Source organism: Carcharhinus amblyrhynchos, chromosome 1 (genome assembly GCF_965287045.1).
Source record: "Carcharhinus amblyrhynchos chromosome 1, sCarAmb.v2.hapA, whole genome shotgun sequence".
NCBI lineage: Eukaryota > Metazoa > Chordata > Chondrichthyes > Carcharhiniformes > Carcharhinidae > Carcharhinus > Carcharhinus amblyrhynchos.
Window position 1 is genome coordinate 147253417 of NC_137324.1, and position 859074 is coordinate 148112490.

Below are 859074 nucleotides of genomic sequence, written 5' to 3' on the forward strand. Positions count from 1 at the left end.
TGTGTCTGACAAATTTACTGGAGTTCTATGAGGATGTGTCTAGGGCAGTGGATAGAGGAGAGCCGGTGGATGTGGTCTTTCTGGATTTTCAGAAGGCGTTTGACAAGGTACCTCACAAGAGGTTATTGCAGAAGGTCAGGGGACATGGAGTTGGGGGTAGGGTGTTAGCGTGGATAGAGGATTGGTTGTCAAATAGGAGGCAGAGAGTGGGGGTCAATGGGTGCTATTCGGATTGGCGGTTGGTGACTAGTGGGGTGCCCCAGGGGTCGGTGCTGGGGCCTCAGCTATTTACCATTTATATAGATGATCTGGAGGAGGGAACCGAGTGTATGGTGTCGAAATTTGCTGATGACACCAAGATTGGGGGAAAGGCAAATTGTGTGGAGGGTGTGGAGAGTCTGCAGAAGGATCTAGATAGGCTGGGCGAATGGGTCAGGAAATGGCAAATGGAATTTAATGTTGGCAAGTGTGAGGTGGTCCACTTTGGTAGGAATAATGGTAGGAAGGACTATTACTTACGTGGCGAAAAACTGCAGCAGGCGACGGTGCAGAGGGACCTCGGGGTCCTTGTGCATGAGTTGCAAAAACCCAGCTTGCAGGTGCAGCAGGTGGTCAGGAAGGCGAATGGGATGCTGGCCTTCATAGCGAGGGGGATTGAATATAAAAGTAGGGAGGTCTTGCTGCAGCTGTATAGGGCATTGGTGAGGCCACAACTGGAGTACTGTGTGCAGTTTTGGGTGCCGCACCTGCGCAAGGATATTTTGGCCTTGGAGGGAGTGCAGAGGAGGTTTACTAGGCTGATACCGGAGTTGAGGGGGTTGAGCTATGAGGAGAGGCTGAATAAACTAGGCTTGTACTCGTTAGAGTTTAGAAGAATGAGGGGAGATCTCATTGAGACGTATAAGATGATGAATGGGATGGATAGGATAGAGGTGGAGAGACTCTTCCCGCTCAAAAAAGACAGTAGGACTAGGGAGCACAGCCTCAAGATAAAGGGGAGGCGGTTTAGAACGGAGTTGAGGAGGAACTTCTTCACTCAAAGGGTGGTGAATCTCTGGAATTCTCTGCCTGTTGAAGTGGTGGAGGCTGCCTCGCTAAATATTTTTAAGAAGCGGGTTGATGGGTTCTTGATAAGAGAGGGGATTAAGGGTTATGGGGAGAGGGCGGGAAAGTGGAACTGAGCCATGACAGATCAGCCATGATCTTATTGAATGGCGGGGCAGGCTCGAAGGGCTAGATGGCCTACTCCTGCTCCTATTTCTTATGTTCTTATGTTCTTATGTTGTAAAACCCTATTTGGATCACTGTTGTCACTTAGGAAAGGAAATCAGTTATTCTTACTGATGTTACCTGTGCGAAGAACAAACTGAAATTAAAAGCAGGTGCCTCTGAAACACCTCAATGATTATCATCATTACATCATGTGACTTACTCTTAAAGTAATCATGTAACTACTTAAATATATAACATCTCTCTCCTTTATTTCTGCTGTCATGAGAACAAATTACTATGTTGTTATACATGGGATCAGTAATACTCTAGACACTGTACCATGTATCATCAATCATTATACACAGTCAATAAGAAAGTTGATCTGGAGCACATCTATTCCTCTTTGGTTGTATGCAACATTCTGAAATTTGGTTGTCCTAGACCCTACTTAAAACTTAAAAGGCATAAAAATTTTAAAAGAGATTGATAAAGTAAATGTAGACCAAATGTTTCCTTTTATGAGGCACTCTCAAACAGGAGGTCACAGATATAGGTTGAAAGGCATAGATTTAAAACTGAGGTGAGAAGGATCTACCTCTCAGAGGGTGGTAACTTTGTGGAACTCACTACCCCATAGCGCAGTGGAGTCTGAATCATTGAATGGTTTTAAGTAGGAGATAGACATATTTCTAATAAAAAAAGAAGAGGGGATATGGGAAACAGGTAGAGAGGTGGATTTGAGGCCAGGGAGAGGTCAGCCATGGTCTGATTGAATGGCAGAGCAGGTGCGAAGGGCTGAATTTGCCTATTTCTGCTCCTAATACCTAAGTTCCTATGAACTTCAGTGCACACTTCTCTTGGAACTAATTCTGCATTATTCTCATGTAGTATCATAGCAAAGACACACAGGTTGCAGTAAGTCAAGAAGGTGGCATGCTGTCACTTTCTTAAGGATGGGCTATAAATACTGAACTTGCAGCCACAGTCCCACCTCATGAACAAATAAAACAAAAATCCAGGCCAACATTATTGAGACAGGCTAACCATCAAAAACAAAATTGTGCATTACAGCCAAATCTAATTTCCAAGTTGAATGGGGCTTGGATTTACTTGTGCTTTGTATCAGCTGTAGTGCAATGCAGACATTTCCACCTTACACTCTGCTTGATGCAGAAGAAACTTGGTTTACGTCTGTTTACACCCATGTCTTACCCCCCCATCTACAGGCCTGTTCATATTTAATATTTTGTAAGAGTGTAGTGTTACACAGAAGGAAACAATCAGGAGCAAATTATTTTTTTCAGTATTGATTCATGGACTTTCTGAACATTTTACAAATGTATTTCAGAATTGTGTGACAGTGGGGGAAGGGGGTGTTGGCGCCTGGGGGTGGTATATCTTGGGTTAGTGCAAGTCTGAGTTTGATATCTGCAGCATAATCTTCGCAGAGAGACACTTACTTATTCAAATGGTGTTTCATGGAAACAATTTTCTGCTTCCGTTGTTTTCATTATGTTTTACCTGCCCAGTGGAGAATGTACAGTTATAACATTAAGCTGCTTTCTTTGGTGATCTCATGAATGACACCATCTCTGGACCCTACTTTCATCTTTGAGATGGATATCAGGAATTGGGGAATGGCCCAACCTAACTACTGGCCTCCTATTCTGCAGTGCTCACCATGCTAATTTTATGTGGCAGAGGCAAGGACAGCCTGGAGGTTGAAACAGATGTGGATATGCCAGCGTTGGACTGGGGTAAACACAGTAAAAAGTCTGACCACACCAGGTTTAAGTCCAACCGATTTATTTGATAGTAAACTCACTAGCTTTTGAGGTTACCCCCTTCGTCAGGTGAATGGAGAGTTCTGGCCTCTCGTATAAAGCATATAAAGCACAGACAGTTTACAGATTACTGATTAGAATGCGAATCTTTGTACCTAACCTGCTGTTCAAGTCTAACAAGTTGTCGTAGCATTGACAACGGATGAATGAACATCGCTCGGCAATCACCAGGCAAGACTCTTCCCTTCCTGTTGGCGAACACTTCAGCGGTCATGGGCATTCAGCCTCTGACCTTCAGGTAAGCATTCTCCAAGGTGGCCTTCACAACACACGACAGTGCAGAGTCGCTGAGCAGAGACTGATAGCCAAGTTCCGCACACATGAGGACGGTCTCAACAAGGATCTTGGGTTCATGTTGCACTATCTGTAACCCCCGTGACTTGCCTGGGTTTGCAAAGCCTCACTTACTGTACTGTCTGGAGACAATACACATCTCTTTAACCTGCAATCAGTGCTCCTTCCACTCACATTGTTAGCCACTTTAAGACTTGAACAGCAGGTTAGGTGTAAAGATTCGCATTCTAATCAGCAATCTGTAAACTGTCTGTGCTTTATATGCTCTGTCTGAGGCCAGAACTCACCATTCACCTGACAAAGGGGGTAACCTCGAAAGCTAGTGAGTTTACTATCAAATAAATCGGTTGGACTTAAACCTGGTGTTGTCAGACTTTTTACCGGTTGAAACAGAGGCAGGCTGATGCCAAGGTGACCAAAATAAGATGCTCACTGCCATTTGCTGGAGTATGGGGCCCCCTAACCCTCACCCCCCTTGGCCCCATTCTTCTCTTGCCCTCCCTCACCCTCATATTCCCTTAATCCCTTATTCTCATACTCTGCTCAGAACCCTTCACTCACATACCTACTAATCCACTTGCTCAGTATCGACTTTAACAGAGAACTTATGAGTCTTTGAAAAATTCACAGATCTGTTAAACTAACCCAACATTACCTGAATAACTGATTTTTTAAAATTCTCCTAAAGGCTTATAAATCTGTCCAAATAAACAAACATCACTTGAACTATACGCATCATGGTCTTTGAAATGTTCCTGAAGCTGACAAAATAAAACTCACATTCCTCTTGACTGTTGTATCAGCAAACCCTGCTGAGAAGATTCCACTAGAGAAACATTCAGAATGACTTTTCACTGAAAACAATTCTTGCTGTGAAGAATCCAATGATGCCTTTGAACCTAGGCAGAAGTTCAGCCATCTGTCAAAGCTTTGAAACAGCTAACCATGTTTAGCTGACCTTCAAGGAAGAGAATAAAGCAATGGGGAAATTTCACATATTCCATTCTAGATTTTAGTAGTTAACAATGTAGAATAGCATTTTATCCAGTAGATAATATATTCTAATCCATATGAAGACATTTCCAGTTTCACAGTCTTGTTCTTTTCCTTGATATTTTGCCAATTGTTACAAGTAACAACTTGGAAACCACATTATTGTGTCCATTTCACCTTTTCAAAACAAAACACTTGAATCAATCACTGTCGTAAAAACAGATCTAGGTTGTGCTACAACATTTCAGTATAACAGGAGAATTAGGCAACACCTTTTGTAATTCCTTTCATATAGTTCTGCTTCCAAATAATGGTTCACCCATGATTCACAACACTTTTCTGGTGTTGATTCATGTTATGCACCAAATCCAGCCCTTCTCAGTCAAGTTTGTGGAGATTCAGAAATGCCCACTGCTTTGATTGTACTTGTAATGTCGGGACAGCTCCTTGGGGGCTCCTGACCCACTCACTTTTCTCGTGCCAATGAAAATTGTCAATGCTGGAAAGAGGAAGAGAATCTGGGAGTTAGATCCCATTCAGCATTTTTAAAGCCCACTCAATGCCCCACATTAGGTCAGGAAAGCCTGTCCCTTTATCTTTGTTGTAATTATAATTGTGCATTCTATTACCTGAAAATGTAATATACCTTGGACTAATGTTACCTCTTTTAAGGTCTTCTCTATAAATCCCATGAATCAATGTATTTTCTAAAGCATTGGTAAAATTATCCAGCCCCACGTCTATAAATTGTATCTTTACATTTTTTTAGTTTCTCTTATTTTCTCGGTGGGTGGGTAAAGCTACCAGAAGACTTTTTTCACCTTTGCGGTCAATAATAATACAAGCTATGCTGGTTTAATAGCTTTATTTAGGTAGACTTCCCACTTTCTAGTCCACGATACCTGGCAAGGTTATTTTCATCCCATTTTCAGTCATGCTGACTCTCAGCGGACCACCGGACCTTCCACCATCTGTTCAGCATTAACTTTAATTTACTATTCAATTGAGTAGGTTAAATAATAGGTGAAATCAAAGAAAAAGCTAAATCTGCTGCTGACCTTCAACATTTTAAAAATCTTTTCCTGTCATTGATGTTATATTCATGTGAAAAACCTCAGTAGCAGAATTCACTGTGAATGCAAAGCAAGCCGCAAATGACTAAAATATCAACAAAACATTTACTACCTGTTTTGCAAAGTGAGAACCATTTTTCCTATTTTGTTATCAATCCACCCAAGTTTTGGTTAATACTTTCCTCACATTATCCTTTGTGTGACTTCTCGGAGCATTGGGCTGATTATAAACAACAATGTTGAACTGCTGGTGCCAGCTCTATGCAAATCCCTGCCTGTGAAAATGGCACCCAGAGTGTTTTAGCCACTTTTGCCATTGTGGTGCTGGGAAAGTTGCTAGTGTGGGCGTGTTGTGCATTGGTCGAAAACTTTTTCAGTGGGAACATCATGATGTTCATCAGCCATTTCAACTGATACCATGTCATCTTTGGGTCACCATAAGCACCAGAGACTGGCTCCTGCTAACATTGCTGATGACTCCACTTCCACCACTCAACCACATAAAAGGAAAAAGGGGTGCAATGAGAATTATGCTGCCACCAGAAACATGGTGGAACAGACCATCAGCACTCTTATGCAATGTTTCTAGTGTCTTGATTGCTCAGTGTGAGTCCTACAATTCTTGGAACATGTCTCCAAGTTCATAGTGGTCTGCTGCATCCTTCACAAATTTATCATTGTGAGGGTGCAACCATTGCCATTCATGCATTCATAAACCACCTTGACAGCAGGAGGAAGAGGGAAACACAACCAGGATGTCTTGATCCAGACAGGCTAACCATGAATGCCTACTCAAATTCTGATTCCCTTAAGACTGCATCTTTTTAACCACCATTGCTCTGTCATTCCTTACCTTCCCATCCATCCGCAACATTCCCTCACAGTTTCCTCTTGATAAGAATCCAGCAGTAAAACCTACCAACAAAAAAGCCTTCCAATAACAAATATAGTTGTATAAATAAAAATGAACTATGCACCTTTGAGCATTGTGCTAAAGTGCCTTTCCTGATCGCACCTTTGACTGCCTGAGTACAGAACTACTCAAGAGGTTACAGAATTTGGTGGAACCTGCTGACTTTTACTGCAGACGATCTTGTAGGATACCTTGGAGCAGCTCTGAGCATTGTGTTTGGACAGCTCATGGGCAGCAGCATTCTGGGCACCAGCAAGGGCACTGGTGGAGCGGTAGCAGTGTAAGCATGAATGCTATCATCTTGAGGGAGGGCAGCAGGGTATGTGCTCTATAGGACCACTGCAACTCCCACTTGCTGGCACCTCAGCGATCAAAATAATTTGTTAGTGGACAAATCACAATGCCCTTGAGAGCTTGCATGCTTTTTGTGCACTGAGATCTGTTGCCATGATGGCAGTGGCAGTCTGGGCCTCCATGACAGTAAGCGTGCACCTCATGACTTCTGAGTTTCCTCTCCAACGCTGAAAGATTGCTGCAGTACCTGTGCTGCAGTGGAAACTCAGACAGTGGCCACTAGACAGCTGGGTCTGCAGAGCTGTCACAGATTTGGCCACCACTTCTTTGGTGGAAAGGATAGACTCCAGCACTATGTGAAGCACCCTGCCATATAGGAGCTGCATCAGCCATTGTCCTTGACAGTGGCAAGAGGCTTTCTGACAGACCTGCTAATGCACCTAACATGCTCATCAACATTCTGTCAGCTGCCTCATTAAAGTTCCCATCTTAGCCTCGTGTAGCAGGATCTGTGTATGACTTTGCACTTTGGTTATTGAATTATTTTTCCTCCGGAATGACCGAAATCTACTCAATGACTCATCACTTACAGATCCCAATTCTATACAAGCTTCAAAAGCTCACACAGTGCTTTTATCTGAACATGTGGTTGTGAATGTCACATCAAGTGGCAGGTGTTGAGCAGTGGTGGTCGGGTGGGTTTAAGATCCCTTTGAAGAAGCATTCACTGATGAAGAACCTCAAGGACTTCTCTGGTACTTGGCACTCAATTTGTTTAACTTCTACTTGCAGCCAATTGCATGACCAGCAGTCAGCAACAGCTTCCTTTTGGTGAACATATCTCCTCTTTAGAGGGACTGGCTGTTCTGAAGAGGTATAGCAAGTTGGAACACATGCTAGCCATGTGCTGTGCTCAGCCCCCTGGTGAGCCAGCCAGAGGCTTGGGTTACTCTTGGCTGAACGGTAAACTCATTGAAATGAGAGGCGATATGAAGTGTGCATGCTGTCTGCCTCCACAGGACAAGGCACAGCTGTTCACAAAACATGAACGCCATGCTCGGAAAAAGGAGCTATCAGGTTTTTAATTGGGCAGATTTGAATTTTAATCAAACAAATGCATCCCACAAACTTGCCCTGTTTGTGAACAGAACTCCCACTCACCTGGTGAAGGGGCAGTGCTCCAAAAACTTGTGGCTTGTGCTACCAAATAAACCTGTTGGACTTTAACCTGGTGTTGTGAGACTTCTTATAATGTTTACCCCAGTCCAATCTCCCATGTCCACATTTAGAAAATCAGCGCAGTGAGCTGGGAGCATGCTCCCCCCGCTCCCCCCACCCCACCCCCCCACCGCCACCCCCACCCACCTGTGTATAGAAGCTTTTCCCCTTGTCACCATTAGTCCCTTTGCCAATCATTACAAAATATGTGTTCTCTGGTTCTCAGTCTTTGTTTTACATTACCTCTTCTTGTCCTAATGTCCCTGGAATCTAAAGCCTTCTCTGCTCCACATCTTTAAAGAATACGATTCAAAATATTTACAACATTGATACGTGTTCTGTTATCTTCTGTCATGAGAATTTACGCTGTCTTGGCTCAAGAATAGGGCTTCCATTAAATTGACTGTTTTTGTTGTTTACTTGTATTAGCCTTGAGTCGATGATTGTGAATTTTAAGTCCCACTCGAGAGACTTGAGTATCTACCTAGGCTGACAACACAGTGCAATACTGAATGAGTGTAATAGCATTACTGTTACTTTGGATCAAATATTAAACAAAGGCTCCCATTGCTTGCTTGTGGAAGTAAATGATTCCACAGGGTTAGTTGAAGAAGAACAAGGCATATGTTCTGGTCAACATTTATTCCTCAACCGACAGCAGCAAAATAAACATGATTAACTGGTCATTTATTGCTTTGCAGTTGTGTTTCCCAAAATTATAATAGGTCCTATCGTTCAAATGACTAGTTGACTGTGAAGTACTTAAGGATGTCTTGCAATCAAGAAGCATGATCCATAATGCAAATTCTTTCTTTTTCTTTAAGTTTAAGACTACTGTTACATACCCAATTTCTGCTGTCAGCTTTCAAACCTGCATTGTCACCTGACTTGTGGCTCCCCTGCTTGTTTAGATTTTTAGAATGTCACCCACTGCATTGACGACTTTCCCGAAAATCCTTGAAAGGAATATGAATTGTGTAGAAACTGTACATTTGTTAAACGTGTAGTACTGGTAGTTAGTGTACATTAGAGTACTCCATGATTTCAAAAATCAACTAATGGCTGTAGATTGGACTATTAATATCAATCTGAAGTCCTGTAAATTGCCATGTATTTCCTGTTTTTAAATTATAATAGATACATAATAAGGTGTGTCAGCTTGTGCAACTATTTTGGAACAGTCATTATTTTGGTGAAACTTGCAAATGTGTCTTGAATTCTGTATTTGAAAATCAGCTACAACTAGGGTAAGGTTCCGTGACAAAACAGAAGTCAATATCTGACGCAGGTATTTAATGATACGGAAAAAGAACTCTAAAAATAAGTTGTCGGATCAAAATTATTTTATTGATTGTTTTTCATTCATGACAGATAGTTATAGATGGTGTGATAGGTTTGAATGAAGAAGATCTTTCAGTTCATTTGATTTCATCATTCCAGAACACCAACTCTACTGTCCTCCCATTTCAGTGTATTTAATAAGTGTTGGCTTCAATCACTTGTCCTGATGATAGCTATTGATCAAACTTGTAAAGAAGTCTTCCTGATTTCTGTAATAAACTTGCTCCTCACAACCTTCTTGTCCTATTTGACATATCTGAAAGTTTTGTTCTGATTTGATCTTATCATCTGAAGTATTCCACTGAGATGTAAGCTATAGTTTATCTCATTTTATATCTCATATTATGTCGCATTGCTCTACTCTATACCATCTTTGGATGCCTGGTGATACAACCAGAACTGCAGCATAGCTGGGGTTTCAAGAAGCTAACATAAAAAAAAAATTCTTATAGTAGGATAGTATTAATGTAAAAATATGTTTAAAAGTTTGTCTTATTTAACATTTACACAAAGTCAAGTGCTATTTATAAAATGGCACAATTCAACAGGTAAAGGTCTGTCAATAGTTGACAAAAGCAGAAAGTAAACCACCAAAATGCTTTATTTGTTCATTTCAGATGTTCATAGAACTCAATGGATAAGCACACCAAATTAAGAAATTTCAGGGTTACTGGAACAGTATTGGGTGGCTTGGTGGGACAGTGTGTCACATTGTGTCCGTTTCTCTTTAAATCTGGGCTATCATTCCAACAGTCTGGCTGAATTTTAACCCATCTCTGCTAAATGTAAGGCTTCTTAGTAAAGTTGCTTTGGCCAGCTGCAGTACAGTTTCACTCTCCAAAAAATTAAAAGGACAGTTGATGCCACAAATGTTACTTATGCTGGCACTTCATCAGCTGTGAAGCATTTTGGGATGGCTTACATACATGAAAAGTGCTATACAAGTGCAAATTCTTTCTTAATAGCAAAGTCACCATTGACCAGTGTGAGAAATGGAAACATTTTTTGTGACATAGAGAGCATTTTTTTGAGATTAGGCTCAAAGGTACATTGTGAGTAGAATAAAAGAAATTCACTATCTATTGTCTGGCTGTATCTGACCTGATGGGAGTATCTGGTGAAAATAAAGTACTTCTCAGATTATAATAGAATTCTTATGGGGTTAGTAGACAACACAGCAGACTACCTAACAGTAAAACTGTTTTCTCTCCAGAAAATTGCAGAAACAATCTCTAGCAGTCAGAGACCATGAAAGGAGGCCATGTGGCACAATAGTAGCATCCCTACCTCTGGACCAGAAGCTCTAGGTTCAAATCAGTGCCAGGGCTTTTTGGCCATGGGATGAGTATTCATAATGCTGTTCAACGGGCTGATAATCAGCCTGGAAATCCCTGCATTACTTCCCCACTATTCCCCAAAGGAAAAAAAGATTTTTCTCATTTATTCATGGGATCTGGGTATCACTGGCTGGGCCAGCATTTATTGTCCACCCCGAGGTATTTAAGAGCCAACTACATTGCTATGGATTTGGAGTTGCATATGGGCCAGACCAAGTAAGGATGACAGATTTCCTTTCCTTGCAGGGCATTAGTGAACTAGATGGGTTTTTACGACAATCATGGTCATCATTAGACTTTTAATTCCAGATCTTTACTGAATTCAAATTTCACCATCTGCCATGTTGGGATTCAAACCCAGGTCCCAGAACAGCCAGTATGATGGATATATCTGTCCTCCAGTCATTGCCACACTACTCAAACAAGTGACTGACAGAACAAGCTCCTAAAGTGATATATTTACAGGTGCTCAAACCTGAGGATGCAATCCTCTTCAGCAGCTGCCTTCTTCAGATGGAGGAATACTGGGCTTACATATGAACATTTGAAAAAGGAGCAGAAGTAAGACATTCAGCTCGTCGAGCCTGGTTCATGATTCAATAAGATCATGGCTGATTTGTTTGTGTTTCACTTGCCAAAAAATAATCTATCTACCAATATCTCAAAAATATTGAATGAACCAGGCTCCACTGACTTCTGAGACAGACTGTTCCAAAGTTGTACAACCCTCTGAGAGAAAAAAATTATCCTCATCGCTGTCCTAAAAAGGTGAACACCTAAGTTTAAAACAGTGCTCATTCTGGACTCACTCACAACAGGAAACAACAATTCTAACACCTTCCCCATGACAAACATCAAGCCACGTGGCCTGTGGTTTCATGAGTTATTGAATAGAGGGATCATGTTTTCTACATTCCAATCTGATGGAACCTTTCCAGAATCTAGTGAATTTTGGAAAATTAACATCAACACACCCAGTATATCTCTTAAGACCCTAGAATGAAGTCCATCAAGACCCAGAGACTTGTCAGTCCACAACTCCATCAGTTTGTTGAGTACAGCTTCTTTAGTGAATATAATTTCATCAAGTTTGCTTCTCCCTTCCAGCTCCTGATTTACAGCTGTTACCGGAATGTTTTTTGTATCCACAACAGTGAAGCAAAATATTTGTTCACTTAATCTACCATTTTCGTATTATCTACTACTTACTCCCTATTCTAACTGTCTAGAGGATGAATACTCACTTTATTTACTATTTTCCTTTTTAAATACCTGTAGAAACTTTTGTCATGGATCTGCCTAGTAACAGCAAGAACAAGAATTTAATAAGGAATGATAGAACATGATCTGCCCAGCAACAGGCAAAAACCTGTCTAGGGATGATGAGATGCAACTCTTCCCAGTAACAAAATTAGCAGGCATCCAGACAGAGTTAGGTAAATAGCTCTAGCATCAGGAAACAGCTTACCTAGACAACTAACAGATCAATTGACATATACAGATGCTAATTGAGAGAGTCACTGAATGTGAGAGATGCAGACAGCTCAAATTAATAGAGAGGTGAATCAAAGAGGAACCAGGGTGTAATTGAAAAGACCTGCAAAAATATGCAGACATTGTAACGCCTGAGTCAAGCGGTCATTTTAACATCTAAGAAGTCTTAGAGCCATGGTAATGCAGCAACCTTCACAAATGCTGTTTGAATATTTTCACTGGACCAAGAAAAATTTTTTCCCAGGCTTGATCATCCACTTTGTACTGTGCAGTAACTGTAAGCTGAATTGACTTGTAGATTTAATAAAATTTTATGTTGTCTGGAAATGGAAAAGTCTTAAGGAGTTCAGGGATCACAGATATATATTTTGGACAAAGGGGTAATTTCTATATGAACTGTGTGTGTTTAGTAACTCATGTATTTAATTGTCTTAGAGTATTATAGTCCTATTCATGTATATTTGTCTTGCATTTAATACATAGTCTTTAGCACATGATGACTGGGCTGGTTATTCTTGCTGGGGGATTTCCCTGACTCCTCACGCCATTCCAAAAACAAAACTATACACCACCACAAACCAGTGTTTCAGGTTGAGACGATCTCAAGGTACCTTCAGCATAGTTTGTGATACCCTTGCTTTCCATTTTTACATTTCTAGCTAAATTTCTCTCATATTCTAATTTCTTTCTTTTGATTACCCCTTTAGTTATTCTCTAATGTTATTTATATTCTGATTAATTATCTGACCTGCCACTCATCTTTGTGCAGTTGTATGCTTTTTTGGTTGCTTCTTTTGGTAATCACAAACAGTGGGTCCTCCCCTTAGAATTCTTCTTTACAGTAGGAATATACTTATTTTGAGTATTCTGAAATATCCCCTTAAATGTCTGCCACTGCTTTTCAATGGATCTATCCCCTAACCTCGTATTCCAGTTCACTTCAACTGGCTCAGTGTTCATGCTCACATAGTTGCCCTGATTTACATTTTGAAATACTTGGCCCCCCTCTTTTCCCTTACAAACTGGATGTAAAATTCAATCATATTGTGACTGCTGCTACCTGGGAGTACCTTCACTCTGAGGTAATTAATCAATTCTGTCACATTACTCAATACCAATTCTAATATAACCTGCTCTCTGGTTTGTTTCAGAATGTGCTGCTCTAAGAAAATGTCAAGAAAGTATTCTATGAACTCCTCTTCAATGCTACTGCTGCCAATCTTATTTTTCCAGTTTATACATAGATTAAAATCACCCACGATTACACCCATCCCTTTATCACAAACACCCAATATTTCTTCTTGTATACATTGTCCTACATTGTGGTTACTGTTAGGGGGCCTGTAGACCACTCCCAATACTGGTTTCTTCCATCTACTCTTCCTCATCTCCACCAAAATTGACTTTACATCCTGATCTCCTGAGACAATGTCGTCTCTAACTATTGCACCAAAGCCAACCTTGATCAACAGTGCTGCGTTTCTACCTTTATCGAGCTTCCTGTTCTTCATGAATACCTTAGACCCTCAATATTCAGAATCCAATCCTTGTCATTCTGCAACCATATTTCTGCAAAGGCTATTTGATCGTATTTATTTTCTTCAATGTGTGCTATTAATTCATTTACTTTGTTCTGAATAATAACAAATAGAGGGCTTTTAGTTTTATCTTTATAATATCTTGTATTAACTATTGAAGGATTCTTAGGTTTTACATAAGAACATAAGAAATAGGAGCAGGAGTAGGCCATCTAGCCCCTCAAGCCTGCCCCGCCATTCAATAAGATCATGGCTGATCTGTCATGTCTCAGTTCCACATTCCCGCCCTCTCCCCATAACCCTTAATCCCCTTGCTTATCAAAAACCCATCAACCCGCGTCTTAAAAATATTTAGCAAGGCAGCCTCCACCACTTCAACGGGCAGAGAATTCCAGAGATTCACCACCCTCTGAGTGAAGAAGTTCCTCCTCAACTCCGTTCTAAACCGTCCCCCCTTTATCTTGAGGCTGTGCCCCCTAGTCCTACTGTCCTTTCTGAGTGGGAAGAGTCTCTCCACCTCTATCCTATCCATCCCATTCATCATCTTATATGTCTCAATGAGATCTCCCCTCATTCTTCTAAACTCTAACGAGTACAAGCCTAGTTTATTCAGCCTCTCCTCATAGCTCAACCCCCTCAACTCCGGCATCAGCCTAGTAAACCTCCTCTGCACTCCCTCCAAGGCCAAAATATCCTTGCATAAGTACGGTGCCCAAAACTGCACACAGTACTCCAGCTGTGGCCTCACCAGTGCTCTATACAGCTGCAGCAAGACCTCCCTACTTTTATATTCAATCCCCCTCGCTATGAAGGCCAGCATCCCATTCGCCTTCCTGACCACCTGCTGCACCTGCAAGCTGGGTTTTTGCGACTCATGCACAAGGACCCCGAGGTCCCTCAGCACCGTCGCCTGCTGCAGTTTTTCGCCACGTAAGTAATAGTCCTTCCTACCATTATTCCTACCAAAGTGGACCACCTCACACTTGCCAACATTAAATTCCATTTGCCAGTTCCTGGCCCATTCGCCCAGCCTATCTAGATCCTTCTGCAGACTCTTCACACCCTCCGCGCAATTTGCCGTTCCACCAATCTTGGTGTCATCAGCAAATTTCGACACCCTATACTCGGTTCCCTCCTCCAGATCATGTACATAAATGGTAAATAGCTGAGGCCCCAGCACTGACCCCTGGGGCACTCCACTAGTCACCATCCGCCAATCCGAATAGCACCCATTGACCCCCACTCTCTGCCTCCTATTTGACAGCCAATCCTCTATCCATGCTAACACCCTACCCCCAACTCCATGTCCCCTGACCTTCTGCAATAACCTCTTGTGAGGTACCTTGTCAAACGCCTTCTGAAAATCAAGAAAGACCACATCCACCGGCTCTCCTCTATCCACCGCCCTAGACACATCCTCGTAGAACTCCAGTAAATTTGTCAGACACGACTTCCCTTTAACGAAACCGTGCTGCGTCTGCTCTATCAAGCAATTCCCCGCAAGATGCCTCGCTATTTCCTCCTTGATGACGGATTCTAACATTTTACCTACAACAGACGTTAAACTAACTGGCCTATAATTCCCTGCCTTTTGCCTGCCACCTTTCTTAAACAACGGCGTAACATTAGCCGTTTTCCAATGTTCCGGCACTTCCCCGGAATCCAGCGACGTCTGGAAAATAACCACCAAGGCATCCACTATCACCTCCGCCATTTCTTTCAGAACCCTCGGATGCATTCCATCTGGTCCTGGGGACTTGTCCACAATCAGTTCCCTCCAGTCTGTCGAGCACCGCCTCTCTAGTAACAGTAATGTCAATAAGACCCTCCAGTCCTACCACCTTTCCATCTCTAACACCCGGCAAATTATTCACGTCCTCCTCCGTGAAGACAGAAACAAAAAAGTTATTCAAGACCTTAGCCATATCCCCATCCCCTACCACTAAGTCCCCCCTCTCATCCTCTAAGGGACCAACGTTCACCCTAGCCAGCCTCTTCCTTTTTATATATTTATAAAAACTCTTGCTATCCTTTTTTATATTAAGCGCTAGCTCAGCTTCATAGTTTCTCCTACCCTTCTTTATCAACTTCTTTGTCAATCTTTGTTGACATTTAAACCTCTCCCGATCCTCTTCTCGCCCACTACTCTTAGCTACTCTAAACGCCTCCACTTTTAATTTAACACTTTCCTTCACCTCCTTCGTTATCCACGGCTTATTACCTCTCCTCCTACGGTCCTTTTTGACCATCGGAATAAATTTCTGCTGAGCACCAAGAAAGATCTCCTTAAAGATCCTCCACTGCTCCTCAGTAGACCTACCTTCCAACGCGCTCCCCCAGTCCACATTCGCCAATTCTTCTCTCATCCTACCGTACTCCCCTCTGTTCAAACAAAGGACGCGCGACCGGGAACCCACTTTCTCCTCCTCCATCTGCACCAGAAACTCCACCATACAATGATCACTCTCCCCAAGAGGATCCTGGAAAATAACCACCAAGGCATCCACTATCACCTCCGCCATTTCTTTCAGAACCCTCGGATGCAAGGTCCCTAATTCTACCTGCCTCATTACATAACACCAGATCCAAGATTGCTCGCTCCCTCGTCGGCTCCAACACACACTGTTCAAGGAAACTATCCTGGCAGCATTCCAAGAACTCCTCCTCGAGCCCACCGCGTCCAACATGGGTCGACCAATCAATATGCAGATTGAAATCCCCCATAATTACGGCCGTCCCATTCCTGCACGCCGCACTTATTTGCACGTTAACAGCCTGCCCCACCTCCAGATCATTATTCGGGGGCCTATAGACGACACCCACCAGCGTCTTCCTCCCTTTGCTGTTCCTAATCTCTACCCACAACGATTCCACTTTCTGCTCCTTGGCTCCAATATCATCCCTTGCTACCACCCTGATGCTATCCTTAATCAGCAGAGCTACGCCCCCCACTTTTTCCTCCCGCCTATCCTTCCTAAACACTTGATACCCCTGGACATTCAGCTCCCAGTCCCTGTCACCTTGCAGCCACGTCTCTGTAATGGCCACCAGATCACATCCATTTGTGCTGATCTGCGCCACCAGCTCATCCACTTTATTCCGAATGCTTCGTGCATTCAGATAAAGTGCCTTCATCCCAGCCTTCACCTGGACCCTATTTGCCATAACGCCACCAACCATACTCACGCCCCCTACTCCCTCTATTATTGGGACATCCTCGGCATCCTCCCTTACCTGTACCCTCTCCTTAACTTTAGACCCCGTAATGTCACCTACCCTCGCACCCTCCCCCCCCCTAATTAGTTTAAAGCCCTGTCTACAGTCCTCTTTACTCTATTCGCCAGCACTCTGGTCCCAGCAGGGTTCAGACCAACCCCATCCCGCCCAAACAGGTCCCACCTACCCCAATACTGGTGCCAATGCCCCATAAATTCAAACCCATTCCTCCCACACCAATCCCTGAGCCACCCATTCACTTCCTTAATCCTATCAACCTTACACCCATCTGCACTCGGTTCAGGCAGTAGCCCAGAGATAACCACCCTGTCGGTTCTACTTTTTAATTCCATTCCCAGCTTTTCATACTCCTTCCCCAGATCCTCAGTTCACATTTTGCCTACGTCGTCGGCACCCACATGTACCACAACGACCGGAGCTCTCTGTCCCTTCCTGCTAAGCTATGACTCTCATATTCCATATATTATGATCTCCTGCCTTGAAGCTACTCCTCGATCTGCTCCATCTACTCAAGCCTGATCCTTTACCCCCTTGTTTCATGTAAAGCTCTCTCTATTTCCCTAATTATGCAAGTAACTGCCAGCTCCTGATTTGATGTCAGCGCCCCAAAAACTGGAACTCATTTCTCCCATACCAGTCATTAAGCCTCGCATTTGTCTCTCTAATCCTATTTGTCGTGTGCCAATGTTCACGTTGCTCAGTTAATAATCCAGAGATTACTACCTTTGAGATTCTGCCTCTTTGCTGCCTAGCCTCTCATACTGACAATGCAGAACCTCTTTTCTAGTCCTCCCTACGTCGTTGGTACATGCAGGGATCATGACAACTGGCTCCTCTCCCTCCCATTGCAAGTTGATCTTCAGTCCTGAGCAGATTTCCCATACCCTGGCACCAGGCAAGTAGCACAGCTTCTGGATTCTCGCTCTTTGCAAGAGAGAACAGTGTCAAACTCCCTTGCTATATTGTCCCCTAATATGACTACATTCCTATTTGCTTTCCTTGCTTGAATGTCTTCCTGTACCATGGTGCCATGGCCAGCCTGTTCATCCACCATGGAGATCTTGCTGCTGACTGCTACACTCCTTATCCCAAGAACTGCAAAAGGGTGCTGCAAGAAGTTCCACTTCCTCAGCAAAGCAATATATTTTACAACTCTCAATGACCCTCTGGCTTAGGGAAAGCATTCCTGATTCTGTTACAGTCCCTGTAGACATTGATAACTTATAAAAATATTTGAATTCCCAATGGCCAACTTGAAGGAATTGCAAGACAGAAATGTCAAGTTTTAAGACTTTTACTGTATGAAACATACAGAAATATTGATTGAACATTACTCAGTTAGGCTGCCTGTAGTTTTAAGGACAGAAACTACAGGCAGTGGACCAGTTCACTTATCTTGGCAGCATCCTCTCCCAAGCAGTGACTACTGATACAGAAGTTAACTGCAGAATAGCAAAGGCAAGTTCTGCTTTCGGTAGACTGTGCTCCACTGTATGGGAACGTCAAGGAATCAACCCAGCAACAAAACTGAAGGTCTACAGCACCGCGGTACTCACTACCCTCCTGTATGCCTGTGAAACGTGGACTGTGTATCGAAGGCATACAGACAGCTCAATCATTTCCACGTGACTTGTCTTCACAGAATATTAGGCATCAGATGGCAAGACAAAGTACCAGACACTGAAGTTCTCTCTAGAGCAAGTCTACCATCAGTCTACACACTGCGGATGAGAGCGCAGACCTGGTGGGCAGGTCACGTCATCCGTATGTCAGACGAGCGCATAGCCAAGCAGCCCTTTTTGGGAAACTTTCTGCTGGAAGATGCTCGCATGGAGGGCAGAAGAAACGTTACATAGACACACTCAAGGCCTCCCTGAAGTCGCCTGACATAGACACGACCACGTCGGAAACCCTGGCACAAAACCACCCTACCTGGCGCTGCCTCATCCACAAGGGCTGTCAAACGTACGAAGCAAGGTGCAATGCTGAAGCACAACTTAAGTGCGAGCTGCACAAGTCCAAAGCCACCAGCACAACAACTACAGTGCCTACACAAGTTTGTCCAATATGTGCCAGGACATTCCATGCCCGAATTGGCCTGATCAATCATCTTCAGACACACTGCATCCAGCTTCAAAATGACTAATGGTGTCGAGGTCCTCACTGACGATAATAGGTGAACAACCAGTTAGGCTGCCTTTGCTCTAGTTGATTAGGATTATATTTGCTGGAGTTTAGAAGAATGCGGGGGTGGGGGTGGGGGATCTCATAGAAACCTATAAAATACTAACAGGACTGGACAGGATAGATGTTCTATATGGCGGGGGAGTCCAGAAGTAGGGATCACAGTTCGAGGGTAAACCTTTTAGGTCTGAGATGAGAAGAAATTCCTTCACCTAGGGAGTGGTGAACCTGTGGAAGTCTGTACCACAGAAATCAGTTGAGGTCAAAACACCAAATGATTTCAAGAAGGAGTTAGATGTAGTTCTTGGGGCTAAAGGGATCAAAGGATACAGAAAAAAAGCGGGAACAGCTTACTGAATTGGATGATTGGCCAAATTATAATGAATGATGGAGCAGGCTCGAAGGAACAAATGGCCTACTCCTGCTCCTATTTTCTATGTTTCCATGTTTCCAAACAACAGATATGACACTTCCTTCTCTGACATTTAAACACAACCATAATACCCATGTACCATTATATGTTGCTGCCCATTCTCTGCAGAATTGCAGTTTACACAGGAACCAGTCCAACATCACTTCTAGCTTCCAGCAGGTTTGCTTCTCCCATTTTACAGACTTGTAATGTCAGGTGACCATCAAAAGGTATTTCTCTCAGTTTCTGGTGAAATCTAAGAACATAAGAAATAGGAGCAGGAGTAGGCCATCTAGCCCTTCGAGCCTACCCTGCCATTCAATAAGATCATGGCTGATCTGAAGTGGATCAGTTCCATTTTCCCGCTTTCTCCCCATAACCCTTAATTCCCTTGTCTATCAGAAACCTATCTACCCGTGACTTAAATATATTCAGCGAGGTAGCTTCCACCACTTCCAACGGGCAGAGGATTCCAGAGATTCACCACCCTTTGAGTGAAGAAGTTCCTCCTCAACTCTGATCTAAACTGCATTTCCCCCCCCCTCTTATTTTGAGGCTGTGCCCTCTAGTCCTGCAATCCTTTCTAAGCGGGAAGAATCTCTCTACCTCTACCCTATCCATCCCCTTCATTATCTTATACGTCTCTATAAGATCCCCCTTCAGCCTTCTAAACTCCAACGAGTACAGACCCAGTCTACTTAGTCTCTCTTCATAGTCCAACCCCCTCATCTTCGGTATCAGCCTAGTGAATGTTCTCTGCACCCCCTCCAAGGCCAATATATCCTTCTGCAAGTGCAGTGACCAAAACTGCACATAGTATTCCAGTTGCGGCCTCACCAGTACCCTGTACAGTTGCAGAAAGACCTCCCTACTTTTATATTCTATCCCCCTCGCTATAAAGGCCAACATACCATTTGCCTTCTTGATCACCTGCTGCACCTGCAGACTGGGTTTTTGTGACTCGTGCACAAGGACCCCAAGGTCCCTCTGCACCGTGGCATGCTGCAGCTTTTCCCCTTTTAAATAATAATCCCTCCTACTATTATTTCTGCCAAAGTGGATAACCTCACACTTGCTAACATTATACTCCATCTGCCAGGTCCTCGCCCACTCGCTCAGCCTATCCAGATCCCTCTGCAGACTTTCCACACCCTCCACGCAATTTGTTTTTCCACTCAACTTCGTGTCATCAGCAAATTTCATCACCCTACACTCAGCCCCCTCTCCACATTATCTATGTAAATTGTAAACAGTTGAGGCCCCAGAACCGATCCCTGCGGCACTCCACTAGTCACCAACTGCCAACCAGAATAGCACCCATTGATACCAACTCTCTGCTTCCTATTAGACAGCCAATCCTCTATCCAAGCTAATACCTTACCCCCAACTCCATGCATCCTAACCTTCTGTAGCAACCTTTTGTGAGGCACCTTATCAAATGCCTTTTGGAAATCTAAAAACACATCCACCGATTCCCCTCTGTCTACCGCACTAGTCACATCCTCATAGAACTCTAATAAATTCATCGAACACGACTTCCTCTTAACGAATCCGTGCTGCGTCTGCTCAGTCAAACCATTCCTTTCTAGGTGCCTCGCTATTTCTTCTTTGATGACAGATTCTAGCATTTTTCCAACTACAGACATTAAACTAACCGGCCTATAATTTCCTGCCTTTTGTCTGCTACCTTTTTTAAACAGCGGTGTAACATTAGCCGTTTTCCAATCTTCCGGCACTTCCCCGGAATCCAGTGAATTTTGGTAAATAATTACTAAGGCAGCCGTTATCACCTCTGCCGTTTCCTTCAGAACCCTGGGATGCATTCCATCCGGTCCTGGGGACTTGTCCACCTTCAGTCCCATTAGTCTATCAAGCACTACCTCTCTAGTGACAGTCATCGCATTTAGGCCCTCATCTCCTACCATTCTTCTATCTTTAGTATCTGGCAAACTCCTCATGTCCTCCTCTGTGAAGACTGAGGCAAAAAACTTATTTTAAGCCTCAGCCATTTCCTCATCGCCCACCTCTCATCCTCCAAGGGTCCAACATTCACTCTAGCCAGCCTCTTCTTCTTTATATATTTGTAAAAACTTTTACTGTCATTTTTAATATTTAGAACTAGTTTAACTTCATAGACTAACTTTCCTTTCTTTATCACCTTCTTAGTCATTCTTTGTTGATTTTTAAATCTTTCCCAATCTTCTAATCGCCCACTATTTTTAGCCACTCCGAATGTATCAGCTTTTAATTTAATACTCTCCTTTATTTCCTTTGATAGCCATGGCTGGTTATCCCTTCTCCTACGATCCTTCTTTACCATCGGAATATGTTTCTGCTGAGTACCGAAAAAGATCTCCTTAAAAATCCTCCACTGTTCCTCAGCCGTCCTACCAACCAATCTGCGCCCCCAATCTACATTCGCCAATTCCGCTCTCATCCTGTCACACTCCCCTCTGTTCCAACAGAGGACACAGGTTCGGGACCCTACTTTCTCATCCTCCATCTGCATCAGAAATTCAATCATACTATGATCACTCGTCCCAAGAGGATCCCTCACAAGCAGGTCAAGTCAAAGACCAGCACAAAGACAATTCCTGGTGATTCCTTCCTCCAGCCCCACCAGGACATATCTTTCAGAGTCTTTAGATTGCCATGGGATGCATCTCTTTGACTAGATACCTTGTTCCCTCCTACTTTTGGCCTGTTAGTGCACAAAGAGGCTGAGCACTCTATCAATCACCTTCTGTTTTTGTATCTTACACAAACTCTGAGAAAGAAAGTCTGTCTACAATTAGCTCAGCTACTCTTGCCATTGTTTCAGGTGTGAACATTTTGCATCTTGCTTTTGGTGAATCCCACTCTGGACCGCCATCCTCAAGGTAACTAAGCACTCCCCCCTCATTGTTGGACAGAATTCAAAACAGATCACACATATTTCTTTGCTTACCCATTTTACCCTGAATTAAAGAGAATTTCCCAAAACATGATCATCTTATAAAACCTCAGAAGGTGTAGCGTTCAAATCTGGTTCCATTGAAGTGGTGGGTGGATTCTGAGTTGACATCCAGTGGAATATTTGTACTTGAAGGGAGTAGGACAGCCAGTCCTCACCATAAGAAGTAAGAATAAGAGGAGACCACTCAGTAGTTTCAGACTGCTTAGCCAGTTAGAAAATAATTGTGGCATTAAGTCCATTATCCTGCTAACCCCCATAGCCCTTGACTCCCTTGTAGGTCAATAATTTCTCTAACACAGCCTCAAATATATTCAATGACCTAGCCTCCACTGCTCTCTGGAAGAGAATTCCAAAGATTAACGACCCACTAAGAGAAAAAAACTCCTCCTTATCTCTGTCTTAATTGGGTAACCCCTTAATGGTGCCCATAGTTCTAGATTCCCCAAAGAAAGTAAACATCCTCTCAGTATCAACCCTGTCAAACCCAACAATATCTTATAATGTTTCAATAAGATCACCTCTCATTCTTCTAAACTCCAATGATTACAGTATAAGTTCAACTTGCTCAACCCTTTCATTCCAGGAATCAGCTTAATGAATCTTCTCTGAACTGCGTCCAATACAAGTACGTTCTTTTTCTTCAGTTCTCTGTCCAAAGGCAGATCCAACCCACAGTGTTACACTTTCTACCATGGTTAAGCGCAAGGAAGCAGGGCTCAAAACCACCCCAACTGGAACAAGAGTTGAACACTTTACTGTTGGCACCAATTTGCTTTATATCAGCCAATCACTGACCCAGGGAGTCTGAGTTGCTATGACAATATGCACTTTTACATGCATATTGTAGCCTGGAGCTACTGGCATATGTTGCAAGGAGTTACAAGTTGATATTCAACCTGTTTGGCCACATTATAAATGCACATTTCTTAATCATCAAGTCCTGGAGTGGGACACGCACCCAGAGCTTTTGGCTCTGAAGTAAGAATGCTGCTCACTGCACCATAAGACTTCCCAATGCAAATATAATCCTCCTAAAGTAAGAAAACCAAATGCCTAGATAGTACTTTACATGTGGTCTTACCAATGCCCTGTAGACTGACATCCCTAACTTTATACTTGATCCCCCTTGTAATAAAGGCCAACATTCCCTTTGCCTTCTTAATTACTGCTGGACCTGCATGTCAATGTTTTGTGATTCATTCATAAGGATACCTAAAACCATCTACACTGCAGAATCTGCAGTCTTTCGCTATTTAAATAATATTCTACTTTTCTATTCCTCCAGTCAAACTAGACAAACTCACATTCTCTCACACTATACTGCACCTGCAAATTATTTTCCCATTCACTTAACTATATCACTTTGCAGACTCTGTGTCCCCTCACAATATGCCTTCTTGTCTATTTTTGTATTATCAGAAAAATTGGCTAGAATCCAGTTTGTTCATTGATTAAAGTTATAAAGATGATTGTAAACAGTTGTGGCCTCAGCACGGATGCCTGCAGCACTTCTCTAGTTACAGTTTGCGAACTAAAAAATGATACATTTATCCTGATTCTAAGTTTCCTGTAAGTCAGTAAATCTTTTATCCGTGCTAATATATTACCCCAGCAGCACAAGTTCTTACCTTGTGTTGTAATCTTTTGTCTGACCTTCTGAAATCCAAATACATTACATCTACTATTCACCTTTATCCATCTCGTTTGTTACATCCTCAAAATTTGTCAAATACACTTCTCAATTTATAAAACGGCGTTGACTCTGCCTGATTGTGTTATTTCTAAATGTCCTGCTACTGCTACATTAGAATAGATTCCAGCATTTCCCCAATGACAGATGTGAGGCCACTGGCCTTTAGTTTTCTACTTTCCCTTTTCCACCCTTCTTGAATAGAAATATTACATCTGAGGTTTTCTAATCTGTTGCGTCCTTTTGAGGATCTAGGGAACACTGTACAATTATAACCAATGTATCCACTCTCTCTGCAGCCTCTTCTTTTAAGATGCTAGGATTCAGACCATCAGGTTCAGGGGGGCTTGTCAGCCTTTAGCCCCATTAGCTTACTTAGTAGAAAGAAGGATTAGAATCAGTGCCTATAGGGAGTGATATACCTGACCTCCTGAGAAGCCATGATGCAAAAATAAACTTTAACAACTGTTTTCTTGCTTTGAAAATTTTCATAGATCTACAGTCTCCTCTACTCCACAAATTCCTCATATCCACCTTTACTTGTGATCCTGACAACAGGAGAGGCCCAGGGATTTTCCAGCGAGTTTCCTTGTTAGAAAACTTTCCAGCCACTAGTCATTAAAAACATTGTACATGGGGCTGTGGAAACACCAGGAGTGGGTGCACTTTATATAACTGGTTAGCCATACCTCCCCCCACACCCTCTCCCCCACCCCACCCATTCTAAATGTTTAACAACAAAATCAGCCCTAAGAATATCAGCTGAGGCAAGACTACCAGCAACCACACAACTACTTGCTATTGCTGTAGCACAAAAGCTGCAGCATTATGAAGAGGCTCTTGGAGATCCTCTTAAAAGCATAAGAGAACCACAGTGCACAAACTGTATCTCATTGTTTCCCTCCCTTTCTCTCCTTTACACAATCCTTAACACTCATTGACCAATAATTGACCCAGCTTTGCCACCAAGTAGCCTTCACCCTCGTGTACCAAACTATTTAACAATGTATAACACTTGTTACACCACCTGGAAATATTTAATATAATTATGTACTCTGTATAAAATCAGCTTGTAATCTTTTTGTTTAAATTATTTTAAAGATAAATGGATGGTTCAACATTACATAAAGTCTTCCTCAGTTAAGTTTTGCAGACTAGGGAAAACAAAATACATTCACCTGATATCTTTGCAGGTGTTTGTCTGTGGCCTTAGTTGGGAAAGGGTGGGGTGCCTGCCTCACTGGTCCCTTTTCCACATCAGGCACCCTCACAAGTCTGCCCTTGGGTCCTCCCTCCCTATCTGGCCTTTCCATCAGAATCCCATCTTCTCTCCTCCACTTCCGGGGCTTCCCTCATCTCTGCCAGGAAACCCGAACCGTTAGTTCCATCCTGCTTCTGGGACTTGGAATCTGGGAACTGTTTATAGTCCCAGCAATGGCCACCAGTGTGTTGCAGAGACTACAGAGCTGCTGGCCAATCTGATTGAATGACAGCTCTCTGAGGCTGGACTTTCTCCTGAATGAGAAATCTCACCTTCAGCCAATTATCATTTACATCGCTGAGGTACAGCTGGCTTTGTCAGGGAAGTGGCCTTGCTGACTCTTCTGGCCTAGATTTATAGGGTACTAATCCATTTTTCTATAACACATTTCCAGCTAAACCTTCACTGTGTGGCCTGAAGGGAATAAGCTTGCTCATAATCAATGAACAACATTGGTTGTTGATTAGGCCTCATCTGGAATACCATTTACAATGATAAGAACCATTCATTAGGAAGGAGATCTTGGAGAAAAGATTTACTAGAATGGAAATGTGGTACTTCATTTATTTGGTGACACAAGAGAAGTGAGGACTTCTTAGGGTAGAGAAGTTAAGGGGAGATTTAATAGAGGTGTTAAACTGATACTCTATTGATAGAGTAAATAGGGAGAATCCATTTCCACTGACTGGAACATCAGTAATCAGAGGAAACCTATTGAAGGTAATTTACAAAAGAACCCCAGGAGCAGGAGGAAAATTTATTTTAATGCAGTGGTTATTATGATTGGAAATGCACTGTCTGAAAGGGTAGTAGAAACTGATTGAATAGTAACTTTCAAAATTGAATTGGACGCAACCTTGGAAAATAAAACTACTGGGCTGTGGGAAAGAACAGAGATTGGAGATGTTTGGGTAGGACTTTCAAAGAGTCAGTGTAGACACCATAGGCCAAATAACCTCCTACTGTGTTGTCTGATTCCACATCTTGGATGAAATAGTCCTGAATTATTATTGATAATACATCTCAGTGAGTGATGTATAAACTTAACCTGTCTGTAATAGGAAATAGTAAATTGCAGAGCCTGACAAGTTCTCACGTCAAATACTTATCTATTGGTATTACAGTTCAGTGACTGCCATATGTTTGGTATAGAACATCATTAAAGAGAGAGTGAACTAAGTAATCTGTATACTAGCACATAGCTAAATTACATTTGAAATTTCAGTATAAATAAAGTAGCTAACGACCTCTGATATGATCACAAAATAGTCAAAATGACCTTCAAAGAGCTATAAGTGGGAATACTGTTTGTTTTGTATTCTAGTTCTTTAGTCATGATATTAACTTCTTATAAAATGCTACAAATTGAATTCTACACAATCCAAAATTCTGTAAATTGTAAAGATAAGGTATTTCTCACTGCTCTACATGAATTACAAGTTTATTATTAGTACAGTAATTACCTATTTTGTACTAGAGATGCTAAATGCTCAATATACTGACTTTCAAATTTATCATTTATAAACATTATTGCATTAAATTGTGCTGTTTCTATACATTGATAAATGTAAAGTCCATTTTCAGTTTAAGTCACCGGTGTTTTTTGTTTTGTCAGACAGGTATTAAGTTTTTCACCAAGTTTTTGAATGAGGAAAGCCAGCTCCTCAGTTGCTTGAGACTTGTCTTCTAGAAGTTCGTATCGAAGGCTGGAGATATCCTGTTTAATTTCTTTTAGTTCACCTGGGAAATAACATGGTAAACATCAGTAAAAATATTAACACCATGGGAACACATATTGATTTAAGATGCTGTGATTTATAAAATATAATTTGAAAAGAGCATGAAATGACAAGATAGGAAGTACTGACTTGAAGAAAAGGCTTTTGAAAGTTATATCATTAGAAGCAAATTGTCTTCACTCTGTTGCAGTTGGCAGTGATGTATTCTTCATCTTCTGACAATTCCTATTTATTCCTTATCATTCCTCCCATCAATCTACATTTCATTTAAACTGGGAGTAAAAGAATGACTTTGTCTATACATTTGAGCGCATCTTTAATATATGTTATGAACACTAAACTTTGCAAGATGCTTTTGATCTGAAATGTTCAAAAGTGAAACTAAGTTGGCCTCTGGGACATTACTGTCATTAGACTTGTGAGAAGCTCTCATGTAACTCAGGTTGCTACGGAAATGAGAGGTAGCTAAAGAAAAAACAAACATTAAAATAATTGGGATATCAATATTCAGCTGATGTTCTGTTGCAGCTGGACAGAAACAAAGACGCTGTTAAAGGAGCTCTTCTGGCAGAAGAAATGAACTTCTCCCAGAAAAGGGGTTGTCTGTCAGTGGAAAAGTGGATAGGGCAAAAGCAACTCTCTGAAAAAGGCAGTTTTACAGTAGCCAAATAAACTGTTTCATTATGCTTATTCAAAATGTCAGATGAAGAAGTCTGTGGGATTCCATGCTGGTGGGACTGAGGTGACTGGGGGGAGAGAAGACTTGACAAAAGTATGCCTTTTTGGTGAAAATAATGTCTAGAAAAATTGGATGGAGTGGGGTAGTTGGCAAAGACCATTGAAAGATTCAACCCAGCGTGGTGAGGTATGGTGAAACTTTGCTGCAGAGCTGGAAAAAAACCTTACGAATGTTCTCTATAAAATTTACATTTCTGATTAAAGTATTGTTTGCCTTATTAATTAGCATTTGAATTTTGGTTTGATTGTTATGGTAGAAAAGTTTTAAAAAGCAAAATCTTGTCTATCCATTGGGTTGTTTGGGGAATTCATCACTTTATAAAAATTGGTGCCTACAGGAATCATAACTTCTGCCATCCTGTGAAATCATCTTTCAAAGCTACTTACTAAACAATACAGACCATTGGGCAACTACAGGTGTAAATGTGCTTTAGAGTTTACTCACATGGCAACAAGATGCTATGAAATATAAGAGATAAAATATAGCCTTGAAGACGGGAGTTATAATTTGGGATTAGGGCATTTAATCATGACACTTTGGTTTTTTGACTCCCAAGTCCAAACCTTTATTTCTTTTGAAGACCTTGGTTCAGTGATTGCACCCTTATCTCTGCACCAAGATTTCTCTTGGGCTCAAGATTTCTGGAAGCTTTGGTACATAAACTAGGCTGAGACTTCCGCTGGCACTATATGAAGAAAAGCAGGAAAGTTCTCCTAATGTTCTTGCAACCAGATAAGATGGGCATGATATGCTGTCGGAATGTCTGATGAGTGCTTGCCAACAAAACTCTCCTAAAGGGAGCTAATTGAAAGGAAATGTTCACATGGAAGCTAGAAAAAACACTTAAAGGGAGATAGGATAACTATGTTCTACATGACATAGTTTCAACAACAGAAGTGCCAACTCCTACAAACAGAATAGAATTTTTCTGGCCACTGAGCTTCAGAAGTCCAGAGTCACTAGCACCTCCTCCAGACCAACAATACAGGTGTATTGAACTTGGAACAGATCTTTTCATGCTCAAATCGGACAGATTGGTCACCTTGGAAAACTTTGTATCTGAAACTGTCATGATCATCTTCAACAATGAAAGACGAGCAGCGTCCCTCAATTGACACCACTAAAAACAGTTTGAATGATCATTGGTGTACGTGGGACTTTACTGTGTACAAATTAACTGCTGTATTTAAAAATAATTCAATTGACCTTTGGGACATCCTATGGTTGTGAAAGATACTACATAAAACCAAGTTCTTCCTTCCTTTATATGACGACAATTTAAAAAAGGAGAGGTTTTTCTAATTCATAGAGAACTGCTTTTCAATTGGAGAGAAATAAAAGGGCAGTAACACTCTTCTTATATTGTTGTTTCCATGAGTCAGGTCCCTGAGTTTACATTATGTTTCTCATCCTTGTGGCAGTCACAGAGCCACCAAAAATAGAGTCTTTGATTTGATCTCCCGGATAAGAGAGCCAGATATGGTTCTGCAAATGTTGTTTGTTGACTGCGGCACAATCAAGATCAACTGTGATAAGAATCTAAAATAAAAGTTATGTCAAGAAGGCCATTCAGCCCATTGAAGCCTGTCCCTGAATCAATGCTTCTTCCCGAAGGTTCACACTTCCAAGTTTATCAAATCATTGGAACCATTGAAGTGTATTACTTATATCATAGCCATTTTCTACCAATTTTCTCACTTCTGAAGATAATAACATCTGCTAAGCTATAATTCAATGGATGTCTTTATTTTCCATCCCCTTGTAACAGTTAATAATGTGTAAGCTTGGACAATAGTGTTAGAAAGTTATACAATCTTGAACTGCACTGCGGTTTTCCTTTTCTGATTCTACAAGAATACTTCGCAGTAGGAGTTTAATGATCAAGAGCGGAAACTGGTAATTGATCTTTACCCCTCATTGTCTGGTTTATTGTGAGAAAGTATTGGCAGTGGAGAACATGAGTGTTGCTGAAAAAAGAGTCATATTCCCAAGTTTTTTTTGTTTTGCGTTCATCAAGACAGGTGAAAGAATGCCAAATTTCAAAGCGAGTAACAATTTATACTTACTGAGAAAAACATAGTGATTTGTTGGCAAATAGACTGATTGATTGAGGCATTGCCACGTGTCAGGAAGTTTTATATGATCTATGTTTTTGTTCTCGGGTGTTAGAAATAAAGCCTAGATTTAAGTGACATTAATTTAGTATTTCTGTGTAAGAAAGGGTAAAACTTTAGTTAGACCTATGTTAAACAAAGGTCTTTCCATGGATGAGGGCTTTTGGTTTCATTTTAAAATACACTCCTGTTGTATTAAGGGAGTTTGTGGCATGAAAGGTAAACAAGAGTTTGGGGAGAGTTGTTGCTTAGTAACTAGGGGCCACCTTCAGGAAAGAAACCTGAGCTAAAATTTTGCTGTCATTTACACTGGTGGGATCCTATGGTTCACTGATTTTGCAGGTTTCCCAGCGGTGAGGAGTGTATTCAATGGGAAACTCCATTTCCAATGGCAGCAGCATAAGATCACGTTGCCAACAAGCAATGCACCTTCTGTCACCATCGAAAAGCGCAGGAGGGGAGGAAAATCCCACCCCTGGGTTTTTAATTTAACTGAACCCAGGCAAAAGGAGCTTAGCAACTAGAGAGAGAACAGCTCTCTTAGCTCTGTCATTATCAAAAGCAGAACAATGGAGTGATAAGCAAGAATGCAAGTCCCACAAGCTAAAGGACAGCTGGCACTACAAACCAAGGGCGGTGGATAGAGGAGAGCCGGTGGATGTGGTCTTTCTTGATTTTCAGAAGGCGTTTGACAAGGTGCCTCACAAGAGGTTATTGCAGAAGGTAAGGGGACATGGAGTTGGGGGTAGGGTGTTAGCGTGGATAGAGGATTGGTTGTCAAATAGGAGGCAGAGAGTGGGGGTCAATGGGTGCTATTCGGATTGGCGGTTGGTGACTAGTGGAGTACCCCAGGGGTCGGTGCTGGGGCCTCAGCTATTTACCATTTATATAGATGATCTGGAGGAGGGAACCGAGTGTATGGTGTCGAAATTTGCTGATGACACCAAGATTGGTGGAATGGCAAATTGCGCGGAGGGTGTGGAGAGTCTGCAGAAGGATCTAGATAGGCTGGGCGAGTGGGCCAAGAACTGGCAAATGGAATTTAATGTTGGCAAGTGCGAGGTGGTCCACTTTGGTAGGAATAATGGTAGGAAGGACTATTACTTACGTGGCGAAAAACTGCAGCAGGCGACAGTGCAGAGGGACCTCGGGGTCCTTGTGCATGAGTTGCAAAAACCCAGCCTGCAGGTGCAGCAGGAAGGCGAATGGGATGCTGGCCTTCATAGCGAGGGGGATTGAATATAAAAGTAGGGAGGTCTTGCTGCGGCTGTATAGGGCACTGGTGAGGCCGCAGCTGGAGTACTGTGTGCAGTTTTGGGCGCTGCACTTACGCAAGGATATTTTGGCCTTGGAGGGAGTGCAGAGGAAGTTTACTAGGCTGATACTGGAGTTGAGGGGGTTGAGCTATGAGGAGAGGCTGAATAAACTAGGCTTGTACTCGTTAGAGTTTAGAAGAATGAGGGGAGATCTCATTGAGACGTATAAGATGATGAATGGGATGGATAGGATAGTGGTGGAGAGACTCTTCCCGCTCAGAAAGGACAGTAGGACTAGGGGGCACAGCCTCAAGATAAAGGGGGGGCGGTTTAGAACAGAGTTGAGGAGGAACTTCTTCACTCAAAGGGTGGTGAATCTCTGGAATTCTCTGCCCGTTGAAGTGGTGGAGGCTGCCTTGCTAAATATTTTTAAGATGCGGGTTGATGGGTTTTTGATAAGCGAGGGGATTAAGGGTTATGGGGAGAGGGCGGGAAAGTGGAACTGAGCCACGACAGATCAGCCATGATCTTATTGAATGGCGGGGCAGGCTCGAAGGGCTAGATGGCCTACTCCTGCTCCTATTTCTTATGTTCTTATGTTCTTAAAAGAGGAACTTAAGGAAATGAAGTCAAAGGATCAAAGAGGAACTGGAATTAGAACAGGGTACTGTTTATTGAAGTTAAAGACAGAACTGGAAAGGGAAGACTGGGTGAAAGTGAAGAGAAAAGTCTGATATCTGAAGCAATCATAAGGTTGGTATCCTTATTCCAGACTTTGGAGCAATAGTATTCTGTTAGGAACTAAGTACCCAAGAGATTGTGTGTGGAAGCTTGAATACTCATGGCCATTCAAGGCAAAGGAATGCTGAAAGAAGAGTTGGAAATCCTGGAGGGATTCCTTGTGGAAAATAGTTGAGGGAAAGCATTGTTTGTAGAACGATTCTAAGGTATGTCTTTTGAGAGTGCAGTTTGGAAATCTTTGTTTGACAATCATCTACAGAAATTTGAGGAGAAATCCACATAAGTCTGGTTGGGTAACATCTACCACCTGGTTTCAAAGTCTAACCACAGTGAGCTTGTTGGGTTACAGGGACTGTGTGTTATTCTTAACCTCAGTGTACATTTGTGAAGATAAGTGGGGAATCAAACTTTTGATGTGTAATAATTTTTCTTTGTTGTTAAAAGCTAATTGGCAATCCTGTGATTCTGTTTAACCATGTTTTCTAAAAAAAAAAGGAAGGTTGAGGGTGAGCTGCTGCTTGTGCAAAGCAAATGGCAGAGTAATGTAAATCAATGAGTAAATTATGGAAATTTGCAGTTCATGCCACATTTCTTCTTTTCCTGAACGTGTTGTCTGATTCATGCATTAAAAACAGAAGATTTTTGCCCAATACAATTATTAATGCAAAAAAGGAATTTCAAAACATAGGTAATGCAAAACCAATATCATTTTTTATGCTGTGTGTGTGTGTGTGTGTGTGTGTGTGTGTGTGTGTGTGTGGGGGGGGGGGGGGGGGGGGGGTTTGGTAACAGAGCATGCTGAGAATGCTAGTATCCAGTACGTCTATGGTCTCCTATGTGAGCTGTGGGATAGAAAGAAACAGATACTTTGCAGGAATATTTGTATTCCATAAACATTTCTCAGATCATATCATTTTCCTGGGAAGTAATAGAGACCCTTTTACAAGGGAATAATTTGTGACATATATATTGCTCAATAATCTACCTGAATGTTGTTGAACCTTACCTTCATTAACTTCATCATTTTCTTTATCAACTTGTGCTTTCAAGACATACCGTTTAATCAGTCGTTTCATTATTTGCTACGAAAGACAAGGATATAATTAAAACAAGAGCATCTAAGAACATTCCTATAAATAGGTGATCTTGTTTATAACAAGCATTATTGTATATAAATTACAATGAATACATTTAAATGTTCTGAATCAAGTGTTAATGGGGCTCTATAAATACTACTCACACATAAATACACTACCTGTTTACACTGAACCAATTAGCATCAAAAACATGGAAATATGTGAATTGTTTTATTCATCAAAAATCATCTTGTTAATTTGAACACTTTACAGCAGCTATATGGCACACATAGATCCTACTTTCTCCACAGAGTATGTTTGTGTTTGGCCAGCACAGATTTGATGAGGTGTTTACAGGGTGACAATTGCAAATTGTTTCATAATGTCACACTTTCTGAAAATCCTGTTGTATTCCTCACAAACCTGGAAAATTTCAACTGTTACATTCGCTGTATTGAATTCAAAATGCATTGCAGGGATTTGATTAGTAAGCATTAAATCAATTAAGATAATAATTGGGCAAGTTGTATAGTGGGATAATATATTGCACCTATGATGGTATTTATTGCCCTTTTCAAAAACCCAAATCTCAGATGTCTCAGTACAAAAATAAAGCTAATAGCTTGAGGAAAATGTTTTATTCTGGTGCAGGAGGATCACTGAGGTCAAGATATTTTGAGCATTGCAAGACTTGAGTGTGTTAATTCATCGCCTTCTAAAATAATCCTGGATCAGTTTGATGTTGTAATGTTTGTCTAGACAGCCTGTTTGTCTAGCACCACTGTGACTTTTGAGATTGATTGAAATCTGATTATTTTTGTTGGTGGAGGTTTTTCCAGATTGACAGCTGATTGGCTCCTCTCCTCATCATCATCCCAGTTCCCCTTCAGATTATTTCAAGGCCAGAAAATATAGTAGAAAATAATTGGCTTTCTTTCTCTCCACGTACTTTTTGAAGATTGTGATGTGTTGATATTTTACATAAAACATGGCATTTGAAGTATGACAGGAAATCAGCAACTTCAATTGCCAGCTTGGCTCATTTTCTAGCACTCTTGACTCTGATGTAAAAGATTGCAGCCTCAAGTCCCACTGCAGGACTTAATCACAAAATGTTTCTGTTCAGCACTGAGGATGGCATATGGATGAGACATTAAACCTGAGTTGTGTCTACCTATTTGGGAGGACGTTAAAAGATTTTTGGCATTTAAGTTAATCAATTTCCTTTGACAACGTAACAACAGTGACCAACTTTCAAAATTGGGATATAATAAGGTTTTGTATGAATAGAAGTTTATTTCTTATTTATAAATGGATAGGTTATTTGTGTGGTACTTAAATCATAGAATCCCTATAGCGAAGAAGGAGGCCATTCAGCCCATTGAGCCTACACCGACAACAATCCCATCCAGGCCCTATCCCTGTACGTAAGAACATAAGAACATAGAACTAGGAGCAGGAGTAGGCCATCTGGCCCCTCACGTCTGCTCCGCCATTCAATAAGATCATGGCTGATCTTTTTGTGGCCTCAGACCCACTTACCCACCTACTCACCATAATCTTTAATTCCTTTATTTTTGAAAATGTATCTATCCTTGCCTTAAAAACATTCGATGAGATATCCTTAACTGCTTCACTGGGCAGGGAATTCCACAGATTCACAACTCTTGGTATGAAGAAGTTCCTCCTCAACTCAGTCCTAAATCTGCTGCCCCTTATTTTGAGGCCACGCCTCCTAATTCTAGTTTCACCTGCCAGTAGAACCAAATTTCCTGCCTCTATCCTATCTATTCCCAAAATAATCTTATATGTTTCTATAAGATTTCCCCTCATTCTTCTGAATTCCAATGAGTGTAGCCCCAGTCTATTCAGTCTCTCCTCATAAGCCAACTCTCTCAACTCTGGAATCAACCTAATGAATCTCCTCTGCACCCCCTCCAGTGCCAGTATATCCTTTCTCAAGTAAGGAGACCAAACTGTACACAGTACTCAAGGTATGGCCTTACCAGCATCTTATACAGCTGCAACATAACCTCGCTGTTTTTAAACTCCATCCCTCTTGCAATGAAGGACAAAATTCCATTTTTCTTCTTAATTACCTGCTGCACCTGCAAACCAACTCGAGATTCCTACACAAGGACAATTGCTGCAATATTTTACCATTTAAATAATAGTCCATTTTGCTGTTATTCCTACGAAAATGGATGACCTCACATTTACCAACATTGTATTCCATTTGCCAGACCCTCGCCCACTCACTTAAACTGTCTATATCCCTTTGCAGACTTTCAGCGTCCTTTGCATGCTTTGCACTGCCACCCATCTGAGTGTTATCCGCGAATTTTGACACATTACACTTGGTCCCCAACTCCAAATCATTTATGTAAATCGTAAACAATTGCAGTCCCAACACTGATCCTTGAGGCACACCACTAGTCACTGATTGCCAACCAGAACAACACCTATTTACCCCCACTCTTTGCTTTCTGTTTGTTAACCAGTCCTCTATCCATGCTAATACATTACCCGTAACACGATGCACCTTTATCTTATGTAGCAGTCTTTGGTGTGGCACCTTGTCAAATACCTTCTGGAAATCCAGATACACGACATCCACAGGTTCCTCATTGTCCACTGCACATGTAATGTTCTCAAAGAATTCCACCAAATTAGTCAAATATGAAGTTCCCTTCATGAACCCATGCTGCATCTTAGCAATGGGACAATTTATATCCACATCTTGCTATTTCTTCCTTGATGATAGACGCAAGCATTTTCCCTACTACAAAAGTTAAGCTAACCAGCATATAGTTACCTGCCTTTCGTCTACCTCCCTTTTTAAACAGTGGCGTCACATTTGCTGTTTTTCAATCTGTGGGAATCACCCCATAATCCAATGAAATTTGGTAAATTATCACTAGGGCATTTACTTTTCTCCTGCATCTCTTTTAGTACCCTGGGATGCATTCTGTCAGGACCAGGAGACTTGTCTCCTTTAGCCCCATTAACTTGCCCAACACTATCTCTTTCGTGATAATGATAATTTCTAGGTTCTCACCTGCCATAGTTTTCCTGTCATCAATTTTTGGCACGTTATTTGTGTCTTCCACTGTGAAGACCGACACAAAATATCTGTTCAAATACCTCAGCCATTTTCTCATTTCCAGTCATTACATCCCCCTTCTCATCCTCTAAAGGACCAATATTTACTTTAGCCATTCTTTTTTGTTTTATATATTTGCAGAAACCTTTGCTATCTCTTTTTATATTCTGAGCTAGTTTACTGTCATAATCCATCTTACTTTTCTTTATAGCTTTTTTGTGGCTTTCTGCTGACCTTTAAAGATTTCCCAATCCTCAAGGTTTCTACTAATCATTGCCACTTTGCATGCTTCTTCTTTAAATCTGAAACCCTCCTTTATTCCCTCAGATATCCATGGCTGATTATTTCCTATTCTACAGTCCTTCTTTATCACTGGTATATATTTTTGCTGAGCACTGTGAAAGATCGCTTTGAAAGTCCCCCACTGTTCCTCAATTGTCCCACCATAAAGTTTCTGCTCCCAGTCTACCTTAGCCAACTCCTCCCTCATCCCAACTGCAGTCTCCTTTGTTTAAGCACAAGACACTGGTATTGGATTTTACTCCATCAGTATTTTAAATTCAACCATACTGTGATCACTTCTTCCAAGAGGATCCCGAACTGTAAGATCATTAATCATTCCTGTCTCATTACACAGGACCAGATCTAGGATGGCTTGCTCCCTTGACAGTTCCATTACATACTGTTCAAGGAAGCTATTGCGGAGACATTCTAGGAACTCCTCCTCAAGGCTGCCTTGACTAACCTGGTTTGACCATTTGATATGTAGATTAAAATACCCCATGATAATTGCTGTACCAGTTTTACATGCATCAGTTATTTCTTTGTTCATTTCTTGCCCCACCACGATGTCATTATTTGGTGGCTAAAAGACTACGCCTATCAGTGTTTTTTTCTCTTTACTATTTCTAATTTCCACCCAAATGGACTTAACCTTTTTTCCATGGAACTTATATCATCTCTCACCAGCGCCCTGACGTCATCCTTAAATATCTGAGCTACACCACCTCTCTTACCTTCCTGTCGGTTCCTCCAAACAGTTTGATACCCCTGATATTTAACTCCCAGTCGTGACCATCCTGCAACCATGTTTCTGTAATGGCCACCAAATCGTACTCGTTCGTAGTGATTTGTGCTGTCAACTTACGTACCTTGTTTTGAATGCTACGAGCATTCAGATAAAGTGCCCTTATGCTAGTTTTTGTACCTTCTTTTTGAATTCGAATACTTTCATTAATAACATTTCCAGAGTTCTCCTTCCTTTTAACTTTTTTCCTGATTTTTGATGCAGTTGAAACCTTCTCCCCACATTTTATCCTTGCTCCATCCTTCTCAGACTCTTTACATAAGTTCCCATCCCCTGGCATATTAGTTTAAACCCTCCCCAACCACTCTAGCAAACACTCCCTCAAGGACATCAGTCCCAGTCCTGGCCAATTGTAACCCGTCCAATTTGTACATGTCCCACCTCCCCCAGAACTGGCCCTAATGCCCCCCCCACTGGAATCTGAAACCCTCCCCCTGACACCATCTACTCAACCACATATTTGTTCGATATATCCTCTCATTTCTACTCTGGCTAGCACGTGGCACCACTCATAATCCTGAGATCACTACCTCTGAGGTCCGATTTCTTAAGTTTCTTCCTAGATCCCTGTATTCTGCTTTTAGGACCTCATCCCTTTTTTTACCTATGTCATTTGCACCAATGTGTATCACAACCATTAGCTGCTTGCCCTTCCCCTTCAGAATGTCCTGCAGCCACTCTGAGACATCCTTGACTCTAGCACCAGGGAGGCAACATACCATCCTAGAGTCTCATTTGCTGCCAAATGCCTGTCTATTTCCCTTATAACTGAGTCCCCATAACTATTGCACTGGCACACTTTTTACCCCTCTCCTCTGCAGCAGAACCAACCATGGTGCAACAAGTTTGGCCGCTGCTGCTTTCCCTAGAGAGGTCATTCTCCTCAACAGTATCCAAAGCGGTACATCTGTTTTGCAGGGGAGTGATTACAGGAGATTCCTGCAGTGCCTGCCTATCTCTCTTGCTCTGCCTGGTGATCACCCATTCCCTTCCTGCCTGCGGAGTCTAAGCCTGCGGGGGATTAACAGGGTAAACCACCTCTTTATACGTGCTATCCACAATACTCTCTGACTGGCGGATGCTCCATAGTGTCTCCAGCCGTTGCTCCAGCTCTGAAACTCGAGCTTCCAGGAGCTGTAGCTGGAGACACTTCCCGCACATGTGCTGACCCAGGGGGCTGGAACTGTCCCCAGCCCGCCACGTGGAGCAAGGAGCGCAAACCACAGCTTAGAGCTCTTCTGTCATGTCTTACACCTGTAAATTAAAGTTTTGAAAGGTGTTTTGTTTCAGATATGTACAATTTTCTATGGCCCTTCTTTCCTGCTCCTTTTACTACCTTTCAAACTATAAACCACTGAAATTACACAGAAACACTACAGTAGTGTACAACGACTACAATGCCAAGAGCAAAACGAAAAAATTACACTTACCAACCAGCACTCTCGCTTTTGCCTCTGCTGCCTGTTTCACCTAACCCCTTGTGTTCATCCAACTCCAAAAGCATTCCTCTCAGTCAGGCAGCACTCACTGTGCAGACAGAGCAGCACTCTGAGACCTCTATTTTCATAGGCACAACTTACAAGGCTCTGGAACTGGTTTCAATTAGTTGGGCAACCAGTTATAACCTCATGTATTTACCCTGCTGATCCCCCTGACATTAAGAGGCAATCTGGGCAGCATGGTGGCACAGTGGTTAGCACTGCTGCCTCACAGCACCAGGGACCCAGTCATTTCAACCTCGGGTCACTGTCTGTGTGGAGTTTACACATTCTCTGCATGTCTGCGTGGGTTTCCTTCGGGAGCTCCGCTTTTCTCTCTCAGTCCAAAGATGTGCTGATTAGGTTGATTGGCCATGCTAAATTGACCCTAGAGTTAGGGGGATTAACAGGGTAAATATATGGGGTTGCGGGAATTGGGCCTGGGTGGGATTGTGGTCAGTACAGACTCAATGAGCCAAATGGCCTCCTTCTGTGCAGTAGGGATTCTACGATTTAGCATGGCCTGTCCACCTAACCTGCACATCTTTGGCATAAAAACAGAAAACGCTGGAAAATTACATCAGGCCTGACTGCATCTGTGGAGAGAGAATAGAGCCTATTCTCCCTCCACAGATATTGTCAGAACTGCTGAGATTTTCCAGCCTTTTCTGTTTTTCTTTCAGATCCCAGCATACACAGTCTTTTGCCTTTATCACACATCTTTGGATTGTGGGAGGAAACTGAGCACTTGGAGGAAACTCTTGCAGACACAGCAAGAATATGTAAACTCCATACGGACAGACACCCAAGGCCGCAATTGAACCCAGTTCCTGGCACTGTGAGGTAGCAATGCTAAAATGTAGAATACAGATAAACATCTTAAAATTAACAAATCCATATTCTGCGAACAATAGTCCAAATTTCTTCACCTAGCATAAGCAAAGAAAATAGGGGTAATTTTAACCGTCCAGGGTGGTTGGAACAACGTTATGGAGTGTTAAGTTGTTAAAAATGGGAAACTTAACCCCAAACCACTACAGAAGTGCCTACTTCCATTTCCACTGTTATGGGTTTGGTTTCAGATGACTAGCTCGTTCCCAAGAGGCAGAACAGTAATTATAATATTAACTTGAGGGTTTGTACTCCAGAATTTATTATTAATTTGGATTTAACGGCAATGGTCCAGGGTTTCCATGGATTTGGAAAACGTGGTAAAAAGTCTGACAACACCAGGTTTTAGTCCAACCGATTTATTTGATAGTAAACGCACAAGCTTTCGGGTTAGTCCCTTCGTCAGGTGAATGGAGAGTACTTCATTCACCTGACGAAGGGATTAACCCGAAAGCTTGTGCGTTTACTATCAAATAAATCGGTTGGACTAAAACCTGGTGTTGTCAGACTTTTTACTGTGTTTACCCCAGTCCAACGCCGGCACATCCACATTTTGGAAAACGTGGCAGCTCAAGGGAGGTAGGAGTTGTGAGCTACAGTTCCAGTACTGAGCATGGGCCAGAAGGAGAATGAATGTGTCCCCTTTGGCACCCCCCCCCTCAGGCAATACTGCTGCAAACTGTCTCTGTCTTCATGCTATTTAGCACCCTTTCCTCTCACGATTTCTCCAGTTCCTTACCTCATTCTACGACCCCAATCTTGTCAATTTGTTTTCCATAAAGCCTTGTAGCACAGATTTCCCTGCCCAGCAGCCAGTTAGCCTCACATTCTACTTGGTCATTAAGCAGGATACAGAGTAAACTAATTCTAATGAGGTCCTGTCCGTAAGAAGAGGTTTTGTGGTGCAGTATGTAGCATCTGTTATATTAATAAATATTTTCCCTATTCCACATGGTGTATCCACAATGAATACCATTCAGCTGCTCATTAAATCATGCTGGAGTTCAGCACACAGCATCATGCCTTTGCCTAATTGCTCTCTTTTTTCTCATTGTTCCATCTTCTGTATTGCTCTGTGTGACAAAGACTGTGTTCTCTTCGGATTTCTGGTGACATCTTTAGCACAACACAATATGCTGCAGATTTATATACTCTGTCCTTGAGGAAAGGATTTAGTGAAAATGAGTCGTGATTTAAAATGGACCAGGTGGCGACATCATATGACTTCCCTAATTTCTTCATTAATTAGTGACTATTTATAGAAGATAGAGGAAAGCACCTTGTTATATAAAGCCTTCAATGTAAGTCAAATTCCTTATCAGATCTGGGATCAACTAATTTTATGATGGATACACAAGTACTTGATCACTAGCAGTCTAAGTGAAAGAGGTGATAATCTATTTAATGACTAGATTTAATAACTGAGGACAAGAGAAATTTCACACAGATAGTTATGAGGTATAGAAATTCCCCACTGGGGATTAACGGCAAAGGCAAAAGCTATCAACATGAGATTGGATACAGTGAAGTAGTTTAAAGGATATGGGAACAGGGTGGATGATTATGACCAACATTGTTTGCTTGCAAAGTAAATACAGAGAACAACTATTTGGGCCAAATAGCCTGTTTCAGTTGTAATTTCTCTATACTGCCGTGCATAGAGTTCTCTGAGAAATGAAGGTAATGATCATCATGGTGAAACTGCTGTCATCCATAACAGAAAGTCAATTGGTTATATATAACTCGAGGGACTCCACTCCACAAGTGCGGGATGAAATGAGGAGGCAAGCCTTAATGAACAGAAACTATTGTGTGCAGACTAATTGTGTGTATGAGTCTTTTTGATCCAATATTGATGATTAGTAAGGAAACAGGGTTTGATGACTGTATATGTCTGTCCAATTCCTGGTACTTCCTTGGGACATGGGTAAGCAATCAGATGAGGTGATCCATATGTGAAAAGAGATGCTATTTGCAGCTTTCTGACAATCATCACATTTGACAAATTCTTTTATATAATGAGATTTATCCATTGTAACCAAATATTCTTGCACATTTAATAATTGGCTATAATGGGTTTCTATTTTGTGCAGGGGTGGGAGAAAAATTACCTGTGGGCAGTATTTATATTAAAATTGTAAGCTTTATACACATTTTCAATTTCAATCTTTCCCAGATACAACAAAGTAAATACAATAAAGGACAGCTTTTAAAATTCCAAGCCATCTAGTTCAATTTTCCTGTCATTGCATAGTAACATTTCACATTCAGCAGATTTAACAAATCAGAAATGAAAGCACAGAAAATATTCAGATGTAGCACATACCTGATACCTTGTGGGTTGATTTATAATACTATTGAAACTTTGGGTTTCTGAAATCCTTAGATTTGATTGTGCAAAAAGATTCAGCTGGGAAAACAGAATACAAATCTTTAAAAAGATAGAATCTTGTGGGACAAAAGAAGGCCATTTGGCCCATCACACCTGTGCAGGATGTTTGAAAGAGTTCCACTAACTCACTATCCTTTCAGTTCTTTTTCTCTTCTCTATTACTATAGCAATCACAGAGATTTTCATCTGGTTTCTTTTAAAGTTTATTTATTAGTCACAAGTAGGCTTACAGTCACAATATAATGTGAAAATTCCTGAGTCGTACATTCCGGTGTCTGTTCAGGCACACTGAGGGAGAATTTAGCATGGCCAACGCACCTAACCTGCACATCTTTGGATTGTGGAAGGAAACCAGAGCACCTGGAGGAAACCCATGCAGACAAGGGGAGAATGTGCAAACTCCACACAGACGGTGATCCAAGCCAGAATTGAACCTGGATCCCTGGTGCTGTGAGGCAGCAGTGCTAACCACTATGCCACCGGGTGTATGAGAGTGCAGAGGGAAAATCAGTGAGTATAGTGTAAATTGTTTTCTTTCTATCAACTATTCAAAGCAGCAGGTATATAACAATAAAGTCAACTCCTTTTGCATTACAGAGAATCTATGCCCGAAGAACTCTTGAACTGGATTTTGGTGAAAAGTCACTTCTACTTAGGCAGTCTCTCGGAGTTGAGGATGACTTGCTTCCACACTAAAAATTAGTTATCAGGTGCATGGGGAGTCCAATGCATGACCAACAGTCTCTGTGACAGGTGGGGCAGACAGTGGCTTAGGAGGGGGTGTCCGAGCTGTCACACGCTTGTTTCGGTGTCAAAGCTTGGCTTCAGCTTGCTCTCAACGATGAAACTAGATGTGTTCAATTACTTGCCGAACGCTTTTCCTGTGGTATTGGGTCAAAGAGTTCAGGTGTCAGTGGAAAATTGCACTTTTTCCAAACGAGTGCACTTTTTCCAAAAGAGGCTTTAAGAGGGTCCTTGAATCATTTCCTCTGCCCTCCAGGGGCTTGCTTGCTGTGTCAAAGCTCTGAGTAGGGCACTTGTTTCAGCGGTCTTGTGTAAGGCACATGGATGATATGTTCTGCCCAGCAAAGCCGATCAAGCAGCATCAATGCTTCGATGCTGGGGATGTTGGCCTAATTAAGAATGCTGACAGTGTGTCTATTCTGCCAATGGATTTGCAGAATCTTGCAGAGGTAGCGCTGGCAGTACTTAACATAGAACATAGAACACTACAGCACAAACAGGCCCTTCGGCCCACAAGTTGCGCTGATCAATTCTATACCTACTAAGCCATAGACCTATCTATAACCCCCAATCCCATTAGATCCCATATACTCATCCAGAAGTCTTTTAAAAGACCCCAGCGAGTTCACCTCCACCACCACCGACGGCAGCCGATTCCATTCACTCACCACCCTCTGAGTGAAAAACTTACCCCTAACATTTCCTCTGTACTTGCTTCCCTGCACCTTAAATCTGTGTCCTCTCGTAGCGACCATTTCAACCCGGGGAAATAGCCTCTGAGAATCCACCCTATCTATTCCTCTCAACATCTTATAAACCTCTATCAGGTCACCTTTCAACCTTCGTCTCTCCAGGGAGAAGAGTCCCAGCTCCCTCAACCTATCTTCATAAGGCATGCCTCCCAATCCAGGCAACACCCTTGTAAACCTCCTCTGCACCCTTTCAATAGCTTCTACGTCCTTCCTATAGTGAGGCGACCAGAACTGCGTACTTCTCTAGGTTTGAGTTGGCAAAAAATGTTGCAGTTATATAGAACGTTGGTTAGACCACATTTGGAATACTGTGTCCAGTTCTGGTCATCACACTACGAGAAGGCTTTGGGGAGAGTGCAAAAAAGGTTTACCAGGATGTTGTCTGGTATGGAGGGTCTTAGCTTTGAGGCGAGATTGAGTAAACTAAGGTTGTTCTCCCTGGAAAGATGGACGTTGACAGGTGACGTAATAGAAGTTTATAAAATTATGAAGGGCATAGATAGGGTGAACTGTTGGAAGCTTTTTTTTCAGGTTGGAAATGACAAACACAAGGGGTCACAAGTTCAAGGTAAGAGGGGCAAGGTTCAATACAGATATGCGGGGGACGTATTTTACACAGAGGGTGGTGGGGGCCTGGAATGCACTACCAAGCGACGTGTTGAGGCAGACATGCTAGGATCATTTAAGACTTATCTAGGTAGCCACATGAACAGACTGGGAATAGGGGGATACAAATGGATGGTCTAGTTAGGAACACATGATCGGTGCAGGCTTGGTGGCCAAAGGGCCTGTTCCTATGCTGTATTGTTCTTTGTCTATTGTACATAGTCCATGTATTTGAGCTATACAGGAGAGCAGATATCACTACCACTCTGTAGATTGTGGGCTCGTTGCCAGGTCTGAGGTCCTGGTCTTCAAACACTCTCTTCTTCAGGTGACAGAAGGCTGCGCAGGCACGCTGTCAATCTGGCCTATTGACAGTAGACTTCCAAGGTATGGAAAGTGGTCCACGTTGTCCAAAGCGTCATCATGGATTTTGGTAATCGGAAGGCAGGTTGATAGAGTCTTACAGATGTTTATTGTAAGGCTCAAGATCTCAGTGCATGCCCAGCCCCGCTCTCTCAGGTACGCATGCACACTCACACACCCACTCTCTCTCCGTCACTCACACATCTACCTTCCTCTCCCTTACACCCTTCTCTCTTTCTCTCTCTTCCACCCCTCTCTCTCCCACCCACACTCCCACCTATTCCTGCTCTCTCCCACCCACATCCCCACCTATCTTTCTCCCTCTCATACTCCCTCTCTCTTTTCCAACCACACACACCCACCTATTCCTCTCTCTCACCCACACTCCCCTTCTCCCTTCTTTCCTCCCACATTCTCACCAATCCCTCTTTCTCCCACCCACACCCCTACCTATCACTCTCCCACTCGCTCTCTGACCTCTCTCTTTCCCACTCGCACTCTCCAGATGAACTGAGAGCCTGGGTTACTGCATGGAGTTATGATGTTATTGCAATTACTGAGACATGGTTAAAGGAGTGACAGAACTGGCAGCATAACATTCCAGCATGTTGTTTAGACAGGACAGAAGGGAACCAAAAGGGGTGGGGAGTTGCATTGATTAGGGAGAACATCACAGCTGGGCTGACGGGGGAGATATTGGAGGAATCTTGTAGTGATGCACAATGAATGGAGCTCAGGAATAGGAAGGATGAAATCACAATTTTGGGATTGTACTATAGACCTCCCAACAGCCCATAGGAGACAGAAAAACAGGTGTATAGTCAGATACTGAAAAGATATGAAAAAAGCAGGGTAATTGTGGTGGGTGACTTTAACTATCCCCGCATTGACTGGGACTTCTTTATAGCCAGGGGCTTGGATGGATAGCAATTTGTTAGGTGTATTCAGGAGGGCTTTTTGATACAGTATATACAATACAACCAGAGCAGAGGCCATACTAGATTTGGTATTGAGGAATGTGCCAGGCCAGATGATTGATGTTTAGAGTTTGGGTAGTCATGGATAAGGACAAAAGTGGCCCTTGGGTGAGGGTGCTTACATGGGCAAGGGTCAATTATATCCAAATTAAACAGAAACTGGGGAATGTGGATTGGGAGCGGCTATTTGAGGGCAAATCCATGTCTGGTTTATGGCAGGCTTTTAAAGGTCAGTTGTTTGATATGCGGGACAGGCATATCCCCCCCAGAAATGAAGGATAGAAATGGAAACTATGGATGACAAGGAAAATTGTAAGTTTAGTCAAAATGAGAAGGGAACTGTATGATAGCTCTAAGCATCTAAAAGCTGACGAAGCTCTTGAGTAGAGTGAAAATAGGAAGGAACTTAAATGCGGAAATAGGAGGGCTAAAAGGGGCCATGAAATGTGTTTAGCAAACAGTCAGGGAGAATCCCAAGGCTTTTTATGCATATATTAGGAGCAAAAGGATAGCAAGAGAAAGAGTAGGCCCACTCAAGGATAATGGAGGGAAGTTATGCGTGAAGCCACAGGAAGTGGGTGAGATCCTTAATGAGTACTTTGTATCAGTTTTCACCAAGGAGAAGGACATGCTAAATTTTGAGGTCAGGGATAGGTGTATGAATGCTCTAGAGAATGTCAGTATATTGTTGGAGGAAGTGTTAGGAATCCTAAATTGCATTAAGGTAAACAAGTCCATGGGGCCGGATGTGATCTATCCCAGATTATTGCAGGAGGCAAGGAGAGAAATAGTTGGGACCTTAACAGATATCTTCAAATTCTCTTTGACCACAGACAAGGTTCCAGAGGAATGGAGAATAGACAATTTTGTTCCCTTGTTTAAGAAAGAAAGCAGGGATAATCCAGGAAATTATAGGCCAGTGACCTGACGTCAGTGGTGGGGAAGTTTTTGGAGAAGATACTGAGGGACAGGATGCACATTTGGAAGAAAATGGAGTGGATATGTGAGTGAGGGAGAGAGAGATGGGTGTGAGTGAAGGAGAGAGAGATGTGTGTAAGGGAGAGAGGGGTGTGTGAGTGTGCATGCGTACCTGAGAGAGCGGGGCTGGGGCATCCACTGTTGCATGGTTTTGTATGGAGAAGGTCATATCTCACCCTCTTGATAGAGTTTTTGAAGAGGTGACAAAGACATGGACAATTTGGATCAAAGGGCTTGATTCCAATTTGTAAATTGTAATTTGTAAATCTCTATGATAATTGATGAGGGAAGGGCTATGGATGTAGTTTATATGGATTTTGGTAAGCCGTTTGACAAGGTCCCACATGGGATTTGGGGTGGACTGGCTACATGGATACAGAACTGGCTTGGTTATAGAAGACAGAGATAGTGGTAGAAGAGTATTTTTTAGAATGGAGATGTGTAGTTAGTGGAGTTCTGCAGGGATCAGTGCTGGGACCTCTGTTGTTTGTAGTATATATAAGCGGTCTAGAGGAAAATGTGGGTAATCTGATTAGTAAGTTTGCTGATGACACAAAGATTGGTGAAGTTGCTGATAGTGCCAGGGATTGTCAGAGGATACAACAATATATAGATAGATGGAGACTTGGGCACAGAACTGACAGATGGAGTTTAATCCGAACAAATGTGAGGTGATGCATTTTGGAGGACCAAAATTGGATGTGAATTATACTGTAAATGGCAGAACCCTTAGGAACATTAACATACAAAGGGATCTGGGTGTGCGGGTCCATAGTTCCCTACAAGTGACAACACAGGTAGCCAAGGTGATTAAGAAGGCATATGACAAGCTTGCCTTCATCAGCTGGGTTATTGCATACAAGGGTTGGGAAATCCTCTTGCAGCTATATAAAATCTTGGTTAGGCCACATTTGGAATATTGCACGCAGTTCTGATCATCACACTACCAGAATGATGTGGATGCTTTGGAGACAGTTGCCTGAACTCGAGGGTGTTGACTATGAGAAGAGGTTGAATAAACTAGGATTGTTTTCACTGGAAAGATGCAGGCCGGCGGAGACTTGATAGAGGTCTACAAAATTATGAGAGGCATAGACAGGGTGGATAGTCATAGGCTTTTTCCTAGGGTGGAAGTGTCAATTACAAGGGGCACAGGTTAAAGGTGTGAGGGGGAAAGTTAAAGACGGGTGTGCAGGGGAAGTTTATCATGCAGAGTGGTAGGCGCACCGTCAGAGGAGGTGATGAAAGCAGGCACATTAGCAACATTTAAGAGGCATCTAGATGGGAACATGAATAAGGAGGGAACAGAGGGATATGGACCGAGTAAGGGCAGAAGGTTTTTTTTAAAGTTTAGTTGGGGCACAATGATCATCACGGGCTTGGAGGGCCAAAGGACCTGCTCCTGCACTGTACTTTTCTTTGTTCCTCTTTTTCACCCACACTCCCACCAATCCCTCTTGTTTCTACCGACAATTACCCTCTCTTTCTTCCTCCCATTCACACTGCCATCCCTCTATCTCTCTTGTTCCCCTTTCTCCAGCCTTCACTCCCCATTCTCGGCCTCCATTTCCCGCTTCTTTTCCTAGCCTCTGAAATGGCCTCCCTTCTGAGCTGTAGCTGTGGCCCACCTCACTCTGCCCCCTGGTCGCCTTTGCTCTCATCCTGATTTTTTCCACTGACTGACTTTGCCTCCATTTCCAGCTTGTCCAATCAGAGGCCAACTTCTTAGTTCATTGACTGCTAATAGGCTGATGAAGGGGCAGCGTTCCAAAAGCTAGTGGCTTTTGCTACCAAATAAACTTGTTGGACTTTAAACTGGTGTTGTGAGACTTCTTACTGTGTGCACCTATCAACAGCCAACTCAGTGTGAAAACCACCTTCAGCTATTAAAGTGTTAGAGGAAATTGCTAGGTCAGCCACGTTGGGAACACTCTTACATCTGTATAAGGGATTTGCACATTCAAATACCGCTCCAGGAAGCAGGCCACATAATATAGGCTAATAATGTATTCAGGCAGGACTGAGGGTGCACTGTAGGAGTTGCCATGTTTCATATGAAACATTAAACTGAAGTTCCATCTGCCCCTTGGGTAGATGTAAAAGATTCCATGGCACTATTTCATCTTGGTTGCTCCTTTTGATGTCCTGGTCAATATTCCCTCTTCAACAAAGCTAAAAAATATATGATGCTGTCATTTCTTCATTTCTGACTGTGGAAGCTTACTGAGCGCAAATCTGCTGCTGCATTTCTGACAGAAAAACAATGATGGCATCTTAAAAGTACTTTGCTGTGTTTATCAGCTGCACTCCCGATGCACTCACTGTGGGTGAAGGAGGTGGTAGATACCATTAAGCTAGAGAAGATGAGGTGTACTTTACATGGGTCCATTGCTAGGTTCTATAAAACCTGGCAACCATTTATAGTGCATGTTGGGACGCTGCAGTTGGAGCCGGGTGAGTAGATATCTGATGGCCCCTGGATGCTCCCACAGAATTCCCACCCCCACTGATTGATGGACATGCCCTGGTCCTTAACCTGAGTATGCCCACCGCACTGCTGAGGTGTGGGGACCAGCAAGAGAACTTTTCTCTTTTTTCTCTTTTCCCTCTCACTCTCTTTTTTCTCCTTTGCTGTTTCTCTCTCTTTTTCTCTTTCGTCTCTCCACTCGCTAGTTTATAGCTTGGGCTGTTTTGGGCACTCCGTTGGCTCTCCAGCGGTATTCCTCTGTCTTTTTGTTTTTATATTATCACCATCATTCCCGGTGAAATTAGACGGGATTCAGGTGGGGTAGGTACCAGGCCAGGGGTACTGGCGGCTCGTCCCCTGGCCAAGGTGAGCCCTGAACCCAGTCGCGTTGGAACGTACATAAGAGCACTGTGTGGATCTGTATTGGGGTTTGTTTGCTATGTAAAATATAAGAAAATTTTCAATAAACATATTTTAAAAAGCACTTTGATGCAAAGCCCTGTAGGATCCCTGAGCTGGTGAAAGCTATATAAACCCTTTAAATACATACCCTGGACTTTGAGTTCAACATTCCAATTTCTACATCTCTCTTCAGTCTTTTCCTTCTGCATTTGAACAGACCAAAAAGACAGTTCTTGATTCTTAGTATTAAACTGATGCATGATTTTGGAGTTGGCATAAGACTGAATGGAGGGGGCAAGGTTTTCCCGTGGTCAAAGTAGAAAAGCCACAGCTTTGAACGAGCAAATTTCCATTCAACATCTGCATCATCCTAGGGGAAAAGAGAAATAAAATAGATGGTCTTCATGACAGTGATAACAAAAATGCCAAAAAATGTTTAAAAAAATCTCATTAAGTTCAGATGTCCATTGGAAGCAAATAAAAGTTTATTTATGAAATTATTTAAATATAAAATGGCTGACACTCTTTTCAGTTATATTTCCCTCCCCAACATTTATTGTATCTCCATCCCTACTCAATCACCATCACAGTCTGATCACCACTACTCTCTGTCCAGTGCTGCGCCACTGATCACCAGCACTGCCCCCTTAGTTGCCATTCATTCTCCACTCAATTGTTATCCTGCTTCCCAACCACTATCACTGCCCCCCTGACCACTATCGGTCTTCTCCCACAATCTATGATTGCTACCACTCCTTTGCACCAATCTTCATCCCTCCATCTTCCTATTGTCATATCTGTACCCTTGCCATCCTCAGAGCATCACTGCCATTCACTATGGTGTCCATAAATCCCCCCAGCTGCCATGCTGTGTTACCCCTTCACCCACTTTCCATTGCTCATATTCCCAATTGGCATATCTCCACCTCCACACAATTGCCACCACCTTTCCTGATTGCTGCCACCCCAGCCCCTAATCACCATTGCTTTCCCTGATTGGCACCAATCTGTCTCCTCCTAATTGCCATTGTACTGTCAACCCCTTCCCAGCCGATCACCACCTCTAATTCCCTGATCACTATCACTCTGTCTCCTTGATTGCTATTACTTCACCCCTGATCAATGCCACTCGCCCAGTTCCAATGTATCTATTCTCTTTTGGTCAGGACGCCTGATATAGTACTGTGACTGCCTGTATGCACTGGAGCTTCCTGCTATTCTAATGAGACATGGAAAACTGAACTGTGCGATCAGACAGTGGAGTTAGACACTCCCCTTTGACTTGTTCAAATCCAGTCCACCTATTGCTGCTCTCCCAAGGTGGCTGAAAACAAAGTGAGATTTATTTATTGCTTCATGGGATGTGGGTGTCGCTGGCTAGGCCAACATTTATTGCCCAACCCCTCTTGCCTAAGGGCACTTAAAAATCAACCACATTACTGTGGGTCAGGGGTCACATGTTGGCCAGTCGAGGTAAGGACAGCAGATTTCCTTCCCTAAAGAACATTAGTGAACAAGATGGGTTTTTTGACAATCCATTAGACTTTTTAATTCCAGGTTTTTCATTCAAATTTCACATCTGCCATGATGGGATTTGAAACTGGGTCCCCAGAGCATTACCCTGGGTTGAGGGGATCAGGCTACTTAGAACAAAGAAAAGTAAACACATGAACAGGCCCTTTGGCTTTCCAAACCTGTGCCGATCATGATGCCCTAACTAAACTAAAAAAAACCTTCTGCCCCTACTTGGTCCGTCTCCCTCTAACCCTTTCCTATTCATATACCCATCCAAATGCCTCTTAAAATGTTGCTAATATGCCCACCACCTCCTCTGGCAGTGCATTCCAGGCACCTACCACTCTCTGTGTCAAAAACCTACCCCGCACATCTCCCTCATACTTTCCCTCCCCTCACCTTAAACTTGTGCCCCCTTGTTACTGACAGTCCTACCCTGGGAAAAGGCCTCTGACTATCCACTCTCATAATTTTGTAAATCTCTATCAGGTCTCCTCTCAGCCTCCAACTTGTGAACTTGTGAAAACAATCTTAGTTTATGCAACCTCTCCTCATTGTCAACACCCTCGAGATCAGTCAACATCCTGGTGAACCTTCTTTGCATTTCCTCCAAAGCTTCCATATCCTTCCTGTAGTGTGACCAGAACTGCATGCAATACTCCAAATGCAGTCCAACACAAAACGGCACTGATATGTTTGGAGGTGCTCTTAAAATCAGAAGCTAGATACATCATCAGATAGCATTTTGCAGTGCTGCCAGGTCTGGGAGTATTTGACATTGATTCTCTGTAAATTGGCAACAAAACCTATGTCCATCTACACTGAGTTACACAAAATGCTGGCTTCAAGGGTGATGGACATAACTGCCCCGATGTTAATCGGGAGCTGGGGAGGATTCAGGAGAGACTAGATGGCTGAAGAATTCAGCAAGACCAAGAAGGTGATGGCCTTCCTGATTTTAACTAGAGGACCACATTAACATAATACAGGACCATCTTCCTTCTAGCAGCTAATCAAATGGACAGTAAGACCTGTGGGCAAGAAGCTGCAACCAAGCATCGTTGGGGCTATCCCTGGCATTCCGAAGGAGGCATCAGTAATTGGGAGGGCTATGGGAAGGTTGACATCAGGAAGGATAAAGGAAGACCAAAAGCTTCCTTGTTGGCCACGTGGCAGATGAGGGTGCTCTCCACTCCCTCCTAATCCACCAATTGTGCAAACAGAGCCAGTTGTGGTGGCACGGTGGCACAGTGGTTAGCACTGCTCTCATGCAGTGCCAGGTACCCAAGTTTGATTCCCAGCTCGGGTCACTGTGTGGAGTTTGCATGTTCTCCTCATTTCTACATGGGTTTCCTCTGGGTGCTCCAGTTTCCTCCCACAGTTTGAAGGACATGCTGGTTAGGTGCATTGACCCGAACAGGCACCGAAGTGGGGCGATTAGGGGAATTTCACAGTAACTTCTTTGCAGATTTCCTTCTCTAAAGGACATTAGTGAACAAGATGCATTTTTCAACAATCCATTAGACCTTTTAATTCTAGGTTTTTCATACAAATTTCACCAGCTGCCATGATGGGATTTGAAACTGGGTCCCCACAGCATTAGCCTGGATTGAGGGGATCAGGCAACAAAGAACAAAGAACAAAGAACACACAAACAAGCCCTTTGGCTCTCCAAGCCTGTGCCAAACATGATGCCCCAACTAAACTATTTGGTCCATATCCCTCTATTCCTTTCCTATTTATGTATCCATCCAGATGCCTGTAATGTAAGCCTTACTTGTGACTAATAAATAAACTTTAGTCATCTTGGTGAGCTGGCAATTCCTGCTTTGATCAGCTGCTGGAAGCTGCCTTCTCCACAGTTATTATTAAGTTTAAGTCACAGCAGCTTGATTTCATCAGGCTGCAATGTTTGTATGTTAATTGCATACATGTCTGCCTTTTAAGGAGTCTTGTCCATGGCCTGATATCTGTACTTTAAAACTTAAAGGGAGAACATCATGCCTTGCAAACCTAATATTTCAATACCATTCTACAAATGCCTCCCATCTAGGTGGTTAACATAGAGAAAGAAACTGAAGTTTTAAAGCCTACCTCAATTTCCTGATATGAGCTGTTGATCATGGCAATCAGCATGTTGAGTAGGACCACCACCATAGTGACGTTATATATTCCATATAAAACATATCCAATGTTCTCAATAAATTTGTGGTCATATTTCAGAACAACAGAGGATACTTCAGACAAACCAAAGATTGACCAGAATAGAGTCTTGAAACTTTCTTCAACTCTGAGGGAGGCAATAGTTTTAATTTTATTAAATGCCATTATGACAGGATACTTTATTAAACTGCTAATAATTTTAAATACTATAAGGTAAGGCCTGATTGTCACACTACATAGTTGGCCACAGAAGTATTTTCTGGATAGAATTGTTTAAATTTTTTGTTTAATTGGCTTCCTTTTGTTTTCGATCCATATGTTTGAACATAAAAATATAACATTATGTTCACTCAATTATAAATGTCCCCTTAGTTGCACTTTGTTTATTACTCATTCATTAAACTAAAATACAATATTGTATTTTGTATTCTTTTAGAAATGAGTCCTTTACAAATGTTCCTGCTCACATGGAGACTGTCCCCATTGTTCACTCCAGTTAATATTGAAGATCCCCCAGGATCACTGTGAACACTGAGTCACTGGAGACAGGAAGAAACTATTCAGCCCACTGAATTCATGTTGGCTCTCTGCAAACCAATCCAATCATTTCCTTGCTATACCCCATAGCCCCACATGTTTGTTTCCCTTAGGTACTGATCCAATTTCCTTTTAAAGTCACTGATTGTTTCTGCTTTCACCACCCTCATAGGCAAGGAATTCAAGGTCATTGCCACTTGCCCCATATTCCTCATTTTCTCCCTGCATCTTTTGTCCAAAACCTGAAACATGTATCCCCTAGTCCTGATTCCATCAGCTAACAGGAACAGCTTTTCTCTGTATACCTTACCAAAACCTTAATAATCTTGTCCGCATTTATCAAATCTCCTCAATTTCCTCTGCTCAAAAGGAACATTACTGCTTCCCCAACCTAACCTTGGCTCCCATTTATTATCATTTCCCACAAAATTGCAACAGCACTCTTCTGATACTTATTTGTATGTTCCTAGTTCTTGCTAATGTTTTCTTTGTACTGTCCTTTAATTTTGTCCAAACAAATTCAATACGCTTTCAGCATTCAGCCCCATTTTTAGCAAGTCCTCGGTTCACAGGTAAAGTCACCGCACATCCTGCCTTAACTTTCTGATCCATTTTAAAGCATACAGAACCCTGCAGATTAACTCCGTAGTCTTCATTTCATTTTAAGCAGATTTCGGTCACTCCTATGAATATCTATCTTCTCCTGGTACTTCTTAAAGTATTATTCATAAAATTGCTCATGTTCAAATAAGAAAAATATAAGTTGTTGGGTGGAATTTGCCCAAAATATGGCTAAGTGTCAGGTTCTGACTGGAAACTGGTGTGTTTCTCCCCAGAGTTACAGCCATGTGTTCACTCCGGGGAGTGATTTTACTACCTTGTTGCATGTGGCAAACAGCATGATGAGTCAAGCTAGTGTGCAATGTTAAAAATCTGATTTGCGCCTGACGTGAAAGTTGTTGCAATCTTCTCACCCCTTCTGAGTAGCGCAAATTGCTCCGTGCCCAGAAAGGACACAAGGCCAATTAGCATATTTAAAGTAATATTTAAATATGCACAGTCCATTCAAATCCCAATGCACAGAGTCTTCCGGTCTTTGGGTTAGGTGCTATAATGGCAAGAATCACTACTGGTCTCCCTAGCACAGACCTGGTGCAATGGTCATGCTGGGGGCCTTGGTGGCCATTGAAGCCCCTCACAGGTGGTTGGGGGCATGGCCAGGCAGCACCCATTGGGCAGTATCCACCTGGTGGTGCCCACTGGACAGGGGGCAGTGCTCACCATGCACTACAGCAGTGCCAGTTGAGCATTGTTGGTGTGCCAAGAGCAGTGCCGGGAGGATGGGGCCTGTGTGGGCCTTTGTCCACACCCTCCGCCATAGGTCCCAGTGACATCACATCAGGGTGGTGTGCCTGGGTTGACTATGTTAGTGAGTTACTGGTCCAGGTAGGAGGGTGATGACAACTCACTATGTAGCATGCTGTGATGCTGCCCCGGTGCAGACTCCTACCTGGGCGGTCGTCAGGGACTGGAGCAGAGGAGTTCAGACCACGGAGTCCCACTCAGCGGTGGAAGCCAGTGGCCTCATGACAGTAACGGTAGTTTTGAATAAGTGCTTGGAAGATCACAGCAGTCAGCGGTGTGGCATAGATACTGGGAAGTGGGGATCATAAACTCCAGAGGCCGAAGGGCCTCTCTCGCACTGAACAAGGCCCTGAGCCTCAATTTGTATGGTTGGAATATTGTCATCCCTGTGGGAGACAGATCACAAACAAATTAGTCACAGCTGTGGGGTGCAATAACATTTATTAATGAATTTGTAAATTGGCAGTTACCAAGACCCTAACTAGTGAATGCCTTCACTTGTGCCTCTTGGTGATCCTACAACCTCTTTACCATATATGGCCTACTGCTGCATCCAGGTGCTGCCCCCAGGATACACATCAGAAGTGAAGGTGGTCAACTGTGTTCTGCCACAATCCCCCCCACCCCACCCCCCCCACTCCATCCCCCCCTCCAACCCCATCCCCATGGCCTGTGATACCCTTGATGGGCATCCCCTGGGGGGCCAGGACCTGGAGGGCCCCAACTGACTTTCGGATGTCACAGATGTAGCGTATAACCATGTTCAGCCTACTGCCCGTGAGATGCAACAGTGTTACGAAGGGGAGATTTCAAAGGTCTGGGGACAGTCGGAGATTCCTGGGTGGAAGGCCTCGGCATTGGCTCCAGCATGTCCAATCCCTCGAGGTGGTTGTTTGCCCCTAGGACATTCCATGGGTCAGCTGGGCAGCTGGAGTGAGCTCCAGGCACTCTTCATCACCTCTAGCTCTGGCAGTCCTGCACCATGGTGTGTGAGCCCTCGACAATGGCCATCTGAGACTGGGTCACGCTCTGGATCCCCTCATCAATAATCCTCTGAGACTGCGCCATGCTTTTGATCCCTTTATTGATAATAAATATCTCTCTGGGACTCGAGGCCAGCAGCCACAGCCCGGTGTGACTTCAGCATGCTCCCAAGACTCACCATGTCCTCTGAGACTCAACTGTGCCTTGGACTATGCAGCCCATTCTACCACTCCCTGACCCAGGCTCCCTACTGCAGTCACCACCTTGCAATGTTGGCCTGGGTGGCACGCAATGCTGGTCCCACCTCCTGCAACTGAAGGCTGTGGGACTACACCAGATGGCCTTGTCGTTGTTGGAATATTGCTGACACCCATTTCTGTAATTTCCGGCTCTGCTTCTGCCTCTCCAGTAGCTTCAAAACTGATCCCAGCAGCCTGCCATCTGGCTGGGGGCCAGCTGTCTCTTTGGTGTTCATCAGAAAGTGCTCCTGAAGTCTCACCGCTAACATATCCCACTGAGGTAACTGCATCTGCGCCAGTGAATGCTGTGTGTGATGCCTGTGGCAACTGAAGATGCTTTCATTGAAGATTTCTTTGGAGCTTTTCTGAGGTTTCCTTGGACCTTCCCTTCAGGGTATCAATGGGTGCTGCAGGGGCGCTGACTTCTGTGGGCCTGGCTTCACTGGGATCGTCTCCTGCAAAACAGGACACATAGTTAGTCAAGGGAGGGGCAAGATTGTAACTTCCTAGAAATGGGTTATGTGAATGAAGCTTTTGTGGATTTTGCGGTGCGAGCTGACCTGTCTGTTGGTCACGGTTCTATCCTCGAGCTCCCATTACAGGTCAATGGAGTGAGAGGATTCAGGGACCTAACCTCCAGTTTTCTTCTGCTCCCTCCAGTTATGGGCCATCTTTTCCTGTGGGAACAAAGGAGAGATTGAAAGCCTGATGACTGGAAGGCCACGAGGAATCGAGGGTGTTGGGGACGGGGGCAATTAGGTGGCGTATGTTGGGACAGTGTCTCAGCAGGCAGGGATTGTGACGGCGTTTGTGAGAAGGATTGGAAGAAGGTGCTGGGGCTCTGGTGCTGGAAGGCGGTGAGGTGTCAGGAAGTGGATCAATGTGGACATTCCAGGCGTGATAGATAGGACTGATGCCAGGACAGGGTGGACACTCACCTTGCTGCCCGAACTAGGTCATTCATTTTCTTCCAGCACTGGCCACCAGTCCTCCATGCCAGTGTGCAGGCACTGACAACTGCTGCCACCACTTTCCAGGCCGCATTGCTGGCCTGATCCATCAGGGTCACCGACTGTCTCTGGGGAAGAAGATGGCCCTCCTCTCCTCACAGTGTCCAGCAGCCTTCCCAACTCCATAAATTTGGAGTTGCTCTACGTGGTGCCATCATCCTGGTGTGACTGACGGTGTGTGCATCATTTGCATTTAAATGGAGCTCCTCCTGCTTAATGGCACACAACTGTGGCCATTTTGGGTGAATCACGCACCTGGAGCCTCAATGATGATGTAATTTGTAAGAAGGCTCTTTCATTGCAGTGAGTGTTGAAAGATTATGATGCAGAATGCACCCCAGAGACCGGCACAGAACACCCGTTTTCTCGCTGTTATGACAATTAGAAATTTTTTGGGAAGGTTCTGCCCAGTGTCAGGCTCTGAATGAAAACTAGCATCCTTCTCCCAAGAGAAACAGACAGATTTTCTCTCCAGATCTTATGACGCTTTGTCATTTTAAAGCAGGGGTGTGTGTTTTGTGCCCTCATTGTGAAGGGAGTGGCCTAAAAATGCTGGCAAGGCTGGGTGCACAGTGTTCAGCAGGTGCCCTGATCTCAAATTAATTTCAAAGACTCCCCTGCAATTCACTGGCATTGGGCCTTTGAGGGCCTCATGTCAACACCTCCTGTCCCATGAAGCAAATTCTTGCTATGGGATTGTCTATAGGTCCTGCCCCTTTAGGCCCCACCCTTCTGGACCCTGTCCCATATAGGCCCTTCTGCTATAGACCCCACCCTTTAAAGGCCCTGCCCTCCAGCAGTGTCAACTGCCCTGTCATGGCCCTGACCACCTGGGGGCTCCACTGGACTCCATTCCCCCAGCATTCTCATCATGACTAGTTTCATTTTGAAAGTTTCCTGAAATTTTCCAGCCATAATGGGATTTGCGCCTGCATTGAACGGGCTTGGAAATCTTGGCCGTTGTTTAATTTTCTCATTCCATCTTTGTAATTATTATTAACTGCTTCTACAGTACAATAGTAACTACATTTCAAAATACTTCATTGGTTGTAAAGTGCTCTGAGATAAGGGCAGCACAGTGGCACAAGGGAAGCCCAGTGTCACAGTGACTAGTACTGCTGCCTCACAGGGCCAGGGTCCCAGGTTCAATTTCAGCCTCCGGTCACTGTCTGTGTGGAGTTTGTATATTCTCCCCGTGTCTGTGTGGGTTTCCTCCGGGTGCTCCAGTTTCCTCCCACAGTCTAAAGATGTGTGGGTTAGATTGATTGGCCATGATAAATTGACCCTTAGTGTCACGGGGATTAGCAGGGTAAATGTATGGGGTTACAGGAACAGGGCCTGGGTGGGATTGTGGTTGGCGCAGACTCGATGGGCCGAAGGGCCTCCTTCTGTACTGTAGGGATTCTATGATTCCATGTTAGCTATAATCATGAAAAGCATGATGTAAATGCAAAACATTTTTAAAACCTATAATCTGTTTTGTTCCGCCCCACTCCCCCCCCTACACTTTCCTTCTGTATGACGGATATTTTTCCTTACTTGATTATCTCTCATTGTGGCTATGGACCCAAAATCCTCTCCCCTGCCTCCATTAAAGCCTTTCTGTAATGAATAGTTAGGAGGTGAACAAGAATGAGGCTAGTTAATTTGCTCTGTTATTCTTTCCCTCCGTATCTGGCTTTGTTCAGTACCATCCTGTAATAACAAAGTTGAGATTGAAATTTTCAATGTGGGGAATCAAAGGCATAAAATGTCAACTATATATTGAATGCTGGATTCCGATTACCATGACATTTCCTGAGCCTATGTACACAAATCATTAAACACTAGTGCACAGGTACAAAAGGTAATCAAAAAGCTAATGGAATGTTGGCCTTTATTTCAAAAGGGTTGGAGTGCAAAAGAGAGGAGCTTATGTTTCAGCTGTATACAGTCTTGGTCAGTCGCCACCTGGAGTAGTGTGTTTGATTTCACAGAAGATATACATTGGTCTTAGAAGGCGTACAGCACAGATTTATCCAATTGATACCAGAGTTTAAAGAGTCAAATTATGAGGACTGCCTGCATAAACTTAGCTTAGATTTCCTTAAGTATAGATAATTGCAGGTTATCCAAAGAGATATTTATAATGATAAAGGGGTTCAACAGGGACTCAGAAGCTATTTCCTTTGGAGGGAGAATAATTAAAGCTAGGCCCTCTAGCAGTGGAATTGGGAAGATTTTTGTTAGGTCAGGGTATTGAGGGATATTGAACAAAGATGTGTAAATGGAATTGAGATCAGGCATGGTCTATGGGGAAAAGGTCTGAATGTCCTACTTTAAGAAACATAGACAAATTGTAGTGTTCACTTGCCAGCCTGCCTAAAATCACCTGTGTTGTAGATTTGGGGTCTTTCTTGTATGTGGTTAGACTGAATTGATTTATATAAATTAGGACCAGGGGCTGAGACACATATCACATGTCAAGAAATATTTGATTTCTCAGAGAATCACTGACCTTTGGAACATATTATCGGTTGGTTGAGTAAGTGCGCATTTACTACAGGAGTTCAGAAGAAAGCTGGACAAATTCCTGACTATTTGTGATATGGTAAGAAGTCTCACAACACCAGGTTAAAGTCCAACAGGTTTATTTGGTAGTAAACGCCACTAGCTTTCGGAGCACTGCACCTTCATCAGGTGAGTGGAGAGTTCTGACTACAAACAGGGCATATGAAGGCACACACTGTTTACAGAATACTGATTAGAATGCAAGTCTTTACAGCTAATCAAGTCTTAAAAGGTGCAAACAATGTGAGTGGAGATAGCATTAAGCATAGGTTAAAGAGATGTGTATTGTCTCCAGACAGGACAGTGAGATGTTGCAAGCCCAGGCAAGTCATGGGGGTTAAAGATAGTGTGACATGAACCCAAGATCCCGGTTGAGGCTGTCCTTCTGTGTGCGGAACTTGGCTATCAGTTTCTGCTCAGCGACTCTGCCCTGTCGTATGTCGTGAAGATAATCAGGTTTGTCAGAAGGTTAAAAAGTCGGCAGTATTAAGAGAATCACATTGGCGTAGCAGTTTGGAGCACCTGCAGATTGCAGCACCAAGTAATAAGCAGTACATTCAATTTCCCAACTCTAGTAAGTTTCCACTTACATCAGCATCCCTCTGCATATGTAACAAGTAGAGGGTCAGCGTGGCTTCACGAATATCAGAGGGGAAATTTACCCTATCCCTCTTGTACACCTTATAGTAGTTGATTTAGAGTGTCATTGATGGAGGGCTGAAAACTGGCTCTATACCTATCTTTTCAGACACAGTTGGACAGGGAAAACCAGGAAAGGGAAGGAAACTAGAGACATGTTATCGTGTTATAAAAATACAAAATAAATTAACAAAATTTGTACTTACGTTGTGAAGGCAGGATTTACTTTTGCACCAAGATAGTAAGAATAAAGGATGAACATCCCAATCATGAAAGCAAGAAACACCATAATAAAAATGACCATGAATTTGAATATGTCTTTTACTGTCCTTCCAAGGGAAATTTGTAATGGACCAAAGCTTTCATTTGCAGGCAGGATATAAGCGATTCGTGAAAAGCTAAGGACAACAGCGATTGCATAGAGGCCTTCAGAAATGATCTGAGGATCAGAAGGAAGCCATCTATCTCTGGCTAAAAAAGACAAGAGAAAAGTAGTTAGGGAAGAATTATCAAATGTTATTCTTCTGTTTGAATCATTTTAGAATCCATCCCTTTAAAGATATCAGAATCATTTCTGCATTATCTCCTAAAAATACATTCAAAATACATTTATTTTATTTTAAGAATTCTGACTGTAAATACAGACAAAGTAATGAATAAGTTTAGTAATCACAAAGAAGAATTGTTCAGAAAATGCTGGCGAGGGAAACAGGATTTGTGTTTCAAGTGAATGAACTTTCGTCAGTCCTGGTCAGGCCATCCACACGACTCTCTCTCCACAGACACTGCCTTACTGATTGAGTGTTTGCTGCATTTTCTGTATTTTTTTATCAGATCTACTTTAGACAAAATAATAGATATACAAAAGAAGGTCACACTGAGCTAAACAGGCTAATAGGAGAGCCATACAGAAGAGGAAAACATATACAGGATAATGAAGATTGAAGTTTATTCATTTATTAGTGTCATAAGTAGTCTTACATTAACACTACAATGAAGTTACTATGAAAATGCAGAATGGATGCTGTAATGGTTTAAAAGCCTGCCAGATAACTGGGGGGGCAAGGAGGTTAAAGTGACCTGGTCACTTCAAAATTTTCACAGCTAACAGGCAGGAATGCAAATGTTAATCACAGGACTGCCTGAAATCACTATGCTAGGGATGATCTTCAGGTCTGCCAGGGCTAGAAGGGGCAGTCCAGACACAAAGCCCCATCCTGGTGGAGAGTGGTGTGGCCAACCTCTTGCCCCCAGTCTGAGTTCACCCAACCCCCTGGACCGTTGATGGACCCTTCCTCTGCAGCCTGGCAGCAGCAGAGGAGCAAATGGCCTCTAGGTCTATCTTTTTGAGCCCCCTCTGGACCCAAGGGTGTCAGTGCACTGTTGGTACTGTGAAGCCACGTGGCTTTAAGTGAGGCTGAGAAAGGTGTCTGGGGGGGAAAGGGGTCTGAGTGGTATTTGGATTGGGTCACTCATGCCTGCATGGTGTTTGGATGTGTGTGTTGTTGGGGGGGGCGGGGGGGGCGGGTGGTGTGGCGGTGGGGAGGGGTGGAGAGAGAAGAGTGGTCCATAATTTGTGTGGAGGAGGGGAGGATGCCCCTCTTTTCTGAGGAGTTGGTGGTATTCCGAGGTCCAGCACACCAGATTCCCACTTGTGGGTTATTGTAAAGCGTGCCTGGTGCTGTTCCTGCTGGGGAATGGCAGGACGCTGGTAGGTTGACTAATGACATTTAAATCAGCAGGTTGCCACCCACTCAGGGCAGGAACTTGATTGGGGCAGGCGGGACGGGTCAGGTGACTCCCAGTATCCCTCACACCCTTCAGGAATCCCGACTTCTGGCTAATGCCCCATTCACCTGGACATTGGAATTCCCACAAGGAGGTCGGCAAATCGCCTTGTTATCTCTGTGCTAGGTCAAGTTCTAGATTGAAGCTTTCAGTTACAGATTTATAGAGTAACAGATACTCACAGACAATGCATACAATGATAAGCAATGTAAGAGAACTCACATTAATGTTTCTGTGCAGGGTGAACAACATGCCATCTATTCCCTTCTCAACTTCACATCATAATGGTGTAGTAATAATGCCCTCAGCCTTGGGCCATTCTATCATCTATTTTCCATGACTTTTATCCTTGCTTTACATTAACCTACATCAGCTCAGAGTTTCGGAAACTTGCTGTTCTAATGGTCTCAGTGAATGAAAGCTGCGCAAACTTCTTTTATCCAAGTCAATGATAGGCTTACAACACAGAATAAACTTCCTATCTAACTAAATCTAGGGTTAAGCGTAAAAACTCACCTCATATTACTGAACTTGGAATTATGAGGCCTGGATTAATAATCTTGTGGTGAGAGTTCAAATCCCACCTTGGAAATTTTAAAATTTGAATTCTGTTTTAAAATAAAAGGCTATAAATAAAAGGCTGGCATCTGTAAAAGTGATGTGGAGATGCCGGTGTTGGACTGGGGTAAACACAGTAACAGTGGTGTTGTCAGACTTCTTAGTCTGTAAAAGTGACCATAAATCTGCCAACTTGCCATAACCCCTCACTGGTTCACTAATTCCCCTTAGATAAGGAAACCTACTGTTATTACTTGGTTTTGCCTCTTTGTGAATTAAGTTCCATACCAATGTGATTGGCACTTAGTTGCTCTCTGAACTGGCCTAGCAAGTCAGTCATTCAGTTGCATCAAAGCATTGTGGTTCAAAAGGAAGGTCCACCATGACTTTCTCATGACAACTAGAAACGGGCAATAAATGCTGGCCTTGCCAACAATACCCAAAAACGAATTAGGAAAATGTATATTTATCTATCATAAGAATCAAACTACACGAAAAAATACATTTTTACAAGTAAACTTACACCAGCCATGGAGAACCTTAAAGAACCATTTTGATTTTCAATGTTTTCCATATTGGTTGCAGCCATTTCGTCAGAAACTGCTTTTAACCACAAGGTAGAGTATTAAATACAAGATGGAACCTGAATGCAATTTCACACAGCATAGCTAATTTAAAACAGATCCAGATGAATCAAAAGTTGTGTTGTTGTGAACACATCTCAGTATCAGCAATCCATCAGGAAGAAGCGACTCAAATTCTCAAAGCACACATTTCGCTTACCTCCCCATTACTTGCTGAACCCCTTTGTTTATACTATAGTATATCATCCCTCCAGATATCATGGTCTGGACTTTTGCATAGGGATAGGAAATCATAACTTGGGTTCTTTGCTAGCTTCCAAATAGCATGCTTGACTTATGACCGAATTTGCCCAGCGTTTTCGGGGGTGTTTGTGGGTGGGGTAGTGGTGGTTGCATGTGCAGTTTTAGACTCTCAGTGCAGTGTAGGAGAGAGTTGGTGTGGAGATGGGTGGGTAGAATGTCCTGGGGGCAGCAGCCCAATTCCCAATCAACATCATTCTCATGTCCCCACACCTCACTCCTCACAGGCACAAAACTCCCATGCCCTGTCCATACACCCACCCTTCATATTTCCCCATGCTGCTTTCATTCCCCTCATAAATCCTTTCATTCATGCCCTCTCACTGTATTAAAACAACATCTACATTACAAAACAGCACTTAATAACAACATTTGAAGGTGTCTGAATGTTCCTAACTCCTCGGCAGGCTTCACCCAGTGATCACAAAGTTCCAAGAAGGAGCCTTGTTTTAACTTCTAATACCCATGCCAGAATGCAAAAATAATATGGGAGGGAAATTAAAATTCTCGATGGTCCTCACAATGGGGACTCTGACCTCAGAAGAGGTGTGTGTTTTGTATCCAAGGCGTTCCTGACCAATGGAATGGCCATATGAAAACAGAGCAGTGAAAAAATATCAGTCCTTTCAGCTTTCCTGACCTGACTGCCGCCTCCACTAGGAGATGAAAATCCAGCCCCATTTTTCAACTGAACAATCTTATAACAGGTACTAAAAAAGAAAGCAAACTAGTGTGCTGACTACTGTAGAAAAAATACATTTTGAAATGAGTTTCTTTGAATTTTGAAAAAATCTTATTCAAACCCTATTTTATTCAAGCCCTCGACAACCATAAAATTAGACTTATACTCGCCACATATTCAATAAAGAATCCTTCTTACAATTATATAAGTTTTCTTTCACTTTATAAAGTCCCTAATTAGGTGAAATTTAGAGGGCAGCAGATCTCCATTTGCTGCAGAGGTTGCCAGTTCCATGGAGGTGACTGCGCAATGGCAGTCATACAGTCATAGAATCCCTACAGTGCAGAAGGAGGCCATTCAATCCATCAAGCCTGCACTGACAACAATCCCACCCAGGCCCTATCCTCGTAACCCCATGTATTTACCCTGCCAGAGTCCCTAATACTAAGGGGCAATTTTGAACAGCCAATCCACCTAATGTACACATCTTTGGATCTGGTGGGTGTCATTGGATCTGGATGCTACACCCGCCAGAGAAGGGCTCACAAGTGACCCAAATATTGCAGTAAGAGGGGTTTCCCAGCTGTTCCAAGCCAACTTAGCCCCTCTGAATTTTTAGTTTGCATTTATGCCGTTGCAAGCTCCTTCATTTTGAAACACCTTCCCATTCTTAGACCCATTTCAGCAGTGCCAGATATCCTGATGGTGCAGCCTCTGTTATTGGGCTGGCAAACCATCCTCAACAAGACAGTTAATGCAGAGATGGCCACTGAGGAGGCTGTCTCCGCGAAAGTTCCACTGGTCTGGTTTCTAGCGAGTGCTCGGGCTCCCCATTTAGTCATGACACGGGGTCTCAAAGCCCAGGGGATAATCCTGTCCGGTATTTCAAGTCAACAACCTTTCATCAGAACCTGCTGAAAGGTCAATCATCCAAAATGTTAACTTAATCTCTCTCCACAGAAGCTGCCAGACTTACTAAGTTTTTTTTATTCATTTACAGGTGATGGGCATTTATTGCCCATCCCTAGTGCCCCCCAGAAGGTGATGGTGAACCTTGTGCAGTCCCTGAGGTGTAGATACACCCACCGTGCTGTTAGGGAGGGAATTCCAGGATTTTGACACAGCAACAATTTCAGCATATTCTGTTTTTATTTCAGATTTCCAGCAACTGCAATATTTTATATTCACAGCACAGATGATTAATTATTTTTATATCAAACATGGAACTAACATGAATCTGCTGGATTTCAGAAAACTGATTATCCCTCCTGTTTATTCTGCCCATGATTAGCAGAGTTGGGGATTTACAAACAGCTACCAATATACAGAAACATCCTTTAGCAATTAACCTTTTGTTGACTTCAGCACTTACCAAATTAGACCACTTCTCACATGGGATATCTGAGTAAAGTCCTTAAAGGCACAGGCTAGCTTCAACACAACTGCACCCTAGTAGCTAAACATCACACTAAAGAAAAGGCACAATTACTGATGCTGTTAATGAACAAGGGTTCATTCTAATACAACAAAAAACACATATTTCTTGATATATAAAAAATTATATACTGACATATTTGTTTGATACATTAAAGCTAAATAAAACAAATTACTTTTGGTTACATGCAACAAAACCACAGAAGTGCAACAGAAGGAAATACAACAGAATATTATTTTGAAGGGATGTGGAAATTGATTTTGGGCAATAGTAAATGGAAAGGAATTCGGGTGGGGTGTAAAATGAACTATCAATTCACGTCCCTGTTAAGCAATATTGCACAAAACCCATTCACCCAAAAGTAAATACACTGATTATAAAAATAAGATTTTCAAGCTGAATGCTGAAGGAAAAAGTAAAGTAATATCAACTAACTACAGAATAAAATAGTAAATAACTTTTAATATTTTAAAATAATGTTCAATGTCGTGGACTATCAACTAATGATTATACTATTCCAGATTGTAAGACAACTAAACCACAACTGTGAATGGTGTATACACCAGAGCATGTTGCTTCATGCCAGTTTAGCAAATGGAATATCAGGGACAGACAGCATGCTGGGTTTAGAAATAATCTCTTAAATAATAATCCCAAATTGACCATTGATATTTAATCACACATATGAAGTAACACATTGTGAAGTACAATTGAAAATAGCTCTTAAAATATCAAATGAGTCAGTAAACAACTTTTTATACACCAAGAAATAACATGCTTTTGCTTACATATTTTACAGTTAATTCCTGTTTCTTTACAACATCAGTAACTGTGGCTTTTCTTTCACACAATTTAACACATAAGTATTAGTGTGACAGAGGCAGTAAAGCAACTGATACTGAAACTGGTGAAGCCAGACATAGAGGACTGTGTGCAGTTTTGGTAACGTTACCTAAGGAATGACAAACTTGCCTGAGAACGAGTGCAATGAAGGTTCACCAGACTGGTTCCAAAGGTGACGACATTGACCTGTGAGGAGAGGCTGAGTAGACTAGGCCAATATTGCTTGGAGTTTAGAAAATAAGAGGTGATCTAATCAAAACCCATAAAATTCTTAAGAGACTTGACTAGGTAGATGCTGGGGAAAAAAGTTTCTCCTGACTAGGAACTCTACAACATAGAATCACAGTCTCAGAATAAGGGGTAAAGACATTTAAATCTTTTCACTCAAAGTGTTCTGCATCTTCGGAATCCTCTACTCAAGAGAGCCTTGGATGCTCAGTCATTAGTTATATTTAAGGCAGAGGTTGATAGATTTTTAGAAAATTAAAGGATGGTATGGGAAGGTGTGATTGAAGTAAAAGATTAGCCATGATTTTGTTGGATGGTGGAGCAGGCTTGAAGGCCAAATTGCCTATTCTTGCTTCTCCTTCTTATAACACTTTTTCCAAATATTGTTCATAACGTGATTTCTTTGCTGAATCTGACCAGGTAAAATTATTTTAAATGCAAGACAGTATTTGTACTCTCAGCTTGGCTTACCTACACCATAACATACAACTGCAATGAATATTGCATTTGATCACGATTGCAAGAATTATGAGATAGAGGAAAGATTCTATGAGTTAGTTCTCCTGGGTGCTGAATCTTTCTTGGCAGTTGGTAATAGATCCTCGCGAACTAGCTCTTAAAAAGTCTGAGGTCAGCTGTCCAATTTGAATTCTTGTTAGGGCTTCCAACCATCCAGGATTGGCCTGCAGTCTCCAGAAATTGAAGCTCAATCTCCAGGATACTGCCATGTGCAATCCTGGAGAAAAGTCATTGAGACATTAGAAGAGTTTTTTTTTGGTAATTTTCTTTGAACATTTCACTTTACAAGATATAAAAATATCGAAAATGGGTTGGGGAGAAAGGCTGTTTAGTTGACAGTCAAACGTCAGCTAATAAGGATGATACGGTAGCAATGTTGCCTCACAGCGCCAGGGGCCCAGTTCAATTCCAGCCTTGGGTGACCGCCTATGTGCAGTTTACACATTCTCACATGTCTGTGTGAGTTTCCTCCAAGTGCTTTGGTTTCCTCCCACAGTCCAAAGATGTGCAGGTTAGATGGGTTGGCAATTCTAAATTGTTGCTTAGTATCAGAGGGATTATCAGTGTAAATATATGGGGTTACATTGATAGGGTCTGGATGGGATTGTTGTCGGTGCAGGCTCGATGGCCTCCTTTGCACTGTAGGGATTCTAAGAATTGGGTATCGAGTCTTTTGGAATTCCAATTGGCGTAGGAAAATAGTGTGCCACAAGGATGGGTGCATTGACCAATTAATGGCTAGAACATTGGGGCACATCAGGAATACAATTTTACAGTTGACAACCTTAATTCCCCTGGAGTGATGCTGCATGTTAGGAAAAGAATTGTTTTCAGAGACGAAAGACAGATCTGATTAATAAATGATCTGATTAATAAATGATCTGATTAATAAATCTAATTAATAATACATTGCTTGCATTTTCACCAATTATTTTCATTTGTCACATTGATAAAGATATCTGCAGTCCAATTTTTTTCATAACCACAAGGAACTTCCTGAGATTATTACATAATTCAAATAGATCATCCCCCTTTTTGCATTTGCAGCATCTGTGATTATGTTCCTGTGGCTGCAAAGTATACTTTAATTTCCCAATCTGAGGATTTTATCAAAGGCTATTTACTCCATGTTATTAAAAACAGCTATTTCAAAACGTGTTTTGAACACAAAGTGAATTGTGAACAGAATATTGCACCATTAACTTTCAGTGTTGCAATATCTTTTTCTTCCTTGCAGCTAACTGCCACAATTCATACACAACACTTGTTATTTCCGCATTAATGATTTTCAGAATATATATCAGATACTTGCTAAATGTATTTTATTTTATTTAGAGTTCTGTTATTTGAAAGACATATGGAACTTGTTCTAGAAACCTACTGTTGTGTCATAATTGTATATCAAACAGATAACATGGAGATTGGTTGATTGATTTCTGAATTGGTTGACCTGAAACTGTCAAGCAGGTGATGGGAAAAATGGATACAGGAGCTTTGGGAGGCCCTGCAATATAAATATATGTAAAATGGAGTTTTCTTGTGTCAGTGAGCCACTGACTGCTTTTTAGTCGAGGCACAAGAAGGAAAACTACCACAACTTTCTCACCAAACTGAAGCATATCAACAGCTCGTAGCTTATAAGGACAATGATGTTGTGGGGAAGCAAATTCACCAGCACCAAAGTTAAGGAGGTGATGGGCAGTTGCCTCCTCGTAGCAGATGTGATGTTCAAAAATGTTCCCCTGCGACTAACTAATGAATACATCCTGGCTCTAAAGAGCGAGCAGCTGACTTTCCTTCAGCTCTCACTGATGCTGGTCACATTCAGGCTGGTCATTCTGGCTGGTAACTTCAGTTGCATCATCAATGTGTCTGGATGATATGGCAGGGCCAACAGCAAACTGGACATCACACTTCGACTCCAGTAACAGTAAAATATGACAAGCTGCATGATGTCTTCAGCAACCTTGTAGATAGAGAACAGCATACAAATACCTGGTTGCAGACAGATGTGTCCTTTCAATCCAGTATTGACATCTTGTCCTGAGCATTCATGGTCAGATCCACCAACGTCAAGCCAGTATTGTTCCCTGACCACTGCCTCCTTTTGGCTAACTGTCATTTACAGGAAGATCAGAAGGTTGGCATGGGGCCATGGAAGTTGAACATGAAACTGTTGACTCCAGCAAACATTGAGGAACCCAAAGGGGATACAATGGTCAGAGAACCACGGAATCCCTCTTTGAGAGTTGGTTGCACTGGAGGGAAGCAATCAAGGTGAACAACAAGAGCTTTTTCATCCTTAAAGGTGTTCTGGAGAGAGAGAGAGACAGAGAGAGAGACAGAGAGAGAGAGAGAGAGAGAGAGAGACAGAGAGAGAGAAAGAGAGAGACAATGTCCCAACTCCAGAAAAACCTGGAAAATCTGCTCTAGCTGCATCCAATGGGGATTGCTATCAAAGAAGGTCGCCAGGAGGTGAACAGCCTGTAAGCCTCACACAATGCGTTGGAGCAGCCAAAGTCATCCCAGTCTAGAGTCCGCCCTCTGATGCAGAATGAAACATCCTTGTGTTTCTTCTTCCAAAAAGTACAGAATCTGTGATCAGCAGCCTGATGGAAGATGCATCAGTCTGACATATTGAGAATAAACAAAACCTTTTGTGTCATATTGTATGACATGAGCTCACAGACAGCATGGCCTCCAATCCTTCTTGTCCTCTATCACAGAGGTCTAGGAAAACAGCAAGCTGAAGTGTCTGGACAAATCACTAAATCTGGATAAGCTGACAAAGGCCAAGTCCTTTGAAATATAATACTCCTGGATGCAATGGTATCTGTGGGACTCAGTGGGACTGATTGGTCCAGAACTGCTGGAAATGTACAAGGATATGCTTCTGGATGGCAGCATGTCAGAATCCATGAGGAAATGCATCATCACTCTCATCTACAAGCAGAAGGGGGGAAGGGAGGAAATTAGAAATTGGTGACACATTTCACTGTTGAATATGGACAATAATATTCTGGACAAATCACCACCAGTCATGCCAAGTCTACTCTGGAGACCATGATCCCCCATGACCTACCTACACTGGACCTGGCAGGAAATCTCTGATAGCCTTGCACTACTCAAGGATCCAATTGCTTATGTGCAGGACAGGGAAGTGGACACCTGTCTCATCAGACAGAATATTGCACAGTTACATGATGAACAGGAACATGGGAATTAGGAGCAAGAGTAGGCAATTCAGCCCTTCAAACCTGCTCCGCCATTCTATATGATCATGGCTGATCTCCATCTCATCCTATCTCCACTTCCCTGTCTTTTCCCCATAGCTATTTATCCCACTTTTGATCAAATATTAATCTATCTCTTTTTTGAATCCATTGATTCTGCATCCACTACACTCTGGGGCAGTCAGTTCCATAGATTCACAACGTTCTATGAAAAGTAGCTTCTCCTTATCTCGTCTTGAACCTCCTCTCGCTTACTCTACAACTATGACCTCTTGTCCTAGACTGTTCTAGAAGGGGGGACACTTGCTTAATATTTACTTTATCAATCCTGTTGAGTATTTTATACACCTCAATTAAATCCCCCCTCATTCTTCTGTACTCCAGCGAATACAAGCCCAAGCTGCTCAAATGCTCCTCATACAACAGCCCTTCAAACCTGGAATCAATCTAGTGAACCTCTTCCAAACCGCCTCCAGTGCCATCACATCTTTCCTCAAAGGTGACCAAAATTGAACACTGTACTGCAAGTGTAATCTCACCAAAGCCTTACACAATTGTAACAATAATTTTCTATTTTTATGTTCTAGACCCTTTGCAATAAATGCTAAAGTTCCATCTGCCTTCCTTATAACATTCTGCACTTGCATACCCACTTTCTGAGACTCATGCACAAGGACATACAAATCACTCTGCACAGATGCCTTTTGAATCTGTTTCCCATTTAAATAGTAATGTTCCCTTCTATTTTTCTGGCCAAAATGGATAATCTTGCATTTATCCACATTAAACTCCATCTGCCAGATTCTGGCCCATTCCCCAAGCCTATCAATATCCGTTTGTAAACTTTTTATCTCCCCTACTTTCTCACCTATTTTCGTATTGACAGCAAATTTCAAGATGTTACCCTCTGTCCCTGCTTGTAGATCATTGATATAGATTGTAAATAGTTGAGGTCCAAGAACGGAACCCAGCGGGATCCCGCAAGTTACAGATCTCTAAATGGAGAAGGACCCAGTTATCCCAATCCTCTGCTTTCTATCAGTCAGCAATCCTCAATCCAAGCCACTACTCTACCCCCAATCCCTTAGGATCTAACCTTCTAGAACAGTCTCTTGTGTGGAACCTATCAAATGCCTCTGGAAGTCCAGATAGACCATATCCACAGGATCCCCATTATTTAGCTGGCTGGTTACATCCTCAAATGTGCTCTCTGAAACTGGGAATTGGAGTGGAAATCCGCAATTGGATCCAACTGCTCTACCAAACTTAAGTAGCATCGTTTCAATCAATGGATGGGAATTAGAAAGCTTTCTGATTAAATTTGGAGTCAGACAGGCTGCCCTCTCTCCCCTGTCCTGTCCTTTTGCCAAGTCCATCAGGACTTGAGTATAAAAGGATTGGTCATCACCGGCAGTGGAAGAACTCAGCTGAAATCTTCCCTGTTTACGGATGATGTTGATGCCTCTGCTTGGATCTGCTGTTGGTGCACAAGCTGATGAGAGTTTGCAACCAGTTCGAGCTGACTTTGGAAGCCAAGGTCAATCGTAGGAAAAGCAAGACCATGTTCTTTTGGAACTGGACTGACTGATCCTTTGAACCTCTCATCATCAGACCAATCTAGCTGAAAGTGATGGGGATATGGTTTGGAGAGGCTGGGACATGTGTCATAAACTGGGAAACGCGTAAAGCCAAGATAAGGCAGAAACAGGACATGTGGGAGCAATGCTCCCACTCCATTTTGGGTAAGAACCTGGTCATCAGGTGTGAGGGCTCTTGGTGTTGCTGTACATGGTGTGACTCAGACCCTGATCCTGCACTACAGCGTTCACTTGAGCCATCTTCTACTTTATCTACATATCAAAGTCACAACTGCACACCTGCTTGAGGAATGTGTCTTCGTAAAACAAAAAGTCTGGAAAGGAATGCAGTGTTTTCTGTTACTGTTCATCCTCAGCAGCTCCGTAATGCAAGATTCTGTGCTCTATGGGCTGTTCCCAGAGATGCACATCAAGACAAATGTCAACTGCTGCTGGAGGTTCATCAACTCAGTGAACAATGTGCTTTGGTCTGCATGACCGAGAGCTTCAGGCTTGTATATCCCAAGGTCCAGGACTATGTGTTGAGGAACGCATTCAAGCTTGGGGCAGATGTTCCAAGGCACAATGGCAAAAGGCCAGTGTGTAAGGTGTTTCAGCTATAGTGCACTTTGTAAAACACCCTAGACTGTAAGCATATTCTTGCTTGTATATTGTAAATGCAACTGTGCTGAAACACCTCAGAATGCAACATGATCTATGTAGAAAATGTGAACAGCTTTGCACTTTCTTATTAAGTCAATTTGAAATGTTTGTAATGTTCTTTTTAATATTGTACAAATAAAGTATATTTTTACAAAAAAAACAGAATGGAGGCTAAAATTGGAAATTGCAGTTAACTTGGAAATATAGTGGGCTGGAGGACATTACAGAGTTAGGAAGTGTGATACCATGGAGGAATCTGAAAATAGCATTCACGCTTAACTTCTCGAATTTAGCTTTTCTTTCCATGTGTGGACCAAGGCTGTATTATGGTCTGGAGACAAGTAGTTCTGGTGGAACCCAAACTAAGCATTAGTGAGCTGAATAAGTGCTGCTTCATAGCACCATTGTTAACACCTTCCAGTGCTTTGTTGATGCTTGACAGCAGACTAATGGTGAGGTAATTGGTCAGATCGGACTCGTCCTGCTTTTTGTCAGCAGGACATAGCTGGTCAATTTTTCACATTATTAGATAGATGCCAGTGTTGTAAGCATGCAGAACAGTTTAGCTAGAGAGTTCTGTAGCATGTCTTCAACACAATAGTGGAGATGTTACTTTTCTGAGTCCAGTGTTTCCAGATTTCAGGCAGAGTGAATCAAACTGACTAAAAACTGGTATCAGTGGTCCTGAGGATCTCAGGAAGAGACTGAGATGAATCATCCATTCAGCACTTCTGACTGAAGATAACTGCAAATGTTTCAGAATAGTCTTTTGCACTAAATTGCTAGGCTCCACCATCATTCCAGAAGGGGATATTCCTGGAGTCTCCTCATCCCATTAGTTGTTAGTTTACCACCATTCCTGACTGGATGGAGAATGATGGCAGAGCTTTGATCTGACCCATTGGTTGTGAAATTGCTTAGCTCTGTATATAGTACACTGTTTCTGCTGTTTAGCATGCATGTTTCCTGTGTTGAAGCTTCACAAGGTAGCACTTAACTTATAGGTATGCTCTCCTGTACTCTTCACTTGTGGGTAATGGTAGAGTAAGCAATATGCCAGGCCATGAGGCTGCAGATTATAATTGAATATAATGCTGCTGCTGTTGCTCCTGGTGGTCCATGGATGCCCCTCTTTGAGCTGTTAAATCTGATTTGAATCTATCCCATTTAGCACAGTCATAGTGCCACACAATACAGTGGAGGGTATCCTTAGTATGAAACGTGTGTGCATATGTCTGCGCATCCTGATCTATTCCATATGATTCCAGTAGTTCTCCTAATTTGGTGCCATCTGCTATCCCACAACCAATGTGTAAGTTCATCAAATATATTTTGGAATTCTAAGTGCACAATTTGGTAGGGATTTTACTTAGGTAGGATTTATCCTTTCTTAACCCATATTGATTGTTGTTTACTAAGCTGCGTTGTACAGATAATCCTTGGATCTACTGATAGTTGATTTCATTAATCTACATGGAATTGAAGTAAGATTGATCAGCCTATACTTGGCTGTATTTGTTTTTTTGTTACACTTCTTGAATGTAGAAACTACATTAGCCTATTTCCAATCCACTGATACCTCCCCACTGCCATTGGTTCCTACATAATGATTATCAGTACTGCACAAATCTACTTCTGAGGTCTGGATTTTTCCCTTCGAGCTGGAAGTCATGAGTTGGGAGATTTCCCAATGTCATAATCCCAGTTCCTGCCCAGCAATTCTTGCACATGCTGTCTTCATGGTGAAATGATGGGGATGGGCTGGAGTTGAGGCCACCACCTCCAGAAGCAGGCCCAAGATGGAGACACAGGCAGATGGATGCCAAGGCAAGCAGGTTAGAAAATTCCTTAGCCCTTACTCCCTTAACCTTAACCCATCTCCATCATCCATGCCCCTTCCATAACCCATATCACCTCTATAATTACCATGACCACTCTCCCAGTATCCACTATGGACAGAACTCATGAGCCTGATAATAATATTGAGAAAGCTTTGAGATTCTCATGAAACTGTAAAAGTAAACAAAGCCATTTTCTTAAGGAGCTGATAAAACTATTTAAGAAAAGCTGAGAGTCTCTTTAACAGCCAGATCAACAATCCCTCCTGAGTTGTATCCATTAATGGGGTTTGGAACTCAACCAAACATTTATAATTAGATTTCATTGCTCAACATTGTGTCAACATTGCCTGAAGAGCTGCATACATTAAAGCTTTGAACTAGTGGAGCAGGTGACCATCAGGCATCATAATGGCACAGTGGTTAGCACTACTGCTCACAGTTTCAGGCATCTGGGTTCAATTCTGGCCTTGGGTGACTGTCAGTGTGGAGTTTGCACATTCTCCCCATGTCTGCATGGGTTTCCTCTGGGTGCTCTGGTTTCCTTTCACAGTCCAAAGATGTGCAGGTTAGGTGGATTGGCCATGCTGAATTGACCTTTAGTGTCCAAAGATGTGTAGTTTAAATGGATTAGCCATGGTGAATGTGCGGAGTTACAAGGATAGGGTGGGGAAGAGGGCCAGAATAAGATTGTCTTTGGAGTGTTGAAGCAGACACGATGGGCTGAATGTCCTCTTCTGCATTATAGTGATTCAATGATCTGTCTCACTGCTTCAATGGTTTAACAATCAAAAATGTCAGACAACTGTTCTGCTATTTCAGATAGCTGGGCTGCCAATCAATGTAAAGGTTGAAGCAAAGTGTCTAACTGACACACTGAAATCAGAATACCAATACTGTTGAATGCAGAAGAACACATTATTCCCTGGCGAAAGTACTCTAATGAATCTGAACACTTTCCTTCCCTTTTAAGAACAAATATCTATCAATAACCGCATTAAAAATAGTTACATTTCTATATAGCATCAAATTATGATATGTGAGCAAAACCTTTTAAACTTACCAGTCAAAAGATTCCCAACCCCACAACAGGCTTCCCCTTTGTTCCTGAGCCCTCTGACTTGACATAATTCACAAACTTCAGAAACTCATCTGCCTCGCAAACTCAATGAAATACAAACTTGAGGTAAGCAGCAATAAGACAGCCCCAAAATCAGTTTGTATGTGCTTTAAGTCACCATCTTCCACATTTACCATGCCAGTCAAAATGGCAGCTGGCAGGAATGAAGTCATAATTTATGGGCCACTGCTTTCATTTACATCTACCCAGTGCGGGATTGTCCCATGTCAGGATGGCAAAATCTGACCCCAAGTTTCTCAACGCTCTTGGATCTATCTCCAAGGTAGAAAAGCAAAATAATGTGGAATGCTGAAAATCTGAAATAAAATAGCAAATGCTGGAAAATGTCAGCAGGACTGACAGCATCTGTGGAGAAAGAAATAACGAGTTCGCATTTCAGGTTGATAACCTTTCGCCATCTCAAGGGATGTAGTTCCTTTCAGGGGTCACACTCATTTAAGGCTTTCATCTAACTTATAATGAAGTTCTGAATTTTGCATTATCAGTTTTTGATTTTTTTTAATTTTTCTGCAATCAGAATATTTACTATTTCACTTCCACCCTGTTTTCAAGCCTGTTTCCATCTTTGTTTGCTCTAGTCTCTTCTCTGAAAAAGTTGAATTGGTTTTGCATACTTTTGAACTTAAGGGGCCTCAAGTTGCTCTGACAGTTGGAGTTATTAAATACACAATTGCAGCAGTTCTGTTCATTAGGTTCAGTAAACTGGATGCTAGCTTGTGTCCAAACCCCCAGTATTGGCCCTGGGAGTAAACATGTGCATGATGTGGATATGCCGGCATTGGACTGGGGTAAACACAGTAAAAAGTCTGACAACACCAGGTTTCAGTCCTACCGACTTATTTGATAGTAAACTCACTAGCTTTCTTGAAAGCTAGTGAGTTTACTATCAAATAAATATGCACAAATATGAACATATACACTACACAGTCTTAATTTACATATTACCTTCATTTTGCATGATTAAAATAGATGTTAAACTATCTTCATTTGTGCAAAACAATCACAATTGAAGTGTGAGCAGGGGATAGCTTGTGGCAATAACCAAAGCAGATTGTTTGAGTTGACCCTACAACTTTACACATCCCAACGCTAATATTTTGGCTCCCATTGTGCAGAATATCCAGTGATCTCCCTGGGTGTCAGTGATATTCATGAAATGCCAATGATCATGTTAAAATATCGGCATTAATTGGTGTCAATCAATGTTTCGGACACTGAAAATTATCTAGTACAAATTTGGAATCTCATTCACTCAGGTTTTAATTGTTGGGAGTTTATAAAAATGTTGAATTTAAAATGAAACTTTTTAATTTTTTGTCGCTTTTTTCTCTCGCTCTAATTCAATGTTTCTTTCACTCTTTTCATTTGTTTTCTCTATCTCATTTGTCATTGAATTCACTCATTCTATTATACGTCTCCTTCTTCATCCTGATGCCATTAATTTCACAATCCTTCAATTAGAGTGGTTAATAAGATACAGAGTTACTGTTCACTCAGATCTTGGGTGCTTGGCTTCCCTTATGCATCATTTATCAGCTCACACTTTCAGCCCTTTGAACAAACAGCAGATGCTCTGACCTTCATTTCTGCAGTAAGATTTGGCCAAATATAAGCGGGATTTACTTCAAACTACTACCAAAGTTGCAATGATTGAGCAGGAAAGGTCCCAGGAAATTTCTAATTTTAATAACAATACCAAGTTAGCCAGTACTCAATTAACACCCAAGTATCAACCTCACAAAGCTGACATTGTTAATACAGAGGTTTTACATTACTGGCTTACCTGCATAAGCCAAACAAAAGGTTACGGTTTTATGAAGCTCACTTATACAATGTTACCTTACCATACGTATAGTATTCAACCTCTGGTGGAAGTGTTACAAGCGAAAGATCACTCTCCTCAACATGTTCATCCACATACTGCTGTGCTTTGGAAGCTTCCAGAAATGCCAGAAATCTTGCTGTGAATGCAGCTATAAAAATTGATAGCATTCCAAAATCTAGAAGATTCCACATTTGGAAAATGTATTCACGTGGGCCTTCTGTCCAGATTTCTTTACACTCAGTCCACATCATACCTACAACAAAAGATTTTTAAAAAAACATTTAATTTGTATATAGTTCTTTAAAGAAAAGATGAAAAATTTACTGTACGCACAGTCCAGAAAGGAGGCTACTTACCCAGTATCCATACCATGATTAGCATTTCCGTCCAAGTAAACATTGTGGTTTTCATTCTGAAGACTTGTTTTGGATAATCCGTAACAGTGACATTGGGTAAGGTTTTGATGCCTTCAAATCTGTCAGAGGCATTAAATACTAGTAAACACAGAAAGATGATGAAGGACGCTGCATGCATCACAAACTTCATGAAGGGACTTCTTAGCATCTTCCCCAGCTAGAAGGAAAAATTAAAATATGTATCTATCCTGTAGATGTAAACTGAGCATCAGTCATTTCACCTCACAGCTACTTGTTTTCCTCTTTTAATGACCTAGTGTAACTTTTTTTTGCTATTGAATTTCACACCAGTGAAGCTATGCACATGCCATTATGGGAAGAAGAATATTTTTTTCAAATCCAATTTCTCCCTTTACTCTTTTGATGGTACTGACCCAGCTAGGGTTTAATTCCATAGGTTCCAGAACCTTATACTAAGGATGAGTTGAGTACTGGAAGCCAAGTAGCCCTTTGAACCTCCTGTTCTTTCTTGATATCCACATACATCGTTTTCCAGCATAAGTCACATTGATCAGGACCAGGAACTAAATTGTTTTCCAATCCCTATCTAAATGTAGCTAAGAGTAGTGGGCGAGAAGAGGATTGGGAGAGGTTTAAATGTCAACAAAGATTGAAAAAGAAATTGATAAAGAAGGGTAGGATAAACTATGAAGCTGGGCTAGCGCTTAATATAAAAAAGGATAGCAAGAGTTTTTATAAGTATATAAAAAGGAAGAGGCTGGCTAGGGTGAACGTTGGACCCTTAGAGGATGAGAAGGGGGACTTAGTGGTAGGGGATGGGGAAATGGCTGAGGTCTTGAATAACTTTTTTGTTTCGGTCTTCACGGAGGAGGACGTGAATAATTTGCCGGGTGTTAGAGATGGAAAGGTGGTAGGACTGGAGGGTCTCGATGACATTACTGTTACTAGAGAGGTGGTGCTCGACAGACTGGAGGGGCTGATTGTGGACAAGTTCCCAGGACCGGATGGAATGCATCCAAGGGTTCTGAAAGAAATGGCGGAGGTGATAGTGGATGCCTTGGTGGTTATTTTCCAGACGTCGCTGGATTCCGGGGAAGTGCCGGAAGATTGGAAAGCGGCTAATGTTACGCCGTTGTTTAAGAAGGGTGCCAGGCAAAAGGCGGGGAATTATAGGCCGGTTAGTTTAACGTCTGTTGTAGGTAAAATGTTAGAATCCGTCATCAAGGAGGAAATAGCAAGGCGTTTTGAGGGGAATTGCTTGATAGAGCAGACGCAGCATGGTTTCGTTAAGGGGAAGTCGTGTCTGACGAATTTACTGGAGTTCTATGAGGATGTGTCTAGGGCGGTGGATAGAGGAGAGCCGGTGGATGTGGACTTTCTTGATTTTCAGAAGGCGTTTGACAAGGTACCTCACAAGAGGTTATTGCAGAAGGTCAGGGGACATGGAGTTGGGGGTAGGGTGTTAGCGTGGATAGAGGATTGGTTGTCAAATAGGAGGCAGAGAGTGGGGGTCAATGGGTGCTATTCGGATTGGAGGTTGGTGACTAGTGGAGTGCCTCAGGGGTCAGTGCTGGGGCCTCAGCTATTTACCATTTATATGGACGATCTGGAGGAGGGAACCGAGTGTATGGTGTTGAAATTTGCTGATGACACCAAGATTGGTGGAAAGGCAAATTGTGCGGAGGGTGTGGAGAGTCTGCAGAAGGATCTAGATAGGCTGGGCGAATGGGCCAGGAACTGGCAAATGGAATTTAATGTTGGCAAGTGCGAGGTGGTCCACTTTGGTAGGAATAATGGTAGGAAGGATTATTACTTACGTGGAGAAAAACTGCAGCAGGCGACGGTGCAGAGGGACCTCAGGGTCCTTGTGCATGAGTCGCAAAAACCCAGCTTGCAGGTGCAGCAGGTGGTCAGGAAGGCGAATGGGATGCTAGCCTTCATAGCGAGGGGGATTGAATATAAAAGTAGGGAGGTCTTGCTGCAGCTGTATAGGGCATTGGTGAGGCCGCAGCTGGAGTACTGTGTGCAGTTTTGGGCGCCGTACTTATGCAAGGATATTTTGGCCTTGGAGGGAGTGCAGAGGAGGTTTACTAGGCTGATGCCGGAGTTGAGGGGGTTGAGCTATGAGGAGAGGCTGAATAAACTAGGCTTGTACTCGTTAGAGTTTAGAAGAATGAGGGGAGATCTCATTGAGACGTATAAGATGATGAATGGGATGGATAGGATAGAGGTGGAGAGGCTCTTCCCGCTCAGAAAGGATAGTAGGACTAGGGGGCACAGCCTCAAGATAAAGGGGGGGCGGTTTAGAACGGAGTTGAGGAGGAACTTCTTCACTCAAAGGGTGGTAAATCTCTGGAATTCTCTGCCTGTTGAAGTGGTGGAGGCTACCTTGCTAAATATTTTTAAGACGCGGGTTGATGGGTTTTTGATAAGAGAGGGGATTAAGGGTTCTGGGGAGAGGGTGGGAATGTGGAACTGAGCCACGACAGATCAGCCATGATCTTATTGAATGGCGGGGCAGGCTCGAAGGGCTAGATGGCCTACTCCTGCTCCTATTTCTTATGTTCTTATATTCTTATGTTATGGCATTATGGCCATCCTTAACGTTGTCCTGAGATTGACTAACTCAGCACAGACTAGAAACTGAAGCTGGGATTTTCCTGATCTATGTAACATAGTTTTATAATAAATAGCAAATTTACCAATTGTATAATTTAGGGTGCATTAATAGAATTTAAAACTATTAGAACTTAAAACCATTTAAAAAGTCAGGAGACTTGTTGTAAGTCCTTACAACACTGCACATTTCAGTCTTGATTAGTCTTTCTACAAACTGTTAAAGCCTATCTTATGATGGACCAATTGCCCTTGTTATGAAAAGAATTTAATTGATGCCATGACCTTTTGGACTCCAGCATAGCTAATAATAATAATGATTTTGAATGCAATATGTTTGCAGTCTGTATCTTGGTATTATTGCTGTATTTAATTAAAACATTGGATCTGAAAAATAACACCTAGCATATAATTATTATAGTTTACAAATTGCTGTGAATGTATCCAGCATAGTTTTCAGAACATATGTCTTCTTAAAAGAAAAATATATTTTTACAGTTAGACCAAAGTTATATTAGGGACTGACATTTTTGTTGTCCTTGAAAAAAATTACATGGTTGTGACTGCACCTAGAGGAACAGATTGTAGCTTGGGGAGAACAATCTTTTGAAGAAAAACAGCAGCAATGATTCATGCACTTGTGAACATAGGTTGGATAAGCTATGTATGAGTTTGAAGTCAGGCTATAAGCCCAACTGCTGATTAATTTCCATTGGACCAAATAATATGGAAATGGCAGCCAAACTGTTGTATTAATGAATCATCCATCTCCTGTTTAGCACACTTTAAATCAGTTAATACTTCAACATACATCACAGTTTCCGATACATGGTGCTTTATTGATCAAACATCTATTTCAGTTTGAACTGTTCAGATTAAGATCTGATGGTGAGGGAAGCCAAGACTGAGGTTGTGGGTAATGAAGAGAGGGGCATAGGTGAGTGAATTGAACTGTCCCGGATTTCAATCTCTGGGAGTGAAGAATTAAAGAATAAATCTAATTCTATTCCCATGAATATATTTACAGTATAAAATAGCCACCTGTGGTAAATTATCATTTTCTGGAACACTTCTTTAACAGCATTTCAGCCACAATGTAACAATTCCTGGTACATTTCAGTAACTTTTTAAAGGTAACAATTAAATCATAGACAGCAGGATTCCTCAGTGAAAGGTGTGGGTTAATGTGTTTTCGCCATTATGCTCACGAGATACAATTCTAGCAATACACATTTGTTATATTGGGATTTTTAAACTGAGTTACATAATTAAGATATTTGTTGATTTATTATTACATTGTACCGAGTATACCAAACAATATAAAGCACTTCTGAACCAATATTACTAGTGGACAACTCCTGTGCTCGGTTCAAAGTCATTTTGGCACAAAGCTTGTACATGATCCTTAACTATATTTTTGGCATTTGTGTTTTCTTTTGTGTGGAAAAGTAAAACTACTTCTGCCACACTAATAACAATGTCATCATGGGCAGTAAATTCTGGCTATCCTGTTAGTAACTTGATAATTTGAAAGGCTCTGAGTTTCCTCTGGCTTTGCTCAGTCAAAGAACAAAGAAAATTACAGGACAGGAACTGGCTCTTTGGCCCTCCAAGACTGCATCGACCGTGCTGCTCGAATGAACTAAACCCCCTACCCTTCCAGGGACCATATCCCTCTATTCCCATCCTATTCATGTATTTGTTCAGGCGCCCCTTAAAACTCACTGAAATACCTGCTTCCACTACCTCCCCTGGCAGCAAGTTCCAGGCACCCACCATCCTCTGTATAAAAAACTTGCCTCATACATCTCCTTTAAACTTTGCCCCTCGCACCTTAAACCTTTGCCCCCTAGTAACTGACTCTTCCACCCTGAGAAAAAGTTTCTGACTATCCATTCTGTCCATGCCCCTCATAATTTTGTAGACTTTTATCAGGTCTCCTCTCAACCTCCATCGCTCCAGTGAGAACAAACCAAGTTTCTCCAACCTCTCCTCATAGCTAATGCCCTCCATACTAGGCAACATCCTGGTAAATCTTTTCTGTACCCTCTCCAAAGCCTCCACATCCTTATGGTAGTGTGGCGACCAGAATTGAACACGATATTCCAAGTGCGGCCTCACTAGGGTTCTATAAAGCGTCAACATGACTTGCCAATTTTTAAACTCAATACCCCAGCTGACAAAGGCAAGCATGCTGTATGCCTTCCTGACTTCTTTTCCATCTGCATTGCCACTTTCAGTGACCTGTGTACCTGTTCACCCAGATCCCTTTGCCTATCAATACTCTTAACGGTTCTGCAATTTACTGTATATTTCGTACCTTTACTAAACCTTCCAAAATGCATTTCACATCAACATACCTCACATTTGTCTGGATTAAACTCCATCTGCCATTTTTTCACCCAAGCCTTCAACCAGTCTATATCCTGCTATATTCTCTGATGGTCCTCATCGCTATTCTCGAATCCACCAACCTTTGTGTCATCTGCAAACTCACTAATCAAACCAGTACTAATCAAACAAGTCAATGGAATGACCAAGGTCTGACTCTGCACCAAGTCAGGAGGGCTCTGCTACTGAGTCAAAATGGGGCCGAAGCCCTGAATCCGGAAGTTTCACACCGTACACAAACTTGGCATTCACCATTTTTCACAGGGGTGGGGACTGGGGGGAGGGGGTATGGGGGGAGGGTATTTTACCCATCTGCAGCACACAGAAGCTGCTACATGGTTAAAAATGCCTTCACTCGGAAGCAATAATTTTGGTCATTCAGGTCTCTGAAACATGACTCATGGGCTTCGGATATTTGAGAAAAAGTTCCAAACCTGTTCAAATTCTTTGGAGAGGTAAGGTATCTTTTCAGAGAAGTCTGGTACCCCTTTGGGATTGTTAAGAATATATATGAATCTGTGTAAAATGTGGATCAGGTCTGTGGATCTGTCAAGCTGTCAAATCATTAAAATCCTATGTTCTTTAATTTTTTGAAAAGACTGCAGTTGAAGGAAAGGTGCTTCCAATTTCATTAGCTGTTTGTTGACATAAGTTTGAAAGCCATCGTTGTAAGATTAGGGCTGCTTGACTGCTTCCACAACCTACCATACTTTGATTATCAAATCCAAATGGTTATAATGAGTTCAGCAGTTTTTGATATGAGGCTATGAACAACAGATTTGTTTTTATAAGGGATTCTCTGGCTGTTCACACTGGCAGGATCTTCTGGTCCTATCGACAGTGCACACACTCCAGGTTTCCTGGCAGCATGGGGTGCAGTCAATGAGAAATCCCAGAAGATCCCACCACTGGTGAATGGTGTGCCACCTCCCACTGTGAGAAACATGCATCAGGGCAGCCAGTGAATTCCTCCCTAAGTACTTGAAGGGATTTAAATGTATTGAAAGGGCTCTTATCAACGAGAGTTTTTAATATATATATGTAAAAAATGAAGTCTATACGATAAATACTTAGAAATTTATTTCATCACCATGCATGAGCTGTACCCTTTGTGGATACAGGGTGAGTTAACATTCAAGGTGTAAGGGTAAAGGGTGGTTGGTGGGATATCATGGCATGAGTTGGCACTAAATTGGTATGACTATAGAGGGTATGAAGGGCTATAGGAATAATCAGAGGGACATTGGTTGTAATGGAGGGTATAAGGGGTAATGGAAGCGGACAGAGGGGCATAGATTGACATCGAGAGCATGAGGAGCTATGGAAGTGGGTGGGGGGAGCACGAGGAGGTATGAGGTAGCATGGTGGGCAGAGTGTGTGGCTGGTGTGAGGGCTATTTTTTACTTTACTCTTTTCATTCCAACTGGGATAAAATCCAATTAATCAACCTGTCTTGTCACTTGACAGCCCCTGTGGTTACTTCCATGCTGTTTCTGGGATCGATGGGCACAAATCCAGTTAGCTTCCAATTTCACTAACTGTTTGTTGACATTAGCCTGAGAGCTATCATTGTAAGATTAGGGCTTCTTGACTGCTTCCACAACCTATCATACTTTGATTATCAAATCCAAGTGGTTATAATGTGCTCAGCAGTTTTTGATGTGAGGCTAGGAATAACAAGTTTATTTTTCAATCCTGATTCCCTGGAATGAAAATCAGGTGTGTTTGGGCAGTTTCTTCTGAGACAGGTTGCAGAACCTGACTTGGGGGCAAAAATTCGGTCCTGAATTACAATTGCAACTTTTCAATATTTCTGCTTCTCACCACTACTTACTTCTTAAATATTTTTACATAGGTGCTCTGGATATGGGACATCTGCTTCAGGTGGTGACAGAGGATGAAATTCATTGTGATGTGTTGCTTACTACACGTTTATAAAAAATTAAGTAAAGTGAGTATTATGCACTCTCTGAGTGTTTTACTGGCAATATAGCAGATGAAGCCCAAAAAGTAAGATTTTTGTGGGGATAAGAGACAGAAGTTGTGGTCTGTTCACACCCATCACATATGAGTTATAATCTTTGCTATTGAGTCGCATTTGAACAAAGAACAAAGAAAAATTACAATGTAGGAACAGGCCCTTCGGCCCTCCAAGCCTGCACCGACCATGCTACCCGACTTAACTAAAACCCCCTACCCTTCCGGGGACCAAATCCCTCAATTCCCATCTTATTCATGTATTTGTCTAGACGCCCCTTAAAAGTCACAATTGTATCTGCTTCCACTACCTCTCCTGGCAACGAGTTTCAGGTACTGACCACCCTCTGTGTAAAATATCTGCCTCGTACATCTCCTTTAAACCTTGCCCCTCACATCTTAAACCTATGCCCCCTAGTAATTGACTCTTCCAACCTGAGAAAAAGCTTCTGACTATCCATTCTGTCCACGCCCCTCAATTTTGTAGACTTCTTTCAGGTCAGCCCCTCAATCTCTGTCATTCCAGTGAGAACAAACCAAGTTTCTCAAACCTCTCCTCATAGCTGATGCCCTCCATGCCAGGCAACATCCTGGTAAATCTTTTATGTACCCTCTCCAAAGTCTCCACATCCTACTGGTAGTGTGGCGACCAGAATTGAACACTGTATTCCAAATGTGGCCTAGCTAAGGTTCTATAAAACTGCAACTCGACTTGCCAATTTTCAAACTCAATGCCCCAACCGATGAAGGTAAGCATGCCATATGCCTTCTTGACTACCTTCCCAACCTGCATTGCCACTTTCAGTAACCTGTGTACCTGTACACCCAGATCCCTTTGCCTATCAATAGTCTTAAGGGTTCTACCATTTACTGTATATTTCCTATTTGTATTAGACTTTCCAAAATGCATTACCTCACATTTGTCCAGATTAAACTCCATCTGTCACGTTTCCACCCAAGTCTCTAACTGATCTATACCCTGCTGTATCCTCTGATGATCCTCTGACAGTCCTCATCATTATCTGCAGATTCACCAACCCTTGTGTCATCTGCATACTTACTAATCAATCCAGCTACATTTTGCTCCAAGTCATTTATATATATTATAAACAGCAAAGGTCCCAGCACTGATCCCTGAGGAACCCCACTTGTCACAGCCCTCCATTCAGAAATGTACCCTTCTACTGCTATTTTTTGTCTTCTTTGACTGAGTCAATTTTGTATCCATGTAGCCAACTCACCTCTGATCCCATGCAACTTCACCTTCTGCACCAGTCTGCCATGAGGAACCTTGTCAAAGGCCTTACTAGAATCCATGTAGACACCCTCATCAATCTCTTTGTCACTTTCTCAAAAAACTCAACCAAGATCGTGAGACACAATTTCCCTATCACAAAACCATGTTGCCTCTCACTAATGCTACATTTTTCTGCATGGAGATCGGTCACCAGTGGAGTGCCCCAGGGATCTGTTCTGGGACCCTTGCTGTTTGTAATTTTCATAAATGACCTAGATGAGGAAGTGGACGGATGGGTTGGTAAGCTTGCCGACGACACGATGGTTGGTTGAGTTGTGGATAGTTTGGAGGGAGGTCAGAAGTTGCAGCATAACATAGATAGGATGTAAGACTAGGCGGAGAAGTGGCAGATGGACTTCAACCCAGATAAATGTGTAGTGGTACATTTGGCAGGTCAAATGGGATGAAGGAGTATAATATCAAGGGTAAGACTCTTAGCAGTGAAGAGGATCAGAAGGACATTGGGGTCCGGGTCCATAGGACTCTTAAATCGGCCTCGAGGATGAGGTAGAGGATGTGGTTAAGAAGGTGTATGGTGTACTGGCCTTCATCAATAGAGGGATTGAGTTTAGGAGTCGGGACATAATGCTGCAGCTATACAGGACCCTGTCAGACTCCACTTGGAGTACTGTGCTCAGTTCTGGTCGCCTCATTACAGGAGGGATGTGGAAGCCATTGAAAGGGTGCAGAGGAGATTTACAAGGATGTTGCCTGGATTGGGTGGCATGCTATATGAGGATAGGTTGAGGGAGCTCGGTCTTTTCTCCTTGGAGAGATGAAGGATGAGAGGTGACCTGATAGAGGTGTATAAGATGCTGAGAGGTATAGGTCAGGTGGATTCTCAGAAGCTTTTTCCCAGGGCTGAAATGGTTGCTAGAGAGGACACAATTTTAAGATGCTGGGCAATAGGTTCAGAGGAGATGTCAGGAGTAAGTTTTTCACTCAGAGGGTGGCGGGTGAGTGGAATCAGCTGCCGTCGGTGGTGGTGGAGGCAAACTCAATAGGGTCTTTTAAGAGACTTCTGGATGAGTACATGGGACTTAATAGGATTGAGGGTTATAGGTAAGTCTAGTAGGTAATGATGTGATCGGCACAACTTGTGGGTCGAAGGGCCTGTTTGTGCTGTAGTTTTTCTATGTTCTATGTTCTAATGCATCCACTTATTCCCAAGTGTGAATAAATCCTGTCTTGAAGAATCCTCTCCAATAATTTCCCTACCACTGATGTAAGGCTCACTGGACTGTAATTACCTGGATTATTCTTTGCTACTCTTCTTAAACAAAGGAAGAACATCGGCTATTCTCCATCCTCTGGGATCTCTCCTGTCATCAGTGAGGATACAAAGATTTCTCTCAAGGCCCCAGCAATTTCATCCCTTGTCTCTCTCGGTATTCTAGGGTATATCCTATCAGGCCCTGAGGACTTGTCTACCTTAACGTTTCACAAAAACCCCAATACCTCCTCCTTTTTGACCTCAACATGGTTCATACTATCAACACGTCCTTTCCCAGACTCATCATCCACCAAGTCCTTCTCTTTGGTGAATACAGACGCAAAGTACTCATTTAATACCTCACCCATTTCCTCTGGCTCCATGCATAGGTTCCCTCCCTTGTTCTTGGTGAGCAAATCCTCTCCCTGCCTACCCTCTTGTTCTTTATATATGTATAAAAAGCTTCAGGACCTTCCTTAATCCTGTTGGCCAAGGCTTTTTCATGACCCCTTTTGATATGACGGGGGTAACATTTAACTTCAGCACATAGGCATCAGCGGGTGGGATGTCTGTTTTAAAACCTGCCCAGTTTATCTTTCCATTGCTTCAAAAGGAAAACTGGATAGAATGAAAATGGGTTGCTGTGAGGTTGCAAATTCCCATTTGATACTAATCACCATACTTCCTATAATGCACAAGCAATCACTTTACAATGGTTTTACAATGTAAAATCTATTTACTGGATAAATTGTTAGTCCAATAGAATGTGCTTTTCTAAATGGTTCATGATTCTGTTTTATTTGAAGTACAACCTAACCTTCAGGATCCATTTTAATCACCAAATTGATATATAGGGTCATGATTAATATTGATGTCTTTTTCTTTCATTCAGTGAATACTGATAATATGGTCAGGGGCTAATGGATTGAATGAATGTTTGAGCCTGACTCTGAAGAAGCTGAATTGTCATCAGTACAGTTATAATTCAACATCAACTATTTATATTCAAAGAACAAAGAACATAGAAAATTACAGCACAGGAACAGGCCCTTCGGCCCTCCAAGCCTGCAACGACCATGCTGCCTGACTTAGCTAAAACCCCCTACCCTTCCGGGGACCATATCCCTCTATTCCCATCTCGTTCATGTACTTGTCAAGATGCCCCTTAAACATCACTACCGTATCCGCTTTTACTACCTCCCCCGGCAACGACTTTCAGGCACCCACCACTCTCTGTGTAAAAAATTTGCCTCATACATCTCTTTAAAAACTTGCCCCTCACACCTTAAGTCTATGCCCTCTAGTAATTGACTCTTCCACCCTGGGAAAAAGTTTCTGACTATCCACTCTGTCCATACCCCTCATAATTTTGCAGACTTCTATCAGGTCTCCCCTCAATCTCCGTCGCTCTAGTGAGAACAAACCAAGTTTCTCCAACCTCTCTTTATAGCGAATGCCCTCCACACTAGGCAACATCTTGGTAAATCTTTTCTGTAGCCTCTCCAAAGCCTTCACATCCTTCTGGTAGCGTGGCGAGCAGAATTGAACACTATATTCCAAATGCAGCCTCACTAAGGTCTATAAAATGTCAACGTGACTTGCCAATTTTTAAACTGAATACCCCGGCCGATGAAGGCAAACATGCCGCATGCCTTCTTGGCTACCTTCTCCACCTGCATTGCCACTTCCAGTGAGCTGTGTACCTGTACACCCAGATCCCTTTGCCTATCAATACTCCTAAGGTTTTGCCATTTACTGTATATTTCCTATCTATATTAGACCTTCTAAAATGCATTACCTCACATTTGTCCAGATTAAACTCCATCTGCCATTTCTCCACCCGAGTTTTCAATTGATCTATATCCTGCTGTATCTTCTGATGATCCTCATCGCTATCCACAAATCCACCAACCTTTGTGTCGTCCGCAATCTTATTAATCAATCCAGTTACATTTTCCTCCAAATCATTTATAAATTTTACAAACAGCAAAGGTCCTGGCACTGATCCCTGAGGAACACCACTTGTCACAGCCCTCCAATCAGAAACACACGCTTCCACTGCTACCCTCTGTCTTTGACCAAGCCAGTTTTGTATCCACCTTGCCAGCTCACCTCTGATCCCATGCGACTTCACCTTCTGCACCAGTCTCCCATGAGGGACCTTGTCAAAGGCCTTACTGAGTCCATGTAGACAACATCCACTGCTCTACCCTCATCAATCATCTTCATCACTTCCTCAAAAAACTCGATCAAGTTCTTGAGACACGACCTCCCCTTCACAAAACCATGTTGCCTTTCACTATTACATCCACTTGTTTCCAAGTGGGAATAATTCCTGTCTCGAAGAATCCTCTCCAATAATTTCCCTACCACTGATGTAAGGCTCACTGGCCTGTAATTACCTGGATTATTCTTGCTACCCTTCCTAAACAAAAGAACAACATTGGCTATTCTCCAGTCCTCTGGGACCTCCCCTGTAGCCAATGAGGATACAAAGATTTCTCTCAAGACTAGCTGTCATTTATTCATTCAATGATCCTTCATTCATTCAATGATATTTCCAGGCCGACACACCAAAAGATACTACCAATCTTAACTGGTAGTAGGTTTAAAAACCTACTTTATAAATTACGTAGTATGACAAAGGAAATGAATGTTTATCTGAATTATATAAACTGGTGATTATAAAATTAGTCTTTCTTTTCAAAATCAGCATGTTTTATTTTGAGAAAAAGAAAATTGGAGATTGATAGAATGATTTACTGTTACAGTGGTGTAGTGGTCATATAACTGGGCTAGTATTCAAGAATCCTAGATTTTTAATTGAGAGAATATGAACATAAATCCCATCATCTCAGTTAGAGAATTTGAACCCAGTTAAAATGTATGGAAAATATTGAAATTAAAATAGTTGGTATTTATAAAAATTACCACGAAGCATTCTTGTTTTTATTTTATATTTCCAACATTTGCAGTTTTCTTTTTATCCAAACAAACTTTATTTTCACCTCTCCCTCCTACAATCCTTCATTGAGAGATTGGACATCTTTTCAAGGTTTCAATCTGTGCCATTCAATAGCCAGCTATTAGGAGCTCCCTAAGGGTCCCCAGGGTGGCACAATCCATTTTGTCCTGATCTGTCTGTGGAGATGATCTTGGCAAATGGCAAAGCAAAAAAGATTTCTTGCAGAAGAGGTCTGTACGAGGGCAAAAAGTATTTTAGCAGCAATAATTGTCATAAATAAGATTCAATGTTTCATTTTCCTTTTGCCACAGGGCATGAAAGCTGTTTGTGGTGTTTCAATTCTATCTTCAATGATAACTGAAGCTGAAACATGCACAGCTAGAGTTGAAAATGCTTTAAAAACCACTACTACATGTGAAATCAGACTTTGTAATAATGTTTAAGTGAACTGTTTCCCTCTGCAAAAAACTCTCATACTATGATTGATTGTCCTAATAAAGGAGCAACATATGACCTTGTTATACTTCCTTGCAATGTTTAATAAGGTCACCAGACCATCCTCCTCAACCACCTCTAGTGTCCAGCTCTATGCGATTTCTCTTTGGATTGATCCAGTCCTAATTTTCCAAATATCATTAAGCATTTCCAACAATGGATTCTCCCCACACTCTGTATTATCACCATGAGATCTTTAAGTGTCTATCATAAACTTCAACTTCTCCAAAATGTAAATCTTAACCACCATGACCTCACCGACTTATATTTTTTCCCTGTTTTTACATATTAAATTTAGGATCTCATCCCATCTTCAACTCCATCATTTGGTCTCATTCCATCAGTGCATGTCCTTCCAGCTTCTTCAGTATTCTGACTCTGGTCTTTTGAGCATCTCTCTCTCACTTCAGTCTTCAACCTCAGCCCTACCTTCACAAATTCCCTACGTAAAATATTCTGCAGCTTTAAAAGGTTTTTCAAAACTCAAATATTGTAACAGAGCTTTCAGTCACTTAATTTTCTTTTTTCCTGATTTAGAGTCTGTTCCACGAATATTTCCACTAGAAAGCATATCTTGTACATTAAAAAAGTGATAGAAATCTAAATGATCATTGAGGAAATAATGAAATAGCAATGTATTAGCTGCAACAATAAAATAAAGGAACAGGAAGACTTATCAGACTTCAACAAACTAGGAAGGTTGCAAGATTGATCCCTCGGTTTGTGATGAGCTAGTTGGTTTCAGCAAGGGTTGCAACTATAATCCTTTTTGCGTGCCCCTGGCCTGGGGGTTGAGCAAATTCTGCAGCAATGTGTGGTGTAAATGGAGTAACTTGGTGATGGGACTTTCACCTCCGTGGAGTTATTACAATTTCTTTCTTGAATGTGCTCAGTGATTGAGCTTAAACAACCCTTTGGGAAGGAAATTCCAAAGATTCACCACCCTCTGAGTGAAGAAATTCCTCATTCTAAACTCACTAGCCAAGGGAGACAACCTATCTACATCTATCCTGTCAAGCCCTGTAAGAACTTTGTAAATTTTAATGAGATCACCTGTCATTCTTCAAAAATATTTAAGAAGGGAGAGAAAGAGAACAGAGTTACAGTTTTGTTAATTTGACATCAGTAGTTGGGAAAATGTTAGAATCTATTTTAAATGATGTGGTAACTTGACACTAGAATACAATTGTATGACTGGGCAGAATTTGTAATAAGCTTGAAGAGCTTGTCGTGTGAGGAACGATTGAGGACGCTGGGTCTGTACTCATTGGAGTTTAGAAGAATGAGGGGGATCTTATTGAAACTTATAGGATACTGCAAGGCTTGGATAGAGTGGATGTGGTGAGGATGTTTCCACAAATAAGAAAAACTAGAACCAGAGGGCACAACCTGAGGATAAAGGGATGATCCTTTAAAACAGAGATGAGGAGGAATTTCTTCAGCCAGAGAGTGATGAATCTGTGGGACTCTTTGCCACAGAAGGCTGTGGAAGCCAGGTCATTGAGTATCTTTAAGATAGAGATAGATAGATTCTTGGTTAATAAGGGGATCAGGGGTTATGGGGAAAAGGCAGGAGAATGGGAATGAGAAAAATATCAGCCATGATTGAATGGCTGCTATTTTTTCTATATAATGTATTTGGATGTTCAGGAGGCTTTTCACAAGGTCCTGCATAGGAAGTTAGTAAACAAAATTAGATCACATGGGATTTGGGATAATATATTACAGTGGACTGAGGATTGGTTAACTGAAAGAAAACAGAAAATAGAGATGGATGGTCATTCTTAGCAATGGTAGGCTATTACTAGTGGGATACTGCAAGAATCAGTGCTGGAGCCAAAGCTGTTCACAATCTATATCAATGAATTGAAAGTGGGGACCAAATGTGATCATTCCAAATTTGTTGATATTGTGAGGAGGATGCAAGAGGCTTCAGTGGGACTTGGTCAGGGTAAGTGAATGGGCAAGAACATGGCACATGGAATATGATATGAGTAAGTGTGAAGTTATCCACTTTGGTACAAAAACAGAAAGGCAGACTACTTTTTAAATGGTAAGTGTTTCAGAAGTGCGGGTGTCCAAAAGGACCTTGGTGTCCTTGTTTGTGAGTCACTTAAAGTTAGCATGCAGATGCAGCAAGCAATTCGTTAGTCATGGCAGGAATCAATTCCAGCCTCCCAGACTATCTGGATCCACTGCATTTTGCCTACCACCACAACAGATCCACAGCAGATGCCATTTCCCCCGGCCCTGTACTCAACCCTGGAACACCTATATAACAAGGACACCTATATCAGACTCCTATTTATTGACTACAGCTCAGCCTTCAACACTATTATTCCCACGAAACTCATCTCCAAACTCCTTGGGCTGGGGCTTAGCACCTCCCTCTGCGACTGGATCCTGAACTTCCTAATTCAGAGACCACAACCAGTAAGGATAGGCAAGAACACCTCCTCCACGATGATCCTCAACACTGGTGCCCCTCAAGGCTGTGTTCTCAGCCCCCTACTATACTCCTGATACACCTATGGCTGTGTAGCCAAATTCCTCTCCAATTTGATTTCCAAGTTTGCTGCCGACACCACCATAGTGGGTCAAATCTCAAACAATGACAAGACTGAGTACAAGAATGAGATAGAGAATCTGATGAACTGGTGTCACAACAATAATCTCTCCCTCAATGTCAACAAAACGAAGGAGACTGTTATTGACTTCAGGAAGGTAAAAGAGAACATGCCCGTCTGCTTCAACGTGGACGAAATAGAAAGGGTCAAGAGCTTCAAGTTTTTAGGTGTCTAGATCACCAACAACCTGTCCTGGTCCTCTCATGCCAACACTATAGTTAAAAAAGCCCACCAATGCCTCTACTTTCTCAGAAGACTGAGGAAATTTGGCATATCAACTACAACTCTCACCAACTTTTACAGATGCACCATAAAAGCATTCTTTCGGTTGTATCACAACTTGGTATAGCTCCTGCTCTGTCCAAGACCGCAAGGATCTACAAAAGGTTGTGAATGTAGCCCAATCCATCACGCAAACCAGCCTCCCATTCATTACCTCTATCTACACTTCCCGCTGCCTCGGCAAAGCAGCCGGCATAATTAAGGACCCCACGCACCCTGGACATTCTCTCTTTCACCTTCTTCCTTTGGGAAAAAGATACAAAAACCTGACATCACGTACCAACCGACTCAAAAACAGTTTCTTCCCTGCTGCTGTCAGACTTTTGAATGGACTTACCTTGCATTCAGTTGATCTTTCTCTACACCCTAGCTATGACTGTAACACTACATTCTGTAGTCAGATTGTGATTCTGCTTCTGTCATTTAAGAAGAATGTTTTCCTATTATCTTTAGTCTTTTAAACGGAATACGTGACGATTTTGCTGTGACTCTGTGTGATGTGCTTTCTCATAGTCAATTTTCAAAAATGAAGTGTGGAAAAAGCATCACTGTGACAAATGGGTTCCGAAAACTGAACTGCACAATCTGTGAATTTAAGTTTTATTACGGATAAATAGTAAATATAATAATACTTTGAAAAATTACTGTTCCAATTCACGAGAGACACTTCGAAAAATTCAAATTGATTCTAATATCTCTGCTTCAATTTGTTTCTAAGCTGAAAAATAAGCCTATTAGTTCTTTAAGCTCAGGTCACTGATTCTGCACGAGCTGAGGCAAACATTTGCAAGCACTGGAACAATTACAGATTTCAGGGAATGAAAGTCAGGAAGTAATGCAGAGTGAGTTACTGCATTGAGGAGTGGTGGTGCCAGAGGAGCAGCAGGAGCTGCTGTCTTACTGGGATTGTGAATGTCATACCTGTACTTTGAGAAATTAGCAGCTATTCAGTAGGTGTTGCAGTATCATCAAGCAGAAAGAAACATTTCCTCCCTTTTAAGAACAAAGATGCCTTTCTTCGGGAAACCGAATCTTATGCCATGAACAGAGAAGACTGCACTCAATGCGTAGAGAGCAGGCGCTACTACTTACGGCAAACAATATGAAAGGACTTGAAAGATATAGGCTGGAATTCTCTAGTCTAGCTTACCATACTATTGCTGCCAGCAAAAATGGAGATTTTGGTACTCAGCCAAATCTCCATTCACTGCTGTGGGACCAGAGAATTCCAGCTGCAGGCAAGGTCGGAGAATTCCGGCCGTAATCTTACTCACAGCGTGTCGGGCCCCAATATTCAGCCTAATCAAATGACTTATCCAGGTACCCCTGATTCAAAGGCTTTTAATGAACTTTCAGATTTGATTAAAAACCCACTATGAACCAAAGCCTTTTGTCATACTGAAGAGATATTGTTTTAATGCAACAGGGAGAATTCCTGGGAGCCCATCACAGAGATTTTGGCCTGATTGCTGAAACTTGCCGAACAATGTGAATTTGGGTCATCTCGGAATAAAATGTTGAGAGATAGACTGGTGTGTGGAATGAACAACTTGATAACACAAAAAAATTGTTCACAGAACCTGACCTGGACTTAAAGAGAGCTATTGAAACAGCCTTGTCACTATAATGTGCAGAAAAAAATGCCCAACAGCAAGAAGGAATGCCTAAAAATGATGTTCTCCAGACAGGGAGATCAACCATGAGTAATAGTAACCATCCCTCCACTGAGGGCATCCACACAAGTAAGATGTCAGAGTTCCCACAACAATGTCAAGGCCCAGCTCGTGTCATTTGCAATGAAGGAAACACAATGATATCCCGTGATGTGGAAGCAATCATAGTCTGGAAGATTGCAAGTGATAATGGTCGGGCTGTCATAGGTACAGCCAGGAGACTTGCCAAGACACGGTGTAGGAGTAGACAAAATGTGTTGCTTTGGAAGGAGGTCAGTACCACTCATACCATGGAGATATATCCACTGCCTGAGCAAGAAATAATGCAACTCAATGATGACCAAGGACAGTATAATTCTCTGGGTCCTCTAGGTTGTCCCTTATCCAGGACAACATTTGATATGCAAGGAATTAGAAGCTGGTCACTCTGGAATATTAAAAATGAAAATGCTGGCCAGGAGCTATGTTTGGTGGCTCAGTGCTTGACACTGTTAGATGCACACTCTAAATGGTTAGAGGTTCACTGTATGAACTCTGCTACCTGGCAAGCCACAATTGAGAAGCTAAGACAGAATTTCTGTACTCATGGCATACTGGAAGTCTTGATGTCTGACAACAGGACCACCTTCACCAGTAGCGAATTTTAAAACTTCATGCCTTATGGTGGCATCAAACATATCAATTTGGTAGCTTACCATCCATCCTCAAATGGGCTGGCCATCTTGTAAAACTGACATGAAAAATTAGCCTGCAGCATCTACAGAGACCAAATTGGCATGCTTTTTCAATTATAGAACCACCCCACATGCTACAACAGGGATCATTCCAACAAAATTATTAATTGGACATCAGCTTCACATGAGACTAAGCCTACTGTTTCCAAACCTAGAGGGGAGGGTAGAGTCTGATCAAGAGATCCAGGAAAGAAATGATGACTCTGCGAAAGTAGAGAAGATAATCAAAGTAAGTGATCAAGTTTATGTGAGGAACTTCGGTAGTGGTCGTGGCTGGGTCCACAGGATCATAATAGAGAAAATGGAACCAGTATCCTATGAGGTGAAGATCCAGGACAAAGTTGTGAAAAAAACATCTCAATTACCTGAAGAGCTGGGAGTACCCCTTTGAGCAGGCTTTGCTTACAGCTGTAGGGACGGCTGCCAGCAGAACAGGAAACAACTTGAGGCTATCCCAGAGCCTGCTCTCCTAGACGATGAAGGAACAGACTCAGGAATGGAAGCTGAGGAAGCAGGCACCCTGAGTAGAATGAACCCTGAAGAAGAACCTGCATCAGTGACACATCGGAATTCAGGATTTTCTCTGAAAGCTGAAGTCCCCAGTCACACTTCCCAATCTGGCACCGCATCCCAGTGTTTTTAAACTGTTGCCAGGTGTAAACAATCCTTTCTAGCAAGGATACGGGGAGAACCATGGGGCGAGGGATGTTAGTGACCATGAAGGACATGAGGCATCATTAACAGATCCCCGTAGGCTTTGTGGAGTACGAGTTTCCCTATTGAGTGAGTGGGAGCTCACCCAATGAGACGAGTGGTAGGAGTTTCAAGCTGGCATTCACAGCCTGGTCCAGGGTGTTGTGTGTCCGGAGCACTGGTTTGAGTTATTTTAAGCTGTGGACACAGCCATTTTCTTGATTTCAATACAGCACTGTTATATTGGAGGACCGGCCTTGGTGAGGTTAGGGAAGGTTTGTCTGCATTGATGAATGTATTGATCACCTGTCTGAAATATCTGTGGACAGCAAATTGAATGATAGTGCCTGAATTGGCCTGAAAGGAATCAGAGGGAGAAAAGTCAGGGTTGAAGATAGCTTTGACAACATTGGCAGTATGGTCCTGTGCTTGTAGCAAATGGCATAGATCTGCAATTGCTAAGGTATGCTAGTCTGTGAATACAATCAATGGCATAATGATTATGGGTGTGGGTATTTGAGACTTGTGTTAACTGATTTTTTTTATCTTGTATCACTACATCCATTAAATACTAATTTAGCTTATTAAAAGTATTCTTCATTTTAAACTGAGTTAGCAAATGATGTGGGATGCTGTAGCTTGAAGTTGGATGTCGTCTTGCTGTTGGAGCTTGTGAGAAATTTAATATTTGAACTGGTTACTTTAGTTAGGTTCCCTCTTCTCTGAACACTAGGAAGTGTTTCATTTACAGCCAGTTTTCCAGCAGTTTTGCAGATAATAATCAACTGCTTTAGTGCTAACATTAATATTTCCCACATGTTCTAATGAAACAAGAACTGAAAATAAACCAGACAACAAGCTGAGGAAAAAACAACTGCCTCATTAAAAGCCAATCTTCTCATGAAACAAATTAACTTAAAAGGACAGGAAATTGAGTGAAGAATACTTAAATGTAATTTAAAATAGAATTGATTATTTTAATGAAGCCCTTTCACATTATACTAGCTTAACAGGCTACAGAAAACAGTATGATACAGGATCCATCAAAATCAATTTCCATGCAATTTCTCAGTGGTCCCCATAGCTTGTTCCAGTGACTAGAAAAGTTGCTTCTGTGTCTTCTAAATGTCCTTTTTCCCAAGAAAAATGTATTCACATGTTAGAAGAAATTTGGGAATTTTATTGTAGATTATTGGTAGAAGCCTGAGGAATATTTAGCTAACATCAATGTTTCTGTTTCTTTCCAGTCTATCTTTTCACAGCCCTTTGAATATTACAGACTGCAAGCTTCATCATCCTCAAGAAAATTCTCATTCTGAATCATCTGTATGATTTACAAAGGGGAACTGACATGTTATTGGAATTTTAACAAAGTCTGAGAAAATTTTTAGAAGGGCATGATTGCTTTATGTATGGCATTATATATGGGCATGTATTTTACAAACTTTCTAGGTTAACAATTCTGATTCAGAGGTTTGTTCTGCAAACATAAACAAAAGTGTAAGGTGGGGATCAGAGTTTCTAAGCATGGTTTTTTTTTCAGTGGTTTGAAACAATAGGTACAGACATGCACGTGCTTATAATTGCAGATATAAATTGAGAATGATGATATTGTCAGAAACATCATACATATATTTTATTATATGGAGTGAAAATTCAATTTTAGGACTATAGATCCGGACAAAAAAATCAATAGATCAAGATAATGTTTGTGTCAATGATTAGCTGAAAACATTAGGAAGTCTCAATTAGAAATTGGTGGATCTTGCTAACTGGAGATTTGGTATGGTCATTTCTTAATTTAAAAAATTCAGACAAATTGGCAGAAAATGTTTACTCCATTAATTTGATACTTATGTCTAGATAAAGAACACACATTACAAATTCAGTGATATGCAATTTGGTTGAATTATACAAAATTTCATTCTGCAAATCATGTGCATTTTAACATATTGGGAATGTTTATTCATCAAATTATCATAATCCAAATGAAAGTCAATTCAACATAAGTAATTTCTTTGTCAGGAAAAGCAATGCATATCTAATGACTGCAAAATGGTATTATACTGCCAGCAAGATAGAGAATATTATTGAGTTGTAATCATGTAAATTTTAGTATTTTCATTGTATAGAATTGTGGAATGGCTAAGGCTCAGTTGAAGGATTTTCAGGTACAATTCCTTCTTCAGAAATTTAATATGTCATTCACAATGAGACTGATTTTTTTTGATTCATTCAAGGGAAGAAGGCGTTACTGAGTAGGCCAACATTTATTGCCCACCCCTAATTGACTAAGAAATGGTGGTGGTGAGCTGCCTTCTTGAACTGCTGCAGTTCCTCTGGTGTAGGTACATCCACGGTGACGTTAGGGAGAGCGTTCTAGGATTTCAACCCAGTGACGGGAAGGAACGGCGATATATTTCCAAGTCAGAAAGATGAGTGACTTGGAGGAGAACTTCCAGCTCTTGGTGTTTTCATGTATTTGCTGACCTTGTCCTTCAAGATGAAAGTGCTCATGAGTTTGGAAGATGCTGTCCAAGGAGCCTTGGCGAGTTCCTGCAGTGCATCTTGTAGATGGTACACACTGCTGCCACTGTTCATCAGTGGTGAAAGAAGTGAATGCTTAGGAAGGAATGCCAATTAAGCAGACTGCTTTGTCCTGCATGGTGTTGAGCTTTTTGAGTGCTTTTGGAGCTGCACTTATCCAGGCAAGTAGAGAGCATTCCATTACGCTCCTGACTGTGCCTTGTATCTTGTGGATAGGTGCTGGGGAGTCGGGTGGTGGATTACTCATCGCAGAATCCCCAGCCTCTGACCTGCTCTTGTGGCCACATTATTTATATGGCTAGTCCAGGTTAGCTTCTGATGGTAACTACCAGGATGATGATAGTGGGAGAACAGTGATTGAACGCCAAGGGGCAATAGTTAGATTCTCTCTTGTTGAAGATGGTCAATGCCGGGAACTTGTGTGACGTGAATGTTATTTGCCACTTTCAACCCAAGCAGACTTAAATAATAGGCTGATGAGCTGTCCAGATGCACTGACAAATAATGGGTGGGATTTTCTGGCCTTTCACACTGGCGGGACTTCCGGTCCTGCAACGCTCTCCCCCACCGTGGTAGGTTCCCTGGCAGTAGGATAGGTGATCCACACAAAACACTGTAGATATCGCTGCAACTGAAAGTTCCTGCCACCAACAATGGTGAGCCACCTCCATCGTTGGAAATCATGTTGCAGAGGGTCCACACAATCCCATTAATTTTTTTTATTTTAGTCTAGTAATGCAGCATTTCAGAAGAGTGTTTGTCTTGAACTGCTTTAGTCTTTATATCTTCAACTACTATTCAATACTGTCAGATTTATTCCTGTCACATTTCTACTTGATCTAGTACTTATCAGCTCATGACCCTGTAAGTCCATGATGCATCTTCATGGGGTATTCCTGACTGCATTCACTTATCTTGGATGACAGTGAATAATGTAGCAGTTATTTTTACACACTGCAAACATTGCAGCATAATTTTTCTTTAAAATATTCTGCTTGGATTTTTATATTGAATTACAATCATGATTTTCTTAAAAATGTATGTCAGAATATATTATTAAAAAAAACCATTGTTTAGCAAATAAGTCAACCTATTAGGGCACCAAAGAGGCTCATTAGTGCCTTAGTAAAGGTACCAATGCCTTAAAATCACTATTTTCAGATATAAATGTACAATTACTTTCATATGAAGTTGTTACTGTTTCACTGTTCTACTCATGGTTTTAACATAAACAGGTTATAGTCTTTATCAAAAGAAACAACAAAAGAATCTCATTTCGACCCATCAGTAGAGAATAATTTGAAGAACCTTTGGGAAATAAGGAAGGGCAGGTGACAGAAGTGTTAGTGAGGGATCACTTTGGGACCAGTGGCCATAATTCCATTAGGTCTAAGATGGCTATGGAGAACGATAGGTCTGGCCCAAAGATTAAATTCTAAATTGGGGCAAGGTCAATTTTGATAGTATCAGACAGGAACTTTCAAAAGTTAATTGGGGGAGACTGTTGGCAGGCAAAGGGAAGGCTGGTAAGCTGGAGGCTTTCAAAAATGTATTAACCAGGCTTCAGGGTAAACACATTTCTCTTAGAGTGAAAGGCAAGGCTGGTAGAAGTGGGGAACCCTGGATTACTCGGGATATTGAGGCCTAGGTCAAGAATAAGTAGGAGGCACATAACACGCAAAGACAGCTGGGATCAAGTGGATCCCTTGAAGAGTATAGAGGGTGTAGGAGTAGAGTTGAGAGAGAAATCAGGAGAGCAAAAATGGGACATGAGATTGCTTTGGCAAATAAAGCAAAGAAGAATCCAAAGAAGAGTCTACAAATACATGAAGGCCAAAAAAGTAACTAGGGAGAGGGTACGGCCTCTTAAGGATCAACAAGGTCATCTATATGCGGATCCACAAGAGATGGATGAGATCCTAAATGAATATTTCTCATCAGTATTTACTGTTGAGAAAGACATGGATGTTAGGGAACTTGGGGAAATAAATAATGATGTCTTGAGGAGTGTACATGTAACAGAGAAGGAGGTGCTAGAAGTCTTAAAATGCATCAAGGTAGATAAATCCCCAGGATCTGATGAAGTGTATCCCAGGACACTGTGGGAGGTTAGGGAGGAAATTGCAGGTCCCCTAGCAAAGCTTTTGAATCTCCATTAACAGCCACAGGTGAGGTGCTTAGATTGGAGGGTGGCAAATGTTGCACCTTTGTTTAAAAAGGGCTGCAGGGAAAAGCCTGGTGAGCTCACATCTGTAGTGGTAAGCTGTTAGAAGGTATTCTGAGAGATAGGATCTATAGGCATTTAGAGATGCAAGGACTGATTGGAGATATGGCTTTGTGAGTGGAAAATCATGCCTCACAAATTTAATTGGGTTTTTTGAAGGGGTAACCAAGTAGGTAGATGGGGGCAGTGCAATTGATGTTGTCTACATGGACTTTAGCAAGACCTTTGACAAGATACCGCATGATAGGTTGTTGCATAAGGTTAAATCTCACAGGATCCAGGTCAGGTAGCCAAATGGATACAAAATTGGCTTGATGACAGAAGACAGAGGATGATTGTGGAGGGTTGTTTTTCCAAACTGGAATCTGTGCCTCAGGGACTGATGCTGGGTACACTGATATTTGTCATTTATATTAATGATTTGGATGAGAATTTAGGAGGCACGGTTAGGAAGTTTGCAGATGACACCAAGATTGGTGGCATAGTGGACAGTGAAGAAGGTCATCCTGCAGCAGGATCTTGATCAATTGGGCCAGTGGGCTGATGAATGGCAGATGGAGTTTAATTTAGATAAATGCAAGGTGATGAATTTTGGTAGATCAAACCAAGGCAGGACGTACTCAGTTAATGATAGGGTGTTGAGGAGTGTTATAGAACAAAGAGATCTAGGAGTACAGCTCCTTGAAAGTGGAGTCACAGGTGGACAGAATAGTGAAGAAGGCATTCAGCATGCTTGGTCTCATTAGTCATAACATTGAATACAGTAGTTGGGACATTTTGTTGAAGTTATACAAGACATTGGTAATGCCACACTTGGAATACTGTGTACAGTTCTAGTCACCCTATTATGGATAAGATATTTTTAAACTAGAAAGAGTGCAGGAAAAGAATTACTAGGATGCTACTGGGCCTTGATACTTTGAGTTATAAGGAAGGGCTAGATAGACTGGGACTTTTTTCCCTGGAGCATAGGAGGCTGAGGAGTCTATAAAATAATGAGGGGCATAGGGCAGCTAGATGGTCAATATCATTTCCCAAATGTAGGAGAGTCTAAAATTAGAGGGTATAGGTTTAAGGTGAGAGGGAGAGAGACAAAGGGTCCAGAGGGGCAATTTTTTCACAGAGGGTGGTGTGTTTCTGGGACAAGATGCCAGAGGTGGGTACAATTTTGTCTTTTAAAAAGCATTTAGACTATTACATGGGTAAGATGGATATAGTAGGATATGGGCCTAATGCAAGCAATTGGCACTAGCTTAAAAAAGCTAGGTTAAAAAAAGGGGTGGCATGGACAAGTTGGGCTGAAGGGCCTGTTTCCCTGTATAAACCTCTATGACTGTATGACCTGATTTCATGTTTCTGTAGCCATTTTTAAGGATTACAGATTGACAAGATTAGGTATTGAAGTCACTTGTTCTGTTTTCAATAACAATAATGTCCAAGCAACCACTTAACAAGTATATAGATCAAGATGCTATACACCAAATAGAAACTTCAATTTAGATCTTCCCCAAGCTATACCAACAGATTCAGTTTTAAATCTATTTATTTTAAAATGATGCAAGTGATAGACCAAAATCATTATTTTCTTAAAGAACTCAGCCTTAAAATCACATTATCAGATACTAGTCATGTTCAGTTCAGCCCAATGCCTTTATTTGGAATTGATTTATGTGTTATAAAAAAAAATTGATTGGTGCCTTGGATAAAATGTTGGAAAGAAGAACTTGAGAAAATCAGATTAAGTGTTTATACACGTAATAAATTTGATGTTCCTTTGGACTGCCTGATCAATGGTTTGAAACTAACTTCATGTTGCTAATAGTTAAGATTTTTATTGAAAGCCTAATAGAGATGTAATGCATTACATCATTCAAGGAGAAGTTTACAAAATGCATTTGAGAAAGCAGTTACCCAATTTTGTCCTTTGGACACTCACTCCTCACATCTTCCATTCACATAGGTAGCTATACCTATCTGGTGTCTTTCCTGGATCTACTAACCTGAGAATGACTCAAACTCACTAGGATATAATCCAAAAATTGGAACTGCAGAGAAATCCATCCAATCATAGGCATAGCGTACTCTATGTTCAAACACAAGTCTTCTTTATCTGCTTTTCAGCCTTTATATAAGCTTTTTCTGACTGTGTCTCTATTGATGTGGGTATGCCGGCGTTGGACTGGCGTAAACACAGTAAAAAGTCTGACAACACCAGGTTTTAGTCCAACCTATTTATTTGATAATATACTCAGTAGCTTTCACCTGACGAAGGGGGTAACCCCGAAAGCTACTGAGTATATTATCAAATAAATAGGTTGGACTAAAACCTGGTGTTGTCAGACTTTTTACTGTGTGTCTCTATTTGCATGGTTGATGATGTAACCCAGGACATCAAGAGTTCTAATTGTAAATAATACCTAAATTTTAACATTTTTTTCTTCCATTCTAACAGATGTATAATAAACCTACATTGATAGGCGATAGATTAACAAACATTATTAAACTGACATCTAGCAAAGCTTAATGCACTAAAAGAGAAAAAGGAAACTACATATGATTACATTTCAACAATTGACAAAAGCTTATGCTATATTTCATTGTATGATTTCAGGAGCCTATTTATTTCCTTTTCAATGACAACACTGCATACCTTGCTGCATGGTGCAATCCAATAACCAATTGAAAGAAATGGGAGCCCAAGTGCAATGACAAGCACCACGAGGCATTTCATAGCTATTGGCTGTTCGCGTAATCCTGAGAGGTTTTCATACCATATTGTGAGTAGTTGCTGTTGGCAATTGGGGTGGGCAACAAACTGTAAGAAACAAAGTATCATTCATCAGAACAAGTCCTGTAACATATAGGTGGATGGGTTAAGTAACATTTTCTTCATTCCTATATCCTTCTGTTCTTATTCACTTAATTTATGTTACCATTTTTCCACAATAGAAGTCCAGTTGTGCACAAAAAGCAATGTGACTTCAGCCTTTGGTGTACTGGTAGCATTCCCTCCTCTGAGTCAGAAGATGCAGAGTTCAAAATGCAGATAGCCTTGATGAGTGGAGACCAGATCTGGAGGTTGACCTCCAAAAGGATAATCATATCCAGTGGGTGGCTATCCTTCACTGCGACACCGCACAAACAACTACACAGCTTACTATGGCCAAGGAATGAATCAAATGTTGGCTCAGGGCATTCAGTTCAGCAACAGCATGGTTGAGAATCAACGTTTGAAATGGTTTCTCACTCAGACTAGAGCATCTGGCCAATGCACTCTGTGTTTGGACACCCAGAAGTTAGAATCTACTCAATTGTCTCTGTGTCATTAAGTGCTTGTGATCTCAGCTATTCTACCAAGGAGGAGGGTTAGTGTGTAGAAGAAAGCAACCTGTTTGTGTCGGGGGTGGGGAGTGGGGAGAGGGGGGTGAGGGTGGGGGGAGCTATTAGTGAGTGAATCACTGATGGTTATCTTCAAAGACTTCCTGATGGCTGGTTGACAAAAACAGTTGTGGTAATTTTGAACATCTCAAAACGTGTGTAGGATCAGCAATATTCATCGAAGAGTATAGTCACGAATTTCCAAACATTTTCAGGTCTGGGTCTCATTTCCATATTAGCAAACTGCCTATGCCAAATGGGTACTGCAACTTGATGGTTTCAAGTGGCAGAAAATCATACAACTTCTGCACAAAATGGCAGACAGATGTTTGTTCATGAGGGCTACTGCCAAAGGGCCAAAGCCCAAAAAACCATAAAATGTAATTTCCTGAGTAGCCTGCAGTGTTCTCTTTAAGGACCACTAGTCAGTCTGCTAACACCCAGAACAACTCACACCACCCATGCTCTAGCCATTTGTACATTAAAATGGCAGTGGGGATTCTACAACTTGGAATGCATGACACCTATTTAAAGACCTGCCTGAAAATTGAATCAGGTGGGAAAATCAACAACAAAGGTGCCACCAGATTTTACTCTGCCGGCTGTCCATTCCTTGGCAGTTGAACCCCTTTCTCCCCAGTATTCATGATGCTCAAGAGAAAATTGCTTTATAATTCTCTCATTTGGGAAATGAGTGCTTTGAAGTAACTTGAAGAGGAGGGAAGGGGGTAAAATTCAGAAAGAGTGATTATCTTCAGTATGTTTCGTGTTAGAGAAAACCATATTTTTTACAAAGGGCATGAACTATTGTTGTCACAGTAAAATGGCAAATGCCCAATAGTTATTATTAGCAGTCAATGGGTACCTTTCTCTAAAGAGTAAAAGATTATTATAGATGCTGCAGCCCTGGGATACAATGGCATATAGTTATGGATTATCTGAAATTTATTTCTACTATTTTAATGTTGCTTTAACAACATTGAATCAGATCCTAGACTTCCTAGAAGGGAATCAGCCACAGAGGAAACACCATGGTAGCTACCTAACTCAAGCTCTGCTTAAAACTGTAGCAGGATGCATTTAATGCAATAGGACCCCAGTTCGCTTAATAGATGAGACTTCTGCAGGCTTTCTCATTTGCCTGCAAAAAAACCCATGGTTACTACTAGATAAGTGATCTCCTCAATTTAACTGCTCAATCGCCTGGTTAAAATTAAAACACTCAATCTGTTGCAGAATAATAATATACATCTGATATCGGAAATTCTTCCACCCACATTGAAGAAAGGAACTTATTTAAAAGGACCAGAAAATGTCTCACATGGAAGTCACAGCCTTTCCTGCCTCTTACTCCCTCCTTCCCTTCTTCAAAACCCTTCCAAGATCCTCCACTCCATCACGTATCTGGAAATCGACAGTTGGTCAAGGGCCTCCAGATCCTTTCCTGTCAGTATCCTTTTTATAAACATTCTGGATGGGGAAATTAGTGATTCACCATTTCAAAGCCATGAAGTCAGTGCAAACAAAACCCACTGCTGATTAATCTTCAGCAAACCCAACTTCAGAGAATTACAAAATTGTTACAGTGCTAAAGGAAGCCATTTCACTGTTCATGTTTGCACTGGCTCTCTGAATGAGCAAGTCACTTAGTGCCATTCTCTCACTTTCTCCCCGTAACCCAGCATGTTCTTGCCTTTCAGATAACTCTCTATTCCCTTTAGAATGCCTCAACTGAACCTGCCCCCATCACATTCTCAGGCAGAGCATTCCAGACTTTAACCATTCACTGTGCAATAAAATTTTTCCTCATGTTGCTTTTGCTTCTTTTGTCAATTAATTTAAATCTGTGCCCTCTTCTTCTCAATCCTTTCATGAACGGGAACAATTTCTCCCTTTCTACACTGTCCAGACTCCTCATGGGTTTGAATAAGAACATAAGAACATAAGAAATAGGAGCAGGGATAGGCCATCTAGCCCTTCAAGCCTGCCCCGCCATTCAATAAGATCATGGTTGACCTGAAGTGGGTCGGTTCCACTTTCCCGCTTTTTCCCCATAACCCTTAATTCCCTTGTCTGTCAAAAACCTATCCACCAGTGACTTAAATACATTTAGCGAGGTAGCCTCCACCACTTCAACAGGCAGAGAATTCCAGAGATTCACCACCCTTTGAGTGAAGAAGTTCCTCCTCAACTCTGATCTAAACTGCACCCCCCTTACCTTGAGGCTGTGCCCTCTAGTCCTGCTATCCTTTCTAAGCGGGAAGAATCGCTCCACCTCTACCCTATCCATCCCTTTCATTATCTTAGAATGCCTCTCTCATATTTCCTGCATTCTTTTTTCTAAGCAAAACGCTCTTAACTTATTCAATCTACCTTCCTAACTGAATTTCCTCATCCCTGGAACCAACCTTGTGAATCTTTGCTGCACTCTCTCCCAAATGCCTTCATATCCTTTCTTAAATGCAGTACCCAGAACCACGTATGCAATATTTCAGCTGAGGCTGAACTAGTGTCTTATACAAGTTCAACATAACCTTCTCGTTTTGCAATTGATGACCCTATTAATTCTGTACATTTCATTCACTTCTCTTGCAACCTGTCTTGCTATCTTAAATGACTTTTGCATATGTGCACACAGGTCCCTTTGCTCCTGCACCCTCTTTAGTGTTGTACCCTTTATTTTCCATTGTCTCTCCAAGTTCTTCTGACCAAAGTAAATCACAAGGGAACATTATTAATTACAATTATAATTATGACCAAATGCCAAGATTTTAAAGGAAAATGTACCTTTTTGACTTCATATTTAATGGCAAGTTTGACACGGGTTAATCCTGCTCTTTGATTGTGGTGTCCTTCATCTTGCTCAGCTTCCAGGTCACCATTCAGAATAGCTTCAACTTCTTCACTGTCACGGCACAGGTCCAGAACACCAACAACAAAGTCTTTGCATTGCATAGATAACTTGCGGTAGTCATTCTAAACAAAAACAATAAAAAATAGCTCAAAAAATTGGTTTAGCAGACAGCAGTTACTCTGATTATGGAGTACTAAAAAGCAAATTTGCTTTAAAAAGTTATATTTTTCCTCTCGTGTTGAAAAATAATTTCCACTCTTTTGATTCCTCCATGCCACAAACAATCTCCCAACCAAGAAATAGTGATGAGGGAATACAATCCTGTAATGGGAAGCACTAAACTCTCCTTAGTCATCTCATCTAAAGATGTTCCCATGACATGAATGAGACGTGTCTCATGTCAATCCAACACAAGTTTATAATTGTCTGACTGAGGTGAGCAACTCACTACGAGCACAATTAGAGGCATAAAATCACACATCTATGAACCAGGGGCACAGCCCATTAATATACCAAATATTTCATTTGCGCAGGCTGGTTTGTGACATTGACCCAATTGCTGGAAAGAAGCAGGAATATAATCACATGTATTTCATAGTCACTATTTTGGGGTACATAATTTTATTCATGTAATTATAGTCATAACTTTTCTTGTGTGTGCAAAATATCAATTTCTCACAATGTCATGCAATGCTAAACCTAAACTTCAAATACAAGTGAATTCTATAGGAAAAATTAATTAAGCAGAGTGAAGATATTTGGAAATGTCCAGGTTTTGGTTTGTTTTGCTCCTGCAATATTATGTATAAGATCAGCAAGTAATCAAGTTCAAATTTCTCTATAAAATCCAATTGCTTATCTTCTCCTCTTCTGATCAATCAGAACAAGTCTGGACTTTCTCAATAATCCATGATTCCTTAACCATTGCAGTATAAATAGTGGTGATACTGCTCAGTCCAATATTTAGTAACTTTACAACCCTGTTGTGACTTGACCTTATGTGATTTGTGTAAGAGTTTTCCTCATGCTTTGGTGTTGTGTATTGGGGAGACAATGGCCTAATTTAGTTACTGCTAGACCATTATTCTAGAAACTGAGCTAATGTTCTGGGGACCAGGGTTCAAATCAGTAAAAAATATCTGGAATTAAGACTCTGCTGATGACCATGAAACCATTATTGATTGTCAGAAAAACTCATTTGGTTCATTTATATCCTTTAGGGAAGGAAATCTGCTGTCCTTACCTGGTCTGGACTACATGTGACTCCACAGCCATGGCAACGCCCTCTGAACAAGGACAACCACAGATGGGCAATAAATGCTGGCCCAGCCAGCGAAGCTCATGTCCATGACTGAATAAAAAAGAGCAGAAACCTGCCTACGTGAGTGGAACAGGGCAGGCTGGAAAACCCACCATGTTTATGTTTACAACTTGCCAACACCATTCTGGAAGTGAGCATTTCAGAACCTCTGCAATTTCAAGTGGGGGGGGGGGGGGCGCTATGTTTTAGTAGCCTTTCTAAATCAATCTACAGATCATTCATTTGTAGAATGAAGGCATGAACCTGGATTGGAGATGGGAACAGTATAAATGGTGTGAAAAATGGTTTGTCATGAATTGTATCTATGTTTACTGAAGTAAATGATGGTAGACCTGTGATTGTAAGTGATCAGTAAATAGTAAGCTGTTGGTTTTGAAAGTGAAGGAATAGCATTGTAGGAATGGAAACACGTTCAGATGCATTTGTATAGGTTATCCACTGGATAAAATGCATTTTGTGTCGTACAATATTGAAAAGCTAGCCCATTGTGAAACCCAGAGCTAATCGCATGAACTCTCATTGGTGTTGGATTCATTCTTTGCAGAACAGCTGAGCCATTTGTTTGGCAGTTTTAAAGCTTTGGCAGATGTGTGAGTTTTTGATTGCCTTTAAAGGCACAAATACATTCTATACTGTAGAGTTTGTTTAAACAGATGCCTTTCTAAGTAGAAATGAGTTCAGAAGAGCAGCATTTGTTTAACAGCTAACAACAAAAGAGTTTGTTTCTTTTGATTGATTTATGAGCTTCTGAAGCAGATAAAGGTTGTTTAAGTACATATTCAAGTTATGTTTATTTGTTTTAACAGATTTAGCAGCTTTTCAATATCTTGCAAATGTTATTATTGTGCTCCTGAGTTTTTTTTACAGTGAAGACCAGGTGAGTGGGTTAGAGGGGATGAGGGAGGAGTTTGATGAGGTGAAGGGGATGAAATAGGGTGAAGGGTAGCTAGGGTGGTGAAGAGGAGCAGAGAGGCTAGGGGTTAAGGGGGGCTTTACACTGGGCTGATGTCTCTGGTAATGGAGAGAGGCCTTTTAACTTGGCTGTCTCAGCATCAGCTCACCTCCATCTCCACTTTGGGTGACCGACTCTGGGCCATCCCACCCTCCAGGAGATAAAACTCTTGCCTGTAGGCACAGTCAGGGCAAAGGTAGAATTGTGATACCAGGAAAATTCCTGACTCCTGATTCATCCCTCCATTATGAAAATCCAGCCTTTGCTCTACCACCTGGAAAATTATTTCACTACATTGGGATCATAAATATTTTGGGGTGGGAGACGTGTCGTGAAAATGCTAACTAAAAATGGAAACTCACAATTAGATCACGCACAGTGGCACATTAAACTATATTACAGATTAATGTTTTCAGTCACAGGGGAAACATTATTAGATTCTTCTATAGGTAATGGCACCCTGGTAAAGAGTATAAGAAAAATATTTCAGTTATAAATATAGACATGAGGAAAAGTGTAACTACTTGCTTCAAAAAGACATAAGGAAGAAGTTGATAACCTATAACTTATATCTCAACATCTCTGGATGATACTGCATTAATAAATAACGCCTCTTGAGGAAGTGTGTAGACACAGGCATGATTTCTCTCAATTCCCTTGAGTTCCCAATTTTAGTCAAGTTGTAACTGTGGCAAGTTACCGAATTAGAGCTTGGCACTTCTCCACTGGAACAGCGGAAAGGTCAGAAAGAGATTTGTCATTCGTCCCTTTCATCCATCACCTCATTACAAAAGCAAAGTAAGTATAATCCTGGGAGTAGCTCACCTAATCTTCATGTTGATGGCTGGAGCAGTAAGAAAGAAAGAATAAACAACCAAAAAACTAGGGAAACATATATATAGCAGCTGAATAATGATATAACAACACAGGCTCAAAACACCATAGCTCCCAGCCTAGTTCTCATCTACCTGTTGCCCCTTGGTGGCATCATCCAAAAGCATAGTTTTCACATCTACGCTGACAACACCCAGCTCTACCTCACCCACGTGACTCAATACCTCCAATGTTGCAAAACAGCAGATGTCTAATCTCACATCCAAGTACTGGATGAGCAAATATTTCCTCCAATTACATGAAAGTTGAAGCTATTGGCTGGATTTCTCTGGCCATTCACACCAACGGGATTCTCTGGTCCCACTGCAGTGAATGGAGAGTTGGCTGAGTGCCAAATTCTCCATCCTCACTTGCAGCAGCAGGAAGGCAGGAATGTCCGGAGAATTCCAACCATTGTTTTGGTCCAGCTCCAAACTCTGTTATCCAGTGATCAACTTCATCCCTCCCTAAGTAACTATCTGAGATTACGTTCAGAACATGAATGCCATATTTGATCCTGAGATTGAGCTTCCAACCACATTTTCCTGACATTTCTAAGATTGCCTATTTCTACCTCCGCAACATTACCCAACTTTGCCCCTTCACAGCTCAACTATTGTTGAAATTCTCATTCATGACTTTGTTGCCTCTAGCCTTAACTGTTCCAATGCACCTCGGGCTGGTTTCATATAGTTTATCCTCTGTAAACTTGAAGTCAGCCAAAATGCTGCTCCCACAAGTTCTGTTCACCTACCAACCCTGTCTCTGCTGGTCAAACAACATCTTGATTTTAAAATTCTTATCTTTGTTTTCAAATCCCTCCATGGCTTATCCTCTCTCCATCTCTTTGATCTCTTCCAGTTCCGCAATCTTCTGAGGCATCTGTGCTCATCTAATTCTGGCCTCTTCTGTACTGCTGATTATGGGTGATGCATCTTCAGTTGGCTAGGCCTTAAGCTCCGGAATTTCATTCCCAAAATTTTCTACTCCTCTACCTCACTTTTCTCTTTAAAGCCTACCTCATTGACAAGGCATTTGGTCATCTGGCCTAATATTGGTCTTGGTGTCATACTTCTTATGAAGAGCTTTGGAACATTTGACTACATTAAAAGCGCTATATTAGTTTATGTTGTTGCTGGCTATTTTTTCAATATTGTGTTATTTTGAGTCTCTAATTCCCTCTTTACAATTGTATGAGGAGACTTGCAATCTATGAACATAAGGAGTTTCCAGAAGTTACTTTGTCTTTGTGAGCTTTCCTGCATCTGTAGAACATACATACAAGTCGGCAGTAGAACTGTGCTGTGGAACACTCACACCAATTTTATTTCAATTTAAAAAATTACATAAGAGATAATGATTTAAAACAGGACACAATAAAATGTGGCTTTGTGCAAAGTGAGTTCCTAAACTCAGCTAAGGTGTTATGGAAGGTGCTGAGTGCTTTAATATGGAAATAGGGGGTGGGAGGTTAATGGGAGAGCCACTTCCAGTCACTCTTGCTCATTTTCTGGCAGTCTGTTAGTGAGAGATCTGGGGCTAGATCTTCAGTCTACTCTTTCATTTGATTTATGGATTATGGCATGGAGTGACCTGAAAGAGGGGATGGAGAAAGAATATAATATAACTTCAAAAAAAATGTTAACGCTCACCGATGATGTCACCTTGTGTGGACCCTTTACCAACTCAATTTTCTTGTTTTTAAGCTAGAAAAAAGATAATGAAGAGTCTTTAACATCCTAATGAGAGTCCAACAAGACTGAATAGGTGTAGTTACAATGTTAATAGCTTGTTATAATTTAATATAATTTTTGTCATCCCTATGTTTTCAATAATTCAGTTGTCTCCAAGCTCCTGCTAGAAATGTGTAAGAACATGACTCAGCTGTTACACAGAATTGATAAAACAATAAAATAAATTTAGAAATGTCAATTGCCCTCAAATCTGATATGACTGAGAAAACCTGAAAGAGAAAATCTACACAAGCTTGAAGATCAAAAAATGCTCTATAGAACTTGACTTCACACTCATAAACATCAGTAAAATGTATACTTAGATAAATATAAAGCTATTTGTCTAGCAGGCATCTAAAATATTCAGGAAATATAAATCCAACTTGAAAGAATCAGAAGTGCCAAATGTCTGTCAAGCTGAGTTCCCAAGTAACTAAATGTTAAGTTACCAATACCAATTTGCTCAAATTACAGACTGGAAAAATCACCAATCAACCATAAAGCGGGCAGGAAAACCAGCAATTGAAAACTATGAACCCACACACATGTGTTGTGTCACTGTTTCATGGTATTATAACACACTGCCATTTTCTGAATCTGTATTAATTAAACTTATGAACTTAGCAACTCGCACAGCCAGTTCAACTTTAATGACACTACATATGCCCAAATAGATGGGATTCCCTCTAGAGTAAGAAGTCTCACAACACCAGGTTAAAGTCCAACAGATTTATTTGGTAGCACAAGCCACTAGCTTTCAGAGCGCTGCCCCTTCATCAGGTGAGTGAGATTTCAGTTCATAAATAGGGCATATAAAGACAAAAACTCAATTAAATTGTGAACTGAAATCCCACTCACCTAATGGACAGGCAGCGCTCCAAAAGCTAATGGCTTGTGCTACCAAGTAAAGCTGTTGGACTTTAACCTGGTGTTGTGAGACTTCTTACTGTGTTTATCCCAGGCCAATGCTGGCATCTCCACATCATTCCCTCTAGATCCAGCATTTGTGAACATTTTTATTTGTTTCCATGAGAAAAACATTTTTGATGAAATGAGTCCTAACCTCCTACCCCATGCGTAGTATTAATATGTAGCCAGTTCATTCATGATCTTTCAGTCTGTATCATGTATTTAATATGCCCTATACTGTGCTCAGATTCACTTTAGAAATGGAGTGGTCTACCTGCTCTCCATTTTTGCTGTGCTACTTGAGAAATCTCTTAATGTATTCTTCACTACTGTCTACAACAAGCCGACCTTCACTGGGATTCAGATAGCTCCAGGGGCTATAACATTGGTCTTATCAGCAATCTGATAAATAAGTTACTTTTTTTGCAAGATGAGCCTTTTGCTCATCTTGCAAGCTCAGTGCAGAAATCAACTGCATCAAAGCTATCCTGCAGAACAATGACTATCCTAATCAGATCATAATTCACTATGTATCAAGCAAACTTGCCAATGGGCTAAAGGCCACCAATTTTGACCTGTGCTCGGTCTACCTCAAATTATCCTGGAAAGACAAGGCATCTCAAAAGCGTGAAGAACAAGTGAAACATGCCATTTCAACTGGTAACACTTTGCGAGTATTACTTTCCACCAATGGGATGCTGCCTTCAGCGAAAAAAATGTTCTGTCCACCTATGTCTCCTCATCCTTTGCAGTCTATCTTTAGCCTTTGATGCAGCTGATCACACTATGTTCCTCCAATGCCTGTCCTTATCATTCAGGTATGTGGAAATGGCCTTGTTTGCTTCCATTCTTACCTATCGAATCTTGGCCAGGGAATCATTTGCAATAGCTTCTATTCGAATTGCTGTATCATTATCTCTGGAGTCCTTCAATAATCTATTCCAGGCCCCCTTCTATTATTCATCCACACCCTACTCCTCAGCAATAGCATCCAAAAACAAAAAGATTCCATACGTACAGCTACAAGGTAATTCAAAAAAGTACAAGTTGTAAACATATTCCTTTTGTTTGCAGGAAATGGATCCCTGTGTATAAATATATGTTGCGCCCAGCCAGCGTAAATTAACGATGCTACAAACTAAACTGATTTTCTTAAATTGGTTGTTAGTGTAACTGTTAGCACACACAAGATTGTTCAGCAAGTCTGCCTAATTGCGAAATCACATCTAACAGTAGACATTTTCTTTTGGGTCTCTGATTTGCCACACTACAAGTCCAGCACCAATGATTAGACGAGCAGAAATTTCCTCCTAATTAATATTGGGAAGTCTGAAGCTATCATCTTTGTTCTCTGGCCATCATTTCGAGCACTGAATATCTGAAGTTGAGCCAGACCATTTGCAATCTTAGACAATAGTGATCCTGAGATGAACTTCCAATTGTATATGCACTCTGTCATCAAGATTCCTACTTGCACCTCCACCATACCATTTGGTTCTTAATTTTTTCACCATGCCTTTGTTTCCAACGTCCTCCTGGCCAGCCTTGCATCTTTCACCCTACATAATATGCGTTCATCCAAAACTCCACCTCCTACATCTTAACTCAGGTCATGTATCATTTAGAATCATGAGCTTTCGGAATGCTGCTCCTTTATCAGGTGAGCAGACTCATCCTTTGCTGAGAGTGGCGCTAATGAAGCTCCACAGAGCTTTTAAAAGAAATTTTTGACTTTGGACTGGAAGTCCAAATTTTATAACGTCACTGTACAACAATTACTCCTTTCCATGTATTGAAAAAAATCTGCTTGCTTTCCATTATTCTATTTATTTTTGCAATTGCAAAGTACATATAAGACCCTCAAAATAGAATCCTGGCAAGAGTGTTTTGTTGAAGATTCCATGCCCAACATTTTTATTTTTAGATGGTGACAGTTCCTGCTTTGTTTACCCAGCATTTAAAATATTCTCATTTTAGATTTATTTTCAATTTACTAACATACAAATTCAGAGCAGAAGTAGGCCACTCAGCTCTCTGAACCTGTTCTGCCGTTCAATAAGATAGTGGCTGATCTGATTTCAACCTCAACTCCACATTCCCGTCTATTCCAATAACCTTTCACCCCATTGCTTTTCAAGGATTGATCTATCTCTGCCTTAAAAATATTCAAAAACTTTGCTTCCACCGCTTGGGAGAGAGTTCCAAAGACACTCAACACTCCGAGAGAAAATAAATCTCATCTCTGTCCTAAATGGGTGACCCCTTATTTTTAAATGATGGCCTCTGGTACTAGATTCTCCCACAACAGGAAATATCCTCTTCAATTAGACTCTATCAAGACCATTAAGGATCCTGTATGTTTCAATGAATTTCCCTCTTATTCTTCTAAGATCCAGCTGATACAAGCCTAACTTGTCCAATCTTTTCTCATAAGATAACTCACCCTTTTCTGGTATTAGCTTAGTAAATCTTCTCTGAACTGCTGCCAATGTATTTACATCTTAAATAAGGAGACCAATACTGTGCACAGTACTCCAGATGTAGTGTCACCAATGTCCTGTACAATTGAAGGATAACCATCTTACTTTTGTATTCAATTCCCTGCACAATAAGTGATAACATTCTATCAGTTTTGTTAATTACTTGGTGTACCTAAACACTATTCTTTTGCGCTTCATGCAATAGGATATCCAGATTCCTCTGCATCCCAGAATTCTGCAATTTCTCACCATTTAGATAATGTGACCAGTATTTTCCCAAAAAAATCTAATTCCCCAATTTGTGGGAAAATGGGACTAACTCCCACTGTTTTTTCAGCATGATTTCTAGAGCGAAACTTAGACACTGTGCATTACAGACTGCCTCAGCAGGATTTCCACTGGAAAGTGGGAGAGGGTGGGGTGGGCCTATTCCCACTGCGCATGCATCAATCTGTCAGCATGGAGATTGGCCTCCCGATCGCTGGTCAGTCCTGCAACACTCCATCACTGGCCTTCCGATGCCCACCCCCTGATCACTGGCCTCCCAGACATCCCTGGGCCAGATCCTATGTACCCCCGCCTCCCACCCCAATCAGCGGCAATCTCCCTGACCCTCTGCCCAGCCAGCCCCGATCTTTTGATTCCCTCTCCCACCGGCAGCCCCGATCGCTCCCCAACAGTCCCGATCACCCTCCCCAGGCAGTCCTGACACCTCAGCAGCCCCGACCCCTCCATCCCACCCAGATGACCAGCCCCAATTACAGTCCCTGCTCACTCTGCCTGCGATCCCTGTGCAGGGTGGCAGTGGATTTTCCCACCCACACTGATTGCCCACCCAATAGGCCTCACTCCCAGTAGGCCCTGCCCAAATAGGCCCCATCCCTTGGCACTGCCCGATGCCCAGGTGCCCCTTGGGCAGTACCAGTTTGCAACCAGGGTGCCAGGCTAGCACTGCCCAAGAAGCATCCCTCCTTACCCCTGACCTCATGGGGGGGGCCTCACTGAACTCTGCTGCCTCCAGCAGGGTCAAGCCACCTGTTCCCCAGTAGTGAGAAGCAGTTGCAAACCCCACTGGAGTGAATCACACCCAGTGAGGGAAAGTGAGACGTTATCAGGCTCGAAGACTTCAGTCCCAGAACCGCTAATGAAATTTAAATCCCAATTTCCACATGGTAGTGAGCTCCACCCCAATTTCCTGCATGGAGCTGTTTACTCTGGAAACAGTGAGAATCGCCCTATGCTTCTCTTTTATTTTTCCTGCCAAAATGGACAACTTTACACTTTCCCACATTACTCTACATTTGCTAGGTCTTTGTCCACTCAGTTAACCCTTTGTAGTCTCCTCTTTACATCTTAGTATCCTATCTATCTTTCTGTCATTCGCATATTTAGCAATACATGTTCAGTTCCTTATCCTAGTCATATATTGACAGTTGCTTCAACTTTGACTTACTAAGTGTCTGAGGAAATTGTTGAAACCCCTTGCTAATCTCATCTTAATGAAATGTTCAAGGTTCAATTTATTTGCCAATAAATTATTGGCATCGTGTACATGGTGATGAAATCTCTGATGAATGCTGAACAGAGTCAATTTAACAAATCAGTTAAAAAACAGATGGTATTTCATTTTAACTAATAAATATGGGAATTTAAGCGAGCAGTTTAATGTATTGCCTTTTTCCATTAAGCTCTCACTGAAAGGATCAATGATATCCTCCCAATTAACCTTGTTTTTGTCTAAGCTATTCTCGTGATATACTGAATCCCATGCTCATATCATTTCCTGAGAAAGTGCTGAGGTTAGCTCTTTTTCTCTGCACAAATATAGTATTGAAAATAATGGTTCTGAAGAATTGACAACAGGGCTTTAATATAGGCTGATGTAAAAGTTGATAAATCAAGTGCAGTGTTGAAGTCAAGGGCAGTCACTCTCACCTCGCCTCACCTTATGAAGTCAATCTTTTGCCTGTGTTCGGGTCAAGGCTGTAATGAAGTGCAGGACCTAGTGATCCTGGAAGAATCCAAATTGAGCATTCATCAGCAGATCAGTGCTGAGCAAATGGCACTTGATAGGCAGCTCTGTCAGTGACATCTTACATACTTTGCTGATGATTCAGTTGGCTGATGAGCCAGTAATTGGCTGGACTGGAATTATACTGCTTTTTGTGAACAATACATACCTGGGTATAAGAATATAAGCAAGAGCCATTTGACCTCTTGAGCCTGTTCCACCATTCAAAATTATGGCTGATCTGATTTTGGTCTTAATTCCCATTTTCCTGTCAACTGCCAATACCATTGACTCCCTTGTAGATCAAATATCTCTAACTCAGCCATGACTATTTTCAATAAGCCTGCTTCCAATGGTCTCTGGGTTATAGAATTCCAAAGATTAACAACCATTTGGATGAAGAAATTCTTCCTCATCACCAGCTTAAACAGAAGACCTCATTTTTTTGAAACTGTGTCCCTAGTTCTAGATTCCCCCACGAATGGATACAGCATCTAACCTGTCACACCCTCTCAATATTTGATACGTTTCAATAAGATCACCTCTCATTCTTCTAAAAGGTATGGAACCAACATATTCAACCTTTCCTCAAAGGACAATCCTTCCATCCCAGGGATCAGCCCAGTGAGCTTTCTCTGAATCACCTCCAGTATAGGTACAGTAAAACTTACATTATCGGGCATGCTGTGGGAATGAGTGGTGTCAGTTATTCAAAACTGCTGATTAACAGGGAGTCAATGGGTTACTTAATAAGTCAAGCTTATCAAAATCAAATGTCGCCCAATTGCATTTTGGAATGCTGACTACACAATACCAGAAAAAGGATCAGGATTTGGGACACATAGCAGTGATTTTGAAACATCAACCAGCAGACAAGCTGACTGCATTGTAAATGTATTTCTGATTCAGGTATTGACAGCAATGATAAAAGATTAATATTTCTACATTTCACTGCAGTCAAAACCTGGTAGAAACACTCTAAGGAGCTTTATATTCAGAAATGGAGAAGATTTTGTTGTATCTCCACCCATCTCAGGACAAACTAGTAACATTGTGTATTGCATTTGTAATTCTGCCTTATCAGTATGATCCTAATTGGCTCCCATTTTACTAAGAAGGCTGTTCAATAAATACACCATGTTCCCTTTGCAACATGTTAGCTGTTGCTTCAGCTAACATGTCTTGCATAACACATTCCCAAAACTTGCCTTGGACTTCTCTTGCTTTTGAAAGCCTCCTGAAAAATCATCCCCTTGGCTGTGCGTTCAATCAACAACTGTATTTTTTTTAGCCCTGTTTCTCTTCTGCCTGGTGTAGCCTTTCTGGAAAGCGTCTGAGGCTCTGTTTGCAACGTATGGAGCAGAAGGAGCATCCAATACCTCTGCTGGAAGCTTGGCTAGCTACACCGGGGTGACCCAACAGTGCTCAGAAACCTTCAGGTTCCAGATAATTTCTGAATGTCTTCCAGTGCAAATAGAATGGGCCAAATGACCTTCTCCTGCACCATAACAATTCTGTGATTCTGCAGTTGGTAAGGTAATGATTTGCTTTGGGGATATCAGAAATTCCAGTTATTCCAGTTAATAGAACATTCTGGTTGGTTGAATGCCGTATAAGACCAAGGGCGGAATTCTCCCGAAAAGTGTCGTAACAGTGAGAACAATAGAGTGATCTGCACCGGTTTCTCAAGCATGCTCCGTACCACACCACAATTCTCCCAAGTCACTTTTCTGGTGAGTTTTTCACTGGTACTGGGGAGGGGGGGTGTGGTGTGGCAGGACACCCCCCTTCATAACCCCTCAGCATAACCCCTCAGCATAGTCCCCCAGCACAACCTCTTTATCATAATCCTCTTGTGTAAATGCATCATAGCCCTCCTGCATAACGCTTTCCACGTAGCGCCCCTGCATAACCCTCCTGTCACAGACCCACACAGGCCCCACCCCTTGGCAATACTCCTGCCTCCTGGTACAGTGGCAGTGCTCACCTGGCACACTGACAATGCCCAAACAGCACCACCAGTGTGTCTGGTAGTCGCTGCCAGGGTGTCTGATGGCCACCACCAGTGTGCGAGGTGGCCCAGGGACTTCAATATCTAATGCCTTCTGCCTTTCTAATAAATATCACAATTAAATTGATAAATTGAATTGATTTAAGATTGTCATCTGTGATGCTTGGGACCTCAGAAGGAGCCAAAGTAGATGATCCACTTGGCACTTCTGACTGAAGGTGTGCATTTGCTTCATTGTTGTCTTTTGCACTGATGTACATCACTGAGAATGGGGATGCTTGTGAAGCCTCCCTCCTGCACTATCTCTCCAGCCTTTGACATACTTAGCTTACTATCTTCCTATTTCTATTTTCACCAGCATGTGGCACCAGGGGTCTGTTTCCTAGGTCCCTAAAATCTGTCTCCACGACCTCATCCCTCTTTTTATCTATGTCATTGGTGTATGTGGAGCATGATCTTTGGCTATTTACCCTGCCCCCTCAAAATACTCTGCAGCAGCTCAGTGACATCCTTGACCAGGGAGGCAACATACCATCCTGGAGTTGGATCTGCAATTTCAGAAATCTCTGTCTGTTCCCCCAACTATTGCATCTCTGATAACTTTTGCTTCCCTGATCTTCCTCCTCCATACCTGCATAGCTGAGTCACTAATGATGCTGTAGCCTGGGCTTTGGCTACATTTCCAAGAGGAACTTCAGAACCAAATGCACTTGGGAGTTTCCAAAACCACCATATTTAACTTAGTGCACAGCAAGAGTTTCAGTTGTGCAACCATATAAATTATGAAATAGTTTCGATACAAACATTAGTTACTTTTGGTTTCTCTTAGATAATTTTATCTGTTCCCCCTCTCAGGGCATGTTTGATAAGCTTAGGAGTGGTGACAAATGGTGTTGTCATTTAATATTGAGGATATGGAAGTCTCCTATTCTTAACTTGCTTCAAAATTATTGTGTTCCTTTGTCTCTCACTTATTTATTGGTCTAACATAATGAATCTTTCCACCTTCTGGTCCATTATAAAGTTCAAGTACAACAGAACATGTTTAAGCAATAGAGGACTAAGTTGAGCCAGGGACATTCAAATCCACATGAAACATCTTCTGAATACAAATGGCGACTCGGTGGCACAATGGTTAGCACTGCTACCTCACAGAGCCAGGGATCTGGGTTTGATTCCCAGCTTGGGTCACTGTCTGTGAGGAGTTTGCACATTTTCCTCATGTCTGCGACGTTTCCTCCCACAGTCTGAAAGACGTGCTGGTTAGGTGCATCAATCATGCTAAATTCTCCCTCAGTGTACCTGAACAGGCGCTGGAATGTGGCAACTAGGAGATTTTCACAGTGACTTCATTGCAGTGTTAATGTAAAATCTACTTATGACACTAATAAATATACTTAAATTTAAATTATTAAAGAAGTTGTTTCTGAATCAGGAACTTGTGCTTCTGACAGTGCAGCCATGGCTTGACCCACTAATCATTTTGAAATTCCATAATTTTGTTTCCCTGCTGATCATTTTCGTATACAAACCTTGCCTCTGCATCTATTAGCATCTTTGATCTCTTATTTAAACAATGAATTCCGTCAACACTTTGCAGAACTTCATGATGTTATGCACAAAGATTGCTTTTGCCATGTTTTGTTTTAGCACCCTTTTAAACATTTTTCCACACTAACACTTAAGTTGCTACTTTCAGGTCTCAATCGTTCTCACAGCTCCAATCCCATAACCTTGCGTATTCTGAAAACACAAGTTCTTTTTAATAATTCCTGACAGCAAGCAACTTTACCCCTACCCAATATTTTATACATTTCTAAGATTCCTTCTGGCCAAATATACATTCTTTAAGCAATATTATCTTTGGTTGTATTTGAAAATCAGGACCTATAAATCATATGGTCGGAAGAATGTTATGACTCTTGTTCAACTCATTACTATTTGCTTTATGGTTATTTACTGCAAAGCATCAGTGACACGCCAAATAATAAACTTCAATTATTTCCAACTATCACAATAATCAGTTTTACATGGTCTGTAGTTCAAAGTCTCCTAGGAGATTTGCCTGCTCCTATTATTCAGTCCTGAATGATATTCCTATTCTTGCTATTAACATATTTCCACCCCTCTACCCCTTCATACCTTGGAGCAGACCCTCAAGAGATGTCCTTGTCTCAATTAAGGCCCTTAAGTAGCTAATTTAAGGGTCGTTTCCCACCCAGCCAGTTCAATCTCAGTGAGAATGGGGGTTGGGGTGCCTACATCAGGAGTCCCTTTCTGATCTAGGGCACCCTCACTTAAGGCTCAGTGACCTCTGAATTTTTCTCAGCCCCCCTTCCCCCAACTCCAGCCTACACATTGAAACCCCAATTGCCCTGCTTGTGACAACACCCCTCCCCTGCCGGGCCTTTGCTATCCTCCCAGCCCTTTCACTTAACCTGGATTTCCAATTTGTGGGGCTTGTCTCAGATTGGTTGGCTGGTGCAGTTCTTCTTCCAGCTACTACAGCGCTGTTGCTGGAAGGACTGGAGAGCTGCTGGACAATCTCATTGGCCAATAGCTCTCATAGGTGAGGAGTCCTCCAATTAACATTCATTGGAGCATAAAATGGCATCGGGCAGTTGGAGTCAGCAGGTACATGTTCCCCACTGATGCTTTGTGTTTCTGTCATCCTAATTATTCAGACTATGGTTTTGACAGGAATGCAAAATGGACAATATTGGATCAGTGGCTCATTAGACACCTTGCCCAATTTTCCTTGACGTTTCTACACTTCCTCCTTTGATTGTGTTCTTTCTTCTATCTGATATACCATCATTTTTCTACCATTGCATCCATTCCATTTTTTAATTTAATTTCTTTGAATGTGTTCTAAAGACTCCCTCGTTTGCTTTGCAAATCTATTTAGCATTTCTCCTTCAATTTAGACCAGCCAGAGAATCAAGATCCAGAATTAAATCTGAGCAATTTAAAGTGAGACTTGTTTAACTCCCTGATTTAGTATATGGTGTTCTATAAGTGCTATCTCAATATTTTTAGCAGGGCTTGTTAACCTCCCTTATGATGACACATTATTGTTTGCTATGTTATACTGTTTTTTTCCTCACACAATCTTATGATGAAAATGTAATCAGCATAAGTCTCCTTCTTCATTCCACCATTTCTTTAGTATTGTCTCTCAATAAGGGTATCCTCCCACTGCAGGAAGGGGTTGCCCATGCCACTTATGAGGCCACAAGGTAAACACTAGCAACCTGGCTGAGGGCTTGGACGGTGTATGTTCCCTCCTAATGGGCACTCAGTGCCTTATGGACTCTCAACTCTTATACATCTCATCCTCCCAATCGCCGCCCGCTTCCCCACTCGTGGGACCTTCCTGACTGGCAGTTGTGAAACCCTAGTTATCCTGTCTTTATCAGTGTTCCTCATTGGGGACTGATTGAAATCACAGCAGTGACACAATTCCTGCTGGAACTGGAGAGCTACTGACCAGCTGATTGAGCAGTAACTGTTGGAGATGAAATATTTTCCCACATGGGCCAGAAGCTGCTACCTCAAGTAATCAACACCTCATGACTGTAAACTCTGTTGGGCCAGTGAAGGTAGGTTCTCTTCCAACTTTTCACCCACCACCTCTGTATAAAATTCCAGCCAATACTTCAGCAATAAAACTCTCTCTTCATACCTAAATAGCTTTATTATGGCAATGTTATGCTGCAATCACGCTTACTTCCCTATTTACTAGGGTAGATTTTGATATCAATAACTTTTTAGGTTTTGGTTTTAATTTCCTTTACACTACTACACAAGGTCAAAATCCACCCCACTTTAAGTTATGTTGTACAACCAAAAGACCCCGATATTTACACTGTGTGCTGTGCATGTACCTGGGCCATTATAAAATCAGCTGGAAAGCAGTTATGTGCAAGAGTGCTTGGACAACTTGCCGAGATCTGTTCACTGCTTATTTTCAATGTGTGAAAAGTGCAGGGTGGATGTATTTCCCTTATAATAGTAAAAATATTCAATCCAAATCTTTTGTTATTTCTATTATGTTTTTGTTACTGTAAATGATATACACACTATAGCCATTGAAGAGACATTGTTATAAAGTCATTAGTATTAACTGGCAGAGTAGACTGAGATTTACTGAGTGGCTGGATTATAAATGACCATGAGGATAGAATCCAGGTTGTGACAGTGATGCTGATGTGTATCATTAGTGCCTATTAACGTTGTTAATGGGCACCAATGTAATGTGGTGTGACTGAACTACTGTTGTGCTGAGTTGCTAATCTGATAGTAGCATAGAACAGATTTCAAAGAATTTCTCCTAGTTTAGATTTAAGTTGTATATAATATTCTTAGTTTGGGATATTTCTATATATATTCTCTATAAGTTACTGGACAGTCCATGACCATGTGGTCATTTTTCAGGTTAAACAGCTGCTAATGCAAAGTAAGGCTGGTTTGAGTTGACCTCCTTGGTGGGGGTGTTTTGGTACTCAACAGTTTTTGTATGTGAAAGCAAATTACTGCAGCTGCTGGTATCTGAAATAAAAACAGAAAATGCTGGAGAATCTCAGCAGGCTTGATACCACCTGTGGGGAGAGAATGTGACCCTTCTTCCAGACTCAAAACTTTGGCTCTCTCTCCACAGATGCTGTCAAACCTGCTGACATTTTCCAGCATTCTCTGTTTTTGTTGTGGTTTTTGTATGTAGCTGTGTTTAGATCAAGACCTGACATGCTGGTTTGGCAGTCACTTTCATATTAATTTATGCACAAAATCACTTTACGCTGATATATGACAAAATTTGCTTTAGCATCATAATGCATTGGGTGATCAGAAAAACTGTTCCATGGGGACTGTAATTTTCCAAGATCCTAAGATGATAGGTTACAGGTTAATTAATGCAATACCCATGTTTTCCCATTTAATCTACACAGCTTTTACAAAACTGAAGGAAATGATATGCTTGGACATACATTTAAGAAATCATTAAACTTACCTTAAATTCTTTTTCAATATTTGCCAACTTGGCTAGTTCGTTACTAAGCTCTAGTGCCGTATGTACTGGATCCTCGCTAGACAAAGACAAATAGGCAGGGCTTGCTAACCCTTTGTACGCATTGATCCTTGATCTGGAATGACTAAATGAATCGTGCTTTTGTTTCTCCACACATTCATTGCATTTACAGAAATAGTCGTGAGGTTTCTCAATCCGTGCTCCTTTCATCAACAGCATGTGCACCACCTCATATTTCTGGCAGTGGGCAGCCAGAATGATTGGGGTGATGTCTGGAGAAAATCTTGTGCCATCTTCGTCGTAGGCATAAAAATCATCATCCTGCATTTCTTGTTCACATGGGCTAAGGGTCAGGCGATTACTGGGCTCAAATCCAGAGTGATTCAAAATTGCTTCCACAATTCGTATATACCCCTTACTGATAGCAAGTAATAATGCATCTCCAATTCGAGCCAGATTATCCCTCTTCAGAAGGAGCTCAGTTACTTCCAAATGTTCATTTCCAACCGCTAGCTGAAGGGCATTTTGGCCCATGTAATCAACACAATTAACATTCAGTGACTTGCTCTCTTCCAGCATTCGCCGAACAACAGGTATATTGCCATATTCAGCTGCATCCAAAAAGCGTTCCTCTTCTGGAGTTAGGCTCGTGCCCCTGTCATTGAACATGAATGCTGGACCACGAATAGCTTGTCTCCTTCCCTTCTCCCGTAGTACTGTCATTCTTCGCTGCATTACAGATGGGTTACTTATACTTTGCCTGAGAAAGAGCAGATGAAACTATGGTGAGATATGAAACATTTCTGCAGTCATACATTCAGAGCTGCTGAAAATATTTGCCGTTCTATTGAAATCAATTTATATTAGCTTTTAACCTCTCCAAAGGACCCAGCTAAAGATTACTTTTGCTGGTAAGCTAGTAGTAATTATGATTTTCTTATGCTGGATATTTTAATGAAATGAAAAGAAACTACATTTGGAGTTACAAGAGTGGAAAGGAAAAGTTTGATGCACTGACAGGTGGGACAGTAACCAAAGAACTCAAATTGACGATAACTAACAAAGTCAGGCAAAATGGAGAGAACTTGATGATCCGGAACGCAGAATGGGAAAGGATGGTACAAGTGCATTCAATCATTATTTTCAAAAGGAACTGGATGTACACTCAAAAGGAAAATAGGTAGTGTTATGGGGACAGGGCTAGAAAGTGGGATTTATCAGATAGCTCTGTAAAAGAAGCAGGGAGATGGGCTGAATGACCTGAGACAGATGTTTTCTTCCAGTGCACTAGAACAACTTACACTTATAGAACATGGCAAAACTTAACATGCCACTTCATAGGAGGTGGGAACTCCTCTTGCTGTCTATGATTCTAGATTGGGAAAATATATTTGAGTTCAATTTAATAATTATGTAAGGGCCTTTCATTTGACAGTAGTCTTAGGGTAATTAAAGGTAATGTGAAGCAACTTCAGTTATAGTTGAGACTTTTTTATTCTGGAAGATATATATGTTGCATCTAAATAAATAATGGCCTTGCTTTAGTAACAATCTGGTTTGTGCTGAAATTGCTTAGTTCTTTGCACTGCATGACAATCCAGTATTGGGCCTTGGTCTTGCCAGCCAGCCAATGCACTGTAGACATTTATAGACAATTGAAAGGTAAAGTGGAATGGAAGGTCAGGTATCTGGAATGCCAGCAATGGCCTTCAGGTAAATGATTAAAGGTAACTAGGAAAGGTTACATATAGGAAGTGGGTTAATTGGATCAACTCCCACTCTCTCTGGTCCACATTCAGGTAAGGATATCTTAAAATTTAGCCTGCTGGTCATGGTCTAGTAGACAATTTATTTAAGAACCATCTGTTAGACAAGATGAGCCTAATTTCCCTCAGTGCAATTGATATGCACAACCTTAGGCCTGTCCAATCCTGCTGTGGGGGCCACAATCAAGTGTTGATATTAAATATATCTAAACTGTGTTTAAGGAATGAGAAATTCTTGTTAATTATTTGGACTGTACCAATAAGGTGGATTGCAAATTTCCAGTTCATATAAAATGGTCCCCATTTTGTCTAGGACTTGGTCAACTACCGTCAATTTGAGTATTCATTATTCGTGAGGTTTAGAAGGCCATTTAACACCTGAAAACTGGGTGACATGCAACTAAATTCCTTGGCCAAGATATTTACAATGTCAGTTTTGGTCTTAAGAACATTTCTAATACTATTCTGTAATATTTTTCTGCTATAGAATATTCTTCTGCAATTTTTAATTCTCATTGGCATTCTTTTTCACCTGAAATAATCAGATATGTTCTGGTTCATGCATGGGCCTTAATGCACTGCAGCGGCTGTTTGGCACTGAATGTTCTAAGTTGGAATGTGTTTCTTGATCCTGCAGTGGTCAATATGCAAAACAATTTTCTCAAAAATATTTACAATACACAACAGCAAGCATAGCAGCAGATCAAGAGTAGATAAATAAAAATTCAAATTGCTTGTTGATTTCTGCAGGAACATCAACCTAATTTATTTCTCCATTCAATTATATCCAGCAAGACATTAGTGAAAGCTATAAATAGGAATAAATTTAAAATTATCTATGCTAGCAACACAAACATTGAATAAAACATAAGCTGCGTCTTTATGGTGAAAATCTGTATACATTTTGTTACAAATTGAGGTTTCATAGGCTAGTTATATTTTAAACTGTCTCTTTTAATTCAACCTAAAATGGAGTAATGGAGAGGGGCATGTGACCTCCTACTCGTTCTGCTTAGCGATAATCATAGAATAGAATCAGTACAGTACCATTTAGGAGGGCATGTAGCCCATCTATTCTGACCCAGACGCTATTTCTGTAACCCCGTAAATTTACCCTGCTAATCCCCCTGACACTAGAGTCAATTTTAGCATGTCCAATCAATCTAACCCATACATTTTGGACTGTGGGAGGAAACCCAAGCTGACATAGCGAGGTAGTGCAAACTCCACACAGACAGTGAGCAAGGCCGGAATCAAATCTGCATCCCTGGCACTGTGATGTGCCATGGGGAAAAGGTCAGAGCCTATTGAGAGGAGACATCAAATTCTTAACGCCTGGCGACAAAGGCAGAAACAACTTGTCCTCCTGCTGCCAGACTTACTAGCTCAGAGACCCCACTCAGAGGGAAGAACAGGAAAACAGCAGCTAATACAAACAGCAGGAGAAAAGGTGCCTGCTGTTAGCCACCAGGCAGGGTGCTAGTTGGAGTTTATTCTCTGGTCAAAGAGATAGGGCCTATGGAAATTTCAGTTCACAGATAGATTAACCCTGATGTGGATGGGAGAAGAAATAGCTAGAGTGGACCATCAGCTTGCAGATCCTCAGAACTTTGAGGGATGGACATAAATGATGTGAGTCAGAGAAGCAAGTCTGTTAGATGTTGGGATTATTATAGAATCATAGAATCCCTACAGTATAGAAAGAAGCTATTTGGCTCATCAAATCAAAGGGCATCCTTCCCAGAATCACCCCCACTCTATCCCCATAGCCCCATGCATTTACCTCACTATTCTCCCTAATCTACACATCTTTGGACTGTAGGAGGAAAGTAGAACACCTGGAGGAAACCCATGCATTCGCAGTGAGAACATGCAAACCCCACATAGATAGTCACCCAAAGTTGGAATTGAACCGGGACCTTGGTGCTGTGAGGTAGCAGTGCTAACCACTGCGCCACCATGCCACCCTAATGTAACGTTTGAGTGGTTCCTGCAAAGGTGGAGAGTGTGACAATAATATATAAAAACAGCATGGGTCTTCATACATGTAATTAATGACAGGCAACATAGAAGCTTAGGCAGCAAAATTTGTAATTACTTTTTGCACATTTTTTTCTTCAGCTCCCGTTCTGTTTATTTCATTTTCTCTCTTTTTCTATTTTTGAAATTGATTTTCTGCCACTTAGTCCTAGTGTAATACTTCACTTGATGTTTCTTGTGAATCTTGGACAGGAAAATCTGTTTCCATTTCTATAATGTGTACTATATTAGAAATACAATAGAATGTAACATGAAGATGACTTGGCAATAGATATTAATATTATAAAGTCTTCCAGTGTTGTTTGTTAACTATCGAACTGGCAGCAATGGTCACAGTTCCTCTACTTCTGTAAATATGTACATGGTTCCTCTACTTTTGTAAATATGTACATATTTACAAAAGTAGAGGAACTGTGACCATTGATTTTAATGGAGGTGGTGCTATAAAAATTAACGGCACAAAGTTCCAGGAGATTATAGCCTGGTGCAAGCAATGGTGAAAATCACTTGCTTAATAGTTTCCTGAAAATTTTGTGCCATTAAATAAGCTCCGCAATATAGATGTAACATTACAATGATGTAATCGTTGAATAAATTCAAGGTCAATGTGTTGCTTTAGTCTTTAACTCTGATTTAAGATAATTACTTCAGCAAATTGCTCTTGCACATTTATGAGGGAGATTTTTGCTACTAAATTTTTTTTGAAAATATAAATGGAGACAGTCATTACTTTTAACATGAAAAGAATGAAAAAAATACCACTGGGGAAATTAATTTTGAGATGCTACTAATACGTTATTGCAAATTAACATTTCAATTAAACTGGCAGATATATTTAAAATGTCGGTATCCACGGGTGAGGTGTCGGATGATTGGAGGATAGCTCATGTTGTTCTGTTGTTTAAAAAGTAATCCGGGAAATTATAGGCCAGTAAGTTTGATGTCAGTAGTAGGTAAATTATTGGAAAAAGTGTGAAGAGATAGGATCTACAAATACTTGGATGGACAGGGGCTTATTAGGGAGAGTCAACATGGCTTTATGTGTGGTAGATCATCTTTAACCAATCTATCAGAGTTTTTTGAGGTTACCAGGAAAGTGGATGAAGGGAAGGCAGTGGATGTTGTCTATATGGACTTCAGTGAGGCCTTTTCCTGCATGGGAGGTTAATTAGGAAGGTTCAGTCGCTAGGTGTGCATGGAGAGGTGGTAAATTGGATTAGACATTGGCTCAATGGAAGAGGCCAGAGAGCAGTAGTGGAGGATTGCTTCTCTGAGTGGAAGCCTGTGACTAGTGGTGTGCCACAGGGATCAGTGTTGGGTCCATTGTTGTTTGTCATCTATATCAATGATCCGGATGATAATGTGGTAAATTGGATCAGCAAATTTGCTCATGATACAAAGATTGGAGGTGTAGTGGACTGTGAGGAAGGTTTTCAATGCTTGCAGAGGGATTTGGACCAGCTAGAAAAGTGGCAGATGGCGTTTAATGCAAACAAGTGTGAGGTATTGCATCTTGGAAGGACAAACCAAGGTAGAACATTCAAGGTAAACGGTAGGACACTGAAGAGTGTAGTAGAACAGAGGGATCTGGGAATACAGATACATAATTCCCTAAAAGTGGCGTCACAGGTAGGTAGGGTCGTAAAAAGTGCTTTTGGTACATTGGCCTTTATAAATCAAAGTATTCAGTATAAGAGTTAGAATGTTATGGTGAGGTTGCATAAGACATTAGTGAGGCCGAATTTAGAGTATTGTGTGCAGTTTTGGTCACCTAATTACAGGAAGGATATTAATAAGGTTGAAAGAGTGCAGAGGAGGTTTACAAGGATGCTGCCGGGGCTTGAGAAACTGAGTTACAGAGAAAGTTTGAATAGGTTAGTACTTTACTCCCTGGAGCGTAGAAGAATGAGGGGAGATTTGATAGAGGTGTATAACATTATGATGGGTATAGATAGAATGAATGCAAGCAGGCTTTTTCCACTGAGACTAGGGGAGAAAAAAACTAGAGGACATAGGTTAAGGGTGAAGTGGGAAAAGTTTAAAGGGACTATTAAGAAGGGGTTCTTCACGCAGAAAGTGGTGGGAGTGTGGAATGAGCTGCCAGATGAAGTGGTAAATGTGGGCTCACTTTTAACATTTAAGAAAAACTTGGACAGGTACATGGATGAGAGGGGTGTGGAGGGATATGGTCCAGGTGCAGGTCAGTGGGACTAGGCAAAAAAATGGTTTGGTATAGCCAAGAAGGGCCAAAAGGCCCGTTTCTGTGCTGTAATGTTCTATGGTTCTAAACTGATATCATAAATTCTTTCAATTAACTTGTAAATGCAACTTCCTATTATTGTTAGGTCAGTGACCAAGGTAAAAAAAAAGGATTTAAAATGAAAACCAAGAAAAATGAAGTTAGTTAATTATTTTTATGCAGAGATTTCTTTTAGAGGGAGTAATAATGAGATTTATTTTCAGGCTTAGGTTTCACAGATGTAAGTTTGCTTCAATTGATATCACTTTCTCCCCTGATGTGGAAGGTTGTCTATTCAAAGTACATACCAGAAGTTTAGGATCATGAGCAAATCTAACAATACAGTGTGATACTGAGCAGTATCGCATTGTTCAATGTGCTGTCTAAAGGATAGGATGTTAAACCATGGCCTGAGCTGCTTGATCTTATAGCTTCATTATATTTTTATTCCAGTTATTTTATTGAATTCAAGACCTTAAATAACTCTCATAATTGAGCTCCCACTCTTCAATATCCAGATAATTCATAGTTCAGTGTCACACAAAAATTCTACATCGGTGTTTAAGTCACTGTTTATATAGTCTGTTCACGTCACCTCCTTCAGTTTTGGAGAACATTAACATTACTCTAAACTGTGACAGACTAAATTGACAAATAGAATGACTAAACTTTATGAAATGGATAAATGAACAGTAATAATGTCACACTATACACTTACAGTTGTTATGGACTTAATTATATTTTCTCAAGATGAAATGAATGTTCCGCTGTGACTAATAGGAGGCCAAACAGCGGAAGTCTGCTCATTGGGAAAGTTCACTCCATTAAGTGCTGAAATAACTCAAACTTGTAGATCTTTCAACTTAGCCTAAGTTATGTTAACACAATTTGAAATGTATTTCTATTCCCAAGAAATCACCCCATTTTGCTTATTCAACGTTTTGCATTTAATATGTCATTCAGAGCAAATGTACCTACTGTTAGTATTTTTCCCTTTGAAATCAATTCACAACACAACTCTCTATAGAGTGGACCTGTCTGCTCAGTGCAATATTGTGCTCTGAAGTGGCCATCACACCATCATGCTACTTCAAACTACACATGTGTCTCCTGTTCTTTCTTTTTCTTTTACGTAAGATGAGATACTTCTCTTATAAATTGTTGTATGGTATAACTGAGCAATGAAAGATGCTTATTCAAAGTAAAAGTTTATGTTTAAAATGTTCTGGACAAATGTTAATTTATGATTCACACTGACTTCACTGATATGGTTATTTTGGTATCAACAAATGTTTACACTCATGAGATTATATGGTGCTAGGCTTACCATTGGAGCTTGGATTATTTAACTCAATTATAGTACTGCAATGTGTTTGTGTTACTGTATCTGATTAGTTGTTTAATTTGCTTGTACTTACCTGAGAAATTGCACCATTGTGTATTAAATGAAAAGACATTCACTTGTGGGGAATTAGCTCAAATGGTAGCACGCTCATTTTGTATGTGAGAGTTAGTGAAATCAATACCCACATTCTCCACTCTGATTTTGTGGGCAGCAAGGTGGCACAGTGGTTAGCACTGCTGCCTCCTAGGGCCAGAGACCCAGGTTTGATTCCCATATTGGGTCACTGTTTGTGTGGAGTTAGCAAGTTCTCCTGTGTCTGTGTGGGTTTTCTCCGGGTGTCTGGTTTCCTCCCACAGTTCAAAGGTGTGCTGGTTAGGTGAATCAGCCATGCTAAATTCTTCCTCAGTGTACCCAAACAGTAACTTCACTGCAGTACTAATGTAAGCTTATTTGTGACTAATAAATGAACTTTAACTTTACTCTAGCTTCAAACTACATAGTTCTTGTTTTCGGCAAATATGAAACATCATCACCCCACTCCTTCCAACACTATTTACCAGTCTTTCTTTCTAAGTGTATCACCTCAGATTTGTCTGTATTAAATAATATCTGCCATTGTTTTCTAATTCATTGATTAATGCCTGAATAGTCTTCACAGAATCAATAGTTTTTTCTAATTTGCAACAACAATAAATTTGAACAATTTGGATTGAAAATTTAAATCCAAGCTTTCAGTGCAAGTTAGATATTAGGTCCCATGATTGTTCCTAAGAGATGGCATGCAAAGAGTAGAAGTGAACAGTGTTTTTCGGCATGAAGGTAATATTCTAACCATTGCGCTTTTTGATAGATATTAATAACCATCTGGGTATAGACGGTATAATTTCAAACTTTGTCAATGACACAAAACTTAGAAATGCAGTAAACCGTGAGGAGGTTAATTGCAAATTTCAGGAGGTGACAAACCAGTGAAATAGGCAGGCAAATGAAAAAATAACTTGAACACAGAGAAATATGAAATATTGAATTTTGGAATGAAAATTGAGGAGAGGCAAATGAATGAAATGACATAATTTAAAGTGAGTGCGGGAACAGAGAGATCTTGGAGTACAGAAATCTTTGAGGATGATCAAGACAAGTTGGTGAAAGTACCTGAGATTCTTGACTTTGTAAATAGAGGTGTAGGCTCCAGCATTGGGTGGCATGGTGGGCTCAGTAATTAACACTGCTGCCTCACAATGCCAAGCACCCGGGTCTACTTACGGCCTTGTGTGACTGTGTGGAATTTGCACTTCCTCCCTGTGTCGGGATGGGTTATTTTCGAGTGCAGTTTAGATGAATTTGCCATGAATTCGCTAAATTGACTCTTAGGGGGCAATCTTATGAAAAAAAATTCTAAGGCAAGAGCGAGCATGAAAATGGGAGATTTTCTGATCCGATTTTTGGGTGGGTCCAAATCTGCCACCTTATGTACTTACAGGAGAAAAAACGCTCAAAAACAATTTCTTGTCTGTAGGGGAGAGGCAGGGTTTAAATCGCCCGAAAACTGGCTCAGAGCAGCATAGGGCGCCATTGCACATGTGCATGTCACACTCTGCTGCTCTCAGCTTTCCTTCATGGCCTAAACACAGCAACTCCCTAGCTACTGCAGAGGCCTGTGGCCTATCGCAACCAACCTGCCTGGGAAGATCGATCCCCATGACCTCCCCCCTGCACAGACCAATTGACTCCTGTGACCTCCCCTGTCCTGGACTGATCACCCACTGCCTCCTGCTACCGAGCGCCACTACAGAGTGCCAGCAAGCCCCCCTCCATCCCCTCACCATACTCATATGCAGAATAGCAACATGGCCTCCTTCCCTCCCACCACCAACCTCAAATGTGGAATGCATGATGGCCCGTGCCCTTCATCACCGATCAGCCCGCCCCTGGTCTGGGCCCACCCCCTACTAGGCACCGCCTAGCAGTGTCCAGTGCCCAGTGAGTAGTGCCAGGGAGCCATGTTGGCAGTGCCAGCCTGTCACTGTCCAAGGGACACACCCCCTTTCCCCAAATCTCCTGGTGAGCCTCAATGGCTTTGTTCTTAGTAGTAATGAGGAGCAGGAAAGAAGGGCCATAGAGAATTGGCTATAATCTGAAACAAAACATCTTTGAAAAGTTTAATTTAAAGGGATAAGACATGACAGGAGAGCTCCAAGCCATGGTTTGCTCATCTTGCTTCATGTTGCAGTCTGGGGTCAGTTCCAGTCCCCTAGGTCAGCATGTGTGTAGGAAGTGTCTCCAGCTACAGCTCCTGGAAGCTAAGGTTTCAGAGCTGGAAGGCGGCTGGAGACACTGTGGAACATCCATGAGTCACAGAGTATCGTGGAGAGCATGTATAGAGAGGTGGTTACACTATAGGCTCAGACTCCGCAGACTGGAAGAGGATGGGTGACCACCAGACAGAGCAAGAGAGATAGGCAGGTAGTGCAGAAATCTCCTGTGGCCATTTGCCTGCAAAACAGATATACTGCTTTGGATACTGTTGAGGGGAATTACCTCTCTGGGCAAAGCAGCAGCAAATAAATGTTGCACCATGGTTGGTTCTGCTGCAGAGGGGAGGGGTAAACAGTGTGCCAGTGCAGTAGTTATAAGGGACTCAATTGTAACAGGGATAGACAGGTGTTTCTGTGGCTGCAGTCGTGACTGCAGGATGATATGGTGTCTCCCTGGTGCTAGGGTCAAGGATGTTTAGGAGCAGCTGCAGGACATTCTGAAGGGGGAGGGCGAACAGCCAATAGTCCTGGTACACATTGGTACAAACGACATAGATGAAAAAAAGGGATGAGGTCCTAAAAGCAGAATACAGGGAGCTAGGAAGAAAGTTAAGAAATTGGACCTTGATGGCAGTCACCTCAGGATTACTACTGGTACCAAATGCCAGTCAGAGTAGAAATGACAGGATATATCAGATAAATACGTGGCTGAAGAGATAGTGTCGGGGGAGGGTTTCAGATTCTGGGGGCATTGGGACCAGCTCTGGAAGAGGTGGGACCTGTACAAATTGGACAGTTACACCTGGGCAGGACTGGGACAGATGTCCTTGGGGGAGTGTTTTCTAGAATGGTTGGGGAGGGTTTAAATATGCCAGGGGGATGGGAACTTATGTAAGGAATCAGAAGGAGGGAGCAAGGTCAAAAACAAAAGGTAGAAAAGGGAATAAAAAAAGTGATAGGCAGAGAAACCAAGGACAAAGTTCAAATAGGGCTATAGAGAAAAATACTGGGATCAAGACAAACAATATAAAAAAGACAAGCTGAAAGGCTCTGTACCTCAATGCGTGGAACATTTGCAATAAAGTGAATGAACTAATTGCGCAGATAAATATAAACGGTTACGATATAATTGGGATTCCGGAGACATGGCTGCAGGGTGACCAGGGATGGGAATTAAATGTCCCGGGATATTCAATATTCAGGAAGGACAGGCATAAAGGAAAAGATGGTGGAGAGACACAGCTGGTTAAAAGGGAAATTAACACAATGGTGAGAAAGGATCTTGGCTCTGACAACATAGAGACCGTATGGGTAGAGTTGAGAAATACCAAGGGCCAAAAACATTAGTGGGTGTCATATATAGACCCCAAAACTGAAGTGGTGATTTTGGAAATGGCATTAAGCATGAAATTAGTGATACATGCGATAAGGGGATATCGGTGATCATGGGTGATTTTGATCTGCACATAGATGGACAAATCAAATCAGCCACAATGCTGTAGAGGAGGAATTCTTGGAGTGGTTTTCTTGATCAATACGTGGAGGAATCAACTAAAGAGCTGGCCATCTTAGACTGGTTACTGTGTAATGAGAAAGGAATCATTGCCAATCTAGGTAGGTAGGTGTAGGAAAATGCTTCGTTGAAATGGCGGCACGGGCTCGTTGGGCCAAAGGGCCTGTTTCCCATGCTGGGTTGTTCTTTGTTCTAGCTATACGAGACCCCTTGGGGATGAGTGACCATAACATGATAGAATTTTTTGTCAAGATGGAGAGTGAAGTGGTTGATTCAAAGACTAGGGTGCTGAATCTTAATAAAGGAAAGTATGAGATATGAGATGTGAGTTGACTTGGTAGATGGCGGAGAGTTACTAAAAGGGATGACAGTGGATAGATAATGGCAAACATTCAAGGAATGCATGAGGGAACTGCAGCAGCCATTTATTCCTGTCTGGCACAAAAGCAAAATGGTTAAGAGGTTCAATCCATGCTTTACAAAGGAAATTACAGAGACTGTCTGATCTAAGGAAGAAGCATACATTGGCCAAGAAAAATAATAGGTCTGAGGATTGGGAGCAGTTTAGAATTCAGCAAAGGAGGACCAAAGGATTGATTAAAAAGGGGAAAAAAACAGTAATGAAAGTAAACTTGCATGTAACATAAAGACTGACACTAAGAGTTTCTATAGGTACGTGAAGCGAAAGAGGTTGGTAAAGACAAATGTAAGTCTCTACAGACAAAAACGGGGGGAATGTATAATAGGGGACAAAGAAATCGCTGAGCAACTGAATACATACTTTGGTTCTGTCTTCACAAAAGAGGACACAAATCAAATGCCAGAAACATTGGAGAATGCAAGAGTTAGTGACAGGGAAGAACTGAGGGAGAACAATATTAGTAGAGAAATGGTACTGAGAAAGTTGAGGGGATTGAAGGTGGTTAAATCACCAGAGCCTGATAATCTACACCCCAGAGTACTTAAGGAAATGGCTCTAGAAATAGTGGATGTATTTTGTCATCCTTCAGGATTCTATAGACTCTAGCACAGTACCTGCAGATTGGAGGGTAGCAAATGTCACTCCAATATTCAAAAAGGAAGGTGGAGAGAAAACAAGGAATTATAGACCAGTAAGCTTAACATCAGTAGTGGGAAAAATTCTCCAATCCATTATCAAGGACTTTATAGCAGAACATTTACAAAGCAGTGGCAGGATCAGACAGAGTCAGCATGGATTTATGAAGAGGAAATGATGCTTGACAAATCTGTTGGATTTCTTTGAAGATATAATTAGTAGAGTTGACAAGTGAGAACCAGTAGATGTGGTATATTTGGACTTTTAGAAAGCATTTGACAAAGTCCTGCACAAGAGATTACTGTGCAACATTAAAGTGCATGGAATTGGAGGAACTGCATTGAGATAGATAGTAAACTGGTTTGCAGAGAGAAAACAAAAAGTAGTAATTAATGGGTGCTTTTCAAATTGGCAGGCAGTAACTAGTGGGGTGCCACAGGGATTGGTGCTGGGACCCCAGCTATTCTCAATATATAAATGATTTGGATGAGGGAACAAAATGTAATATCTCAAAGTTTGCAGATGATATCAAGTTGGGTGGGAGGGTGAACTGTGACAAGGATGCAGAGATCTTTCAGAATGATCTGGACAGGTTGGGTAAGTGGACTAATCAATGGCAGATGCAGTATAATTTGGATAAATGTGAGGTTATTCATTTTGCAAGCAAAAACACAAAGGCAGATTACTACCTGAATGCCTGTAAATTGGGAGAGGGGAGTGTGCAGAGGGACCTGGGTGTCCTTGTGCACTAGTCACCGAAGGTAAGCATGCAGGTACAGCAGGCGGTAAAGAAGGCAAATGGCATGTTAACTTTCATTTACGAGAGGTTTCCAGCACAGGAGCAGTGGTGTGTTGTTGCAACTATACAGGATCTTGGTGAGGCTAACACCAAGAGTACTGTGTGCAGTTTTGGTCTCCTTTTCTGATGAATGATCATGTTATGTTATTGCTCTCAAGGGAGTGCAGCAAAGGTTTACCAAGCTGATTCCAAGGATGGCAGGACTGATGTATGAGCAGAGATTGACTAGGTTAGGATTGTTTTTGCTGGAATTCAGATGAATGAAGGGGGATCTCATAGCGACTTATAAAATTCAAACAGGTTTAGACAGGATAGATGCAGGGAGGATGTTCCCAATGGTGGGGGATCACAGTCTGAGGATTCAGGGTGGACCATTTAGGACTAAGGTGAGAAGACATTTCTTCACCCAGACAGTGGTGAGCCTATGGAATTCATTACCACAGGAAGTACTTGATGCCAAAACATTGAATGCATTCAAGAGGTGACTGGATATAGCACTTGGGGCAAATGGGATCAAAGGTTATGGGGAAAAAGTAGGATTAGGCTATTGAGTTGAATGATCAGCCACGGTCTTAATGAATGGCAGAGCAGGCTCGAAGGGCCAAATGGCCTCCTCCTACTCCTATCTTCTATGTTACTACCGGTGAGGCCATCATATCTGGTCCCCGTTGAAGGGGAACAGCTGTGACTCTTGCCAGAGAGAACCTCTCCTGGCAAGGCCACACAGACAAGTGAACCTGGACAATTGTCTCAAGCTCATTAATCATATGATAAATATATATAAACTCAACTGAAATAATTCATTCAGCTTTGTGCCAGAAATGTGCATGAGGCTGATCACGCCAGATATCCGGTGCTGATAAGATTGCGAGAGGCGAGAAATCGGGCGCGATCCTGATTTCTCGGCTCTCTCACAATCTTACCAGCTTGGCCCACCCTTTGGCCAGCACAGCGCAATGGTTAGATTGCCCCTTTAGTGTCCAAAGATGTGTAGGTTAGTGGAATTAAAAGGGTAAATTTGTGGGGCTATGGGAGAATAGGACGGTAGTGGGCCTGGGTAAGATGCTCCTTTGGAGAATTCTTTCAGACTCAATGGGCCAAATGGCTTCCTTTTGTACTGAAGGCATTCTATGATTAACCAGGAACTGAGGAGGTGCAGTGACTCTGCAATCAACCAAGGATCCTAGTCAAGCCAAACTACAGGATTCATTACACTATTGTGGTGTCATCCTTCCCCTGGCAACTGGCCAAGTGGATATCCTGGCTTGAAGGAGGCAACAGACCAAAGACCATGAGGACAGTCCCTGCCATTCCAAAGACAAGATCATCCTCAGGTTCATGATCAGGAGGAAGTAGAGAGCTGAAGATTTGGAAGGACAGATGCAGGAGACTTGCAATCAGGAGGGGAGAAGATGCATGATCAAGGATATGGGGGACAGGAAGGGGTTTCCATGGATGCCCATGGTTTCTTATAGAGGGCTGAAGGAATGTTCTTTTCTATCCAGGTCCATGAGAAAAAATAAATTTCACAACTACCTGCTGGACCTCTTCTGGTCTAGAATTCAGCTCCCTCAACAATTAGTCTGACACAGCAGCTGACACTGCCCACTCACTATCAGACCTTCTCAATATTTCATCACATAATATTCCATTACTATTCCATTCACTTACTCAAAAGGGCAGGTTAATATATGTACACATCAGGAATAGAATGGGATTAGTGAGGTAGGTAATCCCTGTTATGCTAACTGTACTCTCACACCAAATTTTAGGTTGAAGAAAGGTCCACATTTTCCTTCTGAGGTGCTTCCTGGTCCATCAGAAAACCTGAAAAATTAAATTTGAAACATTCCTGCTAGCCCTTTCTGGCTCAGGGTCTAAGTCTCTGCACACTAGTTGGGAGCAGGCAAAATTGGGGTCCAAGTACAAAAGCAAGGGCTTATGCTAACTCATCATAAATCACCAGAAAGGCCTTGGCTGAAGGATTCTTTCAAACTATGGTTTTGTATCAAAATCATGAATTGCTATTTGTTCAAGCATAAATCAATATAGATAGGCAGTTAGTTTATAGAAACAATGGAATAGGAGCTGGAATAGGTTACTTAGCCCCTAGAGCTTGTTCTGCCATTCAATGAGATCATAACTGATCCATGACCTAACCCCACATACCTACTTTTCCTTCATATCCCTTAGTACATTGCTTAACAAAAATCTATCAACCTCAGTTTTAAAGTTACAATTGACCTAATATCAATTTCTGTGAGCAAAAGAGAGTTCCAAGTTCCTACTAGCCATTATATGTTGAAGTGGTTCCCAATTTCATTCCATATAGATCCAGGCCTAATTCTTAGCGCCTGATATTTCTAGACTCTCCTAAAGGCAGGAACTGTTTCTTTGGACAGAATTCTCCCTTTTTGAGATTGGGGGAGAGGGGGGGTGGGGGGGTGAAATTCACTGGTCCCATTCGCCAATGACAGGAAGCCTGACATTCCACTGGATTAGGCATTGGAGATAAAATGGGATAATTACCGGGCGAAAAATCCATCACAATTCACCTAGCCCACCTTGCTGACCTCAATCAGGTTCCCACCCAGACAATTATGTAAATCTGCTAATGTGTTACATTCACCCCGAAGGACTGCTTTGTATACCTCACTCTTCAGCAATCAGGATTTAGATTGACATAATTCAACTCTGGATTGAAAGGCCTGATAGGATGTTGGTGGACAGCATTTTAATGAGCATTCATGAGATGCAAGTGTTTTCACACCACCAGACAAAGAGAAGACCAACCCACCATTAACCCACCAACGGGAGAATTGCAACACGATTTTATGCCAGTCAGATATGACATTTTGGTTCCCACTAGGTTCTCTGCTCCCAGCCGCCACCAAACCCACCATGATTGGGATAGGAGAATTCCGCCCTTTATACCTCCACTGGGTGTGATTCTCAGGGTCTGTTTGCTGTGAGTACAAATCCCAATTTGGCGCTAACACTCATGAGAAATCATTTAAGTGTAATTTTATGGCTTAACGTTGTTGCTTTTGGGATTGTTCGATTCTCCATGATGTTAAGCCAGTGGGAATCACTACTGGTTTTTGAAAGTGCAAACTAGTCATGATGACCACAATGGGACTGTGGAGGTGAATATACCTCCACCACCGCCACATGGGTGGTGAGGGACATGGCAGCAGGGCACAGCCCCCTGGCATCCCAGCAGTACCAACTTGGCAGTGCCAGGACAGGCTCTATTGTGGAGGTGGGTGGTTCCCATGTGTGGTGAAGGGCCCAATAGACAATGCTGGGGGATTGTGCCTGCATTGAGGGTGGGAGAGGTGGAAGTTATGAGGGGGGTCCTGATGTCCACAGAGACAGGAAAGAGGCATTTAACTTTACCTTGAGAGATCTCTGAATCCCAGGTTTGCTGGTGAGATTAGCCCTCCCCAACCCCACACTTGGCTGCATGATTTTTATGATGTGGAGATGCCGGCGTTGGACTGGGGTAAAACAGAAAGAAATCCCACAACACCAGCTTAAAAGTCGAAACAGGTTTATATGTAGCAAAAGCCGCAAGCTTTCGGGACAGGCTGTCCCTTCATCAGGTGGATGGGAGTTCTGATCATAAACAGGACACAAATTCACAAGCTCAATTGATATGCATAATGATTGGAATGTGAATCTTTACAGCTAATCAATTCTTAAAGGCACAGACAATGTGAGTGGAGAGATCTTTTTAACCTGTGCTTAAAGATGTGTATTGTTTCCAGACAGGAAAGTTAGTGAGATTTTGCAAGTCCAGGCAAGTTATGGGGGTTACAGATAGTGTGACATGAACCCAAGATCCCTGTTGAGACCGTCCTCTTGTGTGTGGAACTTGGCTATCAGTCTCTGCTCAGCAACTCTGTGCTGTCATGTGTCTTGAAGGTTGCCTTGGAGAACGCTTACCCGAAGATCAGAGGCCAAATGCCCGTGACTGCTGAAGTGTTCCCCAACAGGAAGAGAACCGTCTTGCCTGGTGATTATTGAGCGGTGTTCATTCATCCGTTGTTGTAACGTCTGCATGGTCTCCCCAATGTACCAAGCCTTGGGACATCCTTTCCTGCAGCATATCAGGTAGACAACGTTGGCCGAGTTGCAACAGTATGTACCATGTACCTGGTGAATAGTGTTCTCACGTGAGATGGTGGCATCCGTATCGATATTCCGGCACGTCTTACAGAGGTTGCTGTGGCAGGTTTGTGTGGTGTCATGGTCATTGTTCTCCTGAAGGCTGGGTAGTTTGCTGTGAACAATTGTCTGTTTGAAGCTGTGGGGTTGTTTGAAGGCAAGATGTGGGGGTGTGGGGATGGCCTCGGCAAGATTTTCGTCTTCATCAATGAGATGTTGAAGACTCTGGAGAAGATGTTGTAGCTTCTCCGCTCCGGGGAAGTACTGGACAACGAAGGGTACTTTGTCCACCATGTCCCGTGTTTGTCTTCTGAGGAGGTCAGTGCAGTTTTTGGCTGTGGCGCATCGGAACTGTCGATCAATGAGTTGAGTGCCATATCCTGTTCTTATGAGGACATCTTTCAGCGTCTGGAGGTATCTGTTGCGATCCTCCTCATCTGAGCAGATCCTGTGTATACGGAGGGCTTGTCCATAGGGGATGGCTCCTTTAATGTTTAGGATGGAAGCTGGAGAAGTGGAGCATTGTGAGGTTATCCATGGGCTTGCGATACAGTGAGGTGCTGAGGTGACCGTTCTAATGGAGGTGCATGTGTCGAAGAATGTAACTGATTCCAGAGAGTAGTCCATGGTGAGTCTGATGGTGGGATGGAGCTTGTTGGTATCCTCATATAGTTGTTTCAGTGACTGTTCACCATGAGTCCAAAGAAAGAAAATGTCATCGATGTATAGCATCGATTGAAGGTCCTGTGTGGTGAAGAAATCTTGTTCACACCTGTGCATGAAGATGTTGGCATATTGAGGTGCGAATTTGGTCGCCATGGCTGTTCTGTGTGTCCGGATGAAGAACTGGTTGTTGAAGGTGAAGACATTGTGGTCCAGGATGAAGCGGATGAGTTGTAAAATTGCATCTGGAAACTGGCAGTTGTCAATATTGAGTACTGAGGCAGTTGCAGCAATGCCATCGTCATGGGAGACATTCGTGTACCCAACCATCAGGAGAACAATGACCACGACACCGCACAACCCTGCCACAGCAACCTCTGTAAGACGTGCTGGATCATTGATACGGATGTCATCATCTCATGTGAGAACACCATCCATCAGGTACACAGTACATATTCTTGCAACTCGGCCAACGTTATCTACCTGATACGCTGCAGGAAAGGATGTCCCGAGGCTTGATACATTGGGGAGACCATGCAGATGTTATGACAACAAATGAATGAACATCGCTCGACAATCACCAGGCAAGACTGTTCTCTTCTTGTTGGGGAACACTTCAGCGGTCATGGGCATTCAGCCTCTGATCTTCGGGTAAGTGTTCTCCAAGGCGGCCTTCACAACATACAACAGCGCAGAGTCGCTGAGTCGAAACTGATAGCCAAGTACCGCACACGTGAGAACGGCCTCAACCGGGGTCTTGGGTTCATGTCACACTTTCTGTAACCACCACAACTTGCCTGGACTTGCAAAATCTCACTAACTTTCCTGTCTGGAAACAATACACATCTCTTTAACCTGTGCTTAAAGCTCTTTCCACTCACATTGTCTGTGCCTTTGAGAATTGATTAGCTGTAAAGACTCATTCCAATCATTATGCATGTAAATTGAGTTTGTGTCTTTGTGTCCTTTTTACGATCAGAACTCCCAGCCACCTGATGAAAGGTCAGCCTGTCCCGAAAGCTTGCGGTTTTTTACAAATAAACCTGTTTGGACTTTAAGCTGGTGTTGTGGGATTTCTTTCTCCGTGATTTTTGCCAGCATTTTAAAATTGCATTGAGAGCTGTTTGATTAGCCTACAAAAGGCAGCTGTGAAACCAGCAAGTTTCACATATTCCTTCTCACCTGATCCATCACTCTGCAATTTTGGGAAAATTCTGCCCGCTGTTTCCCTTAATATCTTCTAAACATCAATCATATCATTCCTAAACCCACATTGCAGAAAATACAATACTAGTTTGTGTATTCTCTTCTCATAATACAATTGTTGGAGTCCAGGTATCATTCTAATAACCTGCACTGCATTACCTCCAAGGCCAATATATTCTTAAAATATGTGGTTTCCTGAATTGCTCACAATATTTTAGATGTCATTTCATATCCTAGTCCTCTAGATATAAAGACCAGCATTCCATTTACCTTTTTTATTATTTTCCATACTTATTCATGATATTTTGATCTATATAGGTGTCTTTGGAGGTGAGGCTGGAAGGGAAATAGGAAATGTTCACATGGGGTCAATGACCTCATGCGTTCCGGCCCTTGGGAGATTGTGCCTGGCAAGCTGTCAAAATAATTAGCAATTAAGAGGCAAATTAGGGGGCAGATTGAATTCTGCCGGGATCTTTCTGAAGTCTGAACTGTCTCTCACTGTTGTATTAAGCCCAACAGATTAGTGGAGACACCATTTCAGCAGCAGACCTGGTGGCCAATCCTAATAACAAGCTGCGCAGGAAAGGCTGCACCTGGGCCCAAACAGCTCCATCCACCAGCTTCCCTTCATAGGGGCCGACCAGCTTTAGCTCTTGCCATTTTTAAATCTGATGCATATCTCCAAGACACCTTCATACTCCCCTTGCTGTCTGAACAGCATTCCACTTCTCCCAGTGGGGCTATTGACCTTCTAGAACTGGAGGTCTTCTAATTGGGTCTTCAGCCTCAGGAACTCACCCACTGTTTTTAATCAAATAGGCAAGATTGTGCAGTCAGGTGTGATTCACAGATCATCGGGGTCAGGATCTGCATTTGTCCCAGATGGAAGAACATTTTGAAAGGATTATGATTCTGTCCTCTGTCTTCAGATGTTCGGTCAATTTCCTAATCAGGGGCCAGACCGGGGAGGAGCCGACTGGCGCTTGGGGCCTATTAGGGGGTGATTGGTGCGGAGGGAACCCATTGCCATTCTGCTAAAGGACTGGTGGGGGAGGGAGGAAGTGAGGGTGATTGGTGCTGGCCATTGGGCTGGGAGGGGTGGTTGGGACTTTCGGGGTGGGGGTGGGGGGAAGAGAGTCAGGGATATCTGGACTTGCTGGAGGAGGTGGCGAGGGGGGAAAACGACAATGAACTAGGGGCTGGCCAGCAATTAGGAAAATCAGCGATCAGAGGGCCGGTGGTGGGAGGCAACTGCATATGTCACATCACTAAAAGATAGTAGGAATTACTCCCGTTTTTCAGCACATTGGGAACTTTGAATTATTTTTTTGGGAGAATTCCGGCCCAGACGTTAGGCTAGCTTGTCTATAATAAGATGTTAGGCTAGCCTGTCTATAATTCCTTGGTTTACCTTCCTTATCTTTCTTAAATAGTTGAGTGACATGTGCAATTTCCCAATAAAAAGTAACAGTTGTCAAATCAAGAGGACTCAAAGATTTTAGGGCATTGGAATTGTTCTCACCTACTTCCTTTCAAAGTCTGAGATTGTAAACCTGATTAGCAATTTATTTATTCTCTAACTGGTCAGATCTTTTTACAAAAGCAATATTACTATATCTGAAAATGCTTTACAAAAGCTTTCTAAAAATTCTACCTGTTAACCCTGCACACACTTTAAAGCAGAGAAGGCGGGGAGAAATGAATAAAGATGGCAGGACTGCCATCAGGAACCATTAACAACATTAACATTAAGAAGCTTGGTGTCAGAGGAGTGGAGGAAGTTTGCAGGAATTTGAAAATTAGACCAAAAGTTCACCTCCAGGACACAAGATCCACTAACAAATTGGATAAGATGGCAAGTGGGGACATGGGTTGCAAATTTTAAATTAGTTTAAGCTTGTGAAGGGATGTGGAAAGGACACTGGCTAGGAGACAAATAATTTAAACTGCAAGATGTTGATGGCATGAATTGGGAGTTGAGATTGCAGAAACCAAAAGGAATGTCTTCTGTTTTGACAGCAGCAGGCAAATAAAACGGAGGCTCTCCCATGTCAGATTTACGGGGTATTCCAAAATTGCATTGGAAAAACCCTCTGGGAAATTCCCAAGTAAGGATTTATTTGAAAACTGTCCAAAAGCACTAACATCCCCTGGATAACTGCACTGAAGAGGGAACCATATGACAAAGCAATTTTAATTACCAAGTTCGAAATGATTCTGCCAGTGTTACAGTAGAGTTACTCTGAAAGATTACTACTATACTCTTTGTACACCTATGACTGTGGCCAAATTTCCTTCCAATTTGATTTTCAAGTTTGCTGATGACACCACTGTAGTGGATCTGATCTCAAACAATGATGAGACAGAGTACAGAAATGAGATAGAGAATCTGGCGAATTGGCGCGGCAATGATAATCTCTTCCTCAATGTCAACAAAATGAAGGAGATTGTCATCGACTTCAGGAAGCATAAAGGAGAACATGCCCTGTCTGCATCAACAGGAATGAAGTAGAAAAAGTCGAGAGCTTCAGGTTTTTAGGTGTCCAAATCACCAACAACCTGTCCTGGTCCCCCCATACCGACACTATAGTTAAGAAAGCCCACCAACGTCTTTACTTTCTCAGAAGACTAAGGAAATTTGGCATGTCAGCATGTCTCTCCAATTTTTACAAATCCACCATAGAAAGTATTCTTTCTGGTTGTATCACAGCTTGGTATGGCTCCTGCTCTGCCCAAGACAGCAAGTAACTACAAAAGATCATGAACGTAGCCCACACAAACCAGCTTCCCATCCATTGACTCTGTCTACACTTCCCACTGCCTCAGCAAAGCATTCTCTCTTTCACCTTCTTCCATCGGGAAAACTCTGAGGTCAGGTACAAACCAACTCAAGAACAGCTTCTTTCCTGCTGCTGTCAGACTTTTGAATGGACTTACCTTGCATTAAGTTCCTTTTTTTCGACACCCTAGCTATGAGTGTAATATTACGTTCTGCACTCTCTCATTTCCTTCTCTATGAACAGTTTGCTTTGTCTGTATAGTGCACAAGAAACAATACTTTTCACTGTATGTTAATACATGTAACAATAATAAATCAAATCAAAAGAGTTCGAAGCAATAGAAGAACTTCTAACTTCAGCATACCTAATTTAAATACCCAAATTGGGCCCACAAAGGACATATCCCTCACCCCCCCCTTATACTCTGGATCCCCTCTCCGAATCAGAAGCCCCCAGGGTATTTCCATCCCATATGGGATCTTTCCCACCCCTTGTGGGCCTGGTACACAATCCCCGCTCTGCCCTGATCCCTCACCCCAAGCTCTCCTGACCCCCTCAAACTGCACATCCAACTCTCCACACTCCCAGATCTCTGACCTAATCTTCCCCTTGATCTGACTCCTTGGACACCCTCCTGCACTCCATTCTCCAAGCTGATCCATCCCTAACTCAACTTGACACCTGCAACCTGACCTCACTGCCTCAATCTGCCCTTCCCAGTCATACCCCCTTCGAACCTCCCCCCACCCCTGTCCTGACCCAATGCCTCCTTCCCCAACCAGGTTCACTCCCTGTTGTTCTGATTGCTTTCTTATAAATTCAAATCACAAGAAATTATAAAGGTTCACTTCTACAACACCCAAAATGTAAATGCAACAAATACCCACTCCCCAAACACATATATGCCAACACACAAGATAACAAGATAAGATGACACCTAGAGATGTAACTTGCATTTAGGTTACTGTAAGGGTAAAACAAATGCAGGTCACTACTTTACAGTCCTTTAAGATAGCGATGAAACTGTTGCAAGCCTGAAGGATTCTCTCTTGTTTTCTTGAAGACAAATTGATTTTAGATGTATCTGGCCTTTCAGCCAAAATTGCAGTCAAGCCTCTGTAGTGAAATATAAAATCTAGCACAGCAATGGGCAAACTAGGCTCATGGATTGGCCACATGTGTGGCCCTCCTTCATCTCAGTGGGCCACAAATTTAAAACCAGGCTTGTTCACTAACCATGACCCCTTGAATAAGATTAAATACATTTAATACATGCTGAATATTTCATAATGAGTCATAGAAATGCTTAATAATTTATATATTAATAGAACTACCATCAACTTCAAATGATAAAAAAAATTACATTTTGGACACAGAGGGGACACATGGCTCTCACAGTCAATGCCGTGTGCAGTCAACATGCACCTCATTTCACTTGTCCTTGCTTTACATGTGTATCACTTCAGTCATGCTCGTAGGAAAAAACCTACATGGGCAGAAAGCAGCAGAATGTGGCAAACCTGCGCATGAGCAACAGTCAACAAAATGCCTTGTGGGTCACACTCAGACCCCAGATGGGCGATACAGGTTGCCCACCACTAATCGAACATGTAAAAAAAAATTAGCCTCTCTTCACTGCTTGAGACTACATGCTTTTTGAGACAGGGTTCTTGCACTTTCTGTGATGCTGGCCAGACTGGCCTGCACAATGGATTGGTAAGGTACTGGCTACCTCTCAAGCCAGTTTCAGTCATGTGATGATAGTATTCAGGCATTCTATTATCCACGCAATTGATTCAAGCCTGTGTAATTGACACATAATAGAGAAATGTTTGATATCTCACCAACATTCCAGCTATAATCATTCTCACATGATCTTATTTGAAATTCCACTTCTGTCTGTATAGAAACCACAAAATACATCACTTGCCATTCTGGAGCCCATTTTATTAAGGTATAGTGTTTATATTCCATGTTGTTTTCCTTCTTTTAAAAAATTCTGCTCTTAAAAAAGCTGCTTTTCTTAAAACCCTATAAACATATCAATCAGACAGAACATTATAGTATCAATAACAGAAGCTCAATCTCACATTAACCCTCCAAACCTTGCCAAAATAAACATAGAGACATTGACAAAATAAATCAAAGAAATAATAATTTATTATAATCTCATAAAGGCCTCCATCAATCAAATTAAACATGCTACTTCAAGTTGTCAAAACAGACCTCTGCTGAGCAAATACAGTTGTGAGTCTAGGGGCATAGCTAAACATTCATAATGAGAACACCCGGGAACATTATCAGCAGGAACAAATGGCCAGACATCTGTTTCTCCACCTGAGCAAGTTTGAAGGCAAGAAAGGATGTAAAATCTAGCAGATTGCTTTTCTGCCTAGTCCTACCCCCACTTTGTTTTTTTTCCAGTGGCTGGGGTGATTCCAGGCAGCACTGGGTTAATTGAGGGCCTTACGTGGGCAATTAATGCAGGTGAAACCTATATCAAGTGATAAACCTGCCAAGTTTTCCTGCGTGGTGCTGGTGATAGGCAAGACCTCATGGACCACTGGTTGATCCCTCCTCCCCACCCAAGGTATTACCTCCCTCATGGCTTCAAACTGTGACTCCCATCCCACTTGCCAGGGTCTGAAGGCTTGGCACCCAAAGTGACCCATAGCCACAATTGTGCAACCTTCTCCCAATGCAGCATCTAATTGTTCATTAAATGATTGCAAGGCTATCACTCCCTAGGAACAGCCTGCTGATATCAGTCCAAATATTACCTTTCATGAATTTAATCCTGACTTTTAGTTCTATCCCACTGTTTAATTTGAAGTGGTATTGCAATGAACTTTTATATTATCCAAGGTACTTTGATAAGATCACCTCTCAGATCATCTTTTCCAAAACTCAAGTCCTTCTGACACTAGGGAAATATCTTGTGGCTCTTCTCTGCATTGTCTCCAGAGCATTTCGCTAATGTGTTTCATTGGTGAATACTGCATGCAGGATTCAAGGTGAGATCTGGCAATAATATCATACAATTTGATCATGACTTCCCTTGATTTATCCTTTACTAGTCCAGCTGTGTGGTGCAGTATTTTATTGACTTTAATTGCAGCTCTGTATTCATTGGACATGTTGAGCATTGAGTCTAATAAGACTCCTGGGTTTCTTTTAATGTCAGCCTTTAACTATTTCAACTCCATTAATGGAGTGAATGTGTTCCTCTGGGCCATTGTTTCCACATGTCTGCATTGAATTTCAGTTGTCATTGTTTTGTCCACTGATTGACCTTGGTTTTAATGAGGGTGAGGGGATAGTCCTGTTCTAGTCCCAAAGCAGGTATGCGCAGGAAATAATATAAATTTTAACAGCTGAGCATCTGGCTAACAGGAAGAAGGAGCAATTCTACTGCCAGGAAGTTGCAGCTGAGGCTTGGTAGAACGATGGATTGGTGATAAATAATCATGGGCATGGGGACAATCATAGAACATAGAACATAACAGCACAGAACAGGCCCTTCGACCCACGATGTTGCGCTGACCAGTTAAAAAACAATGACCCTCTAACCTAAACCAATCCCTTTTCATCCATAAACCTATCCACGGATCTCTTAAACGCCCCCAAACTAGGCGCATTTACAACTGCAGCAGGCAGGGCATTCCAATCCCTCACCACCCTCTGGGTAAAGAACCTACCCCTGACATCCGTCCTATAACTACCCCCCCTTAATTTAAAGCTATGCCCCCTCGTGCTAGCTTTCTCCATCCGAGGAAAAAGGCTATCACTATCCACCCTATCTAAACCTCTAATCATCTTATATGTTTCAATAAGATCCCCTCTTAGCCGCCTTCTTTCTAACGAAAACAACCTCAAATCCCTCAGTCTCTCCTCATAGGACCTCCCCTCCATACCAGGCAACATCCTGGTAAACCTCCTCTGCACCCTCTCCAAAGCCTCCATATCCTTCCTATAATGTGGGGACCAGAACTGCACACAATACTCCAAGTGCGGCCGCACCAGAGTTGTGTACAGTTGCAACATGATGCTGCGACTCCTAAATTCAATCCCCCTACCAATAAATGCCAAGACACCGTATGCCTTCTTAACAACCCTATCTACTTGATTCCCAACTTTCAGGGATCTATGTACATACACCTAGATCCCTCTGTTCATCCACACTATTCAGGGTCCTCCCGTTAGCCCTATACTCGACACATCTGTTATTCCTACCAAAGTGAATTACCTCACACTTCTCCGCATTAAACTCCATCCGCCACCTCTCGGCCCAGCTCTGCAACCTGTCTAAGTCTCCCTGCAAACTATGACACCCTTCCTCACTATCTACCACACCTCCGACTTTGGTGTCATCAGCAAATTTACTAATCCACCCAGCTATACCCTCATCCAGATCATTTATAAAAATTACAAACAGCAGTGGCCCCAAAACAGATCCCTGAGGCACACCACTTGTAACTGAACTCCATGACGAATACTTACCATCAACCACCACCCTCTGTCTCCTATCTGCTAGCCTAATCATGATCAAGGGAAGATAAGCTTCTCATAAAAGCAGGATAATAGCAAGGCCTTATGGAGTAAGTTACTGCCCCTCTTTTAATGGCAACACCCAGTTTTTGCCAGGTGAGGAGAGTTAAAATCGGAGCCGCATACTAGGTTGCGCTTAGTCTGTAATTGCTTGTTCCCTCCTTCAATAGAAGCGCCCTCAAAGTTTGGTATCATCTGCAAGTTTGACCAATTTTCATTGAGCTTCTTATGCAATGTCATGGATGATAAATTGGAATCTTGGGATGCTGGTATGGTGGGCAGTGGATGTTTAACCCATGACCACTGCTTCCAATGCAATTCCATGCAGTCTACTCATTTAAATGATGGCAACGCACAGCCAGAACAATTGAATGCATTCATGCTCAGCAGAGCATCCAAGTTTGTGCAAGGCTAGCACCACTTAAAGTTAGCCTACATCTGTTAAAGAGGAAGTGCATTCTGCTGCAGCAGATGCTGCTTGTATCCAGGGAGAAGATTGACTAATGGCACAGCAGATGAGAGAGAGCATGCTCCAAGGTTCTCAAATGCAGCACAGCAATTCAAAGTCCCCTATGCCCAGAGTTGTGTGAGATACATTCTCCAAGGCCATTTGCAGTTTCCCCCACTGAACTTAAGTAGCCTTCTCTTGGCCTTGTTGCAGCCACTGAGATAGGAACACTTGGACAGGATCTCAAGGATAGGAACACTAACACAGGAACTCAAGGACAGGACCTTAAGGATAGGCAAACACACATTGAAGACACACAAAGGGAACACCCAAAGGTAATTAATTGACATTTGTTTGATATGTGGCATAATTTGATCTATAAATTTGGTTTGGAAAGTTTGTGGTAGTAGGCGACAGTATAGGGGGGGATTGACAGTGTTTTTTGCAGCAAAGAGTAAGAATCCAATGGCTGTGTTGTCTGCGTAGGAGCAGGGTTCAGGATATCTGCTTAGGATTGGAGAGGAATTTGTTGTGGTAGGAAGAAGGTCAAGTTGTCACAGTCTACATAGACACCAATGACATCGGTAGAATAGGAAAGAGGTTCAGCATACAGAATATGAGGAGGTTACAAAAATAGTAAAAGGACAAAACTTAAGGCTCTGTATCTGAAGGCACGTAGCATTCAAAACAAAACAGATGAACTGATAGTGCAAGTATAGGTTAATAAGTATGATCTAATAGCCTTTACAGAGACATGACTCAAGAATGGCATCGACTGGGACTAAATATTGAAGGGTATGTGGCTTTTAGGAAGAGTAGGAAGTTGGGAAAAGGTGGAGAAGTGATTCAATTAATTAATTTTGACATTAGCGCAATAGAGAGTCCAGGAAATCAGGATATAGGAGCAATTTTGGTAGAGATAAGGAAAGACAAAGACAAGATGTTAATGTCAGAGTGACATACAGGTCCCCTAACAGTAATCACAGCTAGAATAGAACATCAAAGAAGAAATAGTGGGATCTCCTCACTTTTGGAATTCAGCTCTCTTGTCCATGTTGAACCATGGCTGTAATGAGGCCAGAAGCTGAATGATCCTGGAGAAACCCAAACTGGGCATCGCTGAGCAGGTGTTATGACCCCTTCCATCACTTTACTGATGGTCAAGTGTAGACTGATTGGGCGGCAATTGGCCGGGTTGGATTTGTCCTGCTTTTTGTGTACAGGACATACCTGGGCAATTTTCCATATTATTGGGCAGATTCCAGTGTTGTAACTGTACTGGAAGAGCTTGGCTAGGGGATCAGCAAGTTCTGGAGCACGTCTTCAATACTATTGCTGGAATGTTATCAGGGCCCATTGTCTTTGCTGTATCCTGTATCTCCAACTGTTTCTTGATATCACATGGAGTAAATCAAATTGATTGGAGACTGGCATCTGAGATGTTGGGGACCACTAGAGGGGCTGAGATGGATCAGCTACTTGGCACTTCTGGCTGAAGATTGCTGCAAATACTTCAGCCTTATCTTTTGCACTGATGTGCTGGGCTCCTCCATCATTGAGGATGGGGTATTTGTGGTGCTTACTCTTCCAGTGAGTTGTTTAATTGTCCACCACCATTCGCGACTGGATGTGGAAGAACTGCAGAGCTTAGATCTTATCCATTGGTCGTGTGATCACTTAGTTCTGTCTATCACTTGCTGTTTTTGCCATTTGGCATGCAAGTAATCCTATTTGGCAGCTTCCCCAGGTTGACATCTCATTTTTAGATATTCCTGGTGCTGCTTGTGGCAGGCCCTCCTGCACTTTGCATTGAACCAGGATTGATCCCCTAGCTTGATAGTAGTAGTTGAGTGGGGGCTATGTCGGGCCATGAGGTTGCAGATCATGCTGGAGTACAGTTCCACTGCTGTTGATGGCCTACAGCACCTCATGGGTGCCCAGTCTTGAGTTGCTAGATCGGTTTGAAGTCTGTCCTGTTTAGCACAGTGATAGTGCCAAACACAATGGAGGTTATTCTCAATGTGAAGATGGGACTTCATCTCCGTTGTGCTGTGATCACCCTTACCGCTACTGTCATGGACAGATGCATCTGCAGCCAGCAGATTGGTAAGGATGAGGTCAAGTATGTTATTTCCTCTTGCTGGTTCCCTCACCACCTGCTACAGACCCAGTCTAGCTGTTATGTCCTGTAGGACCTGACCAGCATGGTAGCATAGTGGTTAGCACTGCTGTTTCACAGCATCACAGACTCGGGTTTGATTCTCGGCTTGGGTCACTGTCTGTGTGGAGTTTGCAAGTTCTCCCTGAGTCTGTGTGGGTTTCCTCTGGGTGTTCCGGTTTCTTTCCACATTCTGAAAGACATGCTGGTTAGGTACATTGACCCAAACAGGCGCTGGACTGTGGTGACTAGGGGAATTTCACACTAACTTCATTGCAGTGTTAACGTAAGCCTTATTTGGGACTAATAAATAAACTTTTAACTCACTCAGTAATGCTGCTGCTGAGCCAGTCTTGGTGGTGGACATTGAAAGCTCCCACCCAGAGTACATTTTGCAGCCTTACCACCCTCAGTGCTTCCTCCAAGTGTTCAACATGAAGGAATACTGATTCATCAGCCAAAGGAGGACAATACATGGTAACCAGTAAGAGGTTTCCTTGCCCATGTTTAATCTGAAGCCATGAGACTTTGTGGGGTTGAGATTGATGTTAAGGACTCCAAGGGCAACTCCTTCCTGACTGCATACCACTGTAAGACATCTGATAACACCAGGTTTAAGTCCAAGCGATTTATTTGATAGTAAACTCACAAGCTTTCGAGGTTTCCCTCTTCGTCAGGTGAATGGAGAGTACTGGCCTCAGACAGAGCATATAACAGCAGCATATAACTGTCTGTGCGGTTATATGCTCTGTCTGAGGCCAGTACTCCCAGGCCATGACGGTCAAATGACAAAATGGCTATGAACATAGGATTTAGAGCAGGAATAGGCCCTTTAACCCTTTGAGCTTGCTCCGCCATTCGATAAGATCATAGCTGATCTGATTGTGGCTCCAACTTCAATTTTCTCTCTGCATCTCATTACCCTTGTCTATCTTATCTATAGGGTAGCCAGCTGTGATTGAATATATTCCTAGAGTTGTCATCATATAACTTGTGGCAGCCATCAGTCAGCCAACACTTCCATCCTTCCTACCCAACTCAAAAGCAAAAATATTCATTGTCCAACCTGATGATGGTTGACTGACAGTCTGTTTTTTTCCCATTTTCAATATTTTTATACCTGGAAAGGAGAAATGCTTAAAGAATGTCACAAAAACAGATTCTTTTCAAAGGCCTGATGATTTTTCTCCAGGGTTGTATATTGCACTATCCTGGAGATTGGTCTTGAATTCCTGGGGACTCCAGATGAATCCTGAGGTTGATAACCCTACCTGTCTATTAAAAATCTATCTAACTCAGCCTTGAATAAGTTCAATGATCTACCACCATGACTTCCTGGGGAAGAGAATTCCACTGATGAATGAACCACAGAGAAAAAAATTCTCAGCTCTCAGCTAGACAGAACTGTGTCTATCCCCCTGAATATATTGTCCTCTACTACCAAAAAATTCCCATTTACTCTCCCCTGCTTGAATGGTTTTCTATAGAAGGCTTCCATGGTCAGTTCTATCATCTAACTTGCAGTGCCTGTTCTCATCCATACCAGCAGGAAACTCAAAACCGTTGGGGTTCTTCCACTGCCTCACCCGTAGGTTTTTATAAAAGGAAAATACTGCAGATGCTGGAATCTGACAATGTCATCTAGACTCGAAACATTGGCTCTATTCTCTCCCCAACAATGCTGTCAGATCTGCTGAGGTTTTCTAGCAAGTTCTGTTATTGTGGTGAGTTTTTAGGTGTGTTTAAAGGAAACAAAGAGCAGTTAGAGAGGTGGAGATGGTTGATGAGGGAATTCCAGACTAGGGGCCAAGGAAACTGTGAAGGCATTCACCAATGGTAGAGAGATCAACATTTTGACTGCTTAAGAGGCTAGAATTAGCATTGTGCAGATATCTCATAGGGTTGTGGTACTGTAGGAGGTTAGAGATTGAAGGTGTAAGATGATGAAGTGACTTGGTGTCACATTTTATAATACTTAGTGGAATGATGGAACTTGGTGCAAGTTCAGACAACAGAGTTTTGGATGACTTCAAGTTTACAGAGGGTGGATCATGGTCAGTCAACCACGGGTGTATTGGAATGGTCAAGTCTAGAGAAAACAAAGGTGTGGATGAAAGTTCCAGTAGCATATCTGCTGAGACGCTCTTTGCTTCTTTAAAACATACCTAAAAACCTACCACGTTGACCAAACCTTTGATCAGCTGCCCTAAAATTTCCCCACATTGCTCAGTGTCAAATTTTATTTGATAATGCTCCTATGATATTTTATCACATCGGAAGTGTATAAAAATACATGTTGCTGGTGCATTGTTGGACCCATTATCATTTTGATTCCATGATGCTTGTAAGCATTGATTCACCTAGATTTCTTGGCATCACTAGTACTGATGGCGCTGCAGGTAAAGAAACAGATTGTTTGGTTTTTGTCTTTGTTTCTAGGCATTAATAGTTACAGAGTGGAAATAGGTGGTCTTAGTGATAGCATGGATTTGGGTTCAAAACTGATCTCAGGATCAAATATGACATCAAGGTTACAGACAGACAGACTGGTCCAGCTTCAGGCAGTTGCCACGGAGAGAGATGGAATTAATGACTAAGGAATGGAGTTTCAGGCAGGAATGAATGCAAAAGGCAGAATTTTCCACCCCTAGCGGTGTGTTTTGCCATGGTGGCTCACCTTTGGTCAGCAGTGGGATCTTCCGCTCCAGCCTCTGTCAACGGGGTTTCCTGTTGTTTTCATCCTCCACTACCTGGAAAGCTGCGGGAGTGGGGCTAGGGGTCACTGTTGGGGGGACTAAAAGATCTTGTTGGCAGGGACGGCCAAAAGATTCCTTCCAAAGCCTTTAATTTTTCCCAATATTTAGTTGGAGGAAATTTCTGCTCATTCAGTACTGGATGGTAGACCGGTGGCCTGATGGTAAAATGTATCTATGTATGTGCACTTTTTAAAGTTTAAATAAAAAAAATGATCTTGTCATGAATTCAATTTGGACATTATTCTTTAAATCAGCAGTCTATCATTCATGTAATCTAGATAAGATGTTTTTAATTAAATGTGTGCTTATGGATACATTCTCTAGCAACATAATCCATTTCTGTGGCAACTTTATAAGTTACAATTTTAATATTAAAATATTGGTTGCTTTAGGGCTATATTAAATGCATAATTTGAAATAACCTTGGCTCATTTTTCAAATATAGCAAGTTAACCATAGGTTGTACAATAAAATAAATTACTTAAGAAAGCATCACAATAATAACATTTTTAAAAACCTTTACAGCAGATTATTCAGGTAGTCTCTGGAGACCAAATTTTAAAATGCTAGTGGTTTTATTTATCTATCCTTGAAGCTAAAACAGATAATGTATTAGTCCAAATATTGTAGTAACCTATATTCGCAGCATAGACAGTGCCATTTTATTACATTCCTGAATGTGGCTTTATGTATTTTCCAAATGCATAATTCAAGTTTAAATTTGCACTTTGATGACTTAAAATACTGTGCATTCTCTCTGCAATTACTTTATCATTAATACCCTTGTTACCATCTGTTACTCTTGATCCATTGCACAGGAAGCTGTGTCAGTCAATCCTGAGACTTAAAACACCAATACCAACAATATTGACAAAATGCTGTGCTAGTCTCTTGCTTAAAGAGTTGTGTCTTTTTATTTTCTTTCATTAATCATAAAACTAATTGTTTCTATGCTGAATTTCATTCTACTTGTTTATCCTACATATATCGTTAAATATTCTGGACATCAACATTAAAGATTACCTTGCCTTTCTATAAAATAATTTATTGCCAGTTAGGCAAAATCTAAGGTTTTAATTTTGCACAGTTTTTTATATTGTTCTATATGTTGATGATGCTGCATAGAAGGGAAAATTACTATTGAATCCTTTTGTGCTGAATATACAACGGTTTCTCAATAATGTAGAATTAAAAGTAAAGCATAGGATCTTAGAATGTCTGTTATAAACCTGTCAGCTATCTATCTGCTAGTCACACTCCCCTTTAATAACAACCCAGCAATTTCTTTCTCTTCAGGTACTTATCCAATTTCCTTATGAAAGCCTTAATTGAATCTGCCTCCACCATGAGGTCAAACAGTGCTTTCCAGATCCCAACTACTTGCCCTATTAAAAAGTTCTTCCTTATGCTGCCAATGCTCATTTTGAGAATCACTCTTCACCAATGATCTCTTCACCAATGGGAACAGTTTCTCTTTATCTACTTCGTCTAGAGCCCTCATGATTTTGGACACCTCTATCAAATCTCCCCTCAACCTCACCTTCTCCAAGTTATCCTCAATTGAAAGCTTTCAATCTTGGAGCCATTCTCCTAAAACTTTTCTGCACCCTCTCTAAAACATTCCAAAAGTGCAGTGTGGTGCTCAGAACTGGACAAAACAGTCCAGTTGAGGCCGAATTATTGTTTTATAAGGACGCTTACAATTTCCTTAATTTGGTACTTTATGCTTCTATGAAGTCCAGGATCCCACCCATATGCCTTTTTAACACTCAATCTGCCCAGCCACCTTCCACAATTTGTGCACATATATGCCCAGGCCTCTGCGTTCCTGAATCTCCTTTAGAATTGTATTCTAGATTATATTGCCTCTCCTCATTCTTTCTAGTAAAATATATGAGATGAAACAACACAAAGGAAATAATTCAAACTCCTCTTAGTCATGTGTTAGTGGTTGGCTCACCTCTGAATCAGAAGGTTGGTGGTTCAAACCACACTCCAGGATCTGAGCACAAAAATCAAGGGGGACATTATACAGTGCTGGAGGAATGTTGGTACATTGTCAGAGGTGCCTCCTTTCAATGAGATGTTAAAGTCAAGTCCTGTCTACCTTCTCAGGCGGATGTAAAAAGCCAAGACACTATTTCACAGAGAATCTAGGGTGTAATCCCTGGAAAGTTTCCCTCTAAGATATGTGAGTGTACACTGGAACATAGGAATTCGGAGCGAGAGTAGGCAATTCAACCTTTCAAGCACACTCCGCCATTCTATATGATCATGGCTGATCTCAATCTCATCGTAACTCCACTTCCCTGCCTTTTCCACATAGCTTTTTCTCCCAATTTTGATTAAATATTTACCTTTCTCTTTCTTGAATCCATTGATTGATTCTACACCCACTACATTCTGGGGTAGTGAGTTCCAAAGATTTGCAACCCTCTGTGAGAAGTAGCTTCTCCTTATCTCTATTTTGAACTTCCCCCTCTTACTCTACAATTATGACCTCTTGTCCTGGACTGTTCCAGAAGGGGAAACATTTGGTTAACATCTACTTTATCAATCCCATTGAATATTTTATATACCTCAATCAAATCCCCCCTCATTCTTCTATACACCAGCAAGTACAAGCCCAAGCTACTCAACCACTCCTCAAATGACAACCCCTTCAAACCTGGAATCAATCCAGTGAACCTCTTCTAAACTGCCTTCAATGCCATCACATCCTTCCTCAGAGAAGCTGACCAAATCTGAACACAGTACTCCAAGTGTGCTCTCACCAATGCCTTATACAATTGTAGCAACACTTTACTTTTATGCTCTAGACCCTTCGCTAGAAATGCCAAGATTCCATTTGCCTTCATAAGAACATTCTGTACCTACATACCCACTTTCTGAGACTCGTGCACAAGGACACCCAGACACCTTTTGAATGTGTTTCCCATTTAAAAAGTAATTTGCCCTATTAGTTTTCTCGCCAAAGTGGGCAACCTCGCATTTATCCATATTAAATTCAATTTGCCAGATTCTGGCCCATTCCCCTAGCCTGCCAATATCATAGATCATAGAACCCTGCAGTGCAGAAAGAGGGTCTTCGGCTTATTGAGTCTGCACCGACCACAATCCCACCCAGGCCCTACCCCCATATCCCTACATATTTTACCTGTAATCCCTCTAATCTATGCATCTCAGGACACTAAGGGGCATTTTTTTTAGCATGGCCAATCAACCTAACCCGCACATCTTTGGACTGTGGGAGGAAACCGGAGCACCCGGAGGAAACCCACGCAGACACGAGGAGAATGTGCAAACTCCACACAGACAGTGACCCAAGTCGGGAATCAAACCCAGGTCCCTGGAGCTATGAAACAGCAGTGCTAACCACTGTGCTACCATGCCACCCAATATCAAAGAACAAAGAACAATACAGCACAGGAACAGGCCCTTCGGCCCTCCAAGCCTGCACCGATAATGTGTTCCTAACTAGACCATTCGTTTGTATCCCTCTATTCCCAGTCTGTTCATGTGGCTAGCTAAATAAGTCTTAAATGATCCTAGCATGTCTGCCTCAACCATCTTATTTGGTAGTGCATTCCAGGCCCCCACCACTCTGTGTAAAATATGTCCCCCACATATCCGTATTGAACCTTGCCTCCCTTATCTTGAACTTGTGACCCCTTGAGTTTATCATTTCTGACCTGGGGAAAAGCTTCTAACTGTTCACCCCGTCTATGCCTTTCACAATTTTATAAACTTCTATTAGGGCGCCCCTCAACCTCTGTTTTTCCAAGGAGTTTGCTCAATCTCACCTCATAGCTAAAATCCTCCATACCAGGCAACATCCTGGTAAACCTTTTCTGCACTTTCTCCAAAGTTTCCTTGTCTTCCAGTAGTGTGGCAACCAGAACTGGATGCAGCATTCCAGACGTGGCCTAACCAATGTTCTATATAACTGCAACATCACATGCCGTCTTTTATACTCTATGGCTTGTCCAATAAAGGCAAGCATGCCATATGCCTTCTTCACCACCTTTTCCACCTGTGCTGCCACCTTTAAAGATCTGTGGACTTGCACACCCAGATCCCTCTGTGTGTCTATACTCCTGATGGTTCTGCCATTTATTGTATAGCTCCCCCCTGCAATAGATCTACCAAAATGCATCACTTTGCTTTTATCTGGATTAAATTCCATCTGCCATTTCTCGGCCCAATTTTCCAGCTTATCTATATCCTGCTGACAAAGTTCATCATTATCCACAACTCCAGCAATCTTTGAGTCATCCGCAAACTTACTAATCAGACCAGCTACATCTTCTTCCAAATGAGGTCCCAGTACAGAGCCCTGCAGAACACCACTAGTCACAGACCTCCAATCAGAAAAAAGACTCCTCCACTGCTATTCTCTGTTTTCTATGGCCAAGCCAGCTCTGTATCTATCTAGTTAGTTCACCTTTGATCCCATGAGATTTAACCTTTTGCACCAGCCTGCCATGAGGGACCTTGTCAAATGCTTTACTAAAATCCATGTAGACGACATCCACGGCCCTTTCCTCGTCAATCATTTTTGTCACCTCCTCAAAAAACTCAACCAAATTTGTGAGGCATGACCTCCCTCGTACAAAACCATGTTGTCTATTGCTAATGAGATTATTAAGTTCTACATATGTGTAGACCCTATCTCTAAGAATTGTCTCCAACAATTTCCCTACCACAGACATCAAGCTCATGGGCTATCCTTGCTATCCTTCTTAAATAACGGGACATCTGCTATCCTCCAATCCTCTGGGACCTCACCTGTGTTCAGTGAAGGAACAAAGATTTCTGTTTGAGGCCCAGCAATGTCATCGCTTGTCTCTCTCTCTCTCTCTCTCAGTAATCTAGGACAAATGCCATCTGGTCCTGGGGATATGCCTACCTTAATGCTTCCTAAAACACCTAACACTTCCTCCCTTGTAATTGCGATTTGTTCTAATGGGTCTACACACCCCTCTGAGACATTACCAATCAATGTGTCCCTCTCCTATGTGAATACTGATACAAAGTATTCATTTAGGATCTCACCTACATCCTTCGGTTCGAAGTATTATTCCCCTTCTTTGTTCTTGAGAGGTTCAACTCTTTCTTTGACAACCCTCTTGTTCCTAATGTATGTGTAAAATGCCTTAGGATTCTGTTTAATCCTATCTGCCAAGGACATTTCATGACCCCTTTTTGCCCTTCTAACTCCCTGTTTGAGTTCTTTTCTACTCTCTTTGTATTCCTCCATTGCTTCATCTGTTTTTAGCTGCCTGGACCTTACGTATGCCTCTTTTTTCTTTTGATTAGACCCACAAGTTCCCTGGTTAGCCATGGCTCTCGAATCCTACCTTTCCTGTCCTTCCTTTTTACAGGCACTTGCCTGTCCTGCTCTCCTATCAACTGCTCCTTAATAGATTCCCACATGCTAGATGTGGTTTTACCTGCGAACAGCCTCTCCCAATCAACAACCACCAAATCCTGCCTAATCCGACTGTAGTTAGCCTTCCCCCAATTCAGACCTTACCCACAGGACAACACTTATCCTTTCCCATGACTATTCGAAAGTTTACAAAAAGCAGGCCACCTGATGAAGGAACAGCGTTCCGAAAGCTAGCGGCATTTACCACCAAATAAACCTATTGCACTTTAACCTGGTGTTGTGAGACTTCTTATATGTTTACCCCAGTCCAACACTGGCATCTCCACATCATGTCTAAGCTCTACCCACAGTGTCTCATTACATGATCCTTCCAAATTGTCCACTCTCTGTACCGTTGTAATATGCTCCCTAACCAATACTGCTACTCCCCCACCTCTTCTAGCCCCTCCACTGTCTCACCTAAAATACTTATAGCCCAGAATATTCAGCTGCCAGCCCTGTCCTTCTTCTAACCAAGTCTCTGTCATTGCAACCACATCCAAGTTCCGCACACGAATTAAGGCTCTATGTTCATCTGTTTTGCCCGTTATGATCCTTGCATTGAAGGAGATGCACTCCAGACCTCCAGGCCCACTGAGTTCATCTCCCCCAGATTGCTCTTCCTCTTAGGTAGCCTTGTCTTGGCCCCATGCTCGTCCCCAGTCTCTATGCTTGCTAACCTATTGTTCTGATCCCCAACCCCCTGCCACATTAGTTTAAACCCACCCGAACCACACTAGCAAACCTCCATTTGTAATTTTTTTAATCTCCTCATCACAGCCTGCTTTCCCACTTATTTTCACATCATCAGCAAATTTCACTATGTTACACTTTGTCCTTGCTTGTAGATCATTGATATAGATTGTAAATAGTCGTGATCCAAAAACTGAACCCAGTGGAACCCTACCAGTGACAGATCGCCAAGTGGAGAAGGGCCCATTTATCCCAATCCTCCATCAGTCAGCCAATCCTCAATCCAAGCCACTTTTCTATCCCCAGCCTCTAACCTTCTGGATCAGTCTCTTGTGTGGCACCTAATGAAATGCCTTCTGGAAGTCCAGATAGATCATATCCACAGGATCTCTGTTATCCACCTTACTGGCTACATCCTCAAAGAACTCTAACAGGTTTGTCAAACAAGACTTGCCCTTCACAAAACCATGCTGACACTGGTGAATTGAACTTTGCTTTTCCAGATGCTCAGTCACCTCCTCCTTAATGATTGACTCCAGCAACTTTCCCACTACAAAGATCAAGCTGACTGGTCTATAGTTTCTCACTTTTTGCTTCTCTCTTTTCTTGAATAAGAGGTGTGAGGCTACAGAACTGACCATGCAGAGGACAAATGGACTGTGTACAAGTGGTCCCTTTAAGTCAAAGAAGTGTGCATTTATGACTGTACAAAAGGAATTAAGAGAAAGCATTGATCCACTGTGCCCTATATTTATTTCTCAACAAACATCACAGAAAAAGCAAATTCTCTGGTCATTGTCACATTGCAGTTTGTGGGAGATAATTGTGACAAATTGGCTATCAGGTTTCCAACATAGCACAGTTACTTCACTTCAAAAATACTCCTTTGGCTTAAAGTGCTTTGTGGTTATGAAAGGTCTTGTATATAAATGTGATTCTTTTTCTTCAAAGCCCTGGTGCACACCTATAAGTCGTTTATTGCCATCTAAGAAAGCAAGTATATAAGCACATCCAAATGGTATTAGTACCCCCCAAAATTAGACTCCAGGGCCACATACAAAGAATGTCTGGAACTCTGTAAGGAAAAAGTAACATTTTATCATATTAATTTTAACCTCTAATTGAATTTCTGTCAGCAATGTTCAATTCATAAATTGAATTCCAGTCACTCAGTGCTTTAACTGATAAGGAGATCTGAAAAGTACCTACCATAGGTGGCTGATGTTCTTGCAATACCAAAACTAAACATATAAGATAACATGGAAACATGTTAATTCTTACATGGTTCAATGATAGAAAGGTATGAAGTTAGGGGTGTTAAAATATATACTGGAGAAATTGACAATTTGTCATCCATTAACCCTTTGCATTCAAATGCTGTGATGTTGTTAATTCTCTGGTAAATTGTATCATAAGTGTTACCCAGAGTTTAGGTACAGTTATTATTACTAATGGTTATTATATATATGTAATTGTTAGTAATAATAATTATTGCATGCTTAATTCCTATGAAAACAAACAAGTAACTTTGAACGCTACTATTTTTTGGAATAATTTGGAAATTTATAAGTAAAAATATTTAATCCCTAACAGCACTACTAAGAACACTGTAAGCTATAAATATAAAATCTTACAGTGCATCATGCCCAGTAACCAAAGAATAGTTTATTATAGAAGTAACATTCTAACTTTTCTCTCCTAGTGAGGAGCATTACCTGTTGGGACCAAACATTAGAAATTCTGTTGCGCATAATTTTATAGCCATTAATTTAAGTACACTAGTAGTAAACTCATGCATAGTACACCTCCATTACCAATCTTTGTTCTCGGTGGGCACAGGTCCTCAATGATATTACAAGGTTGGAAAATGACCCTTCGTTGCAGGTATCTTAAGACATACTTGTAGTTTTCTAATGACCAGCTCAATGGCTGAAATAACAGAGACCATAAGCTGGTCATTTGCTCATTCACTTATAGCATGTTTGTATCATGGGTAGGACTGTATCAGGTGAGGAAAAAAAGTTTTAATCTGGGATAAACGAAATAATACATCTTTCTTTTGTGTTGCAAGTAATATGAATGCTTATAACTGTGTAAGGCAAATTATAGTCTCACTACAGTGCAGAAACAGGCCATTCGGCCCATCGAGCCTACACCAACAATCCCACCCAGGCCCTATTCCCATAAATCCACGTATTTACCTTGCTAATCTCCTTGACACTAAGGGGCAATTGAACATGGCCAATCAACCTAACCTGCACATCTTTGGAGAGTGGGAGGAAACCAGAGCACCCAGAGGAAACTGACACAGATACGGGGAAAATGTGCAAACTCCACACAGATATCTACTCAAGGGCAGAATTGAACCTGGGTCCCTGGTGCTGTGAAGTCCCATATCATTATCGTATTGACTATTTGAAGTGAAACTTATATCTTCATTTTAAATATATATTGCCTGTTAACTTATGATTGAATAAGACCATAAGACATAGGAGCAGAATTAGGCCACGCGGCCCATCAAGTCTGCTCCACCATTCAATCATGGCTGATTCTTTTCTCATCCCCATTCTCCTGCCTTTTCCCCAAAACCTCTGATCCCCTTATCAATCAAGAACCTATCTATCTCTGTCTTAAAAACACTCAATGACCTGGCCTCCACAGCCTTCTGCTGCAAAGAGTTCCACAAATTCACCACTCTCTGGCTGAAAAAATTCCTCCTCATCTCTGTTTTAAAGGATTGTCCCTTTAGCCTGAGGTTGTGCCCTCTGGTTCTAGTTTTTCCTATTAGTGGAAACATCCTCACCACATCCATTCTATCCAGGCCTCACAGTATCCTGTAAGTTTCAATAAGATCCCCCCTCATTCTTCCAAACTCCAATGAGTACAGACCTCAACCACTCATGTGACAAGCTCTTCCTTCCAGGGACCATTCTTGTGAACATGAATTATATCGATTTTAGTTGGTTTGTTGCAATAAAAGTTTTAAAAAGTCCTGTAGTTTTGTCTCCAGTGGCATCATAGGGATTCCTTCCTTATAACAATTATCGGTCTCAACATCACAACACTATCCCGAAATGTCCTGCTATGCTGTTGATGGGTTTTCTCTGTGAATTGCTGCAGTGTGAGAGGGTCTGTCAAAAAAACCTTGGAGAATGGCTACGGTACATCCTGTAGAATGTATGCAGGGCAGCCACAGTTTGCTTGAGAGAGTGGATATTGAGTCCAGTGACAGAGGCGCCAATCCAGAAAACTGTTCTGTTTGGATGGTTTCTGTCTATTTCTGTACCTACAACCATCTAATATTCCATAACACACCTCAATTAGTTTTTTAGATGATGGAGAGGCTTTGAGGGATCAAGAGTGTAGATCTTAGAGATAATAAGACAAAATGGCTAACATGCATTGACATAAATTGACTGATATAATAAGGGTCAGAGAAAATGAAATTCATCTAAATTAGAAACCTAGACAAGCACTATAAGGTTGCCTAGATAATACTGATACAACATTCCACAGCCTATTTTAATGAGATAAGCAAGAAGAATGTGACTTGTCTGTATTTAACTATAAGTTTAAGCAAGGGTGTATAATAGAATACATTAACATGTGATATTCGAAAATTTCAGAAGTAAATAATTAAAAGTATGAGTTTGTTTAGGGATACTGATGAAATTACTAATGGAATGGATTGGAATGCTGCTAGGTACAAAGGAATGAGCCCTTGTAAATCACAGAATTAGAAAGGTTTCAGCTGGTTTTTTGCTAGTTTCCGATTGCAACTATTGGAGAAGACAAATGTTAGGATCATGATGGACCTCTGCAGGGAACAAATATTGAGAGCATTCTGAAATAAAGGGGAAATATCTACTTTAGGTTCATCGACTCACCATTGTAAGTCAATGTAGCATATGGTGCTTACATGCTTGCATGATTGATGAACCAAGACATTGTAAGAAAATGTAATATTTTTGACAGCCGTAATCATACTTTTAATCAAAATTTGTGCTTGAGATTTATGGAAGCTATTCAACCCGAGGGGATAGTTTAAATGAAATACAAATGCTGTTAGTTGTATGCAGGTGTATAAAAACCTGCTGAATCTAACCAGCTTACATTGCAAAGACCAAATGACATTTTGATCCAATCTGTTTTTATTGCAAATAAACCGGGGCACTGATAAAAATAGACTTTATGGAATGTTTAAAAAAAAGCACAAAAGTCATAAAATTAGGTTAGAACCAACAAACAAAATAATTCAAAGCTATGTTTTGTTTTGATGCCAAGTTAGAATTTTGGTGAAGTTGCACCAGCAAAAATAACATGATGTCAAAATGTTTATTGGCTAACTTAAGTGACTTGAAAACTATGAGAGAGTGATATAAATTGACATTGATCGATGATGTCAAATTTTGTCTTCTGCCTAGCTCCACAAAATGTTTATCTACTTTATCAGGTAAGATTCGTCTTTAATTTGCTAAACAATAGTTTGTAAGAATTCAGTAATTTAAGGCACCACCATTCAATATGATAATGGCTGATGAGAGTGCATGATCAACCATGATCATATTGAATGGTGGTGCAGGCTGGAAGGGCCAAATGGCCTACTCCTGTATCTCTTTTCTATGTTTCTATTGTCTTGTGATTAAGAAAGAAAGTTACTATTGGGCAGTTTGGTCAGCTGCTCAAAGGAGGTCGATAGAAGGTTGACTGCTTGTTGGATATGGCTGTCTGTAATGTATTTGTGATTGATAAGTGAATTGTTAACGGGTGTACTGCTGACAGACACATTGTTTGATCTAGCAAAGACATTTGTGTTTAATTTGAACTTTGACTATTGCCTCATTATTTTTGTAATTCATTTTTTATTCTTTCATGGAATGTAGGCTTTTTCGGCAAGACCAACATTAGCACATCCCTAATTGCCCTTGAACTCAATGACTTTCTAGGCTATTTCAGAGGACAGTTAAGTATCAACCACATTACTATGGGTTCTGGAGTCATATGTGGACCAGACTATGTAAGAATGGCAGATTTCCTTCCTTAAAATACATTAGTGAACCAGATGAATTTTTTCATGATGACTGATGATAATTTCGCGGTTATCGGATTGATGTCCTAAAATATGGTGGAGAACAGAATATCTGCTAATCTTTTGTTTTTCAAAAAAATAATGTTCTTTTATTTGTCCATGTGAAGTGGGCATTAATGGCAAGGTCCAGGAATAGCACCAGACATAACTTAAAAAAGAGGTAGTATCCTGGTGAAGTTACACTACCTGCATGCCAAACGGTAGGAGCAGCATGCAATTAAGCTAAGCAATCCGACAACCAATGATCAGATCAAAGCCCTGCAGTCCTGCCACATCCAATTGTGAATGGTGATGGACAATTAAATAATTAACAAGCAGAGGAGGCTCCACAAATATCCCCATTTTCAATAATAGGAGATCCCACCACATCATGCAAATGACAAGGCTGAATCAGAAATGTCAGGTGAATAGTTCACTTCAGGTTCCTCCTGCGACCTCTAGCAGTACACATGCCAATCTTCAGCTAATTCAATTAATTCCACCTGATATCAAGAAACAGCCAAAGGAATTGGGTGTTGCAAAGATTATGGGCTCTGATAACATCCTAGCAATAGTACCAAAGGCTTGTGGTCCAGAACTAGCCGTGCTGTTAGCCAAGCTGTGACAGTACAACTATACCAGTCCATTTAACTGACAATATGCAAAATTGCCCAGGCACGTCATGTCCACAAAAAGCAGGGCAAATCCAATCCAGTCAATTACCACTTAATCAACCTACTCTTGATCATCAGCAAAATGAAAGAAGGTGCCATCGATAGTCTTCTCAAATAGCACTCACACAGTAATAACTTGCTTATTCATCCTCAGTTTGGGTTCCACCAGGGTCACTTTGCTGCTGACTTTGTTACAGTCTTAGTCCAAAAGTGGGCAAAAGAGCTAACTCCAGAGGGAAGGTGAGCATGACAGCTCCTGACATCAAGATAGCATTTGACTGGGTGTGGCAGCAAGGAGCCCTGTCAAAAGTGAAGTCAATGGGAATTGGGGAAAAATTTTACACTGGTTGAAGTTATACCTAACTCTAAGGAAAATGGTTGTGATTGTTGAATGACAATCATGTCAGTCCCAAGACATTGCTGCAGGAGCTCTTTAGGATGGTATCCTCGGCCCAACCCAATCTTCAGCTGCTTTATCAATAACCTTCCTTTCACTGATGAATGTATAATGTTAAATGTGTTAAGTACCATTTGCAATTCTTCAGACAGTGAAACAGTCCATGTTAATATGCAGCAACACCTGGACAACATTCAAGCCAGGGCTGATAAGTGCCAAGCAACATTTGTTCCATACAAATGCCAGGAAATGAGTATCTCCAATAAAAGGGAATCTAACTTTTTCCCCTTGACATTCAATGGCATTATCATTTCTGAATCTCCCTCTACCAACACCCTGGAGGTTACTATTGAACTAAACCTGAAACATAAATAGTATGGTGACAAAGAATATGTCAGGAAGCTGGAACTCTGAGGCGAGCAACTAACTTTCTGACTCCCTAAAACCTGTCCAGCATCCACAAGGCATAAATCTGGAGTGTAATGGCTAACTCTCCATTTGCCTGGGTAAGTGTGTCTCCAATAACAATCAAGAAGCTCAACACCATCCAAGGCAAAGCAGCCTGCTTGATCAGCACCCTATCCATCACCTTCAACATTTACTCAATTCACCATTGATGCACATTGGCAGGAGTATATACTATATACAAGATGTGCTGAAGCAACTCACCAAGACTCCTTTGACAGCACGTTCCAAATCCATGACCTTTACCGACTGGAAGGACAAGAATAGCAGACAGATGCTACTACCACCTGCAAGTTCCCATCCAAGTCATATACCATACTGACTTGGAACAATATTCTCATTCCTTAAGTTTCGCTGGGTCAAATCCTGGAACTAATTAATCCTTATAGCAGTGTGGGTGTGGCTGCACCTAATGGACTCAGTGATTCAGGAAGGTGGCTCACCCCCACCTCTCAAAGGCAACTACAGATGTTCAACAAATTCTGGTCATGCCAATGATACCCACATCCCATGAAAAAACAAAAAAACCCACAGAAAATCATTATGAGGGCAATTCTCCCAGCCAGTTGTGCTGCAAGCTTCCTGCTGAGCACCAGGATCTGTACGTGTCTCTGTGGCAAAGATTTCTGATGCAATCAGCTCTGCGGCATAAATTGGCAGAGTTTACAATTGTTCCACTAACAGGGAACAGGTGGCCAATCCAGATGGAGGGAACAGAGACCATTGAAGCCCCTCCAGAAAGTAAGGGAGGGGCTGCTCTCTGGGAAGCGCCAGTCTGACAGTGTCAGCCTGGCTCCCTGGCATTGCCCGATGGGCAAACTGGCAATGCCCAAGGGGCACCTTGGCACTGCCCACTGAATATTGGGCAGTGCCAAGGTGGCATGGCCAGAAGGGGGCCGATCGGTGGGAGTGGGGGGATCCCTCTGCCGCTCTGCACTGGGATCATAGGCTGAGGGTGGGAAGAGGAGATTGAGGCTGTCCATCCAGGTTGGGGGGGGGGTGGGGTTGAGGTGCCAGGGGCAGGAGGGAGACGGGGTTGAGACTGCCCCAGGTGGGGGCGCTTTGGGGTCCAGGGGGCCAGCGATCGGGGCCAGGGAAATCAGTAAACACCAATGGGGGTTGCAAGGCTGGCCAGCGATGGGTTGGCCAGCGACTGGGATGCCGGCAACACAGGGCTACTGTGCATGCGCTGATCCCGATGTTGACAGATCGATGCATGTGCAGTGGTCCACTCAGTGCTAAGCTACCAGCCTCTCCAGTGGGAATAGGACCAGCCCCCTGGTTTTCAGAGTAAATCATGCTGCAGCACTCTGTGATATACAGAGTGTTGGAGCTTCAATCTGAAAATCATGCTGAAAAAATAGTCAGGAGTTTTCATGCGGATTGGGGACTTAGAATTTATTTGAGAGAGTCCCAGACCATATGATTAAGCAGAGTCAACATATGAAAGGAAAATATGCTTGACAAATCTATTGGAGGTTTTGTTGAGAATGTCATTAGAGCACTGTTAAGTTCTTTGAAATCTCTTGCTTGGTAAGCACAGCAGGTGTCATCTGTGCAGATGGCTGCATGTGGCTAGTGGGTCATTTATGTACTGATTCATTCGGGTGGGGGGCCAGCACTGATCCTTGATGTAGATCATTGTGTTATCTCTTCCATATGCTGGTTTTGGGCCCACATGGACTTGAAATAGTCTGCTTTGAAGAAGAATGGTCTCAACAACACCAACAACACAACCCAAAATCAGTACATGGTTGATGATCTCATGTTGGAAGTCCCAGGTTTCAACCTTCCACACGATGCATGGACCAAACCAGACAGGTTTCACACTGGAGCTGGACCTGCAACAACCTCTTCCATTGGGTACACTGTGACCTACCCCTGCACAACTGTGGTTAAGTGCAAACCATGATGCGCATAACCAACAAGTGGCCCACCTGTGCTTTAGTGATGGTCCTACTGTCCTACACCAGGCAGGTGAGAAGGCTGCCAACTGACAAAAGAGTTTCAAATTTGATATCTAGCAGTTCATCAGTGTGTACAATAGTAGTAGATGAGGATGTAATGAGAAGGATAGACATTCAATAAAATGCCAAACAAAAGGTTGGTAGAAGATGGGCAGGACCTTTGCCAAAGGTACAGTGAGAAATGAGGGATGAAGGAATTCAGTCCTCAGAGGAGTAGCAGCAAGATGTACCATCACATGACCCATATGCACTCTCCACTCTTCCCTTCCCTTCCCTCAGATTCACTCAGCTCGGAGGGTCCAACATCACATATAGAAAGCAAGGCAAAAGGTAAGAAGCGCTTCACGTGAGCATGGGCTGATGCTGGAGGCAGGCACAGTCATGGCAAGTCACCGTTGGAGACTTGAAGAAGCATCCAGCTGTGTTCAGGCCCACACAGATGCTGAGCCTCTAGGATTAAACACTAAGCAGATGCTTGTGGAGCAGCAAAGGAAAATGTGTGGTCAATAATCCGAATTCCGGAGGCAGTCCCTTGCACTGATGATAGAGGAGTTCATGGTAGCCATCATGTCCCTAGCAATTGAGCACATGGTGATCTCTATTGAAACAGTGGCCAACCTCATGGAATGTCAAACATGGAAGATCCATGAATGGATACAGGCACACAATTGTAGTCTGCATTTGATGGTGGCTACCTTGAAAAGCATTGAACGGTCACCTTGATGATCAAAAATTGGGTTCAACTAAATCAAACTACTCTCCCACTATTTGTTGGTTAGCAGAAAGGTACAGGTCAGCACTAGACGGGCAAGGATAATGTCAGTGGAAGCTCACCTCAAGGCACCCCCAGGGTAAGGGTTATTCCTAGCAGCTGCTCTGGGCACAGCATCTGACTCCCAAAATGCACAAAGAGAGGTCGGGAAGTCTTTGGAAGAGCCCCAGGAACTCCAGCACACAGGTCACTATCACTGGCATATAAGGCTTTACAGCCAGAAAACAAACAGGCTGCCTAATTCTGCTGCAGGAATTGCACTATATAGAAGTAAGAGAAAGAGGATCTTGAAACAGTCAGTGTCAGAAAGGGCTTGGGAGCAGCCCTCTATTGTTACTGATGGGTGATAACCTATTATTTCAAAGAGCCATATCTTGGTGTTCCCTGGGAAGTGTGCTTTATTTCAATCCTACACCGATGATGAGTAGGTTAATGTATGAGAATGGTACAAGATTGTAGATTCTCAATGCAAAATGAAGAACATCATGTGATAATTTTTCACAGTGGAGAACTTTGTTTGCTGCAGGGCGACAGCTGGCTCAAGGGCAATAATGGTCATAGTGCCCTCAGTTGAAGTGTGCCTGACTGAGGGCGTCACTGACTTTTCTGGCATGCAGGTTTATTGATTAACGGCATCTGTGAATAAACATGCGCTGCAGGCATTTCCTGCTCTTGTGAGGCATCAAGTCTGTTCTTGACATTCTCTACTGCCAGCTCTAATCCTTCTGAAGAGCCAGGCAGCACCTTATTAATATGCATGACACCCTTGCTGGCCTGAATTGAAGACTGGCCCAAAGTAGCCAAGGTAGTGAACTGTATTTTCAGCAAGCTAATGGCTTGCTCAACAATGTAAGAAGTCTCACAACACCAGGTTAAAGTCAACAGATTTATTTGGTAGCAAAATCCACTCGCTTTCAGAGCGCTGCTCCCGTCAGGTAAGTGGGAGTTCTGTTCACAAACAGGGCATATAAAGACACAAACTCAATTTACAAAATAATGGTTGGAATGTGAATCTTTATAGGTAATCGGGTCTTAAAGGTACAGACAATATGAGTGGAAGAGCGTTAAGCACAGGTTAAAGAGCTGTGTATTGTCTCCAGACAGGACAGTAAGCGAGATTCTGCAAGCCCAGGCAAGTCGTGGGGGTTACAGCTAACGTGAAATGAACCCAAGATTCTGGTTGAGGCCATCCTCATGTGTGTGGAACTTGGCTATCAGTCTCTGCTCAGTGACTCTGTGTTGTCTTGTGTCATGAAGGTCATCTTGGAGAACGCTTACCTGAAGATCAGAGGCTGAATGCCTGTGACCGCTGAAGTGTTCCTCAAAAGGAAGAGAACACGCTTGCCTGTTGATTGTCGAATGGTGTTCATTTATCTGTTGTCGTAGTGTCTGCATGGTCTCTCCAATGTACCATGCCTCGGGACATCCTTTCCTGCTGCGTATCAGGTAAACAACGTTGGCTGAGTTGCAAAAGTATGTACCGTGTACCTGGTGGATGGTGTTCTCACATGAGATGATGGCATCCGTGTCGATTATCCAGCACATTTTGCAGAGGTTGCTGTGGCAGGGTTGATGGGTGTCATGGTCACAATTCTCCTGAAGGCTGGAAGTTTGCTGTGGACAATGGTCTGTTTAAGGTTGTGTGGTTGTTTGAAGGCAAGAAGTGGGGGTCAAGAAGGAGCAGCGGTCCGAAAGCTAGTGAATTTTGCTACCAAATAAACCTGTTGGACTTATGCTGGTGTTGTGAAGTTTCTTACTGTGTTTACCCCAGTCCAGCACCGGTATCTCCACATCTTGCTCAACTATGGTCATGGTTGATAGAAGGCACCTAATGAGCTTTTTCTGCTCTGCTGTTGTAGATTTATGCAAAGGTGCCAGCTCAGTATGTACCCCTTATCAGCATGCAACTATCCATTGAGGCTGCGTGTTGGTAACAGCTGAAGCACACCTAAGCCAAAGATAAAGGAGTTGTGGCAATTTCCTGGAAATTTCACACACAATCTTCTTGCTGTAATTGAATACAAGCTGCACATTGAATTAGTGGATGCTCTTATGATTAACAAATGTACCAGACCAGTCCATTGCTTGTCACTTGAGTGCATGAGGAAATCCTGCCCTCTCTTAACTGACTGTATCAGTGTCAAACCTGATGTACTGCGATGTGATTCTGTGCAAGCTATCCATCACCGGGCTAATACTGTTGTGGATAGCATTTGTAGAATTTGTGAAATTTTACAGAAGTCTGCAGCTTAACCCTGGGATGACCTTAGTGCATCAAAGATTAAAGTTACAGTCACCTTAACTACCATGGGTAACCTCTTTGTGCCTCATGGTATTAGGTCATCCTCCACCATAGTGTACAGGTCACCAACCACCTGACAGTCCAGCAAAGCCTTTTAAGGCACTTGCTGCCCCTGCTGTTGTGGAGGTTCAGCAGCAGAGCACTGCAACTCCTCAGTGGACCGGACTATTTCAGATTGCGTGGAGGAACCCTCAGTTCTGCAATGAATTATCAGACCAGAGTATAAGCCCAAATGTAGTACTACCAACTTTTGTAAGAACATAAGAACATAAGAAATAGGAGCAGGAGTAGGCCATCTAGCCCTTCGAGCCTGCCCCGCCATTCAATAAGATCATGGCTGATCTGTCGTGGCTCAGTTCCACTTTCCCGCCCTCTCCCCATAACCCTTAATCCCCTCTCTTATCAAAAACCCATCAACCCGCGTCTTAAAAATATTTAGCGAGGTAGCCTCCACCACTTCAACGGGCAGAGAATTCCAGAGATTCACCACCCTTTGAGTGAAGAAGTTCCTCCTCAACTCCGTTCTAAACCGCCCCCCCTTTATCTTGAGGCTGTGCCCCCTAGTCTTACTATCCTTTCTGAGCGGGAAGAGTCTCTCCACCTCTATCCTATCCATCCCATTCATCATCTTATACGTCTCAATGAGATCTCCGATTTCAATAAAAGTTTCTGTTATTAGGATTTATTTTATTGTCTAATACAAGGGAATATAGTAAATTAACTGTGTTATATGATGGCCTGTATTGAAATGGATTTTTTTGCAGCCATCCACTGATCTCTCACAATACCTGGGATTTAAGTCTGAGTGTCTTTCTGCTTTGTGTACTTGACAAAGCCATAGTGATGTTAAAAGCTTTTGGGAAAGCTGTTCTGTCCATGGCAAGACATAGATATTGTAATATCAGTAATCCATTTTATACTTTGCCATAATATATTAATTAAATAAACCCTTTCACTCAACTTATTGGACCATACTCAACTGAAATGAGTATGTTATGAATCTTATGTGAATTGTGTACTCAGGGCATCAGCCTTAAATGTATACTGCTTTGTGATGTGTATCTTGGCAGAAGGTTTTAATTCTTCCTCACCCACTAATATGCTCCTTCCCTTTCCTGGAACTACTAACCCATATTGAGGAATGATTCTACAGATGCAGCTACACACTAGCCTCCTCCAAGTTGTTATTTTTTCATGGAATCTCTCATGTTCTATCCTCCATAAACGTGAGGACATCCAAAATTTCGCTGCTTATGATCCTTACTGATCATCCTTATGCTTATTGACCTACATTAGCTGTCAATTAAGTAATGCCTTGGTTTTAAAATTCTCATACTTGTTTTCAAATCCCTCCAAGGCCTCACTCTGTAATTTATCCCAGCCTTACAGCCCTTTGGGATATTTGTGCTCTTCCAATTCTGGCCCCTCGATTTTGATCGCTCTGTCTTTGGTGGCTGTGCCTTCAGCTGGCTAAGTATTAAATTCTGAAATGCCCAAACTTCTTGATGTCTCTACCCCCCTTTCCTCCTTTATGTTATTCCTTAAAATCTACTTTCTTGGCCAAGCCTTTGATCATCTGCCCTAATATCTCATTATGTGCTTCATTATCAAAATTGTTAATTAATGTGCCTATGAAGTCCCGTGGGATATTTTATCATGTTAAAGGTAAGCACAAGTTATTGTTTTTGTTGATGTTCCAAAAGAGATGGTAAATTAGAAGACAGGTAGGAAATACTCTGACTTAATCTTTTTTACTTCAGCGACTGCACTTTTTTTAACCTCTGGTACAAGCTGAACTCAAGATTTAATAATGAGTAGATGATTATTTGCGATTCAATTGGTATATTTGCCTAAAGGATGTAACAGAAAAGAAAAAAAAGACTTTAATTTGACTTAACTTTGCCATATAAATGAACAGTGAGGCTAATGGTGCTCAATTATTATTTCTGCAATGGTATAAAGTGAGGAGCAGATGTGTGAGTAAGTATTAAATGTCAGAATGTGCTCTATTTGCACTGGAGATGCATACTTTGTAACAATGCAATGAGTGGAATTTTCTGCCAAGTAACCCCTTTGCCACTAAAAATAATTATTGCACATGTGGAATCTCATTCTTCAGGTTTTAATAGTTGGTAAACATTTTGAAAACGTCAACTTTCTTTCCTTTTCCTTTCTTGCCCGCTTATTTTTCTTCTTTAATTTAATTTTTCACATCCTCTTATTTCTTTATGAATCTGAATCAACAAAGAATCCACCCATTCTAATTTACGCTTTCCTTTCGGTCTTAATTTCACAATCCTTTGATCAAGACAATTAAAGAGCTACGCAGTTGCTTGCATAGTTCACTTCGGATCCAAATGTCCAATTTCCCTCACTGCACTGTTACCAGCTCCAACTTCCAACAATTTGCCGCGCAAAAGGCAATTAAATTTTAAATATGCAGGGCAATTTTAACAAATGACAGACGCCATTGGATTCCTTCCTGCAGCAAGATCTGGCCCTATTATTTCTCCTGAAATCTGAACTCATTTTACGAGAAATTTCAGTTTTATTTATGACGATGTATAGCAATGGAAACCATCCCAATTGTGTTCTCAGGGACAAAGTAACATGTAAGCAGACTCGGTAAGCAGAAAACATGGAAATAAAAAACCTTTGAAAAAGACTCAACAGGTGAGTCTGTATCAGTGAAGAGAACAGACAAGGCGAAGTATCAGGTCTAAACCCTGAACTCATCCATTCCTCCACACTTGCTGTCTGAGCTGTTGGTGCCAGTTCTCATGTAACAATAACTGCTCCCTCCGCCCAGCATCCATCTGCGTTTGTGTCCGTTCGTGTCCAGATGCTGTTGTATCTGGTGACTATCACTGTTAATAAACTGATAAATAATGGTCGAAACTCTGTTACTTACCTGCTGCCTCACTTGGTGGCGCTGATTTCCCAGAAAGAGAAAACACCGAGATGCTAATTTTAACTCGTTAGTTGTATTTTTCTCAATAAATAAATTGAGATATTTGATCATGCCTAGTTTAAGCGGCGCAGCCTGAAAAATTTACAGATCCGTTAACTTTGGAGATTCATAAAGCCTTTAAATTAAGCAAATTAATTTCGAATGTAAAATTAAGATTTTATTAACATGTTTCCGTAGCCTACTGTATGCATCAAAATGGGTTTCTCATTGGTATCTTCCGCTCGAGTAACAGGCAAGTGACAGTAGAGATTAATTAGAAGTTAAATTTTAAAAAACCCTGGTTTTTTTTATCATTTTACTGTTACAATGCCATTTTTCCTATTTGTATTGAAGGCATTCTCTAACCGCGTGTTAGATGCCCAGCGTACAATGTAAGTATCAGTATTTCCTGTGTCATGTATTTCAAACATCCTACAAAAGTTGCATTGCGTTTTGAATAAAAGTGAGAAATCATTCTGCGGCAAAATTAATTCGAAATATCTTGCATATCATTTCTATCGTTTATTCCGCCTTCGCTGTAATTTTCTTCCTTCCATTTCCATGCAATAATAGTCACACGATGGTTGAATTAAATGAATTAATTATTCAGCGTAACGAATGAAAATACTTACATGGTATCGGGGTATCCATGTGCCTTCCTGTCCTCTGCTATTGGGTTGTAATATTGTGAACTCAAATCCCCATTCTTTTCCTTCCAGTCCCGCCGGGTTTCTTCTTCATAAAAGGACACTGTTATCTGAGGCTGGCACCTTCTATCTTCGTCTGACATTCAGCCTGACTAGTTGTTCACACCTATATATATATATATAGAAAGTAGAATTAATCACGTTTCAGTGGCTAACCGGGGCTGGTTTTACGCTGCTGCAGTGGGATTTCGCCTTGTGCCGGATAGACTGCTGGTGGGACTGGCGCAGATTCACTAGGGAAGAGTGACTGACCAACCTGCTCCAGTATTCACCAACCCCCTCCGCCGTGAAAACTGAGTGAGGGAGACGGTGATGCTGATCATCAGCAAAGAACCACGTTGACACCAATTCGGCATCCTATCAACTCGAATCAGCTAGCCCACACAGCAGACACACGGGGCAACACTTCTCACAGGTGAAACCAAAGGGATCAAAATAACAGCACTAGTGCCTGCTCACAGAATTAGCATTGCTGTCTTAAGTTGTGGGACCCGTTCGTCCCAGAGAAGCGGAAGAGCAAATCCGCCGAACAGAAGAAAACGTCTCAATTCATGACCAATGATCACCGCTCAGGAGGCTCACAAACAAGGGGCACTGAGGTTAGTGGGAGATCACTCATTGATGGGGACGGCGAGAAGTTTGAAAACAATAGCCAAAAGTGTTTATTAGCTATGCAGAATTTAATTTGTGAAATAGTAGTGTCCCGTGTATCGATTGACAGTTAAACATTAGGGCAAGATAGCAGATGGGTTAACAAACGTTCGGGGTGGACAACGCGGGAAGGATTACATTGAAAGAAACTACTCGGCAGCACCAAACGTTGAATTATTCAATGAGCGTTGTACTTGCGAGAGGGCACAGAATATTGGAGAATTAACACGAGGAAGAGCGAGGGTCAGAATATCGAGAGATCAATCACTTTTGCTGAGCATTCGTGTTCTCCTGATAGGAGATGTGGGTGCAGCAGGGTGACGCCTGCATATAAAATAATGGCCAAGAATAATTCCTCGGTCATACACAGTGCATGTCAAGCATCAGACACAATGTAAACGAATCATATCGCAATTATGGTAAATATTTTTCTTTGTAGATGAGTATAAATATTGCACAATTAGGTGATAAGAAGTGCTTTGCAGTTTTTACTTAGGCAACAGTAGTTCCAAAACAATGGCAATGTCTGAAATTCCATTAAAAACACATTTGACTTTAATAAATTGCCTTACACCAATGATCCTGGTCACTGGCTTTGAGAATTTATCTTTCAGTGGATTGGGATTTGAGATTGGTTCGTGCATTTTCAAAAGCTGATACTTTGTTATCTGTGTTCTCTTTTCAACTTATATTTCCATCTTGAATTTATTTTTCCCTTGTATCTTAACCAGCATCATGTTTACAGCTCACCATCTATCTTGAAATCATGACAGAGTGCTATGTGATAGTTCCTTCACAGGTTGGTCACTGCAGAATCTTGCTGGGACAGAGATTAATATCTTGAATTTTAGACTATCATTTCAATGAGTGCCAAATATAAAGAAAATTCTGATGGCGGATTGAGAGCAGGACCAATGCAGACAATTAACCTCAAACATAAACTCAGCAAAGCAACTAAATATACTTTCTCTGAATCCTTTCCTCCACCGATGTTTCTGAGTAACTATAAGATTTCTAACAAAAATAAAAGTTTTAAATGTAATAAAATCAAAGGTAAGGGAAAATTACATATATTGCCATTAAATGATTGAATGTATATATATATAATTGTCCTTTGAGAGACTTCATAAACATTTTTATATGAAGCCAGTTTCAAAAGCCCAGAATTGCTGATTACATCTTCATTTATTCACTGATGTTTGCCTTGGCTCAGGGATAACAACCTTGCCTTTGAGTCCCAAGATTGTAGGTTTAAGCCTTATTCCAGAAACTTGAGCACATATTCTAGACTGGTTCTTATTCACAATGCTGAAGAAGTTCAGCATTATAAGAAGAGCTGCCCTTTTCATATGGTGTCTGTTCCCATTTGCCTCCTTGGATAGACATTTAAGATCCCACAGCATTACTCCTTTGGCACTTCCTCTTCCTTCAAGCACCTTACTTTGTTTCACCACTCAAGCATCTCCTTAAAAATCTATGATTTTCGGCCGTTCATTCAATTCCCATCTTGAGCTTTTCATAAGATATCCTAGAAAATCATCAATATCAAGTGCTTGCAAAAGTGCTTGAGGTATTTTCTTTCCTGTCCTTTAGCTTTTGCACTGAATTACCTCTTGATGATTTTAATTTTAATGCAGCTCTTTGCGCTCTCCTCTGTGAATTTACTGACTTTCTGACCTCTGCCACGTAAATTTGCCATATTCGCAGTCACTCACTTGATTTTACTGTCCTTGTACCATAGATTCTATCATTAAAAATACCATCCTCAATTATTTTCTTGTATCCCTCACTTTTATATGCCAAGATTCCCTTCCAACCCCACTTGCTTCTGTCCTGGAAATAATTTCCCTCCCTCCTGCCCCAAGTTACTTACAACAACACTTTCAAAATTCCCACTGTCGAGTCTTTGGCCCTCATTTTCAACAGTATCTCTGCAATCACAAGCATTTCAACCATTTCCCCATGTCTACCTCTTATATTCCTATCCCCTGTAAACCCTTTGCTTTCTTTGATCTTGTTTGATTCTCCTACTCTAGTCCCCATTTGATCCCACAAGTCCAAGAGGGGCAGATTTGAATGTACCAAGCACACAGCTGACTTAGCCATCTTTCATTAGATATGGCTCGCCCATAAGAGCTTTTAGACTTCCCTCTTCTCTTGAAAATTGCTCAGTATTGGGCTTCTTTTTTTCACTACGAACCATTAAATCCCTCTTGCACCATTCTTCCCAATAGGTTTGAGGAGCTCATGAACTCCTCTTAACTAACATTGAGACCATTCTTTCATCTATCTTTGCTGCTTCCCTCTGACCCTTTGCCTGCAAAGACAGACTCCCTCAGGCTTTCTCCTGTCCTAGCTCTGCACCTCAATTCCCTGTCTATTACCCCATTTCAAGCTTTCAGTGTCCATGGGTTGTAGCTCCTGCTGACTTGATCCTATTCCCACCAAATTGTTGACCCTCCTTCCATGTTAGCTGAGACTGTAAGCAGTTCTCATGCCTCAGCCACTATCCCTGTCCTTTAAAAACTATGGTATCACTTCCTTCTCAAAAATTAACCCTCACCCCCTCTGTCCTTTTTGTGAATGTATTTCTCAAATCTAGCCCCAACTTTCCCACAATTTGCTAATTTCCATTCCTGGCAAACATCAAACCCAAACCAAAACAATAACCGAAGGTAGGGAAACTATTGGAGAAAATTCTGAAGGAGAGAATTAATATCCACTTGGAAAGACATGGATTAATTAGGAATCATCAGCATTGCTTTGTCAAATGAGGTTATGCCTGATTACTTTGTTAAAATTTTTTGAAAATGTGATCAAGTGTGTGAATGAAGAAAATGCAGTTGATGTAGTCTATATGGATTTTAGCAAAGTTTTTGACAAGGTCCCACATGGGAGACTGATTGAGAAGGTTAAATCACTTGGAACTCAGGGAAACTTGGTGAGATGGATCAGAAACTGGTTTAGTGATGGAAAACACAGTAAGAAGTCCCACAACACCAGGTTAAAGTCCAACAGGTTTGTTTGGTAGCACAAGCCACTAGCTTTCAGAGTGCTCCCCTTCATCAGGTGAGTGGGAGTTCGATTCACAAACAGGGCATATAAAGACACGAACTCAATTTACAAGATAATGGTTGGAATGGGAGACTTTACAGGTAATCAAGTCTTAAAGATACAGACAATGTGAGTGGAGAGAGAGTTAAGCATAGGTTAAAGAGATGTGTATTGTCTCCAGCCAGGACAGTTAGTGAGATTTTGCAAGCCCAGGCAAGTCGTGGGGGTTACAGATAGTGTGACATGAACCTAAGATCCCAGTTGAGGCTGTCCTTATGTGTGCGGATTGTGTCCATCACTTAATAATGGAACACACAGAGTAGTAGTGGAAAGCTATTTGACTGGAGACCAGTATATATTGGTGTCCAACTAAAATCAGTGCTGGGACCCTTATTGTTTGTTATATACATAAATGACATAGATGAAAATGTGAGGGAATGTTAAGAAAGTTTGCAGACAATACCAAGATTGGTAGGGTAGTTAATAGTGAAGAAGATGGGTAGAGTGGTGGCAGATGGTACTTAACTTTGATAAGTGTGAGGTGATGCACTTTGAAAGAAGAATTAAGGTGAGGGAGTATTTAATGAGTGCTGGGATACTGAGAAGCTGAGAGGAACAGATGGATCTTGGGGTATTTATTCACACATCCCTGAAGTCGGCAGAGCAGGTGAATAGGATAGTTGACAAGGCATATGGACACTTGCTTTTATCAATTGTGGCATTGAATGTATGAGCATGGAGGTAATGTTGTATTTGTAGAGAGCTTTGGTTAAGCCACAGCTGGACTGTGTACAGTCTGATCACCTCACTATAGGAAGGATGTGATAGCACTAGAGGAGATACAGAGGATGCTGCCTAGGATGGAGCATTTGAGCTATAGGAAGAGACTAGATAGGCTTGGATTGTTTTCTTTAGAGAAGAGAAGGCTAAGGGGAGACATGATTGAAGTGTATAATATTATGAGGGGTATGAACATGGTGAGTAGGGAGCAGCTGTTCCCCATGGTTGAAGGGTCAATCATGAAGGGGCACAGTTTTAGGGGAAGAGGCAGAAGATTCAGAGGTGATTTGAGAAAGAAAATTCACCCAGAGGGTGTTGGGAATCTGGAATGCACTGTCTGGGAGTGCAGTGGAGGCCAAAAACCTTACAAACTTTCAAAAATATTTGGTTGAGCTCTTCTCTTGGATCTAATTCTATATCGTTCTCATGTGGATTTGTAGCATAGACACAATCTTTAGGCAATTCGGATTCAACTAAGTCTTCCTTAGTAGTATTCGCAACACTAGGGATTAAAGATGTTGGTATTTTTGGAGACAATTTTTGAGAAATCATTTCAAGATGACAATAATTAGTCGGGATGGTGTTGCCAAACTAGTTCATCTTCAGTTTGAACTGTGTAATAAATTGGACCAGTTTTTGCAGAAATTACTTTTTGTCTTCTACTTGATTCTTTCAGTGCAATCTGAATCGCCGTGCGATGATTAGTGGTTTTGAAGAGTAATGCTGTTTAAGGACTTTTGTCAAGTCATCGTAAGTTTTGGTTCCTGGCTTTACTGGATGAACCAAGTTCTGTATCAAATTAAAGATGTTATTTCATTTTGTAAATAGAAAAGCTGATATAAGCAATTTGTTTGCAATTTTATTTCCTTGTACAAAGTACCGAAAACACTCTGCATAGGAACTCCATAATTCATTTTCTTATTTGAAAGGATCCATGGATCTTAACTGACCTGCAATTTCTCTTGCAGGCTTTAGCAACTCGAGACCGCACTATATTTTCTTTACTGTCTTCCCAGTACTCCCCTGGAGACTATTGACTTGATGATTTTATTTCAAACAGCCCCATCCATACAGCACTTTTTAAATACGCATTCTACTTGGAATCTCACCCTTTGATCAGAAAAACCACGCCTTTTAAAACCACACAGAGAGCTGTTTTCTTTCTTGGTCTTCTTCTACTGGCACTTCAATCACCACTATGGTAAGTGGGACAGATTTCAAACAGATCTAACTACTCAAAACTGGGAATCCATAACACACTGTGGGCTATCAGCAGCAGCAGAACTGTCTTAAACCATGATCTCATGACATGACACATCCTTTACTTTAGCATTACAATCAAACTGGAGGATCAACCCTGGTTCAATGAAGAGTGCAGGAGGGCACAACAGGAAGCAGCACTGGGGATATCTAAAAATGAGCTGTCAGTTTGGTGAAGCTGCAACAACAACAACAACTACCTGCATGCTCATACAATAGACAGGACTAAGCAATCGCACAACCAACAGATGAGATCTAAGTTCCACAGTTTGCCACATCCAGTCATGAATGGTGCTGGACAATTAAACAACTAACTGGAGGTGGAGGCTCCTCAAAGATCCCCATCCTCCGTGTTGGGGGAGCCTAGCACATCAGTGAAAAAGAGAAGGCTGTAGTGTTTGCAACCACCTTCAGCCAGAAGTGCCAAGTGGATGATCCAACTTGGCCTGTTTCTAAGGTCTCCAACACAGAAGCTAGTCTTCAGCCAATTAAAGTTGCCCCACATGATATCAAGAAACGGCTGAAGGCATTGGATATTGCAAAGGGTCTGGGTCTCCTCAACATTCTGGGAGTAGTACTAAAACAACCCATGTTGTTTTAGTACTAGGCAACATTCATGCTTAGACAGATAAGTGATAAGATACAATTTTGTCATACTAGTGTCAGGCAATAGCCATATCAAGTAAGAGAGAATCTAACCATCTGCCTTGACATCTACTGGCATTACCATTACTGAGTCACCCATTATCAACAACTTAGAAGTCACCATTGATCAAAACTGAAAAGAACCAGCCACATACTGTAGTTACAAGAGCAGATCAGAGGTTGAGAATTCTGTGGTGAGTAATTCACCTCCTGACTGTCCACCACAAGTCAGGAATGTAATGGAATAATCTCCACTTGCCTGGATGAGTACAGCTCCAACAACACTCAAGAATCTTGACATAATTTTTACTGACAGTGAGAGAGACAAAACTGAACTCCTTTATTTTCTTGCTGTCTGTCTTTAAGCAGAGGTGTTTCTGTTTTTTGAACTTTTTGAAAGATCAATTTTTAAAGTGACTTGCAGCAAATTATTTTAGAATTAAATTAGGGCTGGGATTCTCCAATCTCATTCAACTTGCTACCACTGCCAGTGTGAATGGAAAATTTGGCATAGAGCCAAAACTCCATTTACTGCAGTGCAACTGGAGAATCCCAGCTGTGGGCAAAGTTGGAGAATTATGGCCTAGAAGTATAGTTTATTCACACATTCAAACCCAGGAAATGATCGCAACTTCATAGACTTGCAAGCACACAATAAAAAGATAGGGTAGAGGAATGTTTACAACTATGAATAATTTAAAAGAAAAGTACCACAGATACAGTTATCAGTTCACATGATTGCCAGAGTCCAGAAAATCAGAGTCCAGTGAGGATTCTTTCAAGACTGGGCTACAGTTTAGCTAAAGTTGAAGGTGATGCAGCAAGATGGAGTCTGTATCCAGAGGTTTGGTCTGCTTGGCAGGAGATGGCAGCATCTTCCATAGAAACAGGGTTCATGAAGCCTTGGTCTTCATGCAGCTTGCTAGTCAGCCTGGAATCCTACTTTCATGTTTGCAGGCTGAAGTTCAGACAGCAAACTGAGTTGCAATTCTCAAAATGTAATATTAAAACTTTTGCCAAAACAGAAGCTTAGATCATGTGATGTGATCCATTAATGAGTCAATTGCAGGCTAACAAGCGGTTTTTATGCCTTTGATCAAAACCCATTCTTTGCCTTAAAAGATAGATGGTGGCATTTAGCACCACTGCAGGTATAATGAGTTTCAGTGGTAGACTGCGTGATCACTTTGCTAAACACCTTTGATCTGTGTGCTATCAGGACCCTGACTTTCCTGTTGCTTGCCATTTTAACATACGATCCTGCCCACACATCTTTTCTTGGCCTGCTGCAATGTTCCAGTGAAGCTCAACGCAAACTGGAGGAACACAACTCATCTTCTGGCTAGGCACAGTCTTCCAGTCTCACCATTGAATCCAACAGCTTCAGATGATTCACTCTACCCGCCTCAACCCCTTTTGCTTTCATTTTATTTAATTTTTAACTGTTCTCCACCTTTTGTTTATTTCATTTATTTTTCTTCTCCCCACTCTTTCTCCCTATTTCATACCCCCTTTCTTTATCTCTTCTCCCCTATTGCTTTCCCTTCCTCCTTTTTCTCAATTTTACCTCTTTCCCATCCACACACACACACACACACACACACCACCCCGCCACCCCCCAATCTTCATCGATCACAGTTTACCCTCTGATTTCAGTTTCTCTGCTGTTTGGCCATTCATACCTTCTATTCTCTCTATGGACTGCCATCAGCAGCCTTTCCCCTTGGTTTCATGACTATGACTCATCTTTCATTCCCTCACCTTACAGTATGAATCTCTATACTTGCTATGCCTTTTAACTTTGATAAAGGACCATCTGGACTCAAAACGTCAGCTCTTTTTCTCCTTGCAGATGCTGCAAGACCTGCTGAGATTTTCCAGTATTTTGCCTTTTGATTTCAATGGCTCTCCCTTTGATGTCTCCCCAACTTGGACTATAAGTTGTCAGCTAGTCTCTAGTTTCATTAATCATAATGTGGACTCACAATGAGATGTGTGAGATTCTGTATGGATGAGGATTGAGTTTTTTGTCCTGTTTTGCTGTTAGAAATTTCCAGAAACTATAGCGAACTTGTAAATCATGTAGCAGACATATTTTGGTTCAGCAAAGTCCACTTTTTAAAATAAGCAAAAATGTAAGATTTGATTCAACAGTTAATGATCTCTTTCATGTTCATCCAGGGCAAAGCAGCCTAATTAGTTGGCACCTCAGCTACCACCTTAAACATTCATTCCCTTCACCATAGTCTCATGATGACAACAGTTTACCGTCAACAATTAACTGTACTTCCCTTGATACAACTTAGTGTTAGGGGAAAGGAATTTGCTGTAGTAAGTTACTGTGTTTTAAAATTTGCTCGAGTCACCAAGATTTTCCTTTCGGCTTCCACTTGATTATTTTGCTTTTGATTTGACTTGTGTCTTAACCTGGACTCTGGTCAAATGAATTGGGTGATCTTGGATTTGAGCTTCCAATTTCTGTTCTGGGCAGGAGGCGTGGGTGAATAGGGAGGGATCTTTTCAAATAGCACAAATTTTCCTCTCACCACCATCAATGAATAGAAAGGTGTGTTAATTTGTTTACATTTTAATAAGCGAGGGTGTATTTCCCAACCTTTTTTTGTGTGATCCAATTCCTGCTAATAACCGCACAGCAAACTCAAGTAGGATGAATTTAAAGGATTAGTTTATTGCACACATTCAAAAAAAACTTGGAAAAGAAGATTTGCAATGACTCTGTCCACACACATACAATAAAGAGAGGGATAAAGAAAAAAGATTTTACAGTACAAAAACCATAGGAAAAATAAGTACTGGTTCACATGAGATCCGGAATTAAAGTCCTTTGAGGAATCCCTTCATAGACGTTAGGGAGCTGAAAACTTGTGAAAAAAAGGGAAAGCAATAGGGGAGAAGAGATAAAGAAAGGGGGTATGAAATAGGGAGAAAGAGTGGGGAGAAGAAAAAAAAAACTTGGGATCTACCCTAGGATTCTCTGGGAGGCTAGAGAGGTGATTGCAGAGCCTCTGGCTCAGATCTTCAGGTCGTCATTGGTCTCTGGTGTAGTCCCGGAGGATTGGAGGATAGCGAATGTTGTCCCATTGTTTAAGAAGGGGAACAGAGACTTTGCCGGGAATTATAGACCGGTGAGTCTTACTTCTGTTGTGGGCAAGGTTTTAGAAAAAATTATTAGGGATAGGATTTATAGTTATTTGGAGTGTAATGAATTGATTAGAAATAGTCAGCATGGTTTTGTAGCGGGTAGGTCGTGCCTTACTAACCTTATTGAGTTTTTTGAGAAGGTGACCAAAGAGGTGGATGGGGGCAAGGCAGTTGACGTGGTATACATGGATTTTAGTAAGGCGTTCGATAAGGTTCACCATGGTAGGCTTCTGCAGAAAATGCAGATGTATGGGATTGTGGGTAATCTAGGAAGTTGGATCAGGAATTGGCTATCAGATAGGAGACAGAGGGTGGTGGTGGATGGTAAATATTCATCATGGAGTACAGTTACGAGTGGTGTGCCTCAGGGATCTGTTTTGGGGCCACTGTTGTTTGTAATTTTTATTAATGATCTGGATGAGGGTATAGTTGGGTGGATTAGTAAATTTGCTGATGACACCAAAATTGGAGGTGTGGTAGATTGTGAGGAAGGGTGTCATAGTCTGCAGGGAGACTTAGATAGGTTGCAGAGCTGGGCCGAGAGGTGGCGGATGGAATTTAATGCGGAGAAGTGTGAGGTAATTCACTTTGGTAGGAGCAACAGATGTGTCGAGTATAGGGCTAACGGGAGGACTTTGAATAGTGTGGATGAACAGAGGGATCTAGGTGTGTGTGTACATAGATCCCTGAAAGTTGGGAATCAAGTAGATAAGGTTGTTAAGAAGGCGTACGGTGTCTTGGCGTTTATTGGTAGGGGGATTGAATTTAGGAGTCGCAGTGTAATGTTGCAACTGTACACTACTCTAGTGCGGCCGCACTTGGAGTACTGTGTGCAGTTCTGGTCCCCGCATTACAAGAAGGATGTGGAGGCGTTGGAGAGGGTGCAGAGGAGGTTTACTAGGATGGTGCCTGGTATGGTGGGGAGGTCCTATGAGGAGAGACTGAGGGATTTAGGGTTGTTTTCGTTGGAAAGAAGGCGGCTAAGAGGGGATCTTATTGAAACATATAAGATGATTAGAGGTTTAGATAGGGTGGATAGTGATAGCCTTTTTCCTCGGATGGAGAAAGCTAGCACAAGGGGGCATGGCTTTAAATTAAGGGGGGGTAGCTACAGGACGGATGTCAGGGGTAGGTTCTTTACCCAGCGGGTGGTGAGGGATTGGAATGCCCTGCCTGCTGCAGTTGTAAATGCGTCTAGTTTGGGGGCGTTTAAGAGATCTCTGGATAGGTTTATGGACGAAAAGGGATTGGTATAGGCTAGTGGGTCATTGTTTTTGTAACTGGTCGGCGCAACATCGTGGGCCGAAGGGCCTGTTCTGCGCTGTAATGTTCTATGTTCTATGTTCTATGTTCTATAAGATTTGCTTTTCTGGTAGTGTTGACTTTACAAGAAGAAATAGGCATGCAGAGATGAATCAGTTTGTAGACAGTAATACAGAACCTTCAGCAGTAGGAGGGTAGATGGAGCCAGTTGTCCAGCCTGATCAGAGCTCCTGCTGCTAATCAAATGTTAAAACATCAGACTTACAGAAAGGCAATATTGCCTTGTTCAACAAGCCAGAGTCTTAAATCATATGATCTTAGCACTCTATAAGGTCTTCAACAAAGGAAGTTTATCCAGTGTCTGGAATTCAGCTTGGTCTTCAGGACTGATAACATCTCCACCATTATGGGTTAAAAGGGATTTTTGAGAGGCTATTGTCTTTGACTCTGTTGACAGGCCAGGTTAAGATGATGAATGGGATGGATAGGATAGAGGTGGAGAGACTCTTCCCGCTCAAAAAAGACAGTAGGACTAGGGGGCACAGCCTCAAGATAAAGGGGAGGCGGTTTAGAACGGAGTTGAGGAGGAACTTCTTCACTCAAAGGGTGGTGAATCTCTGGAATTCTCTGCCCGTTGAAGTGGTGGAGGCTGCCTCGCTAAATATTTTTAAGAAGCGGGTTGATGGGTTCTTGATAAGAGAGGGGATTAAGGGTTATGGGGAGAGGGCGGGAAAGTGGAACTGAGCCACGACAGATCAGCCATGATCTTATTGAATGGCGGGGCAGGCTCGAAGGGCTAGATGGCCTACTCCTGCTCCTATTTCTTATGTTCTTATGTTCTTATGTTCTTATCAGATACAATTGGCCTTCATGTAGCAAATGGACTGTGCTGTTTCCAGGAATTCTGATGGTAGATTGTTAGAAATACCAAGATGTGACGTGATTGTGAAGTGGCTTCTTTTGTTCTGGTGACTCACAGACAGAGGGTCAGCCATCTAAATGATCCTTGTTTAGCCAAAGTTCTAGATTAAAATTAAGAAATAACAATAAGCATATATTTTTATAAAAATATATAAGTTTTGTTCCATCACAAGTTCACTTAAAGAAAATGCTTACTTATATACAGATCTTAAAGAAAACTGCATTCCATATTGAAGAACACCTACAGCATTGAGTAGATAGAATCTCTCATGCCTGTAAAGAGTTTTGTTTGACCATCATCAGGAAGACAAATGTCATGGTCCAGGATGTTGCCTTACAGTCATTAAACAACACTACTAATGTGACACTGGAGATTGTTGATAGCTTAACATATTTAGGTTTCACAATCACCAGCAATCTGTCATTTGATGCTGAAATCAATACGCACGTTGCAAAAACAGCCGCTGTTATGTTTGAACTGAATGAGAGCATTTGGAACAACAGCAACCTGACTGAAAATACCAAAATGTGAGTCTTCCAGTCTCCATTCCTCTCAGCAATGAGACCTGGAGAACTTATGCTAGGCCAGAGAAAAGGGTGAACGGTTTCCACCTTTCTGTTTTATATGTATCCTTAGCATCTCTTGGTGGGATAGGGCCACCAACTCAGTGGTCTTGGAGCATGCTATTCCATCAGATCACATTCATTCCCAAGAAAATGGTGTTTGTAATGGCTCAGCTACGTTAATCAAATGGATGATGGCTGTTCAATAAACTTACCACTGGATCACAACCTGCTGGACATCTATACCTTTACTACAAGGGGCAAGATATGAAGATGGTGGACATCAACATAGATAACCAGGAAGCAGCCAATAACTGGGACCTCTGGAGGCTAACTTTCTGGAGGGGCACATCAGAAGAAAGACAAGAAATGGAAAGTTCAGCAGCCCAGAATTGGACCCAGAGAAAATAGGCACAAGTGAATCCTGCTTCTTCTCAGCTTATTGCCTTCATCTGCAGCAAGTGTGGCAGAGATTGTCATACTAGACTGGGGCTTCCAAGCCAAAACAGTTGATATTGGACACAGAGTTGGCCACCAAGGGGAAACCATCATTTCATGAGATGGAGGGCTAGAAATGTTTATAATTTCAATACAAATTCATCAATTTCTTTAAAATGCACAACCAGCAGAAACCATCTTCAAAGGCGGGAATCACCGACACAAAATTGATGGGATCTGATTTTAAAACAGTGAATGGAAATACTTAAGGATTCTCAAAATAATATCTCATGCAAGAAAGATAATGAACAGTTGATAATGAACTTGATGGATTTAACAGCATTATGTGTAAGTCATAATTATATAGTAACATTCAACACATTTTATGAAATAGGCAAGATGCCTGATAACAATTGAATGTGATTTTGTCTAAAGTATAAGTAGAAAATGCAGAACTCGCTGGTGCTTGTGGTATTTGTAAGTTCTTTTCATGTGATATTAACTATGCTCAGCGGATTGCCATTTTATTTGCTTGTTGTGTCCCCAGAGTTGTAGTACGTCAATGAGACAGCAAGGGCATAAAATTTAATGCCCTAATATAAAATTTCTTTTGTATGATCTACTGTAAATGCATAAAATGATTTTATATTTTCAGGAAACTTTCATCTCTGCAATTATATTTCAGTCAACAATTGTTGGTAGGTATGACTATTAATTTGATATTTTAAAGACTTGTCATGAAGGTATAATGGACCTTAATTTGCTGTCAGAATAATGTCAAGGTTAATGGCACTCTGTTATTTTTGTCCAACAGCTTCAGGCGAGGGCAGACACATGATTAAATGTGGAAACACAAAAGTCAGTGCTGGAGGTGCACCACTCTGCTTTTAGCATTTTACTGCTCACCTCACTGTGAAATGCATTGAAATTGCTGGAGTTCCCGGCAGATTCAAACAAAAATCGCCACGTAAAGTTAGAGGTGGTCTTAAGTAACACGAGAAAGCATGTGAAATTTTGGGCATATTTACTTAAGCCTGGATTAGATGTCCCTTTTTTTAAGATTTGTGAAATGTTATTTTCTGATAATTGACCTCTCTGGTACAGAAAATTAATTTCATTTCTTCAGATTTTAATCATTAGATATTTAAAAATTGTCAAATTTAAAATAAAAAAAATTTCATTCTATCTCTCTTTTCTCTCAACTTAATTAATTTGTTCCGATCTTCAATCTCTTTCTGAAATGAATTTGACATTGAATTGACATTGATACATAGATAACCAGGAATGAGATAGCGAATCCGGTAAATTGGTGCGGTGACAATAAGCTCTCCCTCAATGTCAACAAAATGAACTTGACTTCTGGAACGTAGAGGAGAACATGCCCCTGTCTATATCAACAAAGACGAAGTAGGAATGGTCAAGAGCTTCAAGTTTTTAGGTGTCTAGATCACCAACAACCTGTCCTGGTCCTCCATGCTGACATATAGTTAAGAAAGCCCACCAACACCTCTACTTTCTCAGAAGACTAAGGAAATTTGGCATGTCACCTACGACTCTCACCAACTTTTACAAATGCATCATATAAAGCATTCTTTCTGGTTGTATCACAACTTGGTATGGCTCTTGCTCTGCCCAAGACCACAAGAAACTACAAAGTGTTGTGAATGTAGCCCAATCCATCATGCAAACCAGTCTCCCACCCATTGACTCTGTCTACACTTCCCGCTGCCTCGTCAAAGCAGCCAGGATAATTAGGAGCCCATGCACTCATTTCCACCTTCTTCCTTCGGGAAAAAGATACAGAAGTCCGAGGTTGTGTACAAACTTTCAAAGAACAAAGAACAAAATCAGCCCGGGAAACAGGCCCTTCGGCCCAATGAGCCCGCGCCGCCATCTCAACACCACCAGTCCACCTCTCTACCCACGACCCCTGTCTAATGTTTTATGAGGTGGGTATGCCGGCGTTGGACTGGCGTAAACACAGTAAAAAGTCTGACAACACCAGGTTTTAGTCCAACCTATTTATTTGATAATATACTCACAAGCTTTCGAGGGACACCCTCTTCGTCAGGTGAATGGAGAGTTCTGGCCTCAGACAGAGCATATAAAGCACAGACAGTTTAGAGATTACTGATTAGAATGCGAATCTTTACATCTAACCTGCTGTTCAAGACCTGAAGTGGCTGATAATGTGAGTGGAAGGAGCACTGATCACAGTTTAAAGAGATGTGTATTGGCTCCAGACAGTACAGTAAGTGAGGTTTTGCAAACCCAGGCAAGTCACGGGGGTTACAGATAGTGCGACATGAACCCAAGATCCCTGTTGAGACCGTCCTCATGTGTGCGGAACTTGGCTATCAGTCTCTGTTCAGCGACTCTGCGCTGTCGTGTGTCATGAAGGCCGCCTTGGAGAATGCTTACCCGAAGGTCAGAGGCTGAATGCCCGTGACCACTGAAGTGTTCGCCAACAGGAAGGGAACAGTCTTGCCTGGTGACTGTCGAGCGATGTTCATTCATCCGTTGTCGTAGCGTCTGCATGGTCTCCCCAATGTACCATGCTTCGGGACATCCTTTCTTGCTTCGGATGTCCCGAAGCATGGTACATTGGGGAGACCATGCAGACGCTACGACAACGGATGAATGAACATCGCTCAACAGTCACCAGGCAAGACTGTTCCCTTCCTGTTGGCGAACACTTCAGTGGTCGCGGGCATTCAGCCTCTGACCTTCGGGTAAGCATTCTCCAAGGCGGCCTTCATGACACACGACAGCGCAGAGTCGCTGAACAGAGACTGATAGCCAAGTTCCGCACACATGAGGACGGTCTCAACAGGGATCTTGGGTTCATGTCGCACTATCTGTAACCCCCGTGACTTGCCTGGGTTTGCAAAACCTCACTTACTGTACTGTCTGGAGCCAATACACATCTCTTTAAACTGTGATCAGTGCTCCTTCCACTCACATTATCAGCCACTTCAGGTCTTGAACAGCAGGTTAGATGTAAAGATTCGCATTCTAATCAGTAATCTCTAAACTGTCTGTGCTTTATATGCTCTGTCTGAGGCCAGAACTCTCCATTCACCTGACGAAGAGGGTGTCCCTCGAAAGCTTGTGAGTATATTATCAAATAAATAGGTTGGACTAAAACCTGGTGTTGTCAGACTTTTTACTAATGTTTTATGGCCACCCAGATTGAGGGAAACTGATTTAGGGACAATTTATTCCTGCCAATCAGCCTAACAGCACATCTTTGGGGTGTGGGAGGAAACCGGAGCACCCGGAGAAAACCCATGCAAGCACAGGGAGAATGTGCAAACTCCTACAGACACCGGCCCAAATCCATGTGTCTGCACAGCAATCAGCGATAGTCACTGAGCTGTTGTCTTGCCCAGTATCTTGTCCAGTTTAGGCACACACTAACGACATGAAGCACTCGGCCAATCTCGAACAACCAAGAGCAGCCCCAGTACGACCCATCGTGTGTATGCCCTCGTTGGACACGAGGTGGACCGACTCAAAACCTGTGAATGCAAAGAGAAAAAACATTATTATCATACTATACCCATTTACATTACCAGGGACGCCCCAATGCTAATGACCCTTATTTAAAAGGATCTCCTATATCCACCCATCTCCAACTCAGTCATGTGCCTGTCTAAGTTACTCTTAAAGGACCCTAGTGTGTTTGCCTCCACCACCTTACTTGGCAGAGCATTCCATACCCCCACTACCCTCTGTGTGAAAAACCTCCCTCTAATATCTGTGTTGTACCTCTCCCCCCTCACCTTAAGTCCATGGCCCCTTGTCCTATGTGTCTCTATTATAGGAAATAGCTTACCTCTGTTTACTCTATCTATACCCTTCATAATCTTATATACCTCCATTAGATCCTCCCTCAGTCAGCGTCTTTCAAGGGAAAAGAGCCCCAATTTCTTCAATCTTTCCTCATACCCCAGTCCTTCCATTCCAGGCAGCATCCTGGTAAACCTCCTCTGCACTCTCTCCAGGGTCTCCATGTCTTTCTGGTAGTAAGGCGACCAGAACTGGACGCAGTACTCCAAATGCGGCCTAACCAACGTTCTGTACAACTGCAACATTAGACTCCAGCTCTTATATTCTATACCCCTTCCTATAAAGGCTAACATACCATAGGCTTTCTTCACCACACTCTCCGCTTGCACTGCCACCTTCAAAGACTTGTGCACTTGCACCCCCAGGTCTCGCTGCGATTCTATACTCCTTATGGGCTTACCCTTTATCATATAACTTCCCCCTACATTATTCCGGCCAAAATGCATCACCTCACATTTATCCGGATTAAACTCCATTTGCCACGTATCTGCCCAATCAACCAGCCTATCAATATCCCGCTGTATTGCCAGACACTGCTCCTCACTGCCTGCCAATCCAGCCATCTTGGTGTCATCAGCAAATTTGCTGATCACACCACCTACTCCCTCTTCCAAATCATTTATATACACTACAAAGTGAAGAGGTCCCAGTACCGAGCCCTGCGGCACACTACTAGTGACAGACCTCCAGCTAGAAAAAGACCCCTCCACTACTACTCTCTGACTCCTCTTTGCAAGCCAGTTCTCTACCCATCTAGATACCTGACCACATATCCCATGAGCTTTAATCTTCTGTACCAACCTACCATGAGGGACTTTGTCAAACGCCTTACTGAAATCCATATAGACAACATCAACAGCTCGACCTTCGTCAACCGTTTTTGTCACCTCCTCAAAGAATTCTACCAGATTCATAAGGCAAGACTTCCCCTTGACAAAGCCATGCTGCGTATCCTTAATCAGATCACAACGCTCCAAGTGCATATACATCCTATCCCTAAGAATCCTCTCCATCAACTTACCTACCACTGACATTAAGCTCACCGGCCTATAGTTACCCAGGCTATCCCTCCTACCCTTTTTAAACAATGGGACCACGTTCGCTATCCTCCAGTCCTCTGGGACCTCACCTGTGTCCAAAGAAGAGACAAAGATTTGCGGCAGAGGCCCAGCAATCTCATCCCTCGCCTCTCTAAGCAGCCTAGGATAAATGCAATCAGGCCCCGGACATTTATTGGTTTTAATGCCCTCTAAAAGCCCAAACACCTCTTCCCTCGTAATCGATAGATCTTTCAATTGGTCTACCGCTCCCTCAATGACCGTACTAGACATCAAGCCCCTCTCCTTCGTGAATACCGACGCAAAGTATTCATTCAGGATCTCCCCCATTCCCTCTGCCTCTAAGCACAATTCCCCACGCCGGTCCCTGAGAGGACCGATTTTACCCCTAGCCACCCTTTTGTTCTTAAGATAGGAGTAAAACACCTTTGGATTCTCCTTAACCCTACCTGCCAAAGCCATCTCATGCCCCCTCTTTGCTCTCCTAACTCCCCGTTTGAGATCCCTCCTACTCTCTCTGTATTCCTCCAACGCTCTCTCCGTTCCCAGCTGCTTAGACCTGACATACGCCTCTCGTTTCTTCCTAACCAGGTCTTCTATATCTCTAGTAATCCACGGTTCCCTAATCCTCCCTTTCCCATCCTTTCTCCTAACCGGCACATGCCTTTCCTGCACCCTTTGCAGTTTTCCCTTGAAAGACTCCCACATGCCTAACGTGGTCTTGCCTTCCAACAGCCTATCCCAGTCTGTATCCCTAAGCTCCTGCCTAATCTGGCTGTATCTAGCCTTCCCCCAATTTAGCACCCTCCCCTTAGGACAGCTCTCATTTTTTTCCATTCGTATCCTAAAGTAGACGGAGTTGTGGTCACTATTAGCCACATGTTCGCCTACCGCAACCTCAACCACCTGACCCAGCTCATTTCCCAGAACTAAATCCAGTATTGTCCCCTCTCTAGTCGGGCCATCTACATACTGTTGCAAGGATCCTTCCAATACACATCTTACGAATTCCTCCCCATCAGACCCCCCAGCTCTAGGCACCTTCCAATCCACCCCAGGGAGATTAAAATCTCCCACTACAACAACCCTATTCTTCCTACACTTATCCAAAATGTCCCTACATATACCCTCTTCCACTGCCCGCAGGCTATTGGGCGGCCTATAGTACACTCCTAGCATAGTAATGGCCCCCTTCCTATTCCTCAACTCCACCCACAGAGACTCAATTTCCAACCCCTCCGTGTTATCCTCCCTCTGCACCGCTGTGATCTGCTCCCTAACTAAGAGCGCCACTCCCCCTCCTCTTTTCAACCCTCCCCTATCACGCCTAAAACATTTATACCCTGGAACATTTAGCTGCCAGTCCTGCCCCTCCTTTAACCACGTCTCTGTCACTGCCACCACATCTAAATTCCTCACGAACATCAAGGCCCTAACTGACTCAAGAACAGCTGCAGTCAGACTTTTGAATGGACTTACCTTGCATTAAGTTGATCTTTCTCTGCACCCTAGTTATGAATGTAACACTACATTCTGCACACTCTCATTTCCTTCTCCATGAACAGTATGCTTTGTCTGTATAGTGCACAAGAAACAATACTTTTTACTGTATACCAATGTGACAATAATAAATCAAATCAAATCAAAGAATTACTTCACTCTAATTTGCACTTCCTGTTTCATATGTTGGTGTTGTGGCATAATTTATATATCGAAGGTTTCTATCTCACTATGATGAACACTGGTATGATTAAGATAGGTTACTTCAAACTATTTTGTACAATATATATGTAGGTAGGTACACCTCTCTTAAGTACAGACTATTCCTTCTATTCTAGAGTCTCCAACACATGACTGCTGATGTCACTGTTAAATCATGATACACATCATTCAGTCACTACCATAACTGTAAAGTCATTATACTACACCTTCCCCCAGGTAAAACATCAACTTCTTTAATAACAATGGTAAACTATTTCTTAAACAATCTACTTTACATTTACCTTATCATTACCTTCCCCCAAAGTTCACAGGTTGTCTTTGTGTTGCCTTTACAACTCTCCCTGATCTTGATTTAGCTATTGAGTGGAGGTGGTGTTTGGACAAGATAGGAATTTAGTTGATTCAGCTGTTGAAGGGCCGTTCCTTCAGATTTGTGACCCTGAATCCAGACCTTCTATCCTGCTATCAAGGGGCCTAGAGTTTTGAGTTGGAGTTATACATCTGGAACTGTATAATTCTGTTTCATATGTAAGATCTACACATTTCTCACTCTTACAGTTGTCTGCTGTAACATATTGCAGATTCTATTACAGCAAAGAGACTATTACCTTCAACTGTCGGCACATAAGCAGTCCTGCCAGTGAAAAGCCATTTATTCTGTAGCTGAGTAGTTCAGCAGAGCTGAATTCCAGTCAGAATTCTTGATCATTAACATCTTGGTGGTTCTCATGGCTCTTTCAGCTTCTCCATTGCCTATGGATGGAGAGGAGAATTGGTGATATGAGTGATCCCACAGTGGTCTGTAAATTTTTTAAAGTGTTCATTCATGAATTTTGGCTTGGTACTCAAAACAATTTAATCTAGAAACCAATGTCCTGTAATGTGCTTATCACAGTATCAGCTGTTGTAGTGTGGAGTTCGGTAGCTTCTAACCACCTGGAGTAATAGTTAATGATAACGATGTATGCTTTTCCATAAAAGTTAAAAGGTTGAGTCTTAGATATTTTCGAAAGGCTATCTCAGAAATGGGATGGTGATAGAGGCCCTGTAAGTGGCTGGCTATTGATTGTGCAAGTGTGGTGGGACAAGACCATGGGCAAAACCTTCTTACCAAAAAATGGCAAAACTGGTGTGTTTCTCTTCGGGAAACTGGTTGGTTTTCTCTCCAGATTCTACCACACATTGCCAAAAAAAATCAAGGCGGCGCGATTCATGTCATCATTAAAGATGGGCGAGGTTTAAACATGCTGGCAAAACCCTGCTGATCAGAATCGGGGCACCATCTTTGAAAGGCACCGCGATCAAAACTGCAATCAATTTCCCCCCACCTCAATACTGAGGCCTCAGGTGCTCCCCTCCACATCTCAATCAGAGCAAGCTTTCACTCTGATTCCAACACCCCACTTCACCATGATCATTAGCCCCTTCTCCCTCCACCCCCACAATCTTTGAACCTTCGGTCTCTTCCAACCCCACCAACATTAATCAGCCCATTCTCTCAATGCCCTGCGACTATTGGCCTTCCCTCTACCCATCCCTGTACCCATCGCAACCCCCCCCCCCCTCCCCACCACCGCCCCCCCCAGTTGGAGCTGGCAACTCCCTCCCACCCCAACAGCCATTGGCTCGTATCTGCCATTGCCCCCTCATGGTCTGTGAGCGGCCCAAACCATAGCAATATTAATCACCATCCTCCATGAGGGTCCCACTGGGGCATAAGAACATAAGAAATAGGAGCAGGAATAGGCCATCTAGCCCTTCAAGCCTGCCCCGCCATTCAATAAGATCATGGCTGATCTGAAGTGGATCAGTTCCACTTCCCCGCTTTCTCCCCATAACCCTTAATTCCCTTGTCTATCAGAAACCTATCTATCCGTGACTTAAATATATTCAGCGAGGTAGCCTCCACCACTTCAATGGGCAGAGAATTCCAGAGATTCACCACCCTTTGAGTGAAGAAGTTCCTCCTCAACTCCAATCTAAACTGCCCCCCCGCACCTTATTTTGAGGCTGTGCCCTCTAGTCCTGCTATCCTTTCTAAGCGGGAAGAATCTCTCTACCTCTACCCTATCTATCCCCTTTGTTATCTTATATGTCTCTATAAGATCCCCCCTCAGCCTTCTAAACTCCAACGAGTACAGACCCAGTCTATTTAATCTTTCTTCATAGGCTAACCCCCTCATCTCCGGTATCAGCCTAGTGAATCTTCCCTGCACTCCCTCCAAGGCCAATATATCCTTCCGCAAGCGTGGTGACCAAAACTGCACACAGTACTCCAGCTGCGGCCTCACCAGTACCCTGTACAGTTGCCTCAAGACCTCCCTGCTTTTATATTTTATCCCCCTCGCTATAAAGGCCAACATACCATTTGCCTTCTTGATCACCTGCTGCACCTGCAGACTGGGTTTTTGCGATTCGTGCACAAGGACCCCCAGGTCCCTCTGCATACTGCAGCTTTTCACCTTTTAAATAATAATCCCTCCTACTATTATTTCTACCAAAGTGGATAACATCACATTTGCTAACAGTATACTCCATCTGCCAGGTCCTCGCCCACTCGCTCAGCCTATCCAGATCTCTCTGCAGACTTTCTACACCCTCCACACAATTTGCTTTTCCACTCATCTTCGTGTCATCAGCAAATTTCGTTACCCTACACTCAGCCCCCTCCTCCAGATCATCTATGTAACTGGTAAACAGTTGAGGCCCCAGCACCGATCCCTGGGGCATGCCCCTTATCATAGGTTAGCACTGCCAAGGTTGCATGGTGCCAACCTGTGTCAAGGGGCATTGCCACTTGCATCGCTTGGTGCAGTGCAGGGCTGGAGAATCACAGGGGTAGGGTCCAATGTGTTTTGCGCCTGCGAGAACGTCCATTGGAATTCTCCCCACCTCCACACCTGCTCAGTGAAGGTGTAAACCAGATTAGCATATTTAAATATGCATTTAAGTATGGTTTGTCAATTTCAAGCTGGATTCTCCCTGCTCTCAGGATTCTCTAATCCTTGGGCACAGTGAGAACCTGATGAGAATCATTACTGGTTTCCAGTAGTGGTTTTGGTGTATTGAACAAACCAATGCATTTCAACATAAAAAGGAAAAGCACATCTCTTTAACCATGCTGGCACATTACAATTAACATTACCTTTGGTAGTGGTCATCCATGCAACCTCAACAGACCTTGGAGCTGTAGTCATTCAGGTCCAGAGGAATGGCAACAGAAAGCCTGCATGATTTACCTCAGAGGCAGTGACAGAAATAAGCAATACTGTGCAACCATGGAGAAGGAAGCATTGGTAGTGAAAGAGAAGCTGAGAGATTCTCTGATTACTTGATGGGGTCACCTTTCTGAGTTGAGACTAACCATAAATCATAAATCACCCTCTTGACTTCCATAGAGATCGCAAAATGACCCTACACATCCAATGTTTCAGGCTTAAATTGATAGTTACCAATGAGTAACTGTGTATGTGACAGAGAAGTTGATGCCCTCTCCAGATCAATGGTGGATCATCGTTGTACCCAGGACTTCATACTTGTTTCTGAGATGGAATTATTCTCATCAACTATAATGATTTCCAAAACATTCTGCAAATGAAAGCGACAAGAGAGAAAAGCACAGGAGGATTGAAGTGTCAGGAAGTTTTGTCAATAAGGCTGGTCAAAATATAGTCTGACTGTCCAGCTCTTATGAAAATATCATGAACAACAAAAACATCTAACAATAGTGGGTGATCTTCTGGTCTTCAACCATCACCTGGTGATACCCATGATTATATGGGAGGTGATTGTCCAGAGAATCATCACTTGGAAATGTGAGGTTTAGAACATGTGCACATCAATTTGTATGGTGGCTCGGTATTTCAAAGGCAATTCAAGATGTTGAGTGAAAATTTGGGCCTGCATTCGCCATGACCATGAATGCCAGTGGGGTCTGAAGATCCAGCAGTTGAAATTTTTGGCGGTGAGAACGTAACTTCAGATCTTACCTTCCCCTCGCTAGCAACATCATTGGGTTAATGCCCAGAGTGGGTGTGAACTTGCATTGCATGCATTTGAATGTATTTCAATCGTATTCACCTGCCCTTTGCCATATCTTGACCCCTCACCAGATATTGACACCACGCCATTGTGACATCACATTGGCACAATTCACAACAGTTCACACAGACACAAACCTGTTGTGGGGGTCTTCCCAGGGACACAAAGATAAATATAGCCCCTAGGGGAGAGGGACATGGCCAGGCATTGAAACATATGGACTGCAAAATCACGACCCGTATGTTTCAATGCAATCACGTGTCATTCTTCTAAATTCCAATGAGTAAAGTCCCAACCTGTTTAAGCTTTCCTCATAAGATAATTCCTGTCAGGAACACCAAACCAGTCAGCAGAAAGAGCCGCTTCAACCACACAACAATTCCGTCCATGCCTTGTAACAAGATAGCAACAGATCTGTTTATCATCAGCAAGGAAGATCATTTATCAATGACTAACTATCATTCTAAATTCCCAATTTTCCAAACACTTTGGGATATTTTGAGTACGGTAATAACCTGTTAACATCATCTTCAACATCTTTCTGTGTCCCAATGGAAGTGGTATCGGATAAAGATTGACTCTAAATTGGGAAACCTTTTCAAGATGTATGTGAAAAATGGGCTATCAAGCCTATCCCAGTATTCTCACTCTAATATAATGGCTGAACACATGGTCGGTGAAATGGCTGATCAAGAAGTGCATGGAAAGTGGACAAGACATCCAACTTGTGTTCCTTCACCTTCAAGTAATTATGGTAGATTCCAGATTACCATTACCCACTGAAATCATGTTTGGTCAATCATTACAAATCAAGCCATCACCTCATTATGTCATCCACAACCACACCCCAGCCATGTGAAAGGAAGATGGGATGAAAGATGCTCATGATTTATGTGCAGTTGCTGAATTACCACCACTTTACTTTGGCCAGAAGGTGAGGATCCTACATCCAAAAGAACAGGTGTAGACCCCAGTAAATGTATCAAGGATATGCAACAAACTATGATCCTATGAAATTATGACACCAAATAGAGAGGTCTCACCTCAGGAAACTGCCTACCAGCCAAGAACAGGGTAACCAATCAGCTTTGCCCATGTACAGACACATATGTTTTTCCAACACAGACAACAAGGAACACATTGAATGCACCAACAACTGAGGATAGTTAATCCAAACACAATCTTCAGGCTGAGAAAACAGACAGAACACAGGCACACTCCCATGTAGTTGTCATAAGGTCTGGTTCAGTCAATCAACTACTGCACTCAACCAAACATAGACAACAACTTGAGGAACAGTATCTCAAGTATTTGTGCTACAGTTGAACATTGCATGTAAATTTTTTATCATTATCATCTTTTCTACTCCACAAGAGATACAAGGAGAGCTAGCCTCCCTCAGGAGAACAAATCAGGAATACAGAGAATAGAGGGGTGCTTCTCCAAAAAAGCAAACAAACATCAGAAATGTTATTCCACAGCAGAAAAGGAAATTTTGTTACTCAATCTCAAATGCTTTGAGGTGTTTGTCCTATAGTGATTGTCCCTTTAAGGATCCATCTTGAAAGTCAGGGTCACATAACCGAGGCAACCAATCGGGAAATAGGATGGAGGCTTGAGGGGCTTGCTTTTCCAGAACTTCTCAGGAGCTGACTGGCATTAATAATGGTGCAAACCTCTCTATTATAGTTATATGTAAATCCACGTTGGAGTTATTTACCTAACTGTTGAACCAGAATTATTACATTGGCAACGTGGAAAGAGAAAAAGCAGTCCAAGCTCTTAAGTATAAACTCATGAAGTTCAGTTTAACTTGAGAAACAAACGAATGTTTGCAGATAATGCTCCTATTCAGACAGAAAGTTCCTTTTAATGTTGATTATGTGGATCCATTCTTGAGCACAATGTTTTGGTCCTTGTTGATACCCATTCAAAGTGGATGGAAGTGTATGAAATTAAGTCTACAATGTCACACACTACAATTGAAAAATTAAGTCACTGTTTTTTGATCAGGTATCCATTGATACCTGAAGTTATTGTGTTGGATAATGGAACAGCCTTCACGAATCTTGAATTTCAGAATTTTACCTCCTTAAATGGTATCAAGCTATTCAGGACTGCGACTTACCAACAGCCAACAGACTGGCTGAACAAGCAATCCAAACCTCCAAGGCGTGCCTAAAGAACCAGCCAGGGGCAACCAGAATGTCACAGTTCCTTCTGGGATATAGAGCCCTTCGCACTTTACAACGGGAGTCCCAGCAGTTGATGGGCCAGTGCCTTAGGATCAGACTAAGCCTGGTGTTTTCGAATTTGCTGGGAAGGGCAGAGACCAGTCAGTGCAATCAGAAAAAGAAGCATGATTCAAGCAAACCAATGAAGTCTTCTTCAGTGAAGGAAGCAGTGTGTGTCAGAAAGTTTGGAAACGGTTGAGTTGGTTCCCAGGAGCTGTTAAAAAAACAGGACGTGGAAGTGGATGTACATGAAGAATCATCTGGAAGCATGTAGATCAACCATTTATGAGGATGAAAGTTGCCTCAACAGTACTGCCATCTGAAACCATGTTGCCAACAGGAAACGTTGTTGACTATCCAAGCAGTGAAGTACTTGAGAAAGTCACTGAAAGTGGCAGTGCAGGTGGAAAAGGTAGTCAAGAAGGCATACAGCATACTTGCCTTTATCAGCTGGGAAATTGAGTTTAAAAATTGGCCAGTCATGTTGACGCTTCATAGAACCTCAACGAGTCCACACTTGGAATATAGTGTTCAATTCTGGTCACCACACTACCAGAAGAGTGTGGAGGCTTTGGAGAGGGTACAGAAAAGATTTACAAGGGCGTTGCCTGGTATGGAGGGCATTAGCTATGAGGAGAGGTTGGAGAAACTTGATTTGTTCTCACTGGAGCGACGGAGGTTGAGGGGAGACCCGATAGAAGTCTACAAGATTATGAGGGGCATGGACAGAGTGGATAGCCAGAAGCTTTTTCCCATGGTGGAAGAGTCAATCATGAGGGGGCATAGGTTTAAGGTGCGAGGGGCAAGATCTTTTACACAGAGAGTGATGGGTGCCTGGAACTCGTTGCTGGGGGAGGTAGTGGAAGCGGATATGGTAGTGACTTTTAAGAGGCATCTTGACAAGTACATGAATGAGATGGCAATAGAGGGATATGGTGCCCGGAAGCATAGGGGGTTTTAGTTAAGTCAGGCAGCACGGTCAGTGCAGGCTTGAAAGGCCGAAGTTCCTGTTCCTGTGCTGTAATTTTCTTTGTTCTTTGTACTGAGTCAGCCTGTGACAAGTGAGTCTGTCATCCCCATAGAAACGAATGAAGCTGAGTTATCAGTACCTGAGGAGATGTCTGGTATACTGGTTTCTGCAGAAAGCATGCCAGTGGAAGCACCCCAAACAAAGGAGTTATGCCAATTCACTAGAAATCTGAAACCACTTGAAATGCTCCATTTATGATGGACTAAATGCATGTGTTTAATGTCTTAATTATTAGAGACTGATTATTATTGGTGTATAAATGAACTTAGAGGTGAGGAATGTGGTGATTGTCCCTTTCAGGATTCATCTGTAATGTCAGGGTCATATGACCCAGGGAACCATTCAGAGAGCAGAGTGGGGGAATCATCCTACTAAGCAAGGTTTACTGTTCCAGAACCTTCTCAGGAGCACAATATTACAGTTAGATGTAAATAAACGTTGCAGTTGTTATATATCTAACTGATGAACTGGAATCATTACATGTCTGAAATGAACATAGAGAGTACAGTCTATACCAATCACAATCCCTTAACGTATGTGGAAAAATTCAAAACTCAGAATGTAAGGTTATTCTATTGGAATTTGTTTCTCCAACCTTATCATTTAAAAATCATCCACATTACAATGAAATCAAATATGATTGTGGATGCCATGTCCAAAATTAAAGAGATCCAGTCCAAAGCTTAGAGAGTAAGTGGGAACTAATGTGTTCTTTTGATTTTTTGTGTATCTTGTAGTGAGTAAATTGCATTTCATTCTTCATGAAGTTACAGCTTTTTTAAAAAAACTTCATCTGAAATTCTGGAATTTCAGATGAGCCAGACAAACTGCTTTAAGATGTAAGGTTACCTTCCAAGATGAAGGTGAGAAAGGCAAACAAAGCCCTACTAAGTCTGAAGAATGAGCAAGACTTCTGGTAATCTACAAAATATCGAAACCCAATACTAAGCAAGATATGAAAAATGAAAAGTGCTGAATTTTAATAAACTGTAATCGTATTAAAACAATGGGAAACTGCTAGCCAGCCATGATAGACAGCCAACTCTCAAAACCCCTGTAGAGGATGAAAGAGCCCCATCTCCTCTTCATTTCACTATATTAAAAAAAAGTGTGATTACTTGTCCAACAATGCTAATTATAATGAAATTGAATTTCTTCGGAGTATACATTTACAGGAGGGATTTAAGAATTGGGTTTTATCAAGCCAAAGCAGACACCAGTCGAGAGATTCTGGAAAAAGACTTCAACGGAGAAACAGACTCGAGATCTCTCTCTGTCTCCGTCTCTCTCTCTCTCCTCCTGGGAATAAGCGCAGCACCTGGTTCGTGAAATCAGAGTAGCCAGGATCTGCCGAGACCTTGTAAGAATTACAAGATCTTTTAAATCTACTTGCTCCAAGAAACCAAATTAATTAAATCAAGCACATTTAACAATCTGCACCTCAAAGGGCTTCTAACTGTATAATCGTTTAACTTTTATTTGGGCTCTAACTTTCCTTACTTCATGTGTGCGGGTTTGACATTGCATCTTTTATTCTTTTTTCTTAGGTTTAGTGCCGAATAAATTTGCTCTTTCTTTAACTCAAGAACATCTAATTTGACTGGCTCCTTATTGTTCAGTACAGAGATAGCAAAAATACATTTGGGTTCAGAAAATAAATTTAAACTTCTTTTGTGACCAGCTGAGGATGCTGAATAGAGGAGAGTGAGTTCATTCCTATTCAGCTGGCCATAAGAAAATGTATGTGTGTACATATTAGTAGGAATGATAAGGATATTTCATTTAAGGAAAGAAGGACGTTCTGATAGTATACGGATTGATAGGTTAAGATATGTTGGATAAAATGGGTATAATTATCTGAATGTATATTTATGCAAATATATACATCATCACAGGACATGACGGTGAAGCCTTCCATTGTTTGCTGGAGCAGACGAGTGAAGGAGCAGAGAGACAGATAAGAAATTACCTGTTAAAAACCTGTTTAAATAAGTTTAAAGCACTTTTGTAGTAAGAACTTACCTTGTAGAACTGTTTAAATCATTTAAAAGCATTTTTGCGGGCTTTTTGTATCTACCGCTTTAAGAGTTCTAAGGGAGTGGATTGCAGGGAGTTGTGGGGGAGCAGGCTTTAAAACAGCGCCAGGTTTAAAAGGACGCCTGGTGTAGACAGCGGGCAGCGTCGGAGCGGGCAGCGGAGTGAGTGGGAAGCAGAGTGAGATATTAGGGCTTAGGATCAAAAGGGCTTGGGGGAAAAAGGGCCAGGTAAGTTCGTGTGGAAATTTTCAATATTACTACAGTGAATAATGGAGGGGCATGTGATGTGTTATTTCTGTATGATGTGGGAGCTGGTGGACCCCAGGGTCCTTCCCAGTGACCATGTCTGCAGTAAGTGCAGGTTGCTGGAGGAGCTCCAGCTCAAGGTAGATGAGCTGGCCTCTGAGCTACAGACACTGAGACTCATCAGGGGGAGAGAGGGTGCCATTGTCAATGGGGTGCAAGTGACATCCATCCCCCCTAGACTGGCTAACTCTAAGGGTCAGGGACAAGAGGGGGCTGCTGAGAGGAGGAAGGAGGGTGGGGAACGGAGGAAGGGGGCTGCTGAGCGGAGGAAGGAGGATGGGGAACAGAGGAAGGAGGGTGGGGAGTGGAGGAAGGAGGGTGGGGAGCGGAGGAAGGAGGGTGGGGAGCGGAGGAAGGGGAGTGGGGAGCGGAGGAAGGGGGGTGGGGAGCGGAGGAAGGGGGGTGGGGAGCGGATGCCTCAGCCTCTCAATCTGCATAACAGGTTTGAGGTTCTTGCTTCTAGTCTGGACGAGAACGAGGTTGGTGAGCAAACTGCACACAGTACAGTGATGCAGCAGGACATAGGCAAAGAGAAGGTGAAAAGGAACGTAGTAGTAATTGGGGATAGTGGGGTGAAGGGTATTGACACTGTCCTTTGTCACAATGACAAACTGCACAGAAGGGTGTGTTGTCTGCCTTGTGCTCGGGTCCGAGATGTCGCATCTGGGCTGCAGAGGAACCTGGAATGGGAGGGTGAGAATCCGGTCGTTGTGGTACATGTGGGTGCCAACGACGTAGGCAAAATGCGAACTGAGGATCTGGGGAGGGAGTATGAAAAGCTGGGAATGGAATTAAAAATTAGAACCGACAAGGTGGTTATCTCTGGGCTACTGCCTGAACCGAGTGCAGATGGGCGTAAGGTTGATAAGATTAAGGAAAAGAATGGGTGGCTCAGGGATTGGTGTGGGAGGAATGGGTTTGAATTTATGGGGCATTGGCATCAGTATTGGGGTAGGTGGGACCTGTTCGGGTGGGATGGGGTTGGTCTGAACCGTGCTGGGACCAGAGTCCTGGCGAATCGTGTAAATAGGACTGTAGACAGGGCTTTAAACTAATTAGTGGGGGGAGGGTGCAAGGGTAGATGACATTACGGGGTCTAAAGTTAAGGAGATGGTACAGGTAAGGGAGGAGGCCGAGGATGTCCCAATAATAAAGGGAGTAGGGGGCATGAGTATGGTTGGTGGTGTTCTGGCAAATAGGGTCCAGGTGAAGGCTGGGATGAAGGCACTTTATCTGAATGCACGAAGCATTCGGAATAAAGTGGATGAGCTGGTGGCGCAGATCAGCACAAATGGATATGATCTGGTGGCCATTACAGAGACATGGCTGCAAGGTGACAGGGACTGGGAGCTGAATGTCCAGGGGTATCAAGTGTTTAGGAAGGATAGGTGGGAGGAAAAAGGGGGGGTGCGTAGCTCTGCTGATTAAGGATAGCATCAGGGTGGTAGCAAGGGATGATATAGGAACCAAAGAGCAGAAAGTGGAATCGTTGTGGGTGGAGATTAGGAACAGCAAAGGGAGGAAGACGCTGGTGGGTGTCATCTATAGGCCCCCGAATAATGATCTGGAGGTGGGGTGGGCTGTTAACGCACAAATAAGTGCGGCGTGCAGGAATGGAACGGCCGTAATTATGGGAGATTTCAATCTACATATTGATTGGTCGACCCATGTTGGACATGGTGGGCTCGAGGAGGAGTTCTTGGAATGCTGCCGGGATAGTTTCCTTGAACAGTGTGTGTTGGAGCCGACGAGGGAGCGAGCTATCTTGGATCTGGTGTTATGTAATGAGGCGGGTAGAATTAGGGACCTTGCGGTGAAGGATCCTCTTGGGGAGAGTGATCATTGTATGGTGGAGTTTCTGTTGCAGATGGAGGAGGAGAAAGTGGGTTCCCGGACACGCGTCCTTTGTTTGAACAGAGGGGAGTACGGTAGGATGAGAGAAGAATTGGCGAATGTTGACTGGGGGAGCGCGTTGGAAGGTAGGTCTGCTGAGGAGCAGTGGAGGATCTTTAAGGAGATCTTTCTTGGTGCTCAGCAGAAATTTATTCCGATGGTTAAAAAGGACCCTAGGAGGAGAGGTAATAAGCCGTGGATAACGAAGGAGGTGAAGGAAAGTGTTAAATTAAAAGCGGAGGCATTTAGAGTAGCTAAGAGTAGTGGGCGAGAAGAGGATTGGGAGAGGTTTAAATGTCAACAAAGATTGACAAAGAAGTTGATAAAGAAGGGTAGGAGAAACTATGAAGCTGGGCTAGTGCTTAATATAAAAAAGAATAGCAAGAGTTTTTATAAATATATAAAAAGGAAGAGGCTGGCTAGGGTGAACGTTGGACCCTTAGAGGATGAGGGGGGGACTTAGTGGTAGGGGATAGGGAAATGGCTGAGGTCTTGAATAACTTTTTTGTTTCGGTCTTCACGGAGGAAGACGTGAATAATTTGCCGGGTGTTAGCGATGGAAAGGTGGTAGGACTGGAGTGTCTCAATGACATTGTTGTTACTAGAGAGGCGGTGCTCGACAGACTGGAGGGACTGATTGTGGACAAGTCCCCAGGACCAGATGGAATGCATCCGAGGGTTCCGAAAGAAATGGCGGAGGTGACAGTGGATGCCTTGGTGGTTATTTTCCAGACGTCGCTGGATTCCGGGGAAGTGCCAGAAGATTGAAAAGCGGCTAATGTTACGCCGTTGTTTAAGAAGGGTGCCAGGCAAAAGGCAGGGAATTATAGGCCTGTTAGTTTAACGTCTGTTGTAGGTAAAATGTTAGAATCCGTCATCAAGGAGGAAATAGCGAGGCATCTTGAGGGGAATTGCTTGATAGAGCAGACGCAGCACTGTTTCGTTAAGGGGAAGTTGTGTCTGACAAATTTATTGGAGTTCTATGAGGATGTGTCTAGGGCGGTGGATAGAGGAGAGCCGGTGGATGTGGTCTTTCTTGATTTTCAGAAGGCGTTTGACAAGGTACCTCACAAGAGGTTATTGCAGAAGGTAAGGGGGCATGGAATTGGGGGTAGGGTGTTAGCGTGGATAGAGGATTGGTTGTCAAATAGGAGGCAGAGAGTGGGGGTTAATGGGTGCTATTCGGATTGGCGGTTGGTGACTAATGGAGTGCCCCAGGGGTCGGTGCTGGGGCCTCAGCTATTTACCATTTATATAGATGATCTGGAGGAGGGAACCGAGTGTATGGTGTCGAAGTTTGCTGATGACACCAAGATTGGGGGAACGGCAAATTGCGTGGAGGGTGTGGAGAGTCTGCAGAAGGATCTAGATAGGCTGGGCGAATGGGCCAGGAAATGGCAAATGGAATTTAATGTTGGCAAGTGCGAGGTGGTCCACTTTGGTAGGAATAATGGTAGGAAGGACTATTTCTTACGTGGCGAAAAACTGCAGCAGGCGACGGTGCAGAGGGACCTCGGGGTCCTTGTGCATGAGTCACAAAAACCCAGCCTGCAGGTGCAGCAGGTGGTCAGGAAGGCTAATGGGATGCTGGCCTTCATAGCGAGGGGGATTGAATATAAAAGTAGGGAGGTCTTGCTGCGGCTGTATAGGGCATTGGTGAGGCCGCAGCTGGAGCACTGTGTGCAGTTTTGGTCGCTGTACTTACGCAAGGATATTTTGGCCTTGGAGGGAGTGCAGAGGAGGTTTACTAGGCTGATACTGGAGTTGAGGGGGTTGAGCTATGAGGAGAGGTTGAATAAACTAGGCTTGTACTCGTTAGAGTTTAGAAGAATGAGGGGAGATCTCATTGAGACGTATAAGTTGATGAATGGGATGGATAGGATAGAGGTGGAGAGACTCTTCCCGCTCAGAAAGGACAGTAGGACTAGGGGGCACAGCCTCAAGATAAAGGGGGGGGCGGTTTAGAACGGAGTTGAGGGGGAACTTCTTCACTCAAAGGGTGGTGAATCTCTGGAATTCTCTGCCCGTTGAAGTGGTGGAGGCTGCCTCGCTAAATATTTTTAAGACGCGGGTTGATGGGTTTTTGATAAGCGAGGGGATTAAGGGTTATGGGGAGAGGGTGGGAATGTGGAACTGAGCCACGACAGATCAGCCGTGATCTTATTGAATGGCGGGGCAGGCTCGAAGGGCTAGATGGCCTACTCCTGCTCCTATTTCTTATGTTCTTATGTTTTTATGACATAATATCACATGTTCTAGTCAGTTTTACAATGTCAGTAGTACGTATGGGCAGAAGTAAGAACCAGTTTGTTAATAAAGTTGCGTGCAACCACTATACCAGTGTATTGGCTGTGAGTGTATTAGCCTAAAACCCCAAATAATACAATTTCCTTTTGAAATCTTTGATTTATCTCCGCTTCCACCACTCTCATAGGCACGAGTACCAGGTCATTATCACTTGCTGCATGAAAAAATCCTTCCTGCTCTGTTCGATTTCCTCTGATACCATCTCACTGAACTCTCTGATCTTCTCTCCAAGCTCTGCTCCATTTCCTTTGATACCTTCTTCCTGAACTCACAGAACGTCACCTCCTATGATAAGATCTCTGATTTTATTTATTTCTCAGTGCTCTCAGAATATCAGTCCATTTTGATCAGTGTTATCCGCTATCCTTCCTAATAATCATTAGTACACGACTGCATATTTTTCTTCAGTTCTGCTCCATTGCTAAATTAAATTCTATTTATACTTGCAGGGTCAGTGATTCATAGAAATTGAAATTTAGACATTGCTTGACAAAATATTAAAAGTTATAGTTTGGCAGTGACTGATTTGGTTCTGGGAACAAACTGGAATATAATAAATTAGTCCCAGCTACTGAATCAAAATATGCAAATAAGAGATCTCAAGAGAACAGAAAAGATTAACCAGTGGTCTAGGTGCATCTCACAAGCAGTATAAACAGCTGATGGATACCAGTGAATCATCATATTCAATTGCAGGTCATTACTGAATCTAATCATATAAGGTCAATGAATGATGCAAAATTCATAGACCACAGAAGGACCAAGTGGCACAATGGGTTACAATATTGGGCTGTAAAAATTAAGCTCCAGAGCAGTATAAATTGGGGGGTGCACTGGGGAAACCAACCTCCCAATTTCCTTTACGTTCCCAGTGAAGGTTTACATGGCAATTGCCTGGGAAGTGCAAACTTGATGTGGATGTGCCGGCGTTGGACAGAACTCTCCATTCACCTGACGAAGAGGGAGTCCCCTCGAAAGCTTGTGAGTTTACTATCAAATAAATCGGTTGGACTAAAACCTGGTGTTGTCAGACTTTTTACAAGTGCAAACTTCCCATGGGCAATTATCCTGCATTGGGAAAATCTGAAAATGTGATTTAAATCGCCAACTTTGGATTGTTCCAACTGTGTTACATCAATATTTTACCCAGAAAAAGTTACAATAATTAAAACCACCTCTAGCTTCTGGGGACCCACACTGACCCCTCACTCCCCCTCCTATGGGGCTCATCCCACACACATGGGACTCCCCTCTCCATGCCTGTCTATTCCCCTCAAGGAACTTCCCTCACTCTTGTATTATCCCCCTGCCAATGGGACTCCTCCAACCCCTCCTTCACTTTTTTGATTACCCTTCCACCCCCCACCCGTTCCTCCCCTGGCCTTTGGTTACCTCCAAAAGCATGGGACTCTCCCCAAAGGTGATGGGCCCTGACAATATTCCCTTAAGAGTACTGAAGACTTGTGCCCCAGGACTAGCTAGGCCCCTGGTCAAGCTGTTCCAGTTTAGCTGCAACACTCTGCCATATCAGTGCCAGAAAATGACCATCATCAACAAGAGAGAATCTAACGATGGCCCCTTGATATTCAATGGCATTACCATAGTTGGTCCTGCTCTATCAACATCCTGGGGGTTACCATTGACCAGAAACTGAACTGGACTAGCCATATAAGCACTATGCCTACAAGAGCAGGTCAAGGGAAAGAAATTCTGTGGTAAGTAACTCATCTCCTCACTCCCCAAAGCCGGTCCACCGTCTACAAGGCGCGAAGCAGGAGTGTGATGGAATATTTTTCACTCGTCTGGGTAAGTGCAGCTCCAACAACACTCAAGAAGCTTGACATCATCCAGCACAAAACAGCCTACTTGATTGGCACTCCTTCCACGAACATTAATACCCTCTACTATTGCTGCACAGTGGCAGCAGTTTGTACCATCTGTGATGCATTGCAGGAATTCACCTTAGGCAGCACCTTCCAAACCACTACCATTGAGAACAGGCTTAACCTTTTTTGGTGGGGGGGTGGTTACACTTCATTATATTTCCCTCTCAAGTGGCTAATGATCAAGTTTTGGTAAGATAAAGTTTCATGCAACATTAAACATGAATTTAAAAAATATTTATGTCAAACCAATAAATATCCAAAAAGAGCAATGAATAAAAATGCCCATCCCTGAATTCCACCTACTCCGTGGATATTGATTGCTTCCAGCTTGACACTCTGCTTACCGCTCCTCTCCGGAAAATTTACTTGTTTTCCATCCCCTTGTTTAGTTCTTGTGACCTGCTTGCTCACGCCACCACAAAGTCAGAGGGGGCTATCTTACTGGTTTGCTGCGTCCATCGATTGTCACATGGAGCCAGCAAGCTGGCAATGCCCAAGCACCCTGTACTGCCTACTGGGCACCATAATGGTATGGGACAGTGCCAAGGGGTGGGCCTGAGTGGGTGTGGGGCAATGATGGGGAGAAGGCAAGGGGGGAGCTGAGCTCTACAGAGGTGTTGATGGGCATGGGGGAGCTCTACAAGGATGTTGCTGGCGGTGGGGGGAGCTCCACAGACAGGGGGTATTGGCAGGCCGGGGGTGATGGGGTTGGCAGGGACTGGCACGGGGAGTGATTGGTGGGGGGGGGGGGGAAGGGGATTTGACCAGTCGATCAGCACAGTGAGCTGGTAAGATTGCATAAGAGGCTAAAAATCTGGTTCGTGCCCAGATTTTTGCCTCATCCGATCTTACTGGCCCCATTTTGCTGGTGGAATCATCTTTAGGGCCAGATTAGTGTGACATTTGTGAATACCGGGCAGTATTGTCTGGGCTCACTTGAACTTATCCCCTCGCTGAACAAGAATCACAGATTTCTGCCAGCGGAAACCAGGTGTGATGGTCTCATTGGGGGATTGGACATTGGACATCGAAGCTCCCTGGGTTGTTCGGGGGCATGGTCAGACAGTACCCATAGGGCAATGCCAGAGTAGCACTGCCATCCTGACACACCCTGGCAGTGCTCACCAGGCACCATAACTGTGCCGGGGCAGTGCCAAGGGTGTGGGTCTGAACTGAGGGTGGGGTTTGAGTGGGGGTGGGGAGGCAAGGGGGAGCTCCGTAATGGGGAGGGCATTGAGCTCTGCAATGACGGAGCTCTGCAGGGATGGTGGTCATGGGGGGGCACCACTGCAGATGGAGGTGCTGATCGGTGAGGTGGAGGAGCTCGAAAGACGAGTGATCAATAGGTGGAACTCTACAACTGGGGAGTGATCAGCGAGGGGAACTCTGCAGACTGTGGGTATTTGGCAGGAGAGAATGCTCTGCAGTTGGGAGTTGTTCAGTGGAGGCGGGGAGGGGGGAGGGCCTGCACAGGGAGCAATTGGGGTGGGAAGGAGGTACTGGCACAGGGGAGTATTCGGTGGGGGGGCAGTAGTGGTGTCCATGGGGTGGATGGAGGAGTGGCTGGAGGTGTCACAGGAGCCAGTTTCATTGGCAAGCTTAGATTCTGCTCCCCCGGCGAGAATTTCATTGAGGTTTTTGCACTGAGTGCTTTAAGATTGTGATTCAGAGTCAGTGAAAAAAAAACTAGTGGCATTCTCTTTTGTTTCCTTGCTTATTCGGCACTTTGAATTTGTTTCATAAGATTGGACCCACAGAATTATGCAGCACAGAAAGAGGCCCTTTGGCCCATTGTGTCTCCATTAGCGATCAAGCACCTATCCACTCTAATCCCATTTTCTAGTACTTGGCCCATAGTCTTGTACGCTATGGCATTCAAGTACTTCTCTGAACGCTACTTAAATATTCTGAGGGTTCCTGCCCCTATCACTCTTTCAGGCAGCGAGTTCCAGATTCCCACCATCCTCTGGATGTTCAGGTTTTTCCTGACTGGCAGAAGGCAGAGAGTGGGGATAAAGGGATCTTTTTGAGGACGGCAGCCAGTGATAAGTGATGTGCCTCAGGGGTCAGTGCGGGGACACAACATTTCATAATCTACAATTTGGAGGAAGGAACTGAAGGCACTGTTGCGAAGTTTGCAGATGATACAAAGAAATGTAAAGGGGCAGGTAGTATTGAGGAAGCAAAGGAGGCTGCGGAAGGCCTTGGCCAGGTTAAGAGAGTGGACAAAGAAGCAGCTGATGAAAGTGTGAGGTATGCACTTTGGAAGGAGGAATGGAGGCACAGACTATTTTCTAAATTGGAAAATGCTTAGGAAACAGAAACACAAAGGGACTTGGAAGTTATTGTTCAAGACTCTCTTAAAGTGCAGGTTCAGTCAGCAGTTAGGAAGGCAAATGCAATGATAGCATTCATGTCGAGAGGGCTGGAAAGCAAGAGCAGGGATGTACTTCTGAGGTTGTATAAGGCTCTGGTCAGACTCCAGTTGGAATATTGTGAACAGTTTTGAGCCCCATATCTAAGGTAGGATGTGCTGGCCTTGGAAAGGGTCCAGAGGAGGTTCACAAGAATGATCCCTGGAATGAAGAGCTTGTCGTACGAGGAACAGTTGAGGACTCTGGGCCTGTACTCGTTGGAGTTTGGAAGGATGAGGGGGGGATCTTCCTGAAACTTAGAGGATACTACGAGGCCTGGATAAAGTGGACATGGGGAGGATGTTTCCACTAATAGGAAAAACTAGAACCAGAGGGCACAACCTTAGGCTAAAGGGACGATTCTTTAAAACAGATAAAGAGGAATTTCTTCAGCCAGAGAGTGGTGAATCTGTGGAACTCTTTGCCACAGAAGGCTGTGGAGGATAGGTCATTGAGTGTCATTAAGACAGAGATAGATAGGTTCTTGATTAATAAGGGGGTCAGGGGTTATGGGGAAAAGGCAGGAGAATGGGGATAAAAAAAATCAGCCAAGATTGAATGATGGAGCAGACACGATGGGCCGAGTGACCTAGTTATGCTCCGATATCTTATGGTCTTATGTCCCTCTAAATCTCCTGCCCCTTACCTTAAATCTGTGCCCTGGGGGGGGGGGGGGGTCACATGATGTAAGCGCAGGAACGGCTATATTTTTGCAATGTCTATCACTAGTCATAGAACATAGAACACTACAGCACAAACAGGCCCTTTGGCCCACAAGTTGCACCGATCATATCCATATCTACCAGGCCTATCTATAACTCTCAATCCCATTAAATCCCATGTACTCATCCAGAAGTCTCTAGACCCCAGCGAGTTCGCCTGTACCACCACCGACGGCAGCCGATTCCACTCACTCACCACCTTCTGAATGAAAAACTTACCCCTGCCATCTCCTCTGTACCTGCTCCCCAGCACCTTAAACCGGTGTCCTCTCGTAGTGACCATTTCAGCCCTGGGAAATAGCCTCCTAGAATCCACCCTATCTATACCTCTCAACATTTTATAAACCTCTATCAGATCGCCTCTCAATCTTCGTCTCTCCAGGGAGAAGAGACCTAGCTCCTTCAATCTATCTTCATAAGGCATGCCTCCCAATCCAGGCAACATCCTTGTAAATCTCCTTTGCACCCTCTCAATAGCTTCCACATCCTTCTTGTAGTGAGGTGACCAGAACTGCGCACAGTACTCCAAGTGGGGTCTGACAAGGATCTTATAAAGTTGCAGCATTACCTCCCGACTCCTAAACTTAATCCCTCGATTAATGAAGGCTAGCACGCCATACGCCTTCTTGATCACATCCTCCACCTGCGAGGCCGATTTAAGAGTCCTATGAACCCTGACCCCAAGGTCCTTCTGCTCCTCAATACTGCTAAGAGTCCTACCCTTGATATTGTACTCCTTCATCCCATTGGACCTGCCAAAATGGACCGCTACACATTTATCCACGTTGAAGTCCATCTGCCACTTCTCTGCCCAGTCTTGCATCCTATCTACATCTCGCTGCAACTTCTGACATCCCTCCAGACTATCCACAACACCACCAACCTTCATGTCATTGGCAAACTTACTGACCCATCCCTCCACTTCCTTTAATCTCTTTTTTAATCTTTTAATCTCTTTTTTATTCTGATGTATAATCCGTATTATTTAATTTTGGAGGGTGTACTCTGTGTTATGTTTCTGAAAGATCCTGGTGACAGGGAGCCAAGTCAAGAAAGTCCTTACTCAATCAGGGCAGTCAGAGATGGCTGGGGTGGGGCTTTGCTCGTAGTGGCTGTTTTGCTAGTGGACAGGCTTACACTTTGGTGGTGTTGTAGGCATTGAAATGATGGCTGCCTTTGTGAATAAAGTTGTGGAAGATAGCCCCAACTCCCTGGCACAGATCATCGTTGCCCACATTGATAAACTGCCAAGAGAAAATGGATGAAGCAGAGACAAGAATCTTTTCACTTCAGAGTGTAGTTTTCTCAGTGGGGGCTTACCTTCAGTCCTTGGAAATCCTATTGCATGGTATGTTGGACATCTGATTAAATCGGGGAGATGGGGGAGGAGGAGTGTGTCCATGCACCCGAACTCCCAAGAGGAGCTGGGGATGAATTCCTGGCTGAACTTGAGAATTGCCTGCCATCCTTTCACAATGTCCATTTGAAGGCTGGGCTTATTAAGTTTGATGGGATTTCAGGATGATCCTTGATGTTGCTCCACAGTTCTTTCATGGCTTTGGTCTTTTCAAGCTCTGTGGATGGCTATATTATCCTGAATTCATCATTAATCCTGGACTTCTTTTCCTTGTGATTGTAATCTGATTTTTGTTGTCTTTTCCCTGACAAGCGTAAATGATGTATGAGCACTGAAGCATATATCACCTGTTATCGTTTGAAAATCAAGGATTTATTTATTCATTTATGTATGATGGAATTTATCCACCAGTATGCTCTGGCGGTGGTCCAAGGGAGACCTTGGGTTACAGTATGATATCATTTGTATTCAATTTTGATCTGGATGTTTGGTACCCTGGGAGCACGGTGGGTAACAGGGCCTATCCAACTTGCCTCTGGTCTTGTGTCAAATTTAAATCCATGGGATTCATTGTTTGCAGTTTCTTGGTTGTGAACAGATAATGGGTCTCCTTCATTCTATTGGGGTGCTGAGTTGTTTGTATGACATTATTGTTGTACAATATTTAGTTCTTTTTTGTTGTGCTGTAATGCTTGCATTTAGTGAAGGAGTATATTTTTGATATCCTTTACTTTGATTATGGATAAGATAAGTAGCCCCATAGCAAGGTGGTGGGTATGGCCTCATAGTGGGTGAGGAGAACCTCCAGTTAGAACTTATGGTGTCCTGTATTTCTTTTATACTATTTTTATTTTGGGTTAAAGAATCCTTCATGGTCTCTTGTTAAGGTACAGACAGTGCATGTATCCTGGAAAAAACTGGTGCCGTGATTTTACAAAAAAAAGGGCATTAGGGATGTAAGTGATGGCCTAGCCAATGGTGCCCACAACACAAGAATGAATTTTAAAAACCCACGAGACTCCTCCCACCCACTGACTATACCCCTTCCAGAAGGAATCTCCACTTTCATAGGATTTGCCCCCACCTCAGGAAACTGTCCCACCAATGGGATTCCCTTAATCCCTCAGAACTCCCCTCCCTGTACCCTATGTGAATTCTTCCCATCCTAAGGCCTGACTCCAAATTCTTACCATCCTCCCTCTCCCCCCCTCCCCTCCCTCCCCCCACCACCACCCCCATCCCCACAGGAAGTAGAGTGTCAATCTAACCCTGATCGACACTACCCGGAATTCAGGCCCATTATCTTTTCTCCTCAGGACCCGAGTATAAATGTAGTCCAAAATTATGGCACCAAAGTCTCCTAGCTCTCTAACTAATATGGAGTTTTAGCAATTTCAACCAGGCTTTCTAGTAAGTGCAAATCCATAGTCTAAACTGACCATCTGTAAATACTAATTCACACTAAGTTGCCAGAGGCAGGGAGGATGGCTGGTTTGAGAGATAACATATATCACTAGTGCAGTTGGAAGTGTCTTTTTGAGGTTGAGTTGAGGCACATTGGTGATGCAATATATATGTTATTGATTATCTGAAGAATGGATACTGCTAACACTGTTATCTTGATCTTAATTCCAAATATTTTTTGCAGGAGACAGCAATGGATGGATTTAAAACTCACCTCCTGCTTCTAAGGCCTCATTATGATACCATTGATAGGTTTCCACTGGATTGGCTGACTTGAAGGGCAGCCCATCCACATCTGGGCTGTAATTTCTGATAGTCAGCTGGGTGTTTAATTAAAGTGGAAAGCACTTCTTAACATGCAGCTGGATTTCCTTGTGGCCTTTTTGCATGCACAAGGTAGTGGAAGAAAAATCTTATGAGAAATGAGTAGTGGGCCAAGGTTCTCAGAAGCTTCCTGGAAGCCTATGAGGGCAAGGAGGGAACCTGCATTTCCAAGAAGTGTCAGGGGGATGCCAATCACTCTAGCCATCAGATGTGGAGGGAGCTGATTAGAGAGGTCATCAGATTAAGAAAGGTCACATCCAGATCTGGAGCCAGTGCAGAAAGCAATTCTATCATCTTACTAGAATAGCAAGAGTGAGTATTGCTCTTTACTCATCCCTGTCTCACTTTACAGCATAGCTACAATTCCTTACCTATCCCCAAAACTTTCAACAATTCTCTTCCCTCCATGACTTCCTTCACCAGCTGGTACAGGCTACAGTTGACCATCTTTCATTCTCATTCCAAACAATACTCTTTTTTTCCACTCTTCATACCAGACAGAGCAACCATTCTTCTCTCACTTGCTAGACTTAACCAACTTGTAGCAGCATCCTTCCTCACTTCACAATCCAGATACTTGCTTCCCCTTCAATACCTCTCTATCATGCTTGCACCTTCCTTCTGCTCCCTCTAAATACATGCATTATCAGAACAAACTTCACACGTTGCAATTTTCTTTTTAGTCACCACTCATTTCTGTACTCTGCCCTTAGATAAAAGTGATGTGCTCGAGCCCCATAAGAGTGACGGTGGCATAGCAGGCAGGACATGTTTCTCCCTCTGACAGCATGTTTTCTTCCTCACTAGTCCCTTAAATAATATCTAATACCTTACCTGAGAGCCAGCTATACTTGCCTATAACAGCAGAAATTATAATGTCTTCAGCCTGTATGGCCTGGCTCCCTCTGACTCAAACACCCAGATGTCTCTGGCTACAGCCATTTCAAACAGTAACTGTTCACTCACTCTCCTGAAGGCAATGGGGTAGCATCTCATTTTGATCGTCAAGACAGGAAATTTCTAGCAAAGTTAAATTTCTGGGAAAAGCTTGGTGTTTCATTATTAATACAAATACCATTCTTTGGATGATATCACACTTCTTTGATGATATCAATACAGTATTGTAGGTTTATAAGAAAATAATTTCCTTTGGATCTTGCAATATGATTTAAAAATGAAACAGAACAATAAGAGCCTTTCAAGGAAGTCTGGAATATGGAAAGAATAAGTTTTATCATACAAATCTGAATTTGGTGGATAAGTGAATTTAAGTGGATAAGAATCAATGATATTTTTGTGACAGCCTCTTCTTTACCATGGAGGGTCTGACAGGAAGCAAATTAAAGTGAGTTTTATACACCATGCAAACACCTATCAAAATGAATCGTGCAGAAAGAGTACTTTTGACAGCATCAGAAAATGACATTTAACTATGCTGGGTAGACTTTATAATCATGTTGTTGAATTTTGGTTTCTATGAAATTGGAATACAGCATCACAGTGGGAGTGCAAGTACTCATTTCAGGGAACAATTCATTTCAACAATTAAATAACCTGAGAAAGAAATGCCAATTGTGGGAGCATCATCACCACAAGCGCTTTTGTGGTTCAAGGAGAACACCAAGCTTCTCAGAGCAACTGAAAAGACCAATAAATCTGATCTTGCCAACTTTAACCATGTCATTATGGCTATGCAACAAGGAGTAAAATGATTCCCTTATCATATCACTCCAAGTATGACCATAGCATGTTTTGTTGAAGGATTTAGAATGGTGAAGGAATTTAACTGTTTAATTATTCACATACTGATTGTAAAGAAATGAACCTGACAGGCTTTTTTGAGTTTTAATACAAAAAGGGGTTAGTTTTTGGTAAATACTTTTTCAAACACCTTGAGGGAAATAGTAGAAGTCTCACAACACCAGGTTAAAATCCAACAGGTTTATTTGGTAGCACAAGCTTTCGGAGCACTGCTCCTTCGTCAGGTAAGTGAAGAGTTGGGTCCACAAACAGAGCACATAAACGCACAGACTCAATTTCCAAGATAATGGTTGGAATGTGAGTCTTAACAGGTACAGATAATGCGAGTGGGGAGAGGGTTAAGCACAGGATAAAGAGGAGTAAATTGTCTCAAGCCAGGATAGTTAATGAGATTTTGCAAGCCCAGGCATGTCTGGGGGTTACAGATAATGTGACATGTACCCAAAATCCCAGCTGAGGCCGTCCTCATGTGTGCGAAACTTGGCTTTCAGTTTTTGCTCAGTGATTCTGCGTTGATGTGTGTCGTGAAGGTTGCCTTGGAGAACACTGATCAGAAGATCAGAGGCTGAATGCCCTTGACTACTGAAGTGTTCCCCAACAGGAAGGGAGCACTCCTGCCTGGTGATTGTTGAGCAGTGTCCACTCATCCATTGTCGCAGCGTCTGCATGGTCTCGCCAATGTACCATGTCTCGGGACATCCCATCGTATCAGGTAGACAATGTTGGCCAAGTCGCAAGAGTACATACTGTATATCTGGTGGATGGCGTTCTCACGTTAGATGATGGCATCCATGTTGATGATCTGGCACATCTTGCAGAAGTTGCTGTGACAGGTTGTGTAGTATCATGGTCACTTTTCTCCTGAAGGCTGCGTAGTTTGCTGCAAACAATAGTCTGAGGTTGCGTGGTTGTTTGAAGGCAAGTAGTGGGAGTGTGGAGATGGCCTTGGCAAGGTGTTTGTCTTCATCGATAACCAAATTCCACACATGAAGACAGCCTCAACCGGGATCTTGGGTTCATGTCGCACCATCTGCAACCCCCATGACATGCCGGGGCTTGCAAAATCTCACCAACTGTCCTGGCTTGAGACAATTTACACCTCTTTGACCTCTACTTCACCCTCTCTCCATTCGCATTACTTGCAAAGACCTGATTACCTGTTAAGACTCGCATTCCAACCATTATCTTGTAAATTGAGTCTGTGCCTATATGTCCCCTGTTTGTGAACCCAACTCTTCACTCTCCTGAAGAAGGAGCAGCGCTCCGAAAGTTTGTGCTACCATATAAACCTGTTGGATTTTAGCCTGATGTGATACTCCTTACTGTGCTTACCCCAATCCAACACTGGCATCTCCACATCATGAGGGAAATGGAATGCAATGAAAGTGAAATTGATGAAAAAGACAAATCCCATTTGAGAGAACAGCAGTACTTCTTCAAGGTAGGCATTCATGGAAGAGAAATGGCAGTGAATTAGAGAATAAGATAAAAGCAAAAGATTGCAGATGTGGAAATGTGAAATGAAAATGGAAAATGCTGGAAAAACTCATGTTTGGCAGAGAAGAACAGAAGAAGAGTCTGTAGAAGAGCCACAAACTCAAAACGTTACATCTGAGTTACAGCATCCACATTATTTTGTTTTTATTATAGAGACTTGTTTTTATTGAGTTAAAAACCCATCAAGGTAAAGATAGCAAAATATTTTGGTAGGTTAACCCACAAACTTTTGAGACCCACATTCACACAATTATGCAAAAATTTACAAGTTATAATGTATGTAGTTAATTTCTTAGCCAAATTAAAATTCAATGTTGAAATATTTTTTAAAAATGAGAGTTCACTGTTAATGAGTCCTTAGCTAGTCACTCTCTCTGGAGCAAGTTGAAGTCCATGAAACTGCAATTGCCAGAGTCAATTCATTATTAATCTGTAATCTGTATCTTCTAGAATTTGATGAGCTTTCAACTGGAGGTTTCTTTCCATGGAAAATTCAGAATCTTTGTGTTAAGATTTTTAAACTATAAGAGAAAGGATCTTGGGAGAGGTGAGAATGAAACCCCTTACTGCTTCATAGGCAGCTTTCTCAAACTACTGACTGTTTGCAGCTTTCATGTTGTATTAAAGAGGTTTCAAAATTGTTACATCAGTCACATGACCTCTCCCTCCCAATAATGATTTTAGGATGTGTTTGCTTATCTGATGTCTGAATCAATGGTGCTTTTATTTTATGGCTGCAGGCGAGTAGATTCTGTAATGTTCCAGCCATTAACTCCCTGAATGAGTCATTTTTCATCTTGATGAGATAGGAAAATGTCTTTCATACATCTGTTGCTATGGCAGATTTTCTGTCTCTGGCAGCAAGGTAGTCGTACAGAAAAGTAAATATGGTTCCAGTACTTTTTCACTAAGCCCTTTTGAAGTAGTTATTCACATCTTCAGGTATGAAGTTCCAGAGAAGGATGTTATGGCAAGTGTGAATTGTATGCCACTTAGGAACTTTCCAGAATTTGGTCAACTTCTAATACTAAATGTCAGGGTCCTGGACCATAATCCCAACTTATATCAGGAAACCTGATCAGACCCCCAACAATTTTTCTATTTTGGCATAAATGTGAGGATAGAATGTTTCACTCAGGTGTTAACCCACTTTCAAATTAAGGATCTTTTATAGTAAAACAAACTTTCTTTAATAACACAGTTTAGTGATAACACTAACAAATGAAGCAATTTAACTATTACCCATTGAAGAATATTTAAACATAAAAAGAAACAACTCCAATTTCTAACTTACTGTTTCAGTTCCAAATAAGCAACATTCTTCTTACAGATGCAACAAACACTTCAACTACAATTAGCAACCATAAATATACTTGTCGTAATGAGTGTAAACAGCCTTGAAGCTTCCACAGAGACTTTGTAGAGGAAGCAACTTGTAGACCACTGTCTTTAAACAAACCCCAGACAGAACTCAAAAGCTATTATCTCTCTGATACAAACCTAGCTCCTCCTATTAACCACATTATTGTATGATCTTGTCAATCTAACATAACCTTCCATTTCCTAAATCAAAAATCTCAGGGGACCTTTTCATTTTGTAAACTAAAGTATATTAGCTCTCTCGTAAGTCAACACTACGTGGCTGAAATGAGTAATTATCTCACTTTCCCAATATCTGAGTTGCATACCTGCAGACATACTGAATAGCTGTAGAAAAAAAATGAACTTTAAAATAGTCCCCTTAAACATAAAAAAAATCCACACCAAATAGCACACTATCAAGTCACTAGCAAGTGACTGGCAGCAGCCACCTATAGTCAACAGCTTTTCTTATTTTTAAAATGTCCTTTTTAAACAGTTCAGTGAATGTTAGATCTGCCAGTGAAAAAACAGGTTAATATCACTCATACGCAAGTCACATCATCGTGCCAATGTCTGGAGAACAAAAAGCTTTAACATTACTAGATAAAACTTGGGAAGCTTTGCTCCACTTAACCCTTCCTCCTTGCATCCCATTTTGAAGAGTTAATCTATTACAATTTTGTTTTTAATGGGTGGAAGTTGTATTGCCTACATAAGTCAATCAACTTTGTAATCACAGTATTTTTTGTGGATGATCACCTGAAAATGATCAGGTTCAAGCATCGACAGAAAGTGACATGTTGGGCTGAAATTTAACTTTCTGGAGCATGTGGGTTTGGCTATAGTTGGGATATTAAAAGTGGAGAAATCATCAGCTCCATCTTATCAATTTCTATATTTAACTGCTGTGTGTCAGGCTGTGTGTGAATAAAACCCTCAGGGCAGGCAAGGTGTCAACCTCAAGATGTTAATCACTCAATTACAGTGATGTTAACAAGATTTTTGCAAGTCAACTGAGAGTCCAGGAGCCTGCCGGGCTGCCTGGAACTCACCAGTGCAAGCAAGGTGAGAACACAGCAGCAAACAAGGGGGCTGAAGACATGAGAAAGAAATATGCCAGCATGTACTGAAAACCTCACACTTACTTTCTTCCCTGGTGAGATTCATTTCACAACTTTGGAGATTATTTTGAAACTTTGGAGAATGTGCATTTGATTTTCATTTGGGAGATCTAATCTATTGGATAAGGATGGATTACACGGTTTTATTTTGGACCTTGGATGAAGACCAGCAATATCAACATCAACAGCAACAGCACCAACAACAATAGCTGCAGCACATGCACCAGCTGGAACTCCAGTGTCAGGAGGGCCACTAACAGCACCAAGTGGAGTGCCAGGGCCAGATGGGGCACCAACAGCACCAGCAGCAGACTGCATTTCACAGACCTACAGTTCCACAGGAGAAAAGAGAGACGAGTAGAGAGGTGTAGCTCCCTCAGGCCAGACCTGCAACAGAGGATGTACAGGTAGAGGATAAAGTTCCTTAACATGTCAGAACACCAGGAGGTTCAGGTGATGACAGACATCTGCAGCCTGCAGGAACAGACTGTTGCCAAGTGAAACTGGTGGCCACGTATTACCAATGACTGTCAAAGTCACTAGTGCCCTCTGTTCCTAGATCCTTCCAGGGCCATGCCAGAGATTAGTCCAGTATCTGCCAATTGGCAGCCCACTTTTGGCTCGTTTGTCAGGGCTCACAATTATATCAATTTTGCCATTATGCAGATTGAGTGGGTGCCAGGTTTGTGGCTATAATTAAACCTATTTTATCAGAAAAGACTATTGAGAGGCTAGGAGAAGTCTTTAGTACGTTTGGATTGCCTGAACAAATGGTAAATGACAATGGAGCTCAATTTGTTTCACAAGAATTCAAAAGTTTCTTGAAAGAGAATGGTATTCAACATATTGGGTCTGCACTGTACCAACCTGCTACAAAAGGCCCAGCAGACCATCTTGTTCAAACCATGAAACCTATATTGAGAGCAACCAGGGAACAAGATTTACTGATCAAATGTCTTACCAATTCCTATTAACGTATTGGAATGCTGCTCATTCTCTGAGTAAAACCTCTCCTGCATTACAAACAATGAAGAGACAACTACATTTGGCATTTGACTTGTTGAAACCTCTGAAAACAAAAGGAAGCATACAACAGAAACAACAAGGACAGATAAAGTGGTGGGAGAACAAGGCAAAACACCAAAGACAAGAAGTGTTGGCTAAGAGTTACTCCACAGGAAGAAATAGGTTCCTGCCATGATCCTTGCACAGATTGGATCATCCAAACAAGAGGTTATATCACCTGGAGGAAGCATGTAGATCAGCTGTTGGCAGGGAGAATTGATTCACCAGAAATGGAACCTGCTGAAAATCTGTACAACTGTACAAAGTCCTGACCTGAACCTTCCCAAAATCCTGACATTGACAGATGCTGTTGAGGAAAGCAACACTTCCCTTTCAGACCAAGCGTAGAGTCAATCTCGAGTTATAACATTGATGCCAGTCAAACTAACCACTGATGATGTTTGTGCAAGGACGAAAACATCAGCGATTACAACTAGTGCAAAGAGGAAGATGCCAGAGGTTCACTGTCAACCTTTCCGAGAGCGACGACCTTCAAACTGACTGATTAATTATTGTTTATTGATTTTTGTTCATGTTGCACTTGTTGGCCTTTGTTTGGGACCTTCAATTTAAAGGGGGAGAAAATGTTATGTTTTAATAATGATTCTTGGCAGCTGCACTAAGAAATGCACAAATGATACATGGAGGTAGAAAATAGAATGGAGAATCAGGCTGAATATAGAAGGATTAAAGGGGGAGTGAAAAAGTTAAGAAAAATAAGGAGGCAGAATGAAAAGAGACTGGCAGCTAACAAAAGGGAAGCCAAGGACTTCTATAAGCACATAAATAATAAGAGTGGTAAAAGGAAGATAAGGGCAGATTAAGGGAAAAAAGGGACTTGCACATCGAATCAGGAGAAATAGTAGAGGTATTAAAAAATTACTTTGTATCTGTCTTTACAAAAGAAGAAGCTGCTAGCCAGGCTGAGGCAAGAGAGGAGTAAGTGGTACACTAGAAGTATTTGCAATTGAGAAGGAGGAAGTGTTAGAAAGCTATCTTTACTTAAAATTGATAAGGTACTAGGGTTGGATGAGGTGCATCCAAAGGGACGAAGGGAAGTAAATATGGAAATTGCACAAGCAACATCCTCTGAGTTTTGGAACTTGTCAAGTTTCCATAGAATCATAAATCATATGGGGATTGGTTTAACTCAGTTCGCTGGACGGCTGGTTAGTAATGCAGAGCAACGCTAACAGCGCGAGTTCAATTCCTATTCTAGTTGAGATTATTCATGAAGACCCCACCTTCTCAACCTTGCCCGCACCTCAGGTTACATTGTCAACAGTCAGCTTTTCCTCGTCAGGGCAGTCTATGGTCATCTGGGATTATGGCAACCTTATCTTTTACAGCATAGAAGGCCATCCAGCCCATCATGCCTATTCTGGCTCTCTGAAGGAACAATGCACTGAAGACTATTCTCCGCCTTCTCCCTCTAGTTCTGTACCTTCCTTCATTTCAAATAATAATGGAATTCCTTCTTGAATGCCTTGCTTGACCTTCCCTCCACCACACTCAGGAGTACATTCCAGATCCCAACCACTTGCTGCATGAGAATGTTCTTCATGTCACCATTGCTTATTTTGTCAATTGCCATAAATTTGGGTCTTCTGGTCCTCGATTCTTCCTCCAATGGAATAGTTTTGCCCTATGTACTCTATCCAGACCCATCATGATTTTGAATGCCTCTGTTAAAAGTACTCTCAACCTTTATCCTCCAAGAAGATCAGTGCCAACTTCCCCAATCTATCTACATAATTGAAGTTCCTCATCCCTGAAACAATTGGAGTCATAGAGCAATACAGCACGGAAACAGGCCCTTTGGCCCAACGGGTCCATGCCACCATGATACCCTCCCAGATAATTCTAATTGGCCCATATCCCTCTAATCCTTCCCCATACATGTACTTTTCCAAATGCTTTTTAAATGTTGCTATTGAACGTGCCTCAACCACTTTCTAGAACATAGAACAGAGAAAAACTACAGCGCAAACTGGCCCTTTGGCCCACAAGTTGTGCCGATCATATCTCTATCTACTAGGCTTACCTATGACCCTCAATCCTACTATGTCCCACTTACTCATCCCATGTCTCTTAAAAGATCCTATCGAATCCGCCTCCACCACCACCGCCAGCAGCCGATTCCATGCACCCACCACCCTCTGAGTGAAAAACTTACCCCTGACATCTCCTCCGTACCTACTCCCCAGCACCCTAAACCTATGTCCTCTTGTGGCAGCCATTTCAGCCCTGGGAAAAAGCCTCTGAGAATCCACCTGATCAATACCTCTCAACATCTTATACACCTCTATCAGGTGACCTCTCACCTTCATCTCTCCAAGGAGAATAGACCGAGTTCTCTCAACCTATCCTCTTAAGGCATGCCACCCAATCCAGGCAACATCCTTGTAAATCTCCTCTGCACCCTTTCAATGGCTTCCACATCCTTCCTGTAATGAGGCGACCAGAACTGAGCACAGTGCTCCAAGTGGGGTCTGACCAGGGTCTTATACAGCTGCAGCATTATCTCCCGACTCCTAAACTCAATTCCTTGATTGATGAAGGCCAGTACACCGTAGGCCTTCTTAACCACATCCTCTACCTGCGAAGCTGATTTGAGAGTCCTATGAGCCCAGACCCCAAGATCCTTCTGATCTTCCACAGTGCTAAGAGTCTTACCCTTAATATTATATTCCTTCATCCCATTTGACCTGCCAAAATGAACCTCCACACATTTATCTGGGTTGAAGTCCATCTGCCACTTCTCCACCCAGTCTTGCATCCTATCTATGTCATGCTGCAACTTCTGACATCCCTCCAAACTATCCACAACACCTCCAACCTTCCACTTTCTCTGGAAGCTCATTCCATATACGCACCACCCTCTGCGTGAAGAAGTTGCCCCTCAGGTCCCTTTTAAATCTTTCACCACTCACCTTATATCTATGCTCTCCAGTTCTCAATTCCCCTACCCTGGGAAAAAAGACTATGGGGGCAATTCTCCCATCCCGATGCATTCATTTTTTAGCGTGACGAGCCAGGAGAATCACACATGAGCAGATCCGTGGGGCTCACGCATGCATTCCCGACAGGTGCAAATCGCCGAGTGCCGGATATCCAGCGTGGTAGTGACTATGCTGGAAACTGTTGGGAACAGCAGGTAAGTCATTTTACTCTCTTTTTAATCTTATTTTAATGTCATTAGCAACTCCCACTCTGTCAGTGCATTTTCGTTCTGGTGGGGTTTAAATTAGCTCCCCACTTTCGGGGAACTAGCAGGAGACCCTGCTGGAGTGAAAGGGGGGCAATTGGGCCCCCCATCATGTCCCTGGGCCTGTACCCCCTCGCACTGCCCAAAGGGGAAGTGCCTATGCCCAGGGGGCACCTTGGCACTGCTCACCAGGCAAAGGTTAGTACTACCAAGGGAGTGGGGCCTATAGGGTAATTGGTGGGCTTGGGGGGGGTCCTGCTGCCACCCTGCCATTGGGACCGATTGGGGCTGGAGGGAGGCCAGTGATTGGAGTAGGCTGGAGGGGGTGGTCTGCCAGGGGGTCTGCCTCCCATGGGGGAGGTGTGCCGGCAAGTGGTCTGCAGGGGGTGGGGGTCTTTGCCGGGTTGTCTCTTGGGGAGGGGGGAATCTGCCAGGGAGAGGGGGTTGTCACTGCTGGGGGTGGTGCTGGAGATCAGGGTGCACCGGGACTGGAGGTGGGGGGGTGGAGGGTCGGGGCTGGCCTTGGAATGGTAGTGGAGGCTGCGATTAGGCCGTGGGAGGGGTGAAGGGCAGCACTGAGAGGGTCCCGGCTAGCCAGCGATTGAGCTGGCCAGCAAAGTGCAGACTGACAGTGCATGCGCATTGGTCCAGAACTGTCAAGACTCTGGCGTGAATAGGCCCAGCCACCAAGCTTTTAATGATATTCATGATTGTAACCTCTGCATTGAAATTCTAGTGTGACCTTCCACTGAAAAAACAATCATGATTTGCACCAATTTTCCCACAAATTCAGCACTTAGAACCTTTTTAGGAGAATCACCCCCTATTTGTGTTCATTCTGTCAATGCCCTTCATGATTTTATGCATGTCAATAAGATCACCCCTCATTCTCCTACCCTGCCAACCACTCTCTATAACTCAGGCTCACCAGTCCTGGCAACATCAATGTAAATGTTCTCTGCACTATTTCCAGTTTATCAATGTCTTACAGGGTAACCAAAACTCTATTCAATACTCCAAGTGTGGCTTTACCAACAACTTATACAACTTTAACATAATGTCCCAACTCCTATACTCAATGCCCTGACTGAAGGCCAGTGTGCCAAATGCCTTCTTCACCACTTTGTCTACCTGTGATGCTGCTTTCATCGAACTATGTACTTGTACTCCAAGGTCCCTCTGTTTCTCAACACTTCACTATACAAGTCTAACCCTGGTTTGACTTTCCAATATGCAGCACCTGACACTTTTCTGTATTTGCCAATCCTTGGCCTACTTCTCTAACTGATCAAGATCCCACTGTAATTTTTGATAACCTTCTTTGCTATCAATGATACCTCTTAATTTAGTATAATCTGCAAATGCGCTAACCATGTCTTGTACATTCGCATCCAAATCATATATATAAATGATGAATAACAAGGGTCCCAATACCGACCCGAGACACAACACTAGTCACAGGCCTCCAGTCCAAGAAAAAACCTTCGACTCTCACCCTCTGCTTCCTACTTTCGAGCCCTTTTTGAATCCAATTAGCTAGCTCTCCCTGGATCCCAAACTAGCCTGCCTTGCAAAAGTTCATATAAGCAACATTTACTAACCTACCCTCATCCATCCTCTAGGCTACCTCTTTGAAAAACTCTAAAAGATTAATCAGAAATGACTTGCCATGCACAAAGCTATGCTGACTATCTCGAATCAAACCTGACTATCCAAATGTTGGTAGATCTTGTCCTTCAGAATCTCCACCAGTAACTTACCACTGATGTCAGGCTCATTGATCTATAATTCCTTGGCTTGTCTTTGCTACCTTCTTAAACAACAAAACAACATTAACCACCCTCCAGTCTTCTGGAACTTCACCAGTGGAAAGAGATGAAGCAAATATTTCTGCAAGAGCCTCTGCAATTTCTTCCCTAGCCTCCCACAAGATCCAAAGATGCACTTGATTAGGCCCAGAGGATTTAGCCACCTTAATGCGCTTTAAGGCTGCAAATACTTCCTCCCCTAGTAATATACATGTGGCCCAAGACATCACCACTTGTTTCCCTTATTTCTTTAATACCCATGATGTTCTCCACAGTAAACACTGAGGAGAACTATTCATTAAAAATCTCACCCATCTCCACACACAGACAATCATGCTGATCTTTAAAGGAGGCCTATTTTCTCTCTAACCACCCTTTTACTCTTAATATAGCTATAGAACCTCTTGGGATTTTTTTTAACTTTATCTGCCAGATCCATTTCATACCCTCTTTTTGCCCTCCTGATTTCCCTCTTAAGTGCACTCTTACACTTTTTATAGTCGAGGGATTCACTTGTCCCCGATTGCCTAAGCCAATGTATGCTTCCTTCTTTTTTCCTGACCAGAGCCTCAATGTCCCTTGTCAGCCAGGGATCACTAAACATGTCAGCCTTTCCCTTCGTTCTAATAGGAATATACTGCCCTTGGACTCTTGATACCACACTTTTAAAAGCCTCCCATTTGCCAGTCATTCTTTTCCCTTCAAACAGACTCATCCAATCTGTCTCTGCCAGGTCCTGACTAATGCCTCCAAAATTGGCCCTGCTTCAATTTAGGACCTTAACCTGTGGACACATCTTGTCTTTTTCCATAACTATTTTAAAACTAATAATGTTATAGTCAATGGACCAAAAGTGCTCCCCAACTGACACTACCTTGTTTCCTGAGATCCAGTGTTGCAGCCTCCCAAATAGGGCCTTCTATATATTGATTCAGGAAACTCCCTTGGACACATTTAACAAATTTTACCCCATCCAGGCCCTTTGCATTCTGGATGGCCCAGTCAATAGTGAGGAAATTAAAATCTCCCACTAATACGACCACGTTATTCTTACAACTATCTGCAATCTCATCTGCTTCTCTTGTTCCTGTTGGCTATTAGGGGATCTACAATACAGTCCCATCTATGTGACCATCCCTTTTTTTGTTTCTAAGATCTATCCAAATGGCCTCATTTGATGAACGCCCAGGAATATTGTCTCGAAGGAGTGTTGTTATGCCCTCCCTTATCAAAATGGCAACTCTCCCTCCTTGCTTATCTGTACCATCTGTATCCAGGAACATTAAGCTGCCAGTCCTGCCCTCCTCTCAGCCTTGTCTCTATTATGGCGATAATATCCAATTCCCCAGAGCCAATCCACGCTCTGAGCTTGTTCGCCTTACCTGTCAAGCCTCGTGCATTAAAATAAATGCAGTTTAAACCTGAAGTCTTTTTTCTCCTGACTACTACATGTGCTCTTATTGGCTACTGTATTTTCCCCTGGCTTTTCATTGGCCTCTCTCTTGCTCAGAGTCACCCCCTGCGTTCTTGTAAACCTTTTAAATACCTTCTTTAACGCATTCACATCTTTCTTAAATTGTGGTGTGCAGACCTGATGTAGCCTGCTCCATCTGCTGTGCAGAGGCAAACTTGCACATTGGGACACAAGGCAGCATGCAGCTGACAGTAGGGTGGAGGGGTTGGTGGGAAGAAGCAAGGGTGAGAAGTGGAAAATTTTTATGCTGAATTCCCACTCTGTGTTCCCTTTTACCACCATCTATCTCATGGCCCACACTCAGTTCCCAGCTGGCAATGTATTGGAGAATACTATGCTGCAGATCAGTGGGGCAATGAAAGGTCAAGGCTAGGGTTACATAAATCCTCTTCAAGATAGCATTCATAGTGTGCAAACCATTGGTGACAGCTTGCATGCACTCATTTGAATACTACTTTTAATACTTTGTGCATCCATAATGAAAATAAAATTGCAAGTCCGTGACATCAAGTCACATTCTTGAGGTGATCTTCTCCAATCTCTTTGCAAGTTTGCATTCTGTGACTTGATAGCCTGCCAGTCTGCTGCTACTCTAGGAATCTCCTGTTTGTTAATGGTCCCAGCTGCATCCGGATGCGCAGAATCCATAGAACCCTCCAGTCACCAACATGAATTCTCAATATTGATCCTGCCTCCACCTGACTTGAACACTTTCAAGGAGTGCCAACAAGATTTGAGTATCTGAGCTGTGGGTAGTCTACATTATTAATTCTGTGATGGTGCACAATCAGAACGAGCGACTATTTTGAGAAGTTGTTGATCTCCTGCATCAGCATCTGTGGGATAATTGAAGCCCCTATGGGAGATTAAAGACATGAATCAACAAAGTTAGGTTAAGAATGTTCTACGTGATTGCTGTGCATATTCATATTTCACTCTGTTGAGATCAAGTCAGCATGAGTGAATGTTGTATGCCATGTGGGTGGGTGATATTTATGGTGATCAGGTAGCTGAGAGGTCCCAAGCCTACCAAGACCCTGATGATATCCAGCGTTGTAGTATAATGGTCTATATGTACAGGGTTAATGTGTGATTGAGTACAGTACTGCCTGCACAATGATGTAAGGAGGCACATGACCCAGATTTGGAGTAAATGTGGTTTTAGCCAGAGATGTGTTAAGATTCAGGCATGGAGATAGTTCTTAGCCTGTATCCTTTCCTGTATATATGCATACATTTATAAATAATTAATAAAGACTTGTTGTTACCACACAAAAGATTTTGTAAGCTTTCTGAACAGACACATTCTGCAACACCATTACATGGTAGTAACAGTGGGATCAAAACATGCTCAACCTTATAAGAATGCTTTTAAACAGAGAAAACTATGAAAAAGAAAATTTTCAGTGGATTCTGAACTGAAAGAACCTTATAACTGAAACTGAAAATGCAGAGGAATTCACCAGAAAAAATTCCAGGCGGAAGAGCTTGGAAGCTTAAGGCAGAGGTCTTACTTGAGTAGAAGACTCCTCAAAATCTCCCATAGAGATCTAGCTTCAGCAAGAGGAATCCAATATTTTTTAACTTCTAGGCTGCCGTCAGTTTTGAAAAGCTCCTTTAATGAAATCAGTCAGAAATGCCATTTGAATGAAATCTGCCGTTAATCCCACTCTCTGACTCCAAGGTTCAAAATGGCTGCCATCTGAAAAGGAAAAAAAATGCACTTACTCAACTCTTCAGAATGTCATAGCTGTCTGAATCCTTAAACAGCAAGCCTGCAGTTGGTTTATATGCTTCGCTACTTGCATCATTGCATTGCTGAATGGGTCAAGTCAGCAAGCAGCCAGCTCACACAGCCATTGTTAAACATTCTCCTTCTTGAGGTGTACCACCAGCATTTTGTGAAGCGCACCAAAACTGGCAATGGTAGTTTTATATATTTGAAAAGTGTGCAGGCTGCTTTAAGAGCTGATCACTTGATAGTGATGTCATCTGCATGTGCTCAGGCTGCTGTTTTACTTTTACAGAAACACAGAAACTAGAAGCAGAAGTAAGCCATTTGGCCCTTCGAGTCTGCTCCGCCATTCATTTTGATCATGGCTGATTTATCAAAGTCAGTATCCTGATCCCGACTCCACCCCTCCCCCCCCAAATATCCTTTGATCCCTTTGGCCCTTAGAGCTATATCTAATTTCTTCTTGAAATGACACAAAGTTTTGGCTCAACTACTTCCTATTGTGGTCAATTCCATACATTGACTACCCACTGTATGAAAAAATTTTTACCTCATCTCAATTCTAACAGGTTTACCCCATATCCTCAAACTATGACCCCTAGTTCTGACCATTGGGGACATTCTTTCTGAATCTGCCCTGTCTAATCCTAAGAACAAACGACAAAGAACAATACAGCACAGAAACAGGCCCTTCAGCCCTCCAAACCTGCACCGCTCATGCGCCCAACTAGACCAGTTAGAATTTTACAAGTTTCTATGAGATCCCCTCTCACTCTTCTAAATTCCAGTGAATATAATCCTAATCAACTTAGTCTCTCCTCATATGACAGACCTATCATTCCAGGAATCAACCTGGTAAACCTTCGCCGCACAGATAAGGACACTAAAACTGCACACAATACTCCAGGTGTGTCCTCACCAATACCCTGTACATTTGCAGGAATAAACAACTTTTGGAGTTCATCTTTTCTTTCTTTAAATACCTGCCATTGCCTGTCCACTGTCTTTCCTTTCAGTAATGTTTCCCATTACTGTGGCCAATTCATGCCTCGTACTATCATAGTTACCTTTACTGAGGTTCAGGACTCTGGTCTCAGAATCAACTATATCACTAACCGCTTTGACAAAGAATTTTACCATATTATGATCACTCGTCCTCCAGAGTCCTCTCACAGCTAGATTGCCATCTAATCCTTTTTCATTGCACAACACCCAGTCCAAGATGGCCTATTCCCTGATTGGCTCCTCAACGTATTACTCCAGAAAACCATCCCTAATGCACTCCAGAAATTCCTCCTCTACTGTGACTAAACTGACTCTCCTAATCTATATGCAGATTAAAGTCACAACGTTCCTTTAACACATGCATCTCTGATATTCTGATTAATACTTTTCCCAACATTACCACTACCATTTGGTGGTCTGTATACCACCCACGCAAATGATTTTTGCCCTTTGTTATTTCTTAACTTGACCCATACAGATTCCACATTATCAATGCTAATTTCTTTCCTCAATATTATATCAATATCATCTTCGATCAACAATGCAACTCCACCACCTTTTTCTTTCTGTCTGTCCTTTCTAAACACTGAATAGTCCTCAATGTTTAGTTCCCAGCCTTGGTCACCTTGGAGCCACGTCTCCGTAATGTCAGACATATCATACCCCTTTACAATCATCTTTGCAACTATTTTCATCCATTTTTGTTTTGAATGCTCCAAGCATTCAGGGACAAAACCTTAAGGTAAATACTTCTAACATTTCTTTTCCCTTTCCTACTATTTTTTACCCAGTCCTTATCTGACTCTGGCCCTTGATTTCTTTGCCTATCGCTTTCCTTATTCTCCTTACTGGGCCCAATTTTACCATTGCTGTTTTCTGGTGTGAGGTGAGTAGTATGATCCCTACCTGCCTCCATGGCAGTTCCCTCTTTACCAAGGCCCAAAAATGGCCATGAAACAGGCGTGACAGCCATTTAAATTCATTTGCATGCATTTAAATTGACTTAATGGGCTGCACATCCAACCTTACCAGCACTTCGCCCTTTACCATTGCGTCCGCCCATCCAGATTTGGCACAAAACAGATGCTCTACAAAAGTTCAATTCGGACATCCCATCTAGTGAGGGAGTAAGTGCCGAGTGTCCAACGGCTCTCCTCGAGATCAGTCGGGGGGAAGGGGAGGTCCGCTACCACTTTGTCTGTGATCGCTGATGGGGAAGGGGGGCTCCGCTGTCATTCTGCCTGTGATCAGTGAGGGGGAAAGGGGGTCTGCTGCCATGCTGCCTGTGATCAGTGAGAGAGAAGGGGTGTCTGCTGCCATTCTGCCTGTGATCAGTGAGGGGGAGAGGGGGAGTCCTCTCCCACTCTGCCTGAGATCAGTGGAGGGAAGGAGGGGAGGAAGCCGTGAACAGTCTGGGTGGCGGGGTATGGGAAATAAGGGGGTCAATAAGGGGGCGGCATGGTGGCAAAGTGGTTAGCCCTGTTGCTTCATAGTGCCAGGGACCCAGGTTCGATTCCCGGTTAGGGTAACTGTCTGTGCGGAGTTTGCATGTTCTCCCCATGTCTGCGTGGCTTTCCTCCGGACGCTCTGGTTTCCTCCCACAGTTCAAAGATGTGCAGGTCAGATGGTTTGGCCATGCTAAATTCTCCCTCAGTGTACCCAAAGAGGCACCAGAGTATGGCAACTAGGGGATTTTCACGGTAAATTCATTGCGATGTGAATATAAGCCTAATTGTGACTAATAAAGTAAACTTTAACTTTTTAACTTTAAAAAACTAATGTCTAAGGAGGCCAGGGAAGGCATTATCCGGCCTGGGAGCAATGTGACAGGGGAGCCGCATTCTTTCTTTTTTTTGCGCATGTGCAGTTGGAGACACCAATCAGAACTGTATGATTTCTGGCCTGTTAAGCCCCGCCCAAAGGATTCTATAACGCGATTCGGAATCATTGATATTTTTTCAGGCAGAGTGCAAATGGGGGCACCTAAGAACAGGTGTAAAAGTCAGATCTGAAACACTCCCAGTTTCAAGTCTGCTCAGCACTTAGAATTTAAATGGTAAAACAGGGCTCACTGTCATTTCCTGTTGTTCTTAATTCCCGCTGTTCTGAATCCTTGCAAAGGTTCCCATCCCCTAGCCATATTAGTTTAAACCCTTCCCAACCACTCTAGCAAATATCCCCCCTCCCATCCCCAGGACATCAGACCCAATCCTGCCCAGATGTGACCCATCCAGTTTGTAGAAGTCCCACCTCTCCCAGAACCAGTCACAATGCCCTAGGAATCTGAAATCCACCCCCCCCACTATTTTTCCAGCCATGTATTCATCCCATATATCCTGCTGTTTCTACTCTGACTAGCACATGGCATAGGTAGTAATCCTGAGATCACTAGCTTTGAGGTCCTATTTTTCAACTTGCTTCCTAGCTCCCTATATTCTGCGTTTAGGACCTCATCCCTGTTTTCTTAGAAGCTAGGTCAGTTTCAGAGAGAGCATCTCTTCAATACAACCTGGCGTGTGTTGTTTGAATCAACATGTGCAAACCAGGTTCTTCTCTTTCTGTTAAAACCTACAACCCCTAACATAGTTAGGACATTTCAAGTGGAAAATAAATTGCTCCATGGTGACACCATTTTGGAAACCTGTCAGCTTTTAAAGCTGTACCACACTGTACACTTTTCAAAGTAAAAACTGGTCTTCAGTTTAGATTAAGTAGTGTTTAATGTATAATAAGTGAGGAGAAGTCCCTAGTATAGCTAATATTATTTAAACTAGGGGAAGTAAACATAAAGGGAGCAACTGAAGCGTAATTCATGACAAGGCAACTTGGCCAGTTGGGATGTTCCTTCTCTCTAATGTGGGAAGTCAGGGACACTTTCACTGTCGAGGGTGACCACATATACAGGAAGTGTCTCCTGATACAGCTACCTAAAACCTGCGTTTTGGATTTGCAGCAGTAATTGGAGTCACCATGGTTGCTCCACAAGGCTGAGATCTTCAGGGATAGTACATACAGTGAAGTTGTCACACCACAGGTAAAATGTGTACAGGCAGAAGTGCAATGGGTTACCTCCAAACCAAGTAAAAACACAAGCAGGTAGTGTAGGAGTCCCCTAGATCCATTTCCCCCTCTAACAGATTTTCCATTTCGGATACTGCTGGGAGAGATGGATTCTCAAGGAAATGCAGAGAACTAAGTCTGTGCATCACAAGTGACTCAGAGGAACAGAGAGGGAGGAAAAAAAAGCGTGGGAGAGGAATAGTGGTAGGAGATTCAATTGCAGAGAAACAGATAGACATTTCTGTGGCTGCAGACAAAGTCCTAGGATGGTGTGTTGCCTGATACATGGGAACACTACCGCTTGCAAGTTCCCCTACAAGCCACACACTATCCTGATTTGGAAATATATCGCTGTTTCATTACTGTTGCTGGGTGAAAATCCTGGAAATCCATCCCCAAAGCACTGCGGGTATACCCCTACTTCAGGATCTGCAGCAGTTGAAGAAGGCAGCTCACCACCAAATTTTCAAGGGCAATTATTGGTGGATGATAAATGCTGGCCTAGACATCATGCTGGCCCACATCCCCGAATGAATTTAAAAAAGACTTTGTTTGAGGAGGGGGGAGGCTACCTCGCTACATATATATTTAAGATGCGGGTAGATAGGTTTTTGGTAGGCAAGGGGATTAAGGGTTATGGGGAGAAAGCGGGAAAGTGGAGCTGAGCCACTTCAGATCAGCCATGATCTTACTGAATGGCGGGGCAGGCTCAAAGGGCTAGATGGCCTACTCCTGCTCCTATTTCTTATGTTCTATATTCAGCCTGATTAGAGTACATTTAGGGTACTGTATGCAGTTCTGGTCATCATATTATAAAAGAAATATTGAGGTGCTTGGGAGGATGCAAAGAAGATGTACAATGATCTTACTAGAAATGAATGGGTATACATATCAGGAATGGATGAATAAGCTGGGTCTCTTTTCTCTTCAGAAAAGAAGAATGAGAGGTGATCTATGGAGCTCTTTAAAATAATGAAACGTTTTGATAGAATGGATACAAAGAGAATGTTTCTGCTCGTGAGGAGGAGCATAATTTAAGGCAATCAATATAATATAGTCACCAAGAAATTCAGTAGGGAATTCAAAAGAATCTTCTTTCTTCAAAGTGATGAGAATGTAGAACTTGCTATCGTGGGGGATTGGTGTAGATGTGTTTAAGGGGAAGCTAGGCGAGTAAATGAAGGAGAAGGGAATAAAGATTTACAATGATGGATTCAGATGAGGAAAAATGGAGGATACTCCAGTGGAACACAAACAGCATCATGGACTAGTGGAGCTGACTGACCTGTTTCTGTGTCATATAGCCTACTTAATTGTATGTAAATACTGGAGTTGAAATCACATCACGAGTCATCATGCTACTCAAATTAATTTGCACAGAAACCCAGGAAGGATAAGAAATGCAATTCAATTCCAATTCTCTTCCCAGACCAAGAAAAATCAATGGCTGTGTTAAAATATCCACTGACAAACGCACTGAACATATTTCCAGGTTTCCCACACAGTACCAAATGTCCAGCTCTTAACATATTGAGAACTTAAAATCCAAGCCAGTGTCTACAGGAGATCATGGTCTGAGCAATTAACACAGAAAGCATTTGAGACCAATAATAAAAACTTCAGTTTGACAGGGAAATGTACTACAATATTTCATACTCAATGATTATTTAAATATCTCTTCAGTTCAGTAGTTACCTTGGCCAACTTTAATCAATATTCTTCTAGTCGTACAGAATCAATCATAACTAAATCAAACCTTCTTCTCACATGTCCAATAAAAGGATTTAGAGAAAATTTAACAAATTGAGTACTATAAAAATTAGTTGCCACAGGCATTTCAAAGTCAGTCAGAAAATCAAGAATGTGAAATTGATTGAATAGTGCTGCTGGAAGTCTCCAAGTCAGAAAATGCATGCACAGCACTCCCAACCACTTCCACTGCAGCACACCAGCAGTCCATGCTCGTTTTTGACACTGGATTGTGCAGGTCCACTAAATACTTGTAGAAATCACACAAAGAAGTGTTCAGTTATACTGGGACACCCCAGCAATGCTATTTAAGGGGCCAATCACCAAATTGCAAGTGAGGTTCTGTTGATTTATTTTTGCCGCTGTAAAATGTATGGAAGCACTGTGGAGTTTTTTTTTGGAGATGTTTGTGGTGAGTTACTGAATTTGACTGGGGAGGTTGTTGCATCATCATAAGGAGGTAGAGGATTTGGTGACTTGTTCACACGTATGAAAGTCGTATTTGCAGTGCCTCTGGGCCCAATTTTCTCGTTTTGAGCAAAACTGCAGGCAAAAAAACAGGAATAATTCATGCTTCCACTGGCAGCAGTATTCACAAGCCACTCTGCCTATTCAAATGGGCTTTCCTGGCCCCCATGTGAAACACGCGGATTCTTCAACTCCAGGGCCAACTGAGTTGTTGGAGTTGGGAATGAGCAACAAGCGGAAGCAGCTTAAAAGTGCTCTCTGCACACCCCACAGTTACGTCACCAGGGAAGATGGCCGGAAGGAGACCAGCCCCATGCTTCCTGGATGAGCAGATGTTGGACTTCATCAAGGACTGGAAAGGTACATTGTTCCCCAGAGTAGGCATGAAACTACCTGAAAACGTTGTAGCAGAACCTTAGGAGGCAGTGGCTGAGGCTGTCAGCTGCAACAGTGTCACTTGGAGGACAACCATTCAGTGCAGGAAGAAAATTAATGACCTCTTTAGGTCTCCTTAGAGCTGCAGGTGAACTCACTTGACCTCCCCAGCATCATTCCTGACCTTAACCACAACCATGTTACATAAGCACTTCCAGCCTTCAACCACCTGCCCAACAGCATCTCTCTCAGAACCCACATTTCTGCCCCCAAGCCCCCCAATGATCTCCATCAGTCTCACCCTCTGCCCCTGTAACCCACTGTGATCCCACACATGGCAATGATGTTAAGCCCCGAAACCCACCTGGCCACTCTCTCAAAATCTCCTTTTTTTCTCCCCAAAGGATAAGACTGCACATAATAGGAAGGAGAGAGAAGAGACGGGCAGGGGCATTCGTGCTGAGGGTTCTTATGCTAAATTCTCCCTCAGTGTACTTGAACAGTTGCCGGATTGTGACGACTACGGGTTTTTCACAGTAACTTCACTGTAGTGTGAATGTGAGCCTACTTGTCACTAATAAATAAACTTTTTGACTTTTAGGTAGGATGGCATGTAGCTTGGAAGGGAATTTGTGGATGGCAGTGTGCCCATCTATCTGCTGCCCTTGTCCTTCTAGGTGATAGAGGTGGCAGGTTTGAAAGATGCTGCAGAGGCCTTGGTGAGTTGCTGCAGTGCATTACTGCCATTGTGCATCAGCGGCAAAGGGAGTAAATGTTTAAGGTGGTTGATGGGGTGCCGGTCAAGCAAACTGCTTTGTCCTGGATGATGCTGAGATTCTTGAATGTTGTTGGAGCTGCACTCATCCAGGCAAGTGGAAAATATTCCCTCCTGATCTGTGCTTTGTAGATGGTGGACAGGTTTCAGGGAGTCAGGAGCTGAGTTACTCTCCAAATAATTCCCAGTCCCTGACCTGCTCTTACAGTTTGTCTAGTTCAATTTCTGCTAATGGTAACCCTCAAGATATTGATAGTGAGGGATACAGAAATGGTAACGTCTTGAATGTCAAGGGGTGAATGTTATATTCGCTTTTATTGAAATAGTCATTGCCTTGGCTTTTGTGAAGTGCAAATGTTTCTTGCTATTTACCAGCCCAAGCCTGAATATTGTCCATGTCTTGCTACACATGAACATGGACTGCATCTGAGGAGTCACAAATGGTCCTGAACATGTTGAAATCATCAGCAAACATCCCCACTTTAGAGCTTATGATGGAGGGAAGGGAATTGATGAAGTGGCTGAAGACGATTGGGCCTAGGACACTACCTTAAGGAACTCTTGCAGTGATGTCCTAGAACTGAAAAGATTGACCAACCATCTTCCTAATGTATGGAGTCATACCCATCTTCTTGGGTATGACTCCAAACAATTGGTCTTCCTTTGATTCCCATTGACTTCAGTTTTGCTTAAGCTCCTTAATACCATACTTCTGGCTGAATATGGTTGCAAAGCCTTGTCCTGTGCATGGATGTGCTGGGTTCCTCAATCATTGAGGATAGGGAAATTTGTGGAGCCTCCTCCCCATTTTAGTTGGTAATTGTTCACTACCGTTCATGACTGGATGTAGCAGACTGCACAGCTTAGAGTTCATCTGTTTGTTGCTTAGCTTTATTGAATGTTGCTTCTGCTGTTTGGCACACAAGTCATCCTGTTTTGTTGCTTAACCAGGTTGACATCTCATTTTCAGGTTTGCCTGGTGCTGCTCCAGGCATGCCCTCCTGCACTCTTCATTGAGCTGGTGTTGGTCCCTTCACTTGATGGTAGTAGTAGAGTGAGGAATATGTCAGGCCATGAGATTACAGATTGTGGTTGAAAACAATTCTGCTGCTGTTGGCCCATAACCATTCATGGATTCCTAGGTTTGAGTTGCTAAATCTGTTTGAATCTGTCCCATTTACAAAGAACAAAGAACAAAGAACAACCCAGCACAGGAAACAGGCCCTTCGGCCCAATGAGCCCGCGCTGCCGCATCCTCCTACACCTACCTTGCCCTGCGTGTATGCGAGTGGAACCCCTAACTTAGCCAGATTCAGGGGAGAATAGTGTCAATTTGGTATACCAATCAGCCTAAGAGCACATCTTTGGGGTGTGGGAGGAAACCGGAGCACCCGGAGGAAACCCACGCAACCACTGGGAGAATGCGCAAACTCCCACAGACACAGGCCCAAATCCATGTATCTGCACAGCTAGCAGTGCTAGTCACTGAGCTGTTGCGGCGCCCGTCTACCGGTCCAGGATCAAGCACACACACCGACACGAAGTACTAGGCCACTCCCGGAACCTCCAAGAGCAGCCCACGCACGACCCACCGTGTGCATGTTCCTTGTTTGACAACAAGGTGGGCCGCCACCTGCGGAATAAAAAGACAAAAACGTTAACATGTAAGTCTACATTTCCGGTGACTCCCGAGGCTCTGACCCTATTTAATACCCTCTATTATAACCCTCCATCCTTGTTTCGCTCATGTGTCTATCTAAGTAAACCTTAAACAAGTCCAACGTGCCTGCCTCCACCACCCTACTCGGTAGCGTGTTCCATACCCCCATAACCCTCTGCGTGAAGAACCTTCCTCTCATATCCAAATTATACTTCTCCCCCCCTCACCCTTAGATCATGACCTCTCGTAATTGTCCCCAATCTAGGGAGCAGCCTATCACTATTGACTCTATCTATTCCCTTCAGTATTTTATATACCTCTATCATGTCTCCCCTTAATCTCCGTCTTTCCAAGGAGAAAAGTCCCAGTTTCTCCAACCTTTCCTCGTAACTCAGTCCTTCTATGCCAGGCAACATCCTGGTAAACATCCTCTGCACCCTCTCCAGAGTCTCCACGTCCTTCCGGTAGTAAGGTGACCAGAACTGGACGCAGTACTCCAAATGCGGTCTAACCAACGTTCTGTACAACTGAAGCATTAGACGGCAGTTCCTATACTCTATACCCCTTCCTATAAAGGCTAGCATTCCATAAGCTTTCCTCACAACCTTCTCTACTTGTGTCACCACCTTCATAGACTTGTGAACCTGCACTCCCAGGTCCCTCTGTATTTCTATACTCCTAATCAGTCTACCTTTTAGCACGTAGCTCCTCTCTGCATTATTCCTTCCAAAATGCATCACCTCGCATTTGTCAGGATTAAATTCCATCTGCCACCTATCTGCCCAATATACCAACCTATCTATATCCTGCTGTATCACCTGACATTCCACCTCGGTTTCCGCCAATCCTGCCATCTTGGTGTCATCCGCAAACTTGCTGATCACACCACGTACGCTCTCTTCCAAGTCATTTATATATACTACAAAGAGGAGAGGTCCCAGTACTGAGCCCTGCGGCACACCACTGGTCACTGGCCTCCAGCCCGAAATGGTCCCCTCGACAACTACTCTCTGTCTCCTATTGCCCAGCCAGTTTTCAATCCACCTAGCTACCTGTCCTTGTATCCCATGTGCCTTAACCTTTTCTACCAGCCTACCATGAGGGACTTTGTCAAACGCCTTACTGAAATCCATGTAGATGACATCAACGGCTCGCCCATCATCAACCGTTTTTGTCACCTCCTCAAAGAATTCTACCAGATTCGTAAGGCAAGACCTCCCCCTAACAAAGCCACATTGCGTATCCCTAATCAGATCGCAACGCTCCAAATGCTCATACATCCTACCCCTAAGAATTTTTTCCAATAATTTTCCTACCACCGATGTCAAACTCACTGGTCTATAATTACCAGGGTTATTCCTACTACCTTTTTTAAACAGCGGTACAACATTAGCTACCCTCCAGTCTTCTGGGACCTCACCTGTGTCCAAAGAAGAGACAAAGATTTGTGCCAGAGGCCCAGCAATTTCATCTTTCACCTCCCTAAGCAGCCTGGGATAAATACCATCAGGCCCCGGAGCTTTATCCGTCTTTACACTACCTAAAAGCCTTAGCACTTCCTCCCTTGTAATGGATATTTCCTGCCACTGACCTACAGCTCCCTCCAAGACACTGCACGACACCGAACCCCTCTCCTTCGTGAATACCGACGCAAAGTATTCATTCAGGATCTCCCCCATTCCCTCCGACTCAATACATAACTCCCCTCCTTTGTCCCTAAGAGGACCAATTTTCCCTCTAACCACTCTCTTGCTCCTGATATAGGAGTAAAATGCCTTTGGATTTTCCTTAATCCTATCAGCCAAAGCCATTTCATGCCCTCTCTTCACCCTTCTAACTCCCCTTTTTAGCTCCCTCCCACTCTCTCTATATTCCTCCAGCGCACTCTCCGTACCCAGTTGTTTTGACCTAACATATGCCTCCCTCTTCTTCCTGACCAAGTCTTCGATACCCCCTGTAATCCACGGCTCTCTAATCCTACCTTCCCCATCCTTCCACTTAACCGGCACATGCCTTTCCTGCAACATTTTCAGTTTGCCCTTAAAAGCCTCCCACTTGCCAACCGTGGACTTGCCAGCTAACAGTCCCTCCCAATCAGTGTCCTTCAGCTCCCTCCTAATCCGGCTATAGTGCGCCTTCCCCCAGTTCAGCACCCTCCCCTTCGGACGGCACTCATCCCTTTCCATTTTTATCCTAAAGTAGACAGACTTGTGGTCACTGTTAGCCACATGTTCGCCTACCTCAACCTCAACCACCTGCCCCAAATTGGCAACCAAATGCCAATTTAGCATTGCAACAGTGCTACGCAGCATGATGGAGGATATCCTCAATGTGAAAGCTAGACTTCATCTCCACAAGGACTGTACAGTGGTCACTCCTACCAATAATGCAATTTCTTGTTTACGTTAACGACCGAGATGCACTGCAGCAATAGGCCCCATACCTCAAACAGAGCTGGGTTACTAAATCCTCGGGTCTCCTTGCAGCAGCCTACCACCAAATCTCCAAAAACAAGCCACAGCAGAAGTCAAGAGCACTCCACCTGCAAGTTGAACATCTGGTCCTTTAAATAACTCTGGCAGGGCTCCCTCATGCTGCTGAACACATGTTCAGCTGACAGGGATTAGGACAATGCACAAACCAAGTCTGTGAAATGTGTCTTAAATCAGCTGGAAAGGCTGGTTGGTGTCACAATCAGACCTCTTTTCACACTGTTGGTGCACACATGGCAAGTCCTGCCCATTCTGGGGCACTGCTTGGGACACATTGGAAGTGCAGCCCTTGTCACTATATGACTTTGAGGCTCCAGTAATGCCAGCGCTGACAGTATGACACAGTCCACAGTATTAATCATAGAACATTACAGCATAGGAACTGGTTAATGACCTTCTCAAAGATTCTAACAAAAAGTCATCAATTCTGTTCTTCTTTGAGCGTAGATGCTGTCTAAACTGCTAAGTGTTTCCAGCACTTTGTATTTTAATTCCAACAGGTTAACCTGCATATGAGTTATGAAGCAAGTAGATTTTGTGCTAATTAGTAGTTTTGCTAATTTGCTGTTATCTTGAAATATATCCTTTCAACAAGGAGGGTACATTAAAATTTTAAAAACCTATATTCTGGGTTGTGCTTTAGACCATTGGCTGCAATTTTCCTAAATAGAATTCTGTGTTTTGTTTCTCTCACATCTAATTACAATGTGTGCTGGCTTGCAAGTTCTGCACTAAAAATAAAGCTTCACTGGCAACTTTAACGCAAGAATTAAATGATTAATTAGAGCGCTTAAGTGAGGTACAATGTTTCAAGCTAACGGACAACAGTTCAGTAATTGAGAATATTCAGTCCACTGAGACACTCCAGGGCTTTCCGGTTAAACATAAATATTTGCTTCTGCTCTGCTTCATGTGGTTTATTCTTATATTTAATAGAGCAATTGTTCTTAATGTTTTCATATGTTAGTTATCCAGATGAATGGTATTTAATGCATGGGCCAAAACGAAAACACAATCAAGAAACATTAATAAAACATTAGGAAATTATTTATTTAATAAGTTAAGATTGCACTTAGTGGAAATTTAAAAAACAAATTAGGTATGAAAAAAATCATTTCATTCTCTTTGCTCACAGAAGATAATTAAACATGAAAAACACACATACATGTTTAATTTTCCCATGCTTCAGTATCTGACATGCCCTACCTGTGAATAAATAGTTATTAATTATAATTGATATTTTTGTGCTAGCTACAAGTCAGCAATTTTTAAAATGAAAATACTGGTGTGAGATAAAGAACTGAGATTTACAGACTCTTCAAGAATTTTTCGAAAAAGGGAAAAATGAATCCTATACGTTTATTGCTTGAAAGAGTGTGATCAAAAATGAAAGGGTTATGCTTAAAAGGATGAATGGAGAAATTCAGCGACATATGGAAGAAAAGATAAAAGAGCTAGAACCCAACCAAGAAGGGTTTGAATGGATGCGCACACAAGGAACAAGGAAGAGAGAACCAAAAACAAGGGCTTCCATGACACTGGAGACAAATTTTACAAGCTGCGGCAAACCTGGAATCTGCATACATCTTATTGTGGAACTACAAAGTAAAACCTTTTACATGAATTAAGTCCATTGAATTAACTTTCTGTTATGTGTGTATAGGATGAAAATATGAATTGAATCATAAAATCCCTTTTGTGCAGAAAGAGGCCATTGATCCCATCGATGATGATTCCACCCAGACTCGATCCCCGTAACCCCACACATTTACCCTGCTAATCTCCCTGACACTAAAGGGCAATTGAGTAATTGAGTATGGCCAATCAACCTAACCCGCACATCTTTGGGAGGAAACCCACAGCCAGGTTGTATATTTGGTGCCTAATATGAATCTCAACTTGGAGGAAAAGGTGAAATCTTGTTCGGCATGTCAGATAAACCAGAAGAAGGTGCCACCAGCACTACTTCATCCTTGGGATTGTAGATGCGCATTCAATATGGTTGGAAGTGCATACATAGAACATAGAACACTACAGCACAAACAGGCCCTTCGGCCCACGAGTTGCGCCGATCACATCAACACCTATCTATAACCCCCAATCCCATAAAACCCCATATACTCATCCAGAAGTCTTTTAAAAGACCCCAGCGAGTTCGCCTCCACCACCACTGATGGCAGCCGATTCCACCCACTCACCACCCTCTGAGTGAAAAACTTACCCCTAACATCACTTCTGTACTTTCCTCCCCGCACCTTAAACCTGTGTCCTCTCGTAGCGACCATTTCAACCCGGGGAAATAGCCTCTGAGAATCCACCCTATCCATTCCTCTCAACATTTTATAAACCTCTATCAGGTCGCCTCTCAACCTTCGTCTCTCCAGGGAAAAGAGACCCAGCTCCCTCAACCTAACTTCATAAGGCATGCCTCCCAGTCCAGGCAACATCCTTGTAAATCTCCTCTGTACCCTTTCAATAGCCTCTACGTCTTTCCTATAGTGAGGCGACCAGAACTGCGCACAGTACTCCAAATGAGGCCTGACAAGGGTAATATTGGGTAATACCATGAGTAATATTGCAGCTCCTGTGACAATTGAGAAGCAATGTCAAATTTTTGGAACACATGTCTACCAGATATTCTTGTTTTGGATAATGGCACTATATTTGCAAGTGAGTTGTTTCAGGAATTCATGCAAAAGAATGGTATATGCCATACGTGTACTACACGGTTTCACCCGTCCACAAATGGTTTGACAGAGCGAGCTATTCAAGTATTGAAGGAGAGATTGAAGAGAATGGAAGGCAATACTCTGAATAGAAAGCTCTAAAGATTTTTATTCTAGTGTTATATCATGCCAAAATCCACAAACAGGCTCTTTCCAGTGGAATTGTTGTTAAGTGGAAGGCCAAAGTCTCATCATGATCTGCTTCATCCAGATCTAAGAGCAAAAGTGAGCAGGAGACAAGAGAAGCAGAAGGATGGACGCAACTACAATGTCAAAGAGAAACTGTTCAAACCAGATGAGCAGGATTACATCAGGAACTTGAATAACAAGAAGTGGTTACAGGGAATAATTTTAATCCAAAGTAGTCCAGTATCTCGGGTTGTGAGACTGCGAAACAGAAGAATTGTTAGCAGACACCAAAACCATATTAATTTATGTTATGACTCAGATAATAGGACAGAAGGAAATGCTGCTGTGGGCGTTCACCAGGAAGTGGTTCAGGTTTACCATTCATTCTGCTGGGGGAGTGGAAGAGGAATGTTCATGTACAAGTTCTCAATCTACCTCTTCACCTACGATTGCAGGTCAACCGCTACAAGATTCACCAGTAGTGGTAAGTCACAATGCAAATGCAAAGCTCCTGACAGACTTTCGTAGAGTTGAGATATTACTTTTATTGTCTTTCTGTCCTGATGGGGAATTGAAATTTAAGGTGGGGGAGGGGGGGGGCGCGGACAAGATGTTACAGAGCGTTCTTATAAGCCTTTCTCTTATGTAATTATTTTGCTGGTGTATATTAAAGGCTCTGAGCATGTCTGGGCTTTGGTGGGTTTTTCAGTCTGCAGGAGGGGAACCTGTAAACAACACCTGTTTTACTAGTGCTCCTGTTTTCATAATTATTTCTAAACTGCTTAATTACTGTTATTGTTAAACTTTGTTATTTATTTATGCAAAGGTTTTAAATAATGTACTTATCGATCTTATTTGTGGTCTCAAGTCACAACACTATAGTACCACCATATCATACAGTTTTAAATGGTGCTACAGAAATAAGTGTATAGATTGTGAAGAGTCATTTGCAGAAGTATTTGCTGAGTGACAAGCTCAGCAGTGATATCCGTTTTTCTCTTTGACACAGGTTAGACAACTTTCTGTTCTCTCCCAGAATAAACCCAAGTTTACAACAGGTTGTTCATCTTTTGAGTTAGTACTTAAACAAGCTCCTAGGACATGATCTGTTTGTTTAAACCTGACATCAATAGCAATCAAAAATAAGAATAAGACAAAGTGAAAATGAGTCGTGGTACACCATGCATGAAACCTCTAGCTAATTGCTGTCAGAAGGTCATAATGAAAAGAAAGCACCAATGTAATAAGAAATATGGAATTGGAGTTGTTGTAAAGATGTATCCACACATCTAGCGAAGATTGCAGAGAGACTCAGTCTGTGTCATTTACTTATTAAGGAAATCTGGTTAAAGGAGAATAGAATAACCCTCCTACAGTCCAAATTGAAAGTCAGGAAGAAAGTGCAAGTCACTAAGAAACTGAAAGTTTCCCAGTATCAACCATGGAGCAGCATGGGTCAGGGTCTCTGATTAAAACAAATCTGTTAATGTCACAGTTTCAAACATCAAATGGAGTTCATGGTCACAGTTAAATTCAAGGTGGACATAGTCAGAGATGTTGAGAAAACAGAGTCAAGCTAATAGAAATGTAAATGAAAATGGGAGAAGAAAAAGTCAGATATGTTAATTGATAATGCATTGAAAGGAAGAAAATACAGAAATCATTATTTTTATTATTTCTTGACAAAGCATAGTTTTGTTAAACACTTACTAGTAGTAAGGAAAATCTTTTTCATATGTAAATGATTCTTATGATATTAGTGTACCTTTGAGAAGTGTATTGTTTTTTAATCATGTTGTCTGCAATTGTAAGCAGGCATTTGGTTTCATTCTTGCCAAGCTGTTAGCTAGAAGTCCTTTTATTGCTGCTTCAGTGGTTTAAATGGGGTTTTGTTTATTTTTATTCTGGGTACTTTCTGGAATCTTTTATGACTCTACATTGTGAAGGGGAAGCTTGATTGACAAGTCAAAGTCAAGAGGTTCTCCCCAGAAGAATCCAAGGATTCACTTTGGAAGAAATAATAGTAGGATGGAATATTATTTAAATGGTAAAAAGTTGCAGCGTGCTACTGTGCAGCGGGACCTGGGGGTCCTTGTGCACGAATTGCAAAAACTCAGTCTGCAGGTGCAGTAGGTGATCAAGAAGACAAATGGAATGTTGGCCTTTATCGCGAGGGGGATAGAATATAAAAGCAGGGTCTTGCTACAACTGTACAAGGCACTGGTGAGGCCGCAACTAGTGTACCGTGTGCAGTTTTGGTCCCCTTATTTGCGAAAGGATATATTGGCCTTGGAGAAAGTACAGAGAAGGTTCACCAGGCTGATACCAGAGATGAGGGGGTTAGCTTATGAGGAGAGATTAAATAGACTGGGCCTGTACTCACTGGAGTTTAGAAGGCTGAGGGGGATCTTATTGAGACTTACAAGATAATGAAGGGGCTAGATAGGGTAGAGGTAGAAGGTTCTTTCCACTTAGAAAGGAAACCAGAACTAGAGGTCACAGCCTCAAAATAAGGAGGAGGCGGGAGTTTAGAACAGAGTTGAGGAGGAACTTCTCTTAGAGGGTGGTGAATCTCTGGAATTCTCTGCCCATTGAAGTGGTGAAGGTTACCTCGTTGAATATGTTTAAGTCATGGGTAGATAGATTTCTGATAGATAAGGAAATTAAGGGTTATGGAGAGCAGGGGGGAAAGTGGAACTAATCCATTTCAGATCAGTCATGATCTTATTGAATGGCGGGGTAGGCTCGAAGGGCTAGATGGCCTACTCCTGCTCCAATTTCTTATGTTCTTACTTTCAGTTTTGATTTAGAGTCAGAAGTTGTCCTAGTTTTCATGTGGCAGGCAGGTTTTCTCTCTTTCTCTCCCTGGGATTGTAAATTCTGCTGGAGTAAAAATTCTGCTGTTGGTGGTTTGCTAGCTAGTAACTAGAATCTCTCCCTATTTTTCTGACTTCAAGCTTGTCTGTGTGTATGTCAAGATAACTGCGGCATCCAACCAAAGGATCAAGTTCCAGCATCACGTGAACATTTGTATTTTCTGTGCTAAACCTGTGGCAAGCATTTTGTTTATGGGATTTGGTTGGTTGGAACATTTCACACATTTGTCAAGGGTTATACAATATCATGTTTTTTTTCTTGTTTGTAATTGGTAAAAGCTATTGCTATATGTTAACTGTATTCTTAAATAAACTTTATTTGATAAAAGTTCCTTACTGGCTCATTTGAATTATACCTGTGGTGAGATACCTCATGCTTACCCTAGCCAAATTCAAATTGCAAAACTTATGATCCAAATGGACTTCATAAAACACTTGGAGTTTCTGACCTGAATTATAACATCATGTTGACATTGGTCATATAGTTAAAAACAAATATGCAACCCAAAGCTGTTAAATTTCAGGTATTATTTATATTAGTTTAGTCATGTTATATTCTGGGAAATTAAGCACATGTATCATTTTACATTTTAATGTATAAGTTAGATTAAGTGGGAAGGGTGTGCCGTATATTGTAAAATCTGATCATATTGCAGGATCACACTGTCCTCTTCGCTGGGGAGATGTAAATAAAACGACTGCTTGCAGTTGAGCAATGCCCAAAGTTAGGCAGCAACATTTTGCAATGATTCTACCTTTTCACATTTACACCTCTGTCTGGTCACATTTCTTTCTACTTACCCCCACCCCCCACCCCCGCAATGCTACCATCTTTTTGCCTTACATTATTAGCCCATCTGCCAAGTAATCTCTCCTGCCTTCCATTGTATCATAAATCTTTCCTTCTGGTCTTTTCTCCACTTGCCCTCCTTTGCTTCACAATTGTTACAGTTACAAGCACTCCCCGTTCTAATATAGGGTCATCAACCTGAAACATTAACTTTGTTTCCCTCTCTGGATATGCTGCCACACCTGTCCCATTTTCTGTTTTTATTTTAAGACAAAGCAGCCGGTTAACTGGATATCTGTCAAGATATTCTAGTCAGCACTGCTGATTTTGAAAATTTGAATACAATAAAAAAGCAAAATAAATAAAAATTGAAAAAACAAGCAAGAGGAAGCAGAGGTGGTAGAGGAAGATTCTGGGAGAAGTCAACTGTACTGTGGATAGCCGAAGAACTGATTTTGATTTGATTTATTATTGTCCTATGTATTAGTATACAGTGAAAAATATACAGGGAAGAAACTATTCTTGAGTCAGTTGACACGTGTCCTCATTCGTTTATATCTTTTTCCTGACAGAAGAAGGTGGGAGAGAGTATGTCCAGGGTACGTGGGCTCCTTGATTACATTGGTTGGCTTTTCTGATACAGTGGGAATTGTAGATAGAGTCAATGGATGGGAGGCTGGTTTGTATGATGGACTGGGCTTCATTCACAACCCTTTGTAGTTTTTTGTGGTCTTGGACAGAGCAGAAGCCATATGAAGTTGTGATACAACCAGAAAGAATACTGTCTACGGTGAATCTGTAAAAGCTGGCGACAGTCATAGCAAATATGCCAAATTTCCTTAGCCTCCTGAGAAAATAGAGGCATTGGTGGGCTTTCTTAACTATAGCATCGGCATGGAGAGACCAGGACAGGCTGTTGGTGATCCAGACACCTAGAAACTTGAAGCTCTCGACCATTTCCACTGCGCCCCATTGACGTAGACAGGGGCATGTCCTTCACTAGGCTTCCTGAAGTCGATAACTATCTGCTTCATTTTGTTGACATTAAGCGAGAGATTATTGTCAACACACCAGTTCACTAGGTCTCCATCTTTTTCCTGTACTCTGTCTCATCATTGTTTGAGATCTGACCCACTATGGCGGTCATCAGCAAACTTGAAAACCAAGTTGGAGGGGAATTTGGTCACATGGTCAAAGGTATATAAGGCATAGAGTAAGCGACTGAGAACACAGCCTTGTGGGGCACCGGTGTTGAGGATGATCGTAGAGGAATTGTTGTTGCCTATCCTTACTGATTGCAATCCGTGGGTTAGGAAGACTAGGATCCAGTCACAGAGGGAGGAGCTGAGCACCAGGCCTTGGAGTTTGGAGATGGGTTTTGTGGGAATAATAGTGTTGAAGGCTGAGCTGTAGTCAATAAATAGGAGTCCGACACAGATGTCTTTGTTGTCTAGGTGTTTCAGGGTTGAGTGTAGGATCAGGGAGATGGCATCTGCTGTGGACCTGTTGCGGTGGTAGGCAAATTTAGTTGGTCCAGGCAATCTGGGAAGCTGGAATTGATTTGTGCCATGACTAACCTGTGGAAGCACTCACTGGTGTCAAGGAGTGGTTAAGCCTGAGACACTACATTAGTGTTTCCCCTCCCTCCTCTAACCGAAAAAAAAGGCAATGTGAGGAGGACAAGCAAAGTTAAAGCAAGGCAAGATTCTTATTCTTACCTATTTCTTAAGTGTACAAGGGCAGAAATGGCAATATTGGCAGTGATATATTCCTCCTGCCAGATGTGGGGAGATCAGGGTGCTTTCTAGTGTCCCTGATGACTATGTCTGTGGGAAGTGTGACCAGCTGTGAGGAGCTGTGTGATTCGGTTGGAGCAAACTGTGGAGCATATAGGGGGCACAGAGTGTGACAGACACTAGCGTTAGGGAATGGCCACATCACAGGTCCAGTCAGGTAGATGGGTGACCGCCAGGGGAGGCAGACAAGTAAGGCAGGAGTGTTCTGTTGCTATTCCCCTCTCAAACAGGTATACCGTTTTGGATACTGTTGGGGGATAGCCTCCCACAGGAAAATACAAGCAACAGCAAGGCCTGTGGCCCCACAACTGGTTCTGCTGAAGAGCAGGGTCAGGCTAAGTCCAAGCAAGTGATAATAGTAAGAGACTCCATAGGCAGGGGCATAGACAGGTGTGTCTGTGGCCGCGACTGAGATTCTAGGATGGTGTATTGCCTCCCTGAATCATAGAATCACAGAATCACAGAATCACAGAAACCCTACATTGCAGAAAGAGGCCATTTGGCCCAACGAGTCTGTACCAAGCACAATCCCTCCCAGGCCGTACCCCCATATCCCTACATATTTACCCACTAATCCCTCTAACCTACACATCTCAGGACTCTAAGGGGCAATTTTTTGCACGGTCAATCAACCTAACCCACACATCTTTGGACTGTGGGAGGAAACTGGAGCACCAGAGAAAACCCACACAGACACGAGGAGACTATGCAAACTCCACACAGACAGTGACCTAAGCTGGGAATTGAACCCAGGTGCCTGGAACTGTGAAGCAGCAGAGCTAACCAGTGTGCTACTGTGCCACCCTGATGCCAGGGTCCTGGATGTCTCTGAGCAGGTACAGTACATCCTGAATTGACTGAAACAGACAGATGTCATTGTCCACATTGGCACAAATGATACAGGCAGGAAGAGGGAAGAGGTCTTGCGAAGACAATTCAAAACAATTCTCTTCATCACAAGCTCAGAATTGCATAAATCTGTGCCATATGCAACTCCTTAGACACTGAAGTTGCCTATGCCAGTTTGTGATGTTCAGGTTTGGGCTGAAATAAGTAACATTCATGTCACACAAATATCAAGCGATGACCATCAGCAACCAGAGAGAATTTAACCATCTTCCCTTGATATTGAAAGGCATTACCATTGCTGAATTTCCCCTGCTATCAACATCCAGGGATTACCATTATTCAGAACTATAGGTGGAACAACCATATAACTATGATGGCTACAGGAACAGGTCAGAGGTTGGGAATTCCTTGACAAGTATCTCACCTCCTGATTCCCAAAGCCTGGCCAGCATCGAAAAAGAAAAGGTAAGGAGTGTGATGGAACACTCTTCACTTACCTGGATGAGTGCAGTACCAGCAACAGTCAAGAAACTCAACAGCATCCAAAACAAAGCAATGTGCTTGACTGGCACCTCAGCTGCCACCTGAGACCTCGAGGGTCCCACTAGCTGCCAGCAAAAATTGTAATGGCCCAGAGAATAAAGCATTGGGCAAAAACTGGATTTGACGCTGGTCACAATGCTGCTGGCTGGTCCTAATAGGTTTCCTGCCCATAGCAGGCAGCAACCTGATAATTATGCAAACCTGCTAATTGTAATACAGCAGGAACTGCATTGATGATGATAATCATCAGCTTAGACATGGCTTGTTGGACTGAAATTGATAGATCAATGTTTCCATTGAAGTAGAGAGGCTTTCAAAGATTCAAGCTTGCTAGGAAGATTAAGAGACTTCAAATCGAAGCTGTGTGAATGCATTGGAGTTTAATGTACATGCGGCTACCTGAAATTACCATACCAGGAGTGATCTTCAGGTCTGCTGGTTAGAAGGGGCAGTTCATCCTGGGAGAGAGTGATAAGGTCAGCCCCTTGTCCCCAGCCTGAGTTCACTCAACCCCCAGGAGCCATGTGGGACTTTCTGTCTGCAGCCAGACACCAATAGAGGGCAAATGCCCACTGCACCTACCTTCTTTACCATCCACAGGGGCCAAAGTGCCATGCCAGGATGCCAGAGTGCCAGGGGCAGTGCACCATTGGTACTGCCAAAGAATGTGGCCTGATGGGGGATATGAGTGGGCAGGGGGGGTTGAATGAGGGTTTGAGTGGGGAGAGGGTATAATGGGTGGTCTGAGTGGAGAACGTCTATGAATGGGGCTTTGGGTGGGGAGCAGGGCTGAATGGGGCTCTGTGGATAGGTGAAGGACTGAGTGCGGGACTTTGGTCACCCTCATGTCTGTGTGATGTGGAGGGTGGTGACTCATTATTTGTGGGTATGGGGGAAGGATGCTCCTCTTTAGTGAGGGGTTGGTGGTTCTACCCTGGTCAGTGGGGTTGAGGCGGGGTTCCATTTCATTTTTTGAGGGGATGAGGACCTGTCTCCAGGTGCAGAGATCAGGGTGCCCTTTAAAAGGGTGCTCCGATCTCTGAACTGCTGTGCTGGTTTGCGGGTTGCTCGTGATGCATGAATTTGCATTTAACAGGTGGGTAAATCCCAACTGACAGATCCTGTCAATGACAACAGGAAAACCTCCAGTTTTCCTGCTGGCATAGGCACTTAACTCTAATTTGGAGAATTGTGGCCACTCGTTCCCTCCACTACAAGTATACAGTTGCAGCAATGTGTACCATCTGTAGTACGCACTAAAACAACTCATCATGCCTCCTTCAACAGCATCTTCCATCCTGTGACCAGTACAACTTAGAAGAAAAAAGAGAGCAGACATTTGGAAACACGACTGCCTTCAAGTTCCCCTTCGACCCACACACTGTCCTGACTTGGAAGTATATCACCATTCGTTCATTGTTATTTGTCAAAATCCTGCAATCCTAACTGTACTCAAATGGATGCAGTGGCTCTCTACCATATTCTCAAAGGAAATTAGTCATGCGCAACAAATATTGCCCTCACGCCATAACTAATAAAAAAAATTAAAGCACAAAATATGTTCATATCTCCAGAGTTGTACCTATCTGACTATGTTGCAAGGACACAAGGTGCTGCAGAGAGCTAGCACCTCTAATTGACAGTTTGATAGTTTATTACATATACATTCAGGTTTTTGCCTTTTTTGCCCCAGGTCTACCTCCAGCAAGCTTCCACGTTGCTGGAGCTTGAAAAATGTTACAGTAAATATTCTGCTCAAGTTTGTGGTCATCAAATCATCACTCAATCTTGAGCATGGTGAATACGTTCAAATTGCAAATTAGTGACAATAAACTGAAAGAATCACACATAATAATAAGCACCAGCCTTCATCTATATTAAATATATTCTTTGTGGAAGAAAAACACTATCTACTGTTGTCAGTGTAGAGAAAAACATAGTAATATGACAAATTAATGACAAAGGAAGGCTTTACGATTATTATGGTCTTAGACGATTTATTATAAATGGTAATGTAATAGCAGCCATCATAATTGAAATGTGTCTGTTTTTTCTCGAAGGTCAAGTTCTGAATGGCATCATAAATATAGACTAACATCCAGGTAATAAAATCTGGAACCCATCTGCTGAATTAGGAAGACCAAATCATATGCAGTACTGCTAGATCAGTCAACAATATGTGTCCTTCTCTGGCCTTTGGATTAAAATTGTAGTCCTCACTCTCACGGTTAAAATATTGAAGGAAGCTTTTCCCCACTTTGGCCATTATTAACTTGAGGTATCACTCAGCAACAGGAAGTCCAGAGAGTTGCCAACCAATCAGAAGTTGGCAGCTCTCCAGTACCAGCAGTGCCACCAGCTGTATGACCCATGAAGAGGCATGCTACACAAAATCTGGTATTTCAGGAAAGTATGAGATTTCACTGCGGCTAAGCTGGCAGGCCCAGGCAAGAGGACGGGGGGAAGGAAATTACAGGGAAAATTACTGGGCCAATCACTTGGCGTTAACCAGCAGCAGGGGATGAGGTCCCAAGTAGGGATTGCCTATTTAAGGGCCTCAATTGGCCCACTGGTGGATGGGCTGCCGGATGCACCACCTGCTATTGGTAAAATTGTAGTAGGGGGCAGGTGTGAGCAGTAGACAGTAGGCATGGTGCCAACTGGTTTTAATGTATCCTCCTCCCTGCCTTCAGATCCACTGGTAGGGAAGCATTCAATCCAGCCCTATGGGTGTCAAAACAGTTTGATTCTTTCTTAATCACTGATCATATCTGATGATTTAGCATTCATGATTCAGAAAGCACTGGACAGTGCTTTACTGTTAACTATTCTCTGCTATATCCCATTGTGATTCTGTTGAAACATGGTGATAAAGTTATCAGAACAGGCAAATTTGGTCAGGGTATCCATATGTCTGCTTTATTTTCAATGTCTTTGCCAGGATTTTAAAAACTATGTTTGTTCTCTTCCTGAATCTATCTTGCAACTCATATCTTATCAACAATTATATGCACGAATTTAAGTTCAGTCGGTCTGGAAGAATATCACCTTTGATTAGATAATGAAAAGAGATCCAAGCAAAATAATTTTTCATCAACAAACAGAAGCAAAATATTGTAATGTTTGGAACAGTGGCTGATGTTTTTCAGGGACACGTACAGCTTGCTCTCCTGGAAGAAATGTAGGTCATAACCTGATGAACATAAAAAAACCATCCTGCAGTGCTGTGATAAAACACTGTGGGCAGCCTGAACGAGCTGAGAATCATAGTTGTGCCTTTCAGGGGAAAGAAGTCCCAACCTCAAGCGTTGCTGACCAGAAAACAGTTCCATGAAGAAATGCCATGTACATTGTACCAAATGAGTACAGGGTTTCTTGGTTGGGGGAGGAAGGATTGGGAATTGTAGGAAGGGGATGCAAGGGACACAGGGCTGGGTTTTGGAGGACGGGCAGTGGCAGGGAAAATGGGGTGAGGGGAGAGAAATTTTAGAAGGGGTTTCCTCTGACTGCACAAGGCAACCCCACCCCTCCTGAGGAGGAAAACAGACTTCATTTTTGCCCTTTCACCAAGGGGGTATTTTACAGCCCTCCCCTAACCTTGCAGGGAGTATTTTTGGTGAGAGGGACAAATAAAATAGGTTGAGTGGGTAGCCCACCATGCGCGCAACCCCATAATATAGGGAGGCTGGGTAAAGTGCCCACTAGGCCACCCACCCTTAAACCTTTGAGACTCCTAAATGCTCAATTCAGTGGCAACCAAGGGCCTCAATCCACCTCCATTGCTCTAATAGGCTGGGCAATGGAAGGTGGATGAGAATGGGTAGGCCCTTTGTTCAGCCTATACTACTGTTTCTGATGCTACTTTTATGTTCTTTTGCAGTTTAGTTGTTAAATCATCCTAATGATGGGAATAAAGATTCTTCATCAAGAAGAGCTTGAAACTGAACTTGAAAAGTTTTGGTTTTGAAGCATTTTGTTCAAATATAAATTTTTAAAAAAAGTTTATTTATTACTCACAAGTAAGGCTTACATTAACACGCAATGAAGCTACTGTGAAATTCCCCTAGATGATATCAGGTTGATTTGCTAGAGGTGTTTAAAATGAAAGATGGAACAGCATATGAAGAAACAGACTATTCCAGTTTAGGTGTCTGGATATAATAAGAAATATAAGATATTCAAGACAGGAAAGAGGGTTAAGATTTGACTAGCAACCATGTTGAATTTTAAGAATAGATTATGAACGTAGGACTTAGGAATAAAGGAGGCCATTCAGCTCTTTGAGCTGCTCCGTTATTTATAAAATCATAATCATAAAATTTATAAATTTAGAAAATGGTCTCAACTCCATTTTCTTGTCTGCTTCCCATAATCCTTCACTCCCATGTCTATCAAAAATCTATTCAACTCAACCTTGAATAAACTCACTGAGGAAGGATGTCCTTGCTACAGAGGGAGTATAACTAAGGTTTACTGGGCTGATTTCTGAGATAGCATGTTTGTTATTTGAGGAGAGACGAAGACAGTTAGGATTATATTCACTGGAATTTAGAAGAGGGGATCTCATACAAACTTTTAAAGTTCTAAAAAAGTTAGATGAGGTAGATTCAGAAAGAATGTTCCCAATAGTGGGGGAGTCCAGAACTAGGGGTCATAGTTTGAGGGTAAGGGGTAAACCTTTTAGAACTGAGGGGAGGAGAAATTTCTTCACTCAGAGGATGGTGAATGTGTGGAATTCACTATCCACAGAAAGTAATTGAGGAAAATGTTTCTGATTTCAAGAAGAATTTAGATATAGCTCTTGAGGCTAAAGGGATCAAGCGACGTGGGAGGGGATTAGCATATTGAATTGATAATCAGCCATGATCATAATGAATAGCGGAGCAGGCTTGAAGGGCCGAATGACCTACTCCTGCTTCTAGTTTCTAAGACCCAGCCACTACCATTTTCTGAGGAAGAGAATTCCACAGATTAACAACCCTCAGCGAAGAATTTCTTCCTCATTTCTATCTTGAAAAGGAAATCTCTTCTTCTTAAAGTCTGTTTCCCAATTGTAATTTCTGTCACAAGTAAACATCCTCACAGTATCCAACCCTCAGGATCTTATATGTTTCAATAAGATCACTTCTCATTTCACTAAACTCCAATGAGTATAAGCCCAACTAGTTAAATCTTTCTTCGTAAGATAACCCCTTCACTCCAGGAACGAATCAAGTGAACCTTCTCTTCTCAACTGCTCCTAATGCAATTTTATTCTTTTTCAAATAAGGAGACTGAAACTGTACACATTATTTCAGATGTGAAGTCACAAAGGCCCTACACAAAACGGCTAGATAATTAGACAGTTCTGTGGCCAATGGCCTGAGCAAATATGCTTAACGCAGAATTGGACAATCTAAATTAAACAGCCAAAAGAGAAAATGCTGGAAACTCTCAGCAGGTCTGGCAGCATCCGTAGGGAGAGAAAAAAAGCTAATGTTACATCCAGACAACCCTTTGTCAAAGCGTCGTCTGGACTTGGAACGTAGTTCTTTTCTCTCCTTACAGATGCTGCCAGATTTGCTGAGATTTTCCAGCATTTTCTCTTTTCGTTTCAGATTCCAGCATTTGCAGTAATTTACTTTTATCTTAAATTAAATAGCAGTGAACAGTGTCGCAGCCAGGCCTGATGGGAATTCGGACGTCTGAAACCTGAGGTGCTCAGCCCTGACCAAATAAGGACGACAGTATTTGTGCATTCCCCAGTTTCAGCCAGACTCTCTGGCACCTCAGATTCCTAGTTACCTTATAGTGGAAAGGGGCTACGTGCCCCCTATGCACCTGGGGATGGACATCTAAGGAATCGGTAACCATGTTGACTATTGTGATCCTGCCCAGTGACTTCATTGGCTGAAAGCCAGAGTATCTTCCAGAAGGGCATGAAGAAGGGTATGAGAGGAGACACCTGGAGGTTATTTCCAATGAAGACTTGACTCTCGGTGAAGACTCAATCTACAGTGAAGACTTGGTAGAGTCCCAGTGACAATGGAGGAGGATGTGCGAGACCAACCTTTGTGAAAAAGACTGAGTTCAAAGATGAGAAATGGCAGAGCTCAACAAACAGGACCCGGCGGCTCGGTCAAGTTCGTCGACATGGGAAGTATCATAAATCTAAGACAGATAGTATAAAGTATTAAATTATTCTAGGAAATTAGAGTTGTTTTGGAATAGAGTTTGTATAATAAAATTTGGGTTGATCTGTGAGCTGAGTCTTGTCCTTTGTCCATCTGGTCAGTGAGGACACCTGGGTAAATAACATAAACTGGTTGAAGTGTCTACTTGTATCCAGACAACAATTGGTTGAAAGAAAAGAGATTAGGACCACTGATTGAGTGAATTTATTTTTTATTTAGTTAATAATAAGCTATAGTTTAACTAATATTCATGGATGAAAACATGGTTTCATGATGTGGATTGATGAGACCATGTTTTGTAAAGGACCAGTAGTATTTGCTGAAGGAATTCTCTCTTGCTTTTTCATGTTGCCTCATTTTCCAATTCATATTGTTCTCTTTTTATTCAGTTTTGAGGTTTTGTATTTTGGTTCATGATTTCGATAAGAAACCTCCTCTGTCCTTTTTTGTTGCAGCATCCAAGTTGTGACCTTTTTCTATTCTGTGTCTTTTTGGCAGTAGACAAAATTGTGTACATTGCTGCTATTATAGAGGATCTTTTTCTGTTTTTTGCTTTTCTCAGCAGTAGGCAAAAGTCTATTTTGTGATCCACTTTAGAGGAAGGCTTTTTGTCAAAAACAAATCAAAATGTTCATGAAATTTAAATGAACCAAAACAATCCAGTAACCTATAGTTGAATTTTGACTTCTTAACTTTCATTACAATTGACATTCAATACAAGTTTATTTATTTGACTGGCTGAGAGAGTTCCTATGTGAAGTGGATGATTTAGACCAAGTTTTATCTAGGTTTCTCTTAGCCTTAATTTTTTGTGGTTGGTAAGGATTAGAGATAAAGAGACAGTTTGGAGGCGATTAAAGTAGATAGTGTTTTGTGTCTTCAGGTTTGGAGAAGGAAGAAAAACCTGACTTTCAAGATTTATCTGCAATAGTCAAATAGAATTTGATCAAATTAATGTATTTTAAAGTGTGCAAGTTACATTCCCCATTCAGTTAATTAAGAATTGTTTGCTGGTAGTAGAGTTTTCTAGATTTGGGGGTGGGGGGGTGGTGGGGGAAGGAGAGTGTGGGCCAGCGGAATGGGTGTCACTGCTCATTCACATCTCACTTGTAACTTTGACTGTGTAGTAGCCAGAAGCTCCCTAGCACTGGGAATGAATACAACAGGCTTTTGGTAATATTCAATTCAACTTCACACAGTTCTTTTATAATTTTGTCCCTATTGCGAAATTGAACTTGTAATAACTTGAGGCAGCTCAATGTGGCAAACAAATAACTAAAAGATTTATTGATAAGAAAAACTATATACATGAAGGGTTCAACAGAACAACTAATACAGATCTACTCCTAACAACGCCCTATCTCCAACTGAAGCCATCCAGCCTTAGTCTTGCTCACCCATACTGCTGATTGTGCACAAACCTGGACCACTCACTCCATTGGCTCTAGCCTGGTTACATGTTCCACGCAGGATCATCCCTTAAAGGGGCCACACTATCACAGAATTCCATGAGCATAAAAATATAAGGAGTTCACTGGACTTTATTTTTGTCATTATTTTTGGCATTGTGAATCAGGTTGAAAAGTTCCAATGGGATAGTCAGTATTTTATCACCACTTCCGTTCTGCTGACTTACTTCTCTTCTGTAAAATGGTATTTCTATCAATAAACAAGGTTGGTTATTATATTGTGCGATCCATCATTGAAATGTTTTCTATTGGTCTGGAAAGATCTGAGCTGCATTGAATGGAAAATTGTCGTCAAAGAATTCACAATGGTAGTATTCACTGGTATATGGCAATGCTTCAAAAAATTGTATATGGTAAAGTTCGTATTCATCAGAACTGCAGGCATACTTATAGAAACTAACTTCTCTGGATAGTATGAAAATAGGTCGAGGGATCTAGTTTGAATAATAATGACTATGGCTGGAATTATCCAGTGGAAGGTGAAAATTGAGAGTTGGGACTGAACTCAAGTCACATTCTTGCCTCCCTCTCCATATTGTCTTGAAGTGCAATTTTGCTGTCCCTGCAGCCTTAATTAGCCCAGGGCAGGTCTGCCACCCACATATGTAAATCCAATCTAGAGCCGGAGGCTGAATGATTATGGAGGAGTGCCAGTAAAAGTCCCACCTCAGCCATCCTCTTTGGTTAAAGACCAAAGCCTGTTCAAATTCATGCTGGCAGAAATTGAAATTGAAAAGTATTGGCTGTGACAATGAATATCAGTACTGACTTTCATACTTCCTCATTTTTGTGCATTATATGACATCACATCACTAAGTTCTCCTGAAATGGCCAAAATATTGCAGATTCTTCAGACTTTTTGCTGTTTCAGAGTCCTCTCACAATTATATTGATGGCCAATCTGTCTCTCATCCCCTCTGACCGTGTCTGCCTCAGGAGCTCTCCACGGATATCCATGCAGTTAGCTATCTCATCCAGCAACCCCACCTGAGCATCCTTCAGATATGAGGACACTGACTGTACCATGCCCTGGCCATTCCTAACTTCACATCATCCCATGGAATTGTATATCTCAAGGAGGTCTTAATCCCAATCATCTTGTTACATAGCAGGAACCCATTCCATGATGGCCTCCTCAAATAAATAATGAGGGTACCAAGCCTTCACACGTCACTTGTAAGGAAACCACAACTCACCAGCCACTCACATTCATGTACTAGATAAGCTGATGCAGTTTACCATGAAGCAAACTCATATACAAACTTCTGTAATTTCTAAACTCCAATGCCAGAATGTCACAGTCAGGCAACTGCCAGGTGAGCCAATGAACGCCAGCCCAAAGTTCACAGATATGGACTTCCATGTGCTCACTGAGATCAGGCACAGGAGGAACATAATTTTCCTCAATGTTTGAAGACTCAATGTTCCTCGATATTTGAAGACTCTCACTATCTATAACCAAAAAGACATGGACTCTCAGTGTCTCAGAAGGGCATCGTTAGACTTGACTTCAATGTTGTCACAAGTAGTTCAATTACCTTTTGCAATGAGGAAAAGTGAGTAAGACCTCCAAATAGTCCTTGGTCATAAAGCTTGTAACATGCTCAGTTGCTGAGTGCACATGTTATCCCTTATTTGCGATCAAAGCCCTAATTCAGTTTGGAGATCAGTCCAAGTTCCCCAAGACTGTGCAGACTCATGGATTGTGATGAGAAGAGTCCATGGGGCTGATAAATTCAATCATGTCTTGGGCCTTTGATCGCATGAGATCTTCCCGTGAGAAAGTGGCCAGCCTCATTTAGAGACATATGTGGAAGCACTTGGAGAACATAAGAGAACAGAAATGCCTACCAAGGGCAGAGAAAGTGGAAGAGGAGGATGAAGGTGCACAACACTCCTGGTACCTTCTTCATCCTTGGCTTTCTCAACCCCTTACAGAAAGGATGCAGCTTTATGCATGGTCCTGGTGACAATGTCTACCTCTGCAGGGATGTGAGCAAAGCAGTCCCAGGTATGATCTCAAACCAATATAAGATTGACTACCATGGTATTTACAGCCACAAAGCAAGAGATGTGAACAGGCCTCATTCACCTCCTTTGAGATAACAAGGGAGCACAACACAGAGTGCCTGAATACGTAGGGCACTAGATTGGATAGATCACTAAGAGGATCGCTGTGTTGTGTTGTAGCTTTAACTCACTATGAAAATAAATTGGTTATAATGGAATGAATTTTCTTTATAACTTTATGCAAGACAGCAGTAACAATGTGTAAACAAAACCATGATGGTAAGGTTGCATCGGTTGGACTTAATGGTTATTGTCCCTGTTCCAGCATATGCTTACTGTATCCACAGGCATGTGGTTAGTCCCACAGTTCATTGGTTGAACCTCTGCTGGCTCAGATTGTCCCTCGCAATAATAGCTTCCTGGGCATATATCATTGTGATATCCAGGTCCTGAAAATCTTCATCCCAGATTAATTAAGGAAGTGACCCTGAAAATAGTAGATCCATTAGTGGTTATTTTTCAAAATTCTTTGGACTCTGGACTGGTTCCTACAGATTGGAGGGTAGCTAATGTAAGCCCACTATTCAAGAAGGGACGCAGAGGAAAAAGAAGGGAACTATAGATCAGTGAGCCTGATGTCTGTATTGTGGAAGTTGCTAGAGTCCATTATCAAGGATTTCATAACTCAACTTTTGGAAGGCAGTGTTATAATCAGAAAAATCAGGATTTACATAAGTGAAATCATGCTTGACAGATCTATTGGAATTCTTTGAGGATGTAACTTGTAGAGTTGACCAAGGGGAACAAGTGGATGTGGTGTGTTTAGACTTTAGAAGGTTTTTGACAAGGTCTCACATAACTGAATACTATATAAAGGAATAGCACATGGGATTGTATGTAATGTCTTGAGGTGGATAGAAAGCTGGTTAGCAGAAAGAAAGCAAAGAGTTGGCATAAATGGTTCTTTTTCTGATTGGCAGTCAGTGACTAGCAGGGTTCGCAGGTATCTGTGGTATCCCAACTTTTCACATTATATATTAATGATTTGGAAAAGGGAACTGAATGTATTCTCTCTAAATTTGCAGATGATACAAAGTTGGATGGGAGGGTGAGGAGGCTGCAGAGATACTTCAGCATGATTTGCACAGACTTAGTATGTGGGCATTTGCATGGCAGATGCAGTATAATGTGGATTACTGTGAGGTTATCTACTTTGGTAGGAATAATAAGAAGACTGCTTATTACTTGAATGGGTGTAAATTGAGAGAGGTGGATACTCAGTGAGACCTTGGTGTCCTTGTGCATCAGTCACTGAAAGTAAGCATGCAGGTACAGCAGGCAGTAAAGAAGGCAAATGGTATGTTGGCCTTCGTGGCAAGAGGATTTGAGTATAGGGATAGGGATGGATTGCTGCGATTGTATAGGGCATTGGTGAGGCCACTCCTAAAGTATTGTGTGCAGTTTTGGTATCCTTATTTGAGAAAGGATGTCCTTGTTATATAGGGAGTAAAACAAAGATTTACCAGGCTGATTCCTGGGATGGAATGTCTGTTATATGAGGATAGACTAAGTTGGTTAGGATTAAATTCACTGGAGTTTAGAGAGTGAGAGGGGATCCCATAGAACCACATAAAGTTTTAACAGGGTTAGACAGGGCAGATTCAAAAAGAATGTTCCTAATGCTAGGGGAGTCCAGAACTAGAGGTCATAGTTTGAGGATAAGGGGTAAATCTTTTAGAACTGAGATGAGGAGAAATTTCTTCACTTAGAGGATGGTGAATGTGTGGAATTCACTACCATAGAATGTAGTTGAGACCAAAATGTTGTGTGATTTCAAGAAGAAATTAAATATAGCTCTAGGAGCTAGAGATCAAGGGATATGGAGGGAAGACAGGATCAGGATATTGACTTTGATGGTCAGCCATAATCAAAATGAATGACGGAGCAGGCTCGAAGGCTCCTGCTTCTAGTTTCTTTGTTTCTCTCCAGGCCTGGCCATTTCCATGGACACCAGGATCATCTGGTGCAGCAGAAGGCTCCCCAGTCCCATCCTTTTCCTCTGAGGACATCAGACCTTCCTTTCTCTCAGCCTCTTGAAGGGTCACTTCCCTTTGTTGGATCCTGTGTGCACTGTACAGCACATCACAATTATATGAGAAATATTGCCAAATGAGTATTGCAGACCATCACTCAAATGATCCAGGCAATGAGAACACATCTTTATCAGGTTTGATAAGGATTCTTATCAATATATAACTGTTATTAAGTGTCTTTGGTCTACATTTCATGTCGTAGGTACAGGGGTGAGGAGCCACCGTCTCAGAGGCTAGCCTTTGTCTCCAGAATCCATTCACAGACTTAGGGTGGGGTGGAATAGCAGCAGAGGTCTTGACTAGGATAGAATGTATTCTGATGATATTGTACCTTTAAGAAATCATATGTTTCTTGTGAGTGATACGTTTAAAAATCAATTCTGTTTTACATGGTGCCGATTTGTCTGGGCACCAGGCAACTCGCCTTCTGATAATGCAGCCTAATGATTGATTTTAGCTAGAGACATGTTTGTTTTAATCTAAAAGTTCTGGGACTGTTAATAAATAAAGAGCCCTCTAACCACCACCCCCTGACATTCAATGATGTTACCATCACTGAGTCCCCTACTGTCAACATCCTTGGGGTTACCATTGGCCAGAAACTCAACTGGACTCACCACATTAATACAGTGGCTGTAAGAGCAGGTTGGAGGCTAGAAATACTGCAGCAAGTAAATCACCTCTTGTCCACTATCTACAAGGCACAAGTCAGGAGTGTGATGGAATACTTCCCAATTAACAAAATTTAAGAAGCTTGACACTATCCAGGACAAAGCAGCCTGCTTGATTGGCACCACATCCACAAACATCCAATCCCTCCAACACTGACACTCAGTACATACTGCTGCTATTATCTCCAAGATGCATTGAAGCAATTCACCAAAGATCCTGAGTCAGCACCTTCCAAATCCATGACCACTTCCATCTAGAAGGACAAGGGCAGCAGATACATGGGAAGACCATCACCTGCAGGTTTCCCTCCAAGACACACATTATCCTGACTTGGCAATATATCACCAATCCTTCTCAGTTGCAGGGTCAAAATTCTGGAATTCCCTAACAGCACTGTGGGCCGACCCACAGCATGTGGCTGCAGTGATTCAAGAAGGCAGCTCACTACAATCTTCTCAAGGGCAACTAGAGATGGGCAATAAATGCTGGCCAGCCAGCAATGCCCATGTCCCATGAATAAAAAAACAGAACCTTTGCCTATTTAAATTTGCTTCCCACTTCCTCGTGGCAGGAGGCCTGTCCAAACAGTGAAATTCCCTGATAGTGGGATACGCTTGGGTAGCCACAGCTCCCTGCAATTTTATCACCTCATGTTTCTCTCTCCACCATGCCACCTGACCTGCTGAGTGGTTCTAGTAGTTTGTGTTCTAATTAACTCAAAGTTCTCATCAATTTAAATGGGGAATGGTCATACACTAAAATGGGTTTGATTTTTTTTTCAGCATTGCCCATACAATCCCAGGAACAAACTTTAGTGGTGGCACAGTAGCATAGTGGCTAGCACTGCTGCTTCACAGCTCCAAGGACCTGGGTTCAATTCCCGGCTTGGGTCACTGTGTGGAGTTTGCACATTCTCCTCGTGTCTGCGTGGGTTTTCTCCAGTTGCTCCGGTTTCCTCTCACAGTCTGAAGATGTGTGCGTTAGGTAAAATTGCCCCTTAGTGTCCTGAGATATGTAGGTTAGAGGGATTAGCAGGTAAATATGTAAAGATCAGGGGATAGGGCCCGGGTGGGATTGTGGTCGGTGCAGACTCGATGGGCCAAATGGCCTCTTTCTGCGCTGGAGGGATTCTATGAAACCTCAGGCACTTGGAACTGCCACCTGCCCCGGCGCGCATGCGCATCTTTGGTTCAGTGTCATCTCGCGTCGTTCAGGGTGGCTCGCGCTTCCTCAAAGCGCATCGCTCCCAATGCCAGCGCCCAGGTCAGGATCGGGCCGCCGGCGGCCTCCTCACTCTGAGTGAACGGTAAGGAGGCAACCCGGTTCCGGGCGAATTCGACGGATAACCAGGTAGAGGGGGAAAGGGGGTACATTTCTGTGCCGGTCGCTGAAGGGAGGGGATTCAGGCTGGCTGGAGGGAGAAGGTAAAGGCCAGAATGATAAAACCCAGTCAAAAAAGTAACATACCGTATTTTTCTTCTGGAAAATGATTTTGAGAGGCTAGGCTAAAAGACGCGGGTCGCCTTTTCCCCGGGGCTGGCGGTTGACGGAGCCGGAGAATTCAAAACAATTCCAACCGACTACACTTCCCAGCAGGCATTGCGTTGCCTGACAGGCGCATGCGTATCAGGAGCAGAGCCTCAAAGAGGGTCTACTGTTTTACAGCTGAATGATTTGGCCTTCCGGAAGCAGATTCCCCCCCCCTTGCTTTTGGGTAACTGCGGGTTATTATGATGACAACGTCGTTTTTTATGGGGGTTTGAAAATTGTTGCTATTAATAGGGAACGTAAAATTGATTCTAATTTAGTTTGCGATAATATGCTCTTCCAGTCGTTTTGTCTACAATGTTAAAATTCAATTAGTGCGCCCATAAACGGATTGAATAATTTATAACTTTATTTAATGTGTCATTTAATTTAGTAATTGTCAGGGATAGTATAGGCAGTCTGACAGGCTCTTAGATCTCTATCAGTTAAGTCGGTTGCGTGCCTGTTCCGCCACAGCCTTCTCAGTCATTAACATCAGATGTAGAGAAAGGGAGAACTTTTTGCAATGGATGATATTCTGTATGAAAGTGCTTTTCTTTTAGCAAAATTCAACTATTTTCTCGCTCATTTCGTTTCCATTTTCAGAATTTGACCATAATATTTTATTGATTTTGTTTTAATTTGATGAAGACTTAAATATATTTCTTGATACTTTAAAGAAAGCTCCTTTCTATATTCTGTCCCTTTGCCACTAAGCTATCTGTCCTGTCACTAAAGGGAGGGAGAATGCAAATACCACAGAACAATAGAGTTTATTTTAACAGGCCAGCACTTTGGATTGGACTGAGAAACAATGCTGAGCAATATATGCTGCGAAGAAATTTATTTTGTGTGGACATCAGTAAAATTCTGTTATGGCGCAAGTGACAGTGCACTTTATGGAGTAAAAATAAAATGTGAATTGAAGGAATAAGGATCAAAATAATGCAGATTACTGATGAGCAGCTTTGGTCTTTGAGTTGCTCAGAATTATATGGGGGAAATATTGTAACCTTTTGTTTCATTTTATTAACGTAATGCTTCACGAGGGGGAGGATGCCAGTTTGAGGTTTCTGTGCACAATGTTTATGGCAGGACAAAGTTCCTTTCATAAATTGCTCCAACAATGTGCCAGTTTACTTGGTTGACACGAAAGACTTGACCACACTATTTTTTTGTGACAAATAACTATAAATGTATTCTGACAACTTTTTTGGGACAATCATTTCAAATTTGTCGTTTTTTTTGTAATGGTATCACCAGTTTGCTTAGTTTATGAATGAAAGAAATGCCTGCGTAAGTTTATGAAAATATTCTCCTGTATGCTCTAATGGCGACAGGATAAGAATTTTGCTGATGTGAATTTGTTAGCAAGTAATGGGACATAATTTACAAAAGAGAAATTTACATAAAGCAAAAGGAAGTCTTGCATCTGTGATGTGCCTTTTAATGATGTTGTAAAGTCCCAAAGTGCTTTAGAGTATGTGAGTAGTTACTGTTGTAAAGTAGGCAATATGGCAATCATTTTGAAAGCTGCAAGTCCCACAAATTGCATGGAAATCAATTATCAGATCTGCTGTTTTAGATGTTGGTTGAGTGCTAGATGTTGGCTAGGATGTGGGGCTGGGGGCAGTCCTGACTCACTTTTGTACAGTGTGGTGGGACTCTTTACATTTGCCTGAGAATGTAAATGAAACCTTGGTTTGATGTAGAAACATAGAAGTTAGGATCAGCAGTAGGCTGTTCAGCCCCTCTGTGCCTGCTCTGCTGTTCATTTATGATCATGGCTGATCATCCAACTCAATAACCTGTTCCCACTTTCTCCCCATGCCCTTAATCCCTATATCCCAAGACTATAGCTAATTCCTTTTTGGAAACATGGTGTTTTTGGCCCAAACTGCTTTCTGTAGTTGAGTTTCATTGGCTCACCACCCCCGGTTGAAGAAATTTCTCCTCATCTCAATCCTCAGTGATTTACCTCATGTCCTTGGACTGTGACCCTCATTCTGGATTTATCCAAAAGTCAACACCTCACGTGGTGCAACACTTCCCCTGAACTGCACAGAAGTGCATAAGCCTCTAAGGTAGTAGTTCCCAAGTGTGGTCCAAGGGCTGGTCCACGATTCAAGGCACTGACATACAACACTAAAGCCATAATGCGAAAGCAGGCCAGAATCCTAATCCCCATCTCTTGTGTGATGTCACACTACCAGACAGGCTCCAGCCTGCGTGTCATGAATGGGGGGTGGGGAAGCAACAATGTAGTTTCAAACTCAAGATCTATATTATTGTTGATCTATGTTGCTTAATATAGACATAACATAAATATTAATTTCTCAAAGTTATTCTGATTTTATATTGCAGATTACGTCTACTAAATACGTTCTCTTGCATTGTTTTAATGTTATAAAATGAAAATGCCTATATCTTTGGTATGAATTAGTTTACTAACATTTTATTTAATATATCATATTCAGAAGAGAAAAAGCAGCAACATATGTGTAATCTCCCCAGATTCTCACTAATTCTGATGAGTTTTCTTGTAGTGCCGATTGATAGGTGGCCTGCAAGGTCTTTTGCCCACTCAAGTGTTTTGCAGATTAACACATTTGAGGACCACTGAGTATGATGTTATTGCTGATTTCTTAAAGTTAAAGTTTATTTATTAGTCACAAGTATGTTTACGTTAACACTGCAATGAAGTTACTGTGCAAATCTCCTAGTCCCCACATTCCGGCGCCTGTTCGTGTACACTGCGGGAGAATTTTAGTATGGCTAATGCACCTAACCAACACATCTTTTGGACGGTGGGAGGAAACCAGAACACCTGGAGGTAGCTCCACACACACACACAGGGAAACATGCAAACTCCATACAGACATGACCCAAGCCAGGAATGGAACCTGGGTCCCTGGCACTGAGGCAAAAATGTTATTGTGCCACCTTGCCACTCGTGATTGATAGAAAAGCCAATCAATATATGTTTGTAATATTCTTCATTTCACACTCTTCAACAGCTAAAGCAGAATAAAAAAAGTCCAAGAATCTAGTTGTACAATGTTTTAAAGCTTATTTGAAAGACCCAGCAAGCATTCTGCATGTCCCATTATGCAGAGCAAAATGCAAGGATCTTGAGATCCTGCTACCCAAAGTGTTCTGTCCAACAGAAACCCAAACCAGGAATTGAACTCAGCTCCCTGGCACAGCGAGGCAGCAATGCTAACCACTGTGCCACCCAACTAATGATATGGAGATGCCAGGGTTAGACTGGGGTAAACATGGTAAGAAGTCTTACAACACTGGGTTAAAATCCAACAGGTTTATTTGGTAGCAAATGCCACTGACGTTTGCTACCAAATAAACCTCTTGGACTTTAACCCGATGTCGTGAGACTTCTTACTGTGTCCACCCAACTAATCACAGGAGTCTCAGAGCAGCTTTTGATTGTTTATTTAAGTATATGCAGTGAGAGCACTACTTCAGAGAAAGACCTCTGAAGTATACTCTGGTGTTTACAGAAACACAGCACATGTTTATACAGTGCTTCTCACATACACAAACATTGTTTGAATTTCGATCTAACAATACATATAGGTTTTACCAGACGCAGGCACATCTTGAACAGTCATGTACTTGCCCTTGAACCCACTGCAGAGGCTTTCAACTTATCTTGGTATGACTACTGCCCTTATCTCTGTTTGGTCCTTGCCTTCTGACTCAAACTATCATTTAATGTTATCATTAAAGCTAATGCAGCCCTTGTGAGATGCTAAGTACAGCTGGAAATTCTGCTGACTTTTAAATTGTAAAAAAAGTCTAACAAAGAGAAAAGCTGGTTCTCTGTAGCAAAGAGACCTGTGCCCATCACCTATGTATGCAATATGATTTGATTCTTTTGCAGCCCACATAGTTTCCATGAAGGTGAGTTCATGCGATGATGAGGACAAAGGGCAGGACTATGTTCCAGGTTGAGTTATTTTGCTGGACAGCCTTTCTCAGCATCCCTTTGAGAGTGTGGTTCATCCTCTCTGCAATCCCTTTGAATTGAAGGTGGTAGGCAATAATGAAACCTGATGCCAAATATATTCATCACTGCCTGCATTATCTGGACCATGAAATGGGTACCCTGATCAGTTTCCATGCAATGGGGAAGACCCCGTCTGGTGAGTACATATTGTATTAAAATATCTGCAGTAATTTTAGCAGTATTAGTCTGGGATGGAAAAACTTCTATCCACTTACTAAAACTGTCCATGATGACCAAGATGTATTTGTATTCCTCTTGACAGCGTGATGGGGCCGACATAATATACGTCAAGGTCAGTCCACAGTCCTGCCGGTGGCCTAGTATGTTAATTCTCCTTTGGCATATTTACTGGGGTTGTGCTGGGCACAGATAATACAATTATCAACATAGTTTCTTTTATGTATTTACTCATTTTTGGTCACCAATACAATCCCAAAATTCTCTCTGCAGTGGCTTCTATTCCCTGATGGCCCTGGACATTGTGACATGATAAATGATCTATTTTTGGCCTTGGATTGGTATCATGTACAGTTAGTCTTTAAGGACAAGTCTGCTTTTGGTCAGTTGTCCTTCCATTTCTGTAGGAGGTGGGGTATGTTCCCTCCTGTACTTACTTTAAATTATTGTCACTGCTGTGGGCCTGTGTAAGATCCTCGAGCTTAGTTTGGCCCTCAGTGATTCCATCTATCTGTTCTGGGATGGAGGTTGCCCCCCACCCCCCACGTCATGATGGGCCCTGTTTTAAATGATGCCTTACTCCCAGCCTGGAAAAGCAGGGGTGCAGACAGTAAAGATTTTCCAGACTGCTGACACAAATTCCTTAGCTTACCACAGTGGATTGTAAATTGTCACAGACTTATATGCTGTCCGAATGTATGTCTGCTAGTGATGGAAACTTGTCGGGGTGGCTGACCACATAGGCTACAGCTGCTCGTTCAGCAGTTTGAGCATCTGTTTTATCGGGGAACTTTAGCACTGAAACTACCATGGGTTTGCCTCTGGATTTCTTTATATGAGCCACATCCTATCTTTTGGTGTCCATCCTCCACCATAAAGGATTGGTCTACAAATATTTTATGGGATTTTCTGCTCCCAAGGTTTCTTTGGGTTCTTCCCTTTTTTGACACAATGATCCCCTTGGGATCATTTGCTGCTATCTAACACTCATGTGGTTCCCCTTTGTAGCTGAAATTGTCGGCCAGGAAGTCGGGCAGCTTGGTATGTTTAACCATGGTGTTGTGGCCTTGCAGCATTAATGTCCAGCGTACTATGCAGTTTTGGCTGACCATACCATCTTTAATTTGGCTGTCCAGCAAAAGCTGGATGTGGGTGCGTTTGGTGAGGATGATTAATGGATTCAGGCCAATGATATAGGCGAAGTCCTTCACCTCCCTGAACATGGCTAGCAAGTGCTTCTCACATACAGAGAAGGCCCTGTATTACTGGGGAAAGGAGATGAGAGGCATAGCCTACTGATCCAAGCCTGTTGGAGGAGCACGGCTGTGAGTGTGGCATCCGTGGCTGCAACTTCCAAGGCATAGGATATCACTGGATCGAGTGCTTGCAGTGCAGGGGCCTTCGCTTCGCATGCTGCTCAGTCCATTGGCATAGGGCATTCTTTTTAAGGCAGTCAGACGGAGGGGTGGGTTTAGTTGCAAAACCATCAATGTGGTTTTGACAATATCCCACTCAGCCCAGCAAACTCTCATCACTGGGGTGGGGCAAATGGGTTATAGTCTCAATGAGCTTTTCTATCTTGTGTTTCCCCTGGGCTATCACGGTTCCCAAGTATGAGACCGAGATCTCATGATTTGTGCCTTTGGGTTAACCTTTAATCCTAGGCTGGTTACGAGGGCTAACAGTTCCTTCCGTAATTCTAAATGTTTGATTTTCAAGTTAGTCTGTAAGAGGAAGTCGTCTGCATATTTTATTAAGCAGCCTGGTCAGGAAAAAGCTTCCAGCCCTTTAGCCAATCTCTGGTGAAAAATATAGGGGTAGTTCTAGAAACCCTGGGGCAAGTAGTTACATGTGTATTGCTGGTCCTAGAATGTAAAAGCAACTTTATATCATTTGACAGGCAATGCCAGTATAAACCAGAATCCGCTGCTAATGCGCAGCACTAAAATATTTTGCATTATGATCTGAGGGTTGGCTGTTACTGTTGGTGCCGTAATGGAGTGATTTTATTTAATTTTCTGTCATCAGTAGTAAGTTGCCAAGAGCTGCCTGGTTTCCTACTGGCCAAATTTGTGAATTGTTAATGGATGCCACAGAGATAGCGTCTCTGTTGCAGTGAGCCATTGATGACCTTGGCTAGTTCCCTCTCTGTCTGCTTTGGAAAGGTGTACAGTCTCTGTGGTTTTGGATTCAGCTGTTAATTGCTACTTTGCAGTCATGCGACCGCAGTTGTGTTTATGGCTAGCGAATGCTTTTGTGTGCTTTGCCAGAATTGCCTATGCAGCCGGGTCACCTGTCACCTTTGAGTTTAGTCCATAATTCCACAAGGTACAAACCCTTTCTAAGTATGTGCCTGTGGCAACCTCTGCTGGGGTCTTATCAGTTTTGGGCATCTGTCAAATGCAGCTGTTTGCTTAGTTGAATGACAAAATTACACCTCTGCATAAGATCTGAGCCCAGGATGTGTTTCGCCTCTGAGTGGAGACTCACTAGCATGACTGGATGGTGACAAGTCACATTTCCCAATTTATATTCTAAAGAGTCCATCTCTGACCCCTCATGTAGATTTCCTGTGAAACTTGCTGCAGGTGCTCCCTGTATTATCTAAATTGTGGGGTGTGTTAAGGGTACATCTGGATCTTCTTGTGTTCTATAGGAACTCAATGGGATGGTCTCTTACCTCGCCTTCTACTGGGGTCACCCTACACTATTCCATGTGGCGCTGCACATCCACTTTGGATTGGCCTCGCATTGTCATGCTCTGGGGTGTGTATTCAATTGAGGATGCACAGGGCTGGAGTGTGTTATCACCCCCACTAAATTTACCATAGCTTGCCTCGCTGGTCCCTGTAGCAGCAAGGGTCGGTGTCTCTGTTCGTGTTCCTGCAATGGTGCTTGGTGCCCTACAATCTCTAACAAAGTGGCCTGTGCACTCACAATTCTAACATTTTCCCTGTGGCAGTTGCTGTCTAGGACCTCCCTGCTGCAGATCCCTGCCTCTCACTACAGGAGGATTATGGGTGTGGATAATAGGTCATCCTTTTAAGTACCCAAACCTCCATGATGGCATCATTGTCTGGGTTGAAATTCTCATGTGCCATTTATGCCACCTTGGTGGCATGTGAAACAAGGGTTTGGTCCACTTGGCCCTTTGCGGCACTGTTAGTGCCACTTTGTCCATATTGCCAAAGACTCCTGTGAACTATGTCAACTGGCAATGCAGTTGGGTGCTTTCTTTTCCTTTTTTTAAGGATTTATTAAATCCTTCCAAAAGGTCCCCTCTACTGTAACCTACTACGGCAGGATGGCTCCCTTGTGCTTTCAAAAGTGCCTGTCCCTACATTCTGGGGACTGAGTAAAGCCAAATGGACTCAGACATTGTAAAAATTAATTTCACCCCTTCAGTGTCATCCAGCTCATGTTTTTGATTTGATTTATTATTGTCATGTGTATTAACATACAGTGAAAAGTATTGTTTCTTGCACACGCTACAGACAAAGCATACCGTTCATAGAGAAGGAAACGAGAGAATGCAGAATGCAGTGTTACAGGCATAGCTATGGTGTAGAGAAAGATCAGCTTAATGCAAGGTAGGACCTTATGCAGGACCCTGTGGTGATATGTGTGATCAAAGATTGCACAGGGGTCTGTCAGTGGTTTGAATACACAGATTTTCTTAGCAATCTCTGAAAGCTGGGTGACAAAGAAAAGGATGGTTTATATGATGGGGCTTTTGTTTTGACCAGTCTGGTGCCTGGTGGTCAGAGGGTTCATTGCGGGGGAGCAGAAAGAGGCTGAACTGTGGGGACTAGAGGCTCAGTTGCTTTGGGTGGGAGGTTCTGTCAGGACAGGAGGCTGTAATGGCTGGGAGTGGGTACTGGAGGTGTTGTGGGTAGGGCTCAAGGGGACATAAGGGGTTCAAGTTGTTCCAAAAAGGAAGGTGGTGGTCCCCATTCACTATACAGGGAGGCATACATATGCGCCTCTTCCTTATATCCTCCCAGCCTACGCTGTGGGCGCTTTCCCCTGGGGCTGCCATAATGCCAAATGCGCAACTCATGCCCTGCTGTATTGACTGTAATGATTTAAAATTGTCAATCTCTGGCACTTTTGAGTGATCTGTAGAGCAAGCTTTATTTTCTTTAGCTGCTTAGTGCAGGACCTTGATCGCCGCTTGCAGATCTTTACACTTCTGCATGCTCGGCTGCGTTTCTCTGGGCAACCTGCTACTTCTGTTGGTAGGCCTCCTCAAGCTGGCCCTAAAGTACCCCATGTGCAGTGGGTTTGCTTGGCTGTGGACTCTGGAGCTTTAAATTCATTTTTTCTAATTGTAACCTTGCACCCTCTAGCTTTTCTTTTAAGTTTGCGATTTCTGTCTGTCTGTCTCTCTCTCTCACTATTCTCTTTTTCTCCTCTCCCCCCCCCCCCCCCCCCCCACCACCACCACCACCACCACCGCCGCCGCCGCCGCCGCCACCATGTCTTCTCAATTTCTCATGTGGTGTTAACAATTTTTACTCTCTCACTCTTTGTATGCTTTAAATTTAACACCTCCACTTCTTTACTGCAGAGCAGCTCCATACAACTAGCTATGGCTTTAAGTGCTTTGGAAACACTGACTTCGGGAAACGTAGTGGAGGACATGCCCCTGTCAACATCAACGGGGATGAAGTGGAGATGGTTGAGAGCTTCAAGTTTCTAGGTGTGCACATCACCAACAACATGTCCTGGCCCCTCCACACTAATGCTGTAGTTAAGACAGCCCACCAACATCTCTACTTTCTCAGGAGGCTGAAGAAATTAAGCATGGCTGATACGACTCTCACCAATTTTTACAGATGCACCACAGAAAGCATCCTTTCTGGATGTATCACAGCTTGGTATAGCTCCTGTTCTGACCAAGACTACAAGAAACTACGAAGGGTTGTGAACGTAGCTCAGTCAATTACGCAAACCAGCCTCCCATCTATTAACTTAGTCTACAGTTTCCATAGCCTCAGAAAAGCAGCCAGCATAATCAAAGACCCTGTGCACCCTGGACATTCTCTCTTCCACCTTCTTCTATTGGGGAAAAGATACAAAAGTGTGAAGCCACATACCAACCAATTCAAGAACAGCTTCTTCCCTGCTGCCATCAGACTTTTGAATGGATCTACCATTATTGAGTTGATCTTTCTCTACACCCTATCTGTAACAGCAACACTGTATTCTGCACCCTCCTTTCCTTCCCTATGAACAGTATGTCTTGTCTGTTTAGCATGCAAGAAACAATACTTTTTACTATATCTCAGTACACATGACAAATCAAATCAACGTGCTTCCTCCCAGCAATTCTGACCCTTCTTTCCTGACCCGATGCTAGTTTATCACAAAATCTTACCCATACTGGCCATTTATTTAAATATTTTATACAGTTGGCCATTACTTTTTCTTCCCCTCTAGCTCATGTCTCGAAATCCATGGTTTATGTATCTTATGATATGAACACCTGGTTCTGTCCAATTTCTGGTCAGTTACCTTTTTGTTGGCGTCCTATTTACTGGAGTATCTTTTAGGATACATCTTAGTGGGCCCATCCACAGGATGCCAATGTTGTAAAGTGAAAGTTGGATAAATGAACCCTGACTAAACCTGACCTGTTTGCAATAATACTTTTTAACTCCGGAGTGTTACACAGTGATATGGATAAAGGGGACAGGAGTCAAATGAAGGTCCAACACAACTTTACTGCACACTTTATCACAGAAAAGCATTATTCAATCTTTTCACAGGACTCTTCAGTAAACAGTCTTAAATTTCGAAATAAATGGTTTCAAATCTACACTAGCTACCTACTTCTGACACTTGCTTCCAAGGATTTGCTACACCCTATTCACAGGCCCCTTTCACTATATTTGAACTGTTTGTCCAAAAAGACTAGTAATACCCGTTCAATAATGCTGGAACAGAATGTTCCCCGGTCTTTGAGCGTTGGCTGACATTTCAGGATCTGCAGTAATTGATTTGGGCTACCCCTCTCATCTAGGGCTGGTTCTGGATTTCAGACCATTTCATGGGGTGGCCTTCTGGGCCTGGTCAGTCTGATGATGCTCGCCACGAGGTACAAGAGCTGGAGATGCTGTGCTGTCAGTCGACGTTGCTCTCTGGAGATGCTGTTGAAGAAGGTGCAAAAAGCAGAGAGAGCTGGAGCTCTGTTCTTCACGCCCATTTGGAAGATTCTGTGGCCCGTGTCCAATACTAGCATCAGACAGGGGTAGGAAAATCCAGTGAGGTGACTACTTTCCATATTTCGAGGTTTTAAATCTTCAAGTGTGAAATGCTGTCCTTGACTTGTTATGTCTCTGGCCTGGGTGCCATCAAGTCTGTGCAGCAGTTTCTAGCAAAGGAGGTTCTCTTGGAGGTGTAAACAATGTGGCTGCTAACATCTGATGTGAAGATGCCAGTGTTGGACTTGGGTAAGCGCAGTAAGAAATCTCACAACACCAGGTTAAAGTCCAACAGGTTTATTTGGTAGCCTGGTCAGGCACTTCCAGGCCTTCCTGGTTTAGATGGAAAGTTGCTTGTCCAAGGCCTGACTGCATAAAAGCTGTCCCCATGCAGTTTGCAAATTGCAGAGTCTGGCTAGGTTTAAAATTGGAATCCACAGTGAGGTTTTATCCAGGCTCATGAAAAAAAATCAATACTTCTGTAACAATCTTAGCAGTCATGGTGCTTTAATATTCAATTCATTCTGAATTCAATTCCAACCGTACCTGAACTTTGTGGATGGCAAGGAATGTAGAATTTTGTTTCATCTCTAGCTATTTACATACTTTCTTGAGCACATGGTGAAATGTATGCCCTGATGTGTATCTGCATAGTTATGGCCCACCAGGGAATCACTTCCTCCAACATTATTTATACCACTGTTCACTGAGCACTCTTGTGTGGGAAAAGCTTTCATCCATTTTCTTTTCATTCTTCCTGAATCTGTCTTGTAATCAATTGTTAGTTTAGCTTTCAATTGTTAAGGTTAGTTTCTCTATAATCTTGATTTTCTAAAAACATTTTTCTTATAATTTAGGTGATATCAATCATTTCCTGTCAAAGGAATCTTTGTGACTAGATCTTAGCTTATTGCCCTGTACAGTTCCAATGTGTTTGGTGATCACCAAATTTTCAAATTCAGTTCTCTTAGGTTTGTAAATTATGGCCTTTTTTCTCACTTTGTTTCTGATCTTGTCGTACGATTTTACGTCTGCGTTAGTTACTGTTTTATCTTATTCAGTTTGTCTGGAGCTACTTTATAGACAAATGAAGTATTCCCATAATTTCTTTAAAACAGAAATCAAACATCCCCATTTGATTCCAGATGTTAATGTGTTTTGATTCTTTGCCTTCTTTCTCTTAAACAATGTTTTATTTTTTCCAAACCTACTAAGTTATTGTGCCTGACATCTTCCAGTTTTTAAATGATTAATCAATGATTTGAGCTGCGTTTTGCCAAAATTTCAAATAAAGCACAGGGCTGCTATTGTGCACGAGTGGGGATTAATTCAACAGTCCAAAAGTTCAAGTTACCATCAGAAAGAGTTAAATCCTTTCCAGTGAGTTAGCAACCCTCCCTCTGATTTCCCTGACTGAAAAGGTAGAATTTACGCAGAATCAATTTTTCTATCTTTTTTTGCTTCCACCATTCCATGGGGTTAGGGTAGATCGTTGTAAAAACTTGACGTCTGTGTTGATATCTTCTTGGAGATCCTCTGGAGACAATGGACATCTCTTTAACCTATGCTTAATGCTATCTCCACTCACATTGTCTGCACTTTTAAGACTTGAATAGCAGATTAGCTGTAAAGACTCACATTTTAATCAATATCCTGTAAACTGTGTGTGCCTTTATATGCCCTGTTTCTGATCAGAACTCTCCACTCACCTGATGAAAGAACAGCATTCCGAAAGCTTGTGGCATTTACTATCAAATAAACCTGTTGGACTTTAACCTGATGTTGTAAGACTTCTTACTGTGTTAGGGTGGATGCCAGCCTCCCTTCATCATGTTACTGATTATCTTATTTTTATTTTTCCAAAACCAATAATAAAACATCCATGAACATCCACATAAAATGAGAACAACACACAGGTTCTCATAGCTGTAAATTACAAAGTTAATTTTCAGCATTCTCTTGCAGCTATAGATTCTAAAGACAGCAAAGCAAACTCTATGTATCTTACTAAAGTTAAGGCACACACTCTAATCATATTCACATTTTCATAATTCCATGCACTCCTAAAAATATTAAATACATGCAAGAGACAGAACACTGAAAGGAAAAGATTTAGAACAACATAATGATGGGCCTGAAGGGATATACCCCAGAATACTGAGAGGTAAGGGAGGAAATTGTTGGGGCCTTGAGAGAAATCTTTTTATCCTCACTTGCTACAGGGGAGGCCCCAGAGAAAAGCCAATGTTGTTCCTTTGTTTAAGGTGGGTAGCAAGAATAATCCAGGTAATTGCAGGCCGGTGAGCCTTACAGGGAAATTATTGGAGAGAACTCTTGGAGAAAGGATTTGTTCCCACTTGGAAATAAGTGGATGTGTTAGTGAGAGAAACATGGTTTTGTGAAGGGGAGGTCATGTCTCATGAACTTGATCGAGTTTTTTGAGGAAGTGCCAAAGATGACTGATGAGAGTAGGGCAGTGGATGTTGTCTACATGGACTTCAGTAAGGCCTTCGACAAGGTCCCTCATGGCAGCCTGGTGTAGAAGGTGAAGCCGCATGGGATCAGAGGTGAGCTGGTAAGGTGGATACAAAACTGGCTTGGTCAAAGAAGACAAGAGGGTAGCAGTGGAAGGGCGTGTTTCTGAATGGAGGGCTGTGACAAGTGATGTTCCTCAGGGATCAGTGCCAGGACCTTTGCTGTTTGTAATATATGTAAATGATTTGGAGGAAAATGTAACTGGATTGATTAGTAAGTTTGCAGACTTCACAAAGGTTGTTGGACTTGAAGATAGTGATGAGAACCGTCAGAGGATATAGCAGAATATAGATCAGTTGGAGACTTCGGCGGAGAGATGGCAGATGGAGTTTAATCTGGACAAATGTGAGGTAATGCATTTTGGAAGGTCTAACACAGATAGGAAATATACAATAAATGGCAGAGCCCTTAAGCGTACTGATAGGCAGAGGTATCTGGATATACAGGTACACAGGCCACTGAAAGCGGCAACACAGGTGGAGAAGGTAGTCAAGAAGACATACAGCATGCTTGCTTTCATTAGCCAGGCATTGAGTTAAAAATTGGCAAGTCATGTTGCAGATTTTTAGAGCTTTAGTTAGGCCATACTGGGAATATAGTGTTCAATTCTGGTCACCACACTACCAGAATGATGTGGAGGCTTTGGAGAGGGTACAGAAGAGATTTACCAGGATGTCTGGTATGGAAGGCATTAGCTATGAGGAGAGGTTGGAGAAACTTGGTTTGTTCTCACTGGAGCGACAAAAGTTGAGGGGAGACCTGATAGAAGTCTACAAGATTATGAGAGGCATGGACAGAGTGGATAGTCAGAAGCTTTTTCCCAGGGTTGAAGAGTCAATTACTAGGGGGCATAGATTTAAGGTGTGAGGGGCAGGGTTTTAAGGAGATGTATTAGGCAGATTTTTTACACAAAGTGAGTGCCTGGAACTCGTTGCCGGGGGAGGTAGTGGAAGCAGATATGGTAATGACTTTTAAGGGCATCTCGACAAGTACAAGAATGAGATGGGAACAGAGGGATATGGTCCTGGAAGGGTAGAGGGTTTTAGTTAACTAGGGCACTATGGTCTGTGCAGGCTTGGAGGGCCGAGGGCCTGTTCCTGTCCTGTAATTTTCTTTGTTCTATACAAGATTGGGCTATGAGGGGTTAACAAGCCATTAGTCTGTTGACACAAATGGCACACAAAGATATAAAATCAGACAGAAAAGATTTATACTTAAAAGTACACATTTTTTTTGTTGCCTTTTCACACAGCATCTGAAACATTGTAGGCTACGAACTTAATGTCATACTTTCTCCTAAAATATATCAACTTTACATGTGGCTTGGTGAGATTTAGAGGAACAAATTGTTTTATGTTTGTTCAGGCATACAAGCAGTGAGTGCATCTGCTCACAGGGAGCTTGTTTCCTTTAACGATTGTTACTTACGCTTCTGATTTCCCAATTTCCTTTTTAACTCATGTATCTCAAAATTTCACAGAGTGATCAGCTTCTCTGTGAGGCTGCTTATAGCAATGCACTCTGAAATGATACAGTTAAATGAGCCGCTGGTTGCTTTCTGCTGAAACAGACTGAGAGAAATAAGGTTTCACCTGAGATTCTAATTCTGCCATCCATCGTGTGATTTCCGTACAAGTCCCACCTATGGAGAGACCCCAAAATTCATCTCTTGCCTATCCTTTTCTCCTTTAAACCAATGTCAATTTTCGATGTTTGTTTGAAAGAAGTCCTCCTTTCGCTCATGTTTTAATCAGTTCACATCGGATCACTGCCAAACTTTGACCTTACCTTTGGGAACAGACTGGCTTAACAATTTCTAAACGTACAGCTTAATTTCTGACTCGAACACTATCCTTTTGCATTCTTGTGCGGTTTGAATTTCTTTCAATAGAATGTCACAGCAGTTCAAATTAAATGACATTGAGTTTCCTATCCAAGTTAATTCTACAGCATTTCCCTAGGGGACTAAACGTGACAATAAACAAACTTTCAGTAGCATATCTCAAAATGAAACCGTAAACTCATTTGCAACCTTTTAACTTTAATGGTTCTTGACTCCCTAGTGCAAGGGAAGGAGGAATACGTGACTGAATGTTTATAAGACCCAGGGTGATTTCACAAGTTTATTCAATGGATTCTGCTTCTAGCTTTGGGAGTCAAATCAAGAACGTTTTCTCTCCTCATAATCACCTAAAGCATTGTATTTTTCTAAATCAGTTTGTGTGCAGCTCTGAATAGCTGTTGCTTGAAGTTTGCAAAATGCTTTTTCAAATTTTTTAAAAAAAAATTCATTTGAGGGACTTGGATTTCGCTGGCTGACCAGCAATTTACTGTTTGTCCCTAGTTGTCCTTAAGAATGTGAGCTGCCTTCTTGAATCGCTGCTGTCCATGTTCTGTGGGTTGATCCACAATGCCATTAGGGAAGGAATTCCAGGATTTTGACCCAGTGACTGCAAAGGAATGGCGATATGTTACCAAGTCAGGATGGTGAATGGCTTGGAGAGGAACTTGCAGGTGGTGGTGTTCCCATTTATCTGCTGTCCTTGTCCTTCTAGATGGAAGTGGTTGTGGGTTTAGAAGGTGCTGTCTCAGGATCTTTGGTGAATTGCTGCAGTGCATCTTATAGATAGTACGCTCTGCTGCTACTGAGTGTTGGTAGTGGAGGGATTGAATGTTTGTAGATGTGGTGCATTTGTCCTGGATGCTGTCAAGCTTCTTGAGTGTTGTTGGAGCTGCATCCATCCAGGTAAGTGGGGAGTATTCCATCACACCCCTGACTTGTAGATGGTGGATAGGCTTTGGCAAGTCGGGGGTGAGATAATCGCTACAGTATTCCTAGCTTCTGACCTGCTCTTGTAGCCACTGTATTTATGTGGTGAATCCAGTTGAGTATCTGGTCAGTGGTAAATCCAAGGATGCTGACAGTGGCGATGCAGTGATGGTAACACCATTGAATGTCAAAAGGCAATAGTGTTTCTTATTGGTGATGGTGATTGCCTGGCATTTGTGTGGCACAAATGTTACTTGCCACTTGTCAGTCCAAGTCTGGTTATTGGTCCAGATCTTGTTGCATTTGAACATGGACTGCTTCAGTAAATGAGGAATGGCAAATGGTGCTGAACATTGCGCAATCATTGGCGAACATCCCCACGTTTGACCTTATGACGGAGGGAAGGTCATTGATGAAGCAGATGAAGATGGTTCGGCCAAGCACAATACCCTGAGGGACTCCAGAGATGTCTTGGAGCTGAGATGACTCTCCACAACTATCTTTCTATGTACTAGGTATGACTTCAACCAGCGGAGAGTTTGCCTCCGATGCTCCTTTGATTCCATTTTGGCTAGGGCTCCTTGATGCCATACTTGATCAAATAGGGCCTTGATATCAAGGGCTTTCACACTTGCCTCACCTCTCTTGTCCATGTTTGAACGAAGGCTGTAATGAGGTCAGGAGCTGAGTGACCCTTGCGGAACCCAAACTGCGTGTTGCTGGGCAAGTGCTGCTTGATAGCATTGTTGATGACCCCTTCCATCACTTAAGAACATAAGGAATAGGAGCAGGAGTCGGCCATCTAGCCCTTCGAGCCTGCCCCGCCATTCAATAAGATCATTGCTGATCTGAAGTGGATCAGTTCCACTTTCCTGCTTTCTCCTCATAACCCTTAATTCCCTTGTCTGTCAAAAACCTATCTACCTGTGACTTAAATATATTTAGCGAGGTAGCCTCCACCACTTCAACAGGCAGAGAATTCCAGAGATTCACCACCCTTTGAGTGAAGAAGTTCCTCCTCAAATCCGTTCTAAACTGCCCCCCCCCCCCATCTTGAGGCTGTGCCCTCTAGTCCTGCTGTCCTTTCTGAGCGGGAAGAATCTCTCTACCTCTACCCTATCCGTCCCTTTCATTATCTTATACGTCTCTATAAGATCCCCCCTCATCCTTCTAAACTCCCAACGAGTACAGACCCAGACTATATAGCCTCTCTTCATAGTCTAACCCCCTCATTTCCGGTATCAGCTTAGTGAACCTCCTCTGCACTCCCTCCAAGGCCAAAATATCCTTGCGCAAGCGTGGCGACCAAAACTGCACACAGTACTCCAGCTGCAGCCTCACCAGTGCCCTGTACAGTTGCAGCAAGACCTCCCTGCTTTTATATTCTATCCCCCTCGCTATAAAGGCCAGCATCCCATTCGCCTTCTTGATCACCTGCTGCACCTGCAGACTGGGTTTTTGCGACTCATGCACAAGGACCCCCAGGTCCCTCTGCACCGTAGCATGCTGCAGCTTTTCTCCCTTTAAATAGTAATCCCTCCACATCACTTTTTTGATCAAGAGTAGACTGGGCAGTAATTGGCTGGATTGGATTTGTTCTGCTTTTTGTATACAGGACATACCTGGATAATTTTCCACATTGTTGGATAGATGCCAGTGTTGAAACTATACTGGAAGAGCTTGGCTAGGGGAGGGGCAAGTACTGGGGCACAAGTTTTCAATACTATTGCCTTTGCTGTATCCAGTGTCTTTAACCGTTTCTTGATATCACATGGAGTGAATTGAACTGGCTGGGGACTGGCATCTGAGATGCTGGGGACCGCTGGAGTAGGCCGAGATGGAACATCCACTGGGCACTTCTGGCTGAAGATTGCTGCGAATGCTTCAGTCTTATCTTTTGCACTGATGTGCTGAGCTCCTCCACCCTTGAGAATGGGGATATTTGTGGAGCTTCCTCTTCTAGTGAGTTGTTTAATTGTCTACCACCATTCTTGACTAGATGTGAAAAGACACAGAGCTTAGATCATTGGTTGTAGGATTGCTTAGCTCTGTCTATCACTTGCTGTTTTTGACGTTTGGCATGCAAATAATCCTGTTTAGTAGATTCACCAGGTTGACACCTCATTTTTAGGTAAGCTTGGTGCTGCTCCTGGCAAGCCCTCCTGCACTTTCCGTTGAACCAGTGTTGATTCCATGGCTTGATGGTTGAGTGGTGGACATGTTGGGCCATGAGGTTGCAGATTACGCTGGAGTACAGTTCCACTGCTGTTGATGGCCCATAAGACCTTGTGGATGCCCAGTCTTGAGTTGCTAAATCAGTTTGAAGTTTGTCCCATTTAGCATGGTGACAGTGCCACATAACACGATGGAGATTATTGTCAGTGTGAAGGCAGGACTTCATCTCCACGAGGACTGTGCGGTGGTCACTCTTACCATTATTGTCCTGGACAGATGCATCTGCAGCCAGCAGATTGGTAATGATGAGGTCAAGTATGTTGTTTCCTTCACCACCTGCTGCAGACCCAGTCTAGCAGTTCTATTCCTTAGGACCTGACCAGCTCGAACAGTAGTACTGTTGCCGACATTGAAATCCCCCATCCAGAGTGCATTTTGCACCCTTGCTACCCTCAGTGCTTCTTTCCAAGTGTTGTTCAACATGGAGGAATATTGATTCATCAGCCAAAGGGGGACGGTATGTGGTAACCAGTAAGGGGTTTTCATGCCCATGTTTAATCTGAAACCATGAGACTTCATGGGGTCTGGAGTCGATGTTAAGGACTCCCAGGGCAACTCTCTCCCAACTATCTGCCACTGTGCTTTCACCCTTGCTGGGTCTGTTCTGCTGATGGGACAGGAAGTAATCCAGGGATGGTGTCTGGGGTGTGATTCTGTGAGAATGACTATATCAGGCTGCTGCTTGACTAGTCTGTGAGACACCTCTCCCAATTTTGGCGCTAGCCTCCCGATGTTAGGAAGACAGGGCTGTTTGTTTTGCAGCCTTTTTCCAGTGCCTAGGTTCAATGTCAGATGGTCTATCTGGTTTCATTTCTTTTTTGAGACTTTGTAGCGATTGTTACAACTGAGTTGTTTGTTAGGCCATTTCAGAGGGCAGTTGAGAGTCAACCACGTTGCTGTGGCTCTGGAGTCACATGTAGGCCAGACCAGGTAAGGATGGCAGATTTCCTTCCCTTCAGGACATTAGTAAACCAGGTAGCTTTTTCTGACAATCGACAATGGTTTCATGGTCATCAGCAGACTGAGTTCCACCTATTATTAAATTATTTATTGTTTGACACAAGCTTGTATTTCATTTATAGTTCAGCCAACGTATTGTTTTAATTTTATCTATCAATTTCCCATGTTTTCGGCCAGTACAATGGTACTGGCCGAATATCGTTGATATTTGCTTATAAAGTCGGGTGAGGTAAGGTGACATTGTGCTCTCATCTCCCCACTCCTCAACTAATTCAAATTCCTTCAGGCCTAGTCTTACCCCAATTCCTAGGTTTACTAATCCTACTGCTTATGCCTATAGGTGTCATGGGCTTAAAGTGCCCTCACCCAAAGAAGTGGTTGGTGCCTGTGTTTTATTGTACAGGGTACCCCTGAGCCCTATATCCTCAGCAGCGTCACTAAATTGCAGCCACCAGCTTTTTTGAATTTTATCATTCATTCCTCTATTTGTAAATATAAACTGGTGACAACCGTGTTCTGTTATTTGTGCTTTATTGACCACACCACCAGCGTTCCTGTTCCCTGAAGGTTCCTTCTGGGTTCCACCAGTCTTGTATTCTCTTAATTGTTTTTGACTGTTGTTCTGCTACAAAGTTTGTGATCTAACCTTCTGACCCCGTGAACCCCCCCAAATCTATGGCTTTTTCCAATCCTTCTGCATAACTGATTCTGCACTGTTATCGCTTGTGAACCTACTTCTGTATAAGTACTTCTGTGAGTATATAAGTATGCTCACCCTTTTGCAAAGCTGTCCTGAGACCCTGATGTGGATATCCTGCCGACTATGCCAGATTATTACTGCTAATTTCTTTTAGTTAACCACCGGAGACTCAGAGCAGGTTATAATCATTTATTCAACCATAGGCAGGGAAAGCATTAGTTCAGAGAAAGGCTTCTGAAACACCTCTGATGTTTACAGAAAAACGGCGCATGTTTATACCATACTTTGCATGTACACAAACATTGTTTAAATTTCGACCTAACAATACATACAGGCTGCAATTTCCCATCCCACTGCACTGATTTTTATTTTAGTGCAGCAGGCCATGAGATTTAGGTGGTGCCCAATCTGCAGGATCCAAGCTGGACGTCCGACCCTGCGCATGTCTCCACTGCTGAGCTGCATAAATTATGCAGATGATAATCTCTATTTTTAAAATTTCATTAGAGGGCCTGGGACGGACTTATCGGGCCTACTAGCTTCTAACTCCCTCAGTAGGAATATTTCACTCCAGCAGGTTTACAGTAGCCCCCCACTTGCAGGGAGTTGGTGGCCCAACCCTGCTGGAGTGAAGGGGGTAGGGGCAATTGAGGCCCCCCCAGAGGGTTGGGTGTTGGGGTGGCATCCACTAGACATTGGCACCTTGGCAGTGCCAGCCTGTGCCCCTGGCACTGCCCAAGGAACAAAGTGCTGATGCCAAAGGACACTTTGGCACTTCCCGAAAGGGGTGGGGCCTAATGGGGGCAGGGACTGATGGAGGGATCGGTGGAGGTCCCTCTGTCACTCTGCAGTAAAGATGGTTGGGGAAGGGAAGGAGGCCAGCAATTGGGGCCAACCATTGGAGTGGGGGGGGGGGGGGGAAAATCAGTCTGCCTGGGGGGATGGGTGGTTTGAAGCTGCCCGGGCGCAGGTGGTTGGGGTGCTAGAAATCTGGAGGGCGAAGGCTGTGCTCAGACATGTCTGGGAGACCAGCGATCAGGCTGTGGGGGGGGCTTGGAATGTTGGTATTGCATGGGTCACAGAATGAGCAATCTCAACACTGACAGATTGGCACATGCGCAGTGGCCTGCTCATGCTATGCTGCCAGCCTCTCAGTGGAAAAGGGCCCTGCCCACTTTTTAAAAACGTGATTTCTGCTGTGCACTCAGCAGTTCATAAAGCGTGGGAGATTCTTCTATGAGCTCCCACTGAAGAAAACAGAGTGATTTATTCCAGTTTTCATGTGAATTTGATACTTCAAATTTTTTTGGAGATTTGTCCTCTGTAGGTTTTACCAAAAACAGATATCTTATACAGTCTCACATATTTACCCTTGCATCCACTGCAGAGGCTTCCAACCCATCTTGGTATGACCACTCCCCTATCTCTGTCTGATCCTTGCTGTCTGACTGCAAAACTTCATTGTTGCTAAAGCTAATGCAGTCTTTGTGAGATACAAAGCACAGCTGGAAATTCTGCTGACTTTAGTATATGAAGGTCAACTGCTGTTCGAATGTGTTCGATGTTAACCTTTGTAACAAAGAGGAAAGCTAGTTCACGAGGATCTGTAAACATTTTCTATTATTTTCATATTAATTATTAATTCTTAAACTTCACTACATAATTACATTAAAATCTCAATTTTTGATCACTTATTTTCCCCGAACAGTGGTTTGAACGTGCAACTTTCTGGCTGACACCTTAAATAAATAAAGCTGTATTGTGATTATGTCTACAATTAAAATGACTAGAGATTTTTGAGCCAAATAGTTTTATTTCCAGAGTGTGACATTATTTAGCTGATTTTTAAACAAAGTTTAATGCTGAATCTTTGTAATTAGGTTCTGACTGCCTTTTTTTTAAATAAATTGATATCTGGTGATGTGTGAAACTGAATTAGGAATGCATTTTGTTGAATCCTGAGTCCTTTTAAGAAATATTTATTTAAATCTTTCATTTAGGTTTTATGGTCAAAGTGGGGATGTCTGTCAACAATTTTCTCAATCACGTGCAAATATCCTAGACCCTGGCTTTCCAGTGGAGTCTGCATTCGAGACTCTTGTCAAGTTAATAAACAGTAAGTGATTTGAGTTAAATTCATATTATTAAAAGAAATGTAACTTAGTTGTACCCTTTCTGGTAACTGTATTTAACCATAAAGGTTTTGGTGAAATTTTCTGCAATTGAATTGGCCTTTTCTCTAATACCATAATTAACATTGAGATGAATAGTAACACACTTCATTTGGATATTTTAATTTGATTTGAGTTATTATTGTCGTATGTATTGGAATATAGTAAAAAGTATTGTTCCTTGCATGCTCTTCAGACAAAACGTACAGTCATAGAATACATATGGGAGAAGGAAAGAAGAGGGTGCAGAATATAGTGTTGCAATCACAGGGTGTAGAGAAAGATCAACTTGGTATAAGGTAAAAACGCAATACTGCAGATGCTGGAATCGGAAACAAAAATTTGAGCAAGTCTGACAGCATCTTTGGAGAGAGAATAGAGCCAACATTTCAAGTCTGGATGATTCTTCATCAGAGCTAAGAGCAAAGAAAATCAGAAGAGATTTATGCTATGAGTGGGGGAGGGGAATGTAAATGGGGATGAAGAAGGCTGAGAAAGGTGCTAAGTTGTCTATTAAGTGACCAGAATGTGTGAGTGGCAGAACAGAGGTATAAATGGTTAAAGCAGTTGCCCTGAAAGGGGGAGGGGGCAAGACGGAGAGGGGGAATGGAGAAGTGGAAAAATGGAAGTGAGAAAGAAGGATGATAAAAATGGACGAATGAGATGAAACAGAGTGAAATGAAATAAATGGAAATGGGGTGAAGGTGGAGGAGAGAGTTAATGCTCTGAAGTTGTTGAACACAATGTTCAGTCCAGAAGGCTGTAAAGTACTGAATTGGAAGATGAAATGCTGTTCCTGCAGTTTAAATTGGGGTTCACTAGAGCATTGTAAAAAGCCAAGGATGGGCATATGGACAGGAGAGCAGGGTGGTGTGTTGAAATGGCAAGCAAGAGGAAGGTCTGCTTACAGATGGACTGGAGGTGTTCAGCAAAGTGGTCACCCAATCTGCATTTGGTCTCTCCAATGTAGAGTAGAGTGCATTAGGCGCAACGAATACAATAGACCAGATTGAAGGAGATGCATGTGAAGCACTGCTTCACCTGAAGAGGGGTGTTTAGGACCTGGGATGGTGAGCAGGGTGGAGGTAAAGGGACAGGGGTTGCACCTTATACGATTACATGGGAAGGTGATGTGGGCAGGAGGTGAGGTGTTGGCTGAAATGAAGGAGTGGACCAGGGTGTCCCGGAGAGAACAGTCCCTACGGAATGCTGACAGGAAGAGTGAGGGGAAGCTGTGTTGAGTAGTGGCATCATGCTGGAATTGGTGGAAATTTTTCAAATTTTATATAAAGCCTGGCCTACCGTGGAATGCCTCAATGTATTCACCGAACCCCAGGGCTCTGCAGAACTTGGTTTGGGAAACCCTATTTTCGTGAATACCTGGAACTTCAAACTTAATATACTCTACAACAAAAGTTAGTGGTCCTTATCCAGACCATAACAGTAGCTACACGTGTGTGGAGAGACTAGAGAAACAGCAGTATTCTCCTTTTAAGTAGAGGAAGTTGAAAAGAAATTTGATTAGAGGTGCTGAAAATTTATGAAGGATTTGGTAGATAAAATAAGGAGAAGCTGACAGAAGGTTTGATGAACAGAGGACACAGATTTAAGGTGATTGACAAAGGAACCTGTGGCAGCAGGGAGTTTAAATTTGCAATGCATTGCCTGAGGGGATGGCAAAGCAGATTGAAAAGTTATATTCAAAATAGATTTGGATCAATACCGTACTTGGAAGAGGGGAAAAAAATTATAAGGGGAGTGGGGCTATTAGAGGTTTCTACCAGAGAGTCTGCGCAGGCATGATGGGTCAAATTGCCTCCTGTTTGCTGTATCATTTTAAGGTTCAATTTCTTTCTGAAGCAGTAAAATTCATCAGAAACTTTAGAAAACAAAATCTTCTAAAGATAAATAATAGGAAAGAAAAACACAAAATATTCTCGTGCAGTCAGTATTAATGTGTAAGTTGTCGTTGGAAAGTTGGATGTCTTTGCATTTTCTATTGTTGTCACTACACCAGTGAGGAAGTTTAATATATAATTCATTCTGCTAATATGTAGCTTATTCATGTCTATGTGTTATCACATCCCAGAAATTGCTATTAAAGATGTGATGTAGCACCCTGAATACATTATCAGCATACATATGAGAAAAATGTGGCCATAATTAATACAATATCTTTCCATAGTGAAAACCTTGCGTTAATTTAAAAATTAGGAATATTTGTATTATTTTTTGAAGGAATCTATTCCACATAATTCCAGATCTGTAACAAATACAAATCCCTTACCTCAATTGGGTTTTTGCTAACTTTATGGTTGAATCAGGGGCATAATTTAGGTGAGTAATTTTATGCAAAGGATTTCCTTTCTGTGATGGGATAGAAACTACTGCAAAAATAATAGCTTGTTCACAGCATCTCCAATTATTAGTTTGCAGAAATTTAAGCAATTTGTCATGAAGAAGAGAAATGCCATTAGTTTCAAACATGGTGTCTACAGCAGTAATTTGTAGGGGTGCACCTCAAGTTGCATAGCTTGAGCACTTTATCCTGGGCCTCCTTGATAGAACTGGAGTTGCTTTAATGTGGGGGCCTCAGATCTGGGAAAAGGGGCTAGCTCATTGATGACGGGCTTGTCATTCAGATGAATCGTCAGTGTTAAATCAATCGCAAATGCTTCAACTGGGACTGTAACTGCCAAGTACTAATGCTACCGATAGTAATGTAATCCAGCCCCCAATTTGATCAATTTCAATGACCGATCACTATTTTTATTGTGAAGACAAGGCTGTGGAAACTGTCACTGGAGGATGTGCTTTTGTCTCAAGCTGACTCACCTTTCAGATCACCCAAGGGCGCTTTATCTTGCAGACAGTTGGAACAATGTCAGTTAGAATGCCGATTTCTTGCTGCTGCTTTTTATCTACTTGGAGTGACAGTTGGGAATTAATTAGCTTTCAGTTGTATAACTTGCTGGCCTCTGAAGTTAATGTGCAATTTATAGGAAACTATAAAACTTGCTTCATGTAAAAGATCCTTGATTCTCCGTTTTAATGGTTGTGAATCTGTCAGTAATTATTCCCAGGGGATCCAACCATGGGCATCCATGACTGTTTCTCCTCTTGTCTAATTTTAGGTGCCAACAGTGGCTGTTTCAATATGGCCACAGAGAACATTTTCCTTGAATACTGTTTCTAAAGTCTTCCCAAGAACTGATGTTCAGTTAACCAGCTTGTAATACCAGAAATATTTTAGTATACGTTATCCATTCCTCTGGCATCTTTTTTGCATTTCGCGAAGATTGGAAGATTATGGCAAATGCTTCCACCACCTTCACCTCACTTTCCTCAGCAATCTGAATGCAAGCCATCAGGCACAAGCGACTTATCCATCCTAACTTGCTGGTCATTGGCGGCTGGCACAGACACGATGAGCCAAAGAGTTTTACAGCACAGCAGGAGGCTCTATGACCATAACAAACCCTTCCAGTAATTTTTGTCTATCAATTTTCACTGCAGCATTATCTCTATTAGCGCTGCTTCTACAGATATTTTATCCCCATTATGTTCCTTAGTATTCATTGATGCAAAGTACTTAAATCTTTTTGCCTTGCCCTGTGCCTCTGAGGTTATATCTTCCTCTTTGTCCTAATAGGCCCCATCCTGTGTCTTGCTACCCACTTATTATTTATATATAGTTAGAAGATTTTTAGGTTTTTTTAAATTCTGCTACTCTTATTTTCCTCTTCCATGTCCCCTCTCGATTTACTGTATTTGATACGGTTTTTGTTTGATGAATTCACCTGACATGCATTATTGTTAAGGTATGGATCAGAAATCCAAAGCCTGATGAGAACCCAACAGTTTTTCTATTTTAGCATTAGTGTGAGGAGAAGGTGTTTTACTCCAGGTGTGATTCTATTGACATACTAGGAAGCTTTTATCACAACAAGCTTTATTTTAACTGTAATGAATGAATTAGCTTAAGTTTTACCATTCAAAATACTGGAACATGACAAGATACAATTCTTAATTGTGAACCTATCTGTTAGTTCCAATTCAAGCAACACTTCTCTTATAGACTTAAACTTCTCTTCAAAATTAGTTGTCAACACACATACATATGTGCTTGTACTTGGACTGCCAGCTATTGAGCCTCCAAAGTACCTCGAGAGAGAGAGAGAGACCTGTTTCTCCTAGCAGGTGCCAAACAGCAGGGTCCTGCAAGAGAGATCGAGAAACACCTTTTGTTTCTTTTATTAGCAGGTTCTATCTGCCTGCTTTTCCTGTAAGCTTAGCTCCTCCCTTTAAGCACGTGACTTTGTTAATCAACCTAATCCAAACCAAATAAACAAAAATGCATTAACTCAGATTAAAACAAACACATCTGTAGCCTGCATTTTCAGCATGTGAGCTGCCTGTTTTCCATACATATCAGCACCATGTAAAACAACTAAATTTTAAACATACCTCTTACAAGAAATGTGATATAAATGCATTTCTTAAAGGTCCAGTATCATCACATTGTATATCTTTTTTTTTTCACCATTCTCTATCTCCCTCCTTATCAATGGAGCTCAGGCTTTGACTCCCCTACTTTCCTTTTAGAATGTTTCTAGTCTGTACCTGAAACATCCCTTTAAAGTTCACTCTTTGTTTAAATACAGGTTTTTCTGCCAGTCTTTGTTCTGTTTTATTCTAGCCACATCGTCTCTCCTCCTACTGAAGTTAGCCCTCTTCCAATTTAGAAGTTCTAATTTAGATTGAGTTCTGAAGAATTTAAATGGGCTTGAAATGTTCACCCTGTTTCTCTTTCCACATCTGTAGCTGCAACAGCTGAGTTCTTCCAGCACTTTCTGTTTTTAATTCTATTTTAGATTGTTCCTTCATCTTCTCCATTACCAACCTAAATCTTACCCAAGTGTTATAAACCTGTCTCTGTATTCCTCAAGGTCCTCAGTCTACTATCTAATATAATATTACTTCTTCAGTGCTATCCAACATCTCACTTCTCACTTTTATGCACCTTATTTCTCTTTCTTCTGTATGTTTATGCCATCCACTTGCCAATAGTTTTGACCTTCTCAACCACACTAGTGAACCTCCTTGTAGAGACATAGTTTCTAAGCTTGTGAGGTGCAACCCATCCTTGTTTGAATTGGTGTCTCTTGTCCAAGAACTGATTTTAGTCCTTAATAATCTGAAGCCCTTCATCCTGCACCATGTCTCAAACCTCCTCATCTTCCTATTTCTGTTCTCGCTATTGTTGGGCACTGGAAGTAACCCAGACATTATTACCTTTGAGGCCCTAACCCTTGAAAGCCTTCCTGTAGGACTATCTGCCCTTTCTACATCATTAATAGCAACATGCTCTGCTTTCCCCTGCAGGATATTCTACACTATCTTTATGATGTCCTTGACAATGGCAATAGGGATACAACATACTTAGCAGGACTCCCGATGATGGTTACAAAAACCGCTGTCTGTCCCTTAACTATGGAATTTTCTATAACACTAGCATTTCTACACTTTGCTTACTCTTGAAACCTGTGCAGTTCTCTGTCTAATGGTGCCATGGTTTCTCCTCCTTCAGGGTATCACCACTCTATCAATGATGCATACCAATTTGAGAGCAGTACACTCTGAAGACTCCTGTACTTACTGCCTCTTCCGATTCTTGAGCCCATGCATTCACTATCCTGAACACTCTCTGCCAATGGGATGGATATCTTTTGGATTGTCAGAGCGGGAAACACTCATCCTTCTTGATGCTTTGCCATACAGCAGCTACCCTTCATGTTTGTAAATCCTGAGTTCAAATTTCCTATATTTTTAATGGTCCTGCAGAAGGTGTGAATTATCCTGAAGTACCCATATTGTGCATGAATTGCAAGCCATAGGTCTCAGTTACCTATTCAGGATCTTAAAAAAAAATCCTCAGTTCCCTCTTTGAGGATATAACTCATATTTGCTTGAAACAATTAATTTTAATTAATTCCTAGACCAGTGCCAAATTTAGAGAGAGAAGATAAGAGAAAAAGGGAGTGCCTCAATGAACAGTTCACTTATCTACTTTTCTGTGATACCACACCTTGATATTTTTCTCATTTTTCGCACAGTCTGTCTTCTCCCACCCTGACCCCTGCCAGTCTCATTCTGCCCCCACCTGCCTCAATACTGCACTGGGCTCATTTAACCCCCCAGTGATCTCTGTCCAGCTGTTGGTCCTGTTCTGCTCTCACCCAGTCCCTGCCACTGTGAGAACAGGAGTTCTTGGGATGTGCCATATTCCTTTGTCAACATTGTTGCCTCATTGTTGGAAATAGCTAATAGTTTGTGGTAGGTATTGTAGTATCAGAGCAAAGTCATATCCTTTTATTGACTAACATTTCAAGAACATAAGTAAGGAGCAGGGCTAGGCTATTCACTCCTTTGATGAGGAAAAACCACACTGTACTCCAGGTATGGTCTTGTCAATATGCTATTGAATTTTAATAAGATTTCTTTACAATCCTACTCAAGTCCCTTTATAATTTTAGAAATCATAGAAATCCTACAGTGCAGAAAGAGGCTATTCAGCCCATTGAGTCTTCACTGGCCACAATCCCATCCAGGTCCTACCCCCATATCCCTACATATTTACCCGCTAATCCCTCTAACCTACACATCTCAGGACACTAGGGGCAATTTTAGCATGGCCAATCAACCTAACTTGCACATCTTTGGACCGTGAGAGGAAACCGGAGCATCGGGAGGAAACCCACGCAGACACGGAAGAATGTGCAAACTCCACACAGACAGTGACCCAAGTCGGGAATCGAACCCAGGTCCCTGGAGCTGTGAAGCAGCTGTTCTAATCACTGTGCTGCCCATTTTCTAATTACTTACAATACCTGCATGCTAACTTGTAAATTCTGTTCAGGGACACCTTTTGATTGCCTTCTTTTGATTGCCAACATTTCCCAATCTTTCTTCATTTGAAAATCATTCTGCTTTTGGGCTTATTAAGATTTGTTGAAACTTCCTGTTTCTGGGTATTGGGTAAAACTGTGATATGATGAAAGACTTCAAGACAGCTAAATATATGGAAATATTCAGACGACTGAATCAGCACTTCAAATGATATATCTCATGCTTGTTTATATTTTGGTTTTGAAGACAATGGCTGAAATTTGGGCGCAACTCGCAGAACTGAATTCTCCATTGGCCTTGAGTGGGATTTTACGAGCCTCGCCTGAGCGAGGTTGTAAAATGCTGGCCAGTGTGTACGTTAATGCAGATTGGTATTAGGGGTGATGTTTTGTTCTGGCAGCAGGGATATTGAATTGAGAATTCTCTAATCTAATTTAATAAGATATAAATGCACTGCAGGTGTGTATCTCAGATTAACCAGCTCTATGTTAGAGTATTTTTTTAGAATCCTTTTGCAGTTACAAAAAAATAAGTAATTTTAAACTTGAATTTAGGGAAACTGTTAGTTAATTGTCTTTTTCTCTGGGCTACTGTTGCATTAATTAGCTTTACTAATTGATGTAATCCATCTGTTATTTTGAATGTGTTACTTTCAACAAAATACAATAGATAATGAAATTGTTATTCTTGTAATTGATTACTGAAAGTGAACCTTCCCCCTTTTCAGTTATATTTTCCCTGGTTTCCTGTGACATACATCATAGAATTCCTACAGTTCAGAAGGAGGTCATTCGGCCCATTGAGTCTGCACCAATCTGCCGACAGAGCATCTTACCTAGGATGACCCTCATCCTATCCCTGTAACCACACACATTTACCCCACTAATCCCCTGACCTACACATCTTGGGACACTAAGGGTCAATTCAACATGGCCAATCTACATAGCCCATACATATTTGGACTGTGGAAGGAAACAGGAGCACCCGGAGGAAACCCAGGAAGACTATATAAACTTCACACAAATGGTCACCCAAGGCTGGAATTGAACCTGGGTCCTTGGCACTGTGAGTTGACAGTGCTAACTACTGTGCCACTGTGCTGTCCTTATCAGCCTCAAGCAAGATTTTAAATGATTTCTTCCAAGGCCCGAGTGTGAAACAGTTGCTCAGAAGGGAGTCACAAAACAGGTTCAGATGGCTTTTGAGCCATTTTGTTTCATTTCAGAATATTTTATTGCTTTGTTTCCTCACAAAATGAAATTAGACTTGCTGCTCTCTTCTAATAATCATTGACAACTCTGTGTAAAGCAGTACTCTCCTGACTTCTATTCCCAGCATGACTATCACACACATGAACCTGTGGGTGTTTTCTGTACAGAAAGTTTTCTTGTTGTTTATTTTCCTATTAACTATATTGCATTGATCTATAAAGTGTCCTATGAAAAATTTCATTTCAAAGCTGAAAAGTTAGCATCAGTCCATTCCTTGCTTCTCACTATGGGGGTGAGATTACTCATCTCATTTTCTCCTTATTGATGTGCATTAGGCACCTATAACTGACCTTCCTTTTACATGGAGCAGTAAATGTTTACCCAGAGAGAGAGTGTGAACATGTCTGAAAGAAACATGCCGATAAATTTCAGTGGCGATGCCTGAGTTGGGCCTTGATGGAGTACATACTATTTTGTTCTCATTGCATCACCCATTATCATTGACCTACATTGGCTGTTGATTGACTAATACCTCAATTTCAAAACACTCATCCTTTTTCAAGTCCCTCCATGGCCTTGCCCCCTTCCATCTCTGAAATCTCTTCCAGCCCTACTACCCTTTGAGGCATTTGTGCCCTGTTATCTCAGGAAAATCTCAAATAGAGCCCTCAGCAAAAAAAAAATTGAGCTCTCTTCTACCACTCTTTCAGGCAATTTGTTCCAGATCATAATAGCTTGCTGCATTAAAAAATCTTCTAATCTCACCTCTGGTTCTTTTGTCAGTTATTTTAAATCTGTGTTATCTGGTTATTGACTGCTCTGACATTGGAAATGATTTCTTTGTATTTATTTCACCAGAATCAGACATGATTTGCAAACTTTATTAAATCACCCCTTAACATATTTTGTACTAAGAAAATCAGCCCCAAACTTCTCTGAGCAAGATGTCTTGCAACTCAGTTGCAATTCCAGTGAATTTCCTGAGCACCTTTTTCGAAGTGTTAACATGCTTTCTGAAACGTGGTGTCCAGAATTGGATATACTACTGCAGGCGAGGCCCGAGCAGAAATTGGTAAAAGCTTAGCCTAAAACAAGGAGGTTATGTTATGCTGTTATTTATAAAACTAGAGATCCCAAATACTTTTTGAAGTAGTCCTCCTAGTAAGATCTGCTACCTTGAAAGATTTATGCAAGTTCATCAGTGGATTTCTCCATTTCTGCATCCTGTTAAAATTGAATAGTTTAGTTTACATTGCTTTTCTTATTAAAATTTACACACTTAACCAGTTAATTTTTAAAAGCATTTCATGTTCATTATTTCTGATGTTTATGATATCAATAGGAGTTTTGAAATACTCCTTCCAGGTAAATTGCTGAACATTTTTGGCAGTGGTTTGGGTGCATTGTTCCTTTCTTTGTTACATTGCCATTAAAACCACTGAGTATCTTTCAACTACTCAACAATGTTTTGTTTTTTCCTTCCTTGTACGTCCTCTACAAAATCTGCAATGTTGTCCCCAAGCTGCATGATTGCATAGCAATCTGAAAGTTCTTGTGCAGATTAAGTTACCCCCTGTAAATTACCTTGTATGTTTGACTGCACAATAAACTAAATAGTCAAATGAATCAGCCATGTTCTATTTTGAAAATATTAGAAGTTATGTTGGTGCTAGTCAGCATTAACTTCCCAGCAATCATGTAACTGACATGTGATAATACTTAAACATTAACAAGGGTAGAATGTTTTCTACTTTGAATAGTACTGTGTAATGTAGTTATGTTGTTTGTGCCATGTTGCCATGAAATCAGTTAGATTTAAAAATCAATGATCTGAACTGTTAATTGTTTCCATATTGTGAGATGCCTCCAAATTTGCTGAGATTTTCCAGCACTTCGTTATATTTCCGATTTAACAGCATCCACAGTATTTTGTTGATTTACTATAATAACTTTGTACTTTTTTTTAGCTCTTCCTAGTTCAAAAAATGTGCTGTGCTCCTATTTTGTGCCTGTAGCACACAACATTTTGACTGACTAAAGATTCATGACTTCACTACCACATGTTATTTGGTTGGGTCCGAGTACTGGATGAATATTATAGCAGTAGGTTTTTTCCCAATAATCTTATTATGTATATGCGTGGACAGATACCATTACAAATCAAAGTTCTATGTTTGCAAGTGATGAACTATAAAAATACTTGCTATTAACCTTCTCACTTGAATGTCAATTATAAATCAAATAATCTAAGTATTGAATGTTTGAAAAACACAGCCGGCCTGGTGGAATCTGTGAAGAGAAAAGCAGCGCTTAATGATTTGAGTCCAACATGAGTTTCCTTTGGAATTGGAGAGAGAGAGAAATGCGTTGAGTTTCATGCTGTTTCAAAAGTGGGGAAAAGCAGTTGGAGCAAAACAGAAGGTCAGGAGAGATTAAATGACAAACATGTTGTGGAACACAAGGCAAAGGTGTATAACGATGGTATCAAAATGCAATCTTTAGTCCAAAGTATGTGATAGTGGTAGAAACTGTCAGCACTATCTGAGATTAAAATAGCAAAACTTGTTAATGGCAGAAAAAGGGATCAGCACAGTCTAAAAGCAAAAAGCAGAATGTGTTAATTTTGATTTAATTTATTATTGTCACGTGTATTGGTATACAGTGAAAAGTGTAGCTTCTTGCATGTTGTACAGACAAAGCATACTGTCCATAGGGGAGAATTTGCAGAATGTAGTGGTACTGTCATTAGCTTGGGTATAGAGAAAGATCAACATAATATAAGGTAGGTCCATTCAAAATCTGACGGCAACTGGGAAGAAGCTTGTTCTTGAGTTGGTTGGTAATGTTTTCAGACTTTTGTATCTTTTTTCCAACGGAAGAAGGTGGAAGAGAGTATGTCCGGGGTGCATGGGGTCCTTGATTATGTTGGCTGTTGTTCTGAGGCAGCGGGAAGTGTAGACAGAGTCAATGGATAGGAGGTTGGTTTGTGTGATGGACTGGGCTATGTTTATAACTCTTTATAGTTCCTTGTGGTCTTGGTCAAAGCAGAAGTGATACCAAGATGTAATATATCCAGAAAGGGTACATTCTATGGTGCATCTGTAAAAGCTGGTGAGAATTGGAGCGGACGTGCCAAATTTCCTTAGTCTTCTGAGAAAGTAGAGGCGTTGGTGGCCTTTCTTAACTATAACATCAGTGTTAATAACAGAAATAAAAGCAAAATAGTCCGTGGAAGGGTCATGTTTCTCTCTCCACAGATGCTGCCAGACCTGCTGAGTTTATCCGCCATTTTCTGTTTATATTCAAATAGAATGTGTTCATCGCAGAAAAAGTTGTCTGTGCTGTCTGAAAAAAAAACTTGAGAAAGGCTTGTATGGGGTTCGAGCAGAATGCAAAATGAAGGACCGTGTTCAAGATATGATGTTGTTGAATATAGTGAGTTCAGAAGGCTGTGAATTGCCTTATCAGGGGATAAGGTGTTGTTACTCCAGTTGCACTGGGCTTCACTCTAATCGTAGAACTATAGAATCTGTACAGTGGAGAAGAAGGGCATTCAGCCCATCGAGTCTGTGCCGATCCTCCGACAGAAAATCTTACCAAGGTCCGCTCCCTGCCCGATCTCTGTAATCCCATATTTTTATCCTGGTAATTCTCCTAACCTATGCATCTTTGGGACTAAGGAGCAATTTAGCATAACCAATCCACCTAACCTGTACATCTTTGGACTGAGGAAACCGGAGCACATGGCAGAAATCCACGCAGACACAGGGAGAATGTGCACGCTCCACACAGACAATTACACAAAGCTGGAATTGAACCCGGGTCACTGGTGTTGAGAGGCAGCAGTGCTAACCACTGTGTCTCCATGCCACCCTGTAACATTTTGGCAGTCATGATGTGGAGATGCTGGCGTTGGACTGGGGTAAACACAGTAAGAAGTCTCACAACATCAGGTTAAAGTCCAACAGGTTTATTTGGTAGCAAAAGTCACTAGCTTTCGGGTCTGTGGCCCTTTCTCAGGTGAGTAGAGAGTTCTAATCACAAACAGGGGATGTAAAGACACATAGTTTGCAGATTCTGAAATGTCAAGTGACAAGAAGATCATGCTTGTGAGCTGAATAATGGTGTCCAGCAAAGCAGTCATTCAATATTCATTGCACGCCATCGACCCCCATATCTACCTCAACTACACCCCCCCTTCCCCCAATCTGGGTGACAGAGCACTCAAATGTGTCTGAACCATTTTCCTTACTTATGCCGTCACCCTTCCTGTCCCTCCCAGAACCATGATAGGGTTCCCCTTTTCCACTCTGCATTCTCTCTTTTGTTGGATGATGCCGACACCAAACTCATCCTCACTTCACCTGTCAGCATTCTGGAGGGTACATTCCCTCTGCATAAGATCTAACATCTGCCCCTTCATCTGTCCTCACCATTCAACGCTCAAAACATTTCTTCCAGTAAACTGGTGTTTAACTTGCACTTCCTTCAATTTGGTATATTGTATTTCCTGTTCGCAGAATGGTCCCCTCAACATTTGGGACACTAAACACAATCTGGATGACTACTTTGCAGAACACCTTGATTCAGCCCTCAAGCATGAAACTGACCTTCCTGTCACTTACTATTTCAATTCACCATCTTGCTCTCATACTCACATTCTGGTTCTTGGCCTCGTAGTGTTACAGTGAAACCCAAAACAAACTGGAGTAACAGTGCCTAACCTGCTGGTTGTGCACTTTATTGTCTTCTGGACTCAGCACTGAATTCAGTAACTTCAGAGTATGAACTCTGTTCTCTATCTCACTCTTCTTTAAATGTTATTTTTTGCACAGCTCACCTATAACTTGTTTTTGTATTCTGTAGAGCCCAGACCGTTGTGCCGCTTTTAATAGGTTTGGTATCTTACCTTTATACCACGATTCACACTTCCTTTAGTCTTTACTGCTCCCTTTTTCTTGTATTCATGATGCCTTTGTCACATCTCTTCTGAACGCCCACATTTCCTGATCTTGTATTTTGCTCTACCTGTTCTACCCTGTCTTCAATAATACAAAATACATCAGATCTCCAACTCTCTCCAGCTCTGAAGAAAAGTCAGACGGACTCAATTTAGCTCTGTTTCTCTCTCCACAGTTGCTGCCAGACCTCCTGAGTTTCCAGCATTTTCTGTTCTTATTTCAAGTTTTCAGCATCTGCAGTATTTTGCTTTTAATCTAAATATCCTGTCTGCCAGGAATTATCTGGTCAGCCTATAGATAATGTTCTCAGTATGCTGTGGTGGAGCCTTTTCTTAAAGGAGAGGAAAGTCTAGAAACAATAATGCTTACAATATTCACTTACCTGAAGCAATAATCTTACTGGAATTCTGTTTGTTTTAATGAAAACATCATATGACAAGGACATTCACTCCCTTCTCACCTCCATATTCAAATCAGGAGTGTGATTAACCCCAGCTTGAACAGTAATTATGTTCTGTATAAATTTGATCAGATCTGAGAGACTTTTTTGCTTTGCTAACCTGTTTTATGCCTCTGGGTTTGCCAATTTGAATTTTCAATTTTGAATGATCTGTGCTTTTTGCTGCTCCATCATTATTGGAGTAAGCCATGCCAAATACAAATAATTGAATCTAGCAGTATGTGTGAATAGCATTGGAAATAGAAACAGGGAGTTAGCTAGCGTTCCTAGTTCCAAACTTAGCCCCTCATTTTGCAGTGAACAAAGCAGGTTTGCAAGATAAAGCCTTCAGGTCCCTGCTTCTCAGTGGGTAAGTTGGGTTAGTTCTTTTCCACTCAACTGCAGGCTCATATGCATCTTAATCAATCTCAGTACTTGTATCTTGCAATCATCAACATCTGCCTTTCACCGCCCACCTGAATGTGTGAGGAAAGTTAAGGGTTGGTGTTAGTCAACATGGGGTCTACTTAACAGCATTTGAAACATTATGAATACTAATTTTAAACAAAACACATTTTAAAGTGTTGGAAGTGCAGGGAACATGTTGACTGCAACTACTTACTGTGCTAGCATGTAAATTCTTCTGTTCAGATAAGTGAAGAGAAGTGTAGTACTGGAACTCGGGCAGGGAGAGATCCAAGACAACATGAAAGTTTATTTTCAGAAGAAAATCTTTTTTGCTGGAAAATCTCAGCAGTGTTGGTTAAACATATAATTCCAGTTGTTGAGGTCTTTCACCCTCTAAAATTGAGACTTTTATGCATATTAGTGCACTTTAATCTTGCCTCTCCCACGCTCCATTCATATTAGTGTGTTGCAACCTTTTCATTGGGCCTCTGTGCCTGTTTGGCTATCTAACGAGAATGTCCATGTGTTATGAGCTATATTATAACCAGAGAATTGCTCATTTATGGAAAATGCTGTATTAGCACATTTTATAGCTGATAGTGTGCTTTCACAGAATAAAATGATTGTGACTGGACTGTCAAGCTTGCATGGAAGCTGTGGTTACTAGCGTTTCCCAAGGAGATATTCTGGATATATGGGAATATAAGCTGACTGGCCCAAGAAGCTGGGAGTTCTGATTCAAGGGTGTCAGTGCAGGCAAACTATTTTGGAATAAGTGTACTTTCCATCCTAGTATCTCACAACTTGACTTTCTTTCATACGTAATGAAATTCAGTGTACTGGGATTGAACTCAAAGCAGCTTTCCTGTTTATTAAATGAATGCTATGCAGAGTTGCATGACCTGTTTCTTTGTGATCATCTTGTATCATCGGCGGTTTAAAGAAAATATGATATTGTCATTGTAGTAAAATTAATCATAATTTTTAATAACAGTAATGCACACTGTAAAATAACCAATTAGCATATCTATAACATCTCTTTCAAAATGACTTTTGCTTTAAGTAGACAATCTACAAAAATTAGTGATATTATTATCAAAAGGAAATGAATAGTTTCTATAGTTCTGGAGAAAAACTCCTTGAAAGTTATTCTAGTTCAGCTGAAAATATGTCAGTAATAGATGTGGAAGTGCTTCTGAAGAACTTCTCACCATCCTATCCGTTCATCAAAAATCTCAGTTGAATTGCCCCTTAATGTTCTATAAACACTTTTGTAATTTCCCCTCATAATCTAACCATTGGAGTTCTGGTAGCAGCCTTGGTAAATCTTTGCTGCAATATATCCTATCTAAGGTGCAGTGTTCAGAATTCTAGCCATTCATACTCCAGATGTGGTCCAACCAGGGCTTTGTCTAGTTGTAGTTCTTTTATATTCCAGCTCTCTAGTTATAACTGCTAATGTTTTTTTTTGGTTTTTTTGTAACTGCAGTTTGGGGATCTGTATGTATGTAAGTGTAAAAATCTTTACGGACCTATACTGTTCCTGTTTGTACCATTTTAAAAAGTACTATGATTATTTTTTTGTCCAAAATGGATGACCTTGCCTTGCCTGCTTGAAATATATCTGCTGCAGTTTCGTTTCATAGTTCTCAGTGAAGGACTCTTCCTTCCAATTCAAGTGTGTATACATGATCTTTCCTGTTTGTCATCTCCCACTTGAATCAATCTTTTAAGCAGGTCTGTTTCCTGGCTTATGATAACATTAGTCAGTTCCAGTCCTTGGTTCATTATTTGTTTCCCTGAAATTCTAAGTAGATTATTTTCTTTCTGAATTGTGAACACTGACACAAATTACTCTCTGCCATTTTCTCATTTTCTGCATATGTTTTTGAAGGATCCGCATTATCCTGTTTCTTAAAATATACTTGTGAAATCATTCTGTAAATCTTGCTACTTTTTATATTCCTATTTACAATTCTTACTAGCTTTAGTGTCTTTCTTTGCTGTTCTTTATTTCTACCACTACTCCCTGGATGTGCATTGTTCTTAAAACTGAAGAAAGTTTATTGTTACCTTTCACCTCTTTAATTAACCATGGCTGTTTTATTTGGTAAGCAGACTGTACTCTAAGGTCCTGCATTAAGCTTTTTTTTAACATTTCCCATTCTTCATCTGTAGTTTTACCAATTAACAGCGTGACCAGGTTTGCTGCCTCTGACCTCATTAAAGTTGGCCTGCCCAAAATTTATTAATGTAACTGTCTCAAGTTTTTCATTTATTAAACCTAATATTGAATGCAATCATCTTTGATCACAATTAGATTATTAACTAAATATAGCTCATTAGTCATTATTAAATGCAATATAGCCTGCCCTCTTGGTTTTAAAACATATGCTCCAGAAAACCATTCTGAATGCCAGATTTTACTACCTTTCTAATCTGAGCTATTGTGTTTTTCCAGCAGTCTGAAAATTGAAGCCTCTCATTAAAACAACTTCACTTTTGCTTCAAGTGCCTTATCTCTGGAGTAATACATTCTGACACATTGAGTGCTGTCAGTAAACAACTCCCATTTAAGTCCCTTCCTATTCCTTAATTCTAACTATAGCCTCTGATTGCTTTCTCTTGTGCACGTTCTCTCATTAATGTTGTGATTGTATCTTAATCGAGACAGCCACTTCTCCTTTTCTAGATTATTTATCATTTTGAAGTGCTAGAACAAGGCTAGAACATTTAGCTCAGTGTCATGGCCAGCTTGCAACATGTCTCAGTGGTGACCACCATGTCATACACGATTTCAGCTTCTAATTCACTCAGTTTGTTTTTTATACAGCCTACATTAGTATGCATGGTCCTGATGGTGTTTCTGTTGCACTATTTAATAAGTTTCTTTCTTGCCATACCTGCTGTAATTAACTATTTCTAGTTATTTTTGTGTTTTTTTTTCACCCAAGTATCTATATTACTGTAACTTGAACCCTGCTGTTAATCCTCCTTGAAAAATCATAAACTATAATTTTTTACTGTTGCTTTTGACAGTGTGATTGAGTCAATGAAAAAAAAATCATTACTGGAATGTGGGCATCACTGACGAAGCCAGTATTTATTGACTATCCCTAATAGTGAAGGTGGTGGTGAGCCGCCTTCCTGAATTGCTACAGTCTGTGGTGTAGGTACACTCACTGTGCTGTGAGGGAGGCAGTTCCGGAATTTTAATACAGTGACATTGTAGGAACAGCAATCTGGCTTTAGTAAGGATGGTGTGGGGCTTGGAGGAGAACTTGAAGATGGTGGCGTTCCCATGCACCTGCTGCCCTTGTCCTTCTAGCATGTAGGAGTCACAAGTTTGGAAGGTGTTGTCAAAGGTGTTCTGATGTGTTGTTGCAGTGCATCTTGTGAATGGTACACACTGCTGCCACTTTGAGTTGGTGGTGGAAAGAATGAATGTTTAAGATGGTGTATGAGGTGCCAATCAAATGGGCTGCTTTGTTCTGGATGTTGTCCAGGTTGTTGAGTATTGTTGGAACTCTACTTTCCATTTTCCTGGATGAGTATTCCATCAGACTTCTGATGTGTGTCTTGTAGACAGTGGACAGACTTTGGGGAGCCAAGAGGTGAGTTGCCTGCCAGAGAATTCCTCGCCTCTGAGTTACTCTTGCATCTACAGTTTTTATGGCCAATTCAGTTCAGTTTCTGGCCAGTGATAACCACCAGAATGTTGACAGTGAAGAATTCAGTGATGGTAATTTTGCTGAATGTCAAGAGGAGATAATTAGATTTTCTCTTGTTGGAGATGGTAATCACCTCGCACTTGTGTTATGCAAATGTTACCTGCCATTTGTCATTCCAAGATTGAATGTTGCCCTGGTGGTGCTACATTTGGGCATTGACTACTTCAGTATCTGAGGAGTTGTGAACATTTTGAACTTTGTGCATTTTCTAACCGTTTTTACAAATCCATTTACTCTTAATGTTAGGTACTTGGTCCCAGCCTGGTTCAACTGCAGCCCATTCCAATGATGTAGACTCAGTAGACGTGCTATTGTTTCATGAAATGGAAATCCTCCCTTTTGAATCACAGTGGTTTGTGTAAAACCCCACTGAAACTTAAAACTGTGTCCATATCTTGCAGTTGGTATTTCAAAGCCTGAAATGCAAATACCTGAACCTTGCTTGCTCTCCCCACCCCAAGCAGCTTTCCCTCCACTCTATCCCTTGCTCTTCCATTTTCTATCTCTTCCCAATTATTCAATCTCATAACAATGCTGCTGTGGTCTGTTTCTACAAACACTGGACTTTGTACGATGGTTATATTTTAAACTTTCTCCTTTAATTATTTATGGAGTACTTTGGAGAAGAGATTATGACCTCCTAAGATGTCTACCGGGAAGCAAGCCCATGTGACCGCATACTTAATCTTCTTAAAGGCAACGTCTACTTGTTAAAGAGTTAGAAACTTAGTGAAAGTAGGGTGCAAGTTTAAATACCTGGATGTACAGAAAGGTAGTTTAAAGCACTTTGTAGTAAGAACTTACCTTGTAGAACTGTTTAAATCATTTAAAAGCATTTTTGCGGGCTTTTTGTATTTACCGCTTTAAGAATTCTAAGGGAGTGGTTTAGCAGGGAGTTGTGGGGGAACAGGCTTTAAAACAGCGCCAGGTTTAAAAGGAGGCCTGGTGTAGACAGCGGGCAGTGTCAGAGCGGGCAGCGGAGTGAGAGGGAAGCAGAGTGAGATACTAGGGCTTAAGATCAAAAGGGCTGGAGAGAAAAAGGGCCAGGTAAGCTTGTGTGGAAATTTTCAATATTACTACAGTGAATAATGGAGGGGCATGTGATGTGTTGTTTCTGTATGATGTGGGAACTGGTGGACCCCAGGGTCCTTCCCAGTGACCATGTCTGCAGTAAGTGCAGGTTGCTGGAGGAGCTCCAGCTCAAGGTAGATGAGCTGGCCTCTGAGCTACAGACACTGAGACTCATCAGGGGGAGAGAGGGTGCCATTGTCAATGGGGTGCAAGTGACATCCACCCCCCCGGACTGGCTAACTCTAAGGGTCAGGAACAAGAGGGGGCTGCTGAGAGGAGGAAGGGGGGTGGGGAGCGGAGGCCTCAGCCTCTCAATCTGCATAACAGGTTTGAGGTTCTTGCTTCCAGTGTGGGCGAGGAAGAGGGAGGTGAGGTCGGTGAGCAAACTGCACACAGTACAGTGATGCAGCAGGGCATAGGCAAGGAGAAGGTGAAAAGGAACGTAGTAGTAATTGGGGATAGTGGGGTTTAGGGTATTGACCTGTTCTTTGTCACAGTGACAAAGTGCACAGAAGGGTGTGTTGTCTACCTGGTGCTTGGGTCTGGGATGTCGCATCTGGGCTGCAGAGGAACCTGGAGTGGGAAGGTGAGAATTCGGTCGTTGTTGTACATGTGGGTGCCAACGACGTAGGCAAAATGCGAACTGAGGATCTGGGGAGGGAGTACGATAAGCTGGGAATGGAATTAAAAAGTAGAACCGACGAGGTGGTTATCTCTGGGCTACTGCCGGAACCGAGTGCAGACGGGCGTAGGGTTGATAGGATTAAGGAAGTGAATGGGTGGCTCAGGGATTGGTGTGGGAGGAATGGGTTTGAATTTATGGGGCATTGGCATCAGCATTGGGGTAGGTGGGACCTGTTTGGGCAGGATGGGGTTGGTCTGAACCGTGCTGGGACCAGAGTCCTGGCGAATCGTGTAAAGAGGACTGTAGACAGGGCTTTAAACTAATTGGGGGGGGGGGGGAGGGTGCAAGGGTAGGTGACGTTACGAGACCTAAAGTTAAGGAGAGGGTACAGGTGAGGGAAGAGGCCGAGGATGTCCCAATAATAAAGGGAGTAGGGGGCGTGAGTATGGTTGGTGGCGTTCTGGCAAATAGGGTCCAGGTGAAGGCTGGGATGAAGGCACTTTATCTGAATGCACGAAGCATTCGGAATAAAGTGGATGAGCTGGTGGCGCAGATCAGCACAAATGGATATGATCTGGTGGCCATTACAGAGACGTGGCTGCAAGGTGACAGGGACTGGGAGCTGAATGTCCAGGGGTATCAAGTGTTTAGGAAGGATAGGCGGGAGGAAAAAGAGGGGGGCGTAGCTCTGCTGATTAAGGATAGCATCAGGGTGGTAGCAAGGGATGATATTGGAGCCAAAGAGCAGAAAGTGGAATCGTTGTGGGTGGAGATTAGGAACAGCAAAGGGAGGAAGACGCTGGTGGGTGTCATCTGTAGGCCCCCGAATAATGATCTGGAGGTGGGGCGGGCTGTTAACGTGCAAATAAGTGCGGCGTGCAGGAATGGGACGGCCGTAATTATGGGGGATTTCAATCTACATATTGATTGGTCGACACATGTTGGACGCGGTGGGCTTGAGGAGGAGTTCTTGGAATGCTGCCGGGATAGTTTCCTGGAACAGTGTGTTGGAGCCGACGAGGGAGCGAGCTGTCTTGGATCTGGTGTTATGTAATGAGGCGGGTAGAATTAGGGACCTTGCGGTGAAGGATCCTCTTGGGGAGAGTGATCATTGTATGGTGGAGTTTCTGGTGCAGATGGAGGAGGAGAAAGTGGGTTCCCGGACACGCGTCCTTTGTTTGAACAGAGGGGAGTACGGTAGGATGAGAGAAGAATTGGCGAATGTGGACTGGGGGAGCGCGTTGGAAGGTAGGTCTGCTGAGGAGCAGTGGAGGATCTTTAAGGAGATCTTTCTTGGTGCTCAGCAGAAATTTATTCCGATGGTTAAAAAGGACCGTAGGAGGAGAGGTAATAAGCCATGGATAATGAAGGAGGTGAAGGAAAGTGTTAAATTAAAAGCGGAGGCGTTTAGATTAGCTAAGAGTAGCGGGCGAGAAGAGGATTGGGAGAGGTTTAAATGTCAACAAAGATTGACAAAGAATTTGATAAAGAAGGGTAGGAGAAACTATGAAGCTGGGCTAGCGCTTAATATAAAAAAGGATAGCAAGAGTTTTTATAAATATATAAAAAGGAAGAGGCTGGCTAGGGTGAACGTTGGACCCTTAGAGGATGAGAGGGGGGACTTAGTGGTAGGGGATGGGGAAATGGCTGAGATCTTGAATAACTCTTTTGTTTCGGTCTTCACGGAGGAGGACGTGAATAATTTGCCGGGTGTTAGAGATGGAAAGGTGGTAGGACTGGAGGGTCTCAATGACATTATTGTTACTAGGGAGGCGGTGCTCGACAGACTGGAGGGACTGATTGTGGACAAGTACCCAGGACCGGATGGAATGCATCCGAGGGTTCTGAAAGAAATGGCGGAGGTGATAGTGGATGCCTTGGTGGTTATTTTCCAAACGTCGCTGGATTCCGGGGAAGTGCCGGAAGACTGGAAAGCGGCTAATGTTACGCCGTTGTTTAAGAAGGGTGCCAGGCAAAAGGCGGGGAATTATAGGCCGGTTAGTTTAATGTCTGTTGTAGGTAAAATGTTAGAATCCGTCATCAAGGAGGAAATAGTGAGGCATCTTGTGGGAAATTGCTTGATAGAGCAGACGCAGCACGGTTTCGTTAAGGGGAAGTCGTGTCTGACAAATTTATTGGAGTTCTATGAGGATGTGTCTAGGGTGGTGGATAGAGGAGAGCCGGTGGATGTGGTCTTTCTTGATTTTCAGAAGGCATTTGACAAGGTACCTCACAAGAAGTTACTGCAGAAGGTCAGGGGACATGGAGTTGGGGGTAGGGTGTTCGCGTGGATAGAGGATTCATTGTCAAATAGGAGGCAGAGAGTGGGGGTCAATGGGTGCTATTCGGATTGGCAGTTGGTGACTAATGGAGTGCCTCAGGGGTCGGTGCTGGGGCCTCAGCTATTTACCATTTACATAGATGATCTGGAGGAGGGAACCGAGTGTATGGTGTCGAAATTTGCTGATGACACCAAGATTGGTGGAACGGCAAATTGTGCGGAGGGTGTGGAGAGTCTACAGAAGGATCTAGATAGGCTGGGCGAATGGGCCAGGAACTGGCAAATGGAATTTAATGTTGGCAAGTGCGAGGTGGTCCACTTTGGTAGGAATAATGGTAGGAAGGATTATTACTTACGTGGCGAAAAACTGCAGCAGGCGACGGTGCAGAGGGACCTCGGGGTCCTTGTGCATGAGTCGCAAAAACCCAGCCTGCAGGTGCAGCAGGTGGTCAGGAAGGCTAATGGGATGCTGGCCTTCATAGCGAGGGGGATTGAATATAAAAGTAGGGAGGTCTTGCTGCGGCTGTATAGGGCATTGGTGAGGCCGCAGCTGGAGTGCTGTGTGCAGTTTTGGGCGCCGAACTTACGCAAGGATATTTTGGCCTTGGAGGGAGTGCAGAGGAGGTTTACTAGGCTGATGCTGGAGTTGAAGGGGTTGAGCTATGAGGAGAGGCTGAATAAACTAGGCTTGTACTCGTTAGAATTTAGAAGAATAAGGGGAGATCTCATTGAGACGTATAAGATGATGAATGGGATGGATAGGATAGAGGTGGAGAGACTCTTCCCGCTCAGAAAGGACAGTAGGACTAGGGGGCACAGCCTCAAGATAAAGTGGGGGCCGGTTTAGAATGGAGTTGAGGAGGTACTTCTTCACTCAAAGGGTGGTGAATCTCTGGAATTCTCTGCCCGTTGCAGTGGTGGAGGCTGCCTCGCTGAATATTTTTAAGACACGGGTTGATGGGCTTTTGATAAGCGAGGGGATTAAGGGTCATGGGGAGAGGGCAGGAATGTGGAACTGAGCCAAGACAGATCAGCCATGATCTTACTGAATGGCGGGGCAGGCTCGAAGGACTAGATGGCCTACTCCTGCTCCTATTTCTTATGTTCTTATGTACACCTGGCTTTGCTGTGCCCAGACTCTGACTTCGTCAGTTTAAGAGACTTGGGAAAGAAGACCCACAACAGGGTGCTGCTGTGCCAAGCAACAAAAAGAGACTGTTTTTGGGCAAAACTGGAAAAGGGAGAAAACATGTTATGAAAACTGGAAGGAGGTTTGGACTTTGAACTCTGCTGAGCGTGTGGTATGTTGCATACACGATTGTTGAGGAATTTTTGGGGAATACCTTTTTCAGCAGTTTGATGTATTAGTTGCTTCTTGGTCTTTTGGCTAAGATTAAGCATGGATCAAGTTAAAGATGGGATGCAATGCCTTATCTTCGCAGCTTAGATGTTGTTTGTCTCCCTTGCGGGGACTTGAATTGGATCCAGTTCGATTTTGAATTTGGTTTTTGGAGATAGCAAGGATTGGATTAGGATTTGCACAGTCTTCTCGAAGCACTGGCACGGTAACTTTAAGAATGGAATAAAAAAGTCTAAAGTATTAGTTACCTAAGTAACGTTTGGATCATGTGGACACGAAACATTAGCTCTGTTTCTCTCTCCACAAATGCTGCTAGACTTGCCAAGTTTAACCAGTATTTTCTGTTTTTATTTGAAATTTCCGGCATCCACAGTATTTTGCTTTAATTTGAAACTTTAATTGATTTATTTTGTTGCAGTAGAAGTCTTAAAATGTGAATATTTTGTTGTGCAATTGTTTGCATTACACTATTTATTTTGAAAAGTTATTGGTCTTTATGGAGAGACTAAGGACTGTTTCCCTTTGAATTGCAATCTCATATTTCGATTAGATTTCAAAACATGCAGTCTGTGTCTTCATCCAAAGCCCTCTGGGTCCATGTTTACTCAATGGACTTAGAGGACCTCCAAACTATTTGCTGCTTCTTGATTTGCCTTTTGTTATAATACATCTGTGATAAGCTAACCAGACAGCATGCAGAGTTAACTCTAGAAATTTTGTATAAGTGCGGGAAAATACCCTTCTTATGAAATGGGTCAGGGCTGAGTTCATTCTGTAAAAAAAGACCTTCCTTAAAACCGGTATTGTGTAGTTCACTCATAAGAATTTCAGTAAAATACACAAAGATATTAATTACATTGAAAAATAAAACATGTAGCCTCGTGGTTTTCCTTCGTTAACAAAGATGTAGCCTACTGTATATGATTGCATAATTACAATAGTGGATTCAGAATAATAAATATGCTGATTATTGAATAGGGAACCATGTGTTCAAGTGATTTAACGTGTTTGAGGAGAACACCCAGTGCCACAACATACGTAATTGTCAGTTTACAATCTGATCACTTCCATTCGTAAAACTGGCATTTCCGGTAAAATGGTACTACCTAAAAAACAGTGGATAAAAGCAAATTACTTTGGATGCTGGATTCTGAAACCAAAAGAGAAAATGCTGGAAAATCTCAGCAGATCTGGCAGCGTCTGTAGGGAGAGAAAAGAGCTGACATTTCAAGTCCAGATGATCCTAAAACTTTGATAATGGGTCAGCTCTCTTCTCTCCTTACACATGCTGCCAGACATAGAACATAGAACATTACAGCGCAGAACAGGCCCTTCGGCCCACGATGTTGCGCCGACCAATTAAAAAGCCATGACCCTCTAACCTAAACCAATCCCTTTTCATCCATAAACCTACCCACAGACCTCTTAAACGCCCCCAAACTAGGCGCATCTACAACTGCAGCAGGCAGGGCATTCCAATCCCTCACCACCCTCTGGGTAAAGAACCTACCTGCTGAGATTTTCCAGATTTTTCCTTCTGGTTCCTAAAAACAGAATTTACCTGTAGTTCTGGACAATTCTCAAATTTGTCAATGAGATGTTCTTATATTTTGACATTGAAAAATATATAGCATGGTCAACAGTTGACTCTTTGATTCCTCAACAATATGTGAAACCGTATATACAGCCTTGAGATTTTATTTCTCATCCCTCACTATACTGGCGTAAAGCAGGTGCTCAGTTCTGGGAACATCTCTTTTAATATAACTCTGTTATTTAAAACAGTTATGCTAAAAGACTTCACTTGTTTCTTTATTATTCTTCCTCCTTGCAGCTCCTACTTAACATAATAATGGACCATTCAAGAGAAAATGAGAGCATTGTCCCATCCCTTACAGATTTGGAAGGTTTTCTTACAGAGCACGATTCTAATGTTGTGTGGCTTTTTGTTGGTGAGTGCTTACATTTATTATAAAATTAATTTATTTTTAATCTTTTCTCCCAGTTTTATTTCACCTGTTGGAATTTGACTAGTTCACAAATGAATTTATTATTTCTGCTATGTGTGAATTATTTATGGTGGCTGCGAGCCTTTTGGCATTCCATGGCAATGAGATGGAAATCCTTTCTCAACTTTTTTTTTAATGTGTGCTTATGTGCAATGTCTACTTGCCTGGCATAAAGTGAAACTACTGTTCCTCTATAGGGATACATTCCAATTATCTAAAAAGTCTGGAACACATGTCAACCATATAATCCAAGGTGCCCTGCTCCTCACGTTGCCATATTTTCCTAGTTGTGGCACTCAACTCAGATGCTTTGAAAAGCAGCTTGAAAAAGTGCTTACCTGACATTACTTTCTCCAGCAGCCATAGAGCTGAATGTAACCAGAAAGCGAAGAGGGGAGAGGGAAGGAGCATTTAGGGATACGGAGATGGGGAGACATTTTGTTTGAGGAACAAATTAGAGATTTGGGCTTGGGAAAGGGAGAGGGATGACATCTTGGGAGAAGCTGATAGGCTTGGAGGAGAGAGTTAGATAATGGAATATGGGCTGGAGTTATGGGGAAAGATGATATGGATGTGGGGCCTTACATTTTCTGCAGAACCAGGCAAAGCAGTGACAGGAACTTATTGATTAAAAGCAGCCAGTAAATTGGTATGTGAAACCTGGGGCATGTACTGTGGTAAACAGTGAAAAAGATTGTTTCCACTGCTTGACAAGTATGGAAATGAAGACAGAATTCTTACTGTACTGAGCATAATAAACTTCAGTACATGGAGGAGTAGGATGTAAGAGGACTACATGTGGGCTGGTAGTGAATCATAGAACTATTTTGGAATTTGCAAGAGGGCCTCTTCCTCCATGCTCAACGGAAGGGAAAGTAAAAAACTTTCTTTAACTTCATCTGCCGTTCCTTTAGTTGTCTTCAACAACGTCTTAAATATCACTGTTTAAGCAATGATCGAATCGAAACAACAAGAATTTTATGCATTTTGCACAATGGTCCTAAAACAGACACAATCCTCTTAATTGCAGTTTTACATTGATCTAATGATGATTTCAGGCAACCAGCAGGGATGACTAGGACAGTGTTGCAATTACAGGTTAGGTTCAAGATCCAGCATCCAGAAATTGCTGTACATTGAATTGCCACCATTACCACTACCAAATCGTGAACCAAGCTCAAACTCTGTCCAAGTAACCATTTCTGTATGTGCTGCACAGTAAGTGTCATCCTTCAGGGGTCTTAAAAAAAATTTGGCACAGACTGGCACAGCTGAGGGTATCCAGTATATGCAGAGAAAAATGTTGAGCATAGACACATATATAGCCAGTATTAAACTCTGATGTTCCTAGCTATGCATACAACTAGGAATACCTACCCATTACTGGGTTATCCGAAATAAAACAACAGAGAGAACAAATAACAAAGAAAATTACGGCACAGGAACAGGTCTTTCAAGCCTGCATTGACCATGCTACCCGATTTAACTGAAACCCCATACCCTTCCAGGGACCATATCCCTCTATTCCCATCCAAATCATGTATTTATCCAGACGCCCCTGAAAAACTCACTATCGTATCTGCTTCCACTACCTCCCCCAGCAACGAGTTCCAGGCATCCAGCACCTCGATGTAAAAAATCTGCCTTGTACCTCTCCTTTAAACCTTGCCCCTTGCCCCTTGCACCTTTAAACCTATGCCCTCTAGTAATTGACTCCTCCACCCTGGGAAAAAGCTTCTGACTATCCACTCAGTCCATGCTCCTCATAGTCTTGTAGACTTCTATCAGGTCACCCCATCAACCTCCGTGAGAACAAACCAAGTTTCTCCAACCTGTTCTTATAACTAATGCCCTCCATACCAGGCAACATTCTGGTAAATCTTTCTTGTAGCCTCTCCAAAGCCTCCACATCATTCTGGTAGCATGGCAACCAGAATTGAACACTATATTTCAAGTGCGGCCTAACTAAGGTTCTATAAAGCTGCAACATGATTTGCCAATTTTTAAATTCAGTGCCCTGGCCAATTAAGGCAAGCATGCCATATGCCTTCTTGACTGCTTTCTTCTCTTGCGTTGCCACTTTGTGACCTGTGTACCTGTACACCCAGATCCCTTTGCCTATCACTACTCTTAAGGGTTCTGCCATTTACTGTATATTTCCTATTTGTATTAGACCTTCCAAAATGCATTGCCTCAAATTTGTCTGCATTAAACTCCATCTGCCACCTCTGTGCCCAAATCTCCAACTGATCTATATCTTGTTGTATTCTCTGATTGTCCTCATTGTGATCTGCAAATCCACCAAACTTTGTGTCATCTGCAAAATTACTAATGAATCCTGTCACATTTTCCTCCAGATTATTTATATATATTACAAAGGTCCCAGCACTGAGCCCTGAGGAGCGTCACGTGTCACAGCCCTCCATTCAGAAATGCACCCTTCACTGCTACCCTCTGTTTTGTATCCACATAGCCAGCTCACCTCTGATCCATGCGACTTCACATTCTGCACCAGTCTGCCATGAGGGACTTTGTCAAAGGCCTTATTGAAGTCCATGTAGACAACATCCACTGCCCTACCCTCATCAATCATGTTTGTCATTTCCTCAAAAAATGCGATCAAGTTAGTGAGACATGACCTTCCCTTCACAAAAACATGTTGCCTCTCACTAATACATCTGCTTATTTTCAAGTGGGAATAAATCCCGTCTGGAAAAATCCTCTCCAATAATTTCCCTACCACTGATGTAAGGCTCACCAGCCTGCAATTACCTGGATTATTCTTGCTATCCTCCTTAAACAAAGGAACTACATTGGCTATTCTCCAATCCTCTGAGACCTCCCCTGTAGCCAGTGAGGATGCAAAGATCCAAGTGGGAAGAATGATTGTTCACGTCCTCAGTGAGAAGTCTTCCCCTTTCAGATTCTGTTAGTGAATCAGACTGCTAGGTTTTGCATTAACAATACCCTAAAATAACTGAAGATTTGAACCTGTAATCTATCAAAGGAAATTAACTTTGCTTTGAATTTTAATCATCTAGCATGTCATCTAGGTATGGGATTGGAATATGTTTCTGGATTGTGATGCCAGTGAAAGAACCAGAGAACTATTTTACTTCAGATTTATAATGAAATACGTATGCAACATATTACTGTTTTAACAGGTCTCAATTATTTTTGACTGAGGAAAATTTGGAAGTTTCGGGATTAATAAATACAGTTTATTTGATTAATACTGTTGATTTTGACTTAAAATTATAATTGAATTGAAAATGAGCAATGTTTCCTTTAGCACTGACCTTTTATGATTATTCTCAGTTTCTTTGTCTGTTGCTTTATTTATGTTCCCTTCTGCATTGCAATAGTTGATTTGAATTTTTCATATTACGTGGGAGTGGATGCAGAAGATGTTGGGGGTGGTGAGAGAAATAGGATTGGGTTGGGTGGTGAACCCCTCCATGATAAACAACTATGTCAATACTTATTACCTAATCTCAGATGAAGAATAGCTGAAATAAGAACAGAAAATACTGGAAAGACTCAGCAGGTTAGTGTTTCAGGTTGATACCCTCTGCAGGAATAGTTGTTTGAGCATTTATTGGTAGACAGTTGGTGACCATGTGAAAGATGGCTTTGCGTACCTTGAATATTTTAAGCAAAGCGATGAATGAGCAATTACTGCTTGCACTTCAAATGGCAATATTATAGTACCTTTTAAGTGAGGTAAATTATGACATAAGCAAAAGTTTTTTTTCCCTCCTTTTTTGTGACATCCCATAATTAATACACTACAATTGTTGAGCACCCCTTACCAATGTCCTAATATTCTACCTCACCTAATATGTAAAACTAGTTTACTAAAACTTTCACTCCAGAATTTAAACTTCAGGGCAGGAAATTTGTGTCTGACCCGTAGATTATTTTTTATTCACAAAATGTGTATGCCTCAAATTATCAGTAATGGGTCACCTCTGTAGAATAAAAAAAAGTTTGACTTTTTTACAAGTATAAAATTGCTTTAATAGTCATTCTAAATGATTATATAGATGTTTGTAAGATTAAATTTAAGAACAGAATTGAGACTTGATTTAAAAAAAGTCTGCAGGAAATGATTCAGCTTTACAATATAACTGTTTTCTTAACATTGCATGTCAAAACAATTACACATATTACATGCATAATATGTGTATCATTGCAACATCTTTTCTTGAATTTTTATCAATAAATAGCAACTTGATGGTTGTTATAACATCTCAGAAGTTGCTTGTTCTGAGTAAGTTTTTGAGTGCTGCTCAATGAGCTGGGCGTGTAATCATTATTGATGTTCCAGAGTAGAATTGAATGAAAGCTAGATGGTCTTTGATGCCATCCTTTGCGTTTGTGGGACTTGTGTGCAATTGTCTACTGCATTTACCCATTTCGAGCTGTAATTTGTTGGTTATAAAAATTATGAGTGATGGGATAAGGCGCTTGATTAATGCAAGTTCTTTCTTTACAGCCACAATCCTATCATGTGGATGGATAATTTATTTGACTTACTACAACTCCCGTAATTTAGGACTGATACTGACTCTGGTTCTCAACAGGCTGTATAAAAATGGATATGTCCACATTGGTAGGTTTTATTTATTAGATCGTCATCTGCACAGAGGCAATTTGAGGATTTATTCATAATGAATATTAGCACTAATTTTGTTCTTTCCATGTATGTCAGATCAAATAGATTTTTCTTTCATTTAGAATATACTGTTTCTTGCCATTCTGCGTAAGCTGGTAAAATTCAAAAGATTATAGAAAAGTATTTTTAGAATATCTATAAATTATCTCCAAGTCTAAACAATTTGCAACAAAACTTTTGAGCATTGTTATTCAAATATGAGCCATATTTTTTGTGAACACAAATAAGTAAAATGTTGTTCCTTCATATTTTGTTTAATAAACTTTGTGATGCCACTGGATTAGATCAGCTGATTAATTGTGCACCTTTCAAATAGGTTCATTTTCATTCTCTGTACTATCTGGAAAAGTAATGTTTCGTGAAATATATTACATCAATGAAGACGTGTCTATCAGGTAAGAGCTGATTCGTATGGAAACTATAAGTTAAACAATTATAACATAAATTTTCTTTTGAATTGAGGCAGTGTGATCTGAAGGATAGAGCCACGTTACAACGAGACAGTTGCTTGACATCGGCCAGAATTCTTTGGCCATTCACACTGGGAATTCTCTGGTCCCGCTGGCAGCACACCCCCACCCGCGACATGGGGTGGCTTCAATGGGAAATCCCTTGACAGTTGCAGGACCAGAGAATTCCACTACTAGTGAATGACGTGCAGCCTCTTGCTATCAAGAAGCACGCAGCTGGAAGATCGGAAAATTCTGCCTATTGTTTACAGACATTTGCATATACAGAGTGCAAAGTGGATGTGATGCTTCTGTTGTGGACTCCTTTTTTAAATAAATAATATTGTAATTTTGTTCTTATTTTTCTGTATTGCAACCTCCATGTTATTATGCTGTAGACATTACTTTGAACATCATGCTGGCCCAGTCTTGGGGTGGTGGTTAGGATGAATGTTACTTCACTGGAATATTGAAATTTGTATCCCTTACCTGTCTTGACTGATCTTTATTTTATATTGCATCGCACTTACTGTAATTTCTGTACTTGCTAAAGCCTGGAACAGAATACTCATGTAGTATGAATAAAAGTTTGTGCCCAGAATTTGAGATATCCTGCCTATGGTTCGGATAATTCTTTACATAATATTCAATATTAGAGAGCTAGAGTCTGAGGTTAAAAGATAAGCATTGGCAGCCAAAGGAATTTGATTTTTATTTTTGGTTTTATGATACAAACCTCTGCTGCTAACGCTCTGTGCTGTCCACCAGGAAGTGTTTGATAACTGCCCAAGACATAACTTAGCTTTTATTTGTACAATGAGCAACAACTATCCTGCTTCTATAGACCAGATAATGTGGACATTCCATCACTAATTTTTTATATCCTGTTGAGCTGTCTATGTTTCTTAATTTTTAAATTTTCTTGTTTCATATCTGCTGCTTATAAATTAGCTGTAATATGGTTATTGAAATAAATTAAACTATACATATTACAGGAAAAATATTTTTGTATTGTGCTCTAAGCTCCATATAATTATAGTTTAAATGCAATTTTGATATTGATCAGATTCGCCAACTGACTTTGTCATAAATAGTTTGCACTTTATTTGTGTACTTTGTTAGTTTTAATCACTTTTCATCCTTAGTTGAAGTTATTGACTTGCATTGCAGAACCATTCCAGTATGCTTTCAGCCAGCTAGCATCTTCCTGCATGAAGAATAGCCATTTGAACATGTAATCATGTGCTGTTGGGCTGTTAAAACCATAATTGAGACTTAAGCCTGTATTTGCCTGATGTCTGTGCATGTGGGTTTTCCAGTAGGAGTCACTGGATGTTAATTGGGAATGGAAACCCTCACTAAGTTCTCCCTCACCTCCACTGTCCAGGATAAATGGGGGACTTTGCATCACTGAAAAGTTATGCGTCTTTCTAAAAGATTTTGTGCTCATGAATGTCACCCCCTCCTATTTCTCATCCCCTTGGTAGACATCATTAGAAAACTTGTCATTTTCCAGTTTCATGCTGATGCCACTCAACTTTACCTCTCCCCTTTTTGTTTTGGCTCCTTCACTAATTTTACATTGTCTGGCATTCAGTACTGGATTAACTGAAATTTTCTGCAAATAAATATTGGGAAGACTAAAGTCGTTGTCTCCTGACCTTATCACAAACGCTGTTCCCTTTTCACCAACCCCTGACAAACATCTGAAACTGAACCTGACTACACGACCATGGTGTTGGATCCAGACACGAACTTCTTATCACATACCCACATCATCCCTATTGCCACTCTGTAACATTGCCCTACTTTGCCCTTATGTCAGCTTATTTTGTAAAAAAGAATGTGGAGATGCTGGCATTGGACTTGGGTGGGCACAATAATCTCACAAACCAGGTTAATGTTCAACAGGTTGATTTGATATCACAAGCTTTCAGAGTGCTGCTCCTTCATCAGGTGAGTGGAAAGTTGCATTCACAAACAGGGCATATTTACACCCAGACTCAAATGCGAGATAATTGTTGGAATACAAGTCTTTACAAGTACATCAAGTCTTTGCAGGGCCTTCAGAGTACTTTCCTGTGCTCTCATCCCACATATTCTCCGCGTTGGAGATCTTTACTTCCTTCCGAAGATACACAAGGCCAACACACCCGGCCATCTCATCATATCAGGCAGTGGGACCCTGTGTGAGAACCTCTCTGGCTACTTCGAGAGCATCCTGCAACTCATCATACAAGGAATCCCCCAGCTTCTGTTGCGATACTATAGGCTTCTTACAGAAACTCAGCACCCATGGAGCAGTTGAACCAAGAACACTCCTCATCACGATGGATGTCTCAGCACTCTTCACTAGCATCTCCCACAACGATGGCATTGCTGCAATTGCCTAAGTACTCAACACTGACAACTGCCAATCTCCAGATGCAATTCTGCAACTCATCCGTTTCATTCTGGACCACAACGTCTTCACCTTCAACAACCAGTTCTCCATCCAGATATACGGGACAGCCATGAGGACCAAATCCACACCTCAATTTGCACAAGTTTGAACAAGACCTCTTTATCACACAGAACCTTCAACCGACGCTATACACTAGATACATTGATGACATTTTCTTTCTTTGGATTCATGGCAGAATCACTGAACAATTACATAATGACATCAACAAGTTCCATCCCACCATCCGACTCGCCATGGCCTGCTCTGCAGAATCGGTTGTATTCTTGGACAAACGCATTTCCATCGTGGTCAGCTCAGCACTTCACTGCACTGCAAGCCCACGGATAACCTCATGATGCTCCACGCCTCTTCCTTCCACCCTAAACATGTTAAAGAAACCATCCTCTACAGACAAGCCCTCTGTATACACGTGATTTGCTCAGATGAGGAGGAACACAACAGACACCTTGAGATGCTCAAAGACACTCTTGTAAGAACAGGATATGGTGCTCGACTCATTGATCGACAGTTCCAATGTGCCACAGCGAAAAATTGCACCAACCTTAGAAGACAAACATGGACATGGCCGACAAGTAATGGACAAGTAATTATCCATTACTTCCCTGCAGCGGAGATGCTACCGCATCATCTTCTGAGCCTTCAACATGTCATCGATGAAGACGAACATCTCGCCAAGGCCATTCCCACACATTCACTTCTTGCCTTCAAACAACCATGCAACCCCAAACAGACCATTGTTTGCAGCAAACTGCCCAGCCTTCAGGAGAACAGCAACCATGACACCACACAACCCTGCCACAGCAACCTCTGCAAGATGTGCTGGATCACTGACACAGATGCCATCATCACACGTGAGAACACCATCCACCAGATACATTCTCATGCGATTCGGCCAACATTGTCTACCTCGTACACTGCAGGAAAGGATGCCCCGAGGCATGTACTTTGGCGAGACCGTGCAGATGCTATGACAACAGGTGAACAGACACCACTTGACAATCACCAGGCAGGAGTGCTCCTCCTGTTGGGGAACACTTCAGCTGTCAAGAGCATTCAGCCTCTGGTCTTCAGGTAAGCCTTCTCCAAGGTGCCCTTCAAGACATGACAACGCACGATCGCTGAGTAGAAACTGACAGCCAAGTTCTGCGTGCATGAGGACAGCCTCAGTCAGGATCTTGGGTTCATGTCACACTGTGTAACCCCCACCATTTGGCCTAGGCTTGCAAATCCTACTAACTATCCTGGCTTGAGATAATTCAGACCTATTTAACCTGTGTTTATCCCTTTCTCCACTCACATTATTTGCATCTGTAAAGACTTGATTACCTGAAAAGGCACGCATTCCAACCATTATCTTGCAATTGAGTCTTTGTCTGTATATGCTTGTTTGTGAGCCTGACTCTCCACATGCCTGATGAAGGAGCAGTGCTATGAAAGCTTGTGATACCAAATAAAGCTTTGGACTTTAACCTGGTATTGTGAGACTTCTTACTGTGTCATGTGCTAAAACCATCATCCAAGTCTTTGTTACTGCAAGACTTGACTATTACAGTGCACTCTTTGGTCTCCCTAATTCTATCCTCCATAAACATGTGGCCATTCAAACTTTGCTATCTGTGTTACAACTTGCAGCAAGTCCTGTTCAGCATCTCCCCTGTGCTCACTGATTTACAACTTGCTCAAAGTTAAGTAGTATTCACACTCTTGTTTTCAAATCCATCCATGGCATCATCCCTCCATATCTCTGTGATCTCCTCAGGCTTTACAGCCCTCAAGATCTCTGAGCTCCATCAGTTCCCGTTTCTTGAATTTTAATTAACTAAGGCACTAAGTTCTCAAATTCTCACCCTAAATCTCTTCATCTCCCTCTTTCCTCAGAAACACTCCTTAAAGCCGGTCGTTTTCACCAAGCTTTTTAATCCTCTGATCTTTTCCTTATGTTGGCCTGCTGTCAAATTTTGTTTGTTAGCGCTTGTAAAGTGCCTCAGAATGTTTTATTACGTTATAAATATATGTTCTTTATGTTGTCGTATTCAGTGAAATGGAATTTTATATTTTATTCAATGGAATAAGAATAAATCAAGTGCCATGCAGCTTTTGAAATGAACACAAGACCGAAGTGTTACTTGCTGAATTGTTGAAATTTCTGTTAATACTTGCTCTGTCAGAATCCAAGATGGATTTCTCATATTCAGATGGTGGAAAATGTACAATCCTAAGCAGAAGCAACATGGTGAGTTTTATTTCTGTATTTTGCTTTTCGTATTAAAGCTTTGCTGGTTCCGAATTCAAAAGCCATAATGTTGCTTCTAAAATTTAATGGTCCAACAACCGTTCAGCGTTGTTGTCTTTACTGCATACATATTCTTTTACCATTTCTATCTTTCCAGGAGTTGAGTCATTTTGAGATACGTAACTGCAAAATGATAATTAGTCTCATCTATTAGCCAACTGAAAACACAAGATCATTTTTTATTCATTCATTGGATGTGGGTGTTGCTGGCTAGGCTAAAATTTACTGACCGTCCACTAATTGTCTTTGAGGAGGTCATTTTTTATTCGTTCATTGGATGTGGGTGTTGCTGGCTAGGCTAAAATTTACTGACCATCCACTAATTGTCTTTGAGGAGGTGGTGGTGAGTCACCTTCTTGAAGTACTGCAGAGCATGTGTAAGTGCACCACAGTGCATTTGGGGAGGGAACCTCAGGATTTTAAGGATGCAACAGTGAAGGAACTACGCTATACGTCCAAATTAGGATGGTGTATTGCTTCGAGGGAAACTTGCAGGTGCTTGCTATCCATGTCCTTCTAGGTAATTGAGGTCGCAAGTTTGGAAGGTGTTGTCAAAGGTGCCTCAATGGGTTGCTCTAGTGCACCTTGTAGATAGTACACACAGCTGCCGATTTGTGTTGGTGGTGGAGGGAATGAATACTTGAGGTGGCAGGCTGCTTTGTCCTGGAAGATATTGAGGTCCTTGGGTGTTGCACTCCTCCAAGTAGATGGAAAGTATTCCATCATACTCCTAACTTGTGTCTTGTAGATAGTGGGTTTTAGGGAATCAGGAAGTGAGTTACTCCAACAGAATTCCTAGCTTCTGGCCTACTCTTACCGCCAAGTTATTTTTATGGTTGTGCAGTTCAGCTTCTGGTCAATGATAACCCCACGCTGTTAATTGTGGGTTCAGTGATTCAAATGCCATTGAACTGTTTAGATTCTCCTGTTGGAGATGGTCAGTGCCCACCGTTTCTGTGGCACAAATGCTGCTCATTATCAGCTCAAGCCTGAATGTTGTCCAGCTCTTGCTGCATTTGGACAAGACTGCTTCTGTAACTGAAGAATTGTGAATCGTGCCAAACATCTTGCAACCATCTGCAAATATCCTTTCTTCTGACCATATGATTTGGGGGGTGGGGGGTGTTGTTTCTTGATGAAGCAGCAGAAGGTAGTTGGATCTGAGGAACTCCTGCATGAATGTTTCTTGCTGAGAGGATTGAAGAATTCATAGAGTGCGTTCAGGACAGTTTTCTAGAACAATTTGTTATGGATCCAACTAGGAATCAGGCTGTTTTGGATCTGGTGATGTGTAATGAGGCAAGTTTACTAAACAATCTCAGACTAAAAGATCCCCTGGGAAACAGTGATCATATCATAGTGAAATTTAATGTTCAGTTTGAGAATGAGAAACCTGGATCAGAAACAAATGTGCTAAACTTAAATAAGGGTGATTACAAATGAATGAGGGCAGAGCTGGTTGGGATTTGATTTGTTGTATTATTGTCAGATATATTAATATACAGTGAAAAGTATTGTTTTTTGCATGCTACACAGACAAAATATACCATTCATAGAGAAGGAAACGAGAGAGTACAGAATGTAGTGTTACAGTCATAGCTAAGGTCTAAAGAAAGATCAACTTAATGCAAGGGAAGTCCATTCAAAAGTCTGACCGCATCAGGGAAGAAGCTGTTCTTGAGTTGGTTGGGACATGACCTCAGACTTTTGCTTCTTTTTCCTGATGGTAGAACGTGGAAGAGAGAATGTTGGGAGTGCATGGGGTCCGTAATTATGCTGGCTGCTTTTCAGAAGCAGTGGGAAGTGTAGGCAGAGTCAATGGGTGGAAGGCTGGTTTGCATAATGGATTGGGCTACGTTCATGACGTTTTGTAGTTCCTTGTAGCCTTGAGCAGAACGGGAGCCATACCAAGCTGTGATACAACCAGAAAGAATGCTTTCCATGGTGCATCTGTAAAAGGTGGTGAGAGCCGTAGCTGACATGCCAAATTTCCTTAGTCTTCTGAGAAAGTAGAGGCGTTGGTGGGCTTTTTTTAACTATAGTGTTGGCATGGGGGGGGAACCAAGACCGGTTGTTAGTGACCTTGGCACCTAAAAACTTGAAGCTCTCGACCCTTTCTACTTCATCCCCATTGATATAGATGTTGATATATGTCCTCCTTTTCTGCTTCCTGAAGTCAATGGCAATCTCTTTCGTTTTGTTGACATTGAGAGAGGGGTTATTGTTGCCAGACCAGTTCACCAGATTTTCTATCTCGTTCTTGTACTCTATCTCTTCATTGTTTGAGATCCGATCCACTACAGTGGTGTCGTCAGCAAGCTTGAAAATCGAATTGAGGGGAATTTGGCCACACAGTCATAGGTGTACAAGGAGTATAGTAGGGGCTGAGAACACAGCCTTGTGGGACACCGGTGTTGAGTATGATTGTGGAGGAGGTGTTGTTGCCTATCCTTACTGATTGTGGTCTATGAGTTAGGAAGTTCAGGATCCAGTCGCAAAGAGAGGTGCCAAGACCCAAGCCATGGAGTTTGGAGATGAGTTTCATGGAAATAGTAGTGTTGAAGACTGAGCTGTAGTCAATAAATAGGAGTTTGAAATAGGTATCCTTGTTATCTAGGTGTTCCAGGGTTGAGTGCAGGGCCAGGGAGTTGGCATCCACTGTGGACCTGTTGCGGGGGTAGGCAAACTGTAGTGAATCCAGGAAGCCTGGGAGGCTGGAATTGATTGGTTCCATGGCTGGCCTTCCAAAGCACTTCATGATGATGGATGTCAGATCCACCGGCCGATAAGTCATTAAGGCACGTTGCTTGGATTTTCTTGGGTACTGGGATGATGGTCGTCATCGTAAAGCAGGTAGAGACCTCAGATCGTTATACAGAGATTGAAGATGCCTGTCAATACCTCTGCAAGCTGATCCGCGTAGGATCTGAGTGCGCATTGGGTACCCCATCAGGGCCAGTCGCTCTCCGTGGATTGACCTTTTGAGAAGGCTGTTGTGGCATCTGCAATGAGATGGACTGGGAAAGGAGTTTAGCAGAAAAGACGATTGATCAACAATGGCAGATGTTTATGAAAATAGTTCATGACTCACAGCAAAGATGTATCATAGTGCAGAACAAAGATTCTAAGAAGAGAGGTAAATCCACCATGGTTAATCAAGGATGTTAACAGTTGTACCTATGCGGCAAAGATTAAGATAAGCCAGAAGATTGGAAAAATTTTGAAGATCAACAAAAGGTGACTTAAAAAAATGGGGAGACGATAAACTGAGGGTAAAATAGTGAGGAATATAAAAAGGAAAAGAGAGGCCAAAGTGAACATAGATCTGTTAAAGAGTGAGGCTGGGGAAATAATAATCGGGAACCAGGAAATGGCAGAAGAGTTAAATATTTTGCATCAGTCTTCACAGTAGAAGACCCTAATAGCATTCCAAAAATACTAAATAATCAAGGGGGAAAAGTTGGAGGAGAAAATAAATACAATAACTATCACTATTAGGGGAACTAATGGGGCTAAAGGCTGATAAGCCCCCTGGACCTGATGGGTTGCATCCTAGGTTATCAAAAGAAGTAACTACTGAGATAGAGGATGCACTGGTTGTTACCTTCTAAGAATTCTCAAAGTCTCAGAGGACTAAAAAACTGCCAATGTAACCTTCTTATTCAAAAAGGGAGGGAGATTTAAAAAAAATGACTATATTCCAGTTAACTTAATTTCTGTCATTGAGAAAATGGAGTCTGTGATAAAGGATATAATAGCAGAACATTTAGAAATACATAACATAATTAAGCAGATTCAGCACAGCTTCATGAAGAGGAAATCATGCCTGACAAATTTATTAGAATTATTTGAGGTAATCATGAGCTGGATAAAAGGGGAGGTAATCATGAGCTGGATAAAAGGGAACTGGGAGATACAATATATTTTGGATTTCTAAAAAGCGTTTGATAAGGTAGCATACAAAAAGTTGATAATAAGGTATAGGTGGGAAGGCAAGTGGTGAGGATGGCATGAAGAGTCTACAGTGGTATATAGATAGGTTAAGTGAGTGGGCAAAAACTTGGCAGATGGAATATAGTAGAGGAAAGTGTGAAGTTATGCACTTTGATAAAAAGAATAAAGGAGCTGAAAATTATTTAAAAGAAGAAATACTGCACAAACTTACAGTATAGAGGGATTTGAGGGTGCTCATGCATCAATCACAAGCGAGCATGCAAGTCCAGTGAGTAATTGGGAAGGCAAATGGAATGTTGGCCTTTCAAAGGGAATGCAGTATAAAAATAAAGACGTCTTGTTAAAACTATACAAAGCACCAAATAGGCCACAGCTCGAATACTGTGAAGCGTTTTGGTCCCTTTATCTAAGGAAAAACATACTTGCATTGGTGGCTGTTGAGAGAAGATTCACTAGATTGATCCTGGGTATGCAGGGATTTTCTTAGAGGAGAGGTTAAGTCAATTGGGGCTGTACGCATTGGAGTTTAGAAGAATGAGAGGCAACCTTATTGAGACATATAGGATTCTCATGGGGCCTAACGGGGTAGATGAGAAGTTGTTCCTCTTGTGGGAAAGCCTAGGACCTTAGTGCATAATCTGAGTAAGAGGTCAACCATTTAACAGGTAAGGAGGAATTTCCTCTCCAACAGGTGAGTGAATCTGTGGAACTCTTTTTAGGTTTGTTCAAGGCTGAGGGGCAGATTTTTAATCAGCAAGGAAATCGAGGGTGATGGGGATATGGTAGGAAAATGGAGTTGAGGATTATGATCTCATTGAATACTCAATAGGCCGAATGGCTTACTTCTGCTTCCAAGCTTTATGGTCTTTTGACCTCCAACAACAACAACTACCTTCCTTTGTGCTAGAGTGTCCCGCTTTGTGGAAAGTCTCCGTTGATGGCCCCTTCTGTCACTTTGCCGGTGATTGAGAGTGGACTTATCAGGTGATCATTGGCTGAGCTGAATTTGTCCTGCTATTTGTACACAGGACACACTTTGGCAAGTTTCCACTTTGCCAGGTAGATGACAGTGTTGTTGCACTGGATTGCATAGCTAAAGGCCCTGCTTGTCCTGGAGTGCTTCTTCAGTATTATTAGAAGATTTTTAGGGCCTGTAGCCATTGCAGTATCTAGTGCCTTTAGCCGTTTCTTGATATTACATAGAGTGAATCAAATTGACTGAAATGCATCATCCACCCAGCACTCTGGCTGAAGATTGTTTCAGGTGTTTTAGCCTTGTCTTTTGCACTGATGTGCCCTCCCCCAACAAAAAAGACTGGATCTGTTTTTGGAGCCTCCTCCTCATGTTAGCTGTTTTATTGCCCACTACCATTCCCAACTGGATGTGACAGGACTGCAGAGTCGAAGTCTGATGTGTTGATTGTGAGATTGCTTAGCCTGTTTGTTGCATGCAGCATTGGCTATTTGGTATGCAAACAGTTATGTGCTGTAGCTTCACTAGGTGAAGCGGGAAGGTGCAGTAATCAGCAGGAGGCTTCAATGTACGTGTTTGACCTCATGCTATGAGACCTTATGATGTCCAGGGTCAATCTTGAGGGGTCCCAGGCAACTCCCTCCCAACTGTCTATTGCCATCTATGCTGCCACCTCCAATCGGTCTGTCCTGCTGATGGCACAGGATGTATCCAGGGATGGTCTTGGTGGTATGCGAAATTATTGTAATGTGTGAGTAGTTCTGTGACAGTGACTGGTCTGTGGGGCACTAGCTCCCAGACATCCATAGGGAGGACTTCGGGTTGACGAGGCTGCATTTGTATTTATGATCTCAATGAATGGTGGAGCATACTCAATAGGCCAAGTGGCCTACTTCTGCTTCCAAGCCTTATGGTCTTTTGACCTCCAACAACAGCTATCTTCCTTTGTGCTAGAGTGTCCCGCTTTGTGGAAAGTCTCCATTGATGGCCCCTTCTGTCACTTTGCCAATGATTGGCAGTGGACTTATCAGGTGATCATTGGCCGAACTGAATTTGTCCTGCCATCGTACCTAGGTCAGTGCCAGGTGGTCAGCCACACTGCTGTGGACCTCAGGTAGATCAGACCAGATAAATCTGACAGATTTCTTAACTAATTTTTACGATGACAGTAGTTTTATGCAGAGACTATTTTATAATTCCAGATGTATTAATTGGATTTAACTTCCATCATCTACCACAGTGGGAATTTTTGTTTGCATTCAAGGGATCTGAGCTTCGCTGGCTGGGAGTTGCCTGGGACCCCTCAAGATTGACCCTGGATACCATAAGGTCTCATAGCATGAGGTCAAACACGTACATTGAAGCCTCCTGCTGATTACTGCACCTTCCCGCTTCACCTAGTGAAGCTACAGCACATAACTGTTTGCATACCAAATAGCCAATGCTGCATGCAACAAACAGGCTAAGCAATCTCACAATCAACACAACAGACTTCAACTCTGCAGTCCTGTCGCATCCAGTTGGGAATGGTAGTGGGCAATAAAACAGCTAACATGAGGAGGAGGCTCCAAAAACAGATCCAGTCTTTTTTGTTGGGGGAGGGCACATCAGTGCAAAAGACAAGGCTAAAACACCTGAAACAATCTTCAGCCAGAGTGCTGGATGGATGATGCAATTCAGTCAACTTGATTCACTCTATGTAATAAATGCCAGCATTTATTAGCCATCTCTAATTGCTCTTGAGAAGGTGCCTATTTGCATGCTTCAACATCACAGGTAGTAGTGAGATTATTGATTTATTAATCTGTGTTTTGGATGTGTTGATTGAGAGATGAGCATTGGCCAGGAGAATTCCCTTGCCCTTCATTGGATCTTTTATGGCTGTCAGGGCTTTGGTTTAATATCCCCTGAAAGATGGGACCCCTAACAATACAGCATTGCTTCAGTATTACACAACTGTCAGTTTAGACTATGCGCTCAAGTCCTTTGCATAAAGCTTGAATCCCTGAACCTCTTACGCAGGCAAGGGTGCTACCACTTTGCTGACACTATCCCTGAATAAAATGTAATTTAAACATTAATGTTGGGAATTTTTTAAAATCACTTTGCAAAGGAATCATTGTGGCACTCAGCTACAATTTGTTTAAAATAAATTGTTTTAGAAATGCAGTTTTCCAGCCTAGTTTACAACTTGTCATAGTTTATGTCACATTTTACATCTTACACTAACTAAGATTGCACCCACTGTTTTTCTTTTAGATCCAAAAGCAGAAACTAGATTGTATATCACAGTGAATGGCTTTGAATTCCATGTTTACAATCGTTATGACTTGTACGCACACTTACAAGAACTGTTTGGATTGGAACCAACAATCATTCCTAAAAGAGAGAATACAAAAGTGAAGAAAAACAGGACGAAATCAAAGTCGAAACTTGAAAGGTATAGAAACTAAACTTAATGTATTTACCAGTTCCAGATTTGTGTTTTCACATTTGCCAGATAATTAGCTGGAAAGCCCAGTTTCTAAACCAACTCAGTTTTTGCACTGCTGTAATCAGCTTCCTTTATATTGATGACTAACCAAATGTTTAGGTCTACAGTTATGCAACTAAATATCTTACGGTGATGCATAAACATTGGTCTTCTGTAATCTGAACAGCAGAAGTGTCATAATATTCACCTGGAGGACATTTGAATATATTTTTAAATTGTGCTGCATATGGGGAGAAATCTGAACGAATCCATATCTGATTTTGTGTTGGTTTTGCCCCATTTAAACTATTGGAAATTTTGTTTCTTCTATTGAGAAACTTATTAAAGGTTGTAGTGCAGACAAACCCTGAATTTAACAAGACTAGGGGTGTGACTTTTGACCTCTCCTGCCCGTATTTAGTGTGGTGTGGTGGCAAGATTGTGTGCAAGGTGAAATGGGAAATGTGCCCGATTTCAAGCTGGTTCCGATCTTACCAGCTATCTTTTCCAAGCATGAGCAGCTTTGCAACTAAAATAGGTGAGACGCATATTAACTTGCTTTTAAACGCGTTCCAATGTAATCAGTGAGTGCAGCACTCGTCTGCCCTGACTTAAGTTAACCACCTCATCAATCAGAATTCACACTGGCGAGAATTATAGCTGCTCTATATAAATGGGATTCAGGCATAGCACTGATGAAAGTGAATGAAAAGATGAGCACGACTGAGCACCAATCTTTGGGACTGGGGGGCAGGGGGAGGGTGGTCTCAGCCATGGTGAGGGGTGGGTTGGGGGAGGCTTGTATCGGTGCAGTGGTTTGAGCAGGTTTTTGCCGGTCTGGGGGTACTGTGGTCATTCTTGTGGCTGATGCTACTACTGCTACAGAGGAGGGAGACATCCTTGCACTGCAAGGCCGGCCCAGGCCAGAAGAGGCAGTAGGAAGACAGGAGGCAGGCAAACATCTGATTGCATACTGGCACCTAGGCCATGTCTGAGTGAGGGTTGGAATAACCACTGGTGCAATGACCAGGGGGTGGGGAGGCACAGGGTTGTTTGGGGAGGGAGGGGGTGGTAGGGATGCCCATGCCAGGCTATGTAACACATTGGATCTACAGGGCATCCACTGCTGGGATAACTTGAGATGAATGCTTGGAGTCCTATGCCAGTCAAGGGTCTGGCACAGATGTCGGGAAATGAGGATACCATACTTGGGTTGAAGGGCCTGTCCCATGCAGAATGATGCTTGTGGTACAGTCATCCCTATGGGAGGCGAATCACAGACACATTACTCACAGGTAAACTAACAGTGCAATAATATTAAGTGGTGTGCATGATTCTGAACAGTGTCTATTTTTCTAAATCTAACTCATGCAGTCCTCTTGGTGACACTACAACTTCTTAATCTTACAAAGCCTATCGCCACGTCTATATACCAGTGTCAGGAAGGGGGGATTCAGAAGGCCTAGTGTCGGGTGGAAGGCCCCACCAAGAGCTTCAACCCTTCTCCCTCAGGATGCCAATGTACCCCTGACAGCAGAGCAGCTGGACTGAGTTCCAGAAGCCCTGCCAATCCTGGAGGCCCAACTGCATTTACCCCAAGGTGTGTGAGCCCTTGCTGATCCTCTGTCTGGTCCAAGCTCTTGATGCCCACAGCAAGTGCCCTCTGAGACTGGACCAAGCTCTTGAAGCCAGCAGCCATGACCCGCTGTAACTCAGTCATGCCTTGGACGCTGTCACCCATGGCAACCTTTGCAGTGTTGGCCTGGCTACCCTGCAATGCTGGCAATATCTCCTGCACCTGCAGTGTGGGACTCCTCCCAGCAACCTTGCAGTTCTGTAGTGTTGCTGACAGCCCTTCCTGCACTCTGCTGCTGCAGCTCCAGCAGCTTAGGGCAATCTAATTGCAGCGACCTAGCACTTGGATTGGGATCAACTGATTCCTTGCCTCCTGCAGACCTCTGAATGCCTGAGGCCTTGATTCCTGCCTCCACCAGATGTACATCAACAGCTCTGTTGTGCGTACCAGACAGTGACCCCAATGGGCTGGGTTCATTGAGGTCGTCTCCTGCAAAAAAGGACACCAGGTTCAGTGGAAGGGAGGGACAAGCGCCTGGGCAGCGTGCCGCTCACTTGAGATATATGAATGAAAGTTTTACAGATGCTCGCTTCCTGATTGCACTCCAACCTGGCTGTCCCTCACAATCTTGACCACCTCCACCTCCGCCTCCACATCAAGGGTCTCCCCTCAAAGGGAGTGAGGATTTGCAGATCGGGAATCTACCTCCTGTTTCTTCCACTCCTGGCATTTATAGGCCATTTACTCCTGTGTGGACAATCCCTCTGTGGGGGATTGAAAGCCTGGCTGAGAGGGCATGGGGTGTCGATGTCAGAGGTGGGGTTTGTCAGGAGTGTGCCACGGCAGGCAGCGGTTGTGATGCGGGGCTGCTAGAGGAGTTGGAGGAAGGTATTAGGGAGTCGGGTGCTGGAAGGTCGCAGCGTGTTGGGGAGTGGATCAATGTGGACCTCCTAGGTGCAATAGATGGGATTTCTGTCAGGACTGGATGGACACTCACCCTTGCTGCCTGAATGAGGCAACTAAGTTTGTCTGGTGGCCGGCCCTCCTTGCCAGTGCATGGGCACTGACTGCTGTCACCTCTGCCTCCCAGGCCTCATTGCTGGCCTGACCCCTGGCTCGTTCTCTGTCTGTGGGGGAGAAAATGTCCCTTCTCTCCTCCACTACGTCCAGCAGGCGGCCCAGCTCTCCTTCTGTGAACCTTGGGATAGCTCTTCTCGGTGCCATCTTCCGGGCGTGACTGCCTGCATGTCCATTGTTAAAGTTTATATGCAGCTGTCCATAGAGCTGCAGTCACTTTGGGCGAGTCACGTGCCTAGCGGGTCCATTCCAGCGAAAATCAAATTGGGGCTCTTTTATTGCACTAAGTACCATAAGATTGTGATTCATGGCTTGCTGAAATAACTAGCGAGCCATTCACTGCTGTTTTCTTGCTCATTTGACACTTCGACCTAGAGCGCGATCTTATGAAAACAAATCAATCAGACTGAAAATATTAGGTGGTTTATAGTTTGAATTTTAAAGGCTATTGAAATGCAGAAGGAAAGCCTAACTGAGACAGCGAAATGGTTCTCCAATTTTGAGATTTTGGGAAAGAACTAATTAGATAGGAAATTTTAAAAGCAAGAACAGCAAGCATATGTTTGGGGCTAAGGAAGAACCAGAGAGGGCAAGCCTAACGAGCACAGGGTATAGTAGTAACAATTAGAGACTGTCAGGACAGGATAGGATGTGTGGGAGAACTCAAAATCAGAGCTGTGGGAATGATGTCATTAGATTTTATTGGAGCCCAAAGCAGATGTGACCTAACAGAAGTGATGGAGATAAAGTTCAAATCATTTGAACAGAATGGAGCAATGGAGGGGGAGTTTTTGCCAGAATGATCAAAATTAGATTTAGAGGAAAAAAAGTGAGTCAAATGATCAGTTTCTAACTGTCCTATAGATAGTACCAAGCCCTGCATCTCTGAGCTAGGAGGGAGGCCTGGTAATTTGTTTTCTGTCACTTGTGCGTTTTTGTTAATCCAGATGGGGGAAATGGATGAACAACATGGAAACTATCTTCCCTGGCTCAGTGCTTGACCTAAAAGTCTTTTTTCTCCAGAATCTTGTTTCATTTACCTATTCTATTTTTTGTATTCAGTTACCAGGTGGATTTCTTTTTGTTGAAACTTTGATCTATACTGTTCTGGAGTCAAATTGTTATATAGCTTTGGTGCATTTGGAAAATATAATTCAGAATAGTAGCTCTGACCGTTATGGAAAATTAAAGATGAAGCAATTGTTTAGAAGTGCTATTACTTTTAGGGAAACAAACGCAGTAGACAATTATCATAGAATCTACAGTGCAGAAGGAGGCCCATCGAGCCTGCACCGACAACAATCCCACCTATCTTAGTAACCCACATATTTACCCTCCTGGTCTCCCTGACCCTAAGGGGCAATTTAGCATGGCCAATCAACCTAATCCGCTCATCTTTAGACTGTGGGAGGAAACTGGAGCACCCAGAGGAACCCATGCAGACACAGGGAGAACATGCAAATTCCACACAGTGCAATTGAACTGGGTCCCTGGCACTGAGACAGCAGTGCTAACCACTGTGCCATGATGCCGCCCATTTATTTATAGCATATGAACGGGGATAAGGCTTGGGAGATCTACCAACTTTTCTTTAATTAGTACCGTGGGATCTTTTATATCCACTTTAGCAGGCAAAAACGCTTGAGGTTATCATCCTCATGACAACCCTAGAAATTGGCATCCCACCCACTATATTTAAATATATAATGAAGGTTCAGTTAGGCTTGTTATTATTTATGGCATGGGCAGCCAAGTGGGAGCAAGAAGCCTGATTTCTTTTTTACTCAAATGCTTAGAGTGGAATGAAATGGGGGAGGAAAACACCCCTTCCTTCCTACCCACTCCATCCCTAAAACCCACACCTCGTCCCTCTCCCTAACCTACTCAAACTATCCTGGCCCAAGACTCTGGATTCTCCTTGGGCCTTTTCCTGCAGTAACCACTGATCCCTTCTTGAGAGTTGAGACTGATGGATTGAGCAGCAACTTCATGGCGTGGGACTTCCCAGTGAGGGGCAAAAAGTACCACTCGACCCTCGGCTACAGGGTGGGTTGGTGTGGAGCATATGTATTCCACGCTGGTGTTCTTTCGGGGTGTGGGTGGGGATTTATTGTTGTTGCCCCCCCCTCCCCCCGACACACACTCATAATATTCAGCCATGTGTCTATACTCTTGCATTTCAGCATTTAGAAAGTGTGATTGAAATGCCAATCAGAAACAATTTTAATCGTAATTTTTGTGCTCGGAGTTTTTTTAAATGCTGTGTTTACTATTGGTAAAATAACCAAGATTACCGAAGATTCACAAGTGGCATCAACCTCCCTTTTAAACTAATCTCCAGCATTATTTATTTCGCTAAGAATATTCTTTAGCTTGGGAACACCTTGTTCAGATTAGAATTGGAAATGTTGTTGCATGTTTTATCTGAGGCCATTCTCAAAGTTCTTGCCTAATCCTACTCAAATCTGGAAATATGCTTTTTAGCTTTAATGAAATATGAGTCACAGGATTCAGGGTGTTGTAACTTGTTTTGTCTCTTCTCCCCCCCCCCCCCCCCCCCCCCCCCCCCCCCCATTTTTATTGCAAATTTCCTTTACATGTAACAACACCTGTTTCTTTCTGAAATCTAGCATTTATGAACCCACTAATGGAAACGTTAATGATTCTGAAGGAAGTTCACCAACCTGAAATATTAACTCCATTTAATTCTCCAAAACGCTCTCGGACCTGTGATATTTACTGCATTTTCTGATTTTATTAATGGAAAGGTTAACTTGTTCAGACACATCAGTGAGTTTTGTAACTGCGATTGACTGTTAGGGTTAATGTGTATGAACTATGTACATTCATCATATTCAGGGTAGTCTGTACTTGTACAATATTATATGAAATAGTTCTAGTATTAGCTGAAATTTGAGAGGAATTATTGTTTAATACTTAATATCTAAGATGTAGGGCTATATTTGCATGTGTATAGATTAATTAACCATAATGGCTGTGACCCTTAATATTGGTACAGTATGTTTTCACTATTATCTAATGGCTAGTTTAGTAATTCAGCCAAATGCTAGTTTCCCATCGCCAAATACTCATTATTGTGTACCAAAGAGAAGGACGTGCCTATGGCTTACAGCGAGGCAGTCTACACCTTTTGGACTGACAACACCAGTCTGGGTTGAGCAGTTGAGTTTAAAAACTCCCGCAAATGGCTTCTCATTCAACAAGCCTCAGCTCACTCAAGAAGGAAGCTCGTTCTCCATGAAATGCACGGGGAGATCCATCAGTGATTCCCTATGTACTTCGTGGCCATCATAACATCCCTCCCCACTTAGGTCCATGTTTCTCCCAGCACCCCCACTGCGAGAAGGTCCTTTTATGTTGCTTAGTGGTCAGCCTGAGATTCATCAAAGGCAGGGCCGAGTCAGGCAGTGTAAACTGAACAGGGAACTTTGTTTTTTGGAGGGAGCGTCACAGATTACCACAGTGGGTTCTTCAAGTTCCGTTTCAGCCCAGTGACCACTTCCATCTCTGAGCCTTTAATATCTGGAGGGGCTGTTGCAAAGTCTGCTTCGAGCTGAGGAAGTGGCCATCTTCATGGCCAGTAGTGAGGCCTGCTCAGGTGTGGACTCTTTGGCTCTGAGATGGTCCAATTGCTTCTTTAAGGTCTTCCCCGGATTTTGCTCTTGTAAGATACTAGGCCTGTTTTTTCCATAACAATCCCAGGAACCCAACTGGGACCAGATCACCCATTGCGAAAGCTTGTTCAGTCCTTTTAGAGCTGTAATTTCTTTTTTGGTTGTTTTGTTGGGACTCCACCCACCTTACCAAATTTGGGAATAGCAGACTTAATCCTGGTATGAAACTGTCGTCCCATTAACAGCTCTGCTGGGGCAACACCTGTATGCTGTGATCTACAATCAGACAAAAGTTGTGCCAGTTTGGTTTCCATGGATACCGCCAGTTACTTTTTCATGCCATTTTTGAAAGTTTCAACTGCTCATTCTGCCAGTCCATTTGACAAGGATGATAAGGTGCATTCTGGATGTGTCGGATACCATTGGAGAGCAAAAAGTTCTGGAAATCGCCGCTAGTTAATGCTATGCCATTTTCGGAAACCAGAACTTCCAGTATCCCAGTTGGCCCTGTAATCCTTTGGAGAAATCATTTCCAGATTTCCACCATACTCTCTTTTTTAATGAAGAAGTAGTTCCCAATTTCACTCTCAAATAACCTGTCTCTAATATTTAGATTATACCGCCTGAAAACCACAGGAACCCTGCACCTGAAAATGTAGTTTCTCTGCATCCATCCTACTGAATCTCATTTAAAGTCCCTTTGAGCAGATTACTCAATCCTCTCAATTTAAGTGAATACAAACCAAGTAGGTGAAATCTGTCCTCTCAATTGAACCCTTGAGCCTTGGTATCATTCAGGCTTATTTGCACTGTACTTTTCAAAGGCCAGTAAATGTTGAAGTTCAGTATCCAAAATCAAACTCAGTATTGCAGATGGCATCTAACTGAAGGATCCGTTCCTAGTTTATAGTCTCTCACCATTACAAAAATTCCAGTAGTTATTGGATCCAAAATGGATGATTCTTTCTCCTTGACATTGTACTGCTTCTCCCATAGTTTTGCCCACTGACTTAGCCTATCTCTGTCGCTCTGTAGTTTTATCCTCCTGATTCAAACAGTTTACTGTGATACCTAATTTTGTGTCATATGGATTACACAACACTATTTCTTCATCAGTGTCCTTAATAGATGTAATGAAAAGCTGAGTCACTTACGTTAGTAACTAGAGATAGCTTTAAGTAAGTTATATTTGTACTTAATAAAAGTTAAATACTGCAGATGCTGGAATCTGAAACAAAACAGAAAATGTTGGAAAACTAAAGTCTGGCCATGTCTGTGCTGAGAGGAAATAGAGCTAACCTTTCAAATCTGCATGACTTTGTATTTGTGTGTTGGGCATACAAAGCTAATTTTTGGAGTCATGGAATTTGAGAGAGGCAGATAGCCAAATGCACGGAATGACGAATCAATGAGGAAAAATGGTATAAGAACATAAGAAATAGGAGCAGGAGTAGGCCATCTAGCCCTTTGAGCCTGCCCTGTCATTCAGTAAGATCATGGCTGACCTGAAGTGGATCAGTTCCATTTATCCACCTGTTCCCCATAACCCTTAATTCCCTTATCGATCAGAAATCTACCTACCCATGAATTAAACATGTTCAACGAGGTAGCCTTCACCACTTCAGTGGGCAGAGAATTCCAGAGATTCACCACCCTCTGAGAGAAGAAGTTCCTCCTCAACTCTGTTCTAAACTGCCTCCCCCCTTATTTTGAGGCTGTGCCCTCTAGTTCTGGTTTCCTTTCTAAGTGGAAAGAATCTCTCTACCTATACCCTATCTAGCCCCTTCATCATCTTATAAGTCTCTATAAGATCCCCCCTCAGCCTTCTAAACTCCAACGAGTACAGGCCCGATCGGGACCAAAGTTGCACACAGTACTCCAGTTGTGGCCTCACCAGTGCCTTGTACAGTTGCAGCAAGACCTCCCTGCTTTTGTATTCTAGCCCCCTCGTGATAAAGGCCAACATTCCATTCGCCTCCTTGATCACCTGCTGCACCTGCAGACCGAGTTTTTGCGATTCATGCACAAGGACCCCCAGGTCCTGCTGCACAGTAGCATGCTGCAACTTTTCACCATTTAAGTAATAATCCATCCTACTATTACTTCTTCCAAAGTGGATAACCTCACATTTGCCAACGTTATACTCTATCTGCTAGGTCCTCGCCCACTCACTTATTGCTAGCACCATCAGAAGCAGGCAAGCGTGTTACACCTAGCAGTTGAGAGGCCAGTTTACAACTTTCAGCCACAAGGCTAAGCCAGGAAAAGACAATTTCCCAGACTTGAGCTTCAGCCTTGCATCCTCAACTGTGGCATTGTAGTTTTGTCTTGTAATGTGAAGGAATCTTTCAGAGCCTGAAAAGTAGCCAAATATCAAATAGCAGGTGGGGGTGGTGGAATCCAAAGTGGAAGAAAAGAAGTTTAATTGAATATGAGTGACTGTTTTTTTAATATTGCAAAGCGACTAAGGGACTTTCACTAACTTCATTGCAGTGTTAATGTAAGCCTACTTGTGACATTAATAAATAAACTTTAATTGTATTTGATTTGTTTGACTGTTCTATAGTGAAACTATTTGTTTAAACTGTGCAATCTTGTGACTTCATTCTTTTAGTAAATAACAGGGATTTAGAATTTCTCTTTAAAAGTTAACAGACTCTACGAGGATCAAAACACGTTCTCTACTATTCCCTAACAGGGAAAAAGAGTGTGCGAAGATACAAAACAGCCACAGAATTTGCCCTTTGAAAATTCATGTTGACTTTGATCAATTGATATCTCTCCATGTGCTCAGTCATTTTGTCTGAGATAATACATCTCAGTAACTTCCCTGTGATTGATGTTGAAGTCACAGGACTAGTTACCTACTTTCCCCCTCTCTTTTTCTCTTTCTTTCTCTCTCTCTCTCTCTCTTTCTTTCTCTCTCTCTCTCTCTCTCTTTCTTTATCTCTTTCCTCAAATAAGGAATACGATATTTGCAGTTTTCTAAATAAATGGCTCAAGTGTTGAATTTAGGAAGCTTTGAGAAATGATCAGTACATCTGAAATTTCTCTTTTGTATCAATTAACCTTGGATTTTTTGAGTACTTTTAAAATATTCAGTCATAGGTGGTGGGGTTGCTTCCAAAAATGATGTGGGATAAAATTAATAGTTACTTGTGAAACTGTTGGCATTAAGGAAAACTGGCACAATTTGTTAAGAGCAAATAATTAACTAATTTGATAATGTCTTTTGATGAGGTAACAGAGAGAGTTGATGAGGCTAATGCTGTTGATGAGACCTGCATGGACTTGTAAAAAAAAAAGCATTCAATCAAGTGCCGTGCAACAGGCATGTGAGCAAAGTTAAAGCTCATGGAATCAAAGGGACAGTAGCAACACAGATACAAACTTGGCTGAGTGACAGGAAATAGAGAGTAATAGTTAATGGAGAGAGGTTTATAGTTGTGTTCCCCAGAGCCAGAATTGGGATCCTTACTACTTCCTGACATACATTAAATGACCAAAACTTTGGTGTACAGACACAATTTCAAAATTTGTGGATAATACAAAGTTGAGAGTGTTGTGAACTGTAAGGAGTAGAACTTCAAAAGAACATTGTCAGGTTGGTGGAATGGGTGGATGAGTGGCAGATGAAACTCAATGTAGAGAAGTGTGAAGTAATTCATTTTTGTAGGAAGAATGTAGGGAGTACATTTCTATAGGCATCTGGGTAAGTGTGTATATGCATAACTCATTGAAGTTGATAGGACAAGTTGTGGATACAGTCAATAAAGAAAATGGTTTCATGTTGTTTGTCTGTTGTCATCAATGAGGACCTCGACATCATTAGTCATTTTGAGGCTGGTTGCAGTGTGTCCGAAGATGACTGATCAGGCCAATTCAGGCACGGAATGTCCTGGCACGTATTGAACAGACTTGTGTAGACACTGTAGTTGTTGTGCTGGTGGCTCTGGACTTGCGCAGATCGTGCTTAAGGTGTGCTTCAGCAGTACACCTTGCTTCGTGAGCTTGACAGCCTTTGTGGATGAGGCAGCTCCAGGTAGGGTGGTTTTGTGCCAGTGTTTCCCAAGTGGTCGTATCTATGTCAAGTGACTTCAGGGAGGCCTTGAGTGTGCCTTTGAAACGTTTCTTCTGCCCTCCATGTGAGCGCCTTCCAGCAGAGAGTTTCCCCAAAAGGAACTGCTTGAGTACGCGCTCATCTGACATACAGATGACACGACCTGCCCACCGGGTCTGTGCTCTCATCAGCAGTGTGTGGATTGATGGTAGACTTGCTCTAGAGAGAACTTCAGTGTCTGGTATTTGCCTTGCCATCTGGCGCGTAACATTTTGTGAAGACAAGTAACGTGGAAATGACTGAGCTGTCTTGCATGTCTTCGCTACACAATCCACGTTTCACAGGCATACAGGAGGGTAGTGAGTACTACGGCGCTGTAGACCTTCAGTTTTGTTGCTGGGCTGATTCCTCAACGTTCCCATACAGTGGAGTGCAGTCTAGCGAAAGCAGTACTTGCCTTTGCTAATCTGCAGTTAACTTCTGTATCAATAGTCACTGCTTGGGAGGGGGTGCTGCCAAGATGAGTGAACTGGTCCACTGCCTGTAGTTTCTGCCCTTTGATTGTGATTATGAGTTCTGTGTACGGTGCATGAGGAGCAGGTGGGTGCATGACTTCGGTCTTTTTAATGTTGATGGTGAGTCCAAAGTTGTCACAAGCTGTGGAAAATTTGTCCATGCTGACTTGCATCTCTGGCTCTGAGCCAGTATATAGGGTGCAGTCATCGGCAAAGGGGAAGTCTCTCAGAACAGTCTCTTTCATTTTGGTAATAGCTTGAAGTCTCCTCAGGTTGAAGAGCTTCCCATCCACTCTATACTTGATGCTGATTCCAGCAACACTGTCCTGGAAGGCATCATTCAGTATGGCAGTAAACGTCATGCTGAACAGTGTGGGTGCGAGCACACAGCTGTGTTTGACACCATTGGTGACCCTGAATGCCTCAGAGGATTCTCCGCTATCCAGTACTCTGGCCATCATGCCATCATGGAACTGGTGTACCATCTGAATGAATTTGGGGGATGGCTGAACTTTGACATGATCCTCCACAGGCCTTGTTGCCTTACAGTGTCGAAGGCTTTTGCAAGGTCAACAAAGATTGTGTAGAGCTTGTGATTCTGCTCCTGATACTTCTCCTGAAGTTGGTGCGCAGCAAAAATCATGTCACTAGTCCTGCGACCTTTATGGAAGCCACATTGTGACTCTGGAAGCAGGCCCAGCTCCAGATGAGTGACCAGACGATTTAGCAGGACTCTTGCAAGGCTTTTTCCTGTGATGGAGAACAGTGCGATTCCTCGGTGGTTGTCGCATGCTTGCCGATTGCCCTTCCTCTTGTAGAGGTGTACGATGGAAGCATCTTTAAATTCCTGAGGAATGGATCCTTGCTTCCAAAAGGACTGGAACAACTCAGTGAACTTCTCGCTAAGTGCGGGACCAGCAGCTTTATAGATCTCTGCGGGTATGGCATTTGCTCCTGGGGCTTTGCCGCTGGATAGCTGGCTGACAGCTTTCATGACTTCGGCTTCTACCGGTGGGTCACCCATGGCGCTGTTGATATCAGCCTGGGGAATCCTGTCTCTTGCCTCATCATTAATAGATGACAGTTGGTTGAAGATGGCTTCAAAGTGTTCAGCCCATCTCTGCAGGATCTGAGCCCTCTCTGTAGTGAGAGTTGTACCATCTGTACTCAGGAGGGGGAAACTCCCGAGAGATTGAGGTCCGTAGAGAGTGTTGAGGGCTTTGTAGAACCGTATCAAGTCGTTTCTGTCAGTGTATCCCTGTATTTTATCTGCCTTGGCGCTCAGCCAGGCATCCTGCATTTTACGCAGTTTATTCTGGACTGTCCTGCGAGTACTGGTAAAAGCATTTTTCTTGGTAGCTGATGATTGGTCATCCTGACAGGCCTGATGAAGATGGTGCTTTTCAACAAGTAGAGCCTGTATCTCCTCATCATTCGCATCAAACCAATCATGCTGCTTGCGGGTAGAGGGCCTGAGTATCTTTAATGCAGATTGGTGGACAGCATCCCTGAAGCGTTCCCAGTCGTTCTCAGCACTGCTTGTGAGCTATAGGTCAGCAAACTTGATTTCTAAGTCTTCAGCCAGTGCTGAAGCCATGCTGGGATTCTTTAACTTGGCCGCATTGGTTCTTTTCATAACCTAGCTTCCTTGTGGTCGCCTCTTTGGGTCTGATGCGGAGCCTCATTTTGGAGACAGTGAGCCTGTGATCTGTCTGATCTGTCCAGCAGTCAGCACCACACATGACCTTGGTCACTGTGGCACCCTGCCTGTCTTTTCTCCTGACAATGACGTAGTCGATAAGATGCCAATGCTTAGAGCAGGGGTGCATCCAAGAGGTCTTGTTACGGGTAGGCAGACAGAAGGTTGTGTTGGTGATGAGGAGGTTGTGTGCTGCACAGGAATTCAGTAAGAGTAGGCTGTCACTGTTACACTTGCCCACTCCATATCTCCCAATGACTCCCTGCCAGATTGCAGAGTCACACCCTACTCTTGCTTTGAAATCGCCAAGCAAGATCAGCTTGTTGGTACTGTTCACTGCTGATAGTAGGGCATCTAGTTCTCTGTAGAACTTGCCTTTTGTCTGGGTTGTTCATTGTGGGGGCATAGGCGCTGATCAGGGTGGCTTGACTTCTGTTCTGTAGCGGAAGCTGTAATGTCATAAGCTGGTTGCCCACATCCTTGGGTAGACTGTCAAGTTTCCAAACAAGGTGACTCCTGTTTGTGAATCCAACTCCGGCGTCACTGCTCATCGCTCATTGCTGCCGCAACTGCTCCAGAAAAAGTGTATCCACCTCCAGTTTCAGTCAACTGACCTATGTTGGCAAGACGAATTTCGCTCAGGGCTGCAATGTCAATGTTGTATCTTGCAAGCTCTCTGGCAACTAAGGCTGTTTTCTCTGGTCTGTCTGCTGTAGGGTTGTCCAAAAGCGTGCGTACCTTCCAAATGCCATTGGTGAGCGTGTTACCTTGTGTTTTATTTTGTTTGTTTGACCGCAAGATGGGATCCCCGCCAGCCGCAGTAAACTGGCCAGGGTGTGTGGTGAAGCAGGCAATGTTTAGGGAACCTTTTCTGGCCCCTTCCTCATTCTATGGGAGTGAGCAGTGCGTTCCTGAAGAGGACTGCTCAGTCGCCCAGGTAGACGCTGAGTTTCACTGCTGCTTCGGTCAGCAGAAAACAACCATCAGACCTGAGCCGCCTGTGTGCAGATCCGTGACTACAACTCCCAGTGTATCCACACCTGCTGCTTCATTGCTCACCCATTGCCAGCGGGCTTCAAAGGTTGAACAGGACACTGATGATGATGGTGTCGAGACTGGCGCTTGATTTGGATTAAAGTGAGGGAGAGCTGCACAGCGTCAGCCCCATTCTCGCTTCCTTATTCCTGTCTAGATCCGGTGGCAAGACAAGAGTCAAGACGGCTGGAGATGGGACTAGGCACAGTGGATGATCAGGACATCTTCTGTGTCTTGTCGTCCTCTTCGTGTTCCACGACGCTTGCAGAGACTCCCTTCTTGAGTGTTGGACCTTCCATTGGTCTCATCCGCTCAATCCGCCAGACTCTGTCTTCACACGCTGTGATAGACATCTCCCGATCTCGCTGAGGGTTCAGACCCGTCGGCTACCCTCACCTGATTTAGCCGGCTTGTCAAAGCCATTGCCCGGGGTGTGGCCGCTGTCGCATGCAAACAGCTACAGGAAGCCACAGGTGAGAGCTGAGTGCCAGGTGGGGACAAAGGATGGACAAACCGCCCTGAAAGGACGCAACATGTTCTCCCACCAGAGGTACTACCCCTCCCTGACACCCCATGCACGCCCATAGTTTCATAAATGGGGCATAAAGTACAAAAGCAAGGAAATTTAAATCTGTAATAAAAAACTGGCTTGGCTTAACTGAAGTATTGTGTCCAGTTGTATACACCACACTTGAAGGGTGAAGACAAATCATTCCACAGATGAGGAACTTCAGTCACATAGATTGGAGAATTGATGTTTGTTTTCTTTGAAGAGAAAGTTGAGAGAAGATTCAATAAAAATATTCAAAACTATGTGCGATCTGGAAGGAATAGATGGGGAGAAAATTTCCATTCGTGGGAGGATCAAAAAGCAGTGAGATGGAAGGTAATTTGTGAAAAAAGCAATGGTGATATGAAGAAAAACTATATCACACTCACTGCTTAGGAGTTGGAATGCACTACCTGAGGGTGTGGTGGAGACCAGTTCCATCGAGGCAATAAGGAATTGGATCGTTACCTGAAAAGGAAGAATGTGCAAGGCTAGATAGTGAATGACATTAGGAGAATAGCTGCTTCAGAGAGTCAACTGGCCAAATAGCCTCCTTCTGTGTTGTAACCATTTTATGATTCAATGAACTTGTGCATGTTTATGTGCTTATGTATGCTCTGCTAATATTTTCACAGTATTAAAATTGAAACAGAAGACCCTTCATCATCCTGGCGATCACTCATTCCAGTTATTAAAGTTGATATCAGTACAGTAAGTACATTTTTATTTTCAGTTTCAAAAATTCCCTTACTGCATTCTGTTGAGGAGAACTAATATGTATTTTAGGCTGCATTTGTCAGACTGAAATTGCAGCATGGTGATTCTACATTGTTGAAGTTTTACTACAGACCATTTAAAAAAAAAGACAGTATATAAAGACAGTACATTTGTCCCCTTGTGTCTGTGCCAGCTGAAAAACTCGCTGCCCATTCTAAACCCATCTTAAAGCACCTGACTCATAGCTGTGACGATTCAGGTATCTTTTCAATAAGCTGAGGGTTTCTGCCTCCGGGCAGCGAATTCCAGACACCTCCCGCCCTGTGCGTGAAAAAAGTTTCCTAATGTATCCTCTAATCCTTCCACTGACCACCTTAAATCTGTGTCTCCTTATAATTGACCTCTCTTGTGTTTACTCCATCTAGACTATCATGATTTTGTATGCCTCAATCAAACCACTCCTCGGCTCCCTCTGTTCTAAGAAAAAAGATACGCGGCTACTCGATCTTTCTGTTTTACTGCAATTTTCAAGCTGTGGCTACATTCTTGTAAATCTTATTTCTACACTCAATTTAGCAGTTATTTTCTTTCTGTAATATTTTTATTATTCATCCTGGGGATTTGGGCCTCATTGGCTCGGCTAACATTCATTGCCCATCCCCAATTGCCTTTGAGAAGGTGGTGATGAGCTGCCTTCTTGAACCGTTGCAGTCCATTTGGTGTAGGTATACCCAAAGTGTTTTAGGGAGGAGTTCCAAGATTCATACCCAACAACAGCGATGGGAGGCCAATATATTTCGGGATGGTGAGTAGCTTGGAGGGGAAGTTGCAGATGTGATGTTCTCATGCTTCTGTTGCTCTTGTCATGTGGGGTTGGAAGATGCTGTCGAAGGTGCCTTGGTGAGTTCCTGCAGTGCATCCTGTAGATGGTACACACAGCTGTCACTGTGCATCATGGTGGATGGAATTAATGTTTATGGATGGGGTGCTAATCGAGTGTTGTTGAATGTAATCATCTAGGCAAGTGGAGAGCATTCCAACACACTCCTGGGATGTGCTTTGTAGATGGTGGACGGCTTTGGTGAGTCAGGAGATGAGATACTTGCTACAGGATTAATAGCCTCCGATGTGCTTTGGTAACAATAATATTTACGTGGCTAGTCCAGTTCAGTTTCTGGTCAATGATAACCCCCAGAATGTTGATAATGGGGAATTCAGCAATGGTAATGTCATTTAAATGTCAAGGAGCAATAGTTAGATTCTCTTTTGTTGGAGATGTTCATTGCCTGACACTTGTGTATAACTCACCATTTGTCAATCCAAACTTGGATATTGTCGCATTTGAACGTAGATTACTTCAGTACCTGAGGAGTCATGGATAGTACTGAACGTTTTGCAATCAACAGTGAACTTCTGACATTATCATAGAATCCCTATGATGCAGAAGGAGGCCATTTGGCCCATCAAGAGTGCACCAATTCTGACAAGATACCTTACCCAGGTCCTTTTACCCTGTCCTAACCCTGTAATGCCACACATTTATGGCTAATTCATGAACTCTATCATTCTAATCCACCTAACTTACATTTCTTGGAACACAAGGGGCAACCTAGGGCAACAAAGTGGCACAGTGGTGAGTAGTGCTGCCTCACAGTGCCAGGGATCTGGGCCTCAATATTTGTGTGGAGTTTGTACATCCTGCTTGTGTCTGTGTGGGTTTCCTCCAGGTGTTGGAGAGCAATCATGAGCAATCCACCTAACCTACACATCTTTGAAGTGTGGGGGAAAATCAGAGCATCCAGAGGAAATTTGCAAACTTCACACAGTCACCCAAGGCCAGAGTTGAACCTAGGTCCTGGCACTGTGAGGCAGCACTGCTAACCACTATAGTGTGGATTTTCTTTTAAAATGGTGGCTGAGTTCTAAAAACTTAGATTCTATTTGAAAAAACTCGCAAAAGGCAAAGTCTCTGTTCAAAAGACAGAAACAAAATTTATTTTAAACACAAATCATACGAGACAGATAATATGTTTCTTCAGAAAGTCAAATAGTCCAGGCTCAGTGCTACGAGACCACTCCAAACATCTGAGGCACTCGGCCAAATTACAGAATAATTATACTCTTCGTTAACTAAGATATATCCCCTCATTAGCTTTGATTCAGTTTCATTTAATGTTAACATGTCAGTCCAATACAAGACAAATTGTCTCAGTCAATCGCAATATGCCACTCAATGTACTGATATTTCATTTGTCCGTTAAATTCCGGACACCTTCCCACTTGGCTAAGCCCACTTCCTGGTTGCTGCGTAGTTAAGGATGCTTCTATAGCTAAACCTTTCCTGTAGGCACATTGCCAAGATACAGAGACATTGCATCTCCTTGGTCCCTTAGAAAGACACTTTCTTATGCCTGGACAATGGATGCTTCTGTAATTTGACAATATTTGTCTGGAGACTTGAAACTTCTAATGCTTATTCTGCTGACTAATGGACTCCCAGTGCTGAATTACTGATTTTGTCATTATATTTTGCAGCATTTGCATTTTTGATTGATATGAACAAACATACGCTAAAAGACATTAAAAATAAGTTTAATACTTCAACATATACTTTAAAATCATATTTATTTTGTTTCAGTTCTGTTATTGCATTTGCATATGAGCAAACTGTTAACATTAACTCTTTAGATAGAACCATTTAACTCTCCTCTAGCTGTTCTGTCACAATAAAGACTACATCTGTCTGTGAATCTAACTCACTGATCTAAAATTCCTTTCACACCATTGTGCCATCATGCTATGATGGAAGGATGATCATTAGTGAAGCAGCTGAAATTGATAGGCGGAGTTTGCACATTCTCCGTGTCTGTGTGGGTTTCTTCTGGGTGTTCGGATTTCCTCCCACAGTCCAAAAATGTGCAGGTTAGGTTAATTGGCCATGCTAAATTGCCCCTTGCCCCTTAGTGTCCCAAGATGTGTAGGTTAGAGGGATTAAAAGAGTAAATACGTGGGGTTACGGGGATGGGGGCTGTAGGTTCAATGGGCCGAATGGCCTCCTTTGCATGGTAGGGATTTATGATTCTAACTGAGATGATAGACCTTCAACAAACGTAACCATCTTCCTTTCTGTTAGGTATGACCTTAACGAGCAGAGAATTTTCTCCAAGTTCCATTAAATCCAATTTTGCTTGGGCTGCTTGGTGCCCCACATAGTCAGCTTGGTCAAATATGCCTTGCTGTCAAGGGCAGTCACTCTCTGGTGTTCAGCTCTTTTGTCCATGTTTAAACCAATGCTACAATGAGATCTGTAGCTGAGTGGCTAGACCTAACCAACATTTTATACTGGTTCAATGTTACACCTATTCTTTTGTATTCTATCCCTCATGCAGTAAAGAGAAGCATTTCATATGCTTTCTTTACCACTTCATCTAACTGTCTTGCCACCTTTAGGAACCTATGGACATGCATTCCAATGTCTTTCTCTCTCTATATCCTCCCGTTTATTGTGTCTTCCCTTACTTTGTTCACCCTCCCCAAATGTATTACCTTACACTTCTCTGGATTGAATGCCATTCGCCACTTTTCCACCCACACAACCAAGCACAGATCATTATACTGTGAACAGCAGGGAGCTCAACACTGATCACTGTGAGATATGTCAAGATGTAGAAGCGTTGTACTGGGGTAAACATAGTAAGAAGTCTCACAACACCATGTTAAAATCCAACAGGTTTATTTGGTAGCAAAAGCCACTAGCTTTTGGAGCGCTTGCTGCTCCTAACAGGGTACATAAAGTCGCAAACTCAATTTACAAAATAATGGTTGAAATGCTAGTTTTTACAGGTAATCAAGTCTCAAAGGTACAGACAGTGTGATTGGAGAAAGTGTTAAGCACAGGTTAAAGAGATGTGTATTGACTCCAGACAGAACAGTTAGTGAGATTTTGCAAGTCCGGGCAAATCGTGGGGGTTACAGGTAGTGTAACATGAACCCAAGATCCTGGTTGAAGCCGTCCTTATGTATGCACATAAGCACATTAGATAGGACCTGCTTGAAAAACCTCCAGAGAAACATGATTAAAATGCATTTTTAAAGGCAAAGCATTGTCACAGATGTCACTAGAAGCCACTTACATCTGTCGATCATGACCCATTGTTGCTGTCATTGAGCCAGTTTTGGATCCAACTCTCTACCATGGACTTCTACTTTCCTAACCAGCCTGCCATTTGGGACCTTGTCAAATGCATTAATAAAATTCATGTCAGTCACATCTGCTGCACTACAATTATCAATTCTCTTTATTACTTTCTCAAAAAAATCAATTAAGTTAATAAGATATGACTTTCCCTGATTAATCTGTGCCTTGCCAAGTGACAACTTATCCTGGGTCTCAGAATTGATTCTGATAATTTGGCCAGACCAAATTTGGTCTGACCGGCCTATAATTATTTGGCCTATCCCTCGCACCCTTTTTAAAAAATTGTATAATATGTTTCCTCTGGTATCTTGCCCATATCTAGTGAGGTTTGGAAAATGATCCTCGGTGCATATGCTGATTCCCTTCTGCCTCCTTTCATAGCTTAGTGCACGTTCATTCAGCCTTTGTGATTTATCCACCTTTCGGGCCCGAATGGCTTACTCGTGCTTCCATTTTTTAAGGATATCAGTCCCTCCAGTGTTTCTCTCAATATGCTTACTGTATTAAATATGTCATACTCATTATCTAGGATGTCTGCATCATCAGTCTGCTTGTGAATACCAAGACAAAGTACTCATTAAGAATCCTGCCTACTTCTGCCACATCCTTGATACATGCTATCCTTTCCTTAATTATCATCTTACTCTGAATGTACTCCTTCTATGATTGCTTGTGACTCATACTTGGTTTACTCCATTCATGTTTTATTTACTCTTGAACTGTCTAACAGACAATATTTGCACACAATACTCCTATAAATGTAACGAAACTGGCTAGATTTTTGTAACTAAGTTCAGATAGCCTATATAAATAACTGATTTCAGTGTAAGTTCAAATATTTCTCTCTTTGAGAGAAGCCAATAGCTCCTATGGATGAGAAAAATTTAAAGTTTGGTACATGGTATAGTTTATTAAAAGAATTTTGATTTCTTTTCTAGGCTTTATTGTCAGTTCAATGAATTAGAGGTTTTTGTGTGTAGTTATTTTTGGCTTTTCTGAATAGTGAATTTTAGAAAAGATAAAAGAGAAAGTACATTTCTAATTGTGTTTTTTCAAATGTCCATCGTTATAAAACTATTAGTTTTATTAGATATTTTCTTACCATGTGCATTTAATGGTCAGTAGAGACCTGTTGGGCTGAAGAGCCTGTTTCTGGGTTGTATGACTCTAATGAATGTGATAAACAATCCATAAAATCCCTACACTACAAAAGGAGGCCATTTGGGCCATCAAGTCTGCACCGACTCTTCAAAAGAGCATCTTAGCTAGCCCCCTGCCCTATCCCAGTTTAGCATGTCCTTATCAAGAATATTTGTGTCCAAATATTAAAATTTGGTTGAACTATTTCTGAAAAACAGCTGCAACAAATTTACAATTATATCAGTAGTTCATTCTGTTTAGTTGTAAATCTTAAGTTGATAATTCTTTTGTAGAATATTGATCTGATACTTTATTATAATAAACATTTTATAAAGGAAATAAATCACGAATGTGCTGGTCTTCACGTTTTAAAGTGCACACTAATGATTACCTATTGTTTTGTCATGCTTTAGAAGGCATTTAAAGAGAAGGGTAACTCAGTTTATCAGTATCAACTTCACTATAGCTTGAAGTCTTAATTTTTAAAAAATTCAGAATTCTAAAGATGTGTGGGTTAGACTGCTTGGCATTGCTAAATTGACCCTTAGGGTAAATATGTGGCGTTATGGGGATTGGGACAGTGTGAAATCATTGATGCAGGCTCAATGGGCCAAATGGCATCCTGCATTGTAAGGATTATGATTTGTCTATAAAAAAGCTATTTATTCAAGTTGCTGAGGGAAGTAAGGATAGGAGTTGCAGAAGTTCTGGCCACAACTACCAATCTTCTTTAGATATAGGGATGGAGTCAGAGGATTGGCAAATTGGGCATGTTATACCCTTGTCATAAAAGGGGAGAAGAATAAACCTTACAAGCCAGCCAGGTTAATGTTGGTGGTGGGGAACTTTTAGGAATAGTATACATGGAAACAATTTATATCTATTTGGACAAGCATGGACTAATAAAGGGGAAACACAGTAAGAAGTCTCAACACCAGGTTAAAGTCCAACAGGTTTATTTGGTAGCAAAAACCTGTTGGACTTTAACCTGGTGTTGGGAGACTTCTTACTGTTTTTACCCCAGTCCAACGCTGGTATCTCCACATCATGACTAATAAAGGGGAACCAATCTGGATTTAATAAGGAAAGGTTGTGTTTGATCAACTTCATTTTTATTGAGTTGACAGTTTTTCCTCATCGTTTTTGGTTTTCTTTCCAATTGCGTTAAATTTGTGTCTTATAGTTTTCAACTCTTCTGCCAATGGGACCAGCTTCTCTCCATTTACTCTGCCCAGACCCATGATTTTGTAAAAACTCTTGTCAAATTTCCTCTGCCTTCTTGAAGGCGAGCAACCCATCTTCACCAATCGATTCATGTAACTGAAGTGTCTCATCCTTGAAACCATTCTTGTAAATTTCTCCTGCATTTTCTCTCAAACCTTCATATCCTTCGTACAATGTAGAGAGGAGAAGCCTTGCCAAATACAAACACGCATAAAACACGCATTTCCTTTTTAACCCTATTGCCTCTGTGTTTCTTCCATATATACTATATTGTGTTCGGCAAAAACATTAAACTTATTGTGTTTGTTGAGAAACAGAGTTTGACAAATTGGTCCTCTTGCTTGCTAATTATCTTGCATGTTTGTATTTTAGTGCAGTGCGGAAAGCACTGTGAAAACATTACAGGTCACACCTTGTTTGTTCAGCTGTACTAATGTAATATTTTGCTACTAGGGCCGTTTGGCATTTGGAAACCGCTTTTTGCCTCAGACGCTCTGCATAAATTTTGATGATGCTTTCCTGACGTATACTACAAAACCACCTTCTAGCCATCTTGACCAGTTTATGCACATTGTGAAGGGAAAATTGGAAAACGTTAGAGTCATGCTGGTTCCTAGTCCAAGACACGTTTCCCTGCAAAATGATGAGTATGAAGAATTTGTTCTATAGAATTAAGATATTAAATAAAATGAATTATAGAGCTAGTACTCCTTGCATTATTAATATTTAATTGTAAAAGACTTGAGTTTTTATTCAATTTTACAGTTCTCAAAATATTCAGATAATGAATATATTTGAGAACAATATAGCATTGCCAAGGGCAAGTCAGAATAAGTTAATGAATGTATAGCCCTCTGAATTTTTTATTTTATTAGACATACAGAATTAATTTGCCAATTGGATTGATCCTGCCTTATTTTATCTTGTTTGATGTAAAAATTAGGGGTAGATTTTTGTGTGCCGTGAACTGCCCCCTCATAGGGAGTGATTTCTGCTTCAATGGTAATAATGGAGTAGTGTGTTGAGGCTAAGAATTCTGACTCATAATATCAGTGGAAAATAATTTAATATAAAGGAGGCACAACTCTACAACACAGGTCCGATTCTAAATTGTGCAAGATTAATTACTAAAATCGAAATTTTATTCCTATATTTAATCTGGCAATGTACATAAAATTTTGTGCCAATTACAATAAGATGTTCAGTTTTTCACCTTGAGAGGAACATGTGTCCTAGAAATCTGAAGAGTTCTATAATCTAATAGCTAATTAAGAATCTTGTTGCTGCTGAATTAATGGATATGGAATTTTGGGTTGATATTCTCACTACTATAAATGAAACATTATATCAATTTAGGTAGCACAAAGAGCGCAGAATTAGGTCATTTGACTCCACACCTGATCCATGCTGATGTTTATGTCCCACATCAGCCAAGATTATTTGGATTCCCTTCCATTCCTTTCTCCCTCATGCTTAATTACCTTCCCTTCAAATCTATGGTAATATCCTCATTAATTTCATGTGGCGCTTTAAAGTAAATCCATACATTCATTCTGAACTTCAGATATGGTAATATGAAGATAAATTTCCTCTCAGTTTTCCATTGATTCCTCCCACCCCTGTAACAAGAGGTAATGAAGACCATGTGTTTTTGGAGCATCAGTTAAGATTGTAGAGGCATTAGATGAGTAACATTGATAGCTGCACCAATTATTGGATTAGCAGCATGATAGGACAGTAAAGAGAACAAAGTTATTTGTAAATGGTGTGGAGTGAGAAAAGTTTGAAGGTTGCAGTAGAATCAAAACATGAGAAATAAACAATAAGGAACAGTCAAACGATCAAAGTGACAGTTTCATTTCAGCTGCACTAAATAGAAAATGTCAAGTAAGAAAAGTAATTACCAATTACAAGGATAAATAATGTATTTAGCAATTACAGTGCAAAATATTTAGAATTGCATATTGCAGTTCAAAGCATTTGTCCTACAATAGCAATGTCATTCATCCAATTTGTTTTATTTTCCTCCATTCTAGACCACCTCGTTTGATGGGAGAGGGTTTTGTCGTAATGCAATCAAATGATGTTGATATCTATTACTACATGGATGAACCAGGTCTGTGTGTATATATCCCTTGTATTATGCTTTGAGCTTGTTTTTTCCCCTTAGGGATTTCAGTTGAAGGCTCTTGTCGATCACTTTTCTGAATCACACTGTGATATGAATTCTGAAGAGTCTCTACTATGTATCTGTGCAGATATTCTTATTGTATAAGTTTTTTTTAAACACGTACTTGGTGCTATTGAAGCTACTACATCTTTTCTAAATGAATTTTTGAATTATACAGATTAGAAAGCTTCTATTATTATTTACTTACTAAACCCAACTATTTATTTCAGCAAACTCCATATGTGAATAATTTCTCTCTTGCTATTTTTCTTATTAATTATAAAACTTTGTCAGATTAAAAGTAAATTTGAATCTACATAGTAAAACCCTTGAATATAATTGCACTATAAAGAATATAAATCAATAGTAGTCCCTGTTAGCGCAAGTGGGCGAACATAGCCACTACGGACTTAGGGTCAGGTTCAACAGCGGCATAGCTTTATTTTTCTTTACGTTGACGGAGGTGCAGTCAGAACATACAAACCGAACTGTCCCGAAAGCACTCTAAAAGAACGTAAGAACATAAGAAATAGGAGCAGGAGTAGGCCAACTGGCCCTTCGAGCCTGCCCCGCCATTCAATAAGATCATGGCTGATCTGTCATGGCTCAGTTCCACATTCCCGCCCTCTCCCCATAACCCTTAATCCCCTCTCTTATCAAAAACCCATCAACCCGCGTCTTAAAAATATTTAGCGAGGTAGCCTCCACCACTTCAACGGGCAGAGAATTCCAGAGATTCACCACCCTTTTGAGTGAAGAAGTTCCTTCTCAACTCTGTTCTAAACCGCCCCCCCCCCCCTTATCTTGAGGCTGTGCCCCCTAGTCCTGCTATCCTTTCTGAGCGGGAAGAGTCTCTCCACCTCTATCCTATCCATCCCATTCATCATCTTATACGTCTCAATGAGATCTCCCCTCATTCTTCTAAACTCTAACGAGTACAAGCCTAATTTATTCAGCCTCTCCTCATAGCTCAACCCCCTCAACTCCGGCATCAGCCTAGTAAACCTCCTCTGCACTCCCTCCAAGGCCAAAATATCCTTGCGTAAGTACGGCGCCCAAAACTGCACACAGTACTCCAGCTGCAGCCTCACCAATGCCCTATACAGCCGCAGTAAGACCTCCCTACTTTTATATTCAATCCCCCTCGCTATGAAGGCCAGCATCCCATTCGCCTTCCTGACCACCTGCTGCACCTGCAAGCTGGGTTTTTGCGACTCATGCACAAGGACCCCGAGGTCCCTCTGCACCGTCGCCTGCTGCAGTTTTTCTCCACGTAAGTAGTAATCCTTCCTACCATTATTCCTACCAAAGTGGACCACCTCGCACTTGCCAACATTGAATTCCATTTGCCATTTCCTGGCCCATTCGCGCAGCCTATCTAGATCCTTCTGTAGACTCTCCCCACCCTCCGCACAATTTGCCTCTCCACCAATTTTGGTGTCATCAGCAAATTTCGACACCCTACACTCGGTTCCCTCCTCCAGATCATCTATATAAATGGTAAATAGCTGAGGCCCCAGCACCGACCCCTGGGGCACTCCATTAGTCACCATCCGCCAATCCGAATAGCACCCATTGACCCCCACTCTCTGCCTCCTATTTGACAACCAGTCCTCTATCCACGCTAACACCCTACCCCCAATTCCATGCCCCCTTACCTTCTTCAATAACCTCTTGTGAGGTACCTTGTCAAACCCTTCTGAAAATCAAGAAAGACCACATCCACCGGCTCTCCTCTATCCACCACCCTAGACACATCCTCATAGAACTCCAGTAAATTTGTCAGACACGACTTCCCTTTAACGAAACCGTGCTGCGTCTGCTCTATCAAGCAGTTCCCCTCAAGATGCCTCGCTATTTCCTCCATGATGACGGATTCTAACATTTTACCTACAACAGACGTTAAACTAACAGGCCTGTAATTCCCCGCCTTTTGCCTGGCACCCTTCTTAAACAATGGCGTAACATTAGCCGTTTTCCAATCTTCCGGCACTTCCCTGGAATCCAGCGACGACTGGAAAATAACCACCAAGGCATCCACTATCACCTCTGCCATTTCTTTCAGGACCCTGGGTGCATTCCATCCGGTCCTGGGGACTTGTCCACAATCAGCCCCTCCAGTCTGTCGAGCACCACCTCTCTAGTAACAGTAATGTCATCGAGACCCTCCAGTCCTACCACCTTTCCATCTCTAACATCTGGCAAATTATTCACGTCCTCCTCCGTGAAGACTGAAACAAAAAAGTTATTCAAGACCTCAGCCATATCCCCATCCCCTACCACTAAGTCCCCCTTCTCATCCTCTAAGGGACCAACGTTCACCCTAGCCAGCCTCTTCCTTTTTATATATTTATAAAAACTCTTGCTATCCTTTTTTATATTAAGCGCTAGCCCAGCTTCATAGTTTCTCCTACCCTTTATCAACTTCTTTGTCAATCTAAAGACCCGCTGCAATGGGTTACAGTTATACCTGAACTTCGATACATTGTACAATTCAAATGCTAATGTTTTGTTTATAGTGTTCGACTCTGACCATCCTGTTTCAAATGTCTTCAAGTATTGTAACGATGTTTTTAAGTGTGTTAATAGTTTCTGTCTGATGGGTTTATTAATGGTGTAGAATCTCTGGGGTTTGAACAATGCGTGTTTGACTATTTTGAGGAAGTTTGTGGGGCCAGGGATGCTTCCTTAGTTATGCTAATCTTTAGGCGTCTCCATAGAGGGTTGCTTGATTAGATCAGAGGTGCTGATTTGGTCGGATGGGGATGTACTTTTAATTTAGTTCCTGTAGGTGCCATCCTGTCCGGTTCCCTTTGTGTGCTAGCTCTCATTTGCATTTTAAAAGCATGTCCTTGCCTGCTAGTCTGTGTCTGTTCCCTTGTGATCTTTAGTGGGGAGGCTGTGAGTGCAACTTTAGTCTGCTTCCATATTGTGTACCCAATTTCATAAAATTTGTCGTCCGATAACAGTCCCTTTCTCATTTAAGTCATAGAATCTCTATAACCACAATCTCACTCATGCCCGATCCCAGTAACCGCACATATTAACCCTGTTAATCCCCTGACATTGGGGTCAATTTAGCACGATCAGTCAACTTAAGCCGCACATCTTTGGATTGTGGGAGAAAACCGGAGCACCTGGAGGAAACCCACAAAGACATGGGGAGAATGTGCAAACTCCACACACACCCGAGTGACCCGAGGCCGGAATTGAACCTGGGTCCCTGGCGCTGTGAGACAGCTGTGCTAACCACTGTGCCACCATGCTGCCCCAACGTAAGAACCTTTCTGAACTTCATATTCATGAATGGTCTATGGTCATCTTATCCCTTGGTACAGAACTTAATGTACTCATGGGAAAAGCAGCTGTTATCACAAAGCGTGGAATAACATCAAGCTGAACTTGGGATCAAGCTGATGGTTTATAAGATCTGTATTCATGACACCTTGTTATGTGATGTGAGGAGAGGCTGAATAAACTAGGCTTGTACTCGTTAGAGTTTAGAAGAATGAGGGGAGATCTCATTGAGACGTATAAGATGATGAATGGGATGGATAGGATAGAGATGGAGAGACTGTTCCCGCTCAAAAAAGACAGTAGGACTAGGGGGCACAGCCTCAAGATAAAGTGGGGGGGGGCGGTTTAGAACGGAGTTGAGGAGGAACTTCTTCACTGAAAGGGTGGTGAATCTCTGGAATTCTCTGCCCGTTGAAGTGGTGGAGGCTGCCTCGCTAAATATTTTTAAGACGCGGGTTGATGGGTTTTTGATAAGAGAGGGGATTAAGGGTTATGGGGAGAGGGCGGGAAAGTGGAACTGAGCCACGACAGATCAGCCATGATCTTATTGAATGGCGGGGCAGGCTCGAAGGGCTAGATGGCCTACTCCTGCTCCTATTTCTTATGTTCTTATGAAACATGGATGATTTTTTAAAAATTATTTGCTCATGGGAAGTGGACATCGTGAATAGACCAACAGGGTTCTGAAAGAAATGGCGGAGGTTATAGTGGATGCCTTGGTGGTTATTTTCCAGACGTCGCTGGATTCCGGGGAAGTGCCGGAAGATTGGAAAACGGCTAATGTTACGCCGTTGTTTAAGAAGGGTGCCAGGCAAAAGGCGGGGAATTATAGGCCGGTTAGTTTAACGTCTGTGGTAGGTAAAATGTTGGAATCCGTCATTAAGGAGGAAATTGCGAGGCATCTTGAAGGGAATTGCTTGATAGGGCAGACGCAACACGGTTTCATTAAAGGGAAGTCGTGTCTGACAAATTTACTGGAGTTCTATGAGGATGTGTCTAGGGCAGTGGATAGAGGAGAGCCGGTGGATGTGGTCTTTCTGGATTTTCAGAAGGCGTTTGACAAGGTACCTCACAAGAGGTTATTGCAGAAGGTCAGGGGACATGGAGTTGGGGGTAGGGTGTTAGCGTGGATAGAGGATTGGTTGTCAAATAGGAGGCAGAGAGTGGGGGTCAATGGGTGCTATTCGGATTGGCGGTTGGTGACTAGTGGGGTGCCCCAGGGGTCGGTGCTGGGGCCTCAGCTATTTACCATTTATATAGATGATCTGGAGGAGGGAACCGAGTGCAGGGTGTCGAAATTTGCTGATGACACCAAGATTGGGGGAAAGGCAAATTGTGCGGAGGGTGTGGAGAGTCTGCAGAAGGATCTAGATAGGCTGGGCGAATGGGCCAGGAAATGGCAAATGGAATTTAATGTTGGCAAGTGTGAGGTGGTCCACTTTGGTAGGAAGAATGGTAGGAAGGACTATTACTTACGTGGCGAAAAACTGCAGCAGGCGACGGTGCAGAGGGACCTCGGGGTCCTTGTGCATGAGTCGCAAAAACCCAGCTTGCAGGTGCAGCAGGTGGTCAGGAAGGCGAATGGGATGCTGGCCTTCATAGCGAGGGGGATTGAATATAAAAGTAGGGAGGTCTTGCTGCAGCTGTATAGGGCATTGGTGAGGCCGCAGCTGGAGTACTGTGTGCAGTTTTGGGCGCCGCACCTGCGCAAGGATATTTTGGCCCTGGAGGGAGTGCAGAGGAGGTTTACTAGGCTGATACCGGAGTTGAGGGGGTTGAGCTATGAGGAGAGGCTGAATAAACTAGGCTTGTACTCGTTAGAGTTTAGAAGAATGAGGGGAGATCTCATTGAGACGTATAAGATGATGAATGGGATGGATAGGATAGAGGTGGAGAGACTCTTCCCGCTCAAAAAAGACAGTAGGACTAGGGGGCACAGCCTCAAGATAAAGGGGAGGCGGTTTAGAACGGAGTTGAGGAGGAACTTCTTCACTCAAAGGGTGGTGAATCTCTGGAATTCTCTGCCCGTTGAAGTGGTGGAGGCTGCCTCGCTAAATATTTTTAAGAAGCGGGTTGATGGGTTCTTGATAAGAGAGGGGATTAAGGGTTATGGGGAGAGGGCGGGAAAGTGGAACTGAGCCACGACAGATCAGCCATGATCTTATTGAATGGCGGGGCAGGCTCGAAGGGCTAGATGGCCTACTCCTGCTCCTATTTCTTATGTTCTTATGTTCTTCTTATGTTCTTATTGCCTCCTCCCTCCCGTTGCCCTTGAGAAGGTGGCGGTGTGACACCTCCTTGAATTGCCACTGTCCATGTGTAGTAGGAACACTTTGTGCTGTTAGGAAAAGAGTTTCAGGATTTTAACCCAGTGAGCATGAAGGAACAATGTCATGATCCTTCACCGTATCCACAAGTTGTTGGCGAGATCTGGTTAGGGACCAAAGCAGACAATGAGATTCAGAACATTTGCTATTGGAATAAGGCCACAAGATTTCACAGACCAACATCTTGACCTCTTAAAAACCTCACTTTAGAATTCTCTCCAAAGGTCATTCCAACTCAGATGGCTTCAATGATGACGTGCACAAATATCAACTTGCATGCATAATTTCAGTCCTTTGGCCTATCAAGTAGAAGACTATTGCGACAAAGGAACCTTTGTTCCAACAGCCTGCAAAATGATGTCACCAACCTTCTGCTGCCTTCTTAAATCTTCAGGGCTATGCCTGAGCTCTCTCCGATTGCCAGACTCAATGGCATCAATTGTGCCCCATCTCAAAAGGGTTTCAGTCCCGTCTTCTGAGATTCAATTTCCCTGGATTTCTAAGTACATACCCAAACATCAAAGTACAGGCAAAACTTCAGATCTTAGACTGGGTTAAACAGAATGTTGCTGCCCTAAATGGATCTCTACGCCCCAGCAGCCCTGTTTGCTTCAACTCTGTTCCCTGCAGACCTCTCTGCGACTTGGAACCTGTTAATCTGCTCCTCTCTTACCTGAATTTAACTGTGATCTGTTACTGTCCTCTTTGTCCTTTTACCTGGGACTTGATTTTGGGATTGCATCCTGTCTCCCTTCCTTTTCCCCTATCTGAGACACTCCTTGGGATCTCTCCTCGTCCCCCTCCCATGTCCCCTACCTGGGACGTTTGGGGGTCATGGCGCTGCACACCTGGTCACCTTACTCAGGATTTCATGCCTTCATTCCTTCTCTGTCTATGCACAGGTGACAGATCTGGTCCTGGTTTGTAAGAATGTAAAGATACAAAACTGTGCACGTCCTCCCACCTGCTCACGACTTGGAGTTCCCAATGAGCAGATAATTATGGCGCTCATAATAAGCTGGCTCAGACATACCCTCAGGTTGGAAAATGATCACGTTATCCAAATACATTCTATGTGATGAGGAAACCAGATGATCAGCAGGATGCCCACTTCAAGGATGCTTGCAAACGTGATGTGAAGGCCCTAGTCATTGTTTGCCATACTTGGGAGTCATTAGCAAATGACAGAGGAAAATGGCAACACCTTCTGTGGGCTGGCGTGAACTATCACGATTATCAATGGTTATAGCAGCTTGGCAATAGGTGCCATCACCAAAAACAACAACCCAGAACTGTGCTGTTAGCTTCACATGTGGCTCTTGTGGCAGAACTGGCTTCTCAGGAATTGTCTTTTTCATCCAACAGCAAATGTGCCCCATATGATGAGGCCCCATATGATGAGACCCCATCTTAAGTGAATTTGTTTCTTTCATGTCCATCATTCAGAGATAGATGTTTTCAAATAATCACTTAAATTTTCAATTGGTATGCGAAGAGAAAAGGATTGACAAAAACAAATATAGGCCCCTTACAGTCAGAATTTATAGGGAACAAATAAATGGCTGAGGAACTAAATTCATACTTTGCTTCTGTCTTCACGTTGATAGACACGAATAATGTACCAACAGTTCTGAGAAAAACAAGTTTTAGTGAGGAACTGAAGGAATCAGTACAAGTAGAGAAATGGTTTTGGGGAAATTGATGAGATTAAAGGTGGGTAAATCTCCAGGGCCTGATAACCTTCATCTCTGAGTCCTGGAAATAGTAGATCCATTGGTGGTCATTTTCCAAAATTCTTTGGACACTAGATTGGTTCTACACGTTGGAAGGTAGTTAATCTAAACCTGCTATTCAAAAGGAGAGGTAGAGAGAAAACCAGGAACTATAGACCAGTGAGTCTAATGTCAGTATTAGGGAAATTGCTAGAGCCATTATCAAGGATTTCAAAGCTTAGCATCTGGAAAGCAAAGTCAGCATGGATTTAGGAGAAATCATGCTTGATGAATCTATTGGAATTTTTTAAGGATGTAACTAATAGAGTTGACTGAGAAGAACTGGTGAATGTGTTCATTTAGACTTCCGGAAGGCTTTTGACAGGGTCCCACATAGCATACCACTATGTAAAGTTAAAGGGCATGGGATTGTAGATAGTGTCTTGAGATAGATAGAAAGCTGGTTAGCAGATAGGAAGCAAAGAGTTGGCATAAATAGTCGTCTTCCAATTGGCAGGCAGTGACTAATGGATCACTGCAGTGACCCATGCTAAGATCCCAACTATTTATACTATATATTTATGATTTAGAAAAAGGAACTAAATGCATTATCTCCAGATTTGTAGATGATACAAAATTGGGTGGGAGAATGAGCTGTCAGGAGGATGCAGAGATGCTTCAGCAATTTGGACAGGTTGAATGTGTGGGCAGATGCAGTAAAATGTGGATAAATGTGAGGTTGTCCACTTTGGTAGCAATAATAAGAAAGCAGATTATTATTTGGGTGTAAATTGAGAGAGTTGGAAACTCAGCAAAACCTTGGTGTCCTTATGCATCAGTCACTGAAAGTAAGCATGCAGATACAGCAGGCAGTAAAGAAGGCAAATGGTATATTGGCTTTCATAGCAAGTGGATTTGAGGATAGGGTTCAGGATGTTTTACTGCAATTGTGTAGGCATTGCTAAGGCCACATCTGGAATATTATGTGCAGTTTTGGCATCCTTACCTGAAGAAGGATTTTCTTGCTATAGTGGAAGTGCAGCAAAGGTTTACCAGGCTGATTCCTGGAATGGCAGGTCTAAGTTGGTTAGCATTATACTCGCTGGAGTTTAGAAGAGTGAGAAGTGATCTCATAGAAATGTATAAAATTCTAACAGGATTGGACAGGGTCAATTCAGAAACAATGTTTCAAAAAGTGGGTAAGTCTAGATCTAGGGTTCATAGTTTGAGGATAAGGGGTAAACTTTTTAGGACTGAGGTGAGGAGAAATTTGTTCCTCCAGAGGGTGCTGAACATGTGCAGTTCACTACCACAGAAAATAGTTGAGGTCAAAATGTTGTGTGAATTCTTGAGGCTAAAGAGATCAAGGGATATTGGGGGTGGAAGGGGAAAGTGGGATCAAGATATTGAATTTGATGATCAGCCATGATCAAAATGAATGACAGAACAAGCTCAAAGAACTGAATGGCCTACTTCTGCTTCAATTTTCAATGTTTCTGTTTCTTAATAGCTTGATAAAATATTGCCACTACAGAATTAATGTTATTTTGTTCGCATAGGCCTCATGATATAGGAACTAACGTGCCAGTGATAATTTTCTAGCAAATCTCTTTTCCATTTTTCTTCTTCTTGTAAGCATGAGCCACCATTTCTTTGTTTCTAATGCACTCCTATAGCTTCTTAAAAGCATCTACGGTGTTCATCTCAACAATGTAATATGATAGTAAGTTTCACATTCAAATTATTCTCTTGATAAATAAATTTCTCCCAAATTATTTATTTTTTTTGTGGCTGTCTTATTTGTGGGAGTCCAGGTTTGGAATGTCCCAGCAGCAAAAAAAGCCTCGCTGCATCTACCCTATCAAATGCCCTCATAATTTTAAAGACTGTATTAGGGTATTGCTCAACCAACTTTTTTGTAGAGCAAAGACCCCATGTTGCTCAGTCTTTCCTGATGGTGCTGCTATTACATTTGTAAATCTTTTTTGCATCTTTTATTGTAAGAGTGTGCAGATCAGATCAGTACCATTTTTGTAGCTGACTCGCAGCTCACAGCCTTAATGCATTTATATGGCCCAAAAATAGTTATTAAAGGTTGATGATCAGTCAATAATGTAAAATGACAATCATATAAGTAATGATGAAACTGTTGTACACCAAAAATTATATACTCAGTGTTCCTTTTTCAAGCTGAACATAGATTTAACACGAATAAGAGTGCACAAAGTAAACACTTGGTCATTCTTCTCCCGAAAGCCGAAAACGTGAAATGACTGCCCTAATCCATAAGGTGAATCATCGCATGGAAGCAGTAATGGTAGTTTCAGATGAACCAATATTTCAGATTTCTGTGCAGCATCTTTATCAACCATGTGTGCTTTCTCACATTCTGTTGTCTAGTCCCATGACTGTTTGACACACAATAAATTATGCAATGGCTTCAATTTTGTAGCTAAGTTAAAACTGACCATCATCATAGGAGTAAGAAGTCTCACAGCACCAGGTTAAAGTCCAACAAGTTTATTTGATAATAAACCCACAAGCTTACGGAACACTGTTGCCTCGTCAGCTGAGTAGAAAGTTCTGATCAGGGCATGTAAAGGCACACACAGTTTACAGAATACTGATTAGAATCCGAGTCTTTACAGCTAATCTGCTATTCAAGTCTTAAATGTGCAGACAGTGTGAGCGGAGCTAGCGTTAAGCATAGGTTAAAGAGATGTGTGTTGTCTCCAGACAGGACACTAAGTGAGATATTATAACTTCAGGAAAGTCATAGGGGTTTCAGATAGTGTGCCATGAACCCAAGACCCCGTCTTGAGGCTGTCCTCATGTGTGCGGAACTTGGCTATCAGCCTCTGCTCAGCGACTTTGCGCTGTCGTGTGTAGTGAAGGCCGCCTTGGAGAACGCTTACCTGAAGTCAGAGGCCGAATGCCTGTGACCGCTGAAGTGTTCACCAACAGGAAGGGAACGGTCTTGCCTGGTGATTGTCGAGTGGTGTTTATTTATCGTTGTCATAGCATCTGCATGGTCTCCCCAACGTACCATGCTTCAGGACATCCTTTCCTGCAGCATATCAGGTAGACAACTTTGGCCGAGTTGCAAGAATGTGTGCTGTGTACCTGATGGATGGTGTTCTCATGTGAGATGATGTCATCCACGTCAGTGATCCGGCATGTCTTGCAGAGGTTGCTGTGGCAGGGTTGTGTGGTGTCGTGGTCACTGTTCTCCTGAAGGCTGGGTAGTTTGCTGCAAACAACGGTCTGTTTGAGGTTGTGCGGTTATTTGAAGGCAAGAAGTGGGGGTGTGGGGATGGCTGTGGCCAGATGTTCGTCTTCATCAATGAAATATTGAAGGCTCCGGAGAAGATGTTGTAGCTTCTCCACTCCGGGGAAGTATGGACAACGAAGGATACTCTGTCCACTGTGTCCCGTGTTTATCTTCTGAGGAGGTTGATGCGGTTTTTCGCTGTGGCGCACCGGAACTATTGATCGATGAGTCAAGCGCCATTTCCTGTTCTTGTGAGGGTATCTTTCAGCGACTGGAGGTGTCTGTTGCGATTCTCCTCATCTGAGCAGATCCTCTGTAGACGGAGAGCTTGTCCGTAGGGGATGGCTTCTTTAATGTGTTTAGGGTGGAAGCTGGAGAAGTGGAGCATCGTGAGGTTATCTGTGCGCTTGTGGTACAGTGAAGTGCTGAGGTGACCATCCTTGATGGAGATGCATGTGTCCAAGAATGCAACCGATTCCGGAGAATAGTCCACGGTGAGTCTGATAGTAGGATGGAACTTGTTGATGTCATCATATAGTTGTTTCAGTGATTGTCCACCATGAGTCCAAAGGAAGAAAATGTCATCGATATATCTAGTGTTTGGCATCGGTTGAAGGTCCTGTGTGGTGAAGAAGTCTTGGTTGAGCCTGTGCATGAAGATGTTGGCATATTGAGGTGCGAATTTGGTCCCCATGGCTGTTCTGTGTGTCTGGATGAAGAACTGATTGTTGAAGGTGAAGACGTTGTGGTCCAGGATGAAGCGGATGAGTTGTAAAATTGCATCTGGAAACTGGCAGTTGTCGGCGTTGAGTACTGAGGCAGTTTGCAGCAATGCCATTGTTGTGGGGGATGCTGGTGTAGAGTGCTGAGACATCCATTGTGACGAGGAGTCCCCCTGGTTCAACTGCTCCATGTGTGCTGAGTTTCTGTAGGAAGTCCGTAGTGTCGTGACAAAAGCTGGGGGTTCTTGGTACAATGGGTCTCAGGATGCCCTCAGCGTAACTAGAGAGGTTCTCGCACAAGGTGCCATTGCCCGATATGATGGGACAGCCGGGTATGTTTGCCTTGTGTACCTTTGGGAGGCAGTAGAGATCTCCAACATGGAGAGTACGTGGGATGAGAGCTTGGAGGGTGCTCTGAAGGTCTGGATCAAAGGTCTTGATCAGAATGTTGAGTTGACGGGTGTGTTCTTTGGTCAGATCTGCAGGTAACTGTCTGTAGTGTTCCTCGTTGTTCAGTTGTCGGTACACTTCTTTGCAGTAATCATTCTGTTCAGTGTGACAATGGCGCCTGCTGGTTTGATGACAATGTTGTGGTTGGTTTTGAGAGTGTGGATGGCGTTGTGTTGTGCTTTGGTGATGTTTGGCGCTATCTTGCGAGTGCGGTTGATGAATCTGGTGTTGACGGCTTGGGCATACATGCCCAGTCGAGGGCAGCGGCCTTCCGGAGGAGTCCAGTTGGACTTTTTCTTCTTCGGTTGCTGCACTGCGGATCTCTCCGTAGGCTGTTCTGGTTCATTGGCTGTCTCATTGTGTTCACTATTGGCCTCTTGGGGTTTGTGGGAGAACTCCTGCAGCCTCATTCGCCTAATGAATTCCTCTGTGTCTGCTGCAAGACTGATGGGGTCCATTTTGGTGGTGGGGCAGAAATTGAGCCCTTGGCTGAGAACTTCGACTTCATCTGGTTGAAGTGTGTAGTCTGACAAGTTGACAATAGACTTCCCTGCGGTGGTACTGTGGTGCCGGGAGAGGCTTGCTTGTTGCTGGTAGCGATGCCGAGTTTCTCAAGTTTCCTGTTCTTGGTGTGCATGTAGATGGTGTAGTTTCTTTGTCTCATCTGCTTGGCAGAGTTTCACAACTGGTCTGCATCCTGAGCGCAAGTTGAGAATGTGAATTTTTTCTTGGTTTCGAGGATGCGGTGTTTGCTGTAGAGCTGGTGTATGAGGTGGTTGAGGATTGTGAGAGAGGTGCGACGGCAAAGTCTCTCAGTGTAGTCTGTGTTATAGGTTGACTTGAGTGGGTTCGTGATCTGTAGTCCTTTTGGAAAAGCAAATTGTGTGGAGGGTGTGGAAAGTCTGCAGAGGGATCTGGATAGGCTGAGCGAGTGGGCGAGGACCTGGCAGATGGAGTACGATGTTAGCAAGTGTGAGGTTATCCACTTTGGCAGGAATAAGAGTAGGAGGGATTACTATTTAAAGGGCGAAAAGCTGCAGCATGCTACGGTGCAGAGGGACCTGGGGGTCCTTGTGCATGAGTCGCAAAAACCCAGTCTGCAGGTGCAGCAGGTGATCAAGAAGGCGAATGGAATGTTGGCCTTTATAGGGGGGGATAGAATATAAAAGCAGGGAGGTCTTGCTGCAACTGTACAGGGCACTGGTGAGGCCGCAGCTGGAGTACTGCGTGCAGTTTTGGTCGCTGCACTCGCGCAAGGATATTTTGGCCTTGGAGGGAGTGCAGAGGAGGTTCAGTAGGCTGATACCGGAGATGAGGAGGTTAGACTATGAAGAGAGACTGAATAGACTGGGTCTGTACTTGTTGGAGTTTAGAAGGATGAAGGGGGATCTTATAGAGACATATAAGATAATGAAAGGGATGGATAGGGTAGAGGTAGAGAGATTCTTCCCGCTCAAAGGACAGCAGGACTAGAGGGCACATCCCCAAGATGGGGGGGGGGGGGGCAGTTTAGAACGGAGTTGAGGAGGAGCTTCTTCGCTCAAAGGGTGGTGAATCTTGAATTTTCTGCCTGTTGAAGTGGTGGAGGCTACCTCGCTAAATATATTTAAGTCACGGGTCGATAGGTTTTTGACAGACAAAGGAATTAAGGGTTATGAGGAGAAAGCGGGAAAGTGGAACTGATCCACTTCAGATCAGCCATGATCTTGTTGAATGGCGGGGCAGGCTCGAAGGCCTAGATGGCCTACTCCTGCTCCTATTTCTTATGTTCTTGTCTGCTTTCTTGCATCTTTTTAAAAACTTGATGTCTGTGTCGATATGCACGATCTTCTTGAAGACCCTCTCCACTTGGAGCCGGCAGTTTGGGTGAAGCAGATAAATCCAGAAGAAATGAAAAGTTTAAAAAAATCTGAATATTTAAGGACTAAAAGTCTAAGGGCATATAATAAACAATGAGGGAAACACACAGATAAAATACTGCGCGAGCAAGTCATGATTCATGAGGTGCCATGTACATCAAGTCTGTACTTAATTGTTGATGAGTTAAATACCTTGAAAGGGAAATCTTTTTTTTAATATCTGATGTGGAGTTTGGAATTCTTGCACAGAATACAGATTATGAATAGAGAATCTTGCTAAAACTATAACACTGCAGATTAAATGTATGTACTTATAAAAAAGGAAGCAGCTTGAATTCCAGCACCCTGTGGGTAAATAAAGAGATTGGAGAGAGACGTAAAGTGAAGAAAAGAGCATTTAGAATGGGTTGGTTACTTAAATTGTGATGATGCTGTGTACCTCAGATTTTTTCTGGTATATAGGTTTCGCGCTTGGTGGCTGGATCTTTCCTGGGCCTTGGGGGTTCCGTTGTCAGGTGACAATGGAACCCCCAGTCACTTGACAAAGGAGCAGCACTGCAAAAGTTAGCGTGGATAAACAAATGGATGATATTGGAATAGTGTAAGTTAGATGGGCTTTAGATTGTTGCACTGACCTGTGAAATTATCGAGGGCCGGAGGGCCTGTACTGCGCTGTAATGTTCTATGTTCTATAATTATTTACTAATCCTAGAAGGGACCTCAATTGCATCACGTTTGCTGGATGTGGTGTTTCTGAAATAGTGTCCATTTTTTAGGCACTTTATGAAGGCCTTTCTGATCAATAACATGACCCAAATAATGAACTGATGTCTGGAAAAAGTAATGTTTTTGTTTGATAGGTATCATGTGCTTGAAGATGTTTCGATGTTGTACCAAATTATTCAAATACTTATGTTCATTGGACCCTATAATTAGAATATCACCTAGGTAACATTCATTATACATCAGAGAGATAACTTAAAATCTGATACATCGATTTTTGGAATAGGGCTATTGTGGATGTTATTTTTGGTAATCTTTTATAATGAAAGATACTTTTATGAATAATGATGGTAAGCAATGGTTGAGATTCAGCAGCTACATTCATTTGTAAATATACTTGTGAAAATCAATCTTGCTGAATTTCTGCCCACCTGATAAACCAGCAAACAAATCTTAGTTAAAGGAAGCGGATGTTATTCAGCACACTAGACCGGATTTATGTTTATTTTAAAATCACCAGAAATATGAATTGAACCATCTGGGTTTGTAACAGTTATAGTAGGGGTAGGCCAGTCATTCGTTGTCACTGTTCTAACACAGCAGTGCTAATATCTAATACCATACTAATTCTTCTTCAACCTTGGAATGAATTGCTCTGAGACTTCTTGGTTGACTATTAGGCTTTCTCTTGAGTTTTACTTGAACTTCCTTCATTCAGGCAAATGTCTATTCAAACACACACTTGTAATTATCCAAAAGGTGCTGTAGAACTGTTTTGACATTTACATGTCAGTTGACAGCATTCCAGTTAAGCTTTATCTTCTCCAACACATGATCTCCCAAATAGATCTGGAAAATTACCACAGGGCACATGGAGAGCCAACTCAGTGTTTGTCCACTCAACTCTACATTGACCATGATGTAACATGTTTGTTTCCATGCTGTAAACCTCTATGACTCTATGTTAACAGCATGACCTCTTCCATGTATGTCCTTAAAATCACATCAGCTGGTTTTTAAAGGAAGATACTTTAGCTTTTGTTGGTTTGTAGTCCCAGGAATTGAAGATACAGCAGCACCAGTATCCACCTCCATCCCAACAGTTTGTCCATTTAACAACGGAATCACCCAGAGTATATGTGATTCACCAAGAATGGATAAGACGTTCAGTTGGAGCTCTTCATCATATTTCTGGCCATTATCATCTTCAAATTCGCAATTCTTTTCTTCCACCTTTTAAATTCTTTTTGTAGAATATAACTTCTTCTTCTTGAAGGTACCCAGATACTACTTCTGAATATTTTTCTCAGGAAGCTTATGCAGTGTGACCCATTGTGCCACAATTCTTGCATTGACTATTTTTGCTCCAGTGTTCACTTGCTGAATGGTCCATTTTAGCACATCTTGTGACATGCTTGTTTCTGTTTTGATTTACGGGGAGTCCCCAACTTGTGAACCTTCATCCTGCACCAAATTTTGAAGCCTCATTAGCTTCTAGTTACATCGGCCTTTATAGCGAGGGGGATAGAATATAAAAGCAGGGAGGTCTTGCTGCAAATGTACAGGGTACTGGTGAAGCTGCAGCTGGAGTACTGTGCGCAGTTTTAGTCGCTGCATTTGCGAAAGGATATATTGGCCTTGGAGGGAGTGCAGAGAAGGTTCACTAGGCTGATACCGGAGATCAGGGGGTTGGCCTATGAAGAGAGATTGAATAGACTGGGTCTGTATTCATTGGAGTTTAGAAGGCTGAGGGGGGATCTTATAGAGACACATAAGATAATGAAGGGGATAGATCGGGTAGAGGTAGAGAGATTCTTCCCGCTTAGAAAGGATAGCAGGACTAGAGGGCACAGCCTCAAACTAAGGTGGGGCGGGGGGGGGAGGGGTGCGCAGTTTAGATCGGAGCTGAGGAGGAACTTCTTCACTCAAAGGGTGGTGAATCTCTGGAATTCTCTGCCTGTTGAAGTGGTGGAGGCTACCTTGCTGAATATATTTGAGTCATAGGTAGATAGGTTTCTGATAGACAAGGGAATTAAGGGTTATGGGGAGAAAGCAGGAAAATGGAACTGATCCACTTCAGATCAGCCATGATCTTATTGAATGGCGGGGCAGGCTCGAAGGGCTAGATGACCTACTCCTGCTCCTATTTCTTGTGTTCTTACGACATTGTGATTTATACTGTTACTTTTGAGGTCAAAGCATGTTCATTCAGCAGCCTCCTTTGGATAGTCTTATTTTGGAGACCACAAACTGGATGATCTTGAAGAGTATCTCCTAATGACTCACCAAACTCTCAATGTTATGCCAGCCTTTAAAAGGCTGTCACAAACTGAGTGATGCTTTCGCCTTGCACTTGATACCTTCAGTTGAACTTGAACTGTTCTGTGATGATCAGTGGCTTTGGAGAATAATGTTCTTCAAGAATCTTTGGCAAATCATTGTAAGTTTTGGTTTTTGGCTTTACTGGATGAACCAAGCTCTCAAGCAATTTGAAGGTTTTACTTCCTATTGTGTTGAGCAAAGCTAGTACCAGCAACTTATTTACAATCATGTTTGCTTGTACAAAGCACTGACAATGATCTGCATTGGATTGCCACGATTTTTCTTCATTGAAAGGGCCCATAGATCCTAATTGACCTGCCATTTTTCTTGTAGGCACTAGGAATTAAAGACTTCTGGGTTTTTTTGCTGTCTTCCTAGTACTTCTCTTTTTATCCTGGGGACCATTGACTTGATGTTTTCTTGTTTCCAAATGACCTTTGCCGTACAGCAAAGTATCTCTTCTTATCAAATATGCCTGATACTGCCTGGAATCTCACCTGTCTCTGATTGGAAGGAACCCTCTTTTGAAACCTCATGGAGAGCTTTTTTCTAACTTCCTGTACTGGCATCTTAACACTTGTTGCTTCCCCTCAGCCTTCTAATATTCAAAATGGGAGGATACACAATGTGTTTTCTTTAACTTAGATTATGTTCTCGTTGAAACAAAATCTTGACTTGTCACCAGTTTTCTTTTTGTAACGTTCTAACGATGTTAGGTGTGAGTTTTAAAGAAAATTTAAAATGTGTGGTTTGTAAACGCAGATTCAGAGGAACACACAACAGGTTTATTCTAGGAGCTCTTGTCTGTAGAGTACAAATTGAAATTAAACAGCAGCCCTTTAATGACTTTAATGACATTACTATTTCATCATGTGACTAGGTCTTAAAGCAGTCATGCACCTACTTGAATATATGACAGTAATTTTCAGACATGCAAGAGCTATAAGACACTGACAACCTTTATAGACTTTTTATTACTATTGCACACACTTCTGTGAGGAAATCCTCACTTGTTTTCTCTTTTATTTGCAGGCTTCCTTCACTTAGTTTTTTCCCCCTCTTGTTCAGACTTCCGGACAACTCAGCTATGGCAAATACGTATCTATTTCATTGACACAAACCAGAACTAGCCCATGCTCGCTACTTGACATATTTTGGCAGCCTTGCTTTTTCAATGTTGAATATCTATTAAGAGGTTAAAAAAAAATTTACTTGAAAAACTTGGCCATCTCCTGAACAATGTTTTTATACAGAGCACCTGTGTCCCAAGACAGTTGATTCTGTTGTTCGCGTTCTGTATTAACTGTTTCCTCCTTTCCAGATAGAGGCCCAAAGTTGGAGGGTCAGCGAAGGTGGGTTAGGGAGCTGGAGAAAATGGTGCTGAAGGTCACGTGACCTGACCTAAGATGAGTGGGAAAGTTCCAGAGAAATCTCAAAGGTGCTGGAACAAATCACTGATCTTTATGTTCCCCCCGACACACACACACACACACACACACACACACACACACACACACACACACACACACACACACACACCCGAAAGGAAAGAATGCCTTGTTTGTCTAGTCAATATTCTCCCTTTTTTTCAAAACTTGTCTTACATTTAATTTCGTATCTGAATTAACCACTGATAAATTTTTAGTGTTAGGTGGGAGAGGAGGGCAATGGGACTAATTGGATGCGTCATTCAAAGAGCTGGTATAATTGGCCAAATAGCCTCTGCAGTACAGCTTCAGGATTCAGATGGTATATTGTTCTTTTTATCTGTTTGCTATTACAAGACATGGATATATATTGTTTTCATGATTATTATTTGTGCAGGTATTGTACCTGAAGAAACAGATGAAAATGCTGAAGAGAGTCCAGACAGTGAAAGTACAAAATTACAAGACCTACCGCCGTGTTGGGGACTGGATATTGTTTGTGGGAAAGGAACAGATTTCAATTATGGACCATGGGCAGATAGACAAAGGTAATAAAAAAAAATGCATTATAACATCATGCTCTGCTGAGCTCTCGAACAGTTAATGAGAAATATTTTGACCACTCTTTACCCTGATGTCAAACTTCCCCTTCCTAATTGATATGATTTTTGAGTCACACATGTCAAATTAAGCTTTTCTTTGTTGCAGGTTGGGTTTGTCTTGAGAGTACTATAATCTTGGAAATGTTGCTTCAAGTGGTGTGATCTACAAAGTAAAGAACAGAACAGCAGAGTTTTGTTTTAGTGTATTTTCTCAGCCCTCATTTTTCTTAGTTTTGAAGAAGAGCTGTATTGGACTCAAAACATCAACTCTTTTCTCTCTCCACATATATAGCCAGTACTGCTGAGTTTTGTTTTTAACATTTTCAGTTTTTAACTCCACATTTTCCACATTGGTTAGAAAGGTTCAGCCAACGATTACATTATGAGTGTTAATGATGTTGCTCGGTTAACCTTCCAAGAAATGTGTTTGAGCAGAATTGCAAAAAAAGGCATGGACCGAGAGATTGTTGACCTGGAATGAAGAAGATGGGAACATTCTTAAGTAATGCTGACTTTGGGAGGAATAGGAAGGGTGAACTGAAATGTTGGTAGGAGTGATATTTGAATGGTATGGATATCCTTTTAGGAATAAAGCCAAAATGCAAATAAGCTATGTGTATGAACTGGAGGATATACTCAATGCTCCTATAGTAGAAACAATTTTTTAAAAGAAGGCCAAAATTTTAGCTGTCATGCAACCAATTGTGCTGTTGATATGTGTGAGCTAAAGCATTATTTCGTTTTTGTTCTAAAACTTAGGAATTCAACTTTTGAGGTCTTTATTGAATGAATCAGAGTTAATAGTGCACTGTTAAAACTCAATTTTTCACTTGTGTAGCATGCTCTTTTTAAGAAATTGCCCATGTTTACTTGGGGAGGAGTTTCTTTTTAAGAAGAGATGTTAAGGTAACCAACATTAAGAAAGTCTTCTGTTGTTACAAATCATTTTCTCAAATGTAATTTCCCATTAAATTAATGCAGCACGTTGTTCACTTCAGCCATGAAATATCCCACTGGTATATCAACTTTTACAAGCTAAAATGTTGAAGTTTAACAATGTGAATTGATTAGCTGCATTATCTTATTGCAAAGTGTTGGTTATCAGTTTGTAGCATGATGCATTTATTCCTAATTAAATAGCTCATTATCTAAACTGATGCTTCAGTCCATTACTGAAGGAATATATCTGTCAGAGATACTGTCTCCTGGATGAGATGTTAATCCAAGATGCCATGTTAGGTGCACTCAAAAGATCCACGTTAATCCTCAGAGGAAATCAAGGCATTTTCATAGTCTTCTGGTTAATATTTATCCCTCAACCAACACCATCTGTCTGTTAAATGTCTTAGGGTACCCTGAGAACATGCTAAGTGTCACCCAATTTCAAGTTCGTTCATCTTTCTCACTTATTGTATTATCACCCAGTGTAACAACTAAGAGCAGTGTTGCACTGTTAGTTTGTTGGCTACATGTGCATCTTTTGGTTAGTTGCAACAGTTTTGTGCACAGATATTTTAGTTTTGAATCAAAATGGAATAAAATGTGTTGTGAAGCAAGAGAACTATTAATGTTGAAAATCCAGCTTTATTTGATTAATTGATGCTGTTTAGTTGAAGACAATAATTCAAGCTTCATGATGAGGCATCATTGTTTATTTAACTTTTATTTAGAACTCGTGGCTCAACACCATTGGCAGAAAATGTAAACATGTTTATAAATCTTCCAATAACTTTAAACCCACTATTTATTAATTCATGAGACTGACATCCTTACATGTTTACAAAGTGTTATGCTAATGTTTCATAGCATTAGGTTCATATTCTCTGAGCTAATAAATTACATTGTTGGCTGGCCCACAAGATGACACATGTGGTAGCTGTTGCTGCAACATATTTTTTGCATATTGCTCTGCTTTCTTTGGTTGTGAGACAGCGACAGATTGATGCTTAACTCCAAGTGCTGATTAATTCAGGCTTATCAATGTGCCAGAATAATTTTGCACCTAAAATTCATTCAAAAATGTCACACAGTTAAATTGCAAGGTTCTTCCATTGATGTGCCTCTTAAGGATGTCCTTTGCAGAATAAATAAAACAGCCGAGTTCAAACTCTTCAACATTTAGTGAGTATATCTTTGTATGAATTTTAGTGAAGTACAACAGTGGGTGTGTGAATTGTTCATGTTATTCCTCTTGAACTGTGAAAATGCCCAGCAATATCATAAGTATAGATTTTGTCCTCTCAAGCTTGGATTACTGGAGAGTATCTTGGTGATTGTAATGAGTTCAATTTTAGATGTTGAATTAAGAATATCATCCCAGCATTTAAGTGCGATTGATTTGGACCTTGATGAAAATTTTGTAATATGATGGCAAAGAAGAAAATTTGGATTAAAAATTACATGAATTTAATATGGCCAATTTATTGAAAGGGCTACTATCCATGGTGGAAGTGGGGAAGTGTAAATTTTACACAGCTTTATTTAATAAGGACAGGGGTATGTGGTGTTTCTGTTTTTCACTTTTGGAATCAAGCAAGGGAGGCCAGTGGAGCTGGAGAGTGCCGAAAATGTAATGGCCGAGGATTAGTTGGTTAATGATATCAAATGCATTAGGACAGGGAGAGTAACCAGGATTTAATAAAGCACCGCCAGAGTTGCAGAAGTTATACATTTCTGACTTTGACTAGGGAAGTTTTGGTATTGTGAACAGGTTGGAAGCTCGACTTGAGGAGTTTGTGAAATTCATTAGGGAATATTAGGGATTGAACTAGCACATGTTCCAGAATAAAGACTGATTGGCTGACGGCAATTTCATTGAAGAAGACATGGGCCCATAACTTCTAGACGGAGGCACCTACAGGATACTGCACAACCCCATACACCACCAGACATCGCCATCTCCCTTCCTGCACCCTGCCCATTAAAACCTTTTAAGTTGAAATACTTCACATTGCTAAATTTCCATATTTGTAAATGGAATAACTTCAATTAAAGAAATGATATCTTTCTATCATAGTTGATCCTGCTCGGCACATAATGCATGATCCTCCTTGTCACTGTGGAACTTTCCTCTTGCTGACTGTTCAATTAATAGCCTCTGTTGCTCACTGGCTCATATCTTGCTAATCCTCAGACCTTCGCCCGTTCCAGCTCCCTAGCTCATCCTCTCACAACCCTTGAGGCCTCTCACCCTTCTAACCTATCCTCTGTAATCCTTCCTCTCATTGAACCTTGGCTCATTGCTTTCTTCTCCTGAATCCCCACTATGTGTGCAGGCTGTGCAGATGAGTGACAAGAAGCCGTAGGAACTGCTTCAACTTACAGGAGCTAAGTTCCCTTCAGGTAGGTTTGTGATCAGCTTCACCACTTTTTAATCAGAAATCTTTCTTTCCAACGCTGCTAAGTTTGAAAACACTGGGAGTGATTTCCACATCAATGATGCAAGTGGAGGAGGAGTTAATGATGCCACTACCTTGCTGGTTTTATTGCAGTCGTGTGAAATATGTCTTGGCTCAGTGTCCCAACTGTATTCCGTCATTGGCTTACGAATATGTTACCAGCAGTAAATGAGAATACAGGCCCTACTAGCTATCCCGCTTTAATATTAGTCTTGTTAAACTGGAACTTAAGATTCACTGGGGTGTTGTTTATGAATGGACACTTTGGAACATGCAACTTTTATCATTACGCAGTAAATCTTAACGGCCTATCTATATAGGCTTTTAAAATTGTGAAGAATTTTGATCGAAGTAGCAATGAATTGTCTTAAGTGGTTGGTAAGACAGTAATTAGAGAACACAAACTTAATACAACAAAAATAGTTAATTAAGGAAATGCAAGATTGAAGACTGTTGACAACATTTGAAATGTGGCCCAACCAAGGTTATGTACAAGTTTAGCATAATTTAGATACTTTTTAATTTTCTCCTATAAATAAGTTACAAAACAAACTTGTTTTGTGACAGGTAACATCTTTCTTTCCTTTTTTCCCTTTTGATATTTATCTTCTCCTTGAAACACTGCTCCCCATTTGCATAATGCTGGCATGTTATCAGAGGCCATATATCTGCTTCATAATAAATTATCTCACTATCTTTATAAAAATGTGAAGAGGAAAGTTTCTCTTGGATGTCAGCAAAGGAGGTGAAGTCAGTTGCCATCTCTGTTGTTGCAATGCGGAGCACTGTTGCAAGGTGGTCATCACTAATTGTGTATCTGTTTTTTTTTGTTTGTTTCTTATTCCAATTCAATCAAATCAAGTCCAATTCAGAGTCTCAACAACTTGAGACATTCCCGATTCAAGCTGACAAGTCTCACCTCCTGTCTTAGGCTTGATCTACATGATTCAAGCTGATTGGAATAGGTGTAGCTCCTCCTCCAAGGCTGGATCTCATTTGCATCTTAGTCAGAAGGCCGAGATGCCGCTTTTAAAAATTGCTTCAAACGAAGCTAAAATGTAACCTAATGACTTCAAGCAAGCACAGCATATTGATACTACACTTGTTGAATTTCGTAACAGAAAATGTCTTTGCAGACATTAAGTTAGAACACCTACAGTGCAGAAGGAGGCCATTTGGCCCATTGAATCTGCACCAAGTCTGAGTCAGGCCCGATCCTGCCCTATCACGTAACCCTGTGCATTTGCCATCACTAATCCACCTAAACTACACGTCTTTGGACACTGAGGGGCTGTTCAGCATGGCTAATCCACATAATCTGCACATCTTTGGACTGTGCAAGGAAGCTGAAGCACCTGGAGGAAACTCATGACATCAAAGAGAACGTGCAATCTCCACACAGTCACCCAAGGCCAGGATTGAACTCTAATCCCTGGCACTCTGGCAGCAGTGCTGACCACTATGTCACCATGCTGTCCAAGTTGACCCAAACGGTACAAGCATCTTTTGGGACACTTCTTATTTTCTGATTCCATTAATTCTTTTCTAATAACCATGTTATTCAGACTACATTGAAGCCAATTCTGTTGTATTTGTGTTAATGCTTCATATGAAAATCATCAGTTGAGCTGTCTTATGGGGTCGTCCATTTTGGTACGAATCGCAGCGAAATGGACTATTACTTCAATGTAAAAAATTGCAGCTGTGCAGAGGGACCTGGGTATCCTTGTGCATGAATTGCAAAATGTTGGTTTGCGGGTGCAGCAGGTAGTTAAGAAGGCAAATGTAATTTTGTCCTTCATTGCTAGAGGGGTGGAGGTTACGGTGCTGTTGTATAAGGTGCTGGTGAGGCCACACCTGGAGTACTATGCAGTTTTGGTCTTATTACTTGAGAAAGGGTATACTGGCACTGGAGGGAGTCCAGAGGAGATTCACTAGGTTCATTCCGGAGTTGAGAGTGTTGGCTTATGAAGAGAGACTGAGTAGACTGGGATTATACTCATTGGAATTTAGAAGAATGAGGGGGGATCTTATAGAAACAGGGAGGTTGTTTCCACTGGTGTGTGAAACTAGAACTTGGGGGCATAGCCTCAAAATAAGGAGGAGCAGATTTAAGACTGAGCTGAGGGAGATCTTCTTCACCCGAAGGGTTGTGAATCTGTGGAATTCCCTGCTCAGTGAAGCAGTTGAGGCTACCTTGTTGAATGTCTTTAAGGCAAAGATAGATTTTTGAACATTAGGGAATTAAGGGTTATGGTGAGCAGACAGGTAAGTGAAGCTGGGTCTACAAAAAGATCTGCCATGGTCTTATTGAATGGCGGAGCAGGCTCAAGGGGTCAGATCGCGTACTCCTGCTCCTAGCTCTTATATTCTTAGGTCTTTTACATCACAGCTTTCATCAAGTGCCAAAGCGAAAAATTGTTTGCTATTTTATTGTTGGTCCAAGTTATCTCAGATTTCTTCTGCACATCTCACCAGTTTGCCTTGATAGTGAAACTTTTTTCAAACTGTGTTTTCTTGTCAGGGTGCAATATTGCAACAGAGTCAACCAAACGCTATAATTTTACTTTTCACACTAGCATTGGCGACATACCACCAGTCTTGCTAAATTTTGAAAATGGATAGTGTAAGAAATGGTCAGAAGTATCACTGAGGACATTCTAGATGTGGAATTATCTTACTGTGTACTTGTACATAAATCTAAGTTATTTTTCATGTTCATCACTAAGGAAATAAATCTACCATAACAATTTATTCCATGCAAAATCATTTAAACTTCGGAGGGACATAATCGCCCATTTAACTGTAATCCTTAGATTATAAAGAGGAGAGAGAAATCAATTGATGCTGAGATGGGGTGGGGAGGGTATCTTCCCTGAACGTTATTTTTCTTCATTCATTATTGCTTATTTTGCTTCGCATTTGCAAATGCATGAACTATAATCTGAATCCTGGGTATATACTTCCTGCGCCCTAGAAATCTGAGGCAAAAATATAGAATTCTCACAATCTATATATGTGCAGATGTTGGTGGAGAGTAGTTTGCAGAGAAAACAAGAGCATTGTCCTTGTGCACTCTGTTTTTGCATAAATAGATTACAAGCTCCATTACATTTACTGTGTTAGAGGAAGTGTCATCCAGTCTATGACAAGTACGTTTTCCAGTTTCCACCCACGGTACTTTGGAGATTAAATTTCTGGCATGTTCTGAAGATATCGCTTGTGTGTTGCAGACTGGTAATTGGTACGCTGTATATGCTTGTACACTGAATCTTTGCATAACCTTTAGTCGTGAACATTTAACATCTGGCCTGGTTCACATCTTTACATTCAATCTGCTGTTAGAGTTCAGAAGTGTATGCCTTTGGTTCTTCGCAAAGAGATGGTGAAACAGCAAATGACGTCCCTAACTTCTTGAGTGTTGCACGGTGCTCTTTGCTGATTTCTTTTACTGATTTTGCCTTGCCCATCTCATTTGAGAACAATCTCTGAATCACACCCTGAAAAATACCAAGTCCAGTGAGAGCAGCATACACACTTCTACCAGAATGATTGTTGTAATTTTAAAAATCTCTCATACTTCCGACCAGTTTACTTATTCTATTGTTTTACCCCGGTGCCCTTATTTGCAAGATGGACAAAGGGCAAACACAAGTAAAGGTTTAACAAGTTTATTAACAAAAACCCCACCAACCCTTAAATTACCCACATAAAACAAGAGGATACCCCAAAGTCAGATATACTACCCGCAAAGATGGTTTGGTTAAAACTGCAGGCTCAATTCTCTGAGTCCCCCTGGTCTGTCATCACGAAGGTGAATCTCGATGGCAGCTTCTTCCTTCCTTCCTTCTCTGGTCAGTCTTCCGAATGGTCAAGGGCCACCTCCTTCATCGAGTCTTCGCCAGTCTTCACTGCCGGTGTCTGAAAATGTGTTCCTTTATCCCCTGCCTGCTTGCCTTTCCAGAAACTTCTCTGGCTTCCGGCCAATGAGGTCCTGGGAGGGAATTCCAATACCCAGTGGGTTTCTTGATGTCTGTCAGACAGGACACCAGGGTCCGCCCCCAGGTGTCCATCTCCTGCTGCTGCTTACATGTAACCTGTTATCAGATTAAGCCAACTGCAGGAACTTGTGACAGAAAGTCTGGCCCGATCTGGGCTTCCAACAATAGGCTGGTGCATTTCAATGGGGTGCAATGATCTCCTGCTAAGTATCAGTAGGGTGCAACGACCTTTGAAAGGAGGTTGATGAGTCAGGCCCAGACAGCAAATGACGTCCCTAACTTCTTGAGTGTTGCACGGTGCTCTTTGCTGATTTCTTTTACTGATTTTGCCTTGCCCATCTCATTTGAGAACAATCTCTGAATCACACCCTGAAAAATACCAAGTCCAGTGAGAGCAGCATACACACTTCTACCAGAATGATTGTTGTAATTTTAAAAATCTCTCATACTTCATACAACTGGCCTGCCTGAGGTTTGACTGTGTTTGATTTTTAATACGCCCAATTCTTTAATTTAGGATATCCAATTTTATCAGCCATAAAACTAGGCCCTGTTTATGTTACATGATCATAGATGCAATGAACATCAGTTGTACACCTGTTTATCCTTCTGTGCAAATAGACTTGGTATCAATGTCCTTGCAGAATGCCAAGCATAGTATCAGCCACCAATGTCAGCACTGCTTATGGCGACATGCTTACTGGAACTGGCTGCAAATGTGCTGTGAAGCAGTATCTGTTTGCCAACTTCCTGGTTGGGAAACAGTGCTGGGATTGGTACCATCTTCAGGTCGGTTTGGTTTCATTCTGATGAAGGACGTGACACTCACTCCCATGTCCAACAACGATTATTGTAGCAACAGTGATCTCTCTTCCAGACTTGCAACATCTTTTGTGGAAAAACTGGACAATATTTTCCTTGTTGTCACTGCCAAACAGACATTTTGCTGTTTTGGGCTTTTCTAGTGAGGAGAAAAAGTTTTGATGATTTGCATTCTTCCAACTGACCTCCATTCCCTTTCATCACTCTTGATGTGGTTGGTTTTTTATCTGTCCAGAACAAAGTGGATCTCTCCATTTCTCTGTCTTCATTTGTTTCTCAAGAACTGTCAGTATTCAATCAACAAAAAATTTGATTGTGGTTTCATGACTTTAATCAATGTCATAGCATCCCACATCCATATTGTCTCATTATGTTTAGCACTTTGCAAAGATATGGTGCCACTTGGGATCATATGAATGGAAGGGGGTAGGTTGATTGACCCCCTCAAAGTGTAAGAGCTTTGCTTTATTTGTCTTGATGAGAGGTCCATCACGATAAGCTGTTCCCAATTTATAAGCCACATTTCATTAATGTATACTTTTCTGACTGCTGCAGCAACTAACATTTTCAGAGCTGCTTTCAGAGCAATCTTTTTATTGTTTACTTTGGTTATATACATTTTATTTGTGCTGTTGAAAGTCTTTAGTTTCACCTTCTTGGCAAGATCATGAAATTTGACATTTTGGTGTACTTGTTTCTACAAAAGTCATGAATGTTTCCTCTCTTCCTCAGCCTGTATAAGATCCTTGGTGCTGATGCAATTTGGCCTAATGTGATGTGATACAACAGATCTGTCTCCAACAAAAGATCAAAACGATTAACCATATTTTAAATGGTCTCCATGACATTCCTCACATCTTTTTCATCATGCTTTTTGTCTTGTCTAAGTCAGTGTAAGATCTTGTTGATGATTTGTGATTAGCCATCCCTTGACAGTTTTGGTTTAAAGCAGCTCTTTCAAGCTCTGTCACAGTCTATTTTTGTACAGTTCCCTTATTGAAAGTAAATCCAGTCAAACCTCCCTTTTGTGTTGGAATCATAGTTGGCCATCTTTTAGATAACTTCTTCACATGCTGTCTGTGAAAAACCATACTCTTGTCGCGTCTGAGCCACAGATTGTCTTGCATGTGACTCTACATTGATTTCAGGATGACTTTCCTTAAAGCTGCACATCACAAGCAAGTCATCCTGATACCAATACCATTCTTAAAAGGTTGTTGTAGCAACTAATAAATGACTGGAATCTTGAGAGTTGATACTTTCGTCAAAGTCCTAATTGGGGAAGGACATCTGAAATTCAACTGCTGAGTAGTAAGTCGGGTCTTGCTCATTATCAGGGAGAGTGTCGATGTAAGCCTACCCTGCCATTGTTATCTCTGTCGAGTCTTATACACAATCTTGTAACTTCTAACCATCCTGCTACAACGATAGCGCTTACAACACCTTGGCAGAATCTACTGCAATCAGTTGGATTCAATGACGATGTCCTGAAGACCAGCATTTGCAAATTATTTTTTCTGATGCAAGCTGTAAATGCTACTGAAGTGTGAAACTACTCATGAATAGAATAAGTCTCCTCATGAAGCAGGTCTTCCTCCAACTAATTCCCTTGGCTTTCATATGAATTGCCTGATCTATTGTTTTCATGCGATTTCTACAGATTTTATAATTATATGCTTAATTGGCACCTCATCCACCGCTGAAAAATCCCTCCCTCCACCTGCATAGTGGTAGCAATATGTATGATCAACAAGGTACTCAGGAACGATGGCACCAGATGCATGGGAACACCATCATCTGCCAGTTACATTCCAAGTCTCTTGTCATCCTGATTTGGAAGTATATTACCAGTTCTTCCATAGCTGGGTCGAAATCTTAAGGCGTTAGCTCTTAACAACACCATGGCTTACTTGCACCACACGGACTGCAATTGTTCAAGGTGGTCAGCACCAGCTTCTCGAGGGCACTTAATGAATGGGCAACAAATTCTGGCCTTAATTGCAAATGCGCAAGCACAAGCATGTACTTATACTTGTGTGCGCACAAACTTTAGTTTTCCTAGGTTCTGTTAGTATGCATTAATATATCCACCTGGATTTTGTCCTCTTTCAGTTTAACTATTTTGTCAATCATCTTCCCCTTTTCTCTCATAAACGTCTTGAAATTGTTTTTTGATTTTTTTTTCTAATGTAACATTCCTTCTGTTTAGCCGTTGGTAAATACAGGAGGAAAATGCTCTGCTATTTTGTGGTCGATACCTATGTGTTTATCTTGTGCATCCCTTAGTGACCTGATCCCAATTGTGATCTATCTTTTGTTAATTATGTGCCTATAGAATACTTCACTATTTATTTTTATAATTTAGGATAATTTGATTTTGCCAATCCTCTTTGCTTTCCATTTTGGTCTTCTTTACTAATCGCTTCATATTCCCTTTGGGATAGTAGGGTAATAAAGGAAGAAATAATTGGAGCTTGTTAGAAAGGCATGACAGTAATCATGGGACATTTTAATCTACATATAGACTGGAAAAGTCAGATGGGAAAAGGTAGCCTAGATGAGGAATTCATTGAATGTTTTTAGGATAATTTCTTACAACAGCGTGGCCTGGAGCCAACCAGGGAGCAGGCTGTACAAGACCTAGTATTGTGCAATAAGATGGAAGTAATTAATGATCTCATCCTGAAGGCATCCCTAGGTAGCAGTGACTATAAAATGATTGAATTTAACATTTAAAGAAGAGTGGGTTTGAAACTATGATTTTAAACTTTAATGTGGGCACGATATCTGAGTTAGCTAAAATTAATTGACAAATTATATTAAAGAATAGGTCAATAGAGATGCAGTGGCAAACATTAAGAGGATATTTTACAATGCACAGAATAGATCCTTGGTTAACTAGAAAGGTTAAAGATAATATCAAACTTAAGGAAAATGCAGATGATTGGCAGGTTAGGAGATTGGGCAGAATATAAGGAACAATAGAATTAATTGATTAAAGATTAATAAAGTGGGAAAAATTAGATTATGATAGAAAGCAATTCATAAATATATAAACAAATAGTGAGAGTTTTTATAAATATTTAAAGAATTAACAAAGTGAACATTTTCCCAATAGAAGATGAGTCTGGAAAATTAACTAATACCTGGGATGGGGGCGTTGTCTTATAAGGAAGCAGGCTGGCTTGTTTCTGCTGGAATATAAAGAGTAAGAAGCTGCTTGATTGAAATATATAAAATGCTATGGGGCCCTGACAGGGTGGATGTGAAGTGGGTGTTTGCCCATTATGGGAGAATTTAGAACTAGTGGTTGCAGTTTAAAAATTAGGGGTTGCCCATTTAAAATGAGGACGGCAAGAATTTTTTTCTCTCAGGATTGAGAGTCCTTGGAGATCTCTTCCTGAAAAAGTGGTGCAAGCAGTGCCTTTCAATATTTTTAAGGCAAAGATGGATAGATTCTTGATAAGCAATGAGTTGAAAGGTTGTCAGGGATAGGGGGGAGCAGATTTGATATTACTATCAGATCAGTCATAATCTTACTGAATTGTGAAGCAAGCTCTAGGGGGTGAATGGCCTACTGCTCCATTTTCACATGTCCTCTTGTCATCCTCATCTTTAAGACCTGTGTATTTAGTGTAAGTATTTTATTTAGCTTCAAATTTGTCCTCGTCTCTTTAATCATTCATTATTGGCTAATTTTTTATTTGACTAGAAAGTGTTTTCTTTAAGAAAAGCTCAAAATAAGACAAAGGAGCAACGCAACTGAATGTTGTTAGTTGTAACCTTCTGTTTGGAATACTTTAATGTTCTTCTTCAATTGCTGTAAATGTAGACATCAAAATTGTGATTCATAGCCCACCTGATGAAATGTGGCAATTTGATTATGAATCCTGAAAATCGGAAAATAGTCCTTTAATTATGTTTCCTCCATCCACTGGAATGTAGTCATGGGAGAATTGATGGTGTAGCTTGACATTATTCGCATGTGCATAATTATAGGCACCTGTGTATGCACACGTCTAAATGATCAATTTAGGGTAAATCTACACTGCACCTTGTAAATCATTCTCTCATCACATGCTGTCCTTCCTTTCGGAACTGGTGTTAAACAGCACCTTCCACTCTCTTCCCCATCCTACACCCACACAAAAAAAATCTGATGGAACTTTGTAAAACACTTAGGCCACAGCTGAAGCACAGTTTGCAGTTCTGCTCACTATGCTTTAGGAAAGATATAATTGCAAAATAGTGGGTACAGAGGAGATCTACCAGGATATTGGCCGTTCCTGGAGGATTCTAGTTTTTAAGAAACGTTGGATTAGTTAAGGTTGTTTTGTTTGGAACAGAAGAGGTTGAGAGAAGAGCATAATGTATAAAATTATGGCAAAGCTCTATCCTCCTCCTTAGTTGTGATGTCCATAACCATAGGCAACCTATGGACTGGGGACCTGTATGAGGTCCAGAAGACATTTGTTCACTGTTGCGTTTGCACAGGGTTGTCACATTCTGCTGGTTTCCATCTGTGGAGCTTTTTTCCAACAATATGACTGAAGTGATATGCATGTAAAGCAAGGGCAAGTGAAGTGAGGTGCATGCTGAATGCTCACAACGTTGACTGAGAGAGTTGGGCGCATCCTGTGCATCCAATCAAGTGTAAATATTTATTTTCTTTTTACCATTTAAAGTTGACAGTTCTATTAGTATATGAATAATTAAGCATATTCTATAGCTTGCTATGAAATATTCCGCATGTATTGAATGCATTCAATTTTATTCAAGGTTCATAGTTAATGGACATGCCCAATTTCTATCTTTTGGCCCAATGAGATGAAGGAACATCACTTATCTGGCCCAATCACTAGCCTATGTTGCCTGTCACTGATTTAGGGTAGAGGTAGGGGATTTGGGAGGAATTCATTTTCACTCAGGGGTTGTGGAGAAGTGGAGCTCACTGCTTGGAAGGGTGGTAATAAAAAAATCTAACATTTAAAGGCAATTGAATATGATTTGAAGTGCCCTAACTATGGGGCAGTTAACAAACAGCTGAAAAGTGTAATGGCTGGACGACTCATTGTCAGCTGACACAAACATGATGGGCCAAGTGATTCCCTTCTGTGTTGTAAATTTCAATGATTCTGTGGTAGTGAAGGGAAAGTTGGCGTAGAAATCTTTCACATGTTCTTCATATCAAACAAACTGTAGGATGGTACATACTTTAATGCTCTTCCTAAATTGTTGCAAATTTAGGCATTAAAACTTGGATGAAATGGGGCAATTTGATTATGAATACTGAAAATACATTGATCATAGTCCCCAACAGAAGTAAATTCACCAACCAAGGATTAACTTCCTATTCCCAGTTCCAATCTCTCCTTTTCTCTCTCTTTGAGTTTCCATCCCTCCCTAGTTCCAAAGTGCTGTAACCAAAATCACAAGTGGTATTCACTGCAACTGTATTACGTTAGCCTTTCCTATCTTATTGATCATGCTACCCTTCTCCAAATCTCTTCCTGATTGGAATAGTCCTTGCTTGATTCTATTAATTCCTATTTGATCATCTAGCCCCTCGAGCCCCGCCGTTCAATAAGATCATGGCTGATTTGTCATGTCTCAGTTCCACATTCCCGCCCTCTCCCCATAACCCTTAATCCCCTCTCTTATCAAAAACCTATCAACCCGCGTCTTAAATATATTTAGCCAGGCAGCCTCCACCACTTCAACGGGCAGAGAATTCCAGAGATTCACCACCCTTTGAGTGAAGAAGTTCTTCCTCAACTCTGTTCTAAACCGCACCCCCCCCCCCCCCCCCCCCCCCCCCCCCCCCCCCGTTTATCTTGAGGCTGTGCCCTCTAGTCCTATTACCAAAGTGGAGGAGACTGTTCTGAGAGACTTCCTCTTTGACGATGACTGTGCCCTGTATACTGACTCAGAGCCAGAGATGCAAGTCGGTGTTGACAAATTTTCCATGGCTCGTGACAACTTTGGACTCACCATCAACATTAAAAAGACCGAAGTCATGCACCAGCCTGCTCCTCATGCACAGAACCCATAATCACAATCAAAGGGCAGAAACTGCAGGCAGTGGACCAGTTCACTATTGATACAGAAGTTAACTGCAGAATAGCAAAGGCAAGTTCTGCTTTCGGTAGACTGTGCTCCACTGTATGGGAACGTCGAGGAATCAGCCCACAACAAAAGTGAAGGTCTACAGTGCCATGGTACTCACTACACTCCTGTATGCCTGTGAATCAAAGGCACGCAAGACAGGTCAATCATTCTCTCATGACTTGTCTTCACACAATATTACGCATCAGATGGCAAGACAAAGTACCAGACATTGAAGTTCTCTCTAGAGCAAGTCTACCATCAGTCCACACACTGCTGACAAGAGCACAGACCCAGTGGGCAGATCATGTCATCCATATGCCGGACAAGTGCATACCCAAGCAGCTCCTTTTTGGGGAACTCTTTGCTGGAAGACGCTCACATTGAGAGCAGAAGAAATGTTATAAAGACACGCTCAAGGCCTCCCTGAAGTCGCTTGACATAGACACGACCACCTGGGAAACACTGGCACAAAACTGCCCTACCTGGCGCTGCCTCATCCACAAGTGTTGTCAAGTTTATGAAACAAAGTGCAGTGCTGAAGCACAACTTAAGCGCGAGCTGCGTAAGTCCAGAGCCACCAGTGCAACAACTACAGTGCCTACTCAAGTCTGCCCAATATGTGCCAGAACATTCCGTGCCTGAATTGGCCTGATCAGGCGTCTTCGGACATACTGCATCCAGCCTCAAAATGACTAATGGTGTCAAGGTCCTCATCGACAACAATGGATGAACAACAACATATTTGTGTACATTCACATATAAGTTATTTCCCTAATTGGAAACTGTGAAGTGCTTTTGAGATATTATGTTCTTTAACGGGATATTTAAAATGACAACAGTGTAGAAATGGACAGTAGCAGTGTGTGCAAATAGATTTTCAGGTTTGATTTTATAAATCAACTAGTAGTGGCCTTGCACTGAAACTGTTTATTTGTTTCATTTAAATGCCACAAAACACTTAAATTGTGTGATTTCATGACATAACCATTGCCTTTTTTTGTGAAAAAAAAGCTGGTGATATTCTAATTTCCTATGAACATCTCCTCTAGATTAATCTTTTATTTCCTTTCTTATCTCATTATCATTCTGTTGGCATTGCACCATCATCCCTTTTGCCATTAAACTCTATTTCTCTCTGAGAGATGCTGCCTGACCTGCTGAGTATTTCTAGTGTTATTTTTGTTTTAATTTCAGATTTCCAACATCTGCAGTATTTTTGTTTATGATGCAGGCCCGCATTAATATTGGCTTCATACCATCATTTTGCTTAGAAGTACTGAAAATTTGCATTGCAATTCAATAAACAGATGGCTACAGATTTTCAGCAGATTTGATGAATACATTTTCTTATTGGTTCAGAACTTCTGTTAAAAGTAAATAAGTGAACCTAATTTGAGGGGAAATGATTGTGGGGAGTAGGTTCTGCAGGGGAATGATTTGAGTTTTATTCAGTTGTAAAGAAAATAATGGTTTTTTGACTTCGATGGGTATATTTGTGTACAGCACTCAAATGATTGGTATATTTGTGTATAACATTCAAATACAATTCATTTATATTATTTTGATTAATGTTACTCATAATATTTTCTTTCTGTTTTGGTAAATTTTGAATTTCATTGTTGGTATTGTAGCTGCTTGATTAGAGGTTATTGTAGTTGACTGTGGGTATTAAAGTGGAAGTTATGTTTGAAATGAGTACTAATACTCTTGAGAATTACTCTGTGTATATCTGAAGTTTACAGAAATGTAAACTTAGAATCATTGAATCCCTACAGTGCAGAAGGAGGCCATTTGATCCATCGAGCTTGCAGTGACCACAATCCAATCCAGGCTCTATTCCCGTAACCCCACATACCTACCCTGCTAATCCCTCTGACAATTTAGCGTGGCCAGTCAGCCTAACCTGCACACATCTTTTGACTGTGGGAGGAAACCAGAGCACCCGGATGAAACCTTCGTAGAAATGGGGAGAAGGTGCAAACTCCACACAGACAGTGAGTGACCTGAGGCCAGAATTGAGCCTGGGTTCCTGGCACTGTGAGACAGCAGTGCCAGCCACTGTGCCATCATTATGTGCATGTGCTTTGTATATGGTATACAGAATGTGCCAAAAATGTAGCAACATACAAAGAAGATATCATTCTGCTATCTGGTCACAGAATGCGAGCCTCTGTGCAGTTCATCACTTTCTCTCCTATTTATAAGTACATTTGACACTTCAAATGTTTTGTGTTTTGTTGCAGGGAATGTTTATGGAAGTTTTTCTTTCCAGCTGACTATCAGACACTGAAGGTCACTGAATTAGCAAAGCCTAGAAAGCCAAGGCAGATTCTTGCATTTGAACTACGCATGAATATCATTGCAGATGCCACCATTGATTTACTTTTTACGAAAAATCGGGTAAGCACAATCAACTTAATTGCACATCATCAGCAATAATTTTATAGGTTATGTCATATGTCAGAACTAAGACAGAGAGCTAATTAGAAAGCATAGCAGGTTGTAAAGTCTGTAAGGTTGATAACACCTGTTATATCACTAATTTATTGAGGACAGATGGCGTGATGGTCAGGGAGTCTAAGGTGTTGGGGTAAATTGGGTTTATTGTTAGATCCTTGGAGAATAATAGTGAGGTAACAGCGCAGAGCTCGTGGCATGGTTGCTAATGAAGTACACTAAGATTTATGATCAATAAATGTTACAATCTTCAGTTGTTGAATTACAGTATCTTAAAAGGGAGTTAACTTGACAGTACACAGGCAATTGGAATACAGCAAAAATTATAGTTTTAAAAAAAGTGACTTTGCTTCCACAAGAAGTTTTGATGATCTGAACTTTGCCTTGAATCACTGTTTTCATTTGTATTTTGAAGAAGTCAGACCATGAGGCATCACTTGGGTTTCCTCTCCACAAAAGCTGCCAGCCCTGCTGAGCAAAATTAAGTAATATTAGATTGAAAAACACATTTAAGATTGTGCACATTTGAAATTGTGTTTTATAACTTTGAATGAAGGAAGCCCTGTATACATTAGAATGGAAACGCTATAATCCAGATTTTGCAAGGCACTCACAGCATACACTGTTACTTAAATTTGTTTGTTCCTGATTAGGTTTGAACATTTTTATCCATATAGTTATTGGAAGTGCAAATTGATAATGCAGCAGGATATCTGTGGAACAATGGAACCACAAGCACCTCTCCTTAACAGATAGGTTAAGGGATTGAGAAATAAACTGAAGTGGGGATGTGAATTAGAATGGTGAATTTCATGTCAAATTAGGTACAGAAAGAAAAACAGAGGATAAGAACAAGCGGATTGAGGGAGAAAAAGACAGTGGAAAAGTAAGAAGAGAAAAAGTAAATTTAATATTTTACTTTTTAAAAATTTCAACAATTCTCGATCTGCAGGAATCAGACTTCACAGATATAGTTATTCAATTTCAGGAGAGAAGTTGGTTAGCAGCCATTAACAATCTATCACCTTGTTAAAGGGTAGCTAGGGTGTAATTGTGTAGATTTTTGTGGTGTGTTTAATGGCCAATTAATGAGCAAATACAGTAAATTCAGGGTGATCATAGGAAAATTAAAGGCGAGGCACTATTTTTCGGGAGCTAAATGACAGCAATGCAAATTGGCTAAACTTGTAAAAAATTTGAAATTCACTGAATATAGTTTCCTCAAGTTGTTGATTGATTTACACATTAATAACAGTGTGTGTTAGTCAGACACCATTAAAATTTAGGCCTATACATCGAGTTTCTTGATGTTGTAGCAGAACTTGTGTAGCTGAGCTGTATGGATCTTTGAAATATTTACCTCAGTTAAGTGCTCGATTGAGGGGGTGATAGTGCAGCAATATCTGTCAATACTTGCATGTAGATGTCAGCCACTAAAGCAAGGAAGGTAGTGAAATGTACCTATCAGGAGAGGAAGGAGCAAACAAGATAAAGCCTCAAACTATTTTTGTGATTTTTAGTACTTTTTCTCCTGTTTTACTGGATAATATGTTTATTTTAGGAGACCAATGCCATACATGTAAATGTTGGAGCAGGTTCATATTTGGAAGTTAATGTTCCTATGACAGTAAGTGAAAATGGTAAGCATTTGCCCACATTTTGAAACATTCCTTTATGTTCTAAAAGATGTTGGTGTATTGCTGAAAATGTCTTGGATTGAGGAAAATTCATTTTAAGCATTGTACTTGAAAGCTTTAATTTTAGTATCATAAAATCTACCTGCAAGGTTACATGGATCTGAATTTCTTTCAGGCTGGGTTGGACAGAATTTTATTTGACAGGGGAGTTGACCGTTAAGTGGGGCAGATAGGAAAATGAAGATGAGACCACAACCAGATCAGCCATGATCTTGTTGAATGATGGAGCAGACTCAAAATAAATGGCCTATTCTTACTATGTTACTATATTGGCTATCAGGCAACGATGGGAGAAAAATATGAAGAAATTTTTTTTCAAAGTGTTGTTCATACTAACTATATATGTGGACTTTTAATTCTATAGGCTTTTCACCGACTATTAAAGGTCAGCTTCTCCACGTGGATGCAACTAGTAGCATGCTGTATCGAACCCTGTTGGAGGCAGAAATGTTAGCTGTAAGTTTGTTAATTTTTTGTAAGCCAGTTCTGAGGTGAAAACTAACCTTTCGAAGTTCAGTGGTATTGCAATGAAGTTGACTGAATATTTAAAATGGGTTAACAAATTCTATTTTAGTATAATTGGATGCCATAGCTGATACCTGAATTCTTAGTTTCTTATTGTGTATCTTTCGTTTGCCCTATAAACTTATGTAAAGTAATGTTATCCCAGCTATGAAACTGGTGAGACAGAGGATAACATAACCCTTTATGGATGCAATGAGGAAGCACTTGTGTGGTTCGTTTGATTACTTTGCTAATCGTGAATTAAGAGTTGTATGCAAAACTTGCACTATTGCATTTTCGTAGATGATTTTCATTGAGTTCTCTGATCTCAGCTGGGTTGGTGTTAGGATTCTGCAATTGGCAAAATATGGGAGGGAATCTTGCTGTTTGGAATTCATTTCTAAAAGTAAGAAAAAACATTTTTCTTAGGTATGCATATGCGCGTATATAAGAAAGCAGAAAAGTAGGGAGTATTATTGGAAAATGTGTGTTACTAACATTAGCAAATTAACTTCTGTTTGACCAGTCACCAAGCCCTGACAGTATGAGAACGCTGTTAGCAGATAATATCTTTTAACAAAGTGTTCTGTCACTTCAATTGTGTGCTACTTCATTTATTTTCCTCACTTGTCTCCAGACCCAACTCCTTCAACTTAGACCTGCTGTCACTGGTCTTGAAAGAAATGTATTTGAAATCAAAACTGATCAAAAGGTGTTAAAGATAATAAACCATCATCATGTGTGCTCGGCACAAAGGCAGGTCCTTGGCCTAGTCTTCTTCTTGCCTCTCTTTTCAGTCTTTTCATTTTCCAATAATTTCTTTTAACTTCCAAGCTGTCCAGCATTAATACTCTCTTTTTTTCTTGAAATCTTTCCCTGTTTTCCCTTAACACATGTCCTGCCTGAATTTTGCTGCATTTTCCTAATTACATTCAGCAAATTTCTTTGTTCTTTCACTGTCCTCAACACTTCTTCATTTGTTACTCTGTCTAGCTGATGTTTTTCATTCTCCCCAAAACACATTTCAAAGCTACTTAGCAAGTTGTCTGCTCTTTAAATTCTAAGCCTTGCACGCATACAAAAATAACATTCCAAACGAAGCTTTTTACAAGTCACTTATTGCATTATTTGTTCAGTTTCCTGGCTAGCAATTGTCTCTGTTTACTAAAAATAGTCTTTCCCATTGCTACCCTTTTTCTTATTTGTTGATTGCACCAGCAGTTATGCTTCCTAAATACTTTAATTCTTGCATCTGTTCCTGTTCTTTTCCTTCTGTGAATGTATGCACATTTTTTGGTGATTTGGAGATATGTATCACTTCAGGTTTGCCAACGTTCACTTTTGTTCCAAAGTTCATGCCTACTCTTACTAGTCTAGTACCAATTCTTATAATTTTCTTTTGAGCTTACTGCAAGTGCTTTGTTACTTGCAACTATAAACCGATAAAATTTGTCACCTCCACCCCACCCTACTCCACCCATGCTGCGTCTAATCTTAACATCAGATTGTGTCTTATTCCTTAATCATGACTCCTGCATAGATATTGAAAGAGACAACGCCCTTGTTGAAAATCTGCCAATTACATGAGGTTCTAATTCACCTTTGGCTACTCTCTCTGTTGCCATTTGTCCCAATGACAGATTTTCTATGCATCATCTATCTTCTCAGTAAATCCAATGGAGGAAAATTTGCTGGCCATTCATGATGGTGGTCCCTTTGGCAGCACAACCTCTCCCATGGGTTTTGCAGCAGCAGCATGGGGTGCCATCAATGAGAAATCCCATTGTAGTACTGGGATTAAAGAATTCCATTGCCAAAGAATAGCATGTCGCTGCCACCAAGAAACCTGTGGCTGGGAGGCTGAACAATTTCCTCCAACGTTTTTTGGCATTGTCAAGAGCTTAATCCAGTAAAAACAAAATAGCAAAGATGTTTCAAATTGATAACAAAACTTAATGCTGGAAACAAAAGTTCTGAAGAAGAGTTTGTTTTTAAAATAGAGCTTGTCAGTTCTCATGTTTGTTCTGTATTTCCAGTATTTTCTGTTTTTTGCTAAACTTAATTAAACTCTTTGTTGCGTTTAAACATAATTTTTATCCTCCATTATGGAATGATGAATGAAGAACAAAGGAAACAGCTCCAGTTGTTAGGGTTTATTGCCTTGAGTTTTGATTAAATTAGTAGGCTGCTTTGTCAGTGGCAAGGAATATTGCTTTACTTAATTCTCTAAAATGGAGATAATCTGCCTTCTGCTTCAGAGACATAATGTTATGACCCTAATGTTTCATTGAAATCAGATGTTACATTTTTCAATTAAAAGTACATAGAGAAGTGAGAAGCCATGGGCTGTATGTTTGGTTATGCATTGCCCATTATTCAGGTGTTAATGGCCGATTGAATGCTCAGTCTGGAAAGCACAAAGCATGTCATCACTCCTACTGAAGGAAGATATAGGGTCTGAAACAGGCGATAGTAAACTGGAAACTACTGCAGGGTCGAGGTGTTTGATATAGTTTAAGAGAAACAACTTGTTTTTTGTTTCCTCTTCCTGTTTCTAAAGCCCAGGTTTCAGTGTAATGCACTTTATAACCAGGTCACATATGGACAGGTGCAATGCAATGTGCTCTACGCTAAGGGCAAAAATATTCTTCTCAAACTGGTCTCCCACTCAAGAACAGAGCTCTGCCTTAGTCTTCCTGGCTGGTGTTTCATTCCTAATCATAAGCATTTTTCTCCTGGCACAACTGTACAGACCCCAAGCAGTATCTGTTGCCTGCCTTAAAGGTGGCACACACCAAACAGACACAGAAGAGGGCTTCCTCCCACATCCCTTGTTCTCTTAGCTGCTGAAGTTGTAGTGCATGATGATGTCGACCGTACATATGTGTAGGCTGGGTACCGGTAAGCAAGGAAGAAAGAAAGTACTTTCCAATCTCCAGGAATACTTTTTTGGCCACCAGATTGATGCCAATTGTAGCAGACTTGCTGCCATTCCAAAGGGTTGCTGACCAATAGAAATCAGAAGTGTTGGAAATGCTCAGTGTGTCTAGTAGCAGCTGTGCAAAGAGAAACAGAGCTCAGTGATTTTACATTAGAACAAGTGAAGATCAACGACCTGAAGCGAAGACATTGTTTCTCTCTCCATAGATGCTGCCTGGCAATTGCGCACAACTTGGCTATTTGTGTTATGCAATCAACTCTGCTTCTTTGAACCTTACCCTGTGCAATATATGGTTAGCAACACCCAAAACATTTTAGCTTTGTTAACTGAAAAATTGCACTTTGCATTGTGTGATGAATATTTTCTTATTTTAAATTGAAATTAACCATACTTACAAATGCCCAGTATGGAGCATTTAATACCAGAGTAAAGTACTGCAGCTGCTGAAAATCAGAAATATGAACAGAAACGGCTGGAAATATCTTGCAGGCCAGGCAGCATCTATGGAGAGAGAAACAGTGTCTTTACTTCAGGTCGTTGATCTTCACTTGTTCTGATGAAAGATCACCGAGCTCTGTTTCTCTTTGCACAGCTGCAATTTCAATTTCTATTGGTTAGCAACCCTTTGGAATAGCATCGCATCTGCTACAATTGGCATCAATCTGGTGGCCAAAGAAAGTATTCCTGGAGATTGGAAAGTACCTTCTTACTTCCTTGCTTACCAGTATCCAGCCTGTACATATGTACGATTGATATCTCATGAACCACAACTTCAGTAGCTAAGAGAACAGGGGATGTGGGAGGAAGCTCTCTTCTGTGTCTGTTTGGTGTGTGCTGTCTTTAAGGCAGGCAGCAGATACTGCATGGGGCCTGTACGATAGTGCCAGAAGAAAAATGCTTATGATTAGGAATGAAACACCAATCAGGAAAACTATGGCAGAGCTCTGTTCTTGAGTGGATGACTGGTTTGAGAAGAATGTCTTTGCCTCTGATGTAGAGCACATTGCATTGCACCATATGTCACCTGGATATTTACACTCCAAAGGATTGGAACTTTTGTCACAATTTATTGCATTGAAATATGGGAAAGATTTCAAGTAAATTGCCTTGAAATATAATGTGTTCTGATTTTTAAATAGCTTTCATGCCTTACTGTCGGCTTTCCATAACATCATTTCCAGGAGCCTTCTATGCTGATGCTCCCTGATGTTTTTCAGACGTCACTTTCATAAAACAAGAACTAATAAGTTAGATGAGCTTGAAAGATCATCGAGCAAAATATTCATTGATGAATCACATCCATGTTTCTGTGAATTCAAACTTTGGTTCTGCCAGCGATGGTCTGTTGAACTCTGAAGCCACAGGTTAGACTGGATTGGATAGCTCTTCTAGGTGGTGGTTACTGCCTGGGGGTTCCCTTGCCAGCTCTTCTAGTTGATGGTTGTACATCTGTGACCTCTTTTCACCCATTCTAATTTTATTTGGCGCTTGTTAGCTGAAGCTTGAAATTTGTCTAGCTACTGTTGGATATGGATATGGACTTCTTCATTATCTGATTAATTGTGAATGGAGCTGTATGTTCTATTCCACAAAGGCAGTTGGTGATGGATCCAATTGGAGCCAGTTTTATGCATTTTTAGGAGCATTTGTGTATAGCATTCCTCATTACAAGCATGCACTTCCTAATACACCAACCACAAATTCAGTTTGTTTCTATTTATTGAGGCAGAAGTGAATCCCCAATTAATGTCCACCATCTGCATACAAATAAAGAAACTAATATACAGTTAACACTGTGCAATCATCAACGGACATCCCATGTCTGACTATGTTAAAGAGAATATCATTAGTAAATCACCTGAAGGTGTTGAGGCGAAGAACACTGATCTGAGGAAGCTCTAACGGCAATGTTCTGAGATTGAGGTAATTAACCTCCAAAAAAGATCTTCCATTTTGTATTGCTATGACTACAGCCAGCTTCTCGCTGACTTCAACTATGCAAAGTCTCCCAGATGCCACACTTGATCATATGTTGCCTTGATGTCAAAGGCAGTCATTGTCATGTCACTTCTGGAATTTAGCTTTTTTGTTCTATGTTTGGACCAAGACTGTAATGAGAACTGTAACCCTATAGTTTAAACTGTTTAATATCTTCAGCAAAATAGCAAAAGATGAATTTCAAATGAATGTGTTAAGTGCTTGCACGATAGCATTCTGTGGTACAATTTCAGAGTCATAAGGTTTGATTTTTAATTCTGAGATTGGCACCCAATATCAGGCACATAGCTGTTCCCAATACCGCGCTGCGTTAATGCTTGGTATATGGCACAGTTCTTTATAAGCTGGCCAATTAGTGATCAGAGAGCACATTTGCCATTAATATAAGTATGGCAAGCAGGTTATGTGTCTGATGGGCCATGAGGAGTTCCTCCAGCACTCGGATCAGTGTTCATTATTGTGATTGCAACGAGAAGGCAGGCAGGAATGTTGCCATTGACTGCGAGGTCACTCTCCCCCTCCCACCCAGCATCCTCAAAATTGACCCACTCAAGACTCAGCACTTAGCAGTAGAGGTGGAGGTGGAGATGATGGCTGAAGTGCACAACAGAATGACCCATGCCTGCCATCACAAGTGCATGCCACCTCATTACAAGGAGGCTGAGCTCTGAGTTGGTCTGCCTTGACCATTGTGTTGCCAAGTACAAGTACCTGGACATCCAGGAAAACATGGGCAAGAAGCTGATTTGACCAGCAGGATGAGGAGCTGATGAAGAGGATGCAACAGCGTGCCCCAACCCCCAACCCCCAACCCCCAACCTCCAACCTGCAGTGTTTCAAACTCAGCCAGGGACATGTGCATTGTGTGCTGACTAGAATTGCAGAGTGGCCTTAATTGACCCTTTAGTGATAATTAATTGGCTACTCACCACTTGCAGGCTGTTTTCTCCCTGAAATGGATTGTCCCAAAATGACCTGGAAGTGGGAGCGTGCCAGGAAACTGGCTGGTGGAGGGCATTGTGAGCCCTGTCCGCCTTTGTTCCTGCTTCCTTGGCCAATTAAAAAATTGGCCCATAGAGTTGCTGATGAGAAGAGATCTGAATAAGTAAAAAATTTGCAAAAGAATCAACAGATTAACTTTTCTTGAGATAAGGAGACCATGATCTATTGTTATATTTGTGCTGGATATTGAGAGAGTGAATTTTTCAGAGCCAACAGCTTATTGTCAGCATTTGACAGGAAGAGGTGGCAATCTTGATATCCAAACATTGTTACTTTGAGCAGGTATTATTCAGTGTAGGGTGCAGATGGTGTTAGAGAATTTGATAATGCCAGAATTAATATTTTCTATCCTGGTGCTTTCTTTGGCTGGCTGTGTAGAATTTTATGCTCTCAGGTTGACCCCTCGCATCAGGGGAAGAAATTAAATTGCAAAGAAACTAGACACACCTTCTGTTGCCCACAAATAGTTTTAATTAAATAAGCCAAGCCAGTTTTTATCATTCAGTTACTAAGATACAATTTACGGAAATGGCAAGTAATAATATCATTTAATATAGTATTTATTATTGCAAGTACTGGTTTGACAGTGACGCCATTTAGAGCATTTTGAATAACAATACCAAGTTATACTGGTACCTCTGCATTTCTGCATCCTGTTAGTCTAAGCACTTGGTTACATTTATAAATGCAAATAAATGCTTAAGTGACTGATATCTGGATGCTGGTGAAATTGTAAGAAATTCAGTTTCCATGCTGTTGCTTTTCAAAGATGACAACTTTAAGCGAGGTTCAGCAAATTTCATAACTACCTAAAAATTAAAATTTGTAGAGATCACTTTACAATGGTTGCAATTATATTGTAGCTTTTGTAATATTGAGTTGATATGAAGTAGCTTCTGGGAGGTTATTAGCATCCAACAGCCAAATGTGGGCTGAAGTGTATTTTGCTCAAATTAGACTGCACCTTCTATAGATGCACTAGCTATGATTTTTGTAAAATCCTAGTGATCAGAAGTTAACATCATTATTCACAGTGGCACAGTGGTAAGCACTGTGACTTTTAGCACCAGGAATACAGGTTTGATTCTGGCTTCAAGTGGCTGTCTGTCTATGTGGACTTTGCATGTTCTCTCCATATTTGTGTGGGTTTCTTCTATGTGTTATAGAAGTTATAGAATCCCTACAGCGCAGAAGGAGGCTATTCAGCACATTGAGTCTGCACAGATTACCATTTGTGTAACCCCACATATTTGCCCTGCTAATCCCCCTGACACTAGGGTCAATTTAACATGGCCAATACACTTAACCTGCACATCTTTGGACTCTGGGAGGAAACCAGAGCATGTGGAGGAAACCCACGCAGACACGGGAAGAAAATGCAGACTCTGCACAGACAGTGACACAAGGCCAGAATTGAACCCAGGACTCTGGCGCTGTAAGGCAGCAGTGCTAACCACTGTGCCACCATGCCACCCTAAATGCCCTGGCTTCCTCCCACAGTCCAAAGATATGCAGATTAGCTGGATTGGCCATATTAAATTGCCCCTTAGTGTGCCATGATGTGTAGGTTAGGGGGATTAGTAGGATAAATACATGAGGTTATGGGGCATTGGGCAGGGGGCTGCTGGACCTGGGTGAGATGCTCTGTTGGAGAGTAAGTGCAGAGTCAGTAGGCCGAATGGCTTCCTACCGCACTGTAGCGATTCTGATTTATGGAAGAAGGTTGACATCTTAGACTCCGTTCTCTTGTCCCTTCACAGTTACCTCCAGCAATAAGTGCAAAGTACTCGGATATCTTTATCACTAAAATCAAGACCATCCAATCAGCTATCTCTGTCTTGTCTTCTGTTCCAGTAGAACGGCTAGCCAATTTAATGTTCTCCCTTATCCTGGACCTGAACTCACACCTTTACCTAATTATTCACCTATCTTCCCTCATGCCTTCTCTGAGCTCCCCTTGTTCATGAGACTCCTGTTTGTTGATTCTATTTCCACTTGAACTGCTGATCATCCAACTTCCGTTCTGGGTCCCCATGTTAGTGATATTGTGAATGGTTCTCTCTTCAGATGTTGCCCCTTTTTTTTTAAATCAGCAAACTTCATCACTCAAACATTAAACTCTTGACCTCACAGTCCTTGCAAACCAATATTCCATCTTCAACTTCCCTTTCCTCTCAAGCCCTTGAATGTGTTTTTTACCTCCTAGATCCATGCCCATCTTTCCTGGAATTTTGCATTTGAATCCTTCTAATTAGGTTTCCACCCCTACCACAGTATTGAAACAACTCTTATCAAAGTCACAAATGACATTCTATGTGACCGTGACAGAAGTAAATATTTCTTCCTCCTTTCTTGATCTGCCAGTTGCCTTTGACACAGTGGGCCACATCATCCTCCTCCAGCGCTTTTCCACTGTTGCCCAGCTGAGAAGACTGCTGTCGCCTGGTTCCATTCTTATCTGCTTAATTATAACCAGAGAATCACTCGTAATGTATTCTCTTGCTGCTCCCATGTTGTTACTTCTATTGTTTCCCAAGGATCTGTTCACATCAACTGCCCTTTGGTTATGTCATTCGGAAGCACAGTATTAGTTTTCACACGTATGCTGACAACATCCAGCTGTATCAATATTGGGAAGACCGGAGCCATCATTTTTGGTCGGCATTGAAAATTCCATTTCTTAACTGCAGACTCCATCCTTCTCCCTGGCAGTGTCTTGAGATTAAGCTAACCAGTTTGTAAGCTTGTTGTCTTATACTTGTGCCATCACTAAGATTATCTATTTCCACCTTCGTAATATTGCTTGACTTTGCTCTGTCTCAACTCGTCAGCTGCTGAATCCCTTATTAAGGCATAGAACAAAGTAGCAGGAGTAGACCATTTGACCCTTTGAGCCAGAGCTACCATTCAATTACATCATGGTTGATCTGGTTGTGGTCTTAGCTCCACTTTGCTGTCTGCTTCCCATAACCCTTGACTTGATTGTCTAACTCTGCCTAAGTAAATTCAAAGACCCAGCCACCACTACTTTCTAAGGAAGAGAATTCTCACTAAGACCCTTTATAGCTGTGGTAAACATTCCCCACTTTTATATTCCATTCTGCTGGCCATTAATGTCAACATTCCATTTGCCTTCCTAATCATCGCTATACCTATATACTAACTTTGTGATTCATGTACCAGGACACCTAAATCGCTCTGTACCACTGAATTCTGTGGTCTTTCTCTACTTACATATTACATTGAATCATAGAAACCACCTGGCCCATTGAGTCTGCACCAACCGCAATCCCACCCAGGTCCTGCCTCCATATCCCTACACACTTAACTGTTAATTCCTCTAACCTATGCATCTCAGAACACTGAGGACACAATTGCTTTTCTACTTGCCAAAGTGAACAAGTCCACGTTTTCCCGCCTTATAGTGCATTCTTTTTTGCCCACTTACCTAACCTGTTTATATCTCTTTGCAGACTCTATCTCTTCTTTACAGCTTGAATCCTATCTTGGTGTCATCAGCAAATTTAGCTATCATACATTTAAATCCCTTCATCTAAGTCATTTACATAGATTGTAAGTTGTTGAGGACCCAGCATTGATCCCTGCAGCACTCCACTAGTTAGAGGTTGTGAAGCTGAAAATGACCCATTTATCTCTACTCTGTTTTCTGTTAGCCAGTCAATCCTTTATCCATGCTGATACGTTACCCCCTACACCATGTGTTCTTACCTTGTGTACGTTTGATGTGGCATTTTATCGAACGTCTTCTAGAAATCCAAGTACACTACATCTTCATAGAAACCCTATCTTCAGCCCCTTGAGCCTACACTGACAACAATCCCACCCAGGCCCTATTCCTGTAATCTCACTTATTTCCCATTGTGAATGTCACCGACAAAAAACTCTAACAGATCAGTTGATAACAATTTCTTTTGCACGAAACCATGTTGACTCTTTTGATCAAATCATGGTTACCTAGATATCCTGCTGTAAAGTTTTTAATAATGGATTCTAGCACTTCCCCTTTGATAGATTCCTACTTTCTTTCCCCTAGCTTTCTTGAATAGAGATGTTATATTAGCTATTTTCCAATCCGCTGGAACTTTTCCAGAATCTAAACAACTTTGGTTGATTATAACCAGTGCATCTGTTAACTGTGATTCCACTTCCTCTAAGACTCTAGGATACAAGACAACCACTGTTTGGGAATTGTTAACTTTTAGATCTAATAATTTTCCAGACACCCGTTCCCTGATGATGATGGTTGTATTAAGTTCATCTCTACCTATCAGCTCTTTATTTTCAGGACTCTTCAGGAAGTTTTCGTCCTGAAAACTGATATAGAATACTAGTTCAAATTCTACACCATTTCTTTTCATTATCGATTTCTCCAGACTCTATATCTGGAGGAGCTTTAGTTACTCTTTTCCTATTCAAATACTTGTTGAAATTTTTACTATCTTTTCATGTTACTAGCCAGCTTTCTCTTGTAATCTGCTTTCTGCCTATATCATTTTAGTCATTCTTTGCTGGTTCTTAAATCTGCGCAAACTTCTGACCCACTATTAATTTGCAGATTTATACAGGTGTTTCTTTCAGTTTAATACTATCCTTTATGTCCTTACTTAGTCATGGACCCTCTCCAAGAGCCCTTCTTTCCCAATGTTATTAAATATTTCCTTGAAAGAATGTCATTACAATTCTACTGTGCTACTAATGTTTTTACCTATTTTCCCTGTTCACCATAGTCATCTGTGTCTTCATAGTTGCCTTTATTTAAGTTTAAAACACTAGTCATGGACTCATACTTCTCCTTTTCAAACTGACCATGAATCCTGTCTTATTGCACATTACCAGGACAGGAATTGTCCGTTCCCTGGTTGATGCTAGAGCATACTGCTCTAGGAAATCCACTCTATGAACTTATTTTCCAGGCTACCTTTGCCAATCTGATTTTCTAAATCTACGTATAGATTAAAGTGACCCACGATTATCATGGTACCTTTCTTACACTATATGTTTCATCTTGGAGGTTCTGTCCCACACTGTTAAGGGGCTCATAAACCACTCCCACTCCCTCTTACCTTTCTTATTTCTTATCTCTACCCAAACTCATTCTACATGGTGCTCTTTCAGGCTAGGAATGTGCTGAACTGATGCCATCCTTAATTAACAGATCTATCCCACCACCTTTTCCTAGCTTCATGTCGTTCTGATGTGTTAAATATCCTTCAACATTCATGTCCCAGCTATGTCTCTGTAATGCTGATCAGGTCATACATGTTTATCTCTACCTGTGCTAACTATTCATTCCTTTTGTTACAAATGCTCCATGCATTCAGAGACATGGTCTTAAATTCTGTATTTTTTTTATATAATTTTCAGCTTCATTTGCTGGAACGTTCTTGCAATTGTATGTTCTGTCCCTCCTTGTAACACTCTGCACCAAATTGCAGCCCTGCTCCATCACATTGTTGTTTCCCATTGCTTTATCTCTTCTCACACTTGATCTCTCTCTCTCTCTTCTTCCCCCCCCCCACGCGCACACGCGCACGCACACACACACACACACACACACGCACGCACGCACGCACACACACACACACACACACACACACACACACACACGCACACACAATTTAGTTTAAAGCTCTCCGTACCGCCCTGGTTATGTGATTCGCCACTGGCCCTGGTCCCAGCATATTTCGGGTCTAAACTGTTCTAAGGGTACAGCTTCCACTTTCCCCAGTAAAGATGCTAATGTCCCATGAATCGAAACCCATTTCTCCCACACAAAGCTTTGAGCCATGTGTTCATTACTTTGATCTTATTTTCTTGGCACCAATTTGCTCATGGCTGAGGTATTAACCCAGAGATGACTTTCCTTGAGATTCTGCTTTTTAAGTTATCCCCTAGCTGCTCATACTCCTTATGCAGTATCTGTTTCCCAGTCCTATATACTTTATTGGTACCCACATGGATTATGACCATTAGATTTTCCTGCTCCCACTGCAAGTTTCTGCCTAGCCTAGAGCAAATGTCCTTAACCCTGACTGCAGGTGGATAGCACAGCCTTCTGGACTCTCTCACCTGCAGAGAACAGTTTTTAAATCCCTGGCTAAACTGTTTCTTATTGGTATCTCATTCCTCTTTGCTCCCCTTATTTGAATGACATTCTTCAGTTCACTCATCCATCCTCTTTGCATTCCTTCACCTCATCACACAGGTAGCAAGTACCTGTTAGACAATGTCAAGGGTTGAAGTTCCTCCATCTCTACATGCTGGTTCCCTTAACTGCCTGATTCACAGTCACACCCTTCTAACCTTGACCACTGATCAACTCTTAAGGTTCTGTCTAACCTAAAGGCAATGACTGCCGCCTGTAACAAATGTCTAGATAACTCTACCTCTCCCTGATGCCTCGCAGTATCTGCAACTTAACCTCCAACTCAGCAGCTGGAAGTTGAAGTTGCCTAAGCTGCGGACACTTTCTGCAGGTATGGTTGTCTGAGATTGCAGTGCATTCCATGTGTTATGGTCACATCACACCATCAGCCTTGTCATTTCTGTCCAATCTTATTTACTTAACTAATCAATCTATTAATAATTTACACAAGAAAGTAATAGAAAGTTGCATTCACCTTGTTTGGAAACAAGGAAGGAAATTCACCAACCACCAGAGTCTGGAAAAAAAGAGTACCTCTTTGCCCTTCTGCACCAAACTTCCCAGCCAAAACAAATTCCCAACTCCTCGTTCAAACTGTGTCTTACTTTCTAACTGGGCTATTCATCTTCATCTCTAACTCGGCTATTCCAATGGTCTCCCACATTCTACACTCTGCAAGCTTGAGGTTATCTGAAACCCTGCTGCCTGTGTATTAACTCTCATCAAGTCTGGTTCCACTGATCTATATTGGCTCCCTCTTAAGCCAGATCTCGATTTTAAAATTATGATCCTCCCTTCTCCCTATCTCTGCTATCTCTTCCAATTCCACACCTTCTGTAATATCTGTGTCGCTGTAATTATTTCCCCTTGTATATCCTTGATTTTAATCACTCCACCTTCAGAAGCCTTGGCCCCAGGTGCTGAAATGTCTTTCCTATGCTTCTTTGCCTCTCACTTTCCTCCTTTAAGAACCTCCCCTTAAAAGTTTACCTTTTTACCAAGTTTTTGGTTGTTTGACCTAATGTCATTTCCTGAATCACTGTCTCATTGTCATCCAATGTGTAAAACGCTCCTGTGAAGCACTTAGATACATTTTATTATATTAGAAGTAGAGTAATTTTTGCTGGGAGAAAACAGGGAACTACAGACCAGTTAGCTTGATGTCAATCATTGGGAAAATACTGGAATCTGTTGTTAAGGTAGTCTTAACAGTGCATTTAAACAAGCATAATATGATCAGTCAAGATCAACAGAGTTTTATGAAAGGGAAATTGTGCTTGGTATGTTTATTTGAAGTTTTTTAAGAATGTAACTGGTAGGGTAAATAAAACGGAGCTATTCAGTGTAGTATGCTTGGATTTCCAAAGGCATTCGAAAAGGTACCACTCAAGATCATGGAGTTGAATCATAGAATCATGCAGTCCAGAAGGAGGCCATTTGTCCCATTGAGTCTGCATTGATCACTAAGGGATAGTTTTGGAGATTTTGGTCACCTGACACTAAGAGCAATTTTAACATGGTCAGTCCACTAAACTGCACATCTTTGGACTGTGACACTGTGGTTAGCACTGCTGCCTCTCAGCGCCAGGGACGTGGGTTCGATTCCCAGCTTGGGTCACTCTCTGTGTGGAGTTTGCGCATTCTCCCTGTGTCTACATGGGTTTTCTCCAGGTGCCCTGGTTTCCTCCCACAATCCAAAGATGTGCGGGTTAGGTGGATTGGCCATGCTAAATTTCCTCTTAGTGTCAGGGGGACTAGCTAGAGTAAATACATGGGGTTATGTGGATAGGGCCTTGGTAAGATTGTGATTGGTGTAGACTCGATGGGCCGAGTGGCCTCCTTCTGCACTGTAGGATTCTATGATCCTATGTGGGAGGAAACCAGAGCACCTGGAGAAAACCCACACAGTCTTGGGGAGGATGTGCAAACTCCACACAGACAGTGACCCAAGCTGGGAATTGAACCCAAGTCCCTTGCGCTGTGAGGCAGCAGTGCTAACCACTGTGTCATCTTGCTGCCCTATTGGGTGGCACAGTGGTTAGACTGCTGCCTCACTGCACCAGGGACCCATGGGGGCAATATGGATAGAGATTGGTTAATGGTCAGGGAGAAAATAGTAGGGATGTTCTAGATGTGGGGATGCTGGCGTTGGACTGGGGTAAGCACAGTAAGAAGTCTCTCAGCACCAGGTTAAAGTCCAACAGGTTTATTTGGTAGCACAAGCTTTCAGAGTTTCGCTCCTTCAGTGAGTGAGGAGTTGTGTTCACAAACAGGGCCATATATAGACAGAAACTTAATTTACAAGATAGTGGTTGGAATGCGAATCTTTACAGGTAATCAAGTCTAAAAGGTACAGACAATGTGAGTGGAAAGAGGGTTAAGCACAGGTCAAAGAGGTGTATATTGTCTCCAGCCAGGACAATTAGTGAGATTTTGCAAGCCCAAGCAAATTGTGGGGGTTACAGATAGTGTGACATGAACCAAAGATCCCGTTTGAGGCCTCCTTGTGTGCGGAACTTGGCCATCAGTCTGTGCTCAGCGATTCTACGTTGTGTGTCGTGAAGGCTGCCTTGGAGAACGCTTACCCGAAGATCAGAGGCTGAATGCCCGTGACTACTGAAGTGTTCCCCTGATGTGGAGATGCCGGCGTTAGATTAGGGTAAACACAGTAAGAAGTCTCACAACACCAGGTTAAAGTCCATCAGGTTTATTTGGTAGCAAAAGCCACTAGCTTTCAGAGCGCTGCTCCTTCATCAGGTGAGAGGGATTTCAGTTCACAAACAGGCCATATAAAGACACAAGCTCAATTTACAAAATGATTGGAATGTGAGTCTCTACATCTAATTAAGTCTTAAGGATACAGACAGTGTGAGTGGAGAGAAGGTTAAGCACAGATTAAAGAGATGTGTATTGTCTTCAGCCAAGTCGTGAGGGTTACAGATTGGGTGACATGAACCCAAGATTCCTGTTGAGGCCTTCCTCGTGTGGGGAACTTGGCTATTAGTCTCTGCTCAGTGATTCTGCATTGTCACATGTAATGAAGGCCACCTTGGCAAATGCTTGCCTGAAGATCAGAGGCCGAATGCCTGTGACTGCTGAAGTGTTCCCCAACAGGAGAACAGTCTTGCCTGATGATTGTCGAGCGATGTTCATTCATCCGTCGTTGTAGCATCTGCGTGGTCTCCCCACTGTACCATGCCTTGGGGCATCCTTTCCTGCAGTGTATCAGGTAGACGATGTTAGCCGAGTTGCAAGTGCATGTACTGTGTACCTGGTGGATGGTGTTCTCACATAAAGTGATGGCATCCGTGTCGATGATCCAGCATGTCTTGTAGAGGTTGCTGTGGCAGGGTTATGTGGTGTTGAGGTCACTGTTCTCCTGAAGGCTGGGTAGTTTGCTGTGGACAATGGTCTGTTTGAGGTTGTTTGAAGGCAAGAAGTGGGGGTGTGAGGATGGCCTTGGCGAGATGTTCATCTTCATCGACGACATGTTGAAGATTCTGGAGAACATGTCACAGCTTCTTCGCTCTGGGGAAGTACTGGATGTTGAAGGGTACTCTGTCTGCCTTGTCCCGTGCTTGTCTCCTGAGGAGGTCGGTGTAATTTTTCGCTGTGGCATGTCGAAACTGTCAATCAATGAGACGAGTGCCTTACTCTGTTCTTATGAGGGCGTCTTTCAGCATCTGTAGGTGTCTGTTGCAGTCCTCCTCATCTAAGCAGATCCTGTATATACGGAGGGCTTGTCCATAGGGGATGGCTTCTTTAATATGTTTAGGGTGGATGCTGGGGACGTACCGCATCGTGAGCTTATCCGTGGGCTTGCAGTACAGTGAAGTGCCAAGGTGACTGTCCTTGATGGAGATGTGTGTGTTCAAGAATGCAGCCAATTCTGGAGAGTAGTTTTATGTTCTTATCAGCTGGTGGCAAACAATATCCTGTCCTATTAATCTTTTAAATTAACTATAATCATGTTTTAAAATAAACCTTGTACCATGCAATTAAACCAACAGGCATGTTTAAAAATCTGTTGGTTAGGCAGAAAATTAGTTGAGGAATTGGTTTGATTGTCTACTATAGTTTCTGAAACAATCTTCAAAAAAGTCTTTGCACTACATATGTTTTTAAAAACAACATGTGAAGAATTAATAATTTTGTATACAACAGCGTTGTAATATTTGTATATAACATTAGACCACAAAGTATAGTTTTGGGCCTCAAAGGATTCCCAAAGTGCCCCAAGGATTCCACAACATAGATTCACTTGGATGGCATCAGTGATGGGAATAATAATTCTAAGGAAAGGCTTGAGATATTGGAATTATTGCTATTGGAGCAGCGAAGGGTAAGAATAAATTTAATTGTGATATTTAAAATGTTGAATTTTATGGGCAAATACTTTTCTGATCAGGGTGTCAGTGATGAGGGGTCATTATTTTAAAATCCTTACTAAATGTGGGGATAGATGCTCAGAAAAATTTGGAGCATGAAATATTTTAGCTCAAACTTAATTTAGTACATGGTTACTTTGTTCAGATAACATCAGAAATACTAGTTAAGTATTGTGTTTCATCACATAGCAAATGCATGAGAACTTTTCCACACTAATGTCGACCTGAAACACTTTTTTTTTTAGTTTCATCTCAATGCTTTCTATCAGAGGATATGGAACATGCCTCAAGAGTGGCAGTGTGAAATTGAAGTCTACAAAGCAACATACCATTTCATCTTCGCCCAGAAGAACTTCTTTACTGGTAAATGTTTGTGAATTGGCTACAACTACGTAAATTACAACTGGTATTTACCCTCATCCCTATCACAGTTTAGTCTTATCTGTATTCTATACGCATGCTTATCTATCTCCAATGGTGTTGCACATTGGCTGTGAAGCTAATTTTCATCTGAAATGTGATCAGAAGCCAGGAAACATTTGAGGCTAGAACACAAACTTAAGTTACTCTGCTTTTTAAAGTAATACTTTCTGTCCTTCATATAATATGTAATTTGTTATATTGTAATGTATATTCCACAGCTTATATAGGTGCAAGATTTATAATATTACTAAATGATTTGCTGTTGCAATGCACATGTTGAGTCAGGAGCAAGTACAGTTTTCACTTGAAGTGAATTGAAGGGTAGAGGAATAATTGAGCTAGGTGCAATGACATAATTGTATCAATTTTTAAACTCAGACGTATTGCCTTACTTGATTCAATTTTGATATCAAAATATATTGGAATACTTGGAGCTTATGATTTCTGAATAATGTGGGCCGAAGAGATGGGACATGTAAAACTGAGGTGCTACAATTCCACTTCTGGCTGGAGGCTGTGATTACAACAAATATTTACGTGGACAATTTCTCTTAACGAATATTAAGCATACAGCCACATTGATGTGTTCGGGGCCTGGGAAACTTGGCTCAGGGATTGGAGTGCTGAGGGAGTGTGGCTCAGTTGTCCAGAGTGGACCCAGCGCGTGTCATGCTGGAGCTTGAGGCAGACAGTGTGAGAGTAGTAAGGAGAGAGCGAGCGTGTGTGTGTGTGTGTGTGTGTGTGTGGTGAGGAGAGAGCGAGTGTGTGTGTGTGTGTATGTGGGGTGAGGAGAGAGCGAGTGTGTGTGTGTGTGGTGAGGAGAGAGCGAGTGTGTGTGTGTGTGTGGGGGGGGAGTGAGGAGAGAGCGTGTGTGTGTGTGAGGAGCAAGGAGAGTGTGAGTGTGTGTGAGAGGGGCGAGAAGAGAGCTTGAGGCAGAGTGTGTGAGTAGCAAGGAGAGACCGTGTGTGTGTGTGTGTGTGTGTGTGTGTGTGTGTGTGTGTGTGTGTGTGTGTGTGTGGGGTGAGGAGAGCGTGTGTGTGAGAGAGAGTGAGGGGTGAGGAGAGCGAGTGTATGTGAGAGGGGCGAGGAGAGAGAGAGTGTGTGTGTGTGTGTGTGTGTGTGTGTGTGGCGAGGAGAGAGGTATTCCTTTTGGCAACTGCAGCGCTCTGTTTAGCTCAGTTGAAGACTGACAGCTCTCTCAGGCAGAACTTCCTTCCGGGAGTGGATAGAAGACCTGCCCACTGCTAATGAATGAAATAGCAGTCAGAGTGCATGAATCAGTGATTGTGCATTTGGTGCTGACTTGGGATGGCAGATGTCCAGGGGTATCACGTGTTTAGGAAGGATAGGCAGGAGGAGAAAGGGGGGGGGGGGGGCGTAGCTCTGCTGATTAAGGATAGCATCAGGGTGGTAGCAAGGGATGATATAGGAACCAAAGAGCAGAAAGTGGAATCGTTGCGGGTGGAGATTAGGAACAGCAAAGGGAGGAAGACGCTGGTGGGTGTCGTCTGTAGGCCCCCGAATAATGATCTGGAGGTGGGGCGGGCTGTTAACGCACAAATAAGTGCGGCGTGCAGGAATGGAACGGCGATAATTATGGGGGATTTCAATCTACATATTGATTGGTCGACCCATGTTGGACGCAGTGGGCTCGAGGAGGAGTTCTTGGAATGCTGCCGGGATAGTTTCCTTGAACAGTGTGTGTTGGAGCCGACAAGGGAGCGAGCTATCTTGGATCTGGTGTTATGTAATGAGGCAGGTAGAATTAGGGACCTTGCGGTGAAGGATCCTCTTGGGGAGAGTGATCATTGTATGGTGGAGTTTCTGGTGCAGATGGAGGAGGAGAAAGTGGGTTCCCGGACACGCGTCCTTTGTTTGAACAGAGGGGAGTACGGTAGGATGAGAGAAGAATTGGCGAATGTGGACTGGGGGAGCGCGTTGGAAGGTAGGTCTGCTGAGGAGCAGTGGAGGATCTTTAAGGAGATCTTTCTTGGTGCTCAGCAGAAATTTATTCCGATGGTCAAAAAGGACCGTAGGAGGAGAGGTAATAAGCCGTGGATAACGAAGGAGGTGAAGGAAAGTGTTAAATTAAAAGCGGAGGCGTTTAGAGTAGCTAAGAGTAGTGGGCGAGAAGAGGATTGGGAGAGGTTTAAATGTCAACAAAGATTGACAAAGAAGTTGATAAAGAAGGGTAGGAGAAACTGAAGCTGGGCTGGCGCTTAATATAAAAAAGGATAGCAAGAGTTTTTATAAATATATAAAAAGGAAGAGGCTGGCTAGGGTGAACGTTGGACCCTTAGAGGATGAGGGGGGGACTTAGTGGTAGGGGATGGGGAAATGGCTGAGGTCTTGAATAACTTTTTTGTTTCGGTCTTCACGGAGGAAGATGTGAATAATTTGCCGGGTGTTAGCGATGGAAAGGTGGTAGGACTGGAGGGTCTCGATGACATTTTTGTTACTAGAGAGGCGGTGCTCGACAGACTGGAGGGACTGATTGTGGACAAGTCCCCAGGACCGGATAGAATGCATCCGAGGGTTCTGAAAGAAATGGCGGAGGTGATAGTGGATGCCTTGGTGGTTATTTTCCAAACGTCGCTGGATTCCGGGGAAGTGCTGGAAGATTGGAAAACGGCTAATGTTACGCCGTTGTTTAAGAAGGGTGGCAGGCAAAAGGCAGGGAATTATAGGCCGGTTAGTTTAACGTCTGTTGTAGGTAAAATGTTAGAATCTGTCATCAAGGAGGAAATAGCAAGGCATCTTGAGGGGAGTTGCTTGATAGAGCAGACGCAGCACGGTTTCGTTAAAGGGAAGTCGTGTCTGACAAACTTATTGGAGTTCTATGAGGATGTGTCTAGGGTGGTGGATAGAGGAGAGCTGGTGGATGTGGTCTTTCTTGATTTTCAGAAGGCGTTTGACAAGGTACCTCACGAGGTTATTGCAGAAGGTAAGGGGGCATGCAGTTGGGAGTAGGGTGTTAGCGTGGATAGAGGATTGGTTGTCAAATAGGAGGCAGAGAGTGGGGGTTAATGGGTGCTATTCAGGTTGGCGGTTGGTGACTAGTGGAGTGCCCCAGGGGTCAGTGCTGGGGCCTCAGCTATTTACCATTTATATAGATGATCTGGAGGAGGGAACCGAGTGTATGGTGTCGAAATTTGCTGATGACACCAAGATTGGTGGAACGGCAAATTGCGCGGAGGGTGTGGAGAGTCTGCAGAAGGGTCTAGATAGGCTGGGCGAGTGGGCCAAGAACTGGCAAATGGAATTTAATGTTGGCAAGTGTGAGGTGGTCCACTTTGGTAGGAATAATGGTAGGAAGGACTATTACTTACGTGGTGAAAAACTGCAGCAGGCGACGGTGCAGAGGGACCTCGGGGTCCTTGTGCATGAGTCGCAAAAACCTAGCCTGCAGGTGCAGCAGGTGGTCAGGAAGGCGAATGGGATGCTGGCCTTCATAGCGAGGGGGATTGAATATAAAAGTAGGGAGGTCTTGCTGCAGCTGTATAGGGCATTGGTGAGGCCGCAGCTGGAGTACAGTGTGCAGTTTTGGTCGCCGCACTTACGCAAGGATATTTTAGCCTTGGAGGGAGTGCAGAGGAGGTTTGCTAGGCTGATACCGGAGTTGAGGGGGTTGAGCTATGAGGAGAGGCTGAATAAACTAGGCTTGTACTCGTTAGAGTTTAGAAGAATGAGGGGAGATCTCATTGAGACATATAAGATGATGAATGGGATGGATAGGATAGAGGTGGAGAGACTCTTCCTGCTCAGAAAGGACAGTAGGACTAGGGGGCACAGCCTCAAGATAAAGGGGGGGCGGTTTAGAACAGAGTTGAGGAGGAACTTCTTCACTCAAAGGGTGGTGAATCTCTGGAATTCTCTGCCCGTTGAAGTGGTGGAGGCTGCCTCGCTAAATATTTTTAAGACGCGGGTTGATGGGTTTTTGATGAGCGAGGGGATTAAGGGTTATGGGGAGAGGGCGGGAATGTGGAACTGAGCCACGACAGATCAGCCATGATCTTATTGACTGGCGGGGCAGGCTCGAGGGGCTAGATGGCCTACTCCTGCTCCTATTTCTTATGTTCTTGTGAGTGCCAATTGTTCGCATTGTTAAAATTCTATCCCTTGAATGAGATAAATGTCGAAATAAAACATGGGGAGAGGAGGTATGGGTAAGATGCTCTCTGAGAGTTGGTGCCAAATGGCCTCTTTTTCACTGTTGCGATTCAATGATTGTCAGAGCTCGTGGAAGTTGGGGGTAAAAGTTAGTATAGTTAAAGCATTGGTTAATAGACCGGAAGCAGAGTGTGGGCATAAATTGAATATTTCCAAGTTGGCAGGCAGTGAATAGTGGAAAGCTGCTAAGGATCAGTACTGGGGCCTCAACTATTCGCAGATTATAGTAATGAATTATATACATTACTATGTCACTTAATTTGAGTTTACTGATGATGTTGGACTGGGTTATGTGAGTGACCGTAAGATGCAGATGGTCTCCACGTTTGAGAAAATATATAATTGCATTGGATGAAGTACAGCATAGCTTCCCTAAATTTGTCCCTGGGATGAGTGGGTTGACTTGTGGTGAGGGACTGAGTAAATTAAGCCTGTGTTCTCTGGAGCTTAGAAGAATGAGAGGTGAACTCATTGAAACATATAAGATTTTGAAGGGGCGTGATAGGGTTGATGCTGAGAGATTCCTGGGGACCTAAAACATAGGAGCGCAGTTTCAGAATAAGGCGCCAATCATTTTGGACTGAGTGTTTTTGGAATCCGCCCCCCACACCCGCCCTGCAGGTTGTCAATGCTCCATTTTTAATATATTTACAGCTGACAGCTTTTTGGTGTCTCAGATAATCATGGGATATGGGGAGTACGCAGTAAAATGGAGTTGAAACTTATAATCAGCCATAATCATAATGAATGGCAGAGCAGACTTGACAGGCCAGATGGTCTATTGCTTTTCTTATTTCTTGTGTTCTTGCGTAAGATCCTCTTCACTCCTGTATTCAAAGTCACTTACAATAAAGGCCCAGGAGGAATACAACGTTTGTCAGCATCAATATTTGAATCATCAACAGTCATGGGTGAGGTGCCTGAAGATTGGAGAATAGCAAATGTTGTGCCTTTGTTTAAAGAGGGCTGCAGGGAAAAGCCTGGGAACTACAGGCTAGTGAGCCTTACATCTGTTGGTGGGTAAATTGTTGGAAGGTATTTTGAGAGACAGGATCTACAGGCATTTAAAGATGCAAGGACTGATTAGGGACAGTCAGCATGGCTTTGTGAGTGGAAAATTATGTCTCTCAAATTTGAGTTTTTTGAAGAGGTAACGAAGAAGGTACGTGAGGGCAGTGCAGTTGATATTGTCTACATGGACTTTAGCAAGGCCTTTGGCAAGATACCACATGGTAGGTTGTTGCACCAAGTTAAATCTCACAAGATCCAGGGTGAGGTATCTAAATAGATACAAAATTGGCTTCTTAACAGAAGCCAGAGGGTGGCTGTAGAGAGTTGTTTTTCAACGAGAGGCCTGTGACCAGCGGTCTGACAGAGGGTGGTGAGTGCCTGGAACAAGCTGCCAGAGATATTGATAGAGGCGGGTACAATTTTATCTTTTAAAAAGCATTTAGATAGTTACATGATTACAATGGGTGTAGAGGATGTGGGCTAAATGCGGGTAATTGGGATTAGGTTAGGGGTTTTAAAAACAGAAGGTGGCATGGACAAGTTGGGCTGAAGGGCCTATTTCCATGCTGTAAACCTCTATGACTCTATGATTATGATTTCTGTGTTTATGCAGCACATTTAACTATTTAAAATGTATCAAGAAAACCATGTTTATTTCCTTATTCACTTTGTCAACATTCCTTTGCACCCTATTTACTTAAGTCATTGTTTTGAATTTTTTCGCGCTGTATGGTTTACTAACCTTCATGTGTTGCTTTCCTAAGTCAGTCTAAGTTTGGGAATTGCCTAAGCCTTTATTTGTAGACAGATGTTAAGAATTAATTTGTGCTTGTACTTTATTTTGATCAGCATTTATAAAGGAACCATCTCTCACGTTGCTGCTGAACTCCTGCAAAATGTACAGCTGCTGATTAAAGCATCCCTGTGTAAATTCACTCTTTAAATTTGAACTAATATTTACCAAAATAGCCTGATTTCTTGGTTAGGCAGGCAGTATAATTTCTTTTAAGTTATTTGCACTGTTCACCCATCCCTTTTGGTTATCTTTTATATTTTAACTTGACCCTGGAATGTAAAATTATCCATGCTCATCAAAGGCTAAGAAATCTGTAGTTCATTACTCTAATCATTCTATCAAACACTGGACATCACACATGATGCTCATCATGTACTTTGAGTTCTTTTGCACAGCACAAAATACTAAGGCATACAAGCTAAAACTAACGAATTCATACGTTGAATAATACATTGAAACAGTAAGATGCTGAGAGTATAGTACTTAACAATAAAAATAAAATTACTCCACAAGTGGTTGAAATTCCCATTTGAGAAAGTACTTCTTGCAGCTTGATAAGCAGCAGGACTTTTGCATAAAATTCTTTTGTGGCTTTTCATGACGTGATGTTATACGTAGAAGGTACAAATTTTGAATACACCCAACGCATTCAGATCTCTTGTTAGAACAAAAAAGAGAACAATCTGTGCTATGATTTATGCTATTGGACTTCTCTCTTTTTTTAACCAGCCTTTTCTATCAATTCATGCACCATTTGAAGTAGGGTATCAATCTCTAGGGACTGCGTAATATTTGTAGCACAGAAAGAGACCATTTGGTCCAAAAACTTCATGCTGGTGTTTAGGCTCCACACAAGTCTTGTCCTGCCCCATCTCCTCTAACCCCTTCAATGTAACCATGTTTTTTTTTCCCTTCATGTGTTTATTTTAGCTTCCTCTAAACAAATCAATGCTAGTAGTCTCAACTACTTCTTAGGTAGTTCTGCATTGTAGCCACTCTGGCAAACACACTGAATATCACCTTCAAGAGAAATGTATTTAAAATTAACTTACATTTATGACACTTAGTTCAGGGTTACCCCACCAGTAGAAACATTTTTGTGTCTATCCTATCAGATCTTTTCATTATCTTAAACCTCAATCAGGTCATCCCTATTTTCTAAAATCAAGAATGCCAGGCTGTTCAATCTTTCCTGTTGAGTGTAATCTCTCAGTTCCAGTTTCGTTATAGTACCTTTTTTGCACTTTCTACAATGTTCCTGTATCTTTTTATAATATGGAGACTAGAGTGTAGGTGTGGTCCAGCCAAAACTCTTAGTGAAAGAGGAAGTAGTTGAGACACTGGGTTAAAAATTGTTGAAGAACATATATTGGAATGACTGGTAGTACCTGGGGTTGAATGATGCATTGATGAGATACTTGATAGGCTGTGTAGCACCTGGACCAGATGAGATGAATCTTGAGGATATTGAGGCAAGTAAGGATGAGAACTGTGAAACACTGATCATACTTTTCTACTGTCCTTAGTTATAGGGATGATGCCAGCAGATTTGCGAATTCAGAATGTTACATCCTTGCTTAAAAAATGGTGTAAGCATAAGCCCAGCAACTACAGCCTAGTCAGTTTAACATCTGTGGAGGAAAACTTTTAGTAATGATAATCCAGGACAAAATTAACAGTTACTGCATCAAATGTGAATTAATTAAACTAAGCTGGAATGAATTTGTTAAGGGAAAATCGTATTTACCAATTTGAGTTTTTGATGAGGTAACAGAGATGGTTGGTGAAAACATTGTGTTTGATGTAGTGTACATATGTCTACACCAGATTTTCAAATGAGCAACTCCCCTAATGGCAGTGCCCTACCTTTTCCTTGCAACCTTGCACATTCTTCTTTTTCAGATGACAGCCTAATTCCCTTTTGAATGCCTCGGTTGAACCTGTCTCCACCACACTCTCAGACAGCACATTCCATCCCTTAATCACTTGCTGAAAATGCTTTTCTTGTGTCACTTTTGCTTTGTTTGTCAATTATTTTAAATCTGTGCCCTCACGTCTGAATCTTTGAGTGGAAGAGTTTCTCCCTATCTACTTTATTCAGGCCCTCATGATTTTGAATGCCTCTATCAAATTTCCTCTGTTTTCTCAAAGGAAGCGAGTCCCAACCCCTCCAAAGTATTTTCATAACTGAAGTTCCTCATCCCTCGAATCGTTCACGTGAATCTTTTCTTCATTCTCTCCAATGCATTTGCATTTTGTGTGGCACCCAGACCAGGATGTAGTACTCCAGCTGAGGCTTAACTCATGTTCTGTACAAGTTCAACATAATCTCCTTGATCTTGTGCGCTATGCTACTGTTAATAAAGCCTAGGATACTAAGTGCTTTATTAACTGCTTAACAATCTTGTTAACTTATGTTGCTAATATTAGTGATTTTTGTTTCTTCTAAGGAGTATGTATCCTCCTTGCTCTTCCTATCAAAACCACTACTTCACAGACCCTTATATTTATTTCATTTGTCAATTACATCTCCATTCTGTGACTTTGTTGATGTTTTCTGTATTTTATGTACACCTTCTCTGTATTAACTACCTGCCCAATTTAATATCATCCCCAAATTTTGAAATGATACTTCCAATTTCTAATTCCAAATCTTTTATGTAAATAGATAAGTGGTGAGCAACAGTGACCCCGTAACCAATTCTTATGGAACACCACTTCCTGCATTGTGCCAGTTTGAAAAGCTGCCTCTGGCCCTTTATTTTTTGTTTTTTTTTATTTTGAAGCCAACTATCTCCCCTGACTCAGCATATCTTGAGCTTGGTCATGAATTTACTATGAAGTATCTTCACCGAAAATAGAAGTGTATTATGTCTACTGCATTACCCGTGTTTGACCTTTCTGTTAATTCTTCAGAGAATTAAATAAGAAATAAATAACCTGCCCTTTCAAAATGTGTGCTGGCTATTCCATTTGCTGTAAACTGTTTCCACCTGATTTTCCATTACATGTTTGCTACTTGACATTAATTGAAATAACACTTTTGGCTTGAAATGAAGTTAATGTATAGTGAACATGATGGTTTTCTCAAACATCCAAGAAATTGATCAGCTTGAGTCCAGAGGCTATAGCAATTTGACACATCAGTTTAGAGCTTAAGTTGAATTTGGTGAAGAAGGACTACTTTCATTTTAGCTATGCTGAAAATTATCTGAAATAAAGATATTTCTTTATTTGTCACAGGATGGAAATGGTGCTTTTATCTTGCTTTAATTCTGATTAACAACCTGCTTTTAACTCAACCAACAATTATGTGAACTGCTTGATGTAGAAGTCCCTAAACCATCTCAGCAGCTTAATACGTTTATGCAAATAGCAATCGGAAACAGCATCAATGTGACAAATTGATTGCTGCATATTCCTGAAAGTCTTGCTGTTTTGAATGTCTGTTGATTATACAAAAAGAAGTATAATGGAAGATAACCAGCCTTTCATATCAAAGGATCAATGCTATGTTATTAATTAAATCAGGAAATGAATCACCTTCATCTTTTAAGCAGATGAAACAAGCGGTTGAGCCTTTGTTAATTTTTTTTTAAACAGTAACAGCAGCTTGCTCTTCCAGTGCCTCCATTATGAAAATATTTAGTGCTGTTCTTTATCAGTATTAAGTGACATAGCCATTTCTCTGGACAATGTGGAAAACTACTTCATAGTAAAAATGCCATTGGCATGTGGGAACCAGGCAGCAAAGGCTGCTTGGTCAGTATCTCTGTCTTCTTGTCAATAACTAAAAGCTGGTAAAAGAATCAATGTTCACCCTGTTGTGCAGACAATTCTTGAATGTAAACATTTTAATTTGTTATCTATGATTAACACGCCTGACCACAGTGGCTGACCTCTTTAATTTTATTACGTGCGTATATTTCCAGGCAGATTAGAGTTTTTGAATGTGTTGTCACAAGTCTGTGCATTTCTTTCCCAGAGCTCCATGTTAGATCAAGTTTTTGCTGTTACCACAATATTGAAATCTCTCTTTATCAATGCCATAAATTATATCCCATATGACTGCCTGAAAAGTAAACTATCCTTCCTTGTCAGTGGCCTCAACTGCAGCTTTCGACATGGTCGATCTTGCCATTCTGCTCTTCCCCTATCCACTGTTTTCTAGCTGAGTGGATCTCGCACACTTGGTTTGATTCTCATTTAAGTATTGCTGGCATATCTCTTGTGATAACTTTTCTTTCCACTTTTGGATTGTTTTCTCAAGTGTTCCTCTAAGAATTCCTCTTTATTCTCCCTTTCCTACTCCCCAAATCCTGTCCATTATCCATAGACCAAAAGTCAAGAGTGTGATGTGGAATTCTGTCCAATTGCCTGGATGAGTGGAGCTCCAACACTCTCAAAGCTAACATCATCGAGAAGTAAGCTGGTCACTTAATTAGCCCCTGATCCATCATGTTAAACATTCACTTCTTCCACCACTAATGCACATTGGCAGCAGCGTGTACCCTTTAGAAGATGTACTGCAGCCACTCACCAATGCTCCTTTGATAACAGCAGATAATTCTGTGACCTTTATCATCTAGAAGGATAAGTGCAGCAGATGCCTTGGAACAACACTATCTGCAAGTTTCCTTCCAAGTCTCACATCACACTGACTTGGACAATCACCACCACTTTCTCAAGGGCAATTAGAGATGTGCAATAAATAGTGGCTTTGCCAATGTCTAGAACTCAAGAATGTTCAATCTAATTGCGCCTGTCAGTGATACCACCTAAAGAAAAAACATTTGTTTTCACATTTGGTACTGAAACCCAGCTCTACCTCACCAACACTTCTTTCAACGTGATATTATTAGACTGTTTCGATGGCATAGTGGTTAGCGCAGCTGCCTCTCAGTGCCAGGGTTCGATTCCTGGCTTGGTGACTGTCTGCATGGAGTCTGCACGTTCTCTCTGCGTTTGCGTGATTTTCCTCTGAGTGCTCTGGTTTCCTCCCACAGTCCAAAAGATGTGCTGATTAGGTGCATTGGCCATGCTAAATTCTCCCTCAAGTGTACCTGAACAGGCGCTAGAGTGTGGTGGTTAGGGGGTTTCACAATAATTTCATAGCAGTGTTAATGTCCATCTATTTGTAATATTAATAAATAAAACTTAAACTTAGACATTCAGCACTGGATAAGCAGACATTTCCTCATTTAATAGTGGGAGGAGCAAAGATGTTGTCTTCTGTTACTGCTACATACTCCATTCCCTCGCTACTGGCTCCATACTTTCCCTGGCACCTTAGGCTAAACCATAAAACATTTGCAACCTTGGTGTCATCTTTGACTTGAAACTAAGCATTTGATTAAATGTTCGCATATCACCAAGACTGCCTATTTTCACCTCCGTGATATCACCCAGTGTTGTCCCTGCCGCTTTGCTAAAATCTTACTCATGTTTTTGATATCTCTGGACTTGACTTCAATGACTCCTTACTGAAGTCTCAAATCTGACCTTGTGTGAAAACCTCAGGTCATCCAGCCCTTTGCCCTTGTTTTTCCTCATCTCCAAATCCTGTTCACATGTCACCCCTGTGTTTGGTAATCTACATTTGTTCCTACTTAAGCAATGCCTCAATTTTAAAATTATCTTCCTTGTTTTTATGAACTTGGATATCCTCTAATCAATCAGGATCTTTCTCAATAGTATAGTGCAGTGCTTAATTTTTAAAAAATGAGATACAAAATTTATATAACAAAATTATTTTGGCAGGAATGGTGTGAGAGTGACATTGCAACATAACTTACTGATTTTTAGAAATGTGTTTGCAGTTTTGAGATGCAACTCTTCAAATTTGTTCATATCAAGAGTTTTAAGTCTTTTTTAGAACAGACAGAATCTTAATATATGGTTATTGATTATTACTCTGGACTTGTAAACTGTTAATTGCGTTTTAATTGTCTGCAAGTGTTGGGCATTAGCCGAAGATTCAGTTGAGCTGCTATTAAGAGACATACTAAAATTGCTGTCATTGGGTTAGGAGGTATTAGTTTGTAATGTGTAAATCTGTGAATAAATATACAAGTGTGTTAAGATTATCTTCACCAATTGACTTTCTGGACCTCAGTTACATTCTTGCTGATGGATCATTTCTAAGTGTACCCAATTGAAATTGAGAGACCATTTTCTTCACTTGTACTCCATTACTTGTATCTTCTCTCCGTTTTGTATCCTTCACTTGCAGCTTTTCACTACAGGGCTTTTCTGGGATGCCTTTCAGTATCATCAGAATAAACTATATATCAGATTTTCAAACACAGTTTTAAAAATTGATAGTCCTTTAAATTAAATCTCAGGGATTGCAATTGGTTAGAGTTGTAGGCTCCCAGGTATGTTTGAAAAAAGTTCAGGGTTTTATTGAGCAATTGTTAACATGTTAAATATTTTACAACTATATGTGACTCTTGTGTATTTCTGTTTTCAAAGATTTAATACAGGATTGGGCAAGTGATAATGCCCCTGACATCTATTCATTTGTTCCATATACTTGGAAATTGAAAATAATGTTCCACCAGTTTGAGATGATATGGGCAGCAAACCAACACAACTGGATAGATTGCTCTACCAAACAACAAGAAAATGGTAAGAATATATAACCCTTCACAAAAGATAGTTGAATCTTGTTATAATTTTATGTATACTTGACCATCAGCTTTATCAGGAGGTTAGAAATTAAATCTGACTGTGACCATGGATGCCAATGTTTCCATTTTTAGTTTGTCATTTGAACTGTTTCAAGTAGTTATGATGTGTTGTTTAGGATAACCTATACTTGTTGATTGTCCTGAACACTCTTCAGCAAGATCCTAAAAAGAAAGAAAAAAATTATAGATTTAATTGCATTAGGAAAGCTTGCAAAATATTTGTATTCTTTTATGGCATGTAGGCGTCGCTGGAAAAGCCTGCATTGTTGCCCATCTCTGAGTGGCTTGCTCGACTAATTCAGAGAGCAGTTAAAAGTAACCATATATTGTGAAACTGGACTTGCATGTCGACCAGACCAAGTACGGATGGCAGATTTCCTGCCCTACAAGATATTAGTGAACTAAATAAGTTTTTCAAACAATCAGTGATGGTTTCAAGGTCACCATTATTGACGCTAGCTTTATAATCCAGATTGTATTTGTTGAATTTAGATTCCACAAGCTACCATGGTGGAATTCAAACCCGTGTCCCCTGAGCCTGAGAGTCTGGAATATTAGTTTAGTGACACTACTACCACATCACCATCTCCCTAAAACTGATGATGTGGAAGGGACAAAACATTGTTTGAAATTTTTGATAGTGGTTAATTATGAACGGAAAGCACTGACTTAAAATGTTCTTTTTTTTAAATAAGAGAAACGCAACCTTGTAAAATTTGACCCTTTTGCAGGCAGTATGTTTGAGATGATCAGTAGAAATAGTTCCTAATAAGGATTTATATGATACAGAAGCACTCAATATATTCTTCTGAACGCAAGCCAGTATTTGTGAAGTATTGGTCATTCTTGAAAAATGAGTGGAATATTGATCTTTAGCCATCTGATATTGTAGTTTAGGTAGCGCTTTGCTTGAGCATTGCCAGATGCCCATCAAAGGTAATAAGAACATAAGAAATAGGAGCAGGAGTAGGCCACCTAGCCGCTTGAGCCTGCCCCACCATTCAGTAAGATCATGGCTGATCTTGTAGTGGTTCAGTTCCACTTATCCACCTGCTCCCCATAACCCTTAATTCCCTTATTGATCAGAAATCTATCTACCTGTGACTTAAACATATTCAACGAGGTAGCCTCTACCGCTTCAATGGACAGAGAATTCCAGAGATTCACTATCCTCTGAGAGAACAAGTTCCTCCTCAACACTGTTCTAAACTGACTCCCCCTTATTTTAACACTGTGTCCTCTAGTTCTTGTTTCCTTTCTAAGTGGAAAGAATCTCTCTGCCTCCACCCTATCTAGCCCCTTCATTATCTTATATGTCTCTATAAGATCCCCCCTCAGCCTTCTAAACTCCAACGAGTACAGGCCCAATCTACTCAATCTCTCCTCATAAGCTAACCCCCTCACCTCCGGTATCAACCTGGTGAACTTTCTGTGTACTCCCTCCAAGGCCAATATATGCTTTTGCAAATAAGGGGACCAAAATTGCACATACTACTCCAGTTGTAGCCTCACCAGTACCCTGTACAATTGCAGCAAGACCTCCCTGCTTTTATATTCCATCCCCCTCGCGATAAAGGCCAACATTCCATTTGCTTTCTTGGTCACCTGCTGCACCAACAAAACTGACTTTTTGCGATTCATGCACAAGGACCCCCAGGTCCCTCTGCACAGTAGCATCTTGTAATTTATCACCATTTAAATAATAGTCCATTTTACTATTATTCCTTCCAAAGTGGATAACCTCACACTTGCCTACGTTATACTCCATCTGCCAGATCCTTGCCCACTCACTCAGCCTATCCAAATCTCTCTGCAGACTATCCGCGTCCTCCACGCAATTTGCTTTCCCATTCATCTTTGTGTCATCCACAAACTTTGTTACCCTACACTCAGTCCCCTCCTCCAGATCGTCTATGTATATGGTAAACAGTTGAGGCCTCCACCACTGATCCCTGCGGCACTCCACTAGTCACCAATTGCCAACCAGAAAAGCACCCATTTATTCCAACTCTCTGCTTCCTGTTAGATAGCCAATCCTCAATCCACGCTAACACTTTACCCCCAACTCCGTGTACCTTAATCTTCTGCAGCAACCTTTTGTGAGGCACCTTACTGAACGCCTTCTGGAAATCTAAAAACACCACATCCACCGGTTCCCCTCTGTCAATCACACTCGTTACATCTTCATAAAAATCCAGTAAGCTCATCAAACGCGACTTTCCCTTCATGAATCCATGCTGCGTCTGCTTGATCAAACCACTCTTTTCCAAGTGTCCTGCTATTTCTTCTTTAATGATGGATTCCAGCATTTTCCCAACTACGGACGTTAAGCTAACCGGCCTGTAGTTACCCGCCTTTTGTCTACTTCCTTTTTTAAACAGTGGCGTCACATTAGCTGTTTCCAATCAGCCGGCACTTCCCCAGAGTCCAGCAAATTTTGATAAATTACTACTAACACATCTGCTATTACTTCAGCCATTTCTTTTAGTACCCTGGGATGCATTCCATCCAGGCCTGGGGACTTGTCAACCTTTAGTCCCATTAGTCTATCAAGCACTAGCTCTTTAGTAGTAGTAATCATTTTAAGGACCACACCCCTTACAGTCCCACGACCGTCAATTTTCAGTAAGCTATTTGTGTCCTCTACTGTGAAGACCGACACACAAAACTTGTTTAAGGCCTCAGCCATTTCCTCGTTTCCCACCTCTAAATCCCCCCTCTCACCTTCTAAGGGTCCAACATTCACTTTAACCACTCTTTTCCTTTTCATATATTTGTAAAAACTTTTACTATCAATTTTTATGTTTTGCGCTAGTTTAGTTTCATAATCTATCTCTTTCCTTTATCGTTTTCTTAGTTGTTCTTTGTTATTTTTTAAAGCTTTCCCAGTCTTCTAATTCCTCACTAGTTTTGGCCACTCTGTACACATCGGTTTTTAATTTAATACTCTCCTTTATCTCCTTAGTTATCCACGGCTGGTTATCCCTTTTCTTACATTCCTCCTTTATCACTAGAATATATTTTTGCTGAGTACTGAGAAAAATCTCCTTAAAAATCCTCCACCATTCCTCAGCTGTCCTACCACCTAGTCTGAGCTCCCAGTCTACATTAGTCAATTCCGCCCTCATCCTATCGTACTCCCCTCTGTTCAAGCAGAGGACACTGGTTTGGGACCCTACTCTCTCACCCTCCATCTGTATTAGAAATTCAACCATATTGTGATCACTCATTCCAAGAGGATCCCTCACAAGAAGATCTTTAATTCTACCTGTCTCATTACACAGGACCAGATCCAAGATAACTTGCTCCGTTGTATGTTCTGTAGCATACTGTGCGAGGAAACTATCCTGACAGCATTCTAAGAACTCTTCCTCAAGTCCACCGCGTCCGACTTGAGTCAACCAATCAATATGCAGGTTGAAATCCCTCATGATTATTACCGTTCCGTTTTTGCATGCATCCTTTATTTGCTTGTTTATAGTCTGCCCCACCTCGAAGTTATTATTTGGGGGCCTATAGACCACGCCCACCTGTGACTTTCTCCCCTTACTATTCCTTATCTCCACCCACAATGATTCTACATTTTGCTCCTTCGAACCTATATCGTCTCTCACTATCGCCCAGATGTTATCTTTAATTAACAGAGCGACCCCGCCTCCTTTTCGTTCCTGTCTATCCTTCCGAAATGTCTGATACCCCTAGATATTCAGTTCCCAGTCCCGGTCACCCTGCAACCACGTTTCTGTAATGGCCACTAGATCATACCCATTTGTATTGATTTTGTGTCATCAACTCATTCACTTTGTTTCGAATGCTATGTGCATTCAGGTAAAGTGTCTTTATGCTAGCCTTTTATCTGGACCTGATTTGTTGAAACGCTACTAACCTCTCCTGAACCCTCTGCTCCTTTAACTAGTTGAATGTCCTCATCATTAACCTGCACTCGTACCCTCTCTTTACCTTTTGATTTTGTAATTCCCCATACCCCTGAACCACACACACACACCCGCCCCATTTAGTTTAAAGCCCTATCTACAGCCCTAGTTATACGATTCGCTAGGACTCTGATCCCAGCATCATTCAGATGGAGACCATCCCATCTGAACAGATCCCATCATCCCCAATACTGTGCCAATGCCCCATGAATTCAAACCCATTCCTCCCACACCAATCTTTGACCCACGCATTCATCTCCTTAATCTTATTGACTCTGCGCTAATTCACTTGTGGCTCAGGTAGTAACCCAGAGATTACCACCTTGTTGGTTCTGCTTTCTAATTTGTTTCCTAGCTTTTCATACTCCCTCTACAGAACCTATGTGGTAATACATTATTTTCAAATTAAAATTTCACTCTGATGGCAAATAGAACAAGTTAAAGATTTAAATTGTTTTTTCTTTCCCAAGCTTATTTTTTTCCTGCTTTTTTTTTCTTTATGTTCTCCTTGAGCAAAACTGGAGTACTACTTGATGGATGCTATCAATACTTAGTTCACATACTGATTTATGCAATGTTTCATCTATTGGTTTCACTGGGAATCAAAATCAAGGTAGATAAGTTCATTATCTGTCAGGCTACGGGTTGAACATGCTGCTGTCAAGATTCAGAGACTGGTGTGCGTAAGTTGCAGCTGATTGTGCACTAAAAACACTTTCTTTTAGCTGCTTATTAGAATAGTAAGCTGAATTGACCCTTTGGTTCTGGCATTGTTTACTTCTCAGGTGGAGATAAAAATGCCACAAGACCATAAGAAATGGAAACAACAGAAGGCCCAATGATCCTTTTTCACTATTTGCTAAAATTATGTGTGAACTTCTTCAAAAACTCTTAATTTCCTGCCCTATCCATATATTCTTTGCGGCCCTTAGTGTTCAAAATCATTCAGTCTGCATCAAGTATATTCATGCACTAAGCATCAACAGCTCTCTGGGGAATTGCCCCTTTTTCTAGACACTCCAACCAGGTAAAACAGCCTTTCAACATCTATCCTGTCAAACTTACTTAATTTTATAGATTACAATGAGATCATCTCCCATTCTTCTAAATGTCACAGAATATAGGTGTATTCTACTCAAGCTCTCTTCTTAAAACAGTTCTCTCGTTCCAGGAATCAATCTAGTCACCCTTCCTTGTTCGCCCTCAAAGGCAACCATATCTTTCTTGAGGTAAAGTGACCAAAGCTGGATACAGCATTCCAGGTATCATTTCAAGAAAGCTGTGTACAATTACAGCAAGACTCCCTTGCCCTTTAGTGCAAACTCGTTGCAGTAAAGACTAACACACCATTTGGCTTCCTAATTATTTACTGTATCTGCATGTTAACTTTGTAATTCATGTGCATTCCTAGACCGGAATGAATAACAATGTTTACTGGATTTTCAACTTGAAAAAATAATCTGTCTTTTCATTCTGGCTAACTGCTGTGGATAATTTTGCGCTTCCTCACATAATCCAACTGCCATCTTCTTGTCCAGTCACTTAATTGATCATGTGTCCCATCATGGCCTCTCTACTGCCTCCTTACTGTTTTTTCCCACCTGACTCTGTACTATCAACAAATGTCTCTATACTATGCTAGATTCCTATAATTCATTGATATAGATCATATATAGCTGAGGCCCAAGCACCAATTCTTATCATACTCCACTAATTAGAGTTGACCAACCTGACAATACAATAAACACTAATTCTTATTTAGTACTTTACCAATTGTCTTCTGAAAATCCAAATGTACTGCATCCACCGTTTTCTCTTACCAATCCTACTAGTTACACCCGTAAAAACCTAACATATTTATCAAGCATGAATTCTTTTCAATATTTATTTACTGTACCTAATCATACCCCAATTTTTAAGGTGCTCTGTTACCACATCCTTAAAAACATGTTCTTGCATTTTTTGTACTCCTGGTGTCAGGCTAACTGACCTAAGGTTCTCTAATTCCTCCTTCCTCAAACAAGAGTGTTTATATGTGTTATCATCCAAACCACAGAAACCATTCTTGAATTTAGAGATTTTGGAACATTGCATTCATTATCTCCTCAGCCAGTTCTTTCAACTCCAAGGGACGTGGGCCATCAGCTCCAGGGGATTTATCAGTTTTTGGTTCAATTAATTTCTCTCTTGTGTTTGCTTTACTGTGAGTCACTTTATGTTCCTTATGGGCAATCATGGTGGCACAGTGGTTAGCACTGCTGCCTCACAGCAACAGGAACCTGGGTTCAATTCTGGCCTGGGTCACTGTCTGTGCAGAGTCTGCACTTTCTCCCCGTGTCTGCATGTGTTTCCTCCCACAGTTCGAAAGACATGCTGGTTTAGGTGCATTGGCCATGCTAAGTTCTCCCTCATTTTACCCAAACAGATGCTAGAGTGTGGTGATTACGAGATTATCACAGTAATTTCATTGCATTGTTAATGTAAGGCTACTTGTGACACTAATAAATACACTTAAACTCTCTCAGGTGGAGCAGGGTGTTCATCCTGTGCCTTGGTAACACTTATCTTTCAAACAACTACTACAACAGATTATCTGGTCATTTAACTCAAAGCTGTTTGTAGGATATAATTATGCACAAATTCACTGCAGTTTTTAACCTGCAATAAAATAGTGACATATTTATAAGTACATAATTAACTGCAAGTGTTTTGGGATATTCTAAGAATAAGAATGATGCTGTAAATGCAAGATTTTTTTATTCTCAAACTCATTGGTCCCAATAATTAGAATAGAGTGGGAAGGGAGTGTAGGAGGATGTTTTGGACAGGAAACCTCAAAGTATCACATTGTACACACCTTCCATAAATTAATTGAAGATGCTCTCTACTTTTTTTTGCTGAACTGTCAAAATGAAAAGCTGGTTTGTTGCTGTTGGGTGTGAAACCAGTTGAAAAGCAGATGCCATGTAAATGTGACTTTGTAGGAATGAAGCAGGATGGGAGTCAGCTGATCACAGGGGTTTGATTTATGTAAAGGAAAGTTTGTTGGGGTCTGGAGGAATACTCCTGCTCTTCTGGCCTACAAGCAGTGCATTGAAAATGCCTACCCAATGGATTCTGCTACTTCTACCTCCTTTTACCTGCTGGATTCCTGAGGCCTATGAATCCTGGTCTGAATTTTAAAAAAAATGCCCCGGAAATGCAGCCTCCTTAAAAGATATTAATGACCGGCCTGCCTCCTGGGAGTTGATTGGTTGCCTACCCTCTAATTCACCTCTGTTCAAACCAGAGATGATTTGATTGAAGGCAGGTTAGGTTTGAGAATTCTAACATTTTCAGGAGCAAAAAGGGGGCGCGAACAAGATTAGGGAGAATTCTAACACATTCTATAAACACACTAAGGGGAAGAGATTAATCAGGGAAAGATGCCCAATAGAGACCAAAGGGGCGATCTGTGTGTGAAGCTGCAGGGTATTGGAAGAGTGTTAAAATGAATACTTCACATTGGTCTTCACTCAGGAAAAGGAGAATTTAGGTACAGAATTCAAGAAAAGGGACTGAGGAATTTGCTCCATTTGACATAGGAAATGAGGAGGTAATGGAGACTCTTACGGGCTTAAAAATGGACAAATCCCTAAGTCTGGATAAATTGCATCCCAGGCTGTTGTGGAAGGTGAGGCAGAAAATTGCAGGGGCTCTGATTCTCACCTGACGAAGGGGCAGACCCCAAAAGCCAGTGGCGTTTAGTACCAAATAAACCTGTTGGACTTTAACCTGGTATTGTCAGACTTCTAACTGTGTTTACCCCAGCCCAGTGTCGGCATCTCCACATAATGGGGGAAGTGCCAGAGGACTGGAGGATGGTTCCAATTTTCAAGAAGAGTGGTAGAGATGACCAGGAAATTATAGACCGGTGAATCTCACATCAGTGGTAAGAAAACTATTGGAGAACATTCAGAAGGAGAAAATTAATTTCTACTTGGAAAGACATGGATTAATTAGAAATAGTCCTCATGGCTTTGTCAGAGGAAGGACATGCCTAACAAATTTGATAGCAGTTTTGAAAATGTGATTTTGTGGATAAAGGAAATGCCATTGATGTAGTTTGCTAAAAGCAAAGCCTTTAACAATACCCTACGTGGGAGACTGATTGAGAAGATTGAAGCACATGGAATTCAGAAAAACTTGGCAAGATGGCTCTGAAACTGGCTTACTAATAGGATACAAAGGATGGTGATAGAAGGCTGTTTGAGTGAATGGAGGCAAGTTTTCAATGGCATATGACAAGATTGAGTGGTGGGACTCTTATTGTTTGTTATATACATAAATGATACGGATGATAATGTTGCGGGGGGGAAGATAAGCAAGTTTTCAGGTGACATTAAGATTGGTAGGGTGATTAATAGTGAAGAAGAAGGTGGTAGGTTACAAGAAAATATTGATGAGTTGGTCAGATGGGCAGAGCAATGGCCGATGGTATTTAATCCTGATAAGTATGACGTGATGCACTTTGGGAGAAATAACAAGACAAGGAAATTTTTAATGAATGGCAGGACATTAGGAAGCTCAATGGAACAGATGGATTTTGGGGTACTTATTCACAGATCTCTGAAGACAGCAGAGCAGGTGAATAGGATAGTTAAGAAGGCATATTTTATCAGTTGTGGCATAAAGTATAAGAGCAGGGAGGTAATGTTAGAGCTGTACAGAATGTTGGTTCGGTCACAGCTGGAATAATGTGTACAATTTTCGTCATCTCACTACAGGAAGGATGTGATTGCACTAGAGGAGGTACAAAGGAGGTTCACATTAACATTGCAGTGAAGTTACTGTGAAAATCCCCTCCAATAGGCACACTCCAGCGCCTATTGGAGAATTTAGCATGGCCAGTACATCTAACCAGCACATCTTTCAGATTGAGAAGAAACCGGAGCACCTGGAGGTTGTTTCAAGTGGTTATTCAAATACTTTTTAAAGATTGTAAGCCTCTCTCCCCTTTCCAGGCAGTACACTCCAGATTCCCACTACCCTCTGAGTGAAAAATAACTTCCTCAAATCCTCTCTGAATATCCTGCCTCTTAAAGTTATGCCCTTCATGACTGACCCCTCAAACAAGGGGAATAGCTGCTTCCTGTTCAGCCTATCCAAGCCCCTAATAATCTGTAAGGCAGCTAACCACTGTGCCACAATTTACAACTATACCTTTACGTGTACAAGATGGATTGTAGAATGAACTAGATATCGGAAAATATTGTCTGGGCTCATGCGATATAATGTAAAATGATCTGATGGGGGCAGGCTTAAGGCCGTCACTTTTCAAAGAATCTAGAAACTCTATAGTTCTGAAGGAGGAAATTCAGCCCATCGAATCTGCACTGATTCTTCGACACAGCATCTCATCCAGGCCCTTTCCTTGTAACCCCAAATTTGTACCCCACTAATCCCCATAACATACACATCTTTGGACACTGAGGGTCAATTTAGCATGGCCAATGCCCCTAACCTGCACATCTTTGGATTGTGGGAGGAAACCTGAGCACCCAGAGGAAACCCACACAGACATGGGGAGAACATGCAAACTCCTTGCAGACAGTTACCCAAATCTGGAATTGAACCTGGGCTCCTGGCACTGTAAAGCAGCAGCGCCAACCAATGTACCACCCTGAAAAGTACCCAATCTACCTCAATACAATAGATCTCAAAAATCTGAACAACAGGTGAGGGTAACTGACCCATGCTGCTATTATGCATTGGCAGCATGAATAATATTTGCCACTAACAGGATGCTGCCGCTGAGCCAGAAAAACTACCTGGCTATCACACAAATGAGTAATGTGGTTTATGAATTTCAGTGCTAGTGTAATGCTAGGTATGTAGGCCATATATCCCAAAGACTGGCGGATCATATCAAACACTATGTTCTTTTTTTCTGTTCACAATAGGCAATGTACAGACTGTGCCTCAGCAGCCAATGCCTGCAAAAGTCAAAACACAGTGTTCAACATTATATGCAATTCTGCAATTGGCCAACATTTGTTAAATAATGCTCATGTGCTAAGCATTATGCTGACATCCAATTTAAGATTGTCAGTCAGGTGCGCAGTGTGATGTTTCTTTCGTATATTGGAAACTACATATATTAGTACACAAGGCTCTATCTGGAGGAAATAAGTGCGGCGTGCAGGAATGGGACGGCAGTAGTTATGGGGGATTTCAATCTGCATATTGATTGGTCGACCCATGTTGGACGAGGTGGGCTCGAGGAGGAGTTCTTGGAATGCTGCCGGGATAGTTTCCTGGAACAGTGTGTGTTGGAGCCGACGAGGGAGCGAGCTATCTTGGATCTGGTGCTATGTAATGAGGCGGGTAGAATTAGGGACCTTGAGGTGAAGGATCCTCTTGGAGAGAGTGATCATTGTATGGTGGAGTTTCTGTTGCAGATGGAGGAGGAGAAAGTGGGTTCCCGGACACGTGTCCTTTGTTTGAATAGAGGGGAGTATGGTAGGATGAGAGAAGAATTGGCGAATGTGGACTGGGGGAGCGCGTTGGAAGGTAGGTCTGCTGAGGAGCAGTGGAGGATCTTTAAGGAGATCTTTCTTGGTGCTCAGCAGAAATTTATTCCGATGGTTAAAAAGGACAGTAGGAAGAGAGGTAATAAGCCGTGGATAACGAAGGAGGTGAAGGAAAGTGTTAAATTAAAAGCGGAGGAATTTAGAGTAGCTAAGAGCAGTGGGCGAGAAGAGGATTGGGAAAGGTTTAAATGTCAACAAAGATTGACAAAAAAGTTGATAAAGGAGGGTAGAAGAAGCTATGAAGCTGGGCTAGCGCTTAATATAAAAAAGGATAGCAAGAGTTTTTATAAATATATAAAAAGGAAGAGGCTGGCTAGGGTGAACGTTGGTCCTTTAGAGGATGAGAAAGGGGACCTAGTGGTAGGGGATGGGGATATGGCTAAGGTCTTGAATAACTTTTTTGTTTCTGTCTTCACGGAGGAGGACGTGAATAATTTGCCGGGTGTTAGCGATGGAAAGGTGGTAGGACTGGAGGGTCTTAATGACATTACTGTTACTAGAGAGGTGGTGCGCGACAGACTGGAGGGGCTGATTGTGGACAAGTCCCCAGGACCGGATGGAATGCATCCGAGGGTTCTGAAAGAAATGGCGGAGGTGATAGTGGATGCCTTGGTGGTTATTTTCCAGACGTCGCTGGATTCCGGGGAAGTGCCGGAGGATTGGAAAACGGCTAATGTTACGCCGTTGTTTAAGAAGGGTGCCAGGCAAAAGGCGGGGAATTACAGGCCGGTTAGTTTAACGTCTGTGGTAGGTAAAATGTTAGAATCCGTCATTAAGGAGGAAATTGCGAGGCATCTTGAAGGGAATTGCTTGATAGGGCAGACGCAACACGGTTTCATTAAAGGGAAGTCGTGTCTGACAAATTTACTGGAGTTCTATGAGGATGTGTCTAGGGCGGTGGATAGAGGAGAGCCGGTGGATGTGGTCTTTCTGGATTTTCAGAAGGCGTTTGATAAGGTACCTCACAAGAGGTTACTGCAGAAGGTCAGAGGACATGGAGTTGGGGGTAGGGTGTTAGCGTGGATAGAGGATTGGTTGTCAAATAGGAGGCAGAGAGTGGGGGTCAATGGGTGCTATTCGGATTGGCGGTTGGTGACTAGTGGGGTGCCCCAGGGGTCGGTGCTGGGGCCTCAGCTATTTACCATTTATATAGATGATCTGGAGGAGGGAACCGAGTGTAGGGTGTCGAAATTTGCTGATGACACTAAGATTGGGGGAAAGGCAAATTGCGCGGAGGGTGTGGAGAGTCTGCAGAAGGATCTAGATAGGCTGGGCGAATGGGCCAGGAAATGGCAAATGGAATTTAATGTTGGCAAGTGTGAGGTGGTCCACTTTGGTAGGAAGAATGGTAGGAAGGACTATTACTTACGTGGCGAAAAACTGCAGCAGGCGACGGTGCAGAGGGACCTCGGGGTCCTTGTGCATGAGTCGCAAAAACCCAGCCTGCAAGTGCAGCAGGTGGTCAGGAAGGCGAATGGGATGCTGGCCTTCATAGCGAGGGGGATTGAATATAAAAGTAGGGAGGTCTTGCTGCAGCTGTATAGGGCATTGGTGAGGCCGCAGCTGGAGTACTGTGTGCAGTTTTGGGCGCCGCACCTGCGCAAGGATATTTTGGCCCTGGAGGGAGTGCAGAGGAGGTTTACTAGGCTGATACCGGAGTTGAGGGGGTTGAGCTATGAGGAGAGGCTGAATAAACTAGGCTTGTACTCGTTAGAGTTTAGAAGAATGAGGGGAGATCTCATTGAGACGTATAAGATGATGAATGGGATGGATAGGATAGAGGTGGAAAGACTCTTCCCGCTCAAAAAAGACAGTAGGACTAGGGGGCACAGCCTCAAGATAAAGGGGGGGCGGTTCAGAACGGAGTTGAGGAGGAACTTCTTCACTCAAAGGGTGGTGAATCTCTGGAATTCTCTGCCCGTTGAAGTGGTGGAGGCTGCCTCGCTAAATATTTTTAAGAAGCGGGTTGATGGGTTTTTGATAAGAGAGGGGATTAAGGGTTATGGGGAGAGGGCGGGAAAGTGGAACTGAGCAGCGACAGATCAGCCATGATCTTATTGAATGGCGGGGCAGGCTCGAAGGGCCAGATAACCTACTCCTGCTCCTATTTCTTATGTTCTTATGTTCTTATGTTCTTTGCAGACAAATGGAACACGTACACACATTCTGCCTGTTTCAGCTCTACAAAATAAGTAACAGCTGTTCGCTGGTTCATACCTCAAGCACCACCTTGGCCATTAAGAGTCAAGTTGGTTTAAATTGCAAACAATGCTTGGCAGTTAATGGTCAGTCATCATCCACTGGTGTATTCTCATTGGCAGCACCTCTACTAATCAGAGTCCAGTTGCTAACCAATCTGAACTCTCTTCTCGTACAATATAGATTTGTTGATTTCTCTTCCAGTGTCTTTTTTCAGCAATAATAAAGTTTTATAAATCACTGGTTTGTCCTCAGCTCGAATGTTGATTACAATATTGAGTACGTGAGAATGTGTAGGCCTTGGAGAGGATGCGGCGGCGGTTTGCTATAAAGGGAACTTAGTTATGTGGATAGATGAGAGAAGTTGCATTGTTCTCCTTGGAGCAGAGAAGATTCAGGAGATTTAATAGAGGTATACAAAATTATGAGAGATTTAGATGGATTAGATCAGGAGGAAACTGTTTCCGCTGATGGAAAGACCAGTATCTAGAGGACCAAGCCTTTAATTGGCAAAAAAGAGTTGAGCAGAAATGGCGATTTTTGTTTTTACTCAGCATGTTATTACGACTAGGTTGCAATAGTGCTAGAAGTAGATTCAGTTGAAAGTTTCAAAGGTGAATTGGATTTCTAGATAAGGGGAAAAATACAGTGTTGTGGGAAAAGAGTGGAATAATTGGTGGCTGTTTCAAAGTACCAGAGCAAGCACGCTGGGATAAATGGTCCCTTCCTGTGCTAGAGTTATATGTTCACTCAGTTAAATATAAAATCATTTATAAGTTATTGGGTTCTGTAACTAACAACTCAAAACACAACACTAAGCTGGTGTATAATTTACCATTAGGAACAAATGCAAATTTAAAAGTGTAAAACATATTTTTCAATGTAAAGATTGAATATTTCATTGAGTTGAAGTTTTTTGAGTTTTGAAATGTTATATGGAGATTTTCAGATGTCTGGCAATTAAAATCAGTTTTAAAAATATAGATCTCAATAACTTGCATCACCATTTCATCTCAATTTTAAGTTGAAAAAATTACACCTTTGAGAAATTATTGGAATTATTAACTAAAAAATGTCTGATACATCATATGAACCAATTCTCAAATCAACATCTAAGTTCATCTGAAGTGATTCTTTCATATTAGCACATAGGATGCATTTGAGCTACCCACATAAACTACATCATTGGAACCAATTCAGTGGTAGCGAAGCCTCAGATTGTGCAATCCACCAGAATGAAGTTGAAGATGCCGTATTTGATTTGCTTTGACTTATTATTGTCACACATGTTAGCGTACAGCAAAAACTATTGTTTCTTGCGCACTATATAGACAAAGCACACCATTCATAGAGAAGGAAATGAGAGAGTGTACAATATAGTACGACAGTCATAGCTAGGGTGTAGAGAAAGATCAGCTTAATGCACGGTAGGTCCATTCAAAAGTCTGATGGCAGCAGGGAAGAAGCTGTTCTTTAGTCGATTGGTATGTGATCTCAGACTGTTGTATCTTTTGCCTGACAGAAGAAGGTGAAAGAGAGAATGTCCCAGGTGTGTGGGGTCCTAAATTATGCTGGCTGTTTTGCCAAGACAGCGACAAGTGTAGACAGAGTTAATGGATGGGAGGCTGTGATGGAACATATTATAGTAAAAATACTTGAGTTTCTCTATGATCATCATGGCTGCATCAGCTAGGTGGATATTCTTCTTTGATTCCAAATTAACCAATTACACTTGCATTAAAAATGTCGAAGAATCATAATTTGTCATGTATAATAAGTAGGCTATTCAAATTCAGCAGCAACAGTCAAGTACAGCAATGTCGCCAGAGTCAGGTATTCAAACTAATGTGTTAAGCGAACAGTTCAATTTTGTGTTGAATCATACCTTAAGGACTTCACTGGCACATTTCCAATATAATGAATTAAGTAGGTCAGTTCTCGTACAGAGAAGAAAAGTTACAGACTTTTTGATATTTGTTATAATGCTCAGTAGGACACCTAATTTTTTTCATCTGCCATGTTGAATTTCAAGGGCCTCCGATAAATAAAAAGCTCAACTCAGTATGGTTGAGTCTGCAGATTTTTCACAATCACCAATCACATTATGAGAAAGTAACGGTAAGACACATACAGTAGAGATCACAAATTAAAAAAGGCTCACATTTAATTGTAAATCTGATCTTGAACATTAAAATTATTTTGCAACTGAAGTCATAAGTTTGTGGTTTGACTTTAAATTTAAAGTTCAATAACTTTGAGGTAAATAAAAATCCACAGGTTGGTTGGAAACAGGCTGTGTTTAAGATATTTGAGAAGACAGGTTAAAATTCAGTCGTTTTAAGGATTTGAATTCAAGCCATGCCACTGGGAATCCACTGGTATTGATTTGTGCACATCAAAGTGTAGCTTTTACAAAGAGAAAAACTACACTACTGACATTTTTTTTAATTTGGTGCCTCTTAGTCCTTTTTTTTGTTCTGAACTGGGTATGAGCATTGTCTCGAACTGTTAACATCTAAATCTAATATCACTTTGCCAGGCTGATTTGATTGAATTTTGTTTGAAAAAACAACTTGGAAAGTATCAGGAAATGCAAGGTTTAAAGGTTGATATTCAAGTGGAATGTTTGTTTCTGATTTCTGTGAACTACGTTCAAACCTATGTTGGAGGACAAAGCTTCCAACTGTATGCAGAAGAACCTGTTTACTTGCTGAACGACTTCAGAAGATTTGCAATCAGATTTAATATATTCAAAAGTCTTCAGGGATTGCTAATTGCACTACTGTTATTATTCTGTTGCAGTATATTTAGCGGCATGTGGAGAAACACTGAATATTGACTTCTCATTACCTTTCAATGACTTTGTTCCTGAAACATGCAACACAAAATTTTGTTTGAAGGTATGTTCCACTTTATTTAGACAGCTACTCATCAGCAATCATTTAATATGTGTAAATTGAAAGGATAAATACAGAGTGTAGTATCGACATGCTGTACTTCATGGAAGTCATTAGGTTACATTTTAGCTTCATTTGAAGCAATTTTTAAAAGCGGCATTTTGGCTAAGATGCAAATGAGATCAAGCCTTGGAGCAATGCCTACTCCAATCAGCTTGGATCATGTAGATCAAGCCCAAGACAGGAGGTGAGAGCCCTGTATTGTTAGCCTGGATCGGGAATGTCTCACTTGTTGAGACTCTGAATTGGACTTGATTGAATTGGATAAAAAAAATAGAGTCGATTGATTTTGTTATGTAAATTTTGTTATGGCCAAAAAACGTTTTTTGCTTTTTTTTCCACATCCCTGGGAACAAAGCGGTAGCTAGCTCTTTTATTTGATGGAACTAACTTTCCCCACAATCTTTTTTAATCAAAATTTTATATGCAGTCCAATGGACCATATAGGCCAAAGAATACCACCAATAAATCTAAGTTTTAATTAATGTCTAATGAATAGTAATATTCAAATGCCTATTCATCGACCAACAATATTGGAAGATTATAAATAATGGTAAGTTTTTTTTTGTTCACATGTTCACTGTACCAGGGAATTTGTGTGTGTGGTTCCCCCCACTTTACAACCAATCTCAAGCAGAGAGCCATTGGACCTACCTCCCCACCACCACACCGGGAGAAATGTTTGCTGATGATAGAAAGTAAGATGTAACTTGTGAGGAAGACACAAAAGGCTACAAAGAGATGCACAAATGAGTGGCCAAATGTTAGGTTGTTCACTTTGATATAAAAGCAAGTTTTTAAAAAAGGTGTGTTGATTTTGCAGAGAACTTTGAGTGCATTCATACAGGGAACACAAAGTTAGAATGTCATTGAAGCAATTAGGATGGCAAGTAGCATGTTTGCTTTTTTTACAAGGAGTATGGAACATGAGAATAAGGAAGTCTTGCTACAGTTGTACAAGGTTTGGTAAGAACATAGCTGGAGTACTGTGTGCAGTTTTGGTTTCGGTATCTGAGGGAAGTTATATTTGGCTTTGAAGAGGTACAGTGATAGTTAAGTAGATTGATTCCTTATGAGAGTGTTGAGATGAGAGGCTGAATAATCTGGGCCTATACTCTCTGGGAATCTGGAACACAGGGGCACAGCCCTCAGATAAGTGGTTGATAATTTAGGACTGAGATTAGGAGAAATTTCTTAACTCACTGTTGTGAACCTTTGGAATTGTCTATCCCTTGGTGTTGTGGACTTTCCATCATTGAATACAGTCAAGAATGAGATGGATAGATTAGTTCATAAGACATAGGAGCAGAAATAAGTTCATCAGCCCATCAAGTCTACCCTGCCATTCTGTGGGATCATGGCTAGTTGATGATAATCCTAAATTCCATTTTCCTGCCTCCATAACCCTCCATAACCCTTGATTCCCTTACAGATTAAAAATCTGTCTATCTCAGATTTGAACATACTTAACAACCAAGCCCGCTGCAGTAAAGAATGCCACAGATTAACTACCCTCTCAAGAGTAGAAATTCCTCCTCAGCTCTGTCTTAAATAGACAACCACTTAGTCTGAAATTGTGTCTTCCGATCCTAGACTATTCCACAAGGGAAGCAACCTCTTTGCAACTACCTGCCACGGCAATCTGTATCTTGCACATCTTTCACTCTGTCATTGCCATCAAGCCAAGGAAATCCACGCTGATTCAATGAAGAATGGAGATGGGCATAATGAACAACAGCACACATTAGCCGTTATGGTTGAGAGTGTTGGGGGCAAATCATCTCAGTCTCAGGACATTGCTGCTGGAGTAATTCAGCGTTGTGTCCGAGGCCCAACCATCTTCAGCTGCTTCTCCTCCATCAAAAGTGGGGATGTTTGCTGATGATTGCAGTGTTCAATACCATTCTCAATTCATCACTTACTGAAGCAATCTCTGCCCATAAGTAGCAAGAGGTGGACAAGTTTCAGGCTTGAGAAACAAGTGGCAACTAACGTCTGTGCCGCACAAGTGCTAGGCAATGACTATCTCAAAAAACAGAATCTAACCATCACCCTTTGACATTTAATGGCATTTTCATTACCCAATTCCTCACCATCAATGTCTTGGGGGGTTGCCGTAGACCAGAAATTGAACTGGACTAGCCATAAATGTTACGGCTGCAAAAGCAGGTCAGAGATTGGGAATCTTGCAGCAAGTCTCCCCAAAACCTGTCCACCATCTACAAGGCACAAGGGAGTTCCAAAGTTAGGATTTCAGCAGCTGAAGGCACAGCCACCAATGGTGAAGTTAGATGCCCAAGAAGCCATTACTGGTGAAGCACACAATGGGTGCAGGCCTGGAGGAGATTAGTGATAAGAGAGATGAAAAGCCATCTAGGCACTTGAAACAGAGTGATGGAATTCTGTCTTGGCTGAATGCAGCTTTGACAATGCTCAAGAAGCTCAGCAACGTCCAGGGCAAAGAAGTCCATACGATTGGCACCCTATTCACCAACCTAAACATTCATTCACCCCATTACCGGTGCACAGTGGCAGTGGTGTGTACTGTTTGCATGATATTCAGCAGCAAATTTGAAACCCGTGACCTCTGCCATCTAAAAGAATTAGGGCAGCAGATGCTTGCAACTATGAAAATTCCCCTCCAAGCCACACACCATCCTGACTTGGAACTATGTCACCGTTCCTCCAATGTTACTGGATCAGAATCTTGGAATCTCCATCTGAACAGCTGTGTAGGTGTACCTGCACCAGATGGACTGTAGAGGTTTGAACAGCTGGCTCATTAGCATTCTTTCATGGGGAATTAGGGATGGGCAACAAATGTTGGCTTTGCCAGCGACATTCATATCCCATGAAAGAATAGATTTATATTAACAGCTGCTTCAGCTCATCTGCTGCTGAAACCCCTACTTCTATTATTTCTAGCCTTGACTGTTGCAAAGCATTCCTGATACGTCTCTGAACTACCACCATTGATAAACTTGTTGTTATGCAAAACCCTGCTGCATATATCCTAACCCATACCAAGTCTCATTCATTGATCACCCCTGGTTTTGCTGAGCTGCATTGGCTTCCAATCAATGCCTCAATTTTAAAATACTCATCCCTGTTTCAAGTGCCTTGATGGCTTTTCACCTCTCTATCACTGTAATCTCCTCTAGGCCTGCACCCATTGTGTGCTTCACCAGTAATGGCTTCTTGGGCATCTCTGACTTCGCCATTGGTGGCTGTGCCTTCAGCTGCTGAAATCCTAACTTTGGAACTCCCTAAACCTCTTCACTTTCCTACTTCTCGTGGTATTTAGGTGGTCAGGAAGGCTAATGGGATGCTGGCCTTCATGGCGAGGGGGATTGAATATAAAAGTAGGGAGGTCTTGCTGTGGCTGTATAGAGCATTGATGAGGCCGCAGCTGGAGTACTGTGTGCAGTTTTTGGCGCCGTACTTACGCAAGGATGTTTTGGCCTTGGAGGGAGTGCAGAGGAGGTTTACTAGGCTGATGCCGGAGTTGAGGGGGTTGAGCTATGAGGAGAGGCTGAATAAACTAGGCTTGTACTCGTTAGAGTTTAGAAGAATGAGGGGAGACCTCATTGAGACGTATAAGATGATGAATGGGATGGATAGGATAGAGGTGGAGAGACTCTTCCCGCTCAGAAAGGATAGTAGGACTAGGGGGCACAGCCTCAAGATAAAGGGGGGTGCGGTTTAGAACGGAGTTGAGGAGGAACTTCTTCACCCAAAGGGTGGTGAATCTCTGGAATCCTCTGCCCGTTGAAGTGGTGGAGGCTGCCTCGCTAAATATTTTTAAGATGCGGGTTGATGGGTTTTTGATAAGAGGGGATTAAGGGTTATGGGGAGAGGGCGGGAATGTGGAACTGAGCCACGACAGATCAGCCATGATCTTATTGAATGGTGGGGCAGGCTCGAAGGGCTAGATGGCCTACTCCTGCTCCTATTTCTTATGTTCTTATTTAAAACGTATCTTTTCAACCAAGCTTTTGACCATCTACTGTATTATTTCCTTATGTGGCTAGGTGTCAGATTTTATCTGATAATGCTCCTGTGAGATGCCTTGAAATATTTCACTCTGTTGAGGATGCTATATTGCAAGTTGTTATCGCTTGGCCGGGGATGGTATAAGTTCACTCTTTTGCGTTTACTTTGATTCATTACTGACTTCCTGGTGAATACTTGAAACAGTGTGGTGAGGTCATGTTTTTTGACCCTTTACATGGATCCAGAAATAATAGGCGATGATTATAAATTAAAGTTAAGGAATCATGGCCTTAGAATTGAGCTTACTGTACTTCACCGTGTATAATGGCTCCCAGTGGAAGTCCCTATGGGGGAAATTAATTAACTTTTGTTGTGGAACAATGTATCTTACTGTTTTGGTGTTCAGTTAAAATGCCTGTCTGCTCACATGGGACAAGAGATTATGGACATAGTCCAACCTGAAAGAATCTGGACACTCTGTATTTCAATCTGGCAGGGTTTTGTTGGCATGTATCTTTTCTTTCACAAAAGGTGAAAATAAACCATTACAACAACTCGTATTTGAAAAGTACCTTTGATGTGATGAATTAGATTAAAGTGTATTTTGCGGAGTGTTAAGTTGTTAGAGGAGATTAAAAGTTGGGGGTGGGGGGGTAGAGCCATAGAGGATTTAGAAACGGGATGAGAATTTCAAAATGAAGACTTTGCTTGACCGATCATCAGTGTAAGTCAGTGAGCGTGGGTGATGGGTGGACAGGGCCTGGTGTTAATTGGGACATTAATTCTGTTTCTCCCGCCACAGATGCTGCCAGATTTGCTGCATTTAACCAGCATTTTCTGTTTTTATTTCAGATTTCTAGCATCTGCAGCATTTTACTTTTATATAGATAAGAAACATGGGGAAGCTGAGGATAGATCTCTGGGAGACACTAGAGGTAACTATGGGAGCAGGAAAAGAAACCACTGTAAGTGATACTTTGAGATGATTAGAAAGACAAGAAGATACTTAGAGGAGTCCCAGCTGGAGTGGAAAGGCAGATCAAGAAGGACAAGGAGGGACCTTTACCACCATCACAAAGGATGTAATTTGTGACTTTGATAAGAGCATATTAGAACATTTTCTTTCCTGATTTGAATGCAGTACGATTTAGCTCTGCTACGAGTTGCACTGAAATTGCTGGGGTGGCATGGTGGCACAGCGGTTAATACCACTGCCTTACAGTGCCAGGGACCTGGGTTGAATTCCGACCTCGGGTGACTGTGTGGAGTGTGCGCGTTCTCCCTTTGCTTGCGTGCTTGTTCTCTGAGTGCTCCCGTATCCAAAGATGTATGAGTTAGGTTGATTGGCCATGCAAAATTGTCCCTTAGTGTCCCAAGATGTGTAGGTTAGGGGGTTTAACAGGGTAAATACATGGGGTTACACGGATAGGGGCCATGTGGGATTGTTGTTGGTGCGGGCTCGATGTGCCAAATAGCCTTCTGCACTGTAGGGATTTTATGATTCTATGAAGTGAAATTAGCATTGCAATATAATGGCATCTTAAGGTTGATGTTACTGTTTGGTTGGCTTAACTGGTAGCACTGTTTGATTGGAATAAGAAGGTAGTATACTCTACCTTCTTTTCAGGATTTGACTCCATTATCTAGTCTCGTTTCAGTAAAGTACTGCATTGCCATAGATACTGCTGTTTGGTTGAGGGCTTGTCTATCTGCTCTGACAGTTTAGAGGATGTTAAGGATCCTATGGCATGATTCCAAGAAGAATAGAAATTTTTCCTGGTGCTGTAGTCTGCATTTCTCTCTTAAGCAGTACCTTCAAAATTGACTAAACTAGTTATTTAACTCACTATCATTTGTAAGAACATGCCATACTTTTCTATTTGCCTCTGCAACAATGATCCCTGTATTGAAAATAATTCATTCTGTAAAATTCTGTGATGTTAGAAGTCTTACATAAATTGAACTTGTAAAAGTAGAAGTGATTTTGTATACAAAGTAGGTTGCTTGACACAAATCTTCCTACCTAGTTGAAGTATACATTTTGTGTAATTATTTTACATTTACAGGCAGAAAATATGGATTTACGTTTATTTCTACCAGATTGCCACCCTAGTAGGTATGCTACCATGACGTTAGTAAATGATTCCCAGCCCAACAAAGTAACTCCTCAAACTTCTTCTTCAAATGAGACTCAATCTACTCATAAAACAGGAAAACTGAAATGGCGCAATGTTACTCAGCCAGAGTGAGTATCCGTTTAATTTTTTTTGTTTAATGTGCTATTTTTATGGAACTGAAATAATACTTGGAGGAGGTCAGTTGGTTGTCTGTTTATTTGAAGATTGCTGAGAATTGCAGGCTTTGTTCATTATTTTATTGTTAACTGTTTATTTCTGTTGTTTTCCTTCATTTCTGGCAATCTCTGAAATTAAATAAAACATTGATTTGTTGATTTTAAAGTTGTTAAATTTATTAAATTGAAATCTGTAACCTCGAATGTTAGTGTCTTATACTTTTGATTTTGGGATTCTGCACCAGTCCCAGACGATGCTTTCTTCTCACCATTGCAGAAAATCTTTGTCATAAGTTTAAAGAATTTGTGGAAAATTAGATTCTGGAGTGTGAAACTGCAGATATTCAAAGTTGAAAATTTTTCAGAACCAAATGGGGGAAAAAAGGGGTAGGTATTACTAAACAAGGATACTGTTTCAGCAAATGAAAGACTGTCTTCAATTGGTGCTGTTACTCATGTGAAGAAGTTTCTATTAGATTCTGCAAAAATAGGTGACCTGTTCTCACATTAGAACATTTTATAGTTTGCTACTAGGGAACAAGACATTGAGGATGAAATTTGCAGATTTGAGCAAAGTTTGCTGTGATAAAGATAATATGAAAATTGTAACTATTCTGAAAGAAAAATAAGATAAGAAAAGCACTTGTGATCAAAACAACTGGTTCTGGTTCAACAATGATAACATTGGCGAGTAATGTAAAACTGGGAGATTATTTGGAAATTAGTAGCCTTCATGTATTGAAGTCCATTGAAAATAAAGGAAAACAAAGCTTCGGCTAAAATGGAAATAAGGTAACTTTAGTTCAATAAAAGGAGATGTGGTCTAAGTTAATAGCAGTTCAAACCTAACCAGTGAAATATATTTAACTATCTAATAGTTGAGTTTTACATTTAAGAACATAAGAACATAAGAAATAGGAGCAGGAGTAGGCCATCTAGCCCTTCGAGCCTGGCCCGCCATTCAATAAGATCATGGCTGATCTGTCGTGGCTCAGTTCCACATTCCCGCCCTCTCCCCATAACCCTTAATCCCCTCTCTTATCAAAAACCCATCAACCCGCGTCTTAAAAATATTTAGCGAGGCAGCCTCCACCACCTCAACGGGCAGAGAATTCCAGAGATTCACCACCCTTTGAGTGAAAAAGTTCTTCCTCAACTCTGTTCTAAACCGCCCCCCTCCCCCCTTTATCTTGAGGCTGTGCCCCCTAGTCCTACTGTCTTTTTTGAGCGGGAAGAGTCTCTCCACCTCTATCCTATCCATCCCATTCATCATCTTATACGCCTCAATGAGATCTCCCCTCATTCTTCTAAACTCCAACGAGTACAAGCCTAGTTTATTCAGCCTCTCCTCATAGCTCAACCCCCTCAACTCCGGTATCAGCCTAGTAAACCTCCCCTGCACTCCCTCCAAGGCCAAAATATCTTTGCGCAGGTGCGGTGCCCAAAACTGCACACAGTACTCCAGCTGCGGCCTCACCAATGCCCTATACAGCTGCAGCAAGACCTCCCTACTTTTATATTCAATCCCCTTCGCTATGAAGGCCAGCATCCCATTCGCCTTCCTGACCACCTGCTGCACCTGCAAGCTGGGTTTTTGCGACTCATGCACAAGGACCCGGAGGTCCCTCTGCACCGTCGCCTGCTGCAGTTTTTCGCCACGTAAGTAATAGTCCTTCCTACCATTATTCCTACCAAAGTGGACCACCTCACACTTGCCCACATTAAATTCCATTTGCCATTTCCTGGCCCATTCGCCCAGCCTATCTAGATCCTTCTGCAGACTCTCCACACCCTCCACACAATTTGCCGTTCCCCCAATCTTGGTGTCATCAGCAAATTTCGACACCCTACACTCGGTTCCCTCCTCCAGATCATCTATATAAATGGTAAAAAGCTGAGGCCCCAGCACCGACCCCTGGGGCACTCCACTAGTCACCATCCGCCAATCCGAATAGCACCCGTTGACCCCCACTCTCTGCCTCCTATTTGACAACCAATCCTCTATCCACGCTAACACCCTACCCCCAACTCCATGTCCCTCGACCTTCTGCAATAACCTCTTGTGAGGTACTTTGTCAAACGCCTTCTGAAAATCCAGAAAGACCACATCCACCGGCTCTCCTCTATCCACCGCCCTAGACACATCCTCATTGAACTCCAGTAAATTTGTCAGACACGACTTCCCTTTAATGAAACCGTGCTGCGTCTGCTCTATCAAGCAATTCCCTTCAAGATGCCTCGCAATTTCCTCCTTAATGACGGATTCTAACATTTTACCTACCACAGACATTAAACTAACCGGCCTATAATTCCCCGCCTTTTGCCTGGCACCCTTCTTAAATAACGGCGTAACATTAGCCGTTTTCCAATCTTCCGGCACTTCCCCGGAATCCAGCGACGTCTGGAAAATAACCACCAAGGCATCCACTATCACCTCCGCCATTTCTTTCAGAACCCTTGGATGCATTCCATCCGGTCCTGGGGACTTGTCCACAATCAGCCCCTCCAGTCTGTCGAGCACTGCCTCTCTAGTAACAGTAATGTCATTAAGACCCTCCAGTCCTACCACCTTTCCATCACTAACACCCGGCAAATTATTCACGTCCTCCTCCGTGAAGACAGAAACAAAGAAGTTATTCAATACCTTAGCCATATCCCCATCCCCTACCACTAGGTCCCCTTTCTCATCCTCTAAAGGACCAACGTTCACCCTAGCCAGCCTCTTCCTTTTTATATATTTATAAAAACTCTTGCTACCCTTTTTTATATTAAGCGCTAGCCCAGCTTCATAGTTTCTCCTACCCTTCTTTATCAACTTCTTTGTCAATCTTTGTTGACATTTAAACCTCTCCCAATCCTCTTCTCGCCCACTACTCTTAGCTACTCTAAATTCCTCCGCTTTTAATTTAACACTTTCCTTCACCTCCTTCGTTATCCACGGCTTATTACCTCTCTTCCTACTGTCCTTTTTGACCATCGGAATAAATTTCTGCTGAGCACCAAGAAAGATCTCCTTAAAGATCCTCCACTGCTCCTCAGCAGACTCTCCCTCCAACGCGCTCCCCCAGTCAACATTCGCCAATTCTTCTCTCATCCTACCGTACTCCCCTCTATTCAAACAAAGGACGCGTGTCTGGGAACCCACTTTCTCCTCCTCCACCTGCACCAGAAACTCCACCATACAATGATCACTCTCCCCAAGAGGATCCTTCACCGCAAGGTCCCTAATTCTACCTGCCTCATTACATAGCACGAGATCCAAGATAGCTCTCTCCCTCGTCGGCTCCAACACGCACTGTTCCAGGAAACTATCCCGGCAGCATTCCAAGAACTCCTCCTCAAGCCCACCGCGTCCAACATGGGTCGACCAATCAATATGCAGATTGAAATCCCCCATAACTACGGCCGTCCCATTCCTGCACGCCGCACTTATTTGCGCGTTAACAGCCCGCCCCACCTCCAGATCATTATTCGGGGGCCTATAGACGACACCCACCAGCGTCTTCCTCCCTTTGCTGTTCCTAATCTCCACCCATAACGATTCCACGTTCTGCTCCTTGGCTCCAATATCATCCCTTGCTACCACTGTGATGCTATCCTTAATCAGCAGAGCTAGGCCCCCCCCCCCCCCCCCCTTTTCCCTCCTGCCTATCCTTCCTAAACACTTGATAGCCCTGTACATTCAGCTCCCAGTCCCTGTCACCTTGCAGCCACGTCTCTGTAATGGCCACCAGATCGTATCCATTTGTGTCGATCTGCGCCACCAGCTCATCCACTTTATTCCGAATGCTTCGTGCATTCAGATGAAGTGCTTTCATCCCAGCCTTCACCTGGACCCTATTTACCGTAACGCCACCAACTATACTCACGCCCCCTACTCCGTGTATTATTGGGACATCCTCGGCCTCTTCCCTTACCTGTACCCTATCCTTAACTTTAGACCTTGTAACGCCACCTACCCTCGCGCACCCCCCCCCCCCCCCAATTAGTTTAAAGCCCTGTCTACAGTCCTAGTTACTCTATTCGCCAGCACTCTGGTCCCAGCAGGGTTCAGACCAACCCCATCCCACCCGAACAGGTCCCACCTACCCCAATACTGGTGCCAATGCCCCATAAATTCAAACCCATTCCTCCCACACCAATCCCTGAGCCACCCATTCACTTCCTTAATCCTGTCAACCTTACGCCCATCTGCACTCAGTTCAGGCAGTAGCCCAGAGATGACCGCCTTGTCGGTTCTACTTTTTAATTCCATTCCCAGCTTTTCATACTCCCTCCCCAGATCCTCAGTCCGCATTTTGCTTACGTCGCCGGCACCCACATGTACCACAACGACCGGATTCTCACCCTCCCACTCCAGGTTCCTCTGCAGCCCAGCTGCGACATCCCGGATCCGAGCACCAGGCAGACAACACACCCTTCTGTGCACTTTGTCATTGTGACAAAGGACAGTGTCAATACCCTTCACCCCACTATCCCCAATCACTACTACGTTCCTTTTCCCCTTCTCTTTGCCAATGTCCTGCTGCATCACTGTACCGTGTGCAGTTTGCTCACCAACCTCACCTGCCTCGTCCTCTTCCAGACTGGAAGCAAGAACCTCAAACCTGTTATGCAGATTAAGAGGCTGAGGCCTCCGCTCCCCACCCTCCTTCCTCCTCTCCCCACCCTCCTTCCTCCTCTCCCCACTCTCCTTCCTCCTCCCAGCAGCCCCCTCTTGTCCCTGACCCTTCGAGTTAGCCAGTCTAGGGGGGGTGGATGTTACTTGCACCCCATTGACAATGGCACCCTCTCTCCCCCTGATGAGCCTCAGTGTCTGTAGCTCAGAGGCCAGCTCATCCACCTTGAGCTGGAGCTCCTCCAGCAACCTGCACTTACTGCAGACATGGTCACTGGGATGGACCCTGGAGTCCACCAGTTCCCACATCATACAGAAACCACACATCACATGCCCCTCCATTATTCACTGTAGTAGTTTTGAAAAAAAATTTTGTTGTTTACTTTTCCTTGTTTTTCAAACGAACTCACCTGGCCTTTTTTCCCTCCAGCCCTTTTTGATATTAAGCCCTAATAGCTCACTCTGCTTCCCTCTCACTCCGCTGCCCGCTCCGACGCTGTCCGCTGTCCACACCAGGCCTCCTTTTAAACCTGGCGCTGATTTAAAGCTGTTGGCCCACAACTGCCTTCTAACCACTCCCTCAGAATTCTTAAAGCAGTAAATACAATAAGTAAATGCTTTAAACAGTTCTACAAAGAACAAAGTGCTTTAAACTTATTTTAAACAGGTTTTTAACAGGTAAAATCTTAGCTCTCTCTCTGCTCCTTCACTCGTCTGCTCCAGCAAACAATGGAAGGCTTCACCGTGTGGCCACTTGATAATTAAAGCTGTTGGCCCACAACTGCCTTCTGACCACTCCCTCAGAATTCTTAAAGCAGTAAATACAATAAATGAATGCTTTTAAACAGTTCTAAAGGCATTGATCTGATTTTAACTTTGTGGCAGAATCTAAGCAGGGGTTGGTCGGGCAGTTACATAAATGACAGTTAATTACACCCTCTGATCCACTTACTCTAATTCTAATCTGAGTTGTTTGTATTAAAACGATGTGGAGGATTCTTACAAATTTGGAAGAAATTAAAATAATCAGAAAGAGATGGGTTATGAATGAAAGAGCCCATTTTGACCTTGAAAGTAAATTATGAAGGTGTATGATATTTACATTGTTCTGTAAAAACTGAGACAATGTGTGGATGCTAAAGAAGATTGCAGGGTGGACATACAAACTGACCATAGCACTACGGTGCAGGAAGCCATTCAAGTGCAGTGCGAAGGAATATGTGAAAGATAGAGGCAGTGTAGTCAATGGATAATGCACTCCGCAGTTGTGACTGGTAGTTCTGAAGGTTGTGTTGCATGTCTGGTACCAAGGTTAGAGATGACATTTCGGCTGGAGGCCAACTGGAGTGGGATTGTTGGGTCCAGTTGTCATAGTACACGTTGAAACCAACTACTCAGATTGAAACAGGAATGTTGTTCTGCTGAGGTGTTTAAGAAGTTAGGATCCAGATTAAACCCCATTGCACAAAGATGGAAATGTCTGGATTGTTAATTGATCTATGTACCAATTGGCATTGGGCAGATTAGGGAATTCACCATGTCATTGAGTGGTGTAGGAAGAAGGAACTTTGATTTATGGGGCTCCTGCATAGTACTGGGGAAAAAGGGAGCTGTTCCTTTGGGGTGGGCTACAATTTAAATGAGGTGTGAATAAGACTATTAACAAAAAGATTAGGGAGGATGTGGAGGGTGGTGGGATGATATGGGGAGGGGGTTCAGGTGAAGGGAGATTTAGAAATCTAAGAAGAAAATCTAAAGAGGAAAGATACAGGATGGACAAAAAGTTTAATGAAATAGTGCATCAATGATTAAGGTAAGTAGTGAAAAAATTTTTAAAGGCTCTTCATCTGAATGCACACTGTACTCATAATAACGTAGGCACATTATTTAGACCTAATCATTACAGAGACATTGACTATGGCTAGGAGTTAAATATTCCAGAGTATGCAATATGTTGAAAAGGCAGAAGTAGCTCTGATACTAAAGTTTCACGTAAGTACTTTAATGAGAACAGATCTGGGCTTTGAATATCAGGAAATAGAACTGGTATTGTGAGAGTTGTTTATGGTAGGACAAGAAATAATTGGAGCTTTATAGTAGAGGTATTATAATAATCACAGGGGAATGTCATCTTCATTTAGACTGGCCAAAGCAAATTGCCAGAGGTCGGAAGATGATTATAGAATTCTTTTGTAACAGCTTCCTGGCACAAGGTATGAAGGAACCAGTTAGGGCTAACCTTATTCCAATATTGTACAATGAAGCAGAGTTACTAATTAACCTAGTAGAAAATCATTTGGGGAAAAATTATTGTAAAAGAATTGAATTTCATATTAAGTTTGAAAGCGACATGTTCCAGTTCCAAACAAAAATCTTAAAACATTGTCAGTGTGAGAGGAGAATTGCCACAAGTTTATTGGGAAAATAGCTGAAAGGTATGGTGGTCAATAAACATTGGGAACATTTTCAAATTCCAAGGCAAGGGAACTCTACAGACTGAGGCGATGGGGGAGGGAAAGCAACTCTGCAGGCCGGGATGATCAGCAGGGGAAGGAACTGTGCAAACGGGGGTTATGTGCAAGGGGAGGGAAAGGAGCTCTGCATGCAGGCAAGAATGATCAGGGAGGCAAGGGAACTCTGCAGATGGGGATGGGGGCGGGTAGTGGTGGGGGACAGTCGGGGGGGCGGGGGGAGGTGATTGGAGGGGGGGGGTGCAGGTGTTGTGGGGGGGCCTGGCAGGAGACCTCCCACTGCAGACCAGGCAATCGGAATACCTGCGCAATGCCACCCTAAGAGTAACTGGTTTCCCCGGTCAGCTCTGCCCCCCCCCCCCCCCCCCCCCCGCCCGCAACCAGCCTTTGGTGGCAAGAATCGCTTCCTGGCACTTTTTTTCACAAAATAGGACAAGAAACAAGTGGCACTGTGGTTAGCAGGGACCCAGGTTCGATTCCCGGCTTGGGTCACTGTCTGTCTGCATGGAGCTTCACGTTCTCTGTGTCTGCGTGGGATCCCCCCTGGATGCTCTGGTTTCCTCCCACAGTCTGAAGATGTGCAAGTTAGATTGATTGGCCATGCACAATTGCCCCTTAGTGTCAGGGGGACTAGTTAGGTAAATACATGGGGTTAAGGGAATAGGGCCTGGGTGGGATTGTGGTTGGTATAGACTCAATGGGCAGAGTGGCCTCCTTCTGAGCTGTAGGATTCTATGAAAGTGCCAAATGATTGAGACTTGCAGGTTGCCGGAAAATCTGGCGCAACTCTGTCCTGTTTTCTCACTTGTTCAGCACTTAGAATTTTTTTCTAAGATGGTGCCCCAGGAGTTTGCAGTTCAGCGAGGCAATGTGTCACAGGATTCTTCACCTATTCACACTGTCTTTGACAAAGGGCATGTATCCCTTGTCTGGATCCTTGAGATTGTTAAATAGCTCATTCATTTACAATTGAAAGGAAGTTTGCGGATCCCTTTGTCTTAACAGCCTGGCTTATGAAATGCAGAGGGCCTTTGTATGGCACTCTTTGAATTTATTCAGCGATAGTGGCTCTTCAGGAATAACAATGTGCAAGTTTTCCTGATACTGTCAGTTAACTCTTTTGTGTTCGGAGTCACAAACAGGTGTGGATTCAGCAATTTACATTTGCATTTTTTCAGAGATAGCAATGAGCATATTTCTCTATATTTTTAAAAAGTCTGAGTCCCTCACAAAAGTGAGCCATTTCTTTTGGTCTCTATTGCTTTCAGATAATCTGACCTCTTTACATTTGAAGGAATCAAGCAGTCTAGGGGAGCTTCTGACAATGCCAGTTAGCCTATAAATGATTCAGGAGATGCCTATGTCGACCACTGCTCTGTGCTGTAACAATAGCATTGTGAGCTGACCAAACAGGAGGCATGTTTCGGTAGTTTTTTTTCTTTTAATTCATGGAATGGAATTTGGGATTGAATTACGCTTAAAAGTTGTATTTTTAAAATTTCTGTGAATTCAGTATTTTAAGAGAAAGCCATAGGCTGCAAACATTAACAAGTATGTATTAAAGCTAACTCGGCCAGTTTGCATGATGTATTTTGCAGTTTATTTGAAACTAACGTAGAGGGTATGTATTATCACGTTCCAGGTCCATTAGCCAAGATAACTAAGGACGAAGGGGCAGTTTGTAGTCTTATTGTAGGTGTCTATTCACCCCCATTGTGGAGGGGTTAATGTTATTTTTGTGCACACAGCATGACGTATCTGCATGAGGAAATGTATTCTTGGGGTGGGGATCTGATCAGTTTAATTGCCAGACTGCTGGTGAATCCCTGCATAGGATGCGCCAAAGACATTGTCCTCTGCTGAATATGATTGGAAACAACAGAAACAATTAGCCTATGTTTGGTAGGCAGTTATGTTACGAACAATTTCCTATGAGATGAAGCCCATGGCCTGAAGCTGCAAGCAAGAATTGTAGGAAGTCCGGTCTTATGGACAATAGAGAAAAATGTGACAAAACAGAAGTGGCCAAATAGTTTTAATTTTGAGGAGCAAGGTAAGGTACAATTAACAAGTAGAATTTTCCTTGACGATTACTCCTTGTGTTGTCTTCCTGCCTGCGAAATAACACAATTTAATGATCCCTGCCTAGCCTCCCCTCAAGTGGTGCTGTCCTCCTTTAACAAGGTGGGCAAAGCGCATCTGTGGACATATACAAAAGACACAGTACACAATTCAAATTGCAAGGAATAATTTTTTTGCGGTCACGACAGATCAGCCATGATCTTATTGCATGGCGGGGCAGGCTCGAAGGGCCAGATGGCCTACTCCTGCTCCTATTTCTTATGTTCTTATGTTCTTAAAGTTTGCTAGATTTTTGACTATAGAGGTAAACTCTTGAAAGCAAAATATAGACGACATATACACTGTTTTACTCCAGAGGATTTCTAAGGCATACTTAAAATTTGTAATGCCAGATTAGGAGCTAAACATCTCAATCCAGCGTTTAGTTCATAATCTGGACTGATTCTCCAGAGAATCCTGAAGGAATGCTGCATATTTACAGGCACACAACCTAAGAAGTGAGTGCAAGAGTAGATCATACACCCCAAGCCTTTTCTGGTATTAGAACCCGGTTGAGCTTTTACATCCTTGATTCCCTTGCTGCTCAAATATCTATCAGTCACGGTCTTGAATACAATTAATGGTTTAGCATCCACAGCTTTGAGTAAAGAATATTCTCCTCATCTCTGTTCTAAATAACTGACCCCTAGTTCTAGGCTATCCAGTCAGGAAACAACCTTTCCACATCTACCCTGCCAAGACTTCTAAGAATTTTATATACTTTAGTGAAATAATTTCTCAGTCTTCTAAAATTCAGAGAATATTCACCTTGTAGGACAGTCCCCACATCCCAGGAATCAAGCAGTGAATCTTCATTGCACACTTCCTTTAAGGAAACCAAAAATTTACCCAGTGTCAAGCTGTCGTCTCACCAAAGCGACATATAACTGCAGAAAGGCATTCTTACTCTTCTACTCGTATCCTTTTGCCACAAAGGGCATACTGTCTTCCCAACTGTACTTGTGTGTTAATTTTCTGTGATGCATGCACAAAAACACCCAAATTCCTCTGAATACTAACTTTATCTAGTCCTTGACCTTTATTAAAAAGATATTCTGATTTCCTTTCCTTTTTGACGTGGGTAGTTTTGCATTTCCACAAATTATAGTCCATTTGTGATTGCCTTGTCCAGTTTTTCTGTTTGCAGACTCTTTACATACTCTTCACAGCTTACTTACCCACCTGGCTTTGTATTATTAGTAAACTTGGATATATCGCACCTGGGCCCTTCACCCAAGTCATTGCTATAGATTGTGTACTGCTGAGGCCCAGGCACAGAGCTTTGTGGCACTCCAGTAATTATACCCTGCCATCATGAAATGGCTATTTTCTGTCCATTAGATAATCATTAGTGATAATCTATGATCATTCATGCACCTTTGTCTCGTGTAGTAATCCATTGTACTGCACCTTATCAAAAGCTTTCTGTAAATCCACTAGTTCAAGCCTTATCTATCCTGCTGAAAACATCCAAAAAGTTCTAATAAATTTGTCAAACGTGATTCACCTTTCTGAAAACCATGTTGACTGTGCTTAATCGTTGTGGTTTTTCTAAGCACCCTGTTATTATTAATAATTATTCTTAATGGATTCTAGCATTTTTCTCCTTCCATTCTTGAAAATCAAAGTTACATTCGCTACATTTTAATCTACAAGGATTGTTCTAGAAACCAGGGATTTATAAGAGATCAAAACCAATGTACCTATTTTCCCTGTGGGCACTTTTATATGGTTACTTATTAGGATTGATCGAGTGCTGTTGGTCGTTGTCAAATATCTAATATGTTGAATGAATTATATGACCTAGGTTTAGATTGCTTACTAGGATGGATGTGAAAAAAAACCTTAACGTTCTTTGAAAGAGCAGGATGTTCTCCCAGCAACCTGGTCATCAGAAGTCCCTCAACTGTGACTGCCACAAAACAAGATGATCTCATCATTCCTTTCATTATTGTTTAATCAAGTTTTGTGCACACTAATCTATATGACAGTCAAGACTGCTTGAGAAGTAACTTTCTGAAGCAAATTGATATTTCTCAAAGGTGATTAGGTGATTATTAGGTGCTATATAAATGCAAGTCTATGTTTAACTACCAGACTAACTGTGAGCAATTCCCAGGAACATGAACAAATTTCAGTATTTTTATTTTAAAATGCTAGATACTTTTAAATTTCTGAAAAATAACTTGCACTTACTTTGATATTTATTTGTAAATGTAGATCATTGCCTAAGATATTGCTTGACTTCTTATTTATAGGATTGATTGGATTGACTGCTGGTCTGTTCCAAATATCCTACTCTGCATTGACTATACCTGGCATCCCATCTACCCTCAGAAAGCTGATGAGCAGTTGAAACAAAGCTGTAAGAAACCATTCATCCTTCACTCATTGCTTTGCTCCTTCCAAAGGTGGAAAGAATATAGGAACAGGGGGAGGTTGTTCATTGATCAAGTAGAAATGGCATTGGAAGATGAAATTAGAAATGATATAACCACGTTTAAAATACAATGAAGAGAAATATTCAATAAGCTAATAAAACCCAAAGGGAATAAATCATTGGATTGGACAGATTGCATTTGTGCATTTTAAAGTAATGGCTGGAAGAAACAACAGAAGAACTGTTACAGATATTTAATAATTCATTAGAGAAAGGTGTAGTGCCAGAGGACTGGAGGATAGCTGGTATTATAACCTATGTTTAAGAAGGGCAATAGAACATGTCTGGCAACTGTAGACCAGTTAGCACCAGTAGTATGAAAAATAATACAATTCCTACTGAAGGAGAAAATTAAAAAGGTCGAGAAACCAAAAGAATGAATAGGCATCATGGATTTCAAAAGGGAAGTTTTGATTGAGCAGCTTCATTGAGTTCTTTGAAGAGATAACAGAGAGTAGACAAGGGACATGAAGTAGATATAATATGTCTAGATTTCCAAAAAGCCTTTGATAAAACACAATGGGGGTTAATAAATATTTAAGAGCATGAAGACCATGGGGCAAGTGAAGGATATAAATGCACTGGAGGGAATACAAAAAAGATTTACCAGTATGATACTGGTTCCTGTCAGAAATATGCCTTCCCTCACACCACCCCATATGGTTAAATCCACTACACTGTGAAGTACCAGCTAAAGACCTATGGCAGGAGGATTGCCAGGGGAAAACATCCACTAGAAATAATTTTTTGATTTGATTTATTATTGTCACGTGTCATCATGTCTTATCGTAGACCCTGCGGCTTGTCCACTGAGCTTTGATCTCCCGTGGCAACACTGGATCCTTTTAAACCACTTCCAGACTGGCCTAGGCCTCTGTGCATTTACCCAACATCAGTGGGATCAGCAAGACTATCCAGGTTGCAATTGTCTTGCAATTCGAACCATGACTCTCTTGTCAAGGAATCTTGAAGACAGGATTATAGAACTCTATCATGCCACTGACAAGGCTATTGCTTGGCTCTGTGACTTTAAGAAATGTTATGCATGTGCCAGAATGTTTTCAAGAAGTGGACACCTCAGTTATGAGGGTAGATTATAAGAGGTAGGATTATTCTCCCTGAAAGAAATAAAGGTTTTCAAGAAGATGAGAGGTTTTGATAGAATTGATGGAGAAAAGCTATTTAATCTGGCAAATGGGTCAATAACCAGAGGTCAAAGATTTAGAACCATTGACTAAGGAACTTGAAGAGAGATTAAGTCATTTTTCAGTCAGAGTTAACCTGATATTATCAATAATTTTTAAAGGTGGTTGGATAGGTACTTGAGCAGAAGCAACATGTGGGATTATGGATAAAAAGAGCAAAGATGAGGGATGATTATGACTAATCTTACAGAAGGCCAGCACAGGCATGACAGACCAAATGGTTTCTTGTGCTTTAAATTTTTGTGGTTCTATACAAAGTGGCAGAACAAAGGACGTGGACGTAAAGGCAGATGGAATCCTTGTTTTAGTATCTAAAAATAGAGAGTACATAAACGAAGTAGACTAAAATCGAACAAGATCATAATAAGGCTCTTGCCAGACTATTCTTCTGGATTTTTGGGCACTTCTTTATATGAAGGGTTGAAAGTGATGGAAAAACAACATGGATTTGTGAGGGGTAAGGTTACGAAAGTCACTTGAAATTATACTTTGTTCACTTACAGTTCAGAAGATTAAGGTAGTGATAAATTGCTTCAGCTTAGTAATAGGGATAGGTCATTTAACTCCCTAAGTCCGTTCCAACATTCAGTGAGGTCATGGCTTCTCTGTGACTTAACTCCATATTCCTGCCTTTATTCTATTTTCCTTAACACCTTTGGCCAACAAAAATCTATCAATCTCAATTTTAAAATGAACAATTGATCTAACATCAGTTGCTATTTGTGAAAGCTAGTTCCAAATTTCTGGTATACTCTAGGTGAAGAAGTATTTCCTAATTTCATTCCTGAAGGGCCAAGCTCTAATCTTCAGACTGTGCCCCCTAGTCCTGGACTCCCCAACTAGTGGAAATATTCTGTTTCTCTTAATACCTTTCAAACTTTGATCAAATCAAACATTGACCTTCTAAATTTCACGGAATACGACCTCAGTTTGTTTAACGCCTCCTTGTATTTATCCCTTGAAGTCCAGACATCATTCTAGTAAATTCAATGCTGCGTTCCCTCCAAAGCCAATATATCCTTCATATGTTATGATGACAGTAGTTGTTCACGTTGCTCCAGATGTACAAGGGAGTGCTGTCATTGGGATTATAATGAGAAACTAACCAAAAAATCTGAAAAGCAGGGAGTTTATAAAAATGTTCTTCACAAAAGGCAGTTAGAATGTGGATTTTTCTAAGTCATTTGATGAAGGTTTTGCTATTTAAATACAATTAGATACTTGCTTGATAAAGAATATTAAAAGGCATCGGCCGGGATTCTCTGCTATCGTTCGCCCAGCCACTCCTGGACTTGGCTGGGATTGTTGTCAGTGCAGGCTTTATGGGCCAAATGGTCTCCTGTACTGTAGATTCAGTGATATTGTAGGTTGGTTAATGGTGGTGGAAATTATTAAGGATCAACATGGGTAGCTGAGATTATTGGCAATTCAAAGTTTGGTTTCGACAGTAACCCTATCTATCTTAAGAGTATATTTTTTTAAAGAATGTCATTTCTTTTTAAAGTATTTGAAATGCAGCAATTGACATCAAGATCATCACAGAAGGCTGCTGAACGAACTTTGCATTCTCCTTCAGTTTCACAAAGATTACGTATTGATCCATCTGAACTTGCACCTGATAAACTACATGTGGAACTAGAAATGTCTCCTGATTCTCAAATCATTTTATATGGGCCACTCCTGAAGGCGTTGTTATCCATCAAGGTACAGACTAATAATTTCTCATGCCAATTCGAGCACCTTTTCAGTTTAAGACAGAATTTCAATATTAATTGTTTTTAAGTCTTTTTGTGGTCTTGGCCCACTCTACTACTTCATCAGGTTCAGAGAATATCACGCTGCAGAAGTGTCCGTTAGCAAAGAAAAACACTTCTTATTTTTCCTACTAATTGATTTTGCTCCTTGCCCTCCCAAATGGTGTGACATATTACATGATTACTGGTCATTGTCTTGTACCTCACCAGTGAAGCTTGCTGACAAGTGCCAGCATGCTTTTTAACCATGATTGCTTTGCTATCAAACACTTTCAACAGTTACAGCAGTGTTGCAACATAGCAAGCAAGAATATAAATCTTTCCCCTCTGCTTGCTTTCCTCCCTCTATTTCTTTTTCCCTTTCTTTATATCCCAGGGAGAGTGAGACTATCGAAGTGGCAGCTGATGAACAATTTTACTTCCGAAGTTCACTTAATAGTATGCATGAAAGGAGAAACTGCTGAGCTAGATCACTCTCACTTAAGTCGTCTAGCTAAGCATTGCTGATGCTCATCACATTTATGACAGTGAATTTTTAAAATTAAAACTATTGACATAATTGTGCAATAGTATCATAAATTTTGAAAAAATGTTTTTCTTTTAAGCAAAGTGTATTCTCAAGTTTTAAAAGACACCTGGACAATGCAAAATACATGTTTTTTCTCTCGAGCATAAATGATGAGCAATTTATTAGTTTGTGTGATAATTTTAAACTGGGAGGCCTTGTGACAGATTGGGTAGCATCCTTGCCTGTGGGCCAGAAGCTTGAGGTTCAAGCCCCACTTCTTGATTTGAGGGTGATGGAAAGTGCACTCGTAATATAATCAAACAGGTAAATCCTTTCAACACACCTGATGGCAGTTAGTGAATGCAGGAGAGTTTCCTGCTCAGACATACCGCGTAAGGCAACAGCAGTACCTTGCCAAGCATAATCACGGACCAATAAAATGGAAGTCTGTAGTCGCCAATATGAGGCGTGCTACTTGGAGGAGGAATTGTAAAATAGCCCATAATCATTGTGTTGAAAAGTCATATGATTCAAGTTTGAAAGAGAGAAAAAAATGTGACAGTTTAAGGGGCTTTTGGACTTGGAATTTTGAGAGAAGTATCAGGTAAAAGCTTCATTTTCTCCATGAGAAATGCTGGAGAAGTTGAAGTAAGGAGGAGATTAAACAACATTGCTCAATTTTTAACATTTTGTATCATTTCACAAAGATGGGTTATGCTGTTAGAATTAAGTACATATGATTACAACTGCCATCAGTTAACATTCACCTTGCTGTGGAATAAAGCAAATTATTGATTTCTACTAGGCCTTGTCTCACCAAGTATTTGCTTGGTTCAGCCTTGGAGAGATTAAATTGCTGGAGATGCAAATGCCCAGTTCTTGTCATTTTGGTTATGCTGTGGATAGAGGAGCATGAGTCAACACAGATGGAAGTAAAACACTGTTTACTTGAAATCACAAATGCCATTAAACCTAAGTGGGCACCTTTGGAGAACCAAATTTGCAATTGCAGATATTGGATTTTTTTAACTTGGATATGATCACAATTTATTTTGATAATGAAAGTATGCAGCAAAACCCCATTTAACTAGTAGATACATTCTTGAAAACCACTGTTTAAATTAAACTACTTATAGTTTAAACTACTTTAAATTAAAACTACTTATATTGAAGCAGGCTTTTCCATTCAAAATATATATTATTAGGAGGTTTATTCCCAATGCAAGATTTTTAGTTCCGGTAGGTAACACAAATCTGAAATAAACAAAGCACTGAATCTTCAGTGAGGGGCAGCACAATGGTTAGCATTGCTGCCTTACAGCGCCAGGGACCCGAGTTCAATTCCAGCCTCGGGTGACCATCTGTGTGAAGTTTGCACATTCTCCCCATGTCTGCTGCGTTTCCTCCAGGTGCTCCAGTTTTCTCCCACAGATGTATGGGTTAGGCTGATTTGGCCATGCTAAAGTGACCCTGGTGTCAGAGGATTAGCTGGGTAAATATGTGGTGTTACGGGAATAGGGCCTGGGTGGGATTGTGGCCAGTGCAGACTTGATGGGCTGCTTCTGCACTGTAGGGATTCTATGACTCTATGATTCTGAGCACTGCAATGCTGAATGCAGAGTTGCTGCGCATGATGATTCTCCAGGCCTAATCCTGGTTGTCAGGGAAATGCTGACCACAGCATCCCCTGGGGAACATTATCAGTCAAGTAGAGTTAGGGGAAGACGGGAGACATCTGTGAACGGGGAGGTGGGTGAGTAAGGGATGATAGACGGTTAGTTGGGAGGGGCTGGTTCAGTCAGTTGGGGAGAGGGTGTTGTCAGGTGATCAGTGGGAGTGATTGGGAGGCTTGGTTGTGGAGCTACCTGGGTATTAAACCAGGTTTTAATCTGTCTAATACTTTCTGGGTGACTATCAAGGTAAGTCCCATGGATCTCTCAAGTCTCCAACTCAAGCTTGGAGACATTCACAGAGGATCCCTCGTAGCAGGATCAAATTTAAACTTCCTAGGCAATTCCATATGGGTCTGTAGATCACTACTTCCACAGGGTCCTGACTCGGATCTTCAGTTGTACGTCCAGTCTGTAATGATCAGAGACTTGAAGAATTGGCCTAATGTAAATAAATCTGCTGCATTTTCAGTGAAGTGGTAAAGAACCAAAGTGAACAGGTTTTTTGCTTTTCCTAATTGCTTAAAGTATGCATGCCCAGGATGTAGTTGGCATATTTTTACAAATTTGAGTTTGCCTGTGCTCGTTAATACGTGTGATCCCTTAAAACGAGCAGATTGTGGTAATTTTTTAACTGGTCACATTTGCTTGTCTTATTCTGAATAGCTTCTCTGCCTCAGCCTCCTTCTTCCTGCAGAGCTTGTCACAACTGTCTGTGTAGTGGAGCTGTAGTTAGCACCACCTGCCACACAGCGTTCTCCTTCACTGTTGTACTCATACCCATCAGGCAAGTCGGAAGGAATCCATGGCCTGGATCCAGAACAACATGTTCTTGACCATCGATAGGAGGAGCATGTTCCAAGGTGGAGGGAGACCAAAACCTAAGCTTGAAGTTTTAGAGGCTGGGGTTCAGCCATTTCATTGAGTCAATAATAGGAAAGTACTGCGGATACTGGAAGTCTGAAAATATTCAATAGGTCTGGTAGCATCTGTGGAGAGAGAAACAATAATATTTCAAGTCCAGTACACAGTCATATTTGACTCTAAATGTTAACTTTATTTTTCTCTCCATATTTGCTGCCAGACTTGCATGTGTTTCCAGCAGTTTCCATTTCCTTTCATTGATTCACCTAGCCAGTAACTATGCAGACAGTTACAAAAAACCTTTGCATATGGTTCCCAAATAATTTATGATGGGATTAAGTAGCATTTAAAATTAATAAATTGGTAGTAAATTTTTAGCTACCTAGTAACAAAACTACACTACTTGAGACTACTTAAAACAATATATAGTTGTAAATATTAAGCTTTTGAGCAGTTGCTGGAAAGTTACCCTTGGTTCTGCTAAGTGTAACTGGTTGTACTTCACTGATATGTTTAATATATCATGTTATCTTAAAAGGAAAACTACTTTGGAGAAGATGATATGTATACTGATTTTGAAGAAGTGGCCACAAGCCCTGTGCTGTCATTGTCAACATCTTCTAGTTCTGGATGGCCAGCAGTTGGAGTTGAAGAAAGTGAAAAGAAGGAAGCTGAGGGTGGGGGCAAGCAAATTCATCCACTTACACTTCGCCCATGGGATATCTCTGTTTTTATTAATTTATACAAAGTGCATGGAAGACTTCCAGTGGTGAGTTGAATTGGTACAGGAGCGATTTTACTTTGTGCCTTAAAGCAAACTTTCATTGAATCTTCAGTTTATATCGCTGTTGTTGAAACCATCCTATTAATTGCAGTTGTTGAAATGTTAAAATCTCTCATGCTTTTGACCAGTTTACTTATTCCAATGTTTTACCCTGGTGCCCTTATTTGCAAGATGGACAAAGGACACACACAAGTAAAGGTTCAACAAGTTTATTAACTGTAACACTACTAACCCTTAAATTACCCATATAAAACAAGAGGATACCCCAAAATCAGATATAACTACCCACAAGGATGGTTTGGCTAAAACTGCAGGTTTGATTCTCTGAGTCCCTCTGGTCAGTCGTCACAAAGGTGAGTGTCGATGGCAGCTTCTTTCTTCCTTCCTTCTCTGGTCAGTCTTCCGAACGGTCAAGGGTTGCCTCCTTCATCGAGTCTTCTCGAGTCTTCCCTGCTGGTGTCTAACATGTGTTCCTTTATCCCCTGCCTGCTTGCCTTTCCAGAAACTTCTCTGGCTTCCAGCCAATGAGGTTCCAGGAAGGGGGTTCCAATACCCAGTGGGTTTCTTGATGTCTGCCTGACAGGACACCAGAGTCCGCCCTCAGGTGTCCATCTCCATGCTGTTGCTTACATGTAACCTGTTATCAGATTAAGCCAACTGCAGGAACTTGTGGTGACAAAGTCTGGCCCGATCTGGGCTTCCAACAATAGGCTGGTGCATTTCAATGGGGTGCAATGATCTCCTGCTAAGTATCAGTAGGATGCAGTGACCTATAGGAGGATAGGAGGTTGATGAGTCAGGCCCAGACAGGTTTGTGTATTGTACAACTGGCCTGCCTGAGGTTTGACTGTGTTTGATTTTTAATATGCCCAATTCTTTAATTTAGGATATCCAATTTTATCAGCCATAAAACTAGGCCCTGTTTATGTTACACAGTACATATTTTGTTTAAAACAGTATGTTACCAAGTCTATATAATAAATAAAAGATCGATATGGGTTGGAATGCAGTACATATGTAACATCGACTGCTATGTGCCACAAAGTAGTGACACACTAAGGTTGAGCTAATGTAGTAGTCAAAAGCAGTGAAGTTCATATGGGTTTATCAGCATAAATTAAATGTAGAAATGTTTGTTTTGTGAAATATATCCTGAAATTTGCTTTTTATGTAATATATGCAAGTGGAATTCTAGGACAGTTAACATTCCATTTTCAGGATAGTTTCCTTCCCCTGGACCAAGTAGTTATAAGAGACAACGGATGTATAATTTTATACCCCTTCATGTGAACTATGATTTGAGATGCGGTAATATGTCATGTGATATGAAATATAGGTAAAGTCATCAAGGTTCCAGATGACCAGAGGCTGGTGGTGATTTAACCTGATGATCACAAACACAGCCATCCAGTCCTGAGCTAACCTACCTTGATGTGAAATATATTGATGCCAGATGTTACTTCACTGAACATCACAGTAGTAGCTTGCCCCATATACATCTTAAAGCAGCGTCCTATTTCTAGGTAAGGTTGATTTAACTGCACTGCTGGACATTCATTTACATGGCTTATGATCTAATTTGAGTCATCTTTATTGCATTTATAATGTGCACAAATCTGCTTTGTTTCTCATAGCACATATAATATTTGGAACAGATATTTTATGAATAGAAATGTAACAAGCATAATGAAATAAATTAAAATGCCCTCTGTATGGTTTTGTATTGCATGCAGAACTTTGAGATTGGGTAATGGCATCACATTACATGTGAGATTGTGTAATTGCTTAGTATCTCTTAAAACTTTTATTTCCTGTGTATCGATCTGTAATGTATAAGAATGAAAGAAGAATCAGCAAAATTCAGTCTATTTATCTGATGTAGCTATTATCACTGGAATGGTTTCACTTGTATGCAAAATATGCATGTGTGATGTGATTTAAATTGACCACATCTAACCATATAGTATATTTAACCTTTTAATGCACTTAATTCAGCTTTACAGATTCAAGGAAATTGTAGTTGATTATGAGAGAACATCAAAAGTGAAATATTGACAAGCAGATTAGGCTTGTAAAATAATACCAGTTTAAATCAGAAGGTGAATGTATTCAATGTTCTATCAATTTTGCAGGAAAATACAGTCTCCTTTTCCACAAACATTGAGGAGTATCACAAAGGCACTGTTTTGAGTGACAGAGCAATCTGGTGTTCGCTCTGACTCTCTTGTTGTCCCTTGTCAAAAACTATATGAATTATTTTCCTCCCTCTGCAAGAAAAGCGAAGCACATAATGGAATACGTAATTAATTTGGTGGAATAACCTTTGAATAATGCAAATGGTAAAACTTCCACTCTGCAAGGAAGGCATTTATTCGGATAGACTTGTGTTTGGAGTATCTAAACTGGAGATCAAAGTTTCATTAGTAATTTGTGTTCCATGGCATATGTGATCTTGTGTAAAAAAAACTTAAATCATATGGAAGGTTTATATTAACTCTTTCTATAGATTTATGAAGCTAGATTGTTTATGTTACTTCGCTACTGTAATATATAAAGTCCAACAAATGTTACAAAGGTCCATTAAGAAATTATAGTCTTGATTTATTCTGTGGAAAATATCTTAAATGTGATCTGTTTCAGCATTGCAGCAGTGATGGTTCAGAGTGTCCCACAGCATTCCTGGAAAGGCTTTGTTTTGAAATGAAGAAGGGATACAAAGAGACAATGTTGCAGCTTATATTGTCACCGGTTTATGTTTTTGTGAGTGACAACTACCCGGTAAGAAGCCTAAAACAACTCCTATAACATCTGTACTAGTAATTTATTATGTTTGTGGGCATTCAAAATGTAAAAACTCGTTCTTTTTTCTTCAGCTATTACTTTATCTATTCATGTTAAGATGTGAAAGCAAGGCTGGCTGAATTTAGCATTGTAGTTAAGTATGTAACACTTGAATAATTAAAAAAACACAACACTACTGTTCACAAGATTTATCAAGATATAACTTATAAAACCATCTAAGTTGAAAATCTTTGTAATCAAATCTGTTGTAACTTTGGAAGAAGGATGGAATATAGGCTGGAACCTGATAACACCAATATTTATTTAGTTTTGCGTACCAATCTTGTAAAATACAGCATTTCTGCCAGCTCCTTTCAAGACTTGATATAGAAGGAGCTGACTCACAATGTTAAGAGGCTGGCCAGTGTATCCAGAAGAAAGAGGTGTTCTGGACTCTCTAATTCTAATAGAGGCATTCGTCTCTTTCCCTGCCACTCTCCACCCGACTCTACCTGTGTTGGCAGGGTTAACAGTGGAAGTTCTAAACCTCCCGGATTTTGCATGTTGCATTTGACAATCTGACAATTTATACAGATGAGAAAAAAACCCCAGCAATTATCAAGGAAGTAATTATTTCTCTTGGATAAACAATGTGACACGATGTATAAAATTTGTAATGAATTATGTTAGATCAAGCATATTACAACAGCTACACAGGTAAACAGCAAGCTGTTTTTCAGAGCATTCCTCTCTAGTCCTGCTTCAATAATTTGAGATTGTTGCATTTATACTCAGGCTGGTGACGTCTTTATTTTCAATGTTACTATTTGCTATAATTGCTGTAATGATTTTGAGATGAGCCAAAGTTAAAAGCTTCCCTTTTTTCAGGTGCCACAAATTATATTCAAACATAACTATAAGAATATTGTAATTATGTTAGATTGAACAGTAGATGTTGTCAGTAAAAATTGTTGTACTCTTTTTGATTGGTATATTTGGCCAGTGATGAAGCTTGCATCCCATCTCGATTAGAACGTTCATTTGATAAATGACAGCATTTTGACTATTTTTATCTTGAACTGTTTTTGCGTAATTCTGTCGATGGGCAAATTTGAACTTGAAAAGTCCTGCTGCTCCTTTATATATCCTTCAAGCTTTATTTATCCCTACCTCCAAGCTCATGTCTATTTGCTGCAATGTAGTGATACCAGCTTGAGGGTTTAACATTATACTTCTATGGAGAGCATATAGTAAATGGTGTAAAGTCATCCAATGCTGTTTGCTATAGACAAGCTATCTTTCTCAATCTTATTTAAATTTCTATAGCTTGGATTATTTAATGTATAATTGAGAGAATTTTATGCACTTTACACTGATGCTTCCACGCTTCATTCCATCGAAAAGCTTATTATATGTTTTGCAGCTGTCTTACTGATTTGGCTAGATGCTAATAATTGGATATTTTTGGATAATTTATTTTTGGTAGATCTCTCATTTTTAAATAGTTGAAAGAAAATTCAAAGGAATATACAATTTAAAGTGACTGTAGCTGTTAGTAAAACTGGCAGATTTTTATTTGCATCGAAGATCCTTGTACTCATCCTAATGATTTGGCAGAAAAAAGAATTCACCCCTTTGGTGTCAGTATTAGGTGGAAAAGCTCTTTAACCATAGTTGCCTCCTTGCTGACACTAAACTGACTATGATAAATGTACATGATCTGCAGCTTGCAGGTGACTGCATTGTTGTTGTTCGTTCTGCACCACATTGGAAGCCACTCTTGATTTCTTCAATTTTGCATACAAGAAACTTGGCATGTCCTTGAATGTTGCCAAAAAAACCCACAAAAATCAACCCACACCTGGTCAGCAAAAATATTGCGCCTCATGTAAATGTTGAAGGAGAGATTCTAGGAAATGTTCCCATAACTTGGCAGCCACCTTCAAAAGGCCAGCATTGGGAAGGAGATCCAACACTGCATCAGCTGTGCAAATACAGCTTCTACAAACTACAGCAGTCAATATTTGACAACAAAGTGCTCTGCAAGTCCCATGAACAGAGTGGTTGACAGTATCACGTTCCTGTACTGCATTTAGATCCTGGACTTTATATCAGTGACACCTAAGAGCAATGCTTTACCACATCATCTGGATTCAATGGGCAGACTGTCACACAAGCACTATTGTTCTTAAAGCAAGCATTCAGGCAAAGCCTCTTCAAAATCAACTACGATGACTGGACAATATGACTGGATGGTCGAAAAAATCACCACTGTCAGGTCCTGTCTCTCAATTCTTAAATGGCCAGCATTCTCGAGAACGACAAAAAAAATTTAAAAACGCTCTATAAATTTCTTTCACATTAACATTAATGACTGGGAAGAGCTTGCGACCAGCCATTCAAAATGGTAATAGCTTGTTCATCAGGCTGCATCCTACTTTGAGTCCAAACACCTTAATGATGAGGCAGAGTGGCAGCAGAGAAGGCAAGAAGAGAAAGCAAATCCTGCATTTCCCATCCCACTATCTTGTGGTATGTCCTGTTCTGTGTGCCCAAAAATCTGTAGATCAAGAAGTGGCCTGTTCAGTCACATGAAGATCCATGGCAGAAACCCGTGACTGAGTCAACATTTTGAGCTTGAAACTTTATAAAAACAAATTTATGATTTTATTAAATAATGCATAAAGGAAAATTCCTGTTAGACGTGAGCACATGGCATTCTGATCAGGTTATTAAGGCAATAATCAATTTTTTAAAAAAATTCCTTTTGTTTTACCCGTTGCCCATCATTGTGCCTTTTTACTCTAGTGGTGGAGAGCTTTGGAAACCATTGGCCCAAAGTCACTTTTGTCCTCCAAAGTATGAGACACTTGCATGTCATGTCAGAAATCACTTCAGTACTACATCCCAGTACTTCTCTTTCTGCTTCCTGATGCCAGTCTACCATATATGAAACACAAGTCAGGGGTGTGATGAAATACTCTCCACTTGACTGGATCAGCTCAGCTCTAGCAACACTCAAGAAGCTTGGCACTATTCAGAACAAAGAGGCCTGCTTGTCTGACACCCCATCCATCATCTTAAATGTTCATTCCCTCCATTATCAATGCACAGGGGCAGCAGTGTGAACTGTCTATGAGATGCACTGCAGTGGCTCACCTTGACAGCCCCTTGCAAACCCATTACCTCTCCCACCTAGAAAGACAAAGGTAACTGATGCATGGGAACACCATCACCTACATATTGCCCTCCGAAGTACACACCATCCTGACTTGGAACTATATCACTGTTCCTTCATGGTTGATGGGCCAAAATCCTGGAACTCCCTAACAGCACAGTAAGATCTGCTTATTTTCTGAAAGAAGCTTAAGTTAATATCTGTAAATCAAAACCATAATATAACACAAACAATAACGTCCCACTGTGGAGAGAATCAGCAGACTTCTGATTATGATATTAACTGATAGTCCATAGGAAAATAACAGGCAATTTTCTTGTCAACGTGTTTTTCCCCTGTTTTTATCAATTGCTATGGTTCACTGTGAGACCATTGCTAATGATGTCTTAATTATATTGTTAAGGTTCATGAACATAGGGCATTGTTTAATTAAACACCTGGACCACATATACATGGAGAAGGCTAAAACACTGAGGGTGATTATGGTAATAGACGTATGATTATGGTAATGGAGGGAATGAATGAATTAGAAGGGTATTAGAAAGGATTTGTAAACATGGGATAAGATATTTTATAGATATTGGGATTAGCATGACTTTAGTGGTAGTTATTGTAGGTGCAAACCCAATGGCTGAAGGGCCTTTTTTGCACTCTATGTAATGCTGCATTCTGTAAATAAACCTATCATTCAGAAAAGGATTGGCATTTAGTTTAGTACTTCATCACCTGACTTGGGATCCATTTAACAATCATATTCATTGTTAACAGAGGAAAATGGATTTGTAGTAGTAAAGCAGTGGTTTTCAGTGGTTTCTTAAAGAGTAAAACCAGATGATTACTTGTCCTGGTATTTGATAGACAATATATGAGAAAATTGAGGGAAAAACATATTTCTATAATAAGGAGGAATGGTGCAATAGATTAGGCAGGAAAGAAAATGAGGAAGGCAAAGAATGTTCTTGTGGTCTGCAGGTGCAGCAGGTGATCAAGAAGGCAAATGGAATGTTGGCCTTTATCGCGAGGGGGATGGAATATAAAAGCAGGGAGGTCTTGTTGCAATTGTACAAGGTACTGCTGAGACCGCAACTAGAGTACTGTGTGCAATTTTGGTCTCCTTATTTGCAAAAGGATATATTGACCTTGGAGAGAGTACAGAGAAGGTTCACCAGGTTGATACTGGAGATGAGAGGGTTAGCTCATGAGGAGAGATTGGGCCTGTACTTGTTGGAGTTTAGAAGGCTGAGGGGTGACCTTATAGAGACATATAAGATAATGAAGGAGCTAGATAGAGTAGAGGCAGAGAGATCCTTTCCATTTAGAAAGGAAACAAGAACTAGAGCACACAGCGTCAAAATAAGTGGGGGGGGGGGTCAGTTTAGAATAGAGTTGAGGAGGAACTACTTCTCTCAGAGGGTAGTGAATCTCTGGAATTCTCTGCCCATTGAAGTGGTGGAGGCTACCTCGCTGAATATGTTTAAGTCACAGGTAGATAGATTTCTGATCAATAAGGGAATTAAGGGTTATGGGGAGCAGGCGGGTAAGTGGAACTGAACTACTTTCATGTCAGCCATGATCTTATTGAATGGCAGGGCAGGCTCGAGGGGCTAGATGGCCTACTCCTGCTGTTGTTTCTTATGTTCTTATTGTACCAGCACTAAGGTTATTTCTGTTGGTGCCAAAGGCCAAAAGATGAAAAATAAGGATTTTATTGTTGTCTTCTATATCCCAAAACCTAACATGATGTATAACTTATGTTGTGCAATCTATTGATGCTGCCAGACCAGCGTTCTCTTGTTTATTTTTGTCTAACCAGAATTTTTTTTTATATTAACTCAACTTCGATATTTTTGGAACAAGGCTGAAAGCAAAGAATTGCTGAATGCCAAAATCATCTAAACAAATAATCTAAGGGGAGGAACTTGGAGGAAACTATAAACTCCGAGTAGTGCATAACTGGTCCCTACTTTTTTAAAATTGTCCTTGTACTTGTTTTTGACTGTTAAGTTGCAAACAACAGTATATTACAAATTATATACAATTCCTTGCGCAGTAAGCCACCAAGGTGTATCAGATACAATTTTACTTCGATGGTCTATCAATTTTGGGGGGCAAGCATGAAGACGACCATCTACATTTTTGAGAAGAGTCATGTGCTTTTGTCTCCCTTTATGTCGGAAGTAACAAGCACTAATTTTGAAAATCGTTAAGCATCTATGGAAAGTTGCAGGTAAGTATAAGTAAGGAATTACATAGCATGCACTGCTTGCAAATAGGCCATTTTGTTCAACTGGCCAGTATTTATAATCCATTTGGGCATCCTCACACTCTACCTGGCTGTTTCCACATTGCCCCAGTTATATCTCTTTCTCAAGTGTACAACATGTCACTCTCTAAATACATCAACGTCACTTGTCTCAGCCATTCTATTCAGCAGCATGTTCCAGATTTTCATTTCAAAAGAAATTCATTCTTTGAGCAGCTAGCACAAATTTGTAATGGCAAATCATGTTTGACAAACTTGATTGAATTATTTGATGAAGTAGGATTGTTGAGGGGAACATAGTTATTGGTTGTGGATATTGATTTTCAAGACAAATGCTGAAACCTATGGGATTCAAAGGGCAGGGCTAGATGTATAAAAAATTCGCTGAGGGACAGAAAGCAGGAAATAGTGGGTTATTATTTTTCAAATTGGAGAGCAGAGTGCAGTGTTCCAGAGTTTGGTGTTAGGAGCTCTGCTCTTCAACAGAAATTAAGGACCTGGATTTGGGTATACAGGGCCTAATGTTAAAGTTTGCAGAGGTCACAAAACTTCAAAATGTAATGAACAGGGAGGGGATGGTAACAACCTTCGTGACGATTAAGACAAATTGGTAAAATGGCAGGCCCAAGACAGGTGATGTTTAACACTATGAAGTGTAAATTTATTGATTTTGGCTGAACAATATATAATGAGGAGAGGCAATATAAACCAGATGATGTAATTTTAAAGGGGATACAGGAACAGAGGGACTTGGGAGGGGAACGATGATGGTATACCTTTTAAAAACACTTAGATGGTTGTAGCATGTAGACTAGAATGGGACGTAGATTCCAATATCATATACACGTGGAATACAGGTTTGTTGCACTAAATGCTTTCAGCACAATGCTGTTGTCCACCTGCAGAGTGCAGGGACACCTGGTATCGGTGCAGGAGAAGCCAGCAGCAAGAAACCCATTTGGACATGAGCTACAAACATGAAGTAAATTTATCTGCTGCCCACCTCCAGTGCAACTGAATCATCAAGAATATGTCTGATAGATTTTTAGCCTATTTTTCCCATCAATTCTTTGGATTGCTTTCTACTTCCATTAGGAGCTACATCTGAGTTTCATATTGAAAGAGCAAATTGTTGAAGAGATTGTACAGTTTTAATCACTCCCTTTATATTATAAATGCATAGTAAGCTACAAGAAAGCCCTTGAATTAGTAGAATATTTTTTTCTTTTAATTAGGAGGAATATCTTTCATTTGTGGACTAACTTTGTCCCAACACAAAGGAAATTACTCAGACAGCTTGGAGAAATTGTTAGCTGATCTCATGATGAAAATACATCAAACAAGACTGTTAAAAATTGTACAAAGCAAAAATTCTGTTTGTCATTGCATATCCTGCTTGAGGCAAAATCACCCTATGCCTTTGTAGTTTGATTTAGAGTATTGCATATTGTGTAAGTTTGTGTAAGAATTATCTTTCTGTTTTTGTGAACTTGAACTTTTTCAGCTGCTAATATGCTTTAAAAACTGAAACATCGAGAACTGCTATGTTTGTTTTAGAATGTGATTAATTTTTAATTTGCTTGAAATACTTAACTCACGATAGTTTGAACACTTGATTTTTCAATTTGTGCAAAATATACTAGATGACATCAATTCATCTCATGATTTTGATTTTAACAGCCCAATGTAAATAGTGGTGATGTTGCCCTTTTTTTCAACAGAGGCCATCCGTGGATGGACTACTCCGTGAAGGTCATGTCAGCCTGTCTGGATTACAGTTACGAGCCCATGCCATGTTCTCAGCAGAGGGGCTACCTCTAGGCAGTGCAACACTGGAATATTCGTGGCTGATTGATGTGCAAGCGGGTCTGCTTACTGCTAAAGTAACACTGCCACAGGTAGTTTGTTAAATGTATGGAAGACAAAGTTAGAATTTGTTGTTTTTTCCCTTCCAAAAAATTTTACTTTGACCTATATATTAAAATCAGTTACAGCAGCATATGTTTACTACTGTGAGTCTTGTGGCATAATTGTGTCCACATATAAAAATATGTTTTGTTAATTAACTTAAGAATGCTTGTTAATTTTAATCCTATGTCCTAAGATTTATAAATTGGCCATTTTGTCTATCCTAAGAGTATTTAACCTTTTAATAGCTTTTTTTTTTACAAATTATCCAACCATTTCTCTGCTCTACCTGAAAATCTGTTGGTAGGTTTAGTACTTACCTTCCTTCCTAGATAAAGATATATAAAGTAATTACTTAATAACTGCCATTCCATCCTTCTAGCTGTCCAACTTCATATGGTTACCTGATTGCACAATTCTTTCTGCCTTTGCCTCTTTGTTTACTGCACATATATTTTGAAAAAACATTTTATTGTTTGAAATATAACCAACAACTTTGTATTTCTACTAACTTTTTCATTTTTTTAGAATTGTTTTCCTCAGTCTAGTTTTTATATTTTAAAAATTTTCTGCCATGGCTGATAGTTTAGTCAGAATTGATCTTAATTGTAGACTGAACTTGCCCTTTAAATGGTTAAATTTCCCAATGTACATGACACAAACATATTTCAATTAAATTTCCTTTCTCTGAATGGCTGATCTTTAAAATCCGATGTTTTTGGATGCATACAATTTTATTTTACAAATGGCTGAATCTTCTGTTGTTCAAATAGTGTTTGCAACAATGGTGGAATTCTGACACACCACATGTGGTATGAAATTAAAAGCTTCTAAGCAGTAAATTTTACAATTTACTTGCAAGTGCTGATCTGCATACATTTATGGGACAGAGGTTCCGTAATTAATCTGTTTGCATATTCTAAGCTTTCCCAATGTGTCTCTTTGGAGTGTGCACATAAATATGTCATATTGAATCACTTTGTTATTACTGGTGGCCAGGAGCAGATAGATTGGTTCTCTTTTGCAATGTAGAATAGTGGGCATTGTTGGATGTCCAAAGTAAAACAAAATTGAAAGGGCTAGGAAGGAATTCAAACTGAAATCGTAAAGGAAGATTTTACATTGTACTCTTGCTTCCATTTTAATTTCGTTATTCATTTGGACTTTTATGGAAAACACGTTGAAGGATTTCTTTTGAAGGCAAGTTTATTGCTTTATAGAATTTTGTGCTGACTGTGTAAAATCAAAGGTCAATGTTTCTGGAAGAATTTTAGAGGAAATTTGAATATGAAGAAAATTGCAGTGAAAATAAATTGATACCTGTTGCTAATTTTTTTTAATGTAGTTTTTTCACATGCTAACTAATCTGGTTTATTAAAAAATTGATGGCAAGCGGCAGGCTGGTTAGCTTTTGTGATGTATATATCTGTCACAATCAATTTTACTTATCAAGACGCAAGTGAACTGTAGCAGATTAATCAACTCTGTTGGTACGCTACAATTTAGATTGTTTGTAGGTGGTCTCTCATGATTAATTGCTGCAACTTGTTGCTTTGGTTTTTATTAAATAGCAGCAGGTAGCAAGGAGGCAGGTGTTGCTAGGTGTTTACTCTATACTCTGATGAAGAATACAGTAATTTGGGTGAAACATTACCTCTTCTCAAATAACTTTACAAGTAATTCATGCATTTGCAGTTTAAAATAAATATGCATATAAATAAGAACAGAAAACCTGGCAGTGTTCAACAGGTCAGGCAGCATCTGTGGAGAGAAAGGAACAGAATTAACATCTCAAAATGATGATCGTTCACCGGAAATGGAAGAGATGATAATTTTCATGCAGATTTTTAACAGGCAGGGAAAGTAGGATTGGTGGGTGGAGGGGGAGGGTAGAAAAAAAGGGAATGTTTATAACAGGGTGGAGGGTAGAAATGATGATATAAGAGGGATGAAGATGCAAGAAAACAGTGGATTGTCATGGGACGAATAAAGGAATATTAAAATGAGTCCAGAAGAGCAGCAGCAGAACCTTGCACAAAAATGTGGGAGCAGTGGTTATGATGTGAAATTATTGATGTTGATCTGGAAGATTGTGAAGTGTATAATTGAAAGATGAGGCACTGTTCCTTGAGCTCCCATTGAGTTTCATTGTGAAACGATGTGGGGAGGTAGGACTATGATGGAGAATTAAAATGGCAAGAGAATAATAGCTCAGGACTGAACAGATGTTGAGTACAGCAATCACCCAATCAGTGTTTGGTCTCCCCAGTGTAGAGAAGAAAGCATCATAAACAGCAAATACGGTATGCTAAATTGAAAGAAGTGCAAACAAAATTGCTGTATTACGTACAAGAAATGTATGGACCATGGTGGGTAGAAAGAGGAGGCAGTAGGCAACTGTTGTACCTCCTGTGCGTGCATGCGAAGATGCTGTGGGAGTGGGTGTTGAGGCAATAGAAGAATGGACCAAAATGTAAGCATAGAAATGTGACACGATGCATTTTGGAAGGAAAAAACAGGAGAGGCAATTTAAAAAAAGGGTGCAGTGCTGAAGTCTGTGCAGGAACTGAGACCTGCGGTATATGTGTATAAATCATTGAAGGTAGTTGGGCAAATTGAGAAAGTGATTAAATAGGCATACAGGACCTTGGGCGTTATAATTATAAATCCATATAGACAAGGCAGCACAGTAGCAGAGTTGTTCACCTCACAGTGCCAGGGACAGCCTAGGGTGACTGTCCGTTTGGCTTTCTCCCTGTGTCTTTGTGGGTTTTCTCCAGTGCTCTGGTTTCCTCCCACAACCCAAAGATGTGCAAATTAGATGAATTGACCACACTAAATTACACCTTAGAGTCCAAAGATATGCAGGTTGGGTGGATTAGTCATGGTACATGCATGGGCATAGGGCAGGGGGTGAGATTGGAGCTCTTTTGGAGATTTGGTGCCGACTTGATCGGCCAAATGGCCTCTTTCTGCATTGTAGGGATTCTAGGGTTCTAAAAGCAAAGAACTTATGATGAGCCTTCATAAAACATTAGTTTGGCCTTAACTGGAGTGTTGCATCAATTCATGGATACTTCATTTAAGGAAGACTATGAAGACATTAAAAGAATAAGAATGAGGGAGCTCAGTTGCATACATGGATTAGAGAAGCTGGCATTTGTCTTCTGAGAGAAGAGAAGGATGAGAGGAGATTTGACAGAGATGTTAAAAATCATGAGGGTTATAATAGATAGAGAGAAACTGTTTCCATTGGCTGAAGAGTAAGGTGAATGTCAAATGAATCAAGGGTGACATGAGGAAAAATTTTGTGTCGTGAGCGATCTGAGAGGAAAAATGAGAAATAGGAGCAGCACCTAGATGATTTGGCCCTTTTTGAGTCTGTGGCCCCATCAACCTTGACTTCCTGTAAATCAAAAATCTGAGTATATTCATGGCTGAGCCAGGTGATGGCTACTGTCGGGTAGAGAATTCCAACAATTAACTCTTTTGAAGTAAGACATTTCTCCTTGCTTGTTCTAGCCTACCCCCATGAGGGGGAACATCCCCTCTGCATCTACTTTGTCAAGCTCATTCAATTTACATGTTTCAGTAAGATCACCTCTTATTCTTAACTGCAGTGTGTATAGGCCAAACCTACTCAAACTTTTCTCATAAGACAGCCCATTCATCCCAGGAATCAGCTTCTTGAACTTTCTCTGAATTGCTTCCGATGCAAGTATTTCTCTCCTTAAAATAAGATCAAAACTGTACACATATTCTAGGTATGTTCTCATCAATGCCCTATACAGCAGTAGCAAGGTTTTTCTGCCTTTTCTGCTCCAATCCTTTTTCAATAAAAGGCTACATTCTATTTGTTTTCCTAATTGTTTGCTGTGCCTCCAAGTTGACTTTGTGATTTATGTATAAGCCCACTCAGATCCCTCTTTAACAGTGTTCTGCAATCTCTCTCCATTTGAATAATATTCTGCTTCTCTATCCTTCCATGTCAAAGTGGACAATTTCGCATTTTCCTACATTATACTTAATCTGCCAATTTTTTGCTTACTCTTCTATATCCCTTTGCAAACTCTTGATGTCCTTCTCTCCTATCCTTGTATTTTTAGCAGGTTTGGCTACAGTGCAGTCTGTGCCTTTATCCAAGTTGTTGATTTATATTATAGAGGGATTTGGTTTAACTCAGTTGGAGCTGGTTAGTGATGCAGAGCAACGGCAACACCATGGGTTTAATTCCTATACCAGTTGAGATTATTCATGAAGGCCTGCCTTCTCAACCTTTCCCCTCACCTGAGGTGTGGTGATCTTTAGGTTAAATTACCACCAGTCAGCCCTTCCCATCAAAAGGAAGAGCATCCTATGGTCATCTGGGACTATGGCAATTGTACCTTTTTTATATATTGTAAATAGTTAAGACTTCACCACTGATCCCTGTGGAACTCCACTGTTTACAGTTTGCCAACTAAAAATTACCCAGTCATCATGGCTGTTTTCTGTTGTTTAGCAACCCCGCCATTCGTGCTCATATGTTACCTTCAGCAAGAGCTCTTGTGTAGCAACCTTTTGTGGTACCCTATTGAATGGCTTTAGGAAATTCAAGAATACTACATCTTCTGGTTCTCTTTTACCATCCCGCTTGTGACATCCTGTCTGAATGCCCAAAATTTGTCAAAAATTACTTCCTTTGCTAGGAAATGAATGATGGGAAACAAGGAAATGGCAGAAACTTTGAACTATCTATCTTCATGGTAGAAAATACAAAAAAAATCCCAATAGTAGTAGAAATTCAACAGCCCATAAAGGGAAGAACTTAAAACAGTTACAACCACTAGGGAAAAAAAGTACAAGAAAAACTAATGGGAGCAAAGGCTGACAAAGTCTCCCGGACCCTCACCTGATGAAGGGGCAGTGCTCCGAAAGCTCATGCTACCAAATAAACCTGTGGACTTTAACCTGATGTTGTAAGACTACTTATTGTGCCCACCCCAATCCAACTCCAATGTTGACTGCCTGATTGTATTACAGTTTTCTAAATTTCCTACAACTACTTCCTGATTAATGGATTTCAGAATTTTCCCATTGATAGATGTTAGGCTAACAGGCCAGTAGTTTCCTGCTTTGTGCCTCCCATTTTCTTGATTAATGGTATTACATTTATCATTTTCCAATCTGCATGGGTCTTTCCCAAATCTGGGAATTTTGAAAGAGAACAACCAATGCATACAGTATATTTTCAGCCAAGTTGTGTAATTGCCAGTGTTGGACTGGGATGGGCACAGTAAGTAGTCTCACAACATCAGGTTAAAGTCCAACAGGTTTATTTGGTAGCACGAGCTTTCAGAGCACTGTCCCTTCATCGGGTGAAGGTCCAGGAGACCTTGTCAGCCTTTGCTTGCATTAGTTTTTCTTGTACTTTTGTTTTCCTACTGATTGTAATTGTTTTAAGTTCTTCCCTTTATAGGCTGTTGAATTTCTTCTACTATTGAGTTTTTTTGTGTTTTCTACCATGAAGGTAAATTGTTCAAAGTCTCTGCCACTTTCTTGTTCCCCATTATTAATTCCCTAGTCCCATTCTCAAAGGAATGAATGTTTACTTGAGCTAATCTCTTTTTCTTTATATACTTGTAGAAGCTCTTATTGTCTGGTTTTATATTCTTTGTTACTTTATTCTCATTTTTGTTTTATCTGTTCTTTTTTGGTCTGCTGGGTTCTAATATTTTCACAGTCTTTGCAGAACTAATCTTCACAGAATTGTGCATCTTTTCTTTCAATTTGATGCTATCCTCAACTTCATTGGCCTCTGATAGTATATCTGTCTCATGGAGCGTTTCTCTCTCAATGGAATATATTACAAAATATTTTGTTAAATGCCGGTCATTACTTCTCTTACAGTTATACCTTTTAACCTATTTTCTCAGTCTTTAACCCAACTGCTTTCATACTGTTGTAATTGCCTTTATTTAGACTTGACAGAATAGCTTCAGATCCAAGTTTCTCACCTTCAAACTGAATGTGAGGTTCAACTGTGCTATGATCTCTCTTACCTAGAAGACCCTTTACAATGTAATTGTTAATCCTGTCTCACTGCATAAAATATCCTATTCCTTGGTTGGCTTCACAACTTATTGTTCTGAGGAAACTGTTCCAAACACACTCTTTCAACTCATCCTCAAGGCTACCTTTACCGATTCGATTCATCCAAAGTGTATGAAGATTAAACTCCCCCATTAATCTATAATCTATTATTATGACCCCCATTATTTCTTAATATATATTTTGTCCTACATTGTAGCTCTGTTTGAGTGCCTATAAACCCACTCTCATCAGTGACTTCTTGCTTTACTATTTCTTATTTCCACCCAGACTGATTGTACATTGTGATTTTCTGAGCCAGATCATTTCTTACAACTGTACTGACCTAATTTTTCATTAATAGAGCTAACTCATCTCTTACTCTTTCTTCCTACCCAGATATTGCACATAGCATTCATAAAAGCCTTTGATTCTGTCTTTTGACCATTTTCTGCTCCCCAGACCCTACTTGCTGGTGTTTCCTTATGTTTGTACGCTCTGCCCTTTGTTGTCACACTCTGGTTATCATTTCCCTGCACTATTGCCATGTTCTTTCTTTTTAACTTTCCAAATCACCCCTCATGTGCGTCTTCCCTCTCACTACAACTATGTGATTAGTTATGTGATTTAGCAGGACAGTGTCAAAGCACAGTTCAAATGAAGAACCTTGTATGGGTGCCAATGCCCAGTTTCTTCCATGCACAATTCTTAGCCATGCATTCAACACTCTGATCTCATTTATGCTATACTAATTTATTTGTGGTTCGAGTAGTAATTCAGAGCTTGTTACCTTTGTGGTTCTGCTTTTTATTTAGCCTCTAGCTGCTCATTTTCCCTTGGAAGAACGTTTTTCTGAATGCTACCTTTGTCATTAGTAACCATGTGGCTCACAACAACTGGATTTTCCTCCTTCTCACCCCCAGGTCCACCACCCCTACTCCCTACTCTCCCTGAATCGATCGTAGGTTTCAAAAGGTAATTGGATGAGCACCTGAAGAGAGCAAAATTGTAGAGTTACAGTAAAGGACAGGGGGTTGGTATTATTTGAGTTGCCCTTGTAGAGAGCCAGCATTGACGGGCTGAATATTTGTGTGTTGTAATCATTCTACGATACTGTATAAACCTAATGTAAAAAAGGCAAGTGTCACTTATTCAAGGAATAATTTGTATTTCTTTCACATAACCAAGAAAGTGGTGTAGAATTGATCAAACTACGTTGCTGTATTCTATCTTTATATTTTTTGACTTTCTATTCTTGTCTGTGTACTCCAACAAAGTTTGTGATATCTTTATTTTCTGTAGCTGGCAACTCTGCTGGAGTGGGGGCAGACATTCATCTTTCACGTCATGTGTCAAGAATACGAATTGGAAAGGCCCAAAACTGTTATCTTGTGTCAACATGGCGTTGATCAGCGTTTCTGTGAATTGAAGGTAAGGAAATAGAAATGTTATTAAGCTATATTATTCTGTAACTTATGTTTCCAATCAACTTTTTTTTTAAAATGCTGCTTTGTACACTGAGAAGTCTGATTTCAGTTGAACAATAGCTATGCTGTTGTTAACCTCTAATTTTCCACTCAACAATAACTTGTATTTAATGAAGGATAAAGTTCCATCTTTGCTACTCCAGCAATAATGACATGATAGGTTTTAATATTGTGGTGTTGGTTCAAGAATTAATATTGAGCATAATGCTAATAATGGAATTTTATATATTAAATACAAAGGAATGCTGCAACACGGGTACTGTTTATAAATTGCTTCAGTTTCGTATTCTACATTCATGCTTGGCAAAACTCAATTGTAGATCATTCATGCTATCTGGCATATAGGCAGGGAAAGATGGGCACCCTGGCTGAGTTAAGAATATATTCAACATAGTCTTTCTCCGCATTATTTTAAAGTTCTTTTGAAATGCCACCCCTAATAACCTTATTTCAAACATCCATTAGTTGCTCTGCAGCATGAATTGAATACTTTTTTTTATACAGAGTGCTATTATAACTTCTGCACCGCATCAGTTCATTAGTATTAATAAATGATTGTTGTGTACAACTTTGTTGGCTTGCACTTTTGGGGATTCAGTGCTAAATTGTATTTCTCATGTCACTCTCAGCTGAAGTCACCACAGGAAGCTAGTAAATGCAAAAAGGTACAGTTGTGAAACTTCCTCCAATTTTTGAAGGAATTTTTTTTAATCTTATTTTCTGGTAATTGGCTATGAAGGGCCAGAAGATAAATTTGAGATTTTTTTCAAATGCTGTAATATAACTAACCATTGAGAAATATGTAACAATTGCCAGTGTTACCATATTTAAAATGTTACTTTCTTTGGAAGAGGTTAATGGTCTTTGCTATATCCCTTTCTATGACAACACAGCAGATCAGTAAACACAAGATGAATCACAGTACCAAAACTGTGTTTTGGCACTCAGTTACATTCCTAAACTTTTTCTATTTTGTTGAATATTCATTCCCACTACTTGTGTCTATATGATTAATAATGAAATATTCACAATTAAAAATTTACTGTAACAATTTTTAATAGCCTTTATTTTTCTCTAAGACCCTGGTCAGACCCCACTTGGAGTACTGTGCTCAGTTCTGGTCGCCTCAGGAGGGATGTGGAAGCCATTGAAAGGGTGCAGAGGAGATTTACAAGGATGTTGCCTGGATTGGGTGGCATGCCTTATGAGGATAGTTTGAGAGAGCTCGGTCTTTTCTCCTTGGAGAGACGAAGGATGAGAGGTGACCTGATAGAGGTGTATAAGATGTTGAGAGGTATTGATTGGGTGGATTCTCAGAGGCTTTTTCCCAGAGTTAAAATGGCTGCCACAAGAGTTCACAGGTTTAAGGTGTTGGGGAGTAGGTACAGAGGAGATGTCGGTGGTGGGTTTTTCACTCAGAGGGTGGTGGGTGAGTGGAATCGGCTGCTGTCGGTGGTGGTGGAGGCAAATTCGATAGGGTCTTTTAAGAGGCTTCTGGATGAGTACGTGGGACTTAATAGGATTGAGGGTTACAGATAAGCCTAGTAGGTAGAGATGTGATCGGCGCAACTTGTGGGCCGAAGGGCCTGTTTGTGCTGTAGTTTTTGTATGTTCTATGTGTATTCAGAAGTATTTTTAATTTTGTATAAAATGACTTACAAGTATTTCTAAGAATTTAACAATACTTCCAGGGTAGTAATTTAAAAAATACCAGATATAGAATAAGTAGGTTGAACTCTCAAGTATGTTAAATATAACTGTAGTTAATATGACTAACTTTAGATTAGTGTTTGATATCTCTTACAATTGAGAAAGGAATTCGCTTGTAGCTTGATCTTAAATCAGGTGACTCAATTTAGCATTTCCACTGTTCTCAGTATTTTAGTCCACAAGGTAATGTTGAGATAGACATTTTTAAAACAAAAATTTCAATTACAAATTACTGTGAAGAAATTGCTTTTGATCTTCTACTATTGCCTCTGCTATAACCTTACATTAGTGATGTACCAATAAATGAGGAAAAGTAATTGGCAATTATTGAAAGATCTCTAGGCAATTGTGCTTAGAATTCTAAATTGACAAGTGAGCCGACATCCACAGATTTTGGATAGAGACAGAACTAAATTGAGTAGGTTATATTTAGATTAATCAGTTGCGTTTTTCTTGCTAAGAAGCTTTTGGATTTTTCAAGCCTTCCAGAAAACTCAGAAAAGGCATCAAAGTGTGAAGTATTTTTTATAAAACTGCCATTTATTTTATGTGGCTGAATTTAAGCTTGGGATTCTAACCAGTCAATGGTGTGATCGTTTCTCATTTACTAAAACGTTAATTTCTGATTGACAGGAAATTTCTCCACGCAAATAATATTTATTCACAAGGAAGGAAAGTATAATTTACTGTATTTTTCCTTGATTTTTGACAGCCTCACTGACATTCCAAATTCATTCTGGTACAGGAGTTAGAAGCCTAAAGATTTTGATTTTTCTTTTTTGTGTGTGCCTGTATAAACTTGCCGAAGTCTGCATTCACCGTAATCTTCCTCATTGTAATCAGTAACCTAGCGGAAAGGAATAGGAAGGGTATGTAGCTTTGCTATATTCCTATGATGTTGAAGGAGCCCATAGTGGCTCTGCTGGTCTTGATGCAGTGGTCTGAGTAGCAGTTTAAGGCTATGAAGGTGCTAATATACTACTCTGGGATGCCTTATTGTCTTGCAATGTACCAGAGTGACTGCCGATGAAATTTCTTGAAATCAATGGAGGTGATAACAAGTGCTTCTGATGTTCTAGGCTATACTCTGATGTTCCTGAGTTTAAAGATTTGCTTGCTGCATGATCTGTCACCCCAAAAACCTGCCTGTTCGTCATGAAGGGTACCGCTTACTCCTGCTTTCAATCTGTCGAGCACTGTGGTGAAAATCTTGTTAGGTACTGACAGCATGTTATGTCTCTCCAGTTTTGGAGTTGCTGATATGCTCTCTTTTTTTTGACAATTTGATGATTACTCCTTACCTTCAGTTACCCAGGACATTTTACACAGATTTTGTTGAACAGGTCCATGAGCTCTGTTGTGATGGTTGTTCTTGCCATCTTTCAATCGCTGTGCTGGTATCTCGTTGATCTCAGATGTCTTATTCTTCAAGTTCTTGGTGGCTCATTGGATCCCTGTGGCAATTTCTCCCAGGTTGATGTTCAATTGCTGAGGTGTGATGCATTGAACTCAAATGTGGAGTTGGGGTTTGACTGACTGAGGATTTCCCAAAATTGTTCTGCCCACTTTACCTCTTAATCCTCGTCAGTCAATAGTGTCCTTGGAGGTGATTGGCACAGTGGTGTTGCTTCTTGCACCAGTCAACTCTTATGCAATCTGTACTGGATTTGGAAATCATTCTGATTTGCTGTTTCTTCTGCTTCCTGCCATTTAACTCTCTTCATTCTTGTTTGTCTTTCCTGCAACTCTTCTTCATGGCTTTATCCATTCTTCCGACAATTTATTGCCTTCTCGTCTTTGCCCAGTGTTCTTTTCCTGATCCTTTTTGATCTTTGCCAGATTTCTTTGATTAATCGACTTCCATGCTGGGTCATCATTCTTTGTTCCACTCTTCTGTCCAACTTGTGCAGACTGCCTGATGCCTTTGTTGAAGATTTCCTACTATTCTTCAATGTTGCATGACTTCTGTAGTACGTCAGATATGTTCAAAAGGGCCAGCTAGAAATGATTGATATGGCCTTTTCCTCCCTGCTGCCCCACCCCCTAAACCCCATTGAGTCTGCATGAACTCTCTGACAGACCATCTTTCCCAGGCCCTATGCCTGTAACCCCACGTATTTACCACGCCAATCCCCCTAACCTACACCTTTGGACACTGCAGGGGAATATAACATGGCCAATCCACCTAACCTGAACATCTTTGGACTGTGGGAGGAAATCACAGCACGTGAAGGAAATCTACATAGACACAGGGAGAACATGTCAACTCCATACAGACTGTCACCCAAGGCTGGAACTGAATCCAGGTCTCTAAAGTGGCAGTGCTAACCACTGTGCCACCATGTTGCTGTGGGGGAAAAGGGAGATGGGCAATTGGGGAAGTGAGGAGAGGGGGAAAAAGGGGGAATGGGAGAAGGAAAAAGCATGATGAGTCAGAAGATTGAGAAAAGGGAAGGGGAGGAGGGTAGATGGAAGGGAAGGGGAGAGGTGGGGAAGTGGAGAAATGAGGAGGGGAGGGGGAAATGGTAGGGAGGGAAGAAGGGGAGGGTAATAGGGTGTTGGGGAGGGGAGTAAAGGATGTTGTGGGAGGGAGGGAAGGTAGAGTGGTATGTTGGAGTTGAGGGAGTGTAGAGGGGGAGGAAAGTGTGACGCTACACGCCACATGCCACACATCTTCGGCCTGCATTTGGAAAGAATTTGGCCATATATAGTCATATTTTGTTGTGATCATTGCAGGATGGCAATGATGGCAGTTGATAACGCATGTATGGTTCTTGGGAAAATATAGGTAAATGGTCGGTCCTGAGTCAAAATTAAATAGAAATATAGCCAGGTGATTGCAAGTGACATCAACTATAATTAACTAAAAAGTTAAAGACAGTATTATAGCATTTGAAAACAATTGATGTTAAATGGTGGCAGGATGATCGCTACTGAGCGCAGTTGACATTAAATGGAAGTTGTTGAATGCTAATAATGTCAGATGACATTTGGTAGGGAAGAACCATCACTCATTTTAAGTCTTTTCTCATTTAAATATCTACTGGAAATATTACTATCTGACTGTATATTTCTAGTTGACTTTGTCTTGCACTCTATTTTTTCCCCTTTTTTTAATCATTCTTTGATATGTCCTGTCCAAACTTATGATTTTCCACCTATCTTTGCACAGTTATTTGCTTTTTCTTTAAAATTAATACTGTCTTTAACTTTTTAGTTAATTATAGTTGGTCCTCCCCCTTGAATTTTTTCTTCCTCGTTGAATGTGCATTCTGACGATCCCCTTAAGTGTCTGCCACAACATTTCTATTTAAGCCTCACTGAATGTAAAATTTGAGATCTTTGTTTCCGAAAATATTACCAATTCCACGTTGCGCACCTTGTCCTCTTGAATCATTTGCGCTTATCCTTTCGGATCAGGTCTTCCTTGCATTGTTCAGACCACCATTTTGTTTGGGGGGGGTGGTGGTGTGGGTGGAAGGCGGAGTGTTGATTTTTATCTGAACTGTAACAGAAATTTAAATTACTAAACTCAGTAAGCATGAAGAGGTGGTTAAACTAAATATTGAATCTGCAGGGAATAAAATCAGAGTTAGCATCAAAATCCTATAATAATATCCTGCTGACCTTGAGTATGTTTAGTAATTTAATGCCAATTAGCACTTTTTTGTTGCTGTGCATGGGATGTCTTGACGATGGCAAAATTACATTTCTTGCTCACCTCCACTTATCCTGAGGAAGTGACTATGCCCCTGTGAAGGTGATAAGTTTTTCAGGAATGTGACTCATAAATGATGCTTTCTGACAGGATGCTTGTGTTCTAATGATCGCATTGCTAATTTTCTTTGTGGTAGATGTTACAGAGCTTAGAAGTTGTGTTGAAGTAAACTTGACTAATTGGTGAAGTGCATGCTGTTGATCGCCCATAATGTAACCATGCTGGTGGGGGAGATGGGTATTAAGTCAAGAGTGATGTTTCGGCCACTGTAACACTAAAAAAACTAGTAAGAGTTTGTGTTGTACGTGCTCCGTTTAGTTTTTCATACATTTTCAGGAACAAAGCACAGGACCCCTTATACATATAAGTTGTTGCAATGCTGATTATAAGCAGCTGCCTGGTACGCCTGAAAGTAGAGAGGAAATATCACTGTATAGTCATAGACATTGTATAGTCTTTGTGTGTAATCTTGTATCAGAAAATGCTTAACATTGCACCTGTTTTACACAAAAAAGAGAGAGGCAGACTAATTTTTACCTTTGTCTGTAAGTAACTTCTGCTGTATATGGCCCATGCTAATTGCCAGAATATTGGAACAGGTCCTCCATGTAAATTGAGTTTGATATCCTGCTCTAATGCATTGTAATGCTGTCCCTATGACTTGTTGGTCACACTGCTAGATTCTAAAATTTGTTCTGTACATTCTGGAGTGACTGCATTGCAAACAGAGGAGAGGGAATGGAGACAGAAAACAGGAAACAAGCATGATTTTAGACTGATCTGACTGTTTTTAAAGTCAACTGAGCTCAGGAAATAATATTTCAGGCTGGCAGGCAAAGGAGTTAATGGAGAAAACAAATATGTGAGAAAAATTATCATTTTAATCTAAATCCTTTATTTCTTACCATGGGGTAATCTTGCAATATTTGACTCTGCATATGTTTATTTCTGTTTTCTTTTGAATATCTTCAGCTGAAAAGATTGCCTGGGCCATGTCAGCGAGCAGATGAACTTAAATACACTATGACTCGGGTAGCAGTTGATGGAGCAGATCTCTTCATTGTAGAACATGGTTGTGCAGCTAATATAAAGGTAATTGTTTCCTTTTGATTTTCATTCAAACCAAAGAGAAAACATGTTGGTATTTGAAATTGAACTTAAAAACAAAAATACAATTACAAATCTAACTTGCCATGGGGAAATCATTTGGAGTTCAGGTACCTAGCTATCGCTACTGGTGAAGCAATTTAAGATGATATTTGGATATCAGATGAGGTTAATTGCATAATATTAAAGCATATTGGCTTTATATATGTTAAATCATCAGCGTGTGTAAGTGCAGGATTATTTGCAAATCTTTGCTTGTTTAACCCTATCAATACGCAATTAAAATGGAAATTTTTAGTCCTGCCAGGTTAATGTCAGGGGAGGCACGGTGACACAGTAGTTAGCACTGCTGCCTCACAGCTCCAGGGATCTGAGTTCGATTCCCGGCTTGGGTCACTGTCTGTGTGGAGTTTGCACGTTCTCCCTGTGTCTGTGTGGATTTCCTCCAGGCGTTCCGGTTGCCTCCCACATTCCAAAGATGTGCAGGTTAGGTGGATTGACCATGTTAAATTGCCCCTTAGTGTTTCGGGATGTGTAGGTTAGAGGGATTAGTAGGGTAAATGTGTGGGTTTGTGGGGATAGGGCTGAAGTAGGATTATTGTCAGTGCAGATATCTTGGGCCGAATGGCCTCCTTCTATACTGTAGGGATGCTATGAATATCAATATTTGCAATTTTTTTCTTCATGGAGATTCTGGATTAGGGTCGCATGTATTTCAAAATGGAATGTTATACATTAATCAGCGTTCTTATTGTGTAATGGATTATAATTAGGTCAATAATTCTCTGACATTCTGTTTGATTTTGTTTCCGTATCTTCTCATTACCTGTCATCTCTGACTGGCTGTGAAGGTTACTTGCCCTGCTATTGATTTTCTGCCATCCGTTTTTAGTGGCTGAAAGACCTGTCGTTGGGTTTTTCATTCTTGCTGCTCCAAATGATTTGTTTGCAATTTAAAAATATCTTCCTGGCAAAGCTGTGGGCATAGAAATGCAATGAAAGTAGAATTATGGGTGCAAAATGCTGCTTTTGCACCAATAGTACTTGTAATAGAGATATTTTACTGTAATCCTGTAACTTTTGTTACAAGTGCACAAGGGTTTTCTCAGAAAAGCTCAGAGGACATGTGTGATAAATGTTAGACTTCTAAATGTTGAAAAGAAATGCCGGGATAGTTTATTTATTTATTTAGATGCGCTGCAGATAGTGGCACGGTAGCACAGTGGTTAGCACTGCTGTTTCACAGCTCCAGGGTCCTGGGTTCGATTCCCGGCTCGAGTCACTGTCTGTGTGGAGTTTGCACATTCTCCTCGTGTCTGTGTGGGTTTCCTCCGGGTGCTCTGGTGTCCTCCCACAGTCCAAACAAATGTGTGGGTTAGGTTGATTGGCCATGCTAAGAAATTGCCCCTTAGTGTCCAGGGATGCATAGGTTAGAAGGATTAGTGGATATAATATGTAGGGATATGGGGGTAGGCTTGGGTGGGATTGTGTTTGGTGCAGACTTGATGGGCTGAAGGGCCTCTTTCTGTACTGTAGTGTCTATGAAATCCACGAGATATAATTAGAATGAATCTTTTTGTAATGTTTGTTCATGTTAATTTGATTATTGTACTGTATGAGATATGATTCTTGAACCGATGTTTTTAATTTTTAACTAAATTTGTATTCTAGATAGGGGCTATTCGCGTTGCTACTTGTAATCTTCATAACCAAGCAGTTGGGGAAGGAGTAAGTGCTGTTATACAAGATGTTCAGCTGAGGCAATACATTGAACAGTTTGAAAACTCTAGGCTTGGAATTCAACCCACCGTCCTCCGTCGGTCATGTTGGCTAGAAGCTGGTTCAGTTAATTTTGGATTAATCACAGCAGATGTGGCTTTGGCTGCAGACCATCCTGCAAAACATGAAGTGCAAAGACAATTCTTGGAAACTCATGACAACCGAACTAAAAGGTACTATATGCTTGTTTTTGTGAGTAAGAGATATGCATTGTGATCTTACTGGCCATTCATGCCATACTCCTGCTGCAGCGAGATTGGAGAATTTGGTGGCCAGCCAATTTTCCGTTCACTGCATTGGGATGCGGAAATCCTGCCGGTGTGAACGGTAATGATTTTGCTCTGTTCCAGACAATGAAATAAATCCCAATAGAATTCAGGCTTGATTATGTTAAAATATCTCATCTTATCTAATTATTTGATGCACCAAATGGGGCAACCAGCTACAATTATCTGACATAATACCCGACAAAGAACAAAATGGGAAACTACAAAATTGCTATATTGTTTCACTTATGGGAAAAACACAATTTAAAATGTGTTCCAAGTTGAGATTTTAGATTATTTAGAAAGAATTCATGGTATCTGATACTCCTGTGTCTGGATAGAATGCTTAATCATAATGCAGCCCAGACTCTGCTGTTTTGTATAAAAAATGGAGGTGTTGATCTGCCTTACTATTCCTGATCTAGAGTGTGAAATGTGATCAGTTAAAATAATTCGCATCAGCAGCAATAAGAATATTTATAATGTTAGACCTCTGAGCAAAGACGATTTGATTCCAACTTAGTCACAGAAATTTCCTGGCCTAGTGCTCATTAGTATTCTTTATATGGGGATTGGTGTAGCTTTGTTGGCTGGACAGCTGGTCAGTGATGCACAGCAACGCCAACAGCATAGATTTAATTTCCTTATCAGCTGAGGTTATTCATGAAGGCCCACCTTCTCAACCTTGCCCCTTGCCTTAGATATAGCGATCCTCAGGATAAATCACTACCAGTCAGTTCTCCCCCTCAAAGGGTAGAGCAGCCCATGGTCATCTGGTGCAATGGTGACTTTATCTTTACATAGGAACTTTTCATTTCCTGCTTCCTGCCAGTAATGGACCATAATAACAGAGTGTTGGAAAAGCTCAGCAGGTCTGGCAGCATCTGTGGAAAGAGAGACAGTGTTAACATTTTGAGTTTAGTATGACTCTTTTTGGAACTTCCGAAGAAGAGTCAAATTGGTATCAATACGTTAACTCAGCCAGATTTGTGGAATTTTTCCAACACTTTCTGTTCCAGACCTCCAGCATCAACAGTATTGTGCTTTTACAATAGAACAAATACAATCCTGTCAAACACTGTCCACAAACCCCCTTTCAGTTATCACCAAAAAGATGGCAGTTTTGTTGACAGTGCTCACAAGCAGCACTTACTCAGCAGCAACATATTCACTGATGTTCATTGAGTTCTACCAGGGCTGTCAGTTCCTGACTTCATCATAGCCTTAACCTAAACTTGGACAAAAGAGCTGAGCCCCAGAGGTGAGTTGGAAGTTACCACCCTTGTGATATAGAAAGCTTTTTGACTAAGTCTGACATGATGGAATCAGTGAGAATTAGGGGAAAACTCTCCTCTGCTGGAGTTATATCCAGCCCAAAGAGTGATGGATTTGTTGCTGGAGGCCAATTATCTTAGCCTCGCGATGTGTTTTTCAGCTCCAGGGGCAGCTCACCATTGGCAGCCAGCTGGATCTTCTGGTCCTGCCAACATCAATGGAGTTTTGTGTGGCTCACTCGCCCAGCTGCTTGGGAACCTTTGGTGAGGCCAGAAGATTTCACTGGCAGAAAGGATTGGAAAATCTCACCCATTAACTGTTTCTCTCTCTGCAGATGCTACTAGACTTGCTGAGTTATTTCAGATTCTGGCATTTGCAGAATTTAATTTTTTTAACATACCTGTCCCTCTTGCAGTTTTTAATTTTGGTACAAAAGGTTTTGGTTTACAATTAAAGTGCTCCCTATACCCAGCATTTCGTAAAAGTTTATGGGTGACAGCAAGAAACCTTGTTTGCAGAGGATTCGTGCAAATTCCCCAAATGAGCAATTGTAAAAACAATGGCAAAGAGTAGCTGACCCATATGGACCAGGAAGATGTTGGGTATTGTTCCATTAATTGATCTGTGGTAATGGTGTCACATTACTTTGGGGCTTGAGATGATGTGGTAAATTATCTATGGTTTCTGCTCCAATTTTCTTTCTAATGGAAATGTGAAATGGACGTCAGATGAGGACAAGATCAGATACTTGTTAAATATAATTTCAGTACTCACAGTCTAGGCTCATATGATGAATAACCAGATTGTTGAGGTATTGAAGAGTATCCATCACCTTTGCAAATAGACTACTTGAATGGACTGCTTAAAATAGAATGCTTTGAGTGGGTGAAAATACTGGAATTCCCTCCCTAACAGCATTTTGGGTATACCTACACCACATGGACTGCTGTGATGCTAGAACAATAAGAAGTCTCACAACACCAGGTTAAAATCCAACAGGTTTGGCAGCACAAGTGTTCGGAGTGCTGCTGAGCTTGTGCTGCCAAATAAACCTGTTGGACTTTAATCTGGTGTTTTGAGACTTCTCATTGTGCTTACCCCAGTCCAACGCCAGCATCTCCACATTGTGATTCTAGAAGACAGCTCGCCAACACCTTCTCAAGGTTACTTGAGGATGGACAATAAATTCTGGTCTAGCCAGTGACACACTCATTCCAAGAACAAATAAAAACAGTGTCAATCCTTTAGGAGGCAGAAATAGAAAGAAAATTAAATTAAATGGCCAGTTGTATGGCCCTTTGTAATGTTAATATGGCTTTTGGAAAAGCGAGTTTTAAGAGAAATAAATGTTAGTGTAGAAGAAAAACATGGTGGCACAGTGGTTAGCACAGCTCCCTCACAGCTCCAGAGATCTGGGTCCTATTCCTGGCTTGGGTCTGTCTGTGTGGAGTTTGCACATTCTCCCCGTGTCTTTGTGGGTTTCCTCTGGGTGCTCCAGCTTCTTCCCACAGTCCACAGATGTGCGGGTTAGGTTGATTCTTCATGCTAAATTGCCTCTTAGTGTCCTGGAACGTAGGTTAGAGGGATTGGCAGGGTAAATATGTGGGGATAGGACCTGGGGTGGGATTGTTGTTGGTGCAGATTCGATGGCCTCCTTCTGCACTGTGGGGTTTCTATGATGAAAAACAGCATGTTGTGAGAATCAAAATGAATGCCCATACTTTTATTGTACTGTCTGTATGGTAGCTGTGACTTTAAAGATGCTCATTAAATGGTGTTTAGCACTTTGCTCAACCAGTGATCAACAAATCAAATGTACTTATTTTTGCCCTGCTTACATTTCACTGTGCATATTTTGAAGTTGAAAGCTGCACTTATGCTGAACACCTAATCATGTGATTGTAATATGGTTTCTTTATCTTCAACTTACGTTGTGCATTCTTTCATGTAGACTGTGGTTTCTCTGGCCAGATGATGATGTCAAAAATAAACGAGTCAAGAACAAGTGTGGGTGCCTTAGTGGTTGTAAATTCTATGCAGGCATGGCCTCAGGACTAGACTTCTTCAAACTGGATGAAATTACTCCGTCCACTAGTTCTGCTTTCTCTACTATAAACACAGAATCAGATATGTTCTATGGGCAGTCACTGCTGCACCCAAATGAATGGATTGTCACTAAGGACATTTCAAAGACTGCAGATGGTAACTTCTTCTATAAAACTGATCTTTTTTTTACTATTTCCAGGAATATTTGTTCAATTTGTCTTTCTTTTGAAATTCCCTTAGTCTTCACTTATTGCAATTTAATATAACTTGGGCACTATAACCTTGCACATGTGCATCTTACAAGTTTTTATGATTTCTCAAGGAAATATTTTTATTTAACTTGTGATTTAAAGTGTAAATACCTGACATTGGGAATTAATAGGAGAAATTAAACACACAATCTGGAAATACTGAGGCGAGAGAGAAAGAGTTGGCATTTCAGGTCAATGATTCTTATGATGATAACTTATCAACCTGAAAAGTTAACCTGTTTCTTTCTATCTGCAAATGCTGCTGGACCTACTATGTATTTCCAGCATTTTCTGTTTTTATTTCAGATTTCCTGTATCTGGAAATATTTTGCTTACAAATGAGAAGAAACTGTTTGACAATACCTATATTTTGCTCATTTAGGCAAGTCAAATGGGACAAAAAGAAAAGAGTGGGACTCTAGATCGCTGGGAACTGATTCAGAGAAGAAGAACCAAAACCAAAATTTGCAGGTCCCTTTACGATCTCACAGTTCAACATCCTCTTCTGAAGAAAACAGTAGTTCTACTGCTGCACTCCCTTTGTTGGCAAGTGAGAAAAACAGTCCTTCCTCTTACATCGATGACGGTACTCTACCGATGCATATTCCTTATGGAAGCGCAAACACAGAGGAAACTATGGGAAAGTAAGTTATTTTGTTTAAAAGCAAGGAGTGTCTCTTGATTACAAATCTGAATTTTCCAAGGCTGAAAAATTGTAATGTGTTGAACATCTGGGATGTAATTTTATTGTGCCATGAATAATTGAATACAGTTTCTGATGTGGCAAAATCTTCATGCCATCCTTGCCATCAGGTGGATAGACATTAGGCAGGATCTAAACTATCCAGCTTCATAAAGGAAAAGAAGAAAGTTGAAATCATTGGGTCTTGTTGTTTACTTATTTCTTGGTTGTAGGCTGCTTTCCTACCTTTGTTAGCCAGGGATTTGATGAAAAAAAACAAACCAGCATTTTTGTTAAGTATATTTTTTCTTTCTAGTGGTCCAACAGATGCTTCGGGAAGCACTCCAGTTTCTCCTAATAATCAAGACAGGACTTTAGTCCGTTCACCTTTGAAACGACAAGCCTCTGTGTCTTCCACACGGCTTGGGAGTACAAAAAGTTTATCAGCAGCCGTTTTTGGTGAGCGGCAGCCTGCAACAATGGGTGTACAATTCACCAGTGAAGTGTCTCGCAGTGATGAAAATGTTTTGGATTCCCCTCGTCAGCGAAGGAGCTTTGGATCCTTCCCCTTCACTCCTTCGGCAGATTCTAACACCTTCCATCAGTACAGATCAGTTGATTCCTCCATATCTGTGGCTGAAAGTGAGGCATACTTTTCAGCAGCTGAAGACTTTGATCCAGTCAGTAGTGACGAAGGTCCAGGAACTTACCCAGGAAGAAAAAAGAGACGTCGTACCCAAGCAGTTGACTATAGTAGGAGCACAATTTATCGCAGTGTGGAGGGGCCATTAAATAGTTCTATTAGTGGAGAAAGTCAAGAGTTGAAAAATTATCCTATACAAGCTCATGCCTCTCAGGCTTCTTTTGTATCAGCTCTCGAAGGGGATGAAGAGTCAACTGATCATATGTATTCTGTCGAAGGAGAAAAGGCTGTAGATAGCAAACAGCTATCAAGTCAGCAAATAGTGATGTCTTGTTACCTAAATTACCTTACACAATTGCAGGTATCCAACTGGTCAGTAAAACAGCCAACAAACAAGAGAACGTCCAAATCTTCACTGCATCGCCCTTTGGACCTTGATACACCGACAAGTGAAGAGAGCTCATCTTCATTTGAGCAGCTTTCTGTGCCTATGTTTAAGGTTAGCAACTTTTTTATACTGTTAATCAACATTCTCTTTGAATTGTTAAACTTCTACATACAGATAGAAAATGCTATTTCTATTGGCAAAATTTACTTTTGAGAAATTGACACTCATGGTGAAATGAAGAATAATAACTGGCATTTAAACATAGAAAATATTCCAGGACACTTCACAGTCATATGTCTCAGCATCTTGCTGAGACAAAATAATAGTCATAGTTTTAAGAAGGACTTTAAAAGAAGGAAGGGGTGGAGGGTTGGGGGCAGGAATTACTATGTACAGGAATCCAGGTTCTAGTGGTGATCAGAAAGGAAAGGAGAACGTGCGAAAGGCCAGAGTCAGTGGAATTGATGATTGCTGGGAGCAGGGGTGGTGCCAAGTTATAGTGTTGAACGACTGGAAGAGATACAACAGTAAGGCGGGGCAAGGCTATGAAGGGATTTAGTGAGAGGAAAAGATCTTCAATTTGAGACTCTGACTACCTCTCTCTCCAGTGAGCGTAAACGACCCCATGGCACTACTTTATTGAAGAGCAAGGGAGTTTCCCCGGTATGTCTTGGCTGATATTTCTCTCTTAAACATCTATAAATCGATTATTTTGTTAAAAACAAGAGATAGGAGCTCGAGTAGACTGTATGGTCCCTTAAGCCTGCTGTATCTCTCAATTACCTCTGCTCTTACTGCTCCTCGTAACCTTTGATTCCAGAAGAGACCAATATCTATTACCTCAGCCTTGAACGTACTTAATGAAGACCAGGACACCAGGGAGTACTCCCCTGCTGTTTTTCAAAATAGTGCTATGGGATCTGTTGCTGAGAGGATAGACAGGACCTCAAATTTAAGATTCTAATTGTCTTGTTTAAATCACTTCATGGCCTTGCCGCACCTTATTGTTGTAACCTCCACCAGATTGCTTACTGTTGTAACCTCCACAACATGGTAGGAATAATGGTAGGAAGGATTATTACTTGCGTGGAGAAAAACTGCAGCAGGCGACGGTGCAGAGGGACCTCGGGGTCCTTGTGCACGAGTCGCAAAAACCCAGCTTGCAGGTGCAGCAGGTGGTCAGGAAGGCGAATGGGATGCTGGCCTTCATCGCGAGGGGGATTGAATATAAAAGTAGGGAGGTCTTGCTGCGGCTGTATAGGGCATTGGTGAGGCTGCAGCTGGAGTACTGTGTGCAGTTTTGGGTGCCGTACTTACGCAAGGATATTTTGGCCTTGGAGGGAGTGCAGAGGAGGTTTACTAGGCTGATGCCAGAGTTGAGGGGGTTGAGCTATGAGGAGAGGCTGAATAGAATGAGGGGAGATCTCATTGAGACGTATAAGATGATGAATGGGATGGATAGGATAGAGGTGGAGAGACTCTTCCTGCTCAGAAAGGATAGCAGGACTAGGGGGCACAGCCTCAAGATAAAGGGGCGGGGGGGGGCGGTTTAGAACAGAGTTGAGGAGGAACTTCTTCACTCAAAGGGTGGTGAATCTCTGGAATTCTCTGCCCGTTGAAGTGGTGGAGGCTACCTTGCTAAATATTTTTAAGACGCGGGTTGATGGGTTTTTGATAAGAGAGGGGATTAAGGGTTATGGGGAGAGGGCGGGAATGTGGAACTGAGCCACGACAGATCAGCCATGATCTTATTGAATGGTGGGGCAGGCTCGAAGGGCTAGATGGCCTACTCCTGCTCCTGTTTCTTATGTTCTTATGTCTTGACATTGCCTCTGTGTCAGATCAACTGCAGCTGAAATTCTCATTCATTGTCTTTGTTACCTCTAGACTTGACTATTCTGACACTCCCGGTTGCTCTCCCATATTCTATCATTCATAAACCTAAAGTTATCCAAAACTCTATTGTCTGAGCCTTAATTCACAGCAAGTCCTGTTTACCTATCACAGTTTTGCTTGCTAACCATCTTTGGTTCCTAGTCAGACAATATTTTGAGTTTTAAAATTCTCATCCTTGTTTTCAAATCCCTCCGTGGCTTTGTTCCTTTCTACTCCTCTAAACTCTTTCAGCCCCAGAATCCTCCAAGATAGCTCTAATTCTGGCCTGTTGTGCATTCCAAGTTATAATTGGTATACCATTTGGGTGGCAGTGCCTTCAGTTACCTGAGCCCCAAGCTCTCAAATACCCTGCCTGTATCTCTCCACCTCTCTACCTTGCTTTTATTTTAGACCCTCCTTTAAACTTAACCAAACTTTTGATTATCTGACCTAATAGTTAAACTCTCGCACGAACCCCACTCATTGCCCTCCATGCAATTCTACCGGCTTGCTGTGCTAAAAAAAATTAGTGCAACTGGATGGGAGAATCACCCCCATTCTGTTTTTCTATTCATATGGGCAAAGTGAATAATCTTACGCTTTCCAACATTGTTCTATCTGCTACCTTGTTATCCACTCTCATGACCTGCCTATATCACTTTGTATCCTCCTTGTGCCTACATTCTCACTTAACTTTGTATCATCAGCAAACATGAACATAATATTTTATGTCTAATTAACTAAGTCATGAATATAGGTTATAAATAGCTGAAGCATCATCAGTGATCTTTGAGGCACTCAAATGGTTGCAGCCTGGTACCATGAAAATGCTCTCTTTATCCTTCTCTGCTTCGTGCCTAATAACCAGTCCTCCATATATTGTTGCCAATTCCATGAACCCTTAGGCATCATATTGAATGCCTTTTGAAAGTCCATGTATACTATGGGTGGGATTTTCCACACAACCTGCCGTGTGTTTTGTGGAGGTGGCCTACCATTGGCCAGCAGCAGGATCTTCTCATCACACTGTTGTCAACAGGGTTTCCAGTTGAATGCACTCTTTGCTGCGGGGTAACCCCCAGTGAGGGTGTGCCACTGGCGAGACCAGAAGATCATGCCAGCATGAACTGCTGGAGAGTTGCGTCCTACATCTCTTGCTTCTTCTTAATCTGTCCTACTATTTACTTCCACCCTCAAAAAGCTCCAAGAAATTTGTCAAATATTATTTTACTTTTGTGAAGCAATGTTGACTTTATTTGATTATGCTACTACTCTCAAAATACATTGTTAAGGTTTACTTAATAATAAATTCCAATATTTGTTCCATTAACTGATGTCCTGTAGGTTCCTTTTTTTCCTCTCTTTCCTTCTTTATTGAATGATATTGTTACATTTGCTAACCTCCAATGTGCTGGGACCATTTTAGACTTCAGGCAGTTTTGGAAAATGATAGCTAGTGCATACAATATCGCTGTGTGACCTCTTTTAAAGCACAAGGATGGAGATCATCAAGGTTCTGAGAATTTATTGGATTATTGTCCTTTAAGTTTCTCCACTACTCTTTCTCTGCTGAAAATTACTTTATGTTCCTCACTTTTATTAGCTTCTTGGTTGGCTACCTTCTATTTCTGGTATGTACTTTGTGCCTTCTACCTTAAGGCAGGCATGGAAAATGTGTTCAATGTCTTTTCCAACTCCTCATTCCCCATAATATCTCCTGCCTCTCCCTCTAAGGAACCAAGTTTACTTTAGTTGCTTTCTTCCTTATATATTTGGACAAGCACATGCACTCTTTTTATATTCCTGATTAGTTTACTCTCATTTTGTTTTCTTCACTTTTTTAGTCACACTTTGCTGATTTCTTAATTGCTTCCAATCCTCTGACTTTTATTTCTCAATACCGTGTACGCACCTTTGTTTAATATATCTTAGACTTCCCAACTATTATTTACAACAGAGAAGGAAGCCATTTGGCCTGTCATGTCTTGTGATTCATGGTTTCAACAATCTAAAATTAAACATAAAGTCATCAACTTGAAACATTAATTCTGTTTCTATCTTCATATGTTGTTTGTCTACTGCACTTAGTGGAATGCAGAGAACAAGAGGATTGTTAGCCTGACAGAGATTACAGATGTAGAAATATTCAGCTCTCTCGTACTTGTCTGACACTGAGTGTCAGTTGATCAATTTTAATGACTCTGATTTCCACTGTGTCTTGTCTCCTTTGGCTGCTCGTGAAGATGGTCATGTTTTCCTCTTTCTGCAGTGTACATGTATCTTGAGCGCTTCAGGTACCTGATCATGTTCTTTTGGCTTGGTCCAGAAGCCCCTTATGCACTCTGATTTTATGGACGGAGGGAATTGCTCTTTGAGCAGGAGTTCACTCCAGCAGGAACTTAATTTTCCCATGCCTGGTGCAAATGTGCAGACCCTAGACATTTTAAAGATCTGTGATGATCCAGAATTGTATTCCAAACATATCATGAATGTAACCTGTGCTGTCGTGCACTGCTTAACTTAAAAATTAGATAGTATATGCCAGTACTTCCACTAGCACCAAAGTTTCCTAAGCATCAAACTATTGTTTCCTCAGTTAAGATAACCTCCTGTCTGACGGCACCCCTCCTTTTATGCCTAATTCCTGACTACGCCGAATACAACACTTAACTGGCTTTTCACACATCTGATTTTTTGCTGCTTGAAAAATGAAACATAGATAGTTATGTTCAGACTATGTAACATAATATCAATGTGATGCAGTATGGTTTAGAAGTAGAAGAATGAGTTAGAGTTAACCTGAACAATATTTCCCTGTGAGGTTCCTCTGTTTTAAAAAATAATTCAGAAGAGATTGGCTGTATTTTCATAACTTTTGCACTTTTTTCTAATGCAGGCTGTTTTGGAGTGCTTGCATGAAGAACATTTTGTTTGGTTAGAGTGGTAGCAAAAAAAAGAGCAGAATTTGCTAGTTCAGTAATGGCAAGTAAAGGATTCACTTGTAAAACAACAAAACCAGCAATTTGTAGTGAGAAAGAGATGCACTGCGAGTTGCAGATCAACACAAATTGCCTTACAATTTGCACTACACCATCTTTAGCTTGAGGATAGCTGCATCAGTCTCCCCATGAATTTCAGGGAGTTGCTGGATTTGCATCAGAAATACAAATTGAACTTGCCACAAAAGTTAGGACTAGTATTTCATTATGATGAGAGATTCATCTTCTTGCAATGCCACTCAATCTTAGAGAAAAGGAACAGTTGAAACTGGTATTTCATTCCTGCAAGTAACAAATGCTCCATGAGTCTATTTGACATTTAAATTTTCATTTTTTTCTGTCTTTTTCTCTCATTCTTCATTCAGTTTTTTTTGCCTCTCCCTCTCTTATTGTATCTGATTTTAACTCTTAAACCATTCTTTTTCCATCCCTGTTATTCACTGCTTTCTTTATCCATGAATCTCATTGGTCCTGTTATGATGGTCATAAAGACCATCAGTGGATGTCCCTGTGGAGTTTGAGCTTCCTTTTAGAGCGAGTGGAGGCTCGCCTAATCAGAAGCAGTCAGCAGGGGTTTTTAAACTTGCTGCTCAACCTGGACTGGCCCTGAAGCGTAGACTGTCTCACTGTAAGCTGTAGGCGTGGCCCTTCTCCTTGGTACACAATAAAGGGCATTTGTGACTGGAAACTGTGTTTGGCTGATTATGACAGATCCCATTGTTCAGCCAGATACCCTGTGAACCTTGCAGGTATTGGATCTAATGTATATGGAATTTGTTGACTATGTAAAAATTGTGATAAGATGTACTTGAAAGTTATTAATTGTTCTGGGTTAATTTAGGTGATTAAACAAGGTCTTGCAGCAAATGCATTACTTGACAGAGGTGCTCAACTACTGGGATCAAATTCAAGGTATTTATTATTTGCTTGTCAGGTCATTACATTTTGATGTTTTATAGCAGCATTTGCAAATGTTTGTGTCATGGACCTTCTATAAACATTGATACTCCCAGAGACCTTTTGTCAGTTTTATGATAATTAGAGGAAAGTTGTTTAGTAATTGTATACAGTATTAGAAATAATACTTGTAAGTCAATTAAATATCTTGGATTAACAAAATTATTTCTATAAATGTCTAAAGCAAAATCATTAATTGATTTAAAACTTATTTTTTAAAAATTTAGTACTCCTTACACTCCATTGGAAAAAACGACAGTGGAAAATACAGATGATGCAGTTACTGAGCAGTGGAGTCTTGATCAGCCAGTCTCTCAGACCAGAACCACTGCCATAGTAGAAGTAAAAGGAGCAGTGGACGTTGTCCTTACCCCACTTGTGACAGAAGCCTTTGACAAGTGAGTGTGTCATTCATGTCCATGAGAGTGCATCTGGGATTAGTGTATGTTTGTCTGCACACTTGAGAAGCTAAATATAATTTGATCAATATGAAATAAACAGTATTAAAAGAAAAATAGTAGTTTAATGCCAATTTTTAATTGTAAATGCTAATATTGTAATCTCATCAGTGAGGTAATGAAAGTGGCATAATCTTGAACTGTTAAGACAGTATATTTCAGTAGTATAACTTTTCCCTCCTGCACTGTATAAAAGGTTGGTTTTGTACCAATTTTGGTTCCAGGAATGAGAGACTTCAGTTTTGAAGATAGATCAGAGAAGCTGGGACTGTTCTCTTTGGAGAGGAGAAAGCTAAAAAGAAATTTAATAGAGTTGCTTTGAATCATAAGGAGGCTGGATAGAGGTACATGGGTAGAAATTTTCCCATTCCTAAAAGGGTCGAGAACAAGTGGGCATGGATTTAAAGTGATTTGCAAAAAAAGGCAAATGCATTGAGAATTTTTTTTTCTCCCAGTGAATGGATTGGTAGGAAGTGCAAGGGTATGGGGAAGGCAGTAAAATGATATTGAGTCATAATGCTCATTCAGAGAGTTGGTGCAAACATGTGGGCTGAATAGCCTCCTTTTCCTCCATAATAATTCTGTGATTCTGAGATTAGGAGCTAAGCTGAATTATTTTTACTCTTCCAGCTCATTTATTTGGAATCCATATCCAATTATCAAAAAATTCTGATCCCCATTGAATTTTTCCAGTGTCATTCAGGTGTCGTGGTCTAATTATGGGGCAGCGGTTAGCACTGCTGCCTCACAGCACCAGGGACCTGGGGTTGATTCCCAGCTTGGGCCACTGTCTGTGTGGAGTTTGCAAATTCTCCCTGCATCTGTGTGGGTTTCCTCCGGGCGCTCCAGTTTTCTCCCAGAATCTAAAGATGTGCAGGGTAGTTGGATTGACCATTCTAAATTACCCCTTACTGTCAGGGAGACTAGCTAGGATAAATACATGGAGTTATGGGGATAGGTTCTGGGTGGGATTGTGGTCAGTACAGACTTGATGGGCTGAATGGCCTCCTTCTGCACTGTAGGATTCTATGAAATTATAACTTTGATCCTTCTAGCTGTACCTGTATATACGTGTAATGTGATAATGAAATAAAACATGGGGTTGCAATTAGCTTAAATTTGGTATTTTAAATATTAAAATTTATTATCAACATGCATTTGCTGATTCTTGCACAGTGATTTAATTTTCTCTTCATCTACTTTGCAAGATCAGTGGTGCTGACAGAAACAGCCACTTGTCCATGAATATTTAAAGTGACAACATCCCAAAGTGACTTCAGTGTCTTCTCAATGCCTGTCCACATATCAGGGACACTGGAACAAACATGGACCTTATTATTGACACTGAGGCTGGAGAGATCTATCTAATTAAATGTGTTAGATAAGAATGCTTAATCTTCTAATAGGAAAGACATTACTTACTTTGTGTAACCTTATATTTCCAAGGTGAAGTTCAGGATCATACATACTTTTAAAGTGGGTGTACTGTATTTAATTTACAGAAAATACAGACTTTAATGTGCCCTATCTGACAGCATAACACAGGCATTCCTGTCTTGGTCCTTCAGCCTATTGTACATTTTTTCTTTGTGAGAAACTAATAACTAATTATTCTCATTATTTAGATATTTTGAAGCAATGGTTCACTTCTCTAGCATTTGGCACCCTGCTGCTATTGTGGATGATCTGCATGCTAAAGTGCTGAAGGAAGCATATCTGAACAGCAAATCAGCTAGTTCGGAATTGGTGAGTACTATCTGGATTTCAGATAAGACAGTAAAGGGTGCAATGCTATGTTCCATTACTCTGAGTCTCAGAAAGGTTGAATTATCTTGGAAGATAATAGCTCCGATTATTGGGTTATATTCACTGCACTTATGTTTAAAGCAAACATTGCACATAGTTTAAAATGCCACAAGGCAGAGATTTTTAGTATTGTGTCAGGTTGATTCAATTGATTTCACTTTTGTTCAAGTCATAAAGCTGTGTTCAATTCCCTCATGAGTTGGTTAAGCTTACCATTCTTCTTCTTTGCCAATTATTTCACACAGTTTTGTATTGTCTTCAAATTTGCTAGTACTACTTATGTCGTCTTAATAAAACCAAAAAAGTAGTGAACAATATAGCATCAAGCACTGGGAAATCTGTGCTAAGTTGAAATGCCTTTGCTTGTTGAACACTCTCTTTGGGCATCCAATCCATTCGATAACATTTTGATACAGAGAGCAAATCTTTCCAGGACCCTGTATTTGATCCTCCTTGCATCATGGTAGATATCCATTCCATTATCAAGACTGCTGATTTCTACCTCTAACATTGCATGACTCTGCCCCATCTCAGCTCAGTCTCTGTTGAAACTCTCTCAAAACACTTTACCTCTTGATTTGACTGTTCAGATGCTGTCCTGACTGAGTTTCCCATTTTCTACTCTCCAAAACTTAGAGCTTATTCAAAATTATGCTTTCCATTTCTGAATTCTTACCCAGTTCTGTTTGTCAACAATGTGCTGAGTGACCTACATTGACTCCTAAAATTCTCATTCTTAGTTTTCAAATCCCTCCAAGGTTTTATCCTTCCCTAATCTGTAACCTCCAACAATCCTTCTACAATGCCAGAGATGAGGGGTTTGTCATATGAAGAAAGATTGAACAGTTTAGGCCTAAACTCTCTGGAATTTAGAAGAATGAGGGAGATCAACTTGAGGTATTCAAAATGATAAGAGGTATGGATAAAGTAGACATGGAGCGGATGCTTCCGCTGGCGGGACATTTTAGGACGAGCAGTCATAGTCTTAGGATAAGGGGTAGCAAATTTAAAACAGAGTTAAGGAAAAACTACTTCTCCCAAAGCGTTGTGAATCTGTGATGCTGGGACAGTGAGTAAATTTAGAAGGAGTTAGAAAGATTTTTAATTGATAAGGGGTTGAAAGATAATGAGGATGAGGAGCATATCATCCATGATCGAATGGTGGAGTGGACTCGAATGGGCCAAATGGCCTATATCTTATGAACTTATCTTAGCCTACCAGTTCTGGCATCTTACAGATCACTGATTTTAATTATTTCCCCATGCCTAGGCCCTAAATTCTGCTATGCCCTTCTTGCCTTTAACCAAGATTTTGATCGTCATAGAAATTTATGGCACATAGATAAATAAGCAAATTTATCTATATCAATGATCTGGGTGACAATGTGGTAAGTTGGATCAGCAAATTTGCTGATGATACAAAGATTGGCGGCGTAGTGGACAGTGAGGAAGGTTTTCAAAGCTTGCAGAGGGATTTGGACCAACTGGAAAAATGGGCTGAAAAATGGCAAATGGAATTTAATGCAACAGATGTGAGGTATTGCACTTTGGAAGGACAAACCAAAGTAGAACGTACAGGGTAAATGGTAGGACTTTGAAGAGTGCAGATGAACAGAGGGATCTGGGAATACAGGTACAGAATTCCCTAAAAGTGACGTCACAGGTGGATAGGGTCGTAAAGAGTGCTTTTGGTACATTTGCCTTTATAAATCAGGGTATCAAGTACAAAAGTTGGAGTATTATGGTAAGGTTGTATAAACACAGTAAAAAGTCTGACAACACCAGGTTTAAGTTCCTCCTCAACTCCGTTCTAAACCTCCCCCCCTTTATCTTGAGGCTGTGCCCCCTAGTCCTACTATCCTTTCTGAGCGGGAAGAGTCTCTCCACCTCTGTCCTATCCATCCCATTCATCATCTTATACGTCTCAATGAGATCTCCCCTCATTCTTCTAAACTCTAACGAGTACAAGCCTAGTTTATTCAGCCTCTCCTCATAGCTCAACCCCCTCAACTCCGGCATCAGCCTAGTAAACCACCTCTGCACTCCCTCCAAGGCCAAAATATCCTTGCGTAAGTACGGTGCCCAGAACTGCACACAGTACTCCAGCTGCGGCCTCACCAGTGCCCCATACAGCTGCAGCAAGACCTCCTTACTTTTATATTCAATCCCCCTCACTATGAAGGCCAGCATCCCATTCGCCTTCCTGACCGCCTGCTGCACCTGCAAGCTGGGTTTTTGCGACTCATGCACAAGGACCCCGAGGTCCCTCTGCACCGTCGCCTGCTGCAGTTTTTCGCCATGTAAGTAATAATCCTTCCTACCATTATTCCTACCAAAGTGGACCACCTCGCACTTGCCAACATTAAATTCCATTTGCCATTTCCTGGCCCATTCGCCCACCCTATCTAGACCCTTCTGCAGACTCTCCACACCCTCCGCACAATTTGCCGTTCCCCCAATCTTGGTGTCATCAGCAAATTTCGACACCCTACACTCGGTTCCCTCCTCCAGATCATCTATATAAATGGTAAATAGCTGAGGCCCCAGCACCGACCCCTGGGGCACTCCACTAGTCACCATCCGCCAATCCGAATAGCACCCATTGACCCCCACTCTCTGCCTCCTATTTGACAACCAATCCTCTATCCACGCTAACACCCTACCCCCAACTCCATGTCCCCTGACCTTCTGCAATAACCTCTTGTGAGGTGCCTTGTCAAACGCCTTCTGAAAATCAAGAAAGACCACATCCACCGGCTCTCCTCTATCCACCACCCTAGACACATCCTCATAGAACTCCAGTAAATTTGTCAGTGGTGAATCTCTGGAATTCTCTGCCCGTTGAAGTGGTGGAGGCTACCTCGCTAAATATTTTTAAGAACATAAGAAATAGGAGCAGGAGTAGGCCAACTAGCCCTTCGAGCCTGCCCCGCCAGTCAATAAGATCATGGCTGATCTGTCGTGGCTCAGTTCCACATTCCCGCCCTCTCCCCATAACCCTTAATCCCCTCTCTTATCAAAAACATTTAAGACGCGGGTTGATGGGTTTTTGATAAGAGAGGGGATTAAGGGTTATGGGGAGAGGGCGGGAATGTGGAACTGAGCCACGACAGATCAGCCATGATCTTATTGAATGGCGGGGCAGGCTCGAAGGGCTAGATGGCATACTCCTGCTCCTATTTCTTATGTTCTTAAGTCCAACTGATTTATTTGATAGTACGCTCACTAGCTTTCGGGTTAGCCCCTTCGTCAGACTTTTTACTGTGTTTACCCCAGTCCAACGCCGGCACATCCACATCATGGTTGTATAAGGCATTGGTGAGGCTGAATTTAGAGTATTGTGTACAGTTTTGGTCTTCTAGTTACAGGAAGGATGTAAATAAGATTGAAAGAGTGCAGAGAAGGTTCACGAGGATGTTGCCGGGGCTTGAGAAGGTGAGTTACAGAGAGAGATTGGATAGGTTAGGACTTTATTCTCTGGAGCGTAGAAGAATGAGGGGAGATTTGGTAGAGGTGTATAAGATTTTGATGGGTATAGACAGAGTGAATGCAAGCAGGCTTTTTCCACTGAGGCTGGGGGAGAAAAAAAAACAGAGGGCATGGGTTAAGGGTGGAAGGAGAAAAGTTTAAAGGGAATATTAGGAGGGGCTTCTTCACGCAGAGAGTGGTGGGAGTGTGGAATGAGCTGCCAGATAAAGTGGTAAATGTGGGGTCACTTTTAACATTTAAGAAAAACTTGGACAGGTACATGCATGAGAGGGCTGTGGAGGGATATGGTCCAGGTGGAAGTCAGTGGGACTAGGCAAAAAATGGTTCAGCACAGACAAGAAGGGCCAAAAGGCCTGTTTCTGAGCTGTAAATTTTCTATGGTTCTATGGCACAGGAGGAGACCATTTGGCCAGTTGTATCTGTGCCAACTTTTTGAAAGAGCTGCAGTGCTTACTCCCATGTCTGTTTTTGACCAGTAGACGTGTAAATTCTTTTGTCTCAAGTACTGTTCAACTCCCTTTCAAAATTAGCATCCACCACCTTTCCAGTAGTGTGTTCCAGATGCTGACAACTCTGCTACTGAAAAACATTTGCCTTATCTCCCCTGTTGAATGGTTTTGAATGCATACCTAATTTATTTGTTTATTTTCCAAAAAATCTTAATGTCAAGACATCATGAAAATGAGAGTCCTCTATGTCAGTCTTTTGGGTGAGCTCGGCATTCTGTCAGTTTTTCTGACAGTTGGGAGCTTTTTATCAGCGGGGTGGGGGGCTGTGGAGCCAAAATATGCCAGGGAGTCTGGTCTCTTGAGTGCTCGGGTGCATTGCGCAGGGTGCCTTGATCTGAAAACGAACCAAAAGTTTTGTAGAATGGAAGATGGGAGCTCAGTCAGGAGAGCACTTGAATAGTCAAATCAAGAAGTAAAGTGTTTTGAGAGATTCAGCAGCATTGTGGAAGTGATGCATTCCGATATGGCTGGTATGGAAAAACAGTATACCATAAATGGTACAATTTTGAAAAGTTTAAATCAGCAAAGAGACCTGTGGTGTTCTTCGTATAATTCCTTAAAAGGTGTCGGGGCTTCTGGAGTGGTGAAAAAAGCATATGGGTTGCTAGGGCATGGAAATAGAAGAATAGAATATAACAATGAAGATATTGTGCTGGAACTTTATAAATCACTAAATCCACACGTGGGCTGGACTTTTACTACCAAGCCCAACCCGTAATCTGGTGAGGCTCGCAGAACAGAATTCTCCGTTGGCAGGATTTTACGAGCCTCATCCAAGCTAGGTCTTAATATCCTGACCGTGGAGTACAATGGATGTTTTTCCACATTGAACTCCATCTGCTTCTGCTTAATATCTCTTCAATTCGTAACATTTTGTTTGATATTGCTCCCATGAAGTCCATTGGTCTGTTTTAATTGATCAAAGTAAAAAGTCTGACAACACCAGGTTTTAGTCCAACCGATTTATTTGATAATACTCACAAGCTTTCGAGGGGGCTGCCTCTTCGTCAGGTGAATGGAGAGTTCTGGCCTCAGACAGAGCATATAAAGCACAGACAGTTTAGAGATTACTGATTGGAATGCGAATCCTTACACCTAACCTGCTGTTCAAGACCTGAAGTGGACTTCAGGTCTTGAACAGCAGGTTAGGTGTAAGGATTCGCATTCCAATCAATAATCTCTAAACTGTCTGTGCTTTATATGCTCTGTCTGAGGCCAGAACTCTCCATTCACCTGACGAAGAGGCAGCCCCCTCGAAAGCTTGTGAGTATTATCAAATAAATCGGTTGGACTAAAACCTGGTGTTGTCAGACTTTTTACTGTGTTTACGCCAGTCCAACGCCGGCATTCCCACACCTTAATTGATCAAAGCCATAAATATCACATTTGATCTCACTAAATAACAGTCCAGAGGAAATGGTTAGCAAATTCTGCTACCCTGAGTCCATACTGACAGACAATCTGTCTCTTAACACAGAACTTGATATCTGCCTAGAGAAAGCTGTTACCATCTTTGGCTGACTCATGAAACATACTTGGAATGACATCAAGCTGACTTTTAGGACCAAGGTGCTGGCCTATGAGGCTTATGTTCTCAGCACCTTGTTCTATGGCTATGAAACATGGACAACTTGCAGGTTTCAAGAAAGGAAACACAACTACTTCGAATTTCATTGTTTGCACTGTATTCCTAAGATCTCATGGAAGGACAAAATTGAGACTGTGGCAGCCCTCTCAAAAGCAAACCTCAAGTCTGTTGGCATTCATCAAGCAGAGGTGACTCTGCTGACTCGGACACATTTGCAGCATAGAAAATATGAAGGCCCTAAATATTGATTTTTGACCCGAGAGAGAATAGTCAATGATGGAGCAAAATGACAACAACAACTATGGGCTAGTATGTGCCATCATGATAATCGGTGTCTACAAAGACTTGATAACAGGCATTAACGCCAAACACCAAAATTGTCAAGCCAATGACATGTGTCAACCACTTCCTATATAGCACTTGTGGAATAAACTATCTCTCTTGGTTTGGTCTCTTAAGCCATCAGTAAAAGAGGACTACATGAAGCCACCCCCCTCAAACGAATTTGCTGCATGTCCATCATAAGTAGATAGAAAGCTGTCAATAATGCACACAAGCTGTTGTTGTGATCAATGAAACCTTCTGCTTATTGGACTGTCACATGAAATTTCATATATTTCTAACTACACAGCTATGGGAGATGTGAACTTGATTGCCGAGAATATCTCAAGCTCTGAAGAAGGCCACCAGGATTTCTTCCAGGAGAGATTATAAACAGAATTTCTCTTATCGTGCATTGTAATTGTTTATTTTTCTCTGTTAACTAACTACTGGTAAGGTAAACTACTTCAGCCTCTGTTATTCTGAACATTTGTGTTGAACAAATATTCTCTCTTTAGGCAACTTCAAAACATGAAGGGCGAACCTCCAAAATAGAAAATGGTACAACTGGTATAACCAAGCCTGGACAGACACGGACTAATCCTGAAACTAAACAAGATAATGTAAAAATCAAGGGTCTTCAAGCTAATGTTTCCATACCAAAGGTATCAACATTTAATTAATATAATTTATTTGTTTGTGAACATTGTTTTTGCAAAAATTACCCACACCCTTAAAGATTAGCGGCCAAATTTTCATCTGGATATGGAGGTTTGTTTCAGTCCGCGATTGGCTCTCAGATTTTATTTAGAGGAAATCCAGTTTTTCACTGCTACTTTCCTCTGGCCTTTTTGTGGATCAGAAATATCTAGTCTGCAAAATGTGCATTTTAAATGAAGGTTGGAGTTCATTCTACACGATTTTCATACACTGTTTCGGAGTTTTATAAGGCTGTTAAATGTCTATTAGGTTTGAGAGTTGGTGAAGAAAATGTGAAGCCTGCTGAGAAGTCTGAAAGGTAAAAGTAAAGGGTCTTCATGCCTTCTTCACATGCCACTACTGTGTGCTGTATTATAATGTAGGTATGTTTTTAATGCAGTGTTTCATCACATGGATGTGTCTTTTAAAGGCAAGTTATTTTGACCAGCTTTGTTTTTCTGTTCATATGTATTACAGTGCTTTCCGAATGGAGGAAGCACCATGCTAGAGTGAAGAATGTTGCAACACATCCTATTATCCTATGCTCTCATTTTTTTCTGCTGTAATTTAAACGGCTCTGGCTGATAAAAGAAATATGTGGTTTTGACATCTGGGAGAGAAAAAAGGCTGAAAAAAATAATCTAACCGCCTACTTCTTACTTTGAATTTGAAATTCTATTTGATCCTTAACAGAGAACAATATTGTTTGGATGGCTGTGGCCATTTTGAACACTTGGCTGGGTTTTGGGCACTAAAGGGTCTCAGCATAGGAGGTGTGACATTTATCTGAGTATGAATAACACTTTCAAGAAGTTGTGATAACAGATTGTCCCATTGATGTGGTTTCTGATTTGTTTACACAAGCTAATAGGATTGCTAGCATTAGAAAGATTTTTTTTACATGGCATAATTAATTTTTTGAGTATTAATGACTTGAAGGCTTTTATTAGATGGTGAGACATTTATTTAAAAAAACATTTTCCATTTATGTTGCAAGGAAACTGAGAATTATGTATAGTCCATACTGAATGAGTGGCTATGGAAGATATATGACTGTATGAAGGTTGCAACGATGGCATGGAGGTGGGGTGGACATGGCATGGGTGATTTGAGAGGGCATGGGCTAGAATGGATTTGGGTGGAGGATGTGGCAGATACGAGGCAGGGTTTGTGGGGGGAGGAGGGGGGAAGAGGGGGCTTAAAACACTTTTGGGAGTTTGAATACTCTGCTGAAGAATAGATGTAGATCTTCTAACTGGCCCATGCATACTGTGGATGTACACTAGCATGGCTTTCAAACTGCATTGCGAACCTGATCCTGATATCAAAAAAGTCAAAAATGGCTTATGAACTCGCACATGGGTCAGGAATGCGGTTTGAGAGGTCAGGGTTTCCTGAGCCTAGAGGAAGGTTTTGCCGTAGAAGTGAGTTAAAATCTCAATGATCTAAAGACAGTCATCTTATTTCTTAATGTTCAACATTTGGGAGTAAATTGTATATAATGAATTTGTGCACAGGATTTTCTGAAGAAAAGGTGCAGCCATTCATGGGCAAGTAATGAGATTACAGGCATCGTGCAGATGCTGCATTCACTTGTGCACAAATAGGCAAAACTCGGTGATTGTTACATGATCAATGATTTCCATGATTAACTAGCACTCATGGGCATATGGTAAAAACACATTTAATTTTGTTTTGGCACTTGTTCGTGATGAAGCAAGAGTGCCATGACCGTGTAATCCGGTGGCACTAGGTAGTGAAAGATTACAGGCTGCCTGTTGTGTATTTGGCACACTCTCAGCATTGGAAGAAGGATCCAATTGGGGACGCTGAGTCTGACAGCAGAACTGGAAAAGTGTGGACAGTGAGGCCCTATTTTAAAAAAAAAATGGCTTTCTATTCATCATTCTTTCCAAAAAAGCATTATTTGGCAAAGGTACTTCCTTAGCACCTCAATTGCATTACAGGGTACCTCATTTCATTTGTACCTCATTTGTACGCTTCCACAACCTTGTCATCATTCATTCTCCCAGCCCTTTTTATTCCAGTTGCCTGTGAAGATCTTGAACTGATGCCTGTGTATAGTTTTCCACAAGAAAATAAAAAGTGTGTAATGCTAATATTAATATTGTTTGTGTAGTTAAGTGACAGCGATTGTGGCACTGGATAGGCAATGCAAAGCCTAACGTCGGTAGTGGGGATAATTCTTCAATCCATTATCGAAGACTTTATAGTGGAGTATTTAGAAAGCAGTGGCAGGATTAGACATTCAGCACGGATTTATGAAGGAGAAATCATGTTTGACAAATCTGTTGGAATTCTTTGAAGATGTAATTAGTAAAGTTGACAAGGGGGAGCCAGTTGCTGTGGTATATTTCAGAAAGCGTTGACAAAGTCTTGCATAAGAGGTTATCTTGCAAGATTAAAATACATGGGTTTGGGGGAAGTGTATTGAGATGGATAGAAAACTGGTTGGCAGAGAGGAAACAAAGGAATTATTGCGTCCTTTTCAAATTGGCAGGCAGTAATTCGTGGGATGCCAAAGGGATTGGTGCTGGGACTCCAGCTATTCTCAATATATAAATGATTTGGATGAGGGAACAAAATGTAATATCTCAAAGTTTGCAGATGATATCAAGTTGGGTGGGAGGGTGAACTGTGACGAGAATGCAGAGATCCTTCAGAATGATCTGGACAGGTTGGGTGAGTGGGCAAATCAATGGCAGATGCAGTATAATTCGGATAAATGTGAGGTTATTCACTTTGGGAGCCAAAACAAGAAGGCAGATTACTACCTGAATGCCTGTAAATTGGGAGAGGGGAGTGTGCAGCAGGACCTGGGTGTTCTTCTGCACCAGTTGCCAAAAGTATGCAGTAAAGAAGGCAAATGGTATGTTGGCCCTCATTGTGAGAGGTTTCAAGTACAGGAGCAGAGATGTGTTGTTGCAATTATAAAGGACTTTGGTGAGACCATGCTTAGTGTATTGTGTGCAGTTTTGGTCTCTTTTTCGGAGGAAGGATGTTCTTGCTCTTGAAGGAGTGCAGCAAAGGTTCACCAGACTGATTCTGGCTGATGTATGAGGAGAGATTAGGTTAGATTGTTTTCACTGGAGTACAGACGAGTGAGGGGGGGATCTTATTGAGAGTTATAAAATTCTAACAGAACAGGGTAGATTCAGGGAGGATGTTTCTGATGGTGGGGGAGTCCAGAACCAGCAGTCACAATCTGAGGATTTGGGGTAGACCACTTAGGACGGAGGTGAGGAGATATTTCTTCACCCAAAGAGTGGTGAGCCTGTGGAATTCACTACTTCAGGAAGTAGTTGATGCCAAAACATTAAATATATTCAAAAGGCTGGATCTTGCATTTGGGGTGAATGGGATCAAAGATTATGGGGGAGAAACCAGGATTCGACTGTTGAGTTGGATGATCAGTCATGGCCGTGATGAATGGCTGAGTAGGCTCAAAGGGCCAAATGGCTGCCTCCAGTTCCTATTTTCTATGGTCATGATAAGATTTCCTTGAATCTGATCATTTGTAGGCTGACTGCGGACAAATGGCCATAAAATGTTTGCAAAAATTCATCTGGTTAACTTGTATTTTGAAGGGAATAAATCGACTATACCTTACCTAGCCTGGCTTACATCTGATACTGAATGGTTAATTTTTGATGGGCAGTAGCTTGTTACTCCTGCATTGCCAGTGTGACCCATATCCCATCTATTATCTATTAAAACAACACTATTAATATTTACCTACATTAATTAGACTTCTTTTTGAAAACTTTCAGGTGAATTTATGTCTTTTGCAAGCATCAGTGGAAAAACCTCCAATGTTCAGCGCAAATAAGAATGTTACTCAGGTTTCTCTTGTTGCACTGTGCTTTGACAGAATTTCTACTCAGATTCTGGTAAACAGGTAAATAACTAAAGCTTTGTTTTGGGGAATGTTGTTTTAAGCATTCAGAGTAATAATTAGGGCCAGTTATTGCCATTACATTTGTTGCTTGCCGCAAAAGAATGTTTTTTGGAAATTCTGGTCTCATCCAGAAAGGAGACTGCTTCAACTTTCAGAATGCTGCACGTAAAGCACACAGTTTAAGAGTGTAAACCTTATTTTGAGGATTCTTAAGATCCAATGAATTTCTTAAGTTTTACTGCTTTTGTAAACGTTTCAAGCTAGTAATTATATCAGTTATTAATTTTGACAAAGTTAGCTTTTGGTTAACATGTTACCTTTGATGTGACTTTTCATGGACAGCACCCTGACAGATTTAAACTGTCTTAGTCAGAAATTATAGTGTATTTTCCACCTTGTATTGGACTTTCAATCTTTTCAAATGGAATTTTGGCATTGTGAATATAAAAGAAGGGAAGTATTGCTGCAACTGTACAAGGCATTAGTGAGACTGCACAATAGGAGTATTGTGCATGGTTTTGGTTCCCTTATTTGAGGACAGAGATTGTTGCATTGGAGGCAATTTAAGGAAGGTTCACTTGATTGATTTCAGAGATGAGGGGTTTGTCTTATGAAGAGAGGTTGAACAGCTTTGGCCTAATACTGTCCCTAAAGTTTAGAAGAATAGGGGAGATTTTGTCCCTAAAGTTTAGAAGAATAGGGGAGATTTAATTGAGGTATATAAGGTGCTAAAGAGATTAGGAAGGTAGACATAGAGAGGATAGGGGAATCTAGAACAAGAGTTCGTAGTTTTAGGATAAGGGGTAGCAGATTTAAGACAGAACTGTGGAAATTTACTCTGAGTTGTGAATTGGTGGAATTCACTACCTTGAGTGTAGCGGATACCAGCACATTGAGTAAATTTAAGGAGGAGATAGACAGGTTTTTAATTAGTAATGGGGTGAAGGGTTATAGGGAATGGGCAAGAAAGTGGAGTTGAGGCTGAAACAGATCAGCCATGATCATATTAGATAGCGGAGCAGACTCAAGGGGCTGAATTGCCTACTTCTGCTCTTAGTCCTTTCCTTGCATTCATGATTCAATTATACATAGCGTTCAACAATCGAATGAAGAAAAGGTACTTCCTCAAATTTAAAGCACAAGCTCACAACAGTAAATGGATTTTTCTATATCCTGTAAACTAATTAGGATTCGGTGTTCTAAATCTTAGAAGATGGTTATTTCTTGCAGTTTAGGGGTTTTTGAGTTGGCATTGCATATGCAATAAGTGCTTGGTCTTAAATTTGTCTGAAGCTTATTTTGTACAACTTCTGCTGACAGGGGGATAGTAGAAGATGGAAGCAACAATCCTGATGCAGGCAGAACATCTCTTGCATTTGATAAGTATGTAAATACTAATAAGATGCAACCACAGTCATCTGGTTCCCTGAGATCAAATTCAGGAGCAGAGAGGGGAAAAGAGCTGGCAGCCAAGCTCAATGTCCATCGTATTCATGGTCAGTTAAGAGGCCTTAGCACAACAGGTAAGATGACTAAATTAGAATAATAATGGTTCACAGTTATCTTCCAAGTTTCTGCTTAAATAAACAAATTCCCATCTATACATGTACCAATACAGTAAAATTTTGTGAAAGAAGTTAGAATGCAGTGTACACTTGTCTCTACTTTAAAATCACTATCAACACAATCATGAATAATCTAGTTAGTTGTTCATATATATCAGCTGGTATCTGAACAAAGACCAGTACAGCACAGGAACAGGGCCTTCATCCCATCGAGTCTGTGCCAACACAGATGCCTCTCTAAACTAATTTTCTTGCCTCTACATGATCCATATTCCTCCATTCATATATCTATCCAGATGACTTTTGAATGTTATAGAATCTATTTCTACCACCTCCTCCAGCAGCACGTTCCAAGCATTCACCACCATCTGTATGAAAGACTTTCCCCTTACATCTCTTTTAAATGTTTCCGCCTCTCACTTTCAATTATGCCCCCAAGTAATTGATCCTTCGGGAAAAAGACTCTGACTATCCACTCTATTCAAACCTATCACAATCTTGTAAACCTTGATCAGGACCTCCCTCATCTTCCGACGCTCCAATGAAAACAGTCCAAGTTTGTTCAATCTTTCTTCTTAGTCCATATCTTCCAAATCAGGTAACATCCTGGTAAGTTTTTTCTGCACCCTTTCCAATGCATCAACATTCTTCCGGTAGTGTGGCGACCAGAACTTTATACAATACTCCAAATGCAGCCTAACCAAAGTCTTATACAGCTGCAACATTATTTTCTAATTTCTATACTCAGCACCTTGACTGATGAAGGCCAGCATGCCATCCGCTACTTTGTCCACCTCAGTTGCCACCTTCAGGGAACTGTGGATCTGCAGCCTAGATCCCTCTGTATGCTACTATTTCTAAGAGTTCTACCATTTACTGTACACTTCTGCAGTAGACCTTCCAAATCGTATCACCTCACATTTGTCCCTGTTAAACCTGGGTCCCTGGGCGGCGCTGTGGCACAGTGCTTAGCACTGCTGCCTCACAGCGCCAGGGACCGAGGTTCGAATCCCGGTTTGGGTCACTGTCTGTGTGGAGTTTGCACGTTCTCCCTGAGCTAGGGTAAATGCATGGGGTTATGGGAAATAGGACTTGGATGGGATTGTGATGTATTTACCCTAGCTAATCTCCCTGCCATTAAGGGACAATTTAGCATGGTCAATTCACCTAACCTGCACATCTTTGGACCATGGAAGGAAACCGGAGCACCCAGAGGAAACCCACATAGATAGGGGGAAAGGCTCCACACAGACAATGACCCAAGCTGGGAATTGAACCCAGGTCCCTGGTGCTGTAAGGCAGCAGTGCTAATCACTGTGCCACCCAAACTTCAAAAATCAAAACACATAAAAAGAAAGACTTGCATTTGTATATCACTTCCCACAATCACTGGACACCTCAAAATGCTTTAAAACTAATTATTTATTTTTTGAACTGTAGTTATTGTAATGTAGGAAATAGAGCAGCTAATATGCAGTCAGTAAACTCCCACAAACAGCAATGTAATAACCAGAGAATCTGGTTTAGTGATGCTCATTGAAGGATATAAAAGTTGTAACTTTTTTTCTGAACATTAAATCATATTTTTATTTTCCTTTGGAAGCCCCCCCACCTGGTGATTGCAAAAATGTGTAATAATTATTCTCAACAGATTTTGGTATAATCTTTGTTGATATAGAATAAATAGCTTTTATAGTAAGATGAAATGGGAATCTAGTCAAAACTACTATTGAAGAAACTACAGAAGAGGGTGTCCTAAAAAGAATTTGGCTCCATACAAAATCTGTTTTAGCGTATTTAAATTCAAAATATTTGGCAGTCGGTGGTGGGAGATTAAACATGCATGTATTCTTGTTTTCTTGAATTCTTGGGAATAAATAGAATATTCTAGATCAAAGACTGGACATCATCAACTCTTCAACATTAAATCCATTTCTTAGTTGATTCAATATGCAAATGCATCAACTTTTATTTATATAGCATCCCAATTTGGTAAAGCATACTAATGCACTTCACAGGATTGTTATCAAATAAAATTGGACATTGAGTAATATAAAAACATATTATACATATGACCAAATGTTTAATCTAAAGAGGTAGGTTTTAAAAATTGTCATGAAGAATAAGAGAGGACAAAAGATATAGGGAGGGGTGAGAGGACCATATTGATGGAGGCATGAGTAGTGGAGAATAGTAGATATCTCAGGATTGTAGGGTTGGAAGAGGTTTCAGAGAAACAATGGGGTGAGGCCACAGAGGGATATGAAAACAAAATTAAAGTGTTTAAAGTTACTTTAAAAGCTTTGGTGCAGAAATAATGTTATTTAGAGTTTATGTTTGGATCATTAAGAAAAATGGTGTAAAGGTGAAATCTACAGCTAAATGAACTGTTGAATATTAGTAGTTGTTCTGATTAAATTTTAGAATGAGCATCCTAATACTCTTTTGATGCTTTACCTTCATAAGATTTGGGAATATGTTCAATCACCGCAATCCCTTTTGAGAAGTCAAAAGTTATTTTCACATTAGAAGAATTGGAAGATTTTACTTTTATGGATGATGCTGAACTGCTCAAAGCTGCAGACACAAGTAAAACGCCTCAGAGTGTGGAGAAATGGGGATGGATCATGTTTGAATGTGGAATTGAAAATTTAACCGTTAAAGGTAGGCTAGTTTTCTTTATTCCTGCGCGGTTCACGACAAAAAAAACATTGGATATTTTGGCCTTGGAGGGAGTGCAGAGGAGGTTCACTAGGCTGATACCAGAGTTGAGGGGGTTGAACTATGAAGAGAGGCTGAGTAGATTGGGCTTATACTCGTTGGAGTTTAGAAGGATGAGGGGGGATCTTAGAGACATATAAGATGACAAAGGGGATGGATAGGGTAGAGGTAGAGAGATTCTTCCTGCTCAGAAAGGACAGCAGGACTAGAAGGCACAGCCTCAAGATAAGGTGGTGGGGGGGGAGCACCAGTTTGGAACGGAGTTGAGGAGGAACTTCTTCACTCAAAGGGTGGTGAATCTCTGGAATTCTCTGCCTGTTGAAGTGGTTGAGGCTACCTCGCTAAATATATTTAAGACACAGGTAGATAGGTTTTTGGTGGGCAAGGGGATTAAGGGTTATGGGGAGAAAGCGGGAAAGTGGAACTCAGCCACTTCAGATAAGCCATGATCTTATTGAATGGCGGGGCAGGCTCGAGGGGCTTGATGGCCTACTCCTGCTCCTATTTCTTATGTTCTTATTGGTTTTATTTTACAAATACCTTTAATTCTTGTTTGTAGCCACTTTATGCTATAACAATTGCTGTAAATTGCCTTACAACATAAGAAGTAGGAAAATATGTAGGTTTTTTTCATCATTCCAACCTGCTCTGCTGGGAAGTAGATCATAGCTGATGTGATATTACTTATCTCTACATTCCAGTCTGTCTCAGTAACCCGTGATTCCTTTGATCAAAAATCTGTCTAATTCACCCTCAAATATATTCAATAAACTAGCCTTCATTGCTCTATGGGAAAGGGAATTCCTAAGATTTACAATCCTCTGAAAGAAGAAATTCCATCTCATCAACTCTAAATTACCCCTTAGTGTCAAGGGGTTAGCAGGGTAAATACGTGCAGTTACGAGGGTAGAACCGGGGTAGGATTCTCGTTGGTGCAGGCTTGATGGGCCAAATGGCCTCTTTCTGCACTGCAGTATTCTATGATTCTATGATCCTGACTGCCATCCACAAACCTCCCATGCCAACTCCAAGTGTATATGATGGGTGAAGGAACGAAGATGCACCTGCATTTATAAAGCCCCTTTCACAATCTCAGGACATCCCAAAATACTTTACAGACCATTTTAGCATGTATCTGTTGTTATGTAAAGAACTTGGGTGCCAATTTACACACAGGCAGATCCCACTGACAGCAGAGAGACAATTGGTTGATCTTATGACGCTAGTTTAAGGGATTAATTTTACTTGTACATCCTCAGCTCTTTGAGCAGTACAATGGACATGGGGCGGAGGGGGAGCAGGGTGAGATGGGAGGATTCACTGACCATATATAAAGTTCAAATCCCTGTCCCCATGTATTCCAGTGTGTTTTCCACATGGTCGTTACTGATGGTTCCTAGTTTCTCAACCCAAGACGGACAAAATTCAACCTCTAAAGATCACCAAAATGCTGGGTTGAGCGGCACTTTTTAAGATCTTTTGTTCCCTGTTTTTAGATTTCCCCTGCAAGAGGAAACATCTCCTCAGCTTTGACCCCATCAATATTGGAGGTTAGAATAAGATCACCAATCATTCTTCTAAGCTCCAATCAGTATAGGTCTAACTTGCTTAATCTTTCCTCACAAGGCAACACTTTCAGCCCATGAATTGGCCGAGTGAACATTCTCTGAACTGCCTCCAATTCAAGTAATCTCTCCTTGGAGACCAAAAATTATGTGCAGTACTCCAGGTGTCGTCTTACTGCTGTCCGGTACTACTTTTACATTCCTCCCCCTTGCAGTAGAGCCCAAAATCCCATTTGCTTTCCATATTACTCGCCATACCAGCACAATAGCTTTTTGTGAACTCTTGTATGATGACATCCAGATCCCTCTGGAGCACAGCATTTTGCAGCTTCTCTCAATTTAAGTAACATTCTGCTTTTCCTGTCTTTCCACCAAAATACAGAACATAATATTTTCCCGCATTACACTCCATCTGCCAATTTTTTGCCCATTTAATTGATCCATATCAAAGAATGCGAATAACTATATCAAACATGATTCATCTTTCACAAAACCATGTTGACTCTGCCTGATGGTATTATGATTTCTGAAAGCCCTACTTATCTACCTCTTTAATAATAGATTCTAGCGTTTTCACAATGGCAGCTATTTCTTGCTTTCTGTCTTTTTTGAACAGAGGTTGTTACATTTCCAGTTTTCAGTCTGCCGGGACTGTTCCAATGTAGGCCACTTGATCGTCATCCCATCCACCATCTCAAACATTCATTCCTTCATGAGAATGTACCATATACAAAATGTGCAACTGTCCCCCACCCCCACCCCCTGTCATTCCTTCACTGCCACTGAGTGAAAAACATGGAACTCCCTTAATAGCAAGGTGTGTGTACCAACACCAGATGGACTGCAGTGGATCAAGAAGGGGGGCTCTGTGCTACCACCTTAAGAGTAATTCAGGATGTGCAATGAAGACTGGCTTTGCCACCAATGCTCATGTCCTATTAAAAGAATAACAAAAACTGAGGTAATCCAAAATGCTGCTGCATATGGGGCGGGGCAGTGGCACAGTGGTTAGCATTCTTGCCTCTGTGCCAGGGACCTGCTTGGGTCACTGTCTGTGTGGAGTTTGCTCATTCTCCTCATGTCTGTGTGAGTTTCCTCTGGGTGCACCGGTTTCCTCCCATAGTCTAAAGATGTGTGGGTTAGGTTGATTGACCATGATAAGTTGCCCCCTCAGTGTTAGGGGGGCTAGCAAGGTAAATGTGTGGGGCTACAGGGATAGGGGCGAGGTGGGATTGCAGTCTGTGCAGACATGATGGGCTAAATGGTCTCCTTCTGCACTGTAGGATTCTATGTCTGAACTGGCATCAGCTTCTGTTTAACTTTTACAATTGTTTTCACTCCCAGTTGACTACCAGTTAAGAAACATCAAACTTTGTTTTTAAAAAATCCTATCATTGCTCTCAAATTGCTGTACAACTTTGGCCTCCCCTATCTCTGATCTCCTCCAACCCTCTGTGATATCTACACTCCTCTACTAATAGCTCTTTGGATATCTTGATATTGTTGCTCCTTCATTGATGCTTGTAGCTTTATTTGTCAACTCCATGACCTTTAGAATTTACCAACTACATCTTTGACTCGCTCTATCTCTCAACTCTTTTAAGATGCACTTTAAAAGCTGTGTCTTTGACTAAGTTTTAGGTTTAATGCTCAATAGTTGCTTTGCATGACTTGCGCCAAGTTCCTGCTGCAGGGATCATATAGTCCCACTGATGGCAGCCCCCTGTCACTGGGTTTCCCAGCAGCAAGGAGTGCATTCGACTGGAAACCTTGTTGACAATGGTATGCCATCCACTGTCACCGCAAGACATGCTAAAGAGGGACAGAAAGATCCCATTTTATTAGATTTTGCTCTATAATGTGCCAGTGAAACCCCTTAAGACTTTTATGTTGTTACAGATACTACATAAATACATGTTGATCAAAATAAACTCTTTTTTTGAGAAATTAGGAACTGTGGTCTGCCTTAGAGTTGCCTTGTTCTGATATCAAAATTATCTCAGGATGGATTGGGGTGGATGGTAAGAGAGAGCTCTTCCTTGTTTTCCCAAGAATGAAAATCCAGATGTGTCTGAACCAGAAAGGTTGAAAATGATCAAAGGTAGATAAGCAACATGCAGAACTGAAGCACATGGTGGTTGGTTACAGGATAAACAGCCATAAATTTTGTTAGGTTGTGGAGGTGCCAAGTGATAACCATGTCAGGGCAGGTAAGTCATTGCAGATTGTTTGGCCCTTTTGAGAAAGGCTTGAAATCTAGGAGTCATTACAAAAGAAAGTGGTGAAATTGCTTACAAAAAGTGTATTTTTTTGTTAATTATGGTACTTGGGTACGATGTTTGAAAATTGATTAGTGTATATGTTTTTGTCATGTCAAGTATTGTTACTGTATTTGGATTCTTAGGAGGAAGGCAGTCAGGAGCTGTTTTGTACAATGTTATGGGTGTTCTTGGGAAATCAAATACAGCAGAACGGAACGGAATGCTAAAATCGGGTGATTCTACTGGTTCTCCGACTGGCAGTGGCTATAGCACTGATGTATCGGAAGATAATCTCCCTCGTGATGAAAGAAGTCCAACTTCAGATAACATTGGAAATTCAGCATCTGATGATCAGGTAACATTTAATAGCACTTAATAAATGCATTCAAAATGTTACTAAAACTTGTTAACACAAAATCCCAGTTAAAATTTTATCAAGTACAAATCAGTGATTAAACAGTATACAGTACATAATAGTGAGTTTTGCAGGTTATTTGCGTGTTGATTCTAAGAATATAATCACAAATAACTGGACATGCATCTCAGACACTGGCTGTTTTACATAAAAGATGAGTGCTATATCTGTTGACACTGTTAGTGCAGCCACTGACTTGCGTGCTGTGCCAGTCATGATATGAAGGCAGGACAGGTCTTATGACAGGACTTGCAGCAAACAATGTATTTTTTTGGAAAGTTTTGTTTTTATTCTTTCACGGATATGGGCATCATTTGTTGTCCATCCTTAGTTCTCCTTGAACTGATTGGCCATTTCAGATGGCAGTTAAGAGTCAGTAAGAAGCCTCTCAACATCAGGTTAAAGTCCAACAGGTTTATTTGGTAGCAAAATCCACTAGCTTTTGGAGCACTGCTCCTTCATCAGGTAAGCGTGAGTTCTGTTCACAAACAGGGCATATAAAGACACAAACTCAATTTACAAAATAATGGTTGGAATGCAAGTCTTTACAGGTAATCAAGTCTTAAATGTACAGACAATGTGAATAAAGGGAGCATTAAACACAGGTTAAAGAGATGTGTATTGTCTCCAGACAGGATAGTTAGTGAGATTTTGCAAGCCCAGGCAAGTCGTGAGGGTTACAGGTAGTGTGACATGAACCCAAAATCCTGGTTGAGGCCATCCTTATGCGTGCGGAACTTGGCTATCAGTCTCTGCTCAGCGATTCTGCACTGTCGTGTGTCATGAAGGCTGCCTTGGAGAATGCTTACCCGAAGTTCAGAGGCCAAATGCCTGTGACCACTGAAGTGTTCCCCAACAGGAAGAAAATACTCTTGCCTAGTGATTGTCGAGCTGTGTTCATTTATGCATTGTTGTAGCATCTGCATCCCCAATGTACCATGCCTCGGGTACACTTTCCCACAGTGTATCAGGTAGATAACGTTGGCCAAATTGCAAGAGTATGTACCGTGTACATGGTGGATGGTGTTCTCACATGAGATGATGGCATCCTTGTCGATGATCCAACGCGTCTTGCAGAGGTTGCTGTGGCAGGGTTGTGTGGTGTTGTGGTCACTGTACTAAAGGCTGGATAGTTTGCTGTGGACAATGGTCTGTTTGAGGTTGTGTGGTTGTTTGAAGGCAAGAAGTGGGGGTGTGGGGATGACCTTGGTGAGATGTTTGTCTTCATCAATGACATGTTGAAGGCTCTGGAGAAAATGTCATAGCTTGTCCGCAGTGGGGAAGTACTGGATGACGATGAGTACTCCGTCCGCCATATCCCATGGTTAAGAGTCAACCAAGTTGTTGTAGGTTTGGAATCACATGTAGGCCAGAACCCAATACCTTAACGGCCAATAGTGAATCAGGTGGATTTTTATAACGATTAATCATGGTTACTATTGCTGAGAGTAGTTTTATATTCTCCTTTCCCTCCCCCCCCCCCACCCTTCAACAAGCAAAGAAATAAAGTCTATTTGCTGAGTCTATTTAAAAAGAATTTGCTGCAAATAGAACTCCAGACTAAAACTGCAGCAACATCTTCTGGTAAAAGCACAGTGATTTATTCAGTGAATGGGGGACAGTTACATGCAAATTCTGTGCATAAAGTCAATCTAAGTCATTTACAGCAGTGTGTCAATCCAGGCGTGAATGACCAGGGAATTACAGAATCATCTCTATTCTAGCCAGGAATGGTAATGTTTCTACATGCAGCTGTAAAAGATTACATATGCCAAGTGGCTAATTACTGCTGATTATTACAGTGGCTTGCATTGTTTCGTAACATTGAAGCATAATAAATTTAATTGATTTGTAAGTCTGTGTCTCATCTGCATTATCCAAAACAGTGTCTTAATTGTATGTTAGCCATTATTCTGAGATTCTGCAACATTTTTTAGGTTTTATGTACTTGCAGATTTATTGTTTTACAAATCTAAATGTATAAAATAGACACAAATATCAACTGCAAGTGCGGTGGAGTTCATCATGAAACAAAATATTTCAAACAGGACAACTATTTTGAACTTTACAATAAACCTAGCAACTGGTTGATTTCTTGCTGCAGCATTTATTGTATCTCGTCTGAAAAGTTCATTTTGGGAGTTGGGGCCTTGTGGTTCAGCAGGTTTACTTGTTATGCACTTATCTCCGGTTTGGATTTGAATCCAATGCAGAAAACTGGATTGGGGAATTGAGGTATGGAAAGTTAAGCTAGTTTCTAATGTGTGCAGAAAAATGACAGAAATTTTCCTAATTCAGTGCAAATTGTTCACTGAATTGGAAATTCTACCCTTGTAGAAAACAAAAGAATTTACAATGGTTGGGGCTTTACCGAGGGAGAATAGTGCTGAGGCTGGGTTTCACCAGCTGTTGTTAGGGGCTGATCATGCGGGAAGAGCTGGTTGTTTAGGAAGGGAGCATGGACTGACTCAGCTAAGTGATGGACTTCACCACTGGAACTGCCTCGGGGCAGCTTTCTATTGTTATTGCATGTTATGCATATTTACGTCTTTGGTGATCTGGCTTCTGCTGGGTGGCCCCTTTAACGTTAACAATATAGAGTTAAAAAGCTGAGGAAGTAAAGCTGAAACCATCTTAGCCACCTCGTGTTTCCTTCAAGCAAGGAAACCTCTTGTAACCCACTAGCCTCCAGACATATATGCTGGAATTCTACCGCCTTGCCCGCCACGGGAATCGAAGCGAGTGAGGGGCAGACAATAGGAAGATCTGTTGACCTTGGGCGAGATTTCCCGGTCTTGGGTGAAGCAAAATCATAAAAGCCCTACCATAGGTTTTTGTCTTTCCTCTGACAACAGCCCACAAGTTCAGGGGTCAAGGGGGTTGGTGGGATTCAAATGTTAGTAGGTCCTCATGTCCTAAGCCCATATCTAGGCTACACAGCAAACGAAGAAGGAAAATTTTTCAGACTTAAAAGCTAGCATGTCAGGACTATATGTTCTGGCATGAACAGTGACCCACATTCTACAGCCAGACAACACTGACTGACTGTGAGCTACTCAATATTAATGTTGAAATTGCCACTCTACAGGAAACTAGATTAGCTGACACAGGCTCTATATGTGAGGCTACTATACTTCCTATTGGCATGGCATCAGTGCAGAAGATCACTGTGAGCATATTGTTAGCTTCACAGGCAGCAATAGATTGACGTACTTAATTGAACCACTATTAGCAACTTCTGGACACCTCATTGCTCTGCATCTGTTGTCAACATCATCTGTGCTTATGCACCAAACTTGTATGCTAGCATCTCAGAGCAGGATAAATTTTTTGATCGTCCACACTCCTGAATGAACTTTGCATCAACAGCATTTCAGGACAAATGTCGCCATAAAGTATCATGGTACCATCCATGGCCTAACCAGTGGTACCAACTTAACCTGTTTATTACCAGAAGATGCAATTTTGCCCAATATTCTTCTTGCCTTCAGCTGTCACAGCATAGGTTCTGGTACTGGTGACTCTCTTGTCAGCAGCAGAGTGAAGGTGCATCCTGCAATTTTCACAGCTTCAAAATTGATGGCCTGCCTATCACCTCATATTGGTATTCAAGCAGTAGGGAGAGTGGCAATGAGCAAATTTCAGAACAATAAGGTTTGGCAGAATATTTTACAACATCTTTTTATTTAAAATTTGTTTCATGAAATGAAACAACTTGCTGAGTGAATAAAAGCATAATAAATTAATTATGTATTAGTTTCCTTTAAAATCAAGACAGCCATTCACATTATGAAGGGTAAGAGTGAGTGTGTCCAGATTACTTCCAGTCGCGGATGCTCACTTACTTGCCCTCACCAATTGTGAAAGTAGATAACCGCCTATTGGGGGGTGAACCCCTTTTTCTCTTTCTCTCTCACATACATGTATGCCCTCTCCCGCTCACGCATGCATGCACTCACCTCTCTCTTGCATGCACGCACTTTCACACGCACTCACCCACTCTCTCACACGCACTCACCCTCTCTCTCTCTCTCTCTCTCTCACACGCATTCACTTTCTCTCTCTCTCTCACATGCACTCACCCTCTCTCTCTCTCTCACACGCACTCACCCTCTCTCTCTCTCTCTCACACGCACTCACCCTCTCTCTCTCTCTCTCTCTCACACGCACTCACCCTCTCTCTCTCTCTCTCTCACACGCGCTCACCCTCTCTCTCTCTCTCTCTCACACGCGCTCACCCTCTCTCTCTCTCTCACACGCGCTCACCCTCTCTCTCTCTCTCTCACACTCGCTCACCCTCTCTCACTCTCACGCGCACTCTCTCTCTCTCTCACGCACTCACCCTCTCTCTCTCTCTCTCACACGCATTCACTTTCTCTCTCTCTCTCACACGCACTCACCCTCTCTCTCTCTCTCTCACACGCACTCACCCTCTCTCTCTCTCTCTCTCTCTCTTTCTCTCTCTCACACGCACTCACCCTCTCTCTCTCTCTCTCTCTCTCACACGCACTCACCCTCTCTCTCTCTCTCTCTCACACGCACTCACCCTCTCTCTCTCTCTCTCACACTCGCTCACCCTCTCTCACTCTCACACGCACTCACTCTCTCTCTCTCTCACACACGCACTCACCCTCCCTCTCTCTCACACGCCCTCACCCTCCCTCTCTCTCACACGCCCTCACCCTCCCTCTCTCACACACGCCCTCACCCTCCCTCTCTCACACACGTGCTTGTGTGCGAACACTTTTTCTTTCAATCTTTCTCTCTTATCCCTCCTCTCTCTTCTCTTCCCCTCCCTCCCTCTTTCCCTCCCTTTCTCTCTCACATGCCAAGGGATGCACTCACACCCTCTCTCAGGCATACACACCCTCATCCACCATCTCTACTGACCTGTTTACCCACCAACCTCACTCATTTTGCCATCTTCACCCACCCACCTTCACTCATCCACTCTCACTTATTGATCTATCCACCTCACTCGCTCGCCCACGCTCACTCACTTACCATCACTCACCAAATTGGCTAGGGACTGGGGGAGGTGCAACGAAAAGGGAAGAGAACCTTACAGCAAGGCTTGAGGCCTTGCAGCATCCAAATGGAGTACCCACCCAGGGAAGTGCTGAGAACAGATTGAACATGGGGAGGAATCAGGATCACAGGGACAATTGGGGGAACATGTCTAGAGCTGGGAAAAGCACTGTAAACTGGGACAGTGAGGAGGAGGAGTGGAGTGCAGAGGTTGCCAGTTTTCGCTGTTCCTCCAATCACAACCTGTTCCTCTTCCTTGTTTACTGCTGGCAGGTTCAGTAGTGAGCTTATCAGTGCGTACATGGGAGAGAAACAGGCTATGGTTGGAAGAGCAGACCCATGCAAAAGCCTTCAAACTCTCTGACCCACCCGACCAGTATTTTTTGGGGGGGGGGGGGGGGGGGGGCGGGGGGGGGGGGGGGGGGGGGGGGTGTCATGAAGGGCTTCTGCAGCACGTAGGCCATGTGTTGGACAAGTCTGCTCTAAAAGGTTACCAAGAAATGCTGATATTGGTACTGATGAAGGTTAAGTTCAATTATTATAACATAGCAGCAGCAACATTTGGTAAATGTATAATCCACAACAAAAGCTGATTTGAGACCTACTCAGCTGAGATGACATCTGTCATTGAAACAAAAAGTAAAACCCACTTGATGAATAACATAAATCAAACAGCTCGAACACAGCATGATTTGTAAGTAGCCAAGACAATCATGCCAAAAGACAGGAAGATACTGCACAAATAAACACTGGTTCAACCTATTTCAAGAAACCTAAACTGCTTGTGACGATGGAAAACCTACATGTTAATGTACGGTGGAATCAAGACAGTGCTTGGTTCTACCATTACTAATGTCACCCTCTAAAGTTGGCAGATGGTGAAGTATTGGCCTAAGCAATGGTTGTCCCACTGGATTGACCACTACTGTGAACTGTGCTCCCGTGAGGTAAATGCATCTGCACTTGACACAATATATAAAATTAAAGGTGATGGAGGAGATTGCAAAAATAATAGGCATCTCACTCCTTGGCATTACTGGGAAGGCCTTTTATGGAGTCACACTTTAAAGAAAAGTTTTTGTCTTCTTGCAGACCTGAAGTATACTGAAGAACAGTACAATTTCCATGCTGGCTACAATAGGCATGATCTTCTCCATGCACCAGCTGCAAGAAAGTGTAGAAAACGGGATATACTACTTAAACTTACTTTGTAGATCTCACCAAAACATTCAACACTAGCATCAGGGCATGTTGGTATAAGATTTTGCAGAAAATTAGCTGTTCATCCAATCTCAGTTTCATCCACCCTTTCCACGAAATCTGCACTATACTACAATTTGATGGCAAGAAGTCTCACACCACCAGGTTAAAGTCCAACAGGTTTATTTGATAGCAAAATCCACTAGCTTTTGGAGTGCTGCTCCTTCATCAGGTAAGTGGGAGTTCTGTTCACAAACAGGGCATATAAAGACACACACTCAGTTTTTCAAAATAATGGTTGGAATGTGAATCTTTATAGGTAATCAAATCTTAAAGGTACAGACAATGTGAGTGGAGAGAGTATTAAGCACAGGCTAAAGAGATGTGTACTGTTTTCCAGGCAGGACAGTGAGTGAGTATGTACCATGTACCTGATGGATGGTGTTATCACGTGAGATGAAGGCACGTCTTGCAGAAGTTGCTGTGGCAGGGTTGTTTGGTGTCATGGTCACTGTTCTCCTGAAGGCTGGGTAGTTTGCTGCTGACAGTGGCCTATTTGAGGTTGTGCAGTTGTTTGAAGGCAAGAAGTGGGGCTGTGGGGATGGCCTTGGCGAGCTGTTCGTCTTCATCAATGACAAGGCTCCGGAGAAGATGTCATAACTTCTGTGCTTTGGGGAAGTACTGGACGACGAAGGATACTCTGTCTGCTGTATCCCATGTTTGTCTTCTGAGGAGGTCAGTGCAATTTTTCGCTGTGGCACGCCGGAACTGTTGGTCGATGAGCTGAACACCATATCCTGCTTTTATGAGGGCATCTGTCAGAGATGTCTGTTGCGATCCTCCTCATCTGAGCAGATCCTGTGTATATGGAGGGCTTGTCTGTAGGGGATGGCTTCTTAATGACCGCACAACCTCAAACAGAACATTGTCCGCAGCAAACTACCCAGCCTTCAGGAGAACAGTGACCTCGGCACCGCACAACTCTGCCACAGCAACCTCTGCAAGATGTGCCGGATCATTGACACGGATGCCATCATCTCACGTGAGAACACCATCCACCATGTACACGGTACATACTCTTGCAACTCGGCCAACGTTGTCTACCTGATACGCTGCGGGAAAGGATGCCCCGAGGCATGGTACACTGGGGAGATGATGCAGACGCTATGACAACGGATGAATGAACACTGCTCAACAATCACCAGGCAAGAGTGTTCTTTTCCTGTTCGGGAACAGTTCAGCGGTCATGGGCATTCGGCCTCTGATGTTCGGGTAAGCGTTCTCCAAGGGGGCCTTCATGACACACAACAATGCGGAGTCGCTGAGCAGAGACTGATAGCCAAGTTCTGCACACATGAGGACCACCTCAATTGGAATCTTGGGTTCATGTCACATTATCTGTAACCCCCACAACTTGCCTAGGCTTGCAAAATCTCACTAACTGTCCAGTCTGGAGACAATACACATCCCTTTAACCTGTGCTTAACGCTCTCTCCATTCACATTGTCTGTACCTTTCAGACTTGATTACCTATAAAGACGCGCACTCCAACCATTATTTTGTAAATTGAGTTTGTATCTTTATGTGCCCTGTTTATGAACAGAACACTTATCTGACAAAGGATCAGCGCTCCAAAAGCTAGTGGAGTTTGCTACCAAATAAACTTGTTTGACTTTAACATGGTGTTGTGAAACTTCTTACTGTGCTTACCCCAATCCAATGCTGGCATCTCCACATCAATTTGATGGCACCATTTTAACAATTTCATGGTGAAGAATGGAGTGAAATAGCTGTGCCATAGCTCCTGAGTTTGTATGCTACTTTTGTCTCCATGCTTTGACCTTTGGCTTTCCTGGTGATATTGAAGGGGTTTACCTGCATATTAGGTCACCCGGTTAGTTTTGCAATCTATCCAGTCTTCAAGTGAAAATAAAAATACAGCACTTCTTGATTAGGGAATTCCTATACAATGAAGATACTGTGCTAGATGTTTGCATGGACTTTTTTTTACAAAAACTCATGAATTATAACTTGTTATCTTTGACTACAAGTGTCAAAAAAACTATGGTCATTGCTATCTTTGATGTGGAGATGCCAGTGTTGGACTGGAGTAAGCACAGTAAGAAGTCTCACAACACCAGGTTATAGTCCAACAGGTTTATTCGGAGTGCTGCTCCTTCATCAGGTGAGTGGGAGTTGTGTTCACAAATAGGACATATAAAGACGCAAACTCAATTTACAAAATAATGGTTAGAATGCGAGTCTTTACAAGTAATCAAGTCTTAAAGATACAGACAATGTGAGTGGAGAAACTGATGGCCAAGTTCTGCACGCATAGGGATGGCCTCAGCTGGGATCTTGGGTTCATGTCACGCGATCTGTAATCCCCACGACTTGCCTGGGCTTGCAAAATCTCACTAACTGTTCCGGCTAGAGACAATACACATCTTTTTAACGTGTGCTTAATCCTCTCTCTACTCACATTGTCTGTACCTTTAAAACTTGACTATCTGTAAAGACTCACATTCCAACCATTATTTTGTAAATTGAGTTTGTGCCTTAAATAAAAACACAACTCCCACTCACCTGATAAAGGAGCAGTGCTCTGAAAGCTTGTGGCTTGTGCTACCAAATAAACCTGTTGGACTTTAACCTGATGTTGTGAGACTTCTTACATTGATATCTTGGCACATCTCTTCCTCTCTAAATAACACCCTCTTGGAAGTGTTCAGCAAAGTTTGCTGCCTTGTGTCCATGGTTTGCCTGTTTACGTGCAACTCGATATGCATATAAGTAAAGCTGCTACCAGCTCTTTGACTCATGAAATGTGCAAGCAACTGTTACAGTCAGGGGGGCAAACTGAACTTTTGTCCTCTCTGTAAGTAGAGGTGTTTTTAATTGTTTTAAAAATAGGATGTGGCATGTTTCCCAAATCCCTCAGTCTGTGAAGTCCAATTTTGAAAATGACTCGCAGCAAACTCTTTTCATGATTAAATCAGGTTAGTTTGCTCACACATTCAGACCTTGGGGAGATGATTGCAACTTCACACGCACACAAATAAACATGTGGGAAATAGAAAAGAGGAGTTTTACAATTATGAATAACTTAACAGTATGAGAACCACAAAAACAGACATCTGTTCACTTGGTTTCCGGAATCCAGAAAGTCAAAGTCCAGGAAGGACCCAGGATGAAGATTATGGTACGGAATTTGTTTAAAATGCAGAAGGGAAATAAGATTGCTATGCATAGACTTGGTCTGCTTGGCAGGTGATGATCAGAGGGTGCTGATAAACAGATTTTGAGAGGTTGAGGCTTATTGCCTGTTGCTTTGTCTATCTCGAGTTCTGCTGTTGATGTTGGAAGTTAATCAGCAGACTGACTAATAAGTCTAGAAATACAATATTAGAACTGTTTCAAAGGCCAGAAGCTTGGATCATGTAATGTGGTATATTAATGAGGCAATTGCAGGTTACCGAGTGGTTCTGTGCCTCCAGCTGAATCCATGAGATAAATGGATTAACACTTCTGCAGAGATAACAACTTTGTTATCGCCCAGGCTGAGGAGACCTTCTATCTACTGTTCCGTCAGCTTGTTCATTGGAATGTGTCCTCAGACAGGTGTGTGATTCCACACCAGTTGCTTTTCTCTTATAGCAGCTGTTGGAAATTTCCAGAAACTGCAGCCAACTGGGGAATCGTGACCTGTAGCAACTTTTTGGTTCAACAAAATCAATTTTTTATAAGCAAAACAAAGAACAGTGTACCGCACAGGAACAGGCCCTTCGGCGCACCAAGTCTGTGCTGACACAGATGTTTCTCTAATATAATGTTCTCTTGCCTCAACGTGGGCCATATCTCTCTGTTCCCTGCCTATTTATGTATCTATCCAGATATCCCTTGAACGTTGTTATAGAATCTGTTTCCACCACTCCTCCGGCAGCGCGTCCCAAGCATTCACTACCCTCTGTGTGGAAAAACTTGCTCCTTACACCTCTTTTGAACCTTCACCCTCTCACTTTCAACCTATGTCCTGAGTAATTAACCCTTCAACCCTGGATAAAGACTTTGACTATTCACTCTATCCAAGCCTGTCATAATCTTGTAAACCTCTATCAGTCGCCCTCATTCTATGATGCTCCAATGAAAACAGTCCAGGTTTGTTCAAGTTTTTTTCATAATCCCTATCCTCCAAACCAGGCAACATGCTAGTAAATCTCTTCTGCACCCTTTCCAATGCATCAACATCCAGTAGTGTGGTGATCAGAATTGTACGCTATACTCCAAATGCGGCCTGAGTCTTATACAGCTGCGACATGATTTTCCAATTCCTATACTCAGTGCCCTGACTGATGAAGACCAGCATGCCATCTGCCTTCTTGACTACCATGTCCACCTGAGTTGCCATCTTCAGGAAACTGTGGATCTGCACGCCCAGATCTTCCTGTATGTTAATATTTCTAAGGGCTCCACCATTTACTGTACCCTTTTGCAGTAGACCTTCCAAATCTCATCACCTCACATTTGTCTGTGTTAAATTCTACCTGCCATCTGTCAGCCCAGAGGTCAGCCAGTTTATATTTTGCTGTAAAGTAAGGGTTGTCTTAAAGACATGATGCAAACATCAGGCTAACTCTTAGAACCAAAATGCTGATTCATGAGACCTGTGCTCTCAGTAGTTTTGTTGTATTGCCATGAAACATTCTAGGCATTTCATAGAAGGACGAAATCACAACTGTGGCTGTTCTTTTGAAGATAATTCTTGCAAATACATTGAAATTCATCAAGCAGAGGTGGCTTCACTAGCTCGGGCACATTTAATGGATGGAAAACATGCAGTTGCTTATGGATTTTCTACATAGTGAGGCAGCTGGAATTGGAAGACCAGTAAGGTGCCAAAACTCCAGGTCGAAGATGCATGTAAGTGAGATGCAAAGGTCCAAAATGTTGATTCATGCATCTGAGATACATCTACTGACTTCAGAGGGAAAAGGTCACATCACCTGTGGGCCAGTTTGTGCCACTATGACAGTCAATGGCTGGAGTGGCTAATGCTCAAAATGATATCACATGCTTCCCTTGGGTTCAGGTGATGCCAGGGGCCTGTGTCTTTAGAGAGTGGGCTGGCAACAGGTGCCAACACTCGAAAACAACAACCTGTAATGATACCAGATAATCACTTCACATGCTGCATTTGCAGCAGGAACTGCCTGTCATGGATTGGTCACTTCAACCCTGAGTGAAAGTGCACCATATGAAGCAATCACATTCCTAATAAATTAGATTTGTAGCACATCTATCATAACGCAGATAGAAGGATGCTGATCATGTAGTTGGATTTGGAACATGCTGCTGCACCATTCTGGAATCTGATACTGGATACTGTTTCCATTTCTTGGCATAAACATTCATCATCTCTGTACATCTGTTTGAAAATTTGGTAGTACAGCTGATCCTTTAAAAATCTTAAGCTGTTCACATCAAAATTCCATATATTAGAGTAAGGTATAATTATTTTTGAAGATCAGAATAACTCCTGTTGAAGTGTGATAACCTACTATCTGCAGAATTATATTTGGGGTTTTATTTTCTTTCATTGGTTCCTGAAAACACCTCTCCAGCATTATTTTAGTGGAAAAATGCTTCTTATGTTTGTCAGTTGACATTTGCTGAAACTAAGACTTGCTCAGGGGTTCAGCTTGAAATGGTTAATTGTGTTAAGCTACCCTGAGCATCTATTTTAATTAAATGTTTAGCATGATTAAGAATCCAGCATTTTTCATCAAGTAATATTTTGGGCATTCCATATTCAAATTGTACACCATGCTATTAGTTCATCCTGAAATTAATCTGTCTGTTTAATTTTGGAGCAAAAGTCACAAGTGAACAGATGCCAAAATTATTCCACCATCCAGCGTTTTGATCCTCTGCCACTTCAGATTCTGAACATTAGACCTGTTACTTTCGAGATGCCTTTTGCATTTTTTTGTGTTTTTAAATTGTTTAGCAAATTTGGGAGGAAAAAGTGAAAAATTTACAGTACTTGCCATGTTTGGCCATTCTATTACTTCTCCTTTTACTTTTTTTGAGGAGGCAATTTTCTAGTGGTGTTATCGCTAGACTATTAATCCAGAAATCCAGCTAATGTTCTGGGTACCCAGGATCAAATCCCGCCACATTAGATGGTGGAATTTGAATTTAATAGAAAATATCTGGAATTAAGAATCTACTGATGACTGTGAAACCATTGTTGATTATCGGAAAAAAGTCTAGTTTATTGATGTCCCTCAGAGAAGGAAATCTGCCATCTTCACCCAGTCTGGCCTATATGTGACTCCAGAGCCACAGTAATGTGGCTGATTCTCAACTGCCCTTGGGCAACTAGGGATGGGCATTAAATGCTGGCCCAGCCAGTGACACCCATTTCCCATGAAAAAAAAAGAATTTCCTGGTCAAATCCAATCAAGGAATGTATGATCATATGGCATGGGATTAGAAATATTACTGTAGAAATGATCATTTATTCGTGTCTTTTGAAATGTCAACGCGTTTGAGTTCATATAGAAATTGTGTTAATATAACAATACTTTGTATTTGTTTTTGATTTTTTAAATTCATTTTGTTCAGGATGAAGGGGTAGAGTCTGATGACCTTAAAAAGGACCTTCCTCTGCTTCCACCACCTCCAGATTCCAGCAGCATGAAACTTACTATTAGTGAAATTTGGTTTAGCTTTGCTGCTCCAACCAATTTACATTCACGTGTTCAGACTTATTCTAGGTAAGTCTTTCAGTTTATATAAACCAAATCACTTCATGGATTGAAAATTCGATGTCTTTGTCATTAAATACTTTTCATAGAGATTTCTAAAATTGAAATATTTGCTTATAATTAACTAGATAACTTTTTGCATGAGAAGACACATTCACTTGTTTCAGCTGCATAGTTTGAATGTAAAGGGCAAAACCACAGCACCAGAATGTGCACCAGAACATCATGAGCAAAAGTCAAAAATAGTTAGTCGAAAAATATTGAACTATGAGAATTGGTTATTGGTGTCATATAGGCATTGTCAGTACACTCGGGGTCGCCTTTAATTTAAGAACTTTGTCTCATTTCCCATTATGGGATGTTGTAAACTGTGATAAACTTGTCAACTATCATACTGTAAACTGAGTTTTGAAAGGTCACGAATCTGACTTTTACAAATTGAAAAATAATGCACTATTGCACTTGGATATCTGAGTTGTACAAGTAGTTTTTTATGTATTTCATAGAATAATACAATATAGAAGGAAGCTATTGAATCCATCATGTCTGTACAGAATTACTAATTACTCCCGCTCCCCTCCTTTTTCCCTGTAGCCCAGTAAATATTTCTTAACATAGAACACTACAGCACAAACAGGCCCTTCGGCCCACAAGTTGCACCGATCATATCCATACCTACCAGGCCATAGAACTATCTGTAACTCCCAATCCCATTAAATCCCATGTACTCATCCAGAAGTCTTTTAAAAGACCCCAGCGAGTTTGCCTCTACCACCATCGATGGCAGCCGAATCCACTCACTCACCATCCTCTGAGTGAAAAACTTAGCCCTAACATCTCCTCTGTACTTGCTCCCCAGCACCTTAAACCTATGTCCCCTCGTAGCAACCATTTCAGCCCTGGGAAATAGCCTCTGAGAATCCACCCTATCTATCCTTCTCAACATTTTATAAACCTCTATCAGGTCACCTCTTAACCTTTGTCTCTCAAGGGAGAAGAGACCTAGCTCCCTCAACCTGTCTTCATAAGGCATGCCTCCCAATCCAGACAACATCCTTGTAAATCTCCTCCGCACCCTCTCAATAGCCTCGACATCCTTCCTGTAGTGAGGCGACCAGAACTGCGCACAATACTCCAAGTGGGGTCTGACAAGAGTCTTATAAAGTTGCAGCATTACCTCCCGACTCCTAAACTCAATCCCTCGATTGATGAAGCCCAGTACACCATATGCCTTCTTGACCACATCCTCCACCTGCGAGGCCGATTTAAGAGTCCTGTGGACCCGGACCCCAAGATCCTTCTGTTCCTCAACACCGCTAAGACTCCTACCCTTGATATTGTACTCCTTCATCCCGTTGGTCCTACCAAAATGGACCACTACACATTTATCCGCGTTGAAGCCCGTCTGCCACTTCTCTGCCCAGTCTTGGATTCTATCTATGTCACGCTGCAACTTCTGACATCCCTCCAGACTATCCACAACACCACCAACCTTCGTATCGTCGGTGAACTTACTAACCCATCCCTCCACTTCCTCATCCAAGTAATTTATGAAAATGACAAACAGCAAGGGTCCTAGAACAGATCCCTGGGGCACTCCACTGGTGACCGACCTCCATGCAGAAAAAAGACCCATCCACAACCACTCTCTGCTTTCTGCAGGCAAGCCAGTTCTGGATCCACAAGGCCAAAGCCCCTTGGATCCCACGCCCTCTCTCCTTCTCAAGAAGTCTTGCATGGGGGACCTTATCAAACACCTTGCTGAAGTCCATGTAAACCACATCCACTGCTCTTCCTTCGTCAATGCGTTCAGTCACATTTTCAAAGAACTCAACTAGGCTCGTAAGGCACTACCTGCCCTTGACAAAGCCGTGCTGACTATTTCTGATCGTACTAAACTTCTCTAAATGCTCATAAAACCTATCCCTCAGAATCCTCTCCATCAACTTACTAACCACTGAGGTCAAACTCACCGGTCGGTAATTTCCCGGGCTATCCCTGTTCACTTTCTTGAAAATAGGAACCACATCCGCAATCCTCCGGAACCCCTCCCGTCTCCATCAACGACGCAAAGATCATCGCCAGGGGCTCTGCAATCTCCTCCCTTACCTCCCACAGTAACCTGGGGTACATCCCATCCGGTCCCTGCGACTTATCTATCTTGATAGAATTTAAAAGTTCCAACACATCCTCCTTCTTAACGTCCACATACTCAATCTTTTCAGTCCACCTCAAACCTGTTAGCACAACCTCCCAGATCACGTTCCACCGTGAATACCGAGGCAAAGTACTCATTAAGCACCTCTGCCATTTCTTCCAGTTCCACACAGACTTTTCCTCCTTCACCTTTTATAGGTCCTATCCCTTCACTTCTCATCCTTTCACTCTTCACATATTTGTAGAACGCCTTGGGATTCTCATTAATCTTACCCGCCAAGGCTTTCTCATGACCCCTTCTGGCTGTCCTAATTTCCTTTCTAAGCTCCTTTCTACAAGCCTTATGCTCCTCTAGATCCTTAACTTCTCCTAGCTCTCTGAACCTTTTATACACCTTTCTTTTCCTGACTAGGTTCATCACAACCTTCGTGCACCACGGTTCCCGCAACCTACCAAAACCTCCTTGTCGCATCGGAACGTTGTCATGCAGAGCTCCAGACAAACATTCCTTGAAAATCCGCCACCTTCCTTCAGTACTTTTCCCCAAGAACACCTCCTTTCAGTTTACTCGTCCAATTCTCTGCCTGATGTCTTCATATTTCCCCTTACTCCAGATAAACACCTTCCTAGCCTGCCTGATCCTACCTCTTTCCAATGCTATTGTGAAGGAGATAGAATTATGATCGCCATCCCTGAGATGCTCTCCCACCGAGAGATCCGACACCTGTCCTGGTTCATTAGCCAGCACCAGGTCAAGTACGGCCTTTCCTCTCGTAGGCTTATCCACGTGCTGTGTCACACCTAACACACCTCCTGAACGCACCTAACAAACTCCTTCCCCACCCCCCATCCAAACCCATTACCCTAGGGATATTCCAGTCGATGTTTGGGAGATTAAAGTCTCCCATCATGACAAGTCTGTTATTACTACGTCTCTCTAGGATCTGTTTCCCCATCTGCACCTCAACTTCCCTGTCACTATTGGGCGGCCTGTAGAAAACACCCAGCAAAGTTATTGACCCCTTGCTGTTCCTAACTTCCACCCACAGAGACGCTGTAGACAGTCCCCCCACGGCATCCACCTTCTCTACAGCCGTGACACTGTCCCTGATCAACAGTGCCACTCCACCACCGCTTTTGCCTCCCTCCCTGTCCTTCCTGAAACATCTGAATCCCGGCACCTGAGGTACCCAGTCCTGTCCCTGAGACATCCAAGTCTCTGTAATGGCCACCACATCACATTCCCAAGCAGCAATCCATGCCCTAAGCTCATCCACTTTATTTACTACACTCCTGGCGTTAAAATAGACACACCAGACCCTCGATCTGGGTGCTTCCCTTCTCCATCACCCGTCTAACCTCCCTCTCATACTGTCTACAGTCCTTCTCTACTTGGGAGCTAACCTCCTCTCTCTCAGTCACCTCATCTCGATTCCCTCCCCCCAACCTTTCTTATTCAGTAATCTTCAAAAAAATTGCTGTTGAATTATACAAAGCACCAGATTCTCTGCGCCCCCGGCTGAAGGTCAGCTATAGCCTTTTGTACCATTCTGTCTATGTCCTCCTGAAGTCTTCTACTATTCTGCTCACTGGTGCTAGTTTGAAAGCTTTAAGTTATCTGCAAACTTTGAAATTGTGCCCCTTATATCTAGATATCTCAAAAAGAGCATTGGTTCCACTGTTGACCCTTGGGAGACACTCGTGTATATTTTCCCCAATTTAATCAAATGAACAACTGTTTGCCACTACTTTTTGCTTTCTATTTCTTAGCCAATTTTATATCTATGCTATCACTGCCTTTTTAATAGCAATGATTTTATCAACCAGTCTATAACATAGAAGGTTATCAAACAATTTCTGAAAATCCACACATACATCAACAACACTGCTTTCATCATAAATCAAATTACTATGGATGCTGGAATCTGAAACAAAAACAGAAAATGCTGGAAAATCGCAGCAGATCTGACAGCATCTGTGGAAAGAGAGTACTGTTAACATTTTAGTCTGGATGACCCTTCATTAGAGTCCCCTCTGCCCCCTCCCAGCCCTGCCTCTTGCTGGGAATTGTCAATTTGAGAAACCTCCCAAGTATACCAAATAATCCAGTGCCCCAAGTGCTGGAGATCTGCTGACTTCTGACTGGCTTCTGATCCAGAAGAACAGAAGTTCTATTTATAGCCAGTTGATTATAAGTGACTGTGGGATTAAGTGTTCTCCTCAGAGGGCTCCCCAGCCGACTTTGAGCCAGGGGATTACAGAGAATCTGGTGCTTTGTATAATTCAGCCCTATCTCTCTCTGCAGCATCTCTGTATCCTCCTCACAGCTCACATTTCCACCTAGCTCTGTGTTGTCAGCAAACATAGATACATTGCGCTCTGTCTCTTCATCTAAGTCAGTAATATAACTTGTAAATAGCTGAGACCTCAGTAGTGATCCTTGTAGCACTTCCTAGTCATGGTTTGCCAACTTGAAAATGCCTCATTTACGCTTGCTCTTTGGTTTGTGTTCATTAACCAATTGTGAGCTCAACATTTACTGAAAAACTTCATGCCCACTGATTAAATTTTTTACTGTCCTCCATCTCCTTACTATGAAGGTTTACCAGTCACTCGCCCTCCCTGCCTTGCTGATGGTACTTACAAATTCCCACCTCACTTTAGTGTGTCCACTGATCAGCTGTACCTCTCACTGAACAAAGTCTTTTCTGGCTGAATCCTAGAACATTTGTTCCCCTCACGGCGTGGTAAGTTTGATCACCCTGCTTCCTAGCCCTCTCACATTCCAATTGTATTTGAATGCTGATCAAAGGTCTCAGCATTACTGCTCAAAATAAACCTTTAGTGCTGCCCCAACCCTCAGACAGATGAAAAATTTGGGCATGATTGAGAGAACAGAAACTCAGCCATCCTCAATTGAGATACTTTCCTTGCCTTTGCGCTGTCCTCCTTTCTGACCATAGCTACATTCCCCTTTCCACTTCCAACACTGACTCCCCAGTTGTGCTGCCAAATCTGCCCCTGATTTTTCTACCCCTACCTCCCTCTGCTTTTGTGCCATTGACCATTAGGGTGCAATTACCCTTGGCCCTCCGACCTTGCTTAATCTAAATACTGTGCTTGTAGTACCATGGTAAACAATTATTGGATAATTACAAGTGATTCGCTGAATATCAATGAATGATGTTGAGGAGGATAATATTTAATTGAGGTTAGTAATACTGAGATAAGTAGGTGATATCAATTTGGTAATGGTGTTAGATTTTAAACTCCAGGATGTAACAGGGGTATATTTGGTAGGATGATGTGTGCTGCTTAAAAAAAATTTGTTATGCTATAAGTAGAAATGTCAGATGTGTAAAATAGTTTCAAAAGTTGACATTTTTGGATCAGCAGTTAGTCAGGTTTAGAAAACAACTTATTCTTTGTATTCCAATATTTAATTGTATTCAAATTTGCATTATGCTAGCCATTAAATTTTCAGTTCTCGCATTATGACAGTTGCTAAACATTTCAATGTCACAAATCTGCATCATCTAGACATTGGATGGAATTTTCAAGCCCTTCCTGCCAACAGGATCATCTTGTCCCACTGAAGTCAACCCCGCCGGGGCTTCCCAATAGCAGCACGGGCGAGGAATGTAAATTGACTTCGTCAGGACCAGAAATTCCTGCCAGTGGCTGGTGGTGAGCCACCTCTGCCCTTGGGAAAACCCACCACAGGGGCAATGGCGGCTGGAGAATTCTGTCCATTGTGTTGGAGCACTACCATGTAGTGTAATGTATTGGAAGGACATGGGGCCCAATTTTACCAACATGTTGTGCCCGTTTTTGGGCATGAAAACTCAATAAAGTCTGACGTGAGGCAAGTAGTGCGATCCACACCCGCCTCCATACCCATGGTGCGATCGGCACCATTTACATGCATTTAAATGGAATTAATGGGCTGCACACCCAAACTTACCTGCATTTCCCCCTTTACCACCGTGTTCGCCTGTCCAGATTCGGTGCAAAACAGACATGGTCTGCAAAGGTCTGTTTTGTGCGCTCCAGCTTCTGAGGAGGTAAATTCAGAGCTTCCAGCGGCTCTCTAACTCAGATCAGTGATGGGGAGAGCAGGAGGGTGAGTGAGATCGTTCTTTGCGCATGGGCCAGATGGATCTCCGGTGTGGGTGGGTGGGAGGGGAGGAGGAGCACAAGGGAGGCGGGCCAGATCGTTCTCCGGTGGGGGAGGGAAGGGGGGGTCCGCTGCCACTCTGTGTGCAATCAGTGGGGGGGAAATGGGGCACAAGGCCGCGATCAGTCTAGGTGGCGGTGGGGGGGGGAGGCAGGGGTGGGGCAATGTATGTGCCTTCAATGTCAGCAATGGTTCCTTTTATTTATCTTATGGTGTGTCACCAACCAAGCATATCATGTGATGGCCTGTGCAAAGTCAGTGTACCTTGGATCCATGACTTGTGGAAAAAAAGAGTAGTTTGGATGAGAAAAAAGCACAAGCCTTCATTAAAAGCAAGATGGGCTTAAAAGTAAACAAACGTATCTCCTATTCATCAGAATCCACCTTACATAAGTGAAGTTCTCAGCATGACAGCCCCTTAAAAAACTACTGTGTCCTAACAAAATATAATTTTTCGTTTTTCTTGTCAATGCTCTACTAACTTTCCTGATTACATTGTTGAGTAGTGGCATGATCATTGCAAATCCTAGCATTAATATTGCTATTTTAAAGCTAAGGCAGAGGCATATGTGCACTGGGAGCATGAATGATTAGTGTGGCTCACATGATGATGTTCATATGCGGACTAAATCAATCAGGTTTCTTTCCATTATTTAGACTGGAAAGGATTCCAGTGCTGTATCATACGTCACCTGGTGGAATGACAAATATCAGTCCATTCAGTATGTATCTTTGGCAACTCCTCTTTCGTCCTGTCATTTTCTCAATGGACTGTGACTCCATGACTCAATATCAAGTCATCGTTCCCCAAGCTAGTACTGATCTTTTCTCCTTCAGAGCTCTCTCCCCCCTCTCATTTTTTCAGCTCTGCACAATTCATTTCTTTCTTCGTCATGAAGATCTGTCAAAGGAATAATTTGGCAGAAAGTATGCCAAGATTTAAATTAAATTAAGGGGGGTAGCTACAGGACGGATGTCAGGGGTAGGTTCTTTACCCAGCGGGTGGTGAGGGATTGGAATGCCCTGCCTGCTGCAGTTGTAAATGCGTCTAGTTTGGGGGCGTTTAAGAGATCTCTGGATAGGTTTATGGACGAAAAGGGATTGGTATAGGCTAGTGGGTCATTGTTTTTGTAACTGGTCGGCGCAATATCGTGGGCCGAAGGGCCTGTTCTGCGCTGTAATGTTCTATGTTCTATGTTCTAAGATGGCACCGGAGCAAGGCCCAGCGTACCTTCTAATTCTATTTTTTACACTCATTCTATGCTAAAACTTCATTCTAACTCTTTTAAACTCTCTAACAATGCTTCCCTGCTGCTGTCAGACTTTTGAATGAACTTACCTTGCATTAAGTTGATCTTTCTCTATATCCTAACTATGACTGTAACACTACATTCTGCACTCTCTCATGTCCTACTCTATGAACGGTATGTTTTGTCTGTATAGTGCGCAAGAAACAATACTTTTCACTGTATGTTAATACATGTGACAATAATAAATCAATCAAATCACATCAATAGTTTCAACCTCCTTCTGTCTCTCAATTCTTATTTCCTCTTATCTGAACACCTTTCTCTTTTTGTCCAGTCTTTTCTCATGTACATCTGAATGTTGCATCCTCTGGCACCTTTTTAATTGAACAACTTTTCCTTGCACAAATTTCTTCAGTTAACTGTGTGTGGATCCCATCAGTGTCTTTTTTTTTTGTTTGTTGCAGGGATATATCAAATATTTATCTTGTTCCAATACTGAAATTCCCTTTATTCCTTTACATTCTTAACTGTTGGTGCCACTTCCTCCTTTTATCGTGACATATAATTTCATTTAAAGTTTATGTTTCCTCTTACCTTGACGCAGTCCTTATCTGGCACTCATCTTTCTTTTTTAAACTTTACTATCTTTTCTCTGAGTAGTGTGCCTAGTAACATCTGTTGCAAACCCCCTGACTCATCAGCTGCCTGAATTATACCTCTTACCATCCTGCTTCCTGTAAGGGTACAATTCCCTCCTTTCAGTTTTCTCTCTGTTGCATTTGATATAATGATGTTGCCTTCCATGCTGTTTTTCTCAATGGAAATTCTTCTTTGATCATAGCAGGCATGACCTGCTTCTCTACCCAGGAAGCTGAGTATTTCCAGCATTTTTTCTGTTTATCTCAAATTGAGTCTGTCTCATTTCCTAGGCTTTTGTTTTCTACGTTGTTCCAAAACTCGGTGTCTGTTTAAGAGGCACATTGCTGCCCTCTGACTTGAATAACTTCAAATCTCAATTTACCAGTTAAATTTTTGTTTTGACGAAGTGTTGGAAATGTGTGATGCCTGTTGATTCTTTTCAGGCTGCAGATGGGTGAGTGTTTTAGAAGGGGGCTCAATTTTGGAACAATACAGGTCAAGTGATTTGGATTCTAGATGCAGCCTGCATCCTGAGGATTCTTGGAATCCTGGACCTTGCTCTATTTTATCAGTTTTTTAATGCTTTTCTTCCTACCTTGCATTGCACCTTTTAGTTATGAAAACACTGTGGCTCACTCGCACTTTTTATTTTTTTCAGCTCATCTCATTACAGCTTCTCTTATCTCTTGTTAATCTCACTTCTGCTGGTGAACCATCACCTGCTGTGGACTTCGTAATTTTACAGGGCATTTCATTTGTTTTCTTGTGTTGGCTTATTTGTTTCTTCTTTCCTTTAACCTGTTCTGTTCCTTTTTAATGCTGCTGATCTGTAATTGTAGAATAGTTGCAGCACAGAATAATCGTGTCAATGCTGACTTTCTGCAACAGCATTTCAGCTAATTCCACTTCACCCTTTCGCTGTGACCCTGCAATTTTTTTCTTTTCTGATAATTACGCAATTCTTGTTTGAAAGTCATGACTGAACCTTTCTCCACCACACACTCAAGCAAGTAATCCAGATCCTAACTATTCGCTTTGTAAGAAAGTTCTTGCTCATCTTGATATTGGTTTTGTGCCAATCCTAACTTGTGTCTTCTGACTCTTTTGATAAGGGAATAGTTTCTCCTTATCTACCTTCTCTAGACCTCCCAACTCCTTGAACATCTCTATCAATTCTCTCCTTAGCCTACTGTAAATTAACCAACATAGAATCCCTACAGTGTAGGACGCCATTTGGTCCATCAAGTCTACATCGACAACAATCCCATCCATGCTCTATCCCCATAATCCCACATATTTAGCCTGCTAATCCATCTGACGTACATGGCCCGAGGCACTAAGGCGTTAATTAGCATGGCCAATGCACCTAACCCGCACATCTTTGGACTGTGGGATGAAACCGGATGATCCAAAGGAAACCCACACATGTGGGGAGAACATGCAAACTCCACACAGACAGTGACCCAAGTTGGGAATTGAACCCAGCTCCCTGGAGCTGTGAGGCAGCAGTGCTGACCACTGTACCACCTCGCCACCCTTAAAACAGACGCTGCAGCTGCACTGTCATGGAAGTTGGCAGCTCCCCGACGGAGAATTGAACACTAGTCTACCGCGTGACAGGCCAGGATACTAACCACAACACTCACAAGGAAGTGAAACCATTCTGTTAACTATTATTGCTCTCTAAAGTTTTCAAGGAAAAGTAACAGTGTTGTTGTGGTGGTGATTTTAGCTTCCCCCTATATTGACTGGGATTCACTTAGTGCCAGGGACATGGATTGGGCAGAGTTTGTAAAGGGCACCCAGGAGGGCTTCTTGAAATAGCACGTAGATAGTCCAACAAGGGAAGGGGCCATACTGGACCTGGCTTTGGGGAATGAGCCCGGCCAGGTGGTTGACATTTCAGTAGGGGAGCAGTTCAGAAACAGTGACCATAGTTCAATAAGTTTTAAGGTACTGGTGGATAACGATAAGTGTAGTCCTCCAGTGAATATGCTAAATTGGGGAAAGGCTAATTACAACAATATTAGGCAGGGACTATGTAGATTAGACAGGAAGAATGTAGACTGGGGGCAGATTTTTGAGGGCAAATCAACATCTGGCATGTGGGAGGCTTTCAAGTGTAAGTTGATAGGAATTCAGGGCCAGCAAGTTCCTGTAAGGATGAAGGATAAGTATGGCAAATTTCAGGAACCTTGGATAACAAAAGCTATTGTGAGCCTAGTCAAAAAGAAAAAGGAAGCATTTGTCAAGGCCAGGAGGCTGGGAACACATGAAGCAAGTGGGGGATACAAGGAAAGTAGAAAAAAATTTAAGCAGGGAATCAGGATGGCTAAAAGGAATCACAAAAGTCATTTGCCAGCAAGATTAAGGAAAATCACAAGGTTTTTGTACATAAAGAACAAGAGGGTAGCAAGGGAGAGGTTTGGCTCACTCAAGGACTAGGGAGGGAATGTGTGCGTGGAGTCAGAAGAAATGGGCGAGGTATTAAAGGCGTACTTTGCATTAGTATTCACCAAAGAGAAGGACTCGGTGGATGATGAGTCTGGGGAAGGGTGTGTAGATAATTTGGGTCATGTTGTGATCAAAAAGAAGAAGGTGTTGGCGTTCCTGAAAAATATTAAAGTAGCCATTAGGGTGACACAGTGGTTAGCACTGCTGTCTCACAGCACCAGGGGCCTGAGTTCAGTTCCCGGCTTGGGTCACTGTCTGTGTGGAGTTTGCATGTTCTCTCCATGTCTGCGTGGGTTTCCTCCGGATGCTCCGGTTTCCTCCCACAGTCCAAAGATGTGTGGGTTAGGTGGATTGGACAGGCTAACTTGCCCCTTACTGTTGGGGCAGGGAGACTCGTTATAGTAAATGTATGGGGTGACAGAAATCGGATCCTGGATGGGATTGTGGTTGGTGCAGACTCGTTGGGCCGAATGGTCTCCTCCTGCACTGTAGGATTCTATGTACCCAGGGCCTGATCGGATATACCCCAGAATACTGCGAGCGATAAGGAGGAAATTGATGGGGCCTTGAGAGAAATCTTTATATCCTCGCTGGCTACAGGGGAGGTCACAGTAAGAAGTATCACAACAACACGTTAAAGTCCAACAGGTTTATTTGGTAGAAAGGCCACTAGCTTTCGGAGGACTGCTCCTTCATCAAGCCTGACAAAGAAGGCATACAGCATGCTTGCCTTCATTAACCAGGTCATTGAGATTAAAAATTGGCAAGTCATGTTGTAGCTTTATAAAACCTTAGTTAGGCTGGAACTGGGATATAGCATTCAATTCTGGTTGCCACACCACCAGAAGGATGTGGAGGCTTTGGAGAGGGTACAGAAAAGATTAATCAGGATGTTGCCTGGCTTGGAGGGCATTAAATATGAAGAGAGGTTGAAGAAACTTGGTTTGTTCTCATTGGAATGCTGGAGGTTGAGGGGCGACCTGACAGAAATCTACAAGATTATGAAGGGCATGGACGGCGTGGATAATCAGAAGCTTTTTCCCAGAGTCAATTACTAGGGGGCATAGGTTTAAGGTGGGAGGGGCAAGGTTTGAAGGAGATGTATGAAGCAGATTTTTTTTACACAGAGGGTGATGGGTGGCTGGAACTCGCTGTCGGAGGAAGTAGTGGAAGCAGATACTTTTAAGGGGCGTCTTGACAAATGCATAAATAGAATGGGAATAGAGGGATATGGTCCCCGGAAGGGTGGAGGGTTTTTGTTTTCACGGGCAGTATGATTGGTGCAGGCTTGGAGGGCCGAAGGGCCTGTTCCTGTGCTGTAAATTTTCTTTCTCCCATCTTTCCAAAAGCCTAGAATTAGAGACAGTCCTTCAATTTAGACCAAACCAGTGTTTTATAAACATTTATCATAACTTGCTTGCTTTTGTATTTTTTTGTCTCTGTATGTGGCCCCAGGATCTTGTATGCCTTTTCAACCACTATCTCAACTTGCCCTGCCAGCTTCAATGATTCATGCACATATACCCAGGTCATGCTGTTTTTGTGCCCATTTTTAACTTATAACCTTTACTTTATCCTTGCTCTCTTCATTCTTCCTATCAAAAGATATCACATCACACCTCTGTGTTAAATTTAAATCTGTTCTAATTCTAAGAACGTTTGTATCCGAAATATCTTGCCTGTCCATTTCACAGATGCTTACTAACACGCTTCCAGTGTTGTTTTCTTCTTCTTTAATGATTTTACTTAAGTTGGCCTGAAAATTACAGACTAATGCTCCTAGTGTTAAGCAGCTTGGTGCCAAAGTTTAGCCAGCTGCTATTGATTCTGACCTTGCCAGGCAAGCCCTCTTGTTCTAATATCCTTTACTTCACATTTTATTGTATTAAAATATTGTTTAAATGTGGAAAAGGTTTAATATAACACTTGGATTCCAAATGAGTAAATTGTATATTAGAGTCATAAAACACAGAAATAGGTCCTTCAGCCCACTGTGTCTATGCCAACTATCAAATACCAATCTATACTAATCTATTTACCAGCACTTGATCGATAGCCTACGATGCCTTGATGATTTAGGCGCTTGTTCAGATGCTTCTTAAATGTTGCGAAACTACTTGCCTCCACCACAGTGCATTCCATATTTCCACCACCCTCTGGATGAAAAAGAATGTCCTTAGATCCCCTCTAAATCACTTACTTCTCACCTTAAACCTCTGCCCTCTGGTCTTAGACATTTCTTGCGATCTATTCTCATAATTTTGTATGCCTCTATCAAATTCCCCCTCAGCCTTCTCTGCTCTAGGGAAAATAAACCCAGCCTATTCAGTCTCTCCTCATAGCTGAAACTTTCCATCTGAGGCAACATCCTGATGAATCTTCTCTGCACTCTTTCCAGTGTAATCATGTCCTTCTGATGTGTGGTGTCCAGAATTGCACACAGTATGCCAGCTTGGCCTCACTCAATCTTTTATAAAGTTGTACCAAGCTGCTTCTATATTCTGTGTCCTGGCTAATGAAGCCAAACATTCTATATGCCTTCTTGACCCTATCTACCTTGCTGCCACCTTCTGGGATCTATGGACTTGTACACCAAAACTCCCTAGGGACCTACGGTTCATTGTGTATATCCTATCCATATTAATCTTCCCACACTCATCAGGATTAAATTCCATCTGCCATTACTCTGACCAATTTACCAGCTGATGAATATCAGTCTGCAGCCTAAGGTTATCCTCCTCACTTTCAACAGCACTACCAATTTTCGTGTCATCTGCAAACTTGCTAATTATACCCTCTATATTCACATCCAAGTTAATGTATATAACAAACAGGAAGGGTCCCAGCATCGATCCCTGTGGTACACTGCTGATCACAGGCTGCTAGTCACAAAAGCAACCTTTACTATCACCCTTTGCCTCCTCTGAACAAACCACTTTTGGATCCAGTTTTCTAATTGCCTTGAACCCCATTGGCTCTAACCTTTTGGACCAGCCTTTCATCTGGGATTTTGTCAAGGGCCTTACTAAAGTCCATGTAAACCACATCAACTGTGCTACCATTAGCAATATATTGAGTAACTTATTAAAAAAACGTAATTTAAATTAATTTGAAAGGATGTCCCACCAACAAATCCGTGCTGACTGTCCTTGATCAATCTCTGCCTTTCCAAGTGTTGATTAATGCTGTCCCTCAGAATTTTTTCCAGTAATTTTCCTACCTCTGACAACTGGCCTGTAATTACCTGGCTTATTGCTGCTGCCCTTCTTGAATAACACAATTCAAATACAATAAAGTACAAAAAGTTCACAAATCCTTCCGAAGTGTTTTCATTTGCATAAATGCTTTATCCTTTTGTCCCTGTGTATATGAGATATCTTATTTATTTGTGACCACAAAATATTTATTAAAAAAATTGCAACCAGACATGAAAACTTATGGTTACTTTCTATCAGTTTGTCAAATATCACAGTGGAATAAAATTTAAAGTTAGCATGATATTGAATTACTGTGAAAGTCCAGATATGTTATATGAATTTCATAAGCAACATTTTGAAATTTACAATTTCCATTTGTTTAAGAAAGTATATGTTCAATTAAGTTCAAAATTCAAGCTAATACTACTGACTGCAAATCATTCTTATAAAATAAGTTTATTTTGGGTCAGTAAAAGGACTGGCTTGCTGGTATTTGTTTTTGATAAACTTTGTGTAAGGGACATGAGTATTCAATATATTGCTCAGACCAGAGCAAATGCAATTTGCATGTGTTGAATTATGAAAGATGATTTTGCTAATTAATAACTTTTACCTTTTTGTACTTTATAATGTATTCAGTCAGCTGAACTTTTGCACATTTGTTTGTTTCTGGAAGTTAATGACTCCTTTTATGTTGAAATTCTGTTGTAAAAACTCAGCTGCTTTGTGTTAAAATTTTGAAAATGATTTTGTTACAGGCAGCTAAACCTTTTAAGCACAGCTACTCCAGCTATTAGTGCTTGGCTTATTCCTATTGATCAGCTGAAATCTTCCTTGAATAAATTGGAAATGGAAAGAACTCTTCGTGTGTGTGCTGTGATGGGCTGCATCATGACAGAGGCTCTAGAGGTAATTGTTAAATTTGCCCTTTCCATTCAAAAAAAATATTTGTTTGCGTCCTTAAACTTGATACTGGAGTTGTCCCAGGTCACTAGTGGTAAGAAATGAATAATTTCTTGGTGATGGCCAGCTGCACTACTGTCATCTTGTGTTAATTTTTTCCATGTTACCATCTCTAGTTACACCTGCTACATTGGTAAAAATTTTCAATTCAGTGAACTGAATTAATTGCAATCCTGTTTTAAGACAGGACAATTTTCCACCAGAGTTCGAAGTACTAGCTGGCCTACTCCTGCTACTATTTCTGATGTTCTTATGTTTACAGGAATAACACTTAACAAAATAAATTGCCTCTCTTCTGAACCTGCTTTTGTTATTTATGTTTCATCTCTTTTATTTTATTAATAAGGCTGCATATTTATTTTGGCTATTTGTGCTAAACTTGTTCTCGTGTATTGTTATACCCTAATTGCAAAGTCAACGTTTCTCCCACAGTACCACCTTGACCCTGGAGAGCAACTTTATTTGGCTTCCCTCCCATGGCTATGGAAGGTGACATTACATCAGTTAATATTTCAGCTGATGAAATGCAGTAATATGTGATGCTGATGCTTCTCTTGTAAACATCATATGCTTCATCCTTAGTACTTTAACGATCAGAATTTTGTGTTTCCTCCCCTCCCCTTCAGGCTCTGAGTGGTGGGGGGAGATAAGAGATTCCCTCCAGGATCTTGTATGGCCCACCTAAATATGGGAAGAATCTCAGGCAGGAAACCCACCCTTGTCCCTATTAAGGTCTTTAAGTGGCCCCTTAATAGCCATTTAAGGGACTTTTTATACCTAACCTTCATTTTTAGATTTTGCAATTGGTGGGTGCCTGATGACTGAGGGCGCGAAACTAAAAAAAAGTTCGCGCCTTTGATCTCGGGTGGGAAGCCTTGGGGGGTCGGGGGGGTGTGGGAAATGACACCTCAAGCAGAAGACCCCTTCAGACTGGGGCACCTTCCCCTCACAGACACTGCCACCCACTCCCCAATCTGATTGGCTGACAGCTGTCCAAGGAAGGGCTTGCCTTTCAAGTGCAGATGGGCGTCCTGTCTGCTGCTTGTCAGAGCTCAATTGAGCGTGAAATGGCAATGGGCCTGTCAGAGTCAGCAGCAATGTGCTCCCCGCCAACTTTCAGGATGACAGGTGCTGAGCATTTGCCATCCTGAAAATTCAAACCTAGATGTCATTGAATGTCATGTGTCAAGGATATCCTAGATGATGATCACAAAGATCTTGGGTATATTTATCCCAGATATGACAGGCCTGTTGCAAGTGATTGATGTCAATTACAACCAACCGTGTAAACAGCAGATGCACCAAAAATGGGAAGAACAGCTCTCTTCTAAATAACGTGCGTTTTCACCATCAGGCAATTCAAAGAAATCAGACCAATAGGGTCACAGCCTGGACTGTCAATGATCCATCCATCCATCCATCCATCCCCTATTAGCATGCTGTTGAAATATGCCTTCGATGGTTCGTATGAACATACGAATTCAGAGACCACTATGCCCTTTGAGGCTGCTTTTGTCATTCAATGAAATCATGGCTGATCTCATTTTAACATCAGCGTGGCATCCCTGCTTTCACCCTTGCTTATCAAGAATCTTATCTACTTCTGCCTTAAAGATATTTAAAGACTCTGCTTCAACCGCCTTTTGAGAATTCCGAAGTGTCTCAGCCCTCTGGGTGAAAAGAAATTTAGCTAGATTTGGTTATGTCATTTACCCAAACAGGTTTTAGACTGTGGCCACTAGTGGAGTTTCATTTCCTTCTCCTTATTTTTAAACAGTGGCCTGCAGTGTAGCGAGTTGGCGCGCGCACACACGCACACGCCCCCCCCCCCCCCCCAAATCACTAGCCAGCAAGCGGGAGACTGGCAGTGCGGGGCCACTATGCATGTGCTGATCTCAGTGCTAACAGATTGGCGCATGTGCAGTGGCCTGCTCAATGCTCTGCTGCTGGCCTGTGCAGTGAGAGAGGCCCCTGAATTTCAGCTTGATTCACATTACTGCACTCTGCAGTGCACAGAGTGCAGGAAATTCATTTTGAAACTCCTACTGAAAAAACCAGTGAGATTTACTCCGGTTTTTATGCAAATTTGACATTTTGGAGTTTTTTGGGAAACTGTCTCCAGCTCCCCCCGTGCTCCTGCCACCCCCCCCCCCCCCCCCCCCACCCCAATCCATATCTACCCTGCCAAGTTCTCTCAAGATCTTGTATGTTACAATCAAATCACCTCTTACTCTTCTAAACTTTCGCAGATACAAGCTTAGCATGTCTAATCTTTCTTCATAAGGCAGCCTACCTATCCCAGGTATAGATCCAGCAAACCTTCCCTGAATTGCTTTCAGTGCACTTGTATCTTTCCTTAAATAAGGAGACCAGTACTATACACAGTACTGCAGATGTGGTTTCACTAATGTCCTGTATAACTGAAGCTTCACCTCACTACTCATGTATTCAGTTCGCCTTGCAATATACAATAACATTTTGTCAGCTTTCCTCGTTACTTGCTGCACCTGCATTTCATGCCGCAGTACACACTCTTTTTGTACCTCTCTGTGCTTTGGAGCTCTGTAATCTCTCATCATTTAGATAATATGCTTTTTTATTTGTCCTGTCAATATGGACAGCCTCACATTTTCCTACATTATGCTGCATTTGCCAGGCCTTTTCCCACTTACGTAACCCATCTATATCATTCTGCAGCCTGCTTTTGTCAATGCTAGAATTTACTTTCCTACTTATCTTTGTGTCATCAGCAATTTTAGCAGTTGTACCAACCGTCCTTTCATCCAAATCATTCATACAAATTGTAAAAAGTTGAGGCCCCAGCACTGATTTCTGTGACACACCGCTCATCACATTCTCTGGGATGATGATGCTGCTGATATGAGCAATGAAGATAATAATGTTAAAGGTGATATAATTTACATTGATGATGAGGGAGACAGCAAGGCATTTGAGGAGCTGTATAAATCAGTTGAGGTCAGCAATTTATACACAGCATTTCAAGGCTTCTATACATGTAAATAAAGACTATCTGGCCACTTCTTGATCATTTCTTTCAAAAATAAAGTTTGTAAACACCGGCTGCTTAAAAAATCTGTTTTGGTTTCTTGCCATGTATAATATGTATACTGACTTGCAGGTGATTTTTTAGGGAAAATTATGTTTAATATTTAGAAAATTATGGTGCCCAAAACGTCTTAAACCAAGGGGAACATAAGCCAACTCTTGCAGCCTATTCGCATATCTTGACCCTGTGAGCCCTGGTTTCATTGTGGTGAATCTGTTCTGTATCTTCCCAAGATTCAATGATAAAAACTGAATGTGACACTTCAAATGGAATCTATTCACGCCTTTGTACAACTGAAGCTCCACTTTCTCACCTTTGAGTTCTGGATCCCTTGAGATAAATGCTAACATTCTATTCGTGTTTTTGATTTGCTTTTGTATCTGCGCAGCAGCTTTGTAATTTGTGGACATGGACACCTAAAACCCTTTGCACCTCCACAGATCTTAATCACTAACTATGATGAAAATATTTTGATTTGTCTTTCTCAGATCCAAAGTGAATGACTTCACACTTCTCCATCTCTTGTGGCTTTGACCACTTTATCTCTGTTCTTTTCTAACTCCCTTCTCTGATCCACACAACTCAGCCATTTTATTATAAATTATTGTATCTTTTTGTTAGCAATTAAAGGTTTGGTTTCATTGGGATAGCTAAGATCATTCAGCAGAGTTTTTTGTTTCTCAGGGTGACCATACTGTATATCTTTTTCTGATGACATATGACAAGCAAACGCTGCAGTTGATTCATGGGCTCACTGCACATAGTTGTCTGATAAGCATATTCTAACTGAGAGCATTCCTTCCATCAGGTAACTTAAACGTTTTGTTTGTTTGCAGCAATATTACCTTGCATACAAACAACCGCCATGTGAATATTGATGATTGACATTGAATAATCAACTCTGGCAAAAAGGATATTCTTGATATTTTATTTAATAATTTATTCTTTTGTTGCCTAATTGATTTATTTATTCAGAGGAAGAGTGTACATTTTCCATTGAAGAGCAAGTACAATAGGGTGACCAAATTAGCTCGGTATCTCCAAGAAAACCCTTCCTGCTTATTGTGCAATATACTTCATCGGTACCTGCAGCAAGCAGACTATTCTGTCATCGAGGATGCCACTATGGTGAGCACTCACAGCATATGTGACAAATAACTTGGAATTTTGTGTGTGGAAATTGGTTAACTAAAGCTAACTACGTATAAGCGTACAAATATTCTTAGTTACCTAAACTAGAACTCTTGATGTGTTGTGCTTTTGCAACCATTAATTTGTCCTGGCTTTGTGTGGATGGGTGTGGGCATGCGTGATGAGTGAATAGAAAAGCATTGTCCTCTAGTTGAATACTTCTATTAAAACTTTCATTAATCTTACTTGTTTCTCAATCACGTTATGTAATTAAAATTCCTTGTTGTTAGTACTATTCCAGTAACTCTCCTGCGCACTTGCTCCAAAGCCTACCAAGCCAAAATCCATTTATGTACATAATTCAAATAAAAACTGCATAATAATACATGTTTGTGCTGATTTGTTGCAGAACAATGGCCTTCCTGCTCTTGTTACTCTAAAAAAGGGCTTGGTGGCATTAGCGAGACAGTGGATGAAGTTCATAGTCGTCACTCCAGCTTTCAAAGGAGTTAGTTTACAGCTTAAACCAGCACAACTCCCAAAACCGCAACCAGTATCACATGTTGATTGTCAAATTTGTGGCTTGGACAATGGAGGAGCCATACAAAGTGACACAAGTGCTGATGGGGCAGAATTTGAATTTGACGCTGGTACTTATGCAATTTTGTGTGATAAATGTACTTTTTACAACACAAAAGTCATGAATAAAGCCAATTCTCATGCTAAGCTTCATAGGCTTCAGTAAATGAGAGTCATAGAATTCCAACAGTACAGAAAGAGGCCATTTGGTCCATTGAGCCTACACCGACAACAATCCCACCTTGGGCCTAACCCCATAACCCCACATATTTATCCTGCTAATCTCTCTGACACTAAGGGGCAATTTATCTTGGCTAATCAACCAAAGTCAAAAAGATTAAAATGGAAGTGGATGGGAAAAGAGATTTAGGCCATAATCATGGGAAGACAAGGAGGCAGTCTGATAATGAGTGATGAAACATGGCAAGGCAGGGAAGGTAGATATTCAGCTGAACATCTTACAGCAGAATGGAATTATCATGTTTTCTCTGTCTTATAAATGGAAAAAAACTGCCTGCCAGGTAGGAATAATGGCAGCAGCAGACCACAACCAGAGAACCTTAGGGTGAGCCCTGATAATCAGAAGCAGGAAGGATGTGAAAGGCTGGGGGTTTGGATGGTATAAAGTTGACTCTCGCAAGTGGGAGTGAATGTTGATCTTCTGTACTGGATTGGGAAGAGAAAGATTTCATCATGAGTGAGAAGACAATGAAAGATTGAGATTGGAACGGCAAACCTCTGGGATAATGGAAACTCCCCAGTTGTGGCAAGGGCTAGAGAGAGATCTTGATTGACAAAGTGAAGATAAAAACTTCCTTGAGGGGGCTGAAGAATTCCTGCTGACCCCTAATAAATGCTGTAAAAGTATGCTTATCTTCTGGCACCGGTAGTTCCTACCATCCATATGCTATCAAGTTTACTGAACCCCAGGAAACTTTTGCGACCATTATTAAATTTAAATCAAGCCTCCAGTTATATAAAAGCACAATCTTGTAGATGCTGGATACCTGAAATTAAAAAGTAGAAAATTCTGGAAGTAGCATGTCAGGCCATACCTATGAAAAGAGAAAGTATTAATTGTATGCAATTATCCTTTTGGGATTTAACTTAAATATGTTAATAAGAGATTTTAAAAAGCAGCATCCCATTGCTAATCCAGGACTGTCTTTTAGAAGTCGCTTTCAGACTCTGATGAGTAAACAGGCAAGTCTAGGGGCTCCCAAGTTATTAATTATTTTCCCGAATAACTTAATATTTTCTGGTTACCTATTTTTTTTAACAGGCCATCAACTGCCTTCTTGCTAGACAGAAAAATCAATTTTTGCTACATCCTCTTACAGTTAAAGTGATGAAAGTTGAGTTATGAATATTTGGTTATGATCAGAGATGAGTGTTATTTGGATAAGTATAGATACTTAGAAGAAATATATGAAAGGAGGTTTGAGTATAGAATTTGTTTATAGTTATAATGCACAACTTTACTGCTGGACTTAAATTTGCAGCAGAAATATTCTGTTTGATTTTTTTAAAATAAGTTTGGTGAATAAAAGAGTGATGGTATCTTTGGTGACTCTTAAGTTTTTGATCACATCTAATAGTAAAGGAATTCCATTATTAAGAAAATAAAATGCAACTTTTGTAAATAAACTCCTGCATAAATGTTTGCACTGTACATTGTAGCATTTAACCTTGGTACATGTTGGATAGTTGCTGATTTTTCAAGTGGAAGTTCTCTCATTAATATTTGTTTTTTTTGCTGCAGCTACTGTGAGCGAACACACCATGCTGTTAGAGAGTAGCCGTCCACCAGCAGGTGGAATCTCTTCTGGACCTGTAACTGGCTCTGACATCATGAGGAAGTTATCCAAAACAAATGCTCATGCGCATGAATCCACACTTAAAATAAAAGTAAGCATAAACAAAATGCTTATGATATAATAATTGGATGTATGCATACCATACAGATTTATTTATGTACTGCGACTTATGGTGTCCTCTTAAATTATTTTATTCCTGTATACAATTTTACAAATATTTGTCATCAGTGTCATCCCATTTGATTGATAGCTAGCATGTTAAACCCACCTAATAGTGATTCAGTTCTGCTGAATTGATGAAACAGTCTGCATGCATTTTTCTGAAGTGAAAAGCTATACTTTGATACTGTACCTTTACAGTAATCTCAGGAATTATTTTCCTCATTCATTTATATGTTGTAAGATGTAAAGCTGTGGACAGTCTGCGGTTTTGCATATTTATACTGTCTATAGATTTTGTGGCTGAAAAGGAAGGGCATCTTAGTTACAACAAAGTTAAGTTCAATGGAGGATACAAAATTTGGAAGAAAGTAGGATTACCTTATTTGTATGTTCTCTTTTATTTAATGACGTGTTAAAATATCACCCAACCAACATTTCTTGGATTCATGTATGTATGGTTCTAGAAGAGTTAGTTACATTTAAATATTCTATTTCTGACCAAAAGAAAATGTACAATGGCCAAGGGTGAGGCATAGTTATACAATGCTTATTTTTGCAGTAACTTCATCACCGTGTGAATGTAAGACTACTTGTGACTAAAATAAATTTTTAACTTTTAAACAAAATTATAAATGTACACTGGGGAGGATTTTCAGCCAGCGTTCACCACTGGCACAGAGTGCCAAAGAATCTGGAATGGAAACTCAGCTGTGCAGCTGGGGAGCCACACACCATTTTCTCACTGAAACTGGTTCTCTGACAAATTATGGGAAGGTTCCACCCCATGTCTTTGTGATACTTCTCATTAACAACCTAGGCATTCTTGCTTTATATGGAATATGCTTTGTTCGGAAATTTTATTACCCCCTACGTGGCCTTTAGAAATATTGGCATAGGTTTTACTGTGACAATGATAGTGAAACCGTCACCATCAATACTCCACTGAAACTCGTGGCAACCTCTAGAATCCATACATTTGCAGAGTGAAATTCAAAAGTTTCTGTCAGTGATTGTATGCTTCCTCATAGGGTGCACAGATAAGGAACTAGATTGCAATCAATGGAAAATATGAATTGACCAGAGCTTTTGGTTGTTAGTCTCACCGTAAAAACCCTTGAAAAAAGTTGCATCCTGTTTAATGAGGTGTAACTGCATTTTTAACAGCATACTAATTTTATGAATATTACTAAACAGCCTCTTTGACATTGAAAAGCTAGCATAATACGTGTGGAATATCAAATTGCTCCATAATTAAGAAACTGCACATTGAAAAAGTGTTACATAAAAGCTTGTTTAACTTTATTTTTTAGCTTCTATGTTAATCCAATCACTTATTTTACTATGAGAAAATTGAAATCAAAAGTGAAAAATATTAGGTGCTTTCAATTTCCTGGTTTGCTTATTTTATTTATTTGTTAACATGACTGGCCAGGCAAGCATTTATTGACCATTCCTAATTGTCCTTGATGGTGAGCTGCCATAAGGCATAGATACACCCATATCTTTTAGGAAGCAAGTTCTAGGATTCTGACCCAGAGAAACTAAGGAATAGTGATATCCTTTCCAAGTCCAGATATGGCTTGGAAGGGAACTTGCATGTGGGCATGTTCCCAGGCAGCTGCTGCCCTAATCCTTCCGGTGTAGAAGTCATGAGTTTAGAAAGTACTCTTGAAGAAGACTTGGTGAGTTGCTGCAGTGCATCTTGGTGCACACTGCTGCATTGGATTGGTACTGGAGGAAGTGAATATTTAAGATGGTGGACGATGTACTAATCAAGCAGGCTGCTTTCTTCTGGATGTTGTCGAAATTCTTGAGTCCTGTTGGAGCTGCAATTAGGGAATATTCCACCACACTCCTGACTTATGCCTTACACGTAGTGGAGAGGCTTTGGGGAGTCACAAGGTGAATTACTCACCGCAGAATTCCCAGCCTCTGACCCATTCTTGTAACCACAGTATTTAAGTTTATTTATTAGTGTCACAAGTAGGCTTACATTAACACTGCAATGAAGTTATTATGAAAATCCTGTAGTTGCCATATTCTGGCGCCTGTTCGGATACACTGAGGGAGAATTTAACATGGCCAATGCACCTAACCAGCATGTCTTTCGAACTGTGGGAGGAAACTGGAGCACCCGGAGGAAAGCCATGCAGATATGGGGAGAATGTGCAGACTCCACACAGACAGTGACCCAAGCTGAGAATTGAACCTGGGTCCCAGGTGCTGTGGGCAGCAGTGCTAACCACTGTATATATTTAATGGTTGGTTTCTGGTCAATGGTAGTCACCTGGACATTGATAGTGGGGATTCAGCAATGGTAATAACATTAAATGTCAGTGTCAGAATGTTATCTGGGTGCATAGGCTTTGCAGAATTCAATGTCTCAGCCGTTTCTTGATACGCATAGTTGCTGCCTCACAGCCCCAGGGACCTGTGTTTGATTCCAGTCCTGGGTGATTGCCTGTCTGGAGTTTGCACATTCTCTTCATGTTTGCATGGCTTTCCCTGGTGCTCTGGTTTCCTTCCACAGTCTAAAGATGTGCAAATTAGGTGGATTAGCCATGGTAAATGCATGGTGTTACAGGGATAGGGTGGGGGGGCTGCTCTTTCAGAGAGTCGGTGCAGACTCAATGAGCTGGATGGCCTCTTTTCTGCACTGTAATGACTGTATGGTTCTGTGAAGTCAAGTTGCCTGATGGTTGGCATCATCAAAAGGAGGCTCAGTGTGAATATTTTAATGTGTTTCACTGCTTACCTGCTTTCTTCAATACTGCTGCCACACAAGGCATCCCTTTGGTTTGACACCATATTAAAATTGCATCAGGAAAGAGGTAAAGCATTCAACAGAGATCACTTGATCTTTGCTGAGGGCTTTCTTCGAGATTTCACAGTGACCACCATTGTTTCATTGTTGACTGTAAAATCTAGGCCAGTACATCTGGGAAATGAAACCATGTGCTTAAACAATAAAGTTAACTGTTCAGTTAAAATTTTTGAGCTCTCAGTACTTCTTGACTATTTTCTATATTTGTCTTACAGGGTGTCCACCCATACCAATCCCTCAGCTATACCAGTGGAGACACAGTAGCAGATTCACCAGCCCACGTCAGCCGTACAGGATTACCAATTAGAGATAGTCCTAGAAAGGAAAGTCTACTGAGCTATCTGACTGGGAGCTTCCCTAGTCTTCACAATCTCCTTGAAGGAACTCCACAACGCAGTACAACAATAATTAAAAGCAGTTCACTTACACGGCCAGGTACAATTCTTGTTTGTTTGCATAAATCAACTTCATAGCTTGATGCTTCTGCAGAAAATGCAATCTGAGTGCTAAGGAATTTTATTTTTCTTTTCTCCCTTCTATGTTGTAATGTCTGCATTCTTTATTCCTATCATATGTGAAACAGCGCAAATTACTATCAGGGAAGTAGTTAATTAAATTAGCATGGCAACTGTGGCCATTATTATTTAGCATGCCTTTATTGGCTGGAATATTAGCTAAAATGTTTCTGTTGGTAGAACTCCGTGAAATCAGTGAATTCCTTGTATGAGCTTATCCAGGAGAGGATTTAAAGGAAGATGTGAAAAAACTGACATTACAAGTTATTGAACTGGAGGGGGAGAAATGTTTCTGTGGGAGCGTAAGTGGATTTAAACAGAGTTGAAAGTGAGAAATAAACAATGATCTTGGTGCTGTTGAATAGTTGTTGATATGCAATCTTAAAATTATATTAGAATAATTCAAGTCATGCAGAGTTTCTAACATCTACCAGAATTGAAAGTCTTTCTACAAGACAAAAGACAACTTTATATTTACCTCCCAAAGTTCTATGAGCAAACGTATAATGAACACAGAAAAAAAGAAAGCTGGGTGCAGGATATTCATGTTTCTTTTAATCATCATCATGATACTTTAAAAATTGTTTCTTAGCTTCTTCCACTAATAAACTCTTTTCAAAAGATGCAACACCTGAAACTTATAAAATTCCAACTTCTAAAACTTGCTTAACTGATGCTTATGTGGCCAGAAAAGATTTATGTTTATGAATTAAAACTAAGGCAATGTGCAGAACAAAATTATGGTTTTCTGTATTGCAGTTCTGTACCTTTTAAAACTGCTTCTTTTTCTTTGTGGTTCCGTGTCAAACTCTGATAAGGTTCTGCTGAAAGTCCTGGGACCATTTATTTTTAAGATCAAGCTGTTGTACAAGTGCAAATTGTCATTGTAATAAAAATGACTATCAGTAAATTCTCTGGGTTCATACAGAAAATAAATTGCTAAATTTTATGTTGTGGTCTCACTAAGCAATTACAGTTTATATGTGACTTCCACTTTATTAAAAAAATGAAACATAAGCAAATATGCAACTCATGAATTAAACGTTGTTGTACATTCAAAGGCATAATTTTATTGTTGTGTTGCATGGATAGGTGGGGAACGCACTTCAGAAATTTCAATAAATGTTTGTATATAGATTTCTAACTTGAACGTTGGATATAATTCTCTCCTTAATTTTGCGAAAAATAGGAAATGCTGTTACCACAGAGATGTATTCAGAACATCCACTATTAGCTGAACCATCATCAGTCAGTTTCTATAATTGGATGTCAAATGCTGTGAGTAATCGAGGAAGCATTACTCAAGAATCACCAGTGCCCAGATCTGGACATAATGGCCTTCCAACAGGTAAACTGAAGAATATGTAGTAAATGAAAGAAAGCCCATATCTGGAGATCAGTGCACTAACTCAATGTTTTTGTGTTGTTACTAACTATTGGTTAGCAATGGAGTTGAAGGTTACAGAGATACTTCAGTGTTCCTAGAGTCCAGTGGCCCTCTCAAGCAAGATTTGCAAGAATAGAATTGCTGGGATTGAATATTGAGGTTCATTTCATTAATTTGGAACATTTGGAAGAAGTTATTACAAAATTCACTCTTGTGATCAATTAAGATTGGATATAAGAATTGGGTATAATGAATAAATTATTCTTGCCTGTGTTTTTTATAATTTTATGTATTCATAAATGAATTGCAAAGAATTTCATAGAATATGCATTGCAGAAACAAACCATACAGCCCATCTAGGCTGTGTTAGTTTATATTCCATGTGAATTCCTGCTGTTCCTCTACTCCATCTCAGCCTTTTAGCAACCTTTCTACTCCTTTTTCTCTCATGTGCTCATCCAGTTCCATTTTGAAAGTATTTAATTGATTTGTTTTAACCACTTCCTCTAATGTGTTCTACATTTTACCTCTCTGGGTAAGGGAAGTTTTATTTTCATACAAGATTGATTCAAAACAATCTTGTATTGTTGGCCCTTACTTTTATGTTCTGTGACAAGTGGAAACATTCTCTCCACGTCTACCATGTCTAACTCATTCATAATTTTAAAGATCTCTGTTAAGAGTCCTTTCAGTTTTCTCTTTCCTAAAAGACAAAATCTGAACCAGTTCAATCTTTCCTGATACTGTAATTTATTTTTGCACTTTTGTTATGTTTCTTTTTCTTTTTTATATAAATGAACACTGAACAATTTGTCAGTGTGTGGCTTGACCAAGTTTCTATACAATTTAACATACCTTCATTAGTTTTGAATTCTATATTTACATAAATGAATCCCAGAACTTTTGCATTTGAATTATTATGCTGGTTTATGATGTTGCAGTTCATGATTCATTCACCTTTGCTCTTCTATCCCACTTTCTTATTTTTCAAGGTGTAGGTGATGCTTTTGTATTTCCTACTTCATAGTTATCTTTGCTGAAATTCATTTGGCATTTAACACCCAATCTGCGTTTTCTAATGTATGAGTCAACGTCACTATCTGCTCCAGCATTTATTGCCTATCCCTAACTACCCTTCATTTCAAAGGACATTTGAGAGCCAATCACATTGCTGTGGATCTGGTGTTACATGTAGGCCAGACCAAATAAGCATTGCAGATTTCCTTTCCTAAAGGACATTAGTGAATCAGATGGATTTTTTTGACAATTACAATGATTTTGTGGTCATTATTAGATTTTTGATTCCAGTTTTTTTTATTGAGTTCAAATGTCGACATCAGCCAAGGTGGGATTTGAACCCGGGACCCCAGATCTTACCCTGGCTTTCTGGATTAAGAGTCCAGTGACAGTACCAATATGCCGTTGCCTCCCCCAATATGCATTATTTTGCTATACCCCCAGTGAAAGCAGCATTGCTTATATTTTTAATTTCTTTACTGATGGATTTGCATCTGAAAAGTGCAATGATGTCAGTGAATTTTTCCAGTAATGTGCTAATTTATTTGAATCTAATGTACCAAGAATTCTAAAAGAGAAGTGACTGGTGAGATATTTCCATATTTGTAGCTTTTTTTAAAAAAAACGCAGTACCAAAGAAACATTGTTTAATGCTAGAAAGAACAAAAATAGAGCTGTCATCCACAAGTCTTAATGATATCTAGAAATAAAATTATTTATGGAATATATTCAGTTTTGTTCTGCATATCTGAACATGCAAAAGTTTTAATCTTAGCACCTCTGTTTTGAAAAATGTGTGGAATATTGGCTTTACTTATGACTTTGCTGCTCAGTGGCTGTAGATGAAGTTTGAAATAATTAAATACTCTGAAACCAGTGATTAAGGTAGTATATTGTCACCATGTTACACTATGGCTGCATCACAATAAACGTGTTGTGCTGTGACTTAATTATGTGTTATTATATTGTATAGGTTTGGCATATAATCTTCCTACAATACAATCTACATCTGACTTCAATACTGTGCTGTCAAGTGATCAGAACACACTGGATGGCACACAGTCTCAGAACAGCACTAGTCAGGATGAAATTGTTGGTATTGAGGAGGGTAACCAAGGCCCTCCTGCTGTTCAGCTGGCTGATGCACAGGTATTAAGAATATATATTTTGTAATATGCCTGTTAATCTCCATTTCCACATGTGTAAAAGCATAGTTTTTACTTTTCATTAAAGATCAGATCACTTCTTGTGTATCTGCTAAAAGTAGTTCTTGCACAACTGCTCGTTTTGAGATTGATGCGGATATGCCGGTGTTGGACTGGGGTAAACACAGTAAAAAGTCTGACAACAGCAGGTTTAAGTCCAACCGATTTATTTGATAGATTTATTTGAATGTTTTCACCTGACGAAGGGACAAACCCCGAAAGCTTGTGAGTTTACTATCAAATAAGTCGGTTGGACTTAAACCTGGTGTTGTCAGACTTTTTACTGCATTTTGAGATTAGCAGTGTGTGCACTCCCAAACCCAGAAATGGTGAGTTTTTTATTTTCAAAGCATCTTTGATGACTAGTTTTCTTAGTAACTATTTGTTTAATATTTTTAAGAACTCTTACGTTCACAGATTGATATTCACATTGATTTGAAATCATTTATGGGATTGAAAATAACACTTTCATTTTTGATTCTTCTTAGGTTGTCTTTAAACCTTTACTAAGTAATACAGGAATACAATCACAAGATATTGTACCATTAACTTATGGAATGTACTTTGGGGAACACTTGTCATTCTCTGGCACCCTGGACTGTCTCAGGGCAGATATTGTTGACTCTGATACATCCAAAGAGAGAAAGATCAGAAGAAAAAGAAGGTATTCGATGATACGTGCCATTTTTGTTCATTAAAAAGGAAACCCATTAGATGAAGATTGACATGACAAAAATAGTGGTGATCATTAGATGTAAATGCAGGTATAATTAACAGGAAGTTCATAAAAAATAAATATTTTTTCTAAATGATGCAAGGTTTTGAATATTGCTCACATCAAGGCAACAATTTTTTTTATGTGAAGTAATGTTCTCTCAACGTTCTTGTATACATCACCACTTGAAAGTATAATATTGAACTTATCTGTGGCAACAAAGATTACCAAAGTTCATGTCAATGATCCTGAAACCTATTTTCATTGGCCATTACTCCATGTTAACATTCCCTCAATTGTTGCTTTTTTTAATCAGTGATTATGTTTGTTGTTTCCTCATTTTGGCGCACATCACACATAGCTAAAGAGCCTTTAACTTGATTGTGGTATAGTTTTGGTCTCAACTCATCCTGACCTAAAGGCCTAGGCTGCCCTCTCCTCTGTGCTTGCATCATTCATACGTTTTCCAACATCTGACTTCACACCTGAACTGTGTCAGAATTACGTTTTCAATATAATATCCAGCTTCAGCCTAAAGCTGAACCCACTCCCAACTTGTTGCAGCTACATCTTTGTCCAAAAATCAGCATTTACCTTGCCTCATTTATACCCAAGGTAGACCCTCACTACTTAGCAAATAGATTTATTAATAGGAGGCTATTAATAACCAAGATAGCAGTATAATTGTGTAGCATATTCAGCTCGCATGCAGAATTTCTTTACATTTTATATTTTTTGATTTTCAGACAGGGCTTGATAAATCTTCCACCTCTTGACTTCAAACCTGCACTGATGTTTGACACCTTCAGCATAAATGCCGTTGTGATGGACCGACCGACTAGTAACCTAAACTCAACTAATGCCCTTGCTTTCCATGAACTTAGTAGGCATCATCAAAACACCTTTCATGTTAACTTCACTATATCCTGTCAGTCTATCAGCCAGCATGTGGACATGGCATTAGTTCGTCTCATTCATCAGTTCAGCACAATGGTTGATGACATAAAGGCTACTCAGACAGACATTAAACTTAGCAGATATACAGCTGGGTCTGTATCTCCTACACCAACGTTCAAAACACGCAAACATCGGGATTTTCGTTCATCAGATTTCAGTCGCAGTTCTCGAGGCAGTCTTAATGGGGGTGTCAGAGGAAATAGCACTAAGGCAAATAAAAGGCTTGGAAATGAGAACAACAAAAGAGAGTCACGAAATAAAAATTCATCTGGGCCAACACAAAGAAGAACCTCAAAGGTTTCCAGGAAAGGATCGAAGGATGTGGTAGATCACGTAACTATTCAAATGGATGACTCTGACTCGATCACGGTGTCTGAGCAAAGTGAACCATCTGCAGAGTGCTGGCAGAATATGTACAAACTACTAAACTTTTATTCATTAATCTCTGATCCAACGGGCATCCTTGAAAAATCTTCTCCTGATGTATTGGGCCCTACAGGTAGGATCATTCTTGTGATATTACTTAAATAATAAATCAGATTTTGGAAATCAGTTTCTAGGATATCTTGTATGCTGTGGTAAATTTCTGAAATGGGGTACAACAGCATAGTAGGTATGTTACTGGGCTAGCATCCAAAGGTCTGGATTAATGATCCAGAAAAATGATTTCAAACTATATCAAAGCATTGGGGAATTTAAATTTAAGTCATGCAATAAATTTGAAATAAGAAGTTAGTATCAGTAATGACCATGAAAATATCGTATTGTTGTAAAAACCCCATCTCTTTCACTAATATTCCCTTAGCCAAAGAAATGTTCTGTACCTACCTGGTCTGTCCTACTTTGACTCCAGATCCACAGAAGTGTGGCTGACTCAGCTATAATTGCCTTCTGAAATGGCCTAGCAAGCCAAACAATTCTGTCAAACAACTAGACCATTAAGAATGAAACTAGACAGACTACCTGGCTTTGACCTTGGCACTGGATATAGCAACGGAACGTCCCATTCATCTGACCCTGCAGGGTGGCCCTCATTAACATTTGGGGCTGTTAAAATTGAGAGAGCAAGCTTCATCTTCTGCAACCTCTTTCAATGCAATGCAATAGGTTCCTTTGTCACTTTTTTCTGACTGATTGCAGCTTGAGACCATCACATTCTTGTGTTATGTATTGTGAACAATTTGGGTGATGAAAACGCTCAGCTACTTCAGATAGATTTAGACCCTCTATCTGGAAGAAAAGAAAATCAGGTTGAAGGTCCTTTGAAGTTTCTATCATGCTGGTGGTTTGTGCAGGTTTTGATCAAGTTGCACAAAACCTTGATCAGCTTGGTTTTGAGTATCAAGTCCAAAATATTTCATTGTGTCCATTGTGATGTTGATTCCATCAATTTAATGTGCAAGATGCACATGCCCTTGCATGGTGCAATGTTTACATTACTTTTTGTTTATGTCCAATGTGATAAAGAAACAACCTAACATAATGCTAGCTGATATGTATGACGATGACTTTTCTCACAATATTTTGAATTTCACCCTTTCTTTGATTTTTTTTGTGGATATTTTAGAGCTTTTCAGAGCAAATTTGTTCGCTACCCCTATTTGTTTTGAGCTCTGGTGCCATCTATAAAATGCAGTGCGACATTTCACCAAAGCTTCTTTCACCGCAATCTTCCAAACTTGCAACCTCTCCCATCTAGACAAACAAGCACAAGAGAACAGCGCCACCTGCAATATATCTCCTTCAGATCACACATCATCCAGATTTTGAAACGTATCATTGTTGCTTTACCATCGCTGTGTCAAAAACCTGGACCTCCCTACCTAATAGCAATGTGGGTGTTTGTACTTAGACCAAATGGACTGTAGTGAGTCAAAAAGATAGTTCACTACAGCCTTCTCAATACAGTGTATCCACGTTCAGTGAACAAGTGAAATATGTCGAAATGCTTTTCCATTTCAAAATGTTATGTAACTGCAGTTCCCCACCTTCAGTTTGATACTGATTTAAAATGATATAAGGAACATGGAAACAATATTCAGTTCATCAAGTCTGGTGTGATTAATTACCTAATCTTTCAAATTGTAAATCCATATCTGTCCACTTTCTAATGAACCTTTACTTGGTTCAGTTTAATTTAGAATGCTTAAACATAGTATTTATTTAATAATTCCACTGGAAATATAAATAAATTAATCATCAAATCAAATTAACTCCGAAAGCTTTTAGCTTATAAGCATGTGGCTTGTTTTACCTCTCTACCTTGCTGCATGTGTCTTCTGCATGCATTGACTCCCAGTGCTTTGAGTTGCCTCATTTATATTGGAAGGCAGTTTTCAAAGCACAGTTCTTCTAAAAATGGTGATAACGTCTTTATCAATGTAATGACATTATTGCCCTGCAGAGGGAGTCTGAACCTCGAGCCTGTCTGTGGTCAGAAAATGGTGACTGGTTATGGCTTATGCCACCTGATAAAGCTTTTAAAATTTGTCACTTATTGGAATTATACCTTTGGATAGTATTTATGTAATGTAAAAGCACTACAATATAACTGAGGCATGCTGGATTCTCAGTAGCATTGTAATATAGATGCAGCTTCCAGTTTCTTAGTCATATTGATTATACTGCCTTTGTCTTCTCAAAACTGGACACATTCTCCACTGAAGATGTTTTATAGGTACAATTTTATCTGACTAATTTAAGAAATCTTTTATATTCTCCTTTAAGTGAGGGAAGAGAAAAAATACATTGTACCTTGGAAATAGATCAAAGGGTTGTCATTGATTTCTTATTCAATGCATACTTGAAAAAGCTTCAATTGTTTTTTCAACTGCTTTCACTAGATTATCAATTTTAAATTTTTAACTGTGCAAATGCGTTCTTATTTACACTATGATAAAACTCCAACACACAACAGCAACAACCTGCATTTTTATAAAATCTTTTTAGTACAGGAAAATATCCCTGGGCTCTTCAAAGAAGCTTCAGGAAAATAGAAATGCTGAACCATAGAAGGAATTATTAAGAGGAGATGCCACAGATTTGGATTTGAATAATAGCTTCAAAGGAAGAGAGGGGGTAGTGGCTGTGGAAGGAATTCACAGCATGGACATCTTATTTTGAGTGATTACACAACGTATGGTTTATATAATTAAATTTTATCTGTAGATGCAGGTGGTAGGAGTCCCACTGAACCTGGTGGCAAAGTAATTTTTGAAAATGAACAGGATTGCTCCAGTCCAAACAGATTGACAAGGAAACGCAGCTTAGTAAGTGCGGAACCGCAGCATGTCACGCTCATTGTGTTTGGAGTTGGTATGGTGAACCGCACTCATCTCGAGGCAGACATTGGAGGCTTGACAATGGAGGCAGAACTTAAGAAGATCCATGGAAGTTTTACTGTAAAAGAGAAAATGAAAGGTAATGACTTCAAAACAGATGAGCAACAAAATAATGCAGGAATATTTGTTGGAAATTGAGAATTCTAGTGTGCTATAAACAGACAAGTATCTAGTTGAACAGATTGTATATTAGGTCAGATTTTTTCAATTGTAATTAAACCATACCCAGAATTCCTGTTTTAGAAATAGTTCATTTATTAATATTAATTACATACTTGAGTATGAACAGTACTTTTAGAGCATTAACGTAGAGATTTAATTTATATCAAATGCTTACGATCAATATTTCTATTCCAATGTATCTGCATTTCAAATTATTCTTTCTACAATATTAAAAAATGTGTCTATCAATGTTATAAAACCCCAAAACTCAATGGCTTTGAAATCTAAATAGCTTTGGGACGAAAATTGAGTTGATTCCAACTCTCGAAGTATTTTGTAGTTTTTATCATCACCTTTTCTCATCAAAGGTAAACTGTTCACAATGATGGCTGGGGAAACACATTGTGCAGGAAATCAGACATGAAAACCAAAATGCTGGAAGTACAAAACCCGTATACAAAAATCTAAGAAGAGAAATTAAAGTGCTCATTGCCACAATTAGAGATGGTTAAATCCAACAAGGAAAGACAAAGAATTCTGAAATATGCCTGCAAATTTGCTGGATGGGGGAATTGGAAATATATTTTGTCCATTTATTCTCACTTCTTAGATTCAAAATTTCAACAGTATATAATGTTGTTCAAATCTAACACTTGTAGAAAGCATATTTTTAGATCTTTACAGTTGATGTGTATATATCAAAATTTATATATTAGCTTGTAAACTTCTAACTTGTGTGCAGACCAATGTTGTTAACATTTTATGTTTTCAGATGTTTTGCATCAGAAGATGACTGAAACATGTGCCACTGCTCACATTGGCGGTGTGAATATAGTCCTGCTGGAAGGCATTACACCAAACATTCAGTGAGTAAAGGTTAACTTTTCAAGAACTATTAAAGTTGTAAGTAAAGAATGCTTAGTTTTATACCTAAAATTATGCATGCAATTATAGAATTAGTTCTGTGTTTTTTGTACTTCCCACTTCTTTTGGCTGTACGCTAGTTAAGAAGAATAACTACCCAAGTTGTTTTTGAAGCACAGATGCAATTCATTGCCTAAAATAAAGGGGTGAAGGAAGAGGCCAGCAATGCTGAATTTATTTGTGTGAAACCACTGTGTACCTTTTTGCATTATCTGACTCTGTATGTACTACCGATAAGGTGATATTCTGGTCACTTCTGTGTAGATTAATGGCTAAAAGCTTTTGCTTTTTAAGGTTTTGTATGCAAAATTGAGAACTGCATTTCCTGGGCCACTGATCAGATAATTTATTGAGTGGTTATGCTTTAAATTTGACACTTGATAAATCACTAATACCAGATTAGTTTCAAAGTTGTGGATCACCATCTACTCAAAAAGGCTTTCAGAGCCAATATTAGCCCATGAGAGAGCAGTTTTGAATGATATGGATTACACTTGCAGATTGAGTAGTGTAAAAAATTGAAATTTAATGACTCAGCATTAAATTTGTCAGGTTTCTTTAAAAATAGGAAATTGTAATTAGAAATTCAAAACATTAATGTTACCTTAAAAATACATAAAGACAATGGGGCAAGATGAGTGAAATGCATGGTATAAGGCAAGGTAAGTGAGTCGCGCTTTTTTTTGTGATAGTGGTGTGGAGTTAATGTACTAATAAAACCAACGTGTTATCTGGCTTTATTTCTGAAATCTTAAGTGTTTGATTCACCAGAACATGAATTTAACTAATCTGATATTTCTTCGAGATGTAAAAATAGAAACAAAGAACTTAAAAGATCCCTTCTTAACTTCAGAATATTCCAAAGATTTTGCAGTCAATTACCATAAAGGTAAAGTCATCATAATCCCAGATGATGATAAACTGACTAGTGTTGATTTAACCTGAGGATTACCAGACCTCTGGCAAGGAGCAAGGTTGAAAAGGCAGGCCTTCGTGAATAACCTCAGCCAGTACAGGAATTGAACCCATGCTGTTGGTGTCACTCTGCATCACAAACCTGCCATCCAGCCAACTGAGCTAATTGGATCCCCGATTACCATATATATTTTTGTCACAGGCGATCTGATGCAAAATTTGACCCCATGATCTAAACAAAAGGTGGAATTTTTCTGCCCACCTGCCGTGAGAATTGTATTGGTGGGGGGAGGTGGGTGGACCATGCAAGGTCCTTTTTACCTCGGGCGGGATTCTCCAGTCTTGGGGCGAACATGGCTGGAAAATCCCATCCATAATATTATACTTTTGAATAAAAAGTTGATCCTAGTTTTTCAAGAGTCAAAGCCTAAAAGTTTTGAAATCAAAGTATAATTTCTGCAATCACATCATAAACCTCAATTTATTATGTATTGTATTTCTCCCACTTGTCAATTTAAAGCAAGAAGAATGCAAGTCAATGTTGATTTTTGGTGGGAGAAACTGATGGATCAGAGGAGAAAAATAAAGTGGTGCATGTTGAAATAGAATGAGGGGCCAATTTTTAGACTGAACATTAAATAAGTGAGCATGCAGGCCTTGTGTCCTCAACCATTGCCCTCAGCCTTCTTGGGGTAGAGGATGAGGCTCGGGCCTTACCAATCAGGCTCCAGCGAGTGCATATTTAATGCAGTCTCCCTGGTCCAAAGGCCTGGGAACTGTCAGTGTGACATTTCTGAGCAGTAGGTTCTTTCCTTCCTATTGCCAGCCCCCAAGTATGCCTGCAGTTGCTGCCAGATCTCCTCCCAGGGTGTGGAGTGGTGATGAGGAAGTTCTTAATAAAAACACAGGGAGATAGAGAGAGACATTAAATGGATTATGTGGGTGCCATTTCCCGCAATACCTTTTGGATTCTTTTGAGAGCCATGTTAGGCTGCCCAACTATGTTGTAGTTAAAAGTAAGAATAAGCAAACCCACCCCCCACATCCGTGCTGAAATCATTACCTGTGTAAAAGTTCAACCCTTTAACATGTTGGCGAAAGAAAAGTGATGTCAAAGATTTTACTTTTTACGCAAGCATATATGGTAAATACTTCATGAAGGGTAAAGGGTCATTACTAGTTTATGTAGGAAAAACAGAAGGCCATTAGCACGGAGATGGCACCCACAATGTGTGAATGACTAGATAATTAAACATCAAAAATTTGACTATAATACATTACTCCTTTACTTCCACTGATCTTCACAATTGTACACAGATTGAAACCAAGTGACGGATGCCATTCAATCCATCTTCTGTGGATTTATTCTCTCATTCACCCAGCTGATTGTCATACAACTGTTTCCAAATTCTACTTTCAAAAAAAATCCTTTAAAATCTCCTTTCAACAATGCTTTCCATCAGCTATTTTAACAAGGATCTGGATCCAGGGTTTCCAACTCTCCTTTTAGGATTCCTTTGACTTGAATGCCTTTACATAAACTCTTGAGATCCACCACCAATTGCTCCTTTAGAACCACTTCAGCTATCCTTCTGGCTTCTTGCTAGGCAGCTCCTTCCCACGCTGTGATTTCATGAGCAATACCCTGTTCTAGTCCAGTTTCTGTGGTTTCTTTAACTTTTGACTTCCTGAAAACTTTTCTCAGTTTCCTAGTTTCCATAACTAGATGTTTTAGGTTTCTGGCGTTTTCTTTCTTTGCCCCTTATTCCACATACGGCTTTTCTTTTGGCTTTCCCTGCGACGCTCTTTCTATTCTAGCTTGCAGTTAAAATTAAACTCAAAAAGATTTTCTCCCTGATGGTGCTTGTTTTCCTATGTAAAAATCAAACCCACTTAAATCTAAACCTCATTTCTAATATTTAAAAATACAAATATAGCTAACTTACACTATCTGTTTTCCTGACACTTATGGTTACAAACACTTGTTATTGTTTTCTTGATTTAGCAATGAATAAGCTCTTAAGTTTATTTATTAGTGCCAAAGTAGGCTTACATTAACACTGCAATGAAAATCCCACTCCGACGTCTGTTCGGGTATACTGAGGGACAATCAGCATGTCTTTCAGACTGAGAGAAAACCAGAGCATCTGAAAGAAACCCACGCAGACATGGAGAGGACATGCAGACTCCACACAGACATTCACCCAAGCTGGGAATTGAACCCAGTCCTCTGGCACTGTGGGGCAGCAGTGCTAACCACTGTGCCACCTGACAATAGTGATTTTTGGCTATCCAAAAATATTGTCATCCTGTGAGGAAAAGTTGTTTGATACTCTGTCCCTTTAAGTCACCTGCCACCAAATGCTCAAATTTCCTTGCCTCATTTTGCCAGTATCTGCCTTTGTTCTTTGCATATCTGTTAGTTTATTTTGTTCTGTTTTCAATGACGAATCTTTGCTCATAATTTCTTAAAATCTCAACAGTACAGAGGAGGCCATTTGACTCATATCTGTACTTAAAAGCAATTTTGTCATGTGTTAAAATGCTACAAATAATCACCAAGAAATATCCATACCATCTTTGGAGGAAGAGAACTACAACAGATGCAATAATTCAAGTACTTAGGAAGCATAATTTCTGCAGATGAAAGCTGTAACAAAGAAATCAGAGCAAAGTTACAGGAACAAGGATAAGAAGAAGAAAATGGGAAATTCTTTATTTACTAAGAAGAGACAATTACTAACTTAAACTGAATAAACAACTTGAGAAGTGACTTGTAAGGAGCTTGATTTGGAGTGTTGTATGGTTGTGAAACATGGATCTTACAGAAAGAAAAGACCAACTTGCTAAATAGCTTTGAAAGGAAGATATTTTAAAGGATCAGCTGGACAGAAAAAGTAAAAAATGATGAAGCTCTGAAGAGACTGAACAAACAAAGAGATTTGCTCAACGTAATTAGAAAAAGACAGAAAAACTAGCAGGATGGAAAAGACAAGTAAGATGTGTAATGGAGGGAAGATTTCAAGGAAAAAATGGAGAAGCAAAGAAGATCATATCAATGATGGATGGCCTGAAAATTGAAGGAAGTTATTGGAAAATGAAAAGACTGGTTGCAGGACAGAGAGACACGGAAAAGATTATGAGCCAAGAGCTGCCCCCAGGCAAAGCGTACATGAAGATGTTGATATTGGCTGGATCTTTCCAGCTGTTCAGGTCCTCCAAATGTACACACCCACCAGGCTTCCCAGAAGCATGGGGTGGAATGAATGGGAAAGGACCAGAAGATCTCGCCACTGGCCAACAGCGCATCACCTCCCACCATGAGAATCATGCCTTGGATAGGCCAGAGAATCCCACATACAATCTGACATTTTCTTTAAAATTTGCATTTCTTTTGCATTCACCAATCATCAAATGTATGGGCACAATCTTATCAAAAAAATTGTAAGGGGGCAATCTTGCCAGAAACATTCTAAATACTGAACGAGCATGAAAATGGGTGAGAATTGCACTGATTTTTTTTGGGCAAGCTCCCAGACGCAATGCTACGGCACTTAGAAAAGAAAAAAAACTCAGGTGTGATTCTCGCCAGTAGGGGAGGGAGCAGAGGCTGTACTCACCGGGAAACCAGCTGCAGAGTTGTAGAGGCCCCATGGAACAGGTGCCCGGATTTCCCAGTGCACTGTGTACCATTGGCGGGGAGCAGAAGTGATTCCTGTCTGTGTGACCTCTTGCTGACAAGGGGCCAGCATCCATGAAATTGGAAAAGGTTGTGCGGGACACATGTAAATAAGTTTTGCACCCATTCTGGCACAAAGCTGATCCTGCTGGCAAAACAGGGCCAGGAAGATGGCAAACCGTTTTTTGGCCTCTTCCCAGCCTGCCATACTGATCGACCAGTGCAGCAGACTGGTGAGATCACGCCCATTCAGTGTCATTTTCCTGAGTACCAGTAATAGGAATAAATAAGAATATAGTGGAGCACCACACAGAGCACTCTTGCCTTGGCTTTCCTCAATTCCACTGAAATGTCAGCAGGGACTCAGGTAAAATACCTAAATCAAAGTATATACTGAATACTTATCAAGTTTGTTTATTTCATAGATTTTGCAATCAGTACTTTGTTGATATGCCATGAGTAGCAATCTGTTATGGAGTAACCAATTCCTCCAAATTGTACACCATGCTAAACTTGGAAAAATATACCATTTCTTCCTTGAAGCTGGTCAAAATCCTGAAACTCATTATGTAACAGCAATGTGAGTGAACCAACAGCACACAGATTACAGTGGTTCAAGAAGGTGTTTACCACCAGCTTCTCGAGGAAAATTAGGGCTGAACAACAAATATTGACCTTGCCATTCACACCTAGTTTCCACGAACAATTTTTAAAAAAACAGCCATCAGAATGAGCTGCCAGTTAGTCTGTGTTAGCTCTTGATTTCATGATTGGTACTGTGTATTCTTCCCTGGAACTAATTTTTGGAACATTTGTCAATGCCTTCAGCAGTTGTCATTTCATGTTTTAAAGTGCAAAATATTCTCTCAGCTTAAGGATTCAACAGAATGGTGTCATTCACTGGGGTATGATAACACTAAAGTTCAATTTAGGGCCAGTAGAGAATTGATTAGGAATAGAAAACAATATCTGAAATGTTTCCTTCCCCATATTGAAACATCTCAGGATGTTACTTGATGTATGTAACAAACATGAATATTATTGCTTTCTGTGTGAGGGTCATTTTGGAATGATTGTAATGGGCCCTATTTTACCATTATGCGGTAAAGTCGGGTGTGAGGCCATTAATGCAATCTGCGCCTGCGTAGATGCCCACTTTACCGAAACCTGGGAATGGTGGCGATCCCATTCAAGCCTGAAAACGAGCGCACTGGTGATTTAAATGCATTTGCATGTAGTTCAATTGAATTAATGAACTGCTTGCCCAACTTTGTCAGCATTTCCCCCTTTACCGCCGCGTTCACCGATCCGGAACCGTGACGTAATGGACCTGCTAAATAAAAGTCTGAATCGGGGGCTCCAGCTGCTGAAGAGCGAGTTCCGAGCTTCCAACGGCCCTCTGACTCAGATCAGTGGTGAGGGGGAGGAGGAGGAGGCGTATCAGATCATTCTCTCTCTGGTTGGTGCGTGGGAGGGGGTGGGAGTGAGGCCAGATTGTTGTCTTATTGGGGGAGGAGGACGAGGAGGCGGGCCTGATGTATCTCTGGTGGGAAGGGGGGAGGGAAGCCCGGTGGTGGGGGAAGCGAGGGCCGATTGTTGTCTGGTAGTGGGGGTGGGGGAGGGCCAATCATTGACAGGTGGTGGGGGGAGGGAGGCCCGAACGTCGTTTGGTGGTGGTGGGGGAGGGCTGATCATTGTCTGGTAGTGAACATAAGAAATAGGAACAGGAGTAGGCCATCTAGCCCCTCGAGCCTGCCCCGCCATTCAATAAGATCATGGCTGATCTGAAGTGGCTCAGTTCCACCTTCCCGCCCTTTCCCCATAACCCTTAATCCCCTCTCTTATCAAAAACCCATCAACCCGCGTCTTAAAAATATTTAGCGAGGCAGCCTCCACCACTTCAATGGGCAGAGAATTCCAGAGATTCATCACACTTTGAGTGAAGAAGTTCCCCCTCAACTCTGTTCTAAACCGCCCCCCTCTTTATCTTGAGGCTGTGCCCTCTAGTCCTGCTGTCCTTTCTGAGCGGGAAGAGCCTCTCCACCTCTATCCTATCCATCCCATTCATCATCTTATATGTCTCAATGAGATCTCCCCTCATTCTTCTAAACTCTAACGAGTACAAGCCTAGTTTATTCAGCCTCTCCTCATAGTTCAACCCCCTCAACTCCGGCATCAGCCTAGTAAACCTCCTCTGCACTCCCTCCAAGGCCAAAATATCCTTGCGTAAGTGCGGCGACCAAAACTGCACACAGTACTCCAGCTGCGGCCTCACCAATGCCCTGTACAGTTGCAGCAAGACCTCCCCACTTTTATATTCAATCCCCCTCGCTATGAAGGCCAGCATCCCATTTGCCTTCCTGACCACCTGCTGCACCTGCAGGCTGGGTTTTTGCAACTCGTGCAAGGACCCTGAGGTCCCTCTGCACCGTCGCATGCTGCAGTTTATTGCCATGTAAGTAATCGTCCTTCCTACCATTATTCCTACCAAAGCGGACAACTTCACACTTGCCAACATTAAATTCCATTTGCCAGTTCCTGGCCCATTCGCCCAGCCTATCTAGATCCTTCTGCAGACTCTCCACACCCTCCGCACAATTTTGCCGTTCCACCAATCTTGGTGTCATCAGCAAATTTCGACACCATACACTCGGTTCCCTCCTCCAGATCATCTATATAAATGGTAAATAGCTGAGGCCCCAGCACCGACCCCTGGGGCACTCCACTAGTCACCAACCGCCAATCCGAATAGCACCCATTGACCCCCACTCTCTGCCTCCTATTTGACAACCAATCCTCTATCCACGCTAACACCCTACCCCCAACTCCATGTCCCCTGACCTTCTGCAATAACCTCTTGTGCAGCAGCTTATCAAACGCCTTCTGAAAATCAAGAAACAACTAGTGGGGGAGGGCCAATCGTTGTCTGGTGGTGGTGGGGGGGGGAGGCCCGATCGTTATTTGGTGGTGGTGGGGGGAAGGGCCGATCATTGTCAGGTGGTGGGGGGAGGGAAGGCCGATCCTTGGTGGGGATGAGAGGGGGTGGCGATCGTTGTCTGGTAGTGCGGGGGAGGGCTGATCATTGTCTGGCGGTGGGGGGGGAGGGCCGATCATTGTCTGGCGGTGGGGGATGGGAGGGGGCGCAGGGGGAGCTCGATCATTGTCTGGTGGTGGTGGGGTGGGGGGGACAGGAAGGACTGGGTGATGGGGGGGCAGGGAGGGCTGGTCGTTGTCTGGTGTTGGGAGGGCCATTCATTGTGTGGGGGGGGTGGGGAGGGAGGGGAGGCCCAATTGTTGTCTGGTGGCTGGGGGGCGGGGGGGGGGGGGGTGGGGGGGAGGAGTTGGTGGATCAGATGCTCCTCTGTGGGGGTGGGAGTAAGGCCAGATCGTTCTCTGAGGGGAGGAGAGAGGCAGATAAGATGTATCTCTGGTGGGGGAGGACAGGGAGGGGAGACCCGATCGCAACTGGCGGGGGATCAGATGGATCTCTGGTGGGGGGTCCGCTGCCACTCTATGGGCAATCGGTTGAGGGGAGGGGAGGGGAGGGGGCAGGGGTCGTGATCTGTCTGGGTAGTGGGGGGTAGGGTGGGGGGAAGTGCAGATGAGGGGGTCAGTGATGTGTGTGTGCGCCCTCACTCCCAGGCCACTTTATTTGCTTTCTGCAGCCTGGGAGCGATCTGACACGGGTGCATTTTTTCAAATTTTTTTCCAACTGTGCACACGTGGTTCAGAGTTCCGATCGTTTCGGCTGCGCTAAATCCCGCCCACAGCACGAATGGAACTCGTGATTTCTTTTCAGACTGTGTGAGAATGGGGCGCCTGAAAGCAGATTTTGAAGTCAGATTTGCATTACACCCAGATTCAGCACTTTGAATGAATCAGGCCCAATACATACTCAGATTTATGAAAAATTTATATTTTTGGAAAGAAAAGAAAACATTCATCAAATTACTCCCATAAACAAAGAACGGTTGAGAAGAAGGCGTTGGGATAACACGGTTCAAAGCACTTGACTCTTCCAGGAGAGGTATTGATTTAAGTTGTCGCAGCGCTGTTCAGGAAGCAGCATACTCGGTACAGAATTTGACCTAGTGACATTAACATTACTCTTTAAGGAAGCCATGAAGTAAAAACTGGTTGTATTTACATAGCTCTTTCAACAGAATAAAAACATCATTAGGCAATTCACAGCAAGGTAATCAACGGAAAACAGACAAACCAAAGGAGATTTTAGGACAGGAGAACAGAGGAGCAGACAGAGAAGTTTAGCTGGTTCGGTTCAATTCGTATTTACACTATCATAGCCAGCAATCATCTCCAGCTGCATCTGTTCCTGCTCTTGCATCGTTCCCCCTGATGTTGCTCAGGAATCTACCTTTGGCCCCATCCTATTTCTGATCTACATACTGCCCCTCAATAAAATCATGCAAAAACAATTTGATTCCAGATGTATATTGAGGACACCCAATTTTAACCTCAACCTCTCTTGACCTCTTTGTCACCTGCACATTACCAGATTGCTAATTTGATAATCAGCACCAGATTGCTGCAACTAAATAGTGGGAAGACTTAAACAACTAACTTTGCTCCCCACCACAAACTTCATTCCCAAGCCATTATCTCCATCCCCTTGCTGGCAACCATCTGAGCTGAACCAGACCGTTTGAAATCTACCATATGTGATCCTGAGATAGTTTCCAATTGCACATATGTGCCTAGACTAAGATTACCTATTTACATCTCCATAAAACCTTCTGACTTTGTCTCTCCCTCAGCTCATCTGCTGCTACAACTGGACTGACCGACAGTCATCGACCCAGGATACAGATATGACCAGGATGTGTCCTTGCATTGTTGTCTGGGACAAATTTAGAGATCTATTACACTGACTAGTCAAACCCGCAGAATCATATATTCCACCTAAAGTCCCAGGCTCCTTCGTCGTCATCCCTGGGAATGTCTTGTTCCATTGGCAAGCAAGAATAGCCAGAGGTTGGGTGCAGTGTTAAACAGTCAGGAGGGAGTAGCCCTTTGAGTTCTTAATTTTGACTATAGTCTCTACAAAGTCTCAGTATCAGGTCAAATAAGGACAAGGAAACATCCTGCTGATTGGCACTTGCCACTCTCCCTCAACTGATAAATCAGTACTCTTCCATGTTGAACATATATTGGAAGAAGGATTGAGTGTAGCAAGCGCATAGAATGTCCTCTGGGTGGAAAATGCAATGTTTATCATCAAGAATTATCCAGTAGCACCACTACTAACCGAGTTGCCAAGTCCTAAAGCACATATAGATTGGGCCAGCAGCAGATGTTGCCTGCCGCACAGTCTGTTTTAACCCTTATACAGTGGACAAATAAGTCTTATTAGTACAACCAATATTTATTTAAACCCACACAATCAATAATCACCCACCCAACCAACAATAAGTTATCTTAGAGGAAAATACTAAAGTTCAAGTCCAATATAAGACCTTGACTTACCTTTGCGTGACTGGCAAGTACCCAAGCAGATATTGGCCTTTATCTGTGCTCTGGTCTTGGTAGTTGTCTGCGTAGTCTGGACCTTCGGTCTGGCCTGGCACTCTGGCTCTGGTTTTCCTTCCTTCCTTCTCAGGTGTGGTGGCTCTCCTCACGCTGGTTGCTGCTGGCGATGGTCACTATTGTTGTAGCTTGTTCGTGGGGTCAGAGAGAGAGAGATTCCTGGTTGTGCAGCCCCCTTTATACCCCGTTTGGTTTCACACCCTTTTTTGGCCATTGCCAATCAATTGATCAGGACTTGATCATCCTGATCGATAAGAGTCCAATCAGATGCTACCACAGCGATCTCTGGGTGTGTCCCCAACGGCCATGTCTGTAGGTGCTGGAGGCACATAGGTCACATACCTCCCTTCTAAATAAGAGTTCACGATGCCGTTACGTCTGGTACACAACCCAGTGTGACCATAAAGTCCCTTCCATCCTGGAGATGACCCACATCCTGTTTATTCATTCGTCAGGACAATGTTCAGCTCAGGTGGCTCATCACCATCTCCTTGAGGGTATTTGGGGATGGGCAATAAATGCTGACCTTACCACATGCACGTCACCATGTATGAGATAGAAGAATCCTGCTGCCCTCACATTAACCCTTACTATATTCCATTCACGTATCACCACTATGTTCGCTGACCTAAATTGACTTTTGGTCTGGTGGTGTCTCAACTTTGAAATTCTCATCCTTGTTTGCAAATTCCTCTATTGCCTTAACCCTCACTTTCTCTTAAACCTTTCTAGCTTTACATAGAATATAGACATAGAAAAACTACAGCACAATACAGGCCCTTTGGCCCACAAACATGTCCCTACCTTAGAGATTACTAGGCTTACCTATAACCCTCTAAGTTACTAAGTTCCGTGTACTTATCTAAAAGTCTCTTAAAAAACCCTATCGAATCTGCCTCCACCACCGTTGCCGGCAGCCCATTCCATGCACCCACCACTCCGAGTGAAAAACTTACCCCTGACATCGCCTCTGTACCTACTCCCCAGCATCTTAAACCTGTGTCCTCTTGTGGCAACCATTCCTGCCCTGGGAAAAAGCTTCAGACTATCCACTCGATCAATACCTCTCAACATCTTATGCACGTCTATCAGGCCACCCCTCATCCTTTGTCTCTCCAAGGAGAAAAGGCCAATCTCCCTCAACCTATCTTCATAAGGCATGCTCCCCAATCTAGGCAACATCCTTGTAAATCTCCCCTGCACCCTTTCTATGGCTTCCACATCCCTCCTGTAATGAGGCAACCAGAACTGAGTACAGTACTCCAAGTGGAGTCTGACAGGGTCCTGTATAGCTGCAACATTATCTCTCGACTCCTAAACTCAATTCCTCAATTGATGAAGGCCAGTACACCATATGCCTTCTTAACCACAGCTTCAACCTGCGTAGTTGCTTTGAGCGTCCTATGAAGTCGGACCCCAAGATCCTTCTGATATTCCACACTGCCAAGAGTACTACCATTAATACTATATTCGGCCATCCTATTTGACCTGCCAAAATGAACCACTTCACACTTATCTGGGTTGAACTCCATCTGCCGCTTTTCCGTCCAGTCTTGCATCCTATCAGTGTCTCGCTGCAACTTCTGACATCCCTCCACACCATCAACAATACCTCCAATCTTTGTGTCATTAGCAAACTTAGCAACCCATCCCTCCACTTCCTCATAAGAATTAGGAGCAGGAGTACGCCATCTAGCCCCTCGAGCCTGCCCCGCCATTCAATAAGATCATGGCTGATCTGATAGTTCAATTCCACTTACCCACCTGCTCCCCATAACCTTTAATTCCCTTATTGGTCAAAAATCTATCTATCTGTGACTTAAACACATTTAATGAGGTAGCCTACACTACTTCAATGGGCAGAGAATTCCAAAGATTCACTAACCTCTGGGAGAAGAAGTTCCTCCTCAACTCTGTTCTAAATTGACTTCCCCTTATTTTGAGGCTGTGCCCTCTAGTTCTTGTTTCCATTCTAAGTGGAAATAATCTCTCTGCTTCTACCCTGTCTAGCCCCTTCATTATAAAGAACAAAGAACAACACGAGAAACAGGCCCTTCGGCCCAACGAGCCCATGCCACCATTTTGACATTGAGTCCCCTCTCCACCCATGACCCTTGTCTATGCTTATGGCATTCCACGTTGAGGGAAGACTAATTTAGGGACAATTTGTTACACCAATCAGCCTAACAGCACATCTTTGGGGTGTGGGAGGAAACTGGAGCACCCAGAGAAAACCCACGCAAGCACAGAGAGGATGTGCAAACTCCCACAGACACTGGCCCAAATCCATGTATCTGCGCAGCAAACAGTGATAGTCACTGAGCTGTCGTGTTGCCCAGCATCTGGTCCAGTTTAAGCGTACACTAACGACGTGAAGTACTAGGCTATTCTTGAAACAACCAAGAGCAGCCCTTGTACGACCCATCGCGTGTATGCCCCTTGTTGGACAACAGGGTGGACTGAAGCACCTGTGGATTAAAAGATAAAAACATCAGTATCATCCACATCCTTATACACACATTCAAGGGAAGCCCCAACTGAAACAAGTGAGCCAGAAAATATGTTGGAAGGTCCATTGGAATCAGTTGATTCCCAGGGACGTCCCAAGGCTACTGAACCTTATTTAAAACAGTCTCCTATATCCCTCCATCTCCACCCCGCTCATGTGCCTATCTAAGTAACTCTTAAACAACTCCGGAGTGCCTGCCTCCACCACCTTGCTTCGCAGAGCATTCCATACCCCCACTACCCTCTGTGTGAAAAACCTCCCTCTAACATCCGAGTTATACCTCGCCCCCCTCACCCTAAGCCCGTGGCCCCTCGTATTGTGCGTTTCCAACCTAGGAAAAAGCTTACCACTGTTTACTCTATCTATACCCTTCGTAATCTTATATATCTCTATTAGATCTCCCCTCAGTCGCCACCTTTCAAGGGAAAACTGCCCCAATTTGCTCAATCTTTCCTCATAACCCAGTCCTTCCATTCCAGGCAGCATCCTGGTAAACCTCCTCTGCACTCTCTCCAGGGTCTCCATGTCTTTCTGGTAGTAAGGCAACCAGAACTGGACACAATACTCCAAATGCAGCCTAACCAATGTTCTATACAACTGCAACATTAGACTCCAGCTCTTATACTCTATACCCCTTCCTATAAAGGCTAACATACCGTAAGCTTTCTTCACAACCTTCTCCACTTGTACTGCCACCTTCAAAGACTTGTGCCCTTGCACCCCCAGGTCCTTCTGCATTTCTGTACTCTTAATAGGTCTACCCTTTATCACATAACCCTCCTACATTATTTCTCCCAAAATGCATCACCTCACATTTATCAGGATTAAATTCCATCTGCCATTTATCTGCCCAATATACCAACCTATCTATAATCCCGTTATATTGCCTGACACTGCTCCTCACTGTCCGCCAATCCAGCCATCTTAGCGTCATCTGCAAATTTGCTGATCACACCATGTACTCCCTCTTCCAAGTCATTTATGTATATTACAAATAGAAGAGGTCCCAGTACTGAGCCCTGTGGCGCACCACTAGTGACAGGCCTCCAGCTAGAAAAGGACCCTTCCACTACTACTCTCTGTCTCCTCTTACCAAGCCAGTTATCAATCCATCTAGATACCTGGCCTTGTAATCCATGAGCCTTAACCTTTTCAACCAACCTACCATGAGGGACTTTGTCAAACGCCTTACTGAAATCCATATAGACGACATCAACAGCTCGTCCTTCGTCGACCGTTTTTGTCACCTCCTCAAAAAATTCTACCAGATTCGTAAGGCAAGACTTCCCCTTAACAAAGCCATGCTGCGTATCCCTAATCAGATCGCAATGCTCTAAATGCTTATACATCCTATTCCTAAGAATCCTCTCCATCAACTTGCCTACCACTGACGTCAAACTCACCGGCCTATAGTTACCGGGGTTATCCCTCCTACCCTTTTTCAACAACGGTTCCATGTTCGCTGTCCTCTGAGACCTCACCTGTGTCCAAAGAAGAGACAGATTTGCATCAGAGGCCCAGCAATTTCATCTCTCGCCTCCCTAAGCAGCTTAGGATAAATGCCATCAGGCCCCAGAGATTTATCAGTTTTAATGCTACCTAAAAGCCCTAACGCTTCCTCCCTCGAAATAGATAATTCCTTCAACTGGTCTACAGCTCCCTTCAAGACAGTACCAGACATCAAGCCCCTCTCCTTTGTGAATACTGATGCAAAGTATTCATTCAGTATCTCCCCAATGTTATCTTACATGTCTCTATAAGATCTCCCCTCAGCCTTCTAAACTCCAGCGAGTACAGGCCCAGTCTACTCAATCTCTCCCCATAAGCTAACCCCCTCATCTCCGGAGTCAACTTGGTGAACCTTCTCTGCACTCCCTCCAAGGCCAATATATCCTTTCTCAAATAAGGGGACTAAAATTGCACACAGTACTCTAGGTGTGGCCTCACCAGTACCTTGCACAATTGCAGCAAGACCTCCCTGCTTTTATACTCCATCCCTCTCACAATAAAGGCCAACATTCCATTTGCCTTCTTGATCACCTGCTGCACCTGCAAACTGAGTTTTTGTGATTCATGCACAAGGACCCCCAGGTCCCTCTGCACAGTAGCATGTTGTAATTTTTCACCATTTAAATAATAGTCCATTCTACTATTATTCCTTCCAAAGTGGATAACCTCACACTTGCCAACGTTATACTCCATCTGCCAGATCCTTGCCCACTCACTTAGCCTATCCAAATCTTTCTGCAGACTTTGTGTGTCCTCCACACAATCTGCTTTCCCACTCATCTTTGTGTCATCCGCAAAGTTTGTTACCCTACACTCGGTCCTCTTTTCCAGATCGTCTATGTATGTGGTAAACAGTTGAAGCCTCAGCACCAATCCCTGCGGCATGCCACTAGTCACCAACTGCCAACTGGAAAAGCACTCATTTATTCCAACTCTCTGCTTTCTGTTTGATAGCCAATCCTCAATCCACACTAACACTTTACCCCCACCTCCGTGTACCTTTATCTTATGCGCAACCTTTTGTGAGGCACCTTGTTGAACGCCTTCTGGAAATCTAAAAACGCCACATCCACTGGTTCCCCTCTGTCAACTGCACTCGTTATATCTTCATAAAAGTCCAGTAAATTCACCAAACATAACTTTCTTCCATGAATCCATGCTGCATCTGCTTGATTGAACCATTCTTTTCGAGATGTTCTGCCATTTCTTCCTTAATGATAGATTCCAGCATTTTCCCAACTAAGGATGTTAAGCTTACTGGCCTGTAGCTCCCCACCTTTTGTTGTCTTCCTTTTTTAAACAGTGGCATCACATTAGCCATTTTCCAATCAGCTGGCACCTCCCCAGAGTTCAGCGAATTTTGATAAATTACAACTAATACATCTGCTATTACTTCTGCCATTTCTTTTAGTACCTTGGCACGCATTCCATCCGGACCCAGGAACTTGTCTACCTTTAGTCCCATCAGCTTACCCAGCGCTGCTACCTCAGTAATAGTGATCATTTTAAGGTCCTCACCTCCTACAGTCCCATGACCATCAATTATTGGAATGCTATTTGTGTCCTCTACAGTGAAGACTGACACAAAAAACTTGTTTAAGGCCTCGGCCATTTCCTCATTTCCCATTATTAAATCCCCCTTCTCATCTTGTAAGGGTCCAACATTTACCGACTCTTTTTCGTTTTATATATTTGTAAAAACTTTCACTATCAGTTTTTACATTTTGTGCTAGTTTAGTTTCATAATCTATCTTTCCTTTCTTTATTGATTTCTTAGTAGTTCTTTGCTTTTTTTAAAGCTTCCCCAATCTTCTAGTTCCCCACTAATTTTGTCCACTGTTTATGCATTGGTTTTTAATTTGATACTCTCCTTTATTTCCTTAGTTATCCATGGCTGGTTATCCTTTTCTTACATTCCTTCTTTTTCACTGGAATATATTTTTGCTGAGTACTGAGAAAAATCTCCTTTAAAAATGCTCCACTGTTCCTCAGCTGTCCTACCAACTAATCTGAGCTCCCAGTCTACATTAGCCAACTCCGCCCTCATCCTATTGTACTTCCCTTTCTTCAAGCAGAGGACACTGGTTTGGGACCCTACTTTCTCACCCTCCATCTGTATTAGAAATTCAACCATATTATGATCACTCATTCCAAGAGGATCCCTCACAAGAAGATCATTAATTTGACCTGTCTCATTTCACAGGACCAGATCAAAGATAGCTCACTCCCTTGTAGGTTCTGTAACATACCGCTCGAGGAAACTATCTTGACAGCATTCTAAGAACTCTTCCTCAAGCCCACTGCGTCCGACTTGAGTTGACCAATCAGTATGTAGGTTAAAATCCCCCATGATTCATGTTCCATTTTTACACGCATCTGTTATTTGTTTGTTCATAGCCCACCCCACCTCAAAGTTATTATTTGGGGGCCTATATACCACGCCCACTAGTGACTTTTTCCCCTTACTATTCCTTATTTCCACTCACATTGATTCCACGTTTTGCTCCTTAGAACCTATATCGTCTCTCACTACCGCCCTGATGTTATCCTCAATTAACAGAGTTGCCCCACCTCCTTTTCCTTCCAAAATGCCTGATACCCCTGGATATTCACTTCCCAGTCCTGGTCACCCTGCAACCATGTTTCTGTAATGGCCACTAGATCATATCCATTTATACTGATTTGTGCAGTTAGGTAAAGTGTCTTTATGACCTGTCATTCAGGTCATTTATAAAAATCACAAAGAGCAAGGGTCCCAGAACAGATCCCTGGGGCACTCCACTGGTGACTGACCTCCATGCAGTATATGACCCATCTATAACCACTCTTTGCCTTCAGTGGGCAAGCCAATTCTGGATCCACAAAGCAATCTCCCCTTGGAACCCACGCCCCCTCACTTTCTCAATAAGCCTTGCATGGGGCACCTTATCAAATGTCTTGCTGAAGTCCATATATACTATATCTACTGCTCTTCCTTCATCAATGTCACGTCTTCAAAAAATTTAGTCAGGCTCGTAAGGCATGATCTACCTTTGACAAAGCCGTGTTCATAAATCCTGCCTCTCAGGATCTTCTCCATCAACTTACCAACCACTGAGGTTAGACTCACTGGTGTATAATTTCCAGGGCTATCTCTACTCCCTTTCTTGAATAAAAGAACAACATCCGCAATCCTCTGGAATCTCTCCCATTTCTATTGATGATGCAAAAATGATCGCCAGAGGCTCAACAAGCTCCTCCTTCGCCTCCCACAGTAGCCTGGGGTACATCCCATCCGGTTCCAGTGACTTATCTAACAATGCTTTTCAAAAGCTCCAACACATCCTCTTTCTTATGATCTACATGATCAAGCTTTTCAGTCCGCTGCAAGTGTGCACTACAACCACCAAGATCCTTTTCCATAGTGAATAGTGAAGTAAAGTAAAGTATTCATTACCCCTGCTATTTCTTCCGGTTCCATACAAACCTTCCGACCGTCATACTTGATAGGTCCTATTCTTTCATGTCTTGTCCTCTTGCTCTTCACATACTTGTAGAATGCCTTGGGGTTTTCCTTAATCCTGCCTGCCAAGGCCTTCTCATGACCCCTTCTGGTTCTCCTAATTTCCTTCTTAAGATCCTTCCTATTAGCCATATACTCTTCTAGATCTCTAACATTACCTAGCTCTCTGAACCTTTTGTAAGCTTTTCTTTTCTTCTTGACTAGAATTATTACAGCCTTTGTACACCAGGTTTCCTGTAACCTACCATAACTTCCCTGTCTCATTGGAATGTTCCTATGCAGAACTCCAGACAAATATTCCCTGAAAATTTGCCACATTTAAGAATATAAGAACATAAGAAATAGGAGCAGGAGTAAGCCATCTAGCCCCTCGAGCCTGCCCTGCCATTCAATAAGATCGTGGCTGATTTGAAGTGGATCAGTTCCACTTTCCCGCTTTCTCCCCATAACCCTTAATTCCCCTGTCTATCAGAAACCTATATACCCGTGACTTAAATATATTTAGCGAGGTAGCCTCCACCACTTCAATGGGCAGAGAATTCCAGAGATTCACCACCCTTTGAATGAAGAAGTACCTCCTCAACTCTGATCTAAACTGCACCCCCCCCCCCACTTCATCTTGAGGCTGTGTCCTCTAGTCCTGCTATCCTTTCTGAGCGGGAAGAATCTCTCTACCTCTACCCTATCCATCCCCTTCATTATCTTATACGTGTCTATAAGATCCCCCCTCATCCTTCTAAACTCCAACGAGTACAGACCCAGTCTGTTTAGTCTCTCTTCATAGGCCAACCCCCTCATCTCCAGTATCAGCCTCGTGAACCTCCTCTGCACTCCCTCCAAGACCAATATATCCTTCTGCAAGCGTGGCGACCAAAACTGCACACAGTACTCCAGCTGCGGCCTCACCAGTACCCTGTACAGCTGCAGCAAGACCTCCATACTTTTATATTCTATCCCCCTTGCTATAAAGGCCAACATTCCATTCGCCTCCTTGATCACCTGCTGCATCTGTAGACTGGGTTTTTGCCACTCGTGCACAAGGACCCCAGGACCCTCTGCATCATAGCATGCTGCAGCTTTTTGCCTTTTAAATAATAATCCCTCCTACCATTATTTCTGCCAAAGTGGACAACCTCACACTTGCCAACATATTACTCCATCTGCCAGGTCCTCGCCCACTCGCTCAGCCTATCCAGATCTCTCTGCAGACTTTCCACACCCTCCACGCAATTTGCTTTTCCACTCATCTTCGTGTCATCAGCAAATTTCGTCACCCTACACTCAGCCCCCTCCTCCAGATCATCTATATAAATGGTAAACAGTTGAGGCCCCAGCACCGATCCCTGCGGCACTCCACTAGACACCAACTGCCAACCAGAATAGCACCCATTGATACCAACTCTCTGCTTCCTATTAGACAGCCAATCCTCTATCCATGCTAACGCCTTACCCCCAACTCCGTGCACCCTAACCTTCTGTAGCAACCTTTTGTGAGGCACCTTATCAAACGCCTTTTGGAAATCTAAAAACACCACATCCACCGGTTCCCCTGTCTACTGCACTAGTCACATCCTCATAGAAATCCAATAAATTTGTCAAACATGACTTCCCCTTAACGAATCCGTGCTGCGTCTGCTCGATCAAACCATTCTTTTCTAGGTGCCTCACTATTTCTTCTTTGATGACGGATTCTAGCATTTTTCCAACTACAGATACTAAACTAACCAGCCTATAATTCCCTGCCTTTTGTCTGCTACCTTTTTCAAAACAGCGGCGTAACATTAGCTGTTTTCCAATCGTCCAGCACTTCCCCAGAGTCCAGTGAATTTTGATAAATAATTACTAAGGCATCCGCTATCACCTCTGCCATTTCATTCAGAACTCTGGGATGCATTCCATCTGGTCCTGGGGACTTGTCCACCTTCAGTCCCATTAGTCTATCAAGCACTACCTCTCTAGTGATAGTAATCGCACTTAGGCCCTCAACTCCTACCATCCTTCTGTCTTTAAGATCCGGCAAACTATTTGCGTCCTTCTCTGTGAAGACCGAGGCAAAAAACTGATTTAAAGCCTCAGCCATTTCCTCATCACCCACCGCTAAATCCCCCCTCTCATCTTCCAAGGGTCCAACATTCACTCTAGCCAGCCTCCTCTTCTTTATATATTTGTAAAAACTTTTACTGTCATTTTTTATATTGAGTGCTAGTTTAGCTTCATACTCTATCTTTCCTTTCTTTATCACCTTCTTAGTCATTCTTTGTTGATTTTTAAATCTATCCCAATGTTCTATTCGCCCACTATTTTTAGCCACTCTGAACGCATCAGCTTTTAATTTAGTACTCTCCTTTATTTCCTTTGATAACCACGGCTGGTTGTCCCTACTCCTACACTCCTCCTTTACCATACAGGTTTGAGATTCTTGCTCCCAGTGTGGACAAGAACGAGGGCTGCAAGGTTGACGAGCAAACTGCCCACGGTACAGTGGGGCAGACAGAGGTCAAAACGGAAGAAGTAAAGAGGAATGTAGTGGTAATTGGGGATAGTGCAGTTAGGGGCATAGACACTGTCCATTGTGACAAGGATAAAGAATACCGAAGGGTGTGTTGTCTGCCTGGTACTCGGGTCCAGGATGTCTCATCTGGGCTGCAGAAGAACCCGGAGTGGGAGGGTGAGAATCCGGTCATTGTGGTTCATGTGGGTGCCAACGACATAGGCAAAATAGGAACTAAGGATCTACAGAGGGAGTATGCAAAGCTGGGAGCCAAATTAAAAAGCAGAACTGACAAGGTGGTTATCTCTGGATTATTACCTGAACCACATGCAAATTGGCACAGGGTAAATAGGATTAAGGAGATGAATGGGTGGCTCAGGGATTGGTGTGGGAAGAATGGGTTTGAATTTATGGGGCATTGGCACCAGTATTGGGGCAGATGGGACCTGTTTAGATGGGATGGTCTTAGTCTGAATCGTGCCAGTTCCAGAGTCCTGGCGAATCATATAACTAAGACTCTAGATAGGGCTTTAAACTAATTGCGGGGGAGAGGGTGCAGGGGTGGGGGAAATTACAAAATCTAAAGTAAAGGAGAGGGTACGTGTGCAGGTAAATGTTGAGGATGTCCCACTAACGAAAGGAGTAGGGGGCATGAGAGAGGTTAGTAGCGTTTCTACAAATAAGGTTCAGATAAAGGCTGGTATAAAGACATTTTACCTGAATGCACGAAGCATTCAGAACAAAGTGAATGAGTTGATGGCGCAAATCAGCACAAATGGACATGACCTAGTGGCCATTACGGAAACATGGTTGCAAGGTGACAGGGACTGGGAACTGAATGTCCAGGGGTATCAGGTGTTTAGGAAGGATAGACGGGAGGAAAAAGGGGGTGGGGTAGCTCTGTTAATTAAGGATAATATCAGGGCGGTAGTAAGGGAAGATATAGGCTCCAAAGAGCAAAACGTGGAATCGTTGTGGGTGGAGATAAGGAATAGTAAGGGGAGAAAGACACTGATGGGTGTGGTCTATAGGCCCCCAAATAATAACCTTGAGGTGGGGCAGGCTATAAACAGGCAAATAATTGATGCGTGCAGAAACGGAACGGCGATAATTATGGGGGATTTTAATCTGCATATTGATTGGATGACCCAAGTCGGATGCGGTGGGCTTGAGGAAGAGTTCTTGGAATGCTGTCGGGATAGTTTCCTTGAACAGTATGTGACGGAACCTACGAGGGAGCAAGCTATCTTAGATCTGGTGTTGTGTAACGAGGCAGGTAGAATTAGGGATCTTCTTGTGAGGGATCCTCTTGGAACGAGTGATCATAGTATGATTGAATTTCTGATGCAGATGGAGGATGAGAAAGTAGGGTCCTGAACCTGTGTCCTCTGTTTGAACAGAGGAGAATATGATAGGATGAGAGCGGAATTGGCGAATGTAGATTGGGGGCGCAGCTTGACTGGTAGGACAGCTGAGGAACAGTGGAGGATTTTTAAGGAGATCTTTTTCTATCTCTCTCCAATGCTGTTGTAAAGGAGATAGAATTATGATCACTGTCTCCAAACCAATTCTCATTTCTGTGCTCCTCTGTTCTGGTCTCTTCCGTGTTCTCTATTTTAATTGCTTCATTATTTGTGGTCATGCTTTCAATTGCCTGTGCCTTAAACTCAGAAATTCTCTTCCTAACCTTCATCTCTCTACCTATTTCTTTATAAGACACTAATTAAAACTTACCTCTGGGCAAGATTATGGCCACTCATTTTAATATCTCACATGACTTGGTATTGAATTATGTTTGGTAAGATTCTTGTGAAGCTTATTCTGTGTAGTTCGTGTTTCACTACAGCAAAGATGCTATCTAAATGCAAATTGTTGTTGTAAGGAGAGAATTCCAAAGCTTGGTCCTAATGCATCATCACTTGTGTTGTAATGAAGGACATGAGGGATACGCAAAAAGCCAGAATTGGAGGAATGCAGAGTTTTCGAAAGGTTGTAGGGCTGGATGAGGTTACGGAGTTGGGAAAGATTGAAGGCATGAAGGGATTTGAATACAAAGGTGAGAATTTTTAAATCAAGGCATTTCCAGACCTGCAGCCAATGTTGGTTATCAAGCACAGGTGAGAAGTGAACAGGAGCTGGTCTAAGTTACGATATGGGCATTGAAATTTTGGATAAGCTTAAATTTATGTAGGTTGGGAGATCAGAGGGGAATAAAAGTATATAGATAAGCTTTTCAGCTGGAGATGTCAGATGCAGACATGGGCAATTTTATGGAAGTGGAAGGGGATGATCTTTGTGATGAAGAGAATATAGGGAGAAGCTGATTTCAGGATCAAACAGTTTCAGACTGAGATTGACCAGAGGGTTGGAATCAGTGGGGCAGGGGGGATTTTACAGCCTCGTTTGGTTGAGACCGGAAATTCCCACCCAAGGTCAATGGAGATTTGCGTCGTCAAACCCTCACGATTCCATGGTGGTAGAGTTCCAGCTAATGTTTCACTAACATAGTTTGCAGCAACTCAGACAATCGCTTCAGTCTTCACCAATGAGTTTGGCAAGTGGTTTTCCTGAAGTTTTCCTTAGTGCTACATACTCGGCCCTGATAAGCTTCTTGAGTTTGATGACAAACTTCAGTAATATATCTGCTGCCTTTCCTGAAAGAGATTACCTTAATTATTGAAGTATCAAAGTTTTTGGGCACGATTTTCCCAACCCGCTGTGCTGCTGGAGTAGCACCTCAGACTGGAAAATGTCAGCGGGGGGGCTGTATGCTGGTCGTGACTTTGCCAGGCCACTTTTCATGGTATAATCAGCCCTGCACAAAGCTGATTACCATACTAAAATGAGATTTTAGTATCTTTAGTGAGACAGGAACGGTATCAACTAGGGCAATCGGTGTTGATGGTTGTTTCAACTTGGGTCTCCCTTTTCTGAGGTATTACAGAAAATTGGGGATAGAGCAGGGGACGACTTAGTTCATCTGCAATTTTCTTAAATGATACAGTACTCGAGCTGCTTTTTTTTAAATAATGTGACAATAGCAATTTATTTGTTCTGGAAGTTGAACTAGAAAAAAAAAGATTATTTTGCCGATAATTTAACATCAGTTGGAACTAATTTTGAGAGATCCTGGTAAAACCCTTTGAAGAGATACTTCAACATTTATGCAGATAGTAGTACAGGAGTTGAAACAGATGCTGATACCACAGTACACTTGATGAAATAACCTAGATCTGTATATTAAAAGAACATGGTGCAGAGATGCTGGCGTTGGACTGGGGTAAACACAGCAAGAAGTCTCAACACCAGGTTAAAGTCCAACAGGTTTATTTGGTCTTTAACCTGGTGTTGTGAGACTTCTTACTGTATTAAAAGAACAAACAGAGCAAATACTGGCCTATTTTATGCTGTTTGTTTTTTCATCACTCTTTTCAGCAAATTATTTAATCCTTTTTTCCATGACAATTTAAGTTCCCTCTTTTTCTTTCTTTCTGTTTCCTGGTTCCCTCGTGTGGGTTGAATTAAGTAGACATTACTAAACACATTTTTTTCGTATTTCCATGTTTCAAATTGTTTTGATTTACTAACCAGTCTGTTTTACTGATGTAGATTGTCCTTTATCTATTGCTTTCATTTTCTATTTTATTTGGTGTCTTGCTCCTTGCATAAAAGTCAACTTAAAATGTACATGCCTTCATAGTGTTTTAAATTTTTATCCAAAGGTGATTTGTGATTTAGAATATTAGCTTTCCTTAACATTTGGAAAGCCTAATGGATTAGTTTTTATATTCTTACGTTGCTGCAAGAAGATACGTAATCAAATATTTTGCCTATTTCTCTCAAACACAAAGATATTGGCTGGGATTTTATAGTCAGAGGTGAAGCAACAGAATTTGACGCTGACCTCAAAGAAAGATCCCAGAAAAGCTCTGGTGATTTCTGTGCGGGGATTTCTCACTTTGCACTAATTTGAATTTAGCACTGTTAATGGGAACTGCAGGTATCCAGCAATAGTGATGTTATCATGCAGAATAAGTAAGCAGTCACATTGAAGAAATTTTACCAACAGCAAACAAGAAAGTTTAAAAACATTGATTATCCTACACTTTTTATTGCGATGAAATAAGTATGAGATTAAGGTTGAAGCTGAAATATCATAAGTAATCCTTTTTTTCAAAAGAACTTAAAATGTGAAATTTTTTATCATAACAGAAAATTGACATTATGCAAGTTTAAAATTAGTTTTCCAGGACCAGAGAGATTCTTCAGCAGCAATTCTGAACTTGATATGATGTTAAAAATTTAATTAAACCTCATTCAACTTTGTCAAAGGTTTTCACTGTGAAACTAATCATGTAAAATTAAAGTTCTTGTCAGTTAGTGTTTTTTAATTAATTGCAGTCTGGGTATTTCAACAGCACGTTCTCTAGAAAGTGTAGAATCACTGACCGTGACTTATGGATTTCCATATGTAACTGCGCATGTGCAGACTCTAAAATTTGCTATCAGTTTCAGAGGAGTGATGACAGCAAGCACTGACATCCTTATTTCTGCAAAATCCAGGCTACAAAGAATCATGGCTAAATGATTTTAAATAATTCAGCAGAGGAAGACCCAAGGATTGATTAAGAAGGGAAAAATGGAGCATGAAAGTAAGCAAACAGGAACATAAAAACTGACTGTAAAATTTTTTATAGATATGTAAAGAGAAGATTGACAAAAACAAGTGTTGGCCTTCTTGCCACCAGAGATGAGAGAATTCAAAACAGGAAACAAAGAAATGGCAATGAATTAAATTTTCATTTTACTTCAGTCTTCACAATGGAAGACGTGAATAATATACCAGAAGTTCTGAGAGAAATAGATTTTAGTGAGTAGCAAAAGAAAATCAGCATTAGTAGAGAAATGATTTGGGGAAAATTGATGGCATTAAAGTTGGATAAATCTCCAGGTCCTGATAATATTCATCTTGGAGTACTTGAGGAAGTGGCCCTGGAAATAGTAGATCCATTGTTTAAAACTTTATTTATTATCGTCACAAGTAGGCTTACATTAACACTGCAATGAAGTTATTGTGAAAATCCCCTAGTCGCCACACTCTGGCGCCTGTTCTGAAAAATTGAGGGAGAACTTAGCATGGCCAATGCACCTAACCACCACATCTTTCTGACTTTGGGAGGAAACCAGAACATCCAGAGGAATCCCATGCAGACACTGGGAGAATGTGCACAGACAGCGACCCAAGCCAGAAATCGAACTCGGGTCCCTGGCGTTGAGGCAGCAGTGCTTTGGTGGTTATTTTCCAAAATTCTTTGAGTCTGGACTGATTCTTACAGATTAGACGGTAGCTAATGAAAGCCCACTCTTCAAAAGGAAAATAGAGAGAAAACTGGGAACTATAAACCAGTGAGCCTAACATTGGTACTGGGGAAATTGCGAGACTCCATTATCATGGATTTTATAACTCAGCATTTGGAAGGCAGTGATACAATCAGATAAAGTCAGCATGGATTTTCAAAAGGAAAATCATGCTTGATGAATCTGTTGCAGTTGTTTGAAGATGTATCTAGTAGAGTTGACCAAGGAGAACTAGTGGATGCTGTTTATTTAGACTTTCAGAATGCTTCTGACCAAGTCTCGTAAAGCAGACTACTATGTAAAGTTAAAGCACATGGGATTGCGGATAATATCTTGAGAAGGATAGAAAGCTGGTTAGCAGTTAGGAAGCAAAGAGTTGGCATAAATCGGTCTTTTTCCGATTGGCAGACAGTGATTGGTGGGGTAACACAGGGTCTATGCTAGCATCCCAACTATTTACTCTATGTATCAATGATTTGGAAGAGGGAACTAAATATATTATCCCCAGATTTGCAGATGATACAAAGTTGATTCAGAGGGTGAGCTGTGAGGAGAATATAGAGATGCTTCAGTGAGTGGGCATATGCATGGCTGATGCAGCATAATGTGGATAAATGTGAGGTTATCCAGTTTGGTAGGAAGGCAAATTAGTATTTGAGTGTGTGTAAATTGAGAGGTAGATACTCAGAGACCTTGCTGTCATCATTCATCAGTTGCTGAAAGTAAGCGTGCAGGTACAGCAGGCAGTAAAGAAGACAATGATATGTTGGCCTTCGTAGTGAGAGGATTTGATTATCGGGATAGGGATGTTTTACTGCAATTGTGTAGTGCATTGTTGAGACCAGACCTGGAGTGTTGTGTGCAGTTTTGGTGTCCTTGCTATAGAGGGAATACAACAAAGATTTACCAGGCTGATTGCTGAGATAGCACATGAGGAGAGACTAAATTGGTTAGGATTATATTCACTGGCGGCTAGAAGAGTGAGAGGGAATCTCATAGAAACTTATAACATTCTAACAGTGTTAGACACGATAGATTCAGAAAAAAGTGTTCCCATTAGTGGGGGAATCTGGAAGAGGTCATTGTTTGAGGATGAGAAGTAAACCTTTTAGGACTGATGAAGAGAAATTTCTTCAGAGGATGATGAATGCATAGAATTCACCACCACAGAATGTAGTTGAAGTCAAAACGCTGTTTGATTTCAAGAAGAAATTAGATATAGCTCTTGGGGCTAATGGGATCAACGGATATGAGGAAATCAAGATTTTGAATTCGATGATCAGCCATAATCAAAATGAATGGCGGAGCAGACTCGAAGGGCCGTGTGACCTCCTCATGCTTCTAATTTCTAAGTTTCTAGGATTTTCTTGATTTTGTGATTGATGGTGGAGAGGATCAAATTAAAATGTTTTGACATTGTTACATCACCAGCTTACTATAAGAAGGGTTACGTTGGCACAAAAATGGGAAATACTGGAAAATCTCATCAGGTTTGGAAGCATCTGTGAGAGAGAATAGAGCCAACGTCTCAAGCAGGATGATCCTTCTTCAAAGTTATGTTGGCAGGCAGGTTTATCATTTAAAATTTATATCAAGATTATTTACCATCTTGCTGGCGTTGACCACAATTATTCTTTGCGTGCTTCTCTCAGCACAAGTTTTCTTCTTATATCAATCTATTTACACAAAATCTGGTCTGAAGAATTATACTTCGTGTATGAACTGTTGATAGCCAGAATTATTGTTTCCATTGCCTATTTGTGAAATGTAACTTTCGGCATCATTTCTATCTTGTGTACTTCTTTGTAACAGATGGACGACCCCTCAGCATTCACGGGGCAGCATGGTGGTATATTGGTTAGCACTGCTGCCTCACAGCACCAGGGACAATTCTGGCCTCAGCTCACTGTCTGTCTGGAGTTGCACATTTTCCCCTTGTCTGCTTGGGTTTTCTCTGGATACTCTGGTTTCCACCTGAACTCCAAAGGTGTGCAGGTTAGATTGATTGGTCATGCTAAATTGCCCCTTGGTAATAGGGGGATGAGTAGGGTCGTTACATAGGGTTACAGGGATAGGGCCAGTGTGGGATTGTTGTTAGTGCAGTCTTGATGGGAAGAATGGTCTCCTGCACTATAGGGATCCTATGATTCATAACCTGTAACTGAGGAGGAAATGATGAATAGAGGTTAAACATACGTACCTAATGTCCTCACATCTAACAACGCTACAGTCATATCTGGATCCATGCCAGTAGTATCAAACGATTTCATACCAGACTCATTCCAGGATTATCAGGGAGAAGAGTAGAAGAAGGAAATTTAGACACAAGTACAGATGTGATCCCTGACTTATTAGCTCAGCAATGTCTCGATTCCTATGATTACCAGGCAGGGTGCTTACTTGTGTTATCTGATCATTTTAGAAATGGGATAGAAAGAAAGAGGCAGAAATGTAAGAGCAGAATTTAACAGAATGGGGATAAACAAGTGAAGGAGTAAAGAAAGCTTCAGTGTTAGGTGAAGAGGTGGGAGTGAGAGAAAGGGAAAAGGCAAGGAGTGAAATAAGGACTTGAATATATATCCCCATTTTTAGACTTCTTATTGCCCCAAAGCACTTTACAGCCAATTAAATACTTTGAATTTGTATTGTAGGAAACTTGACAGTTAATTTGCTAACAGTAAGCTCCCACAATCTAATGTGGTATTGACCAGATAATCTGTATTGTCATGCTGATGGATGGATATGTATTAGTTTGGGCACCTGGGATAACTATCTTGCTCTTAAAAATCAGGATTTTTACATCTATTAGGTAAAGCTTTGGTTTTATGGTTTAACTGAAAAAACAACGCCTCCAACAGTGCTGCACTCAATCTCTGCTGCACTAAAGTATCAGCCTAAATGTTTAAGTTAGTGTTAAGAGAAGGGCTTGAAGGCTATTATTAATATCACATTCCAAACATATGGCTGGACTAACTAAGCTGGTGAATGTTTTGCAAAGTTCAATCAAATCCCTGTTAGAGTCTCTAGTACCTGTTGTTTTCCCTCTTATAAATCTGGAAGGTGCATGGGATGTAGAAAGATTATCTTGAAGGGTCAATTTTTTTGAGTTTTTCATTTTTACATGCCTCCTCCAGACAGCCCGCACACATGCCCGCTCACATCTGGATACTTAAGCCAGCCTCTTCTTCCCTCACCAATGGACACACTGCCTTCTCCTTGCCATTCAACAGCACTGATATAGTGGGTCCAGAGTTGTCCCTTTACTGGGTAAGAGTCCCAGTTCCAGCACCATTGCTGCCTCGGAGAAGGACGAGTTTGCAGGCACAAATGCTACCTCTGTGAGCCCTAAGCTTAAAAAAAAAATGATGTTTTCGGATTTTTGGAGAGATTACAGTGTATTATTTTATATCACTGGCACCCTTGCCTATTGCTTTCTATGGATATATCTAATGTGCAGAAAATGTAGTTAACTGAGAAATGTAGGCACAGAATATTATATACTCCCAACATAAAAAACTTGCTGAAAAATAATGACATGCGAATAATGCACTGTTACTAATGTGCAACTTGACCAGCAAGTTCTGAGAATTAAAAGATACGTTGAAATTTACAAATTTCCAGAATTTGCTACTCAATGTATACAACTAAACTGTTTGCTTTGCACAAGCAGCACATCACCCTTAGACTCCCCATTAGTTATGAGAATGTGCTAGATTTTCATATTAATTGCCTGTTAAACTTGTCGCAAAATGTTTAGTCCAGTAAGTTTTATTTTAATGATGTGATAATAGTTAATGAGTCCCAATCAACCTCTCTGGCCCAAATAGTGAACAATTTAAACTGAGGAGTCTCATTGCTTCAAGTAGTGGTCAGTGGTTGAAGATTTTAAAAATATGAATGTTGGTCCTGCCATTCACTCAGGACTTTGTTACCATGCGTTAACTGTTTGTGCTTTCAGCAAGTTAGAATATTGAAGTTCTTTAAGCTGAAGGGTGCAGGCAGCTGTCTAAGTTAATGATGTAACTGTGAGATGTCTTGCTAAAGCCCGCTATTGTTCAATATTGTGGTAATCTGTAATTCTTAAACAAACATGGAATATTTTAAATGTGTAATGTCACTGGACCAAAATGGTCCGATAACTTATAACATTTGAAGGCCAATATAATTTAAAATGCTGAAATAGTGAAATATAGCTTCCGCTGAGTCATGATACATAACTAAATTCATTTTTGTTGTAGCAGTACAGTCGTTTTACTTCGGGTACAGTTTTGGATGTGGCCAGTTTATTTGAACTTGCAAGATTTCTTTTAGATCTGTTATACACATTATAACTTGAATATTACAAACTGAATTTATTTGTTCACAGTTGATGAATTTTATAATACTTGTCTGCTAAAACAGTAACTCTTTCTTTATGAATTTATAGTTCTTTTTATTATTGATGTGGTAACCCTTAGTGTGTGTTGTCTTGGAGTCAAGTAATTGATTTTTATATTTGATAATTACAAACAATAATTAATATTCTGCATGGCTTCATTTTTGCCAGTGAAAATTCAATTCAACTATTTATATTGAATCTGTAATAAATATTAATATAATGCTAGAAAACATACAGGTCTGCACACTAAGGATTCCACTGTTTGAATAAAGGTTTATGCATGAATGTCTAGACTTCATTTGCTCTCTTTTTATTTTCTTGCTTTCTCTACAACCATCTTGCATAGGCTGGAGGATTTTCCTACTTCACCTACAAGTACAGTCAAACAAGAATTTCTGTATGTCACAAACTAGCATGATTTCAGCTTGCATTTTTGACTTCGTGAAAGCACTAACAAAACTCTATAATTTCTAGCCCACTATTACATCATAATATGCTTAAATCAATTCTGAGAAGGATGTATTAATTTCATCAAACAAATGATTTAGATACTGTACTTTTAATTTGTGTATGTATATTATGATGCCTACTTTTGATTTACCTTGAAAACCAGGCAGAAATGTATCAGTAATGACTGTCATTAAGACTTTTGTGGGCTTATTGTTTTCATAATGTACAGAAGAAGCATATTGTAGTTTTACCCATTTGTGCATTGGCGTATTGTTTGCAACGTTTTTCTATGCTTCTGTAGAGTTTGTAAATCAAATAGTGCTAACCCTTGTTTTGGTGCTGCAGTTTAATTGAAGATGTGTGAATTGCTTGTTTGAACTGTTGAATGTAGAATGCCCAATTAAAATGCAAGATTAATTGAATGCAGGTAGTGTTTAAAGTAACATAGGTTATTGCTATTTGCTTTAAATTTCCAACTTGACCTCATGGTCAATAATTATTGAATACAGACAAAACTCTTCCATGTTTGTACAATGTATCAAGAATGCCTTGAAGGAGAAATTAGCAAATGAAACTGTAGATCAAAGCGAGAAATATTAATAGGAAATGAAAAGTGTATAATTTTAGGCAGTCCATTATAGAAAGGATTTTTAAATTAGGTGCAATGTAGAATTAAAAGGGAATCATCTGGGTTATAATAACTCAGGCTTGCAAAGGCCAGTTTTGTTTACTCAACTGAGGTTGAAGGATTACTTGAGAAAGATGTGCAGAGTTATTATACCGTGAATAGTGATAGATCACTTTTATTGTTCAAAAGAACATTTACATAAGTGCACAAGTTTAAAATCAGCAATTAAACGAGAGGCTGGAAAGAGGGTGCTTAGAATATGGAATTCTCTGTCACATTGCCAAATCTGCTAAATTATTGCGAAAACAAAGTTCCTTACTCCTTTCGAAAGGTAATTAGGTAGTTGCTTAAAATAATATTGGGAACAAGCAGGATAAATGGATTAAATTAGGGGACTCGTGGACAAAATGACTCGATGAGGTAAATGGCCTATTTTTATGCCGTAACATTTCATGTTTCTTTTTGTTTAAGATTTCTAATATTATTGGCATCTGGATTTTGAAGATGTGATGAGTTATGTTTTTCTTTCTAGAACGGTAGTTAAATGCAGTATTGCCAAATCTCAGGCTCTTTATAGTGCCCAGAGAGGATTGAAGACCAACAACACAATGGTTATAAAAGTAGGAGCCATTAGCATCAATATCCCACAGCATCCTGCCACACTGCATAGCATGATGGTACGGAGTTCTCATCAGCTCTCCAAACAGATTTCTGATCTCATTCGTCAGCCATCAACAAGGTAAGCAATTTACAAAAATATTCGGCTGCTACAGAGTGCACAATATAGGGTAGTATTATTTTACAATTGTGAATTACAAGAACTTGGAACGTAGAAAATAAGCAATTACTGATCCAATAAACACATTGGCTTTCAATAATCCTAGTAGTCATAAAATATAAACGTAGTGGAGTTGTGTAATCAAAAGAGTCAGTCTAAACGTTCCAGACTTAACACAAGAAATATCCCAGTGGTGGAAAGCTTTGGTCGCCATTGGTCTAAAGTTGTCTAATCCTTCCAAGCATTATACACCTACCACAAATCATGTTGCGATTACTCTTATACCAGTTTTAAATGTTATTTTCTGAAAAGATCAAATTCATTTGTATTTGAATTAATCAATATGAGCTGCTTCCAAACTCTCCCTTGAGAGTCTGTTCCATAGATTGATCACTTGCTAACTGAAATATTGTTTTTGCCAATTAGATTTTGAATTTACCTTTGTTTTCTGCACAGGCTATAATCACTAGTTTTACTGTTCTGGATTAGAAAAAACAGTCCATTGTGATCTAAACTCTACATTTTCTAATCCATGTTGGATCCTGATCCTAAAATGGCAATCAACACCTTCAAACAGTCTCACCTTTAGCCTAAAAAAGATCCAGAAATGTAAATTTCGGGAACTATAGGCCTAAAGTTAATTTTTTCTCTCAAGTACTTTACACTTCCCGTTTATGTCTCAAATTTGTCAAATATATCAGAAAATATTTGAATGAAACAGCAATATCTTACCAGAAGCATGTTCTATAAATTTACCAGTTTCTCAGTGCTTTCTGTAGGTTAGTTAAAATCGTAGGCTTTGGCTGGAATTCTTCAATCTCATCTGCGGCCGGGATTTGCAGGTTCCTCTGGTGTGAATGGAGATTTGGCTGAGCGCCAAATTCTGTTGTCACTGGTGGGGCATGTTAGCATAGTAAGAAGTCTCATAACACCATGTTAAAGTCCAACAGGTGTAATTGGTAGCAAATGCCGCTAGCTTTTGGAGCGCTGCTCCTTTGTCAGGTGAGTGGGGAGTTCTGATTACAGACGTATGGGACCAGAAAATCTGGGCTCACATTGTCTGTTTCTACTGTTCCGAACAAAATGAAAAGGATTGTCATGACCTACATAATGCAGTTCCTTTAGAATCCTAAAAACATAGATACATCACCTCTCAACTTTTGTCTTTTCCACTGATGTGCTGAATTTATGTAATGATTCATCATATTTCAGTCCCTTCTTGACTTCAATCATTTTAGTTGTCCTCAATAGGTGCAACTTCATTTTTGTCCTAAGGTGTCTAGAACTACATGCCAATAATTTATACAGTGGCAGGATTACCTCACTATTTGGCTCAATATTCAATTTTTAATAGAAAGCAACATCTGATTTGTGTACTTAACTACCACTCAAGCATTGTGATTGTTTCAATTTATTATCAATCAGGATCTACAGATACTTCATTTCCCAAACACATTTTCTTTCCATTTAAGTAGTTGACACTTCCTAGATTCCTTTGTTGACACGTGAAGCACCTTTCACTTCTCCACGTTGAATTTCATCTGCCAACTATATACCCTGTTCCTAATGATATTCAAATATTCATGTAGCTTAATTTGTTCAGTTTTTCAGTCATTTGCTTGCATCATCTTTAAGTTTAACCTCTGTGCTTGAAACAAGTTTATGAAAATAAGAGTTCATCACAGAAGTTATAAACTAAAGGTGTAAGAGCTATGATATATGCCATGGGGTATTGTTCATATTGCAGACATTTCTTTGACATAACAAAATAGACGAATGTACTACTACCTTAATAGGTGATGTGTTGTTGATTGTCACTTCCTTCTTCTATTTAATTATAATTTTCTGTTTATTCACATTAATTTAACTTTCAAATTGGCTGCCAAACAATTCATTATGTAGTTACTTTCTGAACAAAATGCCATGGAAGAAAACCTGTTTAGGACCGACATTTCCAACGACATGCACTTATCACAGTTTGGCTCTGCACTCATGCATGCATAGACAAAAAAAAGAAATATCCCTTGTTAGTCCTATGTTTGCCACAATACTAAGTTGTGTTTAATGGCAAATAATTTTTGGAATGCTGCAGATGAAGATAAAGTCATTTGGATGTCTCCATTGCTGAAAATCAGCATTGTCGAGACCCAGGAAAATAATGGCTAAGCAGATGAGGTAGAAGAATCCTTCCTGTCTGAAATCCTTAACAATACTTTTCTGAATTTACACCTGAAGGTAATAGTGAAAGAAAAATGGCTGACTCATTGCATTGTTGTCATTTAAACAATCTAATTTCAAACTCGTCAAAATTACACTATATTCATTCAGTTTGTGATTCTTTAAAGTAAAACTGCCCTATAGATGTAATCACAGTAAGAAGTCTCACAACACTAGGTTAAAGTCCAACAGGTAGCAAATGCTACTAGCTTTCGGAGCACTGCCCCTTCATCAGGTGAGTGGGAGTTCCATTCACAAACAGGGCATATAAAGACACAAACTCAATTTACAAAATAATGATTGGAATGCGAGTCTTTACATCTAATCAAGTCTTAAAGATACAGACAACGTGAGTGGCGAGAGCGTTAAGCAAGGTTAAAGAAATGTGTATTGTCTCCAGACAGGACAGTTAGTGAGATTTTTCAAACCCAGACAAATCATGGAGGTTACAGATAGTGTGACATGAACCCAAGTTCCTGGTTGAGGCTGTCCTCATGTGTGCGGAACTTGGCTATCAGTCTCTGCTCAGCAACTCTGCTTTGTTGTGTGTCGTGAAGACCGCCTTGGAGAACGCTTACCCGAAGATCAGGGGCCGAATGTCCATGACCGCTGAAGTGTACCCCAACAGGAAGGGAATACTCTTGCGTGGTGATTGTTGAGCGATGTTCATTCATCCGTTGTCGTAGCGTCTGCATGGTCTCCCCAGTGTACCATGCCTCAGGACATCCTTTTCTGTAGCGTATCAAATAGACAACGTTGGCTGAGTTGCAAGAGTATGTACTGTGTACCTAGTGGATGGTGTTCTCACGTGAGTTAATGGCACCTGTGTCGATGATCTGATAAGTCTTGCAGAGGTTACTGCGACAGGGTTATGGCGTGTCGTGGTCACTGTTCTCCTGAAGGCTGGGTAGTTTGCTGTGGACAATTGTCTGTTTGAGGTTGTGCGGTTGTTTGAAGGCAAGATGTGGGCGTGTGGGAATGGCATTGGTGAGATGATCATCTACATCAATGACATGTTGAAGACTCCGGAGCAGACGTCACAGCTTCTCCGCCCCGGGGAAGTACTGGACAACCATGTCCTATAGAACGTAGAACACTACAGCACAAACAGGCCCTTCAGCCCACAAGTTGCGCAGATCATATCCCTACCTACCAGGCCATAGAACTATCTGTAACTCCTAATCCCATTAAATCCCATGTACTCATCCAGAAGTCTTTTAAAAGACCCCAGTGAGTTTGCCTCTACCACCACGAACGGCAGCCGATTCCACTCACTCACCATCCTCTGAGTGAAAAACTTACCCCTGACATCTCCTCTGTACCTGCTCACCAGCACCTTAAACCTGTGTCCTCTCGTAGCGAGCATTTCAGCCCTGGGAAATAGCCTCCGAGAATCCACCCTATCTATCCCTCTCAACATTTTATAAACCTCTATCAGGTCACCTCTCAACCTTCGTCTCTCCAGGGAGAAGAGACTAGCTCCCTCAACCTATCTTCATAAGGCATGCCTCCCAATCCAGGCAACATCCTTGTAAATCTCCTCTGCACCCTCTCAATAGCTTCCACATCCTTCCTGTAGCGAGGTGACCAGAACTGCGCACAGTACTCCAAGTGGGGTTTGACAAGGGTCTTATAAAGTTGCAGCATTACCTCCCGACTCCTAAACTCAATCCCTCGATTAATGAAGGCTAGCACACCATACTTCTTCTTGACCACGTCCTCCACCTGCGAGGCCAATTTAGAAGTCCTATGAACCCGAACCCCAAGGTCCTTCTGCTCCTCAACACTGCACTATGATTGTCTTCTGAGGATGTTGGTGTGGTTTTTTGCTGTGGCGCATTGGAACTGTCGATCGATGAGTCGAGCGCCATATCCTGTTCTTATGAGGGCATCTTTCAGTATCTGGAGGTGTCTGTTGCGATCCTCTTCATCTGAGCACATCCTGTTACATGGAGGACTTGTCCATAGATGATGGCTTCTTTAACATGTTTAGGGTGGAAGCTGGAGAAGTGGAGCATCGTGAGGTTATCCATGTAATAACAGTGATCATTTTGTTCAGGTTTAATGACTAAATGTTGGGGATCAATAAAGATCAAAGTTGTTTAAACAATTTCACGGCAACAGTAAGAATGTATTTGAGAACCAACCTGTGAATGGCAATTCAAAAATATTGCATATACAGATCTGTATGTATAATTATATATTCCATATACCTATAAAACTTTTAAAACTAGTTTCAAATGTAACTTCCTTTGTTTTATGTAGTGTACCATCAAAGGATGAGCCTTGCACTCCACAGGTCCCTGAGAAGCCTGTTGCAAGTGTCAATCAGACTCCCGTGGAAACAAATGAATTTCCTCAGCTGCCAGAGGGTTTGGAGAAGAAGCCAATTGTACTTAAATTTAGTGCCTTGTTGGATGGTATTACCATTGGTGCAGCACTACTTCCATCTCTTAAAGCAGAATACAAAATGGGCAGGATGAAAAGCCATGGAATGACAGGTACTAGTGCGTAAATTGGTATGAAGGTAAATGTTTGCGGTCACTCTCTTGGAGTTTTGCAAGATTACAAGTTTTGTGTTAAATAAGTGGGAACCATAAGTTTTTTTTTACTTTTAATTTTGTAAAATTAATCAGAATGTTTTGACATTGGAACCCATATACCATGAGATATGCAATAATTCTAATAGTACAATTTCAGAATGTTTTACTTTAAAGTGCTGTTTTTGAAGTGTTGGTTGTCTGTTCTACTATGTCTGTTGGACACTGCTATTTAAACGTAGAGCTGCTTGCACTGTTGAAGACTATTGAACAAACCTAGTTCAAGAACAGGAACTTCAATTTAAACTCTAGGAATCAGTGATTACGCAATAGATAGTCTGAAACAAAATGATAATTTGTCATCCTTTCAGAATAATGATTGGAACATTTTGGTAAAAATTTAACCTCTTCCACTGGAATACTTGATCATTTCAAATTCCTTTGTCAACTGTCACTATAATTTCTGAGTTTGGTGAAGGAGGTTTCGGGAGATATGTAGAGGGACGGGTAATATTGAGGAAGCAGGGGGGGTTGCAGAAGGACTTGGACAGGTTAGGAGAGTTGTTTCTATTTTTTGTGGATATTTTCCATGTTGAGCGTGCTAGTGCTGAAAAATGAAGCATGTTTGATACTAGCACCTTGAATCAATATCAACAGATGCTGAACAGAATAAAGAAACAATAACTTTTTCATGTAAACTGTTAAAAACATTAGAACATACTAGAATAAAATTTGTATTGAGTTGATCAGACTTCATTTCCCATTATCCCATTCAGAAAATGGTCTATGCCTCCATTCCTCCTTCCAAAGTGCATAACCTCACACTTTTTCACATTGTATTCCATTTCTTTGCCACTCTTCTAACCTGTCAAAGTCCTTCTGCAGCCCCCCTGCTTCCTCAATACTACCTGTCCCTCTACATATCTCCCAAAACCTCCTTCACCAAACTCAGAAATTATACTGATAGTTGACAAGGGACTTTTGAGTGTCATTGTTCAAGATTCTTTATTCTTTTAAGGTTAATGTGCAGGTTCAGTCGGCAGTTAGGAAGGCAAATGCAATGATAGCATTCATGTCAGGAATACAAGAGCATGGATGTACTTCTGAGGCTTTATAAGGCTCTGGTCAGACCCCATTTGGAGTATTGTGAGCAGCTTTGGACCCCATACCTAAGGAAAAGGTCCAGAGGAGGTTCACAACAATGATCATTGAGGAACGGTTGAGGGCTCTGGGCCTGTCCTCGGCGTTCAGAAGGATGGTGGGGGGGAGATCTTATTGAAACTTACAGGATATTGCGAGGCGTAGATAAAGTGGACGTGGAGAGGATGTTTCCACTAGTAGGAACCAGAGGGCACAACCTCAGGCTAAAGGGACAATCCTTTATAAGGCTGTGGAGGTCAGTTCATTGAGTGTCGTTAAGAGAAAGATAAGTTCTTGGTTGATAAGGGGATCAGGGGTTATGATGGAAAGGCAGGAGAATGGGGATGAGAAAAATCAGCCATGATTGAATGGTGGAGCAGACTCGATGGGCCGAGTGGCCTAATTCTGCTCCTGTGCCTTACGGTCTTAGATGGGGTTGGATGTGATTTACCAAATTGTGGAAGCTTTGATTTGTAGAATTCAGTAGAGATTGGGTTCAGACTGCCCAAACAGATTTTGCATCTGGCTGTGCAGCTGGCAGACAGAAGAGGTTTTACATCAATTTCATTTTTACATTTCACTCGCAGAGTTGAAAGTGCAGTGTGCCCAGCATCCCCCAGTCTAATCAAATTTTAAGGATGTTTTCAAACATCCTCTTTAAAACAAAAATAGAAGAATAATAAGTTGTGTGAAATGTCCAACCTTTCTAATTTGGAAAAGTTTAATAAATATCCTCAAACTGATTGTCTCAAAAATACTACTAATATTTGATTTTTATAGTCATTTATCATGACAGTTGTGACTGAAAACAGTCATGGCCCTGGAAGAAAAATGAAACCATTTAAAAGGGTACCTTTGGTGGGATTTTCCATGCAACCCGCCACGTGTTTCAGAAAGATGCTTGCCATTGGTTGTTGGTGGGAACTACTGGCCCCTCCATTGTCAGCAGTGTTTCCCATCGAATGCTGTCCTTGTCGCTTGAAAATCTATGGCAGTGATGTGCCATCGGCGGGACTAGAAAATCTTGCTGGCATAAACGGTCTGAAAGTTTCGGTCCTTGACCCGATTGACCTCACTGTTTTACTAAATGTCTATCATGACGAGGCTGTAAAACTCTGACATACCTATCAGAAGTCGTTGTTAGAAGCTGTAACATGTAATGGACACTAATAGAAATGTTCTGTTAATAAAATGTGGCCTTCCAATTTTAGGAGCCCAAACTAGGTTCACATTTGAGCTGCCCAATCACAGACTGCGTTTCCAATCCAAAGTGACACCTGTTGATATGGCAGCATTACCTCCATCAGCCAGCCTTAACCTACCACAAGTAACCATGTCTGGAGAATACATCATGGAGGAACATGAGAGTTACCCTGACAAATCCTGGAATGGGGATGAATTGCCATCGAAACAAGGCAATTATCTGCAGGGAAACTACTTGCGTTGTGTTGCTGAGGTAGGCTTGTGGTTAGAAAATGTATTTGACATCAGACTATCAAGTTACATGGAGAATTATGAATTTAGGAAACTTACTTTAGTTCTAATGATGTTCATTGTTTGTTTATAGGTTGGTTCCTTTGAGCACAACTTGACAACGGATCTTTTGAATCAACTAGTCTTCGTACAAAAAGTTTTCATGAAAGAAGTTAATGAAGTTATTCAGAAAGTCTCTGGTATGTGGGAAAGTTACTTTCGATTTGAGATTAATTAAAAATACCATATATCTACATTATTGCTCATGAAGATGTTTTACACCTTTTGAATATAATCAAACAATGTATTTTTTTTTATTTCTCTGCTTGGGACGGTGTATCTGTATTCAAAGCAATATATAAATGTAAGTTGTTTACCTGTGAATGTTAAAATTATTCCAAGAATTGATCTTTTCTCTTTAGACTTAAATATAAACATTTATGTTCCTTTGTCATTAGTTCTCTTTTATTTTATGCAGTTCTTGTCAGACCAACAGTAACTACAAAATTTGTTAACTCGTTGATGTTCAAATTGTAATTCTTGAAGAGAAACCATTTTTATGAATTACGGAAAAGATCACTGGGAAATGAAGAATCTTGGGATAATGATGCTTTGCTGTTGTGATCAATATGATTTTTTCCTCAATCACAACTGATTTAATGTGACCAACATACACCTTCAAAGTGAATTAGTTGGGTTTGGTGCAAGTCAGTTAACTGCATTAAAGACATTCATACTGCTGTTACAGTTGACAGCTGCACCTACCAGCACAATGGGGACAAAATAGGAAAAAAAAAGCAGCATTGGGTTGCTGAGCTGCTGGAAAACCAGATCCATTCAGAAATATTCCTTTAGCCATGGCTTCCACAACTTCTATCCAGCAGCACTTTGATTCAGGACACCTAAACTAAAAACGTTTTTCATATAAATTTCCTTTGTAAGGAATGATAAATATTAGCAAAGCAATGTATATTTATACAGTGTTTTGTTTATCTGCAGGAGGGGAACAGCCTATCCCACTGTGGAATGAACATGATATTTTAATGGATGGAGAAAAGCCAAAAATTTTGCTATACTCTTTGAACCTGCAGTTTAAGGTAATAACTTCAGTTATAATAAAACATAGAAGCTTAAATATAGACAAAGCTTTGTAGAATCAATTGTACATCAGACTTATTTGCGAGCCTTTTAAAGAAGAATTATGGTCCTGAAAAATTCCAGTTCTTTTGTTTAATCGATATTCTTTTGAGGCAAATCAAATTGTCAGTTGTGTGTGGTATCACTATAAGGGAAGTGACACGTGGCTCTTGTGCCACTTCCACAACCAAAAGGAAACACATCTAACAGTAAAATACATGATGCAGTGGTAGACTCCCCATTATTCAAGTACAGCCAAGGTACAAGTGAATTTGAATTTTGGCTTTCTTGTGAGGGGTATGAATCCATATAAGAATGTTGTGCGGTGGATCTGATGTGAGTTAGAATAACATAATGGTATTTAACTTTGCTAAATTGATTTTTTTTTATAGTGAGATATTCATTATAATTAAGTGCATATAAACATAAGGGGCAATTCTCCTATCCCACTGTGCCAATTTTTTAATGTGGAGATGCCAGCGTTGGACTGGGGTAAACACAGTAAGAAGTCTCACAACAACAGGTTAAAATCCAACAGATTTATTTGGTAGCAAAAGCCACTAGCTTTTGGAGCACTTGCTGCCCTTCGTCAAGTGAGTGACAAAGGCGCAGCAAGAGCTCCGAAAGCTAGTGGCTTTTGCTACCAAATAAACCTGTTGGACTTTGACCTGATGTTGTGAGACTTCTTACTAATTTTTTAAGCAGCGGGCCAGGACAATCTCACGGCGGGCAATGCATGGGATTCACTGGCATCTGCTTCACACTGGAAATTGACAAAAAGGTGTGGAAATGATATAACTACTCATTTCAATATTATTTGAATATGATTATCGGTCCTGGGACTGAACTCCCTGGGCCCACTGCCTCTCCCGTCCCACCAGAGTATTTCATCCAGTGTGATTTGCCCAGTGTAGTTCCCCACTTTTGGGGAACTAGTGGCCCAATCCCACGGAGTGAAGGGGGGGGGGGGGGGCGGGCAATCGGAGCCCTTGAGGGAGTGGGTGGTGCCCCCAGGCATGGGCACCCTGGCAGTGCCAGTCTGTACCAACTGGCACTGCCCAAGGGGCAAAGTGCTAATGCCCAGAGGACATCTTGGTACTACACATCAAGGGAGAGGGGCCTCTTTCGGGCAGGCCTAGGGGCAAGGCTTGATGGGGTGGGGCCCCAGGGAGCGACCAGTGGGGGTGGAGGATCCCACTGACACTCTGCATAGGGATCCGTCAGGGAAGGAGGGAGGCCAGCATTCAGGGGGAGGGTGGGTTCAGCATGCTGGAAGGGGTGGCTGGCACTTGGTGGGTGGGGGGGGGGGGTGGAATGTTACTGTCTTGGTGGAGGGGGGGGAAATGCCTGGAGATTGTGGTAGACTTGGTGACGGGGGGGAGGGGGTCGGAGCTGGAACCGGGAATGTTCGGAGGGAGGGGGTTTTTGGAGCTGGAACCAGGAATGTTCAGGGCAGCCACCAGACTGGGGGGGAAGTGGAGAGTCAGTGTTGCAGAGGTTGTGAGGCTGGGGCCAGTGAAGCTTCAGTGCAGGACCACTGCACGTGCACTGATCTCAGCATGGACAGATCGACACATGTGCAGTGGCCCACTCAGCAAACTGAGTTCAGCCTCCCCAGTGGGAATTGGCCTCACCCCTGAAATTTAATAATACTCATGCTGGTGTGGGAGATTCTTCTCTGAACACCCACTGATAAAAACAGCGCTAATTACTCCAGTTTTCTTATGAATTTTTTTGGAAGAATTCTGCCCATAATGTTTGCTGCGGTTTTGTTTTATTTTCCTCTGATTCATTTGATAATTTTGAGTGCCACGTATCATTTAGTGATTGCTTCAAGGTCTCTATAAGTATCTTTTGTATATCCCAATCAGATTTTTTATTTGCATGAGTTCCAAAGAAAAAAGATTTTTGTTCCCAGTTTTCTCAACTTCAGTTCAGGTGGTGACTTCTGGCTGGGTACCGGAAGAGAGATTCTGTTTGATGGATATGTAATTTTCCTAAGTTACTTCTTGCAAGATATATGCAACATGATATTTTATTCAATTTGCATTTTTAGAATTATAACAAATATTTCAACAGATGTTGCATTCAGGTGATGCATTCTGTTCTGATTAAATTTTAGCAATGTCCAACTGCATTAATATTTTCAGTGGAGCAAGTATTGGGACAATTGTTTTAAGTTTAATTTGCTATAACATATTGGGAAAGAATCAAAAAAACATGAGATGCGAATTTTAGAATCAGTGTGCACTGTGTTTGCTTTCTACTTAGGGTATTCAAGTTACAGCAACTACCCCTTCCATGAGAGCTGTGAGATTAGAGACTGGATTAATTGAACTGGAACTTTCAAATCGCATCCAAACTAAGGCTCAGCCTGGTGCAGGCCGTAATAGCAGCTATTTGAAACTGTTTGGCAAATGTCAGGTTGACTTGAATCTGGCATTAGGACAAATTGTCAAACATCAGGTATATATTATCACATTCTAAATGCTAACTGTATAGCCGTAATTTGCACTTCAATGCTTTGCATATTCCAAAATGTGATCTAATGAAATTGAGAAAAGGAATTGTTTTGATGATGTACAGAAAAATAGCTAATATATAAAATGTATTAATCAATCTGTTGTTTTAAATAAAACAAAATGGGCAGTCACACTGGCTCATCACGCTTGTTGATCAATGTGGTGAGCTGGTAAGATCACGAGAGAGGCAAAAAACCAGGTTCACGCCCGGTGTCTCACCTCTCGAGATAATAAGAACAAAAGAACTAGGAACAGGAGTAGGCCATCTGCCCCTCGAGCCTACTCTACCATTCAGTAAGATCATGGCTGATCTTTCCATGGACTCAGCTCCACTTACCTATCCACTCACCATAACCCTTAATTCTTTTACTGTTCAAAAATTTATCTATCCTTGCCTTAAAAACATTCAATGAGGTATCCTCAATTGCTTCACTGGGCAGGGAATTCCACAAATTCACAACCCTTTGTGTGAAGAAGTTCCTCCTTAACTCAGTTCTACATCTGCCTTCCCTTACTTTGAGGTTAAGCCCCTAGTTCTAATTTCACCTGCCAGTGGAAACAATTTCCCTGCTTCTATCTTATCTATTCTCTTTATAATCTTACCTTTTCTATAAGATCTCCCCTCATTCATCTGAATACCAATGAGTATAGCCCCAGTCTACTCGGTCTGTTCTCATAAGCCAACTCTCTCAACTCTGGAATCAACCTAGTGAATCTCTTCTGCACACCTTCCAGTGCCAGTATATCCTTTCTCAAGTGAGGAGACAAAAACTGCATACAGCACTCCAGGTGTGGCCTCATCAGCACCTTATACAAGCTGCAACATAACTTTGCTGTTTTTAAACTCCATCCCTCTAGCAATGAAGGACAAAATTCCATTTGCCTTCTTAACTACCTGTTGCACCTGCAAACCAACTCCATGTGATTCTTGCACAAGGACACCCAGGTCCCTCTGCACAGCAGCATGCTGCAATTTTTTACCATTTAAATAATAGTCCATTTTGCTGTTATTCTTACCGAAATAGATGACCTCACATTTACCAACATTGAACTCCATGTACCAGACCCACACCCATTCATTTAGACTATCTATATCTCTTTGCAGACTTTCAGCATTCTCTGCACACTTTGCTCTGCCACTCATCTTAATGTCATCTGCAAATTTTGACACACTACACTTGGCCCCCAACTTCAAATCATCTATGTAAATCGTAAACAATTGCAGTCCCAACAATGATCCCTGAGGCATATCACTAGTCACTGATCACCAACCCAAAAAACACCAATTTACTCCCACTCTTTGCTTTCTGTTAGTTAACCAGTCCTCTATCCATGCTAATACATTACCTGTAACAATGTGCACCTTTATCTTATGCAGTCCTTGGTGCGGCACCTTGTCAAATGCCTTCTGGAAATTCAGATACGCCACATCCACAGGTTCCCCATTGTCCACTGCACATGTAATGTTCTCAAAGAATTCCACCAAATTAGTCAAACATGACCTCTTTATGAACTCATGCTGCGTCTTACCAATAGGACAATTTATATTCAGATGACTTGCTAACTGCCTTGATGATGGATTCAAGCATTTTTCCTACTACAGAAGTTAAGCTAATTGGCCTATAGTTACCAATCTTTTGTTTACCTCCTTTTTTAAACAATGGCATCGTATTTGCTGTTTTCCAATCTGTGGGAACCACCCCAGAGTGGTTTTTTGTATTTTGAATTTTGGTAAATTACCATTAGTGCATATGCTGTTTCTCCTGTCATCTCTTTTAGTGCCCTTGGATGCAATCCATCAGGACCGGGAGACTTGTTTACCTTTAGCCTCATTAACTTGCCCAACACTGTCTCTTTTGTGATAACAATAGTTTCTAGATCCTCACCTGCCATAACCTTCCTGTCATCAATTTTTGGCATGTTATTTGTGTCTTCCACTGTAAAGACCGGCACAAACTACCTGTTAATGTCTCAGCCATTTTCTCATTTCCAGTTATTACATCTTCCTTCTCATCCTCTGAAGGACCAATGTTTATTTTAGCCACACTTTTTCTGTTTTATATATTTGTAGAAACTTTTGCTATCAATTTTTATATTTTACTCTCATAATCCATCTTACTTTTCTTTATAGTTTTCTTCGTGGCTCTCTGTTGACCTTTAAAGATTTCCCAGTCCTCTAGGTTCCCACTAATCTTTGACACTTTGTATGCATTTTCTTTCAATTTGATACCCTCCTTTATTTCCTTAGCTATCCAAGGCTATTATCTTTTTTTCTACAATCCTTCCTTATCACTAGTATATACTTTTGCTGAGCACTGTGAAAGATTGCTTTGGAAGTCCTTCACTGTTTCTCAATTGTCCCACCATAAAGTTTTTGCTCCCAGTCTTTCTTAGCCAACACCTCCCTCGTCCCTTTGTAGCCTCCTTTGTTTAAGCACAAGACACTGGTATTGGATTTTACCTTCTCATGCTCCATCTGTATTTTAAATTCAACTATACTGTGATCGCTTCTTCCAAGAGGATCCCTAACTGCAAGATCATTAATTATTCCTGTCTTATTACACAGGACCAGATCTAGGCTAGCTTGCTCTCTGCCGGTTCCATTTCATACTGTTCAAGGAAGCTACTGCGATACGTTCTGTGAACTCCTCCTCAAGGCTGCCTTGACTGACTTGGTTTGACCAATTGAAATGTAGATTAAAATCCCCCAAGATAATTGTTGTATCATTTTTGCATGCCAGTTATTGTTATGTTTATTTCTCGCCCTACCATGATGTCATTATTTGGTGGCCTACAGACTGTGTCTATCAGTGACTTTTCCTCTTACTATTTCTAATTTCCACCCAAATGGATTCAACCTTTTTTTTCCCATAGAATCTGTATCATCTCTCACTACCACCCTGATGTCGTCCTTAAATATCAGAGCTACACCACCTCTCTTAGCTTCAGGTCCCTCTGAACAGTCTGATATCCCTGGATATTTAACTCCCAGTTGTGACTATCCTTCAACCATGCTTCTGTAATGGCCACCAAATCATACTCGTTTGCAATTATTTGTGACGTCAACTCATTTATCTTGTTTTGAATGCTACGCGCATTCAGATGAAGTGTCCTTATGCTAGTAATACTGGCATTGAGCCTGGGACTGAATTGTCCTTGCTCGGTTACCTTAACAACCTTGCCGGTGAAGAACCTTAATCACCTGACGTGATGGCCTCGGTAGAAGCCATTTAAGACCCATGGGTGGTCAGGGTAGAGGGACAGTGCCCTCAGGTAATGCCAGTTCCATTTATGTTGATGTTTTATTTATTTGTTGCTGCTAAGAAATAAGAACAGGAGTGGCCATTCAGCACTTTGAGCCTGACAGCCCTCAAATGATCAGAATTATTGAGATCAGTTTCAAAATTTGCCAAAGTATGATTTGAATTCAGAATGTCTGTTTTGCTAGCTTGTACCACAACTGCAACAAAACTCAATCAGAGGAGGTGGATCTTTCTGGAAATTAGGTAAGACAAGGAGAGAAAACTGAGGAAAATAATAGAGAGACATGCATTTGTGAAATCTATAAGCACCTCCCTTTGAGGCATTTCCATTGTGGATTTCCCCACCACTAACATTCTGAGATCCACCATTGATCTAAGAATCACAAAACACTGGCTATAAGAGAGGTCAGAGGCTGGGTATTTTGCACCTCATGATTCCACACAGTTTTGCTGCCACCTTCAAACCACAAATTATGAATGTGATAGAATAATCTCCACTTGCTTGGATGAATGCAGGTTCATAATGCTCAAAATGTGGTCATCGTCCAGGTGAAAACAACCATTTGATGGTCACCCCAACACAACCTTGCATGTTCACTCCTTTCACTAGCACAACATGACTGCAGTATGTACCACCCATAAGATCTTCTGTAGCACGCATCACCTATGCTAATTGGTTTATTGCCTCCAATTGAGTGTAAGGTTCCATATTTAGTCTCTCCTATTAAACTAGTGTCCTGTGACCTAGTAATTTAGGATGCTGACTGTTAATTCACAAATAGAGGACAACATTCTGGGTTCCTGGCTCAAATCCAGTCGTGGTAGATGTTTTCAATAAAATCGTGCTGTCAGGCTTGGTTGAGTTGAAAAATTTGGGTTCTCTTGTGGTTTTGCAGTACAAGGTCACAGAACTGGTAATCCACAAACTTAGAACAATGCCCTGGCATGTCAGGCTCAAATCCACCATGGTAGATGATAAATTGTCCTGTTGCAAATATGAATGAGCTAAAAAAAAAATATGCTAACTTTTTTCCCTTGACGAAACCCACTGTGATCGATATATTTATACTTGATCTAATTTATATGTTTCATGTTCCTCTCATCTCAATTTCTTTTCAATTAAAAGCTACCATTTATCACTTCTATCAACTAATCAACGTATATTTCTAAATTGATTCTTCATTAATTTTGGTACTAATGAAACTTCCATGATATCTGTAATATCATACTTTGCTTGGCTGATGTAAAACTGTTGACCCTAAATTTAATTTTTATTCCTTGTGGGCAAAGATTTGGAGGGTTTGTTTATCACATTCCCTTGTTATTTCTTGCTTTTGCCGCTGTTACGCTTTGACACCCAGCTATCTTCTCTAGTTTCTCTAATTTCATCATTGCCCATGGGGGTTGCTCTTACCAGTTTGTCCTCTGTTTAAATTTTTCACCGTAGCATTAACTTTTAAAAATATCTTACTCCTTTTTTTGTGTTTCAACTTCAGGTCTATGAAGAAGCTGGTTCAGACTTTCATCAAGTAGCATATTTCAAAACACGGATTGGATTGAGGAATGCACTTCAAGAAGAGATCAGTGGCGCTTTTGATAGAGAAGCTGTTCTCATCACACTTAGTCGACCAATAATATATGCACAACCTGTGGCCTTTGACAGAGGTATGCTTTTCTAACTGTCAGTTGACGTAGAGATGCATCAACTGCATTATCTGAGGATTTCAGTAGATTGGAGTTCTGACCACTATTCTCAAACCTCTTCAGCTGGTGCTTTCAGTCCCAGGAGTTCTCTATCCAGTGTCAGCAAACTGCAACTTCTGGCCTCGTATTCTTGCAAACCATGTATCACAATCTGTAGCCAACCTAGTGTAATTAGACTCTGTGCTGCCCCTCCACCTCCCAATTATTCCTGAAAATGATATTCTCCTTTACAGCAGCTACAACATGGAGTATCGTACCCTATAATATTGCTGGGCCAATCAGCAAGATGAATGCTGCCAGTCAGCGAAATCATATAATTTACCCCCTCTGCTACTAAATCCCCCTGCCTCCTCAGTGTTGCTGAATCTCATTACCTCAATCCCAATTGTAAGTGCTGTTGAATCTCAGCACTTAACCAACTTGCTGTGCACTCAAGGCTTTAAAAAGCCTTAGAAATGTGAGATGATACATTTTGTTAGGAAGAACATGGACAGACAATATAAAAAGATACAATTCTTAAGCAGGAGAAAGAGCAAAGGGACCTGGATAGATTATTGAAGGTAGCAGGACAGTGGGAAAGAACATTTAATAAAGTATACAGTATCCTGGCCTTTATTAATAGGGATGTGATATACAAGAGCATGGAGATTGTGCTGAGCTTGTACAAGACACTAGTTAGACTTCAATTGCAGTACTGTATACTGTTCTAGGTGCCGAGTTGTAGGATGTATGTGAATGCCTTGGAGACAGTGCAGAAGAGGTTTACAAGAATAGTTCCAGGGATGAGAAATTTCAATTATGAGGACAGATTGGAGAGGTTGCAATTCTCCTTGGTAAGGAGAAAGCTAAAAAGAGATTTTCATCGAGGTTTTCAACATCACGAGGGGCTGGACTGAGTGGGTCGGGAGAAACTGCTCCTGCATGTAAAATGATCGCAAATCAAAGGACGCAGAATTAAAGTGATTTGCAAAAGAAGCAAATGTGATGTGAGAAAATATTTTTTCAAATGACAAGTGGTTTGGGTCTGGAATGCAGTACCTGGAAGTGTTATGGAGGCAGGTTTAATTAAGGCACTCGAGGGAATTAGATAATTTTTTGAATAGAAACAATGCACGGAGTGATGGGGAAATAGCAGGGGAATGGCACTAAGCCATAATGCTCATTTGAAGAGTTGGTGCCAACACAATGACCTAATGGCCATCTTCTGCACCATAACAATTCTCTGGAAAAAGTAGTGTGCATAAGCAAAGGAACATTTAATAATAAATAATATATTTACACATGTGTTGGAAAGCTGATGAGTTGCGGAATTTGATTCCCAAAATTCAAATTGAAAAATTGTGTAGTATTTAATATGAAAAAAGTGACCAATTTCAATCATTGTAAGTAAATGACCCTGATAACACATTGTGCGTTCCATGGCCCTTAGTTACTAAGTTTAATTTTACTTACTAATCTTACAAGTAGGCTTACATTAACAATGCAATGAATTTACTGTGAAAATCCTTGAGCAGTCATACCCCGGCGCCTGTTTGATAATGGTTGTTGATATAAAACAATACGTGATCAATTCATTCAGAGCGAAACCATGTTTTAGAGATGCAAATCAACCTTTCAACCAAATGTCCACTACTGCGCACTGGATTCTGTACATGTTTGTTTAAAGTAAGGCAGGTATGGGAATGGCCAATTCAACAACAAAGAATGACTAAGAAAGTGATAAAGAAAGGAAAGATAGAGTATGAAGCTAAACTATCTCTAAATATAAAAAATGATAGTAAAAGTTTTTGCAAATGTATAAAGAAGAGGAGACTGGCTAGAGTGAATGTTGGACCCTTGGAGGATGGATAGCGGTGGGTAACGAGGAAATGGCTGAGGCTTTAAATAAATTTTTGTGTTGGTCTTCGCAGAGGAGGACACAGGTAGCTTGCCGAATATTAAAGATGGAAGGATGGTAGGAGATGAGGTCCTTAATGCAATTACTGTCACTAGAGAGTTTGTGCTTGATAGACTAACGGGACTGACGGTAGGCAAGTCCCCGGGACTGGATGGAATGCATCCCAGGGTTCTGAAAGAAATGGCAGAGGTGATAGCGGATGCCTTAGTAATTATTTATCAAAAGTCGCTGGACTCTGGGGAAGTGCCAGAAGATTGGAAAACGGCTAATGTTACGCCACTGTTTAAAAAGGGCAGCAGGCAAAAGGCAGGGAATTATAGGCTGGTTTGCTTAATGTCCGTAGTTGGAAAAATGCTAGAATCCGTTATCAAAGAAGAAGTAGCAAGACACCTAGAAAAGAACGGTTTGATCAAGCAGATGCAGCACGGATTCGTGAAGGGGAAATTGTGTTTAACGAATTTATTGGATTTCTATGAGGATGCGACTAGTGCAGTAGACAGAAGGGAACTGGTAGATGTAGTGTTTTTAGATTTCCAGAAGGTGTTTGATAAGGTGCCTCACAAAAGGTTGCTGCAAAAGGTTAGGGTGCACGGAGTTGGGGGTAAGGTGTTAGCGTGGATTGAGGATTGGTTATCTAACAGGAAGCAGAGAGTTGGAATCAATGGGTGCTTCTCTGGTTGGCAGTTGGTGACTAGTGGAGTGCCGCAGGGATTGGTGCTGGGGTCTGAACTGTTTACCATATACATAGACAATCTGGAGGAGGGGGCTGAGTGTAGGATAACAAAATTTGCTGATGATACGAAGATGAGTGGAAAAGCAAATTGCATGGAAGGCGTGGAAAGTCTGTAGTGAGATCTGGATAGGCTGAGTGAGTGGGCGAGGACCTGGCAGATGGGGCATAACGTTAGCAAATGTGAAGTTATTCACTTTGGTAGAAATAATAGTAGGAGGGATTATTACTTAAAGGGTGAAAAGCTGCAGCATGCTACAGTGCAGAGGGACCTGGGGGTCCTTGTGCACGAATCGCAAAAACCCAGTCTGCAAGTGCAGCAGGTGATCAAGAAGGCGAATGGAATGTTGGCCTTTATAGCAAGGGGGATAGAATATAAAAGCAGGGAGGTCTTGCTGCAACTGTACAGGGCACTGGTGAGGCTGCAACTGGAGTACTGTGTGCAGTTTTGGTCACCGCATTTGCAAAAGGATATGTTGGCCTTGGGGGGAGGACAGAGAAGGTTCACCAGGCTGATACCAGAGATGAGGGGGCTAGCCTATGAAGAAAGATTGAATAGACTGGGCCTGTACTTGTTGGAGTTTAGAAGGCTGAGGGGGGATCTTATAGAGACATACAAGATAATGAAGGGGATAGATAGGGTAGAGGTAGAAAGATTCTTCCCACCTAGAAAGGATAGCAGAACTAGAAGACACAGCCTCAAAATAAGGGGGGGAGCAGTTTAGATCGGAATTGAGGAGGAACTTCTTCACTCAAAGGTGGTGAATCTCTGGAATTCTCTGCCCATTGAAGTGGTGGAGGCTACCTCGCTGAATATATTTAAGTCACAGGTAGATAGATTTCTGATAGACAAGGGAATTAAGGGTTATGGGGAGAAAGCGGGAAAGTGGAACTGATCCACTTCGGATCAGCCATGATCTTATTGGATGGCAGGGCAGGCTCGAAGGGCTAGATGGCCTCCCCCTGCTCCTATTTCTTATGTCCTTAAATTTGGAATTTGAACTAATGATGGTATCCTTTAATCCAAGAGAATATTTTGATTGCCACTTTTTGAGAGAGAAAGTTTTGCAGTTAGCTTGTGATATAAAGTAAAAAGTAAGGTGTGCATGCCTCATTCGTCTACATCTTAAATTAAGATCAGCACCATAAAGCTATAACACTGATTGTTGGTTTCATACATCATGTTGCCACTGAGTTAACTATTTGTCATGCCAAACTCTTTGTGGAGGATTGAAAAGTCAAAATAAAAGTGACAAAAACAAACCTGATTTACATGGGTTTTTTACTTGATTATAATTCACCAATTCATAATATTCAATTTTTGAAGCTGTCCTTTTCTGGCTGAACTACAAAGCTGCTTATGATAACTGGAATGAACAGCGAATGGCACTACACAAGGATATTCATGTGGCTACAAAAGAAGTAGTTGACAAACTGCCTGGAATTCAGCAAACCTCAGCTCAAGCGTTCGGCACACTGTTTTTGCAGCTGACTGTGAATGATTTGGGTATCTGCTTACCTATCACTAGCACTATACAGGTACCATATTAATGCACAACTGGAAAAACAATTATCAGTTAGCTACATTGAATTTGCAATGCGACATTAATAATGTTCAACTGCTTGCCATCTTTAATTAAATTATGTTTTTCTTGCTATTTGCATTATTTTATTCCCTGAGCATTGATTCCTTATTGAGGCACCATTCTTTGGGGCCAAAGTCACTCTTTACTCTCGGCCAAACGGCCATTCTTTTCAGCAATTTTGCTCTCTCTAACTAAGGGATTTTGATTCTACTTAAGCCTAAGTCTTGCTCTGGCTGAAATAGATCACTCAAAGAACAGAACTCAAACTTGGAACTTCACTGGTTTTTATGATTCAGTTAGTCTCTGGCCTTAATATCTTGGTCACCATGGGATTCTCCAGTACTTTGTAAAAATTGGAATGTGAACATTTGTGAACCATCAAATTGTAGCTCTTCCCCAGTCCCTATTTTACTTTCCATCATATGTTGGGAGGAAATGTCTTGAAACTTATATAAATTTATCACATCTCAAATGTCACACTTGAAAATGTCACAGTATTTTCCTTCAAAGACCTTTCTTGTCTTTCACGTGCAAGAGACTTGGTGCTTTTCACTGTTGTCACTATCAGCTGCCAATTAACTTGAATGAAGGGCCTCAACCAGAAAGCAGACATTGGATCACAATAAATACTGAGAGTGCAATCATGTTATAGTTATAAAATTCAGTTATAGAATGAATCCAGTCAATCTCACCAGGTTACATATTTGCCTTCAAGTCTCAGACTTTACTGCTGTAACTTGCCAAATAATAAGAAAGTGATCACAGTGCACCTTGACTTCAAACTGGATCTTGTGCACTATTCCATCTTGTTCCAGCTCTCTCATCCTCCGTGTTACATTTCCTAATCAATTGCTCCACTCCTCTTCTGTGCTTAACTCTTTAATTTGGTTTTGAGCCTCACTGAGAACAGTACCATAGGAGATCCAGGAGTAGTTAATGGTAAAAGAAAGCACAAATAAACGAGTACATTACATAACACTAAATATTATTTTAACCATATTTGAAAGCAACTATTAATATTATGTGCAGTAAACGCTAACATTGAATAACAAAATAGTTAGTAGCTCAAACTGACCCAGTTTAGACTGAAAACCTGTTGTGATTAAGTGTGGAAAAAATTACTTGTCATTTTTGTTATAAACCTAAAAACAATATGCATAATACAATGTTGATACTATTGTCACCTTAACTTTTTGAAAACTAAACCCTAAAAAAATTTTTGAAATTTATTAGATTTAACACATTATTTGTCATTCTTCTATCCATCATTAAAGACAAAAATTTTCCATCTTCATTAAAATAATTTGTTCTGAATAGAAGTAGTCACTGATTCCTGGCTGATTTCTGGTTAAAAAAAATGTTTTAATGAATGACAAAGCATATAAAACTTGAAATAATTAAAATACTTTTTACTCTAACATTAGGAAGTCAGAAGCCATTGTTTGCAGTGTCTTACTTCAAACTCTGCCCCCTATCTACTGGTAACATCCCAACCAGTCCGTTCATAGTTCACATTGTTTTCGAGATGATCTTCTGATGTCATATTCATGCCATCACTCAGTCTGCCAATTTTCATCCTTGTACATCATCCAACTTCGCCCCTGTTGCAGCTCATCTGCTGCTGAAACACTCATTCATGCTTCCATCACCTTAAGACTCAATAAGAACATAAGAAATAGGAGCAGGAGTAGGCCATCCAGCCCTTCGAGCCTGCCCCGCCATTCAATAAGATCATGGCTGATCTGTCGCTGCTCAGTTCCACTTTCCCGCCCTCTCCCCATAACCCTTAATCCCCTCTCCTATCAAAAACCCATCAACCCGCGTCTTAAAAATATTTAGCGAGGCAGCCTCCACCACTTCAACGGGCAGAGAATTCCAGAGATTCACCACCCTTTGAGTGAAGAAGTTCCTCCTCAACTCCGTTCTAAACCGTCCCCCTTTTATCTTGAGGCTGTGCCCCTTAGTCCTATTGTCTTTTTTGAGCGGGAAGAGTCTTTCCACCTCTATCCTATCCATCCCATTCATCATCTTATACGTCTCAATGAGATCTCCTCTCATTCTTCTAAACTCTAACGAGTACAAGCCCAGTTTATTCAGCCTCTCCTCATAGCTCAACCCCCTCAACTCCGGCATCAGCCTAGTAAACCTCCTCTGCACTCCCTCCAAGGCCAAAATATCTTTGTGCAGGTGCGGCGCCCAAAAATGCACACAGTACTCCAGTTGCGGCCTCACCAATGCCCTATACAGCTGCAGCAAGACCTCCCTACTTTTATATTCAATCCCCTTCGCTATGAAGGCCAGCATCCCATTCGCCTTCCTGACCACCTGCTGCACCTGCAAGCTGGGTTTTTGCGACTCATGCACAAGGACTATTCCATGCATCCCTAGCTGGCCTCCCATATTATTCTCCCTGTAAATCTGAGGTCATCCAAAACGCAGCTGCTTCTGTCTTAACTTTTAGAAGATCCTGTCCTCCTAATTTCGCTGTGCTCACTGATGTACATTGATTCCCCATCAAACAATGTCCCAATTTTAAAATTTTCATCGTTGTTTCAAATCCCTCATGCTTTTGCCCTTTCCATGTCCGTAAACTCCTCCAGCTGGACAACCCTTCAAAATATCTGTAATCCTTCAATGCTGGCCTGTAGTGCATCTCCAGCATTGGTGGCCTAGCTTTCAGTTGCCTTTTCCCCAAGCTCTGGTATTTACTAAACTTGTCTGCTTCTCTACCTCGCTTTCTTAAAATGTAACTTTTTTCCAGGCTTTTGGTCACCTGACCTAAGGTATCCTAGTGTTGTTTGGTGTCATGCTTTGTTTTCTACTGCTCCTGTGAAGCCTTTGGATACTTCATTATGTGAAAACACAATATAAAAGTAAGTTGTTGTCGGATTATGCCAATAGTATTTTTAACAGTGAATTTTGATTTGTCCTTGGCAGGCTAACCACAGTATTGATTTTGATCCTGGGTCGGCTATGGTTCTTACCATTGAGAGCACTTTGATCACCGCTTGCTCATCTGAATCGCTAGTCAGCAAAGGCCATTTTAAAAATTTCTGTATACGATTTGCTGATGGATTTGAAACTAGTTGGGATGACTGGAAACCAGAACTGCAGGGAGATATAGTAATGAATGCCTGTGAGTTTTCTACTTATTCTCTCAATATATTTCTCCCTTGTTCTCTACACCACCCTCCACCACCTCAGACTGCAATCCATATAAAAGTGGATAAGTGGACTGCAATATTTGGTTGTGTGGCACTGGTAATTTGCTGCTATGGGTGCACTTTCAGTGCAAACCATGCAGAAAGCTATTTTGGCCCGCATTTGTGCTGGGAGTGTGTGTTGGATGTATGCAGATATGGGGGGCGATTGTCCCAAAAATGTTCTAAGTGCTGAATTCACAGGAAAACTGGTGTAAATCATTACTTTTTCAGTGGAAGTTCAGACTTGAATCTCCCACACTCTGTGCACTGCAGAGATCAGAATGAATTTTATTAAAAGCTTGGGGGTGGGGCCTATTCATGCCAGAGTCTGACAGTTCCGGGCCTCTGCACATGTCAGTGGACCTGAACTGTGTCAGTCTGCAGTTTGCTGGCCAGCCTGGGATCCCAGCATGCTGCCCCCCTGTCCCCCCAACACACACACACACACACACACACACACACACACACACACACACACACCCCGATCGCAGACCTCACGACCATTCCCAGGTCAGACCCAATCTGCTGGCCTCCCTTTGGCCCCATCCGACCCTGTCTGTCAAGTGGCAGCGGGAACCCCCCCCGCCCCCACCAATTGTGCCCTGGCACATGGACACTTTGCCCCTTGGGCAGTGCCAGGATGCCCATACCCAGGGGGCACCACTTATCCACCACCTCACCCCCTGGGGGGCCCCAACTGCTCCCCCTTCACTCCAGTGGAGTCTTCAGCTAGTTCCTTGAAAGTGGGGAGCTACTCTAAAACCCACCAGAGTGAAATTGTACTGGTGGGGTGGGAGATACTTTTGGGCCCAGAGAATTCAGTCTGGGGCCTGATAATTACATTTAAATAACATTAAAATTACTTACCTGCTAGTCTTGCCAGTTTCCAGCATTGTTCTCCGCCACCCACCCCCCCACTCCCCCCAAATGGGGGAATCACCTGCCAGATTTCTGTCAGTGTGTAATCTTGATTTGACAGCGGTGCCAGTTTTGGAATCATATTATATTTATGGCCTCTAATTTTGAACTCTCCAACAAATAGAATCTCATTTTTCTCATTTTGATAGATGCATCTCATCTATCAAACCCCTTCATATTTTTAGAAATCTCTATCAGGTTATTGTTCCTGTATTCTCAAGAGAAGAGCCCAGCTATTTCAATTTTTTTTCTTTTACATTTATTATTTAACTTGGGCTTTTCACAGTAATTTCAATGCAGTGTTGATGTAAGCCTGCTAGTGACACTAGTAAATAAACTAACTGCAGGTTGTTGACCCAACATGCATGTTTACAGTTTAATTCCAATTATTGAACTCTCTGCCGTGACCGTGTTGCACACAATTTGTTTCTACAACCACACTTTTTCATTCAGGTGAAAGGCTAGGATGTCTTTTCTTCAAATTTCTACTATGGCTCTGATTGAGTAAGAAGCATTTTTTTAAAACATATTTTATTGTCACTGAGAATTCTCTATATAGTAATCCAACAGACGTGGAAAATATCATCTCCTCATGATAGAGCAATTGCCACGAAAATGGTGGCACAATGATCTGCACAGTTGCTGCACAGCACCAGGGACACACGGGTTCAATTCCAGCATTGGGTGACTGGCTGTGTGGTGTTGGCATGTTTTCCCTATGTCTCCATGGTCTCCTCCAGGTTTCCTGGTTTCCTCCCACAGTCCAAAAATGTGCAGGTTGGGTGGATTGGCCATGCTTAATTGCCCCTTAATGCCTAAAGATGTGTTGATTAGGGGGATTACCCTTTTATAAATGGGCAGGGGGTGGGTCTGGGTAAAAAGCCGTTTTGGAGAGTCAGTGCAAACGCGATGAGCCAAATGGCCTCCTTCTGCACTGTAGGGACTCTTTGAACATCTATGAATTAAATTCATTTTGATATTTCTAACAGGTGTTGTACCAGATGGGACATATGAAGTATGTTCACGGACTACTGGGCAGGCTGCAGCAGGTAATTTACATTCTCATTAAATAGTATCCATATCAGCACCTGGCTCGTTACTATCAGAAATTTTGATCAAGAAGTGCTGATGACGGGTGCTTATGCGCTATGATAAGTGAAGCAATAATAAATTAATGTGACTTGCACCAAAATCAAGAACATGCTGTGGATTTAACACTAACCATTAATACTAGTAATGCATTGGAGCATAGAGTGAAACCTGTACGAATTGGCACACCCAAAAACACTACCTGCAATGAACGGGACACATTTTGATAGTCCCATGTAACTTGCATTGTAATAGATACACTGTGAAACCTTTGCATATTGCAAACTGCAGAATTTGGCAGAACTTTCATGCACCAAGTCCATTTGCAACTTAAAAGACGACATCCATGAGCAAATATGAAGTGGAAACTGGTGAAAAGAAAGACTTTTGTGGGATGGGAATCTCTTTGTCCATTACCCTTAGAGACAAAGAAACAGGTATATCTCTGAAAATGAACTGCACTAGGCATTGGATTTCCAATCCACCTCCCCACCCCATTTCTTATCACCAGTACTCTTATAAAATGTGACAGAGGTCCCCAGTTGCTGCTTTGAGCAGCCTTGAGAGATCACTATTTTTTGCTGAGATTATAAACATGGCAATCATCCCATTAACTTCCACACCATGGCATGCCCCTGACCTTTCTTAACATTTGTTTACCCCCCACCCCCCGACCACAACCAAGTATCAACAGAGTGGAGTTGGGAGGTGACTGGAAAGTTATGAATTGCAATGTTGTTACTTTGAGTGGCTCTGAAATAGGAATAGGGAACTCTGAATTGAGGGATGAAAGATGGAGACTTGCGCAGTGAAATGGAAAGGCATACTGACATAGGCACGTCTAAGGGCAGCTTGATGTTGAATCCAGTGTTGAATCCAGCAGTTGAATCCAGTGCTGTGTCTTCACTGGAATGATTGCTGAGAATGTTGACTTTCAGTATTAATACTGATGTTAGATCCAATCCTGTTATCTTTTCAAGGCCTGCTTGGATATTGCTTATCCTTTGTCATGAACATGCTACTTATTGGATTAGTGTATTCTTTTTGCTTTTCTACAGCAGATATTCTGATTGTTAGGCTGTCCTCAGTGCCTTTCCCTCTCTGTACAATATTCATTGTGTTTCCATGGTGCTGAATTCTAGTATATTCCCCAGTGTTGCTTATCATTTTATCAGAAACCTAGTAAATAACAAAAAAGAAAGCACAAATCAATAAAAGAAGTATTTTTGTCTTGTCATTTTACCAATAAAAGTACAAAGATTTTGAAGTGCGCATGTAATATACTGTATGACCATGGGTATTAATACATCATGCCCAATAATGGTACTCATTACTCATTTTTAATTTTAAGAATCAAAAATTCAATTAGCCATTTAGCCAAATGTGATGACTGTTAAATGTATTGGGCTACAAGAAATCATGCTAAGGATGGGAAATCCAAATGCATAGTTCTATTAATGCTATAAGCAATAAATGTATTCAATACCATATTTTAATTTTGAATGATGCCCTTGAATATTATCCATAATTAATATGTTAACAAATGAAACCAGGATCTAGAAAATAGCAAACCAGAAAGGAGTCCTATGTATCTGAATTAATTATTACTTTGCCTGTATAATTGCAGAGAAATGAAAACTTATAATGTTAAACTTCAAACTCTGTTTGAAGAAAATCTACTTCAAAATAGTGCTTCTTTGACATTCAAATAAAATGTTATATTTTCTTTTCCAGACAGCAGTAGCGCAGGAACCTGGACACTGAACGTTTTATGGAAAATGTGTGGTATTGATGTGCATATGGATCCCAACATAGGTAAAAGGCTTAATGCCTTGGGTAACACAATGACAACTTTGACAGGTGAAGAAGAAGCTGATGACATAGCTGACCTGAATTCTATCAATGCGGTTGACTTAACAGATGAGGATGAAACTGACAGCATGTCCCCCACTGTCATGACTGTAAGTGACTCAAACCATTTTATAATTGAGACTATTTAAATATTTAATTCAACAGTTTTTGTTGGTTTGCAGGTTTATAGCTAATGAACCTTTCAATAAAAAAATAAATTATTATGGTGTTACAATTAGGTAAGGATGGATACAATGGAATCACCGTTTTTCCTACTCCTCATGTTGGCGGCATGGTGCCTCTTAAAACACTTAATCAGTATTCTGTAAACTGAGCATGTGTCTTTACATCCCCTGTTTGTGATCTGAACTCTCCATTTACCTGACGAAGGGTCAGAGGCTCGAAAGCTAGTGACATTTGCTACCAAATAAACCGATTGGACTTTAACCTGGTGTTGTGAGACTTCTTACTGTGCCTCACAACCCCAGGGACCTGAATTCAAATCTGGCCTTGGGTGACTGTGTGAAGTTTGCATATTCCTTCCACAGTCCAAAGATAAGCAGGTTAGCTCTAGGCCATGCTAGATTTTCCCTTAGTATCCCTGGATGTGTAGGTTAGATGCATTAGCCATGGAAAATATGTGGGGTTATGGGCAAAAGGCCTGGATAAGACCTTCTTGTCAGAGAGTCAGTGTAGACTTCATGGGCTGAATGGCCTATTCTGCACTTTAGGGATTCTATGAACAGGGTTTTTTTCATTTATAAGGTATCAAATAATGTACTGTATTTGTACTTAATTATTTACTTGCTGGTTGTAAGGAACTCAGTCCAAAAAGCTTTTTTGAGTTTAAACACAAAATATTTATTTTTTATTGTGCTCAAAATCCACCCAGGAAAAGACATTAAAATATTTAGGAAGATAAACACACATTCCAACAATAGCAACGCGTACAAAATTTTAAGTTACAAAGTAGAGGAAATTAACTTGGGCCAAATGAAGATTGAACACTAAAAGGCAAGTTAATAGAGAATTCACTGTTTGAGTCCTTGGCTGCTGTTTGTGGCTGAATTAATTCTTTAAACAGTAGTCCCTGGTCTTTTCCTGGAAACACATCTTCGGAATTTGAAGTCTTCTTTAGAATTTCTCTGTCTGTTGTCCGTGGTATGATATAATCAAGCAAGTTGACTTTAGTAGAGAGAGGCATGTAGCTTTGTTGCTGCCTTCTCTAGACTGCTCCAAAAGCAAACAGAGTGTTGTAATAAAAGATGTTTTAAAATAGTGATTTCAATCACATGACCTTTCTTTCCATAATGATTTGGGTATTCCACAGAAGGTAATTGATTAGCTCTTGACTGGTCAGACATTGACTAATAAATAACATTTATTACTATCCCAAATACCTTGGCAATAGTCATTTTTTTCTATTAATTTCTTTCTTGTAGCCTGTCATAGAATATATCATTTGTGTTTCCTAATCAACTTAATAAGTTTTCCTTGGATACCATGCACTTTGATGCATCTGGCTGTCTTAATATAATTTAGACTAGGTAAAAAAAAATCTTGTGGTTTTTTTGCTTCCTTCACTTAATCATCTGTTTCCTCCCCAATCTTTGCAGTAATCATGAGGCAGTGCTAACTTTCTTATGGAAAATTTTAAGTGTTATTATACAATAAGTACTGTAGTTTGTTAGCATCTTTTCATGGTCCGCTTGGATATTGCTTATCCTTTGTCATGAACATACTACTTATCGGATTAGTGTAGTCATGTTTGTAGAAACTCATTACTTTTGAATACTTACAACAAAAACAGATGGGACTATTCACCATATGTTTCTTACATGGTAGTGTCACCAGGAAGCTGTAGTAATGAATAAATTAAAATCTGCTAATCTAATTAAAGTCTAGAAATTGCTAAACCAAATTACCCTCCCTTACTATTCACAATACACTTGGAAGTGCAATAAATGGTGTCTCTATGAAACTTGCACTTAGGCAACAACTTGTAAATCACTTCCTTGGTCTTAATCTGGACACCGACAATACTATATTCTGGCAGAAACTTCATCTCGTCCTGAGACTCATGACCCACCAAATTCTATCTGTTTACACGTAAACGCATCCTGGTCTTGCTTTTGGCATAGTGTATATACCAGTTAAACATATCAGTTTGTCCAAATTAAAAAATGTTCTCCAAAATTATGAATTGTGCTTTAGATCCGTTGCACTCATCAGTTTAGTTAACCAGACTTTGTATGTAAAGCTATTAAAATCAAATATTTGATTGTTTGTCTTTTCGCATGCTATAAGTTTTATTGTGAAATTATACATCACTTGGGGCCAACAAAAACAGCAACATTTTCAACTTTTCTTAACCTCTAGTTGACTGGTTGAAATTTGTAATCACTTTTTTTTATATAGGAAGCCACTGACCATCGAAGACAGGGTACGGCTGGGAGCCAAGCTACAGATTCAAGAGGAAGAAAGTTTGTCAAACGCTTAGTAGACATCAGGGAATTGAATGAACAAGCCAAAGTTATTGATGATCTCAAGTAAGTTTCTGTCTGTCTCTTACTGTCTATCATTAAAATTCTCACATTCATTTTAGAAAGGATCATATCTATGCAAACTCATGAATATAATTGTACTATTTGGCTACCAGATTCCCAACAATAGTTCAAACTATTTGCTGCGAGTTTTGTAATTTACCATTTTTTCTCCAGTGATTAGCTTCTAAAGTCCGGTACAAATTTAACAAAATGAACATGCCATATTTTGCAATAATGTAATGTTACCCATTTAACTATGATTTAATACCCTCATTTTAGTTTTTACTTGAATACTTAGACTTGATATTTTTATGCAAAGCTTCATTGTTCATTAAAAGGCAAGTCTTGCAGGTTTGGCATTGCACACAATTTCTCAATGTATCAGGAGCATTTAGTCTGCCCAGCTGCTCTAATGTTTCTTCTTGGTTTCCAGCAGTATCTATTCTTTTCATTGAAGGAAAGCTGGAAGTGCTAATCACAGAAATTTAATGAGGTGAAGTTTATAGTGCAGTTCTGCTGAAGAGTCCAATGACTCAAAACATTAACTCTTGTTTCTCGCTCCCCAGATGCAGCCAGACCTGCTGAGTTTTTCCAGTAGTTTCTGTTTTTATCAGATTTCTAGCATTTGCAGTATTTTGAATTTATTTATTGAGCTATATGTTGTTTAAGTTGAAAAGCCATGTATGTGTTTCTGTGCAAGAGTGAAACAGAAACAGGAAGATAACTTCAAATATTTCAAACTCTAATGATTGTAGACCAATACTAGCTTTTGTTTTTGTTTTACATTAAGGGACTAATTAATAGACAGTTGTGGCTTCTGTAGCAAGTGCTATTGGTTGGAAAATCACAGGCTTCTCCATTTATTTTCCTCCATTTAAATTGATGAAAGCTTGGAGCTGTGAGTCCACAATTTTCAAACCAATGCTGCACTTACTCATGGGACATAGAATATCTCAGCGCAGTACAGGCCCTTCTGCCCTCGATGTTGCTCCAACCTGTGAAACTAATCTAAAGCCCATCTAATCTATACTATTCAATATCATCCATATGTTTATCCAATGACCATTTAAATGCCCTTAATGTTGGCGAATCCACTACTTTGCAGGCAGTGCATTCCACGCTCTTGCTACTCTGAGTAAAGAACCTACCTCTGACATCTGTCCTTTATCTATCACCCCTCAATTTAAAGCTATTCCCCTCATGCTCGCATCTCCATTCAAGGAAAAAGGCTCTCACTGTCCATCCTATCTAATCCTCTGATCATCTTATATGTCTCTATTAAGTCACCTCTTAACCTTCTTCTCTCTAACGAAAACAGCCTCAAGTCCCTCAGCCTTTTCTCATAAGACCTTCCCACCATACCAGGCAACATCCTGGTAAATCTCCTCTGCACCCTTTCCAATACTTCCACATCCTTCCTATAATGCGGCGACCAGAACTGTACGCAATACTCCAAGTGTGGCCGCACCAGAGTTTTGTACAGCTCAACGTGACCTCATGGCTCCTAAATTCAATCCCTCTACCAATAAAAGCTAACACACTGTACACCTTCTTAACAACCCTATCAACCTGGGTGCCAACTTTCAGGGGTCTATGCATACGGGCATCATGATCTCTCTGTTCAGCCACACTACTAAGTAATTTACCATTAGCCCAGTACTCTGTATTCCTGTTACTCCATCATCCTCTGCCCATTCAGGGAATTGACCTGAAGAAATATTCTTTTTACTTTGTGTAAAAGTACAATTCCGCCTTTGCATAACATTATTTCAATTGACATGCTGTCAAAAATAATTTCACTACAACTTTAATTAAACTTTAGTAAAAACAATCCATCTTTTAGTTTAGATGGTACATCAAGCTGAGAGAGACTGGGCCATCCTAACTTGTGTTCATTTTTTTTAGTTGAGTTTTGATTATTTCTCCACGCAAACAGGCTCTGATTTAGCATTAATATGGTATAAATAATTAGAAAAGTTATAGAAGTAACATCCCAGAACCAATCTCACCAAACATGGGATTCAGTCTTGTGAGATCTCTTAATAACGTATAGCCTGATAATGTCAGATCCTGGCCTCATTTACACTAGTATTTTATACCTGACCCTCCCTCTACCCTTTCCATTATTAATGACAAAAATCAGAAATTTACCAGTAAACCGAACGTCGTATTTCACGTCCACATGTATAGCAAACTTCAGATTCTTCTTCCAAGGTTTTGCCAAACCTAGTGATAGTCAGGTGAGGAGGGGTTAAATGGTTCCCCTTTTCTCCCCCTCCTGGTTTGTCTGCTAAAAGGTTTTTTTTGAAAAAACTGTACTTGGCAATTCAGTGAGTGTGTAGTTATGCTGTGATCATAAAAACAGTTGGACAGCTATTAAACACTTGCATTAACTGTTAACCAATGAGACTGATGTGTGTCCTACATAATAAAACATCCTGATGATTATGTAATAACACATAAAATGCACAACAGTAGTTTTCAGGGCATTGATTTGCTGAAGCAGATTACTATTTCATTATAGTCTATCAGATTAACCATAAGAAGCCTATAATGGATGAGGGGTGAAAAAGAGCAACACAAAGTGGAGGAGAGAAAGAGAGGGAAACAAACTGCTGAGAGGGAAAGAAAAAACTAGCAGAGCAAGTGAGAAACAGAAACAAACTGGGGAAGAGGGAGAGAAAACAAAACAAACAGGAGATAGTGAGGATTACCAAGTGGATAAGGCGGGAGAAGCAAAACATAGCGAGGGAGAGCTCAGACGAGTCTATGGTATTACCTTATGTAGTTTTTTTTATTATAGAGATGGTCTGTTTTGATACTTCTCATTGAGGAGCGAGCCATAAATCTCTGAAATAGGGCTTCAGGGTGAAGTGAGCATGTCAGTGAATTAAATTAGTTTTTACTGGTTTTCTTTACTTATAACTTGCAGTGCATTGTGGGCAAGTGATATGTGATCAAGCATCAGGTGAATTGTCATGTGATTGCACTAAAAAGATGTGTTTATTTCAACAGGTTCATCAGGTTCTATTTGGAATTTGCTTGGTGCTTCATCCTTTAGTTTATCAAATTGGAGAGCTAAATCTAATTTCAAAAAGTAACATGCTAAATCCACATGGTCATAATGAGGGTATATGAATGAAAAGTGATTGCAAAAGCTCTCAATCGCCTTATGACAATTTTATCATTCATACGTGTTGAAGCAAAAGTTTACAATTGGATGGTTTGTTTTTAAATTTATAAAAAAATTCCATTGCAATTCAAAACTCATTCTTATATCCTCACTTTTAAAAACTAGTATGTGTATAACTTTTTTCTAATCTTAATGGAACATGCAAAAGCACAGAGATGAATGGTAAGAGAGTGGTGGGGAATGCTCCTTATTTATTACTTTGACAGTCAGCAGATTGACTGTTTGGGCTGCCTATTCTAGTTTGATATATTCTTGGAGATGCAGTCATATGACATTAGTTGAATTGACAGCCGATCAATTAATATGAACAGAAAATTCTGGAAATATCCAGCATGGTCATTAACTTGAAATGTTAACTCTGTTTCTCCTTTCACAGATGCTGCCTGATCTATTGAGTATTTTCAGCATTTTTGTTTTTATTTCAGATTTCCAGGATCGTCAATATTTTGTTATTTTTCTATTGAATTATGTGGTGTTTATCTTGAAAAACTGAGAAGACTAAACGTCGTTCAACTCATCCAAGTTGTTAAAACATCTGTATTTTTATAGAAAACTCGGAGCAAGTGAGGGAACCATAAACCAAGAGATTCAGCGTTATCAACAGCTCGAATCTGTTGCTGTTAATGACATCCGTCGTGATGTTCGGAAAAAACTACGCCGATCTAGTATGAGGGTGAGCAAATTATTTTTCCCTCAGAAGTAGCATGATCTTTCTAGGAATGTTTTGGTTAAATCTTGTTTTTCTGTGTTTGTAAAGAAAACTGTACGAAGGCTGAAATTATACATTTTTGTCTTGGCATTGTTTTGTAACCAGTATGGCATGCTCTCTGATTCAAGGATCCATGGACTTTGTTTGCTGCTGCCACATGGAAACTCAACCGTGATTCTGCCACACACTCCTATTGAGCAGGGTAACCCAAAAAGATTGCAGCCGCTAACTTGGCTGAGTTTGAATGAACTCAGTGTAGCTCTAGCAATGCCTGAATCACTTCGGTGGAGTTGCCTAATACCTTCAGGAAACTACTAGTAGAATTGATTGCTAGTTGGCTTCAAGGCAGTAAACAGAGTAAGAGTTAAGAGCAGTTATGCAGAGTGACAGAGGGTGGAAGGTGATTTTCCACAAGCGAGTCAGTGCTGGAACCAGCGCTGTTCACAATTTAAATTAATTATTTTTATGCTCAAGCGCTGTCAGGTTGGGCTAAGTGGCTTGGTTCTGTTATACTCTGTCTAAGTCTAGTTATTTCTGGAGAAGTGGGCATATGTGTCTGTGTGGCCTACTCCTGCTCCTATTTCTTATATTCTCAGCTGCCTAACTAATATCACTGGGGGGGCACTATATAGTATATGGACTGCAGTCGTTCAAGAAGGTGGCTCAAGTACCTTCTCAAGTTCATTAGCGGTGGACAATAAATGCTAACCTTCCTAGCATTGCCCACGTTGTACAAATTAAAACAAACTTGCAAGATTGCCTAAATTAAGTGAAGTGGACTGCTAGTATATTGGAGGACTCAAACTGGGAGGCTTAGAAGCAAAAGTTATGAGTTAATGGCAAATTATATATCTGTACAAAACATAGTGTACCTTAAGCAGCATGCATTTAATTCAAGTTTGTTGTGTTGCATTTTTTAAACTTAATTAAGAACTGTATTAATAAAAAGAGGATTGTTTTGAATTAAGTTAATAATGCTATGTAAATGATCTAATACCGTAGAAATGTGGACCAGAATTTGTTCATAAAGTGATCATGATATACTGCTGCAGCTTGACTTTGTACAATGTTGAGTGTAACTTTTGTTTAGTTGCATTTCCAACATCTAAAGAACAAAATTATGATTTATGCAGGCAGCTTCCCTTAAGGATAAATGGGGTCTAGGCTATAAGCCCAGCTACAACAGATCAAAAAGTATCTCAGCCTCTGGAAGGCCACCTGTAAGACGGCTGGAAAGGACAAGGTGAAGTATTTTTACTGTTAAAATTGCAGTTTTTGCATTTTTGTGACATTAGGAAAGACTCTGAATTTTACATAGCACCTCATACCCCATTGATTGAATGATGTTTTGAAGTTAAATCGCTGTTGTTAATCAGGCAAACAGAGCAGCAGCTTTGCACATGATACAAACCCACAACAGCAGTGAGATGAATGAGGAATAAATCTGTTTTTACGGGTGAGGTTACAGAAAAAGCAAGCCAGGAACCTAGGATATGTTCCTATTTCCTGACTAATACTTGGACTGTATTCGTTGAACCACCAAAATAGCCAAACAGGATTTAACATCTCGAGCACGACACAGTTGGCAATATTTGAAAATATTGTTGTCAAGTTTTGGAGTGGGATTTGATCTCAGCATGTTCTGACTGAGAGGCAAATGCACTACCAAATGGACCAAGTTAATACCTGTTCTATACTTAGAAGAATAATGTATTTGTATAAAAGACAGTGTAATGTTGCCAAATTGCACTGATTATTTACTAATTCACCATTTCTGTTGCTATTGCCAGAGTTTATTTGTAGCACACCTACCCCTTAAATGTGATTCATTGCTGATATGCTGTATTGTCTTAAATCTGCCAGATCTTAAATATTAAGAATAGAAATAGTGTTGACTAAAGGATGAAAAATAAGTTCCATGTTTAAATAAAAATGTGCAGTTGCTTTATACAATGCCTGTGTGATTGACCCTCAAATGAGCTAGAGTTGCAAGAGTGTGAGAACCTGAGTGGGAAGAAACCAAACTAAAAATAAAGGACAGAAAAGTAGAAAGCAAAAGTTGAAGCTAGCGGAAACCAGGGCTAGCAGCAAATAGGGCCATAGTTACAAAAACAATGTGTAAAAAGTTAAAAGGACAAGTCTTGAAGGCACTGTATCTGAATGCATGGAGGATTCGCATTAAGGTAGGCAAATTAACAACGCAATTGTTATCCGGTATACAGATATACAGTATGGAATTACAGAGAAATGGTTAGAGATTTACCAAGGCTGGGAATTGAATATCCAAAGGTATTTGATATTTAGCAAAGACAGGCAAAAAGGAAAAGGAGATGGGGGTGGCATTGTTAGTTAAGGATGAAATTGGTGCAATATTGAAAGAGGATATTGTCTCAGAAAATCTAAATGTAGAATCAGTGTGAGTGGAGCCAAGAAGCAAAAAAGGACGGAAGACAGTGGGATTTGTTTATCAGCCTCCAAACAGTAATGGGAAGGCAGATAATGGCAGTAAGCAGGATATTAGAGATGTATATAACAAGGGTGCTATAGTAATCATGGGTGACTTTAATCTACATATAGATTGGGCAAACTAAATTAGGAACAACGCTGTGGTGGATGAATTTTTGGAATGTGTACAAGATCGTTTTTTAGACCAATATATTGAGGAATCAACCAGTGAACATGCGATCCTAGATTTGGTGTTATGCAATGAGAACCAGTTAATTAATCATTTTCTTGTCCGGACTCCTTTAGGGAACAGTGATCATAACGTGATAGATTTCTTCATTAGGGTGGAAAGTGAGAAGTCTAATCTGAAATTAGAGTCCAGCATTTGAACAAAGGAAACTATAAAGTTTATGAGGCATGAGTTGGTTAAGATAAACTGGGGAACTTCATTAAAAGGTGCAAAAGCACAAGCAAAGTGGCCTAATCAAAATGGTTTTTAAAATAATTTAAGGATAGTATTAGATCCAAAGAGGGCTCATATAAAGTTGTCAGAAAAAGTAGCAATCTGAGGATTGGGAACAGTTCAGAATTCAGCAAAAGATGACCAAGAGGTTGATTAATAGGGAAAGAATAGAGTATGAGAGTAAACTTGCAAGAACTTTAAAAGCTTCTGTCAGTATATAAAAAAAGGTTGCTGAAGACAAATTCAAGTCATTTATAGTCTGAAACAGGAGAATTTTTGACAACAAGGAAATGGCAGAGAAATTAATTACTTATTCTGTCTTCATGGAGGAAGACACAAATGACCTCCCTGAAATGCTAAGGAATCAAGGTTCTAGTGAGAAGGAGAAATTGAAGGAAATTAGTATTTGCTAGAAAAATGGTGTTGAAGATTAATGGAATTTAAAGCCAATAAATCTCCATGGCCTGATAATCTACATCCCAGGGTATTAAAAGAGGTGGCCATGGAAATAGCTGGAGCATAGGTTGCCATCTTCCTAGATTCTGGAACAGTCCTGGCAGATTGGAGGGTGTCTAATGTAACTTAGCTATTTAAAGGAGGAGGGAGGGACACCAGTTAGCTTAATATCAGTAGAGAGGAAAATGCTGGTGTTATAAATGATGTGATAACAGAACACTTAAAATATATCAATGGGATTAGACAAAGTCAACATGGATTTATGACAGGGGAATCATGCTTGACAAACCGAGATCTGGATTTTTTTTTGAGGATTTAACATGTGAACCAGTGGATGTAATGTATTTGGATTTTCAGAAAGCTTAAGTCCCACATAGAAGGTTAGTGTGTAAAATTAAAGCACGTGCAATTGAGTAATATTTTGGCATGGATTGAAAATTGGTTTGCAGGCAGGCAGCAGAGAGTAGGAATAAATGGGTCTTTTTTGGAGTTGGGGGCAGTGACTAGTGGGGACCAGCAGGGATCAGTCCTTGGGCTCCAGCTATTCACAATATGCACCAATGATTTGGATGAGAGAACTGGAAGTCATATTTCCAAGTTTGCTAACAATGAAACTTGGTGGGAAAGTGAGTGGGGAAGAGGCTATTAAGAGACTTCAAGGTGATGTAGACTAGTTGACTGAATGGACAAATACTTGGATAAATGTGAAGTTGTCCACTTCACCTGGAGAAACAGAATAGCAGATTATTATTTAACTGGTGATTGATTAGGAAGTGTTAACGCACAAAGGAACCTGGGTGACCTACTACACGCGTCACTGAAAGCAAGCAATCAGATACAGTAAGCAGTTAAGAAGGCAAATGGTATGTTGGCCCTCGAGTACATGAGCAAAAATGTCTTACTGCAGCTGTACAGAGTCTTGATGAATCCACACCTGGAGTATTGTGTGTAGTTTTGGTCTCCTTATCAAAGAACGGATATACTTATCATAGAAGGTACATACCTAATGTTCACCAGACTGATTCCTGGGATGGCAGGATTGTAGGCAGCATAATGGCACAGTGGTTAGCCTTGCTGCCTCACAGCATCAGGGACTTGGGTGACATTCTGTGTGGTATTTGCATGTTCTCCACGTGAGTGGATGGGTTTTCTCCAGGTGCTCCAGTTTCTTCCTACAGTCCAGAGAAGTGCAGATTTGGTGAAATGGCGATACTGAATTCCCCCTTAGTGTCGAAAGATGAATAGGTTAGGAGGATTAACCGTGGGTAAATGCATGGGGTTACGGGTAAAGGGCGGTGGGTGGGCTTGGGTTTGATGCTGTTTTGCAGAGTTGGCACAGACTCAATAGATCAAATGGCCTTCTGCACTGTAAGGATTCTGTTGCTCTAGTATGAGGCAAAATTGGGTCTATTGCAATTTAGAAGAATGAGAGGGGATCGAATTGAAATTCTGACAGGGCTGGACAACTGGATGCAAGAATTTTGTGTCTGGCTGGGAGATCTAGAACAAGGAGTCACAGTTTCAAAATACAGCCTGAGATGAGAAGAAATGTCTTCACTCGGAGTGTGATGAGCCTTGGAGTTCTGTATCTCTGAAGGCTGTGGAGGCCAAGCCACTGAATAGATTCAAGAAATAAAGAGAGAGATTTATTGTGTGCAATTTTCCCAAAATTGCAGAGTGTGTTGGATCAGGCAAGAAAAGCTGTGAACTCGCTGGCTTCAAATATGCTTTGTTTTTAAACAGCACTCTGTGCAATTTCAAAGTGCTGGCGAAGGTTGCATGGCCAGCTGGAACAGTGGGGTCTAAACACCCTGACAATGCAAGGATTCTGAGAATGTCTCAAAGTTAGCACTGCCCTTCTCACATGCAGAAGCGAACCCTCCCCCCTCCATCTCCAAATTTAGGAGGATAACCCTCACTGCCAGAGGCCAATACCATGCCTTTTCCCTTAAACCTCAGAGTTTACAAACATCTCTGCACTACTTATCTAATCAACATGACTGTTTTTTTTGACTCAGACAGGTACTTCCTCATGTAAATTATAAACTCGGAGTGGTAGTAACCCTGACACTCCACATTATGTACACAAGGCAGCGCACCCTGATTAGACAAGCTATTACTGCCTTAATCCAGGAGCTTGTATTCTAAGAGGTCCATATTGTGGACCTTGTTAAAGTCATTAAATGTTTGATGGTCTCACAGCTTTGAGTTAGTGAAAAAGTAGAGCTGAGTGTTATGAGCATGCATATGTAAACTTATATATCATTGGATACTTCCAACAGATGATAATTCTTACAAGTGAGAAAGTTAATCAAAGTTAGTTAATTTGTTATTTGATAGTATTGGTTTGAGAAGGAATGTTACCTTGGCCAAAGAAACGTACAAGACTAGCAAAGACCAGTTATGACTCAGGTGGAGCTGAGAATGGCCTCCTCTGCTGGATTCAGTTCTGGGCACCACACTTGAGGAAAGGTGCCTAGGCTGTGGAGAAGCTGCAGGAGAGATTTACTAGAATGATATAGGAATTGAAGACTACAGCCTTATGGAAAAACTGTTATCGTTATTCTTTTTAAATGTATGTTTGGTAGAAGTGTTCTAAATCATGAAGGGTTTGGTGAAGTAATAAGAAGAAATTGCTTCCAACGGCAGGGGAGTTGGTCAGCAGGATGCACGGAACTAAGGTAATTGGTAAAAGAACCAAAAGTGACATGAGGGGAAAAAAAGTCACTCAGGAATTTGTTAGAATTAGGAATACACGACTTGAAAAGGTGAAAACTGCATATTCAGTGGCAACTTTCAAAAGGGAGTTGGATAATTACTTGAAAAGAGGATGGGAAGAAGCAGGGGATTGGGACATAATTACATAGTTTTGTAAGAACCAGCACAGATACAATGGGCTAATGGTGTTTTCTGAGTTGTATTAATTGGTGATTCTTTATTTTGTGATAAGAGATAGTAATTCTGAATAAGTATTGAAGCTTTCAGTGAATTGCTATCATTAATAACATACCTTGGCACTTAGTCTGTAATCCCAATCTGTTTCTTTCTCAACTCATTGTCTGCTTTTGTATTGAGACTGGATTGTCAATGAAATATGAAATAAAACAAATATCCACTCATGTTAGGAGCATCTGAATAAAACAGCGGAATAAAAGCATAAAAGTACTAGAAGTATGTGTTCTCTGGACAGAAGCTTTCCCAATTTCTGAACTTTTGAAGAAATTAATGACTTTAGATTTTTTTTGCAAGATGGAATGGTTGAAGTAGGATATTTTTTAATGTGAGTGAAGTGGTAATATCTGAGACACAGCAAAAAAAGGAAAACTATGGATGTTGAAAGGTCCCTTTTAATTGAAACGCTACCCTTTTCTTACCCCCCATTCTCTAAATGCTAGGAGAAGCAATTTAATCACAAGGCAAAAGTTATAGAAAGTAGAAACTAGAAGCAGGAGTAGGCCACTCAGCCCTTTTGAGCCTGCTGCACCATTCATTATGATAATGGCTGATTATCAAATTCAATATCTTGATTCCCCCCTTTCTCCCCATATCCCTTGATCCCTTTAGCCCCAAGAGCAATATCTGATCTCTTTTTGAAATCTCACAACGATTTGGCCTCGACTACTTTCTGTGATAGTGAATAATATACATGCACCACTCTCTGGGTGAAGAAATTTCATCTCAATTGAACATTCCATAACAGTGAATCTGATCACTGGCTCACCACTCACCACCGCAAATAAAAACAAAGTGTTGAAATATCTACAGCTAGTGGGGAGGGGGAGGGAGAGTGGATGTCTATTCAGTTAGAAGTTGGACAGTAGCAAAGCTCAAATGGATGAGTTTAAAACAGGCTTCAGCAGATATGAAAACTTGGACATTTGAACAATCTGAAGAAAATTGTCAGCACGCTGGAATGCTTAGTGAAAAATCTGGACTGTCCCAGCCACACTGGAACATCTGGCCACCATATTAACTCTTGGTGTCATAAATAACCACCATGAATGTGTGGAGATTTCAGCCTGATTTTAGTTTGAAATATACTTTGTTTAAAATGGAAAAGTCATGAATTTGTGGTGAATTAATACATTTATGTTGATTCATGTCACATTCCAATTGTTTCAAATTTCTAATTCTTTTCAGTTGGAGTTTATAATCTATTTATTTGCCATATTGTTGCTCATTGTTAATATGTTCATGTGAGTTTTTATTTAGTTCTAGAGTTGGGGAGGCAGAAGACCCTAATGAAGTCCAAACTCCAGAACCGCCTGTATCTGGAACAGGAACAGGGCCAAGAGTGACTTTTAAAGTACAGGAGTCGGTAAGGATCTTGTGGAGACTTACAATTAGATGTGATATATTCCTTTTAAGGTGTCTTTGAGCAATATGTAGTTTGGGTGTGAATAAGGCAATGATATGGGATGAAAGTCCTTGACAAAATAATTATACGTACGTGAATTAAATAGGTTTAATGGGACAAGTGGTCTTTCCCTGGATTTTATTATTTTCTAATAGAGAAATTAATTTCAATTTCTCTAGATATTTCCGAGGAAGTCAGGAAAAAATGAACAATGTAGCTTTTTTAGTTTGTCTTGGTCTAAAAACTACCATCCTAAAGATAAATATAATTTAACTACAGATTAAAACCTTACGTATTCTTTTGTTTTTTTGTCCAGAAAATAAGTGCTTTTGCGGGATGTGTGTATTTTATCTTTTTTTAAAAAAAGCATAGATCATCAGATGCCAATTTAAACTTATTTTGCACTGGTAAGCCAGGTACTGGCATTTTAATATTAAGAATTCAGTGGTTTAATTATTTTGCATATACACTCGAGAAAGAATATATGAACACCCAGCTCAGTAAATAAAATGTGAACACCCATTAGGTGAAATTTATTTGTCGGCATCACAAAAATAAAAAAAATGATTGCCATCATGTCATATACTGATGACTTAATTCTTCATTCAACGGCACAGTGGTACAGTGGTTAGCACTGCTGCCAGGAACCTGGGTTTGATTTCTGGCTTGGATCACTGTCTGTGTGGAGTCTGCACATCCTCCCTGTGTCTGCATGGGTTCCTCCAGGTGCTGCAGTTTCCTCCCACAGTCTGAAAGATGTGCTGGTTAGGTGCATTAGCCATGCTAAATTCTCCCTCGGTGTGCCCAAACAGGTGCTAGAGTGTAGCAACTAGGGGATTTTCACAGTAACTTCATTGCAGTGCTAATATAAGCCTACTTGCAACACCAATAACTAAACTTAAGGTTGAAGGTGTAGAAGATTTGTTATGAAAAAAAGTTTTTCTTCTTCTTTGGTAGTCCCCTGGGGTCAAGGATGACTTGGCTGTACTCTGGGGAGGTGGGTTCTGCAGTGGTTCAGTAGTACAATCCTGGAGTCACACTGTGCCATAGGTTTGGCAAATGATTTTTGATGATATTTGATGTGGTGAGTGGGAAGGATGTTCTGGATTCTGCACTCTCTTCCCACTGTTTACATTTGGCTTCCACAAGCTGTATCCAGTGACTCTTGAAATGATTGGCATGTTTGCACATGCTTTTCCAGTTTGTGCGTCCTAAGGTAAGCAATTCTCACATGTTGATGGAGATGTTGCATTTATTTAGGGTGGTTTTCAGATTGTTCTTGAAGTGTTTCCTCTGCCCTCCTAGTGATCGCTTCCTTTGTCCTCCTCTTGTTCGGGAACCTTCCTTGAGATAGGCGAAGATGATTTGCTTTGGCAGTTTGGACTCTAGTATCCTATGGACAAGGCCGGCCCATTGGAGTTAGTTTCGAAGCATCACGGCCTCGATGCTGGTGTTCCTGACTGTTTCTAGAAAGCTGATGTTAGTAAGCTTGCTCTCACAGCTGATGTGAAGAATCCATCTCATAGTGTTGGTGGTACTCTCCAGGGCCTTGGGGTGATGTCTGTACATAGTCCAACTTTCTGAGCTGTACAAAAATGTAGGTTGGACAACGAGGATCTTAGTATCAGCGCAGATGTCGCATTCGTCAAAGACTCTCATTCTTAGGTGTCCGAAGACAGTGCTGGCGAATTGGATGTGATGTTGGATCTCCACATCGATGGCAGCCTTTAGATGAGAAGTGGCAACCAAGATAGGAGAAATGAAACATTTTTGGGAGGGATTCTTCTTTGATCTTGATGGAGGCAGAGACTGGATCTTGCCCTTGAGTGGCTTGGTGAAGGACTTGAATCTCCTTGAAGTTGAGGCTGAGACTGATTTTTTTTCAGTATGCTTCCACAAAGGTGTTGAGCATAACTTGGAGATTCTCTTCTGAGAGAGCAATGATGGTGTTATCATCCACGTACTGAAGTTCCATGAGCGATGTCAGTGATTTGATTTGATTTATTATTGTCACATGTATTGTATACAGTAAAAAGTATTGTTTTTTGCATGCTATACAGACAAAGCATACCATTCATAGAGAAGGAAAGGATTCTGAATGCAGTGTTGCAGTCATAGCCAGGGTATAAAAAATGATCAGTTTAATATAAGAGAGGTCCATTCAAAAGTCTGATGGCAGCAAGGAAGAAGCTGTTCTTGAGTCAGTTGGTACGTGATCTCAGACTTCTGTATCTTTTTCCTGATGGAAGATGGTGGAAGAGAGTATGTCCGGGGTGTGTGAGGTTCTTAATTTTGGCTGCTTTTCCAAGGCAGCAGGAAGTGTAGACGGAGTCAATAAATGGGAAGCTGGCTTATGTAATGAACTGAGCTACGTTCACAGCCCCTTGTAGCTTCTTGTAGTCTTGATCAGAACAGGAGCCATACCAAGCTGCGATACATCCAGAAAGGATACTTTCTGTGGTGCATCTGTAACAATTGGTAAATCTGTAAAAAGTGTCATTTTCTTCTTGGATTTCAACCATTTGAAATTGAAATGTTTTCTATCCAGCCTGTAGAAAATATCCACTCCACTGGGAAGCTTGCTCTTGATAAGTGACAGATAGTGACGATAATGATGGAAAAAAGGGTGGGGGTGATGACACATCTCTGCTTGACTCCAATCTTGACTTAGAAGGTTTCTATCTTATTTCTGTAGATGAAGACTGTTGCTGACACTTCATTGTGGAGGAGTCAGAGGATGTTGATGTATTTCTCTGGACAGCCTTTGACAGGGTCTTACATAGCACTTCCCGATTGACTGAGCCTTGGTCAGATTGATGAAGGCCACCTGGAATGATTGATAATGCTTCTGGCATTTCTCTTGAAGTTGTCAAGCAGTAAAAATCATGTTCCATGGTTGGGTCGGAAGTCACACTGGCTTTCTGGAAGATTTCTTCAGAAACTGGGAGAAGGATAGTGTGCTTTTTGGCGATGATTTTCACAGCAGTGGAGTGTAGGGAGGTTCCTGCAGTCCACTTTGAAAGTGGTGGTGATGATGGTCCCTGAAGTTGGCAGGCATTTCTTCTCTGTCCATGATTTTCAGGAACAGCTGATGAAGATGACGGGTGACTTCTCCAAGTTTGAGAATCTTCACTGGAATCCCATCCACTCCGGCAGCTTTTCCATTCTTGATATGTTTAATGGTGGCTCTTAAAAAAGGTCAACTTCATCCATGCTTGGTGGGAATACAAGATCATCTTTCCTGGGGCGTTGGGGGATTTCTTTAAATGCATCCCCAATTGTATCACAGCTTCGGAGTTCTTTGAAGTGCTCTCTCTGTCGAAGGCTGTTGTATTCTGTGCCTCTCAAAAGGACTCCATCCTTTATCTGCACCAGTTTGAGATCTGGTGTTGTGACCATATATTGCCATGGTAGCACTGAAGAGGCCCCAAGTGTCATACTTTTCGGTGAGGAGTTGCAGCTTTTTAGCTTTCTCAGTCCACTATTGGATCTCGGTTTCCCTAATTTTTCTTTGTACCTCCTTCTTTGTTGTTTGATGAGTTCTTTGCTTTGCTGATGATGTTGTTTTGTCAGGAATGTAGAGCTTTCCTCCTCTTGTTGATGAGGTGTTAGATAATGTGATCGAACCAGTCTTGGCGTTTCTTGGTCTTGTAGCCAATGGTTTCTTCACAGCTTGAGATGATGGCTGTCTTGAGCTCTTCGAGTTTTCCTTCCTTCCAAATGCTTTGGAGGTTTTGGTGGTACGTTGTTGCACATTTGCTAACACACTTGTCTCTTTAAGCCGCTCAACGTTGATCTTTTTTCTGAGCAATTCTTCATTTGCCTCGCTAAATATTTTTAAGAAGCGGGTTGATGGGTTCTTGATAAGAGAGGGGATTAAGGGTTATGGGGAGAGGGCGGGAAAGTGGAACTGAGCTACCACAGATCAGCCATGATCTTATTGAATGGCGGGGCAGGCTCGAAGGGCTAGATGGCCTACTCCTGCTCCTATTTCTTATGTTCTTATTTTCCACTGCTTCTAATGGAGTTTGATGAACATAGAGGAACAGATGAGCCGGTAGTTTGTTCGGCAGTTGTCTGCACCGGTCATCATTTTGGTGATGCAAGTATCTGTTTGGTTTTGGGATTGGACGATGACATAGTTGATCATGTGCCAGTGCTTTGATCAGAGATGTCACCAGGAAGTCTTAAACTTGTATTTTTGAAGGGATCATGTGTTAGTGACAACAAGTTGGAGTTCCAAGCGTTTGGTGAGCAGGAGAGCCCTTTTGGAGTTGCAATTCCCAACTCCTTCCTTTCTATTGGTTCCTTTCCAGACTTGAGAGTCCTTTTCAACCCTGCCATTTGAAGTCCTTAAGAAGGACGATCTGATTTCCCCTTAGGAACATTGGAGAGTATGGTGTCCAGGATAGAGTAGAAACCACCTTTGGACTCATCGTTGGCATTAAGGGTTTGGGCATGGGTGCTCATGACCGCCATCTGGAGATTCTTGGCAAGTTGTAGACCAAGAGTTATGAGGCATTAATTTATGCTGAAAAGGAGCTCTGGGAGTTGGTTGTTGAGTTTGTTCTTGATGGCATATTCAATTCCATGAATCCTGGGGTGATCCTTGGGTTTTCCTTCCCTGCCTTCCCTCAGCTGCCCTTTGCCTGCTCTTGCTGAAGTGCCCGAGTTCATGAGCAACAAGTTCTCCATTCCAGTTGATTGTTTTGCTCATTATCCTTGAGGGTTCATACATTCCAGGTTCCTAGATTGAGCTACCTCTAAGAGTGCAGTGTAAATGGGTTGCCAAACAACCCTCTAGATATCTTCAAGAATGTGGCCGGAATTCTCCCAAAAAAATTATGTGTTGAATTTGCTTGAAAACTGGAGTAATTCACACTGTTTTCTTCAGTGGAAGTTCAGAGAAGAATCTCCCACACTCTGTGCATTGCAGAGACCACCATCATGAATATCGTTAAATTTCAGGGGGCGGGGCTTATTCCTGCTGAGAGCTGAAAGTGCACTGAGCGGGCCACTGCGCATGCACTAATCTGTCAGTGCTGAGATTGATGCGGGTGCAATGACCCCGCACTGATGGCTGGCCAGCTCAATTGTTCCCCTCTCACCAGCCCACCCTGATAAGAACATAAGAACATAAGAAATAGGAGCAGGAGTAGGCCATCCAGCCCTTCGAGCCTGCCCCACCATTCAATAAGATCATGGCTGATCTGTCGCTGCTCAGTTCCACTTTCCCGCCCTCTCCCCATAACCCTTAATCCCCTCTCCTATCAAAAACCCATCAACCCGCGTCTTAAAAATATTTAGCGAGGCAGCCTCCACCACTTCAACGGGCAAAGAATTCCAGAGATTCACCACCCTTTGAGTGAAGAAGTTCCTCCTCAACTCCGTTCTAAACCGCCCCCCTTTTATCTTGAGGCTGTGCCCCCAAGTCCTATTGTCTTCTTTGAGCGGGAAGAGTCTTTCCACCTCTATCCTATCCATCCCATTCATCATCTTATACGTCTCAATGAGATCTCCTCTCATTCTTCTAAACTCCAACGAGTACAAGCCCAGTTTATTCAGCCTCTCCTCATAGCTCAACCCCCTCAACTCCGGTATCAGCCTAGTAAACCTCCTCTGCACTCCCTCCAAGGCCAAAATATCTTTGCGCAGGTGCGGCGCCCAAAAATGCACACAGTACTCCAGTTGCGGCCTCACCAATGCCCTATACAGCTGCAGCAAGACCTCCCTACTTTTATATTCAATCCCCCTCGCTATGAAGGCCAGCATCCCATTCGCCTTCCTGACCACCTGCTGCACCTGCAAGCTGGGTTTTTGTGACTCATGCACGAGGACCCCGAGGTCCCTCTGCACCGTCGCCTGCTGCAGTTTATCGCCCCGTAAGTAATAGTCCTTCCTACCATTCTTCCTACCAAAGTGGACCACCTCACACTTGCCAACATTAAATTCCATTTGCCATTTCCTGGCCCATTCGCCCAGCCTATCTAGATCCTTCTGCAGACTCTCCACACCCTCCGCACAATTTGCTGTTCCCCCAATCTTGGTGTCATCAGCAAATTTCCACACCATACACTCGGTTCCCTCCTCCAGATCATCTATATAAATGGTAAAAAGCTGAGGCCCCAGCACCGACCCCTGGGGCACTCCACTAGTCACCATCCGCCAATCCGAATAGCACCCGTTGACCCCCACTCTCTGCCTCCTATTTGACAACCAATCCTCTATCCACGCTAACACCCTACCCCCAACTCCATGTCCCTCGACCTTCTGCAATAACCTCTTGTGAGGCACTTTGTCAAACGCCTTCTGATCTCCAGCCCCAACCTCCAATTCCCCATCCCCACAGTCCAGAGGATCCCCTCCCCTGCCACTCTAATCACTGGCCTCCCTCCTTTCCCTCCTCAAATCCTGACTGCAGAGTGGCAGTGGGAGGGACCCCCCACCCCCTACATGCCCAACCCCCTTGATACTGCCCCACTTCCCCAATGGACTGTGCCAAGATGCCCCCTGGGCATTGGTAGTTTGTTTCTTGAGCAGTGCCAGAGGCCCAGGCTGGCACTGCTAGGGTGCCAATATAAGAAGTCTCACAACATCAGGTTATTTGGTAGCAAATGCCCACAAATAACCAAATAAACCTGTTGGACTTTAACCTGGCGTTGTGAGACTTCTTACTGTGTTTTTATCCCAGTCCAACGCCGGCATCTCCATATCAGGATGCCAATGTCCAGGGGGCAGGACTCCGCCACTGTCCAACCTTCTGGGAGGGCCCGAATGCCCCTCCTTCACTTCAGCATAGTTTGGCTGCTAGCTCCCCAAAAGTGGGGAGCTACTGTAAACCCCACTGAAGTGAAATACTTTACTGAGGTGGGAGAGGCTAGAGGGCCCGGAGACGTCATTCCCGAGCCTAATAATTGCATTTAAAGTATATTAAAATTGAAATACTTAGCCCGCCTCCCCGTCAATTTCCGACACAGAATCTGGCACTAGGAGACACCACGTCTATAGGCCCCCGAATAATGATCTGGAGGTGGGGCGGGCTGTTAATGCGCAAATAAGTGCGGCATGCAGGAATGGAACAGCCATAATTATGGGAGATTTCAATCTGCATATTGATTGGTCGACCCATGTTGGACGCGGTGGGCTCGAGGAGGGGTTCTTGGAATGCTGCCGGGATAGTTTCCTTGAACAGTGTGTGTTGGAGCCGACGAGGGAGCGAGCTATCTTGGATCTGGTGCTGTGTAATGAGGCGGGTAGAATCAGGGACCTTGTGGTGAAGGATCCTCTTGGGGAGAGTGATCGTTGTATGGTGGAGTTTCTGGTGCAGATGGAGGAGGAGAAAGTGGGTTCCCGGACACGCGTCCTTTGTTTGAACAGAGGGGAGTATAGTAGGATGAGAGAAGAATTGGCGAATGTTGACTGGGGGAGCGCGTTGGAAGGTAGGACTGCTGAGGAGCAGTGGAGGATCTTTAAGGAGATCTTCCTTGGTGCTCAGCAGAAATTTATTCCGATGGTTAAAAAGGACAGTAGGAGGAGAGGTAATAAGCCGTGGATAACGAAGGAGGTGAAGGAAAGTGTTAAATTAAAAGCGGAGGCGTTTAGAGTAGCTAAGAGTAGTGGGCGAGAAGAGGGTTGGGAGAGGTTTAAATGTCAACAAAGATTGACAAAGAAGTTGATAAAGAAGGGTAGGAGAAACTATGAAGCTGGGCTAGCGCTTAATATAAAAAAGGATAGCAAGAGTTTTTATAAATATATAAAAAGGAAGAGGCTGGCTAGGGTGAACGTTGGACCCTTAGAGGATGAGAGGGGGGACTTAGTGGTAGGGGATGGGGAAATGGCTGAGGTCTTGAATAACTTTTTTGTTTCGGTCTTCACGAAGGAGGACGTGAATAATTTGCCGGGTGTTAGCGATGGAAAGGTGGTAGGACTGGAGGGTCTCAGTGACATTATTGTTACTAGAGAGGCGGTGCTCGACAGACTGGAGGGACTGATTGTGGTCAAGTCCCCAGGACCGGATGGAATGCATCCAAGGGTTCTGAAAGAAATGGCGGAGGTGATAGTGGATGCCTTGGTGGTTATTTTCCAGACGTCGCTGGATTCCGGGGAAGTGCCAGAAGATTGGAAAGCGGCTAATGTTATGCCGTTGTTTAAGAAGGGTGGCAGGCAAAAAGCAGGGAATTATAGGCCGGTTAGTTTAACGTCTGTTGTGGGTAAAATGTTAGAATCCGTCATCAAGGAGGAAATAGCGAGGCATCTTGAGGGGAATTGCTTGATAGAGCAGACGCAGCACGGTTTCGTTAAGGGGAAGTCGTGTCTGACAAATTTATTGGAGTTCTATGAGGATGTGTCTAGGGCGGTGGATAGAGGAGAGCCGGTGGATGTGGTCTTTCTTGATTTTCAGAAGGCGTTTGACAAGGTACCTCACGAGGTTATTGCAGAAGGTAAGGGGGCATGGAGTTGGGGGTAGGGTGTTAGCGTGGATAGAGGATTGGTTGTCAAATAGGAGGCAGAGAGTGGGGGTTAATGGGTGCTATTCGGATTGGCGGTTGGTGACTAGTGGAGTGCCCCAGGGGTCGGTGCTGGGGCCTCAGCTATTTACCATTTATATAGATGATCTGGAGGAGGGAACCGAGTGTATGGTGTCAAAATTTGCTGATGACACCAAGATTGGTGGAACGGCAAATTGCGCGGAGGGTGTGGACAGTCTGCAGAAGGATCTAGATAGGCTGGGCGAATGGGCCAGGAAATGGCAAATGGAATTTAATGTTGGCAAGTGTGAGGTGGTCCACTTTGGTAGGAATAATGGTAGGAAAGACTATTACTTGTGTGGCGAAAAACTGCAGCAGGCGACGGTGCAGAGGGACCTCGGGGTCCTTGTGCATGAGTTGCAAAAACCCAGCTTGCAGGTGCAGCAGGTGGTCAGGAAGGCGAATGGGATGCTGGCCTTCATAGCGAGGGGGATTGAATATAAAAGTAGGGAGGTCTTGCTGCAGCTGTATAGGGCATTGGTGAGGCCGCAGCTGGAGTACTGTGTGCAGTTTTGGGCGCCGTACTTGCGCAAGGATATTTTGGCCTTGGAGGGAGTGCAGAGGAGGTTTACTAGGCTGATTCCGGAGTTGAGGGGGTTGAGCTATGAGGAGAGGCTGAATAAACTAGGCTTGTACTCGTTAGAGTTTAGAAGAATGAGGGGAGATCTCATTGAGACGTATAAGATGATGAATGGGATGGATAGGATAGAGGTGGAGAGACTCTTCCCGCTCAGAAAGGACAGTAGGACTAGGGGGCACAGCCTCAAGATAAAGGGGGGGCAGTTTAGGATGGAGTTGAGGAGGAACTTCTTCACTCAAAGGGTGGTGAATCTCTGGAATTCTTTGCCCGTTGAGGTGGTGGAGGCTGCCTCGCTAAATATTTTTAAGACACCGGTTGATGGGTTTTTGATAAGCGAGGGGATTAAGGGTTATGGGGAGAGGGCGGGAATGTGGAACTGAGCCACGACAGATCAGCCATGATCTTATTGAATGGCAGGGCAGGCTCGAAGGGCTGGATGGCCTACTCCTGCTCCTCTTTCTTATGTTCTTATTGTGGTGGAAACACATGTGCAAATCCTGTGCATGGCCCACTGCGGGATTCTTCCAGGATGGGTGAAACGCCCCTTGTGTTTTTGATCTAGTCCCGAAATCTCTCATGTCTGTAGTGTCATTGTTGAATGTTTTGGGGCATTCTAATGAGATGCTACAAATGTAAACTCTGTATAATCTTGAGACTGTTAACTTAGATTCTCCTAAAATGGTGATATACATCTGAAGCTTCATTAGAATTGAAATCTTTAGGCTAGTTTCTACTTCTGTTTGCTAATGAACATTATTATTGGAATTTTATTATTTTTTGATTTGTTTAACTCAACCCCTTTCTCATTTTGCTATCAGCTGGGAGCTATGGTCATGCTGTTAAGGGTTGGGGGGGGTGAAGTTTTAAAATTTTGAGTAAAGATGTGGCATATAGTAATGTCAGGATAACTAATTGAACAGCCTAGAAAAAAAACTTTCACTATGTTGGTAAGATTAAGGGAAAAGACAAGTCTTTTCATTCTCCCCATCTAAGTTCTCCCCTACTTTATAAATTAAAAAGACTTGTAATATTCTGAGTTGCTGTTTTTTTTAATAACAACAGTTTCATTTCCTGGATGGAAATCCATAAATCAGATCTCTCTTGGATGCTCCAATCCTACCATTAGTACAGAGTGGTTGAGGTTACAGCATTGACAACATTAGTTGTGGGATCCCAGGAAAACATGTCATTCAGTTTTGCTTAATCTAAAATAAATACTGTTTCCTACTCCTGTTGTAATTTTTCTTGCTGTACTTCTGCCAGATTCCTTTAATCTACTTTGCCACACCATGAACATTATCCTAATGAAATAAATATACTTTGACTAGTTCTTGGGCATCTGCTGCTTTACAATGAGAGAGCCAAGAGGGGTGAATGTGTATATTTGGTTTGTTTACCCTTCAGTATTTTTCCTGAAGGAAACAGCTGTGTTTTATATATCTCTTCTAGTAATTTGACTAAAATCAGAAGTTTAACAGGTGGAGTTCAGTAAATAAATCATACTGCTACATGCCAGTTCATACACTCTCTGTTCCTGTAGAAGTCTCAAGAAATTGCTTTTCACACTTTGTAATCAGAGATTTTAAAAACGGCTTTTTTGTTCCTAGGCTATTTTTTGAGTGTTTATTATAGGACATAACAGCTGTTAAAAAATATTCCAAATGAAAATGTCAGCAAATATTAGTTGCCTCCACAGCATCTTTGAAAATAAGCATTTACTTTTTGCCATAAAACAGCTGCACAATTAATTCTGTAATATAATTGTAGACTCAAACAAAGGAAGGTGTAAGTTGAAGTATGGAACATTTCTATTTTCAGACTATTTCCTGCTATTTGCTCTTATTTGTGTTGCAAAGTGTTCTCAAAGGGTTGGTGCAAGATTTAAAAAGTCACTTTGGTTGAAGAATTTAGTTTTTGCATTGATATAATTATTTTTCCTTCTCTTAAAAGACAGTACTCACTTTTCTCTCTTTTGCACCAATTAAGAGCAGACAACTGGTTCCCCAGTCTCACCCAGTTTTGTTAATTGTCTGCAAGGAGGTGCACAAAAGCAGGCTGGCAATGACTGTTACTGAAGATTTTGTGCACTTTGCCCAGCATGAAAATGTTGCAATAGATTTGAGATTAACAGTTTTATGTAGGACTGCATTTGCAAACCCTCATCCCACAATCTGCGTCATATTAGTGATCTGACAATATGACCTATTTTAAAAATTGGTTTGTTACATATTGGCAATAGAAGCTTGGAGTAATGGCAACCACGTTTTCTATACAGCCAATGATAACCATTGCAATTAGTGAACCACGTTATTAAAATAGAGATAAATCATAGGGATGCATATAGTTTTACATTAACATAAAAAGCCTTTACATTATTACATATGCATCATCACAAGAGTTTCTGTTAATGTAACAGGTATAATTTTATATTCTTTATAATTATGTAACAGGAGTGTTGCTTTGTATAACTTATATAATTAAATTTTCCTTTTTACTTCATTAAAGCTGAATGGTACAGCTTTGGGCCTTACAAAGCAAGCCAGCACACCAAAGGAAGGGTATTTTCAGGTACTGGTTAAAAATCTGCTCTGCAACAAAATCAATTGTTTCATGGGGCAATCATCTTGATTTCTATCAACTTTAAGCCATGCACATTCAACTTAATAGCATTTATGATGTGTGATTTCAAGTTTTTACATTAAGTATGATGGGTTGTACTTGAATCATCAACATGTACAGCACCACCAAATTGCTTTTGCGTCACAACAAATGTGTTGCAAAAGTAGTATAATAAGTTACTGAAAAACATTTTGTAGTGCTTGTGTGAGAAAACCAGTCAAAGCATCATTAATTAATCATTTATATGTGGTTGCAATGGATTTATTTTAACTGTGCAAATTAGATTCTGATTTTAGAGATGCGTTGGCAATACCATCTCATTCAAAAAACGAAATTTATTCATCATCCATAAATGCTTGTGAACTTGCATGACACATGCTTATTAACTAACGCATATCAGTTCTTTGATTTACAGGCTATTTTAATTAGCACTGAATTTGCTTCACTTAATCTTAAATTCCATCTCCATGATCTAGGGCAAAGGCAAAATTCTAAACTGGCTTTGTAATCAAAGTTGGGAACTATAGCTAAATAACATTAGGAAATTTACTTAACCACATGCTTTGCTTCCATTCTGTACTAATTTTTTTTTATGTATTATTGTCTGAGTGGATACACAGATATTTAATGCTATATTTCTGAAAGGGTGATTAATCTTCTGTTGGAATCGGAATCCAATGCATATGCTTTATGATAGAGTTGGGATTTTTGCAATTGACCTCTGTGTCAGGCAGGGAAAAATTAAGCAGAGGAATTTTCATTGATTGGGTCCTTGCTGGAAAATGCTTATCTGTGAATGTCAGATGAGAAAAGGAACTGTAGCTGACTTGGCCAGATGTGATCAGCAATCTGCAACTGTAATTGTTTAAGTATATACATGTGCTGATTTGACCATCAGGAGGGTTACCATTATCCATAGCATTATATCCCAATACGTGATCCCCTTTAGAAGAGGAAGGAGGGAAATTTTGTTTATTTTAAGATGAAATTTGATCAATACAATGATCCCTAGTTTTCACTTGGTTCATACATTCATAATTTATGTACATAATGAGTGAAATATTGTTGTTTTTCTTATTCAGCCTTCACACTTCTGGTAAGGCTAATGAGATCACCATAGAGGAGAGAAAAGTTTTTTTAACAATTGCACTTTTAGTTCTTTCCCTTTTGATGGTAAAACTCCTATTGCATAGCCTCGAAAAAGGTCCTTGTTAAAAAAATTCTTTATTGAACATTGGTACATCATAAACTCTTGAATAACAATCCCCATTCTAGTAACTCTCCTCTGTATCCGAGCTAAGGACTTGATGCTTCCTAAATAGTGATGCCCAGAATTGGCCACAGCTGAGGGTCATTGCAATGTTTTTAAATATATCGGAAAAACTACTGGTTCCAATGCTTCTGATCTTTGGGATATACCACTGCACGCTTCTCCTCAGTTTCAGAAAGAACTATTATTAGTCACTTCTTTCTGTACTTAGCTAATTCCATAATTCCAAATTTAACTCATAAATTTCAATTTTACTAACTGCATTATGTGGTACTGCATCAAAAGCCCATATACACAGTGTCAATCCCATAACACTCAGCAATTTTCTTTGTCACTTGATCAAATATTGCAATCAAGTTAGTCAAGTACAATTTATCTTTAAAAAATCCTTGGGTCTTTTTACACAAGTGCCAATTAATTTTGTCCCAGATTATTCTCTCTGAAAGTTTCCTTAGGGGCAGCATTGGTCTATGGACCCCTCCCCCCTCATTTGAAGGGAGATGTAACTACTTATGTTTCTGAAGTCCTCTGCCGCCACTTCCACATTGAAGGGGGATTGGAATTTCTAGCCAGCGCTTAAGCAATTTCCATGTTACCCCTCCGCAACTTGGGATCTGAACCAGATGACTTTTCTACTTCAGTAAGGAGGCAAGTGACTTCAAAGAAGCACCACTTAGTTAAGACATTGGTTTTATAGGAAATAATCATAAACTTTCAATACTCAGATAAATGTTACCTACTCTTGGCTCAGTATTTACATATAAAATCCATTTTCTACCTTCCTTTCAATTGTTCCTCTGATCTGACGTTGCTTTGGTGTACTTTTTGTAGCTCAGAGCAATATTTCTTTCTTGTATGCTTGTTCTTATTATTGGTTCTTCCTGATTAAAGAACTAAAAGTGCAGTTGAGAATAATTTACAAAAGAGTATCAATCTTCTGACACAATGAAATCACAGAATCTTAAGTTTTAGAAATCACATGCTCAAGTGATTTTTACTACCAATCATTTGATTATGACAATATTTAGTTTTTCATTAGAATTGAACATTTTTCCTTTTTGCCTTTAACGCATATGCTCGTTAAGGAGTTTGTGGGTGGAATTTTCCAAAGAAAATGATAGTCATTTTTGGCAAGAAAATTGGTGCAATTCCTGCCAATCCCAATAGCACAATGTCAAATGCAATTTTTAGGCACTTTGAAAAGCTTTTTTACCCACATGAAAAATGCTGCCCTTCAAGTGCAAAGCATCTGATTCACCCGCCCCAAGGATCATCTGAACATGTGAAGGGGGTGCTACATTTGAACACTACACAGCACTTAATCTCATTCAAGCTAGGAGGATGGATCCTAGATTTGCAAAGGGGGCCTTCAGCTGTTAGCTGGATACTGTGAAGGAAAGGTGGGCCACAGTATACCCTCAGCTGCCAGGAAACCTACCAGCAAGGTGACCAATCCCACCTGGGAGATGATGGCAACGTGGATCAGTGTCAGCAGCCTGACCAAGAGGGTGGATGTGCAATCCAGGAAAAAGACGAATGATCTACTCTGATCAGCAAGGGTAACTGTATTTTATTTCCCCTCCACCTTTCTGTAACTCCCTGGAATGTCACCTGGAACCCACCTGCTGCTGCCTTGCAATGATTGAAACATATACTCATGCCAGATAATGTACCATTTTACATCTTGCTGAAAACAATTTGAACAGGCATTTTTATAACATTAAGTGTCAGGTCAGAAAACAAGTTCAAATCATAGTATTGCTTAATAGGGTACAATTGAATGTCAACAAAAAGGATTGACTAATAATCACAACAACTTCGATAAAGAAATTGAACTTCCACTATTTCCAAAGAGATATTATAGATTGGCAACAGATTAACCCACGTAAGATTTCTTCCACCCTGTTAGAGATTTTAGAAAATGTCTAGGTTGGTGAATTCATTGTCAAACATATCATTGCTCATTCCATATTATAAAACCATTCTGTCTGCTCAAGTAAAGCATAGATGGTGATCGGGTTCTAATATAAACTAAACTGAGAAAGTATTAGTGCACACAACATTAGTAAAAGTAATTTTGAACATTTCAATTTTCTTTTATGACGTCAGTTCCCTGAGGAGACAGAATTGGATCTGTTATCTGTCACCGTCGATAGTCCATCTCATTTCTCACCCATCAGTGAACGTTCAGTGTTTAGTTCACCCAGAACGCCACATGTCGTTCAACAAAGAATTGCCTTCCAGCTCGATGATACAAAGCGTGAAGACAGTTTGTCATCGTCTAGTGAAGAGTCTGACCGGGATGAAGACTATGAAAAAGAAAAGCCACAATACATCAGGAGGACATCGTAAGTGTCTTACTTACAAAAAAAATTAAATAATTGGTTCTGAAATATATCAAGAAAGTTTTTGAAAGCATTAAGTAAAACTAGAATTTCAATGCTTCATTAGGACAGATGTTTTTTTTTGTTTCCAAGTTTATTTACAACAGTTGTATTTAATTCAAAAGTTAGGGAGACTAAATCTAATAACATTATTATTTCTAATCCTGTAATTTAAATGTTGAAACTAGCATGAATCTGTTCTATAAATTTTTATAATAGTGTAAATGTTATTTACCATGGGAAAAGAGAAGACATGAAAATATTACAAGCACAAAACACTTAAAAATGAGAATAAACACACAAAATAATATTGAGTGATGTGTTCTTCAAGTATTGACAAGCAGAAATGCAAGAAATAAGCTCTCCACAAACAGATATACTTTAATCAATGAAATAAAGATTTACATTTATGTAGTGCCCTTTGTGACTTCAAGACGCCCCTAAGTGGTTTACAGCAAATTGAGGTCTTTTGACATATAGTGTCTCATATTGTAGAAAAACAGCAGCCAATTTTCATACAACAAGCCCTCACAAGCAGTAATATGTTATTGTGCAATTTTTTAAAATATTGATTAAGGGATAAAAATTGATCAGGGCCTATTGAAATTTAAATTTTGAAATTATTACCAACAATCTGTTTTAAGCAACAATGCAATGTTTGCATTTTATGCAATTCAAAAACAAAATTTTTTTTTCCAAAATGGTTGCACATTATACCGCTTAAAATGGAATTTAGTGGTGGGTGTGGGGGACTGTGGAAGTTCCAACGTTCTATGGGATATATGACAAAGAGGAAGTTGAGAGAAAAAAACACTACAGCTGCTGAGTGCCTTATGTTGGCACATGCAGAATGCTATATAGACAGCTGAGGTATATAATACAGAAAGGATTCCCTAGAGCACGACTTGAAGCAAAATCAAAACCACGTTTCTTTTATCTGGAGTAAAGTTTAGTTGCATATAACTGCAGGAAAAGCAAATAGCTTCATTACAGTTAGGCAATTTGGTTATTGTTCAGTCCTTTCAGGCCAATCAAAATTATTCAATCCAAACCATTGAAGAATTTATTTTCTGGAAATGCTTAGTTCTAGCTTGCTGAGTCTTGGAAGATTTATCAGAGATGAATGACATGAAAAGACCTTTCTCCATTGCCAGGTTTCCATGTAAGAGGTTTGATAATGACATGGATTTTGCAGTAATACAAGTGAAACTGACTCCTTTAAAATTGACTGTGGTATCTGGCATCCACACATGCATGGTTAAATGCAGAATTCCCTGTAGACTACAAATTAAGTGGAAATCGCTGAACTGATGCACACATGTCCTTTTTTTTGTAATTAGTTGTTCTGTAAAAGAACTTGGAAAAGTTACACTGAATTGACTGAGAGTAACTGAGTTGTTCATAGTACAAGTCTGCACCAACTCTCCGAAAGAGCATCTTACCCTGGCCCATCCCTCCACCCTATCACTGTAACCCTACGCATTTACCATGGCTAATTCATTCAAACGGTGCATCCAATTTATCATGGCCAGTACACCTAACGTGCACAACTTTGGACTGTGGGAGGAAACTGGAGCATCCATATGAAACCCATGCAAATATAGAGAGTGTGTGCATATTCCATATAGTCACCTGAGGCTGGAATCAAACTCTGGTTCCTAGGGCTGTGACTAACCACTGTAAAAAGTCTGACAACACCAGGTTTTAGTCCAACCTATTTATTTGATAATATTCTCACTAGCTTTCGAGGGGACAGCCTCTTCGTCAGGTGAATGGAGAGCTCTCCATTCACCTGACGAAGAGGCTGTCCCCTCGAAAGCTAGTGAGAATATTATCAAATAAATAGGTTGGACTAAAACCTGGTGTTGTCAGACTTTTTACTGTGTTTACGCCAGTCCAACGCCGGCATACCCACATCATGACTAACCACTGTGCCAGTGACTCTGTTTGTAATATTGCTGAAACAGATTGCGAGCCCTGAAAAGCTAATTTTAGTTTGGAATGTTAAAATGCTCGAATATGCATTGAATTTTTCATACCACATTTTAAAAAGAATTGATATTTTAGCTTCTCCTTTAGTCCTACCGTACATCTGAATCATTTATTTCACTCTAAAATTTAAAGTTGTGGATAATCAGTAGTCCTGGTGTCTGAAAATATTTGCTGCTTTTCCTGCTTAATAACATCACTTTTGTTAGATAACTTGAAATCCCTTGACTTAGAGCTAGATTCAAATTTAATATTGGGAAAGGAGAAATACATGCCATTGAGATGGCACGATCTTTCTGGGTGGCGTTTTTTTTGAGGTGAATGGCAAGTTCCATCACTTTACCACTAACTTCAAAATCCAGACTTCTCTTTACAAAATTCAGATCTGACAAAGCTCAGTTGGCTGGGCAACTGGTTTATGATGCGGAGCAATGCCAATAACGTGGGTTTAATTCCAGTACAGCTGAGGTTATTCATGAAGACCTGCCTTTCCAGCCTTGAGGTGTGGTGATCCTCAGGTTAAATCACCACCAATCAGCTCTCCCCCTCAAAGGGGAGAGTAGTCTCTGGTCATTTGGGACTATGGAACTTTACCTTTACCTTTATCTTTTTAGAGTTCAGGATGTTAAGCCTGGAAGACAGAAAATCATTTATTGAAAGTTAATATTTTTATGTGTTGCTTTTTTAAGATTATTTATATTTACTATTCCACAGGCATAGCATACGTAAAAAGTCTCCTGGACTTGCTGCAGTCCAACAACTGTTTACTGATCGATGGCCATCAGCATCAATGAACAGAAATTCCTTAAACACTGCAACAGAAAGGAACATCGATTTTGAGCTTGACATTCGTGTTGAAATTGAGAGTGGAAAATGTGTTCTACATCCAACTACACAGCAGCTGCAGCAAGCAGAACATGATGAATTCAACATTAAAAGGTGAGAAGACCTTTCATTTGCCTTAGTGTTTTTCTTTCATGGGCTGTGGGCAATTTGTTGTCCATCCTTAATTGTCCTTGAAAATACATAATTACCAGGCCATTTCAGAAGGCAATTAAAAAACAACCACATTGCTGTGGGCCTGAAGTCACATTAGGTCAGACTTGTAAGGATGGTAAACTTCCTTTCCTAAAGGAAGGAAGCTGTCATGACCACTATTTCTGAGAATAACATATTCCAGATATATTAACTGAATTTAAGTTCCAACTGCTGCCATGGTGGAATTTGAACCAGTATCCTCAGAGCATGAACCTGGGCCTCTGGATTACTGATCCAGTGACATTACTGCTATGCCACCATCTCCCCCTTAATGTGTGTAAATATTTGGGTGACAAATACATTCTCTGTTCCTTTCATTTCTCTCATATTTTGCATTAGCTGATAATGGTATGACGATGACATCAGGACATCTGGGACCTTGGTGAACGACAGGACCGAGAGTCTCATCCCCTTAACTGATCAGATTTAAAGATTGAGAAATAAATGGAGGAATGACAATGAAGGAAATCAAGTAGATTATAATCAAATTAGGAACAGAAAGTAAAATAAATAAAAAAGATTCAGAGAAAAGATCAAAAAAATTTGTTTTTTAAACTGCAAAAACAATTTGCAACATACAGGAATGAGAGTCATTTGTTGTTCATTTTTGACCTGAAAAGGTTGAGAATTGTAGAAACGTGAATCCTGTCATTAAAAGGTCTTTTAACTCTTTGGAGCACATTTAATTGGGAATTAATGCAAGGATACAGTAATTTCTTGAAACCTGCTGTTGCAATGTTTGTGGCGGTACTTTGGAGTGTTCTTCATAAAGTTTTGATGACTTGTTGGATTTCAAAGGGAATGTTGCTGCAATTAAACAACAAATGAGAGGTGGACATTCCACAAACATACCATCTTCTAAGGGTGGCATGATGGCATAGTGGTTATCACTGTTGCCTCTCAGCGTCAGGGACCCAGGTTCAATTCTGGCCTCGGGTCATTGTCTGTGTGGAGTTTGCACTCTCCACATGCCGCCCCCCCCCCCTTGTGGGTTTCCTCCAGGTGCTCCAGTTTCCTTCCACAGTCCAAAGGTGTGCAGGTTAGGTTGACTGACCATGCTAAATTGACCCTAGTGTCAGGGGGATTAACAGGGTAAATGTGTGGGGTTAGGGGAATAGATTAGGGTGGGACGTGGTCGACATAGACTTGACGGGTGGAGTGGCCACCTTCTGTACTGTAGAGATTCTATGATTCAGTGATGGTGGAGCCCAATTTTAATGCTAAAGATGAGACTGAAGTTGATTCCAATCATCGTCAGCTCGATGTGTAAAATGGATGATTCTCCTTGGCCACTGCCTGAGGGAATTGTTGCAACCAGCATTCAGCAAATTCAATTCACTCCATGTAATATTAAGAAATGGCTATGCATACTGAAGGTCGAAAAGGTTGTCGACCCTGGCAGTGTCTCAACTGTAGTGCTGTGCTCCAAAAATAGCTATGCCCCAAGCCAAGTTATTTCACTCTATCTACAATCTTCGCTGCTACCTGATAATGTGGAAAATTACCCAAGTCCTCTCCTCTAAAAACAGAATAAATCAAACTGACCAATTATTGTTGCACCAATCTACTCGGAATCATCAGCAAAAGCCTAGAGTTAATATTCACGCCACACAAATAACACCCAATAAACATCTCCAACAAAATATCTCCAACCATCTATCCATGTCATTGAATGACGTTGCAATTGCTGAATCCACAGTCATAAACATTGTGGGGTTACCATTGATGAGAAACTTACTGCACCAGCCATATAAATACCGTGGCTAATAAATAGGTCAGAAGCTGGAAATTCTGCAGCAAATGACTCACCTGACTCCGCAAAGCCTATGCACCACAAGGCAGGAATCAAATGAGTGGTAGAACACTCCCCTCCTTTTCTGGATGAATGCAGCTCTAACAATATTTATGAAGCTCAATGTTATCCAATGCAAAGTAATCTGCTTGAAAGGTACACTGTCCTAAGATTGCCACCTTAAGCATCATTCCTTCCACCTACTTTGCACAGTAGCAGGTAGCAGAAGTGTGTACTGTCTACAAGATGTGCATGAGCAACTTGGCCAATGGCACAGCGGTTAGAACTGATGCCTCATAGTATCAGAGTCCTGGGTTCATTTCCAGCCTTGGGTGACTGCCTGTACTTTGTACGATCTCCCCAAGTATGTGTGGGTTTCCTCCCGTACTCGAAAGATGTGCAGGTTAGGGAGATTAGCAAGGTAAATATGTGAGGTTACAGGGGTAAAGTTTGGGTCAGATGCTCTCTCAGAGAATCAGTGTAGACTTGATGAGCCAAATGGCTTCCTTCGACACTGTAGGAATGAAATGATTCTATTGTATTCCTTTAACAGTATCTTTTAAACCTGTACCTTTTGATCACCCAGAAGAACAAGGGCAGCAAACACATGGGAAGACCACCACCAGCAAGTTCCCCTCCAAATCTCATAGCATCCTGGCTTAAACAGAGAGAAAAAAATTGCATTTATGTAGCTTCTTTCATGATCACAGTATGTCTTACAGCCAATAAAGTAGTTTGGAAGTGCAGTTTCTGTTGTATTGGAAATGGGATAGTCAATTTGTGCATAGTAAGCCCCCAGAAAAGCGATGTGATAATGATGAAATAATATTTTTTTGTGTTATATTTGAGAGATAAATATACAGTACTCTAAAGATACCTTCCCTTTTCTTCTTCACTTTATATGGCATCTTCCATGCTCACCTGAGAGAGTGGATGAGGTTTCAGTTTACAGTTTCATCCAAAAGATTGCACTTCCAGCAGTGCAGTACTCCTTCAGGACTGCACTGGAGTGACAACCTTAATTTTTGTGCTGAAGTCCTGAAGCAGGACTTAAACACTCAGTTTTTTAGCTCAAGGAATCAGATATTCCCTTTCTCATGATCATCATGGATGTACTGGTGGAGAAACAGAAGCTTGTCGTGCAAGACACTGGAATAGTGGAACGTGAAACAATCTCCCTGGAGATTGTACAGGACACAAATGTAGTCTCAGTCATAGTTAGAAGAGCTGTGCATTTCACCAAGCAATTGACCATCACTGTGAGGTGTTGCCTCCCGCAAACCTTGTCACTGACGACAAAGCCAGCAATAGCCCTGAGTCTTTATGGCTTGTCAGTCAAAAACCTCAGCCTTAAAAATATTCAATGAACCTGCAGCCACTACTCTCTAGGAAAGGGAATTTCACAGACTGACATCCCTCAGAGGAAAAGTTTCTTCTTATCTTCGTCTTAAGTGGGAGACCACTTATTTTTAACCTGTATCCCCGAGTTCTAGTTTCTCCCACAAGGAGCAACATCCTTTAAGCATCTACTTTGTCAAGTCCCCTTGAGATCTTGTATGTTTCAATAAGATCACCTTGCATTCATCACACCTCCAATGGAGACGAGCTGTTGGAATGATGAACTGCCTACTGGGTCATAATCTGCTGGGCATCCATACCTCTGCTACAAAGACAGCTGCAAATGAGACATAAAGATGACAGTCATTGCCATGATAGCTGGATGACAGTCACCTTCAACCGTGACCTTTGGAAGATGACTAATGGGTCGTTGGAAGAGACAAGAAGAAATAGAAAGCTCTGCTGGGAGAGAAGAGAGCCCAGAGAAAACAGAGGCCAGCGAATCTTGCACCTTCTCAGTTCATTGTCTTGTTCTGCAGCAAATTCTGTAAAATCAGCCATGCCTGAGTGGAACTGCTGAGCCACAGTTTTTTTTAGTTTAGTTTATTTATTAGTGTCATAAGTAGGCTTACGTTAACACTGCAATGAATTTAGTGAAATTCCCCTAGTCGCTACATTCCAGTGCCTATTCAGGTCAATGTACCTAACCGTGTCTTTCAGACTGTGGGAGGAAACGCACGCAAACATGAGGAGAACATGCAAACTCCACACGGACAATGACCCAAGCCGGGAATCAAACCCGGGTACCTGGCACTGTGAGGCAGCAGTGCTAGGCACTGTGCCACCATGCAGTAGGCAGAGTTGACCAACATCAGCATAAACAATTGACTCCGGAGATTGAAGCTGCTAAAGAGGTTCACTTACCTCATAGCACCCTGGGCGATAAGTGAAAGGTGAAGCAATGGCATAGTGTCATTGTCTGTGGATTAATATTCCAGGGTAATGCTCTGGAGATCTAGGTTCAAATTCCACAATTGCAAATGGTAAAATTTGAATTGAATGAAAAGAATCTGGAATTACAAGTCTAATGATGAACATGGAACCATTGCGCTCCCTCAATCAGAGCGAACCTGACTTCTCGATTCTTTGGCGATCTTACCAGTAAGACTGCAGCCAGAGAACCTGGTGAAATGGTGCAACGACAATAATCCCTCCTTCGTTGTCAGTAAAACAAAGGAGCAAATCATCGACTTCATGAAGCCTGGTTAAGACACGCCCCTGCCTACATCAATGACGATGAAGTGGAAATGATCAAGAGCTTCAAGTTTCTAGGTGCTCAAATCACCAACAACCTGTGCTGGTTCCTCCACATCCCTCCATATAGTTAAGAAAGCCACCAACACTTCTATTTTCTCGAGGTTAAGGAAATTTGAAATCTCACCAATATTTACAAATGCACCATAGAAAGCATCCTTTCCGGATATGCAGGTTAGGTTAATTGGCTATGCTAAATTGCCCCTTAATATTAGGGGGAGTAGAAGGGTAAATAAATGGGGTTAAGGGGATAGGGCCTAAGTGGGATTGCAGACTTGATGGGTCAAATGGCACCCTCCTGCACTGTAGGTATTCTATTTATCACAGCTTGGTATAGCTCCTACTCTGATCAAGACCGCAAGAAGCTACAAAGGGTTGTGAATGTAGTCCAGTCCATCATGCAAACCAACCTCCCATCCATTGACTCTGTCTTGGAAAAGCAGCCAGCATAATCAAGGACTCCACGCACCCCAGACATTCTCTTCCACCTTCTTCCATTGAGAACAAGATATAAAAGTCTGAGGACACGCATCAACTGACTCAAGAACAGCTTCTTCCCTGCTGTCATCGTACTTTTGAAAGAACCTACCATATATTAAACTGATCTTCTCTGCATCCTATCTGTGATGGCAACACTATATTTTGCACCCTCTTGTTTCCTTCTGCCCTATATACTCTGAACAGAATGCTTTGTCTCTATAACAAGAAACAATACTTTTCAGTGTATCCCAATACATGTGTCAATAATAAAGCAAATCAAATTTTAAAAAAATCTGATTCGCTAATGTTCTTTAGGGAAAGAAATCTACCATCCTTACTTGGTGTGGCCTATACCTGACTGCAGACCATAGCAATTTGATTGACTCTTAAAATGCTGCCTATAGGGCAGTTAGGGATGGGCAATAAATGCTGGCCCAGCCAGCGACACCCACATCCCATGAAAAAATAAAACTCTGCTTTAATCTGATTTACAGCATCTGTTCTCTGCTTTTTATATTAACATGTGGTATAGTCAAACCCATAGCCTACATTATGTTCAAGGTCCCTGATTCATCATTGATTTTTCAATGATGAAGCCAAATCAGTTTTCAGCAAATTGTTACAGATTCTTTGTATAATATGAATAGACAGCACAAATGTTTGATTAAACACGCCATTCCTGTGAATTCATGCACTGTTGTTCAGTGTTTATTGACTCCCAGGTTTCACTCATTCCTTTCCTGTTACAAAGAAGTCACATTGGATTCTCTTCATTTCAGACCTGCTGAGTTATTCCAGCACTTTGTGTTTTTATTTCAGATCTCCAGTGTCTGCAAGATTTTGCTTTAATTCACTCGCTCCATTACTGGCCACTCTCTCTATTCTGCTCTGACCCTCACTCTGGTGCTTTTGCAGTTCCGAGATGACAAGAGATGTTGGGCCCCATGCTGTCCCTCTGTACTGTGACCTCCATATTCGCTTTCTCACCAGCCTTTTTCTACCTCTGTCTTGCTTATGGCTGATAATGCTAAAAGGTGGAAGGGCTATTACAGTGAGAAATTTAAAGATCAAAGACGTCCAAATATACTGGTGTCAGCGTTGTGGAGGTTTGTACTATATTCTGGGAAAACCCTGAGCAATCTGTAAGAAGGTTGGGAGCCTAGGCCAACTTCCTCTATATCTTCCACTATAATTAACGTAGATTCTGTTTTTGGGCGTTTCAGGCAGCGTGATTTTTCAAAGTTTGAACTCATGTTATTTCTGTAGAGACTTGCAGAGTCCAAAATTATTAGGTGAGATGTTAATCTTTGATATACCTGGAAAATATTCAATTCCTAAATACAGCTAAGACAAAGAAAGGGTGAATATGTTGTGCTAGGTCTTCACCTCCACTATGCTGCCTGGAATTTCTAGGGTTTCCCAAAACGTATGTAATTGGGCCTGTGCCTGGATTTAGACACAGACTTGGTTTTCCTTTCATCCATTTGTTGATGGTTATGTGGAACGATGTCCTGTGGAATTATGTATTGTAGCTTATGTTAGCTCTTTAAAGATTTTATGCAAGAGTGTTAGTTTTCAACCCCACCAGATAAATCTTAGGCCTGTGACCATCAGCTTAGATATAATCAGCAATAATTTGACATCTAACGTTCTAATTATAGTGAGTACGTTATGTAGTCAGCAGAGCTTTGCCATCTTTAAATCAAATGCAAAGACATCAAGTGCACTCATTGACATCAAATGTGATCAGCAACCCACACTGAAAATTACAATGAAACTAATCACATAAATTTGAATTTATTAAGTTTCTTCATTTAGTCCAAAAAATGTCTCCACTCTTCATGCTTGGGAGTACCTCCAGGTTCCCATTTTATTCATTTATTAATTACTGTCCTGGGAAGTAAACATGAGGGACACATGTGAATCTTGATTCACTGGTACCTCCCTTTTCCCCCTGCCACCACTTCCAATCCTAGATTTCCCCTAAGCATTCCTTAGTGCTTCATTCCCTGCCACTCCCAATCTGCTCTTCGTGTTCCCATGTTCCTCCTCTTAATTCACCTTGATCACCTCTCGACTTTACCTGGAGGTTCCCTAATTTAATCCCTTCCCTATCACCAGCCCCCGACACCCCCACCTTCCCACCCTGACAACTCTCCCACCTCTTCCTTGATGACTCTCTATTCTCCATCCTACACCCATCCTGAGTCTTGGGCCTACAGTCCAACCACTAACTTAACTAATTAACCTCCCAGACTTTGGCCTAAATCCTACCACCCTCCATTCCAACACCTGCCCTTCCCAAATCTTGGCCTCTACCTACCGCTCATTCTTGGGGCCTCCTCTCCCCTGCTACTGAACCTCAAGGCACCTCTCCTCTGCCACCAAAATCTGGGGCCACCTCAGCTACCCACATCTGAATGGTGGCACGTTGGCATTAGCACTGCTGCCTCATACAGCGTCAGGGACCTGGGTCCAATTCCCGGCTTGGGTCACTGTATGGAGTTTGTACGTTCTCTCCATGTCTGCTTGGGTTTCCTCCAGGTGCGCCGGTTTCTTCGCACACTCCAAAGATTTGCCGGTTGGGTGTATTGGCCATGCTAACTTGCCCCTTAGTGTCCCAGGATGCGTAGGTTAGAAAGAGTAGCAGGGTAAATATGTGAGGTTAGGGGGATAGGGCCTGGGTGGGATTGCTGCTGGTGCAGACTCAATGGGCTGAATGGCCTCCTTCTGCACTGTAGGGATTCGGTGAGTCTATGAATCGGAGCAGGGGTCTACTCTCTCCAACACTCTCCATGAGTCATGATACCCTATGACTTCCCCAGCCTGAACACTTACCCCTCTCTCCATGTCATCTGAAAAGTGGCAGCAGAGTAAGTTGTCACCATCATTTGTGGTTCCTGCTGTTACCATGACCTTTTGGAGGGGGCAGAAGGACTGTGTAAGATAGCTGGGGGAAGAAAACTGCTACAATCTTTGTGTGTGGGTGGGGGGGGGGTGCGGGGAGTGGTGGGGGGTGTTGGGCAGAAGAAAATCATTCTGGAGGATGGTGGAGAGCAAACTGCTGAAAGTAATATCATGACACTTAGAAAATCATAACACAGCGGAGTAAAACTGATTTTGTGAAAGGGAAATCATGTTTAACAAATTTATTAGAGTTCCTTGAGGATATAACAAAGGGTGCCAGTAAATCTGGTATATTTAGATTTTCATAAGATGCCACATAAATGGCTAAGTTAATGACATTGAGGGTAATATATTAGCTAACAATCAGCTAATAACTGGAACGTTTTCAGCTTGGCAAAATGTAATTAATGGGATGCCACAGTGATCAGTGCTAGTCTTCAAATGTTAACAACCTAAACTAATTACTTGAATGAAGAGACGTGGGAGAAATTCTCCCAAAAAGTGTAATAATGGTGAGAATTAATGGAGAGATTCTTTCTAGGTGCGATCTGGTTTGCACCATCAGAAAACGGCCAAGGGGAATTGCAAGTTGTTTTGTGCTGGGTGTGAAACAGTTTGCAATTCTCCCAGCCCTTTTTTGCCATGCATTCTATTCTCTAGATGGACACAATCTACTAATGGTATGGTGAGGTCAGAGAATCGCCCCCAAAGTGTCATGTAGTGAAATTTACTGATGATTCAAAGATAAGTAGATTGAAGATTGGAGGTTAGCGAATGTTGTCCCATTGTTTAAGAAGGGGAACAGAGACTTCCCCGGGAATTATAGACCGGTGAGTCTTACTTCTGTTGTGGGTAAGGTTTTAGAAAAAACTATTAGGGAGAGGATTTATAGTTATTTGGAGAGTGATGAAATGATTAGAGATAGTCAGCATGGTTTTGTGGAGGGTAGGTCATGCCTTACTAACCTTATTGAGTTTTTTGAGAAAGTGACCAAAGAGGTGGATGGGGGTACGGCAGTTGACGTGGTGTATTTGGACTTCAGTAAGGCGTTTGATAAGGTTCACCATGGAAGCCTTCTGCAGAAATTGCAGATGTATGGGATTGAGGGTGATTTAGGAAATTGGATTAGGAATTGGCTGGCGGATAGGAGACAGAGGGTAGTGGTTGATGGTAAGTATTCGACATGGAGTTCAGTTACGAGTGGTGTGCCTCAGGGATCTGTTTTGGGGCCACTGCTGTTTGTAATTTTTATAAAGGATCTGGATGAGGGTATAGCTGGGTGGATTAGTAAATTTGCTGATGACACCAAAGTCGGAGGTGTGGTCGATAGTGAGGAAGGGTGTCTTAGTCTACAGGGAGACTTGGTCAAGTTGCAGAGCTGGGCCGAGAGGTGGAGGATGGAGTTTAATGCAGAAAAGTGTGAGGTAATTCACTTTGGCAGGAATAATGGATGTGTAGAGTATAGGGCTAACGGTAGGACTCTGAATAGTGTGGATGAACAAAGGGATCTAGGTGTATGTGTACATAGATCCCTGAAAGTTGGGAATCAAGTAGATAGGGTTGTTAGGAAGGCATACGGTGTCTTGGTGTTTATTGGTAGGGGGATTGAATTTAAGAGCCGCAGCGTCATGTTGCAACTGTACAAAACTCTGGTGCGTCCGCACTTGGAGTATTGTGTGCAGTTCTGGTCCCCACATTATAGGAAGGATGTGGAGGCTTTGGAGAGGGTGCAGAGGAGGTTTACCAGGATGTTGCCTGGTATGGAGGGGAGGTCCTATGAGGAGAGACTGAGGGATTTGAGGTTGTTTTCATTAGAAAGAAGGTGGCTGCGAGGGGACCTTATTGAAACATATAAGATGATCAGAGGTTTGGATAGGGTGGACAGTGATAGCCTTTTTCCTCGGATGGAGAAAGCTAGCACAAGGGGGCATAGCTTTAAATTAAGGGGTGGTAGTTATAGGACGGATGTCAGAGGTAGGTTCTTTACCCAGAGGGTGGTGAGGGATTGGAATGCCCTGCCTGCTGCAGTTGTGGATGCACCTAGTTTGGGGGCGTTTAAGAGATCCGTGGATAGGTTTATGGATGGAAAGGGTTTGGTTTAGGTTAGAGGGTCATTGTTTTTTAACTGGTCGGCGCAACATCGTGGGCCGAAGGGCCTGTTCTGCACTGTAATGTTCTATGTTCTATGTAAGTAGGAAAGAAAGTTGTGAGGAGGACATCAAGAGTGCAAAGACTACAAATAGGGCAAAACTTTGGCACATGAAACATAGTGTGGGAAAATATGAGGTGTTCACTTTCATAGGAAGGATAGAATAATAGAATATCATTTAAATGGAGGGACGTTGCAGAATGCTGCAGTTCAGAGTGATCTGGTGCCCACGTATGAATCTCAAATCGTCAACATGCAGGCACAGTGGATAATGAGGAAGGCAAATGAAATGTTGCTCTTTATTACAAAGGGGATAGAGAATAAAAGTAGGGAAATCTTGCTACAATATGTGGGCATTGATGAGACCACAACTAGATACTGTGTACAGTTCTTGTCTTCATTTTAAACAATATACATGCATTAGAGGCAATTGAGAGGATGAGTCAGGGTTATGGAGGCAGATAACTATGGCCTGATCGGTTTAGCCGTTTTAGCAGTTTGTCACTTTGAATGGTGAAGCATGCTTCAGGATCAAATGGCCTACTCCTATTCCTATTTCTTATGGTTTTTATTAACCAATGTTGCTATGCTACACATTCATCTACAAAAATGAAATAATAAACAGTGGTAATGAGAAGGCAACTAGTATTGCCTCGTATGGAAATTAATTAATGAAAGTTGCATTCACTCCATCTGATGCAACAGCAGAGTTCATGACAGCTGCAGTGATGTTGCGTGAGTTTAGAGAAATAATGAAAATTGACTGTTGGAATCATTTCAGCAAATTAGTTCATTCTTTGTTTTAGGTCTTTCACGAAGAAACTTGTTTCTGGAAACGCAAAAATGCAAAAAATCAAAAATAGTTTGGTTTGCTTTTTAGGTACTGAAAGTAGTTGAAATCCCAATTGACAGTTTAATGTTTTAAAATATTTCCAGTACAATTTATGATTTAATTATTTACAAAGTGTTGTACAGTTAGATCTTTGACATGGACAATATCAAAATAATTTGCATTTCTGTGCAGGAGTATTGAAAAAAGTTTAAAGAATCTGGATCAAGATACTCCAGCAAAGAAGAAAAAAACGCATCAAAATTATGCATCAAGTTCACATTTAATAGGTGGGAAAAAAGTGCCACATACCCTTCAGACCAAGACTACGGAATTTGAGAACACCGTTTTTTACATTCCAGGAGTAGATGTGAAGGTAATAAGGGCACTCTTTAATAAAGGGAAGTTCAGAAATTGTATTTTTTGTTTATAAAATAACATATCAATTGCTTGATCTTTCAAAAGGGGGGCGGTTTAGAACGGAGTTGAGGAGGAACTTCTTCACTCAAAGGGTGGTGAATCTCTGGAATTGTCTGCCCGTTGAAGTGGTGGAGGCTGCCTCGCTAAATATTTTTAAGACGCGGGTTGATGGGTTTTTGATAAGAGAGGGGATTAAGGGTTATGGGGAGAGGGCGGGAAAGTGGAACTGAGCAGCGACAGATCAGCCATGATCTTATTGAATGGCGGGGCAGGCTCGAAGGGCCAGATGGCCTACTCCTGCTCCTATTTCTTATGTTCTTATGTTCTTATACTAATTTTTTTCTTTTAACATTTGCAATATGAAATCATCTTTGGTCATTGTTTTATCATGGGTATAGATAACAGATCGGAGGACAGTATGTTAACTGAAATCTTATTTTCTTTGAGGGCGCATCCATTGCAGGCTGGATTTAGTTCTTATTTAAAGTACACCAAATTATTTATTATAAACATGAACATAATATATTCAAATTATTGCATTTGAGATGCAGATGGATTTTAAAAATATACATTTGCCATTTTCTGGGTTTGGAGCAGAGAGGCAGCTCAGCACTTGGCAGTATTGATGGAAACCTCTGGTCTGCATGTCATTTGGGGCACTTTTTCCCTGTGGCATTGACCTGGAAAGGTTCCTGACTGGAGCAAAAATCTGGTCCAATGTCACAATTCTTAACCTGTTAATTAGTGGAGTTATTTACAAATATTTGAAGAAAGTAAACAAATTTGCTGTGCTATTCTTGCAGAAAATAAAAATGCAGAAACCAACTCCTTTGGGTTGTACAGTTTAAACAAAAGTAATTATTTTTCCAACTGATATTGTAAGACAACATTGTCAAATTTTATCAAGATTTTTTTCAGTTTCCGCAAAACATTACTGAAATATGCAATTTCAGTAAAACATTATGAATAATAATTGTTTTATTCTAACAGTTGCATTACAACTCCAAAACACTAAAGACAGATTCTCCGAACACCTCCAGAGGATCATCGTTGCCAAGAACCCTGTCTAAAGAATCCAAACTGTATGGTATGAAAGATAGTGGTTTTGCCCCTGCATCCTCTACTAATTACAGCAAGGCTAACTTCCTGCTTCCTCCCCCACCTTTACCATCAGGTATCTAACTTATGCACCTTTATTTCGATAGAAACAGAACCACATGATTTTTTTTGTGGTTTAAACTATTTTTCAGTGAATAGCATATATATCTATCAGCAATATTTAACCTTGGGAGAACTGAATACAGTTAACGATATTCTTGCCAGCAACATATCGAAATAGCATGTATCCTTATAGTAACAATGCTTGTGTCATTGCTAATCCCACTGTGAATTTGCCTTGCTTTAAATTTAAATGTTTTCATACAGTACAGATATCCTGAAATAAACTTTCAAGAAGCTTACAAACATTTGTGCCTCTATGTAGCAAAATTAACAAAATTTAATTCAAATTTTGATTAAGCCTGCTCTCCAACCTTTGATTTCTTTTTTCTTTTTTGGCTTAATAAGCTATGTTCTTATTTGTGATATGTTCTTCAATAGTTTAACAATATTTATATATACTGCAGTCTGTCGGGACAACAAGATAACTAGAATAAAGAATACAAATTTGACTTATGATAGAAAATGGGCACAATCTTACTAGCTGAATGCACCATTCGATCAGCATGGCAAGCCAGGACGATAGTGTGAGGAAACAAAACACGAATCGGATCGCAATCTTCCCAGCCCCATTTTACCGGCGAGAGTGGATTCACACGCCAGAAAGGGCGTGAAACCTATTTGTATAGAATTGACTACATTTTAATGTACTTACCGAGTTCAGCATGGCTGCTTTCACCTTTCTGGATGCTTCTGCCCTTGCCAGCAAGGTATCATACTAGCGAGAATCATTATAGCCCCGCAGTAAGCGGGGACCATATGCTATGGCCATGCCGGGGGGGATCGAAGGTCATTGAATCCCCCTGGTGGTTGGGGGCATGGTAGGGCAGTGTCACCCTAGCAAAGTCTGGCTAGGCATCATATGTGTGCTAGTGTAGTGCCAAGGGGGTGGAGCTATGATGAGGGGGGGCGCCATGTACAATGAGCTAATGCAAGGGTGGAGCTCTGCAAGTGGGGGGGGTCATGCAGAAGAGGGAGCGCAATGCAATGGTGTGTTATTAGGGGAGGGGGAGGCATGTCAGGGGGATTGAAGGCCATTGAAGCCCACTGGTGGTTGGGGACATGGCAGGGCAGTGCCACCCTAGCAGAGCCTGGTTGGGCACCATAAGTGTGGCATAGTGCCAAGTGGGTGAAGCTATGATGAGGAGTTGATGGGGTTAGAAATGCTGGCAATGATAGAGTGGTGTCTCCCGGTTCACTAGCAGGTCAGGCCATCCTGCACAGTGATGTCTGAGGAGAAAAGCCTTTGTCTTGAAATTTTCATCAGAAACTTGCAAGTCTAGATGAGGTGATGTTTTGTTTCACCTTACGTTTCTCAAATGATCTCAAAAAAGTTGACACATGCCATAATACTGCCAGAATGAGCATTCTTTTGATATATGGTAGGCTTGAAATTCTGATAGTGGGCAATACTTGTTAAGTTTTAGTTTGTACCTTGCATGTTCTAAACCGCTGGAAAATGGAATTGGAATTTTCCATCGGCGTAATCCTTTGATTATAGCAGTAAAATTAAAACAGAATTATTCAAAATATACTGATAACTTTAATTAATGAAAATCATATTTCAGATTTTGTTAACAATAATGAATCATTCTTGCAGCAAAAGGGAAAGGGAGCGGAGGTGTGAAAACTGCAAAACTTTATGCTTGGGTTGCTTTGCAATCTCTTCCCGAAGAAATGGTGATTAGTCCTTGCCTGCTAGACTTCCTAGAAAAAGCTCTGGAAACGATTCCTATAACTCCAATTGAAAGACATTATACAGGTATCTATTTCACTCAATAATGTCTTATCTTACTGCATATGTTATTTGTGCACAACCTACTGAGGAAAAAAAACTCCATAACATCTGCCTTGACTCTTGAAGTTTCAAGTTTTCATTTATTAGTCAAAATAAGGCTTACATTAACACTGCAATGATGTTACTGTGAAACTCCCCTAATTGCCACAGTCCGGCACTTGTTTGGGTCAGTGCACCTAACCAGCATGTCTTTTAGACAATGCGAGGAAACTGGACCATCTGGAGGAAACCCTCGCAGACATGAGGAGAACATACAAATTCCACTTAGACAGTGACTCAAGCCAGGAATCGAATCCGGGTCTCTGGTGCAGTGCTAACCACTGTGCCACCATGCCTTCATCTATTTATGTTGTATTCGTGCCTAGTCCTGCTCTTACTATGCATTTTGAATATCTTATTCCAATAATTATATGCAATTTTTGCATAATTTTTGAAACTTTACTCATGTTTCTCTTTCTGTTTCTCAAAATGAATAGCCCTAACTCTGTACTCATAAACAAATGTCTGTTATTTGTATGTCATATTTGATGCTCTCTTCACCACCACAATTAAACCGTCATATTTCAAGTGTGTGCATGTGCCAAAACATCATATAACGAAGTTAGTGACGATGAAATGCTTTCAAGAATGCCATTTCTTTTTCATTGACTGCCAAACGTTGCATGTGAATTTTTCAGTGAGTATCATTAGATTAAATTTACTGAGTACCCACACTTGGAGTACTCATGAACTACTTGAACTTGTATACGTAGATAAGCATTTCTCCACAATCTACTGTATAAAAATATATCTAATTAATTTACCTAACCAGCCTGAAACCCATTGATTTCTTTATTGCCAAACCTTTGTTTGTTCTAGTATAATTTGCATATTTAATAATGTTATTGATTCCCATTGTTTTCTGAATTGGGATTTTTCAAGTAGCCACTTGAAAACTAGAAAGCTGGTCATTATTCTCTAAAGTGTCTTAACAATCTTTCCAAAAGGTAAAGCAAAGGTAAAGTTGTCCTAGTCCCAGATGACCCAAAACTGTTTTCCCCTTTGAAGGGGAAGAGCTGACTGGTGTTGATTTAACCTGAGGATCACCACACCTCAAGTGAGGGGTAAGGTCGAGAAGGCAGGCCTTCATGAATAACCTCAGCTGTACAGGAATTGAATCCTTGCTGTTGGCAACGGCCTCGACAAGCCGGCTAAGCCAGGTGAGGGTAGCTGACGGGTCTCAACCCTCGGTGAAATAGGGAGGTGTCTATCCCAGCATCTGAAGACAGAGTCTGGCAGATTAGCGGATGAGACCAATGCAAGGTCCCAACGGTCAGGAAGGCGGTCTCTGCAAACGTTGTGGAACGCGAAGAGCGGACAAGACACAGAAGCCATCCTGGTCATCCATGGCACCTAGTCCCATCCCCAGCCATTTTGACTCTTGTCTTGCCACTGGATCTAGATGGGCATTGGGAAGAGAGAGTGAGGCTCACGCTGCGCAACTCTCCCTCACTTTAATCCAAATCAACCTGTTCAACCCTTGAAGTCCTGTGGCAATTGGCGAACGTCGAAGCAGCAGGTGTGGATACACTGGGAGCTGTAGTCATGGACCTGCACGCAGGCAGCTCAGGTTTAATGGTCGTTTTCCGCTGACCGAAGCAGCAGTGGAACTTGGCGTCTACCTGGGCAACTGAGCAGTCCTCTTCAGGAACGCACTGCTCAGCTCTGTAGAATGAGGAAGGGGCTAGAAAAGGTCCCCTAAACATTGCCTGCTTCACTACACCCTGGCCCGTTTACCGTGGCTGGCAGGATCCCATCTTGTGGTCGACCAAACAAAATAAAGCACAAGGTGATACCACTCACCATTGGCACTTGGAACGTGCGCATGCTTTTGGACAACCCTACAGCAGACAGACCAGAGAGAAGAACAGCCTTAGCTGCCAGAGAGCTTGCAAGATACAACATTGACATTGCAGCCCTGAGCAAAACTCGACTTGCCAACATAGGTCAGTTGATTGAAACTGGAGATTGCACTTTTTTCTGGAGCGGTCACGAAAGCGATGAGCGTTGTGATGCTGGAGTTGGATTCGCTGTCAGGATTCACCTTGTTCGGAAACTTGATAGTCTACCCAAGTGTGTGAACGACCGGCTTATGATATTACGGCTTCCGCTACAGAATAAAAGTCAAGCCACCCTGATCAGCACCTATGCCCCCACAATGAACAACCCGGACGAGATGAAAGACAAGTTCCAGGAAGAACTAGTCGCCCTACTATCAGCAGTGAGCAGTACCGACTAGCTGATCTTGCTTGGTGATTTCAGTGCAAGAGCAGGGTGTGACTCTGCAATCTGGCAGGGAATCATTGGGAGTCATGGAGTGGGCAAGTGTAACAGTAATGGCCTACTCTTAATGAAGACCTGTGCAGGTCTTCATCACCAACACAACCTTCTGTCTGCCTACCCGTAACAGGACCTCCTGGATGCACCCCCGCTCTAAGCATGTCAGAGTAACCAAGGCCGTGTGTGGTGCTGACTGCTGGACAGATCACAGGGTCATTGTCTCCAAAATGAGTTTCCGCATCAGACCCAAGAGGCGACCACAAGGAAGCAAGATTATGAAAAGAATCAATGCGGCCACGCTAAAGTACCCCAGCATAGCTTCAGCACTGGCTGAAGACTTAGAAATCAAGCTTGCTGAACTACACCTCGCAGGCAGGACGACTGGGAACGCTTCAGGGATGCTATCCATGCATCTGCGCTGAAGATGCTCGGGTCCTCCACTTGCAAGCAGCATGATTGGTTCGATCAGAATGAGGAGATACAGGCTCTACTTGTTGAAAAGCAGCGGCTTCATCGGGCCTGTCAGAATGACTCATAAGAACATAAGAAATAGGAGCAGGAGTAGGCCATCTAGCCCTTCGAGCCTGCCCCGCCATTCAATAAGATCATGGCTGATCTGTCGCTGCTCAGTTCCACTTTCCCGCCCTCTCCCCATAACCCTTAATCCCCTCTCTTATCAAAAACCCATCAACCCGCGTCTTAAAAATATTTAGCGAGGCAGCCTCCACCACTTCAACGGGCAGAGAATTCCAGAGATTCACCACCCTTTGAGTGAAGAAGTTCCTCCTCAACTCCGTTCTAAACTGCCCCCCTTTTATCTTGAGGCTGTGCCCCCTAGTCCTACTGTCTTTTTTGAGCGGGAAGAGTCTCTCCACCTCTATCCTATCCATCCCATTCATCATCTTATACGTCTCAATGAGATCTCCCCTCATTCTTCTAAACTCTAACGAGTACAAGCCCAGTTTATTCAGCCTCTCCTCATAGCTCAACCCCCTCAACTCCGGTATCAGCCTAGTAAACCTCCTCTGCACTCCCTCCAAGGCCAAAATATCTTTTGCGCAGGTGCGGCGCCCAAAACTGCACACAGTACTCCAGCTGCGGCCTCACCAATGCCCTATACAGCTGCAGCAAGACCTCCCTACTTTTATATTCAATCCCCCTCGCTATGAAGGCCGGCATCCCATTCGCCTTCCTGACCACCTGCTGCACGTGCAAGCTGGGTTTTGCGACTCATGCACAAGGACCCCGAGGTCCCTCTGCACCGTCGCCTGCTGCAGTGGTGCTCGCAGGACAGTCCAGAATAAACTGCGTAAAATGCAGGATGCCTGGCTGAGCACCAAGGCGGATGAAATACAGGGATACACTGACAAAAACGACTTGAAACAGTTCTATGAAGCCCTCAACACTCTATGGACCTCAATCTCTCGGGAGTTCCCCCCTCCTGAGTACAGATGGTACAACTGTCATTACAGAGAAGGCTCAGATCCTGCAGAGATGGGCTGAACACTTTGAAGCCATCCTCAACCGACCATCATCTATTAATGATGAGGCAAAAGACAGGATTCCCCAGGTTGATATCAACAGTGCCATGGATGATCCACCGGTAATAGCCGAAGACACGAAAGCTGTCAGCCAGCTATCCAGTGGCAAAGCCCCAAGGGCAGATGCTATACCCGCAGAGATCTATAAAGCTGCTGGTCCTGCACTTAGCGAGAAGCTCACTGAGTTGTTCCAGTCCTTTTGGAAGCAAGGATCCATTCCGCAGGAATTTAAAGATGCTTCCATCGTACACCTCTACAAGAGGAAGGGCAATCGGCAAGTATGCGACAACCACCGAGGAATCTCGCTGCTCTCCATCACAGGAAAAACCCTTGCAAGAGTCCTGCTAAATTGTCTGGTCACGCATCAGGAGCTGGGCCTGCTTCCAGAGTCACAGTGTGGCTTCCGCAGAAGTTGTGGGATTACTGACATGATTTTTGCTGCGCACCAACTTCAGGAGAAGTGTCAGGAGCAGAATCGCAAGCTCTACATAACCTTTGTTGAGCTCGTGAAAGCCTTCGACACTGTAAGCCGACAAGTCCTGTGCAGGATCATGTGAAAGTTCGGCTGCCCCCCAAATTCATTCAGATAGTACGCCAGTTCCATGATGGCCAGAGTACTGGATAGTGGAGAATCCTCTGAGGCAATCCCAGTCACCAGTGGCATCAAACGGGGCTGTGTGCTCGCACCCACACTGTTCAGCATGATGTTTACTGCCATGCTGAATGATGCCTTCCAGGACAGTGTTGCTAGAATCAGCCTCAAGTACAGAGTAGATGGGAAGCTCTTCAACCTGAGAAGACTTCAAGCTATTATCAAAGTGAAAGAGACTGTTCTGAGGGATTTCCTCTTTGCAGATGACTGCGCCCTGTATGCTGGCTCAGAGCCAGAGATGCAAGTCAGCATGGACAAATTTTCCATGGCTTGTGACAACTTTGGACTCACCATCAACATTAAAAAGACTGAAGTCATGCACCAGCCTGTTCCTCATAAACCGTACACAGAACCCATAATCACAATCAAAGGGCAGAAACTACAGGCAGTGGACCAGTTCACTTATCTTGGCAGCACCCCCTCCCAAGCAGTGACTATTGATACAGAAGTTAACTGCAGATTAGTAAAGGCAAGTTCTGCTTTCGGTAGACTGTGCTCCACTGTATGGGAACGTCGAGGAATCAACCCAGCAACAAAACTGAAGGTCTACAGCACCGCGGTACTCACTACCCTCCTGTATGCCTGTGAAACATGGACTGTGTATCGAACGCATGCAAGACAGCTCAATCATTTCCACATGACTTGTCTTCACAGTATATTACGCTTCTGATGGCAAGACAAAGTACCAGGCACTGAAGTTCTCTCTAGAGCAAGTCTACCATCCGTCCACACACTGCGGATGAGAGCGCAGACCTGGTGGGCAGGTCATGTCATCCGTATGTCAGACAAGCGCATACCCAAGCAGTTCCTTTTTAGGGAACTCTCTGCTGGAAGACGCTCGCATGGAGGGCAGGAGAAACGTTTCAAAGACACACTCAAGGCCTCCCTGAAGTCGCTTGACATAGACACAACCACCTTGGAAACACTGGCACAAAACCGCCCTACCTGGCGCTGCCTCATCCCCAAAGGCTGTCATCTCACAAAGCAAGGTGTATTGCTGAAGCACAACTTAAGTGCGAGCTGCGCAAGGCCAGAGCCACCAGCACAACAACTACAGTGTCTACACAAGTCTGTCCAATATATGCCAGGACATTCCATGCCCAAAGTGGCCTGATCAGTCATCTTCAGACACACCGCAATCAGCCTCAAAATGATGAATGGTGTCGATGGACAAACAACAACCCTGGTGAATGTTCAACTTGAAGGACATTGCCAGCATTCTAGTATTTGAAATATTTAAATTAAAATGCAGGCATTCCTGTTAAAATTCATAATTGAAACTTCAAATTTTACACGTGTTTACATTGCAATGATGAAATATAGGAAAACATCAAGAAAACTTGATTTATCATCTTCCCCATTCACTTGAGGGTTTATTTTGCTCTATTACTTACGTGGCGAAAAATTGCAGCAGGCGACGGTGCAGAGGGACCTCAGGGTCCTTGTGCATGAGTCGCAAAAACCCAGCTTGCAGGTGCAGCAGGTGGTCAGGAAGGCTAATGGGATGCTGGCTTTCATAGCGAGGGGGATTGAATATAAAAGTAGGGAGGTCTTGCTGCAGCTGTATAGGGCATTGGTGAGGCCGCAGCTGGAGTACTGTGTGCCGTTTTGGGCGCCGTACTTACTCAAGGATATTTTGGCCTTGGAGGGAGTGCAGAGGAGGTTTACTCGGCTGATGCTGGAGTTGAGGGGTTGAGCTATGAGGAGAGGCTGAATAAACTAGGCTTGTACTCGTTAGAGTTTAGAAGAATGAGGGGAGGTCTCACTGAGACATATAAGATGATGAATGGGATGGATAGGATAGGGGTGGAGCGACTCTTCCCGCTCAGAAAGGACAGTAGGACTAGGGGGCACAGCCTCAAGATAAAGGGGGGGTGGTTTAGAACGGAGTTGAGGAGGAACTTCTTCACTCAAAGGGTGGTGAATCTCTGGAATTCTCTGCCCGTCAAAGTGGTGGAGGCTGCGTCGCTAAATATTTTTAAGACGCGGGTTGATGGGTTTTTGATAAGCGAGGGGATTAAGGGTTATGGGGAGAGGGCGGGAATGTGGAACTGAGCCACGACAGATCAGCCATGATCTTATTGAATGGCGGGGCAGGCTCGAGGGGCTAGATGGCCTACTCCTGCTCCTGCTCCTATTTCTTATGTTCTTATGTAGTGTATGAGCTAGTGAACATGCCAACTTGCATTAAAGGATAGAAATGTTGCAGATTAGAATTAATCAAACATTGGCTCATTTATTTGCGAATAAACTTATTTCTGTGAGTAAATATTTCCATTACATGTTAATGTATAGTTCTCGAACTGATGTGTTTTATGCTTCTCAGCTGCCTGTTAATCATGCATGTGGAGCATTTAAATTTATTCAGGCTTTAATCCTTTTCCACTTGCTAATTTCTCTCATATAAATTGGCCATTAGAGTGAGAGAGTTGGCAAATTTCAAAACGGTATCAGGCTAAAGCATGAGTTTTGTTGAATTCCATATCATGGGTATCCAATCAAGCCTCAATCCTGTAACGGTGTAATGCTCGGAATTCATGAAAACTGATAGGAGGAGCATTTAAAGTGAGTACGTCCGACATGTCATGCACCGGGTTCCTAATGAGTATTGTGTATGGCTACTTCATCTTAAAATGAAATCTCAGTTGTGTGTCATTTTCTGTAAGTAGACTTATAACCATGCAATAACCTCCATACAAGAAGGGATGATAGTATTGCCCCTGGGCTAGTAATCTTGAGACCCAGGTTTGAATTCAACTACAGCAGATGAATGAATTAAAAATATATAATTAAACTAGAAGTGATAACTGCTCTAATGACAGTTCATTCTTCCAAGAGGAAAGAATGAAGCATTCCTGGCAGCTTCCAGAATATCTTGCATATGCGTAAAATCCTACCAACTGAACACTAATGGAGTAGACCGCTGGTTAAACTTTTTCAAGTTTATTTATGGGATGTGGACATCACTGGCTGGGTCAGCATTCATTGCCCATCTCTAATTGCTCTTGAACCACATTGCTGTGGGTCTGGAGTCACATGCAGACCAGACTAGGTAAAGCTGGCAGATTCCTTCCCTAAAGGCCATTTGTGAACCAGATGGGTTTTTACAACAATCAACAATGGTTTCATGGTCATCATTAGACTTTTAATTTGAGATTTTTGTTGAATTCAAATTTCACCATCTGTCGTGATGGATTCGAACCAAGGCCCTCCAGTTGTTTCAGTGATTGTTCACCATGAGTCCAAAGGAAGAAAATATCATCGATGTACCCTACACTAGATACATCCGATTCCAAGCAGATCGTGCCTTTACTGACACCCAATTTAGGCGCGGGTCTGGTCCGCACCCCAATTGGGCGGCCCGACGATCTAAATACATTAGCATACATTTAAATCAATTTAATGAACCGCGCGCCCAACTTTACCACGAAATCCCACTTTACTGTCTTCTAGTCTGTTCCGGATCCACGCTATAAGCGACCTGTTAAATAAAAGTGGGAAGCCGACACTTCCTCAGTGTGGGTTGGCGAGGAGGTAGGTGCATGGCGTCCAAAAGCTCTCCAGTACTTACAGGTGTGTCGAAGTCGCAGTCATTCCGCTGTCCCGGGTCGGTGGCAGCTCTGCAAGTACGTGGGAGGGAGGTGGGGCTCTTGCTGTTCTCGATCTCCGAAGTCTGTCTGGCAGCATGGAGCTTGGGTCCTGCAGTGCAGCTAGGTCCTAGCACCGCAGGTCACTTCAGGCTGAACATCAAACATAGAACAGTACAGCACAGTACAGGCCCTTCGGCCCTCGATGTTATGCCGAGCTATGTCCAAACCCAAGATCAAGCTTTCCCGCTCCCTGTTATTCTGGATGTGTTCCGTGTGCCTATCCAATAACCGCTTGAAAGTTCCTAAAGTATCTGACTCCACTATCACAGCAGGCAGTGCATTCCACACCCCAACCACTCTCTTCATCCTATCAACTTGTATCACACTTCCATCCTCAAAAACGTGGCTCCTCTCCTTAGTGAACACTGAAGAAAAGTACTCATTCAATGCCTCTCCTAACTCTTCTGAAGGCTGAAGGATTTGCACAAAGTGCAGATAGCACTGCTGCTGCCCCCCCAACAATACCAGGGGCTGTGACTGTGTGGAGTATGTGGCTGGGGGGTTTGGGCGGCATGGTGGGGTGCTGTGACTGTCGGTTAGCTAGGGCAAGCAGCATTGCATGACTCCAACATTCATTCATCCCTGCCTCCCCACCACCCCCCCGCCGTCTTTCAGAGTGACAAAATGGCTTTCACGATGCAACCCATCAATCTTGCTGTTCTTCTGGTTGCTGCTGGAGCCGAGGAGGAGGAACTAGAAGAAGAATTGCGGGCCCAGGAGGCCCAGGCCGTACCACCTGCAGGACTAGAGGGAGATGACCATCAGAGGCAGGAAGTGGCCACCATTCACCCAGAGTGGGAGAGAAACCCCGGCACTTCCGTCCACAAATGTCCTTCGAGGAGATGTCGGACACCATATGCTGCCGACATCTCCGACTCCAAAAGGATACCATGCGACACCTGTGTCACCTGTTGCAGAACTTGGCACTGAGGGGTGGGGGGGAGGCACCCACTCTCAGAGGCTGTCAGATTGACGGCTGTTCTGAACTCTTATGTGACTGGGTCCTGCCAGAGCCTGACCGGGGATGCCCCTGGCATCTCCCAGTCTGCAGTCCACACGTGTGTCAAGCAGGACACCGAGGCCCTGTATGCCCGGGCTGGGCAGTACATCAAATCCATCCCCCCACCCCGCCCCGAAAAGTGCCTTCCAGTTATCCTGCACATTGTCACACTACAGTGGTGGGCCTGGGTACTCTGTGCTCACAATATATTTTCCAGGCAGGAGGCTGATGACGACTAGCTAAGACTATTCAGATGATGCCGTGGTGCAAACCAGTCTGACTCCCACCCGAGATCCACATGCATGCTATCACCTGGGCCCACGCCTGTCTAGTGGGTAAGGGATTCGAAACCCCATACAGAGCCCTGGGGCGGGTGGGTTGGGGGATGTGAGGTCATAGCCTGTGGGGTATGGGGGACCAATGGCTTTCTTTGCTCAGTGACACTGCATTGAGGGGCCAGCCCAACAGATATCACCACGAGGCATCCATCGGGTGATAGTCAAAGGGGCAGGGATCCTATTCAAAACAACCTATTCGCAGGCGGCTGTGGAGGAAAAAACATTTATTTACAATAAACATCAGCTGGTGAAACACAGAAACTTGTGAAAAGAAAACACTAAGATGCCTACAGTCCTTTCTAACTAGTGCAGCCCTTCACCCGTGCCATCTCAGTGCAACTACAACTTCCTAACTTTATGCTGCCTCGCACTACGCCTCAGTGACTCCCCAGACTATATACATCGGCGGTGGAGGGGGCCAGCTGGCGACCTCACCCTGTGGCTTGTGATGCACTTGGCGGATGTCCTCTGGAGGCCCTAGACCCTGAGGGTCCTGGCTGGCTTCCAGGTGTCTGGGATATTTCCATGACACCCTCTTCATCCTACTGCCCCTGAGATACCCCAGTGTCAGGAAGGGGGGAGTCAGAAGGTGTTGCCACAGCCACAGTCTCCTGGCTGGAAGGCCCTGGCATGGGTTCACGCCCTTCCTCCTCCCTTGGGGTCCCTTTTGGCCCCTGGGTCACTCCATGCTTCTGCAATGAGCTCCAGAAGCTCCAGCATCACCTGGCACTGCCAGTCCTGGAGGACCACCTGCGTCCTACCCATGGTGGTCAACCCTTCCGCGGTGGGCACTTGAGTCGTGTGCCATCTCTCAATGGCCGCAGCAAGTGTCATCTGAGACTGAGCCATGTTCTGCAACCCCTCGGCCATGGCCCCCTGAGAGAAGGCCACCTTCTCAAGGGTTGCTGCCATTGCCCGCTGTGTCTCAGTGGTGACCTTCTGGGTCTCCTGCAAGCTCCCAAGCCCCTCAGCCATGGGCCGCAGAATCTCAAGAAGCCTGCTCAGTTCTTCGCTGTGGCCTGCTGTGACTCGGCCATTGCTTGGAGCCTGCCATCCATGGTGAGGATCCCCTGCCCCAGGCTTTGCACTGCAGATGCCACCCTTGCAGTGTTGGCCTGGGAAGCACACATGACAGGCAATAGCTGGTCCATCTGAAAGCTTTGGGACTGCTCCCAGCAGTCTCGCAGTTGGTCCAGAGTGGCTGTCAGCCCCTCCTGCATTTGCTGGCTCTGTTGCTGCATCTCCAGTAGCTGAGGTAGAAGTGATCTCAGAGGCCCAGCATTTAGCCTGGGGCCAGCTGTATCCTCGCCTCCAGCAAGCCTCCGCATGCCAGAGGTCTCAGACGTTTCCTCCTCCATCTGATGTACATCAGCAACTGTGTCGTGCTCACCAGAGAGTGACCCAGAAGCCTCAACACTAAGTGGACCCATCGACATGTCTGTTTCTGTGATGGTGACTTGTGAGATACTTGCTGAGGGATAGACGGTGCCACCCTCGGAGGTCCCTTCACTGAAACCCTCTGAGGACTCGTCCGAGCTCCCGTTTCCGGGGTGGATGGGAGCTGTAGGTTAAACGCAAGGGAGGGAGAGGAATCCAGGATGCCAAATACGTGAATGATATGGCTCCCTTGAACATAGAACCCTGAACCCAGACAATTACATCAGAGGAACAGGCCCTTCAGACATACAAACCCTGTTGCCACCAGGCTGCTCATCTGATTTTTCTGCCCCTGTGTGGCTCTGTTCCCATCCCATCCACATAGTTGTAGACATGCCCCTTAAATGTCCCTATAAGTTTCCGCCTCAGCAACTTCCCTGGGCAATGAGTTCCAGGTACCCACTATCCTCCCAGTGCAAATAAAGTGCCTCATACATCTCCTTTACACCTTGCCCCTTGCACCCAAAACCTGTGCCCCCAAGAAGTTGCCTCAATGTGAGTGTAGGAATGACAGCTGCTCACGTCTGGATGGCAGACCGACCATGCTGTTGCTGACAGCCCGCATCTCTGTGTCCCTTGTGAGCTCCAAACCCGCTCCTCGAACAGGGTGAGGACCTGGAGGTCTGGCTTACCACCCCCTGTCTGCAACCTCACCCAAGTGTTGTGCTCGGTCTTCCTCTGTGGAGACAGAAGGAACCATGGCATGATTAATGCAGAAATTCAGGTGGTGACCCTTAGACGGCAGACACAGTGAGGCTCATTGAGGGGAAAGGAAGGAGGTATTTGGGGGTCAGGAGCTGGAAGCATGCAGGATGCTGGAAATAGAAGGATATGGGGGAGCATGCTGAATCGGGTTCAGTACTCACCCTTGCTGCACAGATGAGATCATTGACTATCTTGCGGCATTGCCTTGCAGTTCGGGGAGCTAGTGCCCTGGCACTGATCGCGGTGGTAAAGGTAAAGCTCAAAAGGATTTAGACATTTCCTTCTAAGATATTTGTTTATGAGGCTCGTTACTGGTAATAGCAGATACAAAGGTAATGTCATTGGGTGAAGCATTATATGTGGAACATTGAAGACAAGTTTGAAACTGAAGCGAGATAGGTAAACAGTTGAAGTAAGAGACACTGCAGGAACACCATTGGAAGTAGTGCAATGAGGTTAATTTTGGATTGGTTTAGCAAATAACTGGCAGACAGGATAGGGAAAATGTTCTCTGTCTGTACTTTTCGTGCCTGTGGTTGTAAGAATTAATAATGTTAACTGACATATCAGACAAGACTCTTGATGGTATCATGTAATTGTTTAATCGGGAACATTAAGAAATTCTCAACAGGTGGATTATTTCAAGCTTATCTCTGAGGGTTTAATCCTGTTCTGCTTTCCCATCCTCTTGGTTTTGTCTCAAACCAAGTACCCCAGAGGGCTCCTTCCGAGTTATTTTTTTCTTCCTCACTTTTACCTTGTAGATCTGGTGGCCACAGTTTGTTTTTGTTAAAAATGTCTTCAGTTCTTTCAAAAAAAATAAAGGAAACAACTTTAACCAAACAGAAAAGCCCAGTAAAAATATACGTTTTAAAAATGTTTTTAGTTAATCAGGGTGCGATAGGAGGAATATGAAGCTGGCAATGGGTTTGAGTGAGGCAGCATCATTAGGTAGCAGGTTAACTTGTCCACTTCTCTGCTTTCTTTGTCTTTTGCGCCCGGGTGCACTGTTTTGGATTTTTTTCGAACAGTGCATGCGCAGTTCAGAGCTCCGATCATTATGGCAGCACTAAGCCCCGCCCACAGTGTGGACTGGACTGGAGCTGGCAAAAAGCGTATGGGCGCACTGGAACAAGGATTCCAGGCTCGGATCCGTTTTACATCCAGATCCGGCCCTTAGTCTCCGATTGGTAAAACCTGGCTTGTGTGTGCCTTTATGTGCTCTGGTTATGATCAGAACTCCCATTCACCTGACGAAGGGGCAAGCCCCAAAAGGTAGTGGCGTTTACGACCTATGGAACAACAGGTGGTTGAAAAGAAGACCATTGCTTCTGAAGGTGTTGCTCCTATTGCTTTTGGTGTTCCTTAGACAGTCCCATCTGTTCCTTGCCAGAGCTGCATCAGCTGCTTTCATGTTGCGGAGAAGGCTGACAGCAATAAAGCGCAGATCAAGGTGAGGAAAAATCCAAGGTAGTAGAAATGACTTTCAGAATGTTGAGAATCTCCTGCAAGGCAGTGAAAGCACATTCTGATAGTAAGTCTCGCAAACAACTTTTTAACCTAGGCAAGGAGGCAGCTGTACCGTTTTAGCCTTTAAAGGATTTCCAACCATCAGTTTCAGAGAATCATCAAATCTTGCTGTGTTCTCACCTTGTTGACCCTAGTGAGTTTCATGAGCCTCGGAAAGTCTTGTATTGGCTGTTAAAACCAGAATATTGGATTAAATTTGCAAATAATTGTCTCCTACTATATGCAAATAACAGAAGGGGTGTGGGGTTGATTTGAAAATTGATAATTATGCAAATCCACTGATTTGCATTTTATGAATGGATTGTAAGCCCGATTCAGTGGCAGAAACTACACCAGGTGGGCCTTGGTGATGGTCCTGACATTGGGGTTCACTGTACCAGGTCCACCAAAGGGGTTCAAGGAGGTAAGTTCAGTGTCCATGTGCCACTGCCAGGCTGCAGAGGAAGGATCCCCAAGGGACCTCAGGGGTTGAGGGGAGGCTCCAGCTAGGGACAAAGGGTTAATCTCAGGACTGTGGGATGAGGTCTCATGGCTGGACTGCCCCTTCCAGCCCCAGGAAACCTAAAGATCACTCTTGGCATGATGTATTCAGGCTCTCTGATTAAAATCTTCATTCTTGTCTGAGATTTGTAAAACCTTTGAAGTGGCCTGCTCCATTTAATCTCTGTGTCCTCTGGACAGTTGGAAGACTTCCAAATTACAACAGCACTCCATTCTGCAGAAGGAATTCCCCTTTCTCTCTTTAAGAAGCTGCAGGTGTCAAGCGACCTCTTTGAAGTTCTTTAATTCGCAGGAGAAGTCCCTTTCTGTTGGGGGGGGATTCCTTCCCAACAGCTGCTCACTCAGAGTTTCATAGCATCACTACAGTACAGAAGAAAGCCATTCAGCCCATCAAGCTTGCATGGATAACAATCCTGCCCTATCCCTGTAATGCCACATTTTTACTCTGCTAATCCCCCTGAAACTATGGTTAATTTAGCATGGCCAATCAACCTAACCCACACATCTTTGGACTGTTGGAGGAAACCCATGCAGTCTGTGCAAACTCCGGACAGACATTGACCCAAGCTGGAAATCGAACCCGAATCCCAGGCACTGTGAGGTAGCAGTGCTAACCACTGTGCCACTGTCCTGCTCACTCAAGCCCATTCTTTTAACACTGCATATTTTTCAAGTCTTTGAGCCTTCCTAGAAAGATCAAAATCTTTGCCAGTCTTTGAAGTCTTTTAAAAATCCATTGCAAACTTTGAAAACCCTGTTCTCATTCAGTTTCACAGTCCAGAACTTTGAATTAGCCTTTGATTGACAGTTTAATGGTTTTTACACAGCATGCTCAAAGTTTTTTTTTATCTTTCCCTTCTCGGTTGAATGCATCTGAAGTACCCCCCATTGGACCCAACCACAACGGTTCTAAACATCATAGTTCTGATTGACAGATGCATGCAACCTCAAAGCAGCTAAGTGCTTTTACTTGTTCCTTTCTATCAAAATGGCACTCCGATTGCAGAAAAGTTGACCGGCCTTCATATTTCCTGCAATGCATGAATTTGCATTGATCAGGTGTGAATCCTGGTTTTCTCTCTGGCTGGGGCACTTTGGAGCCAACTTGGGTGAATCACATTCAACGTCTCCATGGTGCACTCAAACACTGTTAAGGCAGGGGCATTTGTTGGTCGTCTTTGCAGGAGTAACCGTCCACCACCTTGTCCACACCAGAACCTGTTCCTGTCGCACAAGTTAAAATTATACCCAGTGTGTCCAATGTTTGGACTGCTCAGGTGTGGCATGAGCAGAATGAGCCTGAGAGAACTTATTCTGGTGTGGTGTATGCTGTATAGTATCACCATCAAAAGAGGCATACATATTTATGCTTGCTGAATAGGGAGTGCAAACAGGCAGGTTCCATGAAGAAAACTAAAGCATGAATTTCCAGTAAAACCAAATGGGATCTGACAATTACTGACCAGACATTGTTTTGATACACTTTGTTACACTGTCACCTCTGGAATTTATGTTCTGCATCCAGTTGAGATTAATAGAATCCAGTGTTTTAAATGTAAAAGCTTTATGAAGTTGAAACCTTCATTCAGAGCAGCAGCTAAAAATCATCCCTAATTTGGTGCTAGCTGGTGATCTTTATAAGAGGCAATAAAAGGGCTTCTCTGGAGAAATGGGAAAAAAGGTCATGATAGTTCAGTAAGTGCTATTATAAGGGTTAGGTTGAGGCACATTGTTGAGGTAGTATTTGCTATGCATCTAACGGAGCAAGAATTTCATTCAGATCACTAACAAAATTTCATTACCCTCACGTGGAATGTCAAAATTTTAAGGAGGGAAGTGACACAGGATCAGTGAGTGCAGATTGTTGATATGCTGCTAGTATGTATTTTTTCAATTTCCAACCTAAAGAAAATGAGTTAATGCAATTCACATCACTTCTCCAAACTTTACAATTCTCAGGCTCTGTATGTTCTTACTACAGTTAATTACTTTTAACTCCTAAGTGGTGAAGACTTTCACATCTTCGGAAGGCTGTCTTCTTAAAAAAAATGAATGTTGAGCATTCTTTTGAGATGTAGGGTGTCAATTGTCCCATCCCACCCACTATCTTTCCCATGGTGGGCGGGCAGGAAAATTCCCATCGTAATGTTGCAGAGAGAAACAAAAGCTACCAAATGGAAGGTACATTAGTTGGGTCTTTTATTTGTTTCTTTTTAAGTAGTTCAAAATTATCCATCTACTTCTTCAATCTACCACCTATATTTGAGTTACGAGTACGCCTACGTAAAATTATTCAGCAAATATGGCTTATTGACCATTAGACAGACATTTCTACCTAGGTGTCATACCCGTATAAAGTAAGATAAAAGGGAAGGTAATTACCAGTAATCTTTATTGTTTATCTTAGTGCCTTCTTCCACATGGTTTTCAAAATATGAAGGATCTTAAAAATCACGTTGACCTATATACTGTGACTTCACCTGCTGAGTGCTAACTGCCCTGAAGATACTATTTCTTTTCTCTGTCACTCTGCATGCAACAATCAATAAGTCTCGTTAGTAAATTGTGCCTCTCTGCACCTTCCTCCTCTCATCTGTATTTCCATTCTTGAAATCTGGGTTGATGTACTGAGAATTATTAGTAGCATTTATTGCACTTACAAATAAACATTACATCTGTACTTCATGGTTATCACTTGTAACAAATTGTCAACTAATGCCAGTATTGTATAATAAATTATTTGCTTTATTTTACTCTAAAGATCAGAGGTTTAAATTGATATTGTGTGATAAATGTAAGTGTAGATACTAATTTGTATATTGGTGAAAAGGGAGACATGTTACTGAAGCTTTTTGACTTGCGCTGATCAGAACAAATGCAACAAATCCAAATTTGAAAAGATTATAGCTGTTTATGTAACAGGAGGAAAGGGTGTTGATGAGTTGTCAATTCAACTCTGATTACCTGAGGTGTTGCCATGGAGAAAGCATGTCTCCCTTTTCAGCAATATTCAAATTCTGTATTACCAAGCAAATATTAATTTGAGATATAAAATGGAATTGAGGAAAGCAATATAGTCTTTACTACCGACTAATTTATTTTCACTCTGGGTAATAGCTCTCAGCTCCCAAGATGAAGATATGGGTCAGTTTGAAGTTCAAGATTCAATGGAGGAATCAACAACATCATTAGTATCTTCATCTACTTATTCATATTCCTCATTTCCAGTGGATGTTGTAGTTTATGTAAGGGTGCAGGTAAGAATATCACTTCCACATTTCCTGGAACAAACATAATTTTTTTTGGCAATATTTATTTGTTAAACATTAAATTTGTAAACATTCTAATTTAACAAAAAAGATAGATTTTGGATAAGTTTGCCATCTATAATTAATAATCTTGGCTAGAATGTATCATCTCATTGGCTCATGGAAGTTCTTGAACATAAGTGGTTCATTTAAAGATTGGCAACAATCATATAAACAGATAGGAAAGCAAGCACATGAATGGCTTCAGTTGAAGTATATCTTATCACTGAATTTTGTTTTCAAACTGTTTCAAGATGCCGTTTTTATTTCTGACTCAATTGAAGCTGAAGCTCTATAAATAATTCTTAATTTGTTTTATTAGGTCCATGCAGTATTAAAAAAGAGTGACAAAGATAAACTATCCCTTTTTGACCTTCTTTCAAACTGATCAAACTTTGTGGAAATCCTCTTTCCTGGTTCCATTTTTACCAGTTTAACTGTAGCCAGCATATCACTTGCAATCCTTTCACTTCTTGCTCAGGTATTGATAAGGATCAATCTGTAGCACCCCCTGTCCCTAAACCGTATGCTGCCCTTCAGTGATATTATCCAAAAATGTGAGCTCATTTTCACATATACCCTGCCGATACCCAGCTCTACAAATGAACAAACCAGTTAGGAGCAGGGATAGACCAGTTGGCCCTCCTGCTCTGCTATTCAATAAGGTCATGGGTGATCTTATTGTAACTTAAACCCCACATTCATGCCTGCCTCCATTAACTTTTCACTCCCTTGTTAATCAAGAATCTATCTAGCTCAGCCTTCAAAATATTCAAAAACACTGCTTCCACTATCTTTTGAGGGAGCAGAGTCTTTGAATATTTAATATGGTCTTTAATTTTTTGAGTTAACCACAAACAATGTGCCCCCCTTATTTCTTTTATTTCTCATTGGAACATGTCGCTTCTGTGTTTTCTGAGATATCCTTTTAAATATTTGCTACTGAATAACAAATTATCTATCCTTTAAGCACATTTGTGAATTCACTTTAGCTAGCTCTGCTTTCATGTCCTTATTTCAGTTTCAAATAATGGTCTTGGACACACTCTTCTCTCCTTCAAACTGAATGTAAAATCCAATCGTATTATGATTATTGCTACCTTAGGGTGCCTTCCTCATCTACAATACCTTTGCCTATCTGATTTTTCCAGTATTTCTGTAGATTAAAATCTTCCCTGATTATTGCAGTATCTTTATGACAAGCTCTTGTTACCTCTTTTATGCTTTGCCCTACCGTGCAGTTACAATTAGGGGCCTGTACACCACTCTCACAAGTGACATTTTGCTTTTATAATTTCTCATCTCAACTTAAACTGCTTCCACTTCCTGGTTTCCTGAAGTTAGGTCATCTCTCCCTAATATCCTAGTACCATCATTAATTAACAGTGCCACCCCTCTACCTGTTTTTAACCTCCTGACCTTCCTAATATATCCCTCAACATTAAGGTCCCAATCTATGTCATGATAGAATCACTACAGTGCCGAGGGAAGCCATTCGGCCCATCGAGTCTGCACTGATCACAATCCTACCCAGGCTCTATCCCCTTAACTCCACGTATTTAAACCCTACTAGATCCCCTGGCACTAGGGGGCAGCTTGCCAGACCAATCAACCTAACCCACACATCTTTGGACCATGTGAGGGAACCAGAACACATGGACGAAACGCATGCAGACACGTGGAGAATGTGCAAACTCCACACAGATAGTCACCCAAGACTGGAATTGAACCAGGTTCCTGGTGCTATGACACAGCAGTGCTAACCACTGTGCCAACGTGTTGTAACCATTTCTTTGTAATAGCTATCAGATCATACTTATTATGTTTATTTGCGCTATCAGTTCACCTGTTCTTTTTCGAATGCCAAACGCATTAAGATATAGGGCTTTAAACTTTGTCCTTTTAGCATCTAGCCTTGTCTATTGTTTTACTTAGATTTGTATTCGCTGTCCCTTTCTGTTGTGGTCTTTTTATCATTTCCCATATTAGTACTTTTCTTTCTTGCCTAGACTCTACTCTTTGGTACACTCTTTAGTTATGCAGCTCACTCGAACATCAGCCCCAGCATGGTTCAGGTGTGGCCCATCCCAACAGTGCAGATCCCACTTTCCCCAGTACTGGTGCCAGTGCCCATGAACTGAACTTTACTTATCCCACACCAGTCTTTAAGTCACAGATTACTTCCTCTAATATTATTTGTCCTGTGCCAACTTGCACTTGGCTCAGGTAATAATCTAGAAATTGTCACTTTCCCATTTTTAGCTCCTCATACTGGCGATGCAGAACCTCCTCTCTCATCCTGCCTGTGTCATTGGTACCTGCATGGACCATGTCCCCATTGTACAGATTGGGGCACCAAGGTTGCATGTTAAGCACACAGCTTTTTCTGCCTGAGTTGACACAATCAAAAGAAGAGAAAATTCTGCCCTAGATCTTTGTAGGCAGCTTTCTTTGAAGTCAGTGGTGAGCCCCATTGCTTCGACATTGACCGCCAATGTATGTTTATTTATATTGATGTGGTGTATAATAGTTTTTAACCTTGTCAGTCATAGATTATGTTTCTTTATTATGTTGGTTTACTGAGCTTTGTAATAAAACAATTTTTGCTTCAGGTTGCTGCATTCCAAAGTTGAGCATCAGTGAACATACTTCAGGTTCTGAATTACCAATAAGCAGGACTGCATGAGATCTATAATTTAATCAGTATACTTAATTTGTGTAGTTAACTTGAGTAGACTAGTGTTATAGTTTTACTTTGTATGAATAAAATATGTTCTAACTGTTTCACACACATCCAAAACCCTTTTTTTCCTTTGTACCCTGTAGCCTTCACAGATTAAGTTCAGCTGTTTACCTGTATCAAGGGTGGAATGCATGTTAAAACTGCCTTCACTGGACTTAGTGTTCTCATCGAATAGAAGTGACCTGGAAAGCTTAGGTTTCTCGCATGCATTTGATGGAACTCAGGTGTCTGCCACTGCCACTTCACTGCTTGCTCAAACAGTATTAAAAACTGCTGCTAACAAAACAGGTATGTAAGTAAAGTAGTGCAAGAGCTCTGCATGTTATAAGAGAAGCTAAACAATAAAGTGAAGCAATTGTATGAACATCCTTGGTTTGTTTTCTTGTCACTTTCCCATTTTTACAATATATACAAGAGGACCTGATACTCTCTTTGTGGCAATTGCACTTTTTCTCCTAATCTTGACATTGCTTGCTTTAACAATTTTGTGAGAATGTGATGTTACAATGCAACAGCAGTGTCTGCATTCCAGCTTCTGTTAGAGATTGTGTTTGCTGATTAACCCAGAGGTGCTTCAACTTATTTTGAAGAACCCCTTTTTACCACCACCCTCCATCTAAATTATACTATATATTTTTCTAATTTATTCATGGGATGTGGGTGCTATTATCTCATCCAGCATTTCTTGCACGTTCCTAATTACTCTTGAGAAGGCGGTGGTGAGCTGCCACCTTGAACTGCTACAATTCATATGCAATGCTCATATGAAATTGTTGCAAGTAAAATGTTTTGAATAATGTTTTTAAGAAAACAGCTATTTACTTATAGATATCAATAAGGTAGGTGTGCCTAATCCTCACTACAAAGTCTTAGTTGTAATGGTTAACAATGGCATGTGTAAATCATTCTCCATTTGCAGATGAGACCTATACTATTATGGCTCATGAAGCAAGTATGCAAAACTCTGACCAAGCATCTCTCAACAGAAAAACTGCTCTCTGCTTTAATGATGATCAACAACAGCTGTCTTTATTTCACACTTAAGCACCCAGATACAAGACTTCAATTTAATTTTGTGGCATGTGACGTCATTCCAGGTTAATCTAAAGACCTCTGCTGGCTTCTTTAAATATCCTGTATTTCAAAGTAGATATAGTTCTACATCTCAGCTACTAGAACCAAAGTTTCCTGTTTACTTTCTTTTATGCCCAGCAAGGCATATGAACACACCTTTCTCTTTTTTTTTGTTCTGGTTCTGCTTCAAAAGCCAGTCTGTGTTTCAGGGGGCTTTTCTTTTCAATTGATACCTCATTTAATACTGGAAAATAATTAATCCATTGATTCCAGGGTTGTTTATTCAGGCATTTTCAATGTTGTTGCTGCACTCTTCAACCTCAGCTGAAGTAGTTATCTTTTTGTCCCAGTATTCAGCAGGTATATAATGAGTTATTGCTTGACAATCACTTCATGATGAATCTGTTTAAGTACAGACAATTGTGCCTTCTTGCACAAAAATACTTACGTGATACATTGCTTTTTACCTTCCATTTCCCGCAGTAAGCCCACCTAGATATTTGATTGAAACCATTGATGCCCGTTCTCTGATTAGGTTAGCAGAATAATTAACTTCATTGGTTTGGTATCCACAGAGTTATTTAGTCTGTTTAAAAAGCATCACAGTATCATTATTATTTCCTGAAGGTGAGAGATATGGAAATGAGCTTGAGGCATCGGAAAATGTTCCTATTTTTGGAGCCTCACTTGAGCTGAGAGAACTGTATTCAAAGCCAGGATAGAACCAATTCGATGAGTTTAAGACCAGGTTTGTTTAGATTGGGCTTCACAGCCAGATTTTATAATGTTGGGGTAGCTGCTAAAAAGGAAAGTTTCCAGTTGATTCTAAACCTCAGGGTTTTAAGTTCATTCAAATGGAATAATTAAGGAATATGTGTTTCAAAATGTAAATAGAGAAGCCTAAAACAGTTAAGTCACTACAAATAAACGCATTAACAATATTAATCATATTTCTATCTCTGCCATAATACTGAAACCACCTTTCTCATTGTCACCAATGGCACACTGTGTGACCATGATAAACAATTGCTCCTCATCCTTCCCAACCTGTCTTCAGCCTTTGGCATTATTGATCACACCATTCTTTTCCAATGTAAATGGCTTCTCTTTATGTTCCCACACCATTATTTCTGGAGCCACTCGAAGATCTATCCTAACCCCCAGCTACAACTCATCTATACCCTGTTCCTCAGATACATCATCTGAAACACAATATTAGGTTCCACTGACGATATCCAGCTCTACCTTGTCACCAAACCTTTTGATCCCTCCACTACCATGATTTGTCAAACTGCTTATCCAACATCCAATATTTGATCTAAAATTCTCTTTTCTTCCATTGTAATGAAAATTCTATGTTGGAACTTGTGGAAGCCACTTGACATGCCAATAGCAGACACTGAATCAGAGTTTGCTTGCATAAAGCATGGACACTAATCATGCATGTATTTTATGCTGCTCCTCTGGGTTAAGAACTTAAGTTGGATCCTACACAGGAGCAATATTCATACAGTGTACAATGTCACTTAACCCCAAAAGTAGATTTCTGAAAGACGTGTTTCTAGGTTACTCTTTCTTGCTGATGGTCACAAAATATCCTGCCATATTTGAGTCTTGAGCCAGTCGAACAATGAAAAAAACCTATATTGTTGCTCTCTCACTAATTATGAAGGAAATTAATGCCAAATTTTGGAGCAAGGAAAGATAATTTAAGCCATAAATTGTCCTCTTGGACTTCTGTCTCTAGTTTTTAACCAATTTATTGCTATGGTATATATCCTGTCTATATTTACAGCACAGGAGGGAACATATTTCTTCCAGTGCTTTACATTCTACAGTTTGAGCTCAGGGTTGCATCTGCATCTAAGTTTTTTGTTACATGGACAGGTCATTCATTAGTCATTATTGTTACAAGGTGACTAGATGTGATTGGGGGTTACATTTCCACACCCAGCTTTAGCAAGCCAGTGTTCAGGGAGCTGAATTTTGATTTACTGCTTGCTGGAATTGGAACCATAGAATCCTTACAATGCAGAAATGGTCATTCGGCCCATTGAATCTGCAGTGACCATCCGAAAGATCATGCCACCCACCTTCCCTCCACCCTAACCTCGTAACCCTGTGCATTTGCCATGGCTAATCCCTCTGACCTATACATCTTTGTAATTCTAATGGCAATTTAGCATGGTCAATCCACCTAACCTACACATATTTGGACTGTGGGAAGAAACCAAAGCATACAGAGGAATCCCATGCTGACACGGGGAGAACATAAACTCCATGCAGAAGTCATTTAAATCTAGAATCAAATCCAGGTCCTCAGAGCTAACCACTTTGCCACATGCTGCCCTTATTGCGGGAGACTTGTCTCCATGAGACATAAATATACTGCGGGACGTGAATCCAATTTTTAGAAACTAGAATTTTGCTGTGACTGTCTGAGGTGCCGCTGAAACCAATAAACTTCTAACAAGCAAGAATGCTATCACTGAGTCAAAATGATATATAGCTACTTCAAACACAAAGTGATATAATTAATATGTACTTTTGATGGTACGGCAAAAGTGAGTTTTATCCTATTCAATGAACTTTGTCTCAAAAAAAAAGGAGGGTGCGCAATTAAATGCAGTTCCAAGTAAAAGCTTAAATGAAAAACTGGCACAAAGGAAGATGGTTATTGTCTTTGTAGGCTAATCACTTTAGTCCTAAGACTCAGCTGCAGGACCTAACAACATTCAGGCTTGGGCTGATATGTGGCAAGTTTTAAGTTTATTAGTGTCATAGGTAGGCTTATATTAACACTGCAATGAAGTTACTGTGAAAATCTCCAGTCGCCACACTCTGGCGCCTGTTAAGGTACACTGAGGGAGAACTTAGCATTGCCAATGCACCTAACCAGCACGTCTTTCAGACTGTGGGAGGAAACTGGAGCACCTGGAAGAAACTCACGCAGTCACAGGGAGAACGTGCAGACTTTGCACGGAGAATGACCCAAGCCAGGATTCAAACCCAGCTCTCTGCCTCTGTGAGGCAGCAGTGCTAACCACTGTGCCACTGTACCGAAGTGACATTCGCACCAAACAAGTGGCAGGTAATGGCCATCTCTAACAAGAGACTTTAACCATTGGTCTTTGATGTTCAATTACATTACCATGGCTGAACTCCCTGCCATTAATATCTTGTGGGTTGCCATTGAGCGGAGATTTAAATAGATCAGCTATATAAGTACTTGTGGCTCCAAGAGCAGGTCAGGGGCTGGGATTCTGCAGTGAGTAGCACATTTACCTGACTCTCAAGTCTGTCCACCATCTATCTCCAAGGTACAAGTCAAGAAGTTAATGGAATACTCTCCACTTGTTGGACGATTGTGGTTCTAATAATACTCAGCAAGCTTAATACCATTCAAGACAAAACTGACCACTTGATGGGTACCCAACCACCACCTGTGAAGCCTTCACTCTTCCTGCTAATGGCACAATGACAGTGGCGTGTACCATCTACAAGATGCAATCCAGCAATTCATCAAGCCTTCCAAGTACTTATCAGCAGCTTCCAAGCCAGCATCCTCCAGCAGCTAAAAAAGACAAGAGTAGCAGAAATAAATGCACATCACCAATAGCAAATTCTCTCTAGGCCACACACAATCCTGACTTAGAACTAAATTACCATTCAATGAATCAAAAACATGGAACTTCCTTCCTAACAGGACAGAGAGAGTATCTAAACCATGTGGAGTGAAGTTGTTCAAGAGAGTGACTCCAGCGCTTTCTCAGAGTAGTTGGTGATGAGCAACAAATGTTGGCCTTGCCAGTCATACTCATAACCCATAAATAATAAAAAAAATACAATTACAGATTGTTGCAGCACAGAAGGAGGTCATTTGTCCTGTCGTGTCTATACCAACTCTCTGCAAGAGCAACTTGACTAACCCTATTTCCTTCCTTTTTCCCACAAAACTGCATTTCTTTTCCATTCAGTAGTTTATCTAATTTTAATCGAAATTGGTGGAGATTGAATCTGCCTTCGCTACATTCTCAGGCGGTGCATTCCTGATCCTAATCACAAGGAAAAGGTTTTTCATTTTCTTTCTAAATACCTTAGATCTGCACGCTTCCACCAATGAGGAACAACTTTGCACCATCTACTCTGTCTAGTCCCCTCGTGGTTTTGAACACCTCTTTCAAATCTTCTGTCAGTCTTCTCCTTATGGACAACAGTCCTAGCTTCTCCAATCTATCCATGTAACTAAAGTCCGTCATCCCTGGATCAATTCCTGTATGTTTTTCCCTCACTAAAACCTTCGCATCTTTCCTAAGGTGCAGTGGTCAGAATCTGGCACAATACTTCACTTAAGATTGAACCAGTGTTTACAAAGATGCATCATGGCCTCCTTGTTTTTGTACTGTCCTCATCATCCTGAATGCCTTTTTAGTCATTATCTCAGGCTGCCCTGCCACCTTTAATTTTTCACTGTTTTTTTGATTTGTTATATGATGGAAGCTTTCTTTTTCTAAAACAAAGGTAGTCACACTTAAAGCCACCCACTGTTTTGACTTACTATTACTCAACAAATGTGATGATCACTAATTAAAGAATTTTCAAGTTTAAGAAAAATGAAGGGCTATTGCATTGATTTAATAAAGGCTTTTAAAGCTCATACTCAAAATAAAATAATTAGCATGAACTAGCACTTAGGATTATAAATGACTGTGATCTGATCATCATTTACACTCTTTGTTAACCAACTAATTTCTCTTTTGAAGGTTCATCAGCTGGATTTGGAAGCCCTCTTGGAAGAAGTCGACACAGCAGTAGTCAATCTGATCTTTCTTACTCTAGCACAACTGCATCGGGCTTGAGCTTTACAGCTTGTATGTCAGACTTCTCTCTATATGTTTTTCACCCGTACGGAACTGGCAAGCAGAAAACAACAGTAACTGGTCTGACTCCTGGATCAAGTGCTCCGGGTAAAAGAACCCAGTATAGTTTCTGCTGCTTATGTGTAACTTACTGTATTGTTTTTTAAGATCTGATTTGTACTAATATTTTTGCTGGACTAGATAAAAGTTTCAAGCTGTGTAACTAGTTGTAAAATTTTCATTCTAGTTCTTGATGTTTTCCATTATATTTAATATTTGTCCAAACTGGGTGTTAAGGCTCTTTTTTAAGAGAAGTACAGAAGTGGAAGGGTTGGTTTAGATTCATAATTATATATTTACATTTGGTTATATACATAGCACAGTATAGCACAGTACAGGCCCTTCGCCTCGATGTTGTGCCGAGTTTTGTCCGAAACCAAGATCAAGCTATCCTACTCCCTATCATTCTGGTGTGCTCCATGTGCCTATCCAATAACTGCTTGAAGTCCCTAAAGTGTCCGACTCCACTATCACAACAGGCGGTCCATTCCACACCCCAACCACTCTCTGAGTAAAGAACCTATATCGGACATCCCTCCTGTATCTCCCACCATGAACCTTATAGTTATGCCCCCTAGTAACAGCTACATCCACGTGAGGAAATAGTCTCTGAACGTCCACTTTATCTATCTCCCTCATCATCTTATAAACGTGTATAAGTCACTTCTCATCCTCTTCCGCTGTAAAGAGAAAAGTCCTAGCTCACTCAACCTTTCCTCATCAGACCTATCCTCCAAACCAGGCAGCATCCTGGTAAATCACCTCTGCACTCTCTCCATTGCTTCCACATCCTTCTTATAGTGAGGTGACCTGAACTGCACACAATAGTCCAAATGTGGTCTAACCAACGTCTTGTACAGTTGCAGCATAACCCCACGACTCTTAAACTTAAACCCTCTGTTAATAAACGCTGACACACTACAGGCCTTCTTCACGGCTCTATCCACTTGAGTGGCAACCTTCAGAGATCTGTGCATTTGAACCCCAAGATGTCTCTGTTCCTCCATATTCATCACAACCCCACCGTTGACCCTGTAATCCGTATTCAAATTTGCCCTACCAAAATGAATCACCTTGCACTTATCAGGATTAAACTCCATCTGCCACTTCTTAGCCCAGCTCTGCATCCTGTCAATGTCTCTTTGCAGCCTACAACAGCCCTCCACCTCATCCACTACTCCACCAGTCTTGGTGTTATCAGCAAATTTACTGACCCACCCTTCAGCCCCCTCCTCCAAGTCATTGATAAAAATCACAAATAGCAGAGGACCCAGCACTGATCCCTGTGGTACACCGCTGGTAACTAGTCTCAAGTCTAAAAATTTTCCATCCACCACCACCCTCTGTCTTCGATAAGATAGCCAGTTATTTATCCAATCAGCCAAATTTCCCTCTATCCCACACCTCCTTACTTTCTTCATGAGCCTACCATGAGGAACTTTATCAAATGCCTTACTAAAATCCATGTATACGACGTCAACTGCTCTACCTTCATTTACACACTTAGTCACCTCCTCAAAGAAATCAGTCAAATTTGTGAGGCAAGACTTACTCTTCATGAAACCATGCTGACTATCCTGGATTAAGCTGCATCTTTCCAAATGACCGTAAATTGTATCCCTCAGGACCTTTTCCATTAACTTACCGACCACCGAAGTGAGACTAACCGGCCCATAATTACCAGGGGCATTTCTATTTCCTTTCTTGAACAGAGGAACAACATTCGCCACTCTCCAGTCCTCTGGCACTATCCCCGTGATGTGGATATGCCAGTGTTGGACTGGGGTAAACACAGTAAAAAGTCTGACAACACCAGGTTTAAGTCCAACCAATTTATTTGATAGTACACTCACTAGCTTTCGGGGTTAGTCCCTTCGTCAGGTGATTGGAGAGTTCTGGCCTCAGACAGAGCATATAAAGCACAGACAGTTTACAGATTACTGATTAGAATGCGAATCTTTATACCTAACCTGCTGTTCAAGTCTTAAAGTGGCCAACAATGTGAGTGGAAGGAGCACTGATCACATGTTAAAGAGATGTGTATTGTCTCCAGACAGTACAGTAAGTGAGGTTTTGCAAACCCAGGCAAGTCACGGGGGTTACAGATAGTGCGACATGAACCCAAGATCCTTGTTGACACCATCCTCGTGTGTGGAACTTGGCTATCAGTCTCTGCTCAGCGATTCTGCGCTGTCGTGTGTCGTGAAGGCCGCCTTGGAGAATGCTTAACCGAAGGTCAGAGACTGAATGCCCGTGACCACTGAAGTGTTCGCCAACAGGAAGGGAACAGTCTTGCCTGGTGACTGTCGAGCGATGTTCATTCATCCGTTGTCGTAGCGTCTGCATGGTCTCCCCAATGTACCATGCTTCAGGACATCCTTTCTTGCAACGTATCAGGATGTCCCGAGGCATGGTACATTGGGGAGACCATGCAGACGCTACGACAACGGATGAATGAACATCGCTCGACAGTCACCAGGCAAGACTGTTCCCTTCCTGTTGGCGAACACTTCAGTGGTCACGGGCATTCAGTCTCTGACCTTCGGGTAAGCATTCTCCAAGGCGGCCTTCACGACACACGACAGCGCAGAGTCGCTGAACAGAGACTGATAGCCAAGTTCCGCACACATGAGGACGGTGTCAACAAGGATCTTGGGTTCATGTCGCACTATCTGTAACCCCCGTGACTTGCCTGGGTTTGCAAAACCTCACTTACTGTACTGTCTGGAGACAATACACATCTCTTTAACATGTGATCAGTGCTCCTTCCACTCACATTGTTAGCCACTTTAAGACTTGAACAGCAGGTTAGGTGTAAAGATTCGCATTCTAATCAGTAATCTGTAAACAGTCTGTGCTTTATATGCTCTGTCTGAGGCCAGAACTCTCCATTCACTTGACAAAGGGACTAACCCCGAAAGCTAGTGAGTGTACTATCAAATAAATTGGTTGGACTTAAACCTGGTGTTGTCAGACTTTTTACTATCCCCGTGGACAGTGAGGACCCAAAGATCAAAGACAAAGGTCTGCAATCTCATCCCTTGCCTCCCAAAGAGTCCTAGGATATGTCCCATCTGGCCCAGGGGACTTAGCGACCCTCAGGTTTTTCAAAATTACTAATATATCTTTCCCTCAGAACATCTACCTCCTCTAGCCTATCAGCCTGTATCACACACTCATCCTCAAAAACATGGCCCCTCTCCTTGGTGAACACTGAAGAAAAGTATTCATTCAACACCTCTCCGATCTCTTCTGACTCCATGCATAAGTTCCCGCTACTTTCCTTGACAAAGGATACATAAATGCCTGTTTTCCAACATAAACATTTGTCAAACATATCTATTTATTTGGTCTGCAAACAACTGCAGAAGCTGAAGCTAATGCACTTGCTGGAGTGCTGTGGAAACCAACATGAGTAATAAAAAAATTCAATTTCCACTTGAGCTTTATTGTAAAAGGTGCTGCAGTGGGTTAATACGTAACTGACGACCAAAATGTAGTTCTGCTTGAATTCTTACATATGAATGTTCACATGATATAAAAAGATACAAAAGTCTGAGGTCACATATCAACCAACTTGAGAACAGCTTCTTTCCTCCTGCTGTCAGACTTTTGAATAGACTTACCTTGCATTTAAGTTGATCTTTTTCTACACCCTAGTTATGACTGTAACATTACATTCTGCACTCGTTTCCTTCTCTATGAACGATATGCTTTGTATGGCGCATAAGAAACAATACTTTTCACTGTTAATACATGTGACGTCAAATCAAATGATGAGTCACCGATTGTAACCAAGTAATTCTGACAAGGTGGTAAAAGAAGGGAAGAGAATTACCTTAAGCGTTTTCAGTATTGAGAAGACAGGTTATCAGTCCACTTGAAAAGACCTAAAGTTGCAAGATGGAATAACTTAGAAATTGGAAGTAGAACAGAAGTAAATAATTTATTGATCAATTTCTCATGCTCTAGGTGCTGTTGATGAAGAAGCCAGCTCTGTCACCGGCCGGAAGGATTCTCTGAGTATTAACCTTGAATTTGTGAAAGTCAGCTTGTCCAGAATGCGACGATCTGGAGGGGGTTCGTTGTTTGATAATCAAACACCAATAAAAATTAACAACAAAATGGAAACCACTTTAATCAATATCTCTGGTACGACAGGCTTCAGTTTAATACTTCTGTTTTCAGATGCCTTTTATGAATTTATATTGTATGGAGAACTGAGATAGTTAAGCAATAAATCAATAGATAGATCTTAATTTTTTTTAAAAATGTAATGGAAACACTAATGGAACTTGAGATAGACAAATCTCTAGGGTTTGATGGTTTCCATTCTAAAGCTTTGAAAGAAATAGATGAAAAAATTGCAGGTGGAAGATCAGAATATTCTTTTGTGTGGGTGCCATGTGAATTAAAAATTTTAAAACTGTGGTTTATAGATTGCTATGGGGTAAGTATGGGAAAAGAAAAGGAACAAAGGTGAAACTGAGATACAAATAATCTATTATTTAATTGAGTAGTGGAACAAACTCATGGGGCTGACTGGCCTACTCTGTTTCCTGAATCTACAAGATCCAATCATTCTTGATGAAAGTTCCAAGACATGTTGGGTATCCAAATGAAATAACTTGTATCCTCTCTCCTTAATTAGGAAGGACCCCTAGTTCTAGATTTTCCCAAAAGAGGAAGCATCCTCTCCACATTCACCTTGTCAAGACCCCTCAGGATTTTATGTTTCAATACAACCCAGTCTGTTTTAACCTTTCTTCATAACCTGCTGTTCCAGGTTTTAGTTTTGTAAATCTCGTCTGCAGTTCTTTCTTAAATAAGAAATAAGAGACCACTCCAGAAGTGGTCTCACTGAACCATAACCTTCCTACTTTTGCATTCAGTTCTCTCCAGAGTGAAATAGGTTTTTTTTTAATACAATCTTTCTCAGTTGTGTACAGTGAGGACAAGATGATCTTTCTCAAATTAACATATTTCCTGTAGCAAGTATCTAATTTTTTTACTTTAGAACATATACACTAATTGGTCTTTTTGGTCTGCAGCTGTCTGTGACATAGGGTCAGCATCCTTCAAATATGACATGCGCAGACTTAGTGAGATTCTAGCCTTTCCAAGAGCTTGGTACAGAAGAAGTATTGCAAGGCGTCTCTTCCTTGGTGATCAGACAATCAACATGCCAGGTAGGTTTATGTAAAAATCAATGTGCAATTAAATGTACTTGGAGAAAAGCAAATAGAGCAATTTTACATTGATAACTGCTGAACTGGGTCAAACTAATAATTTTTTGTGTTAAAGCAGGACTTAATTATGTAGTCATTTTTGTCGCCACCATTTTATTGGATATTTCAGTTATTCATATTTTCTCTCCTTTATTTTCTTCCACAAGAAGTTATTCTACATTCCACTGCATCCTTACCAATATCATTTAGAATCGCTATAATTATAATTCCTTTGTGAACTCACAAGAGCTAGCTGGAAATGTATTGGAATTGTAGGAATCTGACCAGAAGAAATTGGCAACATCGGCCGTGATTCAGGCATTCTCAGATTCTCGCATCGGCTGATTCGTTGAGTTCGTGCATGTGTTCCCATCGCAGTAGCATCTCCCAACGCCGGATTTCCAGCAGTGTCAGCTCCATGGTGGAAATAAGTGGGGGGGCACGGAAATCATTTAACATAGCCATTTGAATGTCATTTAAATGAGATTAGCAGGCCTGGGACTGAAATCTGTGGGCCCACTAGAAACTCCTCCCTGCCTGCCCGCCCACCCACCCACCAGAGTGGTTAACTCCAGCAGAGATTACAGGAGCTCCCCATTTTTGGGAAACTCGCAGCCTGAGCCCTGTGGAGTGAAGGGGAGGCAATCGTGCTTCCTAGAGGGTTGGGGGCAGGGTGCCCCTTGGCATTGGTATCCTAGCAGTATCAGCCTGTGCCCTTGGCACTGCCCATTGAACAGGGGGCAGTGCCAAGGGTGTCAGGCCTATGGGGATGGGACCCAGTGGGATGATTGGTGGGGGTCGGGTGGCCTGCTGCCACATTGCAGAAAGAATCAATGGGGGAAGGAGGGAAGTCAGTGACTTGTTTGGGGAGGGGGGGGGGGACACGTATGGTCAGCCTGCTGGGAGGGTCGACACTGTGGAGGTTGGAGATTGGGGCTATCCAGGAGGGGGCGGGGTTCAGAGTTGACCCGAGAATGGTCGGGCAACCAGCAGTTGGGCCATAGGGGTGCTCAGAAAGCCAGCAATGTGGGGCTGGCCAGCAATCGGGAGACCAGAAGTGTGGATCCGCTGAGCCTGATAGATCAGCACATGCTCAGAGGCCCGCTCAGCACTATGCTGCCGGCTTCCTGGGTGAGAATAAGCCCTGCCCACAGTTTCATAATGATATACATGCTAGAGACCTCTGCAGTGCACAGAATGTGGAAGATTCTTCTCTGAACTCCCACTGAAAAAACAGCATGAATTACTGCAGTTTTCACGCAAATTCTCCACTCAATTTTTTGGGAGAATTCCAGCCATGACGCATCATGCATGTTGTCTAAACTACAGAAATGAAAGGGACAATGAGTTTTAATAGAAATGATACTCAAGATATTCAACAACTCTAAAGTAGTAAACGTGGAATGTTGAATGATATAACCAAAACATTAGAGATTAAATCAGAGAAAGTTGTGTTGTGGTTTGCCCTGGATTAGACAAAACCTTAAATATTTTGTCCGGTTTTTGCCAACAAATCCATGGAGACAATGGCATGATGGATCACTTATGTCTGAAAAAGAATTATAAGGAAAGACTAGAATATTCTGGGTTTTTTTCCACCTTGAAATAAGGTAATTGAGGTGTGACCTTTCATAGAAACATAGAAAACTACAGCACAATACAGGCCCTTCGGCCCACAAAGTTGCGCCACATATGTCCCTACCTTAAGAGATTACTAGGTTTATTTATAACCCTCTATCTTACTAAGTTCCATGCACTTATCTGAAAGTCTCTTAAAAGACCCTATTGAATCCGCCTCCACCACCGTTGCCAGCAGTCCATTCCACACACCCACCATTCTGAGTGAAAAAGTTACCCCTGACATCTCCTCTGTACCTACTCCCCAGCAAGAGAACCTGTGTTCTCTTGTGGCAACCATTTCAGCCCTGGGGAAAAGCATCTGACTATCCACTCGATCAATATCTCTCAACATCTTATACACCTCTATCAGGTCACCCCTCATCCTTTGTCTCTCCAAGGAGAAAAGGCCGAGCTCCCTCAACTTATTCTCATAAGGCATGTTCCCCAATCCAGGCAACATCCTTGTAAATCTCCTCTGCGCCCTTTCTATGGCTTCTACATCCCTCCTGTAATGAGGCGACTAGAACTGAGCACGGTACTCCAAGTGGAGTCTGACCAGGGTGCTATATAGCTGCAACATTATCTCTCAACTCCTAAACTCAATTCCTCAATTGATGAAGGCCAGTACACCGTACGCCTTCTTAACCACAGCTTCAACCTGCGCAGCTACTTTGAGCGTCCTATGAACTCGGACCCCAAGATCCTTCTGATCTTCCACACTGCCAAGAGTCCTACCATTAGTATTATATTCTGCTATCCTATTTGACCTGCCGAAATGAACCTTATCACACTTATCTGAATTGAACTCTATCTGCTAGGCGTAAAGTTGATAAGATTAAGGAAGTGAATGGGTGGCTCAGGGATTGGTGTGGGAGGAATGGGTTTGAATTTATGGGGCATTGGCATCAGTATTGGGGTAGGTGGGACCTGTTCGGGTGGGATGGGGTTGGTCTGAATCATGCTGGGACCAGAGTCCTGGCGAATCGTGTAAATAGGACTGTAGACAGGGCTTTAAACTAATTGGGGGGGGGGGGAGGGTGCGAGGGTAGGTGACATTACGGGGTCTAAAGTTAAGGAGACGGTACAGGTAAGGGAAGAGGCCGAGGATGTCCCAATAATAAAGGGAGTAGGGGGCGTGAGTATGGTTGGTGGTATTCTGGCAAATAGGGTCCAGGTGAAGGCTGGGATGAAGGCACTTTATCTGAATGCACGAAGCATTCGGATAAAGTGGATGAGCTGGTGGCGCAGATCAACACAAATGGATATGATCTGGTGGCCATTACAGAGACGTGGCTGCAAGGTGACAGGGACTGGGAGCTGAATGTCCAGGGGTATCAAGTGTTTAGGAAGGATAGGCAAGAGGAAAAAGGCGGGGGGGGTGCGTAGCTCTGCTGATTAAGGATAGCATCAGGGTGGTAGCAAGGGGTGATATCGGAACCAAAGAGCAGAACGTGGAATCGTTGTGGGTGGAGATTAGGAACAGTAAAGGAAGGAAAACACTGGTGGGTGTCGTCTATAGGCCCCCGAATAATGACCTGGAGGTGGGGCGGGCAGTTAACACGCAAATAAGTGCGGCGTGCAGGAATGGAACGGCCGTAATTATGGGAGATTTCAATCTGCATATTGATTGGTCGACCCATGTTGGACGCAGTGGGCTCGAGGAGGAGTTCTTGGAATGCTGCCGGGATAGTTTCCTTGAACAGTGTGTGTTGGAGCCGACGAGGGAGCGAGCTATCTTGGATCTGGTGCTATGTAATGAGCCGAGTAGAATTAGGGACCTTGCGGTGAAGGATCCTCTTGGGGAGAGTGATCATTGTATGGTGGAGTTTCTGGTGTAGATGGAGGAGGAGAAAGTGGGTTCCCGGACACGCGTCCTTTGTTTGAACAGAGGGGAGTACAATAGGATGAGAGAAGAATTGGTGAATGTGGACTGGGGGAGCGCGTTGGAAGGTAGGTCTGCTGAGGAGCAGTGGAGGATCTTTAAGGAGATCTTTCTTGGTGCTCAGCAGAAATTTATTCCGATGGTTAAAAAGGACCATAGGAGGAGAGGTAATAAGCTGTGGATAACGAAGGAGGTGAAGGAAAGTGTTAAATTAAAAGCGGAGGCGTTTAGAGTAGCTAAGAGTAGTGGGCGAGAAGAGGTTTGGGAGAGGTTTAAATGTCAACAAAGATTGACAAAGAAGTTGATAAAGAAGGGTAGGAGAAACTATGAAGCTGGGCTAGCGCTTAATATAAAAAAGGATAGCAAGAGTTTTTATAAATATATAAAAAGGAAGAGGCTGGCTAGGGTGAACGTTGGACCCTTAGAGGGGGGACTTAGTGGTAGGGGATGGGGAAATGGCTGAGGTCTTGAATAACTTTTTTGTTTCAGTCTTCACGGAGGAAGACGTGAATAATTTGCCCGGGTGTTAGCGATGGAAAGGTGGTAGGACTGGAGGGTCTCGATGGCATTATTGTTACTAGAGAGGCGGTGCTCGACAGACTGGTGGGACTGATTGTGGACAAGTCCCCAGGACCGGATGGAATGCATCCGAGGGTTCTGAAAGAAACGGCGGAGGTGATAGTGGATGCCTTGGTGGTTATTTTCCAGACGTCGCTGGATTCCGGGGAAGTGCCGGAAGATTGGAAAGCGGCTAATGTTACGCCGTTGTTTAAGAAGGGTGCCAGGCAAAAGGCAGGGAATTATAGGCCGGTTAGTTTAACGTCTGTGGTAGGTAAAATGTTAGAATCCGTCATCAAGGAGGAAATAGCGAGGCATCTTGAGGGGAATTGCTTGATAGAGCAGACGCAGCACGGTTTCATTAAGGGGAAGTCGTGTCTGACAAATTTATTGGAGTTCTATGAGGATGTGTCTAGGGCGGTGGATAGAGGAGAGCCGGTGGATGTGGTCTTTCTTGATTTTCAGAAGGCGTTTGACAAGGTACCTCACAAGAGGTTATTGCAGAAGGTAAGGGGGCATGGAGTTGGGGGTAGGGTGTTAGCGTGGATAGAGGATTGGTTGTCAAATAGGAGACAGAGAGTGGGGGTTAATGGGTGCTATTTGGATTGGCGGTTGGTGACTAGTGGAGTGCCCCAGGGGTCGGTGCTGGGGCCTCAGCTATTTACCATTTATATAGATGATCTGGAGGAGGGAACCGAGTGTATGGTGTCAAAATTTGCTGATGACACCAAGATTGGTGGAACGGCAAATTGCGCGGAGGGTGTGGAGAGTCTGCAGAAGGATCTAGATAGGCTGGGCGAATGGGCCAGGAAATGGCAAATGGAATTTAATGTTGGCAAGTGCGAGGTGGTCCACTTTGGCAGGAATAATGGTAGGAAGGACTATTACGGGGCGAAAAACTGCAGCAGGCATGAGTCGCAAAAACCCAGCATGCAGGTGCAGCAGGTGGTCAGGAAGGCTAATGGGATGCTGGCCTTCATAGCAAGGGGGATTGAATATAAAAGTAGGGAGGTCTTGCTGCGGCTGTATAGGGCATTGGTGAGGCCGCAGCTGGAGTACTGTGTGCAGTTTTGGTCGCCGTACTTACGCAAGGATATTTTGGCCTTGGAGGGAGTGCAGAGGAGGTTTACTAGGCTGATACCGGAGTTGAGGGGGTTGAGCTATGAGGAGAGGCTGAATAAACTAGGCTTGTGCTCGTTAGAGTTTAGAAGAATGAGGGGAGATCTCATTGAGACATATAAGATGATGAATGGAATGGATAGGATAGAGGTGGAGAGGCTCTTCCCGCTCAGAAAGGACAGTAGGACTAGGGGGCACAGCCTCAAGATAAAGGGGGGGCGGTTTAGAACAGAGTTGAGGAGGATCTTCACTCAAAGGGTGGTGAATCTCTGGAATTCTCTGCCCGTTGAGGTGGTGGAGGCTGCCTCGCTAAATATTTTTAAGACGCGGGTTGATGGGTTTTTGATAAGCGAGGGGATTAAGGGTTATGGGGAGAGGGCAGGAATGTGGAACTGAGAGACGACAGATCAGCCATGATCTTATTGAATGGCGGGGCGGGCTGGATGGCCTACTCCTGCTCCTATTTCTTATGTTCTTATGCTACTTCTCTGCCCAGTCTTGCATCCTATCAGTGTCTTGCTGGAACTTCTGATATCCCTCCACACTATCCACAACACGTCCAACCTTTGTGTCATTAGCAAACCTACCAATCCATCCCTCCACTTCCTCATCCAAGTCCTTTATAAAAATCACAAAGAGTAAGGCTCCCAGGACAGATCTCTGGGGCACTCCACTGGTGACCGACCTCCATGCAAAATATGACCCATCTATAACTACTGTTTGCCTTCTGTGGGCAAGCCAGTTCTGGATCCACAAAGCAATGTCCCCTTGGATCCCATGCCACCTCACTTTCTCAATAAGCCTTGCATGAGGCACCTTATCAAATGCCATGCTGAAGTCCATATATACTACATCTACTGCTGTTCCTTCATCAATGTGTTTAGTCACATCTTCAAAAAATTCAATCAGGTTCGTAAGGCATGACAAAGCTATGCTGACTAAATGAATATCTTATATTTTGGTTCTTACATTAGGACTTATAGAGTGAATTCTTAGGGGCCCGCCTTAAGTGAAAAGTTTGATGGTAGGGTAACTTAATTTAGTTGGAGGTAAAATAATCAGTTAATGAAGAGGATTCGGAGCAACAGTGAGCATTGATCCGAACTCGAGTATTTTGTAGGTAGTGCAGCTGTCTGCAGGTGAACAAAAGGCAATGCCAGAGACACCTAAGGATGTACCAGAATGTGGATGATTGCATATGCCAGCTGCTTCATGAAGATCTAATTTCACAAGGACTTAGAGGCAATTCCATGCCGTTGTCATTGCAGGTTACTGTTGGCCCTAAACATCTCTTCCATGGCTTCACTGGGACCTGCGCGACATTTCCTAATCAGTGACGGCAAAATGCATCCAGGGGATGACCGATATGCTTTTCAGGAGAGCGCACCAGTTTGTCAAGTTCAACTTGGATGCCAAGAGCCACACAGCCAGAGTTTTAGGTTTTGCGGCAATCGTGGCATTCCTGGAAATACAAACAGCTATTGACCGCATACACATAACAGTGCGACCTCCTTGAAGTCAACCATTCACATTCATCAACAGGAATGGTTTCCGTTCTTTACGCAGGTGATATGTGATCATCTGCATATTTGAGCTTGGTTCCCAGGAAGCTCTCATGATGTCCACATTCTGAACTACTCAAAGGTGCCACAACTTTTTGAGGGACCTCGGTGATTGAAAGGCGAGTTCCTTGGGAACAAGGGACCTGGCAAAAGATGCCAGTTTGCCATCTGCAGAGTGCCACTTAGGAGAGACACACTGCCTCACAGGCCTCCATTAGGGCCATGATTGAGCAGGCGATAACCTCCTAAAGATGGTGTTTAGATGTTTTGACTGCTCAGGAGGGCCATTTCAATATTCTCCACAGTGTATGTCCCGGAACATCGTTGTCTGCTGCGCACTGCACAACCTCACACAACAAAGGGGAGCGATGTCTTTTTTGAAGAGGAAGGCATGGAGATCTGAAATACCTCCTCTGACAATGAAATCAGTATGTTACCAAGGTATGATATGACTGATAAGCCCATGACAATCTAATGGCCAACAGATCTGAGGCAGAGTAAGCTGGCAATACTTGCCCTTTACAATTTTGTTTTCTATCCTCTGCTGGCTGACAGTCAGATCATGGCTTCTTACTTGTAATACAAACTGTAGTTTATCTCATGCACCTTGATTTATGACAGCTAATTTAAATTGCATTACTTCTGTCCTGCTTGTGGTGTAATCCTTTGCATGCACCAGATTGTGTAGATCCCTTGTGCCAAATGCACACATCTGAACCTGTACAGCACTCTGTTCTTGCACAACCTCAGGAACCTCAGAATTGAAATTTGTTTTCATGTTTTCACAAAATCCGTGTGCATGGCAACTTTAAAACAGCATGATTTTTTTTATCTTGGCAGGTTGTAAAGGTCGTGTCACCTTTATGCTTGCTCTCAGATCTTCAAGAGCGCTTTTTCAGGCAGAACCAGAAACATAGGCACATAAGGAAGAACAGCAAAAGTAAACCACTTGGCTCCTTGGGATTGCTCTTCCATGAATGTTGATTAGGAATGTCCTTGGAATTGATCCCAGATCGCCACTCGTTCTCAGCAACTCCATGTCAATGACAGTGCCTCATGTGCATTATGAGGTGTAGAGGTCCAACCACTCTCAATACCCCAGATGTAGACAGTTCCAAATATCTCAGTCCCAGGCAGCTTTAGTTTTCTATGAGACTGTGTTCTGTCATTCTAGAAACCCCAGCCAAGTTAAACATTTTTCATGTATGCATCCTGCAGAACCTTGTAAGGTTCTGTTGATATTACACAAAGATAACTCCTCAATTGCCTGTACAGTCCAGCATGAAACCCCATTCTATTCACTCTCACCTCATGGAATAATAATCTGATATTTTAAGGAGGTCCAGTGCACTTTGATTGCAATATCTTTATGCTAGGTCTATTCCTACCCTTCATAAAGAGATGAGCAGAGCAAACAATTCTCCATGTGAGGTTTCACAAAGGCTGCAGTCAATGCACACACACTCATTTAATCCTACACTCAATCCCTCTTGCATTGAAAGACTAACATGCCCATTGCTTCCTTACCTACGAACTTCACCTGGATGTCAGCTTAATATTATATTGAACAAGAACAGCCAGGAATGCAAACCTTGCTATTTTCCTAATATCTAGGGAAGCCTCTGGTTTTCCATTCTTCAGACTACAGCAGAGAGCTTCACTCTCTTAACTTTAGCCCCCTCATTGTGTCCAGAATGTTGTTTGCCATGCATGTAGCCTGTTAACTCACTGTGAGAACACTTTGCCTCACCTCATATCAGAACAACAGCAACAGGAAATGTAATGACTTTGCTGCATACTCTGCAAATACTCTGTTCAGACTAATGCTCTGTGGCATGGGTTCATAGCAGAGACACTAAGATAGGATGTAGACAGACTCTTGCAGTTTCATTCCAGTCGTGAACAGCTTTTGGCATCTCTGCCTGATGTTTCCCGTCTGTCTCTGCATTTCCAACATGTCCCTTATGGCTGAGTCCAGAGGCTCAACATCTACAAGGGATTCAGCAGAGGACTGGTTTCCTGCATCTCCGAGTGTAAGCAATCGAGGCTGTGGACTCATGTCTGTGAGTGCCCACCAAATTGTGATCCCAAGCCTGCTCTTGAACGTGCACCCAATTAGGCGAACACCTATCTGCTGGTGGGGATGCAGGTTAACGCCATGATGGTACATCCTCTGAGAATTCTGAGTCATTATCCTCAGAGAAAGGGTTGGAGCTGAATCTGGGGTGGCCTGCTTTTTTCCCTTCCTCCTTTTCTTGCTGGTACTTAGAGTGGAGAAGAGAAAGATTTGGGGGATGCTTAAGCCTTTATCAAAACAATGTCTAGCTCTGTTGGTTCATCTGACAACTGTAGACTGGAGGCATCCTCACTGGCTTCCTTATAGTCCTGTCAGTCCCTTGGTGCACGCATGGTCTTGGTCTTCCCTGGCTAGTTGCACAGTCTCCTCCTCGAAAGTGGCAACAACTCTCTAATATGGCAGGATATATAATATCCTGATATGCGCGTTCTTATCCTGCAGAAGGATCGAGTGTGATCTGGTGGATGCATGGGCAGCTTAGGAGCATGCATGCCTATACCAGCTCCTGAGTCCTCCCCAGTAAGTAATGAACAAGCAAGATGTCCTGCAGCTGTTTGAATATTGACCGCATGAAGTGGTTGGCAAACATTCAGTCCACAAGTCTCATCTGCTGCTGAGTCTAGCAGTCCAAACTCATGTCTGACATCCCTCTCAACTTGCATACTACATCATCTGATGTCTTTGAGTGTCAATTTTGCAATGAGTAGATGGTGGAGCACAGTAGATCATTCATCCATTTTCCACACTGCAGTCTGATTATTTTGTGAGCCTCGTGGCTGCTTTTCTCCACTGCAGCCTCTGCCCAGGCCACCTTGGTCACATGGGAGGGCCTTCTGTTGCCATCTCAAAAGGACCTTCTGCCTTCCTGGGTGACATGGAGAGAGAGGCATCACTGAATTATGGGATTACATATTGTCTGCTGAGTCATTCTGATCTGGAATTCTTGCCTTGTAGTGAGTAAATGACTGTCCAGGTGCCCTTTAAATATGATGCCAGGATAAGGGCAGGATAGTGACTTGCTACTTGCTTCCTGCTGCAAGGTTATGTGTTCCTTGTGCATGCATGTGTAATAACCTGAACAGTGCAAAAATCACAGGGGCCATAAGTCTTTCCTCCAAGAGGAAATCGCTTTCATTCCCCCTCCACCAACCCCACCAACTTGTATTCCAGGCAGAAGATTCCACCCGTAGATTCTGTTTGGTACTTATATTAACATTAAGTTTTTTAGTGCAGTGGGCCGGGAGAATCACGTTGGGCCAATTCGCAGGGCTCCCTCGAACGTTTGCACGTGCTTGCGTCTCACAGAGGTTGGGAAGCGGGGTCAGCATTTAAACATTATTCAGCATACTATTAAAATGCTATGATTGGGCCTGGGACTGAATTCTCTAGGCTCGCCATCATCTTTCACTCCGCCAGTGTGTTTCACTCCAACAGGGATTACACTAGCTCCCCACTTTTGGGGAACTGGTGGCCCGACCCCACTGGAGTGAGATAGGCAATTGGGGCCCTCAAGGGGTCAGGCAGCATGGTGAGATGGTGCTCCCTGGACATGGGCACCCTGACAGTGCCAGCCTGTGCCCTGGAAGTGCTCAAGGGACAAAATGCCAATGCTCAGGGAGCACCTTTGCACTGCCCATTGGGCAGTACCAAGGAATGGGCCTATTGGGAGGCGGACCCTGATGGGGCAGGCCTACGGGCAATCAGTTGCGGTGGGGGGACCCGCTGCTACTTTGCATAGTGATTGGCCAGGGAAGGAGGGACGCCAGCTATCGGGGCGGGCTGAGGGGGTCGAGGTCAGCCTGCTGGAGGATTGGAATGGTGGGAGGAGGAGGTGGTGGGAGAGATGTTGAGACTGCAGGGGGGTGGTTAACTGTCATGGGGAGCAATTCAGGGGGTGCCAGTCATCAGGTCGTGGGGGTGTGGAGGACTGACGTTGTGGGGGTCACGGGGCTGGCCTGCAATCAAACTGGCCAGCAAAGAGGGAGGCTGTCAGTGCAGAGCTATTGCACTGACAGATGGGCGCATGCGCAGTGGCCCACTCAGCATGCTGGTTTCAGCTTCTTCAATGGGACTTGGCCCTGCCCTCTGAAATTTAATGATATTTCTGCTGGTGGCCTCTGCAGTGCACAGAGAGATTCTTGTCTGAACTCCCAATTTTCAAGCAAATAAGACACATAAAATTTTTTAGGGAGAATTTTTCCCAACATCCGCAGAAACTTAGGACTGTACCTTACATTCCAAAAAGTGATGGATTGGTGTTGTCAGTCTAAAATGCAAATAATTTGGGACATGTATCCTGAATTTCCTAGAACGACTCACTTCTGGTTTTAATGGCTAATTAGGCAACCAGTCTGTTAATGGGGACAAGTGTGGCCATTTCACCATGGCATTGCTTGAATTTTAGTGTTGTCATTACTTTGGAAATTCTAATTGCATTTTAAGTCAGCTAGTTAAATGTATACCCATAATGAGACCTTATGTACAGTAGATACAAAATATCACCTGATCATTTGTGGCACAATTTTAAGAAGAACTATTGTGTTATTAACTTTCAAAAGACAATTGGATTCCGAATTAAAAAAGAAAAATTAGCAAGATTTTGTATGGAAAATTTGCAGGGAAATGGGATTAATTGGATAGCTGTTTGATAGTGACACAGGCTTGATAAGATTCAATGAGTTGTGATCCTATTTGTATGTGAAAATTGAAACTATAATTAAAAAATTGGGAGAGCTCTCGATCCAAAATCTAACATTGCACATCCTTCCATTACACGTTAGGTGTTTGATTTTGTGAAGACTTAGTTAATTGAAGTTCATGAATTATCTAGTTTTTTAACATTGGAATTTTTTCAAAAACTTTTCAGTTTCTGGACCCGTGACTCCAGATTCCATTGAAAACCAGCAGCTTTCTCCTGAATCAACACGCAAGGCTTACTGGCGTACCTGGGAGCAGTCAGCACAGTCTTCTAATTACTCACTTCTAGCTCAGACAGCAAATGTCTTCAGTGATCACACAACGTCTAACAGTACATCACCAGCTGGCCTGATTCACAGTGTGAAATCCCCTTCATCTATTCGAGCTAGAACTATTTCAGATTCATCTGCTCCAAGGAGAGGTAGACATTGAGAAGCATTATTGTTAGCAAGATTAGTAGAAATGTTAAGTGCACACATGTTGCTGTGTGCCCATATAATTATACCACTGTATTGCAAAATATGGTTTATTGGTATAACTGGCAAATGTGCTGTATATGTCAGTAAACGAAACGTGCAAACAGAATTATTTTGTTGTATTGATTGGAAATTATGCTACTTGGTGTGGTATGCAGCAAGTGACAGTATTTTGCTTGCCTGCAACTTAGTAATTTGGAAAGTAACAATATAAATAATCAGCATGATTAAAATGCCTGTGTATAGTGCGTCTTGTATTAAATTGTCAGACAGCACATTGCATTTGTCTGCAACAGTAATTTACCATCACAGTTTCTCCATTGGCTCAAATAAGCAATTTCTGACTTACCTGATCTCTGAAATATAGATCAATGAAGGTCCCTTTGAAAAGTAAATTTGAAAAATTCCAATTTTAATCAGTTCAATTTTTATTGATTTTTTTTCCCCCAGAAGATATTTGTTTCTTGTGTGCTCCATAATTTTGAAATCATGAAGGACTAGCTTTTGTCACCACCAGAGCAACTAGATGTACACTAAGAACAAGAGGAGCATGAATGAGGGGAGAAGAGAGGCTTTGACTAGCCAGTATTCAGAGCTGTCAGAACTCTGAGAATAGCTCCTGAGGACTACTTAATTTAAACCATCCTCAATACACCAAGAGTCTCTTGATCCTTGCCACCCTGCCTACTTACTACCATCTTAAATAATTATGAATCGCCCTTGTGCAAGCCCTTAAGGCCTAACTGGTGTGCTTATTTATGTACCCCAGCGGCGCCTCATCGATGACTAGTTGGCGAATTGTTGAGCTTCTATTGAGGACTTATCAGGGCAGCATTACAATTTGGGTGGCAGACTACCGCATTTTGGCATAAACCAAGAGCAGTCTGGCCAGCTGTCCGATGAGGCATGGACAAGGCAACAATGAGATGAGGTAGTGGAGAAAAAAAAACAAACATGCAGTTGACCAAGAGCAAACAAAGAGACAAAGTCATGGGTGTCTTGGCACTCTTGTTTCTCTGCATGAAAATAGATTGCTTAAGTGGTGTTGCTGTAGAAACCCCTGTCAACTGTGGCTCCTGAAACCTAGATTGCAGCCATTTGGCTTCCTTGGAAGCTGTGAGAGCTGTCAGGAGTGGCACTGTGACAGGTAAGCATTTCTGCTTAAATTTTTGGAGCTGACAACTCAGTCCATATTGGACAGAATGATTGCTATGATCTCTGCAAAGCCAGAATGTAATTTGGAGATTGATTCTTCCGTACCCTACGGCATCATGTGGCAAGTCTCTAGCACTAATTTCAATGATGTTCCTTCCATTAGTGATACCCATTAGTGCTGCCAGGTTTATGCTGTTTGTCTCTGTGGGCGAGACATCTTCTTTATCTGTCAGATTGTTCATTGTCTTCCCCACTACCTATTCCCATAGTGGTCTTGTTCATGCCACATGAGTCCCAATATTGCTGTCCTCCACTGCCCATAGTTACAAAGCACAGATACAAAATGAGCACGTGTGGTAAAAATAGAAATAGCATAGGTAGCCCACTGGAAAAAGATGGATGTGCTTTAATTTTATAATAGCCTACAATAGAGTAAATAATTTGATTATAATTTTAACCTATTTGTTTCCTTATTCAACTTTAAGGAATCCTCTAAACATACTGCATGTATTCATTATCTTTTTATTTATAGTTGACATTTATGCAAATATTCTCCTGTTGTTGATAGATTCCGTTACCAAAATCACTGCACCATCATTTAATAAGAATGGAAAGACAGCAAACCAACAAACCGCACCTTGGGAGACATTAGTTGTTTTTGCAATCAATCTGAAACAACTAAATGTTCAAATGAATATGAGTAATGTCATGGGGAATACCACGTAAGTTGCAGAGTTTTATATGAATACAATTCTTGTGTCTTTTTCTAGAAGATGTATATATTGTAAATATGCAGAATTTTTCATTCTAAAATAAGATTGTGAGAATGAGTTATATACACTGTGTGGATAGAGCAGGAAGAAACAGTATCTGAATTTTAAAATTTACAGACTTGCTGTCTTTATTCTATTCCTATTGTTTATAATCAAGTATTAAATTTTAATTTACCAAATGGTCACAGTCTCAGAATTTTCTTGAGTTTTTGTTTTCTGGCATGATCTCAGTATAAAGGTCATAGTCCCAGATGACCATAGGCTGCTTTCCTCTTCAAGAGGGGAAGCCGACTGGTGGTGATTTAACCTGAGGATCACCCACTGCAAGCTAGGAGCAAGGTTGAGAAGACAGGGTCTTTGGGGATAACCTCAGCTGGTATGGGAATTGAACCCATGTTGTTGGCATTATTCTTCATCACGAACTAGCCGATTAACTGAACCAACTGTATATTGTATTATCAAAAGATGATCGCTACAGAATATTGTACTCATTTGTGACACATTATTGCTGGCTTATTATAAATAAGATCACAAAATAGGTTGTGATAAAGAAGACCCTTCCATCCATTTGATCTAATGCATCTCGATCGCCACTTGTCTACATCCAAAATGATGCAGTTGTTTGCCTCTCATTGGATGGAATTTGTGATGTGACTCCAGTCAGAGCTCTTCAATGTTGGGATTCCGTCTGTGCTAGCAGCCTTATTGGTTCTTATCTATTGAATGGTCGTTTAAATCTGATGTCAGACTGAGATTGTGCTGAGGTGGTGGTGGGTAGAAACATAGAAACTAGAATCAAGAGTAGGCCCTTCGGCCTGCTCCGCCATTCATCTTGATCATGACTAATCGAATTCAATAACTGATTCCACCCCCCCCACTTCCTCCCATATCCCTTGATCTCTTTAGCCCCAAGAGTTATATCTAATTTCTTCTTGAAATCAGACAATGTTTTGGTCTCAACTATATTCTGTGGTAGTGAATTCCACACTTTCATCTTCCTCTGGGTAAAGAAATTTCTCCTCACCTCAGTTCTAAAAGGTTATCCCTTATCCTCAAACTATGACCCCTAGTTCTGGACTCCCCCACTATTGAAAACTTTCTTTCTGAATTAACTCTGTCTAACCCTGTTAGAATTTTATAAGTTTCTGAGATCCCCTCTCACTCTTCTAAAATCCAGTGAATATAATCCTAACCAACTTAGTCTCTCCTCATATGACACACTTGCCATTTCAGGAATCAGGTTGGTAAGTCTTCCCTATACTCCCTCTATAGCAAGGATATCCTTCCTCAGCTAAGAAAACCAAAACTGCACACAATACTCCAGGTATAGGATGCAGTTGAAGGTACTCAAGTCAAAACCTGAGTCTAGGTTCATGAGTTCTTCAAAGTGCTGCTACCCCTCTGTCCTTGATGAGTGCCACTCCCATCATACTTCTCGCTGGGGTAGGTCCCTGGCTGCTAGAACCGTAATGGGTCTTGAGTGCATTGGAGAATTCATGCAAGTCATGGCTGTTGGTGAGTTGCTGGATTTCTGGTTACTCTTTGCACTCACCATCTTGTTCCTTAGATCAGCTTATTTGACGGACCATTGTCTTAGTTTGTTTGTAGACGTGATTTCTTTCCTTCAAATTTTGATGGTGCGTCCAGTTCAAGAAAATAACTCCTGGATTTCTTTGTCTTTCTCAACAAGCCTGTCTTGATGTTTCCTGGTAAAGAAAGCAAGAATGAGTATCTTTGCAGGTGCTGATATGGTAGATTTAAGGGCAGACCAGACACTGGACATTCTGTGATTCCTGTTCGTTGAGTGTGGCCAGGTTGCTTATGACGCGCTGACTGAATAGGTCTTTCTTCGGGAAAGCCCTAAGTTCTTTGACATTTATTTTCCTGCTGCTACAGTGGTTTTTGGGCCAGGTTGATCGAGATAGTAACCCAGATTGGACAATGGTCAGTCCAGCAGTCATCAGTTCTCGTCATGGCATGGGTGTAACAAGCATCCTCGCAATCCCTTGCTCAGATAATGACATATCCCAATGTCTGGAACAAGGGTGTTGCCATGAGGTCTTGTATTCATCTCTGACAAAATAGGGGATGGAATTCTCCCAAAAACATTCTAAGTGTTGAATTTGTGTGAAGACTGGAGTAATTCATGCTGGTTTTCTCAGTGGCAGTTGAGAGAAGAATCTCCCACACTCCAAGGTCACCAGCCTGAATATCAGAGGCTGAAATCAGTGCACTGAGTGGGCCAGTGTGCATGCGCTGATCTTTCAGGGCCCCACACTGATTGCCTCCCAATTGCTGGCCAGCTCAATCACTGGCTATCCCCTTGATCCCTGCAACACCAGCTGTCCGACCCCCCAACTGCCTGACTGCTGGCCTCCTGACCATTCCTGCCCCCAGCCCAGACCCCTCCACCCCCCCCCCCAATCTCCAGCCGCCACCCCTAACAATACCCTTACCCCCCCCCCCCCCCACAGTCCCAACCAGCTCCAGCCGCACAGTGCCAATCCGCCAGCCTCACTGATCGCTGGCCTTGCCTCCCTTTTTGCCGCACCAATCCCGACTGCAGAATGGCAGTGCAACCCCCACCCACACCCCCATAGGCCCTGCCCCTTTGGCACTGCCCTATGCCGGGTGGAAGTGCTAAGATGCCCCCTGGGCATTGGCACTCTGCCCCTTGGGCAGTCTTAGGGGGCAGAGGCTGGCACTGCCAGGGTGCCAATGCCCAGAGGGCACCACCCACCTAACCCCCTGGGGGCCCCTGATTGTTCCCCCCCACCCCCTTCACTATGGTGGGGTGGGGAGCTAGTGTAATCCCCACTGGAGTGAAATACTCTGGCGGGGTGGGAGACACTAGCAGGCCTGGAGACTTCAGATTCAGGCCTGTTAATCATACTCTCATACAGTCATAGGGGCTTACAGCTTGGAAACAGGCCCTTTGGCCCAACTTGTTCATGCCACCCTTTTTTTAAAATCCGAAAGCTAGTACTAACTGTCCACATTTGGCCCATACCCCTCTATACCCATCTTACACATGTTAGACATAATACTGAAATGATATTTAAATGGTCTGTGCATCTTCCTGCCGATTTCCAGTGCAGAGCAGACACCGCTGCAAATCCAGTGCTGGACGATACAGGCAGGGCACGAACGCTCGCACAAACACCTCAAATAAGCCACCGCAGGATTGTCCGATCTGTTGCACTAATTTTTTAGTGCAGTGGGATGGGAATATCGCAGCCCGAATGTTCATTATGATTCAGCCATGTTCTAGGCATATAGTTAGAAGGAGGACTCCACTGATGTTAGTTTTCTATACGCTTTTGTTCCCATTCACGCCTTTCCAGAAGTCTATTCCCCTCCCAACTCTGGCATTGAAATCTCCAAGGATAATGCAACAACCCCATCAATATGTGGAAATCTCTTGAACCGCTCAAATGGAGGAGACATCCATAAAAGTGCCAACCATTTGAACATCTCCAACAGGCCCAGATGGAAGCCAAGCACAAACAGTGGAAAGAGCATACCAACCGAGTCCCTCCCTCTTTGTCAAGCACTCCCTGCCCCACCTGAGGCAGTGTGTGTGGATTCAGCATTTGACTTTTCATGACATCTCAAGATCCACAGTCCCAGAGTGGAAGAAAGTTATCCTCGGTCCTGAGGGACTGCCCAAGAAGGAGAAGAATTTATCATAGAATCCCTACAGTGCAGAAGGAGGTCATTTTGGCATTTTAGATCTGTACCGACTCCAAAAGAGCATCTTATTAGGCTACCCCACCCCCTATTCCCGTAACCCCACACATTTACTCTACTTCCTCTAAGCTACACATCTTTAGACACTAAAGGGCAATTTAGTACGGCCAATCCATCTAACCTACACATCTTTGGACAGTGAGAGGAAACTGGAGCACCCAGAAGAAACCCATGCAGAGAACGTGCACACTCCACAGACAGTCATCCAAGGCTGGAATCGAGCCCAGGCCCCTGGCGCTGAGAGGCAAAAGTGCTAACCACTGTGCTTCCCCACAACTGAAGCAGTTGTTTTATTGAGTCCAGCATAATGGTCTCAGACACATTTTCTGGCAACCTTTTCCACACCCGTCATGTAAATATTTCCATACATCCTTGAACATCATAAGAACATAAGAAATAGGAGCAGGAGTAGGCCTTCGAGCCTGCCCCGCCATTCAATAAGATCATGGCTGATCTGTCGTGGCTCAGTTCCACATTCCCGCCCTCTCCCCATAACCCTTAATCCCCTCTCTTATCAAAAACCCATCAACCCGCGTCTTAAAAATATTTAGCGAGGTAGCCTCCACCTCTTCAACGGACAGAGAATTCCAGAGATTCACCACCCTTTGAGTGAAGAAGTTCCTCCTCAACTCCGTTCTAAACCGCCCCCCCCCTTTATCTTGAGGCTGTGCCCCCTAGTCCTACTATCCTTTCTGACCCTCACAGCGTGAATGTGTGCCTCTTGTCATACTCTAGCATATCTTATCACCTCCTGTTCTAAGATCATCCCTTAAACTCATCTCCTTCATCTTGTCTTTATCTACGTTCCCTTATGTATATCTTCCTTTCACTCAGCATTATTTCTTTATCTATGTGAAGTGCTATGCAGCATTATGTTTACATTTACAGGTCAGAATAGCAAGGCAAATACATGGGGTTACAGGGATAGGGCCTGGGTGGAATTGTGTCTTAGTTTATATGGAAGTTTATTTACATGTAGCTTTCACACTAGATTCATGGGAAGCTCTGCAGGAGAAGATTCCTGTATTTCCCTGCAGTATGAATGTTGCAGGCAGCCCCCAGGATGGAACAATGACTTGCAAATTCCCAATCTTCACGGATAACAATTTAGATATCTGATATTAAAACATTCCAAACACGTCTGCTGATTATGGCTTTTGAAACCTGTCCAAATCTACTTTGTTTTAAAATCAAACACTTAAAAGTAAATTTTTATTCCTTAATTGTGCAAACTAGCCACAGATAAATTTCAGAACTATATTTCAATACACAACGTTTGGCCTAACAAGATGCTGTACAGCTTTAGCTTAACAACAAATTAAGGGAGAATTTGAACTCTCTTAATTTGGCAATACGACCTAGCATCCTACTTGTTTATTATTGCCTCATGTATTGTGGCTATATTTGGAGAGAAGATTTATATACTGTACAATTATTTTTCAACAAAATAAATGGGATAAAATTGGCATGATGACTTGGAATCAAATCTCTTGATGGATTTACTTTCAGTAGTTTTCAGCTGATGCAGGAGAATTGCATAAATAAATACCTCTTTCTAACATATATTTCCTAACATGTACTGTTAATATTTATTTATTCTGTTTTAGATGGACAACTAGTGGATTAAAAAGCCAGGGGCGACTATCAGTGGGTAGTAACAGAGACCGAGAAATATCAATGTCCGTTGGTCTAGGAAGATCTCAACTAGATTCCAAGGGAGGAGTTGTTGGTGGCACTATAGATGTAAACACTTTGGAGATGGTTTGTAAGTTTCACAACATAAATAACTTGCAATAATCCATCAATGTTTTTACTCTTTCTAGTATTAGTGGGCCAAAATTTGCTGTGGCAGGGCATCAAATGACATCTGCTGTTGTTGAGTTAGACATGCTCCTGCATCCTTCAGGCCATGGTATTTTTGCTCATCTTGAAAGTCTGAGTTGACAGTGCCGTGCAAGGGAAGCAGGGCATCTTGTACCTGAGTGAGCAGGACAACCAACAAGGCTATCTCCTTCACCAGTGAAATTTAAGAATTGAGAAATAAACATACAAAAGACTGTGAATTCAGTGTCAAATTAGTCACAGAAAAATTAAAAAGAGTGAAAGAACACTTGGATTAAAAGCAAAAATAGAAGCAAAGGAAAAGTAAGAAAAAAGGCTATATTTTATAATTAACGGCATTTAAATCTCTTTGAAAATCTCAGCCTGAATAAATGTTATGCTACAATTGTGATTGTTATTTTTCATTGGAACAGAGGTTAGTTATCATGTCATTAAAAGAATGTGTTAGATATGACTAGACCAAAATACCTGGAAGGTTTAATTCCTATCTCTGGCACAAATACCGAAATTTCATGATACGTCCAGTGGCTATCATTGGTGAGAAAGATGGCGAAATGCCATCATCACAGTGCTTATAGTGGAGTGATATAACTCAAACAGCAGCTTTTGGTTATGTGCATTTAACTGCACATTTTCCCTTGTCGGAATTATCTGCACAATGTATTGCAAAATATCAGCAACTGCCCTTCGTCCCACTGTTATTTTGACAGCAAATTTTGATTAACCTCCAACGATAAACTCCCCAACCCCTCCAATCTCCAAATAATTTATTTCTCATAAACCCAGTCTCAGGAACCCATTTACTGCTGATTATTCAGAGAGCTTGGACTCGAACTGTTAATGTGGAATTATTGTGTTGATTAAAGATGTCATTGATAATTGCCACTTGGTCTTAATTTTCCTGTTTAAAATCTGCTCCAGTGATACTACAGAATGCCACGAAAGACATCATAGGCTGGATTTAATGTTTAATGCGCCCCATCACTGTGTGAAACATGGCAGCTGGGCCTACTTAAATTATTGGCATTCATTCACAAGTAGAACATAGGAACATGATTGTGTTGAGTTCTTAACACCCCTCTGCCTGCTTGTGTTCCACATAGTGTTACTAAATATGGACTGAAGATCAGCCATAAACCTACTTACATTTTTATATATAGTTAAAATTTAAATTTTAGTCATAATTTTTAATTTATTCTTTTATGGGATATGGGCTTCGCAGGCAAGGCCAGCATTTATTGCCCATTCCTAACTACCTTTGAACTTAGTAGTTTGCTGGGCAATTTCAGAGGGCAGTTCATAGTCAACCATATTGCTGTGGGTCTGGAGTCACATGTAGGCCAAACCAGATAAGGATGGCACATTGTCTTCTTAAAGGAAAGACTTACTGAATCAGATGTTTTTTTAAATGACAATTGATAGTTTTACGCTCACTGTTTCTGAGACTAGTTTCCAATTGCACAATTATCATTTGAATTTAAATTCTACCAGCTGCCATGAGATGCAAAGCCATGCCTCATGATTTGAACCTTGCCTCAACCTCTGGCTTCTTAGTTCATGTGACATTCCGTGCCTGAATTGGCCTGATCAGTCATCTTTGGAGACACTGCAACCAGCCTCAAAATGACTAATGGTGTCGAGGTCCTCATTGACGATGGACGAACAACTTGTGACATTACCACATCTAAAATCGATGCTTCCCCCCCACCTGGTTGATAAGTGCACAAAAGCTTAAGCTTATTTGGTATCACTCGTAATAACTGTGCACATGCACAACATAGAAAGTTGGAGGTCATAAAGCAAAAAAAGAGGAAAAATTATGGGAGGAGGTTTTCAGTGATTTTCAAAACTATTTACAGGAAAATACCACAATCATTATAAATCAATTATATTTTGTTCAGTTTTAATTTGATCTAGCAATAATTTTCTGATTTGCTTTACTCTATAAGTAAGAAATGTAAGGAGGCAGCAAAATTTTTTTTTAGATTTTCATGCATTTATGACTCTACATGTCAAAATGAATTTTCAATTTAATGGTACTGATACTTTAAAATTGATGGAAAATAACTTCAATTATTGTTTGAAGCTCACATCTCAGAACACCCAAACCAACAACCCAGTCATAAAATCCAGATCACATTGGGTTCCACTGATGCACGAGTTGATTATATGGGATCTAGTATCCTGATGGGAATTTTCAGCAATGCAGATTTACAACTACAAGATGAATGGAAGGTCAATCTTCATAATACAGTAGATTTGAGCATGACTGAAAAAAGGTATATGAACTTCATAATTATGGGTATAATTATATGTGCTGTGGTTATGCATGAGAATCTTTCACCCAATTATAACTTTCGTTACAGTTGCAAATGATTTGAGCTATGTTATTGTTCTGTTTCGTAAATAGAAAGATCCTGCATTAAAATACTTATTAATGTCTTTGAATATGCCATATACACTCAGATTTTGGGGGTATGAATATTTAACTGTTGTTTAAATGAATAAGAATGTACAATTCTCTGGGAATGTTTGGAGCAGTTGAATTTGTACCCCTGAATTTTTTTTATAAATTCCTAAATGCACTCTGGCATGTTTTCATGGACTGAATTTGTTTTCAAAATTTTAGACCTTTTTCCACTTTGAGGAGCTCAACGTTGCTTTCTGGACTTTGGCTCAGAAAGTCTGGAAAGATGATAATTGAGAAATTGCTTTGGGTTGGGAATGGGTTCATTTGGTAACAAGGAAGTATTTTTTACTTAATTATTCATTTTAATTATTTGTTCTCATCCCCTCCAGTGAAGTTTTTGTTCATGGAGATCTACAATGGGACATTTTCCAGGTGATGATCTCGCGGTCAACCACACCAGACCTAATTAAAATTGGAATGAAACTGCAGGAATTTTTCACTCAGCAATTTGATACCAGCAAACGAGCCCTATCTACATGGGGACCTGTCCAGTACCTGCCTCCAAAAACACCAGTAATAAATGTGGAGAGAAGTTCTAGTGAACATTGTAAGAATTACCAACCTCATTTTCTTGAAAGAAATTTATAAACGTAAAAAAAGAGACATTTTTAGGCTACTTCTGTGCTAAATGTTTTGTCTTTTGTTGGCAGTGCTTGATGCAGCACATCATCGCCATTGGCCAGAAGTGCTCAAAGTGATTGCTGGATGCCAGATCTCCCTTTTTCAAATGCCTTTGCCTGAAGATGCAGTACAACTGGGTGGATCTATGAGCTTGCATGGAAATCATATGACACTGGCATGTTTTCATGGACCAAACTTCCGTTCAAAGTCTTGGGCGTTATTCCACCTTGAGGAGCCCAACATTGCTTTCTGGACTGAGGCTCAGAAAATTTGGGAAGATGGTAAGTGAGAAACAGCTTTGGGTTGGGAATGGAATAAGGAAGTAATATTCCAATCCTAGGTGTGCATATAAACCTGCAATTATATTGGCATTTTCATGTTAAAGCAAAGTGGATTTAGTTGTTGTCTGCACAGAGTGGTGCTTGAGTGCAAAGAGTATGAAACTGGGATTTGGTGAGTGAGGGAGTTCGGTTAAAAAAAAAAGGAAACTATAAATTAATTTAAAAAAATAAATTTTCTTAACACAACAAAGGTGGCTGGACAGGTGATTCATCACTAACACATATGTCATAGAGGTTTACAGCATGGAAACAGGCCCTTCTGCCCAACTTGTCCATACCACTCTTTTTTAAAACCCCTAAGCTAATCCCAATTGCCCACATTTGGCCCATATCCCTCTATACCCAACATCTTGGGGGGTAAATTTACCCCCCAATATCTTGGGGGGTAAATTTGCAAAGGCTATGCAGGGGGGTTTAAACTGATTCAGAGGGGGGGTGGGATCCTGAGTAGCGGGGATGAAAGTGAGGGGGGCATAGATGGGGACTGCAATGCACGGCATCGTGGGGGTGGAGCGGAGCAGGGTTTGAAATGCATATACTTTAATGCGAGGAGTATTCGCAATAAAGTGGATGAACTTGCAGCGTGGATCAGTACCTGGGAGTTTGATGTTGTGGCCATTTCAGAGACATGGATAGAGCAGGGTCAGGAATGGTTGTTGCAGGTTCCGGGGTTCAAATGCTTCAGTCGGAGTAGAGAAGGAGGTAGAAGGGGGGGAAGGGTAACATTATTAGTCAAGGATTGTATCACAGTGTCAGAAAGGAAGTTTGATGAGGACTTGTCTGTTGAGGTAGTATGGGCTGAGATTAGAAATAGGAGAGGAGAGGTCACCCTGTTGGGAGTCTTTTATAGACCTCCTAAAAGTTCTAGAGAGGTTGAGGAAAGGATTGCGGAGACGATCCTGGATAGGAGTGAAAGTAATAGGGTAATTGTTATGGGGGACTTTAACTTTACTAATATTGATTGGAATAGCTATAGCTCTAGCTCATTAGAGGGGTCAGTTTTTGTAAAAGCGTGCAGGAAGGTTTTTTGACTCAGTATGTAGATAGGCCAACTAGAGGTGAGGCAATATTGGATTTGGTGCTGGGAAATGAGCCAGACCAGGTGCTAGACTTGGAAGTTGGTGTGCATTTTGGTGATAGTGACCACAATTCGGTTACGTTCACCTTAGTGATGGAAAGGGATAGGCATGAACCTCGGGTCAGTAGTTTTAGCTGGGGGAAGGGTAATTATGAGGCTATTAGGAGAGAATTAGGAAGCATAGGTTGGACTAGGAGACTACAGGGTATGGGAACGTCTGAAATGTGGAGTTTTTTCAAGGAGCAGCTACTGCAAGTCCTTGATATGTATGTCCCTGTCAGGCAAGGAGGAATTGGTCGAGCTAGGGAACCTTGGTGCACTAAAAAAATTGATTCACTGGTTAAAAAGAAAAAGGAGGCTTATGTCCGGATGAGACTTGAGGGCTCAGGTAGTGCACTAGAAAGCTTTAGATTGGCTAGGAGGGAGTTAAAGAGTGAGTTAAGAAGGGCTAAAAGAGGACATGAGAAGACTTTGGCTGTTAGGATTAAGGAGAATCCTAAGGCGTTCTATAGATATGTTAAGAACAGAAGGTTGGTTAGGGCAAGATTAGGGCCAGTTAGAGACAGCAGTGGGAAGTTATGTGTGGAGCCGGAAGAGATTGGAGAGGCATTGAACCAATATTTCTCTTCGGTGTTCACGCAGGGGGACATAAATGTAGCTGTGGAGAACACTGAGTCACAGGGTTGTAAACTGGACAGTATTGCAGTTGATAAGGAGGATGTGCTAGATATTCTTGAGGGTTTGAAGATAGATAAGTCCCCTGGGCCGGACGGGATTTGCCCTAGGATTCTCTGGGAGGCAAGAAAGGCGATTGCAGAGCCTCTGGCTCTGATCTTCAGGTCGTCGTTGGTCACAGGTATAGTGCCAGAAGATTGGAGGATAGCGAATGTTGTCCCATTGTTTAAGAAGGGGAACAGAGACTTCCCCGGGAATTATAGACCGGTGAGTCTTACTTCTGTTGTGGGCAAGGTTTTAGAAAAAATTATTAGGGATAGGATTTATAGTTATTTGGAGAGTAATGAATTGATTGGAGATAGTCAGCATGGTTTTGTGGAGGGTAGGTCGTGCCTTACTAACCTTATTGAGTTTTTTGAGAAAGTGACCAAAGAGGTGGATGGGGGTAAGGCAGTTGACGTGGTATATATGGACTTTAGTAAGGCGTTTGATAAGGTTCACCATGGAAGGCTTCTGCAGAAAATGCAGATGTATGGGATTGAGGGTGATTTAGGTAATTGGATCAGGAATTGGCTAGCAAATAGGAGACAGAGGGTGGTGGTTGATGGTAAGTATTCGTCATGGAGTTCAGTTACAAGTGGTGTGCCTCAGGGATCTGTTTTGGGACCACTGCTGTTTGTAATTTTTATAAATGATCTGGATGAGGGTATAGCTGGGTGGATTAGTAAATTTGCTGATGACACCAAAGTCGGAGGTGTGGTAGATAGTGAGGAAGGGTGTCATAGTTTACAGGGAGACTTGGACAAGTTGCAGAGCTGGGCCGAGAGGTGGCGAATGGAGTTTAATGCGGAAAAGTGTGAGGTAATTCACTTTGGCAGGAATAACAGATGTGTAGAGTATAGGGCTAACGGTAGGACTCTGAATAGTGTGGATGAACAGAGGGATCTAGGTGTATGTGTACATAGATCCCGGAAAGTTGGGAATCAAGTAGATAGGGTTGTTAGGAAGGCATACGGTGTCTTGGCGTTTATTGGTAGGGGGATTGAATTTAGGAGCCGCAGCATCATGTTGCAACTGTACAAAACTCTGGTGCAGCCACACTTGGAGTATTGTGTGCAGTTCTGGTCCCCACATTATAGGAAGGATGTGGAGGCTTTAGAGAGGGTGCAGAGGAGGTTTACCAGGATGTTGCCTGGTATGGAGGGGAGGTCCTATGAGGAGAGACTAAGGGATTTGAGGTTGTTTTCGTTAGAAGGCGGCTAAGAGGGGACCTTATTGAAACATACAAGATGATTAGAGGTTTAGATAGGGTGGACAGTGATGGCCTTTTTCCTCGGATGGAGAAAGCTAGCACGAGGGGGCATAGCTTTGAATTAAGGGGTGGTAGTTATAGGATGGATGTCAGAGGTAGGTTCTTTACCCAGAGGGTGGTGAGGGATTGGAATGCCCTGCCTGCTGCAGTTGTAAATGTGCCTAGTTTGGGGGCGTTTAAGAGATCTGTGGATAGGTTTATGGATGGAAAGGGATTGGTTTAGGTTAGAGGGTCATTGCTTTTTAACTGGTCGGCGCAACATCATGGGCCGAAGGGCCTGTTCTGCGCTGTAATGTTCTATGTTCTAACACACCCATCTAACTATCTAAATGCTTTTTAAAAGATAAAATTGTACCTGCCTCTATTACTACCTCTGGCAGCTTATTCCAGACACTCACCCACCTCTGTGTGAAAAAATTGCCCCTCTGGACACTTTTGTATCTTTCCCCTCTCACCCTAAACCTATGCCCTCTAGTTTTAGACTCCCCTCAGCCTCCTATGCTCCAGAGAAAAAAGTCCCAGTCTATTCAGCTTCTCCTTATAACTCAATTCATCAAGTCCAGTAGCATCTTAGTAAATCTTTTCTGCACACTTTCTAGTTTAATAATATCCTTTCTATAATAGGGTGACCAGAATTGCACACAGTATTCCAAGTGTGGCCTTACCAATGTGTTGCACAGCTTCAACCAGACGTCCCAACTCCTGTATTCAATGTTCTGACTGATGAAACCAAGTATGCCGAATGCCTTCTTCACCACTCTGTCCATCTGTGACTCCACTTTCAAGGAGTTATAAACGTGTACCCCTAGATCCCTTTGTTCTCTAACTCTCCCCAACACCCTACCATTAACTGAGTAAGTTCTTGCCCTGGTTCAATCTACCAAAATGCATCACCTCGCATTTGTCTAAATTAAACTCCATCTGCCATTTGTCAGCCCACTGGCCCAATTGATCAAGATCCCATTGCAATTGGAGATAACTGTCTTCACTGTCCACTATGCCACCAATCTTGGTGTCGTCTGCAAACTTACTAACCATGCCCCCTATATTCTCTTCCAAATTGTTAATATAAATGACAAAGAACAGTGGGCCCAGCACTGATCCCTGAGGCACACCGCTGGTCACAGACCTCCAGTTTGAAAAACAACTCTCAATAACCACTCTCTGGCTCTGTCAAGAAGCTAATTTTGTATCCATTTAGATACCACACCCTGGATGCCATGAGATTTAACCTTATGCAAGAACCTACAATGCGGTACCTTGTGTCAAAGACCTTGCTACAGTCCATGTAGACAACATCAACTGCACTGCCCTCATCTACCCTCTTGGTTACCCCTTCAAAAAACCCAGTCAAATTTGTGAGACATGATTTTCCACTCACAAAGCCGTACTGACTGTCCCTAATCAGTCCTTGCATCTCTAAATGCCGGTAGCTCCTGTCTTTCAAAATATTGTCCAGCAATCTACCCACCACAGATGTGAGGCTCATTGGCCTGTAGTTCCCAGGCTTTTCCCTGCACAACATTTGCCACTCTCCAATTTTCAGGCACCTCACCAGCAGCTCACCCGTGTCTGCAGCTTGAGGAGCTTCTGCTCAGAATTAATGGGCTAAAAGCCAAGCTGCAAACATTGTAACGCATCAGAGAGGGGGGAAGTTATCCAGACACTTTGTTCCTGAAGGCAGTCACACCCATTAGGTTAGTGTATGATTTGATCAGTGGTCAGGAACAGGAGCAGATACGAAGATAGGAGTGAAGGAACCTTAGCTCTTGCAATTAAACAACAAGTTTGAGGTTCTTGCAGACAAGAATAAGTGTTGTAGTGTGGATGAGTTCAAAAAAACTTAGTTTGGGGGAATTGAAAGGAATGGAGTGGTAATAGGGGACAGTGTAGTTAGGGGATAGAACTGGGTGAAATTTTCCCAAAATATTTTTACATGTCATAACTGTGAGAAAAATGGGATGAACCTCGCCGGTCTTTCACGTGCTCCGCATTGCAATCTTTCAACACTCAGTAGTGAATTGTGTGCTGGTACTGAGGGGTCGGGGTTGGTGAGCCAGCTTCAGAAAGCTCGGGCTCATTTAGCAAGGGCACCCCCTCCCATCCCCCAAGACATCAGGACCTGCACCTTACCACCTCACCTCTCATATTGGTGGCATGTTTCCTCCCCCCCCGCCCCAGACACAGGTCGCCTGCATTGGGGCATCAGGGTCCTCCTAGTGGGTACCTCTTTCGAACCCCTGACACAGCCCCCCCATCATGACCTCAGACCTGCCACCCTCCCATGCTGACCCACCATCTATAATCTCCCCTGCAGAACCCCACTCGCCCCATCCCTTGGCACTGCTTCTGACAAACTGGCAGTATCCTCTGGGTGCCTGGTGGCCACTGCTGAAATGCCTGATGAGCACCGCCAGAGTGTACAGTGGGCCCTGCCTGATGAACACTGCCCTGCCTTGCCCTCAACCACTCACTGGGGCCTCAATAGCAACGCGCTACCATTGTGACCATTGTGCCAGGTCTGCACTAGCAAAGACCAGTAGTGATTCTTGCCATTATGGCGCCTCGCCCAAAGGCTGGAAGATTCTGAGTGCTGGGATTTCAATAGACTATGCACAAAGCAGTTTGCGCCATTCAGAAAGGACCAGGAAGATCACAAACCATTTCGCAAATTGGATTTTTAGCTTCCTAGCTCGCCGCACTGATTGCCAAGCATGGCTAAGTGGTAAAATCTTGCTCCACTATTTTCTACAGCCAAGACTGAAAATGCAAAAGATTGTCTTGTCTACCAGGGTTAGAGATAACTGCTCAGGGCTGGAGAGGAACCTGTAATGGGAAATCCAGTTGTCATGATCCATGTGGATACCAATGACATAGGTAAGGCTAGGAAAGAGGTTCTGCATCAGGAGTATGAGAAGTTAGGCACTACATTAAAAAGCAAAGCCTGAAAGGTAGTAATCTCGGGATTAATACCTGAGCCAATTGTGAATTGGCATAGGATAAATAAGACTAGAAAGATAAATATTTGTCTCAGATTGGTGTGGAAGAAATCAGTTGCAGTTCATGGAACACCGGCATCAGTACTGGGGAAGGTGAGCGCTATACCATTGGGATGGCCTTCACTTGAATTATGCTGGTTCCCGTGATCTAGCAAGTCATGAAACTAGGGAAGTAGAGAGGGCTTTAACATAAACAGTTGGGGGGAAGGAATCTTGTAGCAGAAGACTGAATAAATTAAACGGAAATGGAAAGGCAATAAATCAAGGTAGCAATAAAGGTAATAATAGAGTATGACAGAAAGGGATTGTGATCAGCTCTCTTTGAAGGCACAGAGTTTACAAAAATTGAATTGAATTAAAGGCTCTGTATCTGCTTGCAACATTTGCAATAAGACAGATGAATTATCAGCTCAAATAGAAATTCATATGTATTATTTATTAGCTATTACAGAGATACAAACAGTGGCTACAAGAAAACCAAAACTGGGACCTGAATCTCAATTTGAGATATGTGACATTCAGGAAAGTACAGGAATCATAGAAATCCTACAGTGCAGAAAGAGGTCATTTGGCCAATCAAGTCTGCTTCGACCACAATCCCACCCATTCCCTACCCCCATATCCCTACATATTTACCCGCTAATCCCTCTAACCTACACATCTCAGAACACTAAGGGACAATTTTAGCATGGCCAATCAACCTAACCCGCACATCTTTGGACTGTGGGAGGAAACTGGAGTACCCGGAGAAACCCATGCAGACACGAGGAGAATGTGCAAACTCCACACAGACAGTGACCCAAGCCAGGAATCAAACCCAGGTCCCTGGAGCTATGAAGCAGCAGTGCTAACCACTGTGCTACTGTGCCAACCACAGGAAGCTGGGAAAAGATGGTGTGGTAGGATAGCTCTGTTGATTACGTACGGCATTAGTACTGTAATGAGAGAGGACCTTAGTTCCAAAGTTCAAGATGTGAAATCAGATGGGTGGATCTAAGAAACAAAGGTGCAGAAAATATTAATGGAAATTGTTTATAAGTCACAAAACAGTGGTAATGTAAATCACCATGTAAGTCAGGAAATTAGAGATATGTGTAACAAGAGTAGTAATTGCAAGGATTTCAATCTATATATAAACTGTGTTACCTAATTACTAATGTTGTGGAGAACAAATTCTTAGAAATTATGTAAGATGTTCTTTGCGAGCAGTGCATTGTGGAACCAACTGAGGAATGGGCTATTTTAGATCTAGTATTTTGTAATGATAAAGAGCTAATTAATAATATTGTATAGGAATATTTAGGAAAGAGGGACTACAATCTGTTAGAATTTTACATATTTGAAAGTGATGTAATTCAATCTGAAACTAGGGTCTTAAGCCTAAACAAAGGAAACCATTAAGGTATGAGGGATAAATCGGCTATTGTGGTTTGGGAAACAACATTGAAATGCATGGTAGACTGGGAAACAACATTGAAACGCATGGTAGACAGGCAATGGCTAACATATAAATAAGTAATACACATTAAATAATTCCTTTAATGCACAAAAACCCAGCAAAGTGACCCACCATGGCTAACAAGAGAAGTTAAAGATTGCATTATATCAAAGGTAGAAGTTTATAAAGTAGCCAAAAAAGTAGTAAGTGTGAGAAATGGGAGCATTTTAAAATTTAGTAAAGGAGGACGAAGAAAGATATTTTTAAAAAAAAAGAAAATAGAGTATGACGGTAAACAGACAAAAAAGTAAAAAAAATTGTAAACGTATCTATAGGTATGTAAAAAGGAAAAGACTAGCAAAGACAAATGTGGATCCTGGAAGTAAGGAAATGGCAGAGAAACTAAATAAATACTCTGGCCAAGATTTTCTGGCCTCCCCACAGTGTTTTTCTTGATGGAGATGGCACACCATTCATTGGTGGTGGGATTTTCTGGTCTCGCCGCTGTCAATGGGAATCTCCATTGAAGACACCCCATGCAACCAGGAAACCTGCAGCAAGGAGTGCTCCATCAGCAGGACCAGAGAATCCCATTGGTGTTAACGGCCAGAGAATTCCAATCTTTGTATTTACCTTCTCGGAGGAAAATACAGAAATCATCCCAAAAATACTAGAAAACCAAGGAACTGGTGAGCATGAGGAATTAAAAAGATTAGAATTAGTAAAATTATAGTATTGGAGAAATTAATGAGATTGAAAGTTGATCAGTCCCCTGGACCTATGATCCATATCCCAGAGTACTGAAAGAGGTGTCTGTAGATATGTGTCTATAGTCTGAAATATTTCCTGCAGATTAGAAGGTGGCAAATGTTACCCCACTATTTAAGGAGGGAGGGAGATATCAGAGAAGCACAGATCTGTTAGCCTGGCATGAGTAGTAGCAAATACTCTGGAATCTATTATAATGGGTGTGGTAACAGTGGATACTTAATGGTAGGATTAGGCAAAGTCAACATGGATTTTTGTATGGGATATCATGTTTGACAAACCTGTTGGCAGCTTTTTGAAGATATAACTTGTATAATAGGTAAGGGGAAACATGTGAAGTAGGAATAAATGGGTCATTCTTAGGCCCCAGCAATTCACAATCTATATCAATTATTTGGATGTGGAACCAAATGTAATATTTCCAAATTTGGTGATGACAGAAAACTAGGGGGAGAATATGAGTTGTTTGGAGGGTGCAAAGAGAATTCATGGGGACTTAGACAGACTGAGATGGTTCTATGCCTGTGTTCACCGTGCATGCAGACAGTGATGTAGGCACAAAATCCTGCTCACCACCAGCAAGATCTCTTTTCCAATTTTTCACTCCCTTTAGCATTTCAATAAATTGCATTAAATCCAAGTGTTATTACAGGGCTTCCCCATCAAATGTTACCCCTTTCCAAATACTGATACGTTGGGGAGATTTACAACATTTAAAAATATTTTAAAATATGAAGCAGTTGAGGAGAATTGGGGTTGCAAAGCTCAGCATAGCCCCTACAAGTGGAGTGTCCAAGCAGTGCCCGTTGCTAACCTGGCAGTGTAGGAGTGGGCTCTTGAGTAACTCCATTGGTCGATGGGGAGGGGTTAGGGTGGTTGCACTAATATGTGTAGGTGGGAAGTTGCCCCAGTTCTTGTGGGGGAAGTTCTTGTATCTGTGCCAGAGGTGGGGAGAGGGTTACCTTTGTGCATGCAGGGTGGTGGTGGGGGTGAGATTTATTTGTAGCTCACAAATCACAGCGCCTTTTAAAAACGGTATCCCCATTTCATGGAGCCAGGGAGGCCACCACTGTGCCAGTGTAATGGCATCAGAGAGGCCAGAAGAATTTTTTGTCGAAGAATCTGGGGAGCTGCATGCTGTTTTTCCTGGAAGAGCCAGCACTTAAGAATAAATTTCATAAGATTTCCACCCACTGAGTGGACAAGAACATGGCAGGTGGATTATAATGTGGAAAAATGTGAAGTTATCCACTTTGGTAATAAAAACAGAAATGTAGTATATTTCTTAAAGGGGGAGATGTAAGGAAGTATTGATTCCAAAGGGACCTAGGTGGTGGTGTTCTTGAGTTACTGAAAACTAACGCGCAGGTGCAGGAAGCCATTAGGAAGGTAAATAGTACGTTGGCCTTTACTGCAAGAGTATTGATGTATAGGAGTTGAGGTATTGCTGCAATTGTATCTAATTTGGTGAGACCGCACCTGGAATATTATACACAATTTTGTTTTCCTTACCTAAGGAAAGATATACTTGTCATTGAAGGAGTGTAGCAGACTGATTCCTGGGATGACGGGATTGTCATATGAGGAGAGAGTGAGGAAATTCAGCCTATATTCTGTCGAGTTCTGAAAAATCAGAAGTGATTTCAATCGAGCATACAAAATTCTTCCAAGGCTCAACAAGGTAGACACAGGAGGAATGTTTCCCCTGGCTAGGGTGCTGTCAAACCTGGAGATGTGTACCAAAAACCTCTGTCGTCTTACCATGGCTGGGTTCTCCAGTGCCACTGCAGCAACTGGAGCTTTGGCTCAATGTCAAATTCTCAATTCTCCCTGGCAGCAAGGTGGCCATGGATGGGATCGGAGAATCCCACTCATTAACAGTTAGAACATTTAGGTTTGAGATGAGGAAGGATCCCTATATTCAGAGAGTGGTGAATCTTTGGAATTTCTACCTCCAAGGTCTGTATAGGGTTAGTAATTGAGTATGTTCAAGTCAGAGATCAGCAGATATTTGGATTTTAAAGATGCCAAGGGATATAGTGGTAGTGGGGGAAAATGTTCAGGATGTAACTCACTTTGAAAATGGCTGGCTAATGTTGCTCACATAGTGGTGATGCGACTAGTCCTACGTGTTTGGATGATTATTGTTTAGTGCACCTTTACTGAACACGTGTTATAACGATATAACTTTATTGTACTATGTTGCTACCTTTGTAAGATGAGAGTACAATTATTCTAATGTCAGGAATATTGTCTCCAATTTGTTTTCCACTGTGTTTTTCCTCAATAGATGGAAATGAATTTTGTGACTATCTTACTTCCCATTAATTTACTTTTACGAGTCTTACTGTACATTTTATATCCAGTACTTGCTGAACACTCATCTGTTGAAGTGAAGCATTTGTTTAATAATTCAATGTGATGAATAAATTGTGTACCAAGATGTGTAGTTGTATTATCAGGAATACAATAGAGATTTTGAATGTTGGATAAAATAGTAAAAGCTAGACTGATTTTATTTTTAGAAACAATAATGTGTCATAAGAAGGCTATCAAACTTTCCTTCTTGATTATTATAATGCTGGTTAAGTATTTAAAACATCTTGGTTCCAATTTTACTTACAATTTAAGCAATATTTCTTCAGGATCTTCTTCTGTTTTAATTTTTCAATGAGGTTAACTAAACATTTCTGTTTTTATATTTTTATGCATTTTATATCTCTCTATTTTTATGTCTATCTTAATGTAAGTTTTACATTTGTTTGATGTAGTGTCATAAAATATCTTATGATCAATTACATCACGTCACTGTTCTCAGATAATTATGATAATACTGAGAATTGCCCACCAGAAGATCAGTTCCTGCCATCAGATTTACCCAAATTGCTCACAGACCATGAGTGAATATTCCAATTTGTACTTCATACAATCCTGTTTCAAACAAGCATATCTCCAATCCATTGTTTTAAGGACTGATTAAAAATTCCAGAGATATACCTATAGTTGAAATGAATTAACACGGTAAGGTTGCTTCTTGAGCAGAAGTCACTTGGTTAAGTTGTTTGAATTTATCCTGTACTAGAAATATAAATAGTTGAAACAATACCTAATTTATTAATTTTACTAATTGTTTTATCTATTAAACAAAAACAATTGAAAATTGTAATGATTAAAGTAAAACTGAATAGCTTGTATAAATGCATTGACATTTTCATTTTGAAGGAAAGCAAATTGTTAATTAGGATATTTCCCATTCTTAAAAATTATAAGCTTGTTACTTAATTATATTTAATCACATTTGTCATTTTGATCTGCCTGAAGGTGCCAGTGATCATTCAACATATATCGTACAAACACTGGACTTTCACTTGGGACACAATACAATGGTTACAAAGCCTGGTGGTGCTTTAGAAAGTCCAATGGCAACAATCACCAAAATAACTAGACGTCGTCATGAAAACCCACCACATGGTGTTGCAACTGTACAGGAGTGGTTCAACTATGTTACTGCTATGAGAAACGAAGGTAAGCAAGTTTATAACTTAATAACTTACTTATTTTTCATTTTCAGTTCTTCACATCCTTTGATTTACTTTCAAGTAAGGATTTCAAGTAGCAGAAGATTATGGGTGAAATGTTCCCAAAAAAATTCTAAATGTCGTAACAGCATGAAATGGGAGTTCTCCGTGGCCCACCCGTGCACGCATCCCATTAGGGTAACCCTAAGTTGGTCTTGCACATTTTCAAGAACTTGTAAGAAACCAACATTGGGGTGGGGGAAAGGAAGGGTTTAAGAATGCAATGTCCAACTCTTACCAATGTCTAACCCCCTGTTAATAAATGCAAACACACTATAAGCCTTCTTCACGGCTCCATCCACTTGAGTGGCAACCTTCAGAGATCTGTGGATATGAACCCCAAGATCCCTCTGTTTCTCCACATTCTTCAGAACCCTACCATTGACCCAGTAACCTGCATTCAAGTTTGTCCTACCAAAATGAATCACCTCGCACTTACCAGGGTTAAACTTCTTCTGCCACTTTTCGGCCCAGCTCTGCATCTTATCAACGTCTCTTTGCAGCCTACAACAGCCCTCCACCTCATCCACTACTCCACCAATCTTGGTGTCATCAGCAAATTTACTGACCCATTATTGCTGACGACACCAAAGTCGGAGGTGTGGTAGATAGTGAGGAAGGGTGTCTTAGTCTACAGGGAGACTTGGATAAGTTGCAGAGCTGGGCTGAGAGGTGGAGGATGGAGTTTAATGCGGAAAAGTGTGAGGTAATTCACTTTGGCAGGAATAACAGATGTGTAGAGTATAGGGCTAACAGTAGGACTCTGAATAGTGTGGATGAACAGAGGGATCTAGGTGTATGTGTACATAGATCCCTGAAAGTTGGGAATTAAGTAGATAGGGTTGTTAGGAAGGCATACGGTGTCTTGGCGTTTATTGGTAGGGGGATTGAATTTAGGAGCCGCAGCGTCATGTTGCAACTGTACAAAACTCTGGTGCGGCCGCACTTGGAGTATTGTGTGCAGTTCTGGTCCCCACATTATAGGAAGGATGTGGAGGCTTTAGAGAGGGTGCAGAGGAGGTTTACCAGGATGTTGCCTGGTAGGGAGGGGAGGTCCTATGAGGAGAGACTGAGGGATTTGAGGTTGTTTTCGCTGGAAAGAAGGCAGCTACGAGGGGACCTTATTGAAACATATAAGATGATTAGAGGTTTAGATAGGGTGGACAGTGATAGCTTTTTTCCTCGGATGGAGAAAGCTAGCACGAGGGGGCATAGCTTTAAATTAAGGGGTGGTAGTTATAGGATGGATGTCAAGGGTAGGTTCTTTACCCAGAGGGTGGTGAGGGATTGGAATGCCCTGCCTGCTGCAGTTGTAAATGCGCCTAGTTTGGGGGCGTTTAAGAGATCCGTGGATAGGTTTATGGATGGTAAGGATTTGGTTTAGGTTAGAGGGTCATTGTTTTTTAACTGGTCGGCGCAACATTGTGGGCCAAAGGGCCTGTTCTGCGCTGTAATGTTCTATGTTCTATTCAGCCCCCTCTTCCAAATCACAAATAGCAGAGGACCCAGCGTTGATCCCTGTGGTAAACCGCTGGTAACTGGTCTCCAATCTGAAAATTTTCCTTACATCATCACCCTCTGTCTTCTATGAGACAGCTAGTTACTTATCCAATTGGCCAAATTTCCTTCTATCCCATACCTCCTTCTTTACTACATGAGCCTACCATGGGGAACTTTATCAAACACCTGACTAAAATCCATGTATACTGCTCTACCTTCGTCTACGCACTTAGTTACCTCCTCAAAGAATTCAATCAAATTTGTGAAGCAGGACTTACCTCTCACGAATCCATGCTGACTATCCCAGATTAAGCTGCATCTTTCCAAACAGTCATAAATCTTATCTCTCAGGACCCTTTCCATTAACTTACCGACCACCGAAGTAAGACTAACTGGCCTATAATTACTAGGGTCATTCCTATTTCCTTTCTTGAAGAGAGGAACAACATTTGCCACTCTCCAGTCCTCTGGCACAGTTCCTGTGGACAGTGAGGATCCAAAGATCAAAGCTAAAGGCTCCGTGATCTCATCGCTTGCCTCCCAAAGTATCCTAGGATGTATCCAATCTGGCCCAGGGGACTTACTAACCCTTTGGTTTTTCAAAATTGCTAATGCATCTTCCCTCAGAACATCTACCTCCTCCATCAGTCTGTATCACATTCTCATCCTCAAAAACATAGTCCCTCTCCTTACTGAACACTGTTCACTCAACACCTATTCACTATTCATTCAACGCCTCTATCTCTTCTGACTCCATGCACAAGTTCCCATTACTATCCTTGACTGGCCATAACCTCATCCTTGTCATTCTTTTATTTCTCACATAAGAACAAAAAGTCTTGGGGTTTTCTTTTATCCGACCCGCCAAGGATTTCTCATGCCCCCTCCTACCTCTCCTAAGCCCTTTTTTTAACTCATTCCTAGCTACCTTGTAACCCTCAAGTGACCCAACTGAACCTTGTTTTTCATCCTTACATATGCTTCCCTTTTCCTCTTGACAAGATATTCAATCTCCTTTGTGAATCATGGTTCCCTCACTTGGCCATTTCCTCCCTGCCTGACAGGGACGTACCTATCAAGGACACACAGTATTTGTTCCTTGAACAAGCTCCACTTTTCGTTTGTGTCAATACCTGAAAGTTTCTGTTCCCATCTTATGCTCCCTAATTCTTGCCTAATTGCATCATAATTACCCTTGCCCCAATTATAAACCTTGCCCTGTCGTGTGACCCTATCCCTCTCCATTGTAACAATGAAGGACACCAAAGTGTGGTCACTATCTCCAAAGTGCTTTCCCACAAACAAATCTAACACTTGACCCGGTTCATTACCCAGTACTAAGTCCAATGTGGTCCCATCTCTTGTAGGCTTGTCCGCATATTGTGTCAGGAAACCCTCCTACACACACTGTACAAAAAGTGTCCCATCCGAACTATTCGACCTATAAAGGTTCCAATCAATATTTGGAAAGTTAAAGTCACCCATGATACCCTGTGACCTCCACATCTGGCGTGGGTTAGATTTTTGGCCTCGAACACTATCTTCCTGGTTCACCATGCTCATCGACTGATGTGGCAAGCTAGTAAGATAGCTCTCAGCATGTTTAAGATTTGCATTAACTTAAAAATTATGTTACCCACGGGTTTCCTTTAATGCATTGATCTTACAGGGGCATTGTAAAAATAAATATTGAGAAAGTTTCTTTTTCATTTACTTCATTATTGTAAATTCATGAGATTGCAATTTTGTGCATAATTTTTCTTTAAAACCAGAGCAAGATCTTGATATATCCTTGATTTCGAAATAAGTGAAGTGAACATTTGTACTTTGTTTTCATAGAGTTAAACCTCCTTCGAAATGTTGATGCTAACACCCGAGACAGTAAAGCAACCATTAAAAGTTCCAATCTGCTGAGTGGTTTTCGTGGATCTGCCAACTACAACCATGAGACAGAAACAATCTTTGCCTTGCCAAGGATGCAGCTGGACTTCAAATCAATACACATGCAGGAACCTCAAGAACCTTCATTGCAAGGTAAAAGTTTGAATAAACATGTAATTTTAAAAGGACTTTTATTGTATATAAAAAAAGTACTGAAAATGTGCAGCAGATCAGACAGTATCTGTCAAGAAAAACGGACAATATTTTCATCAGAACTGATTCATCAGGTCACTTTGAAATTAAATGTTGGGCAGAATCTTGGGTTGTTGGTAATTGCCTTGCTTACTGCCTAAAAAAGTGGTAAGATACCTGTGCTTACTTTGAGGAGGAAGGCCACCATATCTTCTGCCCATCAGGCAGTTAATTGGATAATGTGGAACCTTCCTCCAGACTGAAGACCCCAGAACACAACTTCCTGCCCACTAAGAAGTACTGGCAAACCATAAACTGGCAGCTCTTACACGCAGCAGTGTCAAAGAGGGAGCCATCACTGCTGCCGGAACAACACTCCCCAGAGTCCCTGAATCATGGAGACACCAGGAGAAAGGTAAGTACAGATAGGGGAGGGGTTTGCGGAAAGGTGGTGGCCATGGGGGTCAGTGGCAAGGACCCTACCCAACCCATTTCCATGCCCTCAATCATACACAGATCATGCAAACTCCCATCTTCCAACTGACATGCAATCGATAGTGCTGTACCAGTCCTGCAGGCCACATGTCAACTGGCCCACTTGGAGCTGAGAAGATTGCAACGGAAGTGGTAAGAAGGCCAAGTATTAATTGACCAGTTATGGAACTTGAGGTGGGGGTGGGTCAACCACGGGTCTTCCTGCCTAGAACTTAGGTGGAAGGTATTAAGTGTTGGTCCCAGTGCTAACTTCCAAACTCTTAGACATACCCACTTTTTCTCACCTCCTACAGGGGCAGAAGATTCCAACTGTTAACTGTTTTTCTCTACAGATACTGCCTGATCTGTTAAATATTACCAGCATTTTTCGTTTTTATTCCAGATTCCCTGTAAATGCAATATTTTGCTTTTGCTTTAGTTTTAATGTTTTTATCTGTTGAATTGTTACATTTATGAATATATTTTTTCAACTGGTATGGGGAAGTACTTCCTGTGTAGATTTCCCTGCTTTATTGTAAAGGATACTTTTTTGTGATTTCTCTTTCCCTGTGGAAAGTTGTTAAAATAGAAACTATTAGAGAGCAGTTTAGCAACATTCTCTTTCCAGATTACTGATCAGGAGATGTCCAACCAATAAATTTTCAATGTTACTCAAATGTTTCTGTGTAATGCATTGTGATAGATTATTAGAACTTACTTAGCTTGTAAATTATTGCTGAAGTGGATTCTTAAATCCATTTGCTAAACTTGTTGGCGTTCTGGATTCAACTTATAGTCCTTAAACGTGAAAATTTCAATTAAATACTAACAAATGAAAAAATTTATACATATCTCCAGAGAATTGTGTTGATTTTTCTTCATGTCCAACAGATCCCAACAGTAAGCCAAAGGTAGAGTGTAGTGTTGTGACAGAATTCACTGACCATATCTGTGTGACCATGGATGCTGAACTGATTATGTTCCTGCATGATCTTGTATCTGCTTATCTCAAAGAAAAAGAGAAAGGTGAGTTACTTTTCTTGATAATAAGAACATAAGAACATAAGAAATAGGAGCAGGAGTAGGCCATCTAGCCCTTCGAGCCTGCCCCGCCATTCAATAAGATCATGGCTGATCTGTCGTGGCTCAGTTCCACTTTCCCGCCCTCTCCCCATAACCCTTAATCCCTTCTCTTATCAAAAACCCATCAACCCGCTTCTTAAAAATATTTAGCGAGGCAGCCTCCACCACTTCAACGGGCAGAGAATTCCAGAGATTCACCACCCTTTGAGTGAAGAAGTTCCTCCTCAACTCCGTTCTAAACCGCCTCCCCTTTATCTTGAGGCTGTGCCCCCTAGTCCTACTGTCTTTTTTGAGCGGGAAGAGTCTCTCCACCTGTATCCTATCCATCCCATTCATCATCTTATACGTCTCAATGAGATCTCCCCTCATTCTTCTAAACTCTAACGAGTACAAGCCTAGTTTATTCAGCCTCTCCTCATAGCTCAATCCCCTCAACTCCGGTATCAGCCTAGTAAACCTCCTCTGCACTCCCTCCAGGGCCAAAATATCCTTGCGCAGGTGCGGCGCCCAAAACTGCACACAGTACTCCAGCTGCGGTCTCACCAATGCCCTATACAGCTGCAGCAAGACCTCCCTACTTTTATATTCAATCCCCCTCGCTATGAAGGCCAGCATCCCATTCGCCTTCCTGACCACCTGCTGCACCTGCAAGCTGGGTTTTTGCGATTCATGCACAAGGACCCCGAGGTCCCTCTGCACCGTCGCCTGCTGCAGTTTTTCGCCACGTAAGTAATAGTCCTTCCTACCATTCTTCCTACCAAAGTGGACCACCTCACACTTGCCAACATTAAATTCCATTTGCCATTTCCTGGCCCATTCGCCCAGCCTATCTAGATCCTTCTGCAGACTCTCCACACCCTCCGCACAATTTGCCGTTCCCCCAATCTTGGTGTCATCAGCAAATTTCGACACCCTGCACTCGGTTCCCTCCTCCAGATCATCTATATAAATGGTAAATAGCTGAGGCCCCAGCACCGACCCCTGGGGCACCCCACTAGTCACCATCCGCCAATCCGAATAGCACCCATTGACCCCCACTCTCTGCCTCCTATTTGACAACCAATCCTCTATCCACGCTAACACCCTACCCCCAACTCCATGTCCCCTGACCTTCTGCAATAACCTCTTGTGAGGTACCTTGTCAAACGCCTTCTGAAAATCCAGAAAGACCACATCCACCGGCTCTCCTCTATCCACTGCCCTAGACACATCCTCATAGAACTCCAGTAAATTTGTCAGACACGACTTCCCTTTAATGAAACCGTGTTGCGTCCGCCCTATCAAGCAATTCCCTTCAAGATGCCTCGCAATTTCCTGCTTAATGATGGATTCTAACATTTTACCTACCACAGACGTTAAACTAACCGGCCTATAATTCCCCGCCTTTTGCCTGGCACCCTTCTTAAACAACGGCGTAACATTAGCCGTTTTCCAATCTTCCGGCACTTCCCCGGAATCCAGCGACGTCTGGAAAATAACCACCAAGGCATCCACTATCACCTCCGCCATTTCTTTCAGAACCCTCGGATGCATTCCATCCGGTCCTGGGGACTTGTCCACAATCAGCCCCTCCAGTCTGTCGAGCACCACCTCTCTAGTAACAGTAATGTCATTAAGACCCTCCATTCCTACCACCTTTCCATCGCTAACACCCGGCAAATTATTCACGTCCTCCTCCGTGAAGACAGAAACAAAAAAGTTATTCAAGACCTTCGCCATATCCCCATCCCCTACCACTAGCTCCCCTTTCTCATCCTCTAAAGGACCAACGTTCACCCTAGCCAGCCTCTTCCTTTTTATATATTTATAAAAACTCTTGCTATCCTTTTTTATATTAAGTGCTAGCCCAGCCTCATAGCTTCTCCTACCCTCCTTTATCAACTTCTTTGTCAATCTTTGTTGACATTTAAACCTTTCCCAATCCTCTTCTCGCCCACTGCTCTTAGCTACTCTAAATTCCTCCGCTTTTAATTTAACACTTTCCTTCACCTCCTTCGTTATCCACGGCTTATTACCTCTCTTCCTACTGTCCTTTTTAACCATCGGAATAAAAACACCTGGGTCTTTAGTTTTCAAAATGGCACAAACTACTGCACTGCATCGGCCATTCTGTAAGTTCTACTAATTATAATTCCTTATAGCTTCTCTTTCATCTCCAAATCTCTTTCATGAAATCATCTTTCTTGGCCTCTGAAATCAGATCCTAACCCTATGACTGCTCCTCTTGGATAAAACTTGCCGACATCAATGTTACCTCTTTTTAGTGCTCTCCTATTCAGAACTGCCAACTGTTTTACAATTTAAAAATCTTCCCCCTCAATGACTCTTGTATTCTCTAACTTTATACTTAACCACTCCGCCTTTCACCTCAAGATTCTGTATTGTGTCATTGGGTCATAACTTCTTGGCTCCCCTGATATCACCTGTTGTGGCCATTGGCCACAATGTATGCCTCTTCCTTGGCTCTAATAGTATCTCTTAATTCCCCTTGCAAGACATGGTTTGGCCACCTTTCCAATTTTACTTTTGCACCAGACAGGAATGAACAGTTGTTGTAATTCACCCTTGTGTTCTTTTACCATCATCCCTTTAAGTAGCGTATCCCAATCCATCAGTCAGTTAATGTCTCATATCATCGTACTCATAAGAACATAAGAAATAGGAGCAGGAGTAGGCCATCTAGCCCTTCGAGCCTGCCCCGCCATTCAATAAGATCATGGCTGATCTGTCGTGGCTCAGTTCCACATTCCTGCCCTCTCCCCATAACCCTTAATCCCCTCGCTTATCAAAAACCCATCAACCCGCGTCTTAAAAATATTTAGCGAGGCAGCCTCCACCACTTCAACGGGCAGAGAATTCCAGAGATTCACCACCCTTTGAGAGAAGAAGTTCCTCCTCAACTCCGTTCTAAACCGCCCCCCCTTTATCTTGAGGCTGTGCCCCTTAGTCCTACTGTCCTTTCTGAGCGGGAAGAGTCTCTCCACCTCTATCCTATCCATCCCATTCATCATTTTATACGTCTCAATGAGATCTCCCCTCATTCTTCTAAACTCTAACAAGTACAAGCCTAGTTTATTCAGCCTCTCCTCATAGCTCAACCCCCTCAACTCCAGTATCAGCCTAGTAAACCTCCTCTGCACTCCCTCCAAGGCCAAAATATCCTTGCGTAAGTGCGGCGACCAAAACTGCACACAGTACTCCAGCTGCGGCCTCACCAATGCCCTATACAGCTGCAGCAAGACCTCCCTACTTTTATATTCAATCCCCCTCGCTATGAAGGCCAGCATCCCATTCGCCTTCCTGACCACCTGCTGCACCTGCAGGCTGGGTTTTGCGACTCATGCACAAGGATCCCGAGGTCCCTCTGCACCATCGCCTGCTGCAGTTTTTCGCCACACAAGTAATAGTCCTTCCTACCATTATTCCTGCCAAAGTGGACCACCTTGCACTTGCCAACATTAAATTCCATTTGCCAGTTCCTGGCCCATTCGCCCAGCCTATCTAGATCCTTCTGCAGACTCTCCACACCCTCTGCACATTTTGCCGTTCCACCAATCTTGGTGTCATCAGCAAATTTCGACACCATACACTCGGTTCCCTCCTCCAGATCATCTATATAAATGGTAAATAGCTGAGGCCCCAGCACCGACCCCTGGGGTACTCCACTAGTCACCAACCGCCAATCCGAATAGCACCCATTAACCCCCACTCTCTGTCTCCTATTTGACAACCAATCCTCTATTCACGCTAACACCCTACCCCCAACTCCATGCCCCCTTACCTTCTGCAATAACCTCTTGTGAGGTACCTTGTCAAACGCCTTCTGAAAATCAAGAAAGACCACATCCACCGGCTCTCCTTTATCCACCGCCCCTCCTTTATCCACCGCCCTAGACACATCCTCATAGAACTCCAATAAATTTGTCAGACGCGACTTCCCCTTAATGAAACCGTGCTGCGTCTGCTCTATATAGCAATTCCCCTCAAGCTGCCTCGCTATTTCCTCCTTGATGACAGATTCTAACATTTTACCTACAACAGACGTTAAACTAACCGGCCTATAATTCCCCGCCTTTTGCCTGGCACCCTTCTTAAACAACGGCGTAACATTAGCCGTTTTCCAATCTTCCGGCACTTCCTCGGAAGCCAGCGACGTCTGGAAAATAACCACCAAAGCATCCACTATCACCTCCGCCACTTCTTTCAGAACCCTCGGATGCATTCCATCCGGTCCTGGGGACTTGTCCACAATCAGTCCCACCAGTCTGTCGAGCACCGCCTCTCTAGTAACAATAATGTCATTCAGGCCTTCCAGTCCTACCACCTTTCCATAGGATTCAGGATCCTTGTCTCAGAATCAACAATGTCACTTTCCATCTTGATGAAAAATTCTACCACATTGTGGTTGCTCAGCCAATTATTCCTTTCTCAGTAGACAATACCCAGTCTACATATTCAGATTTATCCTATATATAATCAGATACATAGCTGTGGCCATTCTGGAGGGAGAGGGCAAACAGCTAATAGTTGGTGCAAACAACATAGGTTAAAAAAGGATGAGGTCCTAGAAGCAGAAAACAGGGATTTAGGAATTAAGTTTAAAAGTGGGACCTCAAAGGTAGTGATCTCCGGAATACCAGCAGTGCTATGTACAGTCAGAGTAGTAATAGCAGGATATAAGTGATGAATAAATACATGGCTAAAGAGATGGTGTGAGGAGGAAGGTTTCAGATTTCTGGGACATTGGAACTAGTACTGGGGGAAGTGGGACCAGTACAAACTGGACAGGTTATACCTGGGCAGGGCCAGGAAGGACTGATGTCCTAGGGGGTGTATTTACTAGAGTGGTTGGGGACGATTTAAACTAAAGTAACAGGGGGATGGGAAGAAGCCCAAGGACAGGGAATCAAGGACAAGAACAAAATACAGAAATGGGAATAAGAAAAGTGGTAGGCAGAGAAATCAAGGGCCAAAATCAAACAAGGAATGACCTACAACCACTCCGGGATATCCTTGACCCTAGCACCAGGAAGGCAACATAGCATTCTGCAGTCTCACTGGTGGCCACAGAAATGCCTTTCTATTCCCCTCATAATCGAATTACCTATAACTGTTACATTCCCACAATTTTTATTCTTCTCCTATGCAGCAAAACCAACCATAATGCAATGAATTTAGCTGTTGCTGCTTTCACATGAGAGGCCATTTATGTCAACCATATTCAAAACAGTGCATCCATTTTACAGGGCATTGACCACAGGAGTTTCCTGCACCACCTGCCTAGACCTCTTACTCTGCCTGGTAATCACCCATTCCTTGCCTGCCTGGGGACTCTTAGCCTGTAGTGTGATCACCTCTCTTTGCATGCTATTTATAATACTTTCTCGTGGATGCTCTGCAGTGTTTTCATCCACTACTCCAGCTCCAAAACCCAGGCTTCTAGGAGCATGCTGCTCCTGGATATTGTTCCCGGCTTCCTACATGAAAAACAAAGAGCACGTTACAGCTTTGAATATTCCTGCCATATCTTACTCCTTTAAAGTAAACCTTTGGAAGAAGCTTAATATCAAATAATATTAATTACTCCCTGATCCTTGTTACCGCAGAATGTAGCCCTTACAAACCATAAACCACAAATCTTTACTAATCATTACCACGCACTGAACCTAATGATCTGCCTCTTAGCACCAAGTCCCCAGATATCCTGTTCAGATACTACATATTTTACGAATACGCTGTTCCTCTATTTTATCTGAACTCCTTATCCTATGCCATGTTCCAGTTGGATTTCTATAGTTCCTTAAGGTTAAAAGTAGTCATCTTGTCCTTCTTGAAGTAAACCATAAGGAGTTTCACTGTTTCTTAATTCTAATGTGATCAGTCGCTTAAAAGTTTTTGCAAAGACAGTCATTCCCTCCTATATATGCACATTCCTAATGAACTAATGCAGAGATTATTTTTAAAGTATATATTAAGTTATTTATCCTCCTCACATTTTTGCCATTCACCAGATGCCATCATGCCTCTACATATATATTGTGAATATCTCGCCACATAATTCATATGGTTTAGAATATAACTTTTAGTTTTAGGAATTAAATGTAAGATAAATGGAAATGTCCAATTGAGAAACTGATAAACAACCTCTGAGGGTGGTGGAATACAGAAGTAAAGAGATATTGCTGCAGCTGTATAAGGTACTAGTGAAGCCAAGCTTAGAATTTATTATACAGTTTTGTTCACTTTAATGAAAATACATTGTAATTGAAGGCAGTACAGAGGAGGTTTATAAAGATGATCCTGGATGTGGAGGGACTGCCATATAAGGAATGATTTAACAGGTTGGGTCTGTACTACTTGGAGTTCAGAAGAATGAGCAGTGATGTGATTGAATCATATAAGATTCTTTGGAGGTTAGACAGAGTAAATGTTGAGAGGATGTTTCCACTCATGGGAGAGTGTAAGACCAGAGGGCATAGTTGCAGAATAAGGGGAGTAGTCACTTAAGAAGGATTTGAGGAAGAATTTCTTCTCAGAGTGGTGAATCTTTGTGATCCTTTACGCCAGGAAGCTGTGGCCATTGATAGGTCTTTAATTAGTAAGAGAATTAAGGGTTATGGAGGTATGGCAGGAAAGTAGACTTAGTGAATATTAGATCAGCCATGGTCTTATTAAATGGCGGAGTAGGCTCAAAGGGCTAAATGGCCAACTCCTGTTCCTATTTCTCATGGTCTTATGGTAAATGCAAATCAAATGAGCCTAGCTGAGTTACAATTAAAACATAAGCTTTGCTTATTCAATTAGGTCAGAGTTGATAGTGAAATCACTTAAAACAATGAATGATCCATCATTGAGCTTTAGATAGCGTCATGGCACCTACAATTATTCCAATAAGACATTTAAATTATTCACTGGGGCAAAGCGTAAAAAGGTAGAATTGGATTTATACTTTAAGAATGTGCTTGCTTTGTTTTATTTAATTTCGCGGTGCTTGCTTAGTTTAAAAATGTAAAAACATGGCAAAGTTTTTGGTAACCACTAGGCATTTGAATTTCTCATTAAACATTAATCCTCTCTAATGGGATCATAACAGTGTTGCATAATTGCAAGATAAAAATGTTTTTTAATATATATATACTCTTATGTATTCCTAGCTATTTTCCCTCCTCGCATTCTTGCCATTCGCCCAGGCCAAAAAAGTCCTGTTATAGCACATGATGATGGCTCCACAAATAAAAATGAAGAGGTGATCTATACAACTGTGGACTGGAGAGAGTTTGTTTGTAATACTTGGCACCTGGAACCCACGCTAAGGTTAGCATCTAAACAAAAAAAACCGACTTATCTCTATTTTACAACTGTATTTCTATCTCTTGAGAACCTATACCCAAAAAAATTATGAATTATATCCAAATTGTAGCTCCTTGGTATAAAGTTACTGTTTTTACAGATAGTACTTAAATCTTTTAATTTAACATTGTCTTCTCTGTGTATGTTAACCAAACTTCTTCTCTCAGATTTCCTGATGGATCAGACATGATATGTCAATCTAATACAAGAGCTGTGCAGAGCAGAAGGGTTTATCCCTGGTATATCCCGGTTTGGAAATGTCTCAACTGGGCTGGCAGCAAAGGCATTGCAATTGGTCTGGACTACAATGGAGGAGACTTTCCAGAAGGAAATCAGCTAAGATTGCAGCTCTTAATTGGCTGCGATTCCTTCAGCACCAGTAACCCTGCCTGTTGACCTTGCCGCAGCTTAAAAAGTTTGCTGTTACTCTCCATCAGCACCTATATGAAAATCTGATGTATGTAAAATAGCAAAACAGCTGTCCCAAGCACGAGTCAGCATTTTCAAGATGGGAATGAATGGAGGTGAAAATTGTTATCTTCCAATTAAGTGTTACCATCCAAAATACAATAAAACTGTAGAATCTCTCATCTTAGGAACAATATTGAATTTTCTGTTGAAGAACAAATGATTGGTTTTCATCATTATCGGTGTTCTTTAAAACTACAATAATGGTAATAAAATCTATTTTCCTAGTAATGGATAAAGGAATAACCGCAACTTGAGTCTGTGTCAACAAGTCAAAATTTTTCATATCGTTCGAGCTAGTCATCAACAATTTGTATTGATGTATTCAACTTTGCTTATGTAATACATTAAGTAAGCATAGCTGAAAACCTGTTATGGAAAATGGCTGAGTCCTTAAAGCTGGAATGAAATTATGCAAGCAATTATGCTAATACTTTTATGGTCCCACCTACCACAAAAACTGAAAGTTTTGTACCAGCACATAATATTTTTCATGTTTAAACTTTCCTATGGTTCTTCGTTGCACCGACATACTTCTCTTAGCATTGAAGCTATTACATGACCTGTAATTAAATGTTATAGCTCACAAAAATGTGATTGTCAGCTACAATGGCAAGAATATCATTTGGTTGATTTTCTTTTTTCAGATTAATCTCTTGGACTGGAAGGAAGATTGACCCAGTGGGTGTGGACTATATTCTTCAAAAACTAGGATTCCATCACGCCAGAATCACTATTCCAAAATGGGTACAGCGCGGTGTCATGGATCCACTAGATAAAGTTCTCTCGGTTCTTATTAAAAAGCTTGGCGTAGCACTACAGGATGAAAAAGAAAAGAAAGGAAAAGATAAGGAGGAACATCAAAAATAAGTTTATTACAAGAGTATAGCCACTTTCATTTTTGCTATTGCTGTAAATTTCATTTACGGGTTTTGTAGTATTCCAAACATTAACTTTAGTGCTTGATCACCGTTCAGTTTTATGTAACATTATTATTAGCAAACAAAACTGGAAAATATAACTTAGAGAGTGCATTACTGCTTTGTTTTGAACAAGTGTGATTGTTTTACTATGGTGATTAGTACTATTCCAAATTGGTTGACAAAGTATTGCACAATTACTGTGATGTTAGAGTGTGTGTGTATATAGAGAGAAAAGAAAGTGTAGTTAAGTGTCAAAGTGCTGCTTAGCATTCCCATTTTTATTGTGATTATGTGCAATGCATTTAATGTCTTTGTATTATAATTACTAAAATGAATAGTAACTGGATTGTCTTACATTTCACTGTTCAGAATTAAATCCCTATTGTTAGCATTTGTTGTTGATTATCTTTATGCTACGTGCATTGCACTATTTTGAAAACAAACATACTGTGATTTGGTTAAAACTCAACTATTTTTATTATAAATGCAAAACTAAATGGTTATGAATTCACCTGTGAATTTGCCACAAATAAAAATTCTGTTGGATGTTAGAAAAGGAATGTTTTAATTTAATCACGGAATTGTTTTGGCGTAGATGAGGCCATTCAGCCCATTAAGTCTACACTGGCTCTCCAAATAAGCATTGTAACTTTGTATCATTCCCCTACCTTTTCTCCATACCTCTACACTTTGTTGCTATTCAAATAATAATCTAATACCCTCTTGAATGACTTGATTGAACCTGCCTCCACATTTCGAGGTGGTGCATTCCAGATTCAAATCACTCAGTGTGAGGAAAAAAATCCTCATCACATTTGTTTCTTTTGCAAGTCACTTTAAATCCTTGCCGTCTCATTTTTAATCCTTTTATGAGCAGGAACTGTTTCCCTCTATCCATTCTGTCTAGCCCCCTCATGATTTTGAGCACTTTTATCAAATCTTCTCTTAGCTGCCTTCTCTCCAAGAACTGTCCCAACCTCTTCAATCTATCCTCATAAATAAAGATTTTCATCACTGAAACCATTCTTCTAAACCTCTTCTGCACTCCCTCTGTTGCACTCATGCCCTTCCTATAGTGTGGCACCCAGCACTGTACACACAACCCCCTCTTCCAATCTACTGATCAGTGAAAATATGAAAGTATATGTGAAGTTAACGTCAGAAGATTTCAATTTTATTTGCAGATTTAATAACTTATTTCGTAATTCTGGTATTTTCCTGATCACAGGTAGATTATAACTTAATTCAAAAAGATTGGCCACGAGCTCCATTAAGCTATATGAGTTTGCAATTTTACCAGTTATACAATTGTGTTACTTTAGTCCTGCAATTCATTCCCACCTTTCCCATTCTTGAAGAAAATGTGAACAAGATATTTTTTGGATCAATGCACTGTATTTACTAGATGCAGTGCCTAGTGATGGGAGTTAATAGCCAAATCAGTCATCTTTATGTGCCTTGATTTAATAGTGACACTCCTGCCCCTAAATCTGATGGTTATGGTTCAAGGCCCACTCCAGAACCTCGAAGACATAATTTAAGATGTCAGTTTGGTACAGTACTATGGCTGTGCTGCAATGGCAGAGATGTCATCTAGGCTCATGTGCCCATTCAAGAGTGTTTCAATATCCCATGTGCTATTTTGAAGAGAAAGGAAGACGTGTCTTGATGTCTTGCTCAATATTTATCCCTCAGACAAAACCTAAAACTGTTTATCTCCTTTATTTAATTGTTCTTTGTGAGGCTTACCTGTATGCATATTGGCTGCTTTTTTTCCTGCCTTATAACCTTGATAACAGTTCAAAAGTGATAATTTGGCTATAAAATGCTTTAAGACACCCTGAAAAAATTTACGTGCTTTCATAGACTGTAATAACAACTTGATTTTTTTATACAGAACATTCCAAAGACAAAATTAAATAAAAACAGATCTTGAACCAAAGAAAGAGGATAGAGGTTTTAATAAAGGATTTTCAGAGTGTGAATTCCATAACTCTAAATCTATATCTAATCCAAACTGTATTCTAGGTACTATTTCTAACTGAACAGCCAGTCTATTTTTATATTAAAAGCTGTTGGAACTGCTGTTGGAATTATCAAAGATTTAATAGCACAGTACTTTGTCTTACTCTACCACTGTTTTAAGAGTCAGCATGGATTTACGAAAGTGAAATCATGCTTGACAAATCTACAGGAATCCTTCGAGGATGTCACTAGTAGACTCGATGAGGGTAAGCCAGTGGATGTGGTTTATTTGAACTTTCAGAAAACTTTCCACAAAATCCCACGTACGAGTTTGGTATGTAAAATTGAAGGACATGGGATCGAAGGTAGTGTATTGAGATGGATGGAAAACTGGTTGGTAGACAGAAGAGTAGGAATAAACAGATCTTTTTCAAAATGGCAGGCGGCGACTAGTGGTTTACCCCAGGGATCAGTGCTAGGACCCGAAGTATTCACAATATATGTTAATGATTTTGATGAGGGAATTAAATGCAACAAATCCAAATTTACAGATGACACAAAGCTGGGTGGGCTGTGAGGAAGTCACAGAAACTTTAGTGTGATTTGGACAAGCTAAGTGAGTGGACAAATGCATGGTAGATGCAGCATAATGTGGATAAATATGAGGTTATTCACTTTGGTAGCAAAAACAGGAACGCAGATTATTATCTGAATAGCAATAAATTAAGAGAGGAAAATGTGCAACAAGATCTGGGTGTCCACGTTACCCCAGTTGTTGAAGACAAGAATGTAGGTGCAGCAGGCAGAGAAGACAAATGGTTTGTTGGCCTTGAGAGCAAAAGGATTTGAGTTGAACAGAGACGTCTTGCTCCTATTATATAGAGCCCTGGTGAGGCACGCCTGGAATAGTGTGTGCAGTTTTGGTCCTCTTATATGAGGAAGGATGCTCTTGCTTTGGAGGGAGAACAACAAGATTTACCACACTGATTCCTGGATGGCAGGACAGACAATGATGAGAGATTATATCGGTTAGGATTATATTCGCAGGTGTTCAGAAGAATGAGCGGGGGCATCTCATAGAAATCTATCAAATTCTACCAGGACTGGAAAGGGTGAATGCAGGAGTGATGTTCCTGGTGATGGGGGTGTCCAGAACCAGAGGTCTAAGAATACAAAGTAAACCTTTTAGGACTGAGATGAGGAGAAATTTCTTCACCCGGAGAGTGATAAACCTATGGAATTCCCTGCCACAGAAAGCACTTGAGGCCAAAACATTGTACGTTTTCAAGAAGGAGTTAAAAATAGCTCTCGGTGCAAAGGGAATCAAAGGAAATGTGGGGAAGACACGATCAGGCTGTTGGCTGGAATGGCTCAAATGACCTACGCCTGATCCTATTTTCTATGTTTAAAAATCATTGTAGAGTTTGCCTGGTAAGTTGGGAATAAATGAAGATGGGAGTACCTAACATATTTCCAAAATTATGGTGTCAAATTTGGCCAGATAGTTTGATTAAATTTATCTTGCTTAAAGACATGATTTTTTGAGGCTGATATGGTTAGATAAGATGTGAAGTTTAAGACAATTACCAAAAGTTCCAGTTGTGAGCTAGACCAAGTTAAAGGCTGATTTTTTACTTATTACAAAATCTTTAGAAATAAATAATGTAAAAAAGAAATTTGAACTTCCAGATGATAGCTGAAAGGATGACAAGATTTTACATTTTAAGACTTCTATTGTGACAAACAGATGAAAAGCAATATTGACATAGCACTATGTTTGTAGGCAACTTATACTTTAAACTAGAGAACAGAATTTTCCCCTTTAACTTTGAAGACAACCAAAAAATATTTCTTGTAGGTATACTTTACACTGTCCGTTAGTCATTTAATTTTCCTGGACTTGGTACAAAGTGAGTCTTACCTCTCAAGGTTTAACCCCTGTTCCTTTCATTTCCCAGCTTGTTAATTTTTAACCCCAGAATTGCCTTTCACAATGTGTTTTTCCTGGCGGTTTGCTCTCTAGCATAAGTTATTTGAACCTTCTAGTCTCGTTTCAAATCCTCTCAAATTTGGTATTTTCAGTTGGAGCACAAGCTCCCACCTGCATGCTTGTATGGTAAACTTCTGACCTCCAGCTGTTCCCTCTCTTTCCTAGATATCAGCAAACTAACCGGTCTGAGAGTTTCAGAAATATCTCAGAAACTCTTCCCTTCTCAAAGCCTATCTGTAAGACAAAGTGAATTATGCATCTTGTACCCAAGTAGAAATGCTGATTGGCAATCTTTGTGAACCCCAACTCTAGTCTACAGCTTAACTATTCACAATTCTCCACACCTTGCTGCTTTGGAGACTATGGGAGGAATCTTCTCAAAAAAATTCTTAGGGCATAATCTTACGAAGAAAATTCAAAGTGCCAAATGAGTGAGAAGATGGGATTGAATAGTGCTGTTTTTTGTTTCAGTGAGTTGCGAATCACAATCTTACAGTACTTATTGCAATAAGAGTCTTGCTGGGATTCTTACCAAAATGGACTTTCTGGGCACGTGACTCGCCCAAAGTGGCTGCAGCTGTATGGCATTAATAATCGAGAGCTGCATATAAGTGCTAATGATGGACACACAAGCAGTCACATCAGGAAGATGGTGCCCAGAAGAAATGCCCTAAGATTTAATGAGGGAGAGCTGAGCCGTCTGTTGGTCACAGTCGAGGAGAGGAGAGACATTTTCTACTTGGCCATGCCAGCACAACTCCTGGCTATGAGGTCTGCTGCAAGGATCTGAATGACTCTGCTCGTTCAGCAATGGTGAGTGTATATCCCATTCAGCCATCTGTCCCGTCTGTTGCACCTTTCATGTCCACGTTGATCCACCCTTGGGCTTCCAGCACCCAACCTTCTAGCACCTGCCTTCAACCGCACTGGCAACTCTGCTTGCCGACACACAGCTCAGACAGACCAGGCCCAACTGATGCCACCCCTTGCCCTTCCAGCCGTCAAGAGTTTCAGTCTTCCCTTCTGTCCATGATAAGTTTTTGATAAGAGCGGGGATTAAGGGTTATGGGGAGAGGGCATGATCTTATTGAATGGCGGGGCGGGCTGGATGGCCTACTCCTGCTCCTATTTCTTATGTTCTTATAAGAGGGAGCAGGAGAAAACATGACATGCTTCCCTGACCTGCAAATCCTCATTTCCTTTGAGAAAGCCCTTGATCTGGTGAGGGAGGGGGATAAGACTGAATGACGGCCAGGTTGAAGTGCGACCAGGAAGTGAACATCCACAAAACCTTATTCGTGTGACATATCTCAAATAAGTGACATGCTGACCAGATAACTGTCCCTCCCTTGCACTGAAACATGTATCCTTTGTTGCAGCAGACACAACACACCTATCCCCTCTGCCATCACTACCCCTTTCTGCTGAGACACCATAGTTGTGTCAGGCTTGCTGGCCCCTGCAGTTCCCTATTTTCGATCTCCCTCCTTTCTCGTGTAGCTGTATTACATTTCCTAACTTCCATTCTGTTTAGACCGCTACAAAATTTTGGAAAATCATAGCCAATGGATCCATTATCTCAATCGCTGTCTCTTTCGGAACTCTCAGATGTATGCCGTCAGATTTAAGGCCCAATGTCGTTTGCTACTGATGATGACCTTAATGTCCTCGTTCATGTTCGCACCGGCGTTACCTCTTATTTCTAATATACGACTTGTGTTTTCTACTGTGAAGATAGGGGTAAAATATTTGTTCAACGTCTCCCAGCCACAGAGTACAGATCTCTGTAACTCGCGCGCTGCGCAGCCTAACACCAAATATCACATGCCCACAGACTTCCCGCTCTGGGCCGTGAGCGCGCAGGCGTGGTGTCTCCGCGAGCGGCCGGCGTTGTTTTTTTTCAGGGTAACGGCCGTTTGTAACGGCGAGCGCGCGAGAGTAACGGCCGGGTGAGTGAATGACTAGTAAATAACAGCTTTGTAGAAATAATGTTAGTAAATGCAGCTGCCTTTGTGAATGCGGCATGCGCTCTGAGCAGAGTAGCTTCGGTCACATGTCAGGTACACCTTGTCTTTGGTGCAAAAAAACATTTGCTGAAACTTTACAATGTTTTATGGATTCACAGCCATAGTGTCGTCAATTATCATGTCAGTAAGCATACTTTTGTATTGCTAAATACACTGTACCATTTCCTCGGTCTGCATTTTGTGTGTTACTGTCAGCGGCTCGGATATAATAGAAAGATACGATAATTCGATGTTGATATTTAAAAGCTACTCTTAATATATGTCGCACAGCAGATGTTCTTTTCAGGGAGGTATATATTCTCCGTGACAAAATGATTTGTGGCATTTAATTTGGTGCATTTTACGGGAATTTAGGGTACACTTAGCCATAAGCATAGAGACATTTCATAATATATAGCACTTTGTGTAAAATAAAATCACCTCACAGTTTAAGTACATTTACGCTTGGACCAATTATCAGAATAGCCATTGGACCCGCCTCCTTCATTCCCATAGACTTCTCTCTACTTTAATAATCCGTGTCTTACCCTTTACAATAAATCTTCCTTATGGTAACGTAATTTTCCGAAAATTTATATATATCTTGATACCGTTTTACTAAGATTTTCTCAAGAATTTCAGTTTTTTAAAAAGTCTGGAATTACCTATCTTGTTTTTCTCCAATTCGCCCAAGATTCACCAATTTAATCCCATGTTATGGACTTTATAGAAATGACATGAAAATAACTGGTTTATAATTTCCTGTACTTGGGTTTAAAGAGCTGCTATATTTCTAGTTAATATAAGTTGAGTAATTGTATCCTCTAACATTGCTGTCACCTGTGTAAATCAGTATTGTAGCCACTCAACGTACACATTTTATTTATCATATGCATGTAAAAGTCTATAAAAATAAGTTGTGATCTTCTATAACTGTTTGGACATTTCCAAGCCCACCATTTAATTGAACTGATCAGAAGTTTTAATAATCACCCTCTTCCGGATTGTGCTTGGTGTTTACATGTCTCAGCTGGGAAAGTGACATTGTTTTGTTGTTCAGGTGTTTTAGTGGAATGTAAAATCTAGTGCAATCTACAGAATTAATGATTGAAATGTATATTGATCTTTGCAGCTATTTACCCTGCAATCTATAGACTTGAAAAGACCATAGAGATGAGAGTGACCATTTTGTGAATATTGATTTATCCATTGAGAAAGAATTTATGACTCTAACCTAAATTTCCAGCCTTACATCCAATGTACCTTTAATCATTCCAGAATTTTCACTGTCCTATTCAGAAATTATTTCCATTTATTGCTTACATTTTCTGTGAACAAGTTAAAGTCTGTTCTAAATTTGCCATTTGTTAATTTTGAACTATTTGCCACATGACATTTGTCTTCAAGTAAAATCTTGTATTTACGTTTTTTTAATCTCTTTAATTTTTTTTAAAGTTGAAAAGTGCATGTTAGTCCAATCTTCATAACTCTGATCATTGACAGGAAGAAGCAGTCTTTAGACTCTTCTGTCTTTCCAGAAGTTCAGTTTCTGGATGTTGGTGACTACTGGTCTGACCAAAGACTATGGAGTTTAAGCATAACTGACCAACTTGTGTTTTATTGTTTTGGCTACATGTTCAGCGGTCTGTTTACTCCATTCTTTTGGTGCCATTCGTGGATTCTTTCTCATCCATTTATTTTTCTTCCTGATCTAATTCAAGGTAGTTGATGTAAATCAGGAGCATAAGAGTTACAGCATGACCTCAGGGACACTATTATCAGTACTGCCTTTTTTAACATAAATCTTTGCAGCCAGTTTATTCATTCTATAGATTTTATTTTAGTGCCTGTTCTTCTGAACAGGCTGTTGTCAAATGTTTAAACATCTAAGTTATACCATGCTGTAGAGATTTCTGTAGAAGCTTTAGGATGGCTTTTGTCTTTAAAAAAAATCAAGTAGGTTTCTGAATCTACGTTACAGCAATTCACATTTTATCAGGTGTTGATGTGAAACTAATAGGTTGCATTGAATCCATCATAAGTACTATCAGTATCTCAAATCTTATCAATTTTCCTTATTTGGGAGAAGTGTCATGCTTATCTCAAGATTTCATTGTTTTGCCTTTTTAAGATTTGAACCTCAACAAGTTTTTTTTAATTCTAATCCAAATTATTTCTATTTAGGTTTGAAATGTTATTCCTAGTAATCACTTGGAAAGTTTATGTTAACAGTGATCAATTTTGGCTTAATTATCTTAAAAAATCACAACCTCTTTTCCAATATTCCAACAAGGTGCTGAAATAATTTACTAGGCAAGCATAAATTCAACAAACAATCATAGATTGAAATGAAATTCATTCAGTGCTTGAGGAAAAATATAGATGACCAATGCAAATAAGAAAACTCTTGATATACAAATATGAAGAGTTATAGAATATAAAAGTTCAATTTTTGAGACCATTTTTCAGCAAAAGTTGAAGGATTAACTTATTTATATTTTTGAGAGGTTAATATGCACATTTGTTTTGGGTCCCATATAGCAGACAGCAAAGAAAACAAAATCTTGAATGAAGTTGCAAAAGCAGACCATTGCTCCATCACTAAAAACCACAAAATTATAGACTTACTTTCTCACGTTGCCAACCATTATGTTCCTCCTCTGTTGTACAATCAGTTTTCATGATTGGTTTTCATATTTAAAATAATTAATAGGATAAGATTAAAAACAGTTTCCAGTCGAAATGAGGAAAACGCAAGCAGTTCATAAAACTGCCTAGCAATATATACTCTTACTCAGTACAGATGTTTGCCTTCCAGATTCAGATTGTGCAGTCCACAATCCATGTTTGCAAATCTATTGTCATAACTGATTTTAATTTCAGATTCGAATAAAGAAGATAATGAACATTTTGAATTGCCAGTAAGGAAGGTATATTTAGAGAATCACTAGTTTTTATGTTCTCTCTTGCCTTTATCAGACACCTGTCACACCTGGGCTATTACCACAAGGCTGATTGTTCTTCAAAACCAGCACTAAAAATTAATATTAATTATCTTATATTTAGATACTATTAGACCGTAACAATTAGCACTTGTAGCACAATTTATCTAACAATATGCACAATGAAAACTGTGTAAGATACACTATATTAATAACGTGAAAACACTGATCAATTTGGTCTCCGGACAGTTGACAATTGAATGCACCCCAGAAGGTGCACTGCAGAAGTAAAGAACAAAGAAGAATACAGCACAGGAACAGGTCCTTTGGCCCACCAAGCTTGTACCGATCCCATTGTTCTATTTAAACCCACTGCCTGTATCTCTCTCCCCACCTTTTCATGTGTCTATCCAGATATGTCTTGAATGTTGCTAATGTGTCTGCTTCAACTATCTCACTTGGCAATGTGTTCCAGGCCCCCCACCACCCTCTTTTTTTTAAAAAAAACTTCCCCTGCACATCTCTAATGAACCTTCCCCCCTCCCCTTTCCAACTCCATCTTTCCAGGAAGACCGATTCCCAGTTTATTCAATCTCTTCTCATAGTTAATACCCTCCATATCGGACAACATGCTGGTAATCTTTTTCTGTACTCCCTCCAAAGCCTCCATGTCATTCTGATTGTGTGGCGAATAGAATTGGACACAGTATTCCATATGTAGCCTGACCAAGCTTTTATTAGAATTATTATTTGCCAACTATTATACTCTGTCCTGGCCAAAGAAGGCAAGCATTCCATATGCTTTCTTCACCTTTTCCACCTGTGTTGCCACTTTTAAGGATCTAAGGACCTGTACTCCCAGATCTGTATGTCTTATAGCTCACGCCTGAATTGGATCTACCAAAATGCATCACCGCGCATTAAATTCCATCTGCCATTTCTCTGTCTAATTCTCTGACAATCTTCATCACTATCTGCAACCCCAGCAATCTTAGTATCACCCACAAATTTGCTAATCAGATCTTATGTATATCATTTATATGTAGTAGAAACAACCAGAGGTCCCAGCATGTTCTGTGCGGGATATTAGGACTTACGGATTTACATTCAGAAAAACTCCCTTCCACCGCTATTCCCTGACTTCTATGGCCAAGCCAGTTCTGAATCCATCTAACTAGTTCACCCTTGATGCCATGTGATTTAACCTTTTGCACAGAAATTTCATCAGAAGGGCTCTCGGGATTGCCTGGGAAGTTTGAAATTTCAATGTGTAATTCCACTCCTGAGACCTTCCAGAAAATATCTTCAATTCTTGAGTTAAGAGTTGGAGACATCGGATCGTTCTGGCTTACTTGGATAGTTACCCAGGAAATGTTAGTTAGGGGAAAAAAAAAGTCTAGTGTATCTCCTGTTGATACAACTTACACTCCTTATCTGGCTTGACCAGCTCCAACCCAACCTGAGTCACCTTATCACTCAACTACCTCCACCTCCCCGCATGCTGGACTGCACTCCTGAGACTGATGAACCCTGACTTAACTAGCCCTTCATGCACCTATCCAGTCCACTTTTTCACCTGCCACTGTTAGTTCACATATTCTGCCCCTTTACCAACTTACCTCCCTGTAGCTTTTCAGAGCAACTTTGACACATTTAAAATCACTTTCCAGAATATGGCAGTAATGCCACAAAAAGATTGTATAGCTTTGCTTCCTCCAAGGAAACAGTTCTATTTCAGATATTTCTGGCAAAGCGTGGATTGGAGGTCCCAATCAGAAATGTGGAGCTCTAGCATAATGGAGAAATTAGGAGCTGAGTGGCAGGCATCTTGAGGGGAATTGCTTGATAGAGCAGACGCAGCACGGTTTCGTTAAAGGGAAGTCGTGTCTGACAAATTTACTGGAGTTCTATGAGGATGTGTCTAGGGCGGTGGATGTGGTCTTTCTTGATTTTCAAAAGGCATTTGACAAGGTACCTCACAAGAGGTTATTGCAGAAGGTCAGGGGACATGGAGTTGGGGGTAGGGTGTTAGCGTGGATAGAGGATTGGTTGTCAAATAGGAGACAGAGAGTGGGGGTCAATGGGTGCTATTCAGATTGGCGGATGGTGACTAGTGGAGTGCCCCAGGGGTCGGTGCTGGGGCCTCAGCTATTTACCATTTATATAGATGATCTGGACGAGGGAACCGAGTGTATGATGTTGAAATTTGCTGATGACACCAAGATTGGTGGAACGGCAAATTGTGCGGAGGGTGTGGAGAGTCTGCAGAAGGATCTAGATAGGCTGGGCGAATGGGCCAGGAAATGGCAAATGGAATTTAATGTTGGCAAGTGCGAGGTGGTCCACTTTGGTAGGAATAATGGTAGGAAGGATTATTACTTACGTGGCAAAAAACTGCAGCAGCGACGGTGCAGAGGGACCTCGGGGTCCTTGTGCATGAGTCGCAAAAACCCAGCTTGCAGGTGCAGCAGGTGGTCAGGAAGACGAATGGGATGCTGGCCTTCATAGCGAGGGGGATTGAATATAAAAGTAGGGAGGTCTTGCTGCGGCTGTATAGGGCATTGGTGAGGCCGCAGCTGGAGTACTGTGTGCAGTTTTGGGCGCCGTACTTACGCAAGGATATTTTGGCCTTGGAGGGAGTGCAGAGGAGGTTTACTAGGCTGATGCCGGAGTTGAGGGGGTTGAGCTATGAGGAGAGGCTGAACAAACTAGGCTTGTACTCGTTAGAGTTTAGAAGAATGAGGGGAGATCTCATTGAGACGTATAAGATGATGAATGGGATGGATAGGATAGAGGTGGAGAGACTCTTCCCGCTCAGAAAGGACAGTAGGACTAAGGGGCACAGCCTCAAGATAAAGGGGGGGGTGGTTTAGAACGGAGTTGAGGAGGAACTTCTTCACTCAAAGGGTGGTGAATCTCTGGAATTGTCTGCCCGTTGAAGTGGTGGAGGCTGCCTCGCTAAATATTTTTAAGACGCGGGTTGATGGGTTTTTGATAAGAGAGGGGATTAAGGGTTATGGGGAGAGGGCGGGAATGTGGAACTGAGCCACGACAGATCAGCCATGCTCTTATTGAATGGCGGGGCAGGCTCGAAGGGCTAGATGGCCTACTCCTGCTCCTATTTCTTATGTTCTTATGTAATCCAAATGGTGATTGCAACACCTCAGATGATTCAGGCCTTTATTTTATAAGATGTTGTGATGCAAGGAACTATCTATGTCCAATGCAATTTACATTCTGACATGGTAGATAATGGATTAATCACAAGATTATTAAGTTCTAATGGTATATCACAAGCACAGTAATAACTCAACATTTCATGTTAAAATTCTTCAGAATCACTGGTTTCCAGCTGAGGTTGCTTGAATTTCCCCTAGAATATCTTTTCTGGTGGGAGGAATGTGTGTGCTCCTTTTACCACATATGGTTAGTGCATTGGTATGTAAAAGGTATCTGTTTTCTTACTTTCAGAGTGAGCATTCAAAATTAAGTGTTTGCAGCAGCAGGCTTTTGGTGAATTTTAAAATGAGAGGTTATTTACTATCACGCACACTCTTGACCTAGATTTGTAAAAGGTTCCATTTCACTCATTGCTCACCAAAGACTGAACATAGGAGGTAAGACAGCATGGTTGCAGCTTCTCATCATCTCAGTCTTTTTCATGCAAGCTCGCATTTCTTAGATGCAGTTGAAGCTTTATAATTGAAGTGAAGGTCTTGTAAAGCAAGGGATTATGAAGCTGTGAAGTTTCTTGTAATTAAATTTCTAGGCAGTTGCCTCTCAGGTGAACCTTAACCGGAACAATTGGGGAGTACTTTCGCATTCAAGTTATTGCTGTTTATTATCATAGCTACTTGGATGACTTCCTGCTGGTTCAGTGGCTTTGACAGAATGAGATTTCTCTCTCTCTTTCTGCTAACAAATTGCTAATTTAAAACCTGACACAAAACTTGGCTTTCTCACTGTGCCCTTTAAAAGGTTTAGTGTTTTTTCCATGTAAGTCGCATGGTAACATTGAGTGTTTGTTTATTTAACCAGATAAATCAATTGAGAACAAATTTTCATTTGCAGTAATGACCTGGGCAAGAGGCAAACATCATAGCAACAAAACTTACACAGCAATACAATTCATTTAAATTTTAAAAATGATAAAATACAAATTAGCAAAGAATTATTGACACTTTAGCAACTGTAAGTTTCAGTCAACAGAACCTTAGGTCTTCGATAAAGACCGTCCACAGTAATAAAATTGGTTAACTTCAGCTTTAGTTGTATCTCGTCCCAGTCATTTGCGGATGCAAACTGAAATTAATTACAATCTGGGATGACCAATTTGATTGAGTCACATGACTTCATTATAAGAAGAAACAGTAAACAAAATAAAGCATTATTTTCAAATTGTCAGGTGTTTTCCCTAACAATGTTAAATTAACAGAAACCAATGAATTTGGTGCCATTTGTGCAATGAGGACCATTTAATCGGAGACAACAGGTCACAGTGATGAATGAAAAGGGACACCAGTCGCTAATCTAATTGCTGAGTGAAAAAGGACATCTGACTTAAGAACAGAGGTTTTGGAGGCCATTTTTTGAAGGCGCTGTCATAAAAAACAAGCAAGGTAGACATTTGAAATATGGTGCGCTGGACAAAATATACACCACCACAAATAGCCTTGAAATGAAACATGCTATTGTAGCCTGGGACTTCAGTCAGGTCAAGCTCGAGTGTTCTACCAAGATACCACCAACACACCTGTTCCACTAGAGGCCCAAACATCCTAGACCACTGCTACGCATATCAAAAATGCCTACTACTTTGTTGCCTGTCCATGCTTTGGTAAATCAGATCACAAGGCTGTGCTCTTGCTCCCAGCTTACAAGCAAAATCTGAAACTAGAGAATCCGTCAAAGTTGTGCACTGTTGACCTGAGGAATCAGATGATCTCCTACGGGACTGCTTTGAGTCAGTGGACAGGTCAGTATATAAAAATTCTGCAACCAGTCTGAATGAGTATACCACTACAGTAACTAACTTCTTTAGTAAGTGTATAAGACTGTGTGCCACAGAAGCAAATCTGCTGGTTTCCCAACTGAAAACTGTAGATGAACAGGGATATCCACTGCTTGCTAAAGTCCAGGTCTAAGGCATTCAAATCAGGCGACCCTGATCTTGGAATAACTAGCACATCCAGTGTCTCTGCTGCCACCCCCTTCAGTACCCTAGGGTGCATGCCATCAGGCCCTTGGCACTCATCTGCTTTTAATCCCATCAGTTTACTTAATATCTTCTCCCTAGTTATGGTAATTTTACCAAGTTCTTCTGTAGTAAGGGGGGAGAACATTATCTTCCACAGTGAAAACAGACAAAATATTGATTTAGCACCTCTGCCATTTTTGAGTTTCTCATTATTACTTCGCCTTTATCATCCTCTAACGGGCCAACATTTGCTTTCACTATTCTCCTTTCTTTATACTTATAGAAATTTTAAGTATCAGTGCTTATGTTTTTTGCTAATTTTCTTTCGTAGTTCGTATTAGCTTTTATGATTTTGCTTTCAGTAATCCTTTGCTAATGTTTAAAGTTCTCCCAGTCCTCCAGAGTGCCACTAACTTTTGCAGTACGATATGCCATATTACAACGTTTTGTGGTCAGGTTTAAAATATAAAAAGTAGTTTGAAGTCAAAATATACTGGCGAATGACACATCTGGACTGCACACGGTAAAAATGGAACCTGGTCACTTTTTTATTTGGGCTCCTTGCAAAACAAACTAGAAGTGTCTACATTCACTTCATACATGCAGACATTCAGCAGTTTATCTGCCGCGTTCCTTTAAGCACGGCAGCATTGTGGCATATGATTAGCACTGCTGCTTCACAGCACCGGGGACCCATGATTGATTCCAGCTTTGGGCGACTGTGTGGAGTTTGCACATTCTCCCTGTTTCTGCGCGAATTTCCTCCGGATGCTCTGGTTTCCTCCTACAGCTCAAAGATGTGCAAGTTAGGTGGGTGGTCATAATGTGTAAGTAAGGGGGATTAGCAGGGTAAATATGTGGGGTTAAGGGGATAGGTCATGGGTGAAATGCTTTTGCAAAGAATCATTGCAGGCTCAATGGGCCAAATGCCCTCCTGCACTGTGGAGATTCTATTATTCCATGATAAACACCCCAGTTACCCATCTTGTAATGCATGTTCACTATCTGTACACAAGGTTTAAGGAACTGTATCTATAACAGACATGATTCTCGATGCATTTTGCAGTTGTGGAAAGTTCATACTCAATACATGTTTTGTGGTGTTTGAAAAGCATCCATTCGTGAGCGTTTCCACAATTCATGATATTATAATTTGTTGTCCATTCATGGAGTGGAAACCCAGAGAAAACGAGCATGGGCTCCCTTTCCCACACGTGGAAACTAGTTCTTCTACATACATAAAAATTATGTCCTAATCTTTCCCCAATTACTAATAGCTGCTGTCACTTGCAACTACAGCATTCACTTCATTGTGACAGGCATTGCAGCACCAACATATGGCTCCCTTAATTTTGGTTCTGGATCACTGATTCTTATTTCTAGCATGATGGTGAGAAATGTATTTAAACTCCATGTGAGGTGTTTGGGTTCTCTGCTGGCACCTTACCTGTGGACTTGGAAATTGAACAACTGGACTCAGATTGATTTATGTTTTGGATTGATCCTGTTACGGTGGTTATGCCTATATTAGCTATGCATTTACTTTCCTTATAACTTTCCCAAGTACGGTTTATCTTGGAATATTAACTCCTGTTGTTCTGTCACTTTGTGGATAAATTTGTCCCCATTCTGCCCTTTGGGGCGCTATTGTGCATAGGTGGCTGTCCAGCTTTTGCTCTGCAAAGTTCTGTGGCACTTTGGGTGAGGTTTCTCCCCCCTGTCTATCTGCTGGTTTGGAAACTTTCTCTCCCATTTAAATCCTGATAAGTGTTTGTTAAGCAGACCTCTGATTCGGAGCTTCTTTCTTTTTAAATTCTTTCATTAATCCATGTTGACACTGCCTAACTTTCCAATTCTTTTCTGAATGTCCAGTTATCTCATCCTTCACACCAGACTCATAATATTTTCCATGCTACTGACATCAAACTAACATCTGTAGTTCTCCATTCTCCCTGCCTCTCCCTTAATAATGCACTTAGATTTGCTAATTTCCAGTCTGTAGGATCCTTTCCAAAATCTATAGAATTTTAAAGATAACTGTCTCCTGAGCCATCATCTTCAACTCTCAGATGGAGGTTGTTGTGGCACTGCTGTGATGTTTCACTTGTTGTAATTAAGTAGCTAGCAAAAATTCAGAGTGGTTCAACATGATTTGTTGACAACTGCAGCCCTACAGGACTCTAACTAAGCCATCTGGACCAGGGAATTTATCCAGTTAACTTTTCAAGTACTACCTCTTCACTGATTTCTTTTTAGTTTCTCAGCTTCAAAAGTTCCTTGGTTGCCTAGTATTTTGGGGAGAATTTCTGTATCTTTCCTGAAGACAGGAAAAGTAACTGTTAAGTTTTTCTGACATTTTCCTGTTCTCGACTATAAATTTTCCTGTCCCCATGTGTAATGGACCCATTTTTATGCTAATCTTTTCCTTTTTGCATACCTACCTGAAAATGTGATAGAATTAGGTGGCATCACAACTTTTAAAAGGCAATGGAACATGTATTTAAGGAGAACTAATTTTCATGATTGTAGGGAAAATGGGATTACATTGGACGGACAGCACTTTCGAAGGGCTGGAGGACAAACCAATTTCCTCCTTTTGTGCCTTAGTATTATGTCTATGGTCCAACAGAAAGCAGGATGGAGAAAGAGCAATTTTAAAATTTTCCATTTCATCTACTGTGAAAACCACTATATATGTCTTAAATACAAAAAGCTTTAATCCGTGTTGCAAAAATTTATATTTGGCCATAAGAGCCTCCTAGCTAGCTGTTTAGAATAACAGCCTTCCCAATTCGCTGGATAAACTTGTTCTGCCAGTGGGGAAGCCCCTTTTAAATTTTCACACTTGCCAGTATGCTTCCTAGTGTTGAATATATTTAGCATACATCAATGGATGATGGTGCAAACTTTTACAAATGGAGAAGGGTTGCGCACTTCAACGTTTTTAGTAATCTTCCAGCAAATACTGTTGGTATCCATTCCTATTTATGGTAACTATGTTCTGTAATTTTCTTTCAGAATGTCCAGTGACAGTGCCTGGCGTAAGGGTTCAGGAGAACCTAGTTTTGCTCAAATTTTAAAGAAAAACATACCTCCAAAGCCACCACAGCAAACATTAAGCGTAACTTTTACATCGCAGGTTGGAACTACAGAAGATTTAGACTCTGGTGTATCCAGAGTAATTCAGATTTCAGGTGTGATAATTATTTCTCATTTTTTCTGCATAAGAAAACATTCAGGTCGTTTTGCCTTTATTTCAGAGGTATATCTGTTCTTTGATCAGTGTTTCTTTCATGAACCAATATCCTACCTGAACAGTTTACTTGTTTTAAGGAATTGTATTTGGGAAACGTCAAGGGTTAAATAGCAATATTTTAGAAACTAAAGGTTCAAGGGCTGCTATTGCAGAAGGTTGGGAAGGTTGGTCGCATTTCACCTTGGTAAATGCATTTTTGATGTTTATTTCAAACATGTTGGCTTTAATTTGCTTATTTTTGACTAGGCACAGTGTGGATAATTGTAATATACAAATAACCTGAACCTGGGCTCCTGTCCTCTATTAACCTGATTTATTGACTTGAGTTATTGCGACCTTTTTTTTCCAAAATCATTGCTAGCAGGGCCAGGATTTATTTATTTATTTATTCCTAGTTATCCTTAAAGCATTGGCAATGAATCCCCTATGAACCTCTGCAGTCAGTGAGGTGAAGATATGCCCATAATGCTGTTGGCAAAGGAGTTCTTGACCTAATGATGATGAAGGAATGATGCTAATATATTCAAGTTGTTGTGACTTAGAAGATAACTTTGAGGTTATGGTGTTCACAACTCTTTGTTGCCATTATCCCCTTGTTTGATGGAAGTGGGGTTTGAGAGATGTTGCCCAAGAGAACTTGGTGAGTTGCAGCAGTGCATCCTATACATAGTGCATGCTGTGTCTAGTGTGCTAGTGGTGGCTGGGCTTACAAACATGTAAAATATCCGTGGATTGTGTCAAGCCCCTTGAATGTTGTAGGTGTACAGCCGCTACAACATTCAAGCTGAAGTGGAGACTATTCCAATCTTCTGCAGACTTGTGCATTCCTGATGCTGGTAAGGGCTTTTGGGATTCATGCCAGTTGCTGCTGGATGCCAGTCTCTGGATCTCCTCTACTATCCATGACATTGTGACTAGTCCAGTTGAGTTTCTTGTCAGTGGCGTTTTGTTTACTTGGCTGACATTAATTATATTCAAGAATAGCAAATGAGAAGACTCTCAGTTCGTCCTATTAGTTACAGAATGTGGCTGTTAAAGAAGTCTCCATGCTCAGTTGTATGTTAACAGCAAATTTTTAACTATAAATAGTTAGTAAATTGTATCGGCGGGGTAGGTCTGAGCATATCGCTGTCCAGCAGCAAGCTGGCCCTAGGTCTAGGTCATGTGCAGCCTTGAGGGTGGTACTGTACTCAGTCACATGTTAATCCTGCATATAGTAGACCCTTCTACTACACCTTATCCCAAAGATTTTATCCCATGAATGTAGTTACTTAACTTCAAGTCTTCCATTATTGTAAGTCTTAACCATTTATTTTGTTGCTGCCTTAATGCTGTTCCACCATATTGCTGTTATAGTATTTGCATTAACAACATTCTCAGTACCCCAACTTTACATTTCAAGTCCTTGCATTTGAGGTTCAGGTGGCCTTAAAAGCTTCCACATCATATTTGCCATTTTGTTAGGAGAGTGGTAGGCTCTGTTGGTTCTGGTTTTTGTTATAGTTTTGAACTGGCATTTGGGCATGCTTTCATTCTTCCATTGCTTTATGTTTAACCTGCTCGATCAATTCACCTATTGTGTCAAGTATGATTGCTGTTACTCTGGATTGTTTCTTGCAAGGCGACAAAGATGGTATTTGTCCCTTTGGCATTGCTTTTTCTTTGTTCTATGTAGACTATTTGGAAGCCTTCTGAGACTGAGGAAGAATGTTCAGTGGTGAGAAGAAGATTGTATGGTATCCTCAGATCCTCACGCTTTGTTGTCGATGGTGATAGACTAATATCTGGTTGCAGCATCCCTTGTGGATGGAAATTTCAATGTGTGCGTAGTGGTTGCTGTGTCCATTATTGTAGTCAAAAGTAGAGATTTCTCATACTGTTGATCATTTTCTGGTATCACTTCCACCAGAGATGCCACAATAATCTCATAGGCAATAGATTGGTCTGACACCGAGGGACTTTGAGACCTGGAAAGATAATGGACAAAAGAGAGAAGAGAGATCAAAAGGGAAACCCATATATAAATGCATGTTAGTATTTGAGTACTCAGGACTGTGTTGTTCTGGAAGACAGTCTTTACATCTTCCACCATCTGGAGGAGATCCAGGGTAAGCAGGTATCTCTGCTCAGAAGAGAGGGGGGTTTGTTATGGATGACATTTGTCAACGCAAAAGATTTTTTTGCTGCTATACCTCATGGTTCTAAGATCATGATAGGAAGGGGTGGCACAGTGTTTAGCACTGCTGCCTCACGGCGCCAGGGACCCGGGTTCAATTCCATCGTCGGGTGATTGTGTAGAGTTTGCACATTCTCTCTGTGTTGGTGCATGTTTCCTCTGGGTGTTCCAATTTTCTCCCACGGTCCAAAGGTGTGCAAGTTAGGTGGGTTGGCCATGCTAAATTACTCCTTAGTGTCAGGAGGATTAGTGGGGTAAATACGTGGGGTTATGGGGATAAGGCCTGGGTGGGATTGTTTTCAGTGCAGGCTCACCAGGTAGTGTAGTGATTCTGAGAGTCAAATTCCCCCTACTCCATAAAGTGGAGTAACTGTTGTTCAGACTCAGAGGTCTTCAAGCCAGAGTTTCTCATCTGACAGGATTTTGGCATGGGCACTTAATATAATTTAAAGTTTGTTAAATGACCATTTATCATGATGTCTGCATTCAATACTGAAGAATCATAATCTTCGGCCTTGCCCACAAGGCATGGCTGTGTGTCACATTGGTTTTCAATCTCGACCTCATAGATATCCTTTTGGAATGTTTGTGGTGCTGAGGTTTAGACTTGCACAGTTTGCCGAAGTGTCCCGGTCTGTTGCAGTGGGAGCATTGGGTTGTACTTGTGGGACCCTGATCTCTTGAGGCTGCTTCACATAGCAACACTGGCAAAATTGCTCTGTAGGACAGTTCATGAACTGCTTTCCATGACTTGATAAGTTGATTGGCTCCTGCACTATGTTGCATTCTCTCCCTTTAGGATTGTCCTGTGTTGTGCATGTAGTTCAGACAACCTAATTCGCTGGATTGCTTTGTCTAACTGAGATTGTCTTTATCACCATAGGTCAAAAGTGAATCGTACGCAATTCTCACCACAAGTCTGTCTTTGAAGTGCTCAGACTTTAAATCTCGATATTCAAATCTCTCTGGCATCCTGTAGCAAGGAATCAACAGGTTCTCCAGGGAGTTGGACGCTTATTGAATTTTGTTCCTTTTAATATTTTGTTGGATCTCAAGTTGAAATAAACATCAAAAGATTTGAAAGCATCCTCAAATTTGGCAGATGACTCGTCAATATCCTATTGTGCACTGATGTTGTCTGCAATTAGCCATGTTGAGTAAATAACTGTATATTCCTGTTCTACTTCTGATTTTATTTAAACCTGAAACAGTATGTATTTTATTTTCCTCAGAAGACTCCAGTCTTGTGACTATTCTGGGACTTGAGTGTGTCCTAGTGGAGTTAGGAGTGTGCATTGTAATCCATGTTAAGGATTTTTAAAGTGTGCATACAACTTTAAGAGGTTAAATGCATTCAAGATGATGTTACCTTCCCATGCTTGAGAATTTTTGTTAGCTTTGCAAAATGGTGGCAACTTATTTCAAGAAGAATCTTAAAAATTGATTGCATGCGTCAGTGGTGTGCCAATTTAATTTAATCAGTGATCTTAATTTAATTGCACTAGAATTGACTGCCTGAGATTTTGGGGTACAAAAGGGGAAGAAAATACATTAACGTTTTCCATAATAGTAATCTCTGACAGTGCATAGATATGAATAATGGGAAAAGTTTAACTATATTCCTCAATCCATAGTGTTTTCCAACTCTGGCCAAAGCAAGGACAAGGTGGGGTAATTAAAATATGGCCTGTCACTTAGCCACTCTGATCCCCTGCTTTCCTGCCATATTCCAATGTTAACCAGCTGATTTGATTTGGTGAGCACGGAACCAGGGTTCTATTTTAAAAATGCAGATGAGCCTATTATCATCAGAATCTGATCTATAATTTTAGTTGCAGGGAAACGATAACAATTATTTTAGACTTCCTTGGAATAGGAAGGCTAGAGTACTCCTGCATTTTTCCTTAACCTGAGCGCAGCCAGACCTGTTTCACTTTGGCCAAGTAGTCAACATCACCAACTGTTAAGTCAAGATTCTGGAAAGAAATTGTTAAAATCAGACCTAGCCATTAGGATTAGCAAGCTCAATAACCTGACCTTAATTGCCAAGTGCACTGTCCACTGTGAGGCTTGCAAGCAGCTTTTCTGCCCTCTCCTCAGATATGAAGGATAATGCTTTGAGTGAGTTTCAGAAAATTAACCAGTGAAGTTTTACTCCCCATACATTGGAAACTTATATCCACAGGTAATGCTTTTTTTTAGGCTGAAATAAGCAGCAATATTACAGTAATCTATTTGAAAGTTGTGGCAGCTAATATAAAACATCATTTTAAACAGTTTATTATTCCACTCTCCTATTTTTATCTTCTTTCTCTTCCCTCATTAAGTCTCCATGTATTGAAACTATCTAGCCTCTAAAAGCAGGATCCAACTTGCACTTTTATAGTGCCCTTAATGTCATTAGAAACAGTGATTCACAGGGGCATTATCAAACTCAGTTGAATTCTGAACCACGCACAGATAATGGGACAGATGACTAAAAGGGAGGGAATTCCAAAATAAGAGCGTAAGCAGTTGTGGAGTAAAGAGAATTAGGGGCACACAAGCATTGGAGGATTTTCTGTTACGTTCTGTCTAAGGTACATGTATACACAACCATGTAGAATCTGGATTGTACCATGCATTGACGAAGTTGCTTATAATAGTGAGTTTGAGCTGATGGCAAGACTTCACATCAAGCTCTAACCACAGGATGCAAATGACTCGAGAGCAGGAGAAGAGGAAACCTGTATTTTGTGGAGCTGTAAGCTGGAGCATGAGGAAGGGAATTAAGTATGGAAGTGAGGACTGCATCAAGAAGGACTGAAAATGAGTTGACGAAGGTTCAGAACCCTAGTGGACACTGAAGATGAGAGCACTGTGTATTTGATAGTTGAGAGATTGTGGAAGGGAGAAAGGATATGGGAAAATTCTGTGGTAGCCATTTGGTCTGTTACGGGAGAAGCTATTGGTCTGTTAGGGTGAGCAAAGTGAAAGTAATTGAACCTGTAGCCCTAGGTTAGAGTCCCCTATTCAGCATTCTGTGGTCAGTGCTCAATCTGAAGCTAAATGGTCCAGAACCTCCTATAGCAAATGGAGGCCACAAATCCTGTGAGTATAAGAACATAAGAACATAAGAAATAGGAGCAGGAGTAGGCCATCTAGCCCTTCGAGCCTGCCCTGCCATTCAATAAGATCATGGCTGATCTGTCGTGGCTCAGTTCCACTTTCCCGCCCTCTCCCCATAACCCTTAATCCCCTCTCTTATCAAGAACCCATCAACCCGCTTCTTAAAAATATTTAGCGAGGCAGCCTCCACCACTTCAACGGGCAGAGAATTCCAGAGATTCACCACCCTTTGAGTGAAGAAGTTCCTCCTCAACTCCGTTCTAAACCGCCTCCCCTTTATCTTGAGGCTGTGCCCCCTAGTCCTACTGTCTTTTTTGAGCGGGAAGAGTCTCTCCACCTCTATCCTATCCATCCCATTCATCATCTTATACGTCTCAATGAGATCTCCCCTCATTCTTCTAAACTCTAACGAGTACAAGCCTAGTTTATTCAGCCTCTCCTCATAGCTCAACCCCCTCAACTCCGGTATCAGCCTAGTAAACCTCCTCTGCACTCCCTCCAGGGCCAAAATATCCTTGCGCAGGTGCGGCGCCCAAAACTGCACACAGTACTCCAGCTGCGGCCTCACCAATGCCCTATACAGCTGCAGCAAGACCTCCCTACTTTTATATTCAATCCCCCTCGCTATGAAGGCCAGCATCCCATTCGCCTTCCTGACCACCTGCTGCACCTGCAAGCTGGGTTTTTGCGACTCATGCACAAGGACCCCGAGGTCCCTCTGCACCGTCGCCTGCTGCAGTTTTTCGCCACGTAAGTAATAGTCCTTCCTACCATTCTTCCTACCAAAGTGGACCACCTCACACTTGCCAACATTAAATTCCATTTGCCATTTCCTGGCCCATTCGCCCAGCCTATCTAGATCCTTCTGCAGACTCTCCACACCCTCCGCACAATTTGCCTTTCCCCCAATCTTGGTGTCATCAGCAAATTTCGACACCCTGCACTCGGTTCCCTCCTCCAGATCATCTATATAAATGGTAAATAGCTGAGGCCCCAGCACCGACCCCTGGGGCACCCCACTAGTCACCAACCGCCAATCCGAATAGCACCCATTGACCCCCACTCTCTGCCTCCTATTTGACAACCAATCCTCTATCCACGCTAACACCCTACCCCCAACTCCATGTCCCCTGACCTTCTGCAATAACCTCTTGTGAGGTACCTTGTCAAACGCCTTCTGAAAATCCAGAAAGACCACATCCACCGGCTCTCCTCTATCCACTGCCCTAGACACATCCTCATAGAACTCCAGTAAATTTGTCAGACACGACTTCCCTTTAATGAAACCGTGTTGCGTCTGCCCTATCAAGCAATTCCCTTCAAGATGCCTCGCAATTTCCTCCTTAATGACGGATTCCAACATTTTACCTACCACAGACGTTAAACTAACCGGCCTATAATTCCCCGCCTTTTGCCTGGCACCCTTCTTAAACAACGGCGTAACATTAGCTAACGGACTGTAATAAATACAAACATTTGGGATAAAGTTGGACAATGAATTTAGTCTCAGTGAGTATCTAATGCTTTCCAACAGTCAGGTTTTTAATGATTGTTTGGTCTTCGATCATATGCTGAAACGTATACATAGACTTTCGTGTATACGTGGACAGACGGCCCAAGGACAGCTGCCTACAGCGCTGATTGAACCACATATAAGTAACGCTGTCTAGGTTGATATATAATAAATGAAGATTGCGTTGTCCTCATCACAAATGCCATTCCCAACCATCGTTTCTATCACTGACACCCACCTCTAGACATTTGCAATATTGGTGATATTTGATCCTGAGATGGATTTCTAAGCACTCACCTGCTCCATCACCAAAAGAGCCTACTTCCAGCTCTAACATTGGGGTGCAATCTTGGGGTGAAAACCAGCATGATCTCCACGTTGCTTCATTTTGGTAAGCCCAGCGACATCTTGTGCCATTTAGTCACTTAAAAAGGCCAGTGGCAAATGCCTTGGGTTGTTATGGTGCATTAGAGGGCGTGTGTGTGGTATTCTAGTTCACCTATAATAGTCTGACCAGGACTAATGTTTTCACTTTACAGCTGTTTTTATAATTAGTTGTATGTTATAATTTTACAATTACATTTTTTCAGGTCAATACCCCAAGTCACAATTTGCTGAATTTACTAAACCACTCCCAAACACTGCACTCCCTCCTAAGAAAGTTTCCAGGGAATTTATTGATAAATACAGACGTGGTGAGATCAACCCAGTTTCGGCCTTACATCAGTATGCACAAATGCTGCGAATGCAACTAATTTTAAAAGAAACTGTAGCTACAGGTACGTGTGATTTTTCTACTGCAGATTTTCAACCAGAACAATATTTTATATATTGATTTAACTGAGATTATTACATTTTGCTTTCTAGGCAATGTGTTTGGACAATATTTTGCATTCTGTGCTGTGGTTGATGGTGTTGAATATAAAACTGGAATGGGTCAAAATAAGAAAGAAGCAAAAGCCAATGCTGCACAGCTAGCTCTTGATGAGCTTTTGGACACAGAACTGAGTAAAACGTCATGTAAGTAAAACATTTCTGGAGTTGTGGAAATGTTCGCTTTATGCCAGAACAAGATGAGTTGGAGATAATGACATTTCTTTAACCAGAAAAGAGCTTTGCAGTTTGGCTTGTATTATTAACCATTGTGTATCTTGAGGCAGCTACCTACAAAGCCAAGTAGACAGAGTTCAGTGAACATATTGGGCATACTTTCTTTCAATTGAAAATTGATACATTGTAAGGAACAAAATTGTAGATGCATTTAAAGATTAATATTTTGTTCAGTTAACCATTTTCAGCATGCATCTGAATCAATCTTGTAGAAAAATGTTTTCTTATTAGATCAGTGATTCCAATGTAATACTGCATTAACTTCAGGAATTCTTCAGTTATTGAAGTACAGTTAAGAGCACAGCTAATGTTAAATACTGATGTATAATAAATCTCAGAAGGGAAATTTGAATCACCTGGTCTCAACTCTATTTTTGCAACTTGATGTAAAGTGAGGAAATATGTGAAAACCAGAGAAGGATGTCTTTGTGATGATAAACACAATAAATGTTTGTAAAACAGTGAAACACACAGAAGAAACTCAACTAGACATACACTTAACTAACTCAAATGTGCCAGAATCTTCATGCACCTCTTGGAGGGTTTTTTTGTAGTCCTAATCTAATTGGCATATGCTTTGAATTTCTAAATTCAAGGCATACTAAATTCAAATTTAGTATCTCTAAATTTACCCAGTTCTTAAACCCCTTTTTATTTTCTAACTTCAGAGCTAACCTCCCCAAACAACATCCTGTGGGATTTTAAAAACTACAAGCAAAATCTAGTAATAGCCACAACACCAGGCACCTGTATCTTTTGGGGTTGCTTCTGATGTAGGGCAGAACAACTAGTTGTTCGCATAGGCTTTTCTATAAATACGGTTTGCTGGGAGTTCACACATCTTTTCCTGCAGTGGCTGAGTTCCCAAAGCAGCTAATTTGCATAGGTTGAAATTGCTTATAATAAACCATTCTTCTGATGAACTATTTTGATCCTCCCGTATCTAATGAACCTCCTCCAGAAGTTACTTTCAGTTGCCCTGATTTTGAGAGTCTATGTTTTGGAATGTAATTGTAAAATTTACGCCTCGTCTCCTTTGAGCCTTCATCTTACTCAAACCGTTGATATTCCATTCTCCATTGTTTTTCCTTGATTAAACATCTGTTTATAGGGTTGCTAGGTTCATCAATATATCAAAAGCATTAGTTTCATCAACCTAACCAAACTGTCTACCAGTACTCCACTTCTATTTTTAAATAGTTAAAGAAGCATATCAGAACACATTTCCAAAGTACTGGATTTCCTTGATTTTTCATGTTATCACGATTTCCATTGTATTTTATAAACTGCAAACGTTGAAACAAAATGTTTAATGCCAGCGTTTCATGAATTCTAAAGATATCAGTGCTAAACCTGAATGGATTCTCAAGAAGTGGATCTTGTCCTTGATTATATTCATAGTAAAAACTTAGTATAAATCTACTGCATGTGTCTTTTGCAAGATGAGACACCAAATTGTAATATATATGCCAAGCATGAGTTTCTGATTTTTCACTAGAGCATGTACTTGAAAAACTTGGAAAATGAAAAGGTGAAATACAATGAACTTGAGTAAATAGCCCAGAGAAGCATACTCCGTATTGAAACTGTTTTCTCTTACCTAGTAATGGATTTTAAATCACATGCCAACTCTATTATGGTTTTTAAAAAAATCCGGGCAAGAGGATTATGACACCATTAACTGTACCAAAGTAATGCAAACAGTGCAGAAACTCAGTGCTATTGCTAATTTACATGATAGTGGTATACAACCCAGGATTAAACATGATGCATCTAAGTCAGGGCTAATGTACATGCAAGGCTAGAAAAGGGGAGGTGCCTTCTGGCTTTGGTAGGTAGAAGACTGAAGATTTGTAACTTAACAGATTGGGTTATTTTGAATATTGAAAAATATTTTGACTAGCCCTGGTACGAGTTACAGACAAAAGAGGGGGAAGACAGCAGTGGTGGGAGAGGGTGGACAGGAATGTGCAGGGGTGGGTGTGAGGAGAGGGCTAAGGGGGAGTTGCCCTGTTTTCAGTGGAAGCTAGGAGTCCTTAGGATGAACATTTAAAAGGGCACAGGAGAATATATCATGAAAGGCAAATAAACAGTATCATCCCAAGGATCTGATGCAGTGCCGCAAGAAGTTTAATGACCTCAAATTTGTTACCAGGGGGCAGTGAATTTATCTTCAAACATCAGCCTTACAGCTGAGTAACTAGCCTGTCACCACTCAATTTTTTTCAGGTATGTCTTAACCTCATCCTCACCCTCACTCTTAGAACCGCTGCAAGCTTCATAGCGACCTTGCTATCAGTTATTTTACCATTATCCGCATTGCATCACATCATCTGTTTTGCAAGATAATATCGCAAAAAAAAAAGTGAATGCACGAGTGATAACTTATTTTTATATGGAACATTGGATGATTTATTGGCTAAAATCTGTGTAAATTATTGCTTTGTGGTGGCTTTTATCTTAACATTGTTGTAAGAGATGCTATGACAGTTTAAACCAGAGATTTGGAATTGGGAATTTTCATGGAAATTGGGAGACAAATAAGCTAATCATGAACAGCCTGACTGGCGAGTGAAAGTGTGTGCTTCCTCTGTTTCTTTCTCCGTCCCCTGCCCCCTTTTTCGTCCCCTGCAATGTTTGCTTCATCCATACAGGAATGGTCTATGCCCACTTGATGGCCACCAGTGAGTACTGGAGCACTGGTTGAGACAACAGGACTGTTGTTTGCTGTATGACATTTTGTTACAAGATGGCTCTCGTTCTACACATCTTTTGAGTGTTGTGTTGTAGATGACATTATGAACTAACTGTAAAGCAGTTGGCCCTTGTCGTCCAGCATTCATTTTCTGCCTCAAACTGAAAGTACTTATATTGGCAGTTTAGTAGGCATTCACCAGTATGATGTGCTGATCATGTCACCGACTAATAACCTTTATAGTTCTGATATGTCTCAGCATTAAGATGTGATGTTCCTAAAACCACATGTGTGTTGTTGATGACATCCTGCACTATGAGAAAGTACACCATCTTGGCAAGGTAGAGTGGATAACATGCCTGCTTCTTTGTACAGAAAGAATTTGATGATTCTACTGTCATAAATAGCATCTTGTATCTCAGTACAGCAGTGAATGATGTTGTGCCTGCCGCACAGAATATTTTAATCCTTCTCCAGTGGACAAATGACTGCGAGTAGTACAATCAATATTTATTTAAGACACACAATCAATAATCTCCCACCCAACCAACAATAAGTTATCTTACAGAAAATACTAGAGTTCAAGTCCAGTGCAAGACACTAACCTAACTTTGCGTGACTGGCAAGTACCCACGCAGATATTGGCCTTTGTCTGTGCGCTGGTCTCAGTTGTCCTCTGCGTAGTCTGGTCCTTTGGTTTGGTCTGGCGCTGTGGTCTTCCATCCTTCTCGGGTGTGGTGGCCGTCATGCTGCTCATTGCTGGCGATGGTCACCGGTGTTGTTGCTAGTTTGTGGGGTTGTGAGAGAGAGTGATTCTTGGTTGTGCAGCACCGTTTATATCCCATTGTGTTTCGCGTGCCTTTTGGCCATTGCCAATCAATTGATCAGGAATTGATCACCCTGATCAATAAAATCCAATCAGGTGCTGCCACACCTATCTCTGTGTGTCCCCAACGGCTATGACTGCAGGTGCTGGGGGCACATAGAGCGCACACCTCCCTCCCAAATAAGAGGTTATGGTGCCCTTATGTCTGAAAACCCAGTTTGACCAGAAAGTCTCTTTTATCCTGGAGATGACCCATATCCTGTGTATTCACCCATCTGGGTTCCAGCCTGTTCATCTGTCTTTTAGGCTGCAGCCTGTTGCTTTAGTTCTTGCCCAATTGTTCCAAAGTGCTTTACAAATCACCATTTTAGATGGCCTGTTTGGCAAATTGGGAGATGTTCGAAATATTGCTGCTCCAACCTGGAAGGATTCTGCCATGTAGTCAGACTGTTTGCAGGAGCACGTTGCTGGCATGGCCTGTGACTGCCTCTGTTTTGGTGATGGTGTTAGTGTAGCAACCTGAAAGATAGTTGCTGATTCTTCTGCTTTGGAGTTTATAGAAGAGCTTGGTGTTTTGAGGAGTAGGTTAAAACTAATGGAAGTTTTCAGGGAATGGACGTGCATGTGGAAAAGTTCTTGGTTCTAACTGTAAGGGTTCTAGGCATACCACTTTGTTCTCAGGGATGGCTACTATGGTTATAATTTCCTATAGGAGCAGAATAAGAGGATAATGCTGGAAAGGCAGCAAAGAAGAGTATTAGTTGCTCGCAGAAGAAGAAGGGAGATTTGCATTCAAATGGGCTACTCCAGAATTTGTGTGTGCCACGTGTATGTCATTTTGGTACCAAAACAGCACTTATAATGCGATGTTGGAGGCACTATGGAACCCAGTTTTGTGGCCTCTGTTGAAGTACACTCTGCATTGTCCATCTGTTCATTTACATTCTTATCCACCTAAGGTCTTCTGGGAATATTTCTGTAACCACCACGAGTGGTATTTGCACCATCGACACTTTACAAAGGAGATGCTAACAAAACTTTGCTGTCCTTCTTAATTAGATGTACAGCCTCGAAGTAGGGGGAGGACGGTGGATTTGGTTGCCCTTCTGCAACTTGTTTAGTTATAAAACCAACAGAAGTAGAAACAGAAGGCCATTTAGCCTATCGCAACTACTCCATCATTCATTGAGATCATGACTGATCTGATCTAATCCTCAACTCTACTTTTCCACCTTATTTCAATAATCCTTGATTCCCTTACTAATTAAAAATCTGTCTATCTCAGCCTTGAACATACTTAATGAACCTTCCTCCACAGCTCTCTGAAGTAAAGAATTCCACAGATTCACTAGCCTCTAGGAGAAGAAATTCCTCCTCATCCCTATTTTAAATGGGTGACCACTTATTCTGAGATTATATCCTCTGGTCCTAGGCTCTCCCACAAGAGGAAACATCTTCTCAGCATCCATCCTGTCAAGCCTCCTGAGAATTCTATATGCTTCAATAAGGTTGCCTCATTCTTCTAAACTCCAATGGGTGCGGATCCAACCTACTTAACCTCCCCTCATAAAATAACCCCTCCATACATGGATCAACCTAGTGGACCTTCTTTGGACTGCCTGTAGTAAGGAGACCAAAACAGTTCACGATATTCCAGGTGTGGTCTAACGACTACCTTGTATAGTTTTAGCAAGACCCACCCTACTTTTATACTCCATTCCCTTTGAAATAAAGACCAACGTTCCATTTGCCTTTTCAATTACCTGCTGAACTTGCATGCTCACATCTTGGGATTTATGCACAAGGACCCTTAAATCCCCCTCTACTGCAGTTTTCTGCAGTCTTTCTCTATTTAAATAATATTCAACCCCTTTTTTTTCTACCAAAGCACATAACTGCACATTCTTCTACATTATATCCATCTGCCTTTTTTTTTTACCAACTCATTACCTGTCTATATCCTTCTGACTTTGTATCATCCTCACCACTTGCCTTCCCACCTATTTTCATTATCCACAATCTTGGCAAAAGTACTTTCACTTCCCTCGTCCATGTTGTTAATATTTATTGTAAATAATTGTGGCCCAGCACGGATCCCTGTGGCACTGTAATTACAGGTTGCCATCCTGAAAATGCACCTTGTATTTCTACTCCCTTCTATCAGTTAGCCAATCCTCTATCCATGTGAATATACTACACCCAATACCATGGGCTCTTATCTTGCTAAGTAACCTTTTGTGCAGTACCTTATCAAAAGATTTTTGGAAATCCAGGCATATTACATCTCCTGGTTTCCCTTTATTCTGCTCATTACAACCTCAGAATTCTAATAAATTTTGCTGGCATAATTTCCCCTTCATGAAACCATGTTGACTCTGCTTGACTATATTATGTATTTCTCAATGCTCTGCTATTACACCCTTTATATTGAGCTTTCACTGACAACAATCACACCCAGGCCCTATCCCCATAATCATATATATTATGTACTTGCCCTGCTAGTCTCCCTGATACTAAGGGGCAAGTTACCATGGCCAATCAACCTTAAAATTTAGTGATTTGGATTTGAACTTGTGACCACTGGATTATTAATCCACTAATATAAAGACAGCATTTTTATGCTGTAATTTTCAATGCTCCTCTTTTTGTGTCATAGTAAGTAGTCCCACAACATCAGGTTAAAGTCCAACAGGTTTATTTGGTATCACGAGCTTTCAGAGCCTTCTTCAGGTGAGGTCATCAGGTCAACCTGTTGGACTTGAACCTGGTGTTGTGAGACTACTTGCTGTGCCCACCCCAGTCATCTCCACATCATTTTTGTATCGTACTCTTGAAGAATTTAGGATATATGCTGCCTGGTCCCAGTGTTGTGTATAGGTGTAATTTCTTGTTTTGCTTTTACTACGTAATGCTTTGCCGACATCTTAATGTGATCAGATTGTTATTTTAGTTTGAACTTAAATATCTACTCTACAGTTTTAAATTGCAGCAACTGGGGGAACCTATGTAATTGTCTGAAGCCTTTGTATTACTCCTAGCTCACTTATCGTTTAACGATGGATCTGGTTTTCCAACGTTCTGGCATTTTATGTACCACTAGCTATGTTCTGCCTCTCCATTATTGTCTTCTATAAATGTGTATTTATACAACAATGTCTATCTCTTCTAGTATCTTAAAGATTTGCTTTCCCGCAGTAAGTCACTGGTTGATTGCCACCAGTGTATGAGAAAGACAATTTGCATTTGAAAGATCATGGAAATGTTGCTATTCAAATTATGGCAGTGTTGATTTCCAACAGTAATATGATTGTTCACACAGACATTTTGAATATTTATTTTCAGCTTCAGGTCCTGCTCCAATACCCGTTGAACGAAGGGTAATACCTACACCATGTCTGCCTCCAAGAAATCAGCTTTCAAAGTTAGGTTATGGTGAGCAAGTATTAACTTTGTCACTCAAGTTGAGTTGTTATTTGAGCAGGTCTTGCTGTGCTATTGAAACAACATGCAATAGAGATGTGACATAGTACTGGCAATGTTGCTGGACTAGTAATCCAGAGATGCAAACTAATGCCTTGAGGGCATGCGTTCAGATCCCATCACATTTGAATTTGATTAATTAAAAGTCTGGAATATAAAGCCAGATTCAGTACTGGTGATCATTAAGCTGTTGTTGATTATTGTAAAAACCTGTTTTGTTCACTAGGAAGTCTGCTCCTCTTACCCGGTCGGTCTGTATGTGACTCCAGATCTAATGTGCGCTCTGAAATGGCCTTGCAAGCCACTCAGTTGAAAGGAAATGAGGGATGGCAACAATTTCAGGCCTTGCCAGCAATGCCCTCACATGAAAATCCACCTGGTGAAACCTAAAATTGATATATCAGTTACTAATGAGGAGCATTTCATGTCGAGCAAAGCTGTAGAGCATGAAAAATGAAATATCAGTTCTGGAGGATCTCTTGCTAATATTCTTTTCACTTTAAAAGTTTTCTGCCCCCAAAATAAACTTGGAACCAGTCGGCCTCTAAGAAAAATGATTGTTTCATTTTAAAACAATATCTCTGATTTTTTTTGTGTTGATCTATTGAAACAACTGTTAATATCCTAATATATAGTACTACAGATAGTAGACCTGGCCTACGGTTTAGTCTACAGGTGTCAAGGTGGGTAGAATTTACATAAACACAAAGCAAATTGTCCTTTTTTTTTACCTGCTGTACTCCTATTAGCTGCTACTATTTAATAATTTTGGCAGAAATTTGGGCTATGGTCCACAATCTGGCATATAGTTGAGGCCAAATTGGAGAAGAAGTTTAAAATGTCAGAAGGTTTGTGATCTAAAATTGGGAGCATATGGGAATGCTAGGAAAATTATAAGGAGGGTTGCTGGAACATCACGCTTGAGAAAAAAATGATGAGAATTGTTTTGTTGGCAGACATCCTTTTATCTTTTGCTGTAAGCTATGGTTACAGCTGCTGAATATTTATGCACAGTCTAAAATTAATTCATCATTTGTTCTTTGAATGGAGGTGGGGCAAAGGACTTGTACATATCTCTTCATGAAATGTAAATATTGCTGGCATTTATTCTCATGATTCATCTTGAGAAGTTGATGGTGAACCATCACTTTGAATCGCTGCAGTTCATGTGATGAAAGCAATCTCAAATTGCTGCTGCTTAGGGAGTTTAGGCCTTGACCTATTGACAATTTAGGAATGAGTATATGTTTACAAATCAGAATGGTATGTGGCTTGGAGAGCAACTTTCAGGGCTGGTGTCCTAATTAGCTTGCTACCCAACCTACAAATTTTGATGATACCTGATGCATTCATTTGCTCTCTTTACCATCAATTACGCTCAAAAGCAGTGATTTAACAGTTCTTTGACATTCGTTGTTCAAGGCTGTCATTTAACTTTGCATCTGACTGACATCAATGTCATCAAATGCCTCAAACTGCAGCACTCAAAAGATTTGAACTTAGCAATATCACTTAAGCATTCAGAGATCGAAACTGATCAGTTTATTTTGCATATTTCTGAACATCCCCTACTCCCTGGAGAAATTGCTTCTTTCTCCAAACTCCCATTTCCCCCTCAAAATGCAGCAGTTATTTTTCCCCTCTCCCACTCCTCTCCTTCACCTCTCTCTCCCCAAGTGTCTGTTTTCTCTCGCCATTCTCCACCTCTCTCTTGCCCCATGCCCACAGTTTTTATGTGGATGCTCCAATAATGTTTCTGATTAATGGTGATGCCCCAGATAATTAATGGTGCGAAATTCAATAATAGTAATGCTGTTGAATGTCAAAGGGAGCTGGTTCGATTCTTTTGATGAGGATGGTTATTACTAACTTTTGTCTAATATTTCTTGCTCCTTACCAGCCCAAGTTTAAATGCTACTTAGATCTTACTGCATTGCAGATACAGATTACTTTCTTATCTGAGAACTTGTGAATGTAATTGAATACTTTGCATTCAGCTAACATCCCCATTTTAATCCTAAGGTTGAGAGAAGGTCATCAATAAAGCAGCTGAAAATGGTTGGGTCTAGAACTTGCCCTGAGGAACTCATGCAGTCTTAGAGCTGAGATGGCTGGGTTCCAACGATACAGCAAGGATTTAATCAGGGCCCCCATCATCTTTATTGTTTCCACTGCACTCTGACGTTTCTTGCTATCATGTGGATTGAATTGATTGAAGGCTGGCATCAGTTGTGGTGGGAACCTTGGCAGGAGGTTGACATGGATTAATCCCTTGGCACTTCTAGCTGAAGATGATTGAAAACCTTCCAGCATTGTAGTGTGCACTTAATTGCGGGGCTTTGCCATCAATAAGGATGGCGATGTTCATGGAGCGTCTTTCCCTCCTGTTCCTTAAATTGTCCACCACCATTCATTACTGGTTATGGTGAGGACACAGTAAAAAGTCTGACAACACCAGGTTTTAGTCCAACCTATTTATTTGATAATATACTCACAAGCTTTCGAGGGACACCCTCTTCGTCAAGTGAATGGAGAGTTCTGGCCAGAACTCTCCATTCACCTGACGAAGAGGGTGTCCCTCGAAAGCTTGTGAGTATATTATCAAATAAATAGGTTGGACTAAAACTTGGTGTTGTCAGACTTTTTACTGTGTTTACGCCAGTCCAACGCCGGCATACCCACATTATGGTGAGGACTGCAGAGCTTTTATTTGGTCCATTTGATAAGTTGCTTGTCTCTGTCTACTGCATGCTATTTCTGATTTATGGAATATAATTTCCTTAAACTTAATTCACTTTTTGATAATTGCTATGCAATATGGTGTCAGTTTTAATATTTGAATAATTTTTCTGCCATACTTATTAATCGAAGTAATCTTATGATATTTTAATGGTTTATTACATCTCTCCGTACAGGCACATAAATGTTGCTTACTTGTGTTTAAATTTGGATATATCTTAAGTATTTTTAAATATCTTCTTACAGAAGGAAGGAATTCATATTACAAAGCTGTTTCTATAGCCTGCAGAGATGTTTTCAACAAGCTGACTGCGAACCTACCTGAGCACCAGAATTGTAGCAGTTCTTTGGCTGCTTTTGTAATTGAAAGACGTAAGTAGAATGTAATTAAGTTTGCAACTCAAAGGCCCAGAAATTTGAGTGCACCAAAACCAGATGGGCAGGGGTGCCATGATATTTGTGCTGACTATTGATTATAATCATTCAAGTGTGAAACCATTGCCACCTGTGATAGTCAGTCGGTGGATATCCTTATCAGAAAATGTTGATGTTTTTGCATTCAAGTGTATTCAAATCTCATTTGGTGTCAAATGCTCTAATTTGGAAAGTGTTTCATGCAGTCAACAACGTTTCGTCATTTTGACATCAAATGCGATCAAAGACATTGATTATGCTCAGCAATCTGCTTTGAAAAGTAGATGGACGTTAATTACTTAAATAACTTCTGAATTAATTCACTTTTTTTCACTTTGTCCGGAAGTTCTATCCACAATACAGAACAATACAATTGTTCATTCATATTATTCATTCATTAATTGCTATCCCAGGAAAAAAACATGCAACGTATGAACGATTAGCCTGAATCTCAGAATGCCTACCCCTCAGCATTCTGTGGACCCTAGCCTGGCAACCTGAGCTCACCAGTGGGTGGGTAATGAGAAAGGGAGGAAAGAGGATGGGGGAAGAAAGCTGGGGGGATGGTGGTGGTGGGTGAATAAAGTTGCTCTGGGTAGGGGCGAATCCTGTTGCAATCTTTACAGGGGGTGGGATGGGGCATTTGGGGTGGAGGGACATAAAAAGATTGCTCTGGGGATGGTGCAGGGAGAGAAAACTGCAAGGGACTGATGGGAGGACAGAAGTGTGCTGCACCAATTTGTGGTTTTGATTAAAAATACTAGTTTATCAAAACGTAGTTAAATCAGTTTGCTTTTTCTGAAGTTTGCTCAACTTTTGGATGCTTGAAGCAAAAGAAGTTCAGAAATATAGATAAAAGGATAGAAACATGGAGTTCAGTTCCCCACAGACCAGACAAGGCTCAATTTCTCTTTTACAGGTTTATTTGAACATATGCAGAGGAGACCACATCAGACAAGCTAATGTATGAACTCTCATCAGTTACAGTTTATCACTATTATACATTTTCATCCTTTACAATTATTAGCACATAACGATCACAAATTAACATGATTTGCTACTTTAGTACCTAATCAAGGTTCATACATATATACATTGATTATACAACAAAGACACATTTGCTGTAGCTACAACCTTCAACACCAAGTTACAATGGACAAAGCAACGTCTTGTAGCTTACCATAAAACTCACCCTGCTCAGTTCCTACGTGGTCCAGCAGTTGCATCTTGAATCCTTTTAATACAATTTTGATTAGGTTGTTATTAACCCTTTTCCCTTTCACATGCGTCAGCAGTATTACAAGATAGTAGTCTGTACAATAACAAGAACTCAAGTGTTTGTGGTTACCAGCTATCCACCCTCCCCTATTTTGAGCATGTTAGTCACAAAAACAGAAAATGACTCAAAACATTAGTGCTGCTCTCTCTCCACACCTACTAAAGTTTATTTATTTATTAGTCACAAGTAGACATACGTTACATACTAATCAAGTTACTGTGAAAATCCCCTATTCGCCACACTCTGGCACCTGTTTGGGTACACTGAGGCAGAATTTAGCATGCCAGTGCACCTAACCTACATCTTTGGACTGTGGGAGGAAACCCACGCAGACTTAGGGAGAATGTGCAAACTCCACACACACAGTGACCCAAGCTGGGAATCAAACCCAGGTCTGTGATGCTGCGTGGCAGCAATGCTAATCACTGCCACCATGCTGAGATTGTCCAGCATTTTCTGTTTTTGTTTTAAATTCTGGCATCCACAGTAATATGCCTTTATTTGAACGTTTTAGTATTGCTAGGAGTAAATCCATCTGAATTTCTCCTTTCAATGGAGAACTAACTTTGTTTTTGGTGTCACAAAGTTCAATGTAAGTGATCTGTTAACCACAAATGTTTAGGTGTTGCGGTTTGGGGCAATTGATGAAAATGATGTTGTTTGTACCAAGTGTTAAATTATAGATAAATGATTGCTTTTGAGCTCAATTGATGTCAGATGATGGCTAAAAGATTGCTTCTGAGCGTAATTGATATCAAATGACTGCAATTGAGCAATGTTGAAAGCAAATGATGTCAACATTTTTCAGTGGAGTTTGGATATCTCCACTGCTATTTGAAGACATTGTGTGCTTTTTAAAGGAAAGGTGGAATTTGGTCCCTGCAGAAAACAAAAAAGTACTGAGCAAAGGAATTGCTGCTAGACCAGCAACGTTTCCCCTAGATTCATAATTCTGCTTTGGATGCCTCAGTGTAGGCATTGGTAAAAAAGGCAATCTTATCCCACAAAGAAGTCTTTGCGGCATTAACTCTGACAACAGAGAGAAGGGGTAACAAAGAATGTGAATTCCAAAAGTTTAGTTCCCATACTATAAAAGGTTAAACAACCTGACTAACGTGCAAAAAGGACATTGAACATGATGTTGAACATGAACCAAATGGAGAGCTTTGTTTGTCAACAGCACAGCCAGACCATGTCTCTTCTGCCAACTGTTTTTTGTTCAGTAAGAAGTCTCACAACACCAGGTTAAAGTCCAACAGATTTACTTGGTAGCACGAGCCACTAGCTTTCGGAGCGCTGCTCCTTCATCAGGTAAGACTTATCTGGTTTTGACTTGCCTGATGAAGGAGCAGCGCTCAAAGCTAGTGGCTTGTGCTACTAAATAAACCTGTTGGGCTTTAACCTAGTGTTGTGAGACTTCTTACTGTGTTTACCCCAGTCCAACATTGCTGTCTCCATATCATAACTGTTTTGTTGCCATTAAAGCACAGCCTGCTGCCATCTTTGCATTAGGACTGGTATTGACAAAGGCTTCCATAGCTTAACCTTACTCCTGTATTTCCTTATACAGTGGCATAGAAGTATTAAAATTTGATACCTCAGGAGTGGCTAATGCAGGTGCTTCTCCCATAGAGTTAAGGGTGATAGCAAGCTTGTTCTCTTGCCACAAACAGCATTCCTTAGCCACCAATCTCAACCCTGCCTAACCACTATCTGTCTGATTCAAGCTGTTCTCAATTTTGGCACTATTTTTGGCCCTGAATTGTACTTCTAATTCTATATTCTTTTCATTACAAAGACCTCTGACTTCCACCTTTGTAATATGAATGACATGAGTAAGTTTCCAAAATGCGTTTGATAAAGTGCCTCACAAAAGGTTGCTGCAGTAAATTAGGGTACACGGAGTTGGGGGTAAAGTGTTAACGTGGATTGAGGATTGGCTATCTAACAGGAAGCAGAGAGTTGGAATGAATGGGTGCTTTTCTGTTTGGCAGTTGGTGACTAGTGGTGTGCTGCAGGGATCGGTGCTGGGGCCTCAACTGTTTACCATATACGTAAATGATCTGGAAGAGGGGACTGAGGGTAGGGTAACAAAGTTTGCTGATGATGCGAATTGCGTGGAGGATGCAGAAAGTCTGCAGAGAGATTTGGATAGGCTGAGTGAGTGGGCGAGGATCTGGCAGATGGAGTATAATGCTGGCAAATGTGAGGTTATCCACTTTGGAAGAAATAATAGTAGGATGGATTATTATTTAAATGGTGAAAAATTACAACATGCTACTGTGCAGAGGGACCTGGGGGTCCTTGTGCATGAATCACAAAAACGCAGTCTGCAGGTGCAGCAGGTGATCAAGAAGGTGAATGGAATGTTGGCCTTTATCGTGAGGGGGATAGAATATAAAAGCAGGGAGGTCTTGCTGCAACTGTACAAGGCAGCAACTAGAGTACTGTGTGCGATTTTGGTCCCCTTATTTGTGAAAGGATATATTGGCCTTGGAGGGAGTACAGAGAAGGTTCACCAGGTTGATACCAGAGATGAAGGCGTTAGTTTATGAGGAGAGATTGAGTAGATTGGGCCTGTACTCGTTGAGTTTAGAAGACTGAGGGATGATCTTATAGAGACATATAAGATAATGAAAGGGCTAGATAGGATAGAGGTAGAGAGATTCACTTAGAAAGGAAACCAGAACTAGAGGGCACAGCCTCAAAATAAGGGGGGGGGGGTCAGTTTAGAACAGAGTTAAGGAGGAACTTCTTCTCTGAGGGTGGTGAATCTCTGAAATTCTCTGCCCATTGAAGTGATGGAGGCTACCTCGTTGAATATATTTAACTCATGGGTAGATTGATTTCTGATCGATAGGGGAATTAAGGGTTATGGGGAGCAGGCAGGTAAGTGGAACTGATCCACTTCAGATCAGCCATGATCTTATTGAATGGCGGGGCAGGCTCCAGGGGCTAGATAGCCTACTCCTGCTCCTATTTCTTATGTTCTTATGTGCCTTCAAGGTGTTTCGCAAGAGTGCTATCAAACAAAACTTAATACTGAGCCATTTAGCAAGAAGGGAGAAAAGGGGTAGGTTTTGCGAAACATCATAAGGAAAGAGAGGCAGGTAAATTAATAGAGGAAATTCCAGAACTTAGGGTCTTGGCAGCTGAAGGTACAGTGCCAATGGCGAAGCAGGTAAAATTTCAGATGCTCAAGAAGCCAGAACTGGAGGAGCACAAAAGATGCCTTTAAATTGCTGAATGGTCCTTCAGTTGATTAGAACTACTTGTTCCTAATTGAATTCTGCATGTGATATGTTTCATATGCCAAGACTAATGGGTCCTGCAAGAGGCACAAGATCATAAGTTAAATAATATTTACAGCTTTTTAGTAAAATTTTGGGCACTTCTGATGCCAGTACAGTTGCATACATGAATCTGCAGGTAACACGCTTCCAGTTCATAACGAACAAGCATTACCCATTTGAGGCTTGGGAGGATGTTTAATGCTACATGATCAAATTTTTTGGCTAAAATATAATGTGATCATTATTTACCATGTTGTTTCGAGGATATGACAATCCGATTGTGCTAAAACTCTTGCAAGCTAATAAACTACAATTTTTTAGTAGCACCTTGTTTAAGGGGTTAAATATGGGTTCGGCTTTGATAGCCTAATCACAAGCTACACATATTATAATTGTGGATTACAGTTGAGAAAGATGTTCAGATAACAAGGAAATGCAAAGGTGTAACATGAAAAACAAAAGTAATGACTGAGTTTCAGGTATTTGAAGTGCTGTGTCAAAGTCTGAGCAAGAGTGGAACAAGATTAAGAACTGTTTGGAGGATAGGGAGTTTATAGTGCAAAAGGTTGTAAAGGGTACAGTAACTGGTGATTAGTCTTCTAAGAGTTGTGGTTGCAATATAAAGACATTGGTTGACAAATACAGGGATCAACAGGGGAACATGTTGGAAATAACTGTGATGTGGTTTAAAGTGTTACAAGCATTGAGAAACATAGAAAAACTACAGCACAGTACAGGCCCTTCGGCCCACAGAGTTGTGCCAAACATGTCCCTACCTTAGAGATTAAGGCTTACCTATAACCGTCTATCTTACTAAGTTCCGTGTACTTATCTAAAAGTCTCTAGAAGGACCCGATCGAATCTGCCTCCACCACTGTTGCCGGCAGCCCATTCACGCACCCACCACTCTGAGTGGAAAACTTACGCCTGACGTCTCCTCTGTACCTGCTCCCCAGCACCTTAAACCTGTGTCCTCTTGTGGCAACCATTTCAGCCCTGGGAAAAAGCCTCTGACTATCCACTCGATCAATACCCCTCAACATCTTTTACACTTCTGTCAAGTCACCCCTCATCCTTTGTCTCTCCAAGGAGAAAAGGCTGAGCTCCCTCAACCTATTCTCATAAGGCACGCTCCCCAATCCAGGCAACACCCTTGTAAATCTCCTCTGCACCCTTTCTATGGCTTCCACGTCATCCTTCCTCTAATGAGGCGACCAGAACTGAGCACAGTACTCCAAGTGGGGTCTGATCAGAGTCCTATATAGCTGCAACATTATGTCGCGACTCCTAAACTCAATTCCTCAATTGATGAAGGCCAGTACACCTTGCGCTGCCTTAACCACAGCTTCAACCTGCACAGCTGCTTTAAGCGTCCTATGAACTTGGACTCCAAGATCCTTCTGATCTTCCATGCTGTCCTACCATTAATATTAATTCTGCCATCCTATTTGACCTGCCCAAATGAACCACTTCAGACTTATCTGGGTTGAACTCCATCTGCCACTTTTCCGCCCAGTCTTGCATCCTATCAATGTCTCGCTGCAACTTCTGACATCCCTCCACACTATACACAATACCCCCAACCTTGTGTCATCAGCGAACTTACCAACCCATTCCTCCACTTCCTCATCCAGGTCATTTATAAAAATCACAGAGTAAGGGTACCAGAACAGATCCCTGGGGCACTCCACTGGTGACCGACCTCCATGCAGAAATGACCCATCTGTAATCACTGTTTGCCTTCTGTGGGCAAGCCAGTTCTGGATCCACAAAGCAATGTCTGCTTGGATCCCATGCCACCTCACTTTCTCAATAAGCCTTGCATGGGGTACCTTATCAAATGCCTTGCTGAAGTCCATATATACTACATCTACTGCTCTTCCTTCATCAATGTGTTCAGTCACATCTTCAAAAAAATTCAGTCAGGCTCGTAAGGCATGATCTGCCATTGACAAAACCGTGCTGACTATTCTTAATCTTATTATACCTCTCCAAACATTCATAAATCTTGCCTCTCAGGATCTTCTCCACCAACTTACCAAACACTGAGATTAGACTCACTGGTATATAATTTCCAGGGCTATCTCTACTCCCTTTCCTGAGTAAAGGAACAGCATCCGCAATCCTCTGGAACCCCTCCCATCTCCATTGATGCTGAGCCCCTGGCAATGATCTTTGCATCAATCTCCTCCCTCCCCTCCCACAGTAACCTGGGATACATCCCATCCAGTTCCGGCGACTTACATAACTTGATGCTTTTCAAAAGCTCCAACACACCCTGTTTCTTTAATGTCTACGTGCTCAAGCTTTTCAGTCCGCTGCGAGCCTGCACTACAACTATCAAGCTCCTTTTCCATAAGAAGTAAAGTATTCATTGAGTACCTCTGCAATTTCTTCCAGTTCCATACAAACTCTCCCACTGTCCCACTTGATAGGTCCTATTCTTTCATGTCTTATCCTCTTGCTCTTCACATACTTGTAGAATGCCTTGGTTTTCCTTAATCTTGTCCGCCAAGGTCTTCTCATGACCCCTTCTGACTCTCCTAATTTCCTTCTTAAGAACCTTCTTATTAGCCGTATACTCTTCTAGATCTGTAATGTTACCTAGCTCTCTGAACCTTTTGTAAGCTTTTCTTCTTGACTAGAATTATTACAGTCTTTGTACACCATGGTTCCTGTAACTTACCATAACTTCCCTGTCTCAGTGGAACGTTGCTGTGCAGAACTTCAGACAAATATTCCCTGAAAATTTGCCACATTTCTTCTGTACACTTCCTTAAGAAAACCTCTCCCCAATTTAAGCCTCCAATTTCCTGCCTGATAGCCTCATAATTCTCCTTACTCCAATTAAACACTTATCTAACTTGTCTGATCCTATTTCTCTCCAATGCTATTGTAAAGGAGAGAGAATTATGATCACTATCTCCAAAATGCTCTCCCATTGAGATCTGACACCTGACCAGGTTCATTTCCCAATACCAAATCAAGTACAGCCTCTCCTCTTGTAGGCTTATCCACATAGTGTGTCAAGAAACCCTCCTGAACATACTTAACAAACTCCTCCCCATCTAAACCTCTTACCCTAGGCATATCCCAATCAATATTTGGGAAATTAAAATTTCCCATCATGACCACTGTTATTAATACACCTTTCTAGGATCTGCTTCCCAATCTGCTCCTCAACATTCCTGTTACTATTGGGTGGCCTATAGAAAACACCCAGTAAAGTTATTGACCTCTTCCTGTTCCTATTCTCCATCCACAGAGACTCCGTAGACAATCCCTCCATGGCATCCATCTTTTCTGCAGCCGTGATACTATCTCTGATCAACAGTGCCACTCCCTCACCTCCCTCCCTTTCCCTTCTGAAACATCTGAAACCCGTCAGTTGAAGTAACCAGTCTTGTCCCTGAGTCATCCAAGTCTCTGTAATGGCCACCACATCACGTTTGCAAGTAGTGATCCACCCTCTAAGCTCATCCACTTTGTTCACAACACTTCTTGCTTTAAAGTAGACACATCACAAACCTTCTGTCTGAGCAGTCCCCTTCTCTATCACCTGCCTATCCTTCCTCTCACGCTGTTGACAAGCTTTCTCTATTTGTGAGCTAACCTCCTCTCTCCCAGTCACTTCAATTTGATTCCCACCTCCCAACCTTTCTAGTTTAAACTCTCCCCAGAGGTAGCCTTAGCAAACCTCATCGCCACGGTATTGGCCTCCCTGGGGTTCAAGTGCAACCCGTCCTTTTTGTACAGGTCACACCTGCCCCAAAAGAGGTCCCAATGATCCAGAAACTTGAATCCTTGCCCCCTGCTCCAATCTCTCAGCTACGCATTTATCCTCCACCTCATTCCATTCCTACTCTCTCTGTCTTGTGAACAGGCAGCAATCCAGCGATTACTACCTTTGCGGTCCTTCTTCTCAATTCCCTTCCTAACTCCCTATATTCTCCTCTCAGGACCTCTTCCCTTTTCCTACCTATGTCATTGGTACCAATACGTACCATGACCTCTGACTCTTCTCCCTTGCACTTCAGGATACCTTGGACACGATCAGAAACATCCCGGATCCTGGCACTAGGGAGGCAAACTACCATCTGAGTTTCTTGACTGTGTCCGCAGAATCACCTGTCCGCCCCCCTCACTATAGAGTCCCCAATCACTACTGCCTTCTTCCTCCTTTCTCTACCCTTTTGAGCCACAGAGCCAGACTCTGTGCCAGAGGCATGGCCACTGTTGCTTCCCCCAGGTAGGCTGTCCCCCTCAACAGTACTTAAAAAGGAGTAAGGGGCACAGCCATGGGGACACTGTCTAGTACCTGACCTTTCCCCTTCCTAACCGTGACCCACTTGTCTGCCTCCCATGGCCTTGGTGTGACCATCTGCCTGTACCTCCTCTCTATCACCTCCTCACTCTCCCTGACCAGACGAAGGTCAATGAGCTGCAGCTGCAGTTCCCTAATGCAGTCCCTTAGGAGCCACAACTCAACGCACGGCGCAGATAATGGACAAGCGGGAGGCTAGGAGACTCCAGGACCTCCCAAATCTGACACTGAGAACAACAAACTGGCCTCACACTCATAATTCCTTCCCCCCCACCCCCTTCTTCAAAGAACACAGGAAAAAAACTAAACCTACCCTGCCTCGCCTGTTTTGGCCTGGTGTGTGGAGGAGGTCATACAGGGGTAGATCTCAAAGGGGTCATGCTGGGGGTCAGCCAGAGGACCTATCGGGGGTGACCAGTATCAGAGTGGGGGAGAACATGCTGTCGATTTGGGGGAATAGTTCTGATGTCTGGGTGTGGGTCTCCCAATGCACTGTGACATTGTTGAACCACAAGCACCACCATCTACTTCTCCCCGCCTCCCCGCCCCCCCCCCAACCCAGAATCCCATTTAAGCCCGTTGAGCTAAAGCTCTTCAGCCTTCACTCTGCTGCCCCGCTAGCGACGCTACCTGCTGGATAGTGTGGCCTGCTTTTTAAACCTCATGTGCGCTATTGGCTGACTTCAGGCATCTGCGCAGTCTTTAAAAAAAACTCCGCAAAAAAGGTTAAAAAAAAACAATACATCTCTTACCCTCAGCACTCCTGCCACAAGTCACTCCCTCCCTGCCTTGCTCAGTTTGAACAATGAGCCTGATACTCCCTCACCCCTTTAGGTTTGAGGAATAAGCGAAAAGGAAAAAAAGAAGAAAGCTTACCTGCCCTCGCTCCAAGTCTTTTTTTACGTTAGAGGAGGGGGGAGGTTGGGAGACTCGAAGTGTAGAATCCCAGGTTTCCCCCCCCCATTCAAATTTATTAGGGGAAAAAAAACCTTCCCAGGTCTCACTGGGGCCTACTTGAGAAGTGAATTTGGCCACGAGATAAGTGTAAATTAATGTTTAATTGGAGAAAATTGCGAGTCAAAGTATAAGAATAAACAGATGGCTAGCTAGTCAAGGAGCTTATGCAGGAACAGATTCCATTAATATGGTGCCTTTAATTCAAAAAAAAGGTCCACGGCATATGATAGAAGGCAAAAGTGAATGCTGAGCCAAAAAAACCAGTAGGAGTGGAGTGGCCAAGCATGGTTTGATAAGCAGACTCCAAGGAAAAGAGAGAGATGGTAGGCTTAGGGAGTGTGTTCAACAATGCAGAGCAAGACATTGTGAGTCAGATTGGTTGAAAGATGCTCAAATGAGTCAGCAGTCAAATATTAGGAGGAAGTGGGGTTACTGTACACAATTAGAGATGATTTGATGTATTATTGTCACATGTATTAACAGTGAAAAATATTGTTTCTTGCGTGCTATACAGACAAGGCATACTGTTCATAGAGAAGGAAAATGAGAGAGTGCAGAATGTAGTATTACAGTCACAGCTGGGGTGTAGAGAAAGATCAACTTAAAGCAAGGTAAGCCCATTCAAAAGTCTGACAGCAGCAGGGAAGAAGCTGTTCTTGAGTCAGTTGGTACGTGACCTCAGACTTCTGTATCTTTTTCCTGAGGGGAGAAGGTGGAAGAGAGAATGTCTGGATTGCTTGGGGTCCTTAATTGTGCTGGCTACTTTGCCGAGGCAGCGGGAAGTAGGCTGGTTTGCATGATGCATTGAGCTACATTCATAACCTTTTGTAGTTCCTTGCGGTTTTGGGCAGACCAGGAGCCATACCAAGCTGTGATACAATCAGAAAGAATGCTTTCTGTGGTGTATCTTTAAAAGTTGGTGAGAGTTGTAGCTGACATGCAAAATTTCCTTAGTCTTCTGAGAAAGTAGAGATGATGTTGGGCTTTCTTAACTGTAGTGTTGGCATGGAGGGGTCCAGGACAGGTTGTTGGTGATCTGGACACCCTAAAAACTTGAAGCTCTCATCCTTTCTACTTCGTCCCCATTGATGCAGACAGGGGCATGTTCTCCAAATTGCTTCCTGAAGTTGATGTCAACAAAACAAAGGAAATTGCCATTAAAGGAGAGATTTTTGCTGCACCAGTTCACCAGATTCTCTGTCATTCCTGTACTTTGTCTCACCTTTGTCTGAGATCCAACCCAGTATGGTGATGTTGTCTGCAAACTTGAAAAATCAAATTCGAGAGGAATTTGGCCACACAGTTGTAAGTGTATAAGGCGTATAGTAGGGGGCTGAGAACACAGCCTTGTGGGGCATCAGCGTTGAGGGCGATGTTGACAAAGCAAACAAACAATACTAAGATAATACTCCAATGTGATTTGTATTTGTAGCTGCAGTATTCTCTACTCATAGAACACTACAGCGCAGAACAGGCCCTTCGGCCCACGATGTTGCGCCGACCAGCTTTTTAAAAAAAAACAACACTAACCCACTAATCTAAACCAATCCCATTTCGTCCATAAACCTATCCACAGATCTCTTAAACGCCCCCAAACTAGGTGCATTTATAACTGCAGCTGGCAGGGCATTCCAGTCCCTCACCACCCTCTGGGTAAAGAACCTACCCTTGACATCAGTCCTATAACTACCCCCCCCTTAATTTAAAGTCGTGCCCCCTCGTGCTAGCTTTCTCCATCCTAGGAAAAAGGCTATCACTATCTACCCTGTCTAAACCTCTAATCATCTTATATGTTTCAATAAGGCCCCCTCTTAGCCGCCTTCTTTCCAGCGAAAACAACCCCAAATCTCTCAGTCTCTCCTCATAGGATCTCCCCTCCATACCAGGCAACATCCTGGTAAACCTCCTCTGCACCCTCTCCAAAGCCTCTACATCCTTCCTGTAATGTGGGGACCAGAACTGCACACAATACTCCAATACGGCCGCACCAGAGTTGTGTACAGTTGCATCATGACGCTGCGACTCCTAAGTTCAATCCCCCTACCAATAAATGCCAAGACACCTTATGCCTTCTTAACAACCTTATCTACTTGATTCCCAACTTTCAGGGATCTATGTACACATACACCTAGATCCCTCTGCTCCTCCACACTATTCAAAGTCCTCCCATTAGCCCTATACTCAACACATCTGTTATTCCTACTGAAATGAATTACCTCACACTTCTCCACATTAAACTCCATCCGCCACCTCGCGGCCCAGCTCTGCAACCTTTCTATGTCACCCTGCAAACTATGACACCCTTCCTCACAATCTACCACACCTCCGACTTTGGTGTCATCAGCAAACTTACTAATCCACCCAACTATACCCTCATCCAGATCATTAATAAAAATTACAAACAGCAGTGGCCCCAAAACAGATCCCTGAGGCACACCACTCGTAACCGAACTCCATGACGAATATGTGCTCAGATATGCTTTTTGTAGTTATCCGTATTAACATCATTAACTCAGTCATCTGGTATGTGGGCACACCTTCAATTAAAGGATGAATTAAACCATACCAACTTTTTTTGCATTTTACTTGGAAAAAACACACGTGACAGGCCACATACATTGAATGCCATGTGGATAGAAATATGAACTTCTATTTTTAAAATCAATATAATAGTTGTGTGAATTATTCTATAGCATGAAGTCTTCAATAGCATTAAATTGATGTTGCATGTAAAAACAATTTATAAGGTAATAAGGTTGAAGCCAGGGTAGATATGATAATTAGAGGGATAGATTGTATTCTCTGCAGAAGTGCCCAAGAAGCCATGAGGGTATGTTGCCTCTGACTAAGATAGCTTTGAGCAGCTGCAAAAGAACTTGGATTGGGAGTGCAAGATTCTACTGATGTGTACCATGTTGGGACCAAAGATATTGGGAAGGATAGACTTCCTGTTAAGGAAACATCACAAATTTAAAAAAAGGACCTCACAAGTGGTGATTACTAACTTGCCACACTGTGCTAATTGTTAAGATCTTGATAGAGACCAATAACATTTTTATTCTTTTGGAATCTGCAGACCAAGGTTTTTTAAATTCATTTGCATTATTGTTTGCTAGGTCAATGTTTATTGTCCATCTCTGATTGCACTAGAGAGGTTAATAATCAGCTGCCTTCTTGAACAGCTGCAGTCCCTCTGGTGTAGGTGCATGCGTAATGCTGTTAGGGAGGGAGTTCCAGGACTTTGACCCAGCGATGTGAAGCAATGGTGATATATTTCCAAGTTAGAATGATGAGTGACTTGGAGTGGAACTTCCAGGTGGTGGTGCTCCCATATATTCTCTATTGTTGGAGATGGCTGTTGCCTGTCACTGTGTGACTTGTCAGCCAAAACCTGGATATTGTCCAGGTCTTGCTGCATTTGGACATGATTCTTCAGATACTGAAGAAGACCATCAGTGGTGCTGAACATTGTGCAATTATCAGCAAACATCCCCACTCTGACTTTTATGACGGAAGGAATATTGTTGAGAAGCAGCTGTAGATGGTCAGACTTCGGGCACTACCCTAAGGAACTCCTGCAGTGATGTCCTGGGACTGAAATGACTGACCTCCAACTACCACAACCATTTTCCTTTGTGCGAGGTACATCTTCAGACAGCAAATATTTCCCCCAATTTCTATTGACTCTAGTTTTTCTAGGGCTCTTTGATGCCACATTCAGTCAAATGTTGCCATAAGGTCAAGGGCAGTTATTCTCACCTTAGTTCTAGAATTCAGCTCTTCTGTCTACGTCTGAATCAAGGCTGTAATGAAGCCAGGAGCTGAGTGACCCTGACAGAACCCAAACCGATAACACTGTTGATGACTCCTATTCACTTTACTGATGGCCAAAAAAAGACTATTGGGTCTGTAGTTGGCCGTACTGGATTTGCAAAGTAGATGTTAGTGTCGCAATGCTGGAATAGCAAGTTCTGGAGAAAGTCTTCAGTTGCTGGAATGTAGTCAGGGCTCAGGGCCTTTGCTGTATCCAATGCCTTCAGCTATTTGTTGATATCGCAAGTTGGCATCTGCATACTGGGGACTTCCTGAGTAGGCTGAGATGGATCATTCACTTGGCATTACTGGGTGAAGATTGTTGCAAATGCTTCAGCCTTATCTTTTGCAGTGATGGATGGGGATATTTGTGGGGCTTCATTCTCCAGTGAACTGTTCAGTTGTCCATCATCATTTACAACTGGATGTGGCAGGACGGCAGAGTTTAGATCCAATCCATTGCTTGTAAAATCACTTAGCTCTATCACTTATGCTGTTTGGTACGCAGGTAACCCTGAGTTGTAGCTTCACCAGGTTGATGGCTCATTTTTACGTATGTTTGGCGTTGCTTCTGGCATGCCCTGTGCACTCCTCATTGAACCAGGGTTGATCCCCTGGCTTGGTGGTAATGGTAGAGTGGAGAATATGCTGAGCCTAGAGGTTATAAATTATGGTTGAGTACAATTCTGTTGCTGCTGCTGGCCCACAGCATCTCATGGAAGCCCTGTTGGAGTGCCACACAATACTATGGCAGCTATCCTCTATGTAAAGATGATTCTTTATCTTCACAAGGACTATGTGGTGTTTGCTTCTACTGAAACCCTCATTGATAGATACATCTGTGGCAGGTGATTTGGTGAGGATGAGCTCAGGTACATTTTTCTCTCTTGTTGGATCCCTCACCACCTGCTGCCAACCCAGTCTAGCAGCTATCACCTTTAGGACTTGACCAGCTCAGTCTTTAGTGGCATGCTGGTGATAGACATTGAAGTAATTTGAAGCTTTGTCACCCTTGGTGCTTACTCTGAGTGGTGTCCAACACGGAGGGTATTGATTTTAACAGCTAAAGGAGACTTGGTAATCAGCAGAAAGTTTCCTGGCCCATTCTTGACAATGTTGAGGAGTCCCAGCGTGACACCACTCAATTGTATATTATTGTGCTGCCATGTCAGCTGAGTCTGTCCTGTCAGTGGCACAGGACACATTCAGGGATGCTGATGGTGGTATCTCAGCCATTTTCTGTAATGTATGATTCCATGAGTATGCCTGTGGCTTGCCTAGTCTGAGAGAGACTGCCAGTTTTCGCACAAGTTGTCAGCTGCTAGTAAAGAGAATTTTGCACAATCAACAGGGCTGGGTTTGCCATTGTCACTTCTAGTGCCGAGTTTGATGCTGAGTGTCCATTGGGTTTTGTTTTTTTTTGACTTTTAGCAGTTTGATACAGCTGAGTGGCTTGCTGGATCATTTTAGAAGGCTTTTATAAATCAACCACATTGCTGTGGGTCTGTAGTCACGTGTAGGCCAGACCAAGTAAGGACAACAGATTCCCTTTCCTAAAGGGCATTGGTGAAGAAGATGGTTTTCATGACAATTGACAATGGCTTCATTAGACTTTTAAATTCAGAATTTTATTGAATTCAAATCCGAATATATGCCATTATGGGATTCGAACCCATGTCCCCAGAGCATAACCTTGCATCTTTGGATTATTAGTTATAATACTATTATTCTACCATCTCCCCTTTTTTATAGGGCAAATGTAGAAAAGCTGTTTCAACTTGTGGGGGGAGACTAAAGCCAAGGGACTGTACAATATAATAGGAAAATCAGGAGAAACCTCCAACTGCAGAACAGTTGGAATGGAGAACTTGCTATCCAAAGGAGTAGCTGAGGTGAATAACATAGATGTATTTCAGCAGAAAGTAATTGACCTAAGGAAGAAAGGAGTATGTTATGCTGATATAATAGGAGGAAGCCTGAATGAGGCGTAAACTTAGTCAAAGAACTTTTGGATTCAGTGGCCTGTTTGTGTGCTGCATATTCTATGCAACTAATTTTCCATTGAAAACTTAAATTTAAATTCTTCAAATTTAGATGGACAGCCTTATGAAGTTGTTGCAGTTGGAACGGGAGAGATGAACTGCAATGATCCTTTATTTTCTGAAGGCCGAATCGTGCATGACTCCCATGCTGTAGTTACCGCAAGACGCTCACTACTGAGGTAAAGTATATAATATTCTAAACTCTGAAAGTTGTTATTCGGTGTATGCGACTTTATTTATACAGAAGCTGAAGAAAAGCTTTTTAGCATTGAATGGCTACCATGTAAGTCGTAAAGCAGAGTCAGCCTGCTGCTTCACATGATATTTTCATGAGACTGGTTTGTATCTACATAACATCTGTCACAACCTGCAGTCCCATTTCAGAAGGTTGAATATCCTTAATATAAAAAAGGATAGCAAGAGTTTTTATAAATATATAAAAAGGAAGAGGCTGGCTAGGGTGAATGTTGGTCCTTTAGAGGATGAGAAAGGGGACCTAGTGGTAGGGGCTAAGGATATGGCTAAGGTATTGAATAACTTTTTTGTTTCTGTCTTCACGGAGGAGGACGTGAATAATTTGCCGGGTGTTAGCGATGGAAAGGTGGTAGGACTGGAGGGTCTTAATGACATTACTGTTACTAGAAAGGCGGTGCTCGACAGACTGGAGGGGCTGATTGTGGACAAGTCCCCAGGACCGGATGGAATGCATCCGAGGGTTCTGAAAGAAATGGCGGAGGTGATAGTGGATGCCTTGGTGGTTATTTTCCAAACGTCGCTGGATTCCGGGGAAGTGCCGGATGATTGGAAAACGGCTAATGTTACGCCGTTGTTTAAGAAGGGTGCCAGGCAAAAGGCGGGGAATTATAGGCCGGTTAGTTTAACGTCTGTGGTAGGTAAAATGTTAGAATCTGTCATTAAGGAGGAAATTGCGAGGCATCTTGAAGGGAATTGCTTGATAGAGCAGACGCAGCACGGTTTCATTAAAGGGAAGTCGTGTCTGACAAATTTACTGGAGTTCTATGAGGATGTGTCTAGGGCAGTGGATAGAGGAGAGCCGGTGGATGTGGTCTTTCTAGATTTTCAGAAGATGTTTGACAAAGTGCCTCACAAGAGGTTATTGCAGGAGGTCGAGGGACATGGAGTTGGGGGTAGGGTGTTAGCGTGGATAGAGGATTGGTTGTCAAATAGGAGGCAGAGAGTGGGGGTCAACGGATGCTATTCGGATTGGCGGATGGTGACTAGTGGAGTGCCCCAGGGGTCGGTGCTGGGGCCTCAGCTTTTTACCATTTATATAGATGATCTGGAGGAGGGAACCGAGTGTAGAGTGTCGAAATTTGCTGATGACACCAAGATTGGGGGAACGGCAAATTGTGCGGAGGGTGTGGAGAGTCTGCAGAAGGATCTAGATAGGCTGGGCGAATGGGCCAGGAAATGGCAAATGGAATTTAATGTTGGCAAGTGTGAGGTGGTCCACTTTGGTAGGAAGAATGGTAGGAAGGACTATTACTTACGGGGCGAAAAACTGCAGCAGGCGACGGTGCAGAGGGACCTCGGGGTCCTTGTGCATGAGTTGCAAAAACCCAGCTTGCAGGCGCAGCAGGTGGTCAGGAAGGCGAATGGGATGCTGGCCTTCATAGCGAAGGGGATTGAATATAAAAGTAGGGAGGTCTTGCTGCGGCTATATAGGGCATTGGTGAGGCCGCAGCTGGAGTACTGTGTGCAGTTTTGGGCGCCGCACCTGCGCAAGGATATTTTGGCCTTGGAGGGAGTGCAGAGGAGGTTTACTAGGCTGATGCCGGAGTTGAGGGGGTTGAGCTATGAGGAGAGGCTGAATAAACTGGGCTTGTACTCATTAGAGTTTAGAAGAATGAGGGGAGATCTCATTGAGACGTATAAGATGATGAATGGGATGGATAGGATAGAGGTGGAGAGACTCTTCCCGCTCAAAAAAGACAGTAGGACTAGGGGGCACAGCCTCAAGATAAAAGGGGGGTGGTTTAGAACGGAGTTGAGGAGGAACTTCTTCACTCAAAGGGTGGTGAATCTCTGGAATTCTCTGCCCGTTGAGGTGGTGGAGGCTGCCTCGCTAAATATTTTTAAGACGCGGGTTGATGGGTTTTTGATAGGAGAGGGGATTAAGGGTTATGGGGAGAGGGCGGGAAAGTGGAACTGAGCAGCGACAGATCAGCCATGATCTTATTGAATGGCGGGGCAGGCTCGAAGGGCTGGATGGCCTACTCCTGCTCCTATTTCTTATGTTCTTATGAATGCAATAGTGAAAGATTACTACGTGGTCAGAGATGAGGAGACCCCAAACCATGGCTGATCAGCCTGCTTAATTTGACTTAAAAGATCCCTTGGCAGTTTTTTGATAAAGCAGATAATTCTCTCCTGATGCCCTGACTAATATTTATCCCTCAACCAACATCACTAAAGAGATACTGATCATATGTTGTACAGTTCATTCTTATAAATAGCAACAGAAATTTGCTGCTATATTTCCTATGTTATCAGTGATTTACTTCAAAAATAGTACTTAATTGCGCAATATTTTGAGCATTCAGATTTCAGGAAAAATTATATAAATATAATTCATTCTTTTAATTTGAAGTTTGTATTTTTTTTATTCAGTAAGTGGAAAGTGTTTAGAATAATCTGTTTGGTTCATCAACAATTGAACGCAATTGTAAGGAAATTAATTGTATCAGTGGTTACACAGATTATTTCAATGTTAAGCATTGACCCTGGTATTTGTCATATTTCTTTGAGTAATTTCTTTTCCTGAAAGCTCTCAAGATTTTCAAAATTTTGATTTTAAAATCTCTCAAGATTTTCTTGAGAGCTGTCATTGTTTTGGAGGCTACGTTTTGGGTTTTCAGGGCACCTTTCTCATTGCCACGAAAATGGTAGCACAGTCATTAGCACTGCTGCCTCACAGTGCCAAAGACTCCAGTTTGGTTCCTGACTTTGACTGTGTGGAGTTTGCATGGGTTGCCTCCCACAGTTCGAAAGACGTGCTTGTTAGGTGCATTGGCCATGCTGAATTCTCTCTTTCTACCTGAACAAGTGCCAGTGTGTGGAGACTAGGGGATTTTCATAGTAACTTCATTGCAATGTTAATGTAAGCCTACTTGTGACAATAAATAAACTTTAAATCCCTTATTAGGTAATGCAGCCACATAATATCATTACCCTCTATTTGTGATTTTAAAAAAATGTAAGTGTTTCCCTTAGGTTGACACGGTTGTACAAAAATGAAAGTCTGTATGTTTGCAAGATAACTCGTGCATACATTGGTTACATCTGAACTCAACTATTCCAACACACTCCAGGCTCCCATATTCTACTGTCCTTAATCTTGAGATCATTCACAAATCTGCTGCCCATGTCTTAACTCATAGCAAGTTCTATTCCACAGTCACCCCTTTGTTCATTGATCTGTGTTGGCTCTTAGTCAAACAATATCTTGATTTTAAAATTTTTATCCATGTTTTCAAATCTGTCTTGGTCTCTTTCCTCCAGCTCCACAATCTACAAGATTTCTAATTCTGACTGCCTTTGCATCCCAATTTTAATTGCGCCATCATTGGCGACAGTATCTTCAATTGCCAAAGCCTTGAGTGTGGAATACTTTCCTTACACTTCTTTACTTCTCTACCTCACTTTCCTCCTTTTAAGGTCTCATTAGCCACTGCTGCCTCCTCACGTGGCTTGGTGTCATGCTGTGTTTTACAATGCCTCTGTAAAGCACCTTGGAATTTTTCATAATGTTAAAAGAATTATTTAAATTTAAGCTACTATATTCAATTTCATTCACTCAGATAAGGGCAGCATGGTGTCACGGTGGTTAGCACTGCTGCCTCACAGCACCAGGGACTTGGGGTCAATTCCCAGCTTAGGTCACTGTTTGCTCTCTCCATTTCTGCGTGGGTTTTCTCCAGATGCTCCAGTTTGCTCCCAGAGTGAAAGAGGTGCTGGTTAGGTGCATTGGCCATGCTAAATTTTTCCCGAGTGTAGGAAAAGAAGAAACAAAAATGTGTCTGGAACAAATGTGCCGGTGTTTGGAAACAAAATAAGGGGGTGGTAGAGTTGGCAGAGATTAGTGTCTAAAATTGTTGCGCTTAATGGTGCACCTGAAAGGCTGTAAAGTGCTTAATTGAAAGATGATGTGCTATTTCTCAAGCTTAGTTGAGTTTCACTGGAATAATGCACCAAACCAAGATAGATGTCAGCTTCAGTGATCGTTGCGTGCTAGAACTCCAAATTCAGTTTGAGGGTGAGAAACTGGAGTCCTACACTTGCATTTTGGAACTAAACAAAGATAATTACTTTGGCATGAGGAAGGATTTGACCCTTATGGACTTGGCAGGAAGACTAAAAGGTAGATGTTTAAGGAGAGGGTCAGTTCCTCCCAACTAAAATATAACCTTTCTTCTTCTCTGGAATGTAAGAGGGAGAAGAAACACCTATGGCCAAATAAGAAAGTAAAAGATAACATAAAAGCTAAGGCACACATATTGCAAAGGTCAGTGGCAGGCTGGAAGATGAATTTTTAAAAGATCAACAAAGGGTTACTAAAAAAGTAATGAAAAGAAATAATTACAAAAGAAAACTAGCACAAAATATTAAAAAGATAGCAAAAACTTTTATAAGTATATAATAAAGAAAAGAGTAGTTGAAATGAATATGAGACTCTTAGAGGATGAGACTGGGGAGTTGATGGTGAGCAGTGCAGAAATAGCAGATTAAGTAGATCAGTATTTTGCCTTAGTTTCCACAGTGGAAAACACTAATGCCATTGCATACTAACAGGTATTTGTAGAGGTAATGAAAAGGAAGGAACATAGAACAATCATCAATAGGGAAAACATGCAGAGCAAACAACTGGGTTTGAAGGTATACTCAGGACCTGATGGCCTACCTCCTAGACTTTTAAAGGAAATGGCATCAGGGATGGTGAATCCATTGGTTATGATATTCCAAAATTCTCTAGATACCGGAAAGGTTCCAGTGGATTGGAAAAAATGCTAATATAGGAGACTTTAGATCAGTTAAACATCTGTTGGGAAATTTTAAGGGAGTTATAATAGGACATTCAGAAAGTCAAAACACAATCTATCAGAATCAGCATTGTTTTACAAAGGGTAAATAGCGTTTGACTGATTTGCTAGATGTAACAAGCCAAGTGGATAATAGGGATTTTATAGATGTAATATATCTGGACTTCCGGAAGACAGTTGATAAGGTGCCTCACAAAAGGTTATTCTACAAGATAAAATCACATGGGGTTGGGTTAATTTATTAGCTTGGATAGAGAACTGGCTAACCAACAGAAAGCAGAATCGGGATAAATGAGTTTTTCTGGTTGGCAAGATGTTAGTAGTGGGGTATCACAGGATTCGGTCCATATTAATAGCTTGGATGCAGGGATAGAAAGCATTATAGCTAAATTTGCAGATGACATTAAAATAGGTGGGATAATAAGATGCAATAAAGAAATAAGCAATTTATAAATGATATGGATAGGTTGGATGAGTGGGCCAAAATTTGGCAGATGGAGTTTAAAGTGGATAAGTGTGAGGTTATCCATTTTAGTCAGAAAAATTGAAAGACAGCTAATTATCCAAATGGTGAGAAATTTCAGTGTAGTTTGGTGCAGAGGGATCTGGATACCCTTGAGCATGAATCACAGAAAACTACAGCAGGTAATAAGGAAGGCAAATGGAATTTTGGCATTTATTGCTGAAGGAATAGAGTATAAAAGAGGTGTTGCTGCAACTGTACGAGGTATTCATGAGACCGCATCAGAAGTATTGTGCACAGTTTTGGTCCCCTTGAGGAGGGTGTAATTGCATTGGAGGCAGTTCAGAGGAGGTTCATTAAATTGATTCCAGAGATGAGGGCTTTGTCTTATGAAGAGAGATTGAACGGTTTTGACCTATACACGCGATAGTTTAGAAGAAGGAGGGAGATCTTACTGAGGTGTATAAGTTGCTAAAGGAGATTGACAAGGTAGATGTAGAGAGGATGTTTCCTTTTGTGGAGCAATCTAGAACGAGGGGGTCATAGTTTTAGGATAAGGGATAGCAGATTTACTACAGTGATGAAATATTACTTCTCTAAGGGTCGTGAGTTTGTGGAATTCACTACCTCAGAGTGCGGTGAAGGCCGAACATTGAGTAAATTTAAGGAGGAGATGGACAGATTTTTAACTAGTAATAGGTGAAAGTGTTATGGAGAATGGACAGGAAGGTGGAGTTGAGGCTGAGACGGGGACAATGTCACAACTGTGGGGAAAATAGGCCACTTCAAAACAGTTTGCATTAAACCACTGACAGCCTGTAAAAAAGCGAAAATCTTAAAGCAGAGCCGCGTACATAAATGAAAGAACCACAAGAATAGGAATTAATCTTCTCCAGAGATATAGATGACACTGATAATGAGTCTTCAAGTTAAACTCAAGTGGATGGACTGAGTTTGAATTAGATACAAGAGCAGGGGTCCCTATTTGATTAGATGAAGTTAATTTCTCAAATAGATAACTTTGAAATCCTTGTCAATTAAAGCCAACTCTAAACAAAGCTGAAAATAAGATTGAACAATCCTTAAACCTCTTGTCATTTAAAATCTGTACTGTCCTCTACGAAAGAGAAAGGCTTATCTAAAATTGAAATTAATTTGTATGGTGGAAGAAGTTGCGAATGAGAATTACATCACATAATTCCAAAACAAATTTGAAAAATTATTTAAAAGGCTAGGGAAAACGCATCACACTCAGGTGATGCTAAACCATTTTGTGTCTTTACACCAAGGAAAGTCCCTCACTCATGTTTAGACCAAATCAAGGTTGAAATAGAAAGAGTCCAGTGACCAGATGTTATCTAACCAGTCAACATGTCAACACAGTGGTGTGCAGGCATGGTTACAATTCCAAAACCAAGCAGCTCTAATATTGTTGTATTGTCATTGAACTATTAATCCAAAGACCCAGGGGAATCCTCTGGGGATCTAGGTCTGAATTTTACCATGGTAGATGGTTAAATTTGAATTTAATAAAAATCTGGAAGGAAAATTCCAACAATGACCATGAAACCATTGTCAATTGTTGTTAAATCCCATCTGGGATCCTTTAGGGTAGGAAATCTGTCATTCTAACCTGGTTCAGTCTACACATGACTCCAGATTCACAGCAATGTGGTTGACTCTTAAATGTGATCGGAATAGCTGTTGGAAGCCCCAGTTCAAGGGCAATTAGGGATAAGTGCAGGCCCAGCTAAAGGTGCCCACATCCATGAATGAATAAAAGAAAAATTGGAAGGCATAGAAAGAACAAGATGCCATATGGACAGCATCAACCCATGAGAGACCCACATTTGCAGTTTCAGAACAGCCCTGAGTCCCTTAGTGTAGGTATGCCTGAATAAAAAATGAGTTCACCAAACCCATTTTTTAGATCACATAGTTTGATTTGATTTATTATTGTCACAAGTATTAACATACTGTGAAAAGTATTGTCTCTTGTGCACTATACAGACAAAACATACCATTCATAGAGAAGGAAACGAGAGAGTGCAGAATGTAGTGTTACAGTCATCGCTAACTTAATGCAGGGTCAGTCCATTCAAAAGTCTGACAGCAACACAGAAGAAGCTGTTCTTGAGTGGGTTGGTACATGATCTCAGACTCTTGATTCTTCTTCCCAAAGAATAAGGTGGAAGAGAGAATATCCGGGTTCCTTAATTATGCTGGCTACTTTGCCGAGGCAGCAGGAAGTGTAGACAGAATCAATGGATGGAAAGCTGGTTTGAGTGATGGGTTGGGCTTTGTTCATGATCTTTTGTAGTTCCTTATAGTCTTGGACAGAGCAGAGCCATACCAAGCTGTGATACAACTAGAAAGAATGCTTTCTATGATGCATCTGTAGTGTCGGCATGGGGGGACCAGGGCAGGTTGTTGGTTATTTGGAAATGTAACCATCCTGAATACCGTTGTGTTGACATGTTGACTGGTCAGATAACATCTGGTCACTGCACTGTTTCTATTTCAACCTTGATTTGGTCTAAACGTGGGTAAGAGACTTGTTGTAAAAAGGCAAAATGGTTTAGTATTAGCTCATAGGGTGATGCTTTTTCCCTAGCCTTTTAAAAAATTGCTCGAATGACTCGAACCGTTCTACTTTGTTCCCATTGATATAGACGGACATGTTCTCCTTTAAGCTTTCTGAAGTCGATGACAATCTCCTTTGTTTTGTTGACATTGAGAGAGAGATTATTGTTGCCGCATCAGTTCACCAGATTCTCTATCTCACTCCTGTACTCTGTCTCATTGTTGTTTGAGATTTGACCCACTAAGGTGGTGTCATCAGCAAACTTGAAAATCAAATTGAGGAATTTGGCCACACAGTCATAGGTATATAAGGAGAATACTAGGGGGCTGAGAACGCAGCCTTGCGGGACACTGACGTTGACGATGATCATTTAGGAGGTGTTGTTGCCTCCCCTTACTGATTTGTGGTCTGAGAATTAGGAAGTTCAGGATCCAGTTGCAGAGGGAAGTGTCGAGGCCCAGACCATGGAATTTGGAGATGAGGAGTTTCCTGGAAATAATAGTGTTGAAGGCTGAGCTGTAAATAAATAAGAGTCTGACATCAATGTCCTTGTTATTTAGGTGTTCCAGGATTTAGTGCAGGACCAGGGAAATGGCATCTGCTATGGACCTAATTGTGGCAGTAGGCAAACTGTAGTGGACCCAGATGGTCCAGGAGGCTGGAATTGATTCGTGCCATGACTAATCTTTCGAAGCACTTCATGATGACAGATGTCAGAGCTACCAGCCAATAGTCATTTAGCACACTGCTTAGTTTTCCTTAGGTACCCGGGATGATAATGGGGTATAATGTTAGCAAGTGTGAGGTTATCCATTTTGGCAGAAATAATGGTAGGAGGGATTATTATTTAAAAGGCGAAAAGCTGCAGCATGCTATGGTGCAAAGGGACCTGGGGGTCCTTGTGCACGAGTCGCAAAAACCCAGTCTGCAAGTGCAGCAGGTGATCAAGAAGGCGAAGGCGAATGGAATGTTGGCCTTTATAGCAAGGGGGATAGAGTATAAAAGTAGGGAGGTCTTGCTGCAACTGTACAGGGCACTGGTGAGGCCGCAGCTGGAGTACTGTGTGCAGTTTTGGTCGCCACGCTTGCGGAAGGATATATTGGCCTTGGAGGGAGTGCAGAGGAGGTTCACGAGGCTGATACCAGAGATGAGGAGGTTGGCCTATGAAGAGAGACAAAATAGACTGGGTCTGTACTCGTTGGAGTTTAGAAGGATGAGGGGGGATCTTATAGAGACGTATAAGATAATGAAGGGGGTGGATAGGGTAGAGGTAGAGAGATTCTTCCCGCTTAGAAAGGATAGCAGGACTAGAGGACAGAGCCTCAAGATAAGGGGGGTGCAGTTTAGATCAGAGTTGAGGAGGAACTTCTTCACTCAAAGGGTGGTGAATCCCTGGAATTCTCTGCCCGTTGAAGTGGTGGAGGCTACCTCGCTGAATATATTTAAGTCACGGGTAGATAGGTTTCTGATAGGGGAATTAAGGGTTATGGGGGGAAAGCGGGAAAGTGGAACTGATCCACTTTAGATCAGCCATGATCTTATTGAATGGCGGGGCAGGCTTGAAGGGCTAGATGGCCTACGCCTGCTCCTGTTTCTTATGTTCTTATGATGGTCATCTTCTTGAAACAGATAAAGACCTCAGATTGTTGTGAAGAGAGGTTGTAGATGTTATCATCATAGAATCATCGTAGAAACCCTAATGTCTGTGAATACCCCTGCCAGCTGATATGCGCAGGATCTGAGTGCATGTCCGGGTACCCCATCCGGACCAGTTGCTTTTCATGGGTTGACCTTCAAGAAAGCTGCTCTGACATTTGCAGTATGACCCCAGATACAGTTTCTTCCAGGGTAGAAGGCATGCTCTCACTGACCTCTTGCTCAAAACAGATGTAGAACACGTAGAGCTCATCAGGGAGAGGTGCGTTGGAGCCAGCAATTTTACATGCCTTCATCTTGTAGCCTGTTATGTCTTGCAGACCTTACTGTTGTCGGCAGGGGCTAGTGTGGCTAGCCTGGCGCTCTAGTTGGCCCAGCACTATCTTTTGGCATCTTTGATAGATCACCTTAGATCATACCTGACTTTCTTGTATAGGTCAGTGTCGCCTGACTTGAACGCCTCAGACCTGGACTTCAGCAAGCAGTGGATATCCCGCTGCATGCTGAAGTTCTAGGTGACCGGAATCACAGTGATCCACAAAGAAGACAAATATTAGAGAATTTCTGCACCTAAACTGCGAAGATTCCTTGGGACGGTGAACCAAGTTGGCAAATTTCTGAATATAGCAGAGGTCACCGGGTGGGTCGAGGTAAAACTTTTGAGATGGGAATTTGGCAACAAAATTGTTTTTTCTGGGCAACAAAAATGGGTGGCATGGTAGCACAGTGGTTAGCATTGCTGTGTCACAGCGCCAAGGACCTAGGTTCAATTCCAGTCTTGAGTGGGGCTTGCACATTCTCCAGTGTCTGGAGTGTGAGACGAAACCAGGAAGAAACCCATGCAAAGGTATACAGGTTAAGTTTATTGGCCATGCTAAATTGCCACTTAGTGTCAGGGGGATTAGCAGCTTACGGGGAGAGAGGGACTGGATGGGATTGATGTCAGTGCAGGTTTGATGGGCCAGTGGCCTCCCCTTGCACTGTAGGGATTCTATGAAAGAATTAAACAATTTTTCACCTCCTCTGAAATCTTGGTTCATTATTATGATAAAAATTAAAGACTACAGTGTTGCCCACTGGTCTGGGGACAGTAAATTCTTTCATTGGAGGTGGGCATCACTGGCTAGACCAATATTTTTATTGTCCACACCTAATTGCCCTTGAATTGGTGCCTTGCTCAGCTGAGCCACTGCCTTGACCTGCTGCAGCCCAAGTGATGTAGGTACAACTACAGTGCTGTTTGAGAAGGAACTCCAGGATTTTGACCCAACGACAGTGAGTGAACAATAATTTATTTCCGAGTCAGGATGGTGGGTGGCTTAGAGGGGAACCCCAGGTGGTAGTGTTCCCATGCATCTGCTATCCTGCCCTTCTGGTTGGTAGGCATCATGGATTTAGAAGGTGCTCTCTAAGGACCCTTGATGAGTTCCTGCAGTGCATCTTGTAGACGAAACATTGTGCTGCCAATGTGCATTCGTGATGAAGAGAATGGATGGAATGTCAGTCAAGCCGGTTGCTTTACTTTGGATGGTGTTGAATTTTGAGTGTTGTTGGAGTTGCACTCATATAGACAACTCTATTTGAAGCTTACAATAAAGAATTGGAAGACCTGCATTACACAACACCTCCATTCAGTCTGCAGGCATGATCTTGAGCTTCCATTGACCTGCCATTTTAATTCTCCACCTAGCTTTCCAAGCTGGAGTCTCATTACCTTGGCCTCTGTGCTGTCCCAGGGAAGCTCAACATAAGCATAAGGAATTGCACATCTTTTTGCAGTTAGGGACTCCCCCAGCCTTCTGAACTCGACATTGAATTCAACAAATTTCAGACTGTAAACTCTGTCTCTTTCGTTCCCACCCTAGCCCCTTAACCCCCCAACCCCTTAACTCCCCCCGCCCCGCCCTTTTCAGTGGTTTTATTTTTTCTTATAGAAACTGATCTGCTCTGGGCACTTTTTTGTTTCTTTTCCTGCCTACCACCATTGCCTTTGGTCTTGTAGGACTAAATGTTCTGTAACTTAATCTCCCCTGTCTTCCACACTGGCACAGACCTTCATTTTGTCCTCCTTCCACTTGCCACTTATTGTAATTTTCTGATGAAAAAATCATCAACCTGAAGCATTAACTCTGTTCCTCTCTCTACAGTTGCTGCCTGACTTGTTCAGTGTATCAGTATTTCTGTTCTTAGTTCAGATTTCCAACATTTGCAATATTCTGCTTTACCATCCCAAAGTAAGCTTCTTCCTTCTGCACTGTGGAGGAATATGGTTGGTCACATGAGAAAATACCTGTGTTAGATACAAACTTCCTTTATGTTGCTTACTCCCTACACTGATGGCCCAGTATTTGTATATTCCACACATGAAATATGCTTCTCAGAAGAGAATCTGGAAAGTAAATCATATTCCTATTCACATGTAAATATTAATAAAATCCCTTATTCTGATTTCACAGCACACTGGGTTTTCTCCTCAATGTTTTATTATTAAGACAATATCCAATGTGTCTATTGATGATGCATTCATTTTCACATTTTCTTATTTAGAGCAAAGTATAGAAAAATTTTATTATATTGAAGGTTATGTTACATCAGTGAAAAATAATGTAAATTGCAGAACAAGTATTTCATGTGCATCACTGTACATTCCAGGTATCTTTACAGACACCTTCTTATGTTCTACAACAAAAATTCTGATGTGGTGAGCCAGTCTATTTTTTGCATTGAATCTGGAAGAAAAGTTCTTACTGTTAAGGATCGTACTAATTTTCACCTTTATCTGAATCAACTGCCAAAAGGAGCTGCACAGATTAAACAATTGTAAGTCGGGAAATAGAACAATGTTTTGAAATAGTCTGTTCCTGAAATGGTGTAGATTTGTATCTGAGAGATATTTCTTATTTTATACGAATGGCACCCATATATTTTGTTGAAGATTACATTCCCAAATGATGACTTGTTTGAGGGCCATTTTCATTAAATACCAGAAGGCAATTATGTTTGCTTGTTTTTAACTATAGCATGTCCAATGAACATAAGTTTCAAAAGAAAGAATGTATGTGCACTGAATATTTTACATTCTCTGTACTTAATCAGCAACTTCAACATTAGAAAATTATTTCATAATATAAAGTTTACAGACCTGATTAGCATATTACAAACTCCATTCAGTACACAAATCATCTATATATGTTAAATTTGCTATTTATACTTGTTATGTTCAGTAATCTGTCATTTTATTTAGGTCGCAGCACAAAAGGATTTCCATTATTAAGTGAGCAGTTATTGGTGTCGCTAGTATTAGCTCTATACGCCATACTCCTAGATTGAGCTACATAAACTTAAAAGTTCGCCACTGTTTTCCGTTGACTGAAGTTTGCATTGATCAGTTGATTATGGGTAGTTTACTGATGATCAACTTTCCTTTGTGCACAATTCCTGCTGCTAATGAATAACAATAAAAATAACATATTTAATCCTTTCAACTCCAAGGGCCTTGACCTAACATCATTGAGCTCAGCTAGCTGTTTTGTTTTTACTTTGTATTACAGCTGTGTCCACCATTATCAGTAAGATAGTAAGAAAGAAGCTTGTTGAAAATTGGGTTCTTCTGGCTGCCAGTGGTGGAGGAGCCAGGAAATCTCAATTCCAAAGTTTCTAGGGAAGAGATGCAGGTGCCAAACATTTTTTAATTATCTTGGCTTTATTATTAAGCTTGCTTCTAGAACCCCACCCATAATTCCTTTGACAGATGATTACTCTTGGACATCGGAGTTCAATGTAATTTTTCAGGAGTGGCCAGTGATCCTATACCTAAGTGAAATATGTAACACAAGCATCTATAGAAGTAAATCTCACTGAGCCTTGGATGTATGCATCAAGTGAACTCTTATTACATAATATTTCAGTGAACTTTTCTAAAAACAAAACTTTCTAGCTTTATGTTTACAACAAACTATTTCAGGTGAAATCCATCAGATTTCTGCAAATGCATAGCAAAACTGCCAGCACGCACTTGCAAAAAACAGATTAATATTTTAGGCTGGTTTCTGACTTCTAATGGCTGATTGAGACTCACCCACTATTGTACTTTGAAAAATCAAACATTAACTTACAATGTAAATTAAGGCAATTGCAGGTATTCAAATCTTCAAGTTCTTTCCTGTTGTTTGAGTATTTGTTGTTTGTTCTGCTCTCAACCCCACAAAGTGATCCACTTATTTTTTAATTATGATAAAACCTTAAGCTCAAAATGTTAACTTTTCCATTTGCTTTATAGTTGCTAAGTGACCTGCTGTAATTTCCACTATTTGCTCTTTAATCTTAAAAGGAAACATGTAACTTTCCTCACATAGGCATTTGGCTCCTCACTCGATATCTACCTTTCATACTAACAAAGAAATGGAACTTCATGTTATTTTGGATGGAAAAGTGTACGCAATTAGTCATTGCAGTCCTGAAGTAACCAGTAGTAAAGTGTGTAGCATGTCCGCCAGTGATAAACTTACTCGCTGGGAAGTGCTTGGAGTTCAGGGAGCGCTACTGAGTCACTTCATTGAACCCATTTACATCAACAGCATTCTTATCGGTGAGTGTGATATTTCAACATTTGGTATTCTGCTAAAATGTATTGCATTTAGCTTTCATTATTAAAGAACTTGATACATTTTGAAAATTTTTGCACTTATTAAAAATTTTTTAGCTTGTCAAAAGGTTGTATTTTGTGATCCTTTTATAAACTTCACTCACATTGGTCACCGAAGGTGACTCCTGTCAAGTTTGTTCCACTCGAGCTTCTGTTATTTCCAATTCCTGATGAAATCAAGTAGCAGTTGCTTCAAGTATAATTTGCAGTAGCACCTGAAACAACTTTGCTGAACTCTTAATGCATTACTTTGCCACGATATGTATTTTGAGGACAAATCTTGAGGGCTTTTATGTGCATTAAAGAGAGGACAATCTTCTAACCTAGAAATCATTTTGGGGTTTTGTAAAAGTTAGATAAAGTAGATGACAAGGTGCATAAAATTTAAAATCTAAGGCCAAATAAATAAACCATGAGACATCATGAGTGGAGTTCTCTAATCTTGTTCATTCCCGCTCTGCTCCATTCACTGCAGTGGCACTGGAGAATCCAGCCCAGGACGAGTTTGGATGTTTCCAGTGTACATCACCAAAGGTTTGCTGAAGAAAAGTGACAAGAATTTTAAATGGTCGTGACAGTTTGTACTGCATTAGTATCTTGTCATGTTGTTTTACTTCACATGCATTTAAGTGCAAATAAATCTAAACAAGCTGTTTATCTTGTACTTATCAATCTGGCAGGATACTATATTCTGTCTTCTGAAACAAAGGAAGATTATAGTGGGGCATCCTACTTATTTTGCAGAAAGTAGTTTACAATGAGTCACTGTTATACACTTATTCATGTAAGCACAGAATAAATTCATTGAGTTCAGTTTGGAAGTGGGAAAGTTCAAATTGAAGCCAAGGTGTTAAAGTTGAATAAATGAAACTATGAAGACACGAGGGACAAATTGGCTGAGGTGCATTGGGAAAATACATTTAGAAAAATGAATGTGCATAGGTTACAGTCTTCAAAGAATTATTACATGGCTTACAGCACCTATACATTTCTTCATAGTGCAAAAACTTAAAGCCAGTTAACCATTGTTGACAAAGTTCAGGAATGTATAGAATTTTAAAAAAAGTTTATAAAGTCAATAAAAATAGTAGTAAACTCGAAGATTGGAAGGTTTTTAGAATCACCAAAGGAAGGCCAACAAACTGATAAAGAAAGGGACAACAGAATATAAACACAATCTAGCAAAAAACATGAGTGTAAAAGCTTCTATAGGTATGTAAGAAGAAAGTGTTTGGCTAAGACGCATGTGGGTCCATTCCAGGCAGAGTCAGAAGAATTTGTAATAGGGAATAGAAAATGGTAGGGAAGCTAAGTGATTTCTTTGTGTCTGTTTTCACTAAGGAAGATGCAGTAAATCTCCAAGATGTAGAGATTCAAGGGATTAGGGAGAATGCAGAGTTGAAGGAAATTAAAGTAAATTAGTTATATTGGGGAAATTAATCTGACTGAAAGCTCATAAGTCCGTGGGACCTGATATCATGCATCCCAGAGGTTTGAAAGAGGTTACTATAGAGATGATGGATGCATTAGTGATCATCTTCCAGAATTTTATAGATTGAAAGGTAGCAAATATCATGGCACTATTTAAGAACAAAGGGAGAGAGGAAACCTGTTAGCCTTACATCAGTGGTAGAGAAAATGCTGGAATCTATTATAAAGGATGTGATAAATAGACATTTGGACAATTGGCATAGTCGGCGTGGATTTACAAATGGGAAATCATATTGACGAACATAGTGTCATAGAGGTTTACAGCATGGAAGCAGGCCCTTCCACCCAACTTGTCCATGCTGCCCTTTTTTTTAACCACTAAGCTAGTTCCAATTGCCTGCGCTTGGCCCATATCCCTCGATAGCCATCTTACCCATGTAACTGTCTAAATACTACTTAAACAACAAAATTGTACCCGTCTTTACTACTACTTCTGGCAGCTTGTTCCAGACACTAGCCTCCCTTTGTGTGCCCCTCTGGATCCTTTTGTATCTCTCCCTCTCACCTTTAAACCTATGTCCTCTAGTTATAGACTCCTCTACCTTTGGGAAAAGATGTTGACTGTCTAACTGATCTATGCCCCTCATTATTTTATAGACCTCGATAAGATCACCCCTCAGCCTTCTACGCTCCAGAGGAAAAAGTCCCAGTCTATCCAGCCTCTGCTTATAACTCAAACCATGAAGTGCTGGTAGCATCCCAGTAAATCTTTTCTGCACTCCTTTTAGGGTAACCAGAACTGTACACAGTATACCAAGTGTGGCCTTACCAATATTGGTGTTTTTTTTTGAAGATGTTATTAACAAAATTGATAAAGGAGAGCCAATGGATATAACATATTCGGACCTTTCGAAGGCTTTTGACAAAGTCCCCCACAGAAAGTTAATTAGCAAAATAAAAGCACATGAGATAGGAGGCAACATACTGTCATCAATTGAGGATTAGCTAACAGGTGGAAAACAGTAGGAATTCAGGTTATTCTCACATTGACAGGCTGGGCTAGTAGGGTACCACGAGGTTCTGTAGTTGGGCTCTAGCTATATCAATTACCTGGATGTGGGGACCAAATTTAATATTTCCAAGTTTGCAGATGATAAAAGCTAGGTGTGAATTTGTGAGGAAGATGTAAAGTAGCTATAGGAGGATTTGGACAAACTTGAGTGAGTGGGCAAAAATATGACAGATGGAATATTAAGTGGAAAAATGTAGAGTAATCCATTTTGTTAGAAGGAATGAATGTGCAGAGTATTTTCTAATGGTGAGAAATTATAAAGTGTAGATGTACAAAAGGTATCCTTGTCCATAAGTCACTGAAGGCTAGCATGAGCCTGTTAAAAACCTGTTTAAAATAAGTTTAAAGCACTTTACTCTTTGTAGAACTGTTTAAAGCATTTATTTATTGTATTTACTGCTTTAAGAATTCTGAGGGTGTGGTGAAAAGGCATTTGTGGACCAGCCTGCTTTAAATCAGCGCCAGGTTTAAAAGGAGGCCTGGTGTAGACAGCGGGCAGCGTCTGAGCGGGCAGCGGAGTGAGTGGGAAGCAGAGTGAGTTAATAGGGCTTAATATCAAAAAGGGCTGGAAGGAAAAAAGGCCAGGTGAGTTTGTTTGAAAAAAAACAAGGAAAAAAAATTTTTTCAAAACTACTACAGCAAGAAACAAGGAAAAAAAATTTTTCCCCATAAAAAATTACAGTGAATAATGGAGGGGCATGTGATGTGTGGTTTCTGTATGATGTGGGAACTGGCGGACCCCAGGGTACTTCCCAGTGACCATGTCTGCAGTAAGTGCAGGTTGCTGGAGGAGCTCCAGCTCAAGGTGGATGAGCTGGCCTCTGAGCTACAGACACTGAGGCTCATCAGGGGGAGAGAGGGTGCCCCTAGACTGGCTAAATCTAAGGGTCAGGGACAAAAGGGGGCTGCTGGGAGGAGGAGGAAGGGGGGTGAGGAGCGGAGGCCTCAGCCTCTTAATCTGCATAACAGGTTTGAGGTTCTTGCTTCCAGTCTGGAAGAGGACGAGGCAGGTGAGGTTGGTGAGCAAACTGCACACGGTACAGTGATGCAGCAGGACATAGGCAAAGAGAAGGGGAAAAGGAACGTAGTAGTGATTGGAGATAGTGGGGTGAAGAGTATTGACACTGTCCTTTGTCACAATGACAAAGTGCACAGAAGGGTGTGTTAATAATGAAACTCTAGAATATTTTGAATCAGTATGCTTTGGATTTGGCAAGATTTGAAGTCTTCAGCTGACAAAGCTGACCACAGTGTTTAAAATGCCAACAAAGTAAAATGATTAGCAGATTCTTTGCTCTTTATTAAATCCAAGAAATTTATCTGCTTGACCTTTTGAACAGAGATTGTTGATTGCTTTCATACATTTTTGTGACTTCTATCAATGATGATGAGCTCTCTGATGTCGCCACATCAGAAAAGGGTTCCAGCGCCCCTACCCTACTGTCCTGTTTTAAATCCACTCTAACTGTTGGCTACACAAATGGGAGAGTCATTTTTTTTTACTGTTTCATAACTCTTCACAATCTGTAGCAATGATTTGGATATGGGGAACAAATGTAATGTTTCACAATTTACTGATGACACAAAACTTTGTGGGAATGTAAGTTGTCAGGATGATGCAAAGAGGCTTCGAGGAGATTTAGATAGGCTAAGTAAGTGGATAAGGACATGACAGATAATGAGGAAGAATGTGAATTTATCCAATTTGGTAAGAAAAAATATGGATGCATTTCTTCATTGAAGAGAGATTGGGAATTTTTGATGTCCAGAGAAACATGGGTGTTCTTTTTCATACGTCACTGAAAGTTAACATGCAAGTGCAGCAAACAACTAGAAAGACCAATGGTATGTTGACCTTTATTGCAAGGGGAATTGAATACAGGAGTAAGGAATCTTGCTACATTTGTATAGAACTTTGGTGAGACCAAATCTGTAGTATAGTATGCAATTTTGGTCTCCTTACTAGGGGATGGACCTACAGAGGGACTGTAGTGGTGTTCCACCAGACTGATTTCCAGGATGGCAGGATTTTCCAATAAGGAGAGATTGAAGACGTGGGGCTTGTATTAGAATCATGGAACCCTTACAGTGCAGAAGGAGGCCATTTGGGCCATCAAGCCTGCACTGATAACAATCTCACCTGGGCTCTATCCCTGTAGCTCCACGTATTTGCCCTGCTAGTTCCCCTGACACTAAGAGGCAATTTAGTTTGGCCAATCAACCTACCTCATCTTTAGACTGTGAGAGGAAACCAGAGTACCAGGAGAAAACCTACGTAGACACAGGGAGAATGTGCAAACTCCACACAGTCACCCGAGGCCGGAATTGAACATGGGTCCCTGGCACCGAGAGACAAGTGCTTCCCACTGTGCCACCATGCTGTTCTTTAGGGTTTGAAAAAAAGAGAGATGTTGTGGGACAAAATTAGCTGTCAAGCAACTTTCAGACGTCCCCTTCAAATACCAGACAACAAATTTCAGAGTTTTTTTTAAAATCGGCCTTTATTTCTTTGAGCGATAGCAAGGAATCTGATATGCCAGCTGATGGCGCAGCAGAGAGTCTGGAATAGAGCATTACACAGACAGTTGTACTTCGAGGTCTTACATAAGCATATATCAATCAGAGATTTACATTTGCTCAAAAGTTATCTGTATCAACTCGCAACTAACAGTTAGGATTACATAAGGTATAACATAAGGGGATGGTTGCCTAATAACTTGTGCATGTTTATCTAATATATCACTAAGCAAGTATTTATTTCTATATATCTATGAACTTCTAGACCCAATTGTGATAGCTACATGTCGACCTAGTGGTATATCAACCCCTTATGTCATCCCATGTTCATGTCCTTTGTTAAAACAGACACTAACAAACTGCAGATGCGCACAATTCAAGAGGCTTTGTGTGTAGGTTGTGTGACTGAGCTCTTCTTTATAATTGGAAGTTTTGTGCCCCTTAACTCTTAACTGCATCTGCTTTAATCAAGACCTGTAGTTTTCTCAGTTTTCCTTTGTGTGACTTGAGCTTAGAAGCTTGCAAGTTGTGATTTTTAATCTGACGTGATGATTAACCCTTTCAAGAGGAGACCCGAAGTGTGCAAAATTCTTACATGTCTTGACAAGGTAGATGTAGGAAGAATGTTTTCTCTGGTTGGTGGAGAGCAGCGGGGACGATCTAGAACTAGAGGGTGCAGTCTCTGAATAGGAGATTAGTAAGCAATTAAAGACCAAGTTGAAAAGCATCTTCAGTAAAGAGGTGGTGAATATTTGGAATTTTGTATCCCAGAGGTCTGTGGAGGTGCAGTCATTGAGAATGTTCAAAGCAGAGCCGATAGATTTCTGGATACCCATGACTTCAAGGGATGTGGGGATAGAGTGGTGAGATGGAACATCAGCCAAGATCTAGTAAAATGGCAGAGCAGACTCAAGGGGTCAAACGACCTCCTCCTGCTCCTATGTTTTTGTGCTTTTAAACAATGTTAAAAGTTTTCCTATGATTTCCCCTTCAATTTGTGTCAATGCTTATCTGTATTATTGTGCATCATGCTTATAATTTACTTCTAAAAATCATATTTACTTTGACGTTCCAGGTGATGCTAACTGCATAGACACACGGGGAGTGGAAGTTGCAATTAAACAGCGTGTGGATGACTCATTAACTTCAAGGCTTCCAAATTTCTACATTGTCAGCAAACCGCAAATATGCCTGACAGAAACCGCATATCCTTGTCAACCAAATCCTATTCCTAAAACCCTCAGCCTCAACTGGTCTCAGTCGGATTGTTTGGTAGAAGTGGTGAATGGTGCAACTGGAAGGATTGCTGGAAGGTAATACCATTAACTTACTATATTTCAGAAAATGCAGCTGGTGTGACATAATCAGTGGAGAGAGAAAGAATTAATATTTTGAGTATGTGTGCCTCTAAACGTTAACTGCTTCTCTCTCTATAGTTGCTGCTAGACCTGCTATATTTCCAGCATCTGTGGTATTTTGCTTTAATTATAATTCACTTTAGATTATCTTCTGGTGCAGTGGATTTGCTCATTAAGAAGTACTAATGCCAGAATCTGAATTCTCGCTGCTTTTTAGTAGTGCAAGCTGTTCTCATGAGATCACTGGATATGTTAATTGCATAGTTTGCTGTTTTTCATTAGCTGGCATTATTAATTGACAACACTGGTAAACTGTGATTTGTGATTGAATACTACCTCTATGCCCCTCAACTTAAATCCCCATTTCTCATTAATTCATACTGATATCAGAGCCCTACTCTCCTCCAGATACTTGTCACTATGTTCCAAGTATTTAAACTTATAAGCTGTTCTTGTTTTTGTTAGTGCTACTCTTTTTTTCAGCACTTGGATTCAGAGGTTTGTTTTTGAAGAGCTTCATGATGGTTGTTTTGTTTGTTTAAGTTTTATGCCCACTCAAGGATTAAGGTTTTTTGAAGAGATTTTTGAATGGATATTTGATTTTTGCAGTATCGTGAGCATCTCAAATACTTGCTAATGTTATTACAGGGCTCATGAGTTCTGTCATTAGTGAGCTGGCATGGGGTTGCGGGCTAAGGTGCCTAACACTTGTGTAGAACTGGGCTGATGTCCTGGGGAACTGTGGCAGGCTGCCTAACCTGCCTGCCTAGGTATCTGTCAGCCTTTGTTCCCACCCTGAGTTTGCCCCTGGGGGCAGCAGTCCCAATGCAAAAATAGTGGAGGAAGGTACTGTTGGACAGGAGGTGAGATCATTGTGTGTTGGAGGTCTCCTGATTTGTGACTTCCCTCTTAAAGGGCATAGTCCAGCCAATGTAGTTCTGAATGGACTTCGATTACTTTATGCATATGGAGAATAAATGTCTGTCAGAATGTTCAGAAGAAATTGTCTGCAGTGGTTATCTTGATATTTATTTCAGCAGTTTTGTCAGATTTTGAGGACAAATGTTACATAACAAAACACCTGAGTTTACAGGTTCTAGTAAAGAATAGGGTGTTTTAACCCCTTCTACCCCTCCAACTTGGTGAAAATCCTGGAGATAAATTACAGCAGGGAACTTAGCCACTCAATTCCCAATCTGAATCATGGATTGCAATTTTTAATTGTAAATGGTAAGAAAACTCACATCTAGCCACTGATGTCCGCTATACAGATGTCAGTATCCACCGGAAACCTCTGACCTCGTCTATGCCTGGAATTTTCCAGGCCTGCTGCAGTGAATGGCGTTTTGGCTGAGTGCCAAATTCTCCATTCTCGCTGGCAGCCAGGGTGGGGTGAACGAGATTGGCAAATCCTGCCATGATGTCATCTGCTGTTTTAACCTAAAGGCTGAGCGGAAGACCAGTGGTGGCTTTCCCCACTTTTTCCCAGGGTAAAAAGTAATGAACAGTGGACAAAGCTGACCAGATTCTCCACATGATTGGTGCTGTAGACTGTTTTTAATGGAGCCATGAGCTATGCAACATTAGTAATGCTGCAAACAGCCTGGCAGGGAAGGGGTCCTGCCTAGTTATGTAAAAGAAAAATACTGTGCTGTGCTTCAAAAGATCTTTGGTTTCCAAAGTAACAGCTTTCTGATCTGTTGTCAATGCTTCCTTGCAATTTGGGCTTCAGTGTTGCTTGCTGTAGATTGGAGAATTTTTTTTTGGAAAATTAAACTTTAATCATAGAATTTCTAAAAGAATATCATTCTAAAATGCAAAGTGCAATAATCTTCAGGTTCTTTGTAAGTTACACTCTTGAGGTGCTTCAATACAGTCAAAGAAACATTGGAGACATTTCAAAATGGCCCTTATAAATAGTGCAAGGGTATTTAAAAGCTGTCTGCATTGTTCAAAATGCACTCCGAGGTGTTTCAGCACAACTGAGATGCATGTAATATTCATTGTATACATTCGGTGAAGATTGAAGAATATGTTTTACAAGGAATGGATGTTATACTATACAATGTATAATGTCTTACGCAGCAGTGAATCTGTCTGGTACTAGAATGTTCCTTAAGGTCATAAGTACTGTTCCCTCTAGGCCATACCACAGCCTAAAACTCACTGGGCAGGCTGCCGGCAAATTGGTCCATTTGTGTTACTGCCAGTGCAATGCAGCACAAAAAATTTAAAGGGACTTCTCCAAAAGAAAATTAAAGGATATGTTGACCATGATGTTTAATCATTGAAGTCAGTTGACAGCTAATTGCTGTAAAACATCCTTTTCTGTTGCTTGAAAACTTTAGGGCAAAAGTTTGTTTCAAAAACTTCTATAACTGAAGTGTAAAGGAATTCTGTAGGCATTCGTTTTTCTTACAACCAGTGCTTACTGTTATTGCTAATGTTGTGTCAGGAATGGATTGTTGGTTGTTTGTACAATAAATATTAGGCCAATTGGCCAAAAACTTTATTAAAGAAGTAGGTTTTAAGATGTGCCTTAAAGCAGTAAGGAGGGGTAGATTTGGAACTATTTAAGATGGAAATTCCAGATTTTCAGGTCTAAGCAATTGAAGGCATAGCCACCAATTGTAGAGAAATTAGAATTGGAATGCTCAAGTAGCCAGAATTAGGTGAGAGCAACTATCTCTGAAGGTCGTGGGGCTAGAAGAAATTACAGGGATAGAGTGGACTGATGGAGGCAGTTGAAAACCAGCTTGAATGTGTCAAAATTGAGGTCATGATTGATTGCCAATTTGGTCAGCAAGCATAAAGGTGGTGGATGAATGGATCTTGATGCAAACAAAATATCAGGATGCAGAGTTTTAGATATGGGCAAGTTTACAGAAAGCAGTGTGTGTGAGGCCAACTGCAATTGTATTGTCATAGTCGAGAGGTGGCAAAGGCATGAATGAGGGTTTCAGCAAAAGATGTTGCAGAGATGGAAATAGGCAGTCTTAATAGCACAAATGTGTGATCAGACATTCATCTCAGGGTCAAGTATGGCAACAATGTTATTAATAGTTGGTTTTAATTTTAACTTGCCAACTAGAGGAATTAGTCATCAGGGAAAGGAGTTTGTAGTGGGAATGGTGTAGACTAAATGACAGATAGTTCCCGGTTTTCTCTTGCTCCCCTTTCTTGAATCTGATGCTGCTAACTTCCAATTTGCTAAGACTGGTCAAGAATCTAGCAAATTATAGAAAATCATAAGCAAAACATCGGTTATCTCTGCAGCTGCTTCTTTGAGAACCTGAGGATGTAGCCCATCAGGGCCTGTCACTTTATTGGCTCTTGGTTCAAGTTGCTCTATTGATAGATACTTTAATTTGCTCACTCTCATCTCCTTGGGCCAGGACTTTACGTTCCCATTCTTCCTGGTTGAGTTTGGTAATAGGAGCAGAAATTTTGTGGTAGGCCCAAATCTTGTTTCACATAAGGGTGAAGTCTCAGCATGATTGTCACTGTCCCATGCCAATGAGGTAATGGGAATCTCAATGTTCAATGTCATTATAATGAATATGAATGTAATTGTCAGACCTCTATGCCTGATCAACCTCCCCATTTTAATCTGTTCATGTCAGAGTGCATCCTAGCATGAATTACAACTGGTCTCCCACAACTTGCATCTGGCGGGCAAACGTACCAGAGGAACTCAGATGAGTGCATTGCTTAGCAGAAATGGATCATGACAGGGCAATGCTGTGGGGTTCTATTTTAGCTTTTATACACTGGGGCCCAAAAAAATGCACCCTGATATTTAAAAGTACTAAGTTGCTGGCAGAATGGGCTCTGCCAGCATGAGATTGTGGAAGTGCCCTTTTCAATTTTCCTGAAATGTCCTTAATATTAAGGTAGAGAAAGCCACCATTGGTACAGTGACTTCAACCCCACTTTTGTGGCCTGCTGTCATGTTATGCAAAACAAAAGGTAAAAGTCAATCCTTGATTGTCATCTAACTCTGCAACTTACTTTGTGTTCTTTACGTGTGAAGACAGACAAAATGTTTGTTCAAAGTTCTGCCATTTCTTCATTCCCCGTGATGATTTCTGCCCTTATGAGACCAACTTTTACTTTAGCTAGTATGCTTTTAAAAGCTCCTCCAACCTTTGCTGTTTCCTGACTTATTTAATCTCATTTTATTTTTTCCCCTTCCCATCAATGTTCTGGTCTCCCTTTGCTGGTTTCTACAGTACTCTCAATCTTCAGGCTTTCTATTATTCTTCTAAACCTTCTTTAATCTTTTGTTATTCTTAACTTCCTCAGTCAACTACGGGTGGATCTTCCTTGCTTAGTTTTTTATTTTTTAAAGAATATATTCATAGGAACATTTTTAAATAATGTTTCACTGCTTATTTGTCATACCTTTTCTGTCTTTTTATCCAATCAACCTCAACCAGCTCTTCTCTCAAACAAATGTATTTTATTTTGTTAAAAATCCAGTGCAGCCCTCCCTCCATGATACATACCACTCCAGTGGTTTGGGCAATAATTTGAAGCTGTTTCTAGTAAGATGAACTTGTAAGAATATGATGAATACATTTTAATCTACTGAAACAAACCCATCTTGAATCTTAAACTTATAGGCAATTCTTATGCACTGATTTTATTATTTTATTGTCTTTTCAAAAAAATGGTATTTGTTCTGTTTTTAAGCTCTCCATTTAAAAGTGGTACCTCCATGACCAGCCGCTTATGCAAAGCTGCCATGCTGAGTCGCTTTTATCTTGTTGCAAAAGAAGCAAATAGAGAAGATTTGTCTACGGTTCCAACATATCATGCAGCAAAGGTAAAGTTGCTTTCTGGTTGAGGAAACATCTCTCAGTCAAATGTACCCTAGCCTTTTCAGAAAAATATTGTTCGATTAAATTGTTTTAGGCTGCCACTCTAGACTCCATCCTTCTCCCTGCAATAGCAAGTTCACAACCTTGCTGTCACATTTGATCCCAAGATAATCTCATATACATTACATTTTGAAGGTTTATTTCCACCCTACTCTCCCTTCATGCAGTGACTGGCAATTCCCAGCTTTTGTGTGTTCAGTTCCATAGATGGAGCAATTTCTTTGCTAAAGTTCATGTTGACTGAAAAGTCATTGCGCAAAAATAGTTCTTTCACCCACTGCCATTTCTAACTTAATAGCATTATTGGTACATCAAAGTTTGTCTGTCATTTGCTTGATATCTGTGTCTCTAGTTTCAACATGCAGTTTGTACCTATTGTAGTGGAAGTTATTTGCAAGTGGAGTGTCTGTTTGTATGGATTTCCTTGTAGGTTGGTTTGCTGTGCATTTGTTGGGCATTCAACATGATTAAAATCTCTAATCTGCTTCTTTAACCAATTGAAATCACTGGTCTGTTTCTTTAAAGAAACTGATTTTAAAACTTTTACTTCAGATTTCCAGCATTCACTTTTTTATGTCTTTCAATTTTTCATTCCTTTCAGATGATGGCAAAATCATATCAAGAAGCAAAAGCTTTGCTGAAATCATCTCTGGTGCATCATGGTTTTGGTACCTGGCTAGTCAAGAATCCAAATGCAGAAGTGTTCCATGTGCAATGAGGAGAAATGCTTGGGGAAAATCTTGATCATAAACTTGTACTGTTCCTCTTTTCACATCAGAAGCCTGCCTGCGTACTGTTGCATATTCTTTGCTGAAATATTGGGCAAAGAAATTAAAGTTTAGAATATCACTTTTGCTTTAGAGTAATGCATTCTTAAGAATGCATTAACTCTTCGGAGTTATTGCTTACTGGCTAGCTTTGCATAAACACTGTGATGAAAAATGACATGTTATTAATGTTTGCTGTAAAGGTATTATGGCAAAAAAAACTAGGTAATATTGGACAAAATTCTAGCTATTATTTGATTGTGAAATAGACTATATGCAAAATCATATTTGGTTCATTGGTGCAGCATTGGAGTAGTTATAAGAGAGGTATATGGTCAACTTTAACTGACAACTGAAAACTGAATATTTGCCCTGCCTACATTTTAAAAATTGCACTGTTTGCACCAAAGACACACTTGAAAATGTGTGGCTGAAAATGTGTATGTGGTTCAAAATAGGAGATTTGATTCATGTTAGAGTTTGATATTAAGCTTATTTTTCCATGATGTAGAAGTAGTGCACACATATTTTGACCTCAGATACACAAATGCAGTATCCTTCAAAGGTGCTAGATGATTAAATTTATTCAACCAGTGAAGAGTACACTAGAAACTGAATGACTATTGGCCATTCTGCACATGTGCCTAGCTTCCACCAGGTACCCATAGTGGTACATTCATTGTAGAGAATAGCAAGTACTATCAAAACTCCCACTGGTATGTTCAATTTTGAACTGCCTTTCACTTTCATTTTATTTCTTGCCTTTTCCAATGTATCTTCTCAGTTTCCCCAGCCCTTATTGGGAGATAATGGTTCCAGAAATGATTATATGAGAATGCTAATTCATGACTTATAAGGCTATTGAAACTGCTGTTACCAACATATGTTCTTGAGGAATGAAGAAGGATAATCAAACTGGTTGATTTGAACTTTTTATACCAATCTGATGGTCAAATTTAACCCAGTACCTTATGCTGTACACAACTAAAGCATAATGTTTAGAATATAATGAGATATATCCATACACTATTTAGGCACCTCTTTTAGGTTACTTTCTATGTATAGTAATGACGTATTGAAGCAAGGCTGACAAATAATTTTCATGACCTTAATACAGTAGCTTGTTTACCTACTTGTGTTGTAAGTGAGCTGGAAAATGGAATTTTTGTTCTCTAAATTTGAGCACCTTCATCTTTATCCATCATTCCTTCCCTCAAAATTCCCTCCAAAAGACACATTTCTCTTGAGGACAGACAGCTTTGCAACTAAGCCATTGACATTATTGCTCTTGGGTGTCAAAGTACAAGTCAGCCTTGATATAATGCTCCCAATTTTCTCTTTCAATAGAAAAACCCACAAGTATTATTGAATTGCTATTGGTACAAAATATACATCATAATCTAAATTCTCCATTCTGAATTGTAGTCTGTGCTGAAGCAAATATAAAAACTGGGAGGAATGATTATCCCATCGCACTTTGTTTAATCTGGGAGGATGGGAAATCAGATTGGTCATCTGACAATAGGCAAGAGAGGAGGGGCAGCTGAACTGTGTACAAGTCGCATGGTTTTTAAAATGTCTTCCAGGTTTTAAGAAACCCTCCATCTGTTTCAGGTACAAAAACAGAAAATGCTGGAAAATCTCAGCAGGTCTGACAGCATCTGCAGAGAGAACATAAAGTCAAAGTTTCAAATCTAGATGATCCTTTGTCAGACTTGCTGAGATTTTCCAGGATTTTCTATTTTTATTCAGATTCAAGCATCCACAGCATTTTGTTTTTATCTCTGATTCAGGTAATTGGATTGTTAGACAATTTACAGGTAATCCTAAATATTGTAACAGGGACAGATCTTGAGCAGCAGTAGACAGGCCATAGTCTTGATTTTCAATTGTCAAGTTACCCATTTTCCATGTGAGAAACCGACAGCTGTTGAAATTCCTTCGTGCCACCTACTGTGTTTCACATCAGTTGAAGGTTAAGGAAATCAGAAAATTCTTCACTTTAGCATCCCTAAGTAATATATTGGTACTGACATCAGACTAAAATTGCCAATTATGGGTTCTCAAATACCCAAGGAATTGTAAAGGGAAGTGTTAACAAGAAATGCACACTTTTTGATAGCAAACCTAGTTGTAGGAAGAGAAAACAAGATATCTGAATTATGAGGGAGAGTAACAGAAAAATACAGCATTCGCACATGATTCGTTAATACTTTCAAGTATCATAGAGCTCTAAAAATAAGCACAGTAGCATTGCAAAAGTGTATAAAATATTTTGACCTGAAGTATATTTGTACTTAAATCTTTAATACACTGTGGAAAAATGATTTTGCTGCCCAGTTTTGATACGAGTGCTGCTGTCAGTAGCTCATCCTTGAACATTTAAAATTGAAATACCTTGTTGGAGCTTGACCTAATTATGTGTTGTATGACTGTGTGCTGACTTTATATGTTCCATGATGGTTGGAAGCCAAAATTGCTTTTGGGGGAAATTCCTTTACAAGAAAGCTTACTCTGGACAAATTCATTTATATACTTTAAAGCTAACACTAAATAATCAATGCTAAGTGCGCTTGCCCTGTTTTCCTTTATTGTCTTGTTTCTCTTTCTGAATATAGCTTTGGATTTTATTTTAAATTTTAACCTTGCTCCCCCCACCTCCCCAATCCTTTTCTTTAGGTGTTTTCTCATTCCTAGGAATCAGTCCAGTTCCTAAGCAAAGGTATTTACCAAAGAGTGGTATCATTGACTGAACACTGACCATGAAGTCAATTGAAAGTCGAATGTATAACTATGTGGTTGCATCTACTACACAACCAAGTCAATTCTTGATGTGTATTAAGGCAGACTTGCCACTGGGTCACTGAACGCAGCAGTGACCTGCAGAATCCTGTTGTGTTTAGATGAATAAATGGTCACACTAAGTTCGGGTTGAAATAATAAATATAAAGAGAAAAAGAACAAGCAAGCAACTTTAGGAGGGGGAGATATTGTGAACAAAAATTAAAAATGTGAATCTTTAATTTTTTTTGTATAGAATTTCTGTTGAGCGAATGTATTTCTGAAATTTGAACAGCTTCATTACTGTAAGACTATTTTGGTTACAGTCAGTGAGTTTACGCAAGGTCCTTAATGTCTAACTTGAACAACTTGCAGTAAATGAAAGTTTGATTCAAAAATACAATTTTTGTGAGTCTTTTAGGTGTGCAAACAGTGCTTGTTTAAGTTTATCGGATTGCAATGACTGTCCAAAATAATTATGCCCTCTTATTGTCCTACCTCGAAGAGGGGGGGGATGATATAGTAATTGGAGGAGTTTGTTTCTTCTGGTAATTTGTTAATGTTTGATTTGTTGTGGCTAAATAAAATAGTTTGAAAAATAAGTGGTTGGCAGCTTTCCATTGTTATTTTCTTTTTTCCCCTCGCATTTAAGAATTAATCCATTTTGTAAGGCAACCTATTTGCATCACGTCACTCTCTGTTGTAGTTGGTCTGTTAGACTAATACAAGGTATTCTTAAAACTGACCACCAAGACATTAAATGCCATAGTTCCAGAGGACCATAAGCTACTTTCCATTTTGAGACAGAACTGATTATTGATGATTTAACTTAGGATTCACCACATCTCAGACGGGGACTTGATAGCAGCCGGTGTGGGAATTGAACCCCTACTGTCAGCATTGCTCTGCATCACAAACCAACTGTCCAGAGCTGACAATGAGAAATTCAAATTCTCCAAATCCTTGATTTGGTTTTAGGACATGTCAGCCAAAAAGGCAACAGGGTGGACCCACAGAAAACAAAAGCTAATAGCATATTCCTAAACCCATCCTTTAGTCCAGACCTCAAGATTCCTGGGAATGATAATCTGATAATTTTATCCAGTTTGGCACCTTCTCACGAAAGAACAGGAATTGTGCTGGGACACGAAGTGCAAGTATTAGTCTGCATCAGATCCAAAGCTGCTCTGAATTGATACTTTGTCCACAGAGCTCAGTGCAGTTTTGTTTCAGTATCAACTGAATAGGTGTCGCTAATCCGTATATTACTCATCCAAACATTTGTCAGACCAGGAAATGATGTGCCATGATTGGAAAAGAAGCTCTTGCAGTCTCATGAGCACGCATGAAGCTTTTGGGCTTCATTCTTGGCTAGTCATTATTGAATCTGACTGCAACCATTGCTAGATGAAAGGAGTTAAGCATGAACAATGCCCTCCATCTGTTCCTCATGAGGTTTGGAAGAAAAACACTTTCCTACAGAAATGCAATTGACTTTCCAATGAAATGTGATGTCAATTGATTGAGGAGCTCCAATCATATTCCCAATTGATGGAATGATATAAGAACATAAGAAATAGGAGCAGGAGTAGGCCATCTGGCCCTTCGAGCCTGCCCCGCCATTCAATAAGATCATGGCTGATCTGTCGTGGCTCAGTTCCACTTTCCCGCCCTCTCCCCATAACCCTTAATCCCCTCTCTTATCAAAAACCCATCAACCCGCTTCTTAAAAATATTTAGCGAGGCAGCCTCCACCACTTCAACGGGCAGAGAATTCCAGAGATTCACCACCCTTTGAGTGAAGAAGTTCCTCCTCAACTCTGTTCTAAACCGCCCCCCCTTTATCTTGAGGCTGTGCCCCCTAGTCCTACTGTCTTTTTTGAGCGGGAAGAGTCTCTCCACCTCTATCCTATCCATCCCATTCATCATCTTATACGTCTCAATGAGATCTCCCCTCATTCTTCTAAACTCTAACGAGTACAAGCCTAGTTTATTCAGCCTCTCCTCATAGCTCAACCCCCTCAACTCCGGTATCAGCCTAGTAAACCTCCTCTGCACTCCCTCCAGGGCCAAAATATCCTTGCGCAGGTGCGGCGCCCAAAACTGCACACAGTACTCCAGCTGCGGCCTCACCAATGCCCTATACAGCTGCAGCAAGACCTCCCTACTTTTATATTCAATCCCCCTCGCTATGAAGGCCAGCATCCCATTTGCCTTCCTGACCACCTGCTGCACCTGCAGGCTGGGTTTTTGCGACTCATGCACAAGGACCCCGAGGTCCCTCTGCACCGTCGCCTGCTGCAGTTTTTCGCCACGTAAGTAATATCTGCCAGCTATCACAGGAAAACTCCAGCAATTCCACCTGGGACAAATGTGTGTTGAGGAGTGTACTGATATCCACCATTACTATCAAGAAAGGTGGTCAGAGTTCAGACTGAATGGTAGTTCAGTGAAGACTTGGTTTGAACAACAGAAGCACATTACCATCATCAACGATTTGGTTTGTGAGTGGTCATTTCAGTCTCTCATTGGCTGGAGATGCTCTGAAATATGCACTAAGGACACTGGGGCATTACCAAATGCAGGGCAATGGTCAGATCTACATTGTGATGGTCACGTATTTCAAGAACAATTGTGGACATCCTAGGATACGTGTATGCACATGCGTGCATGTGTGTGCCATGCAAGTTGGACTAAAGGGAGCTCCTTATTCCCATACCATTCTCAACCAGGCCATGGGAATGTTTGAGCATCAATTTAATTCAATGGCAGATCCTTCCTCATTGTGATGGACCATTTCTCATGATGGATTCCAGTGAAGCAAAAGCATACTAAAACCACAGAGGTGAGAATATTGAGGAAGATGTCATTAGATTAAAATCCTGGAACTCCCACAGCAGAGTGGGTGTATCTCCATCACATGGACTGCAGAGATTCAAGAAGGGAGTTCACAACCACCTTCTCAAGGGCAATTAGTGATGGACAATAGATACTGGCCTAGCCAGCAACACTCACATCCCATGAATTAATTTTAAAAAATGTTTGTGAACTATGACACCCTGAACCAAATAGTGTTGGGTAACAGTCAATTATTTGTAAACAAATAATTCACTTACAGCAGAGATAGCAAAGGCATTGTTAGACCATTTTATTCAATAAATATAGTGCCAGAGGACTGATATCTAAATATTGGAATACAATGTGGAAAAGTAAGGTGTTATGCACTGTGGAAGAAGGAATGGAAGCCTAGACTATTTTCTAAATGGGGAAATGCTTAGGAAATCAGAAGCACTGAAGGATCTGGGAGTCCTTGTTCAAGATTCTCTTGAAATTAATGTCCAGGTTCAGTCAACAGTTAGGAAGGCAAATGCAGTGTTAGCATTCATGTCAAAAGGGCTAGAATACAAGAGCAGGGATGCACTTCTGAGGCCGTATAAGATTTGGTCAGACACCCTTTGAGTATTGTGAGCAGTTTTGGCCCTGTAAGTAAGGAAGGATGTGCTGGCCTTGAAAAGGGTCCAGAGGTGGTTCACAAGAACGATCCCTGGAATGTGGAGCTTGTCGTGTGAGGAACAGTTGACGATTCTGGGTCTGTACTTGGAGTTTAGATGAGTGAGATGGGATCTTGTTGAAACTTACAGGATACTGTAAGGCCTGGACATGGAGAGGGTGTTTCCGCTAGTGAGGAAAAACTAGAACTAGAGAGCACAATCTCAGGCTAAAGGGATGATTCTTTAAAACAGAGATGAGGGGGAATTTCTTCAGCCAGAGTGGTGAATCTCTGGAACTCTTTAAGACCAAGATAGGTAGATTCTTGATTAATAAGGGGATCAGGGGTTATGGGGGAAAAGGCAGGAGAAAGGGGATGAGAAATATATCTTCCATGATTGAATACTGGAGAAGACTCGATGGGCTGGGTAATCAATTTATGCTACTATGTCTTATGGTCTAATATTATACCTCTATTTAAGTAGAATAGAACATCCTGAGGGCAGATTGGAACAACCAGCTTAACTTCAGTGATAGGAATAATAATGGAATATCACTAAAAGAGAATAGAAAGAAAGCTGGAAACCAAAAGAATAGTAAATAGTCAGCATTTCAAAAAGGCCAGTCAATGCAAGAGTGATGAATTCTTTGTAGAGATTACAGAGCAAACAAGATAATGTGGTAGACTTAAGGTCTTTAAGATAACACATGGACTAATAAATAAGGTCAGAGTTAGGTGGCAAGTTGCAGGGTGGATAGCTAGCTGATTGCAAGACAGCAGGAGGTAAAGGGAAATGTTTTTTAAGATGACAATGTGATCCCAGAAGGATCAGGTCTGGGACCATTACATATCATAATGTGCATTAATAATTTAAACATTGGAAACAAAAGCACAATTTTTCAATTTTCAGGCAATGTCAAATGCCAATAGTGAAGAGGACTGATACAAATTACATTAATAACTCACACAATTTGAGTCATGTTGAGTTCAAAAAGTAGGAGGTATTGGGGTTGTTGAGAAATATTAATGTAGACAAGTCCCCAAAGCCTGATGGGATATACCCCAGAATACTGAGAGAGGCAAGAGAGGAAATTGCTGGGGCCTTGAGAGCAACTTTTGTATCCTCACTGGTAACGGGGAAATCCCAGAGGATTGGAGAATAGCCAATGTTGTTCTTCTGTTTAAGAAGGGTAGCAAGAATAATCCAGGTAATTACAGGTCTGTGAGTCTTACATCAGTGGTAGGGAAATCATTGAAGAGAATTCTTCGAGACAGGATTTATTCCCACTTGGAAATAAGTGGACATATTAGTGAGAGGCAATATGGTTTTGTGAAGGGAAGGTTGTATCCCACAAACTTGATCAAGTTTTTCGAGGAAATGACGAAGATGACTGATAAGGGTAGAGCAGTGGGTGTTGTCTACATGGACTTTAGTGAGGCCTTTGACAGGGTCCTCATGGCAGACTGGTGCAGAAGGTGAAGTCGCATGGGATCAGAGATGAGCTGGCAAAGTGAATACAAAACTCACTCAGTCAAAGAAGACAGAGGGTAGCAGTGGAAGGGTGCATTTCTGAATGGAGGGCTGTGACAAATGGCGTTCCTCAGGGACCTTTCAGAGGAAAATGTAACTGGATTGATTAGTAAATTTGCGGATGACACAAAAGTTTACTGATTTACTGATAGCAATGAGGACCACCAGAGGATACAGTAGAATATAGATCAGTTGGAGACTTGGGCGAAGAGATGACAGATGGAGTTTAATCCAGACAAATGTGAGGTAATGCATTTTGGAAGGCCTAACACAGATAGGAAATATACAGTAAATGGCAGAACTCTTAAGAGTATTGATAGGCAAAGGGATCTGCGTGTACAGGTACACAGTCATTGAAAGTGGTAATGCAGGTGGAGAAAGTAGTCAAGAAAACATACTTGCCTTCATCAGCCGGGGTATTGAGTTTAAAAATTGGCAAGTCATGTTGCAGCTTTATAGAACCTTAGGCCGCATTTGGAATATAGTGTTCAATTCTGATTGCTACACTACCAGAAGGATGTGGCAGCTTTGGAGAGGGAACAGAAAAGATTTACCAGGATGTTGCCTGGTATGGAGGGCATTAGCTATGAGGGGAGGTTGGAGAAACTTGATTTGTTCTCACTGGAGTGACAGAGGTTGAGGGGCGACCTGATAGAAGTCTACAGGATTATGAGAGGCATGGACAGAGTAGAAGTTTTTTCCCAGAGTGGAACAGTCAATTACTAGGGGGGGGGCACAGGTTTAAGGTGCAAGGGGCAAGGTTAAAAGGAGGTGCATGAGGCAGATTTTTTTTCACAGAGTAGTGGGTGCCTGGAACTCATTGCCGGAGGAGGTATGGAAGCGGCTATGGTATGACTTTTAAGGGGCGTCTTGACTAGTACCTAAATAGGATGGGAATAGAGGGATTATGGTCCCTGGAAGGGTAGGGGGCTTTAGTCAGGCAGCATGGTTGGTGCAGGCTTAGCAGGCCGAAAGTCCTGTTCTTGTGCTGTAATTTTCTTTGTTCTTTTTTCAATTCTATCCCTCTACAAATAAATCCTGGAATTTAGTATGTTTTTGTTATTGAACAAAGAAATTAGGCTCAAGTTGTATTGAACCTTTGTTAGACCAAATTCGCGTGCGGGTCTAAAAGTAACTTTTGCTTCCAGCACCAAGAGGTTTGCGATCATCCCCATCCCTTACTACTGACACAAACTAGATCTCACCCAGAAAGAGCATGAGGCTGAATAGCATATTTAAAGTAGCTTTTAAATATGCTTAGCCCATTTACTGCCAGATTCTCCCAGCTCCTAGGATATCCCTACCATCAGAGAAGGTGTGAACCTGGCAAGAAACACTACTGGTCTCCTCCTTGCTGGGGTGGGCTCAGAGGCCATTGAAGATTGAGGGTCAGGGACATGGCACAGTACCAAATGGGCACTGCCAGTTTGTTGTGTGCTGGGGCAATGCCAAGGAGATGCTGCCTAAGTGGAGGTCATGAAGGGGGTGGTGAAGGTGGTCCCAGCTGCAGCCACAGTGCACAGTGGGAGTCTTGCCTGGGTGCAATAGTTTGGGAGGGCTCATTCCGGTCTGGGGTCACAACTGACTGGGGGCTCATGTTGCACACATTCTCCCTGCCCGAGGGATTGCATATGAGATCAATTCCACAGTTGTCTTGCCATCTGTCTGCTGGACAGGCTCTGTTGTTCCTGCTGACATTCCATCCCAGAGCCCACTAACAGTAACAAACAGCAGCTCTGTCAGCTGCTGCTCCAATCAAGGAAGCTCAGCAGGTGTTAACATGGCTCTGCAGTGCTGCCCTTGATAGGAACCCACCTCATGATAGTCACAAGGTGCCCCTCCTCCTCTGTCAGAGCTGCAAGCCATTTCTGGAAACCACTGCACCAGGCATTCAGGTGGGTGCACCCATGTCCATGCTTCATGGGTTCCCAGTTGGAACCCCCGCACAGCCCCCATATGCTCTCTATGCTCTTATGGTGAGGGTGCAGTGAAGGTCAACGAGGTGACGCATGACACTGGGGAGTGGTGTGTTACCATTGTCCACATTCATGGGGACACGGGTTGCTTGGATGTATAACCTCGTGGACTATTTGTTTCTCTGTTTTCTCCCACTCCCCCACAGCAAACATGGAGCCAATGAACCTGGTGGCCATTCTTGTGGCTGCTATGGAAGAGGAGGGTGACATCTGTCCACTGCAAGGCCATTCAGGCCAGTGGCAGCAGCAAGAGGAAAAATATGGTGAGGCTTGGACTGGACATAAATATCGGCATGGATTGATTGGGCTACATTGCCTGTTTCTGTATTGCATATTCTAAGTAAAAATTCTGTAACAGTACACAAGCCAGTTTCCCTTTCCTACAGAACCTGCTCCTCAAACTAAGAAACTTTCACATTGTGAATGGCTTTCCCAATGTGTAATCGATTACACCGAACATTTTACACTTTGTAGAATATTATCAACTATGTCAATGCTGGTGTGAAGACAACCACTCATTGGCCTGGATTTTGCATTAAGAGTAGCAATGAGGCTAGTGGTGATTTTTCAGGCTAAATTGAATAGCAACTTCAGAGTTCATGTCAGAGTAAATGTGCAGTGAAGCACAGAATTCCGGAAGCTGCTGTCCATTTATCCTGCTCCTTTGCAAGCTATGTTGCATTAATGTCTCACTGATAGATTCAGCATTGAAATCCACGTAAGGGTGTCAAGTTACTAACCATCTCCACTAAACATGGCAGTAAAACTTAGGACTCATTCATTTATTATAAATGATTTTTTTAACTGTGTGATGCCATAATTACTGCTAAACAACCTCCTGGTACTAGAACTAACATTTTACATTTATGGAATCACTTTCCTTCATAGCCAAGTTATTGTTAAAGATCCATTAAAAATTTTAAAAGTGCTCTTTGTCTCTTACTTACACGTTCCTATTCCTCATTAATTTGTTTTCTGTGTATGATTTTTGCAATGAAATAATCTAATTTGTAGTTCCTGTTTTGGACTCTGCAAGCTAAAGATTAAACAACCTTGAAATTAGAAGCAGAGATTCTGGTGCCCAATTAATGATGGATTCTCTACATCAGCTTGTTGCTGTGGTATATCTTGAACAATAGATTTGAGTAAGTGAGCAACAATGTCAGAAACCAGAGCTGATATCAGGAGAATATTTTTATACAGGGAATTGTTACAATCTGAAATACAGTGCCTGGTGAAAGCGGATTCAATAATAACTCAAATGCAGGTGAGGTCAGTGAAATGGAGAAAGCTCAGGTCTCATATGATTGAACATTTAAATCAAATATCAGTGGAGCACAGCGTGTCACTGAAAAAGCGACTAACTCCCAAATCTCCTTTTTGGGTGCTTTCCATATCACTTTACCATTTGTCTGCCTTCACTCTTTAGTATTACATTTTCATTAAGCGCAGCTGTTTTTATTGTAAAATGGGTTAAATCAAGCCTTCCATTTAAAAATAGTTTAAACAGCATTCCAGACCATACTTAAGTGGAGATGTTAATATCTTTATTAATATATATATAAGTGCCTGAGACAGCTGTCTCCAGTCTTAATGAATAGTCCTGGTTACTCTTAAATGTTCCTTGTATATAGTTCATGTAACCTGGAGGTTCTGTGTTAACTGGTGTCCAAATCATCAAATGCTGCAAATCTGAGCTCCAGAAGTAGAAATGCATAGACATGCAAAGTTGTTCAATCAGAACAAAAACAATCATGTATTCAGAGCTTCCATTGATTCATCTGTGTCACTCCATCAAAAAAAATGTTTGCAAGCATGTAAGCTGTAATGGAACAGCTGCCCAAAAGGAAAAAGGTCATGTTCTTCCTCATGAACGTTTCAATAGTAATGCAAGATGCTTGAGAATAGAACATGCTTGTGTGTCTTGTATCATCTTGACTAGGCTAGTCTTGCTCTGAGTAATCATACCCAGGTTGTGAAAGGTAGAGCACATAGACAAGATTGTCAGCTAGGCTGTAGCATCACTGTTTTTGACTCCTTACCTTGGTACTTACCTATGGATCAATTAAACTTAACTGAAGAGGTGAATAAATATGGAAGCCTGTGTTTTGATATAGGTTCTACTGATTTTTGATACCCAGTTGATAGCTGACCTGTGCCTGGTAGTTATTTAACTACAGCAGCCACACCAAATTATAAGAACATAAGAACATAAGAAATAGGAGCAGGAGTAGGCCATCTAGCCCTTCGAGCCTGCCCTGCCATTCAATAAGATCATGGCTGATCTGTCGTGGCTCAGTTCCACATTCCCGCCCTCTCCCCATAACCCTTAATCCCCTCGCTTATCAAAAACCCATCAACCCGCGTCTTAAAAATATTTAGCGAGGCAGCCTCCACCACCTCAACGGGCAGAGAATTCCAGAGATTCACCACCCTTTGAGTGAAGAAGGTCCTCCTTAACTCTGTTCTAAACTGCACCCCCTTCATTTTGAGGCTGTGCCCCGTAGTCCTACTGTCCTTTCTGAGCGGGAAGAGTCTCTCCACCTCTATCCTATCCATCCCATTCATCATCTTATATGTCTCAATGAGATCTCCTCTCAGTCTTCTAAACTCTAACGAGTACAAGCCTAGTTTATTCAGCCTCTCCTCATAGCTCAACCCCCCTCAATTCCGGTATCAGTCTAGTGAACCTCCTCTGCACTCCCTCCAAGGCCAAAATATCCTTGCGTAAGTGCGGCGCCCAAAACTGCACACAGTACTCCAGCTGCGGCCTCACCAATACCCTATACAGCTGCAGCAAGACCTCCCTACTTTTATATTCAATCCCCCTCGCTATGAAGGCCAGCATCCCATTAGCCTTCCTAACCACCTGCTGCACTTGCAGGCTGGGTTTTTGCGACTCATGCACAAGGACCCCGAGGTCCCTCTGCACCATTGCCTGCTGCAGTTTTTCGCCACGTAAGTAATAGTCCTTCCTACCATTATTCCTACCAAAGTGGACCACCTCGCACTGGCCAACATTAAATTCCATTTGCCAGTTCCTGGCCCATTCGCCCAGCCTATCTAGATCCTTCTGCAGACTCTCCACACCCTCCGCACAATTTGCCGTTCCACCAACCTTGGTGTCATCAGCAAATTTTGACACCATACACTTGGTTCCCTCCTCCAGATCATCTATATAAATAGTAAATAGCTGAGGCCCCAGCACTGACCCCTGGGGTACTCCACTAGTCACCAACCGCCAATCCGAATAGCACCCATTAACCCCACTGTCTGTCTCCTATTTGACAACCAATCCGCTATCCACGCTAACACCCTACCCCCAACTCCATGCCCCCTTACCTTTTGCAATAACCTCTTGTGAGGTACCTTGTCAAACGCCTTCTGAAAATCAAGAAAGACCACATCCACCAACTCTCCTCTATCCACCGCCCTAGACACATCCTCATAGAACGCCAATAAATTTGTCAGACACGACTTCCCCTTAACGAAACCGTGCTGCGTCTGCTCTATATAGCAATTCCCCTCAAGATGCCTCGCTATTTCCTCCTTGATGATGGATTCTAACACTTTACCGGGGTGGCATGGTGGCGCAGAGACTAGCACTGCTGCCTCACAGCGCCAGGGACCCAAGTTCGATTCCCAGCTTGGGTCACTGTCTGTTGGAGTCTGCACATTCTCCCTGTGTCTGCATGGGTTTCCTCCAGGTGCTCCAGTTTCCTCCCACAGTTTGAAAGATGTACAGTTTGGGTGCATTGGCCATGCTGCATTCTCCTTCAGTGTATCTAAACAGGTGCCAGAGTGTGGCGCCTAGAGGAGTTTTACAGTAACTTCATTGCAGTGTTAATGTAAGCCTTACTTGTGACTTTAACTTTAAGATTATCCCCTTCTCAGAACCAATGAAACTAATTTCTAATTGAGAATGTAAACAGTGCAGCCCACCAATAGTGAACTAGAATGGGGTTACTTACAGAGGTGGGGAGATGTTTAATTTTGGAATAAACCTGCCCAAGAAAATCTAACCCATTACCTACAATTTTTCTGTTCACAAACAATGTTGCAGCTGTAAATAAGCTTGAAGCTGTATTAACAACTCTGTAATTATTTGTTTCTGGAGGTTTATTACAATAGATCTATTGTTAGATATGTTTACTTCTATTTGTAATCAGAACAATGTTTAGCAATCATCCTTATCCCTTACAACTGACAAGAGTCTGTCCAGATGCATAATGCAGTTTAACATAAATCAGCTGTTTTTAAATCTTTGTTTCCAATCTGTGACAAGAAACAGAGAGCTGATCATATAAATTAGCAAAAGAAAAACATTTTGACAAGATTGCTCAGATGAAATTATAATGTTTTAATATGTAGAGGGTGATCTTCAGCCCCATTACTATCAGAGAGAACAGTGACATGGGCTGATAATGTGGAGAGAATCAGGAAACACAATTCACTCTGGAGAGATCTCATTCAAAATCACCATCCACTCCCTTTCCCTTATAGCGCACATGCTGAATTATTGCTAACTCATGCCAACCATTTGCCTTGATACTCCATGCCAACTTGCCAGTATCTGCCATGGGCAGACCTCAACAGCCATGTGGCGATGAATTAAAACAATGATCCAAATATCCATTACAACCTTCATATAAAAAAAAACTCGTATTCGTGAAAACCAATTCAAAACTTTAAAGCCACTCAGATACTTAATCACTTCTCAAAACAAACAGACTTGTATTCATTACAACTAATTACTTAATAACCTATTTGACCAATAAGCACTTTGAACTTATCACCTCCTTGCTGGGATAATTGTAGGTTGTAGAAAATAGCCAACCATTAAGAATTATGTGATGATAGCCCTTGGGGTAATGTCAACAAACACCTATTGTAATTTCTAGAACAGGTCTTTTGACTGCTCACTGATACATTTAAACATTTTTGATGATTTGCAATGCAAATAAATTTACAGACCTTATCCAACCTTTGTGAGCATTTATAGCTCCTCCACAAATTGGAAACTCTTACAATGTGGGATAAGGCCTTTACTATTGTAAAAATGGAGTCTGTCTAAACCATGCACTCAGTTCAAATGGCCCTGCTTAGTTTGAGTCTCCTGTGTGAGTCACGCCCTTCCCCTCTTTCCCTTCCTGGCAAAAATGGGATCTGTTCGAAATAGGTTGGGACTTCCATAAATGGGTCCCACCCAGGTTTTTAAAGGTCTGCAGGGTCTCCACAACTCTGCAAAAATACAGCTCAGTACCTATTTCTCTCTCCACAGATATTGCCTAACCTGCTGAATATTTCTGGTATTTTATGAATTTGTTTTGTATTTTCACATCTGCAGCATTTTGCTTTTATGCTAAAGGAATTGTTGGAATACTGCTCCTTCTCAAAGCAATACGAATTTTTCTAATAGTCACCACTGTATTTTCTTCCAGTGATACCTGTGTTGGTTAAGAGTGTGAGTGCAGAACACTAATCTTTTTGCATCTGGAGCTTCAGCTTGTATTTAAGAAAAGATGTTATGACTTGTTCGCTTTCTGTGGGTAGAGAACCCAGCTACCTTTGTGACAACTCCTGCATATCATTTGATGTTTAAAAATCTTTAGCTTTCTATAAGCATTAGCCATTTAATTTCATTTGCTTTAAATGGGCAGATTGCCAGACAATTTTATGGTTTCAGTTATCTTGCACTGAGACTTTTACTCTTTCTCTCTCAAACAAAGCTTTAGAGGATAAGGACCCCATTTTGTAGTTATGTGACTTTTTCCCACAAGTTTCTGAGTGTATATTAAATTGCACCACTTGCAATCAATTGATCTATAACGTATGAGTCACAAAAATTCTTTGAAGATTGCATCATCTTTTGATTTAAAAATGATAAAGCTGTGTTATTTTTGATCAGTGCCCCAATTTCTAAGTTTGGCAGTATGTAAGCCCAGCAGCATTAATGACACACAAGAAAGCACTGTATAGCCACTTTTATTTGTGTTTATATCTTGAATCAGAACACTGTAAATTTTAAATACATAGCAGAAACATTAATAACTTATAGTGAAGAAACATGTCATATATAAATAAGGTAGATTAAATGCAGTGTACTCTTAACAATTGTGACATTTTTGAATAAGTTATAAATATCAACATCATAGTTATCCACATAAAAATATCCTGTTTACAAAACACTAATTGTAATAAACAAGGCTAGGTTCAGGCACATTACAAACAACGCTAGTGCAACAGCTTTACATTCAGCACTAGTGATTAGTTTGTAATCTTATATTTTCAGAGCAGCCTTCATATGATTATTAAAAACACAAATTAAATAGTGAAGTATAATTTTCCAATCTGAATTTTCAAGTTACTTTATGGCAGCTTTGTTGACAACATGCATAGCTTAGAGTGTCTTTATGTTCATTGAACGCTGTCGACATTTGCATTCCGTTCTTTTTTCATTTTCTGTGAGAACAATATCAGCTGAGACATGAAGTCAGTGAAGTTCTTCTTTTCGCTTTCACATTTACATGCTGAATCACGTGCCTGAAAACAAGATTACAAACATTACTTTCTTTTAAAGCATCAGTATTCTCATCTTGGATGGACGTGGTCCTCCACTTTAGTATACTGCCACCTATTGTTACTTACTTTGTGTCATCCATCTTCTAGGTATTTGTTTCTGTTCTTGCGTTTCAAGAAAGGCAATTATGTTAAAAAGCTAGCCCATTCTGAAGAAATAACCATTACTTCAAATAGAGTATTTAATTTGACCAAAGTGTAATATTTTTACTTGTTAGCTCTTGATCTTGTACTTACCAATTTCTTCATATTCCTACTTATAATACTTAGGCGGTTTATACATTTCTTTCGCTCACTGGTAAGCTCCATGCAGTTCCGTTTCAAACTTTGCAATTCTTTTATAAAGAGGCACACAGAATAATTGAGCTGAAAAATGAACAAAATTAGAATAAAATGTTATATTTGGCATGACCCATTGAGATGCAGCATCCTAAAGCACAAAGATATAATTTTTTTTGCTAAAACAGGAAGGAAGATGGAAATATTTTCTATTTCAGAAAATGCTATTGGTGTAAAAGTATAATTTGAAATATTGTGAATAGTTTTTAAGCTATTGAAGAAAGTAAGTGACTGAGTGTAAAATCATGCTTAGCTTTCAGTTTCACTTATGCCTATAACATTTACTATTTGCAACTGATGAGGGCAATAGTTAACGGTTATCACCTTTGATTGATATCAGCTTGATACTTCAACTTTTTTTGAACTAGCAATGCACCTATATTCCTCAAAAGAATGATGTATGTGGTTACTGCTTGCTATAGATTAAATCCTTCAATATTTCTTCAATATTGTACTTCAATATTTTTCTACTTTAACCACAAACATGATTTAGCAGAGAAATAAATATATTTTTAAAACTTTAACTGTCACTTTAAAGTGGTAATGCAACAATTAAATCTTAAACAAACATTAAAAATGAATTTCAAAATCAGAACAGACTGCTAATTTGATACCCCAGAGTCAATGGAATATATATCTGCTTTTGATGACAATCCGGTTACAATTTTATCATGAAATCTTTCTCCCATTCTCTGACAAAAATGAATTGATTCACAGCCAGCTTTCAGCCTCAAGTAGAGCAGTCTAACTTTTGCAGTGTTCTATAGTTGCCAGAGGTATATTTTATTTTCTTAACTGCTACATTCTTTATTCTTCTATTTATATAAGGTTTACCATTTCAAATTGTGGCAACCTTTGAATCATTATTCAAAAACAACTTACTATTAGCATCAACTTAACAATCAGGAAAGAAATACTTAAAGATAGGTCATTAACTCAGGCTATATTTCATTGTATAACTTTTGCTTTTTCTTTATATTTGCACACAAATCTTACAACAATGTAAATTTAGACTTGTTTCTATTTAAATCATGCTTACCTCTACATTTACAGGAGTGCATAGAGGGCCCCAAGTGTCCTGGAAAATGCAATACAACACAAATTAATCTTTAATAGATGCAAATAAATAAATACGAGCTGTAACATTAAAAACACCAACACATACTTCAAGGACTAAATCATACCAGCCCAATTTTCTTGAGGTCCTTAGCATTTTTGATAATTTCAGTCAGGGCTGCACCGCTGTGTTGGTTGGCACCTGTGAAAGTGGTGTAAGTTAACACAACAAAGAATGTGCACAGTAACTGCTTCATGATCATAGACATCATTTGTTCTGAAGACAGGAGCCTGATACAAGTTTAACCATAGTTGCAGATATCTAAATTTATACCCTTCTTGGGGGGAAATCGTGGGAGTGTTCAGTAGTCACTAGTTTAGTTTTTTGTACCTTTTATGATTGATGAATAATATTAGACTTTCCTCTTTGATGACTCTCTGGAATTTCTTCAAGCCTGGTAGTAGTAGAGGATGCTGGTAAAATCCCTTTTTGGCTAACCTCTGACTAAAACCACTAAACCCATAAAGTTGCACACTTTCATATGTGAGCATGACTACAATTTTCCTGCTTTGAAAAGCAACTCGCACTTTTATCTGTGCAACCACATTTTTGACAAAATCCTTTAAAATTTCATGAGTTTGTCTTGCAAAAATGATGTTAAAATGCAAGCTGCAAGAGTTCATTTGCAGAGAAGCATAAAAACAAAATATGTGCTTGTTTGTTCTTCTAAAAAACAGGAAGAGTGTTGGCTTCCTGTTACCAGGTAGTCTGCTGCAGTGAATAAAACACAGTGTTTCCTCGGTTTAACCTGTATGGTGTTGACTGTTGACTGAATATGCAATTAAAAACGCTGTTAGAGTTCAGTTATTTTTGCTGATTTGTATAAGAATTAGTCAAGTTACTTGCAACTGTTGTAGTACTTCACTGACTTGCTGATGTGTTAACAAGGTGCATATTCCAAGCAGAGTAGCTCTATAGAGTTCCCATTTCTCCACAAACTGTAATAACCATTAATTCCAGGAATATACTGTTACTTGGGACATCCAGCGTATGCACATCTCTGGAAAATTCTAAATTGTAAATTTAAACATATGGGCAGCAGGGTGGCACAGTGGTTAGCACGGCTGCTTCACAGCTCCAGGGACCCCAGCTGGGTCACTGTGTGGACCTTGCACATTTTCTTCATGTCTGCGTAGGTTTTCTCCAGGTGTCTGATTTCCTCCCATAGTCCAAAGATGTGCGGGTTAAGTTGATTGGCCATGCTAAAATTGCCCCTTAGTGTCCTGAGATGTGTAGGTTAGAGGGATTAGCAGGTAAATATGTAGGGATTAGGGGTAGGACCTGGGTGAGATTGTGGTTGATGCAGACTCAATGGGCCAAATGGCCTCTTTCTGCACTGTAGGATTTCTATGATAAACCACTTTAATGTGTTTTATTCTATTATTTTAATGACAAATTTTCTGTTACATTGCTTATGTAGCAAAGGAAGAGCACATTGTATTCACAAGATTTAATAAATAGAAACATGCATAGAAATGGAAGCAAAGGTAGGCCACCACCATTCATTATGATTGTGGCTGATCATCAAATTCAAAACCCTGATCTTGCCTCCCCCCCCCCCCCCCCCAATCCCTTGATCCTTTTAGGTCAAGAACTATATCTAATTCCTTTTTGAAATCTCACATTTTGGCTCAATCTCTTTCTGTGGTAATGAAGAAATTTTTCCTCACCTCAATCCTGAAAGGTTTACCTCTCCTGAGAGGCCATTCTCCTTAACAGTATCCAAAGTGGTTTATCTATTTTGCAGTGGAATAGCCAAAGAGTTTCCTACACAGCCTGCCTAGTCTTATTGCTGTGCCTGGTGGTCACCCATTCCTTTATTACTTGTGGAGCCTGAGCCTGCAGTATGATCATCTTGCTCTACGTGCAATTCATAATACCCTCTGCCTTGAGGATGCTCCAGAGTGTCCCTGGATACCATTCCGGAATGTCCCCAGATGCTGCTCCGGAGTGTCCCCAGACGTCGCTTTGTGGTATCCCCAGACCTGCTCCAGTGTCCCAAGGTGCTGCTCCAGCTCTGAAACTCAGGCTTCCAGAAACTGCAACTGGAGACACTTCCTGCACATACGCTGGTCCTGGTAACTGGAAACATTCCTGGTCTCCCAATATTTAGCAAGAAGAGCAGATTACGGCTTGGAGCTCTCTTGCCATGTCTTAGTTCTTTAAGTTAAATTAATCCTTTTAATATCAGACAACATCAACTAGGGCCCTTCTTCTCTGCTGTTTGTTATTATAGAATATATTAATTTAATTTTGCTAACAAACTTATTGGGTGGTTACTGATGGACCTGAGGATAAAATCCAGATTCATAATTTCAGTACCGAATTGAAGGACTGCTGAATTAATACAAATTCAGTTTTCTGGCTCACTGCCACTGTTCAAGCTCTTTAGTTGATTGTTAAATATCCCAAAGCACTTCTTGAAAATGAGCAGAGCCCTTCTGCATACCTTCCAATGTTTCCAGGTGCAATGGGCATCTTCCTAAGCACAAAATGACAACCATATTTACCCAAGGCAATAACAATTACTATGTTCATTTTTTTTTCAGGATTTCTCAAACTTGTTCCTGTGCTGTAATTTTCTTTGTTTTTGGTTCTTTAATATGTTGATTATTATCTGATATACTCAATAGTTTGGTTGCAGATATAGCATTAGTGTTACAGATATAAATGGTGAATGACAGTTTGCATAGACTGATATGACTTGTTGAATCATATGAACGCACTCACTGTTGATTTTTTAAAGAGATCTGAAACTAGGATTAGCTAGACAGTGGTTTCTGAAACAACAAGTTATTTAAATTATAAATATAATTTATAAATAAAAAAATGCTGGAAAAACTTAGCAAGTCAGGCAGCATCTCTGATAAGTGAAGCACTGTATGGCCAGGATTTAATGGCCCCTTTCCACACCCCCACCATTGATCGCCCGCAATAGGCCCCGCCGCCCCCAACCACCAGTCCTGAGAGTGACGATAGAAGAAAGGTCATTCTCCTGCAATAGTGCTTCAGAACTTCTGAACTCTCTAGAACAGAGTGCAAGACTGCTGTGACACTTCAGTTGACATTGGCCCCTAGACTATATATGACAGTTCACTGAGGTTGGAGAGGCTCCATCATAGAACCATAGCATTCTACAGTGCAGAAAGAGACCCTTCGACCCATCTAGCCTGCACTGAATACAATCTCACCCAGGCCCTACCCCATATCACACCCACTAATCCTTCTAACCTACGCATCCCTGGACACTAAGGGGCAATTTCTTAGCACAGCCAATCAATCTAACCTGCACATCTTTGGACTATGGGAGGAACCCAGAGGAAACCCATGCAGACATATGGAGAATGTGCAAACTCCACATAGACAGTGACCCGAGTTGGGAATCGAACCCAGGACCCTGGAGCTGTGAAGCAACAGTGCTAACCACTGTGCTACCATGCTGCCCATGGTTGATGTTGATGTGTTGGAAATGGAGCTGACCATATCAGTCACTATTTTCATCCCTGATCAGGTTTGCAGAGTTGAGAACTTAGCAGTTCAGCAAACCCGACCTTTAAAAATGTCCACCTGCAGGAAAGATTTTCAGTCAGGGGTTGGGCTGAAATAAGAGCTGGGGCAAGTTACCCCAGAAGAAGTGTGAAGCTGTTGATTGCGGGGATGCAGTGGGTGCAAGGCATTTCTCAGTCCTCCAGTGCCGTGTTTACATTTTAAAAAGACAAAAAAAATCCTTTCGGCCCTCAGCTTTCACCCACCCTCACATCCCTTTGTCCCATCCATGCCACCTATGGCCCATATGCCAACTCATGCTAACCCGTAATCACCATCCATTACTCTTTGCTCTTCCTTCATCCATTTCAACTCAGTTACCATCTGTTGAAACTCCCTGGACAGCTTAACAGTTCCAAGAGTTTGTGCATGAGAAGTGCATGATCATGTTTAATCCTAACTTATTCTCCCAAATAGTGCCTTACTTCTCCCAAACATGTCCTGGCATCCTAGCCAAAGGAGCACCTTACCGCTCCAAAGGGATATCCTAGCTATCACAATAATCCACCAAGTTCAGAGCTCCTCTTACCTGGTCTGCTCTGTACGCTGCCAGATTCACAAAGCTAGGGTTCAGAAGTCGTACTTGATTGGAGCCAACTGGTGGTTTAAGTGGCCAAATACCTTTATGAATACTGCAAATAGAAACTCTGGCCCAATTCCAGTCCCGCCCCTGTGAAGGTGGGAAATATTGGGTTTGGGAATGGAACTCAGAATTTTTGCCATGGTGTACAGTCTCTCCATGGCAAAAATCCAGACCTATGTCTGTGCAAAGTCTTGAGACAAATTAAAATGTGTATCTTTTGTGCTTCTTAATATTCTACATAAACTCTTGGGCAGGCTATTTCATACACCCAACACATCCTGGTCAGCTTTCTTTTTGCTGCCTGGCCTCTCAAACACAGCACCTGCAGCAGAACTAGAATACAATCTCTCCATTCAATAACCTGGTTGATATGGCATTCTGCCCTCCCAGCCACGCTCCTTAATTTGTGTATTCATCTCCTTTGAGCAAGTCCCTAAAGCATGCAAAATGCCAACATCTGAGCTGACGTCTGTGAGGATGGATTGAATGATGTTGCATCTTCAGGAAGGAAAGGTCCCTCTTCCTCTTTGGGCAGAGGGGTTTCCACAGTCTCAATAGCTGAAATAAAAGAGGATAAAGCCTCCTGAGATTCTGTGGCAATAGAAGTTCTATTATGATGAATGCAAATGATGTAAAACAGAGCAGACCACATTGGACTAAATGATCTCCAAACATTGAACAACTTGTGGTGTGAGGGGAGAGGTTTGAGAGAGAACAAGATAGTGAATGTATCTGCAGCTTGTCATACAGATTGTGCAGGGATAAGAAGGAAATCAGAAAGAACAAAGTGAATTAAATATAAAGAAACCCTGCATGATGACTCTCACAGTACCAGCGGTCACCACGGCCTCCACTGTGCTCCTGCTCCTGATGGCAAACACAGTTTCTTTGAAGAAGGAGAAAGAGAGTGTCTGCAGGTGACTTCTTCGTCATTTGATGCCAACGAGAGTCTGCAGAAGGATCTAGATAGGCTGGGCGAATGGGCCAGGAAATGGCAAATGGAATTTAATGTTGGCAAGTGTGAGGTGGTCCACTTTGGTAGGAAGAATGGTAGGAAGGACTATTACTTACGGGGCGAAAAACTGCAGCAGGCGACAGTGCAGAGGGACCTCGGGGTCCTTGTGCATGAGTCGCAAAAACCCAGCTTGCAGGTGCAGCAGGTGGTCAGGAAGGCGAATGGGATGCTGGCCTTCATAGCGAAGGGGATTGAATATAAAAGTAGGGAGGTTTTGCTGCGGCTATATAGGGCATTGGTGAGGCCACAGCTGGAGTACTGTGTGCAGTTTTGGGCGCCGCACCTGCGCAAAGATATTTTGGCCTTGGAGGGAGTGCAGAGGAGGTTTACTAGGCTGATACCGGAGTTGAGGGAGTTGAGCTATGAGGAGAGGCTGAATAAACTGGGCTTGTACTCATTAGAGTTTAGAAGAATGAGGGGAGATCTCATTGAGACGTATAAGATGATGAATGGGATGGATAGGATAGAGGTGGAGAGACTCTTCCCGCTCAAAAAAGACAGTAGGACTAGGGGGCACAGCCTCAAGATAAAAGGGGGGCGGTTTAGAACGGAGTTGAGGAGGAACTTCTTCACTCAAAGGGTGGTGAATCTCTGGAATTCTCTGCCCGTTGAAGTGGTGGAGGCTGCCTCGCTAAATATTTTTAAGACGCGGGTTGATGGGTTTTTGATAAGAGAGGGGATTAAGGGTTATGGGGAGAGGGCGGGAAAGTGGAACTGAGCAGCGACAGATCAGCCATGATCTTATTGAATGGCGGGGCAGGCTCGAGGGGCTGGATGGCCTACTCCTGCTCCTATTTCTTATGTTCTTATGTAACCATCCAGCTTTCTAAAGGTGTGTACAACATTCCCCTGTAAGAAAAAAGGGAATATGTTGGTAATAGGATTTTGCAATGCTTGGAAAATGTGGCTATCATTATGGAATAGCTGATAATTAGTGTGTGAAATTTGAGTTATGGATAAGTGAGGGTATGATAGCAATGAGCGAGAGCAGAAGATGATGTAGCAAATTGAGGTGCAGTGATTGTGCAAGTGTGAAAGGAAGTGGGGAGGGGAGTCTTGCGGGCTGTGAGTCATTGATTAATGAGACTTTAAGTGGTGCAGCCATGAGCAAAGTGGAAAAGAGCATCTCCAGTGAGATAATTGAATTTCTTCCACTTGCAGTCATGCCCTAACATGTGGTAAACACATGCTTCTCAGTTCCCACTGATGACAGAGTAGATGCTTGGAATAAATTCACCTGATCCTAAGGAGAAGTGGCTCTGCCTCCTCCCATCCATAACCTGCATCAGGAACTCCAAGACACTATCAGGGAGCCTTATTGCCATATTGGAAATTGCTATAGCAATTTATTTCCTCTGTAACTGCAGCCAGAATGCACTACCCCATTATAAGTGGTACTGGCCAGTTTTAAGTGATGTTAGAGGTATCTGATATCTGCCCATCCTTTCATGGTCATCAGTAGGTATTCAGACAGTGCTACAAATTGGCTCCACGCCTGACTCATAACAGTGGTCAGGCAGTTCAATATGAGTAAATTGTGGCGTAC

General features: G+C 41.6%; 3 protein-coding genes and 1 pseudogene across 10 annotated transcripts; 3 read left to right on the forward strand and 1 right to left on the reverse strand.

Annotated features, from left to right (window-relative positions):
* Positions 1-26760: 26760 nt before the first annotated feature.
* Positions 26761-178210, reverse strand: LOC145350573 (short transient receptor potential channel 3). The gene is made up of 12 exons (XM_080199775.1): positions 178172-178210; positions 125057-125834; positions 107689-107877; positions 104174-104338; positions 77769-77985; positions 77432-77665; positions 60405-60669; positions 52806-53001; positions 49345-49566; positions 41842-41925; positions 32887-32962; positions 26761-27031 (listed from the first exon to the last, which is right to left on the reverse strand). Coding segments are annotated over exons 1-12 (2583 nt in total). The 5' UTR covers positions 178174-178210; the 3' UTR covers positions 26761-26876.
* A 91369-nt stretch (positions 178211-269579) lies between these two features.
* kiaa1109 (KIAA1109 ortholog) lies at positions 269580-757566 on the forward strand. 8 transcript variants are annotated; one of them, XM_080193511.1, is made up of 87 exons: positions 269580-269677; positions 291509-291624; positions 316510-316627; positions 321183-321299; positions 321679-321757; positions 326444-326508; positions 333755-333935; positions 348751-348826; positions 355848-356041; positions 357431-357510; positions 376072-376222; positions 392849-393005; positions 394624-394702; positions 395124-395215; positions 412004-412121; positions 424633-424788; positions 440359-440456; positions 446573-446751; positions 458268-458374; positions 461159-461358; positions 464989-465219; positions 467875-468012; positions 475178-475354; positions 482736-482864; positions 489321-489440; positions 491127-491407; positions 494727-494977; positions 495455-495716; positions 496071-496896; positions 502501-502571; positions 502844-503014; positions 504700-504820; positions 511306-511452; positions 515278-515405; positions 516726-516928; positions 519437-519634; positions 523661-523872; positions 536788-536939; positions 551563-551713; positions 555810-555962; positions 556375-556615; positions 558307-558452; positions 561563-561782; positions 563052-563210; positions 565240-565415; positions 565960-566135; positions 566933-567642; positions 570312-570563; positions 571419-571512; positions 601802-601852; positions 603066-603272; positions 607794-608029; positions 610420-610664; positions 610776-610881; positions 611681-611778; positions 614090-614284; positions 619100-619268; positions 623262-623473; positions 626458-626656; positions 628631-628690; positions 630465-630691; positions 633000-633130; positions 636870-636993; positions 638163-638272; positions 644606-644711; positions 656364-656426; positions 659857-660095; positions 662835-663059; positions 674163-674343; positions 675378-675561; positions 677206-677367; positions 694194-694333; positions 697211-697415; positions 702965-703168; positions 707093-707272; positions 708172-708309; positions 720033-720284; positions 722063-722216; positions 727625-727782; positions 729946-730138; positions 730659-730876; positions 730980-731231; positions 742883-743086; positions 746479-746673; positions 748078-748212; positions 755424-755583; positions 756735-757566. In XM_080193511.1, the coding sequence occupies exons 3-87, from the start codon at positions 316528-316530 to the stop codon at positions 756955-756957; spliced, it is 15066 nt and encodes a 5021-aa protein (XP_080049637.1). In that variant the 5' UTR covers positions 269580-269677; positions 291509-291624; positions 316510-316527; the 3' UTR covers positions 756958-757566. The 8 variants fall into 8 exon arrangements, with proteins under 8 accessions (XP_080049637.1, XP_080049636.1, XP_080049641.1 ...); XM_080193510.1 differs by having other exon boundaries at positions 269582-269721; XM_080193515.1 differs by having other exon boundaries at positions 269582-269721; positions 675378-675474.
* Positions 400622-401097, forward strand: LOC145348399 (mitochondrial import inner membrane translocase subunit Tim10 pseudogene; annotated as a pseudogene).
* A 5459-nt stretch (positions 757567-763025) lies between the features above and the next one.
* Positions 763026-834640, forward strand: adad1 (adenosine deaminase domain containing 1 (testis-specific)). The gene is made up of 12 exons (XM_080186865.1): positions 763026-763112; positions 774129-774304; positions 781754-781942; positions 782031-782183; positions 789137-789226; positions 792260-792385; positions 808188-808314; positions 820551-820718; positions 822254-822486; positions 828639-828876; positions 833617-833749; positions 834406-834640. Exons 1-12 carry the CDS (start codon positions 763072-763074, stop codon positions 834520-834522), a joined length of 1791 nt encoding a protein of 596 aa, XP_080042991.1. The 5' UTR covers positions 763026-763071; the 3' UTR covers positions 834523-834640.
* The last annotated feature ends 24434 nt before the right edge of the window (positions 834641-859074 follow it).

What these genes read in the sequence shown, in the direction of transcription:
- LOC145350573 (XM_080199775.1), bottom strand. An exon ending in GTAAATCCTGCCTTCACAAC is followed by an intron (nt 53,002 to 60,404) that starts GTAAGTACAAAT and finishes TGCCTCCCTCAG; the next exon opens with AGTTGAAGAAAGTTTCAAGA. An exon ending in TGTTGAACTCAAAGTCCAGG is followed by an intron (nt 41,926 to 49,344) that starts GTATGTATTTAA and finishes CTGTTTTCCCAG; the next exon opens with CTGAATCTTTTTGCACAATC.
- kiaa1109 (XM_080193511.1), top strand. Translation starts at nt 316,528, where the DNA reads ATGGACCATTCAAGAGAAAATGAGAGCATTGTCCCATCCCTTACAGAT. An exon ending in CATTTCAAAGACTGCAGATG is followed by an intron (nt 494,978 to 495,454) that starts GTAACTTCTTCT and finishes TTGCTCATTTAG; the next exon opens with GCAAGTCAAATGGGACAAAA. An exon ending in ACATAATGGCCTTCCAACAG is followed by an intron (nt 563,211 to 565,239) that starts GTAAACTGAAGA and finishes TATATTGTATAG; the next exon opens with GTTTGGCATATAATCTTCCT.
- adad1 (XM_080186865.1), top strand. Translation starts at nt 763,072, where the DNA reads ATGTTTTATGGATTCACAGCCATAGTGTCGTCAATTATCAT. An exon ending in GCAAGACGCTCACTACTGAG is followed by an intron (nt 808,315 to 820,550) that starts GTAAAGTATATA and finishes TGTACATTCCAG; the next exon opens with GTATCTTTACAGACACCTTC. An exon ending in CATCAACAGCATTCTTATCG is followed by an intron (nt 822,487 to 828,638) that starts GTGAGTGTGATA and finishes TTGACGTTCCAG; the next exon opens with GTGATGCTAACTGCATAGAC.